Source organism: Lissotriton vulgaris, chromosome 10 (assembly GCF_964263255.1).
Source record: "Lissotriton vulgaris chromosome 10, aLisVul1.2, whole genome shotgun sequence".
Taxonomy (NCBI): Eukaryota; Metazoa; Chordata; class Amphibia; order Caudata; family Salamandridae; genus Lissotriton; species Lissotriton vulgaris.
The window spans coordinates 554,182,110-555,335,542 of record NC_141698.1 but is presented as its reverse complement, the minus strand read 5'-3'; the positions used below and the strand labels follow the sequence as shown (position 1 = coordinate 555,335,542).

General features: G+C 45.1%; 2 protein-coding genes and 1 long non-coding RNA gene across 3 annotated transcripts; 2 read left to right on the top strand and 1 right to left on the bottom strand.

Annotated features, from left to right (window-relative positions):
* The first annotated feature begins 52,695 nt into the window (after positions 1 to 52,695).
* Positions 52,696 to 62,757, top strand: LOC147688522 (uncharacterized). Its single transcript, XR_015300518.1, has 3 exons — positions 52,696 to 52,824; positions 56,215 to 56,242; positions 62,727 to 62,757. It is a non-coding gene; the product is annotated as an uncharacterized LOC147688522 (long non-coding RNA).
* A 164,998-nt stretch (positions 62,758 to 227,755) lies between these two features.
* SNN (stannin) lies at positions 227,756 to 313,111 on the top strand. Its single transcript, XM_086941406.1, has 2 exons — positions 227,756 to 227,893; positions 312,653 to 313,111. Exon 2 carries the CDS (start codon positions 312,705 to 312,707, stop codon positions 312,966 to 312,968), a length of 264 nt encoding a protein of 87 aa, XP_086797532.1. The 5' UTR covers positions 227,756 to 227,893; positions 312,653 to 312,704; the 3' UTR covers positions 312,969 to 313,111.
* Positions 313,112 to 315,651: 2,540 nt separating this feature from the next.
* Positions 315,652 to 854,565, bottom strand: TXNDC11 (thioredoxin domain containing 11). Its single transcript, XM_086941405.1, has 12 exons — positions 854,298 to 854,565; positions 786,980 to 787,196; positions 729,629 to 729,726; positions 707,198 to 707,327; positions 626,732 to 626,825; positions 547,207 to 547,319; positions 470,534 to 470,734; positions 435,213 to 435,981; positions 419,797 to 419,942; positions 382,813 to 382,922; positions 378,474 to 378,554; positions 315,652 to 317,205 (listed from the first exon to the last, which is right to left on the bottom strand). Exons 1-12 carry the CDS (start codon positions 854,420 to 854,422, stop codon positions 316,185 to 316,187), a joined length of 3,105 nt encoding a protein of 1,034 aa, XP_086797531.1. The 5' UTR covers positions 854,423 to 854,565; the 3' UTR covers positions 315,652 to 316,184.
* Between the last annotated feature and the right edge of the window lie 298,868 nt (positions 854,566 to 1,153,433).

Genomic DNA, 1,153,433 nt, shown 5'->3' with positions numbered 1-1,153,433 from the left:
CAAGAATGGAAAGCAGAAGAAAATTCCATCTGGAAAATAGATCTTGAACTTTTAAAAGAGGCGGAGCGAAATTAAGGGCATACAGATCCTCAATCTTGAAAGAGAACCTTATGCCTAAGAAATGCTTCGGATGTAAATTAATACATGGGACTAAGTCTGGTTGTAAAACCTCGGAATTGCAGCCACACAATATTATTTCTGTCTTTTTCTTGTTAATTTTATACCCTCCCAACTTTTTATACTGAGCAAAAAGTTCAAAAATCTTTTCTTGGGTCTCCCTCCCACTATCCAAAATTAGCATATTATCATTATCGTATAGATTAATCTTATCCATCTGTGGAAGGGGAGGATGGATGCTCATGTTTCCTTGAATCACTCTGGCTGATGGCTCAATAAAGAAGGCAAACAAAATAGGAGATAACAAGCACCCCTGCTTTGTCCCACGCAACACCTTTATTTGTCTCACTTCTACTGTGTTGATGGATAATATCGGCTTCAGCTTTACAGTACATTTTGTATATGAGCCCCGTGATCCGGGTGGAATACCAAATCTGGTCAGAATATTAAATAAAGTTTCCCAGACCACAAGGTCAAAAGCTTTTTCCGCATCTAGCAGAAACACCAAATTGTGTTTACCATTAACTGCGAAATAGTCCAGGGCTTCAGCCAGATAATGCAAATTTGTCCCCAGCTTCGGGCATGCTTTAAAACCTTTTTGGTCTGTGTGGATCAATCCAGAAGCTATTGAGTTAAATCTCTTGGCAATCCGTTTAGCCATAATCTTATAATCTGTATTTTGTAATGAAATAGGGTGTTAAGAGCTTGGATCCTCAGCATCCTTACCTTTCTTCAAGAAGCTTATAACATACCCTTTAAAAAGCATTCCACCGGCGAGTGATAAAAAATAATGAGCCAGAGTATCTGCAAAAAGTTTTTAAAGATATCCCCGGAAAGCTATCCGGGCCCCAAACTTTATCATTCATAAGATTTTTTTAAACCTGTATAAAGTCCTCTTTTGAGAACGATCAAGACATGTCTGCCTTCTGATCTGTAGTAAATGCTGGAATATTAGTCTGTCAAGAATCTGTCCAGGGAAAGCAAATCAATCGTCTGTGCTTGTGCTTGTCTATAATGCTCCAACATAATTTCTTCGACTTTCTCTGGTTCCCTACTCGTAATTCCTGTAGTTGGGCATTTCACTGCAGTTAACCTGTTCTCAGCAGCTTGTTCATATGCCTGCCAGGCTAAAATTTTCCTCTTGAAGTTGCTTTCCTCATAAACTTTCTGTGAATGGGCCTGACTCAGCCTAGCACATTTTCCATAGTATGCTTCGCTCATTGCCCGCCAAGGATAGGATAGGATAGGATGTGAATTTGTAGAGCGCGAATTGCTGTCGAATGCCCTTTTATTGACCCTTGATGAATTCTTCAAAAATCTGTCGTAACTCTGCTGCACCTTGTGGTGACTCGGTGTTATTAACAAGAACAAGCCATGAAGTTTAACCCTGGGCAATGCAATTTGTGACCCGGATGGCTCCATGGTAACAACGAAGGGCCAAAATATGACCAGAAACATCTCTCACTTTCAAACAAATCAGGACATTATCTCTCAAACCATGTCTGAAATCCAATTCGAGGATGCAGAAGAAAACAATGACACCCACCCCATCCCAGAGGACAACACAAATCCACCAGACTATTGGGAATGTTCCTCAAAAAAAAAACACAAGTCTCATTGTAGAAATGTGATCCACTAAAAAAATGGAAATCTCACATTCCAGTGAGAGGGGAGGTGTAATGGACAGTGGCATTGGTGGTCAGTGCTCCAGCTGACCTGAGGACACCACAATCAGTGACAGAAAACACTCAGGGGTCAAGAGGGACTGTGAGATGAAGCTATAGAGGGAGAACAAAGTGGCAAGAGAGGGAAGGGGATAGTACAATCAGAAGTGGGTATGAAATGCACTTGAAGCGCGGTACACTGAATATCTAATATAGTGAGCTTCACATACCTGTTCAGTCTGGTGCCTCTTTCATGGTTCTGCGATATCACAGGTGGGGCCGTGGGAAGATTGCAAAGATGAGATGGTGTAGCAGAGGAGGGGGTAAAGAGGTGATGTATAACAGTAAAAAGGGGTGGAGAAAGGATTGAAGGCACTGCAGGGCTGAGGAGGGCTAAAGTTGAGACAGAGCAGTCGGTAAACTAGGATCAACAATGATCAAGGACAGTGGGTCAATAGGGACCAAAGGCGACTGGCAACTGGGGGGAGGGGGGGGGCAACTGGTGAGGCAGCGCAGGTGGTAGAAGATGGGCTAGAGGTTAAGAAGGGTTTTTCGGGCCAGAGTGCAAAAGGAGACTCAAACCTGGGTGGCTGGCAAGGCGGGACAAAGGGCTATGGGGGAGGGCAACAAAAGTAAGACAGGCAGGAGGGACCAGAGATGATAGGGGAAAGTAAGGGAGGGGACATAGGTGAGATGGGATAGTGGGAGAAGCTGGAAAGAAGGAAGATGGGCAGCAGAGGACAGGGCAGTCTTTGACTTAGGCCAGCCGCATTCCAGAGGTGAGATAGGGCAATGGTGAGAGGGGGCCTGGATGTGGGTGTAAAATACTAGGTCAAAAAAAGCCAGAGAAAACACAGCACAATAGGGGTTCCGAGGTCAGATGTGACTTTCAGGGTAAGGTGCGAAATGTGACACAACTGGAGGGGTTCCAGAGGTAGGGAGATGGGGACACAGGTGACAAAACAGAAGTGGGAAGTGTCTAGAGGTGAGAGAGCAGCGGAAGGAGGGGGATCAGAAGCTATAGAGCCCAGTGAAGAGAGACGGACATGCTAATATAGGAGTGGAGTCAGGGGGGAGGTGGGAGGTGGGCTAAAGGTGACAAGGGACGGAAGGACCAGAAGTTGGACTGGACAAAAGTGGCATGGGGCCAGAGGTAAGATGGGGCCCTGGGTGGATCAATGCCTAAGGAGACATGGGGCAGTGAGCGGAAGGTCCAGAGATGACACCAGCAGTGGATGGAGGGCTCAGAGTTTAAAAGAGGATTCAAGTGGAGCTGAAACTCAGGCATTAAGGGGCAGGGGGCACAATAGGGCTATGCATGAGATTGGACAGCAAGGTGAGGGTGAAAAGAGGTGATTGGGGAAGATGGAGGAGGAGTTAAGAGGGGAGATGGTTTAGAGTGTGAGTGGTGGGGTAGAGATGAGTCAGGGCAACAGTTGGTGGGATTCCAAATGACAGTTGGAACAATGGACGTGGTGACCAGAAGTGAAATAAGACCGAGTTGGTGGTGGACCAGAGATGAGAAAGGTTTATAGAGGGAATTGCACCAGAGGAAACACAAGACAGTAGAGGGAAGGTAGCCAATGGTGACCCAGTGCAACGAGGGCCAGTCGTGAGACATGCCAGTAAGGGAATGGGGATCTGAAGGTTATACAGGACTATGGGGGGAAGGGAAGCCAGAAGCAAAGATGGGCTTCTGGGGGTGTGGGCCAGGGGTGACACACTAGAGAGCTAGAGGTTAGTTGGGACTGTGGAGGAGGTTTTTTCAGATCCCTGCTTGCTCGTCATAAAAGCCTCCTCCAGGCCAGACTCCTCAAACGGGGTGGAGGATGGACAGGGACTTGTTGGCCATGGCCATGACAGTGCCCACAGAGAACACCTGGATGACCAACAGGTCTTGAGCATCTGGTCCCTTCTTATCTGGCGAAAAGCCACTGGCCTTCCTTGTAATGTCTACACACAAGGTGACAGAGGGAGGACGTTCAAATAAATGTATCCACCTTGTGGAGCCCTGGCTGAGCCTCAAGCGTCAAATGAGCCCTCATCAGGAGTTCGAACATCACCAAGCAGGCTGCACTGGCTTGGATGTTTATCCTCAGAAACCCTTCCTTTTCTATGGGTAGGCTGGCCTGCCATGAGTCACCAAGCACTAAAGCAAGGACCCCCTTCCCTGGGCCTGCAGAATCCCATCCTAGGCACTCTGTGACAATGCACGCAGGCACATGGCCCTTGCTCCCTAATGTCCACCAAGCTCTGAACCGGGGCCCTGGCAGAGTTTTTCACTCTACGAAGAGCAGAGACTGGCCATCTGGTTGCTTTCATAATGCTTCCAGAAACATTGCACTTCTGAAGAGAGCAGCCAGATGGACAAAATGTCAACAAAACCCTTGTTCCACTAATGCAGACGAAGTCCACAGGCCACTCGTGTAATCTTTTCACACCCAGTGACAGAGAGGGTCATTCAAGTGAATTTATCTGTCTTCCTGGAGCCCTAACTGGACTTGAAGTCTGAGGCAGCCAAGTCTTCTGACTGCACCAATTCACTCTTACTGGGCGTACCATCAGATGGCCGGGCCCAGAACAGAATGGCTATCTGATCCCATCATGGCTTCTTGAAAGCTTTTCTGCTTATGTGAGAGGGGTACAGAGCAGCCACGGCCCGTGTTATCCATACTCCAGTTTTTAACACCCCCCACCCTGCCCCTGCCCCAACTCCCTCTCCACCCCACCGAAACTCCCTCCATGGGCCGTGGCTGGTATAGAGAGATTCTGCAGGCCAGGACTCAGACCCTGGGGCCAAACTGAGGCCCAGCCAGGAAGGGATGACCCCACCCAAGAGCTCCTCAGAGCTTTCCACCAAGGTAAAGCAGGGGACTCCACCACAGGCCTGTGAAATCCAGTTCTGGTCACTCTGATAATCGCTGGCCTGTTGCATCAAACTCTTTTGCTGGGGTACTGTGTCAGGGTCCACCAGAGCTCTAATTAGGGGCTCGGTCAGGGCTTTTTATCTGGCGAAGCAGGAGAGCCTTTCTTGGGCCAGCGGAATCCTGTCCGGGGCACCCTGCGGCAAGGAGGCAGGGCTCATATACTACCCTGGGTGCCAGGGCCCTTTGCCCAAAGCTAGCCAGAGCTCTGACCCAGCCCCCAGTCAGAGTTACTTAACCCAGCGAAGCAGGAGAGCCCTTCTTAAGTCAGCAGAAGCCAGCACTGGGTGCCCTAACTTGGGGCCCGACGAAGCTCTGACTCCTTGCCTGGTGAGAACTTCTTACCAGAGTGAATTACTTTAGCTCTCCATAGTCTGTGGAAGCCCTTCCAGGCCACTCTGAAGACATAGTAGCATGACACATGGACCTTGGGCCCTGAAAGGCCTCACTCGGGGCATGTTGGTAGCTTTAACCTGGGGCCTGCTCACAGTTTCTAAAGCATATGCCACAACAGAGCCCTGCGGCTGAAGAATGAAGCCCAGAGCCAGGGGCTTGCTCCACCAGGCCAGCCAGATCTCAGACCCAGGGCTAGGCAGAGCTTCTTCCTCTTGCAAGCCTGTGGAAGATTGTCCTGGGGACTCTGAGATATGGTGAGCTGGTGCTCTGACACTAGGTCACAGCTTCTTAACCCAGCAAGACAGAAGAACCATCCCAGGGCTTACAGGAGCCCGTTCTGTACACTCTAAGACATGAACACAGAGCACCTGGGACATTTTCAGAACATCTTAAGCTGGTGAAGTAGGGAAGCCCTTCCTGGGCCTTTGGAACCCCATCCCAGGCACTTTGTTACATGGCAAGGTATAGAATGGAACCCAGGGCTGACGACTTGCAACTCCGAGCCAGCTGGAGTTCTGACCTGGGGCACGGTCAGAGATTCTTATCTTGGTAAAGCAGGAAGTCGCCCCCCCAAGCCGTGGAAGGCCGCCCTGGGCACTCTACAATACAGTGGGGTGGCGGTGGAACCCAGGTGCTGGGGGCCCACATGTCAGGTCAGCCAGAGCTCTGACCGTCCTAGAAAAGCAGTGAAGCTTTCCCCAGGACTGACCCAGATCCCACTTTGGGCTTTTAACCCCAGGGGTCAATAATCTATGTGCCCATCTAAGAGTTGTCAATATAGAGTGAGAATGTGATGTGCAACAGTTTTAAAAGTCTGGAAAGGGTTTTTGTGTATTACAAACTGTCTGACTCCAGTGTGTCTTAATAAGTAACTATCAGGATTTATGGTCAACAGAGTATCTTTGATGTACATAGTGTTAATTGATCCCTCCCCTGCAAGTCCTAAATTCTATCAAACCCCCTATTGTAAGTTGATTAACCCCAGTGAAGTAGGTACCCCCCTAGGACTGCGGAAGCCAGTCCCCAGCACTTTGTGAATTGGCAGCCTTTGGTCAGAAGCTCGAACCGCCAGGCCAGCCAGAGCTCTGAACTTTGCCCGGTCAACGTATCATAAGCTGGCAAAGCAAGGGAGCTCTGAAGGGTATGAGGGACTACATTTGCTGAAGCAAGAGAGCCCTTCCCAGGCCTGTGGGACCTTCTCCCACTCACTATGCAATGTGGAGCTCAGACCTGGGATCTGATCACAGCTCTGAGCCAGGCAAAGCAAGGGAGCTGGGTCTGCAGAAGCCTACCACGGGCATTCTGAGACACGGTGGGCTGTTGCATGGACCACAAGTTCTGGATAGCCTCATCCTGAGCCAGCCTGAGCTCTGACTTGGGACCTGGTGAGACCTATATAAGCTGGCAAAGAAGGGTAACCTTCCTTGGGCTGCATAAGCCCATCCAAGGCACTTTAAAACATGACACTCCAGAGGAAAGACCCCAGGTGCCCTCACCAGGGCCTTACCAGATCTCTGATCTGGTCCGTGGCAGTTCTTTAAACCCAGCAAAGCAGGGAGAACCGTCCCTGGATCTGCGGGGCCCGTCTCAGTCACTTCGAGAATCTGCGGGCTGCTAAATGGAGCCAATGTTCAGAGGCTTGCATCTCTGTCCAGCTGTTCTGAACTGGGGCCCAATCAGAGCTTCTTAAGTTGGCAATGCATAGGAGCTCTCCAGGCTCTGAACTTCCGTATGCTGAGGAGCATTGCAAGGTGATTGCCTGGAGAATGGAGCCCTGTGCCTGGGGAGTTCAGTCAGTCAGAGCTTCTTATCCCAGTAATCTTCATACCTGTAAGAGTCATCTTCATACCTGTGAGACACCATTCTGGGCACTTTGCAATACAGAGGGCTGGAGAATGGAGGACAGGAATGATGGCCTGCACCCCTAAGTCCAGTCAGAACCTCTTAAGCTTAAGCTAGCAAAGCAGAGGAACCTTCCCTGGGCCTGTGGGAGCCAAGAACTGGTCAAAGCATTCTTATCTGTGGAGAGCAGGGAGCCCTTCCTGGGACTGTGGAAGAAAGTCCTAGACACTTTGGGATGCGGTGGGCAGGATGCCAGGTCCTAGGAGCCCTCGTCTTAGGTCATACAGAGCTGTGACCTGGATACTGGTCAGTGCCTTTTACTCTACTGTAGGCTGGGTACCAAACCCAGACCTGTAGAAACCCATTCTTGGTACTCTCATAACAGCGAACCAGTGCACTGACCCCAGTTCCTCATGGCCTGTGCCACACCAGGCTACTGGGCCACCTGGCAGTACTTTCAGAGCTTTTCCACCCATCGAAGGCTGGGAGCCCTCCTCAGGCCAGTGGAAGCCCATCCTAGGCCCATTAAGACACAGGTGGCCTATGCGTAGACTCCCAGGGCCCTTACGTTGAGCCAGGAAGAGCTGTGACCATTGGGCTAGTCAGAGTTCCTTAACCCAGCAAACCAGGGAAGTGCTATTGGGTCCTGCTGGGCCTCATACAGGAGATGTATGACAAGGTGAGGATAGAACGTAGCCTAATGGTAGGGGCTTGCTCTCCTGGCCCCTGGGCAATCCTGGGCACTCTGAGACATGGTGGACCAGTGCATGGAATATCACTTGGGTCCCACCAGAGCTCTGAACCAGAAATCAGTCAGGTATTTTCAGCCCAATGAAGAAAGGGAGTCTTCCCTGGGCACTCTATGACACAATGAAATGAAATGAAATGAAATGAAATGAAATGAAAAATTGCATTTGTATAGCGCATAACCGCCCTGGGGCCTCGCAGCGACTCCTAGTTGGAAGCCTGGTCTAGGGTCCTGGTTGGAGCCTCAGCCTGTAGTAACTGGGCCTCCCAGTGAAAGCCATGGCTTCCCCCACCTCTCATTGGAGATTACTAGAACTGTTCAGCCAGAGGAGCCCCAGACTCCTCCAATGTCTGATGCCATCCAGCACCAGGCAGGATTGGTTGCTGCTGCCTCATGGTTGAAGCCCAGGCCTTCGGGGACTAAGCCTCCCAGAGGACAACCATAACTTCACCTATTTCCCATAGGGGATTACGGCAACTAGTGAGCCCAGCTGAACATGGTCCTGGAGTAGAGTTATGCTGCTGGTGGGTCTGGCCTACCCGAGCAGGGCAGGTGTCTTGACTCCCCACCCTCAGGTCTGACACCACCCTGACCCAGGTGTGGATGATAGCCGTATCCTCTGGCTAGAACCTCAACCGGGGAACTTGGCCTCCCATGCGAAAATGATGGCTTCATGCACCTCTCACTGCAGATTACTGGAAGTGTTCAGCTTGGAGGAGTCCCAGAGTCCTCTCCGGTCTGACACACCCAGCCTCATGAAGGCTAGGGGGCTCTGACCATTGGTTGGATTCCAGGCCTTTGGGGACCAGGCCTCCTAAACAAAAAACATGTTTTCACCCACCTCTCACTGGGTATTAATGGAACTGTCCTCCCCAGAGAAGCCCCAGACTCATTCTCGCTCCAATGCCACTCTGCGCCAGGTAGGGTTCATGCCACCCTGCCCCAGGTAGGGAAGTTGGCCCTGCCGGGTGCCTAGAGCCCTGGCAAGCAAGGACCGGGCCTTCATTCTCATAGCCATAGTTTCACCTGCCTCTTACTAGTGATTACTAGAAATGTTCAGCCCAAAGGGGCCTCAGACATCTCCCTGGTCTGACATCACTCTTCCTCTTGCAGACTAGGGGGCTCTTCTTCATGGCAGGAGCCATGGCCTGGGTGACTCGCTCCCCAGTAAAAAGCTGTGGCTTCACCTGCTTCTCTCTGAGGATTACTCCGCCACAGTCTGACGTATCCCTGCTCCGGGCACCGTAGATGGCGCTGCCTGGTGGATGGAACCCCAGTCTGTGCTTACCAGGACTCCCAGTTGAAAGCCACTGGTTCACCTACCTCTCACTGGTGACTACTGAAACTGTTCAGCCCAGAGGAGACCCATACTCCTCACTGGTCATATGCAACCTCCCCTGATTAGGGAGGATCATATGCTCTCCCAGACTCATCTGCTGCCAACCCAGACATTTGGCCCTAGGTGCCCAGGGGTGATATCAACCTTCGTGGAACCCAGCCTTTGTTAGCTGAGGTGGTTTCAGCTCCTCTACCTTATAACTTCTGGACCTAGCACAAAAAACGCTTTCATTGAGTGATATGCCGTCACAAAGTGGTGGCATATGGGTCACCGGTGGAAAATTGAGCTGCAAATAGGTGCACCAGCTTGCCCTCAGGTCATCTGGTCACTCCGTCCCTGCCCAGATGGCACAGTCCATCCACCAAACAGATGCCTCGGTCCAACCACTGACTGGATAGCATGATCCACCCACCAACCAGAGTGTCCAGGCACATGGGAGCTACCAACCAGAGTGCCCATGCTAACTGCAGATTACAATCCGAATCACCCACCCAATGTGGACCTGACACAAGCCAATGACTTGCTTCCCGGCGCCTCTGCTGGTGCCAGGTTGGGCCATCTGGCCATCTCACTAACCTCCAAGAAGGGATGCCCCACACCTTGCACATTGTGGTGCAGGAAGGGAGCAGAGGCTAAGGATCTTTGCAGCACACGAAGGCAGCCCTCCATGTGGACCAGTGCCAATTCCTCCCACAAGCAGTAGCAGAGGGACACTGCCATATAGGCATCCACAGACAGACACAAAAGCACAGATCAGTTTGGACGCCATGCCTAGTCTGAGGTCGTAGTCAAATACCAAAGAGTGGGGAGCAATCCTGTCCCCATATGCGCAAGGGCTCCCAGCAGAGGTTTTAGGCCTCTTTCACACAAGGGTGGGTGGCAACACATCCTTTTCCAGATCAGAAGCCAGGGACCATAGTTAAACTGAGCAGAGGCAGACCCCCAAGGCCTGTGCGCACAGACAGTCACGACTACCATAGACACCCGCATAAAGCACTCGGCCAGGCCCTCTGGGGGTTTCCCACTTTGGGGCAGTTCAGGCACCTGCCCTCCTCCTGTGGGTTCTGTGATAAGTGATTGGAGTAAGATATTGACGGATGAAGGGTGCAGAGCCTCTTGTGATAGCCCCTTCCACACACTGGTGGGGTCCTAGGGGCAATTGATATACAAGCAAACCTTTAGACAGACATAGCCCTAGGATGAACCGAGGGCTCCAAGCTGTTGATGATCAATGTGTCCTGTTATTCACACTAGTTCTCTTAGCTAGCTGAATTCATTATCTAAAATGCAAGCCAAGTGATCCACCAACTAGAGTCAACGGGCAAATTCCTTTGTGTCTTCCCACCTGGAGGTAGAGGACGGGGGAAGGATAGCAGCACTGCCCTGGAGCTGCTGCCTGCAGCATCAGGCAGGTTCCACATCACCAAAGGTAGGTAGCTCCACCACAGGCCCACCTGGATATCCAGGCAGGTCTACGCTAGTCATCAAAATTAAAACCCAGTCCAGGCACAGAGGATAGGACAACTAGGTCCCTGGCAACAAAGAATGGTCACCCCATCTGCATGTCCAATGTCCACCTTTGACTGTGTTTGGAGGGAGAAAGGGCTCAACCACTGCACACTGAGAGTCATCTACCCAGGTGGCCGCTGAAAGCCATGCTGCCAGTCTGGAATCCCCATGCATGGTGGAGATATGCCATTTGAGAGGTACAGAAGATTCAGGTTATCCATGTTTGTTTGAATGACTCAGGCAATCACCACTGGGGTGAGTGCATGGAAGCCAGCTTCTTTTCCGCCCCCAGGAGCAATAACATCATGTGGCCACAGGTGATCGTGTCCAGGGTGTCTCCTAGTGGCACGGAGTCTCTGCTAAGAGGAGTCTGGAGATCAACCAGGGCCTCTTCACCGTCCAATTCCAGCGCACTTCTCAGTTGCTCAAAGGCAGAAGTGCCGGGATTGGACACAGGAGGGCTCACTTGGCATGGTCTCTCTCTTGGACCATGGAGGCACTGCAATTCAATTTCCTGATATTGTGCTTTGTGAGTGTGAGTTCATTCTCGGGAGGGCTTTTTGTCACATTGAGCCCCTCACAGCCTGGGTCCCCTCCACACAGCCTTCATGTGTATCAGTTGGGCCCTCCTTGGTGGGGAGAGGAGCCTGCCTACACCCGGCTCTTGCCCATGCAGCTAGGGGAGGTACTTCGCCCTGTGCCTGCTTAAATATGGGATGTAGCTGAGGTTCAGTCCAGTTCTGTTTTTTACCTACTATAGCCTTGTTCTGACTTTCACTTCCTCTCTAGATAGTCAAGTTTGATCATCTTCTCTGTGCTTTCTCAGGGCCTTGTTTACCTTTGGTTTCGCCAATCCAAAGTCTCCATTAAATCATCCAATTTAAAAAAGTGAGGCAAAATGTACAAAGGACAGACACTTCATCAATGCCCTTCCTAGGAATTACTTATTCATGAGAAATAACAGCAGTCCCTATTTCCTTAGCGAGTCGCCCACACACCATACACACAATCTAGACGGGGATACATTAAATAGGGTGAGTGGGATTACAAGTAAAGAACAAAGGGAATATGTACTCCACACCAACACTGCACATGGCTAAGGACCTAGGAGATAAATGTCTGGCATTGAATGTCAGAGATATGCATACCATGGCGAAAAGGCATACCTGCATAGACAAGGAGCACACATTGTGCTCCTGCAGGAGACCGCCTCACTGCCAAAGAAGGTCAGGCACTGAAAAGGAGATGGCGGGGCCAAGCATAATTTACCACATACTCTGCATATGCTAGGGGAACGATTATATGGATAAGAACAGGGGTCCCATTCCAGCTCGTAGAGGTCTTGAGTGATAGGGAAGGTAGATATGTGGCATTAAAAGGCCCATTGGATGGCAAAGAGGTGGCACTGGTGAGCGTAAATACACCCAACACGAATTAGGGTACCTTCTTTGGGCATCTGTCTTGACGCGTGGTTCCCTGGTTAACAACAACAACATTAATATGGGGTGATTTTAACTGTGTCTCTGACACCCTATTGGATAGTTCGCACCCCCACTGCCGGACTCCCAGATGACCCACTGTTAGACCTGTCTGCTTCTGGGAAGACTCTAACCACCATGATTTATTTTTGTCCCCCTTAGCCTCCCAGAGTTTCTATTTTTTATTTTTACATGTGTCCATCAGGAGTTTTTAATGCTGTCAGGGGGCTAGGTGTTCCTTGGCGATGACGCCATTTTTCCCTCATAACTTGTGAGGCCTAGTCACCCCCTTGAAACCTTAGGGATCTCCAGAGACCTAAAATGGTGTCCACCAACTGCCATAACGGACACTCCTGGAGGACAGGTCCATAGGGTAACATTAGGGAACTTTCTGGAATCAACTAGAGACTTCTGCAGGACTCAGGCCACCCTATATAAGGCCAGTGACCAGCAGCCATTTTGTGCTGACCCCAGAGTAGAGGAGTGAGGCAGTGGTGAGAGGAGGTGGACACACTGAGAGCAGCTAGTTTGTCACTGAGGCTGACAGTTACTTCAGAGGATTGTTCCCCCTTCAACCTTTGACCGATCCCTCTCTCAAGACAACAACTACTGTCAAGGAAATCGAGTTACTGGAGGAAGAAGAACCTTTTATCACAGCGCCCCAGTAAAACCACTCAGAGCACCCTTAATTGGGGGTATTCCTGCCTGTCAATACCCAGCGCTGTGCTCACCGGTGTTGTGGAGTAGCTGTGGTGAAGGTGGGCGTCTGTGGCACCTTAGCGCCCTGAAGGGCGAGGACGCCGTGTGTGCACATCCTTCCTGTGGAGCCGGAGTGAGAAGTGCCTGAGGAGAAGCAGTGGCGCTGCTCCGATCGGCGTCGGGACCCCGGGGGCACCGGCCGCGTCACACGAAGAGGTAGGCGCTTCCGCGCATGACCGGCGAGTGAACGCTTTTGCGAAGCAGGAGGGGCCTAGGATCGAGCAGGCCCAGAAGAGACCGAGCAGCGTCCCTGTGGAGATTAGCGTCCTTCCTGGGAGCAGGTGCGCCGAGACGGAAGAGGAACGAGCGCTTCCGCGCATGCTCCGCCGAGTAGTGCCAGCGGAAGGGAAGTCATCGCGCCAGCTGAGGAGCGCCGCGCCGGAGCGCCAGGAGGACGATCCCATCAGAGGAGGCAGAAGCGCCACAGCGGACGACGCGGTAGGGAGCCCTGGGCCGGGGAAAGCCTTCCCTGCCTTCCCCCTTCAGCCCGTCTGTTACCGGGCTCCAGCGCGTGTGGAGGAAACACCGCGACACGCCCCCAACCTCACAAGTAAGCCGGGTAGTGTGGGAACGGGAGGCGGCAGAGCCAGGTGAATGAAGCAGGACAGTGGGGCTACGACCCACGCGAGTGACTGACTTGTCCAGGGGAACCTGACTCAAGGAAAGCGAGTTAGCGAACTGAACATCATAGAATAAAACTGATCCAATATCTGACTCAGAGAAGAAAGGTGGAAGTGGTGCAGGGAACCACAGGGTTCCGGGGTAAAATCCCCTACAGAGTAGTGATAGGTGAAGAAGTAGATTCTCTACCAGCTAGGTGTGCCTGTCAATCAGAGGGAGAGGAACCTTACTAATATTATTGTGTCTTCCCTTTTAGCACATAACTGGTGGGTTATACAGTGAACATCTACATTCAGGTCTTGCTGTTGAGTTGAGCAGTGCTTAAGAGCTGTGGGGTAAAGTACCTATTAATGAACCTGTAAAAACGTATTGCACTATCAGTCTGCATCTTCTTTTCAGTAGATTTATTGGTGGAGTAATGTGTCATTGTATGTTAATGTGAAGTAACCTTACAGAGTGTGAGGCTAATGAGATTCTCTTAATCAACCAAAGAGTTACCCTTATGCTTTACTGTACCATTGACAAAAGAATGTGGTTTATTGCCCTTTTTCCACAGCAGGAGGAGTGAAAAGTAATTTCTTAAAGTAAAAGTGTAATGTTGACTCCTGAAAGAAACTAATATTGCATCTTGTATAACTTAAATCCAAAGAGACATATTATTTTTATAAAAGGTAACGGTATTTTTCCAAACAGAGCTGTTGCGTCTTTATTTTAGTGGTTCATCACTGTGTTACTGTGGGTGAGACTTGTAAGTACTTAGCCAACGCCTTGAGTTAGCTGTAGACCACTACTGTGCCAAGCTACCATATGTAGGCTTGGGTAATCTAGGTCCAACATAATTGGTGTTTCAGCGGTGGGATAGCGGATTTGTACTTACACTCACTTATTAGTAACGCAGTGCCAACCACGAGACCCCACCTGGAGTTTTCTCCCTGCGGCCCTCCTAATTTACATTTTTGGTTTTTCTAAATTGACTTCTGGCGGTGGGTGGAGGTTGACCTCAGGTCACTCTGTGGATTTCTCCTGTGTAGCATTTTATACTTCAAATAAGAATGGAGGTAAATGTGGAAGAGCTAGACAATTATACTGTGACCCAATTGAAGGAATGGTGTCAGCAGCAGGGGGTGTTTTTTAAGAAAGGCGCCAGAAAAGTTGAGCTGCTGACCAGTATTCGGGCATGGGTAGAGGCTCATTCCGGGGAGGAGGTAGATCCTGAGGAGAGTGACAAGGACACTGTCCTGGAGACTGCAACACTGTACCAGGCGGGAGGGGAGAACCTTGTAACAGGTCCTAGGACACCTTCTAGAGTGGGCAGTAGTGTGTCAGAGAGGGGCCTGACCGACGCCGAGTTAGAAGACAGGAGGGAGGAGAGGAGGATGAGAATAGAACTAGCCAGGATGGACATGGTGAGGGAGGAAAAGAGGTTGGAGCATGAGCGGACCATCAAAGAGATGGATTTGCAAGCCCTGAATTTACGTACCCCCAAACCAGAGAATGGTGGCAGCGATAACCAAACCAACACCAGAGAACCTAGACCGTACCTACCAAAAGATATTATGGCTTGTTATGTACCCAGTGATGACATTGCTAAATGGCTAGCCGCCTACGAGGTCTCGCTGAGGGCCCATGGGATTCTGGAAGTCCACTGGGGAGGTGGGTTATACAAATACATGCCCCCCACTGGCAGGGATACTTTGTTGGCCCTTGACCAGAGTGAACAGACCTACTATCCGGCTATGAAATCAGCGCTGCTCAAGAAGTTTGGGTTGACCCCTGAGAAATATAGGCAAAAGTTCCGGGGCAGCTACAAGCTGGGCACACAAAACTGGGTAGATTTCTTGGACTACTCCAGGAAGGCCCTGGAGGGTTGGGTAAGAGGCAGCGAAGTAGGAGACTATGAGGGACTATATGACCTCATACTCAAGGAACACCTACTCGAGAAGTGTCTTCCCGAACTAAGACAGCATCTGGTGGACAGCAAGCTGACCAGCCCCAGGAAGCTTGCTGAGGAGGCGGACATCTGGGTTAGTACCCGGGTGTCGACTAAGGGGACTGGAGGGAATTCCCAGAAGCAAGGACAGGGCGTCCCCCAGAAGAAAGAGGGAGGGGAAACTAAGAGGGAGTTCTCAAAAGGGCCACAAAATACTTCGCAAGGAAGGGGCAGAGGATTCATCCCCAAGAGTAACCCCCCTCGCAACCCTACCCCTGGCCAAAGCCAGCAGCCAAGGGTTGTTCATTGTTTTGAGTGTGGTGGTGTGGGACACTATAAAGGAGATGTGAGATGCCCAAAAAGACCACCCCCTCCCACTGGAGGAAAAGCCCCGGGAATCACTAGTGTAGTGCTCGGGGAGGAGATGCCTTTGGTTAATGGAGGGGAGCGGGCGGGTGTCACCTTAGTGTCCCTGGGAGATAAGGAGATGGTTCCCAAGACCCAGCTGCCCTCTAATACTACTAAGTATGAGCAGTGGGTCACCATCAATGGCCGTAGAGGGGAGGCTCTGAGAGACACAGGAGCCAGCATGACTATGGTAAGGAGTCAGCTGGTGTCTCCAGAGCAGGTCATCCCAGATGTACTCCATCCCGCCGTAATGGCTGACGGCAGATTGGGCCACTACCCTGTGGCTGAGGTTCCCTTTGAGTGGGGAGGGGTTGCAGGTCCACTTCGAGTTGCCGTAAGCCCTGCCGTGCCTGTTGACTGCCTGTTAGGGAATGATATGGAGCACAATGCTTGGAGGAGGGTGGAGTACCAGACTCACTCTGCGATGCTGGGACCCCCTGACTGGACTTGTGTCAGCACAAGGTCAGCGACTGCCCGAAGGGGAAGTTTGCTTACGCTGGAGCCTGGAACAATGGCCCAGCCGGCTGCCAGAGAGGAGAAGGACAAGAGGCCGGAGGACCCTGCCTCGACATCTCCACCTCGTGAGACAGCTGGACCACCTGCGGAGGTGGATCTGGAGTCCACAGGGGAGTATGTTGCTTCCCTGGAGAACCTACCCATCCCTACTGAATGGCATGTGGAGGGAGGTCCTTCCCGGGAAGAGTTCTGCAAAGCTCAGAAAGAGTGTCCTACTCTCGAGGGGCTGCGGCAACAGGCCAATGCCCAGGCAGCGGGAAACATTGAAGGGAGCTACCGGATTTACTGGGAGGATGGACTCCTCTACAGTGAGCCCAAGGCACCTGGCCACGGTTCAGCCAGAGCCTTGGTGGTCCCTCAATGCTTTAGAGCCTTTCTACTGGAATTGGCTCATGAAATACCATTGGCAGGACATCTAGGACAGGACAAGACCTTTGCCCGGCTTGTCCCCCACTTCTACTGGCCTCGAATGAAAGTGGCGTCTGATACATATTGTCGGACGTGTGTGTCCTGCCAAGCTAGTGGGAAAACAGGAGTGAAGCTTAAAGCTCCCCTGGAACCACTACCTGTCGTTAGCACCCCCTTTGAGAGGGTGGGCATTGACATTGTAGGGCCATTGGATCCACCAACTTCGGCTGGTCACCGGTTCATACTGGTTTTGGTGGATCATGCCACACGGTACCCAGAGGCAATACCTCTGAGGACCATCACTGCACCTGTGGTGGCAAGGGCCCTGATGGGGATCTTTACCCGAGTGGGTTTCCCCAAGGAGGTTGTGTCCGACAGGGGGACTAACTTCCTTTCAGCATACATGCGGGCTATGTGGAAGGAGTGCGGATTACCTATCGGTTTACCACTCCTTATCACCCACAAACCAATGGTCTTGTGGAAAGGTTTAACAAAACCTTGAAAGGTATGATACGGAGTCTACCTGAGAGCCTGCGGAGGAAATGGGACATCCTCCTACCCTGTCTCTTGTTTTCTTACAGGGAAGTGCCACAAAAGGGAGTGGGCTTCAGCCCCTTTGAACTTTTGTACGGGCACCCTGTACGGGGACCTCTCAGCCTGGTGAAAGACGGATGGGAACGGACTCCCAGAAAGCTTCCCCAGGCCGTGGTGAGCTACATGCTGGCCTTCCGGAGCCAAATGGCTAAGTTGTGGAAGCAAGCTTCAGACAACTTGGAGGCTAGCCAAGCAGTAATGAAAGAGTGGTATGACCACAACGCTCACCCAGTGGAAATGGAGCCTGGACAGAAGGTGTGGGTGATGGAACCTGGAGAGCTAAATGCCCTCCAAGACCGTTGGACAGGCCCCTTTGAGGTGTTGGAAAAGAAGGGGAAGTCCACCTACTTGGTGGATCTTAAGGCCCCGAGGCAGCCCCACAGGGTGCTGCATGCCAATCGCCTCAAGCCACACCATGAGAGGCCCGCGGTTGTCTTGATGATGGTAACCGATGGAGCAGAGGAAGAAGAAAGCGAACCTCTCCCTGATCTTCTCTCGTCCCAAGAAAAGGATGGGTCGGTGGAGGGAGTAATTCTCTCGCCATCCCTAACTCCTGAACAGAAGAGTGATTGCCGCCAGATCCTGGAGCAATTTTCTTCTCTGTTCTCCCTTGTCCCAGGTAGGACCCACCTGTGTACCCATGACGTGGACACAGGAGACAGCCCACCTGTGAAGTCTAAAATCTACCGGCTGTCGGACAAGGTGAAAGCCAGCATCAAGAGTGAAGTCGCCAAGATGCTGGAGCTGGGAGTGATTGAACCTTCTGGAAGCCCTTGGTCTAGCCCGGTGGTTTTGGTACCAAAGGCTGCCCCACCAGGCACCACACCTGAATTGAGATTCTGTGTGGACTACCGAGGCTTGAACTCAGTGACCAAAACTGATGCACATCCTATCCCACGGGCGGATGAGCTTATTGACCGGCTGGGAGCTGCTCAATACTTAAGTACCTTTGACCTAACTTCAGGGTACTGGCAGATTTCCCTTACCGAGGAGGCGAAGGAAAGGTCAGCCTTCTCTACACCTGAGGGACACTACCAATTTCGTGTGATGCCCTTTGGGCTCAAGAATGCCCCTGCCACTTTTCAGCGGCTGGTGAACAGGGTCCTTTCTGGAATGGAAGCTTTTTCTGCTGCATACATGGACGACATTGCTGTCTTCAGTAGCAGCTGGGAGGACCATTTGCAGCATCTGCAAGCTGTTCTTCATGCCCTGCAACAGGCTGGATTGACAATCAAGGCCAGCAAGTGTCAGATCGGACAGGGGTCGGTGGTGTACCTAGGTCACTTGGTGGGCAGAGGGACGGTGCAGCCCCTCCAGGCAAAGATTGAGGCTATCATCGCCTGGGAGCCCCCCAAGACTCAAACAGAGGTCCGAGCCTTCCTGGGCCTCACTGGATACTACCGTCGCTTCGTGAAGGGGTATGGCACTATCGTGGCCCCCCTCACTGAGCTTACTTCCAAGAAGCAACCCCGACGGGTAGTCTGGACGGAGGCTTGCCAGCGAGCCTTCATGACCTTGAAACAAGCATTGTGTTCCGCTCCCATTCTCAAGGCCCCTGATTTTGCTAGAGAATTCATTGTCCAAACAGATGCGTCAGAACATGGCATTGGGGCAGTGTTATCGCAGCTAAATGATGAGGGCTTGGATCAACCCGTGGTCTTCCTGTCCAGGAGACTACTCCCCAGGGAAAGGAGGTGGAGTACAATTGAGAGAGAAGCCTTTGCGGTGGTTTGGGCTCTGAAGAAGCTGCGACCATACCTGTTTGGTTCGCACTTCCTAGTTCAGACTGACCATCGCCCCCTTCGTTGGCTGATGCAAATGAAGGGGGAGAATCCCAAGTTGCTAAGGTGGTCCATCTCCCTACAGGGAATGGACTTCAGGGTGGAACACCGACCTGGGGCGGACCATGCCAACGCAGACGGTCTATCCAGGTATTTCCGCCTTAGTGATGAGGACTCCCAAGGGGTTGGGTAGTTCTCCCCACTTTCAGCTGGGGGGGACGCGTGTTAGACCTGTCTGCTTCTGGGAAGACTCTAACCACCATGATTTATTTTTGTCCCCCTTAGCCTCCCAGAGTTTCTATTTTTTATTTTTACATGTGTCCATCAGGAGTTTTTAATGCTGTCAGGGGGCTAGGTGTTCCTTGGCGATGACGCCATTTTTCCCTCATAACTTGTGAGGCCTAGTCACCCCCTTGAAACCTTAGGGATCTCCAGAGACCTAAAATGGTGTCCACCAACTGCCATAACGGACACTCCTGGAGGACAGGTCCATAGGGTAACATTAGGGAACTTTCTGGAATCAACTAGAGACTTCTGCAGGACTCAGGCCACCCTATATAAGGCCAGTGACCAGCAGCCATTTTGTGCTGACCCCAGAGTAGAGGAGTGAGGCAGTGGTGAGAGGAGGTGGACACACTGAGAGCAGCTAGTTTGTCACTGAGGCTGACAGTTACTTCAGAGGATTGTTCCCCCTTCAACCTTTGACCGATCCCTCTCTCAAGACAACAACTACTGTCAAGGAAATCGAGTTACTGGAGGAAGAAGAACCTTTTATCACAGCGCCCCAGTAAAACCACTCAGAGCACCCTTAATTGGGGGTATTCCTGCCTGTCAATACCCAGCGCTGTGCTCACCGGTGTTGTGGAGTAGCTGTGGTGAAGGTGGGCGTCTGTGGCACCTTAGCGCCCTGAAGGGCGAGGACGCCGTGTGTGCACATCCTTCCTGTGGAGCCGGAGTGAGAAGTGCCTGAGGAGAAGCAGTGGCGCTGCTCCGATCGGCGTCGGGACCCCGGGGGCACCGGCCGCGTCACACGAAGAGGTAGGCGCTTCCGCGCATGACCGGCGAGTGAACGCTTTTGCGAAGCAGGAGGGGCCTAGGATCGAGCAGGCCCAGAAGAGACCGAGCAGCGTCCCTGTGGAGATTAGCGTCCTTCCTGGGAGCAGGTGCGCCGAGACGGAAGAGGAACGAGCGCTTCCGCGCATGCTCCGCCGAGTAGTGCCAGCGGAAGGGAAGTCATCGCGCCAGCTGAGGAGCGCCGCGCCGGAGCGCCAGGAGGACGATCCCATCAGAGGAGGCAGAAGCGCCACAGCGGACGACGCGGTAGGGAGCCCTGGGCCGGGGAAAGCCTTCCCTGCCTTCCCCCTTCAGCCCGTCTGTTACCGGGCTCCAGCGCGTGTGGAGGAAACACCCGCGACACGCCCCCAACCTCACAAGTAAGCCGGGTAGTGTGGGAACGGGAGGCGGCAGAGCCAGGTGAATGAAGCAGGACAGTGGGGCTACGACCCACGCGAGTGACTGACTTGTCCAGGGGAACCTGACTCAAGGAAAGCGAGTTAGCGAACTGAACATCATAGAATAAAACTGATCCAATATCTGACTCAGAGAAGAAAGGTGGAAGTGGTGCAGGGAACCACAGGGTTCCGGGGTAAAATCCCCTACAGAGTAGTGATAAGTGAAGAAGTAGATTCTCTACCAGCTAGGTGTGCCTGTCAATCAGAGGGAGAGGAACCTTACTAATATTATTGTGTCTTCCCTTTTAGCACATAACTGGTGGGTTATACAGTGAACATCTACATTCAGGTCTTGCTGTTGAGTTGAGCAGTGCTTAAGAGCTGTGGGGTAAAGTACCTATTAATGAACCTGTAAAAACGTATTGCACTATCAGTCTGCATCTTCTTTTCAGTAGATTTATTGGTGGAGTAATGTGTCATTGTATGTTAATGTGAAGTAACCTTACAGAGTGTGAGGCTAATGAGATTCTCTTAATCAACCAAAGAGTTACCCTTATGCTTTACTGTACCATTGACAAAAGAATGTGGTTTATTGCCCTTTTTCCACAGCAGGAGGAGTGAAAAGTAATTTCTTAAAGTAAAAGTGTAATGTTGACTCCTGAAAGAAACTAATATTGCATCTTGTATAACTTAAATCCAAAGAGACATATTATTTTTATAAAAGGTAACGGTATTTTTCCAAACAGAGGTGTTGCGTCTTTATTTTAGTGGTTCATCACTGTGTTACTGTGGGTGAGACTTGTAAGTACTTAGCCAACGCCTTGAGTTAGCTGTAGACCACTACTGTGCCAAGCTACCATATGTAGGCTTGGGTAATCTAGGTCCAACACCCACACAGCCAAAACATTTTCCTACTGGCAACAATAATAGGGCTTGAAAGACTCCTGGAGAGGCCAACACCTGCTGGGTTGGGACTACTTCTACTTCTAAACCCTCCATGGCTTACACGTCCGCTTACATTTGTTTCTCTCTACCTCTGACATACATCACCTAATTGATGAGATTGAATACCTGTCCCGTACCATTTCAGATCATAATAATCTGATGCGACTGCGATGGGCACACCCCAAACCTTCCATACCTACATGGAAACTTAAGCCCAAATCGCTGGATGATCAGAGCTTCCACGAGACGATCAGGACCAAAATCACTTGCTACTTTGCTGATAATGCTGGCTCAGCGTGCAGCCCCCATATTGAATGGAATGCCTTTAAAACCGTGATGCGGGGGTATTGCATTGCCAAGTCCAAAGGGATTTGACAGATCCTCTTAAAAAATTTAAAAAACGCTGAGGTCTGCCTATGAGACATAGAACCAGATGACCAGAAAATCCCGACCTTCAGAGTGAACTTCTAGCAGCGAAAGAGGAGGTGGCAACATAGGTAGAGAGGCTCCGATGTTTTGATTATCGGAAATACACAGACAAGACGCATGCTGAACGTGACAAATCGGGACGCATTGCTAGTATGGCTGGCCAACCCTGACAAGCAAGGCTAACCTATCCTAGAAATAGAAGACTGGGAGGGCTCCAGAGTATATGCGCCAGAGAGCATCAATGACATATTCGCAGGGTATTATTCAACCCAATATGCAAGCCCCACTGCTAGTGACCTGCAAGAGGCACAAACATTATGAGCATCTCCAGATCCTGCGGATTATGGAGGAAGAGGCAGACGCCTTAGGAGGGGACATAACTGCCCATGAGATAATCGCCACCATTAAACAAATGACGCGGAATACCTAGCACAGATGGTTTCCCTGCAGAGTTTTACTCTACATAATCTGCGGAGTTAGTCCCTCACTTGGTAACACTCTATGAGGCAGCCGGCAGAACTGGCTTCCTGCCAGACACTACAAGAGAGATCATTATAGTCCATGTTCTAATAACAAATAAACCAGCCCATGACAAATCGGCACACCGCCCTCTGTCAATGCAAAAATTTGACTACAAAATCCTAAACTGATTAATCAATACCCACCTTCTACCTTTTATGACCAGTCTAGTGAATAAAGACTATGCTGGGTTCATACCAACTTGCAATACAGCAGGAAATATATGACGCCTATTGTCCGTCTTGGAGGCGAACAGAGTGGGCTGAGACAGAGCAGCTGTCCTAGCGGAGGACACAGAAAAAGCTTTTGACAACCTTGAATTGTCCTACCTGTAGGAAGTCATGGCACACATGTTGCTAGGGGAGGGATTTATTAAATGGACTAAACTTCTTTACATTGAACCCACAGCTCAGGTGTGAACCTGGAGAACCATATCACAAAGGTGGCCAGTAGAGCGTGGCACAAGACAAGGATGCCCGCTCTCCCCTCTGCTTTTTGCCCTTGCTTTGGATTCCCTTGCTATCGCAGCAAGAACTGGGCAGTTTTACAGAGAACTGCACATCGGAGATACCTACCACCTCATAGCACTCTATGCTGACAACCTGTTACTGTTCCTGGAGGGAAGAGAGGGAGATTTGATGGGAGCCCATGACCTACTAGAGAGATTCAGCTCCATATTGGGGCTCAAGGTGAGCTAGGAAAAGTCTTGACTCTTCCCGGTAAATACCTACAGTTCGCTCCCCGGAGGACCTTGCAAGATTACGGTTGGAGCCTAACTGCTTACCATATCTAAGAGTCCACGTATATCATACCTGGATGGATATCTATGAAGGCAACATAGGGAGAGCCCTGCAAGGGCTGAGGGCATTGATAGATTTCTGGCGAACCCTGCCATTCTCTGTGGCTGGCAGAATTGCACTTCTTAAAATGATAGCGCTCCCCGTCAGACGGTCTTATTTTAACGCACTCCCACTATGGATCTCTGCGGGCTTTTTCAGAGACCTGAACTCCCAGACTTTGAGTCCTACTATATAGCAGCCTAACTGCAATGGTTAGTACGAGATATGGCTCTAGGGCGCCAAAGAGCAGAGCCCCAAAACTCACCAAGTCCTCGGTGGGTGACTTACTGGAAATGTTTCTCAGGGTGCATAGACCATCCTGAAATGATTCTCAGGAGCTCAAAGTGCAGGCTAAATGCTGGCATTGAGGGTTGCAGAGAATGGGAGTGAGGGCACCGTATTCACTGGACATTCCGATGGATATGCTTAAAGCCCTTCCATATGGAGGTAACTGGCATGACTTGGAGATGTGGATAGATGCCGGGGCAACAAAAATGAGTGACCTTTACAAAGACAATTAATTACTGCCATTCAGAAAGTTTCTAACAGAGTTCGATCTGTATTGGGGACATTTTTGCTGCACAGCGCCATCACGGCAGCAATCCATAAACACTGGTGGATGGTATCTACTCAGCCGCCACCGCGCTACTATATGGCCCTGTCGAGAGGAACTATCAAAGCAGTATCCTGCCTGTACAGAGCGCTCCATGCGGACAGACTTCGCCCAGTGGAGGCACTCTGCCTCCAGTGGGAAGAGGACTTAGGCACACCAATCCCAACAAGGGACTGGGACAGTATCCTAGCTGGAATACCAAAGGTATCTAGAAATGCACGATTCAAGCTGATAAATGACTACGTTTTCAAAAAGCCTATCTGATGTCTGAGCACAGTCACAGATATTTCCAAACAGAAGTAGCAGCCTGCCTGCGATGCAGTAAAGCACGAGCACATATTATACACATGTTATGAACTTGCACCCAACTATGAGGAAACTGGGAGGGGGTGGTACAAACTGTAAGTGAGGTTGTTGATAGGGCAATCCCCTGCTTCCCTGCATGCTGTCTATTGGGATGGTTCCCCCATTTGCCCAAAACCAAACTCACTAGTATGTTCCAGGACCTAGCATTTGTGCTGGTGAAGCATGAGATAACTAGGAATTTGGAAAGCCACAAGAGGCCTTAATCTGACCACCTGGGGAAAATAACTCCTAAAATGGGTGGGATGTGAGGGGCGAACACTAATGAGGGAGGCTAAAAGGGACTTATGAAGCATTGAGATGGCCAGAGCCTGGGAGACCCCCATGCATGACATAGAGCGCCTGGAGGAGGAGGCCAAAGGGGAGGAGGGAATGGATTCCTAGGACCCACCCCCTGGCACAGATGCACCGCCAGAACCAACATTACCTGGATAGTTCCCATGTCAGACAGATCCCACAGACAAATACACTGCCTCTGCGTGACGCCACACTACGAATACACCCAAATTGATTACAATGACTGCATCCCCACACCCAAGACACAATCATTACATTGGGGACTCGCAGGTAGGGAGGGGGATAAGGAGGGTTATGGATCCAACACGAGCTGTGATTATGGAGCATTCCGATATGTAATCATTAGTTAATATGTTGAATGAGTACGCAATGAATGCTATGTTGTGAATTGCTGACCTACTATGCTGTTTTTGAAAAAAGATCAATAAAATCTGTAAAAAAAATACTAATATCAGAATACTTTTTTGTGTATTGGATGAGACACCACAGACTTGCCACGGTGCAGCCGTAGTTTTGCTATGCACAGAAAAGATCTTCAGCACTATTTTGCGGCAATATCTGTTTGAGAAGGGGTATTGGTGTGAACTTCTCGGATGGGTACAGTTGCTATATGCTCATCCCCTAGGTAGGGTATAAACAAGGTGGACTATCTCTGAGAAATAGTTCATACAAAGGGGCAGGTGACAAGGGTGCCCCCTATCTCTGCTCTTATTCCCCCTGGCCATGGAACCATTGGTGACTAACAAGTACAAATCAGTTCATTAGAGATGGAGCAGCTGCTTTTTGCTCATGTTTGTTCCCTTTTAACCATCCCCCCTGTACTTTGGTGTAGTGAAGTACCTATTTCCCTAATAGTGTCTGCGCATTGGAATAATATACACTATAGGTTGGGCATAGAACTGAGGTCAGTATGCCCCTATGGAGTATATTAAACTTAATTACTTTGTGTGCCAGCTAACACAGAGCCCAATAGAAACTTCTTGTAAATAAGAAGGGAGTAGTTTCTGGCAACCGCATAAACATGACAATTTTGCTTCCCTTTAGAATCGGAACACTCACAATAATAGATAACAGTTTCACTCACCTAATTGTGCATGCCTAGTTTCTTCAGAGTTACACAGAAAGAGTAGACGGGCATTTCAATAAAAAGGATTTATAAAACAGTCTTATTTTTCGTGTAGGAGATATGAGTTGTTACAATCATAAGACAGTATGCGAGATATATTATGTACAGCGTAAGAAAGAAATAATACTGCGCTAGCATTATCTTTTAGCTATGACACATATATTCATATACATAAATAACATAGGCTAAAATGTGAATACTAATAAGAAGCTTAAATGAAAAGGGGTGACCCTGTGTCCCTCAGAACCTGGGTAAGTACGTAATTTAAGCAAAAGTGGTTCTGTCGGGTTTGGAGAACAACAACGTTATTAACACAGCTATAAATGTGGTTCTTAGGTTTACAGCCTCTGACACAAAAACAAAAACAACAAGCTTAATGAATAAAGCATGTAGGAATCAGTTGTTTCAACGTACTTAGTAAATAAGACATGAGTGAAACAAAATTGTATTAGTCAAATATTTTATCCCAGAATTACTTCATTCATTGGTACATACAGTATCTTAATACAGAACATCTAGCTTCTCGGGTGACATCCAGCTTGACTTCTTGGACATGCCTTTTGATGGGACTCGTCTTTTTGGTGAGAAAGCGGACTCAACTTTAGAGCGCCTCAAATAATTTTGTGCCACAGCCAGATCCTTGGGCCTCTCAGCTACACCTTGTGGCCTGTCTAGCTTTCCCCCCTTTCGTGGCAGTTGAAAGGGTTATCAACTGCTTCAGTCATATCCCAGCCACCATCCTGTGCAGGCACTCAAAGTTGTACGTGGACATGGAGCGGTTCATTGCGACCTCGTGGGAATGGTAGCCAGAAGTAATCTGTCACCTAGCCCTCGGCAGCTGCAGCCTCTAATCCTTCTAGTTTGGTTCTGCAAGGGCACCCCACTCCAGTTGGACGGAGAATTGAACACCATCTCCTCCACTGGTGTCCATAGCATCAGACAAATGGGTCTTGCAGATCATTTGAGATGGCTATTCTCTTCCCTTTCTTTCTTTTCCTCCTCCTTTAGTGCCAATTTAAGAGCGGCTTGTGGAGTATCCCCTAGTTATACTCCAAAATGAAGTTGAAGCTCTCCTGGCTAAGGGAGCATTAGAAAAGATTTAGAAGTAACAAGTAGGCTGTGGTGGTTACTCCTGCTATTTTCTGATACCAAAAAAGAACATCAGCTCATTCTGGACTTTTGGTTCATCATTCTCTTCCTCAAAAAGGAGAAATTCAAGATGTTCACGTTGGCTGAGGTCTTGTCTGCCATAGACCAAAGAGGCTGGCTGGTAGTGCTGGTCTTGCAGGATGCGTATTTTCACATTCCCATCCTGCCTGCCCGCAGGTGTTTATCTGTGATTCTTTCTTGTGTGAAAAACGTACTGGCCGAATAAAGTGGTACATGCAATTGCTTTACACCCTCCTGGATAAGCCTTGGCTACTCTCCACAGCTACTCATTGAGAGCTTTGGTTTTCAGGGACCTAAACACTATCACTAAGGGTTGCCTAGACTCAGTGCACAGTGCCTCAATATAGGTGTTCACTATATACTGAGCCGGCCTCCTAAACACAGCCTCATCCTACTTGCCCACAGGATTTACCTGAGGTTCAAGGTAGGCCATGAACACTTCAATCCACTGTGCTACCACTTGGCCTTAACACCACCCCTCGGGTGTTCACCAAGGTTATCGCGGTGCTTGTAGCTCATCTGCGCAGGATAGGGGTGTCAGTCTTCCCATACTTCGACGACTGGCTATTGAAGGCGTTTTCACCACAGGCTGTCATCTTCCACATTCAGTTTTGGAAAAGGGGGTGGTGATGGACAGAGTTTCTGAATGATGCAGAATACTCTTACCCAGTCTAGAGATCAGGGCTTGATCCATCACCGTTTTTTAGCTCACTGCACCATCCCAGCTCAGAACCTGGCTACATGCAAATTAGTCTGTTCCTGTCCCAGTGCATGGTGGGAACAGGGCAAACTAAACTACCAAGCCAATTCTTATACTGGGAAGGAAACAAGCTTCCGGGAACCGGTTTCTGGCATTTCAGCCGTCGTCGCCCCGGCTTGCTTGAATCCTGATGGCGCAATGAGCAAGGGACTCACGTCTGAGTATTCCCTCCCACACTTAGTGTGGACAAAATCGATTTTGGAAAAGGGGGTGGTGATGGACAGAGTTTCTGAATGATGTAGAATACTCTTACCCAGTCAAGAGATCAGGGCTTGATCCATCACCGTTTTTTATCTCACTGCACCATCCCAGCTCAGAACCTGGCTACATGCAAATTAGTCTGTTCCTGTCCCAGTGCATGATGGGAACAGGGCAAACCAAACTACCAAGCCAATTCTTATACTGGGAAGGAAACAAGCTTCCGGGGACCGGTTTCTGGCATTTCAGCCGTCGTCGGCCCGGCTTGCTTGAATCCTGATGGTGCAGACAATGGTGGACCTCCTGTATACGCTGGTGTTCACTATAAACATGCTGAAGTCACACCGCACAGTTTTGTGCACTGGAGTTTTCAAGGAGGCTATCGCTTGGCAACCCTTTTCATCGTGAGTAGTGCTCAGGCCTCCTGTACGCTTTTCCACCCATCCCACTTCTCTCCATAGATCTCAAGAAGATCAAAAATGACTGGGCCCAAATCCTTCTTGAGGCTCTGGACTGGACATGGAGGTCCTGTTGTCCAGAGCTTCTTCAAATGATCATTGATCCTCCGATCAGGCTGCCCCTTTGGGAGGATCTTCTGTTGTAGCAGCAGTAGTGAAGGGTTTTCACCCAAACCTATCAACTCTCTGCCTACTTGCGTGGAAATTGAGCATAGTATCTAATGTTATTTCGGTGGCCAGGCATCCCTCCACTAAGACAGTATACACCTTCTGTTGGCAAAATGTGTAAAATATTGCACAGAAAGGTCCATTGACACTCTTTCTGCTTCTCTATCTAATATTTTTATTTTCATTCTTACCCTTGCCCAGCCGGTCTCTGCTTTGGGTGCTCTCGAGAGTTAGCTTTCTGCTCTATTTTCTTTCAACCTCCAGACCAACCCTCCTTGTTTAAATCCCTTATTGTAAATAGGTTTTTAAAAAGGCTTGGCGATACAAAAGGGGATGATGGACGGAGCGTTTGAGCAAATCAAACACTCACCCCCAGTCAACTTATCTGGGTTTAATCCATCACCATTCTTTAGCTCACTCAGCCACCCCAGTTCAGACATGGCCATATGCAAATCAGTCTGACCCTGTGCCTCATAGGAACAGTCCAGCCCGAACTGCCAAGCCATGTCTTCCCTGGACCGGAAACAAGCATCCTGGGACAGGTTTCGGATTCATAATCCTCATCAGCCAGGCTATCTTGCATCCAGTGGCCAAGTGAGCAAGGAACTCACCTCTGAGCATACCCTGCCAACTTAGGGCGAACAAAGCGATACAAAAGGGGATGATGGACGGAGCGTTTGAGCAAATCAAACACTCACTCCCAGTCAACTTATCTGGGTTTAATCCATCACCATTCTTTAGCTCACTCAGCCACCCCAGTTCAGACATGGCCATATGCAAATCAGTCTGACCCTGTGCCTCATGGGAACAGTCCAGCCTGAACTGCCAAGCCATGTCTTCCCTGGACCAGAAACAAGCATCCTGGGACAGGTTTCGGATTTTAAAAAGGCTTGCACATATGTTTCCACTTACGCTCCTTAACATGCGACAGTGGAATCTCAAATTGGTCCTCCCATGTCTTATGTTTGCTCTCTTTGAACCTTTGCACAACTGTCCCCTACAGCGTCTTACCATCAATACAGTCTTTGTGGTAGCGATAACATCTGCCCGGAGCGTAAGGGAATTGCAGGCTTTGTCATCGTAGCCTCCCTATGTGATGACATTTTTGGATAAGGTGGTGCTTCGCTCCCATGCCTCACTCCTTCCAAAGGTGGTGACCCCATTCCATCTGGGTCAATCGGTCACGCTGCCCACCTTTTAAGCTCCCCACATCCCTCTAAGGCAGAGGAGCGCCTCCACTTCCTGGCTCCAAATAGAGCATGTTCATTCTACCTTGACAGCACAAAAGAGTTTCAGCTGGACGACCAACTCTTTGTGGATTGCGTGGAAACTAAAAAATGTTGGGCAGTGCAGAAGTGAACTATTTCGCGCTGGGTCGTTATCTGCATTGAAATCTGCTACACCCTGGATAGGGAGCAGCCCCCTGAGGGCCTACGAGCCCATTCCACCAGGAGGAAGGCTGTTACCATGGCGTTGTCTCGTGGTGTTTCAGTTCTGAATATCAGCCTGGCAGCAACGTGGGCATCTCTGCACAGGTTTGCCCTAGCAATACTACCTGGACAGTCAGGGACATTTCGCCCATTCTGTACTGCAGGTGTTTTTAGTCTAGCAAATCTGTCTGCAGCCCAACCTCAAGAGGGTATGACTTGGGTATCTATTCAAAGTTAAAGAATCTGTAGCTAGAAGTCTCTATCAGATGAACAAGTTATTTACCCTCGGTAACGCGTTATATGGTAGAGACAATATCTAGCTGCAGATTCCTTATGGACCCATCTATGCCTCCTACTCTGCGACTCATTCATAGGGCTAAGATTGCTCCCTTTGCAGGGCCCTAGTTGTTACATACACAAGTCAGTTTACTTCACGACTCTTTGCTTCTGGCGTGGCAAAAGTGAAAAGGAACTGATGTTCACCCACCTGGGTGGTGCCTAAATAGGTGATAGAAACATCACAACTGGCGCCAGATCCAGTCTGATGCCTGAGAAATCCAAAGGTAAGGAATCTGAAGCTAGATATTGTCTCTACCAAATAATGCATTAAAGAACCGGGTTTTAGAACCCAGCAGCGCCAGGGATAACGCTCAATGTCTTCGGGTTCCCCTGCCTCGGCAAACAGAGACACGGGACACTTCTTGATGACGTCAAAGACCAAAGTTTATTGGCTGCAACCAGGAACAGAGGTCTGCGAAGCACAACACGGGTGGTTCGCTAGAGACTGCACAAATTCAATGTCAGTTCGGCCAGGTCACACAAGAGTCAGCTAAGGTGTACGTGTCCCAAGGACTCGTTCGGCCATAGTCATCGGCCTATGTGAGGGCAACCACACGAAATGGCTGCCGTACACAAAATGGAACCTGAGGGTTCAAACGAAATCCCTGAATACGTAGTGTTCTCATTGGGCGATTTAGACGAAAACACTTGTACACACCGCACCCGTGATTTGCGGTCCGCTGACACCAAAATCGTCTATTTCCGACGACCTTTATTGAACGGGTTCGGAACCTTCGAACCACTGACCCTCAAACTACGGAACTACAGCATTACAGAAGGTAACTTTTTCTTTTTTGCCATATAATGAAGCCTTGTACGCATCTGCAGTGAAAAAAAAATGCAAGCAAACACATTGTACATTGAAGGTTAAATGCAGATTAAATGTTAGACTTAAACATGAGTTTGTGCGGAAACTTTGCCTGAGGCCGGAAAATCATGTCAATTTAATGGTGCACAGGGTTACAAACACAAGCACCTTTCTAAAAACATAGAAAATGCAGTTTCTTAACAAATGAATAAAATGCAAAGATTATGAAAAAATGGCATCTCATAATACACCAACATGAATATAATTTCTTGTTACATGTAGAAACGTCTAAACACTAGTCTGCATACATATCATACCATTAACTTTACATTGAGACACCTTATGAGCTTAATTTTCTCTCAAAGTATTAATATATCAGTATTGTAGAAACTCTAGTAGTCAAATTTCTAAGCACATAGTTTATATTTCTCATGAGTTTTCACATGGAGTGCTCAAAATATACAATACCCTATCTTCAATTTATAACGTTAATCACACAGAATATATTAGAGTAGAAGTCTTGAAACATTTTGATGTCGAGACCCCACTGTCAAACACCTTTAGGCGTAAGGACCCCCTCCTGAAAAAACATTTCCAGAACTTGGGCCTCCTCATCATTGACAACTATCGACAACCATAAACGCCCCCAATTACCACAGCAAATCATTTATACATTGGGGAAATAAATTAAAAAGTGTTTAGCAAACCAAAGGTAGTGGTTTGGGGCGGGGTCAAAGGTCTGGCTAAAAACAAAGGGCCTCATTTATGAAGGTCTTGCGCCGCCGATGCGTCACTTTTAAAATGGGAAAAAGTGATGCACCGGTAGCGCAAGGCCTTCATAAATAAGGCCCAAAGGGTCTAATTTATGAGGCATTGGCGTAGGGCAGCGCCGCAAGTCTTCTTGCTGCGCTGCCCCACACCAATATGAAAAGGTAGGAATGCGCCTTATTTATGAAATATGGTGCATTTGAGTCCTTTTCCCCCTATGTTGTCACACAAATTGCTGCCTAGCACCAACATAGGCCGGATGATTTTTGTGCAGGAAGGGGCACCTTCATGCACAAAAACAATCCTGAGAGGGGTTTTCCTGCAGCACACAAGGAAAGAGGACAAAACAAAGAAAAATTAAAACATATCCCCTCGTTACGCCTGCTGCGGGGAGGCATAAGGTTTGGCGCTGCCACAGGTTTACATGGGTTTGTAAATCTGGGGCAGTGTCATAATCCATGAGCGTTGTGTGGGAACACCCACTGCAACCACTATGGAACGCTTACCTAGAGTAAGGGAACGCTGCCACTTGCGTTTTGTCTTACTCCATATCTATAGGGCCATGCAAAGCCACAAGGGTGACTTAGCCTTGCCTCATAGATATGATTGAGATGCTTGTGCCACCGAAGCTTAAAAAAAACTAACGCTTCAGTGGCGCAAGCCTCTCATAAATCGTCCCTAAAATAATTTGGTCACTTTTAGGTCTTTCATCATCAGGTAGCTACATATAAAAGAATGGGTAGCTTAAATGAAAAATACTTTTAAATTAATCTGTGGGAAATGCTCTATACAGTACACTAGCTTACCCGTCGCGCGTTGCTGCGATCTCAGAAGAAAGGAAATTTAAGGAAATTTGTTATGATAACATTCAATTTACATTGTGTCATTTTTATTTAAACTTAATCATTTTAATATGGAAAATATTTGAAAGTGTTTTAATTCTGTTTATTTATTCGAGTCCTTTTGGATACACAGTATTTTTTGTTTTTCCGTCTGGTGCGTACATGAATAAATCAGAAGGTTTTCCGACGTGTGAGCTGGCCACATACAGTTGTCCATGTGAGAAGCACAGATTCTCCAAATCTATTCCACACACTTGTAGCGATTGTCCTTGTGCTTTGTTGATGGTCATTGCAAAAGCCAGTCGCACCGTAAACTGTAAACGTTCAGTATTGGAAAGATTATGAGGGCCCTGGGGGCCCGGGTGGCTGATATTTAACTTTTTTTTTGTTGTCAGAAACCTCCGCGGAAGTATACTCATTAACTTTTAACAATTTTTAATTAATTTATTTACTTATTTATTTATTTTATAGCCAGAAACCTTTGCAGGAATGTACTCAACAACTTCCCAAAGTTTCATGCCGATCGGATGAATGGTGTAGTAATGCATAAAAGACAAACAGACAGACAGACATACATTAGTTTTTATTTATATAGATTATAAAACCTCTATTATTTAATACACTGCATAGGTCTGTGTGTAACCGGAGAGACACAGAATGAAAATTGGTTGGTGCAGTGGAAAATAGTGACTTGTGTATTTTTAGTGCTATGAGTTCACAGCCTGTGACAGATGAAGGACTGGGCTATTCTAAGGCCCAGCGGTGCCAGGGGACAACACCTGAAACCTTCGTGGGTTACCTGTTCCGGCATACAAATGACAGAGACACGGGACACTTCCTTCGGCGTCAAAGATCGGGGTTTATTTACTGCAGGGAACACAGAAGTCACAAGAAGTACAACGCATGTAGGTTCTAGGAGACTGGTTCAAATTGCAACTGTGGATCGCTCCTTTTATACATATTTCTGTCATAGAACAACATGGTGAACAAAAGGTTACAACTCAGTTCCCACAGTAAACTTCAAAAGGGTTGCTTTCATGAATTCAGAGTCCCGGAACATAATTGCAGTAGCATCGCCGGTTCCCAACTGTAAAGGTACATTATCCCATCATTAAGTACATTCCACTCCGGCTGTAAACGAGTTAAGGAAGAAGTCAGAAACAGGTGCAAGGGAAGACAAAGATAGTCAACAGATTGAAAAGAGTGTAAGGAGGGTGATATCGGAAACACGATTGCAGGATCAAAGGAGACATGCCTAATGAATGCACGGCTGAAACAATAGACCGGCACGGCAAGATGAGCCTTGAGCGGGGCCATCTGCCTTTGCAGTGTCATCCCCCTCGTCATAAAGACACCCTTAAAGGAACACGTGTCTTCCGCAAGAGCTTGGGAATCCCAGGGTCACGAAGCGGACAGTGTCCGTTCGCTGGCTACTTCAGGGCAAGAGACAAAATGGCTGCTGTATCTAAAATGGAACCCGTGGGTTCAGATGAAGAAACACACGAATAAGACGAACAGTTCAAGCTAGTGTAGCAAAAACGCATACACCCACTAAGCTCGTCATTTGCGGTTCATAGATACCAAACTCGTCCATATTCGAACGAGTCGAAAACACCACTTATAATAGTCACGGAACCTCACAGAAAGCATTGTGAATGTGTAAGTCATTATTTTATACGTGCATTACACACATTACAAGATAGACTGCTACAAAATGTGCAAATAGTTTTAGGATAAAATGGAGCTTTTAAAATGTAGATTTGTGTAATATCAGACCATAAGAAATGCATTTTTATTTTTTGCATAACTATCCCTTCAGGGGTACAATGCGCTTTGTAAATACAGTTATCAGTAAAAGCACACACTTCACAGCCCAGTTGCTTACCACCACACAAAAAACATATCTTTGCCATCACAATGGTTGAAGTGATTCGAGCAATTAAAGCCAGAGCCACTCCCAACCATCCTTTACATTTGCAGATTAACTCCTAGGGTACAATTGCATTTCATTCAGGCAAGCAGGCACCCTGGCATGAAGGCTTAGTTGAAGGATTGTTTTACCTGGCTGTTGCGCCATTTATTTTTACAGCACATGACACTCAATTAACCTCAGCTGAAGCATTTAAATAAACTCGTTGTGTCAGGCGCGACCCCCTTCCCATGACTCTAGGGCCCCACTGGGGGTCACGCCCCACAGATTGAAGACCTGTGTATTAGAATGATGACTATACATGATTATAATGCACTCCTAAAGTATTTAGGAATCAAAATGACGTTGCTCCAGGGGAAAATAGTGGTCTGCTGGCCCCTACCATCCCTGGCAAAGCAATGCCTTTGTGACCTCTAAGGCCACCTCCGAAGGTGCAGACATAAGCAATGACCTTCCCATTTTTCCGACAAAAAGATTACTAAAATTACTTTGCACATGCGTCCTGTAGTGATGAAGTTGTTTGCCTCACGAGTGAATCAAAGTGGTATAAACAAGAATTGCTCCGCGACTTCTTCAGGGCTGGGAATAGATACAAGGAATACACAGACTATCCTGACTTACTTCCTGGTTTTACAGGTACCATTGGAACCCTACATTTGGGTCTTGAACTTTCTTTGAACGACTTAGATCCTGGTGTCTGCATGTTTCTGTATTTCCATCAACACGGAACCAAGATCCGCTCACTTCTTAAAGACGAATGCTTAACTTTCTTTAGCACGCATCCTCTCTGTTCAAATTGGTCCTATCACACTCAACTTCATCTATTTGAGCAATTTCTATCTCACTTATATGATTTTTTCTGTGTTCCACTGTTTGTTCGAATTGGGTTTCCACGTGTTCTTAAGTCACTATAAACTTGTGCTGAATAGAGTTCAATTTAGAAGCCCCCGTTTTCCATGGTAAATACAAATGTGTTTGTATTGTGTATCTATTCCCAGCCCAGAAGAAGTCGCGGAGCAATTCTCCTTAACGCGACGAAACACGTGTCAGCTGGTTTGTTCGCCGCTTATTGAATTTTACAAGGAATTAAAAGACTGAACTGTACATCAACAACTTTTGAGGATTGTTCCTTCCATCTGGAGAATACCTGACTGTATTAGCTACACTCTTGTTTATACTACTTTGATTTTTTTTTTTTTTTTTTTTGTATGTTCTTATATAGCGCTCGAATCACCCGGAGGCATCTCTGCGCTTGCCTTGGGAACCCGTCCTGGCTTTTCCCTGTGAGATAGCCCCTGCCTAGGTGCTTGGTATTTGTTGCTTTTTGTATGCTTTTTGTCTACAATCAAACGAGGGATTAGAGGGCTTATCCCCTTGCCTAGTTACACCATATTGACTTTTTGAGCAATTACACTTTTATGCGTAAATTTAGCTGAGTGCCTGGTTGAATCTCTGACCTAAAAACCCTCCATTGTGGTACATTTGCTTCACGAGTGAAAAAGTCACACACTTTGCATGATCTGTTCCCCCTTTCAGTAACCCAGTGTGGAAAAGGTGGATCCATCCCAGTTGCTGACTGTTATTGCTCTTCTGCTGTGCAGCACCATTTTACATACAAAAGCTGTTCTAAGGTAAACTTGCAACTAATAATTCTGGTATGCATAAAAAAGCTTTGTAACCGGCAAGGTTGCAAGAAAATATTTTTCTTAATATTTCTAGTTCAGCTGGGTTTGATTAGAATGAAAAGGAAGGCCCTGGTCTGTGGGGAGAAGCAGGGAATGCTCAGCTTAGTCTTGGAGAAAAAATGTGTACTAGTCTTGAATTATTTCCCATTGTTTGGCCACTACAGTGACAATAAGAGCACAAGCCCAGTCCAAAAAATGATTTGGCCACCCCATTGTGACCACCCACCTGTTTGTGGTTTAGCTCCACATCCGGGGTCTAAGTCAGATTGTTATCTTTGACCCACAGCATTGATGAGAGTGCTTTTATATATTTCAGTTGGAGCCTTTACTCAGGTATTACAGCTGTGACCATACCCATGATATACCCTTTATCTGCTTCTGAAGCTTGTAACTCATTTTAGCTCTCAATGACTAATGTCAGAGATTATATCTCTACTACAGGTCCAAAGAATTCCTAGTAGAGCTCAAGTGCCAAATGATTGGTCAAATTGGCAGATGTACCTCCTCTCAGCTAATACAGCTGGCATCCCGTTGAGACTCCTAATAAGGTACTGACATTCTCCTTGGTGCCTATCAGAAGCTCACGTCATTGAAAGAGGTGGGCCCTTGAGCAGTTAGCTGGGATCCCTACAATGACACTGCACCTTTGCTATGCATGATCCATCGTTACTCTCTGGGCTTTAAGGATCTCCACCCAAGTGAAAATCCACACAAATATACTCGTTGGCGCTATCTGGGATATTGGTTGACTACATTGAGTACATGTGTATGGGTGTGCCATACATGGGGATTCAGAAACATGGAGTAAGTGAGTTTGATGGTCCGTTGGCACTGCACCTACAGTAGAAGAAGAGATAATTCATGCCTGTACACATGTGCACAATTAATATGTGCCATTATAAAAACAGCAAATCAACAAACTATTAAGAAGCACTAGTTATTGCAAAGAACGGCAAGTATTGATACTGTCACAATTGTTCCACCTTACACAACCCATCACTTAACCAGGTTGTCCAGCAATGCACAAGAGTTTGAGGATACCGAAGATGAAGTCTTGGGTGGCCGAGTATGTGGCACACAGAGCTAGAAGGAAGAGTTAGATGGTAGAGTAGACACAGTGGTGTTGTTAACCCCCGCTTTAGGAGCTAAACATGATGGCCTGGAAAAATTACCAACTAAAATGTTTATTAGTTTCATTTTGGATTATGCAGACAAAAGCTCAGAAAAGTTAGGGGTAAAAATAACAAAGAAAAATAGGAAGCAAAGATGGATGCATTGATGGATGGAATGGTATTGGATGGATTGGTGGATAGATATATTAGTAAAATGATGGATAAATATGTGAACAGATGTATAGAATGGTGAAAGGATGGATGGAGGAGTGAACAATTGGAAGGATGGATAGGTCAAAGAATGCATAAATAGGGTGAATTGAGGATGGGAAGGTGAATGACTAAATGGGTGAATGTAGTGTGAATGTAACTATTCTAGGAAGGGTTGCTTCGCTCATTAGAGGGTTAGTTCTAGGTGGGGAGTATTTTAATTGTCTGGCTACTCCCTTGATTATGGACCAAAAATAAGAGCAAGTGAGGGGAAATACTAGGTTCATCCTCCCCATTAAATCTTACTTCACGAAAAAGGAACCTAGCTATGTTTAGAAGTTTGACCCTCCACTGGAGAAAACAACGGTATTCTGGTGGTGACACCCTCACCCACCAGGGTTACCTTCATCATCGGGTTTATCCTGTTCCGCTTCAGAACGAGGCGTGCGCGACCTATGGACTACGTGAGAGCGCTTTCTGTATAATGATAAAGACGATGTTTAAGAAATAGGAGTGGGAGGTTTAAGTGTATGGAGAAGTTTAAAAATACTTGGCTAGTTGGTGTGACTAATCTAATCCGACCCCTAGACAGTAAGTCTAAAAAGGGGGAGGTAGAAAAGGGAGAAATGATGAGTCTGCTTTCCTTCAAGGGGGCCCTTGTAGGAAGGCAGACTCATAATTACTCCTTTCCTACTTACCCCCTTTTTTGTAGACAGCAATATCCTAATATACTTCATTTATGTGATCTGAAAGAAGTTCCTACTGAGATTTCTATCTAGGCAACTGCACCATGACAAAGCATCAGATGAATATTCTTACTTTGATATATATACATGACATTTAAATATCATAAATGTTTGCTTTTTAGGGCAGCGGAGGCAAAAGACTCAACCCTGGTGAGTAGGAATATATATCTTATGGCAATGTTTTGAGTTGAATGCTCTTCAGATATTGTACTTTCACTTTAAACTACCTTTGACCCATTCCAGTTGTAACCGAAAACATTTCTATTAGTAAGAACAAATACCTCCTCATTTTCTAACATAAACAACACATTCGTAGACATTTAAGCTTTGAAATGGAACTTAGTAAGGACGACATCCACCATTGGTTTTCCACACTTGTAACTTCATAGTTAGGTGTGGGAAGAAGTGTGTTCCTAGGGTCCGTAAAAGGAGAGTGGTCCATAAAGTCATGGCTGCTTGTTTATTCACAGACATTTCTGGTGGTTTTTCACACCCATTTAGAAACTTGACTTTAGTTTCAACAAAGGGTTGGAGTAATGGGGCAATCTGGGGTTGTACAACCTTTGAAGAGACAACACCACATTTTACAAACCGAAGCGACTTGCAGCCATCACTTCTCATCAGAGTGCTGATCAGACCACTCTTACCATTTTCAAAAGGAAGAAACACAAGATACACAGCTAGAAAACAATTAGACCTCAGAGAGAGCATCTCTGGAGAGCCATCAAGATGAACCCGTTGAAGAGCTCTTTTCTCTAACTGCTAATCAACACTTGAACCATCCACCAGTCATCGACATCCTCAACAAAACCATGTTTGTGGCAAAATTTGATGTGTTTCATCAGATTCTGAGCATTAAGTCAAGCCACTACAAACCTTCATGTGCAGAGCAATGAAATAACAAATGGTTACCAGAATATTACTAATCTGATAGGCTAAGATGGTGGTTCGTGGCTGAGTCGGTACAGAGGCCGCTCCCTAAGGAATTTAAAGCATGACAGTCCCCCACCATCACCCAACTTCGAGTCTTGGTTGAGGCTGCATCTCCAAACCTCCCCCCTCCGGGTTTGGGTGAATTTACGAGGCAGCCGGCATCTGGGAGAAGAAATGCAGGGCGGAGAGCGGAAGCGTGCTGCCACGGACAGCAGAAATCAAACTTCCTTTGGCTTTTTGACCTCAGGTCAACAGTGCTTCCTCAGCCCCTTGACTATCCTCAGCCAGGGTGAACCGCTTTCACCAGAAGGAGGAGGTAGCCGCGAATAGGCGCGGCACACCATGACCACTTCATGCACTATGTCTCCCGGCATAGTCTGCCGGCTTCTGGAATCAGCAGTAATTGTCTGTGCAGCAAAACCACCCATCTCTTGCAAAACAGGAAGGAAAATGTCTGCAGGAACTTTGTTGCAGCATTTTCTATTAAACCAGTCTGGAGCCCATTTAGCCTCCGGCATTCACTCGGTTGGATACTCTGTTGCAGCTGTTCTATCATTCACTGGTTCACCTCCCAGAGAGCAGCTAAGAAAGGCAGAAAAGATGCTGGCTATTAAGGAGCCTTCACTATTAGTGCTGGGGACATTTTCAGTTGTGGACTGTGCTCCAATGACGATGCCTGCAGGGGGTACAAGGAGAGATGGGTGACCAGACGTAGCCAGCTCTCATATTTCCTCAAAAGTGGAGAAGAAGCAACTGTGCCTTAGTAAACAGGGTAATAGAATAATGGCAATGGCAGTGGGCTTAGGGGGAAAAAGCACCGCACAGCCTATAGCTGCCATCCCAAATATCCTTGAAAGGTTGGATACCCAGGATGTGGCTGGCATAGATATTGATTCCGCAGAGAAGTTGTATGGGGATGCTACCCCATTGGTGAATGGCTCAAGCAGGATGGGGCATTACACTACCCTGCTCACAGCAAACATTGGATTTTTTCATTGCTCCACTTCCATGCTCAGCCTCTGTTGCCTTGAGTGATGACCTTGGCTCTGGGAATGAGATGAATCAAGTTCGGCTGACAGCCCAGGCTCCTCTTTCATCCTTTTCAGCACAGCCCCTAACAGACAGTAAGCAGTCTACGACTCTGACTGACATCCTTCCTGTCCAGCAGAGTCTGAATCAGGTGTATAAGGCAGAAGCAGTGATATGGCAGGCTCATACAGCAAACTGGAACAACCTCTTTAGCCCTCTCAGCCTGTTCGTCCAGATTGCTTGGAACCTGTCACTGTTGGGGGTGACAATCAAGAGGCGTTTTTCTTTCTCTGACTTGTCTGACAGTGACCGAGATGAGGATTTTTCCGTCTTAGCCACTAAGGCCCACACCAACTTCTTTGAGCTCTCAAAGAATTCATTGAAAAGTTACGATCTCTCTGCCAAAGAAAAAGAGTGGGCCCGGGGCATTACCAGCTGCCCACTTTGAGGTCAGTATATCGATGGCTTTCGGTCAAAGTGCAATCAATCTTATCCCTTTGACAAATGAGGTAGAGAAGCTATTATGGGATCCAGTTGGGACAGAGCTAACACCTACTAGTTGCTCCCCTCTGGTGTTGGTGCCTCCAGGTATTCCGTCTACTGTGGATCAGTCATTATTCAGTGACAGAGCTATGGGAGGAGATCCCACTCCTTGTCTGGACCTCAACAGGCAGTTCTGGCACAAGATACCCACACTCTGGGTGCTAGCTACCATATTCTCTTACAGCATAGGGAAGATTATCAGAAAGACTTGGTTGCATTGAAGGCTGCTCATCTGAAAACCAAGTTGTTCTACACAATCTGTTGAAAAACATGGATATCATACAGTCCCGACTGGGGGCCGTGGAATCGTTCCAGTCGCTCCTCATAAAAACAGTGGAAGAAAATAGTCCAGAGATTACTCAGCATAATTCACAGCTTACTACCCTCTCATCCAGGGTGGATGCTGTAGAGAATAGGTCATGCCGAAATATTCTGTGGGTTCTAGCTGTCCCTGGAAGTAAAGAGGGCGATGAACCTAGGACCTTTGCTGTCTGCCTTGTCTGAGAGGCTTTCCTCACTCTGAGTGACTGGGATATGGATTGTATCATAAAGAGGGGACATTGATTTCCATTTTGACCTCCCAGTAAGCCCTCTTGGTATCCTTGAGGGGCTATCCTTATTAATATTAGGATCTTTATTTTGTGACAAGAGAGTTACTGACTTGCCTCTCCTAAGTTGCTGATCAAAGCTTGGGGCTTGGAATTTTTTCTCAGCTCTGAGTTTTGCCACCAACTGTGATGAGATGCTGGCAGCTCCGCGAGCATCTCCCGACACACCAGAAGTTTGAGACATCTGTCTCTCTTATGGAGCCCGCAACTCTGTGGATACGAAAGGAGGGTCATACTTTTTATTGTTAGGAAGGTAAAAAGGTTCAGGAGTTGTTAACCAAATGGCAGCCGGGTGGCTGAGAATGTTTTGTTAGCTGTCTAAGTCATTGTCTGATTTAAGAACGGCTCCCACTCTTCTAGATATAAGGGTCTTCAAATGAGCTGGTATTTACTGAATCAGGTATTTGGTTGAGTTTGAGTGATGGAGGAATTGATGTATGAGAGCTAGAGTCTTTTTCTCTTTTCTTTGGAGAACTGTCGGTTCAGTGGGGTGGACAAGAAGTTTGCCCCTTTCCTCCCTGTTTTTTCTCTTTCTTCCTGGTTTTCATCTTCTTTTCTTATGTTCTTCTCAATAGGGAGTTTATTATTTATGTTTGGTTGTGCTTATAATCCTATGTGCATTCTGGTCGGCCTGTGATCTGACTTTATCCACGAGCCTCAATAAATTACAAATCTTAATGTTGGTGCTAATTACCTTTTTTTGGTTAGGGCATAGCTTGGTGGGGTGGGTAAGTTTGCCCTTGCGGGAACCAGGGTGTGGGGTGGGGATTTGGGGGGTTCAGGGACTGATATTGTGAATGGTTGTTTTTTTTCACAGAGCATAGGTGTTGAAATTGTAGAAAAAGTACATTTGAGAAATTTGGCTAGGGGTGGTACAATGATACTTATTTGTGTCTGACAGTATATTCAAAGAGCGTGTGCAGAAATCTGTATGGTGGAGGAGTAGCCTGTGAATTTGGAGATACAATGTCAATAGTTGGTAATGGTGAGTGTCCTGGTCAGCAGCTGCATATTCTATCCTGGAATATTAATGGAATCAAGTTGCCACACAAGCGCAAATTAGGATAGGAGGAACTGAATACTTTTAAGCCACAAATGATATGTCTTCAGGAGATGCATCTATCACAAGCAGAAAGTTTACTGCTAAAGGAGAATGGATATTGTTGCATGTCTATCACATGTGTTACCTCTGCTCGGAGGTGAGGCTGCACTATTGGTATGGGTCAACAAATGTGGGATTTTGCGTCAGAGCCATTGGCAACTATCCAGATGGATAGATTTTATTTACCATTTGTGTCGTTTATCGGATAAATACTGATTAACAAAGGATTTTGGATTTGTTGCTGATGGAGGTTTATCTCTGGTCACCACCCTGTATCATCTGTGGTGATTTTAACATGACGTTATGTTCTATCAGAGACTCAGCATCTTAGTCTCTGACTTGAGACTTGTGGGTTAAGCATCAACTCGGGGGGGGCTTTGCACCAATTAATTTCCATATAAGCTTTGGTTGATCTTTGCCATTTTGAGCAACAGCATACCAGGGTTTACATTTTTTATGCCCCCTTTAAAGCATTGTCCCACTTAGACATGTTTCTAGTCAGCAATACTTTGGTCTCTTCTTCAAAGCTGGTATTCAATCCGAGGGTCTATCTGATCACAATTCTCTATCTCTGTTCATCCAACCCAGCGAGCCCATTCAGACGTCAGGGTCTAGGGGCTGGACATTTAAACACAAATTATTAATTGAGGATGGGTATGTCAGCTCCAAGAACTCCCATCTACGTGAGTTTCTGGAGGATAACATTGGCTCAGCATCACTTCTGGGGGTCTGCGGTGCTCTAAAGGCTACTTGTCGTGAGCAGACTCTTCAGTTTTCTTCTCGCCAACAGAGGATGGCAATGACGGAGGAAACGGATGCTCACCAGACTCTTAGTACTTTGGAATCCAACTCTGGATACAGCATCATTGCTAAGGACGGGCTTCAGGCTGAACAGCTTTTGAAGCAGTCTATCATGTATTATTTGTTTGTAAATTATTTTAAAACATGTTTTAATCTTCCTAGGGATTTGTTAGATCTTTTTAACATTATAATATGTTTTTATATTTTTATATATGTTTTCTTTTTTTGTTTTTTGAAATCTTTACTGTTGTAGTTGATATTTGTTTGTTTTTAATTTTGAACTGACTCCAATGAGAATATTAATGTTTACCCCTCTGCTATCCAACACTTTCCCTACTGTTGCACTCACTGGAGTGGAAATAGTAATTTTTACCCCTCCGCTATCCAACACTTTCCCTCCTGTTGCACTTGAAGTACCGAAAATTATTTACAAACCCCTTATTAGTGTCTTTACCATGAGCAATCCCATTCCCAGTACCAATAATCAGTCAGTTGGCAGTGTAGAAGGTCCAAGCATTTATTAGAACAAACAAATCTCTGCCAGAGGAGCTCCTTGCGACCTAACCCCACGAGGTCCGCCAAGAAGACTGCTGGCATATTGTCAGGACATCACATATATACAGTTGCATTGGCAAAACCATGGCCCAACATGGAAAAGTACAAGCTGGTACAAGTTGGTGCAAGGAGGAAAAGACCATATATGGCACACAAAGAACTCATGGTTTAGCTCATCTCAGTTTAGCAAGGTCGAATGGGTGACTCCCTTCTGCCGGCTCCAACACATCCCACCCCGCTCCCTTCTGGAATGTGCTTATCGGGCCCTCCCCGGCTACCTACAACCTTGACAGGCCTAACAAGCTGAAACAGCATTTCTGCAACAGTTGGGTTATTTCTCAGGAGAACGCCGACAAGGCAGAAAGGGATGAGTGCGGGTTGTTAGTGTAAGGCTTCTAGCGAGGCCACAAAATGGCGCGGGTCAGGCTAAGAAAGTGTAAAATGTGAGGAGTGGTGCAGGACGGAGTTTCTAAAATATGGCAGACGTTTTTATGCTAATGTTTGTGTATATGTAAGGTGACATTTAGGTACATCATGCTAATTATAAAGTATCGATTATGCACATGGTACATAGAAAATAATTGCAAATTCCTCAAACCCTCCTTTTAGCGTGGTGTAGCTAAATACAATAGTCAGGCATGCTAGTCTTCGAAAACATCAGCATTAATGGCCATCAATTTGTGAATCTCCTTCTGCAGCATCTGGGTTTTGAGTGGAACTGGGGCTGGTACGCAAATAGTGGTGATCCGGGAAGCACAATAAGAGCAACACGCCGGACCACATTGTATCAAAAGGCAGCAGGTGAAAATAATACCTGCTGCCCCGGCCAGGATTAACAATAACTTCCAACCCCAGGTGGATAAGAGCCCCCAGAACCACCCAGACAAGGACCAGGACCCATTATCAGTATGCATTTCAGATGCAATGCGATGCAACTTTTGGATTGCCAAATGGCCGGAGGGGGCGGAGTCTGGAATATGCACGCAGCAAGAGCTGCCGATCACGCGGCATGCTCCACCGCGATCAGCTAAGACAACATCTAAAACCATACGATTTTGAAGCGTAACGAGTCTCGTCGCCTGAAGCTCAACCGCTAGGTTAGTTAAAATGTCAGTAGTCATATTAATGACATTTTCTACTATCCGGGACAACCTCCTTATTTCTCTGCTATTAAAAATGGGGCCCCAGAACGGCACTAAACCTTTGCTAAAGTCCGTAAATTGCTGTAGCGAGGTGTCAGTTTGGTCAACCTCAGTCTTAATGAGCTGCCTGCGTGATCTTTTAGGTACCGCTGAAGGGAAGGGACCCACAGGGTGTAATTGATGTGTTCGGTGATAATCGGAAGGTGCTATGTACACAAGTGGATAGAGGAAGGACATGTAACATCGTCCCGCCCAATTACGAGGTAACCAGGTATATGCGTTTTCGCCACACACGAAGTAGACATTGGGTGGGGTGACCAATGGAGGGCTGATGCGTTTCTGTAGATGATAGGTGTAATTGCAGATACTTTCTCCAACCTGTATACAACCTTTACCTTGCACACAGAATACTGAGGAAACATTCAAAATAGGAATTGGTACCACACGGTCTTTTGTAACATTGCGTTCGATAAAAAGCTGAAAATATCTGGAAGCATTGAAACCCTTAAAATCATCAAGTTCTTCTTCTATCCAAGCTTCGTCCCTGATTGCCAAATATCGTTGCATACAGGCCTGTGGATCTATTGTTCCTCGCCCCCTATTCCCCGATCTGTTGAAACCATAGTGTGTATCGATATAATCCATAACCATGTTGTGCTCGTGGTACTCGAAATCTCTACGCTGTTCACCCCAATGACGATATATGGCCAAAAACAGCCTAAACCATGCTTCACAGCTTCCTAAGTAAGTCAGAGGCAATGAGATGAATAAATCATGGTTATGAACCACCGAGGGTAGGAGCCCACATACCCAACAGTCAGTGGTATTAGCAACACTATGTGTTTGGTGCAGCATTTCAACAAAAGCATTTTTAGCATAAGTCTGGCGATGTCGCTCTTTGTGGGGTGCTAACGTATGTAATGTTCAGATGAGGCAACAGTAGTTGGTAGGAAATTTTGCAGAGGGTACTTATGTTCCAAATATACAAATAATCCCATAAACACAGTTATTATGACATCTATAACCACTACAAATATTACTTTGACCTTTGTGGTCCATGTGGAAAACATTGGCTCATAAAATGGTATATATCGTGGAGCAATGGGAATTTCTTCGTCTCGAATAATGCGGCCAAAAGGGTACATTCCTAGCCAAAAGTCCAAAAATAAACTCTGGCCTAGCAGTCCGTCCTACCAGAGGGTTCTTCTCCCTGTGTCCGTCAGAGCCTCACAGGCAGACTCATATCATTCATCCAAGCACAAGAGTGGTGGTCAAACTTTCACCTCGTTGTACAACCAGGCCTGTTGCACTAGCTGGTCTTCTTTCTGAACAGAGCACAATAATCAAAGTTCCAGCTCTCAACGTGTTCAGTCCAGTGTCTCGCTCAGTACCTCAGACCAACTAGCAAGCCCTATCTATGCAATCGAGTCTTTCCTTATCTCCTGATGTGGGCGTCTGAGGCACTGTTTTTCTGCTTCCTTGGCCGCAGGTTGTATCGCACATTACCCGGCACTTCCTGATCAGGGAATAGTACACCAGGTACTTTTCGCACATGGAAATCTTCGTTTGCAGGGGTACTGAGAACAGGATTCAAAGCGCTTGCAGATTCAGTCTTAGGAGCTACCAATGGAACACTGGTTTTTATGTATAAAATGTGTCTCAATAACATGAAACCATCTAATGATAATTTCGTGGGCATATCTAAAATTTCACCCAGCTCTTAGAACATCTATCCAGTGTACATATTGGGCTCGGAGTCACACAATTGGGTAGCTGCTCAAAGCACAATGCATGGTCCTGCCCGTAAGGGTGTTATAAAGACATCTTAATATAGCCTTATTAAATAGCCTTATATAGGCTATTAGAACATTGGAATGTTGGGAGCTCCATTGAAAACAATGGAGTGCTCTGAGCTTATAATGGCTGGTATAATCTTGGAGCTCCAACATTCCAATGTTTCTTTGTTCACAGCTCTGGCTGTGAACAAAGGCTTCAGGGAACCTGAGGGGATTCCAATCCCCTCAGCTCCTAAAAGGCTTTGTTTTTTTTGTTAGAACATTTTGTCTTCTAGTGACAGAATGTTCTAATAGCCTTATAGCCCTTCGTAGATGGGCTATACCGCTATTAAAGTCCCTCTCCCTTGTTAAAGGCCCTCGCCTTCGGCTCGGGGCCTTTAACGCTGGAGAGGGCCTTTAATAAATAGCTGGTATAGCCCTCTACGGCGGGCTATAAGGCTATATTAAAGGTCCGCTCCTGCGTTAAAGGCCCGAGCCAGGCAAAGGACTTTAACAGGGACAGGACTTTAATAGCCGGTATAACCCTGCTACGAAGGGCTATAAGGCTATTAGAACCATCTGCCACTAGAGGACAGAATGTTCTAACAAATTAAACAAAGGCTTCTCGAAGCTCAAGTTGATTTAAATCCCCTCGAGCTCTGAGGTGTCTTTGTAACACATTAGAATGTTGCTTTGCAGGCCTTTACCGGCCCGCAGAAGCAGAGAACACTCCATTGTTTTCAATGGAGCTCTCAACATTCCAATGTTCTAATGGTGAATATGGTGCCTCCAGCCAATGCACCCATTATGAACATTCACTCTTTCTAGCCTCAGACCAGTAGGCTCATTAAGAATACTTAGGTGGATACACAGCTTGATTCCAAAAGATGATATGCAAATAAATGATGGACGGAATGCTGAATAAATCATACATTAACCCCCAGTCAAAAGATCTGGGTTAAATCCATCATTATTCTGCTCACTACGCCACCCCAGTTTGGACCCAGCCATATGCAAACCAGTCTTGACCCTGTGCCTCATGGGAACAGTCCAACCCGAACTGCCTCCCTGGACCGGAAACAAGCATCCTGGGACCGGTTTCTGGGTATTACCCTTCCTCAGCTAGGATAGCTTGAATCAAGTGGCAAAGTGAGCAAGGGACCCACGTCTGGGCATACCCATCCCACTTAGGGCGAAAAGTAATACGCAAACAAATGACGGATGGAATGCTGAATAAATCATACATTCACCCCAAGTCAAAAGATCTGGGTTAAATCCATTGTTCTTCTGCTCACTACGCCACAAGTGATGATGATTGAAACATGCACAAGTGACGCTGATTGAAATACGCACAAGTGACGTTAATTGAAAAATGAACCAGCAACGATGATTGAAAAATACGCAAGTGACGATGGGGCCAGCATGCTGCGCTAAGTGATCGCAGAGGACCTTGCGGGCCCAGCATATTGGCACAGCACCTTTGCAATCAACTACAGTCATGCTGGTCTTTGTCCTACGGCAATAGCACGGCCTCTGTAGCCATGTGGTATAAAGGAATGGGGTTGCTATGGCAGCGCGGTTGCGGTGTGAGGAGAGCAACCTTCAAACCAGCAGTGACCTCTCGTCTGTGAGTGTGGCCCTGGGGCACACACGCTGAATTGGATGAAAATTGGGAGAGCTCAGCACGCGCTGGGTCAAAAAATACAAAGCAAGGAGAACTCGTTCATGGCTCCTGGTCGGGGGGCACTGCTATAAGACTCACAAGAAACAGAGTCCCACAATAGTGGTGCGTCAGTGAAATCTTTAATGTCCATGAGATTTCAGAACAGGGGGCAAGCCAGCATGCCTTTGGAGTCATTCTGGGGGTTAGACTTTGATTATCAAGCAGGACAGAGGCCATTTGGCAGCAGGGCAGCTCAACAAAGCAAGAAAGCAGTTCCTTAGAGCAGTCAGGCACAGCAGAGTGGAAGTCCTTCAACACAATAGCCATTACTCCAGCAGATTTCTTTTTTAGGTCCAGTAGTGTACTGATTTGATTGGGTTGGAGCCCTGGTATTTATACCTAAAAGTTCCTTTGATGTAGGTGGTGACTGCAGAGGGACTCTCTGAAGTGTGCATCAACCACTTTCAACCCAGCCCTGGCTCCAGACTACCAATAGGGAATAAATCATCCTTTTGTGTGAGGGCAAGGTACAGCCTATTAAAATGTAAGTGTGCACGACCACTCCCACTCCCACCTCTCCCACTACCTGCCTCGGAAGATTATCAATATGCAGATGAATGCAGATTTATCCCCTGTCACACCCAGCCCCTTTCTGTGTTCTAGCTGTCACCCAACCCAGATGTCAATGCGCACTGCTACCAGACTCATGAGTGACAGAGTTCCACTGTAGTGATGCATCAGTGAAATCGAAGATGGCCCTGAGACTTCAGAAAGGGGGCAAGCCCTTAGAGGAATATAGCATGTTCCGATGCATGCTTTTACTCTGCGGTATTTTACAATGCGGTCATTACAACGACCACGTTGTTACAAAGTGATTCCATTACTACGCAAGTCATTACATTGACTTGCAGTAGATGGCGCCGTAACATTAGGAAGGTATAATTTACTTATCCAACTCCAGCCTACACAACAGTAGGGAAGGTGTTGGAATAGTAAATTATACTATTCCTTATGTTAAAGCGCCATCTACTGCAAGTCGACTTGCGTAGTAATGGCATGGCGTTTTAACACTGAGGTCGTGGTAACGACCGCGTTGTAAAAGCATTGTGGTCTATGACCGTGATGTAAGGTTGTTTCACCCTGAGAGTCACTGTGTTGTTTTTTCCTTGATTTTTATGCAGGCCAGAGGTCAGCAGGCAGAAGGGCAGCTCAACAAACCAGGGAAGCAGTTCCTTAGAAAAGTTAGACACAGCAGAATGGCAATCTTTCAGCACAACAGCCTTTACTCCAGCAGAGTTCTTTTTCAGGTCCAGTAGTGTACTAATTTGGCAGTGACAGAGCCCTGGTACTTATACTTAAAGGTATTGGAGACAAGCTGCAGGCACACAGAGCAAAGTTAAGAGCAGAGAAATGTCCACTTTCTAAAAGTGGCATTTCTAAAATAGTAATGCCAAATACAACTTTACCATTAAAGCAGATTCACCATACCAAACGTAATACAGCTGCTCCTCTCTGAACAGGAATTACCACTTAAAGATGTATAAGAGAACTCCCAGTGTATGCCCATGAGAAGAGCAGGCCTCACAGCAGTACACAGTGAGTGTAGCTGTTTGTCACTGCCAGGACATGCACATCATAAAAGTATACGTCCTACTTTTTAGTTACGCAGCACCTTGCCCTTAGGTTCATTTAGGGCCTAACTTAGGGGTGATTTGGGTGTATCAAAAGGGGCTTATAAGGCTTGGCAAGGTGTTTTAAGTGCCAATTCGAAGAGACAGTACACTGCACTTTCATGTCCTGCAATGCCAGGCCTGAGACAGGTTTGAAAGGCTACTGGTGTGAATGGCACAATCAGAGCTGCAGGCCAACTAGTAGGATTCAGATTATGGGCCCCTGGGTATATTGTTTACCACTTACAAGACACTTAGCAGTAAACTAAAAATGGCAATTGTGTACACACCAATGTTACCAACTTTACCATGTTTAAGGGAGCAGCACATGCACTTTAGCACTGGTTAGCATTTGTAAAGTGCTCAGTGTCTTAAGGCCAACGTTCCAGTAAATGTTTTTTTTTTTACAATTAAAATACCAAAGTGTGATTTTCTTTTCAAAAATAAAACAAAGACAATGATCCCCTCACCATGGAAGTTTCATCCCATGGAGTGAGGGCCATTTTACGGTTTTCACTGTCCCATACAGCTAGGTTTTACATGGAGCTGATGGACAGTAATAACTGGCCGTTTGTCTGCCCCCTCTAAATAAGGTGGTCAGACAAGTGACCAGACCTCCGACAGCTCTTACTCTGTCGGGACTTCATAGGTGTATATCGACAACAGAGCAGCGTGGTATCCACCTTCGACAAACTGAAGGCCCACCTGACTCAAAATGAGGTGCGTGGACCTTTGGTTTGGTCAAGAGTGTCGTCTCTGCTAAACTACAAATCAGACATCAAGCCTGATGAATATATGAATACAATAACATATGTTAACAAACAAAATTGAGGAAGGGGTTCACAGTGCTTGTCATCTTGCTTTTTTTAGGGAGCATGCTCTAACGCTTTATGTCCTGTAACCAGTATTGTACACCTTGAGAACTTCTGGATAACTGAGATGCCTCCGCTTGGGCTACCTAGTAATGTTTCCGGCAACCCCACTTTTAGTTAGATCTTGTCTCCCGTTATGTTCTTATGATGCACTTCGGAGTAGTGTCCCTTTATGACATGTATCAAGCAGATGTCTAAAGGCCAATCTCTGTTCTGAACTCACAGTGAGTTAATTCAGTAGCTCCAGAGGATTGAAGAGCCTGTGCCTCAGAGACAGAGACATGGCTATCAATAGAGCTGCAGGTGCAGTGTCACCGGGGTACAGGCATGTGAACCGCCTGCTGACCCCAAACATGGGTGTTTATGGGGCCCACTTTCAGTGTATGATGCCTTAGCTATGCCAGCGCTTGGAGCCAGATTCATTTGCCAGGATAGGACATGGCTTTCATACTTTGAAATTGGCTGAATATTATTTGTTAATAGTACAATTGCGAAAAATAATTTTTTACATGCTGTGTTTTCTTATGCTTATAAGTTAATCAGAAAGCTGCATAAATGAGAAAAAAATATAAAACACATTCTAATGTACAACCACATTTTATGTGCATCAATGCAAATGCTCTTTAAGGGGCACATCACTTTTTGGAGACAAACACAGATTGTTCCTTTTTGTGTTGACTCGTTCCAAAAAGAGTGGCTCATGGAAAAGGATTCCCAGCTTTCCATTATTTCTTCACCTTTTCCCTTCTCCCCGTGATCAGGGACTCCCTGGTCCAGTGAATCAACTGTAGGAACTAGACTGTTGTATCATAATTATTTACTATTAAGCTAATGTGTAACCTGCTCTATATTTCAGCCAACGGAGACCTGCTTGGACTACCATACGCAGGATGGAGAAGGGGAGAACTGGAGCGACTTCTTGCAGGGGGCGCTAGTTCTAAAGGACACTGCCATGGAGGGCAGAGAGGACCAGGGGGACTCTGAGGGAGAGGATGAAACCAAAGAGTCCACTAAATGGCGTTGGATAGACCAGGGCCTGTCTGTTTCTCCGTATAGGGGGGATGGGCACACAGAAGCTTCATTTACCCCAGAAATGGTGACTAGGGAAATATACACCGGTAGTACAGCCACCACAGTATTATTTACAGAGAGGGGTGACTCTTTAAATGTGTCACCTCGGGATGGGTCAGTCTTTTGCCATTATCCTTGCAGTTTAGATCTGAAGCTGGGATGGCTGGGTGGTTTTGGTGGACAGCGAGGAGGCAGTCTGAGTGGCGGTGAGCCCCATGGGAGGAGTACAGAGTTTGTGGGTCAACTGTGTTTGGGGGAAGGAGAGAGCACAGGTCTACAGGCAGGCCTGGCTATGGACAGTCAGGATTCAAATGGAACTGCAGTCGGGTTCAAGCAGCCGTTGGACTGCGAGAGGCTGGTTAGCTGGGATCAAAGGTTTTCAGGTGCCGGTGAGGCAGGGGAGATTGAAATGGCTGAAGACGCAGGTCAGATATTGGGGGCAGAAGGAGTGAGCCAGGGATGGGGTCCATGGGAAGAAGAGTCAAGGCACCGGTGCGGCTGGCAGGAGCTGTTTGGTTGGGAGGAAAGTTTTTGTGGTGCAGCCATGCGAGGAAATGCAGAAGAGGCAGGATATAGGAGGAGGGTAGAAGTGGTCGGCAAGGGATGGAAGTTAGGACAAGATGGGTCACTGCTGCTTTGGGCTGGTAAGTGGCAGTTGACTGAAAGTGGGGACACTGAAGAGGATGAGCCATCTATTATGGATAGTGGAGATGCTTTGGAGGAGCAAATTCAACGGGCGGTGGAGTTACATGGACAGGTCCTTGTGGATTTACCTGATGACGAAAGTCTAGAGAACCAACCCTCAGACGACGGCATTGAGGTAACAAATATTTTTTATAATCAAAAATGATTTGTCAGTGTATGCATACAGTATGTGGAACAGTTGTATCACGATAGGATTAAATTGTCCTTTAACAGACCACATTCATGTAGAGGCATGAACAGAGTGGGAAAAATTACAGGAATTGTGAGCTCCCCCGTTTGTAAATAGATTTTCTCCTAATCCCCCCCCCCCCATGCCCTCAAGTGACTCCACCTGAAAGTGTCAAAGGGAAGGAGTATTGAGTCACAAATGAGACCAGATAAAAACGATCACCCAGTCAAGAAGCTCCATGTTCAATCACCCATCAAACACCATCTCTCTCAGTTTTGAAATCATTTTACAGTTGGGACTTATAAATCAAATGGGAAGTCCATCCATTCTGGAATGTAGTGCAAAACCACCATTCCCATGATCCTTTGCATACCACAAAGCCCCCAGACCGTAGGTTGCAGTTACAACAGAATTAACACATGAGCAAGTGTGGGTACAACAACTGTCAATGAGGAACACCCACATTTTACCTTTAAGATGGAACTCGTGTTTAAAAATGTGCATATCGAACCATAAAGCCTTTTTGCCCTTGTTGTTAGACAAATATCTCTCACGTTTCTGAAAGCATCACATTTATTCATATAGAATATGTTCTGATTGCCTAAGAGCCACAGCCTTAGTTATATATTTTTTCTTCACCTACCACTTGAGTGACATAAGTATATGAGACTCTTTTCGCTTACTTTTCTGGCTTTTTCCAATTTAATGTAAGAGAGGTTTAGGTTCTTAAGAGGTATAGGGACAAAAAGTGACACATTTATACAGATTCTGTTTCTCCTCCTATTTTCCAAAATCCAATCGAGGAGGTCAACATGGAGTATTTTATCAGAAGAGTGTACACGGAGGCAGTGTCAGATGGAAGACACCCCCATAAACCTTGTATTCATTATTTGCTGAGCCCTTCATTCTTCTAATAATCTGCATGAGTACAGGTTATTCGTGTCTAAAGGGGTCAGTGGTGGCAGGAGAGGTCAACTCATTAGAAGTTTGAGTGGACATCAGGGTGCATAGAAGTGCAATCCACCTTTTTCTTGCCTCTGGTAGCCAATTCCAATTGCCTCTTTATTCATCACTTTTCAGCAGAGTATTGATCATGAATGACGGTGGCTTTTTCCACCTTTTCACTCAAGGTTTTTCATTTTTTTTTATTTCAGCTTTCTATACAGCTCTTCTTTCGTGTGGACTTTAAGGCACTAACTGAGTTATTGGAAAACTCAATATTATCATATATAATGCATTTATTCAGGAGCACTTAGGTGCAGAATTATGTGAATTGTGAACAATCTGTGATTTGTGCTATCGATTCTGCCTAGTTTTAGATTATGTAAATGTAAATGTATGTGTCTTGTGAAGCATCTGACCGTGGGAAATTCTCCCTAAGGTCAATAAGCATTTATCTAAAATGTATCTTTAGTCTACGTATTCTCTCCAGTTTTTGATTGAGAGAGATGCTTGCTGTGCAATAGTGGTGTCTTCAACACGCAGCCGCAGCCCGTGCAGGTAGGAGCGGTGGGGCCACTGGCGGGGGGGGGGGGGGGGGAGGTGACGATGATGAGGGAAAATTAAATAAATTATGAATTTTCCCTTGCCATTGCCCGTCAAAATCCCTCACCCTCCCGGCCCACCGCTCTTACATGCACAGGGCGCGGATGCCAGCATGAAAAGCTTCACACATAGTTGCCATAGCAGCCCCTCTGTAGGATTCAGCCAGGCTGACTAGGGAGCCAGAGTGCTTTTTGGGGGAATTGTAAATCTTTGCACCTTCTCTGCTAAATTACAGTTGGAAATGGAGGATATTCTGTTTCTGATCAGTGGCACCTCAGATCCATCACTGCAGTTGTTCATGTTGAGTCTTCAGACATGGAGCAGAAAAATCAATGTCTGTGTTTTGAAACACAATGGTGGGAGGTGGTGCACCAGTTAGTGCCAATCGTTGAGGCAAGACATACTGGTGGAGCTGCGCGGGAGTCAGTGAGTAGTCTGGCAGGTGGGATGTTCAAGGACCGACCTTAACAGTATTCAGGGGTCAGATCCCTTGCGTTGCTCTTGCATTATGCAAGGCTTGGCTTAGTAAATCCAGAGTAGCTCAAGGTAAAGTAAATCCAGTGCTTAATTTGTAATAAAATAAGTGCAAGGGCCATTGCCAGCAGGCCATTGCAGCTCTCCCCACACATTGCCCCTACCAGCGCTTCCAATGGCAGTACAAATATACCTACTAACCATCAAACTCTGACAAGTGTGACAATTCAGACTATTCCCGTCCCCCAAACCTATAAGAATGGCACAGGCAGCAGTGAATAGTCATATCTAATGGATAGTGAATTAATCCCTTCAGTGCTCATGACGAGGCCAGGCTCGTCATGCAGCACGGCGCTCGTGTGCTCATGACGAGCCTGGGCTCGTCATGAGCCGTGGAACGCTCACACGCGGGGCTAATTTCCCCGCTGTGCTGAGCATTCCATTGCGCGGGCGGGTTCATGACGAGCCCAGGCTCGTCATGAGCACACGAGCACCGTGCTGCATGACGAGCCTGGGCTCGTCATGAGCACAGCGGCGCCGTGCGCGGCCCCCCTCCCCCCCGCACCGCGGGGAAATTAGCCCCGCAGTGAAGGGGTTAATAAACAACTGCTGTTGTGCTCATCTTTAAATTAGACATGCAGAACCACTATGTGCCAGACTGTTACAAGCCCTGTGGTTGACAATTAAGTGCCTGTGTCCAGCCCCGGGAACCCCCCCGGATCAAATTAAGCACTGCGTAAATTGCTGCCTTGCGTTATTCTGCATTTAGAAGGCATTCCATAGGTGGAGCATCGGCGTTCCCATGCAACCACCGTGGTTTTTGACGCAGTCCCAGATTTACTAAGGATAGCAGACCTGGGATTACGTCAAAATGGTGCACCTTCCCTTCCCTATGGAAGCGTAAAAAGGAGAAATATCCATATTTCTACTCATTGTTTCCTCTTTCTGAGTGAATATGTGGCACACATAGAAATAACACAATGCCTCCAAGGAATGTTTTTGTGCAGGGACATACCCTTCCTGCCCAAAGACATTCCTGCCAGTTACCCTTGCACCATGGCAGAAGTGTGCCTGCATTGGCCCTGGCCTGCACTGAGTGTGCAGCCCAGGGAGAGAGCAGGCATGCAGCATGTCTCAGTACATATGGTGCATTCCTGCTGTCTCCATGCCACGCAATGTAGTGCAGCGCAGCAAGTTGTCGTGCCGCGTTGCATCGCCAGATATTTTGGTAAATCTGGCCTTCAGTTTCTGAGTGGCAGACATGAGGGTAGGGCTGTTTGTAAATCACAATAATGATTCTTGTTGTTGACTTTACAGGAGCTTGCAGCTGATGCTCCGGAAGAAGGTAAAGACTGCATCTTCTAGATTTGTTTGTTATTGAAACGTTTGTCCCCAGTAGATTTCTATTTTTTTTTAAAAAATTAGCAAACTACACATATTCAATGAATGTCACCACAGTTATAGATTTCTTGCCCTACTGGGCATTTTGTAGAGAAAGTACCACAATTTGTGCATTAACCTTCGACTCTCATCATCTCTTTGCGGTATTAACATAACATAGTTCTACCAGTGAGGCAACGTATATTCAGACAAAGAGAAAAAAAACAACCGCCCTCCCCCGCTACAAAGGAGTGAAATGTGACATGTTTGCGGATCAGAATTTTCATTGCCACTGACCAATAAAAGAAAAGAAACAAACTAATATTTTCACCTCAATTTATTATATCTCCTCTCCAGTTGCACCAATACTCAGCACGTATACTTCCAAAATACATAATGCCAACCTCTTCACGGGGGTCGGATGCGTGACTAGCCCTCAAAGTTTCCCAAATAGTCATCCCACTTTGTGTTTTGTGTGCCCCTCCCACCCCAGTTGGGGCCCAATAGTGTATCAATCTCTTCCCAGGGGCACTTACGACTGGCCCTCAGCCAGTCTCTAATCGATGGTGCTGATGCTGCCTTCCAGGCTCTTGCCATCTGCCTCTTCCCTAGATCAGACCATCAGCTCAAGTAAGCATGAAGTCATGTCCTTCGGTGTCAGTCGACCCGTCAGTTCAGCCAAATATTTAAGTATTTCATTCCAAAATCAAGATATTACCATACAGGGCCATACTATATATACAAAATCAGCATCTTGTTCTGCACATCAGGGGTATTTAGTTGAAGCTCCCGAGTTCATGCGGACCAATAGTTTAGGGGACAAATAGGTGTGGTGTATTTATTTATTTATATGAAGTTTTACATATTGTGTGAACGTGACCCTGGACGTTTTGAACTGCTTTACAAATGGCCAGGAAAGAAGAAACAAGCAGAACAAACATATACGCTAACAGTACGCAGTGTAACTAAGGTAAAGGCCAATAGGTCAATAAACAAGGTCATAGCAGGAGAGTAATAACCATGGGTGTAGGCACTGCACCTATTGGCACCCGGAGAGAAGAGCCAGTGGGTTCTAGGGTAGACAGGTATTCATGAGAAGCACATTGACTTCATTGAATGATGTAATTGAGGATTCAATCTGATTTCAGGTGGCAGGGAGATCCATATTCTCGGTTGTAGGTTCTTGTTATGAAATTTCTGAGGTTTCAACAATAAGGTGCTGGTGATTCTAGAGGATCTGCAGGTGCCAGTAAGCTCCAATCTTTCAGCTAGGTACTTTGGTGTGTTGAATAGGAGTGGTCGAAGAATTCCGCCCCACCGGCAGAGTTTGCAGAGTTTTGCTCATTCTGTGTGGAGTTCCGACAAACTCTGCGAAGTGACACAAGTTTTATTTTTCCCGAGCAGCTCGGTAAGAGTAATTTGGCGAGCCCTGTGGAAAAATAATGACACGCTAGACCTCCTCCTGGCAAGATTTCTGATTGTGGGAGGTCATGGAAGGTCGCGACCGCTTGCGTTGAGAAATCTCCTGTTTGCTTTGAGGAAGCTGCCGCTCGAGTAGGATGTGTACTCGAGCAGTAGAAAGCAGCAGCGCCCTCTGGTACGACATGTAGTGCTGTTCACACAGATTTAACAGCACAGGACAAACTCCTGCAGCTAAAAATCTGTGTGAGTAGCGCGACTTAACCGACTCCGTTGCTGGCGGAAGTCCGTCGAGCACGGCAGAGTTTTTCTTGCACTTCACAGAGTTCTGTAGAGTAAAACTCCACAAATTCTGACCCCGGCTTAGTGTTGAAGTGCATGGCTTTATGGGCCATACAAGAAATTTTCAGCGGAATCCTTACCTCATACGGGAGCCAGGTTATAGATTTCAGATCAGAAGTGATTGCCCTTCAGTTATCTCAGCCCTCAACAGTCCTTCCCATCATTGTTTTGGATTCACAGGACCAGATTTATCACGGTTTTGAATTGTGCTTACATGATGCAAGCAGGCGCAAGGGTGACACAAAACCTAAGTGAGATTTATCAAGTCACGCAAGGCCAACTTTCGTGGGCCTGCATGGCTTGACAAATCTAGAGTAATGCAAGGCAGTGCAAATCCCTGCCTTGCGTTCATCTACTGCAGGGATGCATTCCATGGGTGAAGGGTAGTTGTTTCCATGCATCCACCCATGGATTTTGAAGCATTTACAGATTCACATTAGTAGTAGACTTGGGAATGCCACAAAACTGTAGTCTTCACCAGATGAGGCGTAGTGAGGAGAAATATCTTTCTTTCTCCTAATTCTTTCCTCTTTCTGCAGCATACATAGAAAGAGGAACATACCTCTCAGGATTGTTTTTGTGGAGGGAGGTGTCTCTTGGTAATAGGAAGCCAAAAGAGCACCAGCGCTAGATAAGGACGAGAATGTGCTATATAATGGTAAATAGGGCGCATTCCTGTCCTTTACCTCTCACACAGTGTAGCAAGGTGGCTTACTGCGTTGCGCTGCATGAAAGAATGATAACTCTGCCTCTCAGTCTTCAACCCAAAGTGCTAAAGAGCTCCATGTACAAGGAAGTGACTTAGTAGTTAGTAATAGCTGTAGTGGCTGCAATATAGTATGCTCATCGTTGCCTGCATCCCAAATGACTTCATCACCCTGCTGGCCATCAACTCCTAAGACTGCCTCTTTCTCTGGAACCTGAACTTCCACCCAGAAGACCCCAATGACACCAACACAACAAATTTGTTTAAAAGCATGGAAATTCTCGGCCTCTCCCAACAGGTCATGGACCAATAGCACATTGGTGGACACACTCTTCACCCCATTTTCAAAGCCAGCGAATGGATCAGGTAGAGCCACGCCACCGAAATCACCTGGTTTGACCACTCCATTGTCCTCTGCCATATCTCAACCGCCCCTTCTACACCGCCCCCTCAACTTCCCCTACCTCTGGACCAACTCCCTCAACGCCTCTTCACCCGATGCCCCTACCAACATTGAGGAAGCAGTCAGAAACTAAATTTCATGGATCAACAAATGCGCTGACAAAGGCGCACCTCTAAAATCCACCAAATCGGACGATACTCCAAACATCGTAACTGGTTTACATCAGAGCTCAAGTTCCACAAACGCACCTGTAAGTGACTTGAGAGGATCAGGCACACCAGCAAGACAAACATCGACCGTGACAATTTCAAACTAGCTCTCCACCAACTCAAAACCAACCAAAAAATGCCCTGGCTTCCCACCTAGACACCAGCTTGAACTACAGCAAGGAACTATTCTGCATCAGCACAGGATTCTCCAACCCCACAGCCACCGAGAACACTCTCAACACTCTCGACGATTTCTTTTCACCAAAATCACCACCATCTATGAGAACTTGAATTCCAACCACCGGCAACCAAACTCAACAGACTATTCAACAACAGTGACCTCCACAAATGTTCACTAAGCACATGGGACCCCCGCTCTAAAAACAGCGTCACAAGCTGGAGCTGGATGCAAAGTAGATGCCTTAAGCTCCACACAGTTAAAACAGAAATGCTAATCTTCGGGAGCAACAACTCTTTATGGGACGATTCCTGGTGGCCAATGGAGCTTGGCTCCACGGATGTATGACGTTACAATGCATACTTTTACAATGCCTACCTTCACAACGCGGTTTTTACCACGCATACCATTACAACGCATAATGCTTTTAGGCGCTGGATAGTGAATAGTTTAATTTACTATTCCAACTCCAGTCCCCGTGGATAGTAGGGAAGGTTATTGGATAGTAAATTAACCTATTCCCTATCCTAGAGCGCCCCCCAGCGCAATGCGTTGTAATAGTTTGCGTTGTAAAAGTTGCGTTGTAATGGTAGGTCATTGTAAAAGTTGCGTTGTAACGGTTGTATACCTGGCTCCACACCCACATGAACACTCACAGAGCACGGTAGAAACCTTAGAATAATACTCGACAGCAAGCTCTTGATGAGAAGACGGAGCAACTGTCTCATCCTCCTCCTGCTACCTCACCTTGCGCTTGCTCAAAAAAATCTTCAAACGGCTCCCCTTTGAAGTCAGATGCACCATCACCCAGGCCTCATCACCAACTGCCTAGACTACGGCAACTCCCTCCTTCTCCCTGCAGCATGCAGCAGCCAGGCTCATCTTCAACCTGTGAGGCATACCCACATATCCCCCCACCTCAAAGCTCTACACTGGCTTCCCATTAGCAAATGGTACCAGTTCAAACTGCTCACCCATGCCTACAAAGCCCCTCACAACAAGGAAGCATCAGAGCGGTGGACATGCCTTCTCAAACCTGGCAGCCAGGTCCTGGAACAGCCTCTCTCTCCACCTTTGCACATCCTCCACCCTACAGGAGTTCAAGAAGAACCTGGAGACTTAGCTCTTTCAATAATTCATCTGGGCAGCAACTGTCTCCATCCCCCCTACCCCCCAAGCATCTGGATACTCTCATGGGTGATAAGTAAAGCTTAAACAAATCCTGTTTGATTGGCTGATTGATGTAAAGTGTCAATGAACAGTAGTTATAATGAAAAGGATATGCTCCTACAGTGCCATCTCAACTGCTGCACGTTCATCATTTTCCAGATCGCTTTATGTTTCCAAGTTGTCTCCTGACAAAGTCTTTCTGAGGCTACATGATCATGGATGTTTCTTTGGCTGCCTGTTCCCGGGTTGGGTGGTCATGAAGTTTCCAGTTTGCTCACCATGTGTTCCGTCCTCACTCTATCCTTGCTAGAGGATGTCAGTTTTTCCTTCTGATGCTAGCCATGTTTTTCCTTTTATCGGTGTGGCAGAGAAATGTACCTTGTTGTCGTCCATAACGTGTAGTTCGGCCAGGAACGTTAACCAGTAACAAATACTAATTTGCCTTTATTGCTTTTTAACATACAGCAGTGATTCCTTGGATGTTATACTACTGTAGCGCAGTCTGGAACATTTTTCACTTTCCATTTTTGTACTATCCAGAGGCCTTTGGAATGTTAGGTCTGTAAGAAGGGGTCTCTATCACTTTAATTAAAAAGTCACCACTGGTGTGGAAGGAGCTCCTAGGATTGGTGGTGTGCTTGGTCCTCTATTGGCTCTTTCTATTGAGAAAAAGTTGGATTGTTTTCCAGCAAGGACTGTGTCAACAAACCATGACACAAGAAATTGTTCCATTCTGGGGCCTTCCACACACTCTGGAAGACAAAGATCTTGTGACACCTTATGCAAACATGACACTCTTGGGCCAATGTGGATGCAGGATTATGTCCCAAGCTAGTCCACAATTTGGACTGATGGTGGTAGCAGCCTAATGTATAGTGAGAGCCAAGATTTTTTACCGGTCTCCTTCAAGGAGCCATAACTACATGCCTCTCCTGTCTAAAAGATTCAGCCAGTGTACTGTTTCTTTTTCTTATTGGCTGTTTCTATTCCAGTAGCGGCTGGCAGGGAATAGGGGAGGTGAGGTTTGAAAAAAACAAACTAAACACTTCCCTCTTCGGCTGGCCGCGTCTCTCCTCTGCTTCCCTGCGGATGTCCCAGAACAAAGCAGGGAGCACACACAGGCTCCCCAAAGTCAATCACAGTGCTGCAATGCAGTGTTGTGATTGGGGAACAACCTTCACAACGCAGTCATTACATTACACTACCTTTACAACGCAGTCATTACATCGCAACATCCTTTACATCGCATGTCATTACAACACAGCCTTTACATCGCATGTCACTACAATGCATGTCACTACAATGCAGGCATTACATCACAAGTCATTACAACGCATACCACTACAATGCAGAGTACCCTTACACTATCTGACACTTACCCTACTGTTGCACTCACTGGAGTTAGAATAGTACATTTTACCCCTACACTATCCAACACTTACCCTAAATGCGATGTAATGATATTCGTTGTAATGGTATGCGTTGTAATGGTATGATGCAATATAATGGAAAGCGTTGTAAAGGTAGTTTCAAAAAATGCAATGTAATAGCATGCGATGTAAAGGAATGCGGTGTAAAGGATGTTACGATGTAAACACTGCATTGTAAAGGCATTTGTTGTAAATGTATGTGTTGTAACGCCATACATGTGAATGCTCCCTACCAGGCTGTGCATTTCAACCTGGTGGGGAGCATGCAAAGTGCACATGACTGTTTGGCTGGCCCAAGACGTCATGCACACTTAGAGTGTGCCCACCACTCCACCCCCTGTGACCCCAGCTCTGCCCTAACCCAGCCCAGCAGGTACCAAAAATAAAATTAAAATAAGAAAGCTATTATCATTTTCTTTTTTCACTGCTTTGAAAGCAGTGGGGTCATTCTACTGCATCTCAGCGGAGGAGCAGCCCCAGTTCTTTCCTCTGTTTTCTTGCTCTCTTGCTATTTCTCTCTTTCTGTATACCTCCTACCTCTACTTAATCCACGCTCTTTATCAAATTCTATTGTATTTTTCTTTTTGTGTAGGCAGTGAGACGCTGACTGATGCAGTGTCTAGGTAAGTACTCCCGATAATTAATTTATTAAATATTTTTGGTTGCGACCTTGAACTGTTGATTGACAGGGGTAGTCTCTGTAGCCTAATGGCCTATGATGGGAGGTTTTCTTAATATGACAAAAGCAGAAAGACGTCTTGAAGCCTTTCAAATGAAGTACAGGTGTTGTTGTCAGTGTCTCCACCCATATTCCACTAATAAATGTTTTTACAGTTAATTAGTGTCAAAGCCATTAGTTATTAGCCCTTAATTACTATTGCTAATCAACGTAAACCAACTTCAGTCCTCATTTTACCCAGGCAGGGACCAGGTTACCAAAATGATTGACCAACACATTAGCAGATTTGCAAGTTTTTCAAAATGCAGAGCTTGCAGTATTTTTTTTAAACAAAACAAAAATTGGATGCTGGATTAGCACATCTTGGTACTGATGCAAAAGTAAGAGGGTGACCTGGCTGCCGCAACTTGTGCGCAGTTCCACTTTTTAGTTTTCACCCCCAGCATATTTGCTGTCTCACCTACTGCCTCATCATGCTCCACATTCTCCTCCTTCCTTCATCAGTAAGTTCCCTATGAAGTAGATCTACCGTTACACCCCTCACATGCAGGATTGTAGTATTGAAAAACATTACAGATAAAATATAAATAATAATAAAGAAAATGGGCCTTGTTTAGAGTTTGGCCAACAGTATAGTCCTTTACTAACATGGTAAATGCCCCCTCCGATGTATTTCAAGTGCATAGGCACTTGTAATTCGGTGGGGGAGATATCCTCCATGGGTGGAAGGATTATCCCACCCACCACACTCTAAATAATGGTCAAATTATTTATTTTACGTACTTTGTGGTTTTGTGGTTTGTGCAAACCACTGCAACTTGTAGCCACCCCACATTTCTTTTCAGGAAAAGCAATATATAGCAGTTTGGGTTTGCAACATATACATAGTTCTTAATTGAATCAAGTAAAGCAGATCAAAGAATTTGATTGGATGCCAGGTAAAGGTGATAGGGCCTGCTGAGATCAGATTTGAATATAACGTGCCTGCAGGCAGGTGACACAGTTGCTTTTAAGCGTTCTTCTATCACATTCTGCATGGTGACAAAGGCCTTGAAGGTAGTGGCAAAGTGTATAAAAGTCTAGTAGGACTTCAGTTCCCCATTGTGCCAAACCAGGATCTTGAAGAACATTTTTAAAAAAGTCTAGATGATGGCTAGCTGAGAAGTGGAATTTTTTAATTCTTCTGTATGCGAGAGGGTACCCTGATTCCAATAGCACTAATTCTATATTAGGATAGTGTCTCCTCCTTAGCACCCCTGTTGCACCCAGTGGGCTTCTAAATTTAGTCCTTCAATCCAAACTAATTCATCATGATGAATAAACCATTCGTAATCCATTTATAATCAATTGAATCAACTGAGTTCCCAAATGTTATGTTTCAGTCAGCTAAGAAGCATTGTATGTCAATTAAGCAATACATTGTTGTTCCAAAACAGCAATGTTCTTTTTTGTTCCATAGGAGACCCCTGACGAAGGACCTCTGTTCGTCTGAAATCAATTGGGGATTTTGATTTTCACTAATTCACACAGGGGATTTGGAATGCACTTTTGGATGTGTTTATAATGAATTTATGAGCATAAACAATGGAATAACCTTTGGGAACTCAGTTGATTCAATTGAATATAAATGGATTGCAAATATTTTTTCATCATGATGAATGAGTTTGGTTTTAAGAATTAAATTAAGAAACGCATTGGGGACAGTGTGGGTGTAAAGGGGAGACACTATCCTAGTTCAGGATTAGTGCTGTTAGGATACAAGAAATTTGCACTTATGACCAGAAGGTGACACCCTATGAGCCCACCATTAAAATTTGAGTACAAGATTGTTAATGTTACATTAATAGGAGTGCGCTGATACCCACATTTAGATGGTTCTCTGCTCAGATAAGGGCAGTACTGTTCTTACCTGAGTAATCAGGAGAGTTTTAGAGGAAGGACTTCCTTAACTTCTAGATTTCATTTCATAGGGCGATACTATTTAAGACAGTTTTGCACTTTGATATATCTGTAATAGTGTGCGTGTGTTGAAGAGATTTGTAAGAACAAACCCATATTTGAACGAAAATTAATGCATTTTCAACATTGTTTGTTTTATAGATCCAGTGAGACCTCTACTAGAAGAAAGTGGTGGCATAGGTATGCAATATTGTATACATTTGTAAATGTTTTATCTGAAGAGAGAAAGTGGAGTTAAAAACCATGATATTTCTTCATTCCTTTAATGTGAGCGAGGTCTGAGATGCAGTTACCATAGTGCAAGGGTGCCTGTGTTACAGATGGATTGTTTTTGTGCCGGAATGGACACTTTTTGTGCACAAAATCAATCTTTGAAGGATTTTTCCTCTTTCTATGGGTGCTGCAGAATACAGCACGTGTAGAAAGAGAAAATAATATATTTTCCCCTTGTAATGCCTCACTTGGGAATATGTAGCATTTTGATGCATTCCCAAGATGACAAGTCTTTTTAAATCTGGGAATACACCAAAATCCATGCATGGATGCATAGGAAAGCCCATGCTCCATCCATGGAATGCCTCTCAAATTAAAATATACTATAATGAAGTTCAGGCAGCTGCCTTGAGTTATATTTCTTCACAAAGCCATGCATCAGACCTTGCATGGCTTTGTAAATATTATTGAAGCCTTTGCATTGTCCTTGCCTCACCTTGCATGATGCATGGGCATTGCAAAGGCTTTATACATTGAACCCCAAGGTCCAAAAATAGGGTAAACTAAAGCAGAAAATACAGCCTGACTAAATCAGTGGAATCCATTTCCAACAACGACAAAAAACAATAATGTATGCTATGGAAATGTACACACAAAATGGTATTCAAGGAGGGCGCTTTTTATGATGCACTAGCAAAGATTTGAATGCTGGATAGCTTGCCTCTTGAGGGAAAGGAGATTATTTGTTGTTGTCCACTGAGCTCCATAGGAGTTTGTAGACACACATGACTACACTCACAAAGTAACACACATCAACGCATTTGGCCAAAAGCTGCTATCACACATTGTGCTATATTCTGTGTAGCCCCAAGAACCCATAATAATCTTCTGCCAGAAATCATATGAACCATAAATCATAGAGCGACTTATTTACGCCGCCGTTGCGTCACTTTTGTGACGCAGCGGTGGCGCAAATACTGCGCCATGGTCCGAGGTACTTACAACGTGACGCATCTGGGAGATATGTCACATTGTAAAGCCCTGCGCCACATGTAGGCATTCCTGGGCACCGGGGGGGGGGGGCGTTCCGGCGCAGGAACGCCTCCTAAAAGTGGCTGAGTGAAATCTACAAGATTTCACTCAGTCACTTTTAGGCCCATGCTGCATCAAAACCCTGCGCCTGCCTGAAGCAGGCGTAAGGATTGACGCAGCATTAACTAGATAGGGCCCCCAGAGCATTGCTGGAGCTGCGTCGCACTTGCGACGCAACTCCAGCAATGCGCCACTCTTACGGCGCGCCACTCTTACGGCACAGATGCATCATGCATCTGTGCCGTTTTTGCCCCATGGTGGGCCGCATTGTAAATGCGGCGCATCCATGATGGGCGAGCTGTGGCGCACAATAACTGTTACATCCCTGCTGATATGCAGGGATGCGCCAGTTATTGTAAATATGCCCCAGAGTTTCTAAGACCTCTATTTACCAAATGTCACCCATGATGAGTACAGTTAAATGAGACAGCTGGGTGTTATTTAAATCAAGCTTTTCTTTTACTTTTTGCAGACTCTTTTGTTGCTGTTTCCCCCGAAGACGCAGGTGTTAATTAGTAGTTGTTCCTTCAGGTGCGTAACATTCTTGCTTGCCATCCTGGAATAATGTATACTCATTACCTGTAGATGCAAGTGATAAAGAATCAATTCCTGCAATTACTGTCATACCATCAAGTGGATATCATGGATTTACTCTTTGTGGTTTTCTGCTTCAGTGCTGGTTGTTATTTTTCCTTTGCCAGTTTCTGTATTTCAGTATTTAGCTGGTTTGTGTATGGAACCCATTCAGGTGTGGAGCATCCCCTTTGTGCTAGCCCATTTGTGGCCTTGCATGAGTGTTGTGGTTGCCACCACATGCTGATCTTGCTACCTTAGTCCCTTCTGTCTCCAAGATTCCTTTCTCTGCTCTATGACCTGTTAATCCTGCTGTGGCAATTTCAGTAGATGAACATAACGTGTTAACCTTTGATTGCCTGATGACCTAGAACATTTGTACTTTGACAAGCAAGACAAAAAACAAAAAGCATTTGCTTAGAAGTGACCACAACTGATGCTAACCTTTCCACACTTCCCTTAACTCCATGGCTGCTAAGGGTTTTCCCCCCCGGTGCTGGGATCCCAGATTTTCCATTGTTCATGACGAGCTCAGCTCGTCATGAGTGCAGCTCCGCTGTGCCTCATGACGAGCTGAGCTCGTCATGATCATCGAAGGGGTTAAAATATTTTAGTCAATGGTTTCCTCATCTTGATCATATAGAGAACAGCCTTCTGCATGGATCATGCACATGGATGTAGTTCAACTTAAAAATGAAGTCTGTGACCCAATGTATAAAGAAGCTCCTAGGAAATTGCCATATCTTGTTGTCTAATTCAACATTAGGACAAGTCTGCTTTAGTAGAGCCAGTAAAAAAGAAACTTGTCAGCAACAAGAGAAAAACACGTTGAAGCACGAGCTAGCTTTTACTTCTCTTGATCCAACTGAAGTTTAGGTAAATTTGTAGGTCTTCCTAGAAGCATAGTTGGGTATGCCTATAAGGCAAGACTATTATCTCTGGTTACTTAAATGTTTTCACTGCCGTTTGCTTAACGTGCAATCAAACATCTACTTACTGTCATTTTTATAGACAGAGAGCAATATGAGGCGGACAATGATTTACATAGATTGAATATCAAAAGAGTTAATGAAGATTTTGACTTACTCTACTAAATGTGGCAAGAAGTAGAAAAGGCCTTGGAATTTATGATAGAAGACATCCTTCAGGGGTCTTTCAAGCACCATCAAGACCATGAATTGCCTAATCAGTTCTTCTAGAGAAGGGTGCTGCCATATTACAAATATGTGCTCACAAGCAACCTGGAAAACACCACCTTGGAAGTAATGCATTGTTAGTGCAATCTCTATGGCCCCTTTTTAGAGGAGACCATGCCCCCATCACCAGTGAAAATGGTTACTGTGATCCAAATTTCAGACTGGGTCCATCTTCGGTGAAAGATGAATTGGTAGTTTGACTCTCTTATTTCAGCATGCACAGGGCACACCCATTGAGTGGCTCACTGGCATAAACCAAGACTGTGCAATCACTCTGTAATCGCGCATATCATTTCTATCACCTAATTTGTTGTTTTTGTTTCAGGCCGTTTTGTGCTTTGTAGCTCTCAATCTAATTGTATGTACCTTTTGTTTTTTTCTTCCAACAGGCTAATGATGGTTTACACCAGCAGCGGATAATTTGTTAGAAGCCCACTGACCCGACGAAACAGATATTCAACATATGCATATATCGTTTTTAATTCTGTATTATATGCATTATGGATTTTGCATTTATTTATAATATTTTAAATATTTCTGTATAGTTATAATAGTTTTAATATTTCATTCTCTATTCATTACATACCTTCGCAAATAGAAATAAATATGAAAAATTGATATTTGAAAGCACTTCAGTAGTTTCATTGTTATTTTGGAATATTAAAAATAAATAGGTTCCTTAGGTTATGCGTATTAATCTGAATTTCAGTGAATTGAAACTATCAAGCAGGTTGACATTTGAATAAAGAACATAAAATAAAGCAATGACTATTTGTGGGTCATCCCACTGTATAAGCAGAAGACATTCCCTCAAAGCCACCATACATTTTGGAAACATTTTCTTTGTTTTTAGGGCCATATATTACCAGATAAGCATAGATGTGTTGCTATTGGATTCACTTCGGTGTTCATCGAAGATAGAATATCTCTATGCACGTGTGAGGTCCTGGAACACAAATCTAAAGACCGTTTCTCATTTTTCATATTTCAATCCAAAAAAGGAAACGTTGCTAGAACCGCAACATTTACATTTTTCAATCTGGTTAGCCCAAATGGTTACACAGCAATCCATTTGGCTGAGTTACACCTATTTAAATAGTTTATTTAACCTAGGGTCCGGTTTACTTATAGGCAGACGGCCTGTTTATCCACCAGAGGGACAGTAAATGAGTCCATCATCTGACGGCGATTACCTATGACCACCAAGCTGGCGGTCACTTCTCAAGCATCAGAATCATGGTGTTTCCTGTCAATGCTTTTCGCAGTTAGGTCCTTTGCTCTGTCAACACGATGGAGCCTTGCACCAAACTGGTTTCCTTTAGAAAATGAAAAATGCGAATGCCCCCCTAGCCTTAGGAGTCATCTCTTTCGGCGAGGGAGACATTTTTAGTTTTTTACTGTCACTATTTTCCAATCACTCTGGTTAATGGACAACAAACACTTTGGTTTGAATGGGCTTTGGAATGGAAGCCTGCTCTTCATGTGTTGGTTTGCGTGCATTCTATTAGTTTGACTCAGTAGATCTGAGGAGGTGGAGAGAATGCCAGAAGTCACGACGTCTCTGGAAGATGGAGGCTCATTTTTCTCAAGTTCTGGGAGAGGCCACTTCCTGTAAAGCCAGGAAGCACTTGCTGGTAGCACCCAGAAGTAAATGCTTTGGATCTTTTACCCATATGTTCAAATATGCACGGTTATGCTTTTAAAAATAATATTTTACATTTAAACTGCTTTAGTTTTTCCATTTGAAGTTTCATTTAGAAGATTCCAAAATAGCATTTAAAAGTGATTTTAAACACGGTGCTTATAGCTGCTGTGTTTTACGTTTTCAAACATGTGACATGTGCATGTTACCAGTTTGTTTGTATGAGATTTCAGTCCTGTGACACTTCATGCTGAGTGGAACAAGAGTTGTTATGTCTATTTAAAGAGATTTTTCTAAAGTTATCTTTTTTTAAAAACACGTAATTGGTTCAAAGAACTTAAGAAGCCTTAAAAACATGATATGGAATATATATGCATATCAGAAGTACAATCTGCCGTGAAAGAGAACATGGTACCCACGAACACACAGAATATGCACAAGCTGACATAGGCAGGCTTTCCTGCTCACTGCCGAACACCCCGAATGACCTGAGCATGGGTGTCTGTTGTTTGCAGCACTTGTGTTTTTTGTGTTTTTATCATGAAATGCATTCTCTCATTCAAAATAGAGCGCTTAATGCTGGTTTTGCCTTTTGCCAAATTTTGCACAATTTGTGTTGAATTTAATTACACCAAAGGAAAAGTATGCACGAAGATATTCTGCTGAAGTGAGTCCCGTCTTTGCCCATAAAAATGTGCAGACTAAGATTATGGGATATTAAAATCTGCCATTTGTGGGTGCAGATTTACTAACAGTTAGCATCACAAAGTGACATAAACCTGTGCAAAGTTTAACCTTCAAATTTACTTTCCAGTGCAAAACTTGCTTTGCGCTGGAAAGTTATCTCAAATTTGTGCAAAGCAGTGTTTTGCAATGTTTTACATTGCTGTGCTTTGGGGTCATTCCATGTGTGATGCATGGACGTTACCAAGCAACTACCCAAAGGTTTTAATGCAAGGTTCTATTTACTAACACTAGTAGACGCGGTTTGGTGCCAAAAATTAACATCTCTTTGACATTGGGTTTAATTTGGAGAAACGATTTTATTTCTCTACAGTTTTCTTTGCATGTGCATTGCACTGCGCAGCAGACATCCAAAGTGGGAAAAGTTCTAAAGTTTGTCCAGGCATAGTATTTGACTCTGGAAGGCTTTACTTCTAGTACAAAACTATGCTATACATGGAGAATAATCCTTTGCACTATGGTGCAAAGGTTTGTGTGTGGCTCCAACCAGCCTGACTGGTAGCACTAGTAGCCCTAGTTCTAGGAGAGAGCAGGACAGTTCCATGTCTTAGTAGATATGGTACTTTAGTGCTCTCTCTCCTGTAATGCAGGGCATCAACTTTGGTTCAATCTTGCATAAGTTATAAAGTGGTATTTGCACCACTGAGCAGATTTTGAAATACTTTGGTTTCTGCACTGCATTATGTGGTATCTTTGTAAATCTGTCCCGTGATGGACATGCAACTTTTTACTTGAGCACATTTCAGTTGCAAAGATGTAAAAGTCATATCCTGTGTTTTATTTGGTTGCAATTAAATAGAAAGTTGTCAAGATTAAACTGCCCATACAAAATGGTGTGTATGCATAATATCATGTTAAAAATGTGCCTTGTATTTTATTGCTTGGTTAACTTTACTGGGACATTTGTAAAAATGTCCAAAATCTATTACTTTGCTTGCACACCGTTGTATATTTATTTTTAACTGGTGAAATAATAATTGATAGTTAATTAATTTAAATTAATTAATTGGTTATTAAATAGGGTAATTGTGTTATTACTTCTAGGGGTGTGTTGTGGTGTTTATAGGAGTAAAGGGTGACAAGTAATTTGTGTTTAATTAATTATTATATAGTTGTTAATGTTAATTATTTGATAATAATTTTGGGTAATTGTTTATTTTATGTGTGTGTTTTTTTAAAAACTTTTAAAGGGGTTGGGGTGGGTATTATTTGAATTTATTTATTTAATTATTACTTGTTATCGTCCTTTATTATTTTATAGTTTAATTTAGGTGTGTTTGTAGATATTATAGTGTTAAAGTTTTTGTTGTAAAGTAATGTTTATTAGTTTTTTATTAATGATATTTGTTTTTATGATTAATTATGTAAATACATTTAGTTTGAATATTGAATATTGAAGTGTTTTGTTATTGGTGTGGTGTTATAGGGCAGGAAATAAAATAAATACATTTCTGTTTTATTTAACTTTTTGTTTGTAAATATGTTCTAGTATAAAATAATTATTTTTGGGTAAATGTATTTATTATTTTATTTTATATAACATTTCTAGATTTTGTTATATATAATTAATATTTAATATGTGTTATTTTTCTGTTTAGTATTTTATATATTTATGTTTTTAAATATTGTTTATTCATTTTTGTTTAAGTGTGAATAGTAGTTTTTTTTCCGCTATCCAGCACTTTCCCTACTGTTACATTTACTGGAGTGGGAATAGTTATCTTTACCCCTCCGCTATCCAGCAATTTACCTACTGCTGCACTCACTGGAATGGGAATAGCAATTTTTACCCCTCCACTATCCAACACTTTCCCTACTGTTGCACTCTTTGGGGTGGGAGTAGTAATTTTTACATCTTCGCAATCCAACACTTTCCTACTGTTGCACTCACTGGAATTGGAATAGTAAATTTAAATATTTTGCTGTCCAAAACTTTCTCTTCTATTGCACTTAATGTACTGGGCAATTTAAGTTTAAATATTTTTTAAATTTATTCTAGAATTTTTTTAATATTGATAATTATATATATATATATATATATATATATATATATATTCACTGAAAAAACCATAGGTTATAGACCATATATAGTTAGGGATTAGCATTTAAAAAACCTTATTTTATTTGCACAAAACCATTGAAATTCCATATATAGTTAGTTGCACTAACTATATATCGCGGACCCGCAATCCACTGCTAATGATGTCACATATTACATCATTCATGACATGGTCAGTGACATCACTGATGACATCACTGATGACATCTCAAATGACATCACTGATGACATCACTGATGACATCTCAAATGACATCACTGATGACATCACTGACATCTCATTTGACATTACTGATTACATCACTGATGATATCATTTATGTGATAATACATCTTCAGACTCTAATATAACCTTTGATACACTCAGTGTAAACAGGCACTCACAGACTGTCACACATCCATGGAGTTACTCACACACCTATTCAGTCATGCAAAGAATCAATCACATCTCCATTTCCTTAACTATACAGTTATACACACCTTACTTATTCAAACATATACTAACACATATTTACTCTCTTATACAATCCTTGATACAAGTTCACAATGATTCATACAGCCACTCTCACATTCACTGACTCTTATGTTCAGTTATTTATATATGTCAACTCTCACATGGAGTGTGTTTTACATATGTACTTACTTTGACATGTAGAACTGAGATATCCATTCACTCACCAATATACTCATGCACACAGTCAACTGTCCATACAGCTGTTTCTACATGCACTTTTGAACCCATACACCTAGGGAATCAACCGCTCACACATCTATGCACAGAGTTATACACCTCCCAGCCACCCACACACACACTCAGTCTCCCATACAAATACTTGGGCAACCATTCAATAACCCATATAGTTACTGATATAGCTACTGATTTAAACATGCAGCAGTTTACAGAAGAACATAAATATTGATTGCCAAATTAAGACACTTTAATCACTAACCCATGCACTCAGTGAGACACATTTAATCATTCTCTCATACAGTCAGTCATGCACCTACTAAATCCTTCATCCAGACACTTATACATCCACTCATTCTTCAATATGTAAGACATATTTTAACTTTACAGAAACATACAGTCACTGGGTGTTGTCATCAGTGATGTCATCAGTGATGTCATTTGAGATGTCATCAGTGATGTCATCAGTGATGTCACTGACCATGTCATGAATGATGTAATATGTGACATCATTAGCAGTGGATTGCGGGTCCGCGATATATAGTTAGTGCAACTAACTATATATGGAATTTCAATGGTTTTGTGCAAATAAAATAAGGTTTTTTAAATGCTAATCCCTAACTATATATGGTCTATAACCTATGGTTTTTTCAGTGAATTTTCAAGGTTTTGTAAATGCAAATTCCTAACTATATATGGTCTATAACCTATGGTTTTTTCTGTGAATTTCATTGGTTTTTTAAAAGCTAATATCTATAGCTGTAAAATATATTCTTTATTAAGTGACGTATCACGTAGCCCGTGAGACGCCTCATGATGCATCGCATAACCGTGACGTATCGTCTCTGCAGCGCAAACCAAACCCAAAACGTAAGCGCGCCAGAACACGCTTAAAGATATATATATATTTTTTTAACCTTAATTAGACAAAATCCACACGTGCACATATCACAAACGTTCAAAAAACACAATATGTCGGACTCCCGTTACGCTGCCGGTTAGCTGCCCGGTTAACGTACCAGGAAGCACCTTTACCGCGAAAATCGCAAATTTTTTTTTTTTCACCCCCCAGGGAACTTTAATAGCCCCCTCATCAATCCTAGGGGTTCAGGAGGGGTCTGCCTTACCCCTTTCATTCATTTACACCTTTTTTTTTTCCACCTCTTGTCTCTCGATCCCACAGAGAGACAAGATGGCGGCCGCTCCAGACTGTTTACAATGATAACAGCCAATCAGCTTCTCCTCAGACTCCCGTTACACTGCCGATTAGCTTCCCGGTAGCTGCCCGGTTAGCTGCCCAGTTCGCGTACTAAGACGCGTCTCTACGGCGAAAAAATCGGATTTTTTTTTTTTTTTTTTTTTGGCCCCACGTGGCTTTATAATATCCCCCTCATAAATCCTAGGGGGTCAGAAGGGGTCTACCTTGCCCTCTTTCCTTCATTTCCCCCTTTGTTTTGGCCTCCTCTTGTCTCTCGATCCTACCGAGAGACAAGATGGCGGCCGCTCCGGACTGTTTACAATATTGACAGCCAATCAGCTACTCCTCAGACTCCCGTTACACTGCCGGTTAGCTTCCCGGTTAGCTGCCCGGTTAGCTGCCCGGTTCGCGTACCAAGACGCGTCTCTACGGCGAAAAAATCTAATTTTTTTTTTTTTTTTGGGTTACACTGCCGGTTAGCTGCCCGGTTAGCTGCCCGGTTAGCTGCCCGGTTCGCGAACCAAGACGCGTCTCTACGGCGAAAAAATCGGATTTTTTTTTTTTTTTTTTTTGGGTTACACTGACGGTTAGCTTCCCGGTTAGCTGCCCGGTTAGCTGCCCGGTTCGCGAACCAAGACGCGTCTCTACGGCGAAAAAATCGGATTTTTTTTTTTTTTTTTTTGGGCCCGGCGTGGCTCTATAATATCCCCCTCATCAATCCTAGGGGGTCAGGAGGGGTCTACCTTGCCCCCTTTCCTTCATTTCCCCCTTTGTTTTGGCCTCCTCTTGTCTCTCGATCCTACCGAGAGACAAGATGGCGGCCGCACCGGACTGTTTAGAATGTTGACAGACACCGGAGAGCCAATCAGCTTCGCTTTGCAAAGTTCCGATACGCGAAAAGTTCGCGAACCGGAGCGCTGCCCGGAGCGCTGTTACAGATATATATCTTGATTTAAACGTTAATTTCTCAAAATCCACTGAAGCACATATATTGAGACCTAGCAAAGGCACATCGGGCTAACAGTCCCTACAATTTTGCCAAGTTTCGTGGAAATCCATTCAGCCGTTCGGGCTAAAAGTGAGTCCAACCGCCCTATGGAAATTAACATGGGAAAAACGCGTTTTGGGACCCCCCTTTTTTCTCGGCCCCCCCTTGACGAACCCCCCCCCAAATTTTCAGGAGCTGCTCAGAAACAAAATGTGCCATTTTCCTGAAAATTTCAGCCGATTCCGTCCACAAACGCCAAAGTTATTAGACATAGAATTTTCAAAAGTCCCATAGGAAAAAAATCCTAACTATATATACCTACTGGCTATCGCCAGTAGGTAATATATATATATATATATATATATATATATATATATTATTTTCATATCATTTTACAATAAATTAAAGATAATAGTTTATTAATTATTTTAAAGTAAATATATAGGTATAAATTATTATGTTTGTGTGTTTATTTTCTTTAAATTATGTGTATTTGTTAAGCTGTATATTACATTTAGTTTATTTTGTTAAAATTAATATAATATTTAATATATTTAATATATATTATTTTATTATATATTATTTTATTATATATATATATATATATATATATATATATATATATATATATATATATATATATATATATATATATATACATATATATATATATATATTGAAATCGATATTTTTTACAGCTATAATTTTTACATTGATATTTTTGATTCAATATTTTTGTACTTACCTGTTTAGGTATAGGAGTCAATGTTTTTGCATTCTATATATTTTTTTCGATATTTAGAACATCATTATTTTTGGCATCAATATTCTATCAGTGAACCGTACATTTATTTTTGATAGTTCATTACTATCTCCCAAGGTCCTGATAATGACCCATTAATCCTCATGAATTAAAATGCCATTGACACACAGGGCAATTAGAATTCTCTTGAATTATTCCACTCAGCTGGTACTCATATTTGCATTGCTAATATTGTATGAATCATCTTTGTTCCACTGCTTTTTTACATATGTACTGTGTCAACTTTTATCAATTTCACTTTGTGATCACCTGAGGGCTGAAACTCTATGAGGCAGTAAACATTTTACCAGCAATGTTAGTCTATATTGTTTCTTCTATTGATGCAAATGTTGATCATTAATTGCTATTGAAAGGGATTCCCTATCTGCATGCAACTCTTGTTCTATATATAAGCTGCAATTTAGCAGCACTTTCCTAAACAATCTGCTGCTCACACTCAAAATTACCTAGTGATGGTGGTACCCATCAGACTCTGATGATGATGATGATGATATGTGGCTTATTAAGCGCTCGTATGCCGAGGCGTCTTGGCGCTGTGGTGTGTATGTAGGAACTGAGACACGCTGGATCTACTTGGGTTTGAACAGCAGCGTTTTCAAGACTTTCCTAAAAAGCAATAAATTAGGTTGTAGACTCAGAGCCACTGGCAGTTTGTTCCACAGGGCAGATTGAAGCTGTCAGATTGTAGACCTTCCCAGCCCAGGCACTGTTTCCTGTCTTCTAAAAAGGAGGAGAGGAGGGCCAGAGCCGACCCCCTAATTCCCACCTCCTGTAGTCGCCGCACCACCACTGTGTGATTCACGGTGTCGAATGCGACCGACAGATCTAGGAGAATGAGAATCGCCCTGCCTCCTCTATCCATCACCTTCCGGATCTCCTCTGAAGCAGCAATCAAAGCCGACTCCGTTGAGTGTCATGGTCGAAACCCATGCTGCGTAGGATCCAGTAGCCTATTGGTATCCAAATAGTACGTCAGGGTCTTATTGACCGCCTTTTCAAGGACCTTTGCTGCAAAGGGTAAGCCCGAGATGGGACGGTAGTTTTTGTGCTCTGTGGGGTCAGCTCTTATCTTCTTCAGGATTGGCTTTATGCATGCTGTCTTCCAGGCCGTAGGGTAAATCCCAGATACCAAAATTTGATTGACTCAGGGAGGTGAGTGTCTCACTGATCTTTCCAGCGGTCAAGTGCATAATAGCGGGGGCATGGATCATTGGGTGAGCCAGATTTTATTGATTGCAAAAGATTAGTTACTTCATCAGCCAAAAGTGGTTTAAAACCCGTTAACCTTAAGTGCACTGTCTCCATCCCAGAGGATGATGAGCTATTCTCTGCCACGAGGTTTGATGATTTGGCCAGCTCATTGTATATCACTTGCACCTTGTTTTGAAAAAAGGTAGCAAGCTGATTACATAAATCCTGGTTAGGCTTAAACGTGTTTACCTGCTGTGGCTTGGCTAGAAATGTAACCAATTTAAAAAGTTCTCTGGCCGAATTTCCTGCCACTTGGATTTGTTCCGTAAAATATGCCCTTTCAGCTTCAAGAATGGCATCCTTATATACTTTCAGAGCCCAGTTGTAGGCCTCTCTGCTAATTTTGCTATAGTCTACTCTCCAGAGACGTTCAGATATTCCTCACTCCACCTTTAGTCGTTTAAGTTTAGGTCCATACCCGAGTGTTGCCAGCGGGCTCCTTTTAGCCATTCCCATTTGTTCTTACGCAACACAGTCGGCCACCCTCTATACCCACTCATTAAACTGTGAGTTTGCTACCTCTTTGTCACTGTCTAGAGTTGGAGGGGAGTAGTTAAGTGCCTCTTCTAAACCCCTGCCGTTTACCTTTTTCCAATGTTGGAATGTGACCTTAGATGCTTTGAAAGGTGGCGGTGCTTAGCTGCCACCCCCATGACCTCAAAGAAAACTGCCCTGTGGTATGGGAACCTTCTTAACTCAGGTCTCATGTAATTAAATCCTGCAGTATTTTGCTTGCCTGTTTTTGTAATAAATACTTATTAGACAAAATATTGTATTCAGCTTGTACCTCAATTTCTCATGCTATGGACATAAGAACATATATATCAGAGTTCTCCAAAGGGTAGTTCAGGAGCTACTGGTAGTGCACTGGTACCCTGGAAGAGGCCCCCTGAAGTGCAGTGTACTTAATTTAGGGGTTCTAGTATACTCATATTAAATAAGTTCCCTTTTTAAGAACAATTCAAGATTTTCTTTTAGTGGAATAACCTAAAATGGAAAGTGCATATTTGATAGACAACTATATAGAAAGAAACTTAGGTTTGCAAACATAAAGATTGAAAATCCAAAACACATTTAAGATGCTCTTTGAGTAATTGTTCAGACAGTGTTATGAAGATTTGTAGCTTTTAGTATTTTCTTTCTGCTGGTGGGCTCTTACTGCTACTGCTGTTTTGCTTTAGTCATTGGGGAGAGGATGTAGCCTTATGGCTGGAGTGGTCAACCTCGAACCTGGGGAACCTGGGGAGAGGATGTAGCCTTATGGCTAGAGCCATCAACCTCAGACCTGGGGAACAGGGTTCGAGCCTCTGCAACAACAGTCAATATCCTGTGATTCTGGGCAAATCACTTAATCTCCCCGTGCCGAACAAAAATGAATGTGTTCATCTGTAACAAAACTTGTGTTCATGTAAAGTGCTCTGATACCTGAAGTCTGGGGTCTAGTTCGTGCTACATAAAACTCAAAATAAAAAATAAATTCATCTGGAGGCATTTTATTACGATGCAGCTTTTCCTGGCACTGCTACAGGTATTGCATCGGGGAGGTTGGTGCTCAATAACAATATTGAATTCTAAATATTGTTCAGCCAAAATATTGTATGAAGCACACAGACTAAAATAGCATAAAGGTAAGTATGTAAAGTCAATCATAGTTGTATCTATGTTCTTAATTCCTCATGAATTTGTCTTGAAGGTTTATATCTTCAACGAATGTAGATGTAGAGTTATAAATTGTAGATCTATACTTACCCGTATATGTACATTCTTGATATTGTATCAGTCAGCATTCTGGGCATGCTATTTTGGAATCACTCAGTACTTTGCCATACATCTGGATAGCCACTAGAAGTATTTTTGCAAAGTGTGGCCACTATTCTGGTTGTCTCTGATGTGGTCTCTACTGTAACAACTGTCAAAGCCATTAGTAGCTATTGGACTTATTTAATTGAAATAGCTCTCAATATAGAATAGATTGGAGACCCCTGATATCTATTGCATGTTTCGGTGATTGCATTGCACAGAGTGCAATGGTACAAAAACTCAAAAGTCACAGCTACCTGTGAAGTATGGTACAACAATATCAGAGCTTCCTGAGAAACATGGAATTTGTCTGCATAATGACAACTCCCAAAGTTATCAGCAGAACTTTACCATTGTCTGGGCTACTAGGATCATTTGGCATGGATGATAACATTATACAGCAAGGTTATGTAAAGTATGCAGAAACAAAGCAAATTATGCAGCATATTCCCTGAAAAGATTATATTGATGCACTTGAGCTAGAAATAGTATTTCATGGGGTTTCTGCAAATTATTTAATTATGCAAAAAGGTCAGTGGCCAATGTGGTGAATCCAAAATTATGAGATAAATGCTGCTTCCATGGACTTGCATACAACCACTATCATGCAACATTTTCTCTTGTTTTATCAACAGTTTATTAATGAACAGTAAACAAAAACAAAATATTCGTCTTTAAATAAGAGCCCATTGCAATGTACAGCACACATGGAAAGTGAGAAATACCTTAAAGCATAGGCTTCGTGTCCTCTGCCCTTTCGATGAGTTGAAATGTTCGGTTTGGTGGATCCCGGGTTATAGTATTCGTCTTTAAGCCCTGATGAGTCACAGCCACATGTTGTGACGAAACAAGTGTCGGCTTGTCTGATATTTGCAGTGATTCCCAGGTGGGGAACACTGTCGGTGAATAAAAGTTTTGAAAACTATATACTTTGTACAGTCTATCCCTACCAACACTACTTTAAGATAAACCAATCTACAGATACAGACTTGTGTGCTCTGGACCTTTTTTGCCTAAATTATGCGAAAAGGAGGTCTCTGTCCTTCTTTTCAATACAGAGGTTAAGGTTTTCCTCTGGCCAAGAAGCACCTACCAGAATATCCTTTCAAATAAATCCTACCGTAACAAGTTGTGCGCCAATTTTCTGAACACTAAAAAACCTACTCACAGACTTCATACCTTAAAGCATAGTATGTGTGCTGGAAGGAGAGGAGTTGGCCTAACTGCTAGGGTGGTCGACCTCGAATCTGGGTAACTGGTTTCGAGTCTCGGCAATGACACTGAACATTACACTAAACATTCGGTGATTCTGGGCAAATCGCTTAATCTCCCAGTGCCTAACAAAAAAAATGAATTTTCCTCTGGAAACGCAACTGGTGCTACGTAAAGTGCTCTGATACCCAATACTGGGTCAAGCTCGTGCTATATAAAACTCAGTAAAAAAAAAAGAAGGTACCAATTCCAGTCAACTTGTTCTTGAGACGACACAGACAGTGGTACACGGGTGTCAGCGTTGGGGCATGGCTGCCTATAGTGTGACAGCATAGGGAGAGAGCAGAACAGGATCGTATTATTGAAGATATGTTGGTGTTCCGCTTTATTCCTTCCATTCAACGCAATGCAATGCATCAATTTTACTTGCAGCCCTGCGATGTGTGTTTATATACAGTTATGATAATATATATATTAGGCCTAGGTAAAATCTGTGTAATCTCATTTTCAGCAATTACATAAAATTTCCCAAAAGTTACACATCATTTTGTGAAATGCTGGTTAGCCATCATGCATGCTAAAGTGAACCAACCCAACATTCCATTCAAGAAAACCAATATATTGACCATAGTGAAAAAAAAAGATGAAGCTCACAAACCACGTATTGTTTATAGAACTTAGCATTTTGGGCTTATTTAGCATTTCAAGACCCTCCGACAGCTCCTATTTATATCATTTGGAGAATTGTATTTAGATGTACTGAGCTTGCCTTGTGGTCTTGCATTTAACTTAGAAGATACTGGGCATATTTACAAGGAGTTATCGCCACCAGAACATCACTTTTTACAACATTCTGGTGACATTCGGTCCTTAGCCTTATTTACAAGGCGGTGTTAAGCCACTTAGCGTGGCTTACTGACACCTTGTAAATAATGCCCCTATTGAAGCAGCACTTAGCGTGAAAGGGGTATGCAATGGGTGTTGCAGTGGGCGTTCCACCGCAACACTCACTGCTTTTTGACGCTACCCCATATTTACAAGGTATGGGGCAGTATGAAAAAATCCACCAGAGAATACCTGGTTTTAAACAAGCTGTACAAGGAGAAATTATCAATTTCTCCTTGTCTTTTGCTCTTTCCACATGTGCTGCAGTCTGCAACACATATAGTTAGAGCAAATCGTCTGTAAAGATTGTTTGACTGCAGGAAGGTGTCCCTTCCTGCACATAAACAATTGCCCAGCCACAGCCCGTGCAGGTAAGAGCAGTGGGGTCCAGTAGGGGAGGGATTTCGAGAGAGGATGATGAGGGAAATTTAAGTAATAATTTAATTTTCATCATCCTAGCGAAATGGCACTTGGGGTCTTGCAATGGTGCTAGGCAGCTTTTTTAGTGACAGCGCAAGGGGTAACGCAGGGGTGCACTGCATTCTTGTAAATACGGCGCATCCCTGCATTTTGAAACTGTCAGAGCGCGGTGTTACCAACTTTAGTGTAATGCTGACTCCGCCACTTTTTTTGTGAATACGCCCCCCTGTGATTAGTTGGTTGAAAAATATGAAAGAAAATAGTAAACATTCTGGAGTGACTTATGGTTCCAAGCATGCATAAGCAAATAGGTCACTTCTACGTGCTATGCCTCAGCTTGGTATTGCTTCGGTGATACTACTGGAGTCAGAATATATACTTTAGGAAGCCAAACAGGGATGTGATTTTATGTGATATGATTTTAGTATTGGGAAATCAGAACATTAATGTACTGGAAACAGGGAACATTTTGGTGAGAGAGGACAAATGTGGAATTAGAAAAACATAAATCACGCCTGTATTACAAGCAGTTGTTTCCACGGTTGGGATATTAGCTGCATTATCGATAACACATATTGGTGCTTCTGAAAACATTGGGAAATACATCACACACTTTAAAATATTATTTTACACTGTACTAAAACTCACTTTAAATATACATTCTTGAGATGATTCGAATTTAGAATATCAGCTCCTTGTTGTCAACAAATAATTTAAAGGAAATAAACCAGTGCAGTTACCTAGAGCAGCTTTTCTTTGCACTGGAAGTTTCTTCTGTGAAGACTTGACAATACAGAGCTTGTTGCTTTCCTAAACCTCACAACCCTTCTTTCTTTCTCTTTTCATTTTTTAAATCTGTTTATTCTTATCTCAAATATAACAAAATCAGCAGCACATGTTCAATACAATTTACCAATTAATATAGCCACAATTGCAGTTTTAGAGTTTGCAAGATACATTGTCGAATTGAACTGCTCAATATCATGAGATTTTGTCATTTTCAATTCTGCCCACTTCGTATCATCATACTATGACATTTTCCTTGGCTTATATTTATTTGATCTATGATATCTCGCCCTTCCCTGTGACTTAACACATCTATATGAGTGGGGGTATGTATGATTACATATACACAAGTTTTGTTGCTGCCACATTCCTATTTCTTATGGCTTTTCTGATTGCCTAGCCCTATAAATTATATCGGATTGGCCAGTATATATACGTTTTCAAAGGATCCCAGATATCTTTCAGTCTAGAAGATAGCGGAAGCTGCTCTGCATACAGGGCCGTTTCTAGGTGTTTTGCCACCCTAGGCGAGAATTGAAAAATGCCTCCCCCTACCTTTCACTTTATTTGTAATTTGTACCAGTGTATCTGTCATTGTGTTGTGTGGGTGCGCGTGTGGGCAGTGTCTGTAAAAGAGTTTGTGTATGTGTGGGGGTGCGTGCATATTTGTGGGTGTGTCTACATGAATGTGTGCTTAGGTGTCTACAGAAAGGTTGTGTGCATGTGGTTTGCTTGGGTGCCTCTGGGGAGTCGTGTGTGTTTGGATGTCTGTAGGGAGGTTGTGTGTGTGTGTGAGTCTGGGCGCGGGTCTATGGGCACAGATTTATAATCTGCTTGTAGGTGCCAAAACAAGCTAAGTAAAGTAGACATCCCCACCCAGAGAAAGCTAATGAATTATCCCACACCAAAGGCGAAGTACGGGTATTTATTACTCTCTACAGGAAACTCTAGCCACACACCCCTAAATCTGAATTTGTATCATTCACACCTATAAACAAAGGGCAGCACCATCATCCTTCATTTCCTCTGCTCTATATGCTATTCAAAATCAAATGTTACATTAGGTCACTTCTTTGCTGTACAGATATAAGATAACATAACAACTCTTTACAACCCCATGGAGGCCGTTCATGAGCTGGGTGTCACAGAAGTTGGTGAGATTATTTTCCCAGGGGGAGAAGAAGACAGGCAGCAGTCTCCAAATGCAGAGTCCCCAATCTAACCTCCACCCAGTGCTAGATCATGTCCCTTGTCTCACATCCCCACCACCTCCACATGAGCCGCTTAGCTTGTGTATCTCCTCCTGCTGGTCAGCACAGCGATTGCTTTACCGGAGCCCGAAAGATTTTCAAAAACCTTCTTGTCTGGCTGCACCATTATCGTTCTGGGTCTTCCCTTTGCCGCCCTCCCCTTTTTGCCGCCCCAGGCGGCCGCCTAGTCCTGCCTAATGGTAGAAACGGCCCTGTCTGCATATGGAAGTTATTGCTCCTGCCAGAATATGAGATCTCGAATCTACTCCTTGAATTTGTGAGCCCTTCCCCTGCCCATCTGCAGGCAACCCTGCGTTTGGCTATTAACAACCCCAGGGCTGTGTACTTCTGTATGTGGCCTCCACAACATCCTCTGTATACCCTAGTAAGGTTGTGACCGGTGATGTCTGCAGGGGAGACCCGATCATTTGTGTCAATGTATAAAGTACCTGATGCCAGAATTGATTGACTTCCAGTCATTCCCATGCCAGGTGAAGGAAGTCTGCAGCTTCCTCACCGCAGCAATCACATTTACTGCTATCCCCCAAGTGAAATTTAAGAGATCTTTACCGTTGCGTAATAAAGGCGATGAAGAAAGGTATAATGTATCATACGAAGTCGACTATTGGGAGTGATGTATCCTGTGTGTCTACAGCAGTTCTCCCACTGATTGCCTAGTAGGGTAGTGCCTAGGTCAGTCTCCCAGTTTACTTGTGATCTTGTCTGGTCTACCTTACAGGATGTTTGTATGGTACGGTAGAGAATGGGATGTCACATGAGGTGGTGTGTCAGATTGAAGTATTGCATGCAGTGGAGGCAGGACCTGTGGTCCCTGTAGATATGAAGGGGTAACTGCCCTCACACTCTGCCTGAGCCCAACATATATGAAGGTGTCGCTGAAGCTGCCTGAAGCACTGGGGGGAATTGTACAATCCTGCTGTGCCTATCGCTGTGTTTCCTGCCCCTCAAATCCCTACCTGTGCCGAAGGAAATGCGACTCCGGATCTGACCCACGCTGCGCACATAGAAGATGGCGGCTGGTGGAGTCCGGTAGGCCGCTGGGCGAGGAGGCGGTCTTGGCCCTGAAATGTGCAGCGAAGAGGTGGCGGTGGTCCCCGATTGGTGCTTGCGACGTCCCTCTGACTGGGGGGCCCTCCGGCGCCGTGAGAAGACCTGCGGGCCGTCTGGCTGCGGACGTCGGCAGTCGGGGATGGTGTGCGCTGGCGGCCAGACTCTGCGGCCCGCACATAGGCCCGCCTCGCGCTGCGGCAGGAGCGGCTGTGGCGCGACCCCTGCGGGGGCAACAGGAGCGATTGCTGGGGATCTGGAGCCCTCCTGGCAGAGTGGGTGACTCGTGACGAGACGGGAGGCCTTCTAAAGCTACTGCCGGCGAACTTGGACATTGCATGCCTGAGTGGGAGCGGAGCAGGCCCCTGTTGTGTTTACTATACTTGTGTCCCTCACAGGACACCTTACTCAGTGTTCTCCTTAGTGTCCCTGCGAGGACACCGTCCCAGCAGTGAGGTCACCAGCTGGCAACTATCACAGTCGACAGTTACCAGCTGATCGCCGAGCTGACTGCAGCTTCGCTCCATGTGTCTGTAGCATGCGTGTTGGCTAGTTAATAAACCAGTTAAGAAACTCCCAGTGTCAGTTTTCTTAATAATACTGGCGATGAGGGGCCAGCACGCAAGAACCCACGGAAGAAAAAAAAATGAAGAAAGCAGTCTAAGGATATCGTCTCAGTTTAAGAAAAGAAGGAGGAGGCAGAGTTGAAGATAACCCAGCTCTACGCTAACAAGAAAGTGCAATATGAAGGAGGACTCGTAGAGGAAAAAAAAAAGAGTGAGACAAGGTGAAAAGTGAGTGTAACGACGCCATGGCAAGTGTGTGGAAATAATGCGCAGTTGAAAAATAAAAGGCGACTTTAGGCGGCACTAGTGACTATGAGGCAGAGGTAACCTGCTTTTGGGAAAAAGAACTGTACGCAAAGAGGACGTTTTCTAACTGCCCAACCAACGGAAAAAACTGGCGGCAACAGCAGTGAACTGTCAGCGACCAGCTGAGGAGAATCGGAGCTGTGCACCACGTTATCGCGTCAAAACGAAATTGACGTCGGCGGCCATCTTAGGTGTCAAAGTAAAAGCATTGATTTCAGTGGCCTAGCGCACGTAAACGGAACGAGGAAGTGTGCGCATAGAGTAAACACTGCGCGACCTGACCACTTTGTACCAGCAACCGGAGGAACAGCTGTGAATCGTAGCAACGACTAAACTAAGGTGACAAATGAATATTAAACAATAAATAAAGGGGAATTCGTGCTGATTTAAAAACTCTGCGCTTTTTGGCAGAACACAGTGACTTCTAGTGGCAAAACAAAACGATCAAGGGAATTTTGGTACAATCAACTTAGCTAGTGAACGGAGGGGCTAACTGGTACAGTATAGCAATAAATAAAAATTTCTTCCTATTAAAAGCATTACACAAAATAAATATCACAATGAGTGACATTGCTACTGGTTGCATTTGGAATCTATCACCCCCTGAGTCATTCTTGCATGCAGGTAGTGTACCAGCTTTAAAGTGGGAAGAATGGAGGGACTATTTCCTCAATTATATTTCCACAATTGAAGAGGATGCTGAATTAAAGCCTGAAAAAAAGTACAAGATGTTGATGCACAACTTGGGTGCAGGGGGAATAAAAGTATATAATTCTATAAGTAAAAAAACAAGAGGTGCAAATGGCGGTGATGTGTTCTCCAACGCCATCGATGGCTTGAACGCTTATTATAAACCCACAGTTTGTGTAGGGGTAGACAGATATACATTTTTCCATAGGAAACAAGGAAAGGAGGAAACTATAGATGATTATGTATCTGCTCTAAAAGCGATAAACTGTCGTTTCGGAGGTCTCCACGATGAACTAATAAGTGACCAAATAGTGATGCAGAGGTCAAATGAAAACATACAAGATAACCTTTGGGCGAAGGGTGAGTACCCTTTGCAGAACATAATAGACATAGCCAGGAAGGCCGAACTCACCGGACGTTGTGCTACAGCTGTGTTGAAGGATGAAAAGATAAAAAAAGAAAGTGACCATGTCGGCAAGGTGTCTGATCATAAGAGTTGGAAGGACAGCAAGCAAGCTGTAAGAAAGAAAGACACTTACCAACCCGAAAGAAGGCAAGAGAAGCGGGGGAAAGGGCATTGTTACCGATGCCTAAGCACTGCACACATTGCGTACGATTTTAGATGCCCGACCCGCGAAGCAAAATGCACATTCTGTGGCCTAATTGGACATTTTAGCAAGGCATGTAATAGAAGGAAACCACAACATGTAAAGGCAGTGATAGAAGATGCGGACAAGTCTGATGAAGACACGGATGAAGACGTCAACATGTACATCCTCAGCATAGACGACAAAGAAGTGGAAGTAAAAGAAACTGGTAAAGGAGCTAAAACTAAAAAACCTATGTGTACCATGACCATTGGGGGAGTGGAAATAAACATAACAGCAGATTCTGGATCACCTTACACTATTGTGAATGAAAGGGTCTGGGAAGCTAAATTTAAGGAAGTAATCGGTCAGAGACTCAATAAACCAGATATTATCATTAAATCATTCAACGAGAAACCCATTGAAATATTGGGGTATAGGTGACTCAAGTTCATATTCAAGAGCAGAGAGGCACAGTGTAAACTGTATATTTCAAAAGTAGGACCATCTGTACTGGGATGGATGGACCAAGGTAGTCTGGGAATCAAGTTGGATCCTAACAGCCATGAACCAGTGCTTAGCATGTCAGACACCGATGACTACGCAGGCCAAATACTTGCGAAATTTCCTAAGGTGTTCAGTGGGAACATTGGAGTACTCACGGGATAGCAACATAAAATACAATTGAAACCTATCACCACTCCCACAGTGCATAAAGCGCGGAACATACATTTTGCTATAAAGGAAGAAGTTAAAAATCAACTTGAGAAAATGCTAACTGATGGTATAATAGAAAGGGTGGAGGCATCTGAGTGGGTTGCACCACTTGTCGTAGCGAAACGCCCCAATGGGAAACTAATACTTTGCATTGATCTCCGCGATCTTAATCAAAACATCATTGTAGAGCAGTACCCACTCCCCAAAATAAACAAGATGCTGTCCACCAGCAAGGGAGTAAAGTGGTTTACCACCATCGACCTAAAATCTGCGTACCATCAGATCCGGTTGTTTCAGGTTCACTCGCGTTCCCTTTGGGTTAGCTTCAGCCACTGCAATGTTTCAAAGACTGATGACTAACATTTTTGGGGGCGTCACTGGGATACTGTTATTCCAGGATGACATACTGGTAATGGGTAAGTCAAGGGAGGAACATGACAGTCGAGTAGAGCAAGTCCTGGACTTATTGAACAAAAAGGGTCTAACGGCTGAACATTCCAAATGCAGATTTGCGAGCAAAGCTGTCAACTATCTGGAGCATCAGATAACAGGCGAAGGCATCAGTCCAAAAAATGAACTAATCCAAGCTATCAAGGAGGCGCCTGTACCCACCAACCGGGATGAGGTGAGGTCGTTCCTCGGACTAGTAGAGTACAACTCTAAGTTTATCAAGAACTTCTCAACGAAAATGTACGCCTTAAGGCAACAGCTAAAAATGAAGAATAAATGTGAGTGGACTGATGAGTGTGAGCAAGCATTCCTAGACTTGAAATGCAATATGTGCAAAGCGTTACCCTTGCAGAGATTTGATCCTACCTTGGATAACTATGTGACAACGGACGCAAGCAACAAGGGCATTGGAGCAGTCCTGACACAGAAAGATGACAAAGGAAAAGAGTATACAATCGCATTCGCTTCACACTCCCTTACTCCAGCAGAAGACAAGTATTCGGTAATAGAACGAGAAGCACTGGCCTGTGTTTGGGCCCTTGAACATTTTAGACAGTATTTGGTTGCTGATTTTCTAAGTAGAATGCCTATCAAGAACAGCGATGTCACAGGAACAAACGAAATGGAAGACTCATGCATAGCCAATGTATGGGAAAATCCCAGCGGGATAACGAAGAAAGAATGGCTGGAGGGACAAATGAAGGACATAGACACGGGTATGGTAATCCAGATGGTCAAGGAAGGTTGGACCAGCAAGAATAAACTAAAAGATGAAATGAAACCCTTCTGGGAAGTGAAGGATGAACTGTCCCTAGAAGATGGACTACTTATGAGAAGCGGAAGATATGTACCGCCAATGAGTATCCAGGAGAAAATACTGGAAGTGTGCCATGAGGGACATCTGGGCATCGCGAAAAGTAAGAACAGTGTAAAAAGCATGTATTGGTGGCCGGGTATCAGCCGAGACGTTGAAAGATACGTAAGGAACTGTAAGTTATGCGTTGAGGCTGACAAAACTCAAGTGACTTGCATTCCTCCCCTGCAGCCAATACAGAGCCCAACCATGCCATGGGAAAGAATTGGAGTAGACATTATGGGACCAGTGTCTGATGAGAATGAACTGCAATACATAATTGTTATAATCGACCACTACACAAAATGGCCTGAAGTGAGAATTACTAGAAAGGCAGACTCACAGCACTTGGTCCAATTCTTGGAAGACACTTTCACGCGCGAAGGTTTACCGAAGAAAGTAGTAAGTGACAATGGTGCACAATTCACCTCAGACCTGTTCAAGGACTACATAGAAAGGCACCACATTGAACACAAGACTACGTCTATATACCACCCAGCAGGCAATGGTGCTGTAGAGAGATTTAGCAGAGTACTTAAAGGTATCATACAGATTGCCACCACAAACCAACTGGACTGGAAGAAAGAGATAATGAAAACAGTGTGGGCCTACAGAATAACGCCATGTGAGTCTACTGGCCACAGCCCATTCGAACTTATGCACGGACGGACACTACTTACAAAGGACAATGTGGGTTGGATTAGGGCTGCCCGCAGAGTACACTGGTCTTCAGAGATGGTGAAGGAAAAACTGGTCCAAGCACAAACCAGGAGTAAGAACTACTATGACAAAAAACATGGGTGCAAGGAGGTGCAAATCAAGGCGGGCGATGTGGTGAAGGTAAGGAGGAGTGGACATGCCAGCAAGGGTCAAGAGAGATACACCAAACCCCTTACTGTTCATGAAGTGTACTGTAATTCCGCACGCCTGAGTGATGGTAAGGTCTGGCACTTTTCTGCACTGTCGGCCCACAAACATCCCGGAAATGATAGAGTGGATAACACACCTTTAGATGCCACTGCGGAGCAATCCAGGACGCAGAATGGAAGTGCTGCAAGACTTTATTTTTCTGACACTGAATCTGACATTGAATTTCCTGCAACCCCAGGGATCAGAAGCGATGAAGGTATACATGAAGACACCCAACCAGCGGACTGTTCTGTTCCTTCATCCAGACCTGCAGGCGCAAGGCGCAGACTACCAGTCATTCCAACCTGTGACCTGATGCGACCTGTGGACATTAGCAGGGCTGGCAGACTGTTGGGACCACCGGCTAAACTTAAGGACTACGTGTGTGGTTAACGGAGCCTCCCGCCCCCTACTAGTTCTATTGGTTCCATTACTCCCCAAAGGAGGGGGATGTGTTGTGTTTACTATACTTGTGTCCCTCACAGGACACCTTACTCAGTGTGCTCCTTAGTGTCCCTGCGAGGACAATGTCCCAGCAGTGAGGTCACCAGCTGGCAACTATCACAGTCGACAGTTACCAGCTGATCGCCGAGCTGACTGCAGCTTCGCTCCATGTGTCTGGAGCATGCGTGTTGGCTAGTTAATAAACCAGTTAAGAAACTCCCAGTGTCAGTTTTGTTAATAGCCCCTAAGCTCTGGTGTTAGCGCCCGTCGGCGCTGGGTACGGTGAGTGGGCCGGCTTGGTTCGGGGCCTGGACTGCGGAGGTGGGACTGGACCTGGGGCTGGGTCTGCGCTCGGCTTGCTGTGCCTGGTGCGGGGCCTGGCGCTGGGGGTAGGGAGGCTCTTTCTGGCCTGTGGCATGGTCCCTAACACTTGATCCCTCCTGTGGGTGATCTGGGCCTGTGGGCCCTGTCATTGGTGCAAATCCCTGGCCCACCTGTGGGGAGGATCCAGTACTGCCTGCTGGGGAGATCTTGCGCAATTTATGTGACCATCGACCGGCCTTGGGCCTTCATTTTGTTCTCGCCCGACTCTCCTGGTGGTGGCTCCGCGGGGGAAGTACTTTATGGTGCACTGGAACTGTGGCCTGCGGTGTTATTCCCTTATATTGTGGGTATCTGCGCCTACGCACTCTGGACACGTCGTCCTTGTCCTCATTCGTCGCGGTTGGGGCGCGTTCATCTCCAGATTAGTTGCTGGTGTACTCCCTATTAGTGCCTTAGTTGGACGGTTGCGTTTCCTGACTACGGAGGGCGCACTGTAGCTTTCCGACGTACACACCGGTTTGAGTGGAGGAGCCTTACCTGTCTTCTGTGCTAGCACTGTTGGCCTGCTCCCTAACCTCGGGTAGAACGGACAAGAGTCAGACAAAGCTTGCCTTCGAGACTCAGAAGGCGGCAAAAACGCCACAGAGGGCAGCCTCGGATTCGGAGGCGGACACTGTTGTGGAAGGTACATCTACGCTAGAGGCTACCTTGATGGCAATGCAAAAATCCCTACAGTCCATTGAGGGGTCAATGGCGGCCGTCAATACCAGGCTGGATCATATGTCCTCCCAATTGGAGAAACAGACCGCACGAATGGGGGAAGTGGAACAGAGGGTCTCAGCGGCGGAGGATGGCCTGACCGCGGTCACGGGCAAAACTTTGAAGATGGAAAAGGTTCTTTCCCTCATACAGGCCAAAAATGAGGATTTGTAGGCGCGGTCCCGGCGCCATAACATCCGCGTCACGGGGCTGCCAGAATCCACAAACGTGGGCAGAATGGAAGTCTATATGGAGCGCCTCATTACGGACATCTTTGGCACGGAGCATCTATCCCCTATGTTTATTGTGGAAAGGGCCCATCGATCTCTGGCCGCGCGACCTGTCCCGGGCGCTCCGCCTCGCCCTATCATAGCTCGGATTTTAAATTACAGAGACCGGGATGCCATTTTGCGCTTGGCCAGGGAGAAGGGCACCATTGACTATCAGGGGAATACCTCAGCGTTTTTTCCTGATTTTACTGTGGCTGTGCAGGTGGCACGGAGAGAGTTTGGCATTGTGAAGCAATTTCTAAGGAATGAGGGAGTCTCGTATGCCATGCTGTATCTGGCGCGCCTTCGTATAGGAGCTATGGCTGATAATAAGATCTTTGCTACCCCAAAGGCCGCCATGGACTATGCTAATAAGCTGAAACCCCAGAAGAGAGACTCTGCTGCGGTGCCGGATGCGGAGGAGCTAGATGGCGCTGGACACTGAGGGCCTTGCAAGGGGCTGGTGAGGTCTTTATGGTCTGAGTGGCTCCTGGTGCGCCTTGAACTGTATTCCTGTCAGAACTTGTGCATGTTTTTGATTCTCTTGAGCTATGCTACATCTGTGCTGTGTATTTATGATTTGTTTCTGCTCTATGCCACTGCATACTGTTGGGTGCTATGCGCAGTTGTTGGGGAGGTCGTCATTTGCTGGTTTTAATGCATGACGTGTTATGTATTATTCTACTTGGCATGCTTGGTCTGCTCCTACTCTGTGGGAGTGTTCTGGCTCTACGCCCCTGCATATGGGTGCACCCCAACATTGGTTTGTTGGGCTGGGTGGGAGGGGGGAGGTTGTTGAGGTACTGGGGGACCTTTGGCATGTTGGGGGAGTTGAAGTGGGTGGGGGGACGGGAGGAACTGGGGAGGTTTGGGGGGGCTTGGTTGCTTGGGGGTTTGGGGATGGGGGTTTGGCTATGTTTTCTACTTCAAGTGTTATTGTGTGGGAGGGGTGGGGGTTCGGGTTGCTGCTGTTTGTCTGTGCAGTACTGGGAGGTGTGCTGGTGCTCTTCCTTCTGGCGTGTCCACGAATGGGTTCATTGTATTCTTATGTCGTCAGCTCATTACAATTGATTGATACTGGATAAGGCGGGTAAACTTACTTGCATTACTTGGAATGTCCGGGGGTTGAATAACCCCAAAAAGACGAGACAGGTGCAGGCTTATCTTGACCGGCACAATGTACCACTGGCATTTTTACAGGCAACTCACCTTACCGACCGCGCTGCAGAGTGCGTGTCTAAAAAATGGGCTGGTGTGAGGATTGCTGTGTCCTATTCCTCGTATGCAAGGGGAGTAATGGTGCTGGTGTGGAGGGGTGTGCCGTTCGAGGTCCTGCATGAGGAGGTTGCCAGGGACGGCAGATATATTATTGTACAGGGGAAATTATGTGGTACGCTGATTACATTGGTCAATGTGTACGCCCCAATGTTTATGACTCGGAGTTTTATACACTATTGTGGAACAAGATCTATGCCTTGCCAGTCTCTGCCATTCTATGTGGGGGGAACTTTATTGTTGTCTTAGACGAGACGCTGGATAGACAATCCTGCTTCATTACGCACGTCAAGAGGACTGCACAGGCTGCGCGTGTCAGTATGTGTGACTTGGGCCTTGTGGATGTGTGGCGGCTGCAGCACCCTGGGGTGCGGGAGGGGACTTGTTATACCTATGCTCATGACACGTGGTCCCGTTTGGACTATTGGTTGGCGATGCGTGACGTTGCAACATGGGTGTCCAAGGTCTCACACTTACCACGTACCTTATCGGACCATGTGCCAGTCCTGTTCGAAATGCTCCTCCCTGTCTATCCCCCGGCCCCCTTTTGATGGAGGTTGCAACCTACAGCCTTGTTAGACCCCGTATTTAAGGAAGGTGTGCGAGAGATTATTGAACACTATTTTGATGAGAATGCTGGGACAGTGCGGAGTGAGTGTGTCCTCTGGGAGGCATTCAAAGTGACCTTTAGAGAGGCTTGTATAGGTCTACAGGCTGGGGTGCTGAAATCGTTGCGGGACTCTATGGTGCGGCTGGAGCGTGAGTTGGTGCGATTGGAGCAACAGTATGAGGAGGCCCCACTGCTGCGACCTTGGCTGACATACATTCCCACATAAGCAAGTACAATGACTTGGCTGACCAGGAAGTGCGCCACCTATCGCGCCGTTGCAAAGCTTGGTATTACGGAGAAGGGGGTAGGCCTGGGTGCGCATTGGCTGAAAGAATTATGGAACCTTGGGCTAAATATTGTGGTGTCCAATTGCTTACGGAGGGTGATCGATCCATCTCCGATACTGTTGGTATTTTGGAGAGCTTTGTTACCTACTATAAGACCATGTACGGCCGTAGGCCGACAGCTGCTGAGGAAGAAATAGCGCAGTACCTAGATGATGTTGCGTTAGTATGGTTGTCTAAGGGACAGCAAGATTTTTTGATGCACCATATAACGGAAACGGAAATTAGGGAAGCCATTGTTGCGTTGCCCAACGGTAAAGCGGCGGGGACAGATGGTCTGCCGTCTGAATTTTATAAAGAATATGCGATTTGTTAATACCCCGTCTGGCGGCCATGTATGCGGAGGCGTTCGACCAGCAGAGACTCCCGGACACGCTCAGGGAAGCCTTGATTGTCATGTTACTGAAGCCGGGTAAACCGTATGACAAATGCGAGTCTTATGGACCGCTCTCGCTCATGAACACTGACGTCAAAATACTCGCTAACATCCTCGCCACGTGCCTGCGTCTGTTACTCAACGTTATGGTCCTCCCGGACCAGTCAGGATTTATTCCCACACGATCTACGGCACATAATTTGAGGGCGCTGTTTGCGGTCCTGCACCTGTTGAAACCGGAACTTCCGACAGTGGCAGTGCTGTTAGACGCCGCAAAGGCGTTTGATTCGATTGCGTGGACTTAAATGTTCGATGTGATGCATCGTATGGGAGTGCCTTATATTTTTACTAGCTGGATAAAGTTGTTGTATACAGACCCAGTGGCACGAGTGCAAATGAATGGTCATATTTCGGAGGTGTTTCCGGTTCAAAGGGGCACTCGACAGGGGTGTTCCCTCTCTCCTTTAATATTCGCGCTTGTTTTAGAACCTCTTGCGTGTGTGCTGCGTCAGAGGCACGTGGCCTCTGCGTTACGGTTCCATCAACGGCCATTAGCCGTGTCGATGTATGCGGACAATATGGTCCTGTATATTAGAGAACCAGCGAGGTATCTGGAACAAGTCATCAGGGAGTATGCCCGTTTCGAGTGGTTCTCGGTCTTGACCATAAATTGGAATAAATCTATCATCTTACCTCTCACCCAGAGCACGGTGCCCTTCACGTTGAAATACCCGCTGGAATGGGAATCTGAGCCTGTGCGGTACCTTGGCATCTGGGTGCATCAGGACCCGCAAGAAATTCTCAGGGCCACCGACAGCGTGGCAGTGTCCAAGCTCGAAGACAAAGTGGCGAGATGGGTGAGGTTGCCCCTGACATTTGCGGACAGGGTCGCTTTAATTAAAATGGTGGTTTTGCCGAAATTTTTATATTTATTTGTTAACGTCCTTCTTCCTCTGAAACAACATTTATTTGCATCATTGCGCTCACTCCTGATTACTCTCACCTGGGGTGGTAAGAAGCCACTTGTAGGATGGGACACGTGATCAAGCCATATGACCTGGGTGGGTTTTCGGTACCAGACATGCAGTGATATTATCTTTGTGCTCAAGCACAATTTGCATATTATTGGCAGAATGCGCCACCATTTACACCACATGTTGCTGTTGAAGCGGGAGCGGTGCACCCTATTCCCCTGCAGGTGATGATAGTCAATACACATACAGTATATGACCGTGGGGAGATAGACAAGGTGCAATGCACGGCTGGTGCCTGGGCTAAACTGGTAAGGAGAGCGCAGCGACTGCCACTATATGCTCCAGCGATGCCTTTGCTGCATCACGCGGCTCTGTCGGTGACGAGTGAAACGGGAGCGCCCAGGGTCATGCATGCAGCTCGGGTCCGGGTGATGGGTGACGTGTTTGTGGGAGGGACGTCCATTTCGCTGCCCGCCTTCATACCCACAGAAGTGACTGAGGCGATGCCCACGTTTATCTATGCTCAGCTTCGGGCAGCGTTACGCGGTCTGTATCCAAGCTTCCCGGATGAACCGGCAACACTGGGGGCGCTGCAGTTAGTGTACACGACGACAACTAAAGTCTCGCTGGTCTCCCGTCTTTATCATGCCTCAAGTTGATGAGGGTGCTGCGCCACCCTGTTCTAGAGATAGGTGGGATGCATGTCTGCCGCAGCAGCTGACGGATGAGGAGTGGGAGGAGAGCTGCCGGATGACTGGGAGTTTTGCGGCGAATGGTAACTTTAAGCTTATCCATTATAAGTTCCTGACCAAATGTGCTATACCCCATCCCAGTTATATAAGTATGGCTCAAAAAACAAAACGTGAGTTGAGGGCCTAAGGGATATTTATAGACCAGCCTAGGTAGTACCCCTTAAAGAATTGAATGAAAAACAAGAAAACCTAGGGGGTCTCTGCAGGAAAGTACCATGGAAATTCCTAATTACTTAACCCGACGTCTAGCATAGTACATCTGGTTGGAGTCAAGACTAAATAGTTGTAACAGAACACAAAAAACCTAAAACAGGGGGCCACCAGTGACTGTAGATCAACAAAACCTTTTATAGGATTCCCATCAAAGACTTGTGATGATCAATGTTATCATTTGGTCGTCCTTAGGGTCGTGTGTCTCTAGATCATTGAGACAAGGATTGTACCCTGTGGTGGATAAGGGTTCTGACCCACAATCACTGTTGGACCATGTAGTATTGATCAGATGGGATCCGGTGCAGTGCAGAAAATAAAGAGTGGTGAATTAAAATAGGATAGAGGACCTAGAAAGGAAATTTTAATAGGGAAGGTCTCTTCCTGTTAAAAACAAGAACAGCGCAATATCATAGCAGTTTAAACAAATATCTGCACGGGGGCCAACATGTTTCAGCCTAATGGGAAAAAGGACCCAGGTTTTCTTCAGGGCCTCTGTTCTCAAAAATAATGCTACTGCATATAGTGCAAATAATGTGACAAAGTAAAAATGTCAAAAGACAATAGTGAGTGTCATACTATAACAGCAAAGGATATATTTCCGACGTCTGTTAATTCTCCTCTGTGACACCTGGTGTATTAGTTACATCTACAATAGAAAAAACACATAGTGACCCCGCTGTAAAGATTACTTGTGAAAGAACACATGTCCAAAATGTTACACTGTAAAGACATGATCTACTCACCCAGATTGTCCGGGGAACAGACCTCACCTTTACTGGGCCTGGCACAGGACATGTTAGACCCCGCTCTGCAGAAGTAAAACAACCTGACCTTAAATACAGCAGAGAGAATATATATAAGTCTATCCTGCCTGTATCTTCAAAAGAATAGCCCATTTAGTCAATGTCCAGCAGTGAAACCTTTCACAAACACCCTTTAGAGGTTAACCTGTTTATAAGAAGTTAAACCACTTATTTATAACAGTAAAAGGGTTCATAATGCAAGTGGCTTACCTGTCCGTCGTTGCCTCTGGCCGGCACTGAGTCAGGGGTAGGCAATGACCCGGACAGGTAGAGCCCTTAAGATTGGTCCAGAACATCTCTAAGTGGCCAATAAGTGTAGGTTTTATTGAAAAAAACTTTTGTTTTATGGTGCTAAAACAAATTGCGTGTTCAACTGACCAGTTCTACCAGAAGATGCTCGAGATATCGCCTTGCTTTCCGAGTGTTTAGTGGCATAACGCAACACAAAAGAGAAAAGAAAACAACTAACCCGAGCCGGCAGTAAGACGCGTCCTCTCGCGATACCCGCGGGACTACAGGATGACGTCATAACATGGACGTCTGTAGTTCCATGGGTCGCGGGGGTGCTGAACGGTGGGACACAGCGTAGCAGCGATCTCTAGGCTACGATGCTTTATAGAAATGCATAAAACATAATACATGCATCATAGATGATGTGCAGGTGGTATGGAGAGGTGACCTAGACTCAGTCCTACGCTTCCATGAATGGTTGAATTCTCAAAATAGATTCCTGCGATTCACCATTGAGACAAGCAAAGAGAGTATTGCATTCCTGGATCTCTCTATTTACGTCACCCCAACTGGTCTGGAAAGTGAACTCTTTCGCAAACCCATGGCAAGGAACTCGCTTTTATTGTACGAGAGCCAGCACCCTAAATCTCTGCGAGACAACTTACTGTTTGGTCAGTTTCTCCGCCTCCGGCGAAACTGCTCCACTCTGGAGACCTTTTCACATCACGCAGCTAATTTGTCAGATCAATTGGTAGAGAGACATTACCCCAATAAACTTATCAAGCGCTCTCTCAAGCGTGCTACCAATGGCAACCCGAGGCACTTTTGGAGCCCCGGACAGCGAAGCCCCCTTTGGAACGTCTTACATTTGTAAGCACATTCAATAGCAGGTCGAATTGTGTCCAAAATACCATTAGACGACATTGGCGTATCTTGAACTGTACTAATGAGAAAATCGAATACCCACTATTCGCTTTTAAACGTTCAAGTAACTTACGTGACCAACTAGTACATATGCGCCCCAAAGAGTCACCTAGAAGAGAGATTGGGACACTATGGGACCTTCCAGCAGTGACCGGACATCACCCATGGGGGGCCTGCTCGGTCTGTCCACAGACATGCAAAACAACCAGTATCGATATTGGTATCACCCGGCCATGGGAGCTAAGACATTTCACGAACTGCAACAGTACTAACCTTATTTATCAACTGACTTGCCCATGTAATGAAAGGTATATCGGAATGACTACAAGAAAGGTCCGCACTCGGATGTTGGAACACAAAAGCACCTTTCGGTGTAAAAAACGTGTCTCCAAATTAACTAAACATTTCATACAGCTGAATCATGATGAATCAGACTTTACTTGGACCGTCCTTGAAAAACCTTTCATTCCCACTCATGTAAGCGATATATCTAGATTTTTGTTCATTAAGGACCAAAAATGGGTTTACAAACTACATACAGACAGTCGAGGGCTAAACGATGAGATTCCTTGGTTTAGCCTGCAGTAATACCATCTCTGTAAGAAAACCATTGTTGTGATGTCTGTTTGAATAACTATTACTATGCCTGGAAGAATTAGGCCATTCTGGGAATAGACAGCAGTTGAGTGTTGTACATAGCTTTTGGCCTGCTTAAATTAACAGGGTACATATATTATTATCACTGTTTGATTGTCCACTTTTGTAGTTGGTTGCACTACTGCCTTTGGTTTTTTGTTTGAATGACTCAGCCTGTAGACAATCTAATTGCGCTTCGACCTCCTCTGCTCTGGGCCAGGCATTATGGGTGACTTGACCACAATTACCTTATCTACAATTTGTCGTACTTGATAGCTGGGAGATCAAGAAGGCGCTGGATGGCGTCAGCAGCACTTCTCCAGACACTGTGAGAGGAGCGGTCGCATTAACTAAAGGTAACATTGCGTTCCCTCATCTAAGTTTACGCCGGAGGACTGTTCTTTCACACGGTTACATTCGGTCCGTTTCTCGTTACAGGGCGAAATTTAAAAAAAACCTGCGCTGCAAAAAGATACTATTGGGCTTCGATTTGCTGTTTCCCAACTCGGTAAGCCCCCCCAGTCAGTTCCCACGTTTCCATAATGACAATGTTGGCTGGCTAGAGAACGACTAATACGTTCTTTGTTCTTTGTTTTACCCTCCCTCAGAAAATGAAACCACACAATTAATAAGGTGAGTGGTCTTTAGTGGCACATGTTTTCACACTGGAGGCATGATGTTATACAGACAGGTGACTGTTGCCTTTGTTCTGTTTTTCGTTTTTTCTGTCTAGTGTGTCTTGTGACCTGTGTTTCCCAACTTCACCTTTAGTAATAGACTGCGTTCCATATGAACAAGGTAGGGTGGCTGGGTACCGATGGGTGGTGCCATTGTTAGTAACTTAGGCTGCTTTGTATAGCAGTTTTTAAATTAGCGTTTTCTTGTTTTGTAGAGACTGTTGGTCCTGAGGAGAACCCCACAATTGGGGGTTTGAAATGCGTCGACCTGGTTTGGTGCCTATTGTCTATCAGAAAACAGAAATTTTGTTTGGAAAACAGGGCTGTGCCTCCAAAAAAGATTGTTTTGACCAAACAAGACCGTTAATTATGAAACTAAAAAACATTTATATGGACAGATAATTCATCACTGACAATAGGCCCTAAGAGTGTGTTTTGCTGTATGAAGGAAGGATGAATGGATTGGCCAGAATGTGAGTTGGATGTGTTGAAAATTTGTAAATCTGTAAATGTTTTGTATATTCTGTTGGATTGAATTGTAATGTTTTAGATCTTGTTTGTACATGCACAAAAAAGTTGATGAAATGTCTATGAAAAATTAAGTTCAACTAGTGAAGAAATGAAATAATAATCTAGTGACGGAAACAAAAAAACGGACCGGTATGTTTTACTCATAAAGGTCAGCATAAAAATTAGAAAGTGATGTCCAGTATTGGCAGTTGTGTTGTTCTTTACTATTTTTGTCAGCGGTGTCACATACAGATTAAATAGAGTGGGAGATAATGCCGATCCCTGGGGGACTCCACATGGGAGAAGAAATTCTACCGACTGGATTCCATCCCAGTAGATTTGTTGTACTCTTGAGTCCAAAAAGGACCCTAGTAAGTTTAGGACAGTATCTCTAATGCCTGCAACTTTTAGCTGTTCCAATAGGATCCCATGGTTGACGGTGTTGAAAGCTCCCGTTAGATCGAGTAGTATTAGAACAGCTCTGCCACCTTCATCCATGGTCCTACAGATTTCCTCAGTTGCCATTATTAAAGCAGATTCCGTCGAGTGACGTGATCTGAAGCCATGCTGTGTGGAGTCCAGGGTATCATATCGATCTACGAACTCCATCAGCTCCTGACTGGTGTGAGAATATTAATTGTTACCCCTTTGCAATCCCAACTTTTCCCCACTGTTCCACTTATTGGAGTGGGAATAGTAAATTTTATCTTGCCACTATCCAACACTTTTCCTATTGTTGCAGTCGCTAGAGTGGGAACAACAAGCTTTACCTTTCCGCTATCCTGCCACTATCCAAGACTTTCGCTACTGTTGCACTGATTGGAGTGGGAATAGTAATTTTTACCCCTATGCTATCCAACACTATCCCTACTATCCCTACTATTGCACTCATTTGAGTGGGAATAGTAATTTTTACACGTACGGAATCCAACACTTTACCTACTGTTGCCCTCATTGCAGTGGGAATAGTAATCTTTACCCCTCTGCTACCCCAAACTTTCCCTACTGTTGAACTCATGGGTGTGGGAATAATACTTTTTACCCCTATGCAATCCAGCACTTTCCCTACTGTTGCACTCACTGGAGTGGGAATAGTATGTTTTACCCCTCCGCTATCCACCATTTTCTCTACTGCTGCACTTATTGGATTGGGAATAGTACGTTTTTCCCCTCCGCTATTCCGCTATCCAACACTTTCCCTACTGTTGCACTTGTTGGAGTGGGAATAGTAATTTTTAACCATACTCAATCCAACACTTTCCCTACTGTTACACTCATTGGAGTGGAAATAGTAATATTCACCCCGCTGCTATCAAAAAATGTTCCTACTGTTAAACTCATGGGTGTGGGAATAATATTTTTACCCCTATGCAATCCAGCACTTTCCCTACTGTTGCACTCACTGTAGTGGGAATAGTATGTTTTACCCCTCCGCTACCCAACAGTTTCCTTACTGTTGCACTCGTTGGAGTGGAAATAGTCATTTTTACCCGTCTGCTATCAAACACTTTCCCTACTGTAACACTCACTGGAGTGGGCATAGTAAGTTTTACCCCTACGCAATACAACACTTTCCCTTCTGTTGCACTCACTGGAGTGGGAATAATACGTTTCCCCCCCCCCCCCTGCTATCCAACACATTCCCTACTGTTGCACTGATTGGAGTGGGAATAGTAATTTTTATCCCTACGCAATCCAACACTTCCCCTACTGTTGCGCTAACTGGAATGGGAATAGTAAGTTTTACCTCTCTGCTACTTAACAGTTTCCTTACTGTTGCACTCATTGGAGTGGAAATAGTAATTTTTACCCCTCTGCTATCAAACACTTTCCCTACTGTTACACTGACTGGAGTTGGGCTAGTAAGTTTTACCCCTCTGCTGTCTAACACTTTCTCAACTGTTGTACTCACTGGATTGGGAATAGTAAGTTTTACCACTCCACTCTCCAACACTTTCCCCACTGTTGCACTCATTGGAGTGGGAATAGTAATTTTTACCCATATGCAATACAACACTTTCCCTACTGTTGCATTAACTGGAGTGGGAGTAATACGCCCCCCCCCCCTCTGCTATCCAACACTTTCCCTACTGTTGCACTCATTGGAGTGGGAATAGTAATTTTTACCCCAACGCAATCCAACAATGCCCCGACTGTTGCACTACCTGGAATGGGAATAGTAAGTTTTTCCTCTCCGCTACCCAACAGTTTCCTTACTGTTGCACTCGTTGGAGTGTAAATAGTAATTTTTACCCGTCTGCTATCAAACACTTTCCCTACTGTAACACTCACTGGAGTGGGCATAGTAAGTTTTACCCCTCTGCTGTCTAACACTTTCTCAACTGTTGTACTCACTGGAGTGGGAATAGTAAGTGTTGCCCCTCCACTCTCCGACACTTTCCCCACTGTGGCACTCATTGGAGTGGGACTAGTAAGTTTTACCCCTACGCAATACAACACTTTCCCTACTGTTGCACTCACTGGAGTGGGAATAATACGTTTCCCACCCCCCCTGCTATCCAACACATTCCCTACTGTTGCACTGATTGGAGTGGGAATAGTAATTTTTATCCCTACGCAATCCAACACTTCCCCTACTGTTGCACTAACTGGAATGGGGATAGTAAGTTTTACCTCTCTGTTACCCAACAGTTTCCTTACTGTTGCACTCATTGGAGTGGAAATAGTAATTTGTACCCCTCTGCTATCAAACACTTTCCCTACTGTTACACTGACTGGAGTGGGGCTAGTAAGTTTTACCCCTCTGCTGTCTAACACTTTCTCAACTGCTGTACTCACTGGATTGGGAATAGTAAGTTTTACCCCTCCACTCTCCAACACTTTCCCCACTGTTGCACTCATTGGAGTGGGAATAGTAATTTTTACCCCTCTGCTATCCAACACTTTCCCTACTGTTGCACTGATTGGAGTGGGAATAGTAATTTTTATAACTACGCAATCCAACACTTTCCCTACTGTTGCACTGACTGGGTGGGAATAGTAAGTTTTACCTCTCTGCTAAGCAACACTTTCACTACTGTTGCACTCATTGGAGTGGGATTAGTCATTTTTACCCTTCTGCTATCCAACACTTTCCCTACTGTCAGACTCACTGGAGTGGGAATAGTAAGTTTTACCCCTCCGCTGTCCAACACTTTCCCCAGTGTTGCATTCACAGGAGTGGGAATAGTAACTTGTACCTCTCCGCTATCCAACACTTCCGTACTGCTGCACTCACTGGAGTGGGAATAGTAAGTTGTACCCCTCCGCTATCCACTACTACCCCTACTGTTGCACTGATTGGAATGGGAATAGTACTTTTTACCCCTATGCAATCCAACACTTTCCCTACTGTTGCACTAACTGGAATTGGAATAGTAAGTTTTATCCCTCTGCTTTCCAACACTTTCCCTACTGTTGCACTCATTGGTGTGGAAATCATAATTTTTACTCCAACGCAAGCCAGCACTTTCCCTACTGTTCCACTCACTGGAGTGGAAATAGCATGTTTTACCCCTCCGTAATCCAACACTTTCTCTACTGTTGCACTCATTAGAGTAGGAATAGTAAGTTTTACCTCTCTGTTATCCAACACTTTCCCTACTTTTGCACTCATTGGAGTGGAAATAGTAATTTTTACCCTCTGCTATCGAACCCCTTCCCTACTGTTACACTCACTGAAGTGGGAATAGTAAGTTTTACTCATCTGCTGTCTAAAACTTTCCCAACTGTTGTACTCACTGGAGTGGAAATAGTAAGATTAACCCCACCGCTACCTAACACTTTCCCTACTGTTGCACTGAGTGGAGTGGGAATAGTAATTTTTACCCCTATGCAATACAACACTTTCCCTACTGTTACGCCCACTAGAGTGGGAATAATAAGTTTTAACCTTCTCTGGTATCCAACACTTTCCCCACTGTTGCACTGATTGGAGTAGGAAAAGTAATTTTTACCCCTATGCAATCCAACACTTTCCCTACTGTTGCACTGACTGGGTGGGAATAGTAAGTTTTACCACTCCACTATGCAACACTTTCACTACTGTTGCACTCATTGGAGTGGGATTAGTCATTTTTACCCTTCTGCTATCCAACACTTTCCCTACTGTTAGACTCACTAGAGTGGGAATAGTAAGTTTACCCCCCTGCTATAGAACACATTCCCTACTGTTGCATTCACTGGAGTGGAAATGGTACTTTTTACCCCTATGCAATCCAACACTTTCCCTACTTTTGCACTGGCTGGAATGGGAATAGTAAGTTTTACGTCTCCGCTATCCAACACTTTCCCTACTGTTGCACTCATTGGAGTGGGAATACTAATTTTTACCCCTCTGCTATCCAGCGCTTTCCCTACTGTTGCACTCATTGGTGTGGGAATCAAAATTTTTACCCCAATGCAAGCCAGCACTTTCCCTACTGTTCCACTCATTAGAGTGGGAATAGCATGTTTTACCCTTCCATAATCCAACACTTTCCCTACTGTTGCACTCATTGGAGTAGGAATATTAAGTTTTACCTCTCTGCTATCCAACACTTTCCCTACTGTTGCACTCATTGGAGTGGAAATAATAATTTTACCACTATGCTATACAATACATTCCCTACTGTGGCAATCACTGGAGTGGGAATAATAAGCCCCCCCCCCTGCTATCCAACACTTTCCCTACTGTTGCACTTATTGGACAGGGAATAGTAATTTTTACCTCTCCACTATGCAACACTTTCCCTACTGTTGCACTCAGTGGAGTGGGACTAGAAATTTTTACCCTTCTGCTATCCAAGCACTTTCCCTACTGAAAGACTCACTAGAGTGGGAATAGTAAGTTTTACCCCTCCGCTATCCAACACTTTCCCCACTGTTGCTTTCACTGTAGTGGGAATAGTAATTTTTACCTCTCCGCTGTCCAACACTTTCCCTACTGTTGCACTCACTGGAGTGGGAATAGTAAGTTGTACCCCTCCGCTATCCAATACTACCCCTACTGTTGCACTTATTGGAGTGGGAATACTAATTTGTACCCCTCTGCTATCAAACACTTTCCCTACTTTTGCACTCATTGGTGTGGGAATCATAATTTTTACCCCAACGCAAACCAGCACTTTCCCTACCATTGCACTAATTGGAGTTGGAATAGCATGTTTTACCCCTCCGTAATCCAACACTTTCCCTACTGTTGCACTCATTGGAGTAGGAATAGTAAGTTTTACCTCTCCGCTATCCAACACTTTCCCTACCGTTGCACTAATTGGAGTGGGAATAGCATGTTTTACCCCTCCGTAATCCAACACTTTCCCTACTGTTGCACTCATTGGAGTAGGAATAGTAATTTTTACCCCTCTGCTATCTAACACTTTCCCTACTGTTAGACTCACTGGAGTGGGAATAGTACGTTTTACCCCACCTCTATCCAACACGTTCCCTACTTTTGCACTGATTGGAGTGGGGATAGTAATTTTTACCCCCTACGCAATCCAACACTTTCCCTACTGTTGCACTGACTGGACTGGCAATAGTAAGTTTTACCTCTTCACTATCCAACACTTTCCCTACTGTTACACTCATTGGAGTGGGAAAGTAAATGTTAACCCTCCGCTATCCATCACTTTCTCTACTGTTGCATTCACTGAGTGGGAATAGTAATGTTTATCCCTCCACTATCCTACAGATTCTCTACTGTTGCACAGACTGAAGTGGTAAATATAAGTTTAAAGATTTTTAAATAGTTTAATGTTTTAGTTTACAATAGAATGTTTTAAACAGATTTTATGTCACTTGTATATATGTGTGTGTGTGTGTGTGCGTGTGTGTGTGTGTGAGTGTGTGTGTGTGTGCATGTCTGTGAAATAATTAGCACCAAATAGCACGTGTGTGAGTTGGTCCTGCCAGGATTTGAACTGATGACCTTTACTACATAACTGAAGATATCAGCAGCGAGCGTTTAAAACACAGAAAAATCTTGCTGTGAGTGTGTGTGTGCGTGCGTGCATGTGTGTGAACTGATGACCTTTATTACATAACTGAAGATGTCAGCAGCGAGCGTTTAAAACACAGAAAAATCTTGCTGTGAATGTATGTGTGTGTGTGCGTGTGTGTGTGCATGTGTGTGTGTGTGCATGTACGTGAAAGAATTAGCACTAAATAGCATGTGTGTGAGTTGGTCCTGCCAGGATGTGAACTGATGACCATTATTACATAACTGAAGATGTCAGCAGCCAGCGTTTAAAACACAGAAAAATCTTGCTGTGAATGTGTGTGCGTGCGTGCATGTGTGTGAAAGAATTAGCATTAAATAGCACGTGAGTGAGTTGGTCGTGCCAGGATGTGAACTGAATACCTTTATTACATAACTGAAGATGTCAGCACCGAGCGTTTAAAACACAGAAAAGTCTTGCTGTGAATGTGTGTGTGCGTGCATGCCTGTGTGTGAAAGAATTAGCACTAAATAGTACGTGTGTGAGTTGGTCCTGCCAGGATGTGAACAGAAGACCTTTATTACAAAACTGAAGATGTCAGCAGCGAGCGTTTAAAACAGAAAAATCTTGCTGTGAATGTGTGTGTGTGTGTACATGTGTGTGTGTGTGCGCGTGCGTGCATGTGTGAGAAAGAATTAGCACTAAATAGCAAGTGTGTGAGTTGGTCCTGCCAGGATGTGAACTGATGACCTTTATTACATAACTGAAGATGTCAGCAGCGAGCGTTTAAATCACAGAAAAATCTTGCTGTGAGTGTGTGTGTGCATGCGTGCATGTGTGTGAACTGATGACCTTTATTACATAACTGAAGATGTCAGCAGCGAGCATTTAAAGCACAGAAAAATCTTGCTATGAATGTTTGTGTGTGTGCGTGTGTTCATGTGTTTGTGTGTGCATGTGTGTGAAAGAATTAGCACTAAATAGCATGTGTGTGAGTTGGTTCTGCCAGGATGTGAACTGATGACCTGTATTACATAACCGAAGATGTCAGCAGCGAGCGTTTAAAACAAGAAAAATCTTGCTGTGAATGTGTGTGTGCATGCGTGCATGTGTGTGAAAGAATTAGCACTAAATAGCATGTGTGTGAGTTGGTCCTGCCAGGATGTGAACTGAAGACCTTGATTACATAACTGAAGATGTCAGCAGCGAGCGTTTAAAACACAGAAAAGTCTTGCTGTGAATGTGTGTGTGTGTGCGTGTGTGTGTGTGTGTGTGCGTGCATGCATGTGTGTGAAAGAATTAGCACTAAATAGCACGTGTGTGAGTTGGTCCTGCCAGGATATGAACTGATGACCTTTATTACATAACTGAAGATGTCAGCAGCGAGTGTTTAAAACACAGAAAAATCTTGCTGTGAGTGTGTGTGTGCATGTGTGCATGCATGTGTGTGAAAGAATTAGCACTAAATAGCACGTGTGTGAGTTGGTCCTGCAAGGATGTGAACTGAAGACCTTTATTACATAAATGAAGATGTCAGCAGCGAGCGTTTAAAACAGAAAAATCTTGCTGTGAATGTGTGTCTGTGTGTGAGCATGCATGTGTGTGAAAGAATTAGCACTAAATAGCACGTGAGTGAGTTGGTCCTGCCAAGATGTGAACTGATGACCTTTATTACATAACTGAAGATGTCATCAGCGAGCGTTTAAAACACAGAAAAATCTTGCTGTGAGCGTTTGTGTGCATGCGTGCATGTGTGTGAAAGAATTAGCACTAAATAGCACATGTGTGAGTTGGTCCTGGCAGAATGTGAACTGAAGACCTTTATTACAAAACTGAAGATGTCACCAGCGAGCGTTTAAAACACGGAAAAATCTTGCTGTGAATGTGTGTGCGTGTGTGTGCGTGCATGCATGTGTGTGAAAGAATTAGCACTAAATAGCACGTGTGTGAGTTGGTCCTGCCAGGATGTGAACTGATGACCTTTATTACATAACTGAAGATGTCAGCAGCGAGCGTTTAAAACGCAGAAAAATCTTGCTGTGAGTGTGTGTGCGCGTGCGTGCATGTGTGTGAAAGAATTAGCACTAAATAGCACGTGTGTGAGTTGGTCCTGCCAGGATGTGAACTGATGACCTTTATTACATAACTGAAGATGTCAGCAGCGAGCGTTTAAAACACAGAAAAATCTTGCTGTGATTGTGTGTGTGTGTTTTTCTGGTCGTGGTGTGCGGGGCTTCCTTTCAAGTCAGGTGGGGGAGCAGGGGAGCCAGTAAGTGGGAGGAATAGCTCTCCGCATGGGTGTCGGGTGGGCGGGGGAGCAGCAGCCTGTGGTGTCAGAGACAAATGTTGGGGTGAGGAGGAGGGAGGCGGGAGAGAGTGCGCTGCAGAGGAAGAGGCTGAAGGTGGGAGGGCGGGGGAGATAGCGAAAGGGTGAGAGAAGAGGCATGGGGCGGGGGAGAGCATTCCTTTGAAGTGTGAAGCTCTCGGCATTGCTGTGGCGGGTCTGATGCGATAATGGAGTCGGCTAGGGGAGCAAACGGCAAGCGCGTGCACGGGCACATGCACTCGGTGTAATCCGCCTGGTTCAGCTTTCCTGTTTCCACCTCTATCTGTCTCAACATCTGCAATGCGCAAGCGCATTGGCAGAGGTCGAGACCTAAAAACTAATGGGTGTTGCTGTGGAATGCCCACAGCAACACCCATTGCACGCCCCTTTGCAGAAGACTGCGGCGGAAAGGGAAATATTTACAAGGTGGCGTTAAGCCATAGAAAGTGGCTTAGTGCCACCTTGTAAATATGGAAAATATTGCTACACCACCAGAGTGTCAAAAAAAGTGATGCTCCTGTGGCGCTGAGGGCTTGGGGATATGTCCCTATGTCTGATGTGCTAGGACAAGTCCTATCGACCTTGTGGTCTCAATATGCTAACAATGCTGTGTGTGTTTTAAACCCTGAACCCATTGTGATTTGGCTGACTCCAATGACGAAATGTCTTAAAATACCACAGTGCCCACTGCTTTATAAGGCAGAAGCACGAATCAACCCAGTTATTGCTGCTTTAATAAAATAAAAGGTTGTGGTACCATCTATAAGTGTTTGTAACGCCACAGTTCTACCTATCAAGAAGCCTGATAAAAACACTTATGAAGACCTACATACTATCAACGCTGTTATATTACTTTGTTTTCATTTTGTTCTTTTGTCATGTTTTCTTGCAAAAGCCACTTGCTTTGTTGTTGTCAATTGATGCTCTTTCTTCTTATTTATTCCATATACCCTGAAAGCCATTTCCTTTTATTTGTTCACATGTTCAGTGTCCCAATCCACATGGTATAAGCTTCCACCGAGAAACAGGGAGTGGTCTTCCATCTTTTCCCACATGTTTAAGAAAAATGTAGATTCCGGTATTGTGATCCTCCCTACTTTGGGGGTCATAACTGGTTAGATCTTCTAAGCCCCAAGGAGATAAGGCATGTTGCACACCCTTCATAGAAAAGGAGTACAGACAGGTGTCTGCATCTAAACTAGTATAGCATTCTTGCACACTATGTTAGCTAGCATCACCATTCAGAGTATTAGTTCACTAGGCCCTAAGTCTTTCGCATACCCACTCTAAAGAGCTAGTGTTCTTTTTGTTGCTGTACAATGAGGTCTGTTTTATATTTAACGTTATATATTAGCAGGCAAGCCCTACCACACACAACACCTAGATCTCCCTAGGAGGGTCCACGCTAGTTCAAAATGTGGACAATTGTTTGGTTACTTGTGAATTTGACCAATGCTAGGTGGATTCACTCTATCTGTTCACTGAATTAGCTAGGGAAAGGTACAAGTCATCTAACAAATAATGCAATTCTGTTTACCCTATGTATGATATTTAGGTCATGACATTTCGGCTGGAGAAATATACCTGTACGCTGATCTCCTCAAAGCCACCCATAAGCTACCCACCAGGATAGTCAATTCTTTTCAAGATTTTATGAAGATACTCCCAACCTCCTGCTTTGGTCCCAAGGAAGCACAATGAGCTTTTATATCTTTAAAAACAACCTGCTTTGGGATAGCCCAATTATACTTAACCTTTCACACTACATTGTTAAGAGAAGGAAGGCTTCGCCCTTGGAGGGTTAATACAAGATTATGGTGACCAAAAGAAACCTATTGCATATTACTCTTCTGTTCTTGATGCTTTAGCGGCAGGCTGCCTACATGCTTGCGCAAGTGCCACAAAATATTGTACTTGGGTCACCATATACTATTGCTGTACATCATGCTGTGACTACACCTTTCCATTACAGTTTGCCTTGACATGAAATACTGTTGTTATCTGCTTCTTATGTCCCAGTGATATTATATCCGATGTTGAACTCTGCATCGCTATTCTCAACTGCCACTGAAGTGGAACTGCACAAACATCTTCTCACCACTCCTCATCTATCCGAACCCCAAACGGAGCTCTCTGGCACACCTTTGCATAATTATGGTCCTGTATATTAGGTTGATGTCCCCAGCCTCAGAAACACTATGGGAATCCTGGTTGCTGTATGCACTGTTTCTACTGTAATTGATGTTTCCCAGGAGGAGATTTGTAACTCAAGTACACTCTGCACATGCAGCTCTATTAAAAGTCCCCAGCCATGGTCACTCAAGAATCTTTATCCACCTTCTCATACAGACACTCTGATTCAGAATTGGGACCTAGGTTGAAGGTTTGTTTGAAGCTGTCAAACAGCCTTACGAGTGATTGTTGTTAAATCTGTTGCCTAACAAAACACACAGGATGAAGTATCTAAAGGCAATGTTTTTGTTGTTTGTACTGCTAAAAAAACGACCTTGTGCCCAAACTCTGAAATTTCTCAATATATGTCCTAGAATGTCGAATGCATCATACCTACCCTAAACAATCTTGCTGAACTGTGGTTGCCCCTAAGGTGTTACTCCCCAATTTGGTCTGAATATACAATGCCATTGCTCATGTCAGTAGAAAGGAAATGCCTTTACAACGTGGACTAAACCACGCATGTTGTTTCCCCGCAAGCGTAACTACGCTTGTCTGAACCATGCATCTGCCTTAACCGTGCATATGCCTGGTTAAGGCAGATAGCGGTCTACTGACCGGATCGGCGGGGCGAGGAAGAGGAAGTGCCCGAACAGGAAGCTTAGGACATGGACAAGTAAGTGGGGCTCTGACCGGGTTTTTGGGGAGGTTGTTTTTAGCGGTGGGGGTCTGTATTAGGGCTCAGGGTGGGGGGATCAGGGTAGTTTTTGTTAGGGGGTAGAGTTTTAGGGCTCCCAATGGGGGGAGGGTGGGGTAGTTTTAAGGGCTGAGCCGGGTATGGGTGGGTAGTTTTTAGGGGTAAAGAATGGTTTTAGGGTTCAGGGTGGGGAGTCGGGCAGTCTTTTTAAAAGGGGGCAGGATTTTAGGGTTCAGACTGGGGGGGCGGGGTCAGGGTGATTTTAAGGGCTGAGGCTGTGTATGGGAGTAGTTTTAGGGGTAGGAGTTGGTTTTAAGGCTCAGGGCAGGGGTTTCAGGAGCATTTTTATGGGGGAAGGAGTAAGGGCATCGTGGGGGTACGTTTAGGTCTCAGGGCGAGAGATGAGGAAGGGGTAGTTTTAAGGGCAGGGCGGGGTTTGTTTTAGGGCTCAGGGCAGGGGGCGAGTTAGGGGGATAGGATTTTAGGGCTTAGGGCAGGGAGGGGGGGCCGGGGTAGTGGTGATCTTTACCATGCATATCCCTTTACCAATCATGCCTTTGGAATTAAATTGCGTGGCAAAGGCATGCGTGGTAAAGGAATGCGTGGTAAAGGAATGCGTGGTTAAGGAATGCGTGGTTCAGACGCATTTGTTGTTGGGACCACATTCTAGAGACATGCGTGGCTCAACCATACGTGCTTCTGTCATACATCCAAGTCTTAGCGGTATGATTCATACCACAGGTACTCATTGGTTTGCTCCACCTCCTTCCCTTCCATCAGCCAGCAGTACTGCCGCACACGCGATATTTGTGAAGATTACAGTGTGGGTAAAGATGTAAAAACGAATGCAACTGCACACCCTCCTCCATGATGTCCCTTTGTTCATGTGCAAATTGAGTTCATTCTGTTGTCCTGATGTTGCTTTTATGTTTATGTTCTAGTATTAGTTTGTATATTTTCTAGGTGTATTGAAATCTACCTCAATCAAAAACGGGGGAGTGGAGAAGCAGATAATTCACATGGGTTGAATTAGCTTCCCAATAACATCATAATGATCAAAGAGAGAGTCAACCCACTGCTGTGTCACTCTGAATACTCCCAAAATCTATCTTAAGGGGAATTCTCTTCATTTAAAAAACCTCTCACCCACTGATCAGTACAGGGACATGCTTCATCATAGAGTCCCCCCGAAACGCAATGTATCGGGTATGCTTAGGACATAGACCCTAGAGGGAACACTAAGTATATTGGAAGGGACCTTAACAGAATAAATTTGTGTACATGGAGCCCTGGATTTGTATTTTAATTTGGGTCTGTGTGGCAAGATTAAAAACTAAAAGTGAAGCCTACAAGGTTTTATTAGATTTTCGACTTATAAAACTTCGAGTGTAATCCCTTTTGGAAGCAAGAAGCTTCCCACTGTACTAATCTGTGCATAAAAGTTGCTTTGTTAAAATGAAAAATTTCCTCAGTGTGACACAGTCGTGGGTTGACTCTCTCGCTGATTGTTATGATGGTGTTGGATAGAAATCTACTCATGTGCCCGATCTGATGTCATCACGTTATCTGAGAGACTTCTCAGAATCTTTATCCCTAGATTCAGAATGACATTTCAGACCGGAAGTGATAAAGGAATACATTTTGAGCCATGTGGAGAAGTGTGGTTCACTTGTTAGAAGTGGCAGACTCTGAAGCAGAGATCAGGCCCGGGACCAGGGTTCAATTCCCGACGCGGCAGGGTCTTGGGTTCAATGTCCGCGGACTCGATAATTCTCACCTCAGCGCCTACTCTAATCATGGGTCCCACGCTGCAACTCTGGGCAATAGCTTGCTTAATCTCCACAACGGCCCCAACAACACTGGGATTCCTGGCTTCACCTTGGGGGTGCCCAGGAGGGGCATCTCACAGGGAGAGCCAGGAAGGGTTCCACAGCGTTATACAGTGCCGGGACGCCCCGTTGCTGGGGCAACTGTGCGCTTTACAAGTATACTACATTTACAACTGACAACTTTGGAAGGCTTTATGGGGTTAAACAAAATGTTTCTTTTGTGTATATCACCCTGAGTCTTCAGGGCAAATTCAGAGATTTAATGGGAGTTGGAAAAATATAGAGCCATATAGATATATACAAAGAAGTGGCAGAGTGAGGCGTTAGCCGTCACGGCTTTACGCCTCACTCCACCACTTGCGTTCCCCCTGCTCTGGCTCTAAGTTTAGCAGCTTAGCGCCAATACAGGCACACTTGCGCCCTAGTGCAAGTATGTCTGCATGCAGGGGAAGATTGTTTATGTGTCCCTTCCTGCACATAATCTTTAAATGCTGTTTTGCCATTTCTATGTGTGCTGCTAAATGCAGCACACATGGAAGTTACAAATTGTCATGTTTTAAAAAGATTGTTTATGTGCAGGAAGGGGCACCTTCCTACACATAACAATCCAAGGAGTTTTGCTATTTCTTTGTGTGCTGCACAAGGCAGCACACATGGAAAAAGCAAAAAACGAGGAGAAATAAAGCATTTAGCCTCGTTTTGACAAGTTAAGACCAAGTTTTCCCTGGTCTTAATATTGGTGCTGCCTCCTAGTTACGTCACCCTTGTAAATAGGGGGCAGCGTCAAAAGCAATGAATATTGCAGGGGAACGCCCACCACAACACCCACTGCCCTCCCCTTTCACGCTAAGCATAGCATGAAAGTGGGCCTTATATACAAGGTAGTGTTAAGCCATGTTATTATTATTATTATTATTATTATTATTATTGCATTTATTGAGCGCACAGCTACCCGGAGGTTTCCCGGCGCTTGCCTTGGGAACCCGTCCTGGCTTTTCCCTGTGAAATAGCCCCTACAGGGCATCCCCAAGGTGAAAGCCAGGCATCCCGCCGCAGGGGGCCGTTGTGGAGATTAAGCAAGCTTAATGCCCAGAGTTGCAGAGTGAGAACCCATGATTAGAACAGGCACCGAAGCGAGAATTATCGAGTCCGTGGACATTTGAGCTCAAGACCCTGCCGCGTCGGGAATTGAACCCTGGTCCCGGGTCTGACCTCAGCTTCCGGGTCTGCCTGCTCTACACCGTGAGCCACACTTCTCCACTGTTAAGCCTTGTAAATGAGGCGAAGGCCCTATCGCTACAGGAAAATCGGTAAAAGTGACTTTCCCGTGGTAATAGGGGCTTGTACAAATGCCCCAAAGTGTCCAAAATCTGGAATAAAACTGCCCAAAATGGCCCAATGCCGTACCCTCAGAACAAAATCATGTCACTCCTAACCAACAGATTAAGCTGAGTTCTTTTAACATTACAATGGGCAGGTCCATGCTTCTTCCTGCTCCCCCCCCCCCCACCTCAGTGTCTTCATCTTTGCCAGATTTTCATTTTAATGATGTTTTGACTTTAGGATACTGCAAAGCCACTGATTCTCTGTCTCAGTTTCCATTCTTAGGTTCATGCAGCACTATTCGTCAGCCCTACTGAAACCTTTCACCATCTGCTGACTGGAGAGTGGGTCCATGTCAAGGTCCACTAACAAACGTTTGCTGTGGTGGCGGACCCATACAAGATCCTGCTCCTCATGAATAGTGTTGTGAAGTGCCCCAGGCTGGCTGCCTGCAACCACACATCACACAGCAGGCAGAACACTGAAACAAGGGACCCCAGATTCACAAACCAAAATGCTCTTGGTTCTACTGTTGCATCACAGAGACATCATCAGTATGCAGCCCCTACTTGTGCCTACGGCAGTGGCCTGAGACCCTTGTTGCGGACAGCCTACAACTTCCCTGTTGGGCCTGCCTAGCTCTCTTTGTTGCCATCTTGGTTTGCTGGATTATCATTTGGCAGGTGGGCAGGGGAAGGGCGGCGGGTGAGTTGGAACCAACTAGGATGAGCCTGCTACCCGCTTCCGAAACAAGCATTCCTTCTAGCAATGCAACACTTTTTAGCAAGTCATGGAACAACTTGAATTTTAACTGTTGGGTATGCACTCACTTGTCCATGGACTCCTACAGAGGAATACACATGATTCAGATCCTGATAGACTAGTAAGAACAATGCAAAGAGCTGCATGCAGATGGTCATTGTTTTTCTGAATGTGATAGCATCATCACCTACGTTCAACTTTCAGACCAGGCGATGCCCTTGCTCAATCAACAGATCATGCCCTTTGCTGTACATCTTGAATGTGCTGCTTGAGGAATGGTTTACAAAATCAGAAATGGTAGCATCTCCATTGGACGTAGTGAGTGTAAGATGTCCATTCCCAAGTACACTGCCTCTATTCCCTTATTCACTCAAATAGAACTTCCTACCGGAGTACTATGCACCTGAAGTAGCATAACTGATCAGCCTTGGACTTATTATGTATGATGAAACTAGGCTTATGTCTGGTTACCTGAGGACTGGTCTTGATATTGGTGTCCTGCTCATGTTGTGCCCACCATAACACATTTTTCAGCAGAACGCCACTTCCTTACATAAAAGGCTACCCTTCGACATTACTGAAACAATCCAATTTTTGCTATACTGTTTCCTACTTATGTATTGGGATGGTCCATCTGAGGAAATATGTCATGTCACCAAGATATTTTAAAAAGTAGCAAACTCACTTGGAATTGCACTAGGTTTAATTTCTACCCATTTAATAGTTCACCAAGCTGGGATTTCACAGGAGAGGATGGCTCCAGATTTTCTCCTTGCACTGGTGCACAATGTGCTGCCTAGTGCCAACGCAGGCACCTTTGCACCACGATACCAGGGTGCATGCTTCGTAAGCAGGGTTGTTTTTGTGCAGGAAGGGACACCTTCCTGCACAAAAACAACCCCCTCAGGCATTTTCCTCATTAGAAAGAGGGAAAAAATAGCAGAAATAAAGATATTTCTCCTTGTTACACCTGACCTAGGAAGGTGTAGCATTTTGACATAAGTGCAGTTCACCAGTATTGGTAAATACGGTAATGCGCCAAAATGAATGGGTGAATTCTTGGGAATTCTCACTCTCTCCACCCATGGAACGCCTCACTGCGGCAGAGTAACGCAATGCAGTGATGTGTGCTGCGTTGCTTTACTCTAGATTTATCAAGCCGCTCAGGGTGTGCGTGGCTTGATAAAGCTACTTTAGTAGCTGTTTGGCTCTTGCACTCCATGGCGTAGCGCAAGGGAGAGGCAACTCTTTCATAAATATGTCCCCAAGTGACTCTGAAAACACATGAGCAAATAGAGAAAATATGTTAACCTGTCAAATGCTTAAATACAACAATTGACAGCCAGGGTCTAGATGGCTCAACAATTTGGTCATGGTTGGAAGGTATTTTAAGAGGTTGGGTAATGAACAATCCTGAGAATATTTTGTTCATGTTCACTCTCCTGTTGAATTACATCTTTGTCTAGGTCTGTTTTGTCCCAGTTTCAAGTCTTACCACAGACGAGCAACCTTCCCCATCCTAGCCACCGACACCGCAAGAGGATGATTACGAAAAGTTTGATTATAGAATCTTGGTATGTCAGGAAAGTAATGTGAAACAGAAGTAAATACTTAAATGAGCAATGAAGTTCCTTCATTTGCACTAATAAATAGTAGAAGAGGACAACTTTGTAAAAGCACAAAAAAAACATATTTACTTCCATTAGTGTAACTGTAACTTGCTTCAGTCATGTTTTTGCTTGTGCTTAGATTGCCCACCGCAAGAGCCTGTTTCTCACATTGAGTCATTTCGACCTCTTGGTACCCGAGGTGTGAAAAAAAGATTAGTTTTGCTCATCCAAGAAGGTTTGCTTATTTTGGCACCATTTGAAGGTGATTTCATCCTTTGTCATGAGCTCAAGATAGATGCCTGCTTGTGTTTTTAATAAGAAGTAATCAAGTGTTCGTAATCAAAATGTACGAGCCCTAGTGTATAGATGGTTGTGTTGCCATTGCATGAGGGGACTGGCTCATGTCACGAAGGTCATTTAGAGGTCACAGATTCCACTCCTGGCTTCTCTCTTGCAACAGCCCCTAACACTGCCTTTGTGATCCCTGATCCCAGGGTTGATAAAATTATAGGCACGAACAGAATGTAAACAGTTCTAGGATGAGCACTGTGTATTTTCTGCAGCTCTCAATCGGACATTACTCTTTTGTAAAATTAAATGCATTCCACTGCTCTTATCAGTACATCATAAAACTTGAAACAATTGAAAAAATACATATTTATTGCCTAAAAATAGACATGTTCTCATGCTTCATTATTGTGGATACATAAAAAACAAGCATTGGCAAAGCCAATAGATCTGGCCGTGGCAAGCTGGTGAGCTGTGTAATCACTGCAAGTTTAGCCCTAAAACGAAATAGAAAAACGAAGCCTAAATGTGACATCATATGCAATAGCAATTTCAAATTGAAAAATAGAAATTGCATTCTGTTTTAATATAACAATATGGATCCTTACTAGGAGGAAAGGACAGTTACAACATGAATGGTAATCATGTTTAGTTTTAATGCACATCATAGGAAAATAGAATTAGTTTTGGTGCAAAGAAAAGGTCCATTGGCTCTGAATTACTGTGACCTAAACACATGTTGACTCAAAAATAAAAAAGTTAAAGGATGGATAGAAAAAAGCATTGGAAACGAAAAGTATTGGCCCACATTCCCTGGGACTGGAGTGCATTTTTTATGTGGGCAGAGGTACATGCATTTTGGAAAAATGCTGCCATTGACAGTGCAAAACAGTCCATGGATGAAGCGGGCAGACCCACGGCCACATGCTGTGATCTGCAGAGGGCAAAACCAATAGTGAATGACTTTTGACCAGACCAATACATGAAGAGATCCGCCCCTCTCTATGTACGTATATATGTGTGTTTACAATTTATTTTCCTTATATGAGTGTGTTGAAACAGGTGAAGATGTCACCAGCCTACACTTAATGACAGCGGCTGTTTCTTCATGGGGGGGGGGGGCCCTCACCCACCCGCCCTCTGCAAGACGCGCGTAAATGTGAAAAATAAAATGGCAAAGAAATTATTTAACTGCCATTTTATTTTTCACTGATGTATGCTGCAGTTGCCAGCCTGCCCCCAAGTCAAAAGAAATGTGGGGCGTGTCCTCTGCTGCCGGTTGACAGAATGGAGGACTGGAGCAGTGGCTGGCCAGACATGCTAAAGTGTGCATGACAGTTTGGCCAGCTGTCTTACAATGGCTAGTCTGACATTCACACTTTGAAGCCCTCCAATCCAAGCTGTCTTAGACAGCAAAAAACAATGGTAACAGTTACACAGGAGCGACCAGCGTGTATAAGTTAGTCACCAACAGAAGTCCAGTTGGTGCTCAAGGTAGACAAGAGCCAGTTACCACGACTCTCATGTAAAGCCAACAAGAGGCTTAGAACAATACCAACAATTCCACCAAGCTCTCAAAATGTTACATCAAAGTCCACAATAGTAAAGTCAACTTCTTCAAATTTTCTTCTCTTTATTCCTTCATCCAATGTGAATGCAATTCTCAAACACAGCCAACACGTGTTTCGTCCTGTCAGTCTCTGACATTTGGACTTCTTCAGGGCTGTAAACAATTACAATATCCATTGTTTAGACCTTAATTCTATGTTTGTTATATGCATCAACAACATTATCATCAAATACAATAAATTAAACATAATCAAAAGACACTGAATTTCCAAAAGGAAAATGAAAAGTAAAACGAAAGAAAGTACCTATCACCAAGAAGAAACCTAAATCACCCAAGTGTGACAGAAAAAAGCTGCCAAGTAGGCAGTACCACAGTTTGAATCCCATAGTCAAGCAAAGTAGTCCTTTTTAAGCTGAGTAACAAACATACCCCTAGAACTTCCAGTTCTTCTGAATAGAAATTTTACTTTGACTGTGGCTATTCAGAAGAACTGGAAGTTCTAGGGATATGTTTGTTACTCCGCTTAAAACGGACTACTTTGCTTGACTATGGGATTCAAACTGTGGTACTGCCTACTTGGCAGCTTTCTTCTGTCACACTTGGGTGATTTAGGTTTCTTCTTGGTGACAGGTACTTTCTTTCGTTTTCCTTTTCCTTTTCCTTTTCCTTTTGGAAATTCGGTGACTTTTGATTATGTTTAATTTATTGTATTTGATGACTAGCAGCCCGTCCCGATGTTGTCCGGGTATGAATTGCTGCCGGCCAGTAGTATATTGTTTTGTAGGATTTCGTTTTGATTGCATTTCTTATCTGTGACAGGCCTGTGAAACGCTCAGATTCACAGTGCACTGCTGATGCACTTAAGAGTGCGCGTTCAGTAGTGTGTGAACTCGAGTTTCCCTACTTTATTTTTCCTTGCAATATTATATAGCGCTAACTCGACAACATGGCATGAGCACAATTTACATCACAGAAGAACACATTAATTTGTGGTAGGCACGGGGAGACAAAGCGATTTGCCTGGAATCACAGGATGTTGAGCTGAAGCCGAGATTCGAACGTAGCTCCCCAGCTCTAAAGTTCACAATTCTAGAACTTGTGGTGGTGTGTCTAAAAGTGTATGTCGGTGCTGGCCATCAATGAGAGAGACCTGTGCATTTTTCAAATGGGTGGTGAAAAAATATGAGTATGTTGCTGGAGATGTAGGCCGCCGTGCCACCAATGTACTTACCGGAGGAGGTTAAACACCCATTATTCCACAACTTTCTTTCCGCATGCCATCACTCCGCATACTTTCATTACGAAAGTACCATGACTCCGCAATGCCATTATAACACATGGCATTACATTTTATATGCTTTTACCACGCATACATTTACAACAAATTTTGTTGTAAATGCATGAATGGTAACAGCATGTTTTTTTTTAATGTTTGGATAAGGTAAGTATGGGTATAGGGGTATATGTTTTGAGGTACTGAGGTATATGTTTTGGGGTGTTTGGGTATTTTAAGGGTTCAGATATAGTTTTGGGGTATGGGGTACAGAGGTAGTTTTAGGGTTTAGGGATAGGTATGGGTTTTGGGGTACAGGGGTATTTTTAGGGTTCAGGGCTAGGTTTGGGTTTTGGGGTATACGGGTATTTTTAGGGTTCAGGGGTAGGTTTGGGTTTTGGGGTACAAGGGTATTTTAAGGGTTCAGGGCTAGGTTTGGGTTTTGGGGTACAGGGGTATTTTTAGGGTTCAGGGGTAGGTTTGGGTTTTGGGGTACAGGGTTATTTTTAGGGTTCAGGGCTAGGTTTGGGTTTTGGGGTACAGGGGTATTTTTAGGGAAAAGGGGTAGGTTTGGGTTTTGTGGTACAGGGGTAATTTAAGGGTTCAGGGCTAGGTTTGGGTTTTGGGGTACAGGGGTAGTTTAGGGTTCAGGGGTAGGTTTGGGGGTACAGTGGTATTTTTAGGGTTCAGGGCTAGGTTTGGGGTACAGGGGTATTTTTAGGGTTCAGGGGTAGGTTTGGGTTTTGGGGTACAGGGTTATTTTTAGGGTTCAGGGCTAGGTTTGGGTTTTGAGGTACAGGGGTATTTTTAGGGAAAAGGGGTAGGTTTGGGCTTTGGGGTACAGGGTAATTTAAGGGTTCAGGGCTAGGTTTGGGCTTTGGGGTACAGGGGTAGTCAAGGGTTCAGGCGTACAGTGGTATTTTAGGGTTCAGGGCTAGGTTTGGGTTTTGGGGTACAGGGGTATTTTTAGGGTTCAGGGGTAGGTTTGGGTTTTGGGGTACAGTGTTATTTTTAGTGTTCAGGGCTAGGTTTGGGTTTTGGGGTACAGGGGTATTTTTAGGGAAAAGGGGTAGGTTTGGGGTACAGGGGTAATTTAAGGGTTCAGGGCTAGGTTTGGGTTTTGGGGTACAGGGGTAGTTTAGGGTTCAGGGGTAGGTTTGGGGGTACAGTGGTATTTTTAGGGTTCAGGGCTAGGTTTGGGTTTTGGGGTACAGGGGTATTTTTAGGGTTATGGGGTAGGTTTGGGTTTTGAGGTACAGTGGTATTTATAGGGTTTAGGGATAGGTTTAGGTTTTGGGGTACAGGGTATATTTATAGGGTTAAGATCGGTTAGTGTTGAAGGGTGTTGAGGTATTTTAAGGAGTAAGGGTGGGTTATGTTTATGGGGTGCAGGGGTATCTAAAGGGAGCAGGGTGGGATTAGCACACGATATGAGACATGGCATGAAGGGCGGAATGTACCACACTCCCCCAGCGTTTGTCACACCCTCAGCACACGCCCACAGCACAACGCAGACACGCCCACAAGGGACTACTTTGCTGGCACGGTTCTTTTACCTTTTAAATGTATATGGTGGGCGTCTGCATAGCCTATGTCCTTCTGCTGCAACTGCCCTTTCCAACGCTGTATTGGGTGTTGTGATTGGTGCTGTGGTTCCTGAGATTACCCGCCTCAAAGGTTTGGGCTCTCTCTTTATTATATTAGTATAGATAATGTTGTTGATGCATATAACAAACATAGAATTAAGGTCTAAACAATGGATATTGTAAGTGTTTACAGCCCTGAAGAAGTCCAAATGTCAGAGACTGACAGGACGAAACACGTGTTGGCTGTGTTTGAGAATTGCATTCACATTGGATGAAGGAATAAAGAGAAGATAATTTGAAGAAGTTGACTTTACTATTGTGGACTTTGATGTAACATTTTGAGTGCTTGGTGGAATTGTTGGTATTGTCTTAGACAGCAGGGTGGAGAGCAAGTACAGGTCTCCAGGGCCTGAAGGAGCATCCAACCAGCCCGCTCTCTCCAATCCTGGCAATTCACTCATGCTGGTTAATAGCATTAAAGCAGCGTCTGGATTGGTTGGGGGAGCTCTTTGTGCCACAAACTGCAGAGGAACACCAGTGAGGGAGTGCAGCCCCGGGGTAAGTACCATTTAATTGTATTTTATTTATTGCAAATGATAGTGTAATGCATGTAAGTGTAGAGATTTAGTTTGTGTTTATGTTGCATGCTTGTTGGATTACTTGGGGTTTTTGGAGGAAGGGGTCGTTTAATTTTGTTTTTTGGGAAGCGGTGGGGCACTGTGCTCGTCTCACCTCTTTCAAAAGTTACCAGCCAACCCTGCCTAGTGATGTGCTTGAACAAAACAGTGACCTCTTTGCTTCACAACTTTGATAGCTATTTAGAAGTGATCATAAATCAAAACAAGTTAACAATGGTAAGGAGTAAATAAAACAAAAACTATAGCTCATATTCAAGGCAGAAATGAGCTGCCCTTTGAACTCCAGGGCAGTTGTGTGGAGTGTTAGCAGCATCATGGGGTCAGAAACAGGAATGACTAAAAAAGACCTCTCTCTAATGATTCGGAGAAAGGATGCCTGTTAGTACTTCTTTTTTACTGCATACATTTACCTCTTACTATAGAAATGAAATCATGTAAATATATTTCCACCGATTCTCGGAGGAAAAAGCCTAAATGCTGTGCTTTATGTACACGAGCTTCTTGATCTTGGATTAAACCCATGTTGGTCTCCAGTGGGCAGGGCCGGCTCTAGGGCGGTGCGACTGGTGCCACCGCACCAGGTGCTGACTCTTCGAGGGGGCGCCTGTTTGGAAGTATTTTATGGTTTTGAAAGCACCTGCTGTTGCATTGCTGACCTTTGCAATTTTCATACAAAAATAAAAATGTCAAGATAACTTAGTGATTAATGTTCTTCCTGAAGAGAGGAGGAGTTTTGCCTAGTGGAAGTTTTAACTCATTTTATAGTAGCACAGAGGGTTAACGTGCCTGCTGCGAAGAGCGTGTGCCATGCAGATCACAAAGTGTCATATAGTTTAAATATGTCAGTGCTTTTGTCAGAGAGATCCTTTTGTCACTAGCAGTGTAGATGTTAAAATCCTAACATGGAACAGTGAACTAATAATTGCCATCACAGAGCTGCAAGCAAACTGCAAGGTATAGATTAGAGCATTATGATGTAGTATGAAACTTTTCCTATACACTGATTTACACACCTATGATTGATTGTCTCTGTGTAGTGTTTGTGATATAAAGTGCTCTGACACCCTACACTGGTATATGTGGCGCTAGTAAATACATAGGAGAGAGAGTGGTTATGGAGACTTGAGGGGTACTGTTAAAGGGTAGTAGTATGGGAGTCTGTGGGGGCACTGTGCAAACATAATGCTCTCCAAGCGCTTTTTTTAATGAAACAGTGAAACAAACAATGATGCTGCCATTTTTTCTACTTCTCAGAGTTCATAAGGTATGTAGACTCGTTCGCAATCGAGGAACTGAGGGGCTCCCGAACAAGTATAATTTGGCGAAGTAGTAAAACGTTACTTGGCCCAATGTACCTTGTGGAGGTGAGCCACACATGATCCTTGCCATGTTTTATTAGGTTGTCCTGTGTTATTTTATTGAGGTGGCGCTTTTTGAGATGAATGCTCAGTCCAGTTCAGTTTGACCCTTTATTCGGTCGTTGTTCCTTCCATAAAAGTAACATGCATATAACAATTAACATTTCATCCAGCTAAAGGCACAAGTGAATATTTCAAGAAAGAGAATTAGATAGCAGCAAATTATTACAATTAAAGTGGCACATGCCTTCACAGAGTCTTAAGATTAACCTACTTAAAACATGTTTCATTGTCAAACTTTTATACCTCGGATAAAAGCACGTCTATACACCACACTATATATGATGAATGTTTATTCTTAGTAATGTACTGAATGCAAATTAAGCACTTAACTATGTTTTAACCCCAAAAAGAGTGAGTATCTTTGATTGTGTTCTCACTGGTGAAACATTTCCTGCATTACTTATGAGCATTGTGATTATATGTTTTATCCGCATTAATGCCGTTTTACTAAACTCAAATTAAACATATTGGTTCATTGTCTATCCAAACAGATTATTAGCCATTGGAGTGACTAATTTATTGTGAATCCGTCTGTAATTTATCAATACATTTTCTGTTTTCGTTATACACTAGGCTTTAGTAACATCAATGACTGCAATGTCATCAGGATCAAAGTCATTGGCATCACTTTCTTTGATTAAGGGTCAAAGGTTATCTGAGGCCACGCCCTGTGATGCCTTTCAGATCAAATGAAGTGTGATGTGGCCTGTGCTACTTCTGGCATTTTGGTGAATCGACATGTATGTCCACTAACCAGTGTGGGGTATCAGTCAGGCCAGTTTGCTCTATGCCTCACAGAACATTATTTGCTCTTTTGTCAATAAACTGCTCCATAATTTGATTGGCGTGTTCAGAGATGTTCTTGGACACTGCCAAGTAAACACCAATCACAACACCATAATAGTTCGTTCTCCAATGCATTTGCATAGAGCTTCTTTTGCTGGCACAACATTCCCCTTAATCCAGACGACCTAATAACGACATCACTTTATTAGGAATGGAAGGAAACATTGTGTACCTAGAATAGCACAATAGATACAGCTTTTGCTTTTTGATTCCTTGGCTATATTCTGTAACAAATACGTCCTATTTCAAAAGCAAATTACTATTGTTACAGATGCATCATATTTCCTGGCAAAGTGACTCGTGGATTTGTTTAAAATGTCTTTGAATAATTTGTGGGTTTTTTTGCCCCAGAACTAAAGTGTTAGGAAAGGAACACTATAGGGGGATCAGGAAATGATTCTCCTCTGCAAACATAGGTATCTCTTTTGGTGTTGATACCTCAATATGCTGCAACGCCATTTTGAGTGGTGGTCTAACATGGGTAAGTGGCTGTGAAAAGACATCCTCCTGGTTGACGAATACTGACTGTGCAGCTCCTAACAACAACCATGGGTGAGATGACCACCTGCTAGACTAGAAGGGAAACTCCATGCACTCAACACACTTTAAGAAAAGACCATTGTTTAGTATATCTGGGGACCTGAAGACACTGGCACACTCAACAACGACAAAATCAATGGTACAGCGTTCAACCCTATCCCTGCACTCTCAATGAGTGGGTGACTGGTCACAAAACCAACCCCCCAGTGGAGAACTCTGTGTTGACTGCTTACAATGAGAAGTTAGCAGTCAAAGACATAGAAACCAGGTGCCCAGGACTTACCTGGACTGGTCCTCTGACCAGTCATGGTCCTTTGGGACCCAGCTCCCAGCTGTGACTCAAATTGCTCCTCCTGCTCGTTGTCTCCTCTCTCCTCTGTTCCTTCTTGTCAGTTTCTGTCTTTCTCATCCGTTTCCTCCTCTTCATCTTTTCTCTTCAATTTTTGGCTCTCCCCATTGCCCTTTTTTTCCCTCTTTCAGCTCTCTCCTACCTGCTGTCTCCCCTCTCTCTCGCATTCTCAGCACTCCCTGACTTGGCTTTTGCCACTTTCATTATGCCAGTTTTCACTCATTGCGCTATTTTTGCCCGCTCTCTCCTGCTCCCAAGGTTCTCTCTATCGCAACCGCAGCACTTTTGCCACTTTCTTACACTTTTTATTCTGTTTTTTTTCATTCATTCCACTCTTTTTGCACGCTCTCTCCCTTTTCTCTCTCGTATGCTTAGCTGTCCTGTACTCAGTTTCTTTCTTTTTGCCTTTTTCCACTCCATTTGGCTTTATTTCTTTTTGCCTTTTTCTACTCTATTTGGCTTCTGCCTTCTTCCACTCATTTTCTGCTTTTCTTCTCGGTCCCCTTTTGCTGCTCTCACCACCATTCACCCATTTCCTCCCTCCCGCCTCTCCATGCACTTTACTTGCTCTCATGCACATCTTCCTACCTCATCTTCCTGCCTTCTGCAGCCCCGCCCACTGCCTGCATCCTTCCCACTACCTGGAACTTACCTAATGGTGACCACAATGCTGGCGCATTGCTGCCGTGCCAAAGTCACAAACCACTGGACCTTCTCCCACCTGCAGCTACACAGCTACATACCTATGCACCCGGGACCCTGGATGCCTTAGTAAACACTGCTGCTACACTTCCCCAGACTCTACTGTAGGGCCCTTCATCTGCACTCACAGCAGCTTCAACTGCCATAGCACGATCCTCAGCATGCCACCAAGTCCCGCAAAGACCTCAGCACACCAGCACCAGCTTGCGTGCATCCTCCTCAATATGTGCTCGCTATGCAAACACACCACCAAATTGTGGGACCTTATCATCACCCTCGCACCATACATAGTCTTTCTCACTGAGATTTGGCACAACCCTGCATCCTACCCTAAAATCATTTTAAATATTTTGTGTTAATTTACTGATTTTAATAGTAACTGCTGCACCAAACTCCTCGCACAGCGAAGAGAACGCTGACGAGGGCGGGGGTTTGTTTGTGTTGGTGAAGCGCAATTGGCCGGTACAGAACGGTACGCCCACCAGCCGTAGCCACGCCCCTTTCTCGCCATAGCGCGCGCTGAACACGAGCGCTGCGTCTTTGTTTTGCTGAAATCTCCTGAGGCACAGCCGGGAGAAGGGACCCTCCACCACATTTTTTAATATTTTGTGTTAATTTACTGATTTTAATAGTAACTGCCGCACCAAACTCCTCGCACAGCGAAGAGAACGCTGACGAGGGCGGGGGTTTGTTTGTGTTGGTGAAGCGCAATTGGCCGGTACAGAACGGCACGCCCACCAGCCGTAGCCACGCCCCTTTCTCGCCATAGCGCGCGCTGAACACGAGCGCTGCGTCTTTGTTTTGCTGAAATCTCCTGAGGCACAGCCGGGAGAAGGGACCCTCCACCACATTTTTAAATATTTTGTGTTAATTTACTGATTTTAATAGTAACTGCCGCACCAAACTCCTCGCACAGCGAAGAGAACGCTGACGAGGGCGGGGGTTTGTTTGTGTTGGTGAAGCGCAATTGGCGGTACAGAACGGCACGCCCACCAGCCGTAGCCATGCCCCTCTCTACTCCCCATCCCACTCCTATGTAAGATGTGCCCCTACAGGAAGCGCAGCGGACGAGCGCAGCGGGCGCGACGAATGCACGCGGAATCCGCGCATAAGGCAAGCTCGTCTGCGCTCGTCCGCGCCGAGACCGGGCCTAGGGCATCCCCCCCTGCTCGAGCTCTCCCGCCCCACAAGGCAAATAGATATAGTAGAGAAACACTCATGCTACTAAACCCTCTGGCAGGCAGAGCTAGCTGCCCCCGCCTAACTCCTCACATTGAATCTGAGGTCAATAGCCCCTATCCCAACTGCCTAGGGTTCCTGCCTCATATCAATCCCCTTCCACTTGATTCACAATTGAATCCTGATCAGACGTCAGGATATAGGCATATCCCGCCAGCACACGCCGCCTCTAAACAGACCATTAAGGGAGAATTAGTCAGTGGTCTATTAAACGTCAGATCCCTGCCGAAACACGCCACCGAAATACAGTTATTGGTCGAGTCCAACAATTTGGACATTTTATTTCTGACCGAGACATGGACGGCTGCGGGAATGGAACTAGAGCTAGGGCCGGCCTGCCCACCAGGATACAAGATCATTCATAAGCCTAGGACCATAGGACGAGGAGGAGGAACAGGGATCATCTTTAAAGAGGAGCTAAATATTGCAACCTTAGATGTCGACATTCATGCGCTGAAATCCTCGGAATATCAATCAGACATGACTCAGGCCACTGCCTCACGAGCCTAATCTGCTATAGGACACCAGGACATATTAATGCAACACAACAGCAGGAATTGATTGCCGTTGTCAACAATATGTCAATCTCACATAGCAAACTACTGGTACTAGGAGATTTTAATCTATGGGATAATGACCAACTACACACGGCCTTCCACAATATCACCCATTCCTGGAAAAATTTAGGCCTGAAACAGTGGATAACTACCCCACACACACAAACAGGGAAATACATTGGATCTAATATTTGCTGCAGAGGATCTCATCACAATGAGAACAACGCTCCCAGTAGGTTGGTCAGACCACCACCTCCTACTATTCAACATTCACACCTTGGTCAACACAGGACCTACTAATATACAGACTAGGTCCTCTATCGGACGCGATTGGAAAGGCCTGTTAAAAATGAAAGAGAAAGGAAAGTTCAATTTCCGGCACGTCGGGGACTCATTTAACCTAGAGAACGACATTACCACAAACTATCTCTCTCTCTGTAAAGAAGTAACTATGAAGCTCGACGATACTGTTCCCCTGAAAGTAATCAGGAAAAGAGGAAGACCCTCCGCACCCTGGTACACGGATAACCTAAAGGCACTGAAAAGGGCCTGTAAAAACGCAGAAAGGATCTGGAGAAAGAATTACTCGGAGCCGGAGAAACTGATATGGAGACAAACCATCGTACGGTATAAAAAAGACATCATCGCAGCTAAAGCTAACTATTTCGCCGACTTAATACTCCACAGCACTAACAAATCCCGCGACACCTTCTGGATAATCAGAGAGTTATCCAATCCGGATTGTGCTAACAGTCAAATTAAGCCCTCACAAGAACTATGCGATGATTTAGCATCCTTCTTTCAGGAAAAAATTACTAAAATCATTGAGGGAATGAAGGATGCTTCCATCCCCTCTGAGCAGGATAATAGTAACCCCCGAGAATAGGGAGAAGAGCGAAGGCAATGTAGGACGACCCAACTCAAAGGCTACTTTAGAAAATTTTAAGGTCCTCACAGAACAAGACTTCATAAATACTGCTCTTAAAACAACTTCAGGATCCCCTTTGGACCCTTTGCCTCACAAAATAGTAAAGGAGTTTAAGGATGACCTTTTCCCTGTATTACAACAGCTTTGCAATCAATCTCTCACTTCTGGCACAGTACCAAAAGACTGGAAACTGGCGGTTGTTACCCCCCTACTAAAGAAACCTAATCTAGACCCGAATTGCAAAAAAACTACCGTCCTATATCGCTCCTACCATACCCCATAAAGATCGTAGAGCTGTGGGTCAGCAGATCCCTTGCCCTCTTCCTAGAGACTAACAACATCCTAGAAGAGGAACAATTCGGTTTCAGACCAGCTCACGGAACCGAGTCAGCTCTGCTGACAGTCCTGGATGACCTGCGAATGAGGGCGGACAGGAGCGAATCAGCAATCTTGATTCTGCTGGACCTGTCCGCCGCATTCGATACGGTGAGCCATGATATCCTGCTGACAAGATTAAAGAACATTGGAATCAGTGGAGTGGCGCTCGATTGGTTTCACTCCTACCTAAAGGACCGATGGCAGGCAGTAGCCATCCCCCCATATCAGTCGGAATTTGTTAAAGTCCCACATGGAGTCCCACAGGGGTCCGCAATCAGTCCGATACTTTTTAATATATATATGCAACCCCTGTTGGGCATTATCAAGGCCCACGGTATTAGCATGATCAACTATGCGGACGACACGCAGCTGATGATTTCCCTTGACGGTGCCCAGGCCAACTCACTTGAGACCTTCCATACCTGTATGGCAGAAATGACACTCTGGCTAAACCAGAATTCACTACAATTCAATAGTGATAAAATGGAAATAATGCACTGCGCAGTGGGCAGAATCACCAGAAGTCTACCCATCGATTTCTGGCCTTTAGACTCAGGGGAACCATTAACCCCAGTGAAATCGGTGAAGAATCTCGGAGTCAGCTTTAACGACAGTTTGAGTCAAGAGACCAATGTTAATAAGCAGGTGAGTTGCTGCTTTGCTTTAATGAGAGGACTGCGAAACCTACTACCCCTCCTACCAGCGCAGGTCAGAACCACCATAGTCAGGAGCACCATTCTCAGCCGCCTGGATTACTGTAATGCTCTGCTTCTGGAATCCCCGGCCTATTTGATTTCCAGACTGCAAAGCATCCAGGCGGCAGCAGCGAAGCTGGCACTCTCCCGAGAGCGAAGATCCTCTACCACCCTCGCTCTGGCCGACCTTCACTGGTTACCTGTACATCAAAGGATCTGTTTTAAATCCCTCTGCATGGTCTTTAGGGCAGTACACGGGATGGGCCCCCGACCACTTCAAAAGAAATTCAAATGGTATACACTCACACGGTCCCTCCGATCCTCATCCTCCAATCTCATAAGCATACCCAGAATTAGGAAAGCCACTTATGGTGGTAGAGCCTTCAGCATAGCCGCAGCTCATCTGTGGAATAAAATGCCTATCGACATCAGGAAAACAGACAAACTGATGGCTTTCCGGAAAAAAGTGAAAACATGGCTCTTCCCCAAAGCTTAATCTCACCTGAACCTTAATACTATTCCTCCCCTCCTCTGATGCACAGTATTTTTTCAGCAAATTGTACACAGCGCCAGGATGCCCGTAGGGTTGCAGATGCGCTTTACAAATGCTATAAATAAATAAATAAAATAAATAGTCCCCGATGGGTACAAGATCACCCACTGAGACCAGAATGAAAAAGCCTGGAGGAGGAATAGCCAACCTCTAGAAGGATACCATCCGATACATCACCTCAGACGATGACACCACTCCAGCCATGGAACACCCAAACTTCAGACTCCAAACAGATGGCAAGTGGACCATCAGGGGCACCCTTGCCTACCGGTCCCCAGGACTGTGCCCCAGCTTCCCCAACACAATCACAGACTTAATCCATGACTCCACTCACACCGCTGGGCACACACTGTACCCCATCTCCACCTCATGTAACTGCGTTAAATACAGTCTCGTCACCAAACTCACCTCGACCGACCACTCCATCATCCACTTCAATGTCACCAGCCCCATACCACACCCCTACTCTGCCAAGTGCCCCACATTGCAACTGGAACAAAGGATCAGAGACCCAATGGACCGACGCCCTCAACACCTCCCACCCTGACTACCATAAACCTGGAGCAAGACATCAGGAATTTCAACTCTTGGACCACCAACTGCGTGGACAGCATCGTTCCCATTAGAAACAACACACACAGGAGATCCACCAAGCAGGCGAGCTGGTACACTAAAAATCTCAGGACTGCAAAATGCCACAGCAAATAACTGGAAAGAAGATGGTGCACAAGCAAGGCTGCCTCATACAGGACCTCCTTCAAGACCACCCTAAACGTCTCCCACTGGCTACTGTGGGAAGCGCAGAGAAGCACCCTAGCTGCCCACATTGAATCCAGATCCAACCACAGCAGAGAACTCTTCAACATAGTCAGGGGATTCTCCAATTATGTAGCCACGGCCAAAAGCATCACCCCCTCACAGAAACTCTGCCACAACCATGCCAACTTTTTTCACAACATGATTGCCACTGCCTATAAAAACTTCGAACCACAGTCCAAGCCAACCAACTTCCTCAACCGACACAGACAGCAGATTGACTACATGGAACCTACTTACCCCCAGGACACCACCGTAATCACGATCGCTGTCTATTCAGGGGTTCCCAATGACACATGCCCACACCACATCTTTAGCCTTGGAAGCCCCAGGATCGACCAGTAACTCACCACTCTGTTCAACACCTCGATAACCACAGCCACTTTCCCCAAGGACTGGAAAAACACTGAGATCAAAGCCCTACTCAAGAAGCTTAATTTATTTATTTATTTTTAACATTTCTAAAGCGCTGCTTATACCCGTGGGTGTCTTGGCGCTGAACATAACTTAACATATAAGCTTCCCTCAGGAGGGGGGAGATCTCAGAGTGTAGCTTTTTGAAAATGTTAATTGAGTCTCATGTGATTTATGTACTATATTTATGGATTTATGCTTTGTATTTGAACTTGCTATTTATGTTGAAATGCTACCTTTATTGTCCTGCTTCTGGTGATGTAAGTGGCCAACAATAAATGACTACCCATTCGGATTGATGCTGTAACATGGAATGTATGTATTTATGTAGAATGAGGGGGGCTTGGTTGGTTTTGAGTGCCTTGCACTATTTATCTTGGGAGAGGAGGCAGGCGTTAGTGGCATTTGTACCATGCTTAATTGATTATGATTTGCTTCTCCTCATCTCTCGGCTTTCTTTTGCCTTCATCTCGGGTACTGCATATCCAGCAGAGTGATGAATTTCTGAGCTCTAGTTTGAGCACAGTTTCAATATTCAGTGACATTTTTATGTTGGAGAGATCCCCCTGCCAGCCCGTGTTTGGTACATTGTTGGCTGAGCATTTGTGAGAATTAATTAAAGAAGGTAAACCACGGAGTTAGGCCTTTACACACAATCTCTCTCATTCCAATAGTTTTCACGTTGCAACAATTTGTATAGTTATTTGTTAATAGGAAAAAGTAGTGGTAGGATAAACATTCATTTCTGTAATAATAACTATTTTTTATTTTGTTTTTTGTGTGCATTCTCTCAGAAAATACTTCCTAAAATAAATCCTGCCCCAAAGATGTTTTATGCGCATAGCACCGGCATTTCCATGAATAGGATATACATGGGACTAGTGTCTCTACCTTACACTCTCCGCATAATAACCATATGACTGTCCTTCAGTGATTGGAGACTTGTTTCGGCTGCTATGGGCCTGTTTTGACCTTTTTGTAATATTTCTCTAGTGCCCTACCAGAAGTTCCTGAGGTCAGCAGCTAGTTTCTGAAGCCTCTTGACTTACTCTCCAAAATGCACCTTTAAGTGGAATTGCAAGATGGCTCCTGGAATGGGAAGACTGTCCAGATCAATAAGTAAAGGCATCATAAATTGCACATGACAGTCGTCACCAGGATTTAATATCCCTCGGTATTGGGTTCTTCTTCTTCATTGTTGCTTTGAAGTGTCTCTACTTTCAGTGCTTCCCTGATTCTCCTTCTGGTTTAGGTGTTTCTGTGAAAAGAGTCAATGCTGCACGTTTGCCACATTTGCACCTGATCAATTAATCGGCCAGTCAGAAGCTTTCGCATTGACCCGGTTGAAAAACCGCATGCTGGCCCTACTTCTTTCATTTAAGCTGGGTGGCAAGATCACCTGGTTCTAAGAATAAAAAAAAGCCCTCCAGGGAACGAGAAAATGGGCATCAACAAGATCTGGTGCTATCTAGTGGCTGCCAAAACATTAATAAATAGAACAATTGGTAGGCTTGTTTTATGACCCTAAAAATAGACTTTGCAACAGGAACACACAGCCCTGCAAAAGACCCGGCTGGGCCATATTGCTCCCCATCCACTTGTGATGGTTCTACCAGGGGCAAATACTTGTTTTAACCATTGACCCATGATGATATGTATGCACATGGGTCATTGCTCCCAAAACTAACATGCGGTATCTCTTTGGTGCAGACATGTTTACGTCTCACCTCACATAGAGAGCAGTAACAGAGAATCAGCCAATTAACTGGCGATTCTCCATTCATGCCTCAAGTGTCTTACCTACTGAGTGTCCCCATTGGTGGAGATTCCTTCAGCCCCAAAAACAAAGAGATATGGGACGGAGCGCTGGAACTTTTCAGACACTCACTCTCAGTCACAGATCTGTTTCCGGTCCAGGGAAGACCTGGCTCGGTAGTTCGGGATGGACTGTTCCCATGAGGCAAAGGGTCAAAATTGATTTGCATATATCTGTGTCAGAACTGGGTTGGCGAAGTGAGCTAAAGAACGATGATGGATTCAACCCAGATCTGTGACTAGAGTGAGTCTGAAAAGTTTCAATGCTCTGTCCATCATCTCCTTGTGTTTGCTTTGATTCCTTCAGCCCCACCATCAGGTCCACCGTGCACAGTGAAAAAGCTGCCAAAAATAGAGTGGTGGTCTGAAATCCCATCTACACAGTGTTTACCTCAGACAGCATTGAGGACAACACCAGGAAAAGGGTGGGTTTTTTTATGAAAATGTGAGTATGGCATCGCTAACATGGTGGGAATCCCTGCCAAGCATGTCAAGGGAACAAACTTTTTGGGCAGAAGTTCCACCATCTTTCCGAGCATTGACAGAATTTAGGCTAGAGATTCCCTCCTCCAAGAAGTGCCTCCTTCCAGGCAGCCATTTTGGTAGAGAGACCTCAGTTACCATTTCTGAGAACTATAAATGTAGCAGATTTTCTTTAGTCTAGAATAGACCTACCACACTAGAGGTTGCCGTATGTAACCCAACCGGCAGACAAAGTGACCAAGTTTGCCCTCAGGCTACCTATATTGCATTCCTGTACACTGTACTGTGCATATAAAACTCTCTTTCTAATAAAATCATTTGAAATATAAAAAATAAAAAAAATAGATGAAAAACTCCATTATGCTGATGGCATTTACACTTCCTTATAGGGGTTTAGCACAGTCCTGTAAACTTCAGAGCCAAACCGAAGGAAGTATTCTTAATAGCGTGACTGAAAGTGTTAAGAGATGTGTCCTATTGTTGAACCCTATTTACAGATGTCTGGTTTAAAGAAGAAAAGAACATTAAGTGCATTTGCCACCTTCCAAAGTATGATCTGTTGTTCTCATTGTACTGGTAGTTGGGGTGTTTAGATCAGGACACTTGACGGTAACACAGTCATCCTAATCTGCCATTGCCTCTAAACTGCCTTCAAAAGCAGACACATTGTCCCAGAGGGCCCCGCTCTCCACTCTGTGGAGTGTATCTCTTTCCTTGACACCCATCAGCATCGAAACTATCTGTCAACACCATTTAAATTGAAAGAACCTCACTGACATGAAGTATTGCAGGTTTTATGGAAAATGTAGAATCACTTCTCAGCTCTATTTGTATGTGAGAAAATGCTTTTAGCAGTTGCACTCTTTCCAGACAGTTAAATAAAGTACCCTCTAGAAACTGTTTGAAGGAAGTGCCTAAAAACTTTGTTGGAAACATACATACACTGTGATGTTTTACTACCGTGTCTGCATTTTCAGTTCCATATTGTTGTTATTGGACCAATGACGATTTTAATTGATAATGTGCAACTAACATTATTTCATTCATGATATGGCTATCGTAGATTATGATTCATGTTTTGCTATTTTTTTCGTTTACTTATATTTGTTAACGTCCAGCCACAATCCTAAAGAGGAGATGGGCAATAACCAATAAAACACCAGCATACAGCATTATTTAAAAAAACGGCAACACAAACAAAGAAAATCAACTTTGAACCTAAATGCAGAGGAAACATCAGGAATGTTTACAGTTATAACACAGGCATGGCAAGATTAAAAAAAACTGTTATTAATAGAGTTAAGGCTACACACCTGAAAGTACGTCTGTCTTCCAATGCCGAATGCAAGAATGGTAAGAGTGCACGCCAGGAAAAGCATAGGAAATTATTTGCGAGTACGATGCCTGAAATGTCATTTGACAAACTCACCACATCCGTTCCAGTGACCAATGTAGATGAAGACAATAGAATTATCCAAATTAGCCCCCCTGATGTGCGCAAATTAATGGAAAACCAAAACCGAGAAACCACATTGTAGGAAACCAAATCATGGAACATTAATTTTGAGGAAAGACAATTTAAGGAAATACAAAAAAGTCGAAAATTAAAGGAAATATTTTAAAAGAAAGATCATTTTAAGGAAAAAAATCCAAAATGTCATTACATTTGAGTGGGGTTTAGGACTACTGTGAAATGGAAGGGTACTGTTTAGGGTAAAGAGGGATTTTTTAGAGCGTCAGGAATAATTGGAATTCAGGCATAGCAAGGGGTTTTAAGGTTCAGAGATAGATGGAATGTAGGGGTGGTGAGGGTTTTTTAGAGTACACGGATGAGTGGTATTTAGGAGTGTGAGGTGTTTCTAGGTTTCAGGGATGGGAGTAATGTAAGGGTGTTGAGGGGTTTTAGGGTTCATGAATGGGTGGAATTTAGGGCTGGCGAGAGTTTTAAGGTTCAATTATGGGTAGGAACTGGGGTAATGAAGAGTTTGTAGGGTTCAGGATGGGATGGAGTTGAGGGTGGTGAGAGGTTTTAAGGATTCAGGGATGGGTGGAGTTTAGATGAAGAAAGGGGTATTTAGGGTTCACAAATGGGTGGAGTTTGGGGTAGTGAGTGATTTTATGGTTCAGGGATGGTGGATTTTGGGGATAAAAAGGGCTTTTAGTTTTCAGGGTGGAGTGTAGTTTAGGTGTGGGGAGGGGTTTTGGTGGGCAGGGATTGATGGTGTTTAAGTGTTGTGAGGGGCTAGCGGTGAATGGTGTTACGGGTGTGTGACGAAGGGAGCCAAACCAGATCCGATACGGACATAAGAATTGCACAGGAGAGTATGAACGTGCCCCTCTCTTTCTGCAGCAGCCGGAAACCTGGAGCAGCACGTAGACTCCACTATATTTGACAGAAGAAGAAACTGGTCCCTGTTTCTTTAATTGGGCCAAGTTTACATGAAGCCCCGCCCCCTTGGATGACGCAGAGGACGCCGGATGCGTAAAACCAGGAATTGTACAGACTACGGGGTGTTCTACACCCGGAGGAGAAGAGAGAGAGAGCGTAGAGAGTGCAGAGAGTTACGAGCAAGGAAGAACCAACGGAGCAGTGAGCCAAGAACCAACCCGACGTCTATGGGAGCCAGGAGGCCAACAACACCGTGAATCGCCAAGCCACGCTTCAGGAAAAGCGTGGCTCACACAGGTACGTTCGCGTATCTCGGGTTGGGCGGAAAAGAAGGGTTTTAAACCACCTTAAAGAGCTTGATTCGGAAACCAGTCACTCCCTTCCCAGAGCACAGCTGTCATCTAGTACCAGCCTTTTTGTGTGCACCGAGTGACTCCTCACTACCCTTCCCTTAGCACCTTGTATATATTTGGCACCCAACTGAGTCCAGTCTTTCTTTATTTCTTTTTGTCCCCTCATCTTCTGCACACCGGTGAGTGGAGTGGAGAAAATAAGGAAAAGGCTTCCCGAGAGGGCGTTTATCCCCGGAGAAGCAATACGAAGCACCCCTTCCCTACTACTGACCTACTGTCCACAGAAAACGCTTATTAAAACCAATAAATCCTAGTTTAACTCCCTATAGTGTTGTTGGGATTTCCTCTAGCCTGCCACACGGTGGTGATAGTTCAGTGAATTAAAAGCATACAGAGAAATTGTTTGACAATGTAAAATATATAAATATGAAATAATGTTCCCTGTAGTAAAGCACTGAAATAAATATCTTCAATAAAACTGTCTGAAAGTAGGACCTACAACCATTGCACTTACATTTAAAATATAAGCATTCATTGCCAATTTCGACCAAAAAGACATTCCATTAATTAGTCTCTACAAAAAGGTAAATGCCATTCATTCTGACAATTTCCATTAAACAGTTTGGATTACATGGTTTTCAGTAATGGTATTTCATGAAATCGTTTTTCTATGAAATCATAAACAACCATCCCCCTAGATTTCTGTTCTGGTATAAGCCCTGGTTTCGTGGCATCTCTCCTCACTGTGAAGGTGTGTGGTATGGGATATTTTGTGACAAAAACGGAATGGCACTATTGTGCAGTCCTGTTACAACAGAGGCAGCCTGTCAAGCATACTCATGAGCTCTGTAGCCCTGGACATCTTTCTCCTATCTTTGGTGGCTTGCGTTCATGACTGGAGCAGCTCTTTGGTGGCAACATTGTCTAAGGTGTTGGTCCCGATGCAAAGATCCATGTGGTGTAGCATGGCCAGAGAGTCCTCCTGTATTTTATGTCTGCTGAGACTTGAGTGAGCTTCAGCAGTCTGCCCCACACCCTTTTAGGTGTTTCATCTTTCTTTCCATCTATTTATTATATGGGATAGGAGCTGGTTGTAGGGGACATTGCTGGATTTGCCTCGACCTTTGGCTCTGGACTACCTGGGGTCCTGTTGAGCTTCCTTTGTCTCTCTACTCATTTGCCCTACCCACTACCGAGAGGTTCATCTTAACAACCTTTGCCGGTTGATGTCCATCTCTCTTTCGGCTTCTGAAAAGAGGAAAGAGGGATTGCATATTGCATTCGTTGAAGGTCTTCATTTTCTAGTCTATGGGAGCATTTGAAGTTCTCAGAATATGGAACACAAACAATATTATACTATTTAAATATTGTAGCTAAAAGGATGTATGACGTTACAACTCATACTATTACAACGCATGCTTTTACAAATAATTTTTTACAACGCAAGTACCTTTACAACGCATCACTTTACAACACATACCATTACAACGCGAAATAGTAAAAGTAATGGAAAAGTACCATTACAACGAAAACACATATTACACATACACTTACAACGCATAAAATAAACAAAAAAATTTTTTTCTTTTTTTTGTAAAATAAAACATGGCACGGGATGCAGGGAAAATAGGGGTTTTGGGTGGGGAAGTGTATTTAAATGTGGTAATAAACTGTACGTAAATTTAACGAAAAGCAAAGCATTTTTAATCAATTAATACTCGAGTATTAAAATTAATACTCGAGTATTAAAAAAAGTACTTGCATATTCTAAAATATAATTTTTTTCACAAAATAAGCACGACTTAAAAATAACAATTTTAAAACAAGAACGAGAATGAAAAATAACTATCCGAAATAACCACCAAATAACAAACACATGCCAGCCATTTTAAGTAGTGCAGATAAAAAATTAGTCCTACAACTCTTTTTATGAACGTAACACCAAACACTGAAAACAAAATGGATGCCAACCATTTTGAAAACAGTTGATTATCAACTACCAGAGAGAGCAGACGCCAAAAACTGACCCTCTGACCTTTTCACACAGCAACGACCTGGAGTCATTGAAAAACAAATATTTTGACACATACAAGTAAGTTTAAAAAGAAATTTAAGTATAACAAGAATTTATCCATAAAAACTAAGTATTAATACTAAATTATATAATTAATTAATTTACAGCTTTACCATAATTTGCTGATTTGAAAAAGCAATTTTTTCAAGATAAAGCGAATTTTGACAGATATGTAAGTACCTATAAATATTAATCATAAGTTTGCCAAATAAGTCAAATAGCAGCATAACTCAATTTGTTTAAATGTGGTAACATATAAAAAAAAAGCCACAATGCATATTAATTCAAATTAATGATAACAAGTTTGCTAAAAGTCAAGGGACACAGTGTTAGACATTTTTTGAAGTATTATAAATGTATGTAAATAGAGTTTTTTTTAAAAGAATAAGAGATAATCGATTTACTTATATTTAAAAATAAACAAATGTCAAATGTAATTTTTCGACAGCAAAAGAATTAAATTTGAGAAAGCCAAAAAATACATAAAAACAGCGTTTTCAAAATGGAGTCAAACTCCCTATCAACAATATCAAAAAGGTACTTATTTTCAAATATTTTTAAAAAAAATGTTAATTTGTAAAACGTAAAAAACCTTTTCTGATACAAAGAAAATTATTAACATTTTCACACAGATAAATAACGAAAGAAAAGAACGAGAACTTGCTTAATCAAAAATAGTAAGGACGATATTTAAAAAGGTAAAATTTACTAATAAAGTGTAGAGGTAGCATTTACTATTCTAACTCCAGGAAGGTGTAGCAGTAGGGAAAGTGTGGAATAGTGTAGGGGTACCATTTACTATTCTAACTCCAACAAGGTGCAACATTAGGGTAAGTGAGGGATAGTGTAGGGGTACCATTTACTATTCTAACTCCAGGAAGGTCCAGCAGAAGGGAAAGTGAGGGATACTGTAGGGGTGTAATTTACTATTCTAACTCCAGGAAATTGCAGCAGAAGGGAAAGTGTGGGATAGTATAGGGGTGTAATTTACTATTCTAACTCCAACAAGGTGTAGCAGTAGGGAAAGTGTGGGATAGTGTAGGGGTACCATTTAGTATTCTAACTCCAGGAAGGTGCTGCAGTAGGGAAAGTGAGGGATACTGTAGGGGTGTAATGTACTATTCTAACTCCAGGAAGGTGCAGCAGTAGGGAAAGTGAGGGATGGTGTAGGGGTGTAATTTACTATTCTAACTCCAGGAAGGTGTAGCAGTAGGGAAAGTGTAGGGGTGTAATTTACAATTCTAACTCCAGGAAGGTGTAGCAGTAGGGAAAGTGGGGAATAGTGTAGGGTGTAATTTACTATTCTAACTCCAGGAAGGTGTAGCAGTAGGGAAAGTGAGGGATACTGAAGGGGTGTAATTTACTATTTTAACTCCAGGAAGGTGTAACAGTAGGGAAAGAGAGGGAGAGTGTATGGGTATAATTTAGTATTCTAACTCCAAGAAGGTGCAGCAGCAGGGAAAGTAGGGGATAGGGTAGGGGTGTAAAATACTAATCTAACTTCAGGAAAATGCAGCAGTAGGGAAAGTGAGGGATAGTGTAGTGTTTTGTAATTTACTATTCTAACTCCAGAAAGGTTCCGCAGTAGGGAAAGTGTGTGATAGTGTAGTTTAAGATTAACATGTAAAAAATCACATAATAAAATATATTTTTTCTTTTTTTTAACAGATAATGTCAACTCAAGAAACTGCATCCTACATAAAATCGAAAAAGGGAAAACGCTTGTTAAAACATGCTGGATATATATATTGTGAAGAAAGGATAAGTGAACCACATAGACATTGGAGGTGAGTGCAATATTACTCATCCCATTGCAGTGGCAGAGCGGTTACTCTTGGTGAAACTATTATTAAAACCACAGATCATAACCACTCTGCCTCTGCAATGGAGATTGAAGTAAGGGAAACAATAAATGAAATAAAAGAAATTGCATGCACCTCCAATGACACTACTGGATCTATTTTAAGAGAGGTTGCACAGCATGCCCCAATCATGTTGCTAGTAGTATGCCTATTATTCCCAATTTGCGAAGAAGTATTCAAAGACAAAAGCAGGCAAGTAATACACACACTGCAACTCCTCATACCTTTTCTGACATTCAAATTCCTAATGAACTCACTATTTCTTTTTCTAATGAACCTTTCCTCCTGCATGACAACCAAAACCCTCATAAACGTATTCTTATTTGTAGTACACCCCGCAACCTTGTTAAGTTAGAGAACAGTGAAATTTGGATGATGGATGGGACGTTTAAAAGTACACCCCATCCTTTCACCCAAATTTACACTATTCACGCAAAGATTAACCATAATGTAATTCCCTTAGTGTATAGTTTGCTACCTGATAAGCAATCTGCAACCTACAGTGAGCTTTTATCAGTGATTAAAAGCAAAACATCCAATAAAAGTCCTAGGAAGATAATTTATTTATTTATTTATTTAGGCGATTTGTTAAGCGCTCAACTACCCGTGGGTGTCTCGGCGCTGAGTGAGAGAACTAGCTCATGAGGAGTTTATTGCTTGAACAGCCAGGTTTTTATCTGTCTGCGAAAGGAGAGCAGAGAAGTGGAGGTTTTGATGTAGGATGGTAGACTATTCCAAAGTTTAGTGGTGGTCACTAGGAAGGATCTGTCTCCCCAGGAAACTTTCTTAGTCCTCGGGACTTGAAGTAGTCCAGCGGTTGATGATCGTAGGGATCTGGTAGGTTCGTAAGGACAAAAGGAGTCTTTCAAATACGCTGGTCCTTGATCATGAATTGCCTTATATGCAATGCAGAGAGCCTTGAACTTGGCTCTTTTCTTCACTGGCAACCAGTGGAGCTCCCGGAGTGTTCCGGAGATAGAGGCGTACTTGGGACATCCAGTAATCAATCTGGCCGCCGCATTCTGCACCAATTGCAATTTCTTTAAGACACCTTCTTGAGCATTGACTAGCAGGCCATTGCAGTAGTCAATGCGGGCCATGATAAGTGCGCTGATCAGAGTTTTTCTTATATTCATTGGAAGGTAAGGTAGAAGTTTTTTTATCATTCTCAGAGTGTAGAATGAGGAAGATACTACCGTGTTGACGTGAGACATGAAGGTGAGTTTGGTGTCCAGTATAACTCCCATATTCCTGGCCTTGGTTACAGGGGGGGGGGGAGGTCCCAAGGCGACAGGCCACCATGTGGGAGACCAGGCAGGGGAAAGATTTCCGAACAACATTACCTCCGTTTTATCGGAATTCAATTTCAAGCAGTTTTGTGGCATCCAGTTACTTATTGCCAGCATTCCCAGATTGAAGTTGGAGGCCACTTTGTCTCCGTTTTTGTTTATGCCTAGGACAATCTGGGTGTCGTCGGCATAGGATGTAACTGCCAGGTGATGGATTTTTATGGTCCTCGCCAAGTCCGACACATAGATGTTGAATAATGTCGGACTTAGCGAAGATCCCTGGGGTACACCACAAGGAAGAGTGAAAGAAGGTGAGCTGAAATTGCCGAAGGTAACAGATTGAACTCGATTGGTGAGAAATGAGGCAATGAGATCCTTCGCTGAACCCGCGATGCCTGCCGATTCAACGCGGTCGATCAAGGTGGAGTGATCGACCGTGTCGAAGGCCGCAGACAGGTCCAGTAGAATGAGCACCGCCGAACCTCCACCATCCAAAGACTTCCTAATTTCCTCCGTGGCCTTGATAAGCGCAGTTTCCATCCCGTGTCCTTTCCGAAAGCCAAATTGTGTCTCGTCCAGACAGTTGTTATGCTCTATGAAGTCGGAGATTTGTCTATTCATGATTTTTTCTACAATCTTGGCGGGGAGCGGGAGGCAAGCGATTGGACGGTAGTTGGCAACCATCGTAGGGTCAAGTGAGCTTTTTTTGATAAGAGGCTTGACAATGGCTCTTTTCCAGATGGAGGGGAAGGTCGTCGACAGGAACATAGCATTAAATATCTCAGTGAGTTTAGGGCTTAGGATTTCAGGGAAATTTTTGAGGATAGAGGGGGGCATGGGTCTTCTGGGGACCCGGAGTTCGTGGTGTTTAAGAGATGGGACACCAGATCAGAGGAGATCTGGGAGAACTCCTGGAAGGAGTTAGAAGGGATTTTTGGTGGGGGAATGGTGGAATTCGAGGCAGAAGGAAGTTGGTCGTTAGAGACAGAGTGAGAATGTCCAGTGTCACTAGCATGAGCTTCGAATTGGGAGAAGATGTCAGTGACTTTTTTTTGGAAATGATTAGCCAAAGAGTTGCATAGTTCTTGGGTGTACGTGACTGGGGTAGATGTTGTTTGTCCAGAGAGACGCGTCACTACCTGGAAAAGTTGTTTGGTCGAATCTTGAGCAAGATTAATTTGATTGGTGTAGAACTTACTTTTCTCTGTGATGATAGATTGTTTGTATTTCAGCAACATGGATTTATAGAGGGCTTTTTGCTCTGGGTCGTATTCACGTCTCCATTTGCGTTCTTGACGCCTGCACTGTTGTCTTTCTAGTCTTAGAGTATCATTGAACCAAGGTGAGGACTTAGTGGTTCTGTTGGAGGATTGTCTCTTAAGTGGTACTGTCTGATCGACAGTGTTTTGAATCCAAGTTGTATAGTTATTGGCACCTAATTCAGGGTCATCCGTCATGGGAGGTAGGGAGGCCAAGAGTGAGGACTGGGAAGCAGGAATGTCGATACTTTTCCAGGCTCTGAATTTATTCACTGGTGGTGTCGTATGGGCTCTGGGTGGAGTAGGGTGGAGTGAAAAGTTAAAAAGAATGGCAGAATGGTCCGTCCAGGTGAAGGGAAGGAGATCCTTTATCACTAGGGATTTCTCACTGGAGAATAGGCCGTCCAGGAGATGACCCGCAGTGTGCGAGGAGCCGGTGACCAGTTGGGGGAGACCTATATTAGTTAGTTCAGATAGCAGAGCAGAGGTATCGGGGTTGTCCAGAAGCTCGAGATGAATGTTAAAATCACCCAGAATGGTGTAGTGACTTTCACCTGCCAGTGGTTCTAAAAGCAGGGGTAAACTGGCGAAGAAAGGACTGCGAGGTCCTGGTGGGCGGTAGATAAGTATACCTTTGAAAGGAGGCGCGTTTGGGACAGCAATCGAGAAGGACAGAGCTTCACAGCTAGAGGTGGGAATGGTTTCTGTTCGTACTGTTAGGTTTGAACGGTATATGATAGCTAGTCCGCCTCCCCTTTTAGGAGGAGGTCTGTCCAGTCTAACAATAGAGTATCCTTCAGGAGTGGCCGTAGCGAAATCTGGTCCGCAGGAGAGATCGCCCCACGTTTCAGTAATGAAAAGGAGGTCGACATTGTGGGTCTCGATGAAATTGGAAATTTCATATTTATGTTTTGGGAGGGAACGCACATTTAGCAGAGCGGCTAAATATGGTTTAGGTGATACTTTTTTGATAGTAATTGTCGTAGGTAGAGGTCGATAATTATTAGTGACAAACGAGCATTTTGGACAGGTGTACGGAAGGTGGAGTGGTTGATTTGCTAGATTGATACGCTGGCAATGATGGGAGGTGAAATTTAGCGCACGAAGGCATAGGGAGTTGTATCTATTGGGGGTTTCAGGATTGTGAGTGGAAAAACGGGCAGGGGAGGTGGCCCTAGGCCCGGTCCAGGCGCAGACGGGCATGCCTTAGGCGCGCCTTCGACGCGCTGACAGCGCGCCTGCTGCGCCCGTCCGCTGCGCGTACGTGTGAAACACATGCTCTTACAGAGTAGGCGGGGCGTGGCCTCGTGCAATGGGCGTGGCCTAAGGCCCGGCTCGCCGATGGCGGCAATAAGGAAAACGAAGCCTGTCTCTGGCAGCGTTTAGCTCGGCTGCGCAGGGTCAGGGAAGGCAATAAAGACCTCTCAACTCGAGGTAGAAGTGAGCAAAGTGAAATCCAATTAGCACACAAGTTTTAAAAATATTTCTTAAAAAACAGTATTAGCGCGATAAACTACCTCCCGGCTGAGCCTCAGGAGTGTCTGAATCTGGGGAGCTCGTGATCAGCTCTGTTTATCTAGTGGCGGGGGGCGTGGCCTCGTGCAATGGGCGTGGCCTAAGGCCCGGCTCATCGATGGCGGCAATAAGGAAAACGAAGCCTGTCTCTGGCAGCGGTTAGCTCGGCTGCGCAGGGTCAGGGAAGGCAACAAAGACCTCTCAACTCGAGGTAGAAGTGAGCAAAGTGAAATCCAATTAGCACACAAGTTTTAAAAATATTTCTTAAAAAACAGTATTAGCGCGATAAACTTCCTCCCGGCTGAGCCTCAGGAGTGATTGTTGATTTTGAATTGGCTATATTCAATGTGATCACTAAAACATACACGGATACCCAAATTCAGGGATGTTTTTTTCATTTTTTCCTGGCATTCTGGCGTAAACTACAAAAAACATCCCTGGTTGCAGATTACTCAACTGATAGCAAACTACAGTTCGAATTAAAAAAACTTACAGCTCTTTGCTTTGTTCCTTCTGAAAGTGTAGACGAGTACTACACTGCAATTACAGAATCAGAATTTTTTAACAAAAATGAAGATAAATTGGCACCCTTACTAAATTATTTTGAGGACACATGAATTGGGCATCTAAGCAGATCGGGTCGCAGGAGGAAGCCACGTTTCCATGTGGAGTGGTGAAACTGCTACACGAGCTGTTTAGAAGGAGAAGGCAAAACAAACAATACCATAGAGGGATGGCATAACTCCTTCAATCATACAATTGGCAAACCACACCCTCACTTCTATTCATTTTTGGAAACTTTGAAGAAGAGCAAAGTTTTCAAGAAATGAGAATCTCTCAAACATTAACTGGTAGCCTAAACCCACGCATTTCCAACAAATCAAAGGAAATGTCTGAGAGACTATTGGCTATTCTACAACAGTTTTCGTTGTGTGTGGCTTTAGACTACCTTGATAATGTTGCTAACATTCCACATTTCTAAATATAATTTACATTTGTTTTTTATAATGTATTTTTATTAAATGACAAATATTTATAGATTTTATATCATAGTTAATAATGATAAATAGTACTTACCTCTATGCTTATTCCATTTCCATCCCAAACTTCTCTATTCTACCTTTTAAGCAGCTTGCAAAGTAGTTCCGCGGGATTCATATCTTCAACTATGGAAATAAATAAAGGACAACACTCTCCATTGAATTCAATACAAAAGCATGGGAAAATGTCATTTTTTTAATTTTTAACAAACTTTTTTAAACTTTTAAAATTTCTTAACAATATAGATATTTTTTAATTTGTTTGTTCATGTTCTAGAAATTTTTGTTTTTTAACTAACATTTATTTTTCAAAATAATAAATATTATTTTCAATTAACTATTAATTAATCAATAATCTATTAATACTATACATGTTATTTGAATATTAATATAAAAAATCAAATCATTCATTTAAAATTAAAATTTTTACAGACATTCCATTACTTAAAAAAGTATACTTCAGTATTAATCAAATGTTTAATTATATTATAATTGTACTATTTTTTTTTAATGGATATAATATTTTGTACATTTATTTTTTATATTTTTTCTACATATTCTATAACTTAGTGGTTAATTCTAATACATTATTATTTATTTTCTTCATTTAAATTAATAATCCAAAACATTATAAAAAAATATTATGTTATTACTACAGTATTATTTCAATTTATATTTAAATTTATATTATACTTCAATCGTTTTTTTGATATATTTTAAGTACATAAATATATTTAAAAGAATAAAAGAATTTTACTCATATTTCATTTATTAAAAATGTTACTTGAGTATTAATTCAATTAATAATATTATTTAAATGTAATCAAATTAATTAATATATACCTTAAGTTAATATATACCTTCAGTTAATTTTTAATACTTGAGTATTATTTTTTAAATACATGATTACAATAAAACAAAACAATTAAATTTACACAAATTTCATTTACTAAAAATGTTACTTGAGTATTAGCCCAATTTTGGCAGCACCTGGGAAGGAAACGCTACCTCTTTTCCAGGGAAGCCCTGTGTGGCAGGAAACCGGCACGCAGGACCAGGAACCGAGTCCCCCCCGCCGCCGCTTCTCACCAGCAACGCGGTCGCAGAGCGGGGGGACTCCAACCCCCAGGAGCCTTTGCGGGGGCGCGTCGAGTATGATGTGGAGGCAGGAGGCGCCCGGAGGCGCTCAAAACAGCAGCGCGCCCGGAGCGCCCTGAGAGACCGAGCCCAATTTTGGCAGCACCTGGGAAGGAAACGCTATCTCTTGTCCAGGGAAGCCCGTGTGTGGCAGGAAACCGGCACGCAGGACCAGGAACCGAGTCCCCCCCGCCACCGCTTCTCACCAGCAACGCGGTCGCAGAGCGGGGGGACTCCAACCCCCAGGAGCCTTTGCGGGGGCGCAACGAGTGTGACGTGGAGGCAGGAGGCGCCCGGAGGCGCTCAAAACAGCAACGCCCCCTCCGCGTAGCGGGACGCGAGCGGGACCAAGCGCGGGGCTAAGCCCGGGCAAAGGGCGGGCCCTCTACGGCCCTCATCGGCCAGAAGAGGCTGGGCTGGGCCGAGGTCCTGGACCTTTGTCTGAGTAAGTAGTGAATAATCTACTACCATAACCCCGCTATTGTTATCTCTGCATGATGGCCACAGCTGCTGCGAGTCCTGCAATAGCTGGTTCGGACAAAAATGGGGCCATGTTAAATCGAACCCTTGATGACTATTTTCCTAAAGTAACTTTTGAGGGTAATAAAGAACTGCTGTTAGCAGAGCGGCGGGCAGATCGTCGTCGTTCAATTGAACGTATCAAAAACAGGACCCTGTCTGAACCTATTATGTCTGTCACCTTGGATGATGATTCGAACACCATATTGACAGCCAATATATCACCAACTGCTAGTGTGCCCCTACTACTTAAGGAATGTTTAGCCCCTGCTGTGTCACCCACGCAAACTCAAACAGAGCCACCAACTGTGACACATGATCTCCCTAGCACACCTAAAGCTACTAAAATTATGATTTCGCCTACAATTAGGCCAGGCAAGGTAGTAAGAGGCAAAAACTCGAGGCCATTGCCACACAAAATACATGGGCCACCACCTTCCAAAAGGAGACGGAAAAAAACAGACACAAATAAGCCTAAATTAAGTCACACCGAATTTGGGAAGAAGGTGAACCCTGCTACTACCACGACTATGGGAGAACATGCTAACAAACAAGTAACAGTATCTGTTCCAACCCCCCCAACACTCGTGATATCATCCTCCCAAGCAGCCATAGAGCCTGACATCATCCATATCCCATTGGAAGAAGGACCGCAACCAGCCTCCCCTAAGACTCTCTTGGATAACATAGAACTGATTGTGCGAAGCTATATGCTTGCCTTAGCTGAAAGACTTAGGGGAATGGAATTAAAGTTGGGGAAAATAGAGGGGGATCTGACAACATTAGGGAATTCTGTCAGGTCACTAGGGCCTCTGAAAGTGTTACACCCTCAAAAAGCTTTAACCCCAATGCACACCCTCTCAAAAGATGTGGTGGTTGCAATACCCTCTATCTCCACTATTGACAAAAACCAGACAGCAACTATTCCTGCTACTTCCAACCATTTGCCCACAGGTGTATCATCAACTGTTAGCAAACCTCTCAATAAACCCAAGCAAAAACAGTTAATAACAACTATGGGTAGACCAAATACAACACCAACCAGTAACACTGATACTCCAGCCTATACCCAGGCAAGGGAACCAAGTATCCCCTCAAACAGACCTCCAAGACTAGAAGAGAATGAGATTAGCTATGTAAGAGGGGGACAGGCCAGGAGACCACCTACGGAACTCCCGCCGGAAGCTCTACCGTACGTGGTTGTACTTACTGGGGTTCCTGAACTCCCAAGTGGTAAACGGGAAGGTTATTTTCAACTAAAAAACAAGATAATGCACTGGCTATCATTGTATAGACCCAAAACTAACCAGGTAAATGGTGAAATAGTCCATGTTCGTCGCTTGTCTTGGTTGGGTGGAAGAACAAAGGACATAGGGGGTGATATTGTTGTCGTAAACTTCAGGGATACAAAAGCAGTTCAATTTATTTGGAACTGGCCTTATGGCAATGAAAACAATTGTATTGTACCGCGCCCTCTGACCTATTTCTACCCAAGATCTACAGTATTTCCCCCCCAATACTTAACCAATAACACCCATTTCACCAATCACTTTTTCAACTTGAAGGCTGCCAGGAATCCCGCATACATGCATCAATTAGCTCCAACTCCTGCGATGCATGGGTGGAATACCATACCGATTAGCCACAATACAGGAGAAAATGGTAAAATGACTCATTTGATGCCATTTACTCCCTTAGAGTTATCAAACAGGTTTGAGGCATTTAGTCGCATGGAGGAATGTGATTGATGTTTAAAGAGCACAGAGGATGTTGGGGGGATTGAAAATGCTCCATGCACCACAGGGTTTTACGAAGAAATAGGAACTAGTTGTTCAAAGATAGGGTTATGTACTGTTGTAATATGTGATGATGCGAATAGCAGTTTGCCTGTTGTTTCACCTGCTGTGTCTTTTGGGACAAATGAGGGATCTTCATTGCTTACACTTGCCATAAGGCTAGACAGTAGAGATGATGTTAGGGGGAATGAAAATGTTTCATGTATTGTGAGATATAATGAAGTAAAAGGGACTAGTGGTCCTATGAAGGGCTCACGTGCTGTTGTTATAGGCAATGATGAAGTTAATAGTAGTTTGTCTGTTGTTTCTCCTGTATCGCTTCATGGTTCAAATGAGGGACCCCCCTTGCTTACACTTGTTTCATGGAATATAGCAGGGGTGCGTGCGAAATTATGTGATCCAGATTGGAACGAATACATGAACACTTTTGATATTTGTGTGTTACAGGAAACATGGGCCATAGTACAGATGCATAGGGTTGGCTATAAAACTTATCAAATAGAGGCTGTGCCTTCCATAAGAGGTCGCGCATCTGGAGGTCTGCTAATATGGATCAGTGTTTCCATCAAAATAGGCATAAAAATGCTTAACACTGATTCTCCAGACATTCTTGGTCTGGAAGTAACCACAGCGGACAATAGGGTGATTCACCTTTTTAATGTGTATAACAGCCCCCAGCCTTCCCATAAGGAATCATCATGTATAGGGAAGCTTGAGTCACTTATGGATTCATTAAAAATAGACGCAAGCGTTATCTTATGCGGGGATCTGAACTGTAACTTCGAACCAATCACAGACATAGTTCAACTGTTCGAAGACGAGGACACTGCCAATGGAATACCAGCCCTGAATGAAAATAGAATGGTGGCGGGTACTGCATTGGCTCTGCAGATCACAAGGTTGTTGACTTCTCATGGCCTGAGAGCATGTAACGGGCGTATGCCATCTGACAGCCCGAAAGCCCCTACTTTTAAGAGACGTGAGTATGAAAGTAAACTAGATTATGTTATAGTCTCCCTAGATCTGTGGCCCTTCACAGTAGATTTAAAAGTCAAAGAGAGATACGAAAGTGACCACTGCCCTCTGGAAATGAGCTTCCAACAAAGCATGTTAAAGGGGTTGGGAATCACGGAGGGAGTCCATAGCCCAGCATCCTCATCCATAAAAGATAACATTGTTCTTAGTAACAATCGCAGGGCGGTCAAATGGGCCTACGTACTGGAAAAAGAGGATCTATTGGCCAGCATATACTGCACCTTTGCAGAAACCCTAAACTCATATTGTCCCTACAGCTGCGACCCCAAAGAATTTATTAAATTGCACAAATCCCTTTTCAGCAAACTATTAGAACTTCTTACAAAAATACCCAAAAAAGGTGCTGGCACGACTAATGCAAAAGCTATAGGTAAACCTTGGTATAACAGGGAATGTCGTCTTGCTAAAACTGCACTGATTAATGCTGTTAAAAGGGAAGGTCCACTAGAAATCAGAGATAAAAGGAAGGCTTATAACAAAATAATTGTAAGAGCGAAATCCTCCTGGGATGAGGAAATATGGCTCAGTATGTTAACAGCCGCCAAAAACAAGGACCAGAGACAATTTTCGGAACTAGCAGCCAAGGAAAACAATCGTGAGAAAGGCTCTAGGGAGGTCTACTTAGATGAGGATACTTGGGTCAAACATTTTACATCACTATATGCAGCCAAAACTCCAACTGATGTTGTTGCAACTGACGTACTCACTGTCACAATACCAGCTAACACCGACCCGGTAGTGTTTGACATACTTGAAACAGAGACAGCAATTGCCACGGTAAAGAAAGGGAAGGCACCTGGACTAGATAAAATCCCGGGCGATCTCCATCTGTATAACGTTGATGTTTGGGCACCCTACTTGAACCATCTATTTAACATAGTTGCGGCTAGCGACCATATTCCGGACACATGGAATGGCGCAGAAATTATTACTATTTTTAAAAAAGGGGATCGTGGCGACCCAGCCAATTATCGCCCCATTAGCCTTTTAGATATAACACAGAAGATTTATGCTAGACATATTTTAAATCGAATAAACTCATGGCTGGAGGAAGAGTCAGTTTTATCCAAATATCAGGTGGGATTTAGGAATAAAACAGGTACTATAGACCAGGTACTTAGGCTATGCTGCTTGTACTGGAAATACGTTATTATTCGTAAAGGTCACTTGTATGTGACCTTCGTAGACCTACGAGCAGCATTTGACCTAATTCCTCGCGATCTACTTTGGAAAACTCTGAATAGGCAAGGGCTGCCAGGCGAATTGCTAAAACTTGTGATGGGCTTGCACCAGGAGAATTATGCTAAGGTTAGGTGGGGCCCAAATGGGGAACTTACAGACCCAATCCCCATAAAACAGGGAGTACGCCAGGGATGCGTACTGGCCCCCACACTTTTCTCCCTTTACGTAAATGATATTGCAGCCTATATGGAAAATTGTGATAATGATTCGCCCCGATTGGGAGGGGAACGTGTTGCGTCCCTCCTTTTCGCGGATGACACAATTTTAATTTCGCAAACGCCATGCGGCCTACAGACCCTTTTAGATAGGTTCCAACAGTACTGCACTTTAAAAGGACTAGAAATCAATATAAAAAAAACAAAATATATGGCTCTAGACCCGCATAAAACTTTTAAAAGGAATTTAATGTTAAACGGTCAAAAACTAGATTATGAGCACAGTTTTACATATCTGGGGGTCCTGATAGATTCTTTAATGGGATGGGGCCCACAACTAGTGAAATCAAAACTGGTGTTTAAACAAAACTGTTTTCCAATATTGCAGAGACACAACAAAAGTCTGAATAAGGCGGTCACCCCAGCAGTAGAGCTTTTTAGATACAAGGTTCAATCAGCCTCACTGTATGGGGCGGAAATCTGGGGGCCAGCATGTAAGAAAACCTTTGAAGCACTGGAGAACAAATTTATTAGGGGTCTTTTAAAAGTTCCCACTAATACCCCATTGATACCCTTTTTTCTTGATCTAAATATCAAACACACAGATCATCATGCAATATTGAGACCAGTATTGTTGTGGGTTAGACTATGGACAACTATTGAACTATCTGACTACAAAAACGGCCTGAAAGAAGTCCTTGAGCTTGATAGCGACAGGAAAATCTTTTGGTTCAAGCATGTAAAAACCTGGCTAATCAAGCTCGGATTAACACACTTTTGGAACGAGCCAGGATCTTTAAACTCAGTCTCTAAGAAAATAGTCAAACTGTCTTTTTGGTCATATGTGAGCCACGATTCCGTGTATACAAGAACACACGGTCCTCTTACAGAAAAATTCCTTATGGTAAAAAACGAGGCATCCTTTGAACAATTCCTTGATGAAATCCAGCCACCATTGGCCAAATCTCTGTACATAAAATTCAGATATGGAACGTTGAGGTCCAAGGTAATCGAGAAAAGATGGGGGAAGACAGATAATGACTATTGCAGTTTATGCACTAATAACCAAAGGGAGGATATTTATCATATATTGTTCTTCTGCCCTAGCTACGTTAAGGCAAGGAAAAGATGGATAGTCCCCTTGTGCCGTAATATTGGCTCTATCTCCCACAGGGAAGTTGGCAGGATCCTAAGTACGGACACCAGCCAAGTAATTGTGTTCGGAATCAGTAAATTTTTATTGGCCGTTTACTTTATTAGACAGAAACTAAACCTTTCATTTTAAATAACGAAAACTTGCCATCCTGAAATCTTTGAAATCATGAATTGTGTCTAGCTATTTGTGTCTTCTCAAATTCACGGTTGTTATAATCAATTTAATGTTTTTTAATCTGATTTTTAAACATTTTAATATATTTATTAAATTTCTGTGTCAAATATAAATTTGTAATCTTGCGTGTCCTAATATGATGAAAAGTAGGTTTTATAATAGGGTGCTCAATTATAATGAATTGTAAGTTTTATATGTGGTGAATTTTTATTATGTCTTGTTATATATATATAGTGTCTTTTATGTTGCAATGCAACGAAATAAAGATTAAACTTGAACTTGAACTACTTGAGTATTAATTGTATTAGTAATTTTTATTAATTATTCAAATTATTTAATATATATATCTATACCTTCAATTATTAATTTATACTTAAGTATTATTTTTCCATTATTATTGAAACAGATTTTAAAAATACTTGAGTATTAATTTAAATAAACATTTAATTGATAAATATTCGAAATATTAAATTCATGTTTTATTTGTTACTTGAGTATTAATGGGAAATAAATCATTTAATAATGTAAATTAAAAAAATGTTAAATATTCCTTAATAATATAAATGTTTTTAAAAAGAAACAAATATAAAAAAATACATACTACTTACGTTGTAAAGACCTGCGTTGTAATGACATCTGCATTGTAATGGCATGCGTTGTAAAGTCATGCGTTGTAAAAGCACTTGCGTTGTAAAAGTTGCATTGTAATGGTAGTGCGTTGTAAAAGTTGCGTTGTAAAGGATGTTCCCCGAGCTAAAATATCAACTTAGAAAGTATAGTGAAAGTAAGTTTATGTAAATAAATATAAATGTTCTGCTCTTATCTCCAAATCTATTACTTTTTAATATATAGGTACATATATTTGTAGTTAAGTGTGGTTAATCTATACTTACCTATATATGCTTACCTTATTACATTTTTATAGTTGATATTCTGGCTGCAATATTTTTAGCGAAATATTTGAAAGTGGTTATTTCAGTAGTAAAATTGCCTTCAGAGGCAGAGTTAGCCTTCCACTGTGCAGCTTCTTCTCTTATGGCAGCTGTTTGCGTGACATCGAAAGCAGCTATTGGAAGTATTCAACAGCAGAAATGCTACTCGGATGATGTTGACCTAAGCCATGTTCTACATCACCCTGCATACCAAAAAGGACAAAACCAGAATAGGAATATTCCATATCCAGTAGCTGAGAGTGGGAGGCCCTCTGGGAAGTCCTCTGAAAGGGTTACCTCATCAAACTTGTGTTTCTTCTGCCAGCCAAGGGGACCATAGCTCTTGGTAAAGAGACAGTGATGCTTAATTTGAGCTGGTGGTACCTGTTGGGGGTCACCAGCACTTATTTTCGGGAGCAGCACTTATTTCTCCTTATCAGACATTTCCTGAGATTTAGAGAGGGAAAAACACACAAACCGGAGGAAGAGAAGGATGGAAAATCCATCACCAAGGGAGAAAGCAGAAACCTGTAAGAGTGAGATATCAGGGCAGGGAGTGCCCAGCAGCGAATTAAAGATGCCTGAGTTGGATTCAGGACTACACACCCTTGGTTTTCGACGCACTGACAGTTTTTTATAGCACCAGCCGAGGGTGTCTGAGCTGCGCTATGCGCACCAGCACTTATTATTTTACAAATTAAGCACTGAGAGACAGGCTTTTTCAGGACAGCATTTCAGAGCAGCTGTGGGGCGCAAGACACATACATGTCCCTTTACCATGTCATAAAGCAGGAAACATGAATGGTTGGGTCTGCCAGCACCTTCACTCCCAAAGATTTCTTCTTCAATGGACACAAGCGGTACATTAAAGAAACCTCAAGTTCACTACAGCACAACACAAAATGGATGGGCGATGTAAGTTGATGGTGCATTGTTCCCCCCTATTAGAATTAAAAGAACCTTCAGCTCACAGTTAGCTACGAGTTTGAGGGCATGTAAAGCTCTGCGTTCAAGTGATTCGATGGAAGCCCTCAACACTATTTTAATACCTATGGGGATCATCATTTCTGTATTTCCCGCCCCCTTACTTTCCCTCCTTTCCTCCTCCCCCATGCAATCCACCTTCCTGCCTGCAGCGCCCCCCACGATTTCCTATCTTGACTATGTATGTGCTTTATGATACATTATGCATATAAGCATGACGTATGTACTTTCACTTCTATTGATTGTTGTTTTTTTATTTTGCACAAAGCCTCAATATAATATGTGTTTAAAAAAAATTGATATCCTTGTACTTGTGCCAGACTCTATGTGAAAAGATTGCTAGAGGTAGGGCCTTCAATAATGGGACCTTCACTAAAAGTTGGTTCCACTCAGCATCAAGAATCTGCCTGCCTTCTTTGCAGTGGGAAGAGAAGCCATACTCTTCAAATTCAAAGAAATCAAAGGTACAAATCACGTTGTAGCCCCAAAGCAGGACAGATTGCAGATCCCACAGACCCAATGCATTGATAAATGTTAACCCTGTCTTATGCACTAGAATGTTTGGAAACAAGGATGGTAAATTCTCCAACAGCGAATCGATCCAGACCAGAAAACTTTGTAAGGTACCAAAAACCACAGGATGTCAGGAAAATAATTATCCACGTAGCTCAACAAAACCTAAAAGATAAAAACACCATCTACCTGTGATCTTTTTAACAAAGAGAAAGCGTTTAACGATCTAAACTCGACTTAATTCTAGAAAATGTTGCAAAACTTTATAATGAGTCATCTATACTACTATTATAAAGGAAGAACTTTGAACCTTTGAGGCAGGTAAACTCGGGAACCACAGCGCCAATCCACACACCCGATACATCGTTGTAATCGTCAGGATGTACAGATGGACATAGGCTATATAAACTTAATAAATATACGTTATTTAAAAAATTTACCGAAAAAAAGTAGTCCCTTGGAAGAAGCGCCGACCGCGAAGTGCGTGCCCGACATGAGGAGCGCGGGGAGGAGCGGCGTCCGGGAGCGCGAGGAGGACCGGCGGACATGGCGTGGGGAGGATCGGTGAGGAGCGGCGGACAGGCGGTGAGGAGCGGCGGACAGCCGGGGAGGAGCGGTGAGCGGCGGATGAGATAGGTTATTTATTTATTTATTTAGGAGCGGTGAGCGGCGGAAAATGAAGCAAAAAAGAAAATCGTGAGCAAGAGGAAGCAAACGGAGCATTACAAAAGTGAGCCAAACGGTGCATTACAGGAGGAAAAGTTACGTGTGCAGGTTACAAAAGCGTACATCGTGAGCAAAAGGAAGCAAACGGAGCATTACAAAAGTGAGCCAAACAGTGCATTACAGGTGGAAAAAGTTATGTGTGCAGGTTACAAAAGCGTAGAAAGTAAACAGAGGTATAGGAGGAAAAAGTGACGTGTGCAGGTTACAAGAGGAAGCAAACGGAGCATTAAAAAAGTGATCCAAATGGTGCATTAGAGGACGAAAAAGGTACGTGTGCAGGTTACAAAAGCGTAAAAAGTAAACATAGAGGTATAGGAGGAAAAAGTGACGTGTGCAGGTAGCAAGAGGAAGCAAACGGAGCACTAAAAAAGTGAGCCAAACGGTGCATTACAGGAGGAAAAAGTTTTGTGTGCAGGTTACAAAAGCGTAGAAAGTAAACAGAGGTATAGGAGGAAAAAGTGACGTGTGCAGGTTACAAGAGGAAGCAAACGGAGCATTAAAAAAGTGATCCAAATGGTGCATTAGAGGACGAAAAAGGTACGTGTGCAGGTTACAAAAGCGTAAAAAGTAAACATAGAGGTATAATACTGCAATATATGGAGGAAGGCTCCGGGGGAACCACGGACAACGTAGGGGCAGGCGGGGGCCCTGAAGCCTAATTGCAACCGGACAACGTCGGGACGGGCTGCTAGTATTTTTATAAAATATGTGCCTCAGGTCAATTCTAGACCAAACCAAATGTAAATGGGGAGAAATCCGCCTTCAAAGATGACTAGTATCTGTTTTGAGAATATCAATGTAGTAATATCAATGGGGAATTCAAAGACATTGAGGAGGGTCAATAAACAACGTAGATCATGATGACATTTTAATTTGAATGTGGAACCTAAACAGGGCTTTTCATGCTTTGTTTATTGAAGTGTAACAATCTGTTGAGACTTCAGGATTTAAGCTGCATCAGGGGACATTTTAGGCACTTAACCTAATCTACCTTCTTTTACTGCTTGACAGCAGTGAGGAGACACTCTTCCGCCATTGCGGACGAGCTGCAACTGGGGGTGCGTCACCCACAGGTGCTAGGCCTGGCTCCGACTCGACCCCCGGGCCTCCTCAGCTACGTGTCCCACCTTCTCCTCACTTGGACATTGACACTGTGGTGCAATCAGTTGCCATCTCTCCAAATCTGTGACTCAGCCAGGTGGGATTTCATAAGCCTGGGTACAGGAGTCGCCGCCAAGTACGCTGGGGAACCTCCCGGTGCAGGTGGTGCAACAGGGCCCCCTTAGGCATGAAGTTGCAGCATCCCACCACAAAAGTTTGGCGCAGCTCAGGGGCCTCACCCTCCACAGCGTCCAGCAAGCGCAAGATCCTCCGGCCTGTGATGCAGAGAGGTGCGGCCCACCATTGGTAATCTCCTCTGTGCACCCTGGTGTAGCTGTGGCACATGATATGCGATGCAGACCTCCCTATGTTGGTGCGCAGGAGCACCGCTAATGTTCACAGCTCTAAGGGGCACCAGGCAGTCTACTCACACAGGTCAGCAATGTGTCTCCATGCGACCTGGCATACTTCACCACCAGTTACGGGTAATTGCAGACACCTCAATGTCTACCGCCATGGCCCAGCAACTCTGCAGCAACTCCGCATCCCACTCCGGGACCCATGCAGGCCCAGCGAGGCTTCGGGGCCCAGGGGACTGTCCGCGCTTTCAAGGTTTTGGATGCAATGGTGTTGCAAGGAGTGCGCAATGATAAGTGATGCATCACTGGTTTTGCCCAGTGATGCGCCTCTTTTCATGATTGTAGGCCTGAATTTATTCTTCCCCTGGAACTCTGGCTGGTCATCCTGGCTGTTGGGGGACTTGGGGGGGGTTTGATCTGTGCTTCCCTTGGCCCTGGCTGCTCCATTCTGCATACCATTGGTTTTGTTTCCTATTTTTCATTGGAAGTGGACTTGTAGGCTATTTTGCCTCTAGATGCAAAAAAAGGTCACGTTTGGCTGACCAATGTGAGTTCTTTTGCCGCTAATGGGCCTTTTGTCAGTTTTCGCCTGCTAACGCCAGAATTTGTATCGCCTTCACGCTAGTGTTAGTGGCAGTTTTCACTGCGGCTACCTGGAGCTATCACCATATAGCGACGTATTGGAAATACATCGCTAACATGGCGATAGCTTTTGATGATAGGCCACGTTAAGAAAACTGCAGCTAGCTAACGCTAATGCTAGTTAGTGGCAGTTCTTGTACATATACCCCTGAAAATGTATCTAAACACTTCTGAGTTCTCCAATAGATACAGTTCAGTGGATACTGACTTTCTATACCTTGCACATTGGTGCCCAAACAGGATCAATATCAGCGACAAATGGGTGTATGGTCATGTAGCCCCTCTTTCCCTTTGCCTCCATTAAGGACAAGTATCACATGCAATCACAGGAGAGCAAGCGATATGGAGGCAAACCTGGCATGGCCAATATACTACTTTACTTTTGTGTGTTCTGGAGTCTTGAGGTGTAACATGTTAATGGCTACCACTTTTTCTTAGGATCATGAAAATCATTCTTGATGCACACTGACTGCTTAATGTTCATGCGGAACGGCTGCCTTATGCAGTGGGAGGCTCTCAAATATTATAGGCCTGTAGGTTGATGGGCTCTATTCCCCTAGCGTCTTCCTAGACTAGGTTAGTGGAGCTTGTGTCTGAACATTTACTCTAGTAATTTATAGGCAATGCTTGGGAACTCTCACGTTCCCCACTGGGTTATTTTCAGCTCCTGTACGAATTACCTCTACACTCATAATGAGGACCAAGAAGTGGACTGAAAAAAGATATGAGGATTTGAGCCCATGAAACTTTGCTTGGGACGAAAAGAGAAACAGTTACAGATAAACTATGTTGTGTTACATCAAGGAATGTCCCTTAAAAGGGTTCACAAACAACATACCAGTGGAAGCGATCCAAAGTCCAATTTCCTGGAGACGGATTCACTACACCCAATCAGACCAGAGTAGGAAACACTGCAGAAGTCTTAAGAGTTCATATGGATGCAAATGTCCTATATCTGGGTCTGCCTGAATACCTCCTCCAGCGTTTGCAGGTTACCCAGAACGCTGCTGCTCGTGCAATTTTTGGCCTGCACCGCCGCACCAGTGCCTCCAATCTCCTTGTATCCCTTCACTGGCTTCCGGTGCGGAAGAGGATACTGTTCAAGGCCATGACTCTCGCCCATAAGGCCTTGCATGGCAATGGTGCCAAATATCTTCAGAGGAGGCTGGACTTCTATCGACCTGCACGATCCCTCAGGTCAGAAGCTTTGGCTTTGGCTCGGGTGCCACGCATCAAAAGGGCTCGGCTAGGCGGCCGGTCCTTTAGATTCCTTGCTCCGCAGCTATGGAATTCCTTACCGGTGTCTTTGCGAAACACCGCAAACCTGCTTGTCTTCAGAAAAGACTTAAAAACCTGGCTGTTCACTGGATAATCTGCCCCCTCTTTTAGGCCCCTGCTCTTTTACTGTTATGTTTTCCAGCTCTTTCTTTGGTCTGGAGCACAAAAGCGCCGGGATACTCCTTTGGAGTAGCCGTTGCGCTATAAAAGTCCCATTTAACATAACATAACATAACATTCTGATTAGGGATTCTTGTTAGAGGGAAAGTTGACCTTTAAAGAGAAACTCATCAGTTAATGATGCTGTGTTGACCAGGTTAAGAAAAATCTGCAACCCAGTAATAAATCATTGGAAGTAGATTGCTTTGGTCTGCAAACACAAATACCAGTGGTTCCCCATTCCTCAGAGATTACCCTGAAATTATGTCTTAAAAAGTCCAGATTTTCTCAATTTGTAAATGTGGGCCAGTTTATGGAGGTCCCATACTACACATTGAATCTGCTGTCGGTTGCAAGACTTATTGTGGGCTTACCATGAACATACAGGGGCTTGAATCCTGTCCATTGCATACCATTTGTTAATTTGCCTGCTTCTTATTCCTGTCCCAGCTTGAGCACTGCCTCTTTGCCATGACTTTTGATTGACTTCTACTGCTTTTTTTTCCAGCACTACTTTTTTCTTTTCAATTAAGCACTCCATGAGAGCACATCTTTTTTCCAACTGTCTCCCTCACGTACTTCTCTCTCCCTGGACACGGTGTTGCTCTGTCACTGATGTGCTTCTCCCCACCCTTTCTGCATGTTGTGCTCGCCCTCATTGGTGAGCACTCACCCTGCTTTCTCGACCGCGTGATTCTCCCATACATGCACCACGTTGCTATCTTGTCCGTTGCTTTTCCTCCCCTACCTGCACCCTCTGTGACGGTTCTGCCCTCCCTTGTTGTTTTTTCTTCACTTGCTTTTTTAGAAAATTGCTTTCTTAGGATTTTTTTTTTTTAGTTACCAGTCTAACTTTGATTGGTAACTAAAATAAAAAAATACCCACGTCATTTTGCAGGCATGTGCTGGTGTCGCGTGTAAGGCTTTTTTCTTTTATTCTTCAGCCATGCATCTGTGATGCTATGCAACATGGCTAAAAACAAATGGCAATACCTATAAGTCCGAAAGGCAAGACCTATTGGCGTTGCCAATGATCGTTTTACAACACAGTTCGTAAATGTGGGTAACTTTTTACTTCAGCTCCCGGGCCTATTTTCTGTCCCAACCTGCCCCTGCCCCTGCCCCTAAGTAGGGGCTCCCAACACCCGGCAGGACACAGTGGAGGCCAGCAGGTCTATGTAGCGGACGTCACTTCGAGAGGAAAAGAGAAAACATTGTATGCAATTAGCAAGGATATATGACGTTACAACGCATACTAGTACAACGCAGTACTTCACAACGCATTTTTTACAACGCAAATACTTTTACAACGCATGCTTTTACAACGATTACTATTACAACGCAAGATAGTGTTAATAATAGTAAAGTGATATTACAACGAAAACATTTACTACGCATACCATTACAACGCAAATATAATATATATATATATATTTTTTTTAAATAAAACCTGGAACGGGATGCAGGGAAACTAGGGGTTTTGGGTGGGGAAGTCTATTAAAAATGATAAGAAAAACTATAACGTAAGGGATATAAATGCGACCATTTTTAAAACGTAATACTCGGGTATTAAAATTAATACTTGAGTATTACAAAATAATACTCATGTATTCTAAATTGTAGAAATTTTTACACACACAACGAATTTACAAACAAATATACTAAACATATATTAGAATGAATGAAAATAATTATTTATAACCAACAAATTCATACATGCACATAGTCACACATAGTCGCCATTTTAAATATGTAGTTCAAATGTTAGTCCTACAACTCTTTCCATGAAATAATACCACAACACTACTATCAAAATGGATGCCAAAACGGCACGAAAAACGCAAACAAATATCTTTTAACAAACTTTTCAATTATAACTTTACACATAAATAAAACGTATATAAAACAATCATACCAACGCTGTGTTTACAAAAAAAAACAGTGACACTGACCAAAACTTATAAATACGAGACAGACACCATTTTTAAAACAGTTGATTCTCAACTCCCAGAGTGACCAGACGCCAAACCTGACCCTCTGACCTCTTCACCAAAACGAAAACCATATCGAATCTCAGGAGTAATATTTTTGGGAATACTAGTGAGTTACTGAAATTCTTTTCAGAATAATATTCTAAAACATTTATAACATGTTGATGTTTGCTATTTAAAGAAAATATTATACCACCAAGATATTACTACAATTATGTATACATATATACAAAACCCTACATTTTAAAAGCTGAGAAATACATATAATAAATTTTGTTTAATATTTTGAAATGAAATCAAATAAATAAACATAAAATATTTTTCTAACATGTCAAAATTTTGTTTTTTTTATTAGTCGAACTACTAACAATACAACGCCGCAAAAGACCAGTATAACATTTTTTTATTTTGTTACAGAGCCAACACTCCTCTTCAATAATAATTTGAAGGTACTTTTGGATATTTTAATCGACAATTCAAAACACACGAAACGCAAATAAATTTATTAATACACACATATTTAATCTATTTTTTACAGAGAAAATCATTTTGGAGAAAATTATTACATTTTTTCTACTTTGAAAATTGAAACGTCAACTAATTAAAAAGGTAACTATGTTATTATTTACAAAACTGTATGTTTAAATATAATTAAGAATACTGTATTGATTTATTAAAAATTAAAACTGTAGAGATAACATTTATTTTTAGTAATCACTAAAGGTACAGCAGTAACGAAAGAGTGAAATAGTGTAGAGTAACAAATAAATATTTCTATTCAGACTCCAGGTAGGTGCAGCATGAAAAAAAGTGTACGAAAGTAAAAGGGGATTATTTTCTTTTCATACACCAGATAGATACTGCAGTCAGAAAAGTGCTGAATAATGTAGTGGTCACAATTTCTAATCAAATTTCCTAATGGGGCAGCAATGTAGTAAGTGTAGGATGTTAAAAGGGTATTATTTTCTATTCTTACTCCAGGAAAGTGCTGGAGTATGTAAAATGGAGGATAGTGTAGAAGTATCAATTTAAAATCAACTCCAGGTAAGTGCAGCAGAAAGGAAATTGTAGGATGGTAAAAGAGTATTATTTTCAATCCATAATCCAGGTATTGTTACTCCAGATAGGTGCTGCTGAAGAGAAAGTATGGAATAGTGTAGAGGTATAAATTTAAATTCAAAATAAATGTATATACAGCAAAATAGAAATTGTACCATATGTAAAGGCTATTATAAAAAGATTTGCTAACATTATTTTCTACAGCAGAAACATTTCACATTAAAATAACATTACCTTTTCCTTTTTCATTTTTTTACAAAATTACAATAATCTCCAGATCATCAAACAAGGATTATTTTTCAAAGAGAGCGACAACCCAAAATCCAACCAACCAACACACCATCAAATCAGAAAGCAGACGACAAAGAGAAAAAAAAAAACAAAAAGGTATATAAAATTAATGGTGCAAATGAAATTGTTCTATGATTCTTTAAAGCTATAGACTTTTCTACCTCCAGAAACGTACAGCAGTAGAGCAAGTGTGTAGAATGATAATAGGTTATTATTTTATATTCTAACTCCATCTAGGTACTGCAGTAGGAAAATGGAGGGATGGTGTAGGGGTATTACTTTCTATTCAAACTCCAGGTTGGTGCAAAAGTATGGTAAGTGCTGGATGGAAAACATTTATTATTTTCTATTCTAACTCCAGACAGTTACTGAAGTAAGGAAAGTGTGGGATGGTATAGAGTTATCAATGTATATTCAAACTCCAGGTTGGTGCAGCAGTAAGGCAAGTGCAGGATGGTAAAAGTGTATTATTTTCTATTCTAAATCCAGGTAGGTGCTGCAGTAGGGAAAGTGTGGGATGGTATAGAGGTATCAAATTATATTCCAACTCCAGGTTGTTGCCGCAGTAGGGTACGTGTTGGATGGTAAAAGGGTGTTATTTTCTATTCTAACTCCACGAAGGTACATCAGAAAGGAAAGTGATAGATAGTGTAAGGGTATAATTTACTTTTCCCACTCCAGTAAGCTGCAACAGTAAGGAAAGTGATGGATAGTATAAAACTATAATGTAAAATTCCCTCTCCAAGAATGTGCAGCAATAAAATATAATGTGTAATTTACTAATCAAAGTCCAGCTAAATGCAGCAGAAAGCAATTTAAACATTTACATTTCTTATTTCCTTGTTTTAGAATCTCAAAGCAATCATTTAAAAAAAAACTCCACATCTAAGGAATCCAACAAACAGAAAAGCCTGTAAAAAAAAGAAGACCACAAAAAAATACAGCAATCTGAAAGGTAAATAAAATACATTAAACGAAAAACACGTTTTCTAAAGTGCAAAATAAATTGCTGTAGTAGGGAAAGTACTGGATAGTGTGGGGATATCAATAACTATTCTAACTCCAGGAAGGTGCTGCAGTAGGGAAAGTGCTGGATAGTGTGGGGTACCAATTACTATTCTAACTCAAGGTAAGTGCTGCAGTAGGGAAAGTGCTGGATAGTGTGGGGGTATCAATTACTATTCTAACTCCAGGAAAGTGCTGCAGTAGGGAAAATGCTGGATCGTATGGGGGTATCAATTACTGTTCTAACTCCAGGAAAGTGCTGCAGTAGGGAAAGTGCTAGATAGTGTGGGGGTATCAATTACTATTCTAACTCCAGGAAAGTGCTGTAGTAGGGAAAGTGCTGGATAGTGTGGGGGTATCAATTACTATTCTAACTCCAGGTAAGTGCTGCAGTAGGGAAAGTGCTGGATAGTGTGGGGTTATCAATTACTTTTCTAACTCAAGGAAAGTGCTGCAGTAGGGAAAGTGCAGGATAGTGTGGGGGTATCAATTACTATTCTAACTCCAGGAAAGTGCTGCAGTAGGGAAAGTGATAAATAGTATAAGGTTATAATTATCTATTCCCACTCCAGTAATGTGCAGCTGTAAGAAAAGTGATGAAGAAATATAATGTGCAATTTTCTAATCACAATCCAGCTACATTCAACAGAAAGCAAATTAAACATTTACATTTCCTATTTCCTTGTTTTAGAAACTCAAAACAATCTTTGAAGAAAACCAAAGTCCACATCTAAGGAAGCCAACAAACACAAACACCAGCAATAAAAAGAAGACCACAAATAAAAACTGCAATCTTAAAGGTAAATAAAGAACATTACACGAAAAACACATTTTCTAAAGTGCAAGATAAATTGCTGCAGTAGGGAAAATGCTGGATAGTGTGAGGGTATCAATTACTATTCTAACTCCAGGTAAGTGCTGCAGTAGGGAAAGTGCTGGATAGTGTGCGGGTATCAATTACTATTCTAACTCCAGGTAAGTGCTGCAGTAGGGAAAGTACTGGTTAGTGTGGGCGTATCAATAACTATTCTCACTCCAGGAAAGTGCTGCAGTAGGGAAAGTGCTGGATAGTGTGGGGGTATCAATTACTATTCTAACTCCAGGAAAGTGCTGCAGTAGGGAAAGTGCTGGATAGTGTGGGGGTATCAATTACTCTTCTAACTCCAGGAAAGTGCTGCAGTAGGGAAAGTGCTGGATAGTGTGGGGGTATCAATTACTATTCTAACTCCAGGAAAGTGCTACAGTAAGGAAAGTGATAAATAGTATAAGGTTATAATTATCTATTTCCACTCCAGTAATGTGCATCTGTAAGAAAACTGATGAAGAAATATAATGTGTAATTTTCCAATCAAAATCCAGAAAAATTCAACAGAAAGCAAATTAAACATTTACATTTCTTATTTCCTTGTTTTAGAAACTCAAAGCAATCTTTGAAGAAAACCAAAGTCCACATCTAAGGAATCCAACAAACACAAAGACCAGCAATAAAAAGAATACCACAAATAAAAACAGCAATCTTAAAGGTACATAAAGAACATTACACGAAAAACACATTTTCAAAAGTACAAGATAAATTGCTGCAGTAGGGAAAGTACTGGATAGTGTGGGGGTATCAATTACTATTCGAACTCCAATAAACTGCTGCAGAAGGGAAAGTGCTGGATAGTGTTGAGGTATCAATCTCTATTCTAACTTCAAGTAAGTGCTGCAGTAGGGAAAGATCTGGATAGTGTAGGGGTATCAATTATTATTCTAACTCCAGGAAGATGCTCCAGTAGGGAAAGTGCTGGATAGTGTGGGGGTATCAAAAACTATTCTAACTCCAGGAAAGTGCTGCAGTAGGGAAAGTGCAGGATAGTGTGGGGGTATCAATAACTATTCTAACTCCAGGAAAATGCTGCAGTAGGGAAAGTGCTGGATAGTGTGGGGGTATCAATTACTATTCTAACTCCAGGAAGGTGCTGCACTAGGGAAAGTGATGGTTAGTGTGAAGGTATCAATTACTGTTCTAACTCCAGGAAGGTGCTGCAGTAGGGAAAGTGCTAGATAGTGTGGGGGTATCAATTACTATTCTAACTCCAGGAAAGTGCTGCAATAGGGAAAGTGCTGGAAAGTGTAAAGGTATCAATTACTATTCTAACTCAAGGAAGGTGCTGCAGTAGGGAAAGTGCTGGATAGTGTGGGGGTATCAATTACTATTCTAACTCCAGTAAAATGCTGCAGTAGGGAAAGTGCTGGATAGTGGGGGGGTATCAATTACTATTCTAACTCCAGGAAAGTGCTGCAGTAGGGAAAATGCAGGATAGTGTGGGGGTATCAATCTCTATTCTAACTCCAGGAAAGTGCTGCATTAGGGAAAGTGCTGAATAGTGTAAAGGTATCAATTACTATTCTAACTCAAGGAAAGTGCTGCAGTAGGGAAAGTGTTGAATATTGTAAAGATATCAATTACTATTCTAACTCCTGGAAGGTACTGCAGTAGGAAAAGTGCTGGATAGTGTAAAGGTATCAATTACTATTCTAACTCCAGGAAGGTGCTGCAGTAGGGAAAGTGCTGGATAGTGTGGGGGTATCAATTACTATTCTAACTCCAGGAAAGTGCTGCAATAGGGAAAGTGCTGGATAGTGTGGTGATATCAATTACTATTCTAACTCCCGGAAAGTGCTGCAGTAGAGAAAGTGCTGATAGTGTAAAGGTATCAATTACTATTCTAACTCCAGGAAGGTGCTGCAGTAGGGAAAGTGCTGGATAGTGTGGGGGTATCAATTACTATTCTAACTCCAGTAAAATGCTGCAGTAGGGAAAGTGCTGGATAGTGTGGGGGTATCAATTACTATGCTAACTCCAGGAAAGTGCTGCAGTAGGGAAAGTGCAGGATAGTGTGGGGGTATCAATCTCTATTCTAACTCCAGGAAAGTGCTGCATTAGGGAAAGTGCTGAATAGTGTAAAGGTATCAATTACTATTCTAACTCAAGGAAAGTGCTGCAGTAGGGAAAGTGCTGGATATTGTAAAGATATCAATTACTATTCTAACTCCTGGAAGGTGCTGCAGTAGGAAAAGTGCTGGATAGTGTGGGGGTATCAAATACTATTCTAACTCCAGGAAAGTGCTGCAGTAGGGAAAGTGTAAGTTTATGTTTATAAACTTAAAGTAAACATATGCACATACTTAATAAAATATTTTTTTCCTTGCAGATAATGTCTACTCAACCAACTACTAAATACATCAAGTCCAGAAAAGGAAACAGACTTTTAAATCATGTAGGTTACATTTATTGTAAGGAAAGGATAAGTTTCCCTAGAAATCATTGGAGGTGCGTGCAATACTTTTCAACCCGTTGCAGCGGCAGAGCGGTTACGGTTGATGATATCATTATAAAAACAACTGACCATAACCGCTCTGCCTCTGCAATGGAGGTTGATGTCAGAGAAACGGTAAATGAAATGAAAGTATTTGCAAGCACCTCCAATGATTCTACAGGATCCATTTTACGAGAGGTTGCTCAGCATGTTCCTAGTCATGTAGCTAGTAATATGCCTACCATCAATAATTTGGGAAGAATTATTCAACGTCAAAAGCGGGCAAGTAATACACAAACAAATACACCTCATACCTTTTCTGACATAGTTATTCCTCATGAACTCACTATTTCTTTTGCTGATGAACCTTTCCTTCTGCATGATAATGAAAACCCTCAAAAAAGTATATTAATTTTTAGTACACCCCGCAACCTTCTAAAACTTGAAACTAGTGAAATTCGGATGATGGATGGGACGTTTAAAAGTACACCCCATCCATTCACCCAAATTTATACTATACATGCTAAAATTAACAATAGTGTGATCCCCCTAGTATATACTTTGCTGCCTGATAAGACTTCTGCAACCTACACTGAACTTTTATCAGTTATAAAATCAAAAACAAACCAAAGCCCTAGGAAAATTATTATTGATTTTGAATTGAGCATGATCAATGTGATCACCAAAACGTACACGGATACCCAAATTCAGGGGTGTTTTTTCCATTTTGCCCAGGCATTCTGGCGTAAGTTACAAAAAACACCCCTAGTTACAGAATACTCCTCAGACAGCAAACTACAAGTTGAATTAAAAAAACTGACTGCTCTTTGTTTTGTCCCTCCCGAAAGTGTAGACGAGTACTACACTGCCATTACAGAGTCTGATTATTACATAGCAAATGAGGAAAAATTGGCACCCATTCTAAATTATATGGAAGACACATGGATTGGACACCTAAGCAGATCGGGTCGCAGGAGGAAGCCACGTTTCCATGTGGAGTGGTGGAACTGTTATTCGAGTTGCTTACACGGAGAGGCAAAAACAAATAATGCCATTGAGGGATGGCATAACTCCTTCAACCATCTAATTGGTAAACCCCACCCTAATTTCTACTCTTTTTTGGAAACTTTGAAGAAGGAGCAAAGTTTTCAGGAAATGAGAATTTCTCCAACTCTTACAGGTAGTCTAAACTCACGAATAACTCAAAAAACAAAGGAAATGTCCGAGAGACTATTGGCACTTTTACAACAGTTTACTTTGTGTGTGGCTCTAGATTACCTGGAAAATCTTGCTAACATTCGTAGTTTTTAATTATCTCCTACACATTACTTTCCTGCTTTGCTCCAAATTTATATCCTCTCTAAATTTAATTGGCCTTTACATTTTTCTAAATTTTTAAATTTCAAAAAATACAGTCGGGTCTCCTTACCTTAAGTTGTCTTCTATTTTCTTTTTTCTTCTTTATGCAACTTTAAAAATTCCCTTAGTTGCAAATCAATCCTAAAATCCAAATATTCCAATTTATTTCTTCTTTCCATTTTGTTTTACAAATTATCCAGTGTTTTTCAAAATATTTTTCCAATTTTTGATTAATAAAGAAATGCATTTTTGAAAAATACTAAAACTCTTCTGTTCTTCTCTTTTCACTAAAATTGTAAAAAATAAGCTTCTTCAAATGAGTAAGCATGATTTTGAAAAATATTTTCTATACAGAAATTATATTTTAACCAAAGTTAATTTCATTACAAAATCAAAAAAGCAATCCATCATTTTTTAGATTGGATTTTTTTAAATTCACCCATCTCCATTAGCATATTCTAGAAGGCCACAACATATTTTTTAATCCAAAAAATTTTGTAAAAAAAGAGAGATCTTTTTTTTTTACTTTTCTTTTACCAATAAATCACATTCCATTTGCATTTTCATGCATTTTTTTTTCCAAAACATCACAATTTTTTAAAAAGTGAAAAAAAATCCTTTTCCTTTCTGAAGCAAAATTTTATTTCAAACACAATACCTTATGCATCTTCCTTCACTCCACGACATTACTATTTTATCAAACATATCTTTCTAAAATGCAAACAACCATATACTTTTAGTTTAAATGATGCCAAAAAAATCACATACCATTTTCATAGTCCACTTGTACAAGACTTTTTTTCAAAAAGCACTCCATGTGTAATCAAAAATGTTCTTGTATCTTCAATAATTCATTTATCAAAATCCAACGTTATAACAGAACTAAAATGTAAACAATCTTTATAGTCCTACTCTGTACATTATGTCAAATTATTAACATTTCAATCTGAACTCTCCTTATACAATTATACTATTTTCATCAAAAGACAAAAAGAATAACTCTCCTAAGTATTTCCAACAAAATACGAACACATTTTTTTGGTAAACCTTAAGTCGGAAAAACCGACAAATCCCTTTCAAACCACGTGATCTCTCTGTTCTGTGTTCAACAACACAACCATTCCAAAAAAATCATCCTTACCCAAAAACATTTATAATACAACTCTTTACTTTCAAAGAAGCTTTTTTCAACAATTATCTAACCTCATTTTTCTCTTTCTTAACTGAAACAAAAACAATCGATAAAATCTAAAATGCATTTTTTTTACATTTCTTCCATAGCGATAACAAAAGTTAAAAACATAAACATCTTTGCACAATTTTTGAAATAAACACAACTTTTTCAAAACAGGATAAACTTTTCGAACTTTTTTCCCCCAGACCCGACATAGGCATACTCTAGATATACGATTATCGATATGCTTTTTTACGTACATTACATCATTTACGTATATAGCAACCTCTCCTTATCCTTCCCTTACAATATATCTATACCTTTTTAAAATAACTTCTTAAAATAAAGTGTAAAATGTTTCCTACCTGGACGCAGATCAGCTTCCAGCTGCTTCCACCTTGGATACTCTTCAAAATGGCCGCTTACGCTCACGTTTACGTCGTTACGTAATTGAATGCTCTACGATAAAAAAGGGACTACTTTATTTATTAATATTTAATAAATTGTTATTGATTTTTTTCATAATGTTTTCCTTATATAAAAAATATGGAAAAATATGTAATAAAATATAAATAATACCAACAAATTTTCTATGTATTTAAAATAAATAATAAAAATTTTAAAACAATGTTATCGTCTTTCTATTGTGTTCATTTAAACATGCATTACTTATTTTTCTTATTATATATTTTATAAATTTATATATTTGTCTCCTTACCTGTTTTCTGTTTCCTTTTCCCTTCTTTATATCTTCTTTCTTCTACTTTGCAACATTCTTTTTCTGTTCCGCGGGACTCATAGCAACTAACCTGAAAATAAAAGAAGGACAATGTTAGCCATTGGAATCAATGTTAAAACGTGGGAACCAAATCTTTCATGAATTTTATCTATAACATTCTTTTTTGTAAAAATGTATTAATATTTTTTAACAACTTAAATGAGCCATTTACATAAATATGTATAGATTTTAAATTTTAAAATCGAACCATTTTTAACATTTTAATTAAACCCAAAATAATCTTTTAAATAAAATAATAAATTTATAAAAAATAATAAGACTATTACTTAATGTCTTAAAATATATAGTCTAAAAACATGTTTTAAATATCTCTTTATTTATTTTGCACATTGGCTTTTATAAAAAATTATGTTTATTTTATATAATATATGTATTTGTAAAAAATAAATATTTAAAGTTATAAATATTTTAAAAATAATAATAGTTATACTTAAATTTCATAATGATATAAATGTATTGATCTTCACTACATTAATACTAATATTTTAAAATACTATAAAAAATACTGTAGTATAAATTTTGATGCAAGATTAAAAAAATAATAAGAAATAATACACTAGTATTAAATTATCTGCACATACTAAAATGTATGAAATGCCTTATATATTTTAAAAATTACCAATTTTTTTGGTAATCTTTAGTGTCATTAAAATGTAATAATATTTTAGAATTCATATATTTTAATAATAATACATCTAATAATACTCTAGTATAAATATTTATTGAAAAAAATTCAAATAATACTGTTTAAATATCAAAACTTCAAAAATACTCTAGTAATAATATTTAAGGAAAATAGAATAAAAAAAATTATTTACAAATTATTCTCAAGTATTAATTTTTCCATATAATGCATTGTAAATGTATTATGATTTATTATCATTAAAATAATAATACTTCAAAAAATACTCTAGTAATAATAATTAAAGAAAATAGAATGAAATAAAAAGTATTTACAAATAATTCTCAAGTATTTATTTTTCCATATAATGCATTGTAAATGTATTATGATTTATTATCATTAAAATAATAATACTTCAAAAAATACTGTAGTAATAATAATTAAAGTAAATAGAATGAAATAAAAATGATTTACAAATAATTCTCAAGTATTTATTTTTCCATATAATGCATTGTAAATGTATTATAATTTATTACCTTTAAAATAATAATACTTCGAAAAATACTCTAGTAATAATAATTAAACAAAATAGAATGTAATAAAAATTATTTACAAATAATACTCAAGTATTTATTTTTCAATAAAATGCGTTGTAAAGGTACATGCGTTGTAAAGGTACTTGCGTTGTAATAGTATGCGTTGTAAATGTATGCGTGGTAAAAGTCTTTGCGTTGTAAAAGATGCGTGGTAATGGGTATTGCGAGGTAAAAGATGCGTTGTAACAGTTGTATACCAATTAGCAACAATGACTGTAGAGCTGATTCTAGCAACAACTGCTTGTGCATAACGCTCTTCCCTGCCGTGACAACCTTCCTCTCCTCCAACTGGCTGACTAAATAGTGTATGTCTGGGATCAAACAGCCACCTCCCCACTTCGTTGCATTTTTAAGTTCTTTATGAAAGGCCACATCTATTACTTATGATTCACATTGATGTGGCCTTGATCTCTGAGCAAATGACGTCTTGACTCATTTAAGCATGCTTTTAGAAGGTTATAATTACCACCAGCGGTTTCTAGGGGACATGTTTAAACGATGTTATCAATCTGGCTGTCTATCATTAGCATTCACAAATCTCATTAGTTCTATGAAAATAGACCATCAGTTAGGATTGCCTTCATTACACAGACCTTAACTTGTCCTGCTTTTTAGGCGCTGATATCTTTGATTACTAACACCCAGTCTGTTGCACCTGCATCTGGCTATACAATAGCTTAAAAAAAGTTTACTACATTTTGTGATTTTGCATTTTACCCTCTTAATGTTGTCATTAACTGAACATCAGGTTTGTATAATTGTAGGTGTGCCCTGAGGAAAGCTTGAGCTGCGCTGTCAGCATTATTAAAAATAAAACCACAAACAAAACCTATATAGATATACATACATTGATAGACTTTGGGTCAGCCCTCTTCATCCCTTTGTAGGTTCAGCTGTCACTCACATTTTGGGGTCCATTAGGATGGCGGGCGGAAAAACAGCTTTTTCCGCCCGCGAGCTGCGGAACTCACGTCCGCAACATTAGGATAGGTAAACACAGGTCATTTCCCGTCCGCAGCGGTGCGCCGCGCACTGCCATCAAAGTGCGCCCGCCACTGCGGCGGCGGGAGCCAATCAAAACCCTCCGTCGCGCCCGATGACGTCCGCCCCGTCCGACATATTAGGATGGGCCAAACAAGCAGACGCACCGCAGCGGGGATACCGCACAGCTGAAGCAGGCGGAAAGTCGACAGCGGAGCACGAACGCCGAAACCCAACATGAACCTTATGGACTCAGCCCTCCACATGCATCCGGCCATGTACCTGCTGCAACACTATCGCCAGATGGGCCGCCGCGGACGCCGCCGCAGGTACGCCACTACACATATGCACCGCACAACACACATGCCGACACAGGTCCCCAGCACCACACTGGCATCCTGCTAGGGGACACAACACATCCACATGGGCACCCACACATCACCCACCTCACTACAAGGCACTCCACACCATCCGGAACACCGAACGTCCGCCAACCAGCAACAACGCCCCGGTCACGGTCACGTCACCGCCGCGGTCAACACATGCACACAATGCAGAAGGCAGGGCCACACCAAGGCATGGGCAGGGCACCAACATCACAGGAACACACCACCCCAAACCACACCGCACACCACCCGAGCTAGCCACAGGCCAGGTACTAATCCCGTGCACCCCCATGCACACCAACAAGCACAGTAACAACAAGCACAATGCACACACACTGCAACACACAACACACAACCAGGGACACAGGCACTGCAGGAGTGACTGAGAATTAACACACACCAGTGCACACCCCATAGCCCACACAATTGCATACAATCATTCACACAGGGCAAGGCAAAACCAAAAACAGGCATACAACTCCTGGCTCACACATGTGTGTCTCACACCATACAGGGGCACACATACATACACCCCAAACTAACACCCTTCACACTGCACACCTCTGCCACACCCAACAATACACATGCCATGTAAGCCATGCCACATGGACTAAGGGCCAAAACAAGATGACCATACACATACACGCCTGGGCACACAGAAAGGAAAACACACACATACCCCATGACATCACAGACAGCTACAAAACCACTGAACAGCTGCACACCCTGTGCTGCCAGTGTCCTCCCAAGGTGACCTGTGAACAGTGTATGCAGCAATAGCAAATCACCAACAGGAAAATAGCATTGTCTGTGAAATAGCCATTACAGAGTACAACATCAGCTGTGCCAGAATGGACTGAAGACCGCATCACCCCTGTATAAAAATAAGATGCCCACAAAGAGCCTAGCAATGGTGAACTGAAAAATAGAGCATGGTATACAGTGAAGCAAATGCAAACAAGAAAAGGATTACAATCAGCAACGAGACTGAGAAAACACCCACCAGAAGTTTCTGTATGTATTCATATATTGCACAGATGTAGCAATACAATATCAGTAGACAACAGTAAGCCACACAATCATGTACAAATGGCAGAGACTATGCAGAGGTCATACAGAAACACGAACGACAGAGTCCATGGCAGGGGAGACAGCAAGTACATGAGGGCTGCACAGGGGAGAGCACAGCACATCATAGCAACAGACCCAGAGTCCATGGCAGGGGAGAGCACAGCACATCAGAGCAACAGGCCCAGATTCCTTGGCAGGGGAGAGCACAGCACATCAGAGCAACAGGCCCAGAGTCCATGGCAGGGGAGAGCACAGCACGTCAGAGCAACAGGCCCAGAGTCCATGGCAGGGGAGACAGAAAGTACATGAGAGGCTGCACAGGGGAGAGCACAGCACATCATAGCAACAGGCCCAGAGTCCATGGCAGGGGAGAGCTCAGCACATCAGAGCAACAGGCCCAGAGTCCTTGGCAGGGGAGAGCACAGCACATCAGAGCAACAGGCCCAGAGTCCATGGCAGGGGGGAGCACATCACATCAGAGCAACAGGCCCAGAGTCCTTGGCAGGGGAGAGCACAGCACATCAGAGCAACAGGCCCATAGTCCATGGCAGGGGAGAGCACAGCACATCATAGCAACAGGCCCAGAGTCCATGGCAGGGGAGAGCACAGCACATCAGAGCAACAGGCCCAGAGTCCATGGCAGGGGAGACAGCAAGTACATGAGAGGCTGCACAGGGGAGAGCACAGCACATCATAGCAACAGGCCCAGAGTCCATGGCAGGGGAGAGCACAGCACACCAGAGCAACAGGCCCAGATTCCTTGGCAGGGGAGAGCACAGCACATCAGAGCAACAGGCCCAGAGTCCATGGCAGGGGAGAGCACAGCACATCAGAGCAACAGGCCCAGAGTCCATGGCAGAGGAGACAGTAAGTACATGAGAGGCTGCACAGGGGAGAGCACAGCACATCATAGCAACAGGCCCAGAGTCCATGGCAGGGGAGAGCTCAGCACATCAGAGCAACAGGCCCAGAGTCCTTGGCAGGGGAGAGCACAGCACATCAGAGCAACAGGCCCAGAGTCCATGGCAGGGGAGAGCACAGCACATCAGAGCAACAGGCCCAGAGTCCATGGCAGAGGAGAGCACAGCACATCAGAGCAACAGGCCCAGAGTCCATGGCAGAGGAGAGCACAGCACATCATAGCAACAGGCCCAGAGTCCATGGCAGGGGAGAGCACAGCACATCAGAGCAACAGGCCCAGAGTCCTTGGCAGGGGAGACAGCAAGTACATGAGAGGCTGCACAGGGGAGAGCACAGCACATCATAGCAACAGGCCCAGAGTCCATGGCAGGGGAGAGCACAGCACATCAGAGCAACAGGCCCAGAGTCCATGGCAGGGGAGACAGCAAGTACATGAGAGGCTGCACAGGGGAGAGCACAGCACATCATAGCAACAGACCCAGAGTCCATGGCAGGGGAGAGCACAGCACATCAGAGCAACAGGGTTAGCAACACACCCAGGTTGCAAACAATGGTCCTGACTAGCACACCTGTGTGTGGCACAAGCATATGAGGGGGTTGACAACTCACTCCTGGCTGTCATGCGGACTGGGACCTGGCTGCGTGTCATGGACAGCAGGGCCATGTGATGTGGCAATAACAGAGGGCCTGCAAGGTGGAGGGCTGTGTGGACCAGGTGGCACCATGGCACATGGAGTTGGAGTCATGCACACCCTTGACACAGTGTGGGTGGGAGAGGTTGGAGGGGTGCCCTTCCACTTTTTTGGTACATGGCTTGCCTGTCTTGGGGTTGATGGGAAGTGGAGATGGCACAATAGGCACACACACCAACTGTCCCACATCAGGGGCAGACACTGGCTCTCCCTCAGGTGATGTGCTTGATCCTGCATAACGCTTTGGCTGGCTACGCCTCCGGACCACCTTACCCTTTCCGGAAGGTGTACCCCTCACAGTGACCACCTTACCACTTCCCCCAGGGGTGGTGTCCACAGTGCCCTCCTGTCCCTCCTTGCCAGGGCTGGTCACAACACTGGGCTCCCCTGCCTTAACCATTGGTCTGGTCACAACAGGGCTCTCCTCTGCCTCAATGATTGGGCTGGTCCCAACAGGGCCCTCATCCACCTGCCTCGATGTACATTTTTTTGGTGTCGATGTGGTGGGTGGTTGAGTCCCTGTGCTCTCCCCAGGTGTAGCCATGACATGCCACACATCCTCTGTGGGCATCAGTGAGTCATATTCTGGTGATGCCTCTGCAGCATGTGACCCTGATGTTTGGGACAATGATCTTGTGGCCTTACTCTTCTGTGACTTCACCTTGTCCCTGCATAATGGGGGGGGCCCTGCTCTTCTTTGGGGATGGAGTCTGTGTACGGGATTGTTTGCTTTGTGTCTGACCTGTGCTCCTAGTGTTGTACCGTTTAGTAGACGTAGGTCCAAAGTGGACACTGTCATCTGATGTGGCCACTGAATGGGTGGTCGTCACTGGCACCTGAGCTGCAATAGGACCATGTGCCTGTTGGAGGGCTGTTGTAACTGTGGCTGACAATGACTGGACTGTGCGGTGTAGCCCACCCACGTCAGAGTGTATGCCCTCTATGAATGCTAGAACCTGGCCTAATTTGTTCTCGTGGGCACTGAAGGCATTGAGCAGGGCGGTCTGGTCCATGCAAAGTTGCCGCAGGAGCTCTACCCACTCTGCACTGAGGGCAGCAGGGGGGACAGGTGCTGGGGCAGCGGTGCCATGTGTGAATGTCACATGTCCCCTCTTAGTAACACGGATACGGGCAGCACCAGAGGAAGTGGATGGGAGGCTGGGCCCTGGCCGCTGGGTGTCAGATGCTGGAGCACACTCCACATCCCCTGTGCCTGCAAACATGGATGCATACCCGCCGGCATCAGATGAAGTGGTACTTTGTGTCTCAGCTACAGATTCCTCATGCATACTCCTGTCACCCTCAGGAGCGCTGGTGTTCTCAGTGTCACTTGGCTCAGTCTCACTTGCCTCCGCTGCCGCTGTCGTGCTGGTCTTGCCACCACTTGTGTCAGGATCATGTACCGCTGTGGTGTCTTGCGAATCTGCATTAGTGAGAGAAACAGATTTGTGTAAGTGTCATCATTTGTACACACCATTGCAGATCAATTCAGCACAGTAGAGGCCTAGAGCTACATGATAACCACCACACCCTGCAAACACTGTGAATCTACACACGATATAGACCACAACAGTGCCTGTCATGCAGACAAACTTCCAGGAGTGAGGCATGTCGATGCCACACAGCACCACACCCTGCCCATGGATGGTCTTCCCCCAGCCCACATTGACCAGCCCCATGGACTTGATGTAGCCACAACACACATCACCTATTACACCCCTACAGGGAACCAGAGGGGACCACACACACCTTTATTGACTACACATGCCACAATGCCAACTAGGCCATAGCAAACACCATGTGGCAATCAGGCTACAAAATTATCGTCGGATGTGTGGGCCTCAAACATCATGGATGCATGCAAAGTAGGCAGACATGGTGTGACACTCATCAAATGGACACTGCAGTTCGGCACAATATGGACTCCCCACACCATCACAGAGCAGAGAGACCATGTGGACACACAAAATCTGTCAAGGACTGAGAACTGCATGCATGGGCTGAACAGTAAGGCCATGGTGGCCCAATGCCTCATACAGGCACACATCACAGCCGCCACTCACATCACATGACACAGCATGGCAACACACGCACATCACGTGTCACCGCTGGCACCGGCCCTGTACACATGCATCCACTCCCAGACAAACTCTCCCTCCCCAGATACTCACCATCTCTGTCTTGCTGCTGATGCCCCTTCAGAAGTGCATCCAGGTCTGGATTGGTCACTGCCAGTATGCGTCCCATCAGCGGAGTCATGGTGCAACGTTCCAAACGTCCTGTGCGTGGTACCATACCCAAGGTCATCTCTGCCACTTGCTTAGCCAGTCGGCTGATGTCGTCCCACCTCTTGTGACAGTGTGTGTGTCGTCTGTTTGATACCCCCAGGGCTCGCACCTTTGCTGCAATGGCCCTCCACAAGGCCTTACGTTGGTGTACCTTGAGCTGCAGGCATGAGAGTAAAGAAGGGCAAAATTTACATTTACACTATTTAAGATGTCAGCATCTATCATTACAGCAGCCAGTCACAGACTCTGGACTCACTGTAACCTCCCTCCCTCCAGACCTGGGCGTACCCTCTGCATGGCATCAACATTAGTGTATGCATGCACACATTGTGGTCCCTAGTCTCCATGATATGCACACAAAGGCATAATGCCTCAACACAAATACATCGACAGCAGTGTGTAAATCGGAAATTGCACAGGGCACCGATGGGGTATATCTACTAATGAGTGTGAAGCAACTGTAGCATGTAAGTTGGCTGATGTTCAAGGTTTAGATATGCTGCCACTGAACCCACTCTGTGGCTCACACTGACTCTGACTACAGGGGCACCCTGAAATTTCCTCACAAGCGTTCACTGTCCTGGCATCTAAAAGGCTAACAACCGTTGGTTCTGTATGGCCGGCAATTTAACACCCCCACTCACACATACGAGTACAGGCCTAGGATAGACTCACATTGCAACACACACACTACCTCGAGCAGGAAACAGCCTGTCTGTCAGTGTATGTCATCACCCCACATCCCCAAGCATGTACTGCAGCAGCACGACTACACGTCTGACACCACCCTGCCCTGCAGCTCCCTTCATGGCGACTTACCACAACATTGGGACCACCAAACAGCCGTGGGTACTGTGCCAGCACCCCGTCCACAAGGACATCCAGCTCCTCACTCGTGAATGGACTGGCACGGATCTTCTCTGTTCTTGACATCACTGTGGATATGGCAGACCTGTGGCGGAAGTGAGTTGGCAGGGGTCTCAGGCAGCAGGCTCTTGAAGCAGCAGGACAGGGTCTCAGGCAGCAGGACAGGGTCCCAGGCAGCAGGACAGGGTCTCAGGCAGCAGGACAGGGTCTCAGACAGCAGGACAGGGTCCCAGGTAGCAGGACTGGGTCCCAGGCAGCAGGACAGGGTCTCAGGCAGCAGGACATGGTCTCAGGCCGCAGGACAGGGTCGCAGGCAGCAGGACAGGGTCGCAGGCAGCAGGCTCTGTGAGCAGTGGGAATGTGAGGCTCACTCCCACAGATTTATAGCCCCCTGTGGTCATTAGGAAGCTGGAAAGCTGCTTCAATTGGTTGTCCGGGTCTGCCTCATTCAAAAGCATCCAATGACCGCATGCGCTGTAGCGGAGCACACCTTCCGCGACTTTCAAATCTGCATCATGCCAACGCCATCATCGATGCCATTGGCTTTATGCAATGCTCCACGGCGGTGACACTCCGCGGGCGCCTGGGGTGCACTTCCGCAATGGTGCATCATTTAAAAGTATCCATTGACCGCCTCCGCGGTAGCGGAGCACACATTCCGCGAATTTCAAAGCTGCATCATGCCAACGCCATCATCAATGCCATTGGCTTCATGCAATGCCCCATGGCGGTGATGCACCGCCGATGACCGTCGGTAGGTTCCGCCAATCATGCGGCGGAGCATACCAGCGCCATATACACATGTCCATATGCCAATGGCTAACACACTTCTGAAGGGGGTGGTGCTGGGGTCACACCTCCGGGGACCGGCGGTAGGTTCCGCGAATCATGCGGCGGAGCATACCAGCGCCATATACACATGTCCATATGCCAATGGCTAACACACTCCTGAAGGGGGTGGTGCTGGGGTCACACCTCCGGGGACCGGCGGTAGGTTCCGCGAATCATGCGGCGGAGCATACCAGCGCCATATACACATGTCCATATGCCAATGGCTAACACACTCCTGAAGGGGGTGGTGCTGGGGTCACACCTCCGGGGACCGGTGGTAGGTTCCGCAAATCATGCGGCGCAGCATACCAGCGCCATATACACATGTCCATATGCCAATGGCTAACACACTCCTGAAGGGGGTGGTGCTGGGGTCACACCGCCGGGGACCGGCGGTAGTTACTGCCATGTTTGTACACCTTGCTGTGTTTTACAATCAAGGCCACTGTTTTAGCACCCTGCAGCAACATGGTGAAGGGCACATCATTGTACACACGATGCCACACAGCCATGTCATCCACAGGTGGACGCACGTTCAGTGTGAGACACTTTGGCCAGTTGTTCATCCATTTTAGTGATTAATTTGATGTCTGATGATGATTGACAGACTCCAGCTGGTGTAAATGATGTTGTGACGTGTAATGTGTTGTGGGTCATTTCAGACCTTCACCTGGATGTTGTCACTGCATTGTATCGGACAAGACTTCTGAATTCACAACTGCTCATGCACACAACCGGAAGTGTCCCTGCTACTGTGATCATTGTGTTGATGAATGTGTTCCGACTTTACATGATGCATTGAGGTGTGGCAGGTACACCAGATGGGTATGATAGACATGGCGAATCACAATACATTTGCGGGTCTTGCTGCACCTTGTATGCACATGTGAATTGTTAATCCATTATTTCCACTTCCACTGTCCCAGATGTGTTTGTGGCACTTGTGTATTGTCACTGGAGAGGCGTGCCCTCTGTGTGTAGCTATTGGCCAGCCAAGTCACCTGAAGTGCCATGCATCTCTCTGGTACTCCTTTGTTTCACATTACATCATTGATGCTCTGTGCCATGCTCATCTCATGTTGCTTGTCACTGACATATTCATTTCACTCCTTGACTAGGAGGAGGCCAAATCTACTCCGTCATCTGACAGTGCTGCAGGACATGGAGGATGAGGCAATCATCCGAAAATTCAGGCTGGACAGACCAACACTGAAGATCCTGTGTGATCTATTGGAGCCCCACCTGCAGCCTCGCCGTCACTATCCTACGGCATTCACACCCACCTACAAGGTGATGGCGGCACTCCACTTTTTTGCGACTGGTTCCTTCCAGGAGACCGTGGCGAACGCTGGGGGGATGTCGCAGCCCATGTTCAGCATGGTGCTGAGAGATGTTCTTGCGGCCATGATGCCATATCGCAATCGATACATACATTTCCCCAGGGGACGTGAATTGGCTTCTGTGAAGGGTGACTTCTATGCCCTTGGGGGCATCCCACATGTAGTCGGTGCCATTGATTGCACACATGTAGGTCTGTTGCCACCGCAGGCGACTGAGCACATTTATCGGAACCGCAAACACTACCACTCCATGAATGTGTAGGTGGTGTGCCTTGCGGACATGACAATTTCACATGTGTGTGCAAAGTATCCCGGATCGGCCCATGATTCGTACATTATGAGGAACAGCATGGTGCCACGGATGATGGAGAATCTGCATCCCGAACGTGCCTGGATTGTGGGTGAGTTTCACTACTGCAATGGCGTGCTGTGTGTCACTTGCCGCACTCTGGCTGTACAACATTGCAATGTGTGTTTGCCGCTCACAGGTGACTCAGCATATCCCAGTCGCCCATGGCTGTTGAGCCCACTACGGAGTCCCCGGACACCAGCAGACATCCGCTACAATGATGCCCATGGCAGGACCAGACGGGTGATCGAGCTGACTTTCGGACTGCTTAAGTCAAGGTTCCGGTGCCTTGACAGGACCGGAGGCGCACTGGCATATTCGCCTGGGAAGGTGTGCAATATTGTTATGGCATGCTGTATGCTGCACAACCTGGCCATCAACAGGAGGGTCCCCCTGCTCCTGGATGATGGTGATGACCCAAGGCCACAACCTGCTCAGAGACCAGAATCCAGTGATGAGGAAAGTGGAGAGGAGGAAGGAGTTGACCAGCGCCAGCAGCTCATCGAACGCTACTTCACTTGAAGGTGGGTGACTAGGTACAACGGGTACATTGTCCGGTGTAGTTGCTTTTGTTGTGAATGGCTATGCATGGATGTAACCAATGAGCACATGTTCTGTCACCTATGTGTGGTATTGGTGAAATAGATTTTCCGTACGGAGATGCATGCTGGACCGTAGTTGTGCATATCTGGTAGACATTGTGTAGTATGTGTCTGATGTGTAGGATATTTATTGTGCAGTGATCTGTGTGTGTTGCCACAATGAGAGCAGTGACTGTTGTTGTGTTGTGTCTCCCTAGGTGCTACAGAGTGTTCCTGCCCTGCATACTGTACAACATTTTTCCACATCATGGACATTATCAACTATGTACATAATGTACTAATGAATTCACTACACAAAATCTGGAGTGTCAGGTATTTTATTTTGGGAGTGGACATGTGAATTGTGCGGGAATATTTACATGAAGGTGGGGAATGAGCAGTTAGTTGACAGTCATGGTCGCAGAGATGCAAGAATAGACACCACATGGAAGTGGTGACCCAGTCCAACAGAGATGTGCCATTGCCAAGGCAATGTGGGGAAAGACAGTCCAAACAGTGAATGCAGTTGGGGAGAGGGTTGTCTTCACGGCTGGCTCCGTGACTGGCGTGTGGCAGGTGCTTTGCCTCCAGAGACTCCCAGGCTCTTCTTTGGACGCCCCCTAGATCTTTTTGGTGGTGGGGGGGCCTGCTGAATGGGCAGCGGTGTCAGAGGACTCGCCCATCTCTGTTGGCGCAGGGGAGGATGGTGCACTGTCATCCTGCGGCCCAACAGGAGGGGACTGCGGTGGTGGTTGGGACACAGGCCTGTCCCTCTGCAACGCCACTTGCTGGCCCATGAGGTCCACCATCTGTCCCGGGCAGTTATCAATGGACCTCATCAGCACAATGAGCTCCCTTAATAGTTCATCTGACCGGCCACTTTGTCCCTGGACGTCTTGATAGGCCTGCACAACTCGGGTGAAGTGGTCCAGGGATGGTGTCCACTCCTCCCGAGGTCTGGTGTTGTCCCTGGCCCTCCCACGTGCTCTGCTGCCACGGACTTCTTCACTCGCAACTGCGGGCCGATGCACTCCTTCCCTACCCACCACAGGTGTTGCTGTGTGATGGTCATCCCTGGGGACAGGGAGGGTGCTGCAGGTGGTACTGGTGGTACTGGTGGTGTTGGTGGCAGTGGCAGTGGCGGCGGTGGTTGTTGTGTTGGAGGCAGAAGCCGTGACAGCAGGGGTCTGCTGCGTTGTTGTTGCAGCAGAGGTGGTGGTGGGGCGGATGGAGGCCTGGGACCTCTGGGTCTGTGGCACACCAGATGTGCCGGGCTGGAGCTCATCATCCGTACTGTCCTGGGAGTGGAGATCTGAGAGTCCATGTGCCGGGGGTGGAGACTGGCTCTGCTGGTCGTTGGTGTGGTCCTCAGCAGTGAGTTCATCATCACCTGTGGAATAGATGGGGAGTGGTCAGTGTTTGTGTCATCTGCATGTCATCATCTGTCTGTACACTAGTTATATATGCAGTCATTGGTAGTACAATTTATGGCAACACCATGTAACATTTCATTGTGCAGAGCGACCACATGGAGTCATACATGTTGAATGTCGATGCATTGCGTGCAGTTCTCATTGGTTTTCTAGATGCAGGACCCCCACACACACTTCATGTAGGATTACCGTAGGTACGTACCTGTTAGGTGAGTGTGCAGGGTGCAATGGATGACACATGCTGCTGGGTGGGGGAGGCCTCCATGCAGCTGGGGTGTGGGGCAGGGGATATGGTGGGAGTAGTAGTGCAGGCCTCCCTCCCTCCCTCCCACACACTCCCATTGAAGATGACTTCCAACCTGTAAGTCTGTTTGTCAAACAGTGCAATGGCTGACACATGCTCCAGGGTGGGGGAGGCCTCCATGCTGCTGGGGTGTGGGACAGGGGGGATGGTGGGAGTTGTGATACAACCCTCCCACCCGAAAACAGTGCTCCAATACAAGATGGCTACCAACCTGTAAGTCTGTTTGTCAAACAGTGCAATGGCTGACACATGCTCCTGGGTGGGGGAGGCCTCCATGCTGCTGGGGTGTGGGACAGGGGGGATGGTGGGAGTTGTGATACAATCCTCCCACCCGAAAACAGTGCTCCAATACAAGATGCCTACCAACCTGTAAGTCTGTTTGTCAAACAGTGCAATGGCTGACACATGCTCCTGGTGGGGGAGGCCTCCATGCTGCTGGGGTGTGGGACAGGGGGGATGGTGGGAATTGTGATACAACCCTCCCACCCGAAAACAGTGCTCCAATACAAGATGGCTACCAACCTGTAAGTCTGTTTGTCAAACAGTGCAATGGCTGACACATGCTCCTGGGTGGGGGAGGCCTCCATGCTGCTGGGGTGTGGGACAGGGGGAATGGCGGGAGTAGTAGTGCAGGCCTCCCTCCCTCCCTCCCACACACTCCCAGTGAAGATGGCTTCCAACCTCTAAGTCTGTTTGTCAAACAGTGCAATGGCTGACACATGGTCCTGGGTGGGGGAGGCCTCCATGCTGCTGGGGTGTGGGACAGGGGGGATGGTGGGAGTTGTGATACAACCCTCCCATCCGAAAACAGTGCTCCAATACAAGATGGCTACCAACCTGTAAGTCTGTTTGTCAAACAGTGCAATGGCTGACACATGCTCCTGGGTGGGGGAGGCCTCCATGCTGCTGGGGTGTGGGACAGGGGGGATGGTGGGAGTTGTGATACAGCCCTCCCACCCGAAAACAGTGCTCCAATACAAGATGCCTACCAACCTGTAAGTCTGTTTGTCAAACAGTGCAATGGCTGACACATGCTGCTGGGTGGGGGAGGCCCCCCTACTGCTCAGCTTTGATACAGGGGGGATGGTGGGAGTTGTGGTACAGACCTCCCTCGCCCATACAGGCCTCTTTAGCAGGGTGGCTGGCTACATGTTGGGTGGGGATGGACAGTAAAATGGTGTTTGGGTTTTGCAAGGAGGTAATTCTCATTGTGGTGTTGGACATGTGTCTGTACTTACCAGCCTCCACTCCCCTGGCTACTCATGTGAGACTCTCAGGTAGAAGGATGGCAAGCACCTTCTCCTCCCATGGTGCAAATGTCTTTTGTGGGATGGGAGGGCCACTGCCAGTCACGTTTGCCAGCGTCCAGTTCTTGCTCCTCTTCTCCTTGACAACCCTCTTCAGGTCATGCCACCGCTTCATGATCTCCTTCTTGGATCTTGGGGTGGCCCCTACTGCATTCACCCTTTGGACTATCCTTTCCCACATTTGTGTCCTGGTGGCTAATGGTGTCTGTTGGACCAGGCTACCAAATAGTTGTGGCTCTACTCTTACAATCTCGTTGAACATGACTGTCAACTCACTCTCGATGAATTTGGGCATTTTTTGTGATGTCATGGTGTGGGGGGGTTGAGGTGTTTGTGGGTGCAGGGGTGTGTGGGTGCAGGGGTGTGGTGATGATGTGTGTGGGATGTTGTGTGCTGGGGTTTTGTTTGTGATGGTGTGATGGTGGTGGTGGTGGTGGTTGGTGGGTGGGTGTGCTGTGCTCTTTTGCCTCTCCTGTCAGATGTGGTGTATGGCCTTGTCTTCTGGAGTGATGCAAAGGATTGTGGTCAGTGCAGGGGGTGGCTTTGTACTCAGCTGTGTGGGTGTGTCCAATAGGATTTAGGTGGTTAGGTGTGTTGTGGGAGTGGTTCTGTGGTTCTGTGTATTGATTTTGGTTATTTATGTTTCTGTGTATGTGTGTTGTATATTTTGGGTGCAGGGCTACTTTGTTTATGCAGTGTTAGGCATCACTGCGGTTTTTTTACATTGTCCGCCATGTTTATCATGTTCGTCCGCAGCGGTGACTTTGCTGCTGCTTGTCCGCCATTTCTCCCATTCACTCCTGGGTGCGACCGCGCCGGTCGGTGTGGGCGGTTCCGGCTGCAACACCCTCGGGGATATCGTACTTTCCCGTGCGGTGTCTCCGCTGTACCTGTGGACACTTTTGTGTTCTCCGCTGCTTTTCCGGCCGCCGCGGTTGGAGTTTTGCCTTCACCGCACGTGTCGGGCGGTTTTCTTGTGCCCGCTACCGCCGCGGTTGGTTTTTTGTGGCGGTTGATCCTAATTCGCATGCCGGTTTTTCCGCGGTCATGGCGGGCGGTTGTTTTCTGCCTCCATGGCGGACGGGGTGGTTTTCCGCACGCCATCCTAATGGGCCCCTTTGTTTCCACATTCCTAAGCATACAGCAATGGGTCAGCCCCCTTTAGCTATTGGCTTTTTGCACTGTGACTGATGATATTTTGCCTGATCTTATGTGCACATCTGCCTAAATCTAACTAAAGAGCAGTGCACTTAAGACCCAAAGCTAGTGGGCCAATACTTTACTTTGCAACTGATTTGTTTTTCCATTCCTTATCCTTTTTAGGTCTCGCCTGCCAATGCGCTTGTGCATTGCTGTCGAGAGATATAGAGGCTAAACCAAGGTTTGAAACCATGCAGATTTCTTACAGTTCGTGTGGAGCACTGGATCGGAAAATGTGTCCACATCAAAGCCATCAGCCTCCCTCCCACAGGCATCTGAAGCTTCCCCCAGTGTGCACTCGGCCTCAGGCATTTCTCCTCCCCCTAATTATTTACTCCTGATGTTGCTGCCCATGGCCGGACGTACTTTCACTTTCACGGCCGCCAGGTCGTGTCTCGCATTTCTCCTCCCCCTCCCAGTATACTTTTATTTCTGCCCGTCGCAATCCCAGGCCGTTTTCGGTTCATCAAGCGCCTCCTTGTACCCTCTTCAAGCTATCGAATACATTCACTTTTGACATGCCCCGCAGTCCCAAACATCATAGCCTTGCAAGTGCTCCTGAGGTCCCTTAACGTTTCATTTTAAAACTGCTGCTCCCGGGTTACCCCTGATTCCATGTCGCTACGCCCCGCTACCTCCATTCACAGATTATTCACGGCCATGTCTTGCATTTCTCCTCCCCCCTCCCATTGTACTTTTATTTCTGCCTGTCGCAATCCTTGTCTTCAGAGTTATCTGTGTAGGTTTAAATTATGTTTGCAGTTTACAGTAATTTAAATTCAAAAGTATCATTTATTTACACCAATAAGATTCCTATTTTAGTGTGATATGCATTCAAACTGAAAAGGTTTTCTATGCCCCTTGTTACACCTGCCTCTGAAGTAGCTACCATTCTGTTCTGTTTAAAATGTATGCAATAGTTACATTTTTTTTTTAACAACACATTTTATTTGGTTATTTTGCAATATGTAGGGGCCAGTGCTTTAAATGGGAAAAAATAAGTGCAGGTACTCTTACAATCAGGCTATGAGTGTAGCAAGTGGGCGGGGCTAGGGGCGGGGCTAAGGACAAGACATATAAGACACTTCTACTATGTGGTCGATTATATATTCTGAAGTGTGCAATCATAGAAACAAGCAGCAATGCTCACACAAGCATTCATTCCCAGAATGTCCATTAAAATACCTCCCTAGTGTCTGGATTATCTCCCTCTTTCACTTGCTTTTCTCACTCACACACACACACAAACATGTGCAAACAAGCAGGCAAACACCCAGACACAAGCAGACAGACACTCATTCAAAAGACTTTGGTGGGAAAAAGGCCATTTTACACCCCTTATCTCCCACAGCTTTTTTAATTGCTGCTATTGCTGCTGTCAGCGGGATGCCTGGATTCGAGTGTGTGCACACATACACACCATGGTGTGAATGTGATTGACAGCACAGGGCCTGAATAGGCCCTGCTCTGTCAAACACAGCGTGGTGGGGAACACCGGACATTATGCAAATGAGCCCTGCCGAATAGTTTAGAGGTGGCTCTGCTTGGGTTACAGAGGTGCTTTGTCTGTCAGACAGCCTCGTTCGCGCTCGTGAGCACTAGCAAACATAAACGTACCTTTGATGAGTACCGGTACTCTCCTTGGCAGCAGAGAAGTGCCGGTACTGAAAGCGATAAAAATGAGAAGTGCCGGTATTCAGTACCGGTGAGTACCGGCCCATTTAAAGCACTGGTGGGGGCAATGGCCCCGCAAAGACAAGGAAAAGCAAAAGGATATTTTTCTCTAACAACCATATTTCTAACATATAACAACACCCGCCAAACATGCAGGTGAAATAAAACAAACAGCATATAGACAGTTTCCGATGTCCACATCTGTGCATATGGTGTGTCAGTCACAACGTACATAATGAAACAAGGCAGTACTGCTTTCTTAAGACCTACATTGGGAATAATGAAAATCAGGAAGCAGGGGCATCTTCAAGGGTCTACATCGGGCAGAGGGGGAAGGTCCATTCCTCGGTAGTCTGCCCACCGAGTCCATATCTTGCGGAGTTTCGAAGGGTATCCCCGGGCATCAGAAACAGCAATCTCAGCCCCCATACATCTGTCTAACTCAGTTTTTCATTTACCCAGAGTCGGGGGAGATATCGCCTTCCACATTTGTGCCATATCCCTCTTGGCTATGGTAAGAGCCAGAAACAATAAGTGCTGTTTGTACCGATTCCCCCTGATGTCATTGGTCGAGTGTAACAGGAAGAGTTGTGGATCCAGTGGGATGTCCTATGACAGCATCTCATTGAGGCATGACCTAATTCTACGCCAAAAGGGCTGTAATGCCGAGCAGCTCCACACTAGAAATGACCCCTCCTCCCTGTCTCACCTCAGACATGTGGGTGACTGGATAACACCCATCCGCCACAGTCGACCCTTGTAAAGTATGTGCGGTGTAGAAACTTGAACTGAATGAGCCGATAGCGCATGGAGACCACAGCGCCCATTGGGCTAGCGGTGGCTTTGGCCCAGTCATCATCTGTTAGTTCTAGCAAGTCAGCCTGCCATGCAAGGTGTGTGTTGTCGAGGGTGGTAGGCGAATAGGTAGTCAATGTCTGGTATATTTGCTTGATCTTGTGAAGACCGAGATCCCCCATAAGCAATCAGCCCTCTAAGGGCTGAAACTCGGGTAGGGTCTCAAATGTACTGATCTGAGGGGTAAGTGCGTGTTAGAGTTGGAGAAATTTGTAGAATTGTGACTTGTGCAAATCAAACAAACAACAATGTCTCAAGGATATTATTTCAAAAGACAAATATACATATTTGTGTGATAACACAGTTAATTATACAAGATTGAATCCATAGGGGAAAGAAACCAGGGAAACATTTCATGTTAATGAAGAATATATTTCATATAGTAGACATGTTGGACATATTGAACATCATATGTTCAGGCACATGGGTCAGTAGTACTGCGTAACATTAAATGGCATGTGACCAACAAAATACTGTGCACAAGTGCTTGTGAAGTGTAGTGACGGAGCAAGAGACACATGGCGTGGTATAGACCGTGAGAATGATGGGCGCAACAACAAGTGAGATAAAAACCTCGATTTACATGTTCAGGATACCGCGACAATAAATGATAAGAGAATCCAATTTTAAATGAGTAGAATATCCGTGGGTAGGGGCGCCAAGAGTTCCACTGTGGGAGTCGAAGGCGTTTCGGTCTGCAGAAGTCTTAGGCCATCATCAGGACCAGGTTATATTACTTAAATTGCTGTGTAGTAATAACCAATAGGGATCAGTCCAAGAAGTGGTTAAGTCATAACTGGGTTTGGGATGTAGAAATGCTACTGAAGAGCTTCAATTGGAAGGGTACTAATTGTCTGAGCGCTTGACAGAGATCAGTCTGGAAGTCTGTCAGGAATTAATCATGGCAGTTGGTAGGAGTCAGGCTGAGGCTTCTGCAGGCCAAAACGCTGTTGACTCCCACAGTGGAACTCCTGGCGCCCCTACACACGGATGCCCCGACAGCAGGAAGACACTGCTCCCTTGGAGTAATAGATATTTCAATTCCACCAGCGCAGAAGCTCAGGTAGGGGGAAGGCAAAGAGAAGGAGATGGCAGCATCGACAAGCAGTGTGGGGGTCAGTACAGGTTTAGCGCTCACCTCCTTCGGCTGCCAGTAGGTCCCAGAGTACTTTGATCCCTCTCTAGCAGCAGCTAGCCTGTTCAGAATTGTGCCACGCTCACGCGCGTCTAACCCAGCTGGCCCGCTGGTAGTAGGCATCAATAGGACCACGGAGGCTCAGTCAGATGGAGTGTGGCCGCTGTATTGGAAAGGCCTTGCCGCGTCCTCGGCCTGTGTCGCTGAAAGATGGCGGCTCGTGGAGGGGGAGGGGCGGCGGCACCTCTTCACCAAGTCTGTGGACGCTTGGGTGTCCCTCGCTGCGGTTCAGGCAGTGGGGGCGCGTCTCGCCCCTGTCCTCCATGTCTCTGCTCCAAACCCAGAGAGAAGGGAGAGGCCCCGGTGCACCTGCGGCAGTATACGCGGCAGGCCCGGATATGAGCCCAGCACTCACCCCTCAAGGTCTCTACACAGCCCCTGTGCCTTTCACTTGATGTATAACTGGATCCCGGCAGTAAGGAACCCAGCCGTGTCGCTCGCACAAGTCCGGCCGGCTCCGGTGTCACAAAGGGCGCCCAGTGGATCACGACATCACAGGTAGATAGTCGGCAGGACGATGGCAGACAGTCATTGCGGGCCAGCCCAGTCGCACACCTGGCCATGTGGGTGAAGAAGTTGGTGGATCCCTGGGTGTGGGGGAGGGACGGAGCCGCTCTCACCCCGGGTCCGAAACTTTACTGCGGTCTTCGCTCGGGGCCCCGGGCAGCCGCTGGTGCACTCCGCTAACGCCTAACCCACTCACAAGCCGGACACCGCTCTGCAAATAGCTGCGTTGCAACCCAGCCAAGCCACCAGGAGAGAGACCAGCCCACACCATGCTGGAGCACCCTTCGACAGGAGAGCACCGCTGGGGTACGGCTACATCAGGTAAGTGCGGATCGCAACACTCCCGGGTGGTCATGGCATTGGCCACGGCAAGCGTGCACTCCTCTGGGCAGGATTAGTGGAGGATATTGAAGAATTTTGGCGTGGGTGAACGGAGCCCGAACAGGCTACGTCCGCCATGATGGCTACGCAAGCCACGCCTTTTTTTATCTAATGCTTTTTTGTAAGAGTATAGCTACTAAATTTAGGTAGTGGCATATTTTGATATTTTATTTATTTATATTTTTGTGATTTTTTTATCATTATTATTTTTTTGGCATACAGTTGCAAATAAAATAAAAAAAATAACTATTGCACCAGACTGCCCTGGACAGACATGTTGGCTTTGCCAATGTTTTTCTTTATTAAAGTCATAGTCAAAAACAACAATAGAGAAAACCTCCATGAAACTTGCTTGCAAATGCAGTTCATCTTCATAACCCAATCTACATAAACCTGAATCTTCATGCCGTGCTTGTGAATACTCGTTTATAATAACAAATGGTGTGTCGGAACTTAGCAACATATTTATAGGAAATCTGCTGTTTCTGCTTATTCACTCATGATTTTTCACCTTATGATTGTCGCTATATTTTGATGGCTTTAAAAGTCAGTGCACTTTACCACTGCTAACCAGTGGTAAAGTGCTTGGGCTTCCCCTTTATATGGTTGGATTAGTTTATTGCTCATTGGTATATTTAACTTCCCTGTAAGTTCCTAGCATACCATGTACAATGTGTGCCCAGGGCCTGGAAGTTAAAGCCACTAGTGAACTGCACCACCTATTGCGCCATCCACTACAGTGGCAAAAAAACACAGCTTTATGCCTTCTCTGTGTGGCCTAACTGCTGCAGTGCAACCTGTTAAAATAATGCTTTTTGACCATTAAAAACATCCCTTTTAAACAACGGTAAGTGACCCCCATGCAAGCTTTGTAACCAACAAGGTAGGGTGCAGGATAATTAAAAGTGGGAAATTTAGAAAATTATTATTACTATGACCTGACAGTGAGAAGCCCCAAATAGCTATTTTCCCTTTGACAGGCCTAGCTGTCCCACGTAAAAACCAGAGCATAATCTAAAATACTCATACTAATAACTTGGGAAAGGGAACAGCTTTAAAAATAATCAAACCACTTTTTTTTCTTAATTCCTTTTATTGAGGACAAAATAAATCACATTACAGGAGTTAGTCAATTGGTGCAGTGCAGTGATTGACCACATATTCAATAGACACTACATTTGCCGTTTCTCATAGCGTCCTGTTGTGTATAACTCTCCTCCTCTCCTATCCTAAACTGCTACTCCCTAACTAAAGAGGGGAGATGGGATGGGGAGTTGTACAAATGTTCCCTCTATATATGTTCCATTTGTCCCACATTTGTTCCCAATTTCTAGGACAACCTCAAGATTCATATACTGTCTTTTCTATGACCAAGCACCAGTCCATGTCTTCCATCCAAGCAGCCACTGTGGGTACATCAGGGGCCCCCCATGCTTTTGCTTTATTGGACTTAGCTATTAGCATTCCCAGTGTTGCCCAGGGTGTTTCTTTGCTATTCAAATCTGTGGGAACCCAAACATTTGGGAGGCACCCTCTGGCCTCTAGTTCCAAATTTGTCCCCAGCACCTCTTCTATGCAGTGAAGCACTTCTACCCAGTATATTTTAATGTGCACACACTCCCACATTATGTGGATGGACGTATCATCTTGGTTACACTGCCTCCTGTACTTGGGATCTGCCCTGCACCCCATCTTAACCAGTGTGGGGCCTGAGAGGTACATTCTGTGGAGAATCTTGAGTTGTATTAACTTGAACCTAAAAGAAATTGCCACCTCTTTCGGGGAGGCCTCTTGCCAATCGTCCTCCTCCAGGTCTGCAATGTCGTTTTCCCAGCTTCTGCGAAGGTGTCAGAGGGGATTGGGTGCATTATTGACTTTTTTTCGGTAGGTCAGGGAGATAGCTTTTTTGTGCATATATTCAGCGAGAATTCTATCCTCAATGGGAAGGACTCGGGGGCACTTCTTCCTTTGACTGCTTGGAGGGCATGTCTAATCTGCATATATCTGAACATCTCTGTGGCTGCTAGTTCATACTCTTGTTGTAGTTGTGTAAGGGAAATTAGTCCCCCCATGGATCCACAAGTCACCCGCACAAGAGATTCCGATCATGTCCCAACTGTCGAATCCCTTAGTTTCCTTCAAAATTTCCAGTTGTTCTGTATCCCATAATGTGGTGGCTTGGGTGATCTTCCCTGCCCACCCCAGGCTCTTATAACTGCGCTGAAACTTGGCCTGTATGTTTGGTTCGGCCTGTGAGCTCCAGTCGCGCTGGTGTGGTTTAAAGTGCCCTACAATAGCTCCCTGCTGGCAAAACCCATTTATCCATTCTGTATCCGGGGTCGTCATGTGGCTTCTATTTACAGTGGTTGATAGCCATTAGCTGTACTGAACAATAGTATTTCCTAATGTCGGGGAGTCCTATACCTCCGTCATACCACCATCTCACCAGTTTTTGGGTGGCTATACGGAGCGTCTTCCCCACCCACAGGAGTTCTCTCTGTTCACTTTCAATAGCTTTAAAATAGGAGGTAGAGACTGGATATTGTACGTTGTGCAACATATATAAGAAGCGTGGGAGGGGCATCATTTTGACTTGCGCAGTGCAACCCAATAATGACAGCAGAAGTGTCTTCTAATGTTGTACGTTGCTCTTTAAGCACTGCAAAGGGGGCAAGAGATTTTGGTTGCAAAATCGCACCAATTTATTAGTGATTTATATATCAAGGTAGCGAAACCCCTCCTCCGCCCTCGCCACCTCATATCCCATGGGTAGTGGGGGGAACTCCCCACTCAATACAAAGATTGTTGATTTTGTCCAGTTAATTGTATAGCCTGGATATTTCCCAAAATTCGAGACTATGTTTAGAACTCTGTTTATTGATGATTTGTGCAACACTTACTACAGCAATGTGTCATCCGCATAGAGGTAGATAAAATGCTCCCAGCCCTCTGACTTCTCAGGCCCCCTAACAATGGATCTTTGCGTATCCATGGCGCTAACAGTTCAAGTAGGAAGTCAACAAGCAACGGTGACAGGGGGAAGCTCTGTCTCATCCCTCTTCTGAGAGCGAAGCCTGGGGAAATCTTGTTATATACTTCTACCTGTGCTGATGGGTCATTGTAGAGGAGTCTAATCCAGACCAAAAAGATGGGACCAAATCCCATTTTACTCAGGACTGCAAATAAATAGGACTATTTGATTATGTTGAATGCCATTCTAGCATTTAGTGACATCACCACTGCATCTTCTCTTAGCGTATCTACTCATCCCAACACCCATGCAGTCGAAGGTTGAGTGATGTGTTTCTTTCCGGCATAAAGCCTGATTGATCAGGGTGCACCAGTTTTGAGAAAACCTGTATCAGGCAGGTGGCCAGCAATTTTGGTAAGATCTTGACTTCTGTGTTGAGCAATGAGATGGGACGATAGGAGGAGCATTTGTTTCTGGGTTTACCTTCTTTGTGAATAACCACTATCGTGGCTAGTCTCTGGTCAGCTGGAAGTCTGCCCATTTCTCGACTCTCCAGGTACATATCTCTCAGGTAGGGGGCAATTTTATTGGGCACCAATTTGTAAAGTTCGATTGGTAGGCCGTTGGGTCCCATCGCCTTTTCAGATTGTAGGCCCCTAATGGCCTGTATTACTTCTTCATTCATTAGGTCACTTTCCAGTAGCGTTAGCTCATCAGCTTCAAGGGATGGGAGTGGCACATCTGCCAATAAGGCTCTCGACTCCCCTTTGGGCACAGTATTATTGGCTGTCTAAATTTGCGTACAGTGTGTTGTGAACTCATCCGCTATCAATTGCAGATCGCATAGTATTTCTCCTCCCTCTCCTGTAAGATCTGTTAGTAGTCCATTTGCTTGGTTGCACTTTCAAGCCATGCCAGTAGTTTCCCTGCCTTATCCCCACCCTCGTATATATCTTGTTAAGTGTGGCTCCGTGTAGTGCTTTTGCTGCATCTGTGACCAGGTCTTTATATTCTTTCTTGTTCATGTCTAACTTGTGCTTGACAAATCCCAAAGTGTCCCCTCTCAGCTCACCCTCTAGGTGTAAGTTGTCTCCCTCCAGCTTGACAAGCTCTGCACTTTTTTCTTTCCGGGGCCCGGCTATCAAGTAAATGGTCTGACCCCTCACTACTGTCTTAAAGGCTTCCCAGAGCATCTGAGCAGACTCCACTGAGCCTTCATTCTCCCGGAAGTGAAGCTCTATTTCATGCATGACTATATTTTTTACTGATGGCATTCTGAGGCTCCATGGATTTATTGGCGCTATTTTCCCCGCTCCCAGTTTTCCCACTACAATGCTGGCCCTTATTGGGAGTGGTCCGAAATGTCCCTTGCCAGATGATGCACCTCCCTAATTTGCACCACCTGGTCGGCTGGGGAGAATACATAGTCTATCCTAGAAAGGCTATTGTGAGCGCCTGAGTGGACTGTGAATTGTATCTCGTTGAGGTGATGGGTGTGCCATGCATCCACCAGTCCCATTGCCCCCAGGAATTCATAAAAGAGCAACCAGGTGGGTTGTGTGTCCCGAAGGGGATGGTGGTCGAGCCGTCCCAATACAGCTGCTTAGAAATCCTCTCCTATCAGGAGTCATCCCTAGGGGAGATTTAGTAGTAGGTCTCCTAGACTCTTAAAAGCTAGTGTGTGGCGGCCCGGGGGACATACGCTGTCACTAAGGTGAGTGTCTGGCCCTCCCAGCTTCCCGCCGCCTCAGCGTATCTACCCTGTGTGCCTACCCAGGTGCAATCAATTGATATGGGAAAGGTCTTTCTCATCAGGATCCCTACTCCTCTAGATCCGGTAGAGAATCCAGAGTGTACAACTAGTTTGTATCTCCACTGATTCAGTGCTTTACATGTATTGCCAATTAAATGTGTCTCGGGGGAGTGTTGTTTTATAAATTGTAGTGTAATCCTCCTCTTGAGCTTGTCAGCACTGTGCTGTTTTGCACTTCGGATTATTGAATGGATTAATTGGTGGCGGAGACTAGAGAGTCACAGAGCCTCTCTAAATTGCTTCCATCTTCTCTGGCGCTTGGCCACACCCCCCTCAAACCACTATTTTTAATAGGTATTAAAACTATATTTCAATGGCAAAGTCAAATTTCAAATAAATAAAAAGGAAAAGTAACTTTTAGAAAGTTACGTTTTAAGTGCATGAACTGTCAGAAAGCATGTGCTCTGTCTTAAATAGGTGTAAATAGTGCCTACAGGAGCAAGCAATAGGCTGACCTGAATGGACAGAGATTACTTATCCGAACACCACAGAAAATGCAGGGTGGGCACTGTGGACCTCCTTTTGACATCAGACTGTCAGATCCTGATTGACGGGTCCGTTGAGCCACATGTAACCCTTGGGGCCTATTCGAAAGGGAGGGAACAGGACGTCAAAACAATTCTTGCTTAAGGATTCTGCTTTTGTCCTACTAAACACCTATCTCTGGGTTTGCTGCATGTACAGTGGAGCCCTCAAACGGGATTTTAGAGTTATAAGGGGATGGACATTCGTTTTACTATAGTACACTACACACACACACACACACACACACACACTCACACAGTCAAACATACACACATGCATGCACACACACACACACACACAGGTCTCAGAGCCTAAATTTAGTGTGGTTGAAGGCTTTCACCATCCTGCAAATGCGTTAACACATGGCATTTTGTGGCTGTTTGCAGTAAGGCAAACAGGAACTACTACAAAGGTAGGTGTCTCATGCTTGGAAACTTTTACAGCATTTGTTAGGGAGGGAACAGGAGCAACCTTCACCACTAGCTAGTCCCAGGCATAAATGTAGCATTCCCAGGCACCCTCATCATAACACTTTCTGAACCTGTGGAAAATCTGAAGAGGACTACACCTGCTGTCTTTGACCTCCAGGAGCCCTGAGGGACTGGACCTGCTCCTTCTTCTACCCAGGACAAATAAATGGTCTCTAAAGGTCAGTTGAATAACCTCATTGTTCTCCTTTTCTATGTTCACAGAATGAATACGGCCCCTTTAATTTCTCTGCCTGGGCTGGTCAGCTGATGGGGTCACGTGGTGCGGGCATTCTGGAAAAGGAAGACGCCGAGGGAGACCGTCGTTCGTTAGGACCTGCCTGTGAGGAACAGACGCTGGTGATGGCCTTTGAAGTGCCGCCGTGGAACAACGCGTCGCAGGAGAAGCCGGAGCCAGCTGTTGCTGAGAAGTCTTCACTACGGGACGAGAGAGCGGACGAACGAAGAGAAGGGCAGCCAGACCCTAGCTGGCACCATGCTGAAGCCCGCCATGGCCCAGGAGAAGGGTCGTGGCTTAACAATGTACGGGGACATCTCGGACTGTTACCGGGAGGGACGTGGGTTCCGGGGAAGGCTGGGGGCGGTACGGGTGAGAAAGCCTAGAAAGGGGGGTGGTGATGAACAGAGTGTCTGAATTAAGCAGACCACTCTTACCCAGTCCAAAGATCAGGGCTTGATCCATCACCGTTATTTAGCTCACTGCACCATCCCAGCTCAGAACCTGGCTACATGCAAATTAGTCTGTCCCTGGCCCAGTGCATCATGGGAACAGGGCAGACCAGACTACCAAGCCAATTCTTCACTGGAAAGGAGACAAGCTACCGGGGACCAGTTTCTGGCATTTCAGCCGTCGTCGGCCCGGCTTGCTTGAATCCTGATGGTGCAGTGAGCAAGGGACTCATGTCTGAGTATACCCTGCCACACCTATAGTGGCCAAAAACGATTCAGAAAAGGGGGTGGTGATGAACAGAGTGTCTGAATTAAGCAGACCACTCTTACCCAGTCCAAAGATAACGGCTTGATCCATCACCATTATTTAGCTCACTGCACCATCCCAGCTCAGAAAGCCTAGAAAGCCCGTTATTTGCCGTAAGAGCGCTACACAGTGGTGACGGTGGTGACTTCCCTTCACGTCCCCTGCATCCCGCGACATAGGAAGGAAGGAGAAAACCCTTCCTGATATTTCTTTTCTTTCTCTTCTCTTCTTTTTGGCCCGGCGCAACGTGGAGCACCAACAAGCCCCGAACCGGGAGACGCTACCTCAGCACACAGAGCTGTTCTTCCCCGAACTGTGAAAGGAAACAGCGGACTACAGCTCCCATAACCCCCTGGGACAGGAGACAATGTGTAGACTATTGACATTCCAGACCCTGTGAGAACATTTTGTTTCCGTATGGTGTCAGAAGTCCGAATAAATGGCACTCTGTTAAATAAACAACCATATTTCGTCCTGGTCTACTTCTCGCCCACGATACACGTGGTGTCAGAAGTGTGATCTTGGTTCGCTTCACAATGGAAAACTTAATTCAGCAGCTAATCCGTGGGCAAGAAAAGCTGGAATGGGCAGTAGAAAAGCAGATGACTTCTGCCCAAGCAGACCGGGAACTTATGAGAGACAGTCTGGCTAATCATGCAGACCAAATGCAGAAAGTAGCAGATGACAGGCGGGAGTTGACAACGCAACTCCAAATACGGGCAGGAACCGGGCCAAACGTATCTTTCCAGAAGTATGTGACAGGAGAAGACCCCAAAGCTTTCCTACTTAACTTCGAAAGGGCGGCAAGGGCATCTGGGTGGTCTGAAGCGAGTGGTCTTTCTTCCTAGCACCGCTTCTTACTGGAGAAGCACAAGCCGCCTACCAAGTGGCTAACCCTAATGGCAATACTCCATATACAGAAATAAAAGACTTGATTTTGGACCATATGGGCATGGATACGGAGGCATATAGGGTACGGTTCAGGAACCGCATCAGATAACCCCAAAACTCTGTATTTTAAGTTAAAAGCAGCAGCAGACAAATGGCTAAGACCCCCTTCCCAAACAAAGGATGAAATCATGGATATGATTTATTTAGAGCAGTTCTTAGAGGCCCTGCCATACCCCATTCAAAGATGGTTGAAACAACATAAACACCTGAGTCCTGAACAGGCTGTAGAAGTGGCTACTACGTTTTAGAGGGCACAACCTAGGGCCTTACCTTGGGACTCTGACAAATCCACAAAACCAATGAGTGGTCCGGTAAAGCCAGAAAAGAAACCACTAAAAGCCCCACTAGACATAGTGAAGCCAAGAATACCACGTTTAGAACCACCTCCCCTACGCAATCCACAGTGCTTTGAATGCGGAGCGTGGGGTCATATAGCACGTAACTGTCCCAGGAAGAAACCCCCCGAAGAGCCGATGGACATCGGATGCATACCCCGCTCCATCCTATATTCCGCGGAACTTGGACCCAGTTTCCACGTAAGTGTCCAAGTCAAGGGTGTGCAAGTAAGGGCATTGTTAGACTCGGGGTGCAAACAGTCAGTCATCCTGGAGGATAATTGTACGTCCGCTCCCTGAGACAGTAGAAGACTCTGTACCAATTAGGTGTGTTCTCGGGGATGTGAAGGTTTATCCTGTCATCCAAATCCCTGTCACTTTTCCCCAAGGTCAGACTATAGACATCAGGCTCGGGGTTGTTCCTAGTCTGCCTGAACAAATGATAATAGGGCAAGATAATTCCTCATTTCTTAACATGTTAAGAAACAATCTGCAGAACAACCCTTCCACATCCAGAGCACGGCCTACTCTTCTAACCCAAGCTCCCTGGGTCACTGACCGAAGCTTCAGGTACGCTCAGAAAAACGACCCAACATTGCAATCAGCATGAAATCAAGTACAACAAACACCCAATAGCTACCCATCTTTTCAAATAAAAAACTACTTGTTATATCGCATAGGGAAACAAGGGGATAATCCCCAGTTGTTAGTGCCTCAAGCTTTTAGAGAACAGGTCCTTTTTTTTGCTCATTCGCATCTGCTTGCAGGACACAGAGGGGCCCAAAAGACGATGCAGATATTGTTGCAACATTTCTATTGGCCTGGCATATTCGCACAAGTCACTCGATTCTGCCAAGAATGCGAGGTTTGCCAAAAAAAGAATCCATACAGGCCACCAGCAGTCCCGTTACAACCCTTACCGATTGTGTGTAATCCATTTGAAAGAATCGGTATGGATCTCATTGGTCCGTTCCCACGTACCAAGAAGGGCCACCTCTACGCTTTGGTTGTGGTTGACTATGCCACGAGATATCCCGAAGCCTTTCCTCTACGCACTCCCACAACCCGAAACATTTCTGAGAAACTTTTGGAGCTCTTTTCACGGGTCGGTTTCCTTCGGGAAATACTGACCGATCAGGGCACTCCTTTTGTCTCTAAGTTGATGGGACAGATCTGTAAGTCTCTGGACATTTCCCACATCAAAACATCAGTATATCGTCCTCAGATGGATGGACTCTGTGAGCGTTACAACGCCACTTTGAAACTGACATTGAAGAAACTCCTTACTATCGAGGGCAAAGAATGGGATCAGCTACTTCCCCTAGCCTTGTATGTAATCCGGAGCCAGGTGCAAGCCAGTCTAGGGTGCTCCCCATTTCAACTCCTCTACGGGAGGAAGCCCAGGAGTCTTTCGGAGATTACTAAGGAAGTGTGGGAACAGCAGAAAGAAGAAGATACTAAAAACTTTCTGGAGTATACCCAAAACCTCCACGCCGACTCGGCAAACTGAGGGAGTTCGCTGATTCCAACCTAGAAAAAGCTCAGAGACAACAACGAACCCTATATGACAAGGGAAAGAAGTGGTGCCACCTCAATGTAGGAGATTGGGTGCTAGTCCTGTTACCATCTAACCTAGGAAAACCACGGTCAGGGTGGCAAGGCCCGTATAAAGTCACAGAGAAAGTGGGTTTAACTTTGTACAAGATACAGATCAAACCTAAAAAAAAACAACTGTATCATATAAATCTGTTAAAAAAATGGCTAGGCCCCCCCCCCAAAACGTATAACACATAGATACCTGGCCCCAGAGTGACACCACCCTGAAGGAGTTAGTTGTCAATCCTGATTTGACTGAAGAACAAAGCAGAACCCTTCAGGGTGCCCTGAACCCCTTTTCCCATCTTTTTTCCAACCTACCAGGAAAAAAAAAGATAGCTGAGCATGCCATAGACAAGTTGGAAAAATAGTAAAACAGAAACCATACCGCATTCCAGATGCCAGGAGACAAGCCACTGAGGAGGAGGTAAAGAATATGCTAGACCTAGGGGTCATAAAACCCTCCAAAAGCGACTGGCCCTCTGCTATCGTGCTCGTGCCAAAACCGGATGGCTCAGTTCGCTTTTGCATTGACTTCCGTGCGGTCAACTCTATTTCAAAGTGTGACTCATATCCCATCCCTAGAGTCGACGAGTTAATAGAGAAACTGGGGGAGGCTCAATACATTACAACCCTTGACCTCACCAAAGGCTATTGGCAGGTACCCCTCAAACAAGAAGATCAGGAAAAGACTGCCTTTGTTACACCAACTGGCTTGTATGAGTTTACGGTCTTACCCTTTGGATTGCATGGGGCACCTGCCACGTTCCAACGCCTTATGAACAAGGTGTTACAACAGCATCAGGAGTACTCCTACGCATACCTTGATGACATCGTCATATTTAGCCCTGAGTGGGAAACCCATTTACAGCATTGTACCCAGGTTCTTATGTCCCTTCAAGCGGCAGGATTACATATCAATGCAAAAAAGTCCAGAGCCGGATACAGGAAGGTGAAGTATCTTGGGTTCCTTCTGGGAAACGGTGTTATTGAACCTCAGTCTGAAAAGGTGAAAGCAATAGTAGAGGCCCCTTTTCCATCAACCAAGAAAGAGGTCAGGGCTTTCCTGGGGCTTCTGGGATATTACAGAAGGTTCATTCCGCAATATCCCGAACTGGCTGCTCCCCTGACCGACCTACTACAGAAAAACGTTAAAAACAAAGACTTCCAACACCCCAGCATGAGCGCCACAACAGCATTTGTGAATCTGAAAAAGGCCATAACTTCTGCCCCCCATTTTGAGGTCTCCTAATTTTTCGAAACCCTTAATGTTGCACACAGACGCTTCTGAACATGGGTTAGGAGTCGTATTGTCCCAATTGTCATCTGATGGCATTCAACACCCCATCCTTTTTATTAGTAGAAAACTCTTTCCTCTGGAGCAGAAATATCCTATCATTGAAAAGGAATGCTTGGCCATTAAATGGGCGATTGAGAAATTACGATACTATCTGGAGGGGGCCCATTTCCTTCTTTACACCAATCACACTCCCTTGCGGTGGATGAGCCTCAACAAGGGCAACAATCCACGAATCTTGAGATGGTTCCTGTCCCTCCAGCCCTATTCCTTTGAGGTGGTCCATCGGAAGGGAATTGACAATGGCAATGCCGACTTTCTTTCCCGCCTTCCTTTGTTCCCCGAACATGAACAAACTGGGGTAGGGGTGTGTGAGGACGTGGACTCTGTGGATGCCCATTCGGGGCACTTTTCCCCTCATTGTTCTCCCATTCTATGTTCACAGAACAAATACGGCCCCTTTAATTCCTCTGCCTGGGCTGGTCAGCTTATGGGGTCACGTGGTGCGGGCATTCTGGAAAAGGAAGACGCCGAGGGAGACCGTCGTTCGTTAGGACCTGCCTGTGAGGAACAGACGCTGGTGACGACCTTTGAAGTGCCGCCATGGAACAACGCATCGCAGGAGAAGCCGGAGCCAGCTGTTGCCGAGAAGTCTTCACTATGGGACGAGAGAGCGGACGAACGAAGAGAAGGGCAGCCAGACCCTAGCTGGCACCACGCTGAAGCCTGCCACGGCCCAGGAGAATGGTCGTGGCTTAACAAGGTACGGGGATGTCTCGGACTGTTACCGGGAGGGACCTGGGTTCCGGGGAATGCTGGGGGCGGTACGGGTGAGAAAGCCCGTTATTTGCCGTAAGAACGCTACACAGTGGTGATGGTGGTGACTTCCCTTCACTTCCCCTGCATCCCGCGACATAGGAAGGAATGAGAAAACCCTTCCTGATATTTCTTTTCTTTCTCTTCTCTTGTTTTTGGCCCGGCGCAATGTGGAGCACCAACAAGCCCCGAACCGGGAGACGCTACCTCAGCACAGAGAGCTGTTCTTCCCGGAACTGTGAAAGGAAACAGCGGACTACAGCTCCCATAACCCCCTGGGACAGGAGACAATGTGTAGACTATTGAAATCCCAGACCCTGTGAGAACATTTTGTTTCCGTATGGTGTCAGAAGTCCGAATAAATAGCACTCTGTTAAATAAACCACCATATTGCGTCCTGGTCTACTTCTCGCCCACGTTGCACTCATGTGTAGCTACAGGGTGACAACAACCTCATAGAGGCCTTTTTCTGCAAGAACCCAACTGGCCAGTGGCAATTGGGCCTGGACTTAACCCTGCTGTTGACCTCTGTCTGACACCCTGTGAGTCTCTATGTGCCTTCCCTGAGCTCCCAGTGGCCTTAGAAGTGTACTTCTGTGGTTGGTTGGGGCTTAAAAGGCTAAGTGCTCGATTTACATGTTGACTGGAAGGGAAATAATTCACAATGGTGGTGAAGTTCCCTCCCCGACAACATAGTGGTCCGTCCACCAGATTTCTATGCAGGCAGACCTTCAATTTGGCCATGGTTGAGAGTACTCCGTCTCCGCCATGGCCAAACTTCTCTGATGGCCTACAGAGTAAGAGCCGTTGGATGCTGACCTGTTATTCCGTCCACCTAATTTAGATGAACAGAATAAAAGGTCAGTTTTCGCTGCCTGTCACCACCAAGAAAACCCTGTGGTAAAGGGCAGTGAAACCGCTAAATGCTCCTTTCGCCATGGGAGAGAACTGCCATGGTGAGGGAAGCATTTCATTTTTTATTTTCAAAAATAAAATCCCGTTCTGTTTTCTTTTTGGAAAAACAGAAAACTATTTGGCACAGGGCTCCGTCCCACTGACAGAGCATTGTATCAACCAGAAAAATGCATTGACTGGACCAGACATGATGGACGGCGGTTCCTGCCAATGCTTTATAAACAACTGCCAGCTTGTTGGTCACTTGTAAATCTGGTGGGTGGTCCCTCAGCCAGGGCAAAACAGTAATTTACTCTTTCACCCTGGTGGAACAACGGGCTCTCGCCCAAATATAAATCAGGACCTAAGGTAAATTCATTGACCGTAATGAGCATGGTTGGTGAATCCGATCGACGCTGCCTGCTTTTTTATTTTAAAATGTTTTGTTTCAATTGATATTTTCACTTAACTGTGACGTCACTTTACCAATTGTGTTTTTCAGTTAAATATTAAGTTTTGTTAAAGCAAAGTAAAAATTATTACCATACCTAACTATAACGTCACCGTGTCCCCTTTGTTTTTTTCTGTGAATTTCTAGGTTTTTTTTTAAGGAAAAGAAATATTTTATTACCAACCACAACTACACCATACAACATCAAATATTTATTTGACCTACTCTTCCCTTGACAACATTAAAAATTAGTGACCCCGCTGAAATACACATTGGCAGGACACACTATATATATAACATAAAGTGAACAATCTACCTAGTGTTAATGTGTTAATGAGGACAGGTCAAATAAATATTTGATGTTGTTTATGTATATGAATATGATAGTAGGTCATTATATGTTGTTTGGTAATTCATATATATCAATTGTGCAATGTTTGTATTTTGAGTTTTCAAAACTAAGTGTTGTCCTTGAGACATGCCTTAATGAAAAAAAAATTTTGGAAAAAGAAAAAAAAGAAAAGTGAAATAAATTACAAGGGCTAATTAAGTCCGAACATTGTTACCTTTGTTTTGAATAAATCAATAAATATGGCAACTAGATACCTTGCTAGTTTACACAATACTAGTGGACCCGCAGCACTGATTGAGCCACTCACATGAGTAGCCCTGAAAAGGTATCTCAGACCTGCCACTGCAGTGTCTGTGTGCAGTTTGTTAACTGCCATGTCAACTTGGCAAGTGCACCCACTTGCAAGGACCTAACCTTCCCTTTTCTTAGATGTAGGACACCCCTATGGTAGGCCCAACATACCCCCATGAGCAAAGTGCAATGTATGTGAAAGGTAGGACATGTACTGGTGTGTGTGACATGACCTGATAGTGAAATACTGCCAATCTCGTTTTTCACTATTGAAAGGATATCTGCCCCATAGGACAGAAGGGGAAATACTTTGCAACATAACGTATAACTTCCCATTAGGACAAGATAGATAAATAAAGCTTAGGCTCTCTGAACTCAGAATTTAATAACACATCTTTTAGGAAAAATGTTTTTTAAATTGTGTGTTTGAAAATATCACTTTTAGAAAGTAGGCATTTTCTTGTTTAACAATTCTGTGTGCCTCTGCCTGTTTGTGCATTGACATTCTGGTTTTGGAGTGACGGGCTGGTAATGTGCATTCACTGTAGACAGCCACGGGGTGAGGTTTGCCTGGCCCTTCCTGGATGACTCAGAGCTGAGCTGAATAGACCTTGGCTGAATTAAACGAGTTTTCCTTGCACCTGAATAGGGCCTGTCTCCCTTGCACAATGCTGTCTCCATCCCGATGGTCATACTGTAGCAGTGAGGACACAACTGGTTTGGATTGGGCTCAGAAATCCTTGCACAAAGAGGACAAAGACATTTTGGGGTATAAGTATTAGACCTAAAACCCCAGAACTTTAGATTACTTCTGGACTCAAGAGGAACCTTTGCCAAGGAGAAGAGCTGAAGCGATATGAGGAGGAGTACTGCCGCTTTGCTTTGTGTTGTGTGGGGTTGGCCTGCAGTTGCTGTTTCTGCCAAGGAGAAGACAAAGACTGGAACGTTGCTTTGAACTTGTTTGAAGCTCTCCAAGGGCCTGTGTATGCTAGCCTCCTATTCTAAAGTCTCAGGGACACAAATACTTCACCCCCAGCTCCCCTGAACTCTACTGCTGAGAGTTGTGATCTGCCAAGAGGTGCCTAATCCGGTTGTGGGGCTCTGGAGGTTGTTCCTGCTATTGGGAGCTGGAAGAAACCTAAAGAACTGCAGAAATCGAAGCATTAACTACTTTCGCTGTTTTCCGATTCCACACCACTGTTCGAGAAGAATCTCAATACATTACTGCACCACCGCCAAACCGACGCAGCACCTGTTGTCGCTTCAAAAACCGACGCATCGAGGGATTGCGGCTGAAAAACCAACTCAGTGCGACTCGACGCCACTGCATTGGTCGCCGCAGCCTCGATTGCCAAAGCATCCCGGATTTCCACACATCGTACCTAAGTGGCAAGTTTTCACGATGCATCACCCGCACACCAGAATCATCTTGGAATCGATGCATCACTTCCCCTTACAGACTGGATTTGAAGCATCACTTCTTCTGAATGCAGCAGAAATGTCTCATTACCTCCCCAAAGGTCTCAGGAACTGACGCATCTCTTTGTTTTTCAACGCTTCCCATCTCTGTGGCTGTTTGGCCTTGTGAATCTTGACGCATCTACAGGTACTTTGTGTAGAATCACACATCCATAGTTTTCTATGGAACCAGTTACTTGAAACCTTTGAAAATACTTTTTCTTATTACATGTATGTTGGACTTTTATAGTTTTGGTCTTGTTGAGTTTAGATAAAGAGACTTTATTTTTCCTAAACTGGTGTGGTGTCCATTTGTGGTGTTATCACTGTATTACTGTGTGTTTTGAGTACAAACACTTTGCCTTTAGGATAAGTCTGTCTGCTAGTGCAGAGCTACCCAGGGGATGAGTAGGGGTTAGCTAAAGTGTGTATCCCCCTTACCCTGACTAGAAGCAAGGATCCCTATTTGGACGAAGGTTCCTACCTCTGCCAACTAGAGACCCCCATTTCTAACACACGGCCTGAGGCAGTGCGGGGCATAGATTAGCCGCAGGGCCAACCATGCCCCCAGCAAATACAACACATAAATCACATAATTCTAAAGACCAATCACATAATATTCATCCAAACAATAAAATATAAAATTTCCCACCCATATATAAAATAAATATGACTCACTGTTACTTTTAATACAGCAAAAAAAATGTAACACCCACAAACAACATGAAGACTTACCTCTAGACTTCCCCCCGACACCCCCTACCGATAAAACCTTTCAAACAACCTTAAAAATGAACTTACCTGTTCCGACGAACAGCAGCACCATAGCACCACCTGGATCCCGGAAAATAGACTAAAAATTACACAAATAGACAACAAACTAGAAAGTACCAGTAATGAAAATGGCAGCTGAAGGAAACTAAAAAAAAAGACTATCTCCCTATAGAAATGAATGGGAAAAAATGTAGAAATGCTGTACAAATGTGTAAATATGAATTACATTTTATAAGTAATTATTAAAATGTAGATACAAATTAATTTATGTAGCTATATATTAATGTTAATTTTTAATTGAAACAGATATGTTTAATAATGTAAAAATATACTTTGAATAGACTTTGAAAACATAAATAAAACTAGAAAATGTGTTACATGTCTTTATTGTATAAAAATATGTCATTAATAATAGTGCCGCTCGGAGCTACAGGAGCGTGCTGGGAGTTGCAGGACATACCTGGACCAGAGGGGCAGAAAGGATCCCTGGAATTGCTGAAACCACCGGCGTAGCGGCGGGACTGCGAGTCCCAGGGGCACAAGCGGCCTGAGACGAGCCGCACCTGGTGACTCTTCCCGCTGGCCGCGCCCCCCCCTCCTCTGGCTGCATAACATCGTGACTCGCGGCCCCCGCCTTCGCGGGAGCCGCTCGGAGCTACAGGAGCGTGCTGGGAGTTGCAGGACATACCTGGACCAGAGGAGCAGAAAGGATCCCTGGAATTGCTGAAACCACCGGCGTAGCGGCGGGACTGCGAGTCCCAGGGGCACAAGTGGCGTGAGACGAGCCGCCCTGGTGACTCGTCCCGCTGGCCGCGCCCCCCCCCTCTTCTGGCTGCATAACATCGCGACTCGCAGCCCCCGCTTCGCGGGAGCCGCTCGGAGCTACAGGAGCGTGCTGGGAGTTGCAGGACATACCTGGACCAGAGGGGCAGAAAGGATCCCTGGAATTGCTGAAACCACCGGCGTAGCGGCGGGACTGGGAGTCCCAGGCGCACAAGCGGCCTGAGACGAGCCGCACCTGGTGACTCTTCCCGCTGGCTGCGCACCCCCCTCCTCTGGCTGCATAACCACCTTTGGTTTTTCTTTGTTCGCCCTAAGTTGGCAGGGTATGCTCAGCCGTGAGTCCCTTGCTCACTTTGCCACTGGAGTCAAGCAAGCCCAGCTGAAGACGGCTGTAATGCCAGAAACCGGTCCTGGGAAGCTTGATTCCGGTCCAGGGAAGACATGGCAGTTCGGGCTGGACTGTTCCCATGAGGCACAGGGGCAGACTGATTTGCATATGGCCATGTCCGAACTGGGGTGGCGGAGTGAGCTAAAGAACGGTGATGGATTAAACCCAGATCAGTTGACTGGGGGTGAGTGTTTGTATTGTCAACGCTCCGTCCATCACCACCTTTGGTTTTTCTTTGTTCGCCCTAAGTTGACAGGGTATGCTCAGACGTGAGTCCCTTGCTCACTTTGCCACTGGAGTCAAGCAAGCTCGGCTGAAGACGGCTGTAATGCCAGAAACCGGTCCTGGAAAGCTTGATTCCGGTCCAGGGAAGACATGGCTTGGCAGTTCGGGCTGGACTGTTCCCATGAGGCACAGGGTCAGACTGATTTGCATATGGCCATGTCTGAACTGGGGTGGCGGAGTGAGCTAAAGAACGGTGATAGATTAAACCCAGATTTTTTGACTGGTTGTGAGTGTTTAATTGATTCAAATGCTCCGTCCATCACCACCCCCTTTTGTACCGCTTTTGGCCGCCATAAGCGTGGCAGGGTATGCTCAGACGTGAGTCCCTTGCTCACTTTGCCACTGGATTCAAGCAAGCCGGGCTGAAGGCGGCTGGAATGCCAGAAACCGGTCCTCGGAAGCTTGTTTCCGGTCCAGGGAAGACATGGCTTGGCAGTTCGGGCTGGACTGTTCCCATGAGGCACAGGGTCAGACTGATTTGCATATAGCCATGTCTGAACTCGGGTGGCAGAGTGGGCTAAAGAACGGTGATGGATTAAACCCAGATCTTTTGACTGGGTGTGAGTGTTTGATTGATTCAGATGCTCCGTCCATCACCACCCCCTTTGTACCGCTTTTGGTCGCCATAAGTGTGGCAGGGTATGCTCAGACGTGAGTCCCTTGCTCACTTTGCCACTGGATTCAAGCAAACCGGGCTGAAGACGGCTGGAATGCCAGAAACCGGTCCTCGGAAGTTTGTTTCCAGTCCAGGGAAGACATGGCTTGGCAGTTCGGGCTGGACTGTTCCCATGAGGCACAGGGTCAGACTGATTTGCTTATAGCCATGTCTGAACTGGGGTGGCAGAGTCGGCTAAAGAACGGTGATGGATTAAACCCAGATCTTTTGACTGGGTGTGAGTGTTTGATTGATTCAGATGCTCCATCATCACCACCCCCTTTTGTACCGACTCAACTTCCAAGGCAAAAACAGTGCCAGGACCTCAGTGCCTATGATAAAGCAAGTGAGGGAGTAGTGCTTGCATCCTCGATTGTGTGGCCCCTATCAAGTTATCCAGGTCCTCAACACTGCTGTTAAATGTGGAGGCCTTCCAAACTGGATTCATGTGGAGAAAAAGTAGTGATGGACACTATTGATTTGCAAGGGGCCAATCTAGTGCAATCTGAGGGTTCAGATGGAGAAGAAGGAGAGTGTGCACTGGTGTCTCAAAGTCACCCCGAGAGAAGTGCAGGGCTTGTGGTGAATGAGCCAAGAGTATTTGCAGTGACCTGAGCTGTAGAAGCTGTAAGCGAAGAGTCTGAGCCTAGCGAAGGGACAAATAGTTTGATTAGAGGGGAGCCAAGAAATGTAAAGTGACCAAGGGAGGGTGAGAAATTTAGAGTACAACAAGGACACAAGGACAAGTGAGCAAAATGATGGTGTAGGTGAACAACCAGTAGTCCAACGATCAAAAAGAATGAAGGTGTCTAGTCAATGAGACTTAGCCCCTCAATGGATATACTTTGCTGACAGTTAAACTAATTCAAGAACTTTTGAGGATGAACATGTCTTTGAAGAGCATTCATGATTAAAGCTGCCACACTTTGATTTGGACTAAAATATTGTTTTTGACTGATCTGAAGTCAACTGACATCTCTGGATGGTTCAACATTCAAATGTAACTTGTAAAGACCTTTAGGGCTGAGGCTCCAATAGAAGAGAAGGGGTGCCATATTAAAAGAAGATTGATATAAGGGTAGGAATTTACTTTGAAGCAGCTGAAATTGATACACATTGTGAATAATTTAACCGGTTTACTGATTTGCACTAGAAGCAGCAAATAGTAGAAATGTGTGTTCTGTTAATTTTGAGCATTGCATTTTTCATTCTGATTCATGAAAAACCATGTTGACCTTTGAAGAAACCAGAGTGGAACAATAGTGGTCATAGTATCAATCATTTCCATCATTCTAATGATATGCTAAGTGTGAGTTCTTCTGCACAGCCAGGCATTTCTAAACCTGAACCTACTATTGTCCCTGTAGAAAACCTCCCTACTATGCTGATTTAAAATGATTACATAGAGATAGTTCTGAAGAGAATTTTACACCCAATGTGTTTTCAATCTATTACAAGGATTGCTACGTCAGTACCACCTGCCTAAATCTGTGGCAGAAGGTATGCCCTGCCATCACATTACGCTCTCTTATGGCATATCTTGTAATATGATTTTGAGTACTTTGAATCATTAGAGTCATTTTGAATATTATTTTTTTGAATTATGATCTTTCTGAGGTGCCTATATAAAAACATTTAGATACTCACTCTAATGCTAACTACATGGATACTGTGTGGCACTTTTTTAGGTCCCAAGTTAATCCTGGCAATGCCCGAGCCCACAGATAAAATGTGACCTGTAAATTGAGGGACTGAAGCATTTACAGAAGCAAAGAGTGTGTGGGTAAGGTGGAGGAGCAATATAAAATGCATGGAATGCAGACAAAATTGAATCTAGCTGGGAGAAGAAGAATTTTTGGATTGGTGTGAAGGCCGGCATCGATTTGAAATTTTAGGATATACTGATTAGATATTTGAAGGAAGTAGCCTGTCATTCCTAGAGTTTACTATGAGTGTGGAAATAATGCATATTAAAAGCATCCAGCTAATTTGGTTGGGAGTTGTTATTTAGCTTTGTTTAGAGTTTCCAAAAATGTATAATCTTGATAAATTAGGTGATCCGGAAGTGGGCTTCCTGGGAGGGCTAAGCGTAGTGTTTCACAAATAGTAGGGGCTATGATTCCCTCTGTAGGAGTGGTTTTGAATGTTATTAAGATTAGAAAAGTGCTCACTTTTGGTAGATAAGTTTGCAACTGGTACCCTTGATGCTCTTTTAGCCATTAATACAGAATGTGTTATTATTAGAGCTATGGTTTTGCTCAGTAGTCTTGTTTTAATTATTTTGCTTGCAAAAGAAGGCAGGGTTTTAAAATAATACAACGTTCAACAATACTGCACGTATGGGCCAGAATAAAGGAGGAAAACCAACACGTATGTGAAGAATTGAACAAGCCTGTCTAAAGAACTGAGGGTGTAGAAAGAGACAGGTGCCTGTTAGGCAATTGGAAAGGGATTTTCTTATGTTGGCAAATGACTTAGTGGAATTTGCACTGGTCTTTTAGGCACTATAGCCAGACCCTTATTGCTTATTGGCACTTGTGTGATCTGTTAGTTTTTTATGGGGGATTTAAGCTGATGAAAGGGGAGAAAGGGTTAGACAAGATAGGAGGAGGAAAAAAAGGTGAGGAAATAGCACGAGAAGAGAGGCAGTGTTGAGTTTATGGTGATTTGCAGAAGTTAGAGGAATCTAGACATAAGCAACAGCAGTCAACATCTCTTTTTTTTAATCTATACGTAAGCAACAGCAGTCAACGTCTGTTTTTCGAATTTTCATATAGAGTAATGGGGAATGTTTTGTGTGCTGACTCTGTGAGCCATTGGGCGGGGGAGTTGGTGACACAGTGTCACTTTTTTCATTTTGCATTTTAATGACATCTTAATATTTAGCACGTATAATCACTGCTTGCATATCTACACACAGGATTTTATATTTAGATCGCCTATAATGAGAAAAAAAATTACATTAATAGTTCATTATCGTTCGAGTTCAAGCATTAACTTAACAGGAATTGTTGTAGGCCTCCGATGACCGACTATATTTTAACAAAATGATGTATTCTTGTCTGTCGCACATACTTTTTTCTTGTGCTAGGCACTGAGAGCTGTTGTGGTATCTTTAATTTTACTATTTTACTAAGAATTTGGTGTGAAGGTCATTACTGTTGCAGCTTGATAAGTTTGATGGTGATGCCCAGTACATGTGAAAGAAGGGAGACAGAGGAGAGAACAACTCCTTGTGTAATAACATGTGGGCCACAGAGATGGAAATGTCTGCAGTATTTTAATCATGAAAAGTGGGCCAACACCAGGCACATGTAGAATGTAAGTTTTGATTGGTTTCTGCCTTTGTGGGAACTGTAGGAGTTGTTTCTTTCTCTGAATGTTCTGTTTTAATAGCATGATTTTAGTATTTGACAGTTAACCCTTTATGTTCCCCTTGGAGGCAGACATCCCCTTCATACTCTAGAAATGCCATGTTCCTTTTGCTTTGCTTCTAGAGATAGCTTCTTGTGGGTGTACATTATTCCTTGTACCGATAAGAACCTTCATGTTTTTTTTCTATTTGATCCTTTATATTTGCTGACGTCTCCTGCTTATGATTGACCCAACTTCTCTAGTCTTGAAAGACCTAGCCTCTTTACTGACCCAGCCTCCATTAAGGAGTATAAGAGGTGGCTGAAGGAACATTTTCTGTTGAGATGGTGCATGAACAAGGAGTTGGCTTTATTCACTTCGGATTCCTTTAGATATTATATAGGAATCCAAACGTGCCCTGGAATCAAACCATTTTTAGAATGGGTTAAACAACCCTTGGGATAGATCACTTCTCACCAGATTTCGCTTGGGTCCCGTTAGATTGAAACTGTGTTTTCCTTTTGGTCAGTATGATGTTTCCACCATCTGTTATTGGCCTTGCGATGAATCATCTGACCAAACCCTGAATCAGTTTCTGTTTTTCTGTAGGTATTACAGTGATTTGTCTATGGCTTGCTTAACCAGCGGTTCAGAAAACGAAGATTCAAAACTGTAGAGACGCGTTTTTTTTATCCACAGTCATTCTGTTTTCAGAAAATATGCTTTAGAATGGGTCTATTCTTAAAATCAGTTGACAAACTACATAATTACCTGCTGTTTTAGATGAGTTTTTGGCTAATTTTAGCATTTTATACATATATGACATGAATTATGTGTTTTATTTGTGACTTGTGGTTTTTAACCTCATTGTTTCTGTATTATGTCTTTTTCTTTGTGTGCTTTTATGGCCATTTTTGGTCGAAATAAAGATGATGATGATGCTGATGATTTACCCAACTTTGTCAGCAACTCTTGCCTAACATTGGGAGTTTAAGGTAACAGAAACTGCATGCTTAGCCTCTTTTATCTTTAAATAACTTGACTTTGCATTTGCCTTTTGACTTACCTGGGTTATATTTGCATATATTGTATTCAAGTGATTATCGATTTATAACTAATTGATTTGATTGAAATCATAATTTTACTAATGTGCTAATAAATCTTTATGGTTTGAAATTGAACACTTCTCTGTTGTTATTGTGAAGCAAAAGATGCTTCACTGTCATTGATATGTTCTTACCCTTCATGCTTTGATCTTAACCCTTTAAGTGCTGCCGTCGGCCAACGGTCGTCACAAGCACTACCTTGCCAGTGCTGCGCACGACCGTTGGCTGACGGGTCCGCACCCGTTATTCGAACGTTCAGCACTGGGCGCTGAACGTTCGACGCTGCTAAGGTGTTAAGTTCAACAAAAAGGTCCATCAAAGTAGGTATAGCAGAGTTTAGACTTTACACCGAATGTGCACAGTGCAAGCACCATCCTATCATTGTGCTATCAACAATGCACTCTTCTTTCCCATTTCTTCTGTGGGAAATATTTGCCTTGAGGAGTAAGCCTTTCCCAAGCACCTGCAGCAAATCTGGGGATGAACAGTTTCATTCCCTGGCCTGGAGCGGAAGCTATACCAGCAAGTATGAGGGAAGTCCGTTATGACCATTGTTAAGGTCGAATTCGAAAGGAGAAAGGTTTATGAATGCTTATGAACTTTGGGTTTTGGGGTTCCTCAACTTTCAAGCCAACCCACCTCTAGAATGTGAATTGCGAAGGCTTATGCTAGCCAAATCCCCTTGTGAAAACCTGAGAGATAAAAAAAAAATGGTCATAAATGTAAATTTACAAATGCATTTACCTTTTTGAATAGGGCCATATGTGTCTGTTTTTTATCCCGCACTGGTTAAAGAAGTGCCTTCATTGCATTGTGAAACTTGTTTTACTCTGTACTGCTGCTCATCTGCAGTGACCAGAAGCTGAGCTGATCTGGGAGTGTTCTTTGTGTATGTGTTGATGGGTAACCATCTGAATTCTTATCTTGTACCAGCCTGCATGTTATGAGTGGCCTATATTTTAGACAGGGTGCTAGACTTTAGCTTGCAGAGGTGGATCCAAGGCAAATCCTTAGTGCGGTTATTAAAGCCTTCCAGATTATGGAACAAATGCTGGTGAAGGATCAATCTTCACTTCACATAAGAAAAAGTGTTATAGAAAGTCATATGAAAATAGAATAGAGTCACAATAGAATTGTGCAAGTGCCCCCTGGTGAGCTACCAAGCGTGTGGATATGACCCACAGCTTTTACAGAGAAAATTTTCTCAGTATAGTAAGCTGCCTCGAATGGTGAGTGTTGCATTAGACGTGCAGGCACCACCACGCTAGCAGTCAGGTAACCTCCCGAAAAGAACAGTGACATTTTATGAATATGACACACTGACAGCGCACAAGGATGATGCACTCAGTACAGCTTCTGAAACGCTCAGAGCGTGCAGTCTCCAAGTCAATTGATACTTCTGTAGATCTCCACTGCTGCCAGGTTCTAGCACTTTGATTTGTAAATTTTGCAGTGACTAAATTGGGTCCATTGAATATTTTAGCTTCTAATTTACACATCAGTATCTGGTGAAACCTATCACTGGTCCACCATTTCCACATCTCTACAGTCTCTTCAATGTTCAGACGATCCATCCATCTAAACACACTGAAAATCAAGATCAGACAAGGGTTGTCTTAGTCCTTCACTGAAGTTACAGCAGCGCTATGCATTGAAACTAACAAAACACTTTTCCACTGCTGACTCTAGAGGGACCCGAGTCCTGCTTTCAAATCAGATTATTACTTAGTCCATAAAGACAGTGTACTTGGTACAATAATGGTGAGTCTGCCGAACAGTGCCTCTACCAGTCCCACATATATTTGTTACACACTTCATCGCAGCTCCAGCTTCCCATGTAATCAAAACTAAAATCAAGCATTCTCTCAACTATGCACAACAAGTGGAGTAGGCTAATACCTGACCACCCAAGCGTGATTTGGACCTTGCAAGGTATAGGAAAGTTGGAAAGCTGGTATACAAATGACAGTACAATACTATTCACACTGAGTTAGACAACAGGAAATGTCGGAATTTATTGCCAGAGGACTAATGACAGTTTCCTGGAGTGATGTAACAGTTTGATGTAAATTTGTTGAATGATCAAGTTTCCTGCATTTGTGTATGTTTGGTGTCAGATTGTAACTGTGATATCACACCGATGCTAATTGCTGACGGTATGTCACAATCTTCTTATCATTTTGATGCATGCATGCACATTTCTGATGTCCCAATGTGATGTCCGTTTCCTGTAGTGATGTCACAGTGTGTCAACTTCTTGTACTATTGTCATAGTCTCAACTCAAGAGCACAGCATAATTACACAGTGCTGTTTTTTAGGTGATGTCACAACCTGATGTTGCATTTTCATCATGATAATTCCGAAAATGAGGTCACAGTCAGGCTTGGCTTTGGGAGTGTTAAAGGCAAAACGATAATCATGGACATTAACTGCGCCATCTTGTCTGATGAAAATTCTCTTGTACATATAAGCTCCAGTCATTCTGACCGTCCGCAGCCATTTTGTACTTCATAAGTCACCCTTTGTTTCACCATGCCCTGACTAACATCTATCTGACCTGCTGACCAAACCTGGTATGTGTGCTGGGGTCATAAACTGACAAACATGCCCGCCTTTGATGGTAGCTTCAAAGAGACACTCTATTGCCACGACAAACCTTAGGGCCTATTGCTCAACCATCACCTTGTTCTGTCTTCAGTAATCAATGAACTTATGAACTTTTGCATTCTTCCTTCCCCGTGCCTGTGTATGCAACCAAAGATTCCAGATACCGAGAGGGCCCGTACAAACATGGTTTATTGTACTCCAAAGTGCTCACCCTGCAATGGACAATGGAATTTGTTTCCTATCAACACTGAAAGACACTAAAACCTGACCAGTCTCACATGTTCTCGACCCTGAGGCTAAGGCCAGCTGGCTGACAAACACCACATGTCTGATTGTTTATGGTTGGGAGATTATGAACTGACTTGTCCGGCATGTATGGCATCCTGTCCGGGGCGGGGATACCAAGCTTACATATCACTGATAATAAAGATTGCTTTGTTCCAATACTGTATAAAAGTGGCCTGCAAGAGAGCTGTGGCAGAACACCTCCCGCAGGCATCCCGGTGTCTGCAGTTGACGTGCTCTCCTCATGAGAAATAAACCTTTTTCTTGTCTTCCAGTTCCCAGCGCTTGCCTCTTTCTTTTGTTAATCGAACCCAAAGTGAATTCGAGGTGGAACCCTGCGCCGGGCAGCATTGAGGGGTCTTAGAAGACTCGCTGCCTTTCACAATTGGCGACCCAACGTCGGGCCCACCAGCGACACGTGAGTCCAAATCGAGAGGCCCTAACGACGGAGTGAACGAGTAAACGACGGAGTGCACCTGCCCAAAAGAGACCCTCGTCTGGCTGCCGATCGACGGTACTTAACCGGTTCCGAACTGACCTCTCTCTCTGACTGGGACCTTACAGGAACACCGCATTGATCGTTGGAGTAGGAGGACAAACAGGCATTGGAAGGGGAAGGCGAAGGCGAAGAACTGTCCATACGGTCCGGATAAGGTCGCGAAAAAGCGACTTTAATTGATTTGATTGATTGATTGATTGTTTTGACAGAATACTAGTATTCCCCTCTTCGAGTTATTTGGTTATTTGAGACATTCCCTGCCTGCAAACAAGCGTAGAATAGGAATATTCCCTCTTTGCAGCCAGTAAAGGACAGGTAGTGCAGACTTTTGTCTAACGCCTAATGAGATATTTATTTTGACCTTTGATACATCATGCCTGTTATGTCTAGATTATTTGATTGCTTTGGACCGGACCGTTTGTTAGAGGTCAGTCATCCGGCACCGCCGGAGGGCACCCCTAACTAGGTAGGACATGTATGTAAAGTATGGGCTAGCCACCACAGCTTATAGCAAACTATGGCATAAATACACAAGGAAGGACCGGGTAAATCAGTGGCCACTGACAGGATCTTTCGACCCCGCTAAAATAGAAAGGCTAGAAACAGCTCTCCACATAAAGAAAACTACGCCAGCCATGCTTGACAGCTTTGGCCGATGGCAAAAAGAGGCAGCGCAACGAAGGAAAAGAGACAAAGCTAAACTAGGAAAAGAAATGCGAAAAACAGCTTACCAAGCCTATAAAAATTTAGAAGAAGAAATAAAAGAAAGAGAAACTGATAAAAAAGGAACAGGAATCGAAAATGTCAGGCCAATACCCTGTTAGAGAGCCCTCGACTCTTTACCCGAGTTACCGGCGAAACAAAGAGTAGATGACGATCTATTATTAGGTCCCCCAATCATATACATGACACCCCCTTATGCCCCTACTCACCCAGTTGCGCAACACCAGAAACCCCAAAATATGGTAGAAGATAGCATAATTGTCGCGGTCTCCACCGCCTCTGCATCAACCGAGTCTCTTGCGCCAAATTCCTCATCAAAAGATACAGCAGTAGAAGCAGGATCAAAGGATAGAGGGTTGCCTAGGGTCCAGCGATTAAGTAAAAACGAACGAGCAGGCATTGAAAAAATAGTTAAAACCATCATAGATAAGAAAGAAACAGAAGAATATGTAACTGATATATGCAAATCCTATGTTGGAAACCACAAACAATACTTTATTGTGCGACTCTATTACCACACTCTAACTGCTTATGAAGAGAAATACCAGGATGTAGGGCCTGAACGACTAGCGGCTCTCTATAGAAAGGTAGACATAGGAGATGAAGGCGACAACGATGTTGTAGAACTATTCTCCTCTACACTAGAAGTACTCCGTCACCTCTTAGAACAAGGATGGATAGACAAGGACAGGTCATCTAAAATAGCAGGACCCCCGATAGATAAACCTGATAACATGATGCCAATAAAAGAAGCTGCCCCTTATTGGGTTCCTCCTAGAGGGCTAATGGCAATATAAACAATCAAGACGCTAGAGGAAGGGTAGTCTACAATTGGGTGTATCAGCCATGGGACAGACAGGACATTTTGACATTCCGTAAATCTTTGCCAGATTTACGAAAGAACCCCACCGCTTTTTACACCAAGCTAGGTACCGCTTTGGGATCGACGATAATGACACTTGCCGACATACACTTGTTCTTTGGGCTATGTTCGCTAGCAGATGTGTGGAAACAGATTAGGAAAATAGACCACACAGAATTGCTCGGTCATACTTCAGCACTCTAGATAAACAGAGGAACCCTGGTCAAAAGCCGGTTAAAGCAATATTGGACCTCCCCGACAAAATAGTGCAGAAAGTAAAAACGCAGATCCCAGAGAAAAAGATTGACTGGTCCATAGTAACCGCGTGCCGCCAGAAGCCACAAGAGGATGTCTCAGTGTATTTCTCAAGGTTCGAAACAGTGTTCTCCGATTACAGTGGACAAGACATGTCCAACGCAACCGGACACCACTTATTTGTGCAGAACTACATGAAAGGACTACTGCCAGAGGTATCCCAGAAATTGCAATCTAGTGAAAGTAGTTGGGCAGCATCTAAACCGGTGGCATCCTCCAGATGGCCCAGTATTAGAGCATCAGAAAAACGAAAATGACAGGGCTACAGAAAAGAAAAAGAAGGACTTGAAGGAGCGAGTAATGATAGCACAACTTCAGGGGGTTAATACAGGAAGGGAGCAATATAAGGGAGGATATCAGCTGAATGCCCATTGAGTACAGCCACCTAGAAACAATTTGTTGACACCCTATGTAGGACGCCAAGATTTAGGACAGGATCAATATGCATTTTGCAGAGAATATGGACACTGGAAATCCCAATGCCCAGCTTTGTTAGGAGCTGGTAGGGGCAGAGGGGCGAGGGATATAGCAAGTGAACAGAGAGGAAGAGGACGTGGGAGAGGGTACGTGAGTGAAGCAAGCGAGGAAAGGCCAGGAAGAGTAAACGCATTTGACCGTCCCAGACAGAATCAGTACCAAGAGACAGAGTAGGACAACATGTACGACTTTACATAGGACAGCCAGGGGAAAGGGAGGGATCCAGTCGAGCTCCATGTTGACCAGCAAGGCCCTTATGTTACCGCAAAGGTCCTGGGCACAAAGTCGCCATTCTTGGTAGACACAGGAGCAACACTTAGTGCACTATCTAAACGACTGATTCCAAGGGCACCCTTGTCTGGCTCACATGTGAACTCAATAGAATTTGATGGTACGCCCTCCACCACCCCTTTGTCCAGACCAATCCTTTTTAATCTTGACAACAATATCATTGAAATGACATTTCTTCTCTCTTCTAACACACCAGACGCCATTATGGGTCTCGACCTTTTGAAACATTTCCATGCGACTATCCGATGCTCACCCGACGGAGTACGTGTCATCCTGTATGACAACCACCAGCACCATAGAGATAATCCCTCTCAGCACATGTATCCTATCTCTGAGACTGATGCATCCCTACTGGACACTTTGCCATCACACTTATGGGCTAGGGCTGATTCAGACGTAGGACGAATGATGATTGACCCAGTACATGTAACCATACGACAAGCCGCGACCCTACCGAAAGTACCACAAAATATTACCAGAGGGTGAGAAGGCACTGACAGAGATCATACACTCTTTGGTAGAAGCAGGGGTGGTAGAGGAAGTAGTGAGCAACATTTGTAGCAGTCCAATACTACTGATTGTAAAGAGACAAGGAGAGGGAGACGGAAAAGCCTACTGCTTCATCATTGACCTGCGGGAGGTAAACAAAATCGTAGTGCCACAATATCCAGTAGTTTCCGACATCACAACAATTTTGACTTTAATCCCCTCCACTGCTACCACCTTCACTGTGATCGACCTTAAGAATGCCTTCTTTTCCATTCCTATACATGAAGACAGCCGCTATCTCTTTGGATTTACCCTAAAATCTTGTTCATTTAGATTTTGTAGAGCACCCCAGGGGTACACAGAGAGCCCGCGCATCTATAGCCAGGCACTTAAAAGACAGTTGGACGCCATACAATTGCCAGACAGAGTGGGGCTAATACAATATGTAGATGATATCCTCCTAGCAGCAGACACCACACTGATAGCAATCACAGCCACCATCAAGCTCCTCCATTTCCTTGCTGAGAATGGTCACAAACTCTCCGTAAAGAAATTGCAATTCTGTAATCCACAAGTGACTTACTTAGGTCACCTTTTATCAAAGGAAGGAAGAAAACTCCCGCCTGACAGAATCCAGACAATCCTAGACACTCCTGTCCCGAAAAAAATCTGGAGCAGGTCCGCTCTTTGATAGGACTCACCTCGTTTTGTAGACAGTGGTCACCAAACTTTAGCCTCATTGTCAAACCCCTTCTTTCCCTCCTAGCTAAAGACATCCCCACACCTCGCCCCTGGACCTCTGAATGCCAATCAGCCTTCAAAGAACTACGCAATGCCCTTTGTTCAGCACCTGTCCTAGGAACCCCAGATTACTCCAAACCATTCTTCCTCCCACACACGAGAAGGAGGGATGTGCATTGTCTGTCCTAACACAATTGATTGATCACAAACTACGCCCTTGCGTGTATTTCTCTGCCACCCTCGATCCAGTGGCAACTGTAGCAGTTTCAATACGCCAGAGCGAAGGAATAGTGCTCTCCAATCCAATCACAATATTAGTACCTCATGCAGTTGACACACTTCTAAACCAGACCAAAACCCAACACTTGACTAGTGCCCGACTGACAGGATATGAGTTGACCCTGCTAGCACCACACATTACCCTAAAGCGATGCACTACCCTCAATCCAGCCACACTGTTACCCCTACCAGAAAATGATCCTAGTACGGCTCCACTACACGACTGTGTAACACTGACTGATGAGCAAACAAAGAGTAGAGTACACCTCGGAGACACCACCTTTCTGGAGCCAGATGGAGAACTATGCGTGGATGGCTCGTGCATCAAACTCCCTGACGACAACACCTCAGCTGCATACGCTGTCACCACAGCCCGAACCATTCTAGAAAGAGCCCGTCTTTCCCAACGTTCCGCCCAAGCAGCAGAAATCATTGCCCTCACACGAGCATGTATTTTAGCAGCTGGCACGACAGTTAACATATACACCGACAGCCAATACGCCTTTGGTGTAGTTCACCATTTTGGGATTCTATGGAAAGAAAGAGGGTTCCTGACTTCACACGGTACACCCATCCTGCACGGAGATTTAGTCTCTGCCTTGAAAGAAGCAGTCCTCTTCCCCAAGAAGGTAGTAGTGATAAAATGCCAAGCACATAAGAAAGTGACAGATATAATTGGACAGGGAAATGCACTGGCAGACGTTACTGCCCGAGCCAAAGCAGAAGACAGGACTACGACACGTATGTATGTGACCAGGTCACAAGCTGAACAATGGACTGACGCTAGGACCACTGTAAGGGACATACAGACGTCAGGCACACAAGATAAATTGACCGAGTGGGAAAGGGTGGGACTAAAAGACGAGGAAAACTGCTGGAGAACTAAAGATGGAAATAAATGGCTGTTACCCAATGCCTATCTAATCCCCATATTGACCATGGCATATTTACTGGCACACATAGGCTCCACCCCCATGATTGAAATAATTACCAGAGTATGGCATAACAGCAAGATAACAGAATCGGCAAAACGCCTAGTACAGCAATGCATAGTCTGCCTACAACACAACCCAGGGAAGGGGACAGTAGTGCCAAGGGGAGGGTTTGGAGTCCCTGACCACCCCTTTGAAGTCCTTCAAATGGATTATATCCAATTAGAGCGATGCCATGGTCTAAAATATGTCCTGGTGGTTGTGTGCGCTTTTAGCAAATGGGTGGAGGCACACCCCACCCGTGACAATACCGCCTTAGCCACTGCAAAAGTATTGCTGAAAGAATTCTTCCCCCGATACGGCCTTTGTAGAGTTTTATGGAGCGACACGGCCCCACTTCGTAGCCGAGGTGATACAGAACATACTGAAAGGGTTGGGGGTCAAACTAAAGTTCCATGCCGTCTTCCATCCCCAATCAGCGGGCCTGGTGGAAAGACACAATGCAACACTGAAGTAAAAACTGGCCAAAATAGTTGCCACAACTGGGTTGAAATGGCCCGACGCCCTTCCATTTGCATCGCTATTGCTATCTAGTGCGCTAAACCCCCAAAAAAACACTGACTGACCCCATATGAAGTGGTCTTTGGCAGGCCTATGAGCATTTGGGCGGCACCAAAACCCACTTCCATTAGCAAAGTCCCGGACATATTAATGTCAGATTACCTATATAAATTGACAAACGAGCTAATGATTATCCACCGAACAGGTGCAGCAAGCCTTGCCAGACGCATCCAGGGGCCTAGGACACAAGATGAAGCCTGGTGACTACGTCCTCATCAGAAATTTCGAGAGGACGAAGAGTCTGGAGCCCAGGTGGACGGGTCCCTGGCAAGTCCTGATCACCACCCGAACTGCCCTTCGAGTGGAAGGAAAGCGAAATTGGCTGCACGGTCACCATTGCAAAAGAATCCCTCCATCGCTGGCAACCCGTGAAGAAGTGGAGGCACAAGAGGAAGTACTAACAAAAAAACGACCAGCTCTGAGTTGCTACCCGCAAGAAGAGACACTTGAACTGACCGAGTTTCCAGACCCCACAGTGCCATACAAAAAAGGGTACAACCTAAGATCGACGAAAGGAGCGTGCTACGGCGGACAACCCACTAACTGAGTAAAGGTCTCAGATCGGTAGCACAACCAACTAATGCTACCAAGAAAAACGCTAGACAAAAGTCTGTGGCCCTGTCAGTCGTTGAGCCCATTGGAGATGATGGAAGAAAATGAACACCCGAAGAACAACCACAAAGACACCAAGACTGTCAATCTGCATAGCACAAAGACAATCGCACTTGTAGCAGCATTTCTCACCTGTCTCCTGCTAATGGTCACTTTCTGGATCATTGAAGAGAATGCTCCTGCACACCGAACAATGTCACCCACCATGCAACCAACCACCAAGAAAAAACACCGTATGATATCACTGTCACCACATCTCCGAGAAAGACGCAAAGAATTCTGGAACAATCCTTTCGTGCAGATGCTGCACCAGCACAATCTTGCGACAAATCACACCAACTGTTGGGTCTGTGGGCTGCTACCACATGCCACTGAACATTCCATCCCTTTCATCCCTTCACCCTTTTCTGTTCATGGATCTTGCCTCGCCTGGATGATGCTCCTACAAGAGAGTTACAGAGACAATGCCACTTCCGATGGGGCAATCGCTCAGTTCTATAGCGAGTTCTGGCTAAACAAAACAGGAAGAACAGCCGCTCCCTTTTGTCCTCACACCGCAAATGCGACATTCCCAATGAATGTCCCCTCCAAATAACGAGTGGAAATGCAAGTGTTTAATAATCCTAACAGAGCCACATTCTCCATCCTAAAGAAAAGAACTGCTGCAACACAGACTGTGGCCCTATCTGTGGTGAACATCTTTGGCCTTGTATGCATTGAAGGCTTTGGGTCCAAAAATGTGGGTCACAGCACTTGTAACATTGTGAGAACTTTGGACACTGCCAACCCTCCCACATATGTTGCATCACCCAATATGTACTTTGTCTGTGGAGCCAAAGCCTACACCTGGCTCCCAAGAAACTGGGGGGGCACGTGCTACATCGCCTTTATATTGCCACCAACCTATACAGCCCATGCAGAGTATCATCGAGAAAGGCGTTCAAAAGACACTGACCAAGCAGACTCTGCTGCAGCACAGTTCCTCGACGCAGCGAAAGGGCTCAATCCGCTATGGGGTCCTATGGCAAACAGCCGAGCCATCAGACACCCGACCCAAGCAGTAGAAACCGCCCTAAACGTCACAGCTGGCATCTGCACCAACAACACTGCTGAGCTCCAGGCGGTCCGTCTGTTTGCTCTTCAAAATAATATGGTCCAAGACCTGGCACTAGCGGACCGTGGAGGAGCATGCCGCATCATCGGTGCCAGCTACTATGTATACATTCCAGATAATTCACCTTCTGTCTATGAAGCGATCGAACCTCTCCATAGACTGTCTTCAGAAATTCATCAAGGATCAGAGACTTGGACAATTGGAAGTTGGCTTTGGGGCATTTTGAAGGACTGGGGTTGGAAAATATCTATGATTCTCTTGGTCCCAGTATTGGCAATATGTGGTTGTTGTTTGGGCATACACTGTATACCACCTTTGTGTTCTTTTTGCATCAGCACCTTGCGCCCTAAAACTATGGACACTCAGCTAACGAAAATGAGAGCAATGTATGAGCAAAAGATACAGGACATTATGGAAATCGAAATAGACTGACAAGCTGGCTAGTTATGTTCAAAGGGGCGAATGTTAAAGGCAAAACGATAATCATGGACATTAACTGCGCCATCTTTTCTAATAAAAATTCTCGCGTACATATAAGCTGCAGTCATTCTGACCATCCGCAGCCATTTTGTACTTCATAAGTCACCCTTTGTTTCACCCTGCCCTGACTAACATCTATATGACCTGCTGACCAAACCTGGTATGTGTGCTGGGGCCATAAACTGACAAACATGCCCGCCTTTGATGGTAGCTTCAAAGAGACACTCTATTGCCACGACAAACCTTAGGGCCTATTGCTGAACCATCACCTCGCTCAGTCTTTAGTAATCAATGAACTTATGAACTTTTGCATTCTTCCTTCCCCATGCCTGTGTATGCAACCAAAGATTCTAGATACCGAGAGGGCCCGTACAAACATGGTTTATTGCACTCCAAAGAGCTCACCCTGCAATGGACAATGGAACTTGTTTCCTATCAACAGTGAAAGACACTAAAACCTGACCAGTCTCACATGTTCTCGACCCTGAGGCTAAGGCCAGCTGGCTGACAAACACCACATGTCTGATTGTTTATGGTTGGGAGGGTATGAACTGACTTGTCCAGCATGTTTGGCATCCTGTCCGGGGCGGGGATACCAAGCTTACATATCACTGATAATAAAGATTGCTTTGTTCCAGTACTGTATAAAAGTGGCCTGCAAGAGAGCTGTGGCAGAACACCTCCCTCAGGCATCCCGGTGTCTGCAGTTGACGTGCTCTCCTCATGAGAAATAAACCTTTTTCTTGTCTTCCAGTTGCCAGCGCTTGCCCCTTTATTTTGTTAACCGAACCCAAAGTGAATTAGAGGCGGAACCCTGCGCCGGGCAGCATTGAGGGGTCTTAGACTTGCTGCCTTTCACAGGAGTGGTATTTCAGTATGATGACTGGTGTCTGCAGTAGTGCCAAAGTCTGTTTTTTGTTTCTGGGGTGATACAAACACGAAAATTAACAACCTGCCCACAGTCTGACACAAGTATCCAATAGAGATGTCAGTATCTGTTGGGTATCTGTTATGAGGTCAAAGTTGAATGCCAGTTCCTTGTAGTGATGTCACAGTATGATGTCAAGTTACTGGTGAATTGTTACAGCCTGAGATGTATGTACCAATGCCAGTCTGGCATTTGGTTCATTATGTGATGGTACAGTTTGAAATCATCTTTATGAAGTGATGTCACAGTCTGACAATAAATTCTTAACGTGATGTCAAAGTCTGTCAGATTCCTGACATGAGAGCAAAGTCTGATATTGGTCTATTGACGTGATGTGAGAGTATGATGTAAGGTTGCTGGTATAATTGGTATATAGTGCATGGTATGGTACATGATGTCATTCTACAGCTTGACGTCAGTTTTTGGGTGTGATGTCACAGTTTGTTGCCAGTTTCATAGAGCATTGTCATGATACGAGGTCTGGAGTGATGTTGCAGGCTTGATATATTAGACTCATTGTGTGACGTGGGGTCTTGAAGTCAGATTCCAGGAGTGATATTGCAGTTTGACATATGACATTTTTCTTGAGGCTAGCTATAGTTCGACTTATACTCTTGAAGTGATGTCACCATCAGACATAATTTCCCTGAAGTAAAGTGATAGACAGTGCAGTGTGACATCAATAGACAAAGGGTCTATTGCTGTTATTGTTTTTTTGTGTATCTACAGTAAATAAATAACATCATTGTATTTACAAAAGCATCACTGGGGAAGACTTCCTTGTAAAGTGTTTTTACACAGTACATAGTTTTAAAGAATGTTTATAGTTGACTGATCTTCAGAATGTACAGATAATTTAAATTTTCCACCAGGGGACCAACCCCGAAGGACTCTCTAGACTTGCTGGGGCGTTTTTATAGTATCACAACGCACATTGCACCCTAGGTTTTATCTTGAAAAGTTGACATCAATGTTCTCCTACCCTTCTGTCTGCATATCTTCCTTGTAATATTCTTCCTTCCCTCAATTCCCCTCAAAATACAGTTGTCATTGTTTACCTCAGATTATTTCCTGCTCCGTGTATCCCTCCCAGCAGGGGTGCTGAAACAGTTTTCAGAGGTGCCATCAATGTTACATCACTGAACTAATATGGATTGTAAAAAATGAAAGTGTCACACAAAGAAAAAGTGTAGCAAATGAGCCATGCCCATTCAGCAGGAAAGTGGTAATGGTGTAGAATGTAGCTTGTGGTTCATTTTGGAGCACAATGTAGCAAATATATTACTAACGCATGATGGGCTGGTACACTGTAATTTACAGACAGCACAATTTCCATTGACATGGCCCCTACATTTGCAGAGATATACTTTTTTTAATGATAAAACTATATAACACACAATGTGCAGACTACGGGTTTCAGCAAATACTTATAGTGTATGCATCACCTAGTGCCTTGATTAGTTTTAATTCTATCAAAATATTTATTCCCATCATGGTTCAGATGTACAAATATGCTTCATTTGTGCTTTCGTAACTGGTGATACATTTTTTAATATTTTGAAATATGAGTAAAGTTGGATTAGAAGTATTAAAAATGTGTTGTACATTAGAAAAAAACTTGCTTAGCCTTTCCTTCCCTGCACCCTAGCAAGATTGCTACATAGTTCAATTTACATAAACATGTTACTTCCCAGCCAGGGAAAGAAAAGTAAATTCCATTCTCCATGATAAAAGAATTAACATCAATTTGTTAGAAGACAAAACCTGCCATTTGACCTCAATCTTTTAACACAAATTTGACAGATAAAAAAAAAGTAAAGCATCTTAATTGTTTAGTCGCCTTGAACTACTGCATGATTGTTTTGAGGTTGCTGCATCACCCCCCCCCCCCTACTTCCAGCGCCCCTGACTCCCACAAAAGTCCTTCTCTTTTTTTTCCTACTCCTGTGCGACACCTCTGCCTCTTCTTCATCTCTGTCTAGCTCCCTCCCTCCCTCTCAATCGATGATTTTTCGTTCTTTTACCATCATTTGCTCCCCCTCTTTCCCCCTCATTGCGGTCGTCCCTCCACCATCGCTCTCTGTGCTGCTTGCATGCCTCACTTCTACAGCAGCTGTTGTTGTTGCTAGCCCGTCACGGGAACTCTCTTGTGATTGGCCATCTTTCTGGGGAACGTCACTTCCTGCATATAAAAGACTATCTGCGCGGCGTACAGCCGCAGAGAAGTGTCGCTGCTGCCTGAGGGAGGGCGGAATGCTAGGGCGGCGGTGCAGGGACCCAGGGGCGTAGGAGCCTAAACAGCGGGGTCAGGACCAATAACCCTGTTATCCCGAAACACCTGATTTCGTTCGCGAACTGCACCTGCGGCGGCCATTGCAGAGCCCATCATTGAATCCAAGGACAGAGCGCCGACAGCAAGAGGGACAAAGGAGCCGAGTGCAAGGTGAGGCAGGGCAGAAACATGTATGTGTGGGCAATGCCAGCGTGCATTCACCAGTCGCCTTATGTGCATTCTTAATTTCAGTGTTTATCCTTTTATCCCGTTCAGTCTGGGTAATAAGGAATGCTGAACGCGCTCCTCGGTTGCAACCATTTGATCATATGCTAATCTCCCCTAATGTAGAGCAGGGAGGTATTGTGCATATGCCTCGATGTGCAATTTTCTGCCCCTCTGCGTTGCCCTCTGTGTAGTAAAGGAGTCGTGTGTTCAAGGGCTGCAACGAGCAGGCGTGCACTAATCGGAAAACCCACGTTGCAGCACTGCATAGCATGCATGACCCCCCTCCCCAGTGTACAGCCCTGGTCATTTGGGCATCCCTGTGCACGCTCTAACCCTGTATGCGCAGCCCTCCTGCAGCACCAGGCTCGCATGGGCACTCTTCGGTGTGCAGCAGTGGCCATGCATGGCTGAGCATCATCGCGCACGCCGTGCCCCCCTCCTGCAGTGATTTCATGTTCTTGCATGGTTCCGTGGTTGAGTTTTCAGTCTGCAGCAGTGGGGTCATGCCTGCGAGCCTCTCTCTGCAGCAGTTGGATTGTGTGCAGGCAATCGGCCATCCAGCAGTACAATAGCGCATGTGACCCTGAGAGGGACTGCAGTCACGTAGATGGCCCTCTTTGTGCAGCAGTGGCGTTGTGTGCACGGGAGTGTTGTGGTGTTGTGTGTTCGCTCGCGCGGGTGCACAGCAAACGAATCGCAAGTATATGACAGTAAGTTTGCTGCAATAAGATGACATCTTCTTGGTCCTCCGTTCTGGTGCTCGCATTTTTATGGTACAGCCCTGCAATCACCCCGTGCATGAGTGTGTGTGTGCGCAACATGTGCATTATATATGCACGAGCCTCCGTGTCTGGGAATAGAATCCTCATCTGTGCCCAGGCGGCAGCTGTTGCTTCTGCACGAACCCGTGGGTGTTACTGATCGTCGATGTGTAATGGACCGAAATATGAACTTGAACCTCCTGTGTAATCCGTGTGTTCATAGACACGCATGCTCATCACTGCAGTCAGTCGCACATGCCGCTCCAGTTTAACGGTGCACCCGTGCACGACTTGTTGGACACTGCTCGTTACCGTACTCTGCAGTTACTCACGGGGCTCGACCTTCAATCATCCTCCCAAAAATACTCTCGTAAGAGAAGATTTTAAAAAAAAACCTGACTGGTGACTGCCCGCGTTGTCATTTGTATTGGAGCCCAGGGTGCTTTATGCTCTCATACGAGTCTGGGCGTGTTTATAAAATATATTAACACGCGAATGTGTCACACATTTTGTACACGGTGTAGATAAAGACCCCTTTATAGGCGAGCAAAGCTCGTAGATTTTTTGTTCATTGGAAAGTGCAGCAATAGTCCCGCAGCGCAGCGTATACCCCGATAAAGGGCAGGCTCTGCGGCATTGCCCGTCACTGCAGAAAGGTGGTGGAGCGCAAGCACCTGCTTCTGCCAAAACTTGTACAGACCAGTGCAGTGTAAACTGCGCACTTCTACCCGGGGCTCCACAGATCTAACACTGACCCGCGGGGCACATGGCAATGTAAGTTTAGGTGTGCACCTTCCCATCATCACTGTGCGTTAAGTGTGAAAACAATTCAGTAATCCTCTGCAGGGCATACCTCAAATTGTGCGCATAGGGCCCGTGTGCAGTAATTGCCCAAGTGCCATCCTTGCATGGCGCGTGGTGAGCAGCCTTTGGTTTGAGGCGTGGTCCTTCATCCGCCACTGAAAGCAGGATAAATGACCCCAGTGGCCAGCACTTCTGAAGCAGGCAAGCAATATTGACTAATGTGGTTACATTCTGTGTGCGCTCTAAAGTGACCAACATTTCACACAATACTCTGTGTCCGTTTCATTCACCAATCCGGTAAATGAATGAATGAATGAATGAATGAATGAATGCCTTGAGAGTACAGGGGGTCAGGGACCAGCACTGCAGACATTCTACAGATATGATCGCGGACCTGTTGCGCTCCGGAGCTACAGTGGCCAACACTGCAGGGATGGCAGGTATTTGAGTTTTAGTGACCATCCTTTGTTCCCCAGTGAAATAATCCTACACACTTGTAACTAAAGACCGTAGCTTTATAAATATTACGTTCGTTATTCCACTGATTAATACTGCAAGTATTGAGTGAGCCGCAGAAACAGGCACCGTATGTTTATATCTCAACCCAACAACATATATAACTCTCAATGAATGGCCAACACCGCAGACTTGCATCGTTGCCCGACTGACAACATAAATGAATGCACACATGTATGTACAGTGACTAGAGCAGCTTAGCATGTCAAATCCGGCATGGCCAAAAACTCGAAACGTACCTGATCAACCAACTTTGCTGAAATAAAATCCCTGTGCTGCTGTGCCTAACACTTCAGAAATCGCGGTGCTGCACTGCAAGTTGTTTGAGTCATATGTTGTGGCACTGCGCTTGTATGTGCAGGAGCATCAGTGTGCAGCACTGGATCACACTGTGTGAAATACCATGCGCAGTGAAGTCTAACATTATTGTAAAACTTCAAGCCCATTGCACAAGGACATTAAACATTGCATGCGTACAAGCATTCGCCTCTAAAGCATGAGATGTATCCACAATATCATCATTGAAGTAAGTGTTGTGTGCACTTCAGTCAGTGTCCTGCAAGCGTGTAGTATTGTACTTCTGTTTTTATAGGGGTTCATACCCCTGTCTAGGTGGTGATGCTCATTATCCTATGGGCAGCACTCTGACTGTATATCCCATGACATGTTTAACTCTTGCCTTCCAAATCCCTGCCACAAATCCAGCTATAATTTATATACGAACTCTCACAATGTTTTGGGTTGCTTCGGCCCTGGTTGTACCATCCTACCAGTGTGTGGATAGGCATAGACGGTGAAGCATGCCACTATTAAGCGGGTTATGTTTTGTTATATGCTGTTTTGTAACGCGCACAACTACTACTGGAGTATCCTGGCGCGGTATACCGCTGGGGAATCCGTCCTGGTTTTCCCTGTGGGATGGTCCCTACTGGGAGTCCCCAAGGTGGAGCCAGGCATCCCCGGCGTTGATGGGGCCCTTGTGGAGATTAAGCAAGCTAATGCCCAGAGTTGCCGAGTGGGACCCCTTGTTAGAGTAGGCACCGAGGCGAGAATTATCGAGTCCGCTGACCCTGGTCCACGACCCTGCCGCGTCGGGAATTGAACCCTGGTCCCGGGCCGGCTCCTGCTTCCGGGTCTGCCGCCTCTAACCAGTGAGCCACACCACTCCACTGGTCGTGAGACATCTACTCCATAATCTATGGATTTCCCCCATGACAGTCTCTTCTGGCAAGTTTTTCCTAGCTGCCCTTTGCATTTGTCAGTATACTGACTGACCTGGGGAGTTGAGGCGGGGTGACAGTGATTGGCAGATTGTAGAATTGCGGTGTGACCTATGTGCACAGCATTTTGGTGTTCTGTATGACTGATCAGAGCCAGGCTCTTGGGTTGCTGTGTGTCAGTGTGTAATAGTGGGAAGAGGTGTGAGGGATAATACACATGCAGTGTATATATTATTTATTGCTGTTCCTGAATTGAATGAGTCTCTACAGAATATTCCCCAACCGCAACAGAGGATCAGTCGGTCGTTGATATGCTCAGATGAAACTTTTGTCTGTGGGGACCTAGTGAAGCGCTTTGAGCAGTGGCTTTCTCTGTACCCATGGGTAGTGATTCAGAAGGCTCTGCTGCTGCTTTTTGGATCCGTTGCAGTTTGAGTTAGAGCGGAGTTCCTTGGTATAGTTAATTTGCATTTTCTTCTCAGAACATAACAAGGGTGAAAGTGGCCCGCGGTTTCTGCAGCTAGCCTAGGTGTGGGGCAATTCGTTGCTTTGCACACATTGTGCAGGTGCTTCTTGTCACTTGATTTCCTTTAGGTGTCAGGGAAAGGTTGGCATCCGTGGCTGTTCAGAAATTGTTTCCTTCATTTGATGATGGGGTCTCTAATTTATTGGGGCTTATGGTTGTAGGTTGGAAGTTTCCACGTTGCTCACAGGTCAAAATCTCATTTTTTGAGGAACTGTTTAAGATGGGTTACACAGCATCCATTCATCTGTGGCAAGCAGACCATGGCCAAGTCTTGGTGATTTTGGGCTTTGGTTTTTAGGTCGAGCATTTGCGACCTCTTACATATACTTTAGTATATACTTATATATTAGTATATACTTATATGTGTATGTACTTTGTGGGCTCTGGAGATCAACCCTAGGGCTTGTCTGATTCCGCTTAGGGACGTTTTTTTACCTGTTCAACTGCCTCTATTTAAATGTTTTAACAGAAAAGGACCACGAGAGGTAAGTAACAAGCCAGAATTGCTTTCTGTTGAGGGACTTTCTTTTTATGATTTTCTGGCAACTGCCTCTATTTAACTTTCTTGATAGAAAACGGCGAGCAGAGATCAGTAAAATACATACCAGAATGACTTTATCATTCTCTAAATTCCAGTTCCTAGAACTTGTCTTCCACAAGCACCCGTAGACAATAATATTTTTTAAATCTTGTATTTTCAGCGATATGGCCACTGAAGGCCCTGATTTTATTTTTAAAACAGAGCTTTGGACTTTACCATTTCCCGCTGAAAGGTAATATTTCTCTCCATGTGTTCCCATACCAGGCATGTCACGCAGTTTAGTGTTTACTTTCCATCCATGTTAAAGAACATCAGATGTTTCAGCACCCAGGCTAATGTGCTGCATAGCGAAATACATATAAGGTCCCAATATTGCATTGCAAATGCTTGTTAAAGGTTTGCAATGGTCTGCATGTCAGTATAATTCTAGCAGGTTAGGTTGAAGGACCTGATCTGGTCTAGTAGGGGCATACACTTAAAGTTATATAGGAGTGGCTAGACACTAGCTTTGGGATGCTTCTGTGTACAGTCAAAGGACTTGATGTTAACAGGTGGTTGACAATGAATGCTGTGTCTGCCTAGGATGCAGTTCGATACTTGTCTGTACACCAAGGCCATCTCTTCGACCGTAAAATATTGTGATGGACAGCATCAAAAACAGAAAATCGCAGCGTGGCAGCAGTTGCAGTGCTGCCACTCTGCTTCCATCCTCAATTGTTTTCAGACCATCCTATATAGCTATATGTCTATAACTGAGATAAATCCTGTTAGGTAGTCACTGTGGTTTGTTTTCTTTTACAAAGTCTAGTGTTTCATAGCAGCTTATTTAATTTTCAGTTAATTTTCTTAAGACTAAGCTGTTAGAGATTGGCTCCTAGTTTGTTGAATACAGTAATTTTTCTTTTTTTAAGAGCAGTCTGATGAATGTGGCCTTGACTGCAGTAGGGAAAGTTCCAGCAGCAAGGTTATTGTTGATGATCTTTCTTATGACCCAGGCAACGAATGGGGTAAGATGTTTTTGAACTTCTATGCTAGCGAGTAGTGTGATGGACGTCCACTTGGCTCTCTTGCCTTCTCCAGAACTGATTAAAAGGTGCATGAGTTTGTTGCTTATTTATGCCAATTTCCTATTCTTATTCTTCAAAGGCTGGATATTTGTCGTCTTGCTCGTGCAGCAGTCTTCTACCTTGGTTGTTTTGGAGGCAAGTTTATTTGCAGTGACATTGCAGAAGACTTACGAGTGTGGTTTTTGGTTGCACCCACTCTGGGTCAGTCATCTGAGAGGCTCTTATGAAGTTTCTTTGCGAGGCACTTTGCTTTGGAGTTTCATATGGACTGATGAATAGCTTTAATTCTTGATGTGTGTATATCCTGATATTCTTGATGTGTGTACATCGTGTGTATATCCTGCTAAGATGTTGGAGGCATCATCTTTTTAATAAATTTGTTGCCCTATATTTCTCCGTTGGTTCTGTAGAGAACCTACTTTTGTTATGATCTTCTTTCTCTTTGTTGAACCAATATGACCTCTTTCTGTGCTTAGGGCATGTTGTTTTGCCATAGCCTTTGAAAAGCAGATTGTACAACTGTTTCACTTCGGTCATGTATTATTAGAAATGTATTGATGTGGTGGGTGTCCAGGGTTGATGATCTTTTGTTGATTGTATGTAGTTTTTTTGGTTACTGTTCCACTGATAGGAGGATCGAAATTGAATTAGTGTCTTAAAATGGAAATGGAAAGCCTTGTACAAAGTCTTGTGGAATTAGAAAATGTGGACAGTGAGATTTTCTGTAATGGGTCTTGTATTTTTTTAAGCGCAGATGCCAAATAGACCTATTGTTGACAAAATACATAAAGTTGCGTTAGCTTCAGCTCCTTTCAGACACTGGCTTTCTTTGACCAGCCTCTTTCAGCTAGTGGTGTGAAACTTTGTCAGCCATGTTCTGGCTTAGCCCCCTGAAGTATTCGTCTCTCACCTAATGCTACTGGCTCTTCGAGCGTATCCTTCTGCCTCCACTCAAGGTCTTGCATTGAATGGTATGATGGACTTTTTTTTAGCAGCTGCAGTCTCTGTCTGCTGTCTCTATTATATGTGTCACATTAAAACCAGACTATTGGTTTTGTCAGTGCCTATTTCTGAATGCCAGGAGTATTTTTTGGAATGATTTGAAGGTTGTGTCCATCAGATCAGAGAGACCTGGTAGCTTTTATTTTTGCTGCTGGTTAAACGGAGCAGGATTGTCTACATGTGACAGTGTGCCTGACGGGAGATGTTTAACTGCTCTGTGTGTGCCTGCCTGGCTTAAGCAGTGTTGCAGCTGGCCCCTGGTGATCCCTTGTGTGTCTGTGGTGGGTAAGTTGGTTACACCCTTGCCTCCTTTTCTTTTGTTAATCTTCTACACTTGTTGGTGCATTGCTGTAATGTTACTCCACCTTCATAGTAAGTTTATTGGTGGTGCGGGAATCCTGTCTTGGGAATTCTGAATAACTGGTGTGCCCAAGTCCAGTGCCACAATGAAAGCTGTCCCATATGACAGCAAACTGTTAAAATGGCAAAAGTGCACCTGCATCACTGAAGATCAAATGTTCAACCGGATGTAGGAGGTCTTAACTAGCCACCACAACATCCACCTGCCTTGTTTTAACCGCTGACGGCGGCACAGTTATTAAAATTTAATTTACCCTCGGGTACTGGGACCCCCGCCAAGCCGTTTTAAATCTCATTTCACAATCCCCTACACTGCACTCTCAGAAAAATACCAGCTCCGCTGTAACCAGGCGTTGTAGCACACCCGGGACAAATTAGGTGTCACTGGGTGGGACTGATGATGAAGCATGCCACCAACTAGGTTGGTGGGTGAGGGATTCATGAACACACCTAAAAGGTGCCAGCTGACAAAACAATTCAGAGTCCTGTAAATAAGTCACATGTAGCTAGTTCTTGTTGATGATACATATAAACCCTTGGAGACTCTGACTAGCTATCTTGTCTTCTCTCTCTCTTGATACACCCAACAATATACTGTAACCTGCCCCCTACTTAAAAAGGTTAGACATCGTAAGAAATTAGATATGTTTTGAGTGTGTTGGTATCCACTTGAAGTAATAATCGCAGTTCTTGTTAGGGTGATCCCAGAAAGTTACTACCTTAACTTGACTTAAACCCCATGGTAGCTATGGCACAGAGCACACAGGCTTAACTTAGAGGTAATTTGTCAATTATTTATCCATTGCTTAAATAATATTAAGATTAACATGGAAACCAATTAAACCGCAAATGGTAACATTTAATAAAATTAAATGGGGTTACAAAAATCCAATAAGGGGATCTTGAGAGATTTATTTTTAAAGTTTTATGTAAACACTGCACCAAGGAGCACTAAGTGGTAATATAGTCAGTGGTCACGGTAGATGGGGACCTAGGCACAATTTGAAGTTGACTGTGCTGCAGCGTGGGTGTGATACACAAACCGGTTTTCTCCTGATCAAAGAGTGTACCTTTTGATATTAATTCTTTAAGTCCCAGTCTGCCACATGAGTACACTTCTGAAGCACCTGGGACCTCAAGGGAGGCATTTAGTGACACACAGGGTTTCAGGGAGAGGCCTAACAGCGGCAGGGTCCAGTGCATGTCTGGTTTCTACTGATTAGCTAGGCAGTTGCGGGAAAAGGCCTCTTATAGCTGGCTGAGACCCTAAGCTTTAAAAGAGGTCAGCCTTATGACCACAGGAGTCCACTGTTTTGTCCTGGGTACGAGAGGGAGAGCATGTCCATTCTTCTAGGTTCTCAGCAGGCTCAGTCCTCTTCTGATCCTCCACAGGTCCAGGAGTGTTCTGAAGAGGATGCCCGGAGGTGCCACATTTATGTGTGGCTTGAGCTAGATGGTAGGCGTGACTCCTGGGCACGTACTAACTATTGAGTTAAAAGTTATCAGGTCCAGCCATACCCACTTTGAGCATTTTCATGTTGATGAAAGTCTTTAGTCACAATAAACCTGGACTCTGAGAGCTGGGGATGCATGTGAAAAGTGTACTGTGGTAGTCCTAGTGGTCTCACACATCTTAGCTTCAAAATTCAGTTTGAAGCAGCATGGTACCCTTAATAAACTCAGAGACAGAAGTCCGGTAGAATAAAAAGTACCATTTAAAGTGCGCCCAAGTGATCTACATAAGACCCCTCGGTTAAATAAGGGTAACCCTACCTGCCTATGTGGACCAGGATAGGTATGTATTAATATAACAAATGTCCTGTAGTACTCATTCGAAAGTGGTACCTTCTTATGTGTCTTAGAAGGAACCCAGAGTTACTCAGACTTATTAATCGGACCACAACTATTGACAAAGAAGGCAATACATAAAACTGATCTAGTTTGCATCTTGTACTGTTTTGTCTCCAGTCAAGTGAAACAGTCAACAAAATAATCGATCGTAGTGCAGATGACGCAGTGCTCCAAAGGTGATTTATATATATAAAGGGCATTGTGCAATTCCCAATGGTTGTATGCATTGATTGCTAAAACTCATTTGATTTGATTTGAAATATTACTTATTAAGCGCACGAATGCCGTGGCGTCTTGGCGCAGACTATGACACATGAGTTACTAGCCTGAGATTCTGATGCTTTAGGTTTGAGAGAACAACCAGGGTTTCAGCTCCTTCATAAACATCATCCGGTTAGGTTGGAGTCGCAATGTGGATGGCATCTGATTCCAAAGTTTGGCCCCACAGAATGACAACATGCGGCCCCCCTCATCTTGCCTTGCATATTTTTGGAATACATACAAAGCCCTTTGTTGAGGATCTGCGATATCTAGCAAGAGAGTACATTGTAAAAAGTGTCTGTATTTCCCCAGATATTCCTCCATAGAGGGCCTTGTGTACTATACAAAGAGCCTTAAAATTAACTCTTTACTGAACGGGCAGCCAATGTAGGGCTCTAATAGCTCTGATGTTGGGCGTCCCTTGGGGATGTTCATGAGCAGTCTGGCAGCAGCATTTTGCAGTGATTGCAGCTTCCTCTCTGTGCTTTATCAATTCCCACAAAGAGCGCGTTGCAGTAGTCTATTTTGGATAGAAAAAGTGCTACTACTACTGTTTTTTGAAGTTTGTGTGTAATAAAGGGAAAGATTTTCCTGAATGTTTTTAGGAGAAAGAAACAGGAGGAAGTTAGTTGGTTGACTTGGGCTGACAGGTTTAGCTGCTCATCCAGAATCACCCCCAAGTTCTTTACCTTGGTACCTAGACTAGGACAGGCTCCCGCCTCCGTAGATCACCAGTTGTTATTCCATAACAGAGGTCCCTTACCAAATTCAAGTACCTCAGTTTCAAGAGGGGGGTTTGTTGATGTTTACACACTGTGTGATGTTAGGGCCTCTTCGGGACCCACACAATTAACATAAAGGTATCCCTCTGCTTGAAGAGAACTACGGGAGGGTTTGACATACGTGCCACAACTATACACCACCTCCGCAGGAGGTGCGGTAAAAAGAAAAAAGACATTTTTATATGCAACCCTCACCCACTTTAATACGGGCATGCTTCAGCATGCATTGGGTACACGCTGACCTCTAAAAGTCTTTGTGGGCTCAACCATGTTCCATGGAGACCTTTATATATTGATGTATTGGGGGACGTAGCGTGTAACTAAATCCCTCATCCACTCCCAAGGTATCCCTTTATTAGCGGATACCTTGGGAGTGGATGAGGAATTTGTATTTACCTGTTACGTCCCCCGATACATTAGTATACAAAGAGCTCCCTGAAACACTGTTGAGCCCACAAATACTTTTAGAGGTCAGGGAAAACCCAATGCATGCTGAAGCATGCCAGTATTAGAGTGGGTGAGGGTTGCATATAAAAAAGGATTCTTTTTCCTTTTTCCCACCTCCTACTGAGGTGATGTATAGTCGTGGCACATACGTAAAACCCTCCTGTAGTTTTCTCTTCAAGCAGAGGGATACCTTTGTTTTTGGGGTTCATTCTAGGGAGTACATATCCCAGCATATCCAGGTATTCAACCTATCCCAGTAAAATGTGTGTTTGGGGTATTCTTTAAGAACCAGTACCCATCCACTTCATACAAAACATGGTGTAAGTGGTCCCACCGAGATCGAACCAGTACCAATTTCGAGGCAAAATTGACCCTCTTGGTTGACACAACATTACAAGATACAAACTATATCATTTCTGTGTTTCAACTTATTTGTTATTAATTTTGATCGGATTAATACATATGAGTAACTCTGGGTTCCTTCTAAGACACATCAGAAGGTACCACTTTTAAATGAGTCTGAAAGGCCAATTGATATATTAATACATACTTAAAACCCCAGTGGACCTGTCAAGCAGGATTAGACACTCCAGCAGGGATTCACAGAAAAAAAGGTTGCTTATGGCCCCACCCTCCATATCCTTTCCGGATCAGAGGGTCATCTCTGCCCATTTAGGTCAGCTTATTGCTTCCTCCTGTGAGGCCTTGCACACCTGTTCAAATGCTAAGTACTGGCTGGCAGAAGTGGGTGCACAAAACCAAATGGGAATCCAGAGGCTTTTGTCAAATATATATATATATATATATATACACACACATATATATATATATACACTATTTATTACAAAATCGACTTCACTAGTGAATTGGGCTTGTAGTAAATATTTCAGAAAATCCAAGAAGGAATTTTGTAAGTGTACTTCACTACTAAGCAAGAGTGAGGAGGTGTTTGGATGTTTTAACGGTGAGCTCCGGTCCCGTTTTTACTGACCCACCCTGCAGAACCGGCTGGCTCATTCATCGGAGCAATTGTGGCTGGATTTGAATTTTCAATGAGCCCGGTTCACCTTGCCTCCTTCATGATAAAAAACGGAAATGGATTCCATACGAAAATCTACCAGGAGTGCGGGTAAGGGAATGCAAGACGAAAATTTCACTTGCTGGCTGAAGGTGCATGCTAATGTGATGGAAAGAAAAATGCAAAGAACAGGTTTAAATGAACACTGCACTTACCTTAATCATCAGCGCCAGGCAAGTTTTCAGCATGTTTATAGTATGGACAATAAAGTTTCAGCATGCTGTTGTCGGCGTAAAGAAATAAAAGGACACACCTGTGGGCAAGTGCACTCTGGGAAATTACTGAACTGCAGTGTGAAAGCACGAGAACAGTTGCAAGGCAGAGAACTTCTACCCGTGATCAAGCCTTTTCAAGGAGAAACGCGTTGGGTTTTAAATTGCCTGTGCAGCTTTCCATAATGAATTAAATAATTTTCTGCAACCTTCAGCATGGGTCGGTGTACTTCACTACTAAGCAAGAGTGAGGAGGTGTTTGGATGTTTTAACGGTGAGCTCCGGTCCCGTTTTTACTGACCCACCCTGCAGAACCGGCTGGCTCATTCATCGGAGCAATTGTGGCTGGATTTGAATTTTCAATGAGCCCGGTTCACCTTGCCTCCTTCATGATAAAAAACGGAAATGGATTCCATACGAAAATCTACCAGGAGTGCGGGTAAGGGAATGCAAGACGAAAATTTCACTTGCTGGCTGAAGGTGCATGCTAATGTGATGGAAAGAAAAATGCAAAGAACAGGTTTAAATGAACACTGCACTTACCTTAATCATCAGCGCCAGGCAAGTTTTCAGCATGTTTATAGTATGGACAATAAAGTTTCAGCATGCTGTTGTCGGCGTAAAGAAATAAAAGGACACACCTGTGGGCAAGTGCACTCTGGGAAATTACTGAACTGCAGTGTGAAAGCACGAGAACAGTTGCAAGGCAGAGAACTTCTACCCGTGATCAAGCCTTTTCAAGGAGAAACGCGTTGGGTTTTAAATTGCCTGTGCAGCTTTCCATAATGAATTAAATAATTTTCTGCAACCTTCAGCATGGGTCGGTGTACTTCACTACTAAGCAAGAGTGAGGAGGTGTTTGGACATATATATATATATATACACTATTTATTACAAAATCGACTTCACTAGTGAATTGGGCTTGTAGTAAATATTTCAGAAAATCCAAGAAGGAATTTTGTAAGTGTTTCTTAGCCATGGATAACATTGTTAAAGGTAATATTGTATCCCTCTGCTTTACTATGAAACAGCAAACTCTGCTACAGTAACAAGAGCTTTTGGGGCATTTTCACTGTGAGAACGTGTTTAGCTTTAAACTTTTACATGCTCTACTTTTAAAAACCCTGCAACCTGCCTTATGGGTCGTTAGGCCTACGTAGGGGTGACATGAAAGTATTGAAAAGGAAGGTTTTGATCAGGGCCGGACTGGCAACAAAAGCAGGCCCTGGCAAAGTGCTCGGCCGGCCCCCCAGGAGGGGTTGGGGGGGACGGCAGAGCTGTTTGCCAGGACCAGTGTCGGCCGATATTGCAGCTATGCTGCAAAAACGTCCCTGTAACAAAAACGCCCCCCAAGGGGCCAAAACCGGCCCCTGCCCTGATGGCCCACTGGGGAAACGCCTGGTGCCTGCTAGGAGCAGTCCGGCCCTGGGTTTGATCCATCAAAAGGAGTTAGTTTATCAAGTTGCATTTGAAGTTTAAAACTGCAATAGCTGCCTACAAATTGTAGGCCCGCAGTTAGGTTTGCACTACCACTATCGTGTGGGGCACAATGGGTGCTTTAGCCAACCTGTGATATTTAATTTACAGGCCCTTGGTGCGCTTTTTACCATCTACTAGGGACGTATGGATAAGTGAAACGCACTCACCATTACACCCACCACTACACCATCACCACCACCACCAATTATTATTTCGGGCTTTAAGAGGCTATTGCGCGGAAATATTTCTGTGTGCCTTTGTTTGCATGCTTTGTTGCATTATACTCAGACCTACTGGCTCTGCACTGGTTGTTTGTGCTCAGTTGCACGTGCTCCTCTTTCTCCTCTTGGAGGGGGGGGGCGGTAGGAAGGAAAGGGGGCGGGATTTGGAAAGGAATGTATTTCTGGAAGAGGATATCCTGGCACCAAAGGCATATCCCATCTGCTGCTTTTTATAATTGGAAAAACAGAAGCACCAACAGCAAACGGCTATAAAAGGCAAAACACCACCAGGCAAACATGCCACTGGAAAGTGCACCGTGAACACCAACCAGTGTGTGGTGTTTTGGTGGAGAACCAACATACAAGTAACCTTCCTTAGCTCTCAACATAGACACATTGCTGTGTTCTCTGAGGACAGAGGCAGCTGGCGTTTTGTTCCCGCGGTGCCCCCTGTCCGGGCTCCAGGAGGCCAGCAGTGGATGCAGGGGGGCTCGTCGTTCTCCAATAACACAGGCTCGGGGGTGCATTCTTCCAGCCTGGAGGGGGTGGATGTCACAGAGAGCGCTCCCTCCTCCCCTCCCTCACATCACGCTCTGTAACAATGCTGGCTCGAGGGACGGCCGCGGAAATGCTGTGGGTTCCTGCGTGTCATTTGGTTCGGGGCTTTCAGCTCCTGCCCCTGGCAGTCGCCTGCTGGTGGAAACCGCAGCACGCAGCTGCTTCTTGCTGCCACAACCAACATGGGTTTTAAATGCACGCGTCGGTTTTGCAATGCGTTGCATTACGTGGGTGATAACCGGAACCAATTTATGAAAAAAATACATAATACACGTTTAGTTATTAATCACTTTAACGCGGCCAGGTGTATGTAGCAACATGTGCAGCTGTGAATGCGAGGGAAAGCGCATAGCACGTGCATTGATGGTTCGAGGCTATGTTTTGGCATTGCATGGAAACCAGGTGGGGCCAGGATCACAGCACGTGACCAAATAGTCTTGGTTAGGCTTAGAAGTAGGCATGGATGAGTTTGAATGGGGGGTATACCCTCGTTTTTAATTCTCACATAAGCTACTGTCAAATGAATTTCCGGGAATTTTTGCTGCAAACATGTCTACTTCTTATGCACAGACCCCAGGCTACGGCTCGTAAAATACAGACTGAGGTCTGTAAACGAAACGCTGCAATGGTATTGATTGCGCCCAGTCAGCCGACTACACCGGTATGCCAGACTATGCGCTGTATAAAGGAAGCATCTTTATTCAATGAAGTTCACTTGTTGGATGGATTGTGTGTGTGTGTCAAAGACCTACTGGGACTGCCTGTTTAGCTCCAGCGTCCCAGAGAGGGCTCCCCAAATACTCAAACATGCTTATCAGACTCTGTCTTTGCTGGTTTGTTTGTTTGTATTCCGCTTGCCTTCGGTGGTGTCATGTCACAGAGAACTGTACTGACTTCCTCGCCATTGGCAAGGCAGGCACCGCGAGTCACTCCCCAAAGTGGCTGGTGTCTAATTTACATAAATAATTTGGATGTGATGTGCGCTCCCCATGGCATGATCCTGGGGCATAGGATCGTTAATTGAGAACCACCCGTTGGAAAACAGGCGAAATTCATATCTCATGGCTATGGAGATCTCTGCAGGCAAGTCTTACGGTATATGTGCTAATCCTAAAACAAACGCCAAATCTGACCCTCCTCTGATGCTAAACTACCCGCTACGAGTCCGAAATTAACGCCCGAGGGGCTATTAAAGGCAGTTGCAGGCTAGTGCCGCCGGGGCGACAAATGACTAAAGCCTTTTAACACCCCAGGCACAGTATTACTTGCAGCTTTGGAGTGGTGAAATACCATCCATGCCAACCTGGCATGAACAAAAGCAGCTGGGCCTGGATGGCACTGGCAAATCCGGGGATCTCCAACCTTTTCTACAACCAGGGCTACCTACATTACATGAAAAACAGCGCAAGCTACTAATATTATTAGTGTTGTAGTAGTGACCACACCAGACTAGATGACATTAGTGGCCACTGTATGCGAGGTTACCAGCTATGGTCATCTCAGTACATAGACAGGGTTGCCAGTAGTAATGTTAAAAAGGCTTTTCCAATTTGGAAGGCCTAAACATGGGTGACAGTGTTATGGTATTAGTAACAAGTCTGCCAAACGCCATATGCTTTATCACCCAAATATCCGCTTTACATATGTTTTTGAAAATTGAGTACATTTTCATGAAACATCAGCGAATTAGTACTGAAAACGCAGATATTTTCAACTCAAATATACACTCTTAAAATTGGTTTAGCTATAATAATTCAATCAAGTACAAGCGTCTAATGTAAAAGTTTGGGTTCCACACAGGAGAGCTACTCACAGGTACCTGCAGCGCTACCAGTAGCAAATGAGCTATTCGTTGTAGAAGCCTGAGCGAATCCTAAGCTTAAAGACTGCAAAAATGGCAACAGACTATGTCACTTTTCTAGTTCGCCGTGTTTGGAATTATGTTAATCCTATGCTTAAAAACACTGCTAGAAAAGAAGACATTTGAAGTGCACAGTTTTAGTTAGGATTTCAGTGGTGTTTTAGAGTCCTCCATATAAAGGAGCCGTTTGCCACCAAAAATTTGGAAACTACTCAAAGTTCCATACTTCCTCTGTGTGTAGGTGTATATATTTGTATATGGAACTGTTCTGCAGTTATTAGTGTCGGGCTAGGTATTATTCATACCTTTCTTTTTTTTATGGCATCTTTTTATTGAGTATGCAGTAAAAGAAACAAACCAGTATACCACAGCAGCTGCAGATTAATTTGGCTAATATAACCGACATATACAATATGGTCTAACCCCGACAGGAAAATTCTCGGCATCACAATATCCTTTCATCTTGATTTATATCAAATAAAGCGCTATTGACGGTGTTCGCCTCCGAAGACCTCAGTATGATAGCAGCACATGGACTGCCTCTTGAAACATTGCATTTGTCCCAAATCTTTCCCCACTTGCAGGGGCAACCCCTACTTTTCTACACCACCTTCTCCACCACCATACACCGGTCCATGTCTCGTTTCCAGTCTCGGAGAAGTGGTGTGGACGTTGCCCCCCATGAACGGGCTATGCTTTGTTTCGCAACCATCATGCCTAGGGTGACCCAAATCTGTTACACACGGCCCAGATCTCTAGCCTCCTACACATTTAAGAGAAACCACTGAGCTGAAGAAGTCAAGTCACCACCACAAACGCCATTCATCCAGGCCACCCCTGATTCCCAAAAGGCCCGAAGCACTGGACGTTCCTATGCCTTCGTTTCTTGAAAGCAGTGTATGAAGGGGATTTCCTCAGGTCTCTGGGATTGTTTAGTCCAGATCTTGGGCCCACCCCGTATAATCACTGTTTCAGTGTTTTTGCTTTTTATATAGTAAAAATCAGTACTTATTTTTTCTGGAATGTTTTTATGATATATTGTTAATGCACTGAGTAACTTTGGGTGTTGTAGTGTTGAACCTCATGCGGAACTCAGGACTGGCAAGATGTACTTACTTTTCTTTGTGTTAATTATTAACCGTGCTGCAGAATTTAGTGCAGTTGTTAGAGGTGGCAGTCTTGATTTTGGAAGCCCAGTGAATAACACGTTCCATGGTCCAGTATGGAGGCGACTTACCACTGTTCTCCTGATCTGCTCGCCAGGGGGCAGAAAGTGCACTAGATGTCAGGAAAAGCATTTTTAAATATACGGGTGGGGTACCAGGGATACAAACTGGCTGACTTATTGCTGTGGTGTCTTCTATTCATTTTCTCTAAGGCATGGTATTAGTGTGCCAATAACTTCTGTTGTTTCTTTGGTAGATAACTGTCCCATACTCTCCTGCCTTTGTGCTGTCGAATGAATATGGAACTGTTGCAAGGACATGCACCAAAGGCTTGCTGGTGGCCGTACGTGGCAGTGTATGTTCATGCTCTAAAGTTTGGATCAGGTGTTTCCAGGAGTTACATGGTTCTGGTGGGTGGATTGTTCTCTCCTGTGACGATGTCATGTAGTGGGATGAATTTGCTGGAAGGTGTGGGATGGGAATGATTATATGGAGTGCGCTGTTCTTTTAAGGGTAGGCAGGCACATGTGACGTTGAGGTGTAGCCAGTGGCAGGGAATTATCCACCATCATGTGACACAATTAGTCAAGGTATTATTTCATTATTTTGTTATTTTAACTCTCATTGATACTGTTCGACCAAACTATTACCTCTATGACAGTTTAACAGCCGAATTGCAAAATCCTCAACTGACCAGTTTATTTATTTTATTTTATTTATTTACAACATTTATAAAGTGCACTGTTACCAGCCGGTGTCCTGGCGCTGATTGACCACTCCGAAGACTAGCCCTAATGCTTATTGCCTAAAGAACCATGTTTTCAGGACCTTCCGAAAGGACATCAGATCAGGTGCCTGTCTGAGGTCCGCTGGCAAGGCGTTCCAAGCCTTTGCTGCTCCCAGGGAAAAGCTTCTGCCTCCCCATTGAGCTTTCCTAATTCTTGGGACCACTATCAGCCCCTGATCGGTTGATCTAAGGGATCTAGCAGGTTTGTACCACCGAAAGTACTGGGTCATGCTTTGAGGGCCCAACCCTTTAAGTGCCTTGAAAACTATGCATAGTGCTTTGAATGCAATCCGCTTACGCACAGGCAACCAGTGTAATTTCACCAGCTCTTTGGAGACAGAGGCAAATTTGGGAATACCCGTGATCAAGCGGGCCGCTGCATTTTGCAGGACTTGTAATTTATTGAGCAGCCTCTGTTGAAGCATTGAGCAGTAAGCCGTTACAGTAATCCAGCCGGGACAGGATCAATCCCGACACCAGTTTTCCTATACTCATCTGGAAGAAAGGGCAGAATCTTGCGTAATGTCTTAAGAACAAAAAAGGTGGCTGAGGACAGCGCATTTACTTGAGGCCTAAAGGACAGTTTATCCATCATAATCCCAAGGTTCTTGACCTTGGTAACAGGTGAAGGAGGGACGCCTAACTCTTCTGGCCACCTTCTTGGGGACCAGAAATTCTCTCTAGCCCCAAAGAGGAGAACTTCGTTCTTCGCCGAGTTCAGTTTTAGGCAGTTCCCTGCCATCCAGTCGCTGACTGCAAGCATGCAATCTTTAAACCTGCTAGCCCTGCCTTCCTCTCCTCCCGGTAGCAGCGACACCACAATCTGCGTGTCGTCTGCATACGATGTTAAATTAAAACCGAAGGATCTAATGACTGGTGCTAGGGTGGAAACATACACATTAAAAAGAGTCGGACTCCGTGATGAGCCTTGGGGAACCCCACAAGGGAGCACGAGCAGACTTGATTCTTGTTCATCCAAGGCCACCACCTGACTCCTGTTGGAAAGGAAAGCTTTCAAGATCTTTAGTGCTTTTCCCTGAATTCCCGCGGCCCTCAGCCGGCCCACCAGTAACATGTGGTGGACCATATCAAAGGCCGCGGACAGGTCCAACAGGATCAGTGCGGCTTTTCCTCCTGTGTCCATCACTTTCCTAATGTCTTCCGCTGACTTGATTAAGGCCGATTCCGTGCTGTGCTCCGCCCTGAATCCGTGTTGAGATGGGTACAGAGCTTGCACAGCCCCGAGCAAAGAGCTTAACTGAGAAATCATTATTCCCTCTATAAGCTTGGTCGGTAATGGAAGTCTGGCAATGGTCCGATAGATGTTCAAATCGTCAATATCCAGATTTGTTTTTTTTTAAAGCGGCAAGATTGATGCCTGTTTCCAGCGGGAGGGGAATTCCCCACTTTCCAGCATATTATTAAATACTGATGTGAGCATGGAGGCTATCGGGGCTGCAGTTAGCTTTGCTATAGTAGCTGGGCAGGGGTCATGAGGAGAGCCTGATTTTAGCCTCCGCAACCGTTTCCTTACCTCCTCCTCATTTACCGGGGAGAAGCTCAGGAGCTTGCTTTCCTGTGAATTAGTCTCTACCACCTCTGGGTTGACCTCTGGGGGGGTTGACCTTAACTTGGCCATCCAGGGAGTTAAAAATAGTCTCCACTTTATTTTGGAAGAATTTAGCCAGATCTTCACATAATTCCCGACTAGGGGGCACAACTGCAGGTTTTGGGGCTGCCAATGGTAAAACTGTTTGGAAGAGTTCCTTTGGGGAATTCCTTGCCTCCTTGATGTGATTGGTGAAGAAAGTGCGTGTTGCTTTCCCTATCAGATATTTATGTACAGCTAGTTCCAATTTATCTCTTTTTGTCAGCCTCATAACAGTTTTTCCTCCACATCCATTCTAGTGCGTTTACTCCTGCGAAGAGTCTGCTGCTGCATAGCACCTCCCCATTTGGCACTTTTGAAGTCTTGCGTTAGCCATGACCATTTGATTTTACTAAAATTATATGAATAATCTACTTATGGGGGCTTTTAGCCAGTCTTCTTTGGCCATTAGTCTGTTGTGGTGATCATATTTTTTCTTCCCGCTACACACTTTGGGGCAACGGTTAGGTGCCTTTATCCATTGGCTTCAGTCTGTTAGGGCATTCTGCTGTTTGCAAGAAGCATATCCACACACAGTTTTCTTCAAATCATGGGACTACTGCGAGAATGTGTACTTTTGGAGACCTAAAACTATTTTTGCTATTAGCCAATTTTTTTCATTTGTTTTTTATTTAGATTGACAAGGCCCCGGCAGCTTACCAATCAGTGAGGTTTTGCAAGACCATGACAAAACAAGCATTGACCATACCTAAAAGTTGAAAGCCAAGGCCTGACTTATTGGCCTTGCTACAGCTTGTTTTTTTTTTAGTATCTTTTGATCGGTTTGAGACAGAACAATTTTTATTGAAATCGTACAATTAGGACACAGAGGATTTTGTGACAAGTCCATAATTATGCAGTAAACACTTTGGGGCTTATGACTTGCGTCTGCCTGACACCGTCGCGGATACGGGTCCAACCAACTTCCGGTTGGCGATCCTGAATTCTGTGTGGTCGCAAGCTCCCTTTTCTGTATTGGAGCTTGTGCTGCAGTCGGAAACCAGCTGCAGTACGAGCTCACATACAGAAAAGGGAGTTTGTGTTCATCCCTGCACAGTGTGGCAGGCACCTCACAGTGTCTGCCACTAGGTGCAGGGATCAACAGAGGGACACCATACCAACCAGAAGCTGCTGTTTGAAGTGGGCCCTGCTAGGGGCCCCCAAACTATCTTTCAGACAGGCTTTCCATGTCGGAAATCTCGGTATGGGAAGCCTGCCTGAATCTGGAGGGCGTATAACACAGTCAGTATAGATTAAGAGCCTGTATCCAACTGGCCGACTGGCTCCTTGAGCCCATCGTAATCCAGCTGGAATGACCGCCCAGTTTCACTTCCGACCGCCTAAATTGTAATTGGTCCCCTTATCCTCTGGCCTTTTCCCTGTAGACACAATCAAAATTTCACTCCTGACCTCTCCCAACTATTTCTTACTGAAAGAAACCAGTGATCCTTCAATGGACAATACCTCCGGTGCTCTTTTGCCCTTTACTCTAGGGGCATGTATGCTGGATCTTTTTTCATCTCCAGTGCTAGACCACTGAAGCTATGTCTTTGCTAAAAAAGAGGATTGAATTGCAATGTTTGTATTTAGTTCTAGGAATTAGCAATACTCCGCCTATGTTGGGAATCCAGTATCACCCCGCCCACTTCTGCTCCGCTACTGGAAAAGGCCTCTCACCAATCACCAGAGCCCAGCAGGTGGTGCTGGAATGGAGGGGACTCCTGACGAATTCTGGATACGGTTTCTGGATGCTGCCGTTACAGAGGCCGATCGGGAATCAAGTTGGTCTCTATCAATAGTACTGACTGTGTCCAGTTGAATTTGAGGACATAGGAATAAGTACAGTGGTGACCTCACTTTCTGTTTACTTTGAATATGGAGCAGCAGCTGCAGGCTATATGGAAGGGCTCTGATTTCCTTTTCCATCTTCATGCCACAAATGTCTCCTTTCAGTGGCCTTCATCAACTTCTTTGGTCCCAGCCTTAACCTGGCCGGGAGCAGTTGGATGTCCAGTGGTCACAGTTAGTGCCTAACACTTTGATGACCACGCTAATGGGAATATACCCCGCTATTCGCAAGTTCATTTAGAACCATTGGGTGGTGAGGGGAAATCTGGGGGAAGCTGCCACCTTACCTGGTCATTGGATGCCATGGCCTCTGCTCCCCTGGCAGAGTACTAACCGCCATATTTGGATTAAGCCTGGGTTCCGAAAAATGACAAGTTGGAGAAATCCCTCTCCCAATGAGATTTTTCCTATCTCGAGCTCCCCACCGTCAAGTTGGTGTGTGAGAAAGATCCTCATCCCAGGAAGAATTCTCAACGTGGGCGGTCTGATTTCTCAATGCGGCGGTCATGGGTGGTCACCACCGCTCTCGTTGAGAAACCTTCTACTGGAGCGGCAGAAAAGAAGCAGCACCCTCTTGCACTGCGCAAGTTGCCATTCACTTTGATTTTCGAGCACAGGACAAATACTAGGCGCTGAAAACCAATGGAAACAGGCATGACTAAGCGCACTCCGCCGCTTGCCGAACTCTGCGTAGTGCAGCTGAGTTTTTGGGTTATCACAGTACTCCGCCCGGGCTTAATTTCGATATTCCCACTTACATGGTGGGGATTTTTAAAGTCTTCATAACAAATAGCAGGTACAGCTTTGATGCTTCACTATCCCCAGGTCATAAACTGGGGACTACATAGGTGTATATGTGACAAAGCAAAGTTGTGCATCATCTTATGCAGTACGCTGCTCAAATTGCTGTGATATAGGTTCTACACAACTATATAATACATGTATATACCTCGACTTCACAAACCTCTCCAATTCCTGGATTTATAATCCTAAATTCTAAAATTAGTTCAACTGTACCTTTAATCATTCTGTAATGCAGCAGCAAACTGTGTTATATTTAGCCGTTTCACTGAAGACGCCTGACTGAGTCATCATTAGTATGCAAATTAATCTAACAGGGAAAGTATTAAAAGGCCAGAAGCGCCTTATTAATCTAGTTTGTGTTAGTGAAGCGAAAATACATAATATGGATCCCCACTAGAGTCTTCACATATTTATTTTACATCTATAAACTTTTAAAGAATAACCTAATACCTGCTGTTAAACATGCCAGTAACAAATTAAAAATGTATGATTTCTCAGTCGATTGCACATGCATGTCATTTTGATGGGGTTCTTTGGTAGCTTGCTCTCCCTCCGGTGAGTTTTAATATGTAGTGCATTTCACAGTTTTGCAGTCTGCCCCATTTGGATTGGGCAACTCTCCCTAATGAGTGGGATTGCTTTTCTTTGGCTCTAACTGCTAATCTTTCTTTTAGTGTATAGGGACGCAGCATGGATAAACTACCTCACCCCAGATGTGCTGTTGCAAAGATGTTCCCCTCTTATCCATGAGGGCAATGCGATCCTAAAATCCCAAAATATGCACCAGGCGACCCATAAAATAAGGGACTGCACAGGTGTCTGTGGACCCTTCTGTAATGCCATAGTGCCTTGGGGTTGCCGGAAAATGAGGCGAAAATTGGGTACCCCTGCAGCACTTTCTGTAGAAAGGCCCATGTGCTGTAACACTGTTAACATTTATTAAACAGTGCACCTTGTACATTGAGTGACAAGGGCAGTATGCAACACTTCTTCACCACGATGGAGGAGTATTTTTTCACTGTACCTTCAGATTTGTGATGTCTGGGTGGGCACAGGGCTTACATCGGGCATGCTAGGTAGAGCTCAGCAGGATGCATTGGTACCACAATCTTAAGGGCTGCACCAGAAGCAGAAGAAACACAAAGGGCTTTTCTACATGGCCTTCTATCAGTGAAATAGAAGGGGGAGTGAAAATGGAAGCCGACAAACAATAGTGAGAAAGATAATGAAAGTGTGTTGATGGATAGTGAAGCGGAAACAAAGGCGGAAGTGCAACAAGAAAAAGTAGACTAGACAACAAAGAGGAAGAAGAGAGAGGAGAGGGTGGAGAATGATGAGGGAAAAAGAAGTATAACAAGGCAAAGTGACTAAGATCTGGAAACGAATGGCACAGACTGAAATCCACATCAAACTGAGACCGTGAAACACAAAAAGACATGCATCCCCAACCAACTAATGTGAAATTCACGCATCATTGCCACTTGTAATATTCCATTCATCATCATTGCTTGGGGAGGAAGTGGGGCATTAAAGTCCATTTGCATCACTCGCCTGTAAACATTACTGTAATTTAAAACTACACGATGGTTCACATTCCTAATGGTTTGAAAATGGTTCTGCAAGGAACTGATTCGCTGCACCATTTGCTAACGAAGCATTTATTCACTTCTTGCTATGTCATATCTCTGTGTTGGTTAAATTTTTAGGTTTCTGTATAAAGTTATTACAAAGCTTTGAGTGGTTCATGTTGCCCCGTCAACCTCCCTAAATGGCAATAAATATATTACTCTCTACTTGACTGCATGTATTTTTTATATCATGCTATTATGTGTCAGTTCTGTACATAGGATCATATATACGAAATTATGATTTTGTGATTCTCAAATATCAAATCGGTAGAAACCGCTATTTGGGAATCGCAGAACGGAATGAGTGTCAACTGTGATTTCCTAATAGCGATTCCTACGGAGTCGCATTTGCCATTAGCAAATCGCAAAATCAGAAATCGCTCTCTGGATGTAAAATTACACCAGAGCAGGACGTTTATAAATATAGAGTGTGTCCACAAAGTAAAGAGTGCCCCTGCATCAACACTGCCACTGAATTACACCATTCCAAGAGAAGATCATGGACACAGAGCATAGGAGCAAGGACTATGGGTCCAGAAAGCGCAAAGTTAAGTTCACTAACCAGGAGCAGGAGCCCCTGAGAGAGGAATGTGTGGCCCATATGGACCAACCTTTGGGCAAGGCCTCCTTCTCTGAGCCAGAGAGCCAAAAGACCCATATCTTGACCACCATCCTGGAGAAGGTGAACTCTCTAGGAGTCACCCAGACGACCATCCCCGAGATCCGCAGATGATGGTACGACCTGATGTCTTTTATGAAGGAGAAGGTGGCCAGCATGATGGCATGGAGCCGCTGCAGGGCCCACAAAATACCCCCCTCCAACTCCCATGGAGACCCTGATAGAGGGGACCAGAGAGCGTGGTGGTAATAGGAGGCATGGACGCCTCCAATCCAGCAGGCACCACCCAGGGTAAGTCAGCTTCCCTTTGCTTATCTAACAAAACAGAATGTTAGTAAATCCATATATCATACACACTGCATGATTTGCTCCATTGGGATGTTTGGCCCCCCCTGTCAAAGAATCATGAGTTGTTGTACTCATCATCTACTTGCTGCACTTTGTGCTGATTACTACCCCAAACATTTCCCTACAACATTAAAAGTCACAGACACATGTAAAAACAGAGTTACATCATCATTGTGGCCAAACTGTAGCAATTTATTTACACTAACTATTTACGTGCATTTATACAGATCATAACCTGGACATACCAGGACCCATTGCAGCTGAAGGGCCTACTGACTCTGCTCTAGTCATGCAGGACAAAACCTGTTAGACCTGGCACCTTGGCGTGAGTTTCCCTTCCACTTTTTGCTGGTGTGCCTCCGATGTTTTGCTGGTTTTCCGATACTCAGGGCACTGCGCCACGGCCGACCCGTGCCGCAGTGCAAGTGCTCCCTACTGTAAATTGTACATGTGATTGGTATCCATGATTGGTTCATTGGATTTACTGTTAGTCCCTAGTAACGTGCACTAGGAGTGCCAGGGCTTGTAGATGCCAATACTGCTAGTGGGCCTGCAGCGCTGGTTGTGCCACCCACAGAAGCAGCTGTAAGATGTGTCTGGGGACTGCCACCGCAGAACCCGCGTGCAGTCTCGTACTGTCATGCCGGCTGGGCGAGTGCACCCCCTCGCCAGCCCCTGAACCTTCCCTTGACTGCATATTAGTCTCCCCTATGGTAGGCCTGCGGGCAGGGTGCATTGTAGGTGTAAGGTAGGACAAGCCCTGATGTGTGTGGCCTGCCCTAGTAGTGACTTACAACTAAATTCGTATCTCACTATTGAAGGCTACCTGCTTCCTTTAGGCCAGGATGGGCTGCTGGAATTGTTACACCCTATAATCCCAGCAGGCCCAAGGAGCATGGTAGAGAGTCATGTTTAGTACGCCTGAACTCAGGATGATAAAATATTTCTTTTAGTAAAGTTTATTTTAATATCCTGTGTTTGCAAATGCTACTTTTAGGAAGTTAGCATTTGCTTGCCTAACCATTTCAGCCCGCCTCTGCTGGTATGTGTATCTGACTGTCTGGGACGTGTGAGTGACAGGGCTGGGGGAATGACAGGTGGTGAATGCGCAGATTACACCTTAGTGGGAGGTAGGAGTGGCTCTTGACTCAGAATCTTGCTGTGCTCTGCCACCACAATGCTGGCTCCACCCTCCTGGGGAGCGACTGATGACTCAGCCGACACCTGGCCCAGGAAGGGCGAAGCCCCATCAACAAGGTACTCTGGCTGCCCCTGTCCGCACAATGCTGGCTCCACCTCCTGTGGGGCGTCTGATGCGCCTGCCCCTCACACTGAAAGCAGAAGCCGGAGTACACCCACCAGAGTACTCAAGGACTGAAAGTGGCTATGCAAAGGCCCCCCTGGCCTGCGAGAACAAAAGAAATACAGTATAAAAGAAGGAGCCTTGCTCCTTGTAAATTAGATCCTGTTTGGGCTACAGAAGGAACTCTACCCGACGAGAAGGACCGGGAAGGACAAGGAAGAGTGCTGGCTCTTGCCTGTGTCTGGTGCCTTGCTGCAGAATGAGAGGAAAAGGAAAGACTACAAGAAGACTTTTGCTTTGAGAAACTTTGTGCCAAACTCTGCTGAGAGATCTCCAAGGGCTTGCTGTTGAACTTGCCCCCTGACCAGCGCCCCAGGACCAGTGGGCGCTACATCCTGAAGAAAGCGACTGTGTGTGCTGCTTATCGCTGCAGTACTGACAGAGGGGTCTGGGAGCGCTGGGCAAGCCTGCCACGCTCCCCGTAACCAAGGCATCGACATCCCCCCTGAACACCGTGACCGGGGCCCAAAGCAACAGCGAGAACAACGTGAGGTCCAGCCGCCGCTGGCCCGAGCACCGCGACCGCAACTGCACCGGGAGCCCGAGAGCAAAGTGAAGGAGGACCCGTCCGGTCCAAGCTCCCGAATTGACTGCGCTTCGAGCCGTCAATCCACCTGCGAAGACGGACAGCTGCCCTGTGATAACCCCCTCTGGTCGGTAGCCTGCCCGACAGCCCAGCTGTGAGCGCACAGCTGCAACCGGTACTTTGGCTGGGTACGTCCTGCACTTGGGGACCGTACTGCCACTGGCCGCCACCACACAGCCGCCGCCTCCAGGGTCGGAGCGAACGACGAGGAAAGGACCCTGCCACCTCAGAGCACCGCCGCCCCGGATGACCCGTGACCTGCCCGGCTGAGAGCCGCAGCGAACAGCGACCCCGGAGAAGCAACGCGACGTGGGACAGCTCCCCTGGGAGCCGCCCGCTCCACAAGAATTTGAAAGGTACTGTGCTGTATCCTCACGGTGCGAGCGTCCTGCAACTCGAGCTCGCACCGCGCTATCTGCTCCCAACGCGAGCCGCCTCTGAAACAGAGGCTCGCACAGCTCCTGGCCCTCGAGGCCCCCGCAGAGAGCGCATTGAGGCGCTACGAGACACTGAACCTTGTCAAACCTGAGCAGAAGGCCCAAAAGACTGCTTATTGCTAAAAGAAGAACTGTGGCAACCTGAACTTAAGTAAACTGGAACCGCTATTGAAAGTTTGACAACTGTATTTACAAGCCTGCTTGAAATTTATATAAAGATATATATTTTTACGAATACAGTTTGGTGTCATTGTGTGGCGGGTTGGTTGTGACGGTGTGATATTGCAAATGTTTAACCCTATGTGCCCCAAAGATTAGCCTAAGACTGCTTAAGCCACACTACCTAGAGGGTAAGCAGAGGTTGTCTGGAAGGTAGCCCTCAGCCCTGACGAGGAAGAGAGAGTCCCTACTTGTCGCTAGTGCTACACTGCGCCAACTAGAGCCTCCCCCTTCCTACATTGGACGCAGCGGTGAGGATTTTCGAATTTACATTTGCAGTGTCTATACCTTAACTTCTGACCATTGCACAGTGATTTCAGTCCAGTTACTTGGCCACAGGTTTTGTTGTAATTTTGCCGAGAGAAGATCCCTAGCGAAGAAACCATGCCGGGCACGAAGAGCCTGGATGGAGCAGAGTCCACGACCTCCGAGATGTTGGAGGTGGAGTGGGACGCCGCAAAGCTGGACAAATACTCAGAGTGAACTGAAGTTTTTCTGTAAGAAACTCAAGGTTCCGCACGCCGGTTGCAAGAACAAGCCAGAGCTCCACAAGGCCCTGAAAGCCTGGATAGAGTCCAGAAAGGCCCCGGAGGATCAAGATGCCCTCGCGGAGCAGGAGGCAACTGAGGAGCAGAATGCACCTGTAGACCTGGTGGATCTCGAAAGGCAAGACAGCGTGCACAGCTTTGGTAAAGGCCTGTCGCCAGAGGAGCTGGCGGACAGGAAGGAAACGAGGGATCACGAAAGGAAGCTGGCAGAATTAAAAATCCAACTGGAGCTTGAAACCAAAAGAATGGCGCTGGAAGAGCGAAAGCACCAAATGGATTACGAATTGAAAATGAGGGAAATGAGTCTAAAGGAGAGAAACTTGGATCATCCTCCCTCTGGTGGCAGCACATCGCCAGTGCTGGTAGAGTCAAGAGTGCACATTCCTAAAGACGTAGTTAAAGAGTTCTTTAAGGGGGATGACATAGGACAGTGGTTTAGGGCATACGAGGTAGCCATGTCCTCCCACCGGGTCCCTGACAAGGATTGGGGAGCGGGGTTGTGGGGAAGGTTCCTTAGCGAAGGGCGAGATACCTTGCTCGATTTGCCCGTAGAAAATCAGAGATCCTATTCCCACATGAAAGAAGCTTTAATGAACAGGTACGGGCTTACCCCTGAAATGTATAGACAGAAGTTTAGGGGATGTACTAAGCGGCCTGGGAATACGTATGTGGAGTATGTGACTTACTTTTGCAGAGCACTGGATGGTTGGGTGAAGGGTAGCAAAGTGAATGATTTTCAAGGTCTCTTTGATTTAATTGCATGGGGGCACTTGTCTGATCACTGTTTTCCTGAGTTACGCCAACACCTGATCGATAGCAAGCTGTCCAACCCGAGGAAGCTTGCTGAGGAGGCGGACCGCTGGCTCAGCACCAGGGTCCACAAGGGTCAAGTGGGAGACTCCGCCAAGAGTGGGCAGGGTCCCCAGCAGAAGAGTGGGGGGGGACAAGGGAAAACAGAAAGGGTTCCAAAAAGGCCCCCAAAGTAATCCCCCAGGGGACCAGCAGAAAGGTTCTCAGCCTCCCCCACCCCCAAAGCAGAATGGGTCCCCGACAGGTAAACCTGTTCCAAAGGGGCCCTTCATTTGTTTCAAATGCGGCGAGCCTGGGCACATATCCAGTGACCCCCAAGTGTCGCCTGTTTGGAAAACCCGCACCCACTGGTGCTCCGCCCCGTCAAGTGACTAGTGTTCACTTAGGAGAAGAAGTGATGGTCCCGGGGGGTGGAGATCCCGTTCACATGACCCTAGTCTCACTAGGAGACAGTGAGATGATCCCTACAAACTACCTGCCCTCTAACACTAAGAAATATGGGCAGGTGGTGATCATCAATGGTAAGGAAGCTGAGGCTCTTCGAGACACAGGAGCCAGTGTGACTGCAGTGAGGCAGCACCTGGTGTCTCAAGAGCAGGTTGTACCCCATGCCTACTGTAGGGTTATCAATGCTGATAATTCAGAGAGTCCGTGTCCGATGGCTCAAGTTCCCTTCGAGTGGGGGGGGGGTCTCTGGTACTCTGCAGGTCTGTGTGAGGAAAACCATGCCTGTTGACTGTTTGCTAGGGAATGACTTGGAGCACTCCCCTTGGGAAAAGGTGGAGAAGACGACTCACCTGCGGATGGTGCGTCTGCCTGACTGGGCGTGCGTGACCACCCGGTCAATGGCAGCCAGGAGGGGTGATCAAGAGGTCCTGGGGCCTGAAGAAGAGGCCCAGGAACCGGCCTTAGGGAGAAGGCGCAGGGGGCGCTTGAAACCGGCCCCTGAAGTTCCCACGGTCCAGGAGGAAGCAGACCTCGAGGGGGATGCCCTGGAGCCTACCGGGGAACAGATTGCCGAACTGGGGGACCTGCCTGAGCTGACCCATTGGCAGCAAGAAGGAGGACCCTCCAGGGAGGAATTCTGCAAGGAGCAGAAAGAATGCCCTTCTCTCGTGGGTATGCGGCAGCAGGCTGCAGACCAGGCCAATGGTGTTCAGGCCAAAACACATTATGTGTACTGGGAGAACAACCTCCTGTATTCAGAGCCTAAGGCTGCTGAACCTGGGTCAGCCCGTGTGCTGGTGGTACCCCAGAAGTTCAGAGCTTTCCTACTGGGTCTGGCTCACGATGTGCCTTTAGCAGGACATTTGGGGATGGACAAGACCTATGACAGGCTTGTCACCCACTTTTACTGGCCCCAAATGCACAAGAGCTCAGACGCTCATTGTAGAACCTGTCCGACTTGCCAGGCAAGTGGGAAGAGCGGAGGAAGGAACAAGGCTCCCCTCCAACCCTTCCCTGTGGTCGGTACGCCATTCCAGCGAGTGGGTATTGATATTGTTGGGCCTCTGGACCCCAAGACAGCCATGGGCAACAGGTTCATCCTGGTCTTGGTGGACCATGCCACCCGGTACCCTGAAGCCATCCCTCTGAGGACAGTGACGGCCCCCGTGGTGGGACGTGCACTGATGGGAATTTTCTCACGAGTAGGATTCCCTCTAGAGGTGGTGAGCGACAGGGGGACCAACTTCATTTCCAAGTATATGAAGTCCCTTTGGCAAGAGTGTGGTGTAACTTACAAGTTCACCACGCCTTACCATCCCCAAGGTAACGGGTTGGTTGAGAGATTCAACCGAACCCTGAAAGGCATGATCATGGGCCTAGAAGGCCCGATGAGGCGTAAGTGGGACGTCCTCTTACCATGCCTGCTCTTTGCGTATCGCGAGGTACCACAGAAGTCCCTAGGGTTCAGCCCCTTTGAACTGCTGTACGGTCACCCCGTGAGAGGACCACTGAGTTTGATAAAGGAAGGCTGGGAGCAATCTCCCAGGAAACATCCCCAGAATGTATATAGCTACATGCTGGCCTTCAGAAACCAAACCAGGCGCTTCAGACAACTTGCCGAGGCAAATCTGGAAGCAAGCCAGGAGGAGATGAAGCGGTGGTACGACCAGAATGCCACTCTGGTCGAGCTTCAGCCTGGACAAGAGGTGTATGTCCTGGCCCCAGTGGAACCCTGTGCCCTTCAGGATAAGTGGACAGGTCCATTTGAGGTTGTGGAGCGCAAGAGCCCAGTGACATACTTGGTGGACATGAAGACGCCCAGGAACCCTTTGAGGGTCCTACATGTCAACCGCCTCAAGCCCCACTTGAGAAGGTCCGAAGTGGGCATGTTGTTGGCAACTGATGATGGAATGGAGGAGGAGTCGGAGCCTCTCCCTGACCTCTTAGTGGCCTGTGAGAAAGATGGGTCAGTGGATGGAGTTAACCTCTCACCAACCCTGACCCCCGAACAACAGGAAGACTGCCGCCAGTTGCTGGGGCAGTTTCCAGATCTGTTCTCCCTGGTTCCGAGTGTCACAGATTGGTGCGTCCATGATGTGGACACTGGAGACAGCGTACCTGTGAAGCATAAGGCTTACAGAGTGACTGACAGGGTCCGGGCCTGCATCAAGGAGGAGGTCTCCAAGATGCTTGCCCTTGGGGTGGTTGAGTCTTCCAGCAGTCCTTGATCCAGCCCCGTGGTCTTGGTCCCGAAGGCTGCTGCGCCGGGAGCCACACCCGAACTCCGGTTCTGTGTGGACTACAGAGGACTCAATTCAGTCACGAAGACTGACGCGCACCCCATCCCCAGAGCTGATGAGCTCATTGATCGGCTAGGGGCTGCCCGGTTCCTCAGCACATTTGATTTAACGTCTGGGTACTGGCAGATCGCCTTGACCGATGGGGCAAAGGAGAGGTCAGCATTCTCTACACCAGATGGGCATTTCCAGTTCCGGGTTATGCCATTTGGAATGAAGAATGCCCCTGCCACCTTTCAGAGATTGGTCAACCAGGTGTTGGCTGGGCTGGATGAGTTCAGTGCCGCCTACCTGGATGACATCGCGGTGTTCAGTGGCACCTGGCCAGAACACCTGCGACACCTCTGGGAAGTGTTGATGGCCCTGCGCAGAGCAGGCCTCACAATCAAGGCAAGCAAGTGCCAGATTGGGCAGGGTTCCGTGGTGTACTTGGGACACCAAGTGGGGAGTGGCAAGGTAGCGCCCTTGCAACCCAAAATCGAGACCATCCTGGCTTGGGAACCCCCCAAGACCAAGACTGCAGTGAGAGCCTTCCTGGGGCTCACTGGGTATTACAGGAGGTTTGTCAAGGGCTATGGCACGATTGTGACCCCCTTGACAGAGCTGACTTCGAAGAAGCAGCCCAGGAATGTGATTTGGACTGACACTTGTCAGAAGGCTTTTGACACCCTGAAGACTGCCATGTGCACGGCGCCCGTGCTCCTGGCTCCTGATTTCTCCAAGGAATTCATAGTGCAAACAGACGCTTCAGAGCATGGTGTAGGGGCTGTTCTTTCACAGATGACTGAGGAGGGCTTTGACCAACCCGTAGCCTTCATAAGTAGGAGGTTGCTTCCACGGGAAAGTAGGTGGAGTGCAATAGAGCGTGAAGCATTTGCTGTGGTCTGGGCGCTGAAGAAGCTAAGACCCTACTTGTTTGGGTCTCACTTCCGAGTTCAGACGGACCACAGGCCCCTCAGATGGTTGATGCAAATGAGGGGTGAGAACCCGAAACTGTTGAGGTGGTCCATTTCTCTACAGAGTATGGACTTTACGGTGGAACACCGCCCTGGCACAGATCACGCCAATGCTGATGGTCTGTCCAGATTTTTCCGCCTTAGTGATGTGGAACTCCCTGGGGAAGGGTAGTTCCTCCCACATTTCAGCTGGAGGGGACACATGTTAGACCTGGCACCTTGGCGTGAGTTTCCCTTCCACTTTTTGCTGGTGTGCCTCCGATGTTTTGCTGGTTTTCCGATACTCAGGGCACTGCGCCACGGCCGACCCGTGCCGCAGTGCAAGTGCTCCCTACTGTAAATTGTACATGTGATTGGTATCCATGATTGGTTCATTGGATTTACTGTTAGTCCCTAGTAACGTGCACTAGGAGTGCCAGGGCTTGTAGATGCCAATACTGCTAGTGGGCCTGCAGCGCTGGTTGCGCCACCCACAGAAGCAGCTGTAAGATGTGTCTGGGGACTGCCACCGCAGAACCCGCGTGCAGTCTCGTACTGTCATGCCGGCTGGGCGAGTGCACCCCCTCGCCAGCCCCTGAACCTTCCCTTGACTGCATATTAGTCACCCCTATGGTAGGCCTGCGGGCAGGGTGCATTGTAGGTGTAAGGTAGGACAAGCCCTGATGTGTGTGGCCTGCCCTAGTAGTGACTTACAACTAAATTCGTATCTCACTATTGAAGGCTACCTGCTTCCTTTAGGCCAGGATGGGCTGCTGGAATTGTTACACCCTATAATCCCAGCAGGCCCAAGGAGCATGGTAGAGAGTCATGTTTAGTACGCCTGAACTCAGGATGATAAAATATTTCTTTTAGTAAAGTTTATTTTAATATCCTGTGTTTGCAAATGCTACTTTTAGAAAGTTAGCATTTGCTTGCCTAACCATTTCAGCCCGCCTCTGCTGGTATGTGTATCTGACTGTCTGGGACGTGTGAGTGACAGGGCTGGGGGAATGACAGGTGGTGAATGCGCAGATTACACCTTAGTGGGAGGTAGGAGTGGCTCTTGACTCAGAATCTTGCTGTGCTCTGCCACCACAATGCTGGCTCCACCCTCCTGGGGAGCGACTGATGACTCAGCCGACACCTGGCCCAGGAAGGGCGAAGCCCCATCAACAAGGTACTCTGGCTGCCCCTGTCCGCACAATGCTGGCTCCACCTCCTGTGGGGTGTCTGATGCGCCTGCCCCTCACACTGAAAGCAGAAGCCGGAGTACACCCACCAGAGTACTCAAGGACTGAAAGTGGCTATGCAAAGGCCCCCCTGGCCTGCGAGAACAAAAGAAATACAGTATAAAAGAAGGAGCCTTGCTCCTTGTAAATTAGATCCTGTTTGGGCTACAGAAGGAACTCTACCCGACGAGAAGGACCGGGAAGGACAAGGAAGAGTGCTGGCTCTTGCCTGTGTCTGGTGCCTTGCTGCAGAAGGAGAGGAAAAGGAAAGACTACAAGAAGACTTTTGCTTTGAGAAACTTTGTGCCAAACTCTGCTGAGAGATCTCCAAGGGCTTGCTGTTGAACTTGCCCCCTGACCAGCGCCCCAGGACCAGTGGGCGCTACATCCTGAAGAAAGCGACTGTGTGTGCTGCTTATCGCTGCAGTACTGACAGAGGGGTCTGGGAGCGCTGGGCAAGCCTGCCACGCTCCCCGTAACCAAGGCATCGACATCCCCCCTGAACACCGTGACCGGGGCCCAAAGCAACAGCGAGAACAACGTGAGGTCCAGCCGCCGCTGGCCCGAGCACCGCGACCGCAACTGCACCGGGAGCCCGAGAGCAAAGTGAAGGAGGACCCGTCCGGTCCAAGCTCCCGAATTGACTGCGCTTCGAGCCGTCAATCCACCTGCGAAGACGGACAGCTGCCCTGTGATAACCCCCTCTGGTCGGTAGCCTGCCCGACAGCCCAGCTGTGAGCGCACAGCTGCAACCGGTACTTTGGCTGGGTACGTCCTGCACTTGGGGACCGTACTGCCACTGGCCGCCACCACACAGCCGCCGCCTCCAGGGTCGGAGCGAACGACGAGGAAAGGACCCTGCCGCCACAGAGCACCGCCGCCCCGGATGACCCGTGACCTGCCCGGCTGAGAGCCGCAGCGAACAGCGACCCCGGAGAAGCAACGCGACGTGGGACAGCTCCCCTGGGAGCTGCCCGCTCCACAAGAATTTGAAAGGTACTGTGCTGTATCCTCACGGTGCGAGCGTCCTGCAACTCGAGCTCGCACCGCGCTATCTGCTCCCAACGCGAGCCGCCTCTGAAACCGAGGCTCGCACAGCTCCTGGCCCTCGAGGCCCCCGCAGAGAGCGCATTGAGGCGCTACGAGACACTGAACCTTGTCAAACCTGGGCAGAAGGCCCAAAAGACTACTTATTGCTAAAAGAAGAACTGTGGCAACCTGAACTTAAGTAAACTGGAACCGCTATTGAAAGTTTGACAACTGTATTTACAAGCCTGCTTGAAATTTATATAAAGATATATATTTTTACGAATACAGTTTGGTGTCATTGTGTGGCGGGTTGGTTGTGACGGTGTGATATTGCAAATGTTTAACCCTATGTGCCCCAAAGATTAGCCTAAGACTGCTTAAGCCACACTACCTAGAGGGTAAGCAGAGGTTGTCTGGAAGGTAGCCCTCAGCCCTGACGAGGAAGAGAGAGTCCCTACTTGTCGCTAGTGCTACACTGCACCAACTAGAGCCTCCCCCTTCCTACACAACCCAACCAGCCCCTCCACCCATCACCACAACTCCTACTGACAAGAGGGCAACCATCTTGCAACTGCCAGAATTTTTGGACAGTGATGAGGGACAATCACAGAGCAGGGGTCCCACTACATCGGAGGCCAGGACACACAGACAGCGCAGAGGGCAAAGATTAGCAGTTCTTAATGAGAACATGTCAGACGACATATTGGATGGTGCTCCTGTGTATGGTGGGTTGGAGAGGTCCATCATCTCGGTACAGCGCCTGCAGACAAAACTGATACGGACAGTTAGTAAGCAGCTGCAGTGAATCTCTAAGTCGCTGCAGAACTTGAATAAAGGGCAGGCCTGTTGACTAGTGGCAATAAAGCAGCAGCACTGTGTGCAGAAACAGAGGCACAGGCAATCCTGGCAAGGTTTGGGTTCTTCAACCGCCTAGCAGTAGCCATAACAAAGCTGTCAAGATGGACTGTGATCATTCAGACTGACATGGAGCACTGCTGTTAAGACTTTGCACGTGGGCTTGTGCAAGTGGCCACAGCCCTAGAGAACATCCAGACCCACAGTTTCTGTGTCCCTAACATCCTGCCCCCACCTGAGAGCGAAGAGGGCTTTAGCCTCCATGCCACATCCGTTCGGGGGTCATGCAGTACTAGGCTTACATGCATGCACACTTCTGGGACTGACATGTCACCAGTCCCACAGCCTAATGTTGCTGACAAAGCACATAAACCCCAGAGGCAGAAAGAAGTGAAGCACTGTACATTCAGAGGAATGAGTCACCTTTGTTTTGTTTCACATCAGTTACTTTTGTTGTTACTATATTAACAATGTTATAGTCCCAAGGATACAGTCAATCCTTGCATGTTACAATGTTGCTATCTGAATAAAGGATGGTGTCTTGGTTATGCACCAAGCATTAGTATCATGTGTGATGTCTCATTTGATAATCTAATTTCTCTTACCTCAAAAATTGTTGTTTGTGATCTCTGTGCATCATGCACGTCCCTCCTGGTGCACGTGTGCCCTCCTGCTGCACCTGTAGCGGTGGTAACTCATCATAGGAGTCGGTATTTGACTCTATGGTGATGTTGTGTAGACCTTTCCTTATTGCAGTATTGTGAAGTATGGCACAAGTGGGGATCTTGCAGCATGTACCTGGTCTGTCCAGCAGTGCCTCACTGGTTTTGTGGAGGCAGCAGAAGTGGAACTTCTGGATTCCAAAGGTCTGCCCAGTGATGGAGCGTGTCGTCCTGTGTGCCCGGTTGTATTGCCTCTCACTTTTTGTCTTCAGAGTCAGGTTCGGTGTGAGTAGCCAGGGTTGTAAGCCATATGCACTCTCACCTTAAGAGCACGAGAAGTAAAACCAATGCGTCACATTACACACAACGTGCTGGCCACTGTATAACTTGAGTGTGTGAATCTCTGACTAAGTTGGTAACAATCGCCAAATTCACCCTGTGCCAGTCGGTCGTGGATTCCACTGTGGCGAAACATGAATGAGTTGTGGGTGCTGCCAGGGAATCTGGCCACAAGGTCGGTAATGATACAGGAGGCATCACACACTACCAGTACATTGAGTTAGTGTGAGCTTTCCCTGTAGATATATTCAGTTGTTGAAGGGGGACATATGGCACTGTGTGTCATTTAGACCACCAATGAGATCGGGGAACTGTGCTACCCTGTAGAACATGAGTTTGGTTTGCTGTAATGATTGGGAGTTTTGGGAAATGAGATATATTGGTTGATCAATCTCACCCTGATGTCAAGGAACCAGTGAAAGAACCTGGAAAAGGCACTTTGTGACACTGCAATGAACCACTGCTAACTGCTCGACGCTAAGAAGTGTAGGCAACACAATGCCTGCACAAGTGTTGCTATTGCATTGCTTCTGGGTGTTGTGGCCAGTAGCTGAGGCCATAACTTAGCTCTGAAATCAAGTATTACCTGGCTACTCAATCTGTACCTATCAATAATCTCCTTCTCTGTCTGTTCAGACAGGGTGACCCTCACCCTAAATATCCTCCCCTGTTTCCTCCTACTACTCTGATTCACTGCCAAGATCCTCATCCTCCTCAGCAAAACATACAGGGCCGCCGTTGTGATAGAGCCTGATGCACTGTGGGTGCCTTTTTCAGTTTGCACTTGGTTACTACCTGATCTAATTCAATGCTAATTGCATTTCCTAAATGGACATTTTTTGACTAGTCACAATTAGGCAATGCTATGTACATGCGGTTACTGATTCGCAAATAGGAAATCCCTATTTGCAATCACCTATTTTATAAATCACAACATGCGATTTTTACCCAGTAGAAATTGCATTTTGTGATGCAGCATACGCAGTTTATATCAATGTTCAGTCTTTTACTAAGAAGTAAATTAGTAAAAGACTGAACATTGATATAAACTGTAATGTTTACTCCCACTTATGACCAGACTCTCCAAGGAAATGAATTCTTATGAAATGTACATTGGCATGTTTTTATTGTAAGTGGATCTTTTTTAAATGTTGAAAGTTTTATTGTATCTTTTATGGTCTGAAAGGCCGCAATAAAGAATTTTTGGATTGGATTGCATATGTTTTTCATACATACCGAAATGCTATTTTGCCTTTGTTAATGGCCCGAAATAGTGATTTTGACCAGTAAGAAATGCAAAATCCTTTTGTGCATATGGGCCATAGTTCTTTAAGAAGACTTCGAGCACGAACTCCAGATACCATGTTTATTATGGACCACATTTTTTTACACTCACGTGGCATAAGTATGTGTGTAATTTTTGATATATTATTATTTTTTTTTTACTTTGGCCTCCTGCTATGCCACATAAAAAATTAAACACCGGCACATGCTTATAATATCGGTGTCATGTTTTCCATTTCTCTGTCTGTTTTTTTAAGGCTGATGTAGGTGTCCCAGTCCCCTTGCCGCTAGTTTCTGCCACTAATTTTATCTGGATCCTTCAGTGATTTCTGAATTCTCCTAGAGTGTGACCTTGCTTACCTGGATGGAGTTTATCGGTACGGGCCCTCCTTCTCTGTGCCCACTGGCACTCGACCTTCAATGGAACGCATTCCAAGCTCCAGTACAATTTGCTTCTTTGATTCTGTACTATGTCGCTGGAAAAAACAGAGGTTGGCTTGTCAGTCTTGTGCATACAAATCCCAAAAAAGATACGCATACCTTGTGCCTGGCAGGTGCTCACTGCAAGGGGAAGGATTCCTGTGACGCCTTATTACTTTGCTCTCCTATTGTGTTATGTAGGAAAAGAGAACTCTGGCACACACCGGTTCTTCGTATTGGATCTGTTTAATTTGGCGGTGACTTGTTTCTGTCCAGATCGATTTATCTCAAACCTAAACAGAACATGGAATTTATTTTTCTTTCAGTCTTCTCTATGTAATCCATTAAGATATGTACAGACAGCGATAGAACACAGACCCTTATTCATTGTTTATTAGTCATCCTCTGTTTTACCCAAGTGAGCAGTCTTTCAACTTCATGAAATCACGTGCTATGTTTCATCATACTCAGTAGTACATATAAGTCTTTTGTGATCCATGTTTGAAAAATTCCGTATGTTTGGTCCATGCTCAGCAATATATTACGTTAACCACCACACAATATACCAATTCAAATAAGTCTTGGAAATAATTCACTGATATTTGTATAATTTAGTATTAGAGCCATACCTACCAAGTGGGCAATCTGCTCATCATAATCCTTCCTAGAGTGGTTTGTTTACATCTCCGCATACCTATTCCTTTATGAGAAGACCAACACAACAGAATTCTGTAATACAGTATTTTCTTACCTGACACAGTAGGAGAGCAAAGTTATTAGCTAACACAGGTTCCCTTCCCGGGCAGCAACCTGACTGTGTGTGATTGCATGTATTTGCTTTTTGGTATGTGTGTGTGCTGTCTTTGTCTTCTGGTTTTGTTAGAAGTCTCCTGAAATATTTAAATATTTACCTTTATTGCACAACGTATGGTGTCGTAGTTAGTGTTTGCTTAGCATGCAGGTACACAAAGGCCATACCAAGGCACTTTGTGAAAAATTCTGGGTAAGGAATTTGGTGGTTATTTGAGGTGGTGCCTATCTACCACAAGTAATAATTAGTCCTAGTCAGGGTAAACCATTAAAGTCACTAAATTAACCTGAGCTCAACCCCCTGGTAGCTATGCCACCGAACAGACAGGCTTAACTTAGGGACAATGTGTTAAGTATTTCTCAAATACCAAAAACAGTAGTAAAGTTGAAATGCAAAACAATAAAAAAAATCCCCTCCCCCCAAAATGACAAATTAGAGTAAAATTTAATTTTTAAAAATGACACCAAAATAACAAACTTTAAGTGAAACCAGAGAGATGAATTTTACATTTTTTAAGGAAAAAAAGCTCTAAGAAGCACAATGCTCCAACGATAGTCAATAGTCATGGTAAAGCAAGACCTACTTTTTGCTGCTGATGGCGATGGAGCATGGGTTTGATACACGAACCAGGTTCATCCTGGTCAGAGATTTTACCTCCTGACTTTAGTCCTTTAAGTCCCAATCCACCACTGGTTCATACATCTAAACCCCACTGGACCTCAGGAGAAGCACTTAGACACTTGCAGGGTGTCAGCTAGAGCCCAGTCTGGTCCAGTAGCCAGTGATAAGCCGTTACAGGAAACCCCTTTGTATTCCTGTAGTCTGAACAGAAGCTCACCCGTATGACCCTTGGAGTCCACTTCTTTGCCCTGGGTACAAGAGTCCTCAGGCCCAGTCTTCCAGTACTCTTCAAAGGTTGCAGACAGCAGACTCCGTCCTCTTCAGGCCAAGGAGTCTACAAAGTAGGTGCGAGGTGACGCCATATTTATGCCTGGCACGAGCTAGTGGGTGGGAATGACCACTGGGGGTACCCTAAACAGTGGGGTAAAGGTTCCCAGGAGCTAACCCTACACACCTTGGGCATTCCCACAATGGCCGAAGTCTTCGGCCGTTCTAAACTTGGGCTCTGAGTGCTGGGAGTGTGTGGGGAGTGTCCTGTGCTAATCCTAGTGTCCTCTCATATCTAAAACTAAAATACAGTTTGAGGCAGGCCCGCAACAACCTCGGAGACAGTAGTCTTGTTGAACAGAGCTGAGTTTTCAGAAACCAGACCGTGAATACACACATTGTTTTGCCATCCTGTCTTCATCATTTGAAGTGTGCCACAAATGTTATGTGTAAACCTAACAGACCTGTCAACATGCTTTGAGACTAATGTCAGAAAGAGGGCCACTTCGATTGAGGCCTGTCTGACTGGGGAGGAAACAATAGAAGGGCACTGCCAAAGTGTCTGCTAACATATGCCTGTGACAGGGGATGCCTCTTTAAAGTGCACCATAAGTGTCATATGAAAAAAAAGCAGACCTGTTGAGCAGTATTTGACAGTTTGATTTAATAAAAAAAGTGCCCTCCCGACCATTGCCTGCTTAATCTGTCCAGTTCAGATGGTTCATATCTGCCTATTCAGATCAGCCTATTGTTTACTCCTGGGAGCAAGTTCACACCTCATTCACATCTATTCAAATGCTGATTGCTGAGTGGAAGAAGTGGGACAGCAAAATTGAGATTTAACTTCCAGGGACTTCAGGCAAGGTAGCATTCTAGAATTCATTTTCCATAATATTTAGAAGAAAAAAATTTACTTCATCATTGAATTGAATTTTTAATAAGTATTAAAAATAGTTAAATAGTTGTTTTAATTATTTTTCTAGCTAGTTCTGTTCCTGAAATTCAGTGTTAGTATTTAATTTTGCATCCTAGTATTTTCATATTGAATAGCCAGCCTTGCTACAATTAAAATAGTTTTGAGGCTCTAGTCACTGTAAGAACATGTTTAACATTAAACTTTTACATGTCCTACTTTCAAAGAGCATGCACCCTGTCTTGTGCGGAATACGGTCTATTTAAGAGTGACCTATAAATATTTAAAAGAAGGTTTAGGCCGTCAAAAGGGGTTATTTTGATAGTTTAAATTTTACTACGTTGAAAGTTCGAGAACAAACACTGTACCACTGGTTAGCAGAGGTAAAGTGTACAGAGTTCTTCCGCCAACAGAAATCTGGTTCATCAAAAGGATAAAGATAAATAAATGTGGGGTTACCCTGCAAAAAAGGACACATTTCCTACAATCTGCAAGCGAAGTTTTACATTAGTATCTCCTTAGGACTACAGAACATAATGATGGCTGAAAGATACAATGCATAAGTCATTTTTGCCGTGGGTACAGCTTCAATGCAGGTGAGCTAGATCCATGCACTTTTCAGAATAACCACCAACTGTGTATATAATTACCGTTTAGTTTTGTTGTGGGCATATTTCTTTAGGTGGATATCCTCGAAACATGAAATTCTGGTATAGATTAAGACCTTATGATCCTCTGCTGGGCATCTTTGTTTTAGAAGAAACATTATATTATGTGCCCTAATCGGCATGTCCACACATCATATTCCTTACTTCTGGTGGGCAACATTGACTTCCGTAAAAACGCATTAGTGTCTCATGCTTCACCAATATGATGTGAACCGGACATCCTGTTAGCTGGAGTCTAAAATTAAGAAATATAATTTATTGTTACTTGCCGCATGTAATAGCAATGCAACAGTTTACCTCAATAACATAGAAGCACAAAACACATAATATCAGCGATTCTGACCTGGATAAAAAAAAGTAAAAATGTGAGAAGAAAGAGAGTCCATGTTTTGACGACATAGTTTTGTGGGGTGATTTTTTTTTCTCACCAAAAGCCCATGAAAGAAGTAAACACATGTATTTTACATCACCAAGCAGAAAAGCGTTCTAGGGAAATATTTTGACATTGGAATGTTGGTTGTCATTTGATTGGTTTGGCAGATACTGGGGAGCCAGAAAGTGCATGTGACTGTGAGAGAAATAAAATGGCTGCCTGCTCATCCATGAAGTAGCCAAGTGGTTCTGGGTGAGAGGTCAGCTCGAAGTTTTGAGTTAAAAGTCCTGTTTTCCCAAGTGTAATCCTGCTCAAGTCTCTGATACTCCTGTATTTTGACAGAGAACTGAGAGGTCGTGGCCGTTCTCACGGAGCAGAAACGTATTTATTCACGCAGCGGCAGATGTCAGGGACACGCTGCTTTCGGGCGGATCAGCTGCAATTTCTCGGCTGTCAGCCCCCCGCTCTGTGCCGAGAAGGTGCGCCCCCTTTGGGCCTCTGAGATATGGATACTTTTAAAAATATCTTTGTAAATCAGGCCTGTTTTTTTTTTTTTTTTTTTTTTTTTTTTTTTTACCGGGCCGAAACATCTATTAGCCGATTGTCCGATATTTCCTTTTTATTTTATTTTCAATGTTTTTGTATTAAAAAAGGAATAATGATAGGATTAAAAATAATCATATAAGCCTCATTGGGGCAGGTGGAACTTCAGTATTAACAGAAATACCTCACTGGAGTTCAACCAAACAATACTGGAGGCCTCTTTATCCGTATACTGAATGAAGGTCAAAGTTAACTCTGGGAATGCCGTGAGTGTTCCCTCCGTCATGTGGGAAGATGGCTTCAAAGCAGACGTCACGTCATGAAAGTGTACACACTCCTCCTGACAGGGAGCCGAGGTAGGTTTAAAAGAATGCACGCGCTCATCTGTACAACGTGTGTGTGTGTGTGGGGGGGGGGGGGGGGGCATTGTGAGCCATTTTTCTGTTTCAAATTAGCTCAACCCTTCTCTCTTGCTCTGCGTGAATAAGCAATATTTAAGTTGTTTTTATATTTCCCCTCAAAGCATGTCCCCTCTCTGAACTTATACATCCTATTTCGATGCTTGCAGTCATAGCCCTACTGTTTCCAAATGATGTATTTCGCTGTAGCTCTGCTCTATCTTTCCGTGTTTTTGAAGCCTGTGGGTCTGTCAAGCAGAGGGATATTGCTAGTGAATGACTCGTTGAAGGATTGAGGGCTGTTTATTGATGATGCCTCTCAGTAGAGGGGTTTCTGTGAATTCCCGTTCTCATAAGTCAACATTGTGTTCCAGGATGGCAAAGCCTGAAAATGGAATGAGCGACACATGTTTTCAGGTATTTCTGCCATCGACCAGGGGTGGTTGGTGTGTAGAAGGCCACTAAGTCGTGTTCTCAAAAGCCCTTGGACCCAGTCTAGGGCTGGAGCGGGTTTGAACAGAACCAGATATCTTTGAAGCCAGTGCTTTGTATGGGCCGGTACTGTCCGGGACAGAGTACCAGCACTTTTTTATTTTGAGAGAGAGTGTACCGGCACTTCTCAAGAGAGTCGTAATACTTTTAATTGGAGAGTACCAGCACTGCTCAGAAACAAGCAGGTACTCTGGTACAGAGTACCTGCACTTCTATTTTTCTACTTCAAGCACTATTTGAAACCGAAGCCGTTCTACCCAGAGCTTCAAATGAATTCCCACCGGAGGTAAATCCTGCCTCTAAGGTCTGTTGATGTGATGCTCTGGTCACTGATTGTGCTTGTGTGGGCCTACTGGGGCTTGCCTAGGTGGTACCCTGACATTTTGTGCCACCTGTTTTTTCCAGGCATCGAGTGGTGCCATGGAATGGAAGAGCCTACAGCTCCACGGTCTAACAACTCTCACCTGGGCACGGGATTAGAGAGGGTCAAAGAATGTGAAGCAGGCTAGTAGCTAGTGAGCTAGTGGTATCTCCAAATACCTGTAAGTGGTTCTCCTGTGTGCAACCCACCCTACTAAAATAGAAGCTTTTACTGAGTTGAAATATGCATTCCAAAATTGATAGTGTGTGTTTGAGATAAAAATGTGTGTTTTTAGAGCTCAGGCTGAGGTTTGAAGAAATAGAGCTACATTTCCAAAATACATTTAAAGGTGATATTTGAGTGTTCAGTCCTGTGGAGACTTGTGCCAAATATTATTACTTTGGTGACAGGCAATGCAGCTATTGGTGTTATGTATAACCCATGTAGAGGCATTCCAAATAGACCAAGCCTTTTTACATTACGTGCAGCAACCCTGCTTGGTGCACTGTGATCACTGCTATTCAACTAGGCCAGTAATGTAATCTTGGCTGATGATGTCACTGTTAAAACAATAACAATTTTAGTAGCTGGGGCTGATTTTCATTTAACATAGGAAGCTCTCATTGCAAAAAAGGTTGGAGAACCCCTGATGTGAAGATACTTGGTAGCAACTGTCTGGAGATTTGCCTACAATGTATTTAAGTCTAAAAGTTAAGCATCTTACCATAATTTACAACCTATTCAGTGAGGCCGACCTCCACATCGGAAGCAAGCATTGCCAAAGCCAATAGGTCTGGCTTTCATTTTGAGACCTGACTAAAAGTCTAGAACACACATCTAAGACATTATTTTCTTTATATGATGATTCAGTGTACTCTTTGAGATGTAAAGGAGCCCCTCATGCATTGCAATGCAGGCACTCACTAGGAGGGGAATGATACCTCAAACAGCCAATAGAATGACGTGACAGAGGGAAGTCCACCTCTGAGAGGAGCAAAAGCCCACTCTATGTATATTTTCAAGTATTGGTTACAGTAGCCAATGCAGACCGCTACTTGCCAAGCGAAAACTAAAAATTAGGAGTAGCTAGTGTACAGGTCACTGCCTAATCTGTAGCCTGCACTACCTTATTAATATGTCCTGACCAGTCACATGAGCAGTGGCTTGTCCCGAGAATGGGTTTTGTTGTTGCTGCCTAAACAAAGGTGGGGCTTTGGAATAAGTTATATATGTTTCATGTATGTGAATTAAGAATTTTAAAAAAAAACGTACCCCTTGGATAACAGTTATCCTGGCTTTAAAATGTATATTTTGTAATAAAAAATAAATTGAGAAATAAAATGTATTCCCCACTAAAATGTACTCATTAGAAATGAGAAGTGCTTGCTTTATTCTGGATTTTTGGAGTGATATATTCCTACTTCTAAACGTTATATGGAGTTCTTAAGTAAACTGCTCAATTTTTTTTATGTAAGATATTTTTATTGTATTTTCAAAACAGAAATCAGACATATGGAACAAGACAGGCACTGCAATACAATCAGCCATGACCCTCCGGCCGTATGTCTGTAGAAGGATAAACATTACAGTCCCTGGAGCCCAAAGTAGGCCTACCAAGGACCCCATATCATGTGATGTTTATAAGGGGAAACAGCCTGAAAAACGAAGTCAGAAGCATGCAATATCTCAAGCGCGCAGTCTGAACCACGTGAAAGTCTTAACCACGCATGGTTTAAGCACGGAAATTGATGAACCACGCACGCTCGAAGCACGCACGATTGAACACTACATTAAGTACAGAAAGTACATGATGTATTATGTATATTTGACTATATATATTACACTAATATTAATTTAAAAATGAAAATACATGTGTATTGGATTTATAGTTAAGGTTAATAAATAAAGGTTTTGATTCATTATAGACTTCACTGAAAGCTAGATGGCAGTATTTGTTAATCTGTTGTCAGGTCAGTGCTCCGCACAAAACGTTGTGTGTGATCACAAGGGAAGCCTGTGTGTCACTAAACACAAAATGGTTGAAGTTAGCAGAAGAAAAGGCCTACTGTGGAAATAGGATATTTAGAAACACGTTTAAAAGTTGAAAAAGTATATATAGGATTCTTCATTACTAATCTTATGTGTACATACATACTGTTTTAAAAAAAAAAAATGCAGCTTAATGTATTTTAAATTTTTTACTTAGGGAAAATAGGTATTTTCGTTTTAAATATTACATTTTGTTTATGCAAAAGTATATATGTTACGGTTTGCGTGCAAAAATACTGCATGGTAATGGAATGCGTGGTTTAGGTAAGTTAATGTACTAGCATCTATTTGCGTAGTTCAGAGCATGTTAAACACTTGCATGGTTTAGGCATGCGTGTTTCAGGCATTCGTTATTCTGTCATACAGACATTTTTGTGGGCAGCCTCATGCTGTGTACACTGGCTCTTCCATTGTGGAACACCAGTCCATAGCCCACTCTCAGGCTTCCAAGACCCGGGCAGCAGCTGAAGTCCAGTTGTGGGCTATATCCTTTTTGCCAAGTAATGAGCCATGGCCCATGAGATCTCTCAGAACGCTTTCCACCCTGGTGATCCAGCAGCCCCGGGAGGCCAATTCATTGTCAGCAATCAACTGGCCTTCCAACACTGCCGACAAAAACACCCAGAAGTCTGGACCAGTATCTGCGTATGATGGAGCACGACCAGACTACATGATAACAATCCGACTGTCCACTCTGCATCTATGAGATGAGATTCAGAGCTTACCCGATGTCCATAACCGTAGCGGCGTCAGATGTGTAGTGTGCAGAATATTCACCTGAATCATTCAGAGCGGAGATGGTCAGTTCTCTCTGGACCAATAGTGCTTTCCTCCTGTCTTCGTCTTCTAAAGTACTAACCAAGGATTCCCACCAGGTGCGGAGGTTAGCAAGTAGGCTCAGAGTGCTATGCATCGGGTCATTTCCAAGATGGGCATGGAGGGTACCAGATTTATGCCTGTCATTAGCTAGTGGAACGGGGTGACTTTTGGCCCCTCACTGACTAATGGGAAAGAAGGTCCTAGAACCTTAACTACCTTCTTTTACAGCAGTTCCTGTTTGCCTTACTGCAAACAGGCCCAGAGTGCCATGTATTAGGTCTTTTCCAAGATGGTAAGTCTTCAGTCACTCTGAACTTGGGCTCTGAGGGCTGGTTTTGTGTGTGGCACGTGCACTATGGTAATCCATGTCCTTCCACATCGAATATTGAAATCCAGTTTGAGGCAGGCACTGCGCCCACAACAAAACCAGAGACAGAAGTCCGGTAGAACAAAAGCAGGGTCCTTCGGAAATCAGCCAGGGGATTTACAAGTATTGGCTTTGGAATCCTGTTCTCTCCTTGCAAGTATGCCTCAAGTGTTAGATGTGGCTCAACAACCCTGTCAAGCAGGATTTGAGACTGTAGTGTCAAAAAAGGACGCCCACAACCCCCACCCTGCGTATTCTGTGGAGCTCAGCAGAGTAAGACCAAGCAGGTCAGCCTATTATTTTTTTGTGGGAGAAAATAATTCAAGGCTGAGCATAGTCTGGGTGTTAGCAAAGGTTTATGCTAATTAGCTTTCTGGCAGTTCAGGCAGGTATAGGGTAATTTTCTTAAAGTTAGTTTTCCCTAATATTTATTAAAATCCAACTTTATCACTGAATTAGAGTTTTTAATAGCTATTAAAAATAGGGATTTCATTATTTTTCTAGCTAGTTTAATTCCTAAAATACATTTTAGGATTTTTAATCTCTGCTCTGTATTTCTACGAAGGACAGCTAGGCTTGCCACAGTGAAAATAGTCTATATGGCCTTGCCACTGTTGGCCATGGTAATATAAATTCTTAACATGTCCCATCTTTAAGTACCATTCACTCACTTTGTGGACAACGAGGCTTACATAGGGGTGACTTACTGATTTTTCGAAGAAGGTTTTTACCTGTTCGAAAGGGATGTTTTAACCGTTTTTTTTGTAGGTTTGACTCTGCAACAGTCAGGCTACAAAACGTAGCCCTGTAGTTTGTCTGTGCTACTGTAGTAGATGGCACAATAGGTCTGCTGTCCACAAGTAGTATTTAACTTTCAGGACCTGAGTGCTAGTTGCACCATAAGCTAGGGTCTTCAGGCAAGTTAATTGCGCCAATTAGGAATCAGCCAATGTAACGGTTAAAGGGAGAGCACAGTTGCTTTAATACTGGTTAGCATGGGTAAGTTGCACAAAGTTCTAAATCCAGCAAAAATATAGTGTCCAACAAAAGGCATAAAATCCAGCGTGACTATGCACAAAGGACTGGATTGTTGATATAGGATGCAATCCGAACTAAAGAAATACCTTCAGATGTGTTGAAGGTGGTTAAACAGTGTGCCTGTTTGTTCCTTCACTGACTGTGTACCTACCAACAATTTTATATATATATATATTAAAAAAAATTTAAGAAGGAAAAAAACCAGCATTGAACCAACCGAGATCTGGGTGCCTGCAAAGTTATGGTCTCTCCTTCTGTTCAGTTTCCTTTAATTTAGTATTTCTGACCATTTATTTTTAAAAAAACATAAAAGGATATTGTGTACTTTTGACCCTCACCAATCCTGGCAAAATGGCACCCCATTGGGAGATCTGGGAATGGTGAATATATTTTCCAAAGAGTGAAACAAGGCAGATGCCGTGGCATGTGTTAGCTGTGAGTCCTAATGCTGCTTGCACACAATGTTTAGTAGGCATGCCGCATGGAGCGCGTGATTGGAGTTTACACACTGAACGTTTTGGCATCCATAAACCATTCCATTTTCTGTTACACCCTTGTCGATTTGAGTGCCTTTTTGAAGGCTGTGTAATTAGCCTTTGCTCAACTGCCTAAACAGTCGTTTTCACACCAGTAGAAACCAACGTTTGTGTTGGAACTGCTTTCCGGCAATGCGCCAAGTATGGCCAACAACATTTCCTCGGTGTGTGGTGTGTGCAGGGGGCAGGGAGTGTGCTTTTACCTTTCATAGGCCGGTCTGGGGAACAAAAAGCAGCCCGCCAAAAAATCTCAAACCATCCCCGCTTCCTTCGTCTCACTGTGCTTTTTCTTTTTATCCATCTATTCTCTCACACACTTACTCTCCGATCTATTATTCCTCTTTGGTCACTTTTACGCTTTCTCTCTACCTTCCCTTCTCTCTTTCACTCTCCTGGGAAGAGTCCCAGAGGCACCAGGAATGGCCCTGGGCTTTCAAAATAAGGGCTCCAGCCCACCAGGGAAATGCCTGGTTCAATAAAGGGCCTATCCGGCCCTAGCCTTGTGTGCATCTACATGTTTCATTACAGCAACGTGAAACCTCTGAGCCTTTATGTATCGTTCTTCCAGCTATAATGTGGGTCTCAGGTTTTGGAATAAAGGAATGTTGGGTTGGGTGTGGGTATTTGTCAATAAATACAATTACAGCAACGGATCCTGTAGTCCTGTGGGTTTATTTTTTATTTCGTCTGTTACTCCTTGGTCCAAGAAGGTACGCGATGGTGATTTTGTTTAATGTAATTGCCGCTTCAAACTTCAAAAGTGCCACATTCTAAATATTGGACAATGGAAATGTTGACACAAATGTGCACCCACCTATATATTTTCTTGGCCGATTGCCTTGAACAACGGAACCACAAAAAGACCTTAAAAAATATTTTAGAGGCTTTCGTATTTCTAACACTTGTATAGCGTGCTCGGATCGATGAGCGTTAGGGCGCCGCACAGAGAAAGGCCGTTACAAATGAATGTTATATTCAAAGCAGTACAAGCAAAGGCAGCGACCCTCCCACCCACCTTACTTCCCCTAAACCCAACACCTTACTTCCCCTAAACCCAAGTGCATCACATGATTTTACCGGCCACTGCATTGAAAACGCCCCCACTGTTCAAACAAATGTAGGAATCTAACTCATTTTGGTAACAACGTGTAAACGGGTACTTTTCTACAACTCTGCGCAGGGTATAAATGAACGCTTTGCCAGACGACCGTTACTTGTGAGGTATACTGCTTCAAATCTCCTTTAACTGAACAAAAAGGGTGAAATTAAAAGTGGGTAAACAAAATAACAAACCAAGAATTTAGTCAAAAATCACGCATCCTAATGAGAAAGGTGTGCTTTCTTGACCGCACCTAGTCCTGGTTTATACATAGGTATATAGGACTGAGTAATACAGCAGGGCAAAGGCGGTGTGCCGCCGACAAATAATGCAGTGCACGTGTTTTTTTTAAGTCCCAATATCCTCTCACTCTGCCACCTCGTGTCCATTTTTCCAGTAAATTCCGAACTGGGGCCAATTCAGGGTCTGCAGGCAAAAAATATTTCACATACGAGTGTTCTAGCCGTTGAGAGCGGTTTGCCTGCGTGCCTTCGGTTGTGGCAGCATTTGTGACTGTGGTGTTGTTGGTACAGAAATCTGCAGTGCACGTGCTGGGCATAGCCGCACCAGTCCCTTCCTGTCTGCTGCTTCGAAGCAAACATGAACTTGTTATCAGTGTTTGGCAGTGCTCTACTAGACTGAAGTAGAAAGGCGTATCGTTTCTGCAGCACCTGCTCGTGGGAAGTTCTGCAAGGTGCGACCACTGAGGCATGTGAAGTTCCGAGTCTGTTGCTAAATTTGAGTTTCTGCCCTTGTACAGTTTGTAGATTCTTGGAAACAGAGTTTATTTTTTATTTTACAGCGATATCCGTGGCTCTTTGTTATTTAACATCTCACGGTCAAATATTCTGTTGCTCTTGTTTTTTCTTCCACAGTTCTCTCCAGTTAGTTTTTTGAAATATTTGGGATGTTCCCTTCTAGACATTTGTTATTCCACCTAGTACAAACTGTACATTTTCTCATCTATGCGGTCTGCCTGTGAGACAAAACAAGCTGCAAGTGGGGGGTTGTTATTGAGAAAATTAGTTGCATTGACAAATTCTTGTGGTAGTGCTGTCAACAGTGTAGTGTGGCACCCCTTTTATCCCAGCTGAAGAATTCTTACCACTCATATATGGGCTGCACTATGTGAGAGATACCCTGACATCTTGAGGATCCCAACCAGGCTGCCGGTAGGTTACTAGTGCCAATCACATGTCACTGTGGGACCTTATTAGAGTGGTTCTGTTGCAAATTGTTCCTTGGATCTGGTTTACTTGATGCTGGAGTGATTTGTGTATCCCTTCCTGACGAGCATCTGACATACATAGGTGACTGAATAAACGGCTTAAAGGTTGTGAAGGAAATGTAAATGTAATTTGTACTTGTAAAGCACACTAATACCCCAACTGGGGTGTCCTGGCGCTGTAACGCATACCACTGTGGAACCCTTCCTGGCTTTTCCCTGTGAAATGTCCACTCCTGGGCACCCCCAAGGTGAAGCCAGGCATCCCAGCGCTGTTGGGGCCATTGTGGAGATTAAGCAAGCTATTGCCCAGAGCTGCAGAGTGGGACTCCATCCTTGGAATAGGAACTGAGGCGAGAATTATCAGGTCCGAGGAAATTGAGCCCAAGACCCGCCGAGGCGGGAATTGAACCCTAGTCCTGGGCCAGACCTCTGCATCAGGGTCTGCCGCTCTAACCATTGAGCCACATTTCTCCGAAGAAGGTGAACTTATCTTATTCAACCGTGATCAGTCTGATCCTTCTCACCTTGTGGTTCTTGGTGGTACTTTCTTCTTCTCTGTCTTTCTGTTGCTGCCATTTTGCTGAAATTCCATTCCACTGACCCTACCAGTGGGAAGAACACCGACACACATTGAATATCTTGCGGGAAGAACACAGACGAACATTGAATATCTTGCGGGTTCGCTCTGAGAGTACACATGACATTTTGGTGTAGTCCAGCGCGACACCAAAAGGGGATCAGAGAATTTTGCATCGGCCCCTCTCTTCTGTTACTTCATATCTCTGTCCTTGGCTCTCCAAGGATCAGCATCACTTTAGTACATCTGAGAAGCTGGGACATGCTTGGAATAGTCATTGAGGTACTCTTAATTTGTTGGTGAGACGAGCAGCAGGTTATTTTGCTGGCATCATGAACCCAACAAAAAAAATTCTCATTAGTTGACCTGCACTGCTTTGTTTTTCCAGTTTTGCAAGATGCCAGCTAAGGCCTTTCTTTGAGGTCTTATTTTTGTTATTCCTCTTGCTCCTCCGGACACCGCTATGTGTGGGTGTTGCTGTCTTAGTTTTGCTGCGCTTCTTGCTGTCTTGTTCACATTGCTCCTTTCTGTGTTGCTACTGTTGTTACAAAGGCAGATCTGTTGAATGGACACTTTTGTAGCTATTTGAGACTGCATATCAGCCTACCCCTACCACACTCCACCAAGCATCTTTATCCCTAACCTGTGGCTTTACTTCTCGTGGGCCCACATACTGTAACAAGCATTTGCTATGCAACGGTCTCGGCTTTAGTTAAGCTTAAGCAATTCTGTTTGTAATTAGGTAGCTTTTAGCTTTGCTTTTATTAGTGTTTTTAAAAAAAGTTTATGTGCATACCATGCATATGTATGTGTATGTGTGGCTGCATTAATATTGGTATGTATATAGATATGCAGATGTTTATATCTGTATGTGTGTATATATATATATATATATATATATATATATATATATATATATATACGTACATATATATGCATGTTATGTACATGAAAGTTTTACAAACACTTATAAAACTAAAGCTAAAAAGCCACCTGTTTACAAACAGAATTGCTTCAAGTGTGATAAAGATGAGACCTATTGCATTTTGAAAGTTTTTTTACTAGTGCCTTTAGGCAAAGAGTAAAGGGTTGGAGTAAGGTCACGCAGTTTTTTCAGTGTGAGTAGTAGCGAGTGATTAGTAGAGAGTGAGTAGAGGCTAGAGTAGTAGGTAGAGAGTGAGTAGTAGAGAGTGAGTAGAGTAGCAGTGAGTAGAGTAGTAGAGAGTAGAAGGTAGAGGAGTAGTAGAGAGTAGAGAGTAGAAGGTAGAGAGTGAGTAGTAGAGAGTGAGTAGTAGAGAGTGAGTAGTAGGTAGTAGAGAGTGAGTAGTAGAGAGGGAGTAGTGTAGAGTGGGTAGTAGCGACTAGAGTAGTAGGTAGAGAGTGAATGGTAATGAGTGAGTAGTAGAGTGAGTAGAGAATCTCACACACACACACAGTGCCACACACACAGTGCCACACACACAGTGCCACACACACAGTGTCACACACAATGTGACACACACACACACACAGTCAGACATACACACAGTGACACACACACACAGTGACACACACACACAGTGTCTCTCACACACAGCGTCTCCAACACAGTGTCTCTCACACACAGTGTCTCACTCACAGCCTCACACAATGCCTCACATACACAGCCTCACACAGTGTCTCACACACACATACAGTGTCTCACACACTCGCACACAGTGTCTCACAGACAGTGTCACACACACACAGTGTCACACACACACACACACAGTGTCTCATACACGACTCTCCGCTCTTGTCCCCCACCCCCTATACCTTCTGTTCCTACCCTGCCCGGTCTCCAGCCTTGCCCCCTCCCTGAATCTCTCGCTGCCCGGTGCCAGCCTGCTCTGCCTTCCTTCACTGCCAGGCCCCCTCCCTTCCCCGCAGCAACGCCAGACAGCCCTCTGTGCGAGCAACAGGGGGCCGCAGCCCAGACATTAATACAAGCCCCTACCCAACACCTCTCTTCCAATGCGAGACGCAAGATTGGGGGGGCTGGGGTGAGGGAAATCGCACATACTCGTAAGGGAGAGGGCATTGACGAGCTGGACATCCGCGGGGGGGGGAGGAGTCCTGTTGCAACCTCCGCAGTAAGTCCGTCCGTTTGTAGTCCGTCCCTCGGTTATACTTAGTGTGCCTCACTGCCCCACGGTTGAAGGTGCGAGGTGTCAGTGTCTCCCTATCTGGCCTTCTCATCCCGCCCCACATCCACCCCACGTCCAGCCTCTCATGAAAGTCAGAGTAGGGCATCAACTTCGCATTAAAGCCTCGTGTATCACAGGCCTTGAATTTAGACTGTGACTGCAGGGGCTGGGGTCTGCTGTCCCTCGCCGGCCTCCTTACCACCCCAGCCCTTTCAGTAGGATTCTAACAAATTCTACTGGTATTGCTGCTTCAGGATTCCAGTTGCAAACCTGTTGGCAGCTTTGCAAAGCCTTGTTGCATGTCTTCTTAAGTGGGACCCCAGTCGCTGGATTTTCAACCTCCGCCGAGTGAGACACATGAAGTGTGATATGCTGTTTTACACTAGAGCAGCGAACGGACGGGGAAGGGACAGCAGAGAGTAGACGGGAAAGGTAGAGCGAAAGAGAGAGAGAGAAAGAAAAAGAGCAAGAGATAAAGATAGTGAAAATATAGAGAGAGAGAAAGAGAGCGAGCAAGAACGAGCAGAGAGAGAAAGAGCACGGGGGAGAGAGAAAGAGTAGAAAGAGAGAAAGCGGGAGGGGGTAAGCCCCTTCAAGATACAAGCGCAAACCTGGCGCTGTGTGACAGGCGCTCCCAAGCACCCCCTCTGCACCGCGCTCCTCTCTGCAGCTGTAAAAAAAACTACCTTGCATGTAAACGTGACTCATTCAACCTGTGCATTTCTAGTTGAGTAATAATTATAGCGCGTGCCACATAGAGGCTGCATTTCGTAGTGCTGTAGGTAACGGGAGTGCAGTCAGAGCAGTGCTTGTTTGATGGCATCGAAGCGCTTCAGATGCCCTGGGAGGCATGATGTGGAAGCGTGTAGGCGTGCCCTTGTACTGTGGTGTAGAGCAGTGTGTGATTTGGGGGAAGGTGATTGGGACGGAGGGGAAATACACAACTATAGGTTTAGAGCCGGAGGGAGGTTCCAGGGCAGAAAGTCTGCAGTCTGTCATCGGCTCGGCAATGCTGGCTGTTTGTGCCCTAGGCGACATCTGAAGATACGCACTCATCTCGCACTCGGACTCAGTAGAGCGTTAATATTCTGAACCTTTATGGATGAAACGTCTAATCGGCAAAGAGATATCCAGGCACGCACACATCACAGCTTCAGGCGCGTTTACCCGCCAAGATGTCTTCCCAGCAACAAGTACACGTACTCGGCATGTCAAGTGAGCTTGTTGGTTCGCCGCAAGAGGAGCTAGAAAAAAAACAAGCGCTCGTCATGATAGAGCCTTTTCTCTTTGTAGTCCGTCCCAGACTTACTGGTGGCGTAAAAGCTTTCTTAGCTTCTTTATGGGGCGAAACAGATGGCCCCATAAAGAAGATAAGAAAGCTTTTACGCCACCAGTTAATCAAGTAAGCCAGTCTGAAAAGGACGGGGCTTACAAAGAAAGCAGAACGTCACTAGGACTTCTTCTCTAATGACTGGCCACCGTTTTGTATGAACGGTGACGCCAGCCAATGGAGAAGAGGGGCGGGGCTTAACCTCGCTAGTGGAAATTACCTTATCATTAAATCTCGCCAGCTCGACCTCGCATGTCTGCGCAGTCTTTAGCAGGTCGAGACCTAAAAAGGACTGCCGTCGTATCATATACAATACTATATCCGATTTAAAAGATTTTCTTTTCTATAAAACATAATTCTTAGTAACATTTAAATAGCTGCATGTTGTACTGACCACGCTATATATTGGCGAAAGTGCCTCGAGTTTTACACTGGATCGTTAGTGTTGTGCACATTTTCCATGAGTATTTTATCGGAGAAATGCAATTCTAAAGTGGGTGGGGGGGGGGGGGGGGGGGGTGCTGCATTTTCTCTAGCACTTTAATGTTTTAGTATACTGTTTAATTTACTCTTAGGCCTCTGTAAGTCAGCACACCATAAACGATCTTTGTATGGAAAATGTTCCTCCTTCTAAATAGCTTTCCGATACCACCTTCATCAAAGAGCCAGCGATACTTACTTTAGAAACACAACATCCACCTGCAAAAAAAAAAAACACACATTCTTGCTAAATTAATCCCCCATTTTTTTTTTTTAATACATTTGTTCCACTGGGTGGAATTCCTTCATGTTTGCATAAGTTTGTGCCCGAACCCCAAGACATGACAAAAAACACAAACTGGTGAAATTATCTTGTTTTTTCACCAATGCGAACAAAGGGTGAAAAAACGTAGTCTGTGCTAAATTTCAGTTTTCACAAAAGCAGAAGTATTTCGCCCAAAACTAGCTACTATGTAGCGATGCAAAGAAGGAAGAGAAAAATACCAGTTCATTGCATTCCAAGTCGATAATAAGATATTGGTCAACTCTCCAGCACAGTCACACTGAAGCGGACATGAGAAGGGTGGGATAAATCTGGACTTATCGCAGAATTTCAAAAATCACAGATTTTAAGAAAGTCAGTCCTATTGATCATCCAACAAAACAGAAGCATTAAGATAGACTGATCTCACCGAGTTAGAGCATGTTCCTCGGTACCTCTTCTTTCAGGGAGGGCCAAGGCCCCAAATTCATGCAGGCCAGTTTAGTAATCTGCAGGAGACAAAGTATTCCTCAGAGAGACTTAAAAAAAGAAGCAGAGTCCAGTACCTTGGACAAATTATTTGTACATAGCCACTGAGGGAGCCTGTTAACGGGGAAATCTAAAATGGAGGATTCGTTTTTAGTGGTCAGCAGAGCCTTCCTGAATCTGAGATTGTGGTAATCATTTCTCACTTTCCGACCATAAAATTGAGATTTGAATGTTGAAATGGCTCATAACTTTTTGGCGTCTACAGTATAGTACCCTTTAGCCGAAGAGAATGATGAGGGAGTGTTTGGGGTTTAAGGGTGTGATGTTAGATGCTAAATGTACAAATTCCAATTACCATCAGAAGGACCCTTTTACCTCCTGAGGCGGAAGCCGGGAGGTCTCTTTCTTTCACTTTTGCCTTGACACCCTAGGAATTGTATTTTTAACTTTGTTTGCTCGTGCTTGATTAAAAAGCACTTTTTAAAACTTGCCTCTCCCTAGCGTGTTCTCTAGCGCTTGATCAAAAAGCGCTTCAGAATAGAGACTCCTCAGCGCTCCTAAGCGCTCTGTGCCCCTCCCCTACCCGGACCGCCCTCGGCTGAGCATTGACGCCAAGGGCTGGGATTCGAACTTGGCGGCCATATTGGGTGTGGGCCAGGCGAATCGCGCGCTCTAGCAGCGCTATAAAAAGAATGGTCATGACTCCGCGCAGCGGACGCGTACTGCGGACGCGCCGGACCTGCGCCGGAGTCATGCCCGTTTGCGCCTGTTCGCGCACAGTCGGGCCCAGGGCCCAAGACCCCTGGTATACCAGCCCCATGCCCTGTAACATACTCCCGCTTGACTCTACTCTCGCTCAACAGGGAGCTTCCATCATCATGCAACCATTCGATGGACCTTGGGCTCGGTGGCTTCTCGTGCAACAACTGCTCTTTTACGGCTACAGAGGCTACCATAAAAACCACACCACTCCCTAAAAACAGGACAGTAGACACTGCTTTAAAGATGGCACTGGTTAACTGCCGTTCTTTACCAAAGCACGCCACGGAAATCGCACTACTGATCGAAGATCTAAACGTGGACATTCTGTTTTTAACAGAAACGTGTCGCAGCTCGTCCTCCGGCCCCGACATCGTCCGGGCCCTACCTGCTGGATATTTGATCCAGCACAGAGACCGAGAACTTAAAGTTGGCGGAGGGATCGCCATTTAATACAGGGAACACTTAGCTTGTCGCCTGATCGACAGCACTATCCCAGACTGTGAGAGTACACAATTCTCCATCATCCACTTCTCAGAACTCTCAATCTCCGGTCTCTTAATTTACCGTTCACCTGGCCAGATTGGTCAATTTATAGAAGGGCTAACTGAAACAATTCTGGAATCAGCCACCATGGTCTCTAATTTCATAGTGCTAGGTGACTTGAACCTCCATTTTAACAACCCTTTGGACACTATTGCCACGGAATTAACCAAAGACCTAGCTGCATGCCAACTCAACTTGATTGTTCAACACCCTACTCACTCTAAAGGGAATCTCTTAGATCCAATATTCTCCAACGTTGCTGAATTGTCTACATCTGTACCATATTCTATCCCCTGGTCAGACCATATGGTAATACCCTTTTCATGGAAAATTAACCGACCTTGCACTAATCAACCCCCCCATAAAACTTTAGGTAGGCGCTGGACAAAGTTAGAACCCAGCGACTGGATAGAATCTCTGAAGCAGAACGAACCTACGGCCAACCAGAATATCGATAGGGCCAATACTGACTTCAACCAATGGATAGAACAATCATTAGATAGTGTGCTCCCCAAAAAATGTATTTCAAAGAAAAAAGTCTGACTAAACAGCCTTGGTTCAACTCAGACCTAAGGTCCCTTAAACAGGAATGCAAACGAGAGGAAAGACAATGGCGAAAACATTTCGACGAGGAGAAGAAAATTAAATACAAACTTACAATCAAGAAATATAAAACTGCACTTAATATAGCCAAATCCACCTTTTATGCTGAAAAAATCGAAAAATCCACTAACGCTCCCAGAGAAATGTTCAGAATAGTAAAAACCTTGACAAGGGTCCCCGACCCCCACCTCATCCGAGCTTTCATCTGAAGCATCTGGTGCTCGTTGCAACGAACTAGCAAATTTCTTTGCCACGAAAATTGAAAAGATTCTTCTTTCTCTCCCTCCACCCCCAGCAGCTGAATCCAACCCTCCTCCGAGGGATGACATTAATTCTACCATACCTCACCTTGCATCCTTCCATCCGCTCATTGACGATCTTTTCCCTTCCCTTTTCAACTCCATAAAAAGCGGCTCTCCCCTTGATCCCGCCCCCATGTCCATCCTGAAATTAGCCCTCCCCCATGTTAGCAAAAATATCATTGACCTTGTCAACACTTCCCTGGAGTCTGGCACAGTGCCTCAAGACTGGAAGCTAGCCATGGTAAAGGCCCTGTTGGAAAAAGCCAAATCTCAACCCTGATGACTTTTCCAATTACCGCCCCATCTCCCTTCTCCCTGGCATTAGTAAGCTTGCTGAAAAGTGGGTGAATAAACAACTGGCATCCTATTTGGAGTCCTATAACCTGCTACACCCCACCCAAACAGGCTTCCGAAAGGGGCAGGGAACCGAAACAGCTTTGTTAAGGGTGGTCGAGGTATCCAGGAGGATTCTGGACGCAGGTGGCAGCGCGGCCATTATCCTCCTGGACCTCAGCGCCGCCTTTGACACGGTTAACCACTGTGTCCTCCTAGCCTGTCTAGAGAGAATTGGAGTCACAGGTAAGGCCCTTGAGTGGCTTGAGTCCTTCCTTAGCAATAGATTCTTTAAGGTCTTCTCAGACACCAACTGCTCCCTTCCAGTGCCATTACAGTGTGGGGTACCACAGGGCTCCTCCCTTAGCCCCACACTGTTTAATGTGTACATGGCACCTTTGGCAGAGATAGTGGCCCCCTTTGGAATCCAACTGGTAAGCTACGCTGATGACACCCAGCTAGTAGTTTCCCTTAACCAGGCAGACTCCCCCCCCCCCCCCCCCCCCCCCCGAACAATTTTTGCAACTGCCTGGGTGCGGTCGCAGAGTGGATGGATGCTTCCCATCTGAAATTGAACGGAGGAAAAACTGAGCTGATGCTGCTCGGAAGGAAGGCCACCTTTAACACCCTCTCTATGTGGCCTCCTTGCATGGGACCCGGGCCTATCCCAAAAACTGAGATAAAAAGCCTCGGGTTCTGGCTCGACACGGAGCTGTCCTTCAAAATCCAGGCAAGAAAGACAGTGGCTACTTGCTTCGGTTTAATGAAAACCATCCGCAAAATCCTCCCCCAGCTACCCGAAACTGCTATGAAAACCATAGTCCAGTCCCTCATTTTATCAAGGCTGGACTATGGGAATGCACTTTACCTAGGAGCCCCCACTTCAGTTATCCGACAACTTCAGATGGCCCAAAACTCCGCAGCAAGGCTACTCACTGGTACCAGCCATCGTACCTCAGCAGCACCCTCACTAAGGACCCTGCATTGGCTCCCAATAAAAGAGCGGGTCCATTTCAAAACCCTCTGTCTGGTCCATAAAACTCTCTATGGGAATGGCCCCCCCATTCTGAATGATATGATCAGACCATACATTCCATCTAGGGCTCTTCGCTCTAAACAGCAAAACCTCCTTACAATACCCAGGACCAACAGAGCCCGATCTGGGGACCGTCTCTTCTCGCGAAATGCAGCAAGGCTGTGGAATGCCCTCCCGCTTTCACTTCGCCTAGAACCCAGCCTGCTGGCATTTCGAAAACAACTTAAAACAGCACTGTTTCCCAAGATACAGATGAGTTAGCCCCCACATCTCAGATCCTTGTTTATCCCTTCTGTTCAACATCAAGTGCTGGGATGCTTCCGAGTAGCCATGCGCTATACAAGAACCTTTTCAATTCAATTTTCAATTCAATTTCAATTCAATTCTTTGAGGTAAATCCCTGAAAGATACTCCTATCTTTACAGTCCTCCCCAACAAATGTATTAGATGTGACTTAAGTTGCAGAGGCAGCTGACATCTGTAAACCGTTGTGACTTAACTAGCAATTGTAGTCATTGTTTTAAATTGGATGAAATATACTGGGATGTCAGGGACACTGCAAATGGCGTGGTCAAAGAATGTAATTAGAAATAATGTTCTCGAGGCATGGATTATAACATGTAAACAGAAATCCTTTGCTTCGCACACCTGACCAGTATTTGGGTGCTTCTGTGAGTTTTCTCTTATTGTACCAGACATATCGCACAACTATGAATATTTGGCTAAAACAAACCAGACCTATTAACTTTGCCAGTGCTTGTTTGCTGTATCCGATAAGCGAGTAACAAAACTAATGTTGTTGTGAATAGTTAGGATAGAAAATGTTTAAATTTTGAAAATTAGATGGAATCAAACATTACTAAGAGCTGTGGAGAAGGTTCTCTTCTTGGGAGTGTCTTAATCGCCCCCTACTCCACTCCTTCCTCTGCAGCTGCGCACTCTGTTAGACACTTACACCACTATTCTCCTGACATCTTTCTGAACCCCACATCTGCATTCTTCACCTCCATCCTCTTTCTCACTGTATTTCACTCTGCCCTACACGTTCTCCCCACTTGACACCCCTTCTCCATGCCCTCTCACACGCTCTCACTCGCACATGGAGTCGCATGGTGTCTTTACTTGTAATCATATTATTCCTTCGGAACTGTAAATATTTCAATAAGTGTATATGTCTTCATCACAATTTCAATTTACGTGTTAATAACAATTGCCAAATTTGTGATCAAATGCACCATTTAAATTCCTATGTCGCATGGCAAAAATACTACAGAAACGCAACATCTGGAAAAAGCAAATATTCATCGGCTATACAAGGTGAAGTAAAATGTAAAGAGACTGTATCCCTGACAGGGATTACGTAAAAGGCTTTTACAGCCCATGGTGCGAAATCAATCTGTATTTATGCCTGTTTACATATAAGGACTGACTAAATCCGGTTTCAGAGTCCCCTATTAATTGGCCTCGCAACAGACAAGGTCTCTCGCACCTCAAGCTCTGATTTCAGTGCGTCTTGCACTTTTGACTATATGCACAGTCTTTTTTTTGGTTGGGAATTCTTACTGCCCCCCTGGCCCTTCCTATAGGAGCATCCTTGTAGGTCCCCATCCCTGTTGTAAAGGGTGCCAATGCTGCGTTGGTGTGTTTTCACTTTTGAAGGTGGTTTGGGTTGCTAGTGGAGAGATGCCTGGTTACTGATAAGTAACATTCACATCCGCTTCATTTCCTGTGGTATTTGTGGTTTGGGTTGTTCCTATAGCATGTAATTTTGATCGCCTCTATTTTTTTCAATCACTGCATGCACATCATAATCGCAGCATGATTTTAGAACATGTTCCACGCCTTTCAGGGCGAGCATGCTTGGTTTGAGGATCATCTATCCCGAAAGATGGTGGGGCTTGTCTGGGACTATTTCACAATAAAATCAATATATTTGATTTTGATCTTTTAAATTTATAAGTGTAATTTCAGACTAGTTTTTTCACATTTCCGATAGGATAATATTGAGTGCCTATTCCTTCTGCCTTAGTTTGGGGTGAATCAGTGGCGTCTCATCAGCGAAGGCGGAGGACTATCGCCCCACTGCTCAAAAGGAAATATACAATATAACGTATTATTATCATTTTCATTTTGCAGTCAGTGGCAGTCTTGAGGCAGGGTTGGGCTGGTCAGAGCAGGAGGAGGAGTGGTTTGCACTCCCTAATTGTGCACGATTGCTTGTCCGACCCTCTTCGGGTCATGCCCAGCCTCCCATTCCCATTCCCAGTCTGAGCCCTGAACCACGATGCTCAGACCAATCACAACGCTGCATTGCAATGTTGTGATTGGGTCAGGGGAGCCTGGGAGCCCGGGTGCTTCCTGCTGCTGGACCGTAGACATGAGAAGGAGATGGAGAAGGAGACATGAGAAGGAGATGGAAAGGCGGTGGTGGCCAGCCGTATTCTAGTGATTGTTTTCCCCCCTCTTTTTTTCGTACTTTATTCTTGTTAAATATTTTTCTTCTGCACCATCTTGTCTAGGTATGGTAATTTAATAACTTTAAAGAGAGACCAAGAGAGAAATTAAAAAAAAAAAAGAAAAAAAATTGTTGAGGAGGCCTAGCTACTTGTGCCAGTCTACGAACATGGAGCCAGAGATCAGATGAGTAGAACAAACTGCACAGATCAGAATAAAGTGGAAAAGCAGGTAATAATAGCTGAAAAAAGGGTGATAAGTTTGAAAGGTCTGGGGGATAGAGGGCATGGAGTAGGAGAATACAGAAGTGACAAGAAGACTAGGAAACAATGTAGGCCAACAGTGAAATGGAAGGATAGTGGATGGAGGGATGACCAGAAAGAGACCATAAAGAGAAGAGGAAAATGGGTGTTTGGGGGCTTAATGGACCTACTTTTAAAAATGTGAGCAAACGGGTTGATGGAAGAAGTGGGATTCACATGACCCGGGGGTGACTGGTTTTATGCTGTGCCAGAGAGCTTTATGTTGCTTAGAATGGCTAGCCAAAATCAACATTATCTGTAAATGTGGGTACAATTGATTTCCATACTTACTTTTAGAGTGGCTGGAGCATTTTTTCTGTTTGGTTTTGTAGCACCCACCAGATAGGTAAAGATTTTCCACTTAAAACAAGTTAATGTTTAATTGCGTATTTTAGGTTACATTAACTACGTCTTTGTGATTAGTGCTGCTCAAATTTTTCCTACCTGGGATCTTCTGACGGGAGTATGTGCAGTGGTTTAACAATTTTAAATATTTTGTTAGATGCTTTTCATGTTTTAGTTGTGTTTTACTGCTTTATGATGGTGTTTGTCACAGTTTTTTGTTACACATACAAACTTTAAATTAATTTGAACTAGGTTACAGGTCAGCCTGAGAACGCTACTCCATTTATTGTTAAAATTGGTGGGCACCAGCAATCGGCTAAATTTTTTAGATGGGGATGCAGGCGACTGTGACGCAGTTGCCTGGTTACTTCTCAAACGAATCAATTACGGTGAGCTTACTAGTTGCTTTTCTGTTTGAATCCAGTTTTTGCACCGCCTTCACCATGTACCCCTAAGCAGTTTATTGGTAGGCAGAGTGTAGTGAAAACACTCTCAAACCGCAGTAACGGGCTATGGGTGGTGCTCAGTGTAATCGCGGGCCTTGGGTGTTCTAAAGTAGGCTCTTACCTTGGTGATATTCTACTATAATTGTTTTTAACTGGAGCATGATCCCTACTTTCCTTTTAAAAAGTGCTACTTGTTATGGATTACATTGCAGGAGGTACCATGAGGCACCATGCAGGACTGCCACCAGTGGTCACCTCGGTGCATCAGGCATGGTTTCCAGCAGTAATGTAAAAAGGATGCATCAATATGGACTGGGTAATACATTAAAACCATGGCTGCAATACCACTGGCACCAAGGTAAATAACATTAGTAATAGGTCTCCCCAATGACACTTTATCTATCACTCAAATATCAGCTTTAAATATATTGGATACTCTACCAAGGGTTTCTTGGAGAGACAGAGCTGGCCCACATGGGACGCAGGAATCTTTCTGCGTCCTTTCCCAAGCGAGGGCAAGAGAGACTGATCAAGCGATTTGTCAAAGATCCAAAATAAGAATAACACTGAACAATTTATTTGTTGCACCCCACAAATGGCATTTTCGCCCTGCAGTTAAGTAAAAGATGCTGCTTCGAGGCTCATCCCTCCTTAGTTTATCGGCCTGGGAAGGATGATAATATGGTAGGCAGTTCCAGGCACACACAAAACAGAGGGAGCTAACTTACTTAACTGCTGTCATTATTACCACTGGCGAGGGTAGAATTTTAATTCTACGTTTCCAGGCTTGGAACACACTTTCTGTCCCACATTGATCATGTCTGAGTGGTTCAGTGAGTATACATTTGCCAAAATGACTAATGGTCATCCCCGGACAGCACATGCTAGCCTGGACTCCTGGACCCACGTGCGGGGAACCAACAGCACTGTCACATGCCTCCCCAAGATACGTCATACAATCATGGAAATGAAACTATCACAACACAAAGTACTTTTAAACTAAACACTGAACAAACTCTCCCAACCTCAAGCGACCAAAACGCACACACGAACGTTGGCTGTTAAAAACTGCACAAAGAGCTCCCTATATCGAGAATGCACCACAATGTTATTTTAATAGTAGTAATACAAATGACCATGTGCAAGACTAACCGTCTGAGAATCCGTAAGAGCAACTCAGGTTGTATTTTTTTATTGCCGTATTCAATTTCAAAATTGTAATGGTCTTTCACATCTCAGTTGCATATTTTTGTAAAACTACCTCATGCCTGAGAAATTAAACAGAATACGTACTGTTTTAATGATTACTTTCGTTAGCATGCTAAAATGTGGAGTTTTTAAATTGCGTACGTCTACTATACAATAAAATATTAAACGAGTTTGAGCTATTGGCATTGTAAATGTTAAACGTTTTATGTGCTGGTTTTGAAAACTGATAAAGAAATGGCATAGTTATTTACAATGCCAATAGCTTAAAGTCTTGCAAGTCATTGGTTTTTGCAATGTTAATAGCTCAAACTCGCGTAACTACAAGACCTATTGCATTACAAATGCAATAGGTCTCGCATTTTTGCGAATTTAAGCTATTGGCATTGTAAATGACAATGCCATTTATTTATCTTTTTTCAAAACCAACACATAAATAAAAGTTTGTCAGTTACAATGCCAATAGCTCTAACGTTTGCAAATGCGAGACCTATTGCATTGCAAATGCTTGTGTTATTATTTCTTGACAGTGTGTGGCATGGTGTAGTTAAACCTGTATGCAGTGGAAGCTTGTGAGAAGTGTGTTTTCATCGCACCCGTGTTTTAAGGTTTGACATATAACGGGGCTTGCACCATTCATGGTGAACATATTGTATTTTTTATATAGTATTTCCTGCTTCCGTTTGGCCTCATACAGCCATTTTCTTCCTTGACTCCGCTGCTGACTTGAGACATGGTCATTCACATCCTTGATCCGCTCACTGAAGTGTTTTAGTCTCACCTTTCTGATTGCTTTTTGGGTATCTCCTTATGCCGCTTTTGGAATACATGACAAACCACTTTACTCTGAAAAGGATACACAGGTTTTTGCATCTTGTCTATTCAAAAGTAATCTTTTCTTTAGGTCGGGCTAGATAACTCAACTCTCGGTTTACATATTATTACTGATTCTTGAAAATGCACGTACAGTGGGTTTTGACTTCACCCAGAGACGGATAGCTCACTCACCTCAAACTATTGGCTGTTTGGTGCATCATTCCGTATTCCAGGACGTGCTTTACTTCAAATGCACAAGGGACTATTTTACATCTGAAATGTGTGCTCAATCATCATCCTGTTTGTAGCAGTCAGTCTTTTTTATGCTTTCAACTGACGACGGCCCCAAGCATGCATCTCGTCATCCAACCCCAGGGAATGTAAGTGAAGAATGTGTGTTAAATGGAGGGTCTCTGAAAACTACCTGACCAAAGAAGTGTTACAATGAATACTTTGGAAGAAGGGAATGTAATTAGGGGCATGGTTTAAAACATGCAAACTAAAATCCAGTGGTTCCCACAGTATGCCTCATGATAAGTATTTGAGTGATCTATGACATTTTTTGTTACTGCATTCAAACATATTAAATTCATTTAAAGTACAACACTTGAAAGACAGAGTTTATCTAATGCATCTTTAATCTACATATACTACCTTCATTTATGCATCTATATACCTTCCATGTATACTTATGGATCTATATATTTATAACTTTTATTCTAATTCAGCATATCCAATGCAATACCCTATTTTTCATCCTAAACCTTTCATAATGTATCCTCTTCCTCCACTCTCTGACTCATCTCAAACCTCTTTCTACTACTTTTTCCAACGCACTACCCTATTTCTCACCGTATAACTCTATCAACATATCCTCTACCTCCACTCTCTCATTCAGCCCAAACCCCATAAGGCTACTATGATCCCCAAAAGTACCCTTTCTAGAATCTTCCCTACTCTACCGCTCCTTGCATCATCTCATACCTCTTTTACTATTCCGATCCCCCAAAACATGCCTTTCTAAACCCTTCCCTCTGACTTTTCCCCCTCCACCTCCCTTTTACTCATTCCAAGCCTCCTGCTACTGCTAGGAGCTCCATAACAAATAAAGACTATATTTCTAAATCCTTCCCTCTTCTAACCCTCCACTATCCTTTTCAATTCAAGTAACATACTAACATGTCCACCACTCAAATGAATTTCATATTTCACTGTACTAATTCACTACTAATCCTTTATGGGTCCGGAGTAGTGTGCTACTCGCCAATAAAGCATTTCAATGTCCAATCAGTGGTAGCAACTGCTATAAAAATGCAAACCCTTTTCCCTCTTCTATCCCTCCACTATCCTTCTCAATAGAAATAACTGACTAACAAATCCACCACTCAAATTACTTTCATATTTCACTTTACTAATTCACCAGTAATCCTTTATGGGTTCCGGAGTAGCATGCTACTTGCTGAAAAAGGGCTTTGACGCATCATCAGGGGTAGTAAGCACTATATAAATGCAATTACAATACAACACCACACAATAGTGGAAAAATGCCTGAAACAAGCCAGACCTGTTGAGTTTGCCAATGCTTGTTAGAAATGTCAGATAAATGAGTAACAATTATATTGTTGTGAAAAATTAGAATTGAAAAGTTTTAGTTCTGAATTTTTGAGACTGTTATTCAGGTGGGGTAGTTCTTTGAAGAGTCACATGCACTCCTGCTCTCCCCTTCATACCACTTTTCTCTGCAGCCTCTCTCTGAGACAGGTTTCTCCTCACGCCTTTCTGAAGTCCCCTATCTGCATATTTCACACCTCGTCTCTCTCCTGCTACACTCTATCTTTGCCATCTCCTCCACCATCTCCTCACACACAAAACACCCATTCACAAGTATACTGCTTTTTCTTTCATTTTTGCCCTTTCAATATTTCACCAGCTTTGCACCTCCTTCACTCCACCCGAACATTTAAAAACGGGTAGAAGCATGCAAAAGTGATCTGTTTTTTGGTCGATATGCACTGAGGTGACTTGCTTTCTGCTCATTCCAGCTTCATTACACTCTCCGGTTTTTTGTGTTCAAAGGTTTTATTGTATTTTGAGAAAAAGGGTATGCAATCGCATGCAACTGCGATACTTACTTGCATGAAGTGGTACATAGTGCGCATGACAACAGAATGAAAACTATATAGCAGTGGTCACAGATGGGTGTAAGAAGAGATATTTAGTTGACTGAGATTTTTAAGGGCATCTGACTGACGAGACCTGCCAGGCTGTAATACACCGGTGATTAGTGAACACTTTTGAGGGTAACTTGTCTTTGGCTGATACACATTCAAAGTGACACAGGCTTTGGATTCTGACCCTAGCCGGAGGTTTTGTTTGCAATCTATGAAGCTACAAAGTGTGCGTTTCTCAGTGGAAGGGGGCCTGGCCACAGCTTCTGCTCACAACTCAAGTCTGTAGATCTGCCTGAAAGGGGAAACCGCCATTACAACGCAGTCATAACCACGCAATGCTGTTACTAAGAAGCTAATTTAAGATACAATCTGTTTGTTGTTGGTTCCGCACTCCTGGTAGATAATTTTAATTTGAGTTGATTTAAGATAGTAATACTGTCGTTGGTGCACTGAATGGTAATCTTGCTGGGCTTCCAAAGTTAATATGTAATGAAATGTGAATATGTATCCTGTGACACAAGATGCATTCCATTCATGCACTCCTTTCCAAACTTTCATATAGTTCCATACACTTTTTGAATGTTCATTAGTTCATTTATTCATTCACAGCGAAGTTTTTTTTGACAGTTCATTATTTTCATGAATGTTCAAAACATTTGATATTCGTTTTTTCAAATTGCTAGTAGTGCCCAATGCATTTCAAGCTAATCGCCCTTCCTCAGGGGACTTCCATTATATCTTGAGTCGTGTAATACGGCGGTCGCGGGTAATTAGCGGGGTAATCGAGTCGGCGAGCTTCCCTCGCTGTGCTTGGCGTGCGGCCGCCAAGCACAGCGAGGGAAGCTCGCCGACTCGATTACCCCGCTAATTACCCGCGACCGCCGTATTACACGACTCAAGATATAATGGAAGTCCCCTGAGGAAGGGCGATTAGCTTGAAATGCATTGGGCACTACTAGCAATTTGAAAAAACGAATATCAAATGTTTTGAACATTCATGAAAATAATGAACTGTCAAAAAAAACTTCGCTGTGAATGAATAAATGAACTAATGAACATTCAAAAAGTGTATGGAACTATATGAAAGTTTGGAAAGGAGTGCATGAATGGAATGCATCTTGTGTCACAGGATACATATTCACATTTCACTAAGAAGCTAATACCACGCATATTCATTTAGCTCAAATGCCTTTACCACGAATGTGCCTTTGGCACGCATGCCTTTACAATAAATTTTGTTCTAAAAGCATAAATGATAAAGGCATATGCGTTGTAACTAAAGGCAGGTAACAGTAATATTCAAACACTACAAAAACAAATGCAAATCCCCCCCCCACCCCCCACCCCCCACCCCCACTCAAGGGCTGTTCAATTACAGCAGAGGTCTTCAAACTTTAGGATGCCGAGACCCCCTGTCAACATTTTCAGGCATAAGGACCACCTCCTGACAAACATGTGTAAACCTGTAGGCTGGGCTACTGGAATTGTGAGGCAGGTGAGGACCCAATTACACGACAGGCTTGACCAAATTGTGTGGGAAGAAAATGTAAATAATGTTATGTGATACCGCGTATTTTGGGCTAGCATTGCTTCATTATTTTTACACACAGTAACACTGAGAAACGATTTCACCCTATCAGTACCAGTTTATAACCAAAACTAGCAGCCCGTCCTGGCGTTGTCCGGGTATGAATTGCTGCCGGCCAGTAGTATATTGTTTAGTAGGATTTCGTTTTGATAGCATTTCTTATCTGTGACAGGCCTGTGAAACGCTCAGATTCACAGTGCAATGCTGATGCACTTAAAGAGTGCTCGTTCAGTAGTGTGTGAACTCGAGTTTCCCTATTTTATTTTTCCTTGCAATATTATATAGAGCGAACTCGACAACATGGCATGAGCACAATTTACATTACAGATGAACACATTCATTTGTGGTAGGCACGGGGAGACAAAGCGATTGGCCTGGAATCACAGGATGTTGAGCTGATGCCGAGATTCGAACGTAGCTCCCCAGCTCTAAAGCTCACAATTCTCGAACTTGTGGCGGGAGGTGTGTCTAACAGTGTATGTCGGTGCTGGCCATCAATGAGAGAGACCTGTGCATTTTTCAAATGGGTGGGGAAAAAATATGAGTGTTGCTGGAGATGTGGGCCGCCATGCCACCAATGTACCTACCGGGGGAGGGTAAATACCCATTATTCTGCAACTTTCTTTCCGCATACCATCACTCTGCATACTTACATTACGAAAGTACCATGACTCCGCAATGCCGTTAGAATGCATAGCATTACATTTTATATGCTTTTACCACGCATACATTTACATTGAAATTCATTGTAAATGCATGAATGGTAAAAGCAGGTTTTTTTTTAATGTTTGGATATGGTAGGTATTGGTATAGGGGTATATGTTTTGGGGTACTGAGGTATATGTTTTGGGGTGTTTGGCTATTTTAAGGGTTCAGATAGTTTTGGGTTGTGGGGTACAGGGGTAGTTTTAGGGTTTAGGGATAGGTATGGTTTGGGGTACGGGGGTATTTTTAGGGTTTTGGGGTACGGGGGTATTTTTAGGGTTTTGGGGTACAGGGGTATTTTTAGGGTTTTGGGGTACAGGGGTATTAGGGTTCAGGGCTAGGTTTGGGTTTTGGGGTACAGGGGTATTTTAGGGTTCAGGGCTAGGTTTGGGGGTACAGGAGTATTTTAGGGTTCAGGGCTAGGTTTGGGGGTACAGGGGTATTTTAGGGTTCAGGGCTAGGTTTGGGGGTACAGGGGTATTTTAGGGTTCAGGGGGTAGGTTTGGGTTTTGGGGTACAGTGGTATTTTTAGGGTTCAGGGCTAGGTTTGGGTTTTGGGGTACAGGGGTATTTTTTAGGGTTCAGGGCTAGGTTTGGGTTTTGGGGTACAGGGGTATTTTTAGGGTTCAGGGCTAGGTTTGGGTTTTGGGGTACAGGGGAATTTTTAGGGTTAGGTTTGGGTTTAGGGGTACAGGGTATATTTATAGGGTTAAGATGGGTTAGTGTTTAAGGGTGTTGGGGTATTTTAAGGCGTAAGGGTGGGTTATGATTATGGGGTGCAGGGGTATTTAAAGGGAGCAGGGTGGGATTAGCACAGGATATGAGACATGGCATGAAGGGCGGAACGTACCACACTCCCCCAGTGTTTGTCACGCCCACAGCACAACGCAGACATACCCACAAGGGACTACTTTGCAGGCACGGTTCTTTTACCTTTTAAATGTATATGGTGGGCGTCTGCATAGCCTATGTCCTTCTGCTGCAACTGCCCTTTCCAACGCTGTATTGGGTGTTGTGATTGGTGCTGTGGTTCCTGAAATTACCTGCCTCAAAGGTTTGGGCTCTCTCTTTATTATATTAGTATGGATACAGCAATTAACATCAGAAAGATGCCTATTTAACCTTTGTGATGGGTCTTCCACTCCGCAGGAATGCGTGCTGACACATTGGAAGCTCACCTGGCCCTGGCCGGGACCAGCACAGGTCCCTTAAAACCCTGGCGGTCTTGTGCAGAGTTAAGCAGTTTATCTATGCCGCTTTCCTCTCACCCCCTCTCTGGCTTTTCAGGCCATTTCTATAACCCCTTTTTACTCTCCCCATTCACCCTCTCACTTCACCTCTAACCACCTTCTGCTATTCTGTCTTTTCACTGCTCTCATCTCTAACAGTTTTGGTCCCGCCAGCCATATGCATGCGTTGGGCCCGGGGAGGGGAGAGAGGTGGGTTTGGGGGGCAACCATCTTTTTAATTAGGGCTGCCGCCCACGGGTCCCTCAACAGGCACTGTGGGCATTTATTTTGTAACAAAAAGAGCACAAGAAAGCGTCGCTATACTGTCCCAAAATTTGCATATTTGTGCTGCTAAATGTGCAAATTTGTGATGCAACATTTGCTAGTCCATGCCACAATATTTTTGGGGGGGGGGGGGGGGGGGCGGGGGGGTGTCTGATTTGAAGGGTCGGTGGGCTTAGGACGTTTACAATGTATGTGAGGGGGTTATTAGTTTTGTAAGGCATTTTGCCTAGGGTTTTTAGATAGGATTCATTTGCCAGACCTGTTCTATTGCAAGTGACCTTTTACCCTTCTGTCTGTGTGGAGCGTCTTCTTGGCGGCCGTCTCGCCTGATTGAAGGCGGCCAAAGGGGATTAGCTTGTGAAGTTGGGAAGAGTGGTTTTAAATGCTGAGGCGGCTGCCAATATCCGCCCCATTTCTGTACTGCATCTATACAGTGACTAAAAGTAGATCTTGTTATACACCCTGTGCTTCTAAAATAAACAGCACGTCACCGTGTGTTGTTGGACTACCCCCGAAGGCCTCTGGATTGGTCATGAAACTGCCTCAGATGCTGGAAGTGATAAAGCCACTTTCTTTCCGCGAGAGGTTTGTCTTGTGAGCAAAGAACGCCAGCACCCTTTCTTATCGCAGAAGCAAGGCCAGGCAGTACTTTTGGGCAAAAGCAGATCTTTTTTTGTAACGCGTGCTTTTAGTGTGTGTATAGTTCAGTGTTTTGGTTCGGAGTAATCTCTGTAGACATGACGGGCTGCATCTGTCATTGCGTTAAGTATGCACGTGCTCTGTTACAATAGCAGCGGTTTATCCATGTCATAATTTCAACAGCTTTCCAAGTCCCTCTTTGAGGATATGCCACAAACACCGAAGTAGGACTTTATTGTGGCAGCTGCTATAAACATAGGACTACAACGGCAAATCTCCATGACAAAGGCCAACTCATTATTTGGGTGCGCTCGATTTTTAAATCTAACCGGAAGATCTCCACTTCACACTATATATATATATATATATATATATATATATATATATATATATATATATATATATATATACTGCAGTTATCCAAGCATTGACTGCCTCCACCAAAACGAGAGTTGCGTCGTCACCATGAGACTCCTTGGATTGAGTCTCTTTATTCCATTATTCAAAACGACCACGCCATGTGAGATTTTCAGAATTTCTTTATTTCTGCCGCCGCCAAACGCGTTTCGACTACGCAGTAGCCTTGATCACTGGTAACGGTTAGAAGAGCGCTCGGCCATTTTTAAAGAAATAAAACAGTTCATGCTACGTATTTGGTACTACCCATCAATCGACAGGAAAGACAGACTTAAAATTCACTTTTCGTTGCATGTTCTTTTTTTCTACACATTAGCGTCAACATAATTTAATACATTTATTCAAAATGCATAACGATTACCGGTTGAATCACTTCATGGACAACCTTGTATTTTTAATAAAGTGCTAGGTGCGAGCATTCGTAATTTTCAACTCCCTTTTTGGAAACTTTATTGACAATGACGCGCATTCTAACAACTGCGCGTTGTATGTGCATGTTATGTACCCATTGTCAATATAATTCACAAGTTAGGAAATGGTGCCCATGTGGGCTTAGCCTAAACATCTATCAAATTATATAGTTCAATATCCGTTATTCTCTCGGCTACCAAATACTTGATGAGTTGCAGTCTCATACCCATCTTAAACATTGCACAAAAAATAGAGCTCAAGTGAGCAAACACACCGGTTGTACCATGCGTAGAAACAGATTATCATTCATGTTGTCTGCCAAGTGTGAGTACAATAAGAAGTACTGTCCACAAAATGCTAATCATGATCAAAATTAATTTTCAAACGTTTTTGTTAGCAGAAACCACTTGTTAATCACCAAGAATTAATGTCACAGATGCCTATGTAAATCTTCTTCAATGTTAAGACCGTTTGGCTGTTTGGTGTTAAGCTTGATGATGTATCTTGATTCAAGTTTTCTTAGCTTATTCAATCTATTGCCCCCTCTTTGACTAGCTGGAATTGAGTCAATTACACAATATGTCAGTCCTTTTACATCCTTATTGTGCATTAGTTCGAAATGCCTGGCTACAGGATAGGCCCTATCGGCATTCTTAATTGCACGTAGGTGCTGTAAGATCCTTTTGTAGGCTTCGTTGATTGTGCTGCCCACATATCGAAGCCCGCAAGGGCACTCGAGAATGTAGATGGCATAATCAGTTTTGCATGTATATTTGTTGTTAATCTTCTCCATTCTGTTGGAAAGGCCCAATCTGTATTTTCTACAGTTCACGCCATGGTTACAAGCCTTGCACTTTGTGCATTTCACAAAGCCATTTTTTTCTAGCCAGGTTTTTTTCGGTTGGGGTTTTTTAAGCATGTTGCTCACCAAACAGTCTTTGAAGGATTTCGCTTTCTTAAATGTAATTTGTGGTCTCTTGGGGACTTCTTTTCCCAGCACAGGGTCGTTTTTAATGATATGCCAATGCTTGTTGAGTATTCTTCTCACCTCAACATGTTGTTTACAAAATCCTGTTATAAATCTGCATTGGTTATCATTCTTGCTCTCTTTTGTATTACCAAAGAGGATTTGCTCCCTCTTCAGTTTAGAGGCTTTCTGTATTCCCTCTGCTATCCAAGTAGTAGGATAGCCCCGTTCTTTGAATCTTGTACTCAGGATTTCTAGCTCTTTCTTTGTTTCCACTGGAGTACTACAATTACGCATGACTCTGAGGCTCTCCCCATACGGTATGCTGCTCTTGAGGGCCATGGGCAGAAAGCTTTTTGCGTGCAACAAAGTGTTGCCACTGGTGGGTTTTCTGTAAAGTTTAGTATGGATTTTTCCATGTTCGACATATACTGTTAAATCTAGGAAGTTGACACTCTCTTTACTTATGGTACTGGTAAACGATAAATTTAGCTCATTCTTCTGAAGCTTTGATATAAAAGCCTTGGCTTCCAGTTCAGAGCCTTTCCAGACCAGAAATAAGTTGTCGATAAAACGACTCCAATGGATAATGTTTTCATCCCACTCCTTTTGGTACTGCGTCCGGACCACCTGCTCCTCCCACCAGCCCATATGCAAATTAGCATAGCTGGGGCGAAGCAGGTGCCCATGGCAGTACCACATGTCTGATGGAACAGTTGACCATAAAATAGAAAATAATTGCTCGTCAAACATTTTTCCACCATTCTCAGGAGCATTTGTGTGTGTGACCACAAACTGATAGCTCTTGTACCCAAAAAATGTTTAACGGCACGGATTCCATCCTTATGCCTAATACTTGTGTACAAGCCGGCCACATCAATAGTAATTAACAAATAGTCATCTTCCCATGGTGTGTCGTATATTTTTTTCAGAAAATCTCCAGTGTCCAACAAAAACGATGGTAACGTCTTTGTCAAAGGATTCAAAAAGGAGTCAACAAATTTGGAAGTATTTTCTAGTGCGCTACCTATTGCTGAAATAATAGGGCGTCCTGGGGGCTTTGATAAATCTTTGTGCACCTATTATATATATATATATATATATATATATATATATATATAAAATCTCAAACGGATGTTGCATTACGACAAGAGCTGCCGACTTGGGAACTGGTAAATCAGGTTTGAGTCTCGGCTCAACAGTCTGTGATGTTGGGCTTAATCACTTAACCTTCCTGTTCCTTAAAAAAATTAAAATGGACCTTGTGTAATGTAACGGGTGCTCATAAAACGCCCTCAACCACATTTGTGTCTTATTTACGCTATACAAAACTGGAAAAAATAAACAAACTGGCAGATAGTGCTAAACGCCTACAGAAAACGAAATGCACATTTTCTGGTCCTTTATAATGTATTATTTGGGCGCCGACGCATGGCATTGATTGGGCTGGGTGAATAAAGGGTTAGATTGGTTACAAGTGGCGATCTCAGTCAAGGTGTTATTTAGATTTAATATATGAATTTGCAAATCAAATTTTGTAGGAAAAAATAGACACCCACCAGCAGAGATGCGTTTTCCATTTCTTTGGCACTTTGTGCCTATGTACGTTTTGTCTCTGCCGGTACAGCGGTATGAGCCAAATTGTAAGTTACCATTTAACATGCATGGATTATCAATATATTAATATTCACAAACATTGCCACTTTATACGAAGATCACAAAGTCTAATTGGCTGGAAGGATTCCAGCTGGTCACATTTTGGAATATGTAGCGACTGGAGACTCGGCGGTCTTTATGTTCGCCCACTATGGCATATGTTTCCCGGCTAGTATTACAGGTTGTTGAATGATCAAGTACATAGAATGTCTTCACCATAATCGCGACCTGGACTATAGACGAACCCGCCTGGAGTATAGATACCCAGACCTTGCAGGATGGATGTCCACCTGTGTGTATGTCTTGTGTATTGAATCTATAGTGCCTTAATTTCTTGTGGGGAGACATATTTCTGCATATGTACTGGTTGCATTTTATTAAACGAACCATGGGTGATGTCCTTGGTGGCTTTGTGTGCTTTTAGGGTTAAGCCTGAAACACTGTCTTCGTATTTTCCTAGGACTGCTTTAATGGTTTAAACTTGTATACACCTCCCCCCCCCCCCCCCCCTAACAATATGTGTTGTGCTCCATCATTCTAATCATGGCCTTCAGCACTAGGCCATATGTGGGACTGTATCACACAAGAGACCTTCACATTTTGTTACTGGACTGTTTCTTGTGTTTTGCTCATGCCCAAAAATGAGGGGTGGGAGAGTGTATGGGAATGCAAATGTGTCACCCAGATCATTTTCGCTGTTGCCTTTATAAGAGCACTCTCTTCCTGTGTTGGCATGTTGGTATTGTATGTATGCATTTGTAGCCCATTTCTTAGTACAAATGGTGACGTGCTGTTTGTTCCCCTGTGCATACATTATGCGAGGTGGTTGGCCGTTCATTTCTGTAATGTAGTCTCATGAGTTCATTTTTGAGTTTATCATTGTGCTGTAACTTCTCAGACTTTGTGTTTCGGGTACCTTCCTGTGAACTTTGCAACCAGTTTCCTAGCTTGAATGAAAAGCTATGCTTTCACGTAATGTTAATATTTGTCAGAGGCCTATTTTGGAATTTTTGGGTGGTATTGAATTTCATTTAATAGTTTTGCTTGTTCAAGCCATTATCTTTGTTTTCTGCTGAACTGTTCTTGTAGTATGTTTGGAATAAGAACACTGGAGCATTTGCCACGTTAATATTTGATTTAGTCGGTCTCAGTATTAAAAATAACCTTTCATTTTGTGCAATTCCGGAAGTGTATAATTGAGCCAAACTCGGATGGAAAAGCCAGTCAGCTCGAAGCTTTTAGGGCTGGTTTGACAGCACTGCTGTTTATGTGATGTATTAATATTAATTCTTTGAAATATAAAAAGATGTGTCTCAACCCAGAGGATTATTACTCTCTAACCTTGTGGTATTGTCTGTTTGGGGTATTATTCCGCCTTCCAGGGAATTCTTCTATTTGAATGCATCAGAGGGGCTATTTTACATTGGTAAGCTGTGATGGAGTCCGGCTGTCAAGTGAGTGCAGTTGGAGAGCACATTTTTGACTGTGGATTGTGTAAGGGGCACCTCGCACCCAGCGTTGTTCTCTGTCTTTGCCAAGGTACAATGAGGCATGAGGATAAACGGATGTGGCCTAACGGCTAGAGCAGTCGATCTCGATGCAGGTGAATCGGGTTCGAGTCTCTGCGGGAATCAAGATCCTGTCTTTCTGGGTAAATCACTTAATCTCTGTGTGCATAACAAAAATGAATGTAACAAAAATGAATGTGTCGGTCTGTAATGCAACTGGTGTTCTTGTAAAGCGCTCTGATACCTTGGGTTCGCGCTTGATATATCCCCCCCCCCCCATATAAAATATATATATAAATATGTATTATATTTTTTTTGGTCACATAAGACTGGTGAGACAATGAAAGCTATTTCAAGGGCGGAACTAGATTTCGGGTGCGTGGTTTTAGAGGAAAAGCGGTGCCAGGCATAATAGAAAACGCTCTAAAATCAATAGATAATGTAAAGGAAAGTTAATGAAATCGCTTTGGATATCAGGGCAATGGAAATGAATCGCTGAAGTAGATAATAAATCATTAAATGGTCAATGGTTGTTCTGGATTAGTCGGGGGAGGGCTGCTGCTGCTGCTGTTGTGATTGACTGCCCGAAAACAGTCATCCCAGCAGAAACAGCTGAGCAACAGCTGGAAGCGCGCATTGTTATCCGTTTTTCCGCATCTGACGAGATTTGTGTGTAGGCGGGAGAGTTCTGGAGCAGATGGCGGAACAGAGGTCTTTCCTTCTCTGTTACAGGGGAAATGCGAGGTGTGGATGCTGTGGGGTGGCATTGACAACACGTGGTGGGAGTCCGGGTGGTGCTTGGTTTGGAAACATTCCAGGGCAAGACGAGGGTGTGCCCCGAAAGAGGGTACGCCCTCACAAGTCTTTTCTCTTCAGGCTTCATCAAGGTTGGGTCTCGAGCACCCCCTGCTTCGCTCCCCTAATGGCGGTGGCCGATGACCGAGGGCATCTTTCTGTGAGGTGCAGCCAATCGGCATATAGCGCTTTCTAATGTCATTGTTTTCTACCCAGGAGCCAATTGAAGGTTGCCCATATTGTAAAGAACGCAAGGTGGGAAGACTTGACTGACGGGGGCAAGGGTTGACTATCTCTACGCTCCAAAAAAGACAGTGTGTTCCTCGATTACTGTTATTGACGCTTAGCAATATATCTTCATTTGAGAAGGTGTAGCGTGTAAATCAAACGCTAGAGCTTGGCTCTTTATGAAGGCCAGCCTCGCAAACAGATTTCATAGTTGTCAGTTACACGAAGGTATCGTGTCCTGTCAATTTTATTTGTGCCTTCAGATTGCATTTTGCACGTTTTAGCGGATTTTGAAGCTGACCTAATGGCCGATTGAACGCGTTGGAATGTGCAGCAGTAGGACGTGGCCCTATTGTGATGTAAATTTCCGGCGCCGGCGGAGTCATCAGGACTGACAATTGCACTTTTCATTCAAAAGTTACACAACTATGCACCGGGGTTCACGATGGATGGATGAGCCCTTCTCGCCAGGGCCGGACTGTGAACACAAACCAGCCCTGGCAATTACGTCACAGTGGCCCTGACATGTGGGGGAGGAGGTGGGGGGCTGGGCGACACTTTTGTTGAAGGGGGGCCGATTCTGAAGCAAAACCGGCCCTCAATAACCAGCATTTCCAATGCAATATGTCGCTCCTTTGCGAGAGTTTAAGCTATTTGCAGTAACTGAAAATGCCTTTTTATTGATCTGTTTTAATAATTCATGAATAAAAGGCCTTGTCATTTACAATACCAATAGGTCAACCTGTTGTAAATGCGTGACCTATCCGTCATTGTCCCAGGCTGTTTGGAAAGTGAAAGCGCGCATGCCACGCTGAATGTTGCAGGAAAGCAAGTTGTGCCTGCAGTAGGAGAAACTCATTAAAGAAAATTGGGCTTACAGACTAAATAAGACAGACCGTGTAACAACAGAAGTAAAAGGGACAGTCCTCATGGGCGGTTACAAAGAAGACAATGAGGGATTTAGAAGCCTATTAACGAATCAGAAGCCAGCATTTACAAATGACAAGCCAATGAAAAATATAGGCAGAGAGTGGGTGAACTTCAAGTCCATACTCTAAAACAGCCTGCCTCACAGAGAAGCGCATGTGCTGCCCAAGCCCGACCTAAAAACGCCCCCACTGGGAAAACACCCAGTGCCCGCTACACCAGTCTGGCACTGCTTCTTGCTTCATGAATGCAGTACCATCTCAAACTCCCATTTAATTGAATCTTTAGTGAGAAGTACCAGAGGTTTCTCTCTCGACAAAATACTGTGTTGACAGCAGTAGAAGTAGATCCGCACAGTGTTCAATTTGTAAAAAAAAAAATTAAAAAAGAGAGAAATAAAATGCAGGGGCTCATTAGGTCTCGCCTAGAATGCGCATGGTCTGTCTTCGATATATTTTTTTAGTTTATCAGCAGACTTAGAGATTAACCATTGCTTAGCCTTAGTTGGCTTAATTGTTACTCTTATTTCCTTACCTCATATTGGTTTGCTACCTCTTCATGTGTTTGTCCCTCGCCTGGAGAATGAATGCATTACTCGTGTCCTTCCACTGCTTTTTTCCCCTTAGACGCCACGTTTTCTTTCTGTTTAAGCACTCTGCTAGAGTGCGTCTTCATCAGGTGGCTCCCTCGTACTTCTTCCTCATCTTTAGTCAGTGTTGGTTGTTGCTTATTCCCACCTGCCCGCCCTCCTGTGTTGTTGCATGTCTGCACTCTCTCTCTCTATCCTGTGTTGTTGCTTACCTCTGCACTCTCCCTCTCTATCCTGTGTTGTTGCTTACCTCCACTTGTCACTCCTCCCCTATTTTGTTCCTTGCCTCCAATTGCCTTCCCTCTGTCCCCTGTGTTGTTTTCCAACACCTTCCCCACCTCCCCAGTGTTGTTGCTTGCCCCCCCACCTGCCTGAGCAAACAAGCATTGGCATAGCCAATAGGTGTCTCCTTTGGGATCTTATACGTTTTTAGTCATGTTTAATATATAATATGATGCATGTGGGGCACACATTTCTGGGGACAGGTGCTAGTTTTTACTCAACAGGCTGTAATCCAGATCAAGAGAGAGAAAACACAGAATGAGGAAAGAAGGAGGAATAGAAAGAAGGAAAACAGTGATAAAAGTGAAATACAGGAAGGCTGGGTGTCTGGTGGTTGATAAGGCATACAGTGAGAAGTTTGGGGCTTCGTCATTTTGAAAGCACGTGCCTCTTCAATCGTAAAACATAAATGACAAGGACCCTAGCTCTACATATTCTCCTCGACCACCCCACGAATGGTATCAAAATATTGCAGGAAGTGCAAATACAAAATATAAAGAATACTTAAAGAACTACTCACCACAGCATAATGTTTCATCAGAATTGACTGTTCGGGCTGCCTCACGCATGTGAAATCAAAACATAGTTACTTTGCTGAACTGCTTCTCAAAGTACTAGGTCCAGTCAAGAAGACCTATCCTGGGTAAAGGCGATCTACAAGTTTGCCTCTGGTAGCCGTTCATGAAGTATCGGACTTTTCAGTGTCCAAAGATGTTGCGATAGTGTGGTTTTGTAGAGTAGGCCCCCTTTAAATCCATGTAGAATAAAGAGTTACCCAGTCCTGCTCACGCCAGTCAAGTTACTGGGCGTATGCCACGAGCCACTAATGCACAAGCATTCACCAAAAGTACAAAACAGCTAGCTGTATATAATCTTAACACTGATAAGACATTTTACCTCCTCATTCACAAATAGGTTGCTTTCACTAGAAAAACGCATTGTGTAATCAGATTCTTCTACAAACAAAATCACCAAAGTTGCTCCTTTCTTGTACTAAATTGCTTCACATCTCTGGGTAGTAACCGAGGGGGGCAGTAGAAAAGGTTAATTGTGCCATTTGTTCGGATTGACTGCTAGGAGATGCACCTTTAAAACGCTAGAAAAGGTAAATTTGGGGCCTTTTGTCCCCTCTGGTGGATAGCGAGTTGCTGGATTGAAAAGGTAATTATTTTTAAATTAAGCTCGGTTTTATGGAAGCGGGGACGGTCCTTTAATTAAGCAGACAGGGATTCCATGACACCCTTCGAGAAGATAGCTTTTCTTGTTTGCCATTTCAAGGGATGCCTTTGGGATGAACAAGGAGAAGGGCAAAGAGTAGCGCTTCTACAGTTACTTGTGCATGCTAGGCGCTGGACACCACCCCTCACTAGAAGACACTCAGACTTGGAAGTCCCCCGACTTGCATGCCACAACCTGGACCTTTACTCCCCACTTAGTGTCCACAACTGAAGCTGCCTATTGTCTTTCAGGAACGTGCTACTGTGTTTAGGTCTCGGGCCTAGCGTACACTGTGCATGCAGTGTCGCGCAGCGCGAGCCTATTCTGGGGGAATGAAAAATGGACCTTGCATTCCACAACGCTTGTGCCGTTGTGGAATCTAAGGTCCAAATTCATTGGCCTTCGGGTGCGTGCTGTTTTTAAACAGAACACGCAATAGGCCATAGGCGGTCGCGTAGCTCCACCTATGGCCTATTGGTGTCTGTTACGCGCACCAGAGGCCATATGTTTTGTAATTCAAAACATATGCTTGCAGTGGCGCGCACGCACCACTTAGGAGCTTTTTTTTTAGTGTCTGGGAAGGGGAGTGCGTCCGTCAGTTGTTTGAATGTGTGTGTTTGTTAGATAGCATGCATTACGAAATTAATTACATGTAGGTGCCATCCATCGGATGGGACTGTCCTGTCCCAGGATAACCAATGTCTGAGAATAAATACATTTTGAGTTATTTGAAGGAAAGGACTTTTAACAACGCAAATTATTATTTCTCAGTTTTAGAAACAGTTAAAAAATACCTGTTGATTTGCCATGTAAACTTTGTTCTTGAAATTTTGGGTGTCAGATCAGAAACAGAAGCTCTTAGAATTGCACTGCATGTTTTGCATTGAATTGGTGCGTGCCATCTTTGGTGATGTAACCAGGAAGGACAGGACTCCACTTCAGAATGTGTAGTGAACGCCCAGAAATTCCCCTTTCCTGTGATGTAACCGACCTCACAGGTGTGAAACACCCTTGTAGTGCGTGCCCCCCGCTCCTGCTTAAAGTGCAACCTCCCTCTACTCACGCTCCACCTCACCCCCGGATCCATGGAGTTATTTGTTTACAAGGGCAAGTGAGTGCAGAGTGTGAGTGAGTGCAGAGTACTCATGATACATAGCGTCATCATGGTCTTTGGCCCAGTGGCGGTGGTCGGCGAGCATGTTGGGCCCTCTACGATGTGTGGGACGTAGTTTAGTGTGGGCTGGCTATGACCATCCTGTCTCCTGTTGGAGCACTTGCCTCTCTGTCTGCGTCTGTCGTGGCTGAATTCTGACTCGCCTGCCTGATCCATGTTGTATGCGAGGCGTCTATCTCATTGTGTCTGAAGAGTTTCCATGTTCTTGAACAATGCTCAGGTGGTGCACTGTTCTTCTTTGTGCTCTGGAGACAGGCACAAATTGCATAGTTTGTGTGTATTTGAGTGGGGGTACTCAGCTCCTTACAGGGCACTGTCGGAATAGTCCTTTCTTTGCCTCCATCACCCGGAGATGGTAATTCTCAACAGGCAAGTCTCTCCCCGGGTGTAGTCAATCTTCCGGTCTTCGGTTTTTTTTTTTGTAGGCCATGTGGCGTTGCATGCTGCAGAGCTCCAACACAGTCCGCCCGAGTCCAAGGGCGAAAAAAAAACCTTTCTAACAAACAAAGCTTTTGACATGCACAATCTCTTGAGGGGAAGGAGAAACTATGCACAACGCCAATCAAAGCTTCCTCGAGGAAAAACAACTTACAGAGTACGGGTGCAACACTAGATGGCAGGAGTATGGATAGCAGATGTTCTGCAGCCAAAACATGCTACTAATAAATATTTTCCCCCTTGAGACAAAAAAAACCCAACTTATTTTAACAAGTGAATTTTCACTTCATCTGCTGGCTTTAGAATGAGCATGTATGTGGTTGGAATTCGCTACGGTGTGCTACCAATATGTTTGCAGGTCTACCTCTGTCAATTCATGTGAATTCCTGAAGTAGTGAATCTTCCTCAGTGCGAGCTTCTAGAACTGCAGTTGGGCCTCTGTGACAATCATTAAGAATGTGACGCCAATTTTATTTTTTAAATATCCTGCCTGTATTGTTGCATTAAATGGTTTAACATTGCTTATGCAGTATATCTTTTTTTAAATACTGGAGTGCATGAAACAGTTTAAACATGTCTTAGAAGAAATGTTATTTAAAATTGTCCTTTAAAGGTTGCACTATAGTTTAGCAAAACTGGCTGTAACGTTCTCCTTTTTTCAAATTGCAAACATTGTATAGATGCATTTCGTTGTGAAAACAATCATCAATTTAACTTCCATTCTTCAGCATGTATTTGCATATAATCAATTGACTTTATATATTGCCACTGAATGTTAAATCTTGCAAACATGTACATGTTTTTGTATTGGACATAGTCAAAATGTCTTAATGTTTTTATGTTTGATTCACTGTGATCAATGCAGGTTCGGCTTGCATCTTACTGTACATTCACTTTTCCTAATAGTAAAGGCTTTATATTAATTAAATATAGATACCATTTTGACAGTCAGGGGATAAGGTCAACTTGTCCATTGGGCAAGGAAATAACAAACTTGTCCTTGACCCCTAACATTATGCCTTTGGTGTTCGCAATATGAATTCTACATCTTGGCTAGCGTTGCCCACCTCTTCCTGCCCACTTTTTAAATATCTTATGTTCTCCTTCCATGGAAAAAACACATTTGTCTTATATGGGTTATAATCTTTACCAATTTTACCATTATGTCCCATATTTCTCACCCTGCGTAATAATTTAAAGCATTGTGTTTCCAGGGGCTTGGTTTATTTGATCTGTGTTTTATTTTTGTGCTAACACATATATGCCATTGATTTTATCATAATTTCAGCAGTGAGGAAGCAATTTTTCCATGGTAATAAAATTGTGACCAACAAGCATTCACTCAGAGACATTCAAATTGCAATAATATTCAATTAATTATTTTCAGTGTGAGCAGAAGATCCTTTATTTCATTTTCTTCACAATTAAGTGGGCACAGCCAACGCGTGGATCGCAATAGGAAACACCAGTTCTCTGCCGCAATTCTTCAATTCCATATTTCTGTGTTGAAGGTTATAGTACCCGGTTCTCCCCCAAGTCGAAGAACGACACGACTTGGGGAAAACCGGGTACTATAACCTTTGACACAGAAATATACTTGAAACTATGGCTTTTATCCCCACATACGCTGGCCTGTCTCGACTGAAGGAGAATTGATAATTGATTGAATACAAAAGTCTACCATCTAAGGACGTGAAAGAATAGGAATAGTGAGAGGAATTGAAGAATTACGGCAGAGAACTGGCGTTTCCTTTTGCGAACCACTAAGTGTCAGTACACTACAGTGCCCTGAAGAAGCCCTTATTGGGCGAAATGTGTTGGTTGTGCTCACTTGATTGTCAAGAAAATGAAATAAATAATCTTCTGCTCACACTGAAAACAGGGAATTGAATATTATTTCAATTTGAATGTCTCTTACGATCATATTGCCTCTCTTTTTGTTAACTTGTATTTTATTCATGGCCATATGGCAGCTGGTTGTTTGAGGTGGGCAGTATATAATTTGTGACTTGTGAAGGACTATACTGGGTGGTGCAGTAAGTTGTACCTTGCCTTGTCCTTAAAGGGGTCACTTTGACTTAGCAATTTCTCTTTAACTTAATGCATCTGCCTTTGCACCCATCTTACCCTTTAGCCTTCCTAATGCTGATATTTATTTTGTTTGGAATTATGTTTAATATGATTTCTCAGTATGGCTTGATTGGTAGTTCAAATGAACTTACCAGGAATGTAGTACAGACAGGTTATTATCATTAGGTCCGTACAGTAATTAATGTTTTATAAAAATGTCAACAATCCTAGCTATCGACTAATAAGTGCACTGTTAAAAGGCTTTCTCTAAATAATATTTCAGGCTTTGAGAAATGACTGTTTACTTATGTGTCAGCGAGGCTGTTGAATGATTTTTATTAATTCTTTTGAATAATTCTATAGATTTTAATTGTATCATTTTAAAATCTTTTTAAATATGGACTTTGACTAATGTGAATTTAATTAACCGTATTATAAGTTTTTACCTTTTTATTTATCAATTCCTTTTTTTCAACAAACTGCAGTTTTATTAATGACGGTATTATTTCATTTCAGATCGTCCCCACAAAGAATTCCTGAGTGCTGTGAAGAGTGATATCTATCAATCATGTCTATCATGGACCACAGCCCCACCACTGGAGTGGTTACTGTAATCGTCATTCTAATTGCCATAGCCGCTCTTGGAGCATTGATACTGGGCTGCTGGTGCTACTTACGTCTCCAGCGAATCAGTCAATCTGAGGATGAGGAGAGTATCGTGGGAGAAGGTGAAACCAAAGAGCCCTTCCTCTTGGTTCAGTACTCTGCTAAAGGTCCACGTGTGGAGCGGAAGGCCAAGCTAACGGCCAATGGAACCGAAGTCCACAGCTAACCAACAGAAAGATCAACGAATAGACTTGCTAAAATGTCTCTAATGAGCAGCATTCATACTGTGAAGAATATGGACATTTTGGGAGAGATTAATTCTTTTTAATTTAAGATTAGCATCGTTTGGTTTGTCATGGCATGCACTGAGAAGGTATATTTTCTGGCAATTCTGTATTTTAATAGCATTTTGTTACTTGAATGTTTAGGGGAGCAGAGATCGATTAAGTTACTACTGTAATGTGAACTACCAAAACTGTGAATCTGTACATAGTTTACCAGAAGCTTGGCCTTTTATAATTTGAGATTTGGAGAGCTTACTTCGCAGAGAAAACTATTGGATGGGGGTGTGGTGGTTGGACATCAAAACCAACTGCCAAAATGTATCCTATCTGGCTCCGTCTCAGTGATTGGAGGAAAGAACCATCACGTGCTGAACTATGTGGTTGCTTATTTAAGAATTTTGTATATGTACTCTGCTGTGACTGCCATTAGATGTACGTTTGGTGGGGAACTATGTCAAGCGCAGAACAATATATTTTTCTTCAGATAGATTTTTACTGTTCATGTGAATTTTTTACCAGGGGAATGGCTGCAAGGACATTGTTTTTTTTAACCGCTACTCTCAAGGAAGCCAATGATGTTGACTTGGTATCCTTTGCTTAAAAGGGACCATCCAGAAGGATTCCTGGGAGTCTTTAAAATGGCAGTAGAGCAGTTGTTTCATTTTGTGTGCAAGCATGACGGCCTTGCAAAAATAGCGGTATTAAACATATATTTTAAACACTAGTATAATTATGGAGCCTACTCTCACTAGTTTCCAGTTGTCTGGAAACACCCAGCTTTTATTTGCCATAACAGACCAAATGTCTATGGACCTTGTTCTGTTTTATTTTTTTCCCTGGGGGGTGGGCGGGTTATGTAATAATTGTAAATACTGTATTGTAACCTAATGTGTTTACTTTTGATGATTGATGCTGATATGTTGGAATGACTTCGGGTACCTGCACGCACAGGTACCTGATGACCTGCTGATCTGAAAAGAAAGTCAATGTTGTGCGACAATTCTTTGTGGCGACTGCCTCAAGCACCATGCTTGAATATGGAGTGAAAAAAGTGAAATCTGAGATTGCGACATGCTCAAGGAGGGGTGAACGCATGAAGGATTCTATATTTTCAATGTCTGTGACATTAACAAATTTAGGTTTAATCAGGGGTAATTGCAGAATGACGTGTTTATATTATTTTCTCTGTTCTGTACATTAAATTACTTTATAGGTGACAGTTTAGCAACCCTGAAAAACTGTGATCATCTAAACTCTCAATCATTGGTGTTAATTAGACCGGGGGTACTAGATTTTGCAGCTGAAATAGCGTTACCGCATTTACGTAGTGTTTTAGCCACTTATGGTAGGGATGGAAAATGTTCTCAATTAAGCCATTTTGAGATCAATATTGCCTTGTTTTGGGGTTGTTTGCCAACTAGGACAACGCTCGTTTAGAAAGTCAGCCTCATTCATGCCCTTTGTGTACTCCCACTCTCTTAAGCTTTTATAGAATATCAATGGGCACGCTGAAAACCTTTATGGTGGATTGAAAACTAACTAGCTGTGATTCCCAGTACAACTTGAACTGCTTCTTTGGAAACTTTAACTGCTTTCCAAACTGGAGCTCTGCTTCTAGCCTGAAGAGAGTGCATAATATCAATGAGCAGTAATAAGCACGAGTTAGCAGGAAGTGGGTTTATTTTAAAAAACGAAAAAAAAACTGAGAACAGGGTTGGTGATTTTCAAAATGTGGAGTCTGTGATCAAGGCATTGCTTCTATCATTTGGCTGAAAAATGTTGAAAGAGGTGGAACAAGGCTTTTACAAATTGAACTGCCCAGTGACTGTCATTGTTTTTGTTCAAAAGGAAGGTTAATTTTTCTTCTTTTTTTAAAAATAATCTTACCCCCCAAAAAGCGCACTGTCCTAATGCTGAAGAGCTTATTTTTCTATTTTCATACAACCAAAATCCTTCTTAGCATGCAATATGGCTATTTTGATTTAAGGGTAATGTCTGTGAAAATTAAACCTTTGCCAATTTCCACTTTTATGTAAACTAATTGAGATCCTGGTGCAGAAGGTTCTAAAGTTGACAGAGACCAGTGTCACTTGACTGCCATGATCTCTTGCACCAGGACAGACATTCCAGTGTGCAAATGTCTGAGGATGGGGGTGAGGGATATCACTGCAATGCCCAGTATATTGCTTGATAGAAGAATTGCAGCAAACTACAGCAATTTGTAAATTAAGATTATCCTATCTATTGCTTCAATCTTCATGTAAGCTTGATGGTAAAGCACCATAGACCTGGGAAAGGAGGAATTTCAGTTTGGGTTATAAACTAAAATGTAATAATGCGAAGAGAAAACACATTTTAAGAAAAGTATTGCCTTATTGCTAAAAGATTAAATGTGTTTGGGTTTCTGAAAAACTGTATGTTTGAAGGCATTCACAGTGCACTCCGATTTAATGGGAGTGGACCTGTTTTGGGGAATTTAGAAAGGAACGTTTGTTAAGGTGGCTGCGTTGGTTTCTTTACCTTTAGTAAAAATATACACTGGATGCCAACTGACTGAAAATCCAGATGTTGAATTGTTAGTGTAATTTAATGAAGTAAGAATTCAATTAATTTCCACGGACTAGATGTTATTTACTTGAACTTTATTTGAAAATCTAGTCTGTCATAATTACAAAAAATAGAAACATGAGATGTTACGTATAGGCAAATTGATTTAAAATAATTACTATTTGCATCAGGGTCTAATTGTTTCACAATCTGGTTAGAATTCCAAACTCTGTTATAGCAAAAACAAAATACAGAGATGTGGACATGTAGCACATTTTAATGGTCACCAAGTTAATGATAATACATTGCAGCATATCCCTTACTTTTCTGTACCCTGATATGATTTCGGCATCACCAATTCAATCAAAATGTCAATAAAATACTTTAAACTTGATTTTCTATACCATTGAAAATATTTTCTTTATTTACAATGAAATTCAATAAAATTTGCACAACTGCTTTCTCAGAACTCCGGCGTTTGAATGGTTTGTTTGCAACTTAATACATAATATTTGTGTTAGTACGTTCAGAGGTTTCTGTGTCAATCACTGTTGAACAGATCCATATTGTCTAGCCAGGAACTTAGTTTTTGTAAATCGTCCATAAAAGCCCTATTGTTCATTTTTTTCGGCTTCATCCATTGATGCTACAAGAAGTTTAAGCAAAGCGTTCAGTTTAAGTAGCGCTTCTGAGGTGTCTTTCAGTTCTTCAAATTTTTCTTCAATCTTATCAAGCTGTTTAGCGTGCTGTTCATTTAGAGCCTGAAGGTGTTTTTTATGAAGATATAGTGCTTGGCTTTCTTCCAGTGTATGCTTTTGGGTTCTGAGCTTGAGATCATATTTCTGGGCATCAGAAATTTGAACCGCAAGAAGCTCTTGTGCCTGCCGATGAGCACCAATTTCTGCCCTCAGTCTCTGTATATTTTTCTCATGGTTCATGATCTGGCTGATGTCTAGAGGCATTCCATTTTTAAGTTTTGGGATTCCGCTGTTCCATCCTTCATTTTTAAGACTGGGTTTTCCGCTGTTCTTTCCTCCATTTTTAAGACTGGGTTTTCCGCTGTTCCTTCCTTCATTTTTAAGACTGGGTTTTCCGCTGTTCTTTCCTCCATTTTTAAGACTGGGTTTTCCGCTGTTCCCTCCTCCATTTTTAAGACTGGGTTTTCCGCTGTTCCCTCCTCCATTTTTAAGGTTGTGGATTTCGCTGTGCCCTCCTGCATTTTGAAGGCTGATATTTTCACTGTGCCCTCCTCCATTTTCAAGGCTGTGTATTTCACTGTGCCCACCTCCATTTTTAAGGCTGTTATTTTCACTGTGCCCTCCTCCGGTTTCAAGGCTGGGTTTTTCACCGGGCCTGCCTACATTTTTAAGGCTGGGTTTTTCGATGTGCCGTCCTTCATTTTTTAGGCTGGGTTTTTCCCTGTGCTCTCCTCCATTTTTAAGGCTGGGTTTTTCACAGTGCCCCCCTCCATTTTTAAGGCTGGATTTTTCACTGTGCTCTCCTCCATTTCTATTAAAGCTGTGTTTTCTGCTATGCCATGCCTTCGAACCCAGAGTGTAGTCTAGAACAAATCTGAGTAAATTCGGAACAGTGATTTCCAAGTCTTCTGGGAATTTCAAACTTTTATCTTTCCTGAGGGAAAGAACACATTGTAAATGGTTAAAGAATAGACTAACAAAGGGTTTACGTTCAAAATGTGTTAAAACACACTTTCATGTTTTTTGGGCATGCACAAAATAGTATAAAAGACTGAGGGACCAGTCAACTGCACAATTTATTATATAGCATCAGAATTACAGGAAAAGGGTGACCTCTGCACCTGAGACTGAAATCTTTTTCATAACAGAGTAAAATGTGACATTGTGACAATTTATTTTTATGTTGCAGTACTACTGAAATAGATTGGGCCATATTAAAAAGAACACTGGTTCCGCTACTGGAGGTATATCATTGAATCGTTTCTGGTCTATATGTATTGAAATTCACCCGCGGGAGCTGCCACTGGTGATAGAAAAACAAGCATTAGGAATGCATTAGGGCTCGGGTTTGTTTTAAGTTAGAGATAATGGCATTGTAAATGGCAATGTGTTTTAGGCACTCTGCACTACCACTCTGCACTCGGCACTACCACTCTGCACTACGCACTCTCAATCTGCACTCTGCACTACCACTCTGCACTACGCACTCTCAATCTGCACTCTCAATCTGCACTCTGCACTACCACTCGCACTCTCAATCTGCACTCAGCACTACCACTCTGCACTACCACTCGACACTACCACTCGCCACTACCACTCGGCACTACCACTCGGCACTACCACTCTGCAATACAACTCTGCACTACCATTCTGCAATACAACTCTACACTACCACTCTGCACTACCTCTCTGCACTATCACTCTGCACTACCACTCTGCACTCTCACGCTGCACTACCACTCTGCACTACCACTCTGCACTACCACTCTGCACTACCACTCTGCACTACCACTCTGCACTGTGCACTACGACTGTGCACTACCACTCTGCACTGTGCACTACCACTCTGCACTACCACTCTGCACTCTGCACTCTCAATCTGCACTCTGCACTACCACTCTGCACTACCACTCTGCACTCGCCACCAGACACGGCGGACTCGTGGAAAATTAATGAAGTGACCTAGAGGGTGAGGATGGGATACTCCGCTTCCATCAAATTCGTAGAAGAACACTCTGCACTACCACTCTACACTACCACTCTGCACTACCACTCTGCACTACCACTCTGCACCACCACTCTGCACCACCACTCTGCACCACCACTCTGCACCACCACTCTGCACCACCACTCTGCACCACCACTCTGCACCACCACTCTGCACTACCACTCTGCACTACCACTCTCACTCTGCACTCTGCACTACCACTCTCACTCTGCACTCTGCACTACCACTCTCCACTCTGCACTACCACTCTGCACTCTGCACTCTGCACTACCACTCTGCACTCTGCACTACCACTCTGCACTACCACTCTGCACTCTACACTACCACTCTGCACTACCACTCTGCACTCTACACTACCACTCTGCACTCTGCACTACCACTCTGCACTCTGCACTACCACTCTGCACTACCACTCTGCACTCTGCACTACCACTTTGCACTACCACTCTGCACTCTGCACTACCACTCTGCACTCTGCACTACCACTCTGCACTCAGCACTACCACTCTGCACTACCACTCTGCACTACCACTCTGCACTACCACTCTGCACTACCACTCTGCACTCTGCACTACCACTCTGCACTACCACTCTGCACTACCACTCTCACTCTGCACTACCACTCTCACTCTGCACTACCACTCTCACTCTGCACTACCACTCTGCACTACCACTCTGCACTACCACTCTGCACTACCACTCTGCACTACCACTCTGCACTACCACTCTGCACTACCACTCTGCACTACGCACTCTCAATCTGCACTCTGCACTACCACTCTGTACTCTGCACTACCACTCTGCACTCTGCACTACAACTCTGCACTCTGCACTACCACTCTCACTCTGCACTACCATTCTCACTCTGCACTACCACTCTGCACTACCACTCTCACTCTGCACTACCACTCTCACTCTGCACTACCACTCTCACTCTGCACTACCACTCTCACTCTGCACTACCACTCTCACTCTGCACTACCACTCTCACTCTGCACTACCACTCTGCACTACCACTCTCACTCTGCACTACCACTCTCACTCTGCACTCTGCACTACCACTCTGCACTCTGCACTACCAATCTGCACTACCACTCTGCACTCTGCACTACCACTCTGCACTACCACTCTGCACTACCACTCTGCACTACCACTCTGCACTACCACTCTCACTCTGCACTCTGCACTACCACTCTCACTCTGCACTCTGCACTACCACTCTGCACTACCACTCTCACTCTGCACTCTGCACTACCACTCTGCACTCTGCACTACCACTCTGCACTACCACTCTGCACTCTGCACTACCACTCTGCACTCTGCACTACCACTCTGCACTCTGCACTACCACTCTGCACTCTGCACTACCACTCTGCACTCTGCACTACCACTCTGTACTCTGCACTACCACTCTGTACTCTGCACTACCACTCTGCACTCTGCACTACCACTCTCACTCTGCACTACCACTCTGCACTACCACTCTCACTCTGCACTACCACTCTCACTCTGCACTACCACTCTCACTCTGCACTACCACTCTCACTCTGCACTACCACTCTCACTCTGCACTACCACTCTCACTCTGCACTACCACTCTGCACTACCACTCTCACTCTGCACTCTGCACTACCACTCTGCACTACCAATCTGCACTACCACTCTGCACTCTGCACTACCACTCTGCACTACCACTCTGCACTCTGCACTACCACTCTGTACTCTGCACTACCACTCTGCACTACCACTCTCACTCTGCACTACCACTCTGCACTACCACTCTCACTCTGCACTACCACTCTGCACTCTGCACTACCAATCTGCACTACCACTCTGCACTACCACTCTCACTCTGCACTACCACTCTCACTCTGCACTACCACTCTGCACTACCACTCTCACTCTGCACTACCACTCTCACTCTGCACTACCACTCTCACTCTGCACTACCACTCTCACTCTGCACTACCACTCTGCACTACCACTCTCACTCTGCACTACCACTCTGCACTACCACTCTCACTCTGCACTACCACTCTGCACTACCACTCTCACTCTGCACTCTGCACTACCACTCTCACTCTGCACTACCACTCTCACTCTGCACTCTGCACTACCACTCTCACTCTGCACTACCACTCTGCACTACCACTCTCACTCTGCACTACCAATCTGCACTACCACTCTGCACTACCACTCTCACTCTGCACTACCAATCTGCACTACCACTCTGCACTACCACTCTGCACTACCACTCTGCACTACCACTCTGCACTACCACTCTGCACTACCACTCTGCACTACCACTCTCACTCTGCACTCTGCACTACCACTCTCACTCTGCACTCTGCACTACCACTCTCACTCTGCACTACCACTCTCACTCTGCACTCTGCACTACCACTCTCACTCTGCACTACCACTCTCACTCTGCACTACCACTCTGCACTACCACTCTCACTCTGCACTACCACTCTCACTCTGCACTACCACTCTCACTCTGCACTACCACTCTCACTCTGCACTACCACTCTGCACTACCACTCTCACTCTGCACTACCACTCTGCACTACCACTCTCACTCTGCACTACCACTCTGCACTACCACTCTGCACTACCACTCTCACTCTGCACTCTGCACTACCACTCTCACTCTGCACTACCACTCTCACTCTGCACTCTGCACTACCACTCTCACTCTGCACTACCACTCTCACTCTGCACTACCAATCTGCACTACCACTCTGCACTACCACTCTCACTCTGCACTACCAATCTGCACTACCACTCTGCACTACCACTCTGCACTACCACTCTGCACTACCACTCTGCACTACCACTCTGCACTACCACTCTCACTCTGCACTCTGCACTACCACTCTCACTCTGCACTCTGCACTACCACTCTCACTCTGCACTACCACTCTCACTCTGCACTCTGCACTACCACTCTGCACTCTGCACTACCACTCTGCACTACCACTCTGCACTCTGCACTACCACTCTGCACTCTGCACTACCACTCTGCACTCTGCACTACCACTCTGCACTCTGCACTACCACTCTGTACTCTGCACTACCACTCTGCACTCTGCACTACCACTCTGCACTACCACTCTCACTCTGCACTACCACTCTGCACTACCACTCTCACTCTGCACTACCACTCTCACTCTGCACTACCACTCTCACTCTGCACTACCACTCTCACTCTGCACTCTGCACTACCACTCTCACTCTGCACTACCACTCTGCACTACCACTCTCACTCTGCACTCTGCACTACCACTCTCACTCTGCACTCTGCACTACCACTCTGCACTCTGCACTACCAATCTGCACTCTGCACTACCACTCTGCACTACCACTCTGCACTACCACTCTGCACTACCACTCTCACTCTGCACTCTGCACTACCACTCTGCACTCTGCACTACCAATCTGCACTACCACTCTGCACTCTGCACTACCACTCTGCACTACCACTCTGCACTCTGCACTACCACTCTGCACTACCACTCTCACTCTGCACTACCACTCTGCACTACCACTCTCACTCTGCACTACCACTCTGCACTCTGCACTACCACTCTGCACTACCACTCTGCACTCTGCACTACCACTCTGTACTCTGCACTACCACTCTGCACTACCACTCTGCACTCTGCACTACCACTCTCACTCTGCACTACCACTCTCACTCTGCACTACCACTCTCACTCTGCACTACCACTCTCACTCTGCACTACCACTCTCACTCTGCACTACCACTCTCACTCTGCACTACCACTCTCACTCTGCACTACCACTCTGCACTACCACTCTGCACTACCACTCTGCACTACCACTCTGCACTACCACTCTGCACTACCACTCTGCACTCTGCACTACCACTCTGCACTCTGCACTACCACTCTGCACTACCACTCTGCACTCTGCACTCCCACTCTGCACTCCCACTCTGCACTCCCACTCTGCACTCCCACTCTGCACTCCCACTCTGCACTCTGCACTCCCACTCTGCACTCTGCACTACCACTCTGCACTACCACTCTGCACTCTGCACTCCCACTCTGCACTCCCACTCTGCACTCCCACTCTGCACTCCCACTCTGCACTCCCACTCTGCACTCCCACTCTGTACTCTGCACTACCACTCTGCACTACCACTCTGCACTACCACTCTGCACTCTGCACCACCACTCTGCACTCTGCACCACCACTCTGCACTCTGCACCACCACTCTGCACTCTGCACCACCACTCTGCACTCTGCACCACCACTCTGCACTCTGCACCACCACTCTGCACTCTGCACCACCACTCTGCACTCTGCACTACCACTCTGCACTACCACTCTGCACTACCACTCTGCACTACCACTCTGCACTACCACTCTGCACTACCACTCTGCACTACCACTCTGCACTACCACTCTCACTCTGCACTCTGCACTACCAATCTGCACTACCACTCTGCACTCTGCACTACCAATCTGCACTCTCACTCTGCACTACCACTACCACTCTGCACTACCACTACCACTCTGCACTACCACTACCACTCTGCACTACCACTACCACTCTGCACTACCACTCTGCACTACCACTACCACTCTGCACTACCACTCTGCACTACCACTCTGCACTACCACTCTGCACTACCACTCTGCACTACCACTCTGCACTACCACTCTGCACTACCACTCTGCACTACCACTCTGCACTACCACTCTGCACTCTGCACTACCACTCTGCACTCTGCACTACCACTCTGCACTCTGCACTCTGCACTCTGCACTCCCACTCTGCACTCCCACTCTGCACTCCCACTCTGCACTCCCACTCTGCACTCCCACTCTGCACTCCCACTCTGCACTCCCACTCTGCACTCCCACTCTGCACTCCCACTCTGCACTCCCACTCTGTACTCTGCACTACCACTCTGCACTACCACTCTGCACTACCACTCTGCACTCTGCACTACCACTCTGCACTCTGCACCACCACTCTGCACCACCACTCTGCACTCTGCACTACCACTCTGCACTACCACTCTGCACTACCACTCTGCACTACCACTCTGCACTACCACTCTGCACTACCACTCTGCACTACCACTCTGCACTACCACTCTGCACTACCACTCTGCACTACCACTCTGCACTACCACTCTGCACTACCACTCTGCACTCTCACTCTGCACTACCACTCTCACTCTGCACTACCACTCTCACTCTGCACTACCACTCTCACTCTGCACTACCACTCTCACTCTGCACTACCACTACCACTCTGCACTACCACTCTGCACTACCACTCTCTCTGCACTACCACTCTGCACTACCACTCTCTCTGCACTACCACTCTGCACTCTGCACTACCACTCTGCACTACCACTCTGCACTACCACTCTGCACTACCACTCTGCACTACCACTCTGCACTACCACTCTGCACTACCACTCTGCACTACCACTCTGCACTCTGCACTACCACTCTGCACTACCACTCTGCACTCTGCACTACCACTCTGCACTCTGCACTACCACTCTGCACTCTGCACTACCACTCTGCACTACCACTCTGCACTCTGCACTACCACTCTGCACTCTGCACTACCACTCTGCACTCTGCACTACCACTCTGCACTACCACTCTGCACTACCACTCTGCACTACCACTCTGCACTACCACTCTGCACTACCACTCTCACTCTGCACTCTGCACTACCACTCTCACTCTGCACTCTGCACTACCACTCTGCACTACCACTCTGCACTACCACTCTGCACTACCACTCTCACTCTGCACTCTGCACTACCACTCTGCACTACCACTACCACTCTGCACTACCACTCTCACTCTGCACTACCACTCTGCACTCTGCACTACCACTCTGCACTCTGCACTACCACTCTGCACTCTGCACTACCACTCTGCACTCTGCACTACCACTCTGCACTCTGCACTACCACTCTGCACTCTGCACTACCACTCTGCACTCTGCACTACCACTCTGCACTCTGCACTACCACTCTGCACTCTGCACTACCACTCTGCACTCTGCACTACCACTCTGCACTACCACTCTGCACTCTGCACTACCACTCTGCACTCTGCACTACCACTCTGCACTCTGCACTACCACTCTGCACTCTGCACTACCACTCTGTACTCTGCACTACCACTCTGCACTACCACTCTGCACTCTGCACTACCACTCTGCACTCTGCACTCCCACTCTGCACTCCCACTCTGCACTCTGCACTACCAATCTGCACTACCACTCTGCACTCTGCACTACCACTCTGCACTCTGCACTACCAATCTGCACTACCACTCTGCACTCTGCACTACCAATCTGCACTACCACTCTGCACTCTGCACTACCAATCTGCACTACCACTCTGCACTCTGCACTACCACTCTGTACTCTGCACTACCACTCTGCACTCTGCACTACCACTCTGCACTCTGCACTACCACTCTGTACTCTGCACTACCACTCTGTACTCTGCACTACCACTCTGTACTCTGCACTACCACTCTGCACTACCACTCTGCACTCTGCACTACCACTCTGCACTCTGCACTACCACTCTGCACTCTGCACTACCACTCTGCACTCTGCACTACCACTCTGCACTCTGCACTACCACTCTGCACTCTGCACTACCACTCTGCACTACCACTCTGCACTACCACTCTGCACTACCACTCTGCACTACCACTCTGCACTACCACTCTGCACTACCACTCTCACTCTGCACTCTGCACTACCACTCTGCACTACCACTCTCACTCTGCACTCTGCACTACCACTCTCACTCTGCACTCTGCACTACCACTCTGCACTACCACTCTCACTCTGCACTCTCACTCTGCACTCTGCACTACCACTACCACTCTGCACTCTGCACTACCACTACCACTCTGCACTCTGCACTCTGCACTCTGCACTACCACTACCACTCTGCACTCTGCACTCTGCACTACCACTACCACTACCACTCTGCACTCTGCACTACCACTACCACTCTCACTCTGCACTACCACTCTCACTCTGCACTACCACTCTGCACTCTGCACTACCACTCTGCACTCTGCACTACCACTCTGCACTCTGCACTACCACTCTGCACTACCACTCTGCACTCTGCACTACCACTCTGCACTCTGCACTACCACTCTGCACTACCACTCTGCACTACCACTCTGCACTACCACTCTGCACTACCACTCTGCACTCTGCACTACCACTCTGCACTACCACTCTGCACTTGCACTCTGCACTACCACTCTGCACTCTGCACTACCACTCTGCACTACCACTCTGCACTCTGCACTCTGCACTCTGCACTCTGCACTCTGCACTCCCACTCTGCACTCTGCACTACCACTACCACTCTCACTCTGCACTACCACTCTGCACTACCACTCTCACTCTGCACTCTGCACTACCACTCTGCACTACCACTCTCACTCTGCACTCTGCACTACCACTCTGCACTACCACTCTCACTCTGCACTACCACTACCACTACCACTCTCACTCTGCACTCTGCACTACCACTACCACTCTCACTCTGCACTCTGCACTACCACTACCACTCTCACTCTGCACTACCACTACCACTCTCACTCTGCACTCTGCACTACCACTACCACTCTGCACTCTGCACTACCACTCTGCACTACCACTCTGCACTCTGCACTACCACTCTGCACTCTGCACTACCACTCTGCACTACCACTCTCACTCTGCACTACCACTCTGCACTCTGCACTACCACTCTGCACTACCACTCTGCACTCTGCACTACCACTCTGCACTCTGCACTACCACTCTGCACTCTGCACTACCACTCTGCACTCTGCACTACCACTCTGCACTCTGCACTACCACTCTGCACTACCACTCTGCACTCTGCACTACCACTCTGCACTCTGCACTACCACTCTGCACTACCACTCTGCACTACCACTCTGCACTACCACTCTGCACTACCACTCTGCACTACCACTCTGCACTCTGCACTACCACTCTGCACTCCCACTCTGCACTCCCACTCTGCACTCCCACTCTGCACTCCCACTCTGCACTCCCACTCTGCACTCCCACTCTGCACTCCCACTCTGCACTCTGCACTACCACTCTGCACTACCACTCTGCACTCTGCACTCTGCACTCTGCACTCTGCACTCCCACTCTGCACTCTGCACTACCACTACCACTCTCACTCTGCACTACCACTCTGCACTACCACTCTCACTCTGCACTCTGCACTACCACTCTGCACTACCACTCTCACTCTGCACTCTGCACTACCACTCTGCACTACCACTCTCACTCTGCACTACCACTACCACTACCACTCTCACTCTGCACTCTGCACTACCACTACCACTCTCACTCTGCACTCTGCACTACCACTACCACTCTCACTCTGCACTACCACTACCACTCTCACTCTGCACTCTGCACTACCACTACCACTCTCACTCTGCACTCTGCACTACCACTCTGCACTACCACTCTGCACTCTGCACTACCACTCTGCACTCTGCACTACCACTCTGCACTACCACTCTCACTCTGCACTACCACTCTGCACTCTGCACTACCACTCTGCACTCTGCACTACCACTCTGCACTCTGCACTACCACTCTGCACTCTGCACTACCACTCTGCACTCTGCACTACCACTCTGCACTCTGCACTACCACTCTGCACTACCACTCTGCACTCTGCACTACCACTCTGCACTCTGCACTACCACTCTGCACTACCACTCTGCACTACCACTCTGCACTACCACTCTGCACTACCACTCTGCACTACCACTCTGCACTCTGCACTACCACTCTGCACTCCCACTCTGCACTCCCACTCTGCACTCCCACTCTGCACTCCCACTCTGCACTCCCACTCTGCACTCCCACTCTGCACTCCCACTCTGCACTCCCACTCTGCACTCCCACTCTGCACTCCCACTCTGCACTCCCACTCTGCACTCCCACTCTGCACTCCCACTCTGCACTCCCACTCTGCACTCCCACTCTGCACTCCCACTCTGCACTCCCACTCTGCACTCCCACTCTGCACTCCCACTCTGCACTCCCACTCTGCACTCCCACTCTGCACTCCCACTCTGCACTCCGCACTCTGCACTCCCACTCTGCACTCCGCACTCTGCACTCCGCACTCTGCACTCCCACTCTGCACTCCCACTCTGCACTCCCACTCTGCACTCCCACTCTGCACTCCCACTCTGCACTCCCTGCACTCCCACTCTGCACTCCCACTCTGCACTCCCACTCTGCACTCCCACTCTGCACTCCCACTCTGCACTCCCACTCTGCACTCCCACTCTGCACTCCCACTCTGCACTCCCACTCTGCACTCCCACTCTGCACTCCCACTCTGCACTCCCACTCTGCACTCCCACTCTGCACTCCCACTCTGCACTCCCACTCTGCACTCCCACTCTGCACTCCCACTCTGCACTCCCACTCTGCACTCCCACTCTGCACTCCCACTCCCACTCTGCACTCCCACTCCCACTCTGCACTCCCACTCTGCACTCCCACTCTGCACTCCCACTCTGCACTATCACTCGCACTCTGCACTACCACTCTCACTCTGCACTTGCACTCTGCAGTACCAATCTGCACTACCACTCTGCACTCTGCACTACCACTCTGCACTCTGCACTACCACTCTGCACTACCCCTCTGCACTCTGCACTACCAATCTGCACTACCACTCTGCACTCTGCACTACCAATCTGCACTACCACTCTGCACTACCAATCTGCACTGCCACTCTGCACTACCACTCTGCACTACCACTCTGCACTACCACTCTGCACTACCACTTTCACTCTGCACTACCACTCTGCACTCTGCACTACCAATCTGCACTGCCACTCTGCACTACCACTCTGCACTACCACTCTGCACTCGCCACCAGACACGGCGGACTCGTGGAAAATTAATGAAGTGACCTAGAGGGTGAGGATGGGATACTTCGCTACCATCGAGTTCGTAGAAGAACACTCTGCACTACCACTCACACTCTCAATCTGCACTCTGCCTACTCTGCCCACTGCCCACTCTGCACTACCAATTTGCACTCTGCACTCTCAATCTGCACTCTGCACTACCACTCGCACTCTCAATCTGCACTCTGCACTACCACTCGCACTCTCAATCTGCACTACCACTCGCACTCTCAATCTGCACTCTGCACTACCACTCGCACTCTCAATCTGCACTCTGCACTACCACTCGCACTCTCAATCTGCACTCTGCACTACCACTCTGCACTACCACTTTGCACTCTGCACTACCACTTTGCACTCTGCACTACCACTTTGCACTCTGCACTACCACTCTGCACTCTGCACTACCACTTTGCACTCTGCACTACCACTCTGCACTACCACTCTGCACTACCACTCTGCACTACCACTCTGCACTACCACTCTGCACTCGCCACCAGACACGACGGACTCGTGGAAAATAATGAAGTGACCTAGAGGGTGAGGATGGGATACTCCGCTACCATCGAGTTCGTAGAAGAACACTCTGCACTACCACTCTGCACTACCACTCTGCACTCTGCACTACCACTCTGCACTACCACTCTGCACTACCACTCTGCACTACCACTCTGCACTCTGCACTACCACTCTGCACTACCACTCTGCACTACCACTCTGCACTCTGCACTACCACTCTGCACTCTGCACTACCACTCTGCACTCTGCACTACCACTCTGCACTCTGCACTACCACTCTGCACTCTGCACTACCACTCTGCACTCTGCACTACCACTCTGCACTCTGCACTACCACTCTGCACTCTGCACTACCACTCTGCACTCTGCACTACCACTCTGCACTACCACTCTGCACTATCACTCTGCACTCTGCACTACCACTCTGCACTATCACTCTGCACTATCACTCTGCACTCTGCACTACCACTCTGCACTACCACTCTGCACTACCACTCTGCACTACCACTCTGCACTACCACTCTGCACTACCACTCTGCACTACCACTCTGCACTACCACTCTGCACTACCACTCTGCACTACCACTCTGCACTACCACTCTGCACTACCACTCTGCACTACCACTCTGCACTACCACTCTGCACTCTGCACTACCACTCTGCACTACCACTCTGCACTCTGCACTACCACTCTGCACTACCACTCTGCACTACCACTCTGCACTACCACTCTGCACTACCACTCTGCACTACCACTCTGCACTACCACTCTGCACTACCACTCTGCACTCTGCACTACCACTCTGCACTACCACTCTGCACTACCACTCTGCACTACCACTCTGCACTACCACTCTGCACTACCACTCTGCACTACCACTCTGCACTACCACTCTGCACTCCCACTCTGCACTCCCACTCTGCACTCCCACTCTGCACTCCCACTCTGCACTCCCACTCTGCACTCCCACTCTGCACTCCCACTCTGCACTCCCACTCTGCACTCCCACTCTGCACTCCCACTCTGCACTCCCACTCTGCACTCCCACTCTGCACTCCCACTCTGCACTCCCACTCGCACTCTGCACTCCCACTCGCACTCTGCACTCCCACTCGCACTCTCACTCTGCACTTGCACTCTGCACTACCAATCTGCACTTGCACTCTGCACTACTAATCTGCACTACCACTCTGCACTCTGCACTACCACTCTGCACTACCACTTTCACTCTGCACTACCACTCTGCACTACCACTCTGCACTCTGCACTACCACTCTGCACTCGCCACCAGACACGGCGGACTCGTGGAAAATTAATGAAGTGACCTAGAGGGTGAGGATGGGATACTCCGCTACCATCGAGTTCGTAGAAGAACACTCTGCACTACCACTCTACCCACTCTGCACTCTGCCCACTCTGCACTACCAATCTGCACTCTGCACTCTGCCCACTGCCCACTCTGCACTACCAATCTGCACTCTGCACTACCAATCTGCACTCTGCACTACCAATCTGCACTCTGCACTACCAATCTGCACTACCACTCTGCACTCTGCACTACTAATCTGCACTACCACTCTGCACTCTGCACTACCACTCTGCACTACCACTTTCACTCTGCACTACCACTCTGCACTACCACTCTGCACTCTGCACTACCACTCTGCACTCGCCACCAGACACGGCGGACTCATGGAAAATTAATGAAGTGACCTAGAGGGTGAGGATGGGATACTCCGCTACCATCGAGTTCGTAGAAGAACACTCTGCACTACCACTCTACCCACTCTGCACTCTGCCCACTCTGCACTACCAATCTGCACTCTGCACTCTGCCCACTCTGCACTACCAATCTGCACTCTGCACTACCAATCTGCACTCTGCACTACCAATCTGCACTCTGCACTACCAATCTGCACTCTGCACTACCAATCTGCACTCTGCACTACCAATCTGCACTCTGCACTCTCAATCTGCACTCTGCACTACCACTCGCACGCTCAATCTGCACTCTACACTACCACTCGCACTCTCAATCTGCACTCTGCACTACCACTCGCACTCTGCACTACCACTCTGGACTCTGCACTACCACTCTGGACTCTGCACTACCACTCTGGACTCTGCACTACCACTCTGGACTCTGCACTACCACTTTGCACTCTGCACTCTGCACTCTGCATCTGCACTCAGCACTCTCAATCTGCCCTCTGCACTACCACTCGCACTCTCAATCTGCACTCTGCACTACCACTCGCACTACCACTCGCACTCTGCACTCTGCACTACCACTCTGCACTACCACTTTGCACTCTGCACTACCACTCTGCACTCTGCACTACCACTCTGCACTACCACTTTGCACTCTGCACTACCACTTTGCCCTACCACTCTGCCCTACCACTCTGCACTCTGCACTCTGCATCTGCACTCTGCATCTGCACTCTGCATCTGCACTCTGCATCTGCACTCTGCATCTGCACTCTGCACCACCACTCGCACTCTGCACCACCACTCGCACTCTGCACCACCACTCGCACTCTGCACCACCACTCGCACTCTGCACCACCACTCGCACTCTGCACCACCACTCGCACTCTGCACCACCACTCGCACTCTGCACTCTGCACTACCAATCTCCACTACCACTCTGCACTCTGCACTACCACTCTGTACTACCACTCTGCACTCTGCACTACCACTCTGCACTACCACTCTGCACTCTGCACTACCACTCTGCACTCGCCACCAGACACGGCGGACTCGTGGAAAATTAATGAAGTGACCTAGTGGGTGAGGATGGGATACTCCGCTACCATCGAGTTCGTAGAAGAACACTCTGCACTCTGCCCACTCTGCACTCTGCCCACTCTGCACTCTGCCCACTCTGCACTACCAATCTGCACTCTGCACTGCCAATCTGCACTCTGCACTGCCAATCTGCACTCAGCATTCTCAATCTGCACTCTGCACCACCACTCTCTGCACCACCACTCTCTGCACCACCACTCTCTGCACCACCACTCTCTGCACCACCACTCTCTGCACCACCACTCTGCACCACCACTCTGCACCACCACTCTGCACCACCACTCTGCACCACCACTCTGCACCACCACTCTGCACCACCACTACCACTCTGCACCACCACTACCACTCTGCACCACCACTACCACTCTGCACCACCACTACCACTCTGCACAACCACTACCACTCTGCACAACCACTCTCACTCTGCACAACCACTCTCACTCTGCACAACCACTCCCACTCTGCACAACCACTCTGCACTACCACTCTGCACTACCACTCTGCACTACCACTCTGCACTACCACTCTGCACTACCACTCTGCACTACCACTCTGCACTCGCCACCAGACAAGGCGGACTCGTGGAAAATTAATGAAGTGACTTAGAGGGTGAGGATGGGATACTCCGCTACCATCGAGTTCGCAGAAGAACACTCTGCACTACCACTCTGCCCTCTGCACTCTGCACTACCACTCGCACTCTGCACTACCACTACCACTCTGCACTACCACTCTGCACTCCCAATCTGCACTACCACTCTGCACTACCACTCTGCACTACCACTTTGCACTCTGCACTACCACTCTGCACTCTGCACTACCGCTCTGCACTACCACTCTGCACTACCACTCTCACTCTGCACTACCACTCTCACTCTGCACTACCACTCTCACTCTGCACTACCACTCTCACTCTGCACTACCACTCTCACTCTGCACTACCACGCTGCACTCTGCACTACCACGCTGCACTACCACTCTGCACTACCACTCTGCACTCTGCACTACCACTCTGCACTCTCACTCTGCACTACCACTCTCACTCTGCACTACCACTCTGCACTACCACTCTCACTCTGCACTACCACTCTGCACTACCACTCTGCACTACCACTCTGCACTACCACTCTCACTCTGCACTACCACTCTCACTCTGCACTACCACTCTCACTCTGCACTACCACTCTCACTCTGCACTACCACTCTCACTCTGCACTACCACTCTGCACTACCCCTCTGCACTACCCCTCTGCACTACCCCTCTGCACTACCCCTCTGCACTACCCCTCTGCACTACCCCTCTGCACTACCCCTCTGCACTACCCCTCTGCACTACCCCTCTGCACTACCCCTCTGCACTACCCCTCTGCATCTGCACTCTGCATCTGCACTACCACTCTCACTCTGCACTACCACTCTCACTCTGCACTACCACTCTCACTCTGCACTACCACTCTCACTCTGCACTACCACTCTCACTCTGCACTACCACTCTCACTCTGCACTACCACTCTCACTCTGCACTACCACTACCACTCTGCACTACCACTCTGCACTACCACTCTGCACTACCACTCTGCACTACCACTCTGCACTACCACTCTGCACTACCCCTCTGCACTACCCCTCTGCACTACCCCTCTGCACTACCACTCTGCATCTGCACTCTGCATCTGCACTACCACTCTCACTCTGCACTACCACTCTCACTCTGCACTACCACTCTCACTCTGCACTACCACTCTCACTCTGCACTACCACTCTGCACTACCACTCTGCACTACCACTCTGCACTACCACTCTGCACTACCACTCTGCACTACCACTCTGCACTCTGCACTACCACTCTGCACTCGCCACCAGACACGGCGGACTCGTGGAAAATTAATGAAGTGACCTAGAGGGTGAGAATGGGATACTCCGCTACCATCGAGTTCGTAGAAGAACAAGATTACATACGAAAAACAAGCAGCACAGAAAGCGATCACTTTCGCGATCACAATTGTTTAAAAAAACCAGATCTGATGCATGTGATTCTCCACATTGCTGGCCGGCTGTTCATGCGCGCACACAGAGCTGAAGGGAAAAAAAACACAGCAGTGCACACGCTCCCAGCACCATCTGCCTTCAATTACCGGCACCTCGGACAGCTGGTAATTGAGGATTTATGTATTCTTCTGCGCGTGTCCGAACACAATATGCAGGAAGTGGACATTGAGAAATTCCTAAGGCCTATGGCGTGCTGCCTTACTTAAGTTTAACACAGCCTTGCCTGGACCAATTACATAGCATATGCCACATAACCACCAGGAAAACGATCGCGCACAATGGCATCTATGGCATTTATAGGACGCTTTGCTAAAAGCCCTTACATTAGGGATCGGAACTCCGCCCCACTTCTGACGAAGTGGTGACGTAGGCCGAGCCCGAAAAATGAACTGCTCATTGTGCGCTATACTTGTATGGGTATGTCTATATATCATGTTGACACATACAAATTCTATAACGAGAAGAGGCAAAGCCAATAGGTCTTGCAGTTAAAATGTTAAGTAACTTTTTTGGCCTTGTCAATGCTAAACAACATTGGCAACATTTCATTTTATTTTTGCCAATGTAGAACCACCAATGTAGAACCGCATCACCCAAAAAGAAAATTGCAGATTCCAGCAGTGACGTGTAGGCATGAATGCATGCACGCACATGATATTGTAGCAGCCATTTACTTTATGGCCCAGCATGAGAATTTGAACACCGGCATTGGTCAACATGCCTGACCACTTAAATTCCATGACAATATAAGACACCTATCTGGGAGCAGTAACTCAAAAATAAGAAGCATTGGCAAAGCCAATAGGCCTCACCTATGCTAGAGCGCTGGGCTTTGTCAACTGTTTTTAGCCATATTGTACAACAGAATTTTTCAAAGTAATAAAAGAAAAAGTGCTGTGAAGAGCATGGGCATCCGCAGAAATTTTTCGGGGGGGGGGGGGGGGGGGGGGGGGAACCTGGCAGACAAAGGGGCGTGGCTAATGTTAATCAATAGGGGCGGGCTAAAATGGCAGACAATCAGGATCGGGTAATGCTCAGGCCAAGCTGAGAAAAAAAAGTGGTGAATTCTGCATTTGAAACTGGACAACAGTTAGAGCACACTTATGAACCCTAGTATTACCCGCCTGGCCCCTTAAAACTCATACATTCCTGATCCCTGGCACCCCTTAACCCATACCCGCCCTAGTCCCTAAAATTGTCCCCCTGGCATCCCAAAACCCATACCCGCTCTGAACCCTAAAATGTCCCTCCTTGCAACCCGTACCCACCCTGAACCCTAAAATTACCCCTGGCACCCCAAAACCCATATCCACCCTGAACCCTAATATTTCCCCTGGCACCCCAAAACCCATACCCGCCCTGAACCCTAAAATTACCCTTGCCACCCCAAAACCCATACCCACCCTGAACCCTAAAATTACCCCACTGGCATCTCAAAAGCTGAACCCTACGGGGCAGATTTACAAGCCAACTGGCATGGGTGCAAATTCAGGACAGTGAGTTTAAAAATAGGACAAAGGGTAAAAATTCGGGACAGCGGGTCAAAAGGTAAGGTTTACAGACATATACTATTGCTTAACCTTCTTTGATGTAAGTAAGTAAATAGACAACCACTAAAGTGCAAGTGAAAATAAGTTTATATTGTGTTGAGACAATTATGCACTTCATGGTTTGTCAGTATACACGCATCTTTAAGCAAATGTGAAGGTCTTTTTGTGGTAACAAAACCGCCCCCACCTTTCCAGTTCCCAGAGAAAACATCTGATGCCCGGTCCGGCCAGTCTGGCCTTGATACCACCCTCCAATGGCACCCCTCATCTTCACACAGACCCACTCTCATGTGTATTTAATTTCTTCTATAGTGCTACTCATCCCAAGTATGTGGGGCAGAGTTTTGGAGTGCGTTACAAAACATACATATTATAAAGAGACAATCACTCAAATAATTGGGAAAGTCAATGTATAGGAAATGTTGCTTAAGATAATGGGGCTTACTTACAATGTGTAATCATACTTTCATCCATCATTCAGTCTTTCACCATTCATTCTGTCCTTCCATCTGTGTGCCCAACAATGTCCATATTCATCCATTTACAAACTTATCCATTACGTTTCCTTCCATCCATCATTTCACTTATCTATCCCTCAATCCACCCTTTTACTCATCCATCATCCATCCATCTACCCTTTAACCCTATCCATCCATACTCATCCATCCACTCTTCCACCCATTCATCCATTAACTCCGCTATTCACCCGTTCAATCATCCATTTACCCATCCCCTTTCAATTCCCCTTTCACTTAGCCATCCATCCACCCATCCATCTACTCATCCACTCATGAATCCATCCATTAAACCTATCATTGATCCATCCTTTCACTCATCCATCCTTTCACTCATTGATCCATCCTTTTATCCATCTACCCGCCCTTTCACTCACTCACCCAGCCTTAGATCCACCCTTTCACTCATCCGTCCATCCACCCTTTTACTTATCAATTCATCAATCATTTCACTCTCCAGTCATACACCCTTTCACTCATCCATCCATCATTTCACTCATCTATCCAGCCATCCACCCATCCCTTCACTTACTTACTCACCATTTCACATTAATTATGAGACCTATCAAGAACTCCACCCTTGCTGTAGTTCCTAAAGCAAGGGGTGGTGTGGAGCAGGGTTCACTATGCCCCTGCACATAGGCAATCTGAAAAAGTGGAAGGCATGAGTCATGCATGATGCACAGTGCCTTGACATGGTGTTGTTTCCAGAGCATTACGTGGGGTGAAAAGACTAGGGGGGTCTCCCCAAAAGGGTGTTTGATATAATAAAATGCGTGGCTTAAAACACATAAGCTAAAAATCTGTGCTTAATATAATGTGCCGCCCGACTGGTATTTTTGTTGCTTCTGTCATTGCATCCAGATATATAATACAAGTAAAGTTACACTTGGAACAATTAACGTTACACCTACAACAAGCCATAACTATTGGCTTTGTCTATGGTTGTTAGTTGCATAAAATAAAAAAGCAGCAACCGTGGCTGCTATACTGTAACTATAATCCTTTCAACTTCTTTCCCCGCCTTCCTTTGACTAACTGGATTCTCACCTAGCAGCAGCATGGGTGTTTTTGCACTTCCATGTGACAGAATGCCCTGCCCTGGACTGAGGCTGTAGGAGGCCACCACATTCTGTGCCAGCCCAGACTGACCCATTGCCATTCTGTATGTGGCAATCAGGCCCACACAGAATGATAATGGGCGGGGTGGGGCTGCTCTTGTACACAGGGGAGTGCGAGGTGGCCCAATCAGGGAGCCGAGACCCTTTGCAGGGAACACCTCTGTTCCCTGCAATGCCTAAAATTAAGGCGGACGGTTGGATGATGTTCTGCCTGAGGATGAGCCATGGCGTCAGGCCTCCCTCTGGGATGCATTTGTGCACATGGGCGTGTGCAGGGGAGCAAGGAGAGGCACTCCAGGGGAGGGCAAGCGCCCCTCTGCGGACGCCCATGGTGAAGAGGCCAAGGCTAGGCATGTCTTATTGCTTTTTTGCCCCGTAACTTTCAGTCACACTTCTGTTCAACAAGTACTCGTATGGAGTGCTGCAATTTACACACAAAAAAATGCTAAAGCACTTTGAAAAGCTGGATTTTTAAATGTGATGAAATTGACACATAGCTCTCAAAAAAACACTGCGTGACTAAAACACCAGGCTTATCATGAGACAAACTGACATTTTGCTAGTACATCAGTAAAACGTGTAAATATAACCCCAGTGCATAATTACACCTGCAGTCTTGTGCCCCCTGGGGTAGAAGCGCTTTGCGTGGTCGAGCTGGGCTGGCTTGAACTATTACAAAACAAGGAAAAATATGTGCTGGGAGAAAAAGGTAACTGAAAAATTTATGTAAGGAAGTATGTGCTCTCAGGAGCTGTGAAACTCACAGCATCTTGTACTTTGCGCAATACTGTATTTTCACTTAACCCCTTAAGTGCTCCTGTCGCCAAACGGCTGTCGCGAGCACTACCTCCGTAGTGCAGCGCATGTCCGTTGGCCGACGCGGCACTGCCCACTCATAAAAACCGCCTCACCGCAGTGGAATTCGCGCCGCGGTTAAGGATATCCTTGGGGCCAACAACCTCTCCTGTTACCTCCAGTAATTCTCACACAGTGGGATTGCTAAGAGGTCTTTGGAGGTCACGCCGCCTTTCTTCACCACTCTGTAAACATAGCTCGGCTCATGGTGCACTACTGGATCAGCGATGAAGTCTTTACTCCTGAAGGACATTGTGGGGCCAAGAGGCCCTCCTGGTATCTCCTGTAAGTCCTACACAGAGAAATTCCTGAGAGCTGGTCGGAGGCCCAGCCCCCTTTCTCCAACACTCTGCAAACGTGATTACTAGTTAAAAAAAAAACAGTCACAGAAACAAAACAAAGGGTACAGGGACGTTATAGTTAGGAATTAGCTTTTAAGAAATCTTAGAAATTCGCTGAAAACCTAAAGGTTACAGGGACGTTGGGGTCAGATTTCACTCTTACGAAACCAGAGAAATTCAGCAGCTAAAACTTACGCCCGCAATGCACAGCTTATGATCTCACACATTACATCACTCATGACATGGTCAGTGACATCATTGAAGAGATCACTGAAAACATCACAATTGGCATCACTCATTACATCCATCACAAACAGGAGCTCAGAGGGTAAAGACGCTGGTTGCCCTCCACTCACTTTTATTCATCACAAAAAAAAACTATTCTGTATCTAATCAATAGTGTCCTGCACACCACCTGCCTCCCTTACTGGTGAGGATACTTATAGTACAGGCGATATTTCTGCTGTACTTCCAGGGTGTTCCTATCTCTTTCCTAAAAAACACAATCCTACCTGTGTCTGTAGCTCCACTACCAATTCCTAACACCCTTGCAACATAAAAGGTGTGTTAAAAAAGTGTGTGGAAAGTGGGAAGGTACCTCACGGAAGCAACCACCAGGGAACTACTGATAGGTACTCATCAGTGTGTTCCACTTATCATCATTGGTACCTTTCCACTAAAAAATAAATGTGTCCAACCCAAATGGTGAAACAATTTTAAAAAACATGACCCCTGAGTTAGAGCTCCCTACATGAATTGTATGGCTTTAACCCGCTAAAAACGAGCTAGACAAAACCCTCGCACTATGATCAATTTTATTCACAGCTGGGTGTCTGCTCACATTAAAAACAAAGAACTTCTGTCGTACTTCGTTTCAACTGATATGAAGCCAACATGTTTCATTGCCCAACACTTTATATTGACAACTTCTTCAGAGCTAGCGGTCAGTCCACGCCACACTGCGACTTCACAGCTTAATACCTGGTGGTTGCCAACTACTGGCATACCTACAGCCACCAGTTCTTGAAAACGTGTGCGCATCCACTTTTCTAAATCTTTCGATCTCAATTGCACAATGTCACCCAGACCTCCAGTGCTGGCGTTCAATGTAAACGCTCCCCGGTACTTGTGGTTTTTGCTTAATTTTTACCCTCAAGTGGGCAGGTCCAGCCATGGAGTCGACGCACCCACCCGAGAAAGAATGGACTGTGATGACGGCAACGCAGGTAGAAAAATTGCGAGAAGCGGGACTTTCAGTATGGGGCCCACTAGAGGGCTGAATACTATTGTGTCCCCTTAAATCGATGAATGTTACAGAAACCCACTTGAGGCTAAAAATTAAGCAAAAACTACAAGTACCGCAATGCTTTGCAGAAAAGGGCACACCGACGATTTAATTAATGAACAGAGTAGGAAGCGGAATTATGGGCTGAGAATACTGTAACTTCATGCGCCTTTGAAAAAGGAGAAATAATCTCTGAAACGTGTCAGGCAGCCAAAGGGAAAATGATCCGGACGAAAATGCTTGCTTTTAATAAATGTTGGTGACAACCTACCTGTTTGGGAGTGCGGACTCATTTGCAGGGCAAAGTTGGGAGATGTTATTACAAGGCAGGTCCAGCCGTCAAGTTTACGCACCACCCGAGAAAGAAGGGACCGTGATTTGACATTTTGCCAGATCGGATGATGACAAAGCAGGTAGAAAAATTGCAGGAAGCGGAACTTAAACTCTGAGGCCCACTGGAGGGCTGAATACTATTGTGTCCCTTTAAATCGATTAAGGTTATAGAGCCCCACTTGAGGGTAAAAATTAAGCAAAAGCCACAAGTACCACAATGCTTTGCAGAAAAGAACACACTGGATACCTAATTAATGAACAGAGCGGGAAGCGGAATTGTGGGCTGAGAAAACTGACTTCATGGGCCTTTCAAAAAGGAGAAAGAATCTCTAAAACGTATCAGGCAGCCAAAGGGAACATGTTCCGGACCAAAATGCTTTCTTTTAATAAATGTTGGTGACAACCTACCTGTTTGGGGGTGCGGACTCATTTGCAGGGCAAATCCTGGTACATTGTTGAGCTCAATTCTAAGTGTCCGAATGGGCTTAATATGGAAGAGGATTTGTATACCCACTTGTGATTTTGAAAATGAATTATTTGACTATGAGAATGGTATATGAAATGAATTTTAGGCTTCCTGTAATTCAACATCCATGTCTATTTTTAAATTGTTATATTTTGATTTAATTCACTGCACAGTTTTATATGATTTTCATGATGACTGGAAATAATTGCCCACTTGGGCTTAATGGATCTAAATGAGCTAATTTAGAGTTGCTAAAATTACTGAACACTTGCCCACTAGGGCAGTATGTGTGGTTGTAGAACAATGGTGGCAAATGAACAGTTTCTGAGATTTGCATTTATGTACTCTATAATATAGATAGATTTTATGAAATGAGGTGATGAATCATTATAAAATCATGTAAATAATATTAGCTACCACAGAACTCTTAATTGAAAGTTTGTGTAACTCTAAGAGTAAAAACGAAAGTCTGTTTTCCAGCTCTATGTAATTTTGGTAGCACATGACCGGTCACATGGTTGTATCACATGTTAAATGTACTTACAAATTTAAAAAACTTTATCCGTGAGCAAGCCTGCTGGGTCAGGCAAAACGCGTTGGAAAGCGGCAATAAAGGATTTATATTGCACCACATTGCGTTGTCTCCTCTTCAGATGGAGTGTGGAGGTGGAGTTTTATATTTGTGTTCACGAGCTGCTTGTGCTCGGAAAAAGACGACGCGCCCTCTGGTCAGGTGACTGCAGAAGTTCGCAAGCGTTGGGATATATATATATACATATACACACACACGATGATTTGTTCATATGAGGATGTCTGGTACATGGCTGAGTCAATCTTCGTGCGTGGGTGTATGGTGGAGCACCAATGACGAATTATGCAGTGTGGAGTAGGCATCCCCCATGTCAAGAGAAGGTTGGGGAATCAGAGAGGTCAGTGAGCAAGGTCAGGGGCCGGGTTAGAGGCACCGAAATTGGTAAGAATATGCTTAGTGTGGCACAGATCGCCTCCTAAAAAGGACAGACAGTGGAGCAGTCCTGGAGAAGGAGGACCAGGGCGCAGTGACCATAGTCACAGTGCTAACAGGTAGAATGGGGCAGAAGGATCGCCGCCCACAGTTTCGGTGGTGTCAGATGCCAGTCATGCACAGATTTGAAGAAGCATAACTTCAGCTGTGCCTCCCTGGTACCGCAATCTAGAGCCTCCAGCAGTTCCGCCCAGTCCTCTTGTTCAGAGTACATCTGTATTCGGGTTTATCATATGTTGATAAAGCTGGTCAGCAGGGGGAAGGAATACAAATGATGAATCAAATGGCTATAAAAGCCGGACATCGCCCCTCGAAACATCCCCAGGTTCTGAGATACAAGACCACGGGGAAGGCTGGAGGGATCGGGGGTGCAGGTCCAGACAACAGGGTAGGCAATGAAATACTGCCGGGATTGGTGGGACATGAGGCCAAATTTGCTGCAAAGAATTTGAGGGCTCCTCGATCAAGCACATGGTGGAGGGTATGGATAACCATGGCACGCCATGCCTCTCAGTTCAGCACCCGGCCACAGATGCATATGCTGGTGTTGCCCCCTAAGGGTGCATAGTCGTGGAAGCAAGCATCCACCAAGAAAAGGTGGTGGGCTCTCAGCCAAGATTAGCCAGTGCCTGGAGCATCAGGTTTCTAGGGCCTGGGACAGAAGAGTCATACAGATGGGAGTAAGGGCCCCATGGACAGTCCAGGATTGTGCACTCAATTGTGACCCACAGTAGAGGATCCAGTACTTCGGGTAGCATGTAGGAAGCTGGATCAAAAGCAGGGCATAGTGCTCGCCCAAGGGAAGTCCTAGGATGCCACACGGATGGGCAATGCGATTACTACAGGCCACCCGTGGCCAAGACGATTCCCAGATGAAGGACCTCATGCTCCTGTCCACCGACCGTAAGATTTAAAGAGGGGGTGGGGTGAGAGGCACCAAATGTCCGCAAACCTGTGATCTACAATGACATCCCACAGGAGAGGAGGGCCCGGTCTGCGTTATTTCCCACAACTAATGGGCTGGTGCAGTCTAAGACCGATTCTCGGGCAAGGTTCCAGGTCCCCCCCTCCCACCAATGAGTAAGTAGGTGGCCCCAATTTCCCTAAGAGGCGGTGGAGCCGGAGAATAAACTAGTGTTTGGGCACAGTTGGAGCTTTCACAGACCTAACAGAGTGTCCACTGGCCAAGATGAAGCTTTGCGAACGCATAACGGCCACCCGGGTCGGTCCACTTCCCAAGGATGTTCAGGGGCAAGATTTACACAAGAGGATCACCAAACCACTCCGCATTTCCGAGGTTTTCTGAGTGGTGAGGGATAAGTAGAGGTGCAGGGCACAGGATCCTGAAAAGATTGGGGGAGGAAAGAGAGAAGAAAGCGAGGAAGGAGGATAAAGAGAAAAGGAGACCTCCTTGCAGGGGAGTGGTGGTGAGGAAGGTGAAGGGGAGTGCAGGGGTGTAGGAAGAAAATGGGAAGTAAAGGCGGGCCGGGTTAGAGACTCAGAGCTGAGGGTGAGGAAGCGCTGGAAGATTCTCAGAGAGGGAATGGGGAGAGATGAACAGGTGAGGCCCAGGCGGGCCTCATAGTCTGGTAAACTTGAGCCACAGGTCCAAACCTGGCCGCCCACACAGCGCTGAAGGCCATGGGGGTTGGAGAAGGAGCAGCCAGGACAATAGGGAATATGCAGCTATCAGGGGGGAAGGGGCAAAGTCAAGCTACCAGCGAGCCCAGCCCATGGCATCAAGAGTATCTGGGGCTCGTGGCCACAGGTGCCATCCTGCGGGGAAGCCAATGGGGTCCAACATGGCTAGCATAGATGAAGAGGTGAGCCAGCAGGGGGATGCTCACCCAGGGGGACGGCCCAGCAATGAGGCCAGGAGTCTGGGATCCCGAAGCACAGGGGTGTGAGAGTGCAGGCAGGGTGCAAGAAAGAGACTCAACGTCAAGGGTTTAAAGTTCACAAAAGTCTGGCTTCTAGTGCAGGAGAGTGGCTGAGAGGGCAATGTGAGACGGGCCACGAAAGCACAGAGGCGCAAGGGCTGAGCAGAACAGACAACAGGCCGCACCCCACTCCAAGACGAGGCAACAATGCCTGAGGAACGGCATCATAAATAATGAACAACAAATCAACAGTGCATAGGACAATATAATACTCAGCAATCTGTCTGAGAGGCACTGAAGCACAAGTTACTTACCTTCGGTAACGATATATATCTGTAAGAAACAGTAGTTCGTGTTAGATTCCTTACCTTAGAATATCCCCAGGCATCAGACTGGATCCGGAAAGTTTTGCGCAGCAATACCCCTGCGCGTCGGTTGGCGTCGTCTGCGGCTCCGCGTCCATCGTCGGCGCCTGGATGACGTAGTTGGAGTACTTAGACACCGCCCTCGCGCGCTGACGTCAGTTCTTATACAGAGCTTTTCCGCTCCAGGAACGCAGAGCCATGATAAAAACCGACACTGGTGCCATGAAACTAGGGCCCTCAAAGGGAAGAACCTTAACCCTAGATATCGGTTCGCAGAACGGGGAGGAAGGGTGGGGCGGTAAGGAATCTAACACTAACTACTGTTTCTTACAGATATATCGTTACCGAAGGCAAGTAACTTGTGCATCTGAAAGAAACAGCTTAGTGATAAATTCCTTAGAATAGATACCCCAGCAATACCAACCCTGGTGGTGGGTCTGCGAACCAATGATCACACCAGAAAGTCCTGGAGAACAGGCGGCCGAAAAAGCCATCTCTCCGGACTTGGCTATCCAGGCAGTAGTGTCTAGCGAACCTGTGCAGCGAGGCCCACGTAGCTGCCTGACAGATGTTCTGCAAGGGGACTCCCCGACCCAAGGCAGTAGTAGCCGCCGTGGCCCGAGTGGAATGGGCCCTCAACCCAACAGGAGGCTCCTTTTTAACCAAAGAGTAGCATACCTTGATGCACAACACGACCCACCGAGAGATGGTCTGTTTGTGCACCACCCGTCCCTTCTTAGTGCCAGCCGCGGTGCGTCCATTGGGGCATAGGGGCGTAGCCCCACCAGCCACCATGGACCCGCATCGCGGCCGCCGTATATCTTCCAATTATAAAAGCCGCTGGCGGGAATTGCGCAGGGGGGGGTGGCCTGCTGTAGCTTGAGGGACAGTCCACACTCAGGCTGCAGCAGACCGTAGTGCGCAGTGACAGTCCCGCTGGGGAACTTACAGTTCGCATGCTTGGGGAAGTTGGCAACTTTCTCAAGCATGCACACTGTAAGTTCCCCAGCGGGACCTAGAGGTGCTTGTTTGCTGCCACAGCCCGGGTTTCCAAAGCGCGACAGGGCGAGCAGCAAATGTGACCCCCCTAGCCAAGGATTGGCTGGTCCATCGCGCAGCATCCATCATTGGATGCCGCGCGTGGTGGTGGGGGTGGGATATCCTGATCCTGTCAAGGAAGGAAGATAATCGCCTGAAGGGCCTCTTCAAAAATATTTGTTTACGTGCGGGGAGATAAATCATGCCCAAGAATTCTTGCTGACCGTCCCGGACTGGTGGATACCCTGTTTCCGCTCCCGCTACCAGCACTGGCAATCTGTGCTTCAAGGGGTTGCTAGGCAACCGGGTGACAACAGCTGTAACTTTTTACCCGGGTGACAACAGCTGTAACTTTTTACCGATGAGCGAGCGGCGGAGTTGGGTATCCAAGGGAAGGGAAGACTTCCAGCATCACACCACCGGCCCCCAGCATTGAGAGAGGGGAGAGACTGAAGCCCAGGTGAGGGAGCGGGTGCCCAGGGAGTTAGTTCCCAAGCACTTAACTTGTGTACTTATGCTTGTCTTCACCTCGTGCAAAGGAATTTCAGCTGCGTCCTCGCAAGCCTGATTAACCTTGGAGCGTAGACCAAGCAGTCCTCCAAATCACGGCTTCCAAGGCAAACAATTGAATCCCAGCGATAACAGAAAGACTGTGCAAAGGAAACTTCATGCAGAAATCCACAGATCGCCTAATGACAAAATGAACACAGATCAGGTAAAGATACGGTGCAGTAATGGATACTGGCGTCATTATAATAGATGTGTTATATCGATTGTTTCGGCGACTGCTGTAGTCTGTTTTTATGGGAGAGTGTCATGCAAATACCTAATTTAAAACCATGAAATCGAAACCGGGTCCGAGGACTTTATTAGTATATTGCCTGGTTTAATCAAACCAAAATGCATTTCCCCTTCCTAAATAATTGCAGGGATATTTGGGCGAGTTGTGTGATGCTCAGTTACTTATCAATAATCTTCACTACCATTAGTCCACTCGCCACAGTCATTAGACCCCACCCTCCCTCCTATTAGCCCTTTAACGTCTATAACATATACATTCTATTCACTGCTGGGGCTTGAGGGTCAAACAGGGGGGGTCAGAGGGCAACAATCATGCCCCTTGATGTGTGGTGTATGTTATCTTTCAACCACAGTTGTGCTTAGCTTAAAGATCACTGGCCCCTGCTACTTCAGTCACAATGTGCAGCACTGCTTCTGAAAAGCAACAACAAGCAGAGTAAAGTTCCTTACCAGGAGTGACCCGGCATAACATTTACAAATTTAGGCTGCTGTGATTTGGGGGTTCACCATATGATTTGGCTCCACTGACCCTGCTGCTCTCCTGCTGCGGAACACAAGTATAAGATCTTGTGATAAAGCTTTGCGAGAAGTCTGATGCAGGTGTTAATCTGCACAGTCACTCACCATTTCAATCGTCCACTCACCTCATTCATCCACCCAGTTACTGATTCATCAACCCATGTATCAACCCTGCCATTTATCCACTCAGGCATCTACTAAGCCACCCATCAGCCCATTCACCCATCCTTCGATCCTCTAATCCACCTATCTGCTTATTCGCCTATCGAATCACTCACTCATGTACCCACTCATCCATCTACGCATAAACCCATTCACAAAACCAATCTAATCACCCATCCACTGAAATGCATTTACTCGCTATTTCACCCATCAATCCCCTCCCCGATCCGCCTCTCCCCCGCCGATGTGGAGTGTGTGCTAATGTCACACTGGAATAGGATGGGCGCAGACAGCCTGATAAGTGAATCAATACCAGCACGTATGAGTTTTAACTTTGAGGTGCTCCGCATAAAAGAGCAAAGGGTCACTCCGTGCCACTGAATGGTTGTTATAACGTTAGTAGATTGGAGACTAGAGGTGTGCAGAAATGTTTTGTGGTAAAAGTTATGTGATGAAGTGGATTGGTAAGGAATACGGCAATACTGTGTGAATGGATTACACCTAATATTTTTTGTAGCTTTAAAAAAAAGATCTAAAGCTTGTGGAGAGCTGGCAGGGGTGGTGTCATCAGTGAGAAGTATGAGCTGCACCAGACCATGAAGTTCAAGAGGAGGGTATTGACATCAAGCCCAAGTGCTAGACACTCTGATTTTTTAAAGTTCCTAGCGTGCGGACCGGGGTCATTAAAGCATGGGGGAGACGGGCACATCATTGGTGGGGGCAGACAAGGTGCTGGGACAGAAGGGGTTAACTTAAGGTCATAGATTGTGTGATACTGCACCTGGCGGATATAGAATGAGCGAGGGCACAGAGGGAGTGACGGGACAGGATGTCCTACCGACCTTGGAGCTGGGGAATCAGGTTTGGGTCTCGGCTTCGGCTCAACAACCTGTGATTCTTGGCAAATTACTTCATCTCCAAGTGTTTATCGAAAATTATGTGTATTGTTGTTGGTGTTCATGTAAAGCGCTGCAATACCTTCTGGTCGAGTTCGCGCTATATAAAAACTGCAACAACAAAAAAAGCGGATGAAGGCTCGAAGATGGGGTTACAAGTACAAACCGAGTGGTATGCGCATGGGGGAGTGTGATGCAGTGGTAGACGGTGCACAGGGCATGGGTGCCATAGAGTGCAAGAGGGCAGAGAGTCCATCATAGCTCAGTGAAAGTGGGAAAAGTCGCAGAGTGGGCGTTTTGTGTTGCTCTGCTTTAGAATATGCTGTAGAACCTTGCATGGCCATTCTGTTGTTATACTAAATAAGCATAACTGCACTTTCACAATTGCTTTATTAACCTTCCTGCTTTCTCAAATGTGCTTGAAAATGCAAGATTTTTCTTCTTTTTTTTCAAACCCCATTTGGGGTTCGGGCTCGCTCGCTGCGCTCGCTCGCTACGGTGCTGTATGCAAATCACTTTGCTCCCCACCACTTTGAAATGCCACCCACCGCCCCTTCTTAGTACCCACGTAACCAACAAAGAGCTGGTCGTCCACCTGGAACTGCCGTGTGCGGTCCAGATAGAATGAGAGCATACATTTTGGATCCAGACGGTGGAGCCTCTCTTCCTCTTTCGAGAGAGGCGGAAAGAAGGTGGGCAAGGTGATGGACTGGCTGATGTGGAAGGCTGTGACTACCTTGGGCAGGAAAGAGGGACGCGTTCTCAAGACAACTTTGTCCGGATGGACAGAAGGGAAAGGAGGTTTGGAAGAAAGAGCCTGGAGCTCACTCACTCTCCTGGCAGAGGTGATGGCCACCAGGAAGGTAGTTTTAAGAGTGAGAAGATGAAGAGGGCAGTTGTGAAGTGGCTCAAAAGGAGCGCACATCAAATAAGTAAGAACAAGGTTCAAGTCCCACTGAGGCATCACGAAAGGAACAGGAGGAAACATGTGAGTGATGCCCTTCAAGAATCTATTTACAACAGGAGACTTGAAAAGAGAAGGCTGATCAGGTAGCCTTAAAAAGGCTGAAAAGGCAGAGAGGTAGCCCTTGAGAGTGCCCAGAGCAGAGTCCTGCTGGGCAAGAGAAAGAAGAAAGAGGAGAACCTCTGAAAGGGGGGCAGAAAGGGGATCCACAGCCTTTGCTGTGCACTATGCCACAAATTTGTTCCACCTGCAGGCGTATACCGATTTTGTGGAAGGACGCCTGGCTGCCACAATCACATCACAGACCTCAGGAGGCAAGTCAAATGGCCTCAACTGTCGCCGCTCAATCTCCATGCATAGAGGTGGAGACTGGACAGGTTTGGGTGGGGAAACGTCCCCTGCTGTTGCGACAGAAGGTCCTCCTAAAGAGGCAGACGAATCAGGGGATCGACTGACATGCTGAGTAGCTCTGGATACCAGTATCTTCGTGCCCAGTCCGGAGCCACATGGATGACTTGGGCCCGGTCGCGCCTGATCTTCAGCACTCTGGGCAGAAGTGGTATAGGCGGAAAGGCGTACAATAGACCGCAGCTCCACTCGCAATGAAAAGCGTCTCCGAGCGAGTGCGTCCTTGGAAATTCCAACGCGCAGAACTGATGACATTGCACGTTCACTTCGGTGGCAAATAGATCTAATCAAGACTCTCCCCATCGCTGAAAGAGACCTTGCGCCACGTCTGAGTTCAGACGCCATTCGTGATCCATCATGCACCGGCGGCTGAGTTCGTCCGCCCTGGCGTTCAGAGAACCTGCCAGGTGTTGAACCACCAGGTTGACGCCCTGGTGTTCCAGCCATTGCCAGAGGCGCAGAGCCCCCTGACAAAGGGTCCACAACCCCACCCGCCCTGTTTGTTGCAGTACCACATGGCGGTGGTGTTGTCCGTGAACACCTGCACTACACTTCCCCGGACAGAGGGAAGGAATGCCTTCAGTGCAAGCCGGATCACCCGCAGCTCCAGAAGGTTGATATGGAGCCGGGACTCCGCTGGAGACCAAAGGCCTCTGATCTCTGCCTCTCCCAAGTAGCCCCCCAGCCCAGAAGGGATGCATCCATCACTACTATATGCTCCGGTTGGGGTAGGGAGAGGGATCTGCCGTTGACCCAATCACGGTCCGTGAGCCACCACTGCAACTGTCTCGCTGTGCCCTCCGAGATCAGGACGTGGTCGGACAGGTTTGCCCTGATGCTGGGCGCACTAAAACTTCAGGTCCCACTGCAGAGCGCGCATCTGCCACCTGGCGTGATGCACCAGAAGGGTGTAGGAGGCCATCAGCCCCAGAAGCCGCAGCGTCAACCTGACCGAGACTCGGGATAAAGGCCGAAAGATCGGAATCAGAGCCTGAAAATCATGAACTCGTTGTTCAGGAGGATAAACCCGAAACTGCGCCGAGTCCAGAACCGCTCCGATGAAGAGGAGCTTCTGAGAGGGACACAGGTGTGACTTCGGCACATTGATGGAGAACCCCAGCAGGAGCAAGAGGTCGGCCGTAGTCTGGAGGTGGCTGGCGACTGTCTGGAGCGAGCCCGCCTTCAACAACCAGTCGTAGAGAGAGGGGAAGACTGACACCCCTAATCTGCGCAGATGGGCTGCGACCACCACCATCACTTTCGTGAACACCCGAGGGGCGCTGGTAAGGCCGAAGGGGAGCAAGGTAATCTGAAAATGCTTGCGGCCTACCGTGAACCGCCGGTGGGCCGGCAGGACGGGGATGTGAAAATATGCGTCTTGCAAGTCCAAGACTACCATCCAGTCTCCTCGGTCTAGGGCAGCAAAGACCTGAGCCAAAGTCAGCATCTTGAACTTCTCTTTCCGGAGGAAGCCGTTGACGTACCGTAGGTCCAAGATAGGGCGTAGGCTCCCTTTGCCCTTCTTGGGAACCAGAAAGTAGTGGGAGTAACAACCACACCCTACTTCTGGCCCAGGAACGCGCTCGATGGCCCCCTTGGCCAAGAGGGCCGTAACTTCCTCTTGCAGAAGTTGCAAGTGATCCCCCGACACGCGGTAATACTGCGGTGGCACGGCTGGAGAGGTCGCCTTGAAGGGGAGGGAGTAGCCCCTTCGGCAGCACTCACCTGTCCGATGTGATGGAGCGCCAGTGGAGGAGGTGATGGCGAACCCTGCCCCCCACTGGCGTCGAATGGGCCTGAAAGCTCGGACTAGGAAGGCTTTGAGGCGGATGCTGCGGGGTGGATGTGGACTGGCCTCGCTGCTGTCCACTGGCACCGCCACGGTGGTTACCACGTCCGCCGCCGCGCTGGATGTTAGTCTGCTGCCCGTGGCTGGCAGAACGTGAGGGGGCGCCCCTTCCTTGGCCACGAAATGAGCGAAAGGTAGAAGTCTGCTGGCGCTGGCCTGACAGGCCCAAGGACTTGGCCGTAGCCAAGGAGTCCTTGAAACGCTCAAACGCACTGTCTGCCTTGTCGCCAAAGAGGTCACGGCCATCAAACGGCATGTCCATGAGGGAATTCTGGACATCAGCAGAAAAGTTGGCGGACCTCAGCCAGGCGTGGCGGCGAACCGCCACCATCGTGGAAATCGCCCTGCCCAGCGAGTTCGTGGTATCCATCCCACATCAGATAGAATGCGGTGCTGCATCCCGCCCTTCCGCAAGTACTTGAGCGAGTTTGACCCGGGCCTTCTCCGGGCAACCTGGCAGCACGTCCGCGACCGTGTCCCACAGAGAGTGGGTATAACGGCCCAAAAGGCAAGCGGTGTTGACCGACCGCAACCCCAAACTAACTGAGAACAGCTTCTTACCGAACTGCTCATACCTTTTGTATTCCCGATCAGGTGGTGCAGTCGGGAATGCGGTCTGGGAGTTGGACGCCTGGATAACCAGGCTCTCGGGGTGGGGTGCGTGGACAGGAAACTAGGGTCGCGTTCCGATCTACAGGGGGACCTGTAGCGGGCCTGGACCAAGTGCCCAACAGAACGTCAGTAAGGGCCTCATTAAACAGCAGTAGAGGCTCCGAAGAGCTTGCCTGCGGTTTAAGGACCTTGGTGAGGAGGTTAGTCCTCACAGCCGCGACGGGGAGCTCTAGACCCAAGGCCTTGGCCGCCCTCGTCAGCACCACACTCTGTAAGCAGCCCCCTCCTCCGTAGCCATGGTAGGAGGGGAGACAATGCCAGTGTCGGGCGAAGTGTCCAAACCACTGGCCTCCCCTAGATCCACTGCCCAGTCCTCAGACCCCTCCCAATCCCACTCGCCTCCCATCTCCTGATAGTCAGGTTCAAAGGATGGGGCCGGATCATAGAAGAATTGCTCCTCTCTCTGCGTCGAATGCGGCATCGAGCGACGCCGGTCTGACGCTAGATCCGGACGGAGGGAGGGACCGGGGACAACGTCGTCCTGGGACGGCGTCTGGGGCGACACCCTGGGGGTCGGCGCTGGCGGAGGGGTCGTAAGGTCGACCAGCGGCGACCCGGATCCGGTGGGGACTGGAGTCGTCGACGGCACCGGGGCCGAATCTCCCGACGGCGCCGGGGCCGAAGCACCCGGCCCGCTTGGGCTCCCAGTCGGGGCTGCGGGCCCGAAGGAGACACAGGGCCCGAAGGCGCCACAGCGGTACCCGACGGAGGAGAGAGGAACCTCATGGCCATTAGGAAGGCATCAATCTCCTCCGGCGTCGCAGTCAGCCTAGGGACTGGTGGGTATGGAGCTGGCAGCGGCGCCTGCGGAGCCGCCGGAACCCCTGGCCGCATCGCGCGAGAATCGGGAGGGGGGAGTGGGAAGAGCAATGTCGTCTCTTCGACTTCTTGTGCCTCTTACCTGAGGACTTGGAGCTCGATGAATGGTGTCGACTCGCCGAGCTTCGATGACTGTGGCCCTGCGACCGGTCCTTCGACCTTCTCCTCGACCTGGACCGCGAACGGCGCGGGGCCAACTGCCAGAGCTCAAGGCACTTATGGGGCCGCTCCCGCCTAGCCTTCGACGTCAAGGCCCGGCAGTCGGGGCATGACTTGTCGCCATGGTCGGACCCAAGGCAATACAGGCACCGGCGATGGGGGCCGGTAACAGACATCAGTTGGTTGTAATCGGCAGAGGGCTTGACCCCGAGCATCCCTACCGGCATTGATAGTCTTACGACTCGAAACAGGATCGAAAAAGTTAGTCAAAAAGTGACCAAGGAGTACTGCTTTTTCCGGATCTGCTCTTGCTGGTGCAGAAAAGAGAAGAACTGACGTCAGTGCGCGAGGGCGGCATCTAAGTACTCCGACGACGTCATACCGGTGCCAACGACGCCGATGACGGACGCGGAGCCACAGACGACGCCTATAGACGCGCAGGGGTACTGCTACGCAAAATTTTCCGGATCCAGTCTGACACCTGGGATATTCTAAGGCAAGGAATCTGGAATCTAACACTAACCTGTTTCTTTCAGATTGTGCAGGCAGCAGTGAGGGCAGTGGTGGTGCTTTAGTCCTCAGGCATGCCAGGTTTCAGCAGGAGCAAGATTTATTGCGCCCCTGATTGTGCAGGTGTTCCACAACTACCCTGATCACCTTCTCCATGGGGCTCTGGGATCTCACCGAGCGAACCTGTGACCTGAACTGATGGCGAACGCCTTCTGGGGCCCCTGTTCTCACACACGGAGGGGAGGTTGTCCGTCGAGCATGGAGTCTCCACTGGTGCCATGTTCATCCTCTGGTCCATGAGGTCATCCAGAAATGACCGCAGTTCCTCAGGGCAAAGGAAGTACCTAAATCTGCCAACGTTCCTGATCCACTTGCGTGCCAGATGAAAGAGTATGAATTTGAAGTCCAGTTTCTGCAAATGGGCCCGTAGAGGTAGGAAGGCCTTCCTCTTGTCACTGGTATCCCAGGAGAAATGCTCAGCGATGTGGATCTGGTGGCCCTCAAAGTCATACAGGCTCTGGGTACACGGTGAAGTAAGGAGTTTCTTAATCTGCTCATGTCTTAGTAATCAAACAATGAGGGGGAGCGCCATCCCGGATGTTGCGGACCGGTGAGGTGGGCTCTTTGAAGCTCCAGAGAAGGGAAAACGGTTCCTAATGACGTCTCGAGCATCGGAGCCCTCTGCAAGTTCCGGGAATCGGACAAAACTGAGGTTGGTCCCTGCGGCTCCAATCCTCTAGGTAAGGGAGTTTGTTGTACAGGTGCCATAGCTCAGAATGCTGGTCTGGAAGGCAATTGCGTCAATCCTCCACCGTTGACAGGCGGTACTCCACCCCTTCCAATCTATTGTTGAAGCCTGCAATGTTGGCCCGGATTGACTTGGATTCCGCTCTGAGGTCAGACATCTTTGCGTTCATGCCTCCAGGTGACAGCCCACCGCGGTGATTTGTTAGAGGATGTGGTCCATCATGGAGTATGGGAGAGAACAAGTTAAAGCAGCAGTGGCTGCAAGAGCGGCCTGCAGCACTGGGGATGCAGCCGTGGGGCGGGGCTAGTAAACAACCTCTGTGAAGAGGACTGACAATTCGACTAGCCGGAGGGCATCTCTGGGTGCAGGGGGTCGCTGTCCACTAGGAAGGGTTACAGGGTCCTCAGTTGTAGGGTTAGACGAGCCACTCCATAGCAAGGTAGAATGGGAGCCAGTCGTGACCAGGAGTCCTTCTGCCCAGAATGCCTCAAGTTCAGGAGAGGTCTACAGCACTCATAGGCAACAGGTGCCGGCTTTGTGTCATCACCATGACCCTTCTGGATGCACCACCAATGGAATGACCGTGCCTGCGGGCCGGCCCCCTTGTCCAGACTGATGAGACACAAGGGGGGGCATTGGTGTGCAGCTAGCAGGTGTTGGGGGTGCACACAGGGCAGGCGAGGTCAGGAATAGGTCGGGGCCAGCCAAAGAGTCTGAGAGAGCTGAAGAGGGCCCATTAACACTCTAGGAAGTAGGGTGGATGACTGCAGTCCTGGGAGGGGTGGGGGTAGCGGGATGGGAGGAGGGGTCAATGGGTCTCCCCAAATGCCAGGTGTGTGATAGTTAGAAGCCCCCGCCAGGGCCAAGTCCAGGTCTAAACAGACCCCTCCGGACAACAGGCTGCACTGCTCGTCTACCGCAGGTATCCGAGAGGCAGGGCTCCTCACCACAGCTGGTCAAAGGGCCGTGGCTTGGTGGAGGGGTGTGTGGAAATCCAAGTGTGCGCATTCTGGGCATCGCTGCTCGTGCTCTCCAGCGGAGGCCCCAAAGCGGTCCACCCGATGCCCCTCCAGTGGTGCGGAAGAGTAGAGACAAAAATGTGGGTGGCAAGGAGGCGGGCAAGCACAGTTCCATGAGGTCAAGTGAAGCTAGAGGAGGTGCAGTGTGGGGGGTAAAACAACAGTCCTATAACCCAGTGCAGGACAGCATACCCAAGGTAGTGATCCAGTCCTTAGGCTGCGTGGTGATCCTACGGCCCTTCGCTGTGTAGTCTCGACCTTCTGGGGCAAGGGTTCTTTGAGTGGGGGTACAGGTCCGCAATGTGTCGCTTGGTAGGGCGCTTCCCAGTAGGGTGAGAGGACAGTGGGGCCACCCGGGACAGCTAGCCCAGCCTTGGTAAGCTCACTCTTTGGTTGGGGCCCTGACCGGTCTGCGTCTCTAGGGGCCAGAAAAGGCTGGCCAAAGAAAATGAGTGCTGATCCTGTTCCCCAAAGCGACTGTTGGGGGTGGGGTGCATTTAGTGTGCCATGGATGATTTGCACCTGCACCCGTGGCCTGATGAAGTGTTGCGGTCACTTTAGCTGAGTAGACCAGATCACAGGCCGATCCTCATTCACACGTCGCGCTACACCTCAACCAGGCTGTGTCTCCAGGGCGTACAAGGCCAGGCAGAGGAAATGCGTGCAGCCCCACGAAGCGTCGTGGAAGATGTAGTGTGCTGTGAATTACTTTCCTGCGCCCTTGTGCCCTGATGTAGGGCAATGCGTTGCGGGCACTGGATCCGAGAGGACTGAATTGTGGGCTGTTCCTCAGCTGTGCGGCCTGCTCCATATTGGCTGCGCCCCTCCACACAATTATCGAGGCAGGCCCTCCTGGCAGTGACAACTGCGTTGTTTGCGGATAAACGATGTAGGGGCACGAACCCCGTGGCTCAGAGGACTTTGGTGCAACCCCCAAGGTTCTCTGGCGCCACAAAGCTTGTTCTTCAGGCGGCCATCTTCGGTTGTGGCCAGAGTCTGCCCCGCACCACTTGCCTTTTAATCATGGAAAACAAAACACATTTGTAAATTGAGTAATAATGTGATTGTGCACATTACAGAAAAGTATGTTATGTTTAAAGCCATCAGACAAGGCATTCTGTGAGAGCAGTTATTATGCCATCCAGTTAACCAGGATAATTTAAGAGCTGTGTAGAAAATAACGATTGCAATGTAAATTTAACCCCTTCACTGCGGCGGCTATTCCGCCGCAGTGCTAAGGGGGCGAGGCGGCCGCACGGCGCTCCCGTGCTTGTGACGGAACCGCTCCGTCACGAGCCTCGGGCGTGCTGTGCTTGTGACGGAACGGTTCCGTCACAAGCATGCAAGGGGTTAAAACAGACTTATCATCAGCATAATCTTGCTGTGAAGTCCAGTATGTAATGCATGTATAATGGATATATAGTCATGTCATAGTAATATTGATGTTTCATAACGAAGATCGTTAAAGGAATTAATATTTAGCTCAGCAAAACGTTTTAGCAAATACAACCATATTAACAGCAAACCTAAGGAGGGGCATTGTATGCCCTCGGAAACATTGTATTGACCCCCAGTTGTAGCAGTAGCAACACAAAGTACTTCTATCATTAGTGTTTACAAGATCTCAACAGGTACCCATGCAAACAAAATCTCATTCTGACTGGGTTACGGGAATAAAGCTCTGCTAAAACCTCACAAGTCTGAGGTTAAACATGAAGCATCAGCAGAATTTGCTCCAGTGTATCTCTGTTAATGCTAGCAGTGTGAAGTTATGAGCCATAAACAATTTTTACTACTCCAGGTCCACATAGCTGCTAGCATATTTATCGGGCTCCTGTCCCAGCCACCCTTCACTGGTTAGTAGCTGTTTGTGTACTTTGTGTACCACAGGACCTCAGATATTAGTACACACCCATTGGATAATCAAGTTTCTCCATTACTACAACTGACTTCCCAAGACTACCTAGCTCCAACAGTCTAGGCTTACGCCCTGGGGTGAAACTAGGCGTGGAATTCTGATGTGTTTGATCTAGTATATATAGTCAACATCCAGTTAAAGCTAGTGCGCCGAAAAATGCCCAAGATGCCCACCCAAACTCACTGGCATCAATCTGAAACTACATTTCAGGTCCAGGATCTGCCACATGCTTATCAGGGTTATCTTCACAACACAGAGTAGTAGAATAGATCAAAAAGTTTCCGAATGAGAGCAAAGAGCCTCGGCCCAGGATACCCTAAATATATGGTGAACGAAAAAAGTACATCCATCACTCTGGGGCTTACAAAGCGATGATACAGACTCCCGCAGAGTTTGAGAAGTATGGGTTGAACAGGGCGAAGCACGCCCACCACACCAGAGACACCAGTAAAGCCTCCTGAAGGTCCTCAACCCGTTGGGTTACTCGGAGGCCCTTGTTTCAACTCTGGCCCACTGGATGCACACACTCATGCCTCCTGCGAAGACTCACGTCTTCAATCACATAGATCCACACAGCTGAGTATTTGTATTACTTCAACGTCAGGATGCCTCTCTTTGGAACAGGGTAGTTAGTGTTCCCAGCAGGATCGCTCTCGTGGCGTAGTTATGATGCCAACCCTTTCAGAGAAATAGCAATATGAGTGGTCTTATGTAGCAGATTTCTGAAGGTTGCTGCTGTGGTTTTTTGAAGTTCAGATGAATACAAGTGATTGGGTCTGGGAGGACTGTTCTTATCAAGCCTTACAGACCAACATGGGTTCATGTAATACAATGGCAGGAAGACAGGGTAGTTCAAGATTCGGTCACACTTCAATCCATAACTCATTTCAACAGCCCAGGAATATTGATCTGAGCATTTCAACAAACGATGGCAGTGGTTATATGCAGACTGTTCAAAGGCGTATTACACGAGAGACCAAGTAGTTTTCCCATTGTTAAATTTGCTGTTTACAGTCCTCAACATATCACAAAAGATGAATGTCACAAATAGTTTTGTAGAGCGCCAGACTACAGTTCCCAAGCAAGTATACATCTATCACTGGGAACATTTTGTGGCAAAGTTGCAGAAACTTGAAAACCAGCTTTGGTTAAGTCGTCCCTGTATAGCATGACATGCGCCTCCCAGTATGTCAATGTGAAATCCCAAAACCTTTAAGAGAGTATTCAGACTACATGAAGGGGGCCCCATCACTAAAGAGTGAATTCTATAGCATGTACTGCACTTACTGCACTTAACTTGCCCATGTAGAGGTTTACAGCAAAGCAGCTTTTGGCTACGCAACCAGGAGACATGCATCACAATCACAAAACCGAAGCAGCCAAGTTGTAAGGCAGTTTAAAGATTTTATACAATATATACAAAGATATTCAGTGAATTGTTCCCTACGGGAACAGGTTGGCAAGAAAAATAAATTGTGTCCCTGCACCACAGAATCAGAAAATATATCCGAACGAAAAGGGAGGGGGGGGAGCTTACTTGATGTGTCAAAGTATATCCTGCAAGTAAGTTAACAAAAAAGGTACATGATAAAGTCCTTGTAATTATGTCAAGAAAAGGGAAGTATATGGAGTTACCAATAGAGCATCACAGGAAGTGTTTTTTTTAACATATAAAAAATGAAGGCCCTAATCCACCAAAGTGAAACACTTTGTCACCGACACCCTCCCTCGATGTGGATATGGCATTGCTATATATGGTGGGCTCTCCTGAGAGCGCTTTAAGGGGGTAAGTGAAGTATTATTCAGGACAAGAGATTAGAAGCCTTAAAATGTGTAGAAAGGAGATTTTGAATAATATTTATTGCTCACTTCTTATCACATAGTTAAAAGTACGGAAACCTGGACAACTGTATAATGCAATACCCTGGCATTAAACAAACATGTTCCTACCGCCATCTCGGGCCTGGGGCATTCATCAGGGGAAAGGGTTCAACCAGTTTATCCTATCTGTCCAGTAAGAAGTCACAGGCAATGCATCAAGAACGTTTGAGGTTAACCATGCAATCAGAAGCTTGTCAAATATTACTAAATAAATCAAAGACAAAATACACCGAGAAGGGCTTTGGCTCCATCAGGGCAGTCCATAATTTGATTGGTCACTATTTGGGTAAATTCTTGGAGGGAGAGGTGGACGATTTTGTTGTTGTTGTTACATCAGCCTTTGTTTTGGGAACCTTCCGGTCAGTGTATTTCAGTCCATCACTTTGAAGCAGTGTCAGTCACATTTCTGTTCACCGACAGGACAGCATACACATAGTGGGACTATTTTGGATAAGAAAAAAAGCAGGTATGGAGCACCAGAAAATCAGTATTATGTGTGAATTACAACACGTTGATCATCGTAAACGCAGACCTATAGCTCAGGACTCCCCTCTTGTAAGATAGCTACAGCTTCATAATGCAACGGGGTGCAGGCTTGTTAAGAGGGAGTGAAGGGTTGCAGCGAAGCCAGGGAGAGAAGGGAGGAGCCCAAACTTCAGCACAGGGCAGCTTTTACATGTGGCGGTGCCACCCCAAGGTGGGCGACCAATGATTTATAAAAGCTTGTAAGGTGCATGTTCTCTACTAGGATGGCCACTTTTTTAGGAGACTCCCTTCATAATTCAAAGGGTTCTGGTACAAAGAAAGTGAGGTAGCTTTGCTGTGCAGACAAGGAGGAGACAGGTGCCCCACAGCTGCAGAGAGGGGTGAAGACGGCTTTTGGAATGGGGCGCTTAGCAACCCCTACCTGTGCTGTTACTCAGTCTGTCCCATCCACTGCCTAGCATCTTCCATTTTATTGACCTCTTTCTGATTGTGTCCTCTTTTAAAATGTAATAACAAGGTGTTGGATGGACTGCTTGAATTCATCTCAGCCACCGGCAATCACAGGCCATATCCAATTCATTGTTCCCCCCCACCCCCCAACATGCCACCTCAGTTTGGACCCATTCATGTGCAAATAAGTCTTGACCCTCCATTACCTTGTTGATTTTGAATTGGATGCCCTTAGTGTGGCGGGATTCCCCAGATGTGGGTCCCAGGATCACGGTGCCACTGTAACCAAGCTATACCTTGCTGAAGAGCCCTAATTCGGCTGAAACCCCCCTGGGTTGCTTGTGTTCCGGTTCAGGGAGCAACTGACCTGCAAGTTTGGGCTGGACTGTTCCCATTGGAACAGGGTCAAGACTGGTTTGCTGGGTCTAAACTGAGTTGGCATGGTGTGAAATAAACAATGAATTGGGATGTGCACCAAGTGATAGTCAGTGGCTGAGATTAATTCAAGCAATCTATCGACAATCATGCTGTTGTTGATGCCCGATTTGCATCAGGTATGCCCAATGTTGGTCCCGTACTCCCAGTACTACTGGAATCAAGCTATACCTGGCTGAAAGGCACCTAATAAGGGCCAAATTGGTCCTGGGCTGCTTGTATTGCGGATAAGGGAAGACCTAGGTGGGCAGTTCAAGGTGAACTGTTCCCACTGGAGCCTGATTTACATATGGCTGGGTCCAAACTGTGCAGCATGGTGGGCAAAAAATTATGTATTGGGATGCAGTCCGAGCGATCGCCAGTTGCTGAGATTAATTCAAGCATTCCATTCATCACTTTGTTGTTGCTCTTTTCAAATTTGGCACAACCTCCCAGTGCCTGTGTCATGACAGAGCTTTGCTTAAACGGATTAACACTAGGCGTTCCGCATTCATATCTGTCAGGTAGAACACTACGTTGAACCAGATAGGAGCGTGGGTAGTTAGGGCTCAGATATATAAAAATGGCGAGCTCTGACAAGGTGCACAGATATCTTTAGGGACAACAATGCAATGACTGCAGGGTCCGAAAAGAGGGCAGCCATTTTTTAGACAAATCCGGTCCGGCCCCAAAGAACGTTCTGACTGTTCCAGTATGTTTCCCTGACATTGGAACACATTCAAATTTGCACGCGTCATGTTCAGAGCAGTAACCTGGAAATGGGGAGAAGACACTTATTTGAGCTTCATTTGGGCCCAACACAAATGTCTCACTCAAAAACCCATCAGAACACCTTTTGTGATAGTTTTATACTGGATCTCAGCTAGTTGGAGCTTAACATCTTGATGCCAGTGCCTCTGGGGAAACTAAGACAATTCGTGGCTACATAAGAGGAAAACTATGATTCAGAGGGAGTTTTGTGAATTTTCCCACGATCTGGATGTTAAAGATACGCCTGCACTGACAACTGTGTCTCTGTACGAGCAATTATATATCTTATACTGATTTGGTCCCTGATTTTTGCTTCTTGCAGTTGGAACTTCTTCTGGATTTTACTTCTTGGTACCCTTCCTGATGTCATAAGCGATTTGGTACCCTGCTGCTCTCCTCAATACTAATCTTTACTATCAAACAAGACTTACAAGATTTTGAAGGAGATTTCACCCATACTAATACGTGTTAGGTGGCACCATGGACCCTGGGAGGAATCACCCATTTGATAGAATTTGAATTTGAATTTAAAAATACTTATATAGTGCTCTTCTACCACGCGGTTTCTTGGCGCTTTTAGACTGCGAGGGGTGACAGGAGCACAGAGGGATCAAACCTTGTAGGCTTGGGAAAAGAGCAGAGTTTTGAGACCCTTCCGAAACTTAGTGTAGGAGGATGTCGTCCGGAGTTCTGTCGGAAGGGAGTTCCAGAACGCAGGAGCGAGAACTGCAAATTTAGTTCCTCCGGCCTTTTTCTTTCGGAAACGGGGGGTGGTTAGCAGGGCCTGGTTGGTAGATCGAAGCTCTCTGCCAGGTATATAGGATTTGATGGCGCAGCAGATAAACTCCGGAGCGGTGCCCATTTTGGCCTGGAAGGTGGTGCAGCCAAGTTTAAACAAGGCTCGCTCTTTTACCGGCAGCCAGTGCAGTGCCTGCATTAAGGGGGTAACTCGATGGAATTTGGGCAGGCCGTGGATCAGGCGAGCTGCCTGATTCTGCACTAGCTGCAAACGGTGAATGGCGTAGGCTGGAGCGCCATTGTAAATGATGTTGCCGTAATCAAGGCGCGAGAGCACCATAGCCATCACTATGATTTTTAATGCAGGCAGAGAGAAGAAGCGAGAAATCTTCCTGATAGTTCTCAGGGAAAAAAAACAAGAGGAAACAACCGAGGTGATCTGTGAGTGGACAGAGAGTGAAGAGTGAAGAAATATACCAAGGGTTTTGACCTTGGGGACTGGGAGCGGGGGGGCACCAAGTGAGGAGGGCCAGTGGGAAGGGGACCAAGGACTGCAACCACCTCCGGTCAAGACTAACTCAGTCTTGTCTGGATTGAGTTTGAGGTGGTTGCAGTTCATCCAGTCTTGGATGAACAACATGACGGACTGGACGTTCTGGGAGGAGGAGGATTGGGAAAGATTGAAAATTAGCTGGAGGTCATCGGCGTAATTAAACACTGTGACCTCGAGCTGCTGTAACATAAAAATGAGAGGGTAGATGTATAAATTAAAAAGAAGAGGGGAAAGTGAGGAACCCTGGGGGACTCCGCATACAACCTTACGAGGGGCAGCGGTGAAGCCAGCTAGATGAACCGCCTGAGCCCTATCGCTCAGGAAGGACTCAAGCCAGGCGAGGGCCAGGCCCTCGATGCCCGCCGCCTTGACACGGGTGAGAAGGATGGAATGGTCCACCGTGTCAAAAGCGGCGGACAGGTCTAAAAGGATGAGGGCCTGCGGACAATTAGTGTCAATGCCCTCGCGTAGGCTGTCCATCACTGAGGTCACCACCCTCTCAGTGGAGTGGAACGGGCGAAAGCCGGCCTGCCTGGAGGAGAGGCAGTGGTTGGTCTCCACATAGGTGCTCAGGGTACTGGTCACGTGGGTTTCTAGGACCTTGCCCAGGTAAGGCAGAAGGGAGATGGGACGGTAATTGGAAGGGGAAGAAGGGTCAGCACCGGGTTTTTTTAAAATGGGGATGATAGCCGCAAATTTGTGGGCAGTAGGGACCGTTCCGTTGCTGAGCGAGTCGTTCAAGAGTGTGAGGGAAGGAGTGGGGCAGTTCAGGAAGATTTCTCTTAAGATGTGAGCGGGGGCAAAGTCAAGGGGAGAGCCTGACTTTACCTTTTGAAGCAGGGGGAAGAGCGTGGCCTTGGTTAAGGGAGGGATGGAAGTGAGTTTGGACGTGACAACCGGCGGGGAGGGGTTGGTAAATGTGGGGGAAGGGAGGGGAATATTGGCTTTGATCTTTGCGACCTTGTCAATGAAAAAATCATTGAGTGAGTCGCAAAGCGGTTGGGAAGGGGGAATTGAAGCCGCAGCCCTGTTGGACGAAGCAAGTTCATGTACTGTAGCGAAGATCTCCTTAATTTGAGATTCCGCTGCCAGTATCCTGTTGGAATAAAACAGGGTCTTAGCATCAAGGATACCTTGCTTGTATGCCTTGAGCGCGGAGAGATAGATGGTTTTTTTTAAGGGGCAATATTCTCTTCTCCATGCACACTCTGCTCTACGAGCGGCCAGTTTCTTTACCTTGAGGTCAGGAGTGAACCAACGGTTAGCAGCATGAACTCGCTTGACCGTGATCCGCCTCAAGGGGGCGAAATCTTCGCCAGCCCGGGTCAACCACCCATCGATAGTGGCCAGCTGATCCGAGGCGGCGAGGCCAGAGAGATCAGGGCAGGAGTTGGCTAGGGATGAGTGGAAAGATGACATGTCTGCCTTACCCCATTTCCTAACCCAGGTGTTCTTGGGAAGGGGGGGTTTAACCACTGGGGCTAAGGCAAGGGAAAACGAAACTAAAAAGTGGTCCGACCAAGGGCAGGGAGAAATGATAGGAGAGGAGGTGGGGATGTTCAGGGTCCAGACCTGGTCAAGTGAGTGGCCGTGCACGTGGGTAGGACTGTGAACATGGGGGGTGAAATTGAGGCTGGTCATAAGATCGGTGAACTCTTTGGATTGGGGGCTTTCGGCGGGGTCGTTAGGCCAAAAGTTGAGGTCGCCCAGGACCAATACTGATGCGTTATTAACAACCAGGGTTGCGAGGATGTCTTGGAGGCCAGAAATAAAAGTGGGGGTACGGTGAGGGGGGCGGTAGATAAGAACTGCAGTTAGGGGAGTCGCGTGGGAAGTGGCGCGAACAATCAGTCGACTTCGGGGATGGGGGGACAGGGGAGAGTCTGAAAGTGGAGGTCAGTATGAGCTATTAGGGCCACTCCACCGCCTCTTCTGCCCTCCGGTCGATCTGCTCGGACGATGGAATATGAAGGAGGGAGTGCGGCTAAGACGTTGGGTAGGGAGTCGGCCTTGAACCAGGTCTCTGTTAAGAACAGAAGATCTGGATTGTAGGTGTCAAGGTAGTCATATAGCTCAAGAATCAAGAAGGCGACTCGACAGACCTTCTTAGTGTCCAGTTCTTGATATCAATGAGGTAAACCAGAACTGATATACTATCACATTTGACCTTATTTCCAATTATTTTGGGGGCAGGTTTTTAAAAAAAATAAATGTATGAGATGACACTTAGATTTCTCCCCTTATGATTATCGCTCCAATCTGCTACCACACCTTGACCACCAATATAGATCTGGGATCCAGGAGTAGTTTTTTACATTTACACCACTGAATATTTAAGTGAGCTGCATGGACAAGAAATTCCACACTTTATGCTAAAGCAAACAATATCTGCTTCCCACAAGAAGGCATTGACTAAAGGCCCAGTCGGACAATGAGTGTCACTGTTTATTACACTCTTCAACTTGAAAACTTGCCTACAATTCTGGAAGATCTGCATGTGTTGAGATGAAGTGCCATCACTGAGAGTGCAAGAGAGCCATTGGTTAACATGTGCTGATCAAGCGCCCCATGGTGTGGTAGGCAGAGGCAAAATGCCAAGGATACCTGAACAGACCAAACAAACATACATGTGGAATATGCTACTTACCAGTATGCATCTGTTCTTGGCATAGAGGGCTGCAGAGTGGTACATTATGAATAGATCGCCATCTGGTGTTGGGCTCGGATGATTGCACTTTGTTTTTCTCTTGGAGAGTCTTTTGTAGCTTGGTGACTCCTCCTTTGGTTGGTAGTGCGCATGGGCATCGGCTCCATCCTTAGATTGTTTTGCCATAGTAGGGTTAGATGGAGTAGTATGATAATATACAGATAGAAATGCCCATGTAAGTGTATCTAAAAATAAGATATTGTTGGAACAGACACAGGTTTCCGGGGAGGCTGGGAGGGCATGTACCACTCTGCAGCCCTCTATGCCAAGAACAGATGCATACTGGTAAGTAGCATATTCCGTTCGAGGCATATGGGCTGCAGGTGGTACATTATGAATAGACTATACAGCAGTTCTCTCCCTAGCGGTGGTCGCCCGTGTCTGTTGCAACTGTCTGAAATAAAGTCTTTAATACAGCTTGTCCCACTCTAGCTTGCTGTGTTGTGTGCACATCTACACAATAGTGCTTTGTGAAGGTGTGTGGTGTAACCCAGGTAGCTGCTTTGCATATGTCATATGTCATCTAGTGGAATGTTTCCCAAAAATGCCATAGATGCTCCTAGTTTACGTGTAGAGTGAGCTCTAGGAGGAACAGGTAATGTCCTCTTTGCTTTTAAGTAGCATATTTGAATACATTTTACATTCCATCTGGCAATGCCCGCTTTAGAGATGGGATTGCCCTTATGTGTAGGAGAAAACGCAACAAATAGCTGTTTTGTCTTTCTGAAAGTTTGTTTTCTTTCTATATAATACAATATTGCCCTTCTGACATCCAATGTATGTAGGGCCCTTTCCGCTACCGTCTGTGGTTTTGGAAAGAAGACCGGTAGTTCCACTGACTGATTGATGTGGAATTCAGAAATTACTTTTGGTAAGAATTTTGGGTTTGTTCTAAGAACCACTTTGTTTTGGTGTAACTGCATGAATGGTTCTTGAATCGTAAAAGCTTGTAACTCACTTACTCTTCTGAGTGACGTGATAGCTATGAGGAAGGCCACCTTCCATGTGAGGAATTGTATTTCACACCTATGCATAGGTTCAATAGGTTCCCATTAGTCTGGTAAGTACTATGTTGAGATTCCAGACTGGGGAAGGTGGCCGTCTTGGTGGAATGACTCTTTTGAGTCCCTCCATGAAAGCTTTAATTGCTGGCACTTTAAACAGGGAAAGATGTTGCCTGTTTTGTAGGTACGCCGCTATAGCTGCGAGATGAACCCTGATAGAGGTATATGCTAAGTTACATTGCTGCAAGTGTAGTAAATAGCAAATGATCTGTTTAGTGGATGCGTCCAGAGGGTTGATGTGATTACTATTACAGTGTACAGCAAACCTCTTCCATTTTGCTGCATAGCATGCTCTGGTGGTAGGACGTCTTGCTTGTTTAATGATTTCCATACATTCTGGTGGTAAATCTAAATATCCAAACTCTATGACCTCAGGAGCCAGATCGCTAGGTTCAATTGTTTGGGATCTGGGTGCATTATTTCTCCATGGTTCTGTGTAAGGTGCATGGGTAATAATCTTAGCTTTTGATGTTGTAGTAGCGTGGTGAACCACGGCTGTCTTGCCCACGTGGGTGCCACTAGTATCATTGTCATTGAATGCTGTTGCAGTTTCCGAACCACTAACGGAATTAGTGGGAGAGGGGGAATAGCGTAAGCAAATCTGTTGGACCAATTTATCCATAGTGCATTGCCCTGGACCAATTTATCTATAGTGCATTGCCCTGGGACCGGTGGTGTGGGTACCTGGATGCGAAGTTTTGGCATTTTGCGTTCTGATGATTGGCAAACAGATCTATCTCTGGTTGCCCCCATCTTTGGAAGAATGGTTGCAGTATCTGGTCGTGCAGTTCCCATTTATGTACTTGTTCTGACTCTCTGCTTAGGATGTCTGCTATCTGATTTTGAACTCCTGGTAGGTGTTCTGCTAACAGATAGATCTTTTGAGGAATGGCCCATCTCCAAATGTCCTGTGCTAGTTTGGATAGTTGGAGAGAGTGTGTCCCCCCCTGTTTTTGAATATAATACATTGCAGTCATGTTGTCTGTTCTGATCAGGACTGCCTTGTTGGTTATTTGCATTTGGAAAGCTTTTAGTGCTAGAAATACTGCTAATAGTTCCAAGTAGTTTATGTGCAGTTTCTTTTGCTGCACACTCCACTTCCCCTGCAATGTGTATTTGTCCATATACGCTCCCCATCCGGAGAGCGATGCGTCCGCTGTCAGTATCACTTGTGGAATCGGTTCTAGGAATGACCGTCCCTTGGAAATGTTTGTTGTGTTCCACCACTTCAGAGAGCGATGCGTACGGTCGTCTACCAACACCAGATCTGCAATCTGACCTTGAGCCTGATTCCACTGTGTCGCTAGACACTCCTGTAGTGGACGCATTTGTAGTCTGGCATGTGGTATTAGCAGTATGCAGGAGGACATCATGCCTAACAGCTGCATAAACACTCGTGCTGGTAGTGAGTGTTGTGGTTGAAATCTTTGTATTAACTTGACCATTGTCTGTATCCTGATTGGGTTGGGGTATGCTATGGCTCTTTCTGTGTCCATAGTAGCCCCCAGGTATTGTTGAATTTTGTTTGGTTGCAGGTGTGATTTTTTGTAGTTCACTGTAAACCCTAGGTGGTGCAGCAATTGAATGGTCTTCTGTGTGTTGTGAAGGCATTCTTCTTGTGACTTGGCCTTTATTAACCAATCGTCTAAGTAAGGGAAGACATGTATTTGTTGTCTTCTTAGATGTGCTTCCACTACAGCTAGGCATTTTGAGGTAATATAAATGTTTATGGTCAATTATGTCCCCTAACGTGAACCCCACCCTCTCCATGTACGAGCTTAAAGTGCATGTAACTTCCCTCCTCGACCTGCTATGAAGACGCAAATACATTTGCGTCCAACGTTAACATGTCCTCTTTCAGATCCACCATGAATGGATCGATAATTCAGTTCCTAAGTATGCCTTGCCAACGTCTTTTCATGGTGCACTTTCACGTTTTTCCTAGCCCTGCAGAGCTAGGCCCTGATTTCTGCCATCGAGCCCTTTCTGTTCTCTGCCTCCTGAAAGCTGCAACGTGGGATGCCTCCCTGACCTCTGTCCTACTCCCTGCGCGGCGAGCGGTGCCCGGCTCGGCCTGCTTGCCTGCCAAAGACAGTATTTTGCCTTCAAGTTATCAGTATAGCCGAGCTCAGCTCCTCGAAAACACATTCCAGTCTAGCAGAATAGATAAACATTTCCCCGGCTGCAGAGCAAAGGGCCCGGCCTCTCTGTCTCCATGCAAGTAATTCATTGCTCCTGTTGCCATGGTAGGCCCATGGCCCCTCGCATTACACGCAGACACGTAGTCACATATGCACGCATTATTAGTCAGTATAGAGTAGCCTCTGCCCGAGAGACCTTTTCCTTCTAGATAATATAGTTCCCCAAACACAAGATATCAGATATGATTTAGGAACGAGTCGATCTGACATGCCAGACTTCTGTCTCTTTCCTCTAGTGCTAAATGTCAAGTCCCCTGCACCCTCCAGCCTCACGTCAGTCACACGTCATGCTGCTGCGCGCGCATCCTTGCTACAGATTTCTGCTGACACTACAAGATTCCACTATGTATCCACCCACTTGTGACACTTTCATGTGACGTTTCTAGCACACACCTCTGTGTACGCCCTCGTGCACGCCTTTCTGTTACGCACATGTGTTCTTATCTCGTTTCTCTCAGCTGTTACGCCTTCTGTATCCATCACCATTATATGCATTTTACTATAAATTATGTATTCTGTCAATAAAGTATGCTCTATCCCTTCCTGATCCTTTATGGTGAAAGGAACATGATACCCTGGTTCGAACCATTCCATTTTATGGAATAAAACCCATTTTGAAACTCAGATATCACGGATTTTGCCTCTTATTTTCGACTGAGTTATTTTATTGAACTTTACTTCATAGAAATTCAGACGGTAAATATTTATTTACCACAATTTTGTGAACACTCTTGGTGCCGTTGTGACCCCGAACGGAAAGACTTTGAATTGATAATGTTGTCCTTCCACTACAAACCTTAGGTATTTCCTGTGGGCTTTGTGAATTGGGATATGAAAGTAAGCGTCTTTTAGATCCAGTGTAGAAAGAAAGTCCCCTTTCTTCAGTAAAGGAAGTACCTGTTGGAGCGTGACCATGTGGAAATGTTCCGAATTTATGTATGCATTGAGAGGTCTGAGGTCTAAGATTGGTCTTAGAGACCCGTCTTTTTTGGGGATTAGGAAGTATAGAGAGTATACTCCTGTCCCTTGTTGATGTTTTGGAACCTTCTCTATGGCATGCTTTTGTAGCAGTGATAGTACTTCTTTTAACATTGTCAGATGATCTTGACTCATTGGACGCTGTTTGGGGGGGATGTTTGGTGGGGTAGCTGTGAGTTCTAGGCAATAACCATGTTGGATAATTTGTCTCACCCACTTGTCTGATGTGATGTTTTCCCAGACAGGTAGGAACTGTGATAGACGTCCCCCGACCGGTGTTATGTGGTCTGGGGGAAGTTGTATTAAGTCACTGTTTTGGGGTTGGGGAGTTGCGGTTGTTTTTATTTCCGCGACCTCTACCCTTGTTGTTGTTACCTCTGTAACTACCTCTCGAATTACCTTTGGGTGACGTAGGTGTAAAAGAGGTGGATTGCTGATTTGTTCCTGTATTTTTTGAGCCTCATCTATAGGTGGATCTACGAAAGGAACCCCTTTGTGTTGGCTGTTGTAATGCTCCCATTGACTTAGCCGTTTCTGTATCCTTTTTCATCTTTTCTAAGGTCTCATCTGTGCTTGAGCCAAAAAGTGTTTTCTGATCAAAGGGTTGGTTCAATAAGGATGTTTGTACCTCTTGTTTGAACCCTGACACTCTAAGCCATGCATGTCTCCTTAACATGATACTGGTGTTGATGGATCTTGCTGCGGTGTCTGCCGCGTCCAGGGCGCACTTAATGGAAGTGTTAGTTATAATCTTTCCTTCCTGTATTAGCTGATCTGCCCTCTTCTGATGTTCTTTAGGGAGATGTGTGATGAGTTTTTCTAGCTCATCATAATGTGCCCTGTCATATCGTGCAAGTAGCGCTTGTGTATTGGCTATTCGCCAGCTATTTGCCGCTTGTGATGCTACTCTTTTGCCTGATGCATCTATTAATTTTGACTCCTTATCCGGTGGAGGGGCTTCTCCTGTGGATAATGGGTTCGCTCTTTTGCGAGCGTTTGATACTACCAGCGAGTATAGAGGTACCTGTCCTTTGATAAATATTGGGTCCTTTGGAGCTGCCCTATATTTTCTATCAATTTTTGGGTTTAACACCCTAGCTCTTACTGGGTCTTTGAATATGTCTGTTGTGTGACTGAGAAGACCCTTCAGCATAGGTAGAGTACCTGATGTTCTTTGTGTATTAGGTAGTGTCTCTAATAGGAAATCCTCTACTTGAGGTTCTGTATGTAGGTCTACCTTATGATATTTTGCTGCCCTATTAATGAGCTGTACAAACCCTGTGTTATCATCAGGTGGTGAAGGTTTTGAGGGATAGAACTCTGGGTCGTTGTCATCATCTGACCCTGCATTATAATTTTCCCATGGATCATCCTCATCTGGGATAGTGTCATCATCCTCATGAGGTTCTCCCTCCCCTGTATCACTGTCTACATCTGACTGAGGTGTAGATGGTCTTGGTGTAGAAGGTGGAGGAATGTTTGGCATAGTGTGAGGAATAGGAGAAGAGGGTGTGCCTCTAGGTCGAGGAGAAGTAGGAGGAGTTATATTTGTCCCCATTGTTCTCTTTTTAGAAGGAAGAGGTTTGTCTTCTAGCTGTTCATTCTTCCTCTTCTTTGTCACTACTTTGCCAGTTTGTGGATCAATAAACAAAATCTTTTGTTTCGGATCTGTCTGTTGCTCCTGTATCGGTACCGAAGCTTTTGGTTCCGAAAGGTGTCTTTGCTTTCGATCGTCAATGTTCGGTGTTTTCGGCACCGAAGATTTGCTCGATTCCGATTTTTTCAGTGTCGAGTGAGTTTTCGACGTAGAAGCATGTTTCGGTTTCGACATGGAATGCTTCGATGCCGAGCTTTCTCTTGTATGCAGCTTTGGTGTCGAAGTCAATGTCGACCGTATCTCGGATCCGACATGGTGGGAGGCCGAGAGTTTCGGTTTCAGTTTCGTTGCCAGGCCCGAAGGCGGGGCGTCTGAAACTTTTTTCTGCGGTTTGACCGGGCTCGAAGGCGGGGTCGTTACCGCACGGGGTCGGTTTTTGGTAAGGGGACGTCGTCACTCACGGTTTGTTGCACGTCGAGTTCCTCGACATCCGACTCGTCCCCTTCCGACCCCGACTGTTCTTCATGATCTTCTTCTTCATCGAGGTGCTGGTCTTCGAACAGCTCCGGGATCGCCTCCGACTGCATTCTGGAAACCTCGTGTCTTCTAGCTCGACGGTTTCTAATCGTCGACTTGGAGGAGAATGCTGCGCAGGCTTCGCAGTCCCTGGATTCGTGTTCAGGAGACAGGCAGAGGTTGCACACCTAGTGTAGGTCCATGTGTGGGAACTTAGCACCACACTCTGGACATTTCTTAAATGGAGTCCTTTCCATGGACTCCGGGCTTGACCATGTCGAGAAAGGCCTCCTGTTCGTCGACGTAGCTCAAATCTTTTCGTTGATGTTGTCGTCGAAACGCGTCGGAATGTAAATGAAATTGCGTTCGATAACAATACCGTCAAATTGGAAATGGAATACGTGCCGAAAATTTACTTCTTTCCGAAGTTGATCTGGAGCGCTTCAATCCTCATCCGAACCCGATGGCGGAAAAAAACAATCTAAGGATGGAGCCGATGCCCATGCGCACTACCAACCAAAGGAGGAGTCACCAAGCTACAAAAGACTCTCCAAGAGAAAAACAAAGTGCAATCATCCGAGCCCAACACCAGATGGCGATCTATTCATAATGTACCATCTGCAGCCCATATGCCTCGAACATATATTTTCCATTGGATTATTTTGGAAAGTTTTGTGTATCACTATTATGAGAAACATGAGGCTGATGAAAAATCTAAGGATCAAGTTACTTACCTTTGGGAACACCTTATCTGGTAGAGACTATTTAGCCGCAAATTCCTTATCTTAGAATTGCCCCCAGCTGTCCGACTAAATCTGGAAATTGTTACGTGAGAACTACCACTGCGCAACTATATGTAGAATTGTTCAGCCAAGTATGGCAACGTTGTCCATGCCAGAAGTGATGTGCATGGTGCCTATATAGTCGCAACCCCAGCGTGCTGATGTCTTTTTTTTTTTTACGGCTTCCCACGCCAGAAGATTGGAGCCACGAAGAATCAGGACCTGTGGTGTGGAAAACTAGGAACCTGAAAGGAGAAAGCCTTGTCCCTAGAAATCCATTTGCAGAGCAGGGAAGATGAGTGGGTCAGTAAGGAATGTGCAGCAAGATAGAGTCTCTACTAGTTAAGGAGTTACAGAAGGTAAGTAGCTTGTTCATCTGATAGAGACTTCTAACTGCAGATTACTTACCTTAGAATAGATACCCAAGCAATACCTCCCTGGATGTGGGTCTCCAGACCAATTTCACACAAGAAAACCTTGAAGGATCGAATAGGCAAAGTGACCACACCTACTGACCTGACTGTCCAGGAAGATGTGCTTAGAGAACATGTGCAGAGAAGCCAACGTTGCCTCCTGGAAAATGTCCAGGACTGACACTCCATGTGCATTCCTATATGACATACTAACACACCAGAACGAAAACACCTCAAAAGAAGTCGACAAAACATCAAAAAATCCAGTCAAACAATGACTGATGGGTAGTTCATCTCCGGATCAGCGCTCGTTGGCACGGAAAGAAAAGAAATGACAGCGGGCCTAGGTGGTGCCTAGATAGTTGCCGCGGACGTCACTTCTAGCGCAGATGACACATGCAGAGCTGACTGGTGCCACCTACCGGCGCACAGGGGTACTACTCACGAAACATCTTATGGATCCAGTCTGACATCTGGGGAAATTCTAAGGTAAGAAATCTGCGGCTAGAAGTCTCTATCAGATATAATACAATGTAACTGTCGTGTTTGTATTTTAAAGGAAACTTGCATAAACTCTCCTTTGTAGAAGTGAAGTGTAACATGGTACTACTGCAGTGTATTTTTCAATGGGGAGTGATAAGCTAATGGATCCATTCATCCCTGCTTATCGGTCTCCACCATGTCTTTAATTGACCCTTTGCAAGTGGGTTGAAGAGAGAGCGATACTACAGGGGGCACAAGAAGCAATAATAATTTTAAAAAAAGCCTAAACTACTTTTAAAAGGCTTTTGAATGACCTCTGAAGTACTAGAGTCCAGCACTGAAAAACGAATGAAGTTTAAACAGGGACTGAATCTGGTCTCTTTTTAAACTTCAGGATCGTTTGTCCCCTTACCACCCCCCCACCCCTTTCCCTTGTCCCTTGAGTCCTCCCATCTCAGAAATCTGGAGGGAGGATAAATCCCCCCGTAGCCCATAGTTCCTATGCCCATGCACAGTGAATATATATAATTTCCATTGAAATAAAGCCCATACAAATTAAGAGACTCATGCCTTGGTTTGTTACATAACACCATACCCTAAACTGGAAGAACCAGTACTAGATAGATTACACCAATCAGTGGCTTTGGCGGATGATGTTACAGGCACAAAATGACCATATGTAAGGCTTTGTGTGTACTTTGTGTAATTCTGGTTGAGCATTTGCAAACACAATCCAATGATCCAGTTGCAGCACTTGGTTTCTGTATACTTACACCATTAATCCAGAAGGAAAAATAAGACAAATTTGAGTTGGTCAATAACACAAACTAACACTAGCCTCCAATAACCATTTGGACGATAGAAACAAAATCACAGATTTTCCTTCATAGCAGTTCGGTCTCGGTTTAGAAACAAACAGCACCATTTGTAACTGGTCACTGGATTTCCCCCATCGACTCTCCCGTCTCTACCTTTCCAACATAATAAATATAGATTTGCCAAGGCTGACCCATGAGTCCTTATTTTTTAAGCTCTGGAGCCCATTTTGTAATTTCTGCTTTTTAATGCAAGACACAAATTCGCACATGCGACAGACAGCTCATACACATCTGTCTTGAACACTTATTTGAGGTGCAGGTAAGCAGGCAGTCCGGGTGCCAGTTTGTATTATCTAAATATGTTGGATTGCATGTGCTGCGCGAGTGCACGTTCTTTGTTGACACATAGATGCTTAGTGCGGACTGTGCCACAAAGCCAGACCTGTTGGCTTTGCTAGTGCTTGTTTTTCTCCAAAGAGAACAAGGGGACATCCCTTTCCCAGTACAAGAAAGTTGGTCCCTTGTTGTAGGAGTTACAGAGACAGTTTGACGTTTTTAGGTTTCGCCTGTCGAAAGCTGCGCAAGCAGCGTTTCGCGCAGGCAAAATCTTTTGTTTTGCAGTATGTGGGCTTTGTCCCGCCTCTGTTTCCATTGGCTAGCTCCATAAATGGAGGCTAGCCATTGGAAAACAGAGGCGTCCGTTATTCTGCGAGGCGACTCTTGGGCGTTCCTGAGATTTTTTCTCATCCAGCCCCTTTTAACACGTCAGTGAGGCGGTGGGCGTTTTTTTTTCCCCATGTCGTTTTTTCATCTTTTCAGGAGTGCATTCAGCCGGATTGATGTTGTTTTTATTTGCGTTCAGGTAAGATGCATTTTGTTTATATTTTTAACTGTTTGATTCTCGACTTTGTGTGTCTAGTTGCTGCCCCCGTGTTGTGAATGTTTCGCTTTGCACGGGATGCTTGTAACTGATGTTTTATTTTATTTCAGATTTTCTTTGGGTCGTCTACGGCTTGGGGCTTTGGCTCGTCTACGGCTTGTTTAATTTTCTTGCCTTCCTGCCCCCCCCCCCCGCTTTGTCTCCGGCCCCTTGTTATGTCTTTGTACTGTTGGATTTGTAGTCCTCGTTTTACCACAGAAGAAAAAAAAACTTCAAATCCCAGATTGCAGAAGCAAGAACGTGGAGTGGATGACGTACTCACGCATGGAAGTGGGGAACTGGGGAGCTGTGAATCCGCTGGGTTGACTGGTGACTCCGGGAAAGCAGGGGCTTTGATACATGAGACGCAGCACAGCCATTCTTGTGACTTAAGGGCTGGAACGGCCGACTCTGAAGCTGGGGATCCGCGTTCGAGTCTTGGCAGCCTCGACATCCTGTGTTTCTGGACAAATCCCTTTATCTACCTCTGCCTAAAAATGAATGTGTCCGTCCGTAATGCAACTGGTGCTCGCGTACAGCGCACTGATACTTTCGGGTCGAGTTTGCGCTATATAAAACGGCAAAATAATCACAATGTGTACTCGTGTGCATAGTACAACCCTGCTCACCGCTTTTTTGGATGTCCATGATGACATGTCAGGCAGGTTTTCTATGTCTGCATTTTGCTCACACGTAGATATGCCTCTTTCGTCTGCACCAGCCTATCAATGATGTGTGGTCATTTCTACATCACCTCGAACACCACCCCTCCCGAGTGTCATCTACCACGACCCCCCTAAGCCCCTTTCACCCATCCCTTCACTCTTGTCTCGGCTCTATACTTGCCAAACCTTCATCCCAAGACGCCTTCCAGTTACCCCAATCTCTCAGTCAACCTCCCCTTTATTTCCTCCTCCCTGCCTGTCTCTCCTTAGTCCGTCTTCTCCTCTGGTGCCCCTTCTTCCCACCATTAGTTCATGACCCTTCGGCTCACCTACCCCTCCATCACTCCACACAGACCCCGCTGCATCCGTCTGTTATTCAGCTCCAGCCCATGCCGAGCCTCAGCCAGGCTCCCTTCCAACCCTCTCATCCTATCCTTCTCACATCTCCTTCACTTCGTCCCTCCTTCTCTCCACTACCCGGTTTCACTCAGCCATTCTTCCCTCTGCAGCCAGCTTGTCCGGCCCCCTTCCTTCAGCTCTCCTGACGTTTCGTCTCTTCATCTCCTCTCTCGTCTCCCCCCTTCCATTCCGGCCCCTTCCCTTCGCACCCACTTCCTAGGACCCTCCCTATCCCTACACCCAATAACTCAATCCCTCCCTCGTCCTTGTATACCACGTCCACCATCTGTCCTTGGCGCCCCTCCCTACGACCCCCTCGTCCCTCCTTCACCCCATCTCTTTTTGCCCGCCATCCCCCATTCACAGCATAATCTGAAAAAGTGTGGGCAGAAGGTGAGGTGGGGAGCTAGAAGGGGGAAGGAAGGGAGAGAATCGGGTGCTAGAAAAGTTTACGCAATATAAAACTGCATTAAGTAAAATAAATACTTGCACCCATTCACAGCATAACCTGAAAAAGTGTGGGCAAAAGGTGAGGTGGGGAGCTAGAAGGGGGAAGGAAGGGAGAAAATCGGGTGCTAGAAAAACTCGAGGAAGATTACTTCATATAATTTTTTACACATCGTTTTATTTTATTTTAATTGTAACGGATCTTTGTGCAGAGTGCAGAGTGAGTGTGTAGAGTGCAGAGTAGTGAGTGCAGAGTGCAGAGTAGTGACTGTGCAGACTAGTGAGTGCAGAGTGTGAGTGCAGAGTGCAAAGTGAGTGTGCAGAGTAGAGAGTGCGGAGTAGAGAGTGGTGAGTGCAGAGTCCAGAGTAGTGAGTGCAGAGTGACTAGGGAGTGCAGAGTGACTAGGGAGTGCAGAGTGACTAGGGAGTGCAGAGTGATTAGGGAGTGCAGAGTGATTAGGGAGTGCAGAGTGACTAGGGAGTGCAGAGTGACTAGGGAGTGCAGAGTGACTAGGGAGTGCAGAGTGCTAGGGAGTGCAGAGTGACTAGGGAGTGCTAGGGAGTGCAGAGTGCTAGGGAGTGCAGAGTGACTAGGGAGTGCTAGGGATTGCAGAGTGACTAGGGAGTGCTAGAGAGTGCAGAGTGACTGCAGAGTGCTAGGGAGTGCTAGGGACTGCATAGTGACTGCAGAGTGACTGCTAGGGAGTGCAGAGTGACTGCAGAATGCTAGGGAGTGCAGAGTGACTAGGGAGTGCTAGGGAGTGCAGAGTGACTGCAGAGTGACTGCAGAGATTAAGCTAATGGCAATGTAAATGACAATGCCATTTATTTATCGGTTTTCAAAACCAACACATAAATACAAATTTTGTCATTTACAATGCCAATAGCTCTAACTTTTCCAAAGGCGAAACCATTGCATTGTAAATGCTTGTTCTTTAATTTATCATATTTATTACAAGTGGGGATATTCTGCTGCTCACACACCACCCAGCTAGCCCTGACTGACGTACCACTCGCACCTCTTTGCCTTTTAAACCAGCCCATCAATGCTTTGAAGCGACCTCATAGGGACTTATTACTATACACATCCACCATTTAAAAAGAACAAAGTACGGCCAAAGCGTTTGATTAATATCTAAAACATGATAGCTAATATTTTGCTGTAATACCCCCTAATTTGTGTGATTGCGGGTTCATAGAAGATTTCTTGTAATGGCTGAACATTGTTTGCAGGTAGATACAGTAGCTCGATGCCAAACAGCACAAGCATTGATTCTAAGTAATTATGAACACATGGTTGCAGTTCTAGATTTGGATGGCACCAGGCAAAATGAAAGTTTCCCATTAGGGTGCTCCACCTTCTTTTTTTTACGGCATTTTCTACTATCTAATAGGGTGATCATCTCCCTCTTGATGTGTTTAGACACATTTCAGTCCTGAACTTTTGTGTGATAACAATGTTGGCATTCTAGGAGGATGACTCTTGTTTTGCTTCCAATAAATTAATTAGATTTATACACCTGAAATCAATGATATACAGGTGAAAAATGACTCCAGAGAACGCCCTTAACGTCCTAGAGAATTTTTTGTGGTGGCGTTGTAAGTACTTAATGACCTACTATCCTTGCATGCAAACCAACATCTGTGTCATGCACATGTTATGTTATGTGGATTTGTAAAGCACAGGTATACCCGGAGGTGTCTTGACGCTGTGGACGGTGGGGGTATGTACTTGCGTCTAGTTCTGAAAACAGCCAGGTCTTCACCCTTCCTGAAGGAGATGAGAGTAGGTGCGCTCCTGAGATTAAGAGGAAGGGAATGCCAGAGCTTGGCTCGCCAACGTCTTTCTAGTTTTCGGCAGAGCTGTTTTTCCTTCCGAAGATCGTCGGAGAACCAGGGTGCTGAGGGGTTGGGCCTGTTGCTAAATAGCTTTTTTAAAGGGACGCAGGTATCGAAGGCGTTGTTCAACCATTTGGTGTATAGTGGGGCTGTGGTTTCAGGAGGCCCGTGAGTTGTGGGCAGGATATTTTGTGTGAGACGTACTGCTTCCAAGGTTTCTAATAGGGCTGCTGTCTCTCTATTTATTTTGTCCTCGAGGTAAAAATTAAAATCACCTAAATGGTGAAATCATCATTTTGTAAGGTAGGTTCCAGTAGGCAGTCTAGATTAGAAGTGAAATTGCTCCTGTAACCTGGTGGTCGGTATAAGAGCATACCCTTAAATGTCTGTTTGGTACTTAGTTCAATCATAAATATTAGGGCTTCGCAGTACAGTGTGGAGGCCGGATAGAATCTGACCGGGAAGTGTTCTTTTAGGAAAATGGCTACCCCCCCCCCCCCCCTCCCCCCCCCCTCCCCCCCCTCGTTTCAGAGGTCTATCCACCCTCAAGGCTTGGTACCCTGCCGGGGTGGCTGTCACAAAATCTGGGTCGGAAGCTGTGTCTGCCCAAGTTTCGGTTAGGCACAGCAGGTCCAGTTCATGGTCAGAAATGAGGTGTGAGATTTCGTATTTATGTTTTGCTAGTGATCTCACATTCAAAAGGCCACCCTTTAGAGCGGAGTTTTTATTAAATAAGTAGAAGTTCCTGGGTTCATGGGTTTGGGCTGATTGAAAGGCCAGAATCTTCTGAGGTTCAGGGAGGGTAAAGCCACAGGGGCAGGGGAGTTGTTCATTGCATGGTGAGAGTTTACGGCATTTGTCATCAGGCCTGTTGAGAAGAAGTAGGTCTGTGAAGTTGTAATGGAAATTACCTGTTTTTAAAGGAGCAGGGGTCCTGGCTCTAGGCACGGCCCAGGCACGGACGGGCGCAGACGGGTTTGCCTTTAGCGCGCTGTGTGCCTCAGGTGCGCGAAGCCGCCAGTGTTGAACTTTAAGCTGGCCTCCGCCCTCTAGCCCGGAAGTGCCTCGCCTGGCGTTCCCTCCACTGCAATCGGGAAAACCCGTGGTGGACCGGGGAGCGCGAGGCACATAAGGGCGTCAGAGAGCGTCAAAGAGGAAAAGGGCAAAGTGGCAAATATCAGGTAAAAACAATTTTTACAAAGGATCGTAATTGTACTAGGTTAAAAGATCGCAGCTTTGGATGTCCGTGTCAGTGCAGATGCAAGCGCAGTCTCACCCACTAGTCCCACATCAAACCCACCCGCTCTGATCCTGCTCATCGGAGTTCTGTGGAACGACAGCTTTGGTGACTAAACCACAAGATGATCCCTAAATGGCACCATAATCACTAGAGAAGCTCTGCATTGTTTTAGTCGTGGGTACCATCTCTCATCGTGTGCACACTCGCACTGAAAGTTTAGCAATGATTTACCTGCGGTGAGGAAATAATAAAATGGTTGGGAGGTAATCCACCATAAACTCCCAGGGAAGATCGTTTTCAGCTACGTTAATCCTGAAAAACATAAAAAGACAAACAAAAGTCGAATTATACACTTATAAGATTTACTGAGCTGCAGAATTGGCTACCACGCGCCGTGGATGGTGTTCCTGACATTAACGTAGTCTTTGGAGTTTGAATGAACAGAACAATGTTTAGAAAAGTCACACTGTGGTGTCTCAAAATGTATACATCTATTTGGAACATCGGTGCATACTTTTCAAATATGCCCAATATAAAAAATGCCACAATCCGCCACTAACATCTGATAACTACACATCGTTTTTTAGGTAAAAGAGGCAGATATCATGTTTTCTAGTAAGATATCGTGAATATTTTGGGTTCAATGAAGGCCTAGGCTGTACCTTAGATGGTTTATAAGGCCTGGCCTTAGACAAGGCTTTTTGATTTTACTTGAATTATATGTATAATGTATTCATTATAGAGGCTTTCATCCAGCCCTTTCGTGTATTGGTTTATTTTTGTGTCATTCATGCTTCTTCTGCCCATCACAGCAGCATACAGCATGGGGCAATGGGTAGGCCCTCTTGAATTAATGACTAACTTCAATGTGATTTAGGGCCCTTTAAGAAGGCGTACATCAGCACGCATAGTAGGGGCCTAATATATGTGATTTTGTAGACCAAAACGTGTTTTGTCCTGTAGACAATTTCTTTTTTTTTGTTTCTTTTTACTTTTGAGAACTCAACAGCTTCCCCAACAATAATGTTTGGCAAAAACTATTACAAAGCGAATAACCACTGACAACCCCAAAAGGCTGCTAGCTAACGCCAGACCTCCTGGCTTTGCCAGTGGTTGTTCAATATGGAATTATAAACACAAGTAAATTGGCTAATACAATTAAAAGGACGATATACACCATTTGTTTTACCTCAAGTCTTCTGCATCAAAGACAAGAGAACCAAACTACAACGTCCAATATTCTTGATACAATATTCTATCAAGGAGAATTACCTTGTTATTGCTACGCCTCCGAGATGTAGTTTTTCTTTTAATGCAGTTATAGGATGTTGTGGTACACAAAGTATTACCTCAGGTGGCTAGAATGAAACATCTTTCTTGTCCTATGTATGTACGATCTTTACACTATGGCTTTTAGGGTCTGTTTTTCCTCACCCGGTAAAGGCAAATGTTACAGTTGGTATCCTGTGGGGCTCTTAATTTTTCACTTCTACGAATACCTTCATCTGAAGGTTTCCTGAGGTACTTTAAATTCGAACCCAGAAGTCCACTGGCTTAAAGGGATGAGAACTGGGGAATCTTTTGCCTTACAATTGATCCCATTTAAAAAGTACAATTTAATCAAAACTTCTGGGATGCAATGGGAATTTTAGAGCCAGACGTTTGATTTGAGACTACATCAGAGGGCATCTAGGGAGTTACTGGCCTCAGACAGTTCGAGATGGCTGAGATTAAATGGTGAGCTTATATACCATATACAACACCTCATGCTTCCCTAGACTGCCTCCAGCCTCCAACAAGGTGTTTCCCCGGAGGGCCTAGATTGCCTTACTTTTCCAATCCATTTCTGTAGTCCTTCCTCCCATCTCTCCATATATGTGCTTATAAAGCCCTACATGAGTCGCACCTGGCATAAGCGCATGCCTCCGAATTGAAAGGTGACAGACATATTGGGCTGGTTCTTCCATCATTCTGGAAAGCATGGATCATACTTGAGGACTGCAATCTGTGTAGTTTAATTATATGAATTTGCATTGGCTGTGTTTATATGGAGTCAGGTTAACGAAGGGTCCGATTGCCCTATTTGTTTGTTTCAATGCTGAAATCCTTAATAAACTCCAATAAAAAGAAAATCAAAACACTGGGACCTAATTTAGTCTGAAGGATAAAATTCAATGTCCTACTGAACTAAGACAGGCTTTATAATAATCCTCAAGTGCTATAAGAACACCACAAACTAAAGAATACACATCTGCAATCAACAAAACATCATCTAACCTAAGGAATAACCATTATTCAATGAATCATGTGCTAGAGAGGAAATCCTGACGCCGCTGATCTTGACAGACCTTAAGCTGGTTGCCTCAAGCAAGAGAGCCTCGCTCTTAACGAAATAGAGAATTTAAGAAAAGAGACACTCTAAAACAATCACCAGTACATTTCCCTGATAGTAGATGATCACTACAGATCCAAACTACGGTCGAAACAACCTTAAACAAGGGGTGCTACAACGCTAAACACTAGCAGCATTCAACCGTTTAAATCTGAAAAAGACATCTGGTTCAGTCTAGATCCAACAAAATGTAAACCCCAGGAAGCAAGGAGGGAGCTCAGGGGCTTACAAAATAAGAGGCAACAGCATTTTTCTGATTATACAAAATGGCATTCGCTAAAGGGAGAACACAGGCAAGGATGGACCCTCTGGCCCAAAAAAACTGACGGTGGGCTGAAACAGAAAAACAAACAAGGCAAAGGCGTGTCTTTGGCTTGAGAGGTTTGCCATCTAGGTACCATTCTTCGGGTGATTTTCACCCCACTATTCAGAAGATGCCCAAGTCACCACTGGGTGCCGTTAGGCAGAACTAGCTTATCAACCACAATGACTACGTCTATGGAGTTTGATCACACAATGCAGAGTGCATGAGTCTTAGAGCACACAAAGGCTGGCACTTAATTACTGGTCACTTAAAGTACATTAACAAACCAGAATCGACTTTCAGCAATCCCCAAGGCTCAGTAAGGACGTCATTTGTTAAGTGACTTCCTGGAAAAGCTGGTGCAATTTCCACAGGGAACCCGATGATTCGAGCATTAGACCTTGTCAAATATTTATTCAATCAACACTTGTTAGAAAAATCAATTTGAAAGCCAAAATATTAAAAGTGGCTCGTTCATTTTCAAATTGAAGCTGTCAACAATTTAAAGGAAAAACATACACTGAAATGTCACACTGCTCTAAAGAGCATGGCAGCAGAAATAAAAGTGGATTTCTAACTTGTTTTATTTATGCATAATTCACACCGACTACAAAATTCAATTCATTTGTCATCGGATTGCAATGCAGCACTACTTAAAAAGCAAAGAAAATGCAAGCCGATGCAAGATCCCTTAGGAGCAGAACTCTGTATTCTTAGTGTGGAACACTGAACATGTATCTGTACTAACATAATTAACACCTTGGGGATAGTTCAAGGAGCCAAAATTACAGAATAAATTACAAAAACAATATTCTCAACCAAATGTTTAAATGTGTATTCACTAAAGAAGGAAATGATAATATTCCAGGAAATTAGCCCAGACCCACAGGACCAAAAGGAAAGTGTTATTTCCATAATTAACTCACTGGTTGGGTGGATACTTTCTGCAACTTTGTTGAACCTAAGAGACCTTTAAAAACTGGCAGTACCTTAACCTATCAAGGCACTAGCTACTTCAATTCCCAATCAATCAATCGTCACTGTTCTACAATTAATATGTTAATTTATCAAGGTGCTCCCCACTGCAACTCCCACCCCATCAACCATCACTGTTATACTATACATTTTAAGAATGTACTCCTTTATGATGCTATGCTAGCTACTTCAACTCCCATCCAATCAATCATCACTGTTATACTATACATTTGAAGTTACTCCTTTATGATGCTATGCTAGCTACTTCAACTCCCATCCAATCAACCATGGCTGTTCTAAATGTCTAAAGTGCTGCCCTATAGTATTTCGTATAAAAATATACTGTACCAATCAGAATTTGGGGGTATGAGTTACAGTTCTCTGTTGGTAAAGAACACACCCCATGTGCCACAGACTGAAAACTGCCTTAGGGTAAACAGTGCGCTCTAGATTAACTCCCAACTAGAGTACAAACTAATAGTGAAACGTTAGGTAAAAAGGCTCTCAAGGCAGTCTTAAGTCTGGATTATTACATTATAGGGCAAACCAAATAGCCAGCAGCCTTTCTAAATTACTAGTACTTTTAAGCAGAACACCAGTTCACTATTGAGTCCGAAATGACAAAGTACAGGTGAATGTTAAACGCTGACTGCCTGGATCTGAAATTCATTTCATAGGTGAAATTAAATCTACATTAGGAGAAAATATAGCACTATTGCCTCATGATAATCTTAATCTAGTATAAGCGTTTTTGAAATGCATGAAGGGGACATACATTTTAAGGGGTGATGGAATAATACAAGGGGACACTTTCTAATGTATTTAAGACAAAGCGTCACTCCCTGGAGTAAACATATTAGTTAAGGTTTTTTGCATGTTTTAGGGTCCTCAGCACTCACCTCGCCACAATGAAGTCTTCTGCAGGTAGTAGACGGGCAACCTTGATGAATATGTGATTGAGCGCAGTACAGAATCCACACCATGGCGCATAATAAAGAAGCAGGACGTCCTACAAGAAAAGGTGCAAAAGGCTGTTAAGCATGTGATCCGAAAGGAGCCAAGCTTGCAGGTACTCGAAAGAAAAGACCAGGAAACCATTGCAGTCCTTTATCGTCCACCAGACATAACTGCTCTTTTTAAACCAACAGGCTGGATCAGACACTCATTTTTCAGTATACAACAAGCTCCTCAACAGATGACAGGAATGAAAACAAGCATTTGCAATGCAATAGGTCTCGCAGTTACGCGAGTTTAAGCTATTGGCATTATAAATACCAATGCCCTTTACTTCTGTTTTAAAAACAAAAATAAAAGGCATTGCCATTTGCAATGTTAATAGTCAATAGCAAAAGCCTTTTATGTTAGAAGAAAAACAAAACTAAAAAACTGTCATTTACAAAGTCAATAGCTCAAAATAATGTTGCGAGACCTATTGCATTGTAAATGCTTGTTATTATTGGTAGGATCAATGGTCTAAGTAATGGCCTGCCAAGCTACGAGAAAGAAAGACACCTTCCCAAGAACCAGCCACATATGCTCCTTTAAAGTGGAGCTAAAGCAGCATTTCAGGAGGTGCTGCGGAGGAGGAGGGCCGCTGATCTGCTCTTCGCCACATAAGTTGATTTAGATACTGGAATTACTTGGAGGGCTAATGCAGGTGAAATGAATATCCATAGGACCGGAATTTGTGGTATTGCCTAAAGCCTCAGAATAGAGTTGAATCCAAAAGTTCAGGGAATCATTCTCTAAGGCCAAAGATGCCTCTTCTTTGAACAAAAGTGTCCAGTTGAAGGGCATATCCATCAGTGTTGCACCTTTATATCACCAGACAACACGATCAACATTAGCCATGCATGCCTCAGGAACATTACTGATGAACCCTTGGCACTGGCTAAAATTCCACTGTATCTAGGCCTGATGCTATGATCAGCCTGGAAGCTTTGTGCCAGTCTTTTTCTTTCTTAGTTAAATGCTCGTTGTGGTGGTCTGGCAGATATGGCACCACCATGGCTTCCAAGTCCCACAAAGCTCAAGGGTACCTGGAAAGCAGACAGTGGCATTCATCAACCTAACTAGTTGCCGAGATTACCTTTATACCTACTGCTTCAGACTTCTTGCACTCCTTATGCGGTGGGCTTTTTGGGAAAGCCTGTGGGCTTTGTTAGGTACATAGAAAGGCCTGCACCACCAAACCTTCTGGAGACAGGTGGACAGAGAGAAAGGCTGGGCCTCCAGGAGACAGATTATATTGTCTCGCAATCATATGGTTCACAGGTGAGACAAAGATAGGCTTGTGCAAGGGGATGTATGACGTTAGAACGCATACATTGACAACGCGTACCTTTACAACGCGTTCGTAACAACGAAAGTTGTTACCACGCATTGCGCTGGGGGGCGCAAAATTGATTAATTTAATTTACTATTCCAACACCAGTCCCCGTGGATAGTAGGGAAGGTGTTGGGATAGTAAATTAAATCATGTACTATCCTTGAGCCCCCCCCAGTGCAACGCGTGGTAACAACTTTCATTGTTACGCCCGCGTTGTAAAGGTATTCCGTGGTAATGCTTGCGTTCTAAACGCTGCATACCGTGCCAGGCTACCTTGATAGGACTAAACAGTGAATCGTTAAAAGGAAGCAATGGTTTTGACTCCATTGAAGTTGGCTGCATAACTTCGGTCAGTATTTTCCACTACAGTAAACGTAGATCCAATACTTATGCCACTTTTCTTTAAGACTACATAGAAGAAAGCCACCTCCAGCTGGGGCCAAGCCTTAAGGATACACCATCTCCATGGATGTGTCTAGCCCACTAGCATTTTCTAAAGCCAGGTAATTATAAGAAGTCGGGGCTGCCAGAAAGTTGGCTGCCTCACTGTCACCGTCATCATGCCGTACACCTTCCAGCATCTAGATATGGCCCAAATCAATATAAAAAAATGTAATCTAGGGTCTGCAAGTAATGCTGATGTGATGAAGGCTCAGACTGAGACTCCTCTGTATAGCTTGCCTCTTTAGCTACCCTTTAGGCCTCCCTCCTAGACCTCCTCAGAACTACTTGGATCTTACAGGGCTATGTCTTTGGAGGCACCATAGTAAGGAAGCAAAATGTGCACCAAGTACAGTCTGGGCATTACAAAAATCTAGATTTTTGAAGCATTTTAATCTTAAACCTTTTTGCGCACTTCGAAGCAGCTTATTTTATACTGTTTGTAATCCAAGTTCAAAATAATAACTTACATGTTCACAATACTTTTTCTCACAGACTAGAACCTAGTAGCACTAAACATACACACGTCACTATTCTTCACTGCACCAAAAGGGTTCAATTCTGTGGTGCTCTGGTGCAGTGCATTAAGTAACAGAGATTTCATAATGTACGATAGTGCGTTTCCCACTGATTAACATAACTTGCTATTCATTTTCATTTAAGCTGTGTGTTATTTGAGATCTAGTATACACAAAGCAAATATCCCGGCACTCTAATTGTTCGTATTTCCAGTTTTAAAGATCAGTTTTTAGAGCTAAAACAACACCACGATGATTAGTAAGGCTTTCTATCATAGGAATCATATGTAAAGGCAAATTTTGTTAATTTTTTACGAATTTTATTTGCTAGTGAATATCAGAAAAAAAGACTTTCTTCCTCCTTAGTATAATAACCAAGGTGGGGCTGTTTCTCTGGACTCGCTGCTCCCTCTCCCGTGGCCGGGCTTGGCTCCGCCACCCCTGTTCCTACCGCTTGATTCCACCATCGACCGGCCGGGCTTGGCTCCGCCGGTCCACCTGCTGGTCTGCCGCACTACAAGTCCCAGGATCCTCAGGGGCAGGACCCCTAATCTGCACGCGCCAGGAGGCGCATAAAGACACGCCTGGGGCCGAGTTCCCCGGTGCCTCTCAGACGCTGTAGTTGTACCGTGGGGCTGTTTCTCTGGACTCGCTGCTCCCTCTCCCGTGGCCGGGCTTGGCTCCGTCCCCCCTGTTCTTACCGCTTGATTCCACCATCGACCGGCCGGGTTTGGCTTCCCCGGTCCGCCTGCTGGTCTGCCGCCTACTAGCCCCAGGATCCTCAGGGGCAGGACGCCTAATCTGCACGCGCCAGGAGGCGCATAAAGACACAACTGGTCCCTCATCCTGCGTGGACGCGCGCGGGACGCGCCGGGCTAAGCCCGGGCAAAGGGCGTGCCGTCTGTGGCCGTCCGGGGCTGGCCAAGGCTGGGCTGGGCCACCTCCTTTGGCTTTAATTATCCGGGACACTTAAGTAAGAACATACCATTATTTGCCATCATATGCAGTGTTAGAAAAGCATTTTGTCTATCTCACTTGCTTATTTCGTTGCTGCTATTCTGTAGAAATTGAATACTATGCCTAGTTTGGGGCGGAAGTCATTGGGGGGCGGGTTCTTTCAGAGGGACTCTAGATAATTTCATCACAAGGGCCGCCTCAGTGTTAGAACGTGAAATTGCATACACCGAGCGGCGCATATCCTCTGAATGGCAGAACAAAAGGTCCTCTTTGGGGGCCATCCAGTTAGTACCTACCCCACCGCATGATGGTATTAGCAGAGAAAAAACATGTGATATAGGTATTCCCCCACAGTTACAAGATTTACCAGAACGATCAGTGAGACTTGGGGAACCTAATTTCACAGATATCAGCATAGAATCACTATCTGATTCTTCCTTCGAGGAGCAACTATTAGTGACATCTAGTAAGCCTACCACCAAGAAGTTTATTACAACAAACTCACCAGGGCCAGGCACTTCAAAAAAAAGAAAGCGGGGTGGAAATAAGCAAAAAGGCAGCCGAGCAAAAACTTCCAAAGTTGCCACGAGTGCCATGAATTTTAAAGGTTCAGCCCAAAGTAAAACTGACCAAGATCATTTGACCATACACTCTCATCAAGAGGTAATGAAAAATATAGAGCAACTGATTAAATCTCTATTATTACTCCTTGTTGAGAGGGTGAAGAGAATGGCGGAGCAACTCGGGTCTATTCAAGATACTGGTATTGCTAGCACAAATTTACTTAAAGAGCTGTTAACAAATAGGCATTCCACGACTCCATCTGTGCCGGTGACAGTATCAAAACCAACTAACCCTGTAAATAGTGTTACGCTGTTACCCCCCGTCCATGATAACATTGTGGCTACACAGACCATGAATATAGTTCCCGAATCTACTAAGCCTAGGGAAGTAAGAGACAGAGGGCAAGTAAATAAGAAAGGCCAGGAACACGGTAACATTGAGAAGAGCTCCTACATGGATAAAAAGCTCAAAGGACCTGCTCAGCATATTGATCTCCCTCCAGAGGCAGAACCTTATGTCATCGTACTTACTGGGGTACCAGAGCTGTCAATGGGGAAATTTGAAAGTCATCAGACCCTTAAGAATAAGGCTATGCATTGGTTAGGAGGGAATAGGCCATTACCTCAAAACTCAGACGGCGAAATCTTACATGTCAGAAGGTTAGGCTGGGTGGGTCGAAGACCAAAGGATGTACATGGGGATATCATCATTATAAACTTCAGGGATCATAGGGCGACAAATCACATTAGAGATTGGTACCCTGAGGGTTATGAGGGAGGTATATCTACTCGAGATCTCAGTTATTTTTACCCAAAGGCCCCAGTAGTAAATCCCACGAGACCAGGAAATGGCGGGCTCCATGTTTAACATTCCCACCTCAAACCGCTTTTCCTCTCTCTTGGGAAAGGAGGGGGTTGATTGACTTTCAAGCAGGACTGATGAGATTGTGAGGGAGCATGAGATACCCACAAACACAGTTGAGGATATAATAAACAAGGAAGAAGCTCAATTGGATATAAGTCACAGGGTGGGAGCGGCTGACATCGCTGATAAGACTACATACAAAGGTCAACTGATCATGACTTGGAATTTAGCGGGCATGAAGGATAAAGTGTACCGACCAGATTGGCTTGAGATAATTAACAATCACAATATTTTGTGTTTTCAGGAAACATGGTTGGCTCACGAGATTCATATAAGGAGATACCAAACCTTTAATACACCTGCTATTATAAGCAAGCATGGCAGAAATAAAGGTGGCTTATGCACCTATATTTCTAATACATCAGGGATAACAGCTATAAAATTCATTTCAGCAGAATGTTATCAGATTCTATTAGTTAGGTGGCCGGGTGTTAAGAGGAATGCTATTATACATTTTTACAACAATGCCCATGCTTTCTTATGGGAAGGGAGAATCACTAGCCTCAGAAGATGAATAAAGGCACTCGAAAAAACAGGAGAGGGGGACTTGGCACTCTTATGGGTGGGCGATTTTAATTGTTTTCTTTACACCAGCCTCAATACTGGTACTTGTCCTCCGATGGAGAACAGGGAAGATGTACTAACCCATTTTGTTCACTCGAGGTTAGGGGACCTGTTAAATTTGCTGATTTATGAGTTTGATTTGGGTTTCATCAACGAAAGCTGTTCTCCACCAGAGGAGTTTAAACCAACCTTTAATGGGAGAGGGGCAAATTATGTAATTGATTTTACCCTTCTATCCTTTAGGTACTGGTTTCTAGTTTTGTCTTGGGAGACTCTAGGCGTCGCTTTGAGCGACCATTACCCAATTTCATTCCGCTTGATAACAAAGGCACAAGAACTAACCAATGAGGTGATCTATAACACCTCAATAAACTTAGCAAGTACCAACAGTTATTCCATTAAATGGGCTAGAGTAGATTCTGAAACTTTTATGTATAAACTGGTGACCAAAGCTCGTGACTATTTACAAATCTGCCTTTCCTTACCTGAAAGTAATCAGCACGTTCTTGATTCCTTTGGGGAAATCACGTGTGAACTAAAAAAACTGCTGACAAGAGTACATAAAAAACACACAAAGTGAAGGGTTGGTTTGATAAAGACTGCTTAAAGGCCCACCAAGACCTGAAACTGGCCTTACATGAATCTCCTAGATCATTAGAATTGGTAAGAGACTCGAAAATCCTACCGGACTGCCTTAGCCAGAAGGAAACAAGAGCTAAAAAATTAAATCTGGCAGAATCTTCATGAGGCTTGTTTAAAAAAGGATAATATAGCTTTCTGGAGAGCAGTTAACGCTCCTTTTCGGTCAGATAAAGATACAGACATTATTGATATAGCAGTTCCAGGAGATGTTTGGGTTAAGTATTTTTCAAACTTATACAAGAACCCTGACCTACTGGAGATTAATAATGTCAGTAATAATCAGGAGCATTCAAAGATGTTCCCTCTGGGGATTGTTTTTGATCACATGGAGGTTATTAAGGCAATTAAGGACAGCGCTCCGGGGAAGGCACCAGGACCCGATGGTGTCCCGATCGATATATATAAATCTGATCTATCGCTATGGTCACCCCTACTAACAAATGTCTTAACCACTTGGATGCTAATGACAAGGGTAACTTGTCATGCACTGCCCATTCATTTCAATGGAAATCTCATTACATGAGAGTCTTCCCCTTAGCATCCAAGTGGTTAAATTGCGCAAATGCTTCTGGCTTTATTCCAACTTGGCCAGAAGCAGTTGTTATACCAATTTTCAAAAAAGGGGATAGGAATAATCCCGCTTGTTATCAACCAATATCTCTTCTGGATGCCTTAATGAAGTTAGCAGGCAGGATTATTCTTGATAGGCTGCAGGTATGGGCAGAGGAAAAACAAACTATCTCTAATTTACAATACGGATTTCGTACGGGCAAGGGCACGATAGAACAGGGCCTAAATTTAGCACTGCTGACTGCAAAGTACACTCAAGCTAAGAAAGAAAGCCTTTTTATTACATTCGTGGATTTAAGTTCCGCGTTCGACTGTGTGGATTATTCAATGTTATGGAAGACGCTTACTGACATGGGTATAGACCAAAGGATCCTATTATTTATCAAAGAATTGTACAGGGATGCAGGGGCGAGGGTACGGTACGGGAGGGGGGGGCCTGTTCTGATAAATTTAGCATAAAGAGAGGAGTGAGACAAGAGTGTATCTTGGCGCCCTTTCTTTTCATCCTATATATCAACAGCGTGGGACAACACCTCAAGGCTTTTCAGTTTGACTATCCTGCTGCAGGCGGAATACCCATCCCCATCCTTTTGTATGCGGATGACGCTGCAATAATGTCACGCACTGTCATTGGCTTACAAAGGGCGGTGGCCGAATTTTCAAATTACATGAATACCCGTGGGTTAGTTATTAATGTCTCCAAAAGTTTCTCTATGACATGTAGCATTTTGACAAAAACTAATAAGGCAATCTATCTGAAAAAGAACAACATTGAATATACCACCAGCTTCTCTTACCCAGGAGTTAATTTTGATAGTAGGGGGAGCTGGAAAGAGGCAGTGCTTGCCAGAAAATTGGCCTTTAGCAGGGCGAATGGTGCCTTGATAAATTTTTCTAGGAAATTAGGCGGTCGGCCAGTTCAGGAACGTATACAAATTTATAAAGCTAAATGCATTTCCACCGCCATTTATGGGCCTGGGCTCTGGGGGATTGTCAAAGCGGAGCAGATACAACGCTCCGAAAACGATTTTATTCGTTATCTACTGGCAACCCCTAAATCTATGCCTATTTACTTCAGCCATAGTGAACTCGGAATTCCATTTATTGAGGTTACGATTAAATCCTCCCCTTTTCTCTTGTGGCATAAGATTTGGGTAACCCTTGAGACCTCCCTAAACATGGATGTCGTCTCAGATTGCCTACAGTTAGATGGAGCTGTAAATATCAAAAGGTTACATTACATCAAAACCATGGCATCGGAAATGGGCCACAAAGAATATTTTGATAATCCAATGTGCTTAGAAACTGTTCCAAGGCACACGCTTAAAAAATTGATCATGGAATTCTTAGACAATAAAAGATGGCTCGCTGAAAAGGATAAATTCACCGCTAAGGCAAACCAGTCTCTTATTTCTTATGTAGGCATACAGCCCTACTTATTGATGGATTCTAGGCCTTTTTCGAGAATGTTACTGACTAGGTTCCGGGTAGACACTTATTTCCGCTTGGTTACATTTCCCAATTGTAATGATTGGTCCAAACATCTGGTGAAGTGTCCTTCCGATGAATTATCGGATCAATCTAATATTCACTGTATCCTGTTTTGTAAATTTTATGTGACCCCCAGGAAAACGTTCTTGAAGCCGATCCTCACTAAATGGGAAATTAGGGGATGCAGAGCAGCCTATTGCAAGTTAAAACAATTGGAAACAGAATTTGTGGTAAAAGCAGCTATCTGAGAACACTAGTCGCTCTGAGGAAGACCATGTGAATTGTGTGATACATGTTGTAGTGTCTGTATCTTGTTCATTTTAATTTTTCTCTCTTTCTGGAAATATTTATGGATTTTATGAACATTTCATGAAAATGTAATTATTGATTACCCCTGCTTAACATCTGCTTAGAAAATGGTTGGTAATAGAGATGTTCACATGTGTATCAATCCACTTGATATTCTTCTCTTTTTTAACATGGATTAATTGGAGATAATTTGATGGCTGTTGACCATGATTATTTTTTAGCTTGTGTCAATACTTGTGATTGTTATTTTTTTGAAAGTTTTTTTTGTTCTAAAGAATTGTATGATCTATATGTGCTTTTATGATTTTGCAACAAAAATCGAATAAAGCTAATGTTGAACCTTTGAACCTTTGTTAAGGCTCAAAATCAGCTTAACTGTGTAATAGTCACATTTAATTTACCATGGGAAAGTACAAAATAAAAAAAAGAAGAATTTCGACACCCAGAAAAGTATCATTTTGAAAGTTAAACAGAAGTGTGAGCTGAATAATATAATATTTGCTGACATTACAAACGTCAGCAATTTTTATACGATTTGGGATTCTTTGGCAGAGTAAGAAAAATTCAGATCACATGTACATTCACAGAGAAAGATACCCCTAAAACCAAAAGTGAAATAACCAACGCTTACTGTGCAAATCTCTCCCACCGAGCAAGTGGAAGAACGTTTGCAGTGACACTGTTGAAAGCCAAAAGTGCAGGCGCGTCCAGAACAATTCCAACATATCATTTCGCACCCTGTGTTCTAAAGGGACATTGTACTATTTCTTTTGTTTTGAAAACCTTCAACTGAAAGTCTATATGCACACAAAGTAGAAGTGCTCCGAATGAAATGACTTAATTTGCTTTAGTATGGTTGTCCTATTTAAATTGCACCATATATCACTAGACATTGCTTGGAACACACTTTCTATAATGTCATTTGTTATCAACACTGTGCTAATTTCTAATTTGAACAGCGAATTCCTAATCTCAGATGTCTACATTCTCCCAGCAAACAGTACCACGTATGTGGATATGTATCACAGGATTGGAGAAAGCTAAAGCAAAATGCAAATCGAGGGTGACATCAAGGGCCAATTGTTGCCCAATTTTATGAAGGCATACAGTTTTATTTCTGAATGATCCCTCCAGTAAAGAAAGGCTGATAAAAACCATATGTTAAAAGCAGACTTACTGATGAATCCAATGTGGTTATGATTTGCTCTGGTTTTCCATCTAGAATGCCCAGGAACCAAAAAATGTTATCCAAAATAAATCTTGCCATGCATATTTACCAAATTCTAAGTAAAATCGGGTACTAACATTTAATGTCCACTGCACTTCATTTAATCCATTAAATGTTATAGTCAATCAATTCTTAACCCCTTGCGTGTGCGCGTCGGCCAAGGGCCATCGCGAGCACTACCTCGGTAGTGCTGCATATATCTGTTGGCCGATGCGGCCCCGCCCACTCAATTAAACTCTCGCACCGCTGCGGCATTCGTGCCGCGTTTAAGGAGTTAGAATAAGCTCTCTCCGTGATAACCATCTTTTTCCCAATCTTCACCATGACCTAATTTACAAAAAAGTTGTAAACACTTTAGATAATCTCAAATACTCGATTGGGACCAATATTCAGAAACCTGTCCTCAGACCTTAAGTGAATCAATCAATCAATGAATTAGCATTTATAAAGTGTGGCTTGTCACATGCGAGGGGATCCAGGCGCTTGCTGCAGGTCTCATTCAAAGAGCCAGGACTTGAGCCCGCCCCTTCCTGAGGTCGGTCAGTGAGGCGGAAGTGGAGGGGGAGGGTATTACAGGCTTTGCCGGCAAGATGGGAGAAGGTGCGTCCTCCAGTGCGGCAGTGGTGCATGCGAGGGATTGGCACGAGGGCAAGGTGTGCAGAGCAGAGGTTCTGAGGGTGAACGGGGTGGAAGTGTCGCTGGTGGATCAAGTAGGAGGGTCCTTGCTCATAGAGGGCTTTGTAGGTGTGGGTCAGCTTGAAATGGCATCTCTTCTGACTGGTAGCCAGTGGAGGTTTTTCAGGTGCTGGGTGATGTGGGTTCTCTTGGGCAGGTTGAGGATCAGCCTGGCGGCTGTGTTCTGGATCATCAGGAGTCTCTGCATGAGTTTGGTGGTGGTGCCTGCATAGAGTTTGTTGCCGTAGCCCAGTCAGCTGGTGATGAGGGCATGCATTATGTCTTCCTGTGGCTGATGGGGAACCACTTGAAAATCATGCGGAGCATGTGGAAGCAGGCTGAGGATATGGAGTTGACCTGATGTTTCATAGAGAGTTCGCTGTCTAGGAAGATGCAGAGGTTGCGGGCATGGCCTTTAAGCGTGGGGGTAGGTCAGAGTCCCGTCGGCCACCAGGAGTCATTCCAAAGGGGGATGAACTACTATGATTTTCATGATTTGGAATACAATTCTTATACAGCACCGGTTTCCATAGTTTTAATAATAATAATCCACATTTGTAAAGCGCACAATCACCCGTAAGGGTCTCTAGGCGCTGGGGCCGTCGGGAAGATTAAGCAAGCTATTGCCCAGAGTCACATGGTGCTTGGCTAATCTGCCGCCGGCCCTGGGGATCGAACCGTGATCCCCAGATTCCGGAGTCAGTCACCCTGGCCGTGGCGCCACACCTGGCAGTGAATAAATGGAGTATGAGGGTTTTAATTCTTAAACACGGCCATTATAATGTACAGTTGCCAGTTTTTTTAAAACACTAAATGACACACATACTTGCAAATCTCCCAACGTATTGCTGGACAGGAAATAGAAACCTAGAATTTTATAGTTAGCCTACTTCTGAAGATGGCACTCTGGGACTTTCCGTAAAACGTCTCAGAAATAAAAGAGACTAGAATTATCTGTAAACTCCTTGAGGCTAAAAAAATGTTTTTTAAACCAAACAAAACTCCTTGAGGCTAATCACTTATTAGTTATAGTAGACAAAAGCAAACCTCTAGTCAAAGAATTTCTAATAACCTTATCTACACAAATAAATGAGTCTGCATGGCCACCACTTAATAAAAACTCCGAGAAATGTATGCATTTTAATCCACAAACCATAATGAAGCCAAAAGCATTACATTCCTAGACAATGACTATTTGTTTGGCCTAGGAAATAATAACTCTATCAAAGCTGCTTATAATAACTGACTGAACCGGAGGGATACATTCCAGTGATAATGATCAATTGAGTGAATAATTCAAACAAAAGGCCTGCTTGGCAGTCACCAGATAGAACCTTGCACACAAGGTTAACGCCAGCTTTTTTGCTGGTTTTACTGCCGAGCACAAAATTATAAAATAAATAGATACAAAAATAGAGTAAGAAAACATGTAAAACAGGCAGAAGTACAAATAACGTCTGTATACTATATTCACACTGTCTTAACACCTAGTGTCAATCTGGCCCTGCCAATACCAACTAGATATCGGAGTCCCCATACGGTCTCCGCCCCACCAAAGACCAACTCCTACTATGGTGCCTACACTGTCTTCCTTCCCTTCTCCCCACAGTTCTTGTTAATGTCCTTCACCCCGACCCGTGTCACCCATCTCTGTTAATCACATGGTTCCTTTGTAACTACATTCTTGCTATGCAGGTCTCATACAATCAAAAGCAAACCTGTGTCAGAGCTTAATTTGTGTCGGTGGTTGCAGGTGGAGGGCATTGGGGGATCAGGACTTGTTTTCCATCAGACTTTGATCCAAAGACGGAGAGAGAGAAAAAAAGTCAGAAAAGGGACAAAGAAGGAAAATAATTTTGGAACAGTGGCAAATTGATAAACTGGAATAACAACGAGTGAAATAAAGAGAACGGAAGTGTGGCGTGGTGGAAGAAAGAGGCATGAGGTGGAATTAAAACGAAGCAACCATGGCATTCAGCAACCCCAAATCTCACAACCCCGGCATTTAGCAACACCAGCGACAAGATCTTAAGCAAAACTTTGGACCCATGTGCTTTTTTGCCCCCCCTGCGACAACACGCACCAATCTTTAGACGACTCCCTAATAGCTCTTTAGACAAGCAGGCAAATGGCCAACACAGACCGCATTTTCAAACAAATTGGCGATGACCTTTAGAGTCTGCAGTGGGCTCAGGGCTATGCATGAAATATGCCCATTTTTGGGCCCTGAAAGCATGTCAAACCTCCTACTGCGTTTTTATATTAATCAAGAAGAATCTCTTGTAAAAAGACATAGTACCAAAAAAGGTCGAAACTTACAATCTAGCTTTAATTGACCATTTTACAACAATCTGTACTGAGTTACAGGAGGCCACACGCTGTAAAAGATTAAGAATAAATGGAGAAATGTATCTCCAGGAGGAACAATGTTTCCTTTTTGCTAATCGAGGTCTCTCGGTGCTCGACGCTCAGAACACAAAGCTCCCTTTCACTCGAGGAGATGTGCTGCTAGAAAACGAGTAAATTAGGACACACGAGCAACAGTAAGGGTGTTACTGCAATGGAGTGGCATTCACCAGTGCTGGGTAACAAAAAACGTTGTAAATCGGAACAATCGATCAAAGCTAGCAACAAACACTTTTGGATAATAAAATGTCTTCACAAAACTAGAAACTTCCTGTATTATACCAAGAAAGCTTTCTTAATAATAAACACTCCCGAAAAAACATTGGGAGGGCTTTATGTTTCAAAATTAAATTTGGGGCTACATTTTGTTTTGAAAATCACCAATGCTGCTAAATTCCGGGTGGCAAAATACTTAAGCTGCCTAGTCTTGATTCCTCCAACACATGTCTCTTTCTTCCACCACCCTACACTCGTCTGTATTTCACTCTTGCAGAGAATTTTTAATCTTGCTTACTCCACTTTCGGTTCCTCCTCCTTTCCCTCATTTCTACCCCCTCTCTCTCTCTCAAAATTTGATGTTACAAAAGAGCACCCAGTCCCCAAAAATGAATGCCTGTGCGCCCTTTACTTGCCAAAACTAGACACTAATCTTTTTTACTTTACAGCTTTTAGACACGTGCCGCTCATTTCGAGGGTGCACAAAGTATTTTTCTATATTCATGAATGTATTGGAAACATCAGTGCAGTTCCAGGTTACTGACACATTCCCAAAAGATGCGTAAAGGATTCCATTTTGTATACTGGTAACACTAGTAGGGAGTACATCACGGCCACGATGAACCTGCCAACTTCAAAGACATTTTGACCATGTGTGATGAAGGGGTGGGGAGCTGTACGGGCAAGGTTTATTGTGCCGAGAACTGCCAAAGAGGAGCCTAAACTCTTACCCCACCAACTTCTCACAACCACCCAAAAAACAAACAAAACAACCTTTCTAAGGCTGCTACCAACGTCCTTGGGTGATTTCAAAACCCCATAATGGAGACTGGGCGTTGAGAGCCTCTAAAGATGAACTGTAAACCCACTCAGTGAATGGGTTTAATCTCGCTGACCCTTCCACCATGTGATATTGGTTCTTCACTGGGTGACCGTGTGATGGGAGCCGATATCGTGTGACACACGGTAGCGCCATGTGAGTTGACAGGACTGCTACTGGATCAGTGTTTCAAGGTTTCAAAGTTTATTTAACTTGATCTGTGCAAAGACTGACACATAATCCTTTCAAAAGGTTCATTCTCTGTGCTGCACAAAGATTATAAACGTGTGCAAGCACCGTTTAACCCTAATTTTAAAGCACTGTTTTTGCACAAATTGGTTTCTTTTTGAGTAAACCTGAAAGAACCTATGGAGGCAAAGACAAGACATTCTGTGGGTAAAAGAAAATGTTTCCATATGATCTTTTCTTTCAAGAGGAAAGCACTTATGTGGGCACACAAACACATACTGTGCCGTAACAGTATTTCCCCAGAGATTTTTGGCACCCAGTTTCACCACCACCCTTGAATCGAGACCAAAACAGGTGTGCAGTAACAGTATTTCCTCCAGCGATGTTTGCACCAGATTTCACCACCATGCTTGAAACACGTTCGTAAGAGCTGTGGGCTAGAAAAGCAGGCCCTGCAGGAGAGGGTGTGCCTTTTCACAAGCAAAGAAAATGTGTGAGGGCTTCCTTTAAGTACTGAGGTGAATCAACATCTGATTGACCGAAGCGTGACATATTAAGTCTACATGTTGACTGCATGCAAGTCAAGGTAAATCAGAATATGTTTTTCCTATTCATGTTGCTGGTAGAACATGGGTGTGACTGAATTTGATGCTTGGTACAGTGTGAAGTATGACTTGCTAGAGTGACACAATACGAGTAACTTAGTCAGCTCAAGATATTGTTTGAGAAGTGGAAACTGGGGAGCATACATAAGCCTCAGTGAGTTGGTGGCTGAGGGAGGCAGCTAATGTGCACAGCTACCAGTAGAAGGTATTTTGCTCAACATATTACTGGATAACAGCCAGAGGAAGGCCCAGTTCAGCGATGTATGCACGGATGGTGCCTTTTCATTCAGCATCGCTAGAAAGATGGGGGTGGATCACACTCGGAAACAAGAGGGATATTGATGCAATCAATGAAGCAGAACAGTGTATCATTACAGTTCCTAATGAGAAGCGTTCTGACGCCTTCGGGTAAAGTCCTCGCTATATAAAAACGCATAAATAAATGAAATAAATAATGGTGGTGGATGTGCCGGTGTCTCTCAGTCTGAAGAGATGGCTCCTTTCTCCACTCTCCACAACACTGGGTTTGATGAAAAGAGTGTCCCTCTAGTGAGCATATACACCCACCTTAAGGCCTTCCCGGGAAAAAAACGAAGAGTTATTAGCCTCTAAGCAAGAATATAAGTGACCCCTATACCAGTTATAGATTACGTAAAAGATGACCAATTCGTTCAGATGAGTAGAGAACTATATTTAATATTCTACGTTAGCAAAATCCGAGACCATTACTAGGAGGAAAGTTCAGTTAAGACAGATAATCAGCGCTATAAGGATGGAACTGAAAGCCCTCACCCTTACTAATCTGTAAAGTAAACAGAGTGCTGAGATCTTTCGGGCGGGACGCTACTGGGACTTTCAGAAGTATGAGTGGAGAGTGATACTCTTCCCTTGTGAATGAAGAGGACCTCTCTGACCTTTTCTGCTCTGGCTTCTGTACCAGTCACAGATCTGAATCATGTTAGTTGATCATGAAGTAGACTGCTATGTTGCATGCATACCCAAATATGTTTGGTAAATTCAATTTCGAGGCTACTGTTGAGGTGAGAGACACCCCAAGCAGTTAGCTCGTACTTTGGAGCCCGCAGAAAGCTTCCTCACAAAATGGCTGAACTGATCCTTGAATGGATCTAAGGGCTTTCCGATTTGTCCTTAACATGGACTCACTGATAATGTACCTGAGCGCAGGGGAGAACGGATTAGAGTATGATGTTCGGAATCATTGAACGAACATCATCTTAAACGTATACTTTTGTGATCTCGAAGAATGACTGAAAGGATGGTAGGGGGAAAATATGGGATTATTATGGGTTACTCGCAGTGGAATCATAGACTTCTTTTGTTTAAGTACTGAGAAAAAAGATAGTTGGTCTTCACAATGTTACTGAGTTGTGCAAGTAAAAGTTTTCAGTTTCTTTTTTAGTGTATCTGCAGAAAATTGATTGACAGGTGTATAGATGGAATTTGGGGAGTATGCCTGTTTGTCTTCTGACTTGCTTTCCACTTTCCACATACTACGTATTACCCCAGGAGCACCCCCCACCCTTTTATCTCCTTTCCACTGTGCATACTCTTTTTTTTGTAACATGCGCACCCAATGCAGAAATATGAACTAACCCAAGTAAAAAGAATATGGAAAAAAGACTAAATAGTGGAAAACAATTTGAAGATAATACCAAATTGAAATGAAGCCTATATACGATGAAGCTGTGCAGAAGAAACAATTTGTAGGGCTATTTACTTTGAATCAAAACATTTGGAAGCAGGGGATCTGGGGGTTATCTGCATAATAGATGGGAAAAAAACATAGGAAAAGGCTTTCTGCTGCTCTCCTACCCACAGAACAAAACAAGCGGACCCAACCAGCATAAATACCAAGCAGAAGGGAGTATGAGGCAGGAAGATCGGAATTACTTTTTTTTTTTCTAGGTTAGCAACCTAGAAATAAAGCTTAACTGATACAAAGTTAGTAAGGTAGAGGCAGCGATCTCAGATTATGTTAATAATGAGAATATTTACCTGAAACTGGGCAGTAACCCTTCCAGAGGGTTACAAAAATATTGGGAGGGAGACTGAATAGGGCAGACATTAATGGATGGATAAGTGTGGAAGCTAAAGGATAATTAACAACGAATTATTCTAAAAGAACACATTTATACATGTTAGCCAAAGTGCTTAAAGATCTCTGGGATTACACATTTTGTTCTATTGTATTGGGCTACGGATCACTACATGAATATATAGGTGATTATATTGACAAATTCCTGCAACAAATTGTCAAGAATATCGAATCATACTTGTTTGTTTTTTACAACTCTCCAGAATGTTGATCTACAGCATCTTTCCAGTTATAATCTATGAATAGTGTGAGTACACAATTAAGTTAAGTTCCGCACTAACTGGTTTTCAATCATAGAAACAAAATCCCTTGCTGGCCCAATCTATTACTAACTTTCCTGCCCAAGCCCGCAAGGGTACATTGGGTTGCTCACCTCTTCATACACAGATCTACAGCAGCAGCAGACGAACATCTTATTGTGCGAAATTGAGGTCAATGCATTAAATGTCCCTATTGAGGCCACACTCTCACTGTGCTACAAGGGAAAGTTTAGGCAGGATATTGGTGCATGTAACTTGCAACCCATTACTGACAACTTGAGATCGGTTTGATGATTGAGTGACCCTGTTCAATCATTAAAAGAGATAATTGAAGCTAACTTGTATCTGGTAAATTGGTGCCCGTCAGAGGAGTCTCGAGGTTTGTGTGTGGTGGAAGCTTTCACTAACCGTAGTTCAGGGATTAGGATGGCAATCCTGAAAACTACCAAGCATATGTCTGATACTCCCAGATGGTTCTACTCTGAATGTTCTGCACTAATAGGGTGCTTTGGTTAGCTTTAGTCTCCAATTCTAGGGATCCTGCTTTAGTGACTTTTATGCTTAAGCAATATAAATTAACCATTGCCAAGCAACGACAGGAGGTTGTTAAAGAACAGTGGGTAGCTCTAGCTCAGGTCTCACAACTTGGCAATAGCAAGTCATTCTGGGCCTGTGTGGCCGATTTAAAGCGCATTACTAGGTCATCTACCTCTATTTTGTGCCATATTGTTTGCAGTACATGGGAGGAACACTTTAGCACAATATATGCAGCACCTTTATCTCCAGCCTTTTTTACTATAGAGTACTGCTTAGTATTTTGCTTTCGGACAACATCAGAGGAGGTAGAGAATGGTGTTAGTCAAAGTGTGGGCAACAAAGCGCCTGGTCCGATGGGGTCCCCATTGGTCTTATTAAAAGTAATACCTCTCAATGGGCCTCTTTGATCACAAATGTTTTTAATAATCTTGATTATTCTCCTCTACCTGAAACTTGGGGCACTTCAATATTTGTCCCTATTTTTTAAAGAGGGGATCTCTCATCCCTTGGCTGATACCGGCCAATCTCACTCATCGATACTACTGCAAAGATACTTGGTAGAGTTATTTTATGGCTTTGGTGTCAGAGGAGTCTGTCTTACATTACTGCCAATATGGGTTTAGGCACAAAGTAGAAACCATTGAGTGGTATCTCAACTTAAATCTGGTCCTTGTAAAATACACAGTGACAAAACAGTCTCCCCTTTATTTAGCACTAAGTTTGTCAGCATTTGATTATGTTAACCGGGCAAAATTATGGCATTTACTTGCTGCACGAGGTTTGGACACAGTCTTAGTTTATTCTCTTATCTATCTGCATGTGGATATGTGGACCAGGATTCGCATTAGCACACAGGGCGAGGTGTCTGGGGCATTGCATTTCACTGCGGAGTAAAACAGGGATGTGTGTTACCCCCCTCTTTTATTTATTCTTTATATTAATGATTTACACTCTCACTTAATACGGGCTACTTCTGATGTACTAGTTATAAAAGGCAGACCGATCAATACGATCCTCTACGCAGACAATGTAGTGCTCATGGCACGCACACACAGGCATTGCGCTTGCTGGTCCATGCTTTTGTTGATTTCATGTATTCCCTTGACCTTCAGACTAACTTTACAAAATTCCACATTATGTTTTGTGGCCCTAAGTGTTGCTCCCTTTCAAATAGGTCTTTTGGCACCCATTGCGTGAGTAGTACGAACGATTTTCTTATCTAGGCATTTTTTTTCCCTAAGGATCCTGGTCTCCGAATATTACCCTTTGAACCACCAAATTTGCATCTGCTAATGGTTCGGTATGTAGTCTCAGCAACCCAAAGGTGGAGGGTCCCTTGTTTCAATATTACAGATATATAGATCACAATGTCTATGCATTGCCATGTATGGGTCTGTAGTGTGGGGGATTTCTAATTACATGGCCATATAGGGTGAAGAAAATAGGTTTTGCAGAACGCTTTTATCTTCCCCAATTTCGGCCTCACATTATCTACCATAAGGAACTTGGGCATCTCCATATAGCAGACGTGATTAGGGTGCGGCCAGTGTTGGTATGGCTTGCCATCTGGTGACATTTCAAGGCTGTTTTAACTAAGGACCCTCTCTCCCTAGATAAAGGACTTTCAAGCCCCTGGATGGCATTTGTAAAGGACTAAGTCAGCAAAGTAGGGATGCAGAGTATGTTTAATGACCCATTAACTTGTGAGGGTGTAAATAAGGAAGTTGTGACCAAAGCACTTTATGAAAGCGTAGAATCAAGGCATCTGAGGGACATGGAGTACAAGACTGGTGTCACTGAATACTATTATTTGAGGGAATCCAACTGCACTACTCACTACATCAGTCTAGCTCATACTTGCTGGGAGCGTTCTTTGCTTTTCCATTTTAGATCTGGCACTATGAAATATTTGCTTTGCTATCCCTTGGGCTATGTACAAAATCTTGAAACCAAGCCCTGTCTTTGTGATGATTTATCTGGACAATCTATACTTCATTTTATGTTTTTCTGTCCATTTTATGCTAAGTAGACTAGATTATTTTTAATTCAATTTTTAAAGAAATATTGTTGTGATATTGGTCTTTGAAGATTTGGTCTTTGAAGACCTGCTTTTAGATTTCTACTGCTGCTCATAATTGAGAAAGCAGTTTTTTTATATCGGGCCCTTTTTAAAATCTGCCGCACGTGTACGTAGGTCTATACGGTTTTAAAATTTGTGTTATATTATTGTTCGAACATATGCAATGTCAGTGCTACTATGACTGTTATCTTATGCTATTTCTTATATTTTTATGGATGATAGAATGCATCCAAATAAAGATGTATTTACTGATTGATTGATATGCCTTGATCTCCCTCACCAAGAAGATCCAAAGTTGGTAGAATGGACCCTACTGAATAACGAAGTACAAACAAATAAAGTATTCATCATAGCATTGTTACTCTTCTCACTTTTCCAGTTTTTGCAAAAGGAATGAAGAATACTCTAAGTGAAAAGCAGAATACTATAGAGTGAAAAGCAGAATACTATAGAGTGAAAAGCAGAATACTACAGAGTGAAAAGCAGAACATCATCCGGATTTTGTGGACCTCCAAGTTATGCAAACATTGTCATTTAGAAATGGGAATTCAACTACATTTATATGGATGAACAAAGGTCGAGTGGACTGATTCTCTACAAAAGATACATTGGTGACATTTTTATACTATGGAGGGCCGCTAAGGAAGACCTAATCAAGAACTAACCAATAAAAATAGGTTTATTAAATTCAACCATATAAGTGTTGATAAAGAGATGCTCTTCTTGGATGCCTCATACAAATCGAAAGCCATATAATTACTGCCAGTGGTTACAAAAATATAACACACAGAAACAATATGCTCTATTATGGGAGTTTCTACCCTGAGCCTTTAAAAAAACACTTATCCTACTCACAAACAATTGCTGTTAAAACAACCTATAACTTGCAACAAAGATAACATGAATAAAGAAGGGACTGTCCTCAAACAAAAATTTCAAGAAGGTTATTTATCATCGATGGTACATGAAGTTATACAGAAATCGAGATCTAAGAATAGGAAATCTATACTAATATAATAAAGAGAGAGCCCAAACCTTTGAGGCGGGTAATCTCAGGAACCACAGCACCAATCACATCACCCAATACAGCGTTGGAAAGGGCAGTTCCAGCAGAAGGACATAGGCTATGCAGACGCCCACCATATACATTTAAAAGGTAAAAGAACCGTGCCAGCAAAGTAGTCCCTTGTGGGCGTGTCTGCGTTGTGCTGTGGGCGTGTGCTGGGGCGTGACCAACGCTGGGGGTGTGTGGTACATTCCGCCCTTCATGCCTTGTCTCATATTGTGTGCTAGTCCCACCCTGCTCCCTTTAGATACCCCTGCACCCCATAATCATAACCCACCTGTACTCCTTAAAATACCCCAACACCCTTAAACACTAACCGATCTTAACCCTATAAATATACCCTGTACCCCAAAACCTAAACCTATCCCTAAACCCTAAAAATACCCCTGTACCCCAAAACCTAGCCCTGAACCCTATAAATACCACTGTACCTCAAAACCCAAACCTACCCCTGAACCCTAAAAATACCCCATGTACCCCAAAACCCACACCTAGCCCTGAACCTTAAAAATACCATTGTACCCCCAAAACCTACCCCTGAACTCTAAACTACCCCTGTACCCCAAAACCCAAACCTAGCCCTGAACCCTAAAAATACCATTGTACCCCAAACCTACCCCATTTCCCTAAAAATACCCCTGTACCCGAAACCTAGCCCTGAAGCCTAAAAATAACTCTGTACCCCAAAACCCAAACCTACCCCTGAACCCTAAAAATACCCCTGTACCCCAAAACCCAAACATAGCCCTGAACCCTTAAAATACCCCTGTACCCCAAAACACAAACCTATCCCTGAACCCTAAAAATACCCCTATACCCCAAAACCCAAACCTAGCCCTGAACCCTAAAAATACCCCTGTACCCCAAAACCCATACCTATCCCTAAACCCTAAAACTACCCCTGTACCCCATAACCCAAACTATATCTGGACCCTTAACATACCCAAACACCCCAAAACATATACCTCAGTACCCCAAAACATATACCCCTATACCCATGCTTACCTTATCCAAACATTTAAAAAAACATGCTTTTACCATTCATGCATTTACAACGAAATTTGTTGTAAATGTATGCGTGGTAAAAGCATTTAAAATGTAATGCCATGCGTTATAATGGCATTGCGGAGTCATGGTACTTTCGTAATGAAAGTATGCGGAGTGATGGCATGCGGAAAGAAAGTTGTGGAATAATGGGTGTTTACCCTCCCCGGTAAGTACATTGGTGGCACGGCGGCCCACATCTCCAGCAACATACTCATATTTTTTCACCACCCATTTGAAAAATGCACAGGTCTTTCTCATTGATGGCCAGCACCGATATACACTTTTAGACACACCTCCCGCCACAAGTTCTAGAATTGCGAACTTTAGAGCTGGGGAGCTACGTTCGAATCTCGGCATCAGCTCAACATCCTGTGATTCCAGGCAAATCTCTTTGTCTCCCCGTGCCTACCACAAATTAATGTGTTCTTCGGTAATGTAAATTGTGCTCATGCCATGTTGTCGAGTTCGCGCTATATAATATTGCAAGGAAAAATAAAGTAGGGAGACTCGAGTTCACACACTACTGAATGCGCACTCTTAAGTGCATCAGCAGTGCACTGTGAATCGGAGCGTTTCACAGGCCTGTCACAGATCGGAAAAGCTATCAAAATGAAATCCTACAAAACAATATACTACTGGCCGGCAGCAATTCATACCCGGACAACGTCAGGACGGGCTGCTAGTACCTAATACAAGCCAATATCAAGAGAGAGTGCAAGTAATGCAATCAAAAAGGTAATTTTAATGAATTGAGTTATTCATGAACTAGAATTGGATTTTATAGGCTTACATAAAACTACTAAAAGCATATTCAATTACCAAAGAACTAAAAACATAAATGAGATGATTATAAAAAATATAGTAAAAAATACAGCAACCAGAGTGAATGCCGAGACAAAGGGAGATGGAAATAATTAAGACACAAGAACACACCCCTTAAATAATTGTGTAGATTGTAACAATGTGAGAACGCAACTATGTGATATACCAATGTAATGATAAGAATATTTTTCTTTTTAAAGAAAAACTATATTTGATATAAACAACTGCATATACTCATTACAATGCCTTTGCGGGCTTCTATATGGGGGCAAAACGAAGCAGATGACAAAAATGTTGCTAAGTGAACACAAAAGTTACATAGGAAAAATACATTTTTTTTTACAAATCTGTATTGGGTGTACATTTTTTCACCCAAGGTCACAGTATTAGTCAATTAAGTTACCAGGTACTGGAAACAATGCAGGAGAATCCAACATGATGCACATAATCGGATACTACAACGTGAGACACATTGGATAAAGGAACTGGACACACTTCAACTAAAGAACCTAAAAGATATATTTAAAATGTTTTGCTTTTTGTAATATGGGTACACCTTTTACATTGTTTACAGATGGACTTTTATAGGTACATTGTTTACAAATGGATTTGTATAGGTAATTCACATTTCATCCTTCTTGAGGATTGCCATTCATTCTCCCCACTTTATATTTATGTTGATCTTTTTTCAGGAGGTGCATAGGGTTCATAAATTATTTTTTAAGTGCCATTATTCTATTGGATGCATCTTCTGACTTTCGCTTGGACATATGCCAGCTGCACACATACCAAATTTACCTCACCTTAATTTTATTCTTTTGCTATATAGCTTTTTTCTATTAATTCTCATAGTTTTTCTTTTTTAATTCACATGAGACCAGTTTGATACATAGGATTAGCCCGTGACATATATATAGCACTCTCAGTTGTTCTCCTGCAGTGTAGTCCTGACCCTTTAAGAGCGGGTTATGGTAAATGTTCTGAATCCTGAAACAATGTCGAAAAGTAGAATCTATGTGCTGCGATTCATTTGTGTTTAGGAAATTCAGTGAACACCACCCGCTTACTACAGTGTAGCCCTGTTTTTGCTGTTTATTGACACCACGTTTAAAGCTAAGCCCACATTACCAAACCTCTAAATATAGTGCTGATCCAAGACGATATTTCAGCTTCTACTAACTCTATGAGTTATTTTCTTTGTCATCTGTCCATCACTTATAAATCTGAGCCCGAGTGATTAAATGTTGAAATATGGCACAGTCGAGATGCTGCAGAAATCTGACTCTCCTCATAATCTGTCAATTCACATTAAACCCATGAAGATATTCAAGTATAACACTGTCTCTTGGTTGTTATAATATTACTTTTGCTTTTAAAGGGATTGTTACTACTAATCAGTACAATTGATTAAACGTTCGAACATTCGCCCATTTGTAAGCTCTCTTTGGTTTAAGTTCAGTGGTTGGATTTATATTTTCCACCTTTCACAGGTTCTCAATATGGCTCTCGCTGGGGAGGAGCCAAGATGGCGGACGGGACGGACGCTTGAGCTCCCGGCTCCGCGAGCCGCCTGGCTTCTTTCAACAATCCTGCTCACTTCTCCTGACCTGCGCCGCTCTAACACCGAGGGATACCGGCGCTGCAGAAACTGGCGTTCTCCCGATACCTTTGCCGGCGGGTTTGGCAGCAGATCCGGTGTTTTCTTCGACATCCAGCGCTTCCCCGGGTCCCTGTGTTGCTGGCTGCCGCTGGACGCCGAGGGACGTGGACGGGAAGACGAGCTGGGGTACCGCTGATGCCTACGGGGGTGTACTGCACTGGCCGCGCGACCGGAGTCGGACCCTTTCATCCGGGTCGGTCTCCCCTCCGTGCTGACTATGTCGTGGAAGAAGCTGAAGGCTCCCGTGACTTGCTCTCCTTTGCCACTCTGATGAGGAACGGGCAGACTCCATTTTGGTGCGTCGTCCCGCAGTGGACGGCCGGTTCTCACAAGCAACGTGGAGGGCCTCTCCCTGTGCTGTTCCCGATTTGTGCTCGGAGCCCCCCCGGTGGCTGCATTTTTGTATCCTGGCTTATTTGGACACCCCCGTCTCGCTACTAATTGCCTGCAGTGGTGGTGAACATGGCGCCTGTTCTTCCTGCGGAGCAGCGGGCTGACCCTGACTACAGTGTGCTTGAGTGCCCATATGCTCCTGTGCCATTGAAAGTACCGGGGGAGCAGCGGGATAGTGAGGTCCGGTGCTTGCAACTGAGTGACCCGACCCGTGGTGATGTCCTGGCTGCCCTAGTGGCGTTGAGGGTGGATATGCGGAGCACTGCCCGGATGCTGGCCCGGAGACTTGATGAGGCGATGACTACCACGGGGCAGTCCCGGCTGGAGTATTTTCCGCCGCCCCTGCTCCCTCCTGGACGGGAATATTTACAACAAGGGGTGGTGAGGGACAGAGTCTCTGAATTAAGCAGAAAGCTCTCACCCAGTCAAGAGATCAGGGCTAGATCCAACACCGTTTTTTAGCTCACTGCACCATCCCAGTTTCAGAACCTGGCTGTATGCAAATTAGTCTGTTCCTGTCCCAGTGCATGATGGGAACAGGGCAAACCAAACTACAAAAGCCAATTCTTACACTGGGAAGGAAACAAGCTCCCGGGGACCGGTTTCTGGCATTACAGCCGTCTTCGGCCCGGTTTGCTTGAATCCTGATGGTGCAATGAGCAAGGGTCTCACATCTGAGAATACCCTTCCACGCTTAGGGTGGACAAAAATATTTACAACAAGGGGTGGTGAGGGACAGAGTCTCTGAATTAAGCAGAAAGCTCTCACCCAGTCAAGAGATCAGGGCTAGATCCAACACCGTTTTTTAGCTCACTGCACCATCCCAGTTTCAGAACCTGGCTGTATGCAAATTAGTCTGTTCCTGTCCCAGTGCATGATGGGAACAGGGCAAACCAAACTACAAAAGCCAATTCTTACACTGGGAAGGAAACAAGCTCCCGGGGACCTGTTTCTGGCATTACAGCCGTCTTCGGCCCGGTTTGCTTGAATCCTGATGGTGCAATGAGCAAGGGTCTCACATCTGAGAATACCCTTCCACGCTTAGTGTGGACAAAAATATTTACAACAAGGGGTGGTGAGGGACAGAGTCTCTGAATTAAGCAGAAAGCTCTCACCCAGTCAAGAGATCAGGGCTAGATCCAACACAGTTTTTTAGCTCACTGCACCATCCCAGTTTCAGAACCTGGCTGTATGCAAATTAGCCTGGACGGGAAGCGAGGTTGCCGAGTGAAGGGACGGTGGTGCGGCGTCCTCATAGTTACAATGTAACATGTCTGCTCTTCAACGAGGATACAGTTGCGGAGACGCCCATCACTTTGGAAACTGTGATTCTGCCCGTGAGCTATCTATCGGAACCCAGTTTTTTACTTTCCTTGCCAACTGTTACCCTAGCTGCATTTCTCACTGGCACTGCTGCGGCACACTACATCTGGTATTGGAACCCTGCGGCACGAGGCGTTCTCACTGATCCCTTTCTTCGTGAGCGGCCATCTTGCCTCTTTGTCCCGGTTGCAGGTGACTCGCAGCGATGGACAGGCCTGGAACACTTCTGCCGGTCCGGACAGGGGTGATGGTAGGATTGTTGTCGCTTTGGTTGGATCGGCTGGCGGAGACCTGGACTGGCACACATTTTGCACTACTGGCTGATTAATCTCTAATGTCCTGTTGATTGCTATATGTCGCTGATGATTTCTCCTGATGTCCACTTCGTATGCGGGGGGGATGACTTGGGCTGTGTTGAGGTACTGGGTATTATTGATTCGGGTCCGCCGGACATACAGTTTTTGACCTTGTGTTGTACATGGCGCAGGATATAATGGCGGCGAGGGAGACCGGGAGCTTGGTTGTTGGGTGGGCTCCTCCCCGCTTTCCCCTTTCTGGGAGTAGTTGGGTAGTACACTCTTCTTTCCCTCCCTGGACTTATGTGAATTATGTCTCTCTTTCTCTTACATTTCTCTTTTCTTTCTTCTTCTTAATTTCTCTTCTCTTGCTACATTTCGGGTTTTTTGGGGAGATAAAACACTCTGCTAGGGGGGGGGGCAGGCCGTAGCCTCGGCATGTGTGTAGGGTGGGGGGGTACATTTTAGTTGGTGTTATTTTCTATGGTGCCTTTTGTTCTTATGTAATCTTTTTTCCTAGGCCCGTGTTAGGCAGACTGGGGGATGGGTGGTGGCGCGGGGTTGGTTGGGTATGTTGCGTCCTCCTTAGGGGTGTGCATACTGTGTGACCGTCCTCTGGTGGGGACCTACATGTTGCAAGCAGCACTGATCGATCCGAGTGTTCACTGTTGAGTCCCACCTACATGGCCCTAGTTTTTTCTTCTTGTTTAAACCAGTGCGGAGAAGTACGACCTGACCTTACTTGTCGCGATGAAAACCTTAAAATTAACCTTCACCGATCCTGAGACATGGTAATGCGATAAGTACAGTGTACTCCATGTAATGCTTGCTTGAAACGACAGATATTACTGTGTCGCCGTAACGCTGCAATGATGCACAAATGTTCTCGTGGCCGGCCGGAAGGTTGTAGGCCCGTATTTGTTCTGACTTGAAGCACAATAAAGGTTTTCAAAAATTTAAAAAAAAAAAAATATGGCTCTCGCTAACCGGGGCACTAACCCATGAGAATGTCTCACAAATTAAATTTAGACAATTCATTTGACTGAAGTATGGTTATTTTTATCTTCCACGCAATGATTAAAAGTGTTCGCAATTACAGTTATTTGGTCAGTCACCTGTTTGTACATGAATACTAACTTACTGTTTCCAGTCTTTGAATTATTATGTCAATTATTTTGGTTTAAATTTGTAGTAAATTTGTACTATAGTTTATAGTACATTTTTATTACATATTCTTCTGCCTGACAAAGGACTGGGATTGGTACGAAATGCACCGGGGAATGGGCTATTGATAATTTGAAAACAGGTCCGAAATGAACAAAAGTGATAATTTATACAGATATAAATTTGCTAAAATGGTTAGAAGAATTCAACTCGTGAAAAAATACATCACAACAGACACTTAAGGAATGACAACTATTTGCAATATGAAGTATAGCATCCAAGTCAGTATGAATAGGAAAAGTCATAATGCATTATGCCTACTGAGTGTGCATTAGAGTCCTGCCTTTAACACTGGACATTGCAGATTTTGATATTTGGGATATATGCCACACAAGGCATTTACAACATCCAGCAACTGATTCAAAACAAGACTCTACATCATTCTCACAGGACACTCTGGATTCCTATCCTTAATGTTGAATCTGGGCCACTAACTACAAAGATAAGATAAGCCAGGAGTCATTCTGCACCCAGTCCCTCTTTTCATCCCTTTTCTATACTATTAGTTGCATTCCCTATCGTTTCATCAATTACAAAACCCTTTGTTTCTTTGTGAATAGACTAATTTAAATGCAGCATAAAATACTACCACAAGTATCTCAGAGTTTTTTTGAAACAAAGTTCCAACAATCCAGAGGGGTCGAGAGGAGGTATAGGATACAACCTCCCTATGTAGAAAACACCCAAGATATCCCTTTTATTGGTGGTGTTTCTGGTAGGATTAAAATGAAAAAAATTAAGCATGTACGCGTATGTGGAAATTATGATCCTACTATGTGAGTCAACATATTTCAGCCCCTATTTTCACTAGTTATTAGACTCAAATCACAGACAAGACATACAACATGTAAACGTGTAACATATACTTCTAGGGACACATTTTGCCTTTGATTTTTGCAGGGTTTCCCACTTTGGTTACCAGGAAGAAGGAAAATGACAAAACAACACAGTTATTTTTGTAAACGTATCTGCTATCCATGGCTCCATGTATCAGTATAATGCTCATCTTTCATCACACTATAAATTTGACATACTCCTATTGCATGCAACATAGAGAACCAGGACACAATATTGTGTATACTAGTACTATAAGTGCACTACATGGTATTGTCCAGTGCACGCTCATGTTAAACTTATCCCTATTCACAAATGCATGTGTCTACATCCATGCAATAGCTTGTAAACAGTATGAACTACACATGTCCAGACAGCGTACGTACACTTACTATGTAGCCTACTTGCTAGGTGGGAGGAGCGCAGGCCATGCCTCTGTAGTCACACACTAATAAATGTAATCAGGTGGGGGCGACAATGTACAGTGTACGGTTGGATAAGGAAGGAAAAGAACAAAAGTAATTTATAATTAGTAGATCTTCAGGAGCTCTGATTTTATTGCGAAAGCCCCCTGTGCCGTTTTGCATTACGGCAAGCCCATTTACCCCATCAAGAGTAACATGCCTAATCTGAACATACTCTGGTCTGCGTGGGATCTCTTCCCCGAAGCTACTTATCGGAGCTGCATGAGCTTCATTTAAACTCCCTTCCATGTTGCTGTCTGAGAGAATAGCTTACGCGTTGGCGCGTACTATGTCATCATGCAGGATGGATCGATGTGTAGCAAGGAGGCTCACTGCAATTGTGACTCCCAAACCAGGCGTGATCTTTAATTTGCCTCTGTCGGCCATGTCCACACTCAGTTATATTAGGAACTACCGTTATGTATTTGAAACATAAATTAGTGGGAAGAACCGGAGGCAGAGGGAATGGGGGCAATGAGCAAAACCAAGGACCACAGCCAGGGACGAGCACAACATCGGTTTAATGGCCAAACTCACATCAGAAATTTTGACAGCAGGTGAGATTAAAGTATTGAATAGAGGACTGGGTTTCGTGCCCACCAGTTTGTTAGATAAGTTTGATTTGCGCTGCAAAATGACAGAGTTTTTTCAAAAAGTCAGATTAAAAGCTATTTTTCTAAGTAGTTCTCCAGTGAACAATGAAGAAGGATATACTGACTTAAAGCAAAAGTCCTTTTTTAATCTCCCTAACATTGCGATACCATCAGAGATTTTTGCATTTCAAGAAGTAGCCACTAAATATATTGAATCCTTACACCCAAAGAAAGTCTCTTATCATAACCTATCTAGGGTAGAAAGGACCAGTGTTACACAACTTTAAAAACAAGAGAGGATTGTGTTATCAAACAAGCAGATAATAGGTGGAGCGATAGTTATTCAAACCAAAAATGAGTTTCATGAGGCCTGTATGACCCTACTGAGAGACCAAGCAATTATAAAATTCTAAGTTCTGACCCTACTCCATTCTTAGAGAAAGAGATCAGAAACCTTGTTGAGAAGGCTAAACAAAATGGGTGGATTACACACAAAGAGAGGGAGTTTAGTTAGTTAACAACCCTAGAACACCATACTTCTACACTTTACGGAAGATACATAAACATTGTCTTCAGGTACCAGATAGGCCCATTGTCTCCAGGACTGGCTCTATCTTAGAGTCTTTATTAGAATTTCTAACCTAGTTCCTTCGCCCTATAGTCCCCCAAATGCCTTCATATATCAAAGATACTAAGCATCTACTAAAAATCTTGGAAAATATAGAGTTTAACCATGAAAATTAACTTCTAATGACTCTCGATGTAGAATTTCTCTACACAAGCACACCCCAAGAAGTGGGTATCCGTGTAATTGGAGGTTTACTCTCAGGAAGAGTGTGGGAATTTAAGGCACCGAAAGAATGGTTAATTGGCCTCATGTACTTGGTCCTCACCAAAAACTACTTTGCATACAATAGCACAATTTACCTGCAAATGCCCAGGACATCAATAGGCAGAAACGTAGCTCCCAGCATAGCATGCCTGTACATACATAATTTTGAGATGGAACATGTGTGGTCTGATGATCCGTTTAAGGACCATGTGATTATGTGGCGACGGTATATTGAGGATATACTTGTCTGGGAGGGAAATGATAAAAAAGCAAAAGACTTTCTTAGTTGGTTGAACACACGCAACCACTTTTTGACTTTCACCATGACAACTAATAACAATGAGATACCATTTCTTAATGTGAAAATATTTGGAACAGGAAGCAAATAAAGACTAGTATGTATAGAAAACCGACAGATAAGAACATCCTTCTTGATTTTGAGAGTTGTCATCCACGATCACTCAGAGAGATCCTCCATGTAAGACAGTTCCTGAGGATCCGTAGAAATTGTTCTAACATTAAAGAATACAAAAAAGTGGTGGCTATCCTATCTGACAAGTTAAGGGCCCAACATTATGCTAAAAGAATTATTGATAGGGCTAACGTAAGAGCAGACAATTCCATAGAGAAGCCCTGCTAGAAAAGAGCCCAAAAACCACTCAACCACTACCAACTTGTGTAAGCACATACAATAACCAGTCTAATGCAATGAAAAAGACCATCATGAAACACTGGCGAATCCTTAGCTGTGGGAGATTTGCAGTATGAGAAACCACTGTTCTTTTTTAAGAGAAACTCTAGCCTGAGAGACATTCTTATCCATGTTAGACCTGAACTGGAATGCAAGGCACCACATACTTTATGGTATCTTCCCAAAGTTACTGGACATTTCCCATGTGGGAATTGTTCGGTATGAGGGTTGACAGCAGCAACAAAGATGGTTGCTCTTGTAATGGTTACACCTTGGGAACAATAGGGGCACGACAAATTGAATTCTAATAATGTAGGGTACATGACTAAATGCTCCTGTAACATGTTCTACATAGGCATGACCTCGAGGAAAGTCGAGATCCGTATTGGAGAGCACCATAGCAATATCAGGTGTAAACGCAACACTGCACGCCTAACAGCACATTTCATAGAACACGAACACTCAGAGGATGATCTATTTTGGACAGTTATAGAAATAATATAAACAAGATATAACAAGTCCAAGACCCTACTACATCGTGAACAGATGTAGGCATATTGACTATGTACGGACATCATAGAACTCAATGATGACATCCAACGTTCCCAGCTTAACTCAGTGTTATCGACAAAAATCAATCCTGTTGACATAGAATTAATGTGTCTGCTCGTTATTATTTTTGAGTGATGAACATTTCCTGATAATATACACCCAACACTTGGATGTACTTACTCAGCAAGGCAACTATGACCTGATTGATGACAAATCTCTCGTCTTCCCTCCTGTCTTCCCTCCATATGTACTGACCGTTTTGCATTAGTTAGCTGTATCCATTTCTCATTCTTCGGATAAACAAATAATATAGACAGATTCTTTCATTTCGCACATCTTTCTTAACCTTCATACAGTTTCCAATCGCCAACAACATAAGTTGTAACTCTTTAGTATACCTCACCAACGCTAAAAAAATATTACTCGAAGGTATACAGATAAAGTGTTTTATGCATACCATTCATTTTTTAAATACATATTGCTGGTTCCTAATATAACTGAGCGTTGACACCATCAACAGAGGCAAATTAGGACCGCACTCGGTTTGGGAACTACAGTTCCCGTGAGCTTCTTTGCTACATGTTGATCCACCCTACGCGAAAACGTTGTATGTGCCAATGTGAAAGCTGGTCTCTTGGGACAGCCACACTGAAGGGAGTTTAAATGGAGCTTTTGCGGCTCCAAAAAGTTTCTTCAGGGAGGAGATCACATGTGGACTAAAGTCGGTTCGGAGAGACATGTTACTCTTGATGAAATAAGTGGGTTTGCCGTAATGCAAAAATGGCACAAGGGGTCATATGGAAATAAAATTCGATTTTCTGAAGATTAACTAATTATATAATACTATTGTTCTCTTGATACCTTACGCTATCAAGCACTGTATGTTGTCACCCACTCCGGAATACAATTATTAGTGTGTGAACACAGAGGCATGCACACACTCTTCCCATGCAGCAAGTAGGCTACATACCAAGGGTAGGTTCGCTGTCTGGACATGTGTAGTTCGCACACTTGTACTATAAGTGTGCTAACTACACAGTGTTGTGTCCTGTTTTTCCATGTTACATGAAATAAGAGTTTGTCAAATTGATAGTGGGGTGAAGGATGGGCATTAAACTGACACACGTGGAGCCAGAGATAGCAAATATTTTTGCAAAAATACCGGTGTCATTTTGTCATTTTTCATCTACCAGGTAACCATGTAAAAATCAAAGTCAAAATGTGATCTTAAAAAGTATGTTATATATTTACATGTTGTATTTCTTGTCTGGGATTTATGAGTCTAATAACTCAGGCCTGCATACAAAACAGATTAGTACTGGGGAATATAAACATTACTTTATAGTCCAGATGAAAGCCCAGGATCCTTTGGCCTGGTGAAAATAGGAGCTGAAACATGTGGATTCAGAGAGAGGGCGTACGATCATACTTTCCACATAACCTCTAATTTTTTTCATTTTAATCATACCAGAAACACCACCAATAAAAGGAATACCATAAGTGTTTTCTAGGTAGATTTAGCATAAGACCCCAGTAGAAGAAATTGTCTAAAAGTGCTCCCTCTAAGAGCTTAAATTAGCCTATCTTGGTTTTTAGGGACCAGGATGAGACCCGATGATGAAGCATGATACTAATATGGCGTGTGAGGGTCTTCTAAACAACACTGAGTGATGTCCTGTCAAAGGACAGTGCTTCATTTAATAAATAATTTCAACCCGCCGCTGATATTGGCCAATACATATGCGTAGGACACTTGAGGTGACAGATATACAACATATATACACACACACGCATGCTGCTAAAGTTCCATTCTTAAAGTGTCCTCTCCCCACTGAGAGATTATATCAGTCACACTAAAATCTCTAATAATATCATTTCTCACCCCGTTGTCCCACAAACTGTGCAGCACACTAACAAAAATTCCAGTCAAACTTTCTGCTGTAGGTAATGTTTTCCTCCTTCCCTCGATCAGTTCTGTTCTCTATTCCCTGGACCACTTTAATGACTGGTCTCTATCAGCAAAATCTATACATTCCCAAGAATTACAGTTTAAGGGTCAGTCTGCTTAGAGATGATCCCTTTACTCCAAAAAACTCCTTAGGCAATACCTTCAGGCTTTTGTGTTTTCAAGTCAATTAGCAAACACTTGCTTATCTCTGCAGACAGTCCAATTGGAATCTGGCAAAAAGACAACTCCTCTCATTAGAAATATGTTGCTATTTGCGTAAAGAAATGAACAAACCCGTCAGTGCCTTTGAACCTGACCACTGGTAGTTTCTTCAAGGACATATACAATTGGTCTCCTCAGAGGGTCTCTAGATCCTTTCCAGTTTTTAGGTGTTCCTTCACCTGTACACTAGACCATTCAATTAATCTAATAGAGAGCCTGAGCTACACAACACTCCTTACTTTTCTGAGTGAGATAAGTGACACCAGTTAATCTCGGAGCAGATTACACCAGAAATACTTAAACAAGAAGCACATATAAGATTAATTAACTTCATAATGTCCTAATCTAATATACACTGGATACACTCAGACACAATATGAGCATGATTGGCCAAATGGTTAAATATGGAGTAACTCACAAACTTGTCTTCATGCAGTCTAAAGGGGTAATTTAGGGTTTGATGGAAGTCTGCAGATGCATGGTGTCCCTGTGCCATTTAGAGATTGTGGGTCCACTGAGTATCCAAAAGTGAAGGCTCTGCAGGTCCGACAAGTTAAACACTTAATCCGGCAACTTGTCCATCATAAGATCACCTGGTTATTTTATTAGGCATGACAACCATCACTTGTCTTCCCTACTCAGGAGTACCAAGCGAGACACAGTGTTCCCAAGAAAAGAAACTGCACAATGGCCCAAACGAGCAGGGAGAAATCTTATTAAGGAGCCTCACCACCACTTTGGAAAGTTTCTTGTTGCAGTTCAAAATACTGGGGAAAGTGGCCCACACTCAGGAAAGCATCTGTGCCTTCAATGTAGCAGCTGGAGTGGCATCCCCCAAGGAGGTGGTATGGGGAGTGATGGACACAGAGTCTGCTGATCAAGCAAGCTGCCACTAGGCTTTAAATGAGGTCCTAAGACTGACATCCCCTCGTTCTATTGCAATATAACACGAATATTGAATGAATAATCTGTTGGGAGGTTATTCAGTGCAGAACTCCCATGACATTATATGGCATGTTTGCAGACATCAGGAGAAAGGTCACCTAGCATTCTTATACCTAAGTGCACCAACCTACAACCAGAAATCAAAGCCTGAGACTCACTGGAAATTCTCTCAGGCAAAATTCAAGCAGACCAAACTGCGTATCACCATAAACTCAAGTCCAGATGAAGCAGACTGCAGATTTAAGCCAATGCAATAACGGTCCAGTAATGCAGTTACATTTACACCTTTGGAAGAACAAGCCAACTACAAATAGCTTTCAGATGAGAAAACTCCTCCTACAGTTCGTAGCGAACTAGAAACACAACCCCCTGTTGCTCAATTTATCAAATTACATTGTCTTTGAAGGGAAAAGGAATGATCCAATTCTTCCATACTCATCACATTCCATCTCTTGCTGGAAAGCACTAAATGAAGTTTAGAAGAACCCAGTGAACTCACCTGGCAATGTCCTCTGTAACTGCTTATGTCTATGTACTTATGCAGTGTTTTTTCTACCCTGCTCATATGTTCCAGCCCATCATTGCACGGTTTGACCTCAAAATATTGTTTAATATTTATTTTGCTGTTTTTATTGCACATTTTTTTTGTTATTCATGTGGGGAATTGCTTATTGACTTTCGTTTTGTTCAACTCAACAGTGCTCTATGTAAAGTGTGCTGAAGCTCTAGGAAGAGGTCGCCAAGATAAATTAATATATGGACTTCAGCGGCCAGAGGGCTACGACTTATGATCAGACTAGTGACCTCTAGTTGGCCCTCCTGAAAGGTGTCTATTCTCTATCCACTTTGACACGTCCCTTTGTGCCCATAAAGGCTGTCACAGTGGTGGAGGCTATGTACAAATCCAAGAAATAAATAACAGCCGACTACTCAGGAAACATTTTAAATATCACATGCAGTATTTCTTCCAGTTTCATTAAAATTTAGATACATCTTTACCATTGCATTTATAATCTATTTTTTTTAAACTATTTCTTGCTCCGAGCATGGTCTGGCAAGATGGCTGACGGCTCGCACTAGGGGAGAGTTCAAAGTAGCATCGGAAGAAGTCCTCCAACATCCTGAACACGGCAACAACAAAACAACCTCAACGCACCGGGAATGCTGGCTGTCATTTTCTGCTGTTGTTGGCGATGAGGAAGCGGACTGACGTTTGCTTGGAGTGCTGAGGCCTACGCAGAAGTGCAGCGGGTAGCCTGCAGGGTGAAGGAAGCCACATAGGAGCAGTGCAGACACAGCAGGCGTGAAAAGCAAATGCTGCTGATGCGGCGCCAACTTGGAGACATAGAAGGTGAGAGTGCCAGAATCGGAGAACCAGGGCTGAGGCGTGCGGTGCAGGAGACGGGCCTGACCTGCTTGCTGGCTTGTCGCCTGCTGGGGCCATTCCTCACAGGAGGTGCGGAGTGGCGGTCCCAGCTTGTGGCGGCCCCGCTGGAGGTAAGGAAGTGAATCCCAGACACAGCCCTACGGACGGAGGAGACATAACTGTTGACAAGACAGGCTCCAGGGCAGTGGAGTGGGAAGCATTTAAGTGTGTGGGAAGGGGGAGTGCATTGGAAAAACAGTCGGAATACAGCAGCAGCTGCGGAAAGACCTGCTGCGACACGCTAACAGATACAGAGTAGGGGCAGGCCTGTGCGCATGTTAAAGCACTCTCTAGTAATGCCAGATTCCAGCGAACACATTTTAACTTTCTACACCAAGCACACCACTAACACTTGACAGAATCTACCCGACCAGACACCCAGACTTGCCCAGATGCAGCCAGCAACATACTGATCTCTTGCATATGATGTGGACCTTTGGACGGTTACCGGACTACTGGGTGGATGTGGTTGCGAAACTACGCAGAATCACTGGACAGTCTATCGACCAGTCCCCTCAACACTGCTTGCTGGGCACTGTGACGCTGCATAAGGGGAAGAGAATATAGTCAAAGTTTGCGTTATTGGGGCTGGTGCTGGCAAAAAGGCGAATAGCAATCAGATGGCTAAGGGCGACAGGACCAGCTATTAAACCGGGGAAAGAGACATGATGGAATAAGTCGTTGTAGAGGAAATACAGATGAAAAAGGTATGCACAAACAAGTATTTGGCTGATAATATGGAGGCCTGGTCGTCAATGACCAGAGATTTGACGGCAGGAGTGGCGGGAGGACTTGAGGAGGCAATTGAGGACACACATGGGTAGCAACTGTGCTGTGTAAATGTGTCCTGAAAGTTCATGCTATATAATATATCATGATGTAAACCGCGAAATGTTTTTGCTCCTATTCTCTGTCAAAAGCGTAAATAAAAATATAAAAACATATATTCATATTTCTTGTACCCTTGATCACTGAAGCAATATTCTGAGGGGCTTGTAAAAAAAAAAACAAAAAAAATGAAAACACTGGTTTAAAAGCAGAGGACTGGGTGAAGAGAGCCAAAGAGGATAGACACGTGTATTTGTGTGGAACAAAAAATCATACCTTTGTGTTCTGTAGGACGATGCGCCTAAATGTAGCAGTGGTCACTTCAGAAATTAAGCGCTGCTCATAGTCGGCAATGGGAGAGGCGCCAACAAGATGTCTTCGGAGGGGGCTGTACTGAATGCTGAAGTTCTGAATAAAAGTCTCTAAAACCAAACATGAAAGAGAAAGTGTTAGTACATCTTTTTGGGCTAGTGATATTTAAAGTATAAGAAATGCAAAGCGTTTAAACAACTAAAAAGTACACTAAAAATTAACAAGATGTCTTTCCTCAAACACCCAGAGTCTGTGAAGACTGGCCCATTTTAGAAAAGTACTATCCACTTCACCGTACATATTATACTTGGTCTGGTCTAGCGAAAGAATGCCTCATTAGCAACAGAGGGGCTATGAGGCACCTCTCAATTTATTGGTTTGTTCAGCTGTCATTCATGTTTTGCTTTTGCCTAATAGAGCACACAGCAGGCGGCCATGGGTCATCCGAAACTCAGCCACTGGTTGCTTTGCGCTGTGGGTGTTGGTATTTGGCCTGATCACATGTGCACATCTTCCTAAAAAGAAGTGCACTTCAGTTCCAGGGCTAGTAGGCTTTGAGGGGGGTGATGAGTGCGTTTGACCAGATTGTAAGTATCCTTAGGCTGAATCCTTGCTCTTGTAAACAGAATCAGGAGTCCATGTGATGTAGAAAAATCGGCCGCTTTCGAGCGGAGGAAGAAGACGAGACTCGAGGATTATACCCTTAGAAATTGGAACTTGACAAATAATCGGAGATTTTGAAAACAAAGTTATTTTTTGAAGATTTGTAAAAACGAACATATGATACTGTAAATAGCCTTGAAAAAGCCCCGGCGCAAATCGCCACAGGAGGCGAAACACGTGTCGGCTGTTCATGTTTTAAACCGTATCCAATAAAAGTATTTTTTCTACATCACATGGACTCCTGATTCTGTTTACAAGAGCAAGGATTCAGCCTAAGGATACTTACAATCTGGTCAAACGCACTCATCACCCCCCTCAAAGCCTTATTTGTTACAAAACTCAAGCGGTCCAGAGTTTTTTGAGTGTGTTTTCCTCAATACATGAAAACGTGAAAACTGATATAGACTTGGCATTTCCTGTGGACCACTCCCTTTCCCGAGAAATCCAGGGCTAGTAGGCCAATGCTTTATCTTGTCAATGTTTTTTTCTTATCCTTTTTTAGTCACCCTAATGTTTTTAAACTACGTCTTCCCGTTACAGTAATTTGAAGTCAGTAGTACCTTTACTTTTTCATCAAAAATAATATTATCCTGTGAAACTAAAAAGCATACCAGTCCTGGTTATCAGTAAACCAGACGGTTAAAATGCACCATATTGTACTGAGATAAATATATGCAGTAATTATTTATTTTTTATTAACATTAACATTTTTATTGAAAGCACATGGTCATCACAGTTCGATAGCGTGGTGACATTTTTCTTTCTTTTATATTTGATGCATACGTTTGTAATAAAAAATGTATTCATCGCACCAGAGTTCCAAAGCGAGACATACTAGTTTACCAAGGCTTGATTTTCCTAATGGCATTATAAAGGACGCGTCCACCTTTAAAAGGCATTTTTGCCACGTTAGAGATAAATACCTCACCTAAACTTGGAAATAAAAATCCTGACAGCTAGATCGGAGTTGCGGATTTTACTCAGAAATACATTTCTTAGTGATAAAAATGATGCAGAGAGGGTCTAGCTGATCTTTGTATAGTTTCAACTTACAATATTGTTTATTGATTGTTTGCTGATGATGGCTGCTCTCAGGCCATTCCCACACCTTTCTGATGTAAAAGTAAAATGATAAAGGCTGCAAATTCAATTGTTAGCGTGTAAGGGAATAAAAAAAAACATGCTCGATATGGAAAAGAGAGACACTCCAGTGCAATTCAAAGCGTCTTTTATGTTGCTTGCTTGTAAGTGCTTCGTGCTACTTTGAAACTGCCTCAAAGGACTGCAATGGCGAGGGTTAGAAATCGGGGAATGAAAGAACGAGGTAGGAGTTCTCAAAATATAACCAACTTTCTCAAAGAGTTCATAGGACACTGGTTATTAGGGTGGTAGCAAATTTTGGGTAGCCAACCGTAGGAGTTAAGGCATTTAAATACGTAGAAATGAGAGGAAGAGAGGGGGTAAAAAGCTCCATTAGTTGACCTAACTTTCATTAAAGGGGCGTGTCAAACCTTCCTCAATGAACTCATCAAGAATTGCAACAAAGCGTTTGAATACTTGATGCTGGTCAAAAGTCTAGGAGGGTGGATCGAAAGAGTTTACTTTCAAGTCTCCTTTCTTCCAGGTCTGGATTTTAAGTCAGCTATGTGTAGTATGGTAACAACAGAGAAAGAATAAATAATTCAATATGTTATGTTATGTTTATTTTTGTATAGCGCACGGCTACTCAAAAAGAGTGTCCCGGCGCTTTTGAAAAGGAGACCTACTGCACAATAACACAACACATTAAAAAACAGGGAGATGGATACAGCGAAAAAAACAGAAGAAACAGCGGGACAACCTACTGGGTAAATAGCCAGGTTTTGAGGCCTTTCCTAAATGCAAGTAGGTTGGTGGCTCCACGGAGTGTGAGCGGCAATGAGTTCCACAACTGTGGCGCCAGCAGCCCAAAGGAGCGGCCTCCAATGCGAGCTCTCTTCACTCGCGGTACGACCGCCAGGAACAGAGATTCAGACCTCAGAGAGCGAGACGGATGATAGAAGGCAAGTCTCTTCTGGAGGTACTTTGCTCCCACCGCATGGAGAGCCTTATAGGCCAAAGTTAATGCCTTAAAAGCAATCCGTTTGCGGATGGGAAGCCAGTGTAACGTCTGCAGCAAGCCCGCGGCACTGGCTCGTCTGTTCAGACCAAAAATGGCCCTCGCGGCAGCATTCTGCACGACTTGGAGCCGCTCTAGCAGGTACTCTGGCAGGCCCAGGTACAGAATGTTGGAATAATCTAACCTAGAGCCTATCAGAGCCTGCACAGTCAGCTTCCTATGGTCCTCAGACAAAAGAGGTAAAAACCTCCGCAGCATCTTAAGGAGGCCGAAGCAGGTGCCCGTCACACCGAGGATCTGGGTTTTCAGTGTGAGACCCTTGTCCATCTTGACCCCCAGGTTCTTAGCAGTGTGGGATGAACAAGAAGGAGGAAACATGTCAATGGGCCACCAAGCTTGCCAGTCTGGCTCCGTCGCACACCCGAAGAAGAGTACCTCGGACTTATCGGAATTGCACTTGAGGCTGTTCAGTTGGAACCATTTAAAAACAGCCCCACGGCAATCCCGGATACTCTCCCCATCGAAGTCTCCTCCTCTCTTACAAGAGAAGAGGAGCTGGGTGTCGTCGGCATAGGATACGATCTGGGCCCCGAACGACTTCGCCAACGCCGCCAACAGGGTCATGAAGATGTTAAAAAGGGTCGGGCTCAATATAGAGCCCTGTGGGACCCCGACTCCCAGAGGCGGCATCACGGCGGAATCTGGGGAGGCCCAGACCGTTTGCCGGCGGCCGGCTAGAAAGGAGGAAAACCAGCTGAGCACCGTCCCCCGTAGGCCAATCTCATAGAGTCTTGCGAGAAGGCCTTCATGGGGGACGGTGTCAAAAGCCGCCGACAAGTCCAACATCACCAGCATGGCTTTGCCCCCAGTGTCCAGAACCCCTTTAATGGTTTCTGAAACCTCTAGGAGCGCGGTCTCTGTGCTGAGGTTTGGGCGGAAGCCGGATTGGGTGGCATGCAGAATCTCGTGTGTTTCCAAAAAATTGGAGAGCACCGTCTGAACATGCTTCTCCAAAATTTTTGTGAGAGCCGGCAACAGAGAGATAGGCCTATAGTTGACTGGGGCCCTAGGGTCGAGACCAGGCTTCTTAAGCAAAGGGATGACCATTGCCTGCTTCCAGGCCTGCGGAACCACTCCCTGACTCAGCGAGAGGTTCAGGAGAGGGTTTGCCAGTGGATTTATCACTTCCGCGATTTTTGCCAAAAATTTGGCCGGGCACGGGTCTAGAGGTGACCCAGATTTGAGATTGCCCATCAGCGCTAAGGAAGCAGGGGCTGAGATAGGTGGAAACACAGCCAACGTCGAACCAGGCGGGGTCAGAGGGTGCAAGTCATCCTCTGGGATGGACAACCCCGCGGGCACCACCGGTGGAAAGGAGTCTTGTATAAGTTTGATCTTGTTGGTGAAGAAGTTAGTGAGATCAGACGCCCAGGAATAGAAGGTCATGGACAGTGGCGTAACATGGGCCCTTGTAACCACCACGATGCAGGGGCCACTTTCAGCAGAGTACCCTGGCATGAGACCTCCTGATTGTGTCTTGAGGGGGGCCCTCCATGTACCTGCGGGGGTGGGGGGGGGGGGGGGGGAGGGTTGGGCGTCAAGTTTTTTTACGCCACTGTTCATGGAAGCAAGTGAAGTGCCCCCAGGATGGTGGAGATTTATTTATTAGCAGTTTTCTATGGCACAGTCAGAGTGCAAGAGAGTACTTCACATTAACATCAAGTAGCCCGATAGGGCTTGCAGGAGTAGAACTGTATGGAATAGCAACACATATAGGGTTAAAATGAATATTAACAATAGCCAATGATTACATGGGGAGTTGCGCGAACCTGATACATACACTAGGACAGCGTAGGTTTCTTAACACTAAGGGAGATAACAAATAGTCCTGTGGACGTACACTGAGAATGTTGTAGCTATACAACATGTAATACAAAATCGTTTGGCTGTCTAACAATCTTAGTTACATCATCTCTAAGGGTTATAAAGCATTCCTCAGCTTGTGAGATGACTCTGCAATATCAGGCGTCATAAGAAGATAGTGTCCTAATGTCAGAGGAGATGGATTTCCAGACACTAAGTGAGTTCTCGGCACATTAAGTTATTCTGTCCCTTTTAGAGTTGGATGTCAGCATGTGGCACTTCTTTCAAAGAGGCAAGAGACAATTCAAGTGGGCTGGTCGGTAGTACACTGTAGGCATGGGATACAACAAGAACTTGGACGTTGTCAGAAATTTGGGTTGTGATAAAAAAAGACCAATTTATTTTTAGGATATGCACATTTGGAACGATAAGGTCAGTTTTGTTGCAATGCATTCCTCAAATGAAAGAGGTACGTCGATATGAAAACCCAGTGAGTTTAGAAGACACGTAAGTGCAAGGGAAAGAGCCAGGCATGCATGGGTTGGCTGTTTTGAAGCATTTAATCTTAAGGAAGCACCCAACATCCTGTTTTGCTTGTGGACGAGGCATGGTGTCAGTGGTGATGTCATTGGCCAACAATATTTTGAGGTAGAATTGTATGTTGTTGAAGGGTGGGTGAATGCGAATGGGCTGATTAGCTACGATGGCCTTGCACCGCATGAAATAGTCTTTGGGAGGTCCAGAAATATTTGGGGGTACCTAAATCTCGCCCTATTCATGTACCCCATGTGTTGATCAGTGACTATTTGTCCCAGTTCACTGGCAGCTTGTCTTCTATTTAACAGGAGGTATAGGAAGTTCTTCCAGATGGGTCGTAGGGTGAAGGCCACGATCTACGGCCTGGCAATTCTAGGCCGCATGTCCTCATGAGCCCAGCTGCATTGACAGATCACCACGGCATTCTGATTACCGAGAAAGGGCGAGCTGCGTCACCTGAAGGACCTGAGGAAGTCTTCCCGGACCACACGATCCCTGGTACATCTAGATATCTGCTTTGATCCAGGAAGAAAGACATTTCATCGCAGAAAGAGACTGTGTGAGCCACTGTCCTGGGTGGTTAAAGACCGACTACAAAGTGGGGGTTGCCTATTAGTGACTACTCGTCTCAACATTAGTGAACATACCAACGCCTGCCCAGGACCTTAGGGCACTGAGAAGAGGGGGTCCCAGTAATCCAACAAACAAATGTATACCATACGCAACTCAAAAACAAATTATCACTGAGTTCACAAGCATTGTTATTTAATCACAATGTTGTCAAGTATGAATTCAAGAAATATATGTTGAATATTTACAAAAGTATTTACAGTGCCCCTGGAAGAAGAGAAGGGAGGGGTGATAAAGTGAAGGACAGTGAAGGTGAAGGATGGTGACATATAAAAAACGGCCAAGCGGCCTCACTGTACCATGTGTTGTACGTCAAACATAGACATATACATCATAAATGGAAACAAAATTCAGGTACACATCATGCTCCACATAGAAATACAAATAATCAATTCACAGAGTGGAGCTGAGAGTTACAAAGAGCTGTTGAAGTTTCGACCCCTATATAGTAACAGGTATTAATGGTATCCTTGTGGCGGGGTCTTCATCAGGACGGGAGAGGCGGAGCAATGACCTGTTAGGATAATTAATGGGTATTACCATATATTGAATCAATCAATTTAAATCTAGCTATGCAGGCACATATTAATAAAGGACAAAACATACCGATTGGTCGTTTGTCGGGGGAGAGAGATGGATGTCCAACCATGGAACTTCAAAATCTAAAGAGGAAAGTATAGTCCATAATTACAGAGCCATCCTATATTCAAAGTTATCACTGAGGAGGATGAAATAATCAAAAGACTCACAGTATCGGTGGAGATGTAATACCACTGTAATCTGCAAAAAGGGGGAAGCGAGAGAGCATGTCACTACTCAGCTATTATCCCTCAAAGTTATGATATTGACCAAAACAAATCAGGAGGGTGACTTACTAGAGTGGAGTTAAGTTTGGGCACCCGCCCGCAGGTCGGTCTGATAAGGAAGGAATGAAGCACGTCTGACGAATTGCGTCCGAAATCCGTATGATCTGAGAGTATGACAGATCCGTTTTTTTAAAATACATATCAGCGCGACTAAATGGCTACATAAGTATGAAGGATCCGGGCAAGGCTTACCGGAGGGGAAACGGGATGAGTCTGTCTACGTACTGCAGCGTGCGGTCAGCAATGGAGACCCGCTGCTTCCTGTAGAATACGTAACCATGGAGATCGTGTCACGTGGTCACGGTCTCCATGTCTGAAATGAAAGAAAGACTGCGAGTCTCAAGGAATCTGCACTGTGTAGCAGAAGGAAATGTTTTACACACGAAAAAATTATTACACAGGGAGATATGATTAAATCAGTCTGCTCGAAGGAAGGTGGATGACTGAAATTATAATACATGCTGACACATTTCGAATTTGTTGAATATGTAACCATGGAGATCGTGTCACGTGGTCACGGTCTCCAGGTTAGGGATGAACAAGAGTGCCAAGTGATCTACATATTGAATACGAAGGATATTCGGCACATGTAAAGAGTTTATACACAATGATTGCATCAGTGTACAGGATGACGGGGGACAGAATTGATAATGCACGCCGGCATGTTTTGAAATTGCAAAATAAATGGCCTTTTTAAATTGTTGTAACATATATACAGTCTAGTCGCAGTGGCGCTGTTAGAAGAGGCAAAACATTTTTAGGAAAAGCCAGTACATTGGTTTCAATCAAAAGTCCTCAATGTGCATAAGGCCATATAATGTCATAGAAGCACAAGCGTGACCAAGATTACATCAAAGCATCTACCTGTCATTATAGAGAATCAGAGTTCGAACACATAGAGCAATTATCACAATTGTAATTATAGCGCTATTACATGTTGCTTAATAAACAGCTAGATGCCTATTTAGGACCCCCAGAGAATAGAGAGGGGGGTCGTTGATATAAAGGCCAGATCCAGATTGTGAAGTATAAGTAATGGACATAGTCAGTATATCAATTAAGTGAGTGTGGCCAACTGGGTGAAAGAACTATCATTGTCATTAAGGCCAGAATTGATCGAATCGAAAAAGAACATCCATTTTGATTCCCGCACATTGAGAATGTTGCTGATATTGCCACCACGTGGTCCCAACAATGCTTTCTCAAGGATCACCCATTTGAAACTGTCTGGAGGGTGTAGGGCCGACTTGAAATGTTCCACTAGGGATGCACTTTGAACTTCACATCGTATTCTGCTGACGTGTTGTAGGATCCTGACTTTTGCCTTTTGCTGTGTCTGTCCAATGTAGATCTGGTTGCAAGGGCATACTATTGCATAAATGATGTTGGTGGTATTGCAATTGGTATGTGATTTGAGCTGGATTTTGTGTTTCAAAAAAGGAGTTTAAGAAAAAAAAATTTAAACGACAGACACATAACCTTAAGGGGATCCCTAGGTCACAATTTCCCATCCACTAACGTTCAAAATCTAATGATTGAAAAAGCAATCAAAAGAGATCAACAAAGAAAGGAACAATCCCAAGCTATCGGTAAGAAAACACAAGCACGGTTCGGGCTCCCAAAATCATTAGATCCTGGCTAGCCCTGAAAGTCTCTCCAAAGCAAAACTTCATCAACATATGCTCATGGAACGTACAAGGTTTTGGTAAGAATCAATAGGACAATGAAACAGTGTCTGTCCTTCGGGTGTTCGATATCGTTATACTACAAAAAACATGGAATCCGAACCCAACCCCTGTAAAAGACTACACAGAACATCATACTCCAGCAGTAAGGATGTCACATTATGCATCCTAAGAGAGGTCTTGATTAGGAGTAGACTGGCTGCAATCAACAGAAACAACAATTAACCCCTTGCGTGCGGCGGGAATTCCCCGCCCATGCTGACTCCGCCTTGCGCGGGCGGAGTCATGACGGAATGGTTCCGTCATCAGCACAGCTCACCCGTAGCTGATGACGGAACCGCTCCGTCATCAGCATGCAAGGGGTTAAAGGGCAAAAACTACTACTCTTAAACGTTTACATTCACCCAAGCAAATCTAGGAAAGCCAGAAGGAGCACCACCTTGCCAAATTTAATAAAATAATTCTAAAACTTAAACCCCTAAACACACTTTATAGTCACTGGGGACTTTAATACCAAATCTATACAAAAATCTGTCAGTGCCCCACCCACAGTTAGAAAATATACAAATTCCATCAAACTAATTTGAGATTTAAGCTTGCGACAGAAGATCAAAGCTCAAGATCTAAAAATTCGAAATGAAGTGGTACAGGAGAAAAAGCCTGCATCCATAACCTACGTAAAGGGCAGGATATGCTCAATCATAGACTATACATTCATCAGAAGTGACTTCATTTCATTGGTCAAATCTTTTCAAATCAGCCCCACCTGAAAGTGACCACTTTCTGCAAACTTTAAAAATCGAGCCAACGCCATGAAAACTGACCAAAACAAAAGAATTAGGATCACTACCTGAAGGTTACAATACAAAATGTCTAACATAGTGCAGTGAAAATTGCGAGCAAATAATGGCAACGGTACATACTTAAGTAGAAAATGTAAAAGGGCGGAGTCCAGATGTAGAGCTTCACAACTGGCTAGCCCCAACAAGGAAGCAACTCATTACATTTCGGATTAAACAAGTGGCTCATCCCAAGAAGGCAAAAGGCCCTATAATGGATAGAGGTTCAGGAAAGAGATGGTATATGAAGGTGCTTTAAGACTATAAAAAGCAAATAGCTTAGGAAGTAAGAACAATCACAGCACATGTTAAGTGAGGACATAAGCGTGACAAATTTGAACTTCGTCAAACGAGGGCCTTATACAAAAGAAAATGTTGGAAAGCTAAAAAGGCAAAGCAAGAGGATGCATGGAATAATTTATTACAGTCTAGCAACTCCAAAAACAGCAGATAATTCTGGGGGCTGATAAACAGGCTCAGCTGGGTCTCAGAATGTCGTTTCAATACAGGGATCTCAGAGGAAAAGTGGAAGCAGCCTATTTGCAAAATGTACATGCCACTTGCCGCAGCCTCAGGAGGAGAAGAAAAACATACAGATGCAAAATAAAAAAATGGTATTGTCATTTACAATGGCAATAGGTGAGCATTAGAGAGTATTAGCAGACACAGAGACACACACACACACACACACACACACACACACACACACACACACACACACACACACACACACAGCCACACACACACACAGCCACACACACACACACACATAGCCACACACACACACATAGCCACACACACACAGAGCCAAAAAAAACCCCAATAAGTGTAAAAAATAATCTGGAAAAGAAAACGGTGGCTGTTTGAAGGCTAACACGTTAAATAACTTACTAATGAGATGTGTGCGAAGATAGTCAGTGATAAGCTCTTCTGTAAACCTCCTCCGGATTACCACTGTACCAGGCCGTCAGTTGAAAGAGAATAAGAATGTATCCAAATGCATCTAAATACGCGAAAACTCATGGAAATCTCTCGAAAAGGAGAAGTCATACCTTAGTGTTTAATAACGTGGTGAATTGTCCGATCCAACCTCTCAAGCACACTCTGGATGTATACGCCGGTACTGAATGTCCGTGGTACGGTGACCCTCGTACGCTCACTTCATGACCAGCCAGTTAGCTAAGATGACTCCACCTCGAGACTACTACTCGTAACTTCGTACAAGCCGCTTAAAAACTTATCAACAGGAATAACCGGACGACTCAAACACGGGCTTCGCTCCTTGAGCGGACACGATACAAGCTCCTCTACTAACACCACGCGCAGAACGTATACAACGTGATCGAATGGTGGTCATGAAAATAGAAACAGGACTGCTGATGCTAGAAATGGGCGCCATCTTGGAGTGTGTAAATGGAAACAACTACGGAACAAAGTGAGCAGCAAAGTGTCTGGTGTTCCGTGATTAATTATACAAACGTGATATCACCATGAAGAAATGCAAGAAAACTCCAAACCACTAAACAGTAAATAACAAAAATAACAAAATGGTCATAATGAAATTGCCCATGTTAATAAAATCGAAACAGTGAAAAAAACAGAAATAAAAAAAACGCCCATAAACGCCCACCACTAGAAAAGGGGCGGGGCTTAAATAAAATCCAAAAACGAGAGAGAAACGCCCCCAAATCTGGAAAAGACGGGGCTTGAATGGAGTGACGCCCCTCTCCTACAATAGGCTGGCCTCCGTTTAGGAAGCCAGCCAATGGAGAAGAGGGGCGGATTCAAGCCCCACTGTAGAAAACATCTAGAAAACATTAAATCTCGGAGCTCTGCCCACACTGCTGCGCAGTGCGACGCTAGTCCGAGACCTAAAAACTGATTGTAGACCAGTCCTTAGGAGGACAAAGCAGGCACAGCAAACTATAGAAGGGTCGCTGACCGCGCAAATACACAGACGACAACATTAAAAAAAAAAATGATGCACACCTAATTGAGGACAAATGTTTGGGAAAAGTACTGAAGAAGCTATCAGCAGATAGGGCACCAGGCTCAAAAGGCCTTCCGAACACTCTCTTTAAATGTGACACAGAATTCTGGGCCACATTTTAACAAAATTGTTCAATCAGATAGAGCACAAATAAGACATAATACACCCCACCGCCCCTCATCATCAAGGAAAGAGAGCATTTTACATCCCATATAAAAAAAATGGCAGCCAACTTTCACCTTTGAACTCCAGGCTAATAGCATTGACTGTTATTGAAGCCAAATTGTATGCCTTATGTCTAATTGAAGATTTCTAAGTTTGGGCTGAAGAGAAGAAACTAATTCACAAACAAAAACAGGTTTCAGAGCAGGTATGGGGACAATCACAAACTTATCAGTACTAAGTGTATTAACAGAAAAAAACTATACACCAAAACTAAATTGTCTATTTGCCTGCTTTATCTATCTCAAAGCTGCCTTTGATAGAGTGCCTCGTGGATGCCTCTGGACAAAACTGGTAAGGTGGGGTATCCCGGGCAAATTGCTTAATGCAATTTTCACCCAGTACAGTGAAACACGGGCACAGGTTAAGATCGGAAATGGGAGTAAAGTAACAGCCAAAATCCCTACCAGCCATGTACTAAAACAGGGGTCTGTCCTAGCCCCCAATCTGTTCAATAAATACCTAGTAGATCTGGCCAAACATCTAGCAAATTTCCAGGGGTTTTACCCAAGATTAGCAACAGAAAAATCGGGTTCGTACAATATGTAGTTCACAGACATACTCGGTCAACACCTATTGGGCTTCAAAGGACAATACATGCATTGGTCAAATATAGAACATGAGGGGCTAGTAATGAATTTGAAAGAAAAAAAAAAGTAGTCAGCCTAGAAGACAAAAAAATCGAGTCATTCTCACAGATAGTGAAGGACAAAAGCATAGAAGTAGCAACAGCTTACAATTATCTTGGGGTTCATGTGGAACACAAGTTCTCTTTTTAAAAGCACTGTGCTTCCCTACATGTCTAGGCGCTGTCTTTAACCCCTTCGATGCTCATGACGAGCTCAGCTCGTCATGAGGGACACCTCTCGTGTGCTTATGACGAGCTGAGCTCGTCATGACCACACCCGTTTTTATTGCTGTCCAACACAGCAGAGGAATATCTGCAGCATCCATGTGGTTAATCTGTGCATTTAAGTTGTTACCAAAAAATCGTAATTGCTCCTCACATAACCATCTTTTAAAAGTAATGGAAGCCAAGCCTCTACCCACTTTGGCATAAGGAACAGAAATCATGCATGGGAAGGAAGTTTTGAAAGCTTTGGTCACACGACCAAAGACACGCCTTTTGAATGTAACAATCTGGAAAATGGGACAGATAAAGAATGAAAAGAAGATGTGATAACAATTATGAAGTAGACGGGATGTGCTCGATTGTGGAGCCATACCAATGCATTATCACAAATGCACATCTAAATAAGTAGGGTGAAAGCTAGAGGACCCTTGTACTGAAGGTACTGAAAGATCTAATAACACCAGGACTACTGTACCGCCATCATCACTTTGGCTCAGAAGATCATAGATAGCAACAACTACTCCTCTAATACTGCTAGGCCTAAAGTCAGTATGCACTGAGTGTGATAAATTATTGTTTAAACATATTCTTACAGTAGGTTGCAGGCAGGTCTTTACGACTGCTTGGACGGAAAACATACAAGAGAAACAGTTCAATAAGTCACCAAAAAGTAATGGTCTTAGATGGACTTCTTCAGCAGTGCGACCAATGTGGCAGCTTTCAGTAAAGATGGACTAGACCCAGCCCTCAAGAAAGCACTGGTGATCGTAAGGATTGTCATCACTGATCAAAGGTAGAAGGCTAATATAACTTGATGGTCATAATGTCAACTGGGGAACCTGACAGCTGGCTTTTAGAAGTCATATTAGAGAACATACTCTTCATACAGAGTGGAAAAGCAGGCTAAAAAGGCAATAGGCTCAAGTGGAAAAGCAAAATAAAAAGGTTTGAGGAATGGTTACACTTTTCCAAGGTACATTAACCTTAGGTGGAAAAAATCTGCATATTCATCGAATCTCTCACACAATGCCTCAAATTATGCATCTATGATCGAACAGGGTAGCAGATGTTATACTGGGGGCTCTACAGGGTTTATTGGTGCAGTAAGAAGCTGTGATCTGTTTTAGTGCAAAGTTATGAATGCACATTTGCCTGAACCATAGGAATTTTCACACCTGTGTGTAGCCATTTGTTTTGATAAGTATTTTTTATTAAGAGGCACAGATTTGATGGCACCATAAAAGTTCTAACTGTAAAGTGAGGATGAACAGCAAGAAAGAGGGGTAAGCGTCAGAATGAATGGTACTGTGCAGAAGCTAGGAGCTAAATCTAGACTAGTAAAATTCTTCCAGCAGCTACCAATATGAGATTGACATTTGGTTGAAAGCAAGGGCATAGAAACGTCAGGAGTATGAGTGGTTGTATCATTAGAAGCTTAATGCCCGAGATCATAGTATATAGAATGCGGTTCTTGTAGTACGTGTATTCAGCGTTACAAGACAACAGCTAAAAAAGACATCAAGTCAGTTAAATGATGATTAAGAGGGGAAGGGACTACTAAAATCAATATATTTAATACGCTTATACTGGCATAGGAATTAAGATCACCTGAGAGGTTAACGCCATTGACTGGAAACGGAGGTGAAAAATATACTACAGATTAGATCCAAGATAAATCCCGAGAGATGGATAATTTGACTCACATAGTTTTAAGGGATGAGGAGAACTTGGGTTACATAGATCTGGTATGTAAGGAGGATTTCAAGATCATTTCTAATCCACTCTTTCATGCAAGTCTCCATTTACTATAACTAAACATAATGACTTACTCATGGCAACATTTATTCAAAAATATATATTTGGAAGAGGCCATGTATTCCTTCTCTTTATTTTAAATTAATTTACTTGCTTTTTTCTGACCTCAATCCTTTTACTTTCAAATTATTTCCCCCTCTTTAGGCAATACAATACAATAATTTTGAAATACAGAATGAAAGAAACATAAGTGAATGTCAAGAAATCTTCACAACTATTTGGTTCAAAGTGGTGTTAATGGAGAAGCCCTAAAACACAAATAGATGGCCATGAAGTTTATTAACTCTAAACTAGTCAACTATTTCAGCACCTATACCTCTTTTTTACCCCCTAACTACATTACTCTCTTTCGCAACACATATTTATGCTAGAAAAACCAATTAGAATAGGAGATGGCCTTAAGTATGAAGGATTAGGTCCCACATTACACATTCTGTGTTTAGTTTAGGCTTGGTCAGTACACATTTTATGTCAATAATGACTTTTATGCATGTAAAAAATATAGAAAATGAGAATATAATGATCAGTTTTTCTAAATTGAGGTATAATGTGTTTTGTTTAAGTAAATATAAGAAAGACCGAACATGCCTTAATTTTTTTAATGAAGTAGTTTTTATTTTCCTACTTCTTTCTTGTATTGATGTCCCAATCGGATTTGCTGAGATATTTCTCAACCTACGATTACTCTAGTTTTTCATCATCAGAGCTTCTTTTTTCACAGAATGCTAATTCAGTATGGGGCATGGTATAATTGTAATAATAATGTTTAAGATTATTGAGGCAGGCCATCACAGGTGTAGTTGGCCAAGTGCTGTGGTGGTCTTGTCATTGACTGCATTATACTGGTGCTTTGGATAACTGGTATAGTATTGGCTAGCAGCAAACCTGAAAAGGTTGAGAGATGGCAAGAGATCAAGAATTAGATACCAGATATACATCTCTGCAGCCAAGTAGAGGCAGAGTGGTAATCATAATCAAATAATGGTCAAAGCCTTAGGAGAAACCATCTGTTAAATAATGATGATAAAGCTCCTGATTGTAATAAAGGTTTGTGGACTAAGAAATGAACCTCATGAGATAGTCTATTTCTATAGTAACATCACGTTTACTAAGCAGCGATCCTAAATAAATTCTTTTGCCACTCAATGATTTGCGCACTCTATAAAAAACAAAAATAATAACATATCTGTGACATAAAAACAAGATCGAAACAAAGTTAAAGCCAATTAATCAAACAGGTTTAGTTAATCATATGTGTGCTTTTGAAAATTCATCAATTTAAAAGACAAAGACAAGAGAAAGTGAACTATGCAACATACCAATAGTGGGTTTCAAAAGACCTTCCTTCTCGTCGAGGATGTAGTGGATTTCTTCCTTAAGATCAATAATTGCAGCAAACTCCTTAACAGGAGCCAACAGTGATGCACCTAATCTCACAGCATAATTCCAAAATAGAGTTGAGTCAATGAGGTAAATATTCAAGGTTTTGTTAGTCCTGCATCTAAGACCAGTTATGTTAATAACATAGGGGCTACTATTAAGTTCTACAAATCTTTTCTCCTCAATGTGAGGAACAGACACCTTTTTGTTAGTCTTCCCATGGGAAGAGAATGGTAATTCCAAAGTCTGCAAGCCATTTTGCTTTGATGTTGTAGAATTGATCAAGCCCCTGTTCACGGTCCTGCAGCAAGCAGTATAATGGTTGAAGGGACTATAGAAGCTCAGAAAATTAGTGCATTCAATTGTACTTGTAATGACTTGCATAAAAGCCTGTTCCCTGAGGTAGGAGTCCAATGCTGCTTCTATTTCGAAAAAGTTGCACCGTGGCACGTTGACCGTACTTGGTTGAACTCCTGATGTGTGGTTGATGCACAGTTCACAGACGTTGTGAGTTCTTGAGATGGAATGCCAGTGGGGAAACAACACAGTATTGCAGCATGAATACTTCTGGTTTTCTCTCGTCTGGGGTACTGAATCTGGTACAAAGGGGTCCACAATAGGAGGATCCGTGTGTCTCAGGTGGCGAAGGATGCGGTCAGATACTGCACTATTATTACAGTTGTTGTACTTTAGTACCACCTCGGTGATCTATATACAAATAGAAAAAATAATGATAGGATATACATAAATTGTTTCACACTACATATACAATAGACTAAAAATAGAGGACTGCAATTAATTGCTTTCTTAAATGGAATACTTTGCATCTCAAATAGTAGATTTTACATTCACCAAGAATTGTGCCCATTCCTCTAGAAGTGAATTGTGCCCATTGTTCTAGAAGTAAATTTAAATATAAATTCTATAGAAGTCAACATAATTGCAATAATAACAACCACCATCCTCCAAAATCTATGCACATCAGCAGTAAATGGTCATTCTAGCAGGTTCAACACTTCACCTATCCAACCACAAGCAACATTATCATCAATCTGATGGTTGGTGAGGCTCACCAGATTTGAAACCAGGCCTCAGGGCTCTCAAACGTCTCATCCATGCAATATTTACTGCACCCCGGCTGCATTCAAACTAGAGTACAACATTCTTGACTAATATTCAGAGGCTTTAAGAGTTTTGTCATTAACAAAATTATTAAAACATCCAAACCCAGGTAGCAATCCAGCTTTATATTAACACCAGCTGTTGACTAAAGATGGTACAGTACAAACAAATTCAACTCTTTAAAAGGCTTCACAGACATCCTCAAGAAATCTGTGTTTATTGCACCTATATTCTACTGTTATTAAAGTTGGGGCAAATTGTCTAATATAAACCAATACAAAAAGAAAAATTAATTATAGTATAAAAAAAATCAAACCTCTATCAATGGCTACAATCCAATTAACAAATCAACTGGTATAAGTCAGAGGTTCAACCACGAATTTAATTCAACAAAGAAGTATGTTTTTGTACATTTATGTTAATTTCACAACGCAGACAACTTCCTCAGTAACTTTGATCATTACACACTAGGTACACTACTTCATGTTAACAATTCTATACTTCTTTAAAAAAAACCTGTCTCATTTGTGACTTGTTTCAATTAGATCACTATATAAACCCATTTAATCCATCCCAAAAAGCTGGATATTAACTGTAAATTTCAAGCTCATCAAATCTCTACTGCCAATTTTTCAACATTTCATCCCACAAAACAAGGAACCTATATGCAATAGTGTGACAAATTATTCAACAAGACATGGCATGTCAAGACTCTTTAAAAATAGATGTTAACAATAAACATATATTGTCATCAGTGTGTAAAAATATGTTGTGAAACATCTCAATGTGTGAAACTGTGCTTGATCTTTTGCCACACTTCTTCAGAATGTCTCAAGTACTGAAAGATAGGCTGTGCAATTTTATTGGGGAAGAAAAAAGTAAACTGAGATTCTTTCTTATGGTGAAGGTCTGTTGGGTTCTAAAAGACTTGTTTTGGAATTTGGAGACAGAGAAACAATTAAATAGACAAAGATCTGAGGCAGAGGTTTTGTCTTGTGGGGTGTGGGTTACTTTAGACAACTGGCTGAAGTAGAAAGCAAGTAGACAGCTTTGTAGAAAAAGACAGAAAAGCAATAGAAGGGAGAAGAATATGGAGCAATGCAAGGTCTCCTTGCACTATATGAATGAACAATTGAAGGAAGACAATTCTGCATGGGTTCATTAGTGGCTAGAGACGAATATGGAGAAGGCTTAGACCGCGCTTCAATTGAGGGTGTAAAACACAGGAGACCTTGGGATTATGTATGTCATGCATTAACATTCTGTGGTGTTCTTTTTTTTGTGGTGTCTGTAATATGGCAGCATGCAAATTGATTTGGAGGGATTTATTCAAGGAATTATATGCTTTGATGTTGTGCATTGAATGAATCGACTGCGAGATGATACACAAGATTACAATAATTTATTTTATTAGCTTTCAACAGAAAAGTTTTCGCTATAAATATAAGATATATCATTAGTATGAAAAAATGTAACAAATGTGAATTTAATAAATGACTAGTCATACGTTAGTTTTAGAATTCAAATAGAATTAGTTTTCACTTACAGTTTGGCAGTTTCACACTTCGTTTAATATCAGCCCCCTTTTCCATGCAGGCAGCACCTGAGGTAAGATCTATTCTGGAGAAATCTCTCTAATTCCTGAAGTTTCTGTATTTACTGAAATATTTACAAGTGAAATCCTATAATGATCTTTTGTCAGACTCTACAGGGTAAGATTATTTTGTAATCGAAGAAAGTTAGGCAATTATCATTGTTGAAAGAGGGCTTCTTAATGGCACACTCATTTTCATTAAGGAAATAAGACTTGCTGGCTCTGTAGCAAACCACGGTTACTTCCTTGCCTGCAGACCACGAAGTGCAGAGACGTTTTAAGGTATGGGCAAAGTGGCATCTGGCCCGGGACCCCACCCTTTCAGTGGGGGGCCTGATAGAGCCAGCTCTGTTCTGCAGAGGGTCGTGCCCTGATGACTGAAAAATTCTTAAAAACATTGTTTTAAATACCGTTTTCCTTTTATTTATTTTTTATGTGGGTGATGCATCAGTCTATTACAGACATTTTTCAGAGAAGCTGAGAAATGTTGTATTTGTGTTTGATGTCACATACCTGTAAAATGAATTTTAGATCAAAGCAGGACCGGACATATGATAAATGGGAGGGTGTCACGGAGATTGATTGCAAAAATATTAGTGAATTGCAGCTGTGTTACAAAATTGAACACACATCACTATCCCCGACTATATATGTTGTGAACACATTTAGAATCTGGACGTGTGTGCCTGTGCACTGTCACTGATGTGTGTCTAATTACCGGAACATTTATGATAAAAGGAATTATACAGGAGCGGCTTGGGTCTGGGAAAAGAGGCCAGGGTAGTTGGGGGAGGGGGTGGTTGTGGGAAGGGGTGGATGAGGGATGACAGAGACAAAAAAAAAAAAGCGCTCTTCCGCTCCTTTTCTTTCCAGTGCAGGCAGGCACAGGCTTCCAGACTGCCCAACGCCCAATCCTAAAGCTGTTTTCATGCATCCGACCAGCTTCAGGATTGGCCTGAGCGCCATGAATTTGCACTCCCAGACAGTCTGGGAACGTGCCACTGCTCTCTCCAACTCGGCAAGGAAGCTCGTGTTGAAGAAAACTTCAGTGCGCATGACTGTTTGGCCAGCCTGAGACCCACCACACCGCCCCCCCCCACTCCCCAGTACGGTCCCCTCCATGGCCCCGACCCAAGACTCAGCACAACAAAAATAAAACTATAATAAAAGAAGTTTTAAACAAGTTTTACTTTAGTTTTATTTTACCCATTTCCGTGGATGGCGGGCGGGGGGGGGGGGGTGCAGGCAATGCTCGCCGCTGGAATTATATGCCCTTATAGCATTTTGGATACTTTCCACTCCTCGAGTCGAGGCTGCCCACTTACATGCACACACAATGCTTCATCTGCTGAAACCTTTTCGGCTGTTTGTCACCATCATCTCTATTAGAACACTAGACACTCTTTACTTTATCCTATAATTCATTTAATATATTCTGAACTCTACTATCCTCCCTGTAACAGCATTCCTCCTCTCATCTCAAGTCCTTCGGTACCCCCTCCATTTCACATAATTTCCCAATGCTACTATTTCCTTTCCATCTTTAAGGTAACCAAGGCTGCACACCTCATTCTCTTGACCAGAGGCATTGAGCTAGTTGAGACAGCTTCTGTGGAAATCTGAAATAATTTCCGTTAGCATAAGCTGTAGCCATTTTGGTTGTGGCATCCATTTTGTTAGCTATGTAATTCTTCCGTCTTCACTGTTGCTTGCCCTTCAATTCTGCTTGAGTCATTAGCTTTAGTTAACTCTTTCTGTACTGGGCCAAAGCAATGTATGTGCTGAGCAAAGGCCTGTAGCTGTTGAAATGCACTTGGTTAAATCTGTAACTGTCAACTATGTCCTGCTGTTGTAAAGAGTTCTGTTCCCCCTCCCACTTTGCTGACTAAGTGATCTCCCATCTGCCCATGTTTGTTGGTAACTATTCCTGTGTAGGCCTTTACCTTCTATTTGTATCTACATGCGTACTCTGCAACAAACGGTGTATATAAGCACCATGGTCTGTGTATTCAATGTACTACCTCCTGGAACACTTGATAGTGTTGTACGGACTTGGTCCCACTCATGAGTGATTAATAAACTTGTTATTGGAATTCCAGCTTCAGTGCCAATCTCTATTTTGTTGGTCTTCGGACCCGTGGACAGAGAAGGGGGACCCCTACACCGGTGTGCCCATTAAAAGGCACATTTCCACACTTCAATAATGATGAAATGCCTTGCGATATTCCTCATTCACACTTCTCCGAACCACTCATCCTCAAGATCGAACGTCTGTGTTCCACGCAGATCTTTAACTTCTCCTTTCATGGATGCCACCTCAATTTCAGAAACAATTCTACACACTAGATATTTTAGGTGTCCTTTTGTGGGGTGTATTTCCCCTTCTCTACCCTCCTCCTATTTTCTCTCTTCCTGTTTCAGCAATTCCAAATAATTCTCTTCCTGCTTTAAACAGAGTGAAACACGCTAGCAGAGTCAGCGTCAGAACCAGTGCTTTAAATGGGCTAGTACTCACTGGTACAGAGTCCCGGTACTTTTTTATTTTCTCCCTTTCAGTACTGGAACTTCTCCATGGACAAGGAGAGTACCGGTACTCATAGGCACGGCCCCATTGATAAACCGGGCATTCTGGAAGTGGGTGAAAAGCCGGTACCTGAGGCCCATCTGAGGACCTTTTTTCTTTTTGGTTCAGTGGTGTCAGTTTGAAAATGTTGTGTTGAGCTGTGTTTCTGGCATCATCAGTGGCTCAGTGAGGCCTAATTGCCCTCTCTTGCAGCCTGCAGCAGACACAGACGGACTTTTGCAACTTCCCCACCTCTTAGCAGGGGGTGGGGGGCTGGCATCATCCTCATTAGACCACGGCTTGGCCGACCTATTAGTGTATGGAGCTGACTTGGCTGGCAAACAACACATAATGTGTGCAGATCGAGCTAGGAGAGTGAGAAGGATTGTCAGAGCCCAGCTGTGAAGAGACATTTTCACCCCCTCACCCCAATGCATGATGCCAATGTGTCCTTAATCTGACTCCTCCTCTGCTTGACTGGCACATGACAGGAGTGGGGTTGCAGCCTCACTGGACACCATGTTGAGGGGGCCATTTCACACCATTGCTTCCTTGTAAAAGATGGCATTGCACTACCCAATCTCTGCCTCGTCAGGCTCTGCACATGCACAATACCTGCTGTGCTCTTCCTGCGAACACTTGCCTTAGGAGGAGGCAAGAAGGGAGAACAAGATGAGAGAATTTAATGAGGGAAGAGAAAAGGGTAGGGGAGAGGATGAAGGGGAAGAAGAGATAGGCGGGGGAGCTGTGGTTAGATGGGGATAGGAGGGATGAAATGACAGACTGGACTATGGACACAGACGCAGAAAAAGAGAAAGTTCTGGATGAAGAGGCAGTACAATTATGTTAAAGGAAGGGACTACAGAAACTTACAGTAAGAGAAACAGAACTAAATGAAAGTGTGTTTGAGAGATTAGTGGAGATGAAAAGGGGAACATGAAGGATGAGAAGTAGTGAGATAAAAGTAGTGTGAGAAGGTGAGAATTCTGTGTGTGCACGTGCATAAAAGCGCCAGTGGGAGATCTAAGGGAAAGAGGCCTTGTGTCTAACTGGCTGCATTTGCTGGGAGTATGCTAGTGCTGTGCTTGAACGTTCTGTGATGCAAACTCTGTGTGTATTTGTAGAGAATGGCCGAGTGCTGTCACATAATGCTTCACTTTAAAATGTTCTAAGCCTGGTCTATAAAAGTGTCACTTTTACCCAGCTCAAAAGTACTCAATAGTCCTAGGTCAGAAGTATAATTTAGTTTTGCCTTTATTAGAACACATGACTAGCAGGTCATAGCCGATGTCTGCAGCAGTCGCAGCTCATCTAGCCCTCTTGCTGAAGCATAATACTAGTAAGAAAATACAACACATCCTTGGAACATGCAACATATCCTTATCCTTGGAACCTTCATGGGGCTGTTCACAAGGCCTCTACTCAGACTGCTACTTATGCCCTAGAACTCAGGAGTGAACCAAGCTAAGTATAAGCTTCCCCAGCCTTTGCCACACAATAGGGCATTTATAATATGCTCATGAGCACTGTCAATTCTAAGCTGTGTTACTGGCTGCTACTTTAAACAGGCTTTTAAAGGGACAGCAACAACATTTCTATACACATTGGTGATAGTTTAATGGGAGAATTCCTGGATTTCTAATAAGGCTCTTAATAAAGTTGGATAGTGTTAGTGGTTCCAATCCCATACCCAGCAGTAAGGACATTCAAGTTTCCCACCTCACTCCCCTATGGCTGGGCCACCTTCCCCACTCTCCAACCTACGAGGGCAGGAAAACAGCCAGACACGTTTTAAGGAATGGGCGATTTGGGTAATTAAAAATGCGCCCAACTCCCAAGGTTCTGCCTAATAAAGTTATCTCTCGCATTTTTTTTCTCTATAACAACCACTCTCCTTCTACCTATCTATGTCTCCCCACGTTGTGCTTTTCCATCTACCTCTCTTTCACTCCTCACCCATCACTTGCTCTAGCATCGCTCACTAGCTGTCATCACCCTACTTTACCGATCACTACTTTTTTTGTCTTCATCCCTCTATCCTACTCACCTTACTTCCTTCCTCTTACCATGCCTCTCTCTATATCTTTGTCTTTGTACTTCACCTTTTGCTACCTCGTTTCTTTATACCCATCTTTTTGAGCATCATTTCACTCTCCCCCACCAGTCATTAAACCTCTGCCCATACCTATCGACCCCTCCTTAGGACTACCTTTATGTCACCTTTTCTTTACGTCTACTTCTCTTTCTCACCTGTGTCTCGCATCTCTACCATTACTTGACCTCAGCTCTTCTACCTCTCCCCTTTTCTTTCCTTTGCTTTCCACCGATCTCTATAACTCCATGCAACCCCTCAATTTTATATTTCGGCCCGTTCAACCACATTTCTGTCTCTCTGTATCTGTATCTCTGTTCTGGCACACTTATTTGGTCACAATGGGACACATTTTAAAATACCACCCGATTCAGAAATCTTTGTGTACTCAGCATGATCCTACCTACAATATGTTATGTTAAGCTCATTTATTATGCGCACAGATGCTCCAGCGAAGGAGCGTCCTGGCGCCCGACAAGGTAGCAACACAACACAACTGGACAGAACAAAGCAGAAAAATGTAAGGAAACAAGAAAGTTTTTACAGCTTGACGGAAGGAGAGCAGATCCCCAAGGGCACGAATCGCAAGGGGAAGGGAGTTCCACAACACTGCGGCGCAAACTTGAAAAGAGCGGCCGCCTGCCCTGCAACGTTTGAAACGGGGAACAACCGCAAGTTCTAGGTCCGAAGATCTTAAAGCCCGGACCGGAACATAACGGGACAGAAGGTTGGAAAGGATCATAGCAGGGGATCCCTTGAGAATCTTGTAGGCTACACAAAGGACTTTGAACTGAATCCTTTGCGCAATCGGTAACCAATGCAGCGTACGCAAGGTGTTAGCAGTTGGACAAAATCTAGGTAGGCCCACAACAGCTCTCGCCGCGGCATTCTGTACAAGCTGCAGGCGGGTGATTTCCGACTGATTTAATCCCGTTAAAAGGGAGCTGGCGTAATCAAGCCGAGAAATCACGGTTGCTTGAATCACAAGTTGCCTGGTGGTGGCATCAAAAAATGTTAGTACAGGCCGTAGTCCATGCAAAATGCCAAAGCAGCAGGCCGCCGTGCACTTAGTATGGCAGACAAAGGTGAGAGTTGGATCGAGCCAAACCCCAAGGTTTTTTAACTCCGCGACCGGGGTTGGCGTAGGACCCAGATCCGACGGCCACCACCTGTCTCCCCGGAGTTCCGTTTGCTTGCCAAAGATCATGATCTCCGTCTTGCTTGCGTTCAGCTGGAGACAGTTGGAAGTCATCCAGCTGGCGACCGCCCGAAGTCCCTTCTGGAATCTGGGGGCATCCACATCCCCATCTCCGCTGATCGTGACCGCTAACTGGGTGTAATCGGCATATGACACCATGCCTGACAACTTCAGCCAGCGGTCTCACGTAAAGATTGAATAACGTGGGACTCAGCGAGGAGCCCTGGGGGACCCCCAGATCCAGAGGATGGAGTTTGGACTGATAAGGCGGGACGGCCACGCAAAAGGAGCGGTTGGCAAGAAAAGAACGGAACCACTGGAGAGCAAGGCCAGTAACACCAGCTTCCTCCAGACGAAGCAGAAGGATAGGGTGGGACACGGTGTCGAAGGCGGCGCTCAGATCTAATAGCACCAGCGCCGCCGTTTGCCCCGCATCAAGCAAGGAGCGCAAATGCTCCACCATGTACAGGAGAGCAGTCTCCGTGCTGTGCCCGGCCCGGAATCCCTTCTGCGTGCTATCTAAGATGTTAGCCTGGAGAAGATGGTCCGAGAGGACAGAGTTGACATGCGCCTCCGCAACTTTGGCAGGCCACGGGAGAAGAGAAATTGGGCGGTAGTTCTCTGGCTTACCGACGTCCAGAGACGGTTTCTTAAGAATGGGCATGACCACTGCCTGTTTCCACTTCACTGGAACCACGCCGGATGCTAATGAGGTGTTGATCAAAGAGCAAACCGGCGAGAAACCGTGGGATGCTAGGTCTCTGAACAGAGCTGGCCGTATAGGATCAGCCGGTGACCCTGATATATATCACTATAATTACTAGATCTTTCTGTTTTCTAGTCAAAGGTGGCTTCACCGTAAACTTGGATACAGGGTGTGTGAGAAGTTGGGCTGGTATATAATGTCCACTAATTAAAGTGGGCACCTTGCACCAGTCCAAACAACCCTTATGGTAATTTAAGAGGTCAAAGATAACCTTAGAAAGCTATCCAAGTGGTAGCTGTGGAGAGCAGCCTTCAGGCTTAGTCTTGAAGGAATGTTAAGCAGCTTGTTTTTACCAGAATGCAATCTTATTGTATTGGATAAATGAAAGGAGAACCACATAGTAGTTATAAGAATATATATTTATTATTATAACACCTTAAATACCTTACAGTATCTGCTACATGCAGATAAACACAAAGCACATAATACTTTAGCACAGAAACAATCGTAAGTAGCACTAATACACAGTGGGCTCCTGTTGGAGACCAAACCATATACTAAAATAGTGGTATAAGTATTACGACCCGAGTCAAGACAATGTCTAGCATGTGTAGAATCGCTGGGACCCCAGGGAACCACCCAAGGTGAGTAAGTAGGGGCCCCACCGAGGACAGGTGCAGTGTGAGAACACAACCACGTGTTATGCACAAGTTACTACTTGTGTAACAATATATCTGTAAGAGACATTAGTTAGTGATAGATTCCTTAGCTTAGAATATCCTCATGCATCAGACTGGATCCGGTAAGTTGTCAACAGTACCCATGCGCGTCGGAATGTGCGGCTCTGCGTCTATTGCTGGCGTCGTACGCGCCGAGATGATGTCACAGAGACTACTTCCCATGCGCGCTGACATCAGTTCTGTACACGACTTTCCACGCAGGGAATGCAGAGCCATGCAAGAAACTGACCACTGGTGCAATGAAACTAGGGCCCTGAAAGGGATGACCGTAACCCTATAAATCAGTTCTCAGAATGGGGAGGATGGGTGGGGCGGTAAGGATTCTATCACTAACTAATGTCTCTAAAAGATATATCGTTCCACAAGTAGTAACTTGTGCATCTGAAAGAGACATGTTAGTGATAGATTCCTTACCTTAGAATAGATACCCCAGCAGAACAGAACGACCAAAGAAGCCGTCTCTCCGGACTTGTCTGTCATGGCAATAATGCTTGGTAAACGTGTGTAGCGAGGCCCTCGTAGCTGCCTGACAAAAGTCCTGCAAGAGAACGCTGCATCCCAAGGTAGTAGTGGTAGCCGTTGCCCTGGTAGAATGGCATGCAGCCCCACAGGAGGCTCCTTCTTAGCCAACGAGTAACATGCTTTGATGCACAGAACGACCCACCGAGAGATGGTTCGTGTGCGCACGACCCAAACTTTTTTGGCACCCACGTAGCCAACAAAAAGTTGGTCATCCACCCGGAAGTGTTGTGTGTGCTTCAGATAAAACAAGAGCACACGTTTTGGGTCCAGAAGGTGGACCCTCTCTTCCTCTTTTGAAGGATGCAGAGGCAGAAAGAAGGTGGGCAAGGTGATGGTCTGCCCCATGTGGAAGGGCGTGACAATCTTTGGAAAGAAAGAAGGACGAGTCCTTAAAACCACCTTGTCCGGATGAACAGAAAGGAAAGGAGGTTTAGAAGAGAGAGCCTGGAGCTCACCCACTCTTCTGGCAGAGGTGATAGCTACCAGGAAAGCCAGCTTGAGAGTGAGAAGACGAAGGGACAGTTATGAAGGGGCTCAAAGGGAGAGCACATCAGATAGGCCAAGACAGGATTTAAGTCCTATTGAGGCATTATGAAAGGCAAGGGAGGAAAAGTGTATGTAATCCCTTTAAGGAAGCAATTAACAACCGGGGACTTAAAAAGAGAAGGCTGATCTGGAAGCCGTAGAAAGGCGGAGTTGGCCGAAAGATAACCTTTGATAGTGCCCAGAGCAGAGCCCTGCTTGGCCAAAGAGAGAAGGAACAGAAGGACCTCGGAAAGAGGGACAGAAAGGGGATCCACAGCCTTTGCTGTGCACCATGCCACAAATTTGTTTCACCTGAAGGCGTATATTGTTTTAGTGGTGGGACGCCTGGCTGCCAGAATTACATCACAGACTTTGGTAGGAAGGTCAAAAGCTGTCAATTGTCGCCGCTCAATCTCCACGCATGGAGGTAGAGGCTGGACAGGTTCGGGTGGAGGACCGTCCCCTGCTGCTGCAACAGAAGATCCTCCAGAAAAGGCAGTCAAATCGGAGGATCGATCGCCATTCTGAGTACCTCGGGATACCAGTATCTTCGTGCCCAAGTTTTCTACCATTCACATTTTCGGGAATATAACAAAGGCATTTTTAACCACTTTTTTCACTCACTTATTGCACACTCACGCCATACACCAAAAAAACCTGCTTCGCTGTAGTCAGGCGTCGTAGCACACCAGAGAGGCCTCTCTGGTGGGAACCAGAGGATGAAGCATGTCACCTACTAGGTTGGTGAATGAGGGTTCTTTTTAAAAAAAACAAGAGTGATTCCTCATGCTGGCTCTTCTTTTGTTGGTCGCACTCTTTGGTTGTTGAATTGATATTGTTCAGGGGGACCAAGAGTGGCTCCATTTTCTTCCCTCTGTCTCCTGTTTTTTACCTAGATTAAGTGATTTGCTCAGAATCACAGGTTGTTGAGCTGACGCTGGGACTTGAACCTGGTTCCAATGTCTGCAGCTCTAACCACAATGCCACATCCAATTTTATGGAACACCCCCTCTTCCCTCCTCAACAAGGCATAAAAGACACTGGTTGAGGTGACATCACCTGGCCTCTCTTACTCACCCCCGCCCTAGCTGACTATAGCCCCAGGATGATGACATGGCAGGGGAGGGGTCAAGCAAAGCACACTGCCCCTGCTGCTCAAGGGGGACTTTGTTGAGAGTGACCAAATGGTGCAAAATCACCTGCCTTTCCCAGCGAGGCCCCTGCAAACTACCACCCTCTCCGCACTAATCAGGACTTAAATACTATGGCCAAGCTGGAGGTTACTTTACTTTTGGCAGGGCAGGTCACACGAGGCAGGGTGCCGAGGTGCTAATACCCTAAAGGCCAAAGCAGCAACTGGACCCAAGACCCAGTTTACAGCAGGGCAGGGGAGCGCCCATGATGCTGGCACCACATTACAGTGGCCTGGTTGGGACTAGGGAAGAAAGTACGCCTCTGGGCAGGTTTACAGAGGTCCAAAAACTGGCCCCCAGGTGATCCTGAGCCACCGGCCCTTCACCCCATGCCCGACTGCCCGCCTTCCCAATATGACCCTGCCTTAGACAAAGCCTCCAAGTCTCTTACGCTTCTTGCAGGGTACAACCAATATGCACTATATTTTTCGGGATGCACAAATATTTGTTGATGTTGATCACGTCACTTGCACTAAACATACCCTTGTCTATTTTCAGACTCTGGTGTAGTCTCAATGGCAAGCATGGGAACAATGTAAATTGAGGTGAAAGGTGCACAGTGTACACTGTCAGCGTCTAATGCAATATCAAACATAATGTCCACACCAGGCCCAAATTCTCCTATCACCAGGGCTTTAAGGGGGATGAAAAAAATAACGGGGGTGGGTCTCTCAAAGGGGCGTGGTCAATGCAATCAAGGGTGTGGCTTATAAACACATAAGCTAAAAATCTGTGCTTAGCATAGTGTGCCGCCAGACTTGTGGTTTGCTGTTTCTGTCATTGCATCCAGAGATATGCTACAACAAGTAACATCATAACTACAACCAGTCAGGACTATTGGCTTTGTCAATGGTGGTTAGTTGCCGAAGATAAATAAGCAGCAAGTATGGCTTTTATATAATATTGAAAACGTTTCTACCTCAAGCCCTGGAGACGTGGGGCGTGGCGTAGGAGCCTGAGGGAATGGCTGCCACTCTGAGAGCGTAGAGTGACAGTACTCCTCCAGGCTTCCAGCGATCTTCAGAACCGCATTTCCATGCGGCGGAACCTCTCCTCCTCAAAACAGGATCTTCGCGGCAGCACCGGGAGAGCGCGCAGCATGTTTTATCAGCTTTTCACATCGACCGCGGCTCGCTGCTAAGTTGCGGCCGCCATTTTGCATATCTGCCGCTCCCAGTGTGTCCTGCTGGATAAAATGCCTGTTGTTTCGCCCTGACTCATTGCTCAAGATGCTCACTGGCATATAAACAACGTTCTTTTCTCAATTTTCATTGCCATTGAATTTTTATGGACTTCCTACTGTATTTATTATGTTGTGAGATACCCTCCTAATGTTTTCTTTTTATCAGGTGGGGTTCTGCGCCCTTTTGGAGTCTCTATGTGGCTCCTCCATTCCCATTGTCTTTTTGTGGTATGTTCATTCTTGGCATTTGTTGACTCCATTTACATATCTCCTCAGCAATATCAGAGTACTCCTGGACGCCATTTTAGATTTTTTAATCTACTCGCTAGTTGTCTTTTAAATATGATCACTGGGGACTGACCAACTAATTTCTTCTGGCTTTTTCTCTACCACTGGGCTAATATGAATAATATGTTTTGTTCTTGACTTTTATTAACTGGCTTTCTCATCTCTTCTCAGCAGCAACTAGCATACTCCTAGACGCCATTTTAGATTTTTGAACTTACCTACCAGTTCTTTTCTTCACACATATTTTTTGTGATAATGGCTCACTCTAATCTCAGTAATACACAGCAAATAATGTTTGCACATCGTTAAAAGATACTAATCCTTTTAGTGTGTTACAGGACAATATGGATGAAACAACTAATGATTCTGTTGGAATAAAAGGCGCCTCTCCTAATATTTCTTGTTCAAGTTCTAAACCTAACTCCAAAATACCTTCCACATCAGGAAAGCAAATGAAGACATAACCTCCTTCTCCCACCAATTCTTGCTCTTCCATTTCCATGGAACTTTTACTTGAGGAAATACGTTCACTCAAACCATATATGGCTGAAACAAATGTTCGTCTTCAAAGCCTTGAGGACCACTGGTCTCATACTGAGCAAAAAGTTGAGGATCTTGAGAGAAGAGTGACTTCAGTGCAGGTAGTCTCAGACCAGGTTCCAGGCATACACAAATAAATACAATTTCTCAAGCAACCGGTTGAAATTTGGAAAATCGCAACAACCTATGTATTTACGGTCTTGCGGAAGATCTCGAGGGATCTAGTCCTATATCCTTCTTTCAATCCTTCCTGCCAACACTTCTTGGTCTTCCAAGCTCTCCAACATTGAATATTCAGCGAGCTCATCGCTTAGATCAACTTTCTCGTCATCCAACTTTTCATCCTCTTTAACGAAACCCAGAGGAGTCCTCTTGTACTTTCTGGAATACACGGATCTGATTAAAGTCATCCAGGCTGCTAAACAGAAGGGGAAACTTACTTAGAATTACTTCAATCTCTTTTTTGCTCAGGATTACGCCAAAGCTACTGCGGATCGTCGCAAACAGTTTTAGACATGAGACCTGCTCTCCGTGCCCTGAATGCCCGTTATGGATTTTTCATCCTTGCCTCTTCAAAGTGACTTTTAATTAAAAAAAACAAATTATGAAGATCCGGTGCTTCTTCAACACTTCCTGAACAACTGCAGAGATGACTCCATGGACATTCCCCGATTATAATTGTTTTGACTTGACCCATTAATGTTTGCCGTTATTTGTATTTATCCCCCTTCCTACTGTATTTATTATGTTGTGAGATACCCTCCTAATGTTTTCTTTTTCTTTTTATCAGATGCGGTTCTGTGATCCTATGTTTTATGACTTCTTCGTCTCATGCCTGGAGGATTTCTCCCTTTGCTGCGCCCTTTTGGAGTCTCTATGTGGCTCCTCCATCCCCATTGTCTTTTTGTGGTATGTCTTTTTGACTTTTTTTGCACCATCAAATGTCTGACTTGTTTAGTTTTCCTGTTCAGTGTCTCCTCCTTCTCTGTCCTTTTTCTTCCCCTATTTTTTCTTTTCTTCCTTTTCCCTTTTTCTTCTTTTCTATATTTGATGACAGCTTTTTTATCTCTCTCTCTTTTCTTTTCCTAATCCGGAATTTCTACTTCATTCTCAGTCGTTCTACTTTCTATCATTCTTTTAGTAATGAATTTAGTTTTCTCACTGTTTGCATAATAACTGTTCAAGTTCATTTTAATTGGTTGCATTTAGAGTTGTTACATGGAATGTTAAGGGAATAAACAATCCTATAAAGAGACAACGGGCATTAACCCATTTAGCTAAATTAAACGCCGACATAGCATTAATTCAAGAGACACATTTATCTTATGCTGAAGCGTCTAAATTGAAACGATTGGGTAGTTAATATTTTTTTCTTTCCAAGCTCTAGGTAAAAAAATGGAGTCTCTATTTTATGTCATAAAAAGTACCAGGTATCAGTCACTCATCAAGAATGTGATTCAGAAAGGCGTTGGATTATAGTCAAGCTTCTCTTAACTAAAATTCCTTTAGTCCTTTTTAACATCTATGCACCAGTTACTGTTGATAATACTTTTTGGACACATGTATCTGAGAAGCTCCTTTTGTTTGATGATGAATATATTATTTTTGGTGGTGATTGCAATCAAGTTTTTGACCTCATAATGGATAGACACTCTTCTGTTAGATTTTCTAACACTAAAATGCATTCCCAATTCACCTCCACCATACGGCGTAAATCCCTAGTAGATATATGGAGGCTTTGTAACCCTGATACTCCAGAATATAGCTTTTATTCCCCCTCACATTACTCACAATCCCGAATAGACTGCCTCTTCTTTAGTAAATCGCTATCGCAACAGGTTTCTGTTCTGAAATTGGCTCCAGTTTAATATCAGACCACGCTCCAGTTTATGTTGATTTTGATTGGTTACCTTTTACTCCTCATGCCCGTGGATGGCGTTTCAATAATACCTTATTATCTGATCCTTACAAGCCAATTCACCTCCTTTTCTTTTTCTTCTACCCAGACTTCTTCTCCTGTTATGATTTGGGACTCCTTCAAAGCTATGGCCAGAGGCTTTATTATAAATGTTGTTTCTCAGAAGAAGAAATCTTTTGAAGCTAAAAATGACCAAATGCTTGCTGAGATCAAACAACTTGAATATATTAATTATTAATCGAACTCTGAATCTTCATTAAAAACACTTATTGATGCAAAATGTAAGTTTAATAAAACATCTATTGAAGCTGCTTCTTCGTATCTTTTGGAGATCAAAATAAAATGGGGAAATTATTAGCAAATTACTTTAAAGTATGACGTGAACAGACTAAAATAGAATCTATACGGAACCATGCCGGTATTTCCTTATTTAAGGATAACAATATTTTAAACAAATTTGTTTCTTTATAAAAATGTATATACTCCCGAACAACAACCGACTCCAAATAATCTTTCTACTTATTTTCAATCGATTGATCACCCTTTTCCTCATAATACTGACTTTACATCTTTAGAAACTGATATCCCTCTTTCTGAGATTATTCATGCAGTTTCAGTCCTAAAAAGGGGAAAAGCTCCAGGTACGGACAGATTCACTATTGAATTTTATGCGCAATATGCTAATCTACTTCTCCCATGTTTTTTATTACTTTTTAATTCTTTTATTACAGCAGGCGCTTCTTCTGGAACATTTCAGGAAGCTATTATCTGTTTAATACCCAAAGACAACAAAGACCCTTCTCTATGCAAAAATTACCACCCAATTTCCTTAGTCAATCTTGACTATAAGATATCTGCAAAAATTCTTGCTCTTCGTATCGATCCAATTTTGCCTAATCTCATGGGCCCGAACAATCGGATTTGTAAAAGGTCGTTTATCATCCGATAACTCCAGAGTCTTTTTAATATCCTTAGTAAAGCTTCCTCTCTTGATTACCCTCTTGCAGCTATAGCGTTGGACGCAGAGAAAGCATTTGATAGGATTGGATGGGATTTCATGTTTCAGGCGCTAAGGTGGATAGGGTTTCCTCCTAAATGAATATCCCTTATTTCATTATTGTATTTAAGTCCTAAAGCTTCTATTTTTGTTAATAGGAAAACTTCAGACTATTTTCCTCTTCTTAGGGGAGTACGTCAAGTTTGACCCCTTTCTACTTTGTTTTGTTATAATATCATTAGAACCCTTTGTAACTAAAATCAGGCAGGATGCTCAGATTACAGGTTTCCAACTTGATACTTCCCATGTCAAAATGTCTGTGTATGCAGACAAAATTCTTTTATATTGCTCTAATCCTTCTACGGCCATCCTCTCTTTTACGAAACAAGTCGATACATTTTCCCAATTATCCGGCTATTGTCTCAATTCAGACAAGTGTGAAGTTCTTCCCCTCAATGTGCGCTGCCTTAAACAAGATTTCATTTCTACCGGTTTTTCTTGGCAAACTTCTAAGATAAAATATATAGGACTGTGGTTTTCCTCAAACATTCCGGACACGCTAAAATTTAATTTTGACCACATTACTAAAATTTTATCTGACTATATGGACCGTTGGCATCCACGTTTTCTCTCTTGGTGGGGACGACTAGACTCCATTAAGATGATGCTTTCTCCTTTAATTCTATATACTCTTTCTATGATTCCTGTACATATTCCTGGATTTTACTTCAAAGAAATTGACTCTTTTACCAAAATTTCTTTGGAAAAACAAATCTCTTTGAATAGCCCGGTCCTCTCTGAAGGCAGACAAAACTTCTGGTGGTCTTAAATTTCCTGTTTTCAAAAAATAGCATTATGCCTTTTCTGTAAAACAGTCTTCTTGTTGGCTCTCTCTTGATCAGTTTATACATCCGCCCATATGGTTGACTATAGAAAAATGTTTTATCTCACCTTTTAAATTTAAAGAATCTCTTGCTTTTTCCAACAATATTTCTTCCTTTCGAACTCCAGTTATCTCTCACACTCTTAAAACTCTTACTTCTCTATTACCCTCCTCATATCCTTCGTTTTTTTCACTAGATCAGCTGCCCCTTTGGCATTATAGTTTATTATGCATTAAAAATCGCACTATTTACTGGAAATCCTGGAGAGTTAAGAGACTGCTTTGGATTTCACAACTATTACTCAATAATATTCCTTTATCTTTTTCAGATCTTCAAAAACTATTTTCCTTACCATCTTCTTGTAAATCTCATTATGATCTTTTATATCCTTCTCTTCGCCAGTATCTTCGATCCTTACCGTCCACACCTTCTCCTTCCTCCAGCTGCTCCATGATATTTCCTTTATTATCTACTTCTCCATCAACTTCGCCTTTATATACATGCTTATCTCTCTCTTCAGATAGGAACAAAACAAAAGCTGAATTGGCTTGGGAAAAAGATCTCATGGAATGTTGGTTGATCCCTTTTTGGGATACATTGTGGTTAAAAATTCATAAAACTTCCAGAGCTGCTAACACTTCTCAAACTCTTTATTTTATTTACCAACACCTTCTTTTTACCCCTGCAAAATTAGCCTCCTTCTCTACAAACTCTACTTCTACTTGCTGGTCTTGCCCTTGCACAAAGGCGATTTAAAACACATGCTCTGTGATTGTCCTCCCATACACCACTTTTGGCAATTCGTTTGGTCTCAGTTTGACAACATTTTTAACACAAAAGTTCCCTTCTCCCCTACTAGCATTTTTCTAGGCTCTCTATCTCCTTTCTGGCCCCAATCTCCATCTAATTTTAAACTAGTACATTTGTTATTGGCGATAGCTCTTCACTTAATAACTTTTATTTGGAAACAAGCCAACAAAGTCACTGCCGTTTGTTTTCATCACAGACTTGATACCAATTACATTGCCCTTATTTCTGTATCCATTAAAAGAGATCTTTTATGGCTCCATATTTCCACAGATTTAACTTCTATTGCCTCACATAGAGACCCACCTGTGAAAACTTCTGATGAAGTTCGGAAACCTCCTTGATACACTTGTTGTCTTTTGTCCATTTAAAAAGTTCCCATTGACATTCCCTTCGATGTTTTTTCTTATTTTAACTTGTGATTTTACATTTTAAATTGCCTTTTATGCATACATAATTTAATTCCATGTGTTATTTTTCTTCTAAGACTATAATAGTGTTTTAGATGATAATATTATATATATTTGCCTATCCCTCCCTACCTCCCCTCCCTTTTTTTCCTTTTTCAATTTTATATAGAATGTTTCTTGATATACATTATTATCTTAATGTAACGTACTTTGTTGTACTTGCTCTTACTCCTTGAATTGTATTGTTTATTGCTGAATAAAATTAAACTTAAAAATAAAAAGCCCTGGAGACACCAGGACAATGTTGCTGCTCCTGAGTTTCAAAAAGAGAAGGGAAATCCAGAGAGAAAAGTGTCCTCTTTAAAGGATTTCCCTTCTTCTACAATGCTCACCGGACATCACGGCATGCCTAACCTCTTCACTAGTGAGAAGCTAGCAGTGTGAGAAAGCGCACATCGATGTGCCTGCTATCACTGCAGTCCCGAAAAAACGGACCACCTGTTCCAGGGCACAAAACAGAGTCCAATAAAGACCCGTTTCAAGGCCTCCATTAAAAAACTGCAGGTGCTCAGCACCAGTGAGACCCGGTCCACTTAAAGTCCTGCCTATCACAACTACCATTCCTGTTTTGTGGGCCTTAACATCTGCATTATTTTGCTTTAAAGTTTATTTTTTCAAAGGTCGTAAGAGCCTAAAAATAGTTAGCCTCTCAACTATATCATGCAAGTGCGGTTTAATGAATAGAGTTGCCAGTGGTTCGAATCCTGACGTCCCTTAGTGTCTTAGTCTTCAAGATTCCTTTTTCTTCAAACACCTTCCGGTCGTCATGGTCTCACATTACAGTACAATAGTTCATAATAAGACACTAAGTTGACCCAAAATGCCTTCTAAAGTCCTGGGCAAATGTCTCAGAGCCCAATATGCACAATATGAAACAGACAAATAAAAGTGGTCTTGTAGATATTAAGGCACTTAGGGGTACATAGGCACAGGAGATCAGATTTGGGCAGGCAAAAGAAAACAGAAGAAAAGAGTGCCACAAAGATGCGATGTGTAAAAGAAAACAGCTAGTTAAAAAAAAAAGACATTCAAATTTAGCCTAAGAGTAGTTTTTGCCTAGCCCCGCCATCCACTCAGTCACATTAAAGCAAGCACATTCATACCTAGGAAGTGGCAATGGTCATGATCCTTTCAGCCACCTTTTTAACAGTATGGCAGCACAGTAAAAGTCCAGGCATTACATCATCATTTTAACTTTCGTGCATTTTCTCCCTTCTGTTTCGCTTGGGGTCCTTAGCATTAGAATAAGTAACTGCAGGGCAGTCAACTCCACGGTCCTTGCCAGTTTAAAAGTCACCAAAGAGTTACAATATTGATTTTTTTTCCGGACTGCAGTGACAGCAGGCACATCATGGGCGCTGCTCACACTGGTCACTTCTCACTAGTGGATAAGTTACGGCATGACGTCATGTCAGGGGAGCGTTGTAGGGGGAAGGGAAATCCTTTAAAGAGAGGCATTTTCTCTCTGGATTTCCCTTCTCGTTTTGAAACTCAGGAGCAGCAACATTGCTGTGGTGTCACCAGGGCTTTAAGTGGAAGTTTTTTCAATATTATATACATGCCATAGTTGCTGCCTATTTATCTTATGCAACTAACAACCATTGACAAAGCCAATAGTCCTGACTTCTTGTAGTATGATGTTACTTGTATCATATATCTGGATGCAATGACAGAAACAGCAAACCACAAGTCGGGCGGCACACTAAGCCAAACACAGATTTTTAGCTTATGCGTTTTAAGTCACGCCCTTAATTGCATTGGCCTTGCCCCTTTGAGAGACTCCTCCCCCTAGTTTTTTCATCCCACTTAAAACCCTGAATATTGGCAAGCCAACACTGCTCATTTGGCCATCTAAGACTCTTTGCACACATTTAGGACTCCCTCCAGTACCATATGCCTGTGCGATCCACCCTACACTTGCTGATCATACACTTTGTCAGCATTATTATGAGGTTAATTGGTTCTTGTCAGCCATAGTGCTAGTTATAGTGGATGTGCAGTGCAATCAACCTCCATGGACCTCAATGTTCTAAATTTGTAAGCCTGTTCACTGCATCTTAATAACGTCTTACTTTTAGGACCCACAAATACTGAGCTCCCCTACCTATGTACTACCCACCGTCTTCACACTTCACCTGCTTTCCCAAAAAGGTGAAAGCCTTTTTCAGGAGGTGGCAAAGGAGTGTGAGTATGTCATTGTGTGCACTTGTTTAGCTTGCAGGAAAAATAGCCCTTCTGTTACTAGTACTTCACCTGCTCTATGTGCAAAGGAAGCTTGCAATATTACTAACTATTCCGTAACTGTTCTGAATGGAAGAGGTGTGTGTGTCTGCATGTGCCTACATTTGGTGTGTGTGCATGTGCACACGCACGTGCGTGTTTTCCTACTTCAGCTCACATTTTACCTATGAGGTAAGACTGTTCTACTGCTGTGTCTTTGCCGTTTTAGCGAATCCTAAATCCTTTTCAATGTACTAAAAAAGAAATGGTTTTGTCAGTAATTGTTCTAAACTCTGGCATTTGACTGTACTTTAGCTTAACCCCTTTTCTCTTTCGCCTTATTAAGTTATATTTTTATAACAAGCTACTTTTCACTATTCCTTATCTACCAATCATTCTTTTCATGCTCTTGACTTTTACTGCCACAGTTTGCAGGTTCATCGCCAATCTTATCTAAACTCCAATAACATTTTTGCTTGAACTCTTCACAAAAAGACTCACATTGGTGATATTGACTGCAGACTCTATCCACAATAAACTACTCTATCACCTCTTCTTTGAACTTACCTTTGGCCAATAGAAGTGAACAGCCAAACAGCTCAAAGTATGAACATAGCACAGGTGTGTCTATAAAAGTATGGCAGCTCTCTGCCTACAAGTTTACCACTATCCTAGAGGCCATACTTACACTCCCAATTCATTTCTGAAAATTGTGTTATTAGCTACAACTAACGTTCAAACGTGTCCCCCGCTAGCTTTCTTCAACTACTCGCTGGTCTTTGCCTCGTTCTTATAAACATCAATTCTCCCTAAGACTTGGCCTGCCAGTGGAAGTGAAATGGAATGGGAAGACAGAAGAATGAGGTAAGTCTGAAAGACTAGGATCCAAACTAGGATGTCAAACCAAGACAGCTTCCCACCCATTTCTCATTGTAATGAGAAAAAAGTTTCTGCACTGCGATCAGCTGAGGTTGCCTGTCATTGCCCTCCCAAAAGGTACGCCTACTTAAACTTCAACCTCATCACCGATTTTTTTTTTTTTTTTAAATATATTTTTATTGCAGGAATCAGTAAAAAGTTACAAATTGGACCAGCATTATAAGGTCAATTGAAAATAATAGAACACATCCCACCCCCATTCAATAAGACATCCCAACACACAGCCATTCAGCCCACAACCCGAGGGTCGGGCGGCGGGTATCAGTAGGGGCCCGATAGGAGGGCAAGGCCGTTCCGGATGATCCACAGTCCATCATCTGCTTTTCTAAACCATCCTACAAAAGGGAAAGCAAAAGTAAAACCCCCCCAAAACACTATGAACTGAACAGAACCCTCCCCAACCCCGCCATCAGTGTATGGAAAGAGATGTAGAAGGAAACATGGGTGAGACTCCTGGGAACCCTACAGATATGTGAAGTACAACTGTCTATCGGGACTCGGGACGAGCAGCATCCTCGCTTTCTGAGTCGTTGGAAGCGCAATAATCCCTGAGGGCCTGCACTAATGTCTCCCATTCTAGCGCCGCCTCCTGCGCCTTCTCATTGTGTTGTCTTCTAGCTAGCTGGTATCGCAGCGTGCTTTCCCCTGCCGCCCATTTCAAAAGTTTGCTGTGCCACCGGGTCCATGTGGGGCCAACCCTCGCCTTCCAGTTCCTAGTGACCTCCCGCTTAGCAAGGAGAAGCCCTAGGTCAATGAATTTACTGGAAATTTTATTTTTGGGGGTATGTGGAAACCAGTGTAAGAGTCCCACCGCCGCGTCAACCGCCAAGGACCTCCCCGTCACCTCCTTCAGGGTGTCTCCCACCTCAAGCCAATAGGAGGACAATCCTGGGCAGGACCACAGCATGTGAAGGAGGTCTGCCCCAGGCGCGCGGCATCTGGGGCAGTCCGCAGAATCCGTGGGGAAGTATTGTTGGATCTTCACCGGGGTCAAATATGCTCTGTGGAGTACATAGAAGTGGACCAGTTAAAAGCGGGCGTGACGCGTGCCCTTCCAGGCCCGCCTCATGAGTTGTGACCAGGTCGCCTCCGGTATCTCCTTTCCTACGTCCGCCTCCCAGCGGTTCCTTAAGGTGGTGAGGGGGGTTAACCCCTCGTTGACCAGTCTGTTATACAGGCATGTGACCGCCTTGACCGTACCCGCAGACATCATGACATACTGGCATACCGGGGATGTAGGAGGTTCCTCCATTCCGTTCTTCCAGTGCGCTTGAATCGCTCGGACCAGGGCTGTGTGCAAAAGAAAGTCGCCACGAGGAACATCAAAGCGGTCAATGAGCTCCTGAAAGGGCAGTAGTGCCCCATCCTCGTAAAGGTCACCCACCAGCTGTAGGCCCGCGTCCTCCCAATCCGCTAGCCGTGACCAATCACCGCCGTGAGGCAGGGCCGTCAACATACCCAAAGGTATTTTGGGTGCGTACGGCAGCCGCAACCGTCCCCGGGCGTGGGCGCGGTTCCAGCATTGTCGAATGGTCTTTTCCTCGAGCGTCAGGTCCTGCAAGGCCAGACGCTGACGCAACGCAATGAAGGAAACAACATGCCTGGCCATCCCAGTGCGTCTCCCGGTCTCTGGGCCACGGAATTCCCTGGCGACTTCCTGAGTGAAGGTCTGTAGCTGGGCTGCCAAGTAGTATTTCTCAAAGTCTGGCACCGCAAGACCACCCTCAGCTTTCGGCCTTGTCAGGGTCTTAAGGGCCACTCTCCGGCGGCCTGAGCCCCAGAGGAATCCCACCACCATTGATCGTAGCAGGCGAAAGGTGGCCGGCGGGATCCAAACCGGCAGCGCACGGAAATAGTACAGCAGCCGAGGGAGCGCCACCATTTTTAGCAGAGCGATTCGCCCCGCCACCGATAGCGGCAGGGTAGCCCAGAAATCCATGCTACTCCGCAGTGCGCGAGTGCTGCGAGCTATGTTCCCATCCAGGAGGTCAGTCGGGTCGTGGTAGACGTACACCCCCAGGTATTTAAAGCAGTCAGGTTCCCACCTAATCTCCCCACTGATATCGGGGCTGGGCGTGCCCCTGCGAACCGGGAACAGGCAGGTCTTGGCCCAATTCACCCGAAGGCCCGAGATCTCTCCAAACGCCGTGAGCGCCGATGCAGCCCCATTCAAGGCATCAATCGGGTCCTCAAGGAAGAGCAACAGGTCATCAGCGTATAGCGAGACATAATGCGGGCCCGATGGTGTCCATAAACCGCGAAAGTGGGCCCCGGATCGGAGCAGCAGCGCCAGTGGTTCCACCGCTAGCGCGAAGAGAAGCGGGGATAGTGAACAACCCTGCCTCGTGCCTCTCTCCACCGAGCATTGTGAGGAAACCAGCGGGCCTGCGCGTACCCTGGCCGATGCCGAGGCATACAGTACCGTGGTCCACCTGACGAAGCCCTCACCTAGGCCGAACCGCCGCAGTACACAGCGCAGGTAGTCCCATTCCAGGCTGTCAAAGCCCTTTTCCAAATCCACCGAAAGGACCACCGGGCACGGGGCGTCAACAAGCGGCTCCCCCAGCAAACGGAACAGCCTACGGATGTTCATGGTCGTGTTTCGCTTGGGAATGAATCCAGCCTGGTCCTCGTGCACCAAAGAGCGCATGTGACCGAGCAGCCGCGACGCCAGTATGCTGCTCAGTATCTTGTAATCGACCGTCAACATGGATAGTGGGCGGTAGGACGCCGGGTCGGATGAATTTCTGCCCGGTTTGAGGAGAGGAACTACCAAGGCCTCACACATCGAGCCGGGGAGCCGACCCAGCCGCTTCGCCTCTCTGTAGACTATCAGCAGCCTTGGCGCCAGGAGGTCAACATAGGCGGAATAAAATTCTATCGGAAGACCATCCAGGCCCGGGGTCTTATTCCTCGCCATCTTTTTAATGGCGCTGCGGATTTCACCCAGTTCGATATCAGAGCCCAGAGCCTTCGCCACGTCCGATTCCACTGCTGGGAGTTCCAGGGGTCGCAAGTAGTCCTCAATCCGGGAGGGGTCCCCGGCTGAGCAGCTGCGGTACAGGCGCTCATAGTAGCGCAGGTAACAACTCAAGATCTCAGGTTGAGTGTGTACTTCGGTCCCTTCTGCCGTGCACATGGACGTTGTCAGAGAAGTTTGGCGCGTGGGGTTAGCCAACCACGCCAGCAGTGCGCCCGATCTGTCTCCCTCCGCAAGCGACCTAGCAGTATAGGCCTTATAGTCGAAGCAGCGCAGCCGCTCGACCTCCGCCGCCACCGCCTCTTTCGCCGCCGCCGTGCGCTCCTGAAGTTCAGGACGCCCGGGGCGGCGGAGTTCCAACTCACGGAGCTTCCACGGAGCTTCCGATCCGCCGTATGCCCACCTTCTTAGCAATACAGTAGCCCCTGACCACCACATTAAAGGCGTCCCATTCCAGCGCCCTCGATCCCGCCGTACCCCCATTGGACGCAAAATATTCTGAAATGGTATCCTCCAAGTCCGCCTTAAAAACTGCGTCCTCCAAAATTTCCGGGCGCATTTTCCAGGTGGGCACAGCGGGAACCCCGGGAAACCAGCGAAGGTCCAACAAAAGAGGGTTATGGTCCGAGATAGTCCTGGTCAGATATTCAGACCGGACCGCTGCCGAAGTCAACTCCGCCGAGCCCAGAAACCCGTCCAACCGGACGTGCAATTCGTGTAGGCCCGAGAAGTAGGAGTAGTCTCTAGTATCGGGGTGCTGTGCTCTCCAGATATCCGTGAGTCCCCAGTGCGTCTGCCATTCCCTCCTTCCTTTAGCCACACGGTGAACCGGAGAGTCAGGGAGGGGGGGGTGCGAGCGGTCGGCCTCCACGTCCACTATTGAATGAAATCCCCTCCGAGCAGAAGGGGCCCAGAGAAGAAGTGGGCTAACGAACCCGATAACCCGGAGAGGAAGGCGAGTTGGTCCACATTAGGCGCATAAACACAGCAAACGTTCAGGTCCCTCCCCCCCAGTGTGCCTGAGATGGCTACGTAGCGGCGCTCCGGGTCCACCACGGATTTTGCAACCTGGAATGGAACCCCAGCTCTGATCCAAATCAGCGCCCCCCTGGCATATGCTGAATACGAAGTGCAGAAGACCTGCCCCCTCCATCTACGCTGTAGCGCCGCCCCTTCCGCCCTGTTGAGATGGGTCTCCTGCAGCAGCGCCATTTGCACCTCTCTACGCACTAAATTCGCGTGGACTTTGTGGCGTCTAGACATAGTGTGAAGCCCTCGTACGTTCCAAGTAATGCATTTCACATTAGTAACATCAGCCATTGTCCCATACCGTTCGTTCCAAGTCTCTCCACCTCGGTCCCAACAAAGAAGGGGCAACAATCAACCCAACACTGATGGCGGCCATTTTCCCCAACCAGAAAACCACAACCCCCGGTCGAAGCAAACCCCTGCCCACCCTCCCCAGAACAGGACCCAAATAGTACCATCTAGTTCCCATCCAAACCTTACCCCTAACAATCCCAAAGTCCCCAACTAATCCTGCGGTCGCCACCGCAGGAAGGACTTAAGGGCTAGGTGCGGGCTGGGCGCCGGTAATAGGCCCCCGACTCTCGGACTACCGAGACTAGAGATGAGCCCCAAACAAAAGCTATGTCACAGGCAGGGCACCCCTCCCTTCTTCACCCCGGAGTTCATGGACAATCGCCAACCCCTGCCACCCCCGTTGCAGACCCCTACCCAAATGGAAGTAGCTCACCACATCACCCGTGTCCATCCAGAAGGTCCTCAACCGAGTTAGGAGTGATCACCGGCATGTGGACACTGTCAGTCACCGATTCCTCCGAATCCGTTGGCGCCCCCTCATCCCCAGGGTCCGTTTCCTCAGTAATGGGGCCTTCTCGCGAACCAGATATCGTAGTCAACATCTCCAACACTCCCTTCCGTTCCGCTGAAGTCTCCACGGTCGAAGGCCTGCCCGCTTGGCCACGGCGACTCCGAAGCCTGCTGGATCGCCGTCGCTGTCCAGGTTCTGTTGTCAGCCGAGATGACGAGCTGAAACCATCTTTACCAGCCCTATAGAGTTCGAGCCAGTTGCAGACGTCCTCCGGGGAATCAAAGAACTGAGTCTTGTCATCAACTATTATGCGGAGCCTTGCGGGAAACAAAAGCGAGTACTGAATGCCCTCGCTCCGGAGCTCGCGCTTGATCGCCAGGAAAGAGGACCGCCTGCGCTGGGTCTCAAACGTGTAGTCCGGAAAAATGTTCACCTGGCTATTCTCCACCTTGTAAGGGCCATTATGTCTGGCGGCATTGAGGATGAGATCTCTGTCCCTAAAATGTAGCAAGCGTGCCACTACCGGCCGTGGGGCGCGGCCTTGCTGCGGCGGCCTTGCCGGCACCCTGTGTGCTCGCTCCAAGGTGTAGAAGGAGGAAAGGCCTTCTGGCGCCACCGTGTCCCGGAGCCAGGCTTCCAAGTAGGCCACCATATCGCCATCTTCAATCTTTTCCGGCAGGCCCACCACACGAATGTTGTTTCGCCTATTACGCCCCTCCGCATCCTCCGCTCGCCGCTCTAGGGCCTCTATCCGGGACAGGGCATCCTTCATCGTCGCGGCCAGGGTCTTCTGCGCGGGCTCTAAGGTCTTCACCGAGCCCTCCACTTCCTTGACCCTATCTGAAAGCTTACCATGGTCCGCTCTAAGGAGGCCCAAGCTCGTCGCAACCTGGGCAATGTCCTGCTGGAGGGCCGAGCACGTGGTCGCTATCGCCTCCAGGACCCGGTCAAATTGTTGTTGCAAGTGAGGGCCTCCAGAGCTCTCCGGGTCCCTGCGATCCTCTTTGTCCGGCGCCTCCGAATCCGAGGCAGCTGGAGTGGCTCCTTTGGGTCCTTTCGGTTTTCCCATGGCGCTGGAGTCCCACGGTGGAAAGTCACTCAGAGGCACCTCCGAGTGCGGGCGTCCACTCTGCCCCACCCGGCAAATTGTCGTGGAGCCGAAGGTCGCCGATCTCTGTCTCCAGGGCCTGTTGGTCTTCCGCAACCCCGGGCCGCGCCACCACCGTGTCATCGGAGGGCACCGAGAAGGAGGCGGGGACAATCGGCGCCAGGTCGGATAGGCCCGCTTGGCCGATGAGGATCCAGAACGAGAGTCACCAACGCCGCCGGAGACTTTGTGGCGCCAAGGCGCCGTGCTGCCCATGGATTTCAGTCACTCGGGGGGTGAAGCCGGGTGCGGCACTGGGGTTCGGTTCCACACACAGGGTCGCCAGACGTCCGTGTTATAAAGCCATCGATAGTCCGGACCTCAGATCGTCCGGGATCGGTCACCGTGCTCAGATTCTGGGTAAGGCAACACCCAGACCATCACATCACAGGGAGATAGGAGGCGGAGGGTGTGCCGTGCCCAGCGATGTTCCTCCGGATTAAGGGTCCCGGCCAAGGTGTCGAGAAGGTCCGGGCGCCATCTTGGGTCGCACTCAGCTGGTCCCCAAACTTCGATTTTCCATCGGATCAACCGGTTTTCAGGTATCACCGGGTATCCCAGTGGGTCCCAATCAGTTCGATCGTCTGTTTGCGGGGACTAGGGTGCCCCGTGGACTCCGATCTGCAGGATCAATGCGGGCTCAGTCCCGGAGCCGAGCTCTCAGGCGACCATCGCCATCGGCGTCCAAGCCACGCCCCTCCTTCAACCTCATCACCGATATGGGTCACAACCATCTTTGAACTTAATCCTTACCATTACTTCCACCTCCCACCTACTTGGAACAGCTACCCGCTGAAGGTCATCAACATCTTTCACCAAACCCTAACCAAATGCAAAATAACCTTTGATGCTTCCCTCTACCATAAAAAAAACAGGGAATGAGGCTTCGCTGCTCCTGCAGCTAAAGTCTCATAATATTTTCACGGTCAGAATCACCACCCAGTAAAATTGGGTCCAATGTTCAACGCCCAGAAAACGAAGGTGTTGGAACGCTTGCACACTCAGAATTAGGCAAACCAGGATTTTACACAGTAGTTTCTCACCAACTGACTCATGATCAGGGCCTATACCTGTAACCCGCTTTCAACAGAAGGGTTGTTACACATGATAGCTACCCGGCCTATACCAATATTGTACTAGAGATTTCGTAAACACCTAAGCTCTGCTAATAGATTTAACTATACAACGGTATAGATTAACAAAAGAAGACAAGACGGAAATCCTCCTCAACTCCAACGATGAGAAGAGCCCCCAAATCACAGAACTGCTAAAAGATATTGATGTGGTCAACTACAACCCCACCTTAGCCAATTCTACAAAATCGCTCTGAATCACCCTGAACCCTAAATTAGACATGAGCAAACACATTAAAAACATTGCAAGGAATGCCTTCCTCAACCTTAAACTACTCAACAAAATAAAACCCTTCATCCCTCCAAACGACCTCAAACAAGCCACTCAATCCCTGGTGCTGTCCAGACTGGACTACGGGATTGCAACCCTCACAGGATCAGCAAAATCTCACCTGGTTCCCCTCAGATCAACATTGAACGCAGCAGCCAGAATGGTCACCGGAGTAAAGAAATATGATCACATCTCCCCTGCACTCAGAGAGCTAAAATGTCTCCCAATCGAAATGCGGGCCAACTTCAGAACTACCTGCCTCATACACAAAGCGCTGCACACAGGGAAGCCTGCCTACCTGGCCTCTAAACTCCAGAAGGCCAGTCAGACAAGAAGCCCAAGGATTACCAACACCCTACTTCTTATCCCTCCGAGAACTCAAACAAAAAAACGCATCCCGATCCTTCGCAGGAAATGCACCCAAAATCTGGAACTCCATACCAGTTCATATCAGGACTAACCACTCCTACCTACCATTCAAAAGGTAGCTCAAAGACCTCCTCCTCAACCGATCTCTCCCGAATAGATAGCTACAACTTAACCACCTAAGCCTACCCACAGCATCACAAAGACACTTTGACATTAAGTCCTCTACTCACTCTCCACATGACTATCTACTATATCCCCCTTCCTGTTCCAATCTAGCCACAACTCATTGTGCTTTCTATGACGACACTACGTGAAGCACCACTTGTCTTTGTACATACTACTATGATATCTTACCCTACGAGTGACACTGTGTTCTCTACGACGATATTATGACATGCGTCTTGTGTCATTGTACATACTAATATGTTTATATATCTTATGAGTGATCATGCTGTAAAGCGCTCCGATACCTTCGGGTCTGACTAGCACTATATAAAACTCTTAAATAAATAAATAAATAAATAATAGGACTGCTGCAGCATTGTGCAATTTGATGCCTTATTTTCCAGTGCAAGAAGTACAACTTTGGTAAGCAAGCAAAAAACAGGTTATCATTTTTGTGTATATAAAGCTAATCGTCTGTCTTTGACGTGGCCTCTTAGGATTGATGGCTTCCTGGGTAGCCTTAGAAGAAATTTGTCTGCTATATGTTGGTTTCGCAATGGCTGTAATCTCATTAAGGCTGAGGATTTGAGACTTTCACTTATGACTTTCCATAACCGCCAGCAGTGTGTAACATCTTGGGTGTTTCGGTTCCTCCCTGTGCCAGTATTGGTGCCAGTGCCTCAATTTCCTGGCATTGTTGCCAGTGCCTCCCTGCGCCAGTGTTGTTGCCTGTGTCTCCCTGCGCCAGTGTTGTTGTCAGTGCCTTCCTGAGCCAGTGTTGCCAGAGTCTCCCTGTCCCAGTGTTGTTGTCAGTGCCTCCCTGTCCCAGTGCTGCTGTCAGTGCCTCCCTGTCCCTGTGTTGTGGGCAGTGCCTCCCTGTGCCAGTGTTGTTGGCAGTGCCTTCCTGTGCCAGTGTTGTTGACAGTGCCTCCCTGCGCCAGTGTTGTTGGCATTGCCTCCCTGCCCTGGTGTTGTTAGCAGTGCCCCCCAGTCCCAGTCTTTACAGTGCCTCCCCGTGCCAGTGTTGGACGTGCCTCTCTGTGCCAGTGTTGTTGGCAGTACCTCCCTGTGCCAGTGTTGTTGGCAGTGCCCCCTAGTCCCGGAGTTGGCAGTGCCTTCCTGTGCCAGTGTTGCCAGTGCCTCCCCATGCCAGTTTTGTTGTCAGTGCCTCCCCGTGCCAGTGTTGTTGTCAGTGCCTCCCTGTCCAAGTGCTATTGCCAGTGCCTCCCTGTCCACGAGCTGTTGTCAGTGCCCCCCTGTAATTAATAACCAACCTCCCACGTGATCTAAATTGCTTTAATGCTTTCTAATATATAGCATAGAAGCGGGTCATTGACTCATGATTTCTCCTCACATGAATTTAATTTATATAAAAATACTTTTGTTTTGTATTCCATTATTCGCTTGTATAAAAAGATAATCCAGTAACAATTTAAAGTTGCATTGTCATATTTTCTTTCAACAATGTTGTTTCTCGGCAATCTATCAACAAATGTCAATATTACATTTTTTACGTAATTACAATGATCTCAATCTGTGCTAAGAGAAAACACTCATGATTCATACCGAAGTTCTTTAGATCTTTTCTCCCAAGAAACAAACATTAATATTGACTATCCAAAAATGCTAACCCCACATTTACACCTCCTTCACATAATCCACACTTGTGTCACTGACTCATACTGTACACATTCATCCTACCCAGTCCAGCATCGCAAGCACAGATGAACAAACATTTGTGTTTGGGGTTAAACCAATAACCCTTGAATGCTATGCTGATAGCTGGGACATCATACTCTCAGGTCGACGTACATTTCAATGGATTTAAAACATTACCTCCATCTTTATCAGGACCTATCAGTTCTTTTCTTATCTCTTTTTTCTTTTATAGGTAAACCATGGGGAATCTGTTACTCCTAGCTATAACGCCAATACACTCCAGCCAGATACTGGGACCGCAGAGAGCGCCATTCTGCACGAGCACTGTTCAAGGGCATCGAATGAAAAGAATATACGCTGCAAGTGAGTCTTGGGGTTGAGAATACCTATCCAAATAATAGTCAAAGGCACCTATTTACATTTTGTTTTAAAAAGGAAACAAAATATAGAGTGAACAGCGCTAGCCCCTGTATTGGAATGATCAGAGTTTACCCCCATGGGCGTATAATATCGGAGCTTCTCAAAAAGGAAAATGAAAAAGATGTGCTCAGAATCTCGCACTAGTTCTTGACAGCAGACACCCCGGATGATCTGTTAGGGCACAGGGGTCACTTTCACTCTGGCTGGAGTATATTGACGTTATAGCTAGAAGTAACAGATTCCCTATTGAATAGATAAAAAAAAAACTGATAGTTCCTGATGAAGATGGAGATAATGTTTTAAATCCATTGAAACGTACGTCAACCTGAGAGTATGATGTGCCAGCTATCAGGATAGCATTCAAGGGTTATTGGTTTTACCCCTAACACAAATGTTTGTTCATCTGTGCTTACGATGCTGGACTGGGTAGGATGAATGTGTGTAGTATGAGTCAGTGACACAAGTGTGGATTATGTGAAGGAGGTGTAAATGTGGGGTTAGCATTTTTGGATAGTCAATATTGATATTTGTTTTTTGAGAGAAAAGATCTAAAGAGCTTGTGTATTGATCAAAAGTGTTTTCTCTTTGCACAGATTGAGATCATTGTAATTACTTAAAAAATGTAATATTGAAATTTGTTGATACATGGCCAAGAAACATTGTTAAAAGGAAATATGACAATGCGAATTAACATCGTTACTCAATTGTCTTTTTATACAAGTGAATAATGGAATAAAAAAACAAATAAAAGTATTTTTTGAAAATTAAATTGATGTGTGGAGAAATCATGAGTTAATGACCCTCTTCTATGCTATATATAAGCAAGCATTAAAGCAATGTAGGTCATGTGGAAGGTTGTTTATTCATTTTGGTTTATTTCCCCCTTACTCCCAGATGAGTTTAGTTCTTTAGGGGGGGCGCTTTTCTTAAATAGAATTGTCAGTGTCTCCCTGTGAGCGTATCAAGGGAGAGAGAGAGGACTAGAAAGCTAGTCCGGATCCCCAGGGGTTTATATGTGTTATCAACAGGGACTAGCCTTGTGTGACTGTAGTAGGACTCTGGACTGTATTATCAGCAGGCACCTAGTAGGTGTTTTCATGAAGCCCTCACCCACCGACCTAGTTGGTGGCATGCTTCATCATCGGGCCCACCCAGTGACACCTAATACGTCCCGGGTGTGCTTTAACGCCCGATTACAGCGGAGCAGGTATTTTACTGAAAGTGCAGGGTGGTGAGTGATAAAATGAAGGTTAAAATGGCTTCACAGTGGTCCCAGTACCCGAGGGTAAATGATATTTTAATAACTGGGCCTCTGACCCACTCATCAATTGACTACGCCAAATTGAAATCACAGACAATGTGCTCAGGTGGATGGCATCCTTCCTCACGGGACAAACCTAGAGAGTCCACCTGCCTCCCTTCACCTTGCAATCCAAGCACACCATCTATGGCGTACCCTAAGGCTCCTCCCTCAGTCCAAACCTCTTCAACATCTACATGACACCATTTGCAGACAACGTCAGACCGCACAACATCAACATCTTCTCCTACACTGACGATACCCAGCTCGTCCTCTCGCTCTTAGCAGACCGCACCACCTCGGCCAAGACCAAGTTCCACAACTGTATGAGGAATGTCTCAGCTTGAATGAAGGACAACTGCCGGAAGCTCAACATGGACAAAACAGAAGTTCTGATCTTCGGCAGACACACCGCCCTCTGGAACGATGCCTGGTGGCTGGCGGAGCTTGGACCCCCCCCTCACTGAAAGACCACACCCGCAACAATCGTATCATCTTGGACAGCGAACTAGCCATGAAAGGTCAGGTCAATGCTGCTTCCTCAGATTGATTCCACACGCTCTACAAAGTCTTCAGGTGGATTCCCATCAGAATTAGGAAAAAGGTGACACAGGCCCTCAACAGCAGCCGACTAGACTACAGCAACACACTCTATGCAGGCACCACCACCGAACTCATGCAAAGACTCCAGACGATCCAGAACGCAGCTGCCAAGCTTATATTCAACCTGCCTAAGAGGACACAAATCACCTAGCACCCGAGGGACCATAACTGGCTCCCCATCCAGAAGAGATGTCACTTCAAGCTTCTGACCCACGCGTAAAACAAAGCCCTCTATGACAAAGGACCCACCTACATGAAAGCCAGCAATTCCATCAACCTTCCAGGAATCTCTGCTCAACATCCCTCAACCTTGCACAGATACCAAATATCCGTTGCTGCCACTCCGGAGGATGCACCTCCCACCACGCTGCCAAATCCTGGAACACCCTACCCCTTTACCTCCAAACTGCACCCTCGCTGACTCACCTCAGGAAGGGACTCAAGACCTGGCTTTTCGACTGATACCTGCAGCACAGCGCCTGGATACCCTTTAGGGTGATGAGCTGTGCTACATAAGTACTACTTGATTGACTGATTGATTAATTACTTGACCAAGGGTTGGAATATATTTCTTCCATTTCTGGTCCTGCCTGGTTTCAATATCAGTGTTTTCTTGTCCCACCATTGGTTCCTCCCGGTCTCTCTGCTCCAGTGTTGGTGCACCTGTGAGAATATTTACCAACATTTTTTCAAGGTGCAAGTACAAGTTGCAAAATACTCTGTAATCAGTGAAGACCAAAGAAATATGCTCCTTACAGCTGGTGTAATGTTAGCATGCTGGCGTGAGAACATTCAGATCAAAGTAGGTAATTGCAGGAATAGTGGCAGAATGAGAACATCTGAAAAATATTACACAAAACTAAAAGAAAAAGACTTACGTCATCCAGGAGGGAGTGGTGCTCCAATAATGGATTAAAAGGTAAAAAGAAAATCAGGGCTGGTCCTTTCTGTAGTTCGTTGTTTAGGAGAAGACTTTTGCCTCCATGAGGTCGCAGCCACTTCAAGATTGTTTCCCTGTTATCAAGGGCCCAAGAGCAAACATTTGGAGCAGTAAAATCCATCACCTGATGTGGGAACACCTTGAATATATAGAAAAATACAAAAACATGTAATGATTAAAATATTGAACACACATTTTTTTAATGTATCTTAATTGACAATTACGAACTGCAGTGTATAGACATGTAGGAAAAGGGAAGGATTACTATGAGCACGTCATGTGGTAACACGCTCAACACATGAATGTAAATGATTCTGATCTAACCAGTGGCTCCCAAACTTTTTAGAACCAGGGCTCCATTTTTGGAACAACAAACTTTTTTGCCCCACTTAGCTTTAATGGACTCGAGGAAGGTGATTTTTAATGTAACTGAAGCATCGTGTGGTAGCACACAGTCATTTACAAATGGATTTTTTTTTATTGAAATGGACTCTAAATTTGCGCTAGCATACAGTTTTACTGATAAAATTATACTGCATGCAAATGATATGTTGAAATCAGGTTTCCGTGAATATTTATCATTTGTGCATCACCAAGTAAAGTCTAGATTTGTTTGATTCTATTAAAATCTTTGTTTTCATCAGACTTTTAACAAAAAAAGTGCTTCATTTTTGCTTTCTCAACTGCTGAATATGTACAGTTAATTTACAAGTATTAAATTGTGTTGTGTGTCACAACAAATTACATCCCACAGTCTTACCTGTAACACTTCCTTAAACCCAGCAAGGCTGTCACATAATTCACTTTACATTTCTTTTTATCAGGCGTGGCTGGTCCATTTGTTCCTGTAGGAACAGAGTCTGTCAGCCTGACAGACACTATTCACTTTCAGTTTAAACAGCCGGAAGACACACATGAGCATTTAGCGCTGTCTCCTGGCTCCGCCTTGGGTGGGATTTAGAAGCAAGAAAATGTTTCCAACAGTAGGATGGGTAGTTGCATATATGTTGATTTATTTGATCTTTTACTGTTTCTAGTGGACCCAGGAAGCCGTTGGCCGCCTCTACCAGAACGACAAGATAAATGCTCCATGGGTGTGCTATATAGCCTGATATACCGTACATTCTATGGGTCTGCTGTTTGCCTTGGAGGAGAGGCTTTGCTGTGCTGGGGACTTCTGTGTTGGGGATACGTTTCCTACTTTCTCCTTCTCACAATTCTAGCAAGTGCTGGTGCTTTTGGCATTGTCAGCAGGGGAATGCTTGGTGCATCAAGGAGAGATGCTAATGCTTTCCTGGGTGGTGCTAGGATCCTTTCTCCTCCCTTTTTACGCCCCCAAATCCAGCTATGACTTGGTTATTGAATTACAAACTGGGCCACAGTTGCACTACTGGAGTACCATGGATAGATGCTCTATGTTGAGTACTGCTAGGATTCATCTACCTTCGTCCCTTACGCTTGTATCTCACAAGGGGCGGCGCTACTGAATTTACAGCTTATATTATTCTTTGTATATCACCATGGAGGTCAGTCCATTAACACATGCTAATATCCGCGCTTTACTGCACCATCACCACATATCGAAACAGCATAGATTCAGTTTCCACATTTTATTGGGAGTTCAATGTAGCTCAAGGTATATTTTATGATTCGCTACCCTTAGTAGGGTGAGGTAGTGCAAAGATTAAACCAGACTACGAGCCTGCTTCGCAAGAAAACACATCAGAACGCCACTTTGAATGAGTCATCAACGCAGCCTCAGTCTTTTCTACTGCAGGAACTGTACACTAAAAAGCGTATATTTCTAAAAACCGGTAAATCAACCATGAAGCGTAAACCAGAAGATGGGGTACAAATTGTAAAGAATTACTGTAAACACCAGTGGAAGAGAAGACGATGTTCAGAAAATAGCGCAAAACTCAATAGAAATGCACGATGGACTAGTGAAGATAAATTTGGGAGACAGCTCACTCTATGTTGCATGAAATGATTCCTTCAAACCCATAATTGCTTTTTGCACAAAAAAAATGCAATTAGATTTTAAAAAAATATATATTTGCTAAAAAATGTTAATTCGCTCATAAAAGAATAAAAAAAAATCAAAGCCAAGAGTCAAGGGCAGATCTAGTGTATGACACGCCATGTAAAAGTACTGAAAATGGGAAGACAAGTCCACCATCAATGTGCGTCCTTTTCTGTGTTACAAACTACTACAATACTTTTTCTTTGTTCAAAACTCCTGCATTACTTAAGGCTAATTATATTGGATTCAGCATTACACTTGAACATTTCTAAGGGAGAAGGTGCCCTGGGAACAAAGGAATTCAAAGGTTGAAGTTCCTACCAACAGCTTTCGCTCGCCCTCTTGCTCACTCAGTTCTCCTGCATAGAATGTTGCTTCCTGTGCCTGAAAAACTATGACACTGTTTCAGCAATTCATTTTGTATTGACCCCTCCCCCCCCCCCCCCCCCCCCCGTCTCTGGTTTGAACTAAAGCATGCTCTAGTGACAATAGATCCTAGATTTAAAGTAATGTGATTTTTGTATTGACTCAAAAAGTATATCAGGAATAACATCATTCGATTCTATCTGCAACGAATCTTCATCTTTGCAACCTGCTTTGCATGTGTGTGCCTACAAGCACCAACACTGTATAATGCTGACTTAGCACGCGCACTCTGTATTATTGTTGTTCTCCCTGGCTGACCTTGAATAACCTCATCGTTTTTACTGCGACGCAATCACGCTTCCAATTCCTCATTTTTTACCTTAATAACAGATAACTTTTTCCATACGCAGGTGCTGCATTTGAAGTACTAGCCCCATCTTCAGCCATCCTCTGCTCTGCTTCATCCAGCCTCGCTGTCTGTCTGTCGGTCTAGGGACTCCTCCCTTTGGTGTAACTGAATAGACAGGGTATCAATCTTGTCATCAATAGTACAGAAGCTGGTGTTCCATTTCAAGTAGGATAGATTTAACCTCCTTCTCAAGGGTATCCTGAGAGTCAGACTGGTTCAGTACATTTGAGGTTACTGATTTCCTTTCAGCTGTCCTTGAGCCTTTTTTTACTATCAAATGTACGTTTGCTCTGTCTTCCGTCATTTCATTGTAGTCGGTTCCTCTTTCTATTTTAATGTTAGTGTACGCCAAAATCACTACACTGCTTTCGAGAAAATCAGGGAGAATGGCAGTGGTAAGAGGTTGGTTTTCAGTGACCAGGATACCCAGCCATAACAGTTCTAAAGTCCACACAGTGTGGCAAGGTATCGGGACCAGAACACTCAACTTCTCCTACATTACCTTCTAGGTTTGGAGGGACTTGCATGAGAGATCCACTGTCCGTAGAGAAGGAACACAGAGCAGCTGTGTATGCATAGGAAGTCTCAGCTCAAGTTCTCCAGGTGAACATTCCTTCAGCTCTTGCTTTTCCTAGCTCAACTTGGGAATGTGGTTTCTTCGGCAGTATGCAGGTCACATTGAGGGGCCTTGCTCCTCCAACCATCACTGTAGCACTGTCGATCTACAGCACGGGGCTCACTTGTTTCCAAATAACAGCCGGACAATGAGAGCACCTCCACTGCCTGAACTCTCAGCTACAGTTGGGGTGATGGTTAGTAGAGATCATTTCTATGCCAGCACTCCATGGCGGAAAGTCAAGCCCAGCCCATACTGAAAGGTCATCAGGGAGTGGCCGGGTCGAACAGGTCTACCGCACTTGCAGTGTGCCCTCTGCTGTCTGGCATAAGGGTTCTAGACTTAAGCAGGCCAACGGATGTCAACTGAACTCACTAGGTGATAATTTTGTGTAGTGGCTTGCAATACTTTATGATGGAACCCTTCTGGCTTCCAACGGACTCTGCAGAGCTATGATGTAGATGTCCAGAGTGAAATGCCATTAAAGCTTGTTTTAAAATGCTGAGTTTGCAGTTACATGCAACAGAATAGAGTTGTGTAATACGAAGCTGTGTGTGTGTGTTGTGGTCATTGGCAGGTACCCAGGCTGGGAAGACGCCACACTTGCACTCTAGTTTTGTGTACTTATTGATTTATATGACGATGCCTCCCTGACTGATGGTATTGCGAGAATTCTGTGCCACAGGATCAAGACACTCGCTCAGGCGGCCACCTTAGTTGGCATCTGGCCATGCCCCCTGGATTGTAATTTTTAGGTTGAGAATTCTGGCATTGTTACCACTTGAGATGCTGCGTTTTTCTCCACCAATCCAAAATGTGTGTATTATAATTAAAAACGACATTGATCAGAAAGGATGCCAATCTTTAATGACATTTCTACTATCCAAAAAGCAAGCTGTACCTTATCGCCATGTAATGGACATTATTAAAACACGAGAAGAATAAATATCTCTTTTGATAAATCAATAAAACATGTTATCAATAAAAAAAAAAATCTGAAGACTCCAAAAAGTAGTAGGCAAACAAATACGTGTGTCCTAACCAAGCCTCATAAAGCAAAGATGATCTAGTGACAATGCTAGAACTCTGGGGCAGGTTCTAAATGCATTCGACTCACTTCATTCCCCAGTGGCTTTTTTGACGCTTAATACTGAAAAATCATTCGAGAAAGAATGTTCAGACTTCTCATAAACAACATTAACTATAGTAAATTTGGGCAAAGACTTCACTACTCAAATCACGACTCTATAACAAAACCCCAGACCATTCCTTAAATCTAGCAGGCTGCCATTAGAATGCTTTGTGCTTCATCAAGTAAAGTGGCGGGGTTGCCATATCTCCCTGGTATTATTCTTTGTATCCCTTTACATTTACTATGTGCTCTGAGGGAAAACATGGCCTTTAGAGATATTTTGATTGGAGAAAATGGGTATAAATTAGCAACATTGGTGGACAACTTAATATTGTGTGTGCCAAAAGTTACATCTTTGGTCCCTGCTATTTTGGAAACAATAACCAAATATTCCTAGAAGGTAGGTTAAATCTGAATGTCTGCCACTTATCATACATTGTAAAAAGCCCTTGAGGGGAAAAATACAAGGTACAATGAAATCCAGAACCAAATAAATTCCTCAGAGTATTGGTTAAAATAATTTGGAAGACACACTGTGATTTAATAATTAAACCACTATTCTGAAAATCAGAGAAGTGACACAAGAATGGTCTCCAAAATATACACACTGGTGAGAGTGCTTTGAATCAATAGTTCAGTGCTAATTAGGTCACCGGTATGTTCCTGCTCAGAGCGTCGGTAACCTTTTTTGTGAGCCTGAAGTATTAATTCCAGATCCTATTATGCTGAAACAAAAAAACTGGAATCACCATGTCTAACTTGCACTTAAATAGGGTGGTTTATGTTTGTCGGACTTTAGTAGATACTCTTTTTCTTGCTAGCTAAAGCAGCAAATTGGTTTCAAGACGCACAACATCGCAAGAAAACTACTGATTTGCAATAAAAAGAACTACTGAATACTGGAAACTTTTTTATGTAAATTAGTTAGAACCTTACTCTTAATCCCTCTCATTCACAGATATTCATGGATTCAACAATTATACTTGGAGTTGTAGAACATAATTACAAAATGAAAGTAGCTACTGAGAGAAGATATCTTCCTCTTCGAAAAAAATGCTAACATCAAGATCGAGAGCAATGTAGTATAATGGCCACTTTGTAAACAAAGTAGGCATAGTGATGCCAAGGGATTTAATAGATAAGATCTTCTTTTGTCACTGACTCAACCTCAAAATACAAATTACCTTATAATGTTCGATTGTGCTCATTCTTAAAGCTTAAAAGTGCTATATCTTGGTTGAATCTATCAAACATGATGCCATAATTACAAACTTCTCTAGACACTTAGGCAAATCCAATCTAGCCTATCAGATATATACATGATTAGATAATAGGAAACAACCCGTAATTAACTCAATTAAACACAATGAAAGACCCTGAGATGTTAATAAGACTGAAACAGAGAAGTCTAATCCATAGCCCTTGATCTTTAAATCATCTGGTAGAGCAAAAATGTCTGATGTTATTTCAAACAAGACATCATCTTCTACAAAGTAGTCCTACTGCATCACAAACTTTATAAGGGTGATATAATACAATCTAGAATTTGCTACCGTTGTATAGAGAAAGATGCCTTGAGCACATGATGGTGGATTGCAGAATGATTCTGCCCTTATAGTCAGATGTAATATTATAAGTCAAACCCTTGATTTAAATATAGTGTTTTTATTTTTTATGGTCCTGTCTAGGCGAGTACTCTATTAAACCCATCTCAACCTATTTGAGGATGATAAGCTACATCTAGTGACAGAGCCTGCTAAAGTAGTAATGTGCAACTGGAAATCCTAACAAACTGTTGTCTCATACAGGATGGTTTTCGGATCTGGTATATTGAAAGTTGTAAGGATTTAAATGCTAAGTGTTTTAATGGATGCTCACAAAAATCAGACCAGTTGACTAAATTGGATAAATACAAGCAAAGGCGAAATCTACTTAAAAAGGCAATGATGGGAATGATGAACGTTCCCCTTAACTTTATAATAAGCTTTGCTGTAATAAAGTCGCTGGTTGTCCGAAATCTCCTTCATCCCTTACCTGTTGTCAAGTTCTAAAATATGAAGATTCTTGAGGTTTAAAATATTTACAATGTGGGGCATGGTGAGCTGTGGCCCGTCGGCTGCGCCTTAGCTCCAGCGTTTCTGCCGTGTGGACCTGACGGCATGGTGCCTGTGAGTGGAGGGGCCCTTACTTGTCTGGCGGCCAAGGAGCTGAGGCGGACGAAGAAGAGTATTGACTGGGCTGGGCCAAGCCCAGCTGAAGATCAGACAAGACAGTGATATTGCCGGGCTTGGACGGAGCGCTTAGCTTGCTACATACAGCCTGTCCATAGCTGCGATATAGACGCAGAATGCTCTTATCGGCTGGCTGAGCAATAGAAGGCTGACCCAGAGTGATCCTTGTGCTGCTGGAGACGAAGAGGCTACTTGAGGCATACATAAAGAGGTGAGGCGCCCGCTGGGGGGAGGTGGACATACTCCGACCGGTCCCGGTGCAGCTTGTGGCCAGGGGGCCCCCATGCAAACACTTAGCAGAAATATATACATGGCAGCCTAAGACTCACCAACTCCAGCCCTAGCAACAATAGGAGCTGGGAAATATACGGATGGAGGCCGTCTGGACTCTGGTGATGGGTGAGATGGGGTCCTTGCCTGCCTGGTGGACAATGGTGCTTGAGTGGGACAAAGCTGCATGGCTCCGTTTGACCCTCTACCTCTATCCATGACAAAAGGCAAGCCCCTTGGTCATGGGTTGGAAGAGGTGTGGCGCAGTGGCCAAGGCAACTGACGCCAGAATCCCGGGGCTCACGGTTCGTTTCCCGGTAGAAGCGGCAGATCAGAGCAGCACCATGTGACTCTGTGCAATAGCTCGCTTAATCTTCCTGAGGGCCCCCAGGATCTTGACACCTTCGGGTAATTGTTCGTGCTTTACAAATACTGGACATTTACAAATACTGGACATTTACATTTACGGGTCAAAACAAAGTACAATGGATTGCTTCACTGGGGCAGGAATCGCAACAGGCTGACGCACGGGGAGGTACTACAACTCTACCTGATGAAGCTGCTCTTCTTGCCGTGATAACACAATCTAGAGAAGCTCTTGAGGCCAGGATTGGCGCTATAGGTTCAGAGGGGACACTATTGCGCCAGATCGCATAACAGAAGCGGAAACTAGAGTCTCTGGCATGGAAGACACCGCTTCTACAATTCAAACTAAGGTCTCTATATTGAAAAGCTCACAAAAGGTCTAGCCATGCGGGTCGAGGATGAGGAAGAGAGACCACACAAAAATAACCTTCGCTTTGTGGGCTTTCCCGAAAAATGCGAAGGTGAAGACATAGGGAAATTCCCATTGGCTCACAACATGGATTCCAGCGGTCCCCTTGCTTTATTATAGAATGCGCCCATAGGGCCTTGCTGCAGCGAGCTCCTCCCGGGGCCAGGCCGTGACCCGTGATCACACAGATTTAAAATGTTCATGATCATGACATCATTCTCGAACAGGCAAGATCACGGACTGAACTCCTACATGAGTCCCACTGCATGATATTGCCGGACTATACAAAAATAGTGCAGTAACATTGCCAACCCTTTACAGCAGACATGCCCTCCTTCGGGAACTCAAATCTCATACATGGGGCTGTTTCCCACCTGTCTACAAGTGGTGTACAACTCCTGCACCTTATCTTTGAGACTCCTGAGGAGGTCTTCACATGGATGGATGAACAGACACTAGGAGCCACACACCCCACCACAAATTGATTCGGACTCCTCCTCGAGAGAACCTAGCTGATTGCAAAACAAACTGTTGGACAAATGTACATGTTGATCCAGGTCGAAATGGCGCTCTAAAGCTCGTAACGAAGATCCGGAGAAGGTCCCTGAAAATAAGACGTTGAACTCTAGCAAATAAGCAGCTTGGGACTCCCTGGCCAGGCAACTCCTATGTTTCTTTGATGCGACGATCCCCTTTGGTTCCTGAAACAAACATCAGGAGTTTGGGGATCCATTACAGGGACCCCGTGCTGGCCTCTGTTGGTGCCAGCATGGAGTACACCCCCCTGCGATAGAGACTTCAGTTCAGTGGTTTTGAGGTACTCAGGAGAGGTGATGGAGGGTTGGGATTTTCTAGTTGCTATAATGTCATTGTTTGTTCTTATACTGGCTGGAAAGTCTGTTTTCCCTCATGGTGGAGACCCTTCCTCCTGCTTGGCTGTGATATACCTTTCCAATACCAGTATGACAGAACATGACAAAGTGACCGCCTACTGACAGATATGTGGGGTGAGTTGGAATGTCCGGGGAGTGCTTGACAAGATCAAACGTGGTGCGGTCTTCCATCAGGCCATTGAGGCAGACTTCTGCAAGGCCGGACCGGAATTAGGTTTCCCACGGAGGACACAGTGACACCAAATTGGCCACACGCAGTGCCTCCTCCCGAGCCCCGTATACTGCCGTACATCAGTGTAGCATTGAATTTTCTCACTAACTTAAAGTGTCCGTAAGTACACAGACACTTGACTTTCTTCCATTTTTTACCACACACCTTACCGAGTGTGTAGGAAAAACACTTTCACGTGGCTCCAACCCTTTTTTTGCCACTCACTGTTCACTTACTGGTCCTGAAGAAAGTCCTGTAAAACAACTAGATGGGACTGAAACATGTAGACCGCCACACTTAAGTCAACTCACAGGAATATTGTTCCTTTAGTAGTTGCATCACACATAGTTTTAACCAATACCCTGGGCTGCCAATAATAAAACGTTAGGCAAGAATTCCCAGAGGTATTTTTTATCATTTCACCTTCACTCACATCACATTGTTGCACCACACCCGCTCTGCTGTAGTCAGGCGTCGAAGCACAACCAGGTGGCACTCGGCCGCCTGGTTGGGACCCCGATGGTGAAGCATGACACCAACCAGGTTGGTGTGTGAGGGGTCTTTTAACAACACCCAATGGGTCCAGTTTCTAGGCCACTAATAAGAGTGACTAAGAGAATTGCATACACATAGTGGGTTAGTCCACATTGTTTCTATATGCAAACATTTCATACCAGCGTTACACGGGGCTCCAAAGGGGTAGCCATAATGATACACCATTAAATCCCTTCCACTTTTGTACAGAAGTGGACAGACACACTTGGTAGATTCATATTAGTACATGGGATTATATCAAGTGAACACATAGTACTGGGCAGCATTTACACTCCTCCGCCCCTTGGCTAGAGTTATGTAGGCCACCTGGTGGATGTGTGAGGATCCTTGCCCGAGAGATTGGCGGTTATTGGCGGAGACCAGAATGATGTGTTGTGTTCTGGAAATGACAGGTGGCAAGCATTTGGTGTGGTGGGGGGGGTCCAAGAGTCTTAACTAATGTCCCTTGTAGACTTAGTGGGATGGGAGGATACATGGAGAGCCCACCACCCCAAGGATTCAGGTTTTACATTTTACTCCCAGACCCATACATCCTACTCTAGATAAGATTACATTTTCACCCCATGGGGATTAGCGCATAGGGTAGCGGAGGCCATGATCCTGACTCGTGAATTATCCGACCACTCCCTGATCGCCTTTCAGCTCTTAATCGGGCCGACCACCGTTCAGATGGCAGCTTTTCACATGGCCCTTGCAAAACCAGGCGTATCAAACCCATATTTATCAGGCCCTGACCGACTATATCTCTCACAAAGCGGTGACAGCACCCCCTGCAGACGTGCTGTGGGATGCCATGAAGCCCACAATTTGTGGGCCTGCATCTGCTTCTTTGTGGCCGAACCTAAGCAGCGTAGACACTCTTGAATCCTATTAGAAGCTTGCATTATTGAATTGGAGAGGCAGGGTCGGGGAAGTGATGGGGCTGTGGCATGGTGACAATTATGTTTGGTCCAACAGCAATAGCAAGGTGAGCTGATGGAAGAAGTACGATGCGCATGGTTAGCCACACAGAGTAGAATTTATCAATGGGCGATAAGTCTGGAAAGCTCCTACATAGACTGTGTCAACAGGCAGGGATGCTGACCCAACTAGCCTGGATCTGTGACACAAATAATACAGTGCTGACCGAACCGGTGGCATTGGCGGGCAGCTTTTCTGCCAACTACTGGACCAAGTAAAGAAGATCTCCCTTCCTTCAAAAAAGGTTTAAAAATTCACCTCTTCCCCAGGTCGGTGTAAAGTTATAAGGCAGTACAAAGTTGAGTATGGCAGACCAAGTCAAGCGCCAGGATACCCTAAGGGTGACAGTTTAGCGCTATATAAATACCCCATACAATACAATACAATATCTGCACGGCGAGAGGTGCTAGACGCCCCCCAGATCGAGCAAGTCTTTAAGGATATTCTTCCGAAGGCCCTGTCGAAGGAAGCCCGTGAGTCCATGGTGGCCCCTCTAACGCTGGAGGAGTTAGTAGCAGCATTGTCGGAGCTGCACACAGGGAAGGCACCAGGCCTTAACTGCTTCCCAAGTGAATTCTATAAGGCATATATGCCCCATTTAGGCCCACATTACCTTGCAGACGTTCAAGAGGCAATTCAGGCTACATGCCTGCCCCCAGATTGGAGACAAGCGGAAATCGTTGTCTTTTTGAAGCTGGGGCTCCCCCAGAACATCATGCATCATATCGCCCCATTTCCCTCTTGAATGTAGAGGCAAAGCTACTTGCAAAAGCTCTAGCCAATAGACTACAGCTTCAACTATCAGACCTAATTCATCCGGATCAAGAGGGCCTCATGCCTTGATGGGCAACACGCCATAATATTAGACGATCACACAATGCGATAGCTGCTGTGGATCGCTTATACGTCCAGCCACACTTCTGCTTGCCAACAAAGATAAGGTGTTCGATTCAGTCAGTTGGACATACCAGTTCATACTGTTGAAACGCCTGTACTTTGGCCCAAGCTTTGACATATATTCGGTTGTTTTACACTTGATTGACGGCATCAGTGTGAATAGCTGGTAGTGTCTCCCCTTCCTTCCCATTTGGCCGTGGCAATCGACAGGGCTGCCCCTTATGTCCACTCCTATTCGCGCTCGCTATCGAGCCGCAGGCCGGGTGGATCTGCTTAGACGTCTTAATCCAGTGTTTTGAATGGTCGGTCGAAATATCCGATCGCATCGCCTTGTGTGCGGATGTTGTCCTTTTCTTTATTTCTGACCCACACAGATCTGGTCCTAAGATACTCCAAATCATGCGGATCTTTGGTGAGACATCAATCCTATTTATGAACGTAGACAAAATCCATCACTGAGGGGGACACTTGGTGATAGCTGTTGGGTAAAATATCTACTACAGACCAGAGCGGGTATGAGGTACCTGGGTGTTTTTCTGTCTGATAAACAAGAGATGTCCTGGGAGCACAACATGGATACAACGCTGGACAAGGTAAAAGCAGAGATCAGATCTGTTCCTATATGGACGCTCTGCTATATTTAGAATGATATCCCTTTAGCTCTTACTTGATCATATGCAAAAACACCCATACCCCATCTAGCCGTCATGGTTTACACAGGTTAATGCTATCATGGGCCGGTTTCGTTGGTGGGGAGGGGTTTTCAGAGTGGCGCTACACACATGCTTTCACTCTACTTACTGCGGGGCATTGTAGCGGCAGATGTTCAGTCCTACCATGCAGCCTCACACCTCCAAGTGCTGAATGACTGCTGGTATGGTTACAGGGATGATCCCGCATATGTGGTGGACAGCTGGCTGCTAGGGGACTCCACCCTAGATTATGCATACATATATGATGGATGAGATATTCAGGTCCTTCTCCCAGCCACTAATGTGACATAAAAAGAAACAGGGACATAGCAGGAGGAGAGAACAAACAGGGTGGGAGGGAAGAAGAAACAGGGACATAGCAGGAGGAGAGAACAAACAGGGTGGGAGGGAAGAAGAAACAGGGACATAGCAGGAGGAGAGAACAAACAGGGTGGGAGGGAAGAAGAAACAGGGACATAGCAGGAGGAGAGAACACACAGGGTGGGAGGGAAGAATAAACAGGGACATAGCAGGAGGAGATAAACAGGGTGGGAGGGAAGAAGAAACTGGGACAGGGCGGGCAGGAAGAAGAAACAGGGACTTGAGAAGAAACAGGGACCGGGCGGGTGGGGAGAAGAAACAGGGACATGAGAAGAAACAGGGACAGGGCGGGCGGGCGGGCGGGGAGAAGAAACAGGGACAGGGCGGGCGGGCGGGGAGAAGAAACAGGGACAGGGCGGGCGGGGAGAAGAAACAGGGACAGGGCGGGCGGGTGGGGAGAAGAAACAGGGACAGGGCGGGCGGGTGGGGAGAAGAAACAGGGACAGGGCGGGCGGGTGGGGAGAAGAAACAGGGACAGGGCGGGCGGGTGGGGAGAAGAAACAGGGTCAGGGCGGGCGGGTGGGGAGAAGAAACAGGGTCAGGGCGGGCGGGTGGGGAGAAGAAACAGGGTCAGGGCGGGCGGGTGGGGAGAAGAAACAGGGTCAGGGCGGGCGGGTGGGGAGAAGAAACAGGGTCAGGGCGGGCGGGTGGGGAGAAGAATCAGGGAAAGGGCGGGCGGGTGGGGAGAAGAATCAGGGACAGGGCGGGCGGGTGGGGAGAAGAATCAGGGACAGGGCGGGCGGGTGGGGAGAAGAAACAGGGACAGGGCGGGCGGGTGGGGAGAAGAAACAGGGACAGGGCGGGCGGGTGGGGAGAAGAAACAGGGACAGGGCGGGCGGGTGGGGAGAAGAAACAGGGACAGGGCGGGCGGGTGGGGAGAAGAAACAGGGACAGGGCGGGCGGGTGGGGAGAAGAAACAGGGACAGGGCGGGCGGGTGGGGAGAAGAAACAGGGACAGGGCGGGCGGGTGGGGAGAAGAAACAGGGACAGGGCGGGCGGGTGGGGAGAAGAAACAGGGACAGGGCGGGCGGGTGGGGAGAAGAAACAGGGACAGGGCGGGCGGGTGGGGAGAAGAAACAGGGACAGGGCGGGCGGGTGGGGAGAAGAAACAGGGACAGGGCGGGCGGGTGGGGAGAAGAAACAGGGTCAGGGCGGGCGGGTGGGGAGAAGAAACAGGGTCAGGGCGGGCGGGTCTCGAGAAGAAACAGGGTCAGGGCGGGCGGGTGGGGAGAAGAAACAGGGTCAGGGCGGGCGGGTGGGGAGAAGAAACAGGGACCGGGCGGGCGGGTGGGGAGAAGAAACAGGGACCGGGCGGGCGGGTGGGGAGAAGAAACAGGGACCGGGCGGGCGGGTGGGGAGAAGAAACAGGGACCGGGCGGGCGGGTGGGGAGAAGAAACAGGGACCGGGCGGGCGGGTGGGGAGAAGAAACAGGGACCGGGCGGGCGGGTGGGGAGAAGAAACAGGGACCGGGTGGGTGGGAGGGGAGAAGAACAGGGACTTGAGAAGAAACAGGGACTTGAGAGAAGAAACCGGGACAGGGCGGGTGGGAGGGGAGAAGAAACCAAGACAGGGCGGGTGGGAGGGGAGAAGAAACCGGGACAGGGCGGGTGGGAGGGGAGAAGAAACCGGGACAGGGCGGGTGGGAGGGGAGAAGAAACCGGGACAGGGCGGGTGGGAGGGGAGAAGAAACCGGGACAGGGCGGGTGGGAGGGGAGAAGAAACCGGGACAGGGCGGGTGGGAGGGGAGAAGAAACAGGGACAGGGCGGGTGGGAGGGGAGAAAAAACAGGGACAGGGCGGGTGGGAGGGGAGAAAAAACAGGGACAGGGCGGGTGGGAGGGGAGAAGAAACAGGGACAGGGCGGGTGGGAGGGGAGAAGAAACAGGGACAGGGCGGGTGGGAGGGGAGAAGAAACAGGGACAGGGCGGGTGGGAGGGGAGAAGAAACAGGGACAGGGCGGGTGGGAGGGGAGAAGAAACAGGGACAGGGCGGGTGGGAGGGGAGAAGAAACCGGGACAGGGCGGGTGGGAGGGGAGAAGAAACCGGGACAGGGCGGGTGGGAGGGGAGAAGAAACCGGGACAAGGTGGCGGAAGGGGAGAAGAAACAGGGACAGGGTGGGAGGGGAGAAGAAATGGACAGGGCAGGTAGAAGGGGGGAAGAAACAGGGAAAGTGCTGGAAAAGAAACAGGGAAAGGGCGGGAATAGAAACAGGGACAGGGCGGGAGGGGCGAAGGGACAGGGCAGGAGGGGCGAAGGGACAGGGTGGGAGGGGCGAAGGGACAGGGTGGGAGGGGCGAAGGGACAGGGTGGGAGGGGCGAAGGGACAGGGCGGGTGGGGCGAAGGGACAGGGCGGGAGGGGCGAAGGGACAGGGCGGGAGGGGCGAAGGGACAGGGCGGGAGGGAGGGTTTGAAGGGACAGGGAGGGTGGGAGGGGTGAAGAAACAGGGGCAGGGTGGGCGGGAAAGGAGAAGAAACAGGGGCAGGGTGGGCGGGAGGGGAGAAGAAACGGGGGCAGGTTGGGTGGGAATGGAGAAGAAACGGGGGCAGGTTGGGTGGGAATGGAGAAGAAATGGGGGCCAGGCGGGAGAGGAGAAGAAACGGGCAGGGCAGGCGGGGGAGGAGAAGAAACGGGCAGGGCGGGCAGGAGGGAAGAATAAACAGGGGAGGGAGGGAGGGAGGGGAGAAGAAACAGGGGCAGGGCGGGTGGGAGGGGAGAAGAAACAGGGGCAGGGCGGGTGGGAGGGTAGAAGAAACAGGGGCAGGGCGGGTGGGAGGGGAGAAGAAACAGGGGCAGGGCGGGTGGGAGGGGAGAAGAAACAGGGGCAGGGCGGGTGGGAGGGGAGAAGAAACAGGGGCAGGGCGGGCGGGGGAAAGTATTAGGGACATGGCGGGCGGGAGCGGAAAAAGAATCATGGACTGGACGGGCGGGAGGGGGAAAGAATCAGGGACAGGGCGGGCGGGAGGGGGAAAGAATCAGGGACAGGGCGGGCGGGGGAAAGAATCAGGGACAGGGCAGGCGGGAGGGGGAAAGAATCAGGGACAGGGCGGGCAGGAGGGGGAAATAATCAGGGACAGGGCGGACGAGAGGGGGAAAGAATCAGGGCCAGGGTGGGCGGCAGGGGGATAGGATCAGGGACAGGGACAGTGCGGGAGGGGGAAATAATCAGGGACAGGGTGGGCGGGAGGAGAGAAGAATCAGGGACAGGGCGGGGGAAGGGGAGAAGAAACAGGGACAGGGCAGGCAGGAGTGGGGAAGAAACAGGGACAGGGCGGGAAAAGAAACCGGGACAGGGCTGGAAAAGAAGCAGGGACAGGGCGGGAAAAGAAGCAGGGACAGGGCGGGGACAGGGTGGGAGGGGCAAAGAAACAGGGGCAGGGTGGGCGGGGGGAAAAGAAACAGGGGCAGGGTGGGCGGGGGGAGGATAAACAGGGGCAGGGTGGGCGGGAGGGGAGAAGAAACAGGGGCAGGGCGGGCGGGAGGGGAGAAGAAACAGGGGCAGGGCGGGCGGGAGGGGAGAAGAAACAGGGGCAGGGCGGGCGGGAGGGGAGAAGAAACAGGGGCAGGGCGAGCGGGAGGGGAGAAGAAACATGGGCAGGGTGGGCGGGAGGGGAGAAGAAACAGGGGCAGGGTGGGCGGGAGGGGAGAAGAAACAGGGGCAGGGTGGGCGGGAGGGGAGAAGAAACAGGGGCAGGGTGGGCGGGAGGGGAGAAGAAACAGGGGCAGGGTGAGCGGGAGGGGAGAAGAAACAGGGGCAGGGCGGGAGGGGAGAAGAAACAGGGGTAGGGCGGGAGGGGAGAAGAAACAGGGGCAGGGCGGGCGGGAGGGGAGAGAAAACAGGGACACGGTGGGCGGGAGGGGAGAAAAAACAGGGACAGGGCGGGTGGGAGGGGAGAAAAAACAGGGACAGGGCGGGTGGGAGGGGAGAAAAAACAGGGACAGGGCGGGTGGGAGGGGAGAAAAAACAGGGACAGGGCGGGTGGGAGGGGAGAAAAAACAGGGACAGGGCGGGTGGGAGGGGAGAAAAAACAGGGACAGGGCGGGTGGGAGGGGAGAAAAAACAGGGACAGGGCGGGTGGGAGGGGAGAAAAAACAGGGACAGGGCGGGTGGGAGGGGAGAAAAAACAGGGACAGGGCGGGTGGGAGGGGAGAAGAAACAGGGACAGGGCGGGTGGGAGGGGAGAAGAAACAGGGACAGGGCGGGTGGGAGGGGAGAAGAAACAGGGACAGGGCGGGTGGGAGGGGAGAAGAAACAGGGGCAGGGCAGGAGGGGAGAAGAAACAGGGGCAGGGTGTCATGCACGCTCCTTCTTTGTCTCGGAAGTGTTCCGGAGTTATGATGCTATGCACCCAGCCTCCCCCCGGCACCCTCCGGGAGTCAGGAAGAAACACTAACACCCAAAGAGTATCAAGGGGGAAAACAGGGGAACAAAACAAGGGTAGGAAGGGGAAGAACAATAATACTCCACAATCTTTTTCCACTCAGAGGATGGTCTATCTTCTGTGTATGGCTCTGTAGAAAAATACAATAACAAGGAGTGAAAACAATCCCCTCCCTAATGTTCCCAATGTAAGGCTTGTAATGTGATGTACCTTTACTTTCTAGACAGTGGAGGGAGATGATAAAGTAAAGCGGAAAAATCTGAGACTCCAATATCAGCCTTGATATGGTCTATCCAATGCAACATAAATCTAAATACAAAAGAACACTATAAGTAAAGCCCAAATAATGCTGTCCATAAGGAATTTCTCCTGTTTGTGAAACTCACCACTAATACTATATTAGAATGCTGTACAAAAGTGCCTTCAACGCTCTCAACGAACGGTAGAGCAATATCCAAATTAACACCACTCAAAGCGAAGTGGAATGAAACGGGGCGTTCACAGCAGACTAGCTGTAAACACTAACGTTTGCAAAAACCGCGATAAATCCAAAGCGGAATAAACAAATCGAAAACGAAACTAAAGCAGAGCAATAGCCAAGAAGCACACAGCTTCTTAGGACTTACGATACCACGAACAGGATTCAACAACGCGGGAAGACACAAACTCCTTCCCCAACGGACTGCTAGCTCCTCGGACGCCTTCACCGTGACCCGGAACGAGACAGGATACAGCTGGCTAAACGCGAAGCATTTCCTGATTGTTTGGGACGAGTTTAAGTCTCGCATCACATACGTCTGCGCATGCGCGAAAACTGCGCATGCTCCAAAGTCCCTGTATAGACAATTGCCAACCACGTCTTACTTAGCAGTTGGCCGGTATACAGATCAGAGTAAAAACAATGCTTTATCGTGTATTACGGTCTCCCGCGTACACGACAGGCATGGCACAGGGCGGGAGGGAGGGGAGAAGAAACAGGGGCAGGGCGTGAGGGGAGAAGAAACAGGGGCAGGGCGGGAGGGGAGGAAAAACAGGGACAGGGCGGGAGAGGAGGAAAAACAGGGACAGGGCGGGAGAGGAGGAAAAACAGGGACAGGGCGGGCCGGAGGGGAGAAGAAACAGGAGCAGGGCAGGAAGGAGGGGAGAAGAAACAGGAGCAGGGCAGGAAGGAGGGGAGAAGAAACAGGAGCAGGGCGGGAGGGAGGGGAGAAGAAACAGGAGCAGGGGGGGAGGGAGGGGAGAAGAAACCGGGGAGGGCGGGAGGGAGGGGAAAGAAACAAGGGGAGGGCGGGAGGGAGGGGAAAGAAACAAGGGGAGGGCGGGAGGGAGGGGAGAAGAAACAGGGGCAGGGCGGGAGGGAGGGGAGAAGAAACAGGGGCAGGGCGGGAGGGAGGGGAGAAGAAACAGGGGCAGGGCGGGAGGGAGGAGAGAAGAAACAGAGGCAGGGCGGGCAGGAGGGGAGAAGTAATGGGATGGAAAGGCGGGAGAGGAAATAAGGGCAGGAGGGTGGTGGGTGGGGAGAAGAAACACAAATGGGAAGACGGGTGGGAGCGGAGAAGAAATGTGTATGGGAGAGGAGACAGAACAGGGATGGGAGAGGAGAGGAGAAGAAATAGGGATGGGTGGGGATATGTTACACAAAAGAGATTGGGTGGAAAGTGGATAAGAAACAGGGACCAGGCGGGCAGGAGGGGAGTAGAAACAGGGACATGGCGGGCAGAAGGGGAGAAGAAACAGGCAGGCGGGAGCGGGGAAGAAACAGGGACAGGGCAGGAAAAGAGACAGGTGGGAGGGGTGAAGGGGCAGGGCGGGGAGAAGAAACAGGGGCAGGGAGGGAGGGGAGAAGAAAAGAGGCAGGGCGGGAGGGAGGGGAGAAGAAACAGGGGCAGGGGGGGAGGGGTGAAGGGGCAGGGCGGGAGGGGAGAAGAAACAGGGGCAGGGCGGGAGGGGAGAAGAAACAGGGGCAGGGCAGGAGGGAGGGGAGGAGAAACAGGGGCAGGGCAGGAGGGAGGGGAGAAGAAACAGGGGCAGGGCAGGAGGGAGGGGAGAAGAAGCAGGGGCAGGGCAGGAGGGAAGAAGAAGCAGGGGCAGGGCAGGAGGGGAGAAGAAACAGGGGCAGGGCAGGAGGGGAGAAGAAACAGGGGCAGGGCAGGAGGGGAGAAGAACCAGGGGCGGGCAGGATGGGTGAAGAAACAAGGACCGGGAGGGAGGAGTGAAGAAACAATGGACAGGGCGGGCGGGAGGGAGTGGTGAAGAAACAGGGACAGGGGGTGTGGGAGGGAGGGGTGAAGAAACAGGGACAGCGCGGGTTGGAAGGAGAGGTGAAGAAACGGGGACAGGGTGGGAGTGAGGGAGGGGTGAAGAAACTGGGACAAGGCGGGCAGGAGGGAGGGGTGAAGAAACTGGGACAGGACGGGCAGGAGGGAGGGGTGTGGAAACGGTGACCAGGCATGAGGGAGTGGAGAAGAAACAGGGTCAGGGCGGGAGGGAGGGGAGAAGAAACAGGGTCAGGGCGGGAGGGAGGGGAGAAGAAACAGGGTCAGGGCGGGAGGGAGGGGAGAAGAAACAGGGTCAGGGCGGGAGGGAGGGGAGAAGAAACAGGGTCAGGGCGGGAGGGAGGGGAGAAGAAACGGGGTCAGGGCGGGAGGGAGGGGAGAAGAAACAGAGTTAGGGCGGGAGGGAGGGGAGAAGAAACAGGGTCAGGGCGGGAGGGAGGGGAAAAGAAACAGGGTCAGGACGGGAGAGAGGGGAGAAGAAACAGGGGCAGGGAGGGAGGGGAGAAGGGGCAGGGCGGGAGGGAGGGGAGAAGAAACAGGGGCAGGGCGGGAGGGAGGGGGGAAGAAACAGGGGCAGGGCAGGCGGGAGGGGAGAAGAATTAAGGACAGGGAGGGGGAGGGGAGAAGAATCAGGGACAGTGCGGGTGGGAGGGTAGAAGAAACAGGGACGGTAGGGCGAGTGGTAGGGGAAGAAACAGAGACAGGGCGGGTGGGGTTGGGGTTGGGGAGAAGAAACAGGGACTGAGGGCGGGTGGGGTTGGGGAGTAGACTAGAAACCAGGTAGGCGGTGTATGGGAGAGGAGAAAGAACAGGGATGGGAGAGGAGAAGAAACAGGGATGGGTGGGGATAGGTTGCACAAAAGAGATTGGGTAGGAAGTGGATAAGAAACAAGGACCAGGCGGGCAGGAGGGGAGTAGAAACAGGGACATGGCGGGCAGGAGGGGAGAAGAAACAGGGACAGGGCATGCACGAGGAGAGAAGAAACAGGGACAGGACAGGCGGGAGGGGGGAAGAAACAGGGGCAGGGCAGGAAAAGAGACAGGGTGTGTGGGAGGGGTGAAGGGACAGGGCGGGTGGGAGGGGTGAAGGGACAGGGCGGGTGGGAGGGGAGAAGAAACAGGGGCAGGGCGGGGGGGAGGGAAGACGAAACAGGGGCATGGCGGGAGGGGTGATGGGGCAGGGCGGGAGGGGAGAAGAAACAGGGGCAGGGCAGGAGGGAGGGGAGAAGAAACAGGGGCAGGGCAGGAGGGAGGCGAGAAGAAACAGGGGCAGGGCAGAAGGGAGGGGAGAAGAAGCAGGGGCAGGGCGGGAGGGGAGAAGAAACAGGGGCAGGGCAAGAGGGGAGAAGAAACAGGGGCAGGGCAAGAGGGGAGAAGAAAAGGGGCTGGGCAGGAGGGGAGAAGAAACAGGGGCAATGCAGGAGGGGAGAAGAAACTGACAGGGTGGGCAGGATGGGTGAAGAAACAAGGACCGGGAGGGAGGAGTGAAGAAACAATGGACAGGGCGGGAGGGAGGGGTGAAGAAACAATGGACAGGGCGGGAGGGAGGGGTGAAGAAACAGGGACAGCGCGGGTGGGAAGGAGGGGTGAAGAAATGGGGGCAGGGCGGGAGGGAGGGGTGAAGGGACAGGGCGGGAGGGGGGGTGAAGAAATGGGGACAGGGCGGGAGGGAGGGGTGAAGAAACGGGGACAGGGCAGGAGGGAGGGGTGAAGAAACGGGGACAGGGCGGGAGGGAGGGGTGAAGAAACGGGGACAGGGCGGGAGGGAGGGGTGAAGAAACGGGGACAGGGCGGGAGGGAGGGGTGAAGAAACGGGGACAGGGCGGGAGGGAGGGGTGAAGAAACGGGGACAGGGCGGGAGGGAGGGGTGAAGAAACGGGGACAGGGCGGGAGGGAGGGGTGAAGAAACGGGGACAGGGCGGGAGGGAGGGGTGAAGAAACGGGGACAGGGCGGTAGGGAGGGGTGAAGAAACGGGGACAGCGCGGGAGGGAGGGGTGAAGAAACGGGGACAGCGCGGGAGGGAGGGATGAAGAAACTGGTACAGGGCGGGTAGGAAGGAGGGGTGTGGAAACGGTGACCAGGCATGAGGGAGGGGAGACGAAACCGGGGCAGGGCTCGCGGGAGGGGAGACGAAACAGGGGCAGGGTGGGCGGCAGGGGAGAAGAAAAAGGGCCGGGCGGGCCGGAGGGGAGAAGAAACAGGGGCAGGGTGGGAGGGGAGAAGAAACAGGGGCAGGGAGGGAGGGAGAAGAAACAGGGGCAGGGCGGGAGGGAGGGGAGAACAAACAGGGGCAAGGCGGAAGGGAGGGGAGAAGAAACAGGGGCAGGGAGGGAGGGGAGAAGAAACAGGGGCAGGGAGGGAGGGGAGAAGAAACAGGGGCAGGGCAGGCGGGAGGGGAGAAGAATTAAGGACAGGGAGGGGAGAAGAATCAGGGACAGCGCGGGCGGGAGGGTAGAAGAAACAGGGACAGAAGGGCGAGTTGTAGGGGAGAAGAAACAGAGACGGGAGGAGAAGAAACAGAGCCAAGAGGGCGGGTGGGGTTGGGGAGAAGAAACAGGGACTGGAGGGCGGGTGGGGTTGGGAAGTAGAAACCAGGAGGGCGGGTTTGGTTGTGGAGAAGCTACTAGAACAGGACGGAGGGTGGGTGGCGAGAAGATACCAGGTAGAGAGGGCAGGTGGGTGGTGGGAAGAAATAGGGATGGGATTGAGAAGGCACTTAATAAATTGTGGCCAGGCATGCTGGTCACTAGAGTGCCACCCTTAGTGGATTAGATTGTGCACACAAGTACAAAATCCCACCATAAATGTTTTTTTTTGTTTTTTTTAAGTTTTACCTTTGTGTATTTTAACTGATTATGTCTGATCATTTTTATTATTGGTTGAATACTGTATAATGCTCCTTTGTTATTTGATATGTTTTTATGGATATTTTTATACATTTGAATAAAGATGACTGACAGGGGATTGACAAGAAACAGGAAGGAGGTAGAGAAGAAATAGGGGGAGGTGGAGCGAAGTAAAGAAAGAAAAAAGAGCTATGATGCAGCCAGCATTGACCGCATCACAGCACAGAAATAGTGGCCGAATTCCAATGCGAGCAGTAGACAACCAGTGGAGGGATACTAATGAAAACAAATTAATCTGTGTGAGAAGTTGGCCTGATATATAATGTTCACTATTCTAGTGAGCACTTTGTATCAGTCCAAACAACCCTTATTGATGATTGGTTGTAAGTCAACCTTATAGACCAGCAAGTAGCATGGATACGAGCAGTCTTCGGGCTAAACTCTAGAGGGCGTGTTAAGCCAGCTGTTATACCATCACATATACCCCTTGAACACCAAGTGAAAGGACACCACACAAGTGTTATGAAATTAAACAGTGTATTTATTTAGATCACAACAGCCCTGTACTCTTTATGAGGACAGGGTACTAAGCACACAACAAAACTCTTACGAAAATACTTTAAGTTGCACAATTTACACAAATGCCCGAGGGGCACGAAAAACCATATACTACAAAAGTGGAATGCGAAATTACTAGCAGGTAAGTACTGTACTAATAGGCTTTGGAATCGCTAGGACTGGACTACTGAACCTTCAGATTACTAGCAGGAGGCCTAGGGGACTCGGGTGCAGAGTGTGCACTCTCACGCGGGATGCGGGACAAAGTCTATGGATACTAGTAAATGCAAAGTTAGTGTTCTCGGGCGAACCCGACTAGGTAGGTCAAAAACGAAAGTGGATCTAGGCACTTAGAGAGTTGTACTACGCTGGAGCACCGGAGTACTCGGTTTACCTAGCCCAGGGGCTGCGGCTGCATAGGGTTCAAGTGTCGTCGGAAACCCTCGTTGACGAACCAGGAGCCTGAAAGAAGAAGTTGCTGGCAGGCAACCAGTGAAGAAATTCGGATACATCCAAGCCTGGATCGGAGAGGGAAGACACCTGTAAGCAGAGAGGACCAAGTTCTGAATCACTAGCCAGTGATTAGATGGGCACCAGGATGGCACCGGATGGAGTCACCTCGACCAGGTGAGTGGGCGACGCTGGTCTCTGCAGTCTCACGGACCAGGAGGCGTTGTCGGCGACCAGGATGGAGGTGCGAGCTGTCCCACGATGGTATCTGCTGTCGACGTCGCTGGACCCAGGATTGGGGCAACAAGTCTTGGCAAATGCAAGCCCACGCGGTGGACTCAAAATGGCGTCTGGAGTGGACCAGGAGGGTCCGGGGTGCTCCTCTTTTGGAGGGGAGCAAGGGCCAGTCTGGAGCAACCAGACCAGCAGTGTTGATGTAGTCGTTCGTCGTCGGGAAGGCCACAAGCCAGCGGGCTAGTAGCCAGACAACGCGGTGAGCAGCAAAAAGCAGAAGGGGCCCACGCAGATCTGGTGGATGCTGGAGGGCTGAACTTCGGTGCTGGAGCTGCTCAGGGTTGGAGCTTCTCGGACCCCAAAGCACTCACTCGAGGATCCCTCGGCGGTCGTGCTGGGCAAGAGTCGTGCAGTCTTGAAGATGGCCGGTCCCTCGAGGTCTCGTCGCACCCACGGATCTCAGCTGAGCTGACTATGTGGGTAGAGGTCAGACGTGCCAGGGAAGTCGGGTCTCGTCGTGCTGGTCAGTCGGATTCCGGAGGAAGGACGTGCAGCAAACCGCAGTGTTCTTGGATGGTGCCTGCGGGTGCAGGGTGACTACTCCTTAGTCACAAGGGAGAAATCTTTAGAAGAAGTCGAGAGTTCCTTTCGTAGAAAGTAGTTTCAGGATTCAAAGATGATCTGATTTGGAAGGGGGCCCGCTCCTATCTTTATACTAGGAAAAGGGGCTGGCACGCGACTAGGTCCTGCCCATGGGTGGGACCAGGAAGGGGGGTGGTTACACCCCTCTCCCATGCCGGACTTTCCCCAGCTCAGGGGCTGGTGTGCCCCTGGAACTGGTGCTAGCCGGCAGATGCATAGTGAGCACCGGGATGCCACTTGCAGTCACCTTCCTCTAAAGCCCTGCCTACCCAGGATACACAAAACCCTGTCTGGGATGGTGCTAGCACCGCCCCTGACAGGAAACCCTTTGTCCAAACCTCCCTCGCTGGAAGGACTCCCAGCAGCAGGAGGTCAGACTTGTGTCTGTGGTGGCAGCATCCATTTTGTGATGCTGAGGCTTGAGTTAACTTTAACCGGGGTTCACAGTTACATACATGTCGTGTCCCTCTAGAAGGGTGGAATGCTAACCCCGTCGCCAGAATTGGTGAGGGGTTAGTATTCCAATTCGTATGACACCTTACTCGACATGTTTTGATAAAGCGATACCAGAGTTGGCATATAACCGCGAGGATTATAATGCACTTAAGAGTATATGGTATGCGTTATCATGGAACAGCTATTAGGACTTTGTTCCACAAGCTGCAAACGGGCTCAGCTCATGCCAGAGCACCATCTCACACGATTCCAAGCACTCTGCCTTCAGGATTGTCAAGGCCTGCCATAGGAGTGACTGATAGGAATACGGGTGTCCATTTTAGGGTTAGATATAGGTATACTATATCTAAAGCAAAGGGTGATTACACCACCTTGCCCCAGCTGTCGTGCAGCCAGTTGTGTCAGATTTAGATGGCCAGCCAGGGGTGGCACAATACATGCTGCAGCCCCTGGTAGGCCCTGGGTGCACCTATGCCCTGAGTTACACGGTCTGATAAGGTGGCCCAGTACCAATTGGAATCCATTTTAGAGAGAGAGCAGTAGGCCTGGGGCCCTGAATAGCAGAGTCCCAGGTCAACTAAGTCGAAAAACCAGCAAAACACCAGGCAAAAAGTTGGGGGCAACCATAGTCAGGTTTCCACCTTCCTACAATCTGGACCTAGTCCATTGTAGTCCATGGTAAGCCCTGCCCAATGAGAAGGCAGCAATAAATAGACGCAGTGATGCAAACGTATGGCAAGCGATTGGTAGGATCAAAGCCCATTATTGAACACAAGAGTCTCACAAGTGAGTGCGCATGCACTAGCAGATGCTCTTGCAGCCTCGATCTAAAAATGTGAAACTAGACTAAAAAGTATGAATAGGCAACTTTTAGAACGCATACCTTTACAACGCGGTTTTTACATCGCAACATCCATTATAACGCATGATTTTACAACGCATGCCATCACAACACATTTATAGGAACTACACTTACAACGCATTCCATTACAACGCATACCATTACAATGCATACCATTACACCACATAATACCTTTAGGGCAACAGTAGAGTAAGTGCTGGATAGTGTAGGGGAAAAAAACTACTATTTCCACTCCAGTGAGTGCAACAGTAGAGTAAGTGGTGGATAGTGTAGGGGTAAAAATTATTATTCCCAGTGAGTGCAACAGTAGGGTAAGTGTTGGATAGTGCTTTGTAATGGCAAGCGTTGTAATGACTGCGTTGTAAAGTTAGTGCATTGTAATGACTGCGTTGTAATGGTTGTTTCACAAAAAGTATATGACTGGAGCTCAGGTGAGCTGAGCTTCACCACAAGCAAGACAAACAAACCAGCACACTGTTGGCAAGTAGTACACTTTTAAAGATAAATATATTAAAACATGAAACACATTATTTTTCACACCGAGGGAGGAGCAAGGAGCCAACTGTGGTATAAGAATATTCAATGTATTTGCTGGAAGGTCAAATGAGCACAGGAAAGAAGCTCAATGTATTTTTTAAAATTGAAATGAACTTCGGTATGAATTGTCAATCTCACATAATTCCTGCCGTGCAGAAGTAGCTCATCAGTTCTGTAACGCTGTCAGCTGGGACGTATCATTGAATGCAGTGCTGCAGCCATCTTAACTGAGAGGAAAACCCTTGCAAACAATAGTATTAAGGCAAGGTACAGAGATTTCCCCCGCCTCACTGCCACGTCGTGACCTTTTAACGTGGCCGATCTAAGGTGGAAGGGAGTCCTCCATGAACCAATAGGAAAGTGGTGTGGAATGTGGATAAAGATGGAATCTGAGGGCTGGCCCTTCATGCCCTCTGCAGAGGCCGCATCAGCAATGGGCTCTTCTGACGCCTCCTTCAGGCAGCAATTCAAGGCGTGATTTGGTGTGAGGTATGAATACCAGTATCACTGCCATAAATATGACATCTTGAAGTAAACAGACTAACGCTACAAGTCCTGAGACGTTGTAGCAAGAATCTGTTCATTGCCTCGAGGAGTGCAGGTATTTGCTATCTTGGCGGGTTCTCTTTGCTGTTTACTGCACTATCTTGCTTGTTTCCTAATGAAGAGAGGAGGGTATACATTTATATTAATTACTTCTATCAGGCAATCTTGCAGCGGCTTTATTTGGCTACGCTGCTGGGAGTGCAGCTTTCCATGACTTTACTAACTTGGTGGAGCATAACAACTTTCAACAGTCCTGCCAGACTCGGTTAGGGACAGACAGCAGTACCAAATTAATGGTAGTGTCCACCTGGCTGCTCAGATTCCAACCTTCCAGCTACATTAATTCGGCTGGATCTTGCCAGTACCTCCGATACCGTGAACTACCATTCTCCTTGATCATCTGAAGGAGATCTCAGTAATCAGCAGCAGTGTCTTGGCATGGTTTAGCTGTTGGTTGGATGGTCATGCCAGATACAGGAGGGCAGTCATTCTTCAAAAATGAGGATCTATGCTGCTCGGTTCCTCAGACTTCAGTATCAGCTCTGTTGTTATTAAACCTTTATCTGGACCTGTTGGCAGGTTTTATTCCATCCCAAGGGTTTGAATGTTCCCTATGCCCTGATGACACTCTAAACCTTCTTCCTGCCTAACCAAAATGGAACAATAGATATTCCACAATAATCTCAAATTGAACAGGAGCACAACAGAGATAATCTTTTTATGTCAGTAGAATTGTTCACCACATATCAATGTTTAGTGCATCCTAATTGAACCTTGTTGATAGCACGGGGGCATTTTAGTAGTTAGGTTCACAAAAGAGAGCTTCTTTTTTTACTATGGTGTAACCCACCCTGTCCATTTTGGTATGAAAGGCCGACTCTCTTTATTCTTGGCCTCAGTTCGAACACTCCATTCAGGTTCATGCCGGCAGTATGCACTCTCGCCTCCCTGGCATCAGCCACAGAGAGACAACCTGACAGCCTAATCCTAACAGTAGTCAATCAGATTAGATGCAGCCCATGCACACAACAATCATCAGAGGAAGCACTGAACAAAAGCAAGCGGGAAAGCTGTAGGGATGCATTCTTGACTCTGCCTGGACTTTCTTTGTGCTGCATTGTAGAGGAATTTATATAGTGCTAGATACCCCTGATGCGGGGATAAAGAGCTATTCAGCCAGCAGGTGACAGATTTCAGTGTGTAATCTCAAATTATAGCATCTGTACTTCCGCTGTTATAAATTGTTACTGATGATTCCAGAAAAACGTAACCACAGCAGGCAAATTTTATTGGCAGTACTTTGGCCACACAGAGCACATGTTGCAGACATCTATGACTGTTAAGATTCTCTGTCACTTCCCCTCTGGTTGCTTTTGTAAGGGTGCAAAAACCTCTGTAACTGTGCAAAACAAATCAAAGGCAAGGCTTGGGGTGCATTGATCTGCTGGGGTAGCAGCTGGAATGCAGATATGGCCTCAAAAGTGGAAATGTGAGTTGTAGGTGGAGGTGGCTGGATGCGAAGCCCTCGGGTGCATGCAGTTCTCTTTCCTGGAAGTCATGAGTTACCAAGTGCCCCTGAAGAGCTGGGAAGCAGATATCCTGCACTTTTTATGATGAGAGGCTTTAATCATCCTCCAATATCGTTTACTGCCTACGCGGCTATAAATCTTTAATGAAGAACCTTTGGAGATTTGACAGTATCAAGAAAGCCACGACACAGTGTGTTTCCATGGTTACACCTAGTGTGCAGTACTCAAGAAAGTGGGCTAGAACTAAAATTCTGAGCAAAATAACTAGGAAAGCTTATGACCACATTTTCCTGTATCACAGAAATCTAATATGTGTATCATGCACTACAATAATAATACACTATTTGCACAAAAAAGGGGGAGGGAGCTTTTCCATAATACAACATAAAGTAGCACAGCAACAAGTTATTGCAATCTATTGCACTACTTTCTTCCCTTGTTCTGGGGAGCAAACAGGCTGCCTGGTGCCACGCACACACCTCTGCACCATAGTTTAAAGGTGTGGGTGATGTTCAGGATGTGTTTTGCACTAGACGAATACCCTTCCTCTCTAAAATCATTTACTTAGACCATAGCTGCCAAGTTTTCAGACCGCTTACGTGTGACATTTTCATAGTTTTAGTCTGCCTATGAGTGACATTCTACTGTCAAATGTGTGACACTTGGAGTGACACTTTCTTCTGGGGAAATTAAAGCAATGACCAGTGTTCGAGTTTTCAATTACTGTATACAGACATATCACCTGCGTCTAAAGTAAGACAGAACTATTGCTGTTGCACTGCCGATGCTTATTCATCGAATCAGATCACTGAGGAACAAAAACAAGCATTGGCAAATCCAATAGGTCGTGCCTATAAGACCTACTAGCTTTGTTCATGTTTTCAGCCATGTTGAGCAGCATTGTGGCTGCTGTGCACCAGGGCAAAAAAAACAAACAATACCTAATGACCAGAAGTGTATGTAGAAGCAGTTACAATAAATAAATAAATATATAATGTATGAGCTGGATTCAGGAGTGGGTGGGGGTGTAGCAACACAGCTGGTGGAGACACCAAGTCAGAGAGAGCAAGTGTGAAGTAGAGCGACGTGGATTGTGGGGACAGAAGCACACGGTGAAAGGGCAACGTGGAGTGCACAGGGGTGATTGAACAACACAATTGTGGGTGGTGAGAGAGAAACACATTGACAGAGAGCGAGGGGGAGCTAAAAGCACATGCACTCTAATGCGTGCTTAAACAAAACGAAAAAAGTAGTTCCCTAAAAGCGAGTAAAGACACACAGAAGCCAGCCAGCCAGCCAAAGATATGACTAAAGAGGCTATGCTTCATGGCAGGAAAATAGACAAGACTGACAAAGAAGAAGCAGGAATGAGTGACCGGAAATAAACTAATAGTAAGTGATGGGTGGGCTCCAAGCCAGTATATGTTCCTGGAAAACCCACAATAAAAATGTTGCAACCATCAACATGCGACGTTTGAAAGGCCTGACTCAGACATAACCTTTTCAGTTGGGTAACAAAACAAACAGAAAGAGTAGATTTAACCAGATTTTAGTTCAAGAAGGGCAAAAATTAAGAAGTTAAGGTTAGTTCAAAGTAGAAACTAAAACGCATCGCAGGCCAAGTTGGTATTCATGTGCCCAGCATAAAACAGTCAATCACTCTTTTAATAAAACATGTACAGCTTTGTATGTGATGTGGCAGTCCCATTAGAGGTTCCTGCAGATGTACAGATGACAAAACTGTACTATCTTAATTTCCTCCAGGGTAAATGTACTGAAGCCCAAAGGCCAAACTCACGTCATGGGTTCTGTTTATTTTTTCATTGGTAAATCATTTATACGTTTTCTATTTTGTCTCCATCTGCCAGTGTACACAAGGGCCCAAATAAATACATCGTGAAAATAAATGTGTGTGTATTATACTTCATATATCACATTATACAATATATACAGTGTGATTAAGGTAAAAAATACAAAAGAAATACATTTCAACCAACAAAGCACTTGCTACTGTGATGTCATATGTATTATAACAATTGTTTGATAAAGCTCTATGTTATTAACCAAAAAGATGGCTATTAATGGAGATACATTTATTGGCCCAGGAAATCCTGCTAAAACATTATCTTGAACTTGTATTCTTGTGGCTGCAAACCTGTGCCATAAAATTGGCATTCCAAAGCAATAATACATGGGAAACAGCCTTCACCACGCAGCTATCTTAACCATGCAATGCACGTCTTATATATATATATATATATATATATATATATATATATATATATATATATATTTTGCTACAATGTAGCCCTCTGAGTTGACGTGGCGCTCCCTTTGTAAGCGGTGCGTCTTTTCCGGCAGGACCACTTCAGTTCCAATTTCACCAACAAACAACTTAGCTACCATACAACAGCAGTGATCCTCAGGGGATGGGCAGGCAGCGTTTTGAAATAAAGCTGCCTTAAAACTTAAAGACACACGAGAGCGTGCGTCTTTATTTTACAATTTCTGCTGTCATTGGGTAGAGTTGTTTGTTGGTATATATATATATATATATATATATATATATATATATATATATATATATATATATATATATATATTGACAACGCCAAACCCCACAATCCTCGGGATTCGCTTTTAGATAAAGAGCACTCAAAGCCAATACAGCGTGGTTTCGCCAAGTTGTTTAATCGCAGAAACTTTTTGCAGTTAGTCAAGGTTACAAACGCGTTTCGGCGTTGCCGCCTTCGTCAGTGCAAACTCGCACTAAAAAAAAAAATATATATATATATATATGTGTATGTGTATATATATATATATATATGTATATATATGTAATATATATATATATATATATATATATATATATATATATATATATATATCTCCTGCCAACTCCACTACCACGAGTAGACTGCTAGCGGTCCTCGTACACAAAGAACATGGAGCACAGACCCAATTCAGTGCACGTAAATCTTCTTTATTCAGCTGTTCACCAGTCGGCAATAACGCGTTTCGGTACCGTAGTACCTTGATCACATGACACGTGAGTATGTCACCTGACTCCTTTTATGCCCAACTTTTTTTCACTTTTTTTCTTTTTTGTGATGCTTTGTTAAAGTGACAGTGCATAAATATAGTGCAAAGTACCACAGTGCATTTTCTGACTTTAGTTACTTCAGGTTATGTACATATAACCAAAAATCAAGTTGCCTTGCATTGAGACGCCTACACAGTAGATGATATCGCCTTCCTTTAATGAGCAGCACCCGCGTCGTGTTCAAACCCCACCAGCAAACGCCAAACATGTTTCGAGCTCCTGCCCTTTATCAATGGCTGCATACACAAAATCCCGGCAGCTGTGAGGACTTTTAAATGAGTACCCCGCCCATGTGGGACTTTCATCGCAAATTGCATTCTGGGGTGAGTAGTCCAATGCCAGTGAACAAGGGCATGGAGCCCGAAACATGTTTGGCGCTTTGGTTGTGCAGTTTTAAAACGCGCTGTGCATATTAGCTGCAATAAACGATGGCTATATTTCGAACTGTATACGGGCCGTGGAAGTTACTGAATTAGGTGTGGATGTGGGGAGTCGCCAGCTAGAAAACGCTAGTGTGAAAGTTTACCCCTGCCACGTGTCCAGGAGGCCTGCTGCCTTTTTCTACCGAATTTAGAAAACTCTGATATGAGAGTGTTTGCACCTGAGAATCACAGTGCATCGATTACAAGTTTGTAATTTTCTTCTTGTCTATCTACCTGGGTTGAAGTAGGTGCCTTAGTGTGCACCTCCTCACAGGTAAGAACATATACTGGTCCTGAGGAATGCTGAGCCGAGTTTGGGCTCGATAGCTGAAACATGTCGACCTTCTTTTTAGGACATTGGGTTCAAATTTACACAACCTTTTGCATGTCCGATTGTTCACTTTGTTTTTAACTGGGTTAGAACTACCCCTGTATTAAAAAGTCTTTTGTTGTGGGAGTAGTCAAGACTCATTTTAACTAGCACTTACTTCTGGTACTACTCACGTACTAACAAACAGGAACCCGATGAAGACGACTGGTTACCTGCCTAGTGTGGGTGCTGGAGGGTTCCTTTTTTCCTTTCTTCCCTCACTATGTGCGCATTGCAGTATACACTCCCCGGGTCTTAGTGAATACATTTATTAACGAGTAATGTTTAAGTATTTAAATATCTGTATCAGTGTCCCACTTTGTGTATAAGTGGCTGCATGGGTTGATGAGTAGCTACAGGAGTGTGTATATGGGTTATTAGTTTGTTTTTTGAGTATCAATCAGAGTGTCTGTATGGTTCAGTGGGGGATATTACTTAGCGTTTAGATGCATGAATGAGTGACTCACTGTTTGTATGTTTTTTGAAGACAGCATGTGTGCAGGACTGTATAGGCGGATGAGTGTGTGTATGGGTGTGTTAATGAGTGAATGACTGTCTCAATAGTGTCTTTATTAATAAGTACATATGTTTTAAACTAGGATATGAGAGTATTGATGTATATAAGTAAGTATATGTGAGAGTGAGAGATTGGAAGAGCTCCTGTATAAATAAGTATGTGTTTCTATAAGTGATTGTTTAAGAGAGTAAGTATGTGTACGTTTCTGTAGAAGTAAGTGTAGTGGTGTGTGTATAGCTGTATATGCAAGTAACTGGATGTTTGATAGTTTATTTGCATGTGTGAGTATGTGTGTGAGTAACTATGGATGAGTATCGGTGTGTAACAGGATATATAGATGTAGGAGTACATATGATGAATGAGTACATGTATGAGTGGCTATATAGAACTGTTGGTGAATGAGTGGATGTGTATGTAGATTTTGGAATTACTGAATAGGTTGTTGTAACTGGTATTGGTATCTCCATTGTTTTGACATTTTTAGTTTCTATTTTTGAATGTGCGTATCAAAGATTATATTACGCTGAGAGGAGGTCTGCCACTCTTTCACAAGGATGATGTCATCAGTGATGTCATTTGAGATGTCAGCAGGGATGTCACGAGTGATGTCACTGACCATGTCATGAGTGAAGTAATATGTGACGTCATCAGCAGTGCATTGCGGGCGCGCGAGTTATAGTTAGCTGAACTAACTATAACGGGGAAATTTCAATGGTTTTGTATGAGTAAAATGTCCAGCTAACTAGAACATGTGTGAAACCTATGGTATTTTCAGTGAATTTCTAAGGCTTTTTAAATGCTAATTCCTAACTATAATGTGGCTGAAACCTATTGTTTTTTCAGTGAATTTCTAGGGTTTTTTAAATGCTAATTTCTAACTATAACGTGGCTGAAACCTATGCTTTTTTCAGTGAATTTCAAAGGTTTTATAAATGATCATTTTTAGGTTTAAAGTATTTTATTAAGGCATAAAAAACACGGGGAGAGGAGCAGGAGGTCAGGCAAGCATACAATACAAGAGGCAAAACGTTGCAGCGAGTCAGAAGAAGAAGAGGGAGGCAGGGTGCCCCAGAGGGTAACAAGGCAAAAAACATAAGGCAGTAAGTCACTGTAAACAACCCCCCGTAGGCCCCCACTCCCTAGGCAAGGCCGAGCCAGAATAGCGCTCTGCGACACAGCAAAGGAGAAGCATACCATACCACCAGCCCCTCGACCCCAGAAAAGGAGAAGAAAGAGAAGCAAGGAGGAAAGAAAAGAAAGCAACACCCCAACATCCCCGTCCGAAAAGCAGCATTAGAAGCATATAACCCCACTTCCCGCCCCCAGCCCCCGGTCCCCAATCCGCTCAATCACTCCGCCGCTGGCGCCGGCGGTGTCAGCCTAAGGAGGCGCAAGTACCGTGGGCACGTTAGCTCGCGAAATTCCGTGGACAGCAGTGCCAAAAAGGGATGCCAGAGCTCCTCAAACTGGTCAACATTCCCAGCCACCGTTAGCGATATCTTCTCCATACCCAGTACCTGCCAGAGCCTATGCAACCAACCAGTGATAGAGGGGGCAGTGGGGGTGCGCCAAAGGACAAGTATGTTCTGAACGGCTGAGCCTAGCGCAATCGCAATCTGCCTGCCCCTGCGGGATTTCAGCGGATACATCAAGTCATTGGGGAGGCCAAGCAAGACATACGCGGGGAAGCGCGGGAGCTCAATCTCAAAATGCCTATCCACCTCATCTAAGACTTCCTTCCAGTAGGCCGACAGCACCGGGCACTCCCAGAGAATGTGCGTGAGGGTGCCCTCCTGTCCGCAGCCGCGCCAACAACCCTTATCGCCTAGTTTGCGCATCTCGTAAAGCCGCTCCGGGGTGTAGTACCAATAGGTGGACACTTTAGTGAAGGTTTCCGTCAGCCCAGTGTGGTACGCAGAGTGCCTCGCCCGATACGCAATCTTGTCCCATTCCTTGTGGCTCAGGGTTCTGCCCAGTTCCCTGTGCCAGCGCTCTCTCCCCGGGTTATGGTAGTGAAACGGCGGGGGTTGGAGAAATTTATACAAATCAGTGATGAGTTTGGCGTCCGAGGCCCGGGTCACCAACCATCGCTCATAGGGCGTAATCGTACGGGCGGCGACGTCACGCACTGAGGGTTGAAGAGCCCAGTGGCGGACTTGCATGTAGCGCAGTCTGTCCCCTTCCGTCAGGCCAAACTCCTGTCGGAGCTGCTGGAAGGGGAGCACGCCCTCCGGCCCGTAGATCTGGAAAAGCGCTCTACATCCCGCACTCACCCAGTGGGAAAAGGCCCCCGGCTCCAGACCCGGAGTGAAGTCCGGGTTGCCAGCAATGGGAGTGAACGGCGACGGAAAAGTGGTGAGCTCCCGGAGCTCACACACCGCGTCCCACACTCTTAGCGGGACCCGGGTGATAAAGGAGGCGTAGAGATTAGGCGGGCGGTGAACGCGCCGCAGGAACGGGACCTCCTGGAGGGTACGGCCCGCAACTGCCTGGTCTTGAAAGAGCCAGTGTTTGTCCGATTCCCACCGGCTCCACTCCACCAGGTACCGGAGCTGCGCCGCCTGAAAGTACTTCCGGAGGTCCGGGACCCCGAGACCTCCCGCCTCCGGGGCAAGCATGGAGAGGACCCGCTTCATCCGAGGCTTTCGGCCTTGCCACACAAAGCGGGAGATGTCTGCCTGCGCCTGCCGTATCCAGCCCACGGGGGGCTGAAGAGGTAGAGCGCGGAAAAGGTACAGGATCTGGGGCAGTATCGTCATCTTCACCGCCGCAATACGGCCCAGCCACGAGAGTAGGCCCTTGTTCCATCGGCCGAGTTCCTCCTTCATCTTCTTGCCTAGAGAGGAATAGTTAGCTGCGACCATGGCAGGCAGGGTGGGAGCAAGCAAAATGCCCAAGTAAGGCACCGTGGAGGAGGACCACTGCAAAGGGAAGAGACTTTGAAGGTCCCGTCTGGTGTCGGCAGAGAGCGACACATCCAGTGCAGCCGACTTGGTCATGTTCATTTTAAAGCCCGCAACGCGGGCAAAAGCGTTCAGCTCCTGGACGCAGGCAGGGAGCGACCGCCCGGGGTCATCTAGGGTCAACAAGACATCGTCGGCGTATAAGCTGACAGTGTGTGTGTATTGCCCCATCTTCACCCCAATGGCGTCCGGGTTGTCGCGGATCCTCTGCGCAAACGGTTCCATATAAAGGGCGAAGAGGAGCGGCGAGAGAGGGCAACCCTGTCTCGTGCCGCGCTCAATGGTGAAGCTGCTGGAGCTGTGTCCATTGACACGCACTGACGCCGACGGTCTCCTATAGCAGTTAAAGACCATAGTGCGGAACTTCTCGCCGATTCCCAGTTTCCCAAGGACCAGCTCGAGGTATGGCCAATGAACCCTATCAAAGGCCTTCTCCGCGTCGACCGATAGCAGCATCCGCTCCCCCGGGACGCGTGAGGCCTTTTCCAGGACGTGCGTCACTCTCTTCGTGTTGTCGACCGTCTGCCTACCGGGTACAAAACCGGCCTGATCAGCCTCCACCAAACCTGGTAAGTGTAGACCCAGTCTGGCCGCCAAGATTCCGGTGTAAAGCTTGAGGTCCACATTTAGGAGCGAAATGGGCCGGTACGAGCCGCACAAGGTCCGGTCCTTCCCCGGCTTGGGGATAACCGACACAGTCGCCGAGAGGAGGTCCGGTGGGATGGCGCCCGGTTCGGAGAAGGAGTTGAACAAGCGAGCCAGGAGAGGAGCAACAGTGGGACAGAAGGTCTTGTAGAACAAGGCCGTGTAGCCATCCGGGCCCGGGGCTTTGCCATGCTTCAGCCGTGCTATCGCGGAGATGACCTCCTCCACGTGAATGTCCCTCTCTAGGTGGTCCGCCTGGGAGGGGTCCAAGGCCGGGAGGGCCACGGATTCCAGATAGGCCTCAGCCTCTCCCGGTGGGGAAGAGTCTGAAGCGTACAGTGCCTCGTAAAAGGATCGAAAGGTATCGGCCACCTCCGCGTCACCAGAAACCGGGATCCCATCCACTCCCACCAGCTCCTTCACCACATTGCGTTGCTGCACAACCCTAAGCCTATGTGCCAGGAGCTTACCGCACCTGTCTCCGCCGGTGTAAAAGGCATGTTTCAGGCGCAGCGCTGCGTACTCCGCCCGATCTAGATCCAACGCAGAGAGGAGTTTTCGCGCCGCCTTCAGTTGCTTCCAAACCCGAGGTGCCCCCGTCCGGCGGTGGACCTGCTCAAGCTCCCTAACCTGCGCCGTCAGTTCTTCCCTCTTGCGCTGGCGTTCCTTATTTTCCGCCGAGGAAATGGAGATAAACTCTCCCCTGACGACTGTTTTCAAAGCCGCCCACTGTGTAGCCAGGGACGTGTCAGAGTTGTTATTGTGGGTCAGGTAGTCCTGGATGACCTCCTCCACTCGCTTCACCACCGATTTCTTATGGAGAAGCGTGTCCCGAAGCCGCCACATCCCTCTCGAGGGGGGGGGCGCCGGCCACGCAAAAACTCCGGAGACCGGCGCATGATCGGACAGAGACAAGACCCCGATGTCCGCCGCCATGGCGGCCGAGCGAAGTGGGCCGCTCACCAAAAGATAATCCAACCGCGAATAAGTGCCGTGTGCGTGGGAAAAGTAGGAGTAGTCCCTATCGGTGGGATGCATGGTGCGCCAGAGGTCATGTAGGTCCATCTCTGCAATCTGGTCCCGCACCGCTTTAGAAAGCTCCCCTGTCTGCGGAAAACGCTGGGCAGACCTATCTAGAGTGTAGTCGAAGACCATATTCAGGTCTCCCCCCAGGGTGACATGGCGATCGGGCGAGGCAGTAACGTCCACCAATACCGAGTCCAGGAAACGATCCTGGTGATCGTTTGGGCTGTAGACCGAACCAACCGTAAAGGTAACACCTCCTAAGCGCATGCGATACACTAAGAGTCTCCCCTTCTGCTCGGCATGTTTATACAGCACCTCCCCCCTAAAGGAGCTGGCTAGAAGAATGGCCACCCCAGCGGTCTTAGTCGCAGCAGAGGAAAAAAGTTGCGTGGGGAACTTGGCAGAGCGCAACCTATGGCAATCTCTGGAGAGTAAATGGGTCTCCTGCAGGAGGCAAATGTCCGCCTGCGACCCCTCCAATAGGGAGAGGATCGCCCTACGCTTTACGGGGTTATTCAGACCCTTAACATTAAGGGTCACTACTTTCAGGGGTGGCATCGCCTCCAGGGAAACAGCGCGCTATGCAGCAGGCGGGGGATCAGCGGAGGGGGCGGGGGCGCGCGGGGTAGGGGCGCAGGGAAGGCCAGAGGCGGCATCGTACTCGTTCGGACAGCTTCGGACGGGACCCCCCCCACAACAAACCAACAATGAAACCCCCCCAAAAACCATTGATGGCAACCGGCCAAAACAAAAAGCAAAAAACAGCACCCCATAGTCTCAGTCTAGCCCAAATGGGCGAGTCTGCAGAAAACAGTCAAGTGGACGTCCAGCCACACACCACCCCCCCGCCCCCCGACCCCCAGCCCAGCATCGTGTAAGCTAAGAACCTCTCCCCCCGGAGAAAGTTTAGGCCGTCAAGGCCACACCAGTAGATTCAGGCAAGTTCCTGGCCGCAGTCCTCAGGGCCTCCGCCATGTCAGCTCTGATGGTGGGCGAGTCCGGACGACTCACTGGCGCTGACGATGGGCGCCTTCTCGACCTCCGCCGGCCCCGCCGCTCGGGGCGCCTCCATGCGGGGGTAGCCCCGTCCTCCTCCGTAGCAGTAAGGCCCAGCACCCCGCAGACATCTTGTAAGGAGCGCAGCTGGTGCAGTACCCCATTCCAACGAAAGATAAGGCGAAAGGGGTGACCCCAGGAGTAGGCTGTCTCGTGCTCTCGCAGAAAGTCCGTAGCGATGCGGAAAGACCTGCGCTTTTGCAGTGTGATGGCAGACAGGTCCTGATAGAGCGCCACAGGTCTTTCGCGGAAGGTCAATGGTTGCTTCCTGCGGGCCTCAGTCATGATGCGCTCCTTTAGAGGGAAATCCGGCAAGAATGCCAGGATATCAGGCGGGGGTGCCGATGACTGGCGCTGGCGGCCCACCCTGTGTGCTCTGTCAATGCGGATGGGGAAATCCGCTCCCTCCTCCAAGATATCACGGAACAGGTCCTGCAGATAAGCCACTAGGTCCGCACCTTCATCGGCGGATGGAACACCCCGGACCCGGATGTTGTTCCTCCTGGACCTGTTCTCGAGGTCCTCCGAGTGGGCCTGGAGCTCGACACATTGCTCCCGGAGGCGGAGGACGTCCTGTTGGAGATGGGTTACCTCCTCATCGCGGCGTTGAGCCGCCGTCTCCACAGTCTCGACCCGTTCGCCCAGGCCCTCGACTTCCCTGCGCACCTCCCGGACCTCTCCAGCCACTTCGGTCTTAAGAGTCTGAAATTCCTCCTTGAGGGAGGTGAATAAGTCCTCCATGAAGGACCGCGTGACCGGCGGCTCGCCCGCAGTTGCTTCCGTTGATGCCCGGGAGGCCCCCGGGGACGGCTGCGTCCTGTCGCGCAGTTGCTGGGACCTGCCGAGCATTTCCGGCAAGGTGCGATCACCCCGTGCCGCGCCACGTCTTCCAGTCATCTTGGGGCCCGGCAAAGCCCAGGGTTAGTTGCTGTAGGCGAGCGCCATCGCTCGCGGGCACCAGATGTGAGGCCTTCGCCGAGGACAAGGGTGGTGCGTCACAGGCGACAAAATGGCGGTCCGGGCATGGGCAAGACGGCCCTCGGGCCAGCAGGGCAGGCAGCAATGTCCGAAGAGTGGGCCTCCCGTCTCGTGTTCCCAGGGAGGGCAGTAGATGAGCTGGCGCCAGAACGAGTCAAGGCTCCCATGTGCGAAGGGCGCGGGCAGGGGCCACCGGGCTCAGCCACACAAAGACAAGATGGCGGGAGGGTGGGACCCAAGAAGGCAGTCCGGGCCAGCAAGTCCGTGGGCGACTCTCAAATGATAACGGGTCCGGAAAGTGCAAACCCGGTGCCTCCCCCCATCACCAGTCGACTGCCCGGCTCGGGCACTGCTCGAACTCCGCTATCCAGCACCTCCGGGCGCGGAGTTCGCAAGGCGTCGCCCCTCGAGACCCCGGGCAGTGGGGGGGTCGCCGGTACAGAGCTAAAGTCCGTCGCCCAGCAATGGTGCTTGCCACCAGGGCGCCGCCAGGAAGCCACCTCGCTCCGTGGAGTCCGTCTAGTCCGATCCTTCGAGATCTCCGGCGTTCCGCTTTTCAGCACTCGGGCCAGCCAAGGTGCGCGGACAGCGCCGCACTACGCTCCGCCTCCAGGCTCCTCTCCTCGGGGCGGCCCGGGCTCTAATCCTCGGAGCGATCTCCGAATAAACTTTTCGGGAACTTCCCTCGGGGCTCCAGAAGTCAGAGTGGCACCAAAATGTGCCCCAGGAACTCCGGCACAGTTCTCTCGCCCGCAGTGCAGCCGCGGGGGGAGAGAGGCGCAGGAATCGGGGCTCGAGCTGAGCCGGGCCGGAGGAGCTACGGAAGGAAGCGTCCGCTCACCCCGCCATCTTGGCCACGCCCCAAAATGATCATTTTTAAATGTATTGTTAAAATGTTTTATTCTAATTTACTACATTGTTTTAAATTATTTATTTTTAGATATTTTATTTTTTAAATTACATTACATATTTTTAGTATAAATTAAATTAAAAAAAATATTGAAATTGTAATAATTTTTATTTTATTTCATATTTTTTAATTGATATATATTTAATATAGCAGGCAATGATATCCTATGGAAAGAAATTCAAGTTACTGGTAAGTTCAGTTAAATTTACTTTTCAGGAATAGTAGTGAGCTGAAAGATGCAGCACAGAGGTCTCTCCAGAGAACAGGTGAGTAAATCGGAATTCGTAGTTCGGCTGATTTTTAAGGAATTATTTTAAGTTCCAAAACTCCACACTTAGAAAAATTTCCAAGTGAAACCAGTCAATGTTAGCCTATGTGAGGAAATTCAAGTTACTGTAAGTATGGTTAGAATTACTTTTCAGGATCAGTAGTGGGCTGAAAGATGCAGCACTGAGGTCTCTCCTGATAACAGGTGAGTAAATCGGAATTCGTAGTACGGCTGATTTTAGAGGAATATTTCGCTCAATAGAGAAGGAAAGGGGCGGGCCATAGGTGACATGTGTGCAAACACGCCCTGTGGCGCGTTTTAGTTTGGGGAATTAATTCCTCTTCAATCCTGAGGTCCCCTGTGAGCCAACTAGCCCACCAGGTACCTCCAGTATGCGCCAGGGAGCTGCGTTGCAGAGAGGTGTTCAAAGGGCACGTCCCCTTTTTACAACACTCTGCAACGCAGCTCCGTGGCGCTTACTGGAGGTACCTGTTGGACTAGTTGGCCCCTTGGGGACCTCTGGATTGAAGAGGAGTTAATTCCAGAACCTAAACGCGCCACAGGGCATGTTTGCACACATATCACCTCAAGCCCCGCCCCCTACCTTCACCACTGTGCAAACACGCCCAGTAGCGCGTTCTAAATTAGAGGATTAAGCCCCCTTGCATACTGGGGGTCCATGGGGGCCAACTAGCCCAACAGGAACCTCCAGTATGCGCCAGGGGGCTGCGTTGCAGAGAGGTGGGATCCCTGGGGATGGGGAGGTGCTGGTGCCCCCGACATTGCCGCTAACGGGTGCCACCAGCTACGGGATCATAGACGGTGTCCCGCATAGTGCGCGTGCTCGGGGGCCGAGCTGAGTGGGGGGCAGAAAAAGACGGATCGCGCCCCCACGAGCAAACCCCTCACGACCAGACGCTACAGCGTATATCCTCGGGGTCCACAGCCCCGCCGCAGTAGAAATGGGGAGAGCACAACGCACATTAACCACGACACCAGCGCCGGCACCAGGGAAGCAGCCCTCCCCAGGCCCGTCCGGGAGACAGCAGAACGGGGAGCCACTACAAGCAGATGATATGTCAACGAAGCTGGACAAAGTACTAAGTCCTAAATCTAAAATCCAAGTAATCACGAGCTACCGGAAAGACCTACCCACCTTCAAACGACAGAGATTACCAGTCCTCACCGCTATACCTAGAGAGGCTAAAGACAAAACCACCAGCAATCAGGAGAAAATCACCAACTGCCTCCTAATCAACTGCAGATCGGCCTCACTACATGCAACGGACCTAGCCGAAGCTATCCTCACACATGACATTGACGTTGCGTTCCTCACGGAGACCTGGCTAAACAAGGCATCTCCTCCCTGCCTTGACATGCTGGTACCTCCTGGTTTCTCCCTCATCTCCAAAGACAGGATTGATCAACGTGGAGGTGGGGTTGCTATCATCCACAAGGACAGCTGGAGCATCACAGAAACCTCCTCCTTCGAGTACAACTCATTCGAATATCTATCCGCTGTCATCAAAACCAAAGACAACGACTCTCTACTGTGTCATCTACTCTATCACCCCCCGGGCAGAAACAACGAGTTTGGAGATCAACTATCCAACCTGATTGCACAAGTCGCCCTCGGTGATTCCAACAACATAATTCTTGGTGACCTGAATCTCCGATGGAACGAAATCCACAACCCTCTAATCAAATCGCTATCCAGCCTCCTCGCCGACAACAACCTCACTCAACATTGCACTGAGGAGACGCACTACAAAGGAGCCACACTGGACGCCATCATCGCACAAAAGAACTCAATCACGGTCAACCACATACTACCTGTTGACTGGTCAGATCATCATATGATCCTATTTCACATCAATCACCCCATCATCCCGCTCAAACCTCCCCAAGACCCCCCCCAAATGGTCAAGAAACCTCTCCCAAGTACCCCAAGACATTCTAGAAGGTCAACTAAGTTCACTTCTTCCAGACAACTCTTTGCACCTCTCGACCAATGATCTCATCGACCACTACAACTCCGAGCTAGTCTCCATTCTCGATAATCTAGCTCCACTAAAGCTCAAAAGAAGCCGTGCCACCCATTCTAGAACCTGGTTCAATGCGGACCTCAACGCAGAAAGAAGATCCTTGAGAGCCAAAGAAAGAAAGTGGAGAAACAACCCAACAGCCATCCTTCGCTTACAACTAAAAACAGCACGCAGGAAATACAACAACCACATCAAAAACAAGAAATCCAGCTTCTTCTGAGAGGCACTAGCCAATTCCAAAAACAGACCTAAGGAGCTCTACAACATTATCAGACGTCAAACATCCAAGCCTCTGCCCTCACCCCTGCAGGAGTCCAAAGAACTATGCGATAACTTCGCCACCTTCTTCAACGACAAAGTCTTAAAAATCGAATTATCTCTAGACATCAACAACTCACACCTCCCGAAGGACAACGCGGCCATCCCACAGGCCCTACCTTCCGGCTCCTCCCCCCTCCGTTGGCTAAGCTTTCGCCACGTGCAGGAAACTGAGATAATCTCGTTGATCTCGACCTCCAAACCATCAGCTCACATCTCAGATCCCATTCCCCCCTCACTATTCAAAAAAATGAAGCTCACCTTAGCACCTATCTGGGGCAAAATCATAAACAGCTCCCTACAAAGCGGAGTGGTCCCCGACTGTCTAAAAATGGGACAAGTCACCCCTTTGCTGAAAAAACCCGGTCTTGACTCTACTGACTTGAACAATTTCAGACCGATATCTAACCTCCCTCTACTTGCCAAAACACTGGAACGATGCGTTCTCCTGCAATTGACTCATCATCTGGATAACATCAATCTCCTAGACCCCCTCCAATCCGGCTTCAGACAAGGCCGCAGCACAGAAACCGCGATGCTGAACATCATAGACGATATTCACGGTTCCCTTGACGCTGACAAATGCTGCCTCCTCATACTCCTTGATTTATCCGCAGCTTTCGACACGGTGGACCATAGGCTCCTCATCAAGACTCTGCAAGTAAGAGCTGGCCTCGGCGAGGTAGTTCTCGATTGGTTTTCCTCCTTTCTACACAACCGCTCGCAAATAATAAAAATGAAGAACTTCACCTCCGAATCCCAGCAAGTCAACAGGGGTGTCCCCCAAGGATCAGTACTTTCTCCTCAGCTCTTCAACATCTATATGGAACCGCTCGCCAAACTACTCAGGAATGCCAATATCCACTTCCACCTCTACGCGGATGACACACAGATCTACCTGGAAACCTCTTCAATTAACGACATCCACCGAGTAAATGCCGTCTTAAATGATGTTCAAGATTGGCTGACAAAGAATCACCTGAAACTCAATCCCGACAAGACCGAAACTCTTCTCATCTCAAACAAAGAAGACAACCCTCAAATCATCGAGTGGCTGAAGTCGATCGATGCTCTTAAAGGTTCTCTCACGCTAGCTGATTCCGTAAAATCTCTGGGCTTCACCTTAGACCCCAAACTAACCTTGACAAACCACATTAAGAACTCGGCAAAAAGCGCATTCTTTAACCTCAGACTGCTGAACAAAATCAAACCTTTCATTCCCAACAAGGACCTCAAACTAGCCACGCAATCTCTAGTTTTATCTAGACTGGACTATGGGAACTCAATCCTAACAGGCATCCCCAAATCACACCTGGCCCCATTAAAAACAACATTGCATGCGGCAGCAAGAATGATCACAGGATGCAAAAAATCCGACCACATCTCCCCTGCACTCAAAGAACTTGAATGGCTCCCGGTGGATATGCGTAGCACCTTCAGAACGGCCTGTCTAACCCACAAGGCCCTCCACACCGGAAAACCAGAATACCTGGCAAACAAACTCACAAAAGCTGGCCAAAGTAGAATCTTGAGAAGCTCTAACTCTCTGCTGCTCATCCTACCAAAAACCAGAAAGAAGAAAACTGCGGACTGCTCCTTCTCAGGAAATGCCCCCAAAATATGGAACTCTATCCCCCCGCATATCAGAACCATACCGTCCTATGGGGAATTCAAGAGCCAACTCAAATCCTTGTTCCTCATCCGTTCCCTAGGTCCTGGGTAACTAGGATCAACATCCATCCCCAGAACTATGTGAGAACTCTGTATCCTATTGCCAAGAAGTCCTACTGTACGAACTTCTCCTCTCCCCTAACTGTCATTTGATGATCACCTTTATTTGTTACTTGTCTTTTTGTCCACCTTTTCATGCCTTTACTGTAAAGCGCTCTGCTACCTTCGGGTCTTGTTAGCGCTATAGAAAATTTCTAAATAAATAAATAAATAAATAAATAAATACTAGCAGCCATAGAACATTCCCGGGTATCTATGGAAACCAAATTGAGTTGGCCACGGACCTGAACCTCCTGAGGGATGACCACAGGAAACTGGCTGACAAGGTGCACAAGGTGGAAAAAAACGCTCCACGAGATGGGGCCGCAGATGCAGACACACCAGGAGGCCATAAAAGAACTGCAGACCAAAATGAAACACCTGGAGCGCAAAACCGATGATTTGGAGGGCCGTTCTCGCCGGAGCAACATATGAATCCTGAACTTGCCGGAAGGTGTGGAAGGGACGAACCCCATACAATACATAGAAATGTGGATTAAAACCTTCACCCAGGCCCAAGACCTCTCACCAGTCTTCTCGGTGGAGAGGGCACACAGGGTTCCTGCCCGGAAACCACCCACGGGCTCCCCACCTCGGCCGTTCCTGCTCAAACTGCTCCATTATCAAGACCGGGATGCGATACTGCGAGCGGCCCGCTACGCGAAAACACTCAGAGTCGAGGACAAACACGTGATGCTGTTCCCGGACTATTCTCAAGCGGTGCAACGTCAACGCAGGGGCGTAACAAATGCCCCCGCAGCCCCCGCGGTGCGGGGGGGCCTCTAGCTCCAAGGGGCCCCCATGGCACTGCACTCTGGCCGTAGAGCTCCTGATTTAGCCCAGAGGGGGGCCCCTCTAAGTACCGTGCAGGGAGGCCTCCTCACTTTTCATTACGCCAGTGCGTCAACGGGCCACTTTCCTAGCGGTGAAACAAACCCTACGCCAAAACAACGTGCAGTACGCACTTCTCTTTCCAGCCCGTCTCAAGATTATCCACGCAGGATCAACCCATTTTTTCACGGACCCAGCAGAAGCGAGAAATTGGTTGAAACAGCACAATGACGAACTACCAGAACACAGACACAATCCACATCACGGACTCTCCAACAAGAGGCGACTACGCGCTAAAAGAGTCCCCCTCACACAGCTGGGTCGTCCGTCAGTCCCTGGCATCAGGAACTCCCCCGATCAGGACCAAATAATAGCGAATCGCAGAAGGGCCTTACAGGCGGCGGCAGGAGCCCGACGCACGAGAGACAGCTCGGAGGGGGTACATGGCCCACATCTCTTCACATCAGAGGAGGAAGTCAGCGACACTCGTACCTCCAGGGAAGGCTCAGTCACACCGCCCATGGTAACCCCATAAACGGCTGATACGCTGATATGAGGTATAACAGGAAAAGCGACATGGTAAGAACTAGACACCCCAAGAAGAAGGGTGCAGCCCAAGCACCAAGAACTAACGATGAAAGGTAATGGCAGGAGCGGGCGCACATACAGATACATTATGAAGTGAGTGGCCAGGGAGCAGACCACCAGTGGGTACCTCAGAACACCTCCCGACCGAAACGGACTAGAGACAGTACGAGATGTACAGTTTGGACTTATTGTGCCGAGCAATAGACCCCTTACGTTGGGACTGTTTCCTTGAAGTTGAGTTTAAGTTCGCCCTTCCCTATCTTCTTCCGGATGCTCTGGTGGGAGTGAACAACTGGAATGTTTTTTGGACATGTGGAGGGTGGTCGCGCGGATGGGGAAGATCTTGTTTGTGTGAAGGGACAGAAACTAACTGTGATTCACATAAGTAACAGCAGACATGACGAAAACCCCTAAGACGGACGTTACATTAGTTACACTTAATGTGAGGGTACTACATACAGCAAGTAAACAAGACTCGATATATGCCTACCTAAAAAGACAGCAGGCACACATAGCCTTTTTACAAGAGACCCATTTAACAATATTAGAGGTGGACCGTTTAAAGAGGAAATGGAGAGGCACTATCTGACGAGGGTGGTAGACAAGGAGGGACGGTATGTGCTGATGGAGGGATTGCTGGATGGGCAATCGGTATTAATAGGCAGTATATACGCCCCCAATGTAGAGCAGGTTGTGTTCTGGAACCGTCTTACACAAACATTGACACCTTATACACACCCCTGGATCTTGGGTGGAGATTACAATTGTGTGCTAGACACTGGCCTGGACTGGTCCCACCCCCCACCAGCACATTCACCAGTACACAGACAAACTGAACTTTTTAATATATGGCTAAAACACTGGGCATTGGTAGATGCCTGGAGGGCACGACACCCCACCCTCAAGTTATACTCATTTCACTCCATACCCCATAATCTGCGGGTGCGCCTAGATCGATTCTTATGCTCAGCAGCACTATACTCCAAAGTGTAACACACAGACTATCTAGGAAGGGTGCTCTCAGACCATGACGCCCATTCACTAACCCTCAGGTGGAGACCACCGCACCCTCCAGTACCCACGTGGAAACTACAGCGGGAATGCCTCACAGATCAGGCCTTCACACACGACCATGGGGAACACTTCACAGTGAATGCGGGTACAGCGTACTCGCGACTCCTGGAGTGGGATGCACACAAAGTAGTAGCCAGGGGTCATTGTATACAGCAAGTGGTGGGCGTGGGCAAAACACTCGAGACAGCGCTCCAAGACTCAGAAAACGTATTAGCGACCCTATTGAAAAAAGAGGACCAGGGGGGCCACTCCGGCACAAGTAGCCGAAGCCAAGACTAGATACGCGGAAACACCGAGGGACCTCCGCAAATACAATTTTAGAGCATACGCCGCCAGGGTACACCAGGAGGGCAACAGGGGAGGGACACTCCTGGCCTGGCTTGCTAAGCAAGACCCCGACATGAAGCCGGTCACGGAGGTAAGGGATCAGACTGGACGACTCCAGATTTCCCAACCCGAGATATTGCAAGTTTTCCACGCATATTACTCTGGTATTTACCAGGCCCGAGACAGGGCGATCCCCAGGCCATCGACAGATTTTTCAATACACTACCACTCCCTGAGATTCCATTAGAAGACAAGAAACTATTAGAGAGAAAGATACGTCCGGAGGACGTCAAACATGCGATCAGAGCTTTGGCCCGGAACAAGGCCCAAGGGTTGGCCAGCTTCCCCCTAGAATATTTAGCACTTTTTTCGACCCACTTAGTACCACAACTGGTCATCATGTATAATGATGCACTTCACAGAGGGGAACTGCCGGGGTTCCTAAGGGAATCGATTATAGTCACCTTAAAACCCCATAGAGACTCAACACTCCCATCCTCCTACAGACCAATCACGCTACTCAATACAGACTGTAAACTACTGGGTAAAATACTGGCAGAAAGATTCGCTACAATTCTGATCCCACTGGTGCACCCAGACCAATGTGGTTTTGTTCCAAACCGCAACACGTCACAGAATATACGCAGACTGTTTCATAATCAGGACACAGCGGGAGAGTGGTTTCCCAATGCGGCATGCCTAATTCTAGATCTCGAAAAAGCTTTTGACACCCTGTTATGGCCCTATTTATTTGAGGTGCTCAGGAGAAACAATGTCGGCCCGGGTCTAATAGCATACACAAAGCTTCTTTACACGCGTCTCACCTCTAGAGTCCGGATGGGTAAATACATCTCCCCAGCGTTCAACGTGGAAAGGGGGACCAGGCAGCGATGCGTTTTGTCACCCCTTCTGTTCCCCCTAGCGGTAGAACCCCTGGCGATACGCCTAAGACGGGAGAGAGCAGATTGTGGGATCCCCCTAGCGGGTACCATGCACTGTGTGTCTCTGTACGGGATGACGTACTTATATTTGACCGAGACACCACTAAAGATCTAACGGTCGTCTGGAAGGCTTTGGGAGACTTTGCGGAGGTCTCAGGCCTCAAGGTAAACTGGGAGAAATCCTCGATCTACCCGCTGAGCCCCCACTTGGCTCCATTCGAGGCCCAAATTGGTGCCCAGTCGCTCATATGGAACGCAGAAGCTCCTAGATATCTGGGAGTGCGGCTGTACCACACCCATGAGGATCTGTATGAGGGGAACCATCGTAAGGCGTTGGCAGGACTCAGATCGGCAGTGGGTTTTTGGAAAACGTTACCGCTAGCCCCTATAGGCCGAGTAGCACTGACGAAGATGATAATGGTCCCCCGACTTCTGTACCATTTCACTAACCTCCTCGTGATTCCGAGATAATTTTTTAAAGAGTTAGATAGCCTGCTCACCGAGCTCATATGGGGTGGGGGACGGCGCCGGGTTGCGTGGTCCACGCTTTATCTACCCACAACGAAAGGGGGCTCGGGGGCACCAGCGTTCGAAGCTTATTTCTTAGCGGCACAACTCCAGTTGCTATCGTATTGGACGGCGGGGCGCCACATAGGAGAGACTATCACCAGGGAAGGCCTTATGCTGCAACCGGCAGTTCACAGACTGCTGCGGCCAGGTAATAAACCCATACGCACACGGCCACTGCAATTGTCCATAGCCCGCACCTGTATGCTGCGAATGCATAGGATGTCTAAAACGAGACCGCCGTACTCGCCCCTACTACCGCTGGTAGGATTTCCTAAAGGGGACACATACTACACAGCGGGGGCTCTCCAAGTATGGATGGACCTGGCAGTTACAGCAATTGAATTCTTTTTCGAAGAGGGACAGTTGAAGACATATGATCAGACGATGGAGCAGTATGACCTCCCACCTGGGCAATTCCTATCGCACAGACAGCTATTGGAAAGCAGCCGAAGGCACTGGAATCCGAACATAGGGGAGCCTCCAACACACCCAGTGATCCATGCGATTCTCCACATGGGAGGGGGGCGGCATTTCGTCTCCTGGCTATATTGAGCAAAACGTGAGCTGATCCGCCCGTCTCCAACACTGATGCCAAAAATGGGAAACAGACATAGGTCGGGTAGTCCATGATAAAGAATGGAGCACAACTCTGGAGTACCCCAAGAAAGTCTCTAGAAATGCGAGATTCAGGAACATACAGTTTAATATCCTCCACAGGGCCTACCTAATGCCACACCGCCTCCACCAATTCTTCCCTGATACACATTTTGAGTGCCCCCGCTGCCAAACCTCAGCAGCAGACTTCAGACACATGTTTTGGGACTGCCCCACACTTACTGGGTTCTGGGACAGGGTTCATCGGACACTCACAGCAGTCACCAGTCTCACAACCTTGTCCACATGGGAGGCATGTGCGCTCTTGATCTTCCGCAGGCGGAAAACCGAGAAAACACAATACAGATTCATGTCCCTCGCCCTCCTCTTGGCAAAAAAGGGAATAGCCATGTACTGGAGGTCCCCTACAAGACCCCCGGAGCAGCCTGGATAGGCGCCTTGACCAAATGGGGTAAGGCAGAGGAAGAGACACTCCGGGAGGAAGAATTGAGGGGAATCCGCAAACACCCCATTTCCTTGGAATGGGCACAACTGATGCATGATTTCGCACAGGCAACAAACCCACCAGAGACACCCACAGCCTCACAACCCATGACCAAACCGGCCGACCCGACCGCAGGTACCCCCTAATCACCAAAAGGAAAATGAAACATTTTTTAAAAAAATTAGAAGAGGGCCAGCCTCGGGGGATGGGGTCCCCGGGGCTAAAAGTGGCCACAGAAGGGGGGCAAGGCAGCCCCCCTCCAAATAAAGAAAATAATACTAAAAAAGGCCCATGCCCCGAGGGATGGGGTCCCCGGGGCAGATTATGGCCTTAGGAGGGGGGCCACGTGGCCCTCTTCCCAATTTTAAATAGATTAAAAAAAATTGGGGGCAGGTCCTGGGGGATGGGGTCCCTAGGGCCAAAAAATTAGAAAAAGAAGGGGGGTTACACAGCCCCCCTTCAAAAAATAAAATAAAATTTTAAAATCGGGATCGGGCCGGAGGTCACTCCCCCTTATTGCACCACTCGTTTCATAAACTTTATTCGATTGTTATAGAAACATCATAAAAGTATACAGATTAAAACATTGCACATAAAAAAATTTACAACAGCAGGGGAAGTATTTTCCATTATAAGATTAGCTTAATAGGATTAGCAGAAACAGGTGGGAATGGTTGGTATATAAAACATTTTTTTTTTACTGGAAAACCATACTTTTTCTAACTGTAATAGATTTTAGAATAAAGGTTGCGGTAAAGAAACATAGGTCCGGGCTAGCAAGTGAAAATAATCATTTCATAGCATTTCTTGTGGTATACGTAGAATATTTTAAAAACATTGGTTTAAGATAAAAGATACGCAAAGCTTTATACAGTGGGCAAATTAGCAAAAAGTGCAAGGTGCTTTGTTTAGTTAAACCATCGCACGGACAGGGTAAAGCAGAATGGAATTTCATTGTAGGAAAGGCCACCAAATTGTGTACAATGCCGAGTCTAAATCTTGAAAGGACAAATTGATGGGACCGTCTGCTAATGGCATTAAGATACATGGGCATAACTAGAACATCATCATTAAGGGAATAATAAAAAACATGGGTTGAATATTCGCTAGTTTCTGTCTTTTGCATATTAGTTTTAGCCCTCAGAAATACACCTTTAACCTCCTGTTTGGACAAAGTGATTATACATGCAGGATCCTTACTTACATCCATATCAAATAGTTAATTGAAGGTTGAAATCACATACTTTAATCAAGGGATTTTATAAACTTTTTCCAGGTATACACAATCTTTGATGATATCTCTAGTAAAGCTGGTTTCAACCTTGGTCCAAATAGATTTCCAAACCAATAATGGTCTCAGACCAATTACGTCAGCTAGATAATCCAACCCTAGTTCTATATGGGTTAGGTTGGTGGATGCCGAGGTTGGGAGGCAGAGTAATCGTTTAAGAAACAGATTTTCCATTGTTAGCAGGTCCCTTGGGTTCCAATGTCCCCAAACCCCGGATCTGTACAATGCTATTGATGTACATCTATGTTTATAAATATTCAACATGTCCGGGATACGGCGGCTTCCCAATTTTGATGCGAAACAGAATACACTCAGGGAGGCCTTTCCCATCTTTGCTTTAACATTTATTTGCTTTGGAGCCCAAGATCCTCCATTGTTAAAAGTGATGCCCAGATAACAGAAGTTTTCGACAACCTCAATACGGTTTTCCTTAAAGTAAAAGGGTTTAGGATGGTTTACTTTTTTGCCGCATACCATAATAAAAGTTTTTGAGTTATTAATTTTGAGTTTCTTCCCCTAGATAAAATCATAGAAACAATTCATCAACTTCTGGAGGCCTATTGGGGTTCTAGAAAGTAGAACGGTGTCATCCGCGTAAAGCAACACCGGTATTGGTTGACCACCTGCTTGTGGGGCATCGGCTTGGACCTTCTTTAGTTCCTGCTCAATAGAGTTAATAAAGAGCAAAAAAAGCAATGGGGCCAGAACACATCCCTGTCTAATGCCAGATTTGACCTTGATCTTTCTAGTGCATTCTCCCTCCGGTCCATAACGAATTTGGGCCGATAAGTTGGAATAAAGTCTTGCTAAGAAGTGGATAATAGCAGGGGGGCACCTATGCCCAATAAGGTTGACCACAACAAAGTATGGTCAACCAGGTCGACGGCGCTAGAAAGATCTGCAAAGCACAGGAACAGAGAACCCGGTTTGGCCTTTGTGTATTTCCCTATTAAAAGGTCTAAGTTAATACACTGGTCTATGGTGCCATGACCCTTTCTGAAGCCAAATTGGGATGATGCAAGAATGTTATTATCTTCAGCCCATTCTTCCAGGTGCATCAATAGGACCCTGCTCATAATTTGTAATGAGGAATCCAGAAGGGAGATAGGGCGGTAGCAGTAGTTCTTTGCCTCTCCTCTATCTCCCTTTTTTTAGATTGGAATAATTATGGATTCACTCCAAGTAGATGGGGTCCTATTGTCAACGGCGGCATTAAAGGCTAGGGTCAATAGTGGGCTCCACAGGGCCAGATTGAATTTATAAAGGTCAATTGGGACCCCGTCTGGTCCTGGGGCCTTTCCTCCTTTGCTACTATTGATTGCCATGTCTACTTCTTGGAGAGTAATTCCCAGTGATTGTGGTGGTGTAAGGAGATTATTACAGATGGTTACACGGGTCTCCCTGATTGGATCAAAAATCCCAGTGAAAAGTAGGACCCAACTATCTTCACTCACTTGGGCAGTAAGAACTGAGAATTCTTCCTTCTGGAGGAATGGGCTATTGATGGTACTCCAGAACAGTGTACTATCCTGGAGGACTGCTGCTTTATTCAGGTCATCCCAGGCTTGCTCTCTTAGTTCTGGCTTCCTGCGTTTCAGTTTGGTGTTATATTTGGCCCTCAGGTGTTTAACCACTTCCCTGTCTCTAGGTAGAATGGATAGCGCTTTCTTAAGGGCTTTTAGCGCCCGGGTGCACGCCTGATCAAACCAACCTAACATTTCCCGTTATATTAGCGGCTTGTTAGTTGTAAGAGTTTTCTTAATTATGGTGCCAAGTTCCTCAAAGTCGTTAATGATACTTTCAGATGGAACATCATTTTCGAGGCAGCAAAGTATCACTTTAGAACCGGCTCTCACAACACTATGATGCAATTTCTCGGATTTATCCCCACACCATTTAATCCGTATCCCGTTTTGCCTGCATGGGATAATGTTATCTACAACCCTACCGGTAAAGACATTTCTTAAACTCTCAGTAAGGATAGACATTGTTAAAGCATTGTGGTCACTCATGCCAAGGTCCAAAATAAGCGGGACCGTACAAAACGGAACAATCCGGGTCGAAATCAGCAGATAATCAATGACAGAGGCAATGTTGCCTTCTTTATCAGGGGCGGGTTGATAGATAACCAAGTCATACTTTAGCAGAAGATTATTTAGGGAGGTACCATATGGGGAGTGTAAGAAATGTGCTACATTCTCCCCAGTATCCCCATCGAACCCACAAGCAGTTGAGTAGGAGTGTGGACAAGTTCTGATGTTGAAGTCCCCCCCAAATAATATCATAGGATACAGTTGATTTACACCACTCTGCAAACGGGCAGCCTGGCGCGTTTGCAGAGGGGAAACAAATTCCCCTCAAATACTGGGGGTCCCTAGGAGCCAACTAGCCTACCAGGTACCTCCAGTATGCGCCAGGGAGCTGCGTTGGAGAGAGGTGTTCTGAGGTCACAGCCCTTTTTACACCTCTCTGCAACACAGCTCTGTGGCGCTTACTGGAGGTAGCTGGTGGGCTAGATTGAGGAGGAATTAATTCTCTAACTTAAAACACGCCACAGAGTGTGTTTGCAGACATATCACCTCAGGCCACGCCCCCTTCCTTCACCACTGTGCAAACTCACCCTGTGGCGCGTTTTATGTTGGGGAATGAATTTTCTTTCAATACTGAGGGACCCTGAGGGCCAAATAGCCCATCAGGTATCTCCAGTATGTGCCAGGGAGCTGCGTTGCAGACAGGTGTTGAGGTGACACTCCTGTTTACACCTCTCTGCAACGCAGCTCTGTGGCGCTTACTGGAGGTACCTAGTGGGCTAATTTGACCCTAGGAACTCTTAGGATTGAAGGTGACAATCTCTCAACTTAGAATGGTGACAGGGTGCGTTTACACAGTGGTGAAGGGAGGGGACGGGGCCTGACGTGATGTGTGCAAACACGCCCTGTTTTGCGTTTTAAATTGGGGAAAAAATTCCACTTCAAACCGGAGTGACCATGGGGGCCAAGTAGCACACCAGGTGCTTCCAGGAAGCGCCACTGCGCTGCATTGCAGAGAGGTGGTGCAGGCCGTGCCCCTTTTTACAGCTCTCTGCTACACAGCTCTGTGGCGCTTACTGGATGTACTATGAATTGCGATTTACTCACCTGTTATCAGGAGACCTCAGTGCTGCATCTTTGAGCCCAGTACTGATCCTGAAAAGTAATTCTAACCATACTTACCAGTAACTTGAATTTCATTCCATAGGCTAACATTCACTGGTCATTTGAGATGTCATCAGTGATGTCATCAATGATGTCACTGACCATGTCATGAATGATGTAATGTGTGACATCAGCAGTGGATTGCGGGCGCGCGAGTTATAGTTAGTACAACTAACTATAACGGAGGAATTTCAATGGTTTTGTATGAGTGAAATGTCCAGCTAACTATAACACCCCTAAAACCTATGGTTTTTCAGTGAATTTCTAAGGTTTTTTAAATGCTAATTCCTAACTACAACATGTCTGAAACCTATGTTTTTTTCAGTGAATATATATATATATATATATATATATATATATATATATATATATATATATATATATATATATATATATATATATATATATATATATATATATCACCAGAGAGAGTTCCGTTTTGCTGGGGGCCACCGGTCCTGCAGGGCGGGCTCTGAACCAGGAACGGAGATCCTGGGAAACTGCGGGTAGAACCACGAACAACAAAAGAGCCCCACAGTGACTGACGATACAGCTGACCTTTATTCGTCATTTCATGTGCAACATTGCGCTCTTTACACCTAACGCGTTTCGACGTCACTTACGTCTTGTTCACAGGTGAGCGTAGTTAAATTGAAACCAAGTGGTGTTTGCCTGCCAATAACTTCAGGTCCCAGCATGCACCAACAATGTTAAGGGAACGTGCAAGTTGATTCTTATTCCTGCTTGATAGCGTTTATTTTCAAACATTTTGCCTTGTTATCCCAGGTTCGTGCTTCTGTTGGTTTGCTGCTTAGTGCTGGTTGTTGCCATGATTTTAAATCGATGCCGTTTCTGCACTGTTCCAAAGAGAGGAGCACCCTCTCTCATCACCCTTTCTCCGTCGTCCTTGCCATATTACTGCGGAGCGTCCATTTGAGCTGGCAAGTGGCGAGGAGCGGTCCATGCCCCCTCCATAAACATCACCAGAGAGAGTTCCGTTTTGCTGGGGGCCACCGGTCCTGCAGGGCGGGCTCTGAACCAGGAACGGAGATCCTGGGAAACTGCGGGTAGAACCACGAACAACAAAAGAGCCCCACAGTGACTGACGATACAGCTGACCTTTATTCGTCATTTCATGTGCAACATTGCGCTCTTTACACCTAACGCGTTTCGACGTCACTTACGTCTTGTTCACAGGTGAGCGTAGTTAAATTGAAACCAAGTGGTGTTTGCCTGCCAATAACTTCAGGTCCCAGCATGCACCAACAATGTTAAGGGAACGTGCAAGTTGATTCTTATTCCTGCTTGATAGCGTTTATTTTCAAACATTTTGCCTTGTTATCCCAGGTTCGTGCTTCTGTTGGTTTGCTGCTTAGTGCTGATTGTTGCCATGATTTTAAATCGATGCCGTTTCTGCACTGTTCCAAAGAGAGGAGCACCCTCTCTCATCACCCTTTCTCCGTCGTCCTTGCCATATTACTGCGGAGCGTCCATTTGAGCTGGCAAGTGGCGAGGAGCGGTCCATGCCCCCTCCATAAACATCACCAGAGAGAGTTCCGTTTTGCTGGGGGCCACCGGTCCTGCAGGGCGGGCTCTGAACCAGGAACGGAGATCCTGGGAAACTGCGGGTAGAACCACGAACAACAAAAGAGCCCCACAGTGACTGACGATACAGCTGACCTTTATTCGTCATTTCATGTGCAACATTGCGCTCTTTACACCTAACGCGTTTCGACGTCACTTACGTCTTGTTCACAGGTGAGCGTAGTTAAATTGAAACCAAGTGGTGTTTGCCTGCCAATAACTTCAGGTCCCAGCATGCACCAACAATGTTAAGGGAACGTGCAAGTTGATTCTTATTCCTGCTTGATAGCGTTTATTTTCAAACATTTTGCCTTGTTATCCCAGGTTTGTGCTTCTGTTGGTTTGCTGCTATACTATACTATATATAGTAAGGCTACATTTAGGGTGTAGCAGTGATTGTAGGGTTTAGGATGGGTAGTGGCAAAGGGTGGTAAGGGTAATCTTTGGGTTTAGGGATGGGTAGTGGTAAAGACATCACATCATGGGTTCAGTTCATTTTTTCAAATCGATATGGTTTTAAAGAAAGTGATTTTTAACAAAAAGATTAAGGACTGAATATTATTTCTTGTAATAAGGATTATTGTTGTTGTCTCTACTCTGTTTGTGGAATCCTTCTCTCTAAAAAGAATTTGGATGGAGTGGCACAACTAGGATGAGGATGTCTATTTATGTGATGCTTAGTGCAAATGTAATTATATAATGTACACATTGTATTTAATACAGGTATTTAAAGGTGTAATATATGGTAATTTGTTTTAATCTGTGTATTTCGTAATATTGACATGCTATTATATGTGAATTTTGGTGACAACAATAAAAACGTATGATATTTTTAATAAGGAAACAAGGCATTATTTAGTTTTATTCATTACTGATTTATACAAATGTTTGGTGCACCCTTACTGGGTTATAGGAATATAAGTGTATGTTATACACTAATTTTAACTGCACAGAAGGAAAATTCTTGTCTTTGGTATACTCTATCCCATCCCATTTGCTTTGAAAGGGTGATTCTTCTTAGTTTGAAGTATATGACATCATTTAGGACATCACTAATGACAACTCAAATTATATGATTGATGACATCAACCAAGCTTCATTTTCACGCATAAGGCTCTATCAGTTACTACGGCTATAGAGGTCTGAGAGTAAGTACAAAATAGCTCAGGAGAAGATCAGGCATCATTACTACAAACACTGAAACAACTTCCTTAGGTAGTGAAAACAAGCATTATGTCCAACATTGACACTAAAGTAAAATAATTACAGGTAGCATAGTTCACATTAACCCCTTCCGTGCGGCGCACGTTCAGCGGACGTCGCATGCACTACCTCGGTAGTGCTGCGCACGTCCGCTGAACGTTCCGGCCCCGCCTGCACAATAGAACGTTCCGCACCAGCGCTGAAGGTTCGGCACAGCGGATGGGTTAACACACCACATACATATGGGAAACTCTCACTGAGTACGGTGTTCAATCTATATACAACTGTTCAGAGAAAGCCAAAGTAGTGAATGCGAATTCCAAAACAAACGGCCTACTATGGAGAGCTTATATCTGTATCGAACCCCTGACACACACCGAGCTTACATCAAGAAGTGAAGTTGATATCAATAGAGAATTGTAAACATTGTTTACTCTACGGAGAGAGTTCATTCTTTACCACACTGTTTGCAAACACCAAAGGGTATTCAAAAGAATCTACTTAGAACAGTGTACATTCTATGCAACAGTTGTCAAAAAAGAAACTACTTGCGATAAATAACCAATATCTGAAGGTGCTAAATATCATACTACCTTTACCCTTTACACTGTAGTGAAAACTTTACAGATAGCCCATCTTCTGAAGCAAAGCAAGCACTCATACATAGGTTAGTACACTCTTCTATGTTAGGTATAAATTATCATGCTGACATGATTCTCTCTAATAAATCAAGGCTGCTTACAAAAATTTGTATCTCCTGCGTAGACACTTTCTCTTGTTGGAAACTTTTTCTGCAGATCCAAAAAGCTGTATCGAGTATAATGAATACAAGTCAACTGACACCTGTAGACAGAGTTACTCTTGAATGCAAACATTTAGGACGTGTTCAATACCTCTACACAGCTATGGTGCATTATGAGCACTTGAGTTCTGTAAACACTTACACCCATTACCTAGTCCCAGGCTCTACAAAATTAGATTTGGGAGTACTATCGTAGTTACTCGCCACTATGTAAACTAAAATACTCACTGGATGATTTCAGTGATATCATCAATGATGTCATTTGAGATTTAGGTCTCTGAGCACTTTACCACTACTAATCTGTACTAAAGCGCATGTGCTCTCTCCTCTAAACAGGGTACATACCCAATTGGCATATTTAATTTACATAGAAGTCCCTAGTAAAGTGCACTAAAAGTGCTCAGGGCTTGTAAATTAAATGCTACTAAAAGACTTCTTTTAAGGTAAAGATGACTATAAGTGGTTTTGTTTAGACATGTACAATCGTTGCATCAAAACACCACTTATGAGTGCCCAGATAGTCTCCTCAAACACAAATTCTGATGATCAAATTCGATAATCATTAGGGAATAAATCAAAACAAGGAACAGGTGTATTTTTTTTGGTTCAAATTTATAACAAACAAAAACCAAATTGAGGGTACAAAAATAGTCTCATATACAGGAGTGACAGAGATTAACAATCATATGAAAAAGTATGCACTTGTCACCCATGTATTAAACACATTTCAGATGCCTAGTTACAAAGAAATGTGCATGAAAAACAAGCAAAGTTTTCCTATACAAACAGTCTTCTTTCATAAATGAAAAAGGGTATGTATGTCGACATTTTGGTCTTGTTGTGTTGTACATCTATAAGACCATCTTCAGGGCAGAGAGTTCTAATGTAGAGCAGGGACTCTTCTGTAAAAAGCATATTAACAAAAATTGTATTTGTCAACTAGGGACATGATCAGAAAAGATATACACCCGAAATAAAGTGAAGAAAGAATGGTTCTATAAAGTGAGTTGTGAAGAGACCTTTAAATAATAAATAAACCTGTCTATATAAAAAGAAAAGTTAGTAGGTTTTTGAGGATTAGCCTTCACCTCCCTTTGTGTGAAATAAAACATTAATATCTTACTGGAGAGTAGATCAATCAAGAACCATCAAATATGTGGTTCTATAGAGGAGATACAATCTGTAACAATCACAAGATGTCACAAGACAATCAAATTGTGGGGTGAATGCTGTTCAAAATCTCAGTACTCATAAGAAAAAACTATACTCAATCAAATACTATGCTTCACAAAATCAATGAGTCTGTAAATGAATAACGGAAGACAGGCTAAATAAATCAAATTATCTCTAATTAAATCAATCTGATCTCAGACAGACATGATGCACAAAGCATTTATGAGGATTTTATAACAATTAGTGTCTACACTCTATAAGTTAAAAGAGCGCATTGATTCAGGTGGCAGCAGGCTTTTAGCACGGATTGTGCCATGCCTTTAAACATGTCTCGGGCCTGCCACTGTAGAGCCTGGGTGTGCAGTTTACACTGCCATGTCGACTTGGCATTTAAAATCCCTTTCCAAGTCTTCAACTCCCCTTTATTACAGATACATCACCCATATGGTAGAACCTAGCTAGCCCATACAGCAGGGTGCTATGTAGTAAAAGGTAGGACACATACTTTAAGTTCTGCACATCCTGGTAGTGAAAAACACCTACATTAGTTTTTCACTACTGTGTGACCTACCCCTCCCAAGTTAACATCAGGAATTCCTTATTCTTTATTACACTTAAAGACCGTAATTCCTGATTGAGAAGGATTAGTTTTATTAAGTTTAATATCATTGGAATGGTAATGGTAAATCATCTTTGCTAGCAAAGTTGGATTTAACTTTACTATTGTAGAAATGACACTTTTAGAAAGATGCAAAAGAAACAATCGATGGACGGAATGCTGGACAATGCAAACATTCACCCCCAGTCACAAGGATCTGGGTTTCATCAATCATTCTTTTGCTCACCATACCATCCCAATTTGGACCCAGCCATATGCAAATCAGTCTTGACCCTGTTCCTTATAGGAACAGTTCAACTCAAACTGCCAAGCCAGGTCCTCCCGGGACCGGAAACAAGCATCCTGGGACCGGTTTCAGGGCATCACCCTTCATCAGCCAGGCTAGCTTGAATCCAGTGGTGTAGTGAGCACATGACCCACGTCTGGATATACCCTTCACACTTCAACAGGGTCAAAACTGATTTGCACTTTGTCCCATCTTTTAATTTTTCATCTACTAAGGCGAGATACATTGTACTAAAGAAGAAGGGCGCAGTAATGCTCTTTGTTACAGTTGCACAGCATTATGGAGAATGAAGTCCTGCTAATGGGTGAATATTTAAAACAGTAACTTTTTTTTCTAACATGGTGTCTGCAAGCTAAGTCCTTCTTCATTGTTGAATACCACTTTGTATTTAAAACCAGGAACACTGACCCTCATTTGAGGATATAATTAAGACCCTGGAGGTTCGAAACGCGTAATGCTGTATCATTTGAACTTACCTGCTGCAAGTAAAAGATCATTTTTCTAACTGCATGTCGTATGGTGGGCTTGTTATCACGGTGTGAATGTTTTGTGCAGTATTAGTCTCGATTTCATTTGGAAATAAACATATATATATATATATATATATATATATATATATATATATATATATATATATATATATATATATATATATATATTATATATATATAATATATATTTATTTTTTGTTTTCCCACTGAAAGACCCAAAGGTTAACTCCTTGGACGCTCATGACGAGCTCAGCTCGTCATGATGTACACCTCCATACACTCATGACGAGCTGAGCTCGTCATGAACAATGGTAAATCTGAGAATCCAGCGCTGGAGAAAAATATCCCTAGCAGCCAAGGTGTTAAAGAGACTTTATGGTTAGATTTCACTCATACAAACCCATTGAAGTTCAGCAGTTATAGTTGCCTGAGCTAACTATAACTTACGCCCCAAAATGCACTGCTTATGACCTCACATTTTACATCACTGATGACATGGTCAGTGACATCACTGATGACATCATCAAGTAAGTGTGTTTTCTAAGAGTTTATGGGTGTTAAACATATATACTAACCTACTACAAAAGTAAGATTAGTATACTAGGTGAACTACTAATGAGTGACATTATTTCTAACATATGTGATCTGAGTGGCTGTGTGACTATCTGTGTCAGTGTGTGTGTGGGTGGCTATTTGGGTGTGTGAGTGGGTGCATGAGTTTCTGGATGGGTTTCTGACTAGCTCTGTGGGTGTGTGAGTGGTTTTATGTGTGTACAAGTGGTTTTGTAGGTGTGTCTGAGTGGGTGTGTGAGGCTGGGTGTGTGAGTGGTTGTATGGGTGTATAATTGGGAGTAGCAGTGTGGGTTAGTGAGTGGGTCTTTAAGTGACTAGGAGTGGGTGGGTATCTGAATCGCTGTATGAGTGACTGACTGTCTGGGTAAGTGGGTATATGGGTAGATGAGTAGCTGTTCGAGTGGGTGTTTGGTTAAGTCAGTTGGTGTGTGAGTGGCTGTATTAGAGAGTAAGTGTGTGTGAATGGCTATATGGGTGAGTGAGCGGATATGGGAGTGCTTGTATGGATGTGTGAATGGGGATGTAAGTGGTTGTGTGGGTGTGTGAGTGACTGCGTGAGTGTTTGTAAGATTGAGTGAGTGGCTGTGTTAAGAGGCTGTATGTGTGAGTGACTAATTGTATGTATGGGTGGGTGGGTGAGTGGCTCTATGGAGGAGTGAATGGTTGTGTTTGTATGTGTCTGTGAATGGGTGTGTGAGTGGTTGTATGGGTATTTTAGTAGGTGTATGAGAGGTTGTAAATGGGTCTGAGTGGGTGTGTGAGTGGTTATTTGGATGATGTAATCAGTGATATAATTAGAGATGTCATTTGAGATGTCATCAGTGATGTCACTGACCATGTAATGTGTGATGTAATATGTGAGGTCATAAGTGGTGCATTGCAGGGGAGTAAGTTATAGTTAGCTCAGGTAACTATAAATGCTGAATTTCAATGGTTTTACATGAGTGAAATCTGAGTATAACTAGAACGTCCTTGTAACCTATGGTTTCAGTGTATTTCTAAGGTTATTTTAAATTCTATTTCCGACATATACCATCCCTGAAATCTTTGGTTTCTTAAGTAAATTTTTAAGGATTTTAAAATGTTACTTCCCAACTATAACCTGTAACCTTTGAGCATGAGTGTGTGAGTGCATGAGTGCCTCAGTGGATCTGTGAGAGGGTCTGGGAGTGGCTGCATAAGTGTCTCACTGGGTGCTTGTATGTCTGAGTGGGGCTGTGAGTGGGTGTCAGTGTCTGAGTGGGTTTGCGAGTACCTCCAGGAATGTGCTTCAGTCTGGGAGTTAGTGCATGAGTGTCTTAGTGGGTCTGTGAGTGGGTGCATGAGTACCAGAGTACACTTGTGAGTAGATATGAGAGTGTATGACTGGGTCTGTATGTCAGTGCGTAGGTGTCTGAGTATTTCAGTGGGTGTTTGATTCTCTGAATGGGTCTGAGTGGGCACATGAATCTCAGAGATGGTCTGTAAGTCAGTGAGTGAGTATCTGAGTGGATCTGTAACTGGGGGTATAAGTGTCTTAGTGGGTCTGTGAGCGGATTCATGAGTGTCTGATTGAATCTGTGAGTAGGAATGGCTGTCTCAGAGTTGGTCTGTAACTAAGTGTATGAGTGGATCTATTGGAGGGTGAATGAGTGGGTGTATGAGTTTTCAGTGGGTCTGTGAGTGGATCCAGCAGCCTCTGATTGAGTTTGTGAGTGAGTGCATGAGAGTCAGAGTGGGTCTGAATGGGTGTGTGAGTGTATGACTCGGTCTGTGAGGAGGTGCATCTGTGCGAGTAGGTCTGCAAGTGGACACATGAGTCTTAGTGGGTGTGAGTGCATCAGTAGATCTGTAACTGGGTGTATAAGTGTCGAGTGGGTTTGTGAGTTGCTTTATGAGTATCCGAGTGCACCTCTATGTGGGAGCATCAGTCTCCAGATGGATGGTTCAGTGGGTTTGCAAGTGTCTACGTGAAACTGAGGGTGGGTTTATAATCATTTGATTTTTTATTTTTTTCAATGATATTCAAGAATTTGTTGCGACTTATACCGAAATTTGTAGCAAGGTTCATTAGGCCGCGCTGACTGTCACAGCGAATTCACAAATGGAAAAAAACAGTTTTTCGGCATATAATACTTATAAGGGATTCCTTAAACATCCCTCTGTTCCAGCCATGGGATCAGGGTCAGCCAACCTGACCCCTAATGCCAGTTTCCACCATTTAATTTGAACCCAGGGGCTGTTGCTATGAGGTAAAATGACAGCCGCAACTCTCAGCTCAAGTTCTGGCCAGCCAATTAAGGCATTCCTGTTGGCACGCACATTCGCGATTAATCATGAAATCGTTACGAATCAGCCGTGATCGCAGATAAACAAATTTGGATTTCCTTAAACTTCTCAACAACTATTACACCGGGTACCTGAAAGCATGATCTGCGAACAAAAACGTACCTTCCTGCCAAATTTGGTGTCATTCTGGTCAGTGGTTTGGGTTGCAGGCGTGTCTGAAGACTCTATGGGAATTAACATGGGCACTTTTTTTGACCCCTCCCTTTTTCTCAGCCCCTGCTTGACGGATCACCCTGAAAGTTTCCATGTGCAACAAGACTCACAGGCACACTTAAAAAATCGTGAAGATTTGTCAAACGGCACCAAAGATATAGCGAAGTCAAAAAAACACATTTCCTATGGAAACATGGTCCTAAATAAAACAGATGTGACACTGGAGCTGCTGTTTACTAGCAACCTACTACATGTACTATCTGATATAGGGCTCCTAATAATACACTTCATGGTGGATTTATTGAAAAGAACTTCAGAGATTAAAAAAAAGTACATTACCTACTGTAAATGAGGAGTCCAAAGCCAAATAGGAAACAGCATTTATTATTGTTTTTTTTCTCTCACAAAACTAGCACATGTGCAACACTGTTTGCTTCGGGGAAAAAGCGTTATGAAAACACAACGTTATGCATTTATACAATTATTGTATTAAATGCAGAAGGGCAAATCTCAGCATATTGGTTAGAAATTAGGTTTCTAGTTGCCAGAGGTATGCACTTTGTCCAAACAGGAACCACCACTCTAGTCAGGGTAAGCTAGGTATACACAAAAGACAACCTGTGCTCACCCTCTGGTAGCTTTGCACAGAGAAGTCAGGTTTATCTAAAGAGGCAATGTGTAAAGTATTTGTGCAACAAACACACATAGTAACAAAATAAAAACACCTAAAAAATACTACACACAGGTTTAGAAAAATATAAAATAATTGTATGAGGAAATCAAGACCAAAACAACAAAAATCCAAAACGTAGAACCGGAGTTATGAATTTGAAGGATAAACCAAAAATACTGCTTAGAAGTCAATAGAACTCAAAGGTCCCGCTAGACAGGGATAAATCCAAAGTTCAGGTCGACCACGATTGAGGCCCAGCTGGCTAATGAGCTCAAACAGGTCCAGCTGACAAAGTACCTTGGATGGAGCAAAGTGTAGTCGTTGAGAGTCCGATGCACCTGTTTCGATTCACGCAGTTGGATTGGTGCGTCAAAGTCGAGCCTCACAGCTGCGACCTTGGATCGGCGTTGCATCTGAGTCTTAACTTCAGCGCTGGGACTTCAGATTGTCATCGAGCCACACAGGGATGTCTTCAGACAAGCAGTGTGTCTGCGTCGAAGGGCATTGCGAGTTTTTGACCGGCGCAGTGGTGACGATGCATCAGTTTTGTAGCAAAACAGCTGCAGAATCAACTTCTGAGGCCCAATACTAGAAGGGGCACCTTAGGCAAGGGTAGAACTCGCAGATAGCAGAGTCCAGCAGCACCAGCAGAGTTGCAGGAAGTATTTTATGACCCTGAGACTTTAGAAGACAGGAGGCAAGCCAGCAAGCCCATGGAGTCACTCTGGGTTCAAGTGAAATGGGTCCAGTCCTTGTCCTCACTATGGCAGAGATCAGTAGGTAGCAGGGGCAGCTCAGCACAACATTAAAATAGTTCCTGGGAACAGTCAGTCAAGCAGAGTAGCAATCCTTGTAGCACAGCAGTCTTTACTCCTGGCACAGTTCTTCACAGGTCCAGTAGTGTACTGTCCTGGTAGGACAAGAGCTCTACCCAAATTTGCCATTGAAGTGGGGGTGACTTCAAAGGAGCTTCTTGAAATGCACAGGTACCCTTTCATCCCAACCCGTCTGCCAGGCTATCTGGTGGAGAGGGTGGTAATCAGCCCTTTGTGTGGGGACAGGACACAGCCTATTCAGATGTAAGTGTCAGCTCCCTCTCCCTCCCACCTCCTTCCTGCCCGGGAAGGCTATCAGAATGCAGATGAATACAGAGGAGTCCTCTGTCAAACCCACCCTTCCTGTGTTTGTGGCTGCCTATAGGGAATGCATAAAGTGTAGCTGTCACCGGGCCTAGTTGTGCATTGGAGACAGGATGCAAGCAAATAGAGTAGTAAGAGCAGAGAAACGTCCACTTTGTAAAAGTGGCATTTCCAAAATAGTAATGTTAAATCCAACTTTACCATTAAAGGGAACTTATCATCCCCATTCCAAAGATATGAAACATGATGCAGCTGCTTCTTTATAATCGGGATTTACAGCTTAAAAATATTTTAAGGAATTCCCTATGCTAGCCTATGAGAGGAGTAGGCCTCAAAGTAGTGAAAAACGAATTTAGCTGTTTGTCACTACCATAACATGTAAAACTTAAAAGTAAACGTCATACCTTTTTTTACTTACACAGCACCTTGTTAATATGGCTATCTTAGGCTTACCTTAGGCGTGACCTATGTGTAATAAAAGGGGAGTTTAAGGCTTGGCAAGTTGTTTTAAATGCCAAGTCGAAGTGGCAGTAACCTGTACACACAGGCCCTGCATTGACAAGCCTGAGGCTGGTTTGAAAGGCTACTTGTGTGGGTGGCACAATCAGTGCTGCAGGTCCACTAGTAGCATTTAGATTAAAGTACCTGGGTATATTGTATACCACTTTACAATGGATTTACAAGTAAACTAAATATGGCAATCAGGTATATACCAATGCACCATATTTAGGGGAGAAGCACATGCACTTTAGCAGGTGTTTAGCAGTGGTAAAATGCTCAGTCTTCAGGCCAACAAATAGATACAGCGAAAAGTGGAGATAAGCAGGCAAAAAGTTGGGGGAATACCACCGTAAGGATGTCAGATCTTACAATATTCAAGTGCCAAACAATAAATGAAAGTAGCCGAGTTATCATACTTTTGCTAAAGCTTTGTACGTAGTGGAAAGCATATTCCAAAAGTTCAAAAGACTGTTTCGTTACAGTACACAAGTATCCAACAGAAAAGCATTCAAATAGAAAATTCAATAGAATTGTTAACTACTGCAAAGTATAACTGGATTTCCCTAAGAAATATAAACATGTGCTAAGGTCCTTTCCTTCGTGTTAAAGGAACAAAGTTCATAACCAGAGTTAAGAACTTTAAAAGCAGGCAGAAGTGGAAATAGTCTATTCAGGCCCATGTTCAAGCAGCAAATAGGCCAGGGACGTTTGCTGGCATGCTATAAAGACAACACCATGCTCTCTTCACTGGGCTAATTGACCTACAAATCATAGCAATTGTAAAAACAAAATGACAGCTTCTGGCATCCCCATGGAAGGCATGCTGTAGTAGCTTGTTAAGCAAGCCCTGTGAAAAGCGACCTCTGAATAAAACATACACTTTCATGCATAAAGAATGTGCCTTAAAAACAAAGGCAAAAACCAGAGCAGCTTCTGGTAAAAGTGACTGCAGAATCCACAAAACACCTTACAGAAGCAATAGAGAGAGCAGTGTGGGAAAAAGCATGCATGACATACATTTTTAAAACATTTATTTTATTTTATTTTATTTAGAGAATTTTATATAGCGCGAACGTGACCCTTGGGTATCAGAGCGCTTCACAATGACATATACATGATGAGGTATATAATTAGCAAAAGACAACACATTGTTATATCGTGAGTGAGGTAGGTAAGTATGGAGCTATATGGTAAACATATCCCACTGATATGAGGTAGATAGGTGAAAGTCATATTAAAGTTCTATAAAGTACACATTTACATTGCTATGAGGTAGGATCGGTATAAGTCTATCAGGGACATATCGTAGCATATTAGTAATGGATTCGTACGAATAGTCTAGTGTTTGACATCGGTTTACACATTTCTATGTACTTTCAGCCTGCGTCTGAAGCTATTCGATTATATTTGAACATTGTATTCCTGTGTAAATAGTTCAAGCATTGTCTTTGTCTGTGTATTCTTCTTCTCGGTTTTGGGTCCATAAAGCACTTGAGGCTAGCTCCCATCTAGTTAGCGACTCTCACTTTCTTCTTTTCCAAGTCCGAAGAGAGATATTTAGTACGCAATGTCGTTGAGGTCATTTCCTGGCTATGTAAGGAATTTACTCATTAAGAAGATCTTAGTTTCCTTTTTGAATGATGTTGTGTTTGTAATTTTCCTGATATTTGGAGGGAGTGAGTTCCATAGTCTGGGTGCTGCCCCTGAGAAGGCTCTATCGTATGTTTTCTTTTTCCGGAAGATGGGTGGTTTCAGTATCAGCGAATTGGCGCTCATGCAGTGCTTCACAAAAAATGAACAAATTGTTCCCTAAACATGAGCTGTTGTGGAAGAATAAAAGGAGCCACTCGGGGAGGTGGTAAACAGGATATGATCCATGGGAAGGACTAACTTAAGCTGGACAGCCTAAAGCAAAAACCATGCACATGTGAATGACAAAAGGAAAAGCCAATAGTAAGCAGTGAGCGGGATGCATATCTAGGTCCGCTTCCAGAACGTCCCCAATGCCTGTGCCTAATGGTTTTGTTAATATTTTGTATAAGATTTTTGCAGTTCTCAAATATTAGATGAGAATGGGACCATTCTGGGTCTGTGGAAGAGGTAGTGGTATTTAGAGTGTCTCAATCACTCCTGGTCTCAGCTTCACAACATTATCTTCTGCAGTTTCTCACTCCATTAGCCACTTACGTCATTTCCTCCTCACGTTTTTCTGAAATCTTCTTTATCGCAAGGATATTCTTCTTCATCACTCTTCTTACTGTCTTTCTACCTGTATGTCCTTGTGTCCCATCTTGACCATGCTCTCTCTCTCTCACACCCACATACATTCTCCTCACCTGTAAGTTCATTATTTTCTTAATATTGGTTTAGTGCTGTCTGTATTTCGACAACGGTGTACATCCTCCACAATCCCTCACATAAAATTGCAATTGACAAAAGTTTGCCTATTGGTCTGTGCACTCCGCAGAGAGGAGAAGGATTGGATGAGAATGCAATGCAAACTACTTTATGATTCATTGACAGGCCATGTCTGAAACTCACATTGCCTTCAGCTGTAGCACTGGAGCTCAACTCTCAATATTTTGTACTTTAAGTCGAGCCAATCACCTCCAATGCACTCCTCTTCAGGGAGTGCTCTGCTGATGGACTCAACTGTGTCACGAGCAGTTGTTTTCTCCATGCAGTGTCCGGCTGAGCCACAAAGAGTGTCTTCGACCTGTGTTCTGCGCAGTGGCACCCCTGCTGTACTTGTAGGTAGATGCCCGCCATCTCACAGACAGTGGTTTGGAACACTGCAGACTGAGATTTGGATCTGCATGAATGGTTGCTGCACACTCACAGCAGCGGAGCTTTGGCACCACACTAGGGTCCTCTAGTTAGATGTGGGCCAGGGTCCTCAAGTTAGATGTGGACCAGAGCTAGGTCTCATGTCGGCCTCTTGCAGATGCTCGTCATCATTTTCCGTCCTGCCCTGCAGTCACTGGCAGGCAGTCCGGCTCTGGCTCCTATAAGTGTGCGCCCATACTGATAGTACTACTTGAGCCCCTTTACACTCGCGCCCACAGACGAGGGCATCCGGAGTTGAAAGTTGCTCATGATGACACTAGGCCTGGGCAGTAAATTCCGTTCCGCTCGCGGAATTTGGGTAATTTCGCGTTCCGCAGAGAACGCGGAATTGCCAAAAATTCCGCGATCCGCAGCTTTGCAGAATTTTTTGCTTGTTCGCGCTTTCAAAATGCGTGTTTGTGAGACATTTCTTCCCAAGCACGCAAACAGTGTTCGCAAACAGGAAAAAAGCATTGTGAACGGGCGGACAAGCAATTCTGCGTGTTTGCAGAACTTTCGCGTGCTCGCATTGATTTTTTACTGTTTCACTGAGCTTTGCGTAGAGTGACCAGGCAAATTACGCCCACCCCTAGATGACACTCAGAGGTCAAAAACATAATTCATAAATTCGACCAGCAAATGGGCAAAATCCGTGGTGACAGAGGCTCAGGAGAGAGAAAGGCATGCGCAAGTTGAGATTTGCCCTGACCCAGCTGGTGGTGTCAAAGAAAACATCCTGCTCTGCGCCCATGCTGCAACACCTCTTCCACAGGGACACACAGGGTTCAGCAGTTGTAGGACCACCTTGTGTCAGGGAGTACGAGGCAGGAACATGGGCACAGAGCGGAAAGAAATGTGGATGCTTGGCTAATCACTTCAGCATGCACCTGAAAACTACAGAAGGCCCCAGACCCACACGAGGCTGGGTCCGGCACACTAGCTGTTATCAGTTTGTTTATTCTTCTGCCGATCCTCCCACTTGTTTTCGGGAGGCAAGATCTGAGTCCACAATGTCTTTTGGGGGGTTTTTTCTAAAAAGGAAGCTAGGCTTGTGCTGAGGAAGAACTGAAAGTAACAAATAAACATGGCAACACGCTGCCTCTGGGGCCGGCAGGCTGGGTTGAATTGCCTGCAGAGGCAGGCTGGGACAGTAGCACACAGCAAAAAGCAAGAAATGATTGAAGCACCTCATTCCATAATTTGAGTCGGAGGAGCTGTAAATATGCGTGACTAATATATTTTAACGCGGTAATGTGGACACCAGTACTAAAATGCGTTAGTCTAATCTCTGATGCATGGTACGTGGTAGGACTGCTAGACACTTCAGGTCGATTAGGGTTTGTACGGGTGGTTGCGCTGGAACACCGAAGTGCTATTTAGTTGACAATCTCACAAAACAAGGACATGTGCTAAAGTTACTGAAATCTGTTGGGACAGATATTTAAATGACAGGACTTTACAGGCTCCTTTGTGGTACATTACAAGTGGTCTGATGATAGCCAAGTCATGAACAATACAAATTGGTCAATCTGAGGTTAGGGATGCTTGCAACAACAATTTTCACATTAAAATATTATGTCTGTATACATCAAGAAAAAGCATAATCCTATTATGCAATATGGTATAATTGGCAAAAAAACTACAGCTGCAAAATTGCTTGCTGTTATCTTTTGTTCAAATTTGGGTGTACAGAGAGTTACAGCCAACAAGTGTTTTGCTCACTGTGGAAAGAAGGGCGGGGGATTTTTCAAGGCTGCATGATACTCTTAAATGGGCTTCTTTGTTATGACAAAAAGCGCTGCTTAACCAAATTTGCTGAACAAGCTTAGTCCAAATCACTATGTAAGACACTGCCATCACGTTAAACGTATTTATAATGCTACTGTGTGAGAAGAAACTCAGTTTTGTGTGTATCAGTGTAGGAAATGTGTAACATCCCATTAAGAAGGGATACAAATTGCAGGCCAGAAGGTTAAATTGTCAACCACAAGGAAAGTGATATAAACTTTTGTGTAAAATATTTATTGGTAGATATGCCTTTTTCCAATTCCATTGGTTATATTTACTCCAAAGGTGGTCTGGTATTCCATTGTGCAGTGAAGTCCGAGGTTATGAGTTTTTTGTAAACATCAATATGAACTTGATTCATGAGAAGTGGAATGTTGGTCAGAAAATTAAATCAACTGGATATGCATTTCCGGTATACGATTGAGTTCTTCAGATCAAAATGAAATATCCATATTGGTGCCTGTAATCTAATATTGAACGCCTTATTAAATAGTAATAGGTAGAAAAAGGTTAATTGTTGTAGTTAGGCCGTGGAGTAGTACGGGGTACCATGGTTTCCTAGGTCGGTGATAGGATTACAGTTCCTCAGGGTTTTGGCCTAATAAAGTAGGACTATCATAAGAAGTTCAGGCAAGGGATCTCACCATATGGAGTCATGACACACAAAACCGATAAATACCTTCTTCTGTAGATATGACCAAAAGCACCAAAGACAAATCTGGGGGGATTTGTCACATGCATTGGCTTGGAACAGTCCCTACAAGGTTTAACTCTTGCACACACCAGTATTTAGGTTAACTTTTGACAATTTAGTCTCATTAAGACACAAAAGGTAGATCTGGATCAGTGCCTAGTGGCGTGGAAAGAAAGGATCTCACATCAGAGCACCTTATATGTACCTATATGCGGCTCCACATGTCACTTTCGGAGCAGAACATTAGTCAGCGAAGACCGGCACAATTTTACCAACTGGTCCACAGGAGTACTGATTGAAAATTTCCAAATCCAAATGTTTCCATATGTTCAAAAGGTGAGGAATCACCAGATAGAAGTAAGGGTCAAGACAATGGACCAGATGTATAAAAGATCTGTTCTCAAAAATCCAGTTGCAATTTAATACTAGTATTTTAAAGACCAGTAAAGAATTTTATAAATAGGCTGCACTTAAAGGTCAGTTCATAAAATTCAGTATCAGAGTGGGACATAATCTGACCGACCTCATGAACATTAATGAATCAGAGTGGGACATATTATGATCTACCTCATAAACAAATAATGAGGTAGGTTGCAAACTGCAATCCGCTTTGACTAGTGGCCTTCACAGGAATAGTGTCCTGCAAGGGCAGCAGACCACCATTCTAGGTGATCACTTTTCTTTTCAACAAAGCATACTTTTATTTTTAAATGCAGCCCGTTTCCCTTAAACGAAAAAGATTTAGAAAATAAAAAAAGGTTACTTGTTTTTTTAAGTCAAAGTTTGTTTGAGAGCAGTCACTGTCTACTTCTAACAAACATTTTTTTTTATTCACAAATGTGACGAGACTTGGGACCCCTTCAGTTTTGCAAATGGGTTGGCACACCAACCTGGGAGTCTGAAACTTTTTAGTCTCCTCATAATTTCGACATTTTAACAATCTAGAGTACATCGATTTTTTAAACTGTAATCCAATCACAAAATATCTATGCACTACTGGCCAGATGTAGGTGGCTAAATACCGGTCGGTAACGCCGAAATTCAGTAAATTTCAGCGTTACCGACCAGTATTTAGCCATTCCCAATGTAGGTTAGGAATCAGTAAATAAGGAATCTGTAAATACCGATTCCTTAATACCGATTCCTTATTGCTCTTGCATTTAAGGAATCTGTAATACTGATTCCTTAAATGCAATGTAAGAAGCACACTAATGAGTGCTTTTGGGCCTTAAGAAGCCAGTAATTACCACCAACTTTAAGTTGGTGGTAATTACCGATTTCCTTTAAAAAAGCACTTTTTTGCATTTTTAAAAGTGCCATGTGGCACACATCCATGCCCTTAGGGCATGTATGTTCGCCACATGTGCACACATGCACATTTCAGGGGTGCAACAGGGTGTCCTTTGGACACCCTGGCACCCTTGAAATACCTCCAGGTATTACCGATTCGGTAATACCGAATCGCTAATACTGAATGTCTTCACATTCATTCCTATGGGCCTCCAAGCCCATAGGAATGAATGTGTAGGTATTCCTTATTACCGAATCCCAATTACCAATTCGGTAATAAGGAATATTAAGGATTCTTTTTTTTTTTTATCGAATCTTTACCTACGTAGGAAATACCGATTTCTTAATAGTGAATCAGTAAAATTCGCTATTAAGAAATCGGTATTTCACATTTACCTACATCTGGCCCCAGATTCGGTAAGATGTCGAAATTAGTAGTTTACAAACGTTTATTGACAACTAAAATTGGATTTTTGCACTTGAATAAACATGTTTGCGGTCACAAACCGAGAATGTTTGTAACAGTAAAAATGCTTTCAACCACAGCCCCCAGGCTTCTTGAACTTTGTGGCCAATGCCTACTCTGTGTTGACATTGCTAATGCAAATAATGCAAACACAATAATAATAAGGTGAAGACCAGTAGGACTAACAATTAGAAAAATAAATACAATATGTTACAGTAGTCACACAATAAAGTGAAAGATATGTTACTACTTGTATGCTTCAGCAAACGCTAGCTGTTGCGGTCTGCTCTGAGCTGCAGGTAACGAAATCCAATCTCAGCCTGGTCAACGCAAACTTTGATAATTTCTGCGTCCGTACCTTATATTGCCTAATAATTCTATCTGTTATTTGGCACACTTAGAAACAGCGAAAGCGCACGTTCAAATCATGTTCTCAGTGTGAATCGATCACAAGATTTTCGAAACTGAATTGTTTTTATACACGAAAGAAATTAAGAGCAATTCTAGTTGTTCAATGGGTTTCTATTTTTCTGATTTGATTGTAATATTTAGCAACAACTTATGTTCCTCCGGGCTGACATGGAATCCTGGAGCCCAGAACGACTCTTGAAAGGGCTGTCTCCTGTTATTTGCCTCTCTTCCTTGATGCGCTCTGCCAGCCAGTGCTAGCAGAATCGTCTTTTCAATTATTCATCTCCACAGATACATTCTGAATGGTGTCTAGGGAGCGATCACATTTGTGCCTTTTCATTTTCAATTTCTATCCGGTTATTGGGATCGCTTGTGTGTGTGTGTGTACATCTGTGTCCTCTATATATCAGCTAACCATACCACTGTCTGATTGTTCTGCTTCTTGTATTTACTACTTCTGGGGATTGTTTGTCTTTCTGTGCGCTTGCAATGCACCTAAAAATAGTTACTCTCTGAGGGCACTGGAGGAACTTAGCACTTTTTAAAGGTAATTTAGATATATTAGTGATTTCCAGGCTTCCTTTTTCCAGCAGCGTACGCCCTTACTCATAAGACGCTATTCAGAAGTTTGAGTGGGATGAAAAAGAAGGAGGTTCTCTTGAGGGGACACAGAGAAAGAAGCGTAACTAGGAAGCCTTTCCAAGAGGTGTGGCCTAAGTTACTGAAGGTGGCGGATAAAACATGTGACCTAAGATCATGCACCTCACACTGCGTGCCCCCAACTGGTAATCAGGTGCCTTTCTGTTATATCATCCAGACTATCACACAATGAACTTGCGCCTAAAGCAAGACAGAACTATTGGCTTTGCCAATGTTCGTTTTAATATTTGGGACAGTATGCACTAAAACCGTTATAAACTAAAATATATGGTCAAATTTGCATCCACTCTCTCCAACATGTTGGGAGATTGCATACATATCGAGGGTTTGTGATTTACCATTACGATACATTAGAAAAAGCGAAATATGGCAACCATTTTTAACGTGCTATCAAATAAAGTGTGTTTTAAAAAAAAAAAACGCCATCAAAAGGTTTACAGTGCTAAAATCAGCAATATTTCCTACTTTTGCAATTCCTACATATTTCCAGTCTGAGGAGGAAAAATCTATACATTTTTGAACATTAGGCAAAATTCTCAATTTAGAAGGGGTCTTTTGCGTAGATGTAAGAAACAAATTCTTAGAAAATATTGAAAGAAAACGGTGTTAATGAGAAAATGCGTCTTAATAACGTTGGCAACTTTTTTACTTTGAAGGTCAGTATACGAAGTAATATACCGTAATGTCCACCAGACTCTTCGGGGCACAGGAACATATAGCCTTACCCATAACACCACGGCAGGTGGCTAAACAAGTTTTCCACACTGATACACTCAAACGGCTGGAAACTGGGCATGAAGGAAAGCATGCATTTTTAAAACAGACCTAAGAATCTGAGTTTAAAGACAGGGGTCATTCATACTATTCCAAATTATGATAAAAGGGTAACGTGGTGGGATCCAGGCAAGCTGCATCTCCGTGAATTCCAAAGGACCACTATTTATTTCAGAAATGCTTGAGTTCACTGGGTGCAGTGGACCACTTGCCCCAAAACAGCAGTTATCCCCGTGTGCATATTCCAAGAGTCTCCCAGGTATGTTCTCCTCAAACAGGTGTAGAATTGGTAGGTATCCCTGGGTAGTGTAAACAGAGGAATAAAAAGTACCGACATATCACTTTCTAAATTTCAGTGGCAGACTGCAATCTTTGGAGCAATAGGAAATTGATTAAGGAAACTCTACTAGCTACTGTACCTTCCTCAAATCAAGGCAGCATTCTACTCTGTGGCAGAATGTCCACGGGTTGAAAAAAAAAAATAGCCACATTTTTTTCTGTTCCCAAAAACCTTTATTGTCTTCCACTTGAGTCCACAATATAATACAAGTTGACTTGCAGTTCATTCAAAGTACTATGCCTCAACAATTCTGTGTATCTGCTCTCTAGCATCTAGAAACCTGGTGCTACCAATATCTGGAAATCAAGAGATTTACCACCCAGTAAACAGCATCACAATCATTCTATGGTACAAAAAACATTTTGTGGAACTTATTCCCAGTTTAAATTTTAAAATCGGAATCCTTACTTATCTTTCGAGAAAATAATTAAGACTTTTCTCTACAAACACCATCTGATCTAAGACTGTTTTCCTATTGCCAGGAATGCATTTTCAATTTGAAGAGCATGTTTCCTGCCTCTTATACATTCCCCACTCCTCACTGCTTACTCACTTTATAGAACATTAACATCACTCGCAATGCATTTGATTGTTATGTCAAAATCACGATCATATCAATGCTTTATATGTAAAACAAATAAATACATGCAGGGGATCAAAGTTGCCTTAGGAGCCTGCTGCTAGGGTTGCCAAATAAGCCTATGGAGTCATCCTCGCAACCCTAGGAACCAGGGTAATTAAATAATAAATGACTGCAGTTCATTTGGATAGCGTAAACCCAGGGGAGTCAGTCAATAGCATTACATTAAGTAAATATGAATCTAGAGTTGAGAAGAAATCAAATACATAAAGCCTAACACAAGGAAAACCAACATTCCTAAAGATACATAAAACTTGCTAATTCTATTCATTTTGTCCCAACCAATTGGGGTTCTGGTCACAAAGTTTTACATATATATCACTCAAAAAGGAGTCTGATAACCCTACTGGAATGTCGTTGAATTGACCGACTGACCTCTGTCACGAATGTGTTGAATATAATTGACGAGACAATACAGACTATCTACTGCGTAATTCCGGTTGTTTGGAATGTTGGCATTATGTGGAGACAGTAATGATATAAACCTGTACGGTGATATGGCTTAGCTGATGGCCTCCGAAAAAGGCTCTTTGCCATACACTGATAAGAACCCAATCTAAGGGATTCACTCTTCTTTTTCCCTTTTCTGCATGTGTCCCTCTTGCTTTGGGTTAAAGTCTGATGGTAAATTAGCTGCAGGAATTTCTACCACCATATCTCAGTCAAAATGCTAACTTATAAAAATATTGCATTCATGATATTGACCTCACCAATATATAGCAATGTAAGTCTAGGTAAGTGATTGTGGAGTTAAAGATAGTAAATATATGCTTATATTGATAATGTAATAGTAGGTAATAAAAATGTTGCACTATTTTTTGTATGTTGATAACTCAAATGCGACATAATGACATACAGGCTCCAGCCCCCCCCCAAAAGAACCAGTACCAACCACCTGTACGCTTCGGCAAAAATGTAAAACAGTTTCAGACTACATTTTCGTGCGGATAAGTTACAAAAGAACAGCAATCACGAAGAACACTGGGTCCTGCTAGGATGAAGGATCTGCTGTAAATAAGATTATTGTGAGTGCCAAACACTAATTCAATAACACAACATCATCTCATATTTTTGAAATGCTGAGTCTGAAGTTAGGATTTACTTAATACAAATTTTAACATAATGAGGAAGCGAAATGTGTTGACTTTTTTGCTCACTTACCAAAGAGTTGTTGAGGTTTCTATGAAGGTACACACTTCCGGGATCGCTCAGGGAAATTTCATTGGCAATGCGCTTATCTGTGATCACACCAAAACGTACAGTGCCGATGTAGTCTGCAAAGGTAAAGTGAACCACATTATTAATCTTATACAGTGCAACAAAGTGGTATGATGCTTACGTACACACACACGAGAAGTATCCTCGTGGGTTACAGTGATGCTATTTTGATAAGTGCCAAAAGACCTAGTGATAAAGGCTTATACCTAGACTTTGTACGTCTCTATTATGTCAGTTATTCTCACAATTAAGATTGACCAATGAAATTGGTACTGGATTCCAAAAAGATATGAGCCAACACATGATGAGCAAATAAACAAATGCGAATAAACATTCTATTACCTTGCTAAATAACAGCACTAAACACATATAATTTGCCTATGTTGAAGGCTTCACGTTCCCATGCACCACACAGTTTACCTCTCTTTAATAGCTATTTGTCCACATTGTCTGAGCTGATAACTTTAACATCTGGCAGAGGGCAAAAGAAAACTGGTTTTGGCTCACACATGTCAGGTAAGCGAATGATTGGCACATTCAGGGCCCAAAAATATGGTAACGGGAGGCAGATAATGGAAAGAAGCCAAACAAGTCAAAACGCTCGTGCCAAAATAAAGCAATTAGTTGACTCCTTAAAACTTAAATTAGTAAAACAGTAAATCATTCTTTAGGTCTCAATGAGATAGCTACTGAGCATCAAAAAGGCAAACAGGATAAAGATCACCACCTCCCCCAGTCAATGTTTGTCTAAAGTGCCATTCACATGTTGATCAGCCCACTTTATCAGGTATTGCTATTGATTGTAACTGTCTTTCATGACATGTGGAGTTTGCTAATTAGTGCAGAAGTGTGATGATCACACCTATGGTAAGCACTGGTTTTCGTTGCCTGAAAACGAGTCTGGAACAGTGGAAGGGTGCAGAAAGCACATTCCTTTTCTATCTTGAACTATTAAGCAGGAATGAGAGTGGTTCCGTTTGTGGAGTGCTCTACCTGCGGCGTTTCCAGTTCTGTATTCCCAGTCACATAATCTCTGCCAGGGTATATGTATACCACCTTTGTGGAAATAGAGCAATTAGAGCCACATTTAGTAACAACAAAATTGCGTTCGCAAAAGGGCAGATTCAATGATTCGGCCCATTTACGGATGCAAAAAATGCGTTGTAAATGTTTCTAAACCCATTTTGCGATTCGGTAACCTGTTACCGAATCGCAAAATGGGTTTGCGATTCGGTATTTGGAAGGGGCGTGTTTAGGGCGTCTCTCCCAAACAGCTAATCTTAATGGTATGTATGAATGTTTTGTGACCATGAATGCGGTCGCAAAATATTCGCATTTTACCACCTACTTTAAGTAGGTGGTAACCCCATTGCAAATGATTTGGGAATGGTTGTAAAAACGTTTTTCAAGAGCAGGCCTAAAAAATTTAATTAAATGAAATTAAAAGAAAACTTGTCTTTTTTTTAACACAATTCGTTTTCCTTTGAGGATAATGAGCTGCATTTAAAAAACATGCTTTATTTAAAACCAATCACCTACATGGTGGTCTGCAGACCCCAGCAGGCCACCATCCCTGTGATTTTAAGTGATTCCTAGGGGGGGTCGCAAAATGCAATCTACCTCATTAATATTAATGAGGTAGGTCAATTTGCGACCCACTCAGAATCGGTATATGAAACTCATGGAGTTTCATACATTAGAAATTGGATTACCTTATTGAGATTCTAAGAAAATTGCAATTGTGTAATCACAATTTCCAAATGTGACATGTTGCCCTTAGTAGTTACCTTACATCTTAGAATAGTAGAAAGTGTCACTTTTTAGGATTCAGAGTGAAAGGTATAACAAGTTATAGAGAGCCTGACGCTAAAGATCAAGTCGCCATCCCAAATTAATGCTTTGTTTAAGTGTAATATGAATGTTGATCAGCCCACATTCATCAGCCATTGATAAAACGGTCTTCCATGACATATGGAGCTTTGAATACCACTGTATGGACATTTCATTGGTGCAGAAACGAGAGAAGTACGCCTAGGAAAGTACAAGCACAGGGTATTAAGTGGGCTATGACTTCCAGATGCACATTGAGGTTTGATGGTGTTGTCCTCTGGCTCTTAATGCTTTGCAGGCCTTTTAAGCTCCTGGCCTTTGAAGTCCCTGATGCAAACAAGGATGCTAACAGAGACAGTACGCTCCAGACAAGTAAGAGTCTCTTTTGTAAAGGGACTCTGGTTCCACCCTGCGCATCTCCTCTGTGTTTTAAACATTAAGCATTGAAGCACTGGTGTAATGAAACAGGAGCCCCCCCCACCCCCTGCAAGGTACGTGGAGGGGCCCTCTCTGGACTCAATCAAGAGCTCTCCAGCCAGAGTATTGTGCTGAGGGGGACCCCTGGAGCTTGGGGGCCCGGTACCGTGGGGGCTGCTGGGTGCCTGTGTTAAGACACTGCACCAAGAGGTGTTGTGGTATGATTTTTATTTGTTAGCACATTCAGTATTTGGAAATGTGAATGTTATTCCTCAATTCATTCCAAAACTGGAAACATGCGTACACTTAGGCTTCACTGAACTCGGACAAGACAGAAGTCCTCATCCTGGGATCCTCACCCTCCGCCTGGAACGACTCCTGGTGGCCCCCTGCCCTAGGCAGCGCACCCAAACCAACAGACCACGCACGCAACCTGGGCTTCATCCTGGACTCCTCCCTCTCCATGACCAGAGAAGTCAACGCCGTCTCCTCGTCGTGCTTCAATATCCTGCGCATGCTACGTAAGATCTTCCGGTGGATCCCCACCGAGACCAGGAAGACGGTCACCCAGGCCCTCGTCACCAGCCGTCTGGACTACGGCAACACCCTCTACGCCGGAACCACCGCCAAACTCCAGAAGAGACTCCAGCGGATCCAGAACGTCTCAGCACGACTCATCCTGGACATCCCCCGTCGCAGCCATATCTCCGGACATCTGAGAGATCTGCATTGGCTCCCGGTCAAAAAGAGAATCACCTTCCGCCTCCTCACCCACGCACACAAAGCCCTACACAGCCAAGGCCCAGGATACCTCAACAGCCGCCTCAACTTCTACGCTCCCAAACGCCAGCTTCGTTCGTCCAGCCACACCCTCGCCGCCGTCCCCCGCATCCGCAGGGCCACCACAGGGGGACGGTCCTTCTCCTACCTCGCCGCCAAGACATGGAACTCCCTCCCCACCCACCTCCGCCTGACCCAGGACCACCTCGCCTTCAGGAAGCAACTCAAGACCTGGTTGTTCGAGCAGTAGCAGATTTCCCCCCCCCCCCCCCCCCCCCAGCGCCTTGAGACCCTCTGGGTAAGTAGTGCGCTATATAAATACGATGATTGATTGATTGACTTTGAACTTCAGTTATTAGGTTCTCTAAAAATTCATTGCTTCTGTAGCTTTCTCTTCAAACATGTAGAGGTTCTGCTTCCCTGAATACCAAGGAAATTGGGTTTTTCTAAACACGCTAGACATAATGTTCAGCAGGTGTGGGTGGAAAAATAATCTATATTAACAGGGAGCTCCAAATTGTAACTGGAGGAAACCTTGTGCATGAAAAAATGGAAAATAGGAGGTAAAAGGAGGAACTGAGCTTGCGCTTTTGAGTCTATTTTTCTCAGTAAAATTAACTTGCGGTACTTAGTCCATATTGAAATCATTGTTGTGGATCAGGATCTCTACAAATCCTAATTTCTTATGTTATAGGTCATTTGTTGAGCGCACGTACACCAAAGGTCTCTTGGCGCTAAGATGAGAGCTACCCCAGAGGTAGAGTCTAGCAGTAGGCCAGAGTGAAGAGCCAAGTTTTCATTTTTTTCAGGAAGTTCATATAGTCATATAGATTTACTTTTAAGAAAGAAACACTGGGCTAAGAGGTAAATGTCTCACACATACACCGAACAAACCGAGTAATAATACAGCATACTCAAAAAGATCTTAGAAGCTGTTAGGCAAGATAGCCATACTTGGAACGTAAACATACTGTACTTATTTATCGGTATATAGCAGGATATCCCTAAAACATTGCCATTTCCCATTCGAACTATATTCTAAGTAGGGATCAAGAAATTTAAAAATGTCTTTATTGACACAGGACAATAAAGTATGACAAACACCAGAAACGTACATGCAGCTGGCTGACATCAATTACAATAAACCTCCATTTTAAATCTATAAAAAACTATAAAGTAACACATGAAAATAATTTTTATATATCAGTATTTTCTTCAGTAGACAAGTATTCCTGCTATAGGAACACAGTGTATGTAGGACAGAGGAGACAGGACTCTATGCCATGGTGCTGAAAAGGCAGCAGTCTAAGCGCCACAGTCTTGCATAAAGGGAGTTTTGTTCTGGCGACAGCACAAACTGAATTTAAATTTCGTTTCCTCAACGGCCCCATAAGCCTGATTCACAGCATCCATTCTTCTACGCTTCATGCCTCTGTCAAGAGTATACATACAATGGGCCCACACTGGCGCATTCTGCATAAGCATTCACTGCTAAACATTACTAGAAACCTGCAACAGATGGAAGCCAGAAAAGTACCTTACATAAAAGGAACAGCTTTGTTGGCTGAGGTGTTTTTAAACCTTGATGAAACGCCCTGAGGTGAGGGAAATAGGGGGCGATGCCGATACGGCACAACTCCAACCTGTGCACACAAATCAGCATCTTCTCTCCAAAGGAAACGGGATTCCACAATAAAATAACTATGCTCTGCAGTCAGCTTGTCTATACTGATGTAGCGGTCAAAAAGCAGTTCATAAACTCTGTGAGCGAATTGTCCCCAGGACACACTGTGCTGTAGTGATGCTTGTACGTCCGAGTCAAAAAAGTGTGGCAGAATACCAGGAGGCCCCAAACTGGTGCTAGCCCAAAGGATCGGTGATTCCTAACACGTTCCGAGCCTTATAGCCAAAGGCTTTATGTCTGCCTAATTCAAGATACTCTTGTTGGAGAAGGGAAAATGCTGTTTTCTTGCCAAAAAATCTTAGGTCCCCCAACTCCCTCCATTTTGTATCAAAACAGTCACTAATTTCGCTATCAGAGCATACTGAGATGTCATTAAGAGTGATTTTGGGAGGGAGACAAGCAGTTTTAAAAATCCAACCTATCTATATGCCTACAAGTGTGTAAATCAGACATTATCCAATGCGAATCTGTAAGTGTATAACTAATTAAACCAGTAAAAATATATACAGGTACAATTAGATACATACATAAAAAAAGGCAAGTAAGTGTGGCTCACTGGTTAGAGGAGGCATACCCTGAAGCAGAGGTCAGACCCGGGACCAGGGTTCAATTCCCGACGCGGCAGGGTCTTGAGCCCAATTGTCCACGGACTCGATAATTCTCACCTCGGTGCCCACTCTAATCACGGGTTCACACTCTGCAACTCTGAGCATTAAGCTTGCTTAATCTCCACAACGGCCCCCCCCGCGGCGGGATGCTTGGCTTTCCCCTTGGGGATGCCCAGTACAGGTGTATCTCACAGGGAAAAGCCAGGACGGGTTCCCAATGCAAGCGCCGAGATGCCCTAGGGTAAGTCGAGCGCTATATAAGAACACACACACATACAAGTAAGATCGTAGAAGTGAGGGCCACGCGGCCATTGGCTGCCCCCAGTAGAAGTGAGCCGGAAGCCGACGGGAGCCCACCCCGGGCTCCGGTGCAGATGGTCAGCCAAGGAAAGAAGCCGGCAAGTCTGTCCGGGGCTCTCGTGAGCTGAGCGAGCTCTGCAGCCCAGGGAAGCCGTATCGGACGAAGAGGGCTCCGGTCTCCTCCGATCCCTGTCCAGGAAAGAGCCGCTTCGCGAACACCTCCCAGGTAATACGCTCCCAGCTGCGCTTTGTAGACGCAAGGCCGGGAGCGGGTGAAGAACTAGTGGGTGGGGGCTGTGAGCGAGCTGGCGCACAGGCAAGATTCAAGGAGCGCCCGCGCAGCGAGTTGAAATACAACGTGGGGGCATTTGAAGAGAACGGTGCCCCCTTGGAGTCCACGTACAGTGGGGGCACTATGCAGGACAGAGTGTTCTGGGGATTGCCCATGTAGTGAGGGGCATAGTTAGAGGCCGTGTCCTCTTTGGTGGCGGTCGCGCCCTCGTGCCTCATGAAGGGGGACAGTTTAATTTGTAAGCCAAAAATCCCTGAGTAGGGCCCCACAGGCACTGAGTGCCAGAGCCTGCGAATCTTCACAGCTGCCCCGTTTTGTCAGTGGCTGCAATGTGGGAACATTGGCTGATTAAGGAGCCCCAGTGGGGGTCAGGAGGCAGGCTGGTGCCAAGGCTCAGTTTTCCAGCTGCCCAGCAAGTAGTGGGCAGCTGCACCGTTTAGGTTCTTCATTTTGTGGGGACAGGTATTTGGACTCAGGAGTGAAGCACACTCCTTTCGCCCCATTCATTTCCCAGCTGCCCAGCAAGTAGTGGGCAGCTGCCATGTTTAGGCCCAAACTCTTGCGCACTCTTCTTTGGCTGCGTGCGCATCCAGCCCTGACTTTTAGGACAAAGGGTGTTTGAGCCCTATTGAAGGCCAGTTGGCCTGGGGTCAGTAACTTCTGTGATTCCTGTGCAAGGCGATGGTATACTGTGTTTGTGATGATGATAACTTAATGCCTAATGTGATTTATGCGTAATGTGCAATGCCTTTATGCCTGTGATACCTCTAACATGTTTTTATGATTAGGAGGTTGTTTTGCCTAGTATAGTTTATGCTAGTCAGTTTATGTTTCACTGCGTGACCTATGCCTAAGGTGATTAGTATTGCGTAGTGTGTTCCTACCTTTTACCAGTGGTTACTGGTTGTGTTCTACAATTGTTATTTTATGCTACAGTTATTCTATGTTCTACATCTACTATTTCTACTAAGTGCTGATTCTGACACTGGTCCAAGTGGCCCCGTCATGTGTAAATAATCCCCTATAAATACTGCCCAGTGCCAGTTGGCACAGTGTATCTGTGTGATTAGGATCTAATGTGTTCATAGTAATACAAAGGCTATTTGTATATATAACCTTGTCTGGAGTCCCTTTTTGTGGTGGGCCTAGTGTGTTGCTGCTGTGTGTGTGTGTTGCGCAAACGCTTTACACATTGCCTCCGGGATAAGCCTGACTGACTGCTCTTGCCTTACCATGCTACCAAGGGGTTGAGCAGGGGTTATCTTGGCGTGTAACTCCCTTACCCTGACTAGAGTGGTGGTCTCTGCCTGGCTTTGGTGCAAGCCTTAGCCAACCAGAAATCCCATTTCTAACAGGCACTGAATACCTATTTGGCGGTACCAGTCTCCAACGACACAAGAGACATGCTGATATGGTCATAAGAGGGTAGTAAGTGCATGGGACAAGCAGGACACATGTTTTCTCTCTTGGAGACAATGGGATTCCATGTTTGAAAATAATATATTCCAAACGAAAGAACAGATTAATGAATCAAGCCCTGAAGAAGTCTCTTGTGAAAAGATGAAACGCGTTGGCTACACAAGAAATCTGATTTTAAGATGAAAAGAATAAAGGAATATATTTTTATATTAAACAAATTATTAATATTATATAATAGGATATTTTAATAAGATGTGTAAAATGTATTTATAAATGTGTGTGCTGGTCATCTTTTGCTAAATAACAATATGGAGTTTCACTCCTGTTAGGGAGACTAGGAGGCTGTTCTTCCAGATCAGAGCACCACAAACTTTGATTGAATTAACTTGATGTGATAGGTGCTTTCCCCTTTTTTTTCCTAAGCCTCAGTTTTTGTAAATCACACACTGTAAATGGAGTACTAATCAACATTGAACACAAAACTAGGACGAAGCCCTGCTGCTTTAATGTACAGAGGTGAATTTAAATACAAATAGCAAAGCAGCTGCTCTTTAAAGTCTTTGTTCGAGCACATTAAAAAGTGTCATGTTTTACATCAATTTCTGATGTGTAACAGGGATCAAGAAAATTATTGAGAAGAAACCAGTAAAAGAGATACATTTGGTACTCTTTTTTATTTCTATCGTTGGACACAAGGTGTCAGAGGGAAACGAGCAATGCACCCACTCACCTATAAGTACTGCATTTTTTACTTTTTCCTTGTCAATATTTTGACAATTGTGTACCTCCTTCGCACACATTTGCACAGAATCAAAACTGCTGGGGAAACAGGCAATCTCTCTTCCCCCTCAAACAAGGTGCTTATGACGGCCCTCTTCAAACCTGGGACAGGCCCACTTCACCACAGTAACTACTGGCCGATCTCCCTACTGAACACCGACACAAGACAACTGGTCCTAACCTGGACACTCAAACAGATGATTCCGATGCTTGTGCGCAGCTCACAACTGGGCTTTGTGCAGTAGTAGGACCTCCTGCAACCATGTCCATAGCTTAGCCAATAGACTAGGTCTCTTCAAGGACTCGCAGGAAAACCGTGTGGCCCTCGCCCTGAACGCCGAGAAGGCCTTTGATCAGATCGACCGGACCTACCTATTTCATAAAGTCTGGAAACCAGGGACCAGGCCGCCTTAATTGAAAAAGTCTGTGGGCACTATGTGACTAAGCAAAATCAAAGGGGATGATGGACGGAGTGTTGAACATTGCAAGCACTCACCCCCAGTCAACTGATCTGGGTTGTAATCCATCATCATTCTTTAGCTCACTCCGCCACCCCAGTTCAGACATGGCCATATGCAAATCAGTCTGACCCTGTGCCTCATGGGAACAGTCCAGCCCGAACTGCCAAACCATGTCTTCCCTAACCGTAAACAAGTATACTGGGACAGGTTTCTGGCTAATCAGCCGTCATCAGCCAGGCTAACTTGAATCCAGTGGCAAAGTGAGCAAAGGACCCATGTCTGGGCATACCCTGCCAACTTAGGGTGAACAAAGCAAAACCAAAGGGGATGATGGACGGAGTGTTGAACATTGCAAGCACTCACCCCCAGTCAACTGATCTGGGTTTAGAGATTGAGCGGCGACAGTTGAGGCCATTTGACTTGCCTCCTGAAGTTTGCAACATCATTCTGGCAGCCAGGCGTCCCTCCACTAAGTCGGTATACGCCTGCAGGTGGAACAGATTTGTGGCATGGTGCACAGCAAAGGCTGTGGATCCCCTCAATGCCCCGCTCTCTGAGGTTCTCCTCTTTCTTCTCTCTCTTGCCCAGCAGGGCTCTGCTCTGGGCACTGTCAAGGGCTATCTTTTAGCTCTTTCAGCCTTTCTGAGGCTGCCTGACCAACCTTCTTTGTTCAAGTCCCCTATCGTTAATCGATTCCTGAAGGGCATCACTCATACCTTTCCTCCTGTTCCCTTCGTGATGCCTCAGTGAGACTTGAACCTGGTTCTAACGTTTCTGATGTGCGCTTCCTTTGAGCCACTTCACAACTGTCCTCTTCGCCTTCTTTCTTTGAAGACTGCCTTCCTGGTAGCCATCACCTCTGCCAGGAGAGTGAGTGAGCTCCAGGCTCTGTCTTGTAAGCCTCCTTTCCTTTCAGTCCATTCGGACAAGGTTGTGTTATGGACTAGGCCCTCCTTCCTACCCAAGGTAGTCACGGCCTTCCACATTGGGCAATCCATCACGTTGCCCACCTTCTTTCCGCCTCCGCACCCCTCGAGAGAGGAGGAGAGGCTCCACCGTCTGGACCCAAAACGTGCGCTCTCATTTTATCTGAACTGCACACAACAGTTCCGGGTGGATGATCAACTCTTTGTTGGGTACGCGGGCGCTAAGAAAGGGAAAGCGGTGCACAAGCGGACCATCTCCCGGTGGATTATCTTGTGCATCCAGGGGTGTTACTCCTTGGCTAAGAAGGAACCCCTGTTGGGCTGAGGGCTCATTCCACTCGAGCCACGGCCACTACAACTGCCTTGGGCCGAGGTGTGCCCTTGCAGGACATTTGCCAGGCAGCTACGTGGGCCTCGCTGCACACGTTTGCAAGACACTATTGCCTAGACAGTCAAGTCCGGAGGGACGGCTACTTTGGCCGTTCCGTCCTCCAGGACTTTCTGGTGTGATTATTGGTTCGCAGACCCACCACCACGGGGATGGTATTGCTGGGGTATCTATTCTAAGGTAAGGAATCTATCACTAACGTGTCTCTTTCAGATGCACAAGTTACTACTTGTGTAAAGCTATATCTGTAAGAGACATTAGTTAGTGAAAGATTCCTTACCGACCCACCCATCCTCCCCGTTCTTCGAACCGATATCTTGGGTTAAGGTCATCCCCTTTCAGGGCCCTAGTTTCTTGGCACCAGTGTTGGTTTTTGTCATGGCTCTGCGCTTCTGGCGCGGAAAAGCTGTGGCTAAGAACTGACGTCAGCACGCGGAGGCGGCGTCTAAGTACTCCGACGACGTCATCACGGCGCCCATGACGCAGATGACGGAGCCGCAGACGACGCCTACCGACGCGCAAGGGTACTGCTACGCAAAAGTTTCCGGATCCAGTCGGACGCCTGGGGATATTCTAAGGTAAGGAATCTATCACTAACTAATGTCTCTTACAGATATATCGTTACACAAGTAGTAACTTGTGCTTTTGCAGCATAGCTGCAAAATCGGCCCTGTACCAAAATCGGTCGAAAACCGTCCCCGCAAAGAGCTCGGCTGCACCTCCAACCCCCTGAGTGGGGAGGGGGGCCGGCCGAGCACTTTGCCTGGGCCGGTTTTGGTTCCCAGTCCGGCCCTGGCAGTGGGCCTACTGCTCTATGCCGCCTGCCGTCACTGTGCTAAGGAAAAGTACGACATACCCCATATTCTTTACCATTGTCCTACCCTACGAGCCTACTGGTTTTCAGTGCAAGCCACTTTACTGGAGGCATCACATCTACCTTTCCACCTGACTCACAAGATGGTGTTCCACCAGCACCCAACTAACATACCAAAACTGACGAGTCACATGAAACGTCTATTAACCGCAGTGCTCACAGTGGCAAAAATATGTATACTTCTACCATTGCCACACCAACACACCCAGGACCAGTGGTTTGTTGAAATATACAGAACACCAACGTACAAACGACTAAAATACAGACTGCAAGCGAATGCAGAAATGTACACGTCAATATGGGAACCCTTTCTGGTTGATCACAACCAAAGCCTCAGAGCTATCCAGGTTCAGATGTCTGGATTACACGAGTGATGACACTCTGCTCGCTCTCCCTTTCATCCTTACCACTTCCCACCCTGCACCAAACCCTGCACTGCCTAAAACAGAACCAATTACTAACCATGAAAGTGGGGAGAGGATGTGGCGTAATGGCCAGATCTGCCTACTTCGGAACTGGGGAACCTGGTTTGAGTCTCTGCATCAGCTCAACATCCTGTGATTCTGGGCAAATCACTTAATCTCCCTGTGCCTATCATAAATGAACGTGTCCTTAACTGGTGCTCATGAAAGCGCCAGTGTTGATGATTAAGTGCTGGTGCTGAGCACCAAAAATCACTGGCTCAAATTAAGCACCGTCTCTAATCCCTCTTGGGTCTCAAGCTCTCCACCTCGGCCTCCCTTCTGTCCTTTTGGTTCCTTAGTTTATTTCCTTCATTGAGCCACTGAATAAGGAAATAGTACTCTTTCCCTCTCCCTACGATTATCCCCCTATCCTCCTTTTTGTTCTTGACAAGTGGTTGAGGGACAACTGACACAACCCACTGTACAAAGAGTCCACATATGGCCATTACTGTTGTATTGTACTATTGTTTAGTTCCAGCAGACACTGCTTTCCATATGAAACAGTGTTTTTCTCTCTAAAGCAAGATACTTTCGCCCCCTATCTATTGTACTGCAGAGTCCTTACTATATTTTTTTATCTTGGCCTATCATAGCTTCCTCTCACTTTGAATTTTGTAACCAAGGATGTGACCTGATCGCAGTTCTTACTATCAACATTTCCAATAAAAATATGCAAAAATAAATAAATCACTCCGTGTTTTTGCCTGTAAAGTTCAGGATATGACTATAGTATCCAACAGGGACACGTTTCAATGCCCGTTTAATTTCTATCGGGTCTGAGATCCAGACGGACCCAGCCCACTTAAACCCCTGACAATTGATATTAGGTAGGTTGCGACGATTTAGGTAAAAATTGTGCAAATCAACTTGGGATTCTGTGAGCGAACAATGTCTAATGATAAATATGTAATGTCAAGTTTTACAATTTCATTATGACATTTAATTTTTACATGTAAATTTAAGTGTGGAGAACTCTTTTTTATTGTATGAATTTTCTTGTAACATTTGTATTTTTCTTTTTTGTGAAAACATTAACCACGCAAAAAACTTTATTTTTCAAATTAATCTAATACTTCTTTCTGCAATGTTTCAAAGTCTCATGAAAGCTGAAGGCCTTGCAAAGAGTATGTTAATTGCTAAATAATGAAATAAGTACAAATGTAATAAACTACAATGTACCTTTCTAATTAATGTTAATGAAGTTATGGATAGAGTGCATTTGTTTCAACATGTAAAAAAATGTTTATATATTATATATATATTATATACACACACATATCTCCACATGTTAGTTTTCCCTTTAGAAGAAGTATGAACAATGTACACAGGAACAAACTTGCATTATACAAGATAAGAAACTGAATTATTACAAGTTTAAAAACAAAACAGATGCTTCTAGAACTATAACTTGCAGTGCGTGTAAGTTATTTTTATGAGAAAAAGATGACATAAGAGATATTTCAAAAGACAGAAAGCAACTGCCATTCCACACACAGAGAGAGACCTTGTGCTGTAAAGTTGAAAAAAGACTGGGAATGTGGAAGCCGTTAACAGAAGTTGAACCCAGACCTGAGGAAGCCGATGAAAAGCCCATTTGAGAACTCGGACTCTGGAAGCAGCAGTTATGAATGGAAAAACATAGTTCAAACCATGCACTTCATGTTATTCACGTCAGCCTGTGCAAGAACGGACATTTTTTGCAGAACTGTCAACATTACCAGGCGACTTATTTTGAATAATGCCAAGTTTAAAAAGAGAACAAATAACAACTGCGTGATATTCCATACAGCGGATATCCCATGAGTTTGTGCCCTCAGTGTGAATGTAAAAAACTGAAAGAAAGCAGGGTTTGCATCTCCAGAAAAAACGAAAATATTTGAATGAAACCTTTACATTCAAAATCATGAAACAGTATGGTAAAAGATTTAAGAAAGCAGTGGCGTCGTTTCGTACCAAACAGTTGTTGACTATTTCGTTGCTACTTAAATCCCCCCTACCCCCCACCCCGTGTAATATTTTGAAACACCTTTTTTTAACTAAGCACCTTTTACTTAACTAAACTGAAAACGGATATCTTAAAAATAAAATAAAATGTTTTCAGCTTTTGGAAGTTTTAGCAACTGATTGTTTTGGACTCAAACTGCCTTTATTAATGACCTTCAGTCTCGAGATTTCAGTATTATTTAAAACAAAACTGTCAGTGCCCTTCATCGGTGTGATGCCACCTCCTGTGAGGTCATCAACGTTCAAAAGTCACGTTAGATCGATATCGCTGCCGTCCTCAGTCATGAAACGACACTATCAATTCAAATATGTGTGTTATATATCTTCCGATGATGTTAATATTGTATATGAAAAATCTTAAGATTAGTGGCGGACACCTGAATAAAACAAAGTATACGTGTTAATACAAAGAAGGATCAAAACAAATGGAAGGGTGTGACCTCGTCTTCGAGGAAGTGTTTTGTTTTATCCGGACTTGCTCAAGCAGTTGTAGCATCTGTACAAGGGGGCGTTCACATATCAAGAACACACTGAATGTAACAATCCTCTCTGCTCAAGTATCACAGAGATACCGAAAAAATTATCAAGACTTGAAGGTATTACTCAAATAATTAGGAAAAATCAGTTTGAAAAACATTTAGCTATAAAAAAAATTGGCATTTTAACTTTGCCCATTACCCCTACCTACCATCACTACAAGATAGGTAGATAACTTTATTGTGTGATTAATTAACAACGTTCAAGTTTACTCTGGATCCCGAATTGGAAACGGTTGGGTTTAGAACAGTACATTTGCCCAGTTGAAGAATGGCAAGATAAGGTGTATACCACGTGCAGGGTCTTGTGCTCACCTGCATGAATATTTTTATTTTTTTGTCAAAATGTTCTATTGCGTTTTTCAAGGTAAAACAACATGTACGGCCCAACTTGACATGACCGTGAGCAAAGTGTCATGCCCACACAGTGGGCATTAGGACCCTGGGAACAAGGGTGTTGGGGGGGGGGGACCGGACACCACATCCGGTGAGGGGAGCAGGGCGGGACAAAGGAAAAGAAATGGCAGAGCCAAGGAGCGAAAGGCAGAGCGCCCAATATCGCAGACCTCTCCCATTCAACCTCTCAGAGCCGCAAGTAGGAATAAGATGGGAGCGATGGGTCAGGAGATTTGAGAGATACATGGAGGCCACTGACGTAATAGAGGCCAAGCAACTAGGACTGTTCCTCAATTTAGTAGGCAAAGAAGTAGATGACCTACTAGTGACCCTACCAGAAGATGAAACATCAACGTACAAAGACCTAATAAAGTGCCTAACAAACAAATTTGACCCACAAAGAAACATTGATTTCGAACGCTACACTTTCACCATAGCATTCCAATATACGGACGAGTCGCTAGATGATTTTGCGACGCGACTAAGGAAACTAGTACCTCACTGTGAGTTCGAAAAGTACGACAACGAACAAGCGATTCGCCTGCGCATCATTGAAGGATGCCGTGACACGGAGTTCCGCACAAGAATTCTGAAGGAACCAACATCACTGGAAAAGATCCTGTCACTAGCGAGGGCTGAGGCACGAGTGATAGTACAAGCAAAACAAATGGAGCGGGGAAAAGAACGACGAGTCGAACAAGCACACCGCATGGCAGAGAACAACCGTACAAGCAGTTGGAAGAAGGGGCACAATGAACAGGCGACAAGAAAGCAACCCGAATCAACATGCTACAGATATGGACTTGAGTTCTCACACAGAGGCACGTGCCCAGCGTTTGGCCAAACATGCAGGAAATGCAACCGAAGCAACCATTTTGCCAGTGTATGCCAGGGGCTGCAGTTTAGAGGTGAAAGAGGAAGACCGGGAAGACCACGAATGACAGCAAGGAGACACCTCAGACATGTAGAAACAGCAAAGAGAAGTTCCTCGCTAGAGTCAGGAGACGAAAGGGAAGAAGAAAAAGTGGAGCGACTTTATCTCATGTCGGACACCGCTGCCATCCCCACAGATGAAGGTAGGGCTGAAGAAAGCATCCGCCTCGTGGACAAAAGCACCATAAACAAGACGGAGTCCGTGACCATAGACGTGGGACCACACAGAGCACGGTTTGTGCTAGACAGCGGCGTAACATGCAACATCATGTGTGCGTCGGAATACGAGAGGATGGAAGTGCAGCCAGCAATGAAACCGTTGAAAGTGGAAGTATTCACATGGGGTCAAGGAAACCAGTGACAAACCTGGGAAAGTTTACAGAGAACTTAACGTACAAAAGTCAAACGATAAAATAAGAGATTCACGTACTGGGAGGTGACATTCCAGCACCGTGCCTGTTAAGTAATGTCACAGCCCAGGTGATGGGCCTCCTCGAAATGACATATAGCATGTCAGAAAAAAAGAGCATCTTGAAGGAATATCCCAAACTTCTGCAGGGAATGGGGAAGCTAAAGGGGCGCCAAGTAACGCTGCACATCGATGAAGCAATAAAGCCAATAGCTCAACACCACCGGCGAGTGCCAATACACCTGCAACCACAAGTAGAAGAAGAGATTGAAGCGCTGCTCAAACAGGACATCATAGACCCAGCTGAAGGACCGACGCCCTGGGTGTCGCCAATAGTGGCACTACCAAAAAAAAACACGCCCAAGATACGCATCTGTGTTGACATGAGACTGCCGAACACAGCAATCGAACGAGAAAGACATCCTGGACCTCACCTCGATGATATGATCAGCTGCCTAACAGGCACAAGACGTTTCTTCAAACTAGACTTGTGCAAGGGATATCACCAGTTAGAGCTCGACCTTCAGTCCAGGTATATCACGACGTTCTCCACGCACCTTGGTCTGTTCCGATGTAAGCATCTGAGTTTTGGAATATCATCCGCTGCTGAAATATTTCAAGAAACAATAAGGCAAGTAATAAGGCCAGTAAAGAATAGCCTGAACTACAGTGACGACATCCTGGTGTTCAGCAAGTATGATGAGGAGCATGACCAGGCACTGCAAGAAGTGTGTTCCCAACTAGAGCAGGTAGGGCTCACGCTAAATGAAGACAAGTGTGAAATAGGGCGAGATGAATTGGTATTCTTTGGGCACATCTTTTCAACAAAAGGAATGCGGCCAGACCGCAGTAAAGTGGACACGTTGGAGAAAGCAAGACAGCCAAGCGACATTGCAGAAGTGAGGTCATTCCTTGGCCTTGCTAGTTACTGCGCACGGTACATAAAAGACTTTGCCACAGTGAGTGCACCGCTGCGAGAACTAACAAAACAGGGCCAAAGCTTTGCATTGACAAATTAATGTAGCAACGCTTTTGAAGAGATCAGACACGCCGTAACAGCAGTAGATCACCTGGCATACTTTGATCCGTCACTATGCACCGAATTGACGGTGGATGCCAGCCCAGTAAGGCTGGGGGCAATACTGGCACAACACAGACCAAGCAAAGACTCACCAAGGAGTATAGTGGCCTACGGAAGCAAAAGTCTGTCAGACGTTGAGCGGGCATACTCTCAACCGGAGAAAGAGAGCCTGGCAGTTGTGTGGGCCTGTGAGCACTACCACATGTTCATCTATGGAAAGCCAATCACAAAAATAACAGATCACCAAGCACTAATAACGATCTATGGAAATCCAAATGCAAAAATACCACCCCGGATAGATAGGTGGAGAATAAGACTCATGGACTACAACTTAAAAATAATACACGAACCTGGAAAAGAACACAACCCGGCTGACTACATGTCAAGACATCCTCTGCCGCATGCAGTTGAGACATCGACAATGGCGGAAGAATACCTGAACTTCATACTGAAGCACAACACGCCGGTGTCAATAACAATGGCAGAGCTGGAACAAGAGACAAAGCGAGACCCCACCATGCAAGCAATACAAAAAGTGACAAGACAGCAAAGGTGGAGACACATCAACAACAACTGTATCCTAGATGAAGGAGTAATAAAAGAGGAACTGCTAGCATTCAAGAAGATCCATGAAGAGCTCTCAGAGACCGAAAATGGCATCATGATGAGAGGAAGGAGAATAGTGAAGCCACGAACGCTGAGGAGACAGACAATAGAACTGGCGCACGAATCACACCGAGAGATGGTCGCAACTAAGAAAATGCTACGAGAAAAAGTGTGGTTCCCGGGACTGGATAGCATGGTTGAGGCGACTGTCATGCGCTGCCACATCTGCCAAGTGACGGGGCAGCCGCCCAAGCCGGAGCCGCTACAGATGTCGGAACTACCGAAAGCAGTGTGGACCGAACTGGCAGCAGACTTCTATGGACCCCTGGAGACGGTTAGCTAACTGCTAGTAATAATAGATTAATTCACTCGATTTTCAATTGTAAGACAAGTAGCGTCAACGTCAGCAAGCGCTACACCGCCAGTCATGGGTGATGTTTTTGCAGCATGTGGCTCGCCCCAAACACTAAAGACTGACAATGGCCCGCCATTCTCAGGGGAAGAGTTCTGGAAATGTTTGGAATACCTAGGAATCCGTCATCAGAAGATAACGCCTCTGTGGCCACAAGCGAACGGGATGGCGGAGAGGTTCATGGGAACAATAAAGAAGGCGGTACATAGAGCAAAGATAACACAGATATCGATAGGGCAAGCCCTATGCCAGATATTGAGGGACCACAGGAACACCCCTCACAGCTCCACAGGCCGGTGCACGGCCGAGCTCGTGCTCAGACGCTCAAGCAGGACACGGCTATCGCAGATGGAAGCGATGACAAGTGTAGAGTGAAGCCACATAGCTGCCAAAGACGAAGAGGCAAAAGCAACAATTAAAGCATACACAGATCAAAGGAGACACGCCACCAAAGCAAAACTAAAAGAAGGGGACTCAGTGGTAGTGCGGCAAAGACAGCAGAGGAAATCAGACAGTGCATTCTCGAAGGACCCACTGACGGTGACGGAGGTGAAAGGACCTATGATAACAGCATCAGCAAGGCGGTATCACATCACAAGAAACAGCTCGCATTTCAAAGAACTGAGACCAAAGGAGGAAGAACAGCTGGCACCAGTTCTGGAGGCAGTCAAGGAGGAAGAAGATAGACAGGTGGACAACGGAGAAACAAGGCCGAGAAGAGCATGCAAGAAACCACAGAGACTGATTGAAGAGATGTAATGCGACGAGGGCCTGTGGGGAGTTTCTCTCTCTCTCTCTCTCTCTCTCTCTCTCTCTCTATCAGCACTCGTCGATCAGTGACCACAGGCCGCGTCACGTAATGTTTGTTTGCAACAAAGGGGGAGATGTCATGCCCAGGCAGTGGGCATTAGGACCCTGGGATCAAGGGTGTGGGGAGGGGACACCGGACACCACATCCGGTCAGGGGAGCAGGGCGGGACAGAACAGGACCAAGGGGCTAAGGGGCAGGAACACGACTGAGCTGTACGACAAGAGAAGTAATAAAGATACCGGAGTAACGAAGGAATCGTGTTGCGTGGACCTTGGGGCATCGCAACACTACACCACGATTGTCCGTTAGCTAGAGAAAAGCACATCTTGTCCACAAGTACTTGGCATAGCATTGACAGAAACGGGTACAACTCTGTGCATTGCATCTCTAGATAACAGTGTGTGCCCTGTTGCACCCAGGGCCGGCGCTAGACATGGGCAGTGTGGACAGCTGCCCAGGGCCTCGCAGGAATAGTGTTTCCCTGGTGATTCATTTTAAAGAAAGGTGTTGCCTTGCAATTAGGATCCATGGGAGGCGGCCCCCTCCCCGGGCCTCTCAGGAATGGTGTCTGGAAGCATAGGGGAGGGAGACGCTTCCTCTTGTCCCAATTGCAAGAAGACCCATTCACAGACACTGCGGGAGGGCCATTGTCCAGCATTTGTGCACCCCCACAGTTTTAACTTTTAGCCCACAAGCAATTTTCAGACCTATGGGTCTGAAGGTGTGAGAATTGCTCGTGGGCTAAAAGTTAAAACTGTGGGAGAGCAAAAATGCTGGACAATGGGCGTCTCGCAGTGTCTCTAAATGGTCTCCTTGCAAGGGGCCACTTATCTAAATTAGAGGGGCCTCGCACATTCCCTTTTAGCTTAGTGCCTCGTAAATCCTAGAACCGGCCCTGGTTGCGCCCTTCTGAAGGAAGTAAAGAGCCTAAAGAAAGAAAAAAAAAACTTATAGAACTTATTCCGCATGTCTAGAATTGGCTTGTGAGTGATTAGTAGTCAATGTTCTATCAGGTGGTGGTGAGGGGGGGGGGGGGTCCAGAAGACCCAGGGGGGCAACGCACCATGGGGCGGGGAAGAAAAATAATCTAGTGAAACCAACTGTCACTAGAGGGTCCACTGTAAGGGCGAGTAAGGCTATGTCTGGAAGAGGTGAAGAGCCCTTAATCGAGGTCGACAAGCGAAGAGAGGGAGACCCTCCGACAGGAACCCCACCAATGGACTCCAAGTGTAATCAAAACTTTTCTGTGAGTCCGCCATAATGTCAGTCATATGTTCCAGGGCCAGGGCTTGGCACAGCGGGGAATGCCACAGGAAAAGGGAGGGGGCCTCTGGCTTCTTCCACACCGCTGCCAGCGCCATTTTAGCTGCCCCAGGCATAACCACGTAATGGAGCGATCTTCCAGTGTTTGATGTTTTAGGATAGGGTCACGTAATCCCAGCAGGACACATTCCGGGGAATCTGATATCGGGTACCCTAGTATCTCTCTTATCTGAGACAAGATTACCTTCCGAAAGGCCTGAATGGAGGGACAATCCCACCATTTGTGGCGAAAGTCACCCAGCAACCAGCAGCACCACCAGCATCTATCCGACAAATTTGAAAAGAGAGTGCCTAGCTTTTTATGGTATAAGTACCAGTTGTACAAGATCTTATAGTGGGTTTGCCTTAAGGTCGTGGAGCAATTATACTTAGAGATATCTTTATAGAGTGTACCCCATTTTTATGTTAAGGGGATATTCAAGGTGGTTTCCCAAAAAGATACATGTCAGGGGAGCGAAGAGGGACCAGCTGTAAGAAGGAGATGCAGCACTTGGAAAGTTCTCCCAGTCCGCCTTGATGGGAAGCAGTTTCCTGGGACCTGCAAGCCGCATCTGGGGTTGCCACACCCAATGTTCTAGCTGGATATAGTGAAACTCCTCTGATTACGTTAACTTGAAAGTGCAGGAGTAATTTTCAAAGGCGGGGACTTCCCCTCCCAGGAACATGTCTGATAACATTAGGCATCCTTCCTTGCTACATCTGTCAGAGGGGCCCTCCGATAAGGCTGGAAGAAATGCTGGGTTGAAATAGATGGGTACATAAGGGGAAGGAAATGTCGTTGGAGCCTGCATGTTATTTATGAAGCCCCACATAGAAAGGGTGATAGCTGGGGTATACTAAGGTAGGCATTCTTTGGTCTATCTTGTTTCGGCTTCCATAGGTGGTCCATTATGGTTCTGCCCACCACTGCTCTATCCATATGAAGCGAATGTTTGTCTGAGGCTTTAAGGGGCCATTCAAAGATGACTCAAAGCTGAGCTACTCTGTAATAGAGATTAAAATCTGGAAGAGCAAGTCCCCCTGTTAATCATTGTCTGGTCAATAGCCAGTGGGATAAGCGCACCCTCTGTCCCTAACAGATACATTTCGTGATCATAGACCTTAGCTCTGCGTAGAAATCCCTGTGAATCGTGATTGGAAGACCATGGAATAGACACAGAATCCTGGGCAGCACTATCATCTTGATCACATTTATGCGGCCAGTCCAGGTGATCCAAGAGGACCCCAATCTCTTAAAACCTATTTTAAGCTGCCTCAGAAGAGGAGGGAAGTTGGCTTTATTTAGGATAGATACTTTAGGAGTGATTTTGATGCCTAGATAGGTAATTTGTTTTTAACACAGTTGAATGACAATACAGCAGCGATGTCGGCCAACTCCTTTAAGGGCACTGACAGGTTAAGCAAAAAGGATTTTGAGAGATTAACTTTAAAGCCGGCCACACAGCTTTGGAGTTCAGACTGTACAGATGAAAGTGAGTTGCACGGAACTGCGATGGGCAACAAGACATCATTTCGAACAATGAGATTTTATGTTCGTCTAATCCGAACTGGATCCCCTGGATTTCGGGGTTGGCCCCTATTCACGCTGCTAGTGGTTCTATGCAGAGCGCAAACAGCATGGGTGAAAGGGGACATCCCTGTCTCGTTCCTCATTTTAGGTCAGAAACTTCCGAAGCAACCCCATGAACCAGGACCCGAGAAATAGCTTTTACCATTACCGGAAGCGGTCACTGAACCCGAATCGATGCAGAGTGCTCAGAAAAGGAAAATCTACGAGATCAAAGGCTTTCTCTGCGTCTAGGGAGAGCAGAACAGCTCAGGTGTGCTTCCTTTGTACCTTGTCTATTAGATGGATTATCTGGCGTAGGTTGTCATGGGTCGGATGACCCTTGATAAAGCCCGATTGGTCTGGTGGATCAAGTCTGGGAGAGTCTCCTCCAGTCTGTTAGCTAGGATCTTGGAGTACAGTTTGGCATCTAAATTTAGGAGCGCTATTGGCTGTACGAGGTAATAATATGGGGATTTTTCCCTGCTTTGGGGATAATTGTAATTAATGCTTCGCCCATCAATTGGGACACCTGTTGGGAGACCACTATTTCGCTTAAGTGGAGCATCAAATAGGCACCAAACGTTCTATAGAATTGGGCATTAAAGCCTCGGGCCCCGGGGCTTTGAGGGGTTCCAGAGTGTCTATCTCTTTTTGGACTTCTTCTCCCGTTATGGGCTGGCTGAGCCTCTCATTGGTGGTGGGGGAACCTGCAGCAGCTTCAGTGAGTCTAAATACTGTGATTGGTCGCTCTCAACCAGTGAGTCTGCTTTATACAGTTTTTTTATAAAATTCTCAAGTGGCCCATGCTTTTCCTTCCTCACTATAGTGGGTCTCTCCCTTCTCCCTTCTCGCCCTCATTCTGTCCAATGTACTCCTTCTCCTGTTTGGCTTGTAGTTGATGCACTAACAGAGAGCAAATTTTGTTGTTACGTTCGTATCCTCGTGATTGGATGCGCAGAAGAGATTTTTCTGCCCTATTAGTGTAGATTGCATGGAGTTTCCCTTTCAGAGCTGGTACCTTCCTGTGGCCAGTTAGGGAAGGAGCGTCCTTGTGAACTCTCTTGACCTGTAAGAATTCCCCCTTGAGTGTCAATCATTCTGTATTCTGTTGTTGGTGTAGTGTGGTGGCTAAGTTGATACACTTGCCCCGCATCACTTCTTTAAATGCATCCCAATTGATCAAGTGCGAAGTCTCTATGGGATCCTTGATCAAAAAGAACTCTTTAATCGTCTTCCGGAGTTCGTCTCGGAAGAGCCAGTCTCTGCTAAGTATGTTGGGGAAAACCTTCTCTTGAGCTGAGAGCGGGCCAGTTACATAACGTTTCCATTGGTCGGTGTGTGATGTGAAATGAGTATCGGGTGTATTTTGGCAAAGGAAACCGCCTGGCGGATTTTTTGGCTAATAAAACATGACCTATCCTAAAGTATTATCTGTGGAAGTGTGAGAAAAAGGTATAATTGTGCGACAAAGGGTTTAGGGCCCTCCATATGTATAGCAAGCCCAGACGGTGCAGTGTGGATTTAAGCATCTTAGAGAAGACCCCTGTGGAGTCCCTGTGTAAGTGAGTGGTGTCCAGTGTGGAGTTCCATATAAGATTGAAGTTGCCTATTAAGATTATATCACCCGTGGCAAACCCCTTTAAGGCTGTGAGTAACATGAGGAGAAACTCTGATTGACCAGCGTTGGGAGCATATACTTTACCTATGGCACATGGGCGGCCCATTAGGATGCCTTTGACCATCAGGAACCTTTCTGCCTTGTCCGTTTTGGTGTTGTGCACCTGAAAGTGGACTGAGGAGTGACACAAAAGGGCTACCATTATGTTTGGTGGTGGCTGAGGAGCTAAGGATTAGGGGGTAGAAATTGTGTCGCAATTGGTGGTCTTCTCCCTTCCTCAGATGTGTCTCCTGTAGCGATACTATTCAGATATGGTGATCCCCCATACATTTCTAGAGGGGTTGCCGCATGTTGGGGGAATTTAACCCCCTAACATACCAGGTCATATAGTTGAATGTCATTCTTTTGAGTTTGCCAGGTTCTCAGAGGACGCTTCTCCACGGGCCGTTCCGTTGCTTCTTGTTCCTGAGGCCTGTCGTGCAGTGTCGCGGTAACCTCGAGACCCAGTAGCGCAGCAGCTTCGGTCATCTCGGTAAAGTGATATGGTTTGCTTTCGAAAGTGAAGGCTATACCGAATGGGCAAGCCCATCTATATTTGATCTGGCGCTCCTGCAGAGCAGCGGTGACAGAGCGAAACTGTAATTGACATGCTAGTGTTGCTTGTGCGACGTCCTGAAAGAGCAAGCATGAGGATCCCTGGAAGGTGATGGGATCCCTATTCCTGGATTCCTGCAGTATCAGCTCCTTAGTCTTGAAGGAGCTAAATATGGAGAGAATGTCCCTTGGGGGTCTGCTTTCTTCCGGGAGACATTGGCCCACCCTGTGGACCCGCTCCAGCCTGACCTCTGGTTGGTCATCCCGCAGGGTATTTGAAAAAAGTCCTACCATGAGTGTCGCCCGATCTGGCCGAAGCTTCCCTCCTCCAGGCCCGCACTCTGATATTATCTCTGCAGGAGCGATTTTCCAATTCTTTGCATTTTAATATAGTAGAATGCAACTGGGACCTACAATTGACTGGGACCTCCAATTATCTGTCCCCTCCTCCACTGGAGTCAGACTCTTTTCAACCTCCTGGCATTTCATTTCCAGGCCCACCGAGTCCACATCGGCCTAGAGGGATACCAACCGTGCAATTACCTCTGATTAAAAGGATGAATCTTTTTTAACCGTAAGATAGTGTAGTGTGAATAAGGTTGGGAATCATACAAATATATTCATTGTGAAATTGATATCTACTAAAGTGCTTGAGTGAAATCTCTTCATATGACATCATTACATTTAGTGGGCGTACTATTTCCAAGATGGCACATCAGCATACAACTCTACATTTACTTATGCTTTTTGTAAGTAACTGAATGAAAGTTCAATGAAATTTGGATGGACAGCCACACACGCACACACAGTAGGACTGGCCCTGATCATTTGCTGTTGGTACTACAAGAAAGCAAAGTAAAGGAGAAGATGGACGGAGTGCTGAAACTTTTCAGATACTCACCCCTAGTCACAGATCAGGGTTGAATTCATCATCATTCTTTAACCGAAACCGGTCCCAGGATGCTTGTTTCCGGTTCACGGGTGACCTGGTTAAGCAGTTCGGGCTGGACGGTTCCCATGAGGCACAGGGTCAAGATTGATTTGCATATAGCTGGGTCTGAACTGAGGTGGTGAACTGAGCTTAAGAACGAGGATGGATTCAACCCAGATCTGTTACTGGGGGGTGAGTGTCTGAAATGTTTCAGCGCCACGTCCATTATCTCCTTGTGTTTGCATTGGTACTACAAGAAACCCATGAAAAAAAATCAGATGTATACCTGTTGAACATTCATGAATCTGCATCTGAGGATCTGGTAGAAACTTTTTCATGCGGCAAAAATGTACCCAACCTGGTGGTAAAACTTAGGCTAATCCTGCCACATAATTCTAGTGTACAAGTTAAGACTTAGGGTCACTGCACAGTTCGCTCGATGACTGCACTTGTCACTTCTTTTACAAACATTGCAAGGCCCAAGTTGAATTTTGAATGCGCAAGCTCACGCAATATTGATGAGCATTTATTTCTGTCACCGTCTGAAAAGGAGTTATGCCATGGCTATACACTAGCTGTTGGTAATTTGTATTTATTTTGCCTGTAAACACTGAAAACTGAATCCCGTTTTTTGGTCGTAATGGTCTAATGTTAAGGATGAAGTAAGATAATTAATTTTTTTTTAAAGTTAGAAGAATACAGTAATACTTTCCTATTGCCCGATTAAAAAGAAATCGAAATCATTACATTTAAAAAATTGTTCATCAGTGTTGGTTTGATAGAACAGGAAAAGCAGTCTTGTCCGCTACCTTGCGAGACCCATCCTAAGATCTTTTGGTATTAGAGAGGGTCAAAGTTACAACCTATCTTGCTCAGTCGGTGAGTACAAGTAATATGCAGCCTAGAAGTCTTCATCAAACTTTCAGGTTGGCAAACACAGATACTTTTCAGCCATGTTCATTTTTACTAGAACTGTTGAAAACTAGGGGTGGGTGAGATTGCTGGCAAATATCCCTAAGCAGGGAAGGGTGCTGAGGGCATCCTGTCCTGCGCTGCACTTGCGGTGCTGTGCTTCACACTGAATGGCGCCATTGGATCAGTTTGTGAGGTTGTTGGGCTCCACTGCCTCCCAGCCGACTGGAAATTACATATGAGCATACAGAGGTACCCTACCTAGTTTCTGAATTAGAATATTATTTGTGCCATAGTTGGAGAGAGAAATGCCTAATCTTGGTGTTATTATAAGAATCTTAATGCTGAATGGGTTGATTCCATATGACCATTTGCCACTTCGCATGTAATGTTGAATGGAGGGGAGGTTTCACATAGACAGTACATTTTAGAAATTGCTAGAGTTGTAGTGAATATGTGGCCGGACTAATTAATCTCCCCGGATGCTATTCTTTTTCCCTCCAAATAGAAATTTGTCAAGAGGACAGACCGCTGACCTTAGTATATTCCAGTTTTTATTTATAATGTGTTAAGGCACTACTGTTTGGGCAGGGGAGTTTCCCTTGGGTGTGAACTAGGCTCTTTTATGTGAGTGTTTTAGTGGCTTCTTTTGGTATCCTCTGAGAAAGTTTTGTTCATTAGTATCTCAAGACTTTTGAAAGTACCATTCCTTATTAGTGCAATTTCTTCTAATCCTTACTAACTGACCGTAAGGAGAAGATGGTCTCTATGACATCATGGATAAAATATCCCACAGTGAAGTAAACTGTTCATAGCTGTGGGTTTTGTGTGCAGTTATGTAGAAAGGCCACCACTTTCTTTCCTGATCCAGATATTCATCACGTTTTTTTCTTTGTCATGATGTTTCAGAAATGTAACGTTTGAAGATCTGCGGTTAGGTCAGTAAAAAATGTTTAATTACATTACTGATGTACCTTTACTAGATCGTCATGTTTTCCTTAAATAAATTATCGTTGTGACCCATCTCTCTCCATACTTGGACTTACAGTATTGATAGCTCTGAAGCAAAAGAACAGCCCTTAGCGGTCAGTTTCACTTGGAGGAAAAACCCTCCATTACATATGAACCGAATCTGTTACAGTGTTAATTTAGCCAATGAGAGAGAGAATGTATTTGGTTACTTTATATGTGTGAGGTCGCTTCTCCACATACAGCTCAATGACCTTTAATGCTCCATCTTGAGGTGTAGGACACTACTTTGAGGGGTACTAGAATCTGGTCGTTTATATTGAATGCTAGTCCCTCTAATGACTAGATCACATCTTCTGTATCCTAGACATATGATTTGGCGGTACAGACAAAAGGTTAAAAAAAAAAGGCAATATATTTAGAAATAGGATGTAGTCGAAAGTCGCACCCAGAGACAATTAGTCTGCAAATCAAGTTCTGTAGATTCTTATATATTTTAGGTGATAGGTAGGGAGGTGTATATCCATGTTCCTGATGAATTTAACATTTTGTGAGTACAGACATTCTTCTGTAAGCCTTTCCTCCAGTAGTGACTTCATACTGTCTTGGAAAAGGGGTAGTTTGAGTCCTTTGGCAGCCTGTGAAACTGACTGGAAGTTTGCTTGAAACTTTCCTAAACATAGTCCTATTTGGCCATTATAACTATTCTTCCTCCATTGTCCACTACTTCTACAATGATATCACTATTTTCCTTGAGTTTAACTCCATGGCTGCTAAGGCAATTCCCCTCCTGTGCTGGGAATTTTTGTTTTCCTTTATTTCATGACGAGCTGGGCTCGTCATCAGTGTTTGAGGAGGCTACACCATGACGAGCCCAGCTCGTCATGAGTGTGGAAGGGGTTAAGGAGTGCAATTATTGGGACTTTTATAATTAAGGTTGTGATACTTCTTTTTTCAGTCAAGCTGGTGAAGGTCTGGCAGTACTGTCTTCTCGGCTGTAATTTACTGGGATGGAATCTCAGCTGTTGGTAGTTATTCCTTTGAGTCTTGAACGGTCACACATTCGAGTGTCCTCCTGATTGCGGAAGACTTGAAATGCAGTTTTTGAAAGAATTCAGGTGTTTCTGAGTTTTACAAACCGAAGTGGTTTGAATGGGGGAAAAGAGAGTCCTTTGGCCAACAGTGTGACCTTATCTTCAGGTAAGAGAATGTTTGGGCAAACTTATGACAGGCTTACTGATTGCCACTTGTGGACCTGTGTCATCATTATGATCCCTCCGGTCTCGTAGTTTTGCTTCAATCTTCCTCTGCCTTTTTTTCGATCTTTCCATAAAACAGAAAAAATAAAAACCCAAAACAAGTTATTTGTTGTATTGTTGCAGTTTAAATCCAGAGACATAAGATCCTTCACCTTAGTCCTGTTCACCACTGGAGCCAGACAAGAAGCTTTCAGAAAAGGTGATTCATGTCCTTCTCGTCAATAATAAGGTGAGCTGTTCCTGGAAGAAGAAAAAGGGTCAATGCAGGAGGGGGTGGGAGGAAGTAGCTCCAATAAGGAGCAAGGGTCCTCACACACCCCAGGAGGGTGTCATGTTTTATCTTAGGGTAGCTCCTCGATGGGCTGGCGCTGCAATGCCCAATGGGCCCCACGAGGGGGGTCTTTGTCGGAGACCTTTTAACCTGTCGGTTCGGCCGTTTTGGTGTATGTGCAAATAGTGAGTAGTGTGTGCAGTGAACAAAGATAAAAATAACTAATGGAACGCACCAAGACAACTGTAGTTTGCGGTTTCTTGTTATGGTTAAACGCCTATGTGCTTGTTACTGGAGATATGTTAATGGTCTCTTCAAGCATTGTGAATCAGGGTAGAGGTCAACATGTTTCATGCCTGCATTGTTATGTCGATCATGCAATTTCATCAGGACCAAGGGTCAGATGTACGACACGCAAAATTACGCCTCGCAAATTGCGAGTCTTTTGTGACTCGCAATTTGTGAGGCTCAATATGCCATGTACAACAGTGTGGAACAAACTGTTTGTGATTCCCCTGGGGTCGCAAATTGCAAGGCTCATTAATATTAATGAGCCTCTCGTAATTTGCGAGCCAATCGGGAATGACAGGCCCTCCCAGTTATGGATGCCTGCTGGGCTCAGCAGACCACCATGTCTGGGACTGCTTTTAAATAAAGCAGGTTTTTTTTTTTTTAATGCAGCCCGTTTTCCTTAAAGGAAAACAGGATAAAAAAAAAAAATCCAAAAAAAATAAACATTTTCGTTTCATTTTTTAAGGGCAGGTTGTGGTCCCTTCGACCACTGCGGCCCTTAAAAAATATTTTCAGAGACAGTCCCAAGTGGAAGGGGTCCCCTGGGGACCACTTCCAAATTGCGACTGCATTGGTAATTTGCAAGTGTTTTGCGACCACAATTGCGGTCACAAAACATTCATACATTGGATTGCAGACGCTATTAGGAAGGGAACGCCCTTTACCAAATAGCGACTCGCAATTCCTAAATAGCAAATCGCAAATCAATTCGACTCGAAATTTAGGAATTGAACATGGCACAGGGCCATTTTGCAAGCGTAAACGGGTCGTAACCCCGTTTGACCATGGAATTTAGAGTCATTACATCTGGCCCCAAAACCTCATATAATCTACTCAATGAGGGGTGAAGAATATAAAAATGTGCAAACATCGATCCATACCCTCACCTACATACAGCATCTGAACCTGGGTTCCTCGTGAGTAAAGACCTAGACAACGATGGTAGCTTAGTGGGTGCCGCCATTCTGGAGTAAGGAGACAAGACCTGGCGTCACTAGCGACTCATCAACGGAGGTCGCGTGGCTACTAGGACCTACCTCCGAGAGTCCGGAGTGATTAATTTCCTTCTTGATCAGCCCTTTATACTTAGATTGTGCTGTCTGAGAACCAGGCGTGGTATAAAATGTACTGCACAGGAATTGGTTCACAGAATCAATTTTAAGGTTTTCAAGTGTGTCCACTATTTGATTGTATGTGAAATCGTGAAATTCTTTCATTTGTCCACATTTTCTAGCAATTGCATCGTTATTTCTTAACTTTTTCATCCAACCTTTCAAGTTATGACATTTCCTTTAAACTCAGTCTTTTTACTGTTTGAATTGAAAGTGTTTATGGCTGTTTGCCTCTGTTGCTTTGCTGCAAAATTGGAAATTACAACCTGTACACCCAAATCCTGACACTCCTCAGGGACATCCAGGTTGTTCAATAATGAATAGTCATATAGGCGTGTTCATCCAAGGCCACTTAATTTGAAAACACACAGATAAATTCCACAGACTATGCTAAAGACACCAACATCACTCATCTCTTCATATCACACCAGCCTGTGTGAAAAGTCACAAGATAAGGACCACTCTTCCCCAACAGAAACGTTAGTGGTAACAGGACAGTGAGGTACCGAGGGAATGAGAGCAATAATAGGCAATCATCTATGACGACAAACAAGAGAGCCGCCTAGTGCACAACAGGATAAAGGCTCTCAAGAGCAGAGATCTCCATTGAACTATGTTGTGTCTCGAGCCAGGAACCTGTTCCTTGCACTTCTTGGCTCGAGCACTTCACGGCTGTGTTCGAGCCAGGAACCTGTTCCTTGTACTCCTAGGCTAGAGCACTGCACAGCTGTGTTCTTGTGCTTGTGCATCCTCGCTCTGCCTAATGTGCTATTGTTCACATTGTGGTGGGGATTCCTGATGTGTGGGAGGTAGTTGGGGCCAGTTCGGGTGGTGAGAGCCGGTGAGCGGCTGCGTCCGCGTCTCATCTGTGAATCGGGGTTATGTCATTAATAAAGAATAATCCATGAATACAGACTACGATTATTCTTCACAACAATGGCGACGATGGTACATAACCCCAGAAGAACCTACGCAAGTAGCAATTTATTAGAGGAATTGTGATTTCGGATTGAATGTGAAAAGGAAGCTTAATGAGTAGAGGAATAAAACTATTCGGCAAGGAAGTGAACTCGTCTACCACCTATTGTGAACATCCGATGTAAGTCACTGTTGCGGTTTGTAGCTTAAGCTAACGTAATTTGACTGAAGTGCAACTTGAAGGGAAGCGCATATGTGGATTCATGTCGACATGCTGCACAAAGTGAATGATCGTTACGTTATTGAATCTGATACCGCAACTTTAGGGTGATACTGACACAGAGTAATTAAACTTTACCTAACGCTACGTTATTGAATCTTATACCGCAGTTTGGAAGTAATACTAATGATTTAAAAGTGATACTGACATGGAGTGAATTAACTTAACGTTAAGGAATTTGATACCACATTTTCGGAGTGAAAGTGGAGCTGATACTGACTGAAGAAATACCAAATTTATTATTAGTGGGATTGCATGAATTTTGAAGGAGTTCACAACGTGAAAACAATTGGAAAACATAAAAGTTAACGATTGACCCGACGTTGGAACTGGCGTCTTCTAAAAGCAGGAACATTCTATTGGAGTGTTGATTGAACGCTGTTCACAGCACAACGTCATCACGCGCGTAGGTACCAATGCAAGGTCACGCATTTGGTCAAGAAACGTGACTCCATTTTGTTTTACAAGTTACCTAGCAACAGCCGAGGAACTCGTCGGAACGCTCATATTATCGCGATCTCCACATTGTTGGTCTATAAATCGACTTGAACTTGATAATTAAAAGAGAAAGGAAGAATTACAAGGCAGAATTACCCTCATGCAGTGACACGCACACTGCGTGTCATTTCGGCAAATCATCAGTGATACACACACTGTGTGTCATTTCGACAACTCATCAATGATACGCACACTGCGTGTCATTTTGAAATTATTCTGTTTCACATTTACATTCGTCAGTGATACGTTCACTACGTGGAACTATTTTACAAGGTATTGCGAGTGTATAATGATTCACCAGTGATGCACACACTATTAAATATTATGGTTATTCTAGGTTCTAAGTTATAAATCCAATCTAGAAATGCTATAAATCCAATCTGGAAATGTTATATCTGTAACTGTAGTTAATTAATAATCAGATAGATGATGCTAAAATCAAATTATTAAGTATTATTAGTGTAATATTGAGGAATTTTAGAAGTTAAGGAGCATCCTCATTGCTCATAGGTATAAATTGATTTAAGTGTGCGCAAACTGATGCAAGGTTTAATTTTTCCTTAAAAAGGAAATTGGTCGGGCGTGGCCAGGCGCCGTAGGAAATGGCCGCCTGATTCCCGAGCTCCGCCGGGACCGCTGGTGTCCCCTAAAAAATCCGTCCATTCTCCGTGCTGGGAGGCTAATCCACCGAGTCCCCAGCTCCCTCAGACCTGGTGCTAAATCGGAGCGCCTTTGCGGTATCCAGTGACCCCCGGAGAGCGCTGTGCCGGGATCGCGGCGATCGGCGGCTGGGAGACACCTCGCGGCAGATACCACGGAGCCGCCAACAGCACTACGCCAGACCCCGGTGTCCGGCCTGTAGGTCGCCGCGGCCTGTTTGGCGCCAGGAGGAGGGGGCGTGGCCGCGCCTGTGGCGCTACGAGACTGCGGCCTTTGAACACCCATAGGAGCGCCGTGCGGAGCCTATCGATTGGCCTGGTTGGCACTGCCAGGTGGCCCACACCAGGGGAGAAGCGACACCGGGGACCCGCGAAGCTCTCTGCGGGGACCGCGACCCTTGAAGACAGCCTGCCATTTGGTGACTGGACACCCAGAGCCGATACCGCATCACGCGTGGCCCCGGCGTCCGCCCTGCTGCCGGCTCGGAGCAGTTTTGAGGGAGACAGGTGACAGCTGCTCTGGTGCTGCCGAGCGGAGCCACTGCGGGGGCCTGCAGCTCCAGGGGGCCTTCGGACAGACCACACAGGTACGGAAGAGTGGCCTGAGCGGGGGTGGGAGAGAGAGTGCACAGCGGTGGCCCATGAGAGGACTGGACGTCGTGGCCTCCTTAAAGTGACCCTGGGAAAGAGGCAGAAGGCTTGCAGTGGCCATAGCTGGGTGAGCTGTCACGGCCACAATACTTTGAAGTGAGGCACTAGCCAGGTGTAAGGCACACGCTGCGGAGGCGGACTGAGCACTGGGGTGCCTGCTGACGGCGCGGGGCGGTGGACCGTGATCGCGGGCCCCAGGGACGCTGAAGACCTCGGCCAATAGACTGCGGGGTGCTCCACAGACAGGGGCCCTGCGTTGCGCTGTTTCCGGGGAAAGCAGGTGGTGTGGCGCTGACCCGTGGACACCCTAGACGCCAGGCGGACGGAGAAATAGCCGGTCCCAGGGGCACCAGATCAGCCATGCGGCCCAAAGGGGGTCTGGTAACCCAGACTAACAAGATGGACAACTATGCGACAGCTAAAACGCCAACGCAGCCCGGAGGGGCGACGAAGGAAGGCACGAGCCAGGCGGAGCCCTCCCTTACGTCCATAATGGCGGCAATCCAGACCCTCGGCACCAGCCTTGAGACAAAGATGGACAAGGTAACGATTGAGGTGAACCTACTCCGGACCGACTTGGGGAAAACAACTGACCGCTCCAAAACCAATGAAGTGGACATTAAGGCCCTCCAGGAGTCGGAGAAGCGGCTTGAGGGCAGGGTCAACGAGCTGGTACACCAACATCGACTGATGGCCCTACGGCTTGATGACCAGGAAGGTAGGGCTCGGAGGAGCAACATACGCGTGGTAGGTGTGGCGGAAGGACTTGAGGGAGATAGTATGGAACTCTTTCTGGAAGATTTGATACTCCGCCACTTAAAACCCAAGAGACTGTCGAAGTTCTTCACTGTCGAGCGGGCTCACAGGGCCCCGATCCCGAAACCCAAACCAGGGGCATTACCACGTACAATTATTGCTAAAATCCTTAACTATCGAGACCGGGACGCGATTCTCCAGGCGGCCAGACAACACGGTGATCTACAGTACGAGGGGGCCACGGTCCGCTTCTTCCTGGATTTCACGCTCCAGGTTCAGCAGGAGAGGCGCTCCTTCCAAGGGATCAAGGCAGCGCTACGAGAACGCGGAATTCGATACATGATGTTTTTTCCCGCTAAACTGAAGATCGTACACGGCGGCAGATCCCACTTCTTCACTTCGCCTGCGGCGGCTCAGGAGTGGCTTGACACGGCGCGGATTGAGGACCCCCCTCTGAGGGACGGCGGACAATGGCGAGACACAGGACACCCCTCCCCGGGGTCGGCAGCGGAGGGAGCGGGCGATGCCGAGCAGAGCCAACGGTCCTGGCGTTCGAGATCGAACAGTCCCCGCTGGGACTCACCCAGAGACAACACAGCGAGATGAGGACATGAACCCTTGACTAGAAGCCGTCAAACAGTAATGTATAAAGTGTGTTTATTGTAAGACTTGGTTGCTCCGAGGGGTCAGCATGTCTGCTAACCCGGGGTATGTGAGCCGGGCTCACTGTTTACCTGATGCACTCCCGGCCTGAGGGACCGATTGAACTGGGACACCACGGGAGGGCGGCCGGGACGGGGCTGGCCCGCACTTTTCCCGAGTAAAGTTTCCTCGGTGGGCTTTCACCGGGGTAGGGTTGGGCGACAGGCGCTCTGCTAATTGGGGTGGTGGGTAGTTTGGAACCCACGGAGCAGGGAGCAGGGAGGGGGGGTTTGCTTTTTGCAGAGGAGGGTGGGATGTTGGGGACAGATGGGGGGGGGGAGAGGATGGAGTCGCTTGTTGACGGAACCTTAAATGATTGCATTGATCACGCATGCGGGGTGGGATCCGGGGAGGGGTGGGGAGGTTGGGGTTTGTTATGGTCGTACAAAGTATATGTTCACGTAGTCTATGACAGTTCAGGGGTGCTGAGTTATGAACTCTTGCAGAGTAATGGATATGGCTAAGAGATGGGAAAAAAGTCTGAAAATCATGAGCTGGAATGTGAATGGATTGGGGGATAGACTTAAACGCACTATAGTCTTACAGTTCATTAAAAGGCACCGGCCGGACGTGGTAATGCTACAGGAAACCCATCTGATGGGTAATGCATGCCAGGCCCTCAACAGATGGGGCTACACTCTAGCAGCGCACTCCGGCTTCACCTCAGGCTCACGGGGGGTGGGAATCCTTCTACACCGCTCCCTGCCCCTACATATAGACCGGATCGAATCCGACACGCAGGGCCGCTTCGCGGCGGTCTCAGGGCGATGGGAGGGGTACACATTGAACCTTCTGTCGGCCTATGTCCCGCCTGGACTGCAGGCTCGAGCCTACACAGACTTGGGCAAATTGCTACTCTCCCTTCCCGATGGTCAACTGGTTTTAGGCGGAGATTTTAATTCAGTGGTCTCAGGGACCCTGGACAGGCGACCCCCTAGAGACCTGCCCCAAGGACAAAAATGGCTAGCTGACTTTCTTGAGGCCTTCGGACTCACGGACGTTTGGCGCCTTCTCCATCCCACAGATAGCCAGTACACCTTCTTCTCTGGGCCACATCACTCCTTCTCACGCCTCGACTACATCCTCACCCTGATGCAGCAAAACACTACAGTGCAAGATGCTGTACTCTTACCTCGGGGAATTTCGGACCACTCTCCGGTCACTACCCACATTATATTCGGAACCAAGCGAGAGGGTTGCGTGGCGCCGATAAACCCCTGGCACTTGAAAAGCGGAGACACACGAAAAAAACTTGACACCTCCATTTCCCAGTATTTTGAGCGCAATGTAGGATCAGTGAACTCCCCTGTCACTGTGTGGGAGGCGTTTAAAACTGTGATCAGGGGGGAGGCGCTGTCTGCCATCGCGGGTAAGCGACGAGAGAAGCGCTACCAGGTCACGACAGTTGAGGCGGATCTCGCGGAACTTGAGGCGGAGGCACTCGAAAACGGGGCCAGTACGGTTCGCCATAAGTTGCAGATCAAGTTGGCAGAATACAGAGCACTGGTCTCTCAAGAGGCCCAGACGGCGGCGAGACATAAGATGGGTAGGTTGTACGACCAGGGCGATAAAGCCGGGAAACTCATAGCGTGGCTAGACAAAAAGCAGCAGGCCGGAAAGGTAGTGCCGATAATACACACGTTGTCTGGGATGGTTCTTACAGAGCCTCGAGACATAGTGAACGAATTTGCTAAACACTACAAACAGGTCTATACGCGAGAGTCTGACCGTCCAGAGGAGGACTCTATAGCCCTCCTTGCCGATATACGAATGCCATGCCTGTCGGAAGACGATCGGGAGACCATCGACAGCCCACTTACGGAGGCCGAGATACAGCGTGCAATAGTGGACCTCCGTCCAGGGAAAGCTCTGGGCCCGAACGGCCTCCCAATAGAGGTGTACAAGCTCAAATCTGATATTATTAGTAAACACCTTAAGTCCATGTTCGACGCCAGCAGGAAAGCGGGAATACTGCCGCGTGACCAGCGAGTAGCTACTATAGTGGCGATCCCAAAAGAAGGGAAGCCTAGGGAATCCTGTGCCTCCTATAGGCCAATCTCCCTCCTTAACGCTGAGCCCAAAATTCTGGCAAAAACACTTGCCAATAGGCTTAAGCCGGTACTAAGTACACTGGTACATCCGGACCAGTCGGGCTTTATGCCTCACCGCAACACAGCCCTTAATATTAGACGCCTACACGGGGTGATCGGGCAACGCCATAAACTACAGGAGGACGCTGTCGTGGTCTCCCTGGACGCCACCATGGCGTTTGACACCCTAGAGTGGCCCTACATGTTCGCTGTCCTACGCAAACTGGGCTTCGGACCCCAATTTATAGCCTGGGTCCGTCTTCTCTATTCGGAACCACTGGCACAGGTGCTGGTGAACAACAAGGTGTCAGAGGTCTTCCCGCTAGAACGCGGTACTAGGCAGGGCTGCCCCCTTTCTCCCCTCTTGTTCGCCCTTTCCTTGGAACCGTTGGCAGCGTGGATCAGACAAGACGTCTACCTGAGAGGGATAGAGTGGGCGGAGGGATGGGAAGACAAAATATCCCTCTACGCAGATGATATACTGCTATACCTCTCCAAGCCGCGTAGGTCGATACTTGCTGCACTGGACATCTTCGCAAGCTTTGGTCGTAATTCCGGCTTCCGGATCAACTGGGGCAAATCGTCTCTGTACGTACTACGCGGGAACCCCCCCAGGCTCCCCGACACCTGTCCCATCACAGTAGTGGAGGATGGCTTCACATACCTGGGGGTGTTCATCACGAAGGATAAGGCCAGGTCCTATGAGCGTAACCTTCAACCACCCCTCAGACGGCTCCAGAGAGAGGCAAAGTCCTGGCAGACCCTGCCTTTGTCACTATTGGGCCGCGCTGCCTTATTTAAAATGATGGCGCTGCCAAGGTTCCTTTACGCTCTCCAAAACTACCCTGACCTGGTGCCCAATGCCTACTTCACAGCAATCGAGGCGGCTCAACGTGACCTCCTGTGGGCAGGCGCCCCACGCATTGCGTTATCCAAACTCACACTGGGATGGTATGACGGTGGCATAGCCCTCCCCGACATCCGTAAGTACTACTGGGCGGCCCATCTCGCAGCCATTAATCAAGGGACATACGGGGATGGGAATGATCCGGCCTACGGGATGGACAGATGGCTGCTCCCTGGGGGGAACTATGAAACCGCACTCTACTCTAAGGTGGGCAAACATCACCTCACTGGGCCTACACAACACTCAGTACAGATTTGGCACATAGCTCAGAAAAAGCTGGGATGGTCCGGGGTCCTCACCATGGCTACACCTCTCTGGGCCTCTGAAAAACTAGGCAACTTGGGCCGTTCAAAAGGGTTCCGGGAATGGGACCTGATTGGGATCTCGCAAATAAAAGACATCTGGGGTCCTGAAGGTATTCACACATTTGCTCATCTGCAGGACACGTACGAGCTGGCACCCACCGAACACTTCAGATATCTGCAGGTGAGGCACTCCCTTCAGACGAACATTCCACCCCACACTAAACTGCCACAAATCTCCCCTCTTGAAGATAGACTACTAGATGGCCATATGCCAGAACACGCCATATCTCTCACGTACAAAAAATTGATTAATAATCCCCCCGACCTGCTCCTACCCTTGAAAGAGAAATGGATGGCGGATGGGTTGGAAATTGACGAGGAAGAATGGATGTATGCTCTTGCCTCGCCTCGCGAGGTGGCGATATCGGCCCGAATGCGCCTAATTCAACTGAAAATACTGCATAGAATTTATATTTCTTGTACGAGGCTGCAACTTATGGGAAGAGGGGGGGACGGGCTATGCAGGAGGGGATGTAGGGCAACAGGTACCTTTTTTCATATACTGTGGGGATGTCAAAAAGTGCAAAAGTACTGGAGGAGGGTGGTGCACTGCATGCAAGAGGTGTGGGAGGTGGAAATTCGTCTAGAGGCCAAGAGATGTCTTCTTAACATCTGGGAACCCACTGACTTATCGCCTAAAGGGAAACTCTGGGTAACGCTTGGGCAAATGGTGGCAAAAAGAAATATTGCTAGATTGTGGGGTGATCCTAACCCACCGAGGCTGAGAGATTGGCAATGCGACATGGACTGGTGTATGTTACAGGAGAAGACAGTGTATGTAACTAGAGGTTGTCCCCGTAAATGGGTGGAAGTCTGGTCCAGGTGGAACGACTACAGGGGTAACATCTGCGAGCCTCCTCCGACCACGCAGACTAGCTCGCTGGACATATAATGCATCTTCTTACTTACTGACTCTAAGCACTTAAATGAGATTGGACATTGCTCAAGCACCGGAACTGCACTGTACCTAACTGTGAAGTAACTTAACGACCAAGTTAAGGGGGAGCTTGTTCTTTGTTTGTTTTCCCCTTTTTATAAAAAAGAAATTTAGAAACTGTTGCCGTTATTCTATGCACTAAACTAAAAATGGACCTTCATCATCCTGCCTAATACCTCATGATTGCAAGCACAAGCACTTTAAAACGCCGCCGTACACCCGAGTTGACGGCACAGGGGCTGTGTCTTTCATGTTCTGGTAATAACGATGCTCTGATTGTTTGGCCGGCCCGCTGGGTTGTAGGCGGGAATATTGTATGTTGTGCTCTGCTAAATAAAGGTCTTCAAAAAAAAAAAAAAAAAAAAAAAAAAAAAGGAAATTGGTGCATTTATTCATTCTGTTATCAAGGATGGCAACTACTACAATGAATTTGCCAGCGCAATAAGCATTTTTTATAAGAGATGGGTACGTTTCGAGTCAGAGATGGGAAGAATGGAGGGATTACTTGATCAATTATTTGGAAACGTTTGAAAGTAAGGAATTGACTCCAGAAAGGAAGAAGAAAATACTTTTGCATTGTCTTGAACCGGGGGGGGGGGGGGTTGAGAGTTTACAACAGAATTGAGAAAAAGAATGTTGGAGGAAGTGATAGTAATGTCTTTGCACAAGCTATAAATGATCTCAATGCTTACTTTGCACCTACTGTATGTAAGGCAGTGCATAGGTTCAATTTTTATCATAGGAAGCAAGAGTCTAATGAGAAAATAGAGGATTATATTGCTTCGCTCAAAAGACTTGCCTTGTCTTGTTATTTTGGCACCATTGAGGAGGAATGGATACGCGATCAACTTGTGATGCATTGTAACAATAGTGGTTTGTAGGATAAGTTGTGGGTAAATAGTGATGCCAGTCTAAGAGAAATTTCAGCAATAATTGGCAAAGCTGAATTAACATCAAGGTGTGCTAAAAATGTAGTAAATAAAGCCAATGGTGGGAACAGTGATGAAATGATTAAAATAGTTAGAACACCTGTTCAATCCAAGAGAAATTTTGACCAAAGTAAGGGGAAAGGTGTAACAAGAGAAACCAGCAACGTTACAACCTTTGAGAATAAGGGGGATTGTTTTCGTTGGGGGAGTTCAACACATCTGGCTAATGACAGAAGATGCCCTGCCTTAGGTCAAACATGTGCCTATTGCAAAATGACCGGTCATTTTGCTAGGGCCTGTAAAAATAATAAAAGGGTGTTGTGTATTGTAGATGAATGCGATGAGGACTATGATGGCGGGGAGCAAGATATTGGTGACGTTGTGGTTTCTTATGTAAGTGATGAGTACTATGACGAATTAGTTATTGTGTAAGGGTGTTATGAATAGTTTTCTTCAGGGTCTTTCGCACTTATTATTGTGTATTTACACAATGCAGGAACATGTTGACAGGGACATAATTGAAGGTGCAATCTAATAGGAGTGTATAGCATGGAGAAATCTTTTTACCATATATATATATTTTTTTTGTGTGTTTTATGTCACATTGTTGTTATTGTGAAGGGGGAGAAGAGTCTTGGGTTTTGAGCCTGGTACGTTTTGTTTGTTATTTTGTTTGTTATTGTAAAGGGGGGAGAAGTGTTGTGTCTCGAGCCAGTAACCTGTTCCTCGCACTTCTTGGCTCGAGCACTGCACGGCTGTGTTCGAGCCAGGTACCTGTTCCTTGTACTCCTAGGCTCGAGCACTGCACAGCTGTGTTCTTGTGCTCGTGCATCCTCGCTCTGCCTAATGTGCTATTGTTTAAATTGTGGTGGGGATTCCTGATGTGTGGGAGGTAGTTGGGGGCAGTTCGGGTGGTGAGAGTTGGTCGGCGGCTGCGTCCGCGTCTCCTCCGTGAATCGGGGTTATGTCATTAATAAAGAATAATCCATGAATACCAACTACGATTATTCTTCACAACAAACTAGAGCTATGAAGACAAATATGGGTCGATACGAAGAGTTGTGAGACCAGATCCCCACACGAGCAACAGTTGGAACATCCCGTCAGTAGGCTTAGGTTTGCTTTCTAGTATTCATTCATGTTCGCGGTAGAGACTGTATAACGATTTTTAGGTATATATATTTGTCTGTTTAAAAATGGTAATTGTAAAAAAGCGAGGCCTATGCGATTGTTCTTTTGCAAAGTGCTTGAATGATGTAGTAAATGCTTTTATGAAAAGTCCTCGGACAGCCTTTGGGATCTTGTTTGCGCTATATAAAATTGCAACAAAGTATATGAATAATTGTGCATTTACCCTTTATTTGAATCATCCACAGCAGTGACGCCACTAGGCCTTTTGCCGCCTAGTGAGTTTGCAGCTCATTGATGGCCGGTGCAGCTAAGAGTGGGCGGGGGGCATGGGGGTGGGGAGGTGTGGCTGGGACAAGTCGATAGAAAATACAATTAAAAAAAAAGGAAAATCTCTTATCTTTGGCTTGCCAAAATTGCTCACCTCATCCGCCATTCACAAAACAGTGCAGCCCACAAACGTCTAGCCACCCCCCCCCCCCCCCCCCCCACACACACACACACTCCCACAACTACACAGTTCGGTTTTCTAACAGCGCTTGTCTATATTTGATTATATCAAGCTGAGCAACAAAATCATCTGGCATAGTTTGTAGTCACCACTTACTACGTTTTCTAAATTCCATTAGTCATTTTCATTAAAGAATTGATGGAGGGTGTTGTTATTCCGAACAGAAACACAGTTATATGACAAAGTATGTTGTTGTATGTGTGTCAGCTATCTTCAAGCCTGTGCAAAGAGCAGCTCTTCTCGTTGCTACGCAACACAAGTTCCAGTTAAAAATAAAAGGAGCTTAATTTGCAGTCCTAAATATAGACAAAGGTGCATTTACTTGCTTCTGAGAGCAACACCAGATACGTTATCTGTATCCAACTGTAACAAATTAACCGCAATGTAACAAGGATGCAAAATGTGTTAAATCCCATTAACAGCCCCTAAGCCAAATAACATTTTTGATGGCCTGCTATACTTGTAGCAGTTTTTAAATACAAGCAATTCTCAGCTTTGAATCTGGGCACAGATAAACGCGGCATGAAGTGACTTAGATTTCTATTTCAAAATATTACTTGGAGCACCCTCTACTACTGGAAGGGTGTTTAACTATCAGAGCTTTCCTTGAAACAAAACAAGCTTTAAATAAAAAAAAATAAAAAGTCGCCGTTACGTTTGTGATAGCTCATTACAACTACTACTCACAAAGGTAGTATAAACATTACAGCCATATTAATTTAAGCAGAAGACCATCACTGTAATACTTTATTAAGTTTTGCAAGTTTCTCATGCAACAATATGAAACATTTTTTCCACCACGGACTGAAGCTGTTCCTCTAAAGAATACATACCCAACAAAGAAAGCTGGATGCTTTATTAGGTCTCGCCTGGACATCGCATCCGAAGGATGCGTCCAGGCTGGAGACTTAAAGCTGCCTGACACGGGGGAATGAGGGACAAGAAACTGTGACGAGCTTATCCTGGCTGGATTGAGCTGCGTGCACGCGCGTCAACATTCACGCATGCGCACATCACAGCCACACGCATACACAGCACTCACGCATGCGCACATACACACGCACACCCCCGTCACCTACACGCATACACAGAGACCCCTCCACACACACCAGCCCCTCTCCTCTCGGCTCCACACACACGCACACGCATTTACACTTACACAGACACGCAGGCACCCAGACAGGCAACCCCCCCCCCCGTCACACACACGCATACACACAGACTCCAGGACACATACACATACACACACACATGCACGCTCACACACATACACAGTCCGCCGCCGCGCGCGCGCGCACACAGATGCCCCCCCCCCCCCAACAAGGCGAAGCCCCACTCACCGGCATCCTCAGTGCAGCGGCTCCCACCGGCAGCAAGACTCTTCTTCCCTTCTTCGGCACCGGGGCGCAGGGTAGGCTCCTGCCTGCTCCGGTGCGCCAAACAATCGCGGCTCTTCCGTGGGAGGCGGGGTAGGCTCCCGCCCTCCTACTTCCGGTTGTCCCGCCCGGCCTGCCTGACTTCCTGGTCGCAGGCCGGCGCAAAACGCTGCATAAAAAATGCGCGCGTCCCCTCCAGCCACTGGCGTAGCTAGGGGGGGGGCGAGGGGGGCGGTCCGCCCCAGGCGGCACTAAGTTGCGGGCGGCGGCTGCGCAGGATTTTGGTAGGGAGTCAGTCGGGACTGAAAGGGACAATGATGTACAAGCCGGTCACCCGTCACCCCCGACGTCCGGCTATAACTGAGCAGCTGGCACTGCACACGTGTTGGAAAGTGCAAGCGCACATGCTTGCAAATACTGCACCACCTACCTTAGTGGTGGTGCAGGGCTCGGCCTACAGTGTATGTGGATCCCAGGGCCGTCAATCTGGTAGCGCGCGAAAGCGCTAATGACGGCCCTGGGAATCTTTTTCAGCCAGTCCCCGCGCTGTACAGAAAAATATACTAGTTACGAGCACCACCGCCATGGCCTCTCTTTAGTGGATTCGCTGCAGTGAAGAGCGATTTACAGGCAGCGATCAGACAATCCAGCTGATTAAGAACAGCAGCAGTCTGAGTCTCACAAAGTTCGAGACCGACCACCGCACCGCTTCGAGAACCCCGACCGGGCTGTGAGTATTTACTACATATAGTGCTAATTATCCCTGGCGAGGCGCTAAAATATTTATTAGATAAGAATGATTGTAGTAAAATACCTCGTCATTCATGGCCCACTTCTCAATTTGGAACAACAACAATATTATTACCGGAACACTTTGACTGTCACTTATGAGTTAATATAACAGATTGAAAACGCTTTTCCGTTTGTTCTTTTTTTACACCTGTCATTTTCTCAGAGTTTTACATACACGCTAAGCACATGGTCTTTTATTTGTGACTGCTTTATCCGCTACAAAACATAGCCAAAGCTCTTTCAGTGCAAGCTTCCATACAACACCAGATTTTCCCACATAAATGTCAGACAAAGACAACATCCTGCCTATTTATCACAGGCAGAGTTTCACTCCTAGTCGTTTAACCACCAGCACTTTTCAGGAGTTTTACAAACGTCCAAAGTTAAGACAAATCCCCGAATGCTACTTATTATTGACTTAACAACAGCCTGCACTTGCTTAAGGCGTCATACTTGAAATGGGGCCACTTAGCTGCTGTTAAGAGACGTACAACATACATTACTTTTCCTTTGCACGTAGTTGATGTGGGATAAATGTGTTTTTAACCTATGAGGCTTGGTATTTTGTTGGAAAAAGGTCACATACAGTGACAACCTTGATGTTGATGAGCGTTTGAAAGCATACTGGGTGAGTGCACAGTTAAGCTTTCTTGCACAAGGCACACAACTAACTAAATCGACTTTTAATGCTTTTGTAAACAGTGAGTGCAGAGTGACAGTGAGTGCAGAGTGACAGTGAGTGCAGAGTGAGTGCAGAGTGGCAGTGAGTGCAGAGTGGCAGTGAGTGCAGAGTGGCAGTGAGTGCAGAGTGACAGTGAGTGCAGAGTGACAGTGAGTGCAGAGTGAGTGCAGAGTGAGTGCAGAGTGACAGTGAGTGCAGAGTGACAGTGAGTGCAGAGTGCGTGCAGAAACAGTAAGTGCAGAGTGCGTGCAGAGTCAGAGTGAGTGCAGAGTGACAGTGAGTGCAGAGTGAGTGCAGTGACAGTGAGTGCAGAGTGACGAGTGCGTGCAGAATGACAGTGCGTGCAGAGTGCGTGCAGAGTGACAGTGAGTGCAGAGTGCGTGCAGAGTGACAGTAAGTGCAGAGTGCGTGCAGAGTGACAGTGAGTGCGGAGTGACAGTGAGTGCGGAGTGACAGTGCAGAGTGACAGTGAGTGCAGAGTGCGTGCAGAGTGACAGTGAGTGCAGAGTGAGTGCAGAGTGACAGTGAGTGCAGAGTGACAGTGAGTGCGGAGTGACAGTGAGTGCAGAGTGCGTGCAGAATGACAGTGCGTGCAGAGTGACAGTGCGTACAGAGTGCGTGCAGAGTGACAGTGAGTGCAGAGTGACAGTAAGTGCAGAGTGCGTGCAGAGTGACAGTGAGTGCGGAGTGACAGTGAGTGCAGAGTGACAGTGAGTGCAGAGTGACAGTGAGTGCAGAGTGCGTGCAGAGTGACAGTGAGTGCAGAGTGAGTGCAGAGTGACAGTGAGTGCAGAGTGAGTGCAGAGTGACAGTGAGTGCGGAGTGACAGTGAGTGCAGAGTGCGTGCAGAAACAGTGAGTGCAGAGTGCGTGCAGAGTGACAGTGAGTGCAGAGTGACAGTGAGTGCGGAGTGACAGTGAGTGCAGAGTGACAGTGAGTGCAGAGTGACAGTGAGTGCAGAGTGACAGTGAGTGCAGAGTGACAGTGAGTGCAGAGTGACAGTGAGTGCAGAGTGACAGTGAGTGCAGAGTGACAGTGAGTGCAGAGTGACAGTGAGTGCGGAGTGACAGTGAGTGCGGAGTGACAGTGAGTGCAGAGTGACAGTGAGTGCAGAGTGACAGTGAGTGCGAAGTGACAGTGAGTGCGAAGTGACAGTGAGTGCGGAGTGACAGTGAGTGCGGAGTGACAGTGAGTGCAGAGTGACAGTGAGTGCAGAGTGAGTGAGTGCAGAGTGACAGTGAGTGCAGAGTGACAGTGAGTGCAGAGTGCGTGCAGAGTGACAGTGAGTGCAGAGTGACAGTGAGTGCAGAGTGACAGTGAGTGCAGAGTGACAGTGAGTGCAGAGTGAGTGCAGAGTGACAGTGAGTGCAGAGTGACAGTGAGTGCAGAGTGACAGTGAGTGCAGAGTGCGTGCAGAGTGACAGTGAGTGCAGAGTGACAGTGAGTGCAGAGTGACAGTGAGTGCAGAGTGACAGTGAGTGCAGAGTGAGTGCAGAGTGGCAGTGAGTGCAGAGTGGCAGTGAGTGCAGAGTGAGTGCAGAGTGACAGTGAGTGCAGAGTGACAGTGAGTGCAGAGTGACAGTGAGTGCAGAGTGACAGTGAGTGCAGAGTGACAGTGAGTGCAGAGTGACAGTGAGTGCAGAGTGACAGTGAGTGCAGAGTGACAGTGAGTGCAGAGTGCGTGCAGAGTGACAGTGAGTGCAGAGTGACAGTGAGTGCAGAGTGACAGTGAGTACAGTCACTCAGCACCACCACATTATCAGTCAGAACCACCACAGCATCACTCAGAACCACCACAGCACCACTCAGCACCACCACAGCACCACTCAGCACCACCACAGCATCACTCAGCATCACTCAGCACCACCACAGCACCACCATAGCACCACTCAGCACCACCACTGCATCACTCAGCATCACCACAGCCCCATTCAGCACCACCACAGCATCACTCAGCACCACCACAGCACAAATATGTTCTCTCAATGTTTCAAGCTTTATTACAAATGTCACAAAAAGATGTTAATATTTCACTTCTGTTCTTGGATTTTGTTACAATAAAATACACTGAACATAATCTTCACAAAAGTTATTTACAAAAGTTTAAGCTATTGCCATTATAAATTACAATCACTTTTATTAAGTATTAAAAAAAATTAAAAGCCATTGTTATTTGTAATATCAATACATCTAAGTCACGTAAATACAAATGTTGCATTACAAATGCTATAGGTGTCACATTTGCGAAAGTTATAACTATTGGCATTGTAAATGACAAAGCTATTAATTTAGCTATTTTCAAAACCAACACATAAATGAACATTTGGTGAATTTCCATTAAAATATTTGACTTTTTTACTAAGATATTATTATACTGTTTTATGCAAACAAAATTTAGATACTGCATAAATAACTTTAATAAAACATATTTTATATGAAGCTTTTTATGTAAAAAAAAAACTATAGCATAAAGCAAAAAACAATTGCCATTTACAATGCTAATAGCTCAAACTTAAATAATGCGAGACCTATTGCATTGCAAATGCTTGTTATATATAAAACGAGTAGTCTCGCCTATAAGACCTATTGACTTTCCTAATGTTTTTTTTGTCATCAAGGCTAAAAAAAAAATTTTAAAAACCCAAGGACGTTGCCACCATGTCATTTTGCAAGCGAGCACATACAAAAGGTATGCACCCTCCTACAAAGGGCACAGTTTTTTTAATTAATGGATGAGAGCGTTGCAAGATGGGATTGAGAGGGGGCGGAGACATTATGCAATACAGCTGGCGAGGGTAGAAGCAACACAGCAGGCTGGAGAAGAAGCAACAAAAGGAAGAGAACATGTGGCGAAAGAGAGCAACGTGGAGCGAGGGTCAAAAGCATAGAGGAGGAAGCATGGAAGCCAACCAATCAAAGATATGGTAAAATGACTGTACTTCGTGGAAGGGGCAAACATAAGCTCGAAAAAAAAGCCAGCAAATGAGGAGCAGTTAAATGAGTGTGACAAGTAAGCCAACCAATGGTAAGGAATGGGTGGCTTCAAGCTCCTCTATATTCTTGGTAAGTGAACAAAATATAGGCACGAATGCTTGGTGAGTAGTGACACCCACATAGCTGCCTGTGATCGGAACTCCTCTGGCAAGAGCAGAAGTGGTTGATTTTGCTCGGGTGTAATGGGCCCTGATCTCTCAAAGTGTATGTAGCAGGTCTTGATGAAAAGGATAATCCATCCACCTGGACAGAGTCCACTTCAGCACAATTTTGCCTTTCTTGGCACCACAGTATCACATGAAGAGCTGGGCATCTAGATGTAAATCCTTGTCCTAGGTACGGTTCAGGTAGTAGTTGACTGCCTGCGTAGGATCCAACCTATGCAACCACGCTTCCTCCTTAGTGGAATGGGAGGGTGAAGAAATGACCCAGGTGGAAAAGAATCACTCTTGAAAGCAGCTCTAGTTTGCAATACCTTTTTTTCATGGAAAAAAGTAGGTGAATGGTGTGCGAGAACTGAAAGTCTGTAATTCACTGACCTGTCTGGTCGAAGTGACTGCCACCAAAAATACAATTTTTAAAGTTAACATTCGTAATTGGCAACTATGCAGGGGCTCAAATAGAGTTGACATTAAAAACGCTAGCTCAACGTTAATTCCCCAGGGGCACATTCAAATAGTTGGCATATACAGATTAGTCAATCTCTTCGAAAACGCATTACAATAGGGGATTTGAACAGAAAATGCTGGTCTGGGAGAAAGTGGAACACTGACAAAAACTCCTTAACTGTGCTAAATGCACACCTCCTCTGTGCAAGGGAAAGTGCAAAGTACATGCAACAGTTACACCATCTCCCAGAGTAGGCAAGTTAGTTGAGGGTGTCAAGCTGATAAGATTATCTCGTTCTCCTCTGGTGGCAGCTGGAAAGGGGAAAGAGGTGAGATGTCCCAGCTCAATCTCCATGCATGAAGGTAGAGGCCTCAGAGATTAGGATGCAGTACTATTTCCCCCTGCTGGGAGAGGAGGATTGGTATGAATGGCAGCTTGAGCGGGGGGATGTGGGGCAATCGAGTAATCAAGGGTAAGTGGAGAAATAAGCAGTACAGTAGAAAGTTTCACAAATTAAACACGCCCTTCAAGGCTTCCCTCAACAGATACTGGAGGCAGGGATGTGGTATTCCTATAGCCCAATGCCCAAGACATATTATTTGGGGTCAGGGACAACAACTTTTCATGTTTATTTTCTCTTTGGAACAAGTAGGCCCAACACCTTGCAGCACAGAACCTTTGGCTGCCAGATTATAGTACCACGTTATGAATCAGGGAAGAGCACTGTCTGCAGTTAAGGTAATATTTATATCCATAGGTTAATTCTGTTTGAGCTTCTATTTATGGTTCATTAATACAAAGCCTTTATTATAAGGGTGACCGCTCGAAGGAGAAGTGTGGCTCAATGATTAGAGCGGCAGACCCTGATGCAGAGGACTAGACCGGGACCAGGGTTCAATTCCCTGCCTCGGCGGGTCTTGGGCTCAAAATTCCACGGACCTGATAATTCTCGCCTCGGTGCCTATTCCAATCATGGAGTCCCACTCTGCAACTCTGGGCAATAGCTTGCTTAATCTCCACAACGGCCCCCACAACGCTAAGGATGCCTGGCCTCCACCTTGGGGGTGCCCAGGAGTGGACGCCTCACAGGGAAAGCCAGGATGGGTTCCACAGCGGTATTCGTACAAGCGCCTTGAGACCCTTGCGGGTGAGTAGTGCGCTATACAAGTATCAATTTACAATTTACAAGGAAATGTTGTAAGTTCAGACTGCACAACTACAGTAGTTCCAGTATAAAATGTGTATACATGTTTGCAAAGTTTAACAATTTAAGGCTACGTATAATGCGTCTAGGATGCTCTCTGATTAGATGCAAATATATGCAAAGGCTTGAAAGTAAGATTGATGATTCGCTGCTTTCAAAATAAAACGTTCATTAAAAAATTGCAACTAGGAAAATAGCGTTTTGCTTAACTACTGTGTAATTTTAAGTACCATTTCTTTGAAGCATCATTTAGTAAAATGTATTTGTGCATGTTAGTATTTCCCAAAAATATTCATAATGGAAAATCAGTGTAATGAGTTTCAACAAAATGATATGAAATATCAAAAAAATCAAGTATTGGCGAAGCCGATAGGTATGACATTGGCGGTAAGCCTTTTTGTTTTGTCAATGTGTGTCTTGTTTGGATATGGCTTTTGTAAAACTTTATTGTTGTGGGAGCTGCCGGGCCCTCATCTTTACAACAAACACTGACAAAAGAAAAAATATTTTTGGTCTAAAAAAAAACCCACATTGCCACAATTGTCAGTTCCTGGCACTGAACAAAACTACTTTGCATGCCGATATGCTCCTTGTGAATGAGCAGAATGCCGTCACTCAGTCGGTAGATAGCGAGAGAGATAAGAGTTTTAATGAAAACAAAAGGTCTTGGTTAACACCAGACCTAAATAGGGGCCCACTTCTTAAAGAAAGTCACAAAAGTGCACCCATGGCATTTTACTTGCATTAGTACAGATGAACAGTTTCCATGAATTCACAAGAAATACCAAAGTAGGTCAGGAAATCACACCCCTAAAAAATATATGTGTACTGCATTTTAGCACGAGCAAATCTGCATTTGTAGATTTGCTTATGCGGAAATCTGTTGAGTGGTAACAAGTTCACACTACCATCAACCACTTTTTCCCCCCAACCCTGGAAGAATTTTACTTTTGTTCTGGTCAGGAGTAAATTTCAAACCTTTCTCTGTATGGGAAAATATTAGAGATGAGCTGATGAAAACCCATAAAACATGCAAGTTAGTAAGTTTGCAGAGACTCTAAAGGGCATTCCAACGATGGGGAACTGTTGCTTACTGCTACCTCCAGCCCCAGTATGTAGTTCAGCAGAAAGTTGCAAACTAAGGGAATTGCTAGTATTCAAACCCTACTATGTTATCTGCTCTGGTATAATCAGAGAGGCTATTATCAGAGCTCTAATTTAATGAGATTACTGCCGTAATTTGTTGTCGCACTATATGGCAGCAAAGGGACAATTGGATTTTGTTACAGGAAAAGTAGATTCATGAAGCAACATGTCCCATGGACAAGTAGATATTTGATTAAATTCCACAGGCTTGCTAGAGGGCATAGATCTGCTGACACAGTATTTTCCTAGGAGGAGAACCTGAGAATGGCACTACTAGGCAAAGATGCGTTGGACTACCCCTAGCAGGAGGTGACACATCATCGGCAGGATTACACTGCTCAGGCAATGGGAACCGACATTCAGAGACCCTGCTAAGTGATTGCCGGTCAACCAAATCCCTTGATGGTGCACTGAATACCTCAGTCTCAACACTTCCAGGCAAAGGAGGTGAGACCCTACTTCCCTTCATTTATTGACATACCACGTCACTGTAGTGTTGTCCATCAAGATTTGACCAAACCTGCCTTGGATAGAGGCGAAAAAATCCTTGCGCACCAGCTGAATAGCTCAAAGTTCTAACAGGTTGATGTGAAGTACCTGTTCCACTGGACAACAAAGTCCTCTGAACTCCAGATCATCCAGGTGAGCTTTCTGGCCTAAGGTAGAAGCAACCGTCACCACTGTGGCCAAGGTTGAAGGGGGAAGTAGAGGCCCTTTAGGTACCCCTTGTTCCCCCACCAAACCACTTCTCCTGCAGCGCTATGGGAGTTTATAATGCAGGTTACCCTGTACTGAAGTCACAGCCTGTGGAGGCATCTCTGGAGCGTACTCATATGCCAGAACACATGCTTGACTGGGGGAGTGCAGGAAGCCCGCAGACCTAGAAACTTTGGAAACTTCAGGACTGGAAGTGTTCCACCCTGTTGGAAGCGTGGAACCATCTTCTGGATGTCAGCCATCCTCTAAAGTGAAAGAAAGGCGCGGGAGAGGACAGATGGCCCTGTAACATAGAAGACATTGCCTGTTTGGAAGAAAACCAGTGGAGTAATTACTGAACAGTTCTTCTGCCTCTCCCTGTAGAACTTCCCTTCAGTACTAGAGGGCTGCAGGGCGTCCAGTGGACACTGAGTTCTTGCTTCAAATAAAATCAGATGAACAGTTTGATATGGAGATTTTGTTAAGGACCGACACTGGGGGTGGGGGAAGTCTTAAAGATCTGAAGACTTTTTACCGCAGTACTTTTTATAAAGAACACACCCTGCGAAGTTGGAGCTCTGCTGCATGTGAGCTAGGCTCTTCCTTTTTAATACATATTTTCCAAAAACGTCTCTTTCAACTAAAAGCAAATAGTGGAGATTGGTTGCTGTCAGCACCAAAAATGAATTAACTATTGCCCTCCTATGGCTGATTTGAGACACGATCAAGTTGCGCTCTGTAGAAACATTTTTTTTTACCGATGGATTATAACCTTTTTTCTACATCAGATTTACTTCAATTCTTACCATTTTAGTTATTAAATTCTTAATGTAATAACTCACAGATTACTTTCTTTATTTTCATAACCAAGTTGTTAATTTCATTAGGGTGTTAAGACTATAAAAGACCTTTATGACTGGAATATAAAGGACTTTTCAAGACTTCGGGCAGACATATAATACGACATATGATATGCCAACCGGGCAGTTTTTTTTAGAAACGGAAAAGACAGGTGGTACATTTGATTTGGGAAATAGACATGAACTTTTTTTTCCTAGATTGGAAACTGCACTATGTTGTATGGAAATAAAAGATAGAGGGGGGAGGGACGTGGATGCACCAAAGTATTAGGACAATTTAATGCAATCATTTTATAAACATTTTACTAGATAAATAGCATGTATAGGAGAAAAGAACAGGCTTTTACTGACGCTGTGTGACTTGCACTCACTGGGAGTCTGAGATGTACAAGTGCTGTGGAATAGTGGCTCAGTGAATAATAATGTTAAACTGCACCCAAGAGGGGGAATAATCATTGAAGAGTCAGCCCAATTTTTGTTGTACTGGGAGGGCTTATGGACACTACTATTCATATAACTTGAATGCAAAACGACAAGATTCCCATTTAGCCAGTACTGGCACAAGAAGAGATGCCATTCATTATGTCCGCAATGCTTTTAGCATACTACAGAAACGTTTCCTACATAGAGGCACGTAGATTACTTTTTTATGTGTTGATTGTTTAAAGGTTTGTCTTCCGCTGCAGACATTAGGTTTGTCCAATGCAGAATCCGCTAAAAACGTATTCTTTTCCAAAATGTAGCGCTTAGAATTCGCTGTGCTATACCTTTAATCCCTATGTTTTTGGCTTTTCCTGGTCACAGCCCTTTGGCCCACCCACAAAAGTGAGGTATCATTTTACTCCAGAGAACAAGGGGAACACTGGGTGGTAGGAGATTTATGCCAGCATGGTGATCCCACTCAAAAATGTATAGAAAAAGTGATTTTCCCAGCTAAATTTGAGGTTTGCTGGGGATTCTGGGTAGGGAAACATTAAAGGATCCACACAAGCCATACCTCACTGGACTCCCCAAGGTTCCTACTTTTTTAGAAATGTGTGGGTTTGGTAAGTTTCCCTAGATGGCCATGAGCCCGGGGCCAAAAACCCAGGTGCCCCCCACCCCCTTCAAAACCAGGTTGTTTTATGATTGATAATTTTCAAGTCTCCACAATACATTTTGGGCCCTTGCCTGTCGCGGGTACTTGACCCACCCACACGAGTGAGGTAACATTTTTATCGGGAGACCTGGGGAAACGTTGGGTGGTAGAAAATGTGTGTCAGCCTGGTGATCCTACAACTTTTTCATACTGAAATATGAGAAACAATTGGATTTTTTCATCAAAATTTGAGGTTTGCAGGGGATTCTGGGTAGAGAAACGTTGGGGGATCCACGCAAGTCATACCTCCCTGGACTCCCCCGGGTCTCTAGTTTTCAGAAATGTGTAGGTTTGTTAGTTTCCCTAGATGGCCGCCAAGCCCGGGACCAAAAACTCATGTGACCCACTTGCAAAACCAATTCGTTTCCGGATACATAGGGGTATGCGCGTTTTTGTTCCCGCCCAGCCTACTGCTGGCCAAATAACTGCAGGCCTCCCCCCCACCCCCCCACCCCCCCCAATCTGATCCTTCCCTGAACCTGTCACAGATTTTGCTGCATTGCCTCAACACTGAAGCAATATCCAACTCTTAGTTGCCGGGACGCTGCCTGAGAACAATCTCCAGCCATACCTAAAACCAAAGCAAACAAGAAGCCGGAGCCTGCCACATCCAGGGAGAACCCAGTGACCTCCGTATGGTTAAAATCCAACCCGTAGTCGCAGTCTATACCCGACTCCCCAGACCTAGCACTAAATAAAGACCAAGATGGACTTCCGATTATGCAGGCTTTCATGACCTCTTTTCTTGAAGAAATCAAGGCCAAAATTGGATAGTTTAGGCAAGAGTTAAAGTCCCCGTTTGCAGGACATCCGGTGGGACCTCACGGAGATCAGAGGCAGGTTGACAACCTCGAGCTATACGTTCTGACGGTGAGCAGCTCGGGCTCTGTACGTTGATCCATGCTATTCTCGCGTAATCTGGCGGAGTAGCAAGAAGTGACTTTTCAAGCTTTACATTTCTTCACGTTGAGGGGTCGTTTATATAAGCTCAGGTGCACAACCCATGGATGGTGCACTGTGGATACCTTGGCCCAAATCCTGATCACAAGTGACTTACCTTCTTGATTGATATTTTCTAGCTAACATTACAAGCCCGGCTGCATAATAATCCTGGAGGATAGAAATATATATATACCCCCAGATGTTGTTGCTTTGAAACTTCCTCTTTACAAGTACGAAATAGACCTCCGCCTTCGGTGCTCCGCCACACGATCCTTTCCATTGCCGGGGATTTATCCTCTTTTATCCTTGCCCTGAAGAAGTCCCATCTTGGGACGAAACGCGTCGACTGTTCTTTTTCTACTGTTGAAAAATAAAGAATCAAACAAACAAGACCTCTGGACCTTACCATTTGTTTCTTGATATGAAAATTGTTACTTCTGAAGAATTCCAATCTATGGTGCACCTGTGCTTTTTTTCGTTACAAGTTAAAGTTCTGTTTAGGACTGTCATTGTGATGGCGGGTGTCTTATCGGTGTGCACATAATTCCTTTCCAGTATTTAGAAAGGGGTACATTTTATACTGAGGTTATTTCAGATCAGGTGCATTCTTATGAAGGTTCCGCCATCTGCCATTTTTGAAACCTCGAGCGTACCATTGATTCAAGGTTGGAGGACCACAATAGCCTATGGCGAAGGATGGCAGAACTGGAAGATCAAAACATAAATCTGCAACTCAAGCAGGAGGAGCTCGAAAATTGGAGCCAGCGTAAAAACGTACGCTTTAGAGGTGTTCCCCTTGGCGCAGAAGGCAACACCATCATGGCCTTTACAGCTGACCTCCTTCAGGTGATTTGAGAGAACAAAGGGCATCTCCACCCGCTTTGGACAGAGCACATCGAGTCCAGGGTCCCAGGGGCCTCCAGACTTCATCCCGGAGATCCTTACTCGGGTCCACTTCTTTGTCGAGAAGGTAGCCATCCTGAAAAAGAGGCAAGGTTCCACATCCCTATCCTACAATGGCCACGCTATACAAATCTTCCAAGACATAGTTCCTGCCACCCTCCGGCAGCATAAAGGCTTTAAACCAATCACGGATATGCTGCGGGAGCTCAATATTAACCATCAGTGGGGCCATCCATTCGGGCGGATCTTCTCTTGGGTGGGCAGACGACGAGTTCTCCGATCACGCCTTGAAGCTAAACAGATCCTCCACCTCCCACTGGACTCTTGGGACGGGGCTCCCCTCCACCGCATGGGCACTCAGGAGATCGTTCCCATCCTGAGTGGCCCACTGTTCCACAGCCGGGGCGTGGGAGGCAATTCCGATGGCGGGACTCCTCCCAGGCCAAACAAGATATCATGGATCACATTGGGACCATGAATGACTCTCCCCCACAATCTTGATCACTTGAGAAAAAGATTGATTCACGTAAGGAAACGACCTAGCCCTAGATACTCAAACCTCGGTTGGATCCCAGGGTCCCCGACATGCTAGAGGAGTACCAACAAACTACAATGCGCCTAAATAGCTTGAAATACTGGAGGGGCGGCGTTTCCGAGGGACAAACTTATGGGGGGGACCGCTGCTGACCTAAGGCCCCCATCATCACCTGTGTGTGTCTCGACGCCGGCTCCTGATTCTCCAAGAGAAAGCCCGGTGGCCAGGATTACTAGCAGTGTTCGCTGTAGCGGGTCACTGGGAGCGGAGACTTGGAGACCTGTTTGTGCCTGCCGCCTACCCCACGTTTACAATGTCCCTTGGAAGAGTGACTTCTTCAGAATGACCTGTCCTTTGGACTTTGGCGATTCCTTGGAGACATTGACCTTGTTTGGCCCTGTTGGCCACCTCCTGTTGAGATTATGTCCCCCACCTCTTCCTTCCCTCTTTGCAAATATCTTTTGAATGTGTCTCACTTAAAGGGGATATGGGTGACTTCTTACAGCCTTGAGGGTCTGATCACTGCTCTGGGGACTCCCCCATGCTCGCCCTGCCATACATATGCTCCTACACATCTATCTCTATTAAGGGCTCCCCGGACAGGTGGTTGGGCTCACATAGGCATTCCTGACACACATTGCGCAGAAACCACGACCGGTCTAATAATGAAAAACCCATTCAAACTCCTCTCGTTAAACGTTCAGGGACTTAACTCCCCTAATAAGAGATGTCAAATCTGGCGCTATTTCCTCCTCCAAGATCCGGATGTAGCTTTCCTTTAGGAAACCCACCTCCTTTCCACTGACACCCAGCTTATGTCACATCTTAAATATCCAACACAATACTGGGCTTGCTCCCCTCGAAAACGGCTGGAGTGGCAATATTTCGGAAGGCTGGTCTGGCGGGGGCTGCCCAGAAGGTGACCAAAGACAGGGAAGGCCGGTATCTCAAGATCTACATATGCTGGGCCATGCAACTTCTGACCCTTTTAAACATTTATGCTCCTATCCAGGCCCAAGATACTTTTTTGCGTTCTATCTTATGAACCCTCTTGAAACCTTCGGAAGAGGCGATTATCCTTAGGGGCAACTTTAACCTGGTGTGGGATCCTGGCTGGGACCATAGTGCACAGCAATATCGGGGTACTGGGGCTGTGTTAGCAGCTTTTAAAAACGCCATTATGGACCTGGGCTTACTTGATGCCTGGAGACACCTCAACTCGACACCAAAGACTTCATTTTTCTCCCACGTGCACCACTCATATTTGTGAATTGACTAATACTTCTTCTCCCTCCCCTTGCTTCGAATTTTAATCACTGCAGAAATGTCCGACATCTCAATATCCAACCATGCTCATACGCGATATTACTTTCTCCTCCCAATCCTCGATATAACACTCAGCCTCGATGGAGACTGCCCCCCACCCAGGTCCTTCGCGACCCTGTCGACCTGGCGGAGAGCCGTAAAGAGATCAAGGGTTTTTTTCAGACTCATTTTACCTCTGACACTTCGGAAGCTGTCAATTTGGATGCTTTTAAGGTAACCATCCAGGGAGTAATCTCCTTCATAACAAAAGCCCAAACTCGAGAGGCTCGTCTTCTCGATTAGTCCCTTTCTGCCGATATCAAAACATTAGAACGAAAAGACCACCAGCATCCCTCCCTTCACAATAAAAAGCAACTAGTTGTGTTGCGAGGAAAACTTTGTCTACACCGCACTAACAAGGCGGAACGCCTTCTACTCGCTCTTAAACAAAAATTTTACACAGGGGGAGATAAAGTTAGGACGTTCCTTGCACGACGCTTGTGAGCCCAGACCGTGTGCGCCCATATCTCCAAACTTCTGCACGCGGATTGCTCTTGGGCAACATCGGAATCTGACAAGGTCCTCACCCTCTCAAATTTCTACAGAGAGCTGTATGCAAACAAACCCTGTGCCCCGGATAGGATTGGGTCTTTTCTGGATTCCTGCCCTTGGGACCCCATCAGTTCACACCATATGAACATGGTAGAGGAGCCAATCTCACAGGAGTGAGATGCAAAAGCTCTTAAGCAGCTTCCAAAAAGGGAAAACTCCAGGCCCAATGGCCTCCCTGTGGCCTTTTATCGCATTTTTTATCCGCAGCTCCAAGGCCAGCTCCTTCACCTTTTCAATAATTTCACAGATGCCACTAATCTCACCCCGGTACAAAAGGGAGTGGTGATGGACGGAGCATCTGAATCAATCAAACACTCACACCCAGTCAAAAGATCTGGGTTTAATCCATCACCGTTCTTTAGCCCACTCTGCCACCCCAGTTCAGACATGGCTATATGCAAATCAGTCTGACCCTGTGCCTCATGGGAACAGTCCAGCCCGAACTGCCAAGCCATGTCTTCCCTGGACCGGAAACAAGCTTCCTAGGACCGGTTTCTGGCATTCCAGCCGTCTTCAGCCCGGCTTGCTTGAATCCAGTGGCAAAGTGAGCAAGGGACTCACATCTGAGCATACCCTGCCACACTTATGGCGGCCAAAAGCGGTACAAAAGGTGGTGGTGATGGACGGAGCATCTGAATCAATCAAACACTCACACCCAGACAAAAGATCTGGGTTTAATCCACTTGCTTGGCAGTTCGGGCTGGACTGTTCCCATGAGGCACAGGGTCAGACTGATTTGCATATAGCCATGTCTGAACTGGGGTGGCAGAGTGGGCTAAAGAACGTTGATGGATTAAACCCAGATCTTTTGACTGGGTGTGAGTGTTTGATTGATTCAGATGCTCCGTCCATCACCACCCCCTTTTGTACCACTAATCTCACCCCAACAATGTCAGAAGCTGAGGTCGTCCTAGTGCCTTAACTGGGGAAGGATCCCTTTTTTTGCACATCGCGCCGCCCCATTGCACTCCTAAACACCGAAGAGAAGATTTACACAAAGATTTGTGCTAACCGTTTAGAACCCCACCTACCTGATATCATCGATCCAGATCAAGTTGGATTTATCCAGCACCGTCAGGGTGCAGAAAACATTTGTCACATACCCATTTGATTGAAAAAGCCCAATTTCAAGACATACCCACCTGCCTGGTGTCGCTGGATGCTGAGAAAGCCTTTGACCGGGTAGACTGGTGCTTTCTCAAAGAAGTCTTCAAGCGCATGGGACTTGGTCCCACCATGATCTCTAGGCTGATGGCTCCATACACATAACTGACTACACGTATCCGATTTAATGACCGTCTCACTTCTCCATCCCCATTCACAGAGGCACTAGACAGAGATGTCCGTTAACCCCACGCCTTTTTGCTCTAGTAGTAGAACCTCTTGGAATCGCCATTCGCCGTTCATCAGCTATCTCGGGCATTCCCCTCGGAGGATATGAACATAAGATCTCCCTGTTGGCGGACAACCTCCTCCTCTCCTTAACTACCCCGGCCTCATCAATCCCGGCTTTAAGATTAACCTAGCCACATTTTATGCTCTTAACCTCACTCTGTCTGGCTCAGAGGTACGAAATCTAGAAAATCTGATCCCTTTGAAACGGTCTGATACGACGATACGCTATCTCAGCCTGGATCCGACTCTTTCGCTCTCCACCTGGACTCAAGCCAATTGGGCGAGTTACAGACGCGCCATACGGGAGGAAATCCACAGATGGCTTAACCTCCCACTTGCTTGGCTAGGACGTATCAACGCTGTAAAATGGCACTCCTTCCAAAGATATTATATCCATTCCAAACTCTCCCAACTCCAATCCCGTAACTCGATATTCAATCTGTCCAATGGGATATGACCAGCTTTATCTGGGGCAAATCTCGCCCGTGTTTCGCTAACAAGGTCTTGATGTTGCCCCGAGATCGGGGAGGGCAAGAATGCCCAAACCTCCTTATTTTTTTATTTTACGGAGTTTTATATAGCGCAAACTTGACCGGAAGGTATCGAGTATCAGCGCACTTTACATACCAACAGATGCGTTACATAAGGAAACATTAATTTAAAAAAAAAAAAAAATTTTTAGGCACAGTGATATTAAGTGATTTGCCCACAATCACAGGATGTTCAGCATTGTTGCCGAGACTCTAACCTAGTGCCCCGAATTCGAGGTCGATCGTCCTAGCCGTTAGAGTTGGCCTCCTAACTATTACTGGGCCTGCCACCTTGGCTACATCTCAGTATTGGTGATCCGGGAAAGCGAATAGCACTAGTTCCATATGGACTGGGCGGTCGCATGTAGACTTTTATGGGACCTTGCCTGGCTTCCTCGTGGGGCTCGCCCCCGGAGGGCATACATAGCCACCCCAACGAGAAAGGTCCTGGACATTTGGGACATATTGGCACCATTGCGGGGCCTGACATCCTTCCCTTCTCCTAATACCCCCATTGCTCGCAACCCCATTTCCTCCCCTGCTTTGCAACCTTGGACCTTAAGCTCCTGGACAGATGGCGAATGTCGCATAATCCAAGACCTCTTTCAGGGCGACAAATTCCCCACCTTTGACCAGGGCAAAAAGTCATTCCACCTCACTGGCACCGAGCAGATTCAGTACTACCAACTGTGAAAACTGGTTAACATCTCCCACTTACACACAAGGGGAGACAAGAGAGCTTACAGCCTTCGAGATTTTAGTCCGCAACTTTCAGGTCTCGAGAGGACTGATCTCCCACACTTACAAAGTGCTACAACATTCACATAAACATCAAACTCACACTTCTGAAAAACAATGGAATGCGGACCTGAGGGAGGATATTCCCCCGGAGCACTGGGACTGGCTATGGTGGGACATCCCCAAAATTTACCAAAGCATCCCACAATGCGAATTGGCCTACAAGCTTATGACACTATGGTATTTTACCCCTACTCGCATCCAGCAGATAGTTCTGAGCTTTCCCCCAACCTGCTGGAGATGGCAGAACGATACACGTGACCTCTTTCACATTTGGTGGTCTTGCCCCACCCAGACGTTATCCTGGAAGGAAATCCTTAGCCACATCAAAGATACAGTTGGATTCCCTATGCCTAACTCTCCGAAAGTAACCCTTCTAGGCATCAGACCTTCAACATTGGTAGCCATGACCCATTCAGACTGGCATTTAATAACACATATGTTAGGGGCAGCACAAAAATCCATTGTCCTCTTTCCTAAGAAACCTGACCCCCCCCTTCTATTGCCACATGGTTTCTCTGCTTATGGCAAGTCCTAGCCCTGGAGCTGCTCACTGCCAGAATAAACCACACAGACACCAAATTCAGCCGCACCTCACACTAACTAATCCAGCACTTCTCCCAGATAAAGCACCCTTGCCTGGTTACCCCTTGACTGAGAGCTTTACAGCTCTTTGATGACCCCATTACGCCTTATGCAAGAGATGTGCATCAGACCTCCCCTATTCGGTTGGACTCGAACTGAGCTACCCCCACCCTAAACAGGCTTTATTCATTCTCCCCAGTGAGTATCTGAACACATTTTTCCCTCCAGTGTTCCCTATCCTTGTGTTCCATCCTCTCCTCCCCTGTTTGGAAGCTGGGTTCTATTTTCCTCACCCCAAACCCTGCCAATAACAATATGTTGCTCTTATCTCAAAAGTGCAATATTATGCAGATATACACACACCTGAAGTTACGTTCCTAACGCACTGGGACTAACACTATAACCTCCCCACACCATCTGTCATTAACTTATGGAGACTCCCTCCTACAATAATTTTCACCAGTAGCTTACATCAAAGAAATAGCACATTATTCCACCTATCTTGTTTCTCTACTCTTCCTTGTTATACATGTTAGCTTCGATCTGTACAGAAATCTCTCTCTGCACATTATTTCATTGGGATGTACTCTATTGTAGGTTTTCTTTTGATTTTCACCGTACAATTTATATTCAATAAAGAGCGATGGAACAAAAAAACCTACAGCTATGCTCTTTGCAAAAAAAGGGCCAGTTTTCAATGTGAAAAAGTGGTGTATTCACATTGCGTTTTGGGCTGTTTCCTGTCGCAGGCACTAGGCCTACCCACACAAGTAAGGTATCATTTTTGTTGGAAGACTTTGGGAAATGTGGGGTGGGTGGAATTTTGTGGATCCACGCAGAATCCAGAACTTTCCACCACAGAAATGTGACGAAAATGTTTTATTTTTACAAAGTTTAAGGTTTGCAAGGGATTCTGGGTAACTGACCTCGTGAGAGCCAGACGAGTCACCCCATCCTAGGTTCCCCTGGGTGTCTAGTTTTAAACAAGCATTTGCAATGCAATAGGTCTCGCATTAATTAAGTTTGAGCTATTGGCATTGCTAAATTTTGCAACACCAATTGCAACAAAAGTCTATAAGTGTTTGTGTGTGTGTGTTGTTGTGCGTGTGGTTGTGTGTATGGTTGTGTGTCTGCATAGTTGTATGTTTGGTTGTGTGTGTGGTTGTGTGTGTTTGTGTGTGTGTAGTTGTATGTGTGATTGTGTGTATGTATGTGTATGTGTGCTGTGTGTGTTTTTGTGGTGTGTGTGGTTGTATGTGTCGGTGTGGTGTGAATGTGGTTGCTTGTGTGGTTGTGTATGTATGTGTGTGTATGTTTCTGTGTGTGTGGCTGTATGTGTGATTGTGTGTATGTGTGTGTGGGTGTGTGTATGTGTGATTTTGCAGCTGTGGTTGTATATGTGTGTGTGTTGTTGAGTGTTTTGCGTGTGAGTGGGTGTATGTATGTGTAGTTGTTTGTGTGCTTGTGCGTGGTTGTGTTTGTGTGTGCTTCTGGATTAGCAACCCTATTTCAAACCATTGCTTAGATAACACGTGAGACATGGCGTATGTAGGAGCAGACTGCATGTGCCCCGCTGGACATGTCCCCAAATGGGAATTTTTTTTCAAAGCTGCACCTCGCCGTTTAATGGACCAAAGCTACTCTAAAGAGCACGTTTCTGTAATCAGAAACCATTCACATGGAACTGGAGCCATTGTAAGCCCAGAGGTCACTGCTGTTGCTGCTGTGACTTTATTAAGCTCCCCAACATTTACTGCATATAGTACAGAGGGAGATACAGAAAAATAGAGAGGGAGAAACAGAGATATATAATTAAAGTAAGTGTGTGTGTATGAGAGAGAGAGAGATAATATGCATTGATGCTAGATGGATGAATGGGTAGATGGATGTGTGGGTGGGTGACTGGCTAGAAGTCTGGATGGATGGGTGTGTGGATAGGTGGATGGATGAGGAGATGAAAAGAGAGGTATAGAAAGGGGAGAAGGAGTGTGAAGATAGTTTTAACATTTGTCCTACAGCAGGTTGTTGTTCCTAATCCGGGCCTTAATCTTCCTTACCCAATAAATGTTAGGCTGCTGATTTTGTTATTCTCTGTGAAGGGACAGTTTCCGAAGTGGCCTATTAGTACACGGGTCATATTTCAGATTGCATTGCTATCAATAAAAAGATCACTTTCACTTTCGCTGTGATGCGTTGACATAAAATAGCATTGCTGACACAGCTCTCTTGTGTTCCAATACGAAAATATTTACTTTATCAATGTGGCTATAGAATGTCTTTAAAAATATGTAAAGAATAAGTGAGGGCTCTAAACCAGTCCTAGAAAAGTCCTTGTTGTCTGACAGACTTGAAATCACAAATAACCAGGTGGTGACTCATCCACTCCAAATACTCTACATCGCTCTTGCAAAAAAAAAAAAAAACATTTTGACTGCCTAGCAATTTGCCTCTGGTTGTGCAATAAGTGTCTCCAAATGGGCTACCAACTATTTTTAGGCAATCTATGTAGGAACATTTCTCCTCCCTCCCTCTCAAGGCTGTCTTATTGATTTTGGGTTTTGTAAACGGAGCCGACGGCGCACGCAGACATCCTGCCAAAGCATCTGCATTGCCTCACAGCGCCACCTAGGACAGCAGACAGCGCGGGGAGCTTTAATCCCGATTTGGTGCGCAGATCCATTATTACAGCCCTGGGTCACTCGTGCAGCGCTGTGCAGAAACGCATTTCTATGGTACTAGTTGATATTCCAACAGAATAACAAAAAATCAAACGTAATTGTATAAGCAATAATCCAAGCGTTTAGTTTAAGAAAAAAAATCTGTATAGTAAAAGTAAGTAAAATATTTACTTTATCAATGCAGACCCTACAAATATAGTCATTCCACGGCTGTTGCGTCAAATAAATGCAATACAGCCAGTGACTTCACATTTCGATGTTTTAAACTAAGAAGACCTCCAGTTAAATACAGAAAACCAGAGTCGGATCTACACAGTAAAACCATAACATATGTAAAACAAATAGGCAGTACGCAAAGATGATGCAAGAATCACAAAACCCGGGTCAAACATCGTGACTTCACAGCTATCCCACATCCTAGGCAGCATGTATCATTTATTCCTTCTGTCACTACGCTAAATCAATACACTGTCTCTAATGCAACAGATCCTTCCGTTCTATCCAAGTTGGCTGCCGAAATGCTGGCGAGTCACGATGTTGCACGCCCTCTCCCATTTGCTCCAATTGTACCAGCACACTTAACCTGCAGCCTCGGGCTCCTACCGACGCTCCGGCTGCCGGCAGCCTGCAGTGAATATTAGTAATGAAATTAAAAGCGGCCGCAAAATGAAATTAAAAGGCGGCCGCGAAATGAAACTAAAAGCGGCCGGAAAATAAAATAAGCCGTGAGCGTGCACACTCTCGAACTTTTGGTTTCGGGATGTGCACGCTCACGGCTGTCGTGGGGCAGGACTTCCGTCTTTGCGAGAAGCCCGCGCCCATGGAGTGGATGGCCCAGAGACTGGTGGCAGCTGAAGCGGTAAGTGGGGCTTGGGAGGCTTGGCATGTGTGTGTGTGTGTGTCTGTGTGTGTCTGCGCATGTGTGTGTCTGAGCGTGCATGAGTGTGTGTGTCTGTGTGTGTGTGCATGTCTTCGGCCGCCTGCGTAAGCGCGTCCACAGAGCCTGGTCCGCTCGTGCACCGGTCTATCTCCCTTGAGGAGCAAATCAGCGACAATAGGTCGAGAGAGCTCGACCTAAAAATGAATTGGTTTGCTAGATTTCCCTAGGTGCCGGCAGAGCTAGGGTTCCAAATCTATAGCTAGGCACTGTGCAAAAAAAGGGTCAGTTTTCACTGTAAAAATAAAGTGTGTCCACGTTGCGTTTAGAGCCTTTTCCTGTCGCGGGCACAAGGCCTACACACACAAGTGAGATACCATTTTATATGGAGACTTAGGGTAACACAATGGTGGTAGAGCAACTGTTATAACCTATTGACTTTCAATGCATTTCTGCCTTCCAAATGAAAGACAATGTGTAAAAAAGAAGTCACTTTGAAGAATAGCCTATAATTCTCATGCTAGTATAGGTACTCTCAATTTCGGAAATGTGCAAATAGATACGGTTTCTAAACTCTATATTTAGTTCCAAATTCAGAAATACATAGGTGTCTTTTATCCCGATATTTCACAAATTAATTACTATATACCCGGTACATAATAAAAAAGCATTGCAAGACGCTGCTCAGTTATTGGCTCTGGATTCGTCGGGTACTTGGTGAACCTACACGTCCTATTTATTGCTACAACCAGAAAGATCCAGTAAATGTAAAAGGTATATAGCTTTCAAACATCTGTCATAATTAGAAGAAGTTACAGGTGAAATCGTTGGCACAAATGGCTGTTTTTTTCAACACATTTTCAATTTTTCCGATTTCCAACTTTTAGTTTCTATAAAGAAACCTTGAAGGCTCTACACAAATGACCTCTTGCTGAATTCAAAATTCGGTCTACTTTTCTAAAATGTATAGCTTTCCAGGATCCATTATTGCTTTCATACCCATTTCTCCCATTTACTGGAAGAAGTTAGAAAGCAGAACAAATAGCAAATATAGGCTATGTCCCAGTAAAATGCCAAAACTGTGTAAAAAATGTTGGTTTTCTGAAAAAGTCTGTCCGTCCATGAAAACTGGAAAAATTGTAATTCAGCCCCACAAACCCCTTGCTGATACCATTTGCAGGGAAAAATCAGACACTTTAGTTTGTGGCACTTTTTCCTATTTTTCCAAAAAAAGAAAAGAGCATTTGCTGTGTTTTCGCTAATTTCTGGGTCCCCTCCAGGGGAATCCACAAACCCTGGGTACCTTTAGAATCCCTATGATGTTAGAAGAAAATACCTTATGTGGTCAAAAAGTTACAGGGGCCTAAGGGCAAACTGCCCCAAATAGCCGAAAAAAGGCTTAGCACAGGGAGGTGAAAAGGCCTAGCGGCAAAGGGGGTTAAAGCTACTGTAAAAAAAAAAACAAATTGTAATTGTGAACGAATTGTAGTTAAGTATCAGAATTTGAAAATGTTGAGACAGGAAGATATAAAGGATTTAGAAAAGCATGACGGTGTTATCTTTGGAGAACAAAATAATAAATAATCTGAAAAGAATTCTCCTAGCACATCTAGCAGACTAAAGCATTTATAATCTGAATAGGTCATAACTGGGGCAAGATAAATGCCCTTCTTAGGCAGACTCTGCTCGTGGTTCTTAAATAATTATCTGCATAGTTTTCGATGGATATGAAATCATAAACTAATACCTTTAATGAGTTTGGTTAAAGTGGTATAAGCATAAAGGAAAAAATAAAATGGTCATATATAAAATAATTCACCTGTAAATATAGTTGTCTTGGAGCATTAAGGAATTTGCTTTTGTGTACTGGTGCACACAAGATCGACCAAAATGAACAAATAAATAAGAGTGTTACAGAAGAAAACGGTGGAAGACTTTCCGTTGCCCCCCCACGCTTCCTGGTGACGTCAGCGCGCGCCAACGTCATCAGTAAGCGCTAGACATGCTGGAAGCCTTTTCTTTCCAGCGCGTCCAGCGAGAGGAGGCAGGTTTTGGCCTCCGGTGGGGCGGGGGGGCCGCTGTGCAGTGCCTTGAGGCAACGGGGGGATGAAACAGTGTTTCCTCTCCCCTGATGTCCCAATGCAGGGCATTCCTGGTGCACGATCACGCACACCGTCGCTATCGTGCACAAGGAATGCCCCACTAGACACCAGGGAATGTAATTTTTCACAAATATTGTGTGCAGGAAGCGACCCCTTGGGCAAGGGTCGCTTCTTTTTGGGGGCAAAATTATTTACAGACTTTTCTGCCCCCCCCCCCCCCCCCCCTCCCCCCCCGGGGCAGATCGGCCGTTTTTTTGGCCTATCTGCACCCAGGGGAGGCACCCAGGGGGGGCAGAAAAGCCCACTAGAGCCAAGGATTACTTTCGTTTTCAAAATCGGAAGCAACCCCTTTTGGGTGCAAAATTATTTACAAACTTTTCTGCCCCCCATGGGGCAGATCGGCAGTTTTTTTGGCCGAAAAGCCCACTAGAGCCAGGGATTACCTTAAATTTCAAAATCGGAAGCGACCTCTTGGGCAAGGGTCGCTTCCTTTTGGGGGCAAAATAATTTTCAGACTTTTCTGCCCCCCCTGGGGCAGATCAACCGTTTTTTGGCCGATCTGCACCCAGGGGGGGCAGAACAGCCCACTGGAGCCAGGGATTTTCAATTTCTTCAAAATCGGAAGCGACCCCTTGGGCAAAGGTCCCTTCCTAAGGGGGTAAATATTTTTTCAGACTTTTCTGCCCTCCCTAGGGACAGATCGGCCATTTTTGTTGGCCAATTCTGAACCCCGGGGGGGGGGGTAGAAAAGCCCACTAGAGCCAGGGAATTTTTTTTTAGTTAAATTGGAAGCGACCCCTTGGACAAGGGTCGCTTACTTGGGCTCACTTTTTTTGTAGTATATTCTGCCCCCTCTGGGGGCACATTTTTTTTTTAATTTTGCCTTTCTGCCCCCAGGAGGGGCAGAAAACTCCACTAGACATCAGGGAATTCTTTTATTTTTAAATGGAAGCGACCCCTTGGGCAAGGGTCGCTTCCTGGGGGCCCAATTTAAAAATAAATATTGTGCTTGCTTCCAGGGGACATATTTGTTTATGTGTTATCAGCCTTTCTGCCCCCATTTGTGTAGTGACATAGCCTGTGACATAGCTTGTTATAATCTGTATTGTTTTTCTTGTAAAGTGTAGTGTTTTAATTTCCCCTTTTTTGTTCTTGTTCTAGGCTTTTGCTCTTTAGACTGTTGGAGTGTGCGGTTTTGTTACTGGTGGGTTTGCTGTTTGTGTAGTTGCATTTGTTTGGTAAGAGACCTTTTTTGTACTATTTCAATGTAAATGTGTTTCTTGCAAAATGTGTAATAATACCAGTATGTTCTGTTTCTGTTTTTTGTGATTGTAAAACATGGTTTGCATTAGTGCTTGTTCTGTATTTGTTTTTCTGTACATTTGTGTTTTTCTTTCTTTCTAGTGGGATATCGTTGACTATTTGCTGTGTCTTTGCAGAGTAGTGCTGGTGAGTGTGGCTGTATTTTGTAAGTGAATTGTATAGTTATTCAGTTTATAAATCTTTGTGATAAAGGCTTACATTTTTTACCTACTTTTTACAGTGTTGGTTGTTGAGTTGTTTGTGCAGTCTGCTTTCTTAGTGAGCATAATGGCTAGCCGCCGGATTACAGCTCAGCAAATTGTTGGAATGCTTTTTGATTCTTCCTCTGACCATGGTGCTGAGAGTGACTTTGATTCTGAGGCAGAGTTGGGAGGTGAAGATTCTGGTAGTGAGTTTTCTCTGTGCATGGCATCGTCTGATGATGAAGATACCCTGAGTGCTGATGAAGCTATTTTTGGTGTGGATGAAGTGCCTGTGTTAGAGGAGGACATTGCTGTGCCGATAGTGCGGCAAGAGGCATCTTCAGTGCAACCTGGTGCTGCTAGACTTCACGTTGGTATAGTGCGGCGAGAGACAGCTGGGCGGCAGCCTGGGGCTGCTAGACTTCCAGTAGGTGTAGTGAGACAAGAGGCCGCTGGGCGGCAGCCTGAGGCTGAAAGACTTGTCGATGAAAGTTCTGACCTCTGGGTTGCCCCAGGCATGGTGCAGCCGGCATTGCCTGAATTTACTGGTGTTCCAGGGTGTAGGGTGAACACTGAAAACGTTTTGCCAATTGATTTTTTCAAGTTGTTTATGGATGATGTGTTTTTTGGCTGAGATTGAAGAGCAGACTAATTTGTATGCCGAACAGTTTTTGAGGGAGAACAGTGTCAGCCTTAAGCCCCACGCTAGAGCTACCCGGTGGACTCCCACAAATTTGGAGGAGATGAAAAAGTTTTTGGGTTTAACTTTTTTGATGGGCTTGCTTAGGAAGCCATCTATGGCTTCATATTGGTCTACTAGTCCCTTGATGGCAACAGCTATTTTTCCGGCAGTCATGAGTCATGATAGGTATTTGCTTTTGCTTAGGATGATGCATTTTGTTGACAATGGTTTAGCTTTGCCACAAGATCACCCTGATTGTGACCGTCTTTTCAAGATTCGGCCTGTCATTGATCATTTTGTTTATCGATTTCCAGAGATCTTTGCTCCTGGGAAAGAAATTGCAGTGGATGAGTCTTGGTTGTTGTTCAAGGACCGCTTGGTATTTAGGCAATACATTCCTAGTAAGAGGGCACGCTATGGAATTAAGCTTTATATGCTGTGTGACAGTGGGACTGGATAGGTCTCTAATTTCAGGGTGTACACTGGTAAGGAATCCAGGATTAACCCCCCTGGTTATCCGTCGACTTTTGGAGTGACTGAGAAAATTGTGTGGGAACTTGGTAGTGGATTGTTTAACAAAGGCCATCATTTATATGTAGATAACTTCTACACTGGTGTGCGGTTGTTCAGGGAATTGGCCAAAGTGGACACTGTTGCTTGTGGCACAATCCGCTCTAATCGTAAAGGTTTCCCAAAAGAACTTGTTTGTCAAAAGCTTGCTCGGGGACAGTGCAGTGCATTGCGTTGTGAGGAGCTTCTAGCTGTGAAGTTTTCAGACAGGAGAGATGTCTACATGTTGACTTCCATACATGATGAAAGTAAAGAACTGGTGACTGTTTGGGGTCAGGTTGCAGAAGCGCGCAAACCTGTGTGCATTTTAGACTATAATAGGCACATGGGTGGTGCTGACAGAGTAGATCAGAGGTTGGACCCGTATGCTGCTCTTCGTAAGGCTTACATTTGGTACAAGAAGTTGTCTATCCATCTTTTCCACTTGGCAACCTTTAATGCTTTTGTTGTGTTCCAACAATCTTGTCCTCAGTCAAAGATGACTTTTGTAAAGTTTCAGGAGTCTGTAATAGGCAGCCTTGTTTTAGTGGAACAGGCAAGTCTTCCTAGAGTTGGAGTGGTGGAGGATGTTGCCAGATTGAAAGATGGCCACTTTCCTGATCAAATTCCTCCTACATCCTCAAAAGACTTTCCCAGTCGGAGATGTAGAGTCTGTTGGCGAAGAGGTTTGCGGAAGGAGGTGTGTATGTAATGCCCTGACTGTCCTAACCCTGGGCTGTGTGTACCTGCTTGTTTTAGAAGTTACCACACGCAAAAGAAGTTTTGGGAGCATCCATGAGTGGTAAAGTGAACTGCCTGGTCTCTATTCTTTAAAACTTAATGTTCAGTTTCAAAGTTGGCATTTGTGTAGTGTATTTAGATGTAGTTGTTGTGTTATTAGATTTGTATCAGTTTGCAATTTGTTTTTGTTTTTTATTTGTATTGAAAAAAAACTAAAGTATGATGTTGGTTTGCGTGTAGTTTCCATTGTCTGACGGTGTGCATGGTTTGGTGCTTGGCTGGCGGTGTCTGTTAACTGGTGCTTGGCTGGCGGGGTGTGTGGACTGGTGCTTGGCTGGCGGTGTGCGTGGTCTGGTGCTTGCTTGGCGGTGTGCGTGGTGTTGCGCTTGCCTGGTGGTGTGTTGGGATTGCTGCTTGGCTGGTGGTGTGCCTGGGCTGATGCTTGGCTGGCGGTGTGTGTGGAGTGGCGCTTGCCTGGTGGGGTGTGTGGACTGGTGCTTGGCTGGTGGTGTGTGTGTTCTGGTGTTTGGTTTGCGGTGTGCGTGGTCTTGGGCTTGCCTGGTGGTGTGTTTAGATTGGTGCTTGGCTGGTGCTGTGCCTGGACTGGTGCTTGGCTGGCGGTGTGTGTGGACTGGTGCTTGGCTGGCGGTGTGCGTGGTCTGGTGCTCGGCCGGTGGTGTGCGTGGACTGGTGCTCCGCTGCCCGTGTGTGGGAAGTGACTTAATGCTGGTTACTACACACAGTGCTAGCTGAGCGCCACTCCATGCAATCCATGAGTTTGTGTAGTTGCTGTGTCAGGATTGTGGACGTGTAAAAGTGATGGGCCCTTGATTGGCGTTGTCTGCTGGTGGAAGTGTAGTAATGTGATGGGTCCGCTGCTGGCTGTGTGAATGTTTTGTATGTGTCACATGTATGAAAGGTGTATGAATGGCCTGTAAAGAGGTTGGTGCCTTGTTGTGGCTTTTACAGCTCACGAGCTGTGAGTCAATGGTTAAGTTTCTTGTCCTTTCCATTATTAACAGTGTATTTCATTTTTTGTGAAATCACTCGCTAATACAATGGTATATATTGAACCATCACTCACCCTCGTGCCAAATCCAACCAGTATGTGTTTGAGAATTTGATGTCTGTGTAGTTTATTTTATTTGTTATTTATTTTTTTTGAAGCAGGACGCAGCTTGTCACTTTTTTTGTAAATGTGATGTGCTGATTTGGTGCCTGGTGGTGTGAATGGCCTTCTGTGTGTCAGGTATGAAAGGTGTTTGAATGGCCTGTAAAGCGGTTGGTGCCTTGAAGTGGCTTTACAGCTCACGAGCTGCGAGTCATTGGTTCAGTTTTCCTGTCCATGTAATTGACAGTGCATTTAATACGAGCTGCGAGTCATTGGTTCAGTTTTCCTGTCCATGTAATTGACAGTGCATTTAATTTTTGTGAAATCTCTTGTCAATAAAATTATATATAATGAACCATCACTGGCCCTCGTGCCAAATCCAACCAGTATGTGTATGTGTTTGAGGAATAGATGGCTGTGCAGGGATCTTGTTATTTTAGTCTGTCTGACAAGGTGTACATTCCACCTACGAATAACCTGTCAATTGTAGGTATTGTTGAAAATCCAGGGAACTACATGGTGATGTCTCTCTGGTGAAACCTAATAATTAATTTTATTCACAGTATCCTGCAAAACTCACAATGTCCGTCATATTTTCCTTGCAATATTGCGCCCAAATTGTCACGCTGCACAAGTGAACAACTAATTTTGTCTAAACTAATTGGTTTAGCTAGGGGTGTCACATGGGTTTTTCACTCCTTCCTCGGTTGCCATCTAGGGAAACCTAGCAAACCCACATATTTTTGCAAAGTAGACACCCGGGGGCTTCCAAGGAGGTATGGCTTGCGTGGATCCTCCAACGTTCCTTCACCCAGAATCGCTTGCAAACCTAATTTTTAGCTTAAAAACTCAGATTTTTCACACATTTTTGTGTGGGAAAGCATGGCATCACTGGGCCCACAAAAATTTCATCTCACCTAGCGTTCCCCCAGTTCTCCCGATAAAAATGGTACCTCAGTTGCGTGGGTAGGCATAGTGGCTGCAACAGGAAGAGGCCCAAATTGTACGGTGGAGACTTAAAAATTACCTTTAGGAACACGGTCTTGTTTTTGGGGGAGCACCTGAGTTTTTGACACGGGGCTCAGCGGCCATCTTTGGAAACTACCAAACCCAAACAGTTCTGAAAATTAGACACCCAGGGGAGTCCAGGGAGGTATGGCATGCGTGGGTCCCCCAACATTTTCCTACACAGAATTACCTGCAAACCTTAAAAATAGGAAAAAAAAAAAAATCATACATTTTTGTGTGGGATCTCCGAGCCGGCACAATTGTCCTACCACCCAGCGTTCCCCTTGTTCTCCCGAGTAAAATGATGCCTCACTTGTTTGGGTGGGCCTAAGGCCTGGGACTAAGATGACCCCCAAAACGGTAGAATTCTCTGTGCTTAATTTGTCAATCCTGAACACTACAATTTCTTACAAATACATTTTTGGCCTGTTCTGCTTTGGCAGCACCCACACAAGTAAGGTATCATTTTACTCGGGGGAACAAGGGGAACTCTGGGTGGTAGGACATTTATGCCGGCAAGGAGATGCCACGCAAAAATGTATGGAAAAGTGTTTTTTTTACCTAATTTTAGGGTTTGCAGTGATTTCTGGGTAGGAAAACGTTGGGGGACCCACGAATGCCATACCTCCCTGAACTCCCCGGGTGTCTAGTTTTCAGAACTGTTTGGGTTTGGTAGTTTCCCAAGTTTGCCGCCGAGCCCCGGGCCAAAAACGTAGGTGCCCCCCCCCAACAATAAGGTACTTTTGCCATAGGTTACTTTTTAAGTCTCCACCTTACGATTTGGGCCTTTTCCTGTTGCAGCACCTATACTACCCACGCAAGTGAGGTACCATTTTTTTGGGGAGACCTGGGGGAACGCTGGGTGGGTGGAAATTTGTTGATCCAAGCAGATTCCAGAACTTTCCACCACAGAAATGTGAGGAAAACGCGTTTTTTGGTCAATTTTTTAGATTTGCAAGGGATTCTGAGTAACAGAACCTGGTGGGAGGCAGTCGAATCACCCCATCCTGAATTCCCCTGGGTGTCTAGTTTTCAAAATGTATATGTTTGCTAGGTTTCCCTAGGTGCCGGCAGAGCTAGGGTCCAAAAACGAAAGGTAGGCTCTTTGCCAAAAAAGGGCCCGTTTTCAAAGCGAAATTGAGGTGCGACCACGTTCCGTATTGCGCTGTTTCCTGTGGCAGGCACTAGGCAGACCCAGGCAAGTGAGGTACCATTTTTTTCGGGAGACCTGGGGGAACGCTGGGTGGGTGGAAATTTGTTGATCCACGCAGATTCCAGAACTTTCCACCACAGAAATGTGAGGAAAATGCGTTTTTTGTGTGAATTTTATTAGCTTTGCAAGGGATTCTGGGTAACAGAACCTGGTGGGAGGCAGTCGAGTCACCCCATCCTGAATTCCCCTGGGTGTCTACTTTTCAAAAATGTATAGGTTTGCTAGGTTTCCCTAGGTGCCTGGCAGAGCTAGGGTTCAAAAACAAAAGGTAGGCTCTTTGCCAAAAAAGGGCCCGTTTTTACTGCGAAATTGAGGTGCGACCACGTTGCGGTTTGCGCGGTTTCCTGTCGCAGGCACTAGGCAGACCCAGGCAAGTGAGGTACCATTTTTTTCGAGAGACCTGGGGGAACGCTGGGTGGGTGGAAATTTGTTGATCCACGCAGATTCCAGAACTTTCCACCACAGACATGTGAGGAAAATGCGTTTTTTGTGTGATTGTTTTAGCTTTGCAAGGGATTCTGGGTAACAGAACCTGGTGGGAGGCAGTCGAGTCACCCTATCCTGAATTCCCCTGGGTGTCTAGTTTTCAAAAATGTATAGGTTTGCTAGGTTTTCCTAGGCGCCGGCAGAGCTAGGGTTCAAAAACGAAAGGTAGGCTCTTTGCCAAAAAAGCGCCCATTTTCACTGCGAAATTGAGGTGCGACCACGTTGCGTTTTGCGCTGTTTCCAGTCGCAGCCACTAGGCAGACCCATGTTGTAGATAAAGGGGTTAGACCCATACGATCAGTGGGACCTGGGTAATAAGTCGGTATATAAGGAAGTGGTCCCTGACCAAACACCAAAAATTTCTTAGAAAAAATCACAATGTTTTGAAACAAATTAATTTCGCAGAAAAATCAGAGTGCAAGGTGTTTTTTATTATCACCACACTGTTGCAATCAATCAATGATCCAAAAATAATCAAAGTCATTATATACAGTATATACAAAATTAGATGCGCCCACACGGGAAAAGGGGAAGGGCTGTGAGGAAAAGGGTACACATTTCATGACAGTTAAAACATCACTAGTCAGAAAATCTCATGTGCACAAGTTATCATCACAAAAAATTATAGATCCCCATAAGAAGGGTCAAACAGTGTATGAATATCAAACAACGTTTCAAATTGAAGCTCCTAATTAGCTGTGTACATCAGGCTGTCCTTTAGGAGTTCAGGGGGAGTAGAAGGAAGTCTGCGTTTCGACCCAGGGAATGTAGGACAGTGGATCCTTACTAAACGGGTCTTCGTCAGGACGTGATGGGAGGGAAGGGTACAGTGGGGCTTGTCCTTATTGAACGATCAAAGGGTGGCTTGAAAAAACGTAGTCCTTTTCATTGTTGTGACATATTTAAAGCAGTTGCTCTCCGGATCTCTAGATGAAGGCAACAAATCTTTAATATAATTATCCTTAATTGCGGGGTAGCATTAGAAGGTCCTGAGCGTCAGGTAATCACTTTATTTTATCCTTGAATGAATGGAAGCGAAGCGGAGCGTGTAAGTCAGCGTCCTGCGACCTTCCTGGTCTGGCTCGTCGGAGCAGGACGCTGACTTACACGCTCCGCTTCGCTTCCATTCATTCAAGGATAAAATAAAGTGATTACCTGACGCTCAGGACCTTCTAATGCTACCCCGCAATTAAGGATAATTATATTAAAGATTTGTTGCCTTCATCTAGAGATCCGGAGAGCAACTGCTTTAAATATGTCACAACAATGAAAAGGACTACGTTTTTTCAAGCCACCCTTTGATCGTTCAATAAGGACAAGCCCCACTGTACCCTTCCCTCCCATCACGTCCTGACGAAGACCCGTTTAGTAAGGATCCACTGTCCTACATTCCCTGGGTCGAAACGCAGACTTCCTTCTACTCCCCCTGAACTCCTAAAGGACAGCCTGATGTACACAGCTAATTAGGAGCTTCAATTTGAAACGTTGTTTGATATTCATACACTGTTTGACCCTTCTTATGGGGATCTATAATTTTTTGTGATGATAACTTGTGCACATGAGATTTTCTGACTAGTGATGTTTTAACTGTCATGAAATGTGTACCCTTTTCCTCACACCCCTTCCCCTTTTCCCGTGTGGGCGCATCTAATTTTGTATATACTGTATATAATGACTTTGATTATTTTTGGATCATTGATTGATTGCAACAGTGCGGTGATAATAAAAAACACCTTGCACTCTGATTTTTCGACTAGGCAGACCCAGGCAAGTGAGGTACCATTTTTTTCGGGAAACCTCGGGGAACACTGGGTGGGTGGAAATTTGTTGATCCACGCAGATTCCAGAACTTTCCACCACGGTAATGTGAGGAAAATGCGTTTTTTTGGTGAATTTTTTAGCTTTGCAAGGGATTCTGGGTAACAGAACCTGGTGGGAGGCATTCGAGTCACCCCATCTTGAATTCTCCTGGGTGTCTTGTTTTAAAAAATGCATAGGTTTGCTACGTTTCCCTAGGTGCAGAGCTAGGGTGCAAAAACTACAGCTAGGCACTTTGCCATAAAAGGGTCAATTTTTAATTGCAAACTTGAGGTGTGACCACATTGCATTTTGCTCCGTTTCCTGTCGCAGGCACAAAGCCGACCCACACAAGTGAGGTACCGTTTTTATCGGGAGACTTAGGGTAATTCAGATTTGTACATCAACTGTTATTACCTATTGAGTTTTCATGCATTTCTCCCTTCCCAATGAAAGACATTGTGTAAAAAAAAAAAGAAAATTGAAAAATGACCAATAACTTGCAAGCTAGTATGAGTATTCCCAATTTTGAAAATGTGCAAATATATACTGTTTCTAAACTCTATAATTTGTACCTAATTCAGAAATACATAGGTGTCTTTTGTACCGATTTTTCCATGTATACTTTTTCCAAGAATAAATGCTCTATACCCGGAAAATAATAAAATACCATTGCAAGTTGCTGCTCAGTTTTTGGCTCTGGGTTCGTCGGGTTCTTGGTGAAACTACAAGTTCTATATATCCCCGCAACCAGGAAGATCAAACGGATGTAACGGTATATTGCTTTCAAAGAGCTGTCAAAATTACAAAACGTTACAGGTGAAAACGTTGAGACAAAAGGCAGTTTTTTCAACTAATTTTCAATTATTCCAATATTTAACTGTTAGTTTCTATAAAGAAACCTTCATGGATTTAGACAAATGACCCCTTTCTGAATTCAGAATTTTGTCCACTGTTCAGAAATGTATAGCTTACCAGGATCCATTATTGCTTTCAAACACATTTCTACCATTACCTGGAAGGAGGTTGAAAGCTCTAAAAATAGCAAAAAAAGGCTATGTCCCAGAAAAATGCCAAAACTGTGTAAAAAATGTCGGTTCCCTGACAAAAGGCTGTCATTCCCTAAAAGCTGAGAAAATGGAGATTTCAGCCCCGCAAACCCTTTTTTCATAACATTTGCAGGGAAAAACCCAGAGGCTTTCATTTGCAGCCCGTTTTTCCCGTTTTTCCCATTTTTCTGAAAAAAACTAAAATTTCACTGTATTATGCTAATTTCTGGGACCCCTCCAAGGGAATCCACAAACCCTGGGCACCTTTAGAATCCACATGATGTTGGAAGAAAAGGACGGAAATTTGGCGTGGATACCTTATGTGGTCAAAAAGTTACAGGGGCCTAAGCGCGCACTACCCCAAATCGCCAAAAAAAGGCTTAGCACAGGAGGGGAAAAGGCCTAACAGCGAAGGGGTTAAAAAAAAGTACTTATCGCAAAAAACGGTTGGGGAGAGGAAGACCTCCTTTGAAAACGGAACAGCGCCGCAAGTTGAAAATGCTAATTTGCTTTGTAACAATAAAAAGGAAAATAAAAGCAATTCCTCACTATATATGCTAGAAATGTTTTTCACCCTAGAGTTCGAGCGCAGTACATAATGCAGTTGTGAATTTGAAGGCATGTGTGGAAGGCAGACACTAGGAGATAACGTAAAGGGTATTAAACAAACAGGGAGCAAGATTACATTCGCCATTTATAGTCTCTCCTGGATTTCACCTCATGTCTGTGAGAAGATTGCCTCCTCGGCGTCGTCATGGAGACATCCGCAGATTTATGGAGCAGCTGTATACTAGCTTTGTTTATTTTATAGAAATGCTGTTTTTGCTCGGGTTTCAGGATTGCTTAATTGGGTAGGAAAAACAACTTTTAACACCGCCGCCTTCTAAAGGCACTTTCACTACAAAAGACAGGAAGCCTTTGGCAAAAAGCCAAGAAAGGGGAAAAAAGCCTAAACATAACCTGTGCATGAGCCTGCTTCAGTGCTTCTGAGTGATTTTTTTAATCAATTCACGGTTTACAAATAATATTGTTAAAAAGAAAACGGGTAATTTTAGGCCATGTAAAACAATACCACCTGATGGCGACAGCGTTAGGGAATGTGTTACACAGACTACAGTGTTTTACTACAAGGCAGTCTATCTACCAGGTCACTCTTCAAGGCACTTTATGGTCTGTCAGTCAGCCCTGCCTCAACCAAATACACCATCATTTAAGGACGAGAGAGCCAGTGTCCAAAATAAGTCAAAAAAACAGTTCATCTCATTATGCCTCCTTTGTTTATTAATTCAAGCCATTCCACCCATCAATTTTTTGTATACTTCCATGCAACGCCCCAAGTTGGATGGGTATTCCCAGATGTGGGTCACCTGCTCACTGCGCCAGTGGAGCTAAGCTACACCCGACTAAAGGGCCCCAACCATGGCGAAACGGGTCTTGGGTTGCTTGAGTTCTGGTCCAGGGAAGCCTTGGCCTAGCAATTTGAACTAGAATGTTCCTATTGGAGCAGGGTCAAGACTGATTTACAAATGGCTGGGTCCGAACTTAGGTGGCATGGTGTGCAAAATAAAGATGGATTGATATATGCGACCAGAGTAATTACTCTAGTGGCTGAGATGAATTTAAGCAATCCCACTCATCACCTTTTTGGTACACTCCTTTGTCGATGGTAGCACTAGTTTTTCTGTAGCTCAACAAATTGCAAAACCGTGTTTTCACCACCTGCCCATGAACGTTTAGCCTCCAACTTAACAGCTGTTTGAAGCTGGCCAGTGGAGAAGACGTAACCAGAAAGCAACACTTTGAACTGGCGGGGACGTGTCCCTAGTCCCTCCACCTTGGCCACAGATAGTGTAAACAGATTTAGCAGAAGCATAGCTTCCATTGGTGCAGTGCCACCAGGGCCAATTGAACCCTGATTATTGCTGCGTATCACAGTTCAAGCAGCGGTCAATGATGCCCGTTTCCTTCTTTGCACTAGGGCCCATCGCACACTGGCTATGCCACTGAGACTGCTCCTGTTTCAGGGAGACTCACTGGGTTCCACAGACTGGGGAGTACAGTAGGCCCCAGGTATAAATGCACACATATGTGACTCACCTCCTTGGTTATTGATTAGTCAGTCTGCTTTCTGACTGGGGGTGAGTGTTGGAGTTCCTCTTTACAATGAACTAAGCGAAGGGGGAGCATGGTCAGTATAGGTCAGATAACTGATACACATGTTCGGTAAAATGAATGGTAGGTAATTTCCATAACCTCTCGAGGTTCTATCAACCACATGGTGCAGAGACGAGTGCAACCCCGAAATACCAAGCTAACAATTCACTCACGGCCACAAGCGAAGGTAATTGGCTGTATATTAAGTTGTTTTTTGGATGCCCTGCCCAATGCTTACGTGTCACAGTCAGGGGCTTAGCATCCATTGGTGCAGCAAGTGCAGTGGCAGTTTTCCTGATCTTTGCATTTAAGCTGATCGCTTTTCCTTCACCCGACAAGGTCTGTGAAGGTCCCATACTCTTGCCTCTCAAACAGCTATATTTTACTCTTAATGCCTATGACACCTGAATCTGGGTTAACTTCAAGCTTTTTTGTCAGATCTTATTTCAGACTTTCAAGCTCATTTTTAGGATCCTCTATAATCGCGGGCAATGGAATTACGCGATTCTGCAACTGCTGGATTTTCTGCATAATCAGGGATTTGCTGCATTTGCCAGATAATCCATCGTCTGCTAGATAATGTGCAGATTTCAGCACAAAAAAAAAAAATCGAACTGAAGTATATCAACACTTCCTAAAACACGGCAACATGGAAGGCCTGTCGCAAAGGTTGAATAGTCACCTTTTTGTTGATTATTTCTGTATTTGGGTGTCAAAGTGGTGCTAATGGGGTGAAACCTTTGCCCAGAAAGTGTTAACCTATAAGAATTCCCAAATAAAGAGGCAATGCTGACACAAAATGTGTTGCATCAGGCTGTATAGTTTGGCTTTTCTTTCTGCAGAATTTGTTATTCTGCCGCATAGGTTGGTCCTCCGTGCCGCATGATTCCAGTGGCTCTGTCTAGAACTTTCACTCTACGCTGGGGCAGGCTTTCTGACAGATCCCCTGTTTGTAAGACCGATGTGGGTAATTATAAGTCTGATGTTCCTGGCATGTAAAGATCAGGGACAGCTTTTTCTACTTCACACCAAATTAGGCTTTTGTGAGGGAATATTCTTAGTTTTGCATTCAGTGCTGTGCATACAGTAGATCACTCAGCCATCTCATAACATAAACCACTTTAGTGGTGTTACAATTAGCAAAAGTGGTGTTTGTTTGACGCTGTTGTGAGTCAAAGTATTGGTGTTACTTGTTTGTACGCACAATTACCATGCAGAGAGTCCCCCATGCTCAGAAGTACTGGAATTATGAGATTCTGCAGTCTTTACCCCATAATTAAGGATTTTTCTGCATAATTTCTACAATTTAATAAAAATAGTTTGTTTTTAGCTCAAACCTATCAAACGTTACTAAGCCAACGCCTCATGCGTTACCTCAGGGTGGCCGTCATTTTATCGCTCAGTAGCGGATTCCTGTATTTTGATGTTACACTGGTATTAAGGAGGAGATGAAACCTTTGCTCATACAATGTTACGGGCAAAACATCAGAAATTCATCAAAACAGGTTCACATTTACAATGTTGCCACAGGCATATAATCTGTCCAAGAGGCAAGTTAGCCACATATTACTCGTATGGTGACTACTCTATCGTTTTTGCAGGCAATCACGATGCAGGTAGATTTGTACGAAATTCAGAAAGCTGTGAAGCTCCCAGAGCTGGGCTTGAAGAATATTCATTTTGTGCAGCTCTACTATAAATAAGCATATGGTTTAGTCACCGGTGCTCAGGAAGCTTCTTCTGGGAAAATTAAACTAAATATTGAAAATGATCGACCAGGAGGAAACAAGAGAAGCTCATTAATTACATGGTACAGACTCGACGGTTAAAAATGGGTTTTTACCTTTCTTTAGTGAATGCAATGCAGAAAGGAAGAATGTCAAATAACCAGGAGGCTGAGGTGAGGCATTGAACTGAAAAAATCCAAGAACTCCAGGCTGTTGGCAGAAAAGACAAAAATGGTTATGGATAGGAAAGTGAGCCACAGCTCACATCAAGGCAATTAATCACACAATGTCAATGTGTTGCTAAGGTACACATGAGGAATGAGTCCAACAATAACATGTCACCCTTACTTTGGACATAAGACATTTCCATACTTCCCTAGTTGAACTAAGTACGGACTCCTCCCATTTATTTTATACCCGCCACCCATAGTTCACTTCTTACAAGTAAAGCGCTTCACTTCCTTTAAATAAACAGAATAAAAATAAATACATTTAAATGAGAATTACAGTGCAGGCATGCACACATACTTATGAAGCACTCACATTTCGAAATTCAGGCGATCAAAGGTTGCGGGTGCTGATATCGATGCAGAGCGCCTCTCCCTCTGAAACTGATTCATATTTTTTGAGCTCTCTCAAACACTTTGTCCCACTGACCACCCAGAATTGCTTGGTATGGATAGATTGTCCTTAATCCTACTTCTCCATGTTGACATACTCTACCTTGGACACGCTTGAGATCAGATGTTCTAAACGAACAACGGACGAGTGGCTTCACAGGGCATGAATGGATAAGTTATGTCTTATGAGTAATGGCACTGAGAGGCCATCATACCCACAGCACCGCCATTCAATGTGAAGGCTCGAGTTTGGCTTTTTGAGTTAAGTGCCTTCCCCACTTGGGGCCATATGTAGGTGGCCAAATACCGGTCGGTAACGGCCGATTTCGGCCGTTACCGACCGGTATTTGTAGTTTCAGATGTAGGGGGCCAGAAAATTACAGATTCTGTATATTTACCGAATAGGTAAATTTACTGAATCTGTAAATTACTGAATCGGTATATGTACAGAATCGGTAATATGGGATGTAGGTGGCACTGGAAACAGTGCCACAGGCCCTTAGGAATTCGTTATTTACCATGAAATACTATTGCATGGTAAATAACGAATTTCTGTGTACATGCACATCTGTGCATGTACACCTGTGCCATGTGACACACATACATGCCCTTAGGGCATGTATGTGTGTCACATGGCACACAAGCCAGAATCAGGGGTGCAACAGGGTGTCAAAGTGACACCCTGTCCCTCTTGACAATTCGGTAAATTTACCGAATCGGTATTTACCGATTCGGTAATTGCCATTGATTCCTATGGGCCTCAAGGCCCATAGGAATCAATGGCAATTACTGAATCGGTAAAAACTGATTCGGTAATTACCGAATCATAACGATTCGGTAATTGATACAGAATAATTACCTACATGGCATTTACCGATTTGTAAATACCGAATCGGTAAAATTCGGCATTTACGATTCGGTAAATGCCATTTACCTACATATGGCCTTGGGGGCTTAAAGTGGGTAGCAGAACCAAACTCAGCCATGGTTTAGCTTTGGGCTAAGTATAATGGCTGTAGATTTTCTGGATGGCAAGCTGAGGTGAGGTTCTAATAGTGTGTAGCTGGTCTTGTAAAAGATAGCTGAAGGTGGTCATAAATAGACAAGGTGGTCATAAATAGACAAGGCAGTCCCATCACTTTCATTCTACAGGAGAAACATCAGATAATCTGTCCCTTAAATCTTCAACATGCAATTGAACAGTCCTCTTCCTTTAAGTTTAATGCAAGAGAATTCTGGATAGCAATTGATGAAGATTACGTAACAGCCTGCGTTTTTGGGCTTTCAAACATGCAGATTGCTGTGATAGCAATTAACAATACCAACCTCAATTCAATGAAGCTTTTAGATTCAGATTGTTAGAAGAACGTCTCAAAATATCACCATCGACAACACCAGGCTTATCCTTATGAGCAGCAAGGGATGCCTTTTGTTGTGTGCTTGGTCTAGAGCAAAATCCACCACAACTGCAAACAATCTCATTCACTCCTGCTAAAAGAATGTGGCAATGCCACTTGGACAGAATGCACATCTACATACAGTTAGGATAAAAATTCATCTCCATTAAGCAGTAAGGACCAGTGTTAAATGGTGGGACGAATTCCAGCTTTAAGATTCTGGAACATGCAATGGTTATCCAACTTGTATTGAAACAGAGCAAATTAGGCCTGCATTGAGTTGGTGCAGCTGTAAGCCAATCTATTTGTAGTTATGGCTATGGCTACTGTTCCAACATCCAGTAATTCCCCAGTTCATAGACAGAACAGAAGGCTGTATGTTATGGGGGGAATAAAAGATTTACCCTACTTCCTTTGCAAATCATCTGGGTAAGTATGGTGAAGAACTGAGCCCGTGTGTTGGAAGTATTACTAATCATATTTTGTAATGCTTTAGATGCATCTGAAAACTAGTAGAGAACTAAGTTAAAAGAAATAAAGTATCAAAGTAGCATTATTTCTTGACCCATCCCTTGATTACGATTAACACGAAGGGATTTGCAACCAAAGCAATATATTGAAAATGTGTTTGAAGAAGCCAAAAGAGAATAAAATCAAAAAAGGCAAGAAGCACTCTACATTTACCAGGACATGGAGAAAGTTGGGGCACTTTCCGGCTATAAGATGAACTCTGGGAACACCAAGGTCCTGATGCCCTGGAACATTGATACTGAGGACATTGAAGAGACCATCAGTGCACTAAATTGTAGGTATCTGTAGATTAATATTCCGGACAGAATAGATTATTTGTTTAAGCTTAATTTTTCCAAAGCCTGTGTTTAGGTGAAGATGACGTGGGAAAGAAACATTATCTCCTGATGCCTTTAATTGGCTGGGTGAACTACGTTACAACAGCCTTACTGCGAACATTTATTTTTTATTTTTTATTTATTATTCCAGAACCAGCATACCCAAGTTCCAGCTAAATTTCAATTTCTAAATGGAGACAGAGATTGATAGGTTTATCTGGAACAGTGATAGCAACTGTGCCTATAAAAAAAGAAACCAAGCTAAGAAACTAAGCTAAGCAATTACCCGCACTGAAACTCTGTTGTACTAACGCGCGTTGAAGCAGTTTGAGCACGCCAGTGATTTTACTTGCTACACTTTCATTTTTAAAATCGTCGTTTGTACTGTTGTAGATGAAAACTATTTGCACAGTATTATTTTAAAAATTGTTGGCACATTAGCAAAGTTACCTTTTTGTGTGCAGAATACCGCTCATCTCCCCGTTCCACCGCAGCTTGTGCTGTTTGTTGTGGAGGGAGTGGACTAGCGCGGTACAGAGGGAGTCCTTCACCCTCACTTCCGGGGGCCATCTTGGAGAGCTGACGGTCTAGTGGTTGCACTAGGACCAGCAGGAGCCTCCTATTTAGGGCGAACATTTCCTGCCGCGCCAAAACTAAGCAATTACCCGCACTGAAACTCTGTTGTACTAACGCGCTGCTGAAGCAGTTTGAGCACGCTAGCGCACCAGTGATTTTACTTGCTACACTTTCATTTTTAAAATCGTCGTTTGTACTGTTGTAGATGAAAACTATTTGCACAGTATTATTTTAAAAATTGTTGGCACATTAGCAAAGTTACCTTTTTGTGTGCAGAATACCGCTCATCTCCCCGTTCCACCGCAGCTTGTGCTGTTTGTTGTGGAGGGAGTGGACTAGCGCGGTACAGAGGGAGTCCTTCACCCTCATTTACGGGGGCCATCTTGGAGAGCTGACGGTCTAGTGGTTGCACTAGGACCAGCAGGAGCCTCCTATTTAAAGCTCACATGGGGCTGACGCGCAGCGGACACGCGCAGCGGGCGCACCGATGGCGCGCCGGAGGTGCGCCAGAGGTAAGCCCGTCTGTGCCCGTCCGTGCCGCGGCCGGGACTAGGGACACTCCCCTTAGCCATTCCTATCACGCTGTACACTATTCTAGGGATATGCTATACTCACTGCAGACCCAGGATAGTTGTTGCCAAAATACACTGCTAGCTGATACCTGGAGGGGACCCATATGTTGTAAACACTGTAAAGTTGAGCTAAGCCCGGAGATACATGCCATTATACCCAACGGCGCAAAACCTTTCCGGGGTGGACTCATTAACGCCAGGTCTATGGGTAAAAATGGAGCGCATGTACATGACCTAATTGTTGAGAATGATCTGGACTGTCTGTTCGTCACAGAGACGTGGCTTAAAGCCTGGTCTACCCCTGATGTTGTCCTAGCTCTACCGCAAGGGTATCATATCCAGCGATTGGATAGACAAATACAACGCGGGGGGGGATTGCCATCATCCACCGCGACTCGATCAAATGTACTACATTTGAACTTCCAGATATCAAGGAGGCGGAAAGTCTAGGTTTCAATCTCCATATACTTAAGACCACGACTTTCACTCTGTCTGGAGTACTGATATACCGACCTCCTGGTCAACAAAAAAACTTTCTACATAGTTTAGCCGAGGTAATTAGCAACCTTACCCTCAAATTTGCCAATTTTACTGTTTTAGGCGATTTAAATCTCCACCTTGATTCTGACTCTGATACTAATGCATCCTGCTTTAAAGATCTAATAGACGTACTTGGGCTGACCCTACTAACACGGGACCCTACGCATAAGGCAGGACATTTATTGGACTGCGTTTGCACTAATCTGTCATCTATACAGGTAAAATCACCTTGCCCCCTAACCTGGACAGACCACATGTTCATACCTTTTGACCTCACAGTGGAGAGGAAGGGGATCAGAAAGGATCTCCCTAGGGCCAATGCCAGTATGAAGCATTACTGGAAGAAAATAAGTAAGGATCCAGATCTGCAGCAGAGAGCTGCAGCTCTCAAACCCATTCCCACGGGTGTCACGGAAGTAGATAATAAAAATTTCAACTACTGGATTAAGGAAATCTGCAGCCCCCCCCCCCCCCCCCCCCGAGGCCATAAAACCCAGTAAACTACACCAGAACAAAAAATCGGCACCCTGGTTCTCGCTCTCCATAAAAGAGAAACATGCAGAGGTTAAAAGATTGGAGAGGAAATGGCGCCGCCTCTATAAGGAAGAGGATCTCAGCCACTATAAAGAATCTAGGAAGCAGTACCATGCACAGATTAAAACTGCTAAAAAGGAATACTACTTAAAAGCAATTGATTCTTCAAATAATAATAAGAAAGAGATTTTTAAAGTAGTTAATGATTTTATGAAACCAAGGTTCCTCCAATCAGAGATCCCTCCCTCTCTCACCCTATGCAACTCCATTGCAGACTTTTTTGAGCAGAAAATATTAAACCTTACTAAGGATTTTTCTGAACAGCCCACTTCCAAGGCAATAGAAGACCCAGAAACCGCCCCGGAAATAGCAAAATTCTGTGATTTCCGACCTATCAGCCCAGAAGACTCACGCCAATTGATCATGTCTACTAAATCTGGATCCCCTTTTGATTCTTGCCCCCCAATGCTGATACAGGCCCTAGTTGATACAGTCAACCCCATCATAAACAACATCATAAACTCATCTCTGTCTTCTGCTGAGGTCCCATCGGAATGGAAACTGGCGGCAGTAAAACCGCTGCAAAAAAAACCCCTGCCAGACCCCTCAACACTTTCCAACCTCCGCCCAATCTCCCTGCTCCCGCTGCTTTTTAAAATGACTGAAACTGTGGCGACCAAACAGCTGACTAAGTTCCTAGAGGATGAGCACATCCTGCACCCTAATCAATCAGGGTTTAGGGCCTCACACTCCACCGAGTCTGCTCTCATTTACACCGTGGAGACACTGAAGACCGCCATGGATCAAGGGAAGAAGGTAGTTCTTGTCTTACTTGATATATCGGCGGCCTTCGATACGGTGTCCCACCCAATACTGATCAGTCGGCTGGTAGCGGCGGGTATAGCGGGCACTGTGTTGAACTGGTTGAAGAATTTCCTTGACCATCGTAGACAGGTCACAGTGTTGGGAGAACACTGCTCTGAGGAGAAAGTCACACAAACAGGGGTACCGCAGGGCTCTAGTCTGAGCCCGGTACTGTTCAACTTATATATGACCCCCTTGATTGAGCTGATTTCGTCCTTTAACATCTGTACCATATCGTACGCTGACGATACTCAGCTCATTCTAGTTCTAGATAGGGAAAATGGAAAAGCAGAGGAATATCTAAAACACTGCCTCACCGCAACCTTTATCTGGATGCGTGAGAACCATCTAAAATGTAACACCGGGAAGACCGAAATTATACCTTTCGGCCCCCAAAACCCCTTTTCCCCTAGCCTATGGTGGCCATCAGATGCAGAATCCCCTCCGGATACCATCGCAACGGCCCAAAATCTAGGGATTAAGTTTGATAGTGCCCTATCTTTTAAACAGCAGGCTGGGGCAGTGGCAGGGTCTTGCTTTAACATCATCAGAGGACTCAGAAAGTTTTTTGATTTCCTTCCTCTGACAGCCAGGAAGACGGTGACAGTAGCACTCGTAACTTCTCGCTTGGACTACTGCAACAGCTTATATGCAGGACTCAATCGCTCTGTCCTGCATAAGTTGCAGATGGTCCAAAATGCTGCTGCCCGCCTGGTGTTAAAATGGCCGAGGAGGTCATCTGCCTCGGCTGCTCTCAAGGCCATACACTGGTTACCCATTCACAAGCGCATACTGTTCAAGATCTTGGTGATTACTTTCAGAGCTTTCCACCAAAAAGGACCCAAATACCTTCTCCCCTGGTTCAAACGGTATGTACCAACACGCTCCCTCAGATCGGCAAGCCTGAATCTGTTACAGATTCCTAAATTCAGACTCGCAACAAGAGGAGGAAAATCCCTTGCAACACTGGGCGCAAAAGCCTGGAATAAACTCCCAACCAATCTGCGCCTGATCTCTGTGGAGAATAATTTCCGTAAGGCCCTGAAAACCTGGATTTTCAACCTATCAGACACGGTCTGTATGACTCTGGTTTAGACACAGCTGTGTTTCAGTATTAGTAGAGATAGATGTGCGATTCTTGACTGTTGCCGGGTCCCATCTCAGGTTACGGGCTTAAAGCGCCAGGATGCTCCTTGGAGTGACAGCCGCGCTATAAAAGTGCATACTTACATTACATTACATTTTCCCCAATGAGAACTGTCCCAGACTATATCCACTGATTCAGTTTTGGGCTTTTAAATTGGAGGTAATTCAGTTATGCTTCGAAATTACAATACCACCCTACTCTCTTTTATCCTTCTACTTGGTTTCTTTCAAATTTATTTTACCAAATTCTTTTTAAAATATTGCCTTAAAATATTACAAGGAAAATGTTTGACATTGATGGAGATTAGAAGTTGTACTCTGGTAGGAAATGCGGAGTTAACACAAATTCAGATTGAGGAAAAAAGCTAGTTTTTTTAGGATCTAACAACGCACCAACCAGGTGGAGAAATTAGGTCATCTGCTGAAATGAAAGCGAAATGGACCCCAACTGAGCTTATTTCCGCATCATGGACATGGTAGTTGGATTTGGAGCAGTTTCTCCATCCAATGAAAACAGCCATCTAATTTAGACAATATTGAGAGTATCGCAGCTGTATGGTAGTCTAAATTTCTTGGCAGATGGATGACAATACCCATACTTATGAAATAGGCAACCATAGTTTTGACAGACAGCAAGGACATTTTTATTAGATAATTTGAGCTTACTGGGCAAAGCACTACGTGGTATGCACTAGGCCTGGGCAAAGCACTACATTACGCTCGCGTAGTGTGCAAAGTTTGCGCTACTTGTGCAAACACGCATAGCGTAGCTTAGTGCTGCGGTCATTTTTTGCTTGCCTGCGGTCCTCAACGTCAAGTTGGCGACCGCGAGCAAATAAAATGATATCCCGGTGAGATTTTTTCCTCGTTTGCAATCAGCAACATCAAGTTGCTGATCGCGAGTGTGGAAATAAACCTCCCGGCGAGATTCTCAACGCGGGGAGGTCAGGTTTCTCATTGCGAGTGGTCGCATATGCTTGGGACCGCTCGCGATGAGAAACTACCAGTCTGCGTTGAGAAAGCTGCCGCTCGAGTAAAAATCTACTCAAGCGGAAGAAAACTACAGCTCGCACTGTGCAAGATGCCGTTTACAATGATTGCACAGTGCTGGATGCTTGTCCGCACTGTGCAATCATTAAAAACTGCATCTTGCACAGTGCAAACAGGGTAGCACGCAGATCGCGTAGTGCTACACGTAGCTTGCATAGTGCAAAGTGCACTTAGCGTAGCTTCTCGAAACTACAAACTATGCCCAGCCCTAATATGCACTAATATCCAACAGCAGGACTTAATGTCCCTCGTATTGGGTATTTCACTCCTTACAAATAAAATGGAAAACCTTTATGAAATGCACTGTGTTACTATCGATAGCGCATGCAACAGTATACGATAAGCCTACCTTCATGCCCCGCATCAAGTCATTCTTGCAAATGCAAACCACTTAAATTACAGAGAATCATCTCAGTCTGTGACAACGTATTCTATTATTTCCTTGGTACTAATCTCTGGAACTAACACCTAGAACGGATTCCTTTTTTCTCTCCTGAGTAATGCATCCATTTAAGTCCTATACAACATTGTGAGTTTTGTTGTGGTTGGAGGCAATACTGCTCAAGTACATACTAACCTCCTACGTGCCGGAGGGCCTAAGGGTATTAATCAGCAAAAGGGGAGGTTTGCAGTTTGATTAAGTAAAAAACACTGAAGGTTATTTATAGGAGGAGCTATAACAACTGAACACTGGAAACGAACAGGTCTATATTTTAAGGGCCATGGTAGCCTTTTACACTAGTTCTACTTTCTCAACAAGTGAACACCCATTAGTTAAATGTGATGATTTTATTATTAAGCCTTGGTACCCCTTGTTCCGTTGTAGCCACCTAGTTAGAAGCGGTCTGGTGTGTCAATGGCTATCTCATACAGAAGGCTCAGCTGCTTCAGCAGTAGTGTAGCAAGAGTGCCTTGAGACCAAATGGAAGCACCGATAATGGGCCTTCCTACCGCCTGGCTGGGTGCGACAGAGTTCAAAGGTGTGATAGCTACACAACCACCTATGCACTTGGGCATCAGCAGGCCCGCAAACAGCAACTGCTGCTTTTAGAAACGGAATTACATAGAGAAAATGGTTCCCTCCGATTAAAATGAAAGATTCCCACACCCCCACCATGTGTACCGGTAAAACCAAGTTAAATTACAAACCCGAAGCTCTCGGAAAATCTAAAACAGTCTTTAAAGGGCTTTACTGCTCACCTTACCATTGATAAGAGATTGGAAAACACTTGGATTTCCCACAGAGGCAATCCAACACTAGCAGAGGCAAGAAAGGAATCCTGCTGTGCTGCACTGTGAGAAAGGCCACATGCCTTGCCTGTATCTCTTTGTTTTGCTGCTGTTAGCAATTGTGGATTTTGACCTCTGCGTGACCTAGAGTCTACTTAACAGAACCCAGATCCACATACTCGTGGAACGCTCTGCCATCATGCCGTGGGCCCTTCCAGACTCCATCAGGACACTAAGATGTTACAGAAAATGTCGGTTATTAATAACTCTTGTACGTCAAAGGTCTTCGCACAAAGAACGCTGCTGTGCTTGCTAGAAGTAGAGTTATGAACTGCGGAGTGCAGGAAATGACACCCTTCCAATGTTAAAGTATAACATACAGCCAAGCAAATTGCTACACTGTGGCAGCTGTTTGCTGCGAAGTCATACTCGCTGAAATAAAATGTAACTTCAGCCTTAATTGTAACTTCGGTTTGGAAAACACTGGTTCTACCAATCCCGAGTGCAATCTGGCTCCGTGACTTAAATTTGTACTCCTATTTGAGCTTTTTTAGTTTTATGGGACATAAGGAGTGAAAGACTAGGCTTAATCGAAGCTGGAGCAGCAGAGCTGTGGAACCCGGAAGCACTTCCTGCCCCCCTCCCCTCCCGGGACCACTTCCTCACTAATACAGCCCACCCAATTTCCAAGGGATTACGACATGGATTGTAAAATATTTTCTGCAAAGTCTCGTTGAGCAGGGAACTTGATTAAGGTGGGTTGGCCACTCACATAATGTAGCAGTGAGGAACACAAAAAAGAAAATAATAACTGGAATGGTTGAACTAATCTCCGCCACATGGAATTATTCAGAGCCATGTCCCGGTCCATCGTTTGTATGGCCACATGCCACCCCAGACAGGAACCAGCCATGTGCCCAACAGCCTTAGTCCTGCTCCAATAGGGACAGACCAACCCAATATACATACGGCTAGTCTCGGTCTAGAGGCATAGTGGGAGAACAACAATGGTATGGAATGCCCCGACCATCACCTCTGGCTGAGAATATTTCAAGTACTCATTTCACTCCCACACAGGGGCGGCTCCTCCATGTGGGCGGGGAAGCGTTGCCCCACTGATTTCCCGCAGTCCGCAAAACAGAAACATAAAATGGTATAAGCGCCTTTTAATATTTCTGCTTCTCGCACTGTGAGAAACCAGAAGAAGGGTGTTGAGGGCGGGAGGGTGGGTCAGGGAGGAGTGGCAGCCCAATGTTGTGGGCGCTGACTGTTTGGTCGGCCCTAGGACCGGCCAAACCAGTCATACACACTTTCCCATTTTCTCCATGTAGGCTGCATGGAGAAAACGGCCTCCCCATAAATGCCTGTGCGGTCGGCGTCCCAGCCAATCATAACTCTGCCATTGCAGCATTGTGAGTGGCTTAGGGGAGGGGAGGGTGGCTGCCTGCGTCTGCTTCCTGCGAGGACGGACAATGCGACGCGGGACCGGATCGCCAAAGGTACGTTTTTATTTAAATTTTTAAAGTTACCCCCACCCCCCACGCCCCTCTCCCCGCGCGTCATGCCGGCCGCGACTGCTCCCACACTTCCTCAGGAAAATATACTCTCACAAATCCTCTTGCATAACATAATCCTTTCTCTCAGGACTTCCAATACATACAAAGCAACTACACTAAGAGTGACAAGCTCTAGATCCAATCATACGTCAACTCACTTAAAGCAACCTAATGTACCACAGCCATTCAAGAAAGAGGGAGTCACACAGACATTCAACCAATCCAAATCAGCAGATACTTTCCAATTCATGATTACATAAGCAAGGAGAAGATTCATCTAGGCACCCTCAGGCTACCTGATGGTTCTTTCAGCCCCAGACCGTCCTTACAAAGTTAAAGGCTGAACCCTAGAAGTACTTGGAAGACACCTACCTACTAAAGAGAAAGCCCATGCACCATTGTGGTGTGTTCATACACCCACCCAACACTGCTCTGAACTATGCATCATAATTAGTGACTATATTAAGATGTATATCGTGACTAATTCGGAGTCTAATTGCTGGAGAGAATAAGTGGGTATGTAAGATACCTCCCGTCAGCGTACACCCCCTTGTTCATGGTTGAATCATAATGTGCTCTTTCAATGTAATTAAGTCTACATTACTAGGTTATTATGTTTGATGGTTAAACAACCCTGATTAGCACAAGCTCTTTAGAAGCACTATTTTTACATGCAATGTATTCATTCGCACAGCTTTTCTTTCGTTTCATCAAATATGGGCATTTTTCTCTATAGCCAGTAAAGACACCATTACATTGACATGGTTACCCTGGGTGTAGACAAGAAAGAAATGTTAGTCCGTAAGTTAGACGAGTAAGAAAGTAATCCAGTCAAGGCTTAATGTATGTTTCTGTATAAATCAGCAGGTCGCCTTCTATCAATTTACAATATTCATACACATTATTAGTTAATAACCCAGGGTAACATGATGAATAAGTGGGTTTTGATAATGTGACAATTACAATGCAAAGCGATCCAGGAATAGACCTAGCCAGAAATAAATCAAAAATCTGCACTCGATATCACTTTGACACGGAGGAGCTAATGTACGTTTAATTGGTAATTTAAAGCCACATAAAGAAGAACATGCACTTTAAGAGAACGGCCTATGCTTGAGCCATCAGTATCAAATGACGCTACGTCTAGAAAATGGCGGTGCTGGGTAAGAAAGGGCAGAGGGAGGAAGCAAAGGCCCTTACGGAGAGCTTTTGCATTAGGTGCATCCATGTGCCAAGTGCAACTACTGCGTCGTTTTTAGTGACTTGTATGCCCTGGAGCTGTGTCATTTGCAATGACCTAAATCAAGCCTCAAGGTCAAATTCTAAGGCGTAAGGGCCATATGCATCATTAGCGGGATTAGCAATTACCTAATTGCGATTCGCATTCCTAATGTATGAAACTGTACGAGCTTCATTTAGTGAATCCCAGCGGCTCGCAATTGACCTACAGCATTAATATTCATAAGGTAAGTGGCAATTTGCGACCCATTTGGGAATCGTTAAAAACACATGGGATGGTGGCCTGCTGGGGACAGCAGACCACCATGTTGGGTTTGCTTTTAAATAAAGCAACATTTCTTTTTAAAATCAAATGCAGCCTGTTTTCCTTATAGGAAAATGGGATGCGTTTAAAAAAGAAAAATTATGTACCTAACCTCCCCTCGAGCTTCACTTATGGCATTTCTAGCCGTCCTGGAGGTGTTCAGTAGATACTCTGGCTTTGCCATTAATTGGACGAAGTCGGTCCTGTTTGTTTTGAGCGGTGATCCCCCGGAGGTTCCCCCACGCTGTCCGGTTAAATTGGAAGTGGAGGGATTTAAATATCTTGGTATTTTTGTATCCCTGGACCCTCGGAGCAGATACTCTCATAACCTGTTGCCTCCATTGGTTCGACTTAGGCGCGACGTGGATCGCTGGAAGTCGCTTCCCCTTTCTCTTCTTGGTCGAGCTGTTCTGTTTAAGATGATGGTCCTTCCTCCTTTCCTTTATGTGCTCCAGAACTCTATGGATCCGGTTCCGCCGTCGTACTTTAAGGAGGTCGAGGCTCTCCATAGACAACTTCTCTGGGAGGGCAGGCCCCGAATTGCGTTTGCGAAATTGACATTGCCGTAGTACGATGGCGGGATTGATCTGCCTAATATTAGGAAGTATTACTGGGCGTCACAGCTGGCGGCGCTCAATCAGGTTATTTACGGTTCGCCAAAGGACCCCGGCTATAGAATGGACCGTGGCCAGGTTCCCGGGGGAGAATTTACTAGGGCATTACATGCAAGACGGGGACGCTTTCCCGTGGTGGGACCGACGGCAGTGGCAGTTGGGGTCTGGCACGAGGCTACCCGCTCCCTCGGGTGGGAGGGGAAAATCACGTTGGCAACCCCTCTCTGGAACTTGAACGCTTGGGCAGCCTATGGAAATCCAAGGGCTTCGATAAATGGGACCTCATTGGGATCTCCAGAGTTGGGGATCTATGGAGCAAAGATGGTATCCTTCCATTTGAGACCCTACAGGAACGCTATCGGATGCAGGGGAGCGAGAGGTTTTGTTACCTTCAGATTAGGCATGCACTGCTAGCTAACATCCCCCCTGGCGCGACGCTCCCGGAGGCCTCCCCACTGGAGGATCGAGTGTTGAATGGTCATCACCCGTCGAAAACGATCTCCCTGATATATAGAAAGGTAGTTAACCACGCAGAGGATCCCTTGGAGGCTCTGAAGGGCCAGTGGACGGCGGATGGATTGCTTCTGGATGATCAGGACTGGAGGGAGGCAGTGGCCTCTCCGAGGATCGTTGCCATTCAGATGAGGCTTCGGCTGGTTCAATTAAAGATTCTCCAGCGCTGCTATGTGACTGGCCCACGGTTGGTGCGAATGGGTTTGGCTGTGAGTGGCGATTGCAGGAGAGGGTGTGGTGAGTCAGGAACATTCTTTCATGTGTTGTGGGACTGTGCCCTCATTCGGGGGTATTGGTCTGCTATTCATGCCAAGGTGTGGGGAGTGGGGTTTGAGTTGGAGGCGAGGCGTTGCATCCTGAATATTTGGGAACCGACTGATCTCCCCTCCCATGGAAAGATGTGGGCCACGTTGGCATGTAGTATTGCGAAGCGTAATATAGCTCAACTGTGGGGGGCGGTTCAGCCACCGACAGTCGGGAAATGGATGGACGATTCAGATTGGTGTATGTTTAGAGAGCGGGCTGTGTATTTGGCAAGGGGTAGGCCCAAGAAATGGGTACAAGATTTGGGGACCCTGGAATGTTTATAGGGGTGAAATCTGCACTTCCCCGGTGGCAATGGAAGACCCGGAAGTGCTGGAGGATCGCATAACCCGAATACAGGCATCATTGTTGATCTTATTTACTAGGAGGATGTGATCAGATTTACTGCACAGAGTGGCAGTCCAGTGCACTTATTGTAAGTGTGTTATTTTTTGTTTGTGTTTAATAAAAAGAATTATAAAAGAAAAATATAAAGTTTTCTGTTCATTTTTTAAGAGCAGGTTGTGGTCCCTGGGACCACTGCTGGCTCTGAAAAAATATTTTCACTACCATTCACAAAGGGGAAGGGGTTCCTTGGGGACCCCTTCCCATTTGCGAATGGGTTACCACCTACTTGAAGTAGGTGGTAAGATGCAAATGTTGTGCAACCACTTTTCGGTCGCAAAACTTTTTTATATACCGCTGCAATTCAGTAATAGGAAGGGAAGCCCTAAACATGCACCTTCCTAATATCGATTCGGTATGTATTCGCAATTCTAAATTGCGATTCGGTAACATGTTACCGAATAGCAAACTGGAATTCATACATACCAAAATGTATTTTACTGGTCGCAAGCAACCCGATTTTGCGAATCGAGCCATTTGCAACCGGCAAAATGCATGATGCATATGGCCCAAGTGTCTAATGATGCTTTGCTCCGAGTGGTAAGTAATCCTAAATATCAGAGCCATCTCAAGCCCATTGCCAAGTATTAAGCAGCACACGTGGAGACTAGTGCCAACTCCTAATTAGTTCCACGAAAAAGTTCAAGCCTCAAGTAAAATAAAAAGGCCAGTTTTAATGCTTGATGGACTTTATCAAACTCTGACTAAATGGTATTACTTCGCAATCACTTGTTTATATAATGCTCCCATTGACCGGATTGAAGGGTTAACATTTTTTACACAGTCTTTGCAGAGGTAAGCATTCACTTTGAGGTGCGGCAACAATGCAAAGAATAGAAGAAATACTACAAGCAACAATAAAGAGACCCCTACCCTTGTGACATCACTTCCTGTTATAAGGATGAAGCAGCTAAGAAAATGAAGTAAGCGCAAGAATTTCATAATAGCCAGAAATAATTATTGGAGGGGCATAGTATAAAAGACAGTGGAAGCTGCCGTAAATAAGAAATGGTAGGGCACTTAGGCGCTCAACTCACCATAAATTTAGGAGCACGATCGGTGACACTCCTCTTTGCTTTCCACAGCAGCAAAAGGAAGGACTTCTTTCCTGCTGGTGGAACACATCTCCAACCAATCCTCAAGCTACTTTCAAGCTGTGAAAGCATCTCCAGGATGGGTGGGATTAGGCTCATCCTGCACTCATTTTGAGGCTAGTGCGCATGAGCCAGCCATCCCCAGGCTGTTTTACAGCATTTGGACTGATGGGTCTACAGTGCGCATGTCGGATAGGACAGCTGTAGACAGTCGTCCAATCGGACATGTGCACAGTAGATCAGTGTTGCCTTCCTGCATTTGCAAGATTCAGCCCCGCCCCCAGCCTCATGCTGTACACAGCGCGAGCCGGTGCGGTGGCAAATAATAAAATGGCATGGACAAGCCATTTTATTTATCTGTGTTTGCCTGCTGCACTCACAGCAGGCGGGACGGCGCTCCTCCGCTCCCGAGGAGGAGCCAACCGTGATAAAAGAGCACCGGATGCAAAAGGTAGGAGATATTCCTATTTACACTTTATGTAACAAACAGCCTGATATTTGAAAGTATTTTAGGGTTACAAGGCCGATTCATGAAATCTCAGGGGTTTTCAACTGTAAAATAAATATTTCCTATTTACAAAGCCCATGAGTTTGAAAAGTTATCGATTAGTAAAAGGGGTTTTGCCACCCTGTTGAATTGCAAGCAGGAGAGAAAGCAGGTCCCCATACCTCACCCTACCCCTTCCATTTAGTTGCAATTTGGACAAAATATATCAATGGTTGAGGCCCCAATTGCGATGGCAAACCATTGATCAAAGAGGGTGTTCTCTGAGTCGCAGAAATGGAAGTCTCCTATATTTTGAAGGCCACCATCTCTCAAATATCTTCCCTCAAACCAGTAGGGGGCAACCAACAGTTATCATCACATTTCTTTGACAGCCTAAAAACGAATGAATTACTTTTGTGACTTGCAGCTTTTCCCAGAACGTATATGGGGACTGGTCTCATTCAGATCTGTCCAGTAGGCCCCATGCCGTAGTCGATGGCTGTAACCCCGTCATAACTATCAGGAACCTGTAGCCTTCGTTTGTGCACTAGTCTGGTAAAATATCCACTTGATTCTGGATTTTTTTGCCAGCCCAGATAAATCAATACTACCAAAAGATACCAATAGGTCAAACAAGCGCGGCGAGGCAGACGTCACGCTAGACGCAACATTAGGGGTTAGGCACACCATGTGACAGCGGAGCACGGCGACGTAGACGTCGATCTTGGTTCTGCGGCGCACGGTCACGTGACATAACTATCCAATGATAGGACCTGGTCACGTGACATAACTGTCCAATGGCATCGTAGATCACTATCAACAAGGAAGCATAAAGACCCGCTTCCTGTCCGTTCGGTACCTCCCTCCATGACAGCCAAGACGGATGTCCGGAGTACCGACGGACAGGTAAGCAGGGTGGGGGTGCAATACTTATCTCGCTAGAACATAGAAGATTACAGTTCTTTAAAGAATAAGGGCTTTGACTCGTTTTTCCTTTGTAAAAATAACGGAATCTAACTTTGTGTGCAATACCCAGGCAGAGTAAAGATGTGTTGTTGTTTATGAGTGTATAGAGTGAATGGACACCAATCACTGCACTCATGGGCACTATAGATTGGGCTGATTTCTAATTTAAGCAATTTCTTTATTGCAACAATGAATGATTGGTCATCGGCTGCCGGACTAAATATACAGATACAATGTTTGATGGTTATGCATCTTTCCTCTTCTATTTTCCCTCCCTCCTTCTTCTTCACAGAGCGGTGCTCCGTTTTACCTGAGCTGTAGCCAGGTGGGGTGGAGCTTGTATTCCCCATAAATTGGGTGAGTAAAAGATACACCAGTGTCTTAAATAAGGTCCTATAAGATAAAGAATGACCATATTGTGTTATCTACTAATTGGAGACCGTAGACCAATAATTAATTGGCTTTAGAATAAATTCACATATTTACTTTGTGCCAAAGTAAACTGTCTTAATTATGTGTTGTTTTCCTTTTCATTGATGATTCGTCCCTCGTGACTGACTGAGCAGGCGCATGTCAGGTGAAACCTTTTCACTTTTTTGTTTGTAAAATTCCACTTATACGCAGTAGCATTCGACATAAGGTCCTGATGAAGCTGGAGGAGATCTTATGACTCCAAATACCGCAGAAACATGTTGACCTTGACCTTTATAACATCAGAGTATATATAAGTTTAATACACTCATGCACTGTTTTTAATGTTTGGTGTGGATAGGACCCCATTAAAATAAAATTTCCACTTCTACAACCCAATCTTAACATTCACAAACTTTTTTACACAGTTAATTTAAACACATTTGTGCACTGCTATTTACTTTTACCCTCCTTATGCCATACATACCAACCCATCACATTTGTGTTTTTTCCACTAGTGGTTTTTCATCAATTCCTTCGGGTGAAGGATCCCAAATGATGTAGGGCGGCACAGGACGGGTATCTGATGGGAATCATTTTGATGATCACCAAGTACCATTGCAATATAGACTTGGTGACTGTTCCCTAATCAACACTTATTTGAGACAGTTCTTCTTTTGTTTGACCTATTGGTATCTTTTGGTAGTATTGACTTCTGGGGGATGATACCATCGTAGGTCATTAAAGATTCCCCTTCGACCCTCTTTCTATTTATAGCCCAGATAAATCTCCTTACTAGTGACCTACGCTTATGAAAGAATGTAGCATCAGGTGTGGAGGAATTCACCAAGTCCCATAGGAATTTGATAATGATAAGCATTTTCTTAACCAGTGGTCTGCAGACTAAGCAGTTTGAAGCCTAGTCCAACATTACACCTGAAAGGTGTCCAATATTATTCCTAAAATGATCTGCCTTGATCAAGCACAAGATGGTACCCAGATATTTATTTGGTTGAGGGTACCAACTGAAGTGGGAGATTACCTAGCAAATTTGGGTTACTAAATTACTATACATAATTGTTTTTTGCCAGTTTATTTATTATTTTGATATTCACCAAAATGATCAACAATATCCAATGTAACTGACAGATTAACTTTAGCATCAATGCAAATCATCATTTGCATGCAATGACATAACCGATTCTATGCTGTGAGCCATGATGCCTTTACCCATCATTTCTTCCGAGATCAACCTCCCTAAGCCCCCAAAGTTGAAGCAAAATAAATAAAAGACAGCAGAGGTGGCACACTGCCTGGTACCCCACGCTATGTGTACCGTAGAGGTATGTCCACTGGGTTAGTGTAAAATACATCAATTAATATAAAAAATTCCAACGGGTTCAGCCACGTGATAGGCACAAAGTTGAAGAATTTCTCTGCATGGAGTATGACCACTGTAGCCACATAGTTGCAAGGCCATCATTTAATGGCGCAATAATAACTAGATAGACTAAGCCTCAACCATCTTCCTGGAATACACATTGCTTGTTCTGGATATACCGAATTGTTAACAAATAAAGTAGGGATAACAGGGATAACCCCTTAAGTGCTGCGTCGGTGCGTTGGCCGTCGGCAGCACTACCTCCCCAGTGCTGCGCACGACCATTGGACGTCCATTCAGCACTAGTTCCAATGGACAGCGCAGCACTGGGGAGGGATGGTTACTAGCATCTATGAGGATAATCTTGGCCAAAAAGTAATTTATATATTTATATGCGACCAAGGGTCAATATTACAACAATCTTTCTGATCTCTACACGGCTTGTGTAATAAAAGTATTAGTCCCTCCACCATGCTAGTTGGGAGTGGTTGTATATGAGCAGCTGTTTTACATCTTTAACAATCTGTACTTTTGTTACAGCAAATGTTTCTAAGACTATTTGGCAACTTATCTTGAACCAGTGCGAGGCACGGCTATGTTCACAATTCGGACTGATTACCATATCCTAATGCTATAGAGGCAAATCTTTACTATACAGAATTCCCAGAATTTGTCATAACTTTGTTCATCATATCTGAGCACTGTTCTATCATGGATTACCTAAATCGATCAATACAACACTTCTTAACTGATAGGCACACAAAGCACTCCATAGTCTGTATGCCTGTGCATAGTTACAATGCATCTGTTATGAGCTACACCAAAAGCGCCTCTGTTCTAATTTCCTCCCACACATTGATATGCCTTTACTGTCTTCAGACACATTGTAGTTTTAGTCTTTAAAGGGGTTTTCAATTTCATTCCCCTCCACAAATGTATGCCACTATTGACTTCATATTGTAGTTCTAGTCTTTGAAGGAGATTCTTTACATATTCTAGGTCACCATGCCTTGACAGCCCCTCTGTGTACTGCCTTCAAACAAAAGACAGATGCCTTTAAAGATCTCGAGCAGTCATTGCAAAGATTTATGTAATTTCAACTATTGGTGCCAGAAAGATTATACTCACGTTAGAATTGTTTGAAAGGTTTTCATTTTAGTGTACCATTAACAACACAAAAAAGAATGTTAACATTATTTTAAATCTCAGACTGATACAGTATAATTGCCATTCAAACACATTTTCTTTGATGGCTATACGTGTATTGATTAAAGTTTTTGAGTTATGCCACATTTCAGTGTAAAACACCATCTTGGACAATGTCGAAGCCATCTGTCGTTCATTCGTGCTTCCCCTTCCTACTCTCTAACATGCATATCTACTACCAACAGACTCAGTAGCACACAGTCCAGCCGAGGTCATATTAGGTTATTTTTGATTGGTGTATTGTTTTGAGAAGGTGAACTTTCCATGGTTCGAATGCAATACTGATAAATATTGCTAGGTTTTACCATACTTTCAACTAGTCCTATTTAGTCCGCGAACGTCTCATTGTCAAGGTGTCATATTTCTTTCAAACATCGCCAGATGACATTAGCATAGAGAGTGCTGAATAATTATTTTAAATTGGGTTAGTGCTTAGGTGCTAAAGCAATATGACGTTTACTTTCAATGTCCTCGGATCTGCTGAAGAATTTATATTTTTTCTCACACCACGAAGAAATTGAAGAATGATGACTTAATGTAGAAGAATTGTGTGTAAATAACCCTTGATTTTGCAGGCGAGCCAGAAGTTTTCCTGAGATTTTCTGTGCTGCTAGGGATGCTGTCTAATTTTCTAATGATATTTGCTGCCCATTGGGACTCTGAATATTTTCTGACATTGACATAATGAGACCCTTCATGGCATTGATTTTGTAATGCTTAGTTTTTGAATTTCTGTAATAAAACCCTTTAATGCTTTATTAATTTATAAGTCAGTTACTGAGTTACCCCCATTCTTTACTGAATTGTTCTACTCTACTGATTTGATGTTTGGGGAGATGCCTTAACACAGACACAGACGATCCAACAATCATGGGAGGACTGGAAGACATAGATTTCTTGGGTGTCTAAGTTTTGGGTTACACTTTTACTCCCACAAATGGTTAAGCTTCCACATTAGAGTGTTTGATTGGTTCAGATGCTCCGTCCATCAACATCCCTTTTGTACCGCTTTGTTCGCCATAAGTTGGCAGGGTATGCTCAGACGTGAGTCCCTTGCTCACTTTGCCACTGGATTCAAGCAAGCCTGGCTGAAGACGGCTGTAATGCCAGAAACTGGTCCTAGGAAGCTTGAATCCAGTCCAGGGAAGGCATGGTTTGGCAGTTCGGGCTGGGCTGTTCCCATGAGGCACAGGGTCAGACTGATTTGCATATGGCCATGTCTGAACTGGGGTGGCAGAGTGGGCTAAAGAACGGTGATGGATTAAACCCAGATCTGTTGACTGGGTGTGAGTGTTTGATTGCTTCAGAGGCTCTGTCCATCACCACCCCCTTTTGTACCGCTATAACAACTTAAGGCTGACTTACAAGGCCTAATAAACATCACTTTAAAGCTCTCGAATAATGGTTGGCACAACAGGACTCCTGGAAAGGATAGTTACAACCATTCCCAATCTGCCTACTTCCACACCTGGTTGCCTTCACCCGCCCTACCCACTTGATCTCTACAATCAAGATTTCTCCTCACCTAAGATGGAGAAGTATTCCATATCCTACACCGGTTAGGTTCTAAGATACACTTTCTGACAGAGACATTCACTCCCCCTCCTCTCCTATAACTCAACATCATCTGACTACACAGACACTCTGGAACAATTCCCAACAATTCCCTAGAACCCACTCAGAGAACCTAGGACCAACTCCAGAGCAGTAAATCACTCAGACCATCTTTGTGGATACCATATCTTCCGAAATGCACGCTACTTAATTGCAGGTCAGCAGTAAGGCATGCAGCGAACCTCATCCTTACACACATTATGGAAATCATCTCTTCTAATGCAGAACAGCGCTGCGCCCAGATCTTCCTTGGAGATTCAACCTCCACTGGAATGACCAGTAGGATTCTGCAGTAAATAGAATTAAACCTTCCTAGATGACCTCAACCTGATACAAATCTGCAACAGCCCTTCACACAACAAGGGTGCGACCTTAGATATAATCATTGCTAAGGCCAATTCCATTTTACTTTAATCTTTCGTCCCCTGTGATTGGGCATACCACCACCACCACATTACTTTCCTCATCCCAGAACTGGTGATAACAAATAATGCTCAACTAAAGAAACCTAAACACTGGAGAAGGAGCTTATGAAAATATAAACCCAAATGATTTGACAGCCATCAGCAATAACATCTTGCTCTCTGCAGTAGAAATGTCGAATGTCCATGCACTCACAGATCATTACAATAATTCAATGACGAACATCCTAGACTCAATTGTGCCCCTACAGCTAAAAAGATTTCCCACCAAAGACTGTAAATCATGTTACAATGGTAGCCTTGATGCAGAAAGACGCACTTTGAGACTTGTTGAACCTAAGTGGAGATTCTCACCATCCCTCGATCACCTGAAGTATCTGAGATCACTTAGGAACATCAATAACAAACTCATCAGAAGCTTAAAAGTGAACTTCTTCAGAAACCAGCTTGATAAAGCTAGAAACAGACCAAAATAAAACTATTCAAGCTGGTCAAAATTCAATTAAATAGCCAATCCAGCCCTACCCCTACTGAGCCAAGTCCACAACCAAACTGCAAGGATTTGTCAAAGACCAAAAAATAGAAATTGACCTAACAGCAGCAATGGAGCACCTTCCGGACTCACTACATCTAATTCTCCCCCCACCCTGGGTCGCTGAGCCCCCACCACACACAGGGCATACCCTCAAAAACAATGCCTTGTGGAACTCATTCAAATCCTATGAGGAAAGTGACATTCTCAAAGATCTCACAGCTCTTCAAACCACTTCAATGACCCCCTGTCATTGAAGGTTTTCAATCATATAAAATCACCCAAACACCCACTCTGGATCACGACCATAAATGCCTCATTACGTTAAGACATTACCCCAGATTGCTCAAAGTCTGGACAAACACCTCCTGGTCACGGCGAAAAGCTATTTCTACCTTAATAAAATCAAATCTGCACAAAACTCTGCCAAGCAACTGTTCCAGGTAGTCTCTAAGCTATCTGGACAAGGGTCCACTCCTCCCATCACTGCCTCCCAGTCACTCTGCAACTCGCTAGCTGGCTTCTTCCAAGAAAAAGTCAGTACCATCTACGACAATTTTACATCCCACAACTCAACTAACACAAGCACAGCAGCACCCAGCGAATCCACAAGATCCCCTGTCCCCCAGGAATCTAACCCTATTAACACTCACCATTCCCCCTCAGAGGAATTCAGTCAAGTCTCCCCATATCCTATCTCTCATATTCTCTCCTCAATTAAATCAGGATCCCCTGATGGCCCATGTCCACTGGCCGCCCTTAAACTTATCCCTGATATTATAGGTTCCAACTTAGCCTACATATTTAACTTAATGTTCAAAACAGGCAGATACCCCTCTATTTGGAAAAAGGCAGTCATCAAGCCCCTTATAAAAAAATATCAACCTCGACCCCACTGACACCACTAGCTACGGACCTATTGCATGTCTTCCTCTACCAGCAAAAATCGCAGAGAAAGTTATGAACACCCCGCTGCCTTGAGCATTTCTCATATAGCTAGGGCCCTCTTCGCATCCTTCTTTGCCAATCGATCACAATCAGTCACGCTTGACAACTTCAACTCCTCCCCCCCATTCACCCTCCCTTGTGGGGTGCCACAGGAATCCTCGCTAAGCCCGACGTTGTTTAATATCTACGTGTCGGACCTAGCGAGGGTCATCAAATCCTTTAACCTGGGCCTAACGCCGTACATCAATGATACCCAATTGGTGTTGGTGGTTCACAACGACGGGGCTAAGGTGGCAGCCAACTTCCAGCAGGGAATGCTTCCCATCAGCACATGGATGGCAAACAACTGCCTCAAACTAAACTCCAACAAGACGGAGTTGATGATCTTTGGAAAGCTTTGCCCCGCTTGGTCCCCTCTCTGGTGGCCAGGGAATTTAGGATCACCTCCATCACCTGTCGCAAAGGTGAGAAATCTAGGAGTCATCTTAGACACTAAGCTATCATTCATGCACCACGCAAATGCAGTTGTTTCTGCATCCTTCTTCACCATCAAAATGATTTAAAAAACTTCTCCCATACCTTCCAACTACCGCTGCTAAGACCCTAATCAGCACACTAGTCATGTCCAAAGTAGACTATTGTAATGGCCTATTCACCAATGCTCAAGAAAGAGTTCTTAACAAATTCCAATTGGTGCAAAACATAGCACCAGACTTCAGACAGGTACTCCCAAATTCAAACCTATCTCCAAGGTGGTTAGTCAGCTGCACTGGCTGCCTATCAGAAGTAGATCCAAGTTCAAAGCTCTATGCATCGCCTACACGGCTGTTCATGCCAGCGGACCAGACTACCTCAAAAAATCCCTCTGCCCATTTAACCCCCCCTCCCCAGACATTTACGTTCCTCCACAGCTTATCTTCTCATTGTACCCCGTACAAAAAAAAAGCATCCTGGGGTGACAGATCTTTCCTATTCGCCACCACCAAACTCTGGAACAGTCTCCCCCTCCACATCAAGGCAAGCCCATCCCTACTCATCTTCAGGAAGCAACTAAAGACCTGGCTCTTTAAATCAATAATCAGTCGTGTCTACCACCATGGTCAGTCCACAGAGCTGAGACACCTGCGGGTATTTGTGTGCTTTATAAATTGCATAAATAAATAAATCAATAAAGTAACCATTATTTTGAACGAACCGATTGTAGATCATGGGGACCTAAACAACTTCCACCCAATCCCTAACATTCCGACCCTGGTGAACCTCCTGGAGAAATGTGTTCACAATCAACTAGGCAACCACATGAAACAATTCAAACTTCTAGACCAATCCCAATCTGGCTTCCGCCAAGACCATAGCCCTGAATCAGAGTTCATGCACATAGTAGATGATGCGGTAAAAATGCTGGATTAAAACTAATCCTGCCTACTAATTGTCCTTGGCCTATTGCCAGCTTTCGACACGGGTAAACATGACAGCCTCCTAAACTTACTGGAACATAGGATGGGGCTTTCTGGCTCCATCCTAAATTGGTTCACCTCATTCCTCCACAACAGATCCTAAAGAATCAAGGTTAATCAGTCCCTTTCCAATTCTACACCATTCACACTAGAGGTCCCGCAGAGATCAATGCTCTCACCCACCCTCTTTAACCTGTTCAAGGAGCCACTAACTGAAATTTTGAAGCTATCCAACATCCACCATCACATCTATGCCGAGAACACCAAATTATATTTGACAATTTCTTCCCCTGAAGATAATTGATCTCTTAACACAACCCTTCAAAAAATCAAAACTGGCCGACATGAAATTACTTAAAACTAAACGCTCAAAAAACGGAATTCTTTATCGCACCACCTAAACAGTCTTCTGATATCGAAGAATGAATGAAGCAACTAACCACTCTTAATTGCCTTCCACACATTATAGATTCCACAAGATCACTAGGAATAACCCTTGACTAGAACTTGAACAAGTAGGAGCACATCAGTACTATCACTAAAGGAGCTAACTTCAAAATGAACATCCTAAGGAAAATAAAACCCTTTCTCCCCTTAAACGACTTCAAATTAGTTGTTCAAGTCCTAGTGATTTCCAGCTTGGACCATAGAAATGCAACCCTCCCCGACCTACCTAGATCAACGCTGGCTCCACTAAGGACGTCTCTTAACTGTGCTTCAAGGCTCATCACAGAATTTAAAAGATACCATATCACTCCTGATCCTCAGGCTCTAATTTGGCTCCCTTATGAGGCAAGGTTAGAGTTCAAAATTGCCTTCATGACCCATAATGCCCTACCCTTTAAGACCTTGAGGTACCTAGCCCAAAGACTGTTGTTATCTGGTGGCTGCAGATCTTCTAGAAGCTCTAGCACCTTATTACTGAAATCACAGAAATTCTATGAAAAGAAAGCTTACAATCAAGTATTTTTGGTATTGTCCTGAGAATTAGGAACCCCATGCCCCCTAATATCAGATTGAACACCTCAACTGGATAATTTAACAAACATTGGCATAGCCAATAGGTCACGCATTTGGGACCTTATAAGTGTTTAGCCATGCAACAGTTGGTGTTGTTGCACCAAGGATATTTTGCTGCACAACTATATACTTATAGAGTCCAAAAAAGCAAGACCTATTGGCTATGCCATTGCTTGTTTGTTTTGTGTTGCTGTTTTGTTTAAGTTGCCAGATCTACAATAGCTGGACATGGTTCTTGTTAACAGTTCTTTGCATCAATTGAACTTGTTTTCATTGCTCTGAATGTTGTTTCCATTCTGGTTGTAGGAAACAGGCATTCCCGGGGATGTGGGGGCTGCCTAGCTGTGCGCATGCGCCGAACTTTGCAAATGAGAAAAAGCCTGGTGCAAGCGCAATTTACAAGTGCGGAGTGAGTGAGCCCCAGGCAGCATGACTCACTCGCACAGGAGTTCATGCAGTGCACCTGCATACTCAGCATGGTTTACGGAAATTCAACCCACTCCCTCCCAGGCATCGAACGGAATATGCTACTTACCAGTATGCATCTGTTCTTGGCATAGAGGGCTGCAGAGTGGTACATTATGAATAGATCGCCATCTGGTGTTGGGCTCGGATGATTGCACTTTGTTTTTCTCTTGGAGAGTCTTTTGTATGTTGGTGACTCCTCCCTTAGTTGGTAGTGCGCATGGGCATCGGCTCCATCCTTAGATTGTTTTGCCATAGTAGGGTTAGATGGAGTAGTATAGTAGAATACAGATAAGAATGCCCATGTAAGTGTATCTAAATAAGATAATGTTGGAACAGACACAGGTTTCCGGGGAGGCTGGGAGGGCATGTACCACTCTGCAGCCCTCTATGCCAAGAACAGATGCATACTGGTAAGTAGCATATTCCGTTCGAGGCATATGGGCTGCAGATGGTACATTATGAATAGACTATACAGCAGTTCTCTCCCTAGCGGTGGTCGCCCGTGTCTGTTGCAACTGTCTGAAACAATGTTTTTAATACTGCTTGTCCCACTCTAGCTTGTTGTGTTGCGTGCACATCAACACAATAGTGTTTTGTGAAAGTGTGCGGTGTAACCCAGGTAGCCGCTTTGCATATGTCATCTAGTGGAATGTTTCCCAGAAATGCCATAGATGCTCCTAGTTTACGTGTAGAGTGAGCTCTAGGAGGAACAGTTAATGTTCTCTTTGCCTTTAAGTAGCATATTTGAATGCATTTTACAATCCATCTGGCAATGCCCGCCTTGGAGATGGGATTGCCTTTATGTGTGGGAGAAAACGCAACAAATAGCTGTTTTGTCTTTCTGAAAGTTTGTGTTCTCTCTATATAGTACAATATGGCCCTCCTAACATCCAGTGTATGTAGGGCTCTTTCCGCTACTGTTTGTGGTTTTGGAAAGAAAACCGGTAATTCCACTGACTGATTGATGTGGAATGCTGAGATAACCTTTGGTAAGAATTTTGGGTTTGTTCTAAGAACCACTTTATTTTGGTGTAGCTGCATAAATGGTTCTTGAATCGTAAAAGCCTGCAGTTCACTTACTCTTCTAAGTGACGTGATAGCTATGAGGAAGGCCACCTTCCATGTGAGGAATTGTATTTCACACCTATGCATAGGTTCAAAGGGTGGCCCCATTAGTCTGGTAAGTACTATGTTGAGATTCCAGACTGGGGAAGGTGGTCTTCTTGGTGGAATGACTCTTTTGAGTCCTTCCATGAAAGCTTTAATTGCTGGTACTTTAAACAGTGACAGGTGTTGCCTGTTTTGTAGGTACGCCGCTATGGCTGCTAGATGAACCCTAATAGAGGTATACGCTAGATTACATTGCTGTAAGTGTAATAAATAGCAAATGATTTGTTTAGTGGATGCGTCCAGAGGGTTGATGTGCTTACTGTTACAGTGTATAGCAAACCTCTTCCATTTTGCTGCATAGCATGCTCTGGTGGTAGGACGTCTTGCCTGTTTAATGATTTCCATGCATTCTGGTGGTAAATCTAAATACCCAAACTCTATGACCTCAGGAGCCAGATCGCTAGGTTCAGTTGTTTGGGATCTGGGTGCATTATTTCTCCATGGTTCTGTGTAAGATGCATGGGTAATAACCTTAGCTTTTGATGTGGTACTTGTGAGAGTTGTAGCAGCGTGGTGAACCACGGCTGTCTTGCCCACGTGGGTGCCACTAGTATCATTGTCATTGAGTGTTGCTGCATTTTCCTCACCAGTAATGGAATTAGTGGTAGAGGAGGGAACGCGTAAGCAAATTTGTTGGACCAATTTATCCACAGTGCATTGCCCTGGGACCTTTGGTGTGGGTACCTGGATGCAAATTGTTTGCATTTTGCGTTCTGATGATTTGCAAACAGATCTATCTCTGGTTGCCCCCATTTTTGGAAGAATGGCTGTAGTATTTGGTCGTGCAGTTCCCATTCGTGAACTTGTTCTGACTGTCTGCTTAGGATGTCTGCTATTTGATTTTGAATTCCTGGTAGGTGTTCCGCTAACAGGTAGATTTTTTGCGGAATGGCCCATCTCCATATGTCCTGTGCTAGTTTGGACAGTTGGAGAGAGTGTGTCCCCCCCTGTTTTTGAATATAATACATTGCAGTCATGTTGTCTGTTCTGATCAGGACTGCCTTGTTTGTTATTTGCATCTGGAAAGCTTTTAGTGCTAGAAATATTGCTAATAGTTCCAGGTAGTTGATGTGCAGTTTCTTTTGCTGCGTACTCCACTTCCCCTGTACTGTGTATTTGTCCATATGCGCTCCCCATCCGGAGAGCGATGCGTCCGCTGTTATTATTACTTGTGGAATTGGCTCTAGGAACGACCGTCCCTTGGAAATGTTTTCCGTGTTCCACCACTTCAGAGAGCGATACGTCCGGTCGTTTACCAACACCAGATCTGTAATCTGACCTTGAGCCTGATTCCACTGTGTCGCTAGACACTCTTGTAGTGGGCGCATTTGTAGTCTGGCATGTGGTATTAGCAGTATGCAAGAGGACATCATGCCTAATAGTTACATAAACACTCGTGCTGGTAGTGAGTGTTGTGGTTGAAATCTTTGTATTAACCCGACCATTGTCTGTACTCTGATTGGGTTGGGGTATGCTATTGCCTTTTCTGTGTCTACTGTAGCCCCCAGGTATTGCTGGATCTGGTTTGGTTGCAGGTGTGATTTTTTGTAGTTCACCGTAAACCCTAGGTGGTGCAGCAGTTGAATTGTCTTCTGTGTGTTGTGAAGACATTCCTCCTTTGATTTGGCCTTTATTAGCCAATCGTCCAAGTATGGGAAGACATGTATTTGTTGTCTTCTTAGGTGTGCTGCCACCACAGCTAGGCATTTTGTGAAAACTCTCGGTGCTGTTGTGACACCGAACGGAAGGACCTTGAACTGGTAGTGTTGTCCTTCTAACACAAACCTTAGGTATTCTCTGTGGGCTTTGTGAATTGGGATATGAAAGTAAGCGTCTTTTAGATCCAGTGTAGAAAGAAAGTCCCCTTTCTTCAGTAAAGGGAGTACTTGTTGGAGCGTGACCATGTGGAAGTGTTCCGAATTTATGTAAGCATTGAGAGGTCTAAGGTCTAATATTGGTCGTAGGGACCCGTCCTTTTTGGGGATCAGGAAGTATAGAGAGTATACTCCTGTTCCTTGTTGATCCTTTGGGACCTTCTCTATTGCATGCTTTTGTAGAAGTGCTAGCACTTCTTCTCTTAACAATGTCAGATGATCCTGACTCATTGGACGCTGTTTGGGGGGGATGTTTGGTGGGGTAGCTGTGAGTTCTAGGCAATAACCATGTTGGATAATTTGTCTCACCCACTTGTCTGACGTGATGTTTTCCCAGACAGGTAGGAACTGTGATAGACGTCCCCCGACCGGTGTTATGTGGTCTGGGGGGAGATCTATGAAGTCACTGTTTTGGTGTTGAGGCGTTGCGGTTGTTATTATTTCCGCGGCCTCTACCCTTATTGTTGTTACCTCTGTAATTACCTCTTGAATTACCTCTGGGTGATGTTGTTGTGAAAGATGTGGATTGCTGATTTGTTCCTGTGTTTTTTGAGCCCCCTCTATAGGTGGATCTACGAAAGGAACCTCTGTGCGTTGGCTGTTGCAATGCTCCCATTGACTTAGCCGTTTCCGTATCTTTCTTCATCTTTTCTAATGTCTCGTCTGTACTTGAACCAAACAATGTCTTCTGATCAAATGGTCTGTTCAGTAGGGCTGTTTGAACTTCTTGTTTGAATCCTGAGATTCTAAGCCACGCGTGCCTTCTTAGCATGACACTAGTGTTAATAGACCTTGCTGCAGTGTCTGCTGCGTCTAATGCACACTTAATGGAAGTATTGGTTATTATTTTACCTTCCTGTATTAATTGGTCTGCCTTCTTCTGATGTTCTTTTGGAAGATGTGTGAGAAGTTTTTCTAACTCATCATAATGTGCCCTGTCGTAACGTGCGAGTAGTGCTTGTGTATTAGCTATACGCCAGCTATTCGCTGCCTGTGATGCTACTCTTTTGCCTGATGCATCTATTAACTTCGACTCTTTATCTGGTGGAGGAGCCTCTCCTGTAGATAATGAGTTTGCTCTTTTACGAGCGTTTGAGACCACCAGCGAGTCTAGAGGTACATGCCCTCTAATAAATATTGGGTCCTTTGGAGCCGCTTTGTATTTCTTATCGATTCTTGGGTTTAACACCCTGGCTCTCACTGGGTTTTCGAATATTTCTTCTGTGTGAGTGAGAAGACCCTTTAGCATAGGAAGAGTACCTGATGTTCTCTGTGCACTAGGTAGAGTCTCTAACAAGAAATCCTCTATCTGAGGTTCTGTGTGCATATCTAGTTTGTGATATTTTGCTGCCCTATTAATGAGCTGCACAAAACCTGTGTTATCATCAGGTGGTGAAGGCTTTGAGGGGTATAGCTCTGGGTCGTTGTCCTCATCTGACCCTACATCGTAATTTTCCCATGGATCTTCCTCATCTTGGATAGATTCGTCATCCCCTTGAGGTTCTCCCTCCCCTATATCACTGTCTACATCTGACTGAGGTGTAGCTGGTCTTGGTGTGGAGGGTGTAGGAATATGTGGCCTATTGTGAGGAATAGGAGAAGAGGGTGTGTCTCTAGGACGAGGAGAAGCAGGAGGAGTTATGTTTGTCCCCATTGTTCTCTTTTTTGAAGGAAGAGGTTTATCTTCTGACTGTTCACTCTTTCTCTTCTTCGTGACCACTTTCCCAGTCTGTGGGTCAATAAACAAGATGTTTTGTTTGTGATCTGTTTGTTGCTCTTGAATCGGTACCGAGGGTCCTGGTTCCGAGAGCTGTTTTTGTTTTCGATCTTCAGATCTTTCTGTTTTCGACACCGAATGTCTGCTCGATTCCGACTTTTTGGGTATCGAGTGTCTTTTGGGCGATACATCATATTTCTTTTTCGACATGGAATGTTTCGATACCGAGCTCTCCTTTGTATGCAGCCTCAGTGTCGAAGTCGATGACGCCCTTTTCTCGGATCCGACGTGGTGGGATTCCGAGTGTTTCGGTTTCAGTTTCGGTTTCGTTGCCGGGCCCGAAGGCGGGGCGTCGGAAACTTTTTTCAGCGGTTTGACCGGGCCCGAGGGCGGGGTCGTTACCGCACGGGGTCGGTTTTTCGGTAAGGGGACGTCGTCACTCACGGTTTGTTGCTCGAAGAGTTCTTCAACCTCCGACTGGTCCCCTTCCGACCCCGACTGGTCCTCTTCTTCCTCGATTTGCTCGTCTCCGAACAGCTCCGGGATCGCCTCCGCCTGCATTCTGGAAGCCTCGTGTCTTCGAGCTCGACGATTTCTAATCGTTAGCTTGGAGGAGAATGCTGCGCAGGCTTCGCAGTCCCTGGATTCGTGTTCAGGCGATAGACAGAGGTTGCACACCTCGTGTAGGTCCTTGTGTGGGAACTTAGCACCACACGATGGACATTTTTTGAATGGAGTCCTTTCCATGGACTCCGGGCTTGACTGCGTCGAGAAAGGTCTCCTGTTCTTCGACGTAGATCTAAGTTTTTCTCTTCTATTTTGAATTTGTAACGCGTCGGAATGGAAAAGAACGCGTTCGCTAACAATACCGTCAAATTGGAAAGGGAATACGCGCCGAAAAATCACTTTCTTCTGAAGTTGATCTGGAGCGTCTCGATCTTCATCCGAACCCGATGGCGGAAAAAAACAATCTAAGGATGGAGCCGATGCCCATGCGCACTACCAACTAAGGGAGGAGTCACCAACATACAAAAGACTCTCCAAGAGAAAAACAAAGTGCAATCATCCGAGCCCAACACCAGATGGCGATCTATTCATAATGTACCATCTGCAGCCCATATGCCTCGAACACATATTTACTAAGAAACTCTGAGAAGAGCCTGCCTGCTGCACTGACGGCTGGCGGTGTGTGTGCCTAGTAAAAGTGTGCACTGACGGCTGGTGGTGCGTGGGCCTCGTGAAAGCGTGCACTGACGACTGGTCATGTGTGCGCCCGGTGAAAGCGTGAACTGATGGCTGGTGGTGTTTGTGCCTGGTGGAAGCGTGCATTGTCGGCTGGCGGTGTGTGTGCCTGGTGGAAGCATGCACTGGCGGCTGGTGGTGTGTGTGCCTGGTAGAAGCGTGCACTGGCGGCTGGTGGTGTGTGTGCCTGGTGGAAACGTGCACTGACGGCTGGTGGTGTGTGTGCCTGGTAGAAGCATGCACTGACGGCTGGTGTTGTGTGTGCCCGGTGAAAGCGTGCACTGATGGCTGGTGGTGTGTGCCTGGTGGAAGCTTGCACTGACAGCTGGTGATGTGTGTGCCTGGTGGAAGCGTGCACCAACAGCTGGTGGTGTGTGTGCCCGATGAAGGTGTGCACTGACAGCTGGTTGTGTGTGTGTGGTGAAAGCGTGCACTGACGGCTGGTGGTGTGTGCCTGGTGGAAGCATGCACCGACGGCTGGTAGTGTGTGACAGCTGGTAGTGCGTTTGCCTGGTGAAAGTGTGCACTTACGGCTGGTGGTGTGTGTGCCTGGTGTAAGCGTGCACTGACAGCTGGTGGGGTGTGAACCTGGTGGAAGCGTGCACTGACGGCTGGTGGTGTGTCTGCCTGGTGGAAGTGTGCACTGACAGCTGGTGGTGTGTCTGCCTGGTGGAAGCGTGCACCAACGGCTGGTGGTGTGTGTGCCTGGTGGAAGCTTGCACTGACGGCTGGTGGTGTGTGTGCATGGTAAAATCGTGCACTGACGACTGATAGTGTGTGTGCCTGTTGGAAGTAGGAGCATTCACAGGGATAGAAGACACAAATGAAACTAAGGGGGAGAAGGGATGGGAAGTGCGAGAAGAGGAGAAGATTCACAGCAATAAAAACACAGATGGCAGCTGTGCACGTGCACGAGCTCGTGAACGCAAGCTGTAGGCCAGCAAAAGCCTTTGGTGGCACTTTTAAAAGCCACTTACTAAATGTCTCGAAGAGACAGCGCATGCGCTGTCTCGGGCGAGACCTAAAAAGGAAGTCAAAGTGCTACTAATGAACACATTTTTTTTTAGAGCTTATGTATTCTATTAGCTTGCCCATTAGGCCACATTTCCTATACCCATGTCAAATATTGGACTATGATCATCTATATTTAGTGGATGGCAAGGACTCAGTGGAAGCCTCCTGCCGTCACCGTCAGGAGTGCGGGGAGCTAAATAGGTGCAAGGGAGGGCAATGTCCCTTGGTGCAAGTGTGACAGCAGGAAACTCCCACTACCTCATGGAGCCTGTTTTGTTAGGAGTCATAGACCATTAGAGGAAAAGGTCCTTTATGATCTGTATGACTGCAGGCTTCATGTGTAACGTACTATGTGAACCAGCATTAGGAGTTAGTATTAAACACAATCTGTAGAAAATTTAGGTATTTACTCGGTCCTGAAGAAAGACTGCGGACCCAGAGGGGCACTTGTAACAGGCTGAAACATGTAGACCTTACTGAGAAAGAGGTTATGGGCCATTACACTCTTTGAACATCACACTGTTTTTATCCCAGCTAAAGGACCTAATTAATAAACAGAAATTAGGATCACAAAGGATTTTTTAACTTGCACTTAGGTTTGAAAAAGAGCACCGCTTACAAACAGCGTTGAGCCTACCCACTTACACTAGGTGCAGTGGATAAGGATCCGATGATGAAGCATGCCACTGGTGATACTAGTGGGTGAGGACCCTCATATATCCAGGTGATGCAAGGTTCTCATCAATTCACCTGGGTGCTGATCCCTTTCCACTTTGGTATATATTGTGGCCAATTAATCTGACCTCTTAAAACGTTAGAAGTTCATCAGTTGGGAGGCTTTTCCTCTTTTGTGTACTGATTTCAATTTGGGACTCACAACATTGCGTATCGCTCTGGATTATGTTATTTGTTTTACCGTTTCTTCTTTCTTGACCACTTGTTAAGTGCCCGGATACCCTCTTTGGTCTTGTGTGCACTATAAAAAAAACTTTATAAATAAATGAAAATAAAAAAATAAATATTTCATTGAGTATGGCAGAAATGTTTCTGTTGCAGGGGATGGATATATATATATATATATATATATATATATATATATATATATATATATATATATATATATATATATATATATATATATATATATATATATATATATATATATATATATATATATATATATATATTCTTTTTTTTTTTTAATGGTGGGGGTTCATTTATAAAAATAAATAAATCTCAGACCGTGAGTAACAAAGCATTTCTGACGCTGAAAGCCACCATGCTTCAATGAGTAAAATGACAGGAAACATTTTGTCCAAAGAAACAGTGGGCCATTCAAGGGAAAACACTGCATTAAATATTAAATCAAATGGAGCAACGTTTGGAAAGCACCGTCTAATCACTGCTGAAGACTATACACTCTGTACTCCCCTCACTTCACATGAAACTTAGCGTTTGGCTCCAATGCGGAGCTCTTGTATTTAATCTGTAGGCTTTTGCTAGCCATAAATATGAAGTTCATTACTTTTTGTGCAAGAAGTTTGTTTGAACAGTTGTAAAAACGAGCTCAATAAATCAGGAGAGCTTGTCTGTCTGATACACAGAGTGAGGTAGGTTGGGTCAGGGGCCATCTTGAACTAGGATTTGAAACAGAGCCACTTGTTTGACTCATTAGCGGAAACAGAAGCAGGAGCTAAGTGGGTGTCTCCAGCGCGGTGCTGTACTGAAAAGGAAAGAGAGGAAGTGTGAGGCAAGAAACACATGACTAAGTCCATACATTCCAAGCCTCATGATTCAGGCACAAGACTAACGCATACCTACCAACTTAAAGAACAATCGCACCGTGTGAGGAGGGGGAAGGGCCTTGTGCTGAGAAGTATCTACTAGGCACTTTTGAGCCCCAAACCCCCTTCTCCCACCCCCCAAAAAAGCTTGCAGAGGTTAGTGCTGATGCCCTGGGGTGTTTTCACACCCCTTAATGGACATCGGTAGTTCAAAGCCTCGGAAACAGTCAGCCTCAGAATCCCTCTGTGGCTTTCAGCTCGTTTTCCCTGCCACCGTGTGATATCGGCTGCTCACCAGGAGACCGCGAGGGAAGCCGAAATAGTGTGTCACACGTTGGCACCGTGTGAGTTGGCAGGTATGCTACGGATTTCAAGGCTAGTCACCAGCCTCCCGATTCCTACATGCAAAAAAAAAAAAAAAAAAAGCATTTACAATGCAATGGTTTTGCCTTTGTTAAAGTTTGAGCTATTGGCAATGCTCTTGACAATATATATATATTTTTTTAACATAAATAAATGGCATTGTCATTTGCAATGCCACTAGCTTTATCTTTCGCAAATGACACCCAAAAACATCTACAGAGAGCCCCCCCAACACACACCCACACAGAGCCCCCCCACACACTGCGAGCCCCCCCACACACTGCGAGCCCCCCCACACACTGCGAGCCCCCCACACACACTGCGAGCTCCCTCCACACACTGCAGCCCCCCCACACACTGCGAGCCCCCCACACACACTGCGAGCTCCCTCCACACACTGCGAGCTCCCTCCACACACTGCGAGCTCCCTCCACACACTGCGAGCTCCCTCCACACACTGCGAGCCTCCCCCACACACTGAGAGCCCCCCCCACACACTGAGAGCCCCCCACACACTGAGAGCCTCCTTATCGTAACAGACCTTCATGCTCTCACTAAATTTAGAGTTGACAGTCCACAGGGGCGTCCCCAAACCGAAAGTTGCATTGGTAAAGACTCGAGATCGGTATTATGTAACTAGTTAACCCTTCTCTCGGGCTACCTGCCGGACATCTGACTTTCCATAGATGTATTAAGAGTCTTTTCTGATCCTTAACAGCAAAATACTGCTAGTTTTGCCATGTCTGGTTGTCCATAAGTTGACACCTAAACAAGTCCCTTGAACACTCCTAGCTACAACTCCCCAAAAGTCTGTCACTTTGCAGCACACTCCCAGACAATGCTCCCCATTGTCCCAGCATGTGCAGAGACATGTTAATGAACATCACTGCCCCTTCACTACCCTCTTTCCCATTTGACAGCTCAATCACACTGGTAATCATGGCTTTCACACCCTTGCCAGCAAGCACTTACTTCTTTGCCAATAGCTGCCCCCACAGTATTGCCTGCCAACCTCCTGCTCCTACAAGCATCCTTGCCTGCGTGACTAGTATGGTTCCTTCGTCTCGCCTGTCCATGCACATGGCTGTCATTTAATGAAACACTTTGACCCTGGCCACAGACACACCCCTCAGCCCCTTGTCCTCTTCCATTTCAACTGCCCCAGGCACAACTGTCAGCAGCCTAAGAACCCCGGCTCACACGGAGTGCTTATTTTACATCCAGCAGCAGACTGTCCCACCCCTCAGCTGAGCCTTTACGGCCACCTCGCCTTCCAGGAGCCCGCTCACCTGGTTGTCCATAGCTGGGTCCCCACCTCCTCCCAGGGCTGCTCAGTTCACTTTCCGGGGGCTACCCTCACGGGCCTTCTGCTAGTGGCATTCTACGCCCCTTTGGGCGCGGGGCTGGGTCACACAAGCCCCCGACGAAGGGACCGAGGGATGGCGGCAGACAAAACAAATCCAGCCAGGCTCCTGCCCCAGCCTAGGCCTCGGCTCCCTCCGCACGCAGCAGCCACGGCCAGCGCGCGGCCAATTGGCTGCCAAGGAGCCGGAGTGCCAAATCAACCAGGAACGTCTGGCACGCATCATCCCAAATACTTGTCATTTTATGACACACATGTTATGTGAAAGCCACACACAAATATTTCAATATTTCTACTCACACATACATACACACTTGTAATGTCAGTGCAACTGTTCAGTCACAAAAACCCAAACCCCTATATCCAATCCTCCCTCACCCTGTCTTGTCTCTCTCACACACACACTTTCACACACAATGTACCTCCACCCTCTTCGCACACACAATCACAACCATGTTGTCCACCCTGCTGCAAACCTCGGACACGGTACCGCACCCAGCCGTCCGCACTTGTCACACACGCCCTTTCACACCCATGCACCCTCAACCCTTCTGCACGCACTCTTCCTCCCCATCCCACCCCACGCCAAGGACACGGCGGACATCACGTCCTCCTGACAGAGAACTGTCTAATAATTAATAACCATTAGGGACAATAATGACGGCGCCGGCCACCGCCGGACCGATCTGCAGACTAGTCTTTTCTACTTTCATAAAAACAATGGTTTGACTTTGAAGAAAATGACTTTTTTTCTCAAAAGTGAAATCCAGCTGCAGCCACCCATCCTTCCCTGTCCCCCAGCGCCTCTTACGCTCCCATCCTCGGTTTTTCCCTTTCTTTTAATACAGTGCGTTCTATCATGCAAATCCCCTTTCAAATTATGAGAGTATTAGGCCCATCAGCAGTAATGTCACCGACACAAAATGAGAGGGGGACTTAAGGACCCAGCGAACAATGAAATGTGTGAGCCCTGGGACAGGACAATTAAGCAGTGGGCTTAGCCAGCGATGGAAATTTATTGCTATCAAATCCATATTTCTATTTTCCCCCTGAACAGTAACCTATTTGAATATGATTAAAGGTTTTCATTAGAGAGGAGACGGGTCCTGGCGCGCAGTTCCGGGGGAGCTTCACAAATAGGCTCTTGTTTTAAGGGGTCCCTTTGAGAAGGGTGAGAGTCCGCAGGGCGGACGGCGGATGCTGCCGGAGCTGGAGTTGCGCTGCAAATGATCTACTAGGAGGTGCATAAGTGCACCACTGGGTGGAGTCCCCCAGGTGGATATCTCCCAAAGAAGAGTAAAACAAGCAATGGCTTCCCGGCCCCACTCACTTTCAAAAGAAGCCCAAAACAAACATTCGTCCTACCAAAACAAGCCCAACAAGCATTACAATGCCGGAGACACGGGGGGAGGAGGGAACGGGCACACAGTGGGAGGGGGGGTGCGGGAACGGGAACACATAGACAGCGGGCGGTAGGGCACACGGACAGTGGGGGGGGGGGGGGCGGGGGAAGACAGCAAGCACTCACAAAAATGAGAAAAACATACCGGGCAAAGGCTTCAGTTCCGAGGGAGGGGTGGGGAATTCAGCGAGAGCGGGCGGGAAAGGCGAGCACGCCCACAGTGGAGACGTCTTCATGACGTCGCCAAAAGCCACAAATTCTCGGGAACGCCCCCGAATCTGGTCCGAGATTGACGGACAGAGCCTTCTCCCAATGGCTAGCCTCCATTTATGGAGCTAGCCAATGAGCGAGTGGGGACGGTCCAGTCCCCACACACAGATATCATTAAGTTTTTCCTAGCGCATGCGTACTTCGTACGCATTGGCTAGGCAAAACCTAAAAAGGATTCCTCAGCAACAGGGACTGGTCCTGAATGGCTCAGGGTATACACTCGCAGTAACCTGCTTATGCAGGCCAATGCAGAACATTTTTGCCATGTTGTCAGTGCTTTCCATATCGCTTTCTCCATGCTTCTGACAGGTAAGGAAAGAAAAATGTATATTTGCATTTTTGATATCAGAGGTGATCATGCAGTAGCACACTTGCAACTTCCATACATGACAAAAGACCTGATTCAGGCCTCAGTAGAAGTCAATGGGAGTAATCCAATCTCCCGAATATTTTTTTTAATCTCCCACTTTACTAAAATGCTACAATGTATGCAAGTCTGGTCGAAGAACAAATGGCAACAAGAATGGCCAGTTTTGGAGATATTCACAGTGAGAAAGGTGTGCATCAACCACGTGGTTCAGAAATTGTAGAAGGCCTGGTTGGAGATCTGAGTCAATAATCAGCCACGGTAGAAGGTAAAGAAAATGGAGGCACTGTGTTTAAATGTGGTATGCTTGGTCTCTGGGACTTATGACTGACCAAGATCTCAGACCACACCTTGAGAAAGCCCTCAGCTAACTGGTTGCCAATGTGTGAATGTGTCGACTTAAAACTTCGAAATGAAATAGAATCCTCATTACTTCTCTTCATTCAGCCCACTCTCAGTTAAGGAAAGTATGGCTCATTACTAAATAAATGAACGTAGTTTATGACAGTTAAAAATGACATTGCACCGAGCATAATGGGTGCATAAGACAGGCCCCCTCATTTTGTCAAAACAAGAACATAAAAATGCATGCATCAAGGGGTGCAGCCAATGTGACCGAGGGAAACACGGCTGTCTCTGCGGCGCAGCTCAGCACCCCGACGACAACCGTTCTTGCGGCTATGAGAAAGGGCTTAAGGCCTGGAGGCTCAATGGTGTACAGGAAAACAATCTTGTCTCAATGATGCCATTGTGAAATGAATATATGACATTACAATGCATGCAATTACAGTGTATGCTTTTACAACGCAGTCTTTACATCGCAGCAGCCATTACACTGCATGATTTTAAAAAGCATTCCATTACAACGCATTTTTCAAAACTACCATTACAACACATAATACTTTTAGGGCAACAGGAGGGTAAGTGTTGGATAGTGTAGTGGTAAAAATCACTATTCCTACTCTAGTGAGTGCAACAGTAGGGAAAGTGTTTGATAGTGTAGGGGTAAAAATTACTGTTACCATGTACCCCAAAACCCATACCCACCCTAACACTAACAATAAAAACTCCATTACTTACCTTATAATGCGTTGTAATGGCATGCGTTGTAATGGCATGCGTTGTAATGGCATGCGTTGTAGTGACATGCGTTGTAGTGACATGCGTTGTAGTGGCATGCGTTGTAGTGGCATGCGTTGTAGTGACATGCGTTGTAGTGACATGCGTTAAAGTGACATGCGTTAAAGTGACATGCCTTATAGTGACATGCCTTATAGTGACATGCATTTTAATTGCATGCGTTGTAAAGGCAGTTGTGTTGTAACAGTTGTGTTATATATGCAGGCCATTGTAATGACTGCGTTGTAATGGAAGTCTCCCTTGTGAAATAAGAGTTGTGCCGGTTTCCATACAATAGAAAGAAGTCAGGTCTCGCTGGTGGTAGAGAGCCTTACAAGATGGCAGCAACTTTGCTCTCTGCTGCATTATGAAGACAGTGGAATACCTCGCACACACACTAGAGTGTCACACAGATATAGGCTGGACAATAAACCACCAGGTCCAGGGGCAATACCCCAAGGAAAGGGAGACTGGCAAAGGCATGATCCAACAAAAAGCAGCCATCGAACACTTGAGGTGATCCATGAGAGGGAATTCCACCCCAACAGTGCGATGAAGCTATCTGGGTATTATGAAATACTATGCTTAATCTAGAGGAGACCATCTTGCCAGCCAGTGAATTCCTGGCTATAAAGGAAATTGTAACCCCTTAACCACAAATGCTCAGTGGATGGCATATGCATAAGACTAGGGAGAAAATCCATCCAATCAAGAGCAAGGAACTGCGACAGGCGGGAAAGATATCACATCATGAGCACGGTGTTGACCCAAAGCCAACTTGTAGGCAATATTGTCTTCGACAGACCGCTGAAGTTATCGGTTGCGAGACCGCCAAAAAGAGAGTCCTAGGTTACAGAGCAGAGATGATCATAATCTAATGTTAACTATGTACATTTATGCATGGTCGCCGCTAGTAGTGTGCTTGTTTGAGACCAAATTTCACCAAGCCTTTGGCAGTCCCCTGTACAGTAGCTCTACTTCTTGGAGGTTTGTGCCTAAAGATATTGTCTATGTAGTTAATTTTTGCATGGAGCAAAACTGATTTACACAGCTAATTTACGAGGCTAGGACACTGTTTTTCCACACCTTTAACAAAGTGCAATAGAGTTGTGGTTACAGATGCAGATAAACCAGGATAGGCAGATATGGCCAATGAGTATTTGCTTGTCTTTTGTGTACAGTTTCTCAATAATAAGATTGGAAAAAAGAAATGGATAAAAAGTTAAGATAAAAAGTTAAAACCAGAAAAAATGCATCTAACATCGGATGGAAAAAGCATCACTATAACAATGCATGATTTAATGACTACATAGGAATTTGATTAAGCACTTTCTACTACTATTACTGTGCACCGTCTAGTAGTGCTAGGTCATTGTCTTCCTTCCTCTTTCCATGGGATGTCACTCAAACTCAACTGCTGATACGATGGTAAGGCATGCCACTGTTTGCATGGGATACACCAAAGTCCAGTGAGGTATTGTGGATTACAAGTTGGGCATAAACAGCACAAGGTACATGTGTGTGCTCTCCCGCACGCATGACTTTGCGTGCTAACCATCATTCTGTCCACCTTAGAATGATGGGAAGTGGGCAATCAGTGTGTTGTCTCTCATTCTGAAGTCTACAATCTGGTACAAATTACACACTGGCTCCTTCCTTAAAGGTACACAACAACAGTAATTACTAGGTGTGCAATTCGCACCCCCAACTGTACAGCCCTTGAGTTGGTCCTACCTGGATTAAATAGTAAACAAGTCACTGAGCAGTATGGGAGGTAAGCTGCAACGCGAAGTGAACAGTGATGTGCTCTTTGAGAGGCAGGAGGGAGCACTAAACCCAAGATGCCACACAAGGTAGATGGACACTAGTGAGTTTGCTCGTGAATATCCAAAAGGTTACCACGGTGAATTATAAAAGGGCAAGAAGAAGAAACTCATCAATTGGAAGATAGGATAGTGACCAGCCAGGGAACACATCAGCAAAGAATGGCAACATCAGCAGTATCCGTGAAAAGCGAATACTTTGTAGAAGAATAACTGCCATTGTGAGTGTATACCGTGGATAATTAAAAGGTGAACATAAATACTTCAAGAAGCATACATCTAAGTTTAGGATCATACCAGCAAACTGGTTAAAGGGATTTAAACGGTTGTTGTTTAAACTACTGACTATTCCCTTTTTGTATTTGTTCTGCCCTCCCTTCACCTTTTCTCACTTGTCACTTTGAGAGGAGACAGAAATGGTGATGTGACACATTATACATATTCAAAACACACACACACACACACACACACACACCCACCCAGCACCCCGCCCACCGCCCCCCGACACCGACATTTAGTGTAGCAATAAAAAAAGACCTGAAGGGCAGATTAATGCTCCAACCCCATGGGCCTATGTACTAAATGATTTCTCTGTTGGGTTTTTGACCACAAAATTACTTTTTGGTATTTACTAAACCCATATCGCAAAAGATGTTTCACAAGTTATTCCGATTACAAATATGACGGGGTGTTAAAGGTGCGTCCACTCCTAACTGTGAATTGCGATGAGATGTCCAATGGATTGCAACCACAATTGCGGATACAAACTACTGAAATGTTACAGATTCCACCAAAAAGATTTGCAAAGGGGGGTAGATCTCTCTATTGGAAGTGCACTTCAGTGACAGGCGTGATGCTTTTTGGCTGCTACTTATTTATATATTTTCATATTTTTGGCAGTTTCAAATTTTTTTGGTGCATATTGAATAAGTTTTCGGGCGGGGGGGGGGCACTTGCCCAGGGGCAACCTATTGGCTTAGCCAATGTTAGTTTTATGCTGAGGCTGATTCAGAGAAGTCGCACCGCAGAGCATCTGGTTAATAAAACAAACATTGCTGTCAGATTGTAGGTCTAAGGACTGGGTAAATGGGAACCCATAACGCATAAGTGGGGTGGGGGGCATTCTAAACTTCCTTAGCATCACTGTTCTTGAAGGCTTGCAGTTTTCGGATTCACTTCTCCGTGTCTCTCAACCCCCCCCCCCCCCCCCCCAAACAGAGTGATACAATAATTAAGTTAAGATCCAATCTCCCCACGGGCAATAGCAGCTCTCTGTTCTTCCATCAGAGATTGTCTCTTACTAAGTGCAGTTTAATATAATAATTGGATGTCGTGTTTCAAAGACATTTCAGGATCCAAGATTGTTTCCATTGATGCCCCTTATTCAATTGAGCGTTAACTTTTCTGCTAACAAAAAAACACACATTTGTTTGAGCAGTGATCACTCCCCACCCCCCCCCATCCCCTTCCCAGCTTGTTTAAAGAGGCTTGCAGAAGTAGTATAATTTATCTTTGATGACGTTTGTTCCTACACTGTTAGATTTCCATGAAAACATTCTAAATAAATGCCCAATCCACAGCTTATTCATTTGATATGAAAGGAATGTGTTCCCGGTACACAAATAAAGTAATGTATCATTAGACATAGAGTAATAGGCCAAAGGCCTCACATAAGTAACATATCCATGACCTTTTGTAAAAAGGACTAAACTTTGGAGTAGAGCCAATCAGTAGAACCAATCAGCTATCACCACTCTCTGGAATCTTCCTGGAAGGAGCTCTAGTCCTTCAGATATTCTACTGCACGTCGTGCTAAGGGAGTCTTCACTGAACTCTGCTCAGCTTTCCTGGTTTTCTGGATTTCCAGTGCTCTTCTCTTCAGAATTCCTTCTTCTGTGTGACGTTCTCAAGTTCTTCATGGCAGATGCTCCTAAAAAAGGCCTTTTTAGGCCCTGTGCTTCCTGTGGTAAAAAGAGACTTTATGTTGATGACCAACACAAGGACTGTCTCTACTGCCTTTACCCGGATCACTCCTCGAAGGACTGTAAGGTATGTTGTACCTTTTCTTCAAAACCCCTCAAAGACAGGGAGGGACGCCTCTTAATTTGGCTGCAGAGGCTTAAAGATAAAGACCAAGCTGTGTCTTCTGAGGCGAGTGAGAGCTGCCTCACCCAATCCAAGAAATTGGAACTCTGTAGCTTAACAAGGACCATAGTTGCTCCCTATTAGGAGTAAAGTCAGACTCTCAGAGGCTCAGCGCAGCATGATGTTCCCTGAACTCCTTCAACAATGGACTGTTGGGAAACTGAACAATACATATTACAGCTACACAGAATGGATCAATTGAGGATTAAGCAGAATATAGAGTGAGAGGACTGTCTCGCAGACTAAACTTGTGTTATTATGGAAAATCATTAAACAAGAGGTCTTCAAACAGTGGGGCATGCCCCCCTGGGGAGGGGGGGGCGTGGATGGGTTCCCAGGGGGGTGCAAATGCCTCTGCAAGTACATGTAAATGAGGCTGGCCTGGAACATCCCTGCCAATTACCACACATTGGGCGTTAGATTAATGCATTTTAGGGGTGACGTTCGCATCAACGGCTTAAAATGCATTGTCACGCATTTGTAGCACCCCGACTACCCATGCGAGGAGCGATGGACAAAGAGCTACATTCAAGCAGGAAACACTACACGGCTTGAGTGCCCTCGTGCTGCCTGCCTGCTGTCTGAAATACACTGCAGCACATCTTTTTAATAAAACATTACAAATGTACCACTGTGGGCCCAATACCACCTCATCTCATTCAGATCCACGTTGTGGTGTTAACAAATGCAACGCTGACCCAGCAGGGACTACGTTTAGTGGATCCGGGGGTGGCGACTTGCCTGGTGTTTTCTGGCAAGAAGCCACTTGTTATATGACTGTGATGGTGTCTGATTGGCACTTGAGGCGGCATGTTTGGATTTCCTTATGGCGCCTGGGTCAGCCAGAGTGGCGCACCGTGTGATTCACATGCAACTCTAGGTGCTGCTTAATGCTGCAGATGAGGACGCGCTCTGGCTGTCAGGCAAAATTCGGGGTCTGCTGGATGACAGTGAGTAAACACAACTGAACTCACTTTATGCCCTCTATGTTTGTTAGCGCTCTGACATACTTTTGTTTGGTGCAGGCGAACACTGCGCCACTCATGGAAAATAAATTCTCAAATTACGAGCAGGAACATCAGTCCCCACTCCGGATGTAAAATATAAATATCCATATAAATTCATTTGCATGTACTTCCAAAGAGTTCATGATTATATAAGATCACATTAACATGAGGCCTGGAGCTCAAAATGGCTTCCTATCTGACCCTGACTGGACAAGCTTCAACAAGCTATTCTGTACACCCTTACAGGTCACCTTGCTTGTCTTGACTACACGATATGCAAGTGTTACACAGTGCAGAGCCTGCCGTTCTGGTCTGACCATATCTGGCTGTTTTGCATGGTGCAGACATTGAAAATCCAGGTCAGCCATATTTGGCTTGGTGCCTTATTCTAGTTCAGCTGAAATGGCACTTCATACAGTATATAACACCTAGAAACTTGTAACTCTGAGAAGAAGCGGTCTGAGAGCGTCTAAGGTGGCAGATCTGACTTCTTCCTAGCTGATTAGCAATGATGCATGCTTTTGGTACCATTAAATAAATTTCACTCTGTTTCTGAGCAACCTGCTATGTCTGGTGAGTTTCATTTATATGCTCCTGGGTGGGTGCTAGTATTTCCACATCAACTCCCCCCTGCCTGTCCACCATTTGCACTTGTTTTCATTTGCTTCTGGGCTATCACACAAAGCTATAACCTGCTACTTTGCGTCACACTGATCGGACTTTGTGTGGTTTCCACCGGTTTTGCACTATCGGCCTTTTACGCCCACTTTCATGAACTATTGAGATTTTACTTTTATTAACTTCTAGCGCAAAACTCATTTTGAATGTGAAGAGTTATCATTTGCACATCTGATGGCACCCCCACCCCCTTTCGGGCATGCGCTAGCGCTAATAAAGTAAGCCTGGCCCCAGGAGTCATTCATGAATCTTGGAAGTATCTCTCGCAAGCACAGGAAAGTGTCACAGGACCACGCACAGCAGCATCACTTCCCCACTAACCGAAGGTGCACTCGTTGCTGCGCACAGATTGCAGGGTCTCTACATCAGCACCGTTCTTTCCCAACAACAGATGCTGTTGCTGTCCAGCCACACCCATAGGGGTCAAGGCTCCAGGATCAGATGCTATAAGTAGCGGCTCTTATTTCCTTCACGGGCTCAAGCTATAGGTTGCTGTGTTGCCTTGCACAGACACCCCAATGCTCTCCGAATAAACCTTTGCAGTATAAGGAAATAAACCTGAAAGCATCCATCAGTGAAAACAGAAAACAATTTTTTTCACCAATGATAACTAGTTTTACAGGTTGCATAGACAATTTCTGATACTTGTGTTCCCTCGTCTTCATTGCTTGATTTTGCTCAAGAGAAACCGTCACTCATTGTTGTGGAAATGTCACTCATAATTACTCTGAAATTAAAAAAATGGCATACATAGCAATCTGAAACCTTGGCAGCTATGCTGGAAGTGCGGCGATTTTGATTTGCTGCATTTCCAGGCTGTCTTCATTTACTCTGAGCCCTTGAAGTGAGAACTTTGATCGGAGTACAGTGGGGGCAGGGGTCAAAGATGTTGCTAAAAAAAAAAGTGTGTTTTGTGTTTTCACAGTCATGCAAGTGTATAATTATTTTGCCACATACATGTGCTTACCAAATGCTATACAATACAAGGTTGCTATTTTTCTTCGTTTTCACATTTCATTATTTTGTCTAGCCTGTGCTTCTGAAATTGAGCTCAATTTGGAAGGCTCGGGAGGTATTTCCAAGTTTAACTTGAATTCTTTATCAGACCCTCCCGCATTCACTCCTGTACAATCAGCAAAAGTTCCTATTTCTGCCAGAAAAGAAAAATGGTGTTGTCATTTGCCTGTTAGACTTCTTGCTAAGGACCTGAGTTAAAGGGCACAATTCTCAAAAAGTATTAAATGGGAGCTAATTAAGAAAGACACAATATGCTCATGTGGTGACAAAATGAACAACTGAGGCGATACACAAACATTAACATCTGCATAATCCATAGTCGATTTATGGTGTCAAATGTACACAGAAATATTTTTAAAGCACACAGAATATTTAAAGTTTGTCTGACGCAGAGGTCTTTAAATGTGGTGTGCTCCCACCTAGGGGGCGTGGATGGGTTCCCAGGGGCGTGCAAATGCCTCTGCAAGTACATGTAAATGAGGATGGCCTGGAAGTGCGGAGATTTTTATTTGCTGCATTTCCAGGCTGTCTTCATTTACTTAGAGCCCTTGAAGTGAGAACTGTGATCGGAGTGCAGTGTGGGCGGGGGTCAAAAATGTTGCTATTTTTTTTTTTTAAAAGGCAGTGTTTGTGTTTTCACAGTCATTTTAGGGTTATGAAACCTCCGTTAGGGACTACCATCAACGCTGTGTGTGTTAAAGCTGAGCGACACAAAATTGAACCCTAATTGGTGCAGAGGAATAGTGACTTTTATATTTATAGTCAGAGCCACTGGAATTATGAAATGGTGGGGTTTTGGCTTTTTGCGCATTCGAATGGATATATCCTGCATTTGCCACATCATCTACCGCATAATTTTCAGATTTTAACCCCCACACCAAAAAAATTCTAACTCAAACAGTTCAGAAGTTACTAAAAATGTAGCAACACATGTTACCCCGCAGTGGAAGGTCCTTTGTAAAGGTTGGCTGGTCATCTTTCTGTTCCTTTTTGCTATGAGTGGGTGTTAATCTGGTATTTATGAGGGGCAATATATGCCAGGACAGTGTTAACAAGTGTAAAAATGACAAACTAATGCAGTAATGCTATCACAAAATATGCAGCATTATGAGCCAGCATTGTGGAAGGCAAGTACAGTCCTGGAGCACTTTGTTTACAGTCTTCCTTCTCTTCTTTCAGTGTGCAGGGCAGAGACATCAGACGCACCACAGGGGGTGGAGCCCAGCCCTATTCAGGTCCCAGGTGCAACTCCTCCCTCCCATCTAGATGCAGATCTCTCTATTCACCACCGGGCAGCCCCAGCCTGTCTCCTGGAATTCACCAGCACTTTCACACAGATCCCAGACAAGGAATACACAACCTCGCAAAGGCAGGCTCAAATGGTTAGGCAAGCAAATACCCACTTTCTAAAAGTGGTATTTGCAAACACAGAATATTAAAATAAACTTCACTAAAAGATGTATTATATTATTCTGAGTCCAGGCATACTAAACTCGAATTTCTACCATGTTCTCTGAGTCTGCTAGGATTATAAACATGTAACAATCCAGCAGCTCATTCTGGCCTAAGGAAAACAGGTAGCCTTGCAATAGTGACAAATGAAAACGGCTGTAATTCACTATTAGGACATGCCACACACATCAGGGTTTGTCCTACATTGTACTTACAATGCACCCTGCCCATGGGCCTACCATAGGGGTGACTAATATGAAGACAAGGGAAGGTTTAGGGACTGGCAAGTGGGTGCACTTGCCCAGTCAGCATGACAGTACCAGACTGCACGCAGGCTCTGCAATGGCAGACCTTAGACAAATTTTACAAGGCCGCTTCTGTGGGTGGCACAACCAGTGCTGCAAGCCTACTAGCAGCATTTACATTTACACGCCCTGGGCACACTCAGTGCACTGTACTAGGGTCTGACAAGTAAACCCAATAGTCAATCATGGAATCACCAATTTATACATACATTAATTTGCAATGGGGAGAGCATATGCACTTTAGCACTGATCAGCAGTGGTAAAGTGCCCAGAGTCATAAAATAGTCAAGAACAGGTCAGAAAAAATATATGAGGGAGGCAAAAAGTTCAGGGGTGACCCTGCAAAAAGGGCCATGTCCAACAGTGACTCAATCAGTTAGCGGCTGGTAAGAAGGCTGGTTTCTTGTTTAACTTTCTGCACTACCAACACACCCTTCGCTTTTTAGGAAGAGGCACCTCAAAGTCAGCATAAACCGTTCAAGGGCAGTTTTTTTGTGAAAGGTGAGTCCATGGGGTGGCAGGTATAAGGCCAGCAGGGTTATCTTAAGATGCAGAGCCCTAATCCTCTCGATCCCTGGCGCCTCACAGTAATGGTCCAGGAGAAAAAGGAAAGAAGCGAGATTGATGAATATTGTCAACGAAATGGATCAGAATAGAGAGCACTGTATGGGGACTCATTTGCCAGGACAGTGTTAACAAGTGTAAAAATGACAAATTAATGCAGTAATGCTATCACAAAATATGCAGCATTATGCGGCATAATTCTCCTTCGCTTGCTGCATAATTTAGTCAACCCTACTGCTTTTAATGGCCTTCTCCTGCCGCATAATTCTAGTGGCCCTTTTTATAGTGCTATTAGGTCACAGCCTGTGGCAGAAAGCAATGTGCATATGTAAGTCATTATTTTAAAATAGTATTTACATAGTCTAAGCTAGGCGGTTGCAAAATGATACAGTAATGGAGATAAAACAAGTTCTTTCAAATTTTTTTAGTAATTAGTAATCAAATTGTATCTAATGCAGACTCTTTTATAAGTGTCTCCATTATTCCAGATATCAGATAAAGACCCTATATTACATCTCAAAAAGAATACATCTGTGCCACCATGTAGCTTTAAGCAGAGGGACTGGAATTATTCAGCAGGAGAGAACCACCTTATGCTGCTGGGTTGACTAAATTATGCAGCAAGAAAAGGTAAATTATGCAGATCAATGCAGCACATTTTGTGGCTAGCATTACTTCATGATTTTGTCATTTTAACTCATGGTAACGCGGTCAGGGGAAATGTTTCACTTCATTAGTACCAGTTTAACACCCAAATGCAGCAGTAAGCAACTACATGATTACCAGTGAATGTTTGCTAAGGGCCTTTCACTGCTCTGGAACACTTTGCCACGTTTTAAGTAACTTTTGTTCCATTTGAGCTAGAATAAAGTTTTTGTTGAAATCTACAGACTAAGTAGCAGATTTTGGATTATTTTGCAAGTGCGGTAAACTCATAATTATGTGCAAAACACTGCTGCTGCAGGAACTCATAATTCCAGTGGCCCTGACTTTAACTCCTTCCATGCGTCAGACAGCCCCCGGCCATCAGACGTCACGGTGGGCGTATGCCTCAAACGGCCAGGGGCCGTCCGATCTGCACACGCGTCATATTCCGCCGCACTGCGGCGGAATTTGTGCCGCGGCGAAGCGGTTAAGTAACTGTTAGAATAAGGGGTCTCTAGTTGGCACAGGTAGGTACTTGTGACAAATAGGGGCCCTCTCTTTTAGTCAGAGTAAGAGGATTACACTCCCAAAATAACCCCTGCTCACCCTCTAGGCGGTGTGGCGCAAGCAGTCAAGGCTTATTTCAGAGGCAGTGTAAGTTAAGCATTTATGACCACATACAGTAACCCAATGACAACACTACAAATGGACACCACACAGGTTTGATATCAAAAATAAGTTATGCATTATATAGAGTTACACAAGACCAATAAACGACAAAAAGAATCCACAGTACTATTAGCTTTCAAGAGTTCTTGTTAAAAAACCTTAAATCAAGGTTCTGTGCAGGTCAGTAGCCCGGACGGGCTACAGCGTTGTCCAATACAACAGAGTCTAGCAAATCCAGCGGACCGCGTCGGTACGGACCCACTCAAATGTCGACAGCCTCAGTCACAGTACCTTTTACTTGGGGCGGCCGGCATGGACGTGCAAGCCGGTTCCGGTGATCGTCGCGTTGCAGAAAGGAATAGTTGCAGGACGCGTTGTCCCTCGATGCGGTGCAGGCAGCGGCCCATTGACAGAGTCGGTGGATCCAAGGCTTGCGTTGCAGGGCGAGACGGTGCTTCGATGCGGTGCTTCAATGCGGTGCTTGCAGCTTGCGGTGCGGTGAACGAGCCGGAGTTCAGGAGCTGGGGTCGATCAGTCCCGACAGCGGTGCGAGTCGGGCGGTGCGTCGCAAAGAGTGCGAGGAGGTGCCCAACTGCGGTGCGGTCAAAGGACTCAAAATCAGCAGCAGTGACTGCGTCGGTCAGACCAGTTTGATTCGGTGTAGCGAGGCGTTGCATGTCGCGGTGTCCTTTCAGTCGCAGTGCAGGCTACGGCTCGGTGGCGGCGTCAGGACAGAGTCGGTGAGCACAGATCTTGCATTGTTCGAGGCGGACGTTGCTTGATGCGGTGCCTACAGGACACCGGGCTGGATGTGAGAGTCGGTCACAGCTCCCTGCCTCTGTAGCCACTTGTTTCCAGCAGCAATTCACAAAGGCTGGTGAAGTCCACTGGTCCTGGGACTTCTGTCAGGGGGCAAGCTCTCTTCCAAGCCCTTGGAGATCTTTGCACAAGTTGAAAGAAAAGTCCAAAGTACTTTCTCCTCTCTTTGGTTGTCAGGCAACCACTGCAGGCCAATCCCCCAAGCAGCACTTCAGCTTGGGAACAGTCTATCCTCAGTTTCTTCAGGTTCCTTCTCCTCAGCAGAGGTTTCGTCTTGTAAGTCCAGAAGTGATCTAATTTCATGGTATCAGGGTTCCAATATTTATACCCCAAAATCCTTTGTTCTCTGAGGGAAGAGGGGCCTGTGCCCAGTCCAAACTAGCTCTGAAGCACTCTGTTTACCAGACTTCTCTTTTCCTTTCACAGCGCAGGGCAGGCACATCAGATGCCCCACAGGAGGTGGAGCCAGCATTGTGGAAGGCAAGTACAGTCCTGGAGCACTTTGTTTACAGTCTTCCTTCTCTTCTTTCAGTGTGCAGGGCAGAGACATCAGACGCACCACAGGGGGTGGAGCCCAGCCCTATTCAGGTCCCAGGTGCAACTCCTCCCTCCCATCTAGATGCAGATCTCTCTATTCACCACCGGGCAGCCCCAGCCTGTCTCCTGGAATTCACCAGCACTTTCACACAGATCCCAGACAAGGAATACACAACCTCGCAAAGGCAGGCTCAAATGGTTAGGCAAGCAAATACCCACTTTCTAAAAGTGGTATTTGCAAACACAGAACATTAAAATAAACTTCACTAAAAGATGTATTATATTATTCTGAGTCCAGGCATACTAAACTCGAATTTCTACCATGTTCTCTGAGTCTGCTAGGATTATAAACATGTAACAATCCAGCAGCTCATTCTGGCCTAAGGAAAACAGGTAGCCTTGCAATAGTGACAAATGAAAACGGCTGTAATTCACTATTAGGACATGCCACACACATCAGGGTTTGTCCTACATTGTACTTACAATGCACCCTGCCCATGGGCCTACCATAGGGGTGACTAATATGAAGACAAGGGAAGGTTTAGGGACTGGCAAGTGGGTGCACTTGCCCAGTCAGCATGACAGTACCAGACTGCACGCAGGCTCTGCAATGGCAGACCTTAGACAAATTTTACAAGGCCGCTTCTGTGGGTGGCACAACCAGTGCTGCAAGCACACTAGCAGCATTTACATTTACACGCCCTGGGCACACTCAGTGCACTGTACTAGGGTCTGACAAGTAAACCCAATAGTCAATCATGGAATCACCAATTTATGCATACATTAATTTGCAATGGGGAGAGCATATGCACTTTAGCACTGATCAGCAGTGGTAAAGTGCCCAGAGTCATAAAATAGTCAAGAACAGGTCAGAAAAAATATATGAGGGAGGCAAAAAGTTCAGGGGTGACCCTGCAAAAAGGGCCATGTCCAACAGTGACTCAATCAGTTAGCGGCTGGTAAGAAGGTTGGTTTCTTGTTTAACTTTCTGCACTACCAACACACCCTTCGCTGTTTAGGAAGAGGCTCCCGAAAGTCAGCATAAACCGTTCAAGGGCAGTTTTTTTGTGAAAGGTGAGTCCATGGGGTGGCAGGTATAAGGCCAGCAGGGTTGTCTTAAGATGCAGAGCCCTAATCCTCTCGATCCCTGGCGCCTCACAGTAATGGTCCAGGAGAAAAAGGAAAGAAGCGAGATTGATGAATATTGTCAACGAATTGGATCAGAATAGAGAGCACTGTATGGGGACTCATTTTTATGTTTGAAAAGGCCATATATAGCTTCTTCAGAAAGGTACTCAAAAGAAGGGGACAATATAAGTGGCGTTTTTGTTTTTAAAGGGCCAGTCATCAATGCAGCAGGTAATACTGCTAGGTGTATAAGTGGCCGCTGCTGAAAGCAGATACAGCAGGACTGGGGCCCAGGGTATTCAAGGGCCCACTGCATCACAATTATGACGGTCTACCTTTAAAAAAAGGGCATGGGAGCTTATTTTCGTTTCTAGCATTAGGACGGAGGTGATGGTCCGTCATGGTGGGGAAGAGGTAAAAGATGCATCGGAGATAGAATGCTACTCAGGACTGCAGCTAGCATTAATGCAGAAGGTGTAGTTGCACATCACCCCAATTACGGGGACCAATATGTTTGGGATAATATTTGTTTTTGTTTGATGCATTTGCGGTTTTAAAAGTGTCATATTTAGTGTGGTTTATGAGCTATAGAAAAAATACTCCTGAAATCATCTCCTAGATCTGCATGCAGCCATGCCCCTGCCGCTACCTCAATCCTTTCCATACCATTTTGGAGGGGGACCCGACCTCAAAACATTTAGCTTAGGGGGGATGGGCTCAGAGCAAAAAAGTTTGAAGACCTCTGCATTAACTAAAGATTGAACTAAACCAAAATCAAATGCAGCCAAATCATTTTCTCTGGATGGAGGTGAAAGGAGGAACCATCTTGAGTATGCCTGCATTAAAGATTTAACCCCTTGTGGGATGATCACACATTGTAACTACAATAATTTCAAAGGAATTGTAGGTCTTCGAGATGCTGGTGTGCATTGTTAGGTAAGCGTTATAAACAAATCAATTCCTAAAATATCCCATCAGTGTACAGCATATCATACTCCGGGCTATTGGACATAAACTATTATGCAGCAACATAATTTACCACATAATTCTAGATTTACAAAAACTGTCACGTATTTCACCACCTACTGCCTAATTTGAAGAATTAAAAAAGTGATTCTAGCTGAAAGGGATGAATCATTACTAAGTGAAATATAGCACACATGGTGGAACACAGTATCATACACTTTTTGCAAGTGTCCAGTGGTCACTTTTCAGCAGTACAGTGCTGTTTCATATGTTAGACTATATTAATGCGGAGAACCATTGTTCCACACATGTATCCCCAAGTGTCATGATCATGGAAAAATCCTACTTACTTAAATGCAATAGAAAGTGGAAATAATTGTTCCTTCATAGCTTATACTATGTGTGTGTATAACACAAACGATTTCACTCTTAGTTAATAAAGTAGAGTTCTGGCTATTTCACGTCATTCAAACTCATTATGTACAGGATGTGTTGAATTTGTACGATTTTCACTCTTAAGAAGCCTTTAGTATTTAGCAGAGCGTTTGAGATTCTTCCACTGTTGTCGTCGTGGGTTAAAAATGAAAACTGCTGAGATAATATATACCCACAGAATCCGCTCATAATTTGCCTTTTCTTGCTATACAGTTTAGTTAAATATGCTGCATAATGCGGTACACCTCTGCCACATAATTCCAGTGTTGCGGGCAGTAGTGGCCAGTATTGCTTGCGGGGAGGGGGGTCATAATGATAATTTTTTTTATGTAAAAGCTATCTTTTTTGCTGGGTGCTGCGTCTTCTCTGCTCTTCTGCCTCCAACAGGAACAAGAAGCAGGCAGCCAGGTTCCCTCCCCAAAGCCAATCACAACGCTGTATGTAGAATTGTGATTGGTCTCGAGTGCTGTGACACAGTGCTCAGCCAGGGGCTAGAGGGGAGGGCATGTTCTCCATGCAGGCTGCAATGCAGCCTGCATGGAGAAGGGCAAAGTGCGAATGACTGGTTTTGGCGTCCCGAGAGGGCCAACCAAACACTCAGGAGTGGGCAAACCCCTCCTACCCTGCCCTGCTCGGATAGCAGCCCCGCCCACCCACAAAGCAAACATAAAATGGTAATAACTAAAAGTTATTACCATTTTATGTTTTGGCTTCTCGTATTGCGAGTAAGCAGGGGAGCGATGCTCCTCCGCCATAACGGAGGAACCACCCCTGGTTGCAGGTACCAAAATAAAAGTGTCCTTCATTAGTTAATCAGATAGCTAGAAAGTGGCCTACGTTTGCAAATCAGGGCAGTCCAGAATTTGTAAGGACAAGCTTTATCTGTGTTTTGCAAGATACAGAAGACAACGGTAATTTGGGCTTCCTGGTTCCTGCAGGCAATGTATGCCCAGGGACATCTTAAGAATTTTGGGGACCCGGGCCAAATATTATTTGAGTCCCCTGCTCGGAACAGTTCTGAATTTATTATCCATTTTAAGATCATTCTCGCCCTCTTCTAGTTATCTGATCATTGACAACCCTCTTTCTTTGCCCCAAACCTTTAAGGGGGTCTCCAGTCTTTCAAGGGGCCCCCATTCAGGGCAAAGCCTTTGTTTATTTTAGAGATATTGGAAACCTGAAATCCCCTTTACATAGTGTGCAGGTGGCCCCATCCCTTTTGCGTTATGACACTGTCGGGGAATGCCCTGAAAGCCTCATGATGGGTCCCCTAGAAGGTAGGGGCCCAGGACCAGAGCCCACTATGCCCATACCTTAAAATGTCTCTGAATGTATGCGACGTTACCAGCGAAGAAAATCGGCCACCTAAACCATAAACAACCCATGCTCTTCCAAAAAAATCCTTCCACACACTGACCTGTCAGACCAGCACTTGCTAAACCTCTACATAATAGACACGCCAACATGTCAAACAAATACATAAATTAGGAAATAATTCATTTATTCACAAAAAATGACATTTCCGTTTTAATGAGAAGGCAGCTTTTCTCACAATTTTTGTTTTCTTAAAGACGAAACGAGATACTAGCCTATCACTTTTTTTTTCTTGCTCTTAATGCATGTTACTTCTTTGTCGATGCAGGCAAGTGCTATAGTTGCTTCGCTTCGGGTGCTCCCACAAATCAAGCCACTGATACCAACTTACGTTTGCACTGCAATTTACAACTTTCAATATTACCTTTGACTTTTTTATGCATGCATATTTTATTAATCAGCTAATATTTTTTTCCCCCCAACAATAGCGGATCCCTTATCTAGGCGTCGAAGACTCCTAAGAGCTTTACAGCGTCAACTACGTGGATAGTAAGGAACTGGAAGCATCTATATTGGATAAACTTCGAGCTGTAAATCAGTTTTGGAAAGCACCGAAACACAATTATCAGAGAGGCTGCTAGGAATCAGTAGGTTTACTTGCTTGGTTTTGCTGCCCTCTAGTGGTCACATTTATGAACCATCTGTCGAGGAACATAGAAAGGTCTTCCAAAACTCGATAGAGAATCAGGTCTCAGCTTAACAAGATATTAACACCTAATGCATTTTTCTGTTGGTTTTTGCCTGAAATGGAGGCCCTAATTTATTAAGAAAATCTGCAGCCAATCAAATTTGCTGTCTGAAAAAAATCCAAATGACTCGCTTTTTACAGTGGCGGCCTATAACATTTTGTATAAGTGAGCACTGCTGGGCTAGAAACGAAATCACACGGTTGGGCAAGAAATGAAAACACACAGTAGGCGTGCATCTAAACATTTTCAAAGAGGCTGTGTGTAGGAAGGTAGGATCTGATTGCATGGTTACCCCCACTTTTTGCCTGGTGTTTGCTGGATTTGACTAGTCTGACTGGGATCCTGCTAATCAGGCCCCCAGTCTATTCTCCCTAAATTGGTTGTCTCTGCCTCTGCAGCCTTCGAAGACCATTCTCGTAGGTTGTCTGTGACTCAGCCAGACATATAGGTAGAGGTGCAGTATATCCTCGCGGTAAATGCTATATCGAAAATGGCTGAAACAAAATATGTTGTGTTTGGTATCAAACACCTTGGAATCATACCTCCACAAGGTATGATTCCACCCTTCTGAAGCAAGCTTCGTGGGGTCACTGGTCTTTCCTGTACCAGCCTACTTGGCCAGGGCAATACAAAATGGTTGCTGCCAACCAGAGACATTTCCGCCCTCCTGCTACTGAGCCAAGCTCGAGCAGGGGAAGGCAGGACAATAGGCATCCTGTCACAGGGAGGTGTGAACATGTCCCAGACAGGATTAAATGCATTGGGGCTGGGTGCGGGCACTTCCAAAGTGCCTGAAAGTCTGCATCTGGGTCACACTTGGTGTCCCTGTGCATAGTCCAGTTCAAACCAGTTTTGAGAGCCATTGGCTCCTGCTCTGGCGCGAAACTGGACACAGGACATTGGAGTAACCTCCCCTCTGTCCCGACCCTCCCCTGAATCTGTCCAACCCTCTCCCGTGGGTACATAAGGGCTTACCTGGCTGTAGGACCTAAGATTTGATGTGGACAAGATTCTGAACAAGAAATCACTGAACTTTGACCGTCTGGTCACTCTTGACTTCGCTGGACTTCGTCTGGGCCAGACTTCCTCCCTCTCTCCGTACTCCGGTATCCATGGGTTTGGGTGGCTCTCCAACCTCCGAAGTTCCAAAGGATTTCTTTAAAGTCCACTGTGAAGGGTCCTTAAACTTAAACTGTAACCACAACTTCCCCATAGAATTGTATGGAGCCCGCAGTCGTTTTACCAACCTGCACCAGTCCTCCGTGGGGTCCCTGTTTACTCACCTTGGGTGGGTCCAAGGGTTCCCAGAGATTCTACGTACGCTAGACACTGTCTCGACTCAAGTCGTGGTTCTTATGACCACTATTTTAGTATATGGTTCGGTCTCCCCCTGGAGCTCACCGTTGTATTGTGATACTTAGAACTGTTTCTTTGCTGAAGTATTGTGTGCTTTGTGTTGTATCCTTGTGTAGAGGATACTTGAGAGTGTTATGTACATAAATACACATTTTTAGAACTACTGTGTGGTTCTCCTTTCATTTAATTAATAAATACTAAAGGTGATATTCTGGTAAAATAAGCTGCTTTACATCCCTTCAAGATTACGCCTGAAGGCTGTTCTCCACAACTACCACTAGGATAGCTTTCTAAAGGTTATCTTTGACCTCATACATCATAAGGGTCGTTTGCACTGGTGCAAGGTGCCCACTTTAATTAGTGAAAGTGGCCAAACCCCATCAACTGGCAGCTAGGACTACAGCATGCAACTACTTAAAGGATATTTATAAACAATCAAACTATTTTCAAATCCTTTTCTTTGTCACATTTAATATGTTTTAACCATCAACATATTTTAAAAAAATGTATATTTGTTCATTTTCCATTGGTGATGAATATATATACATCAATCACTGTTATACATTCATTTTATAGATTCATTTTATGAATAACCACATTTCTTGAGCACCCAATGCATTTCGGGACACTCTTGTCCCTTCGTCAGGGGTTCCGTAATAAATCGTAATAACTCTATATTGTCGAGCCCTGAAAGCCCTCACTGACGAACCAAAATAATGTGGTATTATCACACTATCGTCCTCTTTATTGCATATAAGCCGCGTATTCTGCCAAAGGTAGTGTAAATTCTCTCCTATACCAAGGTCGGGATCTTACGAGCGTCCTCGATATCACCGCCTTATCGTACGCTCTCTATGCCTTCACCGCCGCTTGGCTCCACCCCTTGTGGTGCGTCTGATGTCCCTGGCTTGACCTGCGAATAGAAGAGAGGAGCTGAGGAAAACAAAGTGCTCCTGAACCAGTTGTATCTGGTCTCTCCTAGCCCTGTGCTGTGTAACAAAGGGATTAAGCTGTATAAATAAGGGGCTGTGACTCCAAGTAAATGTTCTTGTTTTTGACTTGAAACTACCAGGGGCGGGCTGCTGCTGGGGCCCAGGGGAAGGTTTGCCTCCCTGGGCCCTGCCCTGCCCCTGACTGCCTGGAGGATTTTCCTTGCTGGGAGCTGTTTTGCTCCATCTTTGATGCCCAGGATTTCTTGGACCTACTGCTCTGTGTGTGGCTTTTTCCAAGGCTTGCTACAGCCTTCCTGCGCTTTATTTTCAGACTAAGCGCACTTTTGATTTAATTCCCTCAGCAAGGGAGAGCCTGGGGGCTGAGCAGCGCTGAGTTGCAGCCCGGGCTGAGGGAATCCCCCTCGTAGGGATTCCACCCTTCTCTTGTGCCTAGTGAGTGGCCACCGCGCATATTTGGTTAATTGTGCTGTGCAGGTGCCCACCCTGCGTCTTCGTGTTAAGTTTTTAAGTTACTGCGGGTACCCACCCCGCTTATGGGAATCCTAGCGGGTGCCCACCGCATACCATCTTTGTCTTCAATTTAGAGGGAGCGTACCCCTCATTTGCCGCTAACCGAAGGAATTACCGGTCCGCGGCACGCCTGACTGTGGGTGGGGCCGCCGGACGGAAGTGACGAGTGCGGCCAGAAGCGTGGGCGGGAGAAGGAAGCCCGGAGCCTCGCAGGCTCCGTCTACAAGTCCCGGTCCCTAGATGGGCGCACATTGCCAGTGCCTGCCCCCTTGCCGCACCCAGAAGAGAGGAGTCCCACGGTAACGGCTGCCCGAGAAGAGGAGTCCCCTGCGCCGGAGCCCGGTGAGTAAGGGCTGGGCAGGGGACATAGCCGCATTACGCTCCTGCTTCCCGAGGGAGCAGGCTTTGTTGATGGTGCTACTATGAGGCACAGAGTCAGAGTGGCCCCGGGTGCTCAGTGGGCCACTCCAACGATGGGGCAGTATTTGTTCCAAAGAGCCCGGTGAGGTGCCAGTGAGGGCACCATGTCTTTTCCTGAGCGGCCCCGTCCTGCAGCAGGCCGCTCCATCAATGGCACCATTATTTTATGGTTGGCCCTGAGGGGCCCATGATTCCCTCCTGCAATTGCTCCAGCCTCGGGGCATATTTCATTGTAAGAAGCGCTAGTGCGCTCCACGTTGTGGGGACAAGTTCTTTTCTCTAAAGTGGCGCATAGTTATTTCAGGAGCCAGTGTGCTCTAGGGGACATGCTTTTTAGAGCCTAGGTGGCTTCAACGTTTTGCGCATTTGTTTGAAGGGCCACTGAGAGCCCATGCCCTATTTTCCCATTTCCAGCTGCCCAGCAAGTAGTGGGCAGCTGCACCGTTTAGGCCCAATTCTTGAGAATCCCTGAGAGGGACAGAAGTGGCACAGAAGTGCCAGGCCTTCCCCAGCTGCGCAACAATTAGTACCAGCTGCATCGTTTAGGCCCCCATGTTATTGTTCTCAGCTGCCCAGCAAGTAGTGGGCAGCTGCAATGTTTAAGTTTTGCGCAGTGGCACACCCTTGACCTTCGCTGCCAAGGCAGCAGCCCTGACTTTGTGGACATAGGGCAATTGAGCCCCCGATTTTGAGATGGCCAGTTGGCCAGGGGGATGGTTACATTTATAGGGCGCCAGGCCCTAATGTGATTTATGTGCTAATATGATTTTATGCTTTTGCGCAAGCCTTAGCCAACCAGAGATCCCATTTCAACAACAAAGTCCAGCAGCTTTAAAATGACCACCAAACTTTACATTGTTTCTTTTTCCCAGCTAAACACCTGTTTCCCTTTGAAATTATCATTGGTTAGTGTTACGTTCACAACCTTGCCAAACGACTTTTTCACACATTATAGGCACGGCCTATAAGTCTATATTGTCTAAGAGTGAAGTACAGTATTTATTTCACCAGAGTAAACTTAACCATTGTTTAATATTTGTTCTGTTGATATAGAGTGTAAAACATCACCCCATGGGATGTGTCGTGTAACGGAGAGTGAAAAAATGAACCTCTATGTGAGCAACAGAACATAAGAGGAGCATGAAAGAGACAAACCGAGTGTAAAGGAGATTAAGGAGATTAAGGAGATTAAGGAGATTAAGGAGAGAGAGAGAGAGAGAGAGAGAGAGAGAGAGAGAGAGAGAGAGAGAGAGAGAGAGAGAGAGAGAGAGAGAGAGAGAGAGAGAGAGAGAGAGAGAGAGAGAGAGAGAGAGAGAGAGAGAGAGAGAGAGAGAGAGTGAGAGAGTGAGTTATAGGGTAGGCTAAAAGAGCAAAAAATAGACAGGTCTGTTAGGGCAAGCAGGATCAGTTAAGAGAAGAAAATGGAACATTACTCTGAACAAAGAAAGGGAAGGCAGTGCAAAAGAGGAGCGGACCCTGTCAAATTGGATAGTCCTCTGTATTAAGATTTTCTAAGCATTGGCCAAAAAATCAACCGCGGGCCACCCCACAAAGACCAAGGCTGAGGGCTCAGATAGCGAAAGATAAATGAAACTGGCATCAGCATGCAAGGGTGGCGCTTATAGGTGGCTCCCCTCCAACACTTCCGGGGCAGCACAGAGTCCCTAAAGAGTTGAACAATGCTGTCAGCAGGAATGAGAGCTGCTGGCAAAAATATCTAGATCCTGACTGGCACATATTCTTAAGGTTAGGATCCTGTGGTTAGAAGTATCCAAAAGAAGCATGCGTTTAACAGGAGGTAGGAGAATGAATGATAGATAAGAGTTCAAGACAGTGCGTTTGAGAAATAGAGGATGTGAGAGAGTAGATATGGAAGGAGCAATGTATGAGGGGAATGTTGTATTAGGTGGATGTTAGGGTTGCCAAAAGAGTGGTGCAGAAAATCCTCTTTGTTTAGGGTGGCCAAAATCCTTGTATTGACCCTAAGCAGTGGAGAAGGAGATAGAAAAAGGCGGTAGGAGGGAGGTGAAAGAAAGGAAGAAAGAGGGAAAATGGAATGTGTGATGAGAGTATGTGTAAGAGATTGTGGTGGGAGAAAAGACAAAGATATGAACAAGGGTGTGAGAAAGGCAGGGGTGCTACTCCTCATCAAGGACGGAGGAGCACCTCCCCACCTGCAGCGAGTGCAGCATGCACACACAAATAAGTAAAATGGCAAGTCAATGGCATTTTACTTACGTGGGCGGTGTGAGTCCAGGAGCGGCTGAGTCCTACAACTGCAGGATTACAGCTGTCCCAGCACTGTGCACTTCGTGCTGGCCGGCTCATTTGGTACGGCCAGCCTGACATGCGCAGTGTGCACCCAGCAATGCCCTGGCTGTGAAACAGCCGAGGATAGCTCTGCCACAGTCCCCCAGCCTCAAAATGAGCACTGGGTGAGCCTGCCCCCACCAATACTAGAGCTGCTCTCATGTTAAGAGCAGCTGTAATTGGTTGTTGTCGATCCTCGAGCAGGAAGAAAGTCCTTCCTTTTCTTGCTCGAGGACTCAGATGTGGAGGGAGACATGCTGCGCAGGGCAGCAGTAAATATGGTGACTTTGGCGCTGTTACACCCCACCATAATTTTCAAGTTGTAGCCACCACTGGAGACAGGTGAAGGTAAGAGAACAGTATGAAAAGACAAATGAAGTTCAAATACAAGAAGAGATCAAGAAGATCGTAAAATGAAAGCTGAAGAGGTGAACACGAGGGAAGGAGGGAAAGAAAAAAGGAAAGAAAAAAGGGAAAGAAAAAAGGGAAAGAAAAAAGGGAAAGAAAAAAGGGAAAGAAAAAAGGGAAAGAAAAAAGGGAAAGAAAAAAGGGAAAGAATGGCTAGACAAAGATTGGATAGATGAGGGAGAGGATGAATATTTAACAGAGAGACAGAAAATAAAGAGTTCAGGACGAGCAATGGAGGGAGGGGGACATAGGAATTATGTAGAGGAACGTTGCCATTTTGTCTATGAATGGCCCAATGTCACAGTGTCTTTCTTTCCTTCCTCCTGCCCATCACATCAACTCTAGGAAATGTCCCCGCACAGGTACAGCAAGGCCCTAGCCTGCAAGTTCTATGATTCATTGATAAATGGGGATGTTAATAGCAGCAGTAGCCTCTACAGGAAGGAACAAAAGCAAGTCTACAGTAAAGAACAATAGATATTCTCCAAGTGACAGCAGGATTGGAAGTGACCACACCAGGGCTTTTGGTATATGACAAAACAGCACTTACATCACAGCAAAATAAGGAGTGTCAACAAAGGAGCGGACCTGTAATGTCACCAGAGTAAGAGCAGTGGCATGACTCTCATATTCATTCACTCACTCAATCATGTATTGATAACACTCATCCCAGTGAATTAAGCACCTGCAGGGTCCAGTGATTTGTGAGACTCTACATATCACTAGTGCCTTAACTGCACATGTTCTGCAATGATGGATTTCTTCACTAGGGCTGCTATGCTGAATCTGTACTATCTGGCAGAGAAGCATGCACAGCAGCTGTCTTCTATGACAGAGGAAAGTATGTTCTGATGCGGCCATGCTGCACCTGTTTCCTGTGAAGAAATTAGTTTGTAGTGCTGCTGTTTGATTTGCACCAGGGATGTGAGGAAGAAGCTTCCACTGCTGCTGCCCCAGCTGTACCTGTTCTGTGAGAGAGGGATGTTTGAACCGCTGCACCTGTTCTATAAGAATGCTCCTGCCCCTTATGTACCTCTTGAGTATGGAAAAGAATCTGTCGCAGGTGATGCTCCAGTTGTATCTAATCTGTGAGGATGGGAAGCTTGATCTATGAGTAGTGTGGAGTGGTGTGTGTGGGTGTGCTGTGTGTGAATCTTGTTTCGAATACCCCTGCTGCTATCACCTGCCTTTACATATCCTCTGTTTTAGGAAAGATTGACTGCCACTGGTTATTCTGTAGCTTTGCTATAAAAAGTTAAGTGGAAGTGAAGTTTGATATAATTCATAATACTAGAAATAAGCCCAAATGATTGACATTGTCTATACTTGCTGAATGCATGGCGCGAGTGCATAAGCAAACCCTCCCAAAATATGTCAGCAGAGCTTACTTTGCAAGTAGAACAAGCACAGTTTTTTAAATGGACTAGACAACTCAAGGAAATTTTAAAAAACATAGCTGCGGTGTGTTTCCAAGTCATGTGTGACCCCTTTATCCAATTTTTTTCTTTTTAGTCCATATAACTGTGAATATTGGGAGTTTTGAGCACCTAATGAAAGTGTTCAAATCAGATCTACAAGCCCCAGAATGCAATATACCGATGGCTGAAAAGCCAGGACTGACTGATGGGGGTCACAATTCATCCATCCACTTAGTAGCCTTGTGAAAAACAAAATAAAGTTCAGATTTATAATTCTCTCCTTTTATTGGGGGCAATCAAGGGATACAAACTCAAGTGGGAGTAAAGATAAGGTATTGGGTTTTCAGGTGCTGATGAGAGCATCCCACTGTTAATTAGTTGCGACTGGCATGCCCTGAGGGTGGTAGCGCTATACAGAAAGTGGTCCCTGACCAATTGGGAGTTGATTAAAAATAGTAGGAAAAATATTCATTAACAGTTCACTTGGTAGAACACTATTGTTTATTCAAATAGTGCTTATACGTTAAACACTGTATTTTTTCTTTTTTAGTTATAAATGCAAACATATAATATACATTTTAACAGTACCCACTGTAAAAGGAAGGGGGGAGGGGGAGTGTAGTGCTCAGGAGTGGTGTGGATAGGTGAAGTGACAATTCAATTGTACATCACTTAAACAATTGATGATGGCTTCCCGGTGGAGCCTAGCCAGAATTAATCTTCAATTAAGTATACCATTCAGTATGACATCATAAATAACAGGTGTACAAAATCATACACTGATTATGTGCAACAGTTGATAGTCGACGTTTCGACCCTCGTGGTAGGGATGATATCCCTTACTCGGCGGGTCTTCCTCAGGACAGTGAGAGGGGGGGTGTGGGCAGTTCCTATGAGGGAAAGGACATTTAAAAACGGTTACTGAGTTCTCACTAAATGAGATTATTTACACAGAGGTACATATATACGCGTCATACATTGTTAGAACCTATACTCGATCCTGTAAGGACCAAGGTCAAGGTGACAGGCTAGTTTCTGTAAAAGGGTGTTATTCCAGTAGGAGTTTGGTAGTGTACCGGGGACGGCCATGCGTGATGTATGCTTATAAAGTAATGGTGTTGAGACTAAAACTATATGACCCCCCGCCCCTATGTCCTTTAATCATATGACATACTGGAGATGCATGGTGTTCCCCGGTACACTACCAAACTCCTACTGGAATAACACCCTTTGACAGAAACTAGCCTGTTATGTGTTTATCTAGGCTCCTGATCGATACTGTGACCTTATGCCCCTATTCGGCTATAAATCCATTTATTCCCTATATTGGCATAACCGTTCAAGTGCGATTTTCAGAAAAGTCATCTCTGGCCTCACACGAACAGAGCCACATTCCAGCATAGCTCTCTGCCACTTCCTTTGCGACCAATTAGTGCAATGACAGGGCAGGAGTCACTATCTGATATTCCTAGATTAACACTCCGAGTTCTTCAACAAGATAAAAACTCAGCAAACCTGGAAATCCCCGCTTGCTGTGTTTTGATTAGTAATGGAACTCTAATGAGCAACTGATAACTATCACTTCCTAGTGACATCTTTAATTGACGTCTTATGTCCAGCAAACTTGCGTCAAACCCGGCACCTGTCAGGTATAAATATTACCAACGTTGCCTTAAGCAATAGCTCGTTGCTCGTTGCCTGTTGTTAGCTGTCTGCAAGACCCCGTGTTGGTGAAGCTAGCACCCTGTCGCTGCGGACTGCTGTCCCCTTGGTGGTGAAGCTACTGATACCATTATCGCTGCTAAAGCGCGAACGATGGTGCAGTACGCTTAGGAGCTGAACAGCCGTCCCTCTGCGAAGACATCCAGCAGATTCCAGCTGCCGCGGACGCTGTCCCCCCTCCTTCCTCGACGCGCTGAAGAGAGCCGCTGCCTTTCTCCTGCAGAGAAATCCAGCTCCAGCGTTTCCGGTCTACCCTTGCGGGTAACTGGGATATCGAGTGGCCCCTGAAGGAAATACCAGACTTCCATCATTCTATTCAGAGGTATGGTGTTGACTAAACCCTTAAATGAGAATTCTTGAAGCAAACCTTGGCAAAACCAACTTAACTTAAAGCTACTTACTTACTCCCCTTCCACGTGTTAGGCTTAGGTCAGGCACACTGGGGTAGGCATAGTTAGAAGCACCAGTTGAGTATTTTAGCCTAATGTATATATGACTGTATATATGTTTTATTACTTTTAAACCATTGTATGGCTAAGAAACCATATCAATGCTTTTACAGTTCTATTTCGCAATCCTTATCTTACTGTACGTACTTTTTATAATAACAAGTCTTGCAATTGTGGCAATACATTTCTCTTGTACGAGAAGAAAGACTGTTCAATAAATGTTAACCTTTTATTGACAAACGCCCGTCTCTCTATTCTCTACATCTCGTGAAAGTAAACGGCACTAACCTGACTGAGTGAAATACATGTCTATTGTTTCACACGACCCTAGAGATTGACTCTTGATCTGAGGAGCAAAGTTGTCATGTTGCACGGTTGTTGGAAAGCTGAATCCCTTCTTGTCTGTGCCAGGGAAGCTGATCACTTCCCATGCAGAGAAGAAAGTTTCCAGTGACCTCTGAGCTAGTTGGTAACACACCCAATTAAGTTTAGCATAGTCAGTGGAGGCCTGGAATATCCGCAGTTCCACGTCGATACTACTGTTTATGTTATTCCAATGCGCAGGGCCTAGTGGGAAACTAGGAACTACACTACATGGCGCCCAACGTTTGGTAAGGCGATAAACTAACGCAAGACGTTAGAGTAACTCAGTCGTGCATATTTCACACAGACCCCTTTCTCCCGTAAATACTCCAATAGACGTCTGGAGTGGGTGAAAGGTTAAAATCCGCCCGACCTTAGTAGGAAGAAATTCCTATGTAAAGCTCTGGTTTATTCAACGTTGAAGGATACAGTGTTCCAAAATATTGTGCACCTAATCTTTGTCTCCTTGGAGACCAACTCTGCAAAAGCCTGCATTTATAAAAAATGACAGACAGTGAAGAAGAAAGGGAAGCAGTTAGACTGGCATCCCTACTAATAGAGGAAGACTCGAGTCTCCTACAGACTGACCCGGATGCAATTATCATCCCGGTCCACTTAAGAAAATCTATAACGTTAAAACTTAGAGAACGGACTGACACCTCAAGGTGGTACAGTAATTTTCGTGATAGAGGCTCACGAGTATCGGCAGACAGAGGTATTCTATTCATGGATAAACTTTCCAGCGGTAAACGCTATAACAAAAGAGTTTCACTATTACAAAATAGAGAAACCTCCGGAAGAGTACGCTCCTTTCGAAGAGATTGAAATTCCACTTAAATTTCAAGAGCACTTGCTCTGGTTTAATGGCGCCCTAAAACACAATGATCACATAACTAGGCTCGGTCCTCTAGGTAGACCAGGAGCCACGTGGCCGGTTCTAGCCAGCTACACACCACATCCTGACATTGTAAAAATGTCTAAGGAAGAGCTGTTAGTACAGCTCAAAACACTAATTAAAATACATAGGCAATTAGTCCAATATGTAATGCGGACTGCAACAGTCCAACCAGCTGTTAATACACCACAGCTGACCCCTCATCAGGGGAACACAAATAAAATTACACCACAGAACATACAGTCATGTCTTGGTAAAACACCCGTAAAACGGGAACAAATTCCTTTCTGGTTAGCACAGAAAATCACTCAAATAGAGGCAGTATTTCCTGATACTACCCCTATTGAGAAACACAGAATCTTGACCATCTGCCTTCCTATGGGAATCGCACCACACGTGGAGGACTGTGACACTTGGGGTACAGTCTTTGCTTCCATTTACACACAAACACACGGTGTTCCGTCTATGGCGGTAGTACCAGAAGTGCTAAAACAGATTCAAAATGAATTCGGTCCAGAGCCTGCTTTAAATCTAGGTATGAAATTACTGAAAGACTTCAAGCAGGTCTCGGCTATATTATTAGCCAACATTAAAGGAGAAGCAGCATCTGTGGCGATCCGCCAGAAGTTGAGGGAAACAGATATAAAAGATCCTGTTGAGCTTGCAAAAATCATAGAAAAGTGCTATGAAGAATTAGGTAGAGACAGCTTGGGTGGGAAACCGGTAAAACCCCAACTGCTCGAAAATCCTGAAAAATTATTTATTAAAAATAATTTAAACACTCCTAAAAAGAGCTGGGATGGAAATAAATAATCCACTCCCAAGGAAAAAGTTTTCCAGTCCAGAGGAAGGTCTCCTCGACGGAGGGAAAGAACTCCGACTCGAGAACGCCAGTCGCCCCAGAGGGAGCCCTCTGAGAAAAGATATAACCTTAGAAATAGGGATAATCTGAAAAAACCTGATAGATATCAAAGTATTGATACACGTCCCTCTCGATCTCTTCCACAGAATTCGGAAAGAGGACGGTCAGACCCAGGAGAGCACACCAAGTCCAAAGACAAGGAACCTGCTCAAAATAAGAAATCTCAATTTCAGAAAAAGAAGGTAGCCAGTATTAGAGTAATCAACCATGCCGAGAATACTGAGGACACAGTTGAAAAACGGGGAGTGGGCATTGACAATGTTGGACAGTGCAGCAGAAATCAGTATAGCGCGCAAGATCTTGATGAGTCATCTGGAGACAGTGGACACGAATGAATACATTCAAGTTGAAACTGCCGACGCCAGACTTAGCGAGCCCCATAAAATATACGAAATAACATTGCGTATAGAGGGTGATAAGACTAGGAAAATTAAGGGTCTATTTTGGGATAAGCTCTCAAAAGGCTATGATATTCTGTTAGCTGAAAAAGATTGGCCCCCAGAGTTTGTCAGGGAGTGCCCTCGTGGCGAAGAAGTGATTATGCCTGCCTTCTCGAATCACATTCCGATTCACAAAAAATATACATATGCAAGGAAATGGGCAGTAGCCCAGGCACCTGCATTGTATAAAAAGCATGTAGGATGGGATGAGGATTCTCCTCCTCACAAAATCCAATTGAAAAGTGAACCAACTGCCCAACGGCAGTATCCCATAAACCAAGAAGCTAAAAAACAAGTCAGGGAGATCTTAGATCAACTTGAGTACCAGGGGGTGATTGAAACATGCACCTCTCAAATGAACAATCCTTTGTTTCCTGTCTCCAAGCCAGACAATTCATATCGTCTAGTTTTGGACTACAGACATCTTAATACATGTTGCAAAACTTTTGCAGTACAAAACTCGCATAGTGCAGCCCTAATAAATAATATAGTTAGGAAAAAATACAAAACGACATTAGACAGATCTAATGGTTTCTTTTGTCAAAACATTGCACCGGAAAGCAGATATTTGACCGCTTTCTCCGCATTTGGGTCGCAGAAAAATTTCTGTCGACTCCCACAGGGGTTCAAGAACAGCCCAGGACTATTCTCAGCTAGGGTAACAGAGTTACTACAAATCTATGATGATGAGGCATTATCTTACGTAGATGATATCTATCTCACAGACGACGACTTGGATACTCACTTGAAAAGAGTGAACACCATTATACTTGGGTTCGCAGCAGAGGGTTACAAATTCAACTTTAAAAAGTCTCGAATTGCCCATCTGACAGTATTGTTTTTAGGGTACGAATTATCAAGTGAAGGGAAAAGCCTAGCGGACAACTACTTAGAGAAGTGCGCTGTACTCCAAGCTCCAAAAACGCTGAAGAATTTACAATCCATTCTAGGTTTTCTGAATTTCGGAAGAACTTACATTCTAAATTACGCAGAGAGGGTTAAACCTCTCTACGAACTAATTAAACCTGATTTTAAACAAATCAATTGGACTCAAAAACACACAAAAATTTTGAGATCACTGCAAACAGACATGTTAGCAAAAACAAAATTAGATACATGTGACAACACACGTGATCTTGTAATCCGAGTCATCCCAGGAAGATGCGGATTCACGTACCTGACCTCTAATGAGGGAGAAAAGGTACCTATTTCAATTAAATCTCACTTGTACACACAAGCAGAAAAAACATTCAGTCACACAGAAAGAACTGTGAACGCAGTGCAAATCGCATTAGCAAATGAACGAGAACTAGCACACGGCAAACGGATTAATATCCTTACAGCGGAAACCGCCTTCGAAGCGCTATTCAGCCCAGTAAACCTGCCTACAGTGTCACTGGATCCGAAATGGATACAGTGTATAGATTCTCTAGGAGCGGAAGATGTGAAATACTATTTCGCCCCGCAATTCGAAGAACTGAATGATTTAGAATATGAAGAAGAATATCCTCTGCCAATCAAAATTCTGCATCTCCCACAATACGCCTGTATAATCTATACAGATAGTTTTATACAGCATTTTAATGTAGAGAGCAAATCCTACAATGCAGCATGTGCGATTATTAAAGGTCGTTGGCTGTGCGGTAAATTCAGACCGAAAGTAACAAAAACTGAATCTGTAAGAAACTGTTCGGTTCAGAGAACTGAAATCAGATCTTTAAAGATGGCGCTCGAAAATGCAGAACGTGAATTCCTGACACTTATCGTTTGCGATTCTCATTTTTGCGTCAACTCTTACAACTATAAACTGCAGAGTTGGATCGAAAACGACTACAAAGATGACACAGGTGCCACAATAAAGCATAAATTGCTATGGAAACAGGTAGCTCTTTTACACAAAGAACTACAAAAGACTCACGTGATTCACGCACAGAGTCTTCGACGTGATGGCGTTCACGTTGCAGAGAATTCATTGGCTAATACAGCCACAGCGGAAGCGACTAACCCGGCTTCCGTAGCCACAAAAAAGCGTACAGATAAATACATAGACGGGGAAACCATGCTGGCAGTAAAAACGACCGTAAAAGGCGACTGTGCAGCACTACCCGTGAACTATCCACTCAATTATGCATACATAATTGATGCAAACTCCGTTCCTTTTGCTCGAATCCCTGGAGTGGGGGACAGAGTAATTTCAAACAGGAGCAGGAGGGGCTTCCTCTTACTGGAAGCACACATGGGGTTGGGTCTGAGACACCAAACAATCAAAGCCTCTCTGAAAGAATTACAATCAGAGTACTGGTGGCCAGGAATGAGCATAGATATTCAATGTTTTGCTCAAAATTGTGAAAAATGCAACAGAGATCGCAGTAATGAACAGGCCAGTGTAGTTTCAGGATCCCTTCTAGACAGCATAAGGCGGTCTATCTGCGCAATCAAAGAAGAGAAGCGCGTCCCAGTGTACAGCATTAAGACAAAAAGCACTTAAAAAAATGAGGCCTCCAGCGCTCGGCTGACGCTAGAACGGTTATAAAAGATTTGCGAGTCTTTATCGGCACATACGCAATTACCACGTTCCATTCTGATCAGGGTCCTGCTTTCAGCTCTCGAGCTTATAAGGAGGCCATCGTTAGCATGGGAATTGGGTTGCGGTATTCTTGTCCGTCGCACCCCGAAGGGAATAGTGTGGTAGAAAGAAAAAACCGGGACATAAAGCAATCTATAACAGCGAAGGTATTAGGTTCAGGCGCTGGGTGGGTCAAACATTTAATAAGTGTCCAGACTAGTCTTAATAACATGCCAAGAAATTCTCTAAAAGGTTTCAGCCCATACGAACTATTGTTCGGAATTAGAATGCGTATTCAGGACCTCGATAGTCAGATGTCAGTGGTACAAGAAGAAACAACGCACTTTGATATAAAGGATCGTTTGGCTGTTTTACAGGAACTGAACGAAACAAGAAAATCCTTAAGCAACATAAAGTTAAAGCAACAGCCAAGTACCACTGACGAGGCACCACCAGCAACAGCCCCAGCAAGGCCTGTCTGGATTCCAAAGATTGGGGATCTAGTCAGAGAAAAGATCGCGGTTAAGAAGGAATTTGGGCCTTCTTACAGAAAAGCAGTACCTGTCTTGGCAGTCACTGGAACAAGATCAGTTGTGCTACCGCCCCTTGCTGGTAAAAAGGAGAACAGAGTCGTGTCTATCGATCTGGTAAAACCACAAGCATGTGGCCTATAATTAACAGTAGGCCCAGTGGACTCCCAAGAAACAACAGAATACCCAAACTTGCAACAATCCAAGAGGTTCAAACTGAAAGACTCATCACATTCGATCAGCCTGCAGTGCACAATGAAGGACTATGCAATAATGCCATGGAACTCGTGCCTCTTGAAACACAGATTGAAACAGTTCGTCAAGAAACATCACCAGTGTACACTAATGTGGCATCAGAAAATGCTACCGAGAGACAGATTGAAAGAACAATCCCATCAATTGACAGAACTGCCTCTGGTTATTTCATCAACTTCGTCAACTTCTCTGAAGATCAATACGACCCCGAAGTGATGCCAGAAACAAAAAAGACTTTTAAAGAAAAAGCAACGGAACTCTTTCATCAATTGAAGAACATCTACCTTGTTTCCCCTTGGCTAGAGTTCTGGTTCGGTCTAGGTGTATTTTTCCTCCTGCTTTGGCTCATCATGGTACTGTGTTTGGGAAGATTCATTGAGGGAAAATATATTACAATGGACACAGCAAGTCAGAACATCAACCTAGTCCTGAAACCACACAGATCATCCCACGTGAAGAAAAGAGAACTGTCAACAGTAAATGTCACAGCAATTCCAATACCTGGTGGGGTAATATGGGAGAAAACAGACTATGAGATCTATGGTCCGGTCGAAATCCTGAAGTATCCTCATCAACTAAAGGTTTCCTTAAGTGACTTTGTGACACCTAGTACATTCTCTGATGATTGGGACTTTAACAGTATTAATGACATGATGTCTGATTTAGTAATGTCAGCTAGATTCACAGATCATGATTATTTACAAGGTTCATCTAGTTATGAGCAGTTATTCTGTTACACCCACTATGGGGATCACTACTTGCATAAATCTGCACAGCCTAGAAATGTTTTTATGTATAATCAATGGGAACATTGTGCTACACCACCTAAAAGCAGTTCTAAAGCATTTTTTGAGAAATTCAAATACTTCTCAGGGTTTAACACCAGTGATGCAGAAACATTTTATTACAAACTGTTAGATAAAACAGGAATGAAAACAATGCTGACAAATTCTAAATTGATATATTCAGAAGCATTTTATGATAAAATGATGACATTTGGTTTTGATTATTGGAAAAATAATATTGAAACGAAAACAAATTGGGGTACAAAAGATTGGCAGGGGCAAGGCATTGAAGCACTATTTAGAACCTGCATGATACCAGAACAAATGTTGTTTTTAAATGACACAATACACCAAACATCTTGTCTTGGACTAGCTAAGATCAAAGACCTTAAAACACCGTCTATACCAAAGCCAATACCTGAAAATACAACAAAAGATATTGAGTTGGACGTATCACAAATTTTACATTTCAACAGAACACATCCTGATTGGAAAAAGTGGTTAATCTGGCCTACTGACACAAACAGCTGTCAAGATAGATTCCTGAATAAAACACAGGGGTTAAAAATGACCAGATTAGACTCGAGATACTCCCAGAGACAACATCCAGGGATTATAACAGCATACAGTGTAGGGAAACTCTGCCTTGAATGGCTAACAACATCCACACTGGCTAAAATTAAGCAACACTTGTCTTTACTAAAAGATGGTGCTGATTTGCGCGATTTCATTCTTGGACCACGCAAACAGCGTCAAAAGCGTTTCATAGCGACCAGTATCTATGCTGCTTACAACGAGGCTTGGAAAGTCAAACAAATTGAAACTGCTGAGAAAATACGAGAAATTGATCGTATTAATTTGGAGAAATCACTTTCTGTAGTAGACAATGGGTTAATGACTCTGTCTTCCAGAATATATTCGTTGGACAATATTGTATCCTCTGCCTTTGATGTGATAGACAGAGACTTGCTAATGTTACAACATGGCCAGTCGCAATTACGTTCTATTATAGAATTAGGCTGGACGCTGCAAAATCTTCGTTCAGGCTATGTGCCTTGGCGTTTAATCAACACAACGTCATTATTTTCCAGTTTTAACCTTACTGATAAACAGATCAGTTTGGCACAGAAAGGAGCAGACTATACAATCCTGAGCATCGAAAAACTCGAGAGATTACCATTGACAATGTCAGAGAGTCCTGTCATTGAATGGATAATACACGGAATTATCACAATTCCGATAACAACTTTCCGATTTAAAAAGTGCCTTGAGTACATACCTGCTGGCCAGTATGAACAATTGGGTAAAGGATATGTAAAATCAGAATGGAAATTACCATACACTCATTCTTGCTATAGTGACAGCGACAAAAATGTATTTCTTAGTGGTGAAAACTGTAAACATTCACTAAGCGGTATACTTTTGTGTCAGGGTATTAATTTACACGGAGCATGTGATGGAAATTCTAACAAACTTTCATGCCACCAGCTAGTCACACCTGCAACTCAGATAGAGCCCTTCTTTATGCAACTTTCAAACGGGAGTTACATTCTTAGACCGGATCACAGATGTTGTGGCCTTGTGCCAGGGAAAAGTTATCTAGTGAAAGTAACGTCCATGGTCAAATGCTGTATGCAAGCATTGTTTCCGAGTGGGCCTGCAGACACAGTGACTCCCATCTGGCCTCGTCTGAATTTCTATTCTATACGAATTGATACTTTAAGCAAAATGAAATCTGTACTTTTACAGACAACAGTACCTATAACGTCATCAAAAGAGACGTATGATCTTCTAGTTGCAAGGACAGCTACTGAAGTTCATGACCTTTTATCAACAAATTGCCCCGTGCATTTCGTAGAAATGTTGAGCCAACTCCTTAACATGTCTAGTGCCACAAGCATCCCAGGCATATTTAAGACAGTCTTTATGGGACTTCTAACACCCTTCCAGGCAATTTTGGGAATCGTTCCTAATTTTTGGCGGCATACCATTATTTTTGGGACTCGTCGCAGGGATTTTATTTTTGACCCTCCTGCTTCGTTATGGCAAGCCGAAACTCAGACATAGCTCCCATGGGAATGGAAGAGACAATCCTAGCAATGCGCAACCGGGACAGGATAACTAACGTCCTTGGATTGGCCAGGCTGAGAGATCTAAACATGACCTGGTTCCTTTCATTCAGACCTATATGGCAGAACTGTATCTTACCGGTACTAAGATGTATGCTATGCGGAGATGAATGCGTGTTGGACATCTGTCTTTCACTTCCATCAGCAGTACCAATGGACGTCGATACTTTGCTCAGTCCAATAACGGCTCACGCATTGTGTTGTCCCCAGCGGCTACCAATCCCGATGACAGCATTCGTTGAGACTCCTGTACTACGACTAGGTGGTAACAGTGGAGCAAGTGACAAAAGCAACATCACCCAGGTACGACCTTCTGTGAGCATTGCTGCTCCTGACTACGATGACAGCAATCATTCTCACACCTGCCAAGTTACAGCACTATCTAATTTGGTTGAACTGTCACCTGATTTTGTAGACCAATTCTTTGAGAGCCTGTCTGATACGATGTTCTCACCCGTACAGAAACAATAACTTTTGAGAAGCTTTCCGACTCACAGCGTTCTCATGAACTCTGAATTCGGCCTTCAGTTTTGATCAACAAAAACTGCTAACAGCGTTGGAACTCTATTTCCCCGTTCAAGCATTAATTCTTTTTAAATTGGATATTTTTCAAATATTGACCCTTTTTTGGCACGAACAATTCTTTGCTTAACGTAAAAACTATTCTTAGAGAACAGAAGCTTCACACTTCTATTTTTAAACACATCTAGAGACATAACAACATAACATCAGCCTCTAGCACATGTTATTGCAATGCATTTATATGTGATGATTTATCTCGCCCTTCTTCTGTCAGAGATACTTCATGTGTAATTCTTTTGCATAATCGTTCATTATTTTTATATGCAATAATTTTTGAATGATTTCTATGCTTAAAAAACGTACAGTACCTAAATTTCACGTATGACAAATACGCCTATTTCGAATGCATATATGTATTTTGGGGTGGGCAATGTTACACATGCATCCTATTGCTCTAGTTTTAGTAATTTGATGGACATGAATACGTGGAGTGGGTGTTATGTGTTTATCTAGGCTCCTGATCGATACTGTGACCTTATGCCCCTATTCGGCTATAAATCCATTTATTCCCTATATTGGCATAACCGTTCAAGTGCGATTTTCAGAAAAGTCATCTCTGGCCTCACACGAACAGAGCCACATTGCAGCATAGCTCTCTGCCACTTCCTTTGCGACCAATTAGTGCAATGACAGGGCAGGAGTCACTATCTGATATTCCTAGATTAACACTCCAAGTTCTTCAACAAGATAAAAACTCAGCAAACCTGGAAATCCCCGCTTGCTGTGTTTTGATTAGTAATGGAACTCTAATGAGCAACTGATAACTATCACTTCCTAGTGACATCTTTAATTGACGTCTTATGTCCAGCAAACTTGCGTCAAACCCGGCACCTGTCAGGTATAAATATTACCAACGTTGCCTTAAGCAATAGCTCGTTGCTCGTTGCCTGTTGTTAGCTGTCTGCAAGACCCCGTGTTGGTGAAGCTAGCACCCTGTCGCTGCGGACTGCTGTCCCCTTGGTGGTGAAGCTACTGATACCATTATCGCTGCTAAAGCGCGAACGATGGTGCAGTACGCTTAGGAGCTGAACAGCCGTCCCTCTGCGAAGACATCCAGCAGATTCCAGCTGCCGTGGACGCTGTCCCCCCTCCTTCCTCGACGCGCTGAAGAGAGCCGCTGCCTTTCTCCTGCAGAGAAATCCAGCTCCAGCGTTTCCGGTCTACCCTTGCGGGTAACTGGGATATCGAGTGCCCCCTGAAGGAAATACCAGACTTCCATCATTCTATTCAGAGGTATGGTGTTGACTAAACCCTTAAATGAGAATTCTTGAAGCAAACCTTGGCAAAACCAACTTAACTTAAAGCTACTTACTTACTCCCCTTCCACGTGTTAGGCTTAGGTCAGGCACACTGGGGTAGGCATAGTTAGAAGCACCAGTTGAGTATTTTAGCCTAATGTATATATGACTGTATATATGTTTTATAACTTTTAAACCATTGTATGGCTAAGAAACCATATCAATGCTTTTACAGTTCTATTTCGCAATCCTTATCTTACTGTACGTACTTTTTATAATAACAAGTCTTGCAATTGTGGCAATACATTTCTCCTGTACGAGAAGAAAGACTGTTCAATAAATGTTAACCTTTTATTGACAAACGCCCGTCTCTCTATTCTCTACATCTCGTGAAAGTAAACTGCACTAACCTGACTGAGTGAAATACATGTCTATTGTTTCACACGACCCTAGAGATTGACTCTTGATCTGAGGAGCAAAGTTGTCATGTTGCACGGTTTTTGGAAAGCTGAATCCCTTCTTGTCTGTGCCAGGGAAGCTGATCACTTCCCATGCAGAGAAGAAAGTTTCCAGTGACCTCTGAGCTAGTTGGTAACACACCCAATTAAGTTTAGCATAGTCAGTGGAGGCCTGGAATATCCGCAGTTCCACGTCGATACTACTGTTTATGTTATTCCAATGCGCAGGGCCTAGTGGGAAACTAGGAACTACACTACAAGCCTGTCACCTTGACCTTGGTCCTTACAGGATTGAGTATAGGTTCTAACAAGGTATGACACATATATTTGTACCTCTGTGTAAATAATCTCATTTAGTGAGAACTCAGTAACCTTTTTTAAATGTCCTTTCCCTCATAGGAACTGCCTACACCCCCCTCTCACTGTCCTGAGGAAGACCCGCCGAGTAAGGGATATCATCCCTACCACGAGGGTCGAAACGTCGACTATCAACTGTTGCACATAATCAGTGTGTGATTTTGTACACCTGTTATTTATGATGTCATACTGAATGGTATACTTAATTGAAGATTAATTCTGGCTAGGCTCCTCCGGGAGTTGTTTAAGTGATGTACAATTGAATTGTCACTTCCCCTATCCACACCACTCCTGAGCACTACACCCCCTCCCCCCTTCCTTGTACAGTGGGCACTGTTAAAATGTGTAATATATGTTTGTATTTATAACTAAAAAAGAAAAAATACAGTGTTTAACGTATCAGCACAATTTGAATAAACAATAGTGTTCTACCAAGTGAACTGTTAATGAATATTTTTCCTACTATTTTTAATCAACTCACAATTGGTCAGAGACCACTTTCTGTACAGCACATGATTACCCAGATCCCTACGACTACCGGGTTGACCCCCCTTCCGTACTCCTCCCTGAGGGTGGTAGGGCAGGTGGGACATAAAAAAATATATATATTTAAATTGAAACACCTTGGCTGCGAGCGCGACGTCCTCATCCTCCTCAATGGTCTTCTCTCCTCAAGGCAGGCTCCAAACTCCCTTCACCAATCCAAGCGATGCTTTCATCAGAATGAGAGCAGTGCTAGGATTGGTGGGAGCGCCCTCACTCAGCGCTCCACAGCGCTCTGGAGGCTTTGGCTTTTCTAGCCTGGCTGTCTTAAGAAAGAGATTTAAAGTGCGCATGTGTGGTTGGCCGTCGCAAGACTGACGGCCAAAAAGACATGCTCCCCAGTGAGCTTACGGCAGGAAAGTACGACACAGAGCGCACTTACACTGCAGCAACTCTTCTTTTAGCTTCAGTCTTTTGTAGGGTGCATGTTAAAGCTGTCCAGAAAAATGAGTAGAAATTCATAGCAGACAATTCAGCAACCACAAGGGCAATACTCAGGCTGCTCCGGCCACGTCTGGGCTGTTTCTCAAGCTCTGAAGTACTCTTAGCTGACTCCAGCATACTCTGAGCAGCGAAACATAGGTCTTGTTCGCTCGCATTCAGGGAAAAATATGTTACCTACTGGACTTAATTTAATTGAAGCTGAATATCTTATTTCGGATAGAAGAATTGAGCATTTGTATCGTCTACCAATTTTATATAATTTCTCTGTTATTCTTGTTGCATCACTATTACAAAGGAAGTTTCGTAAGCAGTTTACAACTTTTGTCTGCTGTTTGCTACAGTATTGTGCGGAAATGTTCTAGAAAGGGTACCTGTATGTTCCATCCTAATGCTCTGAAACATGTGACATCCATACCTATCTAGCTTCCATAGTGCTCTTACAAGGCCTTTACAATACTGATTACGCTTCTGTCCAGGAATGTGAGCACAGAAGGAGACCTCTTTTTCTCTTGACCCTGAAAGTTACACAGTAGTGTTAACTGGATTGGGTACAACACAGGCATAAACTCACACTCTGAATCCTTCGTTTATATTTTTAGGAACCAAGAATACTGGTTTTAAATCTAATGGAGATGCATTGAAAGGAAAACCCCTTTGAAGACTGCAGCTATAGGTTTTTCAATATCAAACAGAATGATACATTGTAAGGTGGATGTATCTAACGTAGGATTTGGGCCTTCGTCAAGTCAGGTATTCATGATAATCACCAACTACTTTATTTAGATGAGTTTTATGTAAATTTACCCTATGTGGAGATTCTCAAACCCTGTCCTGATCCGGCCCTTCTGGAAACCATGGCTATAGGACCTGACTGGTCAAGCTGACACAAATGTTTAATAAAATAGGAGTAATACACAACATGAATACTCTATTATATGTCCAAGTCACCTTCCCTTGCTTTCTGAGCAAATATATCACATAGCATAATTTGCAATAGCCACCTATGATTTACAGAATCAATGGCAAAGTAAGTTAAGTACACGTGCTAAAGCAAATCCAGAGCAGCACAGCTAAGTGCAACACAAAAATGGCATACCTTACAATGGAGGAAGTGTTCCACTTAAAAAAAAAAAAATTAAATAAGCTGCTTTAGTCTCCTCATAGGAACATAGGAGCAAAGATTGTGCTCAGGTTTTAGCATCAAAGCTACTGCGGGATTGATTTCTCTGTGGTTGTAGGTCATAATTCCATCTGACTGACGAAGAGTGTGGTTGGCGGCTCCTTCATTAAGGCGGAGGAGCATCGCCCCACTGCTCTCAGCAGTGAAAACTTAAAATGATAATAAAAGATGTTATTATCATGTTATATTTCCTTGGTGAGCCAAGTCCAGGGCGGAGGAGGCCGAGCCATCCTTGTTGAAAACAGCAGTGGTGGCACCGCTGCAAATGCGCATGTTGGTTTGGCCGGCTGTTCTGGGACAGCCAAACAGACATATGCATTTAGATCTCTCCACCCAAGCGGAGTTGGCCACCCGGGTAGAGACAACACAGGCTCCCAGGCCCTGACTGAGCGACAAACGAGGCTGCTCAGGCCAATCCTAGCACTATCATGCTATGGTATTACCAGCATGAGAGCAGCATCTGGATAGGTGTAGGGAGTCTGTGAGCCTGACGGGAGTCGAGAGGAGCAGAAGAGGGCAGAGACGGAAGACAGAAGGTAAGTGCTTTTTTTTTTTTTATTCCCCTCACCCCATTTTATTTCACAGCTGCTGCTACTGCTTAAAACCTTTTAAAATGTGAGTACTTTTTCACATGGATTTATAATTTATCTCATACAAAACGCACATGCAGCACATATTTTTGTACTGCAGAATCACGATTTCCATTTTCTTTTGAGAACCACCTGCAAATTACACATTATACATTACAAGTGACACCTTTTTACTGGTCATGCCTACTTGAGAAAAGACTCAAATAGGTTTCTCTGGATATTCACTTAACTCTAAAGCGCCCTGCTATTGGAATGTTGAAAAGGAAATGTGGCAATTACATTAAGAACTAAGATTTTAAAACCATTAAACTTGGTGGTAATTCCAACTGAAGACTGTACACAAGGAGACTTCATAAATAATTAAAATATTTAAAAAACTGGATTTTCTAACAGTGGATGTGACTAGGCAGGGCAGCTAATCTGACCAAGACATTGGAACCAACTTTCAAATACACAGTGAATTAAGACTGAATAAGAACATAGGAGTATAACAAAAGTAAGTACCTCGTAGTGCGAGATAAAATCAAGCAGTCTTGCTCGAGATGGAATGTAGAGAAGGGGCGTCATCACTCTGCGGATAAATTTCTCAATATAAGCCGCCGCCAATGGGCCTTTGTACTCAATGGGACCAAAGCTGGAATTAAACTAAAACGCATTAATTTGGAACAAATACACCAGCAACACATTTCACCTCTTGCTATTGAGGTTTAAAGGCAACACAACATTAAATAAAGGTGATTATTGATACATAATATTGACAGCGAAAAATACATCATCAGCAGGCCCACCTCGTCTGGGGGGTGTTGGTTCGAAAATCTAAACTATAAGGACCTGCTCTTGCGACAAGGCCCGAAATTGTGGTCCAGCAGCTTTCAGAAAGGAAGGTGATGAATTAGTGTTGAGTATGAAACACTCATTAAATTGAATTAATCACAAGTTTATTCGGAGAGAAGGAAGCACCACCAGCTACACATCCTGCAGCACCGGTCACTGCACAACAACTGACTTAACCGTATGTCTTCAGCTGAACGGCCCGATGACAGATCGTGCCGTGGCATGAGACATACACATTTGAATAATAACATACAATAGATTACACGAGACATAGCACGTGAGAAGGCACGTGTAAACATAACACACCTTCCTCCCTTAATAAAACAAAACAATTAAATAAGCAGAAATAAAAAAATTTTTTTTTTTAAAAACACACAAAAAAACTTCAAATACAATTTCATATTAAGTTTCCAATTTTCCTTTGACAAAAGCAATAAAATCAGACATCCACTTAGGATTTCTTGTTGTTCTTTTCTGCGAGATGACATCATTATTATTAGCAGACTGAATCTGGACTACTGACCATTGTTCCATCTTCATCACGAATTGCATTACCATCCAAATCATCATCTAAATAGGAATAATCTGAATTGTTCGAGCTAAAAGTCTTGTTATAAATCGTTTTATCAGCTTTAAGAATAGCAATCCTGCTGAGATTACATACTTTATTATACGACAAGCTTACTGAATTTTTCAAAACTTCCATGACCTCAAAAGGACCCATGAACAAACTTTCTCCCTTTTTAACCTTCCATGGTTTTTTTACTTTAACCAACATGCCAACTTCCACTTTCGGATCAACTTTAGAACCAAATTTCCCATCAAAGTATTTCTTATTAATACTATGAGTATGAGCAAGATTTTCTTTAACTTTCTCTAAATCTACACTGGAAGATGTGGATTTAACTAACCATGACGGATTCACCTTAGTTCTAGGAAGTCTTCCCCTCATGATTTCAAACGGAGAACATCCAGTCATGGAATTCACTGTGGTTCTATACATTCATACTTTCTTAAGAACTTCCAATTCCCATTTCGTGCCTTCATTTCCAACTGATTGTATTGCACTTTTGAGAACTCTATTAAATCTTTCTGTAACTCCATTTCCACTGGGATTATATAGAGAAGTAGTGGAATGTATTATTCCCAATCTTGCAAAGTAATCTTTAGCCTTGTTAGAATTGAATTGTACTCCATTGTCAGTTATGAGCCTAACAGGTAAACCCTCTTCAGTAAAAACTCTATCTAAGAAACACAATACAGAGTCAGTGTCTATTTTCTCAACAACCTTGATGACTGGCCATTTAGAAAAAATATCAATAGCTGCAATGATATACTTTGAGTCACGACCAATGGGACCCATAATGTCCATAGCAATGGTCTCCCACGGATTGTCAGGAATAATGTGCTCACCCATGTTGGGTTTGAGCGTAGTCAAAGACTTGGCAGAATTTGCACAAATAACGCATTCCCTGACTATACGTTCAATACACAAGTCCATGCCTGGCCACCAAAATAAATTCTTAACCTGCTGTTTAGTCCTGACAATACCACTATGGCCCTCATGACCTTGTAAATCTATGGTTTTTCTTACACCATTGGGTGGAACAATGTGTTCACCTCTCTAGATGATATTGTCATCACATGAAAGTTCAGATCTCGCTTCCCAGAAACTCCTAAGCTCTGAACTGACATACTTCCTATCAGGCCAAACACCAGTAATGCAGTCTGCAACGTTTCTCAAAATCTCATCTTCCTCAAATTTATTTCGCCATAGAGTTTGATCAATCGACATAGGGCCTTCATCATGAACCATGGCACATGAAAATCATCCCACTCATTATACAGATCTTCCTGAATGGGTAAAGGCATCCTAGACAAGAAATCTGCAGAAACATTATCTTTCCCTGGTACATATTGTATATCATAAATAAAATCCTGTAAACGCATTGACATACGTGCAATGCATGCAGAGGCTCTTAACATGCCCTCCGTAGTAAGTAAGCGTACCAAAGGTTTATGGTCACTTCTCAATAGACACTCCTTACCCCATACAAACACCCTAAAGTGCTCCAGTGCCCACACACATGCTAAAGTTTCCCTCTCAATCGTGGAATACTTCTCTTCAGAAGGAGTGAGAGCTCTGGAAGCATGCGCAATAATGAGTTCTTTACCACTTTTGGTTCTTTGTGCAAGTACCGCACCTAGCCCTTTTGAGCTTGCATCCGTGGTGATAATATTTTTCAAAGAAGGATCCAAACAAGAAAGAGCAGTAGCAGAACATATTGCACTTTTCACATCATTAAATTCTTTTTCACACTCCTCTGACCACAAAAAGGTAACCCTGTTCTTGATCAGCTGTCTAATGTCAAATGCTCTACAAGAAAAATTTGGTACATATTTAGCGTAGAACTCAACTAACCCTAAAAATGACCTCACATCATCTTTAGACTTGGGATGCGGTGCAGACTTAATGGCTTCCAACAGATCAGATTTAGGTTTAATTCCCTCTTCGCATAATTCATGGCCTAAATAATTTACCGAATGAACACCTAACTTACATTTTTCATGCTTGATAGTAAGACCATGTAGGTTAAGTGCATCCAAGACATTCTCTAAGGCAGAAATGTGTTTTTCTTTGCTGTCACTGAATACTAATATATTGTCCTGAAAACAAACAGCTTCTTTGCAATTCTCTAAAATGTCTTGCATTACCCTTTGAAAAATGGCAGCTGCTGACGCCAATCCAAAAGGCATCCTGTTAAACCTGAAACACCCAAATGGGGTGATAAATGCAGTGAGATCTTTACTCTTTTCATGTAGTTCTATCTAGTGGTAGGCAGCCGACAAGTCTATGGTTGAAAAGAACTTTGACCCACCAACAGATGATAGCAATTCTGAAATACGGGGAGGCGGAAATTGATCTATAACAATATTACTATTTAGATGGCGCAGGTCAATGCAAAGTCTGACCTTGCCATTGGCCCGTCTAGCAACCACAATGGGGGAAACCCATTCTGATGATTCAATTCTTTCTATGATCCCATATTGACTTAAGCATCCAACTCATTTTTTACTTCCTCTCGAACAGCAAAAGGAATATTCTGTGCTTTGTGTACTTTAGGGCACGCATTCTCCTTCAAACGAATTTCATGTTTAAAATTAGTTAACTTCCCAATGTTTTTTTTTTTAAAACATTCGGAAATTTGTTTAACATCATTGCAGAAATACCATCCTGCTCATCTACCAACATTACAGGATTAGGACTGTTAGGGTTTAAGATGATATCAAGTTTTCCCTGATCAAACCAACTAAGGACTGAAGGACCTTTTTTGGAAATATAAAGCTTTGCGATACATTTTCTATTCTTGAACCTGAAAACTAATGTTCTAAATCCTAAGATATCTATTCTCCCACCTGAATATCCTTCAGGACTAATATCCGTCTTTTCTAAATGGCTACCTAATCTATTCACAAACGATATGGACTGCTAATCCATTGTGCTCTGCACGCCTGGGTTCGAATCCCATCCTCGTCGCCAAATTGTTGAGTATGAAACACTCAATAAATTGAATTAATCACAAGTTTATTCGGAGAGAAGGAAGCACCACCAGCTACACATCCTGCAGCACCGGTCAGCGCACAACAACTGACTTAACCGTATGTCTTCAGCTGAACGGCCCGATGACAGATCGTGCCGTGGCATGAGACATACACATTTGAATAATAACATACAATAGATTACACGAGACATAGCACCTTAGAAAGCGCGTGTAAACATAACAATTAGCTCTTAGGATAACTTTATTTTGTAGGTCACGCACATCCGCAGACAAAACGAAACGTGTTCTTGACAATAAGTCAGTTTTGTTCTGATTTTGTGTTAAGGGGATGTATTGGCACAGACTCTCCGTTGTCGATCCAGATTGGTTTTTAAGAGACAATCGGTAGGTTCCACTTAGGCGTGACACCAACAACACTGGGCACACTGAAACAAGCTTTTGAAATTAAGGAGTGCAGGAGACTATTATAAAAAACAAATATGTTCCATAATCATATCAATGACAAAGGATGCAGGCAGAGCGTGTCTGTTTTTGGCACATTGGGAATTATGTAGTTAATGTTGCAGCTAGAGACTTTGCTGTATCAACCAATGACCTCCATGGGCCAGGAGATGCAATGGAGTGCACGGGGTAAAATAAAAAAGTGCAACCCAGGCATGATGAAGTGAGTTACTTCCAAAAACCTTCCTGCCCCCTCATATGCAGTGCCCATTGGCACATTGCTTAACAAGTGTGCAGATCTCTATAGAGGAACCTTTTAAACTAAAAAAGACCCTGTTCCATAGAACCGGGAGGTTGGGGGTGGGGGGGCGAGTCGGAGTCTGCGGTTTTATGGAGTATCCATCAGAAAGAGCCCTACTGAAGGTAAGTAACTCTTTCTTCTGATGAATCCTTTGAAAGGCAAATTCAGTCACTACTTTGTGAATAGATACCAAAACAACACCTTTCAAGGTGGTGGATTTGTGAAATGGCACAGACCAAAGAGTCCTGCAAGACCAAATGGGCAAAATGGCCATCCTTATGGACTTGACTGTCAAGGAAGTAGTGTTTTGTGAATGAGGGCACTTGTGCCTCTGCAGTAGTCTAAACAAACACAAGGACATGATGGCCGGAGCGCTGAAACTTTTCAGACACTCATCCCCAGTCACAGATCTAGGTTGAATCCATCATCGATCTTTAGCTCACTTCGCCACCTCAGTTCAGACCCAGCCATATGCAAATCAGTCTTGACCCTGTCCCTCATGGAAACCGTCCAGCACGAACTGCCAAGCCAGGTCTTCCCTGGACCAGAAACAAGCATCCTGGGACCGGTTTCGGGGTAACACCCCTCCTCCATCAATGGATTTAACCCAAATCTGTGACTGGGGGTTAATTTCTGATTAATTTAGCATTCTGTCCACCATCTGTTCCTTTTGCATTTGTCGTCCTTAGTAGGAAGGGTATGCCCAGACGTGGGTCCCCTGCTCGCTAGGCCATTAGATTGCCTAGCTTATGAGGGGTGTTACCCCGGAACTGGTCCCAGGATGCTTGTTTCTGGAAAGACCGGTACACTGGACCTCGGAGGGTGCACTGTGACCACTGACATCACTTTAGTGTATACTCTTAGGTCGCTGGTAAGGTCAATAGGGATCACAGAAACCTAAAAATGCTCCTGGCCCACTGTAAACTGCAGATATCGTCTGTATGTCTGAAGATCAGAAATATGAAAATAGGCGTTCTGAAGGTCCAACAATAATATCCAGTTTCCAAGACCACAGCAGACAAAACCTGCCCAGCAAGAAATGAAATGAAATGAAATTTGATTTGTAGAGCGCATGGCTGCCCGAAAGCGTCCCAGCGCTTGCTTAGGGAACCCGTCCTGGTATTCCCCTGCGAGATAACCCATTACTGGGCATCCCCAAGGTGAAAGCCAGGCATCCCGCTGCGAGGGGTCGTTGTGGAGATTAAGCAAGCTATTGCCCAGAGTTACAGAGTGGGACTCCATGATTGGAATAGGCACCGAGGCGAGAATTGTCAGGTCCGGGGAAATTTGAGCCCAAGACCCACCGAGGCGGGGAATTGAACCCTGGTCCGGGCCAGACCTCTGCATCAGGGTCTGCCGCTCCAACCACTTGAGCCACACTTCTCCAAGAGCATCTGGCATTTGTTCTTCTGCAGAAAGGCGTTCAGAGGGAGATCTAAACTATGACGAAGGCATTTGTCCTTCTTTGGGACAAGGAAGTAGTTGGAGTAACACCCAGTTTCAGCTTCAGAGGCTGGAACCCTCTCTATTTATTTTATTTATTTTATTTTATTTTTGCAATTTTTAAAGCGCGCAAATACCCCTACTGGTGTCTCGGCGCTGATGATCACGGAACTCACTTATGTATGACGGGGGAATTAGGAGGAGGAGAACAGCCATGTTTTGAGGCTCTTTCGGAACTTGAGAAGCGTGGGAGCGGTTTTGATTTGAAGAGGTAGAGTGTTCCACAGTTTAGCCGTGGCCGTAGTAAATGTAAATGTAAATGTATTGGCATTTATATAGCGCACTACTTACCCGTAGGGTCCCAAGGCGCTTCGACCGCTGCGAAACCCTTCCTGGCTTCCCTGAGAGATGGTCCCTTAATGGGTATCTCCAGGGTGAGACCAGGCATCCCCGGCGGTCTGGTGGGGCCGTTAGTGAAGATGAGGCAAGCTAATGCCCAGAGTTGCCGAGTGTGATCGCTGATCAGAGTGGGCACCGAGGCGAGAGAATTATCGAGTCCGCTGACCCTGGTCCAGAAACCTGCCGCGCCGGGAATCGAACCCTGGTCCCGGGCCGTGAAGCATCTATCTCCCCAGCTGGCCTTTCTTGTCCGAGGGACATTCAGCAAGAAGGCTGTGGAGGATCGTAGAGTCCTGCGTTGCTCTACTGGGCGAAGAGCTTCTTTTAGGAACTGTGGTCCTGCGTTGTTAAGGGTTTTATAGGCTATGCACAGAGCCTTAAATTTGATTCGGCTCCTGATAGGGAGCCAGTGTAATTTTTTTATGTACTGGGAGGTAGGAGTGAATTTAGGGATGGAAAGTAGGGTTCTGGCCGCAGCGTTTTGCACTGTCTGGAGTTTATTGAGAACCCCTTCCTGAGCATTCAGGAGAAGTGAGTTGCAATAATCAGTTCTTGAAAACACTAAGGTGCTGATGAGTGTTTTGCCCGCTGACTGTGGTAGGTAAGGAAGAAGTTTTTTGATTTTTTTGAGGGTATAGAAGGCGGATGAAACAACGGCATTGGCGTGATGGTGGAAAGTCAACTTATTGTCAAAAGTGACTCCCAGGTTGCGGACCTTTACCACCGGTTGGGGGGGGGGGGGGGGGCAACTGAGGTGGCCACCATTGAGGGGACCATGCTGGCTGCAAGCTCCCAAACGTCATCACCTCCGTTTTATCGGAGTTAAGTTTGAGGCAGTTTGATGACATCCAGGAGCTTATGGCCTTCATTCCCTCCTGAAAGTTGGCTGCGACGGTTGCTCCGTTATTGTGCACCGATAATACTAGTTGGGTATCATCGGCATACGTGGTAAGAGAAATTCCATATGATTTTATCACCCTCGCTAAGTCCGATACGTAGATATTAAAAAGCGTCGGACTTAGCGAGGAGCCCTGTGGGACACCGCAAGGGAGTGAGAAGGTCTGGGAGGTGAAATTGCCCATCTTGACAGTCTGAGGGCGATTGGCAAGGAATGAGGCGATCAGATCTTTAGCTTTGCCTCTTATTCCTAGAGCTGAGACACGGTCGATCAGAGTGACATGATCGACCGTGTCAAATGCAGCCGAAAGGTCCAGGAGTATCAAGACAGCCGCTCCTCCCTTGTCCATAGTTGCTCTAATTTCATCTGCGGCTTTTAGCAGTGCTGTCTCCGTCCCATGCCCCTGTCTAAAGCCAAACTGGGTGTCATCAAGTAAATTGTTGTCATTGATAAATTTCGAAAGTTGGATGTTCATGGATTTTTCGAAAATCTTGGCTGGGAATGGGAGACAGGCGATGGGTCTGTAGCTTGCGGGGAGAAGAGGGTCCAGAGTTGTTTTTTATTTAGAAGTGGCTTAATCATAGCCTCCTTCCAGACCGAGGGGTATATGCCTGTTGAAAACATGGCGTTGCAGATGGTAGACAACGCGGGAGAGATTGCTTCTGGGATGAGGTTCAGAATAGAAGGGGGGCATGGGTCAAGGGGGGACCCGGATTTAATACTGGTTACCAGGCGTTGAATGTGATCCTGATCAATGGTGTCGAAAGATGATAGGATGGGCGAAGTATCAATGAGAAGTGCCTCAGGAGAGGGTGAGGGGGCAGAGTGCGAGAAAGTAAGGAAAATGGAACTGACTTTTTCCTCAAAGAAACTAGCCAGGGCATCTGCCAATGACTGAGAGCCTTCTAGGCGCGGGGCAGGGGGGTTGGATAGAGTAGTAACCACCCGAAATAGTTCTTCTGCCGAGTTTTTCGCCTGATCGATTTGGGTGGTATAGTAGAGACTTTTTTCAGTAACTATCAATCTTTTATAGATGGAGAGGGCATTTTTGTAGGTCATTTTGTCTGCAGGGCTGTAATTGCGACGCCACTGTCTTTCAAGATTCCTGCAGTATTGTTTCTGAATACGTAGGGCTTCAGTGAACCATGGAGCTGACGGTATTTTCCTGTTCCGATGGGAGATTTTGATCGGGGCTAGCTTATTACAGGCCATGTCTAAGTTCGTCAAGTAGTTGGAAGACGCTATAGTAGGGTCTTGCTCATAGGGAATATGGTTTTCCTGCATCATCTCTGCTAGTTGAGCTAAATTGATGTTTTTCCAATCTCTATAGGAAGATGGAGATGGAACAGTGAGAGTGGGTTTGGTGGGGTTTGTTTCAACAGTGAAACAAATGGCTGCATGATCTGTCCAAATGAGTGGGATAATTTGGGTGACAGTTACAAGAGGACTGTTGGTGAATATACCATCTAATGTATGGCCTGCCTGGTGCGTGGGAGAAGTTATCAATTGCATCAGGCCAGCAGCTGCTAGGTCAGTGAGAAGCTGCGTAGTATCGTGGTTATTAAGGGCCTCTAGGTGAAAATTGAAGTCACCTAGTAGAGTAAAGTGCGGGGAATCTGCAGCTGCTTCGATTAGATTGCCTATATTGGCTAAAAACTTAGCTCTTGACCCAGGAGGGCGATAAATAAGCATGCCCTTGAAGGAGGATTTGGCCGAGAGGCTTAGTGAAAAAATGAGAGACTCGTATTCTGGGCAGATAAATTGTTTCGTCGTGAGTTTGAAGTGGTCTTTGTAGATTATGGCAATGCCACCACCTTTTTTTTTTGGCCTGTCTAATCTACAAACATTGTAGTTAGTGGGGGTGGCTGCTCTAAAATCGGGTCCTGAGGCTTCGTCACCCCAAGTCTCTGTGATGAACAGGAGATCCAGTTTGTGCGCGTCGATCAAATCGGCGATTTCTAACTTGTGTTTGGGGAGGGATCTAGCGTTTATTAGCGCTGCTTGGACCAATAGAGGGTCATCTATCGAGGGTTTCGCGGTTGATTTTATGCAAGTAGGACATCGGAGTGGGCCTAGGGTGGGGTTGGAATACCCTAGATGTGGTGGAACATGAGGTAGAGCTGCTTTATGGCTGAGATCTAGTAGTTCGGCAGTGGAATAGTTGAGTCTCACCGTATTAGTAGGTGGTTGTGGTGCTGGAGCAGCAGGGGGGGTGGCCGTTGGCCCGTCCTCGGCGCGGACGAGCGCAGACGAGCTTGCCTTATGCGCGCCTTCGGCGCGCATTTGTCGCACCCGTCCGCTGCGCTTCCGGTTGCAGCACATGATTTATTGGCTCCTTTGGCGAAAAAGGCCTGCAATTCATACTGCAAAAAGGACAAGTAATCCTCCACCTGCCATGTTGATGGGGGGAGGGTATGGGGGTAGGAACCCAAAGTTTGGCTGGGTAGACAGAAATGGAAGGACATATCCCACTGGAAATTTTGAGTAGCCATGTGTCCAAAGTGATGCCACTCTTGGGGGAAATGTCAGATCTCTCCTCCTACAGTGTGTTAAAAATGACACACTAATGTAGTTTTTTTGAATTGTAGTTGCTGGAGGGGCCTGGGACTGAGTGGCACATTTGTTCCTAATGCCCTCAGCTTGGTCTCTGGGAGCCTTGACCAAGGCCTCGAAATGTCTTACAAGTTTATTGTGACGACAGAGGGTCTGGTGCTGGAGATACTGAAACCCTCTGTTGTATCGTCAAAAGGGGCGGAACTGTTGATGAAGGTCCAGGGCCAAGTCCGCTTTCTCACCGAAGAGGTGAGAGCCATCGAATGACACGGCCATCAAGGATGCATGGACACCCCCTCAGAAGGCTGTTAAACTCATTTAGGCACGGTGCTGAAGCAGCGATCTTGTGCTAATTTCCAGACACAAGAAACAGGTCATGCCCAGACCAGACATATTAATAAATTCTGCTGCATCCGGGCTATCTTGGGTGGCTTGGGCTAAAGAAGTCTGTAGATATACTAGGCCAAATCATACTGGAAATGCCAGTATGATTTGGCCTAGTATATCCCACAATGCATGGGATTGATTCCAGGAGGAAGATGGCATTTACTGAATGTAGGGCTAGACTAGCAAAAGAGGTGATATCCTGTTCCACACAATACTTTGGCATTGGTTGTTGAGTCAGGAAGTCAGAGTCGCTCGACATTGGTCTGCAGCGATGACTGACCCAGTCTACTGACTAGCGATCCACAACATGGTTTTGTCCAAGATGGTATCTGTAAAGACTTTGTTGAATGGCAGCAAAGGTTCAGTAGATGCCTGGCCAGGCTGGAAAACCTCCCTGAGGATGAAGGCCTTTACTTCCATGGTAGAACGCTGCTGGTCAAGGACTACAAAAGCCATTCACATGACAACAGCAAAAAAAACCCTCATGTCTATTGCAGGACCAGGGGGAGAGACAAGTCCAGTGTCTGGGGGAGGTGCCTAGAGCACTGGCATCCTGTAGTTCTTAATACTAATTGTTTTCATCATACTGCGGACCAAAATATTTGTACCTTTCATCATAGTTGTCTTTACTGTCTGAATTAGAGACAGAGTTGGTGTAATGTATGGACGTTTTCCCATAGTAAAGGCAATATGTCAGAGTCAGAAGGGCTGCCTACTGGCTGTGCTCCAATGGTAGTGGATCGCTGCCTTGCCAGAGGTCGAGATGAGGTCTCAGGGAGTTGGAAAGCACTATGGGTAGTGGGTCCTTCTCTGGCACCAGTGGCGTCTAATTTCATTTCAAAAGATTTGCACCAGAACTGAGGTCAGCATCGAAGTCAGTGTGGAACCTAAAAGAAGTTCAAGAGACACAGACAGCACAGAGAATGTACCCTCCCACAGAACCCAACATGGAAGCCCCTGCAGATCCTTGAGGCCTGAAGGCACGCCAGAGGAACTAGTAGTATGCAACTATGCTCACCATAGCGTCCTGAAAGACCTCGATTTGAAGCAATGTCATTGAATGACTGGGAAATTCAGGATGCATAGGCATCAGATTCGGAATCGGCTCTTCAGGACTGAAACCAAGTGGCACATTTACACCCTTGCACCGTCTGTGGAGTTAGAGAGTGGTGGGAAGAGGCAAATTCCTGCTTGGACTTGGAGTTTCGTTTTGAGCATGGCCTTCAGATTCATGTGGGCATTGTGTCGCAGGCCCTGGAGTCATATTCCAACTCCAAACACCACAGGCATACCTCATGGGGGTGTATGACAGACATTTATTTGTGAAAGTCCTTACAAAGACGAAAGGTGTAGAGCTCTGGATCCACATCTGAAGTTGTAGAAAGAAAGGAACCAACAACAGCAGGCCTGGGGTGGCACTTACTTTCGAACCTGCTCACTGCTTTTGATTTTCCAGATCCAGTCTGATACAAGTTGAAGAATCTGGAGTTAAAACTATGTATCAGGAATCGTCAGTTCCAAGAAGAATACAGGATATCAACAAGATATATAAATTGTACGGATGCTGAAAATCTGTTGCAAAACTCTCAAAGAATGCTCATGATCTCTTCATTTAAAGAGCAAAATCATAACACCCTTGGTATAGATTTTATCCTGGGCTTGAAGGTCAAGAAGTCTGTGAGGGCTGACTTTGGAAGGGCACTTTTTGGCAAAACGGGTTTCTCCAGAATAGTTCAACTGCTGCAGAAATCTTTCGTGTTCAATGGCCCACAAATAGTTTGTAAGCTTCACATGGACATTAAGGACTGAAGTGGGTATGTAGATGCTTGGGAGTAGTGGGTTCTGCACTTCTTATGGATGGCTAACATGATTGCCTCTTGCAAGCACGCAGAAAGAGCCATTAACTATTGACTCCTTAATACTGAATAATTATGGGACCGAGAGTCACTAATAGTCATATAGTTCTGACGGAATTCCTTGAGAGTAGATGTCTTTCCCAAAGAAGATAAAACAGTCATTTTTATGACTTCTTGAAAAGTTTTTGATTGTTGGATGGGACTGAGGTGTTGGATCCTAAAGTATTTACATCTGTTTGTCTAAGCAACTCATTTTTGGAGAGGAAGGAGTCATTTTGGTGGCCACAGCAAGATATACTTATTTCTTAGATTTGGGGTTTTTCTGCTTTATTTTTTCGAACTGCCCCTGAATCAGCCGTCATGTGAGAAAATCGGTTTCTAAACCAGAGGGCTCTGAGCCCTCAGCGAAAGCATTCGATGTGTATTTCTCTAGCTTCACAAAAGCCTTGTTAGTCTTGCAAATGTTTCAGATTGAATGAAACCCTTTCTTTGCAGGTCTGACGGTCCTTCATGGGTCTAATATCTTGTGGGAACTGTTTATCTTATGTTTGGCTTCCAGTGCCTATTGTAACTTGAAGATCGGGTTTCGCCATGGTATCTTTTTTCTTTTTGTGTCAAACAGCTAGTTTTTAATTGGTGCCGCAAATAAGTCTCCTCTAGTAAAACATTTTGGCATTCTCATTACTGTCTCAGAATTGTTTTATTTGATGATTGGAAGTGAACCTCACTCTTATGATCTCCACAGAGCTTTTACTGGAGTGATGAAAGTTCAAATTCTCAAGGCAGGAGCATAGAGGTTCAAGTCTAACTGTATGTACATTTATCACATTATTGTTAAGTATATAGCTTGCGGCATACATATTCCGCAGGTGATTGATTCCACTTCTCCCTATGACAGGGATTCTACTGTGGTTTATCTGTGTAAGAAAAGCGGAGCCAGCCTACAAGACAGCCTCTGATTGTATTACCTATGGTTTAAAAGTTGACAGATCTCAACTGCTGCTCTTTACACAACAGAAGTGGTGCCACTCTTTTCCACCATTTAGCTTCGCAAGGCATATGTATTCAAAAATTTTAGCTGTACTTTTCTTAAACCAGTCCATAAAAATTAAATTTCACTTTTGACTTCTTTTGTGTATTTCTCTTCGGCTAGATGCGGATGTTTCAATTGTGAACATCCAAGCTGCATGGACGCTTTCAACCATAATCCTTCATCTGGTCTCCATGGTCCTCTGGCACGAAGCTGTCTCAAGTGTGATCAATTTGTCTGCACTGACTTTTCTGCCAAACTTGCATAGTATCATGTAACAGGTGTCAGGGCCATTAGAACGCACCACCTTTTTCCCTTTCTTTCTCGTTATTTGTGCTTCTGTGCTGATAATCAGGGAGGGCAAAATCATAGTAAAAAACACATTGATGGTGCCCAGAATCAGCATAAAAATGCACACTGCATTCTCTCCTCACACAGGTTGAATTTTCACTGTCCCAACTTGGTTTACCAGCAAAATAAGAGAACTATAACTCTGTAACTGTTACTAATGTGGTAGCCCAAGGATGGCTAGGGGACCACCAACGTCATAAAAAGGAGTGTGGGGGAGGTAGCTGCAGGTGTGCAGCAGCTCCACCCAAGGAATCAAAAAGGATGTGCAAAAGTACAGACTCCAAGGTTATAGGGTCTACAAAAGGGTAACCAGCCTAGGATTTTGTTGGGTTTTAACCACTTTCAAACCTGAAACTTTCAGTCTACAGCTGGGAGTGCAGTGCCTTCTAGGGGCAGACTTTGTGGCTGCATTTTATGTGGCTTGCAGCGTGTTAAAAAAAAAAAGTCACAGACCCATAGTTTATGGTTGTACAAGGCTGTATTTAAAAGTGGTATGTACGGGGCGTGTCTAGCAGCCGACGAACATGGCCGCAGCCTAGAGAAGCTCCGAGCTCCCGATACAGGGCCCGGTATATCCGCATGCATATCCGTAACCCAACTTGCCCAGTGAAGTGCGGGGACGTGGCAGAAGGTGACCGGCATCATCCGCGGCCAAGTCCGGAAAGACACGGTGCCCCCAGAAGGTGTGAAGGTGGGCGGCGTCCTGAGGCCTGGTAGTGAACGGCAGCCGGGACCCTCAGTTGCAAGTGTATCCGGTGAGGGTGGCTGGAGGATCGGATCGGGGAGGAGCGGAAGTGTCGGAGCGCGGAGCGCTTCCCTCCTCTCAGTCTCCAGGGAAGCGGTGAGTGGCGGAGTTCCACAGCACTGCCTAGTGACACAGGGCGGGAGCCGGTGGTGTCCCAATAGCGCGGACTGAAAGTGATTAACTGGCGGCCGGGGAGAAGGTTGGGTGGACTCCCCTGCCACCATCTTGAGATTGCACGCCACTGGCTGCTGAGTAGAAACTGCTTACTTGATCTGGCCGAGGCACCCTAGGCATACCAGGCTTCGCGGGTGAGGCGCCTCTCACTCGTGGACACAGCTTAATATAAAAGTGAAGGCTGCCGTCACCGCTGCATTTATCATTTACCACCCAGTGGCTGCCCTGCTAATCTATAATATTTTGGAGGAAAACACGTCCGTAATACCTACCCAAGGGGCGCGAGCTGCTTTGGGCTCCTGGGGCTTGGGTCCTGCCATCCATTACCCCATCTACACTAAGGGCGCCAAAACTCCTTAACAGTGGTGGGACACTGTGGAGGAGCGGGCTCCCCGATTGGATAACCTGCAGGGGCACATGCTGAGTGGTGGGCTGGCTCCATAAGTCTTGTAACGTACCCCCACCCCTGTGGAATAGGGGACTGTCTCATCCATCTGACTGGTGTGTAATAGAGGTCTGTCCAGCACACAGCGGGTATCTCGGGCCCTACTTTACGCGGGGTCTCCCCATCTGCCACTACTATGAGCAACAGAAACGCGAATGGGGCCAACCAAGCAAAGCTGGACAAATTTGCATTCACTAAGTCACAAGGAGATGCCCAGGACAAAGAAGTCCCGTCGTCAGCGGGGGCGACTGGTGGAGCCGCGCAGGAGGTGACCCTGTAGGACATTATGACCACCCTTAATAAGGTGGATTCGAGAATTGCGACCCTCGCAATTGACCTGGCATTGATCCGAGCTGATTTTAACAAAATGCCCACCAAAGTGTCTGAAGTTGAGACTACAACGGCAGCCCTTTCGTCAGACACCTCCACCCTTAAGAAGCAGGTACAGCAGCTGGAGGCAGACAATAAACTCCTGACGGCCCGCCTCGAGGATCAGGAGGGGCGTTCAAGGTGGAATAACATTCGCCTTATTGGTGTACCGGAGACGACAGGAGGCCCGGCCCTGGATCTCTTTGTGGAGGACCTGGTAACAACTCACCTCCAGCCGCGAGGGTTGTTCAACTTCTTCTCTGTTGAGCGGGCACACTGGGTCCCAGGTGGCAAGCCGAATCCAGGGGCTCCCCCGAGACCTATCCTGGCACGTATATTCAATTTCAGGGACTGTTATGCAATCCTGCAAGCCGCTCGACAGGCCCCTCCGATCCGCATTGACAACACCGCCATCACGATCTTTCCAGATTACACCGCGGCAGTCACGAAACAGCGCAGGGGCTTCATGGACATGAAAAAGGCTCTTCGGGAACGTTAATTAAAATACTCCATGCTGTTTCCGGCCAAGTTGCTCCCAGCGCCACTCAACCCACCATCTGGTATCGTAGTGCTACACCGCTTGACTCGCTTTTGCCTGGCTGAACACTAGAAGAGATATCAGCGCTAGATTACCTGTTTAATTTAAATATCGGCTAAGTACATTATACCGCTAAATTACCCGTTTGCCTCATAATTGCCAATTGAATTTCAATCGTAGCGCTTGTATAATATTCTAATTGTGTAGTCCTGTTTAGATCGTCTGTGCCTGTGCCACTTGCATTGTGCCCACTGGGTCTTTATCCCAATCCTGGTTCGGTGTTTGGCTTGCAGCCATTTTTGTTGTTGTTGTTGTGCCCCCCTGGCCGGATATCCTCCACGTACCCGCCTCCCAGCTGCTCCTCCCTCGCCCTCCACCATCCATATATGACTAATGCTTTTGCGCGCAGCAGTCGCGCCGAAGGTGCGCCGAAGGTAAGCCCGTCTACGCCCGTCCGCGCATGGACCGCACCCAGCGCCAGACCCCCTGGTTCACGCATAACCCACTCCGCCCACATTACGTATGACGCCACCACCCTCCTTTCCCTTAACCCCGGACGCACATCACAATGCTACGTTGCTACCCCAGGACTAACTCACGGACCATTCGCCTGCCTATCCTGCACGTTCGCCTGCACCAGGACCCATGCCAAATCCCCCCCCCTCAAAACACAACTCCGGCTCTAACCACCTGAAATGCATCCTGCTGAATACCCACTCGGTCCATAGACACGCCACTGAACTCTGGGATCACCGGACGTCGCATTCCTTACAGAAAGCTGGATGAACGCATCATCAGCCCCCGACATCGCCATAGCCATCCCGGACACCTTCAAGATCATCCGTAAAGACCGCACCAACCAAACAGGAGGCATCGCCATCGTCCACAAGAACACCATTCGAATCACAACCAGCTCCGACGATAACCTCGCGACCGCCGAACACCTTCACTTCCAGATCCACACCGACCCCAGGACCACACTTAGAGGCACCCTCATCTACAGACCACCAGGAACCCGCACACTATTCAACGAAGACATCACTGACTTCATCAGCCCAAATGCCCTCACCTCCGAGAACTACATTCACTAGGAGACCTCAACTTCTACCTGGAAAATAAAAACGACAGCAACACCACCACCCTCCTAGACAACCTGGCAAACCTCGGACTCAAACAACTTGTTGACACCCCCACCCATGTAGCCGGACATACGCTCAACCCAATCTTCACCTCCAGCAAGCACATCTCCTTCGATCACACCACAGCTCTCCATTGGACGGACCACAGCTGCGTTCACTTCAACTACAAAACCACCTCAACCCACAACCCCCCACAACCGATTCCGCGAAGAAAACTGGAACAATATCAACACCGACCAACTCCTCACATCGCTCAAACAAAACCAGCCCGCCCTCTCATCGGACCCAAACCAAGCTGCTACCAAACTCATACAATAGATCACTCACAGCGTTGACGAATTAGCAGCCTTGAAAAACCACCAAACCAAACAGGGTAGCAAAAAGGCCCCCTGGTTCAACGATGACCTTAAGAAATCCAAGAAACTATGCCTTACTCTCGAGAAAACATGGAGAAAAAACCCAACCAATGACAACCTGACCACCCTCAAGACAGCCCCCCGCAAACACCACCAACTGATCCGATCCACCAAGAAATCAGCATTCAAGGATCGACTCGACAACAACGCCCATAACAGCAAGGAACTATTCAACATCGTCAAAGAATTTACCAACCCCACCGCAGCCTCAAACGACATTACCCCCTCCCAAGACCTCTGCGATTCGCTATCCTCTGTCTTCTACAACAAAATAGCCGATATACATAACAGCTTTGAGAACATTTCCAATTAACAGTCCACCCCACCCACCTCCGAACCCAAACCGCCCTCTAACAACCTTAGCGCCTGGAACCCAATCACCACTGAAGACACCATCCGCCTAATGAACTCCATCCATTCAGGCTCGCCAACCGACCCCTGTCCCCACCACATCTTCAACAAAGCAGACTCCATCATCGCCCCCCATTGCCGTGATGTCATCAACTGCAACACGCCGAACTCCGCGCCCTCCTGAAGAAACCCACAGCGGACCCCTCTGATCTAAAGAACTACCGCCCCATCTCGCTCCTCCCCTTCCCCGCCAAAGTCATTGAGAAAGCCGTCAATAGCCAGCTCGCCGCCTTCCTTGAATCCAACAACTCCCTCGACACCTCACAGTCCGGCTTCCGAGCCAAACACAGCACCGAAACCACCCTCATCGCAGCCACAGACGACATCCGAACGCTTCTGGATAACGGAGAAACAGTTGCCCTCATCCTACTCGACCTCTCCGCCGCCTTCGACACAGTCTGCCATAGCACCCTCATACAACGTCTCAGCAACATCGGCATACAAGGAAAAGCCTTAGACTGGATCATCTCGTTCCTCGCCGGAAGAACCCAGAGAGTCCGACTCCCCCCATTCAAATCAGAAGCCACCGAAGTCATCTGCGGAGTACCACAAGGATCATCACTCAGCCCCACCCTCTTCAACATTTACATGAGACCCCTCGCATACATCGCGCGACAACACAACCTTAACATCATCTCTTACGCTGATGACACCCAGCTGATCCTTTCGCTCACCAAAGACCGTACCACCGCCAAAACCAATCTTCACGAAGGCATGAAAGAAGTAGCCGAATGGATGAAAATCAGCCGCTTAAAACTTAACTCAGACAAAACGGAAGTCCTCATCCTAGGATCATCTCCCTCTGCCTGGGACGACTCATGGTGGCCATCAGCCTTGGGCACGGCACCCATACCACGCTCGTAACCTAGGCTTCATCCTAGACTCCTCCCTCTCGATGACCAGACAAGTCAACGCCGTCTCATCCTCTTGCTTCAACATACTTCGTATGCTCAAGAAAATCTTTCGTTGGATCCCCACCGAAACAAGAAAGACTGTCACCCACGCACTGGTCACTAGCCGACTGGACTATGGAAACACCCTCTACGCTGGTACCACAGCCAAATTACAGAAAAAACTCCAACGCATCCAAAACGCATCAGCCAGACTCATATTGGACATCCCTCGCCAAGCTCACATTACCAGTCACCTGAAAGACCTCCACTGGCTTCCCGTCAACAAGAGAATAACATTCCGTCTCCTCACCCACGCACACAAGGCCCTTTACAAACTAAGACCCGAATGCCTCAACACACGACTGTCCTTCTACACACCCACCCGCCAACTAAGATCCTCCAATCAAGCCCTCGCCGCAGTCCCGCGCATCCACAGATCCACCATGGGAGGAAGATCTTTCTCCTACTTGGCGGCCAAGACCTGGAATTCTCTCCCCACTCACCTCCGCCTTACACAGAACCACATCTCCTTCAGAAAGGAACTTTAAACATGGCTGTTCGATAAATAATGCACCCCCTCCCCAAGCGCCTTGAGACCCCCTGGGCGAGGAGTAGTGCGCTATATAAATTCTTGAACTTGAACTTGAACACCTGAGGAGGCGCAAGACTGGCTGGATGGTTGGCGTAGGGCCACAAGACCAGGTCGCACTGGACATCGCGAAGCACGGCGCAACGACCAACAGGAAGACATGGAACAAGAATGAACACTAACCCTCTGAAACAGACAAGGAGCCTGTAAATGACTGGCACTGCGACCTTCTGGAGGAATCGGGGCCTCGCATCCTCTCTGGTAACGCTGCATTGTGTAATACAAAGATATGGTGATGCAGACGCTTTATGTTACTACTCTCAGGTACTTTAAGATGTATAATGTGGGGGTGACCTACCGAGATGATATTTAGAGACACTTGGAGAGACTGTTCTTCATTAGTGCTAATTAATGACACTAGAGAGGGGCTTTTGGGTCACTGAAGTTTACGGTGTAACGGGCTGTAGAGGGGCAGGGGGCGTGTTCTCTTACCCCATTCGTTGAAGAACTGGGAAAGGGTATAAGCACTCTGCTTTGTTGGGGTGGCGGGCAGTTGTAATTTCGTCGAGCAGGGAGGCAGGGTGGTGGGTGGGAGGGGAAGGGTGGTTCACACAAATTGTTCTATGTTTCACTGTTTCTATGTTCAGGGCAATGATTAACGTAAAGTATGTATGGTATCGTTGTATGGGCACACTGCATTGGGGCTGGTTGGAAACACTAAACTACTCATGGCGGTAGAGACAAGGTCGACATGCTCTGGAGTTGCTACTGATGCCCCCCAATGTCTCCGGTATCTCCCTTAATGTTGCTTACCTGGAATGTACATGGTCTGGGAGATCAGATTAAATGGGGGTTGGTGCTGCAGTATGTAAGGTGCAATGCACCGGCGGTGGCATTGTTACAAGAAACGCACCTGATAGGTTCGGCATGCAGAGCTATGGATCGCTGGGGAAACAAAATGGTAGTACATTCAGAGTTCTCTTCGGGCTCTAGGGCGGTGGGCATATTGGTACGTAAACAGTTCCCACTGATTGTACATCACACTTGGACAGATGATCAGGGACGTTTTGCAGCCATATCATGTCAGTGGGAGGGAAAGCGTTTTAATATTTTATCAGTGTACATTCCCCGGCCCTCCAAACTGTGGCTTTCCCAGCGCTTAGCACATTTCTATTGAACTTACCGGAGGGGGAACTGCTTTTGGGAGGTGATTTTAACACAGTACTAGATGGTACCAGGGACCGCTACCCATGTAGGACAATTGGAGCTGGAGGTTCCCGTATGAGGGGGTTTCTTGACGCTTTGGGTCTCACGGATGCTTGGAGGTATAGACATCCCAATATGCAGCTCTACACATTTCTTTAGTTGTACGTCACTTTACAGTGCTCGAAATACCGACGTGCAAAGAAAATATTGTATCCTCAATATTGACTACTGTATATTTCACAAGATAAGTATATATATGGCCATAAAGATTCACCATTGGTAACTCCACAAACACTTACCTTGATGATATAGTGGTAGTCGGTGCTGTGGATAAAATATTTCTGAGGAGTGATATTTCAACCACGGAATAGTGGCATAACAATATTTCTTTTAAAGTCTCATTCACACACTGACGGAGGAAGTGATCATTTATCAACAAAGCTTGCACAGAAATGTTTTTGTTAGTTTCATTAAAGCATCAACTTGTGGCTTTCTTTGGATCAGCATATGTACATTTTTTTTAAAGTTTGATAATGTGCTCATCAAACACAGACACAGTAATTGGTGGACTATAACCAATCCGGTAGTCTGACCTATGCTTAAAAAGCATGTGATCCTTTTATCGGTTTGATGAATGCCTACCTGTTATCAAGGCTTGAGGGAAAGCCGAAATGCATAAGGACTTATGGCAAGTGATTAATAGTGGACTGCCTGCCTGTCTGTCTACAAAGTATGAAATAAAGTGCTTGGAGCTTTCTTTTCCACTGGAGTCGTTGTATTCCCGGTGAAGAAATGCGTTTGGATAAATAGCAAGTGTCTCTGTTCCTGCTTGAGGAAGCTGCCCTGCTTGAGTCTGGGGCTCATGAAACAGGGACGAGATATATATATATATATATATATATATATATATATATATATATATATATATATATATATATATATATATATATATATATATATATATATATATATATATATATATATATATACACATATATATACATATATATACATATATATATATATACATATATATATATATATATATATATATATATACTCTCAAGCAGGGCAGCTTCCTCGAGCAGGAACAGAGACACTTGCTATTTATCCAAACGCATTTCTTCACCGGGAATACAACGACTCCAGTGGAAAAGAAAGCTCCAAGCACTTTATTTCATACTTTGTAGACAGACAGGCAGGCAGTCCACTATTAACCACTTGCCATAAGTCCTTATGCGTTTCGGCTTTCCCTCAAGCCTTGATAACAGGTAGGCATTCATCAAACCGATAAAAGGATCACATGCTTTTTAAGCATAGGTCAGACTACCGGATTGGTTATAGTCCACCAATTACTGTGTCTGTGTTTGATGAGCACATTATCAAACTTTAAAAAAAAAAGTACATATGCTGATCCAAAGAAAGCCACAAGTTGATGCTTTAATGAAACTAACAAAAACATTTCTGTGCAAGCTTTGTTGATAAATGATCACTTCCTCCGTCAGTGTGTGAATGAGACTTTAAATATAAATATATATATATATATATATATATATATATATATATATATATATATATATATATATATATATATATACTAGATTATATATCTTTTCCTCCAAACTTGGGTACAGCCGCCGCAGCACCAAAACAGCGGGTGCGTCGTCGTGAATGGACCACCCAAGCATGGTCCGTTAATAACTGCAGATATATATATAAAATCCTCACTATATCACAAAAGATTATCAATACATTACAAATGTGACCATATTCTACAAAATTTCGTTAACAATAAGTATGCAGAAGAAAAGCAAATAAATGCACTATGTCGAAAATTGGGGATAAACTTTATACACATTATTTGCTTTTACGACTGAAACATTTCTTAGCTCTGAAACTGCAAGTGAATACAATACAATTCAAGCAAACAAAATGGTACATCATGCTCTCTTACCTCCTGTGATACAAGTAAATAACCGGAAAGTAAAATAAGTTTTTTTGCTTCCTGCACTTCCCCTGATTCCACCAGCAGTTCACTGCTACAAACAACACCTGCCAAATAAAACCAAACACCACATTAGCAGCTAAGAAATGTACTGTAAATGATCGAGCGTGCAGAGAAACAAGAGACTTCAGAACATAACTAAAGAAAGAATGCTTATGCACAAAAGGAGGTGAAGCTACATTCACCGCATGAGAAATAAAACTGCCTAGATAGCAATATTGTTAACTTCTGTACATTCACTGGATGAGAAAACGTTCTCTAATCACTAATCTGAGGAACTCATCCCCTAAATCACTGGAACTTATGATAGCATGAATTCTGAACAAAACCATTCAAACTGAAAAAAAATTGTAAAAACAAAGTTAAAATACAAACAAAGTTAATTACCTTATTATCTGGTCACGTGGCCCATAGGGACATTGTAGTTTTTCATTAACTTAGCATGAGCATGCTATAGCTTGCCTGCTGCTTTCACGCACGTTACTACACATCTTTATTTTAGCAATACTTTCAATGATTACTTTCACATGAGAACTCATCACTGTGTTCACTCTCTGCATGTTTCTGGGTTGTTGACTGACATTATGTGCAAGGTCAAACAACAATGCCCCTCGTTATTTTGTCCAGGCCAGACCTTAGCCCTTAGGCAAAACATACAGATGCAGCTGTTGTTTGGACAGCATACTTGGGTTTTAGTGGGGTACACGAATAGGTGCGACATACTTGGAGGGACCTTTCCAGGGAGAAGGGCGAGACAGGGCGTGGGATGTAGATCTACCATCTATAGGCTAAGGTATGGGGTCTGCAGACAAAGCCCAGAGATCTTCTATTATATAATAATACATATTCTTAGCAAGGGGAGGGAGGTTAGGCAAGATCGTTTTTTCTCCATTGTCTTTTTACGATGACCTCTTGATTCATGATTTATGGACTAGCTGCTATGCGTACTATATTCGTACTATACATTTTCATTTTTGCTGTGGCACGTATTCAGCATGTTAGGGCACGTTAGTTAAAATAAAAAGTTTTAACTAGCCCGTATCTCTGTCAGATCTCATTGTGGACGAGTACAAGAGTGTAAGCGAAAGGGGGAATCTTGCTACCGCGATTCCTGGGAGATCTGAGAGTGTTGTGTTCTGGGGTGTCTAATCATTGGTTTCTCTGTAAGTGAGAAGGAGAGCAAGTGAGACACTATAGCTAGTCGGTCCTGGGTTCCAGGGTACTAAGGTGGTAAGAAGACTCAGTCCCTATACACTAAGGTCTCATAATCCTGTGCATAGTTCTGTATGTGTGCAGAATCCCTGCTTCAATCTTTAATACACTCACTTGCTCCTTTGAACAACAGCACTGTGTCCAGCGACAATCCTTGAGAGCAATAAAAAACAGAGTTTGTTTTGCCTCTTGAGGAAGAACCACAAACTCAGTGGCGGCCCCGTCCTCACTCTTCCGATGGAGGACGCCTACCATATTTGGAGATCCCGCTTCTTTCGCAGAGTTCTCTGTAATAAAAGTGCATCTGCTGGTACGGCAAATGCTCAACCATCACTGATTAATGACCAACCATGTTTATTGCCGTCAACTAGTCATTCATTTTTAAGAAATGAGCAGCAAAGCTTTATATCTGAAAAGCAAACAATTGCGCTTTTCTGAACAGGGAGTTTTGTTACAGCATGTGGGGGCTACTGATTGTTTGTATATCATAGGCCTGCCATGTACTACATGACTTAGTAATGCAGGGACAACCAGCCAAGGGTTTTATGACTTTACAACTACTGACTAAACCACAACTTCCTCCACAACGAAAGCTAAACAACGATCTGTATTTAACCACTACTTTTTTAACAACTACTTCCTAAACAACGACATTAAAAAGATTTAAAAGCCCATTACCAATTATATCAATAATGTTGTTTTGAATAAAAATGTATCGAGCAGGGTTCTTCTTGAAACACATCAATGCAGAGTTATGCACAATGAAACCTTTTTTAATTTAATGAGTGGATTACGTAAAAAAATATTTTTTGTCATTGGAAAGGCATGCATCATTACACTGAAAAAGACTTGAAACGTGCGTAAATTCACGGAGCGTCACAAAACTATTTGTCCTTCATATATTATGAAACAGCTGTGCAAGCAAAGCGGACAAAAACATACTGCATCCAAACACTCTTTTATTACTCCAGTTATTTTTTTTTGCAGGAATACAGTTCACAAGGCATGTTTTTCGGAAATTATTTTTTGTTATTAAAATAGTGCCATATCAAAAAAATGTGAGGCATTATCAGTTTCTAAACTGTTCATTTCCCAGAAGTAGAAGTGAGGGGGCGGAGTAAAGTGATGTCATGCCCCCAACTTGCAAATCAAACAGCTCAAAATGTGTAGTGAGGCCGAGAAAAGAGACGTTCCCTGTTATTTTTTCACTTTCCGATACAACACGTCAGCCTTCTAAAGATCCTGGATATAGTTCCGGTTCACAAATCAGAGTCGTGGTTCCATACTTTGTTGTTCCATACTTCGTGGATCCAGACTACGTGGTTCGGCGTTGTTCGTTGTTAAGACTTTGTGGATAAAGTAAGTCGTTGTTAAGACTTCGTTGTATAGGATGTTTCCCCCAGCCAAGGTCACTCCACCCTAAATTGTGCATGGCGACCATCACTGTAACCTTGTGGACCAGTTGTGGATGTGTCATCAGATCGGGGGTTGCAGGCGATGGAGTCAACTCGGGTTCTACTGTCAGAACCCGAGAGGTTCTCTACCTCAAAGCAGGGCCGGACTGGGAACTGAAAGCAGCCCTGGCAAATTTTGCCAGACCAGCCCCCGTCCGGCACGTAGCGAGCGAGCTCGTCCACCACTAGGGGGGCTTGGGGGGGGGGGGGTTCTCCCCCCACGAAAAATTTGGAAAAAGACAGACCAAAACGGTGAATTTTACAGCACATTTTTGATTACATATTCAATTGTATCAACTTTCAAAGCACAGTAAATAGTAGATGATGACCTTAAAGAGCACCAGGTTAGCCACCCAGTCAAATGTACCCATAGACATCCTTTCAAAGAGCATCAAAAATAGACACAAGTAGTAAATCAGAGAGAACAAAGTAAAAGTGAGACCAGCTCCCACATGGTGTGTATTGAGCAAGCGCAGTGGGCAACCACTATTAGGGGGAGTTTGGGGTGTTGTACCCCCTAGAAACTCTTGGAGGCAGAAAGGCCAAAACAAAGCATTTTTCAACATATTTTTCACTACATATTAGATTGTATTCACTTTTAAAGCATAGTAAACGATTACCTTATGGAGCACCAGGATACCCAGTCACAAATCACAGACATTCCTACAGAGCCTCCAGGTCACTGAGGCCAGAAACTAGGGAAATAGCACACATAACCACACAGGCTAGAAAGCATGGAAATATCACACAAACACCCAGGCTGCCAGAAGATATGGAACTGTCTCACATGGCACCCTAGCCAGAAAGCAAGAAAAATTCACACAAATGCACCCAGGCCAGTAGCACTGCATGGGACTTTACACAATGATCCATGGCAGGGGTCGAAGTGGGGAAAAAAAGTAGGGGAACTGTGGGCAGAGAATCCATGGGACGGTTCCAATCTCAGAATGTCCCAAATATGCTTAAAAGCGGAAGCACAAGCCATTTGCCTCGTAGCCATGCAGTTTCTGTCATACTCACTTCTCCTCCCTTTTTCCACCAGAGCAGTTCCAACATGAATTGCAAAATTTCCTAGTTTGAAAATGTTTTCTATATAATTATGTCTCTGCCATAGTTGACACATAACACAACATCTGATACATAATCTGACAATTTTAACTAATAAATTGTGTGTAGCTCAAACAGATCAAAAGTTACAAAAAAAATTTGACTTATGTTGCTGTGAAGTGGTCAGCCCTTCACAAAGGATGACTGATCACCTTTCTCACTGCTGTATTTGTATGTTACTCTGGTACTAATAAGGCAAAATCTTTCTAGAGACTGTTAGCATGTGTGAAATGTCAAATAATAAAGTATCAGAAAATATACTGCATTACGCTGCAGCCTTTTTTGCTGCATAATGTAGTCAACACTGTGGCATAATTGTGTCCTCCTTTGCTGCATAATTCCAGTGACCCCAAAGCAGGCAGAACAGGTTAAAAGGGCTTGTGCATGAAGCAGAGAGACTGTGAAGTTTACAAACTTAGTATGGTGTGCGTGCAAATCCTGCATTGCCGATCCCTGGTGAGTTTCAGATACTACTGCTGAAACAAGGCCAATGGAGGTACCAATGGGTGGCCGAAAGTGCCGGGCTGGCTTTAGCCCTGGTGGCGCCCTGTGCAACAATGTTTGTTGGTGCACCCAATGACCACCTCCGCCGTGGATTCTCTCACTACCACCCTTTAACAGTGCCCCTCAAGTCTCCATAACTACACTCTCTCTCTCATATGCATTTAATTTGATTTACAGAGTCGCTCATACCAGTGTAGGGCGTCCGAGTACTTTACATCACACACATTAAAAAGAGACAATCAATTATACGTGCATACACCACTGTTTAGGATGTTACATAAGACAAAGGACTACTAGGTGTAGGAGCCACATGACAACCATACTGGTAAGCAATACAGTTTAATAGTGATTGGTCTAGAGAAACACAAATTTAAAACGTAATACTATGGTTGGGGGGGTCCTCTTTAACAATCAGAATTGATTTCCATCTCGAGTGAGCACCTTTTGGAACATTAGGATAATCAAACACTGGGGAAAAAAACATAACGCTCTAATTTATACCTTGCAGTTTGTATGCTGCTCTTAGGTGACAGTTAATAGCTCACTGTTCTATGTTAGGATTCTAACTTATAAATTGCAAGTAACAAAAGGATCTCTCTGACAAAAGCAGTGACCCACTGACCTATTTACATTATAGGCACTTTGTGATCTTTGCAGCAGGCACATTAACCCTGTACGCTACCTTTCCATGAGTCAAAACTTCATTTAGACAAAACTCTGATCTCTCTCTCACTCTCTAGGAAGAACATTAACTACCAGCATTATCATGACATTTTTATTGTCTCTGAAAATTGCTGGAGGTCAGGAAGATGGCAGCAAGTCGTTTTTAGAACCATAATATACTTGCAAACAGGACAGCCCTACCCAAAGTCAGTGCCCAGTGCGGTCACACCGGTCGCACCGGTCGCACCGGCCCTTCTCAAGGATCATGTGACCTCAGTGACAGAGTCACTGTTGCTCTAGGGTGTGCTGCTTCATAGGCCTGCCTGCAGGACTGGAGGTGAACTTCAATATGGATTGTGGTGGACAGGCATCAAGGTTAACCTACACTTGCCACCGCTAGAGTCCACCTGCTAGTGCTAAGACACCAGAGATTTTAAGGTCTAGCAGGGCCATCTATGGTCTAGCACAGAATGTGCTCCCTCTTGAGCGTGGTCCGGGGGACTGGCCATGAAGGCTGAACCTGGTTCCCCAGTTCTAAATTTGGCAGCTCTAACCATAGTGCCACATCCTCTACCCCACTGAACACCACACTGCCCCACTGAGAGAAACTTGCACTGACTTAAACTACAACCCAATTGTGCCCCGCTATAAACACCTGGATGTAACTCAATTCAAATTAAGCACTGGACAAGAGCAATATGCTGCCTAAAAAAATGTACCAACATCCTGGAAAAAGCAAAGTAAACTATGTGAGATGTAAGCAGGAACAACATGGTTACCAATCCACCCATCAACCAGGTATTTCAGTACCTTCAGGTTTGGTGCACTTTTCCACCTGGGGAAAACAATATTGCTCAAAGAAAGACAAGCAAACAAAAGTAGCGCTTCACTGGCAAACTCTGTAAAGTGGCGCTAATGTGTTTGGGTGTGAATAAAATCAATCTGGCCGCTTTGCAAACACTGTCTAGCTGTTTTTATTTTTTTATTTCTTTTTCATAGTTTGAACCTTTTATTCCTTAGGCTGCACTGTGGAAAACAAAAGTGTCCGAAAAAGACGACAAAAGTGTTTTTTTTGCTTTTGGATCCATTTCACAGGGGAACAAATAAACGAAAGGAGGGAAGACGAGAGTGTGAAAAACGTTTCTTGAAGTCATGGTTTTCACTAAGTGAGGAGGAGCAAGACAGAAAGAGGGAATAAGAGAAAGAAAGAGAGGGGGCAGCTGCCAAAGGCAGAACAGAAGTGCACACTGCCCTTGTCTTCTCTGGGCAAGAAGAAAAAGAGTCCTTTTCCTCCTCTGCCCCCCACGCCCGTCTCCGTACTGTGGCCAAGCCTTCTTTGCAGGCCTTTGCAACTTTGCTGTGTCGTGGGATGAATGTTAAAAATAAAATAAGTTGGGGAACGGAATCTACTGAAAAAAGAAGTAGGGGCACGCCGTGCCCCGGCCGCCGATCCTGCCCTCTTCGACCACTGATCCATGGTAATTATTAAATCAGTTGTGAAGTGACTTCACAACTGATTTACCAATTACCATGGATCGATGTGTTGTGTACACTATATGTCGTGGTCCGTGCCGGTCGCCCCGACCTCATAGCCTCTAGAGCTGGTGACCTATCTGATAGACTTTTCACCTCTGGTGGCCCTTTGCCCACCCAAAGCAAGGATGCCATCCTTCTGAAGGCTTAAAAAGTGGGAAAAAAGAAAACTCAAGGGTACAGATCCTGTCCATCTGTGCACTCAGGATTCAGAAACATTCCCTTATTACCGCACGGTCCCCAAACCAGTTTAGGGAAAGGGTAAAGACGCTTCTTTTTGTAAAAGACCACATTACGATGCAGTGAGGATCCAGCCGCGCTCCCAGAACCAGCTACCCCCCTATCACCCCCTAACTTTATTCCTCTTGTCGACCCTGTGTAGCGGTATTCCGTGTTTTAAGCCATGTAGGCGCTACATGCGTAGTATGTGAACCTGCAAAGTACAGCTTGCAATCAAAGCCCCTTAGCATTCTGATCATTCACACCCGTGACCTTAACATTTCTGAAGAGCTTTTATTCACTGAATTACATTCAGCTATCAAAGTTCAACACCATTACTGAACATTAACTTTAACCTAAGTCAGCAAGTACATTTACCCTGCAGATACCTTCCATCGGATAGCTTGGTGGGTAAATGTTCAGGAATTGTGTAACCCATCGTGTAACACATGTAAAGTTGTTTCCCATCTGAGGTAAGATTGGAGTTACCTTATTGGCAGGGTTGTATTCGATCGCCTGGGTCGCAGCTCTTTTCCCGGCTTCCAGGCGCTACTTTTCATTGAATACAGACAGCGCCCGGGTGCATCCCACTCTTTAAGGGCAGTCAGGAACTCCTCCCTGGGTACTGCTACACTCAGGAGCTGGACACAGAGGCAGGTGCTCGTTGTCTGCACTGCTGAGAGTTCTCACCCCGACAGCTGCCCACACCAGGCCTCACATGGCACGGCTTCATTCAGACCACAAGCGGGCTATCGCATCCTGACTTCTAATAGTAGTGCCGTCAAATCGATAAGTTCAGGGTGTGCGCTGCGCCGATACCTCTGTGTTTGATGGACGAGCCTATGCTGTCCGCCCGGGCCGGGGTTTAAGTTTAACTAATAACCAGGCTTTTGCTTTTAAGTCCGGCCCGGTTGCGAGTCGTGATGCCCCCAGACAGAGCCTGGCCATGAATAATTGAATGCAAACGACATCTCAGGAGACTCACGCAGGGAAGGAACGGCCCCTCACTCCCTGTTGACAGACACGACGAGGGCGGCTAGAAATAATTATTGGTGCTACCAGGCTCCGCTCCAGCCTCTCTTTCAGTCTTCTCTGGCCTCTGTCGCGCAGTCACGCGCACGTTGTCATTGCGCGACCCCCCAAATGCGCTTGCGCATGATCACCTGGTCCAATGACTACAGACCCCACCCTAAGGGTGAATGACTGTACAGCGGCGCACAGACACGGCGGCGGCGAAGACTGCGAGTAGAGGCTATTGCACGCATCACGGTACGTGCAGCCACCCAGGTGAAGGTCACAGGTGGATTTTCATAAATAATAGGCTAGGCTAAATTAAATAAAAAAAAAAATCGGGTGACATCACGGACCAGCAGCTGCTTTTTATGCAGATAGTTGTGCTAATTCTTTGTTCGGTCACGCTTCAGGGTCCAAATCGGCCCCACGCTACAAAACCGGCCCCCGCCACAAAACCGGCCCCCAACCCGTCCAGCCTACCGGGGGATTGCCCGGTGCCCGGAATGACCAGTCCGGGCCTGCCTCAAAGTTGAAGAGGGAAACCCAAAACCCAGGGCTCGAAAAATTCACTCGACTGCTCGCATTTGCGAGTGAGATTGATTAAGCACGAGCTATTTTTAGGTCCTACTCGCCCTTTCTGGCGAGTAGGAATATAAACTTGACACTTGACCTCTGCCTCTGAAAGCAGAAGAAATGTGACAGGATAGCAAGATTTAAATGCATATTTATTGCTCACAAAGTAAATGAGCAATAAAAATGCTTTTAAAAATTGTTAACTTGTCACATTTGCTCAGTTTTCAGAGTTTGATGTCAAGTGCATTTAAGTTAGGTCGAGGAGATTTTGTAGTTTACTAGACCTGCAGGTCTAGAGCATTTTTTATGATTTGTCGAGCCCTGCAAAACGCAATATTTGTAGATGCTGCATCCAATATATGTTGGGTTGACGAATGCCCCACTTCCTCAAGTCTCTAAATAAAGCTCTTCTTAATGTCAAAGATAAACTACCATCTGTACCCATGGCTTTTCAGAGGCGACAAATCTCAGCCGTGCCCCCTTTCATGGGAGGCTTTTGGGGATATCATAGTTATAACGAAAAGCTGTTTAGGCATCCACAGTGGGCAGAATGAACTGAAACAGTTGCAAAGAAGTCTAGCAGAGAAAAAGATCCCAAGAAGATCCAGATTTAATCTTCTCATTCAATTTCTGCTCCACAGTCCAGATCCTTTGTTCAATGTGGTCACAATTCTAGGCTGCCAAGGTCTTTATTTCTCTTGCCCCAATTTTCCTGAGACCAATGTGATAAGGAAAGTCCAACAGGAGATTTCAATGTTCTACGCGCTTCATTACCGTTACCTAATAGTGGTAAGTGACATTGTTATGATATGTAATGTACCCAAATATCCGGTTCCGTGCTGATGACGGAACCGCTCCGTCATCAGCCGCGGTGGGCTGTGCTGATGATGGAGCGGTTCCGTCATGGCCCGCCCGACGCGCCTGCGCGGCGCGTTCTATTGAGCGGGCGGGGCCATGATGGAACCGCTCCGTCATGAGCACAGCTCAACCGCAGCTGGTGACAGAGCGGTTCCGTCACCAGTATGGGCCCACCGCGCGGCCCCCCGCCCCATTAGAGCTGCGGCAGAATAGCTGGGTAGTCTCCTAACCTTTCACCTACATTTACCCTGCCACTGTACTACATAACAGGTTTGGTGCTGACCTACCTAGATTAGGTGCTGCATAAATGTTGTGTGATTTTCTATGAAACTAAGCCTCATTTAAGCAAGAGGAATCTCATAATAGCAGGATTGCGATATTCTGCATAATAACTATGTACAAAGTTCATCCTTATCGTCATCTTCTGCCGACATAATACAGTAAAGTAGAACCCCTGAGGGTCCCTTTTGGGTATATAAACACCATATATTTGCTGGGGCAGACAGAGAAGAAAGACTTCCATGCTGACACACCGACATGAGACACTGAGGTTCCTGCGCACCGATACTCAAGCACGCAGTGGTCTGAAATCCCTTGCGGGGTGTCAATTTGAAAACAAGGCGGGGTCCTTCATTCTCTCTTTCACCAGGTAATGGGTTGGTTCTTTCCTGGAGGGATGCTTGGTTTTGCACCTTCATACATGCTAGGTATACTTAGGTACATCTAGTTTGGGTTAACATCGTGCGAGTACACATTATTACTTTGATGTATTCATGTGTCAGTATATATTTATTGTTTTTGCATTATGATAGATTTGAACCATCTATTTACTCTGTTGGTGATTATACCAGAATACATCTGTTTCTGTCTTATAGTTGTTGCAGCACACAAATTTTACACTAGAATGACGCTTGTTCAATAAATGCTTATTGAAAATGTCCCTATCATTTATTCTGTGTACTTCTCGGGGACAAAGTGAGCCCGAGTAACTAAGCAAAAAGTACTGTATTGTTTGCACGATCCCTGAGGGGACAGGGCTGTCATGTTCGATAGTTGTCAGAAACAATTTGTTCCTTGGTAAGAGGAGTTCATAATGGCACTGTGGGCTAGCTGTTACACAGGCGAACAGATCGGATGGGGGAGTAGGCATATCCTACGTATTGGCTGTAGGTGTATTCAAGCTTGAAGGATAATAGTTACCTATTGTGCATAAAACCTCAATTTCCTTGAAACTCTTTTCAACAATATCTGTTGAAGAGGATGCTGCTGCAGCATTATGTACGAATACAGCATGGGAAAGGGGAACAAGAAGGTGCTATAAACATTTCAGAAAATGTCAGAACTGCCATTACTTTAAAATTAGCAGAATTTGGAGTCACAGCAAGAGGTGGGACAGTATCCTTTGTGATTGAGGCACACAAGTCTTTCAGGACAGGAGTATTCTACCCATGGGTCAACTTCCCACCAGCAGATGCATGCACAAATACATTTCATTCATACATTAAAGATGAAATATCAGATGAATACTGTCCATATGGGGACATCGAAGTTCTGCTCACCTACCAGGAGCACATAAACTGGGTTAAAAGCGCCCTACTACACACCACGGAAAAAGTGAGACTCCGTCTGCTCAGCAGAAACAGAGCAACTTGGCCGGTCCTAGCAGCTTACACACCGCATCCAGACGTTGATACATTGCCAATATCAGACTTATGTCCTCTTCACAAAGAAATAATAAAACTATACAGAAATCTGCCACAGTTCGTTATGAGAACACTCATACTTCAACCAACAAGGGTTACACTAGCATGACAAATACAAGGAACTGCAACTAAAATAACTCCACAAACACTGAACGCAGTTATGGGTAGAATGGCCACTAAACGCAAGCAAAAGCCATTCTGGATAGCTCAGAAAATCACAAAGTTAGAGGCGGTGTTCCCACACACAGGCCCTCAAGAAAAACACATAATGCTAACAATCTACTTGCCAACGGTGAGAGCTCCCCCGATAGAGGATTCTACCTCTTGGGGTACAGTTTTTGCTGCCATCTATACCAGAACTCATGGTATCCCTTCGATAGCAGTGATACCAGAAGTATTGAGACAGATACAAAATGAACATGGAGCAGAACCAGCTGTTAACTTAGGGATCAAATTGTTAGGAAATGTTGTGCAGCAATCCACGATTATGTTGGCAAACATAAAAGGGGAGGCAGCAGCTGTGGCGATATGCCAACTCCTGAGGGATTTCATTACTGCACAACCGAAGCACGAATTACCTAAAATTATCGAAGATACATATGCCGAATTAGGTAGAGATCATTTGGGAGCTACAGCAAAAAACCTTAACTCATGCGTTGTCCTGAAAAGGATAACACCAAACAAGCAGCTGATTTTTCAAAAAAGAAATGGGGTAATAAACATAGAATAGAGGGAATAGATTACAATCAAGGGGTACGTCTCCTCAACAGGAGCCCTCCGAAAGGAGGTATAACCATAAAAATCGTGATAACTTTAAAAAAACCTGACAGGTATCAGGATACTGATACAAGTTCCTTTGAGGGTTCATCAAAAACTCTGAGAGAGAAAGACAGTCAGAACACAGATCAAAAGAGACATGCATCGCAGTTCAGACTTTCATGTAAAAACAGAAGATAAACTAAAATCAAACCTCAATTTAAGAAGAAGAAAGTGGCAGGTCTTAAAGTAAGAAATGCCAAGGATACAGAGGACTCAACGTCTGAATGGGGAATGGGCTCCGATGAGGTTAAACACACAAGATGATGGACGGAATGTTGTACAATGGCAAAACATTCACCCCCAGTCACAAATCTGGGTTTAATCCATCGTTATTTTGCTCACCAAGCCACCCCAGTTCAGACATGGCCATATGCAAATCAGTCTTGACCCTGTGCCTCATGGGAACAGTCCAGCCCGAACTGCCAAGCCATGTCCGCCCTGGACCGGAATCAAGCATCCTAGGACCGGTTTCTGGCTATCAGCCATCCTCAGCCAGGATAGCTTGACTCCAGTGCCTTAGTGAGCACAGGACCCACGTCTGGGCATACCCTTCCTACATAGGGTGAACAGCAAAACACACAAGATGACAGTCACAGTTATGATACATTCTATTATTAAGATAAACGCCACAATCATTGCGCTCTGGTCATGTGCCCTGGCGATATATTAGCAGAACGTCTCTATTCTCTGCATATAATCTAATCAGAGACACAGAAGAGAATGGCACACAGAGATGCAAAATATACAACGCTGCACATTGAGAAATTATACCAATTACCTTTACCTGTGGCAGAGTCACCATCCACAGAATGGTTATTTAATGGCCATATAACATTGCCGGTAGCAACTTTGCAATTTTAATATTGCCTAGAACACCACCAGGTAGGCAGATATGAAGCAATGGTTGAGGACTTTATCCATGAATCTTGTGAATTACCATATAGATTTAGATGAAGGAATGCAGACACCGAAGTGTTTCTCAGCGGTACAGATTACGAGAATTCATTGAGTGGATCTCTCATTTGTCAGGATATTATGCTTCATGGGGTCTATAATGGGTCAGTTGCAAACTTATCTGGTCATTTAAAAGGGTCCCCAGCTGCCGTGATTAATACAATGTTCAGGCTGCTCTCAAATGGTAGTTACTTAATGATCAAGGTTGTTGTGGGATGGTTCCAGGCATCGCATATCTAGCCACAGTAAATTCCAGGGTTACTTGCTGTATGCAAGTATAGTTTCCACCGACCCACACAGTCAGGGAGGAGCGGTTATGGCCTTCGTTGAAGATTTCCTTTATACAGTTTGATACTCTGAGCCAAATGAAAGCCATGCTTTTACAGAAGAATGTGCCCTTGAGCTCAGCCAGAGAGACTTTTGCTCTTCAGGTTGCAAGGTCCTCAGCTGAGATACAGGCACTAATACGATCTAACCGCCCTTTCCATTTTGGAGAAATGGTACAGCGTATCTTTAACATGTCTGATACGAAGGGTATAGAACACCTATTTAAGACCATAGGTTCTGGGCTGGTAAGCACTTTTCAGACAGTCTTCGGAGTGATTCCAGCTTTTATACACTCCGTATTTGGGAATATTTTTGGAGGGCTTCCGCTAATCCTGCTACTGGTAGTGGGAATCCTGATTTTAATTTTTCTGCTACACAATGGCCATCCCAGTCATCAAGTAATGTAATTTAATGTAATGTAATGTAATGTATTACTTGTAAAGTGCACTGTTGCCAGCCGGCGTCCTGGCGCTGTATACCGCTGGGGAACCCGTTCTGGCTTTCCCTGTGGGATGGTCCCTACTGGGAGTCCCCAAGGTGGAACCAGGCATCCCCGGCATTGGTGGGGCCGTTGTGGAGATTAGGCAAGCTAATGCCCAGAGTTGCGAGTGGGACCCCTTGTTAGAGTAGGCACCGAGGCGAGAATTATCAAGTCCGCTGACCTTGGTCCACAACTCTGCCGCGTTGAGAATAGAACCCTGGTCCCGGCAAACTTCTGCTTCCGGGTCTGCTGCCTCTAACCAGTGAGCCACACCACTCCACTAAGGAGATGGAAAAAGCTCTTAGAGCAGTGCTTAATTTGTAAAATATGAAGTGCAGGTGCTCAAATGTTGGTCGGAGGCCACACCTACTTTTCTCTGGCTCCACCCACTTCCTCCACTGGCTCCACCCACCTACTATATTAGCCTGCCCTGCCTCACCTGCACAGCTTTATTTATTTTTTAAATCATGATCATCTGGCCGCCGGCCTACCCCAGGCCATCATGACCTCTCCTCTTATATGGATACTCAGCAGGATTGTCACAACAATTCTCTCACATTGCAGTGGAGGAAGAAATGTAAACACCAAGCTTCTTGGAAAAGAGAACTTGACATTTGGCCTCTTCTTAGAAGCATAGAAAATGTGGCAAGATAAGAACAAGATTTAAAGGTTTCTTTACAGAAAGAGTTTGTGGAAGAATGCAGTACACAATGTTTGGGCACTGAGAGGGATTAACTCAAGCTGAACAGCCTAAAGCAAATAAAGCCAGCACATAGAAATCCTGACATTGTACGTTAGAAGTCACAAAGCCAGAGGATAAAACCATAAAGCATCGCAATGTTTCGAAAGAAAAATGCACCAGAAAACTCCTTCAGGGACTAGACAGTAACCAAGTTCAATTTAAATAGATCTGGAAAGACCATTTATGAAAACTGATGTGTAGAGATTTCCTCTCTTGACAGGCAGAAGAATAACCTGAAGAAGGCCTCTAAGGGCAGAGCTTATGCCATTCACTATGGTAGAAACTGGAGGAACAAATCATTTTTAAATTGTATCCTGGAGATGGCTAATCTTCCAACAGGGTATATTCAAACATGTTAAACTATGGAGGCTCCACTACAGCATAACTCATTTGTAAGATTGCTGTTGCTTGTAATCAAGAAGTAAAATAAAATATACAGTTCCTGAGGTTTTATGGAAAAGACCCCATACAAGTGAATTATTTGCGATGAAACCACTGTTTTTTGTGAAAGGAATTCTAAGGAAATGGGTAAAGATGGCACAGCCTTTGGAGATGCTCTGCACCCAGTCCCTATTTGTCATAGCCCAGCTGAGGCAGTGTGCACCAAGGTGAAGAAACCAGGGCATAAACATAGGTCACACCCTGCACCCAAGGAATAATCTGCATCCCGACCACTGTGCCCTAAGGGTTCTGAGCCAAGACCACTGGGTACAGAGCCAAATAATGTGTTTCTAGCTTGTATAGCGGGTAGGGATTCTAGGAAATAATGGTAGTTTGTAAGATATCAAACTATAAAAATCTTGGAAATTCTCCACAGTAGGGAACGAGAGAGCGATTTGAACGAGGCAGAGACACGACACTCAAAACACGAAGAACATATCCGGTTCCCGTGAGTTTCACAGACACCCTATGCCCGTTCGAAGAGGGTTTTATAACATTTCAAGATTCACGCATTTCAAAGGCAAAAAGATCAAATAAACTGAAAAAGAAACCCCCATAGGAGGAGCTTTGCAAAAGATAAAAAGGCCAAAGCAGCAAGAGATTTCAGACTTTAAACGACTAGCCGAATAGACCTTGACTGGATCCCTTATCATACCGATTAATGGGAAGAACACGCTTTATGTAAAGTCCGTAGTGGCGAGAGACTAGAGATTTTAAACATCACGCCACCCAGGCCTTGACCAGACCCCTTATCATATCTACTAGTGGGGAGAATACCACTAATGCAAAGAGAAATTAAATCTTCTTAACACAGGAAACCCCTACCAAGAAGTCCTGAGGAAGGTGCCACAATATCAGATGTATTGCACCGAAACGCGTCGACGCATTTCTTTAATCTAAAAATTCAAGGGAAGCCTAGTACACACTGGATGTACATATATCTTTGTCACAGTCGTGTATGGTAGTGAGAGTAATCTTAGGCTGTTGGATCTAGGAATCTAGAGTGGCGAGAATATCTAGGAGCCACAGCTATAACAGGGGTTTATTACTTTATAGGGTCTTTTTTTGGGGGGGAATTGCTTATTTGTTGATGAACTGCAAATGTGTTATATATGTATTCTTTGGCTCTGTATTTTTAATTACTGTACAAATGAGATATTGATTGTATGTCTTTACTTTTCAAAGAACATTTCTTTGAAATTTTAAACATTTCGTCTTTTTTATTGTTGTATGAAATTTTCTATTAAATAGATTGTTAACAAATTTTATTTTTCTGTGGAAATTATTATTTAGTCTGACACTATAGCACAGCTAAATACAGTAGCTTTCTGTTTAAACGCTATAGTGTAAATGCAATGGTGTACATACACTAAACAAACGAGCTCACTCCAGGGATCTCCCTCTGACTTGTTGTCATTAGTGCCCTGTTCCCTGGTGACAGTGGGGTACCCTCTCTCTTGAAATCCAAATGTACTTGTACTCCAAATTATTCAGCAGACCACAAAATGCATATTACAAAATCACAATTTAGTCAGCTAATGTCTCTCGATTGTCCTTCAAGGTTTATTCCAAAGTTCCAATTGAGTTCCAAATTCCAGAAATTATTCTTCAATACATCATTTCAATGAGGATAATAAAGTTGCCAACACGTGTTTCGTCGTGTGTACATTCCACACATAGACTTCCTCAGGGCTGTAACACAAATATATACAAAGCCCACCATTAAAATCATACAAATCATAAATGTCTGGGAAAAGAAAGTATAGTCCCCATCACCTCTAGAGAATATTTGTTTAGTGCAACAAAGTGTAGGCATCAGATCAGAGAAAAGTAAGAGTATAATTCATCCCATCAAAAAAAAACACAATCATTAGGTGTCTACCTTATAACCCAGAAACCTAAAAGTGGGAGGACAGTATTTATAATCACCTGGAAAAATTATTTTCAATCCTCTCTTATATATCTGACCTCCTCTCCAATGTAAATTCGGCACAATGTCTGAGTAATAAAATCAGACATTAGAAATATACTCCCGAAATATGTGGACAACAACTCCCTACGTTCCTAGCAGGAGTCAACATACTGATATAAATTCATAGAATAACTCAAAATTACTTTTAAATCGCTACATCTTCATATAACATGTTCACCATGAACCGTATATCCAAACATGACTCAGCCATTAACTTACGTATGCTAATTCAAAACCCTAATTCGGGTAAATATAAAGAACTCACCAAATTGCCGTGAATTATTTCTTCACGTGAAATATAATGCTCTCAAAATCTAAGTCGTTCTAAAGACAGAAATAACGTCTCGTCATACAGTGCGCTGAACTAACTGTTCATATAACATAACAGTATAATCTAAGTAAGAGAGCCTCAACTCACCCACTCCAATCCTGCGTATCTGTATGCAGGGGCACTGAAAATAAAATAAAAATGATATACATACACTATACTGTCACAAATCCGTGAAATGTATCCACAGTAATTGATCTTGAAGGTTCTCACCTTCATATCAGAATTATTCAGCCCGGTCCCCGCACGAATCCATAATATTCAAATAGCGTCTCTGTTATCATCCGAAATCAAAATAGTCATGGGACCTAAATATCAGAGAATATATATAGCCTCAATGAGCGATAGTTCTTCCAGGGTTGTAAGTGTAAGATTAATAAATACTTTACCCCACGTTGGCATCTTACCGAGGGGTAGTAGGTATCAGTTCTATTCATATGCGTCCCAACCTGAAACACGAAGAGATACGTTGAAAGCTATGTCTACAAAGTAATATACAGAACCGTTCGGACCCAGTAACGGTCTCTGAGCGTAGAGCTACCTACCCGTGCATGAGCGGCAAGTGTCCTCGCTGCACGTCGGCGTTGTTTGCAAGCGCCATCTTTGAAAGTCTAGATATAGACGAATCCTTAATCGCCATCTTGTAATGGTAAAGTCTCATTGCGATAATTCATAAATAGGGTAGAAAATGTCAACTACGTTCCGAAACAATGTTAATATTTACATATTAATAGTGAGAATAACCAGATCCTTCGTGCCAGATAAAATATATATTCAAATCGTCACGTGACTGATATCAGTGTATTGTCACCGCGAAATAATGTCCCGTATAATATCTAATATAGTTATTTACCGCCAAACAGAGTAGTCTAATCATTCTAGTCTAATCAGATTAGACACTATATTATCCTGAGACTATCGCCCGCATCATTCAATACTCGTACCATATGTTGTCAACAACAGAATAAAGCGGATGAGAGAAGAGGCATAGATCGATAGTAATCCTAATTATTCAGAACGTTGTTATGCATATGAGTAACAATAAGAGTAAGCTGGAGATCGTGCAACTAACTCTCATATGCGTGTTGAAGTAACAGACGAGTTCCATGGTCAAGCCATAAAAATAAAGAAAGTTAACACCAAGAGTAACAGGGTGTCATTTAAGAAGAACCGTGTAAGTGAGGATAGATAAAGGTGTATAGGCAGATCACTCACCAAAGGAAAGAAAAAATTCTCATTATGCATGAAAAACCTACAGACATCCTTATACCGTAGGGTGCGCTGGCCGCCAATCACAAATGTTAAACACAAGTAAAGCCACGCAAGAATTTGTTTACTTGTTCTTTTTATAAGTGATTGTCCTCCCCAAGCCTGTCTCTGGACACACAAAAATGTGACGGTATGTACTCATTCCGTTCTGGGAAGGACATGGCTTTTGTAGTTCGGACTGGACTGTTCCCATGGGGCACAGGGTCAGAGCTGATTTGCATATTGCCATTGTCTAACCCAGGGTGGTGTGGAGTGCAAAAAAACGATGGATTAGGACCCAGATCTTTTGACTGGGTTGAATGTGTGACATTGATCCTCATTCGGTCCATCACCTGTTGTTTTTGCAATTCCGATCTAGGTATGTACTCATACACCATCAGGTGTTATGCTTTATCATAGGACTACCCTTCCTCTTCAAAAACCCCATTTGATGAAGACCAGGCCTACACTTTAATAGTACAGGAAGCACTTCTACCAAACTCTTGAACCTGTGATATGACTACGCTAAAAACCAATGTGATGCAAACCACCTTTTAACTTAAGTGAGATATCACAAACCAGTGTGGAGACTAGGGGAACCAATACCCAATTACCACTCAAACCTTCAACATGTTTCTGCCGCTTGGCTCAAAAGAGTCTGTGGTAGTAGTCAATAGTGTATGCCACAAATTTATCCCGTGTCCCGTCCTGTCAGTGTAACTATAAATCAGGGCTGGCCTTTGTCATCCCTCACAATACAGATAGGTACCTTAAATGTGGTTTATCTGGGCCCCATGGAGGAAGGGCTCAGGAACCCCGGTCGTCATGAATATTCCAAGGTGCATCCCTCAAGGGTTTCACCTAGTGCTGCGTGCTCCTTCCTCCCGATGATTTTGTACGGTTTATCCTAAAAGCACCCACAAGCTTACAGAAAAAAGTTCACATTAACTATAGCCACTGAGATCGGTAACTATGTTGGAAGAAAAACCCTTAAACAAAATTTGGTGGAATGTGGTCACAATTATCAAGTTAAACACACATTGAAATTCACCTACAATATAACGTTTGTGCCTCCAAACTGTCACATCACATCACCTTTGGAATTGTCAAGGACAAAACCAGGCTGCAATCAAACTGTCTTTTCCACATTAGTTTGTTGAGAGGAAAAATAAAACCTTATTTACGTTAGGAAGACATCTGTATGCTGAAAGAAATAGCGCAGCTTTCCCACTACAATTACTGTTTGAGGATATGTATTGCTAAAGTGTGTAATTTCAGCAGCATTTGTTATCTAGATACTGAGTGAGGACGGAATAAAAAGATCACGTCACTGAGCAGTTTTTGACATTTAGGAAAGTAGTGAACGTGGCTGCTAATACTTAGAATGAAAATACCGACAACCTACAGCAAACGTAGACATGGAAGAGGTCAGCATTAATTGGGACAACAAGGATAAGCTGTCGGACACCATTTGGGCTCAGGCAAGGGAGTATATGAATGTTTCCAGTATATCAAGGTTCACATTTATTCAATTTAGCTTAGGTCATTCAACATATTAGCTATTCCAGTGCTGTATAGCAAGGTTTTCCCGCAATGTGAAAAAATGTGCGCACGCTGCTTGCCGCCCACAGCCCCAACCCCGACTGATTTTATGAGCTTGCCCTGCCCTGAAAACGAAACTGAATTATCCATCCTGTGGCTGTATAGTACTGATCTGTCCAGGCAGTCCAGCCCGCAACTGCAAAGCAAATAGCCACTACGGCCCACTGCAGTGCACTGCTGGCAACAAAACATGATCGTTGATGTCGATCAAACCAGGGGATCAAAAACAACCAGTGATGTGAACGTAGGCCTCAACTGTGCAACTTCATTATTTTTTTATGGCTGCCGGCCTACTACTACGCCGCCTATCCCAGGCCATCATGATAACCATAACCAGTCACCAATCAACAATTATGATAAAAAAAAAACAGTGATCCTGCGCCTGTGGCCCCCAGGCCCTGCCCTGCCTCACCTGCGCAGCTTAATTTATTTAAATGAGGATTATTCGGCCGCCGGCGCCAGCCTACCCCAGGCCATCTTGTTCAGACGCTGGTAGACCAATGAATCAGGATGATTAAAAAAAAACCTGACCAGTAATCACCTTAACGGCGCCTGCTGTGGCCTGCCAGGCCCTGCCTCGCTCGCCCTGCCTGGCCCTGCCTCGCTCGCCCTGCCTCACCTGCTGAGCAGTCCAGAACTCCCACTACTTTGAATTTGAAAAGCGGGGTGCGTTGGTTGAGTACACCACCACTGGATACTCGGTGGCTGGTGAGGAGAGGTGCGGGTATGCTGGGGCGGGCAGCGAAAATGTGCGTGCATTCAAATGCATTATCTGCGCAAGCGTCGCTGCCTCTGCCGCGCACAGCTCCAACACCCACAGCAAAGCCCTGCCCTGCAACAACAACCTTAACTAGTGTCCCGCCCACTGGGGCCCTGGCGGCCTGATAGGCGGCCGGGAAGTCTTGAAGAGAGACTGGAGAGTAAGGTAGGACTTGTGACTAAGGAGGAAATTGAGAATCAAATCACTGGGAGTCTGTGTCAGTCACAGTCTCACATCAGTGACAGCAGTAAGTACTGTTTTTACAATTTACTAACTGCATGCATCGAGTCAGTCAACAACCATTATGGCACCACAGCAGCAGTGTGCCAGTGCCACGCACGAGTCACATCGACTTTCATAAATCAATTGCTAAGGCAGGACAGCTGCACTTAATGCCCCGGCCGCCGTGACTATAGACCCGGCCCTCATAATTAGGTGCCGGTGCTAAGCACCGGCAAGCTCCGGCTCAAATTAAGCCCTGTCTTGGAGAGACATTACCGTGACCACAGGGTACTCCATTTGGGTACACCTAGACTTCGGGAGCTAAGCGAGTCATGATTACTATCATTGCGACTAGTCTGGATTGACTGGTTTTTCCTGTTCACCGCTGCTTGTTCTACGGACAAGAATGAGTGTTGGATCGCTGTCTAACACTTCCATCGGCTGCGCCTGTGGATGTATTGCTGGACCGATTAAAGGTCCACGTAGTGCAGTGTCGTCAGCATATGCCCATGTTGATGTTGGCATTTTTAGAGCCTTTACAGGATACTTCAGCTCCTGTTGGATTGGATACCAGCTCTACTACAGGCACACAGGCTTTGGATGTTTCAAATGGTTCCCCAGCATCGGCTGTGGGAACTGAAGATCTTCTTTGCTCGATTGACCTGATCTGTGAGGTGTTACAGGGACCATCATCTGCGAAGGCAAGCAGCAGTGATGTTGTGTCTCCCACACAGGACACAAACATTTGGCTCTCTGTGTGCTGGGAAGAATTTGGCCTTTCCCCAAAACAACTGAAATTTTAATTTTTAACAAAAATGTTTCTCTTTTACTCTCACTGAGCACCATGGCTTTTAGCTCAAACCATATATGAACATAGTTTAAAGGACTTATTGAGCATTTTAACATATATAAAAGGACTTATGGAGTTTTTAGGCATTTTAATAAACTTTTACTTTTTTTATTCAGAATTTGTTTACAATGTTTTATGAGTGATTAGAAGGGCATTTTCTTTTTAGTATGTCATCCGGTCGGATGAGGAGTGGGTGTTATGATATGTAATGTACCCCAATATAGGCATGGGTAGTCTCCTAACCTTTCACCCACATTTACCCTGCCATTGTACTACATAATGGGTTTGGTGCTGACCTTCTACCTAGATTAGGTGCTGCATAAATGTTGTGCGTTTTTCTGAAAACTAGCCTCATATATTATGCATGAGGATTCTCATAATCATAGCAGGATTACCATCTTCTGCATAATAACTATCTATAAGGTTCATCATTATTGTCATCCTCTGCCAACATGACACAGCAAAGTTGAACCCCTGAGGGTACCTTTTGGGTATATAAGCACCATACCTTTGTTGGGACAGACAGAGGAGAAAGACTTCCATGCTGACACACTGACGCAAGACGCTGAGGTTCCTGCACGCAGATACTCAAGCATGCAGTGGTTTGATATCCCTTGCGGGGTGTCCATTCTACACCAAGACGGAGCCCTTCATTCTTTCACACCAGGTAATGGGGTTGGTTCTTTCCTACGGGGATTCTTGGCTACACACATACATACATGGTAGGTACATTGTAGGAGTACGGATTATTACTATCATGTCTTCATTTGCCGGCATATATTCATTGTTTTAGCATTATCGTAGAATTCTACCATCAATTTACTGTTGGTGCTCATACCAGTATACATCTGTTTCTGTTTTATGGTTGTTGCAGCACACATTTTACACTAGAAGGACGCTGGTTCAATAAATGCTCGATTGACCTGGAGGGGACAGGGTTGTCATGTTCAACAGTTGATATAAACTATCATCTCCTTGGTAAGAAGAGTTTCATAGTGGCACTATGAGCTAGCTGGTACACAGGTGAACATATCCGGTGGGGGTGTTTGGTATCAGTCTGGAAACTGATCCCAAAATTTATGTTGTCTAAATGCGCAGATCCTATATATATTTGTAGGAACTACACAACATTTTCCATTCTTACTACAACCTACATTGAGTTTGCGGAACTTTATACAGCCCCCACACTTAGAACCTTCGCCTTAGCCCTGTCAATCGTGCGTTCCCGGTTCAAACCTCGGATCTAACCCTGTTCTTGCCAGCTCTTCTGCACTCTCCCTATGAGCACTGATAAGCGATTCCTTCAGTTATCAACTAAAGTGGTACCTGGTGCCACTTATTTTGACTCAACATACTTGGGGAGCTTGAAGCACTGTTCTGTATGGAACCTTAATTATACTATGCTACTTTATCTCAGCATTGCCTTTACTGTTGTATGGCGTTTTAGAATCCGTTCAAAATTTCCTGATTCATGCCCTTATATAGGTACAATTCACATTCCCCTAATATAGGCATATAAATCATACCCATATTTAGACATAGCCCATGCAGTCCAAATACAGGCATGGCTACTTCCACCCGTACCAAAAAGCCACAATGATGTCTTGGAAAATCGGCTTAAAGCAGTTAGGGGCATCCCCTTTCTTGAATATGGATTTGTCCAAGAACTCCTGGAGTTTCCATAGAACTACCATTCCCTTGGGGCTCTTTACTGGCGTTATTATGCCTGACTTTACACCAAACTAGGCACCTTCAAGGTATAAATATGCCTTCACTTGTTCTACCAAAGACACAGTGGTTCGGAGCAGCTCGACTATCTACTTGCCCGACGCAGCTCGCTACAGCAAGTGCCGAAGGAAGCCAACCCTCCAGCTGACGCACTGATTGAGACGCTGTCCTTTCTCTCGCCGAGAATCCAGCTCCATTGTTTCCAAGCTCGCCTTGCAGAGTGTTGGGAAATCGAGTCCTGAGACAAGAGATACCAGACCTCCTTCATTCTAAACTAAGGTATGGAGCTGATTAGACCCTAAGATCCTAAGACCCTATATCAGATTCTACAAGCCATTACGAAACCTACGGCTTGTGAAAGTCTGGACGTTTCCTCACAATCCCTATGTGATGACATCTCTCTCTTTTTTAAGGATAAGATAGAGCTGATCTATGATAAAATCATTAAGACAATCCGTCCTACGGATTCCCCTCCTACAGCCCTCCCTCAGTCCCGGGTCATGGACACTGAGTCACTCACAGTCTTTCCAGCTGCCAACTTAAGTGACATTGAGGCACTTATTGGTCATATCAAGACAGGGTCTCCGCTTGATCTCATCCCGGACAGAATTGTTTCCACCATGGGCAACTCCCTTGGGCTTCTGATCCAAACTCTGGTGAATCGCTCTATTGCTGAGGGCCAGGTACCACGGGATTGGAAGAAGGCCATTGTAAACCCAATCCGGAAGAACTCTGCTCTCCCTTGGTCGGACTTATCCAACCTCCGCCCTATATCTCTCCTTCCTTACCTGAGTAAGGTAACTGAAAAGCACATTAACACCCACCTGTCTAGTTTAATCGAGCGGTCCGGAGGCTTAGATCGCTCCCAGTCCAGATTTAGGCCCACCTATAGCACGGAATCAGCACTCCTATCTGTGACAGATACCATCAGAATGTCACAGGATGGTGGGAGCTCTGTGATCCTAGTGCTGTTGGACCTTTCCGCAGCCTTCGACACGGTATCGCATGAAATCTTACTCAGTCGATTGCAGGAGATAGGGGTTGGAGGTCTGGCCTGGTCTTGGTTGAAGAGCTTCTTATCTGGCCGCTCGCAGAGTGTCAACCTGGGTGCCTTTTGCTCGGCCCCAATAGAGCTCACTAAGGGGGTACCACAGGGCTCATGCCAAGTCCCACACTTTCCAATGTGTATGTGGCCCCCTTAGCAGATCTCATGAGATCATATGGATTCATTCCTGTGTCATACGCGGATGACACTCAGCTGCTTTTCCCTTTTAAAACCCTGACAGCTGCAGCTAAATGCTCATTTTCGGAAGGGATGAGGGCTGTGTCCCAATGGATGGCCGCAAACTTCCTGCAATGCAATGTAGGGAAGACTGAGGTCATGCTATTTGGAGATGCGCCACTGCTGTGGTCACTGGATTGGTGGCCATCAGATCTGGGCCCCGTCCCTATTCCCAAGCAGACCGTAAAAAACCTGGGGGTTCGACTAGATCAGGGATTATCGCTGAAGGATCATGTCAACCAAACAGCTGGGTCTTGCCAGCATGTAATTGGACTCCTTAGACGAGTGTTTCTCTTACTGCCGGATACATCTAGAAAGACCCTGGTCTAGGCCCTGGTGCTTAGTCGCCTGGACTATTGTACTGATATCAGCTACCGAAAACTCGCTAAGTAGGCTTCAGGCGGTCCAGAACACCGCTGCAAGGCTGGTTCTCAATGCCCCTCCGAGAACTCCCTCTCGCCCTCTTCTGGATAAATTGCACTGGCTACAGATCCGTGCACGGGTCCAATTTAAAACTTGCTGTATAATCCACAAAAGTATTTATGGCTCCTGTCCGTCATACTTGGTTGAGAAATTTGGCCCGTATAACCCAGTACGCACCCTCCGTTCCAGTAATCAATACCTACTTCAAGTTCCTTCTATAAGAAGGTTGAGACTGGGCGGAAGAGCTCTTTCATTTCTGGGCCCCTACCCTCTGGAACAAACTTCCTTTTACCCTCAGACAGTGTACCAATCATTTAACCTTTAGAAAAATGCTGAAGACTTTTCTGTTTTGATTATCTCCCTTGTCTTTGATCTGGTGAGCACTATACCTTTACCTGCTGGGCGAGCAAAGCGCAGAGATACTCCTTCGGGAGTCGAGTCTAGCGCTATATAAGCCTATAAATAAATAAATAAATAAGAGAAATCTTAGATAGATTCTTGGCAAAGAAACTAAACCTATGCTACACCACACTTACTTCTTCCCTTGTACTAGGTTTAGGTTAGGTACATTGGGGTAGGCATATTTTAGAAGCACCAGTTGAGTACTCCTAGCCTTTGTTATTTATGTATATATTTATCTATGGTTTAAAAACCGTACAATGCTTTTACAGTATTATTTTATAATACTTTTCACGCTGTAAGCATTATACTTTGCAGCTTGTATTACGATTGTAGCAGTTCACTTTACTTGCATGAGAAAGAAGACTGTTCAATAAATCTTTTTATTGAAAACGCCCGTCTATCTATTACTCTGCACCTCTGATGAAACGAAGCATGCACGATTGACGGAGTAAAATATCTATCCATTGTTTCCACAACTCTGAAGATAAGTTTATTCTTGGTGAAACAAAGTTGTCATGTTCATGCGGTTGGCAGAAACTAATCCCTTCTTGTTTATTCAAGAAAGTTTCTAGTGACCTCAGAGCTAGCTGGCACTCGCAATTAAGTTTAATATATTCGATAGAGACCTAGTAGACCTCAGTCCTACGTCAAATCTTTAGGATATGTTATTCCAATGCGCAGAGCCTATTGGGAATATAGGAACTACACTACATGGCGCCCAACGTTTGGCAAGGCACTAATTTAACGCTACATACTAGAGTAGCTCAGTCATGCTTTTCTCAAAGACCCCTTTTTCCCGTAAAATACTCTAATAGACGACTGGAGTGAGTAAAAGGGTAAAATATCCGCCATTACTGAGTAGGACGAAAATCCTATGTATTAGTTTTTAGTTTTGTTCAATGTTGAAGGATACAGTGTTCCAAAATATTGTGCACCTTATCTTTGTTTCCTTGAAACTTGCTCTGCAAACTTTCAGCCAACAAAAATGACTGAAAACGAGACCGGTAGAGCTGCAGCAGCTGCAGCCCAACCAGGCTTAGACGTTACAGGGTTCCAACAAGACGACCCGGATGCTATAATCATCCCGGAAAACTTAAGGAAAACCATTACTATAAAGCTTATAACAAATGGCCTATCACCAAGAGGCGGTATGGTAATGTTTGTCATAGAGGCACATGAATATCGGCAGACAGTGGTATTCTATTCATAGATTTTCTTCCCTGAAGCAAGTTCAGTAACACATGTGTTTTACTTCTACAAAGAAGTGGAACCTCCAACGGAATACACTTCTTTCGAGGATGTTGAAATTCTACTAACTTACCAAGAGCATGGGCTCTGGTTTAAAGGCGCCCTACAACATCAAAATCACATTACCAAGCTCGGTCCACTAGGTAGACCGGGAGCAACATGGCCGGTACTAGCCAGCTATACACCACATCCTGCCATTGAAGAAATGACGGGTGCAGATCTATTAGTTCAACTAAAACAACAAATCAAAATACATAGACAATTGGTTCAATTTGTCATGCGGATTTTAACAGTCCAACCTCCTATAAGGATTCCACAACAAACCCCTCACCAGGGGAACACAAATAAAATCACACCACAGACTATACAGTCAGTCATTGGTAAATTGCCCGCAAAACGGGAACAAATTCCATTCTGGAGAGCTCAAAGAATTACTCAACTTGAGGCAGCATTTCCCGATACTACCCCTCATGAGAAACACAGCATCCTAACAATCTGTTTACCAATGGGGATCGCACCACACCTGGAGGACTGATACTTGGGGTACAGTCTTTGCTGCAATCTACACAAAAACACATGATTCAAAATGAATACGGGGCAGAGCCTGCTTTAAATCTAGGTATGAAACTACTGAAAAATTTCAAAATAGGTCTCAGATATAATATTAGAAAGAATAGGACGGTCAGAACCGAAAGAAGAATGTGTGAAGTCCAAAGACAATCAACACGTTCCAAAAAATAAGAAAGCTCATTTCACTAAAAAAGAAGGTAGGAGGTCTAAAGAAAAGACATGATGAGGATCTTGAGGACACAACTTAAGAACGGGGAGTGGGCCCAGACAATGCTGGACAGCCCAGCAGAAGTCACCATAGCTCGCAAGATCTTGAAGGATCATCTGGAGACAGTGGACTTGAATGAGTACATCCAAGTTGAAACTGCCGATACCAGGGTTAGTGTACCCCATAAATTATATGAAGTAACGCTCCGGATGGAGGGGGACATAACTAGGAAAATAAGAGCACTCTTTTGGGAGAAGCTCTCTAAGGGTTATGACATTCTTCTAGCTGAAAAAGACTGGCCACCAAAATTTGTCAGGGAATGCCCACATGGCGAAGACATCATTATTTCAGCCTTCTCCAATCACATCCCAATTCACTTAAAAAACACCTATGCCAGCAAATGGGCTGTAGCCCAGGCTCCAGCATTATATAAAAACCATGTAGGATGGGATGAGGATTCCCCTCACCATAAAATCCAGTTAAAAATTCAACCAACTGCACAAAGGTAGTATCCAGTAAAGCAAGAAGCTAAAAAACAGGTCAGGGAAATATTAGATCAACTTGAATACCAAAGGGGTGAATGAAACATGCACCTCGTCAATGAACAATCCTTTGTTTCCTGTCTCCAAACCAGACAATACATATCGTCTAGTTTTGGACTAGGAGGGCGTGACAGCTATAACGGATGTGGCAGGGGACGGATGGCTTTCAGGGTAGCAGTTTTCTAAGACATACGTGGCGTTTCTAGGATTTCCTACGTTTAAGGTATCTTCTATCATGCCGTCAGGACAACATCCCCGGAGTCTCCAGAAAAAAAAAGAAAGTAGCCATCAGAGGAGGCCACGGAAAGCGGAGAACCACGCTCCCCACAAGGCAACGGAGCTCATCGACGCACACTTCCACGCCCAGCCCAGGTGAGACTAAATACCTCTCGCGTTTTCCGACCCCCGGGAAACGCTCGTACTTTGCATTTTTCTACCGGCAGCATCAGAGGGGTCCACGGAAGGCGGAGAACCACGCTCCCCACAAGCCAACGGGGATCAGCGATGCACACCGCCACGCCCAGCCCAGGTAGGGCTAAATACCTCTCACGATTCCCGCTCCGCGGGAAACGCTCGTACTTTGCATTTTTCTACCAGCAGCATCAGAGGGGGCCAAGGAAGGTGGAGAACCACGCTCCCCACAAGCCAACGGGGCTCAGCGACGCACAGCACACGGCCACGCCCAACCTAGTACTTAACACATAGCATAGTCCAAGGGCGGGCCCGTCTGTGGCCGTCAGGGGCAGACAGAGGCTGGGCTGAGCCACCCCCTTTCCGGGACTGGACCAGACATATTTGGACCTGGTTAGTTTACTTGCCAATTAGCCATTATTGACTTTTGTGGTACTTAGCGTATGACCCAGTTTATATATGTATTTTGATTGGGTTGCTTATATAATTATGAATAGGGTCACTCGCAAGGGGACGGGGGTCCAGGGGTTGTAGGCACTCTGGACGCATTTTTATTACTGGCAGAGTGTTTTAAATCACAAAATTCAGCTTACCCAAAGGAGGTTATCCTTGGAACCCCGCTTTGCTCTTGCAGCAGATCCCCCCTTAGTCCCCCATCAGTAAGCGATCCAATCCTCAATAGTAGTATCCACAAGGAAATTGGGCCATTACCGATTGTTGTTGATGTAGAAGTTCACAACGATCCTGACTCCATGTCCTCTACCCACCCCTCTCCCCCTAGACAGGTCTGCACCGGCAAGCAATTGCAGGTGCATGCGAAGGAACGGGTCTGTGCTATTCCAACTAAGAAGAGGAAAGCGGCCACTCTACCAACAGCGATTTCCCAAGCCAAGAAAATAGCCAAAACGAGGGGGTCATCAAGAGTAATGAAAAATAAGACCTCAATACAAACTATAGGTAATACTTCCTGCCATCTAGAGGATAGTCCTCAGGCCCCTCTTATTCATACAGTGGATGCTCAGATTGCTCACATCCTAGGTAAATTGGAGGAGAGGCTAGCGAACTTGCTGGAGCCCGTACTAAATAAGCTTTCAGATATCGAAGCTAGGCTTAAGCTAATCGAGCACAACACTTCTCGTCCGAATCCTGTACCTAGTACAGTGGATGGATATGTTCACGATGAGCTAAGACCTGTTGAAGTGCGTCCTACATCTATAAACTCCAAACTCCCAGCCCATTTAGTTGATAGAGCTAGCACTTCTACAACAGTGTGCCCACCCACAGCCATTTCCATCAACTCTCAAATCATAGCAGAGAGGGCAGGGACCACTATAGCGCACACTGAGGGCTGCGATCGGTTCACAAGGGGGTGGAAATGCTACATAGAAGGGAATCTTTAGAATTACCCCCAGAATCCACACCGTATACCGTAATTCTCACTAATGTCCCGACTCTTAATACTAACGCAGCGGAACACTGGTCTTCCCTCAAAAATAATAAACTGGTTTAGGCAAGCACCTCTTTCAAGATTTTAAAATGATACGCAGAACCCCGTGGGTTGGGGTGTCCCTGAAAGGATGTAGTGGCGATTGCGTGGTTGTTAATTTTGGGTCCACCAACCTTGTAAGAACGATACTAGAGAGGTCAGGGGCTAGGTATCTAACTAGAGATGGCATATCTATTCTGCCACTCGGGTTTATCTATCGCAAATTGTCTGCACCCTGATCCAAATTGAGTACACATATGAGGGGGTCAGCAGGCTCAAAATCAGTATGACTATAATGTGCCCGTATTCATTAGATTTGACCCTTTCTCTAGTTTAGAGGAAATTGATTGACTAAATCACTCACCTCCACCACAGCATACTTACCACCTCTATTCTGAGTCATGTATACGCGGGGTAGTGGAAGACGCAACTTCAATTGTGGCTTCCCCTCTGTGTACTCTAGATACGTCTAGCTTACCGAGCTTCTTGCCTGGTCGGGACACCACTAGATCTATGCCCAACATAGGTGCCTCTATGGAGCCTGGTTGAAACAATGTTAGAATTCCCAAGTCTTCAGGTTGTGGCTCAAACCCTATACTAATAAAGGACCGTTGTGTCAAACTTATTTCCTGGAATATAGCGGTCCTAGTGAGTAAAACGGGCACTACAGAATAGTCTGCTTTCATAGAAACTCAGGACATTGTCTTCATGCAGGACACTGGGGCTACTGAGAAGGTTTTCCGTATGGGCTTCCTTAATTTTCCTAAACCGGCTGAGCAGAGTCAGCGCGGTCGGCCCAAAGGAGGACTAACCATATCCGGAGGAAAATTCTGTAGTGGAGAGAAAAAACCGGGACATAAAGCAATCTATAGCAGCTAGGGTATTAGGCTTGGGTGAAGGGTGCCTCAAACATCTAATAAGTGTTCAACGTAGTCTAAATAATCTTTCAAGAAGTTCTCTGGGTGGAATCACTCAATATGAAATGCTTTTTGGTACTAGAATGATTATCCAGGAACTTGATCGTCACACTTCAGTGGTAGAACAAAAACCCTTTGATATCAAAGACCATTTGGCTGTTTTGCAGGACTTAAATGAAACAAGGAGAAGTCAAAGCAACACATTACAGAAGCCAACAACCCCTGAAGGGGAACCATCCGTCATAGCAAGGCCTGCCTGGATTCCAAAGATTGGGGATCTAGTCAGAGAAAAGATCGCGGACAAGAAGGAATTTGGGACTTCTTACAGACAACCAGTACCAGTGCTAGCAATCCACGGATCAAGAACAGTGTTACTGCCGCCCCTTGCTGGATGAAAGGAGAACCGGTTTGTGTCTATCGACCTGTTAAAACCACATCATGTGGCCAATCATAAGTAGTAGGCCAAGTGGACTCCAAAGATGTAGCAAACGACCTAATCTGGCTACTATCCAAGAGGTTCAATCTGAGAGACTCATCACCTTTGAGGAATCTGCAGTGCAAAAAGAAGGACTAAGCAATAAAGCCAGGGAACTTGTGCCTCTTGAAACCCAAATAACAGTTTGTCAAGAAACACCTGTTTACAATGATATAGCATCTGACTATACTAATATGACAAAAGATCTGGTAGCTCCAGTGATTTCAAGTAATCCTGATGCAATACCTACCATTGACAGAACTGCCTCTGGCTATTTCATTAACTTTGGTACGTTTTCCGAGGATCCCAGTGAACCTGAAACGACGCCCGCAAATAAAACATTTAAAGAACAAGCAACAGAACTTTTTAATCAACTGGAAAAAGACTTATCTGGTTTCACCATGGGTTGAACTTTGGATTGTGCTAGGCGTACTTTTTCTCCTGCTTTGGCTAATTCTTGTATTGAGTTTGGGAATGCTGATAAATGGAAAATATAGTAGAATGGACACAGCAAGTAAGAACATCAACTTACTCCTCAAGCCACACAAATCATCTCATCGTGAACAAAGAGACTTGACATCAGTGAACATCACAGCTGTTCCTATACCTAGTGGTATAGCTTGGGACTGAACTGATTATGACATCTTTGGTCCTGCAGAGCTGTTGAAGATTCCACACCAATTCAGGGTTTCCTTAGGTGACTGTTTCACCCAGCACATTTTCTGATGATTGGGACTTTGAGACTTTTAATAATATGAAGTCAGACTTAGAGATGTCTGCAACATTTACAAAACATGAATACTTAGAAGGTTCATCAGATTATGACCAAATGTACTGTTATAATCACTATGGTCATCATTATTTGCACATATCTGCCAACCCTAGAAATGTTTATACTTTTAAATCAATGGGAACACTGCCCAACGCCACCAAAGGGTAGCTCAAATTTTTATTTTTTAAATGTCATTACTTCTCAGGTTTTAATGTCTCAATTCCGGAAACATTTTACTTTAAAAATGTTAATAAGACAGGAATGAAAAGTATGTTGACTAATACTAAGCAAATTTATTCTGCAGCCTTTTATGCCCAACTGCCCTCGTTAGGTTTTGACTTTTGGAGCAACAACATTGAAACAAAAACTGTCTGGGGCACAAAAGACTGGCAGGTGCAGGGAATAGAAGCTTTATTTAGAGCCTGCATTATCCCTGAACAAATAATGTTTTTAAACAACACTGTCCTACAAACATCCTGTCTTGGCCTAGCTAAGATAAAAGATTTGAACAAACCGTCCATACCTACACCTACACCTGATAGTAAAAACACTACAGAAGGAGGGGTCGACGTCAATTTTTTTTAACTTAAAAACAGAACTGAACCCGATTGGAAAAATGGTTAATCTGGCCCACAGACACAAACAACTGTCAAAATAGATTCCTGAATAAAACACAAGGGTTTACATTCACTAGGCCAGATCCAAGATATGTCCAGAGACAACATCCAGGGATAGTAACAACATACCGTGTAGGAAAACTGTGCCTTGACTGGCTACAAAAATCCACACTAGCAAAGGTAAAACAACACTTATCTTTACTTAAAGATGGCGTTGATTTAAGGGAATTCTTACAAAGTCCTGCGAAACGGCATCATAAACGTTTTATATACGCTTGTATATATGCCATTTATAATGAAGCTTGGAAAGCGTCACAAGCAGAGACTGCAGAATGAATACGAGAAATTGTTCATAATCATTTAGAGAAAGCTTTCTCTGTAGTGGACAATGGGTTAACGACTGTCGTTCAGAATTTATTCTTTGGACAGCATAGTATCCTCTGCTATAAACATAATGGAACAGGACGTGCTTATGCTACAGCATGGTCAGTCACAATTGCGTTCTATAATGCTTTTTGGTTGGACGTTACAAAATCTTCATTCTGGATATGTGCCATGGCGTCTAATCAACACCACGTCACCGTTTTCTGTATTTAACATTACAGATAAACAAGTCACTTTGGCACAAATAGTAGCAGACTATACGGTGCTGAGCATTGAAAAACTGGAAAGATTACCATTAACTGTTTCAGAATGGCTAATACACAGATCAATTACTCTGCCTGTCACAATTTTCCATTTTCAGTATTGTTTGAAACATATACCAGCTGGCATGTATGAAAGGTTGGGTAAAGAATACATTAAGTCAACCTTGGAATTACCATATACACACAGATGTTGGAGTGGGGGAAAATAAGTATTTCTTAGTGGTACAAACTGCAAAAGCGCACTAAGCGGTACACTTTTATGTCAGGGTATTCTTTTACATGGAGCCTGTGACGATTCTTTGCCCAACTTATCCTGCCACCTGCAAGGTTCTCTAGCTGCAGTGATCAATCCAATTTTTAGCCAGCTTTCTAACGGAAGATATATTATGTTGAATGATCACAGCTGCTGTGGCATGTTGCGAGGAATAGCCTATGTCGTAACTGTGTCAGCCAGGGACACGTTGTATGCAAGTTTTGTTTCCTAAAACTAAGACAGACGGGCAGTCGCCACTATGGCCTTCACTGGGCATATCTTCTATACGAATTGATACTTTAAGCAGAATGAAAGCCATTCTTTTACAAAAAACTGTGCCACTGACCTCGTCCAAAGAGACGTATAAACTACAAGTTGCAAGGTCCTCTGCAGAGATAAATGCCCTTTTATCCACAAACTGCCTATACATTTCGTAGAAATGTTAGGTCGTATCTTAAACAGGTCTGATACCAGTGGTATTGTACATGTATTTAAGACAGTTTTTCTGGACTGTTAGCACCATTTGAAGCAGTCCTCGGCATATTTCCAAACTTTGTGCACTCTGTGTTTGGTGGCATGCCTCTCCTTTTTGGACTCGTAGCAGGAATACTATTCTTGTTCCTTCTGCTCCGATATGGCAAGTCAAGTCACCAGCGACACCCAGATTACTGTTGAGAACACTCTCCTGGCAATGAAGTGTCATGAGCGCATTGTACAGATTCTGGTCCTGGCTCGTTTAAGACATCTGAATACCACGTGGTTTCTATCATTCCGACCAATCTGGCAAGATTGCATCTTACCTGTTCTACGATGCCTGCTATGTGGAGAAGAATGCGTGTTGGACATCTGTCTGACACTTCCATCAGTCCTGCCAACAGATGATGATACTTTGCTTGGTTTGGTAATGGCCCATGCATTGTGTTGTCCCCAGCGGCTGCCAATCCTGATGACGGCATGCATTGAGGTCTCACAGATGCAATCAGCTGACAGTGAGATACGTGGATCGACAGGCACACAAGTACCATCTCCATTGAACAATGCTAAAGCGGCGGACGCCAACGGCGATGCTTCACATTTTTGTGCAATCGGTCTACTTAACGAAGTGGTCCAACTTTCACCTACTGTGATAGCCACATTTTTTACCAGTTTAGAAGATTTGATGTTTTTTCCAAACAATGAGACTGACTTTTGAATACACAGCGTTCTATGGGACTCTGTATTTGACCTTCACTTTTCAAAACAAAACTTCTAACTTTAGAACTCTATTTAAGAGCCATTTCATAAATGTACTTTCATGGTTCATTCAGACAGCATTTCCAATGTCATACTATATGCTTTGAATGAAAACATCGCTTTTAAAATGCGTATAGCACAAATGCTCATTTTCGCGTACAACCGTTTCAAATGCATTTTATGTATTTTGGGTGAGGTTTTTACAAATCATGCTTTAGATAGGTTTTAAACGCTTAGAATTTAGTAATTTCGAACATAATAAAGTGGAGAGGGTGTTGTATGGCGTTTTGGGATCCAACCGAAATTTCCCGATTCATGCCCTTATATAGGTACAATTCACATTGCCCTAATATAGGCATAGAAATCATACCCATATTTAGATAGCCCATGCAGTCCAAATACAGGCATGGCTACTTCCACCCGTACCAAAAGGCCACAACGATTTCTTGGAAAACCGGCTTAAAGCAGTCAGGGACATCCCCTTGCTTGAATATTGATTTGTCCAAGAACTCACGGAGTTTTCAAAGAACTACCATTCCCTTGGGATTCTTACTGACATTATTATGCCCGACTTTACGTTAAACTAGGCACCTTCAAGGTATAAATATAGCTTCACTTGCTCTAGCAAAGACATGGTGGTTCGGAGCAGCTCGACTATCTACTTACCCGACCCAGCTCGCTGCAGCAAGTGCTGAAGGAAGTCGACCCTCCAGCTGAGCTACAGATCGAGACGCTGTCCTTTCTCTCGCCGAGAATCCAACTCCATTGTTTCCAAGCTCCCTTTGCAGGGTGTTGTGAAATCGAGTCCCGAGACAAGAGATACCAGACCTCCTTCATTTTAAACGAAGGTATGGAGCTGATTAGACCCTAAGAGAAATCTTGGATAGATTCTTGGCAAAGAAACTAAACCTATGCTACACCACACTTACTTCTTCCCTCGTACTAGGCTTAGGTTAGGTACATTGGGGTAGGCGAATTTTAGAAGCACCAGTTGAGTACTCTAAGCCTTTGTTATTTATGTATGTATTTGTCTATGGTTTAAAAACCGTATAATGCTTTTACAGTATTATTTTATAATACTCTTCATGCTGAACGCATTATACTTTGCAGCTTGTATTATGATTGTAGCAGTTCACTTTACTTGCATAAGAAAGAAGACTGTTCAATAAATCCTTTTATTGAAAACGCCCGTCTCTCTATTCCTCTGCACCTCTGTTGAAACAAAGCATGCACGATTGACTGAGTAAAATATCTATATTATTTCCACGACTCTGAAGAAACGTTTATTCTTGGGGAAACAAAGTTGTCATGTTTATGCGGTTGTCGGAAACTAATCCCTTCTTGTTTATTTGGGAAAGTTTCTAGTGACTTCTGAGCTAGCTGGCACTCACAATTAAGTTCAATATATTCGATAGAGACCTAGTAGACCTCAGTCCTACGTCAAATCTATCGGATATGTTATTCCAATGCGCAGATCCTATTGGAAATATAAGAACTACACTACATTACCTTCCTCTCAATGTCAATTCAGAGCACGGTTATACTAAACATTACTGAATTTCACACATGGAAGGTGCTGTAGATATACCTCCAACGAAGGGGTCTTGATGTGTTTTATCTAGGACCCCGATCAATATTGTGAACTCATGCCCCTATACGGCTATAATCAATACATATCCCTATAATGGCATAAGAATCAGAGCCATATTTCAGTAACTCGCCTCTGCAGTCCATGACACAGCAGAAGCCACTTCCTTAGATTCCTAGATAGCACACTGAGTTCTTCCGACATACCAAACCCCCAGCAACCTGGGAAAGCCCCGCTTGCTTTGTTTTGATTAGTAATAGAACTCCTGCGAGCACTGTAAGAACGACCAGTTCTTAGTGACATCTTTATTGACGTCTTATGTCCAAAAACTTACGTCAAACTCGGCACCTTTCAGGTATAAATATACCAACGTTGCCTTAAGCAAACACACGGTGGTGGTGAATACTGGAGACAAACAGCTGTCCCCTTGCAGAGAGCCCAGCAGATGCGAGAAGCCCACGGGCGCTGCCCCTCCTCCTTGACACGCTGAGAAAGATGCTGTCTTTTCTCCTGCCGAGAAAATCCAGCTCCGGCGTTTCCAGCCTACCCTTGCGGGTGACTGGGATATCGGGTCCTAAGAAGGAGATACCAGACCTCCTACATTCTATTCCAGAGGTACGGTGCGGACTAAACCCTTAGAGAGAATTCTTGAATCAAACTCTTGGCAAAACCAACTTAACTTAAACTGCTACTTACTTACTCCCTCCCATGTATTAGGCTTAGGTCAGGTACACCGGGGTAGGCGTAGTTAGAAGCACCAGTTGAGGTCGTTAGCCAATGTATATATGAATGTATATATTTTATTCATTTTAACTATCTTATGGCTAAGAAACCATATCAATGCTTTTACAGTATTATTTCGTAATACTCCTTTTACTGTACGCACTTTTTATAATAACAAGTCTTGCAATTGTGGCAATTCATTTCTCTTGCATGAGAAGGAAGACTGCTCAATAAATAATATCTTTTATTGAAAACGCCCGTCTCTCTATTCTCTGCACCCTGGTGAAATTAAATATGCACAACTGACTGAGTGAAATAGCTGTCTATTGTTTCACACGACTCTAGAGATTGACTCTTATTCTGAGGAGCAAAGTTGTCATGTTTATGCGGTTGTCGGAAGCTGAATCCCTTCTTGTCTGAGCCAGGGAACCTGATCACTTCCTATTCAGTCAAGAAAGTTTCCAGTGACCTCTGAGCTAGCTGGCGCAAACCTAAATTAAGTCTAACATAGTCAGTAGAGACCTAGAAGACCTCAGTCCTACGTCTACACTGCTGTTTATGTTATTCTAATGCGCAGGGTCTATAGGGAAAATAGGAACTACACTACAGTCTTTTTGTTGTAAGGATCATGCCTGAATATCGTAAAAAGGTACCCCCTTTGGATACTTTTAGGTTCAAGAGTCAGGGGAAAAGAGAAGCAAAATCACACAAGTGGATACTCCAGTCAGACCTATATAATTTTACTTGTGGCATGCAGAGGGCTGAACAACAGGGCGAGAGACCAAGCAGGTTCACGGAAATAGTCTCAGAGAAATGGGCTGTGGTTTACAAATGCAAACTGAATCAACTACAAATAAAGTGGCTATGTCCTTCTCAGTGGCATGCTATTCAGAGAATGGCTGGGGCTTTTTTGGCTGATGGGAACAGGTTTGGTGTCACCCAGAGACTCTCTCTTTCACTAGGCTAAGGTTTCTACCTTAGGCTACACACCCTACACCAAAGCTGGAAGGCTAGAGAGGTATTCCTGGGTGTGGATACATCCTCCCGATTCTTATATTAATCACCAAAGGTATCCCATCCTGTGTAACAAAAGCTCGGCAGTAACCTCTCGTGGCGTCACCTGCTCACGAGCGGGGAAGTAAGCAATTGATTTTTGTTAACCCTTTCTATGCTGATGACGAGCTCAGCTCGTCATCACCCACGGGTGTCGTGTGCTGATGACGAGCTGAGCTCGTCATGGTGCCACTAAAATGGCATTTTCCAGCACGGGGGGGGGGGGGAACGCCCAGCAGCCATGTGGTTAAATAACCCTCACACACTCCAATAGTGTCATGCTTCATCACTCTTTTGCATCGTCTTAGATCAAACGGGACTCCTTGCCCAGATGGGCTCCCTAACACCATATTTCGTGCCAATGCTGATATGTGGGCTGAAGTATTGACTCCAGTGTTTAATGAGGTATTGGTATTAAATATGTACCCAGTGTCCTAGCAAGGTAGCATTATACAGCCAATTTTAAAAATCAGTCCAGTTGATAATCCTGCTAATTATCGGTTAATTGCTTAACTGATGTTGACGCCAAGGTTTTTGCCTCTTGCTTATTGATCGATTTTGAAAATTGGGCAGCGTGGCTGGAAATAATCCCAAATAACCAGACAGGATTTCGTAAGGGCCAATCTACAATTACCAATTTGTTGGCCCTCACTTTATTAGCTAAATGGGCTTTTTTTAAAGCAACATCTATATATTTGTTTTATAGACTTAAAAGCTGCCTTCGATTCAGTTCCCCAAGTATTACTATGGAAAAAATGTGCTGGATGGGGTATTTCACGAAAGTTGTTGGATGCTATTATACTCCTGTAGTCCAATACTTTGGTCCAGATCAAGTAAGGTGACAGTCTTACTCTATCTGAAAAAAGTAAAACTTATAATGGTCTTAAACAAGGCTGTGTACCTGCACCTTGTCTTTTTCAACTTTAAACTTACCACAGCACCTTGAGTCTGTCAACGCCCACCCTCCAAAACTTGCTGAAGTGTATCTTAGCTATTTACAATATGCTGATGTCACCATTTTGTTGAGTCAAACTCGGACAGACTTAAAAAGTCTGATTAATGCATTTGTTGATTATTGTTTAGCTAATCGCCTGGAATTGAATGTTAAAAAAACTAAAATAATAAAATTTGTTCCGGTGAAACTTCAGACTGATTCATGGAGAGCTAGAGGTGGGCCAGTAGAAGTGCTGAAGACATATACTGGGAATTGTATTTGATAATGGTAAATAGTAAATTGATACTTGTATAGCGCACTACTCACCCGCAAGGGTCTCAAGGCGCTTGTACGAATACCGCTGTGGAACCCATCCTGGCTTTCCCTGCGAGGCGTCCACTCCTGGGCACTCCCAAGGTGGAGGCCAGGCATCCTTAGCGTTGTGGGGGCCGTTGTGGAGATTAAGCAAGCTATTGCCCAGAGTTGCAGAGTGGGACTCCATGATTGGAATAGGCACCGAGGCGAAAATTATCAGGTCCGTGGAATTTTTGAGCCCAAGACCCACCGAGGCGGGGAATTGAACCCTGGTCCCAGGCTAGACCTCTGCATCAGGGTCTGCCGCTCTAATCATTGAGCCACACTTCTCCATAATAGAGTTTCGCTTAAAAGCCATTTTAAAATTTTGAGGGTGAAAACTTTTAATTCATGCCTTCAAATGGTTATGTAAATCACGGAAGTGTCAATCATACGAACATCTCTTAAAAGTCTTGGGAGTGAAGCTACAGTTAACATTTCCATATGGCTCGCCGGGGAAAGATGCTAAATTATTGGATTTACTAGAAATGAAGGCCAATAAATCAGTATTTGGAATCCCCAGGTCAATTGGCCAAGCCGAAATCAGATTGGAGTTTGGCCTCCAAAGATAGTCCATGGTGTTGCAATGTTCATTTTTAAATGCATGTATCCCCTGCTTGTATCGGACTCTTCGGCAAATAATTGCGGAGTGAAATAACTTGTTTTGTCTGCACAGACACCTGCCATTCCCAAACATGCCTTTAAAGCTTTAATCTGCAGTCGGGGCTTCCAAGAATGACAATGCCAAATTTTAAACAGCTTTTAAAAAAATATTTAAATTAATTCACTTACTGCAGATAAAGCAGCTTTAATGGCAAAAACACATGCCTAGTCTGTGATTAATTCTTATCAGTCCTTGCAAATTCAGCCCTATCTGAAGGTCTATTTCTCGGCTTGTAGGAAGGAAACATTTTTTTAAATTGATACGTGGCGTATACCCAACTAAGGAGGGCACGCCGACCTGGATACAACAATGGCCAACTTCAGAATGTAGACTGTGCAGGTGGCCGTGTGAAACCTTATTACATATTGTGTGTGTGAGTCAGAAATTGCTTACAACACGTTGTTCACTTTTAAAACCTCTATTCCTTAAGGCTGGGGTATGATCAGCACACCGGGCTCTTATTTTAGGATTATTGGGTAAATCAATTCCATTGTTTTGCCAAATAATAACAATTTTAACAATTGCTGAAAAACTGCTTCTGTCAGCACTTTAAATCTACCTGTGTATAACTATTTTCAAGGAATATTTTAATGGTTCAGAAAATTTAAGGCCGTTGTGTTTAGGCTACCGACACATTGAACGCCTTTGCAGTTTGACCCTAATCTCTATTTTTAGGTAACTTCTGTAACCATGCTCTAAAAAAATATATAAAGCATAGAGGCACTTTATTGTTCATTTGCACAATGGTAAATAATGTTCACAACTCTCGCTCTTAGGCACTTTATGGCTTATTTGCACCATGTTACGTAATGTCTACAGTTTTTAATTGTATATTTCTGGGCACTTGACTGTTATGTGAATTGTTTTATGATTGATGAGCGACTGCGATAAAAGAGATGAATATGTGGTATCAATGCTCTAGTGCGGCATGTAAACATAGAATTATTTTTTGGTGTGCACAGTTGTATATTAATCCGCGAATTTGTTTTATTTTAAAATGTATGATATTAATGCTTTAATTGCAATGGTTTCGTCTTTGCGGTTGACCTAATGATTCTGTTTTTAGGCAACTTCTGTAATCCGACTGACGAATATATGAAAGCATAGAGGCACTTTATTGTTACATAATGTTTACAGCTCTCGCACTTAGGCACTTTATAGCTTATTTGCACCATGTTACGTAATGCCTAGAGTTTTAATTGTATATTTCTGGGAACTGGACCATTATATCTTATCTATTTTATGATTAATGAGTGACTACGATAATAGATGTGAATATGTGGTATCAATTTTCTAGCATGGCATGTAACAATAGAATCTTTTGTTTATTGTGCATAGTTGTATATTAAATCGGCAAATTTGGGGATAGGTTTTATTAATGATATTAATGTTTTAATTGCAATGATTTTTGTTAATCAAGCAATAAAAAATTATTTACATCTCTCGGGTCAGTCTGTCTCGGGGAAGCATCGATGTCTGAAATGTGGCACGTTCCAGTCTTAAAGCACCAGCTAGAGCAGAGGGGCTTATACCGCGGAAGGATGGCTGTGTACCCCATGTAGTGGCTGCCTCACTGGAAGCCTCACTTCAGTAAAGAACAAACAACCCTAACTTTATGGGCTGTATAAAGCACAGCAAATGTATTTCCTCTTGTATTCCACATTGAAAAAAACAATCTGAAATCCTGAATAATGGTGACTGCATTGTTGATCTACATGAGTACAATCTGATGTGTAATGACAAGTGATTTCTTTTTTATCGTCTCCTGGTGAGATCAGATTCCATGAGTCTCCATTTTAAATCCCCTAAGTATGCAAATGCCCAACATGCTAAGCACCATCTCACAGATATACATAGGCACTCAGACACCCACTTACAAACTCAAACAGGCACTCACAGATCCACTCACAGACCCACAAAGGGCCTCATGCACCCACACAGACAGACAGACAGACAGACAGACACACATGCACCCCCCCCCCCCCCCCCACCCCCAAGAGACAGGCACTCACAGCCCCACACAGTCACTGAAAAAAATACGCAAAGGAGACAGGTTACAGTTAGGATCAAAAATGTAAAAGACTCATAAATTCACTGGAAAAAAACAAAGGTTAAAGAGACATTATATTTAGGAAATAGAACTTTTTTTTAAAACCTTAGAAATCCACCCTAAGAAAACCAAAAGTTACAAGGACGTTATAGGTCGGCTCAGATTTCACTTGTACAAAACCAGTGAAATTCAGCAGTTATAGCTATCTGTGTTAACTATAACTTATGCCCCCGCAATGCACTGCTTACAACCTCACATATTACATGTCTCATGACATGGTCAGTGAGATCACTGATGACATCTCAAATGACTGATGACCTCATACAGCGAGTATTTTATTTAACGAGTTTATGTATGATTGTAAAACAAATTTACTAAGCTACTGCAAAAGTTAAATTAGTATACTAGGTGTACTACCAATGAGTGATACTACAACTAAGATATAGTATGCGAGTGGCTGAGAGACTGTCTGCATCCATGTGTGATTGGGAGTCTGAGTAGCTGTAAGGCTGTAGGAGTGTGTGTGTAAGTGGTTGTATGAGTGTGAGAGTACCTGTGTAGGTGAGTGAGTGGTTGTATGGGTGAGTGGTTGTGTGGCAAGTAAGTGGCTGTGTTGAGAGGTTGAGTGGGTGGGTTTGTAAGTGGCTGTATAAGAGAATAACGGTGTGTGAATAGTTGTATGAATGAGTGTGTGGCTGTGTGAGTGGCTGTATGGGTGAGTTACTTGTATAAGTAGCTGTATGGGTGACTGAGTGGTTATGGGAGTGGCTGTATGAGTGAGTGGGTGGGTGGGTGTGTAATTGGCACTATGGATGAGTGACTTGGTGTGAGAGTAGTTGTATGGCTCTGTGAAAGGGTATGAGTGGTTGTGTGAGTGTATAAGAGGTTGTATATGGGTGTGAGGGAGTGTATGAGTGTTTCTATGGATGATGTCGTCAGTGATGTCACTGACCATGTCATGAGTGATGTAATATGGAAGGTCATAAGCAGTGCATTGTGGAAGCCTAAGTTATAATTAGCCCAGGTAACTAGAACTGCTGAATTTCACTGTTTTTTATGAGTGAAATCTGAGCCTAACCATAAAGTCCCTGTAACCTTTGTTTTTTCAGTGTACACACACACACACACACACACACAGACACGAAAAAAGACTACAGTGATGTTCTAGTTAGGTTCACATTTTAAACACACAAAACCATAGAAATTTAGCACTTCTACCTGGAGTTCTCAAGAAACTATAACTCATGCCCTGCTAGCCACGCTACCTCTGGCTGTGTGTTTGGGCACTGTAGGTTTCATTTTTAATCTTTTTAAAATTGTTTTGCACGTCTGTGACTAAGACAGACTTACTTGCTTCACTCGTTTCCAGCTTGCCTGAAAGCTCCGCTCGCTGCTCGCTCCGACCCCGGTCCACCACAGCTGTTGCTGCTTGTGTGGAGGGCGGACCGGCAGAGCGCGACACGCCCCCTCCTGAATCTCACGGCGGGAAGCACATAAGAGCCGCTGAATAGGACGCGCGTGGATTCTGCTTGCCGCGCTACCACTGGCTGTGTGTTTGGGCTCTGTAGCTTTCATTTAAACATTTTTTTTAATTGTTTTGCACTTCTGTGACAAAGACAGACTTACTTGCTTCACTCGTTCAAGCCTGCCTGAAAGCTCAGCTCGCTGCTCGCTCCGACCCCGGTCCACTACAGCTGTTGCTGCTTGTGTGAAGGGCGGACCGGCAGAGCGCGACACGCCCCTCCTGAATCTCAAGGCGGGATGCACATAAAAGAACACTATGCATGGAACGCGCAGCGGACGCGCGCAGCGGGTGTGCCGATGGCGCGCCAAAGGCAAGCCAGTCTGCGCCCGTCCGCACCCAACCGGGGTCAGGGGCCAAAAACCCTGCCGGTTTCAATCCCAAAAGGTAATATAACTCTCGGCAGCTGCACGCCCTATGTCCAATACCGGAGGAAAAGTGCAATCATAGCATGGAACCGCACAATCATGACCAAAGGTACAATCACTGCTTCTATGCCGCAAGTCGATAGTTGAAGTATAGAAACGGGGGTCAGATACTGAATGTAAATGTTTTTGTACTTGTATAGCGCACAGCTACCCACAGTGGGTTTCCCGGCGCTTGTACGAATACCGCAAGGGAACCCTTCCTGGCTTTCCCTGAGAAGTGTCCACTCCTGGGCACCCCCATGGCGCAGACCAGGCATCCCTCGCGTTGTGGGGGCCATTGTGGAGACTAAGCAAGCTATTGCCCAGAGTTGCAGCGTGGGACCCATGATCAGAATAGGCACTGAGGCGAGAATATCCGGTCAGGGGAATTATTGAGCCAGAGACCCGCCGAGGCGGGAATCGAACCCTGGTCCCTGGCCAGAGCTCTGCGTCGAGGTCTGCCTGCTCTAACCATTGAGCCACACTTCTCCACTGAATCTCTCCCTAATTAACTGCAGATCACTAGCAAAACACAGGGTGGAAATACATGACCACCTGGTACACAGGCAGGTGGACGTTCTCTTTCTCACAGAGACATGGCTCAATAATGCCTCGGCACCAGAAATCATAGAAGCCCTCCATCAAGGATACGCAATCAGTAGGATTGACAGGCCTACAGGAAGGGGTGGAGGGATCGCCATAATCTGTAAACACGAGATAAAATGCACCCTTGAGACTGCAAACATCGCGGACAGCGAAACGGGGTTATTTTCGATCTCGGATGCACACAATCATATGCTAAAGGGACTCCTGGTATACAGACCACCAGGACCGGGGGTGAGGTTTGCCTCCAGCCTGATTAAAAGCTTAACCCAGCCAGCCCTCAGGTATGAGAGGCTCCTACTTTTGGGAGACCTGAACCTTCATTTTGATGAAGCCAATTGCGCAGAGGCGCTAGAACTTCGCCAGGAACTGGCAGTACTCCATCTAACTCTGAAATCAGAACTGCCGACCCATGTCACGGCCATCTTCTTGATCCAATGTTTGCGAATTGGGAGATGATAACTATTGAACCCAGAAGCCTGTGGTGTGGTCTGACCACTTTCTGATCACATTTAAGGCGGCGATACCTGATATCAAAATACTGGGTAAGATGGGAATTAAAGAAAGACGCAGGAAGTGGGCCAATTTCTCCACAGAGAAATTCAACAAAACTCTCAGCCAAGGGGGGCCCCTAGGGGCTTGGAGATAGAGTCAGCCTGCATGGATCCGGACCAGCACATTAGGGAGGCACTGGAAAGCACTGCGCCCTGGTCGAGTACTGCACCCAGGAGGGAATCTAAATCCGCCCCATGGTTCAATGCCGAACTGCGGGAAAATAAAGCGGCATGCAAACGCCTGGAAAGACAATGGAGGAGTAATTTCTCTGTGATCGACAGGAATAAATATAAATCTGGTCTCAAGGAATACCACACCTTAATTAGAAAAACCCAGAAGACCTATTATAGCACTAGAATAGAGGGAGCGTTCTCCGTTTTCAAAGAAATCTCTGATCTCGCTAGAACCGAGGCCCCTATGACAGGGTCAGAAGAATCCTGCAACCGGGTGGCAGAGTTCTTCGTACACATGGTAGAGAGGATATATGCCTCATTTCCGGATCCGGCCAGAGAAGGTGGCAGGGGAAGGGAGACCTCCATCGAGGCTAAAGATATGGACTGCCTCACGATCTTCACCGTCCCTTCTCTGGAAGCCCTCTGCACTATAGCGAGTAAGATCAAATCAGGCTCCCCCAAAGATCCGGTGCCACCCAAGGTACTGAGGGAGAGCATGGAGACTTTAGAGCCTTATATTAGACATCCACTAGAGCTCTCCTTCAACACAGGGAATGTGCCTAAAACCTGGAAGAAAGCAGTGGTGCTCCCCCTGAAAAAAAAGCCCAACATAAGCATGGAACAGTTAGAGAATCTGCACCCCATCTCACTCCTGCCATACTTCTCCAAGATAGCGGAGAAGGCGGTCAATAACCAGCTGACAGCCCACATTGAGGCTAATAAACTGCTCCACCCCTCTCAATACGGTTTCCGCTCACTCCATTCAACTGAGTCAGCGCTACTATTATCAACAGAGATCCTTCGGAAACATGAGGATGAGGGACAAACAGCGGCACTGATCCTGCTGGATCTAAGTGCAGCATTCGACACTGTAGCCTATCACACACTGCTACAGGGCCTAAAAAGGGGAGGAGTGGTGGGGAAAGCATGGGAATGGCTGAAGTCCTTCCTGATAGATCGCAGCTTTCAAGTGGCACAGGGACCATTTCGATCTAAAGACATCAGCCTGAAACAGGGGGTGCCCCAAGGGTCCAGTCTCAGCCCAATCCTCTTCAACCTGTATGTCGCACCAGTTGCTGAGATCACGGACAAGTTCAGGGTGGAAGTCGTGTCCTACGCACACGACACGCAACTTGTTGTGACGCTGACACAGCCGGAAGAACAAGCGGCGACCAACTTCTGCTCTTGTTTAGAGGAACTGGCAGCCTGGATGGCAAATAACTGCCTCAAACTGAATGGGAATAAGACCGAAGTACTAATTGTGGGGGAAGGCAACCTCGGTATGGACTTCGGCCTGGTGGCCTCTAGCGTTAAGTCCTCTATCCACTCCAAGTGAACAAGTATGGAATCTGGCGGTAAGGCTTGATACCAAAATATCATTTGAGCACCATACCAAACGGGTGGCAGGCACCTGTTTTGGGATACTAAGAGTTCTCAGAAAGACTCTGGACCTACTGCCACTCAGCTAAGAAAACAATGGTCCAGGCCCTAATCACATCAAGGCTGGACTTTGAGAATGTACTACATCTGGGAGCAAATGCCAAGTGCCCTCAGAGGCTACAACACATACAGAATGCGGCTGCACACCTGGTACTGAAGTTACCCAAAAGAACATCTTCAAAGTGAGCACTGAGATCACTGCACTGGCTCCCGATAAAGGAAGGTGTAACGTTTAAAGCACTATGTGTTGCGCATCGAATCTTACAGGGTAAGGGGCCCACCTACCTTCACAACCTGTTAACCCCGTACCATCCTCCCTGACAGCGGAGATCTAGCGGTACGGGACAGGTTCAGGTTCCAAAATTTAGAAGAGTGAGAATGGGAAGACACTCCTTTCGTGTTTTATTAGCCCAACAATGGAACAGACTCCCTCTGAATCTCTGGTTAGAGACGTCAGAGCTGGATTTCCGCAAAGAGTTGAAAACTCACCTGTTCCCAAAAGAGTAGAAAGGCTCTAGGTTTGGGGGCTGATAAAAGCAACAGCAGTAGAGGTACATCAGCTTCACGCTGACTTCTACAGCGCGGGGACACACCAGTAGGTGTAACCAGGCGCTTTACAAACTCAATTTACTTACTTACCTAACTATAACTTGCGCCCCCCGCAATGCAGTTCTCATCAATGGTGGTTCAGCAAATTTTGCACTGATATTATCAATAATGTAAGGAGTGATGTAACATGTGGGCTAATTAGCAGTGCATGGAGAGGGCGCGAGTAATATTACCGGGAGGGGAGGGGGGCAGAGACACATCCCACCCCGCAGCTAAATTCCATCAAAAATATGTTGGTGTTTACGCAATGCCACAGGACTCTTGTGGTAAGCCAGCAACACCCCCATTGCTCCTTCAAAAGTCACTCTGAAGCGCAGGGTTCACATTGGCTACTGCTGGTTCAGAAAATCACTTAAAAATAAAGATGGGACCCAGGGTTGTCTGTGGGGGGTTGGCCACGTACATGCAGTTGACCCTGCAGCTAACCCACACTGTGCACAGCCAAAGGATGCATGTGGCGGTGGTGGCACCCAAAGGGGTTGGGCGCAGGGCCTGGCCACAGAGGCGCTCTGCCAAAGGGATGGCAGCCAGCAGAGGTATGGGTCATGGCCTGGTCTTAGGCCAGGCCCTGGAGCCAATCCCATGCTGCACGCGGCTGAAGGTGGTGAGCGGGGGAAGGTGGCGCTTGCAGGGCATTGGGCACAGGGTTTGCCTGTTGGCCAGGTCCTACGGCTAACTCCTCACTGCGTACACCCAAAGGCTATGTACGGCAGAGTGGTTGGCTTAGGTGTGTATGAAAATAAAATATAACCAAGTTAAAAATAACGCCAGATAATCACTGAAAAAACAAAGGTTAAAGTGACGTTATTGTTTGATCAGTTTACAAGCAACATTTTAAACAAAAAAAAACCCACACTGAAATTCAATACTTCTAGTAGTTATTTCGAGTAACTAGAACTCACACCCTTGTCATGCACTGCTTATGACCTCATATATTACATCATGTATGACATGTTCTTAGGACATCAGTGATAATGTTGCAGATAACATGACATATTATCACTGCAACTGTGCATGGCGAACGCGCAAGTTATAGTTACTTGAAATGGCTATAAATTGTGAATTTCTGTGTTTGTATTAGATGAAAATGTTACATTTAAAGTGACATTTTCACTCAATTGTGTATACACACACAACTATACATGTGTGTGGAGCTAATTGTAATAAATCTATATTAATCTGTATACGCACTTACATTAATAATGTTTGTGCCAACATTTTGGATATTATATTATTGTAGCAAAATATTTAGGAATCGAATTTCCAGTGGTATACTAAGCCTGCCATCAGCGGTGAGTTTTAATAAGATGGGAGAGTCTAAAGATATTATAATCAACCTAAGAAGGGGAGCATATAATCAATATATATATGTAAGAAAAACGAAAGTATGTCTGTTTGTCCTTTATGCATTACTACACCATTCATCCGATCGCCATGAAACTTTGGGAAGTTGTTGAGTATACTCCCGCGAAGGTTTGTGGCAAAAAAAGAAAAAATTGTTAAATATCAGCCCCCCGGCCCCTTCATAATCTTTCCAATACTGAACGTTTACAGTTTACGGTGCGACTCGTTTTTGCAATGACCATCAACAAAGCACAAGGACAATCGCTGCAAGTGTGTAGACTAGATTTGCAGAATCCGTGCTTCTCACATGGACAACTGTATGTGGCCAGCTCACGCGTCGAAAAACCTTCTGATTTATTCGTGTACGCACCAGAAGGAAAAACAAAAAATACAGTGTATCCACAAGCACTCGAATAAATAAACAAAATTTAAACAACACTTTAAAATGTTTTCCATATTAAAATGAATAAGTATAAATAAAAATGACACAATGTAAATTGAATGTTATCATAACAAGTTTCCTTAAATTTCCTTTCTTCTGAGATCGCAGCAACGCGTGACGGGTAAGCTAGTATATAATATATATCATTTCATTTCCAATCTTTATTTCGGCCATTGGCCATAAAAGATACACAATACACATATACAATCACAGATAATCATTTCATAAAAGGATAAAAACAATTGGAATACATGTGCTAAAAAATGCTATACAAACTATGCATCTAAAGAATTTTTTTTAAGAGGGACCCAAGACCTTTAAAATACGGTTACGCGTATGCCAAACATTGGTTAGGAATTTTGTTAAAGCAAAAACAGTTGGGCCAGAAATATCAGATTTTAAAATCCTGTACATAGGTGCATATTCCCTGCAGCCCATATTCCTTATCAACGGGAGAAGCCAGTATTTTCTTGCTACCTTGTAGGCTGGACAGAAGAAAGCCACATGCAGGTCGGTTTCCTCCGTTGCATCACATACCGGACACTGCTTTGTGGTGGGAGCCGATGACCAGGCGCTTGTAAAGGACCGGAAGGGCAGTGTGCCGTATCTCCATTGGAGAAACAGCTTTCTGGCAAGTACAGGGGAAATAGGATCCAGTACCTTCTCAAACCTATACAGATCCTTGCTTTGCAGAAATACGGAGGATAAGGACCCTTCTTCCTGGGTGGCTTGTGCCCTGGCAAATTTGTGTTCGTGATATACGTTAGCCAGGGACCTTTTGGAGATGTTTAGTGCGGCATTCGCCGGCTCAGTCCACAAGTCAGGGAGCCCTAATTCCATGCAAGTGACTTGGATGTTTTTGATCCAGGGGATATTGAGCGCTTTTGGGTGATTCAAAAGTTCGACCAGTTCCGCCCTGTATTCTGCAAGGTCATTGCTGCTCCACAGCCTGCGCCAAAAGGCTATGGGTCTCAGGCTTATTTCATCTGCTAACGGTCGTAAACCCAAGTCAAGCCTCAAGGGTAGGAGTGGGGTGCTGGTCGGGAGTGCGGCTATCTGTCTTATAAACTTGTTTTCCGTTAGTGACAGACTCCGGCAAGGTGTGTGACCCCACAGTTCCGCCCCATACATAATCGCTCCCCTAGCCTGGGCCTTATATATCTGGATTAGTGCCCCCAATGGACGGTATGCTGAACCGGTCATCATCCGGGCGATACCTCCAGTGGTTTGGATGAGTTTGAGGTTAGCCCTACTCTGATGAGAACCCCAAGTCATGGTTTCGTTAAGAGTCACACCAAGGTATTCAAAGGTGGCTACTCTCTCGAGCCGTACAGCTCCCAATTGCGGATTTGGCCGCAATTTTTGGCTCGGATTCAAGACCATGAATTTGGTTTTTGCCGCATTAATTTCTAGCCCCCTATCAGTACAGAAGGCCACAAAGGAATCCAAAATCCTCTGTATACCCATGGGGGTTTTAGATAGCAGCAGGGTGTCGTCCGCAAACATAATTGCGGGCACCCTGCTGCCATTTAATTTGGGGGCGTCAGTATAATCAGTGGCGTTCAAGTGGGCGATTACCCCATTGACGAAGAGGCAAAACAGGGTCGGTGCCAGCACACAACCCTGCCTTACCCCCCGGCCAACGGGGAATCTATCGGTCAGTTCCCCCGACCTCCCGCACCTCACTCGGGCGTAATTATTGTGGTGCAGCCTCTGTAAGATCAATAGGATGTCCGGGGGAACGCCCATTTCTGCCAGGACGCTCCAAAGTTTCCCCCTGGGCACCAGGTCGAAGGCGGCCCGTAAGTCCACGAAAATTGTGTACAGACTACCGCCCTCGAATTTTGCTGCCCTCCAATAGATTAGATTTAATCTGAAAACCTGGTCCACTGTGGATACCCCCTTCCTGAATCCAGCCTGGTAAGGACTAAGGGCACCCACTTCCTCCATCCAGTCCTGGAGCCGGTTCAGCAAAACCCTACCAAACAGTTTCTGTGCCACGTCTATTAAACTGATTGGTCTGTAGTTGGCTGGGAGGAGAGGCGAGCCCTTTTTAAAGATGGGGACCACCTCTGCCCCCAGCCAAGTACTAGGGATTTCCATGCCGCCAAGCACTCCATTGAAAAGTGCGGCGAGATAAGGGGCCCAGACAATGGGCTCCTGTTTAAACATATCCCCTGGTAAACCATCCAGTCCTGGCGCCTTTCCGGAGGCCAGACCTGAAATGGCAGCAGTGACCTCGCCCAACGTTATTGGCTCCCCTTCATAGCCCGGCCAGCCCACCTCAGTGTCAGCAGGAGATTCTCCCGGCTCAGAGCTATATAGGGACTGGAAGTGAGCTTGCCACACCCCTGGGGCAATGTTGGGCTCTAATGCCGATTGTAAATTCCCCGATCCCCCGTTCACTATCCTCCAAAACAGGCGTCGGTTTTGGATCGCTAGGGCCTTGGTGAGTTCTTCCCACTGGTTTTCCTCCCATTCGGCCTTAGCATGGGCAACGAGTTTCTTGTAAGCTCGCCTGCTTTGCTTAAGGCTATCCCCCCCTGAGCCCTCCTTGATTAATCTGAGGAGTTCTGTTTTTGTCCGTCTGCATGCTGGGTTATACCATGATGTTTTGCCTTGCCGCCCCCCTCTTGGCTTCCCTGAACTACAGGTGAAATGTGGTACCGCAGATTTTATGAGGTCCTCATGCGCCTTGTACAGTTTGTCCTGGGAGTCTTTGTTATTTGCCTCGGTATCCAAGCACCCCACAGTTTCCAAGATGGGAGTTATCCCTTCATAGAGCATGGGGAGTTTATTCTTGCTTGTAACCAAGTGCTCCCACCTGATTCTTCTCCTGCTATTGTCAAGGAGAAGCGCAGGATTATTCCCTTCCGCGTTGGTCACGGGAGCTTGGGGGCCAGGGTGAGCAAGGTCAAGCTCAAGTGCATTGTGGTCACTGTTGGTCCTTTCCCTCACCCTAAAGTCCTGGATTGTCGGCCACTTCACCATTTGGGCCAAGACATAGTCCAGACGGGACTCTCTTCCCGGCCTATTGTAGGTGGTTTTAGTAGGTATGTCGGATTTCATTCGCCCGTTGCAAGCTCTGATTCCGAACTTTAAAGTGAGGGCTGTAATTTGTAGTGCTAATGGGGTCCAAGCCTTCGGGGTGGAGCTTCCACTGGGGGCACTGCCCATCTGGCCTCTTCTTCCGATGATAACCCGTCCAGAAGGCCGGGGAGTGGCTCAAAATGAGAATTAAAATCCCCTCCCACTACATAGAAAGAATCACTTGGTAGATCAGATATATAGTTGGAGAGTTCATCTATAGTCAGTGATTCCTTTGCAATTCCCGTTGGCCTAGAATAGATGTTAATGAACAAAAGTTTGACTTGGTTGGGCCATAATAATGAAACCACAAGGATATCTTCAGAGTTAGCCGACAACCGTGTGGCCACGCAGCCCAGGTGAGATGCAACCCAGGTCGTAAGCCCCCTGACGGACGGCCTTTGCCTTCCCACCTCGCTGGAATGAAGAATGACATGTAGCCTTGGTGACCATAGTCCTCTCTGGCCCAGGTTTCCTGGAACATACATACATCTCCAGTCTCGATATAATTTGCCCAGTCCGGATCACCCAGTTTATTGGCCAGTCCAGCAACATTCCAGCAGATTAGCCTCAAATGTTCAGGGGTGTCAGTTGTCGCGCCAGGAGGGTTGGAAGAGATGGTTCCAGACTCTACTGCAGTCGGAAGTTTTGACACATTACCAGCAGTAGGGGCAGATGGCTCAGAAAGTCTACAGGAGCCGTTCTCCACAGGTATTGTCATATTCAGTATTCCAGAGGCGTTGTCAACATTGTGGGCAGATAAATCAGAAAGTCTGCTGGTGCCATTATCCAGAAACACTGGATCATTCAGTGGGCCAAGGGTTTTACCAGCAATCGGGGTAGATGGCTCAAAAAGTCTGCAGGAACCGCAATCCCGGGTCACTGGCGTGTGAATGGAAAGTCAATCGACCCCATCCAAGCCATTCAGGCAATTGAAACGGTTGAAATGAAAATAGGGTGTGTCCGGCAAATGAAGATTTGGGCGTTGTACGTAATCCTTGTGTCTGCGTCTACGTTCCACCCTTGTCCATTCATCATGCGGTGGAGCGTAATGCATGCGAGTAGGGGGGAAAAAGAAGGATACTGGAAGGGTCTGAATAGTGGAGTCCAGTGATCTATTTATTCCTTCACAGATGTGCAGAACAGTGCCCGGATCTTTAAAAGTTACCATAATACAATCCCCTATTATTGTTTTTCTGGTCTTCCCTAACCAAGGGACCCTTCTAACCATAATAATCTCATTGTTAAAATGCGATGGTAGGGGTCGATTCCAGTTTAGCCATTTAATGACCTTTTTCTTTAGGGATTGGTAGTCTTCATTTTCCCCTGATCTTAGATGGGGGGCACCTGCTAGGACCACCGTTAGACTATTAGCTTCTGGGGGCAGATCAGGTCTCCGTGGTCTTTGGGCTGGGCGGCCCGGGGAGAGTAAAGGGGCGCTGTGAGCTTCTTGGTGGCCATCGTTAATCCCTATCTGGGAGCTTTAAGGGACAGGGTCTATTGGTTGTGGAGGCCTATTGGTTGAATTACTGCGCGGTGCCTGGACTGAAATAGCCATTAATGGCTGCAGGGGGGGGCAGTAGGCACACTCTGTGGGGGGACTTTATTGGCACCCTGTGGGGCTCCTATTTTAGGAGGGTTTCCTGTGGGGGGGTGAGGACCCACATTTTTGGATTGCTTACTAACTAGGGTGTTCAAGGTAGTAAGAGATGTCTCTAATAGAGTGAGCCTAATCTCAACTTTTTTGAGGCTATCGCTAATAGGCTGCAGAAGGGAACGAAGTAGGAAGTCTATACTCCCTATAGATGTAGGAGGGGGAGTTGTGTTGGATTTATTGGCTACTAAGTCGTTGTTGGTATCAGCTATGTTGGAACTTGGGGCCTTAGAGGGAAGAGCGATAGTCACAATCTCCTTGTTCTTCCCAGATTGGAGTGCGTTTATATGTTTTTTACCAAAATCTAGATGGGATACTTTGGTTTTTCCCCGCCCCCCCATTGACTTCCTACTCCGTTTGCTAGGTGGAGGCCTATGCAACTCCACCACAACACTTTGTTTTGGCTTATTTTTCTTAGTGACATGCAAAGGGGGAGTTTGGGTAACCAAATTAACAGGGGTGACACAAGTCATGGGAGGAGTTGTATCAATAGACTTTCCGGGCACCAACCCTGGGTGGCTAGGAATTTCCCGGAGTAAGAGGGGGAAATCCTCAAGGGTCGGGGGATTTAAACTATTGGGGGGCGTACCTTCCTCTTGGGAAATAGGGTACGGGATGATCTCAGTCAAGGGTCTGCTCTTCATAGACTAAATGGAGCGCCGCCGCTCCGCCCTGCGTCGCTCTAGGGAGTTTTCTTTACCCGCATCTCCCTTGGCAGATTTAAAGTAATTGCCCAGTGTCCCTGTGTTGCTGCCCCCATCCCTTGATGGAGTTTCGCGTGGTATCGGCGAGGGCATCGCCTTAATCAGAGTGGTGGTTGGAAGTAAAAAGTAAGGGATGTGGTGTACACCTATGGTGGTAGCATGCTGCATATATGTAGGGTGTGTTGTTGGAAGGGTGTTGCTTTGTTTTGATCCTATGTGGGAAGTGTAGCAGCCTCCTTCGGCCCCTGACGGCCACAGACGGTCCCGCCCTTGTCCCGGGCTTCTCCCGGCGCTACCGCGCAGCGGTATAGGCAGTATCAATTTATTAAGCACAGGGGAAGGGGAGGAGCAGACAAGGAGAGCGGCCCAGGTGTTGAGAGTTGGGTCTGGCAAGCGCTCCTGGGAACTGTAGTCCCGGTCCAGCGCCTGCTCTCGCTCGCAGCCCCGCCTGTCACTCGCCTTCTCAGGGACACCGTCGTACTTCCCAGCAGTTCCTGGTGGATCGCCCCACACGAAGCGGGACCCGCGCAGCGGGTTCCGCGAGAGGTAGGCAAGTCTTCGCTGGGTTTTCAGATGCTCCTTCCAGCAGGCTCCAACAAATGGCAGAATAAGGGTCCCAAGTGCTTCACAAGCGCCAGAGTCTTTAAGCGCAGGGGAAGGGGAGGAGCAGACAAGGAGAGCGGCCTAGGTGTTGAGAGTTGGGTCTGGCAAGCGCTCCTGGGAACTGTAGTCCCGGTCCAGCGCCTGCTCTTGCTCGCAGCCCCGCCTGTCACTCGCCTTCTCAGGGACACCGTCGTACTTCCCAGCAGTTCCTGGTGGATCGCCCCACACGAAGCGGGACCCGCGCAGCGGGTTCCGCGAGAGGTAGGCAAGTCTTCACTGGGTTTTCAGATGCTCCTTCCCGCAGGCTCCAACAAATGGCAGAATAAAGGTCCCAAGTGCTTCACAAGCGCCAGAGTCTTTAAGCGCAGGGGAAGGGGAGGAGCAGACAAGGAGAGCGGCCCAGGTGTTGAGAGTTGGGTCTGGCAAGCGCTCCTGGGAACTGTAGTCCCGGTCCAGCGCCTGCTCTCGCTCACAGCCACGCCTGTCACTCGCCTTCTCAGGGACACCGTCGTACTTCCCAGCAGTTCCTGGTGGATCGCCCCACACGAAGCGGGACCCGCGCAGCGGGTTCCGCGAGAGGTAGGCAAGTCTTCGCTGGGTTTTCAGATGCTCCTTCCAGCAGGCTCCAACAAATGGCAGAATAAGGGTCCCAAGTGCTTCACAAGCGCCAGAGTCTTTAAGCGCAGGGGAAGGGGAGGAGCAGACAAGGAGAGCGGCCCAGGTGTTGAGAGTTGGGTCTGGCAAGCGCTCCTGGGAACTGTAGTCCCGGTCCAGCGCCTGCTCTCGCTCGCAGCCCCGCCTGTCACTCGCCTTCTCAGGGACACCGTCGTACTTCTCAGCAGTTCCTGGTGGATCGCCCCACACGAAGCGGGACCCGCGCAGCGGGTTCCGCGAGAGGTAGGCAAGTCTTCGCTGGGTTTTCAGATGCTCCTTCCAGCAGGCTCCAACAAATGGCAGAATAAGGGTCCCCTTATATATACACACACACACACATATATATCGCGTTAAACTCTCAAATGCTTCCTGGCACGAACTGAGAAACGGACACTTCCTTTGCTTCAAGTTGCAGGTATTTTATTGCATATTTTTCAAGTGAATTGCATGTGCAAAAGACAAAGACGCCTTCCAGCGAGCTCAGTAGCCTTGTTCACTAAACATCAGTGCATTTAAACCCAACAATATTTAAAACACCCCTAACCCAATCATGTGTTACGATGTCTATATATATATTATTTTAAAGTAGAGTAACTGATAAAATTAAGGTGCTGGGGGAAAAAAGTAGGCTTTATGAGAAAGAAGGCGGAGGTGGATGCTTTAAAATGGTAATAAAGAATGCAATTTATATTTGGCTGCTTTATCAGCAAATGCTCCAACAACAAACATCACTGACCAATTGTATTCAGCATAACCATGCTGCTGTACCTACACAGGTAAGAATCAAACATCATAATCTACTCAACGATCCCTGCATCAAGCTGAATTCTGAAGGTGGTAGACCCTTCTGGTTCCTGGGCCCCAGTTCTGAAATGTTTTGCCCCGATCCCTAATCAGTCCCAAATCAAGTTGCTCTTCAAATCAAAGGTCCAAAGACTTACCTGTTTTATAATATAAACCTGTTGCTTTATTTAAGCCTTGCACCAAGAGGCCTTGTAGGTATTCTGAGGATTACAAATGTATTTAGTGAATACATCTTTGATAACGTTATCATCATCTGTACATCTTTACCACTTCGAGTTTTTAGTTTTGAGTTCGGAGTGCTACAAAACAACACCATACACAGAGGCAGAAATATGAAACTAAGGTGTAGCCTGTGTCCATGAGCATTGTGGTTTGTTCGCCGATCAATTGAAACCACAACCAAAGATTGCTAAAGAAAAACTAGGTGCAATGCTGTGAACCCAACAGGAGATGACACGAGAATGTATACAAGTTCAAAGAAAGTTAGAAGAAAGCTGAAGACAGTTCATGGCGTTGGAAACTTTGGTTGTTACCTGGTCAGCCAGTTTGCTTGCCACCTGCTCCAATTCTTCCCTAGCAGCAATAGACTGCCCGCACCAGGGCGCGTACAGGAAAAACAGAGTGATCTCAGAATCACGACGAATGTTCTCTGCATAATCCAACTGCCCTCGGTACAGGTCCACCACAGGCGACATGGAGGGGAAAAAATTAACAGGAGGCTTTGCTGGCATGATCACATCTTTTGCCCGACTGGAGAAGAAAAAAACAAGAATGGGATTAGTGAAGAACCATGAGGCAAATAATTTCTAAGACAACAATAATGGGCATATTCAGGCAAATAATATCCAAGACAACACTCATGGTCCTAGCAAAACTCACAGTTGTGCCCTGCTAAAAACTAAACTTGTTTTGAACTATTGTCAGTTTTGACGTTATAGAAAACAAACAAGATCATGTAAAAACAATGAGAAATGAATGGGCATTGTTCAGTCATCATAAAGCAACAAGATACTAGCATGACAACCGGGTTCTTAAAAAGCAACAATACATGCCTTTGATGCCCGGTTTAAACCTACTGTCGCACTCGTGTAAATGATGATCCGAGTCTCAACAGAGAACCAAGTCAGTTACAGAGGTTATATACTATCGCAACATTGATTTACCACTTACTACCCCCTAACTGGGGCTTTGAAGTGTACACCTATGGTGGTAGCATGCTGCATATATGTAGGGTGTGTTGTTGGAAGGGTGTTGCTTTGTTTTGATCCTATGTGGGAAGTGTAGCAGCACAATTTGTGGTTTTCAGCAAACTGTCAGCTCTGAACAGCTCTGCAGGTTCCTATATGGTACTTCTTATGACCACAGTCCATTTAGCTAGATACAGCACTCGAGTGTCCATTCTGAGACTTTGAAAGTTTGTAAATAAAGTTCACCGTGATGCTGAGCAGGCAAAGGTTGCTGGTAGTGGTGGTGGTGAGACTTGTTGGGATGGACTTTTATTACTATCAGTCGTTAGGTGAATGTCACCGTGAGATGTAAAAAAGAGTAGCAAGTAGCTAGTTACACGTACAAAGTAAACCAACTAAATACCAGACGCACGTTTTCCGTTTACATTTATTTACTTCCATTTTATTTTCAAGGCTGTGAAGCAGCCTCTCTACAAAACGGGATGCTACGTAATATAGTTTCCTGAAATTCCTACAGGACAGGTGGTGCCTTAAGCAGGCCAAGTTCTTTGCAAAAGTGTGACGTGGGGGAATTTCAAGGCCCTCGCAACATTCTGCAGGGTTGGGAGATTGACCAATAGTGAGTACATTCTCACCGCTATTAGTGTGAGCAGTAGATTAACACAAGGATTATATGTGCTGCTAGGCTTCCATAAGCAGAAGTTTTGAATCCCACGTCTTTGGCAAACATACCGTCTTTCTTTCAGACAAGCCTTTAGGGAAAAAACCTCTGCTTGCCATACCCTCTCACGGACATTAAACAGAAAATATCAATTTTACGTTCTACAGTGAAGACTTAGTCAAGAAATCACAATTTCTCCTAACCATACTAAAGTGCATTTTAAAATGCATTGTACAGAGATTGCACGTGTGCATTATAGCCCTTTAACAAAGGTGAAACAACATACCCTATGAATGGTCTCCATTAATATTACATCTGTTGCAAGAATAGGCAGCATTAGTTGCCTTGGGGCAATCCCAGCTGATCTATAATGCCTGTAACTACTTTTTAAAACAAACAGCACAGAGCTGGTCCATTGGATTAGTTTAATTCGCTGCCTCGTAGCACTCACTAATCAAAACAGATGCCTGCCTGGGCAGCACGGTGCACCAACCTGGTTAGGGATAGTTTAACCCTACTTAGGATGTGTGAACTATGCCCTCCCCAATACCCACCCTTGATGCGTGCTCTACTTGCCCAATCCTTCCATTCCTTAATTCTACACTGGGAGATGTCTGGAAATAAAAAAAAAACATCCTCTAGAAATCTGGACAGTCGCTTCTCAGATACACATTTTGTTGAACAATTGGAGTCCACCACCTTCCACCCAGTACTGAAAAACAAGCATTTGCAAAGCTGATAGGTCTAGTCTATGCAAGAGCTACTGGCTTTGCCCGTATGTTAAGCCGTGTTGTAGACCAGCGTGGCTGCTGTTCAGCACGGCTAAAAGTAAGTGGGGTAAAGGACATTGTCGTGGAGTGGCATAGAGTAGAGTGTCGTTGAGTGGTCGCGAGAGTTGAGTGGTGTGTCATAGAATAGAGTGGAGTGGACTAAAGTGGCATGAAGTGGCATAGAAGGAGTTGGTGAAGGAATACATTAAATAGGGTTTGTGAAACAGAAGGGATAAACTCAAGCTGGACAGCCTAAAACACAGAGCCAGCAAAGATAAAATCAATCAAATGTGAGAAACAAACTACAAAGCCAATGGTAAGCAAAGGGCAGAATGCATTCTCAGGGAATCTTTCCAAATGTCTCCAAGATGTTGTTAGTAAACTAGACATCTGTGCTGTCTGGTAGGCTTTGACCTAAAAATAGTCATATAATTGGTCAAGGCATTAAACAATGGGTAGGTTGGAACCAGAGCAATACATTAAAATAAGAAATGCAAAATGTAATGCATACAAAAAATAAGATGTATCAGTTTAAGAGATGGTGAAGCATGTTGGCACCATTAAGGTAGAGCCTGAAGTTTTAGAGCTAAGAAAAAAGTAAAGTTGGTAAATAGAGCCAGATGTATTCACTACCCAACATTCCTATACATGCCCTCCAGTCAATATTAAATCTACAAACCCTGATCAGCAGTATTGAGTGTTTGTAGGGGGCTGCAGCAAAAACTCAGGTTTTATAATAATTTGAAGGAGTAAGGCATGGGTAAAAATGTTTAAAAAAAATTATGTTAGTTCATGGCACTGACATTTTGTTGTTCTGGACATGGACACATTGGTGATCATGTAATACAGTACAACAATTAGGCCTATTGCATATTGCAATTAAAGAAATAAAAAAAGATCACTTTTAGCTGTGCTTTTAAATGTTCAAGTTCAAGTTCGGGCACTTATATAGCGCACTACTCACCCAGAGGGTCTCAAGGCGCTAGAGGGAGGGGTTCATTATTTGTCGAATAGCCAGGTTTTCAGTTCTTTTCTGAAGGAGATGTGGTTATGAGTGAGGCGGAGGTGGGTGGGGAGTGAATTCCAGGTCTTGGCAGCCAGGAAGGAGAAGGATCTGCCACCCATGGTGGATTTTCGGATGCGCGGGACTACGGCGAGGGCTTGATTGGATGATCTTAGTTGGCGTGTGGGTTTGTAGAAGGACAGTCGAGTGTTGAGGCATTCGGGTCCTAGATTATAAAGGGCCTTGTGTGCGTGGGTGAGAAGGCGGAAAGTAATTCTTTTGTTGACGGGAAGCCAGTGGAGGTCTTTTAGGTGTCCGGTGATGTGATCTTGGCGCGGGATGTCTAATATGAGTCTCGCTGACGCGTTTTGGATGCGCTGGAGTTTTTTCTGTAGTTTTGTTGTAATTCCGGCGTAAAGTGTGTTGCCGTAATCCAGACGACTCGTGACCAGTGCATGGGTGACAGTCTTTCTTGTCTCGAGGGGGATCCAGCGGAAGATCTTTTTGAGAATGCGAAGGACGTTGAAGAAGGAGGACGAGACGGCGTTGACTTGTCTGGACATTGAGAGAGAGGAGTCTAGAATGCAGCCAAGGTTACGTGCATGGTCTGTGGGTGTGGGTGCTGTGCCCAGAGCGGAAGGCCACCAAGAGTCGTCCCAAGCTGAGGGGGAGGGTCCTAGGATGAGCACCTCCGTTTTGTCTGAGTTGAGTTTTAGGCGGCTCTGTTTCATCCATTCGGCTACTTCTTTCACGCCTTCATGAAGATTGGTTTTGGTGGTGTTGGGGTCTTTGGTGAGGGAAAGGATTAGCTGGGTGTCGTCGGCGTAAGAGATGATGTTGAGGTTGTGTTGACGCGCGATAGAGGCGAGAGGACTCATGTAGACGTTGAAGAGGGTGGGACTGAGTGAGGATCCTTGAGGTACGCCGCAGATGACTTCGGTGGCCTCTGAGTAGAATGGGGGAAGTCGGACTCTCTGAGTTCTCCCAGCTAGGAACGAGAAGATCCAGTCCAAGGCTTTTCCTTGTATGCCGATGTTGCTGAGGCGTTGTATAAGGGTGCTGTGGCAGACTGTGTCGAAAGTGGCGGAGAGGTCGAGTAGGATGAGGGCCACTGTTTCTCCGTTGTCCAGGAGTGCTCGGATGTCGTCGGTCACACACATGCTGTACTGACATCAATTTATCTAAGGAATACTGATTAAAAAGTGAAAGATAAAATTTAAATAAGATGGAGTTTATAGGAAATCGAGTAGAATGCAAAGAAGGAAGGACATTCTGTTTATATTGCACACTTTACACTTGTTACGAGCATTTAGTGTTCCGTTAGCCATGCAGGATTTCAAAAATAACGCCTCCTAATATATATGGCCATTATATGCCAGGTCGCAGAATTTTTACATAAGTAGGGTGCGTCTGCCTCCAAAAAATGTGATCATCAGAATTTCATCCATGGATCTATTGTTTCTCCTAACCCAAACTTTTCTTGGACTACTAATGCTATTCTATTGTCCTAGCATAGAGTATAGAGCTTCATCCCCCTGATGAGGAATCGAGATGCCTCCAGTTGGACAAGTAAAAGGTGACTCCATTTGTGGTGCTTTGATAGTAGAGTGTGAGGGTATAGAGTGTCTTGTAAGGTATAGGTTTTGCTCTGAGACCTTCTCTTAGCTTACCTTTCCTTAGCTCAGGATCTCCGATGGTTCATATAGGGCCACATGTATGACCGTTTTTAACAGTTGCATACAGCGAATCGTGCCGTTTGCAACTGCTAAAAAGGCCTGTAGCATGTACCAACCTATTTTGAGAGTATGTAACCTGTTACCAACTTGCAAAATAGGAGTTACGGGCCGCTATTAGAAGGGGCGTGCCAGAATGCGGTCACAAAAACACTTGCAGTGTACCGCCTACTTAAAGTAGGTGGTAAGCCAGTCGCAAACGGGAAGGGGTCCTCAGGGGACCCGTTCCCCTTTGTGATTGGCAGCAAAAACGTTTTTTAGGAGCAGACAGTGGGTGCCTCCTCTACCTATTCCAAAAAAGTGAAACAAAAGTTTTATTTTTTAAATGCATCCCGTTTTTCTCTAAGGAAAATGGGCTGCATTTAAAATAAACCAGAACTGCTTCATTGAAAAAGCATAGTATATTGGTAAGCATGTGCGGTCTGTGGAATGCAGTTAGTACTTGATAAAAGTAGGTGGGGGTGACCCCCCTCTGCGTCAAGCAAAGCTACTGCTGCATCACGCTTGTAGTGCAAAGTTTTCATCATTTTAGAATTCTGTGTCTAAGTTACCTTCTGCGCTGCACACCCAGTAGGAAAGTCAGCATCACCTTGAGCCATGATGCCTTAGGTATCAAGAATGAGTCCAGCCTGTGTTCTTTTGCTCTCGAAGGCTAATGAACCCATGTTATGAATTAAAATATGATACTTTGGTTGCATTGAATATTAACAAAACCTTTAATGTTCAGTTTTAATAAAGAAATATTCTAAATGAGGACAGTGTGTGCAGTTGGTTGGGGTGAGGTTGTAGGGGGCCCCTGGTGTGCTAGTTTGAAAAGAATAACATGGTTGTGCTTTAGTAGCGCGACACTTGTCAAAATTCACTTGCTGTCATGCACACAACATGCCTTGAACAACCCTGTACTTTGCAAATTGCTTGCACATTTCCGCACATAAAACACCAAGGATTTTAACCATGAACTGCAAGCCAGCGCTGTCAATGCTCTTTCTTGCCTATTGCTAGTAGATATTTATAAACAGAGAAAGTTTTAAGCCAGGGAAACCGTGAAGTCCCCGGGTCTAGGAAATACATGCCATGAAATACAGTTAAGGCTGAATTGAAAGGGATTGAGCGTGCCGAGTCGGTTCATCCGAACCTTCTTCTTTCCAAATCCAAATGCCCTTGGAAACAAAGCACAAGTTAACAGAGTCTTGGTTGGTTATGTAGCAAAGAGACTTCAAGAGTCTGCACTACTGGGCACTGTGCCAGGCTTCGGCTCTGCACCACAGTTCTAGTATGTGTGAGATGCATGACAGATGCTTGGTCCTGTGTCGCAGCTGGATGATGGCATGTATTGTAGAGTATCAAAATAGCCTTGGATCCTGGATAGGAATCATGTGCTGTATTCTATGGTTTCAATAAAAAAAAAACATAATGGCCAGCCCGTACCCCCAATAAGTGACGCGCATCTTCGAAAGAGAAGTGGGTTCACAAACATGTATTAACTTTTTGTACTCTGTAGCGCACAGCCCCAGGGAGAGTTTTACTACTCTTACCATGCTCCAATGAAGTAATGTTCTAGGTACAGTGTAAGATTGGGTGATGGCCAAAGCAGACAAGTTGATCACCTTGCCCAAAAACAAATTTTGCAAAAAAGGCTTCAGTTACTAAAGTGCTGATTTTAAGTGTTATAATTTGGTGAGATATGCTAACTGGGGATGGTCCTGATCCTCCACGAATACTAGATTATAAAGTCAAGCATTATCCACATAGTTATTACTTCAGGAGCTTGTAGTGCGGTACTTTAGAAAACAAATTATTGGTGTTCCTGGATTCTTAGAGGCTCTTCTGGGCCAAAACACCGTTGATGATGTGGTTGGCAGTCACAGTCTTCTTGTGCTCGAGGTCTCTGTCCTAGCGAGATCCTGGCATGTGACCAGCCCAAACCTCTCGCACTGATTTATTTTCACAATGGTAAAAATGGTTAGGATTCTGATTAGAGTTAACTAAAAGTGCCAAATCAAAGAAATGAGTTTGTGTTACCCCATTAAAGCATGTAAGGAGATGGTCTACAAGCTACCTTCATGTATGCTTTAGAGCCCTGACATCACCTTGTTAGGATTTCAGGGGTTTCACTACTGAGCTGAAAGTGTTGGGTATTGTGGCTTCAGCAAAGAGCTTATTCGGAGTCACAAATAAGGCACTGTGTGGGGTTTAGATAGAGAGGTGATGCCTAGAATGGCAAGCATGATTTCCTGCAACCTAAGTTACCAGTTCCACCTGTAAAGTTGCGCAACTCCTTTTGTTTCCAGAATCAGCCCGAGAGAAGAGAGATAATCGGAGCTCTCTAGGCTGTTGGACGGGAGTGGGGGCACGATTACAGACGTGAGACACAGACGGCAATTGTGTGTGTCCGCGCTGAAGGAGGTGGTTAAGGTAGAGACCCCTCTGTTCAACTTTTGTCTATGGGATATCATGTTCATCAAGGGAAGTCCTATGAGGCTCTAATCTGGGTGGACCCTATTCTGCCTATCTAGAAATGTATACACATTAACTGGGCTAACAAGACGCTATGCATACATATTGGTGTTAAAGCAAACAACTTTGTCCTGCGGAGACTCTTCAAATAAACCAGGGTCGAAACGTCAACATTTTATCCCGGATTCACACTTTGAAAATGATCATTAGAAATGTGCCATAATTGCCAACTTTCATTAACAAATTAACCGATGAGCCGGGGTCGTATATAGTGGCTTATGTTTACACTTTATGTGTGGTCATATTCACTTGAGCACTGCCTCATTTTCACTTTGTAGATCAGGATTACAATGAAGACAGCAGAGAATTGTTGAGAATATATATGAACAAAGGAAACCCTTGGTCAGACCTCTTATTCGTTATTATTATATTTCTGTTATAATTGAGAAATCCTCTCTATAGTGTATGAATAACTTCATCAAGTCCTGGGATCACTAATTGAGAGTGTGATTCCCATTGTATAAATGACGCTCACTGCACATTGTACTTATTTACGAGAGAAGCCATAGTCATGATATGTTAAAAATCATTAGAACGTGAGCTAGAGGAGTGTCATAGACATTGTGGGTGGCTTATCCATTCAGGGTCAGAAATCATGATATGTAGTCCGTGAGCCTGGGACTGTTGTCCTCAGTACTGGTAACAAAGGTTTGTCTGAGCTTCCTGCTGAAGGACTATCAAATCCTCCTCAGCCCACCCTGCTTCCCCTCCTTTGGGTAGGTAGCACAAGCCAAAATATTACCAACCATACCTTATGGCAGCAAATTCCTGAGATGTAGAGACACTAAAGTTCTGGATAGCACTTCAGTTAAAGCATACAGAATCGTATTCAGTCTTTCCAAGCCATACCTCGCCAGCACAGATCTGACTGAAGTTCGGCTTAAAAAACAGTCTTCGACCAGGCAAGGATCATTCATAATCTGCTGGAAAAAGATCAGGAAGGCAGTCCCCAATACCCTAAACTACTATGTATGGCAGGAGCTGCATTATAGAGATACGTCACCTGGCAGAGCCTATCTCCAGGAACCTCTCACAACAACTGAGCTGACCCAGCTTTAAGACGCCGCAATCAGCCACACAGCTTTCAAAAAAATGGTATGGAAATCAATAAAGCTTCTTTAGCTAGTGAAAGACAAGGCCACCGTATGGGGCAGATCCCATGCCTGGATCACATTAAATGGTTATTGCACACTTGCACCCCCAAAATATTTCAGCCTAGGTTATTCCAGAACCATTAAAGATTAATTTCTGAAATATCATTTGAGGCTACTCCAGTCTGCCCTGGAATCCTCCACCCACCCCCTTTGGCAGAGAGCAGACATCAACCGCCTGCCATTTATGTAGCAAAGGAAAGAAGACCTGCAACATTTACTGTGCATCTGCATCAAGTTATTGGGAGGAAGGAGTCAGCTGCTTAAGGCCCACTTCATTCAAAGAGGGATCTGCACTCGGAAGCAAGCCGTACTAGCCTGCTTCACGCTTGGGGATCCGCAGCTTAATTGCAGGCTGATAAAGTACTTTGCTCTGGTGGAAAAGAAAATGACAAAATGAGTTCGCTTGAATCCTTGACTACGATCTCCAATATTAAAGGGAACTTGCAAGATGGGCCCAGTGGTCTGAGTGTAATCTTCTTCTGGGCACATAGGTGACATTGTGGCTCTTTTAGACTTTGATGCACTTCACACTTTGCACACTTGCGCTTGGAGCTATTGTGTAGAGACTGGTTGCCACTCGTCACCCCGCAATCTTCCATTCACAGATAAACTTTTTTTGCAGACTGGTTGTGCAATTTTAAAGATGTTTTATGGTGGCCTAATTTTAGTCGATACATGTTCGTAAAGCTGGTACAACCACTTCATGAAATTGGAGCACTTACCTTTTAATTGTGCATATTTATTGTTTTGTTGATTGTTTTACTGCATTGCAATGATTTTAATATCTATGTAAATTAAAAATAAACACTTAAAGTCCTCTGCTTTTTCAATTTGCAGTAATCTAGCATTGATTTCATCAATAAGGTCAAAATGTCGAGGCTCACTGTTCTTGAGACGACGCACTTTACAGCCATCATCACTTGCTACTTTCTTTCCCATTATGCAGTGACCTGCGTTGTCCTGCTTCACAGTTTATAGCATGGTTCAGGCTGAATTGAAACAGCGAGGGTGGATAACTTTTCTGTAGGTTTCTATAAAAACCTAGGTTTGGCAGGCTGCTCTTCAGGTATCCAAGCTATCATTTCTGAGTAAACACACTGAATACCAGTAAAGGGCAAATCTGCCAGAACATAGGTCATGCCAACCTTTGGATTTTCACCCAGATTTTAAGAAAAAAAGAGCTTTGTTTGCCAGTGTGTTGAACGATTGCATGGTCCTTCACAAACCAACCTGTCATTTCCTTTTACGCTTTGTGTGGTGAGCTTTTGCTGCACATAGGGTGTCGACTATGCAGGTATGCTGGCCTAGGCATAACATTAGGGGTTCCATTGTGTCCTTGTTAATGTCCATGCACCATTTTTATCACAGGGTGGTCAGAGAGGATGCGCAGAAAGCTGCATGTATCTCCCTGCATTGCTTGTGTATAAGGAAGTAGACCAAGTCTTTTGAAGCACTTCCCGTTCTTTATCATTATACAGGAGTTGTGGATGATGGTGTCCATTTTTACATGTATGGTGTTGAGATTGTATTCTAATTCATCTAAACGACTATAAAACTACAGCTTCATCAAAAGACAGGACAGCATCAGCAATTGTAGGGCCATTTCCACAGGAGGGCCATTTCCACAGGGTTTTTTTGCTGCCCAGACCAGAGACATCCTAAAACAAAAAAAAATCTATATAAATAAGGAGCAGGACAAAAATTAATATTCACTAGTTTACCAGTCTCCAATGCAGACTAAAAAAATATCTGCACCTTACCAGCAGGGGCTCCTTAGCACTGGTAAGAAGAGTGTCTATGCCAATTTACGAACATGTTGAGAACAGTAAGAAAAGCCATCATCAGGAAGTGAGGTGTGCACACCTTTGCCAACCCCACACCTCAGGTGGGGAGGTGAGGTAAAGCGCACATCTCAGTCCTCGTCATCTTGTAGATGGTGGATCTCTCCTATTAGGAAAACACTTATGTCCTCCTCCCACTGGACGGTGGCATACCAGGGGGTGTAGACACCCGAAGGAAAGGACCCATTGGTCCCAACCTGCACACCCCAGTAACGCCGCTAAATCTAGTATATAGGGCCACCCCTAAACTGGCTCTGACCAATGACGCCACCTCTCCTATCGGTCCCTTGGGTCTGTAGCGCGGTGAGGTACCCTGGGGCTCAGGTACATGATTGTTACTCCCCAGGGTGACCTGGGATACTCCTGCTATCCTGCCAAGGCGACACGACTAGGAGTTTGGCTGGGCCTCGCTGTGCACCCTGCTGCCCCCTTGAAGCGGGGGGTCCTTGATTGGCCAGTTCTGGCAGGGCCTGTGGGCTTCAGTCTGATGAGTGGTGGTTTAGAGGCCGGCTGGGACGGTTGGACCACAGGTCCCCTGAGCTCACCCTGGCCCAGACCAGAGGAGCAAAGTTGACCGCCACGCCCAGCCATACCCATTCACACCCAGTAACGGCACGCACTGATGGCAAACCTGCTCTCAAAGGAGTAGACTCTTTCCCGCCCACCATGGCCTGCACAGCACCTGATAAACTAGATTTATTTCTGCAGTAAATTCGAGATTCTAGAACAGCCATAGAACAACGCATTGGCTTCTTGGCTTCAGAGCTGGGCCTGCTCCACAATGATCATCGAAGGCTGACTGAGAGGGTTAGGGCCACCGAGAATGACCTTGCGACCCTGGTCCCTCAAAAAAAAAAAAAAGGCTCATGCTACTGACCTAGAGGACTTAAATTCCCAAATACGCCTACTGGATGATCAGGCTGAAGATGCAGAAGGTAGAACGAGATGAAACAAAGTGTGCATCATCAGAATGCCAGAAGGTGTGGATAGGCCAAATTCCACACTGTTTATTGATAACTGGTTGAAAACTGTGGTGGCCCCACAGGGACTGTTAGACGTCTTTACAGTTGAGAGGGCACATAGGGTGCCCACCCATCGGCTCTCCTGGGGATGCCTTCCAGGCTCATAGTCACCCGTATCCTGAATTTCTGGGACCGAGAACCAGTGCTCTCAAAAGCTAGAGAACGTAGCGGTAGACAACGTTGTGGTGTCCCACTTCCCAGACTACACACTGGCTGTGCAACATAAGCAACCCTCGTTTCTCACTGTAAAGATGCAGCTCAGAGAGGAGGGCCTCTCATATACCCTTATGTTTCAAGCCTGCCTTAGAGCTTCCATGATCAGCGCACCTTATTCTTTCACACTCCAGAATCAGTTTGGAACTGGATTGAAACTTAATACTCAAGCCCTGCATCCGAGGACTCATCACGGGGTCTCCTGCGGCAAAGCCAATGATGTTGCTGGAAGGACGCCCCTCATCGGCCCCCTCTAGGGCTACTCCCTCTCAGCAACAGGCATTGAAAGAGTGCAGTGCCATTATCAAGACTGAATTCGCTTTTCTTTCTGTTTTTTTCTGTTGATTATATGCGATTTCGGATAGACCAGGGCTGCCTCCAATTTCCCCAACTAGCTCATCTGGCACAGCAGTCTCGAATTCAGACTCCAACGCAAGTATGACTCTCTTCCCCACACTGACGCTGCAAACATCGGACAGTGTGATATGATGCTCCAGTGGCCACCACTTATGTGCAAGACTTGCGACCTGAGCTGTTGGGAGAACACATATGTCGGACCAGACCCTTTCCATCTTCCACCGGACTCACATATTTTTATACACTTATGTGGTTCTTATTTCTTATCGACTTCCTTTCAATGATGTCTCTGTATAGACTAAACTTGCTAACTTTAATATCTGCTACGATCTCTCTCACTCTGTTTTCCTTGGCCAACCCCCATATCAGTAGCCAAAGTTTATGGTTCCTTGACGAATGTTTGTTTTACTGGTCAAATGAACCATCCTCAAGTGACTTAATGTTGAGAGTTGTATTTGGGTGTTTTATATTTGTCATGGGCTGGGGGATTGCTTCATATCTGGGAGAATGGGGAAGCTTTCCCTGATTTTATCACTGTCTCAACCGATTTCTAAATGTCACCGATAACGAATACATTTACCATATTGACATGGAAAGTCAGGGGTATGGGGTCTGTCCACAAGGGGCATCATATAAATTACCAAAGTAACCAACGTAAGGCCCACATAGTTTACCTACAAATGACTCACCTCTCCCCCACTGAGTTCCAGAAGTTACTAATTAAATGGAGGGGTCACCGGTTCGCCACTACATTTGCAGCCTTTGCAGGGGCACATCGGCCTGGATACGGGCTGGAAAGCCATTCGCTGCAGCAGATACCAAAATAGATATTAATGGTTTACGTATTTGTACACGTAACCCGTGGCGGTCGACCTCTTGTACTGGGTGGTATTTATGACCCAAACTCAGAGCAAGACGTGTTCCTCTCACAGCTGTCCTCTGTGTTGGCAGACAGGACCCACCAGCCATGGATCATTGGGAGTGACTTTAACGCAGTCATGATATGCAGTTGGGCCACTCCCATCCCCCTATACCCAGTGCCCCCCTCAGTTCAGCAAGCAAGGGCACTCGGAGACTGGGTGTCAAGCTGGTCTCCATCTGACTGAAGAATCATTTCCTCCCCCAAGTCTCCCCTTTCACCAGTTTCTGCACATAAACAACCTTTAAATGCAGCATTGTAATTTTTATGTGTGCTGCTTAGTGCAGCACACACAGAAGTTGCAAAACTGCATTTTTAAAAAGGATTGTTAAGTGCCAGAAGGGGAACCTTCCTGTACATAAAAAAATCATTGACCTTTTGCTTTCATGTGTGCTGCACAACGCAGCACACATTAAAACAGCAAAATCGAGGAGAAATTAAACATTTCTTCTCCTCATTGCGCCAGGGAAGGAGCAGGTTTTCCCTGGTCTTATTTCTGTCGCTGACCCATATTTACGCATCCCTTGTAACAAGCATTTACAATGCAATGGTTTTGCCTTTGTTAAAGTTAGAGCTATTGGCATTGCTCTTGACATTATTTTTATTTATGGTTTTTTTAACATAAATAAATGGCATTGTCATTTACAATAGCAGGGCACAGGGAAGGGGGGGCGAGGAGAGACTAAGGAGAGCTGCGGGCTCAGGGAAGGGGGGGCGAGGAGAGACGAAGGAGAGCTGCGGGCTCAGGGAAGGGGGGGCGAGGAGAGACGAAGGAGAGCTGCGGGCTGTTGTAATGCTTCCATGGATGAGTTGGTGGATGCATGGATGGGTGCATGCATGGATGGGTGTATGGATAGATGCATGGATGAGTGGATGGATAGATGCATATATACAGCCAATCCCTCAACAATTTATGCAATCCACCAACCCATCCATCCAACAACCCATCCATGCATCCACCCAAACATCCATGCATACATCCATCCATCATGCATCCATCCACCCACTGCGTCCCACTCCGACCCCTCTAAATATAACTAATTTTTTCAGTATATAGAGATGACTGTATTCACTAGTATATGCAGTAGACCTTTCTACTATAAAATTCCTATGTGGCTCTTGCAGTACATCTATTCATATACCTTCCATATGTATATAGAAATATAACGAGAATCAACAGTCTCTTCTTTGTGTGACTACATCTAGTACATTTCAATTGTTTTCCTGTTTGTATCTTTTACTTAACGCATGTAAATTAAAGTCCTTAGGTTTGGCAACTGGTTCTTATGTAAAGCGCTCTGACACCTTCGGGTAAAGTTCGCGCTACATAAAATCACATTAAATAAAACTTTACCCCACAAATCGAACCATCCATTTGTGCCTAGGCTTACATTTGTGCCTAGGCTTACATTTTACGGCCTCGAAGCACACAGAGAAGGGACAGTTTACTAAGTCGAGGCTTTGTAGGGTGCATGGCAGGGGACAGTTTTAGGCGCCAAGGGAGGGTAGGGAGCAGAGTCAGAGTACTTCACGGAGGTAGGGGGCAGTTTTTTATGGTTCAGGGCAGGGGGCTGCGGTACTTTTTGGAGCATGGCCTTATTTTAAAGGGCTCAGTTCAGGTGGAGGAACGGCACAAAACACCAGGCAGACAGAGGGCAGAAGGTCACAAAAACGAGGGGAAACAGTACCATGGACTAGAAGTCAATGAAATCAAAGCAAATACCAAGAATGTATAAGGCCATTCCTGCTTGTAAACAGAGAAACTAAAAGCACTGGGGGTGCGGGGTGCCCAAAACTGAAATATCATGCAGAAGAAAGAAAACGCGAAACGAAGAAGCAAACAAATAAGGCCGGTAGGTTCTTTTGCGATTAAACACTCATCAAATTCAAGGTTTACAACAATACATAAATTCAAATAAACACGGTACTCTGTGGGTCAAATCTTTCACAAAATGATACTTTAAAAACTCAATGCCCTGCTCAATTGAAATTCCAAAACTGAAATAATTGCAGTCTCCTAAAACCAATCACTTTGTAATACATCGACAGTAGTGCTATAAACCTACCATGATTCAGCAAACAGCACGATTTAAACCAGAAAAAGCTAGCTTCCCTTCGAGTGAACCCTGCGCCCTGGCACTCCTATAAATACCACTTTCCTATTCCACCACCTCACCTGTGGAGGAGGGCTGGCTTCGAATTTTAAAGCCGCAGGACATTGCAAAAGGCGTCTTTCACAAGAAATCATCAATTTCTTTACTTATTTATCTGTATGATCGTATACATTTGTATGAAACTCTTATTCAGTTTCTATTTCATGAACAGTGACATGTCGCTCATATCAGGCGTGATCAATATCCCCAGCCCTGCCCTTTTACTTGCATTCGGATAAGTGCAGTCCTGCAGCTACATTTACAGGAAAATTACAAGTACCAGAATGCAAAGGAAAAAAAAACTACTAGTAAGTGACCCACCTTAGCTTGAGATTACGTGAGATCTCTAGAGTAATTGGTTCGGGAAGTACAGGTGAACGCCAAGACTCCTCACTGGTATCATTATGTCCTGCTAACGTGCACGTGGCATCTGTCAGCAAGATTGCTCACTCTAGACATAAAGCAGCACTCTGTAGTTCTTAACTTTATTACACTAATTCGCATATCTGCCTAGAAGTTACACGAGGTGTGACATAGCAAGCCTGTCCTGGATGCTAGCCAACATCAGGTTGCATTCTGGGACTTGAAGTTTATTTGGTACCGTTGTAAACGTGGATTTAACAATCCCAAAATGCAAAGTGTCAGAAGCAAAACATCACGTCTTACTGCAAGTGTATATGATGGTATACTTCGACTTTATAGCTAAAACTAATCCAGCCGCGGCGTTGCACGGAGGCTACTTGGTTTGAGGTTTTGAAGTTACATGACTTCAAACACGGCACAGTCCCGTGAGCGAAGTGGGGCGCCGTGCTGAAGGGGGGTTTGCGACTCAAGATGCGGCATCTGGGATTGCGCTGAAGGAGGTATGCGAGATAAGGCAGTAAGATGTCCCCAGCTGCAATGGCCAAAGGAAGGGGGCCTCAATGAAGAGGTGTCCATGGTCCAGTGGTGAATTTGGGCCAGACACGCCTGCAGCCGCACTTAGGGCCTCCGTGCCCTTCAGGTTGGGAGTATGCAGACGGCCCTCATCTTTGTAGGAGTGGCACCTTATCTATGGTGTCTGTGTGCGAAGGGGGAGTGCTGAAGGGGGGTTGGCGAGATGCGGATGTGAGATGCCCAAGCTGTAATGGCCTTCTGTGTCCGTGAGGGGGGGGGAGGGGGGAGGGGAGTATGCGGGCGTGTCTAAATGTTGCAGGGGAGGCACCTCATTTATATATGCGGGCGGCCATAATCTTTGCGAGGAAGCACCTTATCCATGGTGTGCTGAGCCCAACTGACGAGCCTTCTGATGTAGGAAAACGCTGCATTTGTGCTCAGAGGATGGGGGGGGTCACGAGGAAGCAGAAACATTTAAACAAGCAGCAATGACGGAAAGCAATATTTAAACCTACGGACAGCGGGAGGGGGGAGGCGGGAACGGACAGCGGGAGGGGGGGCCGCGGGAACGGACAGCGGGAGGGGGGGCGGCGGGAACGGACAGCACTCACCTGGACCTGGACTTCCTCCGGCGGCGGTCGGCCGCGGAATGGCCAAAACAAACCTGGACGACAAAAAAAAATAAACCCCGCCCATGGCCGCATGACGATTTCGGAAGGGGCGGAAAGCCTAAAATTTGCAGGAACGCCCCCGAATCTGCTCTCAGGATGACGAGCAGATGTCTGTTCCAATGGCTAGCCTCCATTTATGGAGCTAGCCAATGGAAACAGAGGCGGGGACCAAAGCCACTCTACTCTTCTCATGAAGTTTTCCCTGCAGCTGCGCAGTGCGCAGCTCGCCAGGCAAAACCTAAAAAGGAGGCAACGTCAGAATCAATGGGTGTTGTGGTGGAACGCCAACAGCAACACCCATTGCCCTTCCCTTTCCAACTAAGCATTGCATGATAGGGGGCCTTATTTACAATGCAGCGTTAAGCCACGTTAAGTGGCTTAACACTGCCTTGTAAATATGGGGAGTCCCCTATCGCCATCACGTCACTGAAAGGGACGTTGTGATGGCGTTAGGGGCTTGTAAATATACCCCTAAGAGCTTATCAAATCGATTTCACGGTGGACGGAATAATCTTAGCACGTCACTAATTTAGCTCTGCCCTGTAATCTTCTTTTCCACTTGTGCATTTCCATAGCGCACACCCAATAAAAAGGCAACAGGGCGCGGTACAGGGCAGAAGGCAAAGATACAGTTACTTGCTACCTTGTCTTATGTCGCAGCCTCCAACGCCCATTTACAGCACCTAGAGCGAACAAACTTCTCAGTGCATAACATATACGTGGCATGTCCATACTGCAAACCTAATAAAAAGGCAACGCAGTGCTGAACAGCGCCAAAAGTAAAGACCCAGTGGTCTTATGTCACAGTCTCCCTCCCTTCGTTTATATCTCAGAGTGTTTTACTCACCAAAGATAACATTGTCCTTATAAATTTATTAAAGATTGGTGGCTTTTCCCTTTACAAGAGCTGTAGAAAATGGCACTTGCGTATGATTCCTTAAATAACTAAAATGTTACAAAATGAGAAAAACCAAATCCCGCAATGGCACGTGTCTGCTGCATTTCGCCATCCAAAGCCACATCTCTCCTGAGGCAACGTTTTCAGAAAACAACCCTGCCTCTCCACTTTCGACCACAACTGCCACTCTCCCCGAAAAAGGACAGGGTGGCTAAAACAACCAAAACACTAATACGAGTCTCAGCTGCACCCAGGCTGCCGGAGGAAACATTTCACAAGATCAAGCTGCAGGTGTCCAGGAAACTGAGCAACACGCGGGTAAGGTGAAACGCCTAATTTCCGGACAACCCCAAGTCTGAATTATTTTTATAAGTAAGGAGAGAAGAGCTGGAAATATTAATCATTAACCTCAGGGATGACTGGTACACTCCTACCTGCACTCACTTCCATCTATAGTTGGCAGATAGCTCAGTGGGTTAAACGTCAGCCTCTGGCATCTGCAAAGGCTTCCGGGTCACCACTTCGAATACTAACAGGACCAACTCTGCCTTTCAGGATTTAGAGGTCTGTGAATTAAGTGATGTTAAAAAGAGATGTATTCAGACTGCAGCATGGCGTGCTAAGTAAGGCAAGGACATTCCTGGAGTTTTTCACACCAGGAGAATGCGGACAAGTCAGATTCAACACCCGTACTCTGATGTAAACGGCGAACAAAGAAACTTCTCACTACATAACATATACGTGGTATTTCAATAGCACAAATGGAACAAAATGGCAACAGGCGCTGTACAGAGCCAAAAGCAAAAATACTGTTATGGAGTGATAGAGGTATAGGAGTTCTGGGAGCAAATGTGTACTATAGTTTATTGTATTCTTTCAAGAGGTACACATACAACACGTTCCTAAATTGGGGCACTGTTGAAGCACTTGTGATGGATATGGGGATGTTGTTTCAGATGCTATGTAAGTTACTATACTGTGCTGGAGTTTTGGAAATGACTTCGGATGAGTAGTCGCTCACCAAGGTGGAAGACTTGACTCACTTGCACAATTTGTGGTTAAAAAATTGAGACTGTCAATTGTATTTTGTTATTGCGATGTTCAGTATTTTGTCATGTTATAACATTTTGGTTAAGTGTTATACAATTTGAGGAGCCCGAATATTTTTTAAGCATGCATGTGTGTTGTGTCGTGCGTGTATAGTACTAGGGAGAGCAGGCCTTCAACTTTGCAAATATTAATTATTTAAGTTGTTTCTGCCAAACAGTGTGGCATTTTATGAATGCTATGTTGAAATTGGGTATGCAGGTGAGTGTGAGTGGTGTTCCTTCATGGTATTGAGTGTAGAGTGAGAAAGTACTTTATTTTGAGATGAGTGGTATTAAGTTTATGTAGTGCCCTGTTGAAAGGATGAGCTAGGGCTGGAAGATAACCATTGCCTGCTGAGTGTGGTTGAAAGAGACTCTTTCCATTTTGTGCAGTTCAATTTTTGAAGTATCCTGTGGTGCAAGGAAAAGTGAGGGTTGGAAGATACCCTTTGCCCACTGTTCTGCTTGAGCTTGATTGGAAAAGAGTTTTTATGAATTGCTACCTGGTTGAAATTGAATTTTTATGAATTGCTACTCGAGTACACAAATGCCCTGTGTTTTGAGGATGAGTTTGGGGTGAAAGAGACTCTTTCATTTGGCCCCGTGTTTTGGGAATGAGTGTAGGTGGAGAGACATCCTTTACTTTGCTTTCTATGGTCACAAGATGCCACGAGTTTTGGGGGTGAGTGTGGGTTGAGAACCCCCCTTTAATTTGCTTACTGCATTGAGGGTTAAAAAATACTCTTATTGTGTTCAACATTGCCGGTTGGGTTCAAAGACACCTATTGCTTACTTCTTCGAGGAGGGCTTAAAGATAACCAATATGTATTTTTATTATTTTCTAAGGGGGAAATGTGTTACATCCTGATTTAGGTATAATTCATTCTCTATCCTTATTTTCCCTGATACCTGTTGCTCAGCTAGTGTGTGTGTGATGTCATAAAATGTTTATGTATGTCTGGAGAGAGGAGTTTTAGAGAGGGGCCTTGATAGAACGTCTGTAACCTGGAACTAAGACTGTTACCTTCAAATAACCTTCAATATAAAACCTATGTTACCTGTCTTTGATTGTAACAAAGCTGTTCTTTCAAGAGGCACACATACAACTCTTTCCTAAATTGGGGCAGTCTTGAGGAGTTATGATGCGTATGGGGATTTTTTTTAGATGTTATGTATGTACATAACATTTGTGAAGGGCACGTTCACCCTTTGGTGGCATCGCGGTTACTCATCTTTTTAGTACTTATTGTATCCATCTCAGAAGGATGAAAGGCTTATTGCAAACCCTTGACAGGGGTCAGCTAGAGACCACAGAGTCAATCCAGTTCTTAAAATTAGCGGTGGTTGTATCAATATCATGTCCAAAAGTGGGTTGTGACTTCAAGAAAGTATTATTTAGTTTAGTCTTGTCAATTTTTATCCAGGGCAGTAATTTAAATCAAAGTAGGCACAGTAAGGCTAGAGCTGTTATAGGTAGGGACCTTAAGTGAGTGAAACAATGCTTTGAGGTCAGTCCGAGCCAGAGGTAGGATTTTCTCGAAACTTAACTCATGATTACTGGTAAAAATCCCATCGAGGGTGAGAGTTGCCAAATGGGTCACTCAATTTATTATTTGAGTAAGGTCAAAGCAAAGCAGGCTATAAACTGTTCTGTGTCTTTATTGTCTGAAACTTCTAAGTGAAAATTAAAATCCCCTAGGATTGAAAAGTTAGGGAGAGCCATACAGGATTCAGTGAACTCAATTAAGGTTTTAATTCATTTTGCTCTGGGCCCGGGAGAGAAAGAGGGTGGGGGGATAGATGAAAATGCCATTGAAAGTGACAGCATTGGTAAATTTAAAATTAAACTTAAGGGCTTCGCAGTCCATGTGTGTGATAGGTTGAAACAAGACTAAGATGGTGGAGGAAAATTATAGCAAGGCCACCGCTGTGTTTAGCTGGCCGGTCCATTCTAAAATTTTATGAGCAACTGGAATAGTGACTCATAATTCAGGGTCCGATGTAGAATCAGCCCAGGTTTCTGTAAAAAAAAAATATACTATCCAGAAAATAACATTCACAAACTTGGAGTATTCATTTTTAATGTGATAGTGCTTATTAAGTAGGGTACAAGTAAGTGAGTCGGATGGGTTTAGGTGTTAGTAGGAGAAAATGTAGCATAGTGCATGCCTCCATTCGGAGGGTATGTTTGTAATGCATATAAAAATACAGTTTTTATATCTAAAATAGTCAGTATAAATATTTTACCAGGCGCCAGGAGTATTTCCCTTGAATAGACTTAGGTAGGGAAACTGCATGGGGTCTCTGCGCATGACGCAGTCCGGGGTGGATTGGGGCAGAAGAGCTTGCCTTTGGCGTGCAAGCAGCGCGTCCGCAGCATGAGCACCTTATATTTGACCAAAAAGAAGGAAAGAGGAAGAGGGTTGTCAAGTCAGCCAACCACTAGAGCCCCAACAAACAAATGCTTAGACGCTAACTGCGCCAATGGTAGGCGGGTGATCTGGAGCTGGTGCCAACATTTAGCCAAAAGAGCTTGCAGGACGTAATCCTGTATTTCTAATGGATGAAGTGACATTACATCTCCCAGAATCAGATGTGTTGCTCGAAAAAAAAAAGAAGTCTGCCTATGTTAGGAAAATACACTAATCATATCAAAGGTGTATCTTCAAGTCACAGGATGCTTTCACTGTGAGAAATAGCGAGAAAATGGTAGACAGGAGTCCTGATGTTTGCCTTAAAGGCAAAGGACATTTTAAAGTGTGAGGAAAAAAAGTGAAAAGCAATCCGATTTTTTTTTGTATAGTGTACAAACACGCCTCAGTACCAATGAAAAAAATAGGGGATTGCCCAGGCCGCTTTATAACTTGGGAAACCAGAAACAGAACTAGCCTGTAGTCCCTTACCTTCCTCGCCTTCAAGTGCCAGGGATGATAATAATAGAATTATACTGCGACTTATAGAGCACCTGGCTACTTTGAACGAAGTATCTCATAGCTTAAGTCCACCGCCCTAAGGTCCAGAGAACAAATGGTGTAACATAGAATTAGCCCAATGTAAATAGCCAGGTTTTTAAATTGGTTTTTTTTCTTTTTTACAGAAGAAGGATTTCGCAGGGGCCTACTGAATCAGAAGAGGCAAAGATTTCCACGGTTTGGGCGCTAAATAACTAAATGAGGAGCCCCCAATGCATACTTTATTTACTGTGGGTATGATACCCAGCAAGGCCCCAGAGGAGCTAAGATTCATGGCAGGGAGGCAAGAATGAAAGAATGAAGGTAGCGGACCCTTATTTGCAAAAGCCCTGTAGCAAATGCGCAGGGCTTTAAAAGATAGTCTCTGTTTCAGGGAAAACCAGTGCAGCTTGGTGAGTGTGGTCCCCATAGGAGCCCAGCTGGGATTTTGCACTCACTGAAGTCTCTTTAGTCAGGTTTTATACACCCTAGGTATAGGATGTTACAGTAGCCAAGACCGGACATAACCAGTGCCTGGACTACTGTTTTTTGCCGACTCTGGCAGGACACACATGATTTTGTACGGGTCTTTAGGATCCCAATACATTTCCCTGCCAGAGCTGTGGTTTGGCAGTCGAAAGTTAGCTTCTTATCAAACCAAACACCCAGGTTTTTAACCCTGGGTATGAGTTAAGGTCCAAGAGAGTTCAGCCACCAAGCAGTGGACCAGATGGAGGGGCCTTTGCCCAAGATGAGAACCACCGTTATACCTACGTTCAAATTAAGACAGTTGAGGTCATTCCACTGGGCAACTTCCATACCGCAAGATCTCAACAAGGTAGCCATGTTAACAGAGTTCCGTGACAGGGTAATGATGAGCTGAGTGTCACCTCCATACATAATGATGGGAATGCCGTGACGTTCAATGGTCTCGGGAAATGTATAACTTGAATACCCACGTAACCCCCTTAGGTAAGAGATTTTACTGACGGCTCTACTCATAGTCTAATGCGGTGGTACATCCTCTAAATGCAATTTCTACATTTCAGACCTCTTGGATTCCAACCCACAAATTCCAAGACCGCACAGTTAGACTGGACGCTTCAACTATTTTCGGGACACCTCATACATAACTGCTTGATACTGGTAAGCCCTTTCTAAATTAATTATAGTCTTTCGCGATGCCGTCTATTTATTCATTCTGCTACTGTACTTTTTTTGAGCTCCCTTCATAGGACCGGGTCACAATCGAGTACGCAATTATCTCCAGCCATATACATGTTTATATAGGACGTAAATGATTAGAATCGCTAATTGATACAATAGTCAAGAATTGGAGCTGTTACTCCTCTTTTCCCCACATCCACGCTACAGTGCTGAATACAGCATATAGGCTGGGTTAAAGCTAAACACGGTTGTTGTGGATCTAACAATGCATCTGTTGCATTGAGATTATTGTATTCCACCCATCCTTTGTTTGGACAAGATTCTGCCCAAACCAGACAAAGACAGTGTTTTTCAATAAATGTGCAGAGCAAACTTGTTTCGCTCATACGATTACCACTCTTATCTCATACTTGTCACACTCTTTTGGCCCCACCCCAGTTTTGGAACCAGTCCCCTGATTTTCCTCTTCTCGAAACCAACGGTCAAGGGCCCAGCTGGGTCGAAATTATCACCAGCAGCGCAGTGAGCAAACTTCACTCTTTATTTATTCCATTTCCACGAACTGTTGTTCCCGATTTGTCCCAGAGTTGTATCATAGAACACAATAGTGATGAGTTTTTCCTCCCATCTTCCTGTTTTATGTACAGACCTTCTGGTTTAGATACAGCCATTATAGGTATGTGATCCAATGTTCATGAGTCACAATTCCATGTGACCTTTTCACATATCACATAGCAGGAAGTGTGAATGAACCGTGCACTAAAAAGAAAACTCGCACTGTTAAACCAGTCAATGCGTTACTCTCAAGTATAATTTTGGAATATCCTCCAGGTTCTTTCACGAATGCACATGGTCACCAGCACGGCCACAAGATAACTGAATAAACACACTTCCTATGTCTTGTGGTTGCACTGAAAAGTCACCAGATGCATTTTTGTGAGTTACACTAGTGGAAGTCTTTGAACTGCGCTTGAGACTTTGCATCATTACTCTTGTGTAAATGTACGTACGCATAGAGAATGCTCCATTGTTACTTATTTGTCTGTTTCAGCCCTGAGGATTCGCAATAGCGATGAAACACGTGTCGGCTGGCTGTTAGACATAATAAAGGACTCCAACGGACTACTCTACCTCTGGAGCTTCCGAGTTACTTCTGTTTTGCCTTTTTGTACTTTCTGTATACTTGCTCACATACTATATGTTTTACTGTTGTCTAAGTGCATTGGGTAAACCCGTAATCTCTAATTGGGTAGCTTAGTCTACTTCAAACCGAGTGGGTCAGAAGGCTTATTCACTCACCCATCTGCACCACATAATTATAGCCCCCTTCTGTACGTAGTGCGCTCACTTAGGCTGTGCACCCAGTTGCTTATCTGACCAAAAGCCCTGTGGATCCCTCCGTATAACTTGAATAAAGTTGGGCTCCGGGAGGACCCTGTGGCTCTCTGTTGCAAAGGGAAAACCTGGGAATGGAATGGTTTTCGAAACACCTGGAAGGAGTGGTCCTGTAGGAAGGAGGCAACCTATTGCAAGGCTTTGTAACAGGCATTTCAACTCCACAAACAACTGATCAAAGAGACTGTGGGATACAGTATAAAAAAACGCACTAAGATCAAGCATTATCAATGCTGCGGTGTCGCCCCTGTCCAGAATTTGACAAATGGATTCTGTAGCAAGTAGCAAGGCAGACTCTGTGCTATAGGAGGGACGGAAGCCTGGCTGTGTCCTGTGGAGTAAGCCATTAGCCTCAATAAAAGAGGAGAGCTGCTGGTTAACATACTTTTAGGCGACCTTTTAACAGCGAGATGGGTCGATAATATTTGGGCTTGGTTGGGTCTAACAAAGGTTTTCTTTTTAGCACTGAGACCATCGTCACATCTTCCATCATAGTGGAACCTGGCCTGACACTAGGGAGCTATTGAGTAGCTCACGAAGCACAGGCTGGGCAGCTTCCACCCCTTGCTCCAAAATGGAGAATGCTGGGTCAAGCGGGGTGCCAGATTCGAACAAAGCAATAAGAGTTGATTCCTCCTCAGATTCTAAAGGTTTGATGAAGAGCAACCTAGAGCTATCATCTGAAGATGCCAACAACGTTTTGAGACAAGGAGGGTCTCTAGAATACACTAGAAGAGGTGTAGATGTGTGCCACTTTGACCGGAAAAAAAGAGTTAGAGCATTACATCTGTCCTCAAAATGTGCAGTGAAGGCTAAAACTTGAGACAGTGAAGAGCGGGACTTCACAATGGCAAAGATTTCAGGAGAGGAGTTCTGGGAAGAAAGAGTTTGTTTAGCGTAGACATTGTGGCAACATTGTTAAATGCAGCCATGGCACACTATGCGGACTGCCAGATAATTTGCTTTGCTGACGGAGTGTTAAGTTCGTCGCCAAGAACGCTTCAAGCACTTGCAGTTCTGTTTGAGTGCAAGCTGTTATTCACTAAACCACTCACGTGATGGTTTATGTATTTGGAGAGTCCAATTAGCCAAGGGGGCTATCTGGTCTAATACAGCAGAGCTGCAGCTTTCTAATTGTGACTTAGCTTTATTGACACAACTGTCGAGGGAGGGACGTCTGGAGTCCAGCGCCCGAGTAAAGCTGGCAGGAGTTACCCTAGAGAAACTGTTTTTTGTTTTTTTGATACTGTCTTGTTAACTCATGATGATGATATAAACTTTTGAGTATGGTGAATTTGGAATCAGATAAAAGTTAAGCACCTAAGGGGCAAGTATATAGTGCGCCTTTAACAAATGGGATCTGTTTGTCTTCTTGCATTATGTTATAACTGACAGGAGCCAGTCAGTTTTTAAAGGCAGCACCGAAAATTAAAATAGGATAATTGCAGAAGAGTAGGATACACACAAAAAAGAGGAGTGTGGGGGTTAGTCATAGTTTACATAGGAGTTACCCATGGCCATTTGCGTTATCGAACTACTTGGGCTGTGGAAAGACAGGGTGGAGGTTTGGCAAAGTGGACCAAAAAGGAATAGCAAGATAGTCAGATCAGGTAAGTGGAACAAGGGAGTCAGTTGATAAACTGCCCAAACTGAAAAAAAAGTATTGAGGATATACTTGTCTGTAAGTGAGGGAGGAAACAGATTGGAAGAGTTGTAGGCCTTCCAAAATGCTGTCCACACTTCAGGTCACACCCAGGGGATATTATGTCTCCATTTAGAAACAGAACATAGTAGTGCTAAATCACATCCCCCAACACACTGTACCATCGATCTTGCCCTATTGGCCACTGGTGGGTTGGACCTCTCTGCAGGGACACCCCCAAACTTTTTGCCTTCAACGCTCCTATTTTTGATTAATTTGTTTTTCATGGTTTTGGAACTCTAGGCAGTCTAAAGTGTTTGTGCTTTCCTTTAAACCTGGGAGAATTGGCTTATACCAAGTTGGCACATTTAATTTAATTGAAAGTCCCTAGTAGTCAAGTGAAGAATAAGTTTATTCGGTTCAACAAAATTGACCAGTAAGTATAACATTCATACATCCATATAAAATCAATAACATTTACATGTTAGTTATATTCAACAATATATCCTTTGACTCAGAAGCTCTAAAAAGTTTTCTTGTTCAAAAAGTTAAAAAATCAAATTGCTAAAAAGGTCAAACAGCCATTACATTTACAATACATATTGTTTCCTTATTAAAAGTGCAATTCTGATCAAATATAATACTACAGAGCAAAATAACTTCAGAGGACAATGAACACAGGAGGTTGAAACCCTCCTGGTAATTGCGGGGGCTAGCTTTTCTTAAAAAAGGGGTAAGGAACCGTGACCTTGGCTCTTTGAATATTGCACAGAAGAAAATAAAGTGCAGAGTGCTTTGGTATGCTGAACTATCAAAGGGGCAAGGAATAAGGTTATTGCACCAGCCGGCCTGTTTGGGGAAGGCCACCAAAAAGTGCAATGTGCAAAGCCGAAACCTGGTCAATAAAAATCTATATTGAGAGTTCATGGTAAAGGACAGGTAAAATTGTTGTTGGTGTGGAAGTTGCCGATCTATGTAGGAGTGCACACCTGGATGCTGACCACGATTATCAAGCTCAACAAAATATGCGTTTTTTAGGATCGATTTTAGGTTTATGTCGATGCTACAAGGATTCCAACAGAGTCGCAACTCCTACAGAGGAGTTGTCCCCCAGTGCACAGCTCAAAGACCCATCAAGTCGGTAATCTTTAAATCATAAAGTAGTCCGGACCTATAAATCAGTTTGTAAATTCCACGTTTAATTTACATTAAAAATCATACATTTTCATTTGCTTTTTCATGTGAAGATGTTCAGAATACAAATCATCAAAGTCTTTGAAGAATTAACAATCCAGGGTTGGGTTCGTTGGATTGGAAGGGGATGAGTTGGGTGTCGTCTGAAGCAATGGTGGGTCCGTGGATTCGGACGATGGGGACGAGCTGAGCCATGTAGATGTTGAACAATGTGGGGTTGAGGGAGGATCTTTGGAGGGAGTCCACAGGTGGTCGGTGTGGCGTCCAAGAGGAAGGGAGGGAGTCTGACCCGCTGCGTTCTGCCGGAGAGGAATGAGCGGGTCTAGTCGAGGGCCTTGTCCCGAAACCCTGCGTCGTGAAGTCTGCATGTTAGGATGCAGTGAGAGACTGTGTCGAAGGCTGCTGAAAGGTCGAGCAGGATGAAGGCTGCTGTCTCTCCTCTGTCCAGGAGGGAGCGGTTGTCATCTGTTTCCGCAAAGAGGGCTGTTTCCATGCTGTGGTTCTTTCTGAAGGGGATTGGGAGGAGTCAAGGATGTTGTGCTCTTCGACGAAGGTGGCGAGTTGGCTGTTAATGGTTTTCACAATGACTTTTGCTGGGAACGGGAGCAAGTAGATGGGTCTGTAGTTTTTGAGGTCGGTGGGGTCCGCTGAGGGTTTCTTCAGGAAGGGGTTGATCTCCGTGTGCTCCCAGTCATAGGGGAAGGAGGAGTTCACGAGGGAACAGTAGATGGTGTGGGAAGGATGGGGGCGATGGTGTCAGAGGCTCTGTTGAAGATGTAATGGGGGAAGGCGTCCGTGGGGGCCCTGGAGTGGACTGACTTCATTGTCTTCAGTGTGTCTTCGGTGGTTGTTGTGGGTTCTGTGTGTTGGCTGTCCTAGTCGAAATTGTGCTAAATGTTCTTGATTTTGTGGTGGAAGAAGGTGCTGAGTTTGTCGCAGAGGTCTTGTGAAGGAGAGATGTCTGTAGACTCGCTGATGGGTGGGGCAAACTCCTTGATGATGCTGATGAGTTCTTTGCTGTTGTGCACGTGCGTTGAGATTCTGTTTTCGATCGCTTTCTTTCTTCCCGGATGAGTGGTGGTGGGCGTTGGTGGCGGCTCTGAAGTTGTTGTGGGCTTCTGTAGATTTGGAGTTTCCCAAGGCCTTTTCAAGGCGGCAGCATGTGCGTCTGGACTCCCAGAATTCGGTTGTGAACCAGCTGGCTTTCCTGGTATGTTTGTTGTTGTTCTTCTTGAGGGGGGCTATGGTGCTGCTGCAGTCGGAGATCCATCTGTGCAGCGTTCGGGCTGCGTTGTTGGTGTTGTCGTTGTCGTTGTCCGTGATGGTTGGGGTGGAGTTGCCAAGTGAGGTGGTGAGCTGGTCGTCCGTCATTTTGGTCCAATTTATTTGTGGGAGCAGGTGCTGGGTCCTGTGGATTGTGGGTGTTCTGAAGGTGAAATGGATGCAGCGATGGTCTGTCCACTGGAGTTCGGTGGTGTGGCTGAAAGTGATGGAGTTTCCTGTTGTAAAGATGGGGTCGAGGGTGTGTCTTGCTGAGTGTGTGGGTTCGGACCTTCGTCAGACCCAAGACCTACTCACCTTCAGAAAACTCCTCAAGTCCTGGCTAGCGGCAACCCCCCCCCCCTCCCCCCCCCTCAGCGCCTTGAGACCCTCACGGGTAGGTAGCGCACTGTACAAGTACCCTTATGTTCTTGGGCTCCTCAAGAACAGGACGTTTGTACCAAGATCTTGCAATTGGCATCGCTCGCCAACACAAAGTTCAGCCAAACTAGACTCTCTGTGTTACCGTCAAAGATGCACGGTAGCACGAGAACGGCATCTTGTACTACAGCAACTAGGGGTGACCAACACAAAGCTGCAGCCCCAACCATCTGCAACACCTGACAGAATCTTTGTGGTACAGCAATGCCTGTCTGCCCGTTGCGCTACTTCCACAATGATCTTCTTACAGCCCTTCCACCACGACCTGAATACTTTGTGCTGGACTGTGAATGTAAGTTTTTCAACTGGACTAACCTGGTCCCTATGTATGGTTCGCGCTCCAACACGGTCGGCCTGAACTTGTGACCTTCACCCTGTCCCACACCACCATATAGCCGCTTTAAGCCTTTTGTCTCTATTTTCATTTAAATCTGTGAAATTGTATATCTCCAGTTCTACTGATTGTATTTGTGTAATTCTGGTCTCAAACTATCTATTATATTGAGCTCTACTGTTCTAAATTAGTGTGGGAGTCTTCTTGTGTTGAGTTTTACTTCATTACTGTTTGAAGTACTGCATACTTTACACATTGCCTCTAAGTTTGGTCTGACTGCTTTTGTGCCAAGCTACCAGAGGGTTAAGCACAGGTTAATTGGGGTTGGGGTGGCTGCACCCTAACAGAAATTGCAGTTGCAGCTACAGTAGGGTTTTACCCTACTCAACCACCAGTAATCCAAATTCTTACAGTTGCCCCTACTAGGCAAGGACTCACCCAGCCAGTCAATCACTAGCATATAACGAGCTCCCCCATCACACCCTCTTCACATCGACATCTTCATTGTCCATATTGAGTTGTGCCAGCCTTGACCAACCTATTCTGAGGACATCTCTCCTTATTCTGAAAACCAAAGGTACTGTGTAGTGAGATAGACGCAGTATTCCCCATCCAACTACTCAGCAACCTAACTTTAAATTGTTGGTCACATGTCAACTTCACTGGTGAGTCCAAAGTTAAATGATTACTTTATTTGACTTTAATTGGGAGTAGCGGTCTTCAGTTGGCAGTTAGTTAGGACTTATTCTTAGTGCTAGGACGTTACTACAGTTGTAGCAATCATATGCCCTTGTAGGAAGGAGTAATTAGAAAAAAGAGTGCCTCTCCACCACTTAGTTACAACCATATTTATGGAACATTGAAAACGCAAGCTGTCGTTTCCAAGCAGGTACTTTTATTTATACCAATTACTTAAACATTTATACTTCATTTGTCAAACAAAACGTATTATGAGCAGACAAGACCTATGTGTAACATAAGATCAAACCAAAGTAGAGCTTTGAAATACACTACAGTGTCAAAACTGAATATGAGCAAAAACTTAATATAATCCTTAGTTAAACGAACAATATGTAGACTACAGACAAGAACATTACAATATACATTACAATCAATGGTGAATACAATTAGGCATTTGATTGAAGCAAAAAAGGAGTAAAGCAAAAAAGAATTGGGAGAAAAAAGAGACGCGAAAGTAAATTCGAGAATCTTGTATGACCAGTGGTAGCTGGTAAATGAGTTATCCTTTTCAGAATAGCCGACGCGTTTCGAATCCAGAGAATTACTTTCCGGATTCTCATCAGGGCATGGTTATTCAGTCTGTAAGTTTGGCAAAGAGAAGGAAAGATTGTGTAAACTTAATGAAACAAGAGCGACAGTCTCCCTATTTTGTGACACTCAGTTAGGGGGGACCTACCGCTTTTGACGGAAGCTAATTCAATGAAGGTGTAGTAGTGCAGAGGGCATCCAGGAGTTGGAGCTGCCTATGACAAAAATGAATTGACATTAGACCGATTGTAAGGCTAATGACTAAAGAGTGCGAAATACTTTGTTTAAAAAGTGCACATACCGTAGACTTTCTCAAACTAGTGTGGGCGGTTTTATTTCATTTCATTTCTAGTTGGTTGCAGGCTCCTTGGTACATTTATTAAACTTCCAGCAGCCTGTGGCACCCTGGGGAAGAACAATAATATTGTTGGGACCGGGAGCGGTAATTGTTTTTAAAGGAACGAGTGGTGTGGTGGTTTGCATGCAACATACCTTCACGGATGATGCGGGGCCGTCCGAGTGACTGGGCAAGCGTTGTTTGTGGAAGACCGGCGTTATAGTATTCAACCGGAGTCAGTTTCCGCTGAGGAAAAAACGAGGCGAAATGTTTAGCATACTTTCCGCGTTAACCGCGAGTAAAGCAGAGGCCGGCGGCAGGTCCCGTTAAGGCGCCGCTTACCTGTATGTCTCTTGCTCTGGGCTCCCTGTGCTTCTATCGAATCGCCAAGGCCGGTACTGTCTAAGTAACCATGGCAATATGCTTTTTGGGAAGGCGCTAGGCCTTATGGGATATGTAGTTCGCACTGTGCTACGTGGTTGTTTATATGGAAACACTCCATTCTAGAGAGAGGTGAACAACACTGAGACGCGACCCGTCCGGATCTCTGGCGCCAGGGCACTATTAGGTCAAAGTCTGGCGATTTCAGATAGGCTATTCAAGCCCCTCTGGTCTTGTATACAATACGTCCATCCCAGAGGACTGTGGACTTTGACAAAATGCTCCTTAAAAAGGAAGCATATTTAATTTTGAAATTTAACAGCGTCCAGAGGGGCTTGAATAGCCTATCTGAAATCGCCAGACTTTGACCTAATAGTGCCCTGGCGCCAGAGATCCGGACGGGTCGCGTCTCAGTGTTGTTCACCTCTCTCTAGAATGGAGTGTTTCCATATAAACAACCACGTAGCACAGTGCGAACTACATATCCCATAAGGCCTAGCGCCTTCCCAAAAAGCATATTGCCATGGTTACTTAGACAGTACCGGCCTTGGCGATTCGATAGAAGCACAGGGAGCCCAGAGCAAGAGACATACAGGTAAGCGGCGCCTTAACGGGACCTGCCGCCGGCCTCTGCTTTACTCGCGGTTAACGCGGAAAGTATGCTAAACATTTCGCCTCGTTTTTTCCTCAGCGGAAACTGACTCCGGTTGAATACTATAACGCCGGTCTTCCACAAACAACGCTTGCCCAGTCACTCGGACGGCCCCGCATCATCCGTGAAGGTATGTTGCATGCAAACCACCACACCACTCGTTCCTTTAAAAACAATTACCGCTCCCGGTCCCAACAATATTATTGTTCTTCCCCAGGGTGCCACAGGCTGCTGGAAGTTTAATAAATGTACCAAGGAGCCTGCAACCAACTAGAAATGAAATGAAATAAAACCGCCCACACTAGTTTGAGAAAGTCTACGGTATGTGCACTTTTTAAACAAAGTATTTCGCACTCTTTAGTCATTAGCCTTACAATCGGTCTAATGTCAATTCATTTTTGTCATAGGCAGCTCCAACTCCTGGATGCCCTCTGCACTACTACACCTTCATTGAATTAGCTTCCGTCAAAAGCGGTAGGTCCCCCCTAACTGAGTGTCACAAAATAGGGAGACTGTCGCTCTTGTTTCATTAAGTTTACACAATCTTTCCTTCTCTTTGCCAAACTTACAGACTGAATAACCATGCCCTGATGAGAATCCGGAAAGTAATTCTCTGGATTCGAAACGCGTCGGCTATTCTGAAAAGGATAACTCATTTACCAGCTACCACTGGTCATACAAGATTCTCGAATTTACTTTCGCGTCTCTTTTTTCTCCCAATTCTTTTTTGCTTTACTCCTTTTTTGCTTCAATCAAATGCCTAATTGTATTCACTATTGATTGTAATGTATATTGTAATGTTCTTGTCTGTAGTCTACATATTGTTCGTTTAACTAAGGATTATATTAAGTTTTTGCTCATATTCAGTTTTGACACTGTAGTGTATTTCAAAGCTCTACTTTGGTTTGATCTTATGTTACACATAGGTCTTGTCTGCTCATAATACGTTTTGTTTGACAAATGAAGTATAAATGTTTAAGTAATTGGTATAAATAAAAGTACCTGCTTGGAAACGACAGCTTGCGTTTTCAATGTTCCATAAATATGGTTGTAACTAAGTGGTGGAGAGGCACTCTTTTTTCTAATTACATATACTAGGCCTAGCCTCCCCACTTGTCCACTAGGGCCAAGCTCCCCTTGTACTCCCTTGTAGGAAGGAGAGCCAGAAATATATTAAAGACTGAATCAATAAAGCTCACCCAAGCCCTTCATCTGAAAAATTAACACAGACTATTTCAAATAAAACTCACTGACACCTTTGAAGAGAGATAAAAAGGGATATGAAAAATCGCATAAACAACTTTTGCCAGGCGGATTGCAGGTAATTCCTTGTTTTAGTCTTCTTAAAATATGTTGCATGCTAATGCATTTTAACAGGGTGTTGATGTATACCTTACACCAGAGCATCCAGAGCATACCATATTGTCAGAAGTTGACGAAGTTAGAGTAACATACCTACTGAAGAAAAATAAAAAAGTGTAAGGGATCTGGCAACTATCCCAAATCAATAGTATGCACAATAACAAGCCAGTCTTTGAACTCAATATCAGTAAAATGTAGAGATTATTTAAGCATCAAATAGGCTGATAATTCAGAGATTCGAGAAACACATCTAAATAATGCAAATTAGATTTTTAATAGCAGAGTCTTTACACATAAAATTAATCTCTCTCCACTGTGCTACATTTGCACGTGCCTGATTCACTATGGTATCACAAATAAAAGAGGCCGAAAACAAAAAAGGAAAGGAAGAAAAAAGACCGGCAACAAAAAAACATTCTTCAAAACGACAAACACGAACACAGAAGAAGCAGAAATAGACAGGCCAACTGCGACTACAAGAACATCACCGGTCATGGAGACGGTACAAATCATACAAAGGCAGAACTCTAATCAATCAACCAAAAGGGAGGGACTGTCGGAAGATGGAAGCAAGGGTGCTCCCCCGAAACAGGGACCCACATCAGCATACAACGTGGAGAAACGTGAAGTACAGGGAGAAGAGCCAACACCTGGCAAGATATCCGACTGCACACAGGCTGATTCAGTCACAGAAGACCTCAAACAACTGGGTGACAGGCCGGTGGGAGCCTGTTCATTCCTGAATACAAGTCAAGAGGCAGAGGGGACATCCTCAATCTAGGCAATATTTTACGCCTATCATCAACTATCAGCAACTTGACCGACATCAGTTCAAATGACCTAGACGCTGTGGAATTTGCCCATTACAATCACCTGTCAGACCATGAGGTCACCAAAACAACATGGGCGAGGAATGAAATAGTAATGAGACTAATAGAAACATAAACATGCTTTCATGCATGGGGGATACACCTAAAAAGACTGGGAAAAAATAGGGTATCCCTAATCGTAATGCAAGGTATACAATGAGAGATACGGTCACAGCTTTCTAATCAAACAAATACCACTGAAAACGGAAAGTGTCCTGAAGGGGGCTCGAAGCTCATCAGTCTCAAGGACGGACACTAACTTACAGACCAACAGGCAAGCGCAAGGGTCACTTGGACAAGATGACTGGAATTGGATAGCAAAGACCATTACCTTAAGGGCCTTGAAGACATGACAAAACACTTAATAAAACACAGCAATAAAACAACAATTAAGAATATGTTCCTGGAATATAAACGGCCTAGGGAACAAAACTGAGGACATTTAGCTTCTTCTTGATCTCCAAAAATTTGATATAATTGCCCTCCTGGAGACCTGGCTAGATTAAACGCAACAAATTCAGGGCTTTAAATCATATCCTCTACCAGCGACAAGAAACGTCAAATATGGTCACCTAAAAGGTGGCCTAACAATATACACTGCCATAAAGTGTTTCAACAAACTAAAGAACAAAGACGCGAAACAGTCAGGCAATAACAGCATATTTACAATAGAACTGGAGGTATAGGGAAAAAAACAAAAGCTAACACTGATCAATGTACATTTACATCCTCGTGAGAAAAAAGCTGGGATGAACCTCCCGACAGCAGAAGTGATAAAAACACTGGCCGAGAAGGCAACATCCAATCTCATAGTAACAGGGGATTTCAACATGTATCTCGGAGGGCCAGAGACAAGGGATTCACTTCAGGAAGACCAGTTCCTGGCGTGGAACATACCACAACAGGAGGCAAGCAAATGGGGCAAACAAAATGTTGGCAAGGGACAGCGTAAAAGACTTAGAACATCTCAACCAGGTAGCTCTAAATGGCCGTTTCATAAACGACAGCCCCCCGGCAGCCACTTTCCACAACTCGACTCTCAGCTCAACTATAGATTTTACATTTTCATCCCTACAACTTTTCGTGAAAGTCACGGACTTCCAAATATGAACAAAGTCAGCCAGTGACCATCAGCTGCAAGAAATTACCCTAAACTTCCAGGGGGTAGCGTTATCCATGCCAGTAGTAAATTTAGGATGTTCCCTTTCGGTGGTACATAAAAGAATAAAATGTAACACACATAACTTGGAAGGCTTCGCAAATGAAGCGAAAAAGTTGTGGGAAAGAAGCACTGCAAACCAGACAGACAATCTAAGATGCTGGGAGCAATTTACGAGCAGCCTTGGGTTAGCACATACAAGGAAAACTAAGACCCATACAACACTGGAAGCTCCAAACTCTCAAAGCCTTACAAAGGGTGTGGCTATGACAAGGCTATAAAACAAAACACCAATCTAAAGCACCTCAAAAGAAATATCAACAAATTATTGCGGCAATTACACCGAGAAGGACCGGACATCGCTGTTCAAAAGGAACTGCAAAAACTAAAAACCAGCAAAAAGAAATTAATTTGGCATGCAAAAAGGGAAGCAGAGGAAGAGCTATGGGCTAAGCTTCTTCATGACCCAAAAGGAAATTTACTAGCGGAAGATTCCGGAAAATGGCTAACACCCTCCAGTACCCAAGAAGTCCCAGCATTGATTCTTATCTTACTGAGGAAGCTTGGTCCAAATACCTCCTGCTTCATTTCAACTCAGCACCAAAGTCTGCCATAACTAGGCGACTAGAACGCGAGAGCGAAATCCAAGTTCGTGCCCAGCATTTGGACACTACTTCATTGGCCTACACTGAAAACCAAATCATACGTAGGATAGCGAAAGGGAAGCCATAGGGGGCTCCAGGCCCCAACGGGATCCCTCCCATCTTGTAAAAACGAAACCCAAAATACTGGGCAGCGGCACTACTCCCACTGTTCAAATAGATCACAGACACTGAGACAATTCCAGCATCATGGAAGGGCTCTATAATAGCTCCAATTCATAAGAAAGGCAACACAAATGACCCTAAAAATTACAGACTTGTGGCCTTAATTGACAAATGAGGCCAAATATTATGTTGGTCTTCTACTAGAGGAGCTCACGGAATGGACGAACGAAAACGCTGTGATCCCAATCACCCCGACAGGCTTTCGCAAACAAATGGGAACATCATCAAATATTCTGGCTTTATTACTTCTTATTGACGCTGTTACATTAGCCAGTCAGTCAGTCAAAATACTTTATTTCGATAAATCAATATCATAAAAAGACAATAATACTATACAAAATTTACATATACTGCAATACATAAAATATACCAGATAAAATCAGAATTAATTATACTTAGTAAAAAGTATGTCAAAAGTTTTAAAAATTCCCTTTAAAAATTCATAAAAATGAGGTCATGCTAAAAAGGATACAAAACATCATACATTATCGATGCCCACATTTCATTTTCATTGTGTAAACATTATCATTGTGTAAACATAATACTCTATTTCATCCCAGTTCAATTCAACATTTAGGAGGTATTAATCGTATTCCTATTCTTAATCCTAACAGCACCCACTAAAAAGCTGGCAACTTGGAACATGATCCTAGGGGTCTGCAATAATTGTAGAAACAGAAGAGCTGGCTTAACTTGAATAAACCCAGCCTCCTTTAAAATAGGGATCAGAAATTTCGCCCTTAATTCAGTGTAATGACCACAGAACATCAAAAAATGCATTGTGTTCTGAGTGGAAAAATTATCACAAGAACACGGCATTGCATTTTCTGGGGTACTCCAATTTGGGATATATCCAAGGTTCAAATGAATCAAATTAAACCGGAATCGAGTTAGGAGGAACCTATGATGCGGTCGATTCACAACTTTTAAATACATTTCAGGACCTTCTTGGATAGATATAATGATGTTAGCCCTCACAGTAGGTTTTTTTAATTCCATTTGTTCTCTCTCCAGAGTTAGCATTTCACCTATTGCTCCCTTAATTAGTGCAATGTCCTTTGATGTTATCAACTCTGTTGAGGAAAAAAGTTCTGGTCGCCCTAGCTTGACAAAGCTATTTTTGATATATGCCAACCACTGAATTTTATTATATCTATCTAGCTGTAAACAGTCTTTCAAAATGATGTGGTTTAGCGGAATTTCCTGATTCAACCAGGTCTTCATCCATGCTAACAGAGGGGCCATTTTTATCATATCTGAGATAAAACCTACTCCAAGTTCAGTATGAGTTATATATGACGGGGTAGACTGTGGCACAGGGAGAACAGATCTCAGAAATGTGTTCTCGGTTATCTGTAAACAATCCGGGGAACTATATCCCCAGATTGAACTACCGTAGGTAGCCACTGCGAGGCACTTTGCTTTATAAATTTTCATTAGTGTTGCTATTGGCCTGGCCCCTAGTTTTTTTGAGAAACCCTGAAGAGCAGAAGAGGTTCTTGCCAGGGAAATGTTTCTGTTTTTTTAACTGTGGTCCCCAGTTCCCTCTCTCATCGAAAGTAATCCCCAGATATGGGAAAGTGGGTACTCTACAAAGTTCTTCTTTTCCACAGGTAAAGGTTTTAGAGTACTTCTTTCTAGAACACCTACCATTATCATAATTTGGGACTTCTTAACATTTATTTTAAGGTCCAGGGAACCCATAAAGTTCTCAAAGACGTCCAGAAGGCGTTGTAGACTGACCCCAGTCCGGGGGAGCAGGACAGCATCATCCGCGTATAGGAGAACTGGAATACCAAATTCTCCTACACATGGAATGTCAAGGGAGGCCTCCTTTAGTGCGGGTTCCAGGGCATTTATGTAAATCGTAAATAAAAGGGGGGCCAGGATGCACCCTTGCCTGACACCTCTTTCGGAGTTAAAATGACTGGTACAGCAGCCCTCCGAAGTGACCCTGACGGAAGCTAATAGCCCAGAATGTAAGTCCGCCAGAAGATTGACTTAAGCCCTGTCAAGACCCATGTCGAGTAGAATTTGCCACAACTTTGACCGGTTTACAAGGTCAAAAGCTGACGAGAAGTCCATGAACCCCAAGTACATGGACCCCTCCTTGGGCATGGTATATTTATCCACTAGCAGATGCAAATTAAGACCTTGATCTAGTGTGCTCCTCTTTGGTCTAAACCCATTTTGGACATTTGATAGGACCCCTCTCTCATTCACCCATTCATTCAATTTAAACAAAATGACCCGTCCCAGTATTTTGACAGAAGAGTCAATTAGAGAGATGGGTCTATAACAGGAGGGGTCCTGCCTATTACCCTTCTTGTAAACTGGGATGATAATTGATTGTTTCCATGAGGCCGGTATATTGTCATGGGTTAGAACATTAAAAACGTCACACAAGATCTTTGACCAAAATTTTGGAGCACATTTAAAAACATCTGCAGGGACCCCATCAGGTCCTGGAGCCTTGTTTTTCAGGGTCAGGTCTATCGCCCTTTCCACTTCTGCAACCTCGAAGGTTACAGCAGAACCCTCGACGATGAAAGTGGTGTTCCCCATTAGAGAATCATTACTAGGGTCAGAGTATATTTTTCCAAAGTGTTTTATTCAGCCCTCATCTGGAATATTAGCCTCAAGTGGGGAATTCTCCTCACCCGAGAATAATGGTTGGTTTACGATTTTCCAGAATAATCCACTATTTTTTAGGGTATCTGGGTCAAGTAATTGGGCCCAAGCATCGTCTTTCAACTCCTTTTTTCTTTCTAAGATAGCTTTTTTAAACACGATTCTTAAACTAGCTATTTGGGCACGATCTTTTGGAGTGGCCTTCAGAGCTCTAAGTAGTTCTCCATGTGCCTTGGAGCATATTTTATTAAACCACCTCTTGCCTTGAAGCGGCTTCTGTCTTGGGCCGGCAAGCAGACTATGGTTAATTTCAATACAGATATTATCAAAGGCAAAAACCACTTCTTTATTTTGCACTCGATTTGCTAAGCATATTGCCACTTCATCCTCGACTTTATTCAATACCTCTAGCAAAAAGATTTCAGGGACTATATTTGTCCATTTTAGCCTACGTCCTTAATCTTTAACGGTCACATTTAGGCCACCTCTGTGTGTCACCGTTTTCATTGAAAGTAAGTCTGTAAGCATTATTTCCATAAACACCGGGTTATGGTCACTAAAGACCGAGACCTCAGTATTGTAAATTAAAACCTTACACAACAAAAAGGAAGACATAAAAATGTAGTCAATGATAGTACCATCATCTATTCCCTTAAATGTAGGGGACCTGTTTTTACCATCCCCGCAACCAGACTCATATAAATTCCATTTAGCCAGGAAGTTTTCTAGATACTCCCCCCCGTCTAGTATGTTCCAGATGGATAGATGAAGAATAAGGAGGGCCTTCTTCCTCAAGACTAATACATGGTAGGGTGCAGGGGTGAATGTTAAAATCCCCAAGGAATATTATTTCAAAAGTATTTACATATACACTGTAAACTGACAAAAATGTATCCAGTACATCCAAATTATAGCCGGTGCACTCATTTGCGTTAGAATTATAAAAATTTATGAATAAGATCTTGGCCTTATCCTGGGTAGAAAGTTCAACAATTAGACACTTCTCACATCCTGAATTACACTGAGAAAATGTACCTTTTTTGTCAATTTTAAATAAACGTAGTAAGCCACCCTTAGCTCTACCTGCGGCACTGCTGGTTGCTGGGATGCAAAAATGACTGTAACCATCCAGAGAAAAGCTATTAGACTGATCCCAAGTCTCTTGTAGAACAATAATGTCAAAAGTTTTTAATGAATTAATCCACACATCATTTCCAGCTTTAGCCTTAATACCGGCAATATTCCAGGTTGCAATTCTGAAAGTAGGTGATGGGGGCTGAGATTTTATCCTAGGTTCAATTGGGAGTCAATCATTTTCCTCCAGAGAGGATAAAGGGGTATAGCGATTGGATAGTGGTAGGGCTTGATCAAATTGATTGTACGGGCTAGCCAACTGATAACAGTAAGGATCCAGTCTATTTGGAGGTTGATATACATTTGGTGCGGAACATGCAACTCCCCGTCTGTTTACGAAGACAGGAAACTTGGGCTGGTCAGGTTGTGAAGACTGGGTATTAGTAAGATGGTTATCGAAAAACCCAAGAGGCCGTGCGCATACGGTGTTATCCGCTATAGGTAAGGAAGCTGCTCTAAGTAGGACTGTGGCAACATGTTGCGGATGCTTGAAATTTACTATAATACAGGCCCCCTAGTATTCTTCCTAGAATTACCTATCCAACTGACTCTTCGTGTAAAAATTATGTCATTTGAAAAGGCAAATGGAAAACCACAATTCCTGTTCAACCACGCTAATGTTTTACTTTTTAGGGCCGCATGTGTTTCTAGCCTAGGGTCAGTAAGATAAGAATCAACCTCAGGGGCGTTTGTTAATACAACTGTGTATGGAACACACTCCGGGGGTGAGATTAACTGTAGTTCTTCTCTTAGGCACATTTCTCCCTCCGTTGTTCCCCCCAACTATAATATTGTGGCTACCCGGATTCGGTGGAGATGGTGGAGTTACTGGTGCTAGGAGTGGAGGTGGTTTGGGGGTTGGTGCCATTGGTGGTTGAGTAGCTGATATAGTTTGTGTAATGTCTGTGGCCCTATTTCCCCCTTTACTGGAGCTACCTGCTACCCTATTACATTATTGCCAGCATTGGTGCACTTGTGTGTTTTAGTTAGGGTTATGTGTGAGTTTAGAAGACCCCCTAATCTAGAAACCTCTTGCGTAACCTGGTCTAATTTTACTACAAGAGGTTTAATCATAAGTTCGAATTTTGATTCAATGATACTTGCCAATAACTCAATATGGGCAGGGAGCAGATTAATCATCTCAGCATTATTTGTGGGTTCAGTTGCACACCCTGAGCTAGTAGGTATGGTTCCTGTCTTTTTTGATTTCCTGCCCCCCGGCCCCCGCTTTACAGGTGCCTTCCTACATGCCCTCACAACTCTTCGTACAGGCGATGGAGCTGGCGATGGCCTAGGAGAGGGTGTCGGGGTCAAACACGGGGTAAGATCGTCTAATTCTTCCCGCTCTTCCTGTGTCTCTAGTGGGGATATATCATTATTAGTAATCACAATCGGATCTTCATTACAACTATCCGCCGGGACTGGGGAAACTAGAGGGGATTTCGGACTTATAGGTGAGGCCATGGGGCTTACCCTATTTAATGAAAGTCGCCTTTCTTTATTAATTTTACTAACCACCTTGACTAGATGGTAATCCATTGTCCTGGTCTCAGTCGATGTTTTTGCCGATCTAAGTGTCGACATTTTAAGAAACCTGAGGCACTTCAAGATTTATACCACAGGGACTGTTGTAACAAGAAAAGGTCACCCAGAATCTACTTCTAATTCAAGTGCATCAGAGAAGGTCCACAATGCGCAAAGATAAAAAAAAATGTTTAGGGTATAAATCTCACAGATTAGAAGGGTCCAGAGGAAAAGGAGCCAAAGTCCATGGCCCAGCCCGGCCTCTTCTGGCCTCTGACAGCCGCAGACGGCTCCGCCCTTGTCCCGGGCTTTTCCCGGCGCGTGCCCACTCGCGTCCCGCGGGACGAGTGACCGACGTTGCCTTTATGCGCCTCCTGGTGTTGCTCAGGGCGTCACTGGTGGTGGGAGGGACCCGGCGGAGCCAAGCCCGGCCGGGGAGCAGGCGGAGCAAAGCCCGGCCCTTTGCTGCTGGTGCTGCAGCGGAGCAAAGCCCGGCCTCGGTGAACGCTGGAACCGTTGGTGAGGCCAATCTGCCCCTTTACGTATGTTTCATTGCTTTCCCTTCAGCGTTCGACAACATTAACAGAAAGCTACTATGGGAGAAGCTGGCAAACAGGAAAATTCCATCAATCCTACTAACACAGCAGATGTTACTATACACGGATACGTGGGTACAAGTAAAGTTGGGACCAGGAGACCGCCTGTCAAGAAAAATACGGACGACCAAGGGCCTCAAACAAGGGTGCGTGTTAGCTCCGACATTATTCAACATCTTTATGTCTGACCTTTCACAGAAGCTCGATGAAAACAACTGTCATGCCCCGAGCTTAGGAGGTCTTACCCTCTCTAATCTGATGTACGCTGATGACATCGTACTGATCAGCTGAACGCCGATAGGGCTACAACATCTAATCAGCACAACATACAATTACTCGACAGAGAATAGCCTAAGCATCAATCTCTCAAAAACAAAAATAAGGAGGATAAACGCTTAGACATCATCATCATCAAGGTTCTGCTGGCACATGGGAGGATTCACACTGGAACCAGTGGAGGTATACAAGTATTTGGGCGTAATCGTGGACAGAAAAGGTTCATTTTAACAACAGAAGGAAGCAATAAAACAGAGATGAATCAGCACAGCGATCGCACTAAGGAGCCTCAAAACGAAAGCAGTCGGCTGTAGCTTCACCCCACTGCTGCAAGTGATTCAGGCAAAATTAACACCGGCCATTACCTATGGGAGCGAACGCCTCCGAGGGAGGGACGAACAGCTATTGTACAGTACAATAGCCAAGGCTATGAGAATGATTTCCAACCTGCCCAATTATACCTCGCAGGCCCAAATAAGGTTTGATTTCGGCCAGAGGAACCAAAAAGCAGAACGAATGGGTGCCTATGCCAAAAGATGGCACAAAATCCAGGGAGGAGAAGACTCAAGAGATAGAAAGTAAAAATAATTGCGCAGCTCAAAATATCTAAAGCACTCAATAGACTCCTTGGAATTACAAGAAGCCTGGAAGAGCATTGGGTCCCATAACACCTTCAAACAGCTAGTAAACAAATCAGTAAGAATAATCTCGCTCCTGCCAAAGCTATTTAGGAGTTGGGTTCACTCGGCGCACAAAGGAGAGATTTATACTACGGCTGGGCATACTTCCGTCACAAAACCATCTTCCCCGATGGAAAAGGCCCTAAACGACAATAAACGGCCCAATATGTGGCAGGACATCCTTCATTTAATATGCACCTGCAAAGGTCTGGACAAAGAGCGCAGATATCATCTAAAACCGTCCCTAAAGAAGCTAGGAATACAGGGCTCGAAAATTCCACTCGACCGCTCGCATAGTCGAGCTAAATTTAACAAGGTCGAGCTGTTTTTAGGTCCTACTCACCCTTTCTGGCAAGTAGGAAAACAAACCAACTTTTGTCCTGTCTGTGAAAACGGAGCAAATGTGACAAGATAACAAGATTTAATTTATTGCTCACAAAGTTAATTTGCAATAAAGATGCCTTTAAATCTTGTATCTTGTCACATGTGCTCCGCTTTCAGAGACAGAGGTCAAGCAGGTTCCAGTTAGGTCAAGGACATTTTTTAAGGTACTAGTCCTGCAGGGCTAGTACCATTTTTGGGATTTTTCGAGCCCTGGAATAAGAACATACCGGCAGGCGGTCAAGGCATGCTTTGATGGCAAAAACATTCAACTAGCAAGCCATCTTGTCAAATTTCTGGAGATAGCGGAAATGAAACAAGAATGACACAAGGGAGGGACTGGACGAAGCAAACTCAACACGGTAAATAAAATCTAATTACTCGCTCAGCACGGACAAGGAATAATCACCCAAATGCAAGTTTGCACACAACAAAACAGCAGAAGCAGTCTGCAACGAACCACAAGACTACCTCGAAAATCAATCTTTCAAGCTTCAATCCAACCCGACAGTGCTGCTTAAACCTGCCCCAAGACCATGCAGGTGCAAGACTTTTAACATAGTCACTTCAGGCCATACAAAGGACTTTTCTATCTTTAATCTACGCACAGCGCGAAAGAAGCTTAATCTCTTCAGAAAGCACTTTCTAGCCACATGAAACTTGTTTTAATGTTCTTTTATATAATTCTTTTTAAACAATTGTATTTACAAAAAATGGCGGAACCAGATCATTTGGTATTTAATGTATTATATGCTACTGATTGCAATGGTTTTAATTAACTGAGCAATAAAGATTTACTTACTTTACTCAGAAGGCAGTTCAAGTTTGTTTGATTAACAGTCATTTGCCACCATCTTCAGAGCAAGAAATGTTGCAGTCCGGATTTTTTTGTGTGGGAAAATAGAGCAAACATAAACCACGAATTGAATACTTCTATTTTAAAAAACATGTGTGACACTGTTGTGGGCGTAATAGATTGAGGAACACTCCGAGGACGATTGAGGAACACTGCGAGGACGATTCAGCAATTAGCGCATTGACTATCGCGCTTTCACCCCCACAACTTGCAGCACCCGCTTCGCGGGCGCTGCTGTGCTTGTTAAATCCCTGGGACCAGCGCCTTACCCGTGTTGGAGGTGGCGGGCGGACAGAGGAGCCAGCAGCACTGCCTGCGACTGCCTGAGGGTCTTGCATCAAGGCGGCAGGGACTCAATCTCCCAGGAGTCCCAGCCTGATCCAGAACATCTGGTCCTGCGCTTGGTGAGAGCCCCGCCCCCTGGCCTTGGACGCTCTACATATTGGAAGCTGGTCACCGCTGCGTGGGACGCCAGCGGGACGCCGGGCGAAGCCCGGGCCAAGGACGGGCCCGTCCAAGCCCGTCAGAGCCTGAAAGAGACTGGACTGGGCCACTTCCTTTGGTTTGGTTTTGCGGGACTAACCTGGGTGGATGAAAGGTGACCTTTTGACTTTAATTGACTTTAAGAACTTAACTCACTGATACTCTATTAAGTATGGCACCTAAAAATGTGAAGGTTCAAAACATGAGCAATAAGGGTGTAGCTGGGGGGGATCATAGGCCCGATTGACGCCTTTATCACTATGGCTGCCTTGGCCATTGAAAAGGAAATTGACCAAACGGTCCGACGCCTATCCCTGGAGCCCGCCCTACATAAAAGATCCTCGTTGGGGCATATTGCTTTAGCGACATCACCAGCGAATATTCTGAGCCAAGATGCTGTTATAACTGAGATTAATCCTGAACATACGGAGATCTCAGACATAAGTGGGGTGGATGCTAGCTTAGTGTCCTTCATGGCCTATCCGAGCGTTAATGCCGGGGCCAGGAAGAGTACTGAGATAGCAAAAATCCAAACAGTTGTACACCAATCTCTAGAGAGTACACCAGTGCCCGCTTCAAAACGTAAACGTGTTGGTAAAGCACAGGAGGGGGGCCGTGTAAAGAGGTTAAAATTTGAATTAGAATTTTTAAAAATGTATATAGCGCACGTTCACAATGCAGTTTCTTGGCGCTAGAGGAGTACCTGGGCATGGAGAGAGGGGAGGGTTATAGGCCGAACGCCTGCTGGAACAAGAAAGTCTTGAGGGTCCCAACGAAACTGCATGTAGGAGGGAGAGAGTCTGATGTGGAGCGGGAGGGTGTTCCAGAAAGTGGGCGCAAGAACCGTGAATTTCTGGCCTCCTGATCTGGATTTCTTGAAGCGGGGGATGACTAGTAAGGATTTGGTAGATGAGCGAAGATCTCTGGAAGGGCAATAGTTAGTGATGGCGGAATTGATAAATGTAGGCGCCGTGCCCATCCGGGCTTGGAAAGTGAGGCAGCCAAGTTTGAAGAGGGCCCTTTGTTTGATGGGAAGCCAGTGGAGGGAACTGAGGAGGGGTGACGAGTGGCGAAATTTGGAAAGGCCATATACCAGGCGCGCTGCCTGGTTCTGCACCAGCTGGAGACGTTGGAGTGCATAGACGGGGGCACCATTGTAAATAATGTTCCCGTTGTCGCTTTTGGATAAGACCATGGCATAACAATTAGTTTAAGTGCAGAAGGGGAGAAAACCCGAGATATTTTCCTAATGGTGCGAAGGGTAAAGAAACAGGAAGATACTACAGAACTAATGTGGGAGTGCAAAGTCAATTGATGATTAAGTGTGATGCAGAGAGTCTTAATGGTTTAGGATGGAGTAGGGGGTAGACCAAGGGGAGGGGGCCAGAATGAGGGGGACCAAGGGTTGCCACTGCCTCCAGTCAAAATCAACTAGGGTTTTATCCGGGTTGAGTTTCAGATGGTTAGCATTCATCCAATCCCGGATAAAAAGCATGACCGACTGGAAGGCAGTGACACCGGATGAGGGAGAGGAAAAATTAAAGATGAGTTGGTGGTCATCAGCGTAGTTGTAGACTGTGACCTCCATTTGCTGTAGTGCAAAAATAAGAGGGAAGATGTAAATATTGAATAGAAGGGGGGAAAGAGAGGAGCCTTGGGGGACACCACATTGCACCCTGCACGGCGGGGCAGTAAATTTGGCTAAATGAACGGCCTGGGTGCGGTCTGCTAGGAAGGAGCCTATCCAGGTCAATGCTTGCCCTCCTATGCCCGCCACCTCGACACGGAACAAAAGGATGGAGTGGTCCACCGTGTCCAAAGCAGCGGACAAATCAAGGAGGACAAGAGCCTGGGGGGGTATTAGTATCAAGCCCCTCCCTAAGTTGGTCCATGACCGAGATGACCACCTTCTCGGTGGAGTGGCGGGGGCGAAAGTCCGCCTGGCAGGGTGCAAGGTAGTTACTGTCCTCAATGAAGGCGCTGAGTGCCTGAGAGGCATGGGACTCAACTACCTTGCCCAGGTAGGGAAGAAGGGAGATCGGACGATAGTTTGCCGGGGAGGAGGAATCAGCCCCCGTTTTTTTTTAGGATGGGGAGAATTATGGCAGTCTTGAAAGTAACAGGGACGGAGCTGTGCGTAAAACAATCATTGAGAAGGGTGAGAGCAGGGGATGGGCATTGGAGAAAGATCTGGCAAAGAATGCGTGCCGGGCAGATGTCAGCTGGAGAGCCCGACTTAATACAACTGAGTAAAGGGGGCAAGGATTCACTGGTGAGTGTGGGGATGGAGGTGAGAGACGCAATATTGACGGGAGGCTGGGGGTGGGAAAAAGTGAGCGAAGGGGGGGGATGTTAGCTTTGATACGAGCTATTTTATCAATGAAAAATTCATTGAGTGAGTCGCATAAAGCCTGGGAGGGGGGAATCTTAGGCTGAGTTCTGTCCGAGGATGCCAGCTCATGGACGGTGGCAAAGATCTCACGCGGCTGACTTTCTGCAGCAAGAATGCGGTCCGAGAAATAATCTGTTTTGGCTGCCAGGATGGCTTGTTTGTATTCGCTAAGGGTGGAGCTGTAGTGTTTCTTCCGGGTTGGGCAGTATGCTCTTCGCCAAGCTCGTTCAGCCTGCTGTAGCTCCAGTTTCTTAGCTTTGAGAGCAGGGCTGAACCATTTGTTGGCATTATGAGTGCGGTTGATGGTGATCCGCTTCAGGGGAGCCACTGGGTCGCAGGCTTTGGTAAGCCAGGGATCAAGGGTGGCAACCTGGGAGTGTAGGGTCAGCCCCGATAGTTCCGGGCAGGTGGCGACTAATGAGTTGCATAGAGATGGGATATCGACTTGGTTCCAATTTCTTGCCCTGGTGTTCTTGGGACGGGGGGGTGGGGGGAGGGGGGAGTAATTTTTTGACTCTGAACCAAAGAAAAGGCGAGTAGGGAGTGATCTGACCATGGGCAGGGAGAGATGATAGGGGTGGATATCAGGATGTTTAAAGTCCAGATCTGGTTAAGAATATGGCCCCGGATATGGGTGGGATCTTGGACATGCTGAGTAAAGTTGATACTAAGTAGCAGTTGCGTGAAGTCCTTGGATTTCGTATCCTCGGCGGGGTCGGTGGGCCAGAAATTGAAGTCTCCCAGCATGAGAACAGAAGCGCTATTGATTGCAAGAGTGGCGAGTGAGTCCTGGAGGGCAGAAAGGAAGCCTGAGGATGATTGAGGTGGTCGATAGATTAATACACAAGTAATTGGGATCTGAAAAGAGGTGGAACGAACTACAAGGCAATCGGCTGCAGGTAACGTGGGCGACACGAGTGTCTTGAAGTGGAGTCCCTTACGGGCGATCAAAGCTACCCCGCCGCCTGTGCTCTCCTCTGGTCGATCTGCGTGGAACATGGAGTAAAGGGGAGGGAGGGCTGCCAGGATGCTTGGAAGGGAGTCGGGTCTGTACCATGCTTCGGTTAAAAGAACAGTCACCTAGGCAGAACCTGGGTAGTCATAATAATAAAAATAAGATCCCCACTCAGGGAGAGCCAACTTCGCAAACTCAAGCTAATTCCACCCTTGAAATCATAGACATTGATCAAAGTGGTGCAGAAGATATACCTTGTACCTTAGAAAAAAATAGGACACCTGGTAAGGTCTCCACTTTTGCCCATATTAGAGCGGTTAAAAAGGTTAGGCACACAGTTGGAGGCCCTGCAAAATACCACCCAGGTCAATTCTGAAATACTAAAGAACCTGGCAAAGGCGACTCAAGCACCAACTACTGTATCTAATTTACCCAAATCCCCGAAAATTAAGCAGAAATCCGCCTCCAAGAGAAAGTTATCAAATGGGAGTAATAGGCCTATTACGTCAGTGGGAGATAGGACTAAAGAGAAGCCACTAAACCCAGTGAGAGAGATACCCACTGTTAAGGGGGATGGAGACAAAGTTAGGACTGCGCTTAAGGGGCCACAGACTAAAGTCATCTTGCCAGACAAAGTAACTCCGGAGGTTGTAAATAGCAGGAATGACATTAAAGGATTGGACCTTCCTAAAGAATCCGATCTGTATGTGATAGTGTTAGTAGGGGTTCCAGAATGGCGTAACAACAGGGTTGAGCCCTTTCAAGAGTTGAAAAACAAGGTGATGTTTTGGTTAAAGAAAAACAGGCCACTGAGACCTGACTTACAGGACGAAATAATTAATGTTAGACTTGTAAGGTGGGTGGGATACAAGGCTAAGGATGTTGAGGGCGACTGCATTGTAGTAAATTTTAGATACCCTCATGTGGCACAATATATCAGTGGCTTCCCTAATTATAACAGTAGGGGTGGGATCATGACTTTTGATCTAGGATATTTCTATCCACAGGCACCTCAAAGAGCTGGTTTGAGGACCTCACATCCGCCATTCTATAGGACAAATTGGGCCAACATTAGACAACCTGTCAATATCCCGCAAGCCCCCTTTATTCATGGAGGTTATCCACAAAAGGTTTTTCGCCACATACAGGGTGCAGGAGACTTTAACATTTCAGTTTTTAACCCTTTTGATGCACTATCCGATTTAGGTGGGATAGATTGACATACAGGGGGGAGTAGTAAGCTTAATGAGCACGAAACCCCTCTTATCCAGGAGGGACGGGTTGAACAAGTGGAAAATGGTTACCTAGGGTTGGATGAAAAAGGAGTAAAATTGAATCCGGAATTGACTGATGATTTTATTGTGCTGATTGGCACGGATCAATCATCACCCAGGGTAGCTATTGTTCCGGTTAGTACTGATATCCAGTTTGTAACTTGGAATATTGCAGGTCTCAGGAGCAAACTGGATGACCCTATTTGGAGAGAATCTATTGGGCTGGCAGACATAATTTGCCTACAAGAAACATGGGATCAAGGGAACAGTCTCAGTTTGGACAGCTATTATTCGTTTTTCATCCCTGCGATAGCTTCATCAATGGGGAGGTCGAAGGGGGGTCTAGTCACGTTAATCTCGGCCAAGATCCCAGGTAAATGTACCCAGATAGAGACGGGTTCCCCATTCGGTCTGGCAGTTCAAATTGTTTGTGAGGGGGCTGGTAAGATTTTAGTCATGAATTTTCATAATTCCTTTGCGAGACATACCTTGACTGATCATTTGGCCCACATTGATTGCCTACTGGTTAACTATCAGGTAGCAAACTTCCATTCGCGTTCAATCATTCTTCTGGGCGATTTTAACATTCATAGGTGCCCGGATAAATGTATTATAATGGACAAGCTAGGCCCGACAGAACAAGGAGATACTCATTTTGAGCACTCCACTCAAGGTGTTCTTTTTGAAAAACTTGTGGCAGATCATGGGTTGTTGCTACCCCGACTCAAAGATGAAAACATACCAACTTTTAAAGGTTGGGGGGGGCTCCACTATTGACTACATTTTTGTTAGTCACATTGTGTGGAACAACATTAGTAGTTATTTTGTGAGCTGGTCCCATTTTAGTGACCATAATCCAGTAACCCTCAATGTGAATGGCCTTATTAGAATGCTCCACAAATGTAGTGATAGGGTTAAAAAGAATGACCTTGTTCTAACCGATCAGACAAGAAGGATAAGATGGTGTAAAGTGATTCCTGAGGATTTTTTAATTAATCTTGCTGATAGCATAGGCAGAGAAATGCACATATGCATGGATGTTGAAGCGGGTGACATGGAGGTTTCGGCCGCCTACCTAACAGTCTGCTCTCAGATTAATGCGGCCCTTAAATGCCCCGGGAAAGTAAAGGACCCAGGGGGGGGGGGTTGGCTGGTTTGACCATAACTGCACACTTGCTAACCAAAACCTTAGAAAGGCACTGAGGTGTAAACCAGTGGATAGGGTCCTTGTGGCTTCTCTGAGGAAAACGTATAAAAGGGTAGTAGAAGCAAGAAGGAAAGAAATTAGGGATGCAGCCTGGGAGGATCTAACACCAACTGATGTGTTAAAGAATAGTGCAAAATTCTGGTCCATTATCAACAAGCCTTATTTTAATGCTGTATGTAACAGTCAGTTAGATTGTGCCATACAGGAAGAGGTATGGCACTCTTATTTTAAAATCAGTCTACAAAGGGGTCCCAGCAGGGGAAGTGGTTTCACCAGCCCCAACCTGGCCCTCTTATACTTTATCCGTCACTAAGGAGGAAGTGGCAGAAGCCATCGGTAAAATGTCTAGTAATAAAGCCCCGGGTCCAGATGGCGTTCCTGCAGACCTCTTCAAATCTGACATCAAGTTATGGTCCAATATTTTAACTAACATTTTTAATAGAGTCTGTAAATCCGGCATCCCAACCACCTGGTCTAATTCAGTTATTGTGCCAATTTATAAAAAAGGCAATAGGGGGGGACCTGGTAATTATCGCCCAATCTCGCTCATTGACTCAGCAGTGAAGGTCTTAGGTCGAGTGCTCTTAAGTAGGTTGTCTGACACACTAGACGAGAACAACATACTCTCGATCCTTCAGTATGGATTCAGGAAAGGACGTGGGACTATTTACCAAGCCCTGAATCTACAGATGTTAATTGGAAAGTACACATTTGCCAAAGGGGGGTCTTTACATATAGCAAATATGGACCTTTCATCGGCTTTCGACCGAGTGAATAGGTCGAAATTGTGGCCCATATTAGTAAAGCTTGGCATTGACGAACATATCGTGTACTTCCTGGCACACCTTCACAGGGACCTCACTGCTACAGTTAGGTATGACCGGCAGGGCAACAGTACGGGCAAGATTGGAATTATAAATGGTGTTAGACAGGGGTGTAATTTGGCGCCCCTGCTTTTTACTCTCTATATTAATGACCTAGGCACGGTCTTAGAGAATGCGTGCAAAGATATACCTAAGGCGGGCAAGTTCTTAATTCCTGCATTATTGTATGCAGATGCTGCCGCTCTCCTGGCACACACAACAGTAGGGTTGCAGCTGCTTTTAAACACATTTTATGATAGGACTAGATTTGAACATTAACTTTTTAAAATCCCATGTAATGGCCACGGGCAAAAAGGGCAAAAAATGGAAGACCCTGTATAGTAATGGAAATGAGTTGTCTAAAATCTCAAGTTTCCCTTATTTAGGGGTTATTTTTAACGAGAGGTCCTCATGGTTGCCCCAACTGGCGGTAAAACGAAATGTTTTTGCAAGGGCCACCTTGGCTGTGTTCAGCTTTGCGAGAAAACTTGGTGTAAAACCCCTACAGGCTATTTTAAAAGTCTATGAGGCCAAATGTCCTTCAATAGCCATGTATGGTGCAGACCTATGGGGTTTCAAGGAAGCAAGGCTGTTACAAGGCATAGAGGACAAGTTTTTAAAGAATATCTTATTGGTTCCCCAATCCACTCCAGGCTATACTGTCCATCAAGAATGTGGGGTGGAATTTCTGGCAGACCGAATTGCTCTGGCACCATTGTTGAAGTGGATTGCAGTTTGGTTGAACCCTGACCTTGAACTGAATCATGAGGTGTTGAGGGACTGGCTAGCCCTTGATCACTTTGACTCTATCCCATGGCTGCATTATGTCAAGAGGGTAGCGAATAACTTAGGCTGCCCGAATTGTTTAGCCAGCCGACTAAATTGGTCAAAGGGGATGTAAAGTGGGTAAAGGAAACTCATAAGTTTATCAAGGGTCTAGAAAGAGAAAATAAAGAATTGATTAAACCAACTGTTAGAGCGCATCAGCTGCTCGTAAATCATGGTGGGATGGAATTATACCTGAGAGTGGTAAATAACTCTAACCACAGATTTTAGCTTACTAAGTTCAGGTTAAATAAATTCCATCTCCTTCTCACAGGTCGCCCAGGCTGGACTAAGGCTATAGACTTGGAGATTTGTCCATGTGACGGTCTTTCCATTAAGGATACTGCTCACTTTATTTTTTTTGCAACTACTTTTCCATTATAAGAAAAAAATGTATCGTCCCATTGATTAAGGATAAAGGCTTCATGCAAGTTAAGCCAGCCCTTTTGTACCTCCAGCTCCTGTCCAGTGTTTGGGAAATTTTTAATGTTTCTACCTTTCTAGCCATTGCAATGCGTTTGGGTAAAAATTTAACCTGGAAACAGTGTGCTTAGCTAGACCTTATTTTATCTTTTATAATAATGTTAACGTTCTTGGTCACTAAATATGCGTGATTGTTCTTTTATATGGATGAATTTTATACAAATTTTAAATTGCTAAACATGAGATTTGTAAATTGTTTTTCTTTAGCTAATGTATTACTTATTGGGTTGATTCTTGATGTTTGTACACTTTTATGGTTTTTGTTAAGAACCAAATAAGTTACTTTTGACTGACTGTGTAATAATATTTCTACACTATTTCTATAAAAGGGAAGTGGAGGCCTCACGCTGGGGACACCTCCCCTACTTAAACTCATAAATTGTGAAAGGCATGAGTGATGAAACACGGTAGTAGTTGAAATCGAACACCGCAAGAGACTAATTTGGTTCTTCTGCAGGCCCTATCCCACTCAGGTTCTACCAGTAGAATCACATTTTCTGTCTTTCATTTGGCCCCGGACTCTGGTAATAATCTTGGTATCTACAGCAGTGTCTTCTCTTTATTTCTGCTATGCAAAGACCATCATTGGGTTATTCAAGATGTTTTTTTTAACATATGCAGCTCATTTTCTGGGGCAAAATCCGACCACAATTTTCTGACCAAGGCCACATATCTTCCATAGTTGAGAAACAGATATTACTCCTTGCTCGGTGTCACACAGAACAAGTCAAAACACTAGAATCCACCTTCTACATACAGATGACTCTGTGCCTACGAAGACTCAGTATATTGGCAAGGCTTTAACAAAAGCACCCCCATGGTTTTTTGGGGGGATTTTTATATAGCGCAAACTAGGCCCAAATGTATTAGACTTCTTATCAGTTGCATTACAGATGGACACATTCATTTTTTTTTCTTTAAGGCACGGAGAGATTAAGTGATTTGCCCAGAATCACAGGATATTGAGCATCCCTGCCGAAACTCAAACCCGGTTCCCCAGCTTCGAGGTCGACCACCCTAGCCTTCAGACCACATCTGCACCCCATAGTGGTAAATGTCTAATGCATGTCATCTCATAGTGAAAAAGAATAGTTGCCTTGGGCTATATCCGGTGCTGTATGCAAATATACAATGAGAAAAAGCCCAGCACCTTCCCAAAGGGAGAACTGAAGTATTCAATAATGATGACAGCGTAATGAATCCTTTAATTAAATTAGTGATTGAAGCTATCTTTTTTTTTTTTTTTAATATAGAGCGAACTGAACCCGAAGGTATTAGAACGCTTTACATGAGCACCAGTTGCGTTACAGACGGACACATTCATTTTGTTAGGTACAGGGAGATTAAGTTATTTGCCCATAATCACAGGATGATGAGCGTCCCTGCAGAGACTCGAACTGGATTCTCCACCTTCGAGGTCAACTGCTCTAGCTGGGGGATCAAGCAGACCATACCGCCAGGAGGTATGCTGTCAAAGTTAATGCTTAGGACAACAGTGCCAATCAAATCAGACTCTTTTGAAGAGCTCCAATGTGACCAACCCTACCCTAGATGCTTTCCCTTTGCAGACAAGAAGAACCAAAAGAGAGTTCAATTTGCAGAATAGAAAGGCCATGTCCATCACAGGGTTTCTCCATTTAATGAATATGTTCTTGGAATGAAATCCTTCTAGCTAGAGCTAGTCTTTGCGCTATGGACATATTAAACTTCGGCCAGCATGTACAAAGGTCCCATTGAGGTTAGCATTCACATCACATTATGTTAAAATATTTCCTGACTATTACCCAATCTGCATTGCAATGTGACACTTTCAGAGGGAGACTGGTTAGACCACAAACATCAAATTATGTGCTAGGGAAATAGGCAGACTTCAACCAATTTATAATAAAACATGAAGCCTAACTTCAATATAGGTAATTCAAAGGTTGATGCCAGTACTTTTGAGTGTGTTTTGTAAAATTAAAATACCAGGTAGTCTAAGCCTGTGCCTCCTACAATGAGACCAAGAACAACAATTGAACTGCGTAGCCAAATTCCCACTCAAATCAATGAATATCCCTAATGGTTAGTGAACAGGGCTGGAAGAAAACATTCTAGGAAGCGCTACATGTGGCGTTTCTCAATCTCCTAATGGAGTGAGAGAATAGTCAGATTATTTGGGCAGAAACAAAGCCTTGGCTGATGTGGTTGGCAGCCAAGCGTCTGGATTGGATCTTAGAACTTGTGCACAAGCCAAACCCCAAAAATGTTTGTCTTTTTGTAATTTTACATCTCTAATGTTTTTTCATAGGAATATTGTTGTTGAAAATTCAAGCTTTTCTCCTGGGGGTGGTTGGAAATAGCGCAGGCAGGACTACAGTATTTAAAGCCTTGCAGGGAGTGATTTCTTGCGATCTATTTGATTAGCTTCTCCTGTATTACTATCTTATTGAGGAAAAATAGCTATAGTATACCATGAGGGACACCCTCAAGGCCTATTACCCGCCAAAAAGCCTCTGTACGTAAGCCAACCTTAAAACCAACTGCAATTGATAAGATGCTCCGGCAGGCAATTGGGGCTGTTTCTAATGAAATAGAACGCACTTAAAGACCGCTTTCTCTGACACCCTTGATTCTTAGCTCCACAATGACTCTGAAAATAGGAGCCTCTGACTCCCCCGAAATAGTAAATCTATCGACCACTCCTGATCTAAGGCCCATTCTTGAAAAATCGATCTCTGGAAATCAAAATCAAAATCTGACATGGAGGGGGTAGCCAGGAAAGGAGGTCAGAGAAAGCAAAAAGCCCATAAGGGGGGGGGGAAACAATCACATTCCTCTATGAGTACAGAAACAAGGATGCAGACCAAGGTTCACTTTACTGGTGAAAATAGTTAAGCAGTGACAGAGCCGCCAATATGGGCACTAAATGTGGCTAAAGAACTTAAAACCCACTTTGAAGCCCTAGTACAAACTGAGCTAGAAGCTGTTAAGAGACATATTGAGAAGCTTACTTCTTTGGTTGATACATGGGGGAGCAAAATAGATAGTATTTCCAGTTTTCAGGATAATTTCATATCCACTGACCAGGTCTCTATAAACCAAAGTAATCTGCCGACCACATCTGCTTCCACTGCTCTAGCGGCTACTAAAATCTTAACGGGGCCTATTTCCCGCAACCAAAAAACTGTAGTCCCAGGAGTTTTACAACAAGGGGCACCTAAGGAGGGGGGCATTGGCTACGCCCCCATGACCTCAGTAACAAACTCAGGTCCGCAAGTGAAACAAAATTCTCCAAGTAATTGCAGAAGGGACCATGGTGACAAGAAGCAACTGGAGAGAAACCCAACTAAACCTGGCCTCCCGTGTATTGATCTACCCCCGGCTTTGACTCTTCACACTGTAGTCCTATATGGAGTACCAGAGTTAGCAACAGGAAGAGGAGAGTCTTACTCCGAGTTAAAAAATAAAGTAATGTATTGGCTAAACAAATATAGACCGCTCCCAACTCTAATACAGTGTGAGATTCTATTTGTAAGGCGGGTAAGCTGGCTAGGACAGAGGCCAAAAAATATTCCAGGCGATTGTATCCTAATTAATTTTAGAGACACCAGGGTGGTACAATACATTTTGAATTGGGGTCATTCTAGGGAGACCAGTGATATTCAGACACACCCTCTAGGGCTATTTTTACCCTCCTAGATCCTTGATAGACAGAATGGGAGGTGTATATAAAAAATGGGAAATGAGAGCCCAGATTGAGAATTTGCAAAACAAGGGCCGGGGCCCTGAATAAACCCCGCTTTTTAACGTCCCAGTCAGCAACAGATACAGTAGTCTGCACCTAGTCGATTGGCTGGATCTCCCAGCTGAATCAATAGAAGGCAGAGTCACCCAGCCAGCTGTGCTTCAAGATTGTGATAGATCTGAGGTAGTAGTCCATCTCCCAAGGGGAAAACTTGTGGTTGTAGTTGCCACTGGAAATTCGGGTGCTCCACTAATAACACTAGAGGAGCCCCCGGGAACATTATTGGTGAGGGAGGGGACACCTAGCCAAGTGCTACACCAGGATATGGAACCTGTGCACCCACAAAATAAGAAAATAATATACCTGCATAACATAAAGGCCCTGTCCTGAAATCTCGCTGGTCTTACTTCTAAACTAGACCTCCCCGATTGGGGTGAATACATTGACACCCATGAGCTATGTCTCTGTACGGCTATATAGGATAGGATATGTGGCCTATTCACCGAGGGGCCGAGAGGGAGACCCTCAGGGGCCTCAGCACCTCAGCATTTGGGTTGCTACTCGTCTGGGTTGCAAATTTAAAATACTAGACACTGATTCTTTGGACATCTTGTGCATCCTACTCTCCTTTGATGGCGCATTTAAGTTGGCCATTATTAATGTATTCTCTCGTCCAGTGAGGAAGGGGCAAACTTCTCAGACGCTAGATATTCTGGCCTCCTTCCTTCGCAATTTACCAGAGTATGCCCATAAAATTGTAGGGGGCGGGGGGGATCTTAACTGTCACTTTGTACCCCTTAATTGCATAAGCTCAACTATCACTAGCGAAGAAGACTCAGTGTGGTCTATACCGGACTGCAATATCTATCCAACAAGGGAGTGGACTCCCATTGTTCTTCAAGTGACTTCACTCACTCTTACCTATTCGCTAAGGGCCTGCAACGGTCGATTCCCTTCAGATACACCGGGATACCCAACTTTTAATAAACCTGGGCAGGCCTCTACAATTGATTACATTTTGGTAGATGTTGAGAATTGGTTTAGCATTAAGCGTTTTGTGGTCAATCTGGATGTGAAAGTGGCCATAACCCACTGGTACTTATCCCCGAATTAGGGGTGGACAGGGTTTGATGATACAATCTCCTCCAAGTTTAATTGCAACAGACAGGGTAGAAGAGTATGTTGGGGGGCCGTTGTAGCATCTAATGAAAAAATGGCCTTTCTGTACACACATTCTATTCCTTATCTTGAAACAGCTTTTTGTGTGTGGGAAAACTACCAAGGTCACGAATCATTGTATTTGATGAATAAGAATCATCAGGAAATGGTTTTAAAATTGGCAGAGTCTTTTTATAACTATGGAAACAATCACTAACCTGTTTTAAAATCTGATCACCCCTGGTTTAACAAAGCGTGTAGGGATGCAAAACATGCACTGGTGCTTGGGGTCAAAAATAAGGACCCCCAATGTATCAGAATTGCCAGGAAACATTACAAAAACACCTAGCTGAAGCTAAAGTAGCTTAGGAGAATGATAAATGGGAAGCAATTAAGATAGCTTTGGACGCCAGAGATATGAGAAGCATTTGGAATTTGGTTAAAATTGGTCATTCCGAAGGCAACTCGGCTATAGGACCAAATCTGACAGAAGAAGCTTGGAGAGTATATTTTAAAGGTCTATATTCCAGGCCTATGGATGAAGTAGCAGTACAAGGGCCAATAGATATAGATCAAATTCCTGTAAATACGGAACCAGCACCTTGCACAATGCTAGAAGTTACCTTGGCGTTGAGAAAATTACTTCCTAACAAGGCACCGGGATTGGCCAGAATTCCTTGAGAACTGTTCAGAAGTGAACAGGTAGTATGGGATCCTTATCTACAGATCCTATTCAATGCTATTATGAAGGGTATGGCACTTCCCTCAGCCTGGGCCGGTGCGGAAATTATTCCGATATTTAAAAAATGTTCCCCCCTTAATCCGGCAAATTATCAGCCAATAAGCCTGATCGATGTTTCCCAAAAGATATTTGCACGTGTTCTGTTGGGGGGAATTGCAATCTTGGATGGAAGAGATGAATATTTTAACCCCTCTGCAAGCAGTATTTAGGTCCAAGATCTCAACCATCGATCAGATTTTTAGATAGCAATTAATCCACTGGAAAACAGTTATTTTGGAAGGGGGGAGCCTCTATCTAACCTTTGTGGACCTTAAGTCCGCTTTTGATATGGTCCGGTGCGACCAGTTATGGAGTCTTCTCCATAACATGGGAGCACCGGTCTATCTTTGTCAATTAATGAAGCGCTTGCATGAAGGTACCTACGCGAGGGTAAGGTATGGCAAAAATTGAGAATTGACTGATCCTTTCCCTGTGGAGAAAGGGGTGAGGCGGGGCTGTGTGTTAGCGCCAACCCTTTTCTCCCTCTTTCTAAATGGCCTAATCGAAAACCTCTTGGCAGCGAAGGACATAGACTCCCCAAGGTTAGCAAACCGTAAAATACCGGCCCTAATGTTCGCCGATGGCACGCTGCTCCTGTCTAAATCATCAATGGGTATGCAGCGTGTACTGGATGAGTTTAGTGCTTTTTGCAGGAATAGGAATCTTGAGATAAACGTCCAGAAAACCAAATATATGGTCTTCAATGCTAAAACCATTAATTGCCCACATCCCCAATTGGAGGGTAGGTCCCTGGAGAGAGTGTTCATTTTTGACTACTTAGTATCACTCTTCATTATAAGATGGACTGGGGGACCAAAATTAAGAAGGCCAACTTGAAACTAACACAATCAATGGGTAAAATTGTACACAAAAAGTGGTTGGCCCCCCTGCAAAAATTTACAAAACCCAAGCGAGGGGAGCCTCTTTACATGGAGCAGAACTTTGGGGTCACTGTTCATCTAATCATCTATCGGTCACAGAGAATACTTTTGTCAAACAATTGCTTGGTCTTCCGAGAAGCACGCCCCTAATCCCATTGAGGATGAACTTGGGCATTGGCCCTATTGCTGATTTAATTGCCTCACGCCCCCTCCTCTTCTGGCGTCGCATACGGAGCACGTCAGAGCTAGCTACTTATAGGGAGGAACTGAGGGACGTTATGTCGATATTGGGTGCAGCCAACTTACCTAGGCTATCTTATGTTAGGCACTTATGCTCCTCGCTGGGGTGGGCAAATATGTGGACCAATCCGGAAGAGACATGTCCAAATATACCTAAAAAGTTTTTACCATTTTTAAAGGTCACAAACTTGCCCTGTTGACCCAGAGCATGAATTCTTGTTCCTCAAGATTTTGGGATGTTAAGCAGCAGTACAAATTAGAATTGACATTAGATAACATCCAACCGTTTATGGCAAAAAACAAATATCTACAGTTTAGGCACGGTACGCTCCAGTTCCATGCATTCACAAATAAATGGAAGGGTGCAAAAAAAGCTGATTGTCCTGGCTGCTCTGCTTCTGAGGAAACAGAACTCCATGTAATGTTGTTTTGCCCTGCCTATGCCAGGCCCAGATCGAGGTGGGTCATTCAACTCTGCAGGAATTTGAGGTTTAGAAATTATATTGAGGTCTTTAGGCTACTTAAATATGAAACGTTCACAATATTTGTAGTTGTTACTTCAAAATATCTATTTGCAATGTGGTGTATTCGCAGAGGTATCCTTAAGGGAAAAGAGCTGGACAGTAACCATATGTTGCCCTACTGCTAATAAATGTAAGCATTCTTATATTGTTTGGAGAACTGTGCCAAACAGTCTTGTTTTGGCAAAGATATTTTAATGTTTTCCTTTAAAAAAAAAATTTTAAGAATTAGTTTCTTTTTAAGAGTTTTAATTCTCATTTATGTACCCTGGATCTATATGTACGTTAAACCCTGTTGGGTAGGAAAGATTGGCTGTGTTAATTAATATCAAAATATGAAGTCCCTATGTAAAAACTTTATCAAACTGTGATGCTCTGAATACTTATTCATGATTGAGTGTTTTCCATTCAACATCATTTTATTTTACGAAATGTAATACATTTTGAGCTTTTATGGCTACAATAGCCGAAATAAAGTTCTTTTGACTTGACTTGAAACTTGTTCACGAGCAGAGCCCTGAAAATGTTTGCCATTTAAAACACACGTTCAATATCACGTAAAAATGATAAAGCCACTTCATAATTCAAGAATGTGTATTATCTTGACATGTGAAGCTTTGACATGAATACTTCACATTATAGCACTGCGTTCAGCACTTATTAAAAGTGATAGTTTTTAAACATAAACCATTAGGCCACTGAGGCAAGAAATTGTCATGTAAACACTGTATGTAACTCAGATTATTCAAGAGCAACAATATAGTCTATTAAATCAAGCGCATAAGGTTTTTGTACAATGGCATTTTGAAAACGCTTAATTGAAAGTGCTTTCATATGCAGTAATGAAGAAAAAGGAGTTTTTGTGAAAAAAATATTTGCCTAAAAATCACACAAAGTAAGCGTGGAAGCTGTGATTTATCAAGGTTTTCTGGTTGCACTTTGTACAAATCAGCCAGAAAAATGGGTACCTATTTGTTTTTCCTTATGTTAAGACTTTGTTTTTACCTCTATGTTTTACTTTTTTCTACCGTTTCTATATAGCGTGAACTCGACCCAAAGGAATTGGTGCATTTTACAAAAGGGTTTGGTTAAATGTGTCAGGGTCACATTCATTGTTTATAGGCGGGGGATTAAATGATTTGCCCAGAAACACAGGAGGTTGAGCTGACCCCATAATGTCACATCCTCGGAAAGAGGAGGCAGGCAAGCCACATGACAGGTCGGCTTGTTATGGGCTCGAGGATCCAACAGGAGTTCGAGCTAAGCCAGCCAGGCTTCAGGCTCGAGCTTTCAGTGGCTCGCGCAATTATATGGGAAAGGGCTGGCATCTCTCAGTGGAGAAAAAAAAAGGAATTCTGGAAAAAAATGCATTCCTGCATCTTATACAGATCCGCTTCTAATAAATACTCACAAAACAGGTGATGGACAGAATGTGGATCAATGTCACACATTCACCCCAGTCCAAAGATCTGGGCCCAAATCCATTGTTTTTTTGCACTCCACACCACCCTGGGTTAGACAATGGCGATATGCAAATCAGCTCTGACCCTGTGCCCATGGGAACAGTCCAGTCCGGACTGGGGTGAATGTGTGACATTGATCCACATTCTGTCCATCACCTGTTTTGTTTGCAAATTCCGCCCTAAGTGCGCTGGGGATGCTCAGACGTGGGTCCGAGGCACTCCACACCACTGGAGTCAAGCTGATGAGAGGTGTTACCTCGAAACCGGTCCGGTCCTCGGATGCTTGATTCCGTTCTGGGAAGGACATGGCTTTTGTAGTTCGGACTGGACTGTTCCCATGGGGCACAGGGTCAGAGCTGATTTGCATATCGCCATTGTCTAACCCAGGGTGGTGTGGAGTGCAAAAAAACGATGGATTTGTGCCCAGATCTTCGGACTGGGGTGAATGTGTGACATTGATCCACATTCTGTCCATCACCTGTTTTGTTTGCAATTTTCTAATAAATACTCGGAACTTTTTTTTTGAGGATTTATTATCCCGAGCGCCGTGAACGCGACTTGCCGCTTGTTCGACTCGTGGCATCTGTAATGGCCGCCGCACATTCCCAGAATGCCCCGGGCGCATGCTCTGAACAACTAGAGCGCGTTGCTACATATCTCACCCCTTTGGCATTAGACACACAAAAGTAAGAAACATTGAATGATTTCAGACATGGTCCATGGACTACCGTGGTAGTCAGTGGATTAAAGTACATAACAGTCTTACTTGGTTTCCATGTCATAGTCCTCAAACCTCTTGGGTGCCTTGATCAGTCGGCCCAGCATGGTACGCGTTATCATCGGGCTGCCTTCCCTTCGCTGGTCTCTGGTCGGTGGGCAGGCACCCACCATCACCATTCTTCTCTGTCCTTCTTCTTTCACCTCAGTACCTGGGCTGCGAGGCGTGACTTGATAGGCTAACCTTTCACTCTCCCACTCTACTGGAACGTACCGTTCTTCGTTGTTCCGCTGTGCAATGGTAGTTTCTTGCATAGTTCCTTCCAATGCTCGCACCGTGTCAGGTTCTTGGCTTATCTCCGGGGTGGGTGGACTCCCAGCTTCTGGGTCTTCCCACTTCATGACTCCGTTACATCGTGACATTCTATCTTGCGACCATACCTTGCCATCGCTTAGTAATGCCGACCTGACATACAACTCCACAACTTGTAATGGAGGGCTGAATTTGCTGTCACCTTTCCACTTCATCACGGCTTGCTTCCCTCTCACCCACTCGCCCTTCTCTAGGGTCACTTCTTTGGCATTGCAACGTTTGTTGTAGTATTCAGTGTACAAGGCCTGTGCTCTGTCCATGTTGCGACGTACAACTGTCGGGGGCCATTTGCTTTGAACAACTAGTTGCTTCCATGCTACATTATCCATCATGAAAGGGTCTCGTCCTCTGAGCACCTTGAACGGGCTTTATCCTGTGTTGGCTGGGGTGATGCGATATGCCCATAGCATCCTTTGTAGTTCCTTCTCCCAGTCCTTTCCTGCACTTATTGCTGCTTGTACCGAGCCCATTATCACCCTGTTGAATCTCTCCGCTAGTCCGTTCCCCGCCGTGATGGTACACAGGGTGTGTTTGACTTCTATTCCATTGCGGTCCATGAAGGCATTCCACTTTGCTGAAATGAATTGTGGCCCATTGTCACACATAATAACCTTAGGAATCCTTTCTCTCAAGAATGTGGTGGTGAGGAATGAAAGTACTGCATCGGTGTCAGCCTCCTCACAAATGTCCACTTCCGGCCATTTGGTATACCGGTCTACCAGGAGGATTGCGTATTTGGGTATGCCATTGGTGTCTAGTATGGGGCCCAAGATGTCCACAGATAGCATTTCCCACAGGTTTGAGGGGCAAGTGAACCTCCCCAAGGGCGGGCGTAGTAGGACTTGAGCTTTGTCTGCCTGGCTGCAACTTTCACACATCCTGACATGTTTCTCTATTTGATTGTCCATTGCTGGCCACCAGTACGCCTGCTTCGCCCTGGCTTTCGTCTTCATTATTCTGAGATGCCCCTCATGTAGGATGGCTAAGAGGTGCTCTATTAGTGGTTGTGGGGGCACTACTTTGTCTGCTATGAGTAAAAACACCGGATTGTCTCCAATGGATAACTCGTCCCTGACTTCCCAGAATTTCCTCAATTGGCTGTCCATGTGTTTTTTGTCAGGCCACCCTTGCGTCACGTAGCTCTTCACTGTCTTCAACGTTTCATCATTGGAGTACGCTTCCTCCCATTCCAGACTGCTGATCACTCCTTCATGGTCTTGCGTAAGAACAACTATGTAATCATCCCACTCTGAGGGCTCTTGTTCTGTTGCAGGTTTCATCGCAGCTGCTCGGCTCAGAAAATCGGCTACCTTGTTTTTGTCCCGGGGATATACTCCACTTTGTAAACATAATCTAGCAGTCTCAACGTCATCTTTGCTATTCGCGGCGTTGCGTGTGCATACCCGCTCCAGGTCAGGACCCTCACCAGCGGCTTGTGGTCTGTGTGGAGTAGGATCTTCGAGCCCCACAAGAATTGCCTGAACCGTTCTATGGCCCACACCGCTGCAACATTTCCTTTTCTATTACACTAAACTTTTCTGCATTGGGAGCAAAAGATCTGGAGGCAAAGCTGACTGTGGAGACTTCTCCTTCCTGGGATGTCTGCATTAGCACCGCTTCTAGCCCCTTGTCACTGGCCAGTATGGATAGGGCTGCTTGGTCAATCCTTTGAGGGTAATGGCCGCACAGATGTCCTGCTTTAGTAGATCAAATTCTGTCTGCTCATCGCTTCCCCATTTGAAGATGTTCTTCTCCTTCAGGAGTTGTCTCAGATGGTGCATTTTGGATACAAAGCGGGGAACGAAATTGCTATAAAATTCTGCCATGCCTAGGAATGAGCGGATGTCTTCCTTCCTTTTTGGCGTAGGCGCTTCTTTAATGGCTGTCACATTGGCCTGTTTCAGTTCCGTCCCCCTTTCGCTGATCTCATGGTCTAGGTATGTCACTGATCCGACTCCAAACTTGCATGTTTCCCATTCTGCAGTGAGACCATTTTGTCCGAGTATGGTCAAAACGGCATGTAGTTTGGCGTCATGGTCACTTTTTGATTTGCCCATGATGAGGATGTCATCCTGGAAGTACTGCACGCCTTCTACCTTTTTAAATAATCTGTGCATGAGCTTTTGGAATACCGCCGCGGCCGATGCGAACCCAAATGGCAATCTTAGGAATTTATAACATCCGAAAGGTGTGATGAACGGTGTTAGGTGATTGCATGAAGGGTGCAGAACGATTTGGTGGTGCGCAGATGTGAGGTCCACCGTGGAAAACCACTTTACCCCTTTGGTCTTTGCTAGCATCTCATTTATCCGGAAACTTTTCTACTATAATGTTCTTATTGAGTTCCCTCAAATCCACGCACAAGCGTATCTTCCCATTGGGTTTTTGTGCAACAACTAACGGTGTGAGCCATTCGGCACTTTCAATAGCTTCTATGACTCCATTTTTTTCCAATCGTTGGAGCTCCTCCTGTACTGCCTCCCTGCTCCTGAAGGGAATGTTTTGAACTTTGTGGCTCACTGGTTGAGCTCCCGCTTTTAGGCATATTTTGTGTCTGAATTTCGTCATCCGACCAATCGTTCCTTTGAAGACTTCTGGGTACTCCTTCTTCCACGCCTCTTCTTCATACGCTTGTACGGTGTCCGTCATCATCACTTGCGTGCTTCCCCCTGGGTTGAGTTGGATCCCCAGCGCTCCTTGTCTATCCATACTAGGACCGATGGTCCTTTCTCAGCGACTTAGAGCTTCCCTTCGGCTGCTCTTCCTCTGAACTCGAACTTGAGGGTACAATAACCCACAATGGGTATAGGTTCGCCGGTGAATGTGACCGAGTGTATGTCTGTTGGGATTAAGTCCCTGCGTGTCCGTGGTTCAAAGTCTCTCTCCCATACTGTTCGCTGGACGATGGTATACAGGGAGCCTGAATCTGCCACGATGTTGATCAGTACTCTTCCTATTTTCATTTGTAGCACTGTTTTTCTGGACCTAGCGCAGCTCATTCCTACCAAGACTTCATCCTCTTCATCTTCTCCTTCAGGTGCTACATCCTCTCAGTCAGTCTCTTGGGCTAGATACTTCACTTACGATCTCCTGAGTTTCCGCCTACACACCTTTTCATAGTGTCCCATGATTCCACAGAAGGAGCACTTAGCTCTGAACGCCGGGCATCCTTTGTCGTTGCTGTCATGAGTTTTGCTGCCGCTCCTGTAGCAGTTGTTTCTGCCTTCAACCTGTGGCCTTTGGGTTCTCGTTGGTCTTTGTGGGTATTTCTTCTGGAACCTGGTGTTCGGCTGTGTAGGCTGCTGGGTCACTTCTTGCTTGCTTCTATCTGCCACTCTGATAACTGGAGTTCTGTTGACGCTCTCCTTTTTGCTGCTTCTGCACACCTCTTCGATAGTTCCACCTTCTTCACAAGTGCCATCACTTCTTTGAGAGGGGCGTCTCCGTTTACCCATAATTTCTCTTGGATCGCTGTATTTGCTGTGTGCATTATGATCTGATCTCTGATGAGTTAATCGGGCAGTGTGCCGAATTTGCATGTCACAGCCAACTTCTGCAGAGGTGCTACGTACTCATCTATTGATTCTCCGCTGCTTTGTTTTCTTTGGAAAAAATTGGTTTAAGTTGGTGAGGGACGACGCTTGGGCGCACATTTTCCCCCTTTCGCGCTGGGTTGGGACTTGCTGTTTGGCGACTCCTGGTGGACTCCCCGGGGCTTGTCTCTATTCCATCCTGCTCGCCTGCGTGTGTGCAGGACTCCCTTTCCTGACTCGGGATGAGCCTTGGCGCTCCAGCGCTGTGCCATGTCAGGGGTGGGGCTCCAGATGGTGAGCCCACATGTGTGACTCTGTGGCAAATTGCGCTATAAGAATCCTTGTACTCACTGTGAGAGGGCGAGTTTGCTTCAGTGGTGGGCTGATGCTATGTGTTTCCCTTGTGGAGCTCGGCTCCTTGGCTGCTGATCAGTGCTAGGCTTGTGGCTGGTAGCTGTGCCGGTCAGTCTTGTCTCTGGGAGGTCACGTGGTGCCTTTATTTCACTCGCTTTCATTTGCACTCTTTTGCTGAATGTATGCGCTGCCTTCTCTCCACTGGGGGGGGGGCCACCGCTGTTGCGATGTGTTCTGGACTCTTGGAAATGCCCCCTCTGCCTCGTGGTGCTGCTCGTTCCTCTGCCGCGCTAGGGTCACTATGCTGTGTGGTGGGTTCTGTCCTGAGCCACACGGAGGGCGGTCTTGGTATCCCATCCTCGTCGCCAAATTATACATGTCCGCTTCTAATAAATAATCGGAACTTTGTTTATGAGGATTTATTATCCCGAGCGCCGGGAACGTGACTTGCCGCTTGTTCGACTCGCGGCATCTGTAATGGCGCCGCACGTTCTGAATGCCCCGGGCGCACGCTCTTAACAACTAGAGCGCTTCGCTACACATCTCAATATTTTTCTAGGAAGCACTGCCTTACAAGCACTTTCTACATAATAGTATATCACAGTTTATGTAAAGGTACACTTTATAAAAATAAAGTTGATTGTCAGAGTGAAAAACGTCAAACTTTGTCAAGCAGGATGAGTATTTGAAACCGGTTTTATCCCCTTACTTCGCAAATTATTCTGCAAAATGCACGAGTTCAACTGCTCGTTTCAATTTTTAACAAAATTAGACAATGTAAAAACGAATTCGGTGATGGGGAGGTTCGAGTAGTAAAGCAAAATAGCACTGGAATTTTGCATGAGCGCCTCTATAGCTCATGAAACGCATTTCTCAGGGAACCAGTGCTGCATAAAGCATCACTTTGCCCCATTGTGTGTGTTCCCTCGGTCTCCATTGAGCCCGAGGGAGATGCAGTGTTATCGAGGTGCTGTATTCACCCCTCGTTCGCATAGAAGTGCGCCACCTATGCCGTTCCAGTAACTCTTTATATCTACTGGTCCGTTAAAGCCTCACCTATCCCCCTTGCTGGACAGTAGTTTTCCCACTCTGTAGTTTCACCTCTTATGCTCATAGAGAGTGACACATCACCTCTACACCGGCTCAGAAGTTCTTTCTTTACAATGTGTCTCTTTTCACCTATGCCCACTTTCTCACCACTCATCGTATCTCCAATTACCCCCTCGAAACAACTCCTCACCTGCAGGTGAACCTGAGGGCTACAATGAGGGCGCAGCTCAGGGCGATGGCCCCGCACAACAGATCTGGTCTTCGGGCCATCTGGGACAGCACCCGTGTGCAGTGAAGCGGGCTCAGCCTCTGCATGCCGACTTCACATGCCTAGCCGTGCAGGTAGTAGGGGAGTGTCACCACCGCCAGGGGGCCGGGCGAACCCGGGCACGGGGCGGGGACCCCAATGACAGCTCAGGACAAGCGCTTGTCTTTAGTCTCGTACCATGGACACAAAGAACGGACAACAAACTTAAATCCCGTGTGTGATTGTAAACATGGCGGCCATGTTAACATTTGCTATGTGTTTAAGTTGCTTAGAGTGCCTCCCTTTGAAGCCGTGGCTAGCCCATTCACACATGCTTTATCCTAATTGATTTATCTCTAACACTTTAATGCTTATGATAACGTTGCATGCAATTTCGAACCTTAACAGTCTTTTGTTAAAACAACAATCGCGAATCTAATTGATAGAACAGCCAAATGTCGGTAACAGCCTAATGTCGGTATGTTTATCAAACAATTGGCTACATCTCATGTAAATCACAATCCTAACAATAAAACTTGCAATTTTCAATATTCGAAACAGCGGACATGTTCACAAAGAGCTGATGTGAGATTCGTAGCAGTCGGCATTTTAGTATGGTTTGATGTAATTGTCCTTCTTCCGTGTTTACAGACGGGGAATTTATCAGTGGGTAAGCTGTTAGATATGATCGACTTGGAGCTGTAGGGCAGGACGTGCTGGGGTGACGTGGCCACCCAGGGTTTGTTTGTAGGTAGGGATGGATACGCAAAGAAATAAAAGTAGGACTTTCATGGGCCATTCATTAAAAGAAGAATTCTATGGCAGGACAGGAGGCTCAGATTATGCTTTCTCTATTTCTTTACTGTCAGACAGCAGCCAATAAAAACACAATAAAGAAAACACAAAACTACAGTACCCATGAACACCTGGGCAACCATAGAGACTACATCCCTATATAAGCAACCATAGAGGGCATTACTTCCTCTTTCTTTGTTGCTTCGCAGCCAGTTAAGTGAATTTACATACTATTTACTGCTTATTGACTTGTGTGTATTGTATTGCTTTTTGCTTACTTTCACTTCATTGCCCGGGTGTGTTTCTTGCGCTGTCACGCTGCTTTTGGTCGCGTTGTCCCGGGTATAGTTGCGGCTGTTTTCCCTGCCGTTTTGTTTTAAATGGAAGCGCGGGTTCGCCTTCCGTGACCCGGGCGCTTGCTGCCCGCGTCTTTGAGTGGAGAAGGGAGTTCGGGGGCTCCGGGGTGAGCACGCGTCTGCCGCACACCTCTCCGCATTCTTTTACTTCCTCAGGCAGCACTTCGCGCATGCGCGGATGCGAATAGCTTTGTTCTACAGTGTTTACACACCGACTCTACACGCGTGAGACAGAGTTTCCTTGCCTAAGCCCACAGCCTGTTTGGAAAAGCCCCCGGTCGACGCCTTTTCTATAATAGAGATTGGGCTGTATAATTTCTAGAGGCAGTGCCTAGAGTGGCTTCACCTCAGCAAGCCCTCCCTTCCACATAAATCATTTTTGGTGTATAGGTGGGGTTTTGCCCTACCGCCTGTGTTGGGTACTTGCATATTTATTGTGTGAGCTGTCACGAGCATTCTTGTTGTTTAATAGCTCGTGACAAGCTCGTGCCTCGGGGGAATGTTGGGAGACCTTGTTATTCTTTGAATATCCGGAATGTGGGGAGTATGGCTGTTGGGGTAGTTATATTATTACAAGCCTGTACTTCGAGACGAGTAGACGCTAATAAATCACGTCTACATCCATCACGTTTCCTGCGTGTTTTCTCTTCCTTGTGACTTCCCTACACTGGCGACGGGCGGGATTTCTTACGTGCTTGAGAGGAACAAGATTTATTTTATTATTCTTGACTCTGCAGTAAGACCCGTGTGAGCACCGTGAAATCTTGTTCCGGAGCTGCGGAGATTTATTGGATTTTATTGGGAAGCAAGAAAAGGAAATTTAAAGAGAATTAACCTTACTTCAGACGGCATATTTTTGAACTTTCTCCGTGTTCAATTGGTTGCCGTTTCACCTCGAATCCTGTGGACTCGTGTGGATTCCATTGTTGTCAGCGTTTCACGTAGGAGCCAGAAGACGCTTTTCCTTCATTTGTCATCACGTTCTGACGTTACACGTCGGACTGTCACGCAACGTGAACGCTATAGCAACGCGACCTGGAAGGAGTGTTTGGATGATTAGTAACACGAGTATGGCGTATCATTCGCGTGTTATTTTCCTCATGCTTTAAAAAGGAGAATTTATTATTTTATTTTTTTCATTACACCAGTGATACGCACACTGCGTGTCCTAGCTACGGTTAGAGACTTTCTTTCTTTTACATGCACATTCTTATTTCTGATGGTTTTTTTTTTATTATTAAGACTCATTCATTGCACAATATAGTATAAGTTTAACAAATTGTTTAGTATGGCTGGCATTGTTCCTCCTCCATCTTTCTTGTCATCACCTGGTGAACCTCCCATGGCTTGGGATATATGGGAACCTGTATTTTTAGCTTATGTAGATGTGTTGGAGGAGGGAGATTGTGAACCAGATAGGAAATTATCACTTTTAAAACATTGTTTGGGTGGAATTGCATTGAAAGAGTTCAAAACGTTACCAGCTTTAGTAAATCCAGGGAATATTAATGTGTATGAATATGCTTCTTTGCAGCTAAGTTTAAGATATGGAAAAAAAAGAATATTGTCATGGAGAGGTTTATTTTTTACTCACGGAAGCAACGTGCAGATGAACCTGTAGAAGATTTTGTTTCTGCTTTAAGATCATTAGCAGTCATGTGTGACTTTGAGCACATCTCTTATGAGCAGGTCTTGATGAGGACAAATAACAAAAAAGTGCAGGAACGACTTTGGACAACATCTGATATGTCTCTCAACAATGCTATAGATATTGCAAAGTCGATAGAACATTCAGAAAAGTTTGTGAAGGAGATTAGAGGAAACGATAAAAGTGATGTTTTTAGTGTATCTAAGGATTCAGACAGGTCAAAGAAAAGTTACTCACCAAGGAGTGAGTTTTCATCGAGAACTGATAACAAGTTCAGGAATCAGAAGTATGAAAAAAGAACTCAAAAATATTGTGTTTTAGATGCGGAAGCGATGGGCATTTAGCGGATTGTAGAAATTGTCTAGCTTTAGGGAAAACATGTTCAAAATGCAACAAGAAAGGCCATTTTACAAGATTTTGTAGATCTTTACCAGGAAAAATGAATTTTATACATGAATGTTGTGAAAGTTATTCCTTGGATGATGAAAGCGCATTCCAAGTAAACACTGTTATCAATGTATGTGAGGATGGGGATTGCACAAAATTTCCATCTTGTATGATAACTGTTGATGACATCAGCTTAGAATTTTTCGTAGATTCATGTGCATGGTATACCATCATTTCTTTGAATGTTTTTCGGGAGAAGTTCCCCAATAGGATGTTATTCAAATCTGACGTATCTCCTGGTGGTTACACAGGCCACAAGATTGATCTAATTGGATATTTTATTGCGAATGTACAATTTTCTGACCGACACACTTCTGGAAAAATTTATGTGTCAAGGTCTGGGTTATCACTTTTAGGTTGGCCACATCAACACCAGTTGGAAATGAAAATTGATCCTAGGGCCAATCCTCCTGTTTTTGTTGTGCAACCACAGTGTTTGTCAAGTGTTCCCAATGATAATTCACTACTAGTAGACAGTTTGCGGAAATAATTTCCAAGTGTTTTTAGCGGCACTTTGGGTCGATATAAAGGTTTTGAACATGTCATTAAGCTAAATGAGAATGCTATTCCTGTTAGACATAGAGTGAGAAATGTTCCTCTGACTTATAGGAGCAAACTAAAAGAAATGTTGAAGGACCTATGTGAAAAGAATATCATTGAACCAATAGAATCTTCCCCTTGGGTTTCTCCCATTGTGATTTCGATTAAGTCCTCTGACGAGCTTAGGTTTTGTATTGATCTTCGCAGTGTTAATGGTGCCATTTGGGTGGATTCACACCCTTTACCGAATCTTCATGAAACGGTTTCAACCTTAGCTGGTGCACAAGTCTTTTCTTGTGTTGATCTGGCCAGTGCTTACCATCAGGTGGTACTTGCTGAGGAGTCTAAAAACATCACCGCATTTATTACTCCAGAGGGTCTGTACAGGTTTTGTCGTATGCCATTTGGATTGGCGAGTGCTGCCTCAGTGTTTCAGAGACTCATGAGAGACACTTTGGAGGGGTTGAATGGCGCTATAGCGTTTCAGGATGACATTCTAGTGTATGGAAAAGATGATATGGAACATGATAATAACTTGAAGTGTGTGATTGCTGCCTTGTCAGAGAAAGGACTTACCCTCCGTCTCGACAAATGCAAGTTTAGACAAAAAGAGGTGGAATACCTTGGTCATACTATCAGTGGAATGGGAATTAAACCAAAAAGAAATCATGTTGAAAGTATTGTAAATGCTCCTGTACCCACTTCAAAAGAACAGCTGGTGGTGTTTTTGGGCCTTATTGAATTGTATGCTAAGTTCATACCAAATTTCTCAGCAAAGGTTGATTCTTTTAGATGTTTGTTAAAGAGAAATGCTAAATTTGTTTGGACTGATGAAATGACTGAAGCTTTTAAGACCTTGAAAATGTTGATTGTGAATGCACCGTGTCTTAAACCCTTTGTGGTTGGTGTGAAATGTGTTGTTATGGTGGATGCAAGTTGTTCTGGTTTGGGTGGAGTTCTTTTGCAGAGGGATAATGAGAAGGAATGGGTTGTTGCTTATGTTTCAAGAGCCTTGAGAGATGCCGAAAAGAATTATTCCGTTATAGAAAGAGAGTTGTTGGCTTGTGTTTGGGGAGCTGAACACTTTCGACCTTTTTTGTGGAGTACAAGATTTTTGATAAAAACTGATCATAAGCCTCTTGTTTTTCTCATGGCTCCTGGTGGAGGCAGAACTATGTTGGCGCGTCTTGCAAGATTAGCTTCAAGATTGTAGTCATTTCAGTGCAAAATTGAGTATGTTCAGGGTAAGGCGAATGTACATGCTGATTGCTTCTGTCAGTCGCTTCTGGCCAAAGGGGCCATAGTTCAGACTTGTCTTCATCCACAGGGGTTCGTGAGCAATGTCTTCCTCGTTCAGAAGAGAGGGGGCGGGTCACGTTTAGTTCTCAATCTCCGGGAATTCAACAGCGGAGTGGTGTATCGCCACTTCAAAATGGAGGGCATACATCTTCTCAGGGATCTTCTTCGCGAAGGCGACTGGATGGTTCGCCTGGATTTGAAGGATACTTACTTGTCGGTCCCGATGTTCCAACCTCATCGCCGTTACCTCCAGTTTTAATGGTTGGGGACGTGGTTTGAGTACACTGTTCTCCCGTTCGGCCTCTCGTCAGCACCGTGGTGCTTCACGAAACTTCTGAGGCCAGTAGTGGAGTCGTTGAGAGCGCGAGGAGTTCTTTTCATAGTGTATCTAAACGATATTCTTCTGATGGCTCAGTGTCCGGTCCAATTACAGACTCATTTAACCTGGACAGTAGACATTTTGCAGTCTCTGGGATTTCTGGTGAATCCTCTCAAATCTCTTTTGCGTCCCACTCAGTCAATAGAGTTCTTGGGTTTCCTGGTCGACTCGATCTCTTGTCAACTTCTCTTGCCCTCCCAGAAGATCAGTTCCATCAAGAGGGAGTTGAAATTACTTTTATCCAAACAGAGTGTGTCTTTGAAATCGATCGCTTGGATTGGTGGCCTGTTGGCTTCGTCCATTCAAGCGATCTTTCCAGGTCCCTTGCATTATCGGGCCCTTCAACGTCTCAAAATCAGACATTTACAGAAAGGTCTTCGATATTCCGATCTTGTTCCTCTGTCGTCAGATGCCAGGTCGGAGATGTTGTGGTGGCTCGACCACATGGAGGCTTGGAACGGGAAAGCCCTGTTCGGGTCAACCCCGGATGTAGTGCTGGAATCGGATGCCAGTCTTCGGGGATGGGGAGCCCGTTGCGGGTCTGTGACGACGAGCAGTCGTTGGTCGCGAGACGAATTGAGTCTTCACATCAATTGTTTGGAGCTCCTTGCGGGCTCGTTCGCGATTCCTTGCCTTGCTCCCCAGGCTACCAATTGTTGCATTCTCCTCCGCATGGACAACATCTCTGCGGTTCGGTATGTCAACAAACTGGGGGGAACGAGGTCGAGACTCTTGGCGGAAATTGCGAAAGATTTTTGGCATTTCTGCCTTCACCGGAAGATCACTCTTATTGCAGAGTATCTCCCAGGGCGCGAGAATCAGGTGGCCGATTGGCACACTCGCCATCTGCTGGACTTCAGCGATTGGAGGTTACATCCCAGGGTGTTTCGGAGCCTATCTCGCATTTGGGGTCCGTCTGCGATAGATCTGTTTGCCTCTCGCCTCAACACCTAGTTGCCCAAGTTTTACAGCTGGCGTCCAGATCCGGAGGCTCTAGCCACGGATACGTTTCTCCAGTCTTGGCCTCCTCTTTTCTGTTATGCGTTTCCCCCATTCGCGAGGATTCCAAGGGTCTTGGCTCGGAAGAAGCATTTCCAGTCGGAGATCATTCTGATAGCTCCTCTTTGGAGGGCTCAGGCTTGGTTTCTGGTTCTCCGGTTGCTCGATGCCGCTCCTTCTTTCCCAGAAGTGGAATTTGTTGCAGGACCCTCTGCTCAATCCGCATCCCCTGCTTCCATCGGGTCAGCTCCGGTTGGTTGCGTGGTGACTTTCGGGGAACGCTGGAAAGTCCCAGGCTTATCTGGAGACGCTGCACGGTTTATTGGTGAAGCTTGGGCCCCCAACACACACAAGCGTTATGCGTCAGCTTGGCGACAATGGTGTGGTTGGTGTTCAGCGGATGTTACTTTAGTGGTCAAGTTTCTTGCTTCCCTGGCTTCTTCTGGTTCTGCTTACAGGACGGTAAATTCCTTTCGCTCTGCAGTCTCTGCGGGCCACGACTTTGTGGATGGGAAGCCTGTTGGGGAGCATCCCTTGATTTCTAAGCTGCTTCGAGGCATTCGGCTGGTAAAACCGCCTTGTCTGAAGTATGTTGCTCTTTGGGATGTCTCCATTGTTTTCGATTTCTGGAGTCTTGGCCTCCCAACTCCTCCCTGTCCCGTAAGCAACTCTCCGCAAAGTTGACTATGCTATTATGTTTGGTGTCTTGCAAACGCGTTTTGGATGTGCGGGCCTTAGATCTGGCTGGTCGTTCGTTTTCTCCGAACGGAGTCACTTTCTCCATTTCTAGGCGCACCAAATGTAATGTGTCTTCTGTCACGTACCCTGCGTTTCCACAGAATCCACAATTACGTGCGGTCCAATTCATAAATGCTTACGAGGTAAGTACAGCTCCTTTTCGGCAAAGCTTGTCTGGTCAATTGCTGATTGCTTTACAGAAGCCCTTTAAGTCAGTGGCGCCTGCTACCTTGGCGCGCTATGTGCGTTGGCTCATGTCTGAGGCTGGAATTGATGTCTCCATTTTTGAAGCCCATTCCTCTCGGGGAGCCATGGCTTCTAAAGCTTTTTCTGTTGGGGTGAGTCTGACAGACATCATGAAGGCCGCGGATTGGTCTTCTGATTCCATGTTCAAAACGTTTTATTTCAAACCTATTGTGGATATTGCTTCTATTGTGGTGGCTCAGCTTTGAACAAGCATAATCTGAGCCTCCTGTCCTGCCATAGAATAAAAAATTTGCAAACATTTGTGACAAGAATTTTCAATTCTGTTAAGGACACGGAGGCGAGGATTATCCCACCCGAATGTATTTTATCTGCATCTTTCATGTATGCTAATATGTTGTTATGGCATCATTCTGCAATGTTTTTCTTGCACTGTTATCCCTACCCTTTGTACCTTTGTTTTCATGGTATTTGGATGGGGAAGCAGCACTTACAGCGGATATATCGCATCGCGCTGACAGTGCATCGCTGCTGTTACATCGTGCACGACAATACATCGCATGGCATCAGGACGCATGCAAGTGCATCGCATTTCCTCGTAGATCGTTAACCATTACATCGGAACTCGAAACATATGAGTACATCGTTAGAGACTTTTGACACAGACACCGAATCGCATTTTCTTTGGACTGGAAACATATGAAAATGTAAGACATTTTGTTTATTTAAGGAGAGACTTTTGACACAGACACAGAATCGCATTTTGTTTGGGGCATTTCTTTACCAGGCGTTTGTTTATTTAAGAGACATGTGGTCTGACGGATAGGTTGCCAGACTTTGGTGCTGTCAGACAAGGTTCGAGCCTCCACTCATAGCAAGATGATATATAGGCAGAATTGTGTTCCTAAAATTATGTACGAGCCGAATTGTGTTCATAAAATGGAAATTAAGTTTTTTTATGTACATTGAACGGAATTGTGCATGTTGTACTGGATATGGAAATAAAGTTTTTTTATGTACATTGAACGGAATTGTGCATGTTGTACTGGATATGGAAATTAAGTTTTTTTATGTACATTGAACGGAATTGTGCATGGTGTACTGGATATGGAAATTACGTTTTTTTTTATGTACATTGAACGGAATTGTGCATGTTGTACTGGATAGGGAAATTAAGTTTTTTTATGTACATTGAACGGAATTGTGCATGTTGTACTCGATATAGTCAAGCACAGTACACATTCTCATTATATTATCACAAATAAAAAACTGATCTAAGCTCATTGGGGTAATCTTAAAAAACTCTCCAGCTATTTACGTTCTCCCTTAATCTCTAAAGGAAGCCCTGCATAACACCTAGGAAATGAAGATGGCTAGTAGTTTTTCCTAACATAATTTAACTTCTGTGTTTTTTCTCACTTGCTAACTATCAATATGCATTCGTCTCCCTTTCAACCGCCCCTTTATCCCCTCGCATGTGTCCTGCTTGTCCTAATATGTATTTTGACATTATATGCCGGCGTGATAGCAGGAAAATCTGAAGCTTCCACCCCCTACACCCTTTGAATAAGGGCTGCGACATAAAGCATTGCGTAAGAGAAAAGCATTTGCTGTACTGTAGGGACAAGAGTACAATCAGAATTCTGATGAGCAATTGTGCATTCAACACTTTGAGGGAAGGGGCGTATTAAAATATGTATGTACGCCAGTTGTGTGTTCTGACTGTAAGGCGCCAATGTATATTCAGAGCTGCGTGTATGAGTGTGTGGCGCGTACACTAAGAATTGTGTCTAGGGCGTGATGAGTGCACTCATAGATATGAGAGTCACGCAGGCAAAGCTGTGAGGGGCAAGTTAGCATCCAGAGCTCCGTGGGGTTGCATGTACTCAGGGTTGTGTGCAACAAATCTATGAGCGGAAGTATACAGATCTGTGTGTTTGACTGATGCGATTTCAGCAACATATATGTGCGACGCGTGTGAGAAACACACTTACAAGGTTGTGACAGGCATGTGTTTATTTGGAAGTCTAGAGGGATCACAGGTCTACACAGACCTACAAGGGACCGGTCGATGTGTATTCATCCTGACTTGTGTGGAGGAAATATGTATTCAGGCTGCTTTAAAAGCAGATGGGAATACCAAAAGCTATGCAAGGTAAGTGTGCATTCGAAAGCTCTGTGAGATATGTATACATAAAAAAAATGTGCAGGCTAAGTGTGGCAGTGCATTCAGCGAGGGTCAAGAGGGTCAAGATTACAATCTAAATCCTGAGGAACTGGGTGCACTCAGAGCAGCGCGGAAATTACCGAGCAGCCGTGCCCCGGATAATGCACTTACAGAAAGGACACTTCTTTGGCAGTCATTTCAAGGGGCCACTTAAGCAGGCGGCAGGGATGACAGGTAAATAAATATTAGCACAGGCAAAAACTCACCTGGTGCTGCGAGCTAAACCATCGCGCTGTCACGTCGCGCGATGTAAAGTCGCGCGATGTGACATGCGATCCTATTGCATGGCCGCATTTGCGTTGCTATATCGTGCGATGCTAAAACGGCCGATGTGACTGAATTTGCGATGTAGTGACGGCGATGTTAATTACCGCGATGTGATTCACTACGATAGATTGTCATACAACCATTTGGATGGTGTATTACGGCTCTGCCTTTCTTTCAGGTTCTGATCAGAAATGAAGTTTTGCTTCAGTGTCCTTCTTCATCGGTTTTCAGCAGTTCCATTTCTGGATGTGTTGCATTCTGCTACGTCAGCCTCCTGGTCCTTGGTTCCTTCGGACGTCTTCTGCTAGTCGTTCTTCCTGCTGCCTTCGAATGTTTTCCCCGGCTGTTCTTCGGAGATACTTGAGTTGACCTTGACTTTTTTATGATTAACTGTTTATGGACAAAGAAAGAGGAAGTAATGCCCTCTATGGTTGCTTATATAGGGATGTAGTCTCTATGGTTGCCCAGGTGTTCATGGGTACTGTAGTTTTGTGTTTTCTTTACTGTGTTTTTATTGGCTGCTGTCTGACAGTAAAGAAATAGAGAAAGCATAATCCTCGCCTCCGTGTCCTTAATAGAATTGAAAATTCTTGTCACGAATGTTTGCAAATTTTTAATTAACGTTTTGGCATGTTGTGAAAGTGTATGGCATAGTAACACCCAGGGCTCTGAATCTATGTCAGGAACGGAGGCGAGGATTTAGCTTCATTTTCTTCACTTTTATTTGAAAAGGTTTCACAGTTCATTCCTATAATGAACTTGAAAACTTCTATGATTAATCCTTCTAATTCCAGGTCATGACTGCCACATGATATTCATGAAAGCTCAATTATGTAAATATTTATTCTGTATTTGTATTACTAAGGTCGCGCCACCTTATTGTATTTTATAATCTATAATGTATCTGTAATTTGTTAATTTGCAACTTACTTTATTTGTAACTTACCCTATTCGCGCCACCTTTATGTATTTCAGAATATTGAACGTATCTGTAATTTATTGAGTTGTAACTTTCACCACAAGTACCTACTTCCATGCTATTCTCATTCCTTATTTAACTTACTTCGCTCTATTGTAAAACACTTGGACACCTCTGTGTAAAGTTTGCGCTGCATAAAAATGCACTTACCCTTAGTCCATCTCACATCCTCCTCACAGTCATTACACAGTGAGTGGTGACACCTAGTGGCAGGAACAAAGAACAGGAACACAGCCGACACCTTAGCACCACTGAAAAAACGTCAAAGCAAACCTGGCAGCAAGAAGGCCTCATGGTTCAACGATGATCTTAAGAAGTCCAAGAAACTCTGCCTCTCCCTTGAAAAGGCCTGGAAAAAAGACCCAACCACTAGCACCAAGGACGCCTTCAAAAACGCCACCCGCACTCACCACCAACTAATCCGAAAGGCCAAGAAAACAGCATTCAAGGATCGACTCAACAACAACGCCCACAACAGCAAGGAACTTTTCAACATCGTCAAGGAATTTTCCAACCCCTCGGCCAACTCCAACGACATCACCCCCTCTCAAGCCCTCTGCGACTCCCTAGCCTCATTCTTCCACAACAAGATTGCAGACATCCACAACAGCTTCGACAACCAACCCGGAGACCAACCCACCCAACCATATGCTGAACATTCTCCCCCCTTGAACACCCTTAACGACTGGAACCCAATCTCCACTGAAGACACCATCCGCCTGATGAATTCCATCCACTCAGGATCCCCCACAGACCCATGTCCTCACCACATCTTCAACAAAGCAGACTCCGTCATAGCACCGCACCTCCGAGACGTCATCAACTGCTCCTTCAACTCCGCCACCTTCCCGGAAGACTGGAAACACGCTGAACTCACCGCCCTTCTGAAAAAACCCACAGCGGACCCCACCGAACTCAAAAATTACCGCCCCATCTCGCTCCTTCCATTCCCGGCCAAAGTCAGCGAGAAAGCTGTCAACAACCAGCTCGCCGCTTTCCTCGAAGCCAACAAAGCCCTCGACTCCTCACAATCTGGCTTCCGAGCAAAACACAGCACTGAGACCGCCCTCATCGCAGCAACAGACGACATTCGAACTCTACTGGACAATGGAGACACAGTCGCCCTCATCCTCCTCGACCTCTCTGCAGCATTCGACACAGTCTGCCACAGCACCCTTTTACAACGCCTCAATAACATCGGAATACAAGGAAAAGCACTTGAATGGATCACCTCGTTCCTCACCGGAAGAACCCAGAGAGTCCGCCTTCCACCATTCAAGTCCGAGGCCACTGAAGTCATCTGTGGCGTACCACAAGGATCCTCACTCAGCCCCACCCTCTTCAACGTATACATGAGCCCCCTCGCGGCCATCGCCCGCCAACACAACCACAACATCATCTCTTACGCGGATGACACTCAACTAATCCTTTCTCTCACCAATGACCCCAGCACCGCCAAAACTAACCTACACGAAGGAATGAAAGAAGTTGCCGAATGGATGAAACAAAGCCGTCTGAAACTGAACTCAGACAAAACAGAAGTCCTCATCTTAGGTACATCCCCCTCTGCATGGGACGACTCTTGGGTGGCCGGAAGCCCTTGGAAAAGCACCCATCCCGACAGACCACGCACGGAACCTAGGCGTCATCCTGGATTCTTCACTCTCAATGAACAGACAAGTCAGCGCCGTATCCTCATCCTGCTTCAACATTCTTCGCATGCTCAAAAAAAACATTTCGCTGGATCCCCACCGAAACCAGGAAAACAGTCACCCATGCTCTGGTCACGAGCCGACTGGACTACGGAAACACCCTCTACGCAGGTACTACCGCTAAACTCCAGAAGAAACTCCAACGAATCCAAAACGCCTCAGCCAGGATCATATTAGACATCCCGCGCAACGAACACATCTCTGGTCACCTGAAAGACCTCCACTGGCTACCCGTCAATAAGAGAATCACTTTCCGACTGCTAACCCACGCACACAAATCACTCTACGACATCGGACCAGATTGCCTCAACTCACGACTGTCCTTCTACACCCCCTCCCGCCAACTACGCTCCTCCAGCCAAGCCCTCGCCACTGTACCCCGCATCAACAAGACCACCATGGGAGGCAGATCCTTCTCATACCTGGCTGCTAAAACATGGAACTCACTCCCCGCTCACCTTCGCCTTACCCAGAACCACCTAGCATTCAGAAAGCAACTTAAAACGTGGATTTTTGACAAGTAATCCTCCCCCCCTTCCTAAGCGCCTTGAGACCCTCTGGGTATGTAGTGCGCTATATAAATTCTCTGACTTGACTTGACTTGACTTGAAGATCCTTAAAGGCTAGCCCCACCCACCCAATCTGAATGCCCTGAAGGGGGCTGGCACTCCGGGCTCCTCTTGTATGTATCCAAGCCTTCCTCAAAGGACTGACAGGAGGGAAGGTGGGTAGGATGTAATAACTGTGAAGAGGACGAGGTGGACTAAGGGCACTGAAGATTAAATAACCGTGGCATCACCATGATGCCTAAGGAACAGCAGAAAAACAGCACAAGAAAAATAGAAAGCCTCTTACATTGATGTAGGACGCTGGCTTTCTATATAGTGCACCAAAATGAAGTACACTGTACATAGAGTCCAGTGAGACCCAGATTGGTATACAGTGGCAGAAGTAGATAATACTAACGCTATATTTCTGGTAGTGTGGGTGAGCAGTTAGGCTTATCAGTGGGTAGTACGAAGCATTTGTTGTTCTCACAGAGGCAATAAATGAGACACACCCTAGAATAAATCAGAGACCAATTTATAAAAATAACACTGAATTTAATGTAATTTTTCCGACGAACTTCGTTCTACAGTAAGTACTTTTTAGTATATACATTTTCAAAGTTCGCAAAAGGAATTACTTGTGCTCACCATTGAGGTCAATTAGAGAAAATAGAAAAATGCATATAAAACTATACAGTTGGATTTCAAGGTTTGTTGGAGAGTGGTTTCTACCACATAAACTGGCATGAAAATGTGCTGTCTGAAATAACAAGCTGCACGTCTGAAAATGCAGGAATTTAGTCAGGAGTGACACTATTTATTCGAACAACTAAACAATAAATGTCAAATACACATCATTAATAAAAAATAACACCATGCAATCTAGCAAGTAGAAAGTTTCAAAGACACATCGTTGATCAATGGCAAAAACATGCAATCTAATAAGTTTTAAATCGCGGCAATTGAAAGAAAGAGAGAGAGAGAGAGAGAGAGAGAGAGAGAGAAATTGAATAACAAAGTACAATGAAGCATTATAACCTTTATCAAAAATGCTAAATAAATCAGTTAACTGGGAGCACCTTGGTCGTAAAAAATACACTGTGAGAGATGGTCAAAGAGTAAGTTAGTGAGTACCCCTTTTAAACACCTTTAATGAGGAACAGTTAACTACAAAGTCTAAATTTAGCAGGTGTTTGACCGCTGAACATAACATTAGCTGAACATTTTATTGAAAACAATTTGCGTCACTTCTCGGAAGCTTTAAGGCGGACGCTCCTTATAAGGCTATTGTTTATTTTAAGCCATGTTGCTAGCTTAGTTACCAAAGCTGCGGAAAGTCCTAGTTGGCTCCTACTCTTAGCCTATCTTGTTCTTCGAGATGACAAGTGCATCCTGTTATTGCTACATTCTCTTGATGTTCAGAAAGATGTACATGCAGAGGACAGGGGCTCGAAGACTTGTTCATCAGAAAGACAGTGACCTGAGGTAATTGTTTATATTAGATACATCTGAGGTTACAGGAGGGCATACTGCCTTTGAAGTCGCTCAAGGCAGTGTGGACAATTTTAACACAACCCTGTCCATGTGTGGTATTGGGTTCTCCAGGCCTACATACTCCGCAGAATACCCACTACACCATAAGAACTGTTGGCACGGAAACTAGAAAATGCAAAAGACAAGTTTATTAAGACCCCATGGGGTGGTGGTACATTCCTACAGCACCCTTCGGCAATGCAAGAAGTATCACACCAAACATCGGTGCGATTCCCTTTTTTATACAGTTTTCAAACATAATAAAGGTAGGCGGTACATGGTTACAGAGTTTTCGGTACATATATGGTCATTTTTGGAACACAGCCAACTCATGGGAGGAGTTACAACACCACTGGTCAGTTTGGCGAAACATTCCTAAGGGGTGACTGGTCAGTCAGAACTGCACATGCGCGGGCTTGACCATTACTAAAAATAGCCTGTTGCTGGGCAAACTCGGGTGGTCAGTGGCACGGACAAAGGACTAAAGGGCACGCCGGCCACGAGGCAGCTCATTCTCTAAAAATGGCCGCCGCAACATTCAAAATGGCGTTTTCAAGTAAGGCCAAGATAAGGGAAATAACGTGTAGCAAAGCTAAGCGCTAACCCAGTCATTGTCAAATTACGACAGACGACCCTTTTAGCGTTTAGCTGAAGCTACCTCATAATGGACATAATCAGGATACTCATCCTCAATATCGATGGACATAATCTGGGCCACTTCTTTACGAAGCATTAATTCATTTTGGGCAAAAGCTTGCCTAGATGGAATACAAGCTGATAAACACATAGAACATAATGCAGGGCCACATTGTATACATAGGCAGAAGAAGAATAATATCCCAATTATGATACATAAGATTGTCAGTAGTTTCCAGCCCCATATACTAAGCATTGACCAGAACCACCCCGAAAAGGTCCATGTACCATTATCCGGATGTATCTCAGCAGCAATTTTCTGCAATTTAGATATGGCATCATATACAGATGGTGAATTGTCTGGTACGTAAACGCAGCAGCTACTTCCGATAATTCGGCATGCCCCCCCTCGATCGGCTAGAACTACATCTAGAACCATCCGGTTCTGGAGCGTTACAATTCTAGATATTTGAAGTTCTTCAGTTATATTCCCCAATGCGAAAGCAGTATCATTAGCAACAGCTTCAACAACACGAGTTAATCGTCGTATTTTCCAACTATTCAGAGCAGCTCCTACAAATGAACACAGACCCAAGTTAAAATCTACATACTGTTGCAGTGCAGTATCGGTTTGGTCAATATCTTCAAGGACTACAGCTCTTTTGACTCTGTTTAGCACAAAGTCGTGATACAAAACATAATCATTATGGTACATTGGTGGGGCAATGAATACGGGGGGCAATACAAAAGAAATGTAGCATGTGCCTAACCATCCTAACGGGAGACGATGATAACCTTTATTACCACATATGAAGTATGTATTTCGGGAAGCTACAAATGAGATGCCATTCGGACTGTCAAATGTAAGTGTGGTGTTACATTCACTTCTGCCAACCGGGATTGTACCTTTATTACGTATACAGAGATCAGCCTTAGTATCTATAACATTAATAACATGAGAGTTGGACATGTTAATGTTCCGTTGGTTACTGTAAATTCGGGGTGCAGATATGCTGTCGGGGCGGTACTCCTCCCATTCGAACCGAGTACCCTCAGCTTGCGGATAGCCATCTCGATCATGATAGCATATCTTATTTAAACGGAAAAGCAACCCCCCTTTTGTTGCCCAGCGCAAAGTGAACAGAAGAGTATACCAAGCATTGCAAGAACCATTGTGGGAAAAAGGGAGTGGGATAAGCGGTGTGCCTCCTTTCTTCTGATGTCCAGGCAACATCCCACATACCCAACAGTTAGAAGTGTTCGTCATATTGTGAGTATGATGTAGGATTTGAATGAAGCTATTTTTCAAGTAAGTCTGTCGGTGCCGTTCTTCATGATAGGGTAAGGTGAAATGAAAATGTTCAGATGGAGCCGGAGTAGTCGGCAGCAAATGTTCTCGTACAGGTACCACAAGTTCTACTACCCAGGCTATCACTGCTATCACCACAATTGTCAATACAAACAATATAGCACCAAGAATTATTTTGTCTCGTGATGCAGAAGACGCCATGGTTCAAAAGAGTTCACAATGTCTCAAATATGCAACTAAAAAAATAAAAATTTGAGTGCTGAGCTCCGAGGTAGCCGTTGTTTTCTTCTCCGGGGTCAAGACGGGTGTCACTACTCTTGGCAGAACTGATCCCCCCCCCCTTGAGATTCCCGGCTTCCGTTTCACGAACCCCAGAGCGGTAACTCAACCAGTCTCGCACCAAAAAAACCCAAAATCTTCCTCTTATCGTGGCTGCAGATTGTATCGTTGTCGTCCAGAAACAGTGTGGTCCGGGAAGGCTCCCTCCAATTCGGCCGATGTCACAGCTGGGCTCTTTTCCTCGTCCAAGATATCTCTGAAATCAGATAGCACAGTAGGATTCACCAGGTCCGGAGAGACACGGCGGCAGTGAGTTGAATGCACCCACCGCTTCCTGTTGGTCACTCGCACAGCCGTTCGAGTTGCAAGCAGGACTTGCTCGGGGCCACGCCACCTCGGTTCCAAGCTGTTCGTCCTCTCGAAAGATTTAACCATTACAAAATCCCCAGGGCGAAGATTGTGAGCCTCTCCAACAGAGTTATCAGGGAGCGCTTCTCGAACCTGTTGGTGAATAGAGAGTACATCATTTGTTAATCGTGCCAAATAATCGTTCATCATTATACAAGGCACATCATGTAACAATCGAGGCTTAGGAACTCCCCATATATTCATCGGCCTTCCAAACACCACTTCATAAGGTGTGAGGCCAGTTCGAGAGTGGGGCACTGATCTAATAGAGAGTAACGCTAACGGCAAAGCATCCGGCCACTTCAAAGACATGGATGCCACAATCTTAGCCAACTTTAGTTTCAAAGTGGCATTGTACCGTTCGACAAGACCTGCTGACTGAGGATGGAACACAGCATGGAACTTTTGCTGAATCCCCAATCCCTTCAACACATATTCCACAATTTTCCCAACAAAATGAGGACCATTATCGCTCCACAAAAATTTGAAAACGCCATATCGAGGGAAGTACTCTTTGAGCAAAACCTTAGCTGTTGCCAAAGCTGTATTATCCTTCGTGGGGAAGGCCTCGGCCCATCTGCTAAAGGCACACACCACCACTAAGACATACTTAAGGTTATTGCAACGCTCAAGCTGGATGTAATCCATTTGTAGTACCTCAAATGGTGCAGAAGGTGGAACAAACCCTCCTTTCGAAGTATGCGTCCCTTTTGCAGGATTGTGCTGTAAACATATCAAACCGGTCTGCACTACTCTCTTGGCCGTGTTGGCAATCTCAGGATGCTCCCATTAGCAATCGAGTAATCGCAAGAGCTCCAACATGTGCCAACCCATGTGTCATCTGGACCATTGCTTGCAAGTAAGCTGCAGGCAATTTCCATTGTTCCATATCCTTGCTCCTCCAACAACCCTCATCATCCAGCACCCCCTCTGCTGCCCATGTTACAAGTTCTGCTTCAGTCGCTGATTTCTGGATGTCTAATATCTCCGCTCTAGCATCATGCAATCGCTCGGCCTGCAACTTCACTACATAGATGGGGGAGTCATTTCGTGACATAGCCGTTTGTCTTGCTATACTGTCTGCAAAGGCATTACCTTGTCCCACTTTGTCAGTGACCTTCTTATGTGCACTGCATTTGATTATCGCTACTTTCTTTGGACAAAGTAACGCGTTCAGGAGATCACGCACTAGTTCTCCGTGCATGATGTGTACTCCATGCGAAGTCAAAAACCCACGTTCTCTCCAGAGTAGGCCAAAGTCATGCGCTACTCCGAAGGCGTACCGGCTGTCTGTGTAGATATTCACACATAAGCCAGCACTCAGTTCGCAGGCTCTTGTCAAAGCTATTAGCTCCGCTGCTTGGGCCGATTTCTGTGGTATTCGTGCTGTTTCTACCACCGTCTTAAGTGTCGTGATCGCATAGGCTGCAGAAGTTGTGCCATCTGGCAGCCTCAAACACGATCCGTCAACCCACAGTTCCCCATCCACATCTGGAAGTGGCATATCCTGTAAGTCGGCACGACCCTTTGTTTGTTCTTCAGTCAGGAAAACACAATCATGGTGCTCTTCCTCGTGGCCCTCAGCAACCGGATATGGCAATAAGGTGGCTGGGTTCAGGGTAGCGCATCTTTTCAGTGTGATATGTGGCGCCAGAAGTGTGAGCTCATATCCTGTTAAACGTGCGCTCGTAAGATACTGTGTTTTCGTTTGATTTAGCAGGGCATCCACTGCATAGGGAACTAGCACCAACAGTTTGTGCGACAAAACTATTCCCTCACTCTGCCATATAGCTACTGCTGTTGCTGCAACCGCTCGAAAACACCCAGGTAACCCTCGCGCTACAGGATCAAGAATGGCTGAGAAATACGCACATGGCCTCTGCTTATCCCCGTGTGTCTGCACTAACACTAATAACGCGCACCCATCTTTCTTGTGCACATACAACGTGAAAATCTTTGTGTAATCTGGTGTACCTAACACGGATGCAGAGCAAAGAGCCTGTCTCAATTGATCAAAAGCATTTTGACATTCATCTGTCCATTCAAGGGGCATTGGTGTAGTTTTGGACAATAACGCTAACAAAGGTTTGATAATGTGCGAAAACCCCATGATCCACTGTCTACAAAAGGACGTTAATCCTATGAAGGCGCGTACATCTCTCTGAGTGTGGGGGACTGGTGTATCTAAAATCGCTTGAATTCGATCAGATGTTAATGCACGTCCCTCCTTAGACAAAAGATGACCGAGGTAGGTCACCTTTGGTCTACAGTATTGTAGCTTTTTCTTAGAAACTTTATGATTATTCTGAGCCAAAAAGGAGAGCAAAGCAAGAATACTTTCCTCACATTGTGCATAGGTATCTGCTGCTAATAGGAGATCATCAACATATTGAATAAGGGCTACTCCAGATTGCAATTCAAATGAATCAAGCTGCCTTTTTAAAGCCTGGCTATAAATGCTAGGACTCTCTGTGTAACCTTGAGGAACACGACAAAATCTATACGATTTATTATTTAACGTGAAGCCAAATAGGTATCTGCTGTCAGGATGGATGGGAATGGAAAAGAACGCATTTTTAAGGTCAATAACAGAGAAGGTCGTTGCAGTTGGGGGGACCAGGGTAAGCAATGTTGTGATGTCAGACACCACCGGGTACTGGGGAATGACAATTTTGTTAATTTCTCTCAAATCAATAATAAATCGATAGACTTTGTCGTCAGTGTCTTTCTTAAGGATCGGAAGAATAGGGCTGTTACAAACATTGTAAGGAACTTCCTCCACTACTCCTGCAATAATCCTGAACGATATGCGTCAGGGCAATTTCACCTTCCCTGGATATCTTGTACTGCGGTACACGTGGCAAAGATACTCCCTCCTTGACAGTAATTCGAATAGGCGGGATGAGCATCTGTCCCACATCCGTATCCGAAGTCGCCCATAACGTGTGTGGGAGAGAGGCTAATGCTTCAATTTCCTTCATTGTACAAAATCTGCCTGAATCTGGGTAATTGTCATTCAAAATATCCCGCACTCCTTCAGGAGCGCAGCGTATCGTTGCTCAAAAATATTTGAGCAAATCAATACCCATAATATTGTCTGGAGTGTGGGGCGACAACAAAAATGGGCAAAAACAAAAAAATGTGTCAATACAAAATGCAAGAGGTTGTGATAATGGGCTTGGAGAGGGTGTGCCATCGAACCCTATACATGTTATCGTGTCGCCAGACAGGGGAGCCCTTGGAACCACGTTTTTAGACAAAGCAATACGAGTAGCTCCTGTGTCAACTAAAAACTGATCAGTAGAACCCAAAATGCCCGCTGATACATATGGGCCTCTTTGATCTACTGGCACTTCAACCGATTCCACACCCCATCCTACGCAATCCTATGCATGCACATAATCCTGATTCTCCACATTCTCAACCTCCGATATCTGATACTGATTCCGCCGATCAAAGGTGTTTCGTTCATCCTGACCACGACCCCTTGCTTTAAACCTACCACGATCACCTCCGCCACCTCTTGCTCCCGAATAACTATTCCGCGACCTTCCACCTCCTCGACCACGCTGACTACGTTGCTCACGAAGCAACGGGCAATCATCAGCCCAATGCCCAAACTCTTTAGAATAGGCGCATTGGTCCTCAGCAATATCACTACGACCATACGACGCATTACCCCCTCCTCGCCTGCCTCTATCATTCCCTCTAGATTGCGCACCACGAACCTGTGCCAACATCACCTTCGTTTTCAATTCCTTCGCTTTCTTATCAACACTTTCTTTAGCCTCTATTTCCTGCCGCTCGTAATACTGAGCCATAGTTAACAAAGACGCAGGGGTCGCTGTGGTCCAGGAACTTTCACTTGTTTTCAACCGTTTTGCAATCTCCGGTAGGAGATTAGACACATACTTATCGACAAACAGATGCCTACCCGTATCATCTGTTAACGATTGCCCACTGTAATCATGAAACGCTTCTTCGAAACGTGTGAAGAAGTCAGATACCGACTCGTCTTGCTTCTGTTTACATGAGGCTAACATAGTCCAATCAATCTTTTTAGGGGGAACAAGCATTTTTAATTTGTTCAAATTAGCTGTTGGAAGATCTAAAATTAGCTGACATGGTTTGCATGCAGGCTCCCTGTCTAAATCAGCCTGGCTTATATCTTTTCAAGTTGCCCCAAACATTGCTTGATCATCAAACTTACGGATCGCTCTCCACATATCAGGGGGGAGAATTAATCCAAAGAAAAGATCTATATCAACAAGCGTCATAACACAAGAAGAAATAGCCCCCTCTACTCCTTCATAGAAAGCTGCCGGATTTTTACGGGGATCAGGTAAGGCATTTTTCAACGCCATAACATCCACTCTATTCCAAGGCGTATACACCCAATTATATATAAAATACCCTTTTGCATCTACTGACATTTTATCATCGTCCGTACCTTGCCCTTTAGGGGGAACATACAAAGGTGCAGCTTCACGCATAGGCATAACATGCACTTTAGAACTCTTATCTGCTCCAAAGATAGAACACTCTTTGGATTTCTCCGTCGACCCTGGCAAGGACTTCTCCGCGGCTTTTTGTGCTTCCCGCAATCTGAACGCCTCATCCCGTAGTTGGACCAATCGTAGGAAAAAGGTATCCGCATCTGAAATAGCAAATAAACCTTTACGCATTTGCTCATGAAAAACTGATACATCCTTAGGTTCTAACTCCTCTGAATTCTTACGAAACCGCTCAATAACTTCATCTGCAAAAGTACCTAAAAAACACATCTGTTCTCGTTCCGACCACTTATTCCTTTCAGCATTAAGTTCTGACATAGTAATTCTATTCAAGTTCAATTTTCTAGCAAACACTCGTAATTCCGAAGCTCTCTCAGCTGTTAACCTCGTACTCGTCTTGTCCTGACCTTCATCACCGGAATCCTCGGTCGGGGCCGTAGGCTGAACATACGGAGGCGGAGACCGATCTAATAATGAAAAATCATCAACTTCATTAGTAAGGACAGGATAAAGCGGACGTCGAATAGGAAATTGACCGGTCGTTTGCAAATTACGTTCCCGTGCCTCCCTCTCTTTCTTCTCCTGCGACTCCTTTTCCTCCAGCTGTAAAGCTTTATCTCGAGCAGCCTTGCGCTGCTCTTTTTCCGCCAAGGCAATCTCACGCTTCATTCGTTCATGCACTGCTTTCTCCCACATTCGCACACAATCAAACATATCCTGTCTAGACCTACGCTGAAACAAACATTGCTCCACAAACTGAACCTTTCGTAAATCAAACGACCCATGTAGTGGCCATTGCAACTCGGGATCAGATTTGGTATATTTGTTCCATAATTTACTGTACAGTATAGGGGGAAGGCCAAATTTCACATACATTTCGCGATTAGGGGTCCCCTCTGGGGGAGCCGGCTGAGATTCATTTAACCTATAGATAGTACCATTTCCAAGACAGCACATCCCTCGGAGTGTGCTTAAAACAGGCATGTTCAAAAAGTACCACAAAAACGTGATACCATAAAAAATGGCACTTACGATACTTCACACAAATGTGCCGCTCTGAGTACAAAACAAAGTTAGAGAAACATCTCTACATGCCTGCCTATGTGAAGTGCACTGCACATATGTGTTCAAATTCACAAAGTCAAAATGTTAGCTAACTCAAATCATAGTCACATTCATAGAATTTCAGTAAGCGTCCACAGACTACCTTACCGATCACAAGTCTTACCCAAATCTCAAATATCCAGGTTCCAACTGCCAAGGTCTTTGATCGAATCAGCCAAACAGGCACTGTACAGCAATGCAGACGAGCAGGATCTCAGTCGGAGACCGGCGCCACCTGGAAGGTCAGATCAGAAGGAAGGGAAGAAAACACCGTGGGTGCCAAGACTCGGGTCACTCAGTGGCAGCGTACGCGTCCATGGCGAGTTTCCAATCCTTCGTCACGACCTCTCCTTCGGGCATCCGAGTCGCCGATGAGTCCCTTCGTGGTCGCCAATTTGTGGTATTGGGTTCTCCAGGCCTACATACTCCGCAGAATACCCACTACACCATAAGAACTGTTGGCACGGAAACTAGAAAATGCAAAAGACAAGTTTATTAGGACCCCATGGGGTGGTGGTACATTCCTACAGCACCCTTCGGCAATGCAAGAAGTATCACACCAAACATCGGTGCGATTACCTTTTTTATACAGTTTTCAAACATAATAAAGGTAGGCGGTACATGGTTACAGAGTTTTCGGTACATATATGGTCATTTTTGGAACACAGCCAACTCATGGGAGGAGTTACAACACCACTGGTCAGTTTGGCGAAACATTCCTAAGGGGTGACTGGTCAGTCAGAACTGCACATGCGCGGGCTTGACCATTACTAAAAATAGCCTGTTGCTGGGCAAACTCGGGTGGTCAGTGGCACGGACAAAGGACTAAAGGGCACGCCGGCCACGAGGCAGCTCATTCTCTAAAAATGGCCGCCGCAACATTCAAAATGGCGTTTTCAAGTAAGGCCAAGATAAGGGAAATAACGTGTAGCAAAGCTAAGCGCTAACCCAGTCATTGTCAAATTACGACACATGGGCTGTGTGGTAAGGTTACTTTTCTTCTTCTTTCTGTGCTCCGTCTTTCCCCTTGTTGTTCAGCCTGAGTAGGTGTGCAATGTTTATGAGGTCATGGAATGTTGGGTGCCTGATATGAGTCAGTTGGTGTCAGCAGGCTAAGCAGCTAAGAGGCTGCTCCTGGTGGGGTGTACATATTGGCCTACCTATCATTTTGGCTATAACCTAAAGCTTCTGTAACTTCAACCTAAATAAAATTACTTCTGGGAACTACAACTTGGCCTCCTGAAGAATTACTATCTTCAACATTTTGGAGACGATTGGACTACGAACCTGCGTACAATTCTACTACAAATCGTGGATTTTTACATACAAGGAATACTTAAACTTCAACCAAGGAACCTACCTATAATTACAGCTAGGAAACAGATGAGACACTGGCAGCCCTCCGCCTCACCAGTGACCATTTAGACCGGTCAGCCTCAACTCGGGCGTGCCAGTTTTTACCTCTATCAAGCCTGGTGAGTGGTGTAATGTTTGCACTATTTGCCATCTCTACAACCTGTTTGGAGCGATTGACTGACAACCATATGAAAGGACATCTTGAAGCTTCTAACCTAGCTGTTTACACTCGCTATCATTTGGCACTAGGAACTGTCTGCACTATCAACTCGTGCCTGCCAGCAACACATCCTTTGTGGTGAGTGACCGTGTTAAATTATCGGGGGAAGTGTTTGCCATTACTACTTGCAGCTTTTGAATCAGCGCTCAGGTGCTTTTGCAGAGCCATTGACAATACGTAGCAGCGTAATTCCATAGTCACTGCCATCTACTACAAGTCAGTTTTTTTTATGCTTTCTTGTACTTTTTAATGATACACAAAGGCAGTTTCTGATAACGTCACAACAGCAGTTACAAGTACCTTGCATTATTTTGCACACGCCGCAAGGTCTTCTTACCTTGAGCTTCAGCCGTGTGAATCTTCATCAGCTGTGCCCTCCTGTTCCATGGAACCTTCGTCCCTGCGTCACCACTGCTGCATGGCAATCCTGCAAGCACATTTGCGCTGTGAGCCACCCGGCACGGCGTCACAGAACGTGTCGCCATCTTGCAGTTTGAAAAAAATTGAGGAGTATAACAATATATAACAATATATATAACAATCAAAAACAACAAAATTACCTAAACCTAAAATACATTTTTAAATTGTTTGTATACATATTGTACAGAAGAGTGAATAATTTTTTCCTTTTCATACAAAAATAATTTAATGAAAATATAAAAAGTTTAAAACAAAAGGTATAAATAAAATACTGGTGCAAACAAAAAGTTGTATTCGGCCATGAAGCAAAAATCGTAAAAGCTTAAAAAGAAAGTGTGGTTTAGGCAATTTTGTTGTTTTTGATTGTTATATGGCCCTGCCTAAATCCACATCCCTTAGGGTTTAACTCCTCAATTTTTAAAATTGTTGAGCGGGTGTTTACCCGCGAGAGTGGGGATTCTGCAGGGCACGTTCTGCCCCTGTTAGTTCAAATATACTAAAAGTAGAATCTAGGAAGGAGAGTTCCTTCCTCAAGATAATGTCTGAAAAGGAGACTTTGTCCTTCACAGAAAGTCATATTCAAAATTTAATAGCTTCTTCTCCTATTTCTACAATTTCACTAAGCTCTTCTGCTAAGCAGAAGAATGAAGCAGAAAAGCTTACGCGCCTGAATAAAAATCAATCAATCAATCAATACATTTGTAGAGCGCGCTACTCGCCCGTAGGGGTCTCAAGACGCTGGGGGGTGGGGGGGGGGGGGTGGGAGTGCCGCTACTGCTAAAAGAGCCAGGTCTTGAGGTGTTTCCTAAATGTGAGGTGGTCCTGGGTCAGTCGTAGGTGGGCGGGGAGGGAGTTCCACATCTTGGCCGCCAGGTAGGAGAATGATCTTCCTCCTGCGGTGGTTCTGTGGATCCGTGGGACGGTGGCGAGGGTGATGCTGGCGGAGCGGAGTTTGCGTGTTGGAGTGTAGAAAGTGAGGCGGTTGTTGAGGTATTCGGGACCTATGTCGTGGAGCGCTTTGTGTGCATGGGTGAGGAGCCTGAACGTGATCCTTTTGTTGACGGGGAGCCAGTGCAGGTCTCTCAGATGGGCTGATATGTGGCTGTGGCGGGGGATGTCAATGATGAGTCGTGCAGATGCGTTCTGTATGCGTTGGAGTCTTTTCTGAAGTTTGACTGTGGTTCCTGCGTATAGGGCGTTCCTGTAGTCTAGTCGGCTGGTGACGAGGGCCTGGGTGGCCGTCATTCTAGTTCCGGTAGGGATCCACCGGAAGATCTTACGGAGCATGCGCATGGTGTTGAAGCATGATGATGAGATGGCGTTGACTTGCTTGGTTATCGTGAGAGAGGATTTCAGGATGAATCCCAGGTTGCATGAGTGGTCAGTGTGTGGTAAATAAAATTACCTAGTACTTAATTTCTATGCGGTAAAATTCAATAAAATAGCTCAATCAAAATAAGAGACACAGAGTCCGTGGCATCTGAGTTTTAAGGGGTTTTATTCCATAAAATGGAATTGTATGGTCCGGACCAGGATATCATGTTCCTTTCACCACTGGGGTTCAGGAAGGGACAGAGCAATGCTTTATTAACAAGGTACAATATTTATAGTTCATTCATGCAGAAGGCGTAACAGCTGAGAGAAGCGAGATAGGAAACATGTGCGTAGCAATACGTAATCAGAAGGCGTGCTCTAGGGCGTACACGGGGGTGTGTACTAGAAACGTCACATAAAAGTGTCACAAGTGGGTGGATACATAGCAGAATCTTGCAGTCAGCAGAAACTATGGCATGGATGCGCGCGCAGCTGCATGACGTGTGATTGACGTGAAACTGGAGGGTGCAGGGGACTTGACATTTAGCGCTAGGATTAGAGACAGAAGTCTGGTGGGTCAGATCAACTTGTTCCTAAATCATATCTGGTATCTTGTGTTTGGAGTACATGTTGCTGGAAACTAAAGGCTATCGGGACAGAGGTTACTTGTCACTAAGGCTAGGAGATGCATATATTTCTTTAAGTAACTGGAGTTTTCTATGGAAATTGGTACAGTAATACACTTGCATGGAGACGGAAAGACTGGACTGTATCTATTGCAGGCAGGATATGTTTATCCTACTCGTTAGCTAGGAATGTGGATTCACGGAGCAGAACTGATAACATAAAGGCAAAATACCATCTTGGCAGGCAGGCCGGACTGAGCCAGGCCCCGCGCTGCTTGGCAGGAAGGAAGGCAGAGTTCAGAGATGCAGGTGGGGGCTGCAGCTTCGGAGCGTTTCAGGAGGCTTGAGGCCTGGACTTGCATCTGGGCCTTGCGGAGCCTTAGAAACGGGTGCAATTTGACCATACATGCACCATATAGAGACGTTGGGTAGGCACACTTAGGAACTGAATTATCGATCCATTCATGGCGGATCTGAAAGAGGACATGTTAACGGTGGACGCATATGTATTTGCGTCTTCAGATTCAATTGTAGAGGGAAATTACATGCACTTGAAGCACATACATGTAGCCGTTGGGGTACGTAGTAGGGGACACAATTGAGCATAAAAATTCATATTACCTCAAGTGGGTGTCGGTGCGGTGCCTAGTTCTGTGGGCCACCAGGAGTCGTCACAAGTTGATGGGGATGGTCCGAGGATGAGGACCTCCGTCTCGTCTGAGTTCAGTTTCAGATGGCTGAGTTTCATCCATTCAGTGACGCATATTAGAACAGAGCTTCACAGCAATTTTCTCCTGAAGCACCTAAAAGAAGGTACCATCCCTTGGGGGCTCCAGGTGAAGAATACCCCAGTGATATGTATAAAGGACGGTGAATATAAAAAAGGTTTTAGCTACATTAATACAAAGTGTAGCAGAGACCTTATGGTTCACACGGTAGAAACGGCCTAGAGGATATGTAAAAAGGAACTGGAAGAATTGGAAGAGCTTACAGAAGCTATCAAAACTAATCAATCAGCTACAGAAGCTAAGGCCCTTTTAGAAAAAATTGAAAAGAATATTCAAGTCTTCAAGGACAATACGATTAACAATAAGAGGGCCAAATTTGAGAAGGATTCGAAATCTTTTAACATCGAGCAAGTGTACCCTTTTATGAAAGAGGATTATTACACTTTATTAGAATCTCGTAAAGCACTTGCCAGCTATCAGGGTAGATCAAGGAATCTATTTTCGACTTTCTTTGACACATCACCTTCTGAATCTTCAGGGTCAAAATCAAGAAGAAATAATTCTAAAAAACAGGTATCTTTTTTAGACAAGGGCCAACAGCAAGAAGCAAGGTTCAAAGCACCATGGGAAATAAGAACCAGGAATCGCTTCTACAAATCGTAGAAGCATCCACTGTAGTCAATTTGTCCGAAAAGAAACTTTCTAGAGATGAAGAAGTTATTCTAAACTTAGGACTCAAATTCGTCCTGTGTAAACAAACTGACTATACAAAGCTCAAATTAGAAGCAATTGAGTTTTGCAGAAAACTCAGGTTGAAAACCTTTTTTGCTAATCAAGAATTAGTATCAAACAATGAAGTGACTGGATGGAGGAACAAATCTAAATTTGTTCCTTCTCAAAATATCCCAAAACAAATATACGTGTTTGAACAAACAATATTGTCATCTATTAACAAATTGAAAAAAACTAAGAAGTATGTACCAAGGAATATCAGTTCAAAACAACAAGTATCTATACAAAGTTTGAGGGCAGATACTTCAGTGATTATCAAACAGACCGACAAAGTTGTGATCTGGCCCGCGACATGTATTTGAATGAGGGTCGAAAGCAGGTAAACAACAAAATCTGGTACTGACAAGTCCAAGACGATCCAGTGCAGATGATACAGGAGACAATTTCTAACATTTTTCAAGTAGGCATTGAGGGAGGATTTTTGGGACCGAAAAAACATGATTTTTTAGTTAAAAAAATTCCCAGAACCCCATTTTATACTTTTTGCCTAAAATTCATAAAAATCTTGATGGAGCTCCAGGCAGGCCAATCGTCTCGGGGTGCGATTCATGTTTAGAACCCATCTCAAAATACGTAGACTTCTTTCTAAAGCAATTTTTGAAAGAGGTCCACTCGTATCTAAGGAACACTACGGATTTTCTCACCATGGTTGAAGGAATATCCTTTGATGAACAGACCCAAATGATGGTAACAATGGACGTTACATCACTTTATACGCAGATCCCCCAAGATGAGGCTCTAGAAGTGTTAGAGCTGTACTTAGAGAGTAGAGAATAACCTCATAGAGTTCCAACATCATTTATTTTGAAACTTGCAGAAATTGCTCTTAAAAAGAATTATTTCAAATTTGATGATCAATTCTTCATGCAGGTCAAAGGTACTGCTATGGGTTGTTCTTATGCCCCAGAAATGGCAGTGCTGTATATGCTCAGTATGAGAAAAGATTAGTGGAAAACAACATCCCTTTGGAGAAAAAATAAAGCAAATGTTACGTTACATTGACAACATCTGGCTCCTGTGGCAGGGGAGCCAGATCGAGTTAATGGCATCCCATGAATGGCTTAACTCCCGACATGAAGATATCAAGTTCTCCATACAATGTAGCAAAACCAAAAGAACTTTTTTGGATGTGGAGATTACGTGTGTAGGAAGTCAGCTAAAAGCATCCCTCTATAAGAAGGAAACTGATAAGAATACAATTCTACACCATAGGAGTGCCCACCCGAGGAGCTTGAAGGCAAACCTCCGTAATGGGCAACTCCTTGGAATTAGGAGAAATTGTACAGATGTCAGAGAGTTTGAAGAACATGCGAAAACCTTTTGTAATGAGATGGTACAAAGGGGCTGCTACCCTAAAAAACGGTTAAAGCACTCTTTAAAAAGAGCCAGGTTCACACCACGAGAATGCCTCCTCCAGGCAAAAGAGAGGAAGGAACTGGATCGACTAGTATGTGTTACAACTTTTGGACATGATACAAACAAATTCAAACAAATGATTCTCAAAAATTTGCACCTCCTTGAAGACCTTGAATGTCCATTTCCAAAACCAATCTTTGCCATGAAAAAGAATCAAAGTATAGGTCAATAGATCGTACGTGCAGATATCTCATTGGCAAAACCAAAAAGTGACTTGTTATCTCAATGGAATTTAAAACCAGTTGAAGGCCATCACAAGTGTGGCAATTGTGTGGCATGCAACAACACTATCAAAGGTATTGAATTCAACCATCTTGGCGTAAAATGGAAACATTCTGGTTTTTCTAACTGTAAAACGAAGAATGTAGTATACACCATACTATGTCCCTGTATGAAGGTATACATAGGGAAGACAAATCAACAAGTCAATATGAGGATTACACAGCACAGATCTAGGATTTAAAAAAAGGTTGTTACTGCCCCAATGGTGGAGCCCTTCATTGAGAAATTTCATGGGGAGAGCAACTTTAAATGGACGATGCTAGCTACCATTAATGTGGCAAAACCTCCACTTGACATTGACAAAGCTTTACTCCAGAAAGAGGCTTATTTGATTTAAAAATGTAATAGTGCCCAAACTGGTTTGAATAATTTGTCAGAAATATCGAGAATATAACACTGACAAGCCTTTTCTGCAGCCTGATTGATTAATAATAATATGGCGAATTAATTAATTTGATCAGAACACTGTGTCCCAAAATCGAGAATATAACACTGATAAGCCTTTTCTGCAGCCTGATTGATTAATAATACTCTGGCAAACAAATTAATTTGATAAGCACTCTGTGTCCCAAAATGCACCATTCATGATGGGAACAAATTGCTATCTGGCATACGCACTATGATTCCCAGCATTCATGATAAAAGGTATAAAAATGGGAGCCCCGCCTCCAAGATGTCCGCTACAGTTTTCGAACAGCCGACAAATGGCCACAAAGTTTAACGCAAGGTAATGATTATTACCTAAATGAAGCCACTTCAACAATTGCGGGCCTAGTATATGCTAGTAAAACTGACCCTTCGTTGTTTCAGGGATGGCAACGAAAGAGAATTAAAGAAACGAAAGCAGCGCGGCCCGCAAAAACATTTTGACAAGGTACGTGCTTGCTTTCTGTCCTGTTTCTTGTACACTGCTCATACGTTTGAAACAAATGTATCAGGGAAGGATATGATATATGTTTTTCTTTCCCGACAGTTTTTTGCATGAATGCTGCGATGACGAATTACTAAAAACAACGTGATCGCAAAAGAATGAAAATAGAGGGAATCAGACCTGCGTGATCCGGTAGTACATGAGGTACGAGTTTCCGTTTTTTTGTAAACCAAATACTCTTTGGAAACAAATGTATCAAGAAAGGGACTAATAGATGTTTTCCTCCCCCGGTAGACTGTTAACGAACGCAGTGACTGCAACGCCTTAGCAGCAAAGCAGAAATCTCTTTTTTTGCACTGAAAAAAAGATCTGAGGTATGCGTTCTTTTGAATTTTAAAAGCCAGTAATGTGAGACACTGCCAGAAATGGGTTTTAAATTAAAGTACCCCGTTTCTTGAAATGAAGTTTCTTTTTTTTTAGAAACTAAATACGGTGGTCAAAGCCTTTAAGGGAATCTGTGACAAAAAGAAAAATCGTGAAAGCCTGAATTCAGCCTGTGATTATATCTATAAAGAAGGCCCATCTGCACTTTTTTCAGGTACAGTACTAAGCTGAATATAGAGGTAGTGGAAAGGTATTTAAAAGAAGGGCGGTCCCCCCAACTTGTAAATGTTTTCTGTTTTTATACATCTTGTACAGAAAATCAGAAAGCCCTGATGAGAATCTAGGCATTGATTTCCCTTGATTCAAAACGCGTCAGCACAACAAAGGAGCGAAAAAGGACAAGGAATTGAGATCTTGTTTGAATTAACTTCTGCTATTGATTGAACATGTCATTAATGTTTTGTTGCTCCTATGGATTATAACTATTTGGTCTTAAAATTAGGGTATTGATTCACTCATTGCAATTTATGAAAGTCATGAGTACTTGTTTAGTTTGTGTAAAATTGTGTACTGTGATGTAGTATGTTGATTATGTCTCAGTGAATATGTGGCCCTCAAATGGTTTGTTGTAAATAATTTTTGTAATTGTTTGTATACATATTGTACAGAAGAGTGGATTCTTCTTTCCTTTTCATACGAAAATAATTTAATGAAAATATAAAAAGTTTAAAACAAAAGGTATAAATAAAATATCGGTGCAAATAAAAAAGTTGTGTTTGGCTATGAAGCAAAAAACGTAAAAGCTTAAAAAGAAAGTGTGGTTTAGGCAATTTGGTTGTTTTTGATTGCCATCTTGCAGTTGGCACCATCGATGCATCATATTCCAGCCGCGTGCTGTTCATATTTTTTTTCCTCTCTAAAGTTAATTCTATTGCGGCATTACGGATACTCGGCAGCACTATGAGTATTTTCGGCATCTATGTGCCAGCCCTTGGCTTTACAACGCTTGGGATTCTGTGTGCATTCATGACTTTGACAAGTGTAACTCGAGCAGCACACCTTAAACTTCTGACATCAATTTACAACTGTATCTACAACCCGGATGAGAGAGCGCTCACCGGTGTTTGCTGTCTCCCTATTTATTTATTCATTTATTTATTTTTATTCTGTGTTTCATGCTGTGTTGTGCTTCTTTCTAGGGTACCTTTTTCTCAGCTTACTTAGACTTGACCTAATCATACATTTTGCAATGTATTCTTTATACTGTATTGTGTTCATTAAGCTTATTGTTTTAGGGTCTTACTCCCTATTTCTGATTCTTTGTGTTCATTTTTTTCTTGATTTGCCTGAGACTTTGCTCGTCCTGTCAGGCTTAAAGCGTATCTTTGCTCTATTGAGTTATTTGCTTGTCGATTCTCTTCATACAGTGTTTGAGGCTGTTTACCTCTGCACTTACTGCTTACATACTTTTCTATGCACCCCTCTATTTATTTATTAAGTCATTGTTTGCATTTAGTTTGCATGCATGATTACGTGTGTACTCTATTGTGACTGGAGTGCTTTACCATTTTCAGTTTTACGCCTAGTTTCTACTTCTCTTGTTGTTTATTGAGTTTACATTACTCATTGCAGTCTTTATAGACTTACTGCGCAGTTTATATTTTACGTTATTACCTTCATTCCGGGTTGTGTGTGGGTGTACAAATCAGCTTTTACGTTTTTCCTATTGGTTTGCCTTCTTTCTACTTTACACGCATGTACATTTGTGTCTACGTTCTGTGTTCTGGTCCCTTTCTATTTGCAGCGCTGTTTCGCTTTCTGCTCCTTTTCGAAGAACGTAGGGGTGCCTTGACGTCAGGCGTACTGGTCTTGTGCGTGTTGTTTACTTCCTGGTACTGTTAGTCCTTTCAGGTTCCTGTTATATCTGGTATGTGTTTTTTTGCTTACTCACGTTACTTGTTTGCATTGAGATCCTGCATGCTTGTTTTTCTAATTGCAGGATTTTCGTTGTGTGCGTTTTGACACTCAAATGTTTTTGCCTGAGACTCCTATGTCTCAGGCATGGGTGCTTGTGGTATGGGTGCTTGCATTCTTGGGTGTCGTTCTCTTCATGCCATTATACCATTTGGTGCATGTGTATATTTTTACCATTGTTCTTATTTCTTCCCTTTTTTTTATATTGTTCAATTGTTATATTATACTTTGCATTAACTTTTAACTATCTCTTATTGCACTTATTTGCTCAAGTGATGTATTTACTTCTTTGCATATTTTCCTACTTTGATTTTCTTTTTAGTGTAAAGAAAGAGTATATGTGGTAGTATTACTTTTCCTCTTCTTTGTGTGCTCCCTCATTCCCCTTGTTGTTCAGCCTGAGTATGTGTGGAATGTTGATGAGGTCATGGAATGTTGGGTGCCTGATATGAGTCAGTTGGTGTCAGCAGGCTAAGCAGCTAAGAGGCTGCTCCTGGTGGGGTGTACATATTGGCTTACTTATCATCTTGGCTAAAATCTAAAGCTTCTGTAACTTCAATCTGAATAAAGCTACTTCTGGGAACTACAACCTGGCCTCCTATGGAATTACTATTTTCAACAGGCTGGCCGGGACATTTGAGACTCTCATGCATCAGATGTGGACAGAATGGGCCTGGGGAACTATATGGTAAAACTAGACCCTGCTTTGGGTTCACTTTCAGAATTTAGGTAGGTAGCAAGACCAGGCCCAATATTCCACTAGCGGATTCTCGGGAATGTCCCGGATTCAGACGGTACCGGGTTACTGAGGTAATTGGTGACTGGTGCGCTGCGAAGAAGGGGGCCACCTGAAAACACACTGCACAAGGAACTTAAAGGTAAGTCCGAGGGGTCCCACTTGAGGGAACAGGTTGTGAGAGCCTCAGGACCATGGGAGTGCAGCTGGTTCATTAGTGCCCAGGCCAGGCAGGCTGGGTGCAGAGTCAATAGGTTAGCTCGGCAGCGTGCGTCAAAATTCCCTCGTGGTCAGAAGCTGTTGTATATGAATTTAGGACCCTAGTGTAATTTTCCCAATTCATGCCCATATATAGGTATAAATCACCCTATCCTTATATAGGCATATAAATCATAACCATATGTAGACTTAGCCTATGCAGTCCAAATACGGCATGGCTACCTCCACTAGTTCCGAGAATCCACAACAATTTCTTAGATAAACCAGCCTTCAACAGTCAGGGATTTCCCCTTGCTTGAATATTGATTTATCCAAGAACTTATGGAGTTTTCAAAGAACTGAGTCTTTGATGACGCTATTATGTCCAACCTTACGTCAAACCTTCAGGGTATAAATATGCCCACATTTGCCCAGACAAACACACAGTGGTTGGAAGCAGTTCGACTATCTACTTGCCTGACGCAGCTCGCAGCAGCAAGTGCCGAAGGAAGCCGACCCTCCAGCTGACGCACTGAGGGAGACGCTGTCTTTTCTCTTGCTGAGAAATCCGGCTCCGGTATTTCCAGGCTACCCTTGCAGGTTGCTGGGAAATCGAGTCCTGAGAGAGAGATACAAGACCTCCTTCATTCTATAACCAAGGTACGGAGCTGATTAGACCCTTAGAGAATTCTTGGAATAGATTCTTGGCAAAAGAAATACTAAGCTTAATCTACACCTCACTTACTTCTTCCCTTGTACTAGACCTAGGTTAGGTACACCGGGGTAGGCGTACTTTAGAAGCACCAGTTGAGTACTTTTAGTCTTTATTTATTAATGTATGTATTTTATGTTATTTTATATGGCTTAGAAACCATATCATGCTTTTACAGTACTACTTTATAATACTCTTAGTATTATATGCCTTGTACTTTATAACCAGTCTTACGATATAACAGTTAATTTCTTATGCTTGAGAAAGAAGACTGTTCAATAAATACTTTTATTGAAAACGCCCGTCTCTCTATTTCTCTGCACCTCTGGTGAAACGAAGCATGCACGATTGACTGAGTGAAATAGCCATCTATTGTTTCCACAACTCTAGAGATTGATTTCTTATTCTTGGGAAACAAAGTTGTCATGTTTATGCGGTTATCAGAAACTAATCCCTTCTTGAGTATTCGAGAAAGTTTCTGGTGATCTCTGAGCTATCTGGCACTCACAATTAAGTCCAGTATATTCGATAGAGACCTAGTAGACCTCAGTCCTACGTCAAATCTATAGTATATACTATTCCAATGCGCAGAGTCTATTGGTAATATAGGAACTACACTACATGGCGCTCAACGTTTGGTAAGGCGATAATTTAACACTAGATACTAGAGTAACTCAGTCGTGCTTTTCACACAGACCCCTTTTTTCCCGTAAAATACTCCATTAGACATCTAAAGTGGGTAAAACGATATAATATCCACCATAACTGAGTAGGAAGGAAAATCCTATGTATTAGTTTTGGTTTCTTCAACGTTGAAGGATACAGTGTTCCAAAATATGGTGCACCTAATCTTTGTTTCCTTGAAACTTGCTCTGCAAACTTTCGGTCAACAAAATGACGGAAAGTGAGGACTTCAGGGAGAGAGCTGCAGCAGCAACTCAGGCAGTGTTAGATGACACAAATCTCCAACAAAATGACCCGGGTGCTATACTCATCCCGGTAAATATAAGGAAAACCATAACTATAAAATGTATAGAAAATGGAGTATCATCAAGAGGTGGTAAAGTAATCTTTGTAATAGAGGCACATGAATATCAGCAGACAGAGATATTCTATTCACATATTCTGTTTCCTACAGCAAATCCAGTAACACACGAGTTCCACTACTACAAAGTAGAGGAACCTCCATTAGAATACGTTTCTTTCGAGGACGTTGACATTCCACTAACTTACCAAGATCATCAGCTCTGGTTTAATGGTGCCCTACAACATCAAAATCACATTACCAGTCTTGTATCCACTAGGTAGACCAGGAGCAACATGGCCGGTATTAGCTAGCTATACACCACATCCTGACATTGACAGAATGACAGGTCCAGAACTGTTAGCTCAGCTGAAACAGTTAATTAAAATACACAGACAATTGGTTCAATATGTCTTGCAGACTTTAACAGTCCAACCAACTGTAAGGATTCCACAGCACACCCCTCATCAGGGAAACACAAACAAAATCACGCCACAGACAATACTGTCAGTCATTGGTAAATTGCCCGCAAAACGGGAACAAATTCCGTTCTGGTTAGCCCAGAAAATTACTCAAATAGAGGCAGTATATCCTGATAGTACCTCTAATAAACCAACCGATAGGACGAGCAGGTATCCACGCGGGACGCTTAAGAGCTGACTGAAAAGGGTCAACACGGAGGAAATCGCCTCGTGTTCTGGGTATCTTACTGGAACCCTGAAACCCCGACAACGTTGAAAAACGCTCCATTTATAAGTCTGATAGTGAGACTATTACTACCGCGTGCGTTGGACGCAGTGATTTAATCTTCTTTCCCCCAGCCATTATGCTGGATGCGCCACAACTGTTGAAAGTATGATAATGTTTCTGTCACCATTTTAAACCAGAAGTCTGTTTAGATAATTCGCTGGACGATTATCTCCACCTAACGAAAAGGAGGCAACATACCCCTTATGTGATAGTGACAGACCGTTTGCTTACCTGAGAAGTATTGGGAAACATTGTAACACATTGTCCTGATGAAGGCGGCTTTAGATTGATTATACCGCCGAAACACGTCGATGCTAAAGGAGTAAATCTGGGATTACAAACTAAGGAAAATTCAAAATTACTGTTTTGTGTTTGAGTTTAGTCCTGTCTCCCTGTAGCTCCTTTTTTAATGGAATGTTGATTTTATTGAGTATTGTTCCGTCTTGTATGTGTTTCCCAATTTTTAACAAATGTAATGTATGCTAATAAATTATCTTAATACCTGATTTTTACCATAGTGTTTTCACGTGTATTGAATTTTTCACCTATTTTCATTGCTTCCTGTTATATGTTTGGTATTGGTCAGTTCATTTCATGTGTGTAAGTACTTATGTATTAGGTTAATTCGCCCAAAGGGAATTACTTTTTGACTTGTATCCTGATAGTACACCTCATGAGAAACACAGAATTCTGACAATCTGTTTACAAATGGGGATAGCACCACATGTGGAGGACTGTGACACTTGGGGTACAGTCTTTGCTTCAATCTACACAAAAACACATGGTGTTCCGTCTATGGCGGTAATACCAGACGTCCTAAGACAGATTTAAAATTAATATGGTCCAGAACCGGCCTTGAATCTGGGTATGAAGTTAATAAAAGATTTCAAACAGGTATAGGCTATATTATTAGCTAACATTAAAGGTGAAGCAGCATCCGTGGCAATCCGCCAAAAATTAAAAGAAACAGATATTACTGAGCAACCATATGAGCTTGCCAGAATTATTGAAAAATCGTATGAAGAACTAGATAGAGATAGTTTGGGTGGGAAACCAGTAAAGCCCCAACTAACTGAAAATCCTGAAAAAGTTTGTATTAAAAATAATCTCACTACTCCTAAAAAGAAGTGGGAAAACAGCAAACAGACGCTGCCTAGACAGAAACGCTCCCAGTCCAGAGGAAGGTCTCCCCAAAGGGAGCCCTCTGAAAAAAGATATAACCTTAGAAATAGAGAGCATTTGAAAACACCTGATAGATATCAAGATATTGATACACGTTCCTCTCATACCTTTTAGACTTCCTAGCAGAAATCCGAAAGAAGAGGACGATCAGAACAAAAGGAAGAACGCGTGAAGTCTAAAGACGAACAGCACGTTCCAAAAAGAAGGTAGCAAGCGTAAAGATCAGACATGCCGAGGATCTTGAGGACACAACTCAAGAATGGGGAGTGGGCCCAGACATTGCTAGACAGCAAGCAGAGGTCACCATAGCTCGCATGATCCTGAAGGATCATCTGGAGACAGTGGACTTGAATGAATGCATTCAAGTGGAAACTGCCGACACCAGGGTTAGTATACCCCACAAGTTATATGAAGTAACACTCCGGATGGAGGGGGACATACCTAGAAAAATAAAAGCTCTCTTTTGGGAGAAGCTTTCTAAGGGTTATGACATTCTTCTAGCTGAACAAGACTGGCCATCTGAATTTGTCAGGGAGCCCACATGGCGAAGAGATAATTATGCCAGCCTTCTCAAATCGCATTCCAATTCATAAAAAATACACATATGCCAGAAAATGGGCAGCTGCCCAGGCTCCAGTATTATACAAAAATCATGTAGTATGGGATGAAGCCTCTCCTCATCATAAAATCCATCACAAAATCAATCAGTAAAGCAAGAAGCTAAAAAACAGGTCAGGGAGTTCTTAGATCAACTTGAATACCGAGGGGTGATTGAAACATGTACCTCATCTATGAACAATCCTTTTTTTCCTGTCGCCAAGCCAGACAATACATATCGTCTAGTTTTGGACTACAGTAAACACTTGTTGCAAAACCTTTGCATTACAAAATGCACACAATACAGCACTGATGAATAACATTGCGCGCAAAAAATATAAAACCACATTAGATATTTCAAATGGGTTCTTTTGTCAAAACATTGCACCAGGAAGCAGGTACTTGACCGCTTTCTCAAATATGGGGACACAGCGACAATTTTGCCGTCTCCCCCAGGGATTCAAGAATAGTCCAGGGTTATTTTCAGCCAGAGTAACAGAGTTACTACAAACCTATGATGATGAGGCATTATCTTATGTCGATGACATCTATCTTACAGACTATGATTTGGACGTGCATTGAAAAGTGTGAACACCATATGCCTAGGGTAGACGAACTAATAGAAACCCTAGGTCAAGCAAAAGTCATGCCCAGTACAGATCTGACTAAAGGGTACTGGCAGATCCCGTTACAACCTGAGAGCAGAGACAAGACAGCTTTTACAACACACATGGCTCTCTTCCAGTTTAAGGTGATGCCCTTCGGTCTCCATGGAGCCCCAGCGACGTTTCAGCGTCTCACGGATGTAGTCCTGGGGCCCCATAGAGAATTCTCAAGGGCATATCTGGATGACATAGTGGTGTATAGCCCAGACTGGGAAACCCACTTGTTACATTTACAACAAATCTTCAGAACCCTACAGGACGCAGGTTTAACCATCAATCCCCGGAAGACCACCTTGGGAGCCGACCACATAGACTACCTGGGGTGTGATATCCGGGACGGGCAAATCCGTCTCCAGGTGAACAAAATAAAGGCCATCTCCCACATTCCACGCTCCACTACCAGAAAGGGGGTACGATTCTTTTTAGGTTTGGTGGGATATTATCGGCGGTGTGTTCCCCATTTTTCTTTATTGGCCAGCCCTCTAACAGACCTACTCACTAAACCTTTAAAAAGAGACACTATGCCATGGACCTCTTCCCAGGAACAAAGTTTTAATACCCTGAAAACAGCCCTTTGCACCAACCCGGTCCTAAACTGCCCCGATTTCCAGAAAACCTTTGGTATGCAGACCGATGCCTCGGACTGGGGCTTAGGAGCCATATTATCACAACCAGATGAACAAGGGGTGCTCCACCCGGTACTGTACATAAGCCGAAAACTGTTCCCTAGAGAGACTGCCTATGCAACTATAGAAAAGGAATGCTTGGCCATTAAGTAAGCGGTGGAAGCGTTGCAGTATTACCTTTTGGGCCGACACTTCATTCTCTTAACTGATCATGCACCTTTGACTTGGTTGGCCCTGCATAAAGACACTAACCCTAAAGTTCTTTGGTGGTTTCTTGCCCTGCAGCCATTCTCCTACAGCACGTTCCACATACCGGGGACCATGCAGACCAATGTGAATTACCTGTCGAGATGTCCTTCATCCGAATGGCCCGATCATCCATTCTCGGAGGGAAAGCAGTGTGAGGGACTCGCCGACCCGACCCAACCCATCCCAAGATGGCCGCCGGACGGGACCACGCCGGAAATGAGGTTAGCGTAGCAGGCTTACGGGCAACACCAACCACGACTCCATCCGGCCCTCGCATTCAAATGGCCGGCTACGCGGGGAAGGAGGTGTGTCTGCCGGAGCCGAAATCCTGTTACGAGAACCCGGAAGCAGAGAGCGAGCACAGAGAGGAGGACGTGACCAACACCGCAAATCTCCCAGGAGAAGACAGAGCCAAAAAGACACACGACAACATGAGCGAGACCGGCCCCTGAGGGAACCAGAGTAGGCGGGATCTCACCAAGCCACGGTCACCAGGGACCGTGGCAATAGGCAAGTGACAGGGGAGACTGGCTTTTCGATAAAAAGGTGGTGGGCGAGCTGCCTGAACACTTCACAGCGCCGATAGCACTTTGCCCCCCCCCCCCTCACTGTTAGGGACCGGTGTGGGAAGGGCACGTCTAACCTACACTACTATACTTTTGTACAGAAGCCCTGACACTTGTTTTTGTGTGTTTTTCTTTTCCCTTCTGCCCCCCTGCTGGAGGCCGGTTAAAGTCTACGCCGACGTGAAGCAACGTGGGACTAGAAGACTCCAGGAAGAAGCTAACTGAAGCTACGTTTAATGCTACTTACCAGAACTATTCCCTAAGGAGCGTGATTTTCCGGTTCCCCTTTACTTTTTGGATTATTCTTTTGCCCCACTATCCTTACAACCTGAGACTCAATACCTTCCGGTCTCTAACTGAGATGCTGCCCAGTACATGGATAAAACTGAGCATTTAACCCCGAAGAGAGTTGATAAAGCCTTTAAACCCTACCCTACGTCTCGCTCTTACCTTCATATGATCCGGGACCGGGGCGGGGTTCCCCACATGCCCTATCAACAGAGCGTCGGAGCTCCCTTTTAATTAAGCTCGACCCAAAATTGGGTGCCCTGGCTTCTTCGGAGGCGGGAGCAGTGGCGCAAGGAGGCCTCTTTGGCGACCCCTTCGTCAAGGAGTTGGGGAAGTTTGTGGCAACCTTCACCTCGCTAGATAAGGCCCAGTCTAGTATTAAAAGAGTCTTCCAGTCACGTTTCTCCCAAGGGGCCGGTCGCGGTAGGGGCCGCGCGGCCAGCCGTGGTGGTTAAAAGAATCCTGGCAAGGGGGCAATATCATACCACCGCAAATTACAATTTTTATCCTACCAGAGGACATCGCTTTCGAGGATGCGGCGGCTTCAGTAACAATGCAGGCGGCAACGGGTTTCTTCAGTTTTGCTGGCGAGGCCAGGTGTACGAGTTTACCTCCCTTCCATTCGGACTTTCCTCAGCACCTTGATGCTTCACCAAGGTGCTTCACCCAGCAGTGGAACTCCTCAGGAGTCAGTGTATTCGGATGATCGTCTACCTGGACGACATCTTGCTGATGGCGCAATGTCCCACGACTCTAATGCGACAACTATGGCAGACGGCCTCCTTTCTGCAGGGACTCAGGTTTGTCATCAACGGGGACAAGTCAGTTTTCTCCCCAATGCAGACTATAGTGTTCCTCGGGTTTGTGGTGTATTCTTTCCACTCCTCTTTGAGTTCCCATCCCGGAAGGTGGCCAAGATACGACATGTGCTGAGGCAGACCATCACAAAGACACACACCTCGCTCCGGCAGATGTCCGGGGGTGGGCCTTCTCACCTCCTCTATCCAGGCAATCTTTCCCGGACCCCTACATTATCGGGTGTTGCAACGTTTAAAGGTGCACCACCTCAGGAGGGGTTTATCGTGCGATCAGTCGGTGCCCCTCTCCTTGAAAGTGAAGGAGGAGATGTCCTGGTGGCTCATGCACATGGGGGCGTGGAACGGCCGGGCGATCTTCGGTTCGGATTTCGGATCTGGTCATCGAGTCAGACGCGAGCAGGACCGGATGGGGTGGCCGTTGTGGAGATTTCTCCACCGGAGACGTCTGGTCATTAGACACATCAACTGCTTGGAGCTTCTGGCAGGATCGGTCACAGTACAATGCTGGACCAGAGACAGGGTCACCTCTTGTGTCCTTTTAAAGATGGACAATGTCTCGGCAGTTCGCTATATGAATCATCTGGGAGGCCCTCGCTTACGGACCCTAGCGAACTTGGCGAAGGAGTTTTGGGACTACTGTCTGAGTCATCAGGTGTCCGTTTCGGTGGAATACCTGCTGGGCCAAGCCAATCAGGTGGCAGATTGGCATTCCAGACATCTGAGGAATTCCAGTCTGTGGAAGTTGGACACGCAAACCTTCCAGTGGTTGCACGGTCTTTGGGGCCCGTTCTCGGTTGATCTGTTTGCCTCACAGTTGGACCACCAACTCCCGCGTTTTTTCAGTTTTAGGCCGAATCCTCTAGCGTAAGCGACGGATGCTTTCCTGCAGGACTGGAGTCAGGAGACGGGTTACGCGTTCCCCCCATTCTCTATGGTGGTGCCGACGGCGGCCCAGATCCGGCGACAGACGGCGGAAGTGGTTGTGGTGACTCCGTTTTGGCGGTCCCAAGTATGGTTTCCAGTTCTTCTGGAACTTTCCTGGGATTTTCCAATCCTACTCCCCCCGCTTCCACACCTCCTCCTGAATCCGAACAGGGAATGTCACCATCTTGTCACAGAGGAGACCCTCCGCCTCATGGCATGGTGGCTTTCAGGAGTCGCTCTTCTCTCCCAGGCCTTTTGGGATCGGCTAAGATGCTCCTCTCTAAAGCCTGGGCAGACAGTACCTCGAAGCGCTACCGGTCAGCTTGGTCTAAGTGGATACGTTGGTGTCTTCGACGAAACTTGGATCCCATGGTCTCAGGCGTCATACCAGTTTTAATTTTTTTTGCAGAATTGGCGAATGAGGGCCTAGCATACCGGTCTATCAATGCAATACGATCTGCTATTTCTACAGGCCACTGCTCCATTGAAGGCACTCCGATCTGGGAGCACGTTTTTGTTTGCAGGCTTCTCAGGGGTATTCGACTGTCGTTACCTCCGGAGCCGCGATGTTCAGTATTATGGGACGTCAATCTAGTGCTGAATCTCTTCCTGTCTTGGCAATCCAATAAGTACCTGTCACTGAAGGAAGTTTCTGCCAAGCTAGCAATGTTACTTTGCCTTGTCTCCTGCCGCAGAGTGTCGTATGTGCGAGCACTGGACATTTCTGCCAGGGTTTTTTCCCCTGAAGGGGTTACCTTTACCATAGGTCGTCGTACTAAGTCATCGTCACGGATGATCTCTTACCCAGCTTTTGCTGACATGCCAAAACTGTGTGTGGTGAATTGCTTAAAGGTATACGAGGATATGTCACTTGAATTACGCCCTCCGGGCGAACAGCAACTATTAATTGCTTTAAGAAAACACCACAAAGCGGTATCCTCCACCACCATAGCCAGGTGGGTACGGTGGACCATGCAAGAGGTGGGGATCGATGCGAAACAGTTCGGAGCTCATTCAGCCAGGGGTGCAATGGCTTCCAAAGCTTTTCCCCTGGGGACCCGTTTAGAGGATCTCATGCGGGCGGCGGATTGGTAATCGGATTCCACTTTTAAACGGTTCTATTTCAAACCGGTAGTGGATGTGGCTCAATTAGTGGTAAGTAAGCTTTGAACATGCATAATCGGAGCCTCCGGTCCTGACATAGAATCGAAATTTGCCTAGCATAAGTAACGGTAAGTTTAAATTCTATTAAGTACACGGAGGCGAGGATTATTCCTCTCGTTGCACGTCAGTGCGAACCCTCCAGTAATGGTATAAGTAAGTTAAGAATTATTTTTTATACACCATTTCTTGACAGATTGTGCAATGTAAATACAGTTTTGTCAGGTCAAGTGATGGTTTCTGCTTCAGACTCATCACTTTATCATGTGGTATCACCCGTCTCTTTGTGTTCCAGGAAATGACGGCTCAAAACAGGTTCAGTGATTTTGGCGTGACTCGCGCAAAGTTAGCATGTTTTTTGGCTGCTGTGTTTTATGTAAGGAATAAAGCGAAGCAAGAATATAGCATAATCCTCACCTCCGTATCGTTAATAGAATTGACACTTACCGTTACTTATGCTAGGCAAATGTCGATTCTTATTGAAAACGCCAGCCTGTTTATTCTGTGTATCCCTCTGAGACAAACTAAGTGAGCACGAGTGACTGAGTGAAAGGTAGTATATTGTTCCCACGATCCTGAGGGATCAGGTTTGTCATGTTCAATGGTTGCCAGGAACTATTCTCTCCCTGATAGGAGGAGATTCTAGTGGCACTGTGAGCTAGCTGATACAGAAAGCCAACATACCCGGTGGGGGTGTACAGAGTTATTCTGGCACCAATCCCGCAGTGTATGTTGTCTAAATATGCAGAACCTATATAGGTATATAGGATCTACACAACAGTAAGTGTATCCCACCTAGCTCGTGAGTGTTTCCCAGCCCAGGCCAACTTCACCAGTAATGATCTGATAACTTTTAAAAAGTGCACAGGGAGTACCATTGGCACATTGATAAATAGGAACAAGAACCTTGATAGGACCAACATCTTCATAAGAGAAAAGCATCCCAGTAGGGACAGGGGCAATCGGCTCCAGCTTCTAGCTCTTCGTCTAATTTGACAACCGCCTTCCCATAATTCTCGCTGAAGACCACCTCAGAGTTTGTGGGAATTTTCATGCCCAAATTGCGCACCGATTCCGAAATCAACATTAACAGGCAGTCTAACTCAAGTGGTTCCAGTGCTGGAGTCAATGGGAAGATAATTAACTTGGTCCAGTTGACTTTAAGCCCAGAGAACTCACCATATCTTACTACCTCCCAAAGGACAGGGAACAAATTGGTCTCTGGGTCCCTAACATACAATAGCGTATCATCAGCACAGGTTGATATGATGAGGTTGTATCCTGGGAAATGTACCCCTCTATGGCCATGGTACTCCCTGAGCGCATTTGACAAAGGTTCCGCCTCTAGTGTGTATAGTAGAGGCGATAAAGGGCATCCCTAGCGAGTACCACTTGAGATCTTAACAGAAGCAGTAAAATTATCTCCTACTCTAATCCTGGCAGTGGGGCAGTTGTATAGAAAGATATTTCCCAGTCCCAGCCGCCTCAGAACTAGACTCATGAAAGCCCACTCAACAGGATCAAAGGCCTTTTCCGCGTCCAGGAAGACAGCAGCAGCCTTGGTTTCTGGCCTAATATGCTGTATACGCTCCAAACACTGTCCGAAGATTATAAGTCAAGTTACGCCCTGGCACGAACCCTGCCTGCTCAGGCCCAACTAACAGCAGCACCAAAGGGGCCAGGTGGTTACCAACATTTTTGCAAATTGCTTGGTATCTACATTAAGATAAGACAGAGGCCTAGAAGATGAGAACTCGCTAGGGGATTTTCCTGGCTTTAATTATTTGGACTATCAAGGCTTCCCTTATAGTAGGGGGCATCCTGCCCTCCTCCCCCATCTCTTCAAACAGTGTAATTAAATGGCGGATGAGCAGCTCTTTGTAGAAGAAGACCGTCAGGTCATCTTGCCTTGGAGCGCTTCCTACTCGCATTGCGTTTAGTGAAACAGGTATTTCATTAGCATCAAGCAGTCTCCTTAAGTATTCCCTGTGCTCATCGGACAACCACGGAAACCTGATATGCTCAAAGTAGTCTTGGATGACTGTCTCGTCAGCTGCCGCTCTAGAGCTGTACAGGTCTGAGTAGTACTGCTTGAACCAGTGAGCAATATTGGCTGGATCACTCAGGAGTTTGCTGCCCTGTGCATGCAGCTCAGTCACGCCCGCTGATCCCCTTCTATCTTGCAGTAGTGATGCTAAGACCGAGCCAGGCCTCTCTCCCTCCCCGTATGTACGGGCAACTGCATATTTTCCCAAATGCTTAACTTCGTCTTCCACGGTGTTGTGGTATTCCTCTAGCGTTTTTCTTAAATTCTCTCACAGCCAGATCGTCCCCCCTAGCCAGGACAACACCCTCACATTTACTCAATCAATCATCTAGAGAGTGGAGGACGCCAGAGTGTTTGGACATGGCTATCCCAAGTATATAGACCTTGAAAGTCTCCCACTCCATGGCGCACTGGCATACTGAGCCAATATTTGTTTTGAAAAAGTTTTCTATAGCCTCCGCTATCTCGGACCAAAAGACCCTGTGCAACAGCGAATATGGCAGGAACCACCATGTGAAAGGGGCAGGTCTCTTCTGTGTGCCATCAATGTCTAAGACTATTGAGGAGTGGTCTGAGTAAGAGCAAGGGTGGACCGCACAAACCGGATCTGAGAGTATATGGACCTAGCTATAAACCACTAGTCAATTCTGGTGTGGAGGTCATGCGGAGCAGAATAGTGGGTGAAACCTCCCTCGTCAGGACCAGGAGAGCACATCCGCCAGACATCTAGCATGTCAAGCTGGACAGTCGCATCCGAGAAGGCCCTGGCAGCTGTTGAGGGGCATTGAGCAGGGCCACCAGAGCGGTCCAAAGCCGGATCCAACACACAATTCAGGTCCCGTCCCCAAATTAGTGTCAGTGTTGTATCCCCACATAATCGCTCCAGCAAATCATGATAGAATAGTGGGTTGTCATAATTAGGTTCGTAGATGTTAACAGTGACCAGCTCCACTCCCAGCCCACAGCATCTGGAGATGGTGAATCTGCCCCAGGGTCTGTCTCTATCGCCTCCAGCGTTATCATTGATTTGGGGTTAACCCAAGTAAGCACCCCTCTGGCATGTGTGATGAACCCTGCCGCATGAACTAGACCATGTTCCTGTCTATTTGTCAGTATTTTACTATCTGTGGGCAAGTGGGTTTCCTGCAAGAGCGCGATGTCAATCTCATGCCTAGTAAAATAAGCTATCACTTTTAGCATTTTCCTAAAATCATTTAGGTCTCGAATATTCCATGTTATGAGTTGTATTCTACTGCCCTGTTTTTGCATCATGTAGTTAATTACTTTGACTGGGTTTGTGCAGCATGTAGCAATCATGTTAACCCAATCCCCTCGCGTGCACTGACGAATCGTTTGAGAGATATAGAAATACCATATACGCATTGTGATCACAAAACAAAACAATATAACTCACCCACGCTATGCATTCCCCAACTTGGCATAGGCGAAGTACCACCCTCTCCCCCATACTGAAACCTAATCTAACAAAAGCATCAGTTTCAATTAAAGAACATTTCTGGCATAGCACCTTACAGTGTGTAACACACAGGGGCGGATGTTACCAGCTCACCATTTACTAGTCCACAAAAAATACTTTAAGACTTTGCCATCAAGACAAATATGCACATCCACCCACTGACAGTTATCTGGACTTATAAGAGCTAGTTATCTCTTTCTGCCATTATCAGCCTAAGCTACTGGCCAGACTGCAGCACTATCTTCAGCACCAGCCCAGCCCCCAGCATGCATGTAAGTATATCCCTTTGAGGTCCGGTTAACAAGTATACACATGTTCCAATCTATGAACTGTAGAAGCCAGTCCCATTTCAACAAAGACCTTCAGAGAAATGTTAAAGTACCTGAGAGTTCCCATATCAATACTGCTCCTCCAAGTCTGCCAGTCTCTATGGCCAGTACCTGCAAGGTTTTACCTCGCTCTTCAGTTTTGGTGTACTCCTTGAGGGCCTTCTGCAGGGACTTTGGGGCAGTGAAGATCTTAGATTTACCATCCATGATGACCCTCAATCTAGGTGGGTATGGCATTGTATACTCCAGCTTGTGTTCTTGCAGCCTACGTTTCAGAGGAGCAAATTGCCGTCAAGCCTCCTGTACCCTCATGGTGAAGCCTGAGAAAAGCGATATAGAGGATTCTTCAAACTGCAAATCACATTTCTCTCAGGCTAGCCGCAGCGCTGCATCCCTGTCCCTGTAATTCAGATGTTTGGCGATCATGGGGCACAGCGAAGCACCAGGTGGGGGCCTGGGACCAAGGGAGCGATGTGTGTGCTCCCCCACGAACATAGTTGAGAAGGTGGCCTGGGAGCGTTATCAACAGCTTCTCCACAAATACCTCCATATTCCCCATGGCGGTGGTTTCCGGAAGGTACGTAAGGCGTGTTGTGCACAGTCAAAATATTGATTCCAAATTATCGACCAACATTAATATCGAGTTAAAAATATCGAAGGTGAAGAATATCGAGGTCAAGAATATCGTTGGACAGAATATCGACCCTAAGGTAAGTAATATAGATTTTTTTATATCGATGTAAGTAATATCGAAGTTAGTAATATCAATATCAATTATATCGATGTTGCTAATTTCGATGTTACTAATATTTGTTTGTTGTTATGTATTTTATTATGTATTTTATATGTATATGTTATATGTTTATTGTTAAGTATTTTATTTGTTTTAAATTATATGTGTACTATTTTTATATATTAAAAATGTTATATTTTATTTAATTATTTGTTTTAGTACTGGAGCGGGTTGTGCGTTTATAGGGGAATAGGGTGGGAAGTAATTTAATTATAGTAAATTAATTATTAAGTTTTAGTGATTGTAAATTAATTTGAACTCATTTTTGCATTTAAGTTCTGTAGCGGGTTGTGGGTTTATAGGGGAATTGGGTGGGAAGTAATTTAATTGTAATTAAGTAATTATTTATTTTTAATTGATATTGATAATTATTTTATTTATAATTAAATATGAATTGGTAATTAATTATTTTAATTGCTAATTACGTTTTTTAAATGGTAATTAAAGTTTGTTATTGGTAATTATATTTTTTATTTGGCAATTAATTTTTTTAATTGGTAATGAAGGTTTGTTATTGGTAATTACATTTTTTGATTGGTAATTAATTTTTTTAAATTGGTAATTGATATTTTTAATTGTTAATTACTTTTTATTAATTGGAAATTCATTTTATTAATTGGTAAATAATTTATCATTAAAAATATTTTGTATTTAAAAAAACATTTTTTTACAATTTTTTAATTGTTAATCAATTTTTAATTATTAATATGATTTTTGTTTTAAAAAATATTTTGGTGTTCAATATTTATTATTTGGAAATTTATATTTCTTAAATAATATTTATTGTTATTTATTTTTAAATTATTGTTAGTTAATTATTCAATTGTAATTATGTTTTTAGTAATTATTAATGGGTATTTGCAAATGATGTAGAGTTATTTAAAACTTAAATTTTTAATTATTTTATTTGCAACAATTATTTATAAGTATGTCATATTTAACTTCTACGCTATCCAATGCTTTCCCTACCGTTGCACTCTCTGGAGTTGGAATAGTAATTTTTACGGCTACGCTATTCAACGCTTTCCCTACTGTTGCACTCTCTGGAGTTGGAATAGTAATTTTTACCCCTACGCTATCCAATGATTTCCCTACTGTTGCACTCTCTGGAGTTGGAATAGTAATTTTCACCCCTACGCTATCCAACGTTTTCCCTACTGTTGCACTCTCTGGAGTGGGAATAGTAATTTTTACCCCTACGCTATCCAACGCTTTCCCTACTGTTGCACTCTCTGGAGTTGGAATAGTAATTTTTACCCCTACGCTATCCCATGTTTTCCCTACTGTTGCACTCTCTGGAGTTGGAATAGTAATTTTTACCCCAATGCTATCCAATGTTTTCACTATTGTTGCACTCTCTGGAGTTGGAATAGTAGTTTCTACCTCTACGCTTATACAGCGGTTTCTCTACTAATGTGCTCTCTGGAGTGGGAATGGTAATTTTAAGTTCTATGCTATCTAACCTTTTTATTATTGTATTTTTTTTACTTCTGGATATTGAATAGTATTTTTTTTGTATAAATTTAGATAATGTAGTATATAATTAATTTGAAAAATATTAAAGGTATATTTAATGTTTTTTAATTCATTAAACATAATTCTTTATTTTTCATTTATGTTTATGTTATATGTTTGTAAATGTATTTGTAATTTATAATATTTTCTATTAATTTATAAATTATAAAAATAAATATTACAACTTATTGTTAAGTGTGTATATATTATATATTTTCTGTATATGTTTAATTAATGTATTATTATTATATATGTATTATTTATTAACTGTAAACATTATTGGATATTTTTAACTATGTTTATTTTATTTATAAGCGTTATTTACTTTATGTTACATCTATATTTTTACAGAAAAAAACGATATTTTTAACATCGATATTTTTAACACCTTGGCTGCTACTTGAATTTTTCCCCTGTGCTGGACATTCCAGAACAGGGTGTGGTCGTGACGGAACCATTCCGTCATCAGCACAGCTCAGCCGTGACTGATGACGGAATGGTTCCGTCACAAGCATCGAAGGGGTTAACATCTGTATTTTTTTCCGATATATTTGTACTTACCATGTTGTAGATAGGATGTCGATATTCTTGCCTTCGATATTTCTGCATCGATATTCCTGTAGGTCGATATTTTCAACGTTGATATTTTGTCAGTGATTCAAGGCGGATGTTACTTCTCCTTGAGCTAGCCTCCAAATTCTCTGCCTTATCATGTAGTGCGCTTGAAGCCTCCCCATCTGTTTCTGTTTCTTACTGGGCTTCTTCAACCTCCGACACCCTTCTCTCCACCATATCAAGGCGCTCAGCATGTTTGTCAATTTTCTCGGTCATACAATCCATGCGATAGGCTACAGAGTCGATTTTGCCATCTATGGGGGTCAAGATTTTCTGCATCGTGGTTAGGATTTGTCGTATGTCTCCTGCAGTCTCTTCAGCTGTGTCATTTGGCTTGTTAAGCATTAGGTCAGCACCAGTCTCTCTCTGCCTTGATTTGCGCTGGTCAAACTGCAGCTTGGACTGGAACTTGCCAACCTTGCCCATGGTGTGGTGCAGGTCAAGCGCCTCAAAGGATGTCGTAACGCCACCGGCAGAGACGGCCAACCTCCATCTCAAAGGGGCTGCCAAGCACTTCTTCCTGCTTCTCAGGCCCAGCAACTAGCCCAAACAGGGGACTCCAGGCAAGTTGCTCATGGGGGGCGTAGGGTATTTAAGAGGGCGTGCAAAGGGGGGGAAGTACAGTCCATAAATTCTCCATATGATGAAGTGGGCAATCACAGCCCAATGGGGGCAGTAGTGGATCACAGACTCCCCTCTGGGGTCAGGGTGGTCTAGAATCTCTGCCTCCTATGTCCGCAAACAGTTCTTCTGGGTCTCCTCACTGCCGCTTGACTCCAAGGTCACGCACCTACTGGCCCACTCACAGTCACGTCGGGGTCAGTGTGGCTCAATTCTCCACCAACACCCCTAGCACTGCAGATTTCTGTCTGCCACCTCCCAATATGCAGCCTTAATGGTGGTCAGGGCACAGCAGTAAGCAGCATCCACCCCAATACGTGGGCAACTCTCTGTGAGGTTAGCTGGTTGGGGCAGCCCTCACCTCCTCCTCCAGACTGCTTGCCGGGAGTTCTCACAGCTGACCACCATCTGGGAGCCAGGCCAGCTGCAGATCATCAGCATGATGCCAGGCATGCCTCGCACCCCTGTGGGCTCAGGGAAACATTGCCAGTGTTCTAGACGGCCACCTGGTGAGTATGCAAGGCTGCCTGCCTCCTCTCAGGCCTCGCGCTTCCGACATTGCCTCCGACACAGGGGGCCAGCAAATCTCAGTACTCAGTACGGTCAGTAGCCTGAGCGAGCCCACTTCTTCACCGCAGGGGGTAAGTGAGGCCTCTGATTGCCGAGCTGCTGCAGGCCACCTGGCTCAGTCCTTGCTTGCATTAGGCCTCACACATTAGGCTGCAACAGGGCCATGCGTCCGCTCCGCTCGCTCGTCTTCCGGCTTATCGGAGGGACACGGCGGGATCGCCGATAGATGGATCACTCCCAATACTGCTCAGGGTGAAGAGAGGAGTGTTTAGTGCTTCATGGATGTCATGATTCCTGGTGGATTATTTTGAAGGCTTAGCGGAACTCACTTACAACGCAGCCATCTTGAGCCCGAGCAAACTCTGCCCCCCTGGTTTTATAGTTTTTATGGATTCACTTGATTTAGCCACTGATTTTACTAAATCACACACAATTTGTCAATAGGCTCCCAAAAGGCTGCCAAGGCTAAGCTTTTTTGTAAGGGGACAGAATTAACTAAAGTGCCAACCTTCCCATATATAGGGGTACTATTTGATGAACAAGGGTCATGGTGCGCACAAAGAATACATATAAAGAACGTCTTAGCTAGAGCAGCTGGGGTCACACTGGATTTTGCCAAAAGACTGGGGTCAAAACCTATCCCACCCCTGTTGAAGATCTATAAGGAAAAATGTATCCCTATGGCCATATATGGGTGTGAGGTCTGGGGCTATAAGGATGTGAGGGACATCCAGGGGGCGGAGCATACATTTATGCACAGACTCTTGGCAGTCCCTTCCGCCACCCTGGCATTCATTTTACACAAGGAACTGGGGGTGGGGTATATCTCAGACTTGATAGGGGTAGCTCCACTGTTGCGCTGGCTGAGAATTTGTGCTTGTCCTACCCCTAATCTAAATCCTGGACAAACAGCATGGGATTAGGGAAGAGAAGGAGTTAGCTAAGCCCTCCGTGAAAAGGTTTGTCACATTGAGTTTCAACCCCCAGGCACGACCCTATTTACTCATCATTAGCAATGCGTATCATCACTTTGTGTTAACTAGATTTCATTTGAACATGGTCCCCTGGCTATTGGCGTTCCCCAAAGGATATGCTAAACCTGGCACATTAAAACCCTGTCCATGTGACAACTTCTCAGAGGAGGACACCATACATTTTATCTTTTTCTGTGACCTTTATGACTCCCTGCGAAGAAAGTTTATACTTCTGCTGCTCAGAAACTGTCAATTTCCCCAAGTCAGGCCTGCACTATTATATCTTCAAATGCTATCTTCTCCCATGGTCTGTTTTGGGGTCGCGAGCTTTTTAACAGGGGCATTAGACACAGGAAGAAGATGTCTTTGCAGTAGCTAGCCCATCTTTGCTGACTGCGCCCAGTGATCATTATGTGTCATCTCGTGTTCTTTATGTTATACCGATTACAGCAATTGATTGTATGTTTCAGCTCTGTAGCACTTTACACATTGCATCTCTTGCTGTTTACAAATGTGGCCTTGAAAACAACAAAGTTTGTACTTTTTTTGATTTGTATAGCTGATTTTAGTATACTATCAGTGTGATTTGGCCTTTTTATTCTTTTATTAACTTGATTGTTTCTTTGATGAAGTGTCTTTTTGGCATTTAGTGACCGAATAAAATACCTTTCCACCTTGACCTAGAAAAAGTAACTTAAAAAGTAATCAGAAAAGTAATTTCAACATTTTAACTTACCTGGATTTCAATCAACTGGATTTAAACCTGCATTCAATTTTAAAACACTGCCTAAGATTTTACAAAACATTTATTTCGCTTACCTGTACCAGGCTTGGCTTGGTTCTAGAAATAAAATAACTTAATATTATTTGTGTACAAACAAAATTGGTCTGAGTTCAGTCTTTGAATGTGTGACATCATTTGCTGATTGAATGTGTACAACAAATGCTTAACACTACCCTCTGATACTACCATAAATAGTAAGGTACGATCTACTTTACCTCTGTCTACCTTTGTGGTTCCACTGGACTCTGTACACACTATACCTCGTTTTGTTATAGTATATACAGAGCCAGCTTGTACAAAAAGAACACTTGTGTCCCGGACTCACTATGCTGCTGGATTCCAGCTAGCCTACTGATTAGGGTTGATGCCCCGAAACGGGTCCTGTGCTTGCCATGCCACTGGAGTCAAGCTGTCCTGGCTGATAAGGGCTAAAAGCCCAAAACCGGTCCTAGGATGCTTATTTCCGGTCCAGGGAGGACCTGGCCTGGCAGTTTGGGCTGGACTGTTGCCATTGGGCGCAGGATCAAGACTGATTTGCATATGGTTGGGTCCAAACTAGAATGGCAAAGTGATTAAAAAAACGAAGGAATTAGGCCCAGATCTCTGTACTGGGGAGAATGTATGACATTGTTCTGCATTCTGTCCATCAATTTTTGTTTTTGCATTTGTAACCCTGAGTGGGACAGGTATACCCAGACTTGGGTCCCCTGCTCTCCATGCCACTGAAATCAAGCTATCCTGGCTGATGAGGGCTGAAAGCCCGAAACCGGTCCCAGGATGCTTGCTTCTGGTCCAGGGGCTTGCCGGCTTGGCAGTTTGGGCTAGACTGTTCCCATGAGGAACGGGGTCAAGACTGATTTTCATATGGATGGGTCTAAACTGGGGTGGCGTGGTGAGCAAAAGAACAATAGCTTTAATCCAGATCTCTTGACTGGGGTTGAATGTTTGATTTGCTCTCCATTCCCGTCCATCATCTCTGTGTCTTTTGATTTCTCGCCCTAAGTGCATCGGGTATGCCCAGACATGGGCCACGGGCTCACCGTGCCACTGTATTCAAGCTAGTCTGTCTGATGAGTGGTGATGGCCTGAAACCACTCCCAGGATGCTTGTTTCCAGTCCAGAGAGGATCTGACTTGGCAGTTCGGGCTGGACTGTTCCCATGAGAAACACTGTCGAGACAGATTTGCATATGGCTGGGTCTATTCTGGGGTGGAATGGTGAGCAAAAGAACGATGGATTTAACCCAGATCTCTTGACTTGGGGTGAGTAGTTCATTTGCTCTGCATTCAGTCCATCATCTGTGTGTGTTTTGTTTTCCCTCATGTAGTCTGAACATTCGGCACAAGGCCAGAGTGTACAAAACAAGACAGTGCACTATTATGTTGTTCATATGAATATACCACAGCTTCTAGCATCTAGACACACCATTGTTCCAAGGCTGAATTTCTAACACAGTGGTTTTTATTATATAAAAAGTGCCCTGGCCCATTTTGGGTCAGAGATAAGCATTCCGTCTGTAATGGCTGTTCAGCAACATCTGCAGTACTCGACACGCAGCCCTGCACAAACTGAGCTTAATCTTAGAATGAGGATTTAACAAGCATCGATAATATCCAGGTATCTGGACTAAGTCTAATCTCAGTGTACCTGCATCTATCAGCATGCTCTCAGGGTAGGGGTAGATATAGATAGGGAAATACTTTTACTATGGTTGGAATATTTATCCTCTTTAACATGTTTATAAGGATGGTTATGTTATTCTGCTTTGTGTGCCTAATAATCACAGCTTATATATTGTTTGCAAGAATACGATTGTTGCAATAAATATATTATGAACTCCCCTTTCGTGTCTTTCTTGTGTTTACCTTGGGCATGCATGGGAAAACAATGCATAGGGTAAGATCTGTTTCCACTATTTCATTGGGAATCAGAGTGTCATGTTCGAGGGTGCTGAAATACCTTGTTACTCTGGGAAGGTTAGAAGTTCATATGAGGTACTCTGAGCTAGTCAGGAATTGGGCAGGCAGGTTCAGAGGGGATAGATGGACACATTCCCTACATCCGGATGTTCTATCTTCTAAATACACAGCCCTACCTGTTATAGGAGGAGCATATCACATGATGCCCGATGTTCTTGGATCAAATACTTATTTAACACAGCTTCTGAGTAGTACTTATGTGTGCTCTAGGTAGGAGGCGCATAGAACTAATGTTTATTCCTCTTGGATCACTTTTCCAGCAGTTGATACTCAAACATTAACATACTATACATACACTGATGCATCCGCACCCTAGGAATACAAACCTTATCAACAGTTAGAGATTCCACTAACAAATTGGGAACATCAAAATTTGTTCTAAGGCACACTCCCACACGTGCTCGATATAGTGCGTCTTGGCCCTCTTGGTATGGAGGGGGCCACATGGTCAGCATTAGCAGCTGATACACCTTAACAACCTTTAGCTCCGCTCAATGCGAATGACTTGGGACTCTATATAATAGTCGGGTTAGCCTATATAGACGATTAAGTGCATTTATGATGCGCACAGTAGTTGCTGCCTTAGCTCATGCTGCTCAAGCTGTACAGCAGCAGATAACTATGCAGGCGAACAGTCTAGTGACCATTAATGTCATTATGGGGCAAATCCCCTCTAGACGAATCAGCTTGAGGCTTTGTTTACCCTTATGGGACCACAGGATACACATAGGATTCTAACTGAGGACCCGATTTCGGTGTCGGACAGACCTGAGTCCGTCCGACGTCGATTCGATACTGGGACCGATTGACCTCCTTTCGGCAGTCCCAATCCAGCAATTAGGATACGACCGAACACTGTTCGGTTGCACTCCTTCTTTACAATGGGAGCATGCATTCCGACCGGAATGCATGCTCTCATTGACAAGTGAAGAGGTGCAGTTCATCATTGCACCCCATGGCAGGCACCTCAAGGTGCCTGACATGGGGTGCAGGGATCAACAGGTGGGCACCAAATGGAGGCTGTGCACCCATTGGGGCCCTGCTCGGGGCCCTAAAGTCGACTTCTGACAGCCTTTCTGTGTCAGAAAGGCTGACACAGAAAGGCTGTTGGAATCTGGAGTTGTAATCCCTCTGGCAGAAAGAGCCGCCCTTGGGATTAATGGAGGTTTTCCGAATGGCTGACGGTCTCTCCGAGCCCTTCGGAAGCCATTTGGAAATCCAATTCAGATTCTTTACTGACCGACTCCATCCAAATGGGTTGGTCGGAAACGAATCCGGACAGTTGAATACGATGCCTTAGGAACAACTCCGACCCTTAGTTTCCTACGGATTCGTAGTCGGTCCCTAAATGTTTACCACTTGGGATGGTACCCCAGATAGAAGACTGAACTACATGGGGTATGGTTTTTGCGGTAGTCTTGATATATTCCACATAGGTAACATAATATAGGCCCTGGTAATCTCCTTACCCTTCACCTATACCTAGATATTAAACTGCATTCAGAACGCGGGTTTTCCCTAGTTCGAAATCTAATCCATTATGCATGAGGATTCTTGGAAGCACAGCTGGACTACCATCTCCTGTATAAAATCTATGTACAAAGTTCATGCCCAACGTCATCCTTAGGCGACACAGTAATGCAGCAAGGTCGGACCCCTGGGGAGAACTATGGGTATATATGCACCACATCTTGCTAAGAGAAGCCAGAGGAGACCGAGATTTCCCGCCAGACACACTGACGAGAGACGCTGAGGTTCCTGCATACAGGCACTCCAGCGCGCAGTGGTCTAACATCCAGTGCGGGGTGTCCAACTCGAGACCAAGATGGGGTCCCACAGTCTCTCACTTCAGGTAATGGCGTTGATTAAATTCAAGAGGGATTCTTGACTTAACACCTACATACATGCTAGGTATACTTAGGTATATCTAGTTAGGGAGGCACCATAGGAGTGTGCATCTTTAATTGTGTTTTATATATTCATGTGTATTTATGACAGTAGTAAGGTGGTAGAGCTATACCATCCATTTGCCTTTATCGTACTGATAATCATTTATATCTTATACTGTCTGACGGTTGTTGCAGCTCATCTATTCTACACCAGAATAACAACTGTTCAATAAATTCTTATTGAAAACGCCCAGCCTGGAAGGAACTGTAGTTCTGGTCGGACACCTAATGATTCCGGGAGGCAAGATGGCGGCTGCTTAGTAGCGGCTGTTACGGTGGTGAGGTGAGGGCTTGCGGCAGAAGGAAGCCCAATGGAGATTTAGCCACAACCGAGCGCAATATTTACAGTTTTTGAAGCGGAGAGGACGCCGTGTCCAGAGGAGTCCTCGAGGTACGCTGACGACGCTGTCCTGTCCTGGGTCAGCAAGACAGCTGCTCCGGGAGCTGGGGTCTGCGCTCGCTGCTCTCTCACTCGCCCAGAAACACCGTGAGCTCGTAGGAGGGAGGAGCCAGGGTTGAAGGCTGTTGCGGCTGACGCAGCGGTCAAGGTCGGACTCAGGAGCGGAGCTCTTCCGCGGGACTTCGATTAGAGAGGAGTCGAGCGTGTTTGGTCAGTGGGGCTCGGCACCGAGAGGAGTGATGGCCCCCAAAGTTAATCCAGCCTTAAAAACTGCAGCTGGGAAAAAGAAAAACCAATGCGACGAAGCAGAGGTACTCGGAGCTCAAACGCCCCCAACAGATCAGCCAAAAAAGAAGCAGCAGGCAGCTGCCAGAACTCGTTTGGCGACGGCATCAATAGTGGACTTGTTCGCTAAGACCGGTAAGGAGAAGGCGGCAGACTTGGCGTCTAAGGAGGCGGTGGATGCATCTATGGAGGAGGAAGTGTTGGTCCCCCAAGATGTCAAGGATGTTAGCGGGGTCCCCCCCTTTAAGATTCCTCCCACTACGCTTGTGACCATGATGGAGGGAAAAGACTTACAGGGTGAAGTCGAGGGCTCAATGGAGGGGGTAACAATTGGAGATACCGCTGCATCGTTGGGAAGGAATAATGGGCTCTCGGGTCTTCCCGACTCTGGTTTGCATTCTGAGGGTCCCTGTCAGCTGGTACAGGGTATCGCCGATACCGTTGTAGGGAAACGATTAGAGCCATCAGATAATGAATGTCCTGCTACAAGCTGTGTGATTCTTGGAGCTGGGGTAGGGGACGGAAAAGAGAATGCTCCAAACAAAGCCTTTTTCTCGGCCTCGGATGGGGTCCGGTGGTCCGAGGAAGATGAGGAGTGTAGCTCTTTTCTGGACTCAGAAAGTGACATGGAAAATGATCAACCAGCAACTGTATTAAAGGTCCCAGCAGCAGCGGCTAAGGCATACCAAGCGGGGATCATTTTTCATCTATGCCCTTGCAGGTTAGTCCTAGTATGGAGCTTGCCCAAATGTCGTTGCTGGAAACGATTCACCAGGAAATTATTGCCCATAGGGAGGAAACGCCCTTGGACAGTCGCAAATCGCAGGCGGCAATGAGGAACATGTGGAGAGTGGTAAGGAAGCTCTCAAAGGCCTATGCAAACACCGGGGACAGAGTCTCAAATCTAGAAGACAGAATAGTTTCAACAGACACAGAAGTTGCTGAGGCTGTTTCCAAAGTCAACGCGCAATGCTCTCAGGTTGTGGACATACAATGGAAGCTAGAAGAAATGGAGAAAAGGCTACGTCGAAACAACCTGCGGGTATTGGGAATACCGGAGGGAGCCGAGGGTTCTGATATCAGGGCATTCATCGTTAAGCTCTTTGAAAAAGCATTCCCAGGACTGTCCAGCTGGAACTGGTCTGTGGAAGTGCAGAGAGTACATCACACTCCTTTTAAAATAAGAAGGAATACCAAGGATGGGGACAAACCCAGGGCAGTTCTGATCTTCCTCGGCAATTTCATTCTCAGACAGGCTATTTCGGGTCTAGCCAGGCCAAATGCTAAACGAAACAGTGAAGGGGGACTAATTTTTTGTCCGGCCGGATTTCTGCCACTCGACCGTAGAAAGACGGCAGCGATTAAGAGGATTGATTAAACCATTCCAGGACAAAAAGATGCAGGCATTTTTGATAAACCCGGCGCAGTTAAAAGTCATTAACGAAGGCAGGACACTGTTTTTCTCCTCAGAGATAAAGGCGAAAGAATATTTGGACTCTGTAGGGAACTAGACTGGAACTTCCAATTACCAGATGGACACTGCTCTTTAAGCTAAAAAACGTTGGTCGATACATATCGACAGTTAGATAGATTGGGTGATCTAGGTCGGTGGCTGATTTTTGGACTTTTGTGTTTCTTTCCATAGGTTTTATAGGGCTTCACGCTGGTTGTTATTTTTTCCTTGAATGTTGGTGTAATTTAAGTCCTCACTGCTATCACCGTGTTTCCATCACATGCACAGACTAGGTCTGAGCACCTCACAGAGGAGGGTGGGGGCAGGGTTCAGAGGGGGTAGGGTTGAGGGTGGTAGGGTGTGGTGGGGCTTGGGGGGAAGGCGGGTGTGTGTGGGTTTGGGGGTAAACTTGGAAAAAGGGGGAAAGGGTGCAATGCAGGACAAAGTATAAGACTATTAAAGAAGAGGACAATTAAGGATCAGTTTCTTGTTGTAGGTTGCATTGCTCAGAAGGATGGCGAACATTAGAATCTGCACAATTAATATGGGGTGCATGAATGACTGGAAGAAAAGAGAGAGACTGGCATACTTTGTGAAATATAATAGAATAGATGTTCTATGTCTTCAAGAGATTCACCTCCTATGGGCCAAGAGGAAATTGCTGTCTCTTAATGGGTTTGAATTGGTGGCATGTTCAACAGAATCCTCAACTATTAGGGGGGTTGCTATCCTGGTAAGATCTTCCCTGGGGAAAGCTAGTAAAGTCAAAGCTGACAGTAACGGAAGATGGGTAATAGCGGAAATGGAAATGGGCTTTACACTAAGTGTCATATTTGGGTCTAATAAAGACGATCCAGATATATTGGATTATTTAGAAGCTGAGCTAGTTAGCTGGCCTTCCCCTTTAGTAGTCGCAGGAGATCTCAACATCTCAGCGGATTGGGGTAGTGGAGTAGCGTATGCTGGGCGTAAACCCAGAGTTTTTAGGGCAGTACAGGCCCTTATCAGCTCGCATGGGCTGCAAGATGTTTGGGCTGATAAAGAACCTCATAATCCAGGATTTACTTATTTTTCAAACCCCGCTCAGAAGTATACGAAGTTAGATTACTTTTTTATCTCGTCTTCTGAGATAAATAAAGTAGGTATCACAAAACTCCTGAGATTAATCTCAGATCACAACCCTTTGGTAGTATCATATGATTTGGGTAGGCTGGATAAGAAAAGGGAGGATGTACCTTTGAAAGGAGATAACTTGCTGATAAAAGGTGTGTGGAACATCTTACAAATTGGGTAGGCACATTTTTTGCAGCAAATAGATATAGCATATCCCTTAATGGGGTCTGGGAAGCTTTCAAAGCTGCTTTAAGGGGAGAGGCTATTAGCTGTTCTGCCCGGTTGAGAAAGGAGGATCGATATAGGGTCGAGCAATTAATGGGGAAGTTAGCGCGGGCGGAAGAACAGCATGTAAAAGATAAAGCCGCAGGAGGGGATAGCAGCGAAAGCCAAAATGCATTGCTGATGGTAAAAGCAGCTTTGCAGAAAGAGGTAACTCAGAAGGCGATCAGCGAATTCCAAACTTCAAGGGCCAAAAGGTACAAAACAGGGGAACAAGCTGGTAGAGCTCTAGCCCTCCGGTTACGACAGGAAAAACCAAAAAATATAATTTCGTGTATAGAAGAAGATGGGAATGAATATACTGAAGCGAAGGATATAGTGAGGGTGTTTGAGAACTTTTATAAAAAGCTTTATGATGAGGAGGATTGTGTCAGGAATCAGGGGGGTGAGTATCCGGATATGGGCCCTCGTGTGGGTGATGCAGCCAGAGAAGAATTAGATAAAGATATTACGCAAAGCGAGGTCATAGCCGCATTGCGGGAATTAGCCCCTGGCAAGGCCTCAGGCCCAGATGGGATCCCCCTTGAGGTGTATAGGGCGATTGAATATGAGCTCGCCCCTCTGTTGGTTGATCTGTTTTAACGGGTTTATGTATTCAGGGGTGGTCCCTGACTCATGGAAAGAAACCAACATTATAATCTTCCATAAGAAGGGGAAACCTAGTGAAAAACCAGGATCCTACCGACCACTTTCGTTAATTAATTCGGATACTAAGCTGTATTCCAAGATATGGACTGAGAGGTTAGTCAGGATCATTGGAGATCTTGAATCCCCGTGGCAGCATGGATTTGTCCCTGGGCGGGGCACGACAGATCACATAAGCAGAGCAATAACATTGTTTGATGCCCAGGCTGCCACGGGGGGGGAAGATGGCCATGATACTGCTCGACGCAGAGAAAGCCTTTGACCGTGTGGTTTGGAGCTTTCTCTGGGGTATCCTGGCTTGGAGAGGTTTTGGAGAGAAAATTATTAGAGCTCTTAAAGCCATGTATTCAGATCCGATAGCAAGGGTTATGGTTATGGGCGAGAAATTGGATAAAATCGATATTAAGAGAGGGACGCGTCAGGGCTGTCCCTGCTCCCCCATCTTGTTCTCTTTTTATATCGATCCTCTTATTCAGGGAGTATTAGAATGTCCTAGGATAACCCCTGTGATTTTTAATGGTTTTGAGAATAAAATTCTGGCTTATGCCGATGACCTGGCGATTATCACCACTAACCCACAGCAGGCGCTTCCGGCTTTGGTGCAGATGGCAAAGATTTTTGGTTACAGCTCTGGGTACCTACTGAACGAATCAAAAACACAGATAATCTGCTCAGAAAATATAGTTAAATCTGATTCTAGATATGTGGATTCTGCTACTTACGTAGGGGTGAAGGTTCATGCTTCAGTGGACCGAACTGTTGAAGAAAATTACTCCCCACTGATTAAATCTATAGAAGCTGAACTAACTTATTGATGAAATAATAATGAAAAGTCTGGAGTCCACATTTATAAGATTCATTTGGCAGTATGGCAAGATCAGGCGATCAACCAAACTTATGTCACTACCCAGGGAAAGGGTGGGATGGCACTCCAAAATCTTAGACTGTATCACTGGTCTTGCCTACTGACTCAAATGTCGATATTCTTTCTCTGTGAGGTGGACTATGGGGCTGAAGGTGTTCAGAGCCCCCTCCGATTTATAAAAAGCTGTTGGGGAGAAAGGCAACCGGTTTGCTGTTGTGTGAAGTGGAAAGGAGATTCTATAAAAGGGCTCGATATAAGACTCTGTATAGTGCCTGGCAGGTCTGGAAATCTATTCTGAAACTTTGTAATGCCCCAAAAGTAAATTCATACTTACATCTTGATAACTCTAGCCTTTTCCCTCAGCTAAGAGGAGCTAGGAACATTCAACTTTGGAAAGGATTGGGAGTTAAAACCCTCAGGGATATTCTGGAGGGAGATAAGATAGTGGGGTTTGACGCTCTACAAAGTAGGTTTGGTATTCCAGCCAATCATTGGTTCCTGTATGGTCAGATAGTTCGAACTCTTAAGGATCTAAGACCAAAGCTCTCGGCCCCGGTGGATATTCCTGTAGTCGAGATATTAGCTAGAGGTTGTAAGAAGATAAAAGTAGTGTATAATCTCCTCCTAACAAAGATCCAAGATGATATTGAAAAGACGGAAAGTAATTGGGCTACAAAATTGGGGAATCCCGATGTCGACTTGGATCTGGCCTTATGCCTGAATAAATTATATTTTGGGCCTCTAATCTACGGGCCCAGCACTATAAAATGTTTTTTAATCTTTATCATACTCCGGCAAAACTATTCGCCTGGGTTGTAAGGGAAGACGATAGATGCCCCAGATATAACATCGGCCAAGCAGACATTTTACATATGTTTTCCACTGTATCGGCTGGGCCCAATTAGGGATGAGATAATGAAATTCTGGGAGGGGCTGCTAGGTCATAAGATCGATCTATCCCCTACCCTGATGTTATTGGGTACTCCAAGCTGAATTTAGTGAAGGAAGAGGAAGCGTTAGTTTTTATGTCAGTGGCTGTACTGAGGATTTTATTTTCTGCAGGTTGGAAAGATGTCACTGCTCCCTCCTTCCAGATGTGGCTCTCTAGACTATTGGGTATACATAATGTTGAATCCAGCTTATATGAAATGAAGGGTGTTAAAAAACGGGAGATGGGAAGACACTTCTGGGCTCCCATCACTAAGTGGAGGGAAGCAAGACTGTGACTTTGGAGATAGTATGATAATGTTATTTATAAGGAAGTGTAGCATGATTGGCCTTCGTTAAATGATTTTTCATCATTTTGCTTTTACCATCAACTGTGTATGTTTTCATTGACTGTTATTGCTAATCCTCTGTATATTGGTTTTTATGCTTAAACTAAATGAACTGCATTGTCTTTTTATTGCATCTTAACCCAAATAAAAATATAAATTTAAAAAAAAGAAAACGCCCAGCCTGTATATTCTGTGTATTTCTTTGAGACAGACTAAGTAAGCTCGAGTGACTGAGCAAAAGGTAGTATATTGTTTCCATGGTCCTGAGGGATCAGGGTTGTCATGTACGATGGTTGCCAAGAACTATTCTCTACTTGGTAAGAGAAGATTCTAGTGCCACTGTGAGCTAGTTGGTACAAGAAAACCAACATACCCGGTGGGGGTGATCAGAGTTCGTCTGACACCAATCCTACAGTGTATGTTGTCTTTTTTTTTTTTTTTTTTAATTTGTTTTTATTGCAGAATTAGAAACCACAGCTTACAATTGCTCAACCAGTCCACTCATGGTGACCCCCCGCATCAATCGCAAGAGCGTGTACCATACACAGCCATTCAGCCCGCATCCCGGAGGCCGGGCGGCGCAGTGTCCTAAATAACAGGAAGACATCATGGTGAGTGTCCCTATGGGACAATGGTCGAAAATAACGTTTTACGTATCTGCATTTTACCCCCCCACCCACAACAAATAACAACATCAGCCATCCTACATATGCAGGTCAGTGCTACAAGCCGCTTCCGTACCCCCCCGTGCTCTGTGGGGCCCACCATACCTGTCCCGCACCCCTCTGCTACCTCCCGCTAACCACCTACGCCCCACAGGCCCTTCTCAGTCCCAGAATCGCCACCGCGGTCAATCAACCCCCTGGCTCCCAACCCACCCCGAACGCCCTCTAGACAACCCCCCAGTGCCCCCTCCCCGGCAACCGCTAATGGTGTGTGTCATGTTCCTAATTGTAGTATGGGTCCCGCCACAGTGTCAATGATAACTCTGAACTAGTATGCCTCGCGGTGTCCTCAGGTCCCATCCACTCAGTCCTCATCTTCTACTAATGAATCACGCAAGGCTTGCACCACCAATTCCCACGCACGCGCTGTATCTAAGGCTTTCTCATTACCAAGCTTGACAGCCTGCTTCATTCGGAGCACACTCTCACATTCAGACCACCGCAGCAAGTCATTCTTCCACCTCCTTACTGACGGCCCTCCCCTGGACTTCCAATGCCACAAAATCTCTCTTTGTGCCAGTATCAAACCTAGGTCAATGAATTTGCTCGTCACCTTAGTGTGTTTGGTGTGCGGGAACCAGAGCAACAGACACGCCGCCATGTCAAATTCCACCTCCCTGTCAGTCACTTCGTTTAGAAGGTCCCCCACCTCTGCCCAATAGGCCTCCAAACGCGGGCAACCCCAAAACAAGTGATCCATGTCCGCCTCCGGTGACAAGCCCCTCGGGCACCGTGCGTCCTGCACCTGGAAGTACCGCCTTATTTTTTTCGGAGTCAGATAGGCCCTATGTAGCACAAAGAAGTGCACTTGCTGGAAACGTGCATTCCTCGTGCCTTTCCACGTACGCCGTAAAATATGGCTCCATGCCGTGTCCGGAATGGGCCTGCCCACACTCTCCTCCCATTTCGCCTTGAGCCCCAGGAGCGGTTCCAGTCCCTCGTGCAACATCCTGTTATGGAGGCAGGTCACCGCCTTAAAGGTGCCCGCTGCCATTACCACATACTGGCATGCCATAGTCGTGTCCGGTTCAATGAGCCCTCCCTTCCAATGCTTCTGTATAGCCGCTACCACCGCCGCATGTAAGAGGAAACCCCCGTCAGGTAGCCCGAACCGTTCCTGAAGTACTCTGAAGGGCACCAAAGTCCCATCGACATACAGGTCTCCCACCACTTGAAGTCCCGCCTCTTCCCATTCCAGCAATGGGGACCAATCGCCTCCATGTGGTAGGGCTCTCAGCATGCCAATCGGTATCTCCGGCGCATATGGTCGAGTCGCCTTCGCCCTCCTGAGACTCCTCTGCCAGCATAACCTGAGCGTCCGTTCCTCCATAGTGAGGCCCCGTAACTCCAGCTTCTGCTGCATAACGATATAGGCCAGCACATGACGCTGTATCCCCAGCTCTCGATCACACTCCGGTCCCCTAAACACCCGAGCCACATGCTGCGTAAGAACCTGGAGTTGCGCCGCCAAGTAATACAGTTCAAAATCGGGGACAGCCATCCCCCCCTCAATCTTGGGGCGTAGCAACGTGCTCAACGCCACTCTACGGCTGCCATGTCCCCATAGGAAACCGATAACCATTGTCCTCAGGTCCCTAAAGATCCTCTGAGGAATCCAAATGGGCAGCGTCCGGAAGTAGTACAGGTGCCGGGGGAGCGCCACCATTTTCAAGAGAGCAATCCTACCCAGTACCGTCAGCGGAAGGGTTGACCAAAAAGACATACTGCCTCTCAGCGCCCGTACGCACCGTCCAATATTGCCCTCTAATAGGTCCGCGGTCACGTGGTAGATACGGACTCCCAAATAAGTGAAGCAAGATGGCTCCCAGACCACCCCCAAGTCACGAGCAGGGCAGGGCGACTCCGCTCTCAGCGGAAACACACAGGTCTTCGCCCAATTGACCTTAAGGCCCGACAACTGGCCAAACTCCGACAACAGGTCCATCGCCCCTTCCAAAGCCCGCTCTGTGTCGTCTAAATACAGCAACAGATCATCCGCATACAGCGAAATGTGATGTAGCCGCCCGCCGCTGTCTATCCCCGCATATCTGTCTCCCGACCTAGCATGGACCGCCAAGGGTTCCATCGCCAGGGCGAACAGGAGGGGGAAAAGGGAGCACCCCTGCCGTGTGCCTCTACCGACCGGATAAGCCGCAGACACCAAGCCACCCAAACGTACTCGTGCTGTCGCCGAGGAGTACAGCACCTTCGTCCAACGGCGGAACCCCTCACCTATACCAAACCTCTCCAGCACTCCATCCAGAAAAACCCACTCCAAACTATCGAAAGCCTTCTCAATGTCCACTGATAGGACCGCCTGGGTCCCGTTCTCATCCAATACAGCGTCCATTATCCCAACCAGTCGACGGATATTCAACGCCGTACTCCTCGTGGGGATAAACCCCGCCTGATCCCTGTGCACCAGGCCAGTCATGTGTGGAGCCAGCCTGGTGGCCAGGATCCGGCTCAGTATCTTGTAGTCCACCGTTAACATGGACAACGGGCGAAAGGACCTCACGTCCGTCGCATCCCTGCCGGGTTTTAGCAGCGGCACTATCAATGCTTCCCTCATGGATCCGGGCAAACCCCCTGACTCATAAGCCTCCGTGTACACCACCAGCAGTCTGGGTGCCAAGCTATCTACAAACTGCTGGTAGAACTCTATTGGCAACCCATCCACACCGGGTGTTTTATTCCGCGCCATATTTTTAATGGCCGCCCTTATTTCAGCTAGCGTGATCGGCCCGCCCAGCTCTTTCGCGTCCTCATCGTCAAGGGCCGGAAGCTGCCTCGCCTCTAGGTACTCTGCAATTTCCTGGGCCTCCACTCCCAACTGACTCTGGTACAATTCCTCATAATACACACGAAAGCACTCCAACACCGCTGCCTGAGAATACACCGTTTCCCCCAGTGCGTTGTTGATACTAAGGACCGGGCAGCCCCTAATTTCAGGATTAGCAAGTCTGGCCAGGAGCGTGCCCACCTTATCCCGTTCAGCATGCGCTCTGATGGCGTATTGCCTATAGTCGTAGCTCCTCAACCGCTCCGTTTCGGTAGCGACCACCTCCTTCGCTTCCAGCAACCGGGCCTGCAAGTCCGGTCTGGCCGGCCTGCGCAGCTCCAGATCTCTCAGCTTCTCTTCCGCATTCGCAAGTGCATTCAACACAGTCGTACGAGCATGCGAAAACTGACCCAGGCATACCCCTCTCACCACCACTTTCATCGCATCCCACTCAGTGGACCTACACGCGGCAGTACCCTCGTTCTCATTGAAATAATGATTGATGCCCTGCTGGACAGCTTCACTGAACACTGAGTCCTCCAACGTGTCTGGCCGGAGCCGCCATGTTGGAATCGCCGAGCGCTCCCGTTGCCACTGGACATGTACCAATAGGGGATTGTGATCCGATATGGTTCTGGCCAACTATTCCGTGTGAGAGATCAATGGGGCCAGGGACCCGCCACAGAGCACTGAATCAATTCTCACGTGTAGTGCATGGAGGGCTGAGTAAAAGGAATAATCCCTGGTGTCCCTGTGCTGTTCCCGCCACACATCCAGCAACCCCCACCTGTCCTGCCAATCCTTCCTGTGCATGGCTAACTTGCGTACCGGGGAATCAACAAGGGGAGGGTGAGACCTGTCCAAGACCACATCCGTAATCGAGTTAAAATCCCCCCCAGTATCACCGGGCCCGCTAGGAAAGAGGCCAAGGACCCGGAAAGGCCATCAAAGAATCGGGCCTGATCAGCATTTGGCGCATACACACAGCAGAGAACCACATCCCGACCATACAACCGTCCCTCCACCGCCACAAACCTGCCCTCAGGATCCACCACTTGGTTCAGCACCTGAAACGGTATCCCCGCTCTCACCCATATCAACACCCCCCTAGCATACGCTGAATAAGTGGTGCCAAACACCTGACCCCTCCATCTTTTTTGCAATGCAGCACATTCCTTTTTCGTCAGATGGGTCTCCTGTAGCATGGCAACCTGGACCCCCCTTCGCACCAAATACGCATGTACCTTGTGGCGCTTGACCATGGTTCGCAGCCCCCGGACATTCCACGTTAGGCATTTTAAGCTAGGTAACGTCCCCATACCAGCAGTGAACAATCCAAGTCAAACATTGCCAGTTCGTACCCCCACCATAGCAGTTGCCACCCCGAAACAAACTCTGAAAAGTAAAATGCCCCAAACCCCACTCCCCAGGACAGAGCCTACAAACCCAGTGTCAGCCCCGATCCAAACCTCAAACCAAACACACATCCTTCTAACCTGTGGTCGCCACCACAGAAGGCCTTAAGGGCCCTGGGGGGGTGAGTTATCGCCGACCCCAGCTAGCGGAGCCCACGCCCCGCGCTCCCCATCCCATCCTGCCAACGCGGCACCCTACCCGGCAACCCACCCATCTCCGACAGGATACCACCCTACCAAAAGATCGTGTCCAAGTCCCAATGCAGCCTCAACTGTGAAATATCCCATCAGAAGTCTGAGGGGTTACCACCGGCCCCTTCGAACTCTCCGCCTCCGAAAGGTCCTCTCCCGTCCTGCTGCCTTCGCCGCCAGAGTCCGTCTCCGCCAGTTCACTTTCCTGCTGGGACCTCGTAATGGCCGCCGTCGCTGCAAGAGCCTCTCTCTTGTCCGCAGCCATTTGGGCCTCCCGTTTCTCCCGCTGGCGCCTATTGCGGGACCGGATTCGTTGCGATTGTCTGACCTGAGGTGGTTTAGGCCGATCTCGTCTACTTTTGTGAGACCTATCCGTCCCCACTCTGTATGACTCCAGCCACTGCCATGCTTCGTCCGGGGTCTGAAAGAAGTGCGTGGTCTCATCCAGAATGACCCGCAGCTTGGCCGGGAAGAGCAAGGAGTATTGAATGCCCTCCTCTCACAGTTCCTTCTTCACCGCCAGAAACGATGCCCTATTCTTCTGGACCGCCTGGGTGTAGTCCGGGAAGATCGTAACCCTGCTGTTCTCCACCTCATACGGGCCCGATGCCCGAGCCCTCTGGATGAGGAGGTCCCGGTCCTTATAATGGAGGAGCCGCACCACCATCGGTCGGGGGGGGGGGCGGCCAAGCCCTGACGGGCGAACCAGCACCCTGTGGGCTCGTTCCAGGGTAAAGAAAGGAGTAAGCCCCTCCGGTGCCACCACAGTTCGAAACCAGTCCTCCATGTAGGCCACCGCATCCTCCCCCTCAATTCGTTCCGGCAGGCCTACGACCCGCACGTTGTTCCTCCTATTGCGGCATTCGGCATCCTCCGCACGTCGTTCCAGCGAATCCAACCGGGCCAGGATGTCTGTGATCTTATGTTCCGCGGTCACCACCGACGGTTTCAGGTCCAATAGTAGTTGATCATGGTCCTTGACCTTATCCGCCAGCTTCACATGGTCCGCTCGCAATAGCCCCAGCCCCGTGGCGACTTGCGCAATGTCCTGCTGCAACGCCTCCTTGGTTGAGGTGATTGCGTCCAGCAGTATGGCATCCAAGCGCCGATTCAGTCGCTGCTCCTGGTCCAACATCAGCGGGGGGGCCTCGCCCACCTGGGACAGCGCAGCCAGGTCCTCCTGTCCGTGCTCCATGGCCGCCGGTCCTCCCGTAGCCGCCATCTTAGGGTACTGTGTCACAGGCTAAGAAACTCGCCTGGTCCCGGCACTCGTGGGACGGGGCAAACTTCCCAATAATGTGCAGGATCAAGTGCCACCGCCGATGCCCGCAACTCCAAGGGCCAAATGGGCTAGCACCGTCTGACTTGCCCCCTCCAGGGTTGGGGGGAGGAAGGGAAGGAGGAGGGATAGAGGCCAGCAATCTTCCCCGATGTCCAAGCGGTGCCGGGTTCCCTGTCCCCCGATCTTCAGGACTGTCGCCACAGTCCCCACAGCATCGATCTCACAGCAGTGGGACCCCCCACCAGTCGGTGCCAAGGCTGCTCAATGTCGATGTCTGGAGCCGCCGGTCCGCTCCGCTGCCATTTTCTTCTCACTCTCGGCGACACCTCGGCCGTCGTTCATCGAGGTCTCCTCGGGGCCAGCGGTCCCCCAGCAACTTTCTACCGATGCCCAGTGGTTCCCCTACACTTCGTAGGGCAGGAGTGTCGACCACGGGTCGCCCAGGGTGCAGGAATCAGGAGAATTAGCGGGATTCCGCGCGGAGCTGCGAGCTCACGCCGCCATCCCGATCGGCGTCCAAGCCACGCCCCCTACAGTGTATGTTGTCTAAACGCGCAGATCCAGTATATTTTATATAGGAGCTACACGAAATGGGGCCAACAACATTGGTTGTGTACTTATTTAACAGTAGAATCTGAGTAGTTCAGTCGTGCTATTCTCAGAAATCCCTATCCACAAAACACCAGAAACGTCTGGAGTGGGTGGGCAATACCCAGCTACAGCTGAGTAAGCAAACTATCCTATTTATTGGCTGTTGGTTAATCAAGCTTTAAGGACATAGTGTTCCTAAAAATTATGTAAAACACCTTATCTTGGTTCCCTTGAAAAGTTATTTTGTGTTCTAAACACAATGACTAACCAGTCTTAGACCCATTAGACCAGCCAATACCACTCTCAAAATACGAGGAAGATACAAACGCAATACATATTGCGGCAAATGTTAAAAATATAGTCACCCTGAAGCTGCTTGCACATAATTAACACCTGGGGTGGCATAGTAGCTTTCAAGATTGAGGCACACAAATCATACAGAACAAAGGTATTTTATTCATGGTTTACATTCCCAGCAGCACATGCAAGAACAAAAACCTTTCATTTTTACACAGAAGAAGAACCATCAGCAAAATGTTGTCCGTATGAGGACATTGAGGTACCGCTCATGTGCCAGGAACATTTATACTGGTTTACAGGCACCCTACCTCATACAAGAAGAAGAGTAAGACTTGGTCCGCTCGGAAGAGAAGGAGCGACTTGGCCAATATTAGCAGCCTACACACCACATCCTGACATTGACACAATGCAAGGACCAGACTTACTCATACTTCAAAAAGACTTAAAAAACTTAACAGAAACATGACGCAATATGTCATGAGGACTCTTACGGTTCAGCCAGCCATGGTAACAACAAATATAGCCCACGTTCAGAACACAGCAACTAAAATCACACCACAAACATTACATGCAGTAATGGGTAAAATGCCCGCAAAACATGAACAAATGCCCTTCTGGGTAGCTCAGAAGATGAAACATCTAGAAGCAGTATTACCAATTACTAGCCTTTCTGAAAAAAACACAGAATGCTGACAATCTGGTTACCCATGGTGATAACATCACAGATAGAGAATTGTACCTCGTGGGGAACAGTTTTCACTGCCATATATATCAGAACTCATGGTATCCTGTCATTAGTAGTAATTCCAGACAGCAGAGCCTGCTCTGAACCTAGGGATGAAGTTACCAGGTAACTATTCCCAGGTGAAAACACGAACGGGGGTTGAAGGGTCTAAGGGAGTTTAAAGACCAGCTCAGGTTATCATCCCCTTATACAACATTTAAATACACAAAAACCTGGGGGTCTAAAATCACAAGAGAGATAATAGTGCTCTAAGGACTCTACTCCTCTATTCTGTCAATAAAGTACTAGAATGGGTAGTCAAATAGTCTGTTTACAGAGTTCACAAACCAACGCATATGACCACCAGCAAAGGTAGGTGAGACCCAAGGTCCAGAGATGGATTACCATCAAAATTCTTGTTAGTGATCTAATTTTATCATCTGGCCATCCACAGTACAGGGCTGGATCGTCTCTAGATCATTTGAGACTAATTCCAGTGCCGTCTGGTAGGACTGGGGTCAGACCCACAATCACATGTTGACCATGAGTGGGATCACTAAATGGAATCAGGTGCAGTGCAAAGAGTGAAGGTGTAAGGAAAGTGAAGTTAAAAAGGAATAGAGGAATCACAGTAAGGAAACTTTAATGTCTGTAAGCCTCTTTCTATTAAAAACCAGAACAGTGCAAGATAACAGTATACACAAATGACTGCTTAGGGGCCAACATGTTTCTGCCAAATCGGGGATTCACTCCCTTGGCTTTCTTCAGGGCCTCTGTTCTTAAATACTTTTGCTACTGCTGGTGAAAAGTGCACTCAAAATAACAAAGAAACGAAAACAGTGACAATATAAAGGATATATATTCTTATTCCTCCATGTCAGCTGGTGTATCAATCACCTAAAACAAAAATACACAGTGGTATAATTGCATTGGAAATTCAACAGTGTAAATCATAGTAGGAAAGGACTACCATAGTTCCTTACTCACCCTTCTTGACAGGGGAAAATACCTCACCTCACCTGGACCAAGCTCAGAGTAAGGGAGGCCACGCTCTGAGGATAAGAAAAGATGGGGAAACCCAAAATCAGACCCAGAAAAGAAACTGTACTTTTCTAGCCTAGGGGAGTCCCTTATGAACATCTTATCTAAGAGAAATATTCTCTCCATCCCTTCCCCTTCTTTGCTCACCCACGAGCCCTTAGACTACATACTTGCGGAAACGTCTGGAAATTACTGTGGGAACATGTGCCCATTTTATCAAGCAATTATTGAGTCAACACGGACTTGTGGTCACACTCACCTCTCCGTCGTTGCCCTGACTGATTCTGAGGTTGGGGGAGGCGATGCCCTAGGGGAGTGTCCGTTTATTTGTAAAGATGAGATTACTTCAGTTACCCTATCGGCGCTAACTTTAGTCACCATGTGAGTGTTGCTTAAGGGTACAAGGAAGTAGTATAGAGGAGCCGACGCGGTATCATACAGCTACATGTAAACCCGCTTCACGATTGTGTACATCACGTCTTCTCGCGAGATCTTACTCGGGATTTGTAGTTCGTAGCATATCAGAGTCGAGTTTTTCCCAGAAATACGCCTATGGGCATCATGGTCCCAATTCAATAAGCTAGAATAACAACAAATATCCGTGTATGTTCTTATGATGATAGAGTCATCGTCGATTCATTTGTGCTGCGCGTAAACTCACCACTGTGTACAAAGTTACGTGTTACCGCAAGATCTATCGTGGAACTACAAAAGGATGGGAGTTGTAGTCCAATAAGACGCAGCTCAATATCATTGTAATTGCCATGGATATTTGAGATGTTTAATATCTCCCATTGTGTCAGGAGCCGATAGCTTCATGTAGTGTATGAATAATGTGTTATAGATCTACTAAGCTTTATGTAGATCAGCTTTCATAAATGTCAATTCTACAGTCAGTAGTACACGTACAATGCGTGGGGATCAGAGGAGCACTCTAAAATATTTCACATCCTAACCTTATGGATATATAGATGTACATAGCTAGATTGTATGTAAACTACTGTGAAAGGAAGAGTCACAAAACAAGATGACACAGGTCTCTTACTCGAAGTAATAATACTGCATGAGAAGGATAAGATCTTGGTTAATTTCTGATTGTTAGATTTTGTGATTATTCGCGTAGTGCATATAATCATGGACATCGTTCTGTAGATCAATGGTATTGCATGTTATAGGAACTACAGAGGTGTAGCATTGGTGTATCTGATTTCTACAGATTTAAATAATGTGACATATCAGCAAGGTCCATTTAGATACTAGATCAAAGCATAGTCCAGGGAATATCGTCATTTAGACCCCGAGAATCTGTGGATAATTTAAATATCCATTTTTGTTCTTTAAGGAATAGGTATCTTGATATGTCCCCAATGTGTGATGGTATAAAAGGCTTTTCCAAGACTGTCCAGGTGAAATCAGTCTCATTGTGATTGTGCTCAATGAAATGTTTTGTAAGTTTGGAGACACTCTTTTTGCAACGAAAAGCGCTTTTGTGCTCTAGCATCCTAGTACGCAATTTTCTGGTGGTCATCCCTACATATTGTTCATGACAGGAGCATGTGAGTAAAAAAATTACCTGCGAACTGCTGCAATTTGTGAAGTTTTTTAGGATCCAAGGACGATCTGTACCTATCTCTATTTGGGTGACTTTAGTTGTTTTCAGTATTCCAGAGAGTCCACTCCCAATAGGTCTTTTGGGAGCATCTCTGGGCCGAGTATGTATCAGCCGATCTCTTAGATTGGTGGACCTTATGAAGGGAAATAGAGGGGGTTCTATTTTCTCATTGCCAAAATTTAGGATTTTCCAATTATGCCTCACAATCAGTTGAAACTGATTTGATTTCGTTTTGTAAGTTGTTACCAATGTTAGTCGATCTAGAGGTGGTTTGTCTGTAGCGCAGGGGCGGAGGGTGACATTAGAAAGAGGTGGGGCGCAAAGTTATTTGCATACAGCACCGTAGCGAGCGAGCGCAGCGAGCCTGCCCGAACCCCAAAAGGGGGGTTTGGGGGGATAACCCCCCCAAGAAAACTTTGAAAAAAAAAAGAAAAATCGTGCATTTTCAAGCAAATTTGAGAAAGCAGGAAGGTTAATAAAGCAATTGTGAAAGTGCAGTTATTGCATTAATAGATGGCATAATATAGGTAGCTGCTTATTCAGTATAACCACAGAGCTTCATACATTCCGTCCTATTATGCTCAGGTGCTGAATTCAGACTATAAGACTTTAAATAAATACCAGCTTGAAATACCATGTTTTAACAGTGTGGCTCACGCTCGCACCATGCACAGCTTTAAGCAAGTAAATAAAGGCATGTCAGTCACAATTATTTAGATTATCAGCTTTCACAAAGTGCTAAAACAAATGCCGTCCTGAACAGTGCCGTCCTGCCGTCCTTAGCAGTGCCACCACATATAGTGCCCAGTAACCACCTAATGTGCGCTGTTTTAAATGTGATCGTTTATTGCCCACTTAGGAAAAATAGGCAAGTGGATAATAAAGTTTAATCTGATTTACAGTTCCTGTAAGCAAAACAACTCTGCATTACACACCTATACTGAGTGCCCCCGTTGTATTCTAATCTTCGCCTTCTCTTATACACGATAATATTAGTTGTTAGGACGAGAAACGTTAACGTTAAAATAATTGCTCTTCCTGTATTGTCAAAGGAATCCAACCTCAAACTGCATCCGGACTCCATTTTTCATGCCTTTTCCTTGTACAATTAAAAAACGGCATAATATTGCATGTCTTTTTGCCAGAAATAGACATGGACATGCCTAAAGCTGAATCGAACAGTGGAATTAACAGTGAAGGCTCCTGTATTTAATAATCAGACTTGTTTTTAAAGTGTGGATCCCATCCGGTTCCTGTTCAATAGTGGCAGGTCATGTTTTACATCTAGTTAGAGCGATTCCTTTCAAAGGTGATATTACCAGATTAAAAGTGATGTTTGGAACAGCACATCAGACAGGGCAGCAGTTGGATAGTACACGTTGCCACTATTAAGATCCTTGTACCTCTAGTAGCAAAGGTTTGAATCAGTGGGTTATTGGACACACCTTTATGTGATGTGTTTTTGGTTGACTCGGTGCACCTCTGAGAAGTGTGAAATGACTGCTTGGGCATTAGTATTCCTCCTGCTTCACACCTCATACCACCAATGATTCAGTCCATATGGCACATTATTTGGTACATATCTCAATGAAAGCCCTGGTTCACTGAATTAAACACTTAAGAGACAAACCATTTCCGGGTCTCCAAAGTAGAGACGTTAAGGCAATTTGTAACCCTGGTGAAATCCAGGATAACAATTTCAACTGCATCTGTTATGTTTCTGTATACACATTTTATGTGTAAATGTATATAAATGTAGCTAATAGTTAGAAATGCTAGATAACTCCAAAACCTCCATTGGACACTGGTAACCAGCTCCATGATGTACCTGAAATGAACAGGAATGCTGCTCAGAACCTTCCAGAACTTGTCCAAACCCATGTATGATGGCAGAGCATGATGGCAGAGCATTTGGATAAGCTAAACCTTCGGTAAACAATCAACTTCCAATGAGGAGGGGGACTCTCGTAGTTGTCTTTGGAAAAGTCGAAAAAACACTCCAATGACTGGAGGAGTTTCCACGATTCTTCATCACGATCTGGTGCGTCCTTATGGAACACCAAACCCTAATAATACTTTAAAGTTCATAAAATAGAGAAGGAATTTCACATGATCACCTGCACAAGCACCCACACCAGCTAGCCAGGATATTTTAACCTGTATAATTATTTTTTACAAAAATACAACCTGTTTGCACAAGGTACTAAGAAGTAGCTATTTTAATGGAAAAAGGTGCAATTGATCACACAAAGCAGAGAAAGGGGGAAACCACGTAGGCTACCTTCATTTGGGAAAGATCTTACTTCATTCAAACAGTAAAGGAGAACAGTTTCAATTCCTTAATGTGCACACTGCCTACTCACATTTGTTTGAAATGCCTAGACAGCAAAGGAGAAACTGTGAACACATTAACACTGCGCTGTGCGGGTCCTGCCTAAGAAATTCAGCACATCAATGGAAATAGTTTGGCAACTAAATTAAAACGTTTTGGGGGCATACTCTGGGATATTCAACTCGGGAAAGTTAGTCATTTAATGAACCCAAGCAAACATCTATTGGACACGGCAATATCCCACTGCAAACCACCAAGTGATATGCAACATGAAAAAATACACCCATCATCAATATGTATGGCAGTGAAATAACACTGGCCAATAAAATAGGTGCATTCGGGCAAAGTGTAATTACAACAACAATATTATGTGTAAGAGCTCATATTAAAATGCCTCACTTCTTTTTAGCTTTGGTGTTTACCCAAATAAATAGATGTGCTCAAACCATATAGAAATTATGTTCTCACAAAACTTTGGTTGAACACCCTTTTTTAGAGCTTCCCCACACAATGTGCAAGCTGCAGTTTCCATTTTCGGTATCAGCGTTTTGCAGTCAGACAAAAACAAATGTACCACATCATGTCAAAGTATATACATGTTTTACCAAGTGAAGGAATATAGGCAGATGCACGGTTCAAGGAGTGCGTGAGGACAGAAGGTCTGCTTCACGTGGTTTGCAGTGTTTGTTTACTTTGGGGTGTTGTGTGGTATTCCACAGGGAGCCTCATTATTAGACAGAAGTGACAGCCAGGCCAGGAAAGACTGATTCAGAGGAGGAAGGAAAGGACCAAAGGGTCAAGAATAAGAGCAGGTCAGACCGAGGCAGCAATTATGCTGCATCCATACAGACACAGCTGGCAGAGACAGCAATTTGTTATTTCAGTTTCCCTGCACCAGACTTCGAAATATATGTGCAGACACTGTACAGAAAGATGACATTCCAACTATTGCATGTAAAGGCAATCACACATGGCACACTGGGCTTTCTGTAGCTCTGATGCAATAAAATAAGGGAATCAGTTAACAGGGCGTGTGTAGGGCCCTCACGTGAGTATGAGGTCTGCCGGTCTTGGTATTTGTCTGATCAGATCAGGTTGGTTTTACATAAGAGGGTTATTGGATGTGTGTCATGAAATTCACAGGGCGTCATCATGCAAATCAAGAAAATTCTGTGTCTTAAATTACAGAATATGGACCAGAGACTTCTGACTGGCTCAGTGTTCTATGGGCCCTACAGATTGCCCTTGCCAAGGGATGAAATACCACTCTGTACGCCACGGCGAGGACTTGCCATATATTGAAGTTTAAGTAATGAACACGCTGGTGCAGAAACATAGAGCAAAGTTTGGGCAGCTGCAGTATTTGCGTGCACAGGGGCAACTGCCCAGTCTTTGGTGGGGAATGTTACTAATTCCAGTGTGCGCAGTAGGAGCACCAGAAGAAATCATGTGCTTGTCCCCTTTCTCATGCATTATGTTAGATGTACAGGGTCAATGAAAAGCAAGAGGCTTTCAAGAAATACAACGTGTGCATATATTAAAAAGTACATTTTATTTATTTATATGATTGCCATTTTCACATGCAGTTCGTAGGTATTGGTAGGTATAATGCAATGGATGTAAGTCACTTCCCTTAGAATCCAGTAGCAGCTGATCAACCTGTCTCGGGCATAGAAAAATTAGTTGGTGGTTTGTTTGAATTTTTTGCCATTTTTTACATTGCACAAGCCTGCCCAGAGGTGTAAGAGATCTTTACAATTAAAAGAAAAAGGGGCTTATCAAAAGGTTAGTGGAGGAGGGTAGGTCATCCAAAATTGTGTCTGGTGTCCAGCCCACTACATTACAAGTGTATTATAGTGAATGGCACTCTAAATATGACTGACAGGACATCAGCCACATGTCAAAAAGAATACCTTAAATAAGGCCCGAATGACAATTACAGATCTCTCCAAAAAAAGGTGTAATGACAGATTGTACATGGGAGCATCGCAAACACAATGCCACAGCTACAGATGTAAAAGACTGATGCACGAAAGCGTTTTCCCATTCAGTGAATATGAGAGTATATGTTAATACATATGGACCTATAAGATGACAGTGGAAAAGGGATAATATACAGGTGAGAGGCTGCATAAAGGAGCAGGATTCATGCTGAGAGTAGACCAATTATATAAGATAGCGAACCTTGTTGCAGACATGTTGAACAGTAATGCGAGCTGTTCGAACCTGATAAACTATAGTCTTTAGGTTAAACCACTCAAAGGGACAAGTTTTAATGGCAAAAATAAAGCAACATAATGACTAGAAACCACTCTCAGAACAATGTTGCTACGTGCAAGAGATTCCCTGCCTCCGGTCCCCTGTCCCAGCATCCCAATGCTACAACACAACCTGATCACCAAAGTACAGTGTAACTGGCTTGAAAAAACACTGCTATTTTCACCCAGAATGCATTTAATAATGGCTTGACAGAGGAAAACAACCTGCTAATAGTTACAAGGTTTTTTGTTAGTGATTGTAGCACAGTCAATAAAGGTAACCCCTGCATCCTACATCTAGGTGAATATTTTTGTTTATAATGCACACACAGGACAATGCTGCATAGTACCCAGATACGCAGAGTGGAATAAGCTTTTTATTGCCGAGCATTATATCCCCTTTGAGGTTTTGTCTCCCTGAGTCATAGTCCATCTCCACACTCTACTCTAATGGTTAGAATACTACAATGTTCACATATGCAAATATACTATAGACCGAATCTGTATGTTCAAATCTCTTGTTTGTGTTGACCCCTCGATTATGCAGCTCAGTAAGCACATCTGCTTGACGAAAGAACTGTGCAGACCTTCTCGCTAGCACTGAAGGTGCAGCTGTGGTCCTGAGCTCACCCCGGGCTCCCCAGTGATTGGCTGCAGTGTTGGAACAACGAGGTTCCAGCCCCGGCAAGGGGAACAGGCGGAAGTGAGGACGGGAAGATTACACTGGCTGAAGAGAGGCGCTGGCAGAAGGCAGGCAACGCACTGGGATGGACGGCTCAGTTACCAGCTGTTTGAGCTTGGTTCAACAGCATAAATGTGGATATTTGTCACGGTAAAAACCAGAAGGAGCCAGGGTAAAAAAGGAGAATTGGAGAGAGGGCCGGATAGTGGGAAGCAGAGATGAATGGCGTCAATAGTCTTAGCGTATTTGTTCAAGTGTCAGGCCATTGATTCAGGAACTGCACTACTTTGGCTGAAGGAGGCCAAAACGACAGCTGAATATACAGATACAGTGCTTTCGTTGTTTTTTGCAGATATGTGTAATAAACGATCTAAAACATTCCAAACCACCAGCACGGAGCAGAAATGGCTGTTACCAGTTTTCTTAATGTGCAACATTCCTACAGCTAGGTTTCTCTTCTATAAAACAGCTGAAGATTTGTAACTATCTCCAGCGTGGTCTATGACTGTAAGATAATATAATATAAACAAAAGGTATTACCACTGTATGTATTATGGACTGTGCAGCTAAAGTTAATTTATGGTTTCACTAACGGTGGAAGCCGATTATAAGCTTCTATTTTTGCCTACAATATTTTCTTATTAGTCACTGTATGTACTTTGCATCACTCGCGCCCCCCTCCCCTTCCTACTCCGGAGTCCCATCCCTCCATTACAATGTTTAAAGCTTCCTTCCTTATCCTGACTGACTTACCTGAAACTGAAAGGCATCTCCCACGGACCGTAGAGAAGTGAGGGGAAACCGAGACCCGGGCCCACGTGCTGGCAATGTAAATGACCGGAGACATCTGTCGCGCTCGCGCCGCCTCTGGCCCCAAAGTCCTCACGCTTGCACTTGGGGCTCTCGCTGGGGCTTCTCCTCCTGCCGGGGTCGACTCGCGCCACTCTGCCTCCGCCCACCCATCCACGCGCGGCATCCAATAATGAATGTTGTGAGGGGGCAGCCAATCCTGGCGCTGCATGCAGCACCAGGATTGGCTAGGGGAGCACAATGTGTCCTCGTCCTGGCAGCATTTCAAACCCGGCGCGGCTGAAGCCGCACCCCCGGCCCCTTCTGTATGGCTGAAGTGTTTTGATGGCATCGGCGCATGCGCGGGCAAGTCTCAGCCCGGCAGTCTCATGCGCACAGTTGCTGGCCTGCTGCAGACTGTCACTCAAGCAGCTGCGCAGGCCAGCAGCCCCGCCCACCCCTTGCGCACTCCGGCCGCACCATTAGCATTGTCATGACAACATGAAGAATCATGTCATGATAGTCCGTGTCACTCCCGCGCTGCATTTGCAGGTATATTTATTAAGCTTAGCAGTGCCACGGTGCGTCCAGGGCTTATTGGGGCTACGCCCCTACGCCCCAATGGACGCACCGCGGCTGCTGTAGCGACTTCTAACAGTGTGTCCCGGTGATTATTGGCCGCCCGTTTCCATGAGCGTATGATCAGTTTTTTGAGGCAATGTCGTGCCTGGAGTTGTTTAAGTAGCCCTTCGGCATGTTTCTGAAAGGTGGTAGATGTGGAGCAATTTCGGCGTACTCATAGAAATTGCCCATAGGGCAAATTATCCCTTAAAGACTTGGGGTGTTGACTCTCATATAAGAGCAGAGAGTTTCTGGCCAACGGTTTCTTGTAAAGTTCAGGTTCAAGACCAGTAGTGGTTACGAAAATGGACAAGTCTAGAAAAGAGATTTTTTCTTTGCTACTTTCTACTGAAGGGCTATCTAAACAACTCCAGGCACGACATTACCCCAAAAAACTGATCACACGCTCATGGAAACGGGCGGCCGATAATCACCGGGATGCACTGTTAGAAGTCGCTACAGACAAACCACCTCTAAATCGACTAACATTGTTAACAACTTACAACACTAAATCAAATCAGTTTCAACAAATTGTGAGGCATAATTGGAAAATCCTAAATTTTGGCAATGAGAAAATAGAACCCCCTCTATTTTCCTTCAAAAGGTCCACCAATCTAAGAGATCGGCTGATACATACTCGGCCCAGAGATGCTCCCAAAAGACCTATTGGGACTCTCTGGAATACTGCAGCGGTTACTGGACATCACCCGTGCGGTAACTGCACAGTTTGTCCACAAACAACTAAAGTCACCCAAATAGAGATAGGTACAGATCGTCCTTGGATCCTAAAAAACTTCACAAATTGCAACAGTTCGCCGGTAATTTATTTACTCACATGCCTCTGTCATGAACAATATGTAGGGATGACCACCAGAAAAGTGCGTACTAGGATGCTAGAGCACAAAAGCGCTTTTCGTTGCAAAATGAGTGTCTCCAAACTTACAAAACGTTTCATTGAGCACAATCACAATGAGACTGATTTCACCTGGACAGTCTTGGAAAAGCCTTTTATACCATCACACATTGGGGACATATCAAGATACCTATTCATTAAAGCCTAAAAATGGATTTTTAAATTATCCACAGATTCTCGGGGTCTAAATGACAATATTCCCTGGACTATGCTTTGATCTAGTATCTAAATGGACCTTGCTGATATGTCACATTATTTAAATCTGTAGAAATCAGATACACCAATGCGACACCTCTGTAGTTCCTATAACATGCAATACCATTGATCTACAGAAAGATGTCCATGATTATATGCACTACGCGAATAATCACAAAATCTAACAATCAGAAATTAACCAAGATCTTATCCTTCTCATGCAGTATTATTACTTCGAGTAAGAGACCTGTGTCATCTTGTTTTGTGACTCTTCCTTTCACAGTAGTTTACATACAATCTAGCTATGTACATCTATATATCCATAAGGTTAGGATGTGAAATATTTTAGAGTGCCCCTCTGATCCCCACGCATTGTACGTGTACTACTGACTATAGAATTGACATTTAAGAAAGCTGATCTACATAAAGCTTAGTAGATCTATAACACATTATTCATACACTACGTGAAGCTATCGGCTCCTGACACAATGGGAGATATAAAACAACTCAAATATCCATGGCAATTACAATGATATTGAGCTGCATCTTATTGGACTACAACTCCCTTGGTACACAGTGGCGAGTTTACGCGCAGCACAAATGAATCAACGATGACTCTATCATCATAAGAACATATACGGATATTTGTTGTTATTCTAGCTTATTGAATTGGGACCATGATGCCCATAGGCGTATTTCTGGGAAAAACTCGACTCTGATATGCTACAACCTACAAATCCCAGAGTTTTGTAGTTCGAGTAAGATCTCGCGAGAAGACGCGATGTACACAATCGTGAAGCGGGTTTACATGTAGCTGTATGATACCGCGTCGGCTCCTCTATACTACTTCCTTGTACCCTTAAGCAACCCTCCCACTCACATGGTGACTAAAGTTAGCGCCGATAGGGTAACTGAAGTAATCTCATCTTTACAAATAAACAGACACTCCTCTAGGGCGTCGCCTCCCCCACCCTCAGAATCAGTTCGGGGCAACGACGGAGAGGTGAGTGGGACCACAAGTCCGTGTTGACTAAATAATTGCTTGATAAAATGGGCACATGTTCCCACAGTAATTTTCAGGCGTTTCCCCAAGTATGTAGTCTAAGGGCTCGTGAGTGAGCAAAGAAGGGCTGGAGAGAATATTTCTCTTAGATAAGATGCTCATAAGGGACTCCCCTATGCTAGAAAAGTACAGTTCCTTTTCTAGGTCTGATTTAGGGTTTCCCCTTCTTTTCTTATCCTCAGAGCGTGGCCTCCCTTACTCTGAGCTTGGTCGAGGTGAGGTGAGGTATTTTCCCCTGTCAAGAAGGGTGAGTAAGGAACTATGGTATTCCTTTCCTACTATGATTTACACTCTTGAATTTCAAATGCAATTATACCACTGTGCATTTTTGTTTTAGGTGATTGATACACCAGCTGACATGGAGGAATAAGAATATATATCCTTTTTATTGTCACTGTTTTCGTTTCTTTGTTATTTTGAGTGCACTTTTCACTAGCAGTAGCAAATGTATTTAAGAACAGAGGCCCTGAAGAAAGCCAAGGGAGTGAATCCCAGATTTGGCAGAAACATGTTGGCCCCTAAGCAGTCATTTGTTTATACTGCTATCTTGCACTGTTCTCGTTTTTAATAGAAAGAGGCTTACAGACATTAAAGTTTCCTTACTGTGATTCCTCTATTCCGTTTTAACTTCACTTTCCTTACACCTTCACTCTTTGCACTACACCTGATTCCATTTAGTGATCCTACGCAATGTCAACATGTGATTGTGGGTCTGACCCCAGTCCTACCAGACGGCACTGGAATTAGTCTCAAATGATCTAGAGACGATCCAGCCCTGTACTGTGGATGGCCAGATGATAAAATTAGATCACTAACAAGAATTTTGATGGTAATCCATCTCTGGACCTTGGGTCTCACCTACCTTTGCTGGTGGTCATATGCGTTGGTTTGTGAACTCTGTAAACAGACTATTTGACTACCCATTCTAGTACTTTATTGACAGAATAGAGGAGTAGAGTCCTTAGAGCACTATTATCTCTCTTGTGATTTTAGACCCCCAGGTTTTTGTGTAGTTAAAAAAAAAACTATTCCCAGGTATCAGCCATAATATTAGAAAATATTAAAGGGGAGGCAGTATCAGTGGCCAACCGCCAATGCCTAAAGGAGTTCAGTCCTTTACAACAGGAGCACAAACTACCCAAAATAATTGAACCTGCAATGTAGAGTTAGGCAGGGACAGTTTGGGTGGAAAAGCGTTAAAACCACAACTGATGGGTAGCCCCAAGAAGGAGACTTTGAAGCGGAAATCTACTTATTTTAAAAAGAAGTGGGACAATACAAAAAACAAAAAGTTCCTCTTGTACCTTTCAGGGTTCATCGAAAAACTCAGAGAGGGAAGGACGGTCAGACAGACAAGAAGACCATACAAAGGCAAGAGACAAGCAGAATGCTAAACACTATACTTCCAAAAAACAAGATAAAACCAAAACCAAAACCGCAGGTCAAAAAGAAGAAGGTTGCAGGTACAAAGATCAGACATGCCCAGAATTCTGAGGACTCACCTACTGAACGGGGAATGGGCTCTGACGATGCTAGACAGTGCGGCAGAAGTAACAATAGCTCTCCAGATCATGATGGAATTTATGGTGACAGCAGGCTTGAATGATTATATCACGGTGGAAACACCTAATACTAGGGTAAGTGTCCCACACAAATTATATGAAATTACATTCCAAATGGAGGGGGAAAAATGCAGGACAGTAAGAGGTCTCTTTTGGGAGAACCTAACGTTTGGCTATGCGATTTTGTTAGCTGAACAGGATTGGCTGCCAGCATTTATCAAGGATTGCCCTAGGGGAGAAACTGTAATTTTACCAGCATTCTACGACCATATTACCAAATATTTAAAATACACATATGCGTGGGAGTGGGCGGTAGCCCAAGCCCCAGCATTATACAAAAATGATGTTGGATGGGATGAGGATTCAACCCACCACATAATTCCAATAAAAAATACTCCAACTGCACAAAGGCAGTATCCAATAAAGCAAGAAGCTAAGAAACAAGTCAGGGAAATCTTAGAGAGTGATTGAAACACGCACCTCTCAAATGAATAACCCTTTGTTTTCCAAATAAAAACCAAACAACACATATCGTCTAGTTTTTGATTACAGACATTTAAACACTTGCACTAAGATATTTGCAGTTCAAAAAGTGTGCATTGCCGCATTAATGAATAACATTGTGCGGAAAAAATACAAAACAATGCTAGATATCTCAAATGGATTTTTTGCCATAATATATCACCTGAGAGCAGATATCTGACAGCATCCTCAATGCTCGGGTCCCAGGGCAATTTTGTCGACTACCCCAGGGATAAGAGAAAATCCTGGGGTTGTTTTCAGTCAGAGTAACTGAATTACTTCAAAATCTGGATGAGGAGGCATTGTCCTATTTGGATGATAAATATCTAATGGACAATGACGTGGAGGAACACTTGAACGGAGTGAATACCATAATTTAAAAAAAATAGAAGATAGCCCATCTTAACGTAATTTTTCTAGGATATGAGAATTCAAGTGAAGGGAAAAGCTTGGCAGCTAACTTTTTAGGAAAGTGTGCGCTTCTCCAACCTCCAAAATCATTAAAAACGTACAATCAATCTTGGAATTCTTGAATTTTGGCAGAACATGCATTCAGTTTTACGCAGAAAAAGAAAAACCTTTCTACAATTTGATAAAAACAGACTTTTCAGTTGGACAGTGGACACAGGAACACACAGAAACTCTTCGTTCCTTACAATCTGACATTATATCTTCAAAATACTTACAGACACTCATAAATGTATGCAACGTAGTGATCCGTATAGTTGCTGGTCATTCTAGGTACACCTATCTAACATATAATGAAGGTGATACAGTACCAAAAGCATATAAATCTCATTTGTACACAAATGCCGATATGCCCTTCTCATCTACAGAAAAAATTCTAACAGCAGTATAGACTGTTGTAGTTAAAGAAGGAGCCGTGGCTCAAGGGAAACGTATAATAGTCGTTACACGAGTTCTAGCCTTAGAGGCTGCAACAAAGGCAAGCTAAAGCCTTAAATTCAAGAAGGATACAATGGGCTATTATCTCAATTCAACAGATGTACAATACAGGTACAACCCCAATTTAAAAACACAAGCATTTCTGCAATACAAACAAGAATATCCTTTACCAAATGAAATAATGCCTCTAGATAAGTATGAATATATTATTTATACTCACGGTTCTGCGCAACTGGCCATAAGGAGCAAACTGCAATACAGCGCCGCATGGCTATTGTTAAAGGATGCATGCAGGATGGAAAGTTTCACCCGTAATGCACAAAAACACAGTCTCTAGGAGACTGCACGGCGATGCTGGCAGAACTAAAAGCACTCATATCGGCACTGGTAAATACGGATTGAGAATACCCCGCACTAATTGTGTGTGATTCCTTTTACTGTGTACAGTCATAGAATAAATATTTACATCACTGGGGACAAAATGGGTTTAAGGACGCAAAAAGTGGCACTATAAAGCACATATGGCTATGGGAACAGGTTTTGGAGTTGAAAAACGAATTACCAAGGGCTCACGTGATACACACATTGAGTCATCAATGTGATGGCGTTCACGTTGAAGGGAATTCATTGGCTGACAAACCCGCAAAGAGGTCTGTACATATGGCTTCCGTAGTTGTAATCACTCGTTCAAAAACGAGGATAGACAGTGAGATAATGGTTGCGATTATTGCTACACGCAATAACACAGAAGTTCCTAAACGATTTCCACTCGAGTACTCTACAAGTTAGATGCAAACAATGTTCCATTTGCTCAAATTCCTGGAGTGGTGGATAGAGTAATAGCAAATATGGTAAAGTAAAGTAGGTTAGGATGAATCCTAGCAGCACACAAGGGTGTAGGTTCTGCACATGCAGCAGTTATAGCAACGGTTTCTCTATTGAAACAGTGCTTTTGGTGGCTTGGAAAAAGAAAGCAGAATACATCTTGAAATGCGACATCTTCCAGCAGATGAAAGGCTCTACAGTAACACGTCCAGCATAGACACCATTACTAATATCAGACAAACCACTGACATGTGTTTATTCGGACCAGTGTGGCCCCTTACATTCAGATGGGGCTTACAAGTCTATCATGGTTGCAGTTCATTCCTGCTCTAGGTTCCTATGGGTGTGGCCCCAGCGCTCGGCTGATGCTCGAATTGTTGTAAAATATTTGCAAGTCTTTATAGGGACATATACAATTGTCAAATTATATTCTGACCGTGGCCCCGCCTTTAGCTCTAGGGCTTACAAGGATGCTATGGCAAGTCTGGGTGTAGCATTGCAGGACCATCCAGAGGGAAATTTGATTGTGGAGGGGAAAAACCAGGACTTAAAGCAATTTTTAACAACTACAGTATTAGGTTCGGGTGAAAATTGGGTGAAACATCTGTATGGAGTCCAGAGGGCGTTAAACAATCAGCCAAGAAGGTCTATAGGGGGAGGTCACTCCTTATGAGGTCCTATTTGTGACGAGAATGTGGGTACCTGAACTTGATTGTGAAGGCATGGTGGTGGATGAAAAACCATTTGACATCCATAAACATTTGGCTGTTTTACAGGACCTAAACGAAATCAGGGCACTACAGATTATTATCCAGATTAAAAGGACCACCACTGGGGAATTAAAAGTGTCACGGCAAGACCTGTCTGGATTCCTAAAGTAAGGGATCTGGTCGGAGAAAAAATAGCAGACAAAAAAGAATTTGGGCCACCATACAGAAAGCCTGTACTTGACCTGGCAGTTGAAGGAACAAGAACAGTACTTCTGCCACCTCTTGCCAGTATAAAGGAAAAAAGATTAGTTTGAATGGACCTAATTAAACCACACTATGTGACCGATACTGAATAGTAGGCTGCGTGGACTCCGAAGTAACAGACACCCTCCTCTCACAACTATGGACTCATCACGTTTGAAGGGTCACCTGCACGGAATGAAGGACTGACCTACAATGTAATGGAACTCATTCCTCTTGAAACTGAAGTTCAAAATGAGAACTCCACTGAAAGACAAATTTCAATTCGACCAAACACTGATATCTACGTCAACATGACCCAACAAGAGCAAGATACAGTTTCCACAAAACCTGCGGAATTACCGAAAATTGATCGAACTGCCTCTGGCTATTTCAATGACTTTGACACCTTCTCGTTAGATCCAAGCGAACCTGAAACAACGCCAGCCAAAATAACTCGTCTACAGCAATTTAAAGATTTCCTGAACTTTCTTAAAAAGACTTACCTGACATCACCTTGGGTGGAACCCTGGGTAACTACCGGGTCCTTTTCTTTCTTTTCTGGATAGGCCTAGTAATTGTCTTTAGTATGCTTATTAATGGAACGTATCTTCGTGAAAGCTCTGCGGCACAAGAAGTGAATGTGAATCTGAAACCACATCTATCATTGCATCGTGTAAAAAGAGACCTATCATCAGTGAACAATACAGCAGTTCCTGTACCTGATGGTATAGTGTGGGACAAGTTTGATTTAAATATATTTGGCACAACTGAACTTTTAAAAATACCACATTTATTTAAGATTTCATTAAGTGATATAATTACCTCCAGTACATTTCCTAATGATTGGGTTAATGAAACTGTAAATAATATGTTGTCTGATTTAGAAATATCTGCTGCCTTTTCTAATAATGAAATGTTAGAAGACACATCAGACTTTGAAATAATGTATTGTATCAGCATTATGGTAATCACTTTCTGCATAAATCTGCTAATCCCAGAACTGTTTTCACATGCCACCAATGGGGACATTGCCCAACACTGCCGAAAAGTCGTTCAAAAACATTTGCACAGAAATGTCTGTATTTTTCAGGGTTTGACAAATCAGACCCAGCCTCATATTATTATAAGGTTGCACCAACACCACCACAGAAAAATATGTTAACGAACACTAAACAGATGTATTCTGGTACCTTTATTGCCCATTTGTTTGAAAAGGGTTTCAACTTATGGAAAGACAACATTGACTTAAAATCGCTCTGGGGTACTAGGATTTAACAGGTGCAGGGAACAGAGGCACTATTTAGAGCATGCCTTATTCCTAAGCAAATAATGGTTTTGAATGAAATGGTGCAGCAAATGACCTGTCTTGGATTAGCCAAGAATAAAGATTTGAATACACCTCGGATGCCCACACCATCACACACTGAGGGTAATATAACATCGCAAGAAGAGATTAAACTAGATGACATCCTGCAATACAATAGATCAGATCACGATTGGAAGGGATGGTTGATTTGGCCCGTAGACACCAATAGCAGTCAGGAAAGATTCTTGGGTAAAACTAAAGCATCAGTATCAATAGACCAGATCCACATTATGTACAGAGACAACACCCAAGGGAAGTGACATCCTACAGTGTTGGGAATTTATGCATAAGTGTGGGTGCAAAATCCGTTCCGCTCACAGCTCGGCAATTTTGCAATCCGCTAATCTCGCGGAATTGCCCAAAAATTCGCAAATCCGCCTGTGGGCGGATTTTGGGCAGTTGAGTAGAGGTATCGCACAAACCGGTGGCGTCTTCTTGGATAAATATGAAGGGCAGGGTTCATTCTGGCACGATGCTCCTGTCACAAAAATTTAATCTCAACAGGAAGCACTTACAAATATAAATAAAGCAGGTGCCCGAGTTGAAGCTCAAGTTTAGTAACGCATTCATCAGCCCAAAAAAAATCGTGAGCTTTGTCGACGCTGAGCAGGTGGGCTTTCTCCCCATATTTACGGCGAAAATTAGCTGTGATGCTGGATAGAGGCCTTTGCGTCCTTCACTTTCACGAGCACAATCCCCGTGCAGTTCCTGTGACCAGGAGCTTCTTTCTCCTCATCTGCTGCTCTGATCGGTCTCTGACCTTTTATACACACAAGAGGCATGTGAACTGGCATAGAAGGCCCTCCCGTTTGGCCCCGCCCACACATTAGCGGTGTGCACCGTCTTCCCGCCATTTACCCACTATGATGGACAGCTCACTCAAGGTACCCCTGCGCCCTTCGGCGCAATGGCATAGTAACACACACATGGTCACTAGAGACAACTCTTCTGGCTCTTTACGCAGCTGTAGTGTAGGAAAAGCACTATATATTTACCCAACGAGGTAGCACTTACTGATTAGCCAGTAGAAAGTACTCCAGTTGATAGAGGTATCGCACAAAACGGTGGCGTCTTCTTGAATAAATATGAAGGGCAGGGTTAATTGTGGCACGATTCTCCTGTCTCAAAAATTAAACCTCAACAGGAATCACTTACAGATAGAAATAAAGTAGGTGCCCGAGTTGAAGCTCAAGTTGAGTAACACATTCATCAGCCCAAAAACAATAGTGAGCTTTGTCGAGGCTGGGCAGGTGTGCTTTCTCCCCATATTTACTTCAAAAATTAGCTGTGATGCTGGATAGAGGCCTTTGCATCCTTCACTTTCACGAGCGCAATCCCTGTGCTGTTCCTGTGACTAGGAGCTTCTTTCTCCTCATCTGCTGCTCTGATCGGTCTCTGACCTTTTATACACACAAGAGGCATGTTAACTCGCATAGAAGGCCCACCCCTTTGGCCTCACCCACACACTAGTGGTGTGCACCATCTTCCCGCCATTTACCCACTATGATGGACAGCTCACTCAAGGGACCCCTGCGCCCTTCGGCGCGATGGCATAGTAACACACACATGATCACTGGAGACAACTCTTCTGGCACTTTACGCAGCTGTAGTGTAGGAAAAGCACTATCCATTTACCCAACGAGGTAGCCCTTACTGATTAGCCAGTAGACAGTGGGAAACAGTCTATTTGTGTAAATCCGCGAGTTCGCGAATTTTTTCACAAACTCGCTGACTTTTTTGCAATTTCACGTGAATTTGCGGACCGCAAATCCGCTAAATTCGCCCATACTTAGTTATGACTCGATTGGCTAAAAGTCCAAAGAAAAGGCAGTGTCAGAATTAGTGACAATGTGCTAGTGTCGAGATTGATAATGAATATATATTGGAGCGATAAGTAATATGAACAGAGACATGTATGTCAAAATAACGTTTGTTATTTATTTTATGAGAATATGTAAGAGAAAATCCAGGTGCTCACATATGAAAGTGACAACAAGCGTGAAGTGATAAGTGGGGGTGACTTTAAAATATAAACATCGCATTGACAACACATAGAAGAACTCCTCATGAATAAATTATACAAAGTGTACAGAGTTCTTGTTTTAGGGGGTCGACAGCATTTTGATCTCAGCTATTCGAGATCATCTTCAGGACATAGGAATTGTGAGCAAATGTACCCTATGTGTAGTATATCGATGATTTCTTTTAAGTGCTGCAGGTTTAACAACTGCCTGCAACATAGTAAAGGAGTCCCCCCAAATGCCCTTGATTTCATTAGAGTTGAAACTAATGATATTTCCCCAGAGATTTTGGAGTTCGGATTCAGTCACTCCTCCGGCCTCTAGAAGGGCCCAATACCAAAAAGAAACCTCCAGTTTCCATCCACCCCTCCTTGAGACGGAATCAAATTTGGAGTTTGGTGCTTCAAGGTCCCAGGATTTCGTTGCCCACCATCCTGACAGCTGGTAATACTTAAATCTAGTAAGTGTCTCTCCTGTCAAACCCGAGAGGGACTCCCAGCTCAAGAGCTGCAAATCTTTCTGCAGATCACCCTAACAGGCTATGCCTGCCATTTTTAAGGGCCGGGACAATTGATCTTTAAGACAGTCTGGGGTACCGGGGGAGTCCCAAATTGGGGCCTGGGATGCATAGTAGGGGATTTTAAGACTTGTCCTAATGCATAACCAGTTCTTCAAGGCAGCACCCAGAATCCTAAGCATGACTTTTTTATAAAACGTCGGATCCCCAAATTTAAAAAGAAAAAACTCTTGCCCCTGGGGGATGTCATACAATAGAGCCTGAAACAATAAACCCATTGAAGATTCATCCGTCTTATTGGCCAATATTCTGAAGTTTTCAAAATGAAATGAGTGAGTTTCTATTGTTTAAAAAAATCCTAGAGAGAAAAATTTGGACAGAGACTAAGAACCAAAACAATAAAGCAAAACACTTAGAAAGTCAACAAAGATCAGATGTTTAAAAAATCACTTATTGTACAATTTCTTTTCAAATTACAGAAATCGATTCCAAATAAAAACCTTCATTTCCTTGATTCAAACAACAAAGCAGCGAACTATAAGAATTTACAAAAAGTACAACTGATATACACAGTAAGTACCAGTAAATCTTTTAAAAATTACAGAGACTGTGATCAAAGACAACTTGAAGAAACATAAGTGAGAACCAAGATTATAACACATTGTATGCCACCACCATGCCTTTTTTTCTCACACAAGTTTTTAGCTCAAACATGCTTTGACAAAGCATACCATTACCACGCATTGTTAAAACATTATTTTTTAAAGTATTTGTGGGGGGAGACCCCCCACACCCAGCATCTTCCCATAACGTTGTAAAAGCATTTGTATTTGTGGGGGGAAACCCCCACTCCCCCATGTACCCATAATTCTGTGATAAAAGCATGCCTATTTGTGGGGGGAGACCCCCACACCCTCCATCTTACCTTAAATACGTGGTGAGGCATACATATGTAAAAGCATGTGTTGTAAAAGCATGCTTGAGGTAGAAAACGTGCATTGTAAAAAAATGTGTGATGAAAGCACTTACAAAAACAGGTTAAAAAATATATTTTCCATTTCAGAAGCAAAGAGTGAGTACCAAAGAAGCAAATGCTTAACATTGACTAGGACGCAACATAAAACAAGCATTTACAAAGCAATTAAAGATATAGTATGCCTGTCCCAAGATTTTTTTACCCTTAAAGTTGAAGATAGATAATGACTAAAAATCAAAGCAATAAAGCAACTCATTCAAAAAAGTCAACACAGATCAACTCTGAAAAAATCACGTATTGTACCATTTCAATTCAATTTACAGAAATCTAATCGAAAAAACCTTAATTTCCTTGATTCAAACAACCAAGCAGCAGCCTACAAGAAACTACGAAATATACAACAGATATACATAGTGAGTATTGGTAAATCTCTAAAAATTGTGGTTTAGGCAGGAGTTGTGATCAAAGACTGTGATCAAAGGCAACTTGAAGAAAAATAAATAAGAACTGAGTTTTAAAAACATTGTATGCCAAAACATGTTTTTAACTCAAGCATGCTTTTAAAACGCATTCCTTACCCAACTTGTTTTAAAAAAAAAAAACGAATGTATTTGTGGGGGGAGTCCCCCACACCCCCATCTACCCATAATAACGTGATAAAAGCATGCCTATTTATGGGGGAAGACCCCCACACCTCCCATCTTACCCTAAATACGTGGTGAGGCATACATATTTGTGGGGGGAGAACCCCCAAACCCCCTTCTTCCCTTAAATAAGTAGAAAAGCATAGATATTTTTAGGTGGAGACCCCCCCGCCCCCTCCCAGCTTCCCTTAAATACTTTGTAAAGCATAGATATTTTAGATGGGAGACTTACCGCACCCTCCCATATTCCCTAAAATACGCGGTAAGGTATACTTTTAAAAGGTATGTGTACAGTAAAAAACATGCTTTGAAAAAGCACAACCAAAAAAAAGCTGCTAGCCATTCAAGAAGCAGAAAGGAATTACAAAACAAACATGTGCAAAACAGTAACTGTGGTCAAAAACGCAACAAGCATTTATAACGCAGATAAAGACATTGTATGCCTTTACCACAAAAACAAAATTCTCCACAAGTCTTTATCTTAAACATACTTTTAAAATGCATACCATTACCACCTTTTTTTTGTATTTAAACAATGTATTTGTGGGGGGAAGACCCCCCACACCCCCCATCTACACTTAAATAAGTGGTAAAATCATGAGTTATAAAAGCATGTTTGAGATAAAAATAATATGCGTTGTTAAAATTATGTGGTAAAAACATGATGAGAAAAAAAGACTAATTGTTTAAGGTATTTCACGCACAAGAGACAGAGAGTAATTTCTGAAAAAGCAAATGCATACCGGTGACTGTGCGCAAATATAAATTTCCAATACTTTGAAGAAACCTTAACTCACAGCAATTAATAATAAGAAAAGAAAAGGAAACATGCAAAAATATATATATTTTTTTTTAGATAAATCAACAATGTCAAGCAGCAACCGAGCAACACATGGACTGGAAATCACCTTCTACAATATGGCGGGTACCTCTATTGTAAAGATAAATCTGTTTAACCCAGATGTCATTGGAGGTGTGTGCAATACTTCTCGTCCCATTGCACAGGCAGAGCGGTTACTCTGGAAGAAACCGTGGTTAGGACAACAGACCGTAACCACTCTGCCTCTGTAATGGAAATAGAAGTACGTGAAAATGTCCAACAGATAAAACTTTAGCACTCACCTCCAATAAAAACTGTGGCGCAATACTTAGGGAAGTGGCTCAGAACATACCTTTTCATGTTGCAGGTAGGATGCCCTCCTTCCCCCACCTCAGACGGGTGGTTCAAAGAGAAAAAGTGACAAGTAATCTACACCACATAACACCCCGTAACTTTGAAGACACTAACATCCCTAATCATTTATTACTAAGTTTATCAAATGAAACCTTTCTTTTGTATGATAATGGAGACTTTCTTAAAATAATTTTAATTTTTAGCACTAACCATAACATTTTAACCTTTGAGAACAGTCCAATTTGGATGATGGATAGTACTTTCAAATCAACACCCCATCCATTTTCACAAATTTACACTGTGAAAAAAATAGCACAGCAGTTCCTTTAGTGTATGCTTTTCTGCCTGACAAACAATCCTCTACGCACACTGAATTTTTGTCAGTAATAAAAAGTGAAACCATGAAAAAAAGTCCTGTAAAAGTAATAATTGATTTTGAATTGGCAATGATTTGTACAATTACAAAATTATACCCGGAAACGCAAATCCAAGGATGTTTCTTTCACTTTTCGCAGGCTTATAGGAGTAAAATTCAGAAATCATCCTTGGTTGAGGGCTTGGGCGCTAGAGGGTGCACAAGCAGAATGGCTTCCCTGTGGTGAGGCTCCTGCTACCCGGAATAATTATCCGGTAATTATCCTTCTTAACTGGTATGAAACCTGCTTCTAAGAAACATGCGTGCCTGCGAACACATACCCCATACTCGGTGAAACTTTGGAAGCGATCTGAGTCTCAGAGGCTGAGCAAAGCGGCGCTGATCTCCCTGCCAGGGGCTGCCCTGGAGAAGCTGGAGTCACCGTAGGCGGAGGCTGGTGTCAGGAAAGGCTGGGGATCGCCACAAGGGAATCAGGCCTCTACGTGCGGTGACGGATGTAATGGGCCCAACGCTCTGCGGATCGGAGCGGTGAGAAACCCTACCGGAGAGATTGCAGAGGAAGGGCAGGACACCTGCCTTGGCATACGCTTGCCCTACTGAAAGGATAAAACCTCACACAAACTGCTGCCTGAAATACGGGCTCTATTAGACTTGCAGCCGACACATAAGTTGGCGGGGTGGAACGAAAGGCCGGACCTAGCCCGAATCAACAGCGGAGGGTTACGACCCTAGGCCTCTGCCCCCCACTCCTCCAAGGGGGAACCTTGAGGCATATGCAGATAGCGCTATGTGATGCGCCGAGGGGCTCTGTGTGCTAACTGCAACTGTGGAGAAAATTACCAGGGCACACTTCTGTGAGCATTCTCATAAGAGCAACACTTTGGACAATTTTTGAGGGCAGATTCATGTGTTGGCCCCTTGCAGCAAGACGCAGAGTGCTGAAGTGAGTGGCAGGGCCTGGCGCACCGAGCTGATAGGCGCTGTGCTCGGCAACTCTAACCAGCAACGGTGAGACGCTATTTACAAGACCTGCGGTGACGCTGTGAAGGTAAAAGCTGTTGAACATTGGCAGTTATTGAATACGCTCCACACTACCACACACTATTGGAAACATCGCTGAGGAGGCCCAGCAGTGTGGTGTGACCTAGGGTCAGCATCAAGAACAGGAACTTTACATTTACGGCTGACCCCACCATTGTCGCCGCAGTCCAGTACCGCAGGGGACAATCAGCGTGATATCGACAAGGTACTGGCCCCGAGAAGTGCTGAATAATATAAGACCTCTGGGTGCAGTCTGAGGTATGGGGAAGCCGGACACACGCCAGCCGAAACTCAACTTTGAGGCTGCCAAAAACGGGGCTAAACAGAATCCAACCGACGCCGAATTGGACAATGCGTATACATCAGGGGCAGCGCGCCATCTCAGGACCTGGATATGCGGCAGATATTACAGGAAATGTGACAAGGATTTGCCACAATCGTGGACAAGGTGGACCGCATGTCCTCCAGAATGGACGCTATCGTACACAAGGTAGACAAACATGAAGAGCGAATAAAGGAGACCGAGAGGCGCATATCGGACAATGCCGACACCACCGCTAGTCATGCGACACAATTGACGAGAATGGATAAGTTGCTACGTGTCATCGCCACGAAGAATGAGGATTTGGAGGCCGCAGTAGGCGCAACAACATCCGCGTGACGGGCATTCTGGAATCCACGGACGCTAGGCGTATGGAAGATTTCATCGAAAAACTGCTCATCACTACTATTGGAGCTGAGGCATTATCCACACATCTTATCGTGGAACGAGCACATCGTTCCCTTGGGCCAAGACCGAAACCAGGCACTCCTCCGAGGCCCATCATTGCACGTCTATTGAATTGCGCGACCGTGATGTGGCACTACGCGCAGCGCACGCCAAACAAACTCTGGTGTACAGTGGGGTGTCCTTCTCGATCTTTCCGGACTTTACTCCAATGGTGCAGGAGGAGAGGCGCAAGTCCATAGAGATCAAAAGAAAACTGCGAGCAGCACAGATCGATTACACCTTGTTATATCCAGCGCGTCTTCGTGTGACGCATCAAGGGAAACAACGTTTCTTTACAAACCCACAGCAAGTTGAGGACTACTTACAATCGCTGAAGCGGACGCAGCGGGGAGGAAATGGACGAGATGCAGGTCAACAAGAACATGAGCAAGGCACGGACGAAGAAGCCTGAAATGGGACTGCCGCCAAATGATCACACTTACTAGACAATGCTGATGGTAATGCTAAAGCCTGGTGAGAATCTGTACCTGGGATCGAAGTGTGGATATGTAACCAAGAAGGACTGCAGATGTTCCAGTGGTAATGTATTCAGGGACCCGCTACCCCCCTCATGTGGAGCCTAGAGGCCCACATGAGGGGGGTAGCGGTAACCTAGAGCTCCAGAGGCTTGAGGCGGGGAAGGCGGCTGTGAAACTCTCTAGAATGGCCCCCTATTGGTATTTCCCTGAATTGGATTGTGTTTGTTGGGGAGGGACTAGGTTCTTGTTGGGGAAAATGGGTAGTGGGTGGGTGGACTGGTCTGGCAAGTTGGGGCTGCTTCAGTGGGAGGGGGTAGGGTGGAGGATGGGTGGGAGGAGGAGGGGGGAAATATTAGCTATGCCTTAGACAGCGCAGGTGCACATGTCGACACTATATAGGACTCTGATGAGTGGGCAGCGGTTTCCGATACGCAGACTGGGTGGTATTGCCCGCTCTCTACTGTTTCTATCTGTAACTGGCGAATCACCTAACATATCTTAAATGGTCATATCCTGGAATATTAGGGGTCTCAATGATGCTCGTAAATGTAGGCAAGTATTGTGTTACCTGGACAGGCACAAAGCACAAGTAGTATTGTTACAGGAAACGCACCTCCCCTCAGACTAGCCCTTCCTTTGCCAGCAGATGGGCTGGTGGTAGATATTTCTCTTCCTATTTCTCTTACGCCAGGGGTGTTGCAATATTAATTAAACGAGCTGTCCCATTCACGTCCCTTGGTCAACTGGTCGATGCAGCTGGGCGTTATGTGATAGTTTGGGGGAGACTGGGTGATGGGACATTGTGAATTGCAATGTTGTGGGGTAAGATCCTTAATATTGGTTCCACACACTTGATCTGGGGAAGGGATTTTAATGTGGCACTGACGCCTACACTGGACAGGGCGGATGGTTTGGCACACTATCATCCTAAAGCAAGTGAGGCCATGCAGGGTATAGTGGAGGAGGGATCTTTGGTCGACAGCTGGAGACATAAACATCCTACGACACTAGAGGGCACGCATTTCACGTCATATACAGGCACATCAGCACGTCTGGATTACCGCTTCTTGACAAGGGGTTTAGCGGTTGGTGTGACTGCTGCAAAGCATCTGGCCCGCACTTACTCTGACCACTGTCCTGTACTAGTTACACTGACCGTACCTGGATTTAACTGCCCTAGGCCAGCCTGGCGGCTACAGCCCACTGCTTTGCTAGATACAGTCTTTAAAAAGGAGTTGCGGGAGGACATACAGGACTTCTTTCCACGTAATAAGGGCGCTGTTGACAGCGTTGAAATGGTATGGGAGGCCTTTAAGGTCACAGTACGCGGGTGGTGCATAGCAAAGGGATTTGGAGTATTGTGTGACATCCAACGCACAATCCATAAACTAGAGGTTGACTTGAAGAAACTGGAGAAGAGAATACAGGAGGGGGACAAGGTTGATGCGCAAAAAGAGTTCAGAACTAAGCTGCTGGAATATGAGGAGGAAGCACACCGGGAGTCGAAGGTCCGAGGTAAATATTGGATTGCTCAAAAATACGGGGAGGGTGACCGGCCAGGAAAAGCCTTATCTGAAATCATAAGGAATACACGAGGCACTTCACCTGTACAAAGGCCTCCGACTTTGACGGTATGCGGATCAGAGGCTGTCTGGGGGCTGTCTTTGACTGGTTTAAACAGCACAGTCTGAAATGTAATTCTGATAAATCGGAACTGCTTTTCTTTGGCTGCTCTCCAGATCCCAGATGGAAGGCCTGGTGGCCCCCGGATATGTACCCTCCGGCAGACGCTTCTTCCAAGGCAAAGAACCTTGGGTTTCAGATTGACGACGGCCTTTCCTTTGGGCCTCAGATTCTCGGGCTTACAGGGAAATGCTTTGGCATTTTGAAAATGTTAAGAAAATTCCTCCCGATCTTGTCTCTGGAGCATAGAAAGACCCCTGTGCAGGCCTTGATAGGCTCACGCCTGGATTATGGGAATGTGCACTATCTGGGACTGCCAAAATGTCTTCTTTCGCACCTTCAGATGGTGCAGAACTCCGCTGCAAGGGCTATCTACGGCCTCCAGCAGAGAGTGAGTGCATCAGAGTTGCTTAAAAAGCTCCACTGGCTTCCTGTTTCAAGACAGATTACTTGCAAGGCACTGACACTTGCCTTTAAGGCGCTCCACCATGTAGGAGCCAGATACATTAGGAAGCGCCTGGCCTTCTATCTGACTTTTACCAGATGGCACGATTCCCCAATATCATTGGCTGCATTGATGGCACGCACATTCCCATTTGTCCCCCTGCTGCCACCGAATATATATACAGGAATAGGAAGTCTACGCACACCATCAATGAGCAGGTGATCTGTAATGCAAAGTACCACATCACTGATCTTGTGGCAAAATTCCCTGGGAGTACCCACGACTCATACATATTTCAAAACAGCGGCATCTATGCACTGCTGACTGCAGGGGAATTTGGTGAAGGATACCTGCTAGGTAAGACACAGTGTGTGACACCCATAACGCCTATAGCTGCAAGACGTACATGTATGCATGTGAGTGATGTATTCCCATATCATTTCAGGAGACAGCGCATATGCCCTCTGCTCCTTCATACTCACCCCCTACCTCAACCCCTCAACCCCCAGCCAAAGGAGATATAACCGGGCCCACAAGAGCACAGGAAATGTGGTTGAGCGTACGTTGGGATCTGGAAAAGCAGGTTCAGGTGCTTGCACAAGAGTGGAGGTGCAAGGTAGTATACCCCCATCACCTGCTGTAAGATCATTGCTGCCTGTGCGATGTTGCACAACCTTGCTGTGAAGAAGGGTACTGAGGTGGAGTTGTCAGACTATGAGGATCATGACGACGACATTGCTGTGCCTGAAACACAACCTGCTGGAGTGTCAACACCAAGTGATGGAAGATACAGACGTGAGGAGATAACACGCAACTATTTCTGAGTAAGTAATGAGACTGAGACCTATGTTGGATGCACAAACTTTAGTTTAATCTAGTAAATATCTTGTTACGTTAAAGAACAAAAGTGCACCAGTGAGCATTTCACTGCAATGCTCACAGTGATTAAACACACACAGACAGGTGTAGAATGCACCCACCGTAGTTGTAGACGGCATACCGGCGGAGTTTTACAAATGCTATATAGACATTATGGCGCCGGTATTACGCAAAGTTTTTGAAGACTGCTTGGAGGGGGGAACGCTACCACGCTCCATGCGAGGGAAAGACCCCTTTTAGTGTGATTCCTGCCGCCCCCTATCCCTAATTAATTGTGACGTGAAGATTTTGGCCAAAGTACTGGCTACAAGGCTGTCTTTGCTGATGACTCAAATAGTGCTTCTGGATCAATTGGGGTTTGTCCCGCCTAGAGCTACCAGTCATATTCTCCGTACTCTGTTTTCACTGACACAATCAGTGGCACCGAAATTTCCGCTTGCTGCTGTGTTTTTGGATGCCTCCAAGGCGTTTGACTCCGTGGAATGGTGCTACGTTTTTACTGTGCTGCGAAAGATGGGTTTCCCACCTAAATTCCTACCATGGGTACAACTATTATATAATAAACCCACCGCCAGAGAATGGTCACCTTTCGCCTGCGGTGTCTATAACTAGAAGCACACGGCAGGGATGTCCACTGTCCCCCCTTCTCTTTGCCATTGCGATAGAACCGTTGGCATGCAGGTTACGGCAATTACATAGGGACAGTGCATTCCGATGCCTCCAATAACATATCTCTGTTTCTCTTTACGCGGACGACGTGGCGCTATATGTCACCGATCCTCAGCACAGACTAAAAGCCCTACTAAGGGAATTTTTGTTTTTTGGGAGACTGTCAGGCATAACTTTAAATTGGAGCAAATCGCAGATTTTTCCACTGACCCCGGCGGTGTCCGAGTTCCCTTTTGATTACCCTATTGAATAGTAACACTCCGACCTAAAGTACCTGGGGATCCGGGTCTCGAGAGACAGCGTTGAGATGTTACGGATGAATTATGGCACAGTACTTGTGCTGTTGGATATGTCTGCCTCATTTGACACGGTTAGCCATGCAGTTCTGTTAAGCAGGCTGGAGAAACTTGGCGTGAAAGGCAAAGCTCTAAAGTGGTAACAATCCTACCTGATGGGTAGACAGCAGACCGTGACCCTGGCCCCCTTTACCTCTCCAAAGTCTTTGGTCTGTCATGGAGTACCGCAAGGTTCTTCGATTAGCCCGATTCTTTTTAATTTATATCTGCAGCCCTTGATCCATTCGATAAAATCATATGGGATCGATTTAATAAACTATGCCGACGATACCCAATTGGTGTTCTCCTTAGAAGGAAAGCAGGCAGTAAACATGGAGACCTTCCAGAATTGCATGAGTAAGGTCTCTAGATGCCTGAAAATAAATTCCCTCCAATTCAATGAGGGGAAGACGGAAGTAGTTTACTGCCCGTCAGTCAAACTGAGCCAGCAACAGTCCTGTGAGATCAGGCTTGCGCCGGGAGCTGAGCCCTGCATCCCAGTTAAGACCGTGCGCAATTTAGGAGTAATGTTTGATGCCGATCTCCAAATGACCTCGCAGACCAATAAAACCATCAGTGTCTGCTACGGTTTGTTGAAAGCGCTCAGACTGATCCTACCCCTTGTGCCAGATGAGACTAGACCGCTAGTGGTCAGAAGTGTGATCCTGGCTAGACTGGACGATTGTAATTCCTTATACCTGGGAGCCCCCCATTACATCTTACAGGGGCTGCAGAGAGTCCAGTCTATAGCGGCCAAGTTGGCTCTTAACAGACCCCGTAGTTCCTCTACCACGCTGGCGCTCAGAGACTTACACTGGCTGCCAATTGGTTGCAGAGTGGCATTCAAGTCTCTATGTATCGTCTATAGAGCATTACAGAGTATGGGACCCATCCCACTGCAGGAAAGGCTCACTTGGTATAAACCTACCAGGTCCCTGCGCTACTCCAGCCTGGGGCTAGTAGCAACCACCAGGATTAGGAGGTCAAGGATGGGAGGTAGAGCCTTCTGTACTTCGGCATCAAGGCTGTGGAATGAGCTACCCCAGAATATTAGGCAAATCGACACCTTGCTAGGATTCATAAAGAGTCTAAAAACATGGCTCTTCGCCAAAGTTTAATTCCCAGGCTCCATCAAATAGTGTTTGGTTGTCTTTTTTCATCTGACATAATTACCCCTGTACTTTTGCTTCATCGAACTACATCCTTATCAGGCACCAGGATACCCGTAGGGTGGCAGTTGCGCGGTATAAGAAATAAATACAATACAAATACAATGATGAAACTCAAGGACATCATCACCCGCTGGAATGCGCTACCCTTATCAAGTGCGGGAAGAGCCTCGCTTATAAAAATGGTCGTGTTACCTCGTTTCTTGTATTTCTTCCTTAATATACCTTACCACCCAGGGGCTTTCTTTTTCAAAACTCTGAAATCAGATCTGATTAGGTTAGTCTGGGGAGGGAGGCAACCGAGGCTCCAGTGGGCTGTTATGGCACAACCATATAGCAAAGGAGGCTTCGATATCCCAGATTTCGAAGCATATTACCTTAGCGCTCAGGCGCACTACGTCTATCACTGGGTTAGACCTACATGATATATGCCGCGGATAGCAGTGGAGGATTGGATTGCACAGCCTCTGCCACTAAGTGGCATCGCTTATGGACCAGCTACTATCCTTGAGACGCCGCCCACCTCGCTGTTGTGCACTATCGATGCTTGGCAGAGGATATTGTGCAAATTGCGGATTCCCTACTGTATGCACCGCGTATGCCCTTGACGTATCATCCCAAAGTGACTGTGATTCAAGAAATTGGCTTTCAAAACATGTGCAAACGTCTTCATGTGGCAATGTGGGGGGATTTGTTTGTAAATGGAGAGTTTCAAACTAAGGAACAATTTTTTGGAGATGCTATCCCTAACCTCCTAGAGATTTTTTATTATATAAGGCTACGGGAAGGAATGAAGACTCTCATTCCTGATTTTCCGCGGGAACCGGCCGGTATCCCGCCCCTGAACATCCTATTGGACAGCACTGATGGTACACACCTGGTATCGGGCATGTATAGTAAAGTGTCATAGGCTCAAAAAATAAAATGAGTAAGAAAGAAAGGCAACTATACAGACCCTCCAGGATTTCGCAATTTTGTGATTTGAAATAAATCACGAAATTTGCAGTTTTGTAAAAATGCCGCGATTTTTACAAAACTGCCCGCGAAATTTGAAAAATGCAGAAGTGTGTACTTATTGGGCTCGGGTTGACTACCACACAAGCTCAGGAGATAATTTATAACTACTGAAAGCATTGAAGCACGCTCCATATTAAGGTTCTGATCCTCAGTTCTGAGTTTGCTGTTCCAATAGCTTGAACATTTGAAAAATATTTCGTTTTCTATTATCCATTCAAGTGAAAACTGGTATGTCCTTTCATGACTGTGGTACGTGCGTAATGTTTTTCAGGTCCTGAGAGGTATCCATATTTTTAACAGTGCATAGATTTTAGTTATGAAACTGTAATTTGCAAATTGGTCTACCCACACGGTGACATCAGCCCCCAGCTCGGTAGTATGCCAAAACACCAGGTAGCCATTCCGGCCCTGCCTGGACCAGAGTAATAATGTCAGGCCTTTGCAGTTCAGAGGGATGAGGGGACTGAGATGAGTGATGTAACACTCCAACACAGCCAAATCCAAGATTAGATGAGGGGTGGGGGGAGCAGAGAGAAATAATGTGCCACAAATAGAGCCAGGGTACACACAAGACACAATGTCTGAACTTAGCATTCCTCTTTTCCAAAATTTAATACCTGGGTAATAAAATTGTTACCTGGGTATAACATCACTTTCCCACCCATTACCCCTTTCCTCCTTACATCTCGTCCCTAATTAATTATATATATTTAATCTGCAAAAATATGTAATACCTAGGTAATACAAATATTATCTGAGTATTAAATTACTTCCCCACCCATTACCCCTTAATTCCTAACATCCCGTCCCTGAAGGGATATTATATAAATATATAACATATTTTTTCTTAGCGAAAAACAAGTAATTAATACCATAGTAATAAAAATTATGCAGAGGTATTAATAAACTTCCCTACCCATTACTCCTATAATCCCTATATCCCGTCCCTATAAGTAAGACATTACAAAAAAACAAATATTTTATAAAATATATAGAAATGTATAATTACATTTTCTATAAATCATTTAATACCTGAGTAACAACAATGTTACCTGAGTATTTACATCTCGTTACAAAAGGTAGAGTTTCTGATATAAAAGACATTTATTAACAAAGAATTAAAAAATATATAATTAATCTTCTCAATAATAATTTAATACCTGAGAAATAAAATTAATAACTAGGTATTAAATGACTTCCCAAACCATTACCCATATCAAACCGTCATTCTGTGGCTTGAAGTAAAAATGTTTAAATCAAATTAAATACAAATGCATAACCACCAATAAAAAAAAAAATGATAGTATTTTTTACGTTTTTAAAAACATTGATACAAATGAATGACCTACCTGAGAAAGTCAGAGAAATTCCCAAAGACGCTATTCCCAAATCGTAAAACCAACTAGGATGAAAGCAGACTACTTCCCAACACTCTTTGGAGTCCATCAGCCAGGGCGCAAACAAGACGTAATGGCTGACCTTAGCAGTTCACCTTGCCCGCCAGCATGATTGCAGAAATGCCGTTCCAAAGGTATGGAGGGCGAAAAAGATTGACGAGAAATAGATTGTATAAACCTAGAAAAAGCTCTAGTAGTGGTCGAAAATGGGTTAATGACACTAATGTCCAGGATATATTCACTGGGCAACATTGTATTATCTGCTATCGATGCACTAGAACAAGATGTGTCCATATTACAACACGGGCAATCACAATTGCATTCTATTATGTTGGGAAGCTGGGCGCTGCAATCTTTGTGCGCAGGCTATGTGCCTTGGCGTTTCATAAGCACCACATCCCTTTTTTCCTCGTACAATCTGATGGAATACAGATGGACATGGCATAAAGGGGAGCAAAGTATACAATACTGCGCATTGAAAAACTAGACAGATTGTCCTTTATAGTGGCAGAATCACCTTCCACAGAATGGTTAATCCAAATTCTTCCGGTCACTTCTTTTCAATTTCAATATTGCCTTGAAAAAATGCAGGCAGGCAGATATGAAGAAATGGGTAGGGAATTCATCAAGGAATCTTGGGAGTTACTGTACAGATTTCGATGCTGGAGTGGGGAAAAAGAAGTGTTTCTAAGCGGTACGAACTGCGAGAATACTTTAAGTGGATCACTTATATGCCAGGACATAATGCTTCATGGGGCCTGTAATGGTTCAGTAGCAAACGTATCCTGTCACTTAAAGGGTGCCCCAGCTGCCGTGATTCCTCTGGTGTTCAGGCTACTTTCAAATGGAAGTTACTTGATGCTGAACAATCAAGGTTGCTGTGTGATGCTTCCGGGCATCACATATCTGGTAACTGTGGGTTCCAGGGTTACTTGCTGTATGCAAGTATTGTTTCCACCAACACATACAGTCGGGGAGACAAGGAGGCACTGTTATGGCCTTCAATAAATGTTTCTTTAGTACAGTTTGATACTTTGAGCAGAATGAAAGCCATGCTTATACAGAAACTGCCATTAGTTATAATGGGGTTACCCAGTGACCCTCAGAACCTGGATATTACGTAGTATGCAAAACAGTGGTTCTGTCGGATTTTACACAATTTCTTTCGATACGGCAATTACTTATGGCATAGGTTTACTTATATGCATGTTTTCATGAAAAAATCATTGAAAGAAGAACGTAAAAAGCACACACCAAACTATAATTTTCTGGTTCACCAAGTTGTAATTATTCAATCACTTTGGAAAACACTTATTTTCTTTTAGTAAAAAACGGTTGTCCATATACAATGAGAACGTGAAATAAATAAGTGCAGCAGTGAATAGTTGTGATCTGTGACTTGTGGTGACTGTTATGGTGATACAGTTTCGTGACAGATGCAATTTAGATACACTGGTCCAAAAATAACTTCAATTAACTCAAACAGTATTGCAAATCATATTCTTTCTGTTGAGACGTAGTGAGTGACGCTATTTCACCAATTGCTTTTTACGTTCTTCTTTCAATGATTTTTTCATGAAAACATGCATATAAGTAAACCTATGCCATAAGTAATTGCCGTATCGAAAGAAATTGTAAATTATACAGAAACTGCAGCCCTTAACCTCCACTTGAGAGACTTTTGATCTTCAAGTAGTAAGGTATTCGGCGAGATACAGGCACTTATACGTACAAATTGCCCTTTCCATTTCGCAGAAATGGCAAATCGTATATTCAACATGTCTGATACAACAGGCTTTGTCTACCAATTTAAGACTATAGGTTCTGGACTACTAAGCACCTTTCAGACGATCCTCGGAGTTATACCAAACTTCATACACTGCGTATTTGGAAGCATATTTGGAGGGCTGCTGCTGATCCTGTTTCTAATAGCAGGTATCCTGATTGTCGTTTTTCTGCTATACATTGGACATCCCAGTCACCAAGGAGATGGAATCAGTACTCCTGGAAAAGAAAATACCGTAATCGCATGGCACAACTTCTAGGCACACCTCGTCTTGTTGCGGGGATTCTGCACCTACACAGAACTATGCATAGGAAAACAGGACCTTGGTGTATAGGGGTGTACCAACCTATCACCTTAGTAGCCAAAATCCCAAAACTGACTAGCTATAGTGTCTCATTTGTTCTCCAAAAACCACGCAGCTACAAATGATTAGACAACCCAGAACACAACACTCCCAACCCTCTCAGGAATCGCGATAACAAGACATACCCTTTCGCTCTCTCCCTCGTACTTGTTCACAATAAGAATGTGCAGAGTCACTGTAATAGTTTCAAATGTTTATTTTAACTATCATGCTCTACAATACAGTATACGAGACGCTACCAGCAGCAAAATGCATAAACTCAGAACGATTAGCATTATTATAATTCCATAGAATAAAAAGGGGGAAGGTATTTTATAAAGACAGTGGAAAAAGGACTACAAGGCCTAACCACCCTCCCCTTGGCTGGAAGAAGTTTATTTTATATAAAGGAAGATCTCTAGGCTTTGACAGCAGACCCCATACCTTAAAGCCTGGATGTAAGGTTTACCACATAGGAACAGCATAGCTCTTCTCTGTGAAAAGGCTCTCTCCACGTGTGTGTTAAAACAACATGCATACCCATAATATCAAAGCACAAGTCTATAGTATTGCAACTGTTTTTAGCTTGTTATGTCTAGGTGCTAGGGACTGACCAGAACAGAATAACAAGGGGCTTTGCTTATTGACCTTGTACAACATGTTCAGACTAAACTCCAAGAACGCAGCAGAGAATGTGAAAAGCAGATGGTTCTCATGTGAAAGGCATAAACAGAGTCTTGCAAAAATAAAGTCATGTAGTAACATGCGCAAAAGCAGCATCATGGCAGCAAAGCTCATGCTAACTTTGCAATGTCGACAATGTCCCTAAGGGCCATATAACACCCTCCCCCTGGTAAGGTCATAGGAAATAGACAAAGGAATAAAACAGAGTTCAAAAGTCATGCAGAGTTCAAAGCCTTTAAAAACATTTTTTTAAATATATATATGTGTATATTTTTTTAATTCTAAATGTTCGTTGAGGCTATTGGTAAAGCGTGGTCTCCAGCATAATGTTATTATGGAGGAGGTGGTTAATCCATCAAAGTACGTGAACTCACGAATGCAATTCCCTCCAAAAGATCATCCCTGTTGTTAGCAGAAAAAAGGGATGCCATCCAATCAAGTAGTTCAAAGGAACAAACATGCTCCTCATAATCTGATGGTTCCAAAATCATAATTGGACAACTTGTGTCATTTTCGATGTAACTCTGATGCAGGAGGTTCTGTGCAGCCGCACAGATATCCCATTCAGCTAATAATCCAAGCACTGCAGTACGCGCCAAACGGCCATTCCCAGGACAAGCCTGGTCATGAGCCTCTAAGGGACTCATTAACTGGACACAATCCGGGACTGGACATGACGTATTGGAGAGGCCAAAGACCAAGTCAAAATCAGCTTTATTTGGTGCAACAAGTATCACCATAAAAGCATACTAATCAAGGAAAACATTTCTACAGTACACCATAATTAAAAAGTATAAGTGAAAAGAATTTAAAATTCATCAGCTAGAAAAGAGGCAGGCTAAAACAAAATACTGATACACATAAAGTAAAAAATGCCATAATAATTGGAGTCAATAATACACCACAAATATTAAAAAATCAGTGCATCCAGACACGAGATGTAAAGTGCTAATGCATAAAAGTACATTACGGTACATAAAATGCAAATGTGAATAATCCTTTCTTTTCCTAATTGTAAGTTGTATAAATCGGATAACAGTATTTATTATTTTCACATTTTCCAGACTACATACAAAGTTAAAACCATATTTATCATTAAAAAGCATATTTGATAGAAAAAGGAGTTTTAAAACTGATTTCCGAATATCCCTATAAAAGCTACAGAAAAGGAAAAAATGCAACGTGGAGTGTGTGGATTTTCCATCTCACGGACAATTTGGTCATTTATAGCACCACTTTTCCGTTCTGGGGAATGCTACTAGATAATGTAGTGTCCCTATCCTTAGCCTAGTTAAGTAAAATCTCTGTTGAATATTTCTTACCAGCAGTAGATATAACTGTGCGCCCCTCATAAGTGGGCGTTCGCAATAAGAAACAACACTATGTTTTTGGCTGGCAACCCTTTCTCTTTCATTTTCCATGGCATTTAGATATCTCAACTTCAGGTAGCTTTTACTGAACTCCTGAATAAATATAGGGTTATTTCTGTCAATAATGACCTTACAGCATTTTAGGAAGTTAAAAATGTGCTCCAACCATGTTATTTTCCTGCTAAAGTCAAGGGCTAGACAATCCGTTATTAGTTCTTTTGTAAATTTTGTTTCATCCTTAGCCCATAACCCTTGCCAGAAAATAAGGCCAGCCATATTTATTGTGTCACTTAAATACGATACCGAGAGTTCTTAGTGAACTATGTAAATTGCTGTTGCGCTAGGGACTACCAGCAATCTTTTTAAGAAATTATTGTCTTGGATTTGTGGGGAGGCGGTGTTAGCTCTCCACCAAATCGCAGCCCCATAGCAGACCCCTGAGACACATTTACTCTGGCACAGAGCTAGGATTTCTCAGATGGGTTTATTACCTATTTTCATGGAAAATCTGCAAAATACTCTCCGTAGTTCTTAAAAATTTCATGCAGCATGATTCAATGTGAGTATTCCATGTACCACTCTTGTTAAAAAGCATCCCCAAGTATGAAAAGGATGAAACTCTATTGATAACGACTCCATCCGCCTGGTGTTGTCTGTTCTTAGGCCTATTGCTCCCGCATGTCATGACAAAAGTTTTCTTTAAGTTTAACTGTAGGTATTTTTCAGTAATATATAGGACAAAGTTTTCTATAGAGCTTTGCAGACCATTGGCTGTCCTTGATATTAGGACAGCATCATCAGCATATAGTAAACCTGGTGTGGGACTTGTCCCAACTTTCATGGCGTCTGTGGTTAGATTTTGTAAAAAGGGGTCCACATTGTTAATAAATAGGGAAAATAAAAGGGGAGCTAAAACAAATCCCTGTCTAATAACACACATAACCCTAAAAACAGATGTACATTCTCCCATTTTTCCATACAGTACCCGAGAAGTTAAAAACATGTATATCTGGGATAAATATGTAATAATATCAGAAGGGGCCCCTAGTCCTTCCAATGTTTGCCATAATTTACGGTGGTTGACTAGGTCAAAAGCACTAGTGAGGGCAACAAAACAAAGATGTAGCGCCCCTTCCTTTGCTAATGTATACTTCCCTATTAATAACTCTAGGTTTAGATATTGTTCCACTGTCCCAATACCTCTTCTGAAACCATATTGTGCCTCTGTTAGAATATTGTTCTCACTGGCCAAATTTTCTAGCCTTTTCAACATTATTCAGCTCATTAATTAAAAGTGGAATCAGGAAGAGATATTGGGCGATAGCAATTTGCCTTCCCACTATCCCCTTTTTAAAAAATGGGTACAATGATGCTTTCAACCCATGTTGCAGATGATAAGCCCCCAAGAGTAGCATTAAAAACATTCATTAAATTTGGTATCCAGAAATCCGTTTTATACTTAAAAACCTCAATGGGTACCCCGTTCGAGCCAGCAGCTTTACCATTAATGCTTTTTAGTAAAGCTGATATAGGGCCAGATGTAGGGAACCAAATACCGGTCGGTAAAGGCCGAAAATACCCAATTTCGGCCTTTATCAACCTGTATTTGGCTTGTGAGATGTAGGGGACACAAAAACATCCGAATCGGTAAATTTACCGAATCTGTAAAGTTTCTGAATCGGTAAATATTCCGAATCGTTAAATATTCCGAATCGGTAAATTTACCGAATATGTGAAGTTTCTGATTTTGTAAATTTACCGAATCGGTAAATTTAGCGAATCGTAAACTATGAAATGGTAAAAATTACTATTGAGATGTAGGTAACCTCTGAAATACTGAATTTGCATGAAATTCGGTATTTAAGAGTCTATATTTACCATGGATTGAAATCAGGTGGTAACCAGGTGCAGGCCATAAAAAAGGGCTCAAAATGCAACAGTTTCACCAGAATGGCGGCATTCTATGTCATTGCGAGGCGGCTGCGGCTACAGGCAGATGGAGAGAGGGTCTGGAGAAGGGAGGAGCAGGTGTACAGGGAGAGGATCACCCTATTCCAGCTAACTGAGCAAGAAATCCTACAAAGGTACAGGTTAGAGCCCCAAACCATCCTGGACCTTATCAGGGACCTCCACCCACTGTTGGACCACCCAACCCCAAGGGCGCACGCAATCCCACCCCATGTGCAGGTGCTGTGCAGCCTACACCTGCTTGCATCTGGGAGTTACCATGGTGTGGTTGCTGCGGTAGGTGGGGTGTCCCAGAGCTGCCTGTCACGTTTCTTCAAGAAATTCCTTGACGCTATGTTGCAGAGAATGCATCACTACATCAGCTTCCCTGCAACGCATGCAGAACTGCTCAGGACAAAGACTGACTTTTATCAAATGGAGCATTTCCCCAACATCATTGGCTGTATTGATGGCACCCACATACCTATTTGTCCACCTGCTGCCACAGAGTACATTTATAGGAACAGGAAGTCCACCCACACCATAAATGTACAGGTGATCTGTGATGCCAAATACATAATCAAGGACCTAGTAGCCAAATTTCCAGGGAGTACCCAAAACTCTTACATCTTCCAAAACAGTGGGATCTACGCACGCCTGACAGCATGGTAATTTGGCGAAGGATACTTGCTAGGTAAGACACTGTGTGAAACTCCCTTGATACATATTGCAGATAGATGTGTTTGTGTGCATGTGAGTAAAGTTTTTTCTTGTTACTAATAGGGGACAGTGCATATGCCCTCCGGTCCTTCATCCTCACACCCTACCTCAACCCTTCAACACCCAGCCAGAGGAGATACAACAGGGCACACAAATCTACCCGAAACATTGTGGAGCGCACCTTTGGTCTGTGGAAGAGCAGGTTTCGATGCCTACATAAGAGTGGAGGGGTCCGCCAGTACACACCAATCACCTGCTGCAAGATGATTGCAGCCTGTGCAATGTTGCACAACCTTGCGGTTCAGAAGTGCACCGAAGTGGATCTCTCCGATTATGAGGACCATGATGATGAGCAAGCAGTGCCTGAACCACACACATGTGGAATTGCAACACCAACTGATGGCAAACTCAGACGGGATGAGATCACACGCAACTTTTTTTAAGTAAGTAAAAACACACAGACAGGTGGAGTATGCAACCAACGTAGTTTAATTGTGTGATTAAGTGGGTTCCTAAAGCACAAATGTGCAACACAAATTATTTAAATTGGATTATGTGAGTCCTGGGTCACTTCAACATGAACTGTAATAGTAATGTGCGTCCTCGCTTCCCAGTGCCAGTTGTATGTTGCTCACTGTGCTCAGTTTCTGTTTGGCCTGTAGCCTCAGCGTGGCACCTGCTGCTCCTCCTGGTCTCTGGGACAAGGGAGCTTGCCATGCTGCTCCTGCTTGTGCTCTCTTCACTATCTGGCACATCCAGGGCAGCAGTATGTGCAGTTTGGGCATTTAACAGCGCCTCAAGAGCACTGTTCATCCTGCCCATGCCCCTAGTGACCTCATTGCTGCTTTGGGTTACAGCCTCCTGCATGTGTATGCTTCTCCTGCATAGCAGGGATGTGGCTGTGGCCAGGCGGTTGATTGCTTTGTTTTGTTGGTGCACACGCTGCCTTTCCTTGCGCCTTGATGCTAATTCATTGTCCAGTTTGGTGCATAGCAGCTGCACCAATTGGGTCATTTCGTGAATCCCTCCAGCCATGTTTTTGTTGACCTCTACTAGTTCTATTTCTATTTCTATTTAAAAATATTTATACAGCGCACGTACACCAGCGGTTTCATGGCGCTAGACTGACAGAGAGCTAAACATGGGGGGAGAAGCTGGGGGAGTTAGTTAAGAAATTTTGCAAAAAGATGTGCCTTGAGCTGTTTCCGGAACAGTAGGTACGAGGTAGAGGCTCTGAGCTCCAAAGGCAGTGAGTTCCAGAAGATCGGGGCGAGGGTCGCGAACTTAGAGCCTCCCCATTTCTTCCTCCGGAACCGTGGGACCGTAAGAAGTGATAGGGTAGAGGACCGCAGTTCCCTAGTGGGAACATATGGAATAATTTCAGATGAAATGAAAGCCGGGGCCATGCCCAGTCGAGCCTGAAAAGTGATAGAGGCAAGCTTGAACTGGACACGGGCACAGACCGGGAGCCAGTGTAGGGATTTCAGAAGGGGAGTGACATGATGGGATTTAGGGAGTTTAAACACCAGGCGCGCCGCCTGGTTTTGGATCTGCTGCAACCGCCGAAGACTATATGCAGGAATACCTGCATATAGGGCGTTGCCGTAATCCAGGCGGGACACGACCATGGCAAGGGTAATCAGTTTAAGTGCATCAAATGAAAAGAAACGGGACACCTTGCGTATGGTACGCAGTGCCAGAAAGGAAGAGGAAACCACAGAGCTGACCTGGGAGTGAAGGGTGAGTTGGGAGTTAAGCTTGATGCCAAGAGTTTTTACTGAGGTCGAGGGGACAGGCGGGGGACCAAGGGAAGGGGGCCAAAAGAAGGGGGACCAGGGGCTGGATGAACCACCCGTCAACACCAGCTCTGTTTTGTCTGGGTTGAGTTTGAGATGATTGTGGTTCATCCAGTCACGGATGTGGATCATGATAGTTTGAAAGTTGAGAGCAGAGTCAGGGGAAGAAGAGAGGTTAAAGACAAGCTGGAGGTCGTCCGCATAATTAAATACGGCGACCTCCATTTGTTGCAGTGAAAAAATAAGAGGGGAAATGTATAGCTTGAATAGAAGGGGGGAAAGGGAGGAGCCTTGGGGAACCCCGCACTGAACATTACGGAAGTCCGCAGTGAAGTCACCCAGGCGGACAGCCTGGGTGCGGTCCCTCAGGAAGGAGGACAGCCAGACCAGAGCCGTACCCCCGATCCCCGCCGCCCTGACACGGGAGAGCAGGATGGAATGATCCACCGTGTCAAAAGCGGCTGAGAGATCGAGGAGGACTAAGGCCTGAGGTTGATTGGTGTCCATACCCTCCCTGAGGTTGTCAAGGACCGAAAGTACTACGGACTCCGTAGAGTGTGCGGGGCGAAACCCAGCCTGGCGGGGGGCAAGGACCCCATTCTTCTCCACGAAAGAGCTCAAGGCAAAAGTAACATGGCGCTCGAGAACTTTCGCCAGAAACGGCAGGAGAGAGATGGGACGGAAATTGGCTGGAACTGAGGGATCAGCGCCCGGTTTTTTCATTATGGGGACGATGACGGCAGATTTAAGTGATTCAGGTACCACGCCCTGAGAGAGAGAACTATTAAGAGCGTGGAGAGGGGGGTCAGGACAGCTAAGGAAGATGTGACAAAGAATATGAGCCGGGCAGGGATCCAGAGGGGAACCAGATTTGACAAGTGGGATTATGGCAGTCAGAGATTCTTGAGTAAGAGGTGGAAAGGCAGTGAGATGTGCCTGTTCCCTGATGCCCTTTCCTATGTCTCCCATGTTGTTGTTCAGGGACCTCATTTGGCATTGGCAAGACAAGATGGCTTTTCCCTGCATCCTCTGGATTCTCATCATGCTCCCCTCCAAGCCACGGAACACACTTGGACCCTCCACACGTGCAGATGCACTGCTTTCTTGGACTCTGCGGCGTCTTGCTCCAGTATGGGCCACCTCTGCACTGGTCTGCTGAGTGACAGAGCTACCATCTACAGGCAAGCTGTGTGTTTCTAACCCCTCCATGTCACCTGCTGATGACTCCATTTCTAAAAGTGGGGACACAACATACCTCCTGCTTGGTTGTGATGCAGGTGTTGTCTCATGCTGTGATACTGGCATTTCTGGGGATGACAGCAACAGAGGGGATTGTGATCTTTCAAGGGGCTCTGGAGCCATTTCTGCGTCTTTTGCAGGAGGCTGGCTACTTGGTGCAACTGTGTCCTGTGAGACATTCTGTGCACTTGGACCTGGCTCATGACTCTCCTCCCTCTCTGGTGCCGTGCCTTCAGTCTCCTGGGAACGCCTGCAAGATGTGTCACCTGTGGACATATGAGCGTACTGTCTCACAGTCACTACAATAAAATATTTCTGGCTTTAGCTTTATTCTCTCTGCAATCATTTCCCTAACTTGCTGGTTGCTGTGCTGTTTGACATGGTCTTACATTCCCTAACTACATGTACCATGATGCATTGCTCCTGCATAGTGCTAGCAGTACTGGATTGGGGTTCACTTGGCCACAAAGGGTAAAGGTAAGGATGATGGAATGGGGGGAATGCTGTGCATGCATCTTACCTTTTCTGCTTGCAGCTCTGGCTGAGCTTTCTACTTCTCCCAGTCCGCAGACGCTGTCCGGTTCAATGGTTGAAGCAACCATCTCCTCAAGGTCAGTTAGGGGGGGTGCTGGGCTCTTGCCTCCACCAGTTTTGGTTGCCTGCTTGTGGAGTTCAGCCAATTTTCTTTTTGTTTGGCTCCTGAGGTCGTAGAATCTCTTCTTAAGGTCCTCTGTGTCTCTGATTGTCACTCCAACTGCATTAACATTATCAAGTATGTCTAGCCAGAGTTTCCTTTTGGTAGATTCTGCCACAGTGAGGGACTACCTGCCAAACTGTTTTTGGTGCACCTTCACCACCTCCTCAACAAGGACCTGCAGCTCCATGCTGCTGAATTTCATTTTCCTCCTCCTCTCTGGCTGCTCTTTCTCTTTGCTGCTTGCCATTTTGCAGTTTTAAAAGTGCACAAAACTTTTTCTGCTGCTCAGGGACTCAGCTCAGCTCCAACTGCCTCTCCAGAAGCTTCTAATTAGTTGCAGCTGCCTGTGTAGCCACTTCCTGGTAGGGAGGGGGAGGGTGGTAGCACCTGATTGGCTGCCTACTTAAGTTTCACTTTTGGTTTTTTTCCGATTAGGTATTTACCGAATCGGTATTTACTGAATCGGTATTTCCCATTCATTCCTATGGGCTAAAAGGCCCATAGGAATGAATGGGGAATACCGATTTGGTAAATATCAATTCGGTAAATACCGATTCGGTAAATTCCGATTGTCCGATTCCGAATTTTACTAAATCGGTATTTTGTACCGATTTTTTATCTACATCCCATTTACCGATTCTAAATTACCGATTCTGTAAAATTCGGTATTTTAGAATCTGTAAATTAGGATTACCTACATCTGGCCCTTAATTTCATCAGGCGTTATTGGTGATCATTTGACGGGTTCCACTAAATATAAAAATTCCATTCTTGCTCTCACTAATTTTTGCAGCATTTGGGTTAAAAATGCTCTCAAAATGTGATACCCAATCTTCGGGGGGCACCAAAATACCAATATTTTTTGCAGTACCTATATGTATAAAAACGAAAGTATGTCTGTTTGTCCTTCATGCATTAGTACACCATTCATCCAATCATCATGAAACTTTGGGAAGTTGTTGAGTGCACTCCCGCGAAGGTTTCTGGCAAATAAATAAATAAATAAAAATAAAAAATTGTTAAAAGTTGTTGAGTACACTCCCGTGAAGGTTTCTGGCAAAAAAAATGTGTTAAATATCGGCCCCCCAGGGCCCTCATAATCTTTCCAATACTGAACGTTTACAGTTTACGGTGCGACTCGCTTTTGCAATGACCATCAACAAAGCACAAGGACAATCGCTGCAAGTGTGTGGGCTAGATTTGGAGAATCTGTGCTTCTCTCATGGACAACTGCATGTGGCCAGCTCACGCGTCAAAAAACCTTCTGATTTATTTGTGTACGCACCAGACGGAAAAACAAAAAATACTGTGTATCCACAAGCACTCGAATAAATAAACAGAATTAAAACAATACTTTAAAATGTTTTCCATATTAAAATGAATAAGTTTCAATAAAAATGACACAATGTAAATTGAATGTTATCATAACAAGTTTCCCTAAATTTCCTTTCTTCTGAGATTGCAGCAACGCGAGACGGGTAAGCTAGTTCTCTTTAAAAAATGATTGATTGTTTTCCAGAAGAGAACTGTTTCCTAACTGACTAATTTTTCCCATGCCCCTTCACAGATCTCCCTTATCCTTTCTTTCAGAGTATTTTATAGGCTTTTGGAGAGGCATAAATCCATACCCCAATAGAAGGGGCACCATCGCCAGTAGAACACTGGTTGCACGCAAGTAAAGTAGTAAAAGCGAAAAGTTAATCCATAACTCACGCCAAGCATTGCTAAAGGTAAGCATCCAAAAACTTGTTGCATTCGAACACTGTACAGCTACAATTGGCCTAGTCTGTGCAGTACTACAAGATGAGCAGCCATTGTGCAGCAGGAAGGGAAGAAGCAGGATTCCACTAGTTAACGCCAGTAATAAAGGGAATCGTCCGAAGACGCTTGAACAAATAGAATGAATAAAAGCTAGTTTTACTCCAAATATCTTCTGAAAAGAAGTCACAAGGTGGATCCCACACATTTAAAAAAAATGTGCAAGGCCTTTAGTGTCAGACGCATTAAATATTTGATGTATAAGCTCCCCAAAGTGAAGTGGGAGGTTAGTGTTCAGAAGGGACTGTATCTCGCTAGATGTCCTAGCCACCTGTAATTCGAAGGTCTCTCAAGCCGAAGTGAGAGCTACCTCTTGTTGGAATTATAGTGCTTTGAGCCTGCTCAACTTGTTGAAATCTGTTTTGAAAGTGGGAATGGAAGGCCAAATTTAACTATCTACACTTCCATGTGGAGTTGGGAAAAGCACATTGCTACAACAAGTTATGCGCTGTGAAACCGTTACTAAATACAGGATTACTGCCCGTAATCCACAACACTCTTGGTTGTTCAAAATAAGATAACTGCTGTTGATAAGCAAGGTAAAAGCGGGAATTATTGATGGCACTGGCGTTCCTTTTAAAAAACAAGTGAGATTAGGTGCTGATATATTACACGAACCGTGCAACTTTACCTGTTTACAATCGAGATATAACCCCATGAATTAACCAAACTGCAGAGTCCATTTCTGCTACAGAGAATGGTAAAGGATTCAATTGTTCACTATTCATCAGTGTGTACAGAGCATCCTTCATGGACATGAATCTTTGTTTATCAGTTAGACTAAATGGTAGAAACAAAGCTTCAAATAATCCCAAGGGAAGTTTCCCATTTTGAGAGTTTACAACTTCAATGCAAACTGCATAACAGATCTTAATTGATTTTGACCATGATAATCACAGATACATCACTCTGAACAATATCAATAACAGAAGAAACAATGTTATCCAATGTATAAATGCATGATGAAAGTGTATTGATGCTATTGACGACCACGGCAAGGACTTTTTCTAAATGTTCCCATTGTGTATAATTAAGAACAGGTCTCAATGTGTTTGTTTTGTGCAAATAATTAAACCCATAATGTTGATCAGCATAATTGACAGAATTTAAATACAAATCTTCAGCATCAAAAGCAGCATAATATTGCAAATTGGAAAACAATACACGTACTGCCTGCACATCCCAATCGTCAAAATGTATGACCCATGTTACCACATCTCCTAAAGAGACGCAAAACATGTATGGCACTCTGAGCACCTCAGTCGGATAGTACATTTCAAAAGCTACTTTGTCCCAAACTATGCCATCTGCAACCAGGAATGCTGAAATGTTCACAAGTGTCTGATCACGTTTCATGATATGGGACGATGTGTGAGGGGTCAGAATTCCATCGACCAAGTTCACAGCAAAGCGCTCTGGCAAATAATGACCATTGATGAGTAAAAAGAACACTGTCACAAATCTAATTGACATGAAGAGGAAAATCAGGATAAGTATCAACCAAATGTAGGTCCATGGAGGGACCAGGTAAGTCCTTTTGAACCAAGAGAAGAACATACTTAATTTAGTCTGTGGGACAGCCAAACTGGAAGTCAGGAGGACGAGTCAGAAGAGAAGCTTGCATGATCTCCAAAGTAAATGCTCGCCGTTCTATTAATCAGAGGTGGTAGTGCCGTGTCAGCCTGATGTTGTCGTTTACTGCTCAGTACCCCACTAACGAACTCATCTGTAGGATAAGTGTACTCGACTTCTGTATTGGAAGATAGAGACAGTATGGTTGAAACTTCAATAGCAGTGTCCACTACTTTCCCAGCCACACGAGCATCAGTGGAAGAGGATGATGTAAGCAGATTCAATAACATTTCATTGCACGAAGCAGCTGGTGTGACACTATTCAGAATTGGCCAGACGGTGTAACTTGACATTGTTCAATGAGATGTATCTGTTGTTTTTGCGACCAGGTCATGGTGGTAAAATGACTGTACGAGTACGCTTCAATCCAAGTACTGGAACTGGTGCATGATTCGAGGGGCCAGACTTTTTTTTGTTCTCCAGTTTTTCTCGTACCAGATCTCCAATCTTAGGAAGCCAGCCAGCAACCTGAATCAGCAGTGCTGCATCGTTTGAAGAGGGTAAATGTTCAGGTGCGTAACTGTCATGGGTCTTTTGTGTATCCTGTAACACAGTAGAATGATTATCTAAGTTGTGGCAGCCACCAAAACGTCTAGACCATCAAGGTCTGGTACAAGCATTTTAATGCCAAAGAGCATTTCGTATAGGGTACGCCCACCCAGAGATCTTCTGGGGAGATTATTGAGCGCATGTTGAACACCATACAAATGGGCCAGCCATTCCTGCCAGTACCTAAGACTCTAGCTGTCAAGGATTGCTATAAGTCACGGTTCATTCGCTCCACAATTGAATTGCCCTCTGGCCTGTATGAAGACAAAAACTGCACCCATACCCCCATCGACTTCATTGTGTCCTTGTACGCATTAGAGGTGAACGCTGCACCTTGGTCTGAATGGCAAGTGCCACAGGCAAACATCCCGACAAAGACACGCAAATCCCTGATGACATTTCAAGCATTAGCACTGCGTTGTGGCCAATCCAAGGGAATCTAGTGCACAAATCAACTGCAACAAATATATATTTATACACAGTGTCAGAAGAGAAAGGCCCGCAGTGATCAAGATATACACAGCCAATGGCTGATTAGAAATACATAGGTGTGTTTGCGATCGGCACGCAACCGTAGATGGTTTAATTTGTTGACAAATGTCACAAGAAAGTACATAATTACGGGTTGTTTATATGAACCATGCCACCAATAACGTTGCTGTAAAATCGAGACTCTCGCTGACACACCGGCATGAGCAGAAGCCATGCCCTCGTGTGGTCTGCGGTCCATGTTGAGAATCAGCCGAGCCCCATCCAAAGGAATCTTAGCATAAGTAACCTGTTTGTGAGTTATATGATATGAGTATTTAGAAGGGGAACCCTGAGGATAAGCAGTTCCCTCCAACGTTGCAGCTACCGCTGCCAGAATATCATTATCTATTTTAGTCATGGACCTTGTAACTACTGCTATAAAACACGTGGCTACTGCAGATTTGGCCCCTTTGTCAGCCAAAGAATTACCAAGAGCATGTGCTTCCACAGGCTCATGGCCAAGAGTAAGGATAACCTGTGTGAGGGGCAGACGCTGTTTACGGTCTGCTACTGAGGTTCCGTGATAATTGTAAGTGGTGTTTTTTGACTCGCACGAATATGGTCGAGTCTGGTATCTATGAACCGCAAATGACGAGTTTAGTGGGTGTACGCAGTTTCGCTGTGCTAACCTAAACCGTTCGTCTGTTACGTGGGTTTTTCTATCTGTACCCACGGGTTCCATCTTAGATACGGCATCCATTTTGTCTCTTGCCCTCAAGTAGCCAGCGAACGGACGTTGTCCGCTTCGCGACCCTGGGATTCCCAAGATATCTGCGGAAGACACATGTCCTTTGAAAGTGTCTTTATGACGAGGGGGATGATACTGTAAGGCAGATGGCCCCGCTCGAGGCTCATCTCGCCATGCCGGTTTATTGTCTCAGCCGTGCATCTCATTAGGCACGTCCCTTTGATGCCTGTAGCTCGTGTTTCCCGATACCTCCCCTTTTACACCCTTTCCAATCTCCCCACTGTTTCCATCTTCCTCTGCACCTGTCCTTGTTCCTTCTTCGATCTGTTTTACTGCTGATTGGAATGTACTAATGGTGGGAAGATGGGTTTTTACAGTTGGGAACCGCCAAATGTTTCCGCACTTATGTTCCGGACCTTGAATGTATCAAAGTGACCAAAGCGACCCCTCTCGGGGATAATTATGGGAACCGAGTCGTAAACCTTTGTGTACCATGTAAACCTATGGGAGAATTGTGTATAAAAGGAGCGATCCACAGAACCAATTTGAAGCAGTCTCCCCGAACTACACTCGTTGTACTTCCTGTGACTTCTGTGTTTCCCTGCAGTAAATAAACCTTGAATCTTTGACGACGAAGGAAGTGTCCCGTGTCTCTGTGATTCGTACGCCGGAGCAGGTTACCCACGAAGGTTTCAGGTGTTGTCCCCTGGCACCGCTGGGTCTTAAATAACCCAGTCCTTCAGTTGGCGCCCAAGGTGGGGCTGCATCAGTGGTACCGGTCCAAGCCCGACGATCGTGAGGAACTTCGTGTGAAATCTCCGAGGGAAGGTGCACTCCGCTTCATCGATCCTGTTGTAGAAACAAGTGGCCCGAAGACTTTTCCCGCGAAGATTCCCGCCTCCTGACGGCTGCGACGGACTGCTGCCCTGACTGTAGACCTGTTTTGGCGCCTGGCGTAGACCTTGGTATAGCGAGACGATTGACGGGCCTTCCTGGTGACGCCATCGATCTTTGAGTTAAGTATTTGTGGGTCGCTCCCAGAGTTCTTGGTTGTGGTTGCTTAGTTGTTGCATGGTTCCATTGCATTTGTGGTTCTTGGTACTTTGTTGTGATATTTGACGACTGCAGCTGCCAAAAACCGAGGGTTTTTGCTCTTTGCAGGGACTTGGTAAATCCCGTAACCCTTGACGTTTGTGAAACTCGGCTAGTGTGCAAGATGCCTGGTCGCAGTACTTTGTTTAGTTGTTTCAGACGTTGTGGTACGGATTCCCGACTGGAGGACTCGTGTCCGATACCTCCGGTTGGAACTCCAACTTATGAGCTGTACAGCAAACACGGGCTAGGCCCGATTACTTTTAATGAAAATTGGATTTGTTACACTAAAAAGGACGGTGTCCTTAGTTGGCCACCTCATGGTAGCTTTGAGACCCCGATCTTAGAAAATCTAGAGGCTAAATTGTTTGAGAAAAAGTCAAGGCCGGCCATGTTTGATGCCTTTCGGTTGTGGCGTAAAGAAGCCCGACAGAAAGAGATCAGACAGACTAAACGTAATCAGAGAGATGGTGTTGCTGCCATTGTGAAGAAAGCAGAGCAGTTTCAGCGTGATAAGGAGGATAAGGAAAAGGAAGTGTTTGATAGGCTACAGCGTATGTCCATAGATAAATGCTATCCTGCTTTGCCTACGGAGTCGGATAAGAAGGAAGAATCAGTCGAGGACCCTTTAATGTCTTATCTCATGAAGTCGCCACCTCCGTATGTACAGGGTACCGTAGTTCCTGTGGTCCCCCCCGTACCTGTTCCTCCACCTATTCCTCAGCCTGTTCCTCAACCTGCACCCGTTCTTCCGACTGTTCCTGCTCCCTTGCCTACTGCTATTCCTACTGCTCCTCCACTTCCACATACTCCTGCTCTTGCTACTGCTCCTGCTCTGTTAACTCCTGTTGTTGCTTCTGTCTCTACTCCTTCTCTTGTTAGTCCCTTGTGCTATACTTCTCCATCTACTCGTAGTCGTACTTCTCCTGTTGCGGCTAGCTTCTTTCATTCTCTTGGACCTGTTTTTGGGTCCGCTGGTTCAGATGGTCCTCAGAGACGTAGTCAGCTTCCCGGTAACAGGGAACGTGCTTCGTTATATAACATGGCGATGGGTTGGATGACGCATCCTCTTAGAAACCCTCCACGTGCTGTACTTGATACGTTCTGTCAATTCAATGTACCGACACAAAGATATGTGTTCGAAGAAATGTGTAAGGTTCTGCGCGATCAGATATCGGCCAATGCACCTGACAAGGTGTTGACCGCTTTGTCTGATCTACAGCTTCAGTTCTCGAACGGACTGATAGTGGATACCAATGTTCGACGTGCTGTTGAGCGGTTGCTATCTTTTCGTCCCACTCCTATACCTCAAGCCTTGTTTGTTGAGGATGTTGAGAGGCAGTTAGATGCGTCTGGTCAGTTTCCTATGCGTGAAGTACCTCCAGTATGGATGCCAGCTATTCCTGGGGCTCAACCTCCGGTAGTGGCACACTTCCAGAGAGTATGGATACATCTCCCATGGAAACGATCGGAAGTGTTACAGGTGAAACAATCTTTGCCTGACCCTCGCAAAAATCCTGCAGGGTACTATAAAGAATTGTCGCAGCTCGTAGACGCTACGATAATGAATCTTGCCGATATTGATATGTTGTTTGGTAATGTCGTACCGCAACCGGTATGGGCTAAGATTCGTCAGGAAAATCATCCAAATGAATTGGGTGGTGATTGGGCTGCCCTTATAGCAGCGGATGGGTTGCAAACTGGTGGTGCTAAACCCGAGCAGTTGATTGCTGATCTCCCTCAAAGAATAATTACACTAATGAAACCACTTATGCCAGCTATGAGGGTGAATTGGGACAAGTTGTCAGCTTGTAGACAGAAGAAGGACGAGAGTGTCTCTGATTTCTTTACGAGATTTGAGGAGGCATTCATCGACCATAGCGGGCAGGATATGGGCACTGAGGGTGGTCAACGGTTGTTTGTGGTCAAATTTGTCTCTAACTTATTGCCCAACTTGAGCAATAAATTAAAAAACTCCGAAAGTGCGTGGGCCGTTTCTACCTCGGCTCAAATATTGGCCACAGCACAGTATTATGAGAACAGAGAGAAAGAGGAGAACGACCGCGCTGATAAAAAGACGAAAGAACTTAAAACTAAAGTGTTGTTCCAGCAAGCGTATCCTCCGCGTTCGAATCAGAATGCTTCGCAACAAAATAGATCACAGTTGCAATCTAATCGATCACAATCTCGAAATGACTCCTCTTCCCAAAGATCTTCGTTAGGGTACAATCAGTGTGCCTATTGTAGACAGGAGGGTCATTTAAAATTCAATTGTCCTGTTATAAACGATCGTAATAGTGGTAACTCATCTAGAGGGGGTCGTGGTGGTTCTCAGCAGACATCACGCGGTAGGGGTCGTGGTGCTCAAAATGACCGATCGGATAACTCATCAAATTCTAATAATTGTTTCGATCAACGTGGATCATCGCAAGGACGATCTGCGCAGTATAATGTAGACGATTATTACGTCGATCAGGGAACTGATGACAGTAATTACTAGGACAGCCATAGACAAGGTGAGGGAGTGGTATCAGTTCCGGTTGATCAGAGAGGGCCTTACGTCGCAGTTGCTACATCGGGCGTCGTTGAGCCTTTTCTGTTGGACACTGGTGCGGCGAAAAGTTCCATAATGCATTCGAAACTCCCTGGCGCACCTTTGTCTGGCTTAACAAATGTTTCCGTTGGATTCTCTGGCGCCCCCGTTAGCAATCCAGTTTCGCGCCCTTTGCCCCTTACAATTGGGCCTCGTGAGCTTCAAGCTCCATTGATTTTGACTACTGGTTGTGGTGAAAATCTTTTGGGCCTGGATCTGCTAAAACGTTTGTATGCAACTTTGTATTGTTCTCCTGCGGGTGTAAAGCTTACGTTAGGAGAGAGGGTTGTCTCTCCTATGTACTTGTCTCTCGATAAGCTTCCACCGGAATTGAGTTCTCTTCCTGCATCTTTGTGGGCAACAGGTCCCAATGATGTGGGCCTGCTTGACATCTCCCCTTATGTTGTTCAGCTGAAATCTAATGTGCGATTGCCACGTATTCCCCAGTATCGTATTTCTCTTGATGGTGAACGAGCACTGTTAGCGATCATCTATGATCTGATCGAGAAAGACGTTATTGAAGAAACACGGGGAAACGTGTGCAACAGCCCTGTACTGCCCATTCTAAAACGTACTGATCCTTCGAAACCACCTGTTTATCGTTTTGTTATCGATTTACGGGAGGTAAATAAAATTGTGATTCCTCAGTTCCCCGTTGTGCCTGACATCACGGCGCTACTGACTCTGATTCCAGCTTCTGCATCTTGGTTTTCGGTGATCGATTTGAAGAATGCATTCTTCAGCATCCCGATCGCAGAAGAGAGCAGAGAACTTTTCGGTTTCTCTCTTGGTGGACGCAGCTTCCGGTTTAAACGCGCTCCTCAGGGCTACTGTGAGAGTCCATCGATTTACAGTCAAGCCCTGAAGGGTCAACTGGATGCGTTTACGTTGCCGGCTGGTGCGGCCTTAATCCAATATGTCGATGACTTATTGGTGGCTGAGGATACTCAGGACATTTGCAAAATTGCTACGGTGTCGTTGCTGCAACATCTCTGTGACTTACATCACAAGGTGTCACCTTCTAAACTCCAATATTGTTGTCAAGAAGTAACCTATCTAGGTCACTTATTGTCAAAGGAGGGAAGGCGGTTGACCCCAGAGAGAATTGCAGCGATTGCGCGAATGACTGTGCCAACAACCCAAAGAGATGTGCGTGCCTTTCTAGGTATTACGTCGTACTGCAGGCAATGGATTCCAAATTTTTCATTGCTAGCGAAATCATTGGTGGCTCTTACGTGCAAGGATGTTTCAACTCCTTTACCATGGACGGAAGAATCTCAGAAAAGTTTTTCTGAATTGCGTGATTCATTGTGTTCGGCCCCTGTGTTAGGTACCCCTGACTACAGTAAGCCGTTTACATTATATGTTCACGAGAGGGAAGGTTGTGCTTTGAGTGTCTTAACGCAACCTTTTGGTGGTAAGCAACGTCCATGTGCATATTTTTCCTCGACCTTGGACCCGGTAGCTAGAGCATTGCCGAGTTGTTTGAGAGCAACAGCGGCAGCTGCGGTGTCCATCCGACAATCAGCAGGATTGGTCATGGATAATATGCTTACGGTGATGGTTCCGCATGCAGTCGACACTCTTTTAAATCGTACGAAAACTCAGCACTTGACGAGTGCGAGATTGTCTGGGTACGAGTTGACGCTGCTGGCAAGTCATATTCAGATAAAACGTTGCAATGTTCTGAACCCGGCGACTTTGTTACCAATTAGCACAGACTCAGATGAAATAGCAGAACATGACTGTTATTTCAGGACCGAAGAGGAAACAAAAGGTCGAGTGGACCTTAAAAACACTCCTTTGGAAGATCCAGATGGAACGCTGTATGTGGATGGTTCATGTTTTAAATTGCCGAATGGCGATGTGACCACTGCGTATGCTGTTGTAACGTTGAATACTGTTGTTGAAGCTGCAAGATTAAATCAGAATTCTGCCCAGGCTGCAGAACTGATCGCTCTCACTAGAGCGTGTGTGTTAGCGAAAGGGAAATGTGTGAATGTGTTTACCGACAGCCAATATGCATTTGGCGTCGCCCATAGCTTTGGACGGTTGTGGAGAGAGAGAGGTTTTATGACATCGCATGGTACGAAGATTCAACATGGTCAGCTTGTGAATGATCTTTTGGATGCACTTACGTTGCCTAAGCAGGTAGCGATTGTTAAATGTAGTGCGCACCGTAAGGTGACGGATGATGTTGGTCGTGGTAATGCGTTTGCGGATGAGACTGCTAAGGAGACTGCCCGGAACCTTAGCACTCGAATGTATGTGACGAGTTCGGTTAGGTGGCCTACAGAGTCTAGCATGTGTGAGGACACTATCGAGAGTGTGAAAGCAATTCAGAACGAGGCCACCGAGACTGAAAAGACGAAGTGGAAAGAAAGTACGGGAAAGTTGGATGCGAATGGTTGTTGGGTTGATTTGTCGGAACATAAGAGATGGATGTTGCCGGATGCGTATGTGCTGGCTGTTGTGACAATGGCACATGGGTTAGCACATATTAGCGTGAAAGGTATTTGTAAGTTGCTGTCTCCTGTGTGGAAGAATGATGGTATCACGAAATGTGCTGAACGATTGGTTAAGAATTGTATGGTATGTATGTTGTACAATCCTGGTAAGGGAACTCCAACTCCTCCTGGTAGTTTTGCTCCCCCTTCATGTCCTTTTGAGGTGATTCAATTAGACTTCATCCATATGGAGAGATGCAATAACCTGAAATACGTTTTAGTTGTGGTTTGCACGTTCTCCCGATGGATTGAAGCCTATCCTCTCAAAGACAACACTGCTTTGTCAACTGCGAAAATCCTACTGAAGGAATACTTTCCTCGGTACGGAATGCCTCGGATTGTATGGTCTGATAACGGAAGTGAGTTTGTGGGGAGTGTGATGAAGAGTGTGTGTAAGGGCCTTGGAATTAATCAGAAATTCCATAGCGCCAATCATCCCCAGTCAGCTGGTTTGGTTGAAGGGTATAACGGCACCCTTAAACTAAAGCTAGCGAAGATTCAGGCTACGACTGGTCTTTCGTGGCCTGACGCTTTACCCTTAGCTTTACTGTCAACAAGGGCAACCGTACACTCCCGAGTAGGGCTCAGTCCCTATGAAATAGTGTTCGGTCGTCCTGCGAATGTTTGGGGGGTCCCTAGACCGGGTGTGTTCTGTAATCTTGAGTACCCAATGTTGATTGATTATCTTCATGATCTGACTGCTAAACTGAGGTTAATTCACCAACAGGTTTACGAAGCATTGCCGATGCAGACGGAGGGTCCAGGCCACCAGCTCCAGCCCGGAGACTGGGTGGTGACGCGTAATTTTGCACGTAAGAAGAATTTGGAGCCCAGGTTCACTGGACCCTACCAGGTCCTCCTTGCCACGAGAACTGCCGTTCGTCTAGAGGGCCGGAAAAATTGGGTGCATGCCACCCATACGAAGAAAGTTCCTATACCGTTACCGGCAGACTCGTGGGTGAGGAGGGGCATTGCTTCAACTGAATCCGAAGGATTGCCGGCGTTTGTACCTTTTAGCGACGCACAACCTGTCAGAGAATCCTCAGTGCAGCAGAAAGACACTGTTGAGCAATTGTCATCAAAAGACTCAAGACCAGAACATTCGACTGATCAACAGAACTCTGTTTCTTCAACGGATCCTTTGTTTGACGAACAGACACGTTCTGGGAAAACCCGATACTTTTTGCGATCCAGCACTAAGGACAAATAAAAAGATTTCGTTCTGTCCCTTGACAACTGCATTATCCCGTTTTCCACGATCAGTCTGAACACCCGTATCATTGTAATTATTTGTGTATATATATATATATTGAGTTTTGTTCCACATGTATTTTTGCTTCCACAGCTGAGAGACATTTTGCATATACAATTGTAAATAAAGGCCGTAGGGCCGCGCGTGTACTTCCTTCTGGTTAGTAGGTCTTGACGCTAGGTTAAAGACCGTCGGTTCCTGGGAACTCCTAGGGATTGACTACTGCTACACAGAACGAAGTGCGTCAAGAAACGTTGCGGACGGTCATAGGGGATGGCGTTTTCAAAGCTGATGGACTTGGAAGAAGCTCAGGCGCAAAGGTTCAAGTTACAACAACTTAGTCGTACCAAATCTTTTATGTTTCAAATGTTCGTATTGCTTTTGACTGTTTCTGCACTATTGGCGGGTGGGGTGTATTACACGATGTCTTACTTCTTACCTTCTGCCATACCTACTCCTACTTCTGACCCTAAACTTACCTCCACTGCATCTCCGCATTCTTTCCATATCTTACCCGAACACGAGCAGGCTAGACGTGCAGAATTCCGCAATAATTCCTTTATTCAGCTCCTTCACCAGCACCAGTTAGTGGTTAACACTACTAATTGTTGGGTGTGTGGGTTAATGCCACATACCACGGATAAGGGAATTCCATATCTGGTTTTACCGTATAGTTCCCAGGGGTCCGCTCGAGCATTTCAAACAATGTTTCGAAGCGCACTAGATTCTTACCCCAGTCGAGAGCCACGTTCTCCCTACTTTGGCCCTGGCTCGTATCACAAGCCTTTGTCTATAGCGATAGAAGACTTAGATAGAGATATCTATGAGCCGTCGCTCATCCCGGAGGAAGAGGTACAAGCCTATAGGGTCCTGAGTAAGGTCGAGTATAGTGCGCTCACGAGTGATAAACAGCATAAAAACTCGCCTCCGATATGGGTCGTACCCCACATTGGTAATTTTTGTCTAATGGGTCGTGGCCGAAGATCGAAAGCCCGACTTGGAGAGAGTGCTTGCACTGAAAATTACATTCTGCCGATGGTCTCGTCCCCTGTGTTTCTGGCTGCCAAGGGTACATACTTTGTCTGCCATGATCGTGCGTATGCATGGTTGCCCTCCGACTTTGTGGGCTCATGTTTTATCGCAAATCTGTTGCCTCCGACGTTCACTGTAGACGCAGACTATCACAAGACTAGAGTTGTAAGAGGCGTAATTAGCGAAGAGGACACTGCCGGTCAAGAGGCAGGAGACTTTTTCAAGGGTTTCCTCCCGTTTTGGGGGCCTATGGTTAATAGTAGGAACCTGAGACAGTTGACTCGAGTGGTGGAATCGACAGCTAATATTACTGCCAGTGCCCTTGGTAATATCACCACAGAACTTCAGGCGGATAGACTTATGACGTTACAAAACCGTATGGTTTTAGACGTGATCTTAGCAGATCGAGGTGGGGTATGTAAGGTGATCCATTCGAGCTGCTGTATTTTCATTCCAGATAACGCTCCGACTGTCTATCAAGCCATCTCAAAGTTGCATAAAATCTCTGAATCCATACACGTGGATGTAGGGGATTGGACGCTACTTGGGTGGTTTTGGGGCCTGATGTCGACTTGGGGTTGGAAGATTCTGATGATCATCGGAGTTGTTGTGGCGTTCCTGTTCACGTGTTGCCTTTGTGTGCAGTGTGGTCCTGCCTTATGTGGCCTCTGTGCTACAACGTGTATAAGACAGCCGCCTGTTACCAAAGGAGCTCGGTTGGACAGAGCTATGTTACAGCAACATCTAGATGGTCTGATGAATATCGAGTATGATTCCGACTAGTGCTTGCCTACATGAGGGCAAAAGGAGCGTCTGAGGTTCCGTGATAATTGTAAGTGGTGTTTTTCGACTCGCACGAATATGGTCGAGTCTGGTATCTATGAACCCCAAATGACGAGTTTAGTGGGTGTACGCAGTTTCGCTGTGCTAACCTAAACCGTTCATCTGTTACGTGGGTTTTTCTATCTGTACCCACGGGTTCCATCTTAGATACGGCATCCATTTTGTCTCTTGCCCTCAAGTAGCCAGCGAACGGACGTTGTCCGCTTCGCGACCCTGGGATTCCCAAGATATCTGCGGAAGACACATGTCCTTTGAAAGTGTCTTTATGACGAGGGGGATGATACTGTAAGGCAGATGGCCCCGCTCGAGGCTCATCTCGCCGTGCCGGTTTATTGTCTCAGCCGTGCATCTCATTAGGCACGTCCCTTTGATGCCTGTAGCTCGTGTTTCCCGATACCTCCCCTTTTACACCCTTTCCAATCTCCCCACTGTTTCCATCTTCCTCTGCACCTGTCCTTGTTCCTTCTTCGATCTGTTTTACTGCTGATTGGAATGTACTAATGGTGGGAAGATGGGTTTTTACAGTTGGGAACCGCCAAATGTTTCCGCACTTATGTTCCGGACCTTGAATGTATCAAAGTGACCAAAGCGACCCCTCTCGGGGATAATTATGGGAACTGAGTCATAAACCTTTGTGTACCATGTAAACCTATGGGAGAATTGTGTATAAAAGGAGCGATCCACAGAACCAATTTGAAGCAGTCTCCCCGAACTACACTCGTTGTACTTCCTGTGACTTCTGTGTTTCCCTGCAGTAAATAAACCTTGAATCTTTGACGCCGAAGGAAGTGTCCCGTGTCTCTGTGATTCGTACGCCGGAGCAGGTTACCCACGAAGGTTTCAGGTGTTGTCCCCTGGCACCGCTGGGTCTTAAATAACCCAGTCCTTCACTACTCGAATCCAAAGCGTCTTATGCTTAATTGCGCTGCCTTTAGAGTCTTGATTGTCATTTTGAGACCATAAGAATAAGTTGTCAATATAAGACTGGACACATTAGTAGGAATCGCATACAAAAGAGTATTCACATTAGGATCAACAAACTAGAGAGCAAGAACAAGAGCACGCAGCTCCGCCAATTGTGCCGTACAGTGCTCAAGTGCCTGAGTATGCAGTGTGGAAGACTTAAACTCTCCATTGACCATTGAGACAGGAACAATTGGGCAAGCCTCTGAAGAAGTGTGTTTGGACCCGGTGGCCGGTTGCTCCAAGTCATCGGTATAAATGATGCATTCGTACTCATGTAGAGGAAGCAACAACAACGGTGGAGGATGAACATGTTCATAATGTAAAAACTACTGTGTCTGAAGTGCAGGGTCAAAGATAAACGTAACATCAGAGGATGTCAAAGACGAAGCCCATTGAATCCAACGGGGATGTAGTGCCTTTGAGTTAGGTACACTTGCCTTAGTTACGCCTTCAAAGCAGGGAAGGGCGTGACCATAAGAATGCTTTTACCCTGCGCCAGTGAGCGTTCTCCCTCATTGAACGTTAAGTAAGTGAATCCCACCGCCCCTGTAACAATACATATCACCAGGTTCGTGGTGTTATCACGAGTGAACAAGTAGTTACTTGCAAGCATGCCAAATTGCAAAGAATGTAAGATAGAGGTATGTTCCAGAAGCCAGCTGGCAGAGGAATATGTAGGTTATATTAACTCATAAAGTGGTTTGATACACTGGGCATATTCGGGAATGTGTGTCCTCCTGAAATTCAAAAATGCCAGCAAGGACTAAAGTTTCTTCAGTGTAGAAGGGGGTTGCAATTGTGCTAATTTCTCCAAGAAGTGGGGTGCTAGCCCCTTTCCTTCATTATTGAGCTTATATCCTCAAAAGAGTACCGTTAAATGAGGGGTGTGCGATTTATCAAAATTAAACTTGTATCCATATTTGGCAAATGATAAAATGATTCCGGCGATTCGGACAAGATGCAGCATAAGTACATCATCTGTCAGAGAAATATCATCAACATACGAGACCCATCTGGGTCTATGTCGTGCAACAAAGACACATAAACGTGCTGCAAATGTCCTTAGGCTATTCTTATACCCCATAGGCAAACACGTACATTTGTTCTGATTTCCGACAGCGATAAATGCTGTCAAGTCATGACTCTCAGGAGCGAGATTATGACTGTAGAAGCCATTGGAAATATTGAGTGTAGTTTTGTACTTTTTACAAACAGGAGTGTTCACCAGCGCAGAGCTCGGTGTGTTTTTCACCACAAAAGTGCGGCAATGACTGTTCAAATTTCGGTAATCCAATACAATGTGATGTGAACCGTCAGGTTTTGATACCGTAAATATAGGATTATTAATCGGTGATGTACATGATTCAATCATTCCAACTGTGTTCGAATGACACAAACGTGAGCCTTAGCTTCACCCTTGATTGGATATTGTGGTTGTGGCTATGGCATTGATCTCATGAGCCGGTAGATCAACATCCCAACCCACCTGATTACAATACACCACGGGGGCAAGGGCCAAAGCCCACTCAGCTGCAAAACCCTTTGCATGCTCCTCAGGGACGTTACATGAAAAACCCAGAAGTATCACCTCCTACCCTGTAGAAGCGGCTAACACAAAGGGTGGAGGCCAATTTGCCTCTGCCAACAAAATGTCATACGAGGAGGTTAGATTGGATGTGGTATATCACCTTCAATTCGGAAAATATCCTCATGGAGTTTATCCGGAAGGTCAACCCGGATATCTGCTGTTTCTACTGTTTTGAATGTATCAGTTGCTGTTGCCTCCAAACAGGGATGCAGTGCCTCCTGCACTATGGTAACGTACGCTGCACTGTCACTGCCCATGTACAGTCCAGGAGCCGCATTCTCACCATCTGAGGCATATCTTGCTGTCAAAGCGGCAACTTTTTTCTTCTGATACGGTGGTCGAAAATGAGGAAGGTCCTATTCTTTGGCTTTAACGTCAAACTATTGAGGTTAATCTCGTCCCTGTTGTTTGGTCGGACCCTTGCCATGATCCTGGGGCTTCCCACCACCGACATGAGAGTCCAATGTGTCCTGTTAAGAATGAGGAGAGCACTGATCAGGGACCTGAAATCAATCAAGAGTCTTAATTTTTGCGCGGTGGGGCAATTCATAAGTTTGCTTAGAAGTCTCAGGTGTCAGTGAACCAGCATGCGAACCTAGCTTCTGTTGTTGCTGCCCCTGTTTCATATTTTCCAGTTCTTTTTAGGAAAGAAAGGGCACCCATCCTTTTCAGACTGGGCTTTTTGTTGTGTTTGTGATTGCGTTTGTGCTTGAGTAAAAGGCTTAAGTCCCAGACTATTGCCGCCTATGGTTTTTATAATTAATCAACAAAGGTCCACCTCACGTAGAGTTGGTATGTATCCTGGTGTTCATGGAATACACACTGTGTGTTAAAATACCCCTCACACACCAAAAGGGCCCATGGTGTCATGCTTCATCATTGGGGTCTTCCCGCCCCGCTGCGGGACGGGGCAGTGCTGCAACATGCGACTACCCTGGAGCACCTTTTTTTTGTGGGGGCTATGTGAGTGAATTGGAGTGAGTGTCAGTAGGGTCAGTGGTGAAATATAAGTAAGTGGTGTTAAAAAATACCTGGCCTAGTGGTAGAAAAAACTATTTAATAGACACTGGCTGGTGTTGTTAAAAAAGTGATTCGGAGATATATAGCAAGTTAATGGGCTTACTCTCCTGTGCGGGTCAACATGTTTCGGGACGCTATACCCCTTCGATAGACCAGGGTCAGATCCCCCTGTCACTCACTAATGTTTTACCAGAAAAATTCTTAGGGTGTATGTACAAAGAAATGTGATGATACTCTCTTTATCAATGTGTCCCTGGCTTCGTCCGTGGCTTCCATGTTGACAACCACGGAAGCCACGGACGAAGGAGGAAGCACCGACGTGCTGGGGTTGAATGGACCCCCCATTACCCTTTGTCCAGACTTGGCTCATGAGGCACTGACTCCCACCTTCCTAAGCTTATTACATCAGAATTACTGATAGAGCTAGGGACACGTGTAAATATAAATTATATATACACATTGTTAAAGAGAATATCATCACATTTCTTTGTACATACACCCTAAGAATTTTTGTGGTAAAACATTAGTGAGTGACAGGGGGATCTGACCCTGGTCCCGACGAAGGGGTATAGCGCCCCGAAACATGTTGACCCGCACAGGATAGTAAGCCCATTAACTTGCTATATCTCTCTGAATCACTTTTTTTAACAACACCAGCCAGTGTCTATTAAATAGTTTTTTTCTACCACTAGGCCAGGTATTTTTTAACACCACTTACTTATATTTCACCACTGACCCTACTGACACTGACTCCAATTCACTCACATAGCACCCACAAAAAAAAGGTGCTCCAGCATAGTCGCTTGTCGCAGCACTGCCCCGTCCGGCAGCAGGGCGGGAAGACCCCAATGAGGAAGCATGACACCAAGGGCCCTTTTGGTGTGTGAGGGGTATTTTAACACACAGTGTGTATTCCATGAACACCAGGATACATACCAACTCTACGTGAGGTGGACCCTTGTTGATTAACTGTACTTTCAGGAGAGGAGGGTGGGCCCACCCACCCTGGTGCCGTTGAGCACCACCTCTTCACTCCCCCCATTGATACATTTTTTATGGTTTTTATAAGCCTTTTCAGTAATTTGCTCCAGGTGCTACAATCAGCTAAATCAGGAATTAAGAATTTAGGCAAGCTTATAGTTAATATCCTGTGTTTATTTGCAGGAGTGGTATTTGAAAAAACAGCCTCCAGTTGTCCAAAGTTGTCAGCAAGCCAAAAAGGTAACTCATCCTTATTCCGTGGACGCGTGCGCATCACAGAATTAACCATAAGGGGGCTGATGGTCACTGTTCCCGGACCCACAGGTTGCGCAGCAACGCAAGGTGGTCCCACCTGGAAGTTGCACAACATGAACTGTATAACAGCTCTATGCACACATATCAAAGAGGTATTTAATATGTAGAGTTCTGCAAGCTTTGCAGTTGTTAGGTAACATGGGTGTGGGGTATACCCAGACAAAACAGGCCATGTGGCCCCATCTATTGCTAAAAGGCCTAAATTGACCGGCGTTATTGGGTGAGGAAGGGTGCCATTAAAACATATTTAGTGTTGCAAAGCCGTTAGCGGAACCTCAAGAGCCCTATATGGCTGATAAACTTGAGGAAGGACCATGGCAGTAAATTTGTGAAACAAATCATCTGTTCCATCCACCGCCGGAAAGGTGACCCAAGAATAAAATATTTCGAAGCTGTAAGCTGCATCCGCTTCTACAACAAAAATTCGAGCAACACTAGTATCAGAGACTCCATACTGAGTCAAATAAACTGTGACTGATGCTCAATTCGGCGCTGTAATATTAATCGCTATAACGAAAAATAATGAACTACAATGTATAGCAGAAACCTTTTAAAACTTCAAGCTTGAAAGAACCTATCAAACATCAATAGAGGAGGTTACACCATCACAACTGTCTCTGGAAACAGAAGTGAGGGTCTTTGTGGACATAAAAAGAAACAAATGCTTTTTTAAATATTTGCGTACCAGTATTTTGTCAGCCTGGTATTACATTTAGAATGTAACTATGTCATCCATTCGGAAGAGGAGTGGGTGTTATATTCCATGTAGGTATCATAATATAGGCCCTGGTAATCTCATTACCCTTCACCTATAGTCTCTCCCTACATTACACTTGTTGTGGTGTACAGGGACTGACCTTTTACGCAGATATTACACTGCATTCAGAACGCAGGTTTTCCCTAGTTCGAAATGTCATACATTATGCATGAGGATTCTTGGAAGCACAGTGGGACAACCATCTCCTGTATAAAATCTATGTACAAAGTTCATTCCCAACGTCATCCTTAGGCCTACAAAGTAATACAGCAAGGTAGGACCCCTGGGGAGTCCTATGGGTACATATGCATCACATCTTGCTAAGAGAAGCCAGAGGAGGCCAAGCCTTCCTGGCCGGTACACTGACCAGAGATGCTGAGGTTCCTGCATGCAGAAACTCCAGCTCACAGTTGTCTAAAATCCCTTGCAGGGTGTCCAACTCGAGATCAAGACGGGGTCCCACAGTCTCTCACTTGAAGTAATGGGGTTGACTAAATCCTAGAGGGATTCTTGACTTAACACCTACATACATGCTAGGTACGTATGTATGAATTTACAGGAATTTTATATAGCGCAAATCACCGAGCGGTTTCTAAGCGCTTGCTTAGGGAACCCGTCCTGGTATTCCCCTGTGAGATAACCCCGGCAGGGTATCCGCAAGGTGAAAGCCAGGCATCCCGCCGCGAGGGGCCGTTGTGGAGATTAAGCAAGCTATTGCCCAGAGTCGCAGAGTGTGAACCCGTGAATCGAGTAGGCACCAGAGCGAGAATTGTCGAGTCCATGGACATTTTTAGGACTCAAGACCCCGCCGAGCCAGGAATTGAACCCTGGTCCCGGGCTGACCTCTGCTTCCAGGTCTGCCTCCTCTAACCAGTGAGCCACACTTCTCCACTAGGTACACTTAGGTACATCAAGTTAGGGAGGCATTGAAGGAGTACGCTTCTTTTTTCATATGTTTTATATATTCATATGTATTTATGACTGTAGTAAGATGGTAGAGCTATACCATCCAAATATCTTTATGGTACTGCTAATCATTTATATCTTATACTGTCTAACGGTTGTTGCAGCTTATCTATTCTACACCAGAATAACAACTGTTCAATAATTTCTTATTGAAAACACCCAGCCTGTATATTCTGTGCATTTCTTTGAGACAGACTAAGTAAGCTTGAGTGACTGAGCAAAAGGTAGTATATTGTTTTCATGGTCCTGAGGGATCAGTGTTGTCATGTTTGATGGTTGCCAAGAGCTATTCTCTCCTTGGTAAGAGGTGATTATTGTGGCACTGTGAGCTAGTTGGTACAAGAAAGCCAACATAACCTGATTGTGTGATTAGCGTTCGTCTGACACCTATCCTACAGTGTATGTTGTCTAAATGTGTTTATACTGTATACTTTTTATTGGAGCTACACAACATTCTGTTACATAATGGTCCACATGGTACATCTTCTCTTACTGTACAGCCTGAGGTGTTGAAACAAATCCAAGATGATATGGGTCAGCTACTGCCCTGGATTTGGGGATGAAACTGATGGGCAATTTTGCCACTGTATCCTCAATTATTTTAGTGAATATCAAAGGGGAGGCAGCAGCATTGGCTGTATGCCAATGGCTCATGCAGGTTGCATCTGCAGACAGAGAACACGAGCTACCAATCATCATTGCCGAGATTTGCACATTTATAGGTCGAGAAATTTAAGATCCAGGCCTAATAAGCCACAGCTTGCTAAACACAGTTCATATTAAGAAAAGGCCAAGCCGGCCTCAGAGTTTCCTAAGAAATGCCTGATTTAAACAAAAACCCAAAGAACAAGCTAGATTACAGGGAGGATCTCTATTAACAGAGCCCCCTGACAAACGTTACAATTTAAGTGTCAATGTACAAATCAAAGTACTCGGTCGGTATCAGTGTTCTGATATGCGTCCTTCTCCTTCTTTTCAGCATTCTTCGGATAAATGATATGAGAGAGGAGAGTGTTCAGAGCACAGTCAGCTAGAGTTCATAAAACCAAAAAAGAACTTACAACATTCGTCTGACGTCAAAATAAAAAATGAAGAGAAACCATCTGCATTGAAACCCCAATTTCAGAAAAGGAAGGTTGTGGGAATCACAGCTAAATATGCCACAAAAAGTGTGAACACTCCTTCTCAACAAGATGAGGACAGTGACTCTGCTTGACAGCACAGCTGAGGTCACAATAGTTCAACAGAATTTCCAAGAGTTTCTGGATGCAACAGCAAATGATGAATGCATTGAAGTTGAAACCCCAGATCAGTATCTGAGCCCTCCAGATAGATTATATAATTTAGCTATACAAATTGAGGTCTACAAAGTATGCACCATTAAAGTGATTTTCTGGGAAAACGTAACATTATCAGATGAAATTCTCCTAGCGGAGGTTGATTGGCCCCTGGAGTTTGTAAGACCAGCCCCTCAAGAAGAGGAAATAATAATACCATAATTTTCTGTGCTTGTCCCTGACAAAGTTAAACATGCCTGTGAATCAGAATGTGCTCTTGAACATGCCCGGGAATTATACTGCAACCACATGGGCTGGGACAAAGGAACTCCCTATCACATCACACTCATATGATCTAGCCTGCAAGTGAACAATATCCAATTAAGCATGAAGCTAAATCTCCTGTGAGAGAAATTCTCTCCAAACTCGAGTACCAGGGAGTAATTGAACTCTGTGTATCTCCGATGAATAATCCACTGTATCCGGTGGCGAAACTGGAACATTCTTATTGTACAGTCTCGGACTACAGACATTTGACTAAGCAAACATCCATGTTTGTGATACCAATTCACATAGTATGGCACTAATTAATAATATTGTCCATAAAAATTATAAAACAACTTTGGACAGTGTGCACTTTTTCCCTCACCACATTTTGCAATCCGATAATGAGTATATTATAGCCCAAAGCAAGTTTCAAAATACTGTGTTTTAAGATTAGCCAGCATTAACATCGTTAAGCTATTTGAGAAGCCCCTTTGAAAGGTAGTGTCTGTAATGTCTAAACTCACTTGTCACTTAATGGAGCGCTTTTCCAGATCGTCTTTTATATAATCATTAAGAAGCGTATATAGAGTCCTAATGCGGGTGGGAAGATTGTATTATTTTGTCCATAAACTCACACCTCCCAAATATTTCCACCTCCCTCCCCTTCCTCTGCAAGTAGTCTCTAATCTGAAGGTATTTACAAAACTCTCTGTTAGTAAGACAAAATGTTGCTCTCATCCTCATTATATGCTATTATGCCACAAGGAGTGTAAAAACAGCCTAGGTGCAGCATTCCTGACCTAATGCAATTATTAAAATATAGATTGTTCAAAATATTAAGTAACTTCTTATTTTTTGAAAGTGGAGTATTATAACTCAGCCTCCTCAGCCCTAGAAGGCAGCGTACGGAGGTCCACACCTTAAAGGCCTTGAGCAACGTCTTAAAGCGCACCCTTTAGTAATAGCCATAATCTAATTGTCGCCATAGACATCCCTTAGCTTCGGGGCCAATCAGTAATTCAAAGGAGGCGGGATCTTTTGACTTCTAGCTATTGCTTGCCCTTAGAGGTGTTGTGTATTGCACCATTGAGGCCACCCACCAGTATAGCTTAAGATTCGGAAGCACCACTCCACCACGTTCCCTCGGTAATGTTACGTATTTAATCGATCTTCTTGGTCTAGAATATCCCCAGATAAACTGTGTTAATATACTTTCAATTTCTTTTTACCAAAAATTCAAAAACATGAGGGGGATTGCTCTTAAAAAATATACAGCCACATGCATCAAGCTAAAAACCGGTCGCAAACGGGCAGATTCTCAAAATCCGCCCCTTTGCGACCGGTATTTTGGCATTTGGGATGCATCATCCCAAATGCAAAAATCGCAATTTCCGGAATCTCTAAATTGAGATTCCTTAAATTGCGATTGCATTTAAGGAATCTCAATTTGAGATTCCTTAAATGCAATGCATCAAAGTAAAAAAAATTGCGATTTTGCTAATAGGAGTAGCAAATTACCATGAAGTTGAACTTCATGGTAATTTGCAAAAACTTTGAAAAATGCACTTTTGTGCATTTTTCAAAGTTTCATGTTGCGCTTACACATGCCCTTAGGGCATGTGTGTGCGCAACATATGTGCACAGATCAATTTCAGGGGTGCAAAAGCGTGTCCTTTTGACACCCTGGCACCCTTGAATTTGCATTCTCAATTTGCGATTCTCTAATTGAGAATCGCAAATTGAGAATGTCTTCCCATTCATTCCTATGGGCCTCTATACTTATAGGAATGAACGGTGGAGGTATTCCTTAATTGCGATTCACAATTTGCGAGTCGTAATTAAGGACTGTTTAGAAATCGCTATTTTTTAAGCGATTTCTACATGCATAGGCTTTTGCGATTCCTTAATTGCAATTCCTTAAAAATCGCAATTAAGGAATCGCAAAAGCCAACATTGATGCATGTGCCTGATAGTATTTTAGGAAAGAATATTATTTTGATTAGATTGTTCTTCCAATCAATGTCAGATGTAAATTGTCCACCCTTTTAGCGTTTTTTAGTCTCCTCTGCATAGGGCTCCCGATTTTCTTTTACCGATTCTTCCAAATCAGAAGTTATCATAACCCCTACATATGTTGCTTTTTTAACTACCCTATAGTCGGTGAAAGATAGAAATTCATTAATAATTATCTGTGTTTTATCCCTGTTCAGGGCATATCCAGACAGAGTGCCAAATCTCTGTGCTTCATCTTCAATAGCCTTCATTGCCTGCTCAGGGTGGGAGGTAACTAAAGCTATATCTTCAGCATAAACCAACACCTTACTTTCCTGATCATAAATAATCAAGGGGGGAATGTGTACTGCCTATTCTAATTGTTTCAGGAAAGGATCGATGTATATCGCGAAGAGGAGCGTTGAGCAGGGATACCCTTGTCTCTTTCCTCTTGTTATTTTAAAGGCCTGTCAGTTCTCAATCTATATATATTTTAGCCTCTGTATCTTAATACAAGGCCTTAACCACACCTATAAAGTTATTTCCAATCCCCTTTCTGCACATTGAAGTTCAAAGCAACTGCAAGGAGACCTTATTGAATGTTTTTTCAGCATCGAACAGAATAGCCGCCATAGGGTCTCCTGACACCTGTCTAGCATCAAACAAAGTGATAATCTTCTAATGTGTTCAATGGTGCCTTTACCAGGAATTAAACCATGCTGCCCCATGGAGATAACTCTATGAATAACCTGTGAATGGCGGGAGGCTAAGACTTTTGAATATATTTTAAGATCCTTATTTATTAAAGTTATTGGGCGAAAAGACCCTAATTGGTGCACAGGTTTATTTTTTGGGGGGAAAGTATAATCTTCGCAGAGGCCCATGATGTCAGGGTGTCATCCCTTCAGCGATCTGTAAAAACAGAGTTACCATGATTTTATTAGGTTGCTCTTGAAAAACCTTATAAAATGATGTAGGGATTAGATCAGGATGAACCACTTTCCCTATAGGCAGCCTAGACATTGCCACCACAATTGTATCCCAGCTTAATGGAAGTTCTAGTTGCGCTCTCTCTTTGGGAGACAAGACCTCCCCCATATATCTAAATATTGTCTCTGTATATAAATCTTGATCACATTGATAAAAAGCTGCTCGAAATTCATCAGCTTCAGAAACCAACTCAATTAGAGGATCCCTCACCATTTTAATTTCACTTCCTATAAGTTCCTGCCTAGTCCTTGTTGCCAGTAGATGGCCCACCCTTTCGCTACATTTATAGATTTCCTCCTGGCGAGCGGTTCTACCCATATTTGCTGCTGCAGAGCACTAATTAGCTTTTCTTCTGCCTGTGCCAATTTTTGTTGGAGATGCCATAGACCTTCCTTTCCCTTTTGTATCGAAAATTGGATTATTTCTCCCCTGATGCTTGCTTTTAGCCTATCCCACACTATGCCCAATGAGGCTGTTCCCATATTCGTTTGTAAAAAATCTGGGATCAATCTCCTCATACGTTCCACATAGGTTTCGTCCAACAGGAGTGCTCTTTCAAAAGTCCAAGACGGAGGTCTTACCAGAGAGTTCCCACCATCGACCACTAATACAAATGGACTATGATCCGACAGCAATCTTGGTAAGCATTTAATTATGATCTTCTGCCTAATTAAGGCTGATGCAAAAAAGTTATACAATTTTACATGTTTCTGGTGAGGAGCAGAGAAGTAGGTGAACCCATGTTCCAGTGGTCTCGATTTAGCCCATGCATCACACAGTCCATGCATCTGACATAGATTACATATCGCCTGATATACTCTAGGCTTCCTTCCCATATAACTCTGTCCAGGTCTCCAGTCAAATGCAAGATTAATATTAAAATCACTGCATATAACATTAGATAACCACTCTAGTAAAGAGGGGTCATCAATATTACTGCCGTACAGAGAGCTTGAAGTAAAACTGGGGCAACCTGGGGTTCTACAGCTGGCATAAACCCAGCATCCTAATGCATCCACCCCAACTTGGGGGAAGTGAATTGCTTTGCTGCGGGTTAAGATTGCAACCCCCTGTGTACGTGTTCTTTTTGTCGTAGTGTAACGACCGGATTTTCCGACCAGATAGAGTCAGCTCACCAAGACTCCACCAACTCGGCCGAAACGTAACCACCTCCCTCCTCAGGGCCTACCTACCAAGGTACCTGGGTACCTACCTGGGGATGGGGAATTAGCAATATACAAGCTTAGATCCTCTAAAACACCACCAAATCTATAGGGATTACTAGAAGTACTCACTGATTACTAAGGAATTCCATATTCTACACCACACTTGTATCTTATAGTCTCGCGGCAACTTAGGCCCAGACTAGGCTACCCTCGGCAGTTTCGATTACTTACCATTACACACTGACCACAGTCAGTGCTCACACAAGCCACAATCCTGTGGGTATAAGCATCGTATCCCTTCGATGTTCTCACTCTCTCGCACAAGCCACAATCCTGTGGGTATACACACTGGGTTCTCCCAGTGCTCTCACTCTCTCGCACAAGCCACAATCCTGTGGGTATACACACTGGGCTCTCCCAGTGCTCTCACTCTCTCGCACAAGCCACAATCCTGTGGGTATACACACTGGGCTCTCCCAGTGCTCTCATTAACGCCGCTACACAACGACGATCACTGTCCTATTAATACCTTTAACTCTCTCTCTCTCTGTTGGGAAGTTTCATCATATACTACTGGGAATATCTCATATAGTTTATTCCTTTCACACAAGAATGGCCGAATTACGATATGCAAAGGTTATTTCCTGATTCAAGTGCTCCCTGCTCCCTTGCTCAGTTACCACTTACCCGGTTGGGAAACGCATCCATCCACATAACAGCATCTGACTAGAAGAAAGGTTAACTTTATGAAGAAATAACAGTTACACAGTGGTTCACTAAGAACTGGGGTCCCTTTATTACACAATAACAAATTATAACGACAATATAATACTGCAATATAACATATAGCCTGAAAAGTAAAGAAAGGAATTAGAACGTGTGTGCACGTTAATAAGAAAGGGTCGACGTCACCTTATGAGTACGAAGTCTGGACTCAGTTGTCATCTGGGTGCCCTTCTCGTCTGTGCCTTGGCTCATCTTAGGATCACCCCTGCAGTCACGGATACACGTCTGCACCGCTATGCTCTGTCTCCTCTGCTCTCCTTCAAGTCACTGGACCTCCCTCTTGTTCTCTGTTTCGTCTGTTTCACTCTCGCTGTTCAGCACTACTCCTCTCTCCTCTCGATCACGGACTATCTTCACCTTCCAACTTCGATCTTATAAATCAGTTTCTGCCGCTCTAGTATTCGTTCGCTCCGCTAGCTGCTTCACTCTGCATGCTCTGATCTTTATATCAAAGCTCACCAGCTGCTCCAACTAAAGTAACTTCAATCTTTCTGAGAGATTATCAGCCTTCGGTCTTTTTCGGATTTCAAAATGGCACTGTCTGCTTTAAGTTGATTAACTGCAATAATGCTAACGACTAGCTGCCGTCTACTAACTGACTCTCTGAACTCTCTACGCTTTCGCTAATATGGAACCTTGTTCCTGCATGGAAATTTCCGGCCAGTAACCTTCCGCCCACAAAATTCTTGTACCACCCCGTGCCAAGGACACGTTCTCAGCCGGCCGGCCTGATGTTATGTCTTCGACACGAAAAAAAATACAGTCTTTCGATAAGGGCCACCTGGAGCCGGTTCTCTCCAAGCGAACAACACCTTATAACTAAAACATTACATTTGACCTAAAAACGTCTCAAGCAGCCAAGGCAGAAAGAAAGATGGAGTGTCTCCCGTTCGAGGCCTACAAGGCCCGAAATAAGCATAACTTTATCAGAAATATACTAGTAGCTTTACAAAAGGATGAAATAATACTAATACTAAGGAATCTATCCCCTAACATAAATTTATAGGCCCTAGAATAAAGAAAAGAATAGGGAATTATGTCAAACACCTTGTAAATAGGCCAGGTCTGAGGCTCTACTCCTCCTATTAGAATGATAGCAGGCTAAAGTCACCTTCACTCAAAAAGGGGGACAAAAACCCGGTCAGAACATTTCACCCTTGACTTTAGACTACTAATCATTCGCTAAATGGAACTAACATCTGTTTAAGAATAATATGAAACGAAACTGACAGATCTATTTCTAGTACTGCATCTGCAAGTTTGAAGTAAAGAAGGAATACACTGAATAAAACAACAAATAGCAACTAAAATGCAAATAGCAGGCAGGATACCCCCTAATATCTGACGTAAGGAATGTAAATCTGGTAACCAATTAAAGAGCCAGTCAAACCAGTCCTGATCAATGTGTTTTCTAACTTCTTTGGTTAAGTCGTGTAGTTTGTCAATGTGAGCCTGAATGGACCTAGTGTGGTCTGATAAATTGAAACAACAAAGACCCTCAAAGTCAGAACAGTCATGTCCATGTTTAAGTAAAAGGTAGTCTATAGCAGCTCTGTTTTGTAGAATTGCTCTACGTTCACCCTGGGCGTCCAATAGCATGTCAGATAGAATTGTAGAAGTGTGATTGATGGATTTAACCATCCAACGGGCCATTTTTCCAATAGATTTAGCATTATAGACTGCTAGGGCAGGGACACCCAAAATAGAGAAAGCCAAACTAAGATATTCAGATTCAGAAAATAAATGCAGTGTAGAGTCACAATTGTCCTTCAACATTACTGCATCACGGACAACACGGGAATTCACATTAGGATGTGAAGAAAACATTAGCAAGCTCAATCTAGTAATAGCACAGGGTCCTCCGGTAATATTTGCAGGAATGTAAGGCCAAGATGTATTGCCACAAGAGAAAAGCCATCCAGAAGGTAATAGCATTGTACCATAGTGACTAGGGGTAACTACAAGACTTTTGCAGGTCATGTTATTTTTAACAGAAATACATGATTTCGATTATCTCCGGGAACATAAAGTTCTTTCATGATCTGTAAATGAAGTAGCACCTTTTAACTTTAAACGAACACTTTCAGTTATGGCGCTTGGATCACATGTGAGAAAGAAACAGAAATCACCCTGCGTGATATTATATGTGGTTATTTGAGAATGAATCGGTGGTACTGGATCTAATAGCACAGTACATAAAGGACGGTATTCGTGGGTCACGAAATCCCCAAGAATAATATTAGGACGGGCATTTGATATATTGAAAATATGGGCAAGGGTCTCCAAAGAAGCTGGGACGGCAACCAAACAGGTTGCTAATATGTCTGTTACCGAACGCATCGGTGTTAAACAGAAATGTGGGGAGTTTGTCACCCTTCGTGCCAGGGTAGTCCAAAAGTTAGATGATGAATCCCACGCAGCGAAGGAACGTGGCACTCTGATTCTCCAGTCAACCAGAGTCTGGGGGTTCCTTCCTCTCCCGACGTAGCAGGCCAAAAGGAGTCCAACGCCAGCACATCCTGCAACAGCAGTCCAGAGAATGATCTGAAAGAAATCAAACACAGGCATCATTCATTCTCGTAAGTAACATTTGTCAGCTGGGACAGCTTCCAGCTATCTCTCCCTGGTCTCATGTCAAGTACTGTATTATCATGACCGGTTGCAATAATTTCAGCTTGTTCAGGGGGATTTTTAGGCGATTGCACCCATGCTCTCGCTCCTGGATTATCAGTGGAGCCAAAACCTTTTTGTCCTCGAACAGTTAACAAGGTCGGGGCGATGCCTTTTTGAATCTCACCACTGAAAACAGGCATTATCAACAAATGAGCAACTCGTCAGTTTTATGAATCGGTAAATCAATCTCACTGCTATTCAGCAGGAGTACCTTAATCTCTCCCTGATAATCACCGTCAATGACACCTCCAAGCACTTGAATGCCTTTTAAGGCCAGGCCCGATCTCGGGGCGATGAGGCCAAAACTTCCAGTTGGTATACAGACACCAATGCCAGTTTCAATGATAACTCGATCTCTGCCTTTTACAGTAATGTCATTCATGGCATACAGGTCCAAGCCTGCGGAACCTGGGGTTGCTCTGCATGGAGCCAGGGCTCCAGGGGAAATTTCCCAATACATTACAGTATTTCTAACTGTGTTTGGTTTAGCATCAACAGCAGGAAGAAATAAACAAATTAATGGGGAATCAGCATTTAAAAAGGGACGATTATTCAAAATTAACAGTGCCTGAAACAAATATTCTCTCCAATTTTTATATTTATTATCAGTTAATTTACGCAATTGATCTTTTAGCAAACCATTCATTCTTTCCACAAGGCCAGCTGCCTGTGGGTAGTACGGTATGTGAAACACCCATTCAATGTTATTCTCCACACAAAATTCCTGTACCAATCTTCCTTTGAAGTGGGATGCATTATCAGATTGAATTTGAAATGGGACACCATAATACAGCATAATCAATTCCAATGTTTTAATTGTATTTACTTGGGTAGCTCGTTTACAAGGAAAGGCCACTAAAAGACCACTGTACGTGTCAACAATGGTGCATATATATTGACAGTTTTTACTCATAGGGAGTGGACCAATATAATCAATCTGCCAAATCTGAGCAGGTAATTTACCTCGGTGTAACTGTCATCTAACAATTTGGGGTTCTTTTCGTTGTCTAGAATGTTGACAGATAGGACAATGCATTATAGTATCTTTGATCAAATTTAGAGGAATATAAATTCCTCGGTCAGCAGCCCACCTGCTAGTGGCTCTCTCTCCAAACTGTCCTGCTTTCTGGTGGGCCCATTTCACCAATCCCGCCAAATCAGAATCCTGCATGTCCACCACTGCCTCAGCAATTTTAGATTTCTCATCTGCAATGTTGTGAAAGAATTAGTCAAGGGAATCTATTGGTGTATGAGCATCCACATGAAAGATTGTGACAGTACTTTGCGGAAGCAATTCCCAAATTTCTTGCCATAACTCTTTACCCCAAAGTTCTTTAGAATGCAATTCCCAATTACGAGCATGCCATGTTGGTAACCAGACCCCAGTCCATTAACAGTGGACCAGGAGTCAGTAAAAATGTGACACGTACCAGGTAGTTCCTGTTTTAGAACTTGGTAAACAGCATACAGTTCAGCAAATTGACTACTTTTTCCTTCACCAGTTGTACTCAACAATTTTTGTGTGATAGGATTATAGGACACTGCCTTCCAATGCCTCTTCTCTCCTATGTACCTCGCTGAACCATCCGTAAACCACACATGGTTTCTGTCCTCCGCGGACAGATCATCAAATGGCTTACCCCACTTAACATGGGATTCCTGTACTATAGGTACGGAGCAATCACTCCCAGTCTCATTCGATGGCGCCAGCGCCACTTGCTCATGTAATGTCGCAACACCTTTCGGACCCACGCGTGCCCTGTCTTGTATGTACCATTTCCACTTAATCACACTCGCCTCTTGAGCATGTCCAATTCGATGAGTTTTCGGCAAACTCAAAACCCATTGCATAATAGGAATTTCAGGTCTCAACATCACATCATGTCCCAAAGTCAATTGCTCGGTATCCACCAGAGCCCAATAACATGCAAGTAACTGTTTCTCAAAAGGTGTATAACGGTCACCAGCATCCGGTAACTTTTTAGTCCAGAAACCTAGTGGTACTTTATTTCTGCCTTGTTTTTGCCACAAACTCCAATTTGCATAAGGACCTTGCACAGACACATTCAGATCCACATCACCATCATGCACGGGCCACAGATCCAAAGCATACTGGATCGCTTCTTTCGCCAAATCAAACGCATCTTGCTGCGGTTTACTCCATTCAAACGCATTCTTTTTACGAATGACTCTGTACAAAGGGGCTAATATCTGACTCAAATGTGGGATGTGTTGACGCCAAAAACCAAATAAACCAATAAATCTCTGGGCTTCTTTTCGGTTCCGAGGAACCGCAAAATCAAGAAATTTCTCCTTCACCTGTGGAATCACTTCTCTATTACCTTTATGCCAATTGATGCCTTTTACACTTTGTGACGGACCTTGTAACTTGTTGGGATTGATTTCCCAACCCTTTTCTCGTAAATGATTGATAACCTGATCTAATTGAGTCTGAACTTGATCTTGTGTCTCACCTTGAATCAAAATGTTGTCAATATAATGACAAATTTGTATTTGTGGGTTTATGGGTATTTCAGATAAATGTTCCGCCACCAGCCGGTGACAGAACATAGGACTGTGTACATAGCCTTGAGGACGACTACTAAACATCATTTGACATCCATTCCATGTAAAACTGAATTGTTCCTAACACTCAGGGGCAATTGAGATCGAAAAGAAAGCATTAGCAATGTCAATAAACGCATACCACATTCCTGGATACTTCTGAACTCTCTCAATTAAAGTAATCATGTCTGGTACTGCAACAGTTAAAGGGGGTGTATATTTATTCAATTCGAGATAATCAACAGTCATCCGCCAAGAATTATCACTTTTACGCACAGGCCAAATGGGATTATTCCAAGCAGAAGTAACCGGAGTTATAACTCCTGCATTCACTAGATCCTGGATTGTAGCACTAATTTCTTCGTGACCACCTGGAATACGGTACTGTTTTTGGAAATGACTTTTGTAGCCTGAGGAATCTTTATAGGAGGCATTCTCAAACGGCCAACTCGTACAGGTCTGGATGATATATAACTGCTACTTCCAAATTGATAACAACCATCGTCTAAATGCAATGTCATACCTTTTAGGATATTGATTCCAATTATGTATTCCAAAAGTGGCACAACTAAAACAGAATATTCTTTTCGGGGAATTCTACCTATTTTCATTTCAACATTTGTTTGTACTGCGGGGGTCTCCTTTCCACCTAAACTAGTAATTGTGAAAAATTGTCCTTTAAATTTCTTTGATTTTCCATGAATTAGAGTGGCCTCCGCTCCTGTATCTACCAATGCTTGGGCCCTTTGTATATTACAATGTCTCCAAAGAATATCAATATCTACATAGGGTCTATTATCTTTGTGAGCCCAACTGCGTACTGGAGCTTGACCAATTTCCTAGTCATTCTTATTGCGTTCTGACAACCAAGATAAATCAGGATAAATACTCTCAATTTTTTTGGACGATGTAATTTCCTGTTCATATCCATCCCCATTACGAAACGGATTTTTGTCATCTACATAGTATTGTGAATTTCGTTCAGAAAATCTGTGTCGATCCTCTCTTCTCCTCATTTCAGGGGAATGATCCCTTTCATCTCTGTATCTACTTTCAACACGGTCGTCTCTCCCCCTCTCTCTTTCCCCCTCTCTCCCCCTCTCTCTCTCACGCCAAGGGGACACATCTCGCTCATTCCATCGTCTATCACCCCGATCCGAATCATCACGACGTCTATCCTCCCCACTGTCATCAGAATATTCACGATCACATTCATTCTTCTGTACACGTCGAGCACCCTCCTTCCGATCCAACACACGCTTGCGAAACATATCCCACAAGCGAATATTAGGTTCACCATCAATGTCTTCTCTCTTCACACCGTCAGCCAGCAAAGCAAGAAACATATCACGTCTAGAAAACTGATAATTTCCAGCAGTACGACCCTCAAGTCTGGACTGTCTTTCAGGTTTAAGCCATTCGCCCAATTCACCAAGCTGACGAACAGATTCAAGCACTAGGGACAATACGTTACCAGTCTGATTGATCAACAAAGTCATCATAACTTGTTTATATTGAACAGGGGAAGAACGGATAATGCGATTCCACACAGAAGATGTCAACAAACCATCCAACAACCTGTCAGAAGTACTCAGAAAAATCGCAGTTTTCATTACCTCCTCCTTCAGTCTTTGTGCCGCATCACGTAAAGTATACGACGGCTTGTCATTCAGGGGCCAATCAGATTCAGTAGGGTATTTGTGATTACAACCATCAGTCGCTAATTGAAGCAGACTAATTTGACCAACACCATTATAGTTTCGGAAAAGATCTTGAACAGTAGAATCAGAACTCAAAGAATAAAATTTCAAAGCATCTCCTGCATCCAACATGATGCCAGCAGCACCCAGTTCATAGAGACACACCATTCATGTAAGTAAGGCCTCACCGGGCCGCTGTCGAAATCGTTGCAAAATGTCACTAACTTCCTGTTGTGTAAAGTCTTCTAAACTATCCAAAGGAATACCATTTGAATTACCAGGAGCCTGCTGTAATTTACGCTGAAAAACTGGATGCGCAGATATTTCAGTACGAGCAGCAGAAGAAGCTCGATCAGTAGAATTAGAGGGACATTTAGATTGAGAAATGTCATCAGATTTAGAACATCGACCATGGTCGCCGGAATCATCAAGTTTGTCAAAAGTATTAGATTTACAGTCACGTTCAGTGCGAGAATACTCGCTTCTGTCAGACTCCTCAGCCGAGGAGCCAGAATCATTTGAGTCCCAGATAATACCGTCCCATTCATCAGGATTCCAGTCCAGTCCGGCTTTCGCCACGACCAGACGCACTTTCCGTTAGCAAACTCGACCACGACGATTCTTATATTTGTATTTAGCAATACGAACAGCAGCTCGTTCAGCAATTGTTTGATAAGTCTCGAGTTTGTCGGCAAGCAATTTATTTTGACATCTCAAAAGAGTATGAGCATTTTGCACTTCAACAAACCTCTCTTCAATCTCTGCATATTGTTTCTGTAATTTTAAAAATTTCTCATGTACAAGCCTGTACGCAGATTAAACAATCCAACCTCTGCGTCCCAAAATAGGAAGCTCATCACCCTTCACAACCGGCGCTTTCTGCAAACAAGCAATCACATTAGTCGGATCCGCCAGTTCCAAACAAGAACTCAAATTTTCACTCAAACCAGTAGAATGGTATACAACGTTTAGCAAGCATTTTTTACCACGCACTAACATTACAACGCAGGCATTATCACGCATACCATTACAACGCATTGCGCTGGGGGGCGCTCTAAGATAGGGAATACGTTTAATTTTATATCCAACACCTTCCCTAGTGTCCACGGGGACTGGAGTTGGAATATAAAATTATACTTACCACTATCCAGCACCTCAAAGCACTATGCATTGTAACGGTATTCGTTGTAAATACCGCGTTGTAAAGGTATGCGTGGTAATAGTATGAGTGCTAACGTCATACATCCCAGTAGAATCAGCCCACTCACGGGCCAATGCCTCGTAAGGCGTTGATTCCCATCCGGCAATTTCAACAGGCAATTTAAAAGTAGATTTTGACCTTCTCAAAAACATCGTGCCAAAAAGAAAAAGATATATACAACTATAAACAAATAATGTACAAAATATACTCCGTACGCGCCAAGCGCAAACCAACAAGATAGAAACAACACCGCGCTAACAGGCTTACGTAAACGGTTCGTGACGCCAGATGTAACGACCGGATTTTTGGACCAGATAGAATCAGATCACCAAGACACCACCAACCCGGCCAAAACGTAACCATCTCCCTCCTCAGGGCCTACCTACCTAGGTACCTGGGTACCTACCTGGGGATGGGGAATTAGCAATATACAAGCTTAGATCCTCTAAAACACCACCAAATCTATAGGGATTACTAGAAGTACTCACTGATTACTAAGGAATTCCAAATTCTACACCACACTTGTATCTTATAGTCTCGCGGCAACATAGGCCCAGACTAGGCTACCCCGGGCAGTTCCGATTACTTACCATTACACACTGACCACAATCAATTCAGTTCATAACCACTTTATTCGATTTTTCCAAAAATCATAAAAGTATGCTATATACAATAAAAACATTTCAACAATTCATAAAATGCATACAGTACATTCAAGTATCATAAAATAGCAATAAATAACATATAAAAAGGTTTCCTCATTTAAAATCCCTAATTCATAGTCAATATAATTCCGCTATCCTAAAAATCCCATTGACTACAATGCAAGTCTCTTCTTCCTACTTCGAAAGGATGCAACAAGAAAACTTGCCACGCTATACATTGTTACAGGTGATTCCAATAGTAGCAAGAAAAGTAAAGCAGGTTTAGCCTGTTAAAATGCTTTCTCTTTCAACAAGGGAACGATAAACTTCCTTCTAGCATCGTGGTAAAAGGGCAGAACAGCATGAAGTGCATAGTATCTTGTGATGAAAAATCATCACATTTACATACGGCCGCATCTTCAGGCTTGGACCATCCAGTTTGTTCACTTAAAACCATATGGATCTGATTAAACGGAAGCTTTGTTAGTAGCCATCTATGGAATGGATTAGTAACAACTGTTAAATATGGTTGAACAGATAAGCAGGAAATTAACATATAACGGGCCCTGACAGTGGGTTTACTTAGTTGTTTTTCCTCCCGCCCCAGTTCCTTGTATTTAGGGAAGTTAATTTAAACCCAAGTCAGGTCTGCCTTTTTCAATCAGTGCTCACACAAGCCACAATCCTGTGGGTATAAGCATTGTATCTCTCACTCGCTTGCACAAGCCACAATCCTGTGGGTATACACACTGGGCTCTCCCAGTGCTCTCACTCTCTCGCACAAGCCACAATCCTGTGGGTATACACACTGGGCTCTCCCAGTGCTCTCACTCTCTCGCACAAGCCACAATCCTGTGGGTATACACACTGAGCTCTACCAGTGCTCTCATTAACGTTGCTACACAACGACGATCACTGTCCTATTAATACCTTTAACTCTCTCTCTCTCTGTTGGGAAGTTTCATCATATACTAATGGGAATATCTCATATAGTTTAATCCTTTCACACAAGAATGGCCGAATTACGATATGCAAAGGTTATTTCCTGATTCAAGTGCTCCCTGCTCCCTTGCTCAGTTACCACTTACCCGGACGGGAAACGCATCCGTCCACATAACAGCATCTGACTAGAAGAAAGGTTAACTTTATGAAGAAATAACAGTTACACAATGGTTCACTAAGAACTGGGATCCCTTTATTACGCAATAACAAATTATAACGACAATATAATACTGCAATATAACATATAACCTGAAAAGCAAAGAAAGGAATTAGAACGTGTGTGCACGTTAATAAGAAAGGGTCGACGTCACCTTATGAGTACGAAGTCTAGACTCAGTTTTCATCTGGGTTCCCTTCTCGTCTGTGCCTTGGCTCATCTTAGGATCACCCCTGCAGTCACGGATACACGTCTGCACCGCTATGCACGTCTCCTCTGCTCCCCTCCAAGTCACTGGAACCTCCCTCTTGTTCTCTGTTTCGTCTGTTTCACTCTCGCTGTTCTGCACTACTCCTCTCTCCTCTCGATCTTGGACTATCTTCACCTTCCAACTTCGATCTTATAAATCAGTTTCTGCCTCTCTAGTATTCGTTCGCTCCGCTAGCTGCTTCACTCTGCATGCTCTGATCTTTATATCAAAGCTCATCAGCTGCTCCAACTAAAGTAACTTCAATCTTTCTGAGAGATTATCAGCCTTCGGTCTTTTTCGGATTTCAAAATGGCGACTGTCTGCTTTAAGTTGATTAACTGCAATAATGCTAACGACTAGCTGCCGTCTACTAACTGACTCTCTGAACTCTCTACGCTTTCGCTAATATGGAACCTTGTTCATGCATGGAAATTTCCGGCCAGTAACCTGCCGCACACCAAATTCTTGTACCACCCCGTGCCAAGGACACGTTCTCAGCCGGCCGGCCTGATGGTATTTCTTCGACACAAAGAAAAATACAGTCTTTCCATAAGGGCCAGCCCGAGCCGGTTCTCTCCAAGCGAACAACAGCTTATAACTAAAACATTACAATTGACCTAAAAGCATGTCAAGCAGCGGAGGCAGAGAGAAAGATGGAGTCTCTCTCGTTCGAGGCCTACAAGGCCTAAAATAAGCATAACTCCATCAGAAATATACTAGTAGCTTTACAAAAGGACAAAATAATGCTAATACTAAGGAATCTATCCCCTAACATAAACTTATAGGCCCTAGAATAAAGAAATGAATAGGGAATTATGTCAAACACCTTGTAAATAGGCCAGGTCTGAGGCTCTACTCCTCCTATAAGAATGATAGCAGGCTAAAGTCACCTTCACTCAAAAAGGGGGACAAAAACCCAGTCAGAACACGTAGCCTCCACTATGCTGTTCTCCAATTGTTTTAAGAGATCTTTTCGATTACCCTCTATATGTGTTTCTTGCGTGCAGACAATGTCTGCATGTAGTACTTGCAGGTCTTGTGATACTATCTGTGTTTTTTTCAACTCTTTTAAGCTACAGATGTTTATGCATGCTACCCGTAGTTTACCCATCTTTGCACTCAAACGCCCTATACCGCACTTTAGACTGTCCACATTTTATTTATTTATGAGATTTGATAAAGCACGAACGAATGCCCTTGGGCGTCTCGGCGCTGCAACTTCTGCATCATATTCTCTCCACAAATGTATGATCTGAGACATTACTGGTTAAACAGCCAAGTTTTAAGATGTTTTCGAAAGGACCAGAGAGAGGTGCTGGTCCGGATTGACTGAGGTAGGGTATTCCACAGCTTTGGGGCTGAAACCATGAATCGACGATCTTCCCAGGAGACAGTCCTGGTACGGGGCACCACTCAGTCATTAAGGGTGGAGGATCGCAGTCCCCTGAGGGGACGGTAAGGAATCAGCTGATCCTTGAGGAACTGAGGTCCCTGATTGTGCAAAGCCTTGTATACAATGCAGAGAGTTTTGAACTTAACCCTACTTCTAATTGGAAGCCAGTGAAGTCTTCTGATGGTATCTCTGGCGGACTTTTGTTTGGGAATACCGGCAAGTAGTCTAGCTGCAGCATTTTGTATTGTTTGCATTTTGCTGAATACTCTAACCTGGGCATCAGCAAAAAGACCATTACAATAGTCCAAGGTGGACAACACCAGAGAGCTTACCAGAGTTTTCCCGGCACTTTCAGGAAGGAAAAGGATGATTTTCCTTACTAAGCGCAGTTTATGAAAGGCAGAGGATGCCACTTGGTTGGCGTGGGCAACGAAGTTGAGCTGGTTGTCAAAAACAACTCCCAAGTTCTTTACCTTAGAGATGGGATTAGGCAAGGTTCCGAAAGACGCAGGCCACCAAGCAGGGGACCAGCTAGGTGTAAGTTGTCTGCATATGAGGTAAGGCTCATCCTGTGTGCTCTGATGATATTGGCTAGGTCCGACACATAGATATTAAAAAGTGTCGGACTCAGGGATGAGCCTTGTGGGACCCCGCATGGCAGAGGCAGATTAGTCGATTGAAAAGAGCCCAAAGTGACGGCCTGAGTTCTGCCTGACAGAAACGAGGCCAGTAGATCTTTAGATACTTGTTTAATCCCCATTTTTTCGACATGGTCCACCAAGATCAAGTGGTCGACCGTGTCGAAGGCTGCAGATAAATCAAGTAGTACCAATACTGCAGTTCCTCCCTGATCTCATATGACCCTGATGTCATCCTCCGCTTTGATCAGGGCGGTTTTGGTGCCATGGAACTTACGAAACCCAAATTGGGTGTCATCCAGCAAGTGATGTTCCTCGATGAACTCAGACAACTGTGAGTTCATCACTTTTTCTACTACCTTTGCCAGGAATGGAAGGCTGGCTATCGGTCGGTAGTTTTTGAGGTCATCCTTATCAAGATGTGGCTTTTTTAAAAGAGGTTTGAGGAGTGTTTTTTTCAAAATTTCCGGATAAATCCCAGATCTGAACATGTCATTACAGATTTGAGTGATGGCAGGTAACAAAATATCCATAACTGGAAGGAGAGTATTGACAGGGCAAGGATCTAGGGCTGAACCAGTTTTAACCGAGGAGATAGTGTGCCTTATTTGATCCTCTGTAATATCTGTAATATATTTAAATATCTTGTGTAAATAAAGAGACAGACGGTGTAGAGTAAGTGGTTGTTGGGGAGCTATTGGTGATGGCAGAAAAAGTGGTATAGATATCATTAACCTTAGTAAAGAAAAAGGTTCCCAATGCATCACAAAAGGATTGAGAGGGAGGAGGAGTAAGGTCGGGGGAATATCCAGCTAAGTACTTAGTGGTATCGTAAAGCTGTTTAGTTGAGTTCTTAGCTTGCTCTATCCGCTCGCTGAAGTACTTCCGTTTGGCATCGGCAATCATAGCTTTATATTTGGCCAACAGCATCTTATAATGCATTTTACTTTCATCGTTATACGATTTCCGCCAATGCCTTTCCCAATTCCTGCATAGTTGTTTTTGGACCCTGAGGTCCTCAGTAAACCAGGGAGCAGAGGGGGTGGATCTGTTCCTTGTTACATGTTTTAGGGGTACTAGAGAATTAGTGGCAAGACCCAGCCAGTCCTAAAATTGCTTAATAGCTATGTTGGGATCAGAGGATAATATGGGCTTAGAGTTAATGAGACAAGTTTTTAAAGTAGCACTGTCTATATCTTTCCAAACCTTAAAAGGTTCGTGATTGGAAATAGGTGCATTGGCAGTAATGACTTCATTGGGGGTAATTATGCCCATAATTGCATGTTGGTCTGACCAGGTAAGTGGAAGGCTATCCGTTATATGAAAACCCTCAAAGTTGGTAAAGATGCCATCCAAAGTGTGACCACCATCGTGCGTAGGGGAGTTGACCAGTTGAGGGAGCCCTAAGGTGCTCATACCGGATAGAAGGAAAGTAGTGTCCCTATCTTCAATTTTCTCTAAATGGAAGTTAAAATCCCCTAATACCATTAGGGATTTTTCAATGGCTAAAGGCTCAAGCATAGTACTAAAGTCTGCAAGGAATTCGGTCTGTGCTCCTGGTGGCCTGTATAGGAGTACTACTTTAAGATTATCGGATGGGGAGAATCTGATGGCAAATTGCATGGCTTCACAAGTGGACGAGGGTTATGGGAGGTTCTGACAACATAAGTGTCACGGGCAATGATTGCTAACCCGCCTCCTTTTTTACGTTCCCTGTCTTGTCTATAAACCTTGAAGCCGTTGGGGAGCGCGATCACTAGGTCTGGGTCGGATGCACTGTCCATCCATGTCTCAGTCAAGAACAATATGTCTATGTTCCTGTCCCTTATCAGATCAGCAATGTCTTGCCTGTGTTTTCCAAGGGAACGGACATTGATGAGTGCAATCAAAATGCTCTTTGGGTATTTCTTAATCATGGGAGTGAGGATTTTGTTAATCAAAGGGATGATTGTCTTACAATGGGGACACAAGTACAGAGGATGTCATGGGGCACGGTCCAGGTCTAACGGACAGCAGTTTGTAGCAAGCGGTGGGCGCAGTTTGTGCAGCATGATATTAGTATATTTAAGGGTAGGGGCGTTGCTGTAATTAATATCTGGACCAGGGGGGGCGCGGACGGGCGCAGACGGGCTTTCTTTGGCGCGCCCGCACATCCCACACAAGTGAAGCCAACCCCTGAAACTGCCAATGTCCCCCTACACCCCCTGTTGTGTGACCCTCCCTTCCCCCTTCCTACCCTCCCACAGACACAGGCAATCAGGCATGGCCTGAACGATGTGCGTCTAACAGACTGCTCCACTGTCTCTCTCATCATAGTAACATGGTTCTCCCGACCGCTCATTCCCAAAGTTTTTACAGCCACCGCAAGAGCATAGGTCCATTCATTTAGCAGGATACCCTTCTTTCCCCCTGTTCCTGATTTCTTTCAGGTAGTCTTGCGCCTGAATTTCTGAGGTAAAGTTATGAAGCGTTCCTTTATATTTGATTTTGAGTTTAGCCGGATTCTGGAGATAAACTTCAGCCCCTTCACTTTGAAAAGGAGAGATTAATTGTCGTAAAGGCCTGTCTTTCCACCGCTGCATGTGCAAAGCCTGGCTAAACAAAGAATGTCACTCCATTACAGGATTTCAGGGTGTTGGGATGGGCTTGATCATACACCAGTTGCCTCAATAGGACGTTCCTGAAGAAAACCAGCATTGCTCTCGGTCTTTCTTGCAGCTGTTTATTGATCGTAAATGGAAATTGGTGGGCGTGTTGTATTTCGGAGTCCCAGTCCTACTTTAGTTGATCTGGGAAGGCACTCTTCAATAAATTCACAATGTAGGCTCTGGGATTGCTGCCTTTCACTCCCTCCGGAATTCCTAAAAAGCACAAGTTATTTCTTCACTGCCGGTTTTCCTGTTCTTCTAGTTTGATAATTACATCTGACATTGCCTCTCCTTGGCCAGTACTTTGTGATTTTAGAGATTCAATTTCAGCTTTCCAAACTTCAGTGCATGTTTCCACAGATGTCAGTCGCTCAGAAATTTCCCCACACGTTTTTTTCAGCTTACAGATCCTGGCTTGTACTTTTTTAGAGGCTGCTCTTGCTCTGTGCCCATCCTTTCTAATGCCTTCTTGTATCTGCTAAATTGAGGTAAATATAGCTGTCAATGTAAGTTCTTTATACTGTCTGTGTTTAAGCCCTCCTTTGGGCTTGAATCCACAACCTATTCCTGGGAGACCAGTTTGGTGTCTGAGTAATCCCATTTTAGCTGTTTGCCATTGCTTCGTTTCTGACTATCTCTCCTTTTTTTCTTTTTCACAGATTTCTTCCTCAGCATCATCATATCATCAATTGAGGTGCTGCTGCCAGAATTTGTATGAGCATTGCTGCTTGAGAGGGTATTCTCCTCCCCAAAAGAGTCTGAGTCATCCGTTAAGGAAAAAAACTTCTCACCTGACAAATCCAGTGACACCTCCCCTATCTGCTGTTGCATATCATTAGATGGCATAACATGTGGGGAGGTAACTGTCCTTTCTTTGCTTGGACTTCCCTTCTCTTGACTTGCTCTTTCTTGTATCATGGGCTCATCTGTAGTTGCATGGCTCTTTTCCCCTTTTTCAGCGGGTTCCTCAATACCTGAGATTGGAATAACAGCGGGTGAGATGGAGCCATCTACTCTGCTATCCACTAAGTTGCAAGGTTCTGTTACAGCTACTGCACCACTGTCCAAAGATTCCTTTACTGGCTTTTCCTCCCCCCGCTTCTGAAATTAAATTTATTTTGCGGGTCAGCTAAAAAACTGGCAAACATACACACAGCAGTATGTTGTGCTGGACCCCCTCTATCTGTATCGTTGGCTTGTTTACTGTCTTTTTTGTTCCAGTCTTGCGTTTCCCTTTTCCTAGACCGCCATGATATCTTGTCTCAGTCGCAGCTCTACTGGGCTCCACCAGGGGACCGCCCGCAGAAGAAGACGAACCGCTGTGAGGTAACCCTCTACTGGCAATCCGGGCTTTCCCTGCTTTGCCCCCTCTTTGCACCATTACACAATCATATCATTTTGTCCAGGGCCATTGTAGCCGGCTGCACAGTCTTGATAATTCAAATGTATGCGACTAGGCGCATCCGTCAAAAGCTACTGCAGCGCCCCACGCAGCAGCACACTCAGCAAATGTTCTAATCCTAGACAGAGCAGTCACACATTGAACTGTTGAGCCATCCAGTAAGGGAAGGTGGGCATAGCACAAACAATCACATGCCATCTTTTCCACCTAATTAATTGATAATGAGTTGTTAATTAATATTAATGATTTAATTGCTAATTAATTATGTTAGTTGACTATTTATTTTATATTTTTAATTTTAGGTGCAGGTTATGGGGTTTATAGGGTTATAGGGTGGGAAATAAATAGATTACAAGTAATTAATATTTAGTTTTTACCCCTCGACAATAATACACTTTGCCTACTGTTGCATTGACTGGAGTGGGAATAGTAAATGTTACGTCTCTGCAACTAACACTTTCCTTACTGTTGTTCAGACTGGACTGGAAATAGAAATGTTACCCTTCCACAATCCACCACTTTTCCTACCAATGCACTGCCTGGAGTGGGAATAGAAAATTGTACCCCCCGCAATTTAACACTTTCCCAACTGTTTCACTGACTGGAGTGAGAATTGTAAATGTTATCCCTCCGTAATCCAACATTTTCTCTACTGTTGAAGTTATTGGCATGGGAATGGTACATTTTACCTCTTCACAATCCAACACTTTCCCTACTGTTGCACTGACTGGAGTGAAAATAGTAAATTTTACGCCTCTGCAATCTGACACTTTCCCTACTGTTGCATTGACTGGAATGGGAATAGTAAACCTTACCCCTCCGCAGTTCAACACATTTCCTACTGTTGCACTGACTGGAGTGGAAATAGTAAATGTTACCCCTCTGCAATCCAACACTTTCCCTACTGTTTCAGTTACTGGAGTGGGAATAGTAAATGTTACCCCTGTGTGATGCAACCATTTTGCTACTGTATGTTGCTTGAAGTGGGAGTAGAAAACTGTATACATCCTTAGTACAACGCTTTGCCTACTTTTGTATGAATTATAGTGGTAATAGTATAGGTATTAAATGTAAAATATATATTTTTTATTTTGTCACAATTTACATTATCACATTTTTACTTATTTGAAATGATAATATTTATAATAATTAATGTTTTTAATGTGTAAACATTTGTTGTTATATTTTAAGACATTTATGGTGTGTACTTGTTTGTTTGAATTAAAATGATTTGTTTATTAAATATTTTAAATATTTTATCTCATTGGTATTTATATATATATATATATATATATATATTCACATTTATATTCACATTGGTCACTCTAGACGTAAGCAGTCTCTACACATGTATACGGCATGATCTAGGACTGGCAGCTGTGGAGCATTTCCTAAAATCCAGATCTATCTCGTATTTTGGCCATTCCAAAATGCTGATCAAACTGATTGAGTTTTGTTTGACAAATAACTTTTTCATTTTTGAGGACAAGATGTACCGACAGTCACAGGGCACGGCTATGGGCACCTGCTTCGCCCCCAGTTATGCCAATCTCTTCATGGGCTGGTGGGAGGAGCAGGTGTCCAGCCAACTAGCCGAATGTAACACCGAAGTTGTCTTGTGGCTTAGGTACATCGATGACATTTTTATGAATTGGAACGGAAACATTGACTCCGCTAGGGCATTTGTAGGCCTGTTGAACAAGAATAACTTAAACCTGACTTTTACAGAACATATTCATAAGACCAAAATCGAATTCCTTGATATACAGGTAGAAATTCAAGGATCTGTCATGGCAACTAGCCTCTTTCGTAAACAGACTGCAGGCAACAGCCTGTTGAACGCTAGGAGTGCACATCCTAGAAGCCTCGTGGACAGTATACCCTATGAAACTGCAGCACAAATGCTGCTTATGAGTCGGAAAAAACTCTAATGTGTCGCCGTTTTAAAGAACGAAGCTACAAAAACAAAACCATTGTACAGGCTTTTCAAGAGAGCTGATGTCACCATCAGAAATGAGCTATTCAATCCCAATAAAATCAAAGAAGAGGAAACTAAAGTTAGGTTCATCACAACCTACTCAGGACAGGCACATGAGATCAGGAAGATTTTTAACAAACACTGGCATGTTCTTCCGACTGACAATCATCTGAAACCTTACTTGAACCCCAATCCCCAGATCACGTTCAGAAAATGTAGATCACTGAAAGATGATCTTAGCCCTAATACTGTTGTGAGCAAAATGGAACCCAAAGACAATCCAGGTTTTAAATGCTGTAGTTCATGTAAAGCCTGTCGAAATAGTGTGAATTGTAAAGAGCTTACAGTACCCACATCAAAGAGAGTATTTACGATCAAAAAATCACTCTCATGTCACACAATGTACTGCGTGTACGTACTCATCTGTCCATGTGATAGGTGGTATGTCGGCAGTACAACTTTGAAAGCAAAAGAAAGGGTCTTACAACATCTGAGGGCTATTAAAAACCACAATGTACAATATCCAGTGGCTCGCCATTTCTTTGACCAACATTTTCAAAATGAGAACTTGTTGAGAATGGTGGTCATCGACAAGGTGAACCTGGGAATTCGAGGAGGAAACAAGAAACTTGCCCTAAGTCAAATGGAGTCAAGATATATCATTGACTTTGAATGCATGACCCGAATGGATTGAACATAAATGAAGAATTAACTGTACATCTTGCAGAATGATGAAATTGATACATAATATAATTATAGATAATATCCGCAGTTAGATCTTCATAGGTCTTTCTTTTCAATGTTTCTATGTATTTTATCTTTCAGAGGTATTTTGATGAATTGGTGTGACTAGGAAAATGGAGTCAATCATAATTGAATGTGGAAGACCAAGTGGTTGCCCGTATCATATAAACTGTTTGGCATGAGAGCTGATACATTATGATTTATGCTAGGCATAGACGATCTTGCCCACTGGGGCTTGGACTTCTACCAATCCATAAACTATTTCATATGGACAATTAAGGCACATATCGCAACAATAGCCCACGTGGGTGGAGCCTACTCGTACCATCTTGGTCCACTGGGACAGAACTATTGAAATCAAATAGATGGTCAGTCGAGATGCCTGTGTTAAACTTTGAAAACTCTATTATGTTTTTCAAAAAGAATGAATTTATGTGGCAATAGCTCTCATATCCCGCTCGAAAGTACAGTATTTATTTATACCAAAATACATAATGCGGGACCTGCTATTCTATTATGTAGCCAATATGTCTACAATTGAAATGGTTTTAACATTGTGGGGCACCGTAATACAATAACGAATTTGAATGTATATTCTTCTATGTTGACTCTTCCAAGATGTCCGCCACACTGAATACCTGTTTTACACATATGGGTGATAGTCCGTTCTCTATGTTATTTGAAAGAGTAAAAGGACAATTGTTTGGTGTCAACTTGTAAACATGATCAAGCTGTAAGGCGAAACGCGTTGTTTTCCTACTGATTAAAATTGTGTGCACAGCAACTTCTGAGTGTCGGAGACGTCTATTCGAATGAATGGAAGACTTTTGTTAATTGAGTGGGTGACCGGGAGCCCTACTCCGACCCACCCGCGAGTGTGACTGGTGATTTACCGGAACTTTGGTTTATATATATATAGACTAAACAGGAAAATCCAAGCAACAAAAAGACATTGTTCAAATGAAGAAATCAAGTATGGTTTATTGATTGATAAACTGAAAAAAGAAAATAATGTTGTAATAAGGAATTCTGATAAAGGAGGGAACATTGTGTTGTGGCCCGTTTCTGAATACCTTATTGAAGCAAATAAACATCTAGGGGATACTCAATGCTATGTTAACAGCACACCACTAAATTACAAGCGCATGCAGGATGACCTATGTACTAAATTACTGGCATGGAAGAGCTTGGGGTTATTGAACAACGATGAGTTTAGGTTTCTCAAAAAAGAATTCCCCAAAACGCCGGTAATTTACTTTATACCAAAGATACATAAGGACCGGGTAAAGCCGCCAGGACACCCTATCATTGCAGCATGCGATGGCCCACTGGAAAATCTTTCCAAATACATTGACTTTTTTTTACAAGAGCACGTGGTGGAGCTGGAATCATTGATAAAGGATACAGGTGATTTCTTATCAAAAATCAATAAGATCAAGTGGCAAGATGGATATCACCTAATCACCCTTGATGTTTCATCCCTGTATACCTGTATTAGGAACCAAGATGGACTAAGAGCAGTGAAATATTTCCTAGGCAAAAGAAACATGCAGTTTGCGGAACACAATGCTAATGGACTTATTGACTTTTTGTTTAGAACACAATTACTTTTTGTTCAACAAACAAATGTATCGCCAAGTACAAGGTGTAGCTATGGGGGCCAGCTTTTCCCCCAGTTACGCCTGCCTTTTTATGGGCTGGTGGGAAGAGCTGGTCCTCAAAAGACAGTACACCGACATATACACAGACAAAATTGTTTCTTGGATGCAATACATTGATGACTTGATAATTGTGTGGAACGGTTCCTGGGAAGAAGCCATAGATTTCATTGGAGACATCAATTTGAATGACATTAATTTACAGTTTACGCACATTAGTAACTGTCATGTATCTTTCTTAGATGTATCAGTAAATATAGTAGACAGCAAGATATGTACAACATTATTCAGAAAGGAAACAGCAGGGAATACGTTGTTACATGCAACAAACGCACACCCCAGACATCTCATACACAGCATCCCATATGGGGAAATGCTAAGGCTGTGGAGAATATGTAGCCAGGAAGATGAACTTAAAAAGCATCAGCAGGAAAGCAAGGTCAGGTTCTTAGAACGAGGCTATAGTGCAAAAGTGATTGACGCTGCAATTGCCAAATCCAATGTGAAAATGAGGGAGGATCTTATAGGAGGTATAGACGATCATAAACAGCCAGAAATTGAAAATATTCAAGCACCTCAAGACTCCCCTAGGCTGATTTTGACTTATAATAGACAGCACAAGGATTTGCGCAAAATCATACAGAGCAATTGGCATGTTGTAAAGGATGACCCCGTAATTGGCAGCTCCCTTCATGACTTTCCTGCAATAACATATAGGAAAGCGACTTGCATGGACGACCTTCTGGTAAAGAGCAGCCCAGAATATAGGGATTCCACAGGCTTATCGCTGGCACGAAAGGGATTTTACAAATGCCCTCACTGCAAGGCGTGCACATATGGAGTAAATAGGACCTCTTACATCACGGCCTTCAGTGCGAAACCGCAAATGATTAAACATCGTCTTACTTGTAAAAGTGAGTATGTGGTTTATGTATTGGAATGCAGTTGCAACTTGAAATATGTAGGGAGTTCCAAGTTGCCAGGCCACAGACATATATTACAGCATATAAGGGCAATTACCAACAATGACCCAAGTTACCCTGTGGCCAGACACTTCCATGACATGCACGGTGGTAAACCTAAAGATCTCAGATATTTCCTGTTAGATACAGTCCCAGTGCAGAGAAGAGGAGGGGACAGAGAGGGGATGTTACGCAGGCTGGAGACTCATTACATTCTATTACTAGATACCATGCAACCGAATGGTTTGAATATGGGTGAAGATCTGTATACATATTTGGACTAAATATATATAAGAATACTGAATGGAAAGGCAATGAGAATTAAATATGTACTATAACTGTCAATGTTCCAATCCTATCACCATATTGAACATCAGGCTATCAGGTTCTACAACTTTTCTGTTAAAAAGTATGTTTAGAAAAAATTAAATGACAGGATTTTTTATGAATGTTTTTTATGGCAAATAGAGCCTTATATTTTTGTACTATGGAACATTTTTATATTCGAATTTTAAGATTTCTTAATTATTTATGAATTAATTAATGGATAGCCTGAAGGTATATATGCTTAATTGTAGGAATCATTCATTATATATGAAATTTTGATATTTGAACTAGAGAAAACCTGTTTTCATAGGATATTAGTTAGTATAATGCTACAATGGTCTCTGGAGCAAATGGTTGTGCATTAGTGCCTTGATGACTTTTACGTAATGGGTTAGAAATGGTTTTGAATTTTTTTGTTTATTTTAACACAGTTAGGGAGCACTGTTTGATTGTTTGTTAAACAAATAACACAAAAAATAACCAAAAATAATATTTTTTCATGGGGTAGGTTCTAGGGATACACTGTATATGATTTTATAGGCATTGGACTAAATACACAAAAGGATGGAGGAAACATTTAATGCAAAATAAGGTCGATTGTTTGACACTGAAAGAGGGCAGGTGGCAATGTTGGATTTAATCCAGGAAACAAAGAAACTCTGAATTATGACACCAATAACACAACAAATGTCAAATAATATTTAAGAGTTTGGGGCCTATGCATTTAAGCACGGATGTTTGTTTAATCCTTTTAGAACAGAAATGTGGATTGTGTATTTTACATTAATTTATAGAGAGGAAATACTCAAAGTATTTTAGTAAATATATGGCCGCCGGGTAGGAGCTCCTGGTCGGAGCTCCGAGTGCTTGGGATTCCAATTTGGATTTAATCCCTGTTAGCACTCAGTATCCCGGGTATCCGTAGTTGCGCAACTGAATGTAACTACAATAAGTAACTGGATCATTATCTTATTATTTTTTCGGCGCGGGAGAAGACCTAATCGCCCCCGCCTTTACCGGACACCGGGCTGCTACTGTCCATCGCAGGAGCTTCCTGGGACGTCTGACTGCCTGGGGCTTACAGGGGCGCTGACCGGAGCCAGCAGGGGAGACCAGATTGGGACCAGAGACACCCGCTGTGAGCCTGCTGGGGCGCTGACTGGAGCCGGTAGGGGATTCCAGACGGGGATCGAGACACCCGCTGTTAGCCTGCTGGGGCGCGGTCCGGAGCGGCAGTGGAGACCAGACTGGGACCAGAGACGCCCCTGGTGAGGGACTGCGAGGGAGCTGCCCTCTTACTGCACGGCGGTTCTGCCCGGACTCATGCGGCGCCCATAGGAGAGTGGGCGTTCAGGCTCGGTGGGGTCGACTGAGCTGGCCCCCAACCACAACAGACGGCGGCAACCGGCTGCTGGGGCACTGATCGGAGCCAGCAGGGGATACCTGACTGCTGACTGGGAGCAGAGACGCCCCCTGTGAGGATCTGCGAGGGAGCTGCCATCATATTTTCTCGGCGGATTCTACCCGGGCTCATGCGGTAAGAGTGGAGTCCCGAGGCTAAAGGCGAGGAAAGCAGGAGACACCCGACATCGCCTAGCGAGGCGGGAGGGGTTGCAGCTTAGGAGCTCTGGCCGATTTGCGGGCAACAGCGAGGTTCCTTCGGCGGACGTGACTCCCCCTCTCATGCTGCTGCAAGGGCCCTAGTAGCGGACCTGCGGAGCAGACTTGCAGACCTACAGCCTTCTTGCGGTGTTGGCGGGGACCGAGGATCGGGCATGGGGTCTAGCATGCAGCCTGCCAGTAGTTCACCGCATCTTGCTTACTTCACTTCTTGCCTAGACCCTTGATGCCTGCAAAGCGTGATATCTGCAATACAGCACTCTCAACGCTAAGGTGCCTACGGAACTGAAAATAACCATAAGGTATTTTATTTACTTCACTCGCCCCACATTTTTAAACCTCCATTGTTCATAAGGGCAGGGGTCACTAACTGAAACCATAAATCTCTGCCTGTACCTCCAGATACCCACAAGGCTCCTCGGTATAACTCCTCCACACAGGGCCACCAAAATAGAGATAGACTCCCTCCCAGAAGGTTAAGATCTGGGCTTACCCAAATAGAATGTGAAACTGCCCTTCCCTGCTCTCAAGGCAAGAACAACTAACAGAGGACTACTGTCTCCGACTCCCCTTCTTGGCGGCCATTTTAGATTGATCTCTCTCAGTGCCGGCCATCATGGACTAGTCAATCTCACCATTGGAGCATGACCTGAGAACCGGACGCATAGACTAATTTCTACTACCGTGCACCTTCTCAGACTGTATCGACATGCTCTTGTGATAGTGTCTGCCCTCTATTGCAGCACCTTTACACCTATTTGTTTTTATGCAATTGTTTTTTACCTGTAATGCACCGACTACTAAAACATATATTCTTGGGTGCTCACAGTGTACAACTACCTGTTTTTTATGTATTGGTCCTATAAATGTTTGTATGTAATTGTTTTTACCTGTAACGCACCGACTGCTACCTCATATACTCTTGGGTGCTCACAGTGTACAACTATTTGTTTTTACGTATTGGTCCTATAACCTGTTTTTATGTAATTGTTTTACCTGTAATGCACTGATTGCTATCTCATATTTTTAGGTGCTCATAGCCTACAACTATCTGTTTTTATGTATTGGTTTTATAACCTGTAATGAACCGACTGCTACCTCATATTTTTTACTTATGGGTGCTCACTAGTGTCACCTGGTACATGTAACTCCTGTACTGCAACATTTGCTACCGCATATATCTTTTGGTTGCCCGCTAATGTCACTTGCGATTCATGTAACTTACTGTTGCTTTTGTATTTTGCTCCAGTATACTGACACCATACTTCTACTTGTATTCTGTACATTTAGGCAAACTGCACCCGATTAACTTTTAATTCTTAACCTCCTGTAATGCACCGATGACTCAAATCACCGTCACACCCTTCACCCCGGACTCCACTACTCTCACCCGCAACCCCACCCCCTCCCCACGCACCAACGCTCAGACCTCTACACATACCATTAACACTCATCTCTCCCCTGACTTCACAGCTCCCACCTACACTGCTCTCACCCACAACCCCACCCCTTCCCCTCCTACCAACTCTCAGACCTCCACACATACCATTAACACTCTTCTCTCCCCTGACATCACAGCTCCCACCCACACTCCTCTCTTCCCTGACAGCACCCTCAACTCTGCCCCTACCAACCCTCGGACCTCCACATATACCATAAACACTCCTCGCTCCCCTGACATCACAGCACCCACCCACACTCCTCTCTCCCCTGACATCACAGCTCCCACCCTCAACCTAGCTCAGCTCCGGAACGTCACACACAACGACAATTCCAACCCTTTATCCCCTCCCATCCTCAGTCCCCACTACCCTCTGACTAAATATGCAGAAGACACTTCCTCTCTCTACTTAACTCCCCCACCTCTCAACAGGTCCACCATCAATCCCATTTCCCCCCCACTCTCAGTCCTCACTACCATTACTGCACTCCCACCACCACTATCTTACACCCAGCCTCCACCTTGCTCTCTCTGCCTTCCACCAACCCCCTCTCTACCTCATCCACACCCCCCCCACACAAACTCTCTCTCCTCCCTAACTCCGTCCCGTACATGGACACTGACACAATGGAGCCCTGCACGAACACCAGCCTACCCCCCTCGCTAATTCACAGGTCAGTCTTGCACCTTTGATCCCCGCTCCCACCTCCATCGCATACCCCACGCTGGACAAGATAATGGGCACCCTCATCCAGGTCAAAGAAGACTTGCACACCATCAAAGAACTTCTCTCCACAAACCCCATACAACTCTCACCCAACTCAACCCAACCCACCAAGTAGTTCAAGTGTACTAAATACACTTGAACTACTACTTCGGACTCTTAAAGAATATGCACAGACCTTACTCCCTGTTCGACCCTTTGTTTATTTGTATTATCTGTATTTTTGATTTACATCTATTTGTGCTGTTAGCTTTACTGACTTAGCTGGTTGACTAGGATCATGTACTCTTGCTATGTAAAGCGCTCTGATATCTGCAAAGATCTTGTTCGCGCTATATAAAACTTTCCAAATAAATAAATAAAATAAATATTACTGCACTGTCACTTTAAAATGAGGTGTATCTCACGACACTGTTGTCATGTGATCAAGGCAGGGATCTGCCGAAACGCGTCGTGACGATATGGCAAGCACAAGAATAAATATCTAATAATTGCACTGAACCTGGGTCTTCCTCGTCTTCCTTGTCTTTTCAAAGTTTGTTGAAGCAGGACGAGCCTTGCAGCATATATATATATATATATATATATATATATATATATATATATATATATATATATATTCACTGAAAAAACCCTAGGTTTTACACATGTTATAGTTAGGAAGTAGCATTTAAAAAACCTATGAAATTCACTGGAAAAACCTTAGGTTTGACACATGTTATAGTTAGCTGGACATTTTACTCATATAAAAACCAATGAAATTCCCCGTTATAGTTACTTCAGCTAACTATAACTCGCGCGCCCGCAATGCACTGCTGATAATGTCACACATCACATCACTCATTACATCATCTATTAAATGGGTTAGTTTTGAAAATTACATATATTTTATATATGTAGATCAGAAAGTTGGTTGAAAAAAAATTGTAGTATATAAGTGTATAAACGGTTGCTTTTTGGGTGACAAATAGATTCTATAACTGACTGATTAAATATATCTTAATGAGTACATGTGTTACTGAGTAATATTTAAATATATACCTATCTGTGTCTGTCTATCAGTTTCTATTTTATTGGCTGAATGTGTTGATGAGTAGCTATATCATTGAAACATTATATCTATATAGGTTATTGTTTCTTTATTATTACCAAAAGTATCTCGGTGTCTAAGTGTTAATATGCTACATTAGGAGATTTTACATATTCCATTCATGCAAGAGTCAGTAACATACTATTCCTATATGTTGTAGGCAGCATATGTGAGATACTAGATATTATCAGTGTTATCAAGAGTAATGTCACTAACCATGTGATAAGTGATGTAATATGTAACATTATCAGCAGTGCATTGCGGGCGCGCGAGTTATAGTTAGCTGAAGTAACTATAACGGGGAATTTCATTGGTTTTATATGAGTAAAATGTCCAGCTAACTATAACATGTGTCAAACCTATGGTTTTTCCAGTGAATTTCATAGGTTTTTTAAATGCTACTTCCTAACCATAACGTGTGTAAAACCTAGAGTTTTTTCAGTGAATTTCATAGGTTTTTGAAATGCTATTTCCTAACTATAACGTGTGTAAAACCTATGGTTTTTTCAGTGAATTTCATAGGTTTTTTGAATGCTAGTTCCTAAGTATGAAAGATATACCTGAAATAAATATCGACATACCAATCTTACGTGCACAACTGAGTGCACGCACCCACCTATTTATTTCATGAAAGCTTTCCAATTTAAACCTAATGAACTTCTTCATAGACCAATGAAAGAACTTATAGTACGTTAAGACACTGAACCTAGGCTTTTTTTTTGTCATACAAACCTTTTAATTAAATAGAGCCGAATTTTTTTTAATCGTTCGTGCGTGACTGATTGTACACACCTTAATATTTAAAAAAAAAATATAAAAGGTTTTATAATTTAATAATTGTATACTTAAATCGAGCTCTAAAAATATGTGAAATCCGTATGTGTTTGAATTCACTTCTTTTCACGTTTTTAAACTTCACTAAAGAACATCGCTACTTCCAAATCACGTTCATAACTAGATAGCGTCACCGCCTACACGTCCTGAGAAGCGCATGTAAAGTCATGTGACTTGAAAACAACACTTGCAATTGGTTGTTGGTAGTTTCTATTCTGGAATTTACACGCAGCACTCCACCCACTTCCATCACTTTCTTTTCTACTCTCAATAGAGAACAACGTCGAACATCTTCCCGAAGACTTTGCTGCAATGGCTACCGTTCCGCATTCATCTTCCGAATCTGAAGGAAATGAGCGACCACCTTTGACTAGAAAAACGGAGGCCACGCTATTACCATCAGAAGTGACCAGCACATCTTCTGCAGAACGACCTGTATCTCCATCGAGTGCTGACATGGACTTGAAACCATATCTGGCGAACGTGCACATGAAATGCAAGAACTGTGGAAAACTTCTTGTATACGGAGAGCAAAGCTTTATTGTAATTAAACACAAAATTGAGAGTCATAAATGCTCCAAGAAAAGTTAAATTTCTTCACTTTATTTGGATAGTATGACATACTGAAAAATGTCGTAGCAACTTTAAGAAATCAAAAGCATCATAACACTTGTTTCCAAAAAAAAAAAAAAAAAAAAAAGTTCTTTTCAGAACTAACTCTTTGTACCAAAACGAGCTCCAAGAGCATATTAGCTGATATTTTCTCGCCGCTTTTTTTTAGTGCGCGATCGTATTGCGTAGAGGCAGCGACACACGCATGTGAAGTCATGTGACTTTAGAACAACACTTCCAATTGGTTCTTACTAGTTTCTATTCTGCAATTTACACAGAACACTCTACCCACTTCCCTGGAAAACCAGTTTATCAAAAAACTTTTAAAGCCTCCTCTTATGAAACATTCGACATCGTTCACATAGCAGTGTAGTAAATACCACTATATACACTCCATCCCTTAATTATAAGAGACTTATTGCTATGTGAGAACAACTTTTGTTTTCACGCGATAATGTGAAATGCTGAGCCTGTCACAGAATTTTCTTTCACATATATGGTACTATTCTCCTTCGAGCACTAACACCGTAGAAAATACCACCAATAGCGTTGATATTTTTTACACCGAGAACGGGCGATTTGTATCGCTTAGACCCCTTACAATTATAAAGTTTTATTTCCTAAGTCTCTGATCTCCAACTGTGCAACGTGGCTCCCCTGTGTAGTAATAAGGTCCATAGACAAAAACTACAGGGCCAGCATTATACACATGCACAGAACCACAAAACCACAAGAGCCACCATGTTAATATATATCCTTAATATAATAAACCTCTGAGAATGGATACATATTTCCGTGGCACCCCATAACAGAAATGTGGCGTCCTCTGACTCTGCTCCATTACCAAACACCCTAACCCCCCGCCCCCCTCACTCTTCACTAAACTCCGCACTCCACCCCACCCGGACCCCCTATTACAAACCCCCAACCTACCCTTCCTTCCCAAGCCCACCATGAACCTCAAACCACCCCTGGAAAACTTATAAGACACAGGATTACTAAAACTCAAAGAATAGGCAACAGGCAGATAATCTAAATAGTACATAAAGGCACATATTTTTTCCATAATACTATTGAAAAACATGTTCTATTTTTTATGAATCTATCATGCATCTGACCCTCTAGAACCGCTTTCAAAACGTGAACTATAAACCTCTACATTTCATTTTCAAACCATACACTTTCAATTACATTTTTTTTTTTTTACAATTCATGTAATGTTACACACCTTTTCTAAAATACACTAGTCCCTGTTATTTATAAGGATTTATTTTCAGTCTTCATCAGTGACACTTTTTTAACATATAATGAAAATCACTGTAACTTTTTAAACGACCATGCTAACGCGGTAAAAATAACCCTCCATTTGCTTTCCTTTAAGAATGTAGACTATCTACCCCCACATGCGTTTCTTGATCTTTGCATTTGGCAGCGAATACCGACCTTGAATCGGAAGACATGAACAAGAGCTCCATTGTCACATTTAAAACTGAACGTAGCATCTGCTCACACACATATCTTTCACTTAGCTAACATTCACAGAAAACAGCATTGATGTTAAAAAAAATTGACCTTGCTTTACAACTTGCTCAAATGACTCCCTTATTTTTTAACGCATCCTCCACTTCAAGACAGGCTACTTTTTTGATAACTACTAAGCAATATTTAAGTGACTAGACTCCTAGAAAATTTATCAAGTCATTCTGCTCCTCTCCACTGCATAGCCGGCGACCTAATTCTGTGGAGTTGCTATACAACCGGCAGTGCTACGCCGTTTCCTTTACCATCTTGGGAAATTCAAAATGGATGTCCCTCCTGCCTTCGCAAATGAGCCGGACCACTTAGAACTATTTCGACAGAGAATGCTTCTGTACTACGGCACCTTAGCACTCTCAACTTTGAATATTTCATATCGATTATCATTTCGATATTCGTATTTCACCTGTGTGCAGCCTGTATTTCATTGCCTGAGCTGTGATTTCACGTGGGCCCTGGATTTATGTCTCTGCAATTTGGTACCTCCTGAAGCGAATTACAATCACCTCATGAATCCGTTACTTGATCATGAACAGCTTTGTTACAACGGAGGGTTTATGGCCTTTGCAGCGATACAAGGAGTTCTGGGTCATTGGAATATATTCGCAGCGGCGCAAGATTTCCTAACAGAGAGCTACATCGAAAACCCACCGAGCTGCCCTATGATGGTAAAAGACGCTCCAATAATGACAGATCATGAATGCTCCTTTCCTCTTCTCAATTGGATGGCTGACATGTTTTCAGATGATAACAGTGATTTCCTGTTAGAAGCACTTGCTGCCTATTTTGCCTACACAATGGACGGTTAACTCTTTCCTAACAGAGAACTACATCGAAAACCCACCGAGCTGCCCTCTGATAATAAAAGAGGCTCCGATTTTAACAGATCATGAGTACTGCTTTACTCTTTTCCATTGGATAGCTGACATACTTTCAAAGGATAAAAGTGATTTCCTGTTAGAAGCAGAAGCTACCTATTTTACCTAAACAATGCTTCAATAACTCTTATACAAGCCATTGACGTCCTCATTTCCTTTTGCTTCCCTATATTCTTCACGTTCTTTTCCATATTTTCTTTTGAAGAACAGACCTATTGCCTTTACTAACAGTGGACATTATGATTTCGTGCTGGTTAAATTTTGTTCTTTTATGTGGACTACATTTGTTTCTTCAGCTACTCGATTTTCAACTTTATTTTTATACAGTCTAATCTCAACAATTCTATTGCATATCTTATGTAAGGTTGTTTCGAAAGTACTCGATGCAAAACTCGCTAATATATGCTACATGTGCCCTTATTAATGTGTAAATTTTAAACAAGTTTTTTATAACTGTAAACGCCATTTCGCATCTCAACTGCTTATTTCCGCCTCACAGGCCTCTACTCCTTTAATTTCCTATAAAATTATGTTTTTAAAATACTTTACAGAAAAATATGTTCTTTCAACAATATTTCCATTATTACTTGTGCTGTATTTCAAATGCAATACTGCAACCTTCAAAAGATATCTCAATACAGTAGTTCTCCTCAATAGTGATTTGCGCAGCATCCAACAGATTACATACATGCACCTCTCACCATTTTATCGCTTTTGGCGCCTTTTTTTTCCCCTCACACACTGACATAACACAAACTTGATAGTGCTTCGCATGTAGACAGCTGATTGATAAAGTAATGATGTATAACCACTTGCATTTTCATATATCGTTCCCTAACTGAAAGGCCAGACACCTCCTTCCATTTATTAAAATATGATATACTTCCTTATAAGAGTGTACAATGTTTTTTTCCAACTATATTCATTTTTCTTAAACTATAGCGTTTGTATTCCATGTACTACTGACAATACCAATTACTGTATTTTTTGAAATTTCTGTACTCATATTACATAATGATTTGCCTTTAAAACAATACATTTCTAAATAAACATTTCAAATATTCACGGTTTCTCTTTTAATCCATAATCTCAACTGCAATGATTTCATATTGAAAAACTATTCATGGGTTCCACATAACCTTAATTGTAGTCACTGTGGACCTTATTTATGAAGACCTTCCGCCGCCGGTGCCTCATTTTTTAAAATGGGAAAAAGTGACGCACCGGTGGCGCAAGGCCTTCATAAATAAAGTCCTGAATGTTTTCTTTTCTCGACCTCACTTACTCATACTAGAACCTGCAAGCCAATTGCGGCCCGTGAACTCTTTCTTAGTAGGTCGTGCACCGTACAGAAAGTTGTACCTCTGTTAAAAATCTTTTTTTACTGTTACCAAGCACCGCCACAGTTCCGCTTCACTCAGAGTTAATCACTGCTCCCACGCTTCTACAGGCCAAACGCTATGTCGTATTTCTCTCCTTATCACCCTTTCATCTCCACAATAACAAACAGTTCTCCGCCTGCCACCACAGAACAGAGTGCAGATGCAGAGGCACCAAAGAGAGAACCCATCACCAACTGCCATCTCCGGCTGTTTCCATGGTTACACCTCATTCTGCACCTTGCTGAAGGCAGAGGTCAAAAGTTCATGTCTCAACGTTCTACAGCAAACTAAGAACACTGTTTTCCCTCCAGAAACACCTGCCAATCCACAACTCTGTTACATGTCTTTTTTTTCACACCCAATAGTACTTTTCGTTTAACATAAACATTAACATGAAACGTACTCTTCAATCTCCACTTATTACAATCAACCAATCATTTTTTTCTTTTTAACCACACCCAGCCTCTTCCTTTTTCTTTATTTAGAATTTCAACTTCTAACTACCATTCCACTTCCAGAACCGATCGGAGGACGACTAGAAATCCCTTGAAAATGAAGGTCTGGCTAATAGGACACAGTTATATTCACTGGAGTGAAAAATATGCAGTAAGCAGACGAATTTGCAACCTCGGATTACCAAATGTACACATAACATGGATTGCCAAAAGAGGATTGAAATGTCACCAATTGATTCCATTGGTGAAAACTTTTATGCATCTCCCAGAACCAGACCTTATAATTGTGCACTGTGGTGGGAACGATCTAGGCACAATCACTGGGGTAGGTCTGGAAATGCTTCTAAAAGACACCTTTCGACAATTGATGACACTTTTTCCTCGAACTGCCTTGGTATATTCCAATATATGCCAAAGACAGAAATGGAATTGGTCCAATCAACATTGTGCACAATTTGAGAAAGCAAGGAGACATGTAAATAAATCTGTTTCTGCGTTCCTCAGAGATTATAGCATGGGTTCTATTTACCACAACAACTTGCGATACCACATGCAAGACGTCTATAGGAGAGACGGTGTTCATTTCACGAATGAGGAAAACAGAATCTTTCTCTGCAACATCAGGCTCTGCATCGGTACTTACTTATAAATGCAGAAAACACTCAATTAACACAAGGGCTCTTTTCAGAGCCACCTTATATCTAAGCACGCAAACTTCTGATTTATCTCCATTTTCACACTCTTGTTAATAGGTGTGCGCGACCGGGTGCGCGCACCCCGTTATTTTTTTCGGAAAAAAAATATATTTTTTCGCGTTTAAGGGCCTTACTGCACACCCCGAGAAAACCTACGCAGCAAGACAATCTCTACCTTCTCCCCTTTCCATGTTTCAACGCTTTGAAATGAACAATATATTTACTCGCAGTGACAAAATGGCAGACAAAACTTCCTGATTTCCTTCGAATCGAACGTTAACAGACGTCACGCAGCAAAAAAAAATTCCGCTCACGCGCAGCCGCTTGGGTGCGCGCACCCATGCGCGCCTATAGATATATAATTGACTTTAACTTTAATTTTCTCAACAACTACTGAACGGATTTACACCATTCCAAAAAAAGTGTAATCTGCGAACCGGACTCTACAGTTTTGCCAAATTTCTTATAAATCCATTCAGCCGTTCGACCTGTAGCCGAGTCTAAAGGTCCTATGGAAAATAACATGGAGAAAGCACGTTTTGGGACCCCCCTTATATCTCAGCCCCCACTTGACCAATCCCCCCCAAACTTTCAGGGAAGGAGCGCAGCGGACTGAGCCATCTTCTTTAAGAAATTCGCTAAGATTCTTCAACCAGGGCCAAAGTTATTCCAAATAGAATGTTGAGGATTTCCTATGGAAAACAATCCTAACTATAACTACCTACTGGCGACCGCCAGTAGGTAATATATATATATATATATATATATATATATATATATATATATATATATATATATATATATATATATATATATATATATATATATATATATATATATATATATATATATATATATATATATATATATATATATATATATATATATTATATATATATTATATTTATAAGCAATATCACATGCCCTTGAGCTTACAGAGGGCTCCTATATATATATATATATATATATATATATATATATATATATATATATATATATATATATATATATATATATATATCCAATGCAATGCCAATTGCCCTTTGCAATAAGAGGTCACGCAGCAACATTCTGCCATCCGGCTTTTCATCTGCAGACAGCCTGTCACTTACATCGTGTTTCACCAGTTTGCCGACGCGTTTCGAGGCAGGACGCCTCTTCATCTAGGGCTGCAAATCACCACATTGAGACTGCGCATTTGACACATTAGCTGTCTTTATTTGTTTCCAAAAGTAAAATTGTTCTCAGCACATTGAGTTTCAACTTAAAATGAACAAATGAACACTTGCATTGACAACTGCATGCCCCATAATGCATTATGAATTTTGGAGTAACGCCCACTGGGGGTCATGAAAACAAATAAAGACAGCTAATGTGTCAAATGCGCAGTCTCAATGTGGTGATTTGCAGCCCTAGATGAAGAGGCGTCCTGCCTCGAAACGCGTTGGCAAACTGGTGAAACACAATGTAAGTGACAGGCTGTCTGCAGATGAAAAGCCGGATGGCAGAATGTTGCTGCGTGACCTCTTATTGCAAAGGGCAATTGGTATTGGATTTACTTACACGGCGGCCCGGCCGTGGAGAGGAGCACCTTCACCAGCTGACATGAAAACGCCTGCCAGCTGGGGGAGCCTGGTTCTGAACAACTCGGGACCTTAAAGCGCAACGTTCTAAATGCTTAACGAAGCAGCCTTCACAATCATCGCCTACTCAAGGACTAAATAAAAGGTACAATTGTTCTCAGCACATTGAGTTTCAACTTAAAATGAACAAATGAACACTCGCATTGACAACTGCATGTCCCATAAAGCATTATGAACTTTGGAGTAACGCCCACTGGGGGTCATGGAAACAAATAAAGACAGCTAATGTGTCAAATGCGCAGTCTCAATGTGGTGATTTGCAGCCCTAGATGAAGAGGCGTCCTGCCTCGAAACGCGTCGGCAAACTGGTGAAACACGATGTAAGTGACAGGCTGTCTGCAGATGAAAAGCCGGATGGCAGAATGTTGCTGCGTGACCTCTTATTGCAAAGGGCAATTGGTATTGGATTTACTTACACGGCGGCCCGGCCGTGGAGTGGAGCACCATCACCAGCTGACATGAAAACGCCTGCCAGCTGGGGGAGCCTGGTTCTGAACAACTCGGGACCTTAAAGCGCAACGTTCTAAATGCTTAACAAAGCAGCCTTCACAATCATCGCCTACTCAAGGACTAAATAAAAGTACAATTGTTCTCAGCACATTGAGTTTCAACTTAAAATGAACAAATGAACACTCGCATTGACAACTGCATGCCCCATAATGCATTATGAACTTTGGAGTAACGCCCACTGGGGGTCATGGAAACAAATAAAGACAGCTAATGTGTCAAATGCGCAGTCTCAATGTGGTGATTTGCAGCCCTAGATGAAGAGGCGTCCTGCCTCGAAACGCGTCGGCAAACTGGTGAAACACGATGTAAGTGACAGGCTGTCTGCAGATGAAAAGCCGGATGGCAGAATGTTGCTGCGTGACCTCTTATTGCAAAGGGCAATTGGTATTGGATATATACATATATATATATATATATATATATATATATATATATATATATATATATATATATATATATTACCTACTGGCGATAGCCAGTAGGTATATATAGTTAGGATTTTTTTCCTATGGGATTTTTGAAAATTCTATGTCGAATAACTTTGGCTTATGAGGACAGAATTGGCTGAAATTTTCAGGAAAATGGAACATTTTGTTTCTGAGCAGCCCCTGAAAATTTGGGGGGTTTTCGTCAAGGGGGGGCCGAGAAAAAAGGGGGGTCCCAAAACGTGTTTTTCCCATGCAATTTTCCATAGGGCGGTTGGCCTCACTTTTAGCCTGAACGGCTGAATGGATTTACACCAAACTTGGCAAAATTGTAGGGACTGGTAGCCCGATGTGCCTTTGCTATGTCTCAAGATATAGGCTCCAGTGGTTTTTACGAAAATTAACTTTGAAAAATATAAATTGGGCTACATTGGGCTATATATATGTTGGAGCCCAAATGTAGCCCAATGTAGCCCAATGTAGCCCAATGTAGCCCAAAGATGGCCACCAGAGACAAAAAACCAAATGTAGCCCAAATATCAGCCAGATGTAGCCCAACTATAGCCCAATGACAGATTGTCCCAGAGTGTTCTAAAGAACAACTAGAGTGCTAACAGTCCTACTTATTACAAAGGTATGTCACACCTGAAGCCATCTTGATTGGAATAAAGTGGTAACTCTTAAAACATTTAATTTAAAAAGGAACAAAATGAGGGGGTTCATTTTGCCATAGAAAGTATGATTAGCGAATATATGACGAAATCCCGCATACCATCAGTCCGCAAAAAAAATCCCGCATGTACTATTAGGCCGCAAATTAAAATAACGAAAACTTTTAGAACGAATATGCCTTTAGCATACACTAAACAACTAAACTACCCTAAACCCTAAAACACTACCCCCAGCATGACCCTACACTACACAAACAGTACAACACTACCCTAAACCCTAAAACACTACCCCCAGCATGACCCTACACTACACAAACACTACAACACTACCCTAAACCCTAAAACACTACCCCCAGCATGACCCTACACTACACAAACACTACAACACTACCCTAAACCCTAAAACACTACCCCCAGCATGACCCTACACTACACAAACACTACAACACTACCCTAAACCCTAAAACACTACCCCCAGCATGACCCTACACTACGCAAACACTACAACACTACCCAAAACCCTAAAACACTACACCCCAGCATGACCCTACACTACGCAAACACTACAACACTACCCTAAACCCTAAAACACTACCCCCAGCATGACCCTACACTACGCAAACACTACAACACAACCCTAAACCCTAAAACACTACCCCCAGCATGACCCTACACTACGCAAACACTACAACACAACCCTAAACCCTAAAACACTACCCCCAGCATGACCCTACACTACGCAAACACTACAACACTAACCTAAATCCTAAAACACTACCCCCAGCATGACCCTACACTACGCAAACACTACAACACTACCCTAAACCCTAAAACACTACCCCCAGCATGACCCTACACTACGCAAACACTACAACACTACCCTAAACCCTAAAACACTACCCCCAGCATGACCCTACACTACGCAAACACTACAACACTACCCTAAACCCTAAAACACTACCCCCAGCATGACCCTACACTACGCAAACACTACAACACTACCCTAAACCCTAAAACACTACCCTCAGCATGACCCTACACTACGCAAACACTACAACACTACCCAAAACCCTAAAACACTACCCCCCAGCATGACCCTACACTACACAAACACTACAACACTACCCAAAACCCTAAAACACTACCCCCAGCATGACCCTACACTACGCAAACACTACAACACTACCCTAAATCCTAAAACACTACCCCCAGCATGACCCTACACTACGCAAACACTACAACACTACCCAAAACCCTAAAACACTACACCCCAGCATGACCCTACACTACGCAAACACTACAACACTACCCTAAACCCTAAAACACTACCCCCAGCATGACCCTACACTACGCAAACACTACAACACTACCCAAAACCCTAAAACACTACACCCCAGCATGACCCTACACTACGCAAACACTACAACACTACCCTAAACCCTAAAACACTACCCCCAGCATGACCCTACACTACGCAAACACTACAACACTACCCTAAACCCTAAAACACTACCCCCAGCATGACCCTACACTACGCAAACACTACAACACTACCCAAAACCCTAAAACACTACCCTCAGCATGACCCTACACTACGCAAACACTACAACACTACCCAAAACCCTAAAACACTACCCCCAGCATGACCCTACACTACGCAAACACTACAACACTACCCAAAACCCTAAAACACTACCCCCAGCATGACCCTACACTACGCAAACACTACAACACTACCCAAAACCCTAAAACACTACACCCCAGCATGACCCTACACTACGCAAACACTACAACACTACCCAAAACCCTAAAACACTACCCCCAGCATGACCCTACACTACGCAAACACTACAACACTACCCAAAACCCTAAAACACTACACCCCAGCATGACCCTACACTACGCAAACACTACAACACTACCCAAAACCCTAAAACACTACCCCCAGCATGACCCTACACTACGCAAACACTACAACACTATCCTAAACCCTAAAACACTACGCCCAGCATGACCCTACACTACGCAAACACTACAACACTACCCTAAACCCTAAAACACTAGCCCCAGCATGACCCTACACTACGCAAACACTACAACACAACCCTAAACCCTAAAACACTACCCCCAGCATGACCCTACACTACGCAAACACTACAACACTACCCTGAACCCTAAAACACTACCCCCAGCATGACCCTACACTACGCAAACACTACAACACAACCCTAAACCCTAAAACACTACCCCCAGCATGACCCTACACTAAACAACCACCACAACTCTACACTACACTAACACAACACTACACTACACAACACTACACTACACTACACAATCACTAACCCACGAAAAAATTAACACAAACCCACTTACCTCTCTCGTCATCGTGGTTTTCACAACGCAAATGCATTTACCATACATGCCTTTAAAACGTAATTCTTTGTAAAGGCATGCGCGATAAATGCACATGCGTTTTGAAAAAATGCGGGATAATGGTATGCGAGCTCAATGACCTTGCGGGATAATGGTATGCGGACTGAAAGTCTGCGGGATAAAAAATGCGGGAAAATGGCTGCAAACCATGATTAGCAGCAGACTTCCCTGGTGAGCACTAGCTTTACTACAGTGATCTAATGAGCAACTAGAGTGCTAACATTCAGAATTTATGGCAAATGTGTGACACATCTGAATGCCTTCTTGATAGAACCAAAGTAAACAAGCATTGAAAATGCAATAGATCTCGCCCTCGTTTAAGTTAAAGCCATTCTGTTTGTAATGAGGTGGCTTTTTAGCTTTGCTTTTATTAGTGTTTTTAAAACTTTCATGTAAATAACATGCATATGTATGCATATATGTATATGTATGCATGCATTTATATTTATATAGATATGCAGATTACATATGTTTATATATGTATATTACCTACTGGCGATAGCCAGTGGGTATATATAGTTAGGATTTTTTCTCTATGGGATTTCTGAAAATTCTATGTCTAATAACTTTGGCGTTTGTGGACGGAATTGGCTGAAATTTTCAGGAAAATGGCACATTTTTTTTCTGAGCAGCCCCTGAAAATTTGGTGGGGTTTCGTCAAGGGGGGGCCGAGAACAAAGGGGGGTCCCAAAACGCGTTTTTCCCATTCATTTTTCCATAGGGCGGTTGGACTCACTTTTAGCTCGAACGGCTGAATAGATTTACATGAAACTTGGCAAAATTGTAGATATGGTTTGCCCGACGTGCCTTTGCTATGTCTCAATATATGTGCTCCAGTGGATTTTGAGAAATTAACGTTTAAAAAAATATATATATCTGTGACAGCGCTCCGGTTAGCGCCCCGGTTCGCGTACCTGACGCGTAACGGAACTTCGCGAAGCGAATCTGATTGGCTCTCCGGTGTCTGTCAACATTCTAAACAAACCGGAGCGGCCGCCATCTTGTCTCTCGGTACGATCGAGAGACAAGATGTGGTGAAAAACGAAGGGGGAAATGAAGGAAAGGGGCCAAGGTAGACCACTCCTGACCCCCTAGGATTGATGAGGGGGATATTAAAGTGCCCCGCGGGGCAAAAAATTTTGCGATTTTACGCCGTAGAGGCGCGTCCCGGTACGCGAACCGGGCAGCTCACCGGGCAGCTAACCGGGCAGCTAACCGGCAGCGTAGCTGTCAACATTGTAAACAGTCCGGAGCGGCCGCCATCTTGTCTCTCGGTAGGTTCGAGAGACAAGATGTGGTGAAAAAAGAAGGCGGAAATGAAGGAAAGGGGGCAAGGTAAACCCCTCCTGACCCCCTAGGATTTATGAGAGGGATATTAAAGTCCCCCGCGATTTTTCGCGGTAGAGGCGCTTCCCGGTACGCGAACCGGGCAGCTAACCGGCAGCGTAACGGGAGTCCGCCATCTTGTGTTTTTGGAGCGTCCGGTTCGCGTACCGGGTAGCGTCCCGGTAAGCGTAACAAGGGGAAAACCAAGAGAAACAGTAAAAAAAAAATTAAGGGAATAGATTTCCAGCAAACTTGGCAAAATTGTAGGGACTGTTTGTTTGATGTGCCTTTGCAAGGCCTCAAGATATGTGCACGTGTGGATTTTGTCTAATTAAGGTTAAAAAAATATATATATCTGTAAGCGTGCTCCGGCACGCTTACGTTACGGGTTTTGTTTGCGCTGCAGAACCGATACGTCACGGTTATGCGACGCGTCATGAGGCGTCTCACGTGGCTACGTGATACGTCACGTAATAAAGAATATATTTTACAGCTATAGATATTAGCTTTTAAAAAACCAATGAAATTCACTGAAAAAAACCATAGGTTATATAGACCATATATAGTTAGGAATTTGCATTTACAAAACCTTGAAAATTCACTGAAAAAACCATAGGTTAGAGACCATATATAGTTAGCTGGACATTTTATTGACAAAAAACCAATGAAATTCCATATATAGTTAGTTGCACTAACTATATATCGCGCACCCGCAATCCACTGCTGATGATGTCACATATTACATCATTCATGACATGGTCAGTGACATCACTGATGACATCACTGATGACATCTCAAATGACATCACTGATGACATCACTGATGACATCTCAAATGACATCAGTGATGACATCATGACACACCAATACCAGTTACTACATACGCACTCACTGATTCCTACGTCTACACACACATTCACTCATTCACCCATACAATCACTCATACATACAGTCACTCATTATTACACTATCATATGCACTCATACACCTATGCAGACACTCACACACTGCCACTCATCCATGGAGTTACTCACACACCTAGTCAGTCCTGTAAAGAATCAATCACACTTCCATTTCCTCATCTATACAGTTAAACACAGAACACCATACTTCAGTGACATCACTGATGACATCACTGATGACATCTCAAATGACATCACTGATGACATCTCAAATGACATCACTGATGACATCATGACACACCAATACCAGTTACTACATACGCACTCACTGATTCCTACGTCTACACACACATTCACTCATTCACCCATACAATCACTCATACATACAGTCACTCATTATTACAACACTATCATATGCACTCATACACCTAGTCAGTCCTGTGAAGAATCAATCACACTTCGATTTCCTCATCTATACAGTTAAACACAGAACACCATACTTTTCACACATATACTAACACATACTTACTCTCTTATACAATCACTGATACAAGTACACATTGATATGCACAGAGTCACACACCTCCCAGCCAGCCACACACACACTCAGTCTTCCATACATCCACTCATTCTTCAATATGTAAAACATATTTAAACTTTACAAAAACACACATGATGTCATCAGTGATGTCATTTGAGATGTCATCAGTGATGTCATCAGTGATGTCATTTGAGATGTCATCAGTGATGTCATCAGTGATGTCACTGACCATGTCATGAATGATGTAATATGTGACATCATCAGCAGTGGATTGCGGGTGCGCGATATATAGTTAGTGCAACTAACTATATATGGAATTTCATTGGTTTTTTGTCAATAAAATGTCCAGCTAACTATATATGGTCTCTAACCTATGTTTTTTTCAGTGAATATATATATATATATATATATATATATATATATATATATATATATATATATCCACCAAGGCACACGCACAACCACCTGCAGCGTGAAAAACCGACCACTCCAACATGATTCCAAATCTTTATTTCCAGGCAAGCAGCATTTTACAAGCAAGGCAGCATGACGCGTTTCGAGGTTAATAACCTCTTAATCATATGCATAGTTGTGGGGGTGGGGTCGTTGCATATTTCAAACGTGACTCCAACATTGAAGAAGGACACATGCCCATTTGTTAATATATATATATATATATATATATATATATATATATATATATATATATATATATATATATATATATATATTACCTACTGGCGATAGCCAGTAGGTATATATAGTTAGGATTTTTTCTCTATGGAACTTTTGAAAATTCTATGTCTAATAACTTTGGCGTTTGTGGACGGAATCGGCTGAAATTTTCAGAAAAATGGCACATTTTGTTTCGGATTTAGAAAAGGGGGTGGTGATGAACAGAGTGTCTGAGTTAAGCAGACCACTCTTACCCAGTCCAAAGATCAGGGCTTGATCCATCACCGTTATTTATCTCACTGCCCCATCCCAGCTTAGAACCTGGCTATATGCAAATCAGTCTGTCCCTGGCCCAGTGCATCATGGGAACAGGGCAGACTAAACTACCAAGCCAATTCTTCACCAGAAAGGAGACAAGCTACCGGGGACCGGTTTCTGGCATTTCAGCCTTCTTCTGCCCGGCTTGCTTGAATCCTGATGGAGCAGTGAGAAAGGGACTCATGTCTGAGTATACCCTGCCACACCTATAGTGGCCAAAAACGATTTAGAAAAGGGGGTGGTGATGAACAGAGTGTCTGAGTTAAGCAGACCACTCTTACCCAGTCCAAAGATCAGGGCTTGATCCATCACCGTTATTTATCTCACTGCCCCATCCCAGCTTAGAACCTGGCTATATGCAAATCAGTCTGTCCCTGGCCCAGTGCATCATGGGAACAGGGCAGACTAAACTACCAAGCCAATTCTTCACCAGAAAGGAGACAAGCTACCGGGGACCGGTTTCTGGCATTTCAGCCTTCTTCGGCCCGGCTTGCTTGAATCCTGATGGAGCAGTGAGAAAGGGACTCATGTTGTAAATATTTTTGTCCACCCTAAGCGTGGAAGGATATTCTCAGATGTGAGACCCTTGCTCATTGCACCATCAGGATTCAAGCAAACCGGGCCGAAGACGGCTGTAATGCCAGAAACCGGTCCCCGGGAGCTTGTTTCCTTCCCAGTGTAAGAATTGGCTTTTGTAGTTTGGTTTGCCCTGTTCCCATCATGCACTGGGACAGGAACAGACTAATTTGCATACAGCCAGGTTCTGAAACTGGGATGGTGCAGTGAGCTAAAAAACGGTGTTGGATCTAGCCCTGATCTCTTGACTGGGTGAGAGCTTTCTGCTTAATTCAGAGACTCTGTCCCTCACCACCCCTTGTTGTAAATATTTTTGTCCACCCTAAGCGTGGAAGGGTATTCTCAGATGTGAGACCCTTGCTCATTGCACCATCAGGATTCAAGCAAACCGGGCCGAAGACGGCTGTAATGCCAGAAACCGGTCCCCGGGAGCTTGTTTCCTTCCCAGTGTAAGAATTGGCTTTTGTAGTTTGGTTTGCCCTGTTCCCATCATGCACTGGGACAGGAACAGACTAATTTGCATACAGCCAGGTTCTGAAACTGGGATGGTGCAGTGAGCTAAAAAACGGTGTTGGATCTAGCCCTGATCTCTTGACTGGGTGAGAGCTTTCTGCTTAATTCAGAGACTCTGTCCCTCACCACCCCTTGTTGTAAATATTTTTGTCCACCCTAAGCGTGGAAGGGTATTCTCAGATGTGAGACCCTTGCTCATTGCACCATCAGGATTCAAGCAAACCGGGCCGAAGACGGCTGTAATGCCAGAAACCGGTCCCCGGGAGCTTGTTTCCTTCGCAGTGTAAGAATTGGCTTTTGTAGTTTGGTTTGCCCTGTTCCCATCATGCACTGGGACAGGAACAGACTAATTTGCATACAGCCAGGTTCTGAAACTGGGATGGTGCAGTGAGCTAAAAAACGGTGTTGGATCTAGCCCTGATCTCTTGACTGGGTGAGAGCTTTCTGCTTAATTCAGAGACTCTGTCCCTCACCACCCCTTGTTGTAAATATTTTTGTCCACCCTAAGCGTGGAAGGGTATTCTCAGATGTGAGACCCTTGCTCATTGTACCATCAGGATTCAAGCAAACCGGGCCGAAGACGGCTGTAATGCCAGAAACCGGTCCCCGGGAGCTTGTTTCCTTCCCAGTGTAAGAATTGGCTTTGGTAGTTTGGTTTGCCCTGTTCCCATCATGCACTGGGACAGAAACAGACTAATTTGCATACAGCCAGGTTCTGAAACTGGGATGGTGCAGTGAGCTAAAAAACGGTGTTGGATCTAGCCCTGATCTCTTGACTGGGTGAGAGCTCTCTGCTTAATTCAGAGACTCTGTCCCTCACCACCCCTTGTTGTAAATACATTTTGTTTCTGAGCAGCCCCTGAAAATTTGGGGGGGTTCCGTCAAGGGGGGGCCGAGAAAAAAGGGGGGTCCCTGAACGCGTTTTTCCCATTCATTTTTCCATAGGGCCTTTGGCCTCACTTTTAGCTCGAACGGCTGAATGGATTTGCACGAAACTTGGCACAATTGTAGGGACTGTTAGCTCGATGTGCCTTTGCTGGGTCTCAATATATGTGCTCCAGTGGATTTCGAGAAATTAACGTTTAAAAAAACAGATATATCTGTGACAGCGTCCCGGGTAGCGCTCCAGATCGCGTACTTTTCGCGTAACGGAGCTTTGCAAAGCAAGCTGATTGGCTCTCCGGTGTCTGTCAACATTCTAAACAGTCCGGTGCGGCCGCCATCTTGTCTCTCGGTAGAATCGAGAGACAAGAGGAGGAGAAAAACGAAGGGGGAATTTAATGAAAGGGGGCAAGGTAGACCCCTCTTGACCCCCTAGGAATGATGTTGGGGTTATTAAAGGGTCCCGTGGGGAAAATAAAAAAAAATTAATTTTTCGCGGTAGAAGCGCTTCCCGGTTCGCGAACCGGGTCGCAAACTGGTCGCGAAACGGGAATTCGCCATTTTGTGTTTCGATTTAATTAAATTACTAGATGGAGAAAAAATGATGTGAGTATTGGGTATAAGGGTGTACGGGAGACGTATCCTGACCCCCTATGTTTTCTGAGGGTGGTTGAGGAGGCTCATATATGTTGATACTTGTCTTCCAGCGGTTGCGCGTGAGCGTTTTTTGTTTTTTTTTGCCGCTTGACTTCTGTTAACGTTCGATTCGAAGGAAATTAGGAAGTTGATCACCATTTTGACACTGCGAGTAAATATATTGTTAAAAATAATTGTTATAAATTAATCCGTATTGATAAACATTGTCTGCGCCATCCTGCTTTTTTTCCAATGCCACACTTTTGTCGTGCACGGCAGCCATTTTAGATACCTTGACCAGACCCACTCTCTGCACGACACCGATCCTCAGCATGGCTCCCCACCCTCGCAAGCATCTCCCCCACGCACTGGTCACCCCTGCTCTCTCTCTGATGCATGGGCCATAAACTTCCCCCCATCTGCGCTGCTCTTCCCTGAGTATCACACCCTGTGCCCGCCCGACACCTCCCTTTCACCCTATTCACTACCGCACCCTCTGACAGTCCTGTTCCTCTGTGTCTGATTGTCCAGGCCGGTCCCAGGCTATCACCTAGCCCTGCGGATGTAGTTTATGGCCCCAACTGTAAAGAATCACCCCTGTTCAAAGGAGTTACAGTAGATCAAGGTCGCCACCTCATGAGATCCGTTACACCACACGCGTTCCTACTATCTGATAACGATCCTGTATTGTGATTGGGGAGGGGATTCTCACTGTAAGGGTGTGTGGGACCGAGCCTGAAGCGGAAGATTCCAGGGATGCCTTTTTGTACATGAAAGTCTTCACAATTATGTGTCACATTAAAAATATATAGCACTCCAACAAAGTTGTAGGGTTATAACTTATAAATATATACAACGCTCCAACAAAGTAAACACGTTAAAAAAAACATTTTAAACAACTATTTATATGACATTGCTTTAACCAGGATAGACAAAGAAATGACACAGTGATGTAAAAGTTTCTGAAAGAAAAGCCAAGAACGTCCCATGTGAAAGTGAATTTTATCTGGCAATTTTTTTCTTTTCCTTCTCATGAAAAGAAAGTTAATGCCAGGTTCGTTACCTGCTTCATCTGCAAAAAAAAAAACTCTTGAGAGGGACCGAAAAAAAATATAGCTATGGTAATCATACCATGAATCTGCACATGGAGAGGTGGCACCCTCCTAATTATTCTAAAGCACAACTTCGAGATTTGGTGGATAACCCCCGACCGGCAAAAACATCCATCAATGACTTAGCAATAAGTGAGTCAGAGGCAAGGGAAACGGTCCCAAATCTGCAAAAGAACTTTGGGCAGATGAGATTGACTTGTGTAGCATGTGGAAAATTAATTTCATGCGGAGAGATGAGTATTACTTTAATAAATAGATCATATGAAAATCATCAATGTCCAAAACGTCCTAGAAAGTAATTTTTGTCATTTTTGAGGAAGAGAGATAACCTACAGTGGTACGGGGTTGTTTTCGTTCGTACTAGGGGGGCCAGGTGACATTCCTTCGGGGTGGCTTAGGGGCATTTAAAACAACTTCCCTGATACAGGTAGCATAGAAAGTAGATGCTAAATACCAGGATCTTTATCGATTGCTTTATGCTGTACAAAAATGAAAAACACATACAACAAACCTGGACCATTCATATTTTCAATGTTTCTGCGTACTATACTTTTTTTTTTCTTTTCCTCATATACCAGATTGGGTATTCTAGTTAGGGCATCTCCTCTTCCCTACATTGCGATTCACGAAACTTAGAGGATTATATCCTTAGTAGGGAGGGAGGGCGAAGACCCCTCTCTAGACTTGGCTGTTTGCTATGTCCGCTCCATACCATTTCGACCTTGAAGACCCTTTCTTAGGCAGGAGAACAAGCACCAACAGTACCCAGGTGAAATCATAGGAACACTGTCATCGGTTCCGCCAAGCCACAAGGGCCACCCAGATCTTATCTTGACTAGAACTATCACAAGCCATATCGGACTCACTCACATAAATAATATATTTCAGGCATTCCGTGAATGTAGGGGCATTCTCTGACTTCCAGGCCTTACAAATTTCACGCCTTGATAGAATAATTATATAAAAGATGAATTTAGTCATCAAATCCTGAAGCTGGTATTCTGCCCCTAACCCAAAAAAAATTATCCTAGAAGAGATCTCAAAATTTATGCCGAGTACGTCAGATATGAACTCTCCAATTTTAGTCCAAAAGGGTAACAAACTTGGACATTCTGCGAACATGTGTATATCATCTGCTGCAGGGGCCTTACAACGTGGACAGCTATGTTCCAGCTTTGTAATTTTAACCAGTTTTTTTGGAGTTATATAGACTCTAGTTAAGGTGAACAGATGATTGCGCTTTAAGGGGGCAGATTTCACCACTATATTTAACAATTTAAAAGAGTCTCCCCATAATGCTAGCAAGTTATCACATTGCAGGTCGTCTATCTCCCCCCAGAGTTTGTTAAGTTCACTCTCTGAGATTTCATCCTTCTCATTTAAGGCCTCATACCAAAAGGAGATCTCCTTTTTCCATCTACCCTTTCTCATCACAAATTCAAATTTTGGGTTGGTTGTGAACTCCCATGGAATGGTAGACCACCAACTTGATAACTGATAGAATTTGAATCTGGTGAGAGTTCCATTTGTCAACCTGGAGAGTGAGTCCCACCCCAATAGCTGGGAATCATCCATAAAATCCTGCCATTGCATAAAACCGGCTGTTTTAAGAGGAATTGATAATTGGTCTCTGAGACATTCTGGCGTCCCAGGTGAATCCCATATAGGGGCCTGGGGGGTGTAATAGGGAATACCCAGTTTCTTTCTCACAAACACCCAGTTTCTCAGGGCAGTTCCTAGCACCTTTAATCTAACCTTCTTGTAGAATCTTGGATCTCCAAATTTGAACAAAAAGAATTCTTGCCCTAAAGGGATACCATGTAGTAGTGCCTGAAATAGCCGTCCTAAAGAGGATGTATCGGCTTTGTCTGCCATACACCTAAAGTTTTTAAAGTGAAAAGAATGACAATAATACAAAATATCTGGCATAGCTAGTCCTCCAGCTTTCAATTTCCGTCGCAATTTTTTTAAAGAAATTCTGGGCGATTTACAATTCCAGATAAAAGATCCGATTCTTCCCTGTAGTTTGGCGATATCTTTAGGATCAAATGATAAGGGTAATGAATTAAATAGGAAAGTAACCTTTGGCAAAATAACCATCTTAATTAAATTAACCCTTCCAAAGATGTTTAGTGGTAGGCCAGACCAACGTTGTAAAGTCCCGCAGATTTCCTTGTAAACTCTGTCCATGTTCACCTTGGATGTTTCTACGATGTTCTGAACTAAGTGAATTCCAAGGTATCTCATCCGGGGTTTTGATTCCGGAAGTTTATCCACATAGTTCCATTGCATGACCTCCGTTTTTTCTTTATTGATTCTATATCCTGAGATCACCCCAAAACTTTCAGCATGACGAAATAGGCGGTGGATGGATATCTCAGGATTAGATGTATACATTAGGAGGTCATCAGCATATAGTGCGAATCTCAGGTCTAACTCATTAATCTGGAAGGGTTTAATCATAGTATCAGATCTTAACTGGTTTACCAAAGGCTCTATATAAAGATTAAACAATAAAGGAGACAGGGGGCATACTTTTTAACCCTTAACTAATTGAGCTGCTTCATTTCACCTGCTTTTTAAAAAAAAAAAAAAAATCGGAAACAGTGGCCATTTCTTCGAAACTTACCAATGTACTCACTTGCCAAAGAGAACGCTGTTGCCTGCTGTGCTTAGGACGCTTTGAAGGTCCATTACACAAACTCCCTTGCATCGCGGATTGCTGCCTCCCCTGCCGAGGACTCGCTGGTGGGAGCGAGCTCTGCAATCGGCAGAGCCAGCCTAGCGCTCCCGGCTTGAGACCCGAGGGTAGAGGCTTGGGCGAACTACCAGCAGCTAGCCGGGGGACTGCGAGGACCAGCATCCTTCACCTTCCTCAGCTGGTTCCTCTTCCCCCGGCGGCCACGCCCACGGACACGCCCACCGCCGACCGCCTTCAAAACCTTTCGTGACACCCGCTCCGCGGGTGCCACTCACTTGCCAAAGAGAACGCTGTTGCCTGCTGTGCTTAGGGCGCTTTGAAGGTCCATCACACAAACTCCCTTGCATCGCGGATTGCTGCCTCCCCTGCCGAGGACTCGCTGGTGGGAGAGAGCTCTGCAATCGGCAGAGCTAGCCTAGCACTCCCGGCTTGAGACCCGAGGGTAGAGGCTTGGGCGAACTACCAGCAGCTAGCCGGGGGACTGCGAGGACCAGCATCCTCCACCTTCCTCAGCTGGTTCCTCTTCCCCCGGCGGCCACGCCCACGGACACGCCCACCGCCGACTAGTACATTAACAACACCATTTCAACCGCGACGTGGGACGCGCGCGGGTCGCAGCCCGGGGCGAAGACCGGGCAAAGAGCTGGCCGTTTGAGGCCGTTCGAGAACGTGAGAGTCCGGTCCGGCCCACTCCCCTAAGCTCTATATCCTGGACATTCAAACTCCGGTATCTATCACTTCTCAGAACCTTCCTATAGTCAACAATTGCCAACTAAAGTTTTTCCAATAAACCTGCAACTGAAAATGAACACGAGATCAAGTAAGCAAAGAAAATCCAAAAAAAACGGGATAGGAGAAAAACTGCTAGGTCCAATGGACGATTTTCTTGCCAAAGCAAACTCATTCATTGACCAAAGCATAAGTCTGATTGAGGGGAGAGTTTCAACTGAACTTGCAATCGCACGCCGATCCTCAATGGGACCATTAGCAACTGCAAGAACCCCAGACACACAGTCAGCGCCAACACAAACAACGGTGGCGGCAAACAGACTCAGTCTCCCAAACAATGTAGATCTTTCAGCTTCGCAACTCTCTGTAACTTTTTCAGAAAGCGACCTAGAAAAAACTCCAGAAATCTTCCCCGACCCTACCCCCGAAGAAGTAAGGCAAGAGAGAGGGAGGCGGGAGGGAGCTATAAAGAAAAGGAAGGATAGGAAAAACCCGGACCACATTGAAAATACCAAAGTGACCGATCACATAGACTTGATTGGTGATACAAATCCAGTAGCATCACTCCATCATACCGCCCCCCCCAAGTAATAATGTAATAACTATACATCAGCCACCACAGGATCTTCAAGATATCCCCATCTCAGACTTCCCAAGTCCACAACAAAAAGGCAAAGAAAGAGAATCAGGAAGATTAAGGAGATAGCTTCCCTCCTAAATTCTTACATCCGACCCTTAGAGACCAGACTTAGCAATATTGAGGCCCAATTAACAAAAATTTCTGGCTCCCCTAAGCTAATACCCTCACAGGGTCTCCCAAAACTAGTCTCAAATTCCACGATCACTCTTCCTACACTTAAGAAATCTGTAACCTTACCTACTCCGCAGCCCAAACAACAACCCACAGTAAAAGTCCCTACAGTAGCAAAGGCTTCCACCTCACAGAAACCCACCCCCAAGCCCCTGGCCCTTCCCCCACAAACTAATTCCCTACCTAACACACCAGTAGTAAATACACCAACTACAAACACGCCGGCCCCCAAAACCCCTGCCACAAAAAACACAAATCCATCAAAAAACAAAGGAGCCCCGAGTGGGACTGCTGATCAAAGGCCCCCCTTAAACATGCCACCTGAGGCATGCCCATATGTGGTAGTCATGGCGGGGGTCCCCGAACTCACAGGAGAGGGGACGGAACCCAACTGGTCTTTGAAGAACAAAGTCCAGTATTGGCTGAACACAAACCGCCAACCTGGAAAAGCAGAATAACATCAGTCTGCAGGACCTCGTGGGTGGGCCATAGGAAAAAAACTATCCGGGGAGACTGTATAGTCATCACTTTTGAGGACCCCAGTATAGCCGAGTATGTCTGCTCCTGGGAATATAATAACATCGCCGGGGGGATTGCTACAAGATCCTTGTCATATTTCTACCCAAAAAGATATAACAACAACTATATACACGAGACTGATAACATCTGGCGAAAACCAATTCCACAGCCATGGGAGCTAGATGTCGCCGGACCAAAATTATTTCCGCGACACAGTGACCTTGATAATTCTTGGTGGTCAGTAAATCAGAACTACCAACAAAAAGAAGCCCCGTGGCAGACTATGGGTCAACAAAATAGACCTAGAAACTGGGAACAGTGGGAGAGACCGCCCTACCAACCATACAGACCCACCTATAGAGACACCGCGTATGGGCAAAATTGGCCAGGCATACCGACTATGAATCGGTTTAGTTGCCTGGAAATGGTCGATTGACCAATAGTCAAATCCCCGGAGCCTTTACATACAACCCCGGTCACATCCAACCTCAATCCAGTCCCATTACAAACGAAAAAGTCAGCCTTAGAAAAAGTACCCCCACAGCTCCCGGTGATCTCTTGGAATGTGGCGGGTCTCCGAAATAAAATAGAGGACGGTTCGGCCGCCGGTTTCCTGGAGGATGCTCAAATCATATGCTTACAGGAAACCTGGGCCACGACGCCCCTACATCTTGTGGGATATAGGACATATACATCCCCCGCCCTTCCAAGTATTTCAGGGAGACCTAAAGGGGGACTGGTAACCTACATAGCAAATACAATCTCTGATATGAAGCTTACTAAGGTAGACCTATTATCAAACTTCCAGATGCTCACCCTCACAATTGGGAAAAAACTCATTATCACAATAATTAATTTATACAATAACCTAGAAGATGATAACTTCTTGGACGTCCTTTCCCTAATTCAAGAAAAAATAACTGAACACTGGCACCCCATCGAGAAAAGGGAAAACGCCCACATAATCTGGGGAGGAGACTTCAACCTACATCCCTGCCCCAACAATGATACTTGTGGATTGGTGGACGAACACGAGAACTCACTCGTCCACTTTACCCATTCAGGAGTGGGGCTAGCCATGAATAAGATACTTTCAGATCTGGACATTCAAATAATAAACCTCATCCTACAGCCAAACAACAAACTAGAACCCACCTACAGAGGAAGGGGCCATGAGACCACTGTTGACTACGTAATAGTCTCAGAGGGCCTTAAAGAACAAATCAATAACTTTAAAATCCTGGAAAATACTCTCAGTGATCATTCTGCTTTAAGCCTAAACCTTCAAATAAATCAACCAAGAACACTGATGGCAACCATAGCAAATACCCTATCACAAAACAGGCTCGAACTGGGCAAAAATAATGGATATACCATAAAATGGGAAAAAGTGGATCCCAACAATCTCACAAATCAGTTAGTAAAATCCGTCTATAGCAACATTTTGATCTGTCTTGATCCTCATGCAGAGCCAAACCAAATCTTGGAAAATTTTACGACGATATTAGAACAAGTCAAAAAACTGTTAACCAAAACACCTAATCAAAATAAACCAAGCACCACAGGTTGGTTTAACTGCGACTGTACCAAGGCACAGATCAACCTGAGAAAAGCACTTGGAAATCCAAATAGAGATAAAACAAACATCCAAGATCTTCGACAGGAGTACAACAATGCCAGAAAAGCAAGGAAAAAGGAATTGAAACAGTCCTTGTGGAATGCCTTGCACAAAAGTGCACTTTTGAAAGATAGCCAGGCATTCTGGTTAAATCGCCCTCGCTAACGGACTCCAACAGCCCAAAGATAGACGTGGCCATTGATGAGGAATCTTGGGTGAACCACTTTTCAAAAATCTTCGAACTAACATCAACAAGAGAGGAGCATCACCCTAACCTCTATCCAGTAGTATATCCAATACCAATGGACTTTGATCTACAGGATCTTGAAATGGCGTTATCTTTGAGTAAGAGTGGTAAAGCACCCGGCCCCGACGGGGTCCCAGTCGATCTATTTAAACACCTTCCTGATCTCTGGGTACCAATACTCACAAGAGTATGCATGGCAGCAGCAAAACTTGGCCTGTTAGAGTCATGGTCATCCTCCATCATGGTCCCAATCTTCAAGAAGGGGGACCGACAAGATACGAAGTGCTATCGACCAATCTCGCTGCTCGACTCCCTAGGCAAAGTAGTCGGCAGAGTTCTTCTAGAAAAATTACAGCAATGGACAGAAGACAAAAATATTCTCTCAGATTTACAGTTCGGATTCAGGGAGGGCTATGGAACAGTTGAACAGGCCCTAAACCTAAGTTTGCTAGCATCAAAATACATCCATGCTAAACCTGGGGCCATCTACATGGTATACGTGGATTTGTCCTCCGATTTTGACTGTGTATCGCATGCGAAGCTCTGGTCACTGTTGAACTCAATAGGGGTAGACCCTCCCCTCCTGGACTTTCTGGGGGAGCTATATGGTGAAGCCACGGCGAGAGTGAGATATGGGACAAAAGGAGAACTGACGGCACCGTTTAGGGTAGAGCGGGGAGTAAGGCAAGGCTGCGTCCTGGCCCCCTTCCTCTTCTCTCTGTACACCAACGGCCTAGAAGAGACCATGCTGAGAGGGGGGAGGGACCTGCCTAGAGTGAAACATCGCCCGATGCCTCGCGCTGCTTTACGCGGATGACGCAGTCATTTTAGCACGTACCCCCATCGAACTCCAGAAATCCCTATCCAAATATGCGGACTTTATGGGCGCCTTGGACTTGCACATCAATGTCAAAAAAACTTTCGTCATGGTAGCTGGTGGACAACGAAAAGCCACTAAGTCCATCTTTCTGAAAAACCAAAAAATCGAAAAGACCTCACAATACCCATATTTAGGCATTATGATCGACGACAGTCTAAATTGGAAAGCGGCGGTTGAGGCCAGGAGACATCTTTTCAAACGAGCCATTATGGCGCTGATGAAGTTCTCCAATAAACTTGGAAAAAGACCACCTGTAGAACTGCTACAGATTTATGCCGCAAAATGCCAAGCCATTGCACTATATGGCGCAGGGATTTGGTGACATACAGCCATTGGTTCTTTACAAAAAGAGGAGAATATCTTCACGAGATTCCTTTTGTCAACTCCAAGAGGCACCTCCACCTACGCCTCACACATGGAACTGGGAATCCCTTACATCGAAGATTTAATAAAGATCCAACCTCTTCTACTTTGGAGGCGTGTCTGGTTGTCGGAAAAAAATAGCCTGACTAAAAATATTTTACGGGACATTATGGATTTGGACCATGCACACAAAATAGTCTGGCTTTCCTATGTAAGACACTTTTTTTCCGACCTAGGTTTACAAACGTATTACCACACGCCTGAAAAACTGAAAGAAATATCCAAGAAAGAACTGAAACAAATAGCGCTGAGCCACTTGGAATCCCTGAGATTGACTTTGCTGATATCAAAAAAATCTGTTATTCATGCGATTATGACACAGCAGTCCCCGAAAATCCAGTTATACTTGACTTTGGAGCTCACAGCATATGACAAGATGCTCCTAACAAGGTTCAGAATGAATCTTTTCTACAGACTAGTGACATTTCCCGAAAAAAAATAACTGGAACACACACATGGAACCGTGCCCATGCGATGATCTTTCCCAACAGTCCACCATCCACACAATATTGTTCTGTAAGTTTTTCCACACCCACCGAAAAATCTGGCTAATACCTTTATTAAAAAGATGGGGCCACAGACAATGGGTCCACCAATTTAGATCAAGTTGGTCTTGTAGATGACGCAGTCCTGTTTGGAAAAGACATTGCTCCAGTGCGCTATGTCTACACCATGCATACGTATTATTACAGGCTCCAGACACACTTTTAGTTGCTTCTCGTATGACAAACTGTGTCGATGAATTCCACCTCACGTAGCTGTGGGCTCTTGCTGACCGCTCTGTCTGGCCTAAACTGTAGACACCAGTGTTCACAATATAGATTGAGTTGCTATTGCAGATGATGTTGTGTTGATGGCAACAGATATTACTTCTAGTACGGCCCGCCCATCTACAACACACATATCGTTGGTTGTTGACATGCTGAATGGTTTTGATGTGGCTATCTGAGTGCTGTAGAACTGATGGACTCTTTATGATACAATCTTTTTGTGTATTATTTCAGATCTATTAATTGTGTCTCAGTATACCACAAGTTGTGTTTCTTTTACGCTAGAATATTTTTCCGTATTATTTCACATCCACTGTCCCTACCTTACTGCTGCACAAACTATTGATTATTTTAGTATTGAATGTCTGTGTGTAACTTTTAGGTGTATGGCTATCACAGTTGGGAGGCTACTTTACAGACGTTGAATATTGATGAAGATGGTGGTTGAATGTTGTGTGTAGTGCAAGATATGTGTACATAGCAAAAAGTTTCAAAAAAGCTCTCTAAGCAGAAGAGGTGTGTCATGAAATGCTGTAGAGAGAATGACTAAAATGGGTGGCGTCCTTCAACTGCTTTAATGGGAAATGTTATGAACTAAGCAAAAGCTTTTTTTTAAGGTCAAATGGCAATTGCGCACTCAGTGTGGAAGGAGACCCCACCCGATGCAATTTTGAAACAATATATTTACTATAATATGTTTATTACAGTTAGAAATGTATAAATGTTTGGAATATGTTAGATTATCGCTTGCTCTCATATACACTTTAAAGTTATTTACATATACTTTTGAGACATAAACAAAATGAGGGAATGGCGTACCCGGCGCGACACCATACATCTATGATGTAAGACAGGGCCGGGCAGTGTACATTTGTTGCATACGCAACATGCAGCGGGCGTGATCCCATAGGTACATGACGTAATGTGCGGCTCGGTACTGCATATCCGTCGCATACCAAACTAGTAGGTGGCTCGACCTCGTCTGTATATGTTGTTAGGCGGTGTCACGAACGCGTTGGATTCCAAATGCGCATTATTTGAATATGGTGTATAGGATTTGCGTGCTGATGGAGCTTGGTAGACTATCGGTATGGGACTTTAGTTTTCTCTTAAAAAAAGGAAAAGTTATATACACATTTTTTTGGGAAGATATAAAATATTACATCATTTCTAAGTAATAAAAAGGATAATAGAGTTGCAAAATGTTAAAAAACAATTAGAAAAAATGTTGGTTTTATAAATATTAAAATATGAAATTAACATTTAAAAAACCTTTGAAATTCACTGAAAAAAACATAGGTTTCAGGCACGCTATAGTTAGGAATTAGCATTTAAAAAAACCTTAGAAATTCACTAAAAAAAACCATAGGTTTCAGGGACGTTATAGTTAGTTGGACATTCAACTTAATTAAAACAAGAGAAATTTGCCTGTTATAGTGAGTTGAGCTACCTATAACTTGCGAGCCCGCAATGCACTGCAGATGATGTCACATATTACATCACTCATGACATGGTCAGTGACATCACTGATGACATCTCAAATGACATTACTGATGACATCACTCATGACATTATCCAGTGAAGGTGTGTTTCTGTAAAGGTTAAATATGTTTTATATATATATGTGCCAAGGTGTATTGAAGAATGAATGCATTTACAAGTGCCTAAAGAAATTATTTTGTATGTCTCTCTCTCTCTCTCTATATATATATATATATCCAATTCAAACTCCTGCTACGCCTCCCTTTAGGATATGTATTCCGCCCTTTGGGATATGTATTCCGAAGAAGAGAAAACACAGTTACAGACCACTCCACAGCGCTGCGAGTAGAATTCAAAGGTTGTTTATTGACCCTTTGTCGCCAGCATGACGCGTTTCGCCTACGTCACAGTAGCCTTGATCACATGCCTAGCGGAACCAATACCAGTGTTTAAATACTGTGCACAATTAACAAACAAGGGGCGTACCCATCCATGAACATAGAAAAAATACAATGATTACAAAATATCCTGTTTGATAAATAATCCGGGTTTGAATATTGTGTTTAAAAAGATAATATTTTTCTCTATTTCCTTTATCTGTCTTTACAACATTATAAATAAAATTATGCTCACTATTTACAATGGACCACGGATAGCGCAAATTTACATGCTTATTTCTACATTCATAGCTGTGAAACATTCTGCGCAAAACATAACAGGATAAAAACGAGTTTTTAGGAATTGCATCAATAATGAAATATTGTAAATCGTTCAAATTTTTCTTATGGACCAAACCAAAATGGCGCGCAACTGGGTAGTTCTCATCAGAGTTCACAATTGCCCTTAGGTGCTGGAGGATGCGATTAAAAGCCTGTAGTTTGGTGCTCCCAACGTACTTTAGCCCACAAGTACATTGGAGCACATAGACCACAAAATCAGTGCGACATGTAAAATGCCCTTTGATTTGAATAGGCACAGGATCAAATATGCCTGCCGCTGCATAGTCGCAACTAAACTAGGGGAACCCTACTCACAAGGAACCAGGGTACTAGTTATATACATTGGTTCCAGTGGATAATAGGAAAAAATGTTAATCAATATGTACGCACAATCGCAGTAAGCCTTAAAGGACCTAGTAATATCAGACGCCAAAAGGAACATTCTACACAGTTTGCTCTATAATGTTTTTATAAACACACAGTAAATAGTATAAACACTTTCTCAAAAAGTGCAACACTTTGTGCCTTGTGTTCCCAACTGAAAATGGAACCAAAAAGTGACTATATACAGTGAACAATTTACAAAGGGTTTCCATAAATTGCAAGAAGCGACCATTCAAATATAAATTGTTAACAGCCTAGGTATACAGTGACACTAGCTGTGTGATGGTCCATTCTGTGAACTTGTCAACGGTGTTTCGACCCTTCTGTGGATGTGGAGTCTCATCAGGACTAATGATATAGGGACATCTACAAATGAATAGTATGGGGAAAGCATTAGGCCCATATGCCGGCGCATAGGCAAGAAGGTGCGCCAGAGGCAAGCCCGTCTGCGCCCGTCCGCGCCTGGACTGCACCAAGCGCCAGAACCCCTGGCCCCCATGCCCCCCACCGCACCCGACCCAGACTCAGCTATGACGACTCCCTCCACGCTCTCAACACCGGCCGATACCAGCTCTGCAACCAGGCCGACCCGAAACACACCCACGGACCCTTCTCCTGCCTCAGCTGCAGATTCACCTGTGACAGAACCATCAAACCACCAAGAACCAGACCCAACCACCTCCGCTGCATACTCCTCAATACCCGCTCCGCACGCAAACACGCCATCGAGCTCTGGGACCTGCTCGACACCACAGGCCCGGACGTAGCCTTCCTGACAGAGACGTGGTGGTACGACTCCTCTGCACCAGACATTGCCGTGGCCATCCCAGACGTATACAAGATCACCCGCAGGGACCGCACCAACGGCATCGGAGGAGGAATAGCCATCATCCACAAGTCCACCCTCAAGGTCACCACCCATGCAGACGACACCCTAAACACCGCCGAACACCTGCACTTCCGGATCCACACCGACCCCAACACCACCCTCAGAGGAACTCTCATCTACAGACCCCCCGGACCCCAGGCCAGCTTCAGCGACTCCATTGCCGACCTCGCCAGCACCCACGCATTCGCCTCCACGGACTACATCCTCCTCGGGGACCTGAACTTCCACCTCGAGAACAACAACAACGCCAACTCCTCCACGCTGATCGACAACCTTGCCAACCTCGGCCTCAGACAACTCGTCACCGCGCCCACTCATGCCGCCGGCCACACGCTGGAGGCCGTCTTCTGCACAAGCACCCACGTCACCTTTAACCACACCACCGAACCCCCTGGACCGACCACCGCTGCATTAACTTCATCTTCAAAAAACCAACCAGGCACCATCACACCCAACAGCTGTCCCGCTGCTGCTGAAGCAAAGTCAGCTGATCAACAACCTTTCCCAGAACACACCCACTGACCCCACCAACCCAGACACCGCAGCCCGCAACCTCAGACAGTGGATCAACGACTCTGCCAACACCCTCACCCCACTGAAGAAACCCTCCAACAACCACGCCAGCAAGAGAGCCACCTGGTTCATCGACGAGCTCCTGGCCTCCAAGAGCGCACGCCGGAAACTGGAGAAGAAATGGCTCCACGAAAGCACACCAGACAACCACGCAGCCCTCAAGGACACCACCCGCAGACACCACCACCTCATCAGATCAGCCAAGAGATCCTCCTTCAAAGACCGCATGAATAACAACGCACACGACAGCAAAGAGCTCTTCCGCATCGTAAAAGAACTCTCCAACCACAGCGCCAACACTAACGACATTCCGCCCTCACAGGAACTGTGCGACTCACTGGCCATCTTCTTCCACCGCAAGATCGCAGACATCCATGAAAGCTTCAACACCACGACCGACAAGACCACGCCAGCCTCCACCCCTCTCCCGAACACCAACAGCCCCAACCGCCTGACCACCTGGTCCAACGTCAGCGACGTCGAGACACGCAAGGTCATGAACTCCATCCACTCAGGATCACCGACAAACCCGTGCCCACACCACATATTCCTGAAACCGGGCGTCTATCCATGGCCGGGTGATCTGTTGGTTATCATCGTGTAGTTTGGGAACTTCGGGATGATAAATGGGATGGACCTCTCGCATGGGATGCTGCGAAGTCCACTGAGGGCTCTTTAAGAACAATCTGCCTCTATACTGGACCAGGGTGACTACGTTTTTGTATACTTCATTAGGAGTTAAGTTAAACCTATGGGCCCAGTCCCGAATATCATACAGTATCTGAGGAGCGCTTCCGTTATCGAAGCTAACCTCCCAAGACCAAATGAGGGAATAAGACATTTGAAATATCACATGTTGCTGCATCACCGGTTCTAAATCTTTCACTGTACTCCATATATCAGTCACCGTATATGCGTCACTCCTTATCCATTTGACTGCCTGATCAGCTAACACTTCCTTCTCACCATATGCTACAGATGATCTAGTGAATAGTCGTTTACCATCCAACCCCCCGGGTGCCTCTCTCGGGGTCTGCTCTGCCATACCGGGTGTAGTGCTGGCCGATTGGGACGCCCATACGGGACTCGGGAGGCTTAATTGCGCGTGAGGGGATGTTAGAGTTTGTCTGGAGTCAGGAATAAGGGTGGCCAGATCCCCTGCAGAGGTGGATGAAGCGCTGTCATCACGTCTAAGGGCGATAGAGCCTCGCTCCTCCGATGCGGAGGCTTGTGGCGCTACCGCCGTTGAAACAGCCGTATGCGCTGCGGGGCATATGGCGGGGGAGGTCTCTTGTCTAGAAGGTCCTCTATCTCGTCTTCAGTTTCATTTCGTGTTACATAGCTCTTATCTACTTGCAGCTTAAATCGTCTATCCTCATTCTCAATATTCTTTTCTGTTCTATTCTTGTCGTGCGCGATAGCTTTCTGTGTTAATGTTTGCCCTTGCTGTATCTTTAGCAGCTTCTCTGACCGAAAACGCCTTCTCTTTGCCTCTTTCTGCCATTTGTTAAGAGTGTCAAACATGGCCTGTCGGCTGCGTTTAATAAAGAGGCGTTCTTGTAAATACTGAATCTTTTTCTCATCAAAGGACCCAGTTTTCGGCCACTGTAATTCTACGTTATCCTTCGTGTACTTATGCCACAAAGAATTAAAAAGAAGGGGGCCAATGCCATGTTTGCAATACATATCGTGGCTGGGTGTTCCTTCCGGAGGGGCAGGCTGACTTTCCTCTAACCTCACACTCTCTCGGTGAACACAGCCAAAGCATAATTTATTAAAGCACAGCATTTTCCTTTCTCTATTCTACGTAGGCTGAAAAGGAATCGAGTATTATTATTCAAAACAACAGGATCAAATTACATCAATCACAGTTCATTCAAACACATGGCCATGTTTTCATTCAAAGACATACACACGTTTGTAAAGCAAAACTTTCAATTGGACATAAAACAAGACACAGCTGTTTTATACATGACAGAACAAAGAAAGACCACTATTTTGCAAACAGAAGGTGGAGATCGTCGACTCCCACCCATGGAGAACCCTTTATTCAAATATCCAAAGCTGCAAAGATCACCCTTCGACAACAGTCTTGTCCTTAGACTGCCTGGAGATAAGTTACACAGGTTTCTAAACCACAGACCAACCTACAGGCAATCCAACAGTATTCATGGTTCACCTCCCTAACTATGCTGGCTAAGCCCGCTTTTGCAAGCGCCTCTCCAGATCTGTCCGGGTGCTACCCAATAACAACTGTCGGCGTTCCCGAGAACAATCCGGCCGAGCGAAAACCGCAGTTCCCACAAGAGGCGTGTAATCGCTATCTCCAGTGTTTCCACCTAAATCAAACCAGAGGCATCTGCACGTGCAATTTCAACGTTGCCCCGTCAGATCCCCTATTCAGAGTATCTCCGTGACCACAGGTCACCAAATGCCAAGTACCAAATCCAAATTTTGAAAACGTAATCCAATACAAAACAGGACGAAAACACTCACCTGGTGCACACAGGTCTGATTGTACGTTCTCCACTGCCAACTCTGGATAAGGCCAACGTGGCTGGTTCTCGGGTTACACCCCGAAGGACTCCGGCGTGGGGTCACTAGCAGCTGAGGTCCTCGTGACCGGGAGGGTGAAGCAAAACCCCAATTTCTTGTTGGTCTATTCTGCAACCCCCCGATCGGGAGCACCCCTTTTAAATGTCCCGATTGTCGTCTGAAATACAGAGGGACGACCCCAACGCGGAGTCCCGGCGGAGTCGCCAACTGAAGTGCCGAAAAATTATTACCACCTCCCAATTATAGTTATATTCACAACCAATCCCATTCCCATTACCAATAATTAGTCAGTTGGCAGTGTAGAAGGTCCAAGCATTTATTAGAACAAATAAACTCTGCCAGAGGAGCTCCTTGCGACCTAACCCCACGAGGTCCGCCAAGAAGACTGCTGGCACACTGTCAGGACATCACATATATACAGTTGCATTTGCAGTAACATGGCCCAAGATGGAAAAATACAAGCTGGTACAGTTTGGTTCAGAAAGGAAAGGCCATATATTGCACACAAAGCACTCTTGGTTTAGCTCATCCTAGATTAGCAAGGTCGAACGGGTGACTCCCTTCTGCCAGCTTCGAGACAGTTCGCCCTGCACCCCACCTGGAATGTGCTTATCAGGCCTTCTCCTGTTACCTACAACCTTGACGGGCCTAACGAGCTGAAACAGCAATACTGCAACAGTTGGGTTATTTGTCAGGAGAACAACTTTGGTGCAAGGAATGAATGAGGTCTGTTAATGTGCGACTCGAGCGAGGCCACAAAATGGCGTTGGTCGAGTCAAGCGAGTGAAAAAGGCAGAAAGTGGTACAAGCTGAAAATCTAAAATACTGCAATACGGATTTATGCTAATGTTTGCGTGCATATGCTAAATCGTTTAGATACATCAAGCTAATCTTAAAGTATCGATTATATGTGTTGTATAACCGAAAATCGATTCCGGGTCCTCAGGTGGACCCCAAGGACCTCAAGAACTTCAGGCCCATCTCCCTGCTCCCGTTCCCGGCGAAGGTCATCGAGAAAATCGTCAACATGTAACTGACCCTCCACCTCGAAGGACCCACGCACCACCAAAACCAACATCCACGACGGAATGAAGGACATTACCGACTGGATGAAGGGCAGCCGTCTGAAACTGAACTCGCACAAGACGGAAGTCCTCATCCTCAGACCCAACCCCTTAGCCTGGGACGATACCTGCTGGCCAATCACTCTGGGGACAGCACCGACACCCACCGACACCCACCGACCACGCACGCAATCTTGGATTCATCCTCGACTCCTCCCTCTCCATGTCCAAACAGGTCAACGCCGTCTCCTCCTCCTGCTACAACACCCTCCGCATGCTCCACAGGATCTACAAGTGGATCCCGACCAAAACAAGAAGGACGGTGACACAGGCCCTCGTCAGCAGCAGGCTGGACTACGGCAATGCACTCTACACCGGAATCCCAGCCAAACACCTACGACGACTACAGCGCATCCAAAATGCCTCTGCCCGACTGATTATCAACGTCCCCCGTCGCAGCCACATCAACCCCCACCTGAGAAATCTACACTGGCTCCCCATCGACAAGAGGATCACCTTCAAACTCCTCACCCACACACACAAAGCACTCCACAATGCCGGACCAGCCTACCTGAACAGCAGACTCAGCTTACACACCCCGACCCGCCAGCTCCGCTCTGCCAGCCTCGCCCTCGCCGCCATCCCCCGCATCCAACGAACAACCTCAGGTGACAGATCCTTCTCCTACCTCGCCGCCAAGGCCTGGAACACCCTTCCTACCAACCTACGGCAGACCAAAGGCCTACTCGCCTTCAGAAGACTCCACAAGACCTGGCTCTTCGAACAGTAGCGAAGCTTCCCCCCCCCCAACCTACCCCAGCGCCTTGAGACCCTCAAGGGTAAATAGCGCACTCTACATATAGATTGATTGATTGATTGATTGTGGTGAACTGCGCAGAGTTTATTACTAGAATGCTGCTGAGCGGAACGGTCTCCAGGTCTGGCAAGGCTAGCGCTAAGTCCGCTGCCGCCCGGTCTTGCAGTGTAGCTCGTGGTGTGATGACATAGAGAGATGGAATGGAAATGAGTTAAATGCCTAGATTCCCACCTTCCCATGCTGCCGAATCGGCAGTGAATCGGGAGGAGCACAGTTTCCTAGTTCGATCGACTGATCTGTAACTAGTTACCATGGAGACTGAGATCAAGTCTGCCAGCGTGCCGGCATTCTCGATTGTGTCAGAGTTTGTAACTGCAGCTGCTCTGTCCTGGTTAGACATTCAGTGTTGTGCAAGCGGTCGATATGAATAACGCTGTACATACCTAAAAAGTCAATCGCGCTAATAGGCATATCGAAAGTAACATATCAAGATATTTACATTTAATACTGTTTGGCCTGTTATCCTCCCTCAATGTACAGTGTTGTGAAAGCGGTTGATATGAATAACGCTGTACATACATACTATGACAATTGCTCTAATAGGCATATGTGGCACTTCAACAGTAACATATCAAGAAATTTACATTTAATAACGTTTGGCCTGTTTATCCTCCCTCAATGTACGTATATACAATTATTTACATAGTGACTGTCAGGAACCCATTTAATATGTGGTTCGCGCTCCCATTCTAGAAGCCGAATTGGTACGCAGCGCCAGTATAGCGTCCCGCTTCAATGAGAAAAATCACACTGCGGACGAACTGAAATGGCAAGTGATAGACATAGCCACCCTACCAGAAAGGGGAGGAGACCTAACCAACATACTGCAGCGCATGAACTCAACAGAGGAACGGAGAGGCTATGTCACGACACTGCACTGATAACCTAGCTCGCCATCCATAATTCTGTAACCTTGCTCAGCCCTACGGTGTATGCACCACTGAGACTGCAGCTCACATCAAACTTATGCCTGCAATAACCATAGGGCCTCACTATGGCTGGCTTAGAAATCACCTAGCAAGCGGAGATATAGCACAATCTCACATTCATTGTCCATACCCCTACACAACACACCAATCTCCCTAAACACTATAGTGGCCCTGCGTAATTCGGCTTCTAGAATGGGAGCGCGAACCACATATTAAATGGGTTTGTGACCACTCAGTCACAACACTCAGGAATAGTTACTTCCTATTTGGTAGGGAAATTGTGTTTTCTATGGTTGGGACAATCACTGCCTGCAGTGAAAAAAACACGTTTCTCTCCTCTTGCAGGTCATGGATACTTATTGTGAATGTACTGTGTGGAGCTTGCTTCCGGAATCCTGTGATCTAGAGATTCCTTTTAGGAATTTCATGATGCAGGGGTTCTGGAATTTGTACTTACTGTTTGTGGCAGTTGAACTTGAGTTAGCTGCAGAGGAGCACCTGCGTCTCTGTCCTCCACTACAAATTAGCTCTCATGTACTAATATACATTCCGTGTACACTTCTCTTGACTTTGGCGTGGACACTAGAAAATGGCTGATGACGAGTTCAGGCTACGTGGTCGGACCCTGTGCGTGCCTTGCCATCCGGTTTTTTGATGCGTTGCTGAAAGCCATCCAGTTGAACTACAATGTCCCTCGATGCACTGGTAAAAGCTACCCAGCTGATTAACTACATTCTCTCTTTCCCTATGCTCTGTTTTCAGCCGAAGTCCTGTGCTTTCGCCTCTGCTGGATGGTGTTCTGGTTTTTGCCTCCCCCGCCAGCACTGTATGAGTCTAGTTTGCTGCTTTGAACTTCTGCAGACCACGGCCCCCGCAGCCCCCATGGTGCGGGGAGCCCCAGGCTTCCCTACATTTGAGGGGGCCCCCTCGGCCCCACACTGAAGTGAGTGCTGAAGCACAGGCCTGAGCAATGAATGCATCAGGTCTGTTTAGCTTCAGCCTTTCTAACTGGCAGGTAGCAGTGCTCTGAAGATCCCGGGCACAAAAAAGAAACAGTTTCCATTTATTAGCTTTAGTTTCTTGACAGCATGGAGAGGCCTGGAAGGAAAGACATCCCAGTGCTGGAGTGCAGAAAGGAACATTGAAGAGAGCGGCAACCAGGAGAGGTCAATGGGCAGTTCAATGGAAGAAGCAATGCAGAGAGGAGAGAGAGAGATTGTAGAACTGTATGAATAAGGGGGGGGGGGCACACAGAGGGAAGTGGTGGTGCAGACAAGTGGCGTAACCACAGCCAGTGGAGGGCACTCTGCAGTAAATGAAGGGGGCCCCCTAAGCTCTTCGTGAGAGCTATAAGAGAGAGGCTTGCTCCTCTCCCTCAAGCAGCCTGCAGGAGCTGGCCCAGGACTGAAGAGAAACAAAGTATCAAGTTACATTGTTTCTCTTCAGTCAGAGCCAGGCCCGGAACAAGGATGGGGTGGAGGCCCCAGAGGAAACAGCATTCTCCACATGGCAGGGCACTGCTCAGGAGTCAGACCCTGAGAAGGGTGGGGGCCCCAGAGGAGACAGCATTCCCCACATGGCAGGGCACTGCTCAGAAGTCAGACCCTGACAAGGGTAGGGGTGGGGGCCCCAGAGACAGCTTTCCCTACAGGACAGGGCACTGCTCAGGAGTCGGACCCTGAAAAGGGTGGGGGCCCCAGAGGAGACAGCATTCCCCACAGGGCAGGGCACTGCTCAGTAGTCGGACCCTGAGAAGGGTGGGGGCCCCAGAGGAGACAGCATTCCCCACATGGCTGGGCACTGCTCAGAAGTCATACCCTGACAAGGGTAGGGGTGGGGGCCCCAGGGACAGCTTTCCCTACAGGACAGGGCACTGCTCAGGAGTCGGACCCTGAAAAGGGTGGGGGCCCCAGAGGAGACAGCATTCCCCACAGTGAAGGGCACCGCTCAGGAGTCGGGCCCTGAGAAGGGTGGGGGCCCCGGAGGAGACAGCATTCCCCACATGGCAGGGCACTGCTCAGAAGTCAGACCCTGAAAAGGGTAGGGGTGGGGGCCCCAGAGACAGCTTTCCCTACAGGACAGGGCACTGCTCAGGAGTTGGACCCTGAAAAGGGTGGGGGCCCCAGAGGAGACAGCATTCCCCACAGGGCAGGGCACTGCTCAGGAGTCGGACCCTGAGAAGGGTGGGGGCTCCAGAGGAGACAGCATTCCCCACAGTGAAGGGCACCGCTCAGGAGTCGGGCCCTGGGAAGGGTAGAGGTGGGGGTCCCAGAGACAGCATTCCCCACAGGGCAGGACACTGCGCAGGAGTCGGACCCTGAGAAGGGTGGGGGCCCCAGAGAATACAGCATTCCCCACGGGTAGGGCACTGCTCAGGAGTCAGACCCTAAGAAGGGTGGGGGCCCCAGAGACAGCATTCCCCACAGGGCAGGGCACTGCTCAGGAGTCAGACCCTGAGAAGGGTGGGGCCCCAGAGACAGCATTCCCCACAGGGCAGGGCACTGCTCAGGAGTCAGACCCTGAGAAGGGTAGAGGTGGGGGCCCCAGAGACAGCATTCCCCACAGGGCAGGGCATTGCTTAGGAGTCGACCCTGAGAAGGATGGGGGCCCCAGAGACAGCATTCCCCACAGGACAGGGCACTGCTCAGGAGTCAGACCCTTAGAAGGGTGGGGGCCCCAGAGGAGACAGCATTCCCCACAGGGCTGGGCACTGCTCAGGAGTCAGACCCTGAGAAGGGTGGGGCCCCAGAGACAGCATTCCCCACAGGGCAGGGCACTGCTCAGGAGTCGGACCCTGAAAAGGGTGGGGGCCCCAGAGGAGACAGCATTCCCCACAGGGCAGGGCACTGCTCAGGAGTCGGACCCTGAGAAGGGTGGGGGCTCCAGAGGAGACAGCATTCCCCACAGTGAAGGGCACCGCTCAGGAGTCGGGCCCTGAGAAGGGTGGGGGCCCCGGAGGAGACAGCATTCCCCACAGGGCAGGGCACTGCTCAGGAGTCGGACCCTGAGAAGGGTGGGGGCTCCAGACACAGCATTCCCCACAGGGCAGGGCACTGCTCAGGAGTCAGATCCTGAGAAGGGTGGGGCCCCAGAGACAGCATTCCCCACATGGCAGGGCACTGCTCAGAAGTCAGACCCTGAAAAGGGTAGGGGTGGGGGCCCCAGAGACAGCTTTCCCTACAGGGCAGGGCACTGCTCAGGAGTCGGACCCTGAGAAGGGTGGGGGCTCCAGAGGAGATAGCATTCCCCACAGTGAAGGGCACCGCTCAGGAGTCGGGCCCTGAGAAGGGTGGGGGCCCCGGAGGAGACAGCATTCCCCACATGGCAGGGTACTGCTCAGAAGTCAGACCCTGAAAAGGGTAGGGGTGGGGGCCCCAGAGACAGCTTTCCCTACAGGACAGGGCACTGCTCAGGAGTCGGACCCTGAAAAGGGTGGGGGCCCCAGAGGAGACAGCATTCCCCACAGGGCAGGGCACTGCTCAGGAGTCGGACCCTGAGAAGGGTGGGGGCTCCAAAGGAGACAGCATTCCCCCCAGTGAAGGGCACCGCTCAGGAGTCGGGCCCTGGGAAGGGTAGAGGTGGGGGTCCCAGAGACAGCATTCCCCACAGGGCAGGACACTGCGCAGGAGTCGGACCCTGAGAAGGGTGGGGGCCCCAGAGAATACAGCATTCTCCACAGGGTAGGGCACTGCTCAGGAGTCAGACCCTGAGAAGGGTGGGGGCCCCAGACACAGCATTCCCCACAGGGCAGGGCACTGCTCAGGAGTCAGATCCTGAGAAGGGTGGGGCCCCAGAGACAGCATTCCCCACAGGGCAGGGCACTTCTCAGGAGTCAGACCGTGAGAAGGGTAGAGGTGGGGGCCCCAGAGACAGCATTCCCCACAGGGCAGGGCATTAGTTAGGAGTGGACCCTGAGAAGGATGGGGGCCCCAGAGACAGCATTCCCCACAGGACAGGGCACTGCTCAGGAGTCAGACCCTGAGAAGGGTGGGGGCCCCAGAGGAGACAGCATTCCCCACAGGGCTGGGCACTGCTCAGGAGTCAGACCCTGAGAAGGGTGGGCCCCAGAGACAGAATTCCCCACAGGGCAGGGCACTGCTCAGGAGTCAGACCCTGAGAAGGGTGGGGGCCCCAGAGGAGACAGCATTCACCACAGGGCAGGGCACTGCTCAGGAATCAGAACCTGAGAAGGGTGGGGGCCCCAGAGACAGCATTCCCCACAGGGCTGGGAACTGCTGAGAAGGGTGGGGCCCCAGAGACAGCATTCCCCACAGGGCAGGGCACTGCTCAGGAGTCAGACCCTGAGAAGGGTGGGGGCCCCAGAGGAGACAGCATTCACCACAGGGCAGGGCACTGCTCAGGAATCAGACCCTGAGAAGGGTGGGGGCCCCAGAGACAGCATTCTCCACAGGGCTGGGAACTGCTCAGGAGTCAGACCCTGAGAAGGGTGGGGGCCCCAGAGACAGCATTCCACACAGGGCAGGGCACTGATCAGGAGTCAGACCCTGAGAAGGGTGGGGGGCCCCAGAGGAGACAGCATTCACCACAGGGCAGGGCACTGTTCAGGAGTCAGACCCTGAGAAGGGTGGGGGTGGGGGTGGGGGCCCCAGAGACAGCATTCACCACAGGGCAGGGCACTGCTCAGGAGTCAGACCCTGAGAAGGGTGGGGGCCCCAGAGACAGCATTCCCCACAGGGCAGGACACTGCTCAGGAGTCAGACCCTGAGAAGGGTGGGGGCCCCAGAGACAGCATTCCCCACAGGGCTGGGCACTGCTCAGGAGTCAGACCCTGAGAAGGGTGGTGGCCCTAGAGACAGCATTCCCCACAGGGCAGGGCACTGCTCAGGACCCTGAGAAGGATGGAGGTGGGGGCCCCAGAGACAGCATTCATCACAGGGCAGGGCACTGCTCAGGAGTCAAACCCTGAGAAGGGTGGGGGCCCCAGAGGAGACAGCATTCACCACAGGACAGGGCACTGCTCAGGAGTCAGACCCTGAGAAGGGAGGGGGTGGGGGCCCCAGAGACAGCATTCACCACGGGGCAGGGCACTGCTCAGGAGTCAGACCCTGAGAAGGGTAGGGGTGGGGGCCCCAGAGACAGCATTCCCCACAGGGCAGGGCACTGCTCAGGAGTCAGACCCTGAGAAGGGTGGGGGCCCCAGAGACAGCATTCCCTACAGGGCAGGGCACTGCTCAGGAGTCAGACCCTGACAAGGGTGGGGGCCCCAGAGACAGCATTCACCACAGGGCAGAGCACTGCTCAGGAGTCAGACCCTGAGAAGGGTGGGGGCCTCAGAGACAGCATTCCCCACAGGGCAGGGCACTGCTCAGGACCCTGAGAAGGATGGAGGTGGGGGCCCCAGAAACAGCATTCATCACAGGGCAGGGCACTGTTCAGGACCCTGACAAGGATGGGGGTGGTGGTTCCCCAGAGGCAGCATTCTCCACAGGGCACAACCTCTGAGAAGCTTTGGATGAGGCAGCACAGAGGAGAGCTGACAGGGGCCGGAGAAGGATTGCAGCTCCCTCCAGGAACAGGAACTGCTGGGAGGCATTGGAAGGTAAACTAGCATTTGCAATATATGGTTTTGCAATATATGGTTTTGCAATATATGCACTTGCATATATGCAAGTCATAGATGGTTTGGATTGGAATAGTTAGCTGTGGAATTGTGTTGTGTGGATTGTATCTGTGTAGTGAAATAATGTGGCATGGTGTGTAGTGTAATTATGTGGGTAGAAATTGTGTGGGATTGAGTAAACTAGAATTATGTGGAGTGCGATTGTGTGTCATGAAGTGGGATTGTGTGTTTTGGAGAGTGTTTTGGAGAGAGATTATCTGCAATGGTATTGTGTGCTGTAGAGTGTAGTGGTGTTTACTTATGTGGTGTGCTGTTAAATATTGTAGCATGATGTGGAATTTTTTGGTGTAGATTAGATGTATGTGGTGTGTTCTGTAATTGTGTTGTTGGTTTGAATTATGTAGTGTGTTGAATTATGTGGTGTGGAATGGAAATGTGTAGAGTTCAATTTGTGTGACGTGGAAGTGTGCGCTGTTGAGTGAAAATTATGTTGAGTGGTATTAGGAACATTGCTGCGTGGTGCTGAGTGGTATTATGTGTAGTGTAACTATGTTGTGTGATGAATTGTGTGGGGATGAATTGTGTGACGTGTGGAATTATGTGGCATGGTGTGGTGTATAATTGTGCAGAGTGGAATTATGCAGCATGTTGCAGAGTTGTATTTTGTGGAGGGTAATTATGTGTTTCAGAGTGGAGTGTAAATATGTTGTGTAAAGTATAATTATATAGGTTGAAGTGGAATTATGTGTAGTTGAATTGTGTTGTGTGGAGTATAATTATGTGGTTTGGAGTGGTATTAAGTTGTGTGGAATATTATTATGTGATGAGGAATTATGTGGTATGGCGTGAAGTGGAAAAATGTGTTTTTAAATTTTTAGGATTGCAATTATGTGGTATGGAATGTTGTAGGGTTAAATCATTTATAGTAGAGTTCTGTGGAATGGAATTGTGAGATGTTCAAATGTGCTGTGTGTGGTAGACTTAGCATAGCTGCCAAGGTTTCAAATTACGATGTGTGAAATGTTCATAATTTCAGGGTAATTATGAGTGACACTTCAACATGACAGGGGCATACCAATCAACCACATTCCAATAAATGAAAGGAAAACTGTATTAAAAAAATGTTTAAGAATTAATTAAGATAATCAGGGTAAGACATAGCAGAGCTGGCTCTAAAAGGAGCCCCCTAAAAAGGCTGGGGCCCTGGGCCAGAGCCACTTTGCCCATGTCTTAAAATGTCTCTGCGTGGCTGGCACTGTCCCATGTGGTGATCTACCTAGAAGTGCTGGTATGGTCCATTTAACGCTCTGGTGTCCCTTGAGAAATGCTGCACTGTCCTTTTAGGTGCTATGGGGTACGGTTCAGAAGTGTCGCCACTGTCCATGAAATGCTTTAGGACCTGTATGTACTGCCTATGAAATGTTACGAGGTCTGCACGGATTTATGTATGTACTGTCCGATTTGTGTATGCACTTCGCATTGGAATGCTGTGTGTCTTTTTAGAAATGCGGTTCTGTCCTATGAAATTGTCTGAGATCTGTTTGGGTTTGCCTATATTATCCCTTGAAACGGTTGGGACTTTCTAATTTGTTTGGATCTGTTTTTACTGCCACATGAAATTCTTTGACATCTGTTGATACTGTCCAAATAAATGTTCTGGGAACTGGTTGTACTGCCCAATAAAATGCCCAGGGATATGTTTGTACCCCCATGGAATGCTCAGGGATATGTTTGTACTGCCCCATGGGATGCTCACGGATATGTTTGTACTTCCCAATGGAATGCTCAGGGATATGTTTGTTCTGCCCCATGGAATGCATTTAGATCTGTTAGTGTTACTGCCCAGTGGAATGCTAAGGGATCTGTTTGTACTGCCCCGTGGAACGCTCTTAGGTCTGGTGGTGCTACTGCCCCGTGGGATGCTCAGAGATCTGCTTTTACTGCCCCATGGAATGGTGTTAGTTTTATTGGTGCTACTGCCCTGTGGAATGCTCAGGGATCTGTTTGTACTGCCCCGTGGAATGATCTTAGGTCTGGGGGTGCAATTGCCCGTTGGAATGCTCATGGATCTGTTTTTACTGCCCCATAGTGCTACTGCCCTGTGGAATGCTCAGGGATCTTTTTGTACTGCCCAGTGGATGCATGTTGTAGACTCAGCGTTAAATATTTGGGCATCCAGAATTATTTTTCATTTCCAAAGATTGACCTAGTGCAATAGAGAGAAAGGCAGACAACGGAGAAAGAAGCAGGAAGAGAAGGATACGACTGCAGCAGTGATAAAAGCAGGACTCGGGATAAAAATTATCCCAGCTGTGAGCTAAGAGGCAGGGTGGGAGTGTGTAGTGAAAGAATCAGGCCTGGGGTAGAATAAAAACTAGGCTCCCAGTTTTCTATTGTGCCTGCGAAAGGTTTATCTTTTGCTCACAGCTTGTATCTAGAGAGATGGGTTGGTAGATGAGTGAATAAATGGATGGTAATATGGACAGAAGGTCTTGGTTTGATATGTGTTTCGATGCAAGAGGATGGATGGGTGGGATGAATGAATGGTTGGGTTAATGTGTTGGGTTGGCTGAATGGCTGGGAGGGTGAATAGATGGATGAGTTTTGCTAGTTTAATGGATAAAGGGTTTGTATGGATGAATAGATGGGGTTGGATAAGTGGGTGGGTGGATGGGTCATTTGGGTGGTTTAGTTGGTAGCATTTGACTCGAAAATGGTCACACAAAAGTGTCCGATATTGGCACAGCAATGACGGTGTGATTAAAAATGCTCCCGCCCTCGCCTGCATAATTGTGAGCATCCTCATAATGCGGCCATAATGCTCTCGCTGGCTGTTGCTCACCCATATCCATTTATGAATGTTGCCCGGGCAATTGTGTCTGCAAGTGTGTGGTTTGTACACCAGTCTTTTACCAAAGAAATAGTATTGGGTCATTCCCCATTAAGCTTCTAGTGCCAGCCCTCTATATTCGAGTAGCATGTGGACTGGTGGGATTTTAATGTCCCCCATTGCATTACGCTTCCCTCTTCTCAAAAAGGGGAGCAGATGTTAAGTGTCTTGCGACATCTTCCATGGCATGTGCGAGCTATATCAAAAATGTGTGCAGTCACCTCGGTCCTACACGTTTCCTGGATTTGCTCTAGTAAGCGCTCGGTCAGCATGGGCCCTTGACCATGAGGGATCATCAACCTTGTCCCACCCCTAAGGACCATCGGAGTTTGAGAGGGTGGTAATCGGATAATTTGGAATCAGGGAGGAATCATGGTGGGGCGGCTTCAACCACCCTCCATCTCATGCCGGTCTTACACCTGAAGGAAATTCGCCAACATATACTATAAAATCAATAGATCAATCTACAAGCAAAATGAAAGTCTTTACAAACTATATCTAGATTTTAGTATTTCTACTAGTGGTTGTTTAATCTCACATTGGGACTCTAACGGACCCAGTATATATTGATGAACATCATGATACCTGCAATAGGCAATGTTTCCTTAATTCACTTAACGCTTTAATTTGTTTATCTACTTTAGTTGATCATTGTCGTACTAAATCCTATTTTACATCATTAGTGACATTCTAAAGTCTTTAATGTGGCTTTAAGTTTGGATGATATAATGTTTGCTGTGCTCTCATTTCTCACATATGTCTCAGTCATGTATTAGTTATTCCTGGAAGACATTCCAGCAGTTTGGCCATTCACCCTCCAAAACTTAGAGCTTCCTTTATCAAATGCCTCAGAGCATTCTACAAGCAGCAATGTGTATATATACCTATCTGTGATAAACACAGCACTTCTACCACTTGTGAGTTTAACTTGAGGAATTGCTGGACTGAGATGTCGAGATGATATACTGTAGGTGGTGGGCCCCCTACAGGAGCTTTGCAGGGGGGCCCCTCAAGTTTCGTTACGCCACTGGTGACCAGCGGTGCTTACAGTGAAGCTCTATCTGTCTGCGTTACCCCATTATCACCAATCTCAAGCACACACATGAAATGGCGCATTTGTTTTCCAAAAGTCTCCCAAAGTATACATACCTTCAGGCTGGACTGGAAACCTAAAGCAGCCCTGCTAAAATCCTCAAACCAGCCCCGGTCACTTTGTCTCCTCGCACTGTCTCTCGTCATCCATTCTTTTTCTCTCTTCTCACTCTCTCATCGCTACCTTCCTTCTCCCTCCTTTTCTCTCTCTTGCAACCTCCTGTGTCTGCTGCAATTAACATCACCTCTGTGAAGGTGACAGAGACACGAGCAGTAGCCTTGGGCTATCAAAACTGGCCTCCAAGGGCTCCAGCCCACTGGGGAAATGCCCGATGGATAAAAAGCCTGTCCAGTGCTGCATACCTAAAGGAATAGGTGGCAATATATTAAATACACATTGTTTGAAGCACCAATTCTCATGTATCCACTTCTGCAACAGTTTCTGGTCTATGTCACTAAGTAGCTTGGTACCTACAAACTAGACGGTAAAAAACTTACATAGACAGTTGAACTAGAGGTAACTTTCTCACATACACTTACTTTAATGTGCAGCATGTTTTGGCAGAACTCATCTCTCCTGCCCATCACAAATCGTTGTGTTTCCTGTACTCAACATTAGCTGTTAAGGATTCTCCTCCTTCACCTAAACCCGTTAAAATACTCCAGATTTGCAAAGAATTTGCATCGGGTTTGTGTTACTTTCTAGAGCAAACCAACTAAAGTCTACTGGTGGGATTTAGAATCCAGTGCGAATCAGGATTGCAAATATGCAATTCGCTGCCTTGCATTACTTTTCATTAGTAGGGCATTCCATGGGTAGTACATAAGCATACCTTTTCAACCACCCATGGATTTTGAAAAAAATACCTATCTACAAAGAATTGAAGATCGGGACTTGAAATCCTGCGTCTCCTTGAGGCATGTGTAGTGAGGAGAAATGTATCTTTTTGCCTCGTTCTTTTCTTTTGCATGTGTTCTACATTCGACAACACACATACAAAGAAGAAAATGCTTTAACCCCTTCCATTCTCAGGAGGGCCGGGAGCCGTCCTGAGACATGGCGGGCTTGTGCACAGGATGGCTCCCGTCCGTCCTCGCACATGTCATTTGAAGTCCCTCTGGTGCGGGCACCAGATGGATTTGTTTTTTCCTCCAACTGCCTTGGGAATCCCCCAGCTCCGAGGCTGTTTATTTTGTTTCCCTGAAATGACGATCAGCGCGCACGTCACGCTGACGTGATTTCAGTGAAACCGAAACTGAAATGAGCCTAGAGGCTCATTTCAGTTTCGCTTTCTATGTGCTTAGGGGGCGATCCCACCACCCTGAGCATGTAGAAAATCAGGAGAAGTATCGTTGTAAAGGGGAGAATCTGCCCTTTCCAATGGTACCCCTCCCTAGTGAGTCCCTGCGTGGGGTGATCTGTCATGAAATCAAACCACAGCCTCTTCAATCCCCATAGAGTAAAAAGCCTGCAGCATGCACGTTTAAAAATAGGAACCTATATTCAAATTTAGGAAACCCACCCCTGTCCCGTGCATCCAGCACTCCGTGTGAAAGTGTTTGTGTAAATGATCTTTAAAGTAAATTGTTTGTGTATACATTATACTGTATTAACACTGATTTCCTTTTGTGACTCTTGGCGGTGTAAGCTTGGGTTAATCCGTTTTGAAAGAGGTAACTTGAAGCGGTATGCATTGTCAAAGCTTAAACTTAAATCAATATTGGTTTCTGCCTCGTTTCTGCAGACAAGCGGAAACACGCGTTGGTTTGCTTTCCAAAGAAACGCGTGTCCTCCGCTTCTGTCGAAAGCAGAAAGACGCGTTTGTTGACATTTCTCTCTGCGCGCACGGAGAGAAACACAGCGTCGGAAGGCACGCATGCGTCTCGACGTTTGGGTGTGGTTCCACTATAAAAACCACACCCGAGCTTCTGGAAGACGCTTAGCCTTCCAGCCTTGCTTGAGGAAACATCGCGCATCTCCAGAAGACCTTCAGGATTCCTTCTAGGCTCGCAGATTGCAGTACATCTTTTGAAGGACTGATTCTGGACAATGCTACAGCAAGATTTTGAAAGCTAAGTGCAAACTCTTTTCTTCATAGTCGCCCATCGCTAGCAACCTTCTTGGAAAGAATAATTTTTGGGAACATTCTCTCTGAATTCAAGAGGAGAATTTATGCAAGAAAGAAAGACATTTGTTTATTGTGTTCAATGTGGACATAGATTGTGATTAGTTCAATGTGGACATAGATTGTGAATTCAGTTTAGGCTATATGTACATTTCTTGTTTGCTGTATGTGTATATCTTTTAGTTCTTTAAGCAGGAAACCAAAGTCATCTGAAAACGTGGAAGTGGTGAAAGTTATTACAGTTAGCAAAAAAAGTAAGTGCAATTGGAAGAGAAGCTAGTTTTGAATCTTTCTTTTAGAATTGGTATAATTGTGCATTTGTATCTTTGCAGTGAAACTGCTTCCTCCAGCATTAAACTTCAAGAACTGTATCTCCTTCATCATCACACCTCTGCTAACCTGTACCGACACACCACACCACTTCCAGGACGCGAAGCCTCTCTTAGTAGATTGCAGGTAGGATATTTAAAACTGAAAATAGGTTAACAGGTTTACAGTATAGAAAAAGTAAGAGAGAGTGTCAATCCCTTTTGAGAATAAGATACTAAGGTGAGCTTGTTGTTTTGCAGGTCGACTACAAGAACTCACATTAGCGTCAGATCCGGCCACTCTCCCTTTTAGCTACCCAGCATCTTGGCACGTAAATCTACTAACCACCAGAGGTAGGATAGGTTTCAGGGAGTTTGGCTCATAGCGTCTCTGCAAAACCCGTCAAGCACCTTACAGGTAAGATTGCACAGCCTTACAGGTAAGAGTGACTTGAATCACCTGACAGAAGGCTAAGCCCACGGAAAACAGTTTTGCCCAGACGCTATGGACCAAATAGGTGAGGTGTCTCTTCAAGACATTGCAGCTATGTTGGCTCAGATTAGACACGAGAATGCAGAGCTACGTAGGGACGTTTCTGAACTACAAAGCAATTTACAAACTTCTAAAACATCTTGGACTTCTCCTATTAGGCCAGCTACCTTCCAACCTCCACTGCAAACTCTGTATAGTGGTAACGCATCTAGTTCCCCTTCTGCATCCACTCAAATTCAGGTGGTTACCCCTATTTCTGTACCCTTGGCACCGCCAGAGAGATTCTATGGGGACTGCAACAAGTTTGCTATATTTTTAAATCAATGCCATCTGCATTTTGTAGCTAAACCCACTGCATTTCCTGATGATTCGGCGAAGGTGGCTTTTATCCTCTCTTATTTGGGTGGTGAGGCAGCTCTCTGGTCTGTACCTTATGTAGAAAGGAATGATGCAATTCTATACGATCTAAGGCGATTTAAAAATACCATGAAAAAACTATTCGCCAAACATGTCTTTGTGCAGTCGGCAGATTACGAACTATTAAGTTTGAAACAAGGGTCCTCAGATCTTTTACATTACATCTCTTCCTTCAACAGGTTAGTAATAGAAGCTGAATGGCCAGAAGACAAACGAGTGTCTTTGTTCTATAGGGGGTTGAAGGACGATTTAAAAGACATGGTTACTCAGATCCTTGATCCTCCGACTGACTGCGAGGAATTTATAGATCTGGTAGTTAAGCTAAACCATCGCATATTAGAAAGAAAGGGAGAAAAAGGGAAGACAGATTTTAAATTCTTTTTATCTAAAGACAAAACGAATCCTAAACATGAAGCCACGCCTAGGCAGGATCCAACTGAACCAATGCAAATTGGGACAGTTAGAGGTCCTCTGTCTAAAGACGAAAGAGAGAAGAGGAGAAAATTGAATCAGTGTATGTATTGTGGGAAATCTGGGCACTTTGTCAAGGAGTGCCCAACTCGACCCACAAAACCTAAAACAAAATCAGTCGATGTCAACGCGATATCGCAGGCGGAAAACGCGTGAGCTCGGTAGACCAGGAGGTCAGTTTATCGGGTAAGCAGCTTAGTTTGGCCTCTAATGCTCCAACTATCTCACATAGTCATCTTTGTATGAGAGTTCTACTTCAATCCCAATTAGACAACACCCGCTCTTGGTCTGTGGATGCTTTGATAGATTCGGGAGCCACAGGCAATTTTATCGACACCCAATTGTTTGAGAAGTTAGGTTTGCAAAGAACCGAGAAAAAATCCCCAGAAATAGTCAGGGCCGTGGATGGAAAAGAACTGACTTCAGGTCCAATACAACATCACACTGAGATCTTAACTATGATATGTGCAACTAAACACAGTGAAGATATAACCTTTGATATTATTGATGCCCCTCAGTTTGGTTTAATCTTGGGTATCCCTTGGTTAGTCCTCCACAACCCTTACATAGATTGGGTTAACAGAACCATTCTCTTCAAATCTGATTACTGTCATGCAAAGTGTTTTAGGCAATATCCAGGTACCGATCTCATAGTTCAGGGCTATAATTTTCCTAAACAAATTCAGAGTGTACTAACTATTACAGGGGTTCCAGAAGACTATCATGATCTACTGGATGTATTTGACAAAACTAAAGCCAATACCTTGCCACCGCACAGGGATTATGATTGTCAAATTGATCTAGTTCCAGGAGCTACATTACCATGCAGTAGAATTTATGCCCTTACAGAGAAGGAAAACGAACATCTTAGGTCATATTTGGATGAATACCTTGCTAACGGTTTTATTAGACACTCTAAGTCCCCAGTCTCCTCTCCTTTATTTTTTATACCAAAGAAGGGAGGAGAATTGCGCACTTGCATCGACTATCGCGCAATTAACAACATGACTGTCAAGAATAGATACCCACTGCCCTTGATACCGACTTTACTTGACCAAATTAAAGATGCAGCAATTTATACAAAACTAGACTTACGAGGAGCATATCACCTAGTAAGAGTCCGAGAGGGTGATGAGTGGAAAACAGCTTTCCGCACAAAGTTTGGACTTTATGAGTATCAAGTCATGCCCTTCGGACTCTGCAACGCCCCAGCAGCATTTCAGTTCTTCATAAATGAGGTTCTAAGGGAATTTCTTGATGTATGTTGTATCGTCTATATAGATGATATTCTCATTTACTCCAAAAATATTTCTGAGCATGTGAAGCAAGTACAAGCCATTTTGAAACAGCTTTTGCAGAATTCTCTATTTGTGAAACTAGAGAAAAGCTTGTTCCATGTTACCACCGTGGATTTCTTGGGGTATATCCTCAGCCCTTCTGGCATAGAGATGGATCATAAGAAAGTGCAAGCCATAATTGATTGGCCCATCCCAAACAGCGTTAAACAAATCCAGAGCTTTTTGGGATTCGCAAATTTCTATAGGCGATTCATTAAGGATTTCTCACTAATAATCACCCCAATCACTAAATTACTGAGAAAAAACGTGAAATTTGAATGGGACGCTGAAGCTGAAAAAGCTTTTCAGAAATTGAAAACTCAATTTACTACCGCTCCGATTCTAAAACACCCAGATCCTTCCCAACCATTTATCGTAGAGGCTGATGCATCTCAATTCGCTATTGGAGGCATACTTTCCCAAAGAAGTACTAACACTGGTCAAATGCATCCGGTTGCCTTTTTCTCTAGAAAACTCAATCCTACTGAACAGAATTATGCCATAGCAGATAGAGAATTGCTAGCCATTAAAGCTGTCTTCAAAGAATGGCGACACTACTTGCTAGGGGCCAGACATCCAGTGACCATTTACACAGATCATAGAAACCTTCAGTCACTTAAATCTGTAAAGGCCTTATCAGCTCGACAGCTAAGGTGGACTTTGTTTTTTAATGATTTTGACTTTATCATCACCTATCGTCCCGGAAAAGAAAACAATAAAGCGGATGCTTTATCAAGAATTGGAGGTAGTGATGATATGAACATAAGACAAGAGCCCGTACTTCCGATTATTCCTGCTGAACGTTTTCTAGTAGGTCTTGTAGATTCTGATGTTGTATTAGAACTTAAAGAAGCCTTCCAATCTCAATCAAAGGAGGATTGGAATAAAGCCTATCCTTTGTTAAAATGGAAAGAAAATGTTTTGTACATGAATAATCAAGTATTTGTACCTGTTGAATCTCTTCAGAAAAAGGTTTTGCAGTTGTATCATGATACTTCTCTGTCAATACATCCTGGAGTTACAAAGATGTATCAGTTGATCAAGAGAAAGTTTTGGTGGCCTTCATTGTATAAAGACATACAACATTACGTGGATACTTGCACTGTTTGTAGTCAGAACAAGCCTGTACATCATGCTCCTAGTGGTCTCCTATTGCCATTAACTTTACCACCTCAGCCTTGGCATACAGTGTCGCTAGATTTTATTGTTGAATTACCTCGCTCCAAGGCAGGCTACACTACGATACTCACTGTAGTGGATCATTTCACTCGCTATGCTCATTTCATACCTCTTTCTAAGCTTCCCACAGCTTCTGAATTAACTCAAATTTTCATGAAAGAGGTAGTGAAATTACATGGAATACCATCAGTCTTAATATCAGACAGAGGCCCACAGTTTATTTCCCATTTTTGGCGTAATTTGGGGAAGGCTTTGAATATGGAAATTCGTACCTCTACGAGTTACCATCCTCAAACTGATGGGTTAACGGAGCGCACAAATCAAACTGTTGAACAACTATTACGTTGCCTGTTAGCCACTCACGATCAGGATTGGTCAGACATTCTTTGGGCCGCAGAATTCGCATATAATAATGCTGACCACTCCTCTATTGGTATGTCCCCTTTCTTCTGCACTTTTGGTTATCATCCTAAGGAAATACTAGGATCAGATTTGGGTTCAACCTTAGTTCCAGCAGTTTCTGACTATGTAAAGGACCTAGTTGATATTCAGCAAGAAGCTCAACAACATCTAGCACAAGCCAAAGAAACCCAAAAAAGGTATGCTGACAAGCATCGTTCTGAATCACCTCAATATTCAGTAGGAGACAAGGTCTGGTTGGCAACTAAAAATCTTAGATTGAAATGTCACAAAACTTTTCGCCCCAGGTTCATAGGTCCTTTCCCTATAGAAAGGGTGGTTAACCCTGTTTGTGTGAAATTAACATTACCAGCTAGGTTTCGCATTCATCCTGTATTTCACATTTCTTTGATTAAACCCTGTAATCCTGGAACCAGAAGTCTTAAAAACCCTCCAGCTATAGATATTGATGGAGTTCCAGAATTTGAAGTCAAAGCTGTTCTAGACTCCAAAAGAGTAAAAGGAAAATTACATTACCTAGTTGATTGGAAAGGTTACGGGCCTGAGGAAAGAACTTGGGAACCTTTGGTGAATCTGCAAAATGCTCCCAAAATTCTGAAGATCTTTCATGCTAAGTACCCTAACAAGCCCAAACCGGTTCCTACTGTGTTAGGAGGGATTCTACGAGGGGGGTACTGTCATGAAATCAAACCACAGCCTCTTCAATCCCCATAGAGTAAAAAGCCTGCAGCATGCACGTTTAAAAATAGGAACCTATATTCAAATTTAGGAAACCCACCCCTGTCCCGTGCATCCAGCACTCCGTGTGAAAGTGTTTGTGTAAATGATCTTTAAAGTAAATTGTTTGTGTATACATTATACTGTATTAACACTGATTTCCTTTTGTGACTCTTGGCGGTGTAAGCTTGGGTTAATCCGTTTTGAAAGAGGTAACTTGAAGCGGTATGCATTGTCAAAGCTTAAACTTAAATCAATATTGGTTTCTGCCTCGTTTCTGCAGACAAGCGGAAACACGCGTTGGTTTGCTTTCCAAAGAAACGCGTGTCCTCCGCTTCTGTCGAAAGCAGAAAGACGCGTTTGTTGACATTTCTCTCTGCGCGCACGGAGAGAAACACAGCGTCGGAAGGCACGCATGCGTCTCGACGTTTGGGTGTGGTTCCACTATAAAAACCACACCCGAGCTTCTGGAAGACGCTTAGCCTTCCAGCCTTGCTTGAGGAAACATCGCGCATCTCCAGAAGACCTTCAGGATTCCTTCTAGGCTCGCAGATTGCAGTACATCTTTTGAAGGACTGATTCTGGACAATGCTACAGCAAGATTTTGAAAGCTAAGTGCAAACTCTTTTCTTCATAGGCGCCCATCGCTAGCAACCTTCTTGGAAAGAATAATTTTTGGGAACATTCTCTCTGAATTCAAGAGGAGAATTTATGCAAGAAAGAAAGACATTTGTTTATTGTGTTCAATGTGGACATAGATTGTGATTAGTTCAATGTGGACATAGATTGTGAATTCAGTTTAGGCTATATGTACATTTCTTGTTTGCTGTATGTGTATATCTTTTAGTTCTTTAAGCAGGAAACCAAAGTCATCTGAAAACGTGGAAGTGGTGAAAGTTATTACAGTTAGCAAAAAAAGTAAGTGCAATTGGAAGAGAAGCTAGTTTTGAATCTTTCTTTTAGAATTGGTATAATTGTGCATTTGTATCTTTGTAGTGAAACTGCTTCCTCCAGCATTAAACTTCAAGAACTGTATCTCCTTCATCATCACACCTCTGCTAACCTGTACCGACACACCACACCACTTCCAGGACGCGAAGCCTCTCTTAGTAGATCGCAGGTAGGATATTTAAAACTGAAAATAGGTTAACAGGTTTACAGTATAGAAAAAGTAAGAGAGAGTGTCAATCCCTTTTGAGAATAAGATACTAAGGTGAGCTTGTTGTTTTGCAGGTCGACTACAAGAACTCACATTAGCGTCAGATCCGGCCACTCTCGCTTTTAGCTATCCAGCATCTTGGCGCGTAAATCTACTAACCACCAGAGGTAGGATAGGTTTCAGGGAGTTTGGCTCATAGCGTCTCTGCAAAACCCGTCAAGCACCTTACAGGTAAGATTGCACAGCCTTACAGGTAAGAGTGACTTGAATCACCTGACAGATCTCCAAGCAGGGATCCACCCACTAGGCACCAGGGAGGGTGGAGCGACCCCCTTGGGCAAGCGCCTTTGCTCCCCCCAAATTAAATTGGCTAAATTCAGTCTTTCTGCCCACCCAAGGGGGCAGATGGGGACAGTAGCCCCCAATCTCCCCCCCAGGTGAGCAGAAAGCCCAGTATAAACCAGGGATTTTTTCTCCAATTGAATTAGGGATGGGCGTTGCACAATATGGACATGCGAAAGCACCCTGCAAAATTACACTTTTTTGCCCCCCCTGGGCAGATGGGGGCAGTAACCCCCACTATGCCCCGCCGGGGGCAGAAAGCCCTCTAGATGCCAGGGATTTTTTTCCATTGAATTTAGAGATGGGGCTGCCCAAGATGGGCATGCCAATTCCCCCTATCCCCCACAGAAATTCCAGTCTTTCTGCCCCACCAGGGGGGCAGATGGGGCAGTATCCGCCAATCTGCCCCCGGCGGTCAGAAAGCCCACTAGAGACCAGGCATTTTTTTTCATTGCAATTAGTGTTGGGGTCTGCCCACGTTGGGCATGCCAATGACCCCACCCCCAATGTGCGCCCCCAGGGGACGGACAGAAAGCCCAATAGACGCCAGGGATTTTATTCTGTTGAATTTAGGGGTGGGGGCTGCCAAAGAAGGGAATACCAATACCCCCACAGCCGTAAAATACCAGTCTTTCTGCCCCCCCTGGAGAGCAGAAAGCCCACTAGATGCCAGGGATTTGTTCTATTGGCTTTAGGGATGGGGCTTCCCAAAATAGGCATGCCAATGCCCCCAGCCCCACAAAATTTCACAGTCTTTCTACCCCCCCCCCCCCCCCCCCCCCCCCCGGGAGGCAGATGGGGGCAGTGATTTTTTCAGCCAAATTTGAGGTTTGCAGGGGATTCTAGGTAGGAAAATGTTAGGGGATCCACGCAAGCCATACCTCCTTGGACTCCCCCAGGTGTCTAGCTTTCAGAAATGTGTTGGTTTGGTAGTTTCCCTAGATGGCTGTCGAGACCCGGGCCAAAAACCCAGATGACCCTCCTTTCAAAACCAGGTTGTTTTGTGATAGGTCATTTTGATGTCTCCTCAATACGTTTTGGGCCCTTGCTGTCACGAGTACTTGGCCCACCCACTTGAGTGAGGTACCATTATTATCGGGAGACCTGGGGGAATGGTTAGTGGTAAGAAATTTGTGTCAGCCCTGTGATCCGACAACTTTCCCACACAGAAATTTGAGAAAAATTTGATTTTTTTCAGCTAAATTTGAGACTTGCAGGGAATCCTGGGTAGGAAAACATTGGGCGGTCTGCACAAACCATACCTCACTGGACTCCTGTGAGTGTCTAGTTTTCATAAATGTGCGGATTCAGCCATTTCTCTATTTTTTAAAAAAATATATTTTTATTCAGGTTTTTCACAACATTTATTCCCTCCCACCCCCCGCACAGAACAACTAAAACAATATAGGTCTAAAGAAAGATAGAAAGTCGGAAAAAAAGTTGTATCTGTTAGGAACACAGTTCGTCCTATATATCTATACAATGAGTATTGAAACTAAATAGTAATATATAACACATTTGAGAGACGTTCGACAGAGAAATCCAAGGGAAGAAAACATTTTTGTTTTTAAATAATAGTATATATATAGTTTCATTACAAAAGAAAAAGGGAAAACACCAATTAAGATGATTATACCTCTGCTCTTTCATTTCCGCATTTCCAATCTGTAATCGGTTTCCATATACATAGGCCTAGTGTTCTCCCTTTTCTCCCCTTTCTAGCATATATCTCCTTTTCCAAGTTGTAGATATATAGTGATCTTGTTATCCACTGCTTCATAGTGGGAGGTGATCTATCCCGCCATGCAGAAGAGATACACAACCTTAACACTGCCATAGCGACGAACAGGAGATATTCATACTGTGGTTGTACTGTCTCGCTTTCCAATCCCAGTAAGATCACATCTGTTGTCAATTTAACCCTGCAATTTAGTGATCTAAAAAAAAAGGTTTCGATAGCTCCTAACAAGGGGAGCAGATTAGGGAATTCTGCAAAGATATGTACAATATCCCCGTCTAAACTGTCGCAACGTGGACATGTGATCCCCTGTGTACCTCCCCCGCTGTGCTATTCTTGCTGGCGTGTAATACAACCTGTAAAGTGTTTTGTAGTGTTGAGCTTGTAATGCTGCTGAACATAGTATCTCTTGTCCAAGTCGCAATGATTTTACAAAAAGACCCCTTTGTATCCCTATCTTGTTCTCCCATTTCAATTCGAATTTTTTTTATGTCATCCTTTCTATTTTCTATAAGTTCCGCGTAAATCCTTTTAATTGTGCAGCCATGTCTCTGTTCAATGAGCTTCAGGACTGTGTTGTCCTCAAATCCCCACAATCCTCCTGTTTTACTGGCTAGAAAACTTGTCACTTGTAGATACTTGAAGAAACTCCTGGAGGTGATACCGAATTCCTGTTGTATTTCTGAAAACTGGCGCACCCCCGTTAATCCTAATAAGTCTCCCACTTTTTTCACTCCCATCCGGTTCCACTCCTTAAAAATTTCTTTTGGTAATGCAGGGTTATTATCTAGTCTAACATACTGGTTAAACCTCCCGAGTCCAGCGCTTTTTTTAAAAGCCTTCCATACCCGGAACGCCGCATCTACTGACTTAAATCTTGTTCTCTTGAAGTAACTTGGTTCAGTAAACTTCAATAAAACATTCTGAACCTCTTCCCCAAAGACCAAACCATATATTGCTAGTGAGCCCAAGTGTATCTCAGAGTCTGTCCCAGCCCCGCCTATAAGACCTATCATTTGCTGGAGGGCTGCGGCCCAATAGTATAATCTCATATCAAGGAGGGACCATCCCCCCCTATCCCTTGGTAATGACATAAATCTTAATACTCTCCTTGTCTTGCCCTAAGACCAAACAAATCCATTAATAATTGTCTCTATTGAATTGAACCATATACAGTTGAAGAATAGGGGGATCGTTCTAAATATATATAAACACTTTGGGAGTAAGTTCATTTTTATATAATTGACCCTGCCTACTATTGACGTATGTAGGTTGTGTATCCTATCTAGGTCTTTCTTTGCTTTTTTTAATATAGGACTTATGTTAATTTCTACCAGACTATCTAAATCTGGAGTAATAACCACCCCTAAATACGTTCCCTCAGTGCAGACCCTTGCGTCCGTGCACATTACATGCTCGTTCTTTATAATCTGTGTCTTTGCTTTATTCAGTGCATATCCTGCCACATTACCAAACTGTGCTGCCTCCTGCTCTACTGCTTTGATAGCTTCAGTGGGTGAGGGTGTGATGACCGCGATGTCATCTGCGTACGCCAGGACTTTAATAGGACCCATTTTTGTATCTGAGGGTTTTATTAGACAATTTTGCTCGAGTTTGGATATCAAAGGGTCTATGTACATTGCAAAAAGGAGAGGGGAACACGGACACCCTTGCCGGGTTCCTCTGGTGATTGTAAAAGGTGCCGTGCGTCCAGCATTGATCCTAACAGAAGCAGTCGGGCCTTGTAAAGTGATTTAATTGCTGTCGTAAAAAATGCCCCAACCCCACTTCTTTTAAGTACTGCCCAGAGAAATTCCCAGGCCACTCGATCGAATGCCTTTTCAGCGTCTAGCAGCAAAGCTGCCAAAGGATTCCCCATTACCCCTTGTAAATCGAAAAAAGTGATCATCTTCCTAATGTGTTGTGTGGTTTCCCTTTGTGGTATAAACCCATGCTGATTTTTATTGACCAAACTCTCAATTACCTTTGATAGTCTTACAGCTAGTGCTTTGGAGAAGATTTTTGAATCTGAATTATTTAGCGTAATTGGTCGGTATGAGCCTGGCTCTATTGGGGATTTTCATTTCTTTAAAATTAATACGATGTCGGCCCCTCCCCAACTGACTGGAATAGATGCTCCTAGCTGTGCCTCCCTGATCGTTGCGATTAATTCCTCCCTAATAGATGTAAAGAAACCCTTATAAAATTCACCAGGTATCAAATCTGGACCCGCTGCCTTGCCTGAGGGTAAACTCACCATTGCCTCCATAATTTCCTCGGCCCCCAAGGGTATATCCATGGCCATACTGTCTTCCTGCTGTAACACTCTACTGGGTATATCCTGTAGGTATCTATGAATGTCTAAACAGTCCCTTTTGTGATCTTCCCTGTACAATTTGGTATACAAATCCCTAAAAACTTCCATAACGCCTTTAGTGTCTGTGATCAGATTACCATTGCAGTCCTTTATTTCTTTAATTGCCCCTTTAGCAGCCCTCTGTCTAGTTCTTGCAGCTAATGTACGTCCTACTCTCTCGCTGTATTCGTAACACTGTTCTCTATGAACAGTAAATATTTTATCTGCCTTTTCTGCAATCCCTTCCTCTGCCTCAGCTTTGATAATCGAAAGATCCAAAAAAAGTTGTTCCACGTCACTCCCATCCAGTGTAGCTTGCTCTAACTTGTACTCTGCTTCAAGTAAGGCGTTATTTAGTTGTTCCGTCTTGAGCTTCTCTTTCTTCTGCTTCGAGATGCTGAAGCTGAGAGTTTCCCCCCATACCCCCGCATTAAAAGCATCCCACTCATTCCCTACTGAGGTACTCCCTCTATTAATATCCCAATAATCCTTTATCCATAGATGCATATGATTTTTTTTTTAAAATTCTTTTTATTGTTGCATCAGGCGAACCATAAGTACTAGGAACAAGACATCGCGGGGGAGCATCAACATTCCGCTCTACCCGCCCTTACGCAACTTTTGAAATAGTCAGTTACATTGCATTCATCCTGACGAACTTATTTTTCATTTTCACCCCGAACTCCCCCCCCCATCAACTATAGGTAAAGGCAGTAACTGAGAGACCTCTCCTCGAAGCCCCCCTTCCCGTCCTCCCCCCCACCCCCAAGCAGCATGACACCCTTCTCAACCACTCCCCCCCGACCCTCGTGGCGCTCTCGGTCCTCTAAGTTGTGTGACATTGAGCATAGGCAATCCCCATGGCCCGAAACCTTCAAGGGTACAAATGCTGGAATCAGCGACATACGCACCATCTCTGTGATTCATCCTACCACCCGCCCACTTCCCCCACCGGTCCCACCCTTCTACTCCAATCCATGGTAGTGCCTCCACTTGGCCCATATTTTTCTAAATTTTCGGGGGCACCCTCTAGCTTTATATGTAACTCGTTCAGCTGCCATATACATATCTAGACCTCTTCTCCATTCCTCGAGATTTGGTTTGCCAGGCGCCCCCCACAATCTTGCAATGTCTCTTTTTGCGACCACCAGGGCCAGCAGCAGAAAAATGAGTAAGTATCGCGTGATATCCACCTCCGTGGACATTCCCAAGAGCGCCAGTTTGGGGTCCTTAGGTATCTCTACCTCCAGTACCGCACTCAATTCATTGAAAACCTCGTCCCAATATTCCTGTCATAGATGCATATGATTGAGATATTCCTGATCTACCAAAAACTCCCTTTCGAATGTCCAAGATCTCACCTGTCTTTTAAACCCACTTGACACAATTGTCTGGGTCATCCTCCGTTGAACCATACACTGAACCCAGCGTAATCCATTCTTGACCAATTAAACATTCTATTAGAACCCATCTTCCTCATTCATCCTCCAACCTTTTCCTTGTGCTAACATTGTACATTTTGGTTAAAATAGCGACCCCTCTTGTTTTAGCTCCTTGTTTGGAATATGCTAATAGTCGCAGCCCTAATTGTTCTAAGAGGAATGGTTTATTCCCTTCTATATGAGTTTCTTGGAGACATATAAAGTCAGCTTGTGTTTTTTTCAGTAATATTGCCACCCTCTGCCTTTTTAATCGATCATTTAACCCGCAGACATTAAATGATATAATCTTAATGTCCGTCAGAATTTTTTATTTTTCCTTTTCCTGCCATGCACAACCCCACTCCTATGTGTAACACTTATCCCACCTCAATTTGACATTTACTTCATATTTATCCTTTAGAAACTGACTTTCCTGTTCTATCTCTCTATATTGTAGTATCCTTAACAATCCCTGTTGTCCTGTGCTCTCCTGTTTCCCCCTTCCCCGCCCCCTCCTTGGTCTTCCCCCTTTACAGGCAAATAGGTCAATCCTGACCTATGTGTAGCTGCTTCCTTGCCCGTAGAGCGTAGCTACTATCTCCCTCGCATCTGTGTCAAAATAACTGCATTCTAAACAATACATACACATCAGTGCCTAAGAGCCTTAAATCTGTGTACATCGAAGGGTAGAACCCCCCTCCACTATTTTAGCATTCCCATCTGTACATAGTATGAGTCTATGTCTTTATCCTGTCTTATGTTTTATCATGGCTTTTGAACAACTGCGGAGGTGTCTCCTTGTTTCCTTTGATCTTTCATTTCGTTCAGGTACGCCTGTGCCTTAATTTCAGAGAAAAACATCCTTGTATGACCATTCCGGATTATTTTAAGCCTTGCTGGGAATAACAGATAAGCTTCACATCCTATATCATTCTCCATCTCCTCTCCAAGGTAGCGTGGCAGAAGTCTGGGCACGCGAAAAAAGTTATCCCTTTGTAGGATCGGCGATCCTGAGGTTTAGCTCTGTCCATAATTTCCTGTCTGGCCAGAAAGTTGCCTATAATTTATATTTATATTTAATTTATATCTTGTCCCTCTGTTCACGCTAATTGCCAACTGGGGAGTCAAGGCAATATCTTATGCTGATGACACCCAGTTGGTGTTCCCGTACTCTGAGGTATCGGAGGCATCCTTTTTGCGTTTTAAAGGTTGCCTCCAAGATATAGCTTACTGGATGAACACAAACAAACTGAAACTTAACGCCAATAAGGCAGAAGTCATCTTTTTTGGTAATGGCCCTCCCCGCCTTCTGATCTTTGGTGGCCGACAGAGATGGGTGAAGCTCCCTCTCCCAGCCGGGCGGCAAAAAACCTGGTAATTCGGTGGGATGACAAGCTATCTTTTACATCCCACATCCAGCAAACAGTTGGCAATTGCCTATGTAAGCTGAGGAGTCTATGGAAGATTCTGAAACTCTTACCGGTAAATTGCCGAAAAACTGTAATCCATGCCACAGTCACATCTAGACTGGATTACGCCAACGGCTTGTACATTGGCCTTCCCAAATACCAGATACAGCGTTTACAACTGGTCCAAAATGCGTCTGCGAGACTGTTAATGCGAATCCCTTTCAAGCAATCAGTCTCTCCGCATCTCCAACTACTTCACTGGCTACCGGTAGCTAGCTGAATTAAGTTCAAGGCACTCACACTGGCATTCAGATCGCTGTACGGCACATGCCCAAACTATTTGAAAACACGCTTACCGAGATACAGTCAAGCCCGTTCCCTCCGATCCAACAGTCGTACTCAAATTGCTGTCCCTCGAGCAAATAGAGCTCGGCTAGGAGGTCGGACGTTCTCAGCTAACGTGGCAAAACTTTGGAACCCCCTGCTCCCAGCCCTCCAACAAGCCCCCTCTGAGCCGTGTTTTAAACGTATGCTGAAAACATGGCTTTTCACCCAACCACGCTAGTCACTTACCCTGCCGAGTCCTCACGGTCAAAATGTGTTCTGTAGCGCCGGGACAGCTCCTGGTTGAGGTAGCTGTTCGCGCTTTAGAAAATTCTATATTATTATTAATTCTATATTATAAACACCAGGATAGCTCTTGGCTTTGGTTTCTGTGCGGCACCAACAGTCAATTTCTGTGTCAAGGGGAACCTATGTGCTCGCTGCACCTCATTATCCCAGTTCCAGCTCCCAATCTCCGGGAAAGCACTTTTGAAGAGTGTAATTACAAACGACCTGGCATCTTGCTCTTCAAGCCCCTCCGGGATGCCTAGTAAGCGAATGTTATTACGTCTCTGTCAATTCTCGAAATCTTCGAGCTTCCATTGAATGTCTTCTGTGGCTCTTTCTTGAGCCTCTCTGAATTCTTGCCAGCGCGTTACTTGGTCTTCCAGCTTTCCTGTTCTTTCCTCTACCTCATTCACTCTTCCCGCCATTTCTGCATATAATTTATTCATCTTTCTTAATGAGCCTTGAATCTTTTTATTTGCTTGTTTGGCTCTTTTACTCTTTGATCTTGCCTCACCCTGCATCTGCTTCAAGGTGGCATAAAGTAGATCCATTGTAGGAGGTTGCTGATATACGCCTTGAGGTCTTTTCTGCTGCTCTCCAGACCCTGCTTCCTCTTGATATAAACTAGATGTTGCTGAATAATCCCATACTAACTTTTTAGCCATCTCATCTTGCATGGGGCGAGCCGATGTTTTCTTGCTGTGTCTTTGGCGACTCCTCTGAGGTTTCTTCCTTCGATTGGAGCAAGCCCTTTGGATGGTCTCCTCGGAAACCTCTGTATCCTCCGAAGATACGGACTCTGGGTCTGTGCTTAAGGCCGAACTTTCTCCCTCGCTCTCCACTGGTTCTTCATTATCAGAAGAGGACCCAGACTCGTCATTCACAGAATAGAAGCACTCTTCATTAGGGGACCCAGGTGCCGTTGCTCCTAGGTCTAACTCAGACTGTGGATGTTGAGCCGGTACAACTTCCTTTGCACTACAGTGGGCCAGGTTTAGATTGGAGCCGTTTTTCTCATTGATATTACTAGTGTCTATCAGGTCTGTCGTCTCAAGCACTTTCTCAGCCATGACAGGTATGTCCTCTTGCCCTAATATGTCTGACTCTGAGCGCAATACTGTAGTTGTGCTTGGCTCCTGGATCACAGCATCATTGATAACATCATCGACACCCGGTAAGTCGGGGATCTGGCCGGGAGGGCAAGATGGCTGCGGACTGTCCTCAGGAGTAGGACGCTATTACTACTCTCTCCCAGCAGGTTCACTAATGGAGCAAATCGTATACAGATATGCGGTGGATTGAGAGACTGAGAAGCCTCATAGTAAATATTTTGACATTTATTCTTCGTGGCGAGACCCAGGTGCATGGTCGGAGGTTGGTGGTATTTGCATATACAAAAGCGGCAGCGGCCGAGCAGTTTGTCGAGTACCTGAAGATGCCGGCGCGCGGGACTAAGGCGAAGGATGTGGTCAAAGCTAAAGACATACCAGGCGAGGCCGCTGATCCGATTGACCCTATTAAGCAAACCGATGCATCCAGTCATGCAGTTACTAGAAGACAAGCAATCATTAAACATAACGCTGCAGATTCCGCATCAAAAATAAAGGCAAAGGAATTCAAGGATAAAGAACACGATCAGAGGGCTGAGTTAAGAGCAGAGCAACGGGCAGAGTTGAAAGCTGAAAGGAGAGCTGCTATGGCGGCCAAGAAGAACGCCAACTTGATCCCAAAAGTAACCCCGACAGACACCACTAGTAAAACACTAAAAGCGAGCACGCTCAGGCAACCTACAGTATTGGAGGCTTTCTCCGGTGGGCTCACGCGGTCTGATCTTACCACGGAGGACGATCCAGGGCAGAGGAGGCAACTCGTCATGCAGGCAGACTCGGCGATTGAGGGCGGAGCAGTTACAGCAGCTGAGCAGGGCTCGCGCGATGCTGCTGCACCGCGCATACCGGGAACGCCGGGCGGGGCAGACCTGGCTAGTCCGCGATCGGAGCTGCAGATGCAGATGCCGGAACAATCGGTATCAGCATTGAAGGTACAGAGACTGTCGGAGCAGAGACATGGTGAGCCGGTGTTGGGCGGCGGCGATGGCGGAGAGGCAGAGGCGCGCAGTGAGGTAAGCCACGCATTGAGTCTACTGGGCATACATAATGATGTGACAGATACAACGGGCAGTACAGATGAAGTAGACACCCTGTTAACAAATGTGGTTATCGAGGGGCAAACGGTACAATCTGCACAGATCCCCGACTTACCGGGTGTCGATGATGTTATCAATGATGCTGGGAATCAGTTGTTTCTCTAGATGGCCCCTGAGCCCGGGACCAAAAACCCAGGTGACCCCCCTTGCAAAACTAGGTCGTTTTGTGATAGGTAAGTTTGATGTCTCCACAATAGGTTTTGGGTATTTCCCTGCCTTAGGCACTTGGCCCACCCACACAAGTGAGGTACCATTTTAATGGGAAGACTTGGGGAATGCTGGGTGGGTAGACTTTTGTGGGCACACGCAGATTCCAGAACTTTCCATCACGAAAATGTGTTTTTTTTTCTACAAAGTTTGAGGTTTGCAAGGGATTCTGGGCAACAGAATCTGCTGAGAGGCACTAAAGTCACCCCATCTTAGATTTCCCTGTGTGTCTCATTTTCAAAAATGTATAGGTTTGCTAGGTTTCCATAGATGCCGGTTGAGCTAGGGTTAAAAATCCACAGCTTGGCACTGTAAAAAAAAGGTCTGTTTTCACTGTAAAAATGTGTTGTGTCCATGTTGTGTTTTGGGCCATTTCCTGTCATAGGCACTAGGCTGACCCACACAAGGTATCATTTAATCAGAAGACTCAGGGAGACTCAGAATTGTAGAGTAACTGTTATTACCTATTGACTTTCTGTGCATTTCTGCCTTCCAAATGCAAGATAATGTGTAAAAAAGAATTTGCTTTGAAAAATATCCTATAATTTACATGCTAGTATGGGTACCCACAATTTCGGGGATGTGCAAATAACTCCTGTTTCTAAACTCTATATTTTGTTCCGATTACGGAAATACATAGTTGTCATTGATACCTATTTTTTACTCTTTATATTTTACCAAATTAACTGCTATATACCCGGTACACAATGAAAAACCATTGCAAGACTCTGCTCAATTATTGGCTCTGGGTTCCTCGGTTTCTTGGTGAACCTACAAGTGCTATATATCCCCACAACAAGAAGAGTCCAGTGGATGTAACAGTATATTTCTTTCAAAAATCTTTCATATTTAGAAGAACTTACAGGTGAAAACGTTGGAACAAATGGCTCCTGTTTTTAACTCATTTTCAATTTTTCTTATTTTCAAAGGTTAGTTTAAAAAAAAAATGACCCTTTGTTGAATTCAGAATTTTGTCTAATTTTCAGAAATGTATAGCTTTCTGGGATCCATTATTGTTTTCACACCCATTTCTACCACTAACTGGAAGGAGGTTGAAAGCACAAAAAGTAGCAAAAATAGACTATGGCCCAGTAAAATGTCAAAACTGTGGAAAAAATGAGGTTTTCTGACAAAAGTCTGCTTGTCCCTGAAATCATGGAAGATGATGATTTCAGCACCACAAACCCTTTGTTGATACCATTTGCATGGAAAAAAACAGATCCTTTCTTCTGCAGCATTTTCCCCATTAAAAAAAACACATTTTGCTGTATTTTAGCTAATTTCTGGATCCCCTCAATGGGAATCCACAAATCCAGGATACCATTAAAATCCCTATGATGCTGAAAGAAAAGAGCACAAATTTGGCATGGATACCTTATGGAGTCAAAAATTTACAGGGGCGGAAGCGCAAACTACTGCAAATAGGCAAAAAAAGGCTTAGCACAGGTGGGGGAGAGGCCTAGCAGCAAAAGGGTTAAAGCATAGTATTTGTATGAGGAAGGTACCCCTTCCTGCACATAAAGGATGCTGGCCACAATGCAGATACCTTTGTAATATGGACCAAGGATGCATGCTTTGGGCGCCTGGCTGCCTGGTGCATGGAGAGAGCAGAACAGTGCCACATTTTAGTAGATAATGCTCTGTTCAGCTCTGTTCAATTCATGCAATGCAGCAACTTTACATGCTGCACTGCATTGCATGATTCCTTTGTAAATTTGGCCCTGTATCTCTTATGCTGAAAGTAAGGTTGGTTACTTATAGAAATGTCCCCACTATTGAGAGCAGCTGCCTTAGTCCATGATTCTTACAAAATAATCTGCAAGTCGTTGAACATATATCTGGCTGCTAATCATTTCATGCCAGAAAGACCACAGCAAACTTAGGGGCCCATTAGGATCGCGGACGGACTTGCGTCCGTCCACGACCCCAGAGTAGGAGGGAACCTCCGCATGGCCTGCAGAGTTCCCTCCTGTGAAATTAGGATGTGACCGCCACCCTGGCGGTCACATCCTCTATTTTTACCATTGCGGCGGGTGCGGCTTGAAGCGGCACCCGCCGCATTGGTAAAAGTGCATACATTGCATTTGTATGCAGAAAGCGTCAGGCACTGTGCGGTGCCTGCCGATTTCTGCATACAAATGCAGGGGGGTACCATAGGTACCCCCCATGTGCACCCCCCAGCCCCCTTCACCCAGGGGGCCCGCAACGGGCCCCTGCAGTGAATTTCTACATGCTTTTCCACAGCCGAAAACCCGCCGCGGAAAAGCATTGTATTAAACCCATCCTAATATGGCTGGCGGTGTCTGAGAGACACCGCCACCATATTAGAGCTTTTCTGCCACGGTTGACAGCCAACCGCGGCGGAAAAGCAGCGGACTGAAACCAGGACCCACCAGCCATCCTAATGTGGCGGTGGGTCTTTGGTAGGTCCGCAGCGGATTTTCCGCATCCTTCGGGCCGGCGGTGGCTTCCGCAGTCCCAGAGGATGCGGAAAATCCGCTACCCTAATGATCCCCTAAGTTTGTGAAAAATAAAGTGTCATGTTTTATTTATATAAAATAAAATAAATGTACATCATAAGTTTAATGTATGGAGACTCAATTTCCAATAAATGTAAGTGTTTCTTAAAAATAAAAAAGCTTGTTTCTGCAAACTTCAATGTTAGCTTATGCGACAGGATATTGATGGCATCCTTGCAAAATCCTATGATGCAGAGACAACCACTCTCTTCATTGGTACCTCAGTTTAAACTAAAGGCTGGCTTCTCAGTGAGCTCTCTCTTTCTTTGGGGCATATTTACTAGAAAATGATGTTGTGTGGTGCTGCAAGTCATCTTGCTGCACCAAGCTGCATTATTAGGAAAGTGTTTACAGAAATAAGACGCATTCCTGTGCATTCCTCATCGTTGGTGCATAATTAGCTTCAAGCGGAAATGCAGGCACCTTTGCACTATGGTAGAAGAGTGCCAACGTTGCAGGGATGATTGTTTTGTTTTGAAATGTTTAGAGTTTGCTAAAACATGGGGAGGCCAAGGAAGTGGTAGTGGCTGCATAGAGAGCTGTAACAGATGATATGGCAGTGAGGACACTCTTGGAGCATGTTGCCGATAAGGAGGGGTGAAATTGCATAATTGTGTCAATTTTTTTTGTGTGAAATACCGTGAATTCTTTTAGAAATCAAGTTTTCAAGGCAAAATGAGTTTTGCAAATATTTTAAATGATTTTTTCATGGAAGCACGCACTTCAGGTAAATAAAAAGTCTCACGAGATAGCAAGAGGATACAAAAAGGAAATTTCTTTGGTGAGATAATATCTGCGTAAACAAGCCTCTCAAGAGTAGAAAATACAGTGGGCATATTCTCAAAATCTTATCGCCGAGTTATCGGCACTTTATCACAGCCAAAGTCATGCTAAATGTATCGCCCCATTCACAAGCTGGTGCTCAGAGCCCATATCAACAGTTCACCTGTGATAGCAGCCGCCAAAGACATCGCTACAAATGACCCCGGTAACTAATGCTAATGAGATGCAGAGTAGGCGATCCCGTACAAAAAGCCACGACAACACCACATTACAACATTCTCAACGACCAGCCAGGTCTGCGATAAGATAACAAAACAGGCAATCAGGTGCGTTAGCAGCAGGAATTTAACACCTGCTCTAACCTGATGTAAAGTCAGACTACAACCTGCACCAGAAAAGGGAGCCCAGTTCAAAGACACACCTGATGAATAACAGATGCCATGGAGCCAACGATCATGCAGCTAGGACACCCAAGAGGGCCACAACTAAGCATGGGCGAATTTTGCGAATCTGGCGTTCGCGAATTTGCGTATTTACGAACTCGCAATCCGCAAAATCCGCGAATTCTCGCGAATTTGCGGATTTTTTTTTTGTGTGTTCACAAGGGTTTCTGCCAGTTCGCGAGGGTTTGGTACCAGTTCGCAATTGTGAACCTACTTGTCGGCTCGCAACGGTCGCGACTATGTAGTTTCTACGTCTGGTTCATCATCGCAGGTTCCCAGCACCCTCTGTTTCACCACTGCCACCCTCTGTTTCACCCATGCCACCCTCTGTTACATCAGTGCCACCCTCTGGCTCATCATCACTGTAGATTATGGGGGGGGAAAAGCAAGCACACCTGCCCTGCTTCAACTAACATGAATTAATTTGGGGTTAGTTTATTAATGTGTCACTGTTTTAAAATTCCAAGTCTGGCACCTGCTTCCTTATCAGTAATTATCTTTCTGTTGCAGTGCAATTTTTTTTTTCCAGGACCTTTGTGGCCTACTTGTAGCTATTCTATGAGCCTGCTGTGAGGGTCAGAGCAGGGTCATACAATTGTTGCAACTAGCAACTGAACTCTGGAGGGGCCCCAGTCAGGAAGCACTACAGGAATGGTTACTAATGATGAGTTTGAACTCTTGCACCTGCTGAGTGCTTTCAGTTTTGCAAAACTCGTTTTTCTGATATTTCACCGGATTCGCGGGGCGCGAACTTGCGCGAGATCGGATTCGGAAGCCGCGAATTCGTGCGAATATGCGATTTGTTTTTTTGCGGCGTGTTAGTTCGCAAGGTTTTGTGCGTTTTAGCGAGCCGCTTGTAGCGCAAGGCGCGAAGTTAACCTCGCGGTCGTTCAAGGGCGCGGCCATCTTGTTTGCATGACGCATTTCCGTTTCCGGGCGCGAAGTGTAATCTCGCAAAGTGTGCGGCTCGCTAGTACAATTTCGGGGGTGTTCGCGAGGAAAATCTCGCGCGAACTTACCCGCGCGGTCGTGAACGGGCGCGGCCATCTTGTTTCTCATTCATTGCTATGGTTCTGGGCATGCTTTTGGTATCCTTTCTGTATCTCTGCCATCCTTTGCTTGTTTGAAGTTTTTTTTGATCTATTTTACTTATTATCTATCTCTCTATTTTTCTTGCTCTATATTTTTGTGTTTTCTGCAACTTTTGGTTAATTTTAAACTACTTTTTTCAACTCTTTACTTTTCTTCTCTTCCCTATTCTATTTTCTTTATTATTTAGCTTCCTTTCCGCCCAGACCATGGTGAAGGGAGCCGGGAAGCATCCCGAGAAGGGGAAGGGTCCCGCACCCCGTGCCCGGCTCCCGTGCGGGCGTTTGAGGGGGGAGAAGGTCGTACCCCGGGAGATCTTCAGCCCGGAGGAGGTGGGCGCACTAATTTTTTATGTTCAGAGCCGCCTCCCCAGGACCATCATGGCAGGCGGCAGGATCGTTAGCGGGTACGGCATCCGGGAGCGCCGGAAGCGGTGGGAGAAGGTGTGCCGGGCCACGTACCAACACTCTCGGGTCCGGCGCACCTACAACCAGGCCACCCACCGCTGGACGGATGTCCTGGACCGTGAACGCGATCTGCTCGACCTGCTTGGCCTTGAGATCCCCGGGCTTGGTGAGTAGTAGTAGCTATTTCTTTACTACTCTGTTTTCTCCTGCTCTGTGTGTTATATTATATTGCAAATTTTAGTTTTTTACCAAGAGCAATAATGCTGCTCATTACATTGTAGGTAAATTATATTTCAAAATCTTCTGTGCATTTCAGGTGCACTGCTCTCCATCTCAGTAGTGTTGCTACTATGCTTATTTGTTTTCGATTTTGTGTTCATTTCATTGGCCTGTAAAATTATGTATGAGTGTAATTTAAAGAACTGCGTAATGCTAGACACTAAGGTTCAGATTTTTAATTACCGGCGCATCCCTGCAAAGTAGCAGGGATGCGCCAGTAATTGTGCGCCACGTAAGCATGGGCGAATTTTGCGAATCTCGCGTTCGCGAATTTTGCGGATTTGCGAACTTTTTGTGTTCGCGCGTGTTTCTGCCAGTTCGCGAGGGTTTTTACAATTTCGCAATTTGCGAACTTACCTGTCGGGTCGCAAGTTTTGCGAACTTGTTGTTTCTACGTGTCCAGCCTGTTTATGACACTCTTCTTCATCACTGCCACTCTCTGTCACCACTGTCACTCTCTGACTACTCATGCCACCCTCTGGCCCACCCATGCCACCCTCTGTTTCATCACCACACCCTCTGGTTGTCCAGTGTACATTATTTTCGGCAAAGCAAAGCACACCTTCCCTGCCTCAAGTGACCTGAATTAATTTGGGGCTGATTAATGTGTCACAGAATATTTTTTTGCTGGCACCTGCTTCCTTAGTGCTTCCTGATTAGTGATCTTTTGCACTTGCTAAGTGCTTTCATTGTTGCAAAATTAGTTACAACACCTGCCCTGCCCCAACTGACAATAATGAATTAGGGGCTGATTAATGGATTTTAACTTCCAGCCTGGCTCCTGCTTGTCTCCCTTAGCTGTAATTCAGGACCTTTGTGGCATATGTGTAACTATTCTGAGGTTCAGAGCAGGGTCACATAATAGTTGCAACTGAACTCTGGAGAGGCCCCTCAGGAAGCACTATAGGAAATGGCTACTAATGATGAGCCTGAACTTTTGAACCTGGTAAGTAGTTTCAGTTTTGCTAAGATCGTATTTCTGCAATTTAGCACTTACTCGCGGGGTGCGAAGTTGTACTGGCAAGCCGCGAACTCACGCGAACAGTGCGAGCAAGCCATAAAATCCGCTGCTCGCGGATTTGCGGATTTCACGGGAAATTCGCAAATCTCGCGGATTGCGAATTTACCAAAAATCCGCAAAATCCGCGAGCGAAACGGATTTTCCGCCCATGGTTAGCACCACGCCACCATCACCCACGGTGCGCCGTATTTACAATGCGGCGCACCATGGGCCCAAAACGTCACCAAAGCGTTACGCATCTGTGCTGTAAAGGCGGCGCATTGCTGGAGTTGCGTCGCAACAATGGCGCAGCTCCATCAATGCTCTGGGGTGCCCTATCTCCCCAATGCTGCATCAAGCCGTACGTCTGCTTCAAGCAGGCGCAGGGTTTGAGTCACGCATCATTGTCGTTAAAGTGAGTGATTGAAGTCTTGTAGATTTCCCTCAGCCACTTTTAGGATGCGTTCCTGCGCAGGAACGCCCTCCCTTGCGCCGGAACGCCCCTGATGGCGCAGGGCTTTACAACGTGATGCATCTCCCATATGCGTCACGTTGTTAATATACACCGCACCATTGCGCCTCTTTTGTTCTGCCACTGCGTCACAAAAGTCATGCAACAATGGAGCAAAAGAGCCGCAAGGGGCTTCTAAATCAGCCCCTACAGACTCAAGTCCAGTCCTTCCTTTGTACACATGGCGATAAAAAGAAATAGTGGTGGTGGATTGATAGTTTGAGTATTTTAATGACTGGTTAATGTAGTAGGAAACTTTAGTGTTGTCGCTGATCTGCAATCACAATGGACTTTGTCTGTCACTTCACGTGCTGCGGACTGCTGCCTGCCAATCCTAGGCAAACCTTTTTAGTACTTTGTTTAGTGAGTTACATAAGAAGTTTCCAATTCGACGATCCACAAATCAAGCAATACTAATAACGTAGTAGACCACATGAGATCGGTCAATATATCCAGTGGAATAGTTGTCTATTTGCTATTTCGCCAAAATATTTTGTTATTGTTCTTTTGAAATGTTTGATTTGGTTGACAAATATCATCCATGTTTTCTGGTCTTTCTTTCTTTCATGTTGTACATCAGCTCCCCCCAGGGGCAAGAGGACACAGGAGGAGGAGGAGGGTGCTGTTCAGGATGCAGGCAGGATCGGGCAGGCGAGGGCTCCTTTGCTGGCCCCAGTAAGTTTTAATTTTAATATAGAGTACTTATTTTTTCCTAGCGTTCCTCATTCGATTTTTTCTAAATCGTCTTTGATCTTCTTGTAGACTGGATCTATATTCTTATCCTGCCTCGACTATGACTCCCTGTGGTATTACTAGATTATTCTTATTAGTCTGTCTGTGTAGCTAACTAAGATTGCACATTTAGCAATTCCATTGGACTCCCATTATGGTCAGCAATCGCTCTATGCACTGAGTACAGTCCTCTGGGATTGTCCATAATGTCTTTTCAAGTCTTCTAAATGTTTATGCTTTGACAATTGCCAACAATAAAAAGGTGAATGACCACCAAGCAAGAATGAGATACTACTTTACTTTTGGTTTGGATAGTAGGACAATCCATTCTACTACGGTTGCAGGGACAAATCTGCACAAACAGAACTATGGACACTAAAAAATGCATTGCTTAGCTTATCAATTATAATAGGTGCTGTTAGACTTTCCACATACCTCAGTGATAACAGACTTTGTAGTTGAACCCCCAATCTCCTTACTGACTAGATAGTGTGGCAGAGTCATTTATCTCCCAAAGTCACCGATGATTGATCCCCAATGATGTCAGAGGCACGGACTCATGCTTGCAAAAGTTCCAAAACCTTTAGCTCATCCACTCTAGTCTGGAGGACCAAAAACCACAGAGTCTATTTAAGTTTAAAAGCTTTATTAAAAGTAAACACATTTATTAAAATCAAGATTGTCATAAAAGTAGACGTTTAACTGAAAATGGAAAAGTGTTTAGTGCTGACGATTAATTGGACACATTTCTTGTGGTCGAGCCGAGCTCTCACCTGGTTTGAACTTGATCCTGCTCGTGTTCTTATAAGTCAAGCTTCTGTCTGTTAGGAGAAAAAGTGGTGCGTGTTCAAAATAAAAAGCAAGCATTCATCAGTTGTGCCAAAAAGGTGCAGCAAGACAACAGCCTTCTCTGGAAAAAGGGACATTTTTACTTTAGAGTATACAGTCACAAATTATTACATTGTATTCTGTTTTTTTCACATTTCTTTCTTCCTCCTAGACCAAATATTATATAGTAGTGAGTGGTGTATTCTAACATTCTTAAATGTACTTTGTAGGTGGAACATCTGGAGGCGGGGCCAGCGCGGAGGTGCTGGTATTGGACGAGGGGAACAACTCTGGGGAGGAGGCGGTGCAAGTGCCGGACAATCCAGTGAGGGATAACACGGTGGTGGCGGGCAGAGGTAAGCTATATATTCCTTACTTATTGAGATTGAAGACTGCAGAGTGTGCTTTCTGCACGGGTGTATTATAAATCAACCAGGTAGTAGCCTCCTCTAAATGTACTTCGACTTAGATGTGAAGTTTTTGGCGAGAAGAATCCCAATCAGATCTGAGATGAACTTGATGGATGGGATGAACGAAAAGCGAAAGAAGGGTGTAAGTAAGTGTGGAAGGACGAGAAATGTAATGATGACTGGCAAAGAAGAATGATATGTGTTTGCTTGGTCCCCAAGGTGGCTGGGAAGGAAAGAATATGGTATGGTGCATGGCTGGGTGAATGATGAAGCAAGGATGGGTGGAAGGAGAACAGCCTGGGTGGGTGAAACAGAAACTGTATGTGTGCATATACTTTGAATGGATGGATGCCTGGATCATGGTACTATCTGACTCTTAGATAGCATATGTGTATCTAGAGAGAGTAGACGGTCACTGGATGAACTAAGTGTTACTTTGATGAGCATGTAACACCGCACCCGCACGTCCGTTCCAGTGTTGGAAAGGCAAGGAAAAGAAGTTGTAATTTTGTCCAAATACTACCATGAATAGTAGCAGTGGTTTGTATTGCAAGTGCAAGCACAGCATATATCCGTTTATTACGGTGGACACCCCCTACCTCTCTTAATAACTTTAGTTTAGTAATAGTACGTCATCATGTGTGGGTGTATCACTGTTCACTCAATAATAAGCAAAGCACCTAAAGTCATCCCATATGTCATCAAATACATCCCATGTGAAGTGATAGATAATCAGATTATTTAGCTTCTTCATTTTCCTTTTCTAGTACTCATTTGCACTGTAGGGTGAAAGCTAAATTAATTAAGCAGTAGCCCTTTTAACAGAGTATTCTCAGTGCCACCCATAATAGAAAAGTAAGAGCTTCACCACCTGCATGGACTGGACCGGTACAGTAACGCAAGTCAGTCTCACTCATCATGGTGTGCGTCTGTTTTTCTCGGGTGCAAGTTCACTGCGATGGCATTATGCCGGCTTGCATAAGATAACGTACCAATTTTCCTAAACAAGAGAGAAGAAGAAGAATAAGACTGGTGTACTGTCATAGTCGACTGTAATGGAAGTCCATAGTGCTCGTAGAATTTGTTCCTTAAACTCCCACTAATGTTAGAGCAAGGATGAAGAAGTCGGAGGTTACATAGATACTGTCCTCAATAGTTATGTTCTGTGCTTTCAATTTGCTACTTGTACTGTGACACAACTTTCTGCTCAATCATTTTGTGTTAATCTAAAGGAGCATTGGTTACAGACTATGTCTTTCTTTCTTCATATAGTTGCTCCTTCCAAATCCAACAGACCATCAAGGAGGAGGGAGCTGGCTCGAATAGCCTGGCAACGGAGGCTGGATGCCACTGTCGCTGAATATCGGCGGCTGGTGGCCCTGGAGGAGGAGGAGACGCAGTCTACCGGTACAACAACAACATCCACTGGGACAGCTGCATCCTCCTCCATGCCCCCACGGGCTGCCAGCCAGCGCAGTGCTCCAGCGGTACGGAGCCGGGCTACCAAAGCCAACCGCCACCGCCGAGCAGCAAAGACAGCAGCTGCCCCCCACAGGATTTGCAAGGCACGCCAGCGCCGCTTAAGCCTCAGAGTGTCCTACCAGGAGCAGGAGGTCCTAAGCTATAAGAACTTGGTGGAGGGCCTTCGCTTCGACCATGCCACCCTCCGCAAGGAGCATGATGCCCTGGCCGCTAAAGTCAACAGCACCCTGCCGTAGAGTCCCTTGCCCCTTTTTTAGAGACTTTTGGGGGGTGGGAATTGGGAGTTGGGTTGTTTTTGGGACTTTTGAAGGACAATCGTTGGGGTTAGGGAGGGTCTTGCGGGAGATTATTTTGTTAGGGCTACAAAAATATATATTTTTAAACTTTATCTGACCATACCTGTTTTTTACTGCTTTTGAGTCTGGTGGGTGGGGGTTTAACAGTATGTTTGTTATCCTGAATAGTCCTAGGACTTTAGTAGTACTACCGTCAATCTCTCGTCTCTCCTAATACTCCATTATACTACCTCCAACCAAACGCTTATCTTACCTGTAATTTGTGTTTGAAAGTAGGGCTAGGCCCAGGGCTGGCTCCACGGGAAATGGCGATTGAGGTTGGCAATCCAGGGCAGATGAAATTTCCTCCTCATTGCGGTGGTACTAGTGGTGTGACACAGTGGCATTTGCATGTCTATGGAAAAAAAGAAAATGAAACCTGGTTTGTCCTTACTGTAGCATTACAACGGTACGATAGAGAATATAGCAGGTGACAGTACACTAGAACAGTGCCACAATGTAGCATAACAAATGGTAAAGTATTGAAAGTATAACTTGTACTTGTGTTGGATTTCTTTGACATTGGCTACTACTACAAGAAATAGTACTGAAGCTGAGTAAGTCTAGAATATATCCTCGGATTCCTTCACCAGCCTGTTGCTATGACCTTATCCTCCCCAGCAAGTGTGTGGAATTATTGATGTCATTTAGTCACACATCAAGCAAAACCACACAGCCCGGGGGAAGAGGGTTAGGATTTGTAAAATGGATGGAAATGGGGGTTTCTTTTTGGGTAGGTTTCGTTGAGAGAAAAAAAAAGCACAGCATGGACAAACAATAATTGAACATAAAGAAATTTTCGGGTACAAAGCTAACCATAAATCTTTTACGTGACATAAAGGAAGTGCATGCACTACTGAATGCATTGTTACTGAAAAGTAAGTAGTACTTTCGACAACCGTGAATGACAAACGCGACAGTACAGGGCTACATTAAATTAGGTTTAAAAAATAGCCGAAGTAAAACCTATAGAATGGCTGTAGGGATCAATTTAGAAGCAGAGAGAGATCCAAGAAATGCAGTCACACTCATAGAAGAAAACAATGGATACTGTATCTGTATGTTGTTGTAGTTGTCCTGTTGAATTTGGTAAGTAAGTTGCATGCAGCAAACAATTCCTCTTATTAGCGGCACTCCTCCATTCCAGGTGACGCTTCGTCCATCAATGTTGGTGACCAGAAGACACCCTGTCCACTGCCTGCCTGGCGGATGCTGAATTGCGGCTCGCTAATGTGAAGTCTGACTCCATCCTTTTTTCCCCATTGCACAGACTGAAACCCGGCCTGTAAATATTGAACGAAAAACAGGAAGTGATATAATATTACAACACCACTGATAAATAAATATAAGGTATGTACGCTGTGTAGTGCAAAAAGTCACACTTTGATTTTCCTAATAGACAGTACAATATTTTTGAAAGTGCGTACTCTGTCTGAGTCACCTTTTGAAGGATAAATAAGTATGGGCAAATTAATTTAGAGGATCTTTCCCCTCAAGCTAGGTGTACTGTAAACTGTGTTTTAGAACAAAATTAGACCTTCCCAACAGTGCTCCCACCCAGACCCTTACTAAAGCCAGTCACTGGTTGGTCGATTCCCTCGGGGTTTAGTTGGGAGAGGACGGCCCCAATGCCATGGTCTGAGGCATCGGTCTGGACGATGAACTCACGGCTGTAGTCGGGGCCTGGAGCACCGGGGCGGTGCACATGGCGGCCTTCAGTTTCTCGAAGGCCGCTTGACAGTCTGGGGTCCAATTGACCGTTTTGGGATGCTTCTTGGATGTGAGTTCCGTGAGGGGCCCCACAATGCTGCCATAGTCCTTCACAAACCGCCGGTAGTATCCGGTGAGCCCCAAGAAGGCTCGTACCTCGGTTTGGGTGACGGGGGGCTGCCAGGACTGGATGGCAGCGATCTTGAGTTGGAGAGGGGCCACCAGACCGCTCCCCACTTGGTGTCCCAGGTAGGTCACGGACCCTTGGCCGATTTGGCATTTGCTGGCCTTAATGGTGAGGCCACCTGGCTGAAGGGCCTGCAGGACCTCTCGGAGGTGGCAGAGGTGGTCTGACCAGTGGCGGCTGTATACCGCGATATCGTCCAGGTAGGCGGCGCTGAAGTCTTCAAGGCCCGCCAATACCTGGTTCACAAGTCGTTGAAAAGTGGCTGGAGCGTTTTTCATACCGAAGGGCATCACAGTGAACTGGTATTGCCCATCCGGGGTGGAGAAAGCGGATCGTTCTTGGGCCCTGGGGGTGAGGCCGATCTGCCAGTAGCCCGCTGTCAGGTCGAAGATGCTTAGGTAGCGGGCAGCCCCCATGCGGTCGACCAGTTCATCTGCTCGGGGGATAGGATGAGCGTCGGTTCGGGTGACAGCGTTCAGACCCCGATAGTCGACGCAGAACCGGAGCTCGGGGGTGGTGCCCGGGGCAGCCGCTTTGGGTACCAGTACGACTGGGCTGGCCCAGGGGCTGTCTGAGGGCTCGATGACTCCGAGTGTGAGCATTTTGGCGACCTCTTCTTGGATGCAGGCGCGCACCCGGTCTGGGACTCGGTACGCCCGGTGTCGGATAGGAGGACTGTCCCCGGTGTCCACGTCGTGAAGGTACCAGGGGGTGACCCCGGGGGTGAGGGAAAACAGGTTTGCAAATTGCAGCAGGAGGGTCCGACAGTCTTGGCGCTGCTCCAGGGTCAGGGCATCGGAGAGTCGGACCCCGTCCACGGAACCATCTCTTTCACGGGTCCTCAGTAGGTCAGGGAGGGGCTCGGAGTCTTCTTCCGCCCCACTGTCTGTAGCCATCAGTAGGCTGAGCTCCGAGCGCACGAAGTGCGGTTTGAGTCTGTTGGCGTGGAGGACCCGGAGGGGGTTTCGGGGGGACTCCATGTCGATGAGATAGGTGACAGGGCCCTTGCGTTCGACCACCTTGAAGGGTCCTGTCCATTTATCTTGCAAGGCACAAGGTTCGGTGGGGGACATCACCCACACCTGCTGACCAGGTTCGAACTCAATGGAGGAGGCATGTTGATCGTACCATTTCTTCATGTCCTCCTGACTGGCCTCAAGATTGGCTTTAGCGATCTCCCTGAATCGCCTGGTCTGGTTGCGGAGGGTCAGGAGGTACTTATAGACGTCTGGAGGGGTTTTCAGGGGGGCCATTTCCCATTCTTCTTTAACTAGGCTGAGAGGCCCTCGGACAGGGTGTCCGTACAGGAGCTCGAAGGGGCTGAAACCGAGGGACTTCTGGGGGACTTCTCGGTAGGCGAAGAGGAGGCACGGTAGTAGCACGTCCCACTGGCGGCGTAGGGGCTCCTCCAGCCCCATAATCATCCCCTTGAGTGTGCGGTTGAACCGCTCGACCAGTCCTTTTCCTTGCGGGTGATAGGGGGTTGTGAATCGGTAGGTGACTCCGCACTGCTGCCAGAGGGATTTCATATATTTCGAAATAATGTTCGTGTCCCGGTCACTGACGACCTCCCGGGGGAAGCCCACTCGCGAGAAGATCCCCATCAAGGCTCGGCCTACCACTGGTGCTGTCACTGTTCGAAGGGGAATGGACTCGGGATAGCGGGTGGCGTGGTCCACCAGGACTAGGATGAATCGGTGCCCTTGTGCTGTTCGGGGGTCCAGGGGCCCCACAATGTCTATTCCCACCCGTTCGAACGGGGTGGTGACGACGGGGAATGGTTGCAGGAGTGCCTTGAGTTTTCGGCCGCTCTTTCCGCTGGCCTGGCAGGTGGGGCAGGCCCGGCAGTGGTTGGAAACGTCATTTTGCATCTTTGGCCAGTAAAAGTGGGTCACCAGACGGTTGTAGGTTTTGTCTTGCCCCAGGTGCCCAGCCAGGGGGACATCATGTGCCAAGTTCAAAAGGAAGTCTCTGAAGCGGAGGGGCACCACCAGCACCCGACTGGCCCCCAATTCTGCGATTCTTTGCTCGCTGTACAGTAGGTCGTTGTCCCAGTAGATCCAGTGCGCCCCTGCGGTGTCTCACGCGCTCTGGGCGAGGGCTTGCTGTCGGAGTCCCTCGAGGGAGGGACAGGTCTTTTGCTCCTGCCGGAATTGTTCTTGGGTGGGCCCCCCCTCTTGACGCCACTGAGCCAGGTCTGGAAGGTCCTGGGGCTGAGCGGGCTCTTCCTGGGCTTGTTCTGGGGGGTCAGTATGGACGGTGTCTTCCTCTGGAGTGATCGGGGGAGGAGGTGCTGGCCATTCGGGTTCTTCGGGTCTGGGGATGGCACGGGCGGCCATGGACCGGGTTGTTACGCACGCCCAGTCCGGGAGGCCCAACATCCCCAGGTGTTCTCTTTTCTCAACGGCCGCCCACGGGGAACTCTCGAGATCGTTTCCCAGGACGCAGTCCACGGGGGCATCATCGCGGACAGTCACTTTTAGCATGCCGGACACTCCTCCCCATTCGAAGGGGACACAGGCCATCCGACACAGGCTCTCAGAATTGTCGGCCGATCGGACGGGGCAAAGAACGTTTGGCAGGATTTGTTCTTGGGTCACCAGGTGACAGCGGACGGCCGTCACACTGGCCCCTGTGTCACCCAGGGCTTCGGCCTTGCGTCCATTTATGTTTACCCACTGGCTGTATTTTCTGGTGTTTGCGGGTAGGGGGACCCGCGAGATCATGTCTCTTCCCCCTAGGCAAGCCAGGACCATGGCGGCAGGTTCACACTCGGGCTGCTCCTGCTCGTATTCTTCATGCTCTTCGGAAGTTTGTTCTTCTCCTAGGGTGGCGGCCACGACCTGGCGGGGCCCGGGAGTCTGGTTCTTTGGGCAGTTCGGGTCGCTGGCATAGTGGCCAACCCGCTGGCACCGATGGCAAGTAACATTGGCTCGGAACCCTGGGCGCATCGGAGGGTTCCCCCGCCCAGCCGGGGGCGGGGTGTTGTTGGCGGGAGCTGCCGGGACGGCATCTCTGCCCCGGCCCTGGCCTCCTCCTCCTCGGGGACGATGGTGACCTTGGTTGTTTCGGTTCTGCTCGTTTGGCCCACTCCGGGCCACTCGGGTGCTCTCCCAACGGTCAGCCTCAGCGGCGAGCTGCCGAGGGTCAGTCAATTTACTGTCGAGGAGGTGCTGCCGGAGCTCGACGAAGCAGTTTTGGAGAGGTGCTCCCATACAATGAGGTTGAAGAGTTGCTCGTAGGTGGTTACGCGGCTACCCTTGATCCATCCCTCGAAGGCTCGGCTGAAATAGTTCACATATTCTACCCAAGTTGTACCCGGGATCCGGGTGCAGTCGCGGAACCTCTGGCGGTACATCTCGGGCGTGAGCCCATATCGAGTGAGGAGGGCGGCCTTCATGTGATCATAGGACGTCATCTGATGGTCCGGGAGTTGTAGCAGGGCATCGCGGCCTTCATTGACGAACCTCCCCCATAGGCCGGCTCCCCAGTCACTTTGATCGATCCGGTGGGAGGTCATGGCGATCTCATAGGCCTTGAACCACTGTTGTATGTCGTCGTTCCGATAATATTCTCGGACGACGTCTTTGGGGATGTGGACCTTTTGTTCTGTAGCGCCTGGGGTGCGCGGTTGCTCGGGCACCCCTAGCTCTTTGTTTTGTTTTCGCAGTTCGATTTCAGCTAGCTTGCGCTCGTGTTCGTATGCCAGTCTTTTCTCTTCGAGTTCTCTTTGTCTTTGCTTTTCTTCCCGCTCTTCTCGGAGCCGTAAGTGTTCTAAGTTCATCTTTTGTTCCGCTAGTTTCAGTTCTCCGTCCAACTTGATCCGTGCCAACTCTAATTCGTGGAGTCTGTTTTTTTCTCGTTCTTGGATCTCTTCCCGGGAGAGACCCGCTCTCCTTTCTTCGGGAGAAGTGGTGTTTGTCTCTTGTGCTTTGACGTTTTGGTCCCGGGGTCTGATGGCACCGGTTTCCGCCCAAGATTCTAGGGCGTGTTTGAAGTCCTCTTTCGTGCTCAGACCGGTGGTAGCAATGCCTAGTTCTATGCAAAATTGTTTTAGCTCTCGATGGCTGTAATCTTCTAGTTTTTCCATCTGGAATTTCTCTGTGGATCCGCTCTCTTTGGTTGACATTGTGGTTTAGTCGTGGGGTGAGTTACTCTCTGTACGGTACGCGTTGGTTCGGATCGCGCCGCTGGCCACCAATGTTAGACGGGACCTGGAGGGTCGGCCGAGGACAAGGGGAGAGGCCTCCGGGGAGAGCCGTCTCCAGCGATCGTACAGACAAGTATCTTCCCCCCCACAGATGGACACCACACAAAGATAAGGTTTAACGTTCTTTATAAGCAAATCTTGAAGTACGGTAGAATGGTACAAGGAGGTCAGGACACAGGGGTCCCCTCGATTCTAGTCTCTTTGAGGGAAAAAGGGGGTAGCGGGACAGTCTTGTTACCGAACTGATAGTTGAGATGGAATGATGGTTAGCTCACAATCCTCGAGCTCGGCGTTCTAGGAGGTCGGGCCGCGGCAGCGCCAGCAGGTCCCGAGGAGATCGTAGGTGGTAACGGGCCGCGGCAGCGCCAGCAGGACCCGACGAAGATGGTGGTTGCAACGGGCCGCGGCAGCGCCAGCAGGTCCCGACGAGGATGGTGGTTGCAAGGGGCCGCGGCAGCACCAGCAGGTCCCGACGAGGATGAAGGTTGCAGAAGGCCGCGGCAGCACCAGCAGGCAGGACGACAGTTCACAAGGCAGGGCTGCGGCAGCGCCAGCAGTCCGTCAAGGATGAGTTCTTCACAGTGTCTCTCGACTCCAGGATACAACTGCCTTCCTGCTCTGGAGCTGCCCCAGTTATAGGTCTGGTGCCCTTTGATGTCCGGACCCTCACACTTGGAGGTCGGGAGGTCCGGGATGAGGGAGTCCAGACACCCAGCAGGGGGGTGGAGCCAGCGCCCGGGGAGGCTGGGGGCGATCGGCACCTGGCGGTGAGAGCCATCGAAACTCCTCTCTCCCATTGACCTGCCAAGTGGTCCGTTCACCTCCTGGGTGGATGGTGGTGCCGGGATGTCGGGGCCTGGCCGGCCCAGGGTTAGGGTCGAGCTGAGGCCACGCGGCCTCGTGGTGCAGTGTCCAAGATGGCGGCTGGGCCCGGGCAATGGTGCTGGCGGTGGCCCGGGCCAGTGAAACAGAGATGTTCGGGGGCAGGCGTCCCGTGTGGGACGGGTTACGGGTTGCTTCTGTGGGTAGCTTCTGGAGAGTCGGTGTCCTGGCTCTGTCATGCGGGGAGGGAGCGAGCCCCTTTCTGGGGCCTGTCCAACAAAACCACTTGCAAGCAAGCAAAAGTATCCATAGCCAGCATCGCTCCAAGACTCGAAAAACCCCCCACCCAAACACATGCAATAGAAATACTGCTAACCTTAACGAGCCCTAAGTTAAGAATAGTGGCAAAGGCTTTCTTTAACTATGCCAAATCCCCCCTTTCCCACCATGGATTTTCTTCAAATGACTTGCAACCAAAATTACACATTCTCACGAGTGCTCTAAGACCCCAGAACTCAGATGCAAAAATCTAGAACACCCCGAAACACATGCAATCCTGCAGCTAGGGCTAACCCTAATGAACCCTAAGTTCCAAAAAGTGCCAAAAGGCTTTTCCTTATGGATTTTGTCCCATCCACTTCTATCCGGTATTAGACCTTCCCAGGAATGCCCCAAGACCCGCCAACCCACCCGCCAAAAAGCACAACACCCCCAAACAGCCAAAAAGGAAAATCTCATACTTACAATATTTCTCGGCCTTCGGTCCAAACGCGCTGTGCAGCTAGGTCATAACTCCCGTTTTCCACCACGGATTTCCTGAAAACCAAATGCAATCAAGATTAGACTGTCCCAGCAGTGCTCCCAGACCCCAAACACCCGGAACCCCCCCCAAAGAGCACCTCAAAGGCAAGCAAGTCAGCAAAAACACCAAAAAATTCCACCTCCGATTTGGTCCAAACCACTTTTATCCGGTATTAGAGCTTCCCAGCAATGGCCCCAGAGCTGTCAACCCAGGAGAAAACTAGTAGAAGACCCCCAAACAGCCAAAAAGCAAAAGTGCAAAAATGGGGACTTAGTCATTTTCTTGCCAATTTCCCAAATCACTCCGCGCGCGCTCTGCAGCTAGGCCCTAACTCCCCTCTGGCACCATGGATTTGCTTCAAACCTCTTGCAAACTAAATTATCCATAGCCAGCAGTGCTCCCAGACCCCGAAACCCACCCACAAACACCAGGAAGCCCCCCAAACTGGCCCCCGAAAATGCTACATTGAGCAAAATGTCAGAAATAGCAAAAAAAAATTCAGAATGGATTTTGTCCCAACCACTTCTATCCGGTATTAGACCTTCCCAGGAATGCCCCAAGACCCGCCAACCCACCGGCCAAAAATCACAACACCCCCAAACAGCCAAAAAGGAAAATCTCATACTTACAATATTTCTCGGCCTTCGGTCCAAACGCGCTGTGCAGCTAGGTCATAACTCCCGTTTTCCACCACGGATTTCCGGAAAAGCAAATGTAATCAAGGTTAGACTGTCCCAGCAGTGCTCCCAGACCCCAAAACTCACCCACAAACACCCGGAACCCCCCCAAAGAGCACCTCAAAGGCAAGCAAGTCAGCAAAAACACAAAAAAAATTCCGCCTCCGATCTGGTCCAAACCACTATTATCCGGTATTAGAGCTTCCCAGCAATGGCCCCAGAGCCGTCAACCCAGGAGAAAACTAGTAGAAGACCCCCAAACAGCCAAAAAGCAAAAGTACAAAAATGGGGACTTAGTCATTTTCTTGCCAATTTCCAAAATCAGTCCGCACGTGCTCTGCAGCTAGGCCCTAACTCCCCTCTGCCACCATGGATTTGCTTCAAACCTCTTGCAAACTAAAGTATCCATAGCCAGCAGTGCTCCCAGACCCCGAAACCCACCCACAAACACCAGGAAGCCCCCCAAACAGGCCCCTGAAAGCGCTACATTGAGCAAAATGTCAGAAATAGCAAAAAAAAATTCAGGCTGGATTTAGTTCCAATTCAGAAAAGGGGGTGGTGATGAACAGAGTGTCTGAATTAAGCAGACCACTCTTACCCAGTCCAAAGATCAGGGCTTGATCCATCACCGTTATTTATCTCACTGCACCATCCCAGCTCAGAACCTGGCTATATGCAAATCAGTCTGTCCCTGGACCAGTGCATGATGGGAACAGGGCAGACTAAACTACCAAGCCAATTCTTCACCAGAAAGGAGACAAGCTACCAGGGACCGGTTTCTGGCATTTCAGCCGTCTTCGGCCCGGCTTGCTTGAATCCTGATGGTGCAGTGAGAAAGGGACTCATGTCTGAGTATACCCTGCCACACCTATAGTGGCCAAAAACGATTCAGAAAAGGGGGTGGTGATGAACAGAGTGTCTGAATTAAGCAGACCACTCTTACCCAGTCCAAAGATCAGGGCTTGATCCATCACCGTTATTTATCTCACTGCACCATCCCAGCTCAGAACCTGGCTATATGCAAATCAGTCTGTCTGGCTTAATTCAGACACTCTGTTCATCACCACCCCCTTTTCTGAATCATTTTTGTCCACCATAAGCGTGGAAGGGTATACTCAGATGTGAGTCCCTAGCTCATTGCACCATCAGGATTCAAGCAAGCCGGGCCGAAGACGGCTGAAATGCCAGAAACCGGTCCCCGGTAGCTTGTTTCCTTCCCAGTATAAGAATTGGCTTGGTAGTTTGGTCTGCCCTGTTCCCATGATGCACTGGGCCAGGGTCAGACTAATTTGCATATAGCCAAGTTCTGAGCTGGGATGGTGCAGTGAGCTAAACAACGGTGATGGATCAAGCCCTGATCTTTGGACTGGGTAAGAGGTCCTAGATTCTTGCCCCCACAAACCCCAGTTTACCAACTTCAGGACCCCCAATAAACAGGAACTAATGAAAATTATAAACACTATTTGTTCAGGCTCCCCCATGGATGCCTGCCCACTGGAACAGTACAAAGCGGTCATGGAAAGCTTATTACTGGATCATATAAGCAACATGATCACAACTTCATTCCGGGAAGGCAAGGTCCTGAGAAATTGGAAATCTGCCCAGGTAATACCACTAAAAAAGAAACCGAACATTCCAATCACTCAGCTTCAAAATCTGCGGCCAATTTCCCTTCTCCCTTTCTGTGTTAAGATCATAGAAAAGGTGGCCAATCTCCAACTCATGGAGTTTTTGGAGAAAGAATCACTCCTCCACCCCTCCCAATCAGGGTTTAGATCAGGCCACTCAACGGAATCCGCCGTTCTGTATTCCACCGAACTGATTCGGAAATTGGTGGATGAGGGAGAGACAGCAGCGCTGGTCCTATTGGACCTAAGTGCAGCATTTGATACCGTGCTGCACTCAACGCTGCTGTCTCGGCTCTCGGACATGGGAGTAAAAGATTCTGCTCTCACCTGGTTCCAGTCATACCTCACTGACAGAACTTTCCAACTTCATTGCCCACCCTTTAAGTCATCACCTCGCAGTGTTAGCCATGGGGTTCCACAGGGCTCTAGTCTGAGCCCTACCTTATTTAACATCTACATGGAACCCCTGGCACACATTGCGGAGTAATTTGGGGTGGGCATTGTCAGCTATGCTGACAACACCCAGTTGGTGTTCAAAATAACGCCAGACAGTAGAGACTTAGCCTCCAACTTCTCTAACTGTATGTTAATGATAGCGACGTGGATGAACGCCAACTGCCTCCGCTTAAACGGAGATAAAACAGAGGTTCTGATAGTAGGGAAGGATACTTCTGTTTGGCCACATGCATGGTGGCCTAGCGAGTTGGGAGAACTACCTGTGCCTGTAGAGAAGGTGAAGAATCTCGGAGTCATGCTTGACGCCGATCTCTCAGGCAGAGCCCAGGTAAACAAAGAGACAAGCAAATGCTACAGCACCCTAAAAGTACTGCGTAAAGTACTAGACCTTCTTCCGACCGAAGCGAGAAAGACCATAGTCCATGCCCTAAAATTCCCCCATTTGGACTATGGAAATGCTCTCCTACTTGGTCTTAATCAAAAGAGTCTGCACCAGTTACAATGCATACAGAATTCTGCAGCACGACTGGTGCACGGTCTCCCTCGGAGAGCATCCACTAAAAATGCGCTTGCCAAGCTTCACTGGCTCCCTGTTAAAGAGAGAATTATATTTAAAACTCTCTGCTATGCACATCGCATTGCCCAAAACAAAGGCCCTAGCTATCTGAGAGGCCTCCTTACCATCCATAGGCCGATTAAAGATCTTAGATCAGCGGGCATGATGCTATTTAAAATCCCCCGCATCACTAAAGCTAAAATGGGAGGAAAATCCTTCCGCTATTTAGCCACCAAGCTCTGGAATGCCTTGCCAATCCAGCTGCGGATGGAGCCATCGGAAACAAGGTTCAGAGCCAGACTTAAAACTCATCTATTTCCCAAAAATTAACTCAGTTCGCCCGACTCATGGTCTTTCTTGATGGGTTGCATTTGCAGTCAGCGCGGGTACACACAGTTTTGTGCAGCCAGGCGCTTAATAAATGCTTATTATTAAGAGTGGTCTGCTTAATTCAGACACTCTGTTCATCACCACCCCCTTTTCTAAATCTTTTTTGTCCACCATAAGCGTGGAAGGGTATACTCAGATGTGAGTCCCTAGCTCATTGCACCATCAGGATTCAAGCAAGCCGGGCCGAAGACGGCTGAAATGCCAGAAACCGGTCCCCGGTAGCTTGCTTCCTTCCCAGTATAAGAATTGGCTTGGTAGTTTGGTCTGCCCTGTTCCCATGATGCACTGGGCCAGGGTCAGACTAATTTGCATATAGCCAAGTTCTGAGCTGGGATGGTGCAGTGAGCTAAAAAACGGTGATGGATCAAGCCCTGATCTTTGGACTGGGTAAGAGTGGTCTGCTTAATTCAGACACTCTATTCATCACCACCCCCTTTTCTGAATCATTTTTGTCCACCATAAGCGTGGAAGGGTATACTCAGATGTGAGTCCCTAGCTCATTGCACCATCAGGATTCAAGCAAGCCGGGCCGAAGACGGCTGAAATGCCAGAAACCGGTCCCCGGTAGCTTGTTTCCTTCCCAGTATAAGAATTGGCTTGGTAGTTTGGTCTGCCCTGTTCCCATGATGCACTGGGCCAGGGTCAGACTAATTTGCATATAGCCAAGTTCTGAGCTGGGATGGTGCAGTGAGCTAAAAAACGGTGATGGATCAAGCCCTGATCTTTGGACTGGGTAAGAGTGGTCTGCTTAATTCAGACACTCTGTTCATCACCACCCCCTTTTCTGAATCATTTTTGTCCACCATAAGCGTGGAAGGGTATACTCAGATGTGAGTCCCTAGCTCATTGCACCATCAGGATTCAAGCAAGCCGGGCCGAAGACGGCTGAAATGCCAGAAACCGGTCCCCGGTAGCTTGTTTCCTTCCCAGTATAAGAATTGGCTTGGTAGTTTGGTCTGCCCTGTTCCCATGATGCACTGGGCCAGGGTCAGACTAATTTGCATATAGCCAAGTTCTGAGCTGGGATGGTGCAGTGAGCTAAAAAACGGTGTTGGATCAAGCCCTGATCTTTGGACTGGGTAAGAGTGGTCTGCTTAATTCAGACACTCTGTTCATCACCACCCCCTTTTCTGAATCATTTTTGTCCACCATAAGCGTGGAAGGGTATACTCAGATGTGAGTCCCTAGCTCATTGCACCATCAGGATTCAAGCAAGCCGGGCCGAAGACGGCTGAAATGCCAGAAACCGGTCCCCGGTAGCTTGTTTCCTTCCCAGTATAAGAATTGGCTTGGTAGTTTGGTCTGCCCTGTTCCCATGATGCACTGGGCCAGGGTCAGACTAATTTGCATATAGCCAAGTTCTGAGCTGGGATGGTGCAGTGAGCTAAAAAACGGTGATGGATCAAGCCCTGATCTTTGGACTGGGTAAGAGTGGTCTGCTTAATTCAGACACTCTGTTCATCACCACCCCCTTTTCTGAATCATTTTTGTCCACCATAAGCGTGGAAGGGTATACTCAGTTGTGAGTCCCTAGCTCATTGCACCATCAGGATTCAAGCAAGCCGGGCCGAAGACGGCTGAAATGCCAGAAACCGGTCCCCGGTAGCTTGCTTCCTTCCCAGTATAAGAATTGGCTTGGTAGTTTGGTCTGCCCTGTTCCCATGATGCACTGGGCCAGGGTCAGACTAATTTGCATATAGCCAAGTTCTGAGCTGGGATGGTGCAGTGAGCTAAAAAACGCTGATGGATCAAGCCCTGATCTTTGGACTGGGTAAGAGTGGTCTGCTTAATTCAGACACTCTGTTCATCACCACCCCCTTTTCTGAATCATGGATTTAGTCCCAACCACTTCTATCTGGTATTAGACCTTCCCAGGAATGCCCCAAGACCCGCCAAATCACCCGCCAAAAAACACAACTCCCCCAAACAGCCAAAAAGGAAAATCTCATACTTACAATATTTCTCGGCCTTCGGTCCAAACGCGCTGTGCAGCTAGGTCATAACTCCCGTTTTCCACCACGGATTTCCGGAAAAGCAAATGTAATCAAGGTTAGACTGTCCCAGCAGTGCTCCCAGACCCCAAAACTCACCCACAAACACCCGGAACCCCCCCAAAGAGCACCTGAAATGCAAGCAAGTCAGCAAAAACACAAAAATAATTCCGCCTCCGATTTGGTCCAAAGCACTTTTATCCGGTATTAGAGCTTCCCAGCAATGGCCCCAGAGCCGTCAACTCACCCGCAAAGAAGTAGACCACCCCCACAAGTGCTGAGTCTTTCTTCATTGGGCGTAATCCAGCCCTCTGCTTTGAGGGAAATAGGAGTCTGGAGGAGGAGGATAGAGGAGCATGTTCTTCTGAACTTGTGAACCTGAGGAATGCAGATTGCGGCACCTTCAAATCAATAAGCAAACAAGTGAAGACAGTTCTGCTGATGGGCTTGTTTTTGTGTTTAGGTGATTAAAGTTTGAATTACATTAACTGTGCACAACAAAGAAAGACAGACACACAGGAATAAAAGTGAATAAGGACGAAAAACAAAGTTATTGATTCATTGTCTCATTTTCAGGGCTCGGTGTCAGGGTCCAGGAATAAGAATAAGGCTTCGTCATCATACTCTGCGAATTCAGGCAGGGTGAGCTCAGTGTCACCTAACAGAGAAGAAATTCCCTCATCTACGTTGCTGCCCACCTCGTCTTCATCCGGCGTGCTTTCTCGTACTTTGTAATCTGGTGGTATGAGGTGCTGATTCATGTTGATCATTGTTAACCTCTCCACATTTTTGGGCGAGAGGCGGCTCCGTTTGGGAGTTACAATGCCACCAGCAGCACTGAAAACACGTTCAGAAGACACGCTTGCGAGTGGGAAGACAAGTAGTTTAAAGCCAGGTTGGAGAGCTGTGGCCACAATTCTTTTTTCCCATGCCAATACGCCAATGGGTCAGCATTAACATAGATCTCTGTTGAGTCATTCAGATAGTCCTGCACCATCGGCCTAAGGTCCTCCGAGGTTCCTCCACTTTGCTTAGCTGTTGCTGTGACCTTTTGAGAACCAAACCCAAGCAGAGTTAGCCAATCCTCTTCAGCATCCAATGTTACTGTTGTGTCTGGTGCAGATGATCCGGTCGCCGGTGTCTTTAACGGCTGAGAGGTCACTTGTGCCACAGCCACAGGTGCAGAAATGGATTGTTTTGACTGGGGATGGCCTGCTGATGCTGATGCTGATATACTGCCGTATCCTTCAATGAGCTGCCATTCTCTTTCAAACCTCTTGGCTGACAAGTCTAGCCAACGTTTGTACTTTGTAACATCTTCATCAGCAAAAGGAAAGAATGCCTGGCCTGCCAGCGCCTTTTTGTAGCGTGGATCGAGAATAGTAGCACAAATGTAATGCTGTTCTGAGTGGATCATTTTAAGACGTTCATCACCTTGTAGGTGCTCTAATAATTTCTCCACCAAAACAAAAGAGTCTTGGTTTTTTTCATCCTTTTGAAACACAGAAGACACCGCCTTCAGTTGGTGCTCCAGCATGTACAACAATGGGATAGCTTTTCCCAAATTACAGTCCTCCTTGCTGACTGCACGCGTGAAGACCTCAAAAGGACGAAGCATATCTGTCAGGCTTTTAACTATTTCCCATTGCGCCGCATCCATCCTCAGGTCCTTCTGAGCTGTACCCTGTTTTAAGAAATAGTGATTGAGTACCGTATACTGCTCATACAGACGTTCAAGCATGTAGAAGGTTGAGTTCCAACGTGTTGCCTCCTCCTGGATGAGTGCTTTCACTGGCATTCGATGCTCATGTAGCAGGCTCCTCAGATGCTTCCGGGCCTTAAAAGAATGGCTGAAATGGTTGCACATTTTTCGGCAGGTGTCCACTACCTCGCACGCTGGACTGTCTTTATCACTCAAGAATTTTTTAACAACCAGGTTTATACAGTGCGGCAAACACGGCACTCTGAAATAGTGACCCAGCTCTATGGCCTTAACTACATTGGCGCCATTATCCGTGGAAACATAACCAATCTGGCGTTTTTTTGGGGACAGCCGGTGAAGGACCTTTGTGTTAAACTCATCCAAAATGTTTTGTGCTGTGTGACGTTTCTCCAAGCCAAACATGGCTAGTGTTGCATGTTTCCGAGCAGCTTTAAAAACTTGGTCCGGGTCAACACCTGCGTTTAGCTTTGCTTTAACCCCTAAAAAGAGACCCACTGTGCAGTGATGCACATGTAATCAGCACCTGCGCCACTGGTCCACATGTCTGTTGTCAGATGTATAGTGTGAACAGCACTCTTCTGCAAAGCTGCCCCAATCACCTCCAGCACATCTTCATGTAGTGCTGGAACCGCAACTCTGGCAAAATAGAACTGGCTAGGAACCTTCCATTTAGGGCAGAGCGCTGCCACAAATTCTAGAAAACCAACCCCTTCTACAAAAGAAAAAGGGAGAAGGTCCAAAGCTAGCATTTTAGCCAACTTAGTGATATACAGACGCGTCAGTGGGTGGTTGCGTTCATATGGCGCTTCTGTAAACAACATCTTTTTAATGTTGCCCTGGACCAAGCATTTACGGGATGATGATGATTTCTTCGACCCAGTTACGCTCGCTGATGAACTTTTTCGCATTGGTGTCTCACTCTCTCCCACACTCTTAGTGTGGCTCACATGGGGTGTGCTGCTGACAGGGGTACTGAGTGTAAGTGAAGTGTTTGACACGTCTTCTTCCTCCTCGTCATCATCAGATGAAACATCAACGTTTTCATTACGTGCAATTCGGGCTTCCTTGATCGCCTGTAGGTGCGCAAACCATTGGACAGTCTGCTGTCTCTTAAGATGACCTCTCTGTCCTCCGGTACCATAGTTGGTACCAACCTTCCACGACTAACTGCAACCTTACAAATGCTACAAATGGCGAAGTTTTCCCTTTTCGGGCAAACACTAAAGAAGTCCCAAGCTGGGGACTTGAATTGTCTGTGGGGGCCGGAGGAGGCGGCGATACTGGTGGTGGGGGTCATGCTGCTAATGCCAGATGAAGTGGAGGATGTGGATTGCCAAACTTTAGTACGTTGTGCACTTTCACCACCACTAATTGAGGTCGAGGTGGATGGAGGTCCCTTCTGGCGAGGAAGAAATATGGAAGCGGTACGTGTTGGTGTACTAGTTAACTCCAATGATTGTTGTGTTTCCATTGCCTCCTCGTCGACATCATCATCACGCTCAGCAGCTTCTCGGGCTAGGGTCAAAATGTCTGTTTGCTGCATGCCCGCTGGGGCTGCAGTAACCTTTATGATGAATGGGTCGTCGTCGTGAGAGCCTTCATCAGCAGCAGTATCCGCCACTTCTTGTTGAGCCTCATCACACTCCATAACTATGAGTTTTTCGACGACCTTCCTTTTACGCTTAAGTACCTTTGTCAGATCATGGTGTGCCTCACTCTCAGACGGCCGTGGTGGTTCCCAATTTTCATCCATATCATCAGAAGGAGGTGGGCTTGAAGAAGATGTAGACACCACCCTTGATCTTTTCCTTGCTAGGGATGTGGAAGACAATGAATGATCATCAGGAGGAGTGGCTTCCTCAAATGATACCTCGGCTTGATTGTCGATTTTCTGATGTGCCCCTACTTCGGGAGGAACAACTATTGTGGGCACTTGTGACCCTCCATGCACCTCTGCTTGCGCATCTTCTTGCGCTGGCTCTCCTTCCATATGTACTTGGGCTTGTACTTGCACATGTGGTTGTTGTTGCGGCTGTGGTTGTTCAACACTCGTCAGATGAGTTACAACAACCTGTGTTGATTCAGGGACATTGCTGCTACTTTCTTGCGATGAGCCAACATCACTGGTCGATGATGATTGAACAACTAGACTAAGTGCCTCTGCAGCACTCAAGGGCTTGGACTTAGGTTGGCGTGGTGGTGGTGGTGGCACTGAGCCCAATGGAGCGGGGGTGCTGCTCCCAGCTTGGTCCCCAGCAGATCCCGCTGCTGCTGCAGGTGTACTTTTTTTTTACTCCCAAAAAACGTGGCGGGCGGCACACCAGTCTCCTTGGTAACTTGCTTCTTCTGCTCCTTACTGGCAACTTTCTTGCTAGAGGAGCTATGGGGAACTTTTTTTGGGGCCATCTTCTTCAGAGCAGGTCAGAACAGCAGGCCGCAGTTGCACGAGTTGCAGAGTTGTCTGTGGCCAGACGTGACGTCGCGTGACGTTATGCTGCACACACACATCGCTGCAGGACTTCTTCCTGGCACTGGTGGTTCTCTTGAGTCTTGTGCACCTAAAAGCAATGGAAGACAGAGGAACATCAGTTCAGTTATAGACCCCAAAAAAATCGAAAAACACAGAAAAATCAGCACAATCCCATGCCATCCATGATGTTTAAATTCAAGACACCCCACAGAAAGACTAGGCACATGCACCACTCACTACCCCTGGTGAAAAGGCCACAACAACAGCCCAAAAAAACAAAAATCACAGAAAAATCAGCACAATCCCAAGCCCTCCATGATGTTTAAATCCGAAGACACCCCACAGAAAGACTAGGCCTATGCACCACTCACTACCCCTGGGCATAAAGGTTGAAAGCTAGGCAAAATGGTTGCAGACCTAAGAACACTGCCTGCATTCAAAATGGCCCCCTCCCTCCCAGCACATGGCCAGGGCCTGTAGCAGCACTCAAAATGGCCCCCACCCACATGGCCTGTCCCCATGAACACCCCAAAAAATCAAAAAACACAGAAAAATCAGAACAATCCCATGCCATCCAGGCCCTCCATGATGTTTAAATTCAAGACACCCCGCAGAAAGACTAGGCACATGCACCACTCAGTACCACTGGTGAAAAGATCACAACAACAGCCCGAAAAAACGAAAATCACAGAAAAATCTGCACAATCCCAAGCCCTCCATGATGTTTAAATTCAAGACACCCCACAGAAAGACTAGGCACATGCCCCACTCACTACCCCTGGTGAAAAGGCCACAACAACAGCCCAAAAAAACGAAAATCACAGAAAAATCAGCACAATCCCAAGCCCTCCATGATGTTTAAATTCAAGACACCCCACAGAAAGACTAGGCCTATGCACCACTCACTACCCCTGGGCATAAAGGTTGAAAGCTAGGCAAAATGGTTTCAGACCTAAGAACACTGCCTGCATTCAAAATGGCCCCCTCCCTCCCAGCACATGGCCAGGGCCTTTAGCAGCACTCAAAATGGCCCCCACCCACATGGCCTGTCCCCATGAACACCCCCAAAAAAATCGAAAAACACAGAAAAATCAGCACAATCCCATGCCATCCAGGCCCTCCATGATGTTTAAATTCAAGACACCCCACAGAAAGACTAGGCCTATGCACCACTCACTACCCCTGGGCATAAAGGTTGAAAGCTAGGCAAAATGGTTGCAGACCTACGAACACTGCCTGCATTTAAAATGGCCCCCTCCCTCCCAGCACATGGCCAGGGCCTGTAGCAGCACTCAAAATGGCCCCCACCCGCATGGCCTGTCCCCATGAACACCCCAAAAAATCGAAAAACACAGAAAAATCAGCACAATCCCATGCCATCCAGGCCCTCCATGATGTTTAAATTCAAGACACCTCACAGAAAGACTAGGCACATGCACCACTCACTACCCCTGGTGAAAAGGCCAAAACAACAGCCCAAAAGAACGAAAATCACAGAAAAATCAGCACAATACCAAGCCCTCCATGATGTTTAAATTCAAAGACACCCCACAGAAAGACTAGGCCTATGCACCACTCACTACCCCTGGGCATAGAGGTTGAAAGCTAGGCAAAATGGTTGCAGACCGTAGAACACTGCCTGCATTCAAAATGGCCCCCTCCCTCCCAGCACATGGCCAGGGCCTGTAGCAGCACTCAAAATGGCCCCCACCCACATGGCCTGTCCCCATGAACACCCCAAAAAATCGAAAAACACAGAAAAATCAGCACAATCCCATGCCATCCAGGCCCTCCATGATGTTTAAATTCAAGACACCCCACAGAAATACTAGGCACATGCACCGCTCAGTACCCCTGGTGAAAAGGGCACAACAACAGCCCAAAAAAACGAAAATTCGCAGAAAAATCAGCACAATCCCAAGCCCTCCATGATGTTTAAATTCGAAGACACCCCACAGAAAGACCAGGCCTATGCATCACTCACTACCCCTGGGCATAAAGGTTGAAAGCTAGGCAAAATGGTTGCAGACCTAAGAACACTGCCTGTGTTGTGTAATATCAGGTATCCCCTCGGGATCGTGTATCCCCTTCGCTTCGGCAGATTCCGGACCACCTGCCTTTTGGACAGCTCAGCCGAGCCCCCAGTAGCCCCGCCCACCCCAGGAGAGAAGACCCTCGGCTCAGGCAGGCAGAACGAGCAGCACGCCGCAGATAGAAATGCACGCATTGCATACGGGTGATTCTTACACAGCCATAAATCCCTTACGTCTTGGAGACAGAAGAGGAAATAATTCACGGCGCTGAAATTAGCTCAAAATACAATTATTTTCTGGGCAAACTTTAACTGCTGGCTAAAGTATTACGATCTCGGATACAGAGTTCTTTTAGGAAGCACGCATAAATGTGTGACATTTTAATAATTTCAGTGAAATTATTAGTGACATTTCAACGTAAATGAGTGACACTTTTCGCAAGCAAAAATCAAGCAATTAAACATACAGGGAAACATAAATATCTGAAATTGCACCCATTTGAGCACCAACAAACTAAGAAGTAATTGAAGTAAACTGCACTAACGGGGGTGAGGGGTGCAAAAAGTGATTGCAAGCTACTCTGCAAATCAATGCGCCCTTGCTGAGTGGTGGCCTGAGTAAAAGCATCCATAAAAACTAAAAGTAAGCCAAACATAAGCAAATGCTCGACTTACGATATGTGTAGAGAGAAGAGCCAGTGTGGAAATCAGCATATTCAGGACAATGTCTGCAATTTAGCCGCCCATGATACCATCCCTAATACAAACAAAGTTATCCTCCAAACAAAGTGTTAGTCAGCCAACTTGCCACAAACAACACAGGTGGACACAATCATTTTAAACATGGTGGAGTTAATCCAGAAATATGTGACTACAGGCTGAGCCAAGGAATTTAAGAAATACGTGACTCTCTTCAGATATACTATGTCCATTCACCATGTTTACTACATGAAAATGAGACCAAGCACAATGCAAAGGAAAAGTGATATTCACAATTGTAGAAAGCCCAAAATACAGTGATTGCTGCCTAAATTATCAATAAATGATGACCGTAAACCTGATGGTGCAGAACCCTCACAATCTCTATTCAAAATATAAATGATGAAAATACTTCGGTAGTGCATCAGACACAAATGTTTAAATGCACCCTTTCGTTGAAAACAAAACGAAAAAGAAAAATGAAACAATGCCCCATGCATAATTATTCACCATTTGCTGTTGTATTAAGATGACTCCTGCTTATGCACAGAATACAACTCGATTTTTCCAGGAGGCCTCTGATGTTTCATAATATATGTACTGCGATTTCAAATGTTCAGGGTCATAACCAGGCGGGACAGAATACGAATGAATGATGGTCGAATACGCTAAATTCTTTTCTTACATGCTCAAAGGCACGAATTTCAGGAACTAGACCCCAGCATGACCGTCGGCATGACTTGTAGTGCGCCCCTGAGCCTCCAACAAATGAGCAGATGAATCATAATGTTCATGAACCTGCAAGGGGCAGTTAAGTGTGTCCCCCTGCGCAAACATGCAAAGGGCTAGATAGGTGAATGTTGAGAGTGTGGCTGGGACGCGATACATGTGTCGACTCCAAAATGAAAACTAAAACCCGCCTCCTACCTCATAGTCGACTTGTCCCACGGAAGTCTGCCAGAGACGGGCAAGCTAAGAAAATAAAACCTTGCGTCCGCCTCCTAGGAGGCCAACTACCCTGCATGCAGTAATCACAAGGGGAGCGCGCCTTGAATACAACAACGATGACAAGCTGCAATAGACAACTTGGAAGTGCTGTTGATTGTTGTTTCATCAGGCTTCGCTGTGCTCCAGTTCACCATCTATTTAAGTTCCTGACACAGTCAGACACAGGCACGCTTTCTATAGCACAGTAAGTTCGCTGTTGAAGCTCCTTGTTACAGCATGCCTGGTGGTGTTTCGGGTCCCTAATTTGTATATGCTGTCCACTATTCTAGTGGGCACCTTGCACCAGTCCAAACAACCCTTATTGATGGTAGGTTTAAAGACAGCCTATTTAGAAATCTATCCTAATGGTAGCTGTGGTGAGCAGCCTTCAGGCTAAGTCTTGAAGGAATGTAAAGCAGCTTGTTTTACCAGTCTATAATCTCATGAATTACCAAATGAAAGGAGGACCACACCAGGTATATATATAAAATATATGTATTTTTTCTAAACACATCACCCTAGTCTCTTTATGAGGGTAGAGGTAAAAGTACATTCAGTAAACTTATTTTGTACACAGTAAATTAGCACAATATACATTGAGACCTAGGGGCGTACCAAACCATATACTTAGAAGGTGGTATAAGAACCACAACTGACATAGATACAAGGCCTAGCGCCTTTAGAATCGCAGGGGCCACTATGAACCACAAAAGGTAGGGACACAGGGGACCCACGGGGGACATGCGCCATGTCTAAACACAGCCGCGAATCACCAATAAATTCTAGGACGGAAAGTTGCGATTTTAAAATTACAGATTAAGGACACTTAGAAGAGGACTTGGAGCAAACCCCTTTAGAACTAGGAGGTTCTAGAGTCAACACCCATGGGAGCACCGGAGTACTCGAGTTACCTCACCCAGGGAAGCTGGGTGCATAGGTGACTTTTCGTGTTGGGTTTCATCGTCGATTTCAATGGCAAGCTGCTGAAGAATGCTGCAGGCGACCAAGTGGAAAGTGTCCGGGTGGATCCAAGGGTGAATCGGAGATCTGAAGAACCTGAAAGCAGAGGGGACATCGTTTGGGTCACTAGCCAGTGACCAGGAAGGTGATGAACAGATGCCCACCGATGTCGGGTGATTTCAGGTGAAGAAGGTGAAGCTTTACTGTTCAGCCACGAGGACCAGGAGGTGTCGAGGATGACCAGTAACTGGATTCGAGCTGTTCCACTAAGGATGTTGAGTGCTGCGGTGTCGGTTTCCGGATCAGACCCAACAAGCCTTGGCAACAACAACCCACGCAGAAAGCAAAGATTGGCTTTGGTGAAGACCAGCAAGGTCTGAGGGACTCACTCTTTGAAGGGGAGTTAGGGCATGTCTGGTGCAACCAGGGAAGCCAAAGAAACAGGAGAGTTACATTTGTGGGGACCCACCAGTCGACAGACCAGGGATCGCGAAGGGCCCTCGAGGGGAAATGCTAGAAGCAGGCTCGTGGAACACTCGTGGAGTGTAGACCAACAATCTTTGGTGCAAATGGTGCTCAGGCGTGGACTACAAGCAGCCCAATGTGCAGCTTCTGGAAGCCCGGGAAGTCGACGCACTTACAAATATGACGTGTCCAAGAGTTCTGGTCCCACGTCACTCGTGAGGGCAGAGAGTCTCAGCTTTGCTGGGATCTTGTGTTGGCCTGGAGAAGTCTGGAAATCTGTGTCCTGAGTCCCAAATCCATCGGGTTCCAGTGGGAGCCTTGGAAATGCAGACAGGCAAGATGCTTCTTGGGTGCCTGTTTGAACAGGGGAGTTGCTCCTTGACCCGAAGGGAGATTCTTCTGTCTTCTAGTCGATGTAGAATGTCGAAGTTCCAGGATATATGTTGCAGAGTTTCGTCCAGGTGTAATCTGAAGTCCTAGGGACTGGGATCCCATATTTATAACTAAGTTAGGGGGTTGAACATACTCTAGTGACCCACTTATGGGAGGTTCCCATAGGTGGGAACACCCCTTTCACTTTGTCCAGTTTCACGCCAGAGCAGGGGCTGAGTGCCCCTGCAACTGGTTTGAACTGGGGTATGCACAAGGACACCAACTGTGCCCCCAGCACTGACAGAAAAGCATTCTATGAAGGCACCAACCCAGCCCTAATACACTAAAGCCTGTCTGGGTGGTGGTTACTGTAGGAGAGTAGGGTCTGCTATCCTATGGTCACCCCAAATGTTTGCTTTTTGCTTCACTGGTTTATGACTTAATGTGGCTGTGGGCCTGCTAATCAGACCCACGGCCTGCTGTTCTCTCTCTAAATTATTGCCCATGCACTCTAGGTGCATTACGAATTGGAACTGGTTCACCGTATTGGCCCCTGTAACAGTGTACCCTGGGTACCCAGGGCATAGGTGTTTCCAAGGCCTACCAGGGGCTGCAGCATGTATGGTGCCACCCCTGGCCTGGCCTCCATATTTGACACAACTGGCTGATCACTCAGCTGGGGCAAGTTGGTGTAATCACCTCTTGCTTAGGTGTAGTATATCTATACCTAACCTAAACTGGACACATATGTTCCTATCAGCCACTCCTATGGAAGGCCTCATCAATCCTGGAGGCAGAGTGCTTGGAAATATGTGAGATGGTGCTCTAGCATGAGCTGAGCCTGTCTGCAGCTGTCGGGAACAACTCCCTTAGCTGTTCCGGGATATTGCCATACCATATACTCTTAAGTGTATTATAATCCTCGCGGTTATATGCTAACTTTGGTTTGGCTTTATCAAAACATGTCGAGTAAGGTGTCATACGATTTAGAATACTATCCCCTCGACAGTTCTGTCGACGGGGATAGCATTCCACCCTTCTAGAGGGACACAACATGTACATAGCCTTAACCCCGGTTAAAGTTAACCAGAGCCTCGGCATCACAAAAAGGATGCTGCCACCACAGACACAAGTCTGACCTCCTGCTGCTGGGAGTCCTTCCAGCGAGGGAGGCTTGGACAAAGGGTTTCCTGCCTTGGGAGGTGCGAGCACCACCCCAGACAGGATTTTGTGTATTGGGTAGGACAGGGCTGAATAGAATCAGACATGCCTGGGGCCCACAAGGTGTCCCCGTGCATAAGCCAGTCCAAACCGGTCCTGGGACTTTCCAGACCCAGGCTTGGCGAGGAGCTGGACAAAGGAAAGGGGGTGTAACCGCCCCCCTTCCTGGTCCCACCCAGAGGAGGGACCTAGCAGGTGATCCACCCCTCAGATTGGGAATAAGAGTGGGAGCAGTGCCATTGCACCTCAGATCATCCTGAATCAACTTGAAACTAAGAAGACGACTGGACTTCGACATTCTGCTGCACAGAAGACTGAAGAGCATCTCCCTTGTGGCCTAGGAGTGGCCACCCTGTGAACACAGGCACCATCCAGCAACTCAACATCTGCTTTGCCGCCGCCTCCCGCCGGAACCCGAGCCCAGAGCCTGACAAGACCCAGACTCCCATACTTTTCACAGCCCGATCCACAGTCCCTGCAAAGAAGGGACCCGTGGAGGCACTGAGAGACGTGGGACCGGACCTCTTGAAAGACCCCCGAGAAGCTGACTGTGCAGGTACCCTCGATGCTGTGCTTTGGGGATTGAGAACCCCTACAACCGAGCAGCCTTTGCACCGAAGATCAGCCCCCCAGCATCTCCACGATCTGCGTAGGGCCCTTTTGCATTGTGCCACTCGACTTGCCATCCCGGCCACTTGCCACGTGGTCAGCGGCCATCTTGGCAACGAAACCTACAATCTACACTGCGGATCTGGTTTCTCCAAACTTGCCCTCGCTCCTGTAAAAGGGAGCACCCGCTCTGACCTTGCTGGTCCGAGTGATAAGCCTTTTTTGATTCCTGCGTGGCTTGCATTAGCCAAGGCCTGTTTGCTCCGATCAAGTTGCCGACACCGCCATCAGCTAGAGCTTTTGTGGGACAGCTCGCGACCGACGTCTGGACGTCCTCGACCTCCTTGTGTCCACGTGGCTGCAGAGAGAAGCTACACCTCATCGTCTGTTTGCACCCGACATCGCCTGGTTCCAATCTGGTTCCACGGTAGTCACTGGCTAGTGACTTTGAACATTGTCCTCTCTGCTTTCAGGTCTTCACCACCTCAGATCCACCCTTGGATCCACCGGAACTCTTCACATCAAGCCGCCTGCAGCATCTTCAGCTCCAAGCACCATCGACCTGCGTGACGAAACCCAACACTACTTCGCACCTGTGCACCCGCTTCCTGTGGGTGAGGTAACTCAACAATGCCGGTGTTCCTACACTGGTACACACCTCTAGTGTCTGTGTCTAAAGTTTCACTCCTCTAGGTCACTCGGAAAGTTCCTAAAACACTAACTTTGTAACTTTTACGCACAATAGACAATGCATTGGTGAATGCAGGCACTTTAAACACTGCACCCGAGTCCCGCGGGCCTTTCCCGAATTAGTCACTGCTAGTCCCAATCAGCTCCAGCGATTCCCAAGGCCCTAGGCCTATTTCCTTTTCGATTGGTATCTCTTATACCACTTTCTCAGTATATGGTTTAGGTAGCCCCTAGGGCTCATCCATATTGTGCAACTTTTGTGTATTTTAACTGTGTTTTGTTTTAACGCTTGTGCTTCTGTGCTTATACATAGTATAGGGGATATTTGTAGTTAATAAATATATATATATTTTCAATATATATCTGTGTTGTTTCCTTTCATTGGTATTCAAGGGGGTTGTATATGGTAAAACAGCTTGCTTCACATGCCTTTCAGAGTTTAGCCCAAGACTGCTTTGCCCATGCTACCACTAGAATAGCTTGTCTATAAGGTTGACTTACAACCAATCATCATAAGGGTTGCTTGGCATGGTACAAGGTGATCACTAGAACTAGTGAGCATCACATACCAGGCCAACTTCTCACATTGGTGAGCAGCGGATTGGGATCTGAGCTTGCTGTTTGTTTTACCATTACAATCTTTGAGAGTATCATTTGAAAGATCATACAGGTACCTGCTAGGTACATATAAAACAAGACTAGTATACTTAAGTTCTACTGAACTTAGTTGTTGTAGAGGATAGGGAGTAGCACACCCTGACTACAACTACTAGATAGGTTTAGTAGGTAAACACCAGTGTAGGTAGATTGCAACATATCCACCCACACTAGAGCAATGTCTGGAGCAGAGGGTTACACTGGGAATGTCTCTGTTGAGAGTGACCCTCCAAGGGCACCATCCAAATTTGCTATATTCTCCTTTAAGGAACTAAGGCAGCTTTGTGCCTTAAGAGGTCTTAGGACAGGGCCTACCCCTACTACAGACCACCTTAGAGAGCTCTTAGACCAGTCTGAGACTCTAAAGACCTCTAAAGCAAACCCAACGGGGAATGCTGAGGGAGGCTCTCCCACTGAAGATGACAATACTGATACCCCTGTCCCTGTAGTCCAGTTAGATGAGGATGACCAAGTCACTGGAGATACTCAGCCTGAGGAGGAGGAGGAAGGAGAGGAGACAGAAGGGGAGAACAGTGATTCTCCCGTAGTGCCTTAAGGACACCGAGCCATCAATGGAGTTGTTTACTTTTCCCTTCTCTGTGTCAACTGGTGCAGAAGCGGTACCCCAAGGTCGGTGAAGTCTTTGCAGCCACTGAGACTTCAGAACAGAAGGCAAGCTCTACTTCAAGCCCTTGGAGATACTCAGCAAAAGTAAAGAAAGTTCAGTCCGGTCCTTTCACTGCCCAAGGCAGTGGCAGCAACTGAAGGCCAACCCAACAAAGCAACAACACTGCAAAGAGGCAGTACTCCTCCTGGCAGCTCTTCCAGCTCTTCTTCCTGTCAGGCTCCTTGATTCCAGTGAGTTCTAAAGTCTGGGCCCCAGTATTTGTACTCGAAATTCCTTTGCTCTCTCAGGCAGAGAGTATCTGCCTAAGTCCAAACCAGTTTGGTTCTCTCTGGCCCAGGTTCCCAGCAGGAGGCGGAGATGGCATTGTCTAAAGCAGACCAGACCCACTGAGGTGCAAGGGAATCTCTTCCCACCTCTTTAAATGCAGCCCAGGTCTATTCAGCCCAGCCCAGACTCATCCAGGAACAGCCAGACACACCTTGACTCCCCAGTAGCTGTCTGAAGAGAATGCACATCCCCAGCAACTGTCACTCCAAAGCCAGACAGTCAATCCACTAACATAGCAGAGGCACTAAGCTAAGCAAGAAAATACCTACTTTTCTAAAAGTGGTATTTTCAAACAAAGAACATAAAAATCTTTACTAAAAGATGTGTTTTTAGGGGTGTGGTCAAGATGGCGACCTAAGAGGATGCTGATTCCAGTGGCTACCCGTTCCGTGCTCCCCTCGCCGGCCATATTCTACTTCAAACTCCCCCATCAGCACACGGGGTTAGCAGGCAGACGGGCACATACCTGGCACCGGGTCTGCTGGTGCTTTTAAAGGTCAGGAGCGGCGGTGGCGATCTTGAAAGGTTCAACTCCAGACATCACGAATTTGAACCCTGACTGGGAGAGCGCCGGTGCACTCGAGAGTGGGGTCAGAGAAGGAGCCTCTGAACTTGTGGAGTCTGGGGAGCCAGCCAGTGTAGGGTTGCCCGCGCCTGAGAGCTGCTTGATCACAGCTGTAGAGACCACGTGGAGCAGCGAGTACCCGATCGACAGTGAGCGGGAGGAGGGCCGCGAAAATTGAGACAGGGGCAGAGGGGCCTACACCTCAGGAGCTGAGGTCCGGGTGCTGCCCCTGAAGTTCACCCGCGGAACACCATCATCCAGTGTGCTGGAGGGGAGCAGCGCCTGTAGCTGGAGTGAGCAGAGAGGAAGCACTTTGAGTGCCCGATCTTCAGATGATCTGGGGGCTCAGGATCAACAGCGGTGGCCCTAAAGAGCCCGACCCCACGCAAGCAAACTCAGGGCGCGGGTTCAGAGGTCTAAGATCACCACTATCCAGGACAACAAAGGGCGGGAGCTCCAAGAGGACGTTAAAATTGTGGAAGCCTTTCGGGCCTTCTATGCCGAGTTATACAGCGCAGATCTCTCACTAGATAAAGGCGAGGCAGATTATTTGAACGAGGCGGCGGTAACAGCGCTCAATGAAGCCGGTGCTACTTCATTAGATGCACCTATCAGGATAGAGGAAGTGATAGCAGCGATTTTACACCTAAAGCCCCTGAAAGCGCCGGGGCCGGATGGCTTCACAGCCAGCTTCTATGAAGCATTTTGTCCCCTACCTGGTGCCCCTCTTGAATAAGTTATTTAATACCTTCCAAGGGCTGGGCTCCACACCCAGACATGCTTGGGGCCGATGTCCTAGTACTGCAGAAGCCGGGTAAAGCTGTTATTCAATGCACCAATCTCCAGGCCCATATATCTGCTCAATCTCGATCTCAAACTCTTTACGGGGATCTTAGCAGCTAGATTAGGACCATGCTTACCTGGCATAATAGAGCCAGACCAATCGGGATTTATCCCAAATAGGCAATGCAGCGACAACACCAAACGACTTCTACATGTCATAGACAAAGACCACTACAATGACTCTGATGCGGTGCTCCTCTCTGTCGACGCTGAAAAAGCGTTTGACAGAGTGGACTGGGGCTTCCTGGACAAGATGCTCATACGATTCGGGGTACAGAGCAGGAATATCGTCGTAAAAATATCGACTAACATAAATATCGCTGCAAAAATATCTACAGGAAGAAATATCGATGACAAAAATATCGTCTGACCAGAATATCGACAGACAGGTAAGTAATATCGTTAACATTATTATAGTTGTAATAAATATCGTTTACAAAAACATAGTTTACAATAATATCGTTTTTTAAATAATTATAAGTAATGTAGTGTTTTTAATGATTATTTTTAGTCAAAGTAGTATTTTTAGTAGTATATTATTATTTAATAATGTATTTTCAGTTGAATTTAGTATTAATAGTTCCGTAGCGGGTTGTGGGTTTATAGGGGAGTAGGGTGGGAAGTAATTTAAATATAATGAAATAATACATTAATTAATGTTTTAAATGAATATAAATAGTGTAATAAATAATAGTTAATTAATTTCAATTAGTTAATTGAATAATAATTATGTAATTAATTATGTTAATTTTTTAATTATTTTTAGGTGTGTGTACAGGATTTTTTTAGTGAAAATGTTTTTGGGTAAGGGGTATTTTTAGGGTTCAGGGTCAGTTTTCAGTTTTTGGGTAAAGGGGTATTTTTAGGGTTCAGGGTCAGTTTTCAGTTTTTGGGTAAAGGGGTATTTTTTGGGTTCAGGGTCAGTTTTCAGTTTTTGGGTAAAGGGGTATTTTTAGGGTTCAGGGTCAGTTTTCAGTTTTTGGGTAAAGGGGTATTTTTAGGGTTCAGGGTCAGTTTTTAGTTTTTGGGTAAAGGGGTATTTTTAGGGTTCAGGGTCAGTTTTTAGTTTTTGGGTAAAGGGGTATTTTTTGGGTTCAGGGTCAGTTTTCAGTTTTTGGGTAAAAGGGTATTTTTAGGGTTCAGGGTCAGTTTTCAGTTTTTGGGTAAAGGGGTATTTTTAGGGTTCAGGGTCAGTTTTCAGTTTTTGGGTAAAGGGGTATTTTTAGTGTTCAGGGTCAGTTTTCAGTTTTTGGGTAAAGGGGTTTTTAAATATAATGAAATAATAGATTAATTAATGTTTTAAATAAATATAAATAGTGTAATAAATAATAGTTAATTAATTTTAATTAGTTAATTGAATAATAATTATGTAATTAATTATGTTAATTTTTTAATTAATTTTAGGTGTGTGTACAGGATTTTTTTAGTGAAAATGTTTTTGGGTAAAGGGGTATTTTTAGGGTTCAGGGTCAGTTTTCAGTTTTTGGGTAAAGGGGTATTTTTAGGGTTCAGGGTCAGTTTTGGGTTTTTGGGTAAAGGGGTATTTTAATTATATATATGTATTATTGTTGTTATATAAAGTAATGTGTAAAATTAATTTATATGTCCACATTTATTATGTTTATAATTAAAAAGTGTAGTAATTTTTTTTAAAATAGTTAAAAAATAAAAGTAATGTAATGTATTTTGTTAATAGTACTTATATTTATTTATTATTTAATGTAATTTTAATTATTTTAAAAAGTCGATATTTTTTACATCTATATTAATTACAACGATATTTTGGAGTCGATATTTATGTACTTACCTGTTTAAGTATAGGGTGTCGATATTTTGGTAAACGATATTTTTGCAACAATATTTATGTCAGCTATATTTTTGTTATCGATATTTTAACACCCTACCACGATTCGGTATAGGTGATCGCTTTAGAGCCTGGGTTGCCAGCTGCTATGATGCGCCCCGGGCATCTGTCCGATTCAACGGCATCGGTTCACAACCGTTTGATATCAGACTGGGCACTAGGCAGGGGAGCCCCCTCTCGCCTTTACTGTTTGCGCTATACATATAGCCGCTTGCACAAAGAATCAGGGACAACCCGGATATAACTGGCATCACATTCGGGGGCGTACCGCAAACCATAAGCCTTTACGCCGATGATATCTTGGCGGCCCTGGATAACCCCAAACAGTCCGTGTCAGCCTTCCTGAAAGAAATGGAGGGTTTTGGGAAGGTATCGGGGTTCAAAATGAATGTGGGTAAGTCCATGATCCTTTCTTTGGACCGCAATGCTCGCAGGTCCACTAGCGGAACATTGACGTACGGGGGATTGGCTTCTCGCACCTCAATCACTTACCTGGGAATCACCCTGACACCAAGTACAACGTAGACTGTTGACCGAAACTACTCAGCTCTCTACTCCCAAATCCAGGGAGATCTAAGAAAATGGAGACAACAACCACTTTGACTGTTGGGTCTCGTAGGGGACAAAGGAAATACACTGTAATCCACCATCAGGACATTTCATACACACTAGTACATGTCCAACCTTTAACATACACAGCACCCTGCTCACAGGGGTACCTTGAGCCTACCTTAGGGGGTGACACACATGTATGAAAAGGGAAGATTAGGGCCTGGCAAGTGCGTGCACTTGCCATGTCGACATGGCAGTTGAAAACAGCGCACAGACACTTTAGCGGCAGGTCAGGGCTGCTTCGGTGGGTGGCACAATCAGTGCAGCAGACCCACTAGCAGCATTTGATATACAGGCCCTGGCACTCTTAGTACACTTTACTATGGACATAACAGTAAACAAAATATGCCAATCATGGAAACACCAATATGTAACACAATTTACAACAGGAGCACCTGCACTTTAATACTGAACAGAAGGGAGAAAGTGCACAGAGACATAAAACCAGCAAAAACAGAGTCACAACCGGGAGGTCAGAAAGCAAAAAGCCAGGGGAAACACGCCAAAAGAGGCAAGGTCTAACAAAGTGACTTTTTGGATCTCTAGTTACCACAGCATCCAACCACAGTACGATATAATTATTAACCTACAGTGCACAATGCAAACTGAATAATAGACTATCGACTGGTGTCTATGGACCTGATATCCTAGATTAGGCACCCTTGCATTCAACTCAGATCCTTATCAGACAACTCCCCAATAGTTCTGGTACAGGACTGTAAGCAAGGTACCTGACATACTGGAACTTGGAGATCTAAACCAGAATTTTAATTAGATGTCTCTTCCAGGAATGAGCAGTGTGAAGTAATCACTGAACACTCGACCTCAACCTGGTCTCTGTGCTGCAGATAACTACATTTTGGCTGGCCTTTAAAGTGTATGTTGTAGGTAAGGGCATATTAAAGGAAGCAAAGACATTGACATTGCTGTGATAATGATTAACATGACTTAAAAATTATCTTAGGTAGCTGGAAAAAATTCAACACGAGATCATAATTATGCCACACTTTCCTGAATGAATGAACCATTAAGCAATTACATGGAGGTTGCAGAGCACGAAAGGAGATTCTTGGCAAAGCAAGCTGAGGATTTGTGTATTAATAAATAATTGTGCTTTATTAACAATCTGCATAATCTTAATCTGCACTCAAATTCACACATTTATACTGACCTGATGCTATTTCATTTGAAACAATTTGATATGACCTGTTAAAATGTGGTATCCTGGCTAACTAGGCCTCAATTGATTTTCAATACCATCTTGTAAAAAATGTATGTCACATTCACTATTTATTTCTGCTGACCATAGTCAAGCAAGTCATGTTTGTTTATTTCTGAATGACGCTATTCGCGAAGAAGACTCTTTGGCATGGACTTAGAATGTAACATTTTTCCAACGGTCTCACATGAGGTATTGCATTTATTCACAATGGTTTACTGTTGTTTCTGTAACTAGTTTGTTCTGACACCTCCGGATGACATTAGGCACGGCTAGGGAGTATTCATTATTCACATAGTAGGTTAGTGCTTAGGTAGTAAGGCTGTACAATGTTTTTAAAGTCTGTATTCTGATTTGTTGAACATGTATTGTCTTCCTCGCACCATGATTCAGCAGTTTATATACTGTTCCATGAGGCGATTTCATACATAAATGCCCAATTTTGGGGGTGAGCTGTCTGAGTTCTTACTGACTTTTCTGCATATTTGGAATTTGTTCTTTTATGGATTTTGCCTATTATGGCCATCAGTAAACTAGCGGAAACATTTATCAACCAGCAACTGTCATCATTTTTGGAGACCTCTAACTCACTCCATACCTCCCAAACAGGCTTTCGCCCGGGTCAGGGGACGGAGACGGCACTACTCAAGGTGGTAGAAGAGTCTAGGAGGATAATGGACACGGGTGGCAACGTGGCCATCATCCTCCTAGACCTCAGTGCCGCCTTCGATACGGTTAGCCACCGTATCCTTCTTTCCCGCCTGAAAGAAACTGGAGTCACGGGAAAAGCTCTTTCCTGGCTCGAATCTTTCCTCAGGGACAGATTTTTCAAAGTATTTGAAGGAGATTGTCACTCTTCACCATTCCCCCTGCAGTGTGGGGTTCCTCAGGGCTCCTCCCTGAGCCCCACACTTTTTAACGTTTACATGTCCCCCCCTTGCCCCTTATGGAATCGAACTCATCAGCTATGCTGATGATACTCAGCTTGTGGTGTCCCTCAATTAGGCTGATTAATCGCACCCAAGTCTGAGTAGTTGCCTCGAAGAGGTATCAAAGTGGATGGGCCAGTCCCAGCTAAAATTTAACAGTCAAAAAACTAAACTGATGCTACTGGGCAGGAAGGCCTTGTTCAACTCCGCGACGCTGTGGCCTCCGTCTATGGGTGCCAGCCCAACCCCCAAAAAAGCGATCAAAAGCCTGGGTTTCTGGCTAGATGATAACCTTACTTACGCCAATTCCTTCTAAGCGCATTACCTGGAGGCGCTAGCTTTTCAGAGACAACACTTCGACTGCCAAGGGAACCTCGCCGCACCCGCTCCGCGGGTGCCGCTTCGCCGCCTTTGTGTGGGGCAGGACTTTGGACGCTGCAGTGAGCGGAGCAGCAACAGTGCAGGACTCGGGTTAGTGGCTACAGCGGGGCTGCGAGCGTTGCAGGGACTCCATTTCCCAGGAGACCCTGCGTGACCGTGTGAGAGCTTCCGGTCCGCTCTCCCTGTTGGCCCGCCCACCGCCCACTGGAGGGCTTTTTAAACCCCTGTTATCACCGCAGCCTTGGGACGCTAATTCCTTCTAAGCGCATTACCTGGAGGCGCTAGCTTTTCAGAGACAACACTTCGACTGCCAAGGGAACCTCGCCGCCTTTGTGTGGGGCAGGACTTTGGACGCTGCAGTGAGCGGAGCAGCAACAGTGCAGGACTCGGGTTAGTGGCTACAACGGGGCTGCGAGCATTGCAGGGACTCCATTTCCCAGGAGTCCCTGCGTGACCGTGTGAGAGCTTCCGGTCCGCTCTCCCTGTTGGCCCGCCCACCGCCCTCTACGTGTACTACAACTAAGATCAGTCCTCCCGCAGCGTGGGATGCAGCTCGGGGCGAAGACCGGGCTAAGAGCGGGCCGTTTGAGGCCGTTCGAGGTCAGAGAGGTCTGGGCTGGGCCACCCCCCTTGGCTTGTTGTTGTTGATATATTCCATTCCTGCCACTTTGTTCACCCTTATTCCCACAATGTGTACATGGGGTAGCCGCAGCAAAACTGCTAAGGGAGCTAATAAGCCCAATGGAACCCTAGATGATTTCCTCACCAAGACCAATTTGGCCATTGATGTGGAAATCAGTAAAATGCAACCTAGGGTATCCTTGGAATTAGAAGCTGCACGAAGGCTTTCCCTGAACCTAGCTTCCTCAAAAAAATCATCCCTAGGGAACTTTGCCTCAGCTTTAACTCCAGAGTGTACATCAGGCCCTCGCCCATTGCTAACGATGGCAGATATCCATCATGTTCCAACCATATCCCTACCTGAGCCCCTGCTTATTCCAACACCACCACCTCCAAAGCCCACCGAGGAGTCTACGCCTTATGTCCCTGTGGCAGGTATAGGCTTCCCTACTAAATCCGATTTGTCTAAACCAGCAGCAAGTGCTAAAAAAGTTGCCACTCACAAAAGGAAATGTCTTGCTAGATCCACCTATGCTAGCAAAAAGGCTAAAATAGCGAGATCCCAGTTCTTTAATAGTAGACGACCGCTGGTCACACACGGGGTTGATGAAGAAGCCTCTAAAACTAACATTTGCACCCTGGGTAAGGAAAACGACCCTGGTTCACGCAGTGTTGTGTTAGACCTTACAATGGGGGCCTCTCCAGATAAGATCGAGGAAAGGCCAACTGAGGGTAGGTTGAGTGAGATAGGGAAGGATAGGGGGGGGGATGAAGAATTCCTTAAAATCGTTTGGGACACATTAAAACAGCTACTTACTCCCTTGAAACTTAGACTTTCCCGTATAGAAAACAACTTACTAGAAATGGATAAGACTATAGTCACTTTGGCTAGCCTAAATCTTAAACTAATGGAAGCTAAGTTTTCCCAGGGTGAGGATTGTACCCCTCAGGCTCAGGTGTTAGAACCTCCGGCCTTGCCCCCCCCAAGACCCAAACCTATACCCAAACCCCGTACAAAAGTCTGTAACCCCACTACCCCACTCTACAGCCCCAAGTGCCCGTCCCCCCCAAAGTATTGCACCTCCCAAACCAAGGCCACAAGCTGTTCCACACCAGCCCAATCAGCCAGCAACCACGAATACACTTCCTCAGCAATCCAGTCGACCGAATTTTCGTGGGGGTTTATTGACTTGCCACCAGAAGCTGGGCCTTATGTAATAGTATTAGCTGGTGTGCCTGCCCTTGGCCCACAAACCCAAGCGAACCATTGGTCTTTAAAAAATAAGGTCATTTACTGGCTTAATGTAAATAGACAGCTCCCTAATCATCAAAGAAGTCGGGTACTAATGGTACGTAGAGTACCTTGGGTAGGCCCTACATGCAAGTCCATTGCTGGTGATTGTATAGTAGTGTCTTTCGCAGATCACCACACAGCTCAGCATCTCTGTTCATGGGCCTCACGTGATGACAACCCCTCTATTGTTCATATCCATTTGGGGAAAGAGATGCACACCTGGTCATCTATGTTTCATCGTGTTCATTACTTTGTTGACTTTCTTTAGCGTGCATTCACCTGCTGTGCGCTTCGTCTCGGGGCGCTGTTTCAAAATGTCTCACAAGGAAGGAATCTCTCTGTCTGATTCCATCAGGTTGCACAGCCACTTTCTTAATTGAATCAAGTGAATCAATATTTTCTCCGCTTTTCTCTTACTTTTTCGACGTGGTTTCAACTGTTTAAATTCATTTTACCTCTTGTATAATCAATTCATTTTACTCAATGATTTGTTAGAACGAAACGATTTTAAAAAATGCTCGTGAATCCAAAGGGGGTTCCACATCCCGTGCTGTTTATTAAGTTACTTTGTTGACTTTCTTTAGCGTGCATTCACCTGCTGTGCGCTTCGTCTCGGGGCGCTGTTTCAAAATGTCTCACAAGGAAGGAATCTCTCTGTCTGATTCCATCAGGTTGCACAGCAGAGAGAAAATGAAAGAGGGAAGGTTTCTAAACATTGGAGTAATAAGTGTTAAAATAGTTCGGTATTTAGTACATGGTTATACAATGAATGATGTTTTTGAGAAAGTACGATATAAAAGTGGTCAGCTAAAATTTGGTTTTTACTTGTAGATGCCCCTGAAGAAGGAATGTACTTTCCGAAATGCATTGGGCCATTTTAATAAACAGCACGGGATGTGGAACCCCCTTTGGATTCACGAGCATTTTTTAAAATCGTTTCGTTCTAACAAATCATTGAGTAAAATGAATTGATTATACAAGAGGTAAAATGAATTTAAACAGTTGAAACCACGTCGAAAAAGTAAGAGAAAAGCGGAGAAAATATTGATTCACTTGATTCAATTAAGAAAGTGGCTGTGCAACCTGATGGAATCAGACAGAGAGATTCCTTCCTTGTGGAACCCCTCTATTGTTGTCAGACCTCTCACTTTTTTTTACCCACCCCGGCAGCAGTTTGAGATGGAGGGGACCTGGTCAACAATCCAAAACACTAGACGGAAAGGACGAAGGGATGGCTGGCAAAGCCAAAACAACTGGTGGCAAGGGGTTCCCACTTCTAATATGTTCGGTTGTTTGGATGAGGTTGACTGACTTGGGGGGGTTGACGCCTAAATGCACTCCACGGAACTCATTCCCTCTCAGGCAACTGCTCCCCTCACCCCCCCAGTAACCTGTATGGATTGTTTAACCTCTCCCAAAGGTTCTAGCACAACCCTGGATCATGTTAATACTCCTACTTTGATCAGGACAGGGGCCTTGGGTTCACCGCAGACTATCCCACTTAGTAGCCCAGCTGATACAATCAGGGTGGCCTCATGGAATATTGCAGGACTAAAGGGTCGCCTGGACAATGACGATTGGGTCGACTTTATTGACACATATGACATTGTCGTTTTCCAGGAAACTTGGACAACCGTCCCTCTATTTAGGGTAGGCTACCTGAACTATCACAAACCGGCTACACAGGGCCCCAGAGGTAGGGCTTCAGGAGGACTAACTGTATGGATTAGAAATACCCTGGGATTCCGTGTTAAGGAAATCCTGGTAGAGAATGCCGACCTCCTATGTATTACCCTGAGTAAGGATAACAGCAAGGACATCCTCCTAATTAATATCTATGCCCGAGGATGTCAGGGTGGGAGGAAGCAACCAGTCCTGAATGACCTTGAATATCTCCTGAAGAAGCATAAAGGCGACCATCTTGTCGTAGTAGCAGGTGATCTGAACTGCTCATTTGAACCCATCTTTAGTCTGGCAGAAGATGTGGGGATTGATGAAGATACTGCCTGGAACATCCCCCCGCTAGCTATAAGCAAGGATGTCAGGGGCACGGAGGCGGCCCTCCACTGGCTGGGACTCTGCCTGGAGTGGGGGCTTCGGGCAGTGAATGGCCGCACCCCGTCTGACAATTTAGGGAAACCAACCTTTGATAATGGGACCAGCGTAAGTCGCTATGTATTGGTCAATATAGAATCCTGGTCACATGTGATAGATATAGTGGTAGAGACTAGGCCAGAGAGTGACCACAATCCCCTCTCTTTTGGGCTCAGGGCTCCCGGACTGGGTGATCTCCAAATGGAAACAACTTGCCTAACGCCCGATTTAGTTTTGTGTGGCAACAGAAGACGGGTTAAATGGTCTAGGGTCATAGCTGACCCAGAGCTTATCTGCAAAATAGAGGAGTTGGTCTTAGACACAAGGGACAGGATGACTGCTTTATCCCCCTTGGTGGAGCCGATTCCCTAACCATTAATCTTCACGAGAAGTGTTTTACAGATCTCAAAAATCTCCTCAGTAGACCATCTAATAATAAGATAGTTAAATCACACAAAAGATGGTATAACAAGAGCTGCAGAGAAGCCCACAGTAAACTAATAGCAGCTCTTAAAACCAGGATTACTCCTGATATTAGGAAAGCTAGGCAGTTTTATAAACAAGTCCTTTGGGCAGCTAAGAGGGACTGGGACGACTCCTACTGGTTAGATCTTCTTAAAGCCTGTGAGTCATCTAATCAAGTAAAATTTTGGGAGTCAGTTAGATGGGGCAGGGATCCTGACTCCCAAATACCGGTCAACCATGTTTCTGCTCTAGACTGGGCGGAATTTTTCTCTGCACAATTTAAAGATACGAGTGCCGAACAGGAACTGGCAACCGAGCCTGCGGTGGGGCAATACCAATAATCCCTGGGGATAGGCTCACATTTTCCGCTTCAGACACGGTACATGCCTTAGGTTCTGTCCAGTCTGGTAAAGCCCCAGGTCTAGATGCCATACCAGCGGACCTTTTTAAACTGAACCTCGATTTATGGGTCCCATACATCACCCTATTGGCAAACACTCTCACAGCAGGGGCAAGGATTCCCCAATCCTGGAAAGGGGCTGAGATACTGCCAGTATATAAAAAAGGGGATCGATCACTACCAAATAACTACCGCCCCACAAGCCTGATCGATTCAATCCAAAAAATAGTATCAAGAATGGCCCTAGCAAGAATTCAGGGGTGGATTGAGCAGAACAATATACTTTCCCCTATGCAGGCAGGGTTTAGATCAGGCACCAGCACCTTAGACCAGGTGTTTCGACTCACCATGCTCTATTGGAAGGTGGTCTTCTTGTGTGGAGGGGTTATCTATGCCGCATTCGTTGATCTTAAGTCGGCTTTCGACTTAGTTCCAAGGGCGAAACTATGGGAAGCTCTTAGATTTATGGGTCTTCCTGTAGAACTCCTGGAACTAGTCAGGCGTTTACATGAGGATAATTTCGCCCAGGTAAGGTGGGGGAGGCAGGGTCAGGTGACCAACAGCTTTCCTGTCCAACGAGGGGTGCGCCAGGGCTGCGTGTTGGCTCCTACCCTGTTTCTCCTCTCCATCAACCAGGTAGTTCAATTTTTTAATAATACACAGACTGATGCACCTACCCTGGGCGGATTAAAATATCCTATGTTAATCTTCGCCGACGACACCCTGCTCCTTTCTAAAACCCGGAGCGGGTTACAGGCAGCCCTGAATAGGTTTGCTGAGTTCTGTAAGAACAATGATTTGCAGATCAACGTTGATAAAACTAAATTTATGGTTTTTAATTAAAAAAAACAATCAAAAGTTCGGTTACTCTGAACGGTGCCCCAATTGAACAGGTCAAGGTCATGACGTATCTGGGCGTGACTGTTGATCATCAACTTAGCTGGAACCCCCAGTTGGAGGCTTTAAAACTTAAATTTGTCCGCCTTACGGGCTGCTTACTGCAGGAACAAAAAAAATCCTTGACTAAACGCATCATTCGAGCACTAAAAATTTATGAGGCCAAGGTCAATGCAGCAACCCTGTATGGAGCTGACATATGGGGTTATAAGGACTTGTCAGCCTTGGCCACAGCACAGAATAGGTTAGGTAGGGCTTCCACAATCCTCACCAATTAAACCACTTCTATTAGACCTAGGTTGCAGACCTTTAGACGAGATGGCACAGTTTCGTCTAGTGGCACTCTGGCGTCGGCTCTGGACGACTCCAGAGCTTAGCCTCTTTGCCCATGAATTGGATGAGGTTAAATCATTGTGGGGTGCTCATAGAATCCCATGGCTCAGGGAAGTCAAACAAATATTGTATTTGATGGACCTCTCTGAGCTGTGGACAAATCCAGGGTGCTCCAGCTTTCCATCAAAACAAGAGTTTAAGGACCTTTTCTGGGCCACGAAAAATACTGGTCACCCATTCCTCGGACAACAATCTAACGGGACTTTTTCTAACACATAAGGTAACTCCGTCCCTTGAGCCCTACTGAGATTTGATTTGCAAAACCCTAGACCGTAAACTGTATCACCAGTTTCGGGTAGGTACATTGCCCATCAACTCCTTTACTACAAAGTGGGCGAAGAATGCAAGCAATAAATGCTTTTGGTGTCCCGACCAGGTAGAAAGCATTGGCCATTTGTTTTTTGCATGTCCAGCATATCGATCCCCTCGATTTAAATGGCTGAAACACATATGTATAACTTTGAACTGTGGGGGACATCGTGAAGCCCTGCAGAAATTACGTGATATTAGAACTGAAATGTCTGTGATATGTGTAGCTAAATTTCTGGGTTGGGCGTGGCTGATCCGTTCAAAGAAATTGAACACCCTTTTAAATTAACTGCTATGATATGATCGCATGTTGTTTGTTTGCCATACCTTTTTTAGACAATTGGGGGCATGTCTGCAGTAGTTTTATATATATTATGTATTGTATGTCGTCTTTTATGACTTTTATTCGAAATAAAGACATAATGAAATGAATTGATAACCTTACTTTCAAAGTACAAGCCAGAAAAACCGCGGCCACTTGCTTTGGGTTGCTCAAATCCACTCGCAAAATCCGCCCTCAACTCCCCGAGAGAGCCAAAAAAATTCTGATCCAGGCCATGATTCTATCGAGGCTGGATTATGGCAACGCGCTCTACCTGGAAGCCCCGATCTCCGTAATCCAAAAACTCCAGGTGGTGCAGAACTCCGCCGCTAGATTGTTGACAAATACTAACCATCGCTCCTCAGCCAAACCAGCTCTGAGATCTCTTCACTTCAGGAAGCAACTCAAGACCTGGCTGTTCGAGCAGTTACGGACCCCCCTCCCCTAGCGCCTTGAGACCCTCAGGGTGAGTAGTGCGCTATATAAATGCTTTGATTGATTGATTGATTGACTGGTTACCCATAAAAGAACGGGTACACTTTAAAGCCCTCTGCATTGCCCATAAAAATCTTCAGGGCAATGCCCTCCCATCCTGGCCAATTTAATCAAAATGCACAAGGCCTCCAGAAATCTTCGTTCCAACGACCAGAACCTGGCACAAGTTAGCAGAGTTAATAAGGTCCACACAGGTGGTCGCCTCTTTTCCCATAACATCGCAAGGCTGTGGAACTCTCTGCCCCTCTCCCTTCAACAGGAGCCCAATCATCTCGTTTTCCGTAAGAAAATAAAAACCTGGCTTTTTCCTATCAATTAATCCATCTTCTTTGATTCCACTTCTGTAGCTGCAAGCGCTGGGATGCCTCCGGGTAGCCATGCGCTATAAAAGTGCTATTTACATTTCATTTCATTTCATTTACTATGTCTATCACTGCAATGACGTTAGGCTTATAAATGAGATCAGCTGCATTTGAACAGCATTTCCAATCCAAGCAACCAGTGGGAGTGTTTTTGTTGTATAAGGTTTTACGATACAGCACACTCCCAAAACTCAGGGCAATAGACTGGAGAATTTAGAACACCCAGTTGAGTGCTGTCCAGTACACTTTGAAATATTGCATGCGTTCACACCACAGTGGAATCGGTCTACAGTGCAGTAGAGACCATCTTATTGATATCACACATGGGCCATACTCCTATCCCCATCCTATTATATGTGGACAACGCAGTTCAAATAGACCAAACTACAAATAGTCTCCAGCACCTCTTAGACTTGTTTTGTAATGTAAATGGTGGACCTATACCTCAAAGTAAATTTTTCAAAGTCCTACATCATAACCAATGGTAGCCCTGGCACCAAATTTAAGTCTATTAAGATGGGCAAATCGGCCTTATCAACGGTTAAAAATGTTAGTTATCTAGGGATTTTGTTTAAGCACCTTTAAGCTGGCCATCACTCATAACATTGAGAGGCCAGATTTTTAGAGGACATATTGAATCCATTTTTAGATTTTCCAGCAAGCTTCAAAATAAACCTATTGAGGCAATGCTGAATATTTGCAAGAGTAAGTGTATGTCAGCATGCGTTTAAGGTACTTGCCTCTGGGGGCATAATAGCATAGAAACTTTATAACGCATAGAGAATCAAATTATGCGTAGACTTTTATGAGTCCTGGGAAGCACTCCCTCTCTAATTTGTCACAAAGAGCTTGGCATGCTGTCTCTGAAAGATGATAGGGCTAGCACCCCTATTGCTCTGGACAAAAATGTGGCCATCACAGGAGGCTGGAATAGCAAGATCTTGTATCTGCACTTGCCTTCTATTAGATGGGGTAGAACCAATACCACCACTTAAGTACGTGAGGTTTCTTTTGCATGCTTATGTCTGTCCGATTTTTACAGGTCCCCCTTTTTAATTGGCCCAAATTTTAAGCAACGTGTTAAGAAAGCATACTTTGAGCACTGCAAAAATACCTCTTAGATGCACTCCAAAACATGCAAAGTATTGTAAGTTAAGCTCAAGTAACAACAACCTCTGGTCTGGGGCCTTATCTGGGATGAATTATATACCCTACTTATTGTTATTGCCTTACCCTTTTTAAATTAAGGACTTTGCACTTTAAATTTGACTCTTCCACAATGGGCCCCTGGCATCAAGACCTACTCACCTGCAGGTGCGACAATATTGCAACTCGAACTATCAGCCACTTATTTTTGTTTTTCCACTTGTACCAGGAGCCAAGACTTTGATCCTTGGCATCCTTTTTACGGAAGGCCAATGTGAAACAGTACTAGGAAGGGCTACTGATTATGCAGGCACTAGGTTCTTCAAAGTTTGGTGTGCGGCACTATATCCTGCTCGACATTGGGACGAGGACGGAGCCTGGCGGCCGATTCCATACTCCAACAAACATTTTTTATGACTTGCCCTGCTGGTTCGAAACATTTGAATGGCCGACCCGTCAAATTAATTTTAGCGCCCTCCCAGCCCCGTGCCCTAAACTAACTACGGACTAACCTCCAGTCCACAGCGGAGTTGTTAACTGCCGTCGGATTCTACGGGAAAAGAATAGCATCCGGAGCAGACATATCGTATAGATTCTTGCGGTTTGAACCTTGTTTCTCTGACTCCATGAAACGGATAGGCAGGATAAATACAGCCTGACGATTATACAGGAGGATTACCCTCTCCTCTTGATAGGACCTGGAACCTTTTCCATCAACCCACCGAATCGACACATGGGATTACCTCCTGAATGACCCAGCGAAAAATATAAATGCCACATTGTCTATATACACTTGCCTGCTTGTTTCCCCTCCCTGTTTGAACACACACCCCCGCCCTGAAGAAGGTGTGGCCCACTCTGGCACCTAACACCGAAACGCACGTTTGCGTGAACTCTATGGATTGCAGCAGCATGGTCCTTGTGGACTAAATTCCTTCATCTGTTCTGCGTCCATAATTCGCACCCCTGGTCAAATAATCATCATTCCACTCCATTGTAGCCGTGGGTGCTCCTTCCTCCCCCCCCTTGTATGTCACTATATGAATGAATGAGGAAACGAATGAATCAGTTAACCCTGGGTAGTGTGTGAGTTGCTTCTGTGTGTATGGGAGTGTGTGAAACTTATGTATGTATTTTAGCTAAACTGTTTATACATCCAACTCGTGTTATTTTTTGTTCTATCATTGATTGAAAAATGTTTACCAATGAAATGTCTTTTATAAAAACCATTAATCTGGTTAAAAAAAACTTATATAAAATTTGCCAATAAATAAACTATTGCCCACATGCATCAAACAGAATTGCATTCGCAAACGGTGCGAATCGCAGATTTCGGACGTTTGCGAATGCAAATCCTGTTTTTGTGATGCATCATTCAAAATGGTATTTTTCTCAATCTGCGAATTCGCAAATGCGTTTGCGATTCCTTATATTCTCGCAATTTTAAGGAATCGCAAAAAAAACTCAAAAATGTGTATGCATCAAAATTCGCACATTGCGTTTTTACAAAGGATTCGCATTTAGGAATCTCTAAAATTAGAAGTACTGGGAGCAGTCGGTAAATTTTTTTTTTTTTGAGGAAACATGTGAAAGCAATTATTTGGGTACTTAAGGGGTTGTCAATGAGCAGCACACCTCTTTGAGGATGGCAGCAGTCATTTTTCTTGCCCGTCGCTGGAGGTTGAGAGCAGCAGGAAGGAGAAGGAGGATGCTCAGTGAAAGAATATTTAGATTGCGCATCACTTTGTTTGGACAGACACAGGCCGAAATCTATGACAAGTATAGGTTGAATGGTGACTCCATAATAGATCTCATTGCGGAATTAGACCCAATATTACGCAGACAAACACGTAGGACCCAAGCCATACCTACCCATGTGCAGGTCTTATGTTGTCTACACCTGTTAGCCTCAGGTTCCTTCCAGGGAGTAATAGCAATTGCTGGGGGGGTTTCACAGAGTGCACTTTCTAGATTTTTCAAAGAATTTCTAAATGCAATGCTGACAAGGATACAGCATCACATCTATTTGCCTAGAAATCAACAAGAGTTGTTGGAAACCAAGTTGGACTTCTACAACATGGCCAATTTCCCACATGTCATTGGTTGCATAGATGGAACCCATATTCCCATATGTCCTCCATCTACCAATGAGTACATTTTTCGGAACAGAAAAAACTACCACTCTTTAAACATCCAAGTAACTTGCAATTCCAAAACAATAATCACTGACCCAGTTGCAAGTTTTCCTGGGAGTGCCCATGACTCATATATATTCAAACATAGTGCAATCCATGGGCGACTGTTGTCTGGTGAATTCGGAGATGGATATTTGCTAGGTAAGTAATTATCAAAAAAGGACTAGCTAGGTTGTGTTTTACCAATGGAGACTCAGTACGTATGACGGCAAACCATTTGGTTTGGTTGTTAAGCCCTCACCCACCGACCTAGTCGGTGGCATGCTTCATCATCGGGCCCACCACAGTAACGCCGAATGCGTCCCGGGTGTGCTTCGACTCCAGAATACTGAGGAGCTGGTATACTTCTCTGAGTGTGCTGTGAGGGGGTGTATAAGAAAGTGATTTAAAAGCTATGCTGTAGGTCCCAGTGCCCGAGGGTATATAGAACTTTAATAGCTGGGCCCACGCTAGCGTATAAAAAGGCAAGCGGACGCGGTGGAGCGGGTTATGAACTCCCGCGTCCTATGTGGTCGACATGTTTCAGCCAGGCCTTTTCTTGTTATAAAACTGGCTTTCCTCAGGACCAATGAGAGTGTGGGTGAAATTTTTTTTTATATTAAGTGAAGTGATTATTAAAATGTGTCGCACACGCTAAGGTGCTATACGTGTGTGGAGGGGGGTTCCCTCCGCTTTACTGTACACAAAACACAAAGGACGAAGACAGACGTACATGGTAAAGTCAGGTAAGTATTTTATACCAAAAACACAACGCACTGCCGGCAAGTTAAAGGTGAGTGAACGACCTCTACCGGCGGGAATTTAACGTGGCCATGAAAATGTATGGCGGCAGTGAAATATAGGGCGTTTCTTAAGCGAAGTGAAAGTGGTGGACTAAACAGCGGGAGATAGTCAGTGAGTGAGAATAGGTAATTCTGTTTCCTCACACATGCTATTTGCTGTTAAAGCCTCAAAGGTCACCAGGCAGGGAAGAGCGGACCCTAAAAGTTTATAGGGAGGCAGGGGTTAGAACCTGTTGGGAGAGAAGGTGGCTTACCTATTTCGACGTGAAGGTTGTATCTCAGTACTTACGAGATTACCGGCCTCCGTGCTCCATGAACCTGTAGTCCTGCTGCGGTGTCCCGAGTGAGTTAGGATCAGGAGCATTCTGATATTTATACTCGTTCAGGAAGGGCGGTACCTGCAGAGGGGTGGAGCAAGGGGCGTAGCTGCGCATGTGGAAAGATCAGTGTCGAGTGCTCATGGGCTACGCATGCGCAGAAGTGTGTAATTGTTTACATTTGGAAAAAGTAGCACAGAGGGACTGCAGAGAGGGACAGGGCCACGAGTCCAGACGGAAACAGGACTCAGCAGTTCAATGAATTCCATGGTATGGAATCATTAAGTCCAGTCAAGTGGGTGGAAAGGCGGTAAATCCACCGTTGTTCTTTGGTATGGAGGGTTCTTTCATCGCAGTTGTCGAATTTCTCGATGACTGTCCACGTAAAATCGTTAGGAGTATGGTTGTGCGACAGAAAATGTTCTGTTAGTTTGCTGATATTTTTGCCGCACCTCATGGTGCTCCTGTGTTCGGTCATTCTTGTCCTTACTTTTCTGGTCGTCATCCCGACGTATCTTAGGCCACAATGGCATGTTATTAAGTACACCAGGTTAGCAGAATTGCAATTGGTGAACTGCCGTTGCGTCCAAACTTTGCCATCTTCGAGATTGAGTGTTTTGGATGGAGTGGTCAGATGGCAGACACTGCAATTGTTGCAAGGTTGATGTCCAGTCAGTTTGGGCAGCCCCCACGCATTGAGGATAGTGTTGTCTGAGGGACGTTGGTTTTTTCTGGGTCTTGTCGAGACCAACTGGTCCCTTAAGTTTTTAGCTCTCTTGAAAGCAAAGCGAGGGAGGTCCCACTTTCTGGTACCAGAGTTGATTATTTTCCAGTTCTTCTTGATGATACTGGACACCTGATTGGAGGCCGTGTTATACGTTGTAACACAGGTCATCACAGGAGGTTCCATTGGTTTCGGTATGGTTTCCAGGAGTGCATCCCTGTTCAGGTTGCGTGCCCGTTTACAGGTTTTAGAGATGATTCTCGTTGGATAACCACGGTCTTCCAGTTTATGGACCAAGGCTCCGGACTGTGATTTGTAGTCTTGGATGTTACTGCAGTTGCGCCTTATTCTTAAAAATTGGCCAAACGGGAGGTTTTCTCTGAGAGGCCTAGGGTGGAAACTGTCAAAGCGCAGCAAGGAGTTACGTGAGGTGGGTTTGTAGTAGGTGGTGGTAGTTAAACCATTGTTCTGTGCTTTGATGTTGAGGTCCAGAAAAGCCAATTCAGTGGGACTGCTCGTGCATGTGAAGCGCAGGTAAGCATCCCGATCGTTAATCCACGTCAGGAATCGCTTCAGGGTGTCTTCGTTGCCCTCCCATATAATGAAGATGTCGTCAATGTAACAACGCCAGGTGATTATGTTGGCCGAATACGGGTTAGTGGGGGACTCGATGTGGCTACGTTCGAAGTGGTGAACGTACAGTCCGGCCACGCTCGGGGCAAAAACACTCCCCATCGAGGTTCCATTGGTCTGGAGGTAGAATTTTCCTTCATACTCGAAGTAATTATCCTTAAGAGCCAGTGCCGCACACTCAAGAATGAATTTACGTGGGGTGCGATGTTGCCAAGTGGTTTCCATTAGGACATCGTGTAGTACTTGCAAAGTAGCATCCTGGGGTAAGCTTGTATATAAACTTTCGATATCCAGTCCGACCAGGAGTTGAGAATCGGGATTGAATGCCATATCTTTAATGACATTGAGTAGATGTTTAGTATCCTGGATGTAGGATGGTGTCTTTTGTACAAGGGGATTGAGGAAAAAGTCGCAGAAGCGTGAGAGTGGTTCGAGCAGAGATTGGATGCCCGACACTATGGGTCTCCCTGGTGGCGGATTTATACCCTTATGTACCTTTGGTAAGGTGTAAAAATACGGTACCCTCGCGTTCTTGGTGCAAAGATAATCGCCCTCCTGTTTGGAGATGTGTTCCGCATCAACAGCCTCTTTGACGATTCGGTTGATTTTCAGTTGGAGTTCCTCAGTGGGGTCTTTATTCAGAAGCTTATAGTTCCGAGTGTCACTCAATAAGCGGCAACATTCCTTGTCGTAGTCACACTTGTTAATGACCACAATCCCTCCTCCTTTATCTGCCGGTTTTATGATGCGGGTCGAGTCATTTTGTAGATGTTTGATGATCTCGCGTTCTTGGAAGGAGAAGTTGTTGAACTTGTTTCCCGGTTGTAATTTATCAATTTCTGCATAGACGGCATTTTCAAAAGTGATAATTTCCACAGGTATGCTTGTCGGTGGCGGAGTGAAGGTGGATTTCACTTTCAAACCGGTTTCATTTATGTTTTCTTGATTATCATCCTGTTTTTCTGGCTTTTCAAAAAATGCTTTCAGTTTTAATTTGCGGAAAAACTCAGCAAGCTCCACATGCAGTTTGAATGTGTCAAGACGAGTGGTAGGAACAAAGGAGAGGCCTTTGTTGAGGACAGCAGTTTCCTCGTTGGTTAGGGGTAAGTCTGAAATATTGAACACCAAAGGGTTGTCCAATCGGGGTTCGGTTACTTGCTGGGCCCCGCTTGTTCCCGGGATTTGTTCCGGGTGTTCGAGCTGACCGGGTCTTCTTCCGTTTCCCAATGTACCCGTTGTCCGGGATTTCTCCTCTTGCCGCGTGATCTGCGGCCCTGGCCTAAAAAAGGATACCGTTGGTTCTGGTTGTTTTGAAAGTATGGCATCTGTCCTGGGGCGTACATCGGAGGGTATCCAAAATATGGAGGAACGGGGCCGAAAGGGGGAGGGCCGAAATTATGATGTTGTGGAGGTCCTTGCCACGGTTGTTGCCAATTTTGGCCTCTACGTCCCCTTCCTCTTGTGTTGTTCGAGCCCGTACTGGACCCACTTGAGACGGAGCTGTTGTCATCAGAGTTATCTTGGCATTTAGTCGGTGCAGTGTAATCGTCATCGGCATAGGGGTATGTTTTCGAGTAACTGAACCTATTCAGGTCCTTTTCAAACTTTTTCATTTTAGTTTGTGTTAAGTATTCATTGTACTCAGAAATCTCGCGGTTCTGGTCCTCAAGTTTTTTCTTGTAACCAGTAAGAGTGGTCTTGAAATGTGTCTCTGATGCCTGGATTTCTATGACTATGGAGTCAGATAGGCGTTTAGCAGTCTTGATGATAAGTACCAGCCAATCTCTGGTACAGTGCCACGCTATTTGGGCCCAGTCCTTCCTGAAGGTTACATCATCCAGGAAGATCCTGGGGGCGTTGGTAACTAGCAATCCCCTAGGTGCTGTATTGGTTCGTAGATATTGAGCGAGGACGATGCCATGTAGGATCGTGCGAATCCTGTTCCGTTTTTTCTCAGTGAGAGCGTCCCAATCTGAAGTCTGTGCTACGGTGGAAGCTGTAGAGAAATCTGCCTGGAGTGAAGGGTCTGAAAGGATTTCACTGATGTCATCCTCCGTGTAGGTTAGGCCAAAGTTTTGCGCCATGATGTTAAGGTGTTAATATATCTCTCGCAGCTGTGCGCTGCCAAGTATCAGCAAATCAAAACGGAGAGAGAGGACTAGATAAGCCAGTCCGAATCCCCAATTTAATATGTAATTATCAAAAAAGGACTAGCTAGGTTGTGTTTTACCAATGGAGACTCAGTACGTATGACGGCAAACCATTTGGTTTGGTTGTTAAGCCCTCACCCACCGACCTAGTCGGTGGCATGCTTCATCATCGGGCCCACCACAGTAACGCCGAATGCGTCCCGGGTGTGCTTCGACTCCAGAATACTGAGGAGCTGGTATACTTCTCTGAGTGTGCTGTGAGGGGGTGTATAAGAAAGTGATTTAAAAGCTATGCTGTAGGTCCCAGTGCCCGAGGGTATATAGAACTTTAATAGCTGGGCCCACGCTAGCGTATAAAAAGGCAAGCGGACGCGGTGGAGCGGGTTATGAACTCCCGCGTCCTATGTGGTCGACATGTTTCAGCCAGGCCTTTTCTTGTTATAAAACTGGCTTTCCTCAGGACCAATGAGAGTGTGGGTGAAATTTTTTTTTATATTAAGTGAAGTGATTATTAAAATGTGTCGCACACGCTAAGGTGCTATACGTGTGTGGAGGGGGGTTCCCTCCGCTTTACTGTACACAAAACACAAAGGACGAAGACAGACGTACATGGTAAAGTCAGGTAAGTATTTTATACCAAAAACGCAACGCACTGCCGGCAAGTTAAAGGTGAGTGAACGACCTCTACCGGCGGGAATTTAACGTGGCCATGAAAATGTATGGCGGCAGTGAAATATAGGGCGTTTCTTAAGCGAAGTGAAAGTGGTGGACTAAACAGCGGGAGATAGTCAGTGAGTGAGAATAGGTAATTCTGTTTCCTCACACATGCTATTTGCTGTTAAAGCCTCAAAGGTCACCAGGCAGGGAAGAGCGGACCCTAAAAGTTTATAGGGAGGCAGGGGTTAGAACCTGTTGGGAGAGAAGGTGGCTTACCTATTTCGACGTGAAGGTTGTATCTCAGTACTTACGAGATTACCGGCCTCCGTGCTCCATGAACCTGTAGTCCTGCTGCGGTGTCCCGAGTGAGTTAGGATCAGGAGCATTCTGATATTTATACTCGTTCAGGAAGGGCGGTACCTGCAGAGGGGTGGAGCAAGGGGCGTAGCTGCGCATGTGGAAAGATCAGTGTCGAGTGCTCATGGGCTACGCATGCGCAGAAGTGTGTAATTGTTTACATTTGGAAAAAGTAGCACAGAGGGACTGCAGAGAGGGACAGGGCCACGAGTCCAGACGGAAACAGGACTCAGCAGTTCAATGAATTCCATGGTATGGAATCATTAAGTCCAGTCAAGTGGGTGGAAAGGCGGTAAATCCACCGTTGTTCTTTGGTATGGAGGGTTCTTTCATCGCAGTTGTCGAATTTCTCGATGACTGTCCACGTAAAATCGTTAGGAGTATGGTTGTGCGACAGAAAATGTTCTGTTAGTTTGCTGATATTTTTGCCGCACCTCATGGTGCTCCTGTGTTCGGTCATTCTTGTCCTTACTTTTCTGGTCGTCATCCCGACGTATCTTAGGCCACAATGGCATGTTATTAAGTACACCAGGTTAGCAGAATTGCAATTGGTGAACTGCCGTTGCGTCCAAACTTTGCCATCTTCGAGATTGAGTGTTTTGGATGGAGTGGTCAGATGGCAGACACTGCAATTGTTGCAAGGTTGATGTCCAGTCAGTTTGGGCAGCCCCCACGCATTGAGGATAGTGTTGTCTGAGGGACGTTGGTTTTTTCTGGGTCTTGTCGAGACCAACTGGTCCCTTAAGTTTTTAGCTCTCTTGAAAGCAAAGCGAGGGAGGTCCCACTTTCTGGTACCAGAGTTGATTATTTTCCAGTTCTTCTTGATGATACTGGACACCTGATTGGAGGCCGTGTTATACGTTGTAACACAGGTCATCACAGGAGGTTCCATTGGTTTCGGTATGGTTTCCAGGAGTGCATCCCTGTTCAGGTTGCGTGCCCGTTTACAGGTTTTAGAGATGATTCTCGTTGGATAACCACGGTCTTCCAGTTTATGGACCAAGGCTCCGGACTGTGATTTGTAGTCTTGGATGTTACTGCAGTTGCGCCTTATTCTTAAAAATTGGCCAAACGGGAGGTTTTCTCTGAGAGGCCTAGGGTGGAAACTGTCAAAGCGCAGCAAGGAGTTACGTGAGGTGGGTTTGTAGTAGGTGGTGGTAGTTAAACCATTGTTCTGTGCTTTGATGTTGAGGTCCAGAAAAGCCAATTCAGTGGGACTGCTCGTGCATGTGAAGCGCAGGTAAGCATCCCGATCGTTAATCCACGTCAGGAATCGCTTCAGGGTGTCTTCGTTGCCCTCCCATATAATGAAGATGTCGTCAATGTAACGACGCCAGGTGATTATGTTGGCCGAATACGGGTTAGTGGGGGACTCGATGTGGCTACGTTCGAAGTGGTGAACGTACAGTCCGGCCACGCTCGGGGCAAAAACACTCCCCATCGAGGTTCCATTGGTCTGGAGGTAGAATTTTCCTTCATACTCGAAGTAATTATCCTTAAGAGCCAGTGCCGCACACTCAAGAATGAATTTACGTGGGGTGCGATGTTGCCAAGTGGTTTCCATTAGGACATCGTGTAGTACTTGCAAAGTAGCATCCTGGGGTAAGCTTGTATATAAACTTTCGATATCCAGTCCGACCAGGAGTTGAGAATCGGGATTGAATGCCATATCTTTAATGACATTGAGTAGATGTTTAGTATCCTGGATGTAGGATGGTGTCTTTTGTACAAGGGG

Bases quoted from the DNA above. Each gene is read 5' to 3' on its own strand.
- TXNDC11 (XM_086941405.1), bottom strand. From the start codon at position 854,422: ATGCAGAGGCTGAGCCCGCTTCACTGCACACGGGTGCTGTCCCAGATG. The intron at 626,826-707,197 runs GTACTTACTTTT...TTCTGCCAACAG, and splicing joins ATTTTATCTCGCACTACGAG to CCTGGAGTTCTTGGATTTTT. The intron at 435,982-470,533 runs GTAAGTCTTTTT...ATTTGTATATAG, and splicing joins ACCACTCCCTCCTGGATGAC to ATCACCGAGGTGGTACTAAA.
- SNN (XM_086941406.1), top strand. From the start codon at position 312,705: ATGTCTATCATGGACCACAGCCCCACCACTGGAGTGGTTACTGTAATC.